General features: G+C 36.9%; 1 protein-coding gene across 4 annotated transcripts; it reads right to left on the bottom strand.

Annotated features, from left to right (window-relative positions):
* Nucleotides 1-328,857: 328,857 nt before the first annotated feature.
* PCDH11X (protocadherin 11 X-linked) lies at nt 328,858-845,466 on the bottom strand. 4 transcript variants are annotated; one of them, XM_072877252.1, is made up of 7 exons: nt 844,861-845,466; nt 792,714-793,297; nt 767,739-767,786; nt 762,207-764,693; nt 597,340-597,411; nt 469,181-469,379; nt 328,858-333,567 (listed from the first exon to the last, which is right to left on the bottom strand). In XM_072877252.1, exons 2-7 carry the CDS (start codon nt 793,251-793,253, stop codon nt 333,176-333,178), a joined length of 3,738 nt encoding a protein of 1,245 aa, XP_072733353.1. In that variant the 5' UTR covers nt 793,254-793,297; nt 844,861-845,466; the 3' UTR covers nt 328,858-333,175. The 4 variants fall into 4 exon arrangements, with proteins under 4 accessions (XP_072733353.1, XP_072733355.1, XP_072733356.1 ...); XM_072877254.1 differs by lacking the exons at nt 328,858-333,567; nt 469,181-469,379; nt 597,340-597,411 and adding an exon at nt 661,824-661,960; XM_072877255.1 differs by lacking the exons at nt 328,858-333,567; nt 469,181-469,379; nt 597,340-597,411 and adding an exon at nt 754,254-755,776.
* Nucleotides 845,467-1,153,433: the final 307,967 nt, after the last annotated feature.

Raw genomic sequence — 1,153,433 nt, 5'->3', positions numbered from 1 at the left:
CATGCGTGTGTTCAAATAGAGTACCATCATCTTCAGAGCTGACAATAGAAAAATATTTATACATGGATTTAATGATGGAACTGGTTATGGACAGCAGTATTTGCAACTTTTGCTGGCCACTAATGTCATCCTCATAACTGAATGTAGTTGTGCATCATCTGTGAAGAATTCTGTTCTTTGACTGAATATACTCAAATATGTAGTGAGAGAAACTCCTCACCTATGCACAGCAAATGATTGAAAAGTCACGAGTGAGGTAGGCAACCATTCCTTGAGGAAGGCTAGTTAGTAGGCTGAGACTTTAGCAAGATGCTGAATGTGGCTGCAAAAAGGGAAGGAGAAGGTGCATTTTCTGGGGAGATGTGAGATCTCCGTTCTGGAAGAAGGGGAGACTGCAAGTGTAGCAAACGGCTTCAGGGTGAATCTGGGAATCAGACTGGGAATAGGAACAAGAGAAAGGTCAGGGAATGCATCATTCTTTTACGGGTAAAATATTTGAAAGCTGCACAGGTAAAACAGACGTTTGCATGGGAAAGAGGCTGAGTAGATGAATCAGCACAGCTGCTGAGCCGTGCTGGTGTGGTGAGGACATGAGAATACATTGCTATTTGGATTGTTCCTAGGCTTTATGGCTTTGTAGGACTTCTCTGCCTTGAACAACGCTTTGTCCTATTTTTGAATTAGGCAGAATCCATGTACCTCTAGCAGAGCTGAATTTTGTGACATATCTAGGAATAGCAACAATTGTAGGTCTGAGTCCCATGATTTTGAGCTGTGGTTCAAACTTCAAGAGTAGTGCAGATCACAGTTTAAAATACCTGACAGTTTTTGATTTGTCTTCTGTCACTGAAGGAGAGAGCAAGTTAAATGGTCTGTAGTAAAAAGCAATTGAACAAATCATTTTTAAAAAAAGAATAAGAATGCATTTCTTTTTCTGCTTATTTAATAACAGTAGCTTTTGGGTATTTTCAAAAATTAGTGTTTCAATAAAAAAAAAAAGTAGCACTATCTATTTAAAAAGCAGTTTGTGTTTATGTTTCCATATATATATATGACTGTATATGTGTCTGGCTTATGTGCGAACACGTGCACACGTTCTAGGCATAAGTAACCTTAGCTCACCACTTCTAAAGAGCATGCAAAATATTTTCAACTTTTCCTTCATTTTCCCACTCTTTCAGAAGACTGAAAACAGAAAGCTGCCATTTTTTGAAGTAATGGATAAATACACATAAGAACAAAAATTATTGCATCTCTCAATTTTTTTCTGTACAGCAGCTCTTCTCATATGGGGAAAACAATATGTTTAGGGTTTGTAACAGTATTATCCTTTGCATTCACGAGCACATATGATCTATCTCAGCCACAGAAAGGTGTATGGTTTGGAGATCATTTCTCAGTGCTTGTAAACAAAGCATATATGACAAAGACAAATTAAAATTTATGTGTATTTTATTGAGTGATGGGGATTTTTAGATTACATTTGACTGAAGGCTAAATACTTGCTTTTAGCTTTTTTTATGAAAGAAACAATTGTGTGTGGGGTTTTTTATCTGCTTGTTAGGCTTGAGGTTTTGGTCATTCCTACTACCGCCCCTTCCTTTCCCCTTCTTTTTCTATGCAGGATGTAATACTTGTTCTCAGAATCATGCTGGGACATATTTTGGGAATTCATGGGATTATCACCAGGGCTACTGCTATCAGGCAGAACACATGCACATTTTATTATCTCATCCAACAGGTTTTCATTTTCTATGCACATTGAGTCAGCATAGAGCGGGAAACATGCTGCCATTACTACTGGCAGAACTCGATAAATATTGTAACGGTCTTTTCAGTGCTGCAGAAGCTCATTCTGTCATGATAATTCAAAATCTAAAAATTTCTTATAGTCCTTATTTCCTGCCTCTTCCTTTCTCTCATCTGCCCTTCCAAAATGGACAGTATCCTGATCCTGAGCAGCCTAAAAGATGGTTCATATTACTAGGCTATGAATGGATTTGATTAGTCAAATGAATTTGTGGAGCCTCTGAAATGTAAACATGCAGCTGCAACCATTGTCCCCTTTTGGGAACTGTGATCTCTGACAGTCAGTTTGGAAGATAAGAGAAGCACATTAAGTGAAAATACCTGTTAAAGAAACTCGCTACATTAGTTTTCTAATACCCTGAAGAACATCAGTCTGATAGTTTAATAATCTACTTGGATTTAATTATAATTTGTTGCATATATACAGACTGTATAGGGTGTTGTCCTGGTTTTGGCTGGGATAGGGTTAATTTTCTTCCTAGTAGCTGCTATAGTGCTGTCTTTTGGATTTAGTATGAGAATAATATTGATAACACACTGATGGTTTAGTTGTTGCTAAGTAGTGCTCACACTGGTCAAGGGCTTTTCAGCTCCCCATGCTCTGCCGGGCGCACAAGAAGCTGGGAGGGGGCAGAGCCAGGACAGCTGACCCCAACTGGCCAAGGGCTATTCCAGACCATATGGTGTCATGCCCAGTATAGAAACTGGGGGGAGTTGGCTGGGGGGCAGTGACCACTGCTCGGGGACGGGCTGGGCATCAGTCAGCGGGTGGTGAGCAATTGCATTGTGCATCACTTGTTTTGTGTATTCTTTTTTTTTTTTTTTTTTTTCCCCCTCTTCCTTTACTGTCCTGTCCAACTGTCTTTATCTCAGACTATGAGTTTTACTTTTTTTCCCTGATTCTCTCCCCCATCCCACTGCGGGGCAGGGAGGGTGAGCGAGTGGCTGTGTGCTTGTGTGCTGCTTAGTTGCCGACTGGGGTTAAACCACGACAAGTGTGGATCTCTATTTTGAGGTGACTAGCTCAGTAAAATCTGGTGGGGTTTGTGAGAAAAATACAGGAGATGAGACAAGGTTAGCTCATCACAGAAACCGTATCCAGATGCAGTTGACTGTAGGACAGTCTTTGTATAAGGGTATGCTTCTCCTGTGGACACAGAGTGTGACCCCAAACTGCTGCCATGTACCAGCAGGCATCAGCAACTCACATTTTTTTCTCTTCACTTTGGCTTTTCCCTCTTCTCCCCTTCCCCAGCAGGAAAAAAATGAAATAAAATCAAGTTTTTCTGGCAGAATTTTGTCAGTATGACTGCACGTACCCTCAATACAGCTGACTGCTCACAGATCAGCTTTCTATGCGCTCCTGACCAGGTTGCCTTTCCTGCACAGCCTCAGGCTTTGCGATGGGAATCAGCCCCGCACCGTCCAGTGAGTGAGAATGAGTTGTGCTCTGGCAGAATTACCTACCAAAAGGGTAATTTCCCCTCATGCAGTCTGCCTCTGGAAGTTTGTTGTACAGACATGGTTTAGTAGTTTAAACAGACATTTCCCTCTAATGTATTTGAGATGATGTAACTCGGTTAGTGTAAGGATAAAAATTGCTTCTGTGATTATTAGCATCTCTGCACATCTGAAATTTAAGGATTAAAACTCTCAGTGTGACGTGCGGTGCAACCTGTCCCATTCACTTAGTGTTTTTGTTTTGACACCAAAGTGCCTTTTTTCCTTTTCCTATTACAATGTCTTTCCTTTGTATGTGCCTTCTGCGTCTTGGAGGAAATGTTTATATTTTTGTGAGTTTCCTTTGGTGCTCATTTTCTCTGAATGTATTTTCATAACCACTTATACCACTCCTTTTCTATCCATTTGGAGTGTGCAATCATTTTCTGCATGGATTTTTTTCTCTGTGTTCCCACTTATACCCGTCACCCACCTCCTAGTCCATCATGTGCCATTTTCAACTCTGCTGCCTTTTTTCAGAGTTAATCCACTGTTCACAGCTCTCTTTTTACAAATCTTCACATTCAAACATGCACAAAGACTTTGGAAATTCTGCGTGTTCTAGTTATGACAGGACAGAAGTTAGGTTTGGAGTTTGTGTATCTCCTTGACAAAATTTTAGGAAGGTGTTCTGAAACCTTTCATCACTTTAGCGATAATAATTCTGTCTCTGTCTATTTCAAAGGAGAAAAAAGAGCGTTTAACTAGTCAGATCATCTTTTCACAATGGGAAAGCAGCCCATCTGCAACAAAGTTAATCGGAGATACTTTGCAATTTAGGGCAAAACCCAAAAGCAAGCATTTCATTGTATTGAAAATGAAGCATTCAGGTATAAGTTAACCCTGGCAGTAGGAATGAGGCACGTAGGTAGGGAAGAGGAACTGTGCTCATAATTCAAGGGCATTAGGGCAACAAGCTGAGAAATCTATTTTTTAAATTAAGCAGAATATTTAAAAAAATAAATAGCATATACTTTCTTCTACTTCACGTGTCTCTGATGGCTTCATCAATGACAGCACTGTGAGAACAAGCCTTTATTATCCCTGATCATACCTTTCTTGGGTTTATAGTAACAAGACCCAAATTCTAACTCTATATTCAGACACTCTAATTGACGCTTCCCGAGCATGCACACGTTCACCCTATGCATTTCTATAAGGCTTTGAAATGAAATGCAGGATTTTGAAGACCTAATTTTTAGCTTGCTTTCCCCTGTGCTGGAAGTATTTGTCTCGAATGTACAAGAAGAATTGTTCTGATGTGGGGCAGTCAGAAAGTACAAAGTGTTCCTCTTCAGCTGGTTGGAATACGTTAAAGCTCTCTGCCCAGCATATAGCTAGGAGTGTGCAGAGAATCCATTACCCTCCATAACCCTCTAGGTAGCGAAAAACCTGAATTTTTCCTTTTCCAGCTGTGCCCTTCTCTGTTTATGTTTTTTCTTTTATGAGCCTCATCATAGGTCTTTAAATATGGGATGTTGTTTGCTAAGAAACCACTCCATTATTCCAGGAACATATGTTCGTGACAAGTACAAGTCGTGAACATTTGAATAGTCTCCATCTGGCATGAATTAACACAGTATCATAATAAATGAGAAGTGTTAATACTAAGAAGCTTGTCTGGGAATTCTAGATTTAACCAATATTTATAGTTATGTATATGGAATTTGGTTTTAGTTTTGCTTTGAAGAGCATAGATAAAAGTATGATTTACCATACCAGAACTGACTGCAAGCCATGGGATGCTTCCAGCAGTGTAATTCTTGAAATAACCTGATTATAAAGTAAAGTTTCTGTGAAATCCCCAGGTGCTTTTTAGCTCCTAAAAATACTTCTAAGGAAAATAATACATGAAAAAATACATTACTGTATGCTGTAGTGAAGACAGCAATGCATGGGTGCCAACTCAGCATTATTTGTTAACATATGTACTTTAAACCCTTCAATGCCCCTTGAGTATATAACATATATCTAGCATCCATATGGCCATATGGAGACACTGCACTCATTTAAATAACAAGTGCACAGTAAAATTATCTTGGCCCCAGAGTGCATGTTGTTTATAAAAGGGAGTTACTCTTACTTCCTAAATTAAACAACAACAACAAAAAAATTTTTTTCTACTGAACCTTAAGCCTAAACTTTTAACCAATAGAAATTTTGAGACAAGATAAACTCTTACCATAATGTAACAGACACTGGTCTTTACTCACTACTGTGTATTCTGTAGGCCAGCCAAATATTTTTTAAAAAGTCAGTGTTCCCACTGCAACTTTGTCTATTTTGAGTATATTTAAAGTTCTACTGTGCACTTCTGCAGTCTTCATAAAGCTTCCTCTGTTCTGTTTTCAGTTTATTTTGATGATGATGCAATAGTTTTGCATGCATGGAAAAGATAGTCAACATAATACCATATGGAGGCTGTACTTTTTGTTGTGGTCTTTGCTAATAGTGATGTATTTAAGAACACAGCAGCCTTGCCACACTTGAGACAGACATGTTTTTTTTCTAGCAAGCTTTCCTTTTCTGGTTTTATTCCATTTAAAGTGGAATTTCCTCTGCCACTCAGACTGCACTCATCCTTGTCCCATGCATACATCTTTCTTACTGCCTGGAGTAATTTACAGCAAAATTATTCTCTCTTTGGTATATCTTTAAAAGGAAGTGAAAAGGCAAAATTATAAGGTAAAAATCTTACGATGTTCAATGTAAAAATGTTCAGAAAAGTGTATTAAGATCAGCTGTGGCCTATGGAGCATTTATAAATGGCAAAAGTGTTGGGTAGGACTTCTGAAAGTGCCAGAAAGATTTAAGCCAAAAGGCAAAACACTTCATCTAGTGACCAGGGTAAAGTTTCCCCAAGAGGGCAATGAGCAAACAAAAAGTAATCTTTAGTCCCAAAGGAGCAAAACCAGTGTAAGGGGTAGGGAGGAATTGTTTTGCTTTTGTTTAATCTTTCTAACTCAATTCTGCTTTACAACACTTGATAATATCTCAGCTGAAACGTAACATACATTGTCGTAGACTGCCCCGCAGTGTGTTGGTTAGTTGCCGTATAGCAATACAGTGATCTATTAAGTTGCCAAATTTAAGTGTCCACAATCAAGAGCAAATTACATCTCTCTATAGTGCGTTTTTCAAATGTGTATTCATTCTATATAGTATGGTATTGTCCAGCTGGTAAAAAAGTTACAAAATATGTTAATTGATCCCAAAAATATAATTTGGAAATTTCATTTAAATACATGCAAATAGTTTATATAGCAATCCTGTACTTCAGTAGGTGATTCAAGCTATTCACCTATTTTTTTTTTTTATTCGTTCTCTCTAGTTTTGGTTACAAGGGCAGACAGTAACGTTCCAAATTCCTTCCAAATCTTTGTTTTGCTGTAAGTCTTTGGAAATGAATGCTTCTTGGAATAGTTCTGGAATCTGGAACATCTTGTTAGACACAGGCAACATTCCCAGCATGTGACCAAAATTAAGCTTTGGGTATGTTTACAGGCCCAAGGCAGCCTCAGGTGGAAATCTCAGCTGAGGAGTCCTGGAACCATTCACCAGCTCATTCTCCAGCCCGTTTTTGTCGTGCTTTGCTGCAGCAATTTCCCCACAGTACTCCATGGTGTAGCGCTTGTTAGGAGACGCACCTTTGTTAGGAGACATCCCTTTGGATTCCTTTGCACTTGGCTAAGTTATTCTCTATAATGACTTTCATTCTGAGGAAAATCAGAAAATGTGCTGGCATGAGGAGTTGAAGAAATAGAAATACACAGAGCCATGAATTTTCTAAGAATTTTCAACAGCAACTCATCTATTTTGGCTGAACCTCCTGTGAAAGCCTATGGAAAAGAAGCAGGTTTTTTTTCCCTTCCTCTAGACGCGAGTATGACACTATGTTAGAGTCAGTAGTAGGAAAGGTGCAGAGTCTGGCAAATTGCATAATTCAAGTACTGTTTTTAATAAAGGTCCTAGGATTTGGCAGCGTGGAAGAAGCAGATGGGTAGTGAGATAGCAGTCTCGGCTGGCTGCCACCCACAAGTAACATACAGCCTCCTTGTTTAGTGTATCTGGGCGTAATTTTCACTGACATACAAAGAAGTATTTTTAGGAGTGATGTCAGTTCATTGGCTGAACAGCATTGTTTGGCTTGCTGAAATGATTCCCAAAAGCACTCACTGCTTTTGAGAATGGCACTTTCCTCTTTGCAGAATGTCATTATTCTGCATGGTAATGACTGTTTTGAAGGGCAGGTCAGGTAGTCAAATAAATGTGTGGTTGGTGCTTTCTGATTGTTTCTAAAATAGGCAGGCCAATTTCTGCTGAAGGAGAGTGAGTCTGAAGTGTGCCAAAAATCATTCTGATTTGCTAGAGAAATTCCAATAGCTGTAAGCACAACCAGGGGAGCCGGGCTAATGTGTGCAGCAAAAATGATCATGTAACGTTCACAATGCGGTCATCTTATCTTTGTGCCTCTGCAGCCCGTACAACAGAGACAAACGGGGAGAAGAATCAAAACTGGCTCTGAGTTGTGACCCAAAAACATAAGCATAGAAACCACAAATATTTGTGTTTGTGATGTGAATGCTGCTTGTGTAGGCATGTGTGCAGTGTTTAGTGACACCAGACAGGAAAAGTAATTCATTTGGGTTATTTTCCACTTATTAGCAATAAGAAATGCCAGAGATTTTAAATAAGGATGATTCCTATTTTTGAAACTGTGTGGACTGAGAAGGCTGTGTTACAAAAAACCCTACCCAAATACATGCAGGACTCTTTAAAACATTTCTGAACAACTGAGTAAAAGGTTTGCCTGGATTTCCGAGGGAATTACTTTCCTAAGTCACTAAAGCAATCTACAAAATTCCATCTGTAATTACTGAACATAGTCAAAGAGTGAGGAATAATAAGAGGAAAATATGCTGAAAGTTGTTGCTTTCTGACAGTGTATAATGAGCATGTCAGGTAATACAGCTATTCTGTATGGCAAAGTACAATCTTTCATCCTGTGTCAAAAAGCTTCTCTAAAGTGCTTTTCATATTAAAAGTGTCAGATATATATCAAGTTTTTTTCTCAATTTTATGAGGCAGAAAGTGAAGAATGAGTTAGTGATTTGCTAAGATCACTAAGAAATCAAAACCAGAATGAGGAGCTCTATTCCTCTTTCAGTCCCTTCCTTTACTCTCACGACATTTTAGGAGTTTTCCTTTTTAAATCGTTTTAGAAATGTAGGAATGATACATTTAAAGACACTAGGTATTACATCCAAGCCAGTGGGGTTAATTCATTTCAGCATGTGCCTGTCATTTTGTGCCACTGAATGCTAAGCCCTCATTTTACAATTCATCTAAATGGATTTGTTCCCAGCTTCCCAGTAAATCTATTTTATAAAAAGTTCTGAGCTCTCAGCAGTATTCTTGACAAGAATCAGGATGAAACCAAGATATTTTGGGTTATACTGTGAAAACTGAAAGAGAAAAAGCCAGTGGTTGAGTTGTCTCAGAGCAGTGCCAGCCATGAGCTTTCTCTCCCTTTTTTTTCATTTTGTTTTTCTTTTCTTTTTTGAGTGTTGTGCCATGGAGCATGGTGGTGGTGTGTTGTTGCGGCTAAAAATGAAAGTTATTTTATCTTCTCTTTCATCAGACCGAAAGTGGTGTTGGAAACGAGGCAGTGTGCTTCAGTGCAAATGAGGTCATCTTCACGTCTGACATGGAGCTGGGAACTCTGAAATGAGGCTGGGAACCACAATTCAGAACTTGGCTGCTAAAAGTTGTGTTTCCTGCAGAGTTTGGGGGGATTGCCTACTCATTTCTTACCTTCTTACTACCCTTTGATTTTCAAAGCATGTTCACATATATCTGTTTCTCTTCATTGCATGGAGGCTAGCAGTTTTAACTAGTTATATTAATCAAGTGTTAAAAGATAAAAGCAGTTTGTACTTCACAGCAATAAGGGATATGATCAAGGGAATTGATGCTGACCTTGTTCCTCTTGACAGTTGTTCCCAACCTGTATTCAAATGAAGTTAACTTCTTTTGTTTCATTTCCCTAGAAGTGCTTGTATGCCTGAAATAATGAATTGTTCAAATAGCAATTTTAACCTAGGTCTTGAAGCGTGAAGTTTCATGACACCTTGGAGTACATCTAACAGCTTGCTGCTTCCTACTGGGCTTCCTCTCTCTCATCCTGTAGTCCAGGCACTCCTCCTGCTTCACCTGTGCCAGCTCCAATACTTGTCACTTTTTTTTTTTTTCCCCCTCCTGAATTGTTATTTTGCTGGCAAAAAGCTGAACCACTTCCCTGAGAGGTCAGATGAGCACGTGGCCAGTGCAAGAGAAGCTGGGAACAGTGGGACTGCCCCTTTTGACATCAGCAAGCTCTTTGATCTTCTCAAATGTCTCATGGGGTCCACCACAAGGTGTATTTTGGCAAATGCTGCAAGCTGCTGCCAACAGCGGTCCTGCCGCCTCCTGCCCCAGGTAGCTCGTTCCTTCCCGTGTGCCAGTCCTGGAGGGCCTAGTATGGTCCCTTCTGAACTGAACTGAGGAACTGATGTGGTTCAACTAATGAGTTTAAAAAAAGAAGTAATTTTGCTGGAGCAGTTCTCCTACCTATTTCACTGTAAGACCCAACAAATAGTTACTCTAGTGTCACAGCTCCTGGTGTACTTGGGGTTTCTGTGGACTGAGGGGCAGTTTCATGAGATGTTTTCATTACTACCACCTTGGCTTTGCTGATGTAGATGGTTTGTGGAACTATTCTGGAATATCAAAGCAAAAAAGTGACATTTTTTAAACTTCTGAGACAAATCTGACATTTTTTAACCCAGTCAATTTCACTTATCTGCCATAACCATGAGAAGCAGTGAGCTGCAGCCTAGAGACAAGAAATTCTTAAGTGGCTTTGTAACTGAAGAAAATAAATAATCAAACTACAGAGTAAACTAAAGTAAATTGACCCATTATAATTTTTAACCGACCTGAGAAAATCTACTTAAAGGTATTCTGCACTATGAGAAAAATCGAGATCTGTATTTTCTATGTACCCCTGCATACCCTCCCCTGACTAAGAAAATTCCCAACTACTCCCAAGTACTACTGCCTGCTCACAGAACACGTTTACTGCTTTTATAATTTTCCAACCAGTTCTACCAGGTGGATTGATCATATTAATATAAGAAATAATTGTGATAGTTGAAATTTTGGAAGCTTTTGAGTAAATTAGAGGATTGCAGTAGTTGACTTGGATCCAGTTTATTAGGATTTCTTCTATCCAGCAGTTAGACCCTCAATCCATTTAAGCAGCCCTTTGCTGAAAGCACGTATTTGCAGAAGGCAGTAAGAGGTCTGTGTGCCATAGTGGTGCCCGTGGCTTCACCTTTTCTTGCAGTAGCAGTAATGTTGTTACTAACTGGCAACCAAAACAGCTGATGTTGGCAGAAAAGAGTTTGCAAACTTGACTAAATGGGATTTAACAAATTAAATTGAATTGGGTTATGTTGCAACTTAATTTTCTTTTGCATTTTAAAAGTTGTCCTGTAGTGATATTGAGACACAATGCACTATTGTATTAATGCATTATCATATTAAGGCTTCTGAATGTATCTCTTAATTTTATAAAAACTGGGTAACAGCTTGATGGAGTGTGGATTCTGCAGTTGTTACTGACTCTAAAATGCATTTAACTGACTTTTTTTGATTCAAGAGGGTAAATTTAATTTATTTTATTTATCTTATATATTTAATTTAGAAAATGAAACTATTTGTACTAAAGCTCTTTGAATCTGTTCAGAAAAAAAAAACCAAAACCAAGTTCAGCTGTATCACAAAAATTCTAGTTCCAAGTGTTTTTGTCATAAGCTAAAGTTTTTGACATTTTAGCAGTGCATCATTTGGTAATTTTACAGGTGTTTGGTATAAATCCACTCTTAAGTCTTAAGTTTTTCATTAGCTAACTTTTATTCTGAGTATTCCTTTATTTTGTCCCCTCTCTTTTCATATTAAGACCTTATGGTATTGATATGAAAATGCCTTTTTTTCTATGTTGAATTGCTTGTACAAGTTTGTTCTGGCTTTATTTGTCAAGTGCAGAGGTTCTGCCCAACAATGTTCCTTCAACCTGATTCTGTTCACAATATTTGACCATCACAGTGACAAGTAACCTTCAATAAAAACATAAAGAGGTTTTAGACTTTAAACAAGTTGTTCCAGTGATTTGCACTTCTACACAGCTTTGAATTTGCTGTTTGTGCTACTCTGTCTTTGTTGACCTACGTATAAATGAAATGAACTTGTATTTGTAGATACCTATTTTGATATATTGTAGTTTTCATTGCAAAATATGGAATAGAAGATGAGCTGTAGAATCCCTCTTGCAAAATAAAATTTTTATAAGTTGGACTGGCTATATATGAAGCATTCCTGCCTCCTTGGTTATCTGTACCTACGTAGTGTAATGTGTGCATTCTGAGTGTGTTTTTCCAGAGAAGACAAAGACCTTCCCTCCCAAGTTGGTCACAGAACTCAACTGTGCATGGTGCAGAGAGTTTGTGTAGGAACTGGTTTGAGATTTAGGGAAAAAATATTTGAGTTGTCAATAGAGATGTAATGAGCCACCTGAAGCCTTAATGCTCAAACTGCTTACTTTATCAGTCAGGCTTGTAACTGCCAGGAAAATGTTCTTTCAGCTATATTTATGTAGAGCATCCAGATGTCAGTTAGCTAAATCACAGTCATATATTCTCTAGAGAGATTTTAGGTCTTGTTTCTAGTTAAACGATACAGCAGGTGGTAATCAGAATTCAGATCAGATGTCAACTACACCAGAAGTTTTCGTCATCTCTCTCTCCCCCCATTTTTGTGCGTGTTTTTGCATGAGGCGGACAGAGGAAAACATAAAGCAGTGTGGTAACACTTTGATAACTACAGTAAAAGAAATTTTACTACAAGGAAAAAGAAGGAAATGCTAATCACATTTCTTAGCAGTTTATTTTGGTTTTCTTAGTTTGAAGAACCGACTCAATAACCTGTTTTAATAATTAATACATTGTGAAATCTAAAGTGAAGAATTAGAAAAATGGTAAGGTATGTGTATAAAATATTTTAAATGAAATTAATTTAATTTGTTGTCCTGAATTTTATAGAGGAGCAGCAAATTGAATATTTTCTCTCTTTCTCCTTCACTGATACTACTTTTTCATTACAACTGTACAGTTGTGTACTTTACCCTTAGTTTTTTCTGAAGCCACCATTACTTTTTTTGAATAGATAATTTTTAGTTTCTTCATAACTAAATCTGAAGATTTCATGTGTTTGAAGTCTTCATGGTTATTCAAAAACTATGACTGTGGCTTCTTTGGGAACATTTAGTGGTTTAACAGGTCATAGGTTTTTCATTTCATTAGGTCTTTGGTAGAAACTTCTTTCCTTGTAATTCTTGATTATCAATTAAATTTGTTCATTAACCAATGTTTTCTGTGAAAACTATATATATTTGTTGTTCTTTTGCATAATAAGACAATCAGAAACCCACAGAATTATGCTTTTGTTGATACACAGCACTACTCATTAATAAACCCAAAATATTGATGTTATCACAAAGACTTAAACATTTTTTGTCAGAACTCAGAGATAACTTAAGGCATTGAATCTTGGTTAGTCACTTTTAAAAAAGCCTGAGTTTACTAAGTTTCCATACGTTATATTGAAGCTTTCATGAACTGCTGGAGTGGAGATCTTGCCAACCCTGTGTAGCCCATCATTTCACCCAGAGCAAGAAGACCTCCTGGTCTGCGGTTCCCCCTTGATGGTCCCTGACATCTCCTGTCTCGAAGGTATTTGGATTTAGTAGGCAGCGTGGCAGCTGGATCTCGGGACAGCAGCAGGCTTCAGACTGCTCTGAGAATTGGGCAGCTCAGGTAAAGAATATAATTTGCCTCACATTATTGAGGACAGCTGCATCTCCAATACGGATTATTTTATTCTTGCATAAGATAGTGAAGATTTTTATACTTTTCAAGTATTGTCAATGGAGTAAAGGAAACATTAATGCTCCCTGGGCTGCATTACCTCCCAGGATAGAATTTCTTCTCTGATCGTTGCCTAAAAATCTTTTTTATCTTAGGACTGTGTCCTTTAGTGGATTATTCTGCTATGCAAGATTGTTTTTATTGCATGACCATAGGTAGGCAAGAGTAGCCAATGAGGATACAGTTAAATAAGAGGCTGGAGTCTTGCTATTTGGAAAAAGAAGAAAAGCAGAAAATGAATGTACTTATTTCGAAACTTTTAGACCAGTTTTGTTCTGGTGCACATGTCATGCAGAGTGTGAGCCCCAAGCAACAAAAGAACACTTTGTTTCAAAAGAAAGAGGCTAAGGGGTATGCTCATTAGATGCAATGCATGCATTCCTGGGAAAAAAAAAACAAAACCACTACTTTTTTTTTAAAGGTAGTGCATAACTTAAGGCTGTCCCTTGATGGCAGTAACTTTTGAACTGAAAATTTATATACATTCCACGTGCTTATTTTCCTCTGCAGTTCATGAATAAATGAACTGGTAGTGCAACAACAATATTATAGCTCAGTGTACTGCAGTTTTCATAGACTGTCAAGTAGATGCTTTATGCCATACCAGTGTGGTGTATAAGCTGTATCAGTGTCTTGGTCACCTGAAGATGAATATTTATAAGCCTCAAATGCTATAGCAGTCAATTTTGTATAATTTTCTCTTTCACAAGATCTATTAATTTTTAGAAGGAGAAAGGAAAGAAAAGGAATAGTACTGCTGCCTGATTTTGCATCTTTCTCTCTCCTTGATCCTGTTGACATCACACTACTGTGGGTTATTTTCCATTAATATAATAGTAGGGCCTCCAGCTGGAATGTGTGCTGCTCATCACAAACCTTTGAGCCCAGCAGTTCAGCCAGTTTTCAATCTGCTTCACTGTCTGCTTCTCTGGTTCATGCCTTGTCAGTTTGTCTACGAGGATATTATGGGAGACAGCATTGAAAACCTTGTTAAAGTCGAGATACACATCATCACTGCTCTCCCATCATCCACCGAGCACGTCTTGTCATGAGAGAGGGCTATCAGAGTCATTAAGCATAATTTCCCGTTGTAAATCCATGCTGACTACTCCCAATCATCGTCATGTTTTTATTTCGTTATTTCCAGTACTACAGTGAAAGTGAGTCTTTATTAGAAAAAGTTGAGACTAGAAAACAAATTAGTTACATTTTGTCTTAATGCTTTAGAGAAGTCATACTTTGCTGTTATATAACCTGTATGACTATAGATCTGTGATTTTCAAAATTGTAGGTGTAAGTAATTATGGTCATAAATCTTCACCTTCAAATGTTATTTTTAACAAACTTTATTGTCACACAAAAAGTGGAAATACATGTATTTCCAATATCTGAAAAAAATTGTCATGGTTAGCTACTGTGTTTGGTTCCCTAGGCCTAGTTCACATGGAGATCCCCTTAAAGTGTAAAACCACATTTCTGTTAGTGAAGTATCAGGGCTAAAGTAGCAGGGTTGCTATGTTTTTTTCTAGTATCAATAGAACAGAAAAAGTAGCATTCTTCAGTGTTTATAGAGGTTGTTATTTAAGTATGTTAATTGGCCATTTCCACCCTTATTTATTATTAACAGCTTGACAAGTTTAGCAAAACTTTTCAGGATCTGTAACAGTAGCTTCTTTCTGAGCTTTGCTAATTAATAGTGTCCAATGCATTAATTATTTATTTTCAAGCATGTTTAAAATGCCCCAAGGATTTCTTGTTGAAAAGTGGGATAATTCATGCTGCCCAAAATTAATGTGAAAATGTTACAAGACTGAAGATAGCCAGAAGCAAGCTATTTGACAAGGCCTGCAAATCTCGTGTGTGTGTGTGAACTTCAGTGCTTCCATGTATTGCTTGGTGCTGCTACCTTATTAATATAATTGTCTGTATTAAGGGAATCTGTATTCAGGGTTTTTTACCCCTAAAGAAATGCTGATTAGTGTGTATTTCATGAGTTTTTGTACTTCTGTCAACTAAACAAAAGTCAATTGTAGTCATATTTTCATACATTGTGACTCAGAAATGCATGAAAATGTTTGTTGTAGTAGATTGATTGGTAGAGGTAAAATTTTCAAAATAAAATTCTCACAAAGCCCATGTCTTTTATCTGAAGCAGAAAATATACTAAGAATATACTCAGAAATGCACTGAGAAGAATGCCTGTGGTGAGCTATGGTAAGGAAAAAAGGATTTGAATATTACAAAGTGATTAGTCTAAGCCAATACGCTGTGTGAGGATACTTACAACCACATTGAAGATCAAAGATTGCATCGGAGGTGTTTCAGCGACAAAGATTAGAAAGTTCGTTGTCAAAACCTGGTGATGATTTTGCACTAGTAAATGTCTTTTAAAGCAGTTGGATAGAGACTGGTCTCTAGGTGTAAAGGGTGGCTCTTGTTCTCCAAAGCAAAAGGGAGTGAGTGGATCCTGCCCTCTCTCATTCAGAGGGGAAAGGAGTTTTCTGTCATGCAGTGACAATAAAAAAGACAAACAGAACCAATGAGGAAAAATGTAATCATCTCATGCAGTTTTTTGCTTTCTGCAAATTAATTAATGTCTTTTTGTTCTTTCTCATTGTACACAGGGACTGTGAAAGGCTTTGCCTTCTCCCCAAGGTGTGGTTTTGGGAAGCAGTACTCATTTTGCATATACACAGTGATATTCTAGCACCTTCACTACCTTTTTTGTTTTCCTAATTACACACCTCTTCATTTTTAAAGTTTTTAATAAATTTTGCCCCACTCAATTTGGAAATTACCCTGAGCAGTACTCCTTTCTTTTTGAATCCAACTTCTTTTTTTCTTTAAGCTGTTGTTTATCCTCCTACAAAATCCAATTTTCTTATGAAAAAATATATTTCAAATTCCAGGTACATTGAAAACTGACATTGATGCTTTTCAGCTCCATTATCTTCGTTGGAATAGTCTGTCCACATATATGGCACTGACAGCATTTTTTAATTTACTTCTAGAAGAAGTTGAACTATCTTTCCCTATCTTTAGCGTGGCCATTCAAAAGCAGCTAAGCCTTCTCTTTGTCTTTTAACTTACTAATTTTCTATTTGTTTCTGAGGCTGCTAAAATGTTCTTTAATACAAATGTTCTGGGTCTTTATGGCACATCCGAAAGTAAGGGGCCTGAATGGAAATGGAATAATGAGTCAGTGTTGGTTCGGCTCTGCTGAACACGGAGCTGCTCTGTGTTCAGTGCTCTCAGCCCTGGCCACAAAGCCTCTGTCCTAGTCATGAACGATGTATTTATGTTACTGTTAAAGACATATGGACAAAGATCTTGACACGTGTTCCCCTACTTTGATATCAACCAGAATAATTTTGTATGGTTTTGTATAACCAGGTATGGATGGCCCATATAATTTTAGCCATGGCATTTATAGTCAGTGAAAAATTACTATGCCAAATGTTTTAAATTTGCCAATTCATGAATGAATCCCAAATGGCTAATAGGACAAAAAAAAAGTGAGGGCTTGCAGCAAGAGGGCAAGAAGAATGAATTATCGTAATAGTGCCCCTGCACTGACTCTTGTTATTCGTAATAGATTATCAGACAGAGTGTGCAATGTTTGATGTATATACACTTATGGTTTTTTGCTTATTGTGTTGCTACAGTCAAGTAGTTCTTCTATTATTTCAATTCTGAAGTAAGTATATATATCTATAAAACTAATAAGCATCATATTTAGACAGTAGGAGAAAAATGACAATGTACCTTAGTTACGGTTTGGAAAGAGCCACTAATTTTCTCTGTTTCATTACGTTTAAGTCACAGAGGTGTGTTTGTTTCCTGGGACTGTTGAGCTATATTTACTGTAGTCATACCTGGATAGATAATGAAGTGTTGCACTGAATTTGAATATTGGCTTATGTTGACTTTTGTTTGGAGTGCATTAAACATTGTGATCTTGAATTGTAGCCCAGATTTTACTGGCACTTATGAGGTTGGTGGATTCTGGAGAAAACTCTGATATCAGTCTTTAAAAAGTGCAACTAGTAATAGTTGGAATGCAGATGAAAATCTGTTTTCTAACTAGACTTTAAACACTGTACTTGATCGGGAGATGCCTATACCTTAAGATACATTAGGAATTTATTTAACTGTAAGATTTGTGTTCAAAATTCTTTTCTCTTGCAACAGTGAAGACATTACGAAGAATGTAATGCAGGCCCAGTACAATGTAATACAGACTGTAATTTATCTGTTTTCCAGTCTTGCACTGACTTAAACTATATGTCATTTGAAAATTGCTTGACATAGAATTATTTTTTAAGATCTCAGCAAACAACTAAAACAATAATGACCCCCCAATACTTTTTTTCATAGGTATTATGTTTTAAAATTATTTCTGTTGCATATATGAAAGCAAGTACATCCTTAAAATGTAATTTATAACCTTGTACATTGTCTATACACAGTATGTCTGTATGAATATATGGAAATCCAAATGTCAGGCATTTGCATGATCAGTTCTTAGGCTGAGAATTTGAAGAAATTCATTCTTTTTCATGGAAAATTCACAAACATTCCATTTGTTTGGTACATTAAACTTCCACAGTTGACTATAGATCCACAAAAAATTATAATTACAAATTATCCAGAGGTTTTCTGTTTGTTTGGGTTTTTTTTTAAGTTATCAGTAATTTTTCTTTTAAATATTTTTAAAAAGTATGATAAATTCTGAATAATTTCTGGGATAACAAAGAAGAAAAGAAAAAAGATAAAGGAAAAATAGGACAAAAAGTCTTCAAAATCATACAATTTGTAAGCTTTCAAAAATAAAAGATAATATAAAAAAGAAACATTGGGAAAGAAGAGTAAACATATTTCCAAAAACCAAAAGAGAAATGTTCAGTTCAAAATTCATTTTTTTAGACTCAGGAAAAGTTTGTTAAGATAATTTCTACTTTCATTCTTGTTTCATTTAGATCCTATTTTGGCAGAGAAAATATTTCGTTGAAGTGGAGTAAGAATGTAACTGTATTCTGGTTGTTTCAGAACTTAACTACTGCTTCTAATAGCTACTAAAACTTCTTCTGACTTTACAGATTTTCTTGTGTTACCGGTAAATACTGGGATAGTGGACTAGTAGATGGTACTTATTGCTCTGAAGCAACATTTTAATGCACGAAGGTACAATACAGTGATCTAAGGTTGGTCATATTTCCTCAATCACAGCCACTGAGCCGTAGGTGTCAGAGTCATGTTTTGGAGGTAAGAACATGGATGTGAGGTCTTTTTTTACCATGGAAATAAACTAATTTTAGTTGTAATATTTACATGCATCATATAATAACTGCATCTGTGAAGCTTTTATATATGTAAATGACTTGAGATCTGTATCTACAGCTGTATTTTCAACACTATTTCATACTGACAAACTCAGTTACACGATGGTTCAAAGTATTTATGTATGAAACAAAATACAACAGACATTTCAATCTTAATTAAGGTGTTTTAGAAGATTATTTTTAAAAGTGGACCAGTTTTTATGGAAAATCAGATGTGGATTTACAGCAAATTATTGTGTGTAAATATGTTCATTTCAGGAGGTTCATGTCCTTTCTTATCACAGGGTAAGAACTTGCTGAGATAAAATGATATGCTCATTTATCTGATGTGGGCATTTCCATATTTTTTATTGGAAAACAGGAATTTTTAAGCTGATAGACCTCTACTTTTTGTAGAATTGTGTAGATGCTGAATCTCATAAACTATGAAATTGCTTCTTACTTTAGGACTATAGCAGCTATACCCTGCTGTCTTGGAATAGATCCTTGTGTGAAGTTCATCAAGCATTCAGGTGTCAAGTCTGGCAACAGGAAAGAAATACCACTTGAAGTGCATATATTGTCAGCTCAGACATCCCTTTCAAAACGCGAAGTCCAGTCTGAATACAGATGTATCAATGCTGTGTCCCATTCTCACAAACTAGTGTTCAAGACTTTTGCTTTTGTTCCTGTGTAAACACTCAAAACTCTGTCAAAAGTGCATGTTTTGAAAACTCCTAAATTACTGTTAAATTTAATTTCACCTTTTGCTTAGCTGTAGTCAATTGATTTACATAGGTTTCAAAAGGCAGATAATCAGTTTTCAGGGCTCTGAGAATGCTTCTAATGCATTGATTGTCAGTAATCCTGATCCATTTGCAGTGTTTGCATTAAATATGTCTGTATTACTATAATATTCTAAATTATTTTAAAATCATGATCACTTAAACTTTCTCTTAACGCAGTTCCAATGGAATGAGGATATAAAATTCTCTACAGAAATAAGATTTTTTTCTTTTTTCTCTGCCTTAAACCTATTTTTCAGAGGGTTTTAGAAATCTGTGCAATGTGTTTGTAAGGACATTCAGTTTTACCCTGCTTTCTGGAGAGCAATCAGTGCAGATTTTTATCTTTTGATTCCTTCAAATACTTTTCTGTCTCTTTCTTTGGGGAAAAAAAGTGATCTACTATTTAGTCAAACCTGTTTTAGAAAAACATTCTGTTTAATATCATCCTGGTATTCCTGAATTACTTTTGTTTCTCTTAAAGGAATTATCCTCCACCTTGGATTTTCCATCTTTCAGATACTGCGTTTGGAAACTACTACCTACCTTCTTAATTCATACTTGTTTGAATTACATGTGTCCAAACTTGCTCACTTCTTTTGTCCTTGAATATAATCTTTATTGGTTCTTTGAACTCTCTCCGATGAATTTAATTGCTGGTATTGAGGCAGAGTACAAGCCAAAAACTTACTCTATAAAACTTGGCAAACAAGTTAAACAAATTACGACTATTGGTGAATACTTTTGACATTGTAATTCGGTAGCGCAGTCACTATATTTTTGTCTAGCCTCTCTTCCAAACCGGCCAGCCTGGATATTCTGAACTGCCCAAGGACTCATTTTATCCTACAAATGTTTATGCAAATGTGTTCTGTACAAGTTAACATATTACATAAACTGAGTTTTATGCTCAAGCTTAGCATTTCATTTTATCAGTCTGTCATTAAAAATAGCGAGTTGCAAATTAGCAGTGCTAGCTGACTCTCTTTAATCAATTTCCTTAGCAATTGTGAGGTTCAGAACTACTTTCAGAAGCATTTAATAATGCCAGTGTTACATTTATATGGCATCTCAGGACAAAGGAGTTAATCATGACACAGAATCTAAACTGCAGATTGACAGAAATAAATCAGATGAGGGAGAAGAATTCCCACCAATATTATTTCACAAACGGTGGCATCTAATTGCCTTCTGTGTGTTCACCAGGACTGCTCTGAATCTTGTTTCTGAATGATTGATTGCTCAGCTCAGCTGTTAAACTGGATTTGCAGTTTATCGAAGGCTGTTGTGAAGTGACTAAGCCTTGAAAATGAGTTGAACGGCATCATACATTACTGTTGGCTGCTGTGTTGGTTAATGCGGCACATCTAGCCCTCTGACATTATCACAGACATTATAATCTTCTATTACTGCAGGGGAATGGCCTGCTATCAGTAATGTGTTCAGCACTTGAAAGATTCAATATCAAAAGCCATTTACTTCTGTAGGATTGCAAGTTTGTTCTATGGATTCCTATTGCCTTATAAAGGCATATACGAGTTGTTTGGCCACTGGGTTCAGCTGGAGCATCTTGAGTAGCTACTACTATATATACGGGCAGCATTTAGGTTTGACGTTCTAAATGCTGCTGACCCCATACGTAATTTGTGTATGATTATAGAGAATGACTTCCTGTATCATTTGCTTTTTCCTCTCTGCCTCTACAACAGTGATAAACCTGTCTCACCGTTATCCAAAGGTCTCCATGGGCAGGCAGTAAGCTCCAGAGTGCAAAGCACATCCCTGGTCTTCAGTCGTACACTCATGAAAAAAAGTACAGAACAGTACTATGGAACCATGGAGACAAACCAGAGTGATGGAGAAGCTTGAAAAGTTTAAGGTTTGGTTCAGAGTGTACCAAACACTGGAGAAGGGACAACATTTTTCTGATTTTTCATCATCATTTAAGCTGACTGAGAAATTAACTGTATGATATGGCATCTTGCTTTTCAGTCTAGGATTAGCTTGATGAAAAGTAATGCTATGTTTCAAATGGCTTGTTATAGGTATTTCCCAAGTATGAGTATTTTATATGAGTGAAATATCAACTGAACACAGCCCCAGTCACAGGTTTGAGCTGACATATACAATATATTTGAGTCCAGCTGGTAGGACTAATAAAGAATACTTGTCACTATGTGTTATTTTTATTTAGAGAGAAAAAATATAAAAGATTTAATATATGTGTGTAATATACAAATATGTATTTATGAAGAGACTGTTGTTTTGCAGTAGAAGTCAAATGTTGTCCAATCTCTTATGAAGTTGCTCTGTCCAACATTTACCCATGTTCTTATGGCTGTTTCTAGTGCTCGCTATAGGCTATTCTGACATCTCCTACTATGTATACTAAAGTATTATTCAATGTCATTTTAGGTCACTTTCACAGAAAAGCAGCACAGTCATGTAGTGTGGACTATATGCACTGGCAGCCTGCCCAGCAACAAAACCAAATTATTAATCGGGAACCAGAAATGCAGGTGGGGAATACTGTGGGCACTCATTCATTCTGCAGATCAAATGGGAGGTTTTGATTTCAAGAAGGATTTTTTTTCTTGAATATCTCAGGATTCTGCTTACTTTAGTTCGATGCCATCTTGTTAAAATATTTTCTGCATGATTCTACATTAATATTTAAATTACTGTTCTTCCCATAGTCATTGCTTATGGGCATAATTTGAAGAAGCTGATTAATTTCACCGTCTTTTGTACATAAATCAATAATGGACACTAGGAAGATTAATGTTTGTAAAAGAAAAGATGATATAACAGTAATAAATCTTTTGTAGGAGTCATATGTCTTCTTCAGTTACCAGTACAGAAATGATCAAGTTAAATCTGATGCATAATAAAGATTGCCTGTTGGTCATGGGGCATAACCCAGCAATGGTGGGAGAGGCAGGTGCGGTCTTTTTGCCAACTGGGTGGCCCCAGTTCTGCGGCAGAGCTCTTGGCATTCCTTCCTCAGCATCGCGTGCAGGACATGGTCTTGAAGAATTCACACAGGACTTTTAAAAGCTCTGTAGAAGTAAAATAACTTTCATTTTTCCATTGGCTTTTTTATCGCCAAAACCACATAAAATTAAATTTAAAAAAGAAAAGGCAAAAAAAAGCCTCTCTGAAGTAATATTTTGAAGAACGTGTCCCTTTCCTATTCCTTTATCATAATTGACAGGCCGTAGAAACTCATCTCCCAAATGTTTCATGAAAAATGTTTTGCCAGGACGGCTGAGCAGGCTACACTGAAATCAAGTCCCAGCTGACATGTGAATAATCTCCACCCTGAACAATTTGGAGCTGTAGTGAAAGTGTCGTCTGATAACAGATGGGTGAGTCCATGCCACAGCAGCTGAGGGAGTTGCAAGAAATGCCATGTGGCTGGATTATATTTATTTATTTTTTCCAAAGCCTCTCTATTGCTTCCTTGCCACAGAAACCTATTCCCCCAGCTTTCAAAGTGAGAAGGAAATTTTATTGTCTCCTTAAGCTCAAAGTCCTTTTCCACCAGTGGTACCTGGAGAGCAAGGGGACAAGATCTATGCTGAGACACAGCAAAGCAGTTTTCCTTCACTCAAGAGGTTTTATATGCAAAGTAAAACATCCATCTTAAAGGTCATTTTTACTCCAGTGGTTCTGACTCCCTCCTTCTAAATGGCTAGCAATGTCAGCTAAACCCAGCTGCACAGAGCAATTCAGATCCTCCTTGCGAGGTACTACGCTCATATTGCTCTTTCAGTCACAGAGTCACAGAGAAGATTGTTCTTTGGCCATAGATTTCCATATGAAAAAAAGTACAGACTCTATGGACTATGAAGCTTGATTTTTATCCTTCAGTTTCCCCTTTGCAACATCCCTATAGTCTCTCTTTAGGGGTTATCCTGACAAACACTTATATGAGATGACAAAAAAAACAAAGCAAAAAAGAAATAAGAAGTCAAAACAAAGATACTCATGAGAGAATTGTCTCTTGAGTGGGGACTCCCCATGGCATATGGCAGATTTTCAACCAGCCTTCCTAAAATTAACACCAGAGGGAGATGGTTTTATTCCAAACAACTGAAACACCAGAAAAAGCCTTAGAAAGCTGAATTTCAGAATTCTAACTCTTCTTGAATTTATGCATGCGAGTTGGGATTAAGCCAACGTGGCAAATTATGGGCTAGAAGGTGAGCTCTTCAGTGCTCCTTGTTTACAGCAGCCAGCAATGGGAACTGGGGAAGTGATAGGCTTCTGGTAAGAAAAGGTGTTCACTAAGACCAAAGTTGGATATTTCAGGCTAATTCCTGAGACTACGGCCTGACTTGTTTCTCATACATGAGCAACTCCGAGAGTGCTGTGAGGGTGCGCTAAATTTGGCATAAGTGAAAACTATGTTGGGTTTCTTTAGCCGATTTTTTTTGGGGGGGTGCGGTGGTGGTGTTTCCCTAATCCTGGGGTCATTGTCCATTCATAATCTTCCAAGGAGCTGCTACGTGACATTGGCATTGAGCACTGCACTTGGATAGTGCTTATGGATGGGAGTGGGTAGGTGGGGGCAATGCCAGGGTGGTCTGGAAACTGTCGAGTTTCAAATGCTTCCTCTGAGTTTGGGTTTCGTGAGCCTGGGCATCTGCTTCTCTTGAGAGACCTCTCAGAAGTGAGGGTACCGAAAGAGTCACTGGGACACTTTTTTCAGTTAGACTCTTTTTCATGGAGCACATAGTCATTTACATTAGATTTTAAATAGATCTGTTAACAACAGGTGGATTATTTCTGTCGATTATTTCTGTGCTCAGACACGACTGCACTGAAGTGCATTGCTGGATGGAGACAACTGCAAACTGTAGATTGCCAGTTATGTACTGGCATATTTTTCTTTGTGTGAGAACAAAGTTTTTATTTCTAAGTGCAGCCTGCCAGCAAATGTGAGATTAACTGTTCAAAGTTTCCATTGGACTTTGCAGCAAGATTAAGTTGGTTCAAATAAATTATCTAGCATCAGTTAAATCATGTTAATGCTGTTTTAAGGAAGAGCTTTTAAGCTTTTTGCAAATGAAATTTGGTTGAATTTGTGCAGCTTTATAATTTATTGAACATTTTCATCCACCTTCATATTTTTCTCCTTTCGTTGCGTAACAAAAATGCTATTGAAATAATTAGTGAATGTCCATAATCTGAAAGCTTTGTGGATCTCTGATGCCACTAGAAGCTCTCTTTGGACAGGACTGGAATGTCATTACATAATTCCTTTTTCATTGATACACAAAATCAGTGGTGCCTTTGTTTTATTCTTACTGTGCTATGGTGTTGTAAGCAGCAGCTCCTCACACTTTCAACCTGAAAAAGTACTATAACATTTTCATGTGAATCATTAGCCAATTGTAACCTTAATTATTGGGAATCTCAAGCTTCATAGGTTTAATCTTGAAATATAAATGAAATAGAAGTATAAATATTTATTTATTGGTATTCATAAAGTGCAACACAGATTTATGTGTCCAGGGATTTCTTTCCATTTTTAATATATACTTTTAAAACAGGACAAAATTAATAATTAAAAAATTCCTCACACCAGATAATATAAAGATGCACATTATAGTAGCTCATGAGAGAATACAGTTTGAGAAAATTGTCAACGTAAATTTGTCTGATAAGGTCAAAGTAATGCTGCTGACAGTAGAATAAGGAAGAGAAAATATTTTACTGCTTCCAGGCATCTTCATGTTAAGTCAAGTAAAGAATAAAAAGAACAACTCAAGATATATAAGGAAAAAAAATCACTCAAAGGAAAAACATAGAAAAAGGTTTGGTATTGTTGGTACCCTTGTAATGCTCTGCATAAATGCAGTGCTGTAGCACATGTAGGTTGCTTTTTGTATGAGCTGAGACTGAATTAGGCAGTAGATTTAGTTGTGTCTGGATCAGATAAATGCATCCTTTGCAACCTGAAATCACAATCAGAGTAAAGGTTTAAGTCCTGACAGTCAATCTTATGATTTAAATTCACTTTCATATTTGCATTCAATTTTATTCACCGTGGACAAATGTTAATACTGTGAACACAAATTGAAGGTGTGTTTTTTTCTTTAGCATCCCCAGTAAGAACAGAATTTTGAAACTACCCTTGCGCTTTTTGATGTTGTGTAAATACAGATCAAATCTAATCTTTGCTTGCCTCTTGTGATTTGTATATGAACAGTTTGTAAAATCTATATAAAAATCTAAATATAGACATATGAATCTATAAAATAATTTACATGGCAGATATGAATATTCACTCGCCTGTTCCTAATATCTGGACTGCTTGCTCTCTTTATATGTATTATACTGTACATGCTTCATAGTTTCAATGTTTTTCTTCTAGAAATGTAAGTTGACATTTTTAGGCACATTCTGCAAAGCACTAATTGTGTTCTTATTGACATTAATAGAAGTGGTTAGCTCAGTATGGAGCTCTGATGCTGGTCCTTATATGTTTAAGAATAGGACCAGGATTTCATTTCTTAGATCTTTACAAAGGATGTTATGTCAGATTAACCTCGGTCTATTCACCTGGAAGTGCCCTGCATATAGTCTTTTTGTTTTTCTTTAAGCAAATAATTCTGTCTTGCAGTCAGGTTTCTTGTTTCAATGTACCTGTGGCTCTAGCACCCTCCAACGTGCCTTTCCTCAAGACAGTTTATGAAATTGTTTTGGGAGGGAATGAGCTTGTATGGACAGTGTCCTGGTGATTAGGGAGAGTCAGGAGCTGGGCAGTCACTGGGAGTGGAGCAGAGCAGACCAAGGATCCCAGGGAGCAGGAAAATACAGCAACTCCAGAACAAATGGAAGGGGGCAATTAAAGGAGAAGGCAGTCCACACGTTAGAAGCATAGGGGAAAAGTTCACTCAAAGCAAATTCCCCCAGAAGAACAGAAAAACAAAGGACAGAAATAAGACCGTCCTCTTGTTTCCCTAATGGTTAATTGTGTTTTGGTCAACGATGCTTAAGAAAAGTGTGGGATAATACTATTTTATGTGACACAAGAAAACAGAAAATGACAAGGGTTACTTTTATTTTGTGGAAAATCTGTGTTTTCAGTGTTCATGGAGAGGTTTTTGGGTTTTTTTTAGGATTCAGATTTGTTAATAAAATCTGTACTGAAATGAAGTTTAATCGGCATTTTAATTGCATTATTCAGTCTTGTTCAGATAACAGTGAACTAAGGACAGTCTGTAAGGAGAAAAAAGGTGATCATTTTAATACTTTTGTTGCTGGTAAGAAATGTTTTCAGTCCTCTAATAGTATTTCCAATGCCTAATTTACTTACATGTACCTGTTTCTTTGACACGTCAGGGATTACCATCCAGATGCCTCTAAACAAACCCCAAATTATCTGTCCTCTTCTGCTAGGAGAATGTAGTAGATGGGGTAACTCCAAAGGCTTTGTGGATGCTCTACAACATGCCTCGGTGAACTTCTGTCAAATGCTTTTAAGAATGCGTCTGTAACTGCCAGCAGCTGCCTGGTTTAAATTCAGTTTGCAAATCATACAGACCTAGTTTAAAAAAAAAAAAAAAAAAAAAAAAAGTGAGGGAAATCATAGGGGAATATTGTCTAGGTCCCCATTGGCAATAATGATAAAAGTTAATGGGTAAAAACATGAAATTTCACTCAGGGATGAGCTGTCTTGTCAACATATCTCTGTCCCATTTCTGATAGTTTCCCTGCTGTAGAAACCCTTTGTTGCTGGCTTTGCTCCTACCGTTGCAAAAGGCAACGCCAGGAACTACTTGAAAATTGTCAAGCATAACTTCCTTTTCTTTTTACCATAGTGCTTTCACTTTAAAATGAGAAATTTCTTCAAATCTTTATTAGGTTTCTCATACTACGTCTGTTAGAGATCCTTGCCCAGTAACACTTCCAGGTTGCTAATCCGAGCGAGATTTTCCTCCCACTCAAACACACGGAGGAATTTTTGTATCCCCTCTGTCTCTGTCTGAATAGGTGTTTAGATTATTTGCGTCAAAGCTGCTGTAGTCTACTTGTTCAATTTTTGTTATAATGTCGGTTGTGAATTAATAGTTTTCTTTGTTTAATTTTAGCTGAAGAGCTCTGTGTTCCAAAATTGCTTGTGGTCTCTGGTCATATATATATTTTTTTTTCCCCTGATCAGATGTCCTACGTCACTTAGATGATATATAAGAAAGCAGAGCATTTTTTTTGCTTTTTGAAAGTGGAGTGCAACGTAAAGAAATAATACCTTCAAAGGGTACTGAATTTGTACAAAAGCATTTTTTTAAGGGTGCTTGCAGTGGCATATAACTTTCACATGTTATGGAAAATTATTTAAAAGCCTATAGAAAACTAATTACAAGAATGTCTCCCTTTGTTAACAGTGTAAGTTGTTCTCTTTTTACCTTTATAATTATTTGATATAATGTATAAATGATGGATTTTGTCCCCCCTCTTCCCCCAGTACGTGTAGCCACTGTGATGATTGGTCTTGGTTCCCGAGAAATAAGCTTATCCTTCTCCTCTTTTGGCATATTTTTCAGCAAATGCAGCCTTCCTGCGGCATGAGTTGTAGGCTGTAAGGATACTTTTTTCATGTTTCTCCCACCATAGAGATTGCTTTTCTTATTCCTACAGTACATTAGATATTTTTCACTTTCAAAATCTATTCATATTTCATTATTTTTGTCTGTATTTCCTCCTGGTTTGTATATACTTTTATGCATATTTCAGGGTGTTTTTCATATGATATGTGAAAATACCTCTCCTTATTTCCTGCACCTAAATTTGCACTATGGCATATTGATTATTGTTTTGGGTGCTTTCAGTCCCTGTCACAGGGACTTATGTACAGGCAAGCTGAAGTTAATTTTATAAGTAAGATTTATGAAAGAGCATATCTATTGGATTACTGTAATTGATTCTTAAGAGATTGGACAGATCTTCCTTTTACTGGGGGTAATTAAATTCAATTCTGTGCCTGACATTGTATGTTAACTACAAGTTGTAGGCTATGTTCGAGAGTGGTTGACTGAAGCCTGTGTGTATTGCTACACGGCGACTCAGTCTGGAAGATCAGTTGTTCTTTTCAGCCTCAAGTATCAGTGTCTTTTTCAGCCAAAGCTGTAACAGTTGTATTGAAAACTTTCTTTTTGAAACTTAAACTTCTACAACAAAATAGCGGTCTCAAAAAATTAAACCATGAGAAAAGTGTAGGAGCTAGTCTTCAATATTCAAGTAGCATTTTGTATACCTGAGAGCCATTTCAGATTGAGTTTAACCCTCTAGCAATCCCTAGGCCAGGAAGGCTCATGGTTTACTGGTTGAAGCGTGCGGAAGGATCCCAAGGGATAATCCACAACTCAAGTGATTTGCACAAGATTGCACATAACAGGTTTATCTTCTGAGAGATAATTATTGCGAGCTGTGCTACAACATTGCTTATTGCTTAATAAGCAATTTTGCTTATTGCTTAATACCTTATTGCTCTCTACAACTACCTGAAAGGAGGTTGTAGAGAGGTGGGGGTCGGTCTCTTCTCCCAGGTAACAAGTGATAGGACGAGAGGAAATGGCCTCAGGTTGCACCAGGGGAGGTTTAGACTGGATATTAGGAAATTTTATTTCACTGAAAGGGTTATCAAGCATTGGAACAGGCTGCCCAGGGAAGTGGTTGAGTCGCCATCCCTGGAAGTATTTAAAGAACGTTTGGATGAGGTGCTTAGGGACATGGTGTAGTGGTGGTCTTGGTAGTGTTAGGTTTACGGTTGGACTTGGTGATCTTACAGGTCTTTTCCAACCTATACAATTCTGTGATTCTGTGAAAATAAATACAAAACTGATTACTTACTCTAAATGCAGTCCAAAGAAGCAAATGAGAGTAAGTTACTTAGTTTGTACTGCCCACTGGTGAAACCCACAGGGCTGGATTATCCACTAGTCAAAGCCCACTACCACAAAGAAGTAGTTGGCCTTCATTCATTTAAAATATGTTCCCAGAGAGGAGTTAATGGTCTTGAACTACTCCGATTTCAGTACTGCTTAGGATTGATCTTTTAAGGGGCAGAGGGGAGAAAACTGGTTGCTACCTGGAGTAGGCGCCACTACTCTCCACCTTTCTTCATTCACATAAAAACTTATTGTACAGAAAATCATAATTTGAATGCAGATTAAATACTTTATGTACATCCCTATCTCTGTGTGGCAGATAGATGTGCGAGCAATATCACAAAGCCGAGTGCAGTTTTTATTCATTCTACACCCCAGGGTTCCTACATGCCAAATCCTCTCAATTCTTGCCAAGAAACAGAGGACTGAGTCTCCTGCCTAGATGTCATTGGAGAAAGCAGCATGCTGGTTTGCCCTTGACTTTAAAATTCTGCAAACTTTAGGTGAAGTTTTGAGACTCTCAATGTGAAATACAAGCAGAAGATTAACTTGTTGGGCTTTTTGTTTTGTTTTGTTTTGTTTTATAACCGAGAGAGGGGAGATCAGTTATCATTTCCTATAGAACACTATAGGAGTCACTTGTAGAGTTGTTAAGAAACTAATAATAGCTCAAGGTCTTTTAGGTAATAGAAGATTGAATGATACCCTTTTCATTTTGGATTACAGTAATTTATGTAGTGTCAGACCCGACAGCATAGGCTGTCAAACCTACTATCTCAGGAATTTATCACTTTTTATTTAAGATTTATTCTTTAAAGTTGAATCAAAAAGGTCTTTGTTCTCACATGACTCAGGTTGTATGTTAGGATCCCAGCTATTTGTCAACATTTTTAAACTCCTGATTGAGACATTTATATCTTCATTTATGGTTATTTTTCCATGAAACATTTTTCCTCAGTTTGATAAGAATAGATATGCTTACCTATTTTCATTAAATATGAGAAACTTTCTAGATGGTTCTCACCATGATGAAAATGTAAGATTAATATTATATTTTAAAACTCCAGATTTTTAAAAAATCTAATAATTGAGGAAAAAAATTATCAATGTATTTTAGTTGCCCTCTTCAATGCTAGACAGGCACAAAAAAAATCCTAAATATTTAACTTTATTACTCTATTCTTAATATAGGTCATATATTGACCAAATAGTATTGCTTTTTATTGTAAGCTGAAATAAATTGTTATGAATGGATTTTCTGTTTAGAAAAATAATGAGCAAAAATTCGGCATGGTTATAGTCCTATGAATTTTCACATTGAGGTATGAATATTAGCAATGCTAAGAGAGTGCTCAGCAAAAATAGATGTCTGATGTACAGAAACTGAAAACCACACACGTGCATCACAGTTACTGTATGCAGTACAGTTGCTTATTCAGCCCAACGTACCAGCATTTTAAGTTTGTCATCCTTAGTACTTAAGTTTTGCTTATCTTTTCACTGGATATCACAATATAAACTTCTATTTGCTGAAACAATCATTATTTAAATAAAATAACTGCATCACTAAAGTAACAGTAACTTTAAAGTGAAAAAGTAAGCTCTGCAGTATTGAACTAAGAATGAAAAAAGTATGTCATCTGTGGATTGTAATAGAAAATACATTGAAATCTAATGAAGTTTGCTAGCGAATGTTTGATGTGTGTGTGTTCAGTTAATGTTACCGGTCAAAAATACATGGCACTTAATTCTTTGTTTGTAGTACTCAGCAGTCTCACTGGAAGTGTTTGCAGATCAAGAGGGGACCAAAACCACATGAAACTATATCTACTTTGACGCAGTCATCACTGAAGCATGCTGTGTGAAGTATGACCAAAGTGCTTGTGGAACATCTACCAGTGGTGGACAAGCTGATACATTTTGCCTTCACTGAGAAAAGTATCACTTTTAGTCTTGAAGTAAAGAGAATGGCACTTGCAAGATCACATAGAAATTTAAAACATGTTTTCTGCTTCACTCACAGTTCAAGATATCTTATTTCAAATAATTGTAACAAACCTTATTTAATAAACAAGTATTATCATTAGCACATACCATTTTCCATTTTCATTATGCCTCCATTTAAAAAAAGTCTAGAAGGTATTTGCTCTGTGTCCAACAGCATGATGGCAGCAAGTAAGCACATTAGAAAACTGTTGTTCACCCTAGTACATTAAGTAATGAAATCAGAAGGCAAGAGAAAGAGATTTTGTGTGTTTGTCAACCTCTGACAATTTGAAATCAATAAGAATTTGATAATGTTGAACTATACTCAAGGATAATTTCCCAGCTGATTTTTCCCCAGCCATACTGCTTTACCCATACTTTCTTTTACTTCTCAGCTGAAAAAAGAGATATGCAACACAGAGTATATAGGTATAATTAACAAAAAATAGTGTGTTGAGTGGGATAAATATAACGAGAAACAAATTATCTTGTTTATAGCTCGCACTGTCCAAAACCAAATATATTTTACTGGCAGTGTTGCAAAGCTAGATTCCTTTATGTTTCTCAGTGGAACCTGCCTCATGTGAGGTATAAAATTAAGTAAGAGATTGCTTTTTAAAGTAAAAGTAGGTCAGTAGTACTACTTAGTAAGTAGATGTCATCTATCAGCTTTTGTGGTACAAAATGCACCAATGCTTTGGGAAATTTGGATAAAACAAAGGGAAGTTATAAAACTCTCTAGCTTCAGAGTTAAAATAGGTAGTAATAAATGTAAGGAACCATGTGCTGATTCTTATGTTAAATTATATTTTTGATGGCTATGCTATGTACCTAGGTGTTTGTTCTTTATTATGAGGGCCATCTTTTGTCAGTGGAATCCCTTTGAGTGCTTTACATCTTGGGAGTCCTTAATAATGCATGAGATTAATAAAATACACCACATTGCCAGTTTTTGAGAGTAAAGTGTCACACAAGACAGGATGCACGCAGTGTTATTTATCATGATCTAACATTTACATAACATGTTTTTAAAAATATATTCAATTTGCATATATTTCTTACAGGGAAAGAAAAATTAATAGCACTGTAAGTACAAAAATAGATATTTTTTAGGATTTCTAGAGCAACAACTTGTAGTTTTTTCAATCTTTGTGCATTTCTGCTCCTCAAGGAAGTCATACACATTGACCTCAGCTAAGCGCAGTAGCACTTTCAAAGGAACTTGCTTAGAGAGTGAGAAGAACAGAAGGATCTGAGGATATGAATTCCCCTGAAAAGGGAAAGATATTTTAAAATTAAATATATTTAACAAGAAGTAGTCGTGCTCCTTCTGATTGTTTATAATTAGAAATTACTTGTTATTCTCACTTTGATGTTCAACTAAACAGCGGGACACATTTCAAATCATGAGTGTTGTTGACTAGAAGGATAAAGTTTGATGATGAATCTACTTCATGGCAAGGTAATGTTAAAAATAAAGGAGTTTATGGAGGATTAGAGTTCATTCCTTGATTATGTTCCTTTTTGTAGTCCAGGCCTTGGATGAAAGGAGGCCTCTTACTGTTTGTGGAAACTTCTGGCTTGCTCAGCAGTATCTATGCCAGTCTTGATGAAATGGTGAAGCCATCATTCTTTGGTTTAGACTTAAAAGGGGGTGTAAGATTAAACTTCAGCCTCTTGATTAACAGAATTAATTATGGAAATGAGAATGCAGTGAGCCCATTAAAGGCAACCTTTGCTCTCTGTGGAAGTGAGTGCACTATATGCTCACTTTCTTTGTTGAAATAAAAAATGTTCCCATCTGTTTTGCTGATGTGAGGACAGCTGTAAAGTTCCCCAAAGGGAAAGAGCAGTTACAGAGAAGTGAAGTCATGGATCTGCAGGTTCAGTGCCCAGCCTCCCTGGTAATTCTGTCAACTTCTGCAAATCAGACATTGGAAAATAGATTTTGATAATACAGCTTGTATGATTGTAAGGTCACAGACCAGCTTGAAAGTTATGGTAATGGTATAGAACACAACTCTGTAAAGAACTCTTTATAAAGAACAACTCTGTAAATCTTGATTATTTTTTTTTTCACGTGCTCATTTGTTTGGAGTTGCTAGTTGGCATACCGGTTCTGTTAGTACGGATAATGGAATTAATTTTCTTCTTTCTTCATCAGCTGGCAAGAGGACACTGAGGTTTGTTAACACTTGAGAAGCACTACCTAGTATTCTATTGTTAAATGAAAGCTTCCAGAAAGAAAAAAAGGAAGGAAAACAGTTACCTCTGGCACTTACCCAGTATTTCTTAAACAACCAGCCAAGTCAAAATTAATCAGTCACGGTGTGAAAATAGTCACATAATGTATGTTATTGTTCTTGTTCAGTGATAACACCAGTTTTGCTGGATGGGTAGCCTTTTCAAAGCTTTGATCAGGTATTTCTGCATTAACTTTAGCTGATGCTTCATTGGTCTATTCTGCTGAGTTCTTGTGATGAAATTCTGGGATAAAAATACAAATACATCAGAAAACTAGTTCTTATTTTGTTATGGAAACTTCTGCTAATCTTTTAAATGTTCTGTTACCACACCATGAATAAATGTGTATCCCTTATATTAGGTATTTCACATAGTGAGGTACTTAATTTTAGTATCAGTTATTACAGAAATACAAAAATAATTTTTGTTTGAAATTTTATAGCAAAAACATGTTCTGACAGGAGAATTGGCACTTCTAAACGTCCTAGTTTTCTCATAGCAGTTTTAAAATTATCTGTGGGTTCAATTCAGGTTTGTATTATTTATATGCTTTTTTGTCTTTAACATACTTTTGTATGTCTATATTTTAGGAAAGGACCACGTTCTTAGCTATATATTTAAAATAGAGGAATCATTGCTCAACCTTTCTATCATGCTGGAACTAGCTACTTGTATAATTTCTAAATTGTGTTGACCATTTATTTTTAAAACTGCCTTTTTTCAATGATTACTGATATCTAGTGTCCATTTATGTAAAGTATATGTAGTTACCACAGAAACATTCAAAGACAATTGAAAAAGTCATAGTACCACAGTATTTTCTGATTACCTTGTGACTAAAAATGAATGGATGACTATTAACTGGGGCACTTTTCTGTATTTTCCAATAAAACCATTCTGCTTTGTCTAAGTAGTTAAAAGTTCATTGGAACGGGGAATTTATTCTCTTATCCTTTTTGATTCAAAAATAAGTCTTTCTGGCACAGTGGGTATTCTTTTTCTGAATATTAAGCTTTTATTTTTCTTCCTTTACTTTCAGTTGTATTTTGATTAAAATAATAAAAAGGCTATAGTTACATGCAAAGACAAAATTTTTAAACCTTTATAAGCTTTTTTCTATATGATATAAGAAAGCAAAAGAGGAACAATTGTAACATTTGGAAAAAATTGGGTAAAACTTTCTTTTTTTCTTATGGTTTCACTGCAGTGACATTTGTTACTGCATATCTTTTTCACTTTTTTCTTCTAACACGTAAATTAATATTAGAAACTCTGGCCACCTTTGAAAAACTACTTTTTCATCTATTTTTTATTTGTTATTTATGAGACACATGCTAATACCATCTGTTAATGAGTAGGGTGATAAACTACATCTTCTGCTCTTCCTACCATGTTCTCCATTGAAGATGCTTTCAAGAACTCATTCCTTGATAAATATTATCAGTCTCAGACCAATCTATTATGAAGTTTTGATCAAGGTATATAAAAAGAAAGAAAAAGGTTTTGAATAAAGTATATCCTAATTAAAATGTTTCATTGTATACTCTGACTCTATGTAAAACTTAAATTTAGAAGAATTCTTTACAGCAAAATTTAACTATTTAACTTGTACTCTGAGTGAGGTCATATCCCGATACTGAACTTAGGCTTATGAATAGAATATGGGCATGATAATGTTTGTGTTGTCTGATACTTCAGGACTCATATATGACTTGTTTGTCAGGTGAGTATGTTTTTGGCACAGTGAAATGTCGGCACAATTAATTTTCTATTTGCAGTTAACACAGTACTAGCAGAATAATTGGGTGCAGATTTTTACTAAGCTAGCCAAACTCACCTTGGTTACCGTATGCTGATTAAAATTATTTATGTGCAGGTGAATATTGTGTAAAGTGAACATGGCAAAAAAAAAGTGCACATTGTTCTTTTGTAATCAAAAGAGTGTTCTTACCTGTGCATAAACTTTAAACATGCTTACCCAAAAGCTCATCCAACCAAAGCCCAAGGAGATGTTGGCCTGCATCTTGAATTTGTCATATTCATCGTGAAAACAATCCTGGCAATAAGTGCTGCTACTTCTCGCTCCACATAAATGAACCACTCATTCACAGAGTCCCGGGATGGGTGAGGTTGGAAGGGATGTCTAGAGATCACCTTGGTCCAAACCTCAGTCAAGGTTCCAAAATCTGCCAAGTGCATGTTAAGCTCATGTGGATTTAAAAGTTGTAACCCACTCCATGGAATCTGTATTCTTGCTGAAAACAATGCATGATAAGAAACTCATTGTTTCTTGAAAGGCACTTGACACATTATGAGATCAACTCCTTACCTCCTGTAGTATTCAGCAATTTTTTTATAAGTAGTCACTTTGAAAGAACTATTTCAGAAGAAATATGTCAAGCAAATAGGGTTCTTACTGAGGCCGTAGTTTAATGTTTTTGTCATTCATTGTCACTGTTGAACCTTGATGCAAAGGCCTTTCTTTTATTGTTCTTTATAAATAAGCTACAATAACACATTTAAGGTAGTGCAGCTATGAAGTAATGCAAGTGAATTTACATTCAACGGTCTGGGACTGTCGGAGTCAGTAATTGTAAAATATGTTTCAGTTTGAGCAGTTCTTGAGAGTCTCTCCCCACTATTACAAAAGCTGTTCAGAGAGAGATCAGCTCCTCAGATGCTCTATTCTGGCATATGACCACTCAAGTCAGTAAAGATAGTCTTGTATCAGTTAAGGCTATGGTCCTCTAAAATGGTCATTTCTATAACACTGAAACAGACTGCATTGAATTTCTGCTGCATGATCTGATGGGAAAATAAGATGCAAATAAAAAGCTAAGTTGACTACTTGAATGAATAAAAGGGCTCACTGTTGCCCAAGATTACAGTAATTGCATTGTTCTCAGCAAAATCTTCTATAAGCCAGCAACAATACAAATGTTTCTGAAATATCACTTCTCTCTTTTTTAAAAAAAAAAAGATTCTTAGAGATTTCACCTCCTCTTTGGGGATGAAATTATTTCCTTGACAGTTGGCAAAGGCAGGAGCTTCACAAGTCTCAGCAACTGTTTTCCTGGTGGAAAAATCTAAGTGAAATGATTCGAACATCTGGCAAAGCTCTTAAATAAAACAGTACTTTGAAACAGAACTGATTCAGTGTATCCTAGGACATTACATCAGTGACATTAGAACAATTAATATTCAAGATGTGCTTAATTATAATTATACTTCACAGATGTTCTACAGGAAAAAGTAGAACATTGTGATTTCAGGTTGAGCTCTCATGCAGGCATTCTAATGCAGTGGCACTTTACTTTCTTCCTATAAAAAAATATTAACCACATTGACTGCTAAAACAAAATTACGGGTGAGAATCTTAGCAATAGCAAGCGCCCAGTATTTCAGATTATGTAAACAATAAATACAGTGTTTTATCAGCTGCTCTATCAGCTGTATTAGACTGAAAAATTTTGCACATGGTGGCACATTTCTGGCACATTTTTTGTGCTTTAGGCTTGTCTAATGTAAGGACAGTGGTAAACCAACCAAGGAACTCTATGGCTGAGGCAGGTATTCTGCTGCCTTAAGCACAAGTCTGTGCATTGTTTTTTGCAATCCTCTCTATTATTCACTTGCTACCAACTAAAAACAGGGCAGTCAGATTGCAGAGTGCTGCTCCTTCAGTGGGTGAATGACTCCCCAGTAATGTAGTCAGTGAAAAAAATGGGATATTAGCATGCTATTAAAAATTAAAAGTATTTAATGATGCCTAGGAGGTAAACCAAGGTTGAAAAAGAAACCTTGGGGATATTTCCTAGCCTTCAGTACTTGAATTAGCAATTTTAGCAACACTTTCAGCTCTGAAAAAAATTGGTATGTATTAAGCAGTTATGAGCTAGGTATAATCTAGCTAAGAACGCAGGATATATGTCATTTAAGATAGCTGTGAGAAGTCATTACAATTTACTGTTGAAAACGAGCAGTTTCCAGATCAAAACATGGGTAGGTACCTATATTATCAAAGACAAAGATAAGACTGCTCAAGGCATGAGGTGTAAAGGGATTCCCTTAGCTCATCATTGTTCTGAATAGGACATGTGTGTGTGTGTTTAGAGACCAGAAGCAGAAGGCAGATATAAAGGCAGAGCAAGAAACCAGTGTGGTCCACAACCTGCGCCACCAGAGAACACAGCATCAGGAAAAAAGCCTAACACAAAGGTTTTGTAAGAACCTTGTTGAACAAACCTTGTTGCTTTGAGCAAATAAATTTTTGTTTTGATATCTCCTGTTCTTGAGAAGTTGTATTTTGTAAAATAACAAATGCTCAATTAACAGAATATCGAGCAATATCCATTATCAGTTCCTCCTCCTAAAAAAAGAAAAAGTCAGAGTCAGTAATTTTTTTTGGTTGCTGAGGTCAAAAGTGCAGCTACCACTCTAGATGAAAAAACAATTCCATGTTTTGATGAAGTCACTTGGGAATACTGTAAGTAAGTTGAAATGCAACCTTAGCTCGGCTGAAAATATAAAGTGCTTTTACAGGAGATCTGAATTTGAGATTTGATTAAGAAAAAAAAATAATCATTTACTGTGACTCCATCAAGCTAACATCTTCCAGTGATGAGCTGCAGTCAACACAATGCTAGTCCCATTCCACTCCTATTTAGCCACCTGTTAATCGTGAACAAACTGTTACAATAATTCATGGTTCATGGGAAAAATTTATGGGCATAGCCATTTAAAATCAAATAGTGAAATATATGAGTTCCAAGAAAGGAGGATAAATTATTGAAAACTCCTGCTTCCAGACAACTTGAAAATATGTCCAGTACTAATTAAAATTACTCAGCTGAGCATCTGAATTTAATTAACCGAATGAGGTTGTGATGGATGCGATGTTTATGTTATTTTTGCCTGATATTTCATATCTAATGAAACTTCACATTTGTTTTCTCAACTTGTGAGAAAAATAAATGTTCAATATATTTATTTAATTAGATATCTCTAAAACCACTTTAAATAAACAGGGTGGGTTTTTTTCATAAAATGGAATTGTTCACTGTACACAGTATCTTAAATAAATCCTTTAGGTTTAAAAACCCAAAGAATGAGAAGGTGGTGTTTCTGCAGATCCACATGTTCTTTGCTTTCAATCCAAAAAGTCTTAGGGGTGTACAGTGTAACATATCTGCTTGCAGTACAGTTTACTCTAAGTGGTAACACTTCATGTGCTCACGTTTGTCAGTGCAAATCCCTCGTTGTCCCCTGTGTATTCTGAAGAACATGAAGGAAATAATTTTCTCTTATGACTACATCCTCTGGATACAAGTTTTTGCATGTGAAAGCCTGAGCTACCAGGCTACCCTGGTAGCTCAATTCACGGTTCATCTTTCCTTTCCCATTTTCTAGAGATTATTACTTGAAATGCTGCTTGCAATTTTTAATTTACAATTTAAAAAAAAAAACAAACCAGTGTACAAGGGAAAAGACATGTTTTTTAAAATGTTATTATTTACTCCTAGGCTAGTGTGCATGTACCAGTGAATCTAAAGTACAGATTCATTTTAATCAAAGAGTAGCACTACTTTTATATTTTTTTTCTACCTCAGCTTTCACCAAAGTTGGAATTTTTGGTAATCTTTTATGTAAAATCCAAGTTTTAAATTTCCACACTATTTTCATATTGTTGGTGATTTGTGCTGCATTTAGCTTGGTTTTGAATTACAGTAAAATTTACATCAGTACCCAAACAGTGATCTCTTTATCTCTTTCTTTCTTTCTTTCTCTCTCTTTCTTTCTTTCTTTCTCTTTCTTTCTTTCTTTCTTTCTTTCTTTCTTCATATTTTTTTTACCTAAGCAAGCCTCAAAATTTAATGAACAGCTTCACCTAATATATCCGTGGTTGAATGGGGGAGAGAGAAAGAGAGAATGGAGAAAACTATTTCTTCCTTTTAACTTTTATTTCTCTTACCTAGCAGTTATTAAACTATTTTTATGTAAGAAATGTATTATATTGTTTAGTTCTGCTGACTGTAGTTTATAGAAAGTCACTAAAAGCAGCAGGAGTTTCCACATTCACCTCTTCTCATGCAGACAGCCTTTTGGTACTTCTCTTTGAATGAAACAGCATGAATTAGGATTTTGTGGGTTTTGGTATGTTTTTCAGATGTGTCTAGCTTCTTTCTCTTATGAATTTTAAGGTCAGAGAACAAAACTAGTCATTTTCAAAATTGCTACTTTTTGAGGACATGAACTGTTATTACTATTGCAGTTTTCCATAAGCTATTGTGTGGTTTTCAGTCTCATCAAGCAGATCTCTTTAGGTTACTGCTCAGAGCGTCTTGGGACTCAATTTTCTACATGAATCCTGAAAAGGCCATTCTAAGGAGTGGGTATACGAGGCTGTGTCAGAGCTCCTATTTCATGTAGTGCTGCCATCAAGTTGTGACATGTAAGACAATACTGTCTTAGACAGTAAGCTCAACCTAAGCCTGTGGTTGAGCACTTGGCAGGTGATTTTAGACTGAAGTATCTTAAATTTGATCCAAGAGCTTATCTGGCCTGCTCTTAAGTGATAACAGGAATCAGGGTTAGTGAGGTTTTTTTCTGTGTTCCTGAACCCTTCATCTATAGGCGAAATCAGGGAGAAAGATCCCAACTTAATGGATTTTCATATGTGCTTTTTAATACTTACTTTCAATAGCATTTCAGTAAAAACTTCTTATTTGCAAAACAAGAAAATAAAACCTCCAGACATGCCAACATTCAGATATGGATTCCCTGTCAGCCTTGCATGCTTGTTGACAACTTGTAAAATACAGTAGAAAAAGGATAGTATTTATTCTGAAGTTTTCTCTGAACATAAAAGTAGTATTATTGGAGCTTAGAATAAAAGGGGAAATATGCTCTGTATTGTGTTCTGTTGTGAGGTAATTGCGAGTAGAGACATTTTAGCTCAAGGTTTCTATTATGCTTATTAGAAGTCATTTTATTACTTTGCAAGGTTGTAGCCTGTATCTTTGAGATTCTGTGGCATAAAACTCTACACCTCCCCTTATTGGGCTATATGACAGGGACAGTAATTAGCACTAAACTCCAAGGCAATTTATTTTCATAAAATTAATAATAATGAAGATAATTTCATTTTTGAAAGCAGCTCTGTGAAAAGGCATCTCAGATCACTGCATGGAGATCTTGATTATACAGTGAAAAGGAGCTATTCACAGGAGGGAGTATTAGCATAGCCACATTCCACTAAAAACACTCTTACTCTTGCCAAGTTTCTGTGCATAAAATCATACGCATGCTGTGTTGATGTTATTAGCTTCCATCGTTCAAGCTGCTGCAGTCCCCGCTGTATAAATCTATACAGAAGGATCTTTATATGCCAGGGAATATGATCCCTAAACACTTTAAAGTGTGATGCATTTAAAAGAATGCAAAACAAAGTATGTCAAAATCCAAAAAAGAAGACTGGGTGAATGACTATTTGAATTATTTCTGTTTCCTATCTGTGAAAATTGAATTGACTGACAGTAGAAAGAAACACTTAACTGGCTTTATTGTATTAACTTTTATTTCAGTTGCTTGTCTTTAAATTCTGTGGTTCCATAATCAAAATCTTGAAGTGAGTTAGAGAAAGCAGCCTGAGACATTATGGAATCAATTTATAAATTTAAACCCGATTTGAAAAATGCTGCTCTTGTTTTCCTCCAAAGCAAAGTAGTATGTGGCTCATAATGCCATTGCAACATGTAAGAATAAATCACTGTACTAAACTGGTGACTGACAGACCTTTTAGTTCATGAATTTGTGGTGCCTCAATGTCTTCCTGAACAGCACATATTGGTTCAGACATATTTCGTAGGTCTACTTAGAAGCCTGATTTCTGAAACAATCATCTCATAGGGAACTAGGGAAGAAGCTTTAGGCTTCTCCATTTATTATTTTTGTGCAGCTAAACTGTATCCACATCCTCACAATTCTCATGACATTCATATGTTAAAAGATCAATTCTCTGATTTTTTGAAATGCAAAAGAGGGAACTAGATTGGGAAAAACAACTACGTATTGAAACTGAAACTATTGGTTTTGAGGGTTGATTTTCTGAATATACAGTTACACTCTGGCATGTGCCAAGTCTCTTCTCAAACGTCGTAATTTTTGGCCTTGCTGTCTCAGTTCTCAGCCATTTGGCTGAGCCAGGGTGTCACTGCACTTTGGTATTTCAAGATACATCACTTTCCTTCATCCTTCTTCTGTTACATGTTCTGAAGTTTGGAAACCTGTAAGTGGGCTAATTGGTGGAGATGCTGTGGGTCAAGGGACGGAAAGTCAAGATTAAATTAACTGGGAATTTTTTAGGTCTGCTTTTTGTTTGTTTAGGCATAGGGGAAGCTGTTCATGCAAAACACAGCCAAAGGAAACCTAGACTGAAAAATCAAACCCCAAGTTTAGAACTGTTAAAGCCGAGGAAGTCTTTTTGGCCCTTTTGAATGAATTGTGATATACTCTTCAACATCAGACTTATCATCTTGAACCCTTGTTGGGAAAGATGTGTCTGGGAGTGAACCAACCCAATGAGTGTGGAAGTGGTTTTATACACAAAAGCCCTGTTTTGATTGTCATAAAGGCTGCAGAATTGTCAATGCATGATGTAGTGCAAATACTGAGTGAGACAGGCTGGAAGGATTTCAGAGCACCGTTTCCTGATTGAGGCTGTTCAGATTGAATTTTATCCATTTTGGAGGTTTGGGAATAATGTTTAAAGATACTGAAACAAATATTAATGCTGCTTTTTTTTTGGCTTACAACTTGAGAATTTGACACTGAATTCCAGTTTGAAGTAAATTAAATCAGTGATTTTAATGTTCACTGTGCTATAAAAGTAAGTACTCTGAAAAATGGATCCCTAAGTATTTTAGACTGAACTTCCGAGTTTAAAGGAAACTTTATTGTTTCTCTGTCTCACTTTTCCATCTAAAAAATGAAGATAACACTATTACCTCATCAGGGTATGGTGGTTCCTGTTTGTTAGGTGTTTGGCTGCTATAGTAACTGGATTTAAAGAGCTGGTCAAGAAAGGAATTATTTCATATTCCAGAAATGAGTTGAACAGAGTGCAATGAATACCCATGGATGTAAATATCATCAATGTAAATACTACGTATTGATGAAAATGATAAGTCAAGTTGAAAGGTAAAAATATTTATAAGTGCTTTTTCAAAGATTATTGTTGGTCCTGAGCTTTTAATGAACAAAGGTAACAGTTCTAGCATAGGGCATTTCCAAAATTTAGAATACTTATCTTACAGCTTTTTTCATTCTTTTAATAATTTTTTAAATCCATAATCATTACAAAGTTTAATGAAAGACTGGAAAGCAAATTCACCATTAAAAAACTTCAAGCTTTTGAAATAGTTTCGGTAAAATAAAATAAACTTGCTTGTTATTAATTGTTTAAACTCAGTAATTTGATTTAACCTTATAGAAAATGTGTCTATATGGCTTATTTTGAAAACTAAGAATTTTAAGAAATATTTTTAGTGTTTGTTTTTTTGACAAGAAAACATATTAAATGTGGTACAGTCTTTATAAGAAAACCATGTATTTTGAGGAATAACAGACTATAAATGTGTTCTGATTTTTTTTTCCCCTAGGTATGTTTGTAGAGAGTTTTCACCAGGTTGTTCATGTTATACTCAATCCAGATGAACCCAATAATAAGAACTGAACTAGCCCTTAAGATGTGAAACAAGTGTGAGTCAAAGAGAGCAAGCAGAATAAAATGGTATTTTTCAATGTGAAAAAAATTACTGAAGTAAGACGCTGCTGTAACGTAGTTTCTCTCCCATCGAATACAGATCAAACACAAGTTCTTCCTGTTTCTTTGTTTATTATGGCTGCTCAGAATGATTACAGAATTACACAAGCAAAAACGTGATGGAGAATCAAGAGGCTTGAGCAATTCTCTATGCATCAGCTCCCTCCAGGATTGCAGTGTCATGGAGTATTTGCTATTAGAAGAGGAAAGAAAGTGTGGAATATTATTCACAGAATCACAGAATCATATAGGTTGGAAAAGACCTTTAAGATCATCAAGTCCAACCATAAACCTAACACTACCAAGACCACCACTATACCATGTCCCTAACCACCTCATCCAAACATCTTTTAAATACTTCCAGGGATGGTGACTCAACCACTTCCTTGGGCAGCCTCTTCCAATGCTTGATAACCCTTTCAGTGAAGTAAAGTTTCCTAATATCCAGTCTAAACCTCCCCTGGCACAACTTGAGGCCATTTCCTCTTGTCCTATCACTTGTTACCTGGGAGAAGAGACCGACCCCACCTCTCTACAACCTCCTTTCAGGTAGTTGTAGAGAGCGATAAGGTCTCCCCTGAGCCTCCTTTTCTCCAGGCTAAACAACCCCAGTTCCCTCAGCCGCTCCTCGTCAGATTTGTGCTCTAGAACCTTCACCAGCTTTGTTGCCCTTCTCTGGACACACTCCAGCCCCTCAATGTCTCTCTTGTAGTGAGGGGCCCAAAAGTGAACACAGTATTCGAGGTGCGGCCTCACCAGTGCCGAGTACAGGGGCACGATCACTTCCCTACTCCTGCTGGCCACGCTATTTTTGATACAAGCCAGGATGCCATTGGCTTTCTTGGCCACCTGGGGACACTGCTGGCTCATATTCAGGCGGCTGTCAACCAACACCCCCAGGTCCTTTTCCGCCAGGCAGCTTTCCAGCCACTCTTCCCCAAGCCTGCAGCGTTGCATGGGGTTGCTGTGGCCCAAGTGCAGGACCTTGCACTGAGCCTTGTTGAACCTCATACAATTGGCCCCAGCCCATGGATCCAGCCTGTCCAGGTCCCTCTGCAGAGCCTTCCTCCCCTCAAGCAGATCAACACTCCCGCACAACTTGGTGTCATCTGCAAACTGACTGAGGGTGCACTTGCTCCCTTCGTCCAGATCATTGATAAAGATATTAAACAGAACTGGCCCCAACACAGAGCCCTGGGAAACACCGCTTCTGACCGGCCGCCAACTGGAGTAAACTCCATTCCCCACCACTCTTTGGGCCCGGCCATCCAGCCAGTTCTTTACCCAGCAAAGAATACACCCGTCCAAGCCATGAGCAGCCAGTTTCTCCAGGAGAATGCTGTGGGAAACCGTGTCAAAGGCTTTACTGAAGTCTAGATAGACAACATCCACAGCCTTCCTCTCATCTACTAGGTGGGTCACCTTGTCATAGAAGGAGATCAGGTTGGTCAAGCGGGACCTGCCTTTCCTGAACCCATGCTGGCTGGGCTTGATCCCTTGGTTTTACTCTAACTTTTCTTTCTTTCCTCTGCAGAATTGCCAGATGTCATTGGATCATTGTCTAGCATTTTAAGAGTGATATGAGGAAGCCTAGAGCGACTCTAGACTACCATGGATGCAGGTGGGACATACTACCCTGATGTTGACTAAGGTAGGTTTGTGGAAAGATTAAAGCTGCAGGCAAAAAAAGAATCTATCCAGCTAAACAGGTTAGCAGAAGACTCCTTTGTTCACATTGCTCGCACCTTATTAATGCATCCAGAAAAGTTAATGGTCAGGATATGTAGCTGCACATGTGACATGTTTCACATGTTTATTATAAATTTAATGTGACTAAACCTTGTTACAGTCTACTTGCGAATGCCTTCAGTATGTGATTCATCTTGATTACTTGGTACAAAAGTTTCCTGTAATATAACCCCCATTCTTCGTTGTCCCAAATTCACATTTATACAAAATTCTTGTATCATGAATTTTGTACAGATTCCTGACAAGGTCCCCTATGTCACTAAGCTTGTTAAGGTCTGTGCTGCTCCATGTGGTACATCTAAAATCAATTTCAGTCACATTTGACCATTGTGCAGATGGAACATTATTCATGCATTAGACTTTCTAAGTGGGGTAGAGCAGAACCTTGCATTTATTCCCTGCAATTGTATCTGCATTTTTGTATTATATATGGTTCAGCAACCTTTTGTAGAAGACCAGAAGATGTCTCTGGAGGCAACACAATGTGCATCAGAACTGATTTATACTGTAACATCTGTCAACTTTTCCCTAGGACCTAGTTGTGCCAGGATACACATGTCATCTTTTCTAATGACTTATCAAAAGATAGAGGCTGACTGTGGAAAGAGATGTACCACCGGAATGAGTCTGATACTACTTTCTGCCATTTTTCCAAGGAATAGTATTCAATGTGCATTTATTGGCTTGAGGATTTGTAACTTACAGTTTAGTGTACATTTTGCCCATAGGGTTAACTTTTTTTCTTAATGAATTTCTGAAAATAAGGCACAGAAATACTGTTGTAAAATGTATAAGTATACATGGGACGAATTTTGAAAATATTCAGAAGAACTTCATTTTCCTGTCCTATGAAGTTTGTTGAAATTTCAAAACAATCCTCTAACCAATATCCATATCTCTTCTTCTCTCCCTATAGCAAACTGAAAAGCAGGCATAGGAGGGCTTAGAATAGCCAATATATTTTATAGCACTGATTAGCGCATGGCCTTGAAAATAGATCTCTTGCATCTCATGTGAACATTTTGCCTACTTGGGTATTGTATCTCTCCGTCATTTTGTATAACTATTATTTAGTATGCCAGGTGAGTGACAGCCAGATACTCAGAGGAGTTGCCTAAACTATAAAAGATGTAGAGCCTCCAATTCCTCCTTTCAGTTTTATATCCATTATCCCTTAATTCTATGGTTATTTTGTTTTTGTACTATTAATTTAACTAGAATATCCATCCTAACCCTAGAATCATTCCTCAGCAAACTCCAAAAGCACCCTTTACTATAAAATGTTCACGTTAGCTGGTAAGTTTAGTCAAAGACAGGAAACTGGAAAACAGATCAGATCCACAACCATTCCTTTATACAGGAACTGTGTCTTCACTATATTAAAAATGTAAACACTGATTTCCTCCTGAAAAGTGTATTTGTATTAAAAGAATTACTCTAATATTTGCATTATTACATATCCTTTTTAGGAAAAACAGTGTTTAATACCATATGTGGAGTTCATTGGCATAGACATCTCAGATCCTTGAACTACTTCGATCAGGCTGTTCTGTTGTCTGTGAGCACGGTGTAAATATGAGCATTTTGCCATGAGAGGTCTGATTCTGTCTTTTTTGTCCTTGGGGTAATCACTAGATACACATAGCAGTTATGAATTAAGTGTATAAATGAGAAGAAATTTTCCTTTTTCTTACAAGAGAGGTTGAAATTATAATTTAGCATACACTAGATAAGTCTTATTTTAGTCTGGCTCAAAATATCTTTAGTCCTCTTTGTAAGTAAAGTTGCAAAACTGTAAAATGGCATTTTATTATGATTTCTGTTTAGAATTTAAATTCTTTTGCTTAATATTAGTTAGACTAAATAATAAATTTCTAAGATTACACATAGTGCATGCATACATATAAAAGTAAAAAGTGAAATTCAGGTATAACCTAAGGTGAGTATAACTTCCGTTGTCTTTACAGATTTTAATTCTGCACTATATTTTGTGTCTTTTTGTGATAGTTGGCTTTACTGCTTTTATATTGATTCAGTTTAACAGATTGTCTTATATGTTAGAATGATTTAGGATGTTTTTTTTTTTTTATTTTCTTATTTAGATCTCTCTTGTAAGTGAAAAAACACTGTGTAATCTGTAGGACATATATTTATGAGTTAACTCCACAAAGCTGTATTTTAAAGATTGAACATAAAGTTGTAGTATGACATAGTTATGTGTTTACAACAGAATGTGAGGTGAAACTACTGTTCCACCTGAGCTATACTGGCCATTCTGGGGACAGATCATCTTGCATCCTGGCAGCTGACCACATCCTAAATAATCTAATATTCATCAGTTAACGGGAAGGAATCTGATATGTGGAGCTAATGAGCTTAATTAGTGGAGTTATCTAGAATGCGAGGCCTGGCTTCAATCTCTTACAAAGCAGAGCAAATCTAAAAGAAGAAACAGAAAGATTCCCTTGCAATGGAGAGCATCCAGGATTTAGCACATTCACCTGAAATATGGCAGGGTGAGTGATGGGAACTCTGATAAGCCCTTTTCTCAGGAATTCTCCGTTTGCTCTATGCAACTCTGTACTGTGGCGCTTAAAAGACACCATGGTATCAGTTAATCAACAGCCTGCAATGAGGTTTATCAGTTTATATATGGTCCCATACTCCCTGTGATGGAGTTTCCAAAACCAGCTATGTGCTAAGAAAGTTTTAGCAAAAAAGCATACTGATCAACCAAGTTTCTTCATGTCCATTCTTTAATGCTTATTCATTTTGGAAAATGAAACAACACAGGGACATGACAGGATCTCTTATGTAATCAAAATGAAAACCTATATATTACAAGCAAAAAGGAAAATTTACATTTTGTTCTTTCTTTTCTTTATAATAGATTTAATTTACAGTCTTACAAACAGCTGACCTATGCAATCTAGTAGTAGATCATTTGGCAGAAACTAGTTTGCAGGTTTGGGGCCAGAGAACCATAGGTTGCTCAATATCTAGCTCAAAGTCTGTGGAAAGTGCATCTATTAATGGTTTTCTAGCTGTGGTTTTTTTTAAATCTGTTTGTTATCGCCATTTCTACAAGCATTCTGTTCTTGTCCCTTCTTTTGCGTTGCAATGCACAAAAAATAACATTCAAAAAAAATAAACACTGTGGGTTTCTCTCTTGAGATGTCCACAATTTGAATGAATAATGGTGCCACATTATCCTCAAAGGGTCGATGGGATCAGAATATTGTATGAAGCTGTATCAGACAACACTGACTTAACATTAACGTTCTGTTCCAGCTGTATTATGTTTAAATCTCCAGACCAAAGCTGTGGGTATCATTCCTTTTATTGTTTTGGTCAAGTAAGAAGATTTTTGTCTGTAAACATTCCAAAAAACTTGTATGTGGCTGCCAAGCCAAGTATTCTGTCTGGCATTTGTGAGTTAATGAAAGAGCTGTTTTAGCTTTATAGCTGGATTTCAAAATACAGAATCTGGAGAAGTATATTGCAAATGTAATGTTACCCAAGCCTCTCTCAATGAGAATTTAAATAAAGAATGACCCAGTGGAATTGCAGCAGTGTATAGTGCTGCCATTTAGGAGAATGGAATCATGTCTCAAGCCGAGAGCAAGTTAAAAGTAGGGATTTGAAGCTTTTGGTCTTGAGGGACAAAGTAAGTGCTTTTCAGTTTCTCAAGCCATTCATTGTTAACTGAAGTAGCCTTCTATAGATAGCTGCTAATAGAGAGAAAGACTAAGATTATTAGAATATGCCTAATATACTGAAAAAATTTACAACCTCTATTTTCATTGTGCTTTTCAGTCAGTGAGGAAATAATCGCAAGATGAATGCATTTTTAGAGGACAATGGTACATAAAAAAAATGAAAAGCAACAGCTTATATCTGAAACATTCAGGATTCCTAGGTGATGCCTAATTCAAGTACTAGGTAGGTCTATTAGCACTTAGCTTCTGAGAGCTTCATGTTCCTGATATTGGCCATATTTAATCTGCTATATCTGTCATCACATGTGTAAGCAGACTGGAAGATATGCTAGAGGGAGAGAACAAGGACCCAGCATTCTCCCAGCTATCCACGGTTCCCACATGAAGAGCTATATTACCATAGAATCCCTCTGTAGTCATTAAGGAGAAAGAGAGATGCATGTCTGGAGAACGGTAGTGATCTGAGAGGAATCGTATTCTTCAAGTCCTGCATCTTATTGTTGGCTATGCACAGAATCTGCAGTTCCTTTTAACTCCACAGTTAAATGCTTGAAGTTTGATGGGTAACTCTAGGTTTAATGGTGTTTCACCACTATTCCTACTTACTGTCAGCTTATGAAACAATTGTTACATTCATTGCTTTAGGAGAAAAGATAAAAATGAAGGGTAGTATAAAATGTAAAACAGTATCTCAGAGTCGTTGGCTGGAATCTCTTTCGACATGGTTAAGTTTCCATCTATGTGTTTATATAACATAGGACATGAAATTGAGATATATGTGTACCAAAAATAAGCCAAAAAAATCATTGACAAACTCATCTGGGAGACAGATATCTATGTGCACACACAAGACTTCCCCGTGTGGGAATACTTGCTAGGTGAGGAGATTTCAGTGGTGTTAACTGCAGTGGTCCTGCAATACATCACCATCATTGTTGCTGAGAAAATTCTCCCCAGGCACAGTGGGGGTCAATGTTTTATATTGATACATTTCATTTATACTTTCTTAGGTCACTTTTCTTTCAGTCTGGAAGTAAAATCAGAACTTAGGTTAGTTTTTCTAGTGCCATGAACTGTTTAGAGGTAGATTTATGAAAATTGCAGGCGTTTTAAAATACAAGACTTGAGCAAAAGAGAGATTTGTTACCTCAGAAAGCTTTACAAGTCATAAGTAATTGCCCACTACCTCTCTGAAATAGGTTTATAGGAAAATGTACATCCTCCTCCTTATATAAATGAAAAAAACTGAGATAGAAATGAAGTGATTTCCTCAGGGCCATAAGCTGCGATTGGAATCAAAATTATTACTGAGTAGTTTGTGATTCTAGCCCGATACCTGGGCTGTAACAATACTTACAGGGTCTCCCATGCCTGTCTGTCACTCCTAGAATTACTGGCCCTGGGAGCTATTTCTCCGTGAATGACGATCATAGTTTACAGCTTCAGCTTATTCAGAAACAAGTTCGGTGGACGTGTTCCCGTTTTTTAATCTGTCCAATGTTTCACTTCTAGATATAAATTGTGATTGAATGATTTAGTTCAGATTGTTTCTAGTGAAAATGCTGCTTCGATAACTTGTTCCATGAAATATTTCCATTTGTGTTAGCAAGTATCAAGTGTTTTCTAGTACTTGGGGAAAAAATTCTTCATTTCAATGAATATTTCTACTTCGTGCAATTGCATGCTGTAATACCTTTCATTTAGCTGACTTGTAAAGGTTGAAGAGAGGATCAGACTTTCATTTCTTTCTGCTTCTGGTGAAGTTAAAAGTGATACTTTCACCAAGGTTAAGGGAAAAAGGCTTTGATCCATAGAAATTAGGGGTCTACTCCTGACACCTTCCAGTTCACGGGAGTTCTGATATCAGCTGGAATGTTAACAGGTTTTCCTGGAGTTCATTGATTCCTGTGCCCTGTCTAATCATCCCTTTCCTGAGATGATTAAGACATGCAAATAGTATCTGGGCCTCATGTGTTCTTCAAGGTTTTCACACAGAGGCACTAAAAAAAGATCAAATAAACTGGTTTGAAAACTTAAGAGATAATTCAGTGGCTATTTTCTTTGGGCCATGCAAAAATTGAACTGCTTTTGTGCCTTAATTATTGCTATATCTGATGAATGTAGACTTAAAAAACAGAGTCTGTGAAGATCTCTTAGCACAGCTGAGTTGACTCACTAGAGCTTGCCTCTGGCAGGAGAAGGTTTATAGCTGCTTCTCAGCATATTTGAAAGAAGATTATTGCTGCTGACGCATTGCAAAAAGGTAACATTTGTGTGCATCAGTGACTAAATTGCCCTCTATTATGCCACATCCCATAAAATGACAAACCTCATCAATAAAAAAATGCAATAAAGAAGGTACTTTGGGATTTGTCTAGCTGTGGGGAACTAGAAGTACTTAATAACGTTGAATAGCTATATCCAGTGGTAGGTGGGAGGAGTTACTGCTTGTTATTGGAAAATTACCAACTGTGGATGATTTTTTGGAAAATTTGTCTTGTTTTCTGATTTTGCAGATAAAGAAAGAAATCAGTCATGACACCAAACATTAAAAAAGTGGAAAGAACAATCTATTTGAAAGCGAGCAAATAACAAACAAATGCCAAGAGGAACAGATTTTTTTAAAAAGCTAACATTTGAAGAATAAATTTTGTCCAAGCTTTAATATTGGGGCTGGGAGGGAACTATTACAAGCTGATACCTAAGTAGCGTCCAGAAGAGGTGGAAAGAAGGAATAGTAACAGGTGAAGGCTGGTTATTGCCAGATGACCCTACTGGTTAAGACAGTTGGAAGAGTACTATATTGAGGAGGCTAATATGACTCTGAAGTAGCACCTCTAGTTCCCTGGTAGTTCAATTGCCTTGTTGATCTTGTTAAAAGATAACAGCTTTAACTTATTTTATTTTTTCAATTTCTATATAAACAATGTTATTCCTTATCTTCAGCTGTGACAAAATAGTATACATAGTTCAGCCTAAGGTAAATTTCAAGAAGGGCACATCGCAATGTGTGTTTCCATGACCCGTGACTTCCCTGTTGTCTTCCTTCTAGCAAACAAAAGGGAGGACAGATATAATTTTCTTTTTAAGTGGTTCTGTTAAGTGCACCTACCAACAGTGTGCACCAATACTTCTTTTTAAAGGTGTAAATCATATTACACGACACAGTCATCAATTTCATTTAAAGATCCTGTATTTTAGGTCTTAGGTCTTAATCTTACAAATGATTAGACATGCTCTTTTCATCATTGATAAGAGTAACCCTGTTTATTACAGCTTCTATTCTTATGCCTGTAAAGGTGGTACTATGCGTGTAGTACCACTAAAAATTAAGCTTTCTTAATGCTATATTTTTGCCTGCTACCATGAAGTAATTTCTTAACTGTAGAACTTGTTTCTCTGAACAAGACCAAGTACTTACATAATTTTGCTTTCATAGTAGTGTGGTACCTGCCTATGGAAAATGGCAGGTGTTCGGGAGTGTTTTTTTTCCTCTGGTCTTGACATAAAATGACATAAAGAGTAATAGAATTAAGGATAAAATAGAGCATTTAGATCTTTTTTTTAATTTATTTATTAACAGGCGTCTTTACATTTAATGATTGACTGAAAGGATGTGAACTTCTTTTCAACATACATCTAACAGGTCAGTAAGACCTAGCCTTTGAGTGGATAGGTTTCAAGGTACATGTTTTGTACCTTTCATCTTTCTTTGTTAAAGCAAAATTAATCTTTTATACTTGAATTTTAGCCAAGGCTTACCATCTATACCACAGCAGAAGGGCGATGTAAAGTAGAAAAGGCAATAAAAAAGGAAAATGGGGGAACCGAGTAAGATTGAAAACCAGTAAGACCCCTTCATGTATTTAACTTTGCTATTTAGCTCTGTAGGTGATCTATTCCTGTGCATTTTATATAAGCTGATTGTAATACCCTGGCCTCAATTAATTAGTGAAAAATCTAGAGAAGCCTTGAAGATAGAGGCCTGCTTCTTCAGATGGAGCTACACTAGTGTAGTAGTCTCAGTCTGTCCATCATTTTAGGATTACGGTCTCCTCCTCTTTTTGGCAGATGTTTCTTTGAACCAAGCAGGATCATCCTACTGCTGTTTCCAGCTTTTCTCCTCTCTGATGTGGGTTTTTTGAAGTTTATGTTTTAACAGTGAGTGAGTTACAAATTGACCTACACTTTCACTGAACTGAAAAAACCTATTAACATTACATTGTTATGGGGCAGTTATGAAAGGTGCTATTGGAATTAAAATCTGCAGCATTCAATGCTTTTGAGTGTTCAGACTGTTTTAGATTAATTCTGTTTATCTGATAAATGCCTCTGAATTTCAGAGGGAATTATATCTTCATCTAAGCTTGTCTGAAATACTGAAACTTTATGAATGTTACCATAGTTAATTAAGGGAAAGAGTCATCAAGCCATTCATTGTTTTCTTACTAGTTGAAAGCTTAGCTTTACCAGTTGCTATTTTACCAGACTTCTACAAATATTAGAAGTTTGGGGTTTTTTTCTGAAAACCACATTTTTTTGATTACACTAATCTTTTGTATGTTATCAAATCCTCTGCTACTTTTCTGGTGATTATTAGCCGTAGGATTTCTTTTGTATGTCAGATAACTTTCAAATGTGTGACTTCTTAGATAGCAGACAATGCTTTTCCAGCTGCCTCATGTGGCTTTGAATTAACTTCAAGTTTTTAAATCAAGGACCTGAGGAAGGCTACCCTTACATAAACTAATCACTGATGAAGCTACCATTGATTAACTGTTGGGTTTTCATTGATTGCACAGTTACAGTTCCACAGGAAGATTTCAAACTTTATTTGTGTAGTATTTCTAAATCATAAAAGAGCATTTTGTGTATTGTCTGCATTATGGCGTGATTGCCAGATATAAATCAAGAAAAGGGAAGACATTTTTTTCCCTTGAATGCCAACAACTTTTATATGCTTTATTCCTGATTTGCTAAAATAAAGGTTTCTTATGCTATTCTCTTAAAAAAAAAAAAGAAAAAGGTAGGTTTTCCAGCATAAAGGGAAGTGGTTGGTGCTGCTATGAATCCGTTCTGTGATTTCCACTGTAAATAACAGTGAATTAATAACATTTTCCATCTGAGGATCTCAAAACAGGTCGTCAAACACTTATTTAAAACTTGCAAAGAAGAGAATGAACCACAGTGAGGTCTGGCCACAGCAGGAAATGTTTTGCTGTGGAAATGGAAGAGCAGCCCACTTCCTGCATGTGCTGTAGGCGGCTCCTGATGCATTTAATACTTTCATACCATTATTTTTGCAATTATCTAATCAGGGTTAAGCTAAGGTATTGCAAATCTGTTTCTTCTCCCCTTTTCTTTCACTCATACCTCCCACATCTGGGGTACAGCTGGCTTTATCTGCACTTTTGAGTCCTGGAAATTATTTTTCTTGGCTATTTGATCCAGTTAATTATTTTGCAGCCTCCCAGCTATATCCTTGGTTCTCTGTGAACTCATGCTCCAACAGAAGGCCAAGATTTTTCTTTTCAGAGGCGCAAAAAAGGTTGTGTCACTAATATATGCAGGATGCATACTAGCTACTAACATTATGCCCACAGGGAATGGGGTCTAGTATCCCGTCTTGGACTTGCAAAACTGAACTCAGTTTCTGCCACTTCATTTCATTTTCTTCTTCACTTTCCTTACAAAAATTCTACTGGCTTTTTGAGAAGGAGATCATTCCTGTCCTTTGACTTGTGGGAGTAAGCAGAGCTCTCCAGTATGCTTGGAATTAGATGTTATAGATAGACTGCCTCATTAGTGCACTTTCCTAAGGGGACTCAAGTATTTTAAGCTCTGCTCTGTTTTAAACACTGTTCTGATCCTGTTCTGCTCTGACAAGTGAGCCTTAAAGCTAGCATAGCTGCGCTGACTGCTTGAATTCTAGCCCTTCACTTCTGCAGGCTGCAACACCTTCTTTTTCAGTATTAGTTGTGTCAGACCTTTCACGGCTTAGACAGAACTACAAACTGCCCAGAGGATTGCAGCTGAGCCAGGCTGCAAGTGGTTTGATAGCAGCTTCCTGAAAAATATGGGGTGCTCTTTCCCCCTTCTCCAAATCATTTTCATGTCATCTTATCCTTGTTCTAGTAATGTCTGGTCTTCACTGAAGTTCCACCAATGAAGTCTCATGTACCACCACCTACATATGCTACAGTAATATTTTTTTTTTTTCCATCTACTTTGCCTTTCTGCTTTTGCTTTTCAGAAGGTGGCCTGTTTTCAGAGAGGGCAGTAGCAGAGCCCTCAGCCGAACCCATACATGTTCCTGAATATAATGGAAAGGATCATTTGGCAATTTGAATGCGGGGGATGTACTGCCGGTGTATTTCTGAAGTAATTTCAGAAAGAGTAGCTTTGACCAGTATTTGATGATGTTTCTACTATTTGTGGATTGTATTCCACTATGGCTTATTTTGGATTATGGTTTTTGTTTTTCCTATCAGGCAGAGACATATAACAAATTGTCAGAAAAGCAGTTGAGCTATTTAACAAATGAAAAATCTATGTAATTAACAGTATTGTGGTATGGATGTCTGAGATCGCATTTAGGTTATTTGGGGATTTCAGATAGATTATTTTCACTGGTGATATGGATAGGAACATGCTTTCAGTTAGACTGTTACGCGATGATTACCTAGGGTAACGAAGTGGAATGATACAGGTAGATTCATACCAGACAACAGTGCAACATACAGGAGTGAGAAGATACAGCTACGGTATTTCTTCTAGGAAAAGAAAGATAAAGAGTGAAGTGAAGTTACAAGGAAACAAATTCAGGTGTTGGTTTGTGGAAGCTAAATAAATAACGAGCAGCTCTCAGCTGCATGGATTTTATTATTGAAAGAACAGATTTAATATTATTGGGTTGACTTAAACCCTTTTATTTCATAATTTATGGTAGAACTTTAAAGTTAACACTTGTATAAGGAAGAGAGTGGCAGAGGTTTATAACTTTTAAAAACACTTAAAGCATTTTGGCAAATAGTGTGGAGCAACTATCATTTCAAATAATGAAGATACTTAAATAAGATAATAGATTATTCCTGTTATCATTTTAATGCCTATATTTTGCCCAGTAAAGTTGATATGAAATGACAATTTTATCATAATCTTCTTCACAAAATTTTAGTGCTGTAATTTGTAGCGTGGTTATAAACTTGTGACTGGGATAGAAAATAGATTATAGTATTTTTTGCCTGGAAGAAACTTTTAAAATCAAATAGAAGTGAGCCTGTTTATATGCATATAATTATGATCATATTTTACAATCTTTTCTTTATATGAACATGTTGGCTTTGGCAGATTGTTAATTTTGCTTTTAGGGTGTGCAATCAAATTTAAAGAAAATGTTTTTATTGAAGCTATTATAATCTGAATCTGTTACATGGGGCCAGTGGCTCACTTCTTTTCTTCTCAAAGTAGTTACACTCCAGAGCTGAATTATTAAATAGTGTAAGAGATTTCTAAATAGAAATAATTTTATTATTAAAATATATATGGGACGAAGCTTAAAATGGAGAGACTATACTTTGCCATATGCACTTAGAGAAGAGACATTAATTATCTCTCTTAAACTGTCTTTGATTTCTTGGATCTAGCAGCTTTGAAACACAAGTCTGACATAAGCAGTGAATACTGCAGTATTTAATTGTTAGATTCAGAAAATATGTGGGTGGGTAAAGGAAAAATTGGGCGAAAATATATAGAGAGGCCATTGTCTGGAATAACTGAATCCTTTGGTTCATTTATTTCAAAGTATATTTATAGTACAGTCTGCAGTCTGTAACAACAAATGTATTGTATGAGAGAGCATATGGAATTAAGGACTATTGTATACTTCATATACATGAAGGAAAAGATTTATGCTTAGAAATGAAACCATTAATGTTATATTTTGAATCATGAATGCTTAGCCAAGTAAGCTGCTTGTATGTAACATGCTGAAGTACTTAACATATATATTCTTATAGCTCTTTCAATCTACATAGAGTTCTTAAGCATTCTACAGTACTTAGTGAAACCAGTTTTGGAGTGATGTCTATTAAAAATAAATGTTAATGTTTCAGGAAAGTGTAGATGCTTAAAGGTGATTCATGGTTTCTTTCTTTTAAATAATGAGAATTGTGTACTGCAGGACAAGTTCAGGAAGTATGAAAGCGCTTTACAAAGGAAAGAGATTGAATACGGTGTAAAATATTAAAGCGTTATACTGACAGATCTGTTTTTATTTAAATTTTTATTGAATTTTTTCTTTGAAGTAACAACAAGAGACACATACTGTTGGCAGATAAACGATGCTGTGCTGAATGAGTGGCTACTTAACCCTAGAACTGTCAGACACTATTATTTTCAATGTCAAGGAGCTGGAAAGCTTTATGCAATGTATTCTGTTCTTCAAATTAAAATGGTCAAATTTCTGTTCTTTTATACATTTCTATGCCACAGCTACATGTGATATCTAGACTAGCTCAGCAGGGAATGCTGAATTTGGCTCTAGACCTGCTTACAACATGAAGCCAAATTATGCTTCAGGTTATCTTGAAAGCTCAAGCAGCAGTGCCTGAAGCACTGATGTTGTTCTTTTGCTCCGAGTTTTAAAATATACTAATGTCTGAAGCAGACATGCTATTGTCCTAATTAATAAATATAACAATGTAAAAATCTCTCAAGAGCACAGTGTGTAATTCTATGAAGGCAAGAATTTGCAATATGTTAAATTCTACTTCCATAGTTGATATTTACCTGTTAAAATTAATTTGAGGACATATTAGTATTTTAAATTAGGGACAGTCATTATGTACATCTCTGATGAACTTGCTATCACAAAAGGCTTGTGCATTGCTCTTGCTAGTATTTTCATGTTTGACCAGAGAATGTAAGTTCCCAGATACCTGATGGCTAACCCTCAGAAAGACCGGACAGGCCAGTGCCTTTGAGTGATGATAGTGTATACGGTCATCACTCCAATAAAACATCTATTTTATTTGATTTGATCAAAGTGTGGATCACCACTATGCTAATGCTGTACTGTGCTTTTGGATTCTGATTTAATATTCATTTAGTAAATACAAAAATAATGCATAGGAAAACTATGACAAAGAGAAGTCAGAACATGTTATGCGTTAGGATCATGGGAACAAAGGATAACTCAGGTTACAAGGGACCTCAGGAGGTCATCTAGTCCATCCTCCTGCTCTAAACAGGGTCAGCTATGAGCTCAGCACTTCATCCAGTCTGTTTTTGGAAACCTTCCACAACCTCTCTAAGCAGCCTGAAGCAGCCATTGCTTGAGTGTCCTCATGGCAATAAATACCCATGCAGTAACTGGTTAGTTCAATGCATTGAAAATACATTTGATCATTACGTGATGATGAGCTGATTTAAGCCATTTTCTATATGTGCAGATTTTTCCTCTACTACTTGCTTTTCTTCATTTTTCATCACACTGCCTTTTTTATGTTTCCAACTATATCGCTTTAGCCATGACACCTCACTTTCTTTTCTGCAATGTATAACCTTAAGCAGGAGAAATATTTCTTTACCTCCATACACTAAAATGAATCTTTTCATATATAATTTTTATATAATTGAGATAAACCAAAGAATTGTTAGAGTCCTGATGCTTTCAAATATGAGGCAGAAAAATGTGAATTATGCATGTATCAGTCACTTCACACATCTTTGTAATCTTTGAATGCTACTCAGGAGCTTATATCGACTCTTGGAGGCCTGATATGACTTTAGAGAAAAAAATGCATGTGTGTGTACATATCTAGAGCTTAGTTTTTAATGTTGAGACAACCTTGGTGATCCCTTTTGAGATCATAGTATTGTGCATACATAGAAAACTTGCTGATGACATTTTGCTTTCTTTCAGCGTTATTACTTTGCATATATGGAAGGCAGCTTTGCAGGCAAGGATCTGGGGATTCTGGTACACAACAGGTTGAAGATGAGTCAACAGAATACCTTTCCAGTCAGAAAGGTCTGGGCTGTACAGTGAATTCTGGGTGTATTAGAAGACTGTAGCCAGCAGGTTGAGGAAAGCCATTGTTCCACTCTATTCAGCACTTGAGATGCTGTATCGAGTATTTCCTCCAGTTTTGGGCTCCCAAGATAATACAGCAAGTCCAACAGAGGCCATCAGGATTGTGTCAGGGGCTGGAGCACAGGGAGAGGCTGACAGAGCTGGGTATGTTCATCCTTCAGATAAAAAGATTAAGAGGAAATCCTATTGCTGCCTACAGCTGCATGGTGGGAGGGTAGAGAGAAGAAGATGGACTCTTCTTGGAGATGCCTGGTGACAGAATGAGAGGCAATGGACACAAATTACAGCACAGGAAATTCCAAGTAGGTGTAAGAGAAACTGTTTTCACCAGAAGGCAGGACATCTGGAATGGGTCCCTGAGCAGCTGTAGAGTCTGCATCCCTGGAGACTTTCAGAGCTTGACTGGACTCGGCCTCAGCAACCTGCTTTAGGTGGCCCTGATCTGAACAGGGGTTGCACTAGAGACCTCCAGAGGTCCATTCCAAATTATATTAATTTATGATTCTATAGTAAATTAGTTTTTTTATAACTATTACTAATGTTACTAAACTAGAAGTAAAAAGAATCTTAAACTCTCACATCTGGAAATTTCTTAAAGACTTTGTCAAACAGTAAGGAGCTAGTAAACAAAGAAGTAACCTTTAAGGACTTCTTGAGTATGATTCATCTGAATAAATGTAATGTGCTGTACTGAAAAGTTTCTCATCTAAGCTAGTCATCAAAGCCTCCCTTTATACTGAGTTGGGACCTGTCAGTCCAGTCTGTGGAGTTGCCTATGTTTTGTTGGATGAATTATGCTTTAAATTCCATTGGTCTTATTGCTTATACCTCCACTGACTGCTTTTGATGCAGACAGCTAGTTGAACGACATGAATTAGACCATTTGTCTCTCCTGTTTTGGTATGCTTTGGCACCTTTCGTTTTTTTTTAAATTCTGTAAGGAAAGGCAATGTATTCTGTGAGCTTTACTGTACTAGTTTTTACAGCAGGTAAATTGTAAGCTCCTTTCTCAAAGGATATGATCTGCTTTACTTGACTGTTTATGTTGCTAGATACTTTGCAGGCCCACTCATCAGGATTTTGCTTGGATTAAGGATATTAGATGAGATGCCTGAATCTGATGCATTACAGTGAGTTTTAATTGGTTGCTAATAAAGAAGGGAGAACACAGGAGAGGCCACATCCCCAGTGCTCATTGCCATATATGCTCTGTTCCCTGTGATACTATGGCTGCATCCATCAATGTCAATCAAACTTTATGAAAATGCAGACTTTTTTTTTTCCTTTGTAAGAAGGAATGTGTATGGCCATGTACTTCAAAATTCATTGCAAAGAGTCTGCTGGGTTGGTCTACAGAGATATGAGAGGCCACCGGTATTCTTTTAGTATCAACAAATATTTCGATACCAGTATTCAAGTGTATATCATGGCAATATTCATGAGGATTATTCATATTAACGTCATTTAGTATATTCTTGGATGAAAGTTATCATTATTCATTGTAGTAATGATTTTCTGTCTCTCATTTCCTTTTCACTCATAGTAGGCAGGCCTAAGGGTAAACTCAAGGACAAACACAGTGCTTTTACCTTGAAGTTCTATAATCTCTTCTAATTTATCCTTAAAATTATCTGATCAAAAACTCTGTATCAATTCTTGACAGAAATCTAACAAGTGTTCTCTCTGTTTCCTCACATTCTTCATTTACCTCCCAAGAAGAAAACTCATAACGTCAGTGAGATGATGAGAGAAGGTGGGTTTGAAGCTCTGCTAAGACCTTGAGGAATCAAGACAGAGCCATGGAAACAGGCATTTGAGCAGTCCCTGTCAGCTTCATCACCTACTTTAATTCCAGTGGCACAGAGTACTAGTGGCTGAATTCCTTGATAGCAAACTCATGGGAATTGGTGGGTTGCGTTTAATCTGTGAATTATTTTATAATGAAGTATGCTCAGATAACAAGTGTGATGGGTTGGCACAGAGCACCAGTGTGTGTACGTTATGGAACTTGGTGGACAACGCCCACAAAGAAGTTCTGAAGCTGGTGAGGAGAGGCTCCTGCACCAAATCAGTCCCTTCCTGTTCTCCATACCTGACTCGCTCTTTCTTAATATATTAACGAAAGTAGTGAAAAAAAAATATATTCATGAGAAGTGGTTGCTTCAGCCATTTTACTACTTTACTTGAGGTGGGGACAGGATTTTCTTTGCTACGTTTTCAAAAGATAGCTCTGATTTACTCTGTAAAGTGGTGAAATGCTCTGCAAATACTGCAAAGGCAGAGTTGTAGTTGTGTGTTGTGCCTGAACAGCAGGAAAGGAGAAAACAGGTGCTAAACAGCAACGATTAGCATATGTATACCAACTGATGAGGTGTTAAACATAATCTCATGCAGAGGTGTCAAAACCCTGGCCAAAGGATCTGTTATAACCTGTTATGTGAAATAATACAGATGATAGAAACCACAATGGAATGTAAAGGGCTTCAAATACCAAATGACCTGGTCAAAATCAGTACAACTCATTTACCAGGATATGTATTTTCAGGAGATTTGCAGTGTGTGTGTGTTCAGAACCAAAGCATTTCTCAACATGGTTAATGATCGGATAATTTCATGATGGTTTCAAAACAAACGAATGCTTCATTGTGTACTACTGCAGTGTAGCCTTAAAATTCGATCTCATATTTTCTTTTGTCACTTGTATCATTTATTGTGTGATTTATTTTTTTTTTCTTTAAGCATTGCTTGCAGTGGAAGCTGGAATGCAAGATTTAGTGATCTTAGTTTAAATTGTCGTCATGGTCTGCTGCTTTTCATACACTGAAATTATCAGGTTCTATTAGAGACTGTGCTCTTCTATTTCATTTTTATGCCATATATTCTTTATGATCTAATGAACGCACTTAACAGTAATACGTGTGAATCTGATAGTCATGCATCTTTCATGAATTTTTCCTTTAACTTTTCCTCTCCATTTCATGCCCCAGGCATGGCTTGAACTTTTTTCCTTTCTATTGTCAATATAACCTTCATTGTCTCAATTTTCATTTTGTTGTCTTCGTGATAACTGAAGGCTTCAGTCCCCAATAGAAGAGCTTGCTACTTTCAGCTATTAATATTTACTTGTATGTTATATCCAAGCCTTTTTTTAATTACAATAGAGTAAAAAAGTCTATTATTAAAATAAGATACGGCTTTCATTTTCTGCATCTCTTCCTTTCTGTTATTATCTTGGTAGCTTTGTGAAAAGTGGTACTGTTACAAACAGCTAATCGCCTGGAAGATGTCTCTGGGCCTTATTATAAGAGCCGTTCTCACAGTGAGACACTATCCTGCACTGCATTAAAGTCTTCTTCTTCCCAGCCCTTATCTGACAGTATCCCCTTGGACAAAAGCCATTCTCCCTTAATCACTCATTTTTTAGTATCGTTATATAAATGTTTGTAAAAAACATACTTCTGGAATTAAGTTGTGACTCTCTCTTGAAAAATAATCAAATGTCTAAATCTGAGGATCAGTCTCTAGAATAGTCTTACCCCATTTCATCTTGTCTGACCTTGCTTGTACCTAGGTAAAACTTCCAGGTAGGTTCTGGTGTACTTGATAATCTCAAGGTCTTCTTGTACCGTGGTGGCTTTGCTGAGAGTTTGACTTCACAGCATTTTGAAGATGTGGCTGAAGTAGTATCATGTGAGGTAGGCTGAAAAATGGAAGACTCCGTGTGAACACTGTGGGATACTAGCCAACATAAACTACTTCAGTTTGTCTATTAATCAAATGCATTATCAAACGTATTGTCAAATGCTCTTTAATCTTATGATAAAATATTACAGTTATGACTGTAGTAAATGAGAGTATAAAAAAGCTTAGAAGTAGGAATGGTACACTGGTTAACATAGTTCTTTTCCACCCTTAATGGAAAGCACATATTCTTTATTATATTTTGTATATTGTAATCAACACATTGTAAAGAGACTGATTCTGATGGGTGCTGAGCATGTTGACATCTCGCTGATTTTTAGCACTGTATAGCAATGACTGAGGCAATGGGACTTCCATTATTTTTCAGTGACTGATTATACCTAGTTGGCAACAGTTCAAGAAGCTTTTAAGCATACACTTACCTTTTTTCCATTTGGGTCAGCTCAACCATAGCAAGACAGCATTTAAGGACACAGCCAGATGTAGTTCTTCAGATCTTACCAGTCAGTCTTGAGAATCACAGCTAGTCATCTTAACCTGCACAGAAATTGCTAATTTTATTTGACTTTACACTGAGTTACAGCCTCAATATGAAGCTCATTTCTTAGAACAATGAGCATGTGTTTGGAGGGAGAATGTGAACTAGTATATACGTAGACTCCTGAATTTGTTTTTTTCTTTTTTTCTTTTTTTTTTTGGTAAGATTTGCATTGAACGAATGAGCCATTCATTAACATGAAATTACCACTTTCCTGGCTGATTCACCAGGTACTAACTGAGAATTTCAAAACTGAAAGCATATTAGGTTACAGAACCTCTACTTTATATAAATCAATTCTTATAAAATTGCTTCAGAAAAATACTTTCCTGCAGATTCAAAATTAATTGCCACCTTCCAATTAATTAGATTTCTGAAAATACGGTGAGGTGGGCAAATTGTGCTGTACTGTATTATATGGAGGCTGTGTGATTTAACTTTTATGTCTCATGTGAAAAAGAAAACTGAAAAAAAAAAGCAGGAAAGTTATAAGCTACTTTTCTACAATAACTTATTTCCTTTATTTTAAAATAAAGTAGTTGTTTGTTGATTCTTACAGTCCCTGCAGCACTGTAAAGGTTGAGATTTTCAAAAAGCAGACAATATTTTTATTCTGCACTAATTTTCTTTTTTTTGTCTAGATTGTTAATAAATAATATGGATACAGATCAGGGTTAGCACATTTCCAACAGGGTGCTGAAACCTTATGCATGTTGTGAGAGGGGGCTGGGTTTTTGGAAACGGAAAGAGCGTGCACCAGATGGCATTCATTAATGTCCACTAGGATAATAGCAGAAACACTCATTGCCAGTAGGCCTTGAGACATGAAATAATAAATCTTCCTTGTTACAGTGTAATTAACTGTTAAAATGTTAAGTGAAGTCTTATTGGATATTTTAGATGAGATGTAGAATATGTGTGAAAGAGTTGGTGTGTTTTCTATTAGTTACTGCATGAAATCTTGACTGGTAGACGGCTGTACAAACAGCAGCGAAGTGAAGCTTTGCAGCACCTTACACAGGGTGTTGCAGAGGATTAAATAAAGGTAATTACCCTCCACTGTGCTATTAGTGTTTTGGGATTCTTTCCTAGATAGTGAGAAGGAGGCCGTAGTTGTGAAGCCCTTAATCCCACTCGTAAGGGAATCTGTCAGTAAGAGTTTCTGTAGCACAACTTCTTTTCTGTATCAGTGCAAGGTTTAATATCTAATTTTTCCAATAATAGGTCATTTTGTTCCCACACATGTTAACCACAAAGTTCATTTTCTCTTTTTTGATTGTGTTAGAGACACAAGGCAAACTTCCCAACAAATGTAACTGACTAATGTTTAAAATCTGGTGTGAGGGAGTTGAATTTTCATAGCTTAATTAGTGTCAGCAGGTTGCCAATTAATTAATGAAATTCTTTTGTGCTATCTCCAGCTGTATTTAATTAGACTGGTTTTAGAGGAGAGAAGGCTATTGTCTAAATGTAGCTAGGTGATGAAGCTTTTTTCAAAAATTGTGCTTTGCACCTTGTTAAAGGCTTTTTTTTCTTTCAAATTCTGAATTCTTCACATTCTGCAAATGAGTACAGTGTGTTCTGTCAGCAAATAAGTGGTTAGCAAGGTTATTAGTTTTATGATATGACATGGAAGCATTTCTGGATTACAGTGTTTTAGATAAACCGTTGAAGTTCATCAGGCAAAAAGACCAGTGTGATTAATTAAAAATATATTTTTTAAGATCCAAGTTAGATGCTGGTATAATCCAACCTAATGATATGGCATTTTAGAAGAGGACTGTATTAAATTACAACAGGGAAGACCAGATCTTTATTTATTTTGTTAATTTAAAAGACTTAAAAATGTATAATCTAAAAGTAATGAGCTATGAGTTAAAATTTTGCACAAGCCAAGACTTGTCAGAGACATCTGAATATTAATGTGGTTGGATTTTTAGTAACAGAACTTGTATCTTACGATAAAGTGAAATTTTAGTATCTCTCCATAGTTCATAGTTGACTTTCCAGTTACTTCCAGCACACCTGTATTAAAAATAGTGATTTCTCTCAACTTTGTTTAAAACAGGAAATGTATTTAAAAAAAACAGAAGAAAATAAAATGAAGACACTTTTAAATCTTGGGAATAAAAGTAACAGTTGTAGATGATCAGGTTCATCTTTCTTTTCCTAACTTTCTAACTCATTGACAAATACAAGCACCAATTATCTGCATTTTACTCTTTCTTTCATACTTAAGCATCCTTTATGGTTATTCTAAATCACCGTAAATGGAAGGGCCCACCCTGGGTATTGATAACAAATGTGGAAGATTTCAGCATGTCAGTGGATAAAAGATTCAAACATTAGCGAAAGGCAATGCATCATTGTGTCAAAATTTAGTACTTGAGAGACGTTTTCAAGCGCAAGGGTACTTAACTCCATTTTTATTGAAAAATGATAAAGAAAATAACTGTGAGTAAAAATACAACTCTATATTTACAGGAAGTTAAATTTAAGGTATAACTTTAGTTATTTCCTTTCCCAGACTTAACTGTGCATCACCACCCTCTAAACTGTGAACTAGGAATGGAGGTATTTATCCAGCTGCCTGCCTCCAGAAGCAAAACTGGGCTTTTAATTTGACAATTACGACATAAATAGTTTCAGACCAGGATTCAGAAATTACATATAGATTGTCTGGGCACAAGTCTGCCGGTGCCTAGTTATATGTGCATGGAGAGATATCAAAATTCTCTTTTCATGAAAACAGAATGGCTCTAAATGGTTTTGCTAAACTGTTTAATTTGTATTTAGAAAAAAATGCCATTCCGTTGTAGAATGCGCCTTTACATATTTATGTATCAGTGTTAATCTCTTCAGGATTATGCCAAAACATTATTGTTTAACAGGTATGTGCACAGGTGGGAGCAGCTATTTACTTTCTGTGCATTTTGCAATAATCTTGTCAGTTCATCATAGAGTTCCTTGGGCATCTCCATCCAGGTGCACTCAAATTGCAGTCGTTGCAAATTATATACTTACCTTGGCAAAGCCCTCTTCCCTCTGTACCAGCATAATACCTCCAGCTAACTAGAAAATTCACTCCACTGATTTTTTTAAATTAAACAATACAAGCATTTAAGATATTATTTATATCTCTTAGCACGGAAGAGTACTGGAAGGAACACCCTGCATCACTGAATCCAGTTTCCTGCTAGTGCAGTCAGGCATAGGAAAGGGATTGTAAAATAAATTGATCAAGCTACGTCTCAAAAGCAGTTAGGATCTTTATGTTGACTCTGCTGCTTCAGAATGCTGGAATGCTGCTCCAGAACACCACAGCCCAAGGAACTTTCATTTCATTTCAGTTTATTCATATACCTACTGACCTTCATTTATCTTACTGCATTCAACAGGATCATTCCAGTTCTTACTTTATGATATCCCATATACCTGCTTCACAATTATAAACTTCATTTTTAAGCCTCTCTAATATCTCTGTCAAGTTATTTCCTTCTGTGTTGAAAAGTGACAAAGCAACGTGCCTAATGCCTGAAACTGAGGGGCACGCTTTAATTCCTCCTACTGTAAACTAACACAACTGCTGCCAGAGTTACCTCTCAAGGCCGTTAATATACATAGCCCCTAAAAGCCATTGTTTTCAATTAGGTAATAAAATCATTACTTTTGGTAATGATTAGGTAATAAAATCATGCTATCATTACTTAATTCCAGAGCCTTGTGTATGTAAAGGAAAAAAACTGCCAGGTCATGTTCAACACTATTTATTCAACATTGGCAGTTCTTCCTTTGCAAATTGTGTTGTGATCACAGGTAAGCTGGTGCATCTCTGCTGGCCACAACTGAATTGATCTTGCTTAGTCCAGCATTTAATTTGGTTTTCTGGAGATGCAAAGGTATATGAACAGAGTAGTGCGCTGTAATGTATCCACTAAATCTATTCTTTAGAGTTCAGTGGGGAGGTAGTTGACTATTTTATTGTGAGAAACACTTATACTTAAAAGTTAAAGGGGCAGTGATAGCTTTTAGGCCTAACATTTATGTTGAGTTAGTAAAATCCACCTCTTGACATTTATTTGTTTTACGTTATAACTTTATATGAACTGGAAATAAAGGCTTTTTAAGATATACCTAGATACACATATATATGTATAGAAAGAGAGAGGGGTGACTAATCGAGGTACAAATTTTGTTTTCATTTTAAGATAGAGTCGAATCTGAAAAGCTGTATAGCTTTTTAGAAACCTTGTTTTTTTCAGAAAGTTTTAGAGCAGAATTACTCAGTGCTATCTGTGCCTGACTGCCTTTATTATAGTGACTATGAGATTATGTTTTCTGATTTCAGTAAAGATTATGATGGTTGTTTTATCTTTATTGCTATGTCATGGAGTGCTATTTAGGTTCCTGTGTCTGGGAACCATGCAAAAAACCTTTGTGAATTGGGGGGAACCAAACTGGAGTTTTCTGGTTAAAACAAAGCTTTTTTCCAAAATGAGGGAAGAGCAAAAATCTGTAAAGGTGAAAATCTGTTCATGCTACTATTGTGAAGAGCTGCTTGGATTTACAAGCAGATTGAATGTCTTTCCAGATGGTCAGTGCTTTCCTCAGCTATTTGCATGTTTTACTTTAATTGTCCTACCTAGAGAGGTGAAATAAGAGTGTGTAAAGGTCCAAGACTGAACATTTATTTGTAATAAGCAACTAGCTGAAGTAATACAGCTCACAAAAGCTAAACAGCATAGGGATTCACTTAAAGAGTTATGTATCAGGAGAAGGCTAGGTCTTTGGTTTTAATTGTGATAGGTACACCACAGATTATTTTTTTCCTTTGCAGTCCTGTCTGCTGGCTTAGGCAGTATACATAATACATGCTCATAAACTGAGAGTCCAGTTACTTTCCCAGTCACCACACTTGGTATATCATGGCAGATGGCTGAATATTAACTAAGTTAATATTGCATAGACGAATATTACTAAGGCATAATTTCATCTCTGAATCAAACTTAAGTATTGTTTTTTAAGTTCCTATGAGATTAAGCATGTTAATTCAGATTTTTCTTCTCAATATGAACTTTACTTTTCTGCATGAACTTTACTGCATGGTCATAACTGAGGTACTGGGTTCATTATCATATCCCACTTTATGTTTCTAAATGCTGGTATTTTGTCTTCATCATTACCATTAAATGGCAACATATACTAATATAAATTTCAACAGGTCTCCAGTTGTGTTCTTAAAGAGATTTTATGAAATTTTGTCAGGCAAACTAGGTCAAACCCAAAATGAAAAATGGTAATAGGATTAAAGTTGTGTTTAATATATGAAAAAGCAAATTCAACAACTTGCCTTTTAAAAATGCAATAAAAATCTTCCATTACTGTTAGAAAATTCTCAGAAGTTAGGTTAAACTGACATTGTATGTACAAGGTCTACTACATGTTATAACCATACCACAGGTGGTAGAGTTCCAAACTAAAAAAGGAAGGTAATGGTCTCTCTCTTTACAGTCTCATACATATTGGTGACAACCATGTGATAAATTGGATTTTTTGTGGTAAACTCTTTGGTGTTTCCTCTGCATGTCCTGGATTCTTTCTGTGCAAGACTATGATATACAAAATTTCTAAGTGCTGCCAAATAACTTCTTCTGATTTTGATTCCTCTTCTGATTGCTTGATTTATGAGTGTTTTTCTTCCTCCAAAATATAAAATCCCCTTCCTAAATGTCACACAAACCAGACTGTTCTCTCTTTCAGGTCCAGACCTGTCACATTTCTATTTTCCTCTTGCTGATGAGATTCAAGCTGTCAGAGCTTGCAAATTGTGCTGGTTTTGGCTGGGATAGAGTTAATTTTCTTCCTAGTAGCTACTATGGGGCCGTGTTTTGGGTTTGTGCTGGAAACAGTGCTGATCACCCAGGGGTGTTTTCGTTCCTGCTGAGCAGTGCTGACACACAGCCAAGGCCTTTTCTGCCTCTCACCCCACCCCACCAGCGAGTGGGCTGGGGGGCACAAGGAGCCAGGAGGGGACACGGCCGGGACAGCTGACCCCAACTGGCCCAGGGGCTATTCCAGACCATATGGCGTCATGCTCAGCATAGAAAGCTGGGGAAGAGGAAGGAAGGGGGGGACGTTCAGAGTGATGGTGTTTGTCTTCCCAAGTCACTGTTACACGTGATGGAGCCCTGCTTTCCTGGAGATGGCTGAACACCTGCCTGCCCATGGGAAGCAGTGAATGAATTCCTTGTTTTGCTTTGCTTGCATGCACAGCTTTTGCTTTCCCTGTTAAACTGTCTTTATCTCAACCCACGAGTTTTCTCACTGTTACTCTTCCGATTCTCTCCCCCATCCCATGGGGGGGAGTGAGCGAGCAGCTGGGTGGGGCTTAGTTGCCAGCTGGGGTTAAACCACAACACAAATATACTTAACCAAATGAAAAAGAAACCATGTAGAAAGACTGCCTATTGTTTCTTCAGTCATAATCATGAGAATCACACCTTTAATCTGACCAGAAGACCCACACAAGAGGCATTAGTATTAAAGAACTGAACTGTTTGAAACTACAGAAGGTTGCAGTTCTATCATCTGCATTGGAATAATATGAACAAATAACAGTAAAAGTGCTCTACCCTATTTCTAAAATGCAGTTTGGCAAAAAATGCTGTCCTAGCTAGTGGGAGTAAAGGTGTTGAGATATGCCATTTCCTTCATTTTCTTAACCAACTGGTTCACCAATTTTCAGTCTACTGTTCAGTTTCTCTATGGAGGAGAAATGGGGGATGACGTTTCTGTGATTCCCCACAGGCAGGAAGAACTGAACAAGAACAGTGCCTCTGTCTGCTCTTTGAGGCTTCTTTCTGGTCAGGATGTTGCTCAGTATCTTTCATTCTCATGGTCCCCTTGCTTTTCTATGCTCTTCAGCACCCTATAGTTTTCCTCTAAAATTTTTTCATGCTCTTTATAAATCCTTCCTTGCTTGTACCTCCACTGCTTCAGTCCCCTGTATGACTTAGGTCAGCTTACTGTGGCTCCTGTGGCATGTGGGGATTTTTAATGATACGTTTTCATGTGCAGGTGTTTGGGGTGATAGGTCTGTTCTTTCAGTGGCTTGTGAATGGAGACACGTAACTTTTAACTGTGGCTTTAGCAAGTTTTGACTAGTAACAATGTTATAAGGTGGAAGAATTGCTTCTGAGCTTTAGTATGCAGGTATCTTTTATCTTTTTGGCATCTGGTCCTCCAGCTTGAAGCCAAAGTGCTGCAGACCCATCTGTCTGGACAAAGGGAATATGCAGTGATGTAATAAATAGGACAATGCTCAATCTAACCATAAGTTTTATGATTTTTATGCAGATGAGCACTAACCTGTTAGTTTCCTAAGTCACTAATATCTCGGTTCCAAAGACCTGCTCAGGTCAAATCTTGTAAAGAAGAAAAAGAAAAGGTTCATATGATGTATATCACTTGGGATCATCTGAGGTGACACAGATATGTCTTTGTGCACAGACTCCACCTTGCAATGCTGGAGTGGAGGGGTGAAAAATTCAGGGTCTGCACCTTCGTGAGCATTTGCTTTTGGTTTCTTTAGTAGGCCCTTTTGACTTACAAGACAGGTTGCAAAGGTTATTGAAAGAAAATGGTGGTCCTTATTTGTGACTGCTGACTAAGTAGATTTCTGTCTGTGTATTGAAGTTTCCATTAGTGTCAGATTTTTAAATTTAAATTTTATAGCATGCATATTTGCTCCTGGGAATTGCAGTCAGTTCATTGTAACAAATAAAATCACAGTAAAATAACTTTGCTTTTTTGCAGATCACAGATTATTGAATTGATGCTTTAACATGGAAATTTAGCACTTAAGATGTATGTTATTACTGTCATTTTTGCTCTAAAGAAGCTTCTCAAAAAGTGCTTTCACTTTAAAACTGCCTAAGTGCTTTACACTACACAGAATATGGCAAATCTAACTTTGCACTATTGAACAGTAGGACAAAAGCTGCCTGTTAATAGACCAAAGAAATGATTGGGAGAAAAATGGAGTAGCTGAGTTTAGAGAAACTTGTACTTTTTTCTTAATGAGCAGTTTAACTGCCAATTGATCAGTCATTCAGCATTACAGTAAATGGTCAATGAAATATATAATGATGCAAGACTGCACTTTAACAAGACTGAATCTTGCAGCAATCAGGAATGCTTAAGGACAGAAAAATAAATACAGAGCAAATTTCTCCCTGTGCTTACTTTTCAAAAAAAGCCAAAAGAGCAATAACAAACATTCAGGCATCTAATCGGTGGTATTCTTTATTGTGTGTGGTGACACACTTGCTCATGAATTTCCATTTTGTGCTTTTGTCTTTTGTTTGTTTGTTTAATGCTACAGGATTTTTTACTGTTGGATTTCAGTCAAATCTGACTGCTAGAGCATGGTTGCATTATTAAGGTCTTGAGCTCACGAATCTTTATGTACTTGCTTAATTTTATACATGTGAGCTCAAGGCAGCTATCCAAATGGATGAAACTGAGAATATTGGTATGTGTTGCAGTATTATTTCCTACATTAACACTTAGCGAGGCTAAGACTTAATGCAGGGGAGAATTTCTATTTTTATAAATTTAAAAATATAAAGATTCTAGTTTTCAGAAGCAAATCTTAGATTCTAATCAAATAAAAATCAGAACACATCACTGTCTTGCTTCTCACCAAAAACATGGTATCAAGCAGTCCTTTGACCAGTGACATTTTCTAGTGTGAATGAGAAATACTGGTAAAACAAACAGGTTTTATTCTTCTTTTCTTTACACATGGTGTGAAATGTACCATTATAGACAGCTGCCAGTGTGAACGGGTTAACATTTACCTAATTTATAATGTGTGAAAATAGACACCTACTAGCAGAACTGGAATGGAAAGAGAAGTCTCAAAAGAGCACAGTTCACATAACGTTTACCCCTCTTCCCTGACTCAGGTCCTCTGGCACTGAATACACTGTTTGGAGGGTTGTTAAATATTTGACTTTTACACTGTGACCTCCTCTTTCAAGTGTGAAGGGGAATAGAAAGGCTCAGTTTGACATCTCTCAAGAGATCAGGTGGAGTAGTGGGTAGCACTTACCTTTTTTGATCCCCAAGTTAAAGAAGAAACTTTTTTTCCTACTAACTTGCAGTGAATGAAATTGCTATTCTCCACGATGTGACCTAACGATCCTGGGAGGCTAAGAGAAAGTCATAGCATACATATAAAAGCAGCTTTTGACAGGACACAGGTGAGTGACTCTGATGCATCTTCCATTGACAATTTTCATCTTCAGAAATGTTCAGATTTCTGGGTACTATCTACTTATTTCTGAGCAAACTTTTCAATGGGCTTGGAAGGATAAGAGAGTCCCTGTATCTCTATAGTCTAATGTATGTGTACTGTACATGAAGAGCCCAACTTTCTCTTGGAGCAGGTGCAAATAATGAATTTAATATTCAAGTAGTCTGCAAAAGGTACAGGGGAGTTTGGCAATTGCAGTATTAAACAAACTAATTATGATAGCATTAACAACTCTCTTCTGCATGCACAGCTTTAATTAAATTTGATTTTGTACCTAACAGAACTGTCTCTGGGCTTTGAAAAGAGTAGTAGTTCTGTTATTGATTAAGACTGAACATGATTACCATTAATTATTGATTAAACTTCCCCATATCTTCATATAGCATCAAAGAGAGATTTATTGATGAAATCTGAAAGGTCTTAAAACTGTAGTTACTATGCTGTAATTCCTTTCGACTACAGCTTAAGTGGAGCATTTGCAAGATATCTTTATGCATGTGGAAACTGAGCATAAAGTCCATTTCCTAAACATTACCAGTTCAAGCACTTCAAATATTCTTGAAATATCTATCTTTACTGAAGCATAAGTTTGTGCTGGAGGGTTTTGTTTGGTTTGTTGTTTTTTTTTTTAGGGGTGAGAGAGGAGGGAAACGAAGCAATGTAGACACTAGATTAGGATACTAACCTGAGATACAGGAGAGGCAGTTCGCTCCTGATTATATGTCTGAAATAGAAAATTCTGCAGTATTTCAGGCAATCTTGTGGCTCTCTGTTAGTAACTGGCCTTAATAATATTCTCTCTTGGTTTTTTAACACCTTCCTCAAAAGATAAAGCACTGGAAAATGCTTTGTCTGACAAATCATCATATTGAAGCAAAAAATAATTTAAAATTACGGTATTAATAAATAATGCTTGAGTGAGGAAAATACTATAACATTGATCTCTGGGACCTTCGGGAATCGGAATGATTGTTACATTGGATTGTTAATTAATGGAAGTCTGTTGCAGAATTCTGTCTTCAAATAAATTGTCATCACTTGTAATTTTTCAGGGGAAGTTAAACAGCAATTTAAGACCTTTTCAGATTAATTGATCTATTTATTTATCAACTATCCCATGTGTTCAGTAAATATTCAAATGATGTCTTCTGAATTAAACAAAGAACAATAGTTCTGTTAAACAAAGGATGATGCAGCAGTGAGATAAAGAGGATGTTGCTTTAGAAGGGTGACTGTACAACCAGTGCAGCTGTAGGCACGTAGCTCCAGATGAGAATTACAGATCCAAACAAGAGGGTATGGATAATCTTAAAACAGTAGCTCAGGGGGAAAGAAACATTCCTTTCCTTACTGTGTCCTGCTGACTATACTGGTTAGGCAATTTTGGAATGGTAGTCATGACTCTTCCCACACTTTGTATAGGGAACTCATTACCTGAATTGCTGAAATTCTGAAAGAAGGATGTTCCCCCAAAATGGGAACAAACCTACAACAAGGAATTTTTGGCTGTTTTCCAAGTGTGTTCATTTTCCACCCTTTAGATGGAGAAAAAATCTTAGTGATTTTGAGGTTTGTTTGTCTGTTTTTTCTTCTGAAAAACCATAGAGACAGAAAAGAAAGAAGGCTATAACTAGCATCATATAAAGCAGGATGGTTATCATTTTTCAAAGTATCAGGATAATGGAATACTTCTTTGGGAACAAGTGTACTAGTACTGGCAAAATATTATGTACTTGTTAGCACCATGGAAGGTCACCAGACTCTTGTTACTGCTGAGTTGTGGTATTACTTTAATTGGGCTTTGCCCACTGATCTGCATGCTCAATTTGCAAAAGATGCCAGAGAACATGTGGCTTTGACATTAAACTCCCTACACAGCATAATTAAAGCTGGGGTTAATCCCAGTGTAGACAAAGAGTTTTCTAACAGCTCATGGACAAACGCAGTTGGACACTTGACACCGAATATTTGCAATCAATAATTCTTATGCTTAAAGTACATAGAGAAAAATTCAAAGTGTAGGCATGTGTGATTTGGACAAACTGGTTCATTGAGGAAAATGGCATAAAAGTACAAAACTGAGGTATTCAGAAAGTGAATTATTTGTGCACTGTATTTTCTCCTATTTTTTGCCTCTGCCCCATATAAACTGACTGATGTGCAGAACTGACATACAAGGAGAAAAACGTTTGCCTTTACTTTGGATTCATCTTTTGGAAATTGAATAGCAACCCCACCTTCACTTCTCCATATCCACATCAGCCCTGGCTGTAGAGAACTCCTTCCTGTGTGTGTCTTTCCTTTCTCTGTTGCACAATGAAATTTCTGTCTTGTGCTCCTGTTTTTCTGGTTTTTGGATCACACTGAGTTATTTCAGAAGTAGATGTTAAGCAGGTGTGTTGTAGAGCTTGTAGGAACATTTCAGGTAAAAAGTTTGTTGGTGAATCTGATGTTTGTAACATCAAGGGCAAGATTCTTTGCATGGTATCTCCAGGCAATTAGTTTATATTTCTATAGTTGGTTTTAACAATTCTGTAAACAGAACTGTAAAAAAAAAGAAAAAAAAAAAAGGACTTGGGGTTTTTTTTTACAGAATTTGGTGTTGTTTTTTTTCTTTAAATCTTTTGCAAGTTGGCAATAAAGAATAATATTTTACTTCCCAGACTTTATGACTTTATCTTCCATGTCGATGTTACAGCATTAGCCATGTTACTGCAGTTGAGTCATTCTTTAATTTATTTTTAAGCATTCTATAGACTGCAGAAATAGATCCTTTACTATCAATAGCACCCATGTATGTATATGTAAAGGGATAAAAGTGAATAATTTTTTCTGATGCATTTTCATATACATTTAAACCAAATTTTATACTCTGAATTGAAGGTGCCTTAACAGGAAAAAAAAAAAAATTGAACATCCATCAATTCTGTTTCTGGTTTCTTTGTTTCCTACAGTTTTCCCTTTTAGTGTGGGAGGTAGCTTTTGGTTATCTGTGTAATTAATGAATAGATGATGTCAAGTCATTTCCTGAGCTGAGACACTCAAAGAGATACAAATGGAGGATTTCTTAATAATAGGAATTTCTTAAATTAAATGGCCACTGGTTGTAATGTGCAGATGAGTATATAGAAGATGTGCAGATGAGTATATAGAAGATGAAGAGTTCTTTATTAGGCAATAACTACAAATAATGAGATGACGCTATCTGACTTGGCTTAAAGGATTACTATGTCCCTCTGAAATATGATTTTTAAGTCTCCTAAGGTAAGCAGTGTTACATCCGATATGGACACTTTGCAAGAATACCTGTGGTCTTCAGAAAAAAATGCTACATTCAGGAAATAGTATGTTCTCATTTACAATGTGCAAAGAGTAAAAGCTCTAGCACTGGGTAGGTGGAAAAAGCACAAGATCAAATATATGTGAAAGGGAAGGTGATGCATCGGTTCACTCTTCAAGAGCCTCTATCAGGTTTGTGAGCAGTGCTATGTGCCTACAGATATTCTAGCAGGGAATACTGGCAGTCTGCAAATCCACAAGCAGAGTGTGACTGAGATTTAAACAGAAATGTAGAGCATTCTCTTTTAAAAAAACTCATGTTAGGTGAAAAGTATGAACGTATCAAATATTTTAACTGTTAAAACCTCTAGGGAGTTGACATTCATAGGCAGGCTTTTTGTGTATCAATGAGTGATTCAGATAGAGGAAAACCAGAATAGACAGGTTTAGCTTGGAGACTGGAAAATAATTATATTCTGACCAATCTTAAGAAGTAACATAAAGAGTATATTAACAATGGATCACGACATAGATTCTGGCACTTAGATGTAACTGTTCCTGTAAATTACCAGAAGCAGGTTTTGTGATCCTCTACATTTTGTATAGTCATTCACAGCTCATTAAACCTTCACCAGTGCTGTCATTCACTAAATACAAAGGTAGCATGAGAACAGCATAATTGAAGTGTTTAAGTCAGACTGCTGTAGCTAAATTTCTAAACAGTAACTGCTCTACCTGCAACTCATGGTTTTGAGGAATAAGGGTTAGAGCAGATAATGAGCAAGATGTATCCTAGTGGACCCCAGAAGCTTTGGCCTTTTATTGAACTGGTAGACCTTCCCTGTGTTTAAATCTTTGATATCAAGGTATTCTAGTTACAGAAACAAACTGGTCCTGCTGTCCTGCTAATCCTTAGATTAATATCATAAGCATAGTATCACAATATTATGATTTTTTTGGGGTGGGGTGGTCATTTGTCAATAAAGTTAAAAGCAAGTGCATATAGGTGGACCACTTGGTGACATACTGATAACATTTTTGTGGGCCTGTGCTCAAAAACAGTGTTGAATTTATATTAAGCAACAATTTTACTTAGATATCAGCTTAGATGTCAGAACAAGCAACTAATATTTAGGTAATTTACGTTGTATCAAAATCTTAATAAACAGAGAAAAAGTCTTTAGGTATGGGATTGACTGTTCCTGTCTACATTGCTTCTCAGCTGCTGACCAGTTTGCTCTGGAGAGCCTCACACATTCAATACATCTACTCTTCTGCTTCCTTGACCTAAATGAGCTTCAGCACTCATTTCTTCCTTGGTATCCCTGCCACATTTCCTTGGGAAACAAGAATGAATGACAGGACATTGATCCCTAGATGAGCTAAGAACTGACTATAGCTCCACATGCTGTAACTCAGAAACTTTAGATCAGTATTAGCATGGCACCCTCCAAACTAAGAGCTTGAGCTGAGTGTCACACTGACAAAACCCACATGTATTCTTGGCCTGAGGGGAGTCTAAGCTAGCTAACTTAGGAATTTTTGGTCTTAGGAATTCTTTTGCACCTCTCTGACAGAAAATACAGATATCACAGATTTAGTGAAACCTGCAGAGCAGCTGCCTGTATTGACTTACCCAAGGTTGCTTCACCCTCAGCACTCTGAGCACACTATTTCCTATAGTCCTTCACCTAACAAACAGTCTTGATTTGCAATTCATTTTTCAACTAAAAGCAGATGTGCAATTTAACTTAGCCAAGGCTTCTGAACATCAAAGCTCTAATAAAGAGAGAAATGTACCCAGGCAGTAAAGCTAGTCACTACAACTCTGATAAACATAATAGGAACAACTACGCTGTCAAGTAATTTATCTCCTGTTCAGTCCTATTTCCTGGTCCCCTGATCATCTGTGTTGCATAATATTAATTCACTGATGATCTCTTTTTTGGTTTGAACTAATTAGTTCTCTTTCTAAGTTCTCTCAAACACAGGTGAGGTTCTGGGAATCACTTGCTGCTGGGACTTCTCCCATTGAGCAGTGTGGAGGAGACTGACCCAGGTTTGGTTGTCCCTTCCCTTGGACACCACTGTGGCAAGCTTCACGCTCTCAGGAAGCTCATGTGCTCCGAAGCTATACCCCCAGCTGCATAAAGCATACCTGTCCTAACGGCCATAGATACCATTATTCAGGAGGGCTGCAACACAGTCCTCGCATCCTATCAGTACTCATTAAAAAAAAAGAAATACCCCACATGAAAGAATGGGACATCATGATGTGAAGCTGAGAGGAACCCAGGGCCCCTCTGCACGAGCTGGCTGCAGTCTGTGGTTCATTCCCTCAATAGGGACGTGAATAGCATTGCAGATGTAACCATAGTTTCTTACTTACAAGGTTCAAACTAAAAATACTTTTTCTATATGTAGTTACTAACTGTGATCGTTCTTTGGTCACAGAGGAAGTCATGAAGAAGACAGGGTTTTTCATTTTCTTTGGCAAACCTGTGTCTCTGTTTCTTAGCTTTCTTCCAGTGACCTCTTACTCTACTTGCGGTAGGTTCTAAGTACGACTGATGTGCAGTGAGGTGTCCCCAGAGTGCTTTTATCTTCCAGGTGCTGACTTCCCTTGATTTTGCATACCATGTTTAGAGGTACCTATCTAATTTAAGCACCTAAATTTGCAGTTTCACTGCCTGCTTAATTTGATCTAAGATAATGCTGCCTTTCAAAAGGAGGGTTTTGTTCTCCCTTCTAGCGTCAGCTCTAATGCTCCCACAGCCGTAGGATAATCTGGAGCAGCTTGACAGAAAACTATGCCAAATAAAAAGAGTTGGCACCGTGAATATTTAAGCTCAATGGCCACACCAGCACCAGAACCAGCAGAAGAGAAAGGGTGGGAGCGTGCAGCAGGGGTAGCAGTGCCAAATGCGAGGTCACACCTTTCATTGGCAACCCATAGTATGATCGGCTTAAGCTGATTGTGCAGCCACAGGGTCAGGCTCTTGAAAATAGGAGTTAGGTGCTTTTGGAAAAGAAATCCTTATCCCTAATGTATTCCACATCTATTGTGTATTCTTGAGCTCTGCACATGTTATTTGGGATATACGTGTCACAAAATACTGCATCATGTTTGTAACCAACATTTTAAAAAGAATTTTCAGTGCTTGAACAAAACAGGGCATAGTACAGTGGTGTTGCTCTGTGCTTTAGTTCTAGTTTTAGTGCTAATGATAAATCCTTTTTTCCTAGCTCAAAGCATGTTTTTATACGTGAGAATGTTCTTGTTTTTCATTGCTACTCAATACAGTCTATTGTTTGTATAATTAATGTAATTATTGCTAATTATGTAATTACTGTAAATACATGTAATCAGTGATTCTAATTTGTAATTATAGAATTTTGATGTTTATTTGTGTAAAAGTCCTTACAAAACTTAGGGGAAGAAAAATTGGTCATGTACAGCAGGTAATTTAAAAAAATTGTAAGACAGAAATTACACAATTTTTTTGCCAACTACCAAAAGAAAATTAGTTTTCATTATTTACTAATTGGGTACACATTTTTATTTTTTATAAAAGGTAATAATTACATTACAGAAGCCTAAAACTAATTTTCTATCCTCTTATGTTATAGCTTAAATTAGTTAGCAAAATATTAGATTAGTAGTGTGGGTGCCAAATTTAACCTGTTATTACAGTAGCCACTTGAATTGAAATTACAGCACAAAAATTCTAACCAAAAAAGATAAAAAATATTTTTGCAAAACCCCCTTCCTCCCATCCCAATATACAAAGTAGGTTACTTACAGAGAACTGGCTATTGCTTTCAATGCAGACATAAAGCTTCTGCTTGGGAGAGTGTAATTACCCAGTGGAGAAAAAAAGTCAGATGGAAATTAGCTTCTCACCATCTGCATATCACAAAATACTTTGCTTATTACCGTCTTCTCAGTTCTCCCCCTTCCCCATCCATGGAAACTAGAGGAATTCCTGCAGTCTTAAAACTCTGCCTGGGTCTCTTTAAGTGGAGATCAATAGCTATGAGTTTCAGTCCAATTTATAGCTGTTGGTTGCTGATATTTATAGCTTCCTATTTTGTAAGAGAGAATCTATCCTGGTGCTATGCAAATTATTTGTGGTTTTGATTTGGTAACCAAACTGGAAGTTAAAGAAACCAAATCAAATCTGTTCTTTCCACTTCCAGGTAAAATGGACCTCTCCCTCTCGTCACCTTTTGTGTCATGAAGTGCTTTGCACCAGATAAACTGGGATCTTTTACACCTTTTATTTTTAATTATGTGGAATAAAAGAGAAGAAATAATAAGCTAGATGTGCAACTGTAAATTCATAATGATGATGATGATTCTTCCTCCTAATATCCAAATGATAAGAGCGCTAAATTAGGATGGGGGAGACCCAAATACAGATTTCAAATATTAGTCTAGCTGGATAGGCTTTAAAAGAGAGTATTCTCAACTCTTTGTTGAAGCTGTTTCATTTTGCATATTTACCTCTTCAAAGAGAGGAAAAAAGCTCTGGCTGTAGCTGATGATCAGGGCACTCTCCAAAGTTCCGAGTATTTCTGTGTTTGCAGTGTAGTGTGGATTTGTGTCGGGTTTTTTTCCGTTTCTTGAAATTCTTCCGTTTTGTGTCTAGCTTTTTTCCATGAAAGGTGTAACTGCTTCAGGAAAATTAGTTGTGAAAAGTATTTAATTTTTGTTGAGAATCAAACATTTTTTCTGAAAGCAGATGGTTTTTACCATTTTTACTGTTTACAAATTGTTCAAGGGTCAATTATTCTAAGCATTAGTATTAGAAAATTAGAAAAATATGTGTCCTGGTTTCAGCTGGGATAGGGTTAATTTTCTTCCTAGTAGCTGGTATAGTGCTGTGTTTTGGATTTAAGATGAAAATAATGTTGATAACACACTGATGTTTCAGTTGTTGCTAAGTAGTGCTCACACTGGTCAAGGGCTTTTCAGCTCCCCATGCTCTGCTGGGCACACAAGAAGCTGGGAGGGGGCACAGCCAGGACAGTTGACCCCAACTGGCCCAAGGGCTATTCCAGACCATATGGCGTCATGCCCAGTATAGAAACTGGGGGGAGTTGACCGGGGAGTGGCAATCACTGCTCGAGGACGGACTGGGCATTGGTTGGTAGGAGGTGAGCAGTTGCATCATTTGTTTTTTTATTTTCCTGAGTTTTGTTCCTCTCTCTCTCTCTCTTTTGGTGTTTTCCTTTTCATTACAAATTATTTTTTTTCCTTTTTCCCAATTATTAAACTGTTCTTATCTCAACCCATGAGTTTTCTTACTTTTGCTCTTCCGATTCTGTCCCCCATCCCACCGGAGGGGCAGGGTGAGCAAGTGGCTGGGTGGTGCTTAGTTGCCGACTGAAGATAAACCATGACAATAAGTTTACCCCAAATACTTCCAATCTCAGGATAGATTTTTTTTTTTTCTTGTAGTGGTTCCCAGCGTTAATGAAATAGGGTGGATATTTATGCCAATATTTAATATATGTTATACTAAATATATACATAGTCTAATTGGACATTGGGATATTAGTTATACATATATGTCTAATACATGTTTTAGTATAATTTTATATTGTAACCATTTGTTGAAATGGTAGTTTAAATAACGTGGAAAAAATGCTTTTTATCTTGAATCCAGTTCACATACCTGAAATATCTTTATAAGATACCATTATATAGCTGCACATTAACATGTATTATCATTTTTAGATAGATAATTAGATAGTGAGTCTCACTGTAGATTCCCATCTGGTAATATATACATTTCTATTGTCCTTAATATAAGAATTTCTTCAGATTGTAGAGAAAATTGTTCCTTAGCTATAAGCATGGTGTTATTTGGGGGAATTTTTTCAAGTCGGAATTCACAAGAATGAAACTGTACTTAAGTTTGTGTTTTCGAAATTATCATTTCAAGTTGAAATAGCAAATTTGGAAAAGAACTATCCTCACAAATAATGAATGAGGTTTTTTCTTCTCCTTATTACTTTGCATTCAGCAGATATAGATTCACATACCTGTATCCATGTCAATGTACATATCTCACCTCCAATTCTCACCAACTCAACTGTAATCTGAATTTAACCATTAATTCCAGAGTACTTCTATTCTCACATGTTTTTCTCAGGAATCTTTGCAAACCAAGGCTTTATGTGGTTTGAGAACCCTCTAAAGATACTTTAAAAAATCCTTAATGCTAGAGCAAAATATTTATTTTCCTGTTGTAGGCTACAGTTCAGATTTGTTTTTATTATTAGATTGTCTTGGAATAAACCATGTCTCTGCATTATTGGCAGTTATTTTGCCTGATCTGTTTTATTTTAGGGTAATAGTCAAATGATTGTGTTAAAACAGACTATTCTACATTTCTAAAATTCTGTTTGCATCTATTTCCATCAATTCAATATGTTCACTTCAGGCCATAAACATACAAGAGTAAATAAGGGCATTTTGGGGGAACATGATCTTACAGATGACACCAAAAGGTTACAGCAGCATATATGCCTGGAGAAGCAGAAAATACTATGTAACTGCATATTCCAATTGAGATACAGCCCTCATAATGGAGTTTTAACATGTAATGTCATTAAATGGAAATATCTATATATGGAAAAGGATCTTTCTCTTAAAAAGCAATTATTGTTTACTATTATGCTATGAATACGTAAAGTATACAGGGATTCCAGAAGAGGCTTGAAAGTTTCCTGCAGGGAAAGTTTATTCAGGTTTGCCAGATAAATAAAAGCCTCCAGAAGTCAGGAAACCTTTTAGCTTCAAACTGATGGATGATGGGAGCATTTCCATGCAAGTATCACTCTAAATTTGTTCTATTCCTAAATTTTTCCTTAAGAGTTCACATAGAGACAAGACAGGTCGTTGCCATTGAGGGTTCTTTGATCTCATTCGTTTGAACTCTTCTTAATGCTTTCTAAGGTGCCATATTTCAGACTGAAAAGTTGAGGTTTATCAATGGTGTTTCTAGGACTTGACACACAACGCCTATAATAATCTGCTTTCTGGAGTGAGCCATAATTTGTCATTTGCTCCCTACCGAATGTAGAAGTGTTTTTAATACAATGATAAATTCCATAAGTGCATCTGTTTGTGACTTCTAATGATAGAGTGCACAGTAGCATATGCATTAGTGGATTATAAACCTGAAGTGTATGCTCTGTTTTTTGTCTTGGCTTTTAAATTATATCCCTGGTCTTTAGCTTGGAGCAGAATATGCCTTCTGGAATATACGTGAAATTTCTTATTACCCACACAAAGCTTAAAAACCCCCAAACTCATAAACTTCTTCATTAAATGATGCCTGGAAGCAATGAGTTCCATGTGTTAATTATGTATTATATTACAAAAAAAATTGGTCTGTTTTAATAATTACTTCCCAGTTTTCATTAACTCTCAGATCATTTATGATGAGATGGTGCATTTTGATTCATGTCATTCATTATCTTATATACCTCTGTCATATCTTTTCTTAAATCAGTTCATGTAACATGATCTTTTATAACTTCTTGTTGAAGAACTATGTCATTAGTTTAATTGATTAATTTAAAGGTTACTATTATAATCTAAAAAGTGCTACAAAATACATGGTCTGAACCAGAGCAGCGTTGGGGTAGTTCGCATGGGTGTGATTTCTAAATTCTTAGCATCTCACTTTCATGATTTGACCAACATGACCAATATGGTGGAATACCATAGATAGATCAAATGGCCTTATAGTATACTCTCGGTAGATTTTTATAACAAAGGAGTGGACTTAAGTTGAAAGTGCTGTTACAAAATCTTCAGTCAATGTTTTTCAGGCAGATTGGTAACACTGGTAACCTTGTTGAAGAGCATACCATCATCTAAATCTACATCAGCTGTTTGCAGTTAGTTTTCCTTGATGAAGTAAGAACCTGCTTGCACTCAGCTCCATATAAATGTCAGTTTGGAACAGGTCAAATGCCAGCGTTTATAACACCAAGAATAAATATAATGAATATGAAAAGAGTGAACGTGTTTTTCTAGTGAGAAATGATCACTCAAGTGACATAATGACCTCTAGCCTATTTAAAACTATGTACTAGAAGCTGGTTGCTGAGGATTCTGGCTTTAAACTAGCATAATACATACTAATGTTCCTAAGAGCTAGTGTAAATCCATTTTTTCACTGCTGTAACAGTTAAAAATACAACATTTTACCCTCTGGTGTGAATGGAAAAAAGCATTTGTGCAGGAAAAAGGTGTGGATTAGTATCCAACTTAAATAATTTATATAATTTATCCTATCTTTAGGTCCTAGAAAATGTACATTGAGACACAAATATCATCATTGAATCTATATAAAGTTGAGACATCATATGACTATGGTACTCTAATATAGTAAGGCTAAATCAGCATATTCTCTATGAAATGTATTATTATGAAATGTGAAATCATGTATCATATTTCACAGAATCACAGAATCGTATAGGTTGGAAAAGACCTTTAAGATCATCAAGTCCAACCATAAACCCAACACTACCAAGACCACCACTACACCATGTCCCTAAGCACCTCATCCAAACGTCTTCTAAATACTTCCAGGGATGGCGACTCAACCACTTCCCTGGGCAGCCTCTTCCAATGCTTGATAACCCTTTCGGTGAAATAAAATTTCCTAATATCCAGTCTAAACCTCCCCTGGCACAACTTGAGGCCATTTCCTCTCGTCCTATCACTTGTTATCTGGGAGAAGAGACCTCCTTTCAGGTAGTTGTAGAGAGCGATAAGGTCTCCCCTGAGCCTCCTTTTCTCCAGGCTAAACAACCCCAGTTCCCTCAGCCACTCCTCGTCAGACTTGTGCTCCAGACCCTTCCCCAGCTTGGTTGCCCTTCTTTGGACACAAAATTTCGTAGTTTATTTTTTAAATATAAAATTTCTTTGGGTTTTGCAAAAGCTTTAATGGTAGATTTGCAAAAACTATAGATAAATATAATGACTGATTATTTCTTTTTCAGCAAAGATTGCTTATTATACAATATGTCTCACTCCTAATCTGGGAAATTAAGCTTTGATTTAATCCTACAGGTGACCTTAAATCTTGATGCATACACTACCACTGGCATAGTTTCAGATTTTCCATTATTTGGAATAAAACCCTCAAACCCAATGCCCTCCCCAGACAAAAGAAACAACTGTGATTATGTATTAGAGTTCTTGCTAAATGGGCATCTAACCAACAGGTCTGAAATAACAAAATTTATGAAAGGAGCAGGGATGATAGAAATCCTCTTGATTCAACTTAGAGCCAAAACTGAACACATTATCTAGAAACATGACCTGTGCCCTTGTTAGATCTGTGAAGTGTTCCATATTCGGTCATGCTGCTAAATTTTTGATATCATCTCACCAAACCTTAAAGTGCCAGAAAATTTAGAAAGCTATACATAAAGTTCCTGTAAACATATGGTCCATTCTAAAATTTCAGTTCTAAAGAAGATAATAAAGCATTATTTGTAGGCTAGATCTATCACTGATCAATGACTTGTACAAGGCAGATAACTTCACTAGGATGCTCTAGAGCAGCCCTAGGATACTGCTTTAAAGCAGCAGAGACCCTTTTGCTCATTTCTCTGCCCACACCATCCTGCTCTGTTTGTGCTCCTTCTGAGACCTGAATGAGTGCAGCATTACAACAGGGCTTGTATAAAAATCTCATTCTGAGTTGCACAATAAAGACTACTTGCAAGTCAAATGCTTTTAACAATTCACTGGAGCCAGTGAATCATTTCCTGCTCTTACCCAGAATATTATCTTCAATTCAGTTGTTGCTGCAGTAAGTTCTATTTATCATGAAAAGATACTCAATATTTCCTTATACATTCGAATGAGACAAAAGAAAGAGATGTTCTCATGTTACAAAAGTGACAGGGAAAGGGGAAGGTGATTTGTTCCATCTCCAAAATACAGGTAGGACATTATTTGGCAGGGCAGAACACATACTCTACTGACAGACTGAGCCAGTCATATACAAATCAGCTGTGGTCACCAAGTGTGTCACACTGGTGATTGTTTCAGGAGCAGTTGCTCTTGAGGCCAGTTTTGAAACCATCCTTAATGTGCTCATGAAGCTGCAAGATTGAGTGACATAATCCAGCTGCTGTTGTGGGGTTTGCTTTATTATGCCATACTGGGATATATGCTTCTGTATAGAGTCCTTGGCTAGAAAAGGGTTACTCTTAATATCTGGATTTTGTGCATACAAATAGAATTATTTCATTGTTAACAAAATTTGTGTAGTGCTATGCATTTACGTAACAGTTTACAAACATTGACATGCTTCGTGCCCTGAAGAAATGAAGGGAGGAAAATATCTTTATTTTTTCTGATTTTTTTTTAAAGTGGGTCAGTGCCTAAGGTGCACTAATTACAGAACAGCCATTAGGTAGAGAGTTGATGTATTATTTTGTAGAAATCTTAGTATCTCACATTTCTTGTCTACCATCAATATATTGCAATTCTTTCAGGGTGAATGGTAAGTCAAAAATATTTTTCTTGAACATTTTGCCTTCATCCAGTTTGCCCCTATCACAGTCTACTGTCACTTACAGTTTTCTTGATGGTTAACACAACAGTCAGAATTGTATTTCTTCTGTCTGTTACTATACTTCAAAAATGCTCTGGAAATAATACATGCTTTTGAAAAAGATCAAAGCATATAATTTTTCTTTCTGTAATTTTGGATGGGAGCGTGATTGTAGCACAATATCAGAATATGGAGCATAATGTGTTAAAGGATTTGAAACTAGCAAAGACAGCCAACATTCATCTGTGTTTAAGCCCAAAAGGACAAAATTTGCTATGACTTACAGTTTTATAAATATAAGGGATTCCTCTGCAATCAGCAGAACTACATTGTTGTAAATTCACAGTAAATGGGAGAAGGATTTGTGAGGAAGTCTCTTCTGAGCTGCCAGACCAAACCCATAGAGCTTAGTTTTGCCAGCTGCTTCAGCCAGGTTTTCGTGGACTGTACATGTGACACCCAAGATGTTAAAAAATATGTAATTGCAATGAGGCAGGAAGTGTCTGCTATTTCAGTATGTTTGTAAATCTGAGTAACAACATTGTGTGAATAGATTGAAATCAAGCAAGGTAGGTAAGGCAGCTGCTAGGTATCCCTCAACCATGTGGAACCTACTTATCCATGGACAGCTAAGTCTTGAACTGAAGGGACTGATGCATATATACAGAGACTGTTAATCAAGTAAGCATGAAAAATACAACCAAAGGTAAACGGAAGTGAAAAACAGGATGTAGTGAAGCATGTGTTAATCTTGCCGGAGATTTTGCCTTCAGCAATAGCATATTACATGTTGCTCCTAAGGAGTATGAACTATATTGCTCTCAACCTACATATAAATGTGTCCAGAGACTAATACAGCTACAACCTGGGAAAAAAGGCTGTTAACTTGAAAAGCTTATGAACTGAGACCTGTGATTGCTCTCAAACAGTCCAAGAGACTTGGCTTAATGGTGTATTAGTAATTTATCAGGCAATATTTAATCCCACAGCTTTCAGACCTGAAAACAGTCTGGTGGAGGGAAGAGGAAGGTCAGGTCCAGTTTCTGAAGAAAGCAAGAACTTCTGTTTTCCCCTGTTCTTCTTTGTGGTGGCTGATGAACAAAGGTCGTTCTTATAAACTAAACGTGCAATGCTATTTGTGTGGTCAGCAGGGAAAACTGGGAGGAAGAATTCAGTTTCCAGGAAAACACTCTTTCCTTGGCCGCAGACTGATAAAATTGCAAGAGGCTGGAAACAATAACGGGTGAATATGGTACACCATTATCTTTATGTACTAGGAATAGTAAATGTTGGAGTTTGAAATGCTTAGTTGTTAGTGTGAAATTATGCAACTATTAAATGTGTTAATTTGCATAATTTTTCTCTCATATAAGCCCAGTTTTGAGCACTTCCTCATCTGTCCATTTACAGATAATGTGGGTCTTGATTACCCTTGAATCTGAAGGGAGGGACAGTCCTCATAATGTGTAAAATGCCTTACAAAATCTCTTCCTGCACAAGTATGTGAGCAAAAAACACAATGCATTTGCAGGTATGGGCCATTGCTACCCAGGTGTCTGTGGAAGGCCAAACATCCACATATCGTGTCATACATAGCAGGGGAAAAGTAAGACTCTGCAGGTCAGGGTGGTATTTGGCAAGATGGAAAGACACCTAAATGCCACAACTTGCAGGTCAAAATTATAATTTTCTGACATCTTTTTTGGATGTGATATTACCAACTACAATCAAATACCAGTAATAGTACTTGGATTTTTTGTCTTATGGATATGTAAGAAATATTTCAACTCCGTAACTTTTATTGTTATTTGTTCATCTCAAAGGACACACCTATGTCACAGATGAAGTGACTCCCAGGCTAAGTCGAGGTGCTCCAAGCCTTGTGGAGCAGATGCAGAGATGCCAGTCCACCTGCAGTATAGCTGTGCTCAGAGGGCAGAGTGCTCAAGCCAGTAAGTCCTAATAAACTCTGACTCAGTAAATGAGCTCATTTATGGTACTGCATGAATGGGATGCTTGCTGGCACATTGGCACAGCGCTGCGCTGAGCCATGTCAATGCAAGAGTGCAGGGCAGCACTGTTCAGGGAACTCCGCAGAACGCTTGCACTGCGCAGCTATGGCCAGCAGCATTCATAAGAAATATTGTACTGATACTTTATAATGTAAATAAAATAAACTTTCAGCTCTGGATAGTAGAAAGTTTCATTTTAGATAATATATATTAAATGAGAGCAATCAGTAGTGCAAAGAAAACAGAGGGAAGGGAGAAAAGCATTAGGCCATCTGATATTTTTATGCTAGTTTCATGGCCTGAAAGTGTTTGACATGGATGGGAACACGCACACTCACCTCTGTGAAATAATCCGAATGCATGTATGTAAACACATTACTTGTTGGTCATTGCTCTCACTATAGCCAATTTAATCTGAAGGGGTGTTGTGGTTAGAATCACGCTTTCAAATAGCCTTAAAAAAGTCAGTTTCTGCATGGACATGACTAATAGTATCACTCACGTTGTGTTGTAACAACCATAGATTCTTCCCCAGCTTCAGGAAATACTGTAATACTCAAAATTCGATAGATAAAAGATACATATTCATTTTAGCTGAACTTAAATAAGGAATCTATTATGTGTCTTTAAACTACAAAAGCACATATAACCGTACACAGAATCCTTGAAGATAGCCTTTGTCTAGTATTTAAGAGTGTTAAAGCGTCTCATACTGAGACCGCAACTTAAGAACTTGTACAAGTCAACAGCTGTGACCTCAGTCAAGCAGGCAACTGAGTTTTCAGATAGCAAGCTGTGCCTCATTCTTCTTTGGCCAGAGCTATGTATATTTAATTAGTGTCCTCTCACCTTCACGCTATGTGTTTTCCCACTTGACAGTTCCTGGCATCAAAAGAATGTCCTTGAGAAAAAGTCAGGCCTATTGACTCCTAAGCATATTATTTGACTTGCTGTTCAAGTAGTCTGAAGAAAGAGCTGGAAATAATGAAAGACACTGCAATGTGGAGCTGCCTTAACTGACAGTGTCAGGTGGGTCGAAGCTATTGAACAGTTCCTATTAAATTAGCTTACCTTCATCTCAGCTAGTTAAAGCTGGCATGCTGACAAATTAGTTGCTTTCTGTATATAAAGGAAGAGAAGCAGGATGAGATTCCCATTTTGTAGCTTAGTGACAGTAGATATGTCACATCACAAGGTCAATAACAATCTGTCCATGGAAGAAATGTAAATGTTTGGCTGATGTCAATACATTCTGGATTAGATTGTGAAATATTCATTCCTATAGCAGATGAGCTCATTTGCACTAATAAAGACCACTTTATTCCAACCCAGTTAATTACAATGCTTTATATTGTCTGTTTTAAAATCTGATTACAGCTTTTGTTTAGCTTTTCCAATATTAGCTCTTGCGCATTCTATATGCTATTTCTATCCGAAGAGTGTTAATAGAGAAAGTTAACAGACATGCTTGGAATGTGAAAAGGGTTAGGGTTTTATTTATTTATTTTTGCTCATCAGAACAGATGGATTTTACAGTTTTCTTTAGAGGGAGACTCTGAAACTGTCATAGGCTGTGTTTGAAATTCAAACAGAGAAAATGTTATTCAGGTTGGTTGGTTACTGTAGATGTAAATTATCTCATATAGCTAAACTCAGATTTTAGGAATAAAAAATGTTTAAGAAGGTTAAACTGCTTTTATTTTATCACACTGTTCTGCACGTAACGAGTCTCCATAACTTTCATAGGTTCTCAACCGTACGGTAAGCGTTGGGGATACTTTGTTGCTCCCCTTGACGTATTCATTTCAGACTCCTTTATTGCTAGATTTTGATCCTAAACTACTCGCTGCCGAAAAGACTGTACTACTTCATCTTTTGGGAGTAATCCCTGGTAAGGACATCATGACCTGTGTTTAAGCACTTCTGAAGTACACTGCTAATTACTGCAGAGCTACCTAGTAATGTTCTCAGTTAAGTCACTGTTTCTTACATACTAGCGTGAATATTTTAAATGTTTTGAAACTTAAGGATTTTGAAATGTAGTTACTGAAATCACCAATTCAAAGAAATATATCATTTTTGGAAGGCTGGCAAGGTTTCTTCTTTATAGTTGTCTTTTGATATTACAGTTCAATTCTGTGAAAAATTTCTGTCTCTTCATAATTTTTTTTTTTATTTTTTATGAAAATATTTCAGTGCTGTAATTATGTCCTGGAGTGTAATATTGAACTCGTTTCTACTGTTTTCAGGATGTCTGTAAATCTGTGATGGTTCATTATCACTGAATTTAGTCTTGCCAAGTCATTTGGGCACAAAACAAAGCTCCAAGTGTACCACTTCACTTCTGATCTGAAAAAGTGCTGTACTGCATAGGGCTTAGTCTAAGTAGAGGTGAGGACATTCACAACCTCAGTGGCTACCAAACTTAAAAGAAAGCTTTGAAATGTAACTTTTAAAGTTATAAAATTATTTTTCAACATATTTTGAGAATTTAACAGAATCACAGAATTTGGAGGTCATTTTCCTATAAGGAAGGTTATGCTAACTGTAAGTATACCTTCAAATGTGTACAGCCTTTTTTTTTCTTTTCCTTTATTTTTGTATTCATTAACCTGTTTATATAACTTGACTCACATCTATTAAATGCTTCTCAGAAGAAGTCTTAGTGTCTTTCACTTCCAGCAACCTGTAAGTGAAAGATTTGTGTTCAATTCTCTAAATAGTTTATAAGGTGAGGTATGATGAGTAATACTTTTTTTGGCATCATGTTGATGCAGGCAACCTGAACTGTTTCCAGTGTGTTTTACTTTTATTGCAGGGCCCTGATTCTGCCAGGAATCACACAAGGAGTTAACCTGTACTTGATAATGATCATGTACATGCAAGCAAAGTCTCATGTGCAAAGGTGCCCTGCAGTAAGACACATTCCCTAATTAACACCCTTATTTCTCCCATCACATGGCATAGTGTACTGGTGTAACATCTGGCTTGACCCTGTGCATATATTGTGCATCTTATTATGCAAGAGGACCATCTTATATATTATGGTTTAATGCATGGAATTGACATGTCTGTGCATTTCTGTAAACTCAAGTTCCAAATACAGCCTCAGTGTCCATTCTCCAGGAACTAAGCCAAGTAAACAGCACTCTTACACATAGTGAAAGACTTCCAGGTAATTGTGAGTAGGCTAATTAATGTGGAAGTGAAAAGTCTAAAGCTGCTCAGCAGTTCAGACCTTAAATATCGAGGAAATATTTCACTGGGTTGAAAATCAGATGATGTGTAATTTATTTCCTAGGACTCATCACTGAAAACCATCCTTATATGGCACATTTGCTCTCATGTAAGGAATGATGTTTCATCAATATTTCTATCCATCTAACAATTATACATCTTTAGAAACTGAAAAGGCAGTCATATTGCATCAACATTGTACTGGGAAAACACATGATTCTCATTATAAATAAATTACCTGGAGTGATAAGAGAGCTGGTGTTATATGAACCAACCTATCAGCTTGATGCCTTGGTGTATACCTGGAGGCAGAAAAGAAATGAAGTAACTGCTATTCCGTGCTTCAGATTCTGATGAACATAGAGTAGAATATGGAAATACAAAGATATTAAAATTATAAATTTTTCATCTGGCATGCTCAGCAAGCTTGTTCTTTTTGCCTTATCCCATCTTTCAAGTCTATGAGTCTCTTTACTGAGGTTATCGAGCTGTCTTAATATTTTAAATCAGCAATAGCTGGAATGAGCACACATAAATTATCCACAGGTAGTGGGGTCTCTAAATGAACAAGCTCTCAGAAGATAGCATACTTGTGTCTTCTAACTTTCAGTTCTTGATGTCCTATTTGTATCTGTCTACCTATTTGTATCAGAAAATATGGAGGACATGTTGGCAAATGCAGTGGAAATTTTTAGTTTGTGGAATTAGCTATAGAAGCTGATTTTAATCTGTGCCTGAGAGAAATCTATTATTGGCAAGCAATTTTAATCAGAAATGATATGACATCTGCTACAGAGGTATAAAAGTACATAAATATTTTTGTATTCTCAGTAGAAAAATAAACATTCCTGGAATATCTAGTCTGTATTTTTACTTCTAAAACATCTCCCTACGTTTAGCAACAGTTATTATTGACAGATACCACCTAATCTTTGTGGCACTCCCTTGAATCCAATTAACTGCACAATCAGGCCCTAAGGTATCTAAAATAACGTAACAACCTACACAAATATCACTTTTATTGGTCTGAAAAAGTGTTCATTCTATTGATGTTGGCAAGGAGCTGATTCTTTTTCATGGAATTTAATGTATTGTTTTATACTGAATCTCAGCTTTAGACTTGTCTCTAGAGAGGAAGCACAGAAGCATATGGAAAGAAGCATAGAACAAATTACATACTTCCCAGTTGTGAAAATATTGTTTCATTTGAGTGTGAGTTGAAAAGAAGGCAGTTTCTTGAACTCTAGCTGCTTCTCAAAAGCTATTTGGTGGATTGGGTCCATTATTCTCAGCAAAATCATGTCGACTTTTGTCTGTGATGTGGATTTTCTTGCCCCTTCCTTTCATGCTTCATATTTTGTGATATCTTTCTCCTCCTGTGAAAAAGTAAGCAGAAAGAACTAAAAAAGAGGAGACATTTTGTATGCCATCAGGAAAATGACTACTGTGTTCTTTTTAAAGAATGTTTTGTTTGGGGGTTTTTTTGAGACTTTCATGTAGAAATAGAAGTATCAAAGTGATATGAAAGCCATGTACAGGAGATTTTCTTGTCCTTCTGTTTTCAATATAGCTAGGTGAAGTGAGAATATGGTGCTATAATGTTTTAATTGAAAAGAATCCAAATTATTGGGGTATGGAAAGATATTTCTAGCTTAGGTCAGTCTGAAATTCCCTGTTGTGGAGCATAAAAGAAACCTCAAAGTAAGTTTACTACTCAACAAAACATTTGATCACATGATAATTGATTTTGGTTTGTCATAGCTATTTCTGTACTATTTGGAAGTATTAAGTTATTAGTATTTTGTGATTTTTAAAATAATATTTATCTAAAAAATACTAGTGCCAAGCTCTGTGAAGTTTCACTGGAAACAAGCTAAGTTGCTTACTCAGTTACCTTAAGTTCAGCAGTTAACGTGCTGACTACTTGCTTCAGCTCAAAATGAGATGGCAGGTAGTTCAAAGGAGGGAATAAGGACTCTGCTTACTCTATCGTCTATAATGAAGTTTGTCTGAAATCATACAGTATCTCTTGAAGGAATCAGTTGGTAAAGGCAGGGCAAGAGTGATAGGAGACTGTCATATGAGTGACAGTTATGATATGACCAGCAGTGGCTGGTAAAATAGATTTCAGCATGACATCCTATTTCTGTTGACAGAAGGTATATTGCAGTTGTGTTGTGTGATAGAGGATATGCTGCCCAGAAAGCATTGGTTATCCCCATCTGTTTTCGAAACATTTCGTGAGATCTGTAGCAATGAACCCGAATCTATAACATCTCATCCAAAGAATAGTACGTAATAGATTGCAGTGTTAGTTTTGGCTAGGTCCCAAAAGCTTGGTGTGGAGGACAGAACCACCACCTTCTGGCCCAGGAATGAGGGCTGCCAAAGGTCATCTTCATTGCCCCCCCCCCCCCCCCCCCGTAAAGTCACAGTTAATAGTAGACCTGTTATTTCCCTCCATTGAAGTATAGATATGAAAGGGAAAAAACACACAGCTTAAAAGTGTGGCTTGTTTACTGCTGATTCAGATGAGTACCTGGAAGGTCATATCTGTCTGCAGGACTGAGACATTTATCCTGCTTCCAAACTGTCTTTGGCTATATTCATGCACTTCAGCAGCAACAACTTTTAAACGTACGTTCCATTGCTAAAGTGTGGATTACTCAGATTGTAAAAGTTAGCAGTTGTTGGTAAGACATTTAGTAACTATACTGGAGTATGAGTGGGTAATATCAAGAAGTTGAGGGAGTTTGAAGTTTAGGTTATTACCTTGAATCATGCAAACCAAAGAAATACCTCATTCTTGAATGATCAAACTGTAAATGTTTAAAACTTCTCTTTCACTTATCTCCTGCACTCTCTTTCATGCAGATTTTCTGGTCACAAGTTTCACTAGAATGCTTTTATGTATTCAGATGGTGCTACTGAAGTGCTGCTGCTGAGCTTACAAGTTTTCTCAGAAAAGCCATGAAGCAGGGGCAAAATACTAATGGGATGCTTTGACACCACTCCATCAAATATTTAACCTTTTTCATTTCTTCTTCACACACTAGTTATTCCAGCATCTCTACTCTAATTGTTTAGGGCTCAATTCTCACAAAGTGAAGTGGTATATTTGTGACCTACTTTTAGTGCCATCTTATCCTTAATGGGCAACATGGGAACTGGCACAACTGTAAGCCGCTTCCAGGTGCTTCTCATTGCTCAAAGAAACTGCTGCTATAATATTCCTCTGATCCATCTGAAGAATTCTTCCATTCATACGGCCAAATTTTCACACAGTGGTTTCTAATTTTGCTATCAAATAGGTAAAAGGTAAAAGGCTGAGAGGAATAGATCGCCATTTAGTAAGAAAGAGACATCTCAGGGTTTAAATTGGCCCAAAATTTACAATGAACCAGATTAGTTTTGCATGTGGACTGTCCAAAGGTTCAGACTCAAGCTCAGTGAGCCTGATATCTCAAGCTAGTTTCATCCATGATGTCTGCTGTTCTGGTTGTTTTATTATAAACTTACTGGTTGTATTAACTTATCATAATTAAGGCCTACCAATAGTAATACTAATTTAACATTGCCAACAAGTAGCACTTCCTGTAGAGAGATATTGCTGGACACTGCTGTACTCAATACCTTAAAAAATCAAGTTACTTTTCATTGAGAACTAATTTAGAGCATAGGAACAGTATGTGCAACAGTGAAGTGTCTTAACTGTAGCTGAGGTACCAACATGTTGTGTAAAGATTACTAGATAACGTAGGAGATTCTAAGTCCATTGCTAAGGTTAGCAGCAAGATAGGTCTATTCTAACCTAAATTTTGTATCCAACCTACTCGACCATGTGGTTATTGGCAGTGGGAGACTGCCACCACTTCATTCTAATTCTAGATGGAAATTACTTGCGCCATCTCTGCTATGCGAAATGCAGCTGGTAATAAACTGCCAGCTTGCTCACATTTCCGAACGGCCTTATAAATTGCAGAAAATGCTTCATGTGAGGGAACAGTACCACTATATGCCTATCTGAATAGAACTGACGATTATAACAAAATCTGCTGCTCCTTTTCCTATTATATACTCTTGCGAGACAGAGAAGTGCTTATGTATAGAGTTTTATCTGAGTCTGCTGATAGTACTAAAATCTTTGGGATTCTTGATGGAAATTCAATCTGCTTTTCTCAGAGTTTTCTCCCTAGCTTTGTACTTGTTCTTTCAGTGGTACTCTTGTTAAACCTAAAGATACGGGAAGGTTTTCATTCAATGGTCTTTTCAGACTTCCCCCCCACCGTAAAGATTACATAATTATTCTGGAGACAAAGAGTGGAGTGCAAAGAAGGTATTTCTTTTTGTGCCAGTTCTGATATTTATTTTACAGTATGCATTCATCTAATGATAATTATTCAGTGCTATATGCTAGGATAATCTATTCTGCTGAATATAAACAGTGGTGCAACTTCTAAAGGTATTAAACAATGGCAGCTTCTTTGAAATGAATAGGAGTTGCAGGTATTCTATCTCTGCTTACATGATTATGTATGAGTTTTATATTTTATTCTGCTGTCTGTGTGGTACCATCATGGTTCAGCAAAACTAAATCTGTAGGGAAAAGAACTAATCAGATAGGAAACTGAAACAGGTTATAAATGAGTTCACTATGTAGTCAGAGAAGAAATATAAAAATCATATTCATTGAGGAAAGGGAGAGAAGATTAAAAATAGGTAGTGTGAAATGTGTTACAATTGTTCACATTCAAATTAAAGTTAGAACTTGGGCCATTCATGAGCAAAAGTATGGAATGTGATTTCAGTAAAAATTATCTTGGCTAATCATACTTTGCAAATTATATAAAGTCTATTCTGCAGATTAATTCTGCAGAATTAACCACACTAAGAGTTAGGACTAGAAATAGCAGGTATTTTGGTTGGGACTCCAGGCCCCTCTATCATTAGGAATTAAATTATATAATCCTATTTGCAAATGTTGCAAGCTTTATCTTACTAGATCTTATTATCTTACTATCTTATTAGATTTCATCCCTGACTATTGCTGTCAAAAGGCTATCTAAACGCTCTAAAACCTTATCCCAGTTCAGATATGCTCAGGCAGAAGGTCAGTTCAGAAATGCTGAATAATGGCATCTTAAGAATTTTGCATCATTCTGTTCTGTTATAACCATTTACCAAATATTAGCTCAATAAGATTTTGGAGGCAGTGCCATAAATTTAATGCTTTCAAATCTCTAAGTTGTGAGATGAGTATAATGTGTCCACTGAAAAACTCACTGCATTTAAAAAATGTGTTAAAGTAAAGAAAAAATAAGAAGAAGAAAAAAAAGCACTAATTAGTTTTCTTGTATACTTCTAGTGTGGACTGGGTGTTACAGTTACAGAACAACTACAACTAAGTTTAAATATTTTACTACCTCTAATTCATGATGTTTCATGTTTCATTAATGTCACTTTTTCTGTCTTGGGAATGTACAAAGAAGAACCATTGTCACTTTAAATTTCTATTCAGGTGGAAATATACCTTTCAAATATGTTTCATTCTGGAAGTGAATAAGATGCAATTTAATGACAGCAAAAACTGACAGGGCATAGGAAAGAATTTGAAATAATTGCTAAATACTTCTCAAGGAGGTTTCTTTATATTACTACATGCACAATAACTCCAAATTAATTTGATAGTTGCCTATTTGAAGATTAGAAAATATTTAGCAGGAATATAACCTTCTGTGGCTTAGGAAAAGGATGATGTATGGAATGTGACAAGGACTGAAGTTGTGTACAAATGTAAACAGAGATGGTAGTTTATGTTGGAAACCAATGCATCAATGAATGCACGGAATGGGATTGGACTTCAGTTGCTCACATGTCACAGTGATGAGGCTGGCATATATATCTGGGTAGATCTTCAGTTATTGGAATATAATTGAGCAGAATCGTCAGCAGTTTCCACTGCTGGTTACTTAAGGCATTGTAATCAATTAGCTGAACTAACAAGAGTTGCATCTAAGAGAAGGAAAGCAGAGATAACAATTATTGAATGTGTTTTCCAAAAGACAAAGACTTATGGAATTCAGTGTTTTTCTTCCTGTTAGAAATGGAAGACTGTTACTAGTTTCACTAGAAAGAAGAATGTCATTTTCATCTATCGGTTTTACAGACTTTTTGTTTAGAGTAACATAATGCTTTCCATTCAGTCATCTTTGGTATCTGTTAGGCACAAAACCAAAAGACTATTGTGTTGTCCAACCATAAATTTTTGAACAATAATGTCTTCTTATGTACAGTCTCAGATTTACTCTGCTCAGTCCTGAGGTTTAGCCCTGTTGCCTTTGAATTTAATGACAAAATTAATTATGGCTACTATTAAAGAAATTCTGGTTGCTCCAATGCTATAGGGCCTATATGCACAATACAATTTGTGTCAGCACTGCATTTGATGTAATATTGAGGAGACACGGCTGTACTTCAATAAATCCATAGTTTCTGGGATCAACAAAGACTGTGAATGTAAAACTAATACATGCAGCTAGGATTTGTCCTGTAAAACATTTTTAGCGTACGTTATAAGGAACAGTTTTTGAATACCCATATAGATATTTGTGGGCAGGTATATGTGGTAGCCGATAGTGCTTAGGAAGGAAAATTAAACTAAACTGTGTATGAAAACAGTTTTCCAAGTAGTCCATATGTTGATATAAAGCCAAAGGAATAATTTTGATTCTAAATTAATTCTTGAAGATCCCTAATAAAATTACTATCAAGAGTTATGATATCATTTTACCACCCAGACTCTGGTTTTGATTGTTGTCTTTGATTGTCATTTGATTATCAGAATAGAGGCAAATAAAATATTCCGGTTAAAGAGATATTCACCTACTCAGGCACTAAAAATAAAGTTTTTAACTTCTTCATTCATATGGCCTAGATTTGGGGTCCTGCTAAAGAGCTTTTCTTAAATTGATGTTCACCCAGTCAGAACATTAAAGTAATATCCTTTTAATTCATGGGCTCAGATTTTCAAAAGTACTTCAAATTGATATTTTTTACAGTGTATCCAGTACTGTATGTGCAAGCTATTTTTCAGACTCCTTATTTAGTATGTAATGTCATGATACATTTGTTTCAGTGAACCTTAAGAATAAATTTCATAAATTTTATTATTTCAGTAATATTTCCCAATGGCATATGAGCTTTTTGTTGTTCTTGTTAAGACAGCATGTATTGTGTTCCCACATTCAGTCTCCTAAACACTTCAAGACTTAATCTATTCGTACTGCTACATATGTGGGATTTGCAATTCTTGCTGTATAGATCCTGCTTCCAAGTCAGAAGGCATGGGTTGTTTGTATGGCAATGCGTTATCCTGTTAGACTTCATCCAGTCCCAATTAAGCTACCTCTTTTTGACATTTGAATCAGTGTTTAAAAAGCGTAATTTTTCTTCCAATTGCAGCTTTCTTAATAAATTCTCAGAAAATATTATTTGATTCCAGTCTTAGGGCTCTTGAAAGGTTCCACTTTTTTTTCACTAGAAGCTACTTTCTTACCAGAAGTGAGGTCTGAACAGTTGAAGCTGTAATTAAGGCTAAAATTGCCATCCTAGGGGAAGATTTGTTCCACTACCTCGTTCATTTTCAGTAAAACGTAAAAGTTAGTAAAGTATTTTAAGTATATTACATGTTATGCCAGTTTATATTCATTTGTTCTGTGCCACACAAATAATGTGATTAAAGGTAACCCAATTTATTATGACAAACTATACAGGTAATTAAAACCAAGTTCAGATCAAATCTATTACTACACTAATTCTCCATTTAAAATTAGAAGTGAATGGACTTTGTAGTGTATTATAAATGTACCAGATAGCAGAGTTCAGAATATATGCTGTCTTGAATGGAAACCTTTTTCGAATGTCCTTTCAAAAAAATTTACATCTATATGACACAGTTAAGGAGTTAATACAGCAACTCTCGGAGAACTAAAAGTTCTTATTAAAACAAAATTGCCAAAAAAGTAGATTTTTTTCATATAGTCCTTTATTTGCCGTATGATTTTTATCATCCATTTATCTCCACTTCATCACTTTTTAGGGAATTCCTCATTTGGGTTAGGCACAATCAGTTTCCTTGGATATTCCTGTTTATGTACATGTAGAAATAGCTTTTCTCCTTTGTTGTTCTCTGTCATTAGTCTTATAAGTGAGACGATTAATGCTGTGAAAGTATTTATACAAACATTCAGCTTCCCAACTAGGAATTTCTTCATTACACTTGATGTGTTACCAAGTCTCAAATATCAGTTCTATGTTGTTGATATCTTTCTGTTCTAAAGTAGGTGTCATATAGATTCTGTATCCATTTGGGCTTCAACTAATGGCTATTAGAAATTATTCTTAGTGTTTCAGACACCATGGTCAGATACAATAGAAAATTAAAATATTTTTGAAGTTTTTCCTGGTGACCAAGCTCTTTTTCCCAAAGGACTCTTTTGCCCCTTAGCTAACTTGCCAAGTCAGATGAATTCTGACCGAGCACATCTGAGTTTTTTCTAACCTGCTGAGCTATACAGGCTGGCCCAAAGTATATCTGTGGTATGTAGATCTAAGGGAAGGCAAAAATATCAACCTGCCTTTCCAGCATTAAGAGTTCTTCCCTTCTCTTCTTAATGTGACCCACTGACTTTGAAAGTGTATTTAATTTCTTGACTACTGACTGGATTCTAGCCAGACAGTTCATTTGAAGGTTTGGGGTAACCTTTTGCCAGGCCCCTTGTTTGCCCCTCCCTATCGATTTGCTAAAAACCCCAGTACAAGTGTCTGCATTAAGACAGAGACAATGCATAAAGCATGACAGAGGAAGGTCATATAAAAGACATTTCTCTGTGGAACTGTGATCTGTGTAAGGCAGGGATGTGTGAACTCAAATTTATAGGCTCTCTGTTGAGACATTTCCAGAATATTGCTCATAATACCACCATACTCCATCAATCATCTTTCTATGGGCTTGTTCTAACTCACTTTTTTAAAATGGCAAGAAAAAAAAATATTTACAACTTTCCATTTGTATTCTTATCATGAATTGAAGCTTCATAAGCACTACTTATAGGGTTTATCTTTTTTTATTTGATTTATTATTTTGCTACTTTTTGTAGTCCAGCTACTGTTCTAAATATTACTTATTTCTGAGACACACAGATAGTATTGCAAACAAAATACTATATAAAAATACAAACTCCAATTTAACAGAGTTGAGAATTTCTTGAATTGGTGCTATCTGTTCACTCTTAATCAGTTTGTTGTTAATATGAATTACAATGTCTTTAAAACAAGCATCATGTTACTTCTGTAGGACTCTACCTCCTTTAAAACAAGATGGACAGTACTCACATAATGCTCATTTTTGTTCCATTTCTTGTCCTAAGTTATGATATGCAAGTAAAATCACACTGTTAAGATGGAATTAGTTTCTATCCAGCCTTTGTACAGAATTTGAAAAGTCTAAGTGATTTAAGAACATTAATTTATTTATTATCAAAACAGTGAGATGAAAAAGAAATTCTCCATGTAACTAGGGAATTATAACTAGAGAATAAGGGCACAGAAAGAAGATTAAAGCACTCTCTCATACAGGGTGCCCAAAACGAGAAAGCAAATGCTGGTACTTTCAGCATATTCAGGTATCATTACATGGAACTTTGTATTTTCATACCATAGCTTCATTGACTTAGTTAGCTGCTGTAGTAGCATATCTGTAAGTAAGATCAATTTTTAAAGCTTTCTGCTAGGGAATTAATGAAGTTACCATACTTTCCATGAGGGAAATGACCACCTGAAGAAAAAGTGAAATAAAGGAATTACCTAGCATTACATATGAATTGTGCAACAAAGATGGTTCTAATTTCTGTTTTAAAACAGCATTCAGCTGTTCCGACTGTAAGACAATCCTTTTTTGTTTTGTAACAATGATACATTTACATTCCAGTTCCTTCAGGAACTGAAACAATAAAGAAATGCACAATGGGTTTGTGTATCATCCACTAATCAGAGTCACTAAATACGAGACAGCTAAATCATTATTTTCAGGGAAGGTTTATTCTTATGTTTTAGAATTTGATTTTTTGCAGCCCTGACACTTTCATATGTCTCTTTTTGCTCGGTGAAATTTCTTCATTGTTTTTTCATCATATTGGTGTCCCAATTCCAGCATCAGTTTCGGAGCTTTTCAATGTAATGCTCGGACTTCGTTGTGCATCCCAGCAGAGTACCTTGACAAGGATAACAGCTTACTACCACCATATCAACCAGCCCTGGATAGGAGAGAACATTTTACTGGTAGATTCCAGATATCTCCTGTAAAAAGAATAGTTAAATTGTGTGTCCCATTCCAATGGACCACTTCATACATGCCACTTCTGCCTACCTTTGCCTATCTTTTTGTTCACTTTCTTCAGCTAGCCGCAGGTTTTTTCCTAGATTCATTTTTAGCCGTCTCAGTCCCTCTATATCCAGAAACAGGCTTTCCATCCCAGTGTCCTTGCTCAGTCCTTCCTGACTTTCCCTCTCAGTCTGGGTGATAAGCATATAAGTGATATTTTATGTCTTCCCGTACTGTCAGAGTACTTTCTTCTACTTTTTCCATTGACTAGCAGCATCCTGAATTCTAGAATAAAAGGAATTTTTCTGCTGAGTTCAGTGATGTGACTATCTCAAGCCCTCTTCAGCTGCTGCTTCATTATTGCATAAGTACAATCAGCCTGGGATACATAAAATTTCCTTATGGTAGCCTAGATTTCCTTTAAAATGATCCAGAAAATTATGGCTCTACCTGCAGCTAATATAAGCAAATAAATAGGCGATGTAAAAAGCTTAAAAATGCTGTTTGGTACACAGTTTCTCAAGTTAATTAAGAATCATTTCAGCATGAGGAACAATTGATAGTGCACTAGGTCGCAGTGGCTCTACAATTCTGATTATAATATTTGTTTCCCAGTTTTCTTCACACATTGCAGGGATTCATAAAAATTTTCCCAAACATACATTTCTTCATTCAAACCTGGCTTTAATTTTTACAGAGGCTCTTTTAAGGACTGCAGTGGCGGTCAGGTTGGGTGGGTAGTTGGCAGACTGTGCTTGATGCCAGTGCTGGGAGCAGGCGGCCAGCTGAGGGGAGCTGCTCCCCTCGCGTGGCCGCTGTCCTCAGGCCTGTGCCCCTGCTCCTGCCTGAGTGACCTTGTGCCTCACTGGCAGGACCTTGACGCCAGCCCTGACTTCCCTGTGTCCCAGGGGGTGTCTGTGGGCCTCCAGGGCTGTGGGAGGCCCTGGGCCCCAGCCCCAGGCCCGCTGGGGTGCTTGGCCTGCAGCCCCTCAGCAAGGGCATGGCTGCCCTGCGGACTACAGTCCTGCTGCTCCCTGTGAGAGTTGCATTTTAAGATGAGGTAAATGTTTTGCATTCAATGAGTCACAAATGTTGCTTTCGTCCATTTTGAATGATCTCTCCAAGACTTGGTTCCCACATGGAGAACGACTGTGCCCAACTCTGACAGGAGGCGGGAGGGAGCGGTGAGCTGCGGGGGGCAGGCGGCCCTCACACAACCAAAGGCCCCCGGATCCTCAGGGTGGAAAAGGCGGCTGTGATTTGCATGGGGCTGACTGGCCTGTAAAGAGTGAGGGAACGGCTTCAGTCTGCACTCCTCGCTGTCCACTGCTTATGAAGTATAATATAATAAATTTAAAGGGTGTTGAGCCATGGTTTCTATTAAATACAATAGAAACAAGAGAAAGCACAATTTCAGTGAAAAATACGTCCATAAGTAATTCCCTAGGGACTCACTGTGGTCTGGGGATTAGGTTTGGGATTACTTTCAGAATTCAGCAGTGACTTATTGTGTAATTTTTCATAAACCATTTAAGCTTGGAATTTTAAATTTTCTATTGAGAAATGAGGTTGATAGTTTTCTGCCACATACATTAGCATTTGTAAATCATGCTGTGTCTTTTCTTCTCTACATTAAACTGGCTTCTCCTGGTGGCTGGATTTCTGTTTTTTATGTTTTTTAAAACTATATTATTTCTTTTCTGGTCAAATTTCTCATGAAAAATGCCCTCCTATCTTCTAACCATAAAACAGGATTAACTCATATATGTGTGTGTGTGTGTGTGTGTGTGTGAATTCAAACCAAAAAGATAGGTATATATTTTTTGATTGAATATATGGAAAATGAACCTGCAGAAACAATACAAGCAAATGAGTCCCCCAGGAAAATGAAGAGAGAGAGGGGAGAAAAGAGGAATTCAGCCAATAGGTCTTGATTTACCGGTTGCTGATACCACTTCTGTGTAGAAACACCTAGTACGTGTGCCGTCGGACAGGACTTCCTGACTGGTGTGGGGGTTTCATTCATTGTTTTGTGGCTGCTTCTTAGTTCTTTGTTTCCTGGTCATACATTAAGTAAGTACATGACCTCCCAGTAATCTTCATCCTATTCTAACTCAAGAATAGGACATCTGTACAGAGCCCTAGTTGTCTTGCCTTCTTAGTTGTTCATTTTCAGCGTAGTGGGAGCACTTCTGCTGCTGTTACTCACCATTCTCAATCTAGAATTATGTGCCACTGGATATGCATTCAGAAACTTGTACCTATTGTGGAGATACCTATTGTGGAGATACTATAAAACGTTTTGCAAAACCTCCAGTAGGTGTGTAGCTTTCTAAGCTGTGCAGCCTCCTATAAAATAAAGTAAAGAAGCAAAGGCTGCTGTCATAATACATTTGTTTGTATTGACTCACCAGACAGTCCTCTTGGGTGCAGAAAATGAAATGGTTTCTTTACCTAAGCTAAGTGAATAATTCATTACTATTTTACATGTTTTGTCATGGAAAGTCTACAAATGTCGTGGTGGATGAACTTAACCATGTTTGCGTTGTACTACTTACTACTAAGTTAACTTCTATGTAACAGGTGTTAGTGTTCACTTCGTGCTTGGGTCTCACCTATATAGCAGGAAAAGCTTTAATTTATTTCTTGAGTTGAGTGAATAATTCATCAGTATTTTTGCATGTCTTCTTGCTGTCAGTCCACAAACATCATGCTGGAGGAACTTAACATTTGTCTTATGCTATTTACTACTACATTACCCTCCATGTATCAGATGTCACTGTTCACCTCTCTGTTGAGTATCTGCTGTCTACCAGGAAATACTTTCAATTTACTGTAGCAGTATTGCTGAGCAGCTGGAAAATAATTTTTCTAACATGTGGCAGAACAAATTATTGCACAGGAGGGGGTTAATGGAATTGTCTGCCAGAGGAATAAATAATTGAAGGGACATGGATCTACTTATTAGCTTGAATAGAGGCTTGATGTCCTAAATTATACCTTGTTAGAGGTAGGAAGCCTATGCTTTGTTTCAACAGAAGCTGACTTAAGGAAACAGTGTCAGTATACCTGATATTTTTGTCTGTCACATATATCCTAAGAAGCTGAAAAACTGGAAGTTGTAGTTGTATGGAATTTTCACATACAATTAGATACTATTAATTTTCTCTGTGAAAAGTTTTCTCTGTTACAGTGACACAACAGAGTCAGAAGGGCTGAGTGTAAGGTGCCATCTTTAAAAACAAAGCTACAGATGTTTTATATTGGTCTCACTAATACTGCTATTAATGACAGGATGCTGAAATTTAAACTGCTTGCTGGGTTCTTTTCATGATTTTTTCCATACATTATTTTTTAAATTAAGCTATTTAAGTGATATAGCACATCTAGTTGCTGTTTTGATATTAAAAGCTTAACATAAACTATGTCTTGCAGTATGAAGTTGTACCACTTTTTCTGCAGTCTTTTGTCAAAATGACACGGTTACTTAAAATTTTATTTCTACTTACTTTTTTTTTTTTACATAGCAACAGAACTTAAGGCTGACTGCTTAGAAGAATACTTCTCACTCTGAATTTGTTTATTGTATGCATTTCATAGCACTACTCACAAAGATAGCCTTATACATTTTTCAACTAGAAAGAAGGAATTATTTTCTTAAAATTAAGGTTTTTTAAAAAAAGAAAATTCAATGTATTATTTTGCAATCTAGAAGAGTAGATACAAGGCAAGGTATAGAAACTGCTAAACATATTCAGAGATTGATTGGGTTGCAAAATGATTATAGGCTAACATATGGGCAAGAGGGCTGGATATTGAGCAGTAAAACAAATAGCCCCTTGAAAATATTAGTATGTACCTCTATGCACCTTCAGGCACTAAAAGAATTTCAACAATCTGCTTGTAAATAAATTAAAATACAGGTTACAGACTTCCAAAATCGGCTTATATAAAAACTGATTTCAGCTACAGATGATTTTACTGAAGCCTTGTGTTCTTCATTCAATCACCTTGGAGTGCCAGCCTAAAGTTAATCCTGGGATTCTGATGCAGGACTGCTCTACAGCAGAATTACCCATAATTGCCTCAATTCCTGCTGACTGGTTATTTTTGCACCAGTGACTCAAATTAGGCACAGCTGGCCCTAGCAAGTTGGAGTTTAATAACAGCCAATTGTCAGAAACTAGCTGACGGTCAATGTTTTTGTCTCAAACGGGTGAAAGGAACAGTGACAGTTCTCCCCCTCTCCCTCCCCTGCCCCTGAAGAAGTAGGTATCTACTTTCTGAAACTGAAGAAACAATAAGTTGAGTAAGCTTCTTCCTGTGGGGAGATGTTCTTTTCCTGCTTCTGAACAGTTGCCATAATATTGAGATGTCTGTACTAACCTCATGAATATTTGATGGCTGTTAACAACAAAGTACAAAAAATATCTCATTCGTTTTTGCACATAGGCATTGTACATTGACCCAATGAAACTGAAAAATTAAAATTAGATTTAATCTGAGAGACTTCTTACTAGAGGGATTGGTCACCCAGACAGCAGCGAAATCTTTGCTTTTGAAATGAGACTGACAGTGGTTGTCCAGGTACTATGCTAGCCCTTTCATACAGCTGTTGGCTGATTTTACCAAAAAATGGCATTGAAATCCAGAATAATGAAATAGCAGTCCACAAATCAGCCAGAAGGGAGTCTTACTGCTGAACAGGCAGCTGTCAGTCTGTGGATCTTGCTGTTAATTCTGGTTGCTGCTTCCAGCAGTAATGCTATGATTTTCATTTTGCATAAAGTGGTATCTGATAGTCTTTCTTGGTGGAGATGGGAATGTCTTTTGTGGCAAACTTGGCGGGACCACTTTTTGTAAGAACTTATAGTGAAGATTACAGCTCTGTCAATAACAGACTGAAAATATTCTGAGAAATCAGCTGCTGAGTAAATCCATGGATTTATGATGTGCAGTTGCAAGGTAGTGCTTCAGCTGCATTTGGTTCTAACGAATTGTACAAGCTTTTGCAAAATTCCCTATTTAAATTCTTGCTGGCTATATTGTAACAGAGCGTGCACGCTTGTTCCTGCATATGAGAAGCTTAGATCCATTACTGTGTTTGCTTCAGTGCTCACCTGTCCAATTAATATGAAAGAATCCCTTGAAGTTAATTAATGTTGCATCAAACAAGATCACTGATGACAAATACCAAGGTTAGCCAAAGTGGAAATGCTGATTTTCATTCATTATCTTAAAACTATCTTTGAACAGTAACAGTCTGCATTCAAAAGCAATGTGCAATGCAAACAGGCATATTTAAAATAGTGTTAAACATTTGCTACCAGAATATTTAGTGAATCCAAAGATATTTGCTGCTTATGTCTTTCTTCATTGTTTTGTGAGACCTTTAAAAATCACAAATGCCAACACAGAGACATTATATCAAGACATCCCCAAGGGTAAGTTGAATAAAAATTCCCTAGAGCCTATAAATCTATTTGAAGGTGATAACCTAATCACTAGTATGCCTGTCAAATCTCAAGGAAAGTGATAAGTAAAACAGTAATTCTATGAAATATGGACTTTTACTTATCTGGCTTGACCTTTCCTCCTGCTCTTTAACCTCTCTGCCCTTCAAGTCTCAAAAAACGGTTGCGTACAAAGAATAATATAATACAGACTTCTACTTGGTAAGCTGGAGATGTTGAGCACTTCAACACTGCATTGAATCTTTCACCTACTGAGGATCTGTTTGGAAGCCAACATAATAAAATGAGCATAATGCGGTTGTATTCAATTGACCATTTGTCCTTTTGTGAAAAGAAAGGTTCCATGGGACAACAGGCCCTACTTTGAAGCTAAATTTTGGAAGTAGTATGGCCAAAAAAAAGTTAGCTAAGGGTGTACTGAGCTCTGTACTGCCCTAGTTAGCTGCTTTCAACATTGAAACTAGGTCATTCCTCTGTATTACTCAAGTGTTTCTGTGTTACAATTCAGATGGCAATACAGAGAAACCCAAAGAACTGAACAATAAACAATTGAATCAAGGTCAGAACAACAAGTTAGTTCGTATCACCTTTCTTTAATCGGTGTTGGTCCAGAACCTCTGGTGACCTGAGTGGATACCAGCTGCCAATGTAAACTTGACCAGTTGCCCTTAATGAGAACCCTTGTGTTTCACAGATATGCTTAATAAACATTCCGATTAAATTCATGGGCCAATCAAGTATCCTAAATGATGGAAAGGATGATTAAATTTTAAAATTACCAAAGTGACTGAGGGATTAAAAAATACCTGCAGTCTTTAATGGTATGACAGTTTTATACAAAACTGACAATCAAAATCAAGAAATTGCACAGCAAATTCAACACAAATGTATTATTTTGAAGAAAAAATATAAGACTAGGGTATTTTTGCATTAATTCATTTCTACTCAGTCAATAAAATAGCAAATATTAATGCTTGCATGAGCAGTATTTCACATATAGGCAATGATCATATTCACTTAATTGAAGCTCTCTAATCAAAGTCATAGTTTGAACAATGGAACTATGAAGTTCTACTGATTCACTTCACTATATTCATGCTATTCCCATTAATTCAGCAAGTATAGTTGTATAAAGATAAACATGCACATAGGCTTTTAGAAACAGGGGGTCTATATGAAAACTAATAAATGGATTAACAATTTTACTTTTAGCTGCTACTCAGTCTTGATTACAATAAATCCAATATACCATAAATTACATCCATAAATGAGTATATAAAGAATTTCTTGAGCCCTAAGTAATTAGAAGTCAGGAAAAAAAATCAGTTAAAGACCCAGAATTTTTCATGTGCTATGAAATCACAGTGGAGTACATAGTTCTCATGAAAGCACATTTTCCCCTCCTGTTATATATTTCCAGCTGAGCCACATATTTTGTTTGATTCTTCCACTCCCCCACACAATTTGCAAATACCATGTATGAAACAAATAAAATATTCGGGGAGCAGGACAGGACTGTAAACTTCCTGAGTTGTTCTGAAAATTATAATTTACAATTAGGTGACAGTTTAATTTGGTTCCTTCAGGACCCTACATTGCATGAGGCTAAAATCCTACAACCGATGTTCAGCAATCAGCTTTCTTCATATCATTTGTTTCTTCCCTTTTTAGCTAGCTCACAGTGTAATCAAATCCCTGCTAGCTCTTGTATGCAAATTCCTCGGGCTATTTCATGTATGTGTTTGTACTGATGAATTCGCTTGCATAGGCCTTTGTCTTACAGAACTCCCTTTTTTTACTCACCCAAGTTATTGCTCATCATGCTTTTCTTTATTCAGAAATAAAGCATGTAGTGGAAGCTGGCCTCAGATACCTTCCAAGAGCTGAGGAATGCCCTCAGGTGGATTCTGGGAAATTTTCAATGAGTTTTTTCTATGAGATTGATGAGAAAGAGTTTCAATGAGTTTATTCTATGAGAATCTCTCTTAGAAGCCCATAAGAAATATCTTGGTTTAGCTGTGTTTTTCTTTATTTGGCAAAGGGAGAGTGAAGAGGGATGTATATGTGTATGTTTGTATATGTATTAGGGAATGATTAACTAATATCCATATTAGAACAGCATCTGAATTATTTAAAATGTATTTGTAGAGAGCTTTCTGGTTTCTGCCTGGGACTTTAAGAAGGTGTACTCTACAATGATTTGTTCTTGTTAGGCTTCCTGTTGGATTGTGAAGATGTTGGAGAACAGAATAAGATGTTGCACTGCATTTCAATTTCTAGATGCTTACCTGAACTTGACCTTCCAGTCATATATTTTAATGTGTTAACATTTACATGCCTGTAATGACACAATTTGTCTATGAAAGCTGTGTTTCCTATTTTGTACATTATGTGAGGCAATGCAGTCTCTACCTGTTAAAATGGGTGATTGATGGAGGCCACTGGGTGAAGTCTAGAAAAAGATGGTTTTTAACCTTCTCCTAGGTTTATTTTTCCCTCTTCATATAGCTATTCTTTTTCTTGCTTGAGAGCACCTCTAGGCCGCAAGACAGATTCCAATGTTTAACTTATTTTAATTTTTGGTAGACTTCATTCTATAAGTGGTGAATTAAACTCTGCTGTTTGTATTACAATTTTATTATCAGCAGCTTTCAGTGTATTCAGTACTCTGCTTAGTTTGTGGTACCAGTCTTTGGAATACTAAGATGTATTGTTCACTGGCAGTTCTTCTTTTGTTTGTCGATTTGGAATATTTTTTTTTTTTTCAATGCACATATTAATTAGAAAATTTAAGGCTAGAAGAGACCGTCCATGGTTGTACAGTTTGACTTCCTGCTTTACCTGTTTATAGAATTTCTCCCACATCAAATCCCAAACTTTCCTGGCTAAGCCCAGCCAGCTCTTTGAAAGGCATGTTTTGTATAGGACACAAAAATAATGGGGCCTTTTGAATTGCCAGCCTAGGCTGCAATCAGCTGGATATAAACCACATGTGAGGGAAGGAAGGTCCTCAGGGCACTTCAGCTGTTGTTTTGCTGTGTTGGCTTCCTGAGGGTCAGCCTTACTGAGCTTTTCCTAACCAGTTGAGGACTTACTTTTGAGTCTGGCTGGTGTTTGTTGCTCTACTAGGTAAGAAAAGCAGTCTCATCTCTGGCCTTTAGGTTCTCAGTGTGCTTTGGTTATGGCTGCTTTCCTTCATCTTGCTCCTTGTTCCTGTGTACCTCATTATGTATACTGCCCATTTACCCCAGCTATAGCCCTGTATTATGCTTAGTGGAAAAATTCTATGTATTGGCTGATACAGGACTCTGTTGTAGGATCAGCTTCTGTTGGAGTAAGGTACTGACTGTATCTTTAACTTTTTAAAATTACTTCAGAGGTCTTTAATCAAAAGACTGAGATTAAGCTTTTGTTAAATGTGTTTCTAGCCATAGGAATTCTGTGTGTCCAATTTCTTCTATCACACTACGTACTCATTCACAAGTGGCTATTCTAGCCCTCCTTATTCATATTGTCTACTCACTCGCCATATAATTATAATTTAAGTAAATATGGGCTTATTTGTTTTATGTATTTTAACTGTTAGTAAAAAAATCCCAGAAGAGTAAACTTAGGTGAGAGGAGTGGATGCTGAAGTAACTTCCATGAGGTTCCAGACTTGCCTCAAAATGTCAGATGGTTTTCCATTTCACAGAAAAAGAACAAACTTCTCTTTTTGTGCCAAAGTGGAAATTATGTACTTGATATTTTCCCTGAAAGGTACAGCAGGTGAATAGTTCAGCAGTTATGTTAAAAGACCTTATTAGGCAAGCTAATTAAACGTGGCTGGAGCAGAGCGCCCTTTATTTCTGGTGCAGAAGTTGACTTCTAGTTGACTTATCTTGAAGATGTATCTGCATGCCTTTGTACATGCCAGAAACTTTAACTAGCCACCAACAGAACCACAGTATCATTATGGTAGCATACCTATTTCAGAAGTATGCTAGTTTGTTTTTAAAATGTTAATTTTATTGTCTTTCATATTTTATTTAGGTTTTCTGCTGCAGTCTTATTCAATGCCATCTGCTCTTCAGCTTGATTTTCTCTATTTTGTTTCTGTCTTTAGGCTGTACTAGCAAGAACCTAAGTTTTTATATGTTTCTAAGATACCAGGTCCACCTGTGACGATGCATATTGCAAATAAATGACATTTGCTTGATCTGCTATTATTACTGCAAACAGAAGCATCCATAGAGACTCATAAAGAAATGAAGTATTTCTCCAGACACTACCTTTGGACAGTTCAGATACTTTAATCTAGCTTTTCAACAAGAGACCTTTTTTACCTAAATTTATACAGAAGTACTACAGCTTAACCAACATATTTCTAAGGAACTCTCCTGGATTTTATTAAGTTACGGAAAATCCAAATGACACGTGATTATACTCTTTGGAGTTATAGATTGGAAAATGCATTTATCAAGTACTTAAGGCCATCTGAGCCATCCACCCATCCAGATGGAGGATAGTCTTTGTTGCCAGAGGTATAATATAATAATAGGATTATTGCACTAGCACGTTTTGCTTTCTTCAGTGCAAGCTTTTTTCCTCTTAGCTGTGATTTCTGATTGCCAAAGCTTATTTCATCAGCAGAGAGTAATCTCCTTAACACTATACTGTTTTATCTATTTATCCATGTTTAGGTTTGTAAGGACAAACCAGACTGTAATTAACTTCCAGGAATAAAAGATGTTTTGTGATTTCTAGTAGCTGAATAAGGGCAGGCCCTATCATAGTACATGTTGCAAACAGGCAGCCTGAAGTCCTTGAGCCCAGAGTTGCACCTCTGCTCTCCTAAAGTAAAGTCCCAGGGACTACCTTTGCCTCCCCAAATAGCCACGTACCTCATGGATTTGGAAACACAGCAATGAGGCAACCAGAGACTGTCAACAGCAGCATACCTGAACCACAGTGTACACTGGATAATGTCTCTGAGATTTCTATCCATATTCTGTAGGTGCTTAGAAAGAATTAATCAGCAGATGTTACATTCGTGGGACATTTTGACTCTATGCAATACATTCAGTGTGTGAAACCAATTAATTCCTCATTCAAGTAAAGCAATTGATGCAGAAATAAATGTGTCTATTTATTGCACAAGTTAATCTTATAATGATTTAGGTTGGAAAAGACCTTTAAGATCATTGAGTTCAACTGTTAACCTAACACTGCCAAGTCCCCCACTAAACCCCTAGACACCAAGTCCCCCATATCCCTAGACACCACATCTACACATCTCTTAAATACTTCCAGGGATGGCGACTCAACCACCTCCCTGGGCAGCCTGTTCCAATGCTTGACAACCCTTTTGGTGAAAAAATATTTCTTAATATCCAGTCTAAACCTCCGCTGGTGCAACTTGAGGCCATTTCCTCTCATCCTATCGCTTGTTACCTGGGAGAAGAGACCAACACCCACCTCGCTACAACCTCCTTTCGGGTAACTTTCATATATTTGACTGTAGTTTTTGCCACAGACTACATTTACTGTCACTTCAGTGTTTGGGGTGTTCAGGTTTCAAAAATTTTGCAGACTTTTTTTTCCAAATTGCTGATCTGCTTTGTCTTCTATAGACAGGGTTAGGATTCTGCATTATTTGTGATATTGGCAGTGCAAAACCAAGTAAAATTTAACTATTTCTTAAAATCTGGAACAAAAACAAAACTGAAAGGCTTAATTTATGAGAAGAAAATGTTTCTGCAAACTGTTAAGAGATCCATTTTCTGGAGTTTGCATGAATCCTCAGTGCTTTTAAAATATTAATTATTATTTTTTTAACTGGAAAACATAGAAAATTATATTATTTATAAAAGTGCTGTTTTAAAAGGAATTTTCTCTCCTCTAGAGTTCTGTACTTCCAAACTTGAAGTCTGGCTTATATGACATTTTAAAATAAGTGCAAATAAAATTGAAGTAAAGATACAATAAACTAAAATATTTCCATTTATTTGACATTACAGATTATTTCCACTTACTTACAAAGCTGTTTGCATCCTATAACTATGGTAACAAGTTTCTGAAGACTTTAAAAACCATAAAAAAAACCAAACAACCTTTGATCATTTTAGCTTATGTAATTAGGAATTATCCTCTAGGATACTTTTGCACTTTTTTTCTTTTTTTTTTACCTGTGAGGTGATGTAAGGGATGCGAGATTTTGCTCAGTATTTTAGAGGTAACATTAACTCATTAACATTAATATTCTGGATTTTGAAAGCATATTGAGGTCACTTATTGTCCTGGCTTTTTCTAGGATTTATCTGTCTGCCAGCATGGTGTGGGAGTTGTGCTGGAAGACTTTTTGAATGAGTCAAGCTTGGTTTTTTATCGCATCTGAAAGCAAAAATTTGAGTTGTTCGTGAAATTGATTGCAAACTATTTTACTGCCATAATTTTTAGGATAAGGGAGGACTTTTAAACTGTAATGTCCTTAATAGTAGGCAATTAATAAGTAGATAAATTGGGAAGAAAAAATTTAGTTCAGTTGTTAACTGATTCACTTTTAGTTATTCTCTATCAGTGTTCCAGAAAAACCATTAATAAGGTGAAACCATTTCCTGTAATGCAGGAGAGGATGGGAAGATTCTTAATAAAAATATAAGCAGTTATCAATGTTTAATTTTTCAGCAAATTTATTAATATACTGAAGATTTTTAGAAGTGCTACTACCAGCATATCCATTGGCAGGATGAGTTGCATCGTCAAGTTTATGTACCTTTTTTAAAATGTTTGTTACAATTAACCAATGCCATGAAACAAACCAAACCTCTTTGGTTGGTTAGTTTGGATGAGTTAGTGTTCCTCCAGATCAACAAGCTCCTGAACTGCACTGCACAGTTACAGGCAGAGATTTAGCACAAGAAAAATGAATGGCTGGAAAGAGGAGTGAGAGAAGATGTCCGTTTTTAGCAGAATCCTACAGTTAGAATGGACAAATCTTAGGGTGAAACTGCAGTTCTAAACAACTGCATCCTCCTTTACTATTACAGTTGCATCCACATTCCCTGAACTGGCTGCTGATCCTCACAGCTTGTTTTCTGCCTTGTTATATCCATGTAGCAGACTGAATTGGGCCACCTGTACTGGTATTTCAGCAGCCTGCATCTGGCATAAGGCAAGATGTAGCTGTGGCAAGATGGCACAGTCCTTGTCTGTAGCTTCTGTACTCCAATTAATGTGTACTGGAAGCAGAACGACCTATATGCCTTGGAGCTCTGCTTTCTTTTGCAGAGGATAAGGAAGTGGGGATCATGGAAGATATAATGATCAGCATGCTTCCTTGTCCAAGCCCATTCTTAAAATAAAATTGTTAAAATCATAGCAGGAACTTACACTGTGCATGCATTCATCTCTCAGCTGCTTCAGAAGGCATTAATCTTGGTAGAAATCCTTCAGACTTGCTCCTGTAAGTCATATAATGTTCCCAAATGGAAGAAGCTAAAAGCTTCACAGCTTCTGGTCCATGGGAGCATAGAAACACTGCTGGGAACCTGTCTGAGGAGTTCATTGAAAACCACTTGCTTCAGGCCTGGATATTTTCAGTCTCTGCACCTTCATATATTATATTGTCTTTTGTGGTGCTTGAGGGAAAATGTTATTGTCATTACTTGAAGGCCCTGGCATCATTAATAGGTTCCTCACTACCTGCTTCAGTGCAGGAGAAAAATATTGTCCTACACAATCTGCACAGAGAACCCTGCACTTAAAATTATCATTTCTGAGGATAGTTCTAAGGTTTAAGAACAAGACTGTTTGCATAACATTTTCCCATTTACGGGAAAACGTAAAAATACTGGTATGCCCGTATTTACAATTCTGGCTGTTTCTCCCAAAGTTTAAGGAAAACTTGCTATGAACAGTCAAAAAGTTTCTGAGTAAATTAATGAAAGAGCTAATTCTGGATTAAGGGAGCAGGTAATGTGAGGCTCTAAAACTATGCTGATGATTTATTGTTAAGCGATGACTGTCAGATGCCGGGAGTTGCTTTAACTTTGCTGAGGACCCTTTCACCATCTTTATAGCAATCACCTTAATGGTTCATAATACAGATTGGTCCAAGCCCAGATTCTGTTCCCAGCTGGGAGCTCTAGGGAAAGTTTGTTACAATAAGGAAAGTATTTAATGCTACTTTCCTTGTAGGTTCCACACTGACTCTGACTTCTGTTCTTATGCCTTCCTTGTGTTTAATGAGTGATGAAATGTGATGATGATTGCTAGACTCTGACAAACTTTTATTCCATGCATTTGTGTAACAGTTTCCTGAATCCACATTGTCTTTTTACCTTATTTTTTAAAGGATAATCACTGTTAACAAAAGGAGTCTTGCTGAAAGTTAATGCTTCCATGATACTAGTATAGCTCAGAGTAGAGTTTGACCTGCTGTGTTTCTTCATAGTGTAACTTTATCAGGTTGTGAAGCATAGCGTGTGATTATTTATAGATTAAGTGTGTTTGTGCTTGCAATACAAAGATAATTTGGTACTTCTTAATATGTTCTCTCCCTGAATGGTTTCATAAAATATAAACTTGTCATACTTACATGTGCCCATTTATGTAATCAGATGGTGGTACCTTCCTTGTTCAGTCTTTCAGCAGTCTGTCTCATCTATGATTTCTGCTACATTTTCTGTGCAAATCACGTAGCATATTTTGCTTCTTGCAGCTTGCTGTTTCATTGTCAGTTTATAAATTTCATGAGGTCAAAATTGAAATTACATAGAGAGAATAGAATATGTTTGATCAGCTGAAAAGAGTTTATAAAACCAAGAAGTCAATGTTTTTGTTCAGGTAGAAACAGAAAGAGTCTCTGTAACCAACCATTTAATTTAGAGATTCATTATAGTTTTGAAGATGAGTGAAATCTCTAAAAAAATATATAATTTGAAATAAAAATATACACAATCTAAAATATCAGATATTAATGTTTTGATTTAGACACTTCAGGTTAAGTGTATAGCGGTTTTGGTGATTATTTCTTGGACTTTTAATAACATGTATTTTTATTCCAACTCCTCTTTTGAAAAAGGCACCTTGGGTTCAGCTGAAGAAATAGTTAGAAGTGCATTTGTTGAATTAATAGCTTATCCAGTAATTCAGTAGATTGAGAGGATATTAACTCTGAGATGTTCATATATGTCTGTGTATCATTGTACCCATTTCTAGTTATGATCATCTCATTCATTCTGAATCCAGCTTTTGCTTCAGCCTTTCATCTCCTGTTTGGCTTGCCAAGTAATTGAGTGCAAACTGAATACAATCATCAAAATTATTTGGTTTCATATTGATAGTTTTTTTAAAAAGTCCAATATTGTGTGAGCTCAGCTTTTTGTTAAGTTGCACTAATATAGAAATTTTTACTTGAAAAAAATGAGATCTATTTTTGCATCTTTGTTAATTCAAATGATATTTTTTCTGCAGCATCATCCTTATATATTCAAGAAAAACTTAAGACACAACATTAAATGTTTGTTACACAATTCTTTTAAGAAAACATTTTTTTAAGTTTTATAGTTGTGTAAATATCAACAATACATGAAAATACGTACTTACTCTTCAAAAGTCCTCCTTGTTCATTAAACCTTTTATATTTAACAGCTGTATCATCTTAAATAATTTCCTCAGAGAAATATGGATCACCTTCTGTCTGTACAGACTGACTTATTGAGGTCTCATCCTCTCCAGAGTTTGTAGACTAAAGATAGTCTGGAATAAAATAATCTTTTCCTCTCACCCAAGAATAATCTTTCCCCTCACCTCGAAGGGGGAGGGGGATAATATCAGGCTTGCCCGAGGGAAGCTGAGGGACGATGTGCCACGGTTAGAGGGAGCGGGTGCCAGCGAGGGCACTCGGCCTGTGTCTCTGAGATGTGCAGGGTACGCTGGGGCACAGCTGAAGTTGAACAGAGTTGAACTAGGGGATGCTGAGGCAATAGGAGCCAAGAGGGAAATGCCAGTGAAACGCCTCAAAGCACACAAGGGGTGTTCTATGAAGAAAACACAGACAACAGACCAGCTGAAGTGCCTCTACACCAATGCACGCAGCATGGGCAACAAGCAGGAGGAGTTGGAAGCCATTGAACATCAGGAAAACTATGATATGGTTGCCATCAAGGAAACGTGCTGGGATGCCTTGCACAACTGGAGTGCGGCGATGGATGGCTATAAACTCTTCAGGAGGGATAGGCGAGGCAGGAGAGGCTGTGGGGTAGCTCTGTTTGTTAGGGAGTGTCTGGGTAGTTTAGAGCTTAATGATGGTGACGATAGTGTGGAGTGTCTATGGGTAAGAATCAGGGGGAAGGCCAACAAGGCAGATATTGTGGTGGGAGTCTGTTACAGACCACCCAACCAGGATGAGGAGACTGACAAACTATTCTATAAGCAGCTGGGAGAAGCCTCACGATCGCTAGCCCTTGTTCTTGTGGGGGACTTCAACTTACCAGATGTCTGCTGGAAATACAATACAGCAGAGAGGAAACAGTCTAGGAAGTTCCTGGAGTGTGTGGCAGATAACTTCCTGACACAGCTGGTGAGGGAGCCAACTAGGGAAGGTGCCACGCTGGACCTCTTGCTCACGAACAGAGAAGGACTTGTGAGTGATGTGATGGTTGGAGGCCGTCCTGGGCAGAGTGATCACGAAATGATAAGAGTTTTCGATACTTGGAGAAGCGAGGAGGGGGGTCAGCAAAACTGCCACCTTAGACTTCCGGAGGGCAGCCTTTGGGCTGTTTAGGAGACTGGTCAACAGAGTCCCCTGGGAGGCAGCCCTAAAGGGCAAAGGAGTCCAGGAAGGCTGGACATTCTTTAAGGAGGAAGTCCTAAAGGCACAAGAGCAGGCTGTCCCCAGGTGCCGAAAGATGAGCCGGCGGGGAAGAAGACCAGCCTGGCTGACTAGAGAGCTCTGGCTCGAACTCAGGAAAAAGAGGAGAGTCTATGACCTCTGGAAGAAGGGGCAGGCAAGTCAAGAGGACTACAAAGGTGTAGCAAGGCTGTGCAGGGAGAAAATTAGAAGGGCCAAAGCTGAGCTAGAGCTCAATCTGGCTACTGCTGTAAAAGACAACAAAAAATACTTCTTCAAATACATTAGCGGCAAAAGGAGAGCTAAGGAGAATCTCCAGCCCCTAGTAGACGGGGGAGGGAACACAGTGACCAAGGATGAGGCAAAGGCTGAGGTACTTAATGCCTTCTTTGCCTCAGTCTTTAATAGCAGGGCCAATTGTTCTCTGGGTACCCAGCCCCTGGAGTTGGAAGATAGGGACAGGGACCAAAATGGAGCCCCCATAATCCAGGGGGCAATGGTTAGTGACCTGCTGCACCACTTAGACACTCCCAAGTCTATGGGGCCTGATGAGATCCACCTGAGAGTACTGAAGGAACTGGCAGATGTGCTCATCATTTCCGTTTCCATCATTTAGCAGCAGTCCTGGCTAACTGGGGAGGTCTCTGCTGACTGGAGATTAGCAAATGGGACACCCATCTTCAAGAAGGGCTGGAAGGAGGACCTGGGGAACTACAGGCCTGTCAGCCTGACCTCGGTACCGGGGAAGCTGATGGAGCAGATCATCCTGAGTGCCATCACACGGCATGTAGAGGATAACCAAGGGATCAAGCCCAGCCAGCATGGGTTCAGGAAAGGCAGGTCCCGCTTGACCAACCTGATCTCCTTCTACGACAAGGTGACCCGCCTAGTGGATGAGGGGAAGGCTGTGGATGTTGTCTATCTAGACTTCAGTAAAGCCTTTGACACAGTTTCCCACAGCATTCTCCTGGAGAAACTGGCTGCTCATGGCTTGGACGGGTGTACTCTTCACTGGGTAAAGAACTGGCTGGATGGCCGGGCCCAAAGAGTGGTGGGGAATGGAGTTTACTCCAGTTGGCGGCCGGTCGCAAGCGGTGTTCCCCAGGGCTCTGTGTTGGGGCCAGTTCTGTTTAATATCTTTATCAATGATCTGGACGAAGGGATCGAGTGCACCCTCAGTCAGTTTGCAAATGACACCAAGTTGTGCAGGAGTGTTGATCTGCTTGAGGGTAGGAAGGCTCTACAGAGGGACCTGGACAGGCTGGATCGATGGGCTGAGGTCAATTGTATGGGGTTTAACAAGGCCAAGTGCAAGGTCCTGCACTTGGGCCACAGCAACCCCATGCAACGCTACAGGCTTGGGGAAGAGTGGCTGGAAAGCTGCCAGGCAGAAAAGGACCTGGGCGTGTTGGTTGACAGCCAGCTGAATATGAGCCAGCAGTGTGCCCGGGTGGCCAAGAAAGCCAATGGCATCCTGGCTTGTATCAAAAATAGCGTGGCCAGCAGGACTAGGGAAGTGATTGTGCCCCTGTACTCAGCACTGGTGAGGCCACAACTCGAATACTGTGTTTAGTTCTGGGCTCCCCACTACAAGAGAGACATTGAGGTCCTGGAGCATGTCCAGAGAAGGGCAATGAAGCTGGGGAAGGGTCTAGAGCACAAGTCTGAAGAGGAGCGGCTGAGGGAACTGGGGTTGTTTAGCCTGGAGAAAAGGAGGCTCAGGGGAGACCTTATTGCTCTCTACAACTACCTGAAAGGAGGTTGTAGAGAGGTGGGGGTCAGTGTCTTCTCCCAGGTAACAAGTGATAGGATGAGAGGAAATGGCCTCAAGTTGCACCAGGGGAGGTTTAGACTGGATATTAGGACATTTTACTTCACTGAAAGGGTTATCAAGCATTGGAACAGGCTGCCCAGGGAAGTGGCTGAGTCACCATCCCTGGAGGTATTTAAAAGACATTTCGATGAGGTGCTTAGGGACACGGTATAGTGGTGGTCTTGGTAGTGTTAGGTTTACGGTTGGACTCAATGATCTTAAAGGTCTTTTCCAACCTATACGATTCTGTGATTCTGTGAAGATCAGACCCTTCCATTAAGACTTCTGCTGGACTTTTTTTCTGCAGGAGCTGAACACTATACCTGTATTTTTCTTACTATTTGATTATTTTTTATTATTATTATTATTTTTATGTTTCCTGATGGAAACAAAGGGGACCTGCAGTGCATTAGGGGGAAATTCTCAGGAATGTCTCATTTTGTCACCAAAGGAAATATATGTGGAAAAGTTCTCTGAATTGCTGGTGATTCTCCAGACATGAGAACTTGCTACTTCTACCTCCCCCCCCCCCCCATCTTTTTTAACCGCTTAGGGGATTCAACATCCAAACTTCTTATAGTCCAGTCTTCCAACTCGTTATCCTTATGATCTCAAATTCCTGAACAGTTAATCTTACTAAACAGTATCTGCACATGCCAAGAAACCTCATTTGTATTTGAGAAGTCTTGAGGAGGATACCCATTTCTCACATAAAATTTTATGACATTAGGTACTCCTTAGAAAAATCTACTTGGTTTCCATTTATTGGGGTACCTGCAATTTTGTCAGGGGGAGAAGAAATACACAGAAATAATAGAGGTGATTAATGTTAATTTTATACGTCTGTCATTGCCTTTCCTGGCAGTACTTTTCAAATTTTCTACTAAAGATGGAATTATCCATATGTGACCTTTTCCTATAACTTTACTTAATAAGAATGAGGTTGTATTCTTACACCCAACAATGGAAAGTGTGTTTAAAAACCTGTGTTTTTTGACCAAGCTACTGTTCTTTATTCAGAAGCGCCAGCTTTCTGTAGGGAAAGCTCCAATATCAGGCCCCGAAAGTTTTTCTGGAGTCATTCAAATACTTTTTTTAGTACAGTTAAAGGTTGTACATCCTTGGATAAGCATCTGGTTTTTACAGTGCAAACAATGATAAAGAAAGCAAAAGCTGGAATAAATCCAACTACATAACATACAAAATGTCATGGTAGCAAAAAAAGTTCCAAAGCTTCAGAAGCTCTAGTGCTAATTTGATCCCTTTGTGAAGAATACTTTAATAAGAAGCTTCAGACTGTGAGAAATCAAGTGACTGTGTGTTAAACTTTTTTTTTGTTGAAATACTTCATCAAGTGTAACTAGGCATAGGTATGGTATCTTTTGAACTGTCATTTATAAAAAAAAAATGAAACCACTTTGTTATTGTAAAGTTCTACTCGAAATGCTGATTGTTCTTACTGGATACATGAGAACACAGGGCGTCCACTTGGAGTAGGGAAGTCTTACCCCCTTTTCTTGACATAATAAACTGTATCTCAACTGATCGCAGAATGTGGCCAGTTTGCTTAAAGAGCAAAATGATTTCCTGTCTTTGTTGCTATTTTGGTGTTGTGTAGAACAAATACAGATACAATAGTGTACAAAGCAGAATATTTTAAGCTTTTGGGTTTTTTTCCAACGTGTTTACAGTATTTTTTTTTGTTCTGTTTTAGGTTTTTTCTTTTTGTTCTTTAATGCAACTGTATCTATAAGGGTTTTTCACAGAAGGGTGGTTTAGTTTTTGCTTCAAGCCTGGAAATTTTTTCTCAATAATATATTTTTTGATGTATTATTATTCTGTCCAGAGAAAATAATAACAAAACAGAACCAGAGAAAAACAAACTGGTTGTTTTCTATTTAGAAGCTCTGTTTGAAGAATAAGCTACTTGAGTTTTAACTGAAATGAAAATAACCCTTGAACAGTTTTTAATCAAGGAATTTGGAACAAAAATAATGTTGGTAGATCACTAATAAAAACACAACAATGCAAACTGTTCATGATTGTTTCCAGATTCAGTAGCACTTAACAGTTACATATATTCTGTCTTTAATTACATATCCCAGTAAGTGTGACATTTACCCAAGGCAAGAATTTATTTTAACATGTTTTAGGGTGCTCAATGTTTTAAAATGCTTTCTGAAAAAAGCCTTTATTGATGCATCAGTCAATTCCAGAAAAATAATTGGGAACTAATAAGAAGTAGATACTAAAATATTTCTGAATGTTTAGTCCTTTACTTTATATGGCTATAATCAGAAGTTACGCCACTAACAAAGTTGTCCATCTTTAATAATTACCTTTTATCTTGAAATCAGAAGAAATTAGGAACTTGTAATCGAGGCATGCCTAATGGCATAGGTGGGATCGCTGATTTTAGTTCAGTAAGCCTCAATAAAATGCTTCAGCTGGCTTTGAGATCCAAGTGAAAAAACAATCTCATTTAGTTGTAAAGATGACAATAGATCCCTGAAAAGAGAATCATTCACAAATAAATAATCAAATGTGTGCACACTAGTCGAAGTATAGCAGGAATTTTACAGACACAAAACACGGAAGGTCTTTGTTCTTAAGAATTCTTCATATGTTATAGTTTAGGACAAACACTGTTATTTATCCATACCTTGATTGATTTAAAAATCTTTGGCTTAAGGCTTGTGTCTTTTACAGTGCACAGTACAGTAGGGCATGATCAGCACAAATCCACATAATGATCCAAAAAACAATATTAAAAACTCAAGAGCTGAGGAATTAATAAAGCTTCTTCCCTGAGATTGCCACTGTGGGGAGGAAGGACATTAAAAAATTATTTAAAAAAAAAAGCAAATTTCATACTTCGCATAAACAGCATTGGATAAGTTTCATGAAAATTTCAGGAGTGTTGTAAGTGAATTCTCTTTTCCCACTCATACATATATACATATGTGAAAGCGTGGCTATTATATCATATTAGCTTTGATTTTATAAGCTCCAGAAAAGCTATAGTATTTGTCTCTATGGTGGTGGCAATGTCTATTAATGTTATCTTTTGTGATTTCATCTTCTCATAATGTCTGAGAGCTCTGCTTTAAACTAGCAGTCTGTGATTGTAACTGGTGAGATAAAAATTTCAGTGAGATAGAGAAAGCTCATGCTACTATGTGTGACAAATTGCAATGACAAGGCTGTGTTGATAGCAGCTTATGATGTGAAATGAAATCACAACCACAATACCATAAAGATGTGTGCTTAGGGCATCTTTACAGAGCTCAAAGTGAAAGAAGATATGGTCAAAATGTCTAGTAGACACTGTGTTCCTTCCCTGCACTTCTTTCTATTGCTAGAGCTGGTCAGTACTGTTCAATAAAAATATTTCATGCATTTCAGATTTTTTTTTTTTGCTTTGCTGTGTAGCTCCTGTGTAACGGATACAATCATCATCTGAAAATTAGCTAAATTCACTATACAAATACAGTATTTGTTGGAGTGTGCAAGTTAGCTATTTGATTTGATTCATTTGATTGGCTGAACAGTCCATTTGAAGAATAGACAACACGAAAGGGTAAGTAACTGAGCAGTTACAGGATGCACTCCATGAAACTTCAGGGTTTTGCATCAATTTCTTTATTCATATTAGCTATTTATATGGCTGACAAAGTACAAGCTAACAGTAGAAGCAACTATGTTTGTGAATTTGTTCTGGACATTAAGTGTAAAATTCAGTTGTCTAAATAGTGAAATCTAAAACATTTTTTTTAATATTATAGGCATTTAAGACAGCTTTGTGGGGCTAGCAAGTATGAGACAGGATGGATGGGACACCAGTGCCCTTCTGGAGTAGCACCTGGAGGCTACATATAAGCATGTAAATGGCACAAAAACCCTATAGTTAAGCAACTGAATTACTGAGTAGTGACCTTTATGGCAGCTGAAATTTGGAGTTCTAGGAGAAAAATTAAAAAGTCTCCAGGAATGACAGGAAACAGCCATTGCAAAACTAAAAAATAGTAGGATTCAAAATTTGTATATTTTTTAATAATCTCAGATATTATTAAAGCCACAGGGGAAAAAGAGTGTCTCCAAATCAGGACACAAATTTGGAGGTGATATCCTTTCAGTACAGAGAGATGTGCATTCAGAGCACAGTTGCAGATATCCTTGAAATCATTTTAGTTTCCTGACACAATCTGCTAAATAAATTGCCATTGAAGAGCTGAGTTTTCACCCTTCTGAAAAAAAATAATCGGATCCCCATAATCAAATAGGGGGGAAAAAAGAAAGCTAGAAAACTATTTCCAATCAATCCCATTCAGAAATATGTTTCATAATAATTATTTCATTAATTGTATTTTCTTTATTTTTTATTTATTTTGTTCTAGGTTATTCTTTTCAGCATTACTATTCTAGTTAATTATGATTCAAAGGATAATTGTCAATTATCTCTTCTACAGTTGCTGTAGATGGTGGTTTGCTTGCTAAGATTCAGGCATCCTATGCTTTCATTTAAAGCCTCTGTTCTTGTCATTGATTTCTGTCCTATCACACTGATTGAGTGTACTCTGCAGATCTTCTGAGTACAAGCATAAATCAGTTAAGATATGTCTTAGAACACTTCATTTAAAAAAAAAAAAAGAAAAATTAACTCTTCTATGAATTAGAACAGGTTTCTCCCTTATTATTCTCAGTACCAAATTACTATAGGACAATTAAAACAATGGAAAATACTCTCCTAATGAAGTGGGAAGGTTGCAAACCAATAATTACTATAAACAGCATTTCTGTTCCTGATTAAAGAGCAAGCAGTAACTGATAATGTAGCATGCAAATATTATTTTCTACCAATAGGTGCCAGTATAAGCTAATTAAGCTAAAGTATTTAATGACAGGTTTAAAGCAGACATTAGAAAAACATATTTTTTTAAAAAAACCCAAAATGCATAAGTTATTTTAGTGATTTTTTTTTAATATCTATCTGCTTCCTTTGTCTTTATCTTAGAAACAGAAAGGTAGCTTTAAAACATATTCTGGGGGGGCAGAAGTGGAGAAGAATTGTTTTCTCACAGTCATTTGCAAAGTGCTTTTTTACCTTCTTCAAAGAGAATGCTGAAATCAAGCTAGCATACAATGCAGGCAATGTACTGCATCAGCCTCTACATGCGGTCTCTGCAGCTTAAAAATCCTCTAGCATCTGCTGCAGTTTAGCCATCAACTAAGCAAAAAGAGCTGATTTGCATTGGACCTGTTCATGTTTGACTTTTCAGAGACAAGAAGAGTGAACTGAGTAATCCAGATGCTAATTGTATCTCTTCATAATTTATCCTTTAGGTAGGGCATAACATTTCTTGTAAGGATTTTGGTGCTGATGGCAAAGTTTCTGTTCTGTCCCTTTCCTGCTTTTCCTCCCCTCTGTCCAGTATAGCTGAATATACACATCCCTTGCTTCTGTCTCTAGCTTGTAGATTTTGTAATCAGTCTCCTTTTTTAAAGCAGAAATTCTTTAAAGCTCTTTAACAAGCAAAATTTGCAGGGAAGAAAAACAGCAGAGGGTGATCCACTACAGTTGAGTCTTGCCATTGCAGGTTTCAGCAGCTGGACCTAACACATAGAGAAGGGAGAAAGAAATGTTTATTGTGTAAGAATAGAGTGAACTATCGTTACAGTATTTCTTTAGTCAGATATTTCCCTTTAACCATCATAAAGGTATGTTTCAAACTCAGCCTCACCAAAATGTGGCTAGCCAGCCTCATGTGAGTGTTTCATGAGCAAAGCCATGGAGTATCACTCTGCATTTTTTTATGCAACTCAGCTCCTAACCTTCTCCCTATTTGGTGCCCTGTTGTAGATGTCTGTAGCCAACCATGTAATTTAATCTCATTCCTATTCAGTCTTAATGGAAAGATGACCTTTCAACAGATTAGAATTGATTTGTTTATAAATCTGCTAGTCTTGTCAAAGCTTTGTTCTTACAGACAATAATTTTGCTATCATCTGGCCAGCACTGACACTTATCAGTGTATCATAGCAGCTGTAATGATTTTTTTTTTTTTTTTAATCTTCCCTTTTTTTGTGGGATCTGCACAGTACAGCCTTGCTGGGCACCTTCTCAGCCATGTTCTCTGTTGTTCTCCAAAGCTTTGACAGTGTCACTTGTAAAGCATCCCTCCATCTACCACATGAAATACCACAGAGATACTTCCTTCTCTTCTTCCTCCTCTGCTCCCCTGTCATTGTAAGTGAACACATATATGCCACACAAGGCCAGATCAACAGGAGAATATGAAAAGGAAGAGCCCCTTGTCTACATCAGCAGTGCTTTTCATCCCAAATTTTGCTTTCTATTCAATTGGTTTATGCTAAACATGGTTGTACCATGATTGCATTATCTGTACACAGACTCTGTTGCTACTGTAAAAAATTCAGATAGTGTCATTGCTACTTTTTATGGTACTCACCAGATTGAACCCTTCATCCATTTTATAGGCTCTCTTTACTTTCTCTGTGTTGTTTGGGTGGGGATTTTTGTTTGGGTTTTTTTGGAACAATTGACTTGAACCTATGACAGTAGGCTGTTTTCTGTAAGCTGTTTTCATAAGGAGGAAAAGTAATGTAGTTCTCAGGTTTATTAGGGAACATGGAATAATTTGCTGTACAGCATTTTCAATGTTGATTGTGAATTTCATATCACATCAGTAGTAGCCTTACAACTGAATGCAAGCATACAGATGGTTGTATAGAAAGGCAAATTTTGAGAAATATTAAGATAAAATATACTGAGGAACATCCTGTTGGTGGCAGCAATAACTTATATTTAACTTGTTAGAAATTGGGAAGATACACAGCTACTATGCAGTCTGTAGTGACTGCATGTAATAATGGGCTTGCTGCACATTTGAACACTCTACATTGATTCTTATCTCTTAATAGGTATTTAATCCAGACTTAAAATCACACATTGGGTGTAATGTACAGCTAATATTTTGCATAAGCTTGTGAATGTAGACTAAAGCATAGTGATATGCCATGGATGTTTAAATTTTCAGACAAATGGCCCTGGTTCTGGTGTTTTGGGGGGGGTGTGGTTTTTTGTTGTTTTTTTTTAAATGTTTTTATTTTCTTGTAGGAAGAAACATGATCCAGTGCTTGTATGTTCTTGAGGGTACAATAGCAGAACTTTTGTAGTTTCTGCACTCATGGTATGTTTTTGATACTGATTACACAATTGTTCTTTCAGGAAAAAATGGATTGGAATAATTTGTTGAAACAGTGTCTTATATGGTGTGTGTTGTATAGTAACATACAGTGAAATGCATGGGGACACATATTTTAACACTAATTTGGGTTGTCAACAGTAATTGATCATTGAGCCCAGTTTGGGCTGAATACTCACTAAACAATAATTTGAAGTTGAAACAAGGTGGTTCTTCTAATGTTAAAACTTCCTTCAACTTCAGGTTTTGTATTAAGCTGTATGTTTTTATAAAGCTTAATCAGAATTTCTCCCCACAAAATATTTAAATGAAAACCAAAAAGAAATGTAAAGGAAAAGTATGGTCCTCAAACAGGTGTACTTGCTCTGAGTATGTTTAAAAATGGGTATACCTAGGAAGATCTTTTAAAACCTGAAGTCTTTTTTTCAGCTAAGAGAAAATGTTTCCCTTTTTATAAGGAAAAGAAACTTACTCTACCAGCCAAGATGGCTTTTTCTGCATTTATGGCACAAAAATATTTTTTTCACATTATACTCTGATAGCAAGCATTATGTCAACACTGAGGGCTGTATCACCTGAAACATAACTGCCAACTTTCACAGTAAACGCCACTAAATATAATTTGTGTATGTGGAGCTGTTCTGATCTCTCTCTTTGTTTTCCCCTCCCTGTCTTTCTAATGCAGCCCTTTGTGACTGTTTTTCTTGGATGGTGGATCTGGCGGTTTTCAGATGACATGCTATAATTTCTCACCTTAGGTCCCACTGAGAGAAGGGACCTGGAAGGCTCCTTCTCTCTACAGATTGTGCAAGTGTTATCTTTAAAGAAATGCTGTCCTTTCTCAACCAAAGCAAACAGTGGTTGTCTTGTTCCATTATTTCATTAAAATATTTGAAGAAGTCCTCAGAAATTTATAGTATTGTATTATATACATATATATCTCAATATGCATTATACTATAGTGTAGTATTATACTATAGTACAGTAACAATTTCTGAAGTTGTTTTGCGTAAGTACTTTGATACACATCTTTTGAAGACACATGGTTGTGTGCATGTTTTTTAGTGACTGTTTCTGTGCTGCAGCTCCTAGTCTGAGCCAGGCAGTGCAGAGGGATGCATAACTTAGCAATGCATTGGTACAGCAATGACTCCCAGCAGCAACCAGTTGCAAAGTGTGTCTGTCAGGGTTATGTGAGGTACAGATCTGTACTTGGCAAAGGACAAAATCAGTTCAGACAGAAAGGACAGACAGAAAGCAGCTGTCCCCAAAATGTTAATGAACTGTCATAGCTATTTTAATTTCAACCATCTGTACTCAAAAGGAAGACAGTCTGTCCAGAAGAACTCTGTCTGTTAGCAAAAATCTAGATAAAACTAGAACACCTGGGTTCTCATCGAGTTCTGGCTGCCAGTGGCTTTATCACAATTATTACTTCCTGGGTAGTAATTCAAGATGTTTGCTTCACTGTCATGTCTTTCAGAAAACTGCAGTCATTCCTGTCGAGAACAGCGTGCTGTGCGCAATCGTATGTGTAGGTGTAACTTTATGTCAGTACTTATGGTCCTTTTACTTCCAGAAGAAATTCTTCTATTTCTGGTCCTTCCACTTCTGGGAGTAGCCTAGCCTGCCTCTTTTGTCTCTCTTCCAGCACTGCCACAGATTGTACCAGTTTACTACAGAGATGAAGCTGTACTTCACCAGAGAATGTGGTTTTTTTGGTTCGTTGTTTGCCTGGCGGGGGGTTTTGTTCATTTATTTGTTCCCCCTCTACCCCCCCCCATCTCAGATTTAGAGATGAAGTTAGGAAAAACGCTTCAAATCAGTTTGCAATGATAGAGGTTGTTTTTCTTTCTAGCTACAAAGAAAAAAAACATTTTACTGAAGTATGCATTTACAACATCCCAAGGCCTTTAAAAATGAAGCAATTTATTTTTAAAGAATTCCTATTTAATAGAGTAATTGTGACATCAGTAAATTAAACCAGAAATTTGCCCCCACACTTTTTTTTAAGCTACAGGATACATATTATATATACTTTATGCCGTGTAAGGTTTGTACAGAATCTCCTGTACTACTCCTTTTCTGAACAAAAGCATAGCTTGCAAGACTTTTTTGGACAGTTGCAGAATATATGTCCATGATCATTAACTTTCATCAAGCAATTCCAACACACTGTATATTATTACTTCATAAATGCAAGTTACTTTGCATCCAGGGGTCCAATACAATATAATGAATAACATAAATTTGTTGGTTTTTACCTGAAGTAACTCTCCCAAGCTTGTAAATGTTTTCTTATCTCAAGACGAAAGCTCAAGACGTACATGCCTGTTATTTCCTCCTCCTTATTTTGCTTTGTTAAATATGAATTTGTGTCTCAGTAAGAAACTATTTCTTATTGTGTTGTTATACCATATCATATTCTTAACTGAAGATAGGATACTTGTGGAATTACTGTTCATTCGGTTTGTTGGTTTTATGTTACTGCACTTTGCAAAGGTGTCTCTTTGCAAAGGAAGTCTCACAATGTTTTGCAGTTGTAGAACTAGAAATGAGGGGGTTTTTTGTCCTGAATGAATGATTAAAGGATCTCCCCACCCAGTCTTTAGTTACTATTTTTCCCTTGATGCTTATTTTTAAGCAGGAACATTTAATATATTTGGCCGCGATGAAAAAGGCAAATACAAAGCACATTCAGGCTGATTTTCTGCATTGTCTATATTCCCTGCCAATAACATTAGCCAAGATCCATGCCTAAAATAAATACAGTTATTTTTGTTGTTCTGGATATCTTTTTCAATATGTACACTGAATTGTGACAATTCAGTGAACACTCAGTGTTCACTTTGCTGTGAACATTGAGTCATAGCTTCCCAACTCCTCACAGCAGACACGACAGAGCAGGGTAGGCAGGGACATTCTGATTTGATGGGTTAAAAGCATTTGCCATTTGAGGAACCAGCTACATTGGTTCTTAGGTACAGTTGCTCTTTTCTGAGCACTAAGGTGGGAGAAACAGGCTATATGATTTTATCTGTCTTTCTGAACAGTCTTTAACTAAAAGATATTCCAGAAGGCGAAGACTCTTTGATATGTGGCCAATTTCTAGGAAGAATTCTTGTCACTCACTGTGCTGAGCTGAGGAGCTGCATGGTGTGCTGAGGCAACAGGTTCATATTCATTCATCCTCAGATCATGATGACATCTAGATTATTTAGCTTGCTTATTTTTCTGTCATGTCTGTTTAACTATATAAAGGTTAAGGGAAAAGTACTTGTTATCAGGCTGGAGCAGCAAAGTTTTTGACCTTCAAAGAAGTTACAGGTGCTCATTCTCATCAGTTTTTTTATATTCTGCTTTGAATTGTGTCTCCATCATCGTACTTCAACATTTGAGACTGTTCTTTCGAGAATAGAGCTGGTTGTGCTGAGTGACATTCCATAGTCATGATCTCCATACTGATTTGAGGTTGCATATATGACTGACAATCAAGGTCACCATTGGGATTTAATTGAAATAAATTCTCTTAAGATATCAAAAACATAGCTGACTTGACAGAAAGTAGAAACTTTGTGGGAAGTTGGATGATGCTAAGCAAGGTGGGAAGGAGGTGTGAGTGGTTGTTCTGTGTTTTTAAGCTGGAGTTTGGCCTAATTTAAATTCTTATAGTATTAAATGTGCCACAATATATTGTGAAAGAATTCTTTAAGAATTCACTGACACTTAATGTTAGAGAATTTAAGTTGGTAGCTCTTCAGTGTCAGACCTTTGAACTAATTTGGTTTTGTTCTTCAGCTTACAAAGCACTTTCTTAATTAGATTAGCCTGCCATGGGCTCTCGGCAATTTCAAATGTTAGTGGCAATAAGAACAAATACAATTAATTAATCCATGCATAAAAAAGGAAGGGATAAATGGTCCAGTTACCCTGGCAGGAAAAACTCTGCTATAACCTCAGAGTCTCACTGTAACTTGTTGCAGTTCATTTATGCAACCATGGGTTATACAAAAGTGTCTACTGGAAGGCATAGAAAACTTACTATGGCATATACTTTGAAATTTACTCTTATTTATAAAATTGCAATCCAATTGCTTATTTTGCACTTACAAGGGGTACAAATTTTCCAATTCAGAAATGTGAAGCTGACCTGAGGAGAACCTTATGTCCTCACTACAAACCTTTAAAGTTGGCATTAATATTTATTTCAGTAATGTTGCTTCAAAGTATGGTCTGATGTTTTAATTTTGCATGACATTTGAGAAGCAGCATAGTCTAAGTGATTTTCTATAAATACGTTGACTTTATGATATTAAAGACTTTATTCTTTGGTGGAAGTTAATAGCACTGTTACCATGGAACACTTATTCCTTTAATTTCATGTAAATTTAAATTTTATGATGTTTGCTTCTCCAAGATTATATAATCCCTTTTTATTGAAAAGAATCACAATTATGCAAATGATGATATCCAAGGAGACAAGCAGCAATTAACTGCAAAAGACAGGCTGTTACCATAAGAGTTTACTCTCAATGAACATAACAGGACCTCCTTTAAAATAAACCTTTATTTAAAGAAATCAATTTGGCATAGTTTCTAAAAGAAAGAAATTCATTCAGACAGAAGTTTCTAGTCTTAGGAGTATGTTCAATAGTATCTTTGGATTTTTTTCTTTGACTCCAAATGCATTATTTCTGTACGTGGAAGATGGAAAAAGGAAAGCTTCAGCATCAGCATGGACCCTGCTGGCTTTGCTTCTAAGAAAGCCCATAAAAGATTTGCCTTTCTACAGGAGGTTATTAATGGAGCAAAATAATCATCTGTAAGCATGGAGCTATGCAGTCTAATAGTCACCAGTCACAGCTCTGGAAAGGTAAAATAATGCTCAAAAGAACTGTGTGGATTACTACTAACTTCCCTACAGAAGGAATTTATTTGGATCCAGCCATGTGCCATGCATTTCGCTTATGCTCTAAATGATGCCATAGTCTCCTTCGTGCTTTGGAATGCACTTTAAAATGTTCACAGATGGCTTGAGAACATACTTAAGAGCTATCTTTCCTTGGATATCTTCCCTGTTCTTGATGGGAGAGTTATGCTGCTTCAGATATGGGCAGACTTGCAACTGTAGGCAGTGTATGTGCTGTTATATATTAGAATTAATTTTGCTTTCCTGTTTTCCTGTGTAGTGAACTAAGAAGTGTTGGAAGAGGAGGAAATAGCAGCTGGTTTCGTCCACAGTAACTTTGATACTATGAGCTGTTAAGGAGCCTCAAGGGAGATTGTGGAAGGGAACACAGGAGTTGAAGGTGGGATTTGAGCCAGTCAGAGAGCAAGCAAAGTGTGTCACAAATCACAGTGTAGCACAGCTACAAGAACAGGCCTCATGCATGAGCTACGAAAATCCTCTCTGCCACTTCATACTAAGTAAAACATGTAATACCAAACATATTTTCTCTTGCCTCTTTACAAGTAATAGGTAGATGTGAATAAAATCTGGGACTAAGATTACATCCTTGATGAAGAAAAACATGTACTTTTCCTCCTCCACTTTCTCTTCCAGTGAATCAACCGAGGGAGCAGCCTGGGCAGGGTTCCATCTGACTTTAAGGAGGGCTGTTGCTTCAAACACAGTTGTTACAGTTGTGCACAAGCTCAGGAACGTCTGATGGCTGCCAAAAGTCTGAGGAGTGTCCATAGATTCTGTGTGCTTTAAATCACAAGAACTGTCAGAAAGCTTCATAGCTACAGATAATTGTGATTAGTGCACTTGGGAAAATATTTTTTTCTATTAGTGGATTTTCCTCAATGAAAGTCAAAGATTAAATAAAAAGCTTCCCCCACCTAAAAAAGGAAAAGAGGTTTCAGAATTTGTCTGATAACTGTAAAATAAAGAAACCTCAGTTTATGAGTTTTATTTGCACTTCTCAAAGCATTTTATAAATGTATTAAATAACAGATGTGCTAAACATTTAGCTATCACATTTTATAGTTAGGTCAACACTAAAAATAGAGATATTCAGTGAACCCTACATTGAATCCCTTCTTGTACATGGCTTTTATCTGTAATAGTAGTCATACAGATATGAGGTTGTGTACTGGACAATGACCTACCCTGAACATGTTGAACAGAGACAATATCAACTGGGAATAACAGAGTTCTTTTTCTATTTTTATCAGTTTAAGGGTTTTTTTCATGCTTTGGGATAATACTAATGTGTAAAGGTGTTACTGTTCTTTTAGAGATGAATGTCAGACAAGTGCCAATAATGCAGGTGATACGTTTTCCTGATACACTATGCTGTGGTTAAGGTGCAACTGTGAGGACCATAGAGGTGAATATCAGAAAGTTTTTGATACTAGAAAAGGGTTGTAATAAGCAGGAGGAGGGGACCATTGGCATTTCAGTGCAGCGTGAATGGAAAGTCATGGAAAGGTGTTGACCTCTAAACATTAATTATATTGATGTTCCCCCTCTACACTCCCAAATGCTTTGCCCCAAAATTGCTAATACCTCATGGCTGGCATAAAAAACACTGCAGCTCGGACAGTCTCTGTTGAGTGGGGAGATTATATTTTATTCAGTGAATATTATGTATAAGGAGTGGGCTTGACCATGTCTTTAAAAAGTAACACACTTTGGAGGTCACGTATGATAACATATAGAAAGGTCAAGGTGGAACAGTTAACCAGACAGATGGCTTTTGCCCACCTAAGTGTAGTTTGGAATTGGCTTTCTCAAAAAAAAGGTTTTTTGTGTGAACTAAGTAAACCTGTAAGGCAAACTGCCTGAAAAGCCCAGTTTCAACAGGCTGGAACTTACTCTGTTTATGCTTTATTAATAAAAAATCAAACCCCAGGCAGAAAGTAAGTGTTGATGATGATCACTTTGTAATGCCTGTACAGCAAAATGAGAAAATCAGCTATCAAGATACAATATAGGCTGAGCGAACAAAAGCATCTACTTCTGTTATTGCATTGGCTCAGAGTATAATGATTTGGCTTCTTATTTATTTATTTAAGACTCAATACAGAGGACTGAAACCACTTGTAATTAAATACTAAACTTTGGAGAAATGTACACAATGCACAGAAAAGCACGGAGCATTTAAAAAATAACAAGGGTTTTTAACTGATATATTCACTTGTGAGAAGTCCCTGTGTAAGTTATCTATGGAGATGTATTTTAAATGTTACAACTTTAATAAAAACATAACCACAATTTTTATCTCTATGCTGATGTAAAGGTGCTAGGGAACAAGAACCTTAAGATACAGCGAAGACAAGAAGAAAAGGTTAACATTTGTGGAAAGGTTGTTGTGAATTGCATAAAAAATGTATAATACTTGAAAAAGGTATTTATGTGATTGATGAGCATAGCATTTAGCTGAATATTCTATCAAGATCTTTTTCTAAGAACTTTGGTACACATGTCTCTTCTCTAATTTCACTCTTTAAATTTACAGTGACACGAGCACTCTTCATTTAATATATTCGAGGTAGTACACCAACAAATAATCCTCAAACCCATAAGCCTCTAAAACTGTAGTGCGATATACTGTTGGTTTGGAGAAAAGATCTTGATAAAATTAATTATAATATTTTAAAATTTTTTAGGCAGCAGTCAGTGAAATATATCTTATAAGTAGTAGACACTGTAATAATTAATTTATATAGCTATTAGCTAATTTGTGCTTGCTTTGTGAAATTTCTTCTCCAACATGGAAAAATTCTCCCTCACAACTAGTTTTAATTTTTTTTCCACCCAGGTTCAGAGATTGGTTTATTTTTAATTCTTCATAAATAGTTAACAGAATAAAAGGGAAAATATAAACTAGCTATGTAATAGGAGCCCCTATGATTTTGCATATTGTACAATTGGCATCACAAAACTGAACTACATGTAATTTATTTAACTTTCTTCTGGCATTTCTGAATCTTTGAGATAAAATGATAATGAAATGATCAGTGGAATTTTAAGGGTTTTTCTCTGCCCACATCTCATCTTTCATTTAGCTAAAATATCATGAAAAAGGGCTGATTTCATTGAGCATCTGTACCAGCAAAACACTTCTCACCAGGAATCTTGTGTAAGAAATCTGTGAAAATTCAAGGAAGGCTATTTCTCCATTTTTTTCCTTTAGTATTTCTCAATTCAATGGGGATAAAAATAAGTTATTGCCAATATTGCACCTCACTAGCTGACACCTGTCATATTTCTAGGAAAGCTTTAGCAGGGTTACAGTTTAATACGCTACAGCATCTTATTGAGGTTTCTTCTAGATTAGACATTTCACAAACAGGTTTTTTTTCTTCCAGAGTTTCAGTTGTGTATGAAACATAATTAGGCTGATTGGTATGGTAGAATTATCCAAATTGTTTCAAAGGAAATTTGTCAAAACAACCCCCAACAAAAACAGCCCTCTCAGTTAAATAAAAAGGCCATTTCAACAACCAAATAAAGCAGGCTGAAAACATTTTTCAGAAGGGACACAATTTATGAGAAAGGAAAAGCTGAGGAAAAAATCCATATATGAAGATGCAACATTGAATATACGTAACATTTTTTTCATGTTCAGTGCCTTGAGTCCCTTAAAGTTTATATTTCTGAACTCAAAGGAATTTATCTATACTGAATTCTCTGAAATTTTAAATTCATCCAGAACTTCATATTCTTTTTGGATGTAAAATATTTGTTGGCAATACAAACTCTTGCTTTGAGACCAAGGATCATTTTTACATTTCTTTACAAAACCTATAGGAGGTTTTTATACCAAAATCTTTCAGAAGATCTTAGTTTAGAAATAGTGAACTACCCTTGGGTAATAAAGTGAAATAGGTGATATTCATATGACACAGACTTTAATGAACAGAGCAGAAGAGAGAGGAAATATCAAACACACAGACATCCCTTAGGAAGAGTTAAAAAGCACAGACAATCTGCTGAACTAACACAGCAGTATTTTCTGTTCTGTTTGTGCAACAGGAGATTGTGGGGGCTTAGTGGGAGAGACTGAGAGATTGTACAGAGAGTTACTGGTGAACTTGCTCCACAACACCTACAGATGATGAAAAGTCCAAAGCTTTGCGTGGATGAGCTAAAATGAAATCTATATTGTCTGATTTCTAAACTATTCTAACTATTCTTTCTTGAAGTAAAAAGAATTTTTTTTTTTCCTTTTAGAACTACTAATGCCAAGTTTTATCTCCTCAACCCAGAGAACAGGCACCAAAACCTACAGGAGTTAAGTATATCCCTGTATGAGAGAATTCTTGATATTTACTGTAACAAATGTTTCAAGGAATGAGTCTGTATAAATAATAATAAAATAAAATCCCTCCTTCTCTCCGTTCCCCCCCCCCCGAATGCTGTTAGAATTAAGCTTCTTTTATTCTGTGCAGCTGTTCACTCAAATTTATTTACTGTTAAGAGAAACTTTCCCCTTTAAAAAACACTACAAAACACATATTTGTGTTTCATTAGGTGTCTTATCTAGACAGAATTTTTTTATTATTTTCACTTTGAAACAATATTTGTTTCAAATATTACAACTATGTAGTTTTAAAAATTGTTCTAAAAAAGAAGTATGAGGTACCAAACATTCACCATTCCCTCTGTTTAGCTTATCTGACTCTCCTATTGGTACAGCTGTGAAGGGAGACCAGACTGTTATGTGTGGCCAAACCCCAACTGCTCAAGATTTGAGAAATCCCGCCCTAAATTTGTCAGGCTGGGATTTCTTTCTCAAATCCAGTATTCTTAGGTGCTTATACTTAGTTGTTTATAAAACACCTCTAATAAACTCAACCAGGCAAAAACAAGCCCATGCTGAAGGCAATGGTGCAGAAAAGTACTCTGGAAAGCTTGAGCAATAAAGCAATAAAGCAAAAAAACTTAAGAATATGTGGTAGATACAAAGTAGTATGAAGTTAGGATGTAGGAAAGGGAAAGTCGAAGAGGAGTGATGAAAAAGAACGTAAATAAATCCCAAGTATAACCTGAATATGTTTCAAAGTAAAAAAAAAAAGTATAAAAGTAAAACCTATCTTCTATAAATGTAATAAAAAGATGAACTAAAAAAAAGAAAAGATATAAAAGATGAGAATGTTAGTTTAAATTTATATAATTTATAAATTTTTCCAGAGATACTTAGAGGCAAGACATAGCATCTATGATTTTTGAATCAGTGTCTAAAAGAGGAAATAGGAACTTCTAAATTCAGTGCATTCCCAGTCATTTCTTTTAGGCTTTTGATCATGGTATAGAAACGTAGCTTGTACTGTCTTTGTAGGATCACTTGTAGATGGCTGGCTGAGTTTCAAGTCCTTTTTCTCTTGGGAAGTCAACTCTTTTCCAGCTTCCTAGTAATTAAAAAGAAAAAAAACAGACTCCCACTGTGAAGGTATGGCATATCAGCAGAATTTTTATAATGCTGGAACAGAATGATTTTATAAGCTTTGGTAGGACAAAAAAAAAAAATCAAGTTAGTGCTTTGGTTCTTCATTAGATCATATTCTCTAGCTACTGATTGCATTCTGGTGTGGTTGTCATTTTGTAACTCTGAGCTTGAGCCTTTGTATGAGAATGTTATAATGTATAATGTTATAATGTATAAAGTTTATATGTTAAAGTCCACCTATTGGAGAACAGCTTGCTTTCTGTATCTCAGCTGTATTTTACTTGAAAAGATAAATATGTTTTTAAGCTTCTCAGTTTTGTTGTCTAGTTTACAAGTCAGTTGTCTGTGTTCTTCAGTCTTCCTTAAAAATATATAAACTAGTTATTCTGAATTCAATAATAGAGTATTTGACTTGAGGTGTGGCCATTCAATCTTTACTTTACATGATGTAATAAAAAATGAGGCAAAAGGGCTCTCTGGACAGCAGAAAAACACTTGCAATTATGATAATTCAGAAAATACATGCTATGGGTTAATCCTACTGTCACAAATTACTGTAAAGAGTTGTGAGCCTGGAAAGAGAATACAGGCAATCTCGTATGTGACCGGAGTCTCCGAAGAGAATCCTATTTGTAGGCTATATACATTGTATTAGATCCAAAATAGACAGGTGGTGGGGGGTTATAAATATAGCCAGAAAGATGTGCAGCTAAGTCTCCACTGCAATGCCAATTTATACTGCTGTCTGTAGTAATCACAATTCACAATTTGGGCCAGAGGAAAAAAAAAAAGTGTTTTCAAAAGAAGCAATAAGAAATCCCAGAAGGATGAATATTCCATCAGGAGATATCATGAAATGAAGTATTCTATTTATATTTGTATTGAATTCCTGTTGTGAAAGGAATTGCTACAAGTTTGCGGCATCATGTAGAACTTCATGTTTCTTTAGCTGTGAAGGTGTTCAGGTGTTTAGGAAGGTTTTTGTTCTCAGTTTGCTTGTTTCTGTAGCATTAGTTAACTTTGTCTAAAGAAGTTGGCTGTGATTTGCCAAGGAGTATGACTCACAGCTCTCATAGCTACAGGAATAAATCAGACCCCAGACAATCATTTAGGAAGCATGAAAACATTTCCAAACTGGTTTGTAATGTTTTTACATCATCTGCATCCTCCTCTCTGAAATGTTCTTTTCTCCATGCCACAGTGCTCAGTGTAAGCTGCTGCTTAAAAGAAAGGACTTTTTCCATGGCTGTTTTGACCCTTGAAGCTATGGGTCTTATGAATATCAGGTACTGCATATACTATTTTTGAGACATGGTCTCAAAGCTATTTTCTGAAGACTGGCTGAGAAACCCTGTTATCATCCAGTCCAGTATGCTGGACTAGAAATGCTCCCTGAAGTAACACACTCATTTAAAAGTAAGGTAAACTAAACTGAGTAAGACAAACATTTCCCTTCTCTGGAATGAGAAAGCATAAAGAAACAGGCCAGAATGTCATATCCAGTAAGGGCAGCTACCTTACATGAAGAACAAAAACAAAGAAATAGATGGGATAAAAAGACCAAAAATGAATGAGTTCTAGTTGAGTAATTTTTTTCACCTTCCTGGCAGCAGGATTTGGATGTTAATATTTAAAATGACACCTCTAGTACAACTCATTTAGAAACAAAAATAATAAATGAATAAGCATGATAACTGTTAAAGCAATAGATATGCTCTGTAGGGTAACACACACAGATAAACACATTCAAAGCCTATGATTGTCTTTTTTGTTTTCATAATTGTGTATGGTGTGTGTCACATATAAAGAATTATCAAACAAAAATGAAAAAGAAAATAAATAGCCATTAAGTTAGGAAAAATGTGTCTGTCTGGAGATGATGGACATGCTACAAGTGAAGAGATTCATAGTCTGAGTTGCCTAAGGTCTACCTTTCCCAGTTAAAATACTGCCTTCATTTCCCCCTCCTCCAGAAATAGAGGCAGGTGCTTTCTTTTCCCTCTATATATTTATGTAGAGGCAAAATAGCAAAATTTAGGAATTTCAGGATGGCTTTCATGCTTTCTATTAATTGATACCTTTTCTCATGCTAATAAGGCTTTTGAGGCTTTCAAAGAAAGCTGGGAGAAAGTTAGAATCTCTCTTCTGTTTTGACCATACACAATTAATTCAACAGTATCCAAAAGGGGGTTAGGGGTTTTTTTGTTCGCTTGGTTGTTGGTTGGTTTTTTAATCACATCAGTATCAAAATGATTGCCTGTGTTGTTTTTTCTTTTTTTTTAGAAGACATTTTCTTCTTTTTATACCCATAAAATATTTTACAAACTTTGTGAGTAACAAAGCATTTTGGGTTATTTTTGGTTTCATTAAATCACTGTCAGTTAGCCTTTGATAATTGGGGTTTTTTTTAGTCCTGCTACCATTTTTTCATTTTAGTGGATTTCTAAGGTAAGAGTACATTGACTAGAAAGGATTATTGGAAGGTCTAGACTAAAAAAGAAATTATAAATGCATAAAGCATTACTAAGTTACTGAAGAACTCCCTCTCCTACAGCTTGGGAACCTTCTAATGTCTTAGGAGACTTATTCATTGCTGGTTTATATCTACTTGCTCTTCTTCCAACATGCTAATTCTTCTGGTATTTACTTCTCTGGTGTCTATCACCCTCCTGAACTTGTAGGAACCCTACCTTTGTGAAACCTTTATTTTTCTGGGATGAACAAGCCAGGAATTTGTAATCCTCACTCATTTAGCAGACTCTGTTTTCCTGACACCCCTGTTCCAGAACAACTTCATTTTACCATATTTTACAGTGCTATTAATACTTCCCTATTTGTACTTGAGACACCGCTTTGAGATGTCTATGTCTTGGAATAGTATTTTAAATTTCCTCAGCTGCATCCCACTGTTCTTCTGGTTTGAGTTACAGAAATGGAACCTTATCCTTTTCAGTTACTTACATACAGCTGAAATTCTTTTTGTTATCCCTTAAGAGAAAATCTTGAAACTTTTTCTTGATCCCTTGTATTCATTCAGCGATTTGTAGTAATTGTCTCTTGCATTTATAGGTACAGAATATTAAGATATTTAAATTATTTCAAATGGTCATAAAATATTTTCTTGTACTATGAAGACGTGTAGCGTACATGAAGATGCCATACAAAAGGTTTTACTAGCACTTATTTAGGATGCTCACTAGAGCTGACTCATAAGTTTTGCTGTTTGTGAGTAATGCTCCAATCTCATACACCTGCTACTGTAGCTTTTGTGCTGTTCCACATCATTGTGCGTGCTTTATGGCAGTAGTCTGAGCACAAGATTATGTGCTAGAAACCGTAGAATCCTGATGCATGTCGTAGATCTAGCTCTGACTGGTTTGGATACAGATCCACATACTTGGAACCCTTCTAATGAAGGACCAGCACATACATTTTTTAAAATAAGGAACAGATTTATTAGTTAATAGGCATTCAAAAACATATGCTAGCTATCATAAATGGTAGCAAGAATTCGGTATCAGAATCTGCAATGACAAACTCAATATGATAATCACATTATGAAAGATGTACAGTGCCATCCATTCAATCCTTGTTCAAAGAGCTGAGCCAGGAAAGGTCCAAAGATGGTTGGAGGTCAAATGAAAAGTGTGACTTTAATAAAATCGTGATACGAAAAACAAATTCTTGCTTGCTGAATAAAACATCTGCCTTTTATTTTGTGTCTGTATGGCCATAGAACACTGCTGTCTGAAGATATTTAGTAATTTAAAAATTATGAATCCTTTTGTCCTTCCAGGACTTGGAACTCAGTTTTCCTAGGGAACATTTTTAGGCCACTAGGATTTTTGAGATATTACTCAGTGGCTGTGATTAGGTTTACTTTTATCCGTTTAAATCAACTTAATTTTTTTAAGCCCTAACACAAAAGGTTTGAAAGTTCAAATATGAACAGTTACTAGGTATCAGCTTTATATGCTCTTGCATACATTCATTCTGGAGTAAATAACAGTTAAATACATACAATCACTTCATCCACCACCAAGTAATCCATGTTTAAAAGTTTTAGTAAGGCCAGGTATCCTTATTCTTTCCCAGCTGCAAAAATCTTGTGAAATAAATGTGAATGACTTAATGTTGATTTTGTTCAGTATCCTTGTGATCATGCAAGTCATCCTCCAACAACAGTCTAAAGCTCATTCAGAAAGTCTTATACTGACAGAAATGAAGGGTTTTTACAGGACTCTCTGATTTTACCAAAACATTTTAGGTTGACTATCACCATCTGAGGAGCTTCACTGCAATGTCAAGCTAAATAACCATAAAGCTTTTTCCTTTGCTCATCTCTCCAGGTTTTCAATCATTAGAGTGGAAGCAGGAGGAGTATATGATGATGTTGACTGACATATATAGGAGAAAATGAATTCATTTAATGTGGAGGAGAAAGAGACTTAAAGTAGATTAATGACAGAGGAAAAGTACAAGCTTCATAAATGATTTGGAAAGTCTTGGAAATAGAAGTATCTACTCTTTTTCTTTTTTTTATCTTTTTTCCTTTTTTTTGAGAAATAATCTTTACAACTTTCTTGAATGACAGCTATGAAATGGCAAAATCTGATACTGCATGAGAGGAGGATGGTGAAGGATAACAAAGAAGAGCAATAAGAGAAAATAAGAGAAAGATGTGGATTTTCTTTCCTATCTATTATCTGACAACTTCAGTTTTACTGTCATACTGCATTTGTCTTCTAATAAGCTACTTTTATTCACAAAAGCTGCTATTTTACAGTGTTAGGAAAGGGAGAATTTGCAGTTTTACATCCCTCAGTGAGAGAGAGAACAACACAGAGAGAGAGAGAGGCAGTCACCTCCTTCCTCTAAATAGACAATTTATTTGTTGTCTTATAATGACAAACTCACATTCATCTCTTTCTGACCCTTACCCTCTCTTTCTGTCCCTCCCTCTCTTTCTCTCTACCTCTTCCCCCTTCTTTTCTGTAAAGCTTTTGACATCTAATCCAATTACTTTGCAGTGTGTCTTCTCCATGCCTCAATTGTCCTTAGAAAATGTTTGAAAGTGTTGGGTTGTGTATTCCCCTTTTGTGGACTGCCTAAAGAGTATCTGTGCTCTCCCTCTTGAGGAGAGTTTTGTGTCAGACATCCACAATGAAGAGCAAAAGTCTGTCTTTGACAGGAATACATATACTGACCTTCAATTAAGCTGCAGGTTAAGACAATACTGGAAAATCAATAGCTCATTTTCTGTCTTTTGTGCTCAGATTTTGATGTTTACTAAGATAAAGGATGACAATGCTAAAGGCAGGAGTCTTTGTGGAACATCCATTGATGTTGCCACAGGCTCAAGGGCCAGGTATGGCCTAATCTTTGCAAAGCTTCCAAACACCAATACGTCAATAGATATCAACTGTAGCTTTATACAACATCCACTATCTCTGCATTTTCATCAAGTAGCATTTTCTGTTCTCTTCCAGTCTTCTGACCCAGAGATTCCCAGGAAGGGTCATGAGTAATCAAAACTCAGTTCATTGGAGGTTACAGTTACTGTGAGGAAAATCTGTAGCATGAAGACTTAAACTGTTTGTATCTAATTTTTAGGTTCAAGCCCTAACTTGCATTTTCTGGTGCCTGCAAGTTTTGTTTTCCTTTTTTTTTGGATGTGTGTGTGGGACGGGTGAGTTTCATTTACCTATGCAATATAAATTTAGCCTGATAGCTGCTTCCGTGTCCCAGTTGTTTCAGCATCTATATGGACACCCAGAATGGAGAGGGGACATTGAACTCCACTTTTTGGCATATACCTATCTGGCAAGGTAACTACTACCTCCAACTAACATTTGCCTAATTGTACACACAACAGCAATGGATTAAGTAACCTGTGAGACCAAAGTCAATGGTTCAAAGCAGGACCTTTCTTACAATGGCAAAAGGGAAATAATCATCCAAAAGATAGATAATTTTGTATACAACAGGAGTAAATGTACCTTAATGGACTTCCTTCCTTTTTCATGTTGACAAATTTTGAAAAAACAAAACTTTTCATTTAATCCAAATATGTTTTTTTCCAAAGGAAATATACAGATTTTTTTTATATTTACAAGAAATACTATTTAAATATTACGAGCATCTGTTAAAAATGCTTGTAACAATGAAAAGCGAAGGACATGACCCCAATGTGAACACATTCAGTCCTGGAGCTTCTCCCTATGCCATGTCAGGAGAGCTCACATGGTGAGGCTGTCTGCCAGGGAGGGACGCAGGGGGGGAGATCCAAGGAAGAAAAAGATGCAAATTGGAAGGACAGAATAGGAAGAGAGAAAGGCTAATTATCTGTCTCCCTCCAACTCCCTTTCCCCATCTACTGCTGTAATGACAAACCATTTGACCTTAACTGTAGCTGGAAGTTACTATAAGTAATACACTGGATTTATCATAGATGCATTCATGTGGGCAAACAAATAGACTAAGCAAGTCAGATTTCAATTATAAGAAATTAAGCATTTGCAAAGTATCAAAATGAAAATTGCTCCTTGTCCTAAATGTATTTAAATTTTGACCTGAAAGATATTGTTGTCAGTTCTTATTATACCTTCATGAATTGATAACTCTTAATAAATTGTATTCAAATACAAAAATCAGATGTAAAATTTGAATTTTGGACAACAGTTTGATATGTTATGCCATGTTGTACTGGAAATAGTCTTTGGCTTTGCCCTGATGTCTGTGTTAGGCCTGCAAATTAAACATTTGTTAGTATTCCATGTTGACCTGGCTAGATAGAGTGGTATTAACTAGCTCTGACTGGCAGCCTCCAGTCCTTGACTAAAGATCTGGTAATTGTGACATGAGACCCTGAAGCAGAGAAGTGTAAAGGTCAGAAAACTTATAATGTCCCTTACAAGCTCCTGGAGGGAGGATTCCCAGGAGACTCTCTGCCTGTTAAGTAGGAATACAGAGAGAAGTGGAATAGTTGTGTGTGAAGGAAGTGAAATGTAGCCATGTTCGTGTATATGAATAAGAAATCTTCCATTCATTCTCTGTTTTGTGCTGGCTCCCAGAGCACCTTTTATTTTCTTTCACATTTTTGCAGGTTAGCATCTCTCCTTTCTTCAGGTCTGTTTTTTGTAAGCCTGGCACATCACATTCTAAAAAGAATAAAAAAGGGTACAATTCTCCCCAGGCGAGGTTTCTGCCTACCCAATAATCCCACTGACATGCTGCTTTCTGAGGCACTTGCTGTGCATGAGTGCAAGATTTTACAGAGGCAGAGCAGCACAGGAGTGCTGGAGGCGTTCTTCTAACGAGCTGTCCAGGTTACTTTCAGATTCTCTATTTTATATGCCTCCTTGATTCAGGAGAAGCCAAATACTGGGATCTCCCTACCACTTATTTCCATGCAGATTTTAAAGAGACAAGAGCCTAGTTCTTTCCTGAACTTTTTCAGTCTTTCATTTTTAGTCGTAAAAGTAATAGCAACATGCCTTCATACATGAGCAATGAGTGTCCATATCTTTAATATTTGGTGTGATGATTCCATTCCAAACAATGCACCCAAGGTCATTTCTTACATGACTATTTTATTATCTTTTTAAAAACTGAAAATAAACTCAGCTTTTCCATTGATCACAGAAAAAGCAAGGAAGCAGAACTTAATATGTTGTTTTCTTCCTTTCCTGCAAATCCTGCAGTGATAAGTAGAAATATCTTCACATAGGAATATGAAGCCTGGCTAAAACTTTGTTTTGAGCCTTCTAACTCAATTTTTTTATTGAGTTGAAACTTTGCATGTTTCCTGATAATGTCCACAGCTGGTAGAATGCAAATATAATTCTGAAGTGGAAATATAAGCAAGGATCTGTTTCCAATGTAGTTTAGCAACTGCAACTCAGAAAATATTAGTAAAGTCCTATAAGGACAACTATTGAGGCTCTATGCCTTCCTCAGCTCAACGGGATTTTATGAAAGGTTCTTCAAAATGTCATTACAGCATTATACAGTGAATTTTGTATGAAACGATCATTACTTCCCTTAGAAGATGATTGCATAGATTAATGCTTTAATTCATCTTTTATATTGAAAGTAGATGAGCAACACAACTGGAATGTGTACTTGAAAATGGAGAAAAATTTATATGAATTTGAATTTTCTTACCGAGAAGTTTAATGAACCAGAGAAGCAATGATTCACTCAATAAATCGAATAAAGCTGTATTTTCCATAACTATCACCTGTTATTTCACTCTTCTGGAGGGGAAAAATGAATCTGTCCTTAAGGAGGCTGATACAGAAGGAAAGGAAGGATAAAGTGCATGCAAAGTTGGCATTGGAACTAACATTGAATTTATATTGTTCCCATGCAAAAAGTAAACAGGAAAAACCCTGTACAATAGACTTCTACAAATATGATTCTCCATAAAAACTGTATCTACTAAAATTATAATCGAATTTCAATGGAGCTAAGTAGTTCATATGTTCACTATAAAATCTTAAGTCTCTTTTTCTGGTTGTTGTTTATGAGCAGAATTTTTTTTTTTTAAACCAATGTTAACAGTTGAAAAAATCAAGTTTTTGAAATAATTTTGAGCTCCAGAGATCACAAGTAGTTCAGTAGGTATTCACTGCTGGAGGTTGGGATTTTGTGGTAAATCAGATAAGTCCCACAGCAGTAAGCTCTCCCAGCACAAATACTTTCGTGTGTGGATTTTACTTTCCTTTTGAAAATACTGGTACATAGTACTTTGAAATTAACTTTGCAAAAATGTGCATGCCAATAAGTTAGTCACTCAAATGTTCATGAAAATCAAACAGCCCAAAGGATGTGAGCATGGCCTAGGAGAACTGATTTAATAAACTCAGCTGAATATTCAGATATAATGTTTTCCTGAAGAAAATTGTTATACCATGGACAGAACCTTAATACTGACAATTTTGATAAGTACCTCTGTAACTCTAAAGTGATGTCTTTGCCTAGGGGGCCTCATGCATTCAATCATAGCCAGCTTATGGGGAGATAAAAAAAAAAAAAAGGGTGATTGAGAATGGCATAGTTTACATAAAGTAAAAATATCTTAGATGCTTGGCGGTTGAGTGAATGCAATTGCACTCACTTCTGTGTCATTCCAAAGCCTTTGGAGTTCGTCAAATGCAGTTTTCTCTGTGGTTTAAGCAGCAGTGGTACAATTGCACATCGACTCTCCAGCTCAGGCTCTGCACTGCATGAGGCTGTGAGAGTTTGTACTTGGTTCTGATCATATCCACTTAGAAAACCTTACTTTGGCATAGTAACCACTTGTGAAGTCCTATTGCTTTACATTTATCATGAAGAAGCAAATGGCTGCCTTAGCTAAATTTGTGATAATGTGTTCATGTGCTCACGCCTTTACGCCAGCTGTGTTTTGCAATCTATGCATCTCATACATCTTTCAGCTGTGAGGCCTCCCAGAAAAGTTTCACTGAAGTCCTTTTCCCTAAGGATGAAAAGAACTCATCACTGAAGAACACATATTTTATTCCCAGATTCTTCTGCTATTTCTTTATATGTAAGGCATTTAAAAGAAAAAAGTTGAGAATTCTATTTTTGAAAGTTTTCCTTAAAAATGATTACTTTTGTGGTGGTGAAATCTCAGAGTTAGCTCTGTGAATGGGATTCAAAGTCCTTGACCAGGTCCATGATCCCAGACCTAATTTAATTTTCAAATATCAGCTTAAGATGGCCGATAAAGCAGAAAGATTATGTTTTAATGACACGCTGATATAATTTGGCAGCTGATCTGACAGATCCCAATAGAGTTTTCACTAAATAGGATCCCTTGACGTGTCCAAATTACAACTAGCAATGACAAAAACATGGGATTTGCCAGGACTACTCTGGGTGTAAAAAATAATCCTTAGTTATGAAACGGCAGGACATAGAGAGTTATTGCTTATTCCAAAACTGTGCAGTACATTTTATTTTTCTTCATAGATGTCCAACATTTACAAAACAGCTTATTTGGAAATCCAAAAGTGAAGAAAGAATCCAGATACCTGCTATATATATATTTGATCTTTAAATATAAGCATAGCTTTGCATTGTGGTTTAACAGGATTTAGAAGTACAACTTGAGGTTCCAGTCAAATCCCTGTATAATTATTAAATTTAAATTTAGATAAACATGCATTAAAATTTGGAAGTATCATCAACAACTTTGTATTTAAGGTCTAGATATTAAATTAGTTCTTCATCTCTGCTGAAAGTAACCATAAGAGCTCTAAATTATGCTGGTATAATATTTCACTGGGGTCTACCTTGTCATGCAACATCTGGAAACTCCTTCCAAACCATTGCCATGTTTCCTGTATAGAGCTGAAAGGAATGGCAAAACCTGGAAGTGTTTCTTTATACCCATTTCCTGTATCACCTTCTATTTGTCCCAAGCGGTTGTGTGGGAATTTAAATAAGGACAAAGGTATGACCCCTCTACGCTGAACTTGGCAATTATTTTTTAAGGCTTCTATGAGTTTTTAAATAGAAAGCTTGTAGAGAGCTTCTGTTGTTCAGCCCATATGCAACTGCTTTTTAACATTGCCCTGAAATAGCAGTTGCACAGATCAATGAAAACAGGGATAAAATGAAATCAAAGACATTGTGGATACAATTTGTTCAAAAAACTTTCTAAGTGATACTCAAAATCATGTCCTTTCATAGGAAAACTGTTCTTCAATGTTTGTCATGCAAACTCACGCTTAACATTTTCAGGAGTGACCAACCAATTTGTTCTGGTACAGAGGGTTTTATCCATGATTTTCATTCATGTGTTGCCATCTAAACTGAGACCAAATTAATGCTGATGTTTTCTGACCTCTTAAATTGCAATGCCAATTATATGCTACTCCCATTAGAATGCAACTGCTTTCCACATCTGGAGCAATGAGGCTGTAAACAGCTTGGGGTAATCTGGGGAGGTCATGATGTGCCACCATCAAAATACACTTTAACTATGGATTACACAGGACCACACTTTCTCTTACTGAATTCTTGAAAAAGACAAAGTATGAATTTAGTGATTTTGTCAAAGAAGCTTCTCAATTCTAGATGGCAGGTTAATCTGGTATTGAGAACTGTGGGTTTTGCATTTTGTTATTTGGTATCTGATACATGTCTCGTGTAACAAGGTCACACATGTTAAGAAATTAACCACCTTTTTAAACAGAAGTTGTGGCGTTACTGGAGGCCTTATGGATTACAATTCATAATCATGCATCCATCTGGACTAGATGATCATTGTAGGTGCCTTCCAACTCAAATATTCTATTCCATTCCATTCCATTCCATTCCATTCCATTCCATTCCATTCCATATGAATAGAATACTGTAGATGGCTGGCCTCAACCATGAAAACACATTCTTGCCACAATTAAATCTCTTCAAAAAAGAATAAAAAATCAGTGACTGCAAATGTGGTATTTGCAGTTTAGCGCATTAAAGTGAGAAATTGGTATTGACAAAGATGTATCTCAGAATAAATGGCAAATGTATAAATCATCTTTGAACAAGCACTGATGGCTCTTTTATTTCACTTCATACTAAGTCATCCATTTAGATTGGATGAGTTTGTTCTGTCTGAGGCATGTTAGCCAATATGGTAACTGTTGATATACTCTTTTTAAACTATAGACATGTGCTTCTGAGAATCCTGCCAAAGTAGATTATGAATTCAATTCAGACTGTCTGGGGTTTGTGATTTTTTTCTTTTAATGTCAACTATTGAAGTGCCAATAAGGCATGACAAATGACGGTGGCTCATACATGTTCACGGCTAGAAATAATTTTATTGCTGAGCTATTAACACATATCATCAAAGAGATAGATGAAATAAGAGTAGCTACAATCTGTTTATCAGAGTCCAGACATGGAGGCAGAAACAGTTATGATTATGGAAAGACCTCTGTTTCAAGAGAGACTAAAAAGAATAGGCCACAACAAATACAAGAGTAGGCTTAGCAAAGAGAAGAAACAGCATAGATGAGCTGATTTTTTCTGGATTTTACACTGAGTGTATGTTTATGAATTACTAGACTTTTATTCTTTAATTCCTACTTATATGATTGAAACTATCCTCAATTCTTTTCTAAGAGCTAAGCATTAGAGATCAGCCACATGCTAAAAGGTACAAAGGAAAAAACCTTTGTTTTTTCTGTTGGTTTAAAACCAATAGAAATATTCATCAGCTGTCCTGTAAGATGTTTTTGTACATTTTCTGTAATATCTGGATAGTAAATTTAAACTGTTTCTGTGAGGTGAAATAGTAATTTTTCTTTGCCTGTGCTGTAGGAAAAAGGAGTGCCATAATACTATACCACAGATAGAAAAGCATTGAAGCAATTATGATCACTAATCTGCTTGCAGTGCTTGAAATTTGGTAGAATGACAGTTAAATGTAGTGCAGAAAGCCCTTCATGCCTGTAAGAAAATGAAAGTATCATGGTATGAATTTTCATTGCATGCTGCATTTACCAGGTGTTTTCCATTGTTTTAACTGTAATAAGGTGACCTTGATTTCCTAGATTTAAGATTTCAGTAGTTCATTTTACTGAATTCTGATGATCCCAGCAAACAGTAATTGCACATTGAGTCAAACCAACCTGCAAGCATGTGACCAGCTGACCCAGAACACAGAAACACAGAAGTTCCATACAAAAAATTTGACTCTGAATGACATTCTCCTGTATAAAAGACATAAGGACACTCCATACTGAGTTAAAGGCAAATGAGATTATTAGAATTAAGTTCTCTATAAATAGCTGTAAAGAGACTGCCTGTATCTACCAAATGTAACATTTCAATGCAGTTATATTTCACAGCTAGTTACTAAATTCCCTCATGCAAAATACAAATTAATAAACAGGCCTAAATATCACACTGCACACCTCAGCAGAATTGTTCATATGTCCTTTAAGTATATTTTATTTGGAGGTAAAAAGACTATCCATTGGCATTTCAGCCATCACAGTCTATAAGTTTAGCATAGTACTGTGGGAGCTTTCTTGTATTTTTGGTTACTATTACTGATCAGAACTTTGCTATGTATTGTAAAACTTTTGTAACTTTTAAACGTCAAAAAGGAGGAGAAATGGTAAGACTGATAATAAGAAACTTCTTGTCACTGTCAGGAACATCAATATGATCTTACCGATACGGTGACCTGGAAAACAGGAATCATCATGTTGATAACTGCTGCAGTTGAGTTGAGGAGATCCTTACACAGAGACAGATCTCTTTTAGTATTGCTGCTAATTGTTGCAATATGCATCCTTTAATGGCCCTTGTGTCATGCTTTGTTGCTTCACCTTGGCATATATAAGAGAAGGGTAGGACACCATATACCAGAACTGTTACTTATAATGTAATTTAAATTCAGGTGTTCTGGTGTTTGTGTTCTCTCTGAGAATACAGGCCCCTAGTACATGTATGAAGTAAAATGATTTAAAATTCATGAGCAAGTGTTCTTCCAATAATGTCAATTACTTCATTCACTATTCAAAGAAAATCACTTAGAAATTTCTAAAGGAGGAGACACAGATTTGTACACAATCCTTTCTTGAGCAGAATTTTTGCCAGATGGAAAGCATATCTGGTTCCAACAGCTAAAGAAGTGTCTTCAAAACTATGCTTGTTGCTCTACAATAAATTGTTTCATTTTTCTTTATTAAAACTATTCTGATTTCTTTATTTTGTTTATCCTTTTATTGAGCTATCTTGATATACTATTAGATATTTGAGTGTTTGGATGTTGGGTTACTTTGCTAATTTCTTTGGATAAAGTCTCATTCCAGATCCATGAACTGCATCTTTTGAGAAATATAAGTGTATTCTACTAGTCTCATTTATGTATTAGTTTAGTGGTTGTCCTTCTTTTAGCCTTCGATTTTTGCGTTTCCTTGGAACACAGTCGGTGTACTTTCTGAGTATAGTCTCACCATATTGAGCTTATCCTCCCCATTTTAGCTGCCTTTCTGCTGTCTTCCTGAAAATAGGAATAAAATAATTATTAATAAATTCAGCCTGTAAGATAGGGTCTCTTAACTGGTTAATGACAGTAGTATTGGTTACTACAAGAACTAGCTGTAAGACATCAGCATATCTTCGATCAGAAGACAAGCTGTCATTGAATAGTAACTCAGTCACATTTTTATGAACAGTACCTCTATATGAATATAATGGACATGTACCTATGCATCTTATTTTTTAACTATATGACTAATTAATTAATCTCTCTCCTATCACTTTGAACAAGCGAACAAAAAAATAAAAATAAAGAACAGCTTCACAAAAATAATGGAAAGCAGTTATCAAGATGTGAGATGTACATGAAATACAAGGTGATGATTAAATTTTCTAATTTTTTCATCTCCAGAAAATTTTGTACTTTAGGGAAAAAATACAGCATAATTGCTATATTTTATGTCACTACTGTATGTTGCCTTACCTCATTTTCCTTAAATATACAATAATGATTTTTTTGGTGTGTTTGGAAATCAATGGTATGCCTCCAAAAGACAAAGCTGTCTCTAGAGATACCTTATCTGCTGATATAAGGTATCTATCACACATTTATCCAAGAACTGCATATAGTGGGAAACATATAACCATGACATTTGGATGATTAGAAAACGTTCTACAATTAAAACAGCAAATTTTTCAGCAAATTTTTTTGTATTCTCAACGGAGATAAATCACTGTTAATTATAAGCTATATTTGTTTCCTTTAAGATAAGCTACTTTCAAGCTGAGAGTCATTATCTTTTTCAGAAAAGGAATTTTACCACTTCTTCAAAAATTATTATCATATTTTAAACAATTATTTCCTTAGAACTGCTTAGGTTTGATGGATTATTCTTGTTGCCAGGATAACCTTTAAGCCACTGATTCTCAAATTCACTGGATTATATCCCATTATCTACCATCAACACTTCACAGACTATCATGGAACCTTATCATAAAACTTTTAATTGAAAATGTTCCAACAGGGATAAGATTTGGAGGCCATTTGTGGAATACTTGGTAAGGTATTGAAAACATAATTTGTTAACTGCAGCCCTAAACTAAGAATCTTACAAATAAGAAGCAATTTGGCTAACAATGGGTTTACTTGTAGCTTTGGGGCATTTCTGAAGTGATATGCTAAACTGACTCTCTAAAGCAATTAAATTCACTTCTAAAAAAATTAAGACTCACTCTCCAGCTGTCACGGCATAACCAGAAGAAAATGTCTATCATGGGAAAACTAAACTCTTACCTCTCCTGGGCTTTTCTTCAATTATACATTGGCATGTCACAGGAAAGACACTTATGGAAATTTATCAAGTTTTATTCAAATTTATCTTGTTTTGTAATAACAATTTAAAAAAATTAGAATGTATTTGTGGAACTGGATTCCAAGCCCCACTGTATATCATGTACCTTGTCTGCTTTCTATATGTGTGTGAATTTGTCAAGTTGAAGTGTGACAGACAACGTTTGGTTGAGTTCTTTGTTCTAAATTTGCATCTTATTTCTTTTATAAAGGAGTGATCAAGCAAGGTGACACTGTCTGGAGAGAGGGGAGATGGTGCCTTTCCTGGGCAAACACTGAGCATTGTCTGGGGAGACTATGCCAGGCAGAAGAGAGAGACAGGGTCATAACAGCAAGCTGGGCACTCACAAAGGATCTGTAGACTAAGCAGTGCAGGGAACAGATTTCCAGGCCTCGACAACCTTCTAAATAACCTTCCTTGATCATCAGGGATTATTAAGATTTTGCCACTATTCAGAAAGGTGCAGAATAGACTGAATCCCACCTGGAAGCAGGGATATATCTGGCCACTTGTTTTTAAGTTGCTTTTATATTTCTACCTGGCTTACTTAGCTATTTTGAATTTTGTCTATAAAAACAAATATTCTAATTTATTTTCTGATAAAACCTAACTTTTTAGTTTAATGTCTTTTAGACTTTTTAAGAAGAAGAACATAAAGACAAAACTATCCTAGAGGACTGAGTAATTTAGACTTAAGTTGCTGTAAGTTATTTTCCTCCTGAGTAAATATCTGTTGATAACATTGATCAAAAAGTGAGGAAAACTAATTCAAAATAGATTTAATAATTTGTGATATAATATTTTATGAAGTCATTAATATAGAAAAATGTGTAGAACTGAAAATTTTCAGTTATGTCTATTTTTACACCACATTCAGGGTTTTGGTTGGTTTGTTGGTTTTGTTTGTTTAACCTGTGGTAGCCTTCACAGTAGTTCATTGAAAAGTTTGGTGGTTCTTTTATTTTGATTCTGTTTGACTGGATCAATAGAAATAATCAGGTTTAAAAATTTTCAGTCAGTGATATCCACACAGAAGGAGAGCTGAAGTTTTTGGTGTGTGGAGTATAATTGATCTACGCTGTCAGTCTCACTTCTTCTAAAATTGGGCTCAAAAGCTCAGATTTAATAATTTTCCATTTTATCTACCTGTAGTTTGATTGGTGCTTCTGGTTCTCATTTTGCTAAATTTTTCCTTCAATCATTTCCCCTTGCCACCATGGTACTATATAGAAGAAAAGCATTTTTTAATAGAATCATAGCCTTCTGCAAAGGTATTAGACATAGGGTATATGTAGGTATACTTCTCAACAATAAGCTGCTTTTATATGAGATGGTAGAAAAAAAATTCAATCTGATGAGTGTTTGCTCACCCATGTTCAGTAAAGAGCATATAGTTTCATTGTTTTTCTCATCTTTGAGATGAAGATAGATAGGCTGTTAGCTTGACCATGCTTTGCTCTTTGGAAGTCTCTCTTGAATTGCCATTGGTCAAGAGAAAGATGCTCATTCACTGCATCAGAATTCTTTAATACATCTGGTTTGCTTGTGTTATGTTTGTAGCTAAACCTGGGTGTGAAGAATGAGGAGCTCATGAAGCTCATTATGCTTCATTCAATCTGAAAATTAAATTTTGCAATTTGAGAGTAGTAAACACTTTTGAGAAGTGTTGCTTCCTGTAATGGAAAACAACACTTTCCTCCAGTGTTGTTAGGAAATAAATTTGTATCATGAAACTTTAATAAGTCATTCAATATATTGTGCCCTTGGGCTATTGATATACCAAGAATCGTACCTGTATTCTAGAAAAAAAGTGCAATTTGGAATTATTTTCTTCTTTTCAAGACATGTAACAACTTGAATCTTATTAAGTTTGCTTGTAATAAGCCACAGCTATGTCAGCCTTTTCTTCTTCCAATAAAGCTTCTCTAAGATAGATAGCTTTCTGTCATATCTGTTTCCCACCACTAAAACTTTGCAGGTTTGTTTCAGCAGTACTGAAAAGAGAGCACAATTCTATTAAGTATCACACTTTTGAGGATATATTGCATATATTTCAGTATCCTTTAGGGTCTTTGGTTGAGTTAGTTATTATTGAATGAGACTTTCAAGAGACTAGACACTGGATAGTCTCCTGCCCATGAACCTTCAAGCTATACATAATGTATTTATTAGAAGAAAGCTGAAAAGAGAAGACCACATTCTTTTTCCAGAGGTCTAATGTAGAACTTAATGTGTTATCTGTCGATAACAATACAATTCGTGCATAACAATGCAGTGTACTTTTGCAGCAACTCTTTAAAAGATGCCTTTTTCTTTGAAAAAAAGCTGTGTTTTGTGTGTGTTCACGTGCACTCACATGCAAGTATGTTATTTAACAAGCGGAATAAATAGATTTAAGAAAGTCTAAGTGAAGTACTTGTTCTTTCAATACCTTGTATATCAAATGAGAGCTGCTGTTTTTCCAGAAGTTTTTAGAATGCTTAGACTTGGAGATTAGATAATTAAATTTTAGAAATTGCCTACCTGGAGTTAGAAGAAGAAAGTATGTCCTATTTAAATAGCCTCTGCCTAAGTTTTCAGAAACCTAGATTCTTTTTCTTCCACTTCAGGAAGCCATTTCACCAGCCTGTTTCTAATTTTTTTTTTATTTGAAAAATAGGGATAGCAGCAATATTCTCCTCTCATCTTTTCTGAATTAAAATTCTTCAGGTAGAAGTTACTCTTAAAATAACTTCAGTATTTTTATTTATTCTATGGACACCGTTCTTTTCAGAATACTCTATTAAGAAAACCAAGGAAAGTACTCTCAGCAAAAAGAACAAAGATTTGACAAGCAGAAAGATAAGTATCAGTTATAATCTGGCAATAATTGTATGTTCTGAAATTTACTGATGAAGGCAGAGTGATCAGCAGTATTTCCTAGTTGTGTAACTGGATTGTGTGTTTTGGCTCATGTATTTTTTTTTCTACTCAGACTGGCAATTCCTCAAACAGTTGCTCATCCTGAGTATATGGTCCTAGGGCCACTATCTGAATATTTCTGAACTCGGAGATAAGAAGAAATATTATTTATGTCTCTATAGAAAAAGAAATGTCATACTTTTAAAATATATTGAACATAGTTACTTTTCTTGATAAATGCATTCAGAGGGCAATTATTGACCATCAAGGAATCCAGGATCACTTTAGAATGAAGTTTTAGAAGTAAAGAAAAAAAATTCATTTCAGGTAAAGGAGAATTTCCTTTGAAAGTAATTGATTGGAGTGTCTTTGCAGATCTTCAAGCAGAGCAATAAGAACATTACTCAGTTAGAACCTTCCCTTAGCTCAGAAGCAAAAAGTCATTAACCATAACTTTTCTTCTCTCTAATTTACACATTTTAACTTTAGCATTATGTTTGACTTCAGTTCATGCGCAATAACTTCCATTCTGTTGTAGGATCCTATCACTGACTTAAAGCTTGCTTCTCTTGATCCTGAAAAATTTTTTCGTAAAGCCCAATGTAAGAGCAGCAGAAGACAAAGCTAAATTGCTATAATTATCATTATTATGATTAATACTTCCAGTCTGAAAAGCTGTGCTGTAGGAAAGACCAGACCAACTGTAGGAAAGACCAGAACAACTCTTTACCTGAATAATGGATGAAAGAGCTCAGGTTAAGAGTACACTTACTCACTATTGTGTGACTGACCAATAAATTATCTTTGAATGGCAATAAATTAATACAGTCAATATAATATATTTCGATGTAATCCTGAGTAAAGATGATCCAAACTAACGTGGAAGAGGAAATTTCAATACTCATTTCATGCTGTATGGGACAAATTATCTCAAGGAAATTAGTGTTTCAGGCTTTTTCTTTGGACTCTTGCTTCTCCCCTCCCTACTTAAGGAACATTAAGGTCTCTGTGGTACAATGAGGTGAAAGTTATTTATGACTGTTCTAATGCTTACTTGAGTTAAAATAATAAAAATAAGCCTACTGGGAGAAAAATCTTTGCTTTTCTTATCAGTACCATATTAATTTCCAGTGTACAAAATATGATGTACTAGGCTTGAGAGAATTTAAACAGAACTATCCTGTTGGCTATACTCTGTTGTTCCTGGTAAAAGTTTATCTAACATATTCCTTAAGATCTCCACTGATGGAGACCCTACAGTTGCTCTGGTTTTCTACAGTCTACGGCTTCATCATTACTGGGAGAAAGGTTTCCTCTTCCCTCCCACGTCTAACCCTAATTTTTCTCGCTGCAATTTAAACCCACAAACATGAAAAACAGATTATTTCTTTCCTCTTTTCAAGGGCCTCTTAAATTCATAAAGAACTTAGTCTTTCCTTTCAGCTAAATAGTACCTAACTCTCTGTCTTTTCTAGTACATGTTTCTCTTGACCTCTCATCTGTCTCATTGCTCTCCTCCATGTATCTCTTGGAACACAATGTCTGAAACTCCTCTTTCAACAGAAATTCTATCCATGCTGTGTAAATAAGGATCACTTCATATATCTTGCAAGTATTAAATCCTGTTTGTAGATCCCAGTATGATATTTACCTTCAACAATATCATGACAGTGACTCATACTTTGGTCGCAATCTAAAACAATGCCCAGATTTTGTTCTGAAGAACTTCTGTCTAATATTTGATTCTTTATTGTGTATTTGCAAAACTGATTAGCCCTACTTCAGTAGCTCCTTCATACATTGAAATTTGCTTTTAGAAATGTGTGTGTAGGTGCATGTAAGATTACAAAAGTATGTAACTGGGATTAATGCATATTAGTCAGTAGTAGGTCTTTAAGGTGATTAAGACTAGACACAATGCTAATAAAAAATCTGGGGAGTTGCTGAGTTTCAGTGTCTTGCCCTTAGTCCAGCAAAATGTTTAAAATGCTCTTAGAAGTAATACTCTGAAGTTGCATTGTCAGGCTGAATTAAGTAATTAAGGACAGAAGCAGACCCAAGGCTCCTACACAAGAAACTGACTTTTGGTCTCAAACTCCATGCAAGAAATTGTTGGGGTTTGTTTTTTTGGTTTTTTGGGTTTTTTTTGAACACAGCATGGGAGGAAGATATTGGTTAAGTTTGTACTTAATTGTGCAGGTTAAGTTCACACAAAAAAGTCTTATTCCATTCATGCAAGCTAGGTTTCAAGCTAGCAATTGACTATTGTGAGGGAATATGCGTAAGGTACAAACTGCAAAGAGAGAACCCTTGTGTAAGGAAGATGGGCTTGAGTCATTTAAATGGCTATGCCTAGGCATTTCAGCTTCTGCCTTCCACATAGGAGTTCTGTCTGTCTTACGCTAACAAGCTGAAATCTTCGACTGGGGGTGAATGCTTATATTGAGTCACATTAACTTATGCAGCTATTCACTATGTAAATTGGGGCAAGTTTCTATGGTAACCTGCTGCATAAAACAGCTATCCTTGCAAGCTGAACAGGCCCATCTGATGTCGAACCCCATGGTGTTCAGGATCTGCTTTGATCCCAAGGAACCAGTGTCAGATGCGTGGCGCAGAGGACAATACTGCACAACTGTCCTGTTCTGTGTGTAATCAGTGAGCATTTTTTCTTTGTGCTATGAAACCCACAACCTGTTCTTCCTCTACATGAAAAACACCAGCCACACATTTATTTTTTAAGGATTTTTTCTCTTATGTTGAAATTAAGGCAAATGATAACTTGTGACAATTAACTGTGACCTTCAGTGTTTTGTAATGAGAGAATTCTTCATAGTTTTTTTTCTAGTGAAGAATTAATTATTTTGTGATTACATTAATTTCCCCATTATTTTCCTTTCATATTTGTTCAGAAGTTAGCCTACCAGTCGTCTTTTTTTGGATTTGCCTTAGCCTTTCATTGCAAAAACAGAAGTCAGTTTTCTTTAATTTCACTAGAAAATACTTTTTTGACATATTTGAGGCAGAGTAAGCAGACTGCATTAGTAGTTGAATATCATACAAAATGCTCTGGAATGGTTAAAAACACAGCAATGCTGTTAAAGCACAAATGCTACATCATTCACACCTTGCTCTTTAAGAGGAGCAGTGTTTATAGAAAGGCTTAAGGCTTAGCGCTAGAGTAGTACAAAATATAAAATAAAGCAAGCAACCAACCACCTGATGAATTGGTACAGGGATTACCTTCATGATACTCATTTTTCTTTCCAGTTTGTATGCTTACAGACTTTTACTGTGGAGACAGAGTGTTCTTGTGTTTTTCACTGAATTTGCAGTACAACCTGGGGGTTGTTTCATTTTCAACCAAACTGCAAAGTTTTCTTCTTAACTCATATGTAGACAAACCTGCCTTCATTTGCAGAGTCCTTCCAACAATCATGTGCCTTTTCTGAAGTGTGCACATCCCTTTAAAGTCTCACTGGACAGCACCTCAGTAGGCTTGAAGTGATTTCAACAATCCCTTTAATCTTCTTGGGAATACAGGCTTAGAAAGGCCTTCCTCTGCTGAGGCTGGTTCTTTAAATTTATCAAGCTTCATTTTAAAATGAATGTATTCTTTGCTTTGTTGTGTTTTTCTCCTCTACCTCTCCCCTTACCCCATGAGAAGGCTGCTTCAGAACCTCACCCTTCTGGAAGTTATAAACCAGTTTCTTGTTTGTAGTCTAAATTTCTTCTTTGCTTTAATGCTGATGTGACAACACTATCAGGAACTTTAACAGCTTCCCCTCGCCCCCAGTGGTCGCTATCACTAATATATTTGTAAATAACAATTGCTCAGTCAGTAAATAAACTTTATTGTGTGTTTAAACTGATGCTTAAAGTAATTCTGGAACCCAGAATGCCAACAAATTTTAGCTTGATTTCCCAGCAACAATTTAGCTTGAGGCCTGCAGCTCTGGTGAAAGTAAGAATGTGCTTGGACACTATGTGCAGGCCCATTCCCTTAAGTAGGAGCTAAATTGCTCATTAGAGGTCCTGAACCACCACCATTTCTTCTTCTTTCTATTTCTACTTCTCCATCCCGCGTCTATTGTCAGCCTTTAGAAACAGTCCAAAACTCCCAGACAGAGTCAAGACAGATGACTAAAATGTCTATGAAAATGACTAAAATGAAATAATATGAGAAACTTCACAAGAAGATGCCCATGAAGATCTGTGACTCCTGTGATTTGAACAAAACAAGGGTGACCATCAGGGTTGACTGTAGATCTCAGTATTGATACATAATTATGCTTTTCTTATTACGTGTGTATAATTATCCTTCAAAAACAAAGCTGTCTCACTGGGCAAAAGTTGAGAACCTGGTACACGTTATAATGTATTCTAAATACAGAAGTTTTGAGAAAAAACTCAAAGCACAGTATCAAAAGTTGCTATTTTTCTGTTGAATTGATGCAAACAAATGTTTAAAAAGAATTTACTCATTTAATTCATAATAATATGCTGAACCCTAAAATTAATAAATCTAGGCAAAATAACTTTCATTTTGTAAATGTCTTCAGCGACTTGAAGATAATGACCTGTACATGTTTCTGGTCTTAAAAGGCTCTCTGAAAAATATTTCAGACTATTTCTATTTCACTGTAACCTTCAGTAGAAAGTGACTGTTGCTTTAGTTGCCATTGCATGTACTGTTTTTCTAATTTCTGGAAGGGATTGGAATATTACGATTCACAGCATTAAGCTGAACATGGTTAAAGGCTGAATGAATGACAAATGCCTCTGGAAACATTTAGAGAGAGCCCTCTTTTTCACAAGGACGCCTGAAAGAAAACAGCTTTGAAAAGAAAAGAAGATAAACTTTACAACATTCACTTTTAATCAGAAGAAATGGACTATATTTAATACAGAAAAATTATCGTCTAGTAAAAGAAACAAAAAATAATGTTTAAGTGTTCCAGGACATTGTGTTAGTAATTAGTTTTATTTCACTGTATATAACAGTTCATTTATACACCATCATGTGGCTTTTTCTTTACAGTTAATACATTTGATGTTCAAAGAGATGTATTTCTTGTTCAGCAAGGCAAGATCTTATATATTCATCTAAAACAAGGAAAATTTTGTCAATTTTTTCAGTCCCCTAAATTCAGACCTAGCCCGATTTCCCTTTATTTTCAATGAGATGTAATCTTCTATAGTCATAAGTCTAAGCAAGTTAGCATCTCTCAGTATCTGGATTTTAAATGATAACTGAGAATATGAGTCTTCAGGGGCCATAGATATATAGGCAGATATAGATACAGAGATATTTAGATAACTGTAGCTATGCAGTTATGTAATTAGGTAACAGTTTGGAGTTCAAATACATTTTAAAATATCTAGTCCTTGGAATTTTTTTTTTTTCCAGAATGATTTGTGTATAATATGAGGCACACAGTGGTATGTGTGAGTTTGTTAGTTTGCTACTGATTAATTATTTTGCTTTGAAAAGAGCTTGCCTTAAGTCTCAATTTAAGGGAAATGGAGAAGGCCTGGTTTGACAGTGAGGGATTGCAATAGCTTGGAAACCTGGTCAAAGATTTTCTGTATGTTTTCTTTTCTAACTATTATTCATTTTTATATTTTAGTAGTGAATAACAATACTCTTTGATGGGTTACTTTCAGAAGGCAAAAATGAAACTTAAGACCTATTTTTATCACCTTTCAGGTAAAGTTCAGTAATTAGGTTACTTTTGGAAAAATCTTTTTTCACTTCAATTTTTAAAAGAAAATGTTTACATGACAGAAAGGGACTGCTAGGTGTGATCTTTATGGTTATTAGTAATCAATTTACTAATCACTCTAGAGTATTTACTCATTAAGATGTTTGACACTGTTGACATTAAAAGCAAAAGGATGCCTTCTTTAACTCAGGAATCCAGTCTTCCTCTGCAGACAAGAAGTTGTTTAGAAGGAATATTTCTATAGAGCCTTATAAATATTCAAGTCTTATCTTTTCAGCTATATGTACAGCAATAGTTTTCTGAACTGCTGCATTCTGTAAGCAAGAATATTTTTAAATTAAGATCAAATTATGTTAGACACAGATCTGCCAGCTTTAGGTAGGCATCATTCATATTATGATAGTTACGCCTTAATTGTTCTCTTGGCACAGTGGGGAAGAAACAGGAGAAGCCAGCATTTCACCCTTATGGGATTGTCTTCATCAAGGACAGCAGAGAGAAGAAAGCACACTGATAAATTTACATTAAAAATACATTTAACAAACTGTAGGAAAGAAGCAGGTAAAGAATATTTGAATATTTTCCCAACCTGCTATTCATTATTTCCAACTTAAATCTCCAGCATCTGATTAAATAGCACCACTGATTCCATTAAATACGTGTGTGGAATGAACACACATTTTTAAAATTAGGCTCCAGAAGTAATTTTAATTAGAAAGAAGGCAAACTTTTGTATAGCATATAAAATTTTATTTTTCTTTATTTTGTTCTCACTTTTAATTGGATATGTTTTCTCTGAAAGTTATTGGCCATGATGATATGTGCAATTTTGGACCAGGAAAATGTATCTTCCCACCAGTAAAGATAACCTATCTAAAAGCACAAGGCTTACTGTAACTTTTGAATGTGCTTCAAGAGAAAGATCCTGTTAGGGATCTGTTTTTCCCCTTTGTAAAAAGTATAGTTGATGATATTTGTTCACAATAGTAGAAAATAGCACTTAAATGCTATTTGTTTACATCAAATGCCACCTAACTCAAAGTTGGCATTTTCTTATTTGTTACTTGTATGTCTGAATTTGTTTTATTAATAACCAAATAAGCATCTGAGACTGATTTTTTTCTTACTGAAAAATGTATATAAAAATATATATAAAAAACTGTGTATAACAAACTTTACCAAAAACTTGAACAGTGCAGCTTAAGGGGCTAGATTGTACAAAAATGGGAGTACGCTTTTGTCAGCTTACTTTCCCCACTGGAATTTGCAGTTGAGCATTGAAGTGAGTATAAGGAGTGAAGCAGGGAGGCATAAGAGTATTGAGGGAGGAAAACTAAAGGAGAAATAACAAAATAGATATAGGACATAAATGCTGAAATGTGTATTCTTTCCTTCTGTCCATGCTTAATTATATTAACAGTAAGGTTTTAACTGTAATCTTTTCATTTTCTCTCATTAAAAAAATAATGGACTTTATTCTGTACTCTGCTTCATTAGTTTTATGTGAGGGTGACTTTAATACAGCTTTTGAAATCAGAAACCTCAATTCAATATGGATATCACAAAGCACAGTCTGCATCCACCTTGCATGAAATCCTGACCCAGTGAAATCGATGGCAAAATTCCCATTGACTTCAAAGGGGGTTGGATTTCACACCCAATCTCCTCTTTCTTTTTTCTTCAGCCTCTCTGCTTTTGCTAAATGGGATCTCTTTTCCCAGATGAACCTCTTAATGCTATGAACAATGATCATTTCAACTTTCTTTTATAAAATGGTGAGAGTTTTCTAAGGAAAATTCCGTCTTTTCTTTGGTTTCTTTTTAGTACAGTACTGACTTCTTCCACAGTAAGGCCAGAGTGCCATCCCCTGATCTGTTGTCTTAACAGTATTTTGTCTCGGTTTTTTTACTCACAATTTAAAAAGGCATGGTTTTCAGAAGTTCACATTTTAAATATCATTTGGCTGTATATCAAGGGATAAGATAAGAACTTAGATAAGAACTTAGATAAGTTTTAGATAAGAACTCTGTTCCACAACGGATGTTTATATCCACACATAGTCAATTACACAAACAGCTAAACTGCAATGTGTTTTAAAACAAATTTCCACCCTACTTTTAACCTCAATTCTGCTAAGTTTTAATCACATGTCATGTTACCTTCTTTATACTTCTTTGAGAAATAAACTAAAATTCTTTATGTTTATATACTTTAAAGCATCTGAACACCAGTGTTATTTTTGGCATTCCATTTAGAAGCTGAATTCCCCATTCTTGATTCATTTAAGTTTTTTCCATGAAGACCAACACCATATTTGCAGGCATGGTTGCTTGTTAATCAACAGAGAGAAAGATCAATTTATTGCATATCTAATGTTTTATATAAATGTTATGCCTTGCCCCTAAACATCGTAAGTGCAGTTATATTTCTTTAAGGATCACCCCTTTCCTTAAAAATAGCTACTGAATAAGGCTAAGCCATTTATTGGGAAATGTTGGACCCAATGTGCAGACATTTTCTTTGCAGTGGTTCCTGAGTAGTTATAGCTTTTATGTGCTGTAAATAAGGTAAAATCTTTTTATAACTTGTTACATTATGAACTATACTTGTGATTATAGTATTAATCATAGAGAAATGAAGCATAGACTAAGCCCTCAAGTGTTTGGAAGTTTTTAATGTCATCCAAAATAAGAAATTTTCCAACATTTGAATGGCTTACTCTTGCCTGTTCATCCAAAGCTAGTAAGTCTAAAACTTTCCCTTTTGTACTGGGCTTTTTTTCCATCAGAAGTGCACTTACTAAATAGCTTAAGAAAATATGTGGATAACTCAGTAATTTGAATGCATTTATGGAAGACTGACTTTAACTATAATGGGAGTAGATGCTGAACCCTATTATGTAAAACATGCTGGCTACTGTATGGACATGAAGCTCTTAATCACGCTGCTGACAATAGTCCCAAGCTCATCTTTCTGAAATGCTTCCATTCTGCTAGCTTTTTAAACTTCCTTGAGTTATAGAAAAATAACCTCTTATAATATACCTCTAATAGTGGCATCTTGTTTTGTCTTTTGGCTCTGCTTGACCCCCATTTGTGGGGTTGTTTCCTCATTAATTTGCTTCTTTTTTTTTTTTTTTCATTTACTAGCTGTATATGAAGATGAAGTGTCTCATTTACTTTTATTTTCTCCATTCCTTTTTGTGCTCCCTTCACCTATTTTCAGGCGTCTATGTGTCCTTTCCTCCTCATATATTATTTCTTTCCTACTAATGCAATGAAAGCAATCTGCCAAATGTTTTTTAACATCAATCCCCTCAAATGTTAACAATCACAATTTATACCCTTTGCAGCTATCCAATATAAAAATCTGTGCCAGAGGCCTGATTGTTAAAAATTCAGATACTCTGATGAAATCAAGAATGTAGACACACTGTACATAAACCAGTAATGTTTTTAAAACATCACAGATAAAACAGTACAGTTCTTTAAAGTTATAATTTACTTTTAAATTCTAAGGTATAAATATGTTGCTGAAGTTATAATATCTAACTAATTTGCAGTTATATTCTGTCTGATATGCTCTTACTGTCTAAATATGTAATTTGACATTTCAAAAGCTATTTTTATGGTTTGTGCCCTAAGTACCTAATTTTTCCCATAACACGGTTTCGTGTTCAACACCTTTCAATAATTATTATACTTTAAAAATCATACATACTTTTTCATGGAAGGTCTGCAACAGATGGGCATACAGAAGCATGCACCTATCATGCAAAAACAATTCAACTCACTGAAAGCAATTCATGCATTAGCTGGTTAGCAAAGGAACTCTTATGGCATAGGTTGTACAACTTTTTATTTTTAAATACAGGACAAATTTTGACAATTCTTTTTGTATTATTTGGTAGTTTTGCTGTTAGGTCTGTTACTTAACTCTCAGACTACTTTCTGGTTGACGTACCTGAAAAACAAAAACGGATCTAAGTGTACTAACCTCTCGGAGTTTCTGCATCTTTTTTTTTTCCTACCCTATTGCCAATAGTATCCTTGAAGTTCAACAGTATCCCCTCCTGTGAAAAGATTCACCAAGGCAAGAGTTTGTGTGCACTTCTATGCCAGGTTGTTAAATAAGGACTTGGGTTGTCTGATATTACTTGGATGTTATAAAGCTGTGATGGAAAGACTGGTATTAATTTACCACATGCTTTCTCTCTGCCATTGCAGGAACACGTTCTGTAAAATAATTTGTGAAACACAACCTTCTTTTTCTAGGATTGTCTTCTGGTATTTAGTTGAATTGGTGACATACACTGTTTGGTCCCTCCCTTTCCCAACTATTCCCCATTATAACACTTTTACATCTGTCACTGAGGTATACTGGACACATTCTGAAAATGGATGCTAGTTTCTAGCAGTGTTTGACTTCCCTCATGGTGAAAACAGCTTTCCTTACACATACTTGGAATTTCCTGTGTTGTAAATTGTGTCCGTTTTTGTCCTGGTTTCAGCTGGGATAGAGTTAATTTTCTTCCTAGTAGCTGGTATAGTGCTGTGTTCTGGATTTAGGATGAGAATAATGTTGATAACACACTGATGTTTCAGTTGTTGCTAAGTAGTGCTCACACTGGTCAAGGACTTTTCAGCTTCCCCTGCTCTGCCGGGTGCACAAGGAGCTGGGAGGGGGCACAGCCAGGACAGCTGACCCCAACTGGCCCAAGGGCTATTCCAGACCATATGGCATCATGTGCAGTACAGAATCCGGGGGGAGTTGGCCAGGGGGCAGCAACTGCTGCTCGGGGACGGGCTGGGCATCGGTCAGTGGGTGGTGGGCGGTTGTATCACTTTTTTTTCCCCCGGGTTTTGTTCCTCTCTCGCTCTCTTGTTGTTTTCCTTCTCATTAGAATTTATTATTATTATTGCTATTATTTTGTTCCAATTATTAAACTGTTCTTATCTCAGCCCACGAGTTTTCTTACTTTTGCTCTTCCGATTCTCTCCCCCATCCCACCCAGGCAGGAGGGTGAGCGAGCGGCTGGGTGGTACTTAATTGCCGACTGGGGCTAAACCACAACAGTTGTCTTTCATCCTATCACCAAGCATCTCCGAGAAAAGTCTGACTTCATCTTTTCTCCGTCCTCCCACCATGCAGTTGTAGATATCAGTATGACTTCCCCTTCACCTTCTTGTCTGAAGGCTGAATGTACTCAGGTTCCCTGGTGCTCCAGCTGCCTGACCACCTGGTGGTGTATGTTGGACTTGCTCCCGTAAGTCTATGTCTGTCTTCTGCTGAGGAGCCCAAAACTGGACACACACACAACTACCAAATAAGAGTGTCCCTCTTTTAATAGTGTCCCTCAGCCTGCTGGCTGCCCTCTTGCTGAGACAGCCCAGGATGTGTTCAGTTGTCTCTGCCACAAAGACAGGTTGCTGTCTCACGTTCGCCTTGTTCACCAGGACCTCCAGGTCTTTTTCTGCAGAGCTGCTTTTTGTCCTGCTGGCCCCAACCAGTGCTGCTGTGTAGGGTTATTCTATTCCAGATACTGAACTTGCATTTGCCTTTGTTGAACTTCCTAGGATTTTTGTCAGCCCGTTTCTCCAGCCTTGTCAAGGTTACCCTGAATAGCAGCTCAGCCTTCCAGCATTATCACCTACTCCCCCTAGCTTGGTATGGTGCAAGTTTTCTTAGTGTGCACTCTGTCCCTTATTCCAGGTCATCAATCAACACATTTACCTCTACTGACCACAGTGTTTGATACCTGAGGAATGACACTAGTTACTGGCTACCAGCTGGACTTTGAACTCCCAATCACAACCCAACAGTTGAGCCAATTTTCCATCCAACTTACCATCCACTTATCCAGTTTGTACCTTACCAATTTGTCTATAAAAATACTGTGAGTAGCAGTATCAAAGGCCTTGTTAAAATTGCAAATTATATTAACATCAACTGATCTCCCCTTGCCTACGGAGCCTGTCATCTTTTCATGGCAAGCAATCAAGTTGTCAGGCATAACCTGGCTTTGGAAAGGCTTCCAGAATGATTTGCTCCATAGCCCTTCTAGGGACAAAGGGTAAAGCTCATCAGCTTCTAAAGACAGCCTCATCTATATAATCTTTTTGATCAGCTGGTCTGTAGCAGATGCCTATCACAGCATCACTTGTGCTGATCCCTTATCTTCTCCCACAAGCTCTCCCCTGGCCTATCAGCTGCCCCAGGATGAAGCTGTGTGTGTTCCAGTCACTTCTCTGCACAGAACACAACCTTTTCTCCACACCTTCCCAGCTCTTTCCTGAAGAGCCTCTATCTATTTTTTCAAGTTGGATTTATATAGGTAAGGTATTATTTTGACTGTTGCACAAGAAAAAACATGGTCTTTGTACTTCATGTTGAGTGTGGGAATGGGAAATACAGGAGTCTCTGTTTTAATAACGTTGTCTCACACTGTGTCTATGTCATCAGCAACTACGAAGAACTACTCCATAAGAGATACTTTCACTTAAAATTTGGGTGCAGATAGGAAATAGAAGCAATAAATCTGGGTCTTAGAAACAAAGATTTTTTAGAAGAATAGTCTTAATATTGCCTGTGACAGATAAACAGAGTTTGAAGAATGCTTGAATTAGTACAAGCTACCCATATCTTCTATTTATATTTTCTTTTTATCTTTGAAACCATATACTCTTCTAAAATTGTCATAGAAACATGCAGAATCACAGCTAGCAGTTAGGTAAGACTTTCTGACAACATTAGCGTTTTTTTTCATTTTAACAATTCTCGTGGATTAAAAAAATTATATCCTCTGGTAAGATAATGGTAAAGTGCTATGTATTCTTTCAGCAGAATTTCCAGCTTTTTTTCTTGTTTTGGTTTTAAAAGCTACCTAGTTTATGGGATAGGAGCTATATATATACCACAGTCTGAGTAGTAATTACCATAACACTGTAATAATTTATTAAGTAATGAATGGAATAGCTTACAAGTTTTTGCCATGGCGTTTTTAAGTTCCGTATGAAAGTTGCATTCTAGGGAATGGAGAGGATTTGTGAGTATTTTGTCCAACTGCTTTTGTTTTTCTACCAATATGAATAGTTGAACATATTCACCCATTTCTGCTCTTCTTGAAACATATGATCCTATGCAAAGGGATTTTTTTATTTTTTATTTTTTTAGTCAAAAGAAGTTATGTGGGACTCAAAGGCTGAATGGGACTGTTTGGCATGACTACTGAACAGTAACAAGTCACTAGTCACTACTGAACAAGTAACAAGTCACTACTGAACAGTAACAAGTTACTAGTCAGTAACAAGAGTCGAAAAGGAGTCTGAAATATTCTATCTTAAATATATTTTGACTATCATTGAAAGCAAGCTAAATTGAAATCATATTACTTAATATTTACCATACTTATCTTTGTATGAGTTTTGGGGTTTTTTTAGATATTTTGGGCCTATTTATGCAAAATTGCTAGTAATTGTGTTAGAAGTATAAGATTTATAAATACCTTCATAATAAATTCTATCAAAGTTTGCTTTCTAAAATAACTATACATGCAGTTTGATGGTACTGTAATCACTGCTGTCTCTCTTTAAAACGAAATTACATTTTCTTAGCTGTAAGAAGTCAGACACGCTAGAAAAACTCTTAGGTAAGAACAAAAATTTACAGATTTATGATCTCACAAGGAACACCTCTAAAGTGTATCTGGCATGATGATTAAAGATAATGCTTTTGTACTTCATAAAATTTCAGTATTAGACAATAAAATATTCTAAAATTAGATACAAGAGTTTCTAGGAATTCAGACTAGCTAGATTTAACTAGAATGCTATTTATTTCTATTATGAGTGTAGGGAAATGTTAAAGAAGTTGACCTTCCACTACCTAGCATGAAAGCATTTACAACTCCATTAAATTGAGGATGTATGTTTCAACAAGTCTGTGTCTTCCTCTGAGATATTTAATTTTGCCAGCATTTACTTTAGCTGGAAATAAAAGGAAATATATCAGTAAACTGGAAACACGAGTTAATGTGTCAGGATTATGAAACATCATGTTTTCTGATTTTTGACTTTTTAATGGGTAAGACTCTGCTGCAGCTCTGAAGCATGGCACAGAGCAAGGATTGCAGATAGAAAGTATCCTTATAAAAACTGTCCTTACTCACTGACCTTACAGATATGTGTATCCATTTTGAAAATTCTCATGTTTTTCTTTTTGAAGATTTACTAGTAATAATTGGAAGTTGGCCACCATTTTATCAGCTACTAGTGTTCTGAATTTTTATTTTCTTGCTTTCAAAATACATAAAATATGCCGTTATGAAACATTTACCCTTTGGGCTTATTAGTTTTAAGTAGTAAAAAAAGAGGTTGCAATTTACATGTATTGTGACTTAAGAATACTGGAATAAACTGAATGAAAAATACTAGTTTCATGGAAAATTTTCTTTCTTCTTCTTTTCCTGCAAACATAGTAAAGCATTGGGACAAATTAAGAATTAAACCATATAATCAAATTCAGATTCGCTTCAGATACTGGTGCACTGCTGTTAGGTGAGAAAATAGTTTTCCCAGTTGTCTAAAGGATAGGATGATATAATTTAAAATCAAAGTACTGTCAATCACATTTGCTTACAATCTGGTAGGGAAATTGCAGTTGCCACAATATCTGACAGAAACTCTTTGATGTTTTGTAGAAAACTATTTTGATATTAAAAGTTGGTATTGATTTCTCAAATTCATATTAGCATTTCAATTTAAAGTCTGTCATGGTGTGAAAATTATGCATAGAACCAACAATGGCTGGAAGGATTAGCAGAGTCAAGTGAAGAGACAGAGTCTTTTAATGTGCTACATGGACAGGCTTGATAGTCTTCCACAACATTTCCCTCTTGACCAAGTCTATAATCCTCTTCCAGAGTTTGACTCAAGTGAAATGCAAGGAGCTTCAAGTCTTCATCTGCTGTCCTCAGGGAAGGTATTTTTTCTGTTTCATTGTTTCCCTCAAAAAAGAAAGATGAAGAGGAAGTGAGGAATGAGGAAAAAAAGGAGGCCAAATGATTTCAAAGGTCAAACAAAAAAAGAAAGTCAAGGATCCTCCTGTGAAGTTTTTGAAGTTAATCGGAAAGTTGGTTTGACATCTGCAACAGTTTCTCTGACATTTAGATAAGCTTTTCACTTATGTTAAGTGAGTAAGTTCTGGTTTATTTTATAACGTTCCATATGTTTGTAGTCTGAACACATTTTGAACAGTGTCATTAATGACTATTTTTCTCTTAGTCTTTCAGCAGTTAGTCAAACTATGTTTTTTAAAAAAGGGTTAAAAGTGACTTTTCAAATACTTAAATATAGCATCTACATAACAGGCTGTATTAGATAGTTTAAAATTCCTTGATAAAACATAGGTTATAATCTTTTATGCCAAATCAAGTAGCTACATTTTTCATAGCCAAATAACAACAGTCAGATATGCTGCAGGCTATAGCGTCTATAGAGTACAACATAAGCTAGATAAAATTTTTCTGTGTTATTTTGATATCATTTTGAAATATAACCTAACTTAAGGCTTTTATTAATGTAGATTACCCTACTGACTTTTGTGAATGAAGAGATGTATTCTGATACTATTTTGTATAGTTTAAGTGAAATATACTTATAGGACTTCCAGTTTTAGAGTCTGGAATACTGATTTCTGCTGAATGGAATGATCTTACTATAAAACATGTGTCTTGCTAATGGAACCTTCTTGATAATAATTTCTAGTTGAAAAATGTGTATTAATTTATCCATTGATCATATCTTACAAAAAAAAAAAGATAATATAGTTTATCCATACCTTGAATTCAAATTTCTAATCAGCAATCACATAAGTTCCAAAGTAAATTTTAGTTTAAAAATATTTGCTTATTATTTTGTTCAATTTACTATTTCCTGTATTTGCAATTAAAGAAAGACAGGTATTGTGTAGACAAACTGAGATCCATGGGTCAACCTGCAGTAGATCGTGGTGACACTGAATGACTGAGATCCATGACGTAAGGACAGCATTTTTTGTATTTTAATGAGTTCCTTTGGTTTGAAGCTGGAATTTGCTAGGAAAGCTCAAAATTAAGATGATGACACAGAAATCGTTGTTATGGAGGTAAAAAGGAAGTCAGTGCTCTGAAACCAGAAACACTGGAGTGAAGCATGTACTTCCACAGAGTAAAGCAGCCTGTTTTTCTGATTACCTTTGACTTCTGATTTTTTAGTATGTCAGCTCCTCTATAAGTTTCCAGAAATCTTGGATTTCTGAAAAGATGCACATTTTCCACCGTTAGTTTAGTCTGGTTGTTTTTCATCTTTATCTTCCAAGAACTGATTATTACATCTCCCAGTTTTGTTTCAGAAAAGAAAAATGTATTCAGAGTTGTCTGGTGACAACCTGGTGAAGATAACACATTATTCTTACATAACTTGACCTTTAGGTATTTCTTAATGTGCTTAGTCTTTTGCAAAAATGTTATTTTACTAAAAGTGTTGATGTTTATTCTCTTAAATTAAGTTTAATTACCACATAAATTTTTCAGTTAACAGAGGAAACTGTTTCCACTTATCTGTATACATTACTCTCTGTAGCCAATTAACATCCTGACTTTAGGGCTGTAGTTAAGCAAGGGCATTCTACAGGGTCATCCCCTCACATCACTCCAAGGTCTTCTGCCCAGATACAACTTCAACAAAACCACACAACAATGTTGTTAAACAAAAGCAAATTATCAAAGGTGAACAGTGAGTTGCCTATAGCACACCACGTGCTGAAGTAGTCATTTAACAAAAGGAAATTATGCAGATTTCCAGTGATTAGGAAAGTACCATTTCACAAGCATTATATGCTAGCAGAACCCTCCCAAAATCTGATGCCAATGCAAATGTGTGAGTGAAAAGTTAGGAAATTTTCTGAGGGGCTCCTGTAGACCTCATACAGTATACCTTTCAGTTGACAAAATCTATGCATGATTGAATAATTCCCTAATTTGTAAATCAGAGCAAAGCAAATGAATTTGCATTTATGGTTTTTTTCCTTTCCCTGTCTTTTTTTTGGTGTGAGGGGTGTCAAACTTCTTTATTCTTTGCTCCACTCTGGCTTCTTCTCAGCAATATTTCCTAAGTGGAAGACAAAACAACACTTAAGTCAACCCTTCTAAGTGCATGATTTTGAACTAAACTTAATATAGCTATATGCCTCTAATTTTGGAGGTCATTTATCCCTCAAAGAAGTATTTGTTCAAGCTTTGTACTGTTTCCCATCTTACAACGTGCAAGCTACCACAAAAAACATCAGTGGCTAAATCACGAACTTCCTCATGGGTCCTGTGTGACTAAATCATTAAAGCTCCTTGCTTGCAACATCTGGATACAAGAAAAGAGATAATATTCTTTTGTCACTTTCAAACATCTAACCAGAAGGTGGTTTTTTTAACATATCTTCACAGCATAAAGCATTTAATTTTCAGCACTGTCCTGAAGGATGGATTTGTGACAGAGCAGAGACATAAATTTTTATTAGTTAAAATGATGTGTATCTATAGCAGAAGCTATGGGAAGTCTCCAAGGTTGAAATTCTTCACGTATCCAGTTATGTGAAGGAAGAATGTGGTTTACTCTATTGCAAGTTTCCAGCCTTGAAAAAGTAGAATAACTGTTGTAAATGAGGACACAACTTACCTTCCTATAAAAAGCACAGTCCTATGTAAATCTCATAAGCTAATTTTTAAAAAGTTATATTACTTGATACTGCAATTATAAATAGCTTTCTAAAAATGGCTTGAAGGATATTGTAGTTTTTAATCATTTGAACACAGAAGGAAGTCTAATGTAGTCACCTGGGGCACCAGGAGAAAAAGCTCTACTACAAAGTTCTCTCTTACTTTTTGGTATTGTATATCTAATTGTCTATCTAAATTGCAGTAAGGACCTCAAAGTGTAGGTTACACTTATTTCCAGTTAATAACATTTGAAGATAAGAGAACATTTTCCCCTCAGTGCTCCACAAAAACAAAACTCAGACTGAAATTGTTCTTTTAAAATTAATACAGTTAAATGAGATTTTGCAAAGGGCAAAGCAGAGTATTTATGAGAATATATGCAAAACAAATCACTTGCCTGTGATTTAATTGGTACATTCAAGAGACAGTTTCCTTCAAACCATTTGTTACACAGTTATTTTAGCCTTGTGTCCTAAGGAAATGGTATTTGTGTGATAGCGCGCTCTGTCTGGTCTCCCTTGCTCCCTTCAGTAAATGGTGAATCTCTTGGCCGGTTTCAACCAGATTTGACAAAGGGACAGAAGTCTCAAAGATAATTAAGCTCCTACAAATTTCATGACAAGTAGCGTATAGGGGATGGGGAACAACTCAGATTAATACTCTACTGAGCAACACCACAAGAGAATTTCTGGTTTTACCCACTCAGTGCCCCTAGCAGGCACACCGGTATCTAAACACTATGTGAGGTGCTGCAAATAAAACGAGGGGCTCTATGGGGCATAGACAGAGCTGATTCAAAACAGAAGGGCCACAGAAAATATTAATGATGAAGAGATGGGCAATAACTGTTTTGCAGTGGGCAAGAAGGGCAATTTTTTAGGTTGTGTGAGATCAGGGGGAAAATAATCTACCAAACAGGCTATTTTAATTCTTCCAATGACTTAAGATTTGTTAACAATTTTCAGACAATTGGAGTTGGTGGGTAAAAGAAAATAGAAAACTTCCTCTTTTCAGAAGGCAGGGCTTAGTGGCAGACTGAATGTAATCTCACAGTGATGATGATAAAGCTGTATATTTGAGATGGATAATACCAGGAGGCAAAAAGTCCTCAAATATTTGTTCGAATTTAGTAGGTTATTTCACCAGTGTGTATCCTTATTATGTTCAATTAAGGAAAATAATTTTTTTTAATGTTCTGTAACCTAAACATTAAATGAAAGTAGAATTCCCTTCCCTGTATCTATAAATTAAGTGTATTTCTTTCAACAATTTGTACCAAAATCTTCACAGCCTGAAGTAGTTGCAACATTTTTAATGGAAGTGCTATTTGTGACAAAAGGTAATTTTGGAGAGTTCACAACTTTCTGCAGGAACGTGGCCATTTTGATGAAATCTCGTTCTGGAAAGAAGCATTTAAATCCTTTAAAATAAAAATATTTCTTATTTTATTTTTAAGAGACAATTAGATAAAAGCAATTTCTATAATTAATACTGTACAGTAAAAATGTGGATTAAGTAATTTCAACTACATTGAAGCAAAAAAATTGCTGTGCTAAAAGAAATGTTTTGAGATTAATATATAAAATATTTTATATCATATATCGTAATGTCATATATACAGTCTTATCATATATGCTATGTATTGTAATTACCAATTAAATGGTAATACTAAGATTTGTGCAGTACTACTGTTGTATTAAACTTTATTCAGCATAATTTATTTATAAGCTTTGATGTGTTTAATTTGCAGTACGATTAATAAGATACCAATGTAGAAATTCAAATTAATGTTTAAGTTAATAATCAAGGTTTATATTTCACATTTACCAACAGCAATGAAATAAATATTTCTCTGCTCTTTGAGTATAGAATGAGCGATTACAAGTAGGGGAATGATAAGTGAAGAACTACTTTAATTCTAGTAAGTCTAATTTGAAAGCAAAGGATCTTTTTAATTACTCTCAGTTAAAAAAAAGTAAGGTATTATAAAATGCTACAATTTTGGTCTATTAAATGTGTCATTTGGTATTAAATTATAAAGAGCATATGTTTCTTGACTGTTTTTTCTCCCAGAAAGAGATGTATGGTAATGATAAATATGTATATATTTTCATGGGGTAGGCAAGTAAAACTATAAGAAGTTACACAGTTCATTAAAAAAAAAAAAATACAACACCCGAACAAAACTTTCCTTAAAATATAAGTAGCTTCTGCAAAGTGTTCACCAAAATGTGTACATGGAAGATAATTTTTTTAAATGCAGTTTGACATTATATGAACCAGTATGAACAAAATAACTATCAAGCCCTACAAGCAGAAGTCCCCAAGTTTTTATTTCTTTATTTAAATTGTGCCAAAACTCTTTGGCCTTGTCCTGGCAGAATACTAATTATGTAGCAGCTTACTTGTCTGCAATAGGTTTTGCAGATTAATCCAGTCTTGTCTTGTGTTTCCCTTATTCCTTCCTTTCAATTTGTCAGTATCCAGTGCAGGAAGTATAACAGAAAGTTGTATTTGAAGTTAAAAACAAAGTAAAACAAGACAAAAAACCCCAAGCCTCTGGCTAACTACAAAGAACCAGCTGGGATCAAGATTAAAGATAGAAGTGGCAAAAAATGCATAAAACTATTCTAAACCTCTAGGCGTTGTGAAAGATAGAATATGAAATGTTTATACAGATAAGGGAGCCCTAATGAAAGAAGAGAAATTTGATCACTACCGAATTTTATCATGACATTGTCTGCAATAAGAACTGAGGATCAAGAAATACAACCGCCTTTCAGCAGATAGGTAGTCTTACAGAGCTGTCTCCTTTATTAATCAGCAAAAAATACACTGGAAAGAGACAAAAAGGAATTGTGTCATAGTAGCTGACCCAGATATGGTAAACGGGATAGAAGTTTGGGAGTGTCTTTGGAGTGATTCAACTAAGGAAAAAGCAGGCAAACTCAGGAAGTATACTTCAGTAGATAAAATCATAAAAATACTTCAACATTGCAGACTTCTTGAACAAATATAAATTGGGCAAAAATGTTTGTTCTTTAAACATGCAAGGGAGGTAATAGCAAAATAGCGAGCGTTTAATGTAAATCAGTATAATTAGAATGAAGCAATAATAAAAGCCATAATTAGAGGATGTAAACTTGAGAAGCTATAAGTGTCTAATTTCAGTGCTTGCATTATACCTTTTGAATAGGAATTTCTTCATGTTGTGGTTAAGTCCAGTCTTCTACTGACTCACTGGGAGCTAAAAACAATAGATTTTTTGGGTGACCTATGTAAAATTTTGGACTCTGTTGTTTGGGTTCAAGAATCTACAGGAAATTGCCTAAGATGTCACTAGAATACATACATACGCTTTATAGGACCAAGTCCTACAGTTTAACAATTTTTATAAAAACAGAGGTTGCTGCAAGCCATTTAAGGAAGGAGGCATCTTAGTAATTGAAGCCGCAGTAACTGAAGCATTTAAAGATCATAGTTATATTTGTAGCTGAAGAAATATTTCTGTTCTAGAGTAATGATGAGATGCAGAAATATGTGGGAGTCTATGAACTGTACAGCAATGACAAAAGTTTTGACTGTGTCACCTAATTGTTTAAAGAAAGAATGAAAAATACATGGTTTCTTGTATTCAGTATAAAAAAAAAAATCATTCATTGCCAAATATTTTTTTAAAATCCTGTTTTAAAATAAAAGTCTCACAAATAAAAATTTTCTACTCCGGTATGTTATAGTCTACCTGTATCAAGAAAAGTGGATCTACCATGTAGCATATTATTCTGGATTTCGGCAAGATATTGATAAAAATATTTTAAATGTTTGAGGGAAAACATTTAAATCTATATTACAGTTTCAAAATAATTATTAGAATTGCACATATCCTCCCAATGTTCAAATTAAAAGTTTCTATTACAGTTATTACTGTAAGTATGTAACCTTTTTTTAATGATATCTAACTAAAAGGGCAGCAGTCCTCATAAGAATTCTGGCTTTAGAATGCTACATTTGCTTTCCTTTGTCTGCATTTTGGACAGACTACTAAAGAAATTTTTTTTCCTTAATAAGGCAAATTGAGCTCCTCTCAGCTTTGAATTGCAAGAAAAAATATTCTGAAGTGTGATCTTAGCTGTATCCACGGAAACCAGTTGCTTCACTGGAGAATATTCTGTATCCCATTCAATAATTTGTGTACCATAAAAGAAAAAAAGAAGACTGGTTTGGACTGCATCGTTATCCTCAAGAAAGCATAAAGTCTAAGGTTACCGTAAAGGTGGTTGTTGTTAAAAAGTATTCAGCCTAATAGTCCTTCATGAGTTTACTCTGGATATCTAATCAAGGTGCCCTCTGGCCCATCTAGACTGAACAGTTTTACTATGGCTCTAAACCAACTTCTAATAAATAGTAGAGACCGTGGGACTACAAGTCACACTTGTGTAGCGTTGAGGAAATTTTCTCTGAGACTTCATCAGCATGCCTCTTGAAAACTGCTGGATGAAAGCTCTAATCCAAAGTAATTCATAATTTGATAATATTAAGAATTGTTGTTGTTATTGTTGTTTGGGTGGGTGTTGATGCCTATATTTTGAAGGGTATGATTCCGTGAAAGAATTCACACATTTCTGCAGAGCCTTAGTATATATCCCTCTTCTGTATACGGAACAGCGAGGAAAGTGAAAACTATTTTCCATAAATTACTTCCCACTCTGAAAAACTGAAATGCCTTGTTAAAAACTGTCTAATATTGTTGTCCTCCTTTTTCTGCCTATATAAGAAAGCACTTGCAAAGTATCATGAAAACTTTCTGAAAGTATGAAGTGTATTGGTGTCAAGAGAATAGAAAAGAGGCTGTCTCCAAAGAAGCTGAAACAGAAAGTTTCAGGAGGAGTTGCTCGCTGGGGAGGGCAGCAATCTGTGCACCGACAGTGGCAGGTGGAGAAAGTGCCTGAACTGCCGGGAGGGTTGCTCCACAACTGGACAACTAAAATTGGCAAGCAGTTCACTTCGAATAGGGGCTGAAAAATTCACCCTCAAATTCTTTCAGAATCTGTGGAATTATCCAGCTTTGCTTGACTTTCCCTGATATCTTTGTAGAATGAAAAGTGAGAAAAAGAAAGAAAAAACTATCCTCCATACAACTGGAACAATTTTATTTAATGGTTCCTCCTTATGTCTTTGTGAAAGAGGTAGCATTGAAGAAAGGCAATTACAATACTGAATAGTTTATAATATTATAACAACACAAGGCATAGAACAAGCAGGAGGACATTATAGGACAATTACCCTGAGTACTCTGTTAAGAACATCATGCCCTTCTTTAATTAGATAGTGGTCCTGCCATAAATGGCAAATGGGACTCAGGGTTTTGTGTGGGATGAGGTAAATTAGAAAATTAGGAGCTAAGAGATCGAGGTTAAGTTTTGGGTTGCTGTTTTTTAAGTGACAGGAAAAAAAATGATCCAGTATCATTCCTGCTGATGAAGTGTTACTTAGTTGGTATAACCTGATTCAGATTAGTGGTGACTAAAACTGGAGGAAATTCAATCCTGTACTGTTTTATACCTTCAAAATATTATACTGCTACCAACTTAATACCTCATTTATGCATAGTTTTAATAGCAAACTACATTTCTATAATTTTGCTCTTCTGAATGTATCATAGAAATGTAGACACCCATCTTTGTAAAGCCTTGCAGTGCTCTACTACTTTGACTTTCTGAAGCAGTCTCTGTGGACAGCTCTCAAAGGAGCTGATAACATTTTAAAGCATGGCTTTCTAGCGCATGAGTTCAGAAGGACCTGACTGTACTGTGAAATGGGATTTCGCAACTCCTTGACCAAGTCTGTTAGTGAATGTTAGTAAAACTCTTAGGATTCATTGTCAGAGGCTGAATAGTGAATAAGCTTGACTAGAGAAACCTTTTAGTTTTCAGAACTTCGAAAAACTAAGGTTATGCAACCTGTCTCGTACTGTACTGAGCACCTTACAATCAACAGTCACTTCAGAAAACAGAAATCTTGACTATGTCTCAATTTCTGTTTATGTAGGTTCTTGCTACCATCTAGAATAAGGACTTATTCTGTATGTTTTAACAGACCTCATGATATTCCTATAGCAGAATTTTAGTGTTTAGAGAATTGAAATTTTTAAAAAATTTATAATTAAAAAGGATTTCCAAATAATTTTCCAGAGAATATTCTCATTTTATTAATTGATTGTATGTTTCAAAAAGGAAATAATTTTGGCATGATTTTCTTTTGATACTTGGTCTACATTCAGTTTCAACAGATCAATGCCTCTATTTCAGGCCACTATTAATGTTCTCACTCTGATGTAGTTTAACTTCTTAAGGTTTCTGATGTGGCTGTATGTGATGTCTATAAAAGATTCCTTTTGAACATTTTTGTGTCCATTCATTTCAAAGAGAAACACCAGTAGCATTTATTTCATCAATTAGAGATTAATATTGACTGAAATCAAGAAAGGTGTTTTTTAAAAAATACATCAAACATTTGACTTCTTTTAAAACAGTATTACAATTTTCACAGAACTGTTTAACAGAGTTACCATTCCAGTGGCTTTTGTCTTCTCTTTTATTATTAACTAAATACTTTTGATTAGGGCCTCTGTGATTTTTATAATGAAATAAAATAATTGTTTGATCAGAATATGAATTAGGTAACTAAAAAGGGCTATTTCTTATAGGAAATGTACAAAGCACTTAAATTTACAGGCTACTTTTCATACAGTAATCAAACAATTTAGGCAGAATTCAAAGATATGTGTGTCCTGATTAGTATCTGCAATCAAATAAGTCAATCTATTAGCCGTGTTATTCAGTATATTTCAGTATCTGAGTGCTGTGTGACATCTTTACATTATCTAGGGAGTTCTTGCCGCTTAGAAAAGTTTTTCCCAACTAATTAAAGTCCTTTAAAAAAACCCCAAACCATAAATTCTTCAAAGTGACTATGGCAGAATTTGGAGTAAGGGTTGGTTTCAGAAGATTTTAATAGTAGAAACTAGGTGACAGCAGCTTCTTCTTAAGTATTAATAGACAAATTTGCAGACATAGTAAACCTAAAATAGGGAGCAAAATGAAACCAAACCTTTTTGATTGTATTTCTTATGTTCCTGAAGGAATGGAGTGCACTATCGTGGTTTGTTCCCTTTCATCTCAAGTCATTTGTAGTGCTGACATAAAACATAGATTGTCAAAGCTGCATTATACAGTTTTATAATTATGCAAAATTCACTCTGCAATTCAAGAAAGATAATGACTCCTGAGGATGGTAAGTTTGCATAAAGCAACACTACAGGTTTTCTATAACTACTAAAATGCAGCTTTGAACGTTAAAAAATGTTATTTCAGCACTTTTTCCAATTAGGCATCTGTTTAATACCAGCCAAACAGGTCTTTCTCTGAGAGCGTATGGTAGCAATGCTGCTGTTACATTCCTGCCCCACAGAATCAAAGCAATCATCCAGCTCTTGCTATGCGATCTGTGACAACACTTGCTCCTTACAGCTTTCCTTTTGTGGCACTGAGCTGGCACAGTATTGGTGAGAGACAGAATCACAAAAGGAAACTGTGTAATACTGTAAAGGGGCGAGATATGCTTTATTACCTTACACCTGACTCCAGGAGCGATGTGTTCTCTCTTTATAAAAAGACATGTGGAATGCTTACAGAAATAAAAAGAAGAATTGTGTATAGATTGAGAAAAGCAGAAACAGGAGCTCTGTTGGTTCAGCCGGATACCTGCTAGTGCTACAGAACTGAGAGCTAAGCTGCAGGTGGCATTGCTTGCTGGATCAGTCAGCACTGGATCTCCAGAGAAAGGGATGATGCTTTAAACATCAAAGCTAAGAGTAACTGCAAAGTACGGAAGTCATTGCACTTGGGGATAGCTCCCCATGTTCAATTCACATGTTTCTAACAATGTATCTTGGACCAATAATGATTTTAGTTAGACCAGTATAGTCTAGAGACACTTTTTGATTTTAAGAACTAAAATGAGAAATGGTTCCAAGTGTGAGTTTAGTTGCTGCAATATGTTGTCATGGAAATTTCTTTTCTTGCTGTGTGCTCGTTTTATAAAATCTTTGTAGTTTATATGGGGAAACAGACCCAATACCAAGGCTGAATGCACCATTCAGACTCTATTCCTGAGATTGCCTAGGGTTGTGTTCAGGAGGGAAGGACAAACAGAAGAGGTAACCTGCAGTGATGCTTCTATCAGCTCACACCTGTGTGGTTTGTGCTGTCGTTGCCGAGTTTTCCCACATTACCACTGTAGGAAGGGATGTGACCTTAAGAGAAATTCTCTTCAGCTTCACATGCTTCTTCAGCACATTACATGGGACAGTGGCTTTTGGTAGTGGAGTGATGGAGTGACCTCTGCAACTTTTTGCACTGATTGATTTTCATTCCCACTGCTCCAGCACTTTACTTGAATGTACCAATTGATCTGTGACTATACAGTGCTGAAGAGCATTTCATTTTCAAAGTTAATAAACTTGGCATTTAAAAAAAAAAGAAAGGAAAAAAATCAAGCTTAAAATATTTCTGAAACAGACATTACTGATGGTAGAAAGAAAATTGTTACTACTATTTGGCTGACATTAATTTAATGTGTATTGATTTCAGTGTATTTTTTCTGTTGAGGTATCTCAAATAGTTTTGCCTAAGTCTTTCCCTTTTAAATCATGACAGAGGCTTAATAAAAGCAGTAAACTCTCTAAATCTCGGAGATACATATTCTCAGGGCTGCAAGTACAAAATAAGATACTTGATACAGTAGTTTGGGAAAGCAGAAGTTTTTATTACTTCATTTAGCTGGGTATCATAAAAGAGTATATCTCACCATAAAACAGAACATGTCATCCTCAAACACTCAGGAAGAATAACTTAACCATGCAACTTTCAGCCAAGCAGGGTTTGGAGGTTTTTTATCTTGTTTTGGTGGGGGTTTGGTTGGATGTTTTTTTGAGAAAAGCGGATTTCTCCTCATTGCTACTTGGCCTTTCCAAGGCAAACTGACACCTGACAATCAGTCGTCCCTGTTACATTCTTTGTAAGTCTAATGTTAATTTATTTCTTTTATTTGGTAAATTATCGGAAAGAATTTGCACAGGTTTAAGCCAATAAAAGTGTTTTCGATATGGAGGTAAATGGACATTTATAACAAAGAAAGACTGACACAGTTAATACTCTGTAAATTAAATTCAGTTTCTAAAAGCTAGAAAATCCTTCATGTCACTTAAATTGCCTTACTCAAAGGCAATTTGAGAAAGAGAAACATGCCTTTCCTTATGCTACCTTACTTCTGTATTCAGGAATGTTCATTTTTACTTCAAGTTTCCTTCATAACTTTATGCATGAATGTGAAAGTTACCATTAAAGTTCTGAATTCCCACTCCCAAGGAAGAATTATTGAAAGCAATGAAGGATGTGTTCTTAAATTATACCCTGAAATATTGAAGGAGTCTGAGAGAGAAGTTAAATTTATTTTTTAATGCCATTTCAAAAAACGCACTCTGTTTATCATGAGTCATTTTCTGGTAAGCCCTAAAGTATGGATATTATACTTTAATATCATTTTCCGTAACATTAAATTTGCAATGGAGAAAGGCACTAGGTCTGATTCATCATTTCATTACACTGCTCAGGTTTCCTTGACTTCAACAGAGTAAATTGGAGTAAGATAAAGGACAATCTGGTTTCTCTTCTCTTACAATTATTCAGGTTAGTTTTGGTGTTTGTTTGCTTGGGGTTTTTTTATTCCAGAAATTCTCATGTTCTCATTTGAGTGAAATCATCAATGTACCTGTTTAAAATGTTGTGGTTTTTTCCATTAAAAAACACCCCAAAATAATCTGGATTCAATGGAAACTAACTGCAGCTGAAAAGCTTCTGATGTAGCTTTAGAAAAGATTTTAAAGAAATACGATTTTGTGATAACTTAATTGTGAGTCAAGAAGCACTAAATGCTTAGATGAGAGACAGAAAGCTCAAAGAGGCATAAACGCAAAGAATAAAAACACATTTACCTATTGTTGTCCAATGATTTTTCTCAGAGCGCTTGTTAAGTTTCCCTTAGTAGACATTCACCTGACTTCTTTGGATGCCTGTGCTTTTAGCGTAAATGGGGCTCAGCAGATTCGAACTCTCATTTTTAAGCATATTTTGGGTGATGGTTCTAGGACCACCCTCCTTAAAGATGAGTTGCCAATACTCAGTGACTAGTGCCAACATTAACAGGCTATCCAAATGCTAAACACACCCTTTTCCTGTCCTATTTATAATTCACTTCTTCAGCAATAGCTGATGGCTAAAAAAAGTATATAGACTGAAGTTTTAAAGTAACTATTTTAGATCACATAGGGAATGCGCTGATCTAAACCAAACAAAAAACAAACCCAACACCCCAATAATTCTTTGCTATCTGCTGTCTTCCTTGTTACCCTTCAACTCTGGATGGAAAAACTTGTAATACATGCAGACTTTTATTCCTGAAGCTTATTGAGATCAACAAGAGTCCTGGGTCACTGCCAGACTTGTAGCTCCTCAATTTTTATTGCTTGGTTTCCAGAGTGGAATCCAAACCCAGTTCAGCTTCTGTCAATGCGTGGAAAGATTACAAAACTCAGAGCAGCAATTTCTACTTAGAAAATAGGGAGCTGCTTTATCCCAAGGATGTACTCTTAAATCTTGCCCTTGGGACCTTAAGCACAGTGGATTCAGTGTCCTCCCCACTCTGAAGCTCTTCCTGTCAACAAAGTATGCTGAGTAGGATCGTTCCCATTCTCTCCCCTCCAGACAGGGATGGAAGATTCAGAGTATCAAACAGGAAAAAAAAAAAACAACAAACACAAACCACAAGAGAAGTCTTAATAAGGGTTCTGTACTTTAGAATTATTTCTCTTCCTTAGTAAGAGCAATTGTGCTCTGGCTCTGGCTGACTGACTTTAATAAATGTTGAGAGACTGCTGTCTTCCAGTCCATTCCACAGCCACTTGTATAAGCAGCATACAGTTACAGTGCAGGAAAGACATTAGGCTGTAGACAGCTATTAAGTCTGGAGTTCATATTAAAGCTGGAGCTTATAAATTACATACAAGCTCCCCACATTGTCACAGCTCGATCCTCAGAAAATAATATGAACTAGAGTGTCATGATACTTCATACCTTCCTGTAACTTGGAATCCAAGTTACTCTCTCAGTAAAGCATAAACAAAGATTACTAGAAGTACAACGTAAATTCTTGTAATAGCAGTGCCTCACTGGGAATGAAGACTTTTAAAAACATCTTTTTCTCATTATCAAAAAATATGAATAAACAGAAAGTAAATACAGTCATAAGAACACCAGCCCAAACTTAAGAGTGGTCTCAGAAAAGAACTCAGAAGAACAAATTGTAGTGCTAAGAAGCCTTCTTCGTTTCCTTCTTGGCCCAGCGAAGTAATGACTATATGAGCAATTCCCACCGTTCTCACCCACCCAGCATCTTTTTCACCGAAGCACTGACAGATTAGAGCATACCAGAGAAGGTACTGGCAATACCTATCATATTTATTATATATAATGCATCTGCACAAAGAGTACCACAATATTATGCATGCTATCTCACGTGCAGCATTGAGAAAGACCTGAATATATATTCTACTCATTGCTCTCAGTGTAGCTTCATTAAAAACTAACGCTCTATTGGTTATTTAGAGAGGACGCCAAGACTAGAGGAAGACGGTATTTGCAATGGAGAGATCTCTGGACAGGGAAGTGTGAAGGTGGAAATATTTTCTATATTGATATTCAAGAACACCAGAGAATATGCTGCAGGTCCAACGTAAGTGCATGGCCTTCAAGGCCTTGTAGTCTATGGTGTTTCACTGTGGTTTGCTGGGTAGCACATTTGGCTGATAGTGTCAGAATTTCTTCTAAATTTATGACCTTATACAGATTGTTGTTTATTTTGGCTAATAACATTAGCCAAATGTTAATAATATTAACTAATAACAATATTTTGGCTGTTTGTTGAGCTTCTGGGACTGTTTCTTTGTGTGAACTTTTTTCATGATAGATTGTGCTTTCTTTTATAAATATCTGCACGTGAATGTATTCAGAGCAGTGCCTTGAAGTTGTTCTGTATATTGATATACAGATCTTTGTTATGAAGTAATAGTGGAGACATTTAGTTATATGCAATAAATAGGAGATCTTTTGAGATTCAAGACTGGCATTGATGTATTGTTAGTGGTTGGTCAAAACTTTTAAACCAGCCTTGATAGTAGTATAGAAGGAGTCTTACTGCTTGAGACTACCCATAACGAATTCTTTTCTTCCTTGGAGGGACTTATTTTATATGTATATTTTAGTGTCTAAAGCTGGAATCTTTGAGATTCCATATATAAAAAATGCTATACAATAATAGCTACCATCATTTCTGTGTAAAGATCACATTTTTTTCTGCTTACAGAAACCATCACTGTTCTTTTTAGGCATCTAAAGGCAGAAACTATTTTTATTTAGAAAGACAACGTCATGGAGTCAAGCTGCTGTTCATGGACTGTGTGCTTGTCTCCTGGGAATGATCTGCTATTTTGAAGCAGAAATGGTTATCGTAGGACAGTAGCTGCAAAGTACTGCATGCCACAACCCGCATTTTTATCAGCTTATGCATCCCACATTCCATTTTTTCCCTTTTCTCTCATAATAGAAGTTTAAGCAGTTAAAACTTTTTATGGGAGCAGCTGAGATCATAAACTCTGCCTGATGAATAGGCTGGTAATAGTCCTCATCTTAGAAAGGGAAAATTAATGCACCAAGGTCAAATGATGTGGATAAAGATACAAAGAAAAATCAGAATAGATGGAACACAAGGATTTCTTGATCTTATTTCTCTTCTTTGTCTGATAGATTAAGGATCTCTTTGTCTCACCTACTTGGTGCAAGCGAAGGCTGCCTTTTGCATTGTGGAACTGACTATACTGGCTATTTTAAGAGCTGTGTTCCAAAGCTGTTAACTGACTACTCTATATTGGATGCAGTTCTCTAGATACCATTTGGAGAGGATAATGTTTTATGCCAAACAGTCACTCAACAAGTAAAGTAAGCATTCATTGGATGCATGTGCAGAATTATTCAAGCACTCAAATAATGAAATGGCTTAAGAGTTGATTGGGACCTAAAATACACATCCTAAGAATTTAATAATATGAACGTATGACATTGTTGAAATCACCCAACACAGTGAACAGTCAAAAGGTTACCCTAAGTACAGCCTTATTATAATTTTCTGAGGCTTGCTCATTACTTAACAATGACTGTGGCTTTATGTGAAGAGCAAAGTATTGAATTAATGAAGCTTAAGTACCTTAATTTTAATGCAATCTTCATGTATTTTTATTATTACTGAATTCAGCCCAATAATCAATCCTACAACAAAGCTTGTGTGCCTACTGTTCAAAAAGTGAACAAAAGAAACAAATAAATCAGTATCTTGTGCTTTACCAGCAGAATTGTCCATAAGAAAAACCTTTTTGAAAAATTTCTATGAGGCATCAGGAGAATATGTAATTGCATGTTAATGCAGCGCTTCAGTAGACATAGTTAAACCAGCCACCAGGTATCCATAACCAGCCACATTTTTTTATTTTCTTCCTTCTCCCCATGCAGTTTTTGGTCTTTCTACTATTGCTGCTATTTTGGATCACAAATTCTCTTTCTTATTATTGTGGTAAATAAAGATCTTTCCATCTGATACCCTTATTGTTTAAAAAAAATTAAGTAGGTAGGAAAACATGACTAATGATGTAGTTAGGAGGAGGGTGGTAGGAATATTTTTGCTCTCCTGTATGAGTAGGAGATGAAATTTCAATAGGCACTTCAGATTTTTAAAGCACAGATACTAGCTGTTTTAAAGCTTTCCACTTATAATATAAAATCTATGGGTAAACTAAGTGTGCCTGGTAGGCACACATTTTCATTAGATGCATGCTAATTTTTCAATATTAATTTTGCATGTAACTAATTACAATAGCCGAAAATAGGCATCTGATTCACCATAACTAATTATGTAAGACTTGTAATTTATGATTGTGTATTGGATGAACTTAAAACTGGAATTTTTCTTCTCATTTCAGTAAATGTTAGATCAGGCTCCACCTGAAAACACACCTTTGATTTTTAGGCAAAACTTCCACATATCATCTGGAGGTCAGCAAATACTGAAGCCCTTTCCACAGGCTTCATTGATTCAACATGTGCTCACTAGTTGCTATTCAAGCTCATCCTGCTGTGCTGATGAATTAACAAACCATAGGGGTTATGGTTATCCTAATTTTCTTCTCTTAGAAATTTAATTTCCTGCCAATGAATATGTGCTGATACACCCACTATTTTTACAAAGATGGGGATAACAGCCAACTGCTCTTAATGTATTAATTAATGACCATGTTTTTCAACATTCAGGAATTACATCTTGTTCTTTATTAATTTCACGCATAAAATTTTTACTGAAAATATCTGTCCAGTGACAAATTCAACAAATTACTATTGCTGGTATTCTTGCAGTCCTGGAATCTAACTTATCTGAGTGCAGGCAACACAACAGTGTATGGACATTCACCATTGGACAACATAATATAAGAACACACTGTTTTTCTCCCCCACACATTTTTCAGTCACATTAACTGAGCTCTAAAAAATTAAGTAAGTATATCAATGACTTTCTAAAGCAGTTAAAATGTCTTTAAATTATTTTAAGCATGTTTTTATTTCCTTTTCTATCTACAAAGTAATTATGTGTGTTTTCTGTTGGAGTAAAAAATTAGATATTAACCAGCTTCCTTTTAAATGCATTTAAAAGTGGGTGCATTTAAAAGTCTCATGTTTGGCTTTCAATTATGGTTTACAAGTCTTAGGTGATTACGGATAGCCTCCCTTCCAAACACATACTTCCACTGGCTAAATAGCATTTTTCTTTCAAAACCACCCCTTTAAAACTGTTGATGCTATTTCCTTGTATCAGTGCTCAGTGAAGCAAAAAAGGCTGGGAAAATTTGGCTAAACAGCAATGAGATTAATGCTAATATTTGATTCTTGCAATATTTAGTATGTAGAACACCAAGTTTTGCCCAAAACTTAAGGAAGTAAGCATGAGGGACTTCTCCTCTTAGAAACCTACATTAGTCCTAGAAATGCTAATGGATGTTTGGCATGCTGTAAGTCACAACGTAAACGTGATCCTCCTGGCAATATTCTTTAACAGGTGCTGAACATCTGCACCTTTTACACAAGTTTGTTGGAGCTGTGGGTGCTCAGAGACAGCTTTAAAATGAAGCTGTTAATCTCTCCTTCTACACCTAGTTTTTCCCAGACTTAGAGCTACTCTGCTTAAGAGGAATATTAGAAAAGTAACTCCACAAACATTTTCAAGGCATTCAGACAAGAGAGATGCGAATCATGAAAAGTCATTACTGTTCAAATTAGGAGTCTTAAGTATAAGTACACTTATATGATAAATGCATGGACTGAACACCGACAGTTTAATCACCTGCTGGCATCTTTATGTTTGGATATTTGGGGCTTTTTAAGAAAGATTTTCAGGCCATTAGCCATAGAGGTTGATGGTTTAAAAATCTCAAAAAATAATTTTTTGAAAAAATGGAACTGGGCTCTGATGCAGGATCAGCTAGCAAGAATCTTATACCCCAGAATGATGCTAGTCTGGCTATATTTCCAACAACTTTGTCTTAAGTCTATCTTACAAATTTGGTTTTTTAATTCCCATTGTCATGAGGATAGGTCTTCTCATTCTGAATTCTTTCCTGATGAGAACTTTAAAGTAGAAGAGTGAAAATTGTTGTTAGAAAAAATTACTGTGCTCTTTAAAACAATACTTCTTTTAAATAGTCTAGAGATTGAAGCTTAAATTTGTTCTTTATTTTATCAGAACACATTCACCCATTCAATAGAAAATAGAATGTAGCAAACTGCTATATTCAGCTTACAAAGCATACTCATCAATACCTCTACTAGCAACATAATCTGAAAAGTAATTCACTTATTGGCACATTTAGCAGTCCCTATTTTATGCATCACTCTGTCAAGCCTGATTGGAATCAAACCAGTCAAACAGTCAAATTTGCTAATTCTAACAAGCAATAGCCTCTGGTTACTCAGTTATCAGAACAGTGCCCTTACTGAGCCCACTGCAAGGTGGATCAATGCAATTATCATCCACTGACATATGGCAAGGAGCTATGAGTATTTTCACATGAACTAAATTGAATGGGACACAAATCATTGACTTATGTCAAGGAAACTAGAGACAGCACCTGAAATACAGCAAATTTCAGAGGGGGCTGACAGACAGTGAGTGAGAAAAACAGAACTGTGCGTTGTTGATACTCTTCTGGACAAAAATCACTCAACCACAGTGCAGCTTAATATTTGCTCTGTCACCCAGCGCAAGTTAAGTAGTGCGGTGTGATCCGGTTCCTGTATGTCTGCTTTATTTATGCAAGTGTTTGCTTGCTCATTTTCGTATTCTTTCCAGAGGGTAAATGCCCTTATTCTGTTTAACAAGTAAGTTTGGTTAAATATAATCGGGAATCCTATAACTGCTGCTGGCAATTTATATGGAAAAATAGCAAGGGTTTCAATAGTCAAAATGCTTTCCACACTCTTGCCAGCCTCAGCAATGAAGATAACAGTTTAAAAAGACTGCAAATGCCACTTTTTCTTTTTTTTTCTTTTTTTTTTTTAACCAAACATAGACTGTCATTTTTATGAAAAAAGTAAAAGTGACTTAATTTAATTTGAATACTGGAAATTTTATTTCAGCTCATTAAGTCCACATTTGTAGATGAAGAGAAAGTGTAATTCAATGTGTTTAGTTCAGCCTGTTTGGTACATAAAGAGATAGTCGTACCATCTAACTTCAGGAGCTTTTGGTGCCTAAACCAGAAACTAATCTCCTTAAGCCTCCAATGAAATTCATGATGAGAGAGAGAGATTTCTCCAGAGGGCAATTCAGAATAAGAATTTAACTTAGGTGCTTTGAATTAGAGTCCTCCAGAGAGCATCCTCCTCCTACTTTTGGGTATATAGTGTGTGACCAGCTTTCTAACTTAGGAACTTTAGTTAGGTGAATGAAAGACCATGTGAGTATCTCCTACAGCTCCATGAAGATTTGGAATAGGACAAAAAATTTCTTGCTAAAAAGTGAATTCTTTGTAAAATACAATTTACCTGTCTTGAAACAGTTCATGGATATGAGTAAAATTCACAAAATAAATGTAATTCTGTAGCTAGGTTGCGTGTAGGAAAGTAGAGTTTCCTGGTGAGTGGTGGTTGTGCTTTCTGTAATTAGTATATTTGAATGTTATTTCATTTTCATCATACTTTTAGAAAATACAAATTGAATAGGCTATGAATGTGCAAAGGTTAAATATTCACAAGAAAGAAATGACACAATGATAGAGATATATTTGTATGCTATGTTAAATGTATTTGTCACCTTGTTTAAGCAAATGTTTGAAATAGATTTGCGAGTTGCCTTGAGTATTATAGATTTGTTCGGATGCACAGATGCTGAGTTTCATATGATGTTTTATTTAATTTTTATAAGACTTCATTTCAACAGCTAGTTTAATAAAGTTTAATCCTGCAAGCCATTTTGTTTGACCAATATGCTTTTAACGTAAACCATCGACTGTTTTGAGACAGACACTGCAGTAGGGAACTTAGCATATGCAGAGCATACAGTGAAAGAAATTTCAGCTTGACAGAGAGTTCAAATAAGCTTGATCCATGTTTTGAGCAGTTGGAATCAGTGTACTGGGAAGGGTAGAGAGAAAAACTCCCAGTAAGCTCAGAGGTTCATTTCTCAACTTCTAGCCTAGCAGGACCCCTGACTGCTTTCTGCCAGTCCAGTTCTTCAGGAAAAATGGAAAACAACAACAACAAAAAGCAGCTGCCTAAGGATTCACTTTAGCGCTTTTTGAGTTTTCTCCCTTTTGCTTCCCTTGCGGTTGTCAAAACCACCTCACTCTTTCAATTACCTCAGGCCTGGGCACTCTGTCCATAGACCATTTCCTTCTAAATGCCTTTTGGCTTTTACTCGAGTCTCCATCCATCACGGCCTCATTCTGAAAAGCTTTAAAGAGAGCAGCTCTGACGAAGACTCTGGAGAAACAAGACAGCTTCCAGGCCTTTCATATACCGTCTGGACAAGCAAAGAATGGAGAAATAGACTTATGAGTGTACACAATGAGTTTATATTCAGTAGAAAACCACAAATACTCAACGGCCATTCTCATCCAGTCTGTCCTTCAGCTGACAGCAAAAAGATGGCTCAAACCCATTTTTTGCTTCCATTTTTGATGTGTTTCAGAGGCCATGGTGGCCTCTGGTAAGAAAGCACCCTCAAAGACTGCAGCCTCTAAGTTAAGCTCTAACTAGCCAGAGTGATACACTCCCACCATGCTCCTGTTAGCTAGTTTGGGGAATAGGGTTGGTGTAGTGTTTCTCTATCAGTTCTGTTCCAACTTGAAGAAGAATTTTTCTCAGAGGCCATACTGAATGTGTATTCATTAGCCATATTAAAAAAGCTCTAGTGAAATGGAGATTATAGTAACAGAAAATTTGGGCAGCAAATACTTTCAAGAGTTATTAAGAATTAATGAATTCCAACTATGGCTCTATGCATTTTGCCTCTCATTCCTCTACCTGGATTTGTTTTTGTTGATTATGTTTCCGTTGCATTTTTTTTCCTAAATGTGTTTTAAGAAACTTGTAGCACGAAAAGAAAAGTATCTTATCCTATACCATATGAGAGATGCTTATTCTGTTTAGATGAATAATGGAGTGTGTCTATGGATAGGTTTAACCATATCCATCTCTTATCAAGTCCTAACCTTGTTAGTGATGATAGCTAAGACCTTAGCCAAGAGTTTCCTTTAATAATTATCAAATTCTTTTTAATTACTGATGTCTTTGTTTCAAGTAAGTTTACAATATCTGCTATACCTGAATATACCTGTTACTATGTTTGTATCAATAACATGTTCTACCTTCTGTTTTTCCACACCTTGCTTCTGTACCTTCCACAACATCAGAAAAAAATTACAGTTTCTGTCAGTTGAAAAGCTTTTGCATTTTTTGTGCTCTCAGGCATAGAACAAATTACTGAATTTAGTAAATTGTAAAGTTTCTTGGCCACCTGCTCTGAGCTCAGAATGGACATCTTTCAATTTCACATTAACATGTACTTAATCAAATAAAAATTCAGCAGACCTCTGTAGACAACTTTTTAAGGATGAAGGTTAAAAAAAAAATTATTCAGAATATTTCTGTGACTTGTAAATCTGTACACACACACAAAAAAGAAAAAGAAATGTTAGATCAAGGTTATAACATTTCTCATTTCTCAAAGTTAAAGAGCCTTTTCTGAGTTTAAGCCTGCTATACGTAGTTTTACCAGTAAGTAGTAGGGTTAAAATGAATTTGGGTATTGTTAAGTTGCACAGCAGTCACTGGAGCACAATTAACTCTCAGCAAGCTAATCTTTGAGGAGCAGATTCTTTTTGCCTTCTTATATATAAGAAGCTGTTACCTAAGCATTACTGTATGACTAATTTATTTCAAGACTTATATCATACTTAAACAGCTTCTAAAGTAACAAGGCAAAGAGAGAGAGTATCAAGTAGCATCATATTCATATTCAGTATTCATATGTTGTATCAGATAATAATTATTAAGAGACTTTGTGTTCAAATTCAAATACTTTCAAAAGTGACTTTAATAAAGCTTATACAACATTAGGTATTGGAAGGACAGAAAAGGTATTCAGGTCAAATCCAAACAAGAATTAGAAATGACTGATACTCTGATTTATAAGGAACTGAATTTCAGAGTACTTTTATAATATGGGAATCCCTGGCTAAAGGTTCCATGTAATAAGGACTTCCTTACTGCACCTTGTCTACTCTCTTCCCAAGAAAAATAAGTTGTAGGTCTTGTGAAAATAATCTCTTTTAAACTGAGTAAAGGAGGAGAGAGATGTGTGCAAACTTAATATTGCCATACACAATTTATCTTCCTTTATTCTGGGGATGATCGTTTTGGCTGAGCACAGGTGAAGATGTCTTAATGTCTGGTACAAAGCTTTGCAGTGAAATATGAATGAAACTATGATGCTTGCATTAAAGAAATTCAAGCCTATTATATATACATACTTTTTTTTTTTATCCAGTTCAATGGAGGAGTTTGTCAGTACCACACAGAACATGTAAAACTGGTTAGTAAGGTACCTGTAATTGGATGTAATTGAACCTTGGATTCATTGCAAGGTCAATGCACCATAAAGCTCACAGTAACCACATGGCAAAACAATGAAGGTTAAATTCTGCCCTTAAATAATATTTTGTAGCTTCCCCAAAGCCATTCATGTCTTAAGTGGCAGAAAGTTGCTAAGACTCTTTAAGTATCTAACTTCAAAGCTGTGTAAAGGTATTGTAAGGACAGCGAGAGGAAAAACAATTGGTCCAGAGAGCATTCAGATGAAATCAAGTCTTATCTCTTCTGTTGTACAGAGAAAAACAATTTAACAATTGTGAAGCTTCTCTTCCCTCAAGGATCTTGCAGCCTGCTCACTCCAATCCTGCCCTCAGCTGCTGTTCTGCTATCCATTTATTCTCTCTAGCACCACTTAAAAACAGGTGAACATGGACCGGGAAGCAGCATGCGTTGAGAACACGAACCCTTGCTAGAAACCTTAGCCGAAAAAGAAGGCAGGAAAGGGAGTTCAGGAACTCAGAGTGCTGAAATACTCTTGCAGCCTTTCCTTCCACTCATACACAGCTATATCTTGCACAGATGGGAACAGAAAGCAGATTAATGGACAGATCCTATCCTACTGATTTTTCTTTTTAAGAAACTGGTTCACCACTGGCAAAATATCCTTTTTTTGCCCTAGTATTTTTATCTTTCGTCTTATTTATTTTTGCAGCATACTGACTTGTCACTTAAATGGGACTCATTTATTTTTCCCATTAAAAATCACTCTTTCCAATATGTTTAATCTTTGTTACTTTATTAAGCAAGCCATTTTTTTAAGAATTACATTAAAACCTGAAGTCAAATATTATTTGTAGACCCATACTTAAGCAAGTAGCTACAGCAAGATTAAGCAAATCCACAGATACGACAAAGCAAGTCCTGCAGCTATGAAGCCATTTCACTCGTATGGAAGAGCCTGAGTCTGGTTAGCCACCAAACTGGACATTGTGAGCAAAGTTGTATTGATTGTGTACTGGCCAGGCCACTGAGGGCTGCATTATCTTAATAACAAAAGTATCAGTAATCCTGATTTTTGAAAGCAGTAGGAATGTTTGCTCCAATAGATATAAAGACATAATACTAACTCTATTGTAAACCACACAGATTGGAAATAATTAAATTTAGCATATATGTTTTATTCCCTACATTGTTCTCTAAATAAAGCCACAGTGTGGAAGGCAGTCATCTAGGTCAAAAGGAGACAGTAGAGCAGCAATAAAACAGGATAAGGGATATAAAACCAGGAAAAAGGTAGTAAATACAAGTTACTATTTAAAAGGTTCATGCAATTACTAAGGGGGAGAAGAAATAGAACAGGGATATCAATCGTGAATAGCGTAAGTAAAAAGGAAGGTTTTTCAAAAGAAGTAGTGTTTGGGTTAAAAATAGCATTGTATAACCTGTGTAAAGAATAACAGCTATGCCAGGATTTGAAATAAAAAAGCTGTTTCCAGCCCTTGTGAAATAGAAAGGTTGCCAGCTATAACTGGGAGGATAAGAAGAAACATTTATTAAAAGTATACCATGTGTAATCTTCTAGCCTAGGTGACATAAATCCTGGAGTAACAGAAAAACTAACTGTGTAGTCCTGGACCACAATTAATATAATTAACAAGAAAACAAGGGTTGCACAAAAGATTGAGGTTAAAAAATTGCCCCAGTACGGGACAGAGTGAAAATCATGACCTGGGAATTATATATCAACAAGACTGATATTGATTCTAAATAAAATAAAGAAACAATTGAGTTGGGACTTTAAAGACGACTAATTATTACAATGCTGATTCTTACATTACTTGTCTGGTTTTGTGGAATTTATCTTTTCAGACTTTGGGTTCTGTATTTGTCTGTTTTGACAGGCTTGCAGACCTGGTCAAAACAGACAGTCAGTATCATATCTGGATTTCTCCAGCTTCTTTGTGATTGAAAGCTCTTATTACATGGAATAACAGGGTATTTTGCAGATTAAGTTTAAAAGTGACTCCCTCATAGAAGACAAATTTAAGTTGCTAATGGGAAGAAAAGAAAGTACTGGGCTGTTACTGAGCAATTCATATTTGTTCGAGACATATAGACAATATGTGGAGTCATACATGTGAAGTTTGCAAATGATACAACATTTCCAGGGTAAGAAATGACGAGAAGGATGGGCTACCAATGCAGAGCAAGGTATGGATTCAACTGACGGTCTGATTGAAGAGGCTGCTCAATACAGCCATGCAAGTGGAGCATATTCACTGCATCAACCCATTCTCCCTCAGGGCAGAAGCTACAACTCCATTAATCTCTTCCTCCTTTCTTCCAGTACATCTGGTCTTAAGAATGACCTGGAGCACTTAATTAAATGGTCACAATTGAATACTGATATGCATAATGATATGCATTTCAAAATGAAGACCACACGCTGTGCTTACAAAGTTGGAGGTCTTGTGTAGAAATACAGTAAGTTAAAAAGGGTTTTAATGGTCATTGTGGGTAGACATACTACTGAAATTCATTTCAGAGTTAACTCAAGAAATACACCCCAAAAATGAACAAGCTACCAAAAAAAAGAAAAATTAGGTAATGAAAAGATTTTGCTTTTTTTTCCTTGGCTGTGCTAAAACTATCACAGTTCAAAAGGAATATTAAAATAACCAAGTTGGGAATAAAGGAAAGTCACAAAATGTATCCAGAATTTGGAATATCAAGCCTTATGTCACAAAGAGTGGCCTTGTCCAAGAGAAAGTTGAGAGAAGACTTGCTGTCTCTTTAGCGATGCTTATGCATGGATGCATTTAAATAGTGTGAGGCATGAAGATCCTTCTATCCAATGACTGTTAACTGAGGTAAGAGAAATTCATTGCCTAATTAGGATATGATTTCCTAGCAGTCTGACAGACAATGCAAAGATGCAACTTCTTATAATTCAGAATCTTTGATGTGAGTTGGAACAGTTTTCTAAGATATGTATGATTTAATTCAGCTTTTCAGAAGAAATCTTCAGCCTGTGTGTACTGAGGAATCATTTTAAATCTTTCAGGTGGTCTACTGCATCTTCCTGGGGTGTTTGCGACACGTTCTTTTTCCTCTAATTACTCTCATAACACTTAGTTTTACAAAATCATAACATTTATTAGTGTTATGCTTCAGAGTCTCATTTAGTTATCTGACCAATCAGAAATTAATATTTGTTTCCCCTTCCACAGGAATATTACTTTACCATGACTTGCTAGATTCTTTTCTCCTTTCTGAAACATCTGTGTTTTTTTCCAAATGAAGATAGGATGATGAACTGTGCGTGCTGCAGGGAGGTATTAGTTAGAATTGCTGCTTGGCTTGACTGATATACTTGTCCCTCCTGCTCAGGGTAGAGCAAGCCTTTCTTCAGCCTTCTCTTTGGTAAGATAAATACATAAAGCTTATAAATATAAATATAAGCTCTGTAACACAAGGCTGATTTTCCAATTTTGGGATCATTCCTTTCTTCTTCAGTGTGTGGTAGAGCTCACCAGCTGGATCATCTGTGTATCTCACACAACAGATTTCCTGCCATTGGGGAGGAATGTATCAATGGTCTGCTAGGCTTTTTTCTATTCTCACTATCAGTGTGTTTCAGAGGGTTTTCTGAGAATTAAGAATTTTTGAGTAATTGAAATTGCTGTTTGTTAGAGTGAAGTCAAATGATACAGAAGAATATATGATGTACAGGTGGTTGACTTCAAAAGTCTAAAAGCCTGTCTGAGAACATTTACCTAATACTTGTGTTTCAGTTAGGTGCCTAGTCTACAAAATTTGTCTGGAAGTGATCTGTAGTCAGTTCTCCAGAGGAAAATTCAGCCCACCTATTTTAAGCAGGAATTAATTATCTTCTGGTAATTGATGGTGCAATAAATTGATATTTTAGAATTAGACTGTAGTCCTTACTTTCTGGTGGCTAAAATTAGGTGAATTGGATGCCACCTACTGTGATATAAAAGCCTAATAATGTATTTTTTCTAACTGAAATATTACTGACTTAACATTTGGCTACAGACAGGTGATACACAATATTTTTTATTTAGACTATCTGATTCACTTTTCAGGAATTGCAGAGTTACCATAGCCTTATCACTATATTAACAATTGCCACATAATTTTGGCCACACACATAACATAACCATTACAGTAGCTCTGTAGTTATTAAATGGGAAAATGAAAATGGGTTTGTTGAGCAGCATCATTACTCATAAATGTTTCCTTTGTTATACAGTATTATCTACTGTATTTTTCTCTTAGAATGAATAACATTTAAGATCAAAACAATTATGCCAAATGTAGAAAGTAATTGTACAATATCTATACTCAGACACAAGATTTATAATAGATAATAAGAACATGATGAAAACACAATTACACATGTAATTTGTTTTGATGTACATGCTTTTGTGTGATAAAGATGCTTTAATTCAAGCCTTCTTTTTTGCTGTTTTGGGGGGGGGGGGTTGTTTGTTTGTTTGTTTGTTTGTTTTTAATGTCCAGTACTATAAGGACAGGCTAAATTAAAGAAATGGTATATAAGAATTGCAGTCCACCTTTTGGTCAGAATTATTTCGTCCCCATAATAAGTGAAGCACAAAGCACTATGTGTCTGCTGCTATAAGTTAGAAGACGTAACCCTCAGGTTTGGCTAATACTTTTACTTATTTGCGGTTTTATTATAAGATATTTATACTGTGGAATCGAACCATCTTTAGTAGGGAAGTCCCCTGTGGTCTTGTGGTACTGGGTGAGAAATTCTAGTAAAGAGACAGTCCAAGCCATGAAGGGTTAGGATTAAGGACTTGAGTATTTGTTTCCTATCTTGTTGTTATATATGGAATGATCTGCAAATGAACGTTTAAAAATATCATGATTCTGAGAGGAAGATCACTATGAGATAAATTTACGTAGTATATGCAGCTTTCACTCCTTTGGCATATTGTCGTGTTTCAGCTTTCATTTGGAGTTCTTTGGCATAGATTTCCAAGTGGCATTAGAGAGAGGGTTGCGGAAGTTTAATGTTCGGATCCTGTGCTCAGTGTGGTCACTCATCTATAGAACCAAACAAACATCTTAGAAGGAAAAGATGTCCAGTCTCCCCAAGAATAAGTTTCTCTCTTGCTGCATAAAGCTATGCACGTTTGCGGGTGGAGGGGAGGAAGGGTTACCCATTAACTGATGTTAACACAATTTCTATTTCTAACCTGTGCAACTAGATTTCTCATTAAAAACTGGACAATTTTCTCATATTTTATTTTAAAATATTCAAAAAATGTTTTAATTAAGTAATCTGATCTAAGGATGCATGTAAAAATCTGTATTACAAAGTGAATTAATGTAGCTTTTGCTATCATAGCTTGCTTTCTGATAGTGGTGTAGTTTCTGTGAGCTGCTGGAATATGATGCAAGACTTCTGTCCAAGAAGCAGTTAACACCATCATCACATTATATGACAAGTCTCTATGTGTTCCAAAACATGATGGTTTTGCTGCACCTACCTAGTACTGTTTCATTAGACTCTATTCGGAATTTTTGTACTAACCATTTACTGCTTCATTTTCACTGGGATATCACAAACAAGGGAAAAACTGTGAGTGTGTAACTCTTACCAGCTTGTTTTCATGCACAGCAGAGGTATAGGTTGAGTATGAACTCGAGCTTTTCCATTTTTTCAGCGCTCTCCTGCTATCAGAGTTAAAATAGCTGTACTCCAACTCTAAGCCTGAACTTCCTGTTAAAAAAGTAAAAGTAACTGCTAGGAAGGAAGAACTAACTTACTGGATGTCAGAGGTCCCTTGACGGTGCTAAACTTTAATGGAGGATGAGCTGCCTCTATTTTTCCATGCTGAGATGCCTACCTATTTTGTCTGCTCAGACTGACAGGTCTGAAAATGAATGATTTTTCCTCAGTCATGATGGATACCATTTCTAGAAATATTGTAGCATAATGGACAAATAACTTCTCTTAAAGACTTGTCATATAATTTGAAGGAAAAAAAAATTGTACCCCTGAGACAGACATTTCTATCTATATCCTCTGGGAATAATGAGACCTTAGAGCAGAGTCTAAGGCTAAGAGTTGGTTCAAAATACTATGATGTGATGTGCCCTTATCTTCTTTTACAGATAGTACAGGCAGACTGTTCCTTGCACAGAAAATCAAAGAGCAGGCTGTAAAATCATAGGAAATAAAAAACGACAACTGAAATCTCTCCTTTCTTTTGAAAAATATTTCTTCCAGAAATGCTTTTTTTTTTCCTCTCCCTATTCCTTGGTGACCCCCATTTACCTAAACTGTAGTGACCATAGCTGAATCCTAAATGATTCATCTGAATATGGAAGATATAAACCTCCATATTTAATTTCAAATATTTGTGGTGTTAGTAAGCCACCTTGAAAAAAACTTACCACTTACTGGTTAACAACAAGAACACAGAACTGGAGATCACTGAGTCCCCTACACTCCCAAGCGTAGCAGAGATATTCAGGACAAAGAGAGCTTTGCGAATTGGTATATTGATCTACTCCCTTCCCTCAAGCCCTTATAAGTCCCTTGAGGTTGTCTTGGAAGCAGCTAGTACAGATGTTGTGACCCTTACTTAGCATGAAGAGCTTGTGAAGCAGAAGGTGGTGGGAGGTCTGGGACTGCTGCAAGACATGGTCAGGCAGTGATTTACTTGTACACTGTATAATCTCATTTGTACAATGTTTTTATTGTCCCCTGGGGAGAAGGAGGCCACCGTTATCCACCACTCCTCCTCTTCTCCTGCCCCCTAATGGACCTGTCCCCTATGGGCTTTCTGAGCTCCATAGGTAGGGATGTGCACTCATATTGCAGTGACACTGCAGCCAAAGGGTCATAACCTCATGCCTGCCCAAAGCATCATGCACATTCTGTGACCCTGACAGACAAGCTGGGAGGCAGTTCATTGAGCTGGAAAAGAAGGCCTGTAAACCTGTGGGAATATTCAAGGTTGAGGAGGAGCCAGCTCCAGGGCATCAGGTGGGAACTGCACAGCTGGGACAAAGAAGAGTTCTCCTAGGAACAGTCATGGAGTTGAAGGGGCCACGTGTGGAATAACTAGCAGTAGTCATGATTGCATATGAGAGATGTGTTCACCTTAGCTCAGAGGACATCATCATCAGTGTGTAAAGGAGAAATACCTTTAATTTCCTTCAGCCAGTAGCTGATTAGTTTCCTATTATCAACACAAGAGGTTGGATGGTTGCTGTAGAATTTTCTGTCTTGGTATCAAAAGCTGTTTTTTCCCCCTCAGGTCATAAAGTCAATCAGTGCCCAAGAGGAAGATCTGATTGATGAATATGCATATCTGTGGATCCAAACAGATCCAAAGGTGCTCATGATGGGCTCTGAGAGGCTATTTTTTTTCCCAGCTCTTCTCATCTATAATAAAGCATCTTTCATATGTGCTGAAAGCCCTCCTGGGGGAGGATGTCAGGGGCTGTTACTGTGGGATGATTGGGATATGTCCAAAATGCCGCGGTCCTTAACATTTTGATGCTTTCCATAGGGAAAAAGACAGCTTAGCAAATAGTTTACAGAAGGCTAAAAATAGACTCAGGGAAGATGTGATATAAGAAGGAAATATTAAAAAATAAAGAAAAAAGATTGGCATCTGTCAAATATCATTAAGTACATCAAATATTAATCATAACAAAGGATGTAATTTATTTTAAATCTGCATAGTAATACACATAGAGAACATTATACTATAAAGCATGTAATCAGTATTTGGGTATATGATGCTTGTGCATGACAATCCATCACTCTACCTATTTGCTTTACAAATTGCTATGTGGAACTGATTAATTGTTTTTTGTTCATTAACAAGAGAGTCCTGGTTATTTCTAAGCCTCTCAAGGTTTCAGAATTGCTTATTACTACAGCCTCATCTTTTTGAGAATATAGAAAGATTGCTGTTTGATGTGCTTCATTCATTCGCAGTGAGTAGCAGTCACCTTCTGTGGGTAATGAAACAGAGAGGTATCTGCAGCTGGGTGAAATGTCCAGGGTGACTTGGGTCTGCAGATCTGTATAGCCTGGCACAAAGTTGTGAGTAGTTTTTTTATTTGTCAAGTACATTGCATTAGCCATACAAAAAAACTTAACTAAAATTCCAGAAAGACATTTTAAAATTTGAAAAGAAACATACGTAACAGCTTTTTAAAAAATTTTGAAATAACATTTCACCTAGAAAGCTGCCTAAAACTAAATAGCAGATTTTAAGGTTAAAATATATAGCTAAAAACAAAGTTTCATTTGACTCAAAACAACATCTGTTGTTTGTTCTAAGCAAACTAGAAAAAGATTGACCCAGAATTGATTAAAAATTGTAGTCTTTTACCAAGCCAAAAACTAATAACATTTTTTTCACAGATCTAGTGAAGTACTTCTTAACATTATATATTAAAATATCTGAGTTGTGTGTGAAATCACATTACAGAATCTCTGTTGCCATTTATGAGGAAAAATACTGTTTGCAGCTCCTAACCACTTCATATATGTCATTTCTCTGGAGGAAATATGATTTTTATTTACTGGAAAAGTGTCTCTGATGAACAGACTGTAATTAATAAAATACATTAGTCTGTTTTATTTTAAGTATAGACCAGACTTACAGGATGGACCTGTTTCTTGTATAGAAGATGAGTGGTCCTATCACAGAATATTGTATTCTGTGTTTGATTTGACTCACAAACTTTTACACCTTTTCACAGAAAAAAAAAAAAAAGCTATAAAATCATAGCTTTTGCTTCCCTCACTCACTATTTGGTCAAAATATCTCTTCATTTTTCAATGAATGAGCTTCTTGCCTCATAGGAAAAAGGAATTGTGAGTGGATTATATACAGCATCTTCTAGCCAAGGACCGTGGTTACCTAGGATGTATAAATCCTTGAATGCCTAAATTTTCCTAGACTATGTTTTCTACTGTGTTAACTGGGATGCAGAAAAGGTAAGGCCAGAAGTTTCAAATTTTGCAGACTAACTGCAGAAAATTCAACTGTGGCTGCATACCTGGAGTCTTGCAAGTGCGTGGTAATAGTGGAATTCAAGTACTTATTTAAAGGCTATTTGAAGACTTATAAAACTTAGTACTAAGTGTATTTAGAAAGGGATACACTGAGAATTAAAGCTCCTAAATTTCAGCTTTTATTGTTGCTTCTTAAATTACAGTGGAATTGCAGTCCACAAATTAAATCATTGACCACAACCCTCATTAAAAGTCAATATTTATGGAAATTACTGCATTCTGGGATCTGAGAGACTGAAGAATTTCTCTATACACAGAAAAGGCAATGACTATTTCTATGGCATACACATCAATATTTTAATAGCACCACTGAGGTGAAGTACCTCAATTACAACTTCAGTGTCTTACAATGAACTGTTTGTAAATCTCTGAAAAATATTTTAATTTTTTTCCTTTTTCTTCATAATGCTGGAAAAGACATTCTTACAAATGTAAACATAAGTACTAAGCTTAAATAAATCTGTTTATACAATAAAGTCTTCTGAGCTTCTAGTAGCTAAAATGAGTTAACAAAAATGCAAACCAATTCTGATGGAGGACAAAAAACCAACTAACCGTGGTTGCTCTGGTAACAAATTGCCTTTCTCTGTGAGTGTGTGTAGGCATGCATGAATATGAGACGGATATCTGTATATAGCTCATAGCTAGTTGCAGATTTGTACACATCCATTTACGTGTGCATCATTCCCTCTCTCAGATTCCTTCACATGTTATATTACCCATGGATCTATCTTTTTTTTTTTTTTTCCTTTAAATTTCATTAATCATCCTGGTAAATGGAATACTTCCCTTGAGTGACATTTTTATGTTAAAATTATATTATATTTGATTTGAAAAGCAACCTAATTAAGGTAGGCTTCCTGTAAGCTATTTAAGTCTTACCTCCCAGTGGAATCATGGAACATTTAGAAAAATAATGAATTACATCTTATATAATCTTTATTGCTACTTTTTAGAATGAATAATATATTCAGTTTGGGTTGAAATAACATATCCCTAAGGTACAATTCGTTTCCACAAATTAGATAGGTCCCTCACATACAAGATTATTAAGCATGAAGAAGAAAGTTATTGGGTTCTGTGTGCCCCCTAGGAATAGTATTTCTTCCTTCACGTCTAAGCTTTAAATGTAGCCTGATTCAAGACAAATGGTAAATAGTTAAAAGAATTACGCAGTTGCTTGGACTTACATATTAACCTTGTGTTTTAAAATTTTCCTCCTTTTTTGTTTTGAATACATGATTGATATGTACAGCTCAAAGTGAAACACAAAGAACAGAGATATTACTGTGATTCTCAGTTTTTATAGGTTCTGGATGTAGTTTTAGTTCTCTTTCTAGCTTTACCCATCTTTTAGTTGATTAAAAAACTCAGTGTGATTCACTCTGATTGTCAAAAAAGGGTTATTATTTCTAGACAAAAATGTGATTATACTAGTAGTATGAAGTGAGGTGAAACATGTTCAACACAGAGTTACCATTAAATAATTTATGAGCCTGATAGTTCCTCTGGAAAAGGCTTGAATAACAAGTTATGTGATGAATCATGGTAAATTATTTGCAAATAATGGAACAAAAAGATTTTTAAAAATCATTGCCTAAGACAATCATGTGGTTCTCAGTGTGTTCTCTTTATAATTACATTAAATAATCATTTGTTTTTTTGCATGACGGTGGAGGTATATATTTGTTCCAAGTCACTTTAATAGGTCGAGAAAAACAAATACTACTGCTCAGAGCTGAAAACTGCATTCCAAGTTACATTTTAAAACCACAGCTCTATTTAGTGTTTATACTAAATAAGGAAACTAGTAAAATCAAAATTAGATCATGCAGTATTTCCTGTCATATCTGTTGATTCTGTTAAAGCATATTAGTTGATGTAGTGAAAAGACAATAAAGTTATATTTTAAGTGGGCTGGTAACTATATCTAAAAGCTCTGTTGAATTGGAACCTTAAAATTAAGTAGTTTTGAAACCAAAATGCATATGAAAATAATGGTTCTTTAACTTTTTATTTTTCTGAGAATTTTCCACCTTTCTTATTATTAAATGTCTATTTAGACTAGTTTCCCCAAGTCATACTAGCTTGTATTCTGCTAGTACCTGAACTGAATTCAGGTACTGAGTTGAGTAATCTATTCATCCAATCTGTTCAGTGTTGTAAGTAGGTTGTCCCTGTCTGTTTTTCACCCTCAAAAATGCATGTATTTTAGCTCTTAGATAGATTTCTACTTTTATGGTTAAGATATCCAAATGAGCGCTTCATACAATACCATAATGATCAGAATATCAGACATTACAGAAAGTTCCAACTGTTCTTGTCACTGCTAGCATTTGGACAAATCTGATGCAGAGGATGGCTAGAATTTTAAACCTCATTTTCATCTAGCCTTACTTATACCTAGCTTAAATGATACAACTGGTAAGAGCTGGGAAGATCTATCATATGTAAGATCTTACATCATTGTTGCTGCCATCTAAGCTAGGAAGAGATTTTAAGAGGTAAATGAGGTAAAGCTACTGCTATAAGCTCATTAGAATTTTTAGCATCTTTACAGATCATTAGCAATAGACACTCATATCAGTCTTGGATTTTTTTTCTTTTTTTTTTTTTTCTTGGAACAAATCGTGTTCCTGAAAGGGAAGGTATGAACTTACTAAACTTTCTTCAAATAAAAGATATTCTGATGGTTAGAGAGCTAAAAATGAATTGGGAGGCCAAGGCTCAACTGCTTGCTCCTTTATCTGCACTGTAGACTTCGGAAGCGTCAGCTGGAATGTGGAGGTAGGGATTTCTCTCACAAAGGTGAAGGCGTAAGGAGGTCAAGCTCCCAAAGCTGCCCCGGGAAAGAGATGGACTTCTCTAGCTAGTGTTTTGGAGAAGAAAACTTACAGTAGTATCACAGTTCTTCAACTGAAAAATAGTAGAAAAGGAAAGAGGAGATTAAAAAGGTGAAAAATATGGGTTTGAGGAAAAGGATCTCACATTGTCCTGTACATGGATACTATGACTTGTACATCAAGGAACCATGTATCCATTCCTTGATAGATAAAAGCATTTTTACCCAGTGGTCAGACCCTAGGTATTTGCCTATTTAATGCAGTAATATATTATACTCAGCCTATAGTATGCATGCACAACAGGATAAATCACACCTCTCTTCCTTCTGTGCTTGAACACAGATTTGCTTTTCCTTTGCTTTTTCTTTAAGGAGAAAAGTTGATAACTTTTTACCATAACTGAGGGGCTGTTTTATTTGATGGGGAACATCAGAGTTTGATTTAAGGAAATGCTGGTTTGTTTTAAAAGAAACTCAATGTGTGAAACAGTGAATCACTCCCAGGAAATTGCTGCCGTTCAACCCAGCCACAGCTGGAACTAATTTCAGGTATCTCAGGTGTGCAAGGGAAGCAGAACATGGGGGGATTGCTGGTGTGGGGGAGTGTGAGAGACTGAAAGAGCTAATGTCTCAAACATTGTGGCGACTTGAGGCGCTATTTGCATGGTGACGGCAGGTGGGCGAGCACGGGGTGGGGGAGAGCGAGAGTGGGACGTGCGGGACGTGGAGAGCGCGTCGGAGGATGCGCGGTTCTGGGTTCCGCTGGACCTGACCATCTATGGCCAGAGGTCACACAGAGTTGATCTGAGGAAGGGGCTCACAACCGCCCGAGAGACCCCTCGCGACCACCCCCCTCCCCCAGCGCCTGCGCAGAAGATTGAGAACTTTCTAGAACAAGAACCATGTAAGTCCTGAAGGGGCGTACCTGGAGGCGGGGATTAGCTTATGAAAGACATGCCCCCCCCAGGGAAACGCGTGTGTGCCCACCACTGGAGGATTGCTGCGTCTGTCATCGTGGGATCCAAGGGTGGTGATACTTTTTCTTTCTCTTTCCACCTCTCCTTTCCTTTCCTTTTCTTGCTTCTCTCTTCCTCTGTTCTTACAATATATATGCAAGTTTGGGATAAATTGTGATGGGTTGCCTGGAAAATAGCTCCATTGCCAAATCGCCTCTGTTCGTTCATTGAGCTCGCCAGTTCGTTGAGTTTGTCCGTTTGTGGAATTCGCCAGTTAATAAAGTTGCTGGCCAGACCATTCCTCTGAGTCATTGTCGTGACTCTACCGACCACGTGGCTCTGCCGAGCAGAGGTTGGCTTTTGTCGGTACACAAACCGTCGGGGAATCGAAAAGATTCACCCCTCTCGCAACCCACCGAGTGGGACGAGACAGGGAGAGATGAAGCTGTCTGTAGTGGTCCTTTTGGTTCCCTCTGGCCCAGGGCTCCAAGGAAACCCCTCCAGGTGCAGTAGCGCTGCAGTGTCATAAAGCCAAGTGCTTCTGTATGAAGCATGTTCTGAAATGTTATAGCAAGGCTGTTGTGAACTGTATGCAGTTCTGACTCAGTGAGAAGCAGAAAGTACCTCAGTGACAGAATATATGTATTTATTGCTATGTTTCCAGCCAGATGTTTTCTCATGTGCTGCAAGTGGGTAAAATGTGAAAGCTTTGTGCATTGCTAAGATAGATTTGTCCTTTAAGAGCTAGTATCAGGTCCTGGTGCCTCTCCTCTAAATTATTCCATGTCTGAGGGAGTTTGCTACAGCACTCCAGTCCTAATACAACTGAAATTGCTCTGCTCCAGATGAGACAGGTGAGGTGCTCTGCCATGGGGACCAACTGGGGGATAGGTCCAGAACTCAATGTCCAAAGCAGGGATCCTGAACACTTGGTACTTGTTGGTTAACATGCATGAGTTTACCTCTCTCTCTGTTTGCTTGGATTGCTTAAAAAGGCTGTTGGTATAATCTTACTGGTTTGTTTGAATTTTCATGACTTGGACTTTGCTTCCAGGCAGGTTCTTTGCAAAGTCATCTTGTTTAGGTTATGGGCTATGAGTTAGGCAAGGAGTCTTTTTCCTGAACTTTTTGTGATGGTATAAAGTAATTTGCAATTTTTGTTTGTTGTTTAATTCCTTGGTCTCGTAATGTTTTCCTCGTCCAGGATGATTCATCTATGGCAGGTGCCCGTTTTTCATTATCACCAACTGTGAATTCAACTTCTATACTGCTGTGTCATGCCAAAATCTCTTTGTGGCTTAAAATTGCCAGTGGTGTCCCCACAGGTCTGGGAAAGTGAGGTGTGCAAAGACAACACCCTGGGCACTGTTCAAGGAACACTATTGTGTGTTAAACATAAATAGCATTTATCTGTCAAAGACAACTTAGCAAAAGAGAAGGAGTGGGGAAACGGAGAACATAGATTTTAAAAAAGGTGAATGTGGTTTTGGTCCCTGGATCCTAACTCTGAAAATACAAAAAACAGAATGGGATCCACAGTGCTGATTCTGCATAGCAGCTCACTCTGATTCCTCTGCCTGAGTTCTGGTTGGCATTTGAATCCCAGACTAGCAGTTACTATTTACAGTATCAGATTTGTTCACCATTCAGGAAATGCCAATAGGACCATATGACACTTATGACAATTGAGCAGGCAAGAGGGTTACCTGGAGTAATGTTTATTCAAGTAGATACTATATGTATTAAGGCTTTCTAAAGTTTCTCTTTTGATTTGTATAATGGCTTAATCTAATGCTGCTATTATTTCAGTTGTAGTGTCCTTTGAACAGACGTTAATGGTTATGCTTTTTAATATAAACCTATAATGCCAGGGAGACTCTGAATTTCATCTTGTGTCTGAAATAGTTTATGAATTTTTCCCAGTAAATCCTGTTTCCACTGATGCCATTGGAACTTTTCCATTGACATCAGTGGCATTACATTTTTCACCCTTAATCTGTGCGGGTGACAAATAGACCACAGCTTATACATCATATAACACTATTCCAAAGTCATCAGAATGCCTTTGTATCATCATAGCCAGAATTTCATGCACTCTATCGTATCTTGGCCTTCTAGGAACTTGAAATTAATGCTCACAAAGGCTCAGCAGTGAAATAAAATGGTCACCTGCTGTAATGAATATTTGTTATCTGACCACCTTTCTGCACTGAATTTATAGAAATTCCAGGGTCCTGTTCCAGTATGCATGTCATTTACAAATCCAAGGCTTCCTTTTTCTTTCCTTAATGAGATCCACAAATAATAAAGCTACCTGATTATTGTGAATCAGTATTCCAGAGGGGAAAAAAAATATCATTCAGAAATTGTTTTCTTTTAATAATGTCCTTTTTATTTGTCTTAAAGAAGAGATTTAACAGTACACTTAGGATAAACAGTAGCTTTTGTTTGAAAAAAAAATTGGAACTTTTGTATTTTGGAGGAGTCGTATTTACTTCTGCTTCTACAACTTAGTGGTCACAAAATGTGGAAAGAATTCTCAATTGTTTTGCAGCTCAAATTTTTGAAATATTCCAGAACAGGAACAAAAATTAAATGCAAAATATATGTATTACAGAAAAGCAGAGTCAGGGTCCAATTCTTTCTGTTGTATTCTGGGCATGTGCCAACTATACTGAAATAACTTGTATTGCTTTCCTGATGTATTCAAGATGCATTCATTCTTTATCTTTACTCTGGTTTTGAGTCATTCAATTTTAAAGGTTGAATGCCATTACTGCTTCATTTGGAGGGTTCAGGGGTTTATTTTCTTGGGGTTTTTTAACTTTTATTCTCTTTTTTCTTTTTATTGCATCCACTAATATGCAATAATAATTTCCAAGAAAAGCAGGAATGGGCCCTAACCTATTCAAGGGGAGAGGTAATAGAACAGTAGTAAACCCCAAAGTCCTAAGTAAGGACGTGTATAGAAATCTAAGAAGCCTTGGCAAAGGAAATCATATACATATTAAGAAGAAAAGCTTTATCTTAGAGAAAATCCTCTGTCTCACACTTCACCCTATAATACTTGAAAAAGCCTGGTTATTAAAAAGGATGCATCACATAAACTCAGTGTCGTTAGAGTGAATGCACTGGAGCCCCTGTTTACTGTCACTTAAAGCAACTCACTGTACTTGACTCTCTGTAAAGTTTTATATGTCACCCTTCCTCACTGCTTTTCTTTCCATTACTGTCTCTAACGATTTCTTCAAGAAACCTGATAGATCAATGTGAAGGCTTTTTTCTGTGATTTTTATCCATGCGTCTCACATGCTCCTTTCCCACATTGTGTGAGCTTGTCCTGGTCACCACTGCTGCTGTCATCGAAGCCCAGTAGCCCTTTTATACTTCAGGGATTTCTCTGGCCTTAAAAACTCATTCTGCACATTCAGTCCAGGTAATTCATAATATGCAGAACAGTTGATGTAGCACAATAACTTCTTAGATAGTAGCCCAAATCTGTTCCAATTCCAGCATCTAGGTAATGCTTCCTGGCTTTATCACTAGCGCAATATTCAAAATTCAGCCAAGCCTTATGTTGTTGCTGCGCATAGTATTTTGCATGAACTACTCAATAACAATGTCTCACTAAGATGAATAAATGCCAAAGGCTGGCTTTTATTGCAGTCAGTGCGATGGCTGGGGTGATAGGTTGTTTTTCTTCCCTTCTGTATGATGTCCGCGATTCCAGTAGCTTTGTATTTTAATGACAGTGCCTAATGGCCTAATGCTTTGGTTTTAGTCAGTAAATATACTGAACAAATTGCATAGAGCAACAAGGGATATATTGGTTAAAACGTGGGATCACCTCCAGAAATGACTCAGAGTGAAATGGCAAAATATCTATCACCGTGTCTGAAGCACTAGAAAAGGATTAACTTTGGCTTCTTTTTTGTGTGAAAAGATGTATGTGTGATTGATGGAATTATGTGCTTACTCGTCTTTTTGTTTATTTGACCATTTTATATTTAAAAGTGAGTGATAATGTTCAAATCAGTTTGTAAAGCAAAAGCTTTACGTTGGAAGCACACAGTAGGAAAGTCTGTCTGCTTTGCAAGGCAGTTTGTATTTTCTTTGTTATCAAGCAGCAGGAATACTGCAAAGCTAACACAGAGTGAGCAATACTAACCCATAAAGCCTTGTCTTCGTTATTATGAGGATGGTCATTGGACCAACAGCTGTGTGATAACCTCCTCATGTGGCAATAAACAACCTCATTTATCATTAGCTTAACAGTTTAAAAATTACGCTGACTAAATTGAAATATACAAATTGATGCTATAGCTAAATAAAGAAAGTTTGGCAAAAATCAGTCGGTGCTGAATGTTCATGTGATTTCTACAATTGTCACATGAATTATCGCTCTGATATGCAATAATATAACCATATAAATGAGTTCACCATGATTTATAGCAAACCTAATCTGTGTTCGATTTGTAATTCATGAAGAGGAACAATCACATTCGCTCTGTCTGAGAATAAGAAATCTGCGTCTGCAAATTTCCACTGACTCTGCCTTTTAAAGTCTATTACTCCCTTTCGTGTATTCTTTGTGCCTGTAATATTAAGCTGTAGGAGGATAAAATTTAGCAAAAAGAATACTTAAGAGAGCTGTGCTATCTGTTTTGTTTTGAGGGTGTTTCTGAATGAAAGAAAATTAAGAAAAAACCTACAGGCTTGGAATTCAATGACTATACTTACTATATTGGAAATCAGTATAGATTCCAACCCCAAATCTGTGTAATGCCTATAGTTCCTACATGGCATATTATATAAAGACACAAAAGGCAGTCTGTACTCTTCTTTTAATTTAGAGGCAAATTGTACCATATAAATTGCATGACAAGCTGCCTAGATGAATGTTCCAGGCTCTCTTAAGTCTGTAAATAAATGGTGTGTTTCTAGAAGATATGCAAAGTGCTACTGTTACTTTTCCTATGTAATGTTCTGAGTGGTGCAAGGAAATTTGTTCCTACCAGAGTGCTTGAATACCTGAAGCAAAGTCAGTGCTTGAAAACTATGTTATGTTTTATAAGGTTGCTTCAAATACTATCACTTGTAGTCCTCTCATGCTTCAGATACAGCTTATGTCTGAATCTAAATCAAGTTATATTTAACGTATACTCAGAGTCTATTTAATTGATTGTGCCTCCGCTGAGAAAAGGTCTTGCATATTTTCTACCACCTTGTGGAGAGACAATAATGTCACTTTCTGTCAATTTTAGAAACAGATAAATTGGTAGTAAAGTGTTGGATAATTTCACAAGAGTTGAACAGCAATTGTAATTAGACCTATTTGCAGAAAACTCTACTCTTGTTGTGCTTTTTAAAAAGTTTGGTTTGAAATCTGCAACTTCACAGAATCCTGTAAGGAAGCTGTTAGTTTTTTGCAATTATTATTATCGTTGGAAAGAAAACTGTCATGTTTTATGTCATGATTTGCTTGAAAGAACCTATATATAATTCAGAATCTAGAATAAGAATGTAACTGTGCTCAGAAAACCTATATGTTTGTAGGACAGGTAGCTATACTTCCTATGCATGGAGATGTGAGAGAAGGAGATTTTTAATTTTTTTTTTTTTTTATAGTGGTAGAAAAGAATAATGTAGTGCTTCTTCCACTTAAAGGTTGAGATATGGCCCTATCAGCTTTATGAGAGACAAGACTATGGACCATCTGTCAAGGCAGAGCTTTCTTTAATATATCATGTATGAGTTACAGAGAAATAAGACCCAAATGGTTTATTTTATTGATCAGTCTGATGCCCAACCCATCTCTGGGTGACTGCTGAGATTCCCTGCTTTCAGACTCTTCCTTTCTGTAGATAGTGCTAACATGAAGATTTAGCTTGTGTTTTTTAGTTTATAATGGGTACGACACTGTTTTATCCTTTAGCTATCTACTTATGTACTGATCATATTTTAAATTTTATTAGATAGCTGACTACTCTGTAGCTGCTGGAATATACTCACAAGACTCAAGAAACACAAAGGAACAGTCGTTATTCAATAACATATTTCAGAATTCTCCTGTAAGTTGTTCCCACATCAGAAATTCAACAGCTAAACCTGTCACTAACACCACTCAGACCAAGGTCTAGACTGGCAGTGGGTATTTTTGCCATGAAGTTCACCTATTTGTCATTACTGTTACTTTCATTTTTCATTAATGTCAGTCTTATGATGTTTCCAGAATTCCGTTTTCATATACACAACTCTCAGATGTGAACTTCACCAACAGCTTGTCTGAATGGCACGTGCAGTAAACCAGAAGTAGACAGGCCCAGCCATACTTCCAGTACCAAGCCATCAGAGGAGAGTCAGAGTAGGGTGCTGTTACACACACAAAGATTTGCATCACATCAGGACTTTTCTCATAGGTTTTAGACATAGTTGTGACTTTTGTTTCAGCTTTCCTTTTGAGTATTTTCCTATTTATGCAATGGTAACTGAAAATAAATTGTTCTTTTTGTCAGAGCATATGATTCAAATGTATCATTTTGTAGGGTGTAAACACCTATAGCTGGAAAGGTGGCAATTTCACCATAAGTCTTTTACAACATATTTGAGCACTGAAATAGTATGAAGTGGTTATAATTAGTTTTTTGTGAACAATTTTTGTGATATTTAAAGGGCAAAACCCATGAAAACATTAGGAAAAAACCAAAACATAGGGATCTGAAAATGGGAAACAAATTCCAACATCACTAGAAAAGTAAGAGACAGCTGCAAGGACTCATTTTTTCTAAAGTCCCTCTAGACATATTTACGGAGTCTCATATTCAGCATCATCAAACTTCCGGCACCCACAGAAGGAGAGGTAATAACTTATGATGTACTGGTGACCTGTATGACTTCATGTCATACTGCCATTCCTCCCCCTCCAGTTGATTCATTCCAAAATAGTCATCAGAACTGATTTTTTTTCCCGCAGTGGTCCAGCTTTCATACCCAAACTCTTGTACCAAGGCCAGTTAATCTTTTAGACATGATCCCTCCTTGACTACATTAAAATATACTGAGTATGAAGGAAACCTGAACTATAAAATTATGTTGCCTGTTCCTGACAAGGTTTCTCTGCAGATGTCCTTATTTCCAGAATGATCTGTCCATGCACAAAGGATAGGCTGCCTCCTAGTGCAAGTTCAGGCAGTGTATAAATCGTTTTTGCCTCAATAGGTCATGTCTTGGTGTCCTATTAGGAAGGACACTGAAACCACTGCAAAAAAGGAATCAGTCATCTATTTTATCTGACATTAGTGCTACAAGAACAAGTGTGATAGCTGACATAGAACTGGATAATCCAAAAAGTGCCAAACTGGCCCACAAAGCAAGTAAGTGCACCCTAAAGGATTCTTCAGGATTTCCTTCAAATTGACCCTTAGGGTTTTTCTGTAGGAAGTCAGCTAATTTGTTTTCAGGGCTTCTCTGTATAACATCTACTTCAGCTTCTGATAGGGAAACGTGAACACAAAATTGCATGATGTATGATACATACAGAGATGCATGCATTTCTGTGGTGGTGTAACTGTAGGGCTGGGTAACTCATCATGTGAAAAATACAAAAGACAATTAAAAAAAAGAAAAACAACCCTGACCACCATGACTTTTGTTCTACTTTTCTTTATGTGCTCTTTTTATTCTCTAGTTTTTGTTTGTTAATTTCTTCATTGACTTTAATTAGGCTTGTGCTAGACTTCCGACTTTGCTTGCTACAGAATAGGGCTTGCAAATCCTCTGTAGCTTTAATCTGAACCTTTCAGAAGAAAACAGTCCTTTCCAAATGAGACTCAGAATGACTAGATTTACATGTATGATTAGATATAGTGTCTGAAATGGTTTATGTTACTTTTTTCCAAGTTCCATGGCCCTTTTCCCCTTCTGTCTTAGGGCCTATTAACATTTTTGGGTACTTTCAGTATTTCCTGTGTTGGATGAAAGAAAATTGTTTTAAAACCTATTTAGAAAGCTCAGCACTCTGCATTGTTGGCCGCAGACTGAAACGTGCCAGTGTTACAAAGGTGCAAGCAGAAGATAGGCAGAATGCTTGTTCAGAGTAACGTGAATGAGGATGTTTCTTTAGGCAGTTATAATGCCTACCCCCTCCCCCAGCTCTAATCTAGGGCCAACTGCTTGATATAAGAGAGAGGTGAATAAACACTGGTTGTATCTTCCAAAACAATTCCCTTTCCTGTCATGGTTTCCAACAAATTGTTTCATTATGAAAATTTAATCATTGTGTAGTATAGTGTTTCCAAACTTTAAGATTCTTAGATTTCCACAGAAAAAATTAAGGCTGTACCTTCTTGCTTAAATCTTCCTTTATGATATATATATTTCATTTAATTGGTATTGTAGTATAAGTAATTAGAATCTCACTGAATTTTTGTAATAAAATAAAACATTTCCTAGAGCATGCAGGCACTTTTTAGCACAAGAGATTTGATTTGCCTCCTGCAGGGAGGCAAAACAAGGCAGAGATGGTCAATGGCTTTTTGACATCATTAGTCCTAAATCGTCTTCAGCACTTAGACAATTGGGCTGCTTTCACCAACTCTTTGTTTGTGGTCCAACAACTCTGGTGCTTTGAAGCAGCTGGTGACGTATGACACAATAACCTCCAGAGAGGCCTGGGATTGTCACAGTCACTGTAACACAATGACTTATTTTTTCTGTTAAACTGTGCCACTTTATAGTTGATGGAAAGCTTCTGGAAAATGGGAGTTGTGCATATTTTATGCACAAAGTACAACTTTGGCTGTTCTGTCTGAGCATTGTGATATTCAGTGCACTTGAGAAGAATGCACTTTTTATTCTCTTCGCCCTTCTTTGCATCCATGAGTAAAACCATCATACATGAATGATCAACACATAGTACAAACTCTAGCTGATAAAAGTCCAAAAGAGTCCTTATTTCATTAAATAAACAGTGAAACTTAAAATAAATTAAACACAATGGGCAATTGTATTTTTTTTTCTTTTTGAAGCTCAGATGTGAAAGGGAAACTGCAAAATGCAAATTGGCTGGTTTTTTTAGAACCACGTGTCTGAGATTGAACTATTGAAATTAGCAAATTATTAACTTCCTGTAGAACCTGACTTCTTGCTGAATCCTGTCCCAAGTACATGTCTACAAGGCAACTTTCTAACATGATATGGCCGCACTCAGATAGTTTCCACCTCTCCTCTATGTTTTAAGTTTATTGAACACCCCTTTCTACATCTTTGAAGTAAATGTTCAAAAGCAATGTACTGAGTATAAAGGCTAGGGACTTACCTTGGATAAAGGTGCAGAGGACTACTGAGCTCCAAGTATTGCAGTCCTGTTAATTGTGTCTGAGTATGCCCGACTGCTGCTCAGTACAATGCACAATACAAAATCCACGTTGACAGGTAATAACACTGCATAGGTTACAGGAACTGCATAACAGCGGACAGTCAACTGTGTGCTGGGAGGTGAAGTAATCCTAGCATATAAAAACATTTATAGTTTTGTGATTTGCACTTTTTTCAACCAGCTGTGTCAATTATCCTGACCACTTAATTTTTTTTTTAACCATTTTCAATTTAAGAATAACTTTGGGGTTTAACTTCTATTCTCTACAACATTTTATACTTATTGTATTGTAGTTCAGCTTACTTTTTGAAAAACTGAATGTCTTGGTAGTGATGAGCCTCTGGTCTCATATGTTCAGGTGATTCAACATCACAGTACTTACCCTACATAAAATCAAGTTGTGTGTATACATATGAATCTCTGGCATCCGTATAAACAACTGTCACATAATGCCAGCCTTTTGTAGACCTTGCTGGGCAGAGTACAAAGTTGAGGGATGTGTGCAGCCATAAGGAATCATGGAGATTTGATGCAGCCATCCATGTATTTCAGACAGTTGACTGCATGCATGGCAAGTCTGATTTTTGGAGGGTGTTCATGAAGCACCACTTAAGTTGTCATGCACATAGTTTCAGAGACTCAGATACAAACCTGTTCATATCTCATACAGAGGGAGGATAAAAGATACCCACTGATAGCCCAGGGGAACTTGCTTTATGCATTTGTAATGACACAAATAAGCTCTGCCTCATCTAGCATGGCATATCATTCATCGAGGGAAGTGTCAGAAGTGATCTGTGACTGCCTTCTGTCAAGCAAAAATGAGTGGGATCCTGATTTACTTCTTCCTGTGCTTATTAGCAATGAACGCTGTATATTGACCCTCATTAATCCTGATGTGAGGTGCTAGTGCAACTTGCAGTATTCTTATGGCATTATACCTGCTATTCTGCTGTGCATTCCCACTTTCTTTGTTCAAGTCTTTTAGGAAGGTGGCATTCAGATATTGCTGACATACTCACATATCTGGAAACACCAATATTTTTCTTACTGCAGCTCCTGCTTCAATTCACCATATTCATATGGTGAAATGGCTGTAGCTTGGTGAACAGACACAAGCAGGGAACAGATATAAGAGGGGGAAGGTGACACATAGAAAAACGTAATTAAGAGCAGATTCTCTTGATTTTCTTAAGAAAAAAAAACACAAAAAAACCCCCAAAACTACCACGGCATTATTGTGATGGTAAATTATTAAGATAATGTATTATCTTCATTCATTACAGCCTAAAAGTACTAGAGTGGAAGCAGCAAAATCCAAGCAACTTAAAATGAAAATCAAAATGTTATTGCAAATCATGAGACTGTGAAGGGAAAAAATTACTACAGAGGCAATAAACTCTGTTATTGTTTGTGTTGTAAGAGCTTTCTCTAATTTCTTAGGCTAACAAACAGTCCCATCTAATTACAGAAACATTCTTCTTGATTAGGGTTGGCTAGTCCTTGCTTGCATCTTACTGTATTTCATGAACAGATGAACTAAGAGTTCTTGATTGTGTGACAGTCTTGGACAACAGTTGCCACAAATTTGCATTTAAAAAAAAAAAAAATCTGAATGCAGTTTAGCAACCTCTATTTGTACATCAGGTATAGAGCATCAAATATCCTACCACATCCCTTTGGGGAAGGCCTTGCATAGCAAAGAGGATAAAGAAAAAGAACAGTGTTTCCCATGTAGTGGTCTCATTCCTCTCAGAACTCCACCAGCAGCCACCAGTTAGTCTTCAAAGCCTGGAGCATTGCTTTGCTGTGCTGGGTGATCCAAATCAGGATGGCTGCCATCCATTCTCCAGAGAAGCCGAGTATGAACCAAGAGGAGCCCTCTGGCCACGCTTTAGAAGCCCAGGCAGAAAAATGCATTGACAGTGCACTTCAGGGATGGTTCAGGTAGCATTGTCTTTATGCTATCTACAGAGAGCCTTACAAACTAGTCAACAGTTTCTAACATCCTTTGAGTGCGATGATTGCATAAGTTGTAACTATAATGCAGTGCTAAATGCATTATATGGTGTGCCATTATTATGGTGTGCCTATAACCTCCACCATGTGCAATGACAAGTGATGAAATGCAGGCCTGATACTTAATGCAGTTACGTGGACATTTCAGGTAACAAAGAGAATCTAATATTCTTCAGCAACTGAGTTGAAGTTCTCAGTATGTATTTCCCAACTTAGAAAGAAAGCAAAACAAAAAAGTCATTATAGGGAATTCACTTTGGCTTTACTGTTGGGGTTTTTTTACCTCTCTAAAAAGTAAAAATTTACCCTTAAAAAACTGATTGTCCTGAAATCTAAAATTTAAACTGTTGGAATATGCCAGTTTAACAACTAACATGACAGTTTAGTGACTTACCTGGCTCTTTTGTTTTCCTTTGAAAGTATAACAAAAAGCATCTCCTCTTTAACTGAAAATCACTCAGAGGGAAAGACTCAAAACAAACTTTAGATAACATAGAAGGAATGAGAGCTGCCTCTTGGTTACATTAAAACCACATTTTCTCACACATGAAATAGCTAGTTTAACAGTCACTGAGATCTGTACTCTATTGTTGTGTTAAATATTGTATTCTCCACCTTAATGTGATAGGTAGTTGAACTGAACCGGAAAAACACACTAATAAAGGAATCTTTTATAACTTATCTTGATTTTAGTCTCATCTAGATGAGTTTTGCCATTAATTACACCTCAAAGTCTAACGATTCAGTTATACAGAATGCTTCAAAAATGGTCTCCTTCATTCAATAAACCTTTTGTTTCTTCTTGCAAGAAATTGCAAGCCTGCTTTAAGTCTGATCATGTTTAAAGAGTAAGAAACTTTCAATTAGTCAATGATGTCACACTGTATAGAAAGACAACAGTTTTTCTAAAGCTAGCACTTTTTAAGTCAAGCTCATTAGAAATTTTCCAGCTAAAAGTATTTTTTCTTTGGGAAAGTCAACATATCTAAGTGAAACTAATCAGTTATGTTTGCACTTCAATAGTGAAAGACTGCTCAGGCCCAGCATATGCTCAAGGACCCAGAACAGATGAAGAAATGGGGATTTCAACCTTGCCATGGGAATGAGGTGAAGTTGAGTCTCAATGTTCACAGTGAGACTACAAATCACTTGGGTGTGTAAAGGAGACCCTAACAGTATTGAGCAGTGCATGCCTGTCAGTAGGGTGTCAAGTCACCATGAAAATAAGAGTAGCTAACAGGCAACAGTAATTATTTTTTCCTGAATAAATTTCCCTTTTTCAAATTCAATAAAATCAATCTATAGCCCCTTTGGAAAGTGTGGTAATAAAATTTTCTGTATTTTAAAATAAAAAGGAAACTATGACATATCAAAAGATCATTTTCTCGTTTCAGAGAACACATTCCTCTCAAAAAAAAAAAAATTAAAAAAATAGGCAAGCATGCTGAAGAAGCATTCCATAGAGCAGGTGAACATTTCACCTGAAAATCCCAATTGCAGTGATAATAGTGAGAGATGATTACAAAGGCAGGAAAGGAGTCGTTTAATGGTATTTCAGTTTTCTAGCTCTGCTTATCAGGATTATCTTGAATTAAATTAATCCATCATTTATTAATAATTTTTTCCTTTTTTCTAATTTAAAAAAATATATTTTATGCAAATACTTGGATTATTTTTGTACGATCTGTGGCAGTCTGGGCTCTATGGTGTATCACGGTGACACCTGAAAAGACTTTTAAATGAAGCTTCTATCAGTGTTTTTCATTCTAAATTCCATTTTTAAGTCAGTGACTCATTTATTTTTCCTCCACTGTCCTTTCTGAACTGTGATCCAGCATGTCAAGCTGCAGACCATGTGAACTTCTGCAGCACGGAAAATAGTATGTCTGCACCTCAAAGGACAAATTGATGCCAAAATTATAAATTGCTTCCCAAGTATGAAGATAACATGGATATCAGCCTTGGATGAAATAAACACTAATCTTGGTCATGTTACTTATGCTACCTGCCATGGTAAGAGCAGTCACCTAATGGAAAAAGCACAGCAGTAACAGCTGGGTTATTTGACTTCAATTTTCAGTTCAGCTAACAACTTCTAGTATGGGCTTGCATAAGTAACTCTGTGTCAGTTTTCCCAGGATAAAAATGGGTATGCTTCCTTGCATTGGAAATACTGTGAAGACAGTATATTTGAGTTCTGAGTCAAGATGACAGATAACATTTTTTGTTCAACTTAGAAATGTAGCTGATTATAAAGAATGGGTAAAAAAATCTCTTATGCTACTGAAATAGGCCATTTGCAGCATACTGCTCTTCTGCTAGTACAGAATTTTGTATTTGTCAATAAGTTTTATTCAATGTAAGTGCATGTACCTGGTATTGGATTTGTATGCATATATGCACGCATACACAATATTTATTTTAATTTTTATATACTGTATTTTTACATATACAGGTTAAGTACATATACCATTTTGTAGGAAGAGTCTAATATTTTGTGTATGCCTAGATTAAACTACATCTTATTACATGATCATATTTAGTGTCAGTTTAGTAGTCAGTCTAAGCACTTTCTTCCTACTTATATAGTAAACATACTGAGGGGAAGTGCTTTAGTGTGCAGATGCATCTGAACTCTGTTGAGAAATAAATAATCATCAATACTTGACTTTGCCAGAGCCTTCCCTCAAGAGTCAGTACAAGTCACTTAAATGGGTTATCCCAGTACCATATTTAAGTTCGTAGACTTAGGCCAACTTCCAAAATTTCCTGCACAGTCAGTGGGAAGATGTTTATATAAAAAAATCTCACACACACACACAAACCCAAAACCACACAAAAAAACCCCACAAGGAGCATGATCCAGCATGTCCACTTAGGAGCCACTGTATTCCTTGTAATGTCGCTGATCAGAGTTTCCCTCTGGAACTCCACTGAGTTTCCCTCCACTGAGCATTTCAGGAGCTTGTATTTCTAAGTTAGATATTTTCCAGACACCATTAAGGTTAAGAGTATCTTTTCCACTTAATAAAATGTTTTCTTGATGATGTGATCATTTCTGTAGTTTCTTGTTTGTAACAAGCAGGTAATATTGACTTCAAAGGAGAATTTTGAGGCTAAGTACCTTGGTGTATGGAAAATTAAAGTTATGAAGCCAGCATGAATGTCCAGCTTGGAGGGAAATTTTTCTCCCTTCCCCTCTTACTAGTCAATAAGAGGCATCTGATAAGTACTGATAAACAGATGAGACATATAAAATGTAAGAAGATAATGATGAGGAAAAGTAGTGAGATGAGCAAGCTAGCCCAAACTAGTAAAAAATAGTAACTTTTGTTATTTTAAAGTACTTAATTTTCCAATAATGAGTGAGGGATGAGAGGCATTCTCCATACCTGTGAGTGGGGCAGGACAGAATCAATCAGGACCAGCGGCAGGATGCATGCGTACTTGAGATAATGTTCTAGCTCGGGAATGAATGGTAACTGCTTCTTGTAGAAGGGAAAATGGGTGCTCGTATGCAGAAAGAATGAACAAGATATAGTCTGAATAAGTGGGATCCATGTCAAATTTGCTCCCTATGTTATAACCGTGCATGCCAGGCAAGAAGCTGATGGTCTGTCTGGTGGTCAGAAATGAAGTTCTGGTGAAGGATTAAGAGCTGTTTAAAATGGGCTGAGCTGCAGCTCAAAACTAGGTGCATGTGATTAGATTATCAAACAGGCAAAGTAGAAGAAAATCAGTCTAGAGCAGAGGAAGCAGCTAATAAGGATAATTAAATTTAAAAATGAAAATGGTTGCAGACAAAGCAGAGAGGAGAATGGGAACCAAGGACAGAGTCTTCTGGAAGCCCATAGGGAAATATGGAGACATAATGAACAATGAAAAAGAGAAAAAGGAAAAGGGAAAAAAAAGAAAGATAATAACAGAAAGACAAAAACCTTAAGAAAAAAGAGACAATGAAGATACTGAAGACATCTTACACGTTGTGACAAGATACTGAGTCAGCCTGTGTCCTGAAGAGGAGCTATCAGCAACAGTTTTAAATTGAGAAAACAAAAAGGTTTTCAATCTCCGTATAATTATACCTTGGAATACTAGTTAAAGAGAGTAGAGAACTTTACATTGAGAATGCAGATTTGCTAGGTGAAAAATAATACAATCTGAGTCAAATTCCTTCTCCCTGGTGGATCATATTTCCTGAAAACACACAGTGAAGAAATTCTCAGTATGAAAAGACTCAGTGCTATCCTAGATTAACTGAAAGGAATCCTCTTATTTCCTCTTTATTTTTTTCTGCATTTGTCTCAGATTGCAAAAATTTTAAAATTTAAACACATTGGTGAAAACCTATTGGAAAGTTGCTGTGCAAGCTGCCTTCCCCCCCCCCCCCCAATAATAGCTCAATTTGAAAAAAATAAAACAAGCCCCTTCCAGTTAGTTCCTTGCTTTACCTCATTGTTGTGGGGTGCTTTTTTAATGTTCCCAGAGTTTCCTCCACGGACACGCTGTGGGGAGTTTGCTTCGCTTGGCAAAATTATTTATAAGTAACTCAGTTTATAAAATATATGTAAAAGCCACCAGCAATCTGTCATTTTGCATCTGTAGCAAAGTCCCTCATGCTCCTTAAAGAATAAGGGTCTAAATTCATCCTAATGCAATTTTATTGGCCTACACTTCACAGAAGCTTGATGCACCAGACAACAGCACAGATTTAGCCTGAGTCATTCTGTATGATGTTCCTGCAAAACGTTCAGTAACCACACTGGAGGCAACGATACAACACCAAAAATTTGGTGCCTGGGAGAGAAAAACAAAATCAGGCAATTGAACTTAAATCTCACTGCAAAACATGTTAGTGGGTCCATCCTGTTTCCAAATGCCCATCTTTTGCTGGCACTGAAATACTCAGCAGTTGTTCATCATACAGCTTATCGTGAATCAGGATGATGTCACTTCTTTCTTCTTGAAACGTTTGTTCCAATTTTACCTGTCTGAGAGTAGTGTAAGTTGACAGTAGTGATATCACACAGAAGTTGAGCAATGTAAGCCAAGAGCTAGGCTAAACAGGTCAGTGAACTTCAGATACTGCTGGGAAGAGAACTGTTTGGAGCATTACAGGTATCAATGGAGATGGTATTACTGCCTCGTAACCTTAGCAAATTAGCCTCCGGATTTTGAATAGGTCAGTGCCTGCTATTAGTACAACAGGGATTTACACCCTTCAGATTTTTTCCTTAACTTTTTATACTGCTCTTCTTAAGATCAAAATGCACACCAAGAAGTGTATTGTAACAAGAATGAACAGACAGACTATGTATTAACTTAGTGCTTTTATTTCTAGACTTGAACAGAAAAGAAGATGATACTTGAGGCAATGGGGATTCGAGTCAGGTGGAATGCTAGTGTCTAGAGAAAGGAAAATATTTTGTTCCCTCAGTCATTTGAAAAAAAAATCTAAAGAAAGTGCCTGCAGGCTAAAACATCATCTTTTCTTCTGTTCATTCTCAAACAAGGGAAAAATGGGAAATAGCAGGTAGCAAAGAGAATGTTAGAATATAAACAGTCCACCAAGCTCTTATTTTAATTACAGATGTATATTCTTCATGAAAGCTATAGCAAAACCACACAGCACAGAGATCCAAAAATTATACAGATGGGTTTTGTCATTATCTGTACCATGGCCGGATCATAAAAAGTCTTACTACAAAGATGCTTTTACAATATTTTTTTTAAATTACACTTATCCATCTCTGCCACAAGCTGAGAGTTTCCAGGATACTTCTATACGTGTCCCAAGACCTCATCTTACTAATTTGAGTGTTTTAATAATAGGTGACTATCACTAGATTTTTTGCAGAAGAGGAACCCAGGGAACAGTGATGCAGTAGGGGAAGCTCTTAACTGCCTAAAAGTGCATTAGCTTCTTCTTAGGGACTACTGTTTATCACTTGTTAAATATAGTAGGTTTTCTATATTATTTATAAAATTATTACGTAGTATGATAGTTTTCTTTCTAAAAGTGCTTCCTCTTTGTCAGTGATGCCAGTGAGTTTTTAAGAACTTTAATGAACTTTTTAAGCAGGTCTAAAGTTGGTGCTAATCATACAATTTCATGTTTGCAAAGCAGGTTAGATATCAGGATAGCAAGCAAAACTAATACTTCAATAGCATACAAAGCAATAAGCACAGACATGAACATTTTTCCTAATAATCCTTGTGGATTTAAGGCAATAAATGATTTTTTATTTCTCCATCTCCCAAGCAACTTGAACCATGCAGCTAAAAATTATTTCTTTATCTCAACTATTCCCAAAGTTGAATTATTTTGGTGCTTTTGGTCATTTTCTTGAGGCTTTTGGTCTGAATCTGACTTTTATCTCTGGGCTTAGAATTCCAGTTCAGCATGGTTTTATAAATGCATTATTATTTTTTTTTACATTTACAATATCCAAAACATTATTGTCACTTTACACTTTTATTTGTGCTGCTGATCTTATATGAGTACACAAATTCACTTACAAGTAAAAGATGATGTTGATATGTATTAATCTGATAGATCTCTTACTACATTTTACTGCTTCTTCAGCTGTACAGCTGCAATTGTTTGGGGGATCATGTAATCAGGGATAAGATCTCTGAAAAGGAAAGGAGACACAAAATCATTAGTCTAGATGATTTTAATGTAAAGACCCCAAACACTGATGATTTCTTTTAAAGCAATTAAGCATGGCAATGCCAAACTACTATAAAAACCCACAGTATTTTCTAGCAATCTGTTTTTACATTTATTTTAATTTTCAGTGATGGTTCCTGGTCCCATTTCATTCTCCTCTTTCATTTTCTTAGTTGGTACTTCACTTGTTTTCAGTCCGCCTGCTAACTATTGCTTTTGCAGAATTTCTTTCTGAATATTTTCAATATAAATCTGTCTTGAACAAACATTAGAAATGAAAATGTTCATTTTATCCCAGGGTAGAAATTTTTCTCTGTTGGATGCTTTCATTTGACTTACCGCCCCCTGAAGTTTTAACACATTTTGACAATTGTTCTAATTCCAATCTCTAAAAAAAAAAAAAAGAAACATTATTTCTCTGTGATTGACAGTGGAAACTTTGCAGTTCATTTCAGAGCTGCAGGTAATTAGACAGTCATTACAGTGCGCTTCAGTTAGATGGCAGAACTTAGTACTATTTTCTGAGCTATCCAGTCATAAGGGCATGACAACAATGTGTCATTTGCCAAGGACTGCAAAATGAAAGCTTTCTGTTTAGCATGGTATAACAAAAAATGAACCTTACAATAAGCTCTGCGTTTTCATGCTGGATCACCTCTGAAACTGCTATCAAACTGTGCTTTGACCACAGCAGGGGAGCGTTTGATTAACTACCAACAAGAAAGAATGAAGCGAACAATGAGACATCAAAGACAACAGCTTTCTGACAGCATTTATTGAACAGTGATTAATGAATGACACAAATGAAGAATGTATAACCTCCAGTATATTTAAGAGGGCTAATCAAGTATCATGAGGTGAAGTTCAAAAGAGTCATTAATTGGTAAAAATAAAGAGCAGCAACTTAAAAATAGGATTAAAATTTCACATTTCCTCTGGTTTAAAAAAGATCAACTGTATAGGGTGACATAACTAATATTCATATTGCAGCTTTCTTTTGTAATGAAAAGATCTCTTAGATTAGTTTAATTTGGGGGGAAGATATATGTTGATTTCAATAAGCATTACAATAACTCTTAAAATACTGGCCATGCTTTAATAAAAACCAGTCCTTATTTACTGTCCTTATTTTTTATCGTAGCAAGTTACTGTTGAATTTTCAATGCAAAACTGAAGAGTTTAAGGAAGAGCAGAAATATTAGAAACATCAGTGATCCATAATAAGGGGAGAGGTAATTGAATATTACCACTTAAGCAGTTTTTCTTGTGCCCTTGGTTTATGTCACCTATAAGTAATAGCCCAAATATGTATGTAACATATTTCATTGCAATCAGATGCAACGTTCAGACCAGTGCTAATCCTCTAGCTTGCTTATACTTCTCTCATGCACTGCAAAATCCCATTTGTACTGGCCAAAGTGTGATGTTGTGGTCATGATGTGGTCAGAAACTCAAAACCGTGAGAAAAGTAAAGCTTGCCAGTTTATGTGCTGCTTGCCTCCTGGCAGCTGCTTGATGCTGGTGCTCCCCTTGCAGCATGTGTTCCTCACCACTCAACAACATGCTCTGCCATAAATGACAACGTGCTCCCCACGTGGCTCGCTCCTTTCACATGTCGTATTGCATAAGCTCCATCCGGCTGAAGGGACCCAAGGCCAGCGTTAGAGAGCCTCACATGCAGACATGTACCTAGTGGAATTCACAGTTCTGAATTAGGTACATAAGTTTCTTTTTCCATGGAGAAAGAGCTGGTAATACGCTCAGATCGAAGCCAGCATGTTAAGCGGTAGGCTGTGTAATCCACATAAACCATAGCAAGTGCTGGGCACTGAGTTTTGTCTCAGTCTTAACCAGTTTCTTGGAACCAAACAGGGCACCCATCCACAGTTGGAGTGAGGGATGAGCAGTACTTTTCTCACAAAAGGTGGCCACTAGAAGCCCTCTGCTCCCCTTTGCAATAGCACAAAAATGAGGACGGTCGTTGGGATTAGAAGAGATCAGATTCAGTTCCCTCCTCTGCCTACAGGGATTGTTAAATCTCTCAGAAGAGTCCTAATTAGTGTGCTATGAAGTGTTCTATGGAAGAATGCTCTTGGTCTCTCCTGATGTTATTGCACTTGGCATTAAATAATTAAATCTTTGCTGGAGAAAAGATGCAAGGGAAAGGCGGGGGATGGGGGGAGAGAGAGAGAGAGAGCACACAAACATGACTTTTAAGCATAATGTCTGAGAAATTCAGACTTGTATTCTCATTCCCATAAATACACCAACATTTCACACTACATATTCATTAAAGGAGGGAACATACACCTCCCCATCCCAAGGAGCTCCCTATCTACTTGTCAAATCAAATTTTCTTTTAATTAAATGTTAAGAGATTTTGGGAAGACTTTCAGAATGTCTGTTGTTGCACATGCTCGTAGCACTTCTTTCCTGCAGGGAGGGTCAGACACCTTCACTGAGCAGAAACGCATTAGTGTCCCTGAGTAGTTGGACTTGGAGATAAATCCTTTCAGCTAGGTTGCTGAAGAGTGCAAGGCATCTAGGAGGGAGAGATTTATATAAGTGATCTTGATGCTTCTGAAGTGAAAGGTTAACATGTGATAAGGCAGATGTATGGCTGAAGTATTTAATTTGATTAGGAAGCTGTAAAACAAGAGGTTTGTATGAGTGCTCCTGAGTCTTTGCTATATGAGATCACTACATTGTTTTTCTTATTTGGGACATGACAACAGCTGGAAAACAGCTGCTCTATTTGATGTCAATCATGTTTGTGATAGAATGACCTATATAGTTCTACTGATACAGCTACTTAAAACCATACAATTGTACTGGTTGGGGGACTTTTCTGCTATAAGAGAGAATTTTTTCTGACTTTAATGCTAGGTAGTAATATTTTTTTGTACGTGCATCCACATACAAAACATACTAGAAAGATGTGCCTGAGAAACAACTTCTTTGGTGACAATTGTTTAATTGTATCTGTGGTCTCTGTAGGTGATAGCCTAAGTATATATAATTTTCAGAAACTGCATATTGAGGCAGCCATGAACATGATCGATAATTGTTATTTCTGGGCTTTTGTGCTTTAATGCTTTAATAAGACAAAGTGATACCTGAAGTTAATACTTTTCTGTGTGAGATCTAATATGTAATCTAGTAATAAGAAGTTATCTTGTATCATTCCAAGATAGTAAGCTTTCTGCATTTATCAAAAGTTTGGGGGGCTTGAGAAAAGAAAGGTCTTTTCTTGAGAGTTCTAGCATTGCCTCAGTCAGGCTAAAAACAATGTTTCACTGCTTTTAAACCTGGGAAAAGGCAGTTATAATTAGTAAAGTTAACTGAAGGCTTTCAAAGACTGTTACAGTCTGAGAAGGCTTTAAGGGTTAGGGAGGGCAAGGTCACAGTTTCCAGTGTTATGATCCTATTAGTACAGAGCACTTAAGCTAATCTGAGCTGTGTTAAGACTAAGTTAACACCAGTGCTCAGAAATGGTGTTGGAACTTCAATAGGCAGCACTTAAGAGTTGATGCGACCTCAGAGCTTCCGCATGGTATGAAAAGCCTCCCTGGCAGTGGCTGATACACGTGCCATATAAAGTGCTCTGGCTGCAGGTGCACCATCATGTTTCTGAAGAGAACTTGCTGTACAGCAGCTCTAATTCTGCTGTTTGTGGCTAGATATTCAAAGCACCAAGTATGCTCTCTTCTACTGAGCTACCTGGCTTGAGTCTGTCTGGAAATCAAAGTCCATGCACCTTGCTAGACTCATATACAGATTTATATTTGAACATAATAATGTTCTCCATTTGGTGTATGCTTTTCCCTCCCTCATTATCCCAAAGGAGGATTCATTTCAGTGATGAAGGAAATTATCTCTGTATATAATTGTACTTTTTGGTATTCCTGTGACTCAAAGGCAAATTATAAGTGCAAAATAGAAATTTAATATTTTGATCTAAAGTGACAAATACAAAGGAAAGTTATTAAGTTCCTATTCATCTGAATTCTGGCAAAATCTCTAGCATCTTCTGGTGATATTCTCTCTCTGCAGCTGTGTTGTAGAAACCGGATGGCACTGCAAAGCTTTACATTTTGCACACACTGTATGTGTGATGCTGCATGAAATTCAACTACAGTTACATTACGAAGACAGACTTTTCTGCACTCATCTGGAGTGGAAGAATAGGAAGCTTCCAAACTTGAAGGAAAAATGAGCTTAAATGTTCTAGCTCCAGACGGTGATGATGATCCCTTCCAGTCTCAATATTGCAACACATCTTTACTTTCAGAAGTTCATATTGTGGTAAAGAGGTTATCTTTAACTGAAATTAGTATTTGTGACTCAGTGTGGTCATTGTGGAACTTACTGTCTTTGGGTTTTACTAGTTGTGACTCTTTCATGTCAAGACGTGCATACAGATACTAATAAGCAGCCTGCAGCGCTGTCGGCTCGTCAGACCACGGTCACCGCCATTCTGCCTGTCTTAAAGGGCTGCTCTTTGACTTGGACATTTCTCCAGGCCCTCACACGTGTTATAGGTTTGTTCTGTGTGGGTTGTCTAAGGAAACACCTCTCATAGCAAACAGCTGCATCATCTCAAGACTCGGTTATGGCAATAGCTTTTCAACATCCCCTGTCTTGACAACTGCCATGTGCATGTTTCTTTGACATCTCTGGGAAGCTGGTCGTTCACGTATCCTCATGCTTGTAGCACCTCAGACTTGGCATTGTTTTACTGCTGCCTTGTGGCCGTGAGGTGAGCAAGAAATTGCATCCCATGCTCATCAGAATTGTTCCTTCCTGTCTGCCTCTTTCTAATTATTCATTGCCCTTTTTTAATTGAACTGCAAGATCTTTACATCAATGATTACTCCTATCACATCATACCTTGAGCAATGATAGAAAAAAATTATGGAAAAAGAGCTTATAAGTAAATTTGGAAAACAAAGTGGTAAAAATATTTCTTGCTGACTGTTTACCTCATCTTAAAAAAAAAAAAGTACAGAATAAACCACTAAACTCGCTTAGTTAAGAAGCTATTCACATATGTAAAGTTCAGCTATGCTGACGTTTGTTATAATCAGGAGATTATTAGAATACAGCAGATTTTAAATGCAATGTCAGTGACTCACTGAGCCATGAAATAGAGTATGTCAAGCCTTGGCCATGCTCTCTGCTTCCACTGCTCACCTCTCTATTGTGTATGAATCCCAACACTGGACTCTTGGGCTGGTGGGCTGCTGAGCGGGAGCAGGCTGTTAGGTATAAATCTGCAATTTATACTAGTCCATAGCCTGACTGCTTGGGCCTCTTGGCTGTATTTTTTTTTATTATTATTCTGCAGTAATCTAAGTACCTTTTTCTTTCCAGGATCTCCAAACTTACGGCACTAGTTTGTCTGATGAATTTCAAGAGTATGTTACTTTTTCACTAATTTTTCTACTATTACTGCATTTATTCTACTGCTGCTTATTTCTGAAAACTCTTTAAAAGTGTAGATTTTACCTTAGCTAAGAGCTTTCGCTAAAAGTGGCAGGGGCTTAAACAAAGGCATCTCTGTCTTTTCTCCCCTAAATTGGATGTTATAATCTATGTCTGTAAACATAAAGCCACCACATGAGAGAGAAATTAATCTTGCTATTGCATGAAAACTATCAGTTTGTCTTCATTTTATCTATTTATCCTGCATCAGTAGTTTCATGACATCTTTTGAGAAGAGGGATTTTTCTCAGCAAAAGCTATAGGTGTTTGCTAGAGAAGTAATGCCAGGTAAATCACCTTTCCTCTCCTGCAACCACTTCTCTTCCACTGAAAGTTCAAGGCTCTGCTTTTTGTACTTGTATAACTGTAAGGAGTTACATCAGCAGCAGTTGGTATCTATTTACAAAATCTGTAAGTAAACTGATGAAACTAAAAAAAGATTTTACTCATTATCTATCTCAAAACTTGCATTCTTTCTCATACCTACATACTCAAGCACAGACATGTGTGTGCCCAAATAGTCTGTCCAGGATCACCTATGCTTGACACAGGACAAAAGACATCAACTATTGAATCCTGTCTCCCATCCCATCATGTCTCTGAGGTTCTTGCGTGCTAACAGCAAACTCATTTTTGGACTTTCAGACTCTTTGGAGTCCACAGTTGTTGTGGAGTGGGCTTTTGCTTCTGCATCTCGTCTGCATTAGTCTCCATAAATCACACAGGCAAGGTTGCTGTCTTGTTGTCTTGCTCCTGCCTGAGACAGACCCATCTATATGACGACAGTGTGTTTTCCTGCTGAGCTAACTGGAAAAGGAGCAGGCCACATGGCATGCTGTAACCCTGATGCTATTGCCCTGCTTGCAGAATGCAGGGTCTTCTGCCAACACGCAGTCTGTGGCTGTGGTTGTATCGGAGCGCAGGATTTCTGGTTTGGCAAAAGCAGCACATTGCTCATTTTATTGTCGTATATCGTTTCCTCTGTTATCAGTATAGGACATTCTTTTCAAGTCTTGTTCTGCTGCTTCATCTGGTGCTTACATACACACATTTCTATTCGTACTTCATTCATACCAACCTTAGTACTTCTATTACAAGTCTTTCAAAGGACACTTAAGCAATGTGCTGAACTGAGCAAATTCAATTGTATTAACATATTAGCATTCTTAAATTCATTATATGCCAGCCCTGAGATACCATCAGTTTTATAGATATTGCCCTCCAGAATACAGTAACAATGAACTGTGCTAAATATGTAACTCTTTCTACCCAGATTGTGGCCTACAGCAGCTATGCTTGTCCTTTCCTTCTACAGTTGCTATTTTCCCCCTAAATATTAAAGTCCCACCTATATTTTTTCTTTTATGCTTGTCCTAATTTTGTGCTGAAGACTTCTGGAAGACATGGAGATTTTTGGAAAACACAGTTATCCAAATGGTAGTAAAAGGTAATGCCTAAGTTCAGCCTTCTGCATTGCTCCTTCATTTACCTATGACATTCTCCAGTTTTTTGCAGTATCTTTAAGGAAGTAAGCTAACTTAATTGCAAAGTCAATGTTAAATGAATTTATAAGTCATGCACACTTTGCACAAGTATCTTCTTCTATGAACTTGAATTGCCATGTTAATTCAGCTTTCTCCGAAAGGGCTTCGAGAGTGATAATCTGATTTTCTCATCTAGTTTCACATGTAACAGAGAAACAGAGATGATGAACTACTGGCCTGGAGCACAAAATCCTTCAAATGCATAATAGTATTTTAGGAGTCTTAAAATACAGTGAGCTCAATGTTTTCTTTTAAAAAATATATTCAGAATGAATACCTGAAAAATATGCTGCATAATGAAAAGAGATATGAAGTGATTGCCGTGAGAATAACTTATAAAGATGACTTTTAGCCTTCAACTCATGCTCTATACTGAGCATTTCTCTCACATATTAGTTTCCAAGTGGATTTTGGTGCCAGTAAATAATGAGTCTTTGAAATGGCTGGAAGTAAAGAAAGTTCTGCTCCTAGGAATAAAGACCACTTTTTTACAGAATCTCCTCCACCCCAAGACTTATTCTGGAAGCAATCTGCAACTACAGTGGATAACCCACTCAAATTCGAATGGGCAATCAGTCGTAAGCTTGTCTGAATGCCCAAGGGGGCTGATATGCTTCTTAGTTATACGAAGAAGAGAGTATTAAATAGAAAAATCCCAGAAGCTTTTCATTTAACATGGCTGTGATAATAACAGGAGTAAAGTGTCTGGTTCTGCTAGCTGTATACTTGATGAGGTGCACATACAAAGTGACAGAAGTTTGTGCAACACACTTGGGGTGTTTTCTGCTGCACTCCTCAGTCATCTCACAGTCTGGGAAGGCATAGGAGCTTGGGGTAATGTCAGAGCTCAAGAGAAGCAGATCCAAATGTTTCCTGGGAAGATCCTGAGAATGTGAACAGCGATGGCTGTGCAAACCGGGCGCATAGCAACTGAGAAGTGGCAAAGAGAAGGTGCAAGTAAGGAGGAGTTATCCTATCGAACAGGTTTCTGTTCCAGCGGGGCTTGCCCATTTCTGACCAACCTATTGTTGTAGAGACACCCTTGAAACTCAGAAAAGCCAGTGTATGGCTAAGAAGGCTTACAAATTCAGTCTGAGCATCAGCTCTACTGGAAACAAAGCTGGCTCTCATAGAGCATGTGGAAACTGAGCTTTCCAATACTGGCATTCTGAAAGCAATCTGCTTTACAACACTGGGTAAAGTGTCCTCAAGAATACGTGATAGCACAGTATAGAAATAAGTCTGTCTTCAAAAAACAGATCAGACCTTATGGGATTGGGTGTGTCTAAATTCATATTCTTGGCTCTAAGAAGACGGTACAAGATCAGTGAAACTTTCCATGCATTGTGCAAAGTAGGCTCTTCATAACATCTTTATCTCACGCTATATGCTGAATAAGCCACCACTGGAAGAATTTCCTACAAATGTTGGTAGATTGTCCATCAGCAGTAACTTAAAAAAAAAGATAGTATTTTGGTTTTCTTTGAAATGTCCTAGTCAAGCAGGAATTAATTCAAGAAAATCCATTGGTTTGAGTTGAGCAGGAGGCTCTTAGACATCATAATCATGGTCCTCTCTGGATTTAAAAACTTTGAATCTTGACTCTTAAGCATTCTTGAACATGTTGCCCTTCTGTGTCAGCTACCATACAGCTGCCGGTAGGATTCCCAGTTGAAGGGGAATAAATTGTCTTCTGGCCAGAGCTGTGTGCTAGGAGAACACTAAAAAGGTAGCTTGTATTTTGTCACATGAAGGAATTCCTCTGTTTCTGGCTTCCTGGACAATAAACTAAAATGGTTCCCTGTTAACTGTTGTATTGAGAGAGATTTCCTTTCCTGATGTTTTAATCTGGTTATAATAATAGGCGGGATGGTTGTGCAGATCTCCTCTTCTTTTGTGATAAGGAACACGTTTCTGTGTTAATGGTGGAGGGACATGATTCCCTAAGTTTCTATGGGTCAGCCTTATCTTTCTTTTTTTTATTTTGACACTTAAATAAGCATGCCATTTATGTGCAGAATTCTTCTTACCAATGCCAAAGGCCTGCCTACAAAGACTCAGTATCTATTTTCAGATATGCATATTTTAGATGCCATGCTCTTAATTCTAACTGAGATTCTGTTGCTTTAAAGAAAATAAATAATTAAGTCTACTGCCTTTGTATCTGTCTCTCTTCCAGCCTTTTCTTGGTAGTAAAGAGTACTATAAATGATAGCTGAGTCTGGTAATTAGACAAGACTTCCCTTTTCTGTCCTGCTTTTTTTTGCTGTAATGCATTTTGTCTGTTTACTGGCTTGAGGTCCCTTCCCCCTGTGAGACTTATCTTTTTAATGGCAGTCATTTTTAACATGCACAATTTTTCTGTAAGCATGACATTCACTATCTCTATAATAACAATCATTTGGCTTATGATTTAAACCATTACAGCAATGTACCATGCTGTGAGACTCAAATGCTGGCTTCACTTTTACATTGTTTACTTTCCTATCAGCATGTTGACAGTTCATAACTCTTGGCTACTTCCACATTGACTGCAATTTCTGTAAAGCTCTAGTGGAAATAAAGAACTCCATCAGACAATTGTTTGTTTGGATTACTTGCCTAAGCGTGCTGTAGACTTGGTAAACTCCTAGAAAGATACTGAACTAGATAGTCATTCTAACATGGCGTGAATTTGCTAGTAAAGTGCGAAATAGGTGCAGCAGCATTTTTTAAAACATATCTTAAGTGTAATAGACAAAGATCAATGAAAACCTTTTAACAACATAAATGTGAGGTGGGATATATTAAGTACTAAACTAATATACCGACTGTTGCCTGACCGATTGTTTCTTTTCCTTGCTCCACCCCTCCCCTCTCCCCGCATGAAGAATACTGCTCCATTTGAGGGATGCTTCTTTACTTGAACATTTAGCCATGATGCTCTTTGAGAATGAAGAAAACAGAAGGGTCTGTTTTAGAGGAGATGGTTTTATTTGTATTAGTGGAATTTATTTTGATTCTCTAATGGGTCTACAGAGACCTTTGTTCCCTGCAATCATTTTACCTATTTGTCCTCCTCTTCGGTTTTCCAACTAAATCTCTGTAGCCAGCCCAGCCAGCAGTAACATGAAAGTGCATTGCTAGGAAAACTCATCTTAGTGCAAATGGACTCTGGAAAGTTAGCACAAAGAACTCTTCAATATGAGCAAATGACTAGAGTTTTGGTTTTTAAGAGGTTTATAACTTGGATAAATTGAGTGGAGTTTTTTACAGCTGTTTCTCAAGTCTCTGCCATAAGATTCTCAGCCACATTTTGAGTCCTGTCCTATTTCAAAGAGAAGATCTAAAGAATTTTTTACACGGAAAGGAATTATTTTTCAAAGATACCCAACCTGAGGTGTACATACATTTAACTTGGGCAATGTTTTATGAAGCAGACAGTTTCTGGTCTGCATATTTTAATCTTAATGAGTCTTCCTTATAAAATAGACACTAGTATCCTGGTCTTCTATACATGCAAGTGTAAGTGTACGTATAGATTAAAAACATATATTAAAGCTGACAATTTTTGTTGTACTCATACTTATTTTACTATGCACTTTTATTTCTTTTAATAATTAGAGTTTGTTTCTTTTGTAGCAACTGTTTGTTATTAAAATGGAAAATAGAATGAGGGAGAACTTTTTGTCTTAAAGATGGTTGAATCTGCCTGTCATAAGCAGTGCAGAGTCAGAATTTTTTATGGAAAGATAAATTTATTTAATAAAATCTCATTTTCCAGGCTTTATTACTAATGAGCTGGGGAGTTTATACTTTCAGATACTACTAATGACTTAGGAGTATGTTATGCTATACACGAGTACAGTGTTACCTAGTTGCACAATTATACCACAAGTTTGTCTTGCTTATATTTAAGCTTCAGGAATTGTGTGATTATACCTTTTTAAGAAAACATTTCCAGTGTGTTTAGTTGTAGATAAAAGGTTGAAATTGTGTTTTGAGTATTTATTTTAGAGGCTTAAAACCTAGAGAAGTTGGAAATATCTCAAAATGGTTTTTAATAAATCTTATGTTGGGAAACTGACTGAAAATTTCTGAGTGACTGGAGTTGTAGTGTGCTTTTTGCATATGGCAAGTATTGTTCATAATGAAAGGGCATGTACCTGTACCTTATTCAGGTAGGATTGCAGGGTGGGTGGGTTTCATTTGTGTCTGCTTTTTGTTAGATGACCTCTTGGATACCTTGAGGGCACCATGCCCACTCTTGATGTCTGGAAGTGAAAATGTTTGGGGTTGTTTTTTTTTTTTTCCGGTTTCTTAACTTCCTTATTAGTGTTTCAGTGAAGTTGTACAATATAAATTGATGACAACTTTTAAAGAATATTTTATACCATTTTACAGTTTGGATCATGCTACATGTTTCAACATGTAAATGTTTCTACACTAGAAACATTTCTAAACTCTACTTCCCATTTATCTTGTATTCTAAACTCTACTTCCCATTTATCTTGTATTCTAGCATCTGAATTCATATTCTTGTAAAAGTAAGTGGGTAGGAGGAGGGTAGGGGAGAAACTATTCTTGAAACATTCTTCTTCCACTTGGAGTTAGCCTTTGCTTTTCAACTTGAAATTAAAATTGATGGACAGAGAATAATTTGTGTTAATACAGCTGTTATTCAGTTTGAGAGATGACTAACAGGGAGATAGTGCTCTTAGCTGGGGAACAAAGGGTGACAAATGTCATTCTGCACATCGAGTTTTTCCAAAACTGCCTCTGAGCAGACAGTACACTAGCTTAAAAAAAAAAAAAAAAAAAAAAAAAAAGGGAAGGAAAAAAAGAGCATTTGAACCAGTACAGTGTCAATATGCTAGAACAGTCTCCTAAACCTCTTGTCATCCGTGATAAGGACATCAATAATAGTCATTGTCAACCTTCATTAAATTCAGATCTTCCATTTTTATGTCCCTCAGGATGTTTTTCATTGATATTTTCCCTGGAAAGAGAAAAGACTCTACATCAAGCTAGTGTATAAAGCTTGATTCCTTTCCTCAGGGCTCTTAGTACAAAAGAAACAAATTATTTTAATTACTCTTTTTCTGTTTGGGGGGTTTTTTTTTGTTTTTTTTTTTTTGTTTTTAATTTGGTTGGGTGGGTGGTTTTTCTTTTGAGTTCCTCTCGGTGTTTAACCTGTTTCTAGATGCAGAAGAGCCCTTGCTTATTAATCCACATAATAAAATCTAAGAAAATGGGAATGTTCCACTTGCAAACAAATAAAAAGGAAGATGTCAAGAAAATTAGATCCATGCTTCCCCTTCTCTGGGGATTTGTCTAAACATCGTTGCTGATGTTAGTTTACACATGTCTAGAGTTAGTTTTTTAGATTCTTGTTAGCTCTTGCAGGTTGAGCTACCAGTGACTAGCACCATGTGAGTTCTTTAGTTTTTTTTCAGAAAAGACAACCATAAAAATAAAATTCCTGACTCTGAATTGAGTTTGAAGTCTTTTCAAACATGGGAACTAGGTGGTTTGGAGAATGGACTTTGATATGTTCAAAAACAAGTGACTTAGGTCACTATTTTACTTTTATTGAAGGAAGAGAAGGAAATTATTTCTAGATTCATTCAGGTTTTCAGCACTCTCAGCAGTTCTTTCCAATGTGAGGAGAAAATATATCATGTCAGAGGAGGAAGGCTCACACATTCAACATCGCTACAATTAACAAGGAATGGTGTATATTGTACCTGAAGTTTTACGAGTCCATGACTTGAATTGTTGCTCCTTTTGAAATTATTTTCTATACAATGCATTATTTTCTCAGACCTTGTTAGACATTTTGGCTAGAAATATTCTCACACGAAAAAGAAAAGAAAGCTTATCCCAAAAATACTTGGAAGTGCAAGCAGACTTTCCTGAGGCCGCAAAGAATTGAAACCAGATATTAGGTGCAAAGACACTTCTCACATTTTATGTTAATGTGTACTTTTTAAAATCTAAAATTCAGAATATGAAACCATTTTATGGAGCTGGTTTCTCATGCCTTTGACTTACAATTGAAATTGTACAATCTAATGTTCTGCCTTGCAAAGTCACTCTGAGAACAGAGCAACAAACAGAGATGTTTTCATAACTGGCAATTTTACAATCCAGAAAGCATTTTGGTACCAGTTTTGCAGACCTCTGTGAATTTAATTGCACAAGCTAGCTTGTAAATTATTATTTACATGTTATGTAACTTTTACTATAGATTTGGTGGTGTTACACTGACAATATTGTCTCTACCCAAAATATGAGCACTTTCAGTCAAAAACAAATTACAGCACAAAATAGAAATAGGTCTATTACAAAATCCCTTGAACTGGATGTCGTCTTCTGCTTTCAACTAGAGCTACCAAAATTTCATCCTTTTTTTACTGTAACTTGTCCAGATGAGTTGAATTGCATGTTCAGGTTCAGTTAACAATCCAACTGATAGTAAAGCTTGTTAAAGAACTGAATATACTTTATACTTCCAGCCTGGTTATAAATAAGTCTACTCACAAATTCTCATAAATCTGAAATGAGTTTCCAACAAATCTAGACTGACCAATTTCAAATGTGAATAGCTGTAAAGTTTGCATAATCTTCATTACGGCTGGGAGATATCTGAGATCCTGTGATCACATTTTTGTGTGCCAGGCAAAGAATTTGGTGAGTAGAAAGACACCTCTGCTCAATGTAGGAGCTGGGGTACGTGAAATAGTACTTCGTTAAAAATATGTATCAGTGGAGTTCCATATATTAGTTAATTTCTTTGCTTGTTTGTGAAGTTTTTCTTTCTTTTTTTTTTTTTTTAATGAATTTTGATCAACCAATCCCACTTCAAGTTTCATTAGTGTAGTGTTTGCAGAGCTCAGGAAATTTCTTTCTCTGGCATCACTTATAAGACTCTTCAGGTGGTGAATGTACTCATCATCCTTCTTTTGTCAGTGTTACGGGACTTCATTACAGTGTGCAAGCACTTAAAAGGGCAATACCTACTGTGTGAAAGACCTGTGCAGCTTATGAAAGAAGATATCCTATAGTGTCATTATGAGTTGTCAATGCAATTGTACCTCAGGCCATTCCCACAACATATCTAATTCTGTTCCCCTCTGACCCCTTTCATGCCAGAAAATGGTAGAATTGTGCAGCTGTGTCTTTGAAAAGTGGCGTAGAGACTGGCACAATAGATTCTTTATAATATCATACAGCATATTGAGCTAGACCTACAGAGATTTTGAAAGAGATGAAATTATGCTTATCATCATATGGGAGAGTTAAGTCTTATCTTCGGTCTTAAAAATAAAACATGGGCATACATTTTTTTTCCATTGAAAGCCACTCTATAAAATGAAGCATGAAATGATCATGAAAGTCAGTGCTGGCCTGAAAATGCTCCATATTTTTAAAAATAGTTCAAACCCAAGGATTCTGTGTGAGCCTTTCTAACACTAGAGTACCGTCTGACCCAAATCCACCAAAGGGACTGTGGTCTGTGAAGCAACTTAAATGTCTGGTATCCAAAGTAGTGTAATGCTCTAAGAGTTTCTTGTGTGTGTGAGGAAATTGGAAAGACAATATTGTTCTCTAATATGGCTTATAATTAACAGACAACTTATGTTTCTCTCTTAGAGTGGACTGGAACTGGTGTATGTGACACAGCCCTTCCTCATCCCCAGCGTGGACACACAATCTAAATTTGTTATCTGAACCACATGTTGGTGGGAAAGTAGTCACTGTGGCATCTGGTCACATCTTCCAGCTATTGCAGAGAAGGGATGGAGTCAAAGGTGTCTGAGAGGAGGGAGGAGCACTGTAGGATCCTGCTAGGTGTAGTTTAGGGATGACAGACGTGCATGTGAATCTTGAATTTATATGCAGGTAAGCACTTCCCTTCCTCACCTCACTTTTACACTTTGCTAAATCCAGGTTTAGTGCCCGATTTTCTTCTTGCTATATAGTTGTAAGGGCACATAGTCTAGAAAATCTTGAATTTATTTACTTCTTTTTCCTCTACCTTCCCCAATTTAAAGCTGTAGTTCCTGGGAGAAGGCACAGGAATCTGAAAGCAAAATTATGTTCACCTCTTGGCTTTCTGTTGTAAACATAATATTTGGAGTGTTTTCACCATATTAATGTGTAGCTCATAATTGTTAATATTGCCAGTGATTTACTGACGAGCCTCTTAACTTTAAGCAGTGCTGTGACTCAATCCCTTTCCCTGTAGCATTAAGAACCAATTTGACAGTTGCTACAGGCAAAGCTGCAAGATGACTCAGATTGTCAAATGTCCTTTGTCCTCACAAATGCAAAATCCTCCAGCCAAGTTTCAAATGCAATTCCATTTTATTCTAATTTATTGTTCATTTCTCTTCTTGACATAGCAGCTCCCTAACAAGTCCGTACATCATTACTTAAATGCTTGCTCACAAAGGACTGTTGTCAATCACTGGCACAGAACATCAAGAAGAAAGAATGTCTGATCAAACACATTTTGAAAGGTCTGCCACAACAATAGAGAAAAGCTGAATCAAACTGGGGGGAAGGAAATGGCTAAACAAGACTTATTTGTATCAAGCAGATGAGATTATTTTAAATAGGCCTAAGACTCTGAAAATCATGTGGAATTAATTCATTTCTAGATACTTCTTAGAGTGCATATTTTTTTAAGCATTGATGATAATGCAAGTGGTGGATAAAATACTAATACCAATGAGCATAGCAAAAATGAACCATCAGACCATTCAGACCTTCCTGGGGCTGCAAAGAACCTTGGAGTCAGCCTGAAAATTACTAAAAATAAAATGAGAAATGATTGCTCTGAGGGTGAATCACTCTTGGGTCATCTGTATTAACAGTAATAAGAGCATTTTAAATAATCATAATTTTTTCATGCATCTTCTTGAGTCATGATCTTGATTTTCTTTATTTTAAAATGCCCACAATAAGTGAACATCTGTGGTTCAGTTTTACAAACAATATGTTTGCTTTTAATTTATTCTAAGATATAATTGTTCTTTACATAATGGATCAAAGCCTCCATCAGTTCAAGAGGTAAACTACACAAAGGAATTGATCAATTTTAAATTCAAAATACTAAAATAGATTTTTCATTTTGTGTACCTCAATGAAAGTAATTAATTTTTTTTTTTCCTAATCTGAGAGGAATTTAACAACAGTGTATAGCCTTGAACTTCCCCTGATCTCTACACTGTAGCTGCATACAAATCAATAACACACTTCACTTACATGAGTTTATGTCCTTGTCAGCTCAAAATTCTGGTCACTCAGGGCTGTCACGCTGAAGGTGAGCTTTGCACATCTCTGGATTTGTTTATCGCTCCTGGTAGGGCAGGGAATGGGAGGGGGAGGAAAATAGCAACGGTTGTATGATTTTTTGCTGACCGTACTTCACCCCAAATCTTAAAAATAACAAAGTCTTCTCACAAATGGGAAAAACTTGCAATTCCTGAGGAATTTCTGGTATGACATTCCTCTGAGGACGTCTCAGTGGGTTGGGCAGCAAGAACACCTGACTGTGGGTTTCAGTTGTGCTGAACAGGGTTCCTGCTCTGGAACTGAGGCAGGAGACCAAAGGAAAAACAGTATGTGATAATTTAATATAGCAATAACTCACATGCATAAAGAGACAATGAAATATAGATAGCATTATTTTATCTCTAACTTTTACATGCCTCACTGTGAAATTGCCTTTTAAGTTGCTTTAATGTAATTCCCTATGTTGGGGTTTTTTTAAGTAACCCAAAAACCCCACCACCTCCATTGCATGAAACTGCAATATTCCCATGGTCCACCATTTGGGTTTATACACAGATTCTTTTGATGAATTGAAAAGTTGAACTAAAATCATTATGTATGGCTAAACAAAATTACATAAAGTACATGAATGTTCTTGAGGTAAGGTTACAGGAAACCTGGCTAGGAAGCACCATTAGCCTCAGAAGAGCTGAGCAGGTTATGAGACCAGCATGTTGTGAGAGTGTGTCCTAAACTACAGTTGAGAGGAGATCCACTACTTGAAACAAGTCCTCTATTCTCCCCTCCTTCAGTATTTGCTGGGGCTTGTTGGGGTTTTTTTCACCATTTGCTTGTTTGTTTCCACCTGGTAATCTGGAGCACCCCATTTTCTGGTAAGAAAGTGGACATGTTGCACAATCCCAGCTATAACAATAACAATAACAAATCATAATAAATTATTATTATTATTTTTAATAATAATAATCTCATTCTGAGAACCAGCCACTAGAGGTGAAGAGACTTCTGCTGAAAGTGAATTCTTACTGAGCATGAGAAAACCTGGTACCTTGAGTCCTGGACTCAGTGGCAGGGTCTGGAGTATACTGCTGTGACTGCAGCCTGAACCAATGCTATAACATGGCTATTCATGGAGTAAATTACAACATAAAGATACCATAACCTCTTTAAAAGACTCTGTGGAAGCCTTTGGGATAGCTTCATCTAGAAACTGGTAGCATAGTTAACAGCATAGTTAACAGCAAAGAGATTTGTAGCTTTAGTGGCATTGGAATTCATCCATAATAGAGTTTAGAATAATGCAAGATAATATATGTATCAGGAAAGGTAATGGATAAATAAGTTACATTTATGCAAGCGTTAAACTCAAGCAACTGAATCCGCTCCATGGAGGGGAAAAGCTACCATAGGATCCTCTCTTTATAATTTTGTTAAGCAGATTATGTCTTGTCTTTTCTCACAGTATGAAAAAATAAAACAATTATTCAAAGATACCATCAGAGAAATGAATGATATCCAGAATCAATGGGGGATCTTTGGTAAACCTGCAACGCAATTGTATCCTTATAGCATCAATTAAATTTTTGAACAACCTAATATCGTCATCTCAAAGGTGGAACACATTTCATTAGTTTACCTATTAAAAAATTTTAGAAAAAAAAACTTCTAGGAAAATATCAATAAAATTAAGGGAAGTGTAAAATCACTTCAGGGATAGCTTCAAATTTACAGTTCTAGGAAGAGAAAAAATAATTTACTAACAATAGGTTTCTTGTTGCTTTTGTTGATGACTGTTGGTTAACTTAACAATTCCTTGGAATACCGTAGATCCAACAGTATCAACATTAAAACCTTCTAAATAAGCTGCATAACTTAACCTGTGCTTGTGCTCTACCCACAGACTATGTCGATTTAATAGCTAGGGTTGTTGGTAGCTTAGGTTCTGTTTTGAAGTGCCTTTTTTCCCCATGTATTGGTGCTCTGAATTGGAGGCTCTGAATTGAGTTCTGGCTTCAGTTCAGAGATTAGAAGCTAGAAGAACAGTAATAAGTACCATTTGGATTGAACAGAAAATGTAACATATATTAACAGTGGGTAAAACTGAGCAGCATCTGCTGGAAAGAGAGTAAAGGAAAGTGCCAGCGTTAAGCGATGTATTGGTTTGATTTATATTGGATGAGAAAATTGCTGGTAGGTTTATTTTATTGAAAAATTAAGTAACAATCAGTAGAGTTTTTAAAAAAGTACAGATTGCTTTTGAGTTAACAAACCATAAAACTGATTCAGTGCTACAAAAGTGGATAACCATTGTTTTATTCTTTTCTCAGTTTTCTTTTGGTGATTGCATGAATCACTACTGTGTCATAAACTAAGGTCTTAAAAGTGAGCTTGAGACAATAAAAAGAAAAGCCTTAAAATATTTTCCTGGGATTAAAAGATTGTTTGATTTACTTTTAGCTCATCTGAACTTGGTTGTATTGACAAGGTCAATATTTAAGTCATTTTTTCATACTATTATAATAACTGGCTGGGGAAAACACAGCAATTTTTTTCATTACACCTCAGGCAGATAATGGATTGAGATGTAAAAGTCAACCTTTTTGTAAAGTGATCCTCTCTAAACAGCCATAGTTAGCTTCCTAACAGGCTGAGGAAATCCATACAGAAGAACAATTAATGATTCATAACACCACCAAACACATATTTATTGCTGGGGTATTTATCTTCTGCTTTTTTTTCAATGGGAATCAGAGTCCATAAAACTCTTCATAAGCAAGCAAACTGTTTAAATTGAGGTTAAAAAAGCTTCTGGACTAGATAAGGTTGTTGAATGGTCTTACAAACTATGTATTCATATCCTGTAAGTCCAGAATGCCTAGAAAGCATAAAAAATACTGTATGTGCAGGCAAAAGCCTTCTGCAGTAACTCTAGCACTTCTTAACAGTAGTAGCTTACTGCAGTGAACACGTATTTGTACAGGAAATCCTGTGAAAGCTTAAATATAGAAAAATTATCCAGTATTATTGGCATTACCCAAGCTGCTATTCCGCCTATTTATCATTCCTATCCCCTTTGATATTCTTCCTTCTATAGTATGAAAACTAAAAATTGTTTCACTCAGGAGCCTGAGAGCTGCTCTGTGTGTTACCCAGAAACAGAGTCCCATCAAGAGCTAAACCCCTCCAATAATTTCAAAATAAAAGATCTGGCAAAAGGGTTAATTCTGTTAAGAAACAAGACTCTCAGCAAATCTTCAGACTAAAATGTAGCTGTTAGCATCAAGCACTACATGTGCTGTTTGCAGAATAAATTGGTTTACTTAGCACATATTCCTCACTGCTTAGAAACTAAGAAGAAAAAGCAGCAGTTCTGTTAAAACCCAACTCTTCCCCTGTCTTGATTCCAGGTACTCTAAAAAATAACATTCCCTAAACTGATTGACTTTCATCAAGAGCTCTTTCAATGTCACGGAAATAGATTTCATTGGTTTTGACAGCCTGGCTTGATGCTAAGCTTGTATCAAAAACCTACCAACAGGAAAAAGACTGCTGAGTTGAACATAATGGTCATATTTGGGGTTTCTGCTGTGCGTGTCTCTGTGGTGGATGTGATTTCCTCTATTTTGACCCCAAGAAGCTTGTACAGCAGCTCATTTAAAGTTCATGTCTCCAAAAGGAAAATAGTGGAAATACAAAAAGTGAAATGACCAACTGCACTTTTATTTTGAGTAGCCCTCCCGCAGTCTGTGAGCTCTGCAGGGGAGCAGGAGATGGGAAATCAGTGTTGCTCTTAAAACAGAAGAAATGTTTTTCTAACATAATATACATGAAGCACTTCAGGATTCCCCCTGTCTGTAAATGGCTGAAAGATAATAGGTGCGGAATCTAACGGTGTGGCCAGCTCTTCTAAATAGCTGCCTTCTTCAAGCTTCCCGTGCTCTTGGGTCTGTGAATGGGCCTGCTCTTGGGTCTGCTCTTGGGCCTCCTAAGGGTCTGTGAATAATACATCTCTCAGCAACTTTCACATCTTCTGCGAATCTTCCCATTCTCTAAAGGAGTTTGGATAAAGGGTGTAATTGAAACAATACACTGAACTAATATTTTTATACTGGCCGCTCTGAAAGTCTGGTCCCAGATTGAATGAGCCATTACATATTTCTGTATCATTTTCTTTTCCCATATAGTCATTGAAAAACCCCATAGAAACAGTTTAACACCTCATCTGAAGCCATAATCATTCCCCACACTCATATTTTCCTCTTTGTAGTTGATCAGCAATATCTAGTGGAGCAAACTTGGGGAAGTAAATACGCTGTCTCCTTCATGTACCTGTATAGAGTATTTCCTAGATAAAGCTGAAGAAGGGCTATAGCCCTTCATTCTGTTTCTTCTTCCCCAAAATCTGGTCAATGGCAAGTTCATAGCTATTGTCAATAAATCTTATATATGTACACTGCCTCTCTGTCCACGCAGTTCCTTTGGTGGTGACATCCCCTTAGTGTGTGATACTGAGAGGTATCTCCATGGCGGAGAGGGCGCACTGGGAACACAATAACTAACAGGCAAAATCCACCTTCCCTCCCACTCTTCCCACCCTCCTTAAACAATCCTGGTTTGGAAACAGCAGAACAAAAACAAAGCCTCTGTGAAACTGTAGCAACATCTTAAAACTTCACAATTTATTCACGTCTGCTGGGTAAAGTTTATATTAGAGTTTGCTCTAATTTTTGCCAAAGAAGCAGAACTAAGTTATACTTTTATCCTTAGCTATGACTTTTTGAGAGCGTGACTCAGGCATGGAAGGGAACTTGTGTTTAATATTCCAGTTTGGTGATGATGTGTGCAAATCTGTTCCCTTAACACCTTTTTAGATTTTTTTGAAACTTTTTTTTTTTCCAGTTCATACAGATGTAAAACTTCTCATGTGGGATGTGGTTCAATTAGTGTAGAGAGATACAGTTAATTGTTTAAAAATACTTTTAAAATGCTGTTATTTGTTACAAATAAATTGAATTATAAACAGCAAAATTAAGCTCGGTACTAATTTCTCTTGTGTTCCTCCCAGTTGGCAAAAATAGAAAATGGCTAGTCAGCTTTCCCATTGTTTACATAGTTTTGAGTTTTTAATTAACATAATCTGCTTATTGCAATGTAGCTGCTAATTGCAGCCAGTTGAAGGAGAGGGGTACAAATTGCTGTGTTTATGTGGTAGAAAAAGGAGCCAAATAATTAGGGGAACTGTTTCCTATATAGAAAATGATAATATTTTCTTTCTTTACATGGAAACATAAATAAATCTGTGACCAACTGTTTAGACACCATTTAAAAAGCACTGTAGCAAAGCAAAGAACTTCAATACATTCAAATTGGTGCATTTCTCCATCAACTTGCCTGAACACATTTTTCTTTTTAATGAAAACGAAGCTTGTGTTAAAAAGAACTCCCTGCTCAATTTCTGAGGATTTAGGGGGATGCCCTCAAAGGGTCGCTTTCCCAAGACCTTTCCCAAGACCACTCTGCAGTAGAGCTCTAAAGGTGCAGCAATACCAACTCTGGACTTTCAACATCCGAGACTGTTGCTGGAGTTTCTCTGAGTCTTTTACAAGGGTAAGAGTACGTGAGCATTCCAGGGCTGTTTTAGTGTCTTAATTATTTGCAATTAAAATGATGACTGTTTAGGCGCTGAGTATTTCTATTTATTTTCCTCCAAACTGGAATGTTTTTAGCAAGGAAAAAAAAGTCAATGGTTTTGGCAAATATTCAGATAATAGGCCTGGCTCTAACCATGCTTTACTATTATATATAACTCTGCAGGGGAATCTTAGGCGAAAAGAACCATTAATTTTGACTTTTTCTGCAAACCTAAGCAACAGAACCAAACCTAATTACAGAACTGAGTTTTGTCCCAGCCATATAATCCACTGTGCAAATTTTACTCTTCTTCACGCTTCCACTGCAGCCAAATATGGTAAAGGTTATTAAGTATTCTAATCTCGTAAAATAAAAAGGAACAAAAACGGATGCTGTTAAGATTACTAGGTTCTCTTCAAATACAGCAAGATTTACTTTATGCTAGAATGAACAATGATTAAGAAGGTCTGAATGTATTATTAGGAATCTTTAATTGCAAAAGGAGAAGTAGCTATGTATTTTGTAAAACGTAATCGAAATCATTTGCAGTAGCAAATTAAATATATTCATGAGTAGAAGTTCCAAATATTTTATCTGTTGACCTTTACTATACACTGTAAAATTTTACTACTAGTGCTATTGTATAACTTCAGAAACAACAGTGCTGTAATGTGTGGGCCTAATTCTGATTTCACTTACATCTAATGTAATTCATTTGAACTCTGGAAGCAACTCTTGATTGGCAATGCTGATGGCTAACTGGAATCATGCCTTATGGCTCAAAATTGACGTTATGCCCACAATAATACTAATTTATGAAATTAATAAAAAGGACAATGGTTATTGATCTATTTCAAATTACATACTCTATGTGCTTTTCTAGGCTTGGGACCGGAGTCAGGGAAATGGGTGATGAATTGATGGTAGGATTAAATGGCTCCTTGTAAGTAAGATTTTTTCTTTGAATCTTCCAAATCATGGTTACTAATGAAATCTCTATTCCTTTTATTTTTCTCTAAAATAGTGCCAGATTTGTTCATAATGTTTGCCTAACAGGTTGTCGTTGTTTAACCCCAGCTGGCAACTAAGCCCCACCCAGCCACTCACTCACTCCTGCACACTGGGATGGGGAAGACAATCAGAAGGGTGAAAGTGAGAAAACTCGTGGGTTGAGATAAACACAGCTTAATAGGGAAAGCAAAAGCTGCGCATGCAAGCAAAGCAAGACAAGGAATCCATTCACTGCTTCCCATGGGCAGGCAGGTGTTCAGCCATCTCCAGGAAAGCAGGGCTCCATCACGTGTAACTGTTACTTGGGAAGACAAATGCCGTAATGCCAAACGACCCACTTCCTCCTTCTTCCCCCAGCTTTATTTGCTGAGCATGACGCCATATGGTGTGGAATAGCCCTTTGGTCAGTTGGGGTCAGCTGTCCCAGCCGTGTCCCCTCCCAGCTCCTGGTGCCCCCCAGCCCACTCGCTGGTGGGGTGGGGTGAGAGGCAGAAAAGGCCTTGGCTGTGTGTCAGCACTGCTCAGCAGGAACGAAAACATCCCTGGGTGATCAGCACTGTTTCCAGCACAAACCCAAAACAGAGCCCCATAGTAGCTACTAGGAAGAAAATTAACTCTATCCAACCCAAAACCAGCACATAGGTACAGTAAACAACATGTTTATTGTCCTAAGACACATCTAAATACATTTAGAACACATATCAGGGTCACAATAGTATTGTTCTCTCCTCCTGCTGTAAGAAAAATAAAGAAATCCAAATTTGTAACATATTGAAGAAGTTAGAAGAATCAAGTAGATTCAGTGTTCTGTCACAGAGCCTGAAGCTGAGATCAAAATCTAAATTTGTAATGTATTGAAGAAGTTAGACCCTATATCTGATATTGGTGAATAGTATAAAATGTTTGCTCATGTAGCTAAAATATATGTCCATGATCTATTAATAAGAAAGACTGTGTCCTTGAAATCCTAAAATAGTCTTTTCTAACATCTGATACATCCTTTCCTGAAAAAATGTTCACAGACTCAACAAAGTAATACATCAAGTGTGCATGCATGAGCACCAGTTGCATAAAACAGGCTCCATCCGTGTTTGAGCTGACAAAGAGAATGTCTGCATGTTTGGTATGAGCCAACAAATTCATGAAAGGGAAATCAATTAAAGGTTATTAAATACAAAGACATCTCCTCTGGGTCTGGAAGTCTGACTTGCAAAATATTGGTGGCTGTAAGAATAATTACTTCGTGTTTGGCCTGTTCGTATTTCAGCTGTGAGGTAAGCACGCGTTAAGGAGTAGTTGAAGTTGTCACGCATGATAAGAGAATACAATTTTAATATGTACTCTCTATTTTTCAGCTTGCACTAGGAATTCATTGCAGATACTCTCCTACCAAAAAAAGCAGCTTTGAGTTTAGAGTTCTGTTCCAAAACAGCATATTTACATTTCTTTTCCCTGTTTCTTCTGTTTTTCTAAAAATAAATTTGGACAGGTGTCACAAAGAGAATATTTGATCAGGACATAAAGATTTATAGCCTAATAATTTGTTCTTTAATTCAAACTCTGGGATGGAAGCAATCTCAATTGAAGCAAAGATGCTGTAGACCTGTCTTGTAAGCAAGCCAAAATCTGGACCTTTCTATATTTTTAATATTAGCTATTTCCTCAATGATTTCCCACCTTTTCTTCCTACAATTTATTATGCCAATCTTGTTAGCCCGTTACATTGACGTAAGCTCAACACTTCCCTCCTTTTTCATGTTCACTTAGCAGCAGCACCAAGAAAAGACTGCAGGTGTAAGGTGTCCTCTGGGTTCTCCGACTGCGTTTTCAGACCTGGCTCATGCCTGGCGTTGCAGCAGCAGAGTGATGACATTGTGCACGGGATGCAAATGGGTTTGTAGTCCAGCAGGAAGCTCTGAAGAAAAATTGTTACCGCAGACTTCGGCGTTTCTGATTCTGCCGTGCTGAGGCCAAGTGATGTCTACTTTCAGAAAACTTTTCTGCTGTTGTTGGCTACATAGCGCTTAGCACGGTGCTGTTAATAAAGCAGGTGTCATCTGTGACAGAACGCTGGCGTTTATAGTAAGATTTAACTCAGTCTGATCCTGCAGAAGAATGTCCTGATGAATTGTGTTCAGTAGTTTAGCAGAGGATAATAGATCCTGAAAAAAATCCTAAAATGACCACTAATGCTGTTTTTCAGGAGAGGCAGTTCTCCTATTTACAGGATATGAAGAGGGGTGATAGAGTGCTTTTAGACAGACAATGAAACAACTCTTAGAACATCCTAATGACCTCAGAATACTACCTTGCCCCCCTCTTTTTGGTTCTTTATGATTCCAATCTCTTTTGAGTGAAAATGCTACAATGAAATATATTATCCCTTTTATAGAAATGACAGAGATAGAACACTTACCAAGCAATTTAGGAGACACAACTGAACCTAATCACTCCTGAAATCAAAAGAAATAAAGGGAAAATTCTTTTTTCCCTCTTTTTCCCTGGTAATGAATGTGAATACTTAGTTTTGGACTCCTTTCACCATTCTTCCTCAATAAATGAGAATAGGCAGGGAATAGATCTTCACATCGCTACACTGCTCACAGCTCAGTGCTGCTGCTCCTTTATCCTCTGCTCCATTTCTCTAGTGCATCACCAACGTTTTAAGTGGGTTTGCAACAGTGGTTATCAATTGGTTCAGTCTTCAGAATAGTTCTTCTGTAACTATGCTGATGAAAAAGTAAGCTTGAGGAGAAAAAAGAGCTTGTGTTTTATGTGAGTCAATATTCTTGATATAAAACAGAATTCCTCTAAATTTTGTTTTAGTCTTTTCTGTCTGCATAAATGGGTTTAAACCTCCTGGTTTCGTTATTTAGCTTTTTGTACAACGAATTCTTGGGACCACCACTGCTGTTCTGCCCACAGGGTAATTAGTAGCTTCACTATCAACTCGTTAGAGACAGGGTAATTTAAGCAGGTCAAAATTGCTTGTAAATCAACATGGTTGAATGCCTTATTCAAGTGAAGATAAGGAATGCATAGGAATTTTGCTGAAGTCTGAACCAGGCCCAGGCTTTGTTAGTACTGTTAGTGCTAGAACCCTCCTGACCGGTACCCACAAGCAGAAAGGGCAAACAAAGACAGTGCAAAAGTACAACGATTCAATATCTGCTTCTGCTAGACCTTGTTCCTGTAGAAGGGGTTTTGCTTCAACTGGCTTCGTGGTGAGCGGGTGACGGCCACCTGCACCAGCAGCACAAGAATGTGTGCTACCATCTGTAAGGAGATAACATGGTATTCCATCAATCAGTTCACGTTATTTTGCATACATCAGTAACCTGTGGAAATTGGTGCAAAACAGAGTACCAACAATTTAGAGTAGATTAAGCAACACTTGTATCATAGACTATGAGACAACCTTGCAGCAGCTTGCTGGCGGGAAGGAAGCTATTTGGAGGGGACATTTGCACAATACAGTGTATTTGATTAATTTAAATTGCTAAGGAATCAGCAAATGGAACATTTTTCTTTTTTTTTTCCTACATCCCAAATCAAGGGAACAATTCAGATGCTGTAATAAGATTTTTCTCAAAAGCCCAAGGGATAAAGGAAATGGTTGCTTGATACAGTGTCATCTTTGCAATTCAGATGAATGATGAATAGGAACATCCAGAAACATTTATTTTGTTTTATTTTCACTTTTAACATGTCTCCGTAATAAACAAGCTCTATGAATAAATATACCTGATGAAACAGTGAAATATACTATGTACTGTTGAGAATGTTCCTCCCCCTGCAGTACAGTAACTGGAAAATTATGATACAACCACAGTGACACAGTTCCCCCCCATGGAGCATTTTTGCAGCAAGACAAGTTAAAAGTAAGAATAAGATAAAATGTTATCATAGGGCCATTGATCTTCTGTTACCTAAAAGGAGTGAATATAGGTGTCACAGCTGACAAAGTGCTAAGCTATCCCAGCCTATGCAAAGCTCAGTACAAAACAGTGAAAAACAGCCTTATCTGATTTTTTCCCAGCTTAAAGGGGGAGGAAGAGAAGGTGTCCTTTAGAACCAATAGGACTATAAAAGCTCTCAGGTTTCCAAACAAAACAAAGCTTGGATGACAGCTGCAAGTGCATACTCCCTGAAAATATAAATTCCACTTAAAAAAAAATTGCTTTCAAGCATCAAGTCTACTTGCCAAGTAATATCATGGAGTCAGATTTTATTACCTAGTTATAAAATCCTAACACAGAGGTTCTGGAATAGAAGTGGTCCCATGAAGTTATCTGTAGAGACTCCAGCGGTGCTGCTGGAATGGTGGGATTCAGAGCGGAGAGACAGGCTCTGTCGCAGGAGCTTCCTACAGACCAACGGTAGCAGCGTGCCTTGGCGACACCGCGCTCTGCTACTCGTCCTACCATCATGTAACAGACTGGCATGTATGAGCACAAAATCCTAACAATGCTCTCTTAGCACTCGGCATGATTTGCGGTGCAATTTTGTTTCTATGCTACTCGATAACAATAATAATAATTGATTCTTTCCTCATGTAATTTGTGTTGATCTTTCTTTTTTCCCTTTACCCTTTGTTTTCCTTCCTCTCCCACTCCCCTATAGTGTGAAGATCTTTCTGCCACGTGTCTTTTACTGCAGAGGTACAGCAAGTCAGTACAACACATACCTCAGGGTTGGTTTTCTTTCCTTGACTACCAAATCACATGGTAAGTCTCTTTGAATCAGCTCTCTTTCTGTTTTGAATAAAGTTTTAAAAGATTTAGTCTGAAGCTTACATACAACACTTGCGCCACATTCAGCGTTGACAGTCTTACCTAGGTTAGAAGCAGAGCAATCCACTGATGTAAATAATTTGGAAGTAAACTGACAAATTCTATCTATTTTGATTTCTTTTGTTTTCCTACCCACGAGTCATTCAGGAACTGACTGAATGTTCTCAGAACATACCTTATTTTCTCCTCAAGACAGGACTTGTTTGCAAACTCTTCCTTCTGCCACCTGGTCGGATGACTTGGTACCATTCGGTATAAATTCAGGGAAAAAGTGGAAACTATTGGCTCAAATAAATCTCCTCTTCTCTCCTCTAGAGCTGTGCTTATATAGGGGATTCTTGTTGAAGAAAAATGCCATAAGGTTGCCCATGTGTACTCTCTGTTGAAGGAATGCTGCTTTAGGAAGAAGTATTGCAGTATAATATCATAGAGCACAAAAATAAGTCCTGAAATGTGAAGAGCTTATTTAGTCCACCCACACTACCCATCAGAGGCAGGATTAGCCTCCTGCATCATTCTGACACCTTTGTCCAACGCAGGCATCCTTGAAGTGTGCAGCTGGCAGTCTACTATGCCATGAGAGCGCAGAAGTGTGGTGACAAACCCAAGTGCCTGGCCAGAGCACGTAGCCGATGGGCGCCGAGGCATTAGATGTGTCCTGTGAAAGGCTCAGCAAGCAGCCACGGGACTGCTGCCCAGGGTGAGGGCATCTTGGGAGAACTGGCAGTGACTGCCAGTGATTTTGATTTGGCTAACATGAGGCTGGTCTAATGTAATCTTAAAACTCTCCAGTCAGAGGGATTTTATATCGCTGCGTCAGGCAATCTATTACAGTGCTAAGCTCTTTTTTTGTTACAGGGGTTCTTCCACTGCCCCTCAGTGTATAAACCCCTGCAGAGGAGTGGGCCCAGCTGCCAAGATTTAGCTGCAGTCCATGGAAGGTGGACATTGTCTGAGTGACCATCAGGTATGATGCTACCTTTAGACTCTGGTACCAGTATTACTAAAGTTTTCCTAAGTTTGTTTTGTTTTATTTAAAAAAAGCATAGAATATGAGGAAATCATACCAGACTGTTTCTTGTGAGCACAAAATCTGTGTATTTCCTTTTACTGTATGTGATCAAATTGTGGGTAAAGGAGGGATAAGCTAGCACCCAGTGTGCAGAAACATCCTGCCCTCTATTTATTAATCTATATGCCAACTAAAATAAACAGCACTGGCATGTAAAGAGCTTGGGAAAGAAATGTCGGGACAGAGGCGGTGGTGAGCCCAGCCTAGTGGCTGCTCTCTAGCAGAGGCTTTCTACCAACGGTCCTGCTAACACCTGCTTTGTGGGCCATGCCACCCACTAGATCTTGCTGCCTTTTATTGAGGAGATTCCCAGGAAAATAAACAGCTGGTAGGTTCTGACAACAAGCCAAACATCTTTCCCGCTAATTTCATAGCACTGTTGTGTGTTTATATACTGGTTGTATTTTCTTTGCCTTAGGGAAAACACCTCAAGCTAATTGTAGTGGTTTAACCCAGCAGGCAGCTAAACACCACACAGCCATTTGCTCACTCCCCCCCAGTGGGATGGGGGAGAGAATCGGGGGAAAAAAAAAAAATTCATTGGTTGAGATAAAGACAGTTTAATAGGATAGAAAAGGAAGGGAAAATACTACTACTAATAATAATAATGATAAAAGAATATACAAAATAAGTGATGCACAGTGCAATTGCTCACCACCTGCCAACCGATGCCCAGCCCATCCCCAAGCAGTGGTCACCGCCCCCCAGCCAACTCCCCCAGTTTCTATACTGGGCATGACACCATATGGTCTGGAATAGCCCTTGGCCAGTTGGGGTCAGCTGTCCTGGCTGTGCCCCCTCCCAGCTTCTCGCTGGCAGGGCCTGAGAAGCTGAAAAGTCCTTGACTAGTGTGAGCACTACTTAGGAACAACTAAAACATCAGTGTGTTGTCAACATTATTCTCATAATAAATCCAAAAGACAGCACTATACCAGCTACTAGGAAGAATATTAACTCTATCCCAGCCAAAACCAGGACAGTAATACCAGTGAGTTTAGTTATGGTCTCCAAGAAATGGTTTATATATCTTTATTATTCCCTATAGGTTACGATTTACCTGATGTGTAGAAGCACAATGGTCATTTGCAGCAATATTACTTAAACACAGATGTTAACCTTGGGCTCTGTGGACAGTATCTGTTAGAAGGTTGCATCTGAAAGAGAAATATCTGATAAAGCTTCTCTGGCTAAATAGCCATAAACTAGGACCTAATAAGGACCTTTTAACTTCTTGGCTGCTTACAAACAGCTTAAATAGAAGGGTTTTACAAACCTTAACTCATATGCTTACAGATTTTTTTATTATTATTTCAATATTTATCCTAGCAGAAAACCAATCATATTGTTTATTATTCAACATAGTGTCTCTTCTTGGCAGGAATATTATTAAAATACAAGGAGAACTGTTATTTGTGGGCATGACTCTGTTTGGGAAGAACTGATGCTCAAAATCCGTATTAGGTTGTTTTATTTACATCTCTATGGCAGCTCATTTGAGGAAATATATTTGGATGTAATTTTTAAGCCATTTTAGGATCCAAAATTCTGTTTCCACATAAGCCCTTAGACAAAGCAAAATGCACATATACAGCCTTTCTCATGGGAGAAAGAGTTTTCTTTTCTTGTGCCCGTCCCTAGTATTAAATGCCAGACATGAAATGGAGAAGGTACCAGCCAAACACTGTGCTGAAGTGAAATCCAGTGTGAGACCACCCCCATCACTTTAAAGTATTCAAGATAATTCAAGCCTATCTCTTACAATGGAGCAGTAACATCTGTACTATGTTCAGCCAGAGTAAAAGATGTGTTTGTAGACTTTTATATTAACTCCAGCAATCCGAGTTCTGCATTTATGTCATCTATGTGTTTTTCAGATACTACGGTTAGGGATTTTTTTGGTTTGCCTTTTTTTTTTTTTTTCCATAAAAATCCATGCTTTCTGGTCAATGAGATTAAGCAAATTTACACAAAATGGAAACTAATTAAATCATGTGATTATAAATTGTTTATCCTTAGAGAATAGATTATAAAAAATGAAAATAAATTATGTCAAGATGCAGTCTGAATAATAATAAATTATTGTAGCTTTTGGTTGCCAGTAGCCAGCTACCAGATGAGTCAAGATGCACCCTCATCTCCTGCTTGCTGCCTTTGAACAGCAGTTATGGATTAAGTCTGACAGTGCGAAAATAAATGGGAGAGTGTAGCTGAAGCCAAGCATTTATCAAGCCTGGTTGTACTCTATGCACGGCAAGTCTGATACAATTTAATAAGATAACAGAAAACTTAACACTGTCTTCAGAATGTCAAAATATGATTTATGCCCTGTACCAATGCTACTACTGTTAACTTGATGAATTTTGAGGTATTTCAGGTTTTGGGTTTAGCATCCATAAGTCAGTGGTGCAATAGGAATAATTTTCAGATACAGAACTGAATACCTGTGCATATGCATGTCAGGAGTATTCAAAACTGTCAGTTATCATAAAATGGAGGGAAGAACCGGAGAAAGCATTGGGATAACAGGTCTTCTCTCTCATTATAGGTTATATTACCCTTTGCTTTCTCCAAATGCTTTGTTTCAAGAAGTTTAGAAACTAAACCTGTGAATGCAGGAAGAGAGAGACCAACAATAAACTAAAAGAACATTTCCTTACCTTTTTTTGTTGCCCTTTTGAAATTGGAGATATCTATCACAGACCCTCTTTTCTCTGTCCTTCATTACATTTAAACTGAGTAAACTTGGGATGCCTTCATCAACAACAAGGTTATTTTTCTATCACTCATTTGATTTCCATGCTGGTTACCAAAACTGCAACTAAAGTAACATCCTCCCTCGTGGGTTTTGCGGCTTTTTGTTGAAGAACCCTGTGAACTTTCACAGCAAAGCACATACAGGCATGACTGTTGCCAGTAGCATTTCTCTCCAACGAGAGAAAATTAAACAATTGCAGGTGGGTTTTGTCCCTCTGTGTAATAAATACTATCAAGATATCAATCATGAGTTAAGGTAACCTTTTGGACTACACAGAAAGAATCCCCATAGTCTCTCAATGGCTATTTGTCATTCTTTTCAAGAGTGATTTTGACCCAAATGGATTGTTCTGTTGTGCTACTCTATCTTTATGCCCTAGTCCATCTTTAACATACACTATGGCACTATCTGTTCTTGAGAGTGCAAGGACTTTGATAAATGTACTCCAGTCATCACTGCTTTTTCATACTAGGTATCTATTGATTCTTATAATATCAACTTTCATGACTTGCATCATTTGTTAGAATTCCTCTGTTTAGTTTTAAAGGCCGTCTACATTGATATACAAACAATTCAGTTCTTTCTCACTAGTTCCTTTCAGCATTCTTTATGGCTCCTTTTTATCGATCATATCTGCCTCACTTCAGGAAGGACATGCCCCAGTTACTCCGACTATTCAATGAAGTACCCCAGGACTGGGTCCAAAGCCCCTCCAGGGTCAGGCCTTTATACTGAGCAGAGTGAAATGGAGTAAGTAGGTGATATTCCTGAGCCCAATTTCCAGAATAGGAGGCTATGTTTAATACAGAGAAGTTACTAAGTACTTTTTGTCAAAGACGAAAGGCATGGCTTTGCCTTGATCTATTTCAGAGATGATCAAAGAACAGATTAAAAGGCCTGAAAGCTCTGTTCAGCCATCATTCATCTGTGTGCTGTATAACAATGCTGCCATGCTTCCCTCCTGCCTCGCTGTCAAAGAGGTAGATGGGTAGCTCAACTTAGACCAGCTTTTTTCCCTTGTGATGATACTGCTTCCCCCACCATTCACATGTTTTCATAACTCCATGCGTAAAAGCTAATTGAATTTATCTGGTAGCAAGTGGGTATACACTTGAGGTTTAATGAAATAGTTGTCCAATAATAGATGCAGAACTTCCATCAAATATAAGGGCTGCTTTCTTGATGGAGTGAAGGCTTTTCTTCACACAGGCACTGGGATGGAAGTAAGGAGGCCAAGGAACAGGGAAGATTCTAAGTGAAGCAAAATGGATGCAATTTTACTGCATAGCTTTTCCTGTAGTCAAACAACAGCAGTTAAAGTCTGATGCAGCAATGAGCAGTCTACTGTTTGGAGACCATCAGAGAAATAACTTGGAAGCTAACATTATAAGGAATAACATTTAGTTGAGCAGATACACAGCAGTCATACCTTTAACCTGTTTAAGAACAGGGCAACTGAGCAGCTATTCTACATGCAGGCACTACACCTTCCATTTAGTTAATCTGTTCTCTGGTTGACTTATTGGCTTATTGGCCTGCTAAAATGCTAGCCCCTGATTAAAATTAATAGAAGACGATTTTGCAGTACTATTTCATATAATAAATTGCCCATAATAAAATGGTTTTTTTACCACCAACTATTGTGATGATTGCTTCTCTGGAGTTTGATGTATGAGGCATGAGGCTATATTGCTAAAATCTATTTTAATCAAAGGAAATGAAAATTTTACTATTGTTAAATGCAATTTTTTATTAACTTATAGAAATAGTCCTAATTATTAAGTTAGGTCAGGCCTTCCACTTTAGTAAAAGTACCAATACATCTTGCTGATGTGAGAGCTGATAATCCTCTTTCCTTCGTTACATTTATGCAGATTCCAGACACATTTTTCATTTCATCACAATATCTGTTTTTAAAAACAAGTTAAAAAAAGGAATGTCATAGATACTAATTCAGGTGCATTGTAACGAGAAAGAAAATCAAAACCAATAAGATCTACAATAGAAACTTTTTCATAAGTTCAACACTCTTTCCCTTTGCATTCATTATTCAGTGAGTTGGAAATGCACTTCTCCAAAATAGATGCTGATCTTGTTTTCACTTTTGGTGAAGAAATTTCTCCAAAAGAAATCTGTAAAAGTTGTAAGGAGATCAAAGCTGACAAAAGGCTGAGGGCAGTAAGCGGTGAATAATGGTATTTCTCCAGAAGAAAAGTGAAGCACAGGCAAATGAAGATGCTTGACTTGATCAGTGCAGTGAGATAATTTGGCACTAAAGAACAAGCTGAATTAGGTCTTTTTTCCCTGAATGGAGCTGTTCCTGGCTGTCATGGTCAGAAGGAAGAAAACCAAAATACGTTCTATTAACAGGTTTTTCTTTCCTCTTTCTTTCCATATTAAAGGAGCCAAATCCTTCTAATTCAGTTTGGGCTAATCTTTATGTACTTCATTTTAGTTTAAAGGAGCCCCAAGTTTGGTTCACTGGGATCATGGGCCAAACACTAAGCTGAGTATGGAGACAATCCACAGTTTTAAAGAATAATGAATTAATTACATGTTGTTCTGTCTCAAATTATTATTTTAAAAGTATATTTCTCTCTTGTGTGAGAGTACTATCTATCCTGCCTGAAATTCTTTTTTCTTTCTACACAAGAGTAGAAAAGGCAAAAGTGGCTGGGGGCTAATATCTCACTTGATCTCTTAATAAAAAATGGATATGGTCAAAGTTATACCTCTCCTGGTAAAAATATGACAAAAGCTTTTGACAGGGAACAGGTACGTTAAGAAGCAGGAAGACCCAGGGGGGAGGTACGAGTTGGTGGGGGTCCAGTGACGTGCACTTGTAAGAAATGTTATGGAGCATGTTCACTTGTTCACCGTGTGAAATAGAGCTGGTGCTGTATTTTCAGGTCACAGATCAGAAACCTGTAACTACCTTAGAGAACCAAGAAAGGTCTTAGAAGAAAAAAAGAATTTTATGAAGGATGTTGTAATGACAATCCAGTCCTGTGTGTTATATCCAAGACAGCAAAGGAATGAATGCAGTATGATGTGTAATTCAGAGTAATAGTCAACATTACAGGTGGTGAATGATAAATTGGAACTGCACAGTATGGAGCAGGGAACAGTAGCCAACACTGAGCATTGTGAAGGGATCAAATATTGTATGAGATAATTACCTGAACAGTTTTCAGGTGAATATAATGCACTGTTCAACTTATTGGGAAGTCAGACAATTTAAAGAGCACATACCAGAAAAGCACTAGTAACAACAGACTGGCAGTTAGACTTTTTTTTTATTTGAACAATATTAGGCTGAACTAGCACCTCACCATTTTACTGAGCAGTGGTCTATTGTAAGTCACAGATTACAGCTCAGAGAAGAAAAGTTATACGAATAGTAGGATTTATAGAAAGCAAATAGTCATTTTGTCTATTAAGGGAGAGTCAAACTCAGTGCAATGTAAGGGCGAAATCAATATGTTATGACTCATAAATGTAAAGGCAATATAAAGGAAATATGGGATGATTTGAAGGTGAACTCACTACAATGATCACTTTATTTTGAACACAGTAAGTAGTCTCGTGGTTTCAGCAGCAAAGATGAGAAGTTTATAAAATGTAATAAAACTCTCAAAAGCCAGAGCTTTTTGTTGGGTCACAACACACAGTTTTTAGAAAGAAAAAATGTCAGCCATGTATCAGATCCTTCACTGTTCTGGATTTCAGTACTCTTCCCCAACTTGAACTTGTGTCTTCTTTCAGGAAGAACTGGACTATTAATATTTCCTTCCTGGTTTAATTAACGATAAAAAGAGTGATTGTGATTTCTGTTGTCCACTTCACAGGAATCCATGCAAATGAAGGTATGTAACATTCCTTCTCATGATTAACAATTTCAAAGGGATATTCTGTCTGATTTTTTTATTCCCCCCCCCCCTGAAATGCAAACCCGACAACCACATTATGCATGGTTGAGGGAATTTTACTTCAGATTGACTTTAATCTGGTCCCCGGGACTAAAATCCCATTAACAGCTGGTGCTCCACCACGTGAAGCAAAGCACAGTATGCGGGGAAAGTAAGTTCATATATATAGATTTCTTAAGATTGAAGTACTTAAAATAATAAAGATCTTGAGATAAAGTAAACCAAGTAATGAAGTAAAGATCTTGAGATCTTGAGCTACTCAGAATCATTGAATTCCATACTTACTCTTTATTTGAAAAGGTTATCTTCTGTTTATTCCTTTATGAAGCTGTCAGGTCTTAATAATCTGGTTTTAAAGGTAATACTCTAAATTATAAGATCAATTTTATATTTATTTAAAATTATTATGACATAGACTTAAACTGTAACTCCTTGGTCTTGCTTTTGAATGTCTTTATTAGTAAGAACAATATTATTATTTGTTTGTATTGTAGCATACAGGGGCCCCGCTTACAGATCAGGGAATCTGTTGTGCTAGTCATTGCAATAACCAGAAAGAAAAAGTCATCCCAAGTTCATACCAAATACAAGCCAGTTATTGATATGTGCAGAATCTGAAGATGATAAATACCTTAATTCCCATAAAGGGTATACTCTGTACACCCACAGTCTTACCTTTGCTAAGTTTACTGTTGGAATAGTAACAAAGTCTTTTAAAGTGGGACTAATGGGAAAATAACAAGCTACATCTGTTTGGGGTTTGGGGCTTTTTTTGGAGGAGATAAAAGTCTCCTTAGGTGTGTTTGTTCATCCAAGCGGAAGCCACAAAGAGGGAGCGAGCAGCATATATGCAAAAGGTACTTATTTCTCCCTGAAAAAGACTGCAGGAAAAACCCTGAAATGGCCTTGTATGTGTTTTTGTAGAAAGGACCTCAGGAGTGTAAAGAACAGCACAAGACAAAGAACAAATGTGTTTGTCCCTAACTCCAGTAAATAGCTGAACAAGCTGAGATCAGAAGCTAATCAGTGGTGGCACTTGATGTATCAGTAGCTCATGTGAAATGACGAGTTGGAGGCAAGGCCATAAAGGCACGTGACAGTCAGGTTATCTGTGAAGTGACAGAAATGGGTATTAAAAAAAAAAAAAAAGAAAGGATACAAAGAGAGGAAAAGAGAAATGCTCCTTGCAGAAGCATTTCAGATGGCTGTAGCAAGGCAAATCTATATTTGTAAAATCTGCAGAAAGATGTTGCAGACATAAGATGAAAGTTGGACAAACTGTGCAGATGAAATATGGCCCACATGATTACAGAGCTGAGAGGTCCAAGCCTAGCTGCTATCCAGGTAAGAGACTTCAGCAAGAAGAATGCAAGAATGGTTCTCCTGGGTCCACTTAGCTTGTGGTCCTGTCTCTGAGAAAGACATGTTGCAGATTCCTCTGGAAGAGAAGCAATATATAAACAGGAAAGGCAAGGATGACGATACTGACCACAGAAATAAGCTGGGGAGATGCTAGAACATTTGGGGACAGGGAGGGCTGACTAAGAAAGCACAGCTAAGCCAGAGTCCTGTTGGATACCTTTTGCCACCTTCCGTTTCTCACAAGTAAGACTGCAGCTTGAATAGAAAGTCAATAGCTCTTTCTCCCTTATCCCTTTGCCAGATCATCTCAGAGGAAACTGCTACTCTGTAGTTCCCTAAAGAATTTCCCAGCAAACTCAAGAAATAAATACTAAACTTAGCAAAGATAATGTTTCTGAAAGCTAATGGAGGGAGGGAAAAAAACCCAAACCCAAGAACAACAAGCCAGAGTTTTTCACACACACTGTAAAGAAAAAGAAAGCCAGAGATACCTGTTTCCTATCATTGTAGGTCACTCTTCAGTGCTTCATCTTGATATGAATAGATCCCTCAATAGTTAACTTAGCCAAGGGAGGATTCAGATCAATCCTCCTCACTCCAGCCATGCCTTCTTCTAAATCAATAATGGCTGATGAATACCTCTGCCAAGCTCACAACACAGACACAATGGAAATCCTGCTCTTTTAGAAAGTGCCTTTGCAAGCCCTTTTGATAAGGGGTGCTTTACTGCTTCTCCGCTAAATCTCAGCAATGAAGCTGAATTCCTGATGATGCTGCCATTCTGCAGAAGCAGCACTGCACTGGTAACCTGCACCTTGCTGTTCTTTGAGGATTTAGCAAGAGCCGTTTGAATTCATTTGGAAACGAATTCAAACACATGTTCTATATAGCTTTCATCTTTAATAAAGTCTGGTTTTTTGAGTTAGACTCTGCTTTCACAACACATGCAACTTTGTTTTTCAAAATATCTCTCTGATAATTGGAGATTTTCTGTTTTTTTAAAGTTTAGAGTTCTGTAAGCAATGCGAGCTATCAATTAAAATTGAGGTAGGTGGTTCACCTGCAAAAACTAGGAAAAATTAAAAAGTTGGAAAGATCAGCTGGATCTTGCAGTTCACACTCGTAAATCAAATCCCTTAATTGCACTGCAGCACTAAAAGGATAATCACTTTGTTAACCTGAAAGGTAGGATGCACTTTATTGAGAATTCAGTCCTTTTTGATGTAGATATTCCTAGTAAAAACTATGCCTGATTATAATTGGCAGTAGCATTGTCCATAATTAAAAAGATTTTACAGGATGCTTTTTCAAAAATCCCCAATAATTAATAATAAATATCTCTTTTCAACAGCACATAAATCTACAATAATAAAATAAAACTGAAGTTACAAGCATACCACTCTCGACTATGCAAACAGACTTGGCAGTTATAAGTACAAATTTATGGCTGGAAGGATGCATTCTCCTTGAAGCTGTTTGTGCAACCGACTTATCAGAAGAAAGAGATTTCCTGGAGATTTCCTTTAATTAGCTGGAACAAGCCATTAGTAAAACAAGCAACTAAAACCATAAGTATATAAGCTATTAGTCTTCTAGCATAGTTTATAAAAAACAATTAAAAATATATCCTAACATTCAATAAGGGAGTGGCCGAGTTCAGTAATAACCATTTCTGTGTGGACAACAGTGTTTATAAGAGTCTAGGAGGGGAAAAGTTAGCAGTCTGCCAGTAAAGATAACAAGAGGAGACAAAAGACATGATCCATGTTAATGTGGTTTATGTCCCTCCCTTTTTAAGCTTCTGAAAGGCTCCACTTAGTCCAGTGGCAATTAGGAGTAATCACCACTGCCAATGATATATTTGTACTAGGTCATCAATACAATGCAATGTCATTTCCAAAAACTTTGAATCAGATGAACTCTAAAGTTTGAAATGTAGCTATTTTACTTTGACTGTTTACTGGAGCAGCCACTGCCCAATGTGATTTGAATATGAATTGCGAGGTGCACTTCCAGGGGCTTACATGAGGCAATAGACGTGTTTCTTCTATTAACCATAATGAGAATTGCATGACTCATTCCTCTCACACCAGGCTAAAATGTACCCCTGCGGTTCTGTACTGTGTATATTGACTCGAATGAAGCTTTGTGTAATAAGATTTAAATTGTAATGAGTCGTTATGTCAACCTTTTTTGCTGGTACTTTACATAGTAAGTCTGCAGTGTGCATAGTACATAGTGTGCAGTATGCTACTGCAGAAAACCCCAGCAAGTATGACAAGTAAGTTGGCAGTGGGTAGGTATTAAAACCAAAAAAAAACTATTATGAAAACTTCTCACAAAATCTTAGCATGACCATAGTTTCAAAAGGATTATTTTGTGTGTGTGTGTGCGCTTATTACAGCCATTATCATCAGGCCAAGATACACTCCTGAATCCATCACTTTTAGATATATGTCCTCACTTGCTTTTAGTGGGATGAGACAGTCTTGTTTATACGGGCTTGAGGTGAATGATGTCAAAGTATTATTTTTCAAGATTGTTTAAACATTCAGACATGCACACATGCATGCACACACAGAGCGCTGTTTTGTAATAATCCTTTTATCAGCCTGAAGCTGAAATAACTTTCTTTCTTGCAAGGATCTGTTATTGAGAGTTTCTTATTAGTAACTAGATGCTGACATTGATTTCGTTAAAAAATAAGCACAGTCCCAAAGAGCTTTTGATTTATTTTTTTTACTTGTATAACATGTAAAGTATAAATGCAAACTGCTTTGCTCAGAACTGTACCTCTTTAATTACTTGAATTAAAAGGATTTCTGGATCAGCATCTTCTCTCATTTTTCAGTATATATTGGTGGCATGTTACCAAAGTACCTCTGAAGCCACTAAAGCTGGCTGGGGCTGAAAGTCACATGGAAAAATTATTTTTGTGTTCATTGTGAAGAGTGTTCAAAAAACACCAACAAAACCCTTTCGTTTTATAGTAGCAAAGTAATGGTTATTTTGTGCAAAATCAACTGCAGAGAAATATATTTTCTTCTTATAATGATTACCTATACAGGACCTAAAGAATTAACTATGTCTTGAGATACCATTTTGTGTCCAGTGACTTTAACAGACAAATCTTGTTAATCATCTACACCAAAAGGAAACAGATTCTAAGCCTAGACTGTGGCTCTTTGGTGTCAGCTTTTTAAAGACAGAGGTTAACAAAACTCTTCATGAAACAAAGACACACACTCACAAACACCTTTCTCTATATGATTCTGCATTAATCTACAAAGCACTATTCTCCGACCCGTTTCAAAATACTGGTGTTCCCTAATTAAATATCCACAGCAACTATGAACACACTTCCTCCTTCTGCTCACCTCTTGTCTGAGAATTTAGTATCAACAATTAAATGATTTAATGCTACAAGAGAGCAGGTTGGGGAAGTGGGAGAAGATTGACAAAGAAATGGGAAAGATAACTGAAGCTTAAAGCTGCTTATAGTCCATCACAGTAGCTCATATTACTCTTACATTTGCACTCTTGCTTCTCTTAAATATTTAAGTGTTCACAAGATAGACACCAGAGGTTGTAATTGAAAGCTACAGAACTGGCAATTATCAATATCTAATAGCCGGTGTCCTTCCCCCTTTTCTCCCCTGTTACATATTGCCTATGAAATGGTGTCAATGAACAAAAGACCACCTAGCTGGCTGTTTATTTCCCCAACTCACCCTCAGACGTACCCTTCCTCACCCTCCCAGCAAACTGTTACGTATTTTAGGGTTGGTTTGCTTGTCGTTTTCGCTGGCAGCTCTTCCTGCTCTCATTAGTACATGAAAGTCTAATTGTGCTGGGCAGCTCTGTCTTGGCAGGCAACTTACAAATTATACGTTAAATGGGACAGGAATCTTGGAAGAGCCTAGCACTAGACATCATTAATTCTGCTCTTAGTAGATAAGTTCTTCTCAGGTGAATGATGTGCTCTGCTTCTTACCTGAAAACACTCTCTGCATTTTTTTCTAAGCCTTCTGCATTGTGATATCAATTAAGGTATATAAAAAATATTCTTATAATTAATTAGAAATCAGTGAGAAAATCAGTGTGAAATTTAGAGCAGATTAATACAGTAAAGAACCAAACAATTAATTTTTGCTCAATCTAGTGACTCAATATCCAGCTTGTTACCTCTGTTTATTTTTTTATCAGTATCTTAATTCAGGAGCAGGCGGGGAATATATCAATGTGTTTTACTTCTCTTGTAGAAGTAGCTTAAAGAAAAAAAAAAACCACCACCAAAACATAGGATTGCAGACTCGCCTTTTTTTTTTTCCTGAGAGGATCATAAATAATTTAAAGTTTCTTCATCTTCAGAATGCCCAGATGAATGCACTGAAATATTCAGCAGCTAGAACCTAAAAGATCATACAGGTGAGTCAATAATTCTTGCCAACAACTGAAATAAAAAACATGCCTTTTTCTTTATATTTTAAGTATGAGGAATTAATTTTTCTCTCTTAATTTTCCCCTGTATCAACAAACCATTTAAGGTACATCAGTATTCAATGAAAGGGCATAAACATAGCTGAAACGCAAATGTATGTTATCAGTCCATTTTTATTTTCCTTGGAAATACTTTTTCACTTTTTCCACTAGCTTCTCTATACTTGAAAAAGCAATATTGCTTTATGTGTACACTGGTAATTAAGTCTGGCATTCATATTTTTTTCTATTACTACTTTTCTTGGTGCTTATTTAAGAACTTTGTTTGCAAAGTTGAATACACAAGGTTCCTTTTCAACACTTGAATTGATTTTCTTTTGTCTTTTAACAAACAGACAGCAACCTGTACACAGCATGGAAAAAATAACAAGCAGCCAGTGCTCAAACAGCAAAATCAACATTCTTATTCTTCTTCTAATGACTACTATAAGCAAGCCAAGATCCAGCAGTACCCCAATAGAAAAGGAGAGTCCTTTATTTCTCAAGTATCAATGATATGGTCAATAGTTAAATACAATAGGTGGGGGTATTTTCCCCTCTTGAACCTAAAAATGAAGAAATAAATTCAAATGGAAGCTCTTCAGCTTTTTTTCTTTCCTTACTAGGCTTTTCAGCATACATGACTTACTTGAATTCAGGTGCCTGTCTAAAAATGGGCTGCAAATATGTTAAACCAGCAGGGCATAGAAAATTAATCTTGATCATAAATTGACATTGTCACTACAGTCCAGATAGTTGAGATATGAATAGGCATCTCAACGCTCTGTGCATAACCTGGCAGGAACACAATGTTATCATAGCATTTTGGGTATGCACTTTTGAAAGTTCAGTCATGTGTCACACCCTTCTGCGTGAAGTTGTGTGAAGTGGGTCTAGAGGTACCAATGTGTGTGGACAGAGAGGAAGTTACCAGAAAATAGCTGAAGCAAGGGTAAGTATGTGTTGAGACATAGAGTTTAAAAGCCTTCCAAGGTCTAAGAAGCTCTGGAGACTAGAAGTCTGGCTGAACCCTCAAAAACGGATAAAACGCCAGAAGTCTGCTGAATTTGTCCAAAGCCCCCAGTACACAGCAGCATCAACAATGGGTCGTATCACTCAGACCACATCCAAGAAGGTGGTGGCTGCTGTATTCAAAGACACCAATATCATACACACACCCTTGAGCATCTTCCACACCTACGTAGAAGCTGCTGGCATCACCATAGCTCTCCATGTGGTTGGCTTCCCCTTTGCTCCATCCACGTAACCGTGTCTCACCTCATGCGAGTGTGTGTATGACTGAACTGTTTGGAGAGTAAGTGGATGTACGGTTATCTGTAATTAAAAATAAAGGCTGGACTCTATTAATAATACCAGCTTAATTAATAAAAGGTTTTAATAAATATTAGTCATGAACTGTGTCTCCCCCAGCTTGATCCTCTACCAGGGAAAAGGGAATTTATGACACTTGAACATCTTTTCTACCTGGAAAAGACAAGGGATGAACCATTCAATGCAAGGTCTGCTATGTGGCTGCAGAGAAGACCCCTCTCATTGAAGTAACTTCATTTCCTGAACATACCCATCCATTATTCTCTACCAGCAATAAACACCTTACGGTTTCTTTTCAGTAAGATCTTTACGAGCCTTCAGTTCATGTTAAGTTTAAAAGGGTCATGTTCTTTTGTGTTTTGACAGAGCAAAGGATTCTGATTTGGGATTTTTTTCACTTTGTAAATCTTAACTGGAATCAGAAGGCTGGATCATCAGTAGACATAATACATTATCATTAACTTCATGAAGCAATTTCTCTTGTACAATTTTGCTAGTGCAGACATTCTAGCTTTTAGTTTAATTGAATTTGTTGATAAATCTGTCATGACATGCTTTCTATATATGATCTTTCTACAGAAAAATTATTTCTACAGAATAAAATTCACTTCATGAATAGGATTAGAACAAGGCTTGTACATTGTTTAATCACATATTGAATTGGTTTCTAATAAGCAGTAGGAATGACTTAGATGACTTTCCCATTAACATTTGCAAAATAAGCAATGAGAAAAAACATACATTGAAATCATACATTTTAGAAAATGTTTTCATTAAATATTACCAACTTTTTTCATTCTTGCAAATGGAATATTCTCATTTAATCGATGAATCCAGTAAAAAAATGCACTACTGACTGCAATATCTTTTGTATTGGAATTTCAGTTTCTACACTTGTCCCCAAGGCCAAGAAAGAGCATGACTTTATGTTGCCGATGTGCTGTGTTTCATCAGGTTGTGTCTCAGTATATACATGTTACTTTAGCTCTAAGCAGATGTGACAGAAGGTAACAGCCTATACTGTGGTGCTGCAATGTCAGCCTGTGCACCAGAAAGATTAGAAAATGCAGAGCTGTAAGCACGCTGACTGGAAAGCAGAAAACAAACACAGTAACATCTAGTTTTCCGACAGGAAGTCAAATAATTGGAGCACACACGCTCCTTCATTGCAAAAAACCCTGTTACTGCCATGAGAATAATAACGGTTTGCTTTTCCTTTTGTTTTGGCAGCAAGTGATTATCACCTTCAACAGAACTGAAGCAGGCAGTGAGTACATTGTATATACAGGGAAAAGGAAATAGTGACTAGGTGCTACTGGATTTAACACATTTTATTACTGCACACAGTTTCATGGATTTAAAAAGTGGAATCAATTTTCTTTTTCTGAATTCTAATTGCAATTTCTTTTTTTTAATGGGAATGCTATTGGCTTCCTTTGGCATATTTCTTGATAATAAGACTGCCTTGGTTATTACAGTGCTATGTTTCATATTTCTTTGACCACAATACAAGATGTTCCATTTACTTAAAGCTTTCTTCATGTTATTGGACTGAGAAAATTTACTTCAGTAGCTCTAAAAGCCATTCCAGGAATAAGACTTGATCCTGCACTCAGTTATCTGTCCACATTCCATCAAACATCTGTAAAGAGGTTAAACAAAATGTAAGGACACCCAGGCCTTAGATTAGCCAGTAAATGTTATCTGGGAATTGACTTTTTTCTTTCCTCTTAATATAACAAAAATTAATGCCAGCAAGGCTCGTGGCTGTATCAAAACTAGGCTCACCTTCATGATTGCCAAACTGTTTTACAAACTCAATTATTAGTCATTTTAATTTCGCTATATTTCACAAAAAATGCAGAGGAGGACTCACATCTCAGAAGAGGATGCAATACCAGTGTGGTCATGCAGAACAGCATTGTCCTTAAAAGTTATTAAAGCAAGTCAGTGGGAGAAGGGAAATAAAATTAAGTCATCTTAATTCAAAGCCCTATTTTATTTTCATTGTCGTTGAGCTTTTGGTAATCATCAGCCTTATCCAACTATCACACTTACATCGTCTCTCTCACTTGGTAATTATGTTTTCCTAAATAAGCAAAAGTTTACTTTTAGAATTTTTTAACTGGCCAGCGTCTCATACTTTTCAAGTAGACTTTTTCAATGAAATGTCCATTTGACTCTGAGTGATTTGGAGAAATACCTAATGAGTTACCATACCTTCTTATGTTACCAAATGAAGGACTAAACATTGAAATTATTATGAAAGATGAGACATCCAATTATGAATTTGGTGACTGTGGCTACTTCAGCATGCTGTGCATTTACGACAATTTCTAAGAAATTGTTACCATAGCCTAAAACTAAAATGGAAGATTATCTTTTGATAGTGGTAGTTCAGCTAGGTATGCCCACTTGCATTTATAAGCACGCTAATGCGTATGACAGCACAAGAGGCATGGAGAGAGAGAGCATAAGTGCATTAGTAAGTGGAAATACAGTGAATAACCTTAAGGATTAAAGTGCATCAGATCCTCATAGCAAGTGACACAGGCCTGTTGTCAGTTACGGGAAAAATACCTCTGTTCCCTTCATGAAGTAGCTCTCTCTGTGAGGTTTCAAGGATGAAATGAAGAGGGTTTGTTGGTTTGTTTTCTTTTTTTTCCCTGTCCAGTTTTTAATATACTGGCCTGAAGAAAATCCAGGCTGCAGAGATTTTTGACCTGCAAGCATCTTACTGTTGTTTCAGGGCATGATAATCTCCAATGCTCCAATCCCTATTTAGGGTACACATTAATAGGTGATAGTCCTGAAATAAAGGCACATGTCAGGCAAAAGAGTTCACAAGTTTGTTGGTTTAGTGTAGTTTCGGGGAAGAAAAAAACAAAAAAAGCAGACAGGAAGATCTAAGCAATATGAACAAATTGTTAGCTAGTACAAGGAAAAGCAATGTGAGAGAAGAATTTAAAAGAGCAAAAAAGACTGAAATTAATCAACTCTTGATGTTTCCTTCACCAGTAGAGAAATTTGTGTGGTTATTTGTAAATATTACTAAGGAAACAACTAACTTAATAATGCTATTTCTTCCTAGTAGAAGGAAATTGTGTCATGCTTTGGTCCATCCTCCCCAAACATACAACCCTTTCTGGACATAAAGAGTAAAACTGTAATATCTGCATTCCAGGATGCTTCAAAAGGGAGTGGGTTTTAGTAATATTTTCCCATCTGCCATAGAAAAATCAATTCTGACTTTGGGATATGAAGCAAATTTTTATCTAAAATCTGGGCTCCTATTTAAGTGCAATATTACCTCTGTGGAACAGATAACTTCTTTAAATGAGATAGCTCAGGAAGTGTCTTTTATAATAATAATAATAAAAAAATCTTTTACCATCTTAACCTCTACATTGATGCAGAGCTTATTCTAATCTACTTTTACCTCAGGTGTTAAAAGGATCTGCCAAAACATAAAATGAGTTTTCGAGAAGCTGCACTCCCCTTCCCCTAACCATGGATACTAGTGTCCACTGGATCTGCTTGTTTCTGAGACAGAAAGCCAAAACATGTAGGAAAAATAATATATTTCTGCTTTTTCCTATAAATCTAGCCTTTCGCTTAATTACAAAAAGACAAACAGCTAGGTTCATGGACTATTCCTACAGAAACTCATCCTTTATTGCTATTTACAAACTAAAACTGAAAATGGTTTAGGTTCTGGAGGTTTAACTTACCTAAACATCAGACAAACCTTCAACTTTCAAGTGTGTTACACTGTTTCAGCTACCTTTTGGGATTGCTAGAAGGTTTTACAAAAGAAGACACTTACAGGTCAGAAACTTTATTTTGATGGAAGAAGTAAGTGGTTTCATATCCAGTGTGCTGAAATCCAGGACAGAGAACACCAGATGACTTGTATGTCAGCTGTTGGCTCAGGCTCTTCAATTTATATGCCTGAATTTGTGAAATCTTGACCAATCTGCATGCTAGACATGGACTGAAATCCAGAGTCTAGAACTCCAGATTCACAAGCAACCCTGGTTCAAGCAGGCTGCTGCAGAGCCCGGGTTTGTGCCTGCAGCCTCAGCACATAGCAGGACAGAGTAGTAATTCTCAGTGACTATGAGAAACCTGAACGCTTGTGTCACAGACTCAATTTCTTGTTCATGTGGGGTTTGTACAGCAGATTACACTGCTGTCAGAGAAAAGCAGCCTTCTGTTTCTCAGTAGCATTGGCAAGTTGGATGGGAGAGGGTAGAAATATGTTGTCTTGCTGAATGTTCAGGACGCCTACGGAGCTTCTGAAAAGCAGCAGGAGGATGGCTGGGGAAATTCTGGTTGACTTCTAGTTTGATGGCAGGAGGTCCTTGGGGACAGTTGCTTTCTGTACTTGGCTTTCTGTGAAGAAAACTTGGTTGAGGCTGCAGCTATACATTCCTGGTGAAGTTAGGAAGGACCAAGGAGAAAGGTATGTATCCAAAGACAACTCTTTAACACTTTAAGAGAAAAGATTCCTTAACTGCAACACCACTGTACCTCTTAAATTTAAAGTTTAAATTTAAAGAATGCGTTCCATCATTTTTAGTTTTGTAAAAAAGCTTATTTGGCTTGTCCTTCTCACACACAGAACACAATGAAAACAAGCAAAAAAAATATATAAAACATGCCTGACTCAAATCTTGCTGTGTCCAGCACATAGTGGTGTAGCAGGGGAAACTGTAGTCTAAGACAAAATATTCAGCATTTAGCATGTGGAGATTCACCTGGTTGGTGTTTGCCCTGTGATTCTCCTCCTCCCTCTCATTCATACAGTCTTGGACTATAGCAAGTATCTGTCATAATCACTTCTTGTACACATGGCCAAAGACAACTGCAATAAGTAGGGTGTATTCATTCCCATGATGCTGAATGAGCTCAGCTACCTGAGATGGAGACCCAGAATCTCTCAGAAGGCTGCCCTACCTCTTCCATTTAGTCATGGAAACTTAAAAAGCAGAATCAGGCTTTTAGTTAGGTTATTTTTCAATTATACTGCTCTGCAACCGAAGTCTCCTCTAGGTGAAGTCTTACACAGTTCTAAACATTGCAATGACTCTGGGATTTTTATTTTTTTAACATATGTGTCCATCCACAGGAGCTTGTTTTGCCTTTCTTCAGCAGCTATACAATGGCTTAGTTTCATTTTGGAAAAAGTACAAGAAATTATCCAGGCCTCAAGACAAAAGTGTTCAAAGCCAAGCTTTTGATCATTTAAACATCAATACCACTGGCTGCACACAAACTATTCAGAATCCTTTCACGGGGTTGGCAGAAAGCAAAGAAAAACATTTTTCACAGTACTGCTATCAATTAAGCCTCTTGCATCCCAAAGGCAAGCTCATGCCTTTGGACTCGTCCTGTCCCAGACAGATTTGGTCACTGACAGGCTCAAACAGAAACCAAGAATGTCTTCCATGCATTGATCGCAGTTATGTGGTTGCATAAGTTATGATTAACATTCTTAATGTAAGAATGTAGGCTATATTGGAGAAAGCAGAAGCTTCATGGGGGAGAAATACCTAATTTTTTTCTCCCTAGATGTAAGGTCCACCTATCTTGGTTGCTTGTTGCAGTCCTTAAAGCTATGGTAAACAGCCTGCCTAGGACATTAACTGACTTCATTTACTGTCTGAGTAGGCAACAATGGGGTCTGGGTACGTGCAAGGCCAATCCAAATCAGCATTTTTCCAGAACTCATATAGTATCTCTGCACTTAATGAAGAAATCCATGAGCTTCAGCAAGTATGACAGGTAATAGTCCTAAAGAGATCATTTTCCTTGTTCCTTGATTTCACTTAGTAAGGAAGATGGAGAAACAGGAACATTCCACCAAGCATTTCTCTCTCTCACATAAGTGGTTCCAATTCCTCCATTTCTAAAATGAAGAGATACAAAATGGAACAAACTCTGCAAGTTTATTATCTCACGTTTCATGCTTGTCCACAGAATGTCACTGTACAGGCATTCTTGTTTCTTCCATCATTTAATGATGTCCATTACACCTTCAGGGCACTAGGTAGCAGAAGCCTAATGAAAGCTCGTCTGAACAATTTCACTCACTTATTGTCTCCTGATGCATCCAAACAGCCTTATAGCCAAACTGGAGCTCATGCTGGTCTTTAAAGTTAATAAGCGAGCAGTCATTGGCATTTTAATATTTATATATATATATATATATATGTTTAGTATCGCATATATGTGTCGGTATGTGTATATATTTTATACAAATACTGGCATTCTTTTTAAAAAATATTAACACATTAAGTGCCTGAGTGTCACTGTAATACCAGGAGCATTATATTTAATTAGGTAGCAAAAATGGAAACTGGAATCTGGTTAATAGCTTCCAAAGCTGATCTTAATTGGCTTATTAGTGGGAGATTGAGAAAAGAATTTTTTTCAGACATCAGTCTAAGTGCATGCTGAATAAGTTATTCAAAATAACTTTGAGAACCAAATAATTAGACAAGTAATACATAAAGTCAATAAAGTGTGATCATCAACAAATGACAAATGTATGAACAATGGAACAGTATTATTCTTTTAGTTCTACTTAGTTGCAGAGTTCCTGTGTATCCATCAGATTGATTGTTTATTCCAGTTATTACATTCGTTCGAATGTATAAGAAAGCAAACCATTGATTTACTGCTGTCAAGGAGTACTTAGTGCAGTAGTTTAATGAAAGCATGGCTGTCTCCATATATAATTCATGTTTATTATAAATGTGAAGGAGAAGGAAAATGCTACAAGAGTATGTGTAGGCTCAGTTATGTAAATTCCTGTTGTTTTCTGAATGTAATAAATACAATGTTTACCTGTAGAAATAATCAAACAGAAGTTTCCTGCACTGAATAGGTAATTTCCAGAAGGAGAGACAGTGTTATTAAGAGCGTTCTCCAAACACTGATTGCTTCATTCTAAACTAAAGCACATCATTTGGTATTTAAAAGCTGTCTGGATTTGCTCTTCGTTCTTAATATGCTTGACACATATGCCTCACAAATCTTCAAATGGATCTAAAACGTGTCCTCGATTATTTTTTTCTGGGATAGCACTGACTTAGAGAATTCACAATGGTGCAATCTCCCCCCACTCTCGCTCAGAACCCTGCTCTTCCCTTATTGAGCTTGTTGTAATTCAAATAGCGTTCAGCTATAAAAAGGGCATTCAGATCCTGTCACTCTCACAGACCAAACTGCAAGGCTGAGTTATATTTTGGATTTAGGCTAGTAATATATCAGTGGTTATGTCAAGTCTTCTTTAGAATTTTGAACTTGTGGTTCACTCCATTTCATTAGCTGATGTTTCCTCCTTTCCCAGCTATGAGCACCACGTTATAGCAATGAACTCTCTCTCCTTCCAGGAGTCTGTAATGCCTTCACTGGATAGCCCCCACTTCTTTCTTATCCTAATAAAAAGTAGAAAATCACTTGGGCTTTGTTCCTCAATTACATATTCACCATGTAACTCTGACATAGGAAAAGTAAAGTTCTAGGTGCACATTTCTAATTAAAATACCATTCCAATTACTGACTTGAAATCAGAATCCTACTGTGCAGTGGTCTATTATAAAATGTATCTGAAGAAAGCAACACAGGGCAATGCATAGCCCCTTTTTTGCAGTGACTTCAGGAAAATAATAGGCCCAGAACACCAAGCTATTCAGATATAGCATAGCAGCGTGAATGAGAGTGTGTATAAGTCCCTTGAAGGCATAATAATGATAGTGCTTGTTAAGGTCACCATTTTCATTTCAAATTACAGCAACAGCTACTTAAAAAATAAATTTACAACCAAGAAGAACATGGAATTAGCACAGTGTTGCAGCGTATTTACAGATGTTATGGCATATAATGTCTATATTAAAAAAAAACAACTTTGAAAGTAAATAATTTCAACTGCCTAAAACCCAGAAACCCATTTAGACCACAGAGAACTATCAACCAGAAATCCTAAATATTCTGGGTGACCAATCATCATCCAACCACCAGTGTAGACAAGCTGTATGCTTTTAGAGAAATAGTTGCTGTGTTAATTCTTGCCTGTTTCTTTGCCTGCAAGGTCTTCAAAAATAATAAATCTGATCTTGAAATAAATAAGGTTTGAACTTCTCTTATGCTTTATTATAATTCTTAGCAGATTAGACTTGGTAAGACTCTTAGCATTTTAAATCTTAAAATACAGTCTTTAAATAAGCTTGTCTTTGCTGACCTGTCACCTTTAAGTTATTTGCAGAGAACTTCGATTAAGTAGCATTAACTAAGTCTTCTCCTTAAATGATTTGAAAAATGTAACTTTAGATAGGTCATTTTTTTAAAGAACTTTCTGAGCTACTTTCCTCAAGTCTCTCCCCTACGGATTGCCTTAATACTTAAAGCGCTGTCTGCATTTGCTAGGGGTTGCAGCCTTTACTGGCAACAAAGTCAGCGTGTTCAGTCAGACAGATTTCTACAGAGACCTCAGACCTTTCATGTGGGACCTCTGTCTCTTGGAAATGATATTGTATTTTACACGGAAAGCACCTTCCTCACTCCCACTCCTACAATCACTGAAAAATTTTGAGTTCTGCAGAGCACACTCAAAACTCTCTGCAATCCTAGTTAATCAGCGATTGAGGTAGCCCTCCTCAGCTATGGATTGTGCTGACAGATTTTGCATTACTTTTATCATTCTTACTTGCTGCTAAGAACTTCCTGTTTTATCAAAATACATTTGTGATTCTCACTCGGAAAATATTTTTTTTCTGTATGAACAACCTGAAGCTCCATTTTTGTGTTTTCTGCTTATGGTTGGGGTGAATAGATCATTGCAGTCTAATAATTAAGACAACAATAATGGTTTTAAATGGCTTATTTTTCCAAAGCTATTTGATGATCTACAAACACAGAGCATCATTCCTACACCCACTATGGGAACTTAAATAAGTCTGCAAAATGGGCCTGGTCAGCTTGTGAAGCACATCTCTTTCGAAGGCTGTTTTCCAGCTTGCTAGAAAAAGCTTAGGAGCAGATTAGCATCTTAATGTTCTCACATTCTCATTTTTGAGAGAAGCACTCAAAAATAAATTTCTCACACTATTTTTTTTTTTCAAATTGCAGAGAAAGCCTAAGCTAAGGACTTGAGCTTCTGTTATATTCGTCAAGTCACTTTCAATAGTCAGTCACCACTGACAGACTTCAGTCACTACTAAGGAGAACAAATATTTATGGATGTTTCTAAAATAGTATATAAAATCAGGCCCCTGCTCTGACAAACTGGTGACCTGGAATTGAAAGGCTTTTGTGATACTGGTAACTCCCTTAGTCCCAGGATCTCCTGAGAACTACTTGTTAGCAAGGGGAGACTGAGTGATACACAATTTCATCAGCAAATACATTTCTCTTACCTTTGAGAACTGCATATACAGCTAAAATTTGCCATTTCAGTTTATGTGGCTGGTATATCACACCTCATTCTGTTAGGTCATGCACTGGGAAGTAACCTACAGCAAAAGCAAAGCAACTAGACATATTTACTTACCAATAAAAACACCCTTCCTCTTGGAACGTTTTCAACTGACCTTTTTGGTCTTGTTAACTCAAGAAGGGGACGTTACTGAGATTGTTTTAGATGCAATCATTGCTTAAACATGACATTTAGGACTCACTTAGAGGTGAGATGCAGTAAGGTACCTTTTTCCAATCAGTGAGCAGTGTCTTACATTTCTTCCCATGCTCCTTCTCCTCAGCTGTTCCTAAACACATCTCATACACAAGAACCTCTGTAGAGGATGCAGCAAATTTTCAGCCTGTACGAAGTTTGATCTGTTAAGAAGACTAGCACAGCACTAATAAAATCTAAACACTTCTAGTCAAATCTTATTCCTGATGATGCTAAATGGGAACTTACAGCTTAACATAATAGGCAATTTAGCATATAAATGTGCCCCATAAAAGCAGGATGTTGGCAGTGCAAAACTATAAATGTTAACCTTTGGGCAAGCTGTTACAAATGTGCTACAGGCTCTTGCAATTTTAATGAACTTGTTTGCACATATGAGGTTTATTTTGTACTAAGCACTAGGATACACACACCCAGTAAGAGGAACACCTTCAGAAATTCAGACCTGTGGGACTTCATCATGAAGGTCTGGCCTAACAAATTTGTTAGCTAGCTTTTTTTTTTTTTTTTTTAATCTTGACATTCTGAAGCTATGTCTTACTCATCTGTTATCAGAGGTTTATACCAGCAGGCAAGGACGATGGCCTTTTACCTTCAGAAATGTGACTGAGAAACAATACGTAACTCTCCTAACAGTGTTAGAGAAGATAGGAAGTATTTTATAACTACAAGGGTTTATGGTCAAGACTTATATCCTGGACAAGTACAGATGTTAATGAATGCGATTTTCCTGAGTCATTATTTCATTATTTTTGGAAAGGCAGAGGATGTTGAAAATGTGAGAAATCCATAGTAATTTCAAATCTAAATCAGAGCTAACAGTTATCTTATGAACTAGCAGCCACCTGGGACCTTTTGTTGAAAGTAATTTGGGTTTGATGAATCAATGTCTAAGCACCCTCAAAATCAGATAATCCTGCAGCGCAACCAAATTAAGTTGCTCCATTTCAGGGAAGCACTTGCAAAAACACACATTTTCAGGCAGCTTTCCTGGTCATGAACACAATACTCATGATCCAGCCTTGATGGCGAGTATGTTTTCAGTCCAAGTCTCTCACGTTGTTTGGCTTTGGTAGGCCACTTCATTCCAAAGCAGAATTATTCAGAGCTACTCTTTCAAGCTAAATGTGTGAAAGATGAATCATAAAAAAAGATGATATTTCACTCCTATCTGACTTCCCTGCCAAATTCTCTTCACCTTACACCCTACGATTGCCTCAGCAAAATATCAAGTTTTCAGTTTACATTCACACTGTTTAATAACATGATGTCTACTGAAACATGCATAACTAAGAACCTTTTTACTTGCTTATTCCTTCAAGTAAAGAAAAGGAACTCAAAGAACTTTCTTTTTATATGGCTACAAGGTTCTTTTTCCTTGGTTAACAACCTTAACTGCCAACAAAGCATGGATCTAGGTTGTAAAGAGAATTCATGCAGAGATGAAAAAGTACTTATCAGGTATTTCTCTTCTAACAACTCATTTTATTCCTCATTGTGAGTATATGTTTCTGTACACACATAGGTAACAATCTAGAGACTCATTAAGAAATAAGGCAAGAAGAAAATGAGGAGTTTCATAATAACTTACATTATTATAAAGCCTGAAAAATTATATGTATGTATTAAATGGAAATCTAAAACATGAAAGAGAGAGAGAGAAAATGTAGGGAGTGTAAAGTCACTGGAAGTTTGCATTTTTAGAGGCACAGCCAGTTAGAAAAGTTTCTCTAATGCTATCCTCCAATATGCAGTATAGTATACTCAGTTTGGATCCAAAAATATCAGAATATTCAACTTCACGATTACTTACATACAAGCTCAGAATAAGAGTTTCATGTTCAGGTCCCCATGAGGACAGGACAATCTGTCTTTGCACGTCTTTTTCCCAATACGAATCTATTGAAAATTTGCTGAAGTTCTCACAAGGTTTATGTTATGGTTTTTGCATTTCACTATAAGAAAGATGTATTAGGTCATGTTTCCTAATTCAAGAAAACAAACAGTCAGGAGTAATCTTCCATCCCCACCCAAGCAAAACTAAAAAGTACCCCTCAAAAACCAAAAGTTTACATTGCTTTAAAAGCATGCACTCGCTACCTTACAGCAGTTCTGCTTGTAGAGGTCCATTGCTTTGCAGCCCTGTTGCCCTCCAAACGAGAAAGGTTACTTCTCTTGGGGAAAGAAGCCATCTGCTGAGACTCTCAGTTATTCATCTGAGCTTAGGTAATGGGCTAGGAGACCTACACTGGGTGTGGGTGTAGAAGTGTCTGCTGCAGACATAATTTATTTTTTCCTCACTTAAAAACACAAGCAAATCTTTAGTTATGATGTAAATCCTTCTAATAGTAGAAACAAGCAGTATAATTGTTAGGATTCCAGTGTGTCCCATACTGTAATCCTTGCTTTTTACTGCTGGTCTCAATGACAGTACACAAAGAAGTTGAAGTATATCACAAGCAAGAATAAACACGAGTAAATTGAAAATACAGCAATTTCATATTCCTTATCTAGTTATAAAAGAAAGAACCTGCAGGCCTATTAGTTAGCTAAGAATAAACTTCATTCATTGACTAGCTTTCCTGGAAGCCAGATCAAACAGTTTTTAGCAGATCAGATTTGTTTGATTGGTATGCACAGACTCTATTGTTTTAGTAAAAAAATATTTTTTCCCTTTGGTTTAAGCGCAGTACAATCAGGAGATAAGAGTGCTCTTCTTCTATCCATTCCAAAGGTAGCTTTTGTCTAGTATATTCATGTAGCAATAATTTTGTGATCTTGGCAGCAAAAGGTTCACTCTGAGTTGTAAAGGCCTGCAGAGCTCCTAAGTACATGCTCACAGCGTCACTTTTATAACCACCCTGTGTGTGTCTGTGACTGACTTACCGTCACATTCCCTAGTTGCACACTGGCTATTTCATCTGGAAAGTGGCACAGAAAGTTACTTAAATTGTGGAAGTATCCCAATACTTGTAAACAGTCCACTTATTGAAACTAAATATTTGTATAAAATAAGATTGCAGAAGACACAATATTTGTATTATTTTTCTTCCACCTAGTTATCTGAAAGAAATTTAATAATTAATAAACAAAACACAAATGTGTCTGAAAACTCAAAATCAGAGGTTCATTAATTTAAAAATTTATTTTCATTCATTTAAAAATTATTTCATAGTAGTACAATTGAATTAATGGAATTAATATTATCGTACCCTACTATGTCTGAGTAGCACTTAACACACACAGGTCTAAAAGATGGAAGATTTTAGGTTTGAATTTTAAGAACAGAACTTCACCTGCATGGTTGGTTGCTTTTGTTGCTCTGTATTATGCCAACTTACATACTGTTAAACATGTCCTTGACACTAATTTTCTGTAGAAAACAACTAGGAAAATTATTTGCATAACTGTAAACACAAAACCCCTTCAAGTCATTAGTATTGAAAAATATTCATGCTCATTTAAACTTGGCCTACGAAATGTACAGTTCAGTGCTTTCCAGTTGGAATTTCTTAGTTTAACTTAATCAAATCTAATGATGCAAAGGTGATTATCTGTCTTCTTCTAAGTTCAAGAATGTAATAAAACTGGTTACATTAGGAAGACAATTTATTATCTGTACAATGACAGAAAAAGGTAAAGAAAAAGCAATTTATGGTGGAGCCTTCCATGCTTATTGTATTAGTTGCAGCAGAGGGTAAAACTTTCATCTTCTTAGACTTAAACTTACAGAACTGGGAAATCTTGTGAATGCATGAGACGGAACATGTACGATAACATAGAAATTACACTGCTTGCTTCTGTGTAGCTATATTTATATAGCATATGGAGAGTCATTCTTTTGGTGTTATTTCAGTAATGTTATGTTTTATGGTATGAAGAGTTACCCTGAAATACAGAAGGAAAATCCTTGGGGTTGCATTCTCTTTTTCAGGTTGTTGCTTATTATGATCCCTTGGGAAAAACTGCTCAGTCGCATCGTGGCTCCACTTACGGCAAAAGACAGAATCAGGACAGGAATATATTTCTCATTGCTCCTAGTGGTCTTGTGGAAGATACTCAGTGTCAATAGGACTTGAAGATAACGTGGAACGTACAGACCCTTGGATGAATGGCATAAGAAGCACAGCTTTTTCAAGCCTTATTGCCTCTGCCTTTTCTGACTATGATTAGTGTGTCAAATAAAACAAAAAACAGAAATATTTTTCAGACACGCATTTTCTGAAATCATCTCAGTAATAATGGGAAAAACATTCTTTTTAATTTTCTGGTTTAGGAAACCCAACACTTTCTTGCCGTATTACATCTGTAGCAATTGCACTACACTTCCCTAAAATGTCAGGAAATTGTGAACCTGAAATATAGCAGCCTATCTTTGGCTCATATTACTGTAATATTTATGGTTTTGTGTATTTTCTCCCTATGTGCAAATGTTTATTTGTGTCTTTTGCCCCCAGCCTCTCTCATCTTTCTGATCCATGAAACTTGTATGTTAAGATTCACAGGAAGATTGAGGATGATGCTTGACTGAGCTTGACTGATCTGTCATTCAGATTTTAAAATTTATTAAAATTTTTAGGTTATCTGCAAAGATATTTTATCAAATTTTTTTGCTACCTTAGCAGAACAAATTTGGCAAAGCGTTCACAATCTAAGGTGGTTGTCAACTGTGTGAGTTCTCCTCATTTACCCCAAATGTCTCCATTCCATCTCTGACCAAACGTAGTCATTTTTGTTTGCTATTAAAGCAGATTGTGTGTTTGTACACCCAAACACAACAGCTCATTCATAATCTGATTATTCTAATGGTACTTTTATCTCTGTTTTCAAAATATGTTAATGGTAAAATTCAGACAGAAAATAAACTATCATAGTGTATACATGTGTGATTTCACACTGAAGTGCAGGAAAGCAGTCCGTGCAGTGGACTATACTCTAAATGACATTACCCATTAAATTTGTGATGCCATTTCCTGAATCTTAGGTAACACTCTGCAAATCAGCCACTTCCACTGCTGCATTAGATGCAGTTTCCACAGCATCCAGCACCTCACTTCAATCAAGATGCATCACCTTTCAAACCAGAAACATCACCTGATTGAATTAGATACATTAAGAATTGAATCTAATACATGGTATATTAAATCACTTGATGAAATCAACTTGTGATTATAGAATAAGGCAATGACATCCTTGGCTGGATTGCCTGCTTCTTTAAGGAAGCTTGCTTGTGTGCAGTTTCCTTACTGGAATTTTATAATTAAGAAGGTCTATGTCCTTCAATGAGACTGACATATCTGTGTGACTTTTCAGAGCTGTAAGAGCATAGTCATCTAGATATGTTCAGGAATATTATTTTTCACTGCGTAACTATTTTACTGCCAAACATACCTCAGTGACTCCTTTTCTAACATAACTAGATTTTTTTCTCCCAAAGTGCTGATAATCTGTTGCCAAGCTTTCCTATCTACTGTTCAGTACCATTCAATCAAGTACATTCATTTTACTCATGCAAAAACCTCTGTGAGATTATGCTTATCAGAAAAAGGGTTTCTGAATGTGTTCGGCTTCACTTTTATGGTCCTGTTTCAAGACTAGCATCTGTGTCTAGATATCCCAGAGTAGTGATAAATAGAGCCAAGGGTTGTTTATTACAAACGTTTGCTATCTTGAATGTGTTGCCATCCCATTACAACACGTTTCAACTTCGGCATGGTCAGGTCTCTTATTTACACTCTACTGCATTCATGTAGGAAACACTTGTATTTAAGGTGGTAGAAAGCAGAGCAAAAGGACACCATTTCTAATACTTTTAAATATTCTTTTTTTCATTATTTTTAACACCAGAAACTGATGTCTCTGTATCAAAAATGTAAAACTTTCTGATTTTAGGATTCTCAGATGAAGATGGTTATGGTTAAAGCCTAGAACTGAGATAAAAATTTATGATAGTCTGGGTCACCTGAGCTTCTGGGAGCTGTCAGCCAACCAACGCATACAGACAGTGAAAAGTATGGATTGCTTTTGCCTCAGACTGCCAAAGCAAGTTTGAGGGCACTCCAGTACCATAAGGACTGTCAGACTTAGAAATTTCACATGAGAAGGTATAGCATGTCTTTTTTTCTGCCCTGGTCTTCATAATGTCATTGTGTCATTTGTGATATAAATGAACATGACAAATTTTACCTATATAACTCTATACAGCCTCAATGGAATATTCACAGGTAGATAATCAGGACATACTCTGTATGCAACACTTATTTTAGCTGTACTCTCAATGAGCTCTGTGAAGAACTAATTTTATTATCGTATATAACAACTAATGAAATGATAGTTAATTTCTGGAATTCCTTAAATAGATGAAGAAATTACTCTAAAAATAAAGTAAGAGCAAAATTCAGACCTGAAGTGCATCAGCTGTTTGAAGTCTGCCTGGCAGCTGATTAAAAGTGGCATTACTTAGAGGCAGTTACCCCAGCCCCTCATGTTTCACATCGCTGGCTCCCTGGATGGTGGGTGGAAGGCACCCCGTGCAAGCTGACAGGTGACAATGAACTGGCTCAACTGCATTGGCTCCCTGGCTGCCCTCCCAGCCATCCAGAGGGATCCCAAAAGACTGAAAAAAATGACCCGACAGAAACGTATCAACAAGGTTCAACAAGGGCAAATGCAGACACATCCTTGAGACATCACAGCCCCATGCAACAGTACTGGGAGGGCATCAACTGGCCAGTAATCAGCTCTGCAGAAAAGGATCTGAGGGTCCTGGTGGAAAAGTTGAAAATGATACAGCAGTGTGTCCTTGTGGCAACGAACACTAACATCTTACTATGCTACATTTGCAAAAGCATAGCCAGCAGGTCAAGAGAATTGATGATTCTCTTTTACCTGGCATTTGTTGGACCACACTTTGCCCACTTTGGGGCTCTCAGTACCTTGCAAAACTTTTTTTAATGAGAGATCTAATATATGTTTTAAGTTACCTAGTGAGTGTTTCATAGGGAAGACAGAGCTTACCCATGGTTTAACCCCAGCCGGCTACTAAGCCCCACCCAGCCGCTCGTTCACTCCCCCACAGTGGGATGGGAAGAGAATCAGAAGAGTAAAAGTGAGAGAACTCGTGGGCTGAGATAAAGACAGTTCAATAGTTAAAGCAAAAGTTGTGTATGCCAGCAAAGCAAAGCAAGGAATCCATTCACTGCTTCCCATGGGCAGGCAGGTGTTCAGCCATCTCCAGGAAAGCAGGGCTCCGTCACACGTAACCGTTACTTGGGAAGACAAACGCCATCACTCCAAACGTCCCCTCCTTCCTTCCTCTTCCCCAGCTTTATACGCTGAGCATGACGCCATATGGTCTGGAATAGCCCTTTGGTCAGTTGGGGTCAGCTGTCCCGGCCGTGTCCCCTCCCAGCTTCTTCTGCACCTGGCAGAGCATGGGGAGCTGAAAAGCCCTTGATTTAGTGTAAGCACTACTTAGCAACAACTGAAACATCTCTGTGTTATCAACACTGTTTTCAGTACAAATCCAAAACATAGCCCCATACCAGCTACTATGAAGAAAATTAACTCTATCCCAGCCAAAACCAGCACAGGGACTTTCCTCAGAGATGCACAAGACTAGTAGCAATGGACAAAGTTGTAGCAAAATAAAGTTTTTATTAGAGCTAAGCAAAGATTTCTTCATCCTGAAGGTGGTCAAACATTGGAACGAGGGCCCAGAGAGGCTGTGAAATCTCCATTGTTGGAGATATTCAAAACTTGAAAGGAAAAAGCACTGAGCAACCTCACCAAGCTAAGCCTTATTTTTAAGGGGGGTAGACCAGATGATGTCCAAAGGTCCTTTCCAACCTAAACTATTCTATATTTCTGTGTTTCTAGAATGTTGCATCTACAGATAATTTGTTTGCTTGTATCTCCAGCCAGAATTTTCTTATAAGTTTCAGATTTTCCCAGTGTCGTTTGTTTTGTTTTGTTTTGTTTTGTTTTGTTTTGTTTTGTTTTGGTTTGGTTTGGTTTGGTTTGGTTTGGTTTGGTTTGGTTTGGTTTGGTTTTCCAGGGGTCTGGGGTGCTGAGTTTTTCTGATGAAACTACCCTTAGCATCTATTTCTCAAAATAAGAATCTGATGCCAGAAACACTCTTCAAAAGACCCTGACTGACTGAAACTATTCCATATTACAGATTTCCAAGGAGGGTAATTCATGGCAAATATAATATTTTCCCCATACTTCCCATAACCTATTTTCTTCACGATCCAAATAAATGCTGTCACAACAACGAATAAACTGTTCTTCCAGAATGTGAGAAGTACAATCTTTCCACGTTATACTATCTCACTCTCTAAGGAGTGAAAAAGGATTTGCTTCAGTAAAGAAAGCACTCTGTTATATGACTTTCTCTTTTGTAGTCTCTTATCTTATGTTTCAATGGGTAAACTTTGCAAGTCAGATTTATATTCAAGTCTAAAGTTATGTTTTGTTGCAGCAAAATCAAAGGAAGCAATGACAGATTGATCTATAGAAGAACAGGTGGGAACTGAACAGACCTTTTTCTCTACTTGGTGGCAGTCATGTGCCTTTAATACACGGAGAGAACTTTATCTGTGGCATGTAAAGTTAACCTTGAATGGGACTTAGATTTCTAAGCATCAGATGCAATTGCTTCTGAGTTAATAACTTGCACTTTTGTGATAATTCAGAGATTTTGGAAACATCGCCTTGTCCTCAGTGTTCTCTGCCCAGCTGAGCAACATTTAACGTGGATCCCCTTCTAGAGACATCTCTTCCCATGTTTTACATCTGAGACAGTGGGATGAACTCCCTTTGTGGAAGAGAGGCCTCCAGAACTATATTTTCAGGCATCTCAGTCCACTATCTAAGGCATTTTAGCAATTTTACAGTGCATGATAAAGAACTCCATCTTCCCATTGAAGTGACTTTATTTCACTTTAAAGCATAAAAATTAATTGAGCTAAATATAGGCTAGTTTAAGCATGGCATTGAAGTCTAATGACTGCAAAAGAAATGGGAGGATCCCATGTTTAAGCACCCACTGCTCTGTGTATTTTCCATGAATTTGTTTTGTGTAAAATACAAACCACAGGGCACAGACTGACATGCCTCTGCTGGCTCTCTTTAGCTGCTCATCCAAGAGACCCGAGTATAAAGCTAACCTGTAAATGGGGTCAGAAACTACAAAGTTGGCATTACAAGTATGGCATAAATATTAGTCAACTGTCATTATGCATACTAATAACTACATAAATTTAACTAAGTTCAGAATATTCCCAAACAGTATCTTCACTATATCACTTATTTCCTTCTGATTAGAAGGACACTGTATTTGTTATCAACTCAGGCACTGAAAAATACAAGGGAAATTTTGCTGTCTTACACAAAAAACATACAGCCATGTACATAAAGGCAACGTTATCGCGATGGTCGACCAGCCTTCATCCTGAGAGAAAATGAATCAAGCTGAAAGAGATGCTATGGGGATGTGGTAGCTAGGAGGGGAAATCATCCCTGAACTATAGCACTAGTTTGCTTTTTATACTAGATCTGCTTCTTGAACTGCTTATTCCTGCATGAAAATGTTCAGGAGCAGAACAGAAACTGAAGACCTATGTAAGTCACTGATTGTTGTTGTTGTCTTTCAGACAGAGTTTTGAAAAATGCCTCTACTGGCGTTAATGCCATTAAAAGAATTTTAAAAGTTAATGCAATAAAATTTAATTATCTTGATTTGAGTGTGTCTCTAGTTGTTGCATTTACATGATGAAAGTGCTATAAGGCTCATTATCTTAAATAAACTCCTAATTTTCTACTCACAGTTGCTAAAAGTGTTGTTCCAGAATCAGCAGCACCAAAATGAACATTTCATTCACTTCCGCATGGTTACAAGCCTTCAAGCTTAAAAGCTGTAACCTTCATGCCATGACTGAAAAGAAATCATATTTTTGTAGGAGTACAAAATTGCCGTTGCTAATAACAGGCCACAGGCTTTGTCCCAAGTTTGCAAGGTGTCAGGACTGAGGCAGGTCAGGCTCTGTCCAAGCTTTAAATGAACTGCCCGGAGGTTTGTTTTTTCTTGATTTTGCTGCAATAGCAACTTTTCTAAAGACCTGGTGCCTACGCCGAATTTCTTTTGGTATCTTTGTATGATATAGCCTTTCTTTTTATATAGATAATAGTAACAAGTAGTTCAGTTATTGTGTACTATGAGATATTTATGACTGCAGCATAATGACTTCATGTAGAGGAATACAGGCCTGGTATGATAGCAGAGGCATTAAGAAGTGGGGGCACAGGATGCTGTGTAAAAGTGTGCAGACTTGGGATGACAACCAATGGGCACTGGTTGGCACTGGACACTCCGTAGCATTGTTATAAGCAAGCTTCTAAGTTTCTACCCCTTTTTCTGGTGTTACACTCACCCTTCCACTTCCCTTTGGGCATCCTAATGTTGATGATTTCGGTCTGGTTGGAGGGAGTTGGAGGAGTGGAGTATGGCATTTCATCAGCATCCTAAGTCCTTTGCCCTGAGGAGTATGATGCTGATGTTGAGGGTCTCTTTTTCCTTCTCTCCTTCCTTATCTTTCTATTCACCTGCTGCCATTTTTAGGTTTTCTAACATGCTTTCACATCTTGCTCTTTTTTCATTGACCTGCAGCTGCAAATTACATCCAAATTTATTAAATATGGTGTGTCTGACATACATCAGCTGTTTTTTTGTTCTCTTCTACCCTTGAAAACAGGTCTGCCCAGCCCCAGGTCTGCCTTTCTCTAACTGACCATCTGATTATACATTTGTTTCCTAACTGCAAAAACGAAGATGAGATTCTTGAACGAGCTAGCTGGAGAAAAAGTGGGTTATCCTCAACTCACACACACACACACAAAAAAAAACCCCAACAATCAATTAGAGATTTTGTTTGCCACAGAGATTTGCAAGCCACAGGATGAAGAAATGTAACAACAAAAAAAGAAATCTGATTCTATTGTGCAGACAAGTCCTTCAAAGCAAAAGGCTGACTTTGAATAGATGAGAAACCAGATTTTCTGCTCTCAGATTCCATTGGTGAAACTTCCACATGAGGATGTTGCATTGTAACAATTGTAGTCAATCACTCAGCAGTAGGAAATCGGTCTGAATATCTGACAAGACAAACTTACCATTTTCTAGCCACCCCTAATAGCTCAGGAGACGGCTCTGTGGTTTGCATCAACAGTGCAGTTCATAAGTCTCTTTCAATAACATGTCTTTTCAAGATGAGGGGTACATATGTGTTTTTCCGAACTACCATCACTCATGAATATTCCTTCCCGTGGGACCTGAATGATGGCAAATATTAGTCAAGTGAGTGTCACTTAGTTTACTTTGTCAGAAGGTGGACCCATTATTATCTTTGGTGACAGCAGCAAAGTGAAATTTAGTCCGTGTTACATTTTTCAACTTCTGTAGGAGGACTTCTGTTAGTCTAAATAAAAACATGTCTTTTTCAAAAGGGAATTGGCTTCTTGCTTTTTCTCTGTATAGCTTCTTCTTAGCATGCTGAATTATTTCCTTTTAAAACCAATGTCATTAAAAAACTATTGTACATATATGTCACACAAATATCAGAGAACATGAAGTGGATTGCTGATTGAAAAAAAAGAAAAAGAGGTGTGTGTGTCTGTCAATCAATAAACTAAATAGATTTAATGACACTACTTACAGAGAATAAATCTTTTACCACAGTCTGAACTACGCTTGATTTTATTCTCCACTCTCTTAGCAATCATATGTTGTTATAACTTTACGAGAACAATAGCAGACAAAAACAGTCTTAAGGCCATAACAACAGTAGCCACATATCCTCATGCTGTTATCAAAATCATTAATATGCTACATGAACACATGAACAACAAAAATTCCTCATTTATTCTCCCTGCATATCAGCAGGATTAATGTCAAATACTCTCCAGCTTCCTGAGTAAAAGGTTTCTTGTTTTTGATGTGACAAACGAGAAACAAATCTCAGCCTGAACTTTTTCATGAGCTGATTATTTTATACCATGATTTGTATTTTTTTGACAGGCCCCAGTTCCAGAGGTAATACCAGTCACCCATCCATGTTGGCAGAAAGGCAGCAGAAGACTACAAAACTGTACAAAATGCTAATTCTCAATATTCTGTTCCCATCGCTCTAAAATTCAGGCTTTCCTTGCTGTACTCTATGAGTTACAATTGTGACCTGATTCCATTAAAAAAAAACAAACAAGGATGTGTGTTAAAAGTTTTCCTGACACTCTTCAGGATATTTCTTTTCTGGTGCAGAGTCCTGTGGAAATAACCATTCTTGTTGTGGGCTCTCAAGTACATGAATGCATATTATCAGGAACTGTGTGATATAGCATCTACATCTCAGAGAAGCAGACAGTAATTCTATTTGCTCTTTCTGTAGAGGATAAAATCAGGTCCTCCCTGTCTGGTCTTCAGAACTGTGCAAAGGCACTATTAACATGGTTCTCTCGCTTCATTTGGGGGTTTATTAAAAAGCTATTTTCTTAAATTATGCCCAGAGTCTCTAATTTTGCAGAACTGCCTAGACCTAATCATGGCTTGAGCTAAAAATGAAATCTGGAAGAAACAAATTGTAATACAAATTCAAGTCATTAGCCTAGGATCAAAAACATCATTTATTGGTGCATAAGAACTTCCCTTAGCCAGAACTATGTAGCACAGCTAGGAAAACCAAAGGAAACCATCGCATATTAAACAAAAGACCAAATCCTTCACTCTTCCAGCCTCGCAAACTGTACTCCACAAGAACATTTTTATGCAGAAAGAATCCACATCTAGAGTAAAGGAAATCAATTATTTATGCAGAGTTTTTTTCAGATCATTTTGTGGTTCCTCAGAGATCGGACTAGAATGGGAAAGAGGAATAATTTTAAGCTGAGGAGTCTTAAGGCTTCTCTGCTAGGAATTCCCAACTTTATTCATTTTCTCTTGCAAGCAATACAATTTTGCTTTGAAATAAATTCCCCTTTAGTATCATCTTCCTTCTTTGGGGAGCCTTTAAGGCAGTTCTAAGAGTCACATTCTGCATATTCAGTAGGAGGAAAAAAATTATCTAACTGTGAATTTACTAATGCCGAGAATAACACCTCTAAAATGAAAACAAGCTTATCTACTAACTATTGCCAGAGACCAGAGACAAGGCTACAAGTTTCAATTCATGTAGACCAGATAAAAAGCTATTTATGAGCTGGGTGCAACCATTTGGAATAGTCATAGCAGCTGCAACAGAAGAAAGAGGACTGGAAGAGAACTGGAAATTTCTTCCTTTCTAACTGCAATATAGCAAATCTCATGCTACCATTCTGAGTTCCAAGTTGACACATGCTAGATTTTTGATGGCTAAATGTAGTCATCATACAGCCCCAACGGTGACTTTAATATTAAAGAATCTAAAAAGCTACACCTAGTGATAATGAAGTTATCAGCATAGGTGCAACTGATGTAGTGTTCAGGACCTTCAGTAAAAATTTCCAAGACAAATCTTTCTAGGGAATTCCACAGAACATTTGACATGACCTGCCCTAATGCTTTGCTTAGGATTTAATCTGCCCAAAATCAGTGCAGCTACATTAAGCCCAGACCTTCTGAGTAAGCTTAGCTGGTTTCAATCAGTCAACACCCTATGCTACAGACTGTGTACTGTATAGGCAACCCTGTGTGATTTTACATTTAGACTCTATCCATTATACTGTGATTCTGGATTATGATGTCTCCCCAGAGCAGCAGTACTGACAGATTTGTGCAGCCACCTGTGTTGTCTTTCCCAGTTCAGGAATCAAATTTTAACCAGCATCACAGAAGCAAAAAAAGAAAAAACAAAAAACAAAAAAAACACCAAAAAGGTAGACCTTTTTTCCCACCTTCCTCCTGGATTTAAATTGATCATTGGATCAAACTGCTGTGAATAGCCTTGTTTTTCTTCTAATTGTTTTTTCTTGAAGTTATTTAGTGTTTCTGGAAATGCTTTATCTTTCCCAGAGATACATAGATTCTGGTTTTTAAACCACTAGTACCATAGTGGATGGTCCTAATTCTTTCTTCCTTCACATCTCTGAATAAGACTTTCTGCACTCATTCTGGTGCTAGTTTGACCAAGTGTGAAAGTTCATTCAAGAGCTAAGTCTTTGTATCCTGAAGTCGTAGTTGTATCTACTGTGTTTTGCACAGATTTAATTTCCTACAAAATGAAGTACCGCAGAAGGACTGGCAGGAAGAGGACTTCAATGGCATTCATGGTACCCTCTCCCATATGCAGTTACTTGATTTATCGAACTAACTTGAATAGATTGTACTTTGAAGTATTATTGTCATGACATTGTTTCTTATTGTATGATATGCCATTTTCTATCCTCAAATATATTGGCCTGTCAATTAAATAATGGTCTACTTAAATTAGTAATTTGAAACAGATCAGTTACATTTGCTAAATACAAGAGTCTCTATGACAACTAATTGGATTGTATATGAAATTTATTGACTTGTAATTAGAATATATTGGTTTGTGTGTAGCAAACTGTTTACACTATGTGTGCCGTCTGCTGTGATCAGTAATCATCACATTTAAACCAGATGGGATTGTATATAGAGCATATTGGGTTTTGTGTACATTATAATACATTGTAGCAGTTTACGTGCTCAAATATATATATGAAGTTACAGAACTCTATTAAATAAATGTTCTTTTCATATCCTCCAGCAACAGTTCCTATATACTTCAAGAAATAGTCAAGCTATTAGAAATGTTTATTTATGATTCTATTTATTCTATTCTCATAGTGTGTTCAAATGAAGGAACTACATCCTACTAGCTGTTAATGAAATGAAGATTCTCATTAGACTGTATGAATTTCAAATGAGCATATTTTGCCTCTGACATGTATATTTACTCGTATTAGTATATCCAAGACAATCGGATGATTGATAGTCACCTGGAAAAGTTGTGAAGGTGTAAGCAATTATTCAGTATGCAATACAGTGGAGAATCAAGGTTCCTTCCTTCAAAACAGCTTTTCAGTTTTCTTTTGTCACAGTAAATAAAATCCATGAAATAAAGGCAGGCTTATGTGTGGGACTGTAATAGGCCATTGTCCATGGAGGTCCAGCTACTCCAAAGATCACACACACTGCCAGCCCCCTCAAGGTCCTAACCCAGAGGAAGGGAATGACACTGCAGTAAAAGGGTCAAAAGCTAGAAACCTAGCTTCAGGGAAACATGCAGAAGAACCATTTATGGGAAATCTGAGCACCGCATTACATAACCCACTTTAAACTATACTTAAATATCAACTAGCTTGAAAAAGAAAGGAATTGCATAACTTTGGATGCATATTGTATAGTGTCATACGTTTATCAAGAGTGTAACGACATAAGCAGTTTTATAATAAAACATGAGAAAAAACAAAGCTGAGATTCTCTAAGAACAAAGTAAGTATGGTTTTGATTTTTTTCTGTATGTTTAGAGCCAGCACAGTAAGCTTTGGACCATTTCCACGCTCAAACCTGTTAAAAATTCCTTTGAATAAAATGGTTCTCGGTATTGACATGTCAATTATTAAAAGTATATAAATCATTACATAGTTTGTACAGGTTCATGATTATTGAAAAAAATGACTGTATTTTATGCTATTCTGTATGTACTGATGTATATAAGGTTCAGTTGATTACTTCTGAAAAGCTAGATATTTATTTGAGTACAAGGGTTATATGTGGCTGATTTCAATTAAGTACTGAGTGCCCTCAAATTTTATAGGAAGCACTTGGTTCCCTGTTAAAATAAAACAAATTGATTGAGCCTATATATATGTACTGTAACAAGCTCTTAATGAGGAAGTGCCTGCTCATCAGTGGTGCTTGGAAATCTGTGCTTTATGGCTTTCTCTGGTCTTTATGGACTTCTCTGTTTCCCCTCTGGTCTTTATTCTGATGATCTGCTATTCAGTATCAAAAGCCTTTAAATACCTTCATGCCTTCTCCTTGGATGGGCAAACCTCTTCTCTTCTTGGTCTCTTATCACCACTATTCTCAGAACCTTGCAAATTCTTCAGAAGTAATTCAGATCTTGACATCCAAAGAATGGCTTTCCCAGAAAGCTAAGGCATAAACTACGTTCTACCCCACTTATATGTATTTACATGAAGCCTTTCTGAGCCACATCCATTGTACCTAATACCTTCTCAAATCCTGGTATGTCATGAAGTGATTGCATTTATTTTTTATTTAGATAACATTCATTATTATGACTAGAATGCTTACACACTATACAACAGACCTATTAAAAGGGTCAATAACTTTTATGTCAAATGATTTACATCATTTTGATAGATTTGTGACTTTAAGCAAGAATGCTTTACAATAAAATTGCAATGATCACAAATGTACAAACTACTAGCTGCTACTTCATTTCTCCAACAGCACACACTGTATCATTAAAATTGTATCTACTTTACACTGAAGTTAATGGGAACATTCCAATTTTATCATGAATATAATGGGGATTATATCTTAGAAAGGTATTTCCAGCAGTATTTATTACACAGCACTGCTTTTTTATTATTTTACTTTCTATAACATTAGGCAAAAAGTTTGAAAGATTTCTTGGTGAAAAAGAAGTCCTCACTGAGTTTGGCAAACTATCCAGAGATTTTTATGGAAGGGGAAGGGTCGTGAAAAACCTCAGGGTTCAGTATCGTAAGATGTTAGAAAGACCAAAGACTATTGTAGGAAGAAGACCACATGGTTCACCAATTACATTGGGAATCTCACAGTAAACATTTTCCTCTGTTCTTTATAAATAAACTGTCCAGAAGTATCTATGATTATTCTGTTCAATAGCAATAAGCAATGAAGCTGCAAGCTGTTACTTTGACAACAATATGTTTAACACCCTCTATGGGTGAGCAACACTATGATTAGCACATAAAGATATGCCACAGGTGTATATGGAAAAGGGGGCTAAAATTCGATGCATTTGCAGACTTGGATACCCAGAACCTATGATTAACTGATTTGGATTGTTTTTTCACTGTTTTTCTGAACTTTAATTTAGAAGTTTCTCATGACTAGATAACTTCCAAATTCATACTAATTTCCTGTAGAGGATAGCATGTTAAAGAACTTTGAGGACAACAGAGTTTTGAACCATACAAATGGATTTCCACGTTTCAAAAGGTCATTGAATTTAAGAACAGAAAATTGTAAGGGACCACAGACCAGCAGAGCTTCTAAAGCCAACTGTCTTTATAAGAACTCAAGCAAGTTGTAGCAGGATGCAGGATTTGATTTGAATTTTTTTACTAACAACAACTATTTCTATAGATTTTTTTCACTAATATTAAATATATTTTCATTTGATAAATTAAAATACCTTAATCCATTTAATTTAGGTCATCAACCTGAAAGTTTAAAATGTAGCAGGTTTTTTCCCCACAGTGCATGACCATACTTTAAAATAGGTTTATGAACAGAGCAGTGGCTAGCAGTGCTGAAAAACAGATGTATGTAACACCCTAGGTCTGGCAGAAAGTAGAAAGCTTTCATCTCACCTAAAATGCTTTGAAGAGTCAAGAAGAGCATTTTAAAAACCATTCTCAGCATAATTTTGTCTCATTTTTCACACAAGTCCTATTTAAGTGGAATTATCTCCATGTTTCCAGAGGCAAAAAAGGGGGCAGGGCAGACATTCATGTAAATCCTCCCATTTCTCCCTGTGAGAGTAGAGGGGAGATGACAAGTCTTCAAAGGACACTTTTTCTTTGTATACATCCGTTTGCAGAGTCCTGAAGCTTTGGAGAGTTGATGATTCCAGGTCAGTAGGAAGGATCTGGTTCATACCACAGAGATACTTAGCATGTAACTAGGTAAATTGAGCTCAAACGCTTCAGCTGGAGCCATTCATTGACAACTCTACTTGCAAAAATCAAGGGCAATGAGAAGCAAACAGAGGATGTCCTGCAGCAGTAGGTCATTCTCTAGGCTATAGACATGACAGTTCACAAGAACACAGGAAAATGAAGCAGTGAAGTTCATATTCTCCTAAGCAGAAACTTTAAGAGATATTGAAATTAAACAGAACAGAGATGGAAAGGATCAGCTAGTTCATCCTGCTGACAATTCTGTAATGTTCCTGTGAGGATTAGCATATTGTTCAGCATGGTGTTAAATATTCCCTGCTAGGAGCTGCTTTTTTTTTTCCTTGAGAGACCATTTAAACTAGAACAGGTCTTAGTATCAGGAAATAGTCTTGTCTGTAGCCTAAATATTCATATTTCTTAATTTCATCCTATTATGTCTGCTTAGACCATGACATACAGTGCTCTGTCAAATAACGTCTATCTTGTCTAACTCCTTCAGATACTGAATACTGCTCTAGTGTCTACCGTGGATTGCTTAGTCAGAAATCATTCCTGTTAACAGTTCTTTTCACACTTAACCTCTTGTTCCATGACTGAATTATTCTGCTGCCGTTGCTATCTATTACCGTCATATCAAATACTCACATATTCTAAATGAAATAGAATATCTGAAATTTATCATTTAAAAAGCAACAGTGGGAGAACAAACTCCAGTGTGAGTTATTTTATGTCAACTGTCATTTGCTTTAAAAGTTCTCATCAGTCTGCCACAAGAAAGCATGAAATGGAAGACATACGTTCCTCTGAAAACATCCCCAAAGGTTCAAACTTAAAGATTCCTACTGTGCCAAATATCAGGCACGCTGCCAATAAGCTCAATTAGAATTTTTGACTAAATTAAGTAGCGCACAATCAAAACATATGAATGAAAAAAGCACCCTCCGAAAGAATAGCTTTCCTGTAGGTGTAACAAAATCTTTTCTTCACTGCTCAAAATAAGTCTCAAATTATAGTGATGTTATTTGACTTTAAGAATGCACAGATGTGTTAAGTATTTCATTGGGAATACAGTGTGGTTAGTTGGACAAGCATAAAGCATACATAATTAATTTCACTCTTGCAGTGCCTCTGCTCTTTTTTGTTACTGTAGCAAAAGAAGCTTACTAGCACCACGTTTAGCTGACTACATTGATGGGAATTGTTAAAAAAAGAAAAATCTGTTTTCATTCCACCCTCAAATTTGCACCTAGTTTCAGACCGTATGTCTGCATTTAGTGTTTTAAGGCAAGCACAAGAAGAATGGCAGGTTCCTGCAGAGAAATATGTCACTGGTGATAAACAGCCCCAAAGCCAGTAGAGCAGATAATGCATTGCAGGTCAGAAACTACACCCCTGACAATACTGCACATGCAGGTAATACACCAAATGTCACATCTGAAGGGGGTAATGCTTTTTCTACTGCTACATCCTCAACGAATTGTAGTACATAGCTGAGTTACTTGCTGACATGGAAGCATGAAGGATTTTTAGGAGGCAGAAAATACAATGAGAGACGGAACAAAATAGACAACCAAAACAAAAAAATCCAGCAAAATTAATAGCCCAACTCTCATCAGCAATATAAGCCAAATAGTAAATCATCTTAGATTGTAATCATAACCTATAAAAAAAGTAATTGTTCTTTATAGCTCTGTATTAAAGGATTAAGCCCTCTAGACAGAAAGGCATCAGACCTTAATAAGGTTAAAAATTGCTGGCTTGTTTGTTTTTCGTCTTGACATATTTTATCCTTTATGTGCAGGATTTTTAACAGCACATTTCCCTTTAACGGATGCAGCTGAATTCATCTCTGTTGTTCATAATTCTTAGTTACATACATCTTGACTTATATCTTTACAGCACTGACATTAACTCATTCATTCTTAGATGAGCTGGAAATGCAAGAGGGAGATAGTACTGGAAAGCCTGCCTAAAATCATACTGGTGTTGCTACTGCCATGCAGCTTTCCTGCATTTCACTGACATGCTCTTTCTCCCAGCCCATGCTTCCTCTTCCTCACTGTCCTCCTGGAGTATAGAGGAAGACCCAGACTGTAGTATTAATTCACTGTCTTTAATACAAAGCTGCAAAAAACACTGATGGGCAGAAGTACCTAATTAAGTTTCTCATCTGGACCAAGCTTTCCCGTATCTTGGGTGATCATATCAGAGGCCAACACCTGAATATAAGCACATATGCATACACAAGCATGCACACATATATGAAGCTAATGCAGCAGTCTCTAACCCAGAACAGGGTGGGGTGAAAGAAGCACTGCCAATTAAATAGACCCCCTAAAGTCACAGGGCAGCCTAAGGAACGAATTTGAAAGGGTTTTCTTTTGTTGTACACAGTATGCAGCTTCCAGATTAGCTCCACATAAAACTGCTAAATTCAGCAGACCATTTTCAAGCAGGAGTATGTTAAAATGTGGAAATATTTTCAGTAGCGGAGGATGGCAGGTCTATTTTCTATAATGAGTCACTTCTTGATGATCTGAGAGTTTTCCTTTCACGTGTGGAGCCAAGGAAACACCTGGAATATTTTTGAATCATCACTTGTCTTAGCCAGCAGGTAATTCTACTAGTAGCTTACTGGCTCAGTCTTTTGCTCAGAGTTTTAAAGATCAGAAAAATCTGCCTAACAGAGCAACACGGCAAATGGTCTACTGTAGCACAATAGAACACGCTTCACATTTCTCCTTCCTGTCCCATAATCAAACAAGTACAAACTCTTGATTCCTCAGCCAAGAAGGGCAACAATTTAAGTAGATTTTGCTAAAAAGTCATGCTGTCTTCCATAGACAGTTTGAGTGCTGACATGGATGAGTCAGATGATATGAGGACCCAGCAATCCGTAATTTTTGGTGTTTTTTTCCATTTTTCAAAGTACTCTTTGCAAAATGTTCTAATCAGTTATATGGTGATTCTCAGGACTTGTGAGGATGGTACCAGGAGCCACACAATGGATAATGATGGACAAACATTATTAAAGTTCCAGCAAACCCTTAATTTTCGTTCTTTCTATGGTATGCAACGTCATACCCAATTCTGCAGCCTTGTGGACAATTCTGTGACACCTTCTTGCTGTAGATTTTTAATTTGCAGAATACATACGAAGGAGATGTCTTCCAAAAAGGGAGAGGCACCATGTAAACTGCCTGGAACTACTACAATTCTGTATTTTTTTAATCTCTTGAGTGGATGTTCACAGCAGTGATTCACTCTGCACTGCTGTATCTCCCAGTCTAGCTGGATGCCAGAGGTAAGAGACCCATCTTTGGGATAGTGAGTAAACCGTTTCTTGAAAGAAATAACATGCTTCATCTTTTAAAGCTAAGTGAAAGAGAATGTTTTATTAAAATCATATTCACGGGTTAATAATATTCAGGGACTTCAGATTTGTCTTTGGTGAGGAACTGATGAAGACCAGAGATACTGCACCACAGATACAAAACCTTAACGTGTCCTGGAGGAATAAACAAGACCATACAAGACCATAACCAGGAAGCAAATTTGATCTGGTATATGATAGGACTGAGTCATATAACCAGCAGGTGATTAGTGGAGAGCTGTTGTTTATGCATTCGACTTCAATTACATTAATATTTATTAAGAAATCTGCTACAGTTTAATGTCATCAGTTATCATTAAGAAGTTCTTCCACATGGGCAGGACAACTTAATGCAACATGCTGTTTGTGCTACCACTTTTTACCTTTCAGTGTTCATGCATTTTTCACTACTGAAAAAGAAATCCTCATATGCCTGTGCAACTACTTAAGTTACAGAAAAACTGCAAAGCCTGGCATGTCAAATTCAAATATAAAATACGTGATATGACAATTCCAGATCAAAGTGGCAAACTGTATAGATGACAGCTGTCTGTAATCATAGTCTTGTCAAGTGCTGAAATGATGATTAAATGTTGATGCAGGGACCAGGTAAGGAATCACGCTTCCTGACAGACAATGACTTTAAATATTTCACCTTGTAAGTCCAATTCTGCCTTACTTTACAGAGGTTCAGCTGATGTTAACCTTTGAGAAATGACTCAAAATCTTATTTTTCCTGCTCTTAAAAACAAAAATGATAAATATAACCTACAATAATAGTGTGAAATTTTTCAAAGGAGAAAGGAAAATTTCTATACACAGAGCATGCCCATACTACAGTCTTAGAGTAGTCAAGAAACTGAAGAGAACTGCCCCATTATGATCCTCCTAATGCCGTAATTATGCAGCTGTTCCTGACAGGGTGACTAAAACCAGCTAGCTGGATTTCTCCATACTATTTAGCGGCCGCTGTAGTGGGCTGATACCCACTGACTCCTAAATCAAATAATCTTGAATCCTAATCTATTTCATAGTTTCCTATGAAATGTTTTCAGGGTGGGCAGTAGCACTTTCTGCATGTCCGCCAAAGCATTGGAATTATGAAAATATGCTGTCAGTCAACACAAACAATGGCTTGATTTGATATGAAATAACGTACAGGAGCGCAACTCCATACTAAACTTATTCTCCCTTTGTACTTTGATAGGTAAGTATCCGCTACTGCCTACTTGCTGACCTGCTTTTCTCTAAACATCTCACAGAGTCTAAAGCATCCCATTAGGATGGTAAGAATTGCAAACCAGATGACAAAACTAAACCCATGTCATCTTAAAGGAAGATTTGTGTCCCTTTCAAAGGAAAATTGATCTCTTAGTTTAACACCACTGCAGTTCACAAGCCTGGAAGCTGAAAACCACTTGTCACTCTGACAAAGCTGTCTCACATTGTGATATGATGCTATCCAAATACAGAAACTTTTCCATTAAAATTATTAATTTACTGAAAAAAGCAAATACAGAATACCAGTAATCACTGTCTTGACTAACCACTTCTACCTCAGTTTCAGGTGAACTAAGATGATATTGTCTCCTACACAGCTTCCACAATGACCTCGCACCTTATCCTGTCCTACAGCTCCTTTCCAGGCATCAGGAAATTATCTAGACAGAGAAAGTATCCAGCCATCTGAACTGTGTAGCAGGATGTGAAACGCCTTTCTTTGTTCGCATACAGACTAGCTGATTGCTTTGATAGCAACAGTTCCTACTGCTACAAAGAAAAACTTAAGAGGATGAGAAGGATTTGAAACATTCCTGAGTGAAATCTGAAGGGTTTTAGGAGGATAACGACTTCTTTTTCTCACTGAGGGGAGTCTGGTAAGGAAATCTTACAGGAAGAGATTTGTCATGTATCAGGAAAGGGGATGAAACAGACAGCTTTTTCCTCCGGAAAAACTTAAAACATTTTCTGTCTATAACCCCTGTTAATAATTTCCCACCAATACATTGATTTATACTCTTTTTCCTCACAGCTCAAGATGCAAACTCCCTTCACTGAAACAGCCCAGGACTCTGTGTTTGGACCTCATGTGCTGGAACTGCATCCATTCAGGTTTCCCTTGTGCTGACCAGCACTGTAATTTTTAACATGCTTCTTGAGTACAACCCGTGTTTCCCTGTCTCAGAAATGGGATAGCACCATTGCATTGCCCTGAGCTGTGTGAATGCAGCCGACCTTTCCCAGGTTCCTTACCGGCATTAGTACACTATTTCCCAGAGTCCTAGATTTTTGAGCAGTCCTATTTCTAGTCTGTCTCTGAACAGAAACAGTGGGCTGATGCACACTTTCCACAGACTTCGCAGATGGGCTTGGAAAACAAATAGTCTTCACTCTAAAATTACAACAAACATATGAAGATGAAAAATTTCTCATCTTATTTCTTCACCCTGCTCTGCTCTCTGGAAACATCCCTTGTGCTGAGGTTGATGAGCTAGAGGTTAATGAGTTAGGGGATAAGGATCGTCCCTTTTCATTTTTTTAAACAGTTTTATGTTCTGTTTCTGGTTTCCTCTGCTTTTATCTAAATATCTAGAAGGGTTCTCCTTTTATAAAAGCAAGATCTTATTGCTATGAGAGCCTGTTAAGATTCATCAGGTGTCCAAAATCAGATGTCCAGAAGGTATGTAGTTTTGCATGGTTATTAGCCATCTTAGATGCTATTTCTAAAAGGGCAGCAGTGTGCTAAATGCAAGATGTTCTCCTAAAATTTCCTAAGCATTTTGACCTAGTAAAAAGGTGTGCCTAAGAAAAAATAGAGAACTATTTTACACTAAGATACGATCTCAAAATGTTTTTTCTTTATTTTTTTACTAGCATTTGTAAGTGGAAAATTAACAAGAAGCCTAGACCCTATAATTCTTAATTTATGGTTCCTGACGCAACCAGTTTAATCTGTTAGTATAAACAATAAAAATAATAGGTCATTGGTATGATTGTCATCGCCAGATCAAATTTCGTCTCAATTTGTCTTTCTCTTGCATCTGCAGCATGATTTTACTTTCACTGCAATATACTTAGAACACAGACTAAAATGAGCAATAGACTGAAGCCAAGGAGAGACACTATTAACAAGACTGCATAAGGATCTTGTGTTATGTTTACAAAATATGGGACGCTAACATGAAACCAGTTTCATCAGTTTGCTAAAGAGTATAACTTTCATGCTTATTATCTTGCACAGACGTAATTGCTCTCTTTCTTTTGCTATCGAGCTACATGTGATTCAGCTGCAAGTAAACTGCTCTGTAAAAGCAGAATAAAGCTGGATTTGAAGAGAATGTTGCCAATGTCTAGATTATTTACATATTGAACTGTCCTGCTGAGGATAAAGTTGTGTCAGTGCACTGTTAACGTTAGTACAGCTTCAAAGTTACAGAGGAAATAAGATAGTAATTTAAAAATTAGGAAGGTAGGATAGGAATGAATCAGGCAACTCCAGTTAGATAGTAAGTCTCAGATAAAGACTTTCACTTGCTTGTACAAAAGTTTGCTAGCCTTCCTTTTCTTGGGACTACCGATAGATACAGAGGATGTATTTGGATGGGTCACTACTCAGTACACAGTCTGGCAGACTCTTATTTGTTCCACTTGGCCTTGCAGCACCATCATGTGGTTACTGTTGAGGAAATAAGATAGCCTATCGCCAAATACCACCTGCCTGCCATAAGTACAGATGGAATTTGTAAGCAGTCTGATATTAGATGGAGCAAAGCCTATGTAGAGCAGAGATGGGAATAACAAGTACTCAGACTGAGGAACATTGTATGCTTTCGCAAGGTCATTTGGTTTCTTCTCCCTCATTATTAAGTATAATAATTGATACTATTTGAGTTATTTCTGCTTTCTTTGTATATCTCTCACTTAAAGAATGACATTTAGGTCTTTGTTTAGGCTTTCTGAACATAAAACCACAGCTTATCTTTACTCCTTTTATATTCCACCTGACTTTAATGCATTAGAACTTTTCTGCGCAATATTCTGACCATGGAAAGAAGTGTAACAGCTTGAATTCATGCAGCCCCTCTTCTGGTTTGTTTTTTTTTCGGGGGGGGGAGGAAGATCCTCTACTGGGGAGAAATTATGGTGTTTATACATGTTCATTCTCTAAAAATTCTTTAAGTGAATGATTAAGAAGCATGTTTCCAACAGTATTGCTACATTTCTTTTGGTTCCCAAACTAAAATGCTTTAGGCTTACTAAAATAAAAGAACACAGAAAAGTGTATGGTCACTGTATGACTGTTAAAATAGGTAGACTAACTAACTAGCTAGACTAGCTAACTCATGGATTTAGAAAGCCCTTAGAAGTGATAAATCTGACTGATAGAAAAAAAAGCTAGAATATCATGGTCTTTTTTCCTATCACATTTGTAGCATTTACTAAACTATAGCCTCAATTCTGGCAATGGACCATAAACCTGAATTTATTGAATGTGAAGTGAAGCGAATTCTGGCCTTGAACTTACAGTTGCTTCTGTGGGATTGTTTACTCCACCTGGCCTAAATAAGGGAGAATTTCTTCATGTCTAAAAATCTGAATCTAGCTGAGGGATAGAGCAGTATGTCTGTACCAGAAGAAGCCTTTGGTCCTATCACATGGCAATTTCTGACAGTGACATTGAAATGATATAACTCTGACTGGTTCAATGTTTACAAGACATCATATGTACAGTTGTCTTATATGGGAGGTGGGGAAGGGACAGCAATGTAATTTTATGCCAAAACACACAACTTCCCTAGAAGAAGCGATGAGAAAAAGACAATGTCAGAATCTGGATGTAAAGCCCTGAAGTATGAAATCTGTTAAGCTTTCTAAAAGGGTTTTCATCTAGAAGTACAGATCTCAGCAATCCAGCCAATTTTATTACATGTGCAGATACAATAAAACTTGTCTTGTCAATGTAGTCATAATAAAAATTCAGTGTTTAACTTAACAGACATTCTTTAGGTCACAGATGTCACAGTGTGGAATTTTAGAGTATATTATCCAAAGTGGCAGTGGCCTATTTTAACTAATAAGCAAGTCTTTTCTTCCTCCTAAGTTAAGAAATTTGCTGAAGACATGGTCCAGAATGCATTTCCTCACCCTGTTTCCTTCCAGCTTCTGGGTGCTAAATGGGCTTTCCTCTCTATTCATCTTCCCAAGCTACTATAAAACTTCTATGTGTAGGCTAACAGTTAAATCAAAATCAGGGGACCGGCAGAGCAGTGTGAAAGACATTCACTCAATACAATTATTATACTTTTTCACTCTGAAAAAGTCTTGCTCATCTTTCTCTACATTTTTCTTGCATAAAACTGAATATCCACTTTCCTGCAGAAATAAAATTCTACTTGCAGCAGAGCGCATTTGTCGCCAGCTGCAAAATTCATAGGCTCAAATCTGTTAATATCTGATAATACAGTAAAATAAAGCAACAGCAAAGTACATCGCTATAGCAGGGTGGTCAACAAATCCTTTGAGACGAAGGCACTGCAACGTGCTGCTCAAAGCCGGGCTACATTACTTTTGGTATTCCTGGGATAGTTCAATCTTTTTAGGCATACAGCTTGTCATGCCACACAGACTCTGAAGCTGGCTCCTAAATTGTTTTGGTGTTTTACAGACCTTGGAGTTCAGTGAAGCTCTTAAACTAGATAGGATTATTGGCACCATCATTGTGCTATGAAAGAAACAAATTTTTTTCTGTAATGCTTAAATTCTTTTTGTCCTTTTCCATACTCCTATTTACCCAACTACTATCCACTAACAACAATTTATATGTCATAACCATGTCTTCATTTATGCCCGCTGTGTAGCTAATTGGTTCCAAAGAGCGTCCCTACATCATCATTTTCCACCAGTCTTTTTCCCCCCACACGAAATGTTTTATCCAGAGCATTATAACATTGAACTTTGAGGATCTACTGCAGCTCTGGGATATATTCAGGATATTATACCTCCTGTGTTCTCTGTTAAGAGATATTACAATATGTCTGGATTACCCACAGTCTGACCTGGGTATAGATTATTCTGTGATAAATTCACAGGACTACTCAGTATTGAGCATTACTCCATGAGGAAAATCTCCTAAGTTTTCATGCAGAATTAAGCAATTTTATTTGATTAGGGAACATCAACATTAACATTCTCAACTTGTCAAGAATTCTGTTATAACAGCTAGTCTGTGGGAGCCTGTATAGTTCATCTAGAAGTGCCTTAAGTGTTAAGGATATGAATATTACTTAGTAGGAAGGAGATAACAGGTCTCTACCCCTGTGAGTCTGAGTACTTGTTCCTTATCTAAGAAGACAGACTGAAGGATTGAGTTGAGCAAAAGTCATAGCAGTGCAGGTGGTATAAAAGACCTGCAGGTCATGCTTTCCACGTTCACAAGAGCACAATAAACAGCAGCGGATCACATAATATTGCAGCGAGACAGACTCAAGTCAGACATTACAAAAAGCTTTGTAACAATAGAGACAGGTAAATTTTGGAACACATTGCCTAGACAGACAGTTGATAACAGCTTACAGGAAAGGGACGGTCCTAGTGACTTTTCAAGCTCTTTCAGACAAATTTCTCAATCGTTATGTCACTGTTTTTCTGAATATTTTGGCATTTAATGCCAAAATGTCCAAGTTAAGAGTACTGGAAAATAATTTGTATTTATTTCCAGTCTTCAGATAGCCTTTTCTTTTAGACTTCTTCTTTCACATTTGTCTCCAGACAAAGAATTCAACCATTTTAAATAGATAAGCAAGGGACCTGACTTTAGTTATGTTTTATGGCTTTGAATTCCACAGATAGTCTTCAGCATAGTCACTGGAATAACACTGCTAAACACTTCAGTGATTTTGACAGCTTCCCAGCTATCACTTGCTGTTGCTTTCACAACTGAAAATCAAAGTTGTTATCCATAAAATATGAATGATAAACACAAATTGTAGCCTTCCACAAGTTCTCAGGCTTTCATGGCTTTCTTAGACAACACATGGCACAGTGTACCAATGAGGTGATCAAATTGCTACTTGTCTTCATTGCTGCTTTACCATTTATCCTTGGACTGCAGAAAACAAGCCGCTGCTGAACAACAGAGGGCTGCTGTCCCAGGGTGAAGATGCAAGAAGCAGACTGATAAATCATTATGACCAAATAGCCAAACACTTCTCTTCAGTTGATCTCATTCCCTTTCTTTTGCAGAGTAAGAGCATATTGGTCACGCTACTCTCAGGATTTGGCCTGATAACTGAGTAGAACTCAGAATACATGGCAGAACTAATGCAGAAGACCAATGTAATATTTCATGACATTCAAGTGAAAATTAACCTCACAGGAATGTTGCCATACCTTGCCATACTTCATTTAAAGATAAACTTGAAATATTGATTTCGAAATTTTAAATGGAAGAAAAATAGCCACATTTATTTGAATAGGCACCATGCATAATGGATTATAAAACAATGTCTGACTTAATGCAAGACCTTTAAAAAGTAGAAAATTGGAATACAAGACATGCCTAAGACCTTTCCTAAAACTTCTAACAACTTATCAGTATTTTTTAGCTTCAAATTCAGACCATTTCTTGTTTTACTTCTGGTAGTACAGAGAGTATTTCCCTTTCTGAACCATGTTAATGACATATTAGTCCTGTAGACTTTAATTAAAAGACATCAGTAGCTTTCTTGAGTAGGAGAGTTGGGGGGGAGGTGGTGTGGCAGAAATCAAGTTTTTTAGTAAATAAATATTATGAAAATACAGAATGTGTATTTAGAATAAAATGCTTCAATCCCCTCCTAGTAATCTTTACATATATATATATATATAAATACAGACTTGCAGATGGATTTTGTATCCATTAAGATTTCTGCAAGTACTTACACAGGTTTATGTGTCCGTATTTAACTACAGGGATGTAGTTACACAGGTTTATGTGAAAAAAAAATTGCAGATACCGTTACTTCTACCAGTAAGAGAAAGTATTTTAAATTCATACTATGTACCACTAAACTACTCCAAGATATCCCTGTGAAGGAAAGGTGCAACATGAGGCAGTATCCTCAAGGATGGAGAAAGTGCTTGCCTGACTGATGATCTTCTGTTAACTTCCTGAGAGGGGAAAGGTTTGTTAGTTATTTTGATGCTGCTGGAAATTTGTTCTCAGATTTTGTGTGTCACCGTGAGGGCTGAGCTGATATGTCTAAGTGCTATTCAGGGCACTGTTGCATAAGCTAGATGTTACATTCAATCATGTTTTGGCCACTGCTAACAAGAAAAATCAATAGAAATTCCAAAATATGATTAAAGAATGTCTACCCAGGAAAATGTATTGGTATACTGAAACCAATATAATTATACCACTCTCTATGTTAGCATAGGTCTCTACCTTCGGAATTCAGTGGTTTTTCTTTTTCTTTCCTTTTTTTCATATTTTTGGTGGTTTTGCTAAAATCGAACCACTTCCAAGGAGACACAAATAACACTCTAAACGATGCTGTAAATCCTGAAACAATGTGTTTATACCGAGAGTTGTATCACTACAGCTATATCACTAAATTTCCCCATTTCAACATTCCTCATGCTATGCTTAAGCTTATTAAATACCTTATAGCCTATTGTTTTGTTCATAAGGAAGTGGTATACAGAATAGCAGAGCTGCAGAATCATGTTAGAGAAGATGACTGCAATTGCTGTCATGGTGAAATACTAGACTCGAGTCACGAAAGACACTGTAATGTAATGCACGGAACTGCATGATTTGTGCTGCACAATGCTCATGTATTCCAAAGCACATTTATAGAACTCTACCCCCATAGGTTATAGTAATCAATAAATTAAAACTTTGCTGAACTATTCTGTCTGCTGTTTGATAATGCTGGATTTAATATTATGATGATAATACAATATGTATAAGAAAACACCTTTAAACATGCAATCAAACACATTTTAAAAAGCAAATTGGTTAATCTTCCCAGGACTCCAGATGGCACCATCAATTTTTTTTTTTTTTAAAAGACTGTAGGGAAGTTACTGTACACGTCTGCTAGTTTACTGCAGTTCTTAACATCTTCTGTAAAACTGTTGGAAGAGCAAAGGCTTTCCTGACAGGAATAAAATACATATGAAGAAAGAGCAGAAATAAAAGTGAAGAGTTCAGGAAGTTCAGATTAATTCTCTAGTTGAGGCTTTCGCAAATGGCTCTTAGTACCAGTCACATTTATATGAATTGCATTCAGCTGTCATTGACTTGTCATTGATTTCTTACCAATTTTTTCTCTCATTAATTTTATTGCCTTAGATTTTCTTATTCATTATATAGAGAATATCTCTACAAATGAGAGTTACTAACCTCCTATTAGAACTATTAAAGCTTAGAAGGCATTGCTTGATGTCTCAATTTGATGGAAAACACTTAACGAAACACCAATACTGGTGGGTGCAAACAAACTCAAATTTACAAATCTGACTTTTTTCTTTAAAAGGCAAATTAAGAAATTTTTATTTCTTTATCTTTGCCTGCATCTCAAATGACCCTGACTCTGGAGTGAGAAAGCAACTCAAAAAAAAAAAAAAGAAGCAGGCAGAGCTAATGCATAGTCTGAATTTAAGATGAAAAGGAATTAAACACATTAGTGAAATGCTTTTAAAACAAAGTACTCTTTTTAAACTGACCACTGCTCAGAGGACAGGTTAGCAATTTATGCTGTGGGAGACAGAGAGCCAAGAGCCATGGCACACTGAACGAATTTGTGAGAGACAGCTCCTCCTAGTTTTTGGCTTCCACCCTATTCCAAACCCATCAGAGGGGTGTTATTGGCATTATCTACCTCTGCATTAAGGAAGAAATCAGTAGCATCTTGCTTCTTGAGAAGGAAGCTCAGCAGGAGTCAGGAGACGATGAGAACACATAACCTCCAATTTGGAAAAGAAAATCAAATTTAGCACTTAAACGAGGTTGCCAAAGCCTAGTCTGCAGGCCAAACTCTCCAACTGTTTTGATCAGTGTTGTATGGGAAATGAACACATAGTCTGGGATGGGGGAAATGAACTGGCAATGGGATGATGCTGAAAATTTTGACAGGCTCAAGGATATTACATTTGATAAGCGACTGACTGCAATTATTTATTTGCAAGAAAGAGACTGGCACATATATTACACACACGAAGTACAAAGATAAAGTGACATTTAGAAAAGTTCAAGAATGTCGAATGATTCCTACCAATTTGAAGCCAACCCTGGTCCTCCAGGGCCCAGAAGATCTATCTATGAAATGAAGCCTGTCTACCTCTCAGTGGAAGAGGCATTAGGGCTGTGAGTAAAATTAAGAAGAAACCATATATCAGAGTTTTGCACAAATAAGCTATGAAGAGATCAAGAACTGACCCTACTAATAAATAACATTTTCCTCAATAATTAATCATGACCTACCCTGACCTTGGGTTTAACTACATCCAAATGATAAGCTAAACTTAAATTAAATGTTAACCATTAATTGCAGCAATCAAACCTAATCCAGCCTTTAGATCATCTTAGTGACAAAAAAAGCTGTAATACAAACACTGATCAACCTCTACAGTGGCACAAACTCAGACCATGTAGACTCCACCAATATACCCCACCCATCAGGTCTACTTGTCAAACATGCTACCAAATCCTTCACCTTATTGCATAAACTGTACATCCATCAAGCGAGTTTTTGCCATGTCCAGCCCTCACTCTAAACATTAGGACCTCAGCAATAAACTGAATGTACAGCCTTCTTTTTCCAAGGCCAAACTTAACCAAATACTTACACCAAAACTAACCGCCTGAACTCTGCAGAGTTTTAGCATTACTTAGTCCATCTGCAACCTTACTTCAGAGTCTCTCTTCCTAAACCCTGGCTTAATTGTTGGTCCTAATCCTTGATTATTCTCATTTTTAATACACATGTATTGAAACCAGACATATGTCACTAACACTTCCTTCACTCAATCTGCTCTTGATCTAGAAGATTCAGTGGCACTCTATTACTGTAGTCTTCATGCCTTCATAATAATCCCAAAGCCATCTCCAGCATCAAAAAGCATTAACCATTACTATATTTACTTTTGATCTCAGCTACCGGTCTTGTCAACTGTAGGCTTCTCTCTAGCCTTTCCAGGATTTAAAGCAACCAACACTAGCCAGATATCTCCTAAGGTTTTTTTCTTTTATTATAGAAGTAAGCAAAGCCACATTGCCACCCTAGACTATAGATGTGAGATCAGGCCTTTGTTTCCCTTTTTAAATCTATTTGCCCTTAAGAGGAATGAAAGGTTAACAGTATAAGAAAGAAATTTCTATGAAGCAGAACAGAATTTGAACTCTTCAGGGTGATGCTAAATTCCTTTTTTTGAGGGTCCATACCAGCATATTGCATGGCTTTTACTTCAATGCTGTAGAATCAAAGGTCAGACATACATCTCCGTAATTCACACTTGTATCCCTACCTTAGGGATACCTCTTGTTATCAAGAAGGCATTTCTAACTCCATTTGCCCAAACTTGTGCTGTAGCTAGCATGTCTCATGTCAAAGCTGTAAACATTAAACTATTATTTCTGTCTAGGTTTGATGATGCAAGAGCAGGAAGATTTGAGATGCAGAGCTTACTGTTAACCAAAATAACGTAATGCTGCATGCCTGAAGAGCTATTTTGGAGATACTCTGACTAGAGATGTGGACTATATGTCTGAAAGCCTTGGTAAATTATGGTAAGTAGAAAAACCAAGTAAATAGCTGTAAAGTAAGCAGTTTATATTCCAAGTTCATTTAGTATTTAAAGAAATCAAGCTGAATAAATATAGGATTTTGGTTTTTCTTTCTACAAAGAAGAATTTCTTTATGAAGACAATCCTGAATTGGCATTTTTGCTTCAATTGAAACTTGTAATAGGAAAGCAAATCTTTTGTGGCTTTAATCAGAAACATTAGGGCTTGAAGTCTGAACAACTGCTTACTATTCCACTATCTGATAAAACTTCAGAACCCTAGGGAAACTAATTTAAAAGAAAGACCTGAGATCTAGACAAGCTACTGCAAATCTAAAACTAGTCAACCAAAATGGAAACAAGAGAGAATTTCAGTTTACCTGATAAATCTCTATCTGAACAGTGGTGTTACAATTAATGAACAATAATGAATAGAAGCACATGAGAACCACTTCAAATCCCTCGATTCATAACTCACTAGAAATGGAAGGAGAACAGGTTTCAGGGTAATTTCATGTTGTAATATATGCCACATTGTAATGAAAAAGAAAGTATGCCTAACTATTTAACCATTAGTTAAAGCAAAAGGACAAAAAAAAGCAATAAAAGTTGCTAAATTGAGTTTGACCTCTTTGACTAGCTTTAACTAGAATCTTCAAGGTGTTCAGGGGTAAATTTTATTCTTCATAGTGGATACACTGAATATCATTTAGATTGTTAGGAATTTAGAATTATCAAGCCTCAATTCAGCAGAATATTTAAGCCTCTAATTAAATCCTTTCCTATTCAGCAAAGAAATGTACATACACATTTATGTGCCTGACATTACACAGACTATTATACAAAAAAAAAAAAAGGGAATTTTGAAAAAATTACCTTTAAAAGGAATCAATTTAAATAAGGGAGAGGAAATAAACATGTTTTACTATATTCAAACATGGTTCCATTTCCTTAAAGATCTTAAAAATGTTCTAGCACTCCCTACAGCTTTGTGGACACAATAAGGCATCCTGTTAAAAATGAAGTGATAATAAACTTTGGTACATTAAACATACAAACACAGTAAGTCAACCAAAGAAGAATTCAAGAAACAACAAGCAAAAGGAATCAAAGTTAACACTCTTTTTTTCATCTATATCAACAGCAGAAAACCTTTCAAAATGTCTATAAGGTCAACACATATACTCCAAGAGAAGCATTCAGAGAAGCCAAATTCTTTGCATGTGTTCCCTGGGGCAGAAAGAGAGGATATTCTTACTCCAGAATCATTCTCTGTGGAGGACTCAAAGGATCTGTCTGAAACTGAAGTGACTATAGAAGAGATTCCAGGACATTTTTACATTATGAATAATATCAAATCACAAGGACTAAATAGTATTAATCTAAGACTTCTAAGGGAAGTCAAATAGCCAAATTACTCACAGCAGTGAATAACCACTCACTTAAAATCACCTTGGCATCTGAGCATTGGGGAGGGAAAAATATGGTACCAAATTTTAGAAGGATGCCAAGAGAGATGTGAGAAATAACATGTCTGGAAATCTGACATCTATAGAAACCGTAAGGAAAAAATTAATGGACATCTTGACAAAAATAATGTACTTCTAGAGAGTCAACCTGCCTTCTGTTAAAGGAAATTGCCCCTCACAAACCTAAAAGAATTCTCCAAAAAGGTCACCTCTCTGCAGTTAAAGTGATCCAGTTGATAAACGTCTACATGTATTTCTAAAAGGCTTTCAACAAAATTTTTCCATCAAGGCTTTGAAAGAAACTAAGAAGATATGGCATAAGAGGGAATGTCATGGATAAATGATGGCTTAAAAGATAGGAAACAAAATGTAGGAGTAAGTGATCTGCCCTCATGAAGAAGGGAGGTCACTAATGGCATTCTGCAGGGATGTGTACTGTGACTGTTGAACATTCACAAGATGGAAAAGGGATCGAGCAGCTAGGTAGTTAGGTGATAGAAGTTCAACAATACAAAGTCATTCGAAGGAGTAAGGACAAAGAGCAGCTGTAAAAAACTGCAGAAAGATTTTAAGTTAGAGCAGCTAGGCACTAAAACTAGACAAAACGCAATGAAGAAAAACATGGAGTGAGGTATGTTGGGCAAGCAGAGCAATCCTAATTTCATATAAAACAACAGGCTCTGAGGTGACGATTATCATTCAGGACCAAGACATTATTATAAATAGTTCCATGAAAATACCAGCTCAGTAGCACCCTCAAAGACAAAGCAAATGTTAATCATTGTATAAGAAAACAAGATAAAGCACCACAACCAACCACAAGTAATCCATGAGTCATGTATATCTTGCATATTGCATCCAATTCTGATCCTCTCACCTCAAAGACTATACTAGACCTTGAAAAGGTTCAGAGAAGGGCAGCAAGCATTATCAAAACTTGATGAAAAGGCTTCCTTATAAGAAATGATCAAGTAAGCAAAGACTCCTGTGTATCTTTCAGATACAAGAGAAATCTGTAACTGAATGGCATGGAGGAGGTGGCTCTGGATGAATTTGTTGATCAGTCACCAGCCCTTCATGTATAAGAACTAGATGGCGTCAACTAAACTACCAGGATGCAGGTTCCAACCTACATTAGTCCACCATTAATGCAACATGTCGTTAGGATGTGGAACTCCTTGCCAAAGAACATCATTGATGCCAAAAGTTTACATGGGTTCAGTAAGGGTCTGGAAGAGCTCATGGAAAAGAAATCCTGTATTAATTACGCATTACTAGCTACATAGAAACTACATCTGGTTTAGTAAGTAGCCGACCAAAAACAGTTGAAGCCAGGGAAAGTATTAGGTGTCAAACTCAGCTATTAGAGGAACCTATCTTTCTCTTCTTTGAGCATCCATTTACAGCCACTCTGGGAGGTGGAATCCTGGGCTATATGACCTTTTGACACAATTCAGAACAATCAGCCTTATGTTGCAGCAAAATAGAGCTCGTGAGATGGTCCTGGAATGGATTTGTCCTTAAAGGGGGACCTAGAAACACTTATCTCCAGGGATATATACTCAAGGACATCCTGACAGCTTTTCAAATTGACTTCTGTGTTGATTGCACACCACCTTCTGGTTGCTGCTGGACAGAAATCTACTGTATCTTAGTTATTACCTACCCCAGAAGGCTGGGAATCAGGCTAGCAGGACACATGCCTGAAGGCACCTGTCCATACCTATCCACACTGCCTTTGGGACTAATCTGTAATGGGAATCCTAAATAGAGCCTTAGACCTGATGCCAACACAAGAAGGTTTAGGAGCAAATGAAACGGGACACCCCATGTTACCAGAGATGCTGTCATCGCCTTTTTGTCTGCTAACTATGTCATAAAATTCATTATCCTTTTACAACAGTTATCTCTATTCTGTTCTTTTTCTATTATTCTGGGGACTAGCACAAGGTGAAAAGAGAATTCATGTATATTATACGGCCTGATAGCAAGGACTAACGAAAAAGACACATTATAATGGCCACATCTATTTTCTTTTAGTAACAATTTGCAGAAAGGCTGGAGAAGAATGTTAGCAAATCAGTAAAACTGCACTATGCATTTTCAGCAACACCTGCATGGTGAGCGCATAGCTTCTTCTGTGAGACTACTATTTACACTATTTCAGGATCTATTCTCAAACATATATTGTATGAAATTCATCTGGAGGAAAATTCTTAATCATTTTGGGTCATGCTTCTAGTACTTCTACAAATTATTATTTCACTCTTTCCTGACCTCAAACACCAAAACAATCCCCCTCATTAATCTCTTCTATTTGCAATGTGAATGTTGAACCCAGAACGCTGATCAGGAAGATAACAAAAAGGTAAATTAAAGAAATGCCATTGATAAACTTAGAATTTCAAAGGAAGTTAGGTTTTGTGGTTTTGAGGTTTTTTTTTTCCTACCAGTACTTTCAGAAATTCTTGCAAGAAAGTATTTCAAGCTTTCCTCGTCAGTAAGGAGAATCATCATCAGGAAAAACATGCAGAAAGAAATAAGGAAATGCTAAGTAGGACATTCAGATTTCACATAGACTATTTCTGTCAATACTTTTATTCAAATCTACTGCATGTGTAGTAATGAAGAGACGTATTAAAGGCTTACCAATAGGATTCATAGAATCATAGAATAATTTACGTTGGAAGGGACCTCTGGAGCTCATCTGGTTCAGTCATCTAGCTCACAGCAGGGCTAAGCACATCAGGTTGCTCAGAGTTGCTCAGCTGAGGTTTGAGTGTCTCAAAGGACAGAGATTCCACAACCCCCGTGATCCCCTGTTGCAGGGTGTGACCACTCACATGGTGAAAAAAATTCTTGTATCTAACTGGACTATCCCTTGTTTCAACTTTTGCCCATTGTATCTCAGCCCGTCCCCTGTGCACTTCCAAAAAAAGTGCAGCTCTGCCTCCTCTGCATCTTCACATCAGGTAGCTGTAGACAGCAATAAGGTCACCCCTTTGTCTTCTCTTCCTCATGTTGAACAAAGTGATTTCTCTGACTCTCCTGAAGACAGAAAAAAAAGGCCATGATGGCCAAAGCACAGTCAAAGCCAGCATTACGTGTCAATCCTTCAGGATGATCTTTCTGTTTATATAGACTTGAATCCTTAACAAGGCTTTTAATAGAAGCATGGCTTAGCTCAGCTTGTAAGGAACAGAAAAAAGTCAAAATCAGAAAAAGAATTCCCCCAAAATTTCCTATCTATCTAGTATGTTACTATAAGTAAACTTTGTGCCTGGAAAACGCATTTGCACCCTCACACATTTGGCCAGAACATGCAACTCAGCTGAAGGAACCTCAGCTCAAGTGCCGTGGGAGAGTCCCCAGGCCCTGCCTGCCACCCCAAACAGGACAGCAGCTGCCAGCCCTGGGAAGTGAGCCTGCAGTGTGGCACCGGCACTGCAGAGCACTCCCACACCTTCCCAGCCTCCAACAGTTCTCAGCCTCCAACCTGCCCCAGACAGCCCTGCCAGCCACCTGCCAGGTAGGCACCCACTCACCCGCCCAGGAGCTGCTCCCCCCAGCACCCAGCAGCCCGGCCAGCCAACGCCTCCCCCTGCAGGCCGCTTTTGTTCAAGAACCAGCCAATCAGGAGTCAGATAACAGCCGCAAACCTGCCAATCACAGCCCACAGAAGCTGCGGGCTGCAGAACCTTCTCGAAGCTCCCAGAAGCGACTGAAAGCAGCAGTCTAGGGCTCAGAAAAACAAAACCCAGTGCAAACACAGAAGCAGAAGCAAACAAGTAAGTAAATGAACAAGTTCTAATTAGATACAACTGAAAAATAATTCACAGGGAGGGTGATCAGGTGCTGGAACAGAGGCTAACCAAGGCAAGCCCCAAGCAACCTGACTCTTGTGGCTTAACCCCAGCCAGCAACTAAGCCCCCCCCAGCCGCTCGCTCACTCCCCCACAGTGGCATGGGGGAGAGAATCAGAAGAGTAAAAGTGAGAAAACTCGTGGGTTGAGATAAAGACAGTTTAATAGGGAAAGCAAAAGCTGCACACACAAGCAAAGCAAAGCAAGGAATTCATTCACTGCTTCCCATCAGCAGGCAGGTGTTCAGCCATCTCCAGGAAAGCAGGGCTCCATAACGGTTACTTGGGAAGACAAACGCCATCACTCCAAACGTCTCCCCCTTCCTTCTTCCCCAGCTTTCTATGCTGAGCATGACGCCATATGGTCTGGAATAGCCCTTTGGTCAGTTGGGGTCAGCTGTCCCAGCCGTGTCCCATCCCAGCTTCTTGTGCACCTGGCAGAGCATGGGGAGCTGAAAAGTCCTTGGTTTAGTGTAAGCACTACTTAGCAACAACTGAAACATCTCTGTATTATCAACACTGTTTTCAGCACAAATCCAAAACATAGCCCCATACCAACTACTATGAAGAAAATAAACTCTATCCCAGCTGAAACCAGGGCACTGACCTAACCTTAGCTCTGCCTTAGATGGTGGGATGGACCAGATGGCCTCCAAAGGTCCCTTCTAACCAACTTAAATCATTCTCTGATTTATACCAGTGTGCACGCATATATTAAACAGTATCATGTTAACTGGCAGTCCATACCTGAGCTCAATAACCTAACTGGATGGCTGTGTATAAGGAACATAAGAGAGGTTGTAGTGGGTTCGAGCCAAAAGTCTGACTAGCCCAGTGGAGGTATACCTTGATGAGATGATAAGAAAATGCTAAAGCACGTACAGTACTTCCTCCTGCTGCTCTCTCAGGGTCCAACCATTTGTAGCTTCAGCATTTCCTAAGCTGACATTGCTGCTACACATTTAATAAATAACACAGGATTTCTCTGAGGACTTGCTATGTCTCCTCTTGAACCCATTAAGTTCTAAGCAGTGACAGCATCCTGTGACCAGAAATGCCAGACCTGAACTGCAACCACCTGAAGAGCCACCCCTTTTTGCGTGCTTTGAACTCTTGCTCGTTTTGTTCTATTTCTTTGATAGGCAATTAATTCCTCTTCACCTGTCAGACACCACTCATCATTTTCTAATATACTTCTAATCACTCCACTTTTGAGTTTATTGCCACTTTACACATGTCATTACGGAGTGACAGGACCCAATGAAACTGTGACTGCAGGGTAGATATAGGCTTTGAAGAGATTCAGGCTTAGCTAGACAAACCTGTGCTGCAGCTAGGTCTGCTCATGGGGAAAGGTTCGAGTATTAGCTTTTCTGAAAGTCCCAAGACAGCTGCTTCTCATCTGTGCGTACACTCCAGTCACTCAAGGCCCTGGTCGGTGCTGTGTTTGTTCCTGATAGATGAGGTGTATCGTCAGGTGTCACTGGCTTTTGAGTCTGGAACATCTCATGTTACCCGCTGCTGATGTGACAGATGTTGAATAAGCCAGAGGACAGTATTAGTTCATGTGGGACCTGGCATATGAGAGCTCTCAGTATTAAAAATAGCTGCCCGTCTCAGACTTGTGAGATATAGCAGAAAAGAAATGAATGAAGACAGGATAATGTCATCCTAATGATTCATGCCATGTTGTGCAGCTGGGCCAATTATACTTTATGACTGACTGATAAGACAGGAAACTGAGATATTTTTCCCCAACACTGTCAAGGCTTTGTGTTCTCTGTATTATACTTAAAAAGAAACCATTTTTTACAAATTATTTCTATTAGGTTTTGAATCCCTCCCAAAACTTTTACATAATCAGGACACACCAAGCTCATCCTGGAAAGTGGTCGCCTGCCAGGCAGCCATTCCTTCGTCCAGACAGAGCTCCTTCTGTAGTGCTCCCAAGTTCAGCCTATACCTAGACTAGATCAACATTTGCCAAATACCTATCTCAAAATCAGAGCATACAAAGATAGCATACCACTTTAAAATACTTAGTACACGTGTAATTATTTGCGTAGATGTGTTCTTGTATAAAAATACACTGCAAATGAAGAAATTGTTTATTTTAATGTTCAGCATAAGGCCTGAATATTCTGAAAGGAAAAAGGTGGTGTGTAGCACACTAACAGCAGGGCAACAAACATACTCAAAATACTGAAGGGAGGAAGAAAGAGGACTAATCTTCAAAGTAAATATTAATATAAAAAAGCTTTTACTGACTAATACTAAATGCATTATCTTTTTGACAGGTAGTGAGAGATATATCAGGTCTCCCTGAAATAAAAATTAAAAAAAAAAAGACATTTTTCACAGCTGTAAAAGAAGCCTTATTCATTTAGTACATGATTCAAGGTCCAACGAGCTGATGAAAATCTTTTGGTCGACTTCGCTAGGTTTTGGTTCTGATATCTCAGCTCCTGGAAATTCCAGCCCCCAGCAAAGCATATGGATAAGGACTCAAGATTTAAATGGGATGATCTATATTTCACTCCAAGATATATTAAAAAAAATAATCTGGATAAAGAATGTTCCTAACCTTTTATCTGTAGCATTCTACCAACTCAATCATTCATCTTCCTGCCACATTTGAAACAAGGATATGTTTTGTCAGATAACTCTCTCAAACTGCAACAGAAGTTTTATCACAGGTTTGAAACGAAAAGTAATGCTGCTGTTAAAATCTAGTCTTGCTAACACATAAATCTACTGACATTATTGAGGTTGCCCTTCCAGTGCATTTCAGCGTGTTTTACTAGGTTTATGATGAACACATGTAGATGGAAAAACAGATGAGATTGAATAGAAGATGTGACAAATACATTCTCTCTAGCTCTGCTTTGACCTGCTCACACTATAATGAAAAAGTACTTGTGTGTATGTATAGATATAGATATATATAGTATATCACCATTCACTGAAAATACTTTCTAATGAAGTCTATGTATGCATGTAAACATGCTCAAAGTTGAGTAGAAAAATATATTAATACTTAAGTGACTCTTTCTTACATTTCAGTTAAATCATCTCGAAAGAGCTCAGTATATACTTCATTTCATGTTCCCAGATTAATGTTAGGGTCTGAAGGAAATTTGCATCTTCTCTAGGCAGAAGTTGCTTTTCTTCAAGATTATTGCAGATTTTTCAATGTTTTTCAAACACAACCAGGTAAAATATCCATATTCCAGAGACACAGAACATAAAGCTAATGGGAATATAGGCGTTTGGAGACATTGTGTTCCTTCAGGACAAAACAAAGGGGTTCGTAAATCCCATAGCTCCAGCTTGTGGCTTTCCTCTAGGGAACACGCTATCTGAGATGAAAAAATTCTCTTGCTCTTTACTCTTTTTGTTACAAAATACAAAGCACATTTGGTTTGAACAGATGGCCACTGAATTTAGTGGAAACAATCCATTGATTTCAATAGAAATTGGATCAGGTTTGAGGTCTCAAACTTGCTACTTGATTTGAGCATTAATTTGATATCTCAGGAAACAGGATCATGGGTCATGGATCATGGGTATGGATCATGGGTCATAGGTATGTCTGCCAAATCTCAGATTCCCAAATGGAAGCTGCAACTTCAAATCCTGTTCAGAAGTGTACTACTTCCAGGTTGTTGATTTACTTTAAAAATAGCTGTATGATTTATATTGCAGCACACAGGTTAAATTCATATTCAAATGTCTAAAATATGTTCCTTCAGCACTGGCTTTCAGGTTTACATAAACAAAATTCTCATATCATAAAGGCTGTTCAAAACTATTCTAGCAGCTCTTTAACTTATCAGCCCCAGAGACATGAAGCCAGTCACTGTGAGTGTGCCTGAAGCAACATGCTATTACTTTTCAGATGTTGAGAGATAATATGTATGTCTTCCTGAAGACTTCTTCCTCCCCTCCTGCCCTGTCTCCCCCCTGAGCAAATGTCATTGACTGTGAAATATTAGGGAACCATGCATGTGTTGAGTGGGCAAACTGAAACCAAGAAGGAAGAATTGATTATCTCTAGAATCAAAGACTGGATCACAGAAACAGCAAGGAATAGAATCAGGAACTCCATTCTCCTATAGCAGTTTATTGCTTTACTGCTTTCTGGTGACTGTCATTACGTTTACCAATTTGGCATCCCTAATCGTTCCTGGGCAGGTCTGTTTGAATCCAGAAGAATCTATTCAATAGAAACATCTAAATAAATCAGCAGTCTGAACATGATGTACTGTTGCTCAGGACTTAGGACGCTTCTATTTGTAACAACGAGAGTCTGCAGATACGCATTTAGAAATGTGGCACAGCTTCTTTTGGTTTTTTTCCAAAGAAAACTCTTACTTGGGAATGCAGATATCTTTGGGGGATATGGGATAAATACCACACTGTGAAAAACAGGGTGCTGTAGTGAAAAATTCCTGAAGCAGTGCCAGAAAATGCATTGACATAAATGGATTCTAATGGGGAGGAAACAAACTCTGACTGCAGGAGCTGTTTTTAATGAAATGCCTAAGATCTCCTTATTCCTGTCTTGGCCTCGATGCTGTCACTCACTGGTTCAAAATGCCAGCAAGTCAGCAATGCTCACTTTCTCACAACAAATGGTAGCATTTTTCGCATGTTCTTTGCGCAGCTGTTTAATGACCGCCAACCTGCACCTCACCATTAACTGAGACATAACTCTATTGCGCAGCAATAGGGTTTTACCTGCTTCATTTGAAGCATGGGGCACCTGCTCTAACAACTGTTCTTATGAACATACACATTACTTTAGAAGGCTGGTTAAAGGTGACAAAGTGCACAAACCTACCCTGGACCTTTTTGCCCTCGTGTGGGTAAAATATTTACACTGATTAAAAATAAGAAAAAAAAATATCCCATTTCCTGTTATGAAAATGGAGTAGTTAATATGACTGGAGATTCTTTTTGTTACATTGCAAATATTCTATTCACAATATTCAATTTGAGTACAAGTTGCACTATTTGAGGTTCTTTGAATAATTCAGATGCATTCATTTACTCTTGATTAGTGGATCAGGTGTTTCAAAAAGTGAGTATTTATTTTATTTTATGACATGTAGCATTAATAATGTATTTACCTTTCTCACAAGCTGCTTTTTAAAGAAAGCAATAAAAACATGCAGGGAGACAAGACTTCTGAATAGATATTAAGGAACCATGGAGCCACTTAAGCCGTCGTTTTGAAAATAGTCTATTATAACTGCTATTTCTCAGGGAGGAAAAATACAATCTTGATAAGACAAAAGGGTGAGTAACCTGGGTTGAACAGGTGATGCAATGCCAGAGAATTACAGCACTGCTTTCTGTACAACAAATAACAGAGAGGTAGTCATATTCCATGCCTTCACTGTGATGAGTACGTGTTTGGAGAACAGCTTTGAGTATTTTTATGAAGTAGTACATGGAAGTTCTCTGGATTATCAAATACTGTTTGAAAATTGCAGTGGGAAAAGGCCAAATAACATTACTAGGACCAGTAGTAATATTAGTTATGGCAAATGAAAAATAAATCACAGCTGCAAAGTCTGAGGACATTAAAGCTTGCATTCAAAGAAGAGGAAAAGTTTTTAAAAACATTTGCTTATGCAGAAACTCTTCTAAAGAGGGACCATTTCTGCAAACATATTAAAGAAGTGACTCCTGGGAGACATGATTAATCTCCAGGAGCTGTGAGCACTGTTAATTGTCCAGATGTCCTTGACAGACTGCACAAGCACATGAGAAATGCCCTACTCAGTGAGACCAGAAATGTGTCCAGCTCTGTGTTCTGGCTCGGATAGGGACAGCTGGACATGCTGCTTAGAAGGAACAAGGGAACTTCGTCTGTCTTCTGCTGTCCAGGCCCCAGACAATCCTCCAGCGGTCACAGTTTTTGTGTCAGCGATGTTAGAAGCGGTACCCCTGTCCATCCCTTTTATTATCTGCTTATAGATCTGTTGTCCATGAATTTGTCTAATCCCTTACTGACCATGCTGTTGCTGTCTCCCTGTACATCCTCCTGTGACAGATATGTAGGTAAGTACGTAGGCAGCTAATTAAAATGTTGCTATACCTTGTGAGTAAAATCTTCATGTGTGCTTAATTTTTTTGAAAATAAGATTTTCATTCTAGCCTAAAATAGGAAGATATGACAAGGACAAGGTTAAAACTAGTAATAAAAGAATAATATTTACATCCCTTTAAGGATACAGCTTTTTAGACAGAGAGCCCAAAGGGGAGCATCTGACAGTTTAAGAAGTTGACTGTAAAAGTTACCATGTTAATATAAATTTTAGTGCTAATTTCATTCCCTTACGGAATTCAACTCCTAAAACTTCATGATAGCTTTAGAAACTAGGATGTCCTTTGTTGACAATTTCCATATTGACTGCCTTCCTTGAACACTCAGTTAGCATAACTGTTTTCTCTTAATTTCACTATTTGATAATTATATTAAGATTAGGAAGGCTCAATTTCTTTTGCTAGCTTCATTTGTAGCATCACAAATTACTCTAGAATGCAAGCTCTCTTAAACGGAAATTGAGAGGTAAATTTGTTTTCATTTCTGCTAAAATCTTTTTTTGTTGCTGAAACTGTGGTAGTTGTATGGAAAGACCAGAAAGGAACAAGCTGCCATAGTGTCCAAAGGTATTACCCAGATGTTTTCTTATTCTCCAGCTTTTCTTAACTGTGCGGGTTAAGGATAGAAGTATGTGATGTAATACTGATTTGTACAAATCACCTTTGTCATAGTTGCTTCGATACATATAATTTTCCATAGTAATAGTACTACTATGAATTAACACTTTTCACGACTAAAAAGTAATTTTACTACACCATCTACTGTACACCATCTACTGTAATAAATACATGGAGTTTTTTTTTTCATAAACAAGGTTACAATAACCTTGACTAATTCAGCTTTTTTATCGAGCACTATAGTTACAATCTACTTATGTCAAACTTCTTAGACTTATGCTGAACAGCTAAAGCCTCTCTAGAGGGTCAGCACTCAATTGATCACTACATTTTAAACCCTTTATGCAAACTATCAGTTATAGAATCAATAGTCACAAACTCTGGCTTTTTACATTAGTGTTCATAAACTGAGCAAAAATGGGCACATTCCTCTGCAGAAAAATCTGTAAGCCCTTTAGTTACTACAGCTGCCATAAACTCCATTTAACAAAATGGCAAATCAAGCTTATAAAGTCTGTGTGAAATACAATATGAATATGTAACTTTATCATGTGCCTGCACTTCAAGTTAAGAATTGTAATGTAGCTGTATAAAAGAATAATTTTCCTACTCTGGATATGAACTTTCTGCACTGAAATCACAAGCAGAACTTCTTTGAATTTATATTTATTATTATTATATTTTTATGTTACATCTGGTCTGTGAAGGTAACTATGACTAGGCAACTCAGTTCTAAGGATTTGGGAAAAATTTGAGAAAAAGGTGAATAACTCACAGTAAGAGGAGTATTTTTGAGTAGTTAAAAAGGTTTATGATACAAAGACTAAAGTTGAGGGGAAGGTGGAGAGGAAACGATTTAAAAATATAAAAAACCACACAGTACATATTTACATTACTCTGCATATTTATGCGCAGCTGAACTGAGAACCAGGTAAATGTAACTCTTATTATTAATCATTTCCTTCATACCAACGTCCACACTTTTGCTGCCTGTGCACATTTCTCATCTTAAACTTATATCTCAGGCCATTTATCATCTAAGAATTGACTTGGAGAATACTACTAAAGATGCTTTTCAATCAGACTGAAATCACCATCGCGTGTGCCGCAAACTTTCTGCTGCTGGTGTTACTTTAAGTAAGTTGTTTCCAACTACAGCCAACTATGACCGTATATAATAGGTGTTTCTGGAAGTTGGAGTTGAGGGCCTTTCTGGAAAGCAGAAAGTTGCCAAACCTGGCAAACAAGTCATAATTCTCGTGCCACATGCTGTAGTATGTGAGGCAGATGTGACGAGTAAGGCAGCTGCTATTAAGTTATAGGCTTTTGGCAGCTCATCCTTGACCATGTGGAGAACATGCAGTGTTGACACAGTCCAGCAAGTAATGAATTAATAATTAGGAATAAATTGTCAAAACTAATGGTGCAGGCTGGAGTAAACTTGTGAAACTTAAGTGAGAAGGAGTTTGAAATGTGCATAGAAGGAGCTGCTAAATATCGAAAAAATTTACGGGAAAAATAGGTTTTAGTACTTTCCCTGTTAGAAATGGCACTGTCAGATTTGTGCGACTGTACAATGTGGATGATGGCATTTCAAGAGATTTGCAAGTAAAGGAGACCTGGGGATATCACCCGGGTGGGTCCAGGATGACCTTCTCACCGAAGTGCTATTTCCCTGCATGTGACCTTCCTTCAGGTGATCAGCTGTTAAACTGAAGCTGAGGGAAGGCAATTTCATGGACATTATTGTTTTCTTGGTTTGTTGCAGCCACAGGTTGTTCAGATGTAAGCACTTAGCAAACAGGTAAACGCATAAAAATAAGACACTTCTTCCCAGTTCAGAAGAATTTTCTTTCTTCAAGAAGAGACAAGACTACCGATTTTCTCTGCATTATGGCAACGCTTCTTGCAGATTTTTGTTGCTCTTGATGTTTCTCCTGCACAAAGAGAAACATTATTTAATGTTTTCATTTGGTTCCTCTATGGTACAGGTGCACATGCCTAAGCACAGTTGGCTCCCTGTTAGCTCTCAGAAAGACTTGTCACAGAAAGGAAAGTGATGTGCCAGCGCAGCATTTAGCAAGGGAGTGCAGAAAGGGAAATGGAAACCCAGCAACTGTACTTACCTTCTTAAATAGATTCTGTTTTACACTATAGGAGCACACTTCTCTGCACGGCTGGCTCTTGTGCTAGTTAAGCAAAACTTGTCACAGGAAACAAAAATATTTGCCAATTTGGCTTTAACGCAAAACCTATTCTTTGTTCTTTTGCATACATCAAATGTCAGCCTCTCTATACCCCTCTGACAGGAAGCTGGCACAAAAGACAAAACACAACCAGGTGCATCCTGGCAGGCAAACCGTTCTGAAGAGGTTAGTAGTCATGCTTGGTGGGAGAAGAGGGGATGGGCTTGTTTTATTTGAGATCCACTGATGACACTAATTTTCATACTTCAAATATAATCTTTTATGTAAATACTAGGTTTTGGATTTGTTTGATTTTAGCCATCTAAAAGGCAGACATGTAATCTTAATTTTCTAGCTTTCCTCCATCATCAGCTAGGCACGTGCAGATTCGGAAATTTTAGAACTGAAGGAATTACCCCTGCAGGTACCTTTTTCCCAATACCCAGCATAGAGATGCTTTAGACAATTAACTTTGACAAAACACCTCCCTAAAATTAAGGGTGATGTATCTGTCCTTGGCTATTGTGTCTAATTAGAAGTACACAGAGTTTTTTTCCAATATGTAACAGGCAAATGTGTATATATATTTATATGTTTGTTTCTATTCAGCCTACTGGCTAGATTTACTTTCACGGTAATTAGATTCAGGTACTCACTTTACGTCAGATGTTCTGAGTAGAGAAATCATTAACATTCCTCCATTTTCATTACATTTCATATATCCTATGAAACATTTATATGCAAATTCACTCAAATTTTACAGCATAAATCTTCAATATTAGTGTTTTCTTGGTCCTTTCTGCTTATTTTAGTAGCATATTTTGAGGGAATTTCAGACAAGCATTTCCAAAACAGTAATAGGCTTCAATAACTGCCTTTTGTAGACTGAAGTGACAGCTTTTAGCTTGGAAAATTTGATCTTTTCTTTAATATTCAGTAGTATTACCCTGACAAAAATACATTTATGATTCAATAGGCTGAAATCTGATAAAAAGCATTTAAAAATCCAAGTAGATTGATTGTATGTAATCATTGCAAGAGAGTGAATTCAGCTAACAAAAGGGCTTTCTTACCATGCTCCACTGTGAAAATTTTACTTTTATATGGATATAGCTGTGCAGCACATTATTTGCAGCACATAAGCTGCAAATATGACCCTTTAGATTATTTTTCTGCATTTAAAATACTTGTTTAGAATTTCAGAGACTTGTTTTCTTTGCCAATTTCCTCAGCATCGTTTTTATGAGCCAGTCAGCTCAGGCAGTCTAATCTTTTTAGATGTCAAGGTCTTGTATTACGTTTCCTATGTTACCAGGCAGGCACAGTGCTCAATGTCTCCACTGCAATTAAAACAAACAAACAGCAACTTGTATCTGCCAAGACAGGCAGCTTTGACTTTGTGAACACCTACATAACATAATGAATATTTTTAGATTATATACAGTAATTGGTGTGATGCTCAGTGATTACGTTTGTCTCTTGTACATAGATGAACTTTGAAAACAAAGGAAATTAAATTGAGAGTGTGTATATTTGTATGGAGATTGACTACACATCTTTATTTTCTCATTGAACTTTAGTTTTTAAACCATTATCGTCCATTCTGGTCTCTCTAGTTAGAATCACTTGAAAGCATTAGCTCTTGCACAGCAACAGCAAGAGTCCCTTCATATTTACTAGAAATTAGCCTGTAGGCCTACTTGGTACAAGGCCCTCTTTAAATAGGCCTAAAAATATTCCAGGTATGTCTTCTTTGCCCTTACAGATCTTGATTATGTTATGTTGGTTTTAACAGATATTTTTATGCAAAACAAAAATGTTACTTATCTATAAAATGTGAACGAATAAAATTAGCATTGCACTGCATGTCTGCAGACAACCTGGTGTATCTTAGTATATCTGTTAGGTGGAAAAGTCGCTCGCTTTACCTGCTTGCCTGTGTCTTTATAGTATTTTTCCTAAAGCATTCAAAGTATTTACCTTTCCCCTCACCCGCCCACCCCACTTATAATCACTTCATTTTTCAGACTGATTTTAACTTTCCTCTGTTCAATTAGTCTCCTGAGAACTATACACTGGCTTATTGTAGTTCCATACACCTGTAAATCGAAGCTTGATCTACACAGCAGAGAAGCAAAAATACACCTTTTATAGAACAGCTGACATTTGGAAAGTTTAGACAAGCTTTTTCAGTACAGTCTTTTATCATCTCTGATAACTAAACAACAACTCAAGCTAAGTACAGGTTAAAAGCAATTTCTCTTAGTTTAATCTCATTATGTTAATCAACTCTTTTACTACATACATAACAGCTGCAGTAGCAATGAATAACTTCATTTCAGTGCCTTAGAAAATGTCTTTTTCTTTGCACACCCTACTCATCTGCTCTAGAACACATCACAGCTGGTGGCTTAAAGCTATGGGTTGAAGTCTAGTACAGTGCTTCCAGGCACTTCATTTATCTGTCTCTTTGATAGGTGTACATACTAGCTTTCTTTTGTATAAATACAGACTTCTTAATCCTAGTGGAGAAAAACTGTAAGAAGAGGTAGCATCAATTCCATAGTTAAAAGCTATCCAGAAAGCATGGACCTACAGATTTAAGGTCCTGCTTTGAATTGCTTTGAATTAAATACGAAGACATAGCTTTCAGATCATGAATGCATTTACTGTTAGAGCTTTAGTTTTAAGCATGAAATTAGCACCATCAAAAAACCTCTAAATCACTAAAATAATAAAAATAAATCATTAGTCTCATTGTAGTTATCAGACATGATATATTTTCATACTGGATCATGAATGCGAGGACCAGGACAAAAAGACTACATCTTGGAAAAATACTTGTTATTTGCAAGTAGAGTCCAGAGGTACCTTCTTAAAACACAACTTTCAGCACCACACAAGGGAGGAGAGGTGTCTTCTGTTCGCTGTAGAAAGTACCTTCTTGCTCATTTCCTTCTGCTTGATATGTAGCACTTCTAAGGAGAGGCAGACTAGCTGCTGTTCAAACTACAGCTCCGTCCAAAGGCCACACTGGAAGAAACCTGAAGAAAAGGCAAGAATGCTAAACGATCATATGGGCAGCATATCTCCAAAATTGCCTGCTATTGGAAAACACATGCTCTTCTTTAAATAAATCCATGTGTAGGTTCTAACAAGCCATTACCTCACCACAAACTACCTAGCAGGAGGTCTTGGAGTCCATCTTACAGGTAAGAGATGTTTTTTGAACACTGCACCAGCCCTCCCTCAGTGCTGCAGCACTTTGGTGAAAATGTTGTACTCTGTAGAGCTACACAGCAAATACCTGGGATTCAAGTATTTCCAACATGGCCAGAGAATTGCTCCAGGTATTCCTGGTGCCCGCAGAGAGGAAAGCAAAAAGATGACTCCCAGGGAACACTACTGCAATCCCCCTGCAGTTTTGCACAGTGACACCAATGCTAAAATTATGCACATCTTCAGATACTACATATTTCTGCCTTGCTCTGTTATTCTGGTTTATCGGATCTCTGTGAAATTCCACAATTTCATTGCTTCCTGAGGTTGCCCTTCAAAGTATTACTGAGCCCAGCTTGAGAATTTACCATCCAAACCAGGGAAACCATCTCCAGAAGTTTTTATTCATGTTTTCTTTTTTTAATTTGTAGGCTGAATACAATCTTTAGAATAACAACTAATGTTTCAACAGTTATTGTCAATGAAGGAATATACTTGTCCACAGTTTTGATGCCAAAATAAATACTATTTTCCTGCTTGAAAAGGTCCCGCAGACAAGAAAGCTATGCTTGCAAAGCTGTAACTGCATCAAAGAATAAGATACTACGGCCTTAGTGTCAGGACAACTATCAAAAGAGTTGTTTTTTAAATATGGACTTAAGTAATATAGAAAAATGCATATAATGTTGTTTCATTAGTTCCTCATTTGATGGTTATTTCATTATATCACATTCATGGCGAGAGGATAATCCCTTTAGCTCAACAACTTACCAACCACGTTCTCTCAATTAGAAATAGCTTATTTTCTAACAAAACAAAACCCATAAACACTCCTGCCTCCAGCTTATAATGATTTTCTGTAAGTAAGTATATCAGAGGCATTGTAGAAGGAGGGAGCTTGGTATGAAAAGAAGTGACACAGAAATGGAAGATATTTCTGATAATATAAAGCTAGATTGCTCTCTACATTGTGTGTGAATATTTCTACTGTTTACCAAAAGCCTGCTATTCAGTTGCATGAAGCAACTGCAAATGAAATTAAATTTTCTTGACTTTCTGACATTTTGGGGCTTCACAAAGAAATCAGGTTTGGAAAGCTGGAAATGGGAGAGAAGTGTAATTGGAGGAATACTTTTAAACCCTTTATATTTCAGAAACACAAAGAAAACAGTGCAAAGGAGAAAACTGCTTTTGTGGATCTAGTTTATTAATAAGCATTGTAATTAACAAGACAACATGCTGTACAGAAACCTGAAATAGAACTACTGCAAATTTACTGGACTTTAAATGCTGCTGGACTGTAGTATATGATGTCCAACTGCATGATTTGTAAAGTGTGGTTAGGGCTGTTTCAATACACAGACGTACACTGCTCACTCTCAGATCCTGTAGTATGCCATAGAGCAGGGAGATTTCCCAGAAATACAAACTCAAATATTTACAAGAAATCGTCAATCTCTTCTTCACTAGGGATAACATACACAATTTTCCTATGTATACCAAATAAAATCTTTGCCTTCAACTTTACTTTGTGTCTGCACATACCAATCCCTTCCTTTTTATTTATCCAGTTAAAGAATGGTAGTAAACTGCAGTACAGTCATTTGATTGATAATCACTCATTAAGGATTGGTATTAAAGCTGCAAAAGCAAAACTTGAGCAAACCGATAAAGTCAAGTGTAAATTTTCAAGCTTTAAAAACTCAAACTTTATTATAAACTTGAATCAAACAACCTTGAGCTAATCAACCATGACTGACTAGGAATTCTTGAGGTCTATTGTCTTTGGCTTGACCACGCTGGAAGCAGAGTAATAATGGTAGCTCGGGGCTGATGAGGTTCCACGTTGGATTACAGCTTGCTCAGAATACAACAGGGCAAACTTTCGCTTCTCTCACAAAAAACCCAAACAGATCTATACACACTGGGGTCATAGATGTCTGAGACGAAGTGGCTGCTCTCCTCCAGCCCTACGCCAAGCAAAAAGACCTGGCTGGATTCAGAACCACATAACTAATGTTATGTCAAGCTAGCTGTCATGCTAACATTCATAAGCCCTCAGGTCCTATTAGCATGGGCTCATTGCCATGATAATTAGCTAAATGACCTGCATCCGGCCAGCTCACAGCCCAGAGAGAGCAGGTGCTCAGTAGTCTCTGTCTGGCCAAGCAGACATGCCTAATTATTCTTTCTTTAGAATTAAGCTACACTTCAGAATACAGCACAGTTTAGGACAACAAAGAAACAACATATTTTACTTCAAACAGTTTGACTTCAGTTCATTTTTTTAACTTTTTTTTTTTAATAATTGACTGCTTTACAATACGGAAAGAAGTACCTTTCTTTCTGCTATCACTACCCATAACTTTGATGCAATACTTAGAAGTGCAACAAGCATGTATTGAGTTTGGGGCGGGGGGGAATAATCTAGGCTAGACTGTGTGACACATTACTTTGAAGGCAAAGGTTTTCCTTTATTGTTACACTGCATGAAACAAATCTAATCATGTAACTACCATTTTACTGTATATTGTATATAGGATTGTTTTCTCCACAAATTCACACAAGTAAGATAAAATAAGTTAAATGACTAAAAAAAAATTACACAAAAATATACAGTCTATGTACTAGATAAATTATTTATATATATGGCAAGATGTGTAAAGAGCCTCTAGTAACCTTATTCCTCTGGATACTGACATGCCACTCAGAAAAATGTTGCCTCAAATGCATAGTTGTATATATTAGATATGTAATATATAAAAATGAGGGAACCATTTAACTCCTGATACAATGTGCATTTACAATTAATTGTTCTGTATCTTGTTGACAGAATTTTAGAATATCACAAGACAATTTCATGAATATAACATTTAATACTTCCTATAATCAGATTCATCTTTACAATGCTTTTTGTTTAAGCAATTTTTTGTTGTTGGTTGGTTTTGGTGTTTTGTTGGGTTTTTGTTTGTTTGTTTTCAAGAGAAAGGGGGATGGTTAATTGCTTCTGTACCTTAGGGGAAAAAAACCCAACCCCAAACCCCTAAACATTCAAATGTGAAGTTTGTTGGTTTTTTTCCCCTACCTATGAAAAAATGCTAATTCTGGTACCTTCACCTTTTCCTAGGAAAATCCTAAAATTGTAGAAATTCATTCTTTGCCAGGAAATTTCAGTTACAATTTGCAGCCAGAAAGGAAATGTTGCGGGCAAAAAATTGAGAGTTTTCCAATGCAGCTGCCAATTCTGTAAACATTTGGTATGGCAGCCCTCTGTAATGAAAACTGAAGTCCTCTACTTACAATAGGAAGCATTAGCTGTCAGCATTATTCTAAATTTGCACAATTAATATGTTTGGTAAATCTGTGTAAACTACAGATAAGCCTTTTTTGCGTATCCCTGAAAAGGACTGCTGAATTTTCTCATCGTGATTTCTCTAAAGCAAACAACGAAGGGCTTTGTATATATTAGATATGAATTAATTTGTCAAATTTTTAATTGTCTTGGAATTGGAAATGAGTTGTGTCAGCTATTGTGTGTCAGTACCCAAAGGATTATTATTTTTTTCCAGGATTTACATGCAACTGGAAGCCAGTGTGCCACATCTTTTCTAAATGTTATTGAAAACTACATTAAAAAAAAAAAGTAGTACATCATTAGATAATCTGATGTTCATTAATTAAACCCTATCAGTAGGTTAAAACTGAAGCTTCTTTTATTTTGCACATAAAATCTAAATGTGATTTGAATAGATTTACAGTGGGGACAGCGATATATAAAGCTACTTATACCTGCTGGGCACATAAGAGAAGCTCTTTTAGCATTCATTGGAAACCCTCAACAACTTGAACTTCTGTAAATTTTACAAGCAGCTAATATTACAGCATTTTTACACACAGTTTTGTTTATAAATTACATATTTAAGTTACAATATGAAGCTTACATAGAATCCTATCCATAGGAAATATTCACACACTGTCTTTTTTCCCCTCCATACAACTTCGATTGTCTCACTTAATGTAGCAATAAAACTAAACAAAGTTATGCAGTTTTTGAAAGAAAAAATTTCTCAGTATGTACATACTGTAAATGATGAAATGGCTAAACAGCAACAAAATACTAGAAGGAAAATGTGTTCTTTCATCTAAGAAAGGAACCTCCTTTTCACCCACTGTAGAATTTACCAGCTTTTTTCTGCCACTATTAAGAATATATCCTCCAGTACACAGAACACTGAAAAAAATCCCTCATCTTTAAAGAGAATCATCTTGAGACTTTATCAAACAGTATGATTGGGGTGTGTTTATGATTACATTTATCTAGCTTTCATTAACTAGATTCTTCTTTCTTTGCTGAGAACTGTCAGTCATTCTCTAATAAACTAAGCCACAATGACGAGTACTCTTTCATCTAATAGGTTTGTGGTGAAGTAACTAATATTATAGCTAATCTTTTACTGAATACTTACAAGAGGTGAACATAGCTGTAAGACAAGGCCGTATATATCACTATAATATTCTTTTAAACACCAGTAGCTTGCAGCCACGACATCACATCAGCCAAAAAAACTACCCCATTTCCCTACTGTTTTCAGCAGTGCCCATGTAATTTTCAACTAACAGGAACAGTAGCCAAAGCAAGCTCTGCAAGATGAAAAAAAATAATTTAAAAAAAAATAGAAATAGACTTATGGCTTGAAAAGCATAATATGTATCATATTGTTGCTTGCATTATTGTAGAAAGGTAAATCTTGGAAATGAAAAAAAAATTATTTATAATTTTTTTTTTCCAGTTTTGATCCTGCATATCCTATCATTGTCGTGTTATTTATTTCACACAGAAAAGCCTAGTTGGGAGCTTTCTATTTCATCTATTGCATTCTTTCAAAGAAGAAACACCTGTAGACTGAGCCAATAAAAAATAAAATCAAAAGCAGTTGTTAGGTCTTTAAGTACATTTTCCTTCTTGATTACATAAAAGATAAATTTTGGTGGAAAGATATACCATCCTTCTTAAGAATTAGATTTTAGGATCTTATTCATTCTATTACGTAAGGTAATCAAATGAAAAATTGCCCACTTGATCTCTATTGCTAAGCAAACAGAAGACGAAATCTGTGAATATGCTATAAATTATAATAACAAAGAAAAATTTGAGTAAGCTATAGTTCGACTGTAATATTCCCCGAACCGTACTAAGAAATTGCATTCAACAGGGAGGAAGAACTGCTGGCAGATATTTGCACTATATGGCCCATATAAGAAAATGAAGAGGGTTTTGTGTTTTTCTTTTGCTTGCTTCTGGGTTGTGGGGTTTCTTCCCCATTTTGTGGATTTTACCAAGAACTATGGTAAATTTCTTTTAATTAAGTCCTAAGGATTAGCTTTTCAATTTCAAATTTAGGATTCTATATACACAAATATTCACAAGCCTAACAAGTTTGTATACGCACTAGAACAGTGTTAGGCTGTGACTATATACAGTCACACTTAAAGCCTGAAATAATGGATTTGTCAGATACGCATTTATAGCTGGTGCTCATGTATAAACGTAGTGCTACTCCCAGACACTGGTGCCTGGTGGGACGCGGCGAAGTTTGCCAGAGGAATGACTTTGACAGGATCTTCGCTGGCGCAATGTCTTTTGCAGGTGTTATAGAACTGGGGCCTGGGCCCACCCTGGCCTTTGTCAGTGTCGTCCTTTGGAAGGGGCCTCCCAAGAGTGTGTCGTCCCTCAGGCCTGGCTCCTCGGCCCCAGCCTTGCTGGAACCCAAACGATGGCAAAGGGGTGTTGGACTGCTGATACTGTGTCAAAGAAGGTGGCATCCAGCAGTTGTCAGAATGGCCTAGGATGAGACACTCCTGCGTGCAGGTTTCAGAAGCTTCAGCCAGGGCTTTCTGGAGATTTACTTCGATAGCTGGGAGGATGGAAAGAGACAAGACGTTATCAGAGGTCCGAAGGCTGATGTGCACAGGGAATCAAGGTCAACAAAGCAATCCCAGTTCTACAATAACGGCCACAGTTTGGAAAGAAAATACCTCCAGGTGAACAACTTAAGTGAAGGTTTAGATGTTTGCAAGTTTGGGGCCCCCAGTGTTGTCACTGGCTATCATTAGAAAAAAGTTAATGTTTAATGAACAGGTGATACCATCATTACAGCTATGTAACTCAAGCCCTTATACATTCTACTTACAATGACCTTTTCACTTTCTGAAATTGTCATTTGTGTAATAAAGCTAAAAGTTTTATAATAATCTAATACCATAATTCTATATGTTTGCATACAACTAGGAAAAAAAATATTAAAATGGGGGGGGACGACATTCTTAAAATGTTTAACAAAACATTTTAATGTTTTCTTAAAACTGGATTTTTGGATTGTTTTGCTTTGCTTAAGGCAAAACAAAATTAATTTGGACACATAGCCAAAGATGGTACCTTGGCTTCAAAGATGGACTCAAGAGCTTTAAGAATGAAAGACAGCGTAAGAGCTATTTTAAAGAGAATTGATTTCTCCATGCATTCAATACTGGAAACCTTGAAAAATCAAAGGGTAATAGCAAAAGAAACTGTAACCTCTGTAGTTTGCTGTAATCAAACCAGATTTCTTCAGTAGATGCAAGGTTTGTGCCCTTGAAAAAGGATTATAGAAATTATAATTTGTTCAAAGTAAACTACTAAATGTGAAAGACGTAATTTGCAATACATAAACAATCTTGATCAGTTTCATTTCAACTGTGGCTTTACGATGTTTTGTAAATTCAAACTAATAGAATTAAACTTCTACAAATCATTCCTTGAAATAGTTTTCATAGTATATGTGTTAATTTTATATTCTCTTGCTGTGTACATGGTTTAAATACATCAGGAGTGAAGAAGAGTATCTGATCAGATATTTCGCTGTGTTGTCTTCACAAAACTTTCCAATGAAAGACACATACGTATTTTTAATATCTGTCTTCATGAAATAGCATTTAAAATTGAATTCTGGCTCATAACCACTGGAGAAGGTATGCCATTAGGAATTACTTATAGCAATACGAGTTCTGAGTAGGAGCTTCTCACCCTCTGAGCTTTGTGTTTAAACACATGCTGCATTTCTGTTTTAATAAATACTTTGCATGTTGAAATCTGTGTAAAGCTACAAAGCACAAATACATATTTCCATGTTACATCTCAATACAAATGAATTAAGTTTTTCCTTCAGGCATTGAAATATATAATGCTGCAGTCCAAAATACAGGATACATCTTTTTAAAATCTACCACATTTAAGTAGACAACTGGTTGCTTGTTGTATCATAAATGCTATATTCTTGATTATTTCTCCTTAAGTACATTGTATGAGTATGTGCCAGTTAGAGAAATGATTGTTTATAAATGCTGTTTTGCCCTATTACTGGCATTTCAACATGTCCTCAGTCATTTTGTCTCAGTAATTTTCAATGTAATCCTGACAAAGCTTTGGCACCTTGCTGTTGAAATACTAATCCAGTTTTGATGGGCAGTAGGAGACATAAATATGGAAATAATTCAGCAGAGGCAATAGTTCCTGCAAAAAAAAGTTACTACTGGTAGATTAGTCTAATCTTTCTGTGTCCTACTATCTGCTATTAGAGACATAAATTTGAGTATATACAAGTCTTGTTAAGCTCTTTAATTATCCAGGTTTGCTTCTCTTCTGATCAAGGCAATTCATTGAAATCAGGTACAACCTTGACAGAGTGTTGAGTTATCCCTGTTTTATACAGAAACTGATCTTTTTTGTATTTATTAAAAAAACCTTTCTGATACCCAGTACCTCAGTGTTTCTTTTTATCTCAAGTCTTTCTAAACACTCTTAAAATGCTATTAATTTGGTTAAACTGAAAAAAACCCACAATTATTTATTTGGAAATAATACTTACGCACTTCTAGCTCTTCACAGCAAGCGGTTACAATACTTATAGTGTACTATCTCAAACTTCAGTAAGAGAGTAAACAAAGCTAAACCATCAAAAGAAGCGTTTGGCGATAAAAACTTAACATTTAAGCTTTAGACAGGGCAACTGCAGAAATAAAAGGTCACTTATAAAACATTCTCTACACCATCTCGATAGATCAGTAGCACAGTAATTTTGTGCCATGCGTTGCCAGACTACCTGTGGACATGGAACATGTTACCATGCTAAGAGTAAAAACATTGTCAGAATGACATCTTGTTTATTCTGTTAATAAAGAGATATTTTTATCTGAGTTTTAGTTTTAGCAAAAAAACCCCCAACATTAACAACCCCCCCCAAAACTTTAGAACAACCCTGGGCATAATCATAAGTTATGCATACAAATTATTTTGGCTTTGAGTTGGAGTTTCGTTATGCAACAGTCTGCCAATGCAGCATTGTTTAGAAGATACACTTTTTGTAGCAGTCATAATCTTTCTTTCAATGTTGGTATGTGGTACACGTAGTCTTGATTGTCAGAGTATGTTTTTCATCACTGCTTATGATTAATAACACATAAAATAGACAGTTCTCATTAACTTTGAAGAGTTAAGACCCTTTTCTACTGAGCACCTCTGCAGTGTTGCAGAACAGGAAATAAAACAGTATTTAGCAAATACAAGTACTTTTCTGTAGGATGTCTGACTCAATTTTTTCCAACAGTAGGTCAAGTTTTGTTTTATAATATACTGCACTCGTTAAAAAAAAATGAAAATAAATAAATTTAAAAAAATCAATTAGATCCTTAACCTCTAGACTAACTTTAAAAGGAGTACACATTTTTTTAAAAAATAATTAATAACACTGTTTTGTGGGGTTTTTTAATCCAAATCACCTGCATATAGGCCATAGCATTAGTGCAACCCTGAGGCAGTCTTTAGGAGACTGGGTATGCTGTAGGAAACCAAATTAACTAAGGGTGTTACAATGAATATAGTGTGAGGCAGGCAAGGTCCCCAATATCTGCATTTAAAGGAAACTCAGAAAATCTCATCAACTGATCTGCTGCAGTAAATAGTACTAGCAAGGATAATTGCGATGCAAAACAGTTTCTGTTTGGTATAAAGTAAAAATAAACATAACCAGCAGTGTGAAATATTATGTTTTTAGCACAATGAAGTAAAAATGACTGTTGGAGCGTAATTGATCTATTTTTGAATGAACCTACAACAAAATGTAGGAAATTTTCTGCATGAATATTCACCAGGCATTATCTTCTTTGCCTGCTCTTCCAGGCCATGAAATGTAGCTTCTTTCTGTCAGTCTAATTCATTCTCTATTTTCCTAACATATCATCATTCTCCTGCTTCTTCAGCACCTGAAATCTTTCTAAATAGCTGCTTGGCACTGGCATCACACTGTCATCTAAACTATGCTTTACTTGTTAAAAATACATTTTTAACCATTCCCTATTTTATCAAAGAAGAGAGCTTTATGTTAGTAATGTATTATACTAATGGTGCCAACTTACAATAGAATGCAGCTGATTTCCAAATATTCTGTTACAGACTTAACACGCAAAGAGGTCACTGTAACTAGCATTGAGACGTCGTCCTCAGCACCGTGTCTGGCTTCCCCTCCACCCCTTGCTGCCTACTTTACACAAGGGACTCTCTGCTGGCTCAGCCCAGCATCCCAGAGGACCATCTGAGGAGGAACTCAAGCCATGCAGCTGGGCGAGTGTCAAGTTCAGTGCTCAAGTGGCCATTTATCAGAGGCTGTGAAAATTGACCATGGCATTTTCTAGCTGCTACTCTTTAAGCTTCCTTCTGTATTGCATCTTTGCAAGCCATTGCTGAATGTGGGTGAAAAAAAAGTTTTCTGAGCCCTTCCCTCTCATTCGAAAGTAGTAATGTAGGCGATTATTCTGCGTAGTCCGATAAGTAATCCGTGGTAGGAAACATCTGTGGCATCTGCCTGTACCAATCAAGTAAGAGAAGGTTCCTGCTGTCTCTGAATATTTTCAGAATAAATGATGGGTTTTGCTACTGAAATTCAGTGTCTAGTAACGTCTTCTCACATAAGATATGACAGGTTTATAAGTGGAAATAGAAGTGTACATATCGCCCATGTATTATGAATAAACAATACATTCCATCAAACCCTTACCGGTCTACCTCATTTCTTACTTCACTCAGTAGTAAACCCTTAATTTTATATATTTTTGTCATACTCCATGGACACTGTTCAACCATGATGTACAAGTAGTATGAAAGGGAATTTTTAATTCATAGAATAGATCACACTCATGCACATGTGAGTTTACCACTTTCATTTGAACTTCGGATTGTTTTAGGTATGAAACTATTTTTTAAATTGTCTGCCTTAGAACTAAGAACATTTTTAAAGAACGTGTCTGTCAGTTCTTATGAAATGTTTAGATCAGAACTGTCAAATATAACTAAGAGCACAATAGTTGAAAGACTTTCTTCATTGTTCCACAGTCTTTATCATTTATAGGTCAAAGCAGTTTTCAGTAAGAATATTTACTTTCACTTAAGAAAACGTGGAATTCCAACCTTGCTGGATAGCTATCCTTCAGTCAAAACAATTATTAAAAAATACCGTTTGATTTTTTTTCCTGTTTGTTTTGGTTAGAGACTTTCTGTGGTTATAAAGCCTGTGTAGGATTTTATAGATAGTAAATAAAAATGTTGGTTATTATCTTTGCTTTTGGAGGATGAAAGCTGAAGAACCCTACAATGCTACTCTCCCTCTCAGTCTACAAAATATGTGGCACAATACTGCATACTTTGGCATTTCCAACTTAATATTATGTTCCAGTTTTAAGAATATTTCTCATAGAGAAGTCTCAAATGAAGACAGGCTGTTAGTACGACTGTGTTATCAGCAATATCATAACATTGACAAGTTGGAAGCATATACTTGGTGTATAAACTATACCCCTATGCCCTCCCCTCCACCCCCAAAAAGGGAGACATACTACTAAGACAACATCAAGAGGGCTGGTTCCTTTCTTGGTCTGCCACAGAAGTCATCACTTGCATCATGGAATCACAAAAAGACTTAGGCTGGAAGGGACTTCTAGAAGGGAAGATGTCTGTCTAACCTTCTGCTCAAAGCAGGATATCTTGGTCAAAATAGAAAATAATAGTTTTTCCAAAAGTTTAGGCCAAACTTTCAGAATTGCACATATCCCTTTAAAAAAAAGTAAAAATCTGCATGTATATGTTAAAAGGGAGATGCGCTTTTCTAAGAGTTGAACAATCAAGAACATGAGCTCCCGGAGAAGGCTTAAAACATCTCCACCTTTATCCACATGTGTAATAATGATTAAAAGACATTTGTAAATTTATTCATTAGCAAAGTACTCAGATTCATTGGAAGTTAAAAAACTGCCAGACTGCACTGTACTGATGCAGGCTTAGCGGCTTATAAATTGTGCAAAGAAAATTTAAAAAAAAAAAAAAAAGAAAACAACTTAAAACACAGAATATAGAGGGCTTGAATTTTAAAGCTATATAGCTGAAGTCTTAATGAAAAGCCAGTATTGAATTTGACACATTTTGGATGCAAACCATCCAGTGTTACATTTAGAGCACTCTTGTTTCGTAATAAAGCAAGCAACAATTAGCAAGCAATTAAGCAAATTGCCCATAATTATGCCATTGCTGAGCTATTTTTCATATTTTCACAACACAGCACATATATGAATACATGGCTTGCAGTGCCAATGCTATTCTGTCAGCATCCAGAAGTGCCTCTCATTTACTGAAGCGTTCCGTATTAAACAGCTCCCATCGCACATTCAGTGCTCTCTGCTCAGCAGGAACCCACCTGAGTGATGAAGATGACAACCTTACACTACTCATCTCAGCCTATAGCGCCTAAGGAATGGGTCATGTGTCCCCCATTTTTTGCCCATGTGTATTTACTAAATGCGGTACTAAATCTAAGCAGGAATTCAAGCATAATATAGGGAAATTATAGTCCAGAATTACCCTGGTGACCAAAAGTGGCCACTTGGGTAACATCATTTAGCCATCTCCACTATGTGAAGAGAACAGAAATGACATTAACAATAAAAAAGGGAGGGGAGAATAGTTGTTAGTGTAAACTGGGTTACTTTAATAAGGTCAGGAGGAAGAAGCTTGAATGTAGAAACCCTAAATAACTGCTGCTATAATACACTCTACTTTTTTGGTTTAATAATAAAATGCCTTTGGGAGAAGTTTCCTATGAATATTTTATTTCCTGTATATGTCTCAATAAATTAAAAACCTAAAAGAGTTACTTAAGTTCTTGCCTTTGAACCTTTTTTCTCAAAGAACAAGTAGGACACACCACTTCCTTTAGTTTTCAGCTGTGTGTACAGAGCTTGCCTCTACCAGAGCCTGTGAGAAATCATACTCGGAGGAAGATTGATCCTCCAGATGTTCTAACTGAGGAATCAACAGGCATGCAGGAAATCACACATTTTCATGTGCTACCTAGGCTTGCCAGATTGTACTGGATATTTTGGAAGAATAAGCTCTCCTTCCATTCCAGTGAACACAGTTTGTATCCTAACATCCATGGGTTTAATTTGAATTTAATCCTAAAAACTGCCATGAGTTAGGCTTCTTATTATAAAATCCCAATGGTATGAGGTGTGAGTATTTTGCAGCTGGCTTCAATTAGTCAAGCAAATGTTATCAAAGATGGCTGGGGAAAGTTGGTGAGGAAGAAGACAGGGAATGGAGGAAGTATCAGGGCAAAAGAGACAGCATATGGTAATTCCTGTATAATTAACTATGCTTGTGAAGTGAAGTGAATCTTTCCTTCACAAATAATAGCCATATAAACAAAGCACATTAATCTTTCATTAAGTCATCTCTTATTGTTATTCTGTCTAGAATTTCAATCTTGTATTAGTCAAAACCAAGAAATGGTCTAAAAGCAATGCTCCTGTAAAAAGCTCAGTTTCAATAATTGCTGTTTTCCACAGGAAGAGATTTCATCAAAAAAACCTCAAGCCCCCAAGCCCCCTGCAACCTCTTGTGTTTCAGCCTAATGAACACGGGCGTGACAGTGTTGTAGAATACATGGCACTGACCCTTATTGCTTCAACGGTCCAACTGTATTCCTCTTTAATGTCCGTGTTTTGTTGCTAATTATGGCAAAACAAATATGGTAATTTGCAAGGGATGCACGTTTCTTAGCCAATGAAGTGTGTATTGAGTTATCAATGAGATTTTTAACCATAACTTGTAAAGTATAATGACCATCTAAAATGAATAGCCTAAAATCTAGTATATTGATTACAACACGGGGTAATACAATGTGCTTTATTTAATATTTAATTAACTGCTTCACATTTGTACTGAAGCTTCTTAATTATTAATACATTGTTCATTATTTAACACAGAATATAAATTTAAATTCAAATCAATTAAACAAGGTGAAACTACATAGTCAAAAATGGTTTATCCTCCAGCAGTAACCTTTGACCTCGAAACATAGTCTTCTTATTTGCAGTAAGGGAAAGAAGAGTCTATAGAATAAAGTTGTAGGCGCCCAGCAGTTATCGCCCGGGAATGCCTGCCTCTTCAAGTAACATCTTTAGCTCAAAGTGGTGGGCTGCCCGCAGCCAGCAGCGAAGCACCACACAGCCGCTCGCCCGCTCCCACCCCCTCAGCGGTACCGAGAGCACCGCAAACCTGCTCCCGTGCTCTGGGAGGTGAGCTTTTCCTGTAATGCTCTCTGTTACAGTGACCAGGGAGACAAAAAGCCCTGCCACGTTAGTGCATCTGCAAGCATTGTTAGAGTCTGCAGCAAGAAGTGCAACACTAATTTCACTAAATACTCTAATATGGTGACGTTTCTAAAGCCTGATTGCTCACACATGTGTGTATACATATATAAAACCTAGCTGTATACTTTCTTAAATATCCTTAAACATTACTTGAAATACGAGATCCAGGAAATCTATGAAGAATAGTATATCTCATATCAACTTCTTGAGATTAAATTTCAAATGCTCAGTAAAAGTTGCTCTTAAACGTGCAAGTGGAAGTCATCTCTTAAAATTTTTTAACTTAAAAAAGTGATCTAGTCAAACATGTTAAAACAGAATGGGGGCTAATTGACAGAAAAACCACTTAACCAATACAAGGTAACTCTGTACACGCTGAAATACCATTCATATCCCCTTTTAGTGATCACATAGTTATTCGAATGCCTCATTAGGAATGTATATGAGGATCCATTACCACCAATTAAAGAGATGTGTATTTGTGTAAATTCATTTATTTATTTAATCCAGAGTCAGTTCAACATAGTATATTCTTTCATTTAATTCAACATTGAGGAGAATCTTTTGCATGTGGGTTTGCTGGGGAATTTAGGGGCATATCAACATACTATTTTAAGAGGCACTGAACATGTTAAAAGGATAAAACAAAGTGAGAAAATGTATTCTATCATGGAAATATGGCCATTACTATACTTTTCCCATAAAAGCAAGACAAAAATACATTAAAACAATACCAAGAGCCGGAGGTTTTGTCTGTACAGAAAGGTTGTTTGTCTGAAACTATAAAATGAGCAGTCTTCAAAAGGCAGCTTCGTATAGCTAATCCTTAGAAAAAGAAATTCACTTAGCAGTAATTTCTACAGATAATTCTTAACATCTGTTCTCTCTCTTCTTCAAACCTAGTTAAAGAGGTTGCTCAGTTTCATTCACACTTGCATTCAAATATATATATATTAAGTTTTAAAAAGAAGAAAATTCTTGCTTACAATATCTACAGTGTAAGTATACAGAATATGATATTATACTCAGTTTTTAAGGTATAAGTTTTAAATAAAATCGTGTGTGTGTGTGTGTGTGTGTGTGTGAAGGAGAGGTAGTTTACTGATTTTATTATAAATCACTACCTCGAAAAGGTGAAGATTCATAAAAAGAGCTAAGAATCACTGAATCTACATAAACTCATTTGGTGTGGAAACAGCAGAAAATACATTTCTTAAGCTTAGGCTGCAGACATTGTAATACAAAAGAAAAAATCAATTACCTTTTGTGGTTCTCTGGCTAGAGAACAAAGATCTGGGCTTGGAGATAGGAAAAAGGATGAACTTCAAAGATATAAGAAAGGAACAGAATTTCTAGGTGGAATAAGGTCAGTAGCATTTATTCTTGATAAAAGACCTACATGAAAATATTAGTATACTCTCATACTTCTGTAATAATGAATTCTAACACTTGTGACAATAAGCGGATCAGGTAAGTCATCCTCAGCAGAATGCAGAATACAGGCAGGGTGATGAAGAAGGGGACAAGCAGAAGTTCATTTTCAATTATGTTTGAGATACCTCACATATGGCAACTCCTTCAAGGGACAGGAGTGGGATAAAAGACCTACAGTTCTGCTTCAAATATCTGTATTTACACCCTCTATTCACTTCAGTAAGAGTTTCTTGAGGTATCTACATGCCAAACGGGGCTCTGTTTTCTTTTTATTGACTTTACAGTAAAAATAAACAAAAGTTTGATCTAAAGTAGAATACTGAGAAATTCTTTTAAATTAAGTAATTGAACAACTGTGGGCAATTGTTCATGGTTCAGACACTTTAATGAAATGTTAATTTTCAAAAGGAAAACACAAAAACCCCAAATGCTAAGTAAGCTAGTAAACATATCTTTCTTGTGATAACTCAAGAGGTAGGAAAAAAAATATGTTTTGAAATTGTGTGTTCAACAAGTATACACAAACAGAAATTTAAAGTCAAAGGCCACTAGAGCAACAAACAAAAAAACCCTACAACATTCTAAAAATATTCTATGGCTTTTATGCTGTGACTCCCCTAGCATTTCAAGGAAAAAACCCCCGCATTTTTCTTTATTAGAATGTAAACAAATAAATGATTTGTTTTTATTATGAATACCCTGACTTTATTTATTTTGCAAATACTTCTAAACATTTTTACGATATTCACCTATGCTGATAGCTAAGTAAGACACTATGCTTGTTTGAGTGCTGATAGATATTACATTTGATTGGACCATCAACAATATTAAATCTATTTATTCCAGTTTAATATATTAAGTAAAGCTCGCTGAAGTTTTTTTGACAAAACAATTTTCCATTAAAATGTAGTTTTAAAGTTCAACTGTTTTGTGACAGTATTGATTCAAATGACTTTTTGGGGTATAAAGTATGGGAACGAATAGTTTCCATTTTCTCTACTCATTTTATTTTAATTTAGATTTTTAAAATATGAGAATCCTTAATATTTTAACATTATGCAGAAATGACATTATTGAAAGGAAAGGTTCTCATTTCTCCAAAGCTTTTCCTCAGATTTTCCATTTCACAATAAATTTCAAGGTCAGATTATGATTCTGAGAGGCAACACTGCTTACATTTCACGGCATCTGCAACATGGTCTAACACAATCCACAACCATTTCCCTCTTCTAAATTCCCTGCGACTCCCTTACCATTACTACAGAAGAACAAGCCTTGTGCTCCACCTAAAAACTTGAAAATCCAGAATTACGAGTAATTAGGATAACTATTGCAGGGCCAAGAGGGCACACTTTTTAATTCCCCTGAAGTGTCCAGGAGCATGTCTGTTCTGTTGTGCTTATTAGATTCCTTAATGACAATCTACAACCTTGCGGAAGGACGGACTGGAGGAGTAAAACTTTGACATTTCCTATCTCCACAGGACAAAAGGATTCCCCTCCTGCAGCTTTTGTCCTCCCCAAGAGGACACTCTCCTCCATATGGCTGCAGCTCAGGAGGGTTTTTGTCTTGGAACACCCTCTGAACCACAGGCTCCTTGATGACTAGACAACATTTTCTAACCAATTTTTCACAGCAGTTTTCTGTCATTACCACTTTGTCAATCTGCCACAGACTCTACCCTCAGTGTAACCACGTAGCTACTCATCCCTTTGACAAAGACCCCCAAAAAGTGTGAATACATGGAAAGGGCCATGTTTGATTAACAACTTTGTGATTGCTGTAAAAATGAAATTTGAAAGGTAATAATTACATTTGTAATTACTTAGGTCTAAATCTCTTATGTTTCCTACTCCCTCTATTTCTGGGCAGCTGGAGCAATGCCTCATTAATAATAATAAAGTCATTTAACCCTGCAGGCACATTACAAGGAGAAAGATGTCATTTGTCACCAACGCAAATAGATCACTGAAGGATACAGAAAGACCACTATTTCATATTTATTGCAAATGATAAAAGGGACATTTTGCACTCATTCTTATCATGACATCCCAATCTGCTTTTTAATTATCAGCAAACATAAGGGGACAGCATACAACATATGAGGGACTACTAATAATGTATTGTCCTGCGGTGACATTTCCATAATCACTTTAAATCTGTCCTATACATATGTACTAGTTAAAGCTTTCAGCTCCTGAAATCATACCCCCTAGTAAGGAATGAATTATCCTTTGCAGATTTAGCACACAAAGCAGCTCTTTCCCAGAGTTTGAGGGTCTGATAGCTGATGTATGTATTGCTATTACATTAAGTGATAGGGTTTGGCATTCTGTTGCATTTATGGTTGAACACAGTGTAACTTAAAAATAAGTACATTAGTATATTGGTATTTTTAGGCCAGGAACTTTACAGTTGTAATTCTCACTGGCACTAATCTAGCCATGGACTTCTGCAAGTCGCTTAATTTTCCAGTGCTTTTCAGTATTGTTCTGTACTTCTCTACTGCAAGAAGTCTGTAAGAAGCACTCTAAATCAGATGAAACAAATACCCTTATTCATAGGGAACTCAAGTAAGTAACTTGGAATTTACTGGATTTTAAAAAAGAATTACTGATATAACTGCCTGTCTATGAAATAAACTTCTGAGGAAGAGAAAAGACTATTCTTTCCCTAAATGATTTATTCAGGAGACATGAAACCTTGAGGAAAAAATATGTAGAGAAATTTCTACTATGGTATTAGTACGAAAACAAATGAAAGGAAGTTTCATGTAAATAAAAGCCACCATAATCTGAGTTTCAACTCTGTCAAGCTAGAACTTCACATTCTTCTTTGCTTTGCTTTATCATCAGCACTTATCTAACCATCAGGCGTGTAGAAAGACCAGAGAACAAATTTAACAATATGAAGTTAAAAACTGTTATTGTGTGGGGTAGAGAGGAGGTAAGCAAACCTCCTAAATCTGTTTGTATTTTCCCCAGGTACCACAATAGACGATATAAAGACATGCTTTAAAAAAGTTAAATAAGTAATGTTAAGAAATACGACGCATCAGGAAAGAGTGAAATGCACAGAGTAAAATGCATATTTTCACTCTTAAGATAGTGACAACACAGAAAAGCTTATACATGGAGTGAAATGTTTTGTCAAATTGAAAAAATGGAAATAATATGAACACTACAATTTTCACATCAATTTGAGGTAAAATGTTTTGAATTACAGTCATTTTAATCTTGTTTTATAAAGAAAATTACTTCAAATGGGTGATAATTTAAAACAGCATAATCCAAACTTCATTGTGCTCCAGTCAGGCATAGAAGCGTGGCTCTGAGTGATTTGGAGCAATCTTTGCGCAGTGGCTCAGAGCCTCATTCAGAGTAGACATCTGAAAGAAGAAAAAGGATGCCTGACCAGAGTTTCCATCATTTACCTGTGAGTTCAAAACTACTCACTGTGATGGCGACGACTTCCTAATTGGGTCTTTGGAGGCCTTGCTAGCACCTTCAGAAATTTTGGCACCATTCTGATGAGACAATACTTTCACAGTTACCATCTCCTTAAACATTCAGTTGCGACTAGTTTCTCTACTGAAGTTTTGTTGTTTGAATGGAAGTTTCTTGTATCACTTCACATAAGCTTTTTCCAAATATTAAGAAGTTTTTTGGCATCAAGGAGTTTTGCTGACAGGATTGAAATATATATATATATTTTACAAACTTTCCCCTTTTTCTTTGCTGAAAGAAAAAAAATTACCTCTCAGAAAATACGCTATTTAGTTTTAATCCTCAGTTTCCCTTGAGCAACCTCCAACAGCGACTTTCAGATTTTCTTCAATATTCTTTTCTGTTGTCCTAAGTAATTTTCAATTAAATTATAAAAATATTCTAATTGTAGCTAGTAGCATTAGTAAACTTGTAGTTTCCTTCTCTAAACCAGATGATTCTCTCAGCACCTGGCCTATTGACACATGATGGGAATCATTTAGGCCAGATCAACATTTGACACAATTCTTTACAGAATTGCATAGCATAGCTATATTCATAGCATACATAATTTTAAAAAGACAGTGTTAGGGAACAGTCATAGCTGTGATTATTCTGGAGGATTTTAGGGTCAGTAATATCAGCCAAGAGAATGAGAGTGAGCAACTGCTGACAATAATCTTTTCAGCCCATTTCAATAGCTGTCAGGACACGTTCTGTGACTGCAACCATGAGGATTATGATGACGCTTGAAAACAGGGTAGAATATTAATTATTATGATTATTAATCTATTTTAATAAATTATTTTGAGCACAACAAATATAAAACTGGGGGGGTATAAAGTTAAACTTCATGAGGTATCCAATTGTTCATGAAATTAAATTCCATTACTTCAAAGATAGAAATGTTTTAAAATAGGAATAAAAAAATTCATTGATCTTTAAAGTATGCTTTTATAAACTTAATGACATAAACATCTTCTTCCTGTAACCACACACTGTCTATGTTTGTCTATATTAAGGATTCTGAAGAGAGAGATATATTTGTCGAGCTTCAAATTTCAGAGAGTAGGTGTTAAGTTTTGACTCAGCTCTATTTGAATAACAGGATGCCCTCGCATAAAACAATAATTTGTGTTTTTATAGATTTCATAGACCATAATTGTCTTTGCAAAAAAGTAACATTCGCTCCTGTTTGATAAGCTTTGGCATGAGTATACCGAGGCTAATAAAAGCCTAACATATATTATTAAATGAGGTTAAATACTAGCATTCAGATTTGTCAAGGAACTTATCACTTTCTTTAGTATGTAAGCCTCAATCAGCCATTTCTCTATTGCATATGACAGAGGATCCCTTAGAAACAGATTTAAGAAACACTCAGTTCTTATTAAGCCACTGAAGCTTAGCATCCAGCTCTTTTGAAAGTCTAAATTTCAAACTAGTTTGGAAATCCTGGATGTAGCAGGCACACGTTAAAGTTAACCAAATGAGATGAAATCACAACAGTTCTTGTTAGGAATGGAAGTTTATATACTACCCTAATCTCTAGTTTATAAAAGCAAATCCACAAAAGCCCATAATTTATGTTTAATTTTTCATAAGCTCTACAGAAAGGATATTTTAAGTCTGGGGTAAGTGCTGCTCTGGCAGATGCATATAGAAAGCTCTTGCCATGTTTGGCACACAGATTCCTTTTTAAGAGGGTACAAACCTGAATTTCTGAAGCTGATGTTCCTTAAGCTTCAGTGGAGTACATTTGACAGCCATCTTTTCTACAGCAAGGATGGATGGCAGGAGGAGTTCATACTTAGTCTGTATTCCAAAAGGTTGCTTTAAAATCGTTCTATGGTTTTTAATTAACCATAGGATATAAAAGGACCTAAATGAAAAGCTACCAGTGAATTGCTGACTAAGTGTTCACCAGCCTGTTATTGAACCCATTTAATCTATTTATTCCCTAATTCATCCATAGTCTCCTAGAGATGACATTAATATGCTCAAAGTTAATTTATTATCATCTATTGCTTCTATTCGAGTTCAAGTTAACAGAATAAATTCATCAAAAATGATCAGACTTGAAAAGGCAGATTTGGATTCTGACAGAGAATAATTTATCATGGCTGGGAAAAAGCCTCCCACCAACTGGGCTGTTGGAATGCTAGGAGATGAAATTGTAATGACTGCAGAACTTCTGCAGAAAAGGACATTAAAGTCTCAAGGGGAAAACAAACAAACAAAAAACCCCCAGAGTCTAACTCTCCAAATATGTAGGTTCCTGACACTGACTCTTTTTTATTTTCACACTCACAGGTCCTTTCTCTCACCCTCTGTGCTGCCTTGAGGCAGAAGTAATCATTAAGGCTCTGCTCGCCATCATTTGCATGCCACAGAGCCTGGAGACACGGAGGGGCACCATCACACAAGTACAAGGAGTGACAGTGACATTCAAAGCTCTACAGCAACGATACTGATGCTCAGAGGGTCACAAACTGTTAATCAACAGATCCCTGCAGCAGAGGGCTTCATAGTAATGCTGCATAATGTAACACTAATTTCTTTTATTTACAATTTGTTGTAATTATCCCTTCTATAACAGTAATTAATAGATTTGGGGTAATCTACGACTCTAAGTATTATACCACACTTTCTACGTATCTACAAATTATGTGAATTCCAGGAACAGTGGGATATAACAGCATTTATAACATGTTTTAGATGCTATTACAATGGAAAAATATCAATTTTTTTGCCATGACACAGTAGAATTGGAAAGCATTGTGATACTGTCATGAATGTGGTACCACTGTAATTGTAATATGGGTTGTGGAGATTTATTTTAAAGCCTGGAAACACTTGATTAATCACCACATTATAGTCGATATTCTAGCTGTGATTGTTTCACCCAGTTCTTGTTTTATCCCCCACTGCAGCATAGGGAGAGTTTCCCCTCCCCTGTACTAGAAGCTGCTGTATACTGGACGTGGCCACTTCCCCAAGGGACTGTTACTCCATTTATCCATCACTTCATATAGTCGTATTCTAATTCTGTACATACCAGAGCCATTTCCCTGCTCCTTGTCTTGTTACCCTGAGTAATTATGCAGCTTCAAGACTCGAATAACTAAATTTCCCCAGGGAAGGGGGGGAAAAACCCAACAGTGAGTACTCCAGACCTGCCCAAGAAATACAAAACTCACCAGGCTCTGCCTAGATATTTTACAGAGGATCTTAAATACGGGTATAATCATAAATAATCATAAATATCAGTGCTTAAATATGTGTAAATATGTAGGCTTATCTGGCTGACTCAGTAAGTACATAAATCCTAGCTCCCTTTCCCCACTTCCTTCTATCACATTCCAGAACCCAACAGAATTGTGCTTCCAACTGCACTATCATCATTTGCCATTTCCAATTCAAGATCTATACTTACTTTATTATATTAATGCCTTAAATCTAAGAAATTCAGTGAAGTGAATATGCCAAGTGTCTGATCAGTACATTATGTCACACTGAAAAACCACTATATTAAAAAAGAGTTAACATTTCCCAGTGAAGCACTGAAAAAATAGGAAGTGCAAATTCTGCAATATTAATTCAGCTCCCTTGTGTAAATGTGTTTTGATGCAAACTTTAATTAAATTATCATATACTATTTTTCTCATAGGACCCTTGGGCCCAATTCAGAGAGTAAGTAGTTATTCAATATTTCTCTTTATCTACTCTAATCAGCATGTGGCCATACACATTTTTAATTAATACTTTCAAAGCCTTGTGTTGAATGCAGATTTATTCATTTCCTTGTGTACTTTTTTTGTTGTTTTCACAGCACAATCAAAAGCTTCATGAGCATGAATAACATCCCACTTGTATTATTTGTTTTATTGAGTCCATTTGCATCTGGGAAACTGAGGCATAAAGAAATTAGGCAAAATTATGCAGTCTCCGTTATTTCTGGGTTCCCAACTTGAGATAGCTTAAACCAGATTTTCGCACACTTGAGCATTTGATAGTATACTAAGATTTCAAAGCATATCTGTTGGAGTAGTGAATGATGCCCTTGGCACCAAAGAAACCTGAAGGGCACAACATATTAGCAAAAATTTGGTTTTCTCTCTCCACCGAAGAGCTGTGTTTTACATTTTGAAATGTACAACAAAAACTAGGCATATTCATGATTAATCTTTCACTGTCATTAGTAAATCTAAGCAAATACATCAGAAAGCCATATAGTTACTTTAAATAGTACTCCTGTGATGAAGAGCTCATTATTTTAATAAACCACTAAAAATCTCAGGATTATATGTGCTTTGATGATTTGATATGGTATCAAATCTTTCCAAAAGACATATCTTAAGATTTATCATTAACTCTAATTTAATAAAATTTAATGATTTCATAAAATTTTACATGGTAAACCAATTTCTAGAAATTCCTCAAAGAGCTTCTCGGAATTAAACTTTAATTCTCTTGTAAATTAGATTGCACTATAGTTACAACTAACCCCACTGTAAAACCTTTATGGTTTTGTATGTACATTAAAAGTTGACTTGGCCATATGTAATTAAAAATAGACACATACGTCAATATTTCTCAGAATACTACTGTATTATCTCTAACTGATGAGTATTTTATTTTGAAGATTTTTTTTTCCTATATGTTTCTGACATGGTTTGTAACCTATCCTTCCTAACCACTATAGACAGGCTACAGTTTCTGTGCAGGGAAGCTAAATACTTATTTCCTTAGGGAACAAGCCAAATACAAAGACAGATAATGAAGAGAAGGGAAGGAGACATATGCAGAAGAAAGTATAAAATACTTTTGATAGCAGGAAGTCTGCTCTCCCTTCTTAGTTCAATACAATCATCATCTGTGGAAAAGTAAATCTTACAAATTGTTATCATACAGATGGCAGAAAGTTAAGAATTAATTCAGAAGGGCTATGTACAGCTACGTACAGTAACACAGAGGTCTATTCTGCAGTCAGCACAATATGCTCAGCTCAATTAGTTATACCCAAGTCAGCTCAGGCATAACTACCGTTATGGCTACAGCAAGAGGGAGCTCAGGGTAGCAACTGTGCAACTTTCCTGTGACTGTGTAGAAGCATTTAAGCTACATCCGTGTTACTGCAATGCAACACTCGAATTTCCTTGGATAAGCTTGCACCCCTTTTTGCTAGAAAGACCATGTTGCAGATACAGAGGAACTAAGAAGCGTATAAAAATGTGTTAGAGCTTGTCATTTCATGTTAGTATAGATTATATCAATATAATTATGTAACAGAGTGTGTAAATGGGCTTGAGGACAGCTACAAAGGAGGAGGGAGAGGAAGAGGTATCTAACTCTTATCACATAAGCTTCACATTTGGCCCCTATACTTATGTCAACTTGAAGAATCAAAGTTCTGAACTGAACAGTCATATTCTTGTAATCCAAAGAAAAGAAGAAAAATAGCAGATATGACTATCTTTCCTTTCATGAAAGAAAAAAGAAAAGTGGGGAAAGCAAGACATACTCTGAAAGGGTTCAGGTCTGTCAGGTTTTAATGCCAGACTTTTCATTACAAGGTTTCATCTTCACAAGCAACAATTTGCTGGCCACCCCAGAGGTCTGTTCAGAAAGCTGTATTTTCTAATTTGAGCCTTAAGTACCCACTAGAAAGGCCATTTGTCCAAAGATTTCTAGATACAATTGGGCTTCAGAAATTCCACAGGCTCACAGTAAAGCATCCTGAATGTAAGCTTCTCTCTTCCTCCAGCAAAAAAACCTGTTACAAAATCTTCACAACTTAAACACAGCTAAAGTTAGGGCTCAAAACTTTTGCTGGTCCTGCCAACTAGCCTGAAATGGTAATGCACACATGTAGACACACCAAAAAAAGAAAATAAGTATAAAAAAAAAAAAAAAAGAAAAATTGCCCAGAGCACATAGCTTCAAGTATATATTCAAATCAAAGCTAATAGTTGCTGTATTCCAGTCAAATAATAGTGTTACAAGAAACTCTTGAAAAAGAATATAAATATCTGATGTAGCCTAAGAGTACAAGCAACTGTGAAATGATATGTTAAAGGAAAAATAAGCTGTTCTAATAACTGCCTTTCAGTCTGTCCATTGACTCTGTATGATATCAGAATTTGACATGTTCATATACTGCTAACCATGTGGTTCGTTATTTTCTTCTCTGAAATATATACCATTTTCTGTCAGTCACCAGTCATGCATTGTTCATTACAGATCCATTTTTTCAGACTCATTGTATGCACAGCTCATCATATTACCAAAAATGGATGAAGGGAAACATTTGGCTTGCTGAAGAGGAGGCACAGAAAAGTACTGCTTAAATTCAGATTTTAAAATGGCCCTGAAACCTTGAATGGGATTGTGTGAACTCTTAAGAACATGTTACTTTCTGTAAATTATTGGCCTAGGGTTCTTCATCTCCTGAAGAATCATCTTCTTTTATATTAGTTACTGCTTTAGCTTGTCCATCAAAAAGAAATAAAGAGAGGAACAAAAAACCACAGGGCGCCTAAAATATATCTAGTATGAAGAAAAAGTTTCATCAACCTCCTTTAAGCAAAGGCTTGATCTTTTTATTTCTTCCACTTCATAACAAAACTAGGTAATACACTGAGAAATCTTTATTATATTCTCAACAGACAAGCTTTTATGAATCTGATAATACTAAAATATTACCTTGCTAAATGGTATGCCATTACCATAACACCACATTAAATCTATTACATTAGCATGTTATTTCCATGCTAAATGATCAATACAAAATTACCAATCATGCTAAATAGCTAGTGAAGTAGATCTTCTTAGAGAACACACTTGATTTCCAGTCAGCCAAGTGTGGCCTTCTTCTCATATATTAGACAAAAAACCTCAAAAGTCATCTTTATATCCAAAGAATTGAAACTACTCCTATAGTTTTCTAAAATTGGGTCAAAATCTCAGATCCTGAAACATTTGAATTCAAGTGCTTCTGTACATGAATCCCAGTGACAGTTCATGTCAATCACTGTGTGGAACTTCTGTCATAAAACATGGTGAATAACTCACAAATTATGTTGGGAAAGAAGAAAAAGGTGAAACAAAAAAAATTCCCTTGAAATCAGAGTTTTCAGTTGGGCTTGGTTTTTTTTAGTACAGACAGCTGAGATGATTAACTAAAAGTTGTTTTAGGTATGTACATTGTGTTATCCTAATTTTGAGACGATCAGTAAGCATCGCTGGAGATGCTGGTGACAAGATGCAAGAAGAATGGATAAAGGAATAAAAATAAACCCATGGGAAGTGATTGGGATGTTTCCCTTAGCTACATTTTACAGATATTGTTATGGTAAATAAGCCTGCAATATGCAAGAGAAAAATTTTTGAGTATTCGAGAGTCTATTTAAAGTGAAGACTTTTCAGACTACTTTTCATAAACCCAGCAGAACTGATAAAGAATTGTTTTAATTTCTTTTTTGTTTCTAAAGAAGATGAAATGGCATTTTAAGAGGTGATTGATTACACAATGTACAGCAATACAAAAAAGTTGTATACAGAATGAAAAGATTTCAGTTCACAAAAGATTCAATATTTGTCTAATTTATTGCTTGTTTCTTCTTCTTCTTCTTTCCCTTTCGTTCCCCTGCCTTTGCCCTGCCTCCCTCCCTCCCCAAATACCCTATGCGGAACTGGGCCTTTCTGTTTAGTCAGTAGCCAATTACAACTTCTCAGACGCAGTTTTCCATCCCAAGGCAATTTGGTAATCTTACACTGATTAATTAAACTAGGGTCTCTAAACAAACTGTTAAAACTCCTATATCCACAGCTTGCATATCTAATCCAGATAACAGGATAAGCAACGTGATTGTCAAAGTTTGTGAAGAAATGGAAACAAAACCACTCTGTATTCATTCTTCTTTGTTGAGTTCCTAAACAAAGAATAAGTTGTACTTCTAGGTAGAAAATCTAATCTGCATTTAAATAGAATTTCTGCAAATAATAAACAAAAGCCTGCAGCAACATTTTTACAGCAAGTCTTCCTGCTAGTTCACAGCCTAATCCTTCGATCTCTATCTGTAATCCTTTCTACCCTTGTATATTCATTTCCTTACCAGTTTATCAAGGCATCTTGGAAGTTTGAGCTCACAGTAACAACAGTAACTTTGCATTTCCTCACGTTCCTTCAAAGCTCAGCCTAAAACTGTTAAAATTTGGGGTGGTCAGCAACTCAAGGCAAACTCAGATAGAACCACCTTGATTAAAACAAGGAGAAATGATTAACCTAAAGACTGAGAAGAACAACAGATTGAAGGGACGTGCTTTGCCCATGAAGCACTAACTACAACAGAATGGTTTCCAGGGTACGGCTACAGTGTACTACGAGACATTACCAAAAAGCTCTGATGCATTGGAAGTCGGTATTCTCTGAGCGTTAAACAGCTGCCCATGCAGATCCTATGGAGAACTGCACGTCCCATGCGATCCAAAAGAACCAGAATGCCACACCAGGTGTCACTGAAATCAGCAAGCACATGCTGATTAACATGGTTAACAGCTAGCCAAATGGCTAGCAATGGTGAAAACAAGCCTTTGGGGAACCTGAGCACGGGCTACTTTTTCATTCTCTTTCTCTGACCATGGCTTTGCCTCTCTTTCAGGCTGTAGGGTAGCACCTGTGCCCTCTTGAAGAAATCTAAACCCGTGGCAGCATAGAACTCCCCAAATGGGAGGTTTAGGCTTAGAATAGGAGGATACTGAATGATAGAGATTACTTTTAAAAATCTTTTGAAATAGAGAGAAGTTCAATTTTCAGATGCCACCTTGCTAGTCAGTACTTTTTTCTTCTGTTTGAAGGCAACAGATCTGATTCTACTTAAAGTACCCATCTCTCCTCTACTGCTTTCTCTCTGAAAGTAGTATTTACATATTTCAGTGCAGAAATTAAAAGATAACCTGAAAAAAGAGGGCTCTGTCCTAAATTTAAAGACAACGAAGAAAGTCATTATTAAATGAAAAGTGTCTCAGAGGAAAAGATGGAAGGCTAGAATTAGCATCCTAGATGAGATTTACCAAATTCTCAGATATAAAGAAAGCTATTACCAGATGAGCAATAACTAATTTAATTCAGACAGCTCTGCTTTAATAAAGGTCACTTCTAATTAGACAAATGCCCACTAGATTTTGTCTACCTGATTCCCCTTTTAGTCCTAATATTGACAGACCATCAGCACATCATCCTTTAAAATATTTTCTTATTCTACAGCCCAACAAATTTGACCTATAACTCTATTGCACTATTAGATGTTGTTCTAAGCTGGCTGGTTCTTTAAAGGGCTAAGGACACTTGCCTGCCTTTGAACCAATACAGTTTGCAGGCACAGGGATCATCTTGTTTACAGGACTCAACAATATAGAACATTTTTTTCTGAAAACAGACTTATGACTCACAATTTGTGAAAGACCTTTTTTTTTATTTCAAGAAAGAGAGAGAACTTAGGAATCAGTTCTCCTCCAGACTGTCTGTAGCATTTATTCACATTCAGGGAAGAAAAACAACAGTATTAAGGATTCTGTAAAAGGACTTGATAAGCTCCTTTGGTAAGCGGGGGGGGGGGAACAATTACTCTCTCAAGGAAACATTCTCTATATGAAACAAAGCTGCATGCCAATAAATATTTCTTATATTTTAAGTAGAAGACTCTTGCTCTTCAAGGTAGGAGATGGTCACTGCATAAGTTGGCTAAATGTTAAAGTGAAGGAGAAAATGGTTCTAGGCAGGAAAGAAACTGAATGCAAGAAAAAAACCTTTCCACTTTACAACTAATGATAGCAAGTTAAAGAAAGAAAAGGATATACATAATTCATTCATTATTGATAGAGTAATAAAGTATTTATTAGAGACAAAATAATAAACTTTGCATCACTAGAATGCCATGTATTCAGAGACTATAAACTGTTTTGCAAAATACATAGGGAATATTTTAGCTATGGCCAGAGGCTTAATGTTTGACCATTCCACTGAAAAACATGTAGGCATCTAGAGGGAAAACAAAATCCCATGGAAAAGACAATCAAATCACAGCAAGAATAATTAAAACACTATTTTATGCTACTTGTACAGTCAGCTGTGGAGGTTATTATTGTAAGCAGTATTACAAAAGGTCAGGTTTCCTCACCTAGATGGCAGATATGGGGATACTATACAGAACTTACTCAAACCTTTCTGTGCAATCAGTTTAAAAGCCAGGTACGGAACAAACCTCGGCTTCCCTGATGGGCAACAAGGCATGAGGAAATGAAAGAAGAAAAACTTTAGGTATTCCCTCATTTCTCATCTGATCAGGGTTATACAAGACAGAGAATTAGCAACCTATATCTCAAGGTCCTTAGAGAAGAATATGTAGGGTTAGCAGAAGAGGCTGACATCTGCCCCTCTTTCTTTTTTTGTGGAAAGTGGATTTTTACACCACATTTGCTATGTTTTGGCACCAAAGACATCCAGTGACACAGAAGAATTGTCATGTCTCTTAAACTTAAGCAACCAGATGTCTTTCAGAAAAATCAAATTCAAAGATCAAGCAAAATGTCATATTTAGAGAACATTTTATAGAGCTGCATTCACCTGTACCTTCATGATTTTTGCAGCTTCAGGATTCATGTTTTGAAGCTTTTTATCCCAATCCACACAGGTAGAAACTTCTTTTCAAAAATAAAGTCTTTCCAGATTCTCAGAAAGCTGAGATCCTGGTCAAGTAGCATGAAAAAAAAAGGGGGAAACTACTAAATAGAACTGAGAATCAACAATTCAGAGAAATTACGAAATTGTGATTACAAAAGCTTTTGGACTACATGTAAAAATGTTTAAGTTCTCCAAATTATAATCTCTTAGAAAACAAATTTACCCGCATAATACCCTATCTGAACAATGTTTCCTGTAGGTATTTTGTTATTTTTACTGAAAAAATTACAATATTATCAGTTTCTCCTTAAGGAGTTTTACAATACAAATAATGGCATTCATAAAGTCAATTAGAAGTCAAAAGTAAATAAGCGTTGAACTGAAGTAATTAGACTATGCAATATAAATGATTAATCCATTAGAGTTCACGGCAAAGGTAAGACGCTGATCTTGCACGTACAGTGCCCCTAATGGAGAATAGATCTAAAAAATGCTCTAATTAGGTGGAATTAAGTGGTCACCTCTCTTAATTGGAAGGAAGACAGAATTCAAACTTAAAGAGGAAAAGCTCATGTTTAATACAGGACCGTGGCTCTCCCTTCCCTCTGGCTCTGTCACTTCCTCGCGCAGTCCCATGCACCCGGATTTGATCTCTCCCTGCGGCCACGTGCCCGGCTGGCCCAGCCACGCTTCGCCCAGCAGAGAATGGCCTGGAGCTCAGAGCTCCTACTGCTGCATCTTCTTCAGCCGGAGGAAAGGGTTACCCCTGCAGATGTAATGCCAGCTCTCCCCATCCTTACCTCAAGGACCTGAGCACGCTGATTTCCTACCAAATTACTGCCAGTTCAGCCGGAGGGATGAGACGGAAATAAAAAGGTGTAATCTGTAACTACTGGGCCAGTGGCCACTCCAATAAAACAAGTATTTTGCTGTATTTCTTGGAACAGGTATTAGCAAACCTGCATCTCCCCTTCAGGCAGTTAAATCTTACCTTGAGTGACTGTGGCATTTGCTATAGATTCAAAGATCAGGGGAGAGCATTCTGGAGCCAGGTAACAGAAGAAAGAGCGGGCTGTATTAAACAGTACCACCCCAGGACCCATGCCCAAATTATTAGCATATCTCCATGTTACCACTGTCCTGGGGGGAATCAGAATTTTAGCCTTAGAGCAGAAGAAAGAGGTTTCTATTTTTTGAGGAACACAACTAAAAAATTACCAGTCACCTCTGAACATCTTTTTTTTATTCAGTTTGTTGTTAACATAAATCACACTTCTCTTACAATCTTCCTGGTACACATGTGGATACCATAGCAACTATCACAACGTACAAATCCTATGCTCATAAAACACACAACTGAGTGATGAAAGGATTGCTATCTGTAAATCCACAGATCTGCAATCACCCCTTAGCCATGGCTTAATAGTATAAGTAATTGTAGTATGGCTTTTTTATATAGAAATCCAGCAATAACAACAACAGAAAATGAAATATTGCTTTTCCATTTGAGCTGTATCAAGATATCCAGCATTACAACTCTCTTAAGAAACTGAGTAATTAATTAGATTACCTTCAATGTTAGTGAATAACTGTCAGGAAGCAGACTTAAAACTTGGATTCTGTTTTAATTTATGTTATTTATGGGCACAAGTGAGGCTTTCAGGTCACTTAATACAAAATAAATTGGACTGTGAATGCTAAAAGAAAAGTAGATTTAAAATAGAGGTACATTTAAGTAGAACAGATATTTAAAAACAAAAGAATTACTTGAAAACAAACCAACCAACCTGGCAATCAGAGTAAACACAAGAATGGGAGGGGGAACACAAGGCCAAGGTGCAGAGGAGAGAAGGACTACTCCCATCCCTGGTAGTTCACAACCATATGCCTGAGTTAGCTGGGATAAACCAGGGCCTAAGGTGCTAACACATCTCTCTGTACTAACTTTTCAGACTTATCTCACATCCTTTTGAAACAGTCTTAGTCACAAAAAGAGTATACTTTAGAAGATTTTGTAATTAATATAAGCTCATTTCTAAAAACATGTACTTCTGGTTTAAGTCAGGTGAGAGAAAGTATATAGCCACAAGTTATATTCAGAACTATTCTTGTTTTGCCTGAATTGCCTTTTTTCCTCCATCCAAACTAATTAAAAAATGTTCAGAAGAATAAGACTTCCTCAGCTTTCTTACCATGGGCAGGGATTTGTTTCTGGGTTACAGGATTGCAGAGGTATTATTCAGATAATCAAAAAGAAGGCCAGAGATTTGTAAACAATGGAAAAACAGCTTAACCATTTGATCTGTGCTTTCCTAATGGTCACTATTACAGAGCTTATTTTGTTATTATATTCTGTTCTTCCACAAATATTAGGGAAAAAATAGTTCAGCTTACCCTTGAACAACATTTTAGTTCATTTTAACAAAACTTAAGAGTTTCTAAGCGTTTATATGCTTAGATCTGTATTCCATAGGACTCAACAATTCCTGAACACCTGAAGCCCTGAAGAAGAATCCCTTGGCCATATATTCCCTTTCTAAATTCCCAGATGACGCAGTTTATAACACTCCACTGAACTCCTGTCTTTCATTTACAAGGGTCAGAAGAGAGCTCATAGCCAATGCTATTATGTTCGCCAAAGGACACCCATTTGATTAAGGCTAGTTCTTTATTCTCCAAATTTGAACAGATAGAGTAGGAGTAGCTTTTTATTCTCTTTCTCCTCAGTTTTGCAGTTTTTTTGTTTTCAGTGCAAGCTACTGTCATACAATATTTAGCTAGAAATGAACTAAAAAAAAAAAAAAGAATGTCTTCATGGTAGGAATATACAGATTACATATAGAAGTAGATGGAAAGGTACAGAATTTTCAAAGGCCTGGTAAAATTGCATCTGGAATATCTGAAAGCACAGAACTTCTATGTATGTAAATACCACTGTGATTAGTGCTTTCAGAAAACAGAAGAGCCCCTTAAACTAATCTTTTCCTGTTTGAAATTTAATTTTTTTGCAGGTGTTACAGGTTTACTGGTTCAACTCAGCTCATATAAACACCAGTGGCTGCTTGCAAATGCGATACTTCAGCAGTAAATCTACTGTGCGTTCACCTGTAAGCCAGTGGCAATTAAAGAAGCAATAACTAAGGTAATAGTATTTTATTATTGCAGGGCCAGAGTAATGAAAATGATCAAGAATCTAATGAATGTTTTTGCTATCATGTGCACGACAACTGCCATTCATCAAAATATATCAACAGTAATATGTAAGTACATGGTAGAGCCGAAGTGATTAGAGGTTTGAGATGAACCTGTCTGGACCTGAGCTGTTGCCAAATACATCTGCCATGCCCTGGCACACTCCTCCTCCACCCAGGGTGTTCACCTGCGTAGGGTACAGCAGCCACGAGAAAACAGTCAGCCTTCCTGTTTGCTGCCCAGTCACACAAAAAATAGCATAAAGTACCCATACAGTGAATTGTGAGCAAACAAACCAGACAGCATCCATCATAAAGAGTTACAGGGGATTCACCTGGCACGTCAGAGGGATGGTTACTGCATTAACCAGCAACTGCAGTGAATCGTGATTATCACTGCACTGTGGGGAATCACAGCTGTGTGCTCTTGTTAGTGTAGCACTTGCCGCCATGGACTAAATTGAAATCGGTATTGGAAATGCTGACTCAGATGTATCTAGCATGAACTAGCCATACAAAAGCATAGAATGGCTGTCTTTTTTTTTTTCCTTATGTGAGGGATAATGACAAACCCATCTGTGTTCATTATCTTGAAAACTCTTTTCAATCCTTCCATTTGGCCAAAACAGAATATATCTTTGCAGCATTATACTTGCTCTATGTTTCTGGGAACCTGAATTAAAAAAAAAAAAAAACAACCAAACCTGCATGTACTGTTATAGCCTGAAGAGAATCGAATTATTTTAAGAAAACATCTTTGCGAACTACCATTAACATGAGATGTTAAGATGCTAGTAACAAGTTGTTCGAAAAGTATCGCACACATACACACAGGCACGCACACATATATATTCTTTTGCTATTACATAACTTGAATTTTCAGGAACCCTGAGAAATTCAGGAACCCTAGAGTAACAATGTTTGGATGACCAAGAATATATTAAGGCAATCTTGAGCCATGCTTGGTTCAAGACATGGTTCAAAATAACATTAATCTGTTACTGAGGAAAAACATATCCTGATGGATGGTTCACATATAACCGAATTATGAGAAAATATGTAGTCCACAAGATGAACAGGTTATCTGAGAAAGATAATTTGATGGATGTCCAGAGAATGGATACATTAGCAAATTAAAAAAAAAAAAAAAACAACAAACCAAACCAGAAACCCTTTGTGGGAATTAACCCAGTGCAGGAACCACACAACTTTGGAGAATCAAAGCTGACCATAACTAATAGCACAAGTGAAACCACATCCAAATTACTTAAGTAATACTGCAACAAACCTTAGTGAGCTGTACACATTCCCTTTTCTTCAGAGGTGGGTTAAGCAGAATTAATCACTCTGATAGCCTGTACTGCACTGCTTCTTTATATATAAATAATTGTCTTATTATCATTAAAAGGAACTGTATCTTAGGATCTGGTTTAAGGTTACTTGTGTTATATTTGATTGCTCTGGTTATCTTTGAGGACTCGCTGCTAAGACTGGATGCAACACTACACAGTGAAAACACTGGTGAAAATATGAGCTGTTTTCATTCAAACCACAATACCTTATTACATATTAAAATACATTCTGCTGTGTCGGTCTGCCAAAAGTAATAATTAGGTGCCAAGCCCCTATAAAAATGTAAGCAATATGGCAACCACTAATGAAGAAAGAATTGAAGGCTCAGTGAAAAATAATGAATCAATGGAACAGCTAGAGATTCAACAGAGGAATTCCAATTTCTACTCTAAATACACTTCTGACAGAATTTGTCTAAGGTCTCAGATCACTTGTAGATGAGACTTTCTGCTTTCTGAATTGTAGAGTTTGGACATTTTGAAAAGATCTAAGTTAGTTCTAATTAATACTATAACACGAACAGCAAATTCACATGTTTGGCCTGAACTTTAAGACACTCATTGCAATCTCCTTGAAGACATGACATTATGAGAACCCCTCACAAATTAGCTCACGTAACAGAAAATAAAATTGAGTTTACCTTTTAGTAAGACAGAGTTCATGGTCTTCAGGTTCTGAAAGTAGAAATTGGAGCTGAAAAGAGGCCAAATTGCTTTAACATTTAACCAATTTGGATCAGATGGACTGAAGTCTACGGTCACAATGAAGTAAGCGAAATATAAAGGAAACTTAATTCTCCCATTTTGTTCTACTGAAAAATGGGTTTCTGGTAAAACACAGTTAATCACAGTGAGGAAATGACATGTCATAGTCACGGCACAATTGTGACAGCAGTGCTGCTGCTAATTTATGAACTCTGTGACCATTTGTGATTCTCTTCTACATGTACCAACTCAAAGGCTGATGGCCAGAGCATTCCAGGTTTGTATTAGAGTTTGCTTTGACGACCAGCTTACCATATTATACTTACCATTTTGAAAGTTTGGGAAGCAACATGTCAGGATAACTGAACGAGGTATTACTGCATGGCTAAAGTTTGGTGGGGAGCCCTTTCATGATTTTTTTTGAGTGATTTAAAAATAATAAAAATTGCCCTTCCTAGCAAAAAGCACACCAAGAAATACCACCTAGAGGACAAGAATAATTTTTTATTTATTTGGGATACACTTTGCCTTAATGTTTTTATTTTACATTTGCTGTCTAGGAAGCTGCTTACTGAAGAGCGGAAAGGGGCACTGCTGAACAAAGAAGTTTCTTGAGAAGTTATTTCACACAGATGAATCCATGCAACGGAGGTCTATTTGCTACTTCATGTACTGGCTAATGAGAAAAGATGTCCCAACTTTTAAATCCAATTCCACTTCAGCTGACCTACAGTTCTACTCATACAGCAGTAGATGGGAAAAGGTAACACTTCCCACCTGACCCAAAGTTGCAAGACAGTAATAAATTTCAAAGCATTATTCTTCTGTAGGCTGAGTAATCAGAGTATTTCTGAGCAACTGAACAATAAATATATTTCTGCTGATCTATCCACTCCAGTCTGATGGAAATAGCTGCAGGAATTCACACTACCAAAGAATTTTGTGGCCTGGGAACCACAGTTACATGATCCAAAATGCTAAATTTCATTGTTAATGAGAATTAATAAGTGAAGTTCCCCATTCAGTAGCTTATGTTCCAAGCAGAAACATCCCAGCTTCTGCTTGAGGAAAACAAAAACCATTCTTCAACATGGTGGCAAGCACTAAAAAAAATAATTCCAACACAAAAGGTGTAACAATGATCACATAAAATTACATCTGGCCTATAGTGAACATGCTGCGACTTAGATGGTACCTTAATAAGCAGGAGGAAGAATAATCATGTTTGTTGAAGATGTAAAATAATTTTGAAGAAACTGAAATTGTTGCCTCTGTATGTGGTGGGCTTAAACAATATTTAAGCGGCTGTTATTCCACTTTGGAAATCTGTTCCACTGTGTGTTCTACTGAATTAGATCAAGAATAAATTTGGATGAACTTAAAGTGCCAGCTCCATCAGTGAGAGTGGAACAGAGATCACACTCAAGTCAGAGGAATAAAAAGAATGATTAAATGAGGTCTACGTGCTTTTTGTAAGATGTACGGCTGGAGGCTCTTTTATGTGAATCGAGTTCAAAGCTACCTTGTAAGAGTACATTAAAAATAAAATAGCACCCAGAAAAGATATGAGAGGGCAGAATTTTTACCCTGAAAGTTTCTGCTTTTTGTGGTAAATTACAGATAACACTCATCAGCAGTACTTAAGCCCACTTCTCTTCCAAGAGCTCAACAGTGGCAGCCAGGAATGTGGTGACAGTCCAGCTTCTTTAAGTGGTAAAGAGACAGCCTAGAAACACCCAAGTGACAGGAAGATAGTCTTAAAGGTATAATGATTGTAGGAACAAATCTCTACATGCAGAAGCCATCTACTGCATATACTGTAATAAAGACAACCCTTCAACACAGAGAAGACACTAAATTGTACTTTCTAATCTCAGACACTGACTTTACAGATTGATATTTATAAATTTACATACACCAGTACTTACTGTCACTGCATCCAACCCAATACGATATGTGTGCACTAATGGAAGAGAAGGTACTCTGCCTTTATTAGAGTAAATACATTTGGTATGCAATCCTTATTTGTTTTATAGTGTCTGATTTTATCCTGATGCCTACACACTTATGAAGCAAAAACCCCAGAGATGGAGTTAGGTTTTATACTTGTGATGGGAGTACTTGCTGAGATTTTTCAGCCAATATACTATGTCTTTAACAGACATTTAATATTAATTTCATGCCAATATATTTGCTACACAATGTATCTGTGAACCATGTGGATGTTTCAAATCTCTTCTCTCTCCCTCTTTCCACTAACTTGCTTTCTCATTACAGAGCTATAACCTCTTCAAGGATGTAGCTGTAGCAAAGTTGCCAGTAGAGGCAACTTTGGGTGAGGGGAGCCACCTCTTCTGCTCTCGTTTCAGTGGGCTGTAGTACTGCAAGTATCCTCCTCCCTTACCCATTCCTGTGGCAGCCTTCCATCCACCTTGTCCATGGAGTTACTCTGCTCTGTGCCCCACTGATGGGAAGAGGAAGGTGCTTGAAGCTGGGGAAAGGAAAGTGGTCATAGCCACCCCCAGATCTTCTCCATTTCCACTGCCAGGTGAATTGGGAGTAAGACCAGATTCAACACTCTGGTGTAAAGGAGGCACAAAGATTTTGCTGTTATACCTGTGCTTCCCACCTCTACTATGGTTTGGTATCACATACCTATGGTTGAGCATTCTGAAAGTATCACATACATAAGAACAGCAAACAGAAGATGTTTAAAATCGTGATATATTGACAGTGTTGATATATTATTGCCTGTCATCATCAGATATTAGAGACAAACTTCAGCCTACTGACTTCCAGATTGAAAATCCTGATTGGGCTAATAGTTGGGAAACTCTTATATCTCATACTGACTTCCACTGAAACACTGAAATAGAGAGTTTGCTGGTTGAACAGATGCATAATACCATTCATGTCCGTAACCCTTATTTTTAGGCAGGTGTTAATATCTGCTGATATACAGCCAACATAATATTAAATCCAAGGATTTTATACAAATATATGCAGTATATACTGGTTGATATTTTTAAGGGAAGAAAAATAATTTAGAAATCAGTTATTTATACTTTTTCCATTTTTCACTGAAATATAGTATGTATTAGCAAACTGGGTAGAGATGGGCTTGTAGTGAATAGGTAAATTTTTAGAAATAAAGCAGCCCTGATGATGGGTGACAGATGGTTTCAGGAGCTACTGCATATTACTTGGTATGTTTTACTGACAAATGCACAATCTGAGTGTTTATAAATGAAATTACTGTATCAGCTAGCATGGTGACAACTTCATTCTTATTAGCATGAAATTTTGGGAGTCTATTTAGAATTCTAGCTAAATTGAAATTAATAAAAGATTTCATGTAATTGCAAAGTGGTCAAAACTATGTTATCATGGATCACAGCATTTCAAACTTTTGATGAACAACAAGTTATAATGTCTTTTCAGTGAAAAAAAAAATCCTGTGTGTTATTACTTTACACAGATTTGGTGCTTTATCTAAAAATGGAAGGTAAAGGGTTGATAAAGCACTAGCAGCCTGAATTTTTATGATGACAATTCAGAATTTTCAGTGTCTGACTCAATTCAAACTGAAAAGCAATTTTACTCCTACATTTACCTTCAAAAGGTATTCTACAATAGTAACTTTCAATTTGTAAGCCAGTGTGAACCCATTATTACTGACAAAGCATGACAGCATTTGCTTTAACCCTTCAGTGCGCTAAAGAATTGGTAACCTTTAATAAGTTCTCTCTCTTTGTATCTAAGGTAGGATGTCACCATGACTCCATTTTGGAAAACTAGACCTGTGGAAACAGCATCCTCCCTTAAGTTGCCGGGTCCAGGAGTCACTTACCGAATGTTTTGCAGAGAAAGGGACAGCCGTATCAAATGAGGATTTGTTTTCCCATTTGCTGTGGACTGACAGCTCACATCACCAGCCACGAAACTGGGGTAAGAGCTCGATGAAACAAGGATGGAGAAATCTTTCCATACATAGAGCAAGAAAGCTGTACCACCTACCATTCCCTGCCAACCCTAACTTTCGGCATGCTCCTTCTCAGTAGGAGAAAAACATAAGAGACTCTTCATTATTTTATATTTTCCTTATCTTAATTCTATTTGTGAAAGACTGCACCTTTTTGCACAGAGTTCAGCACTTCTTGAAATTTTTTTCCACCTCCCATTCTCCTACACAGAATAACCTCTGTGCAAAAGACCCCCATGTATGGAAGTTAAGCTTGTGATCTCTTTTGGGAACTTTTAATGCATTTTTGTGGCACCTAAGTAAGACTGCATGCAATATAAATACAGGAGATATGCCCCAATATTAAGCTATTTACTCTTGAACAATAATAAAACATCAAATTAATCATCTGCTCTGTTATTAGATTACTTCACTATTATTTATAATTTATTACTAACTATGGATTGGGGGGGAGTGGAGAGCAAAGTAGAGGCTAGAAGAGAAGTACTTACAAAAGAGTTCCATTTGTCACTTTTTTTAAACTCCATGAACTTGAAGGCAATTTCCAAAAGAATTTTCTCCCTTACAAGTTAAATCCTTTTTCTCCTCCTCCTGTTCCACTGCTGTTAACAAAAAGCAGCTCATAAATCAAACTTTAATCAAGCTGAAAATCCCAATTTTATTTCTTCGCTTCCCTAGGGGGTCAGAGCATTTTGCAGAATCTTTTATTTTCTGAACTTCTCCACTTCAGAACTTCTGTTTGCTGCTTGCTTTCTCTCCTAATAAAATTACTTTCATTTAGGATTACCACCCTCCTCTCTTTCCTGACATTGCACTTGCTTCTTCAGCCTCCTGTGATTGAAAGCATTTAAAGCCCTGCAACTTAATTGGAAGAAACATGATTGTAAGGGATTAGCAACCCCTCAATTCAATATACAGAATTATGTTTACACAGCCAAGGAGAGATTAATCTGCTATTTCTCTAATTTTTCTGGTGTTTTCCTAGCTTTAGACTTCAAATCTTTATAAACTAACACTAAGACCATATTCAAACAGGACAAATGACAGAAGCACAGGACATTGTCACTAACTACTCATACTGTTCACAGTGATCATGCTGAATTCACTTCCTAAACATTCCAGTAATATATACAATTCTTCTTTCTTTAAAATTCCATGCTATACATTTGAAAAATAACAGCCTGGTGTAAAGTTTAGCTGACACAGCTGATTTAATGACTCTTGAAACAATTCCTGGATTACTTTATCTTGGAATGAAACATGACTTTTCCTTTTAATCCACAGTCAACAGACAACAAAACATTGACTTGGGACAGATAGGTTCTGCTTTAAAATTTGGACTAGATTATAAACATTTTACCCTCAGTCTGTGTTATTATTTTAAAATATAGTTTACAATGTTAGATTTAAAGCACCACAAAGCCTCTTTAATGCTTATTTATTAATAGAACAAGGGCAAGAATGAATAAAACTAAGCAAGCTGTCTTTGGATAGCATGATATGAGAAACTCAACCAGAGTAAGCAAATGAAAGGAATGTTTCCTATGAGACTACCTTATGAGATTTCCAGAATGACTAAGATTGTCTTAAAGGTGATAAGCCAAGTTTTATACTGCAGTTTAGGGAATCACTTCCCAAGAATGAATAGAATTATGCCTATGGCATTTAGTAAAAATCAATGTTGAAGGACAAGAAAGCCCCACAGCTAACACTTATAAAAATCTGCCTCTTTTGCTCATTCTGTTACCTAGCTGTTTTCTTTTATTATATGATGGAGATAGCTCTGAGCTGCAAGATGTGAATAAAAGAGAAAATTTCTTCAAACAGTGAAACTTCCCAATTCAATCTATAGTAAACCCAGGCATTCCAGATACGGAACTTAATTTCTTTTAAACTTACTTCACTACTCAACAAAAAAGATAAAAGCCCTACAAGAGAGTAAAGAGAAAGTTTTACGCAGGAGGCACCTTCCTTATTTCTTTTAAACAAGGAGCTATTTTCCTCCAAAATAAAAGTTCTGAGTAAAGCAATCACACTGATATATCTGAAAAAACTTCCCTGAATCGAAGTCCCTTTCCAACTACGTATTTTAATAGCACAGAATCCATGACAGAAACCACAGGATCGGATTTCCTGTTGTATGGAAGTGGAAAAGTCTGGATCCTCAGGGCCACATGAAGAAATGAATACTTTTGGAATGGTTTGCTTTAAATGCTATAACTGTATAGAATACTCACATGAATATCAAAGTAGAATATAAGCAACACATGTAAATCCACGCTAAAATCTAGTCAAGTGCTACTTGGACCATATGCAGGGTTTTAGAAGTGATATATTGCAGACTGCCTGCTACTCTGTTTCTAAAGGTCTAAAGTCTCTCCAGGTAGCTGCCGTGTTCTACTGATTATGATGAACAGTTTAGTATTTTTGGATTTTGCTGACTACCACTTTTCCATTGACAATTAATAATACTGTGGGGTTTTTGAGCACTACACTAAAAGTAATAAACATTGATTGTCAAGAAATCTTCCAGTGTGTTAGCTCTTTTAAGCCAAGATCATCTTGCTAGTATAGGACAAGTAAAAGCCTACAGCAAGGTCACAATCTACAGATATTAAAGTACCACTAGATTGTGTCATGAGAAACATTTTTTCTGGTGTACAAAAGTAATTGTAATCAATTTGGATGAAAAGTCTTCACACCTGATTTAAGTTGGCTAAATGATTTGGTTCAGTCAGTAATATGAACAAAAACCACTGAACTCATTATTAATGCGTTTTCTTTTTTTTCTTTGTTTTTTGTCTCACTGTTCAAATAGACTTTCAATAAAGTAACTTCAGCTGTGACAAATAATGGATTAATTCTTTGAGGAACTGCTATTAATTCAGCATTGAATGTCATGAGTTTACCATTCTCCAGAAGTTTTAACTGCTTTTATAAAATTTTGTTATACCCTTAATGGGACTTTGGATAAAATTAATTCTCAGAGTAATTATCCATATTAAGTAGTTGACTACCTCTGCTGCAAATGAAAATGTTGAATACATCTGAGTGTGCTGCATTTTAGCTGTTACCTAGCTATCTAGTCTTCCTGTGAACAAGACTGCATGGTTCAAACATGATTCAATGAACTGTGCAGATAGTACACTCCATCACTTTCAAAAGTACAGGTAGGAGAATAAGGATTTGCATGAATGTGCTGATGCTCTGGAGAAATGGGGGACTACTTTAACGTGTCCTTCACACAGCAGATGGTACGTGAAATCTGTTTCATGGTTGGTAAGCTTTGTAAAGGCCTGTAAAGATTTGTTGCCCACTGCTTTAGCCACAAAATGAAGATATATACCCACACCAAAAGCACCAAAAAAATGACTTGTAATAGCACCATCTCATAGAATAATCCAGGGTTTTCTTAAATTAAAGAAATACTCAGTTTCAGTTAAATTATGGGCTTTGACATGACAATAAGAAATTTTGCACCCAAAAAAGGAAACTATGTTCATATTCCTCTGAAGCCATACTTTCCAATAAAAAAGAAAACATAAAAAATGTAGAAACATGCATTTATAATATTCAGTAGGATTTAAAACACATATTGCCACAACACTTTATAGGATGTACATGTATAAACAATGAATATACCAGTTATCATACACTGGTGAATCTAAAGTTTCTCAGCTGAGATCAAATCTTTGAACACCCGTGAATCTCTCTGACATTCACTAATCTATTTTCTCATGTGCTATCTATCAGTTTGCAACTTCTTTTTTAAGACTTTTTTTTTTTTTAGTGTAGCAGAGTAGAACCTTGAGGCAACACTGTTCTAAATTGTTTACTTATTCTTACCCTATTTTTAGTGTCTTATCAAGTTTCTAATCCAAAGCAATAATTTACCTGACAATTCATGACAACTTCTTTTCTATTAATCTGTCAGAGACTTTAATCTTTTAATATTCCAAGGAATTATTCCAACAGGTTCTAGTGTATCTGTTATTCAATCAACAAACTGAGAAAATCCTAAAGAAGCAGGATGGAAAAACGTACTATTACAGAAACTATGCTGGTATAATTTAGTTTTTCAGAATTCTTTTCACATTGATGGGAGGTTTTAGATCTTTTGAAACATTTTCTCAACAAGTTTTCTCATTTTGAAATGATCCTAGGATCATTTCTAGCATTTTGTAAAAACTAGATACAGCAGCTGCTACCTTCTTCCTTCCTTCCTTTCTTCCTTCCTTCCACTGTTTATTTAGATGTAAACTACACACTTTTGTTAACAGCTTGCTCATGTTAGTACGTTCCTTCAAAATTCATAGATCAATATAGTCTACGCTTGACGATTTTTTACACTTCTTTGACATGCTCTGGCACCTCCATTTTTGGCTCAGTTTCTAATGGCACTGGAATAATGCAAGTAAATAATCTTGATTTTTCACAATTTCATGATTCTCAGCTATGCTTTCTGTTTCCTAGTATTCTGACAGACTTGCTGATTCTTTTACAGTCTTCATATTTCTGATTGATCCAGTACATTAAGTGTTTTCCATTGGCTTCTAGTACTCTGTCTAGTTGTTCCACATTTTCTTATTTGGCTCGTACAATTTTTTATTGACTTCATTAGATTAAATTTCCATTTTCTGGTGGAAAGAAACTTATTTCAGACTCTACTACCAAGACCTTTGAACTGATATAAAAATACACGTTCTGATATATGACAACTGCTTTTTTCCCAAGAAAGAAGATCTAAATACAACATGCATATTTTACAGGCCTATCTAATAATGGAAATATTATACACACGGAATACTTCATAAGGTACATTGAGGTATACGTCCTTGTTCTAGTTCATAGCTTGACCCTTCCACATTAAATGGCTCGCAAAGACTCACAAAAGGAAAGCTGAAGGTAGTAGGTAGGTTTTCACATTCTCTTCTGCCATACACATTTTATTCATTGTCTGAACTTCCCCAAGCTTGCTGAAAAGACTCATAAGTGAGTTTTTACACAACTGAACTACTGCAGCAGCTGACTGGAAAATAGAGGAAAAGGTGAATGACCAAGCTAATGGTCGTAATGAAGTAGAGGAACAAAGCAGGCAGCCTTAATGGCTTCTAAATGTACTCGCTTATAATTTCAACCCCTTATTATGCTATTTCTCTCTATTTCTATTCAGAGTAGTTGTCAATTAAGAACTTGTTGTTTACAATATTATAAACATTTCAGAAAACTGTAATACCATACAAGATCCTTGAAGTCTTAGCCATGATTTAAGGATGCTGGCCATGCAAAATAATTCAAGTTTGTTGACTACAGCAGTTACGTTATGATTCTGCGAAGGCTTTAAAAGTGGGTATCAATATTCTGTTATTACACATATAATATACAGATATGTATATATTACTCATACAATAATTCTACTGAAAAAGTTCCACTTCTGAGAACATACAATATTTTGAAAGAGTATTTTTATCTACTGGTCATACCATCACTAGATATTATCAGCTGCTTTCCAAAACCATCACAGATAGTGTAAATGAAATCATATAAACCCTACAAAGTATTTCCGTATGTAATAACATCTTTTCCATATCCTGACCCACACAAAAGCAATGATCATCAGATCCAGCTATTAGAGAAGCAAATAGTCTGATACTATAATTCTGTAAAAGTTTACTTCAATTGAAAATACTACAGAATCAGAGACAGCAATATACAAAAACCTGCATTCTTCATCATTTTCTCTGACAAGGAGAAAAAAAAAATCTGAAACCACATATTCTATTGGTTTTAAATACGAAAAAAAAAGTTAGTCCCTTATTAGTGACTTTTCTCCTCCTTGACCTTATTTTCCCAGAGAAGAGATAGGATTTCTTTTTTAACCATCTCAGCTTTTATCATACAAGATTTCTAAGAGCTACATTTTGGAAATTGGGTTTGTGCATCATGGCAGGTCTGGCATGTGAGGAAATCAGCTACATGCTGGATTTTTCCCCCCATTCCTGTCCAAAAATACGCAGCACAATTTCCATCCCATCATTTCGACTAAGAAGAAAATCTGACAATTTATTACAGTCCTCCTGTGCCAGATAATAGTCCAATTGATGGTATGTGACAGAGCAGCTTAACTTCAAGAGCCAGCGCTTCTTCGTTTAACTGCTGTCACTTTTGCTTTTCTCAACTTCACCTCAGTAACTGATTTTTTTTTCTGCTGTTTTAATTTTGATATGTCTTGTTTCCTCAGCAGGTTGCCAAGAAAGTGAATAAAAAATAGGTTGATACAAAATACTCTGGATAAGGTGCATCATTTTCCACCTGTATCCACCGAGAAGAGTGGTGTGCAGATATTTGCCATAGGTCTGGTGTATACAAACAAATGCTTAAAGTGTTCACTTGGAAAACTGCCAATCTGTCTACACATCTACACTGAGAAACCCTGTTAATTAGTTTAGACCGAGGTCTATATTGCTAGGGTCAGCCTGCTACTGTACCTAAATTTGCCCATGCAAAACTAGTTTGGTTGAGTTACTCTGCAGTCACAACTAAGCATTTACAGTTAAGAAATATATTAGTGTAAATAAGGTGGAAATAATGAACAGAAGACTAAGAAGTTTTGAAAGTTTTAGGCCAGTTTAGTACAAGGTAAGCACTCTACTCTGCATTCTGTTTCTGTACACTCTGCCCTATCAGTTCAAGATCTTTTATAAATTTTGCAAACTGGCAAATGTATTTATCATTTATAATACACGTATATCTCAATGTGAAAGAATTCTTCCTCAGAGAATTGCCTTAACCTCAGTAGGTAAGAACATTTGCACTGGGTCATGCCAAAAGACCATCTGCCCCAGCATCACCACTTTGGCAATGACCAAGCAGATGGCTATACTGTCCCAGCCTGCCATAATTTGCAGCTCAGGAACTGCCTGAACCAGTGTAGGAGTGGTGTGCATGAGAATTGGAAATGCACTGCAAATGAGTGTTCATGTTCATTTCCTATTCTCATAGAACTCTACGTATATACCCACCCACACACAGTGTTTTAAATGCATAATCACTAATACCTACAGGTTCTTCCCTCTAGTGAAAATTCTCCTTTAGGGATGCCTGACTCAATTGTAAAAGAAATCAGTGAGAACAACGCAACTGATGTAATTATACTTTATAAGTAATGTAGTATTTTTAATTTATCCATTTGTAAAATAAATAATGGTAATAATAACAATTAATTGTAGAACACAAAGCAGCTCAATCCTTGTCATATCAAGATTGTACTTAATGGGAGACTCTACAGAGATGGGATGAAATTAAATCTGAGTTATGAGTTAATGCATATACTTGGGCTTTTAACATGCTTAAGGTGTTTACCTTCACAAGGGCCCGAGAAGTAATACATAGTGACACTCAACTTATATATCAGATGTTAGAGTATCTGAGATGTGAATAAAACAAAAGATAATTAACTTCTCTCAAGGTTATACAGGGAGTCCTTGCCAGAAACTGAAGTTAAGATTTTTAACTATTAGCTGTTTGCTTTAAACATTGCACAGAAATTTTTTTACAGCTGCTTATTTTTTTTAAAGAAACTCTCTTTTAAACACAAAACAAGAGTTAGAATCCTTGACTGATGCTTGCTTCTTCCTATACAGTATCAGAACAGCCTGTATGTTTGAATCTCATGTTACTGAGTCATACCGAAATCTACTATTACATTATAGCCTTTAATGGCTAACTGCTTTTGAAGAGATCCATGAACCATGCCACGTTCCCTGCATATTTGAAAGAAGTAACGAGAGCACTTCTTTGCAATACTTAAAACTTTTTTCTTTTTTTGAACAACAGAAAGGATTTTTCTTTTAGAATTATGTATTTTCTTATAATGCTCCCTGGCTGCAAGTCTTCTCAAACACAGACGCATTTAAACAATCAAACTGAGATTTGCTAACGGTAACACAAAATAAAATGACAATCTGATTGTACTTTGGAGATAATGCTTGCATCTTGTCTACCCTTCCACTCCTATCTCTTCTCTGCCACTCACAAAAAGTAGTTTGGGATAGCTGTTAGGCTAGCCAAAGGTAGTCAATACTTAGTACCTGTTCAGACACTGGAAAATAAAAGGTGAATGTTGTGCATTCTAATTATGTGTGTATTATAAGCATCTTCAATCAAAGGGGGTTTTTTAATTACCTATTTATACATCACTTAATAACATAGGAATAAAGCTTCACAGTTAAACATACATAATTGTGGATCATCTTTCAATAGTGCATTTATTAATTTAATACATAATACAGTATAGAGAATGACTACAAAATTCAAAAGCATTAGTATTTTTATTGATTCTGAGGCCCTAAGTGTTTGGAAAGTACTGTAAAATTAAAAGCTTTTCAGCCTTAGCTCTTGTAGTAGTCACAATTATTTCACTGGGTTTGCCTGAGAGTTCAATCCACAGTCTACTGAAAGTCAGTGGAAGGGCTTTTGTTGAATTAAATGAACAAAGGCAAAAGCACTAAGCTTACTGGACCAATTAAGTCACATTGCAATTTGTATACGGTTGAACAAGAGAAGAGTAGCTAATTCTGTCAATGTGGATCACCCTTGGATCTTGCCCTGAGGTTCCGGCCCACACTATGCATGTGCTAACTCATTTCCAAAATCTCTTTTGGACGGGAAGCAACAGATCTCCCACTAGATGAAACCTGGGCCTATTCTACCAGCTAGTATGGCAGAGGCTGCATCAGGCATCACTCCTCCCGGCTCAGTCTTCCAAATGATCTTTCAGAACCACCCTCAAACGCTATCTGCATGCTTCACACACCCTAGTGTCTTGCTATAAAAATCCATATACAGTTCTCTGTGAGTCATGCTGAACATATTATTAAAAAAAAATAATTCCTAAATGATCCATACAGAAATTGAATGTTTCAGAACTACAACATTGAGCCAGGTGCATGATCTGGTGACAATGTGCCTCACAGTATCCCAGCCTTACCAGGACCACATGTACTCCTGTGAAATCTCCTTGGCCACCTTCAGGGATGTAACAGCTTTGTGCTTCTGACTTAGAGCCCTGAAAAACACTGGTCAAAATAAAAAAGCTCTCAAGCCTTCATTAAGGTTCTAGAACGAGAGCTGAAAATGCCCCATAGAATACAAAGCAGAAAGGATTAGGCATGCTATGTCCACTGGCTTAGAGACTCTGGGGACGTAAGCATTTATGGAGCAAATGCCCCAAGCAAGGGACAGCTGTGAGAGCCTTGTGGACTGCATGCACCAGACTGCCCTACAAAATGGGGGTCATATGGATGTGAATATATCCAAAGTTAAACAGGCAGAAGATCACTCCCAAAATTGGATTAAAATAAAGAAACAACTATCAAAATAAAATAAAATTAAAAAGTAGGCATATCCACTGATGCATACATAAGAAAAGAGCTCAGTGGAATTTCTTACATGCAACCATGGGAAGAAAGAATCTACTTTTTCTACTTAATTTTTGAAATGTGAAGACACTGACTTCATCATCCCCCCCCCCCCCCCCCCCAAGTAAAAATCTTCATCTGTCATCAATAATTGGAGAAGATACTTTTAGCAGAGTCATAGATGCTTATACACCCAAGGGGTTTTTTAGCATTAATGGGAGTTTTAAAAATGAGAGTTTCTGGATCAGCATCTGTTGTGATAGATGATATGTCCAAATATTTGTAAAAGCTCCTTCCAGCCTATTGGTTTCAAGGTAAGTTGTTCTTATATGCAGTGTCACCAATTCATAATAACTATGGTCCAAATTTAACACTTCCTAAAGATACAAAATATTCGTATTGACTTCATATAACCATGTACTCTTCTTGAGCTGACATTTTGGATTACACTTTTGAAGTGAGCATTAGCTAAACTAAATTTGTACAGTAGGAGCTGCTTAAACTTTCACTTAAAAATCCTGAGCCAGGGTGGTCACAGTTAGGAACTATTAACTACAACACTGTATGACAGGACTCTCCAAAGACTGGAGACTTTGCATACCATATGTGCTGTGAAGGTGTCCTAAAAGAAGGGACTATGTAGTGTTTTGAGTTTAAAAAAAAAAAGTTTGATCATTCTTTTATAAAGAAGAGATGTAGGGCAGAAGGAGAGTGAGAGAGAGAGAGAGTGTGTGTATGTGTGTGTGTGTGTACAAGCATGCACCATTACTGAGTATTTCCTCCAGTTAATCAAAATAAAATGTCACTTCTAGACAAGAAAACATGATCCTATTGTTTCATTACTTATGTAACCATTGTTCTGCAATTCTTCAAGTATGTACTAATTAAACCTAGTATTTTCACCAAAATTACTAGCCCAGTTTATGACATTATCTACTTGTCAAAGGCATACTGACCTTCATTAACAATAATAACACTTTTGAATAGATGTAAAATGCTAGCATTTGGGGAATAACTTCAGACATCTGCTTATTCCTCTCTCAAACCTTTCTCAGTCTAAACAAGGGCATTTTTTTGCTGTCACTATTAAAGACGTGAAACAAAGAAAAGCTGAAATCTTTAGTACATTATAAAATAATCTTTTGAAGATTTTCTGATACCCTCTTAATTACAGTAGCACAGGTTACTCAAACAGAGTTAATGGCTCCTTAGAATTTTCATTACTATCAACTACTTCTGAGTAGGCGATAATTTGTCAGTAAATGTTCACTGCTGCCTAAAGCTTGACTGAAAATCTCAACCCATCACAGCACTTTGTCAGATCATGGAGCAACCCTCCATCTCCCAAGGCAGCCAGATGATCAAAAATCTTCAAGGCGACAAGTTTTACTCCTAGAACTCCTTGACTGGAGTGTCAAGAGGAATGGCCAGCACAGATCAAAGCAGTCATCCATCTAATCCCAAATCCTGTCTTGAACAGTGACATTTTACAGAAAAAAGAACCAAAACTCTTCATTTAGGAGACAAATCTACCCTGTGAAAAGCGTCCTTTTTACCACATGTGCCACAAGACCATTTATGCAAGGAAGCATGAAGATTTGTAATCCTTTCAATACTCTGACATATTTTTAAATACTAATCATTTCAAGTAGTGTTATTTTATTCTTATTAATGCTCAGTTCAGGAGACCATATGGCAATGAGTGATGCAGATTAATCATTAGTCCCTAGAGAAAAACAATCTCCCTGTGCTGGTTTTGAACAGGCCAGCTTTCCATTTCTGTGCCCTTCCTCCTTAGAACATGAAGAGTTTTGAAATTCTGAATCTATCCTCTCCACATCTTCCATGATCTCATATCACAGCTTTACCACATCTCCTCTCCAAAATTAATTCTCTCCCTTCTATTAGGAGAGTTCAGTGAACAAAAATGAAGACTTGTCTAGGTTGCTGAAAAATAGAGTGGGGATTGTTTTCTTAGGATGTGTACTAGGTTAAATGTTAGGTGAGAATCAGTACTTTGTAGTTTTAAGTGATGGCAGGGAGATAAGGAGAAAGAACATGGCAGGCAGTAGGTGGGAGAATAGACCACCAAACAGCTGTCCTACATCTGGAGACTGCTTCTAGTTACTTGTACCTTCTGCATGACCTTATTGTTTGTTTCTATCAGTTCTCCCCTATAATAAATTTTGAGCTCAGAATTGCTTTGTGAGGTTCAGAAGGACTCTGAGGTACTCAAATTCAATATTAATGGGGAACATATAAGTACACATATAAGGATAAACAAATTAGGCCTGTAGCGTTGTAGTAAGTGAGAGCTACTATAAAAATAAATGAAACTTAGAAAAGATGGAGAGAAGTACAGGCAACCGATGCACTTTTTTTTTTTTTTTTAATGGGGGGGAATTATAGTGATTGAAGGGAAAAACTCAGGTTTCTAGTCACATCTTTGCTCCTTATGTGCCTGGCTTTTTTGTGTAAGCCCTTTGGCATCACAGCCAATGTTAGGTTTTTGTACAGTGCCTGATATGTCTTGGAGGCTATTATTAATAATATATAATCCAGCTAGACTTGCAAATTATTTTTTTACATTTATTATAACTGCTCAGGCAAGTTTGACAGACTAAAATATTCACTTAAATGATGCCTCAATTTACCAGAATATATTGCAGGCCAGTGCATGCCATAACTTACATTAATACTTTAAGTTACGCTTCCTAAAGTAGGAAAGGTATTTAATTAAAACACCAAATCTCACTTAATTCATGATAACTTGTAAACACTTGTTAGGAAGTTTATACCTAAACTAATGTTAGGTATGGGATTTGCTTCTTGGCTACTATATGGCTCATTAAATACCTGTTTTTCTTCTCGCTGATGGCAGGTGATTTGGGCCATGTCATAATTAAGGACAGTGTTAACAGCTGTACAGGAGACAAATTTCAGTGAAGCTCAGTCAAGCTACAAGACTTGAATTAAGGTGTTCTGTGAACTCAGCAGATACTAGACAAAATAAACACCCACACAGAGCAATATTACTGCAGTACAGGTATACACTGGCCTTGCTAGATACTAGCCATTTAGCCAACTAGATACTCCCCATTTTAGATTCTGAGCAGTTTTGTGGGAAAACGATCATTCTTTACCATATACATATACTCCTGAAACAGTGGCTTGGACCTGCACAAATTTGTACTACTAAATGGAGTCCTACAGATGATGAACTGAATTATTTGCAAATGTAGTTGTCAAACACACATAATAAAGTGACTCTCATACATGATGTTTTCTGTATGAATATAAGAGAATGTCTATGTACATTGATTAACCTAGGAGGGGCTACGCAATGGGAAAATACAGAGATAGAGACAATCCTAAAATACAATAGAAAGGGCCAAAAAACAAACTCAGTGGAAAAAAGAGATCAATTGCAATACAAATACACTTATTATGTGCAGAGTAATTAACAAGAAAAAACCAAGGGACATAAAAAGTACTAACTCAAGTCAGTTAGAAAGATTTATGCCTAATGTCACAGGCGGCTTAAAGGACTGATGTGCCATACGCAGATTTGGAAAATCAACTGAAGAAACACTGTTCTTAAAGTGTGAATTTGTCACATAATGACAATGTAAGATTGTCATGTTTGTGCACATCGGCCCAGCATGCCAAGCCATTTGCTCGGAACGTCATTCCGTTTACAGCGCTCATAGCGTAGTGTCAACTGGTTAAAAACAACCAATACTGTTCTTTTACGGGAAAGTATGGAAAAGACTGATAAACAATGAAATTCAAAAGTGAACAAACTAAGGCATTTGGTTTTCCCATGTCATCATGGACTTGGGAGCAACAGGCAGACTCGCTGATGTAGGAGTTAACGGCATAGATCTTATGCCATACAAGCATACTGGTATGAAAGCCAAATGGAGACTTTCACAATGGAGACTGTTGCCATTGGAGTTTCCTCATCCAAAAGGACAATTCCCTAGAAAAAGGGAATAGCTTTTAGCTCCTTCACTCCTCCTCAGTACTCTGCAGCCTGACTGGAATGACGACTCAGATCCTAAGAGGGTTCTCGTTACTAATTGTTCACAAAGTAAGTGGTCACTGTTACCCTTTCATCTCAATGAAAGAAAGAGCCTGAGAAATCTATATAAATGTTTAGGGGTGAATATTTACAGATCTGTCCTCCTAACTATTTGACAATGAATTTTTGCTATAGAACAAACACGCATTGTATACAACGGCTTCCAAGCAGTACTTCCAGCTATACTGATCCAGACAGAGTAAATCCCGTTGCATAGCAGGTAAGTATTCTATCTACCCTCTTTTTCTTTAGACTATTACATGTTTATGCATTCTGTAAATTATCTGAGTAAAGAAAGTATATATTACTACAGTTTTGCTCTGCAAAAGTCACTGCAGAAAAAAAGTCTGACTACATATCATGTCAGTTTTTTCTTTACAGGAAAAAGTGATAGGTGCACTGCTTATACAAGTATCATGACAACCACATCAAATAAACTTCATTTTTCATGGAGTAAACTGACAGTGACATTTAATATGGGGAACAGGGGACAGATTTTCAAATCTATGGAAATCTTTGACAGCTTAGATACAAAAACAGGCTACGATACCATAGACATGTCAGGGCAGAATAAAATCTAACTTTTTCATAGACAATAGACAGGATTTTACAACTTAGATATTTATAGGCTTTCAATTACTCTACAGCAAAGGGTATAATCACTATATTTTCTCAAATCAATCAATAATTCACATTCATCATATCTAGCTACTCTGCTTTAAAAGAGGCATTGAATATCCTAGAACTTCAGGTGCAAGATTTCTCATGGTTTGCCTTTAGAACATGCAAGTCATATATCCAATGAATTAAGGACAAACATTTAAGTTTGAATAATATTTAATTTTTTATTTTGTGGGGCAAAGAGAGGAGGGCTTTATAAAATCCCTAAAGGCAATTTCTGCAAGATGATATCACAGTTTCTTTACCTCAGTCCCTCAAAGTAATTGGAGAAATACAGATATTCACACACTGAACAAAGAGAAACTTTAGATTTCCATTGTGCTGTATGGGAGCCAGATTCCTCTGGAATCCTAAATGCAAATTAATGCAAATAGTACTGTTTCCCTATAGCACAACATTATTTTGGTGGTATAAAACAGAAAGAAAATCAGCTTTTCATGGAAATGGAATTTGGAAGTGAAACAGTAAGAGCATCTTATGAATTTCAGACCTTCCTAGAGGTTATGCTTTATTCAGTAAGATTTTGAACATTTTAACTAAAAATTTATAGTTCTTCTGTTTCCAAAGATAGGTTTCCTACTGCACAAGAATTCATGGCTGTCTTGTTTGTTCACAACTAAACTGAAACAGTAAGGTACTTACCAAGGAATAAACAGTCCCCGTTTATCTGAATAGACTGTTAACATCCAAATGCAATTTTCACAGATTAAATGTTAATAGCTGTATGGATAGTTTGTTCAAAACAAAAATTATCTACTACTATATTATTATATAATATTGCTAATTCAGGATACAACATCACTGAAAACATAACTATAATAAAGTCTGGCTAACTACAGTTTCAAAATAACTATGAAAGGCATGTATGGAGGCATTATAGATTTCAGTTTTGTGACACATAGCTTGTCCCTGAAAAGCTGACACAGGATGTAATTACATAATACATTTTCTTCAGAAGTGGTTTAACACCCAGCCCAGCCCATCATTCTTGTCACTCATTTTGCTGGTCCTCCATACTGCACCAGTACAGCTATTTGCAGGTCTTTGTTAAGTCAAATTAACAATAACAGTTGAAAAAACCTTGGTGTTTCTGCTTTTTTTTTTCATGTGCATGTGTGTGTGTAGGGTTCATTTCGACCATTTCCAGGGTTCACAAATAGATGTATCAGCACATACGGGGTATGGGAGGCAGGAGGACAGAGATGGCAGCAAACCTGGTGTAGGAGTGAGAAGGGCAGACAGAAGCAGGGGAACAGAGCAGGACCTTCTCAAGCCAGATGTTCTGCTGAAGAAAACATGTTGTCTAACCATTCTGAAGCGAGTATCTCTCAGGAGTTTGTAGCATAAGATTGTATGAGCAATGATTATAAGCAATGATAATGATTGTTGATAAGAAAACAGTATAAACAAAATTAAGAAACATGCTGAAAACTACGGGAAGATTCTGCAAAAAACCCACACATTTTTGTGTTTAACATAACACATGTAATAACCCATTATCTTACAGTATCTTAGTCATATTCGATAATTATTTACATTAATTTTTGAATCAGTATTGTAAAGAAATATGGTAGATCTTCATACTGAAAACAAAAACCAGGGATCTAGATAACATTCCATATGTCACTCCAAAATTGGATGAGATTTGGTTACATATAGACCCACAGTTCAAGGTAGAAGTATGTACTGTTATCATTTTTGCTCTGAGTATTTTTAGCACACCATTTTTTTCTTTCCTGTATGTGTGAAATACCTGGATTCAAAGCAGCTGCAGGAACTTAGAAGCAAGTGTTAGGTTTCAGTGAAAGCATGGTGGAATAAACCAACTTGGTAGTCACTAAGTTTCAGAGGGGCAGGATACTGCCAAGGAGCTGACTAGAAGGACCCTGCCTCTGAGAAGTAGTGATTTTTGACTCCTATAACCTGCTGAGCCAGGTCAACCAGGAAACAGAAAATTCTTTAAGATTAAATATATATACAGGACTTGAATTTATTCCTGAAATGACCATCATTGTTCCAAAATTACAAATAACAAAGTGCATATGATTTTCCTGTTCTATGCAGGAAATTCCACTGTAGATGCTGGGACTGCTCTCATGAATCAGGTAATCAAAATGTTGCCATACCATACTCCTAGGCACACTGCAATATTCTATTTTATTGTATTTGCATGTTCATGTCAAAGGTTTGTTTTTTTCCCAAGGAAAGAAATTCAGATATAGTTTGAATTATTCAGAGAAACAAGTCAGAAAGGCAGCACTCAGTACAGTGCATAAAAACATGGGTATTACAATCCCACAAAAAAAAAGAAAGCACTTGAATTGCTTGCTGTTTAAAATAGGCTTGGAACATACAGAAATAAACTATCTTTTATTGTTCAACTCTTCTGTGATGAGTTTCTCTTCCACACGGAGGGAAGAAACCTATAACATACTACTTTCCTTGTAAAGACACAAAGGTATATGATAAATGGGATGACATAGAGCATAAGTTTACCCATGACTTTGGATGTCAGAATGATAACTGATTTTATAGATAAAGGAAATGCAGTAGAACTAACCTATCTGAACCTTAATATTAAGTATTTGACACATATAGGAAACTGTTAGTTAATCTGCAGAAAGTGGTGGTAAAAGAATTGTAAAGATAGATAAGGAACTGCTTAAAGGGTACGTAGCAAAGACATTGCAAAAGAAAAAGGAACAAGTGGGCTGGAGGCTTCTTATCTAATGGCTTCCATAAAAAAGCAGGAGGTGCTGGTGGGGTTTTCTGGTGGCAGGAAGTTGGAAACCATCAGCTTGAAGGGCAGTTAGAATATCAAACATGAAGAACTAGATGACCTTGAGAATGATGATAGAATGAAATTTAACACTATTAAAATTTAAGTGTACTAATAACAGGAAATGGTAGCCCAGGGGGTAGTTTGTAAGAAAAGTTACAAGATTAAAACATCTTTTGAATATTAATTAACAGGATGACTACATCCCCAAATTCTTCCACCCTAGCAACTCCCATTTACTCCCCCATACTTCTTTTTAATGCCTCAATTTTCCCACCTCTGTTTTGAAGTATCCCATTCTTCCCTACATTACCTATATTTAAAGACTTACAGGGGTGTTTCTGACTGGGAGAGAATGGGTCTCTACAGAACTGCCCCAGATGCTCCTCTCTGTAAGCATTCCTGGTTAACATGATCATGAAAAAGATAAATGTACTTTGCTTTTCTATACAAGCATTTTTGGTATTTTTCTATAGATATTGGGAGGCATTCATGCTCTAGTTCAATGCATGAGGGTCTTATCTAGAAAGTTTTATACAATTCTTGTAAACAGCAATGAAAAAAATTAAGTTAAATTGGCATGGGTGTAGAGAAGAACTACTAAGGCCGACTGGTGAATAGTGGACTCTACAACAAAGCAGACTAAAGGATGCTTGCTTATTTGCCTAGTAAAATGAATTCCAAATTACAATTATAATTTTTTTTTTTAAAAAGGGGTCAGAAGAATAAAAAATATCAAATTAAAAGAATACTGTTGGTAAAAAACAGATGCCATGAACAAACTGGCATGGAAATTAGAAAACTTAAGAATCATTAAAGGAATTTGATAGCTCCAAGTAGTTATAAGAATAATTTTTAAGACAGAACCTGACATAAAAGACATTATGTGATATGGTGGCCAGAAACAGAGGCTGAATTTGTTTACCTAGAAGTGTTCCACGATCATAACTCTGAATTTGGCAAACTGCTTGTGCCTAAAATACATGACGTAGTTTAATCACAGGGATCTTTCTTGTTGTATATATAGGAATATTCACATAGGACATTTACATTAAAATATGTATATATTCAGACAGGGTTTAGCCAGAAAGAAACACATTAGATCCTTGCATGAATAATTTTACATAAAAATCATTTGTCTGTTGCTATTGTTTCATGAAAAAGAAGCATATCCATTTCAATTATATATATACACACACATATATGTGTGCATGTTTGTGCACAAAACTGTATTTTGAAATGTATATACTTGGAAAATAATCACAAACATTAACCACAATTTTTTGGTCTTATTCTGGACCCACTTTTGCAGTCAAAAAAAGTATTTGTTATTATAACTATATTATAACTATAGTACTCCTGTACTATTTCTTACAGTTTGAAAATTCACTCTACAAAAAACACCTTAGCCCCAACACTTTTTTTAACAGACAAAATTTTATTTTTAAAAATTAAGCCCCATTTTTTCAGATTAAAAATTAAAACAAGTGATTTTGATTTTTCTTCTATAATATGCACTAGAAAAGGATGTAGGAGGAAACCCTGTATTTTTGGTCATCGGTTCTTTTTAGAGGTCTTTTCTTCCTCATTTTACACCCATGGTCTCCCTGTTTCTTAATAGTATTAATAGAGTTTTTTCCTCTTTTCTCTCCAAAGGACAGCTACTGCATGTTTCAGAACACCCTCAGCCTCTGAGGCACTTGTCACTCATATAACCAGAATAGAATTCTGTATGTACAAAAACTGCATTACAATATTAGGAGTTTTAGCTCATATTTATGGAAATAGGAGTGGTGTAACACAAATCTCTGTAGAACCCTTTATGATTTACATCTGCTTAAACCCCATTGTGAAACAGATATACCTAGCAAAAAATTTGGGTTTTATTCTCTGAGTAAAAGTTATGCTAGGCAACAGCTACTCTAAGTCACAAAAATAATTTTGGAAGCAGTAACTATCTCTTAGTGGTGGTCTTCAAATCTTTTTGACCAATATCCTTAAATCACCACACGTAATGAGTGTGTAATGTCACACATTAGAGTCTTCTGACTTGCTGCTTTGAAAACACCCCAAACATTACAAACTGCTTTAATTTTGTTAAACCATCAGTTTAAACGTTTCCAAGTAACAAAAACGTAAACCAACAGACATATAAGCAACCCAAATGCCATGTTTTCACTCACAGGCTGGCTTTTGCAGGTTCAGTCCATGCAGGACCGCAGCTCACTGCCCCGTCCCCAGGTGTGTGCAATGCAGGGACACTGCCTCACAGGTGCAAACATGCATTAATTCACACCACCTGCTCAAAGGATAGGGACTTTAAACCTTGCTCCCTCTCATGGGATTTTACTAGCGTGTTGATAAAAGCAGGATAGAAAGGTTGGGGCCTGACAGATGAAGTCCAGGAGCTCCTGCCTAAGCTCCCCTCTCCCTGGAGGAGGCAGGCTACAGGGAAGGCAGCAAGGCCACACTGTGGTGTCTGATAGGGGATTTGTTTTGTTTGTGCTCCTTCAGTCATGTCCCCTTTCTCTGAGAAGTGACCAGCTCAGGAAGAGCCCTCGGGAGTGAGGGAAAGCTGGTCAGTGCTTAGGGGACAGCTAGGAGCCCTCCAGAGAGGAGCAGGAAGGAGGCCATGGGCACAGCCCAGGGGCTGCCTGCCATGTCCCACACAGCAAGGCCTGCCTGTGCTCCTGCAGCTTGCTCAGGCCTGTGTACATGGGCTTTTTTTTGTTTAAGTTAAAAAAAAAAAAAAGCCTCTTGGGAACTCTAAAAGAAGGTATGATATTTCATGCAACTAATATATATGGCTCTGAAAATTAAGAATGTTGTTTTGCTAAGTGGTTGCTTGTGTGAGTTCATTAACCCTGAGAACAGGTCTCAGTGCTGTAAGAATAAGCTAGTAAGGAAAAAAAATTAGGAAGCTAATTATGCATGGTCCCATAAAGGGAAAAGTTTTAAACAAAGATTAATTCTTAAAAAGGTGGCTTCACACCATTCATATATAGTTCAAGCATTCCCTTATAATATGCAAATAATAACTGTTTATTTCTTTGGATGGCTTGTCAGTATATGTCAGTTTGTGATGTTTATGATAAAATATCAACACAAAGCCTCAGTATATATCAGGTCCCTTGTGTTTTAACCCGTTTAGTGCTTACAGTTCTACCTCAGTAACTCTGTACATGAAAAAATGCACAAAATTTTTTCCACTTGGTAAGACTACACTTAAGGGATCCTGCTGTATTGAAACAGTTATGCATGCCCCACAGGTTACTTTATTTTTTTCCCTCCTATTGCCAGATACTCGCTTATTTTTGTTTTTAACAGAATTTAAAATTAAGATTTTTTTAGAGCATATAAAACAGCCAAGTGCTCACTGATGCTCTCACGAAAATCCCTCTTTTGAATGCAAAAGCTGTTGCAGTTCACGCTATCCGTAGCAGATCACACAGGAAAGTCTAACAAGCTTCTGTTGAAGCAGTGAGCTTTTTTATTATTATTATTCCAGTCAGTCAACTGACAACAGCTCCAACCCAGTTAGAAATCCTTTAAACTGCACTTCAGAAATCACCATCACAATTGCTACTAATTGGCACTTTTGCTGGCAGCCTCAGGAAAAGAAAGAAGCCAGTGACTGAATGGGCCATGGAGAATGAACTCCCCTTCCCGCCTGTCAGAAGTCCTCTCCCCAGAAGAGGGCTGAAACACATTCCTGGAGCAGTGGGGTTTTTAAAAACAAAACCAAACCGCCCCTAGCCCACTCCGTCTAGGCTGTACCTGTTTGTAACTTGGAAACATCACCCTCGGGACTGGCAATTGAAAGTGCTTCGGGGATCCTAAGAATCATTTAGGAAAGGTTGTTAATTTTTTTTTTAAAATGGTTGCTCTTTAAGCATGCCGTTGCAGGTTGTCTTTTGTTAGTTTTCTAGCTTACTATTTAAAAGGAAAGAAATTGTCTGAGGCTGGATGAAAGCAAGCTACGAGCTCGCTGTGCCCTGTGAAATCAGAGCTGAGAAAAGATTAGAAAATGCAATTTAAAATTTTATTTTCTCATTTTTAATGAAACTATTAAGTCTACGCGCTGTGCTTTGATTGTAATCCATACGTAACCAACCTCTTAGCCCACTTTCTCTGGCACAAACGCGTTTTACACAGATCGTGTGTTATAAGGCTCTTAATTGAAAATGCACAACAACTGTTTTTCATAAACTAGTATTTCCATGACTTGTTTTCACTTCTTTTTGTTACCTAGTTGTATGTTAGGACCATAAAAACAACCCCTAGGTTTTGTTAGGAACTTTTTGTGAACCATTTAACTTAAGGAAGACCAGGCCTTAACTCACATTAAGGCAAAAGCTTGTTCACGTGTGTGAAACCTGCAGAAATGATGTAAATTACCTGAGTGATTACCCTATTGATTCTTTGATAAAATGGCTTTCCTAATGTGTGGCAATTAAAGGATTGTGGCATTCCTGTCTTGAAAGGCTCATTATTGCAAGTCAGCCAAATACAAAAGATTTAGGTTTGTGCTTTACTTGGAAGTCCCATTGCACAGCCGGATACACACAATATTCCTCTGTAACTATTGGATTGCTGACATTGTTAGACTTGCTAAGCATATCATTAGCATAAATTAAATCAACCTGTCCACTAAGTTCAAGGAACACAGAAGAAATTATTACACTTATTTCACATATTAATGGACAAACAGCATTTTCCCATTTTGAGCATGTCTGTTTTTTTGCTGAAAGCTTCTCAATGTCAGATATGCAATAGCTAGAGGATGTTCATGCAGTAAGACTAGGACTTGGGCCTACTGCTTAGAATTCCTTACTATTTTCCCAAATGATGGTTTAATAAGACTAAAGTCTATACACTGCAAAGTTCACCTTATGCTGAACAGGTGGAGAATTGTAGATCAAACACACCATCAGTTCATTGCCTGTGCGCCATTTAAAAAGACATCTTTAGTCTCTATAAAGCAGCTGGCTTTGTCAAACTACTGATCCTAGGTTGTGTCACTGCACAGAAGAGGAAACAACCTGTGCCTGCAAATCCCTCTCAGGACGAGGACAATAGGTCTGCTGTGCAGTATAGAACAACTTGGATGGTTCCTTGGATCCATCCTACTTGGATGAAATATCTAATTTACTTCTGCAATGAGGATAGTGAAATAGTGAAAGTGGAAGTTCAGATATAAAATGCAGTACTTCAGCTGCTGAAAAAACTATATTGAAATAGCCCAATCTAAAAATTTGCTCTTTGTTACTGTAGACACCAGAGCTGTTAAAAAAAACCAACCAACCAACCAAAAAACCACAACCAACTCAAAATCTCTTGGCATTTCAGGTTAATCATGTAATAATTTAACTCTTCTGGTTATTAAAGGTTAAAATGTTCTTGTCAATATACATTGTGTAAATATTATGAGATATAACAGTTTTATGCCAGTTTAGTGTAAAGCAGCAAAAAATTGCTTTTTGGATATTGGGAAAACAAACTTTAAATCACTATTTTTTTCCTTACAATGGAAGCAGTTGCTAGCAGCATTAAATATTTTTTCTACTTACTGATTTATTTATTGTTCTGTCAAGCTAAGAACATTTGAAGTACTTCTGCACTAAATATATTCAGCTTATCAAAAATCATGTACAGAATGAGAAGTGTCAGAATAAAATTAGCATGATTTTTTTTCAGTGTAAGTCATAACAAACAGAGCTGTATATTTGGTGCAATGTAATTTTTGCTTTAAAGTCAAAGTTTAACCTTTAAAATAAACTGCAGAATTAAAAAGTGGAACCCTGTTTTTCTGAGGAGGAATTTAGAAACAATATGTTCCTATGCATATAATTTTAATTACTGGAAATTACTGCACAACAGTAATTATGAGGCCCACATTTGATTGACACCTGATATTCAAGTGGAAAATGAGTAATTATGTAGTTTTTGGAAAAGAAAGGAGCGTAATTTTTTTGTTCAACATGTTAGTCAACTGCAGTAAGGATGTGGAGTACAAGAATTAACACCTACAAGCTTTTTATTTAATAAATCTCTACTATTTCAACTGCCAAATGAAAAAGAGGAAATGACTTAACTACAAAATATTAACAGAAATTTTCACCAAATTGAGTTCCTAATGGAAGCTGTCTTTAATCAGACCGCAATGGACTTTGTAGCATGACTTTTAGTATGCTAGTTAAGACTTCTACAAGTAAAATGGTAAAACTGACAGATACTTAACAGAGGCAGGTCATTAAAACATAGCATTTTCACTCTCTTGGAGTTATCAGTCAACTAGAGAGAGCTAAACTATACCTGATATCCAGTATACTCGATTTTCACAAATGCCAGCTATTATAAAATACCTTTTGAGATTCTCATTTGCTACCTATTATCTGGAGTAAAAAATAGTCATAATTGCAAATCTAGTTTTAGTAGCAGTTGCTGGTAGCTAGTGCTGGGAGGAGTTATAGATCCTCTTACAGATTTTTCCAGAAACTTGCTACACAGTCATGTCAGATGAGCAAGAAACAAATATTGCTTGATTGTTATGGTTAAAACTCTGCAGTGGAAAGTATGAGACTTTTGTTATATTGAATGACTGAAATAAGCTGAAATTCATATCATATCATATCATATCATCATGATAGACTCTAACTTTCATGCGCATTAGCCCTTATGCCAGACAGATATGACAGTAGTAATAGTGTACATAGCAACCTACATTACCACGGAATAATCTAATACTGAAATCTTTCAGTCTATATGATTTGGTTAATTCTCCTACTTTGATTAAGCTAGCAGCAAAATATTTGGGGACGTTTGTTTTTTGTTCTCTCTATCTGAGAAGTGTTGTATCCTTAACTCTAACGTTACTTTTACAGGTATAAGAAAATTGGACTGAGTTGCACAAGCATTGACTCCATTTAACTATCAGTGAAACCATGTATTACTCCTCAGGTGAGTATTCCATGGCTTGAGTGATATGCTTCCATTTAAGACCTAAAAGCAGGATAATACAGAAGTGGAAACCTGACTATAATAATATATATTTCAGCTGGTAGAGTAACCCCTTTTTTGGAAATAAAGATGATCTTACAGACACTGAAAGATGCATTTTAAGAAGGACAACACTGTACTTGATTTGTATGCCTAATCTGCAGTGCAAAGATAAGAAATCAACTACTTGTTCTTGACTCATATTTTCAATGAGCTTGTTATTTGCTCTGCTCAGTGTTTGTGCAAGAAAAATTGCTCATTGGAAAGTAAAGTGGAAAAGAACAAAGAAAACATTTTTAGCTTAATTTTAATTTGTGCATGCTGGGTAAACAGCATGCATTTTCTGGTAAAAATTGTGTTGAAATTGGAGCTATTGAGCTAGGGAGTGTTCAATCTCAGTTTTGCTTGTTTAACCAGTTCTTAATTTCTATGCAAGTGAATCTAATGCAGTATGGCTTGGGGATGTTTCATACTGTATTTCATTACAGCTGCTGAGAATTTAAAGCAATTAGCTTTTCATGTTTCTCTCTGTTTCTTTTTGTGTAGTGTTCCCTATCATGGGACTGCTCATATTATCTTGTATGTTAAAGCTCATCAAATTTGTATCCTTGTTTGTCAGGCAAAAATTAGCTATGAGCTATAAGAGCTGAGCTTGAGTTATGTTATGTGCATGATTCCTGATTTTACAATATGCTTCTGTTCAAAGATCAGCTTGTAGATTACTGCTATGCCTTAGGGCTTAAGCAGATGCTCTCAGTTTTGGTTAGTCCATATGAATTTGGACACCAAGCACTTCTTAACGTCGGTGTCCTTCTTGTCATCGAAGTTATTGGAAGAAACTGTCACATTGTATAGTAGGACATGGATTCTAACTGGTGAGTTATGGTTCTGAAAGAGAAACTGTACAATACTTATTTTATTTTGCACAAATGGAGTGATTTCTTAAATTTTTATAAAGGTATTGTAGAACCTGATTGTCCCTGTATTTTGTGACCTTTTTTGATAATCATTCAGATTTAAACTTACCCAAAAGTGCATTCAACTCCCAGAAACTGAGATAGGCATTTAATTAGTTTAAAACAAAATCTCAAAATATCTAGCAAAGTTTCCTCAGCATATATGAGATTTTTTTTTTCTGTTTTTCAAGCTGCTACAGTAGCGAAACATTTAAAATGCTAAAACTGGTAAGAAATTGCTGTTTCATTAGTCTCAGGAGTGCTGCCAGTGTGCTGCAATAATGTCTCAACAACGCAGCACTTATTTCAGTGTTTTAAGCTTGAGACGATGCAAGACTCCAATTCAGTCAGGCTTTGAGAGCCTGGATCCATGTAGATTTTCTATTTATAATGAGGATGATAGACAAAAGGGCTTTCAAACGCAAAAGCCAAGTTTGGTTAGAACACACCTGAAGCTATTAACGTCTTCAATAGTTCAAAATCAGGATGAGACAATAAAACCAAAAGATTTATAAACAGGTCACCCTTTCTGTCACTGTGTTTACAGGATATTGAAAGGGCCTTTCTTTCAGCCTTGCTCTCAGTTTAGCAACTCTGACATTGTTACAAGCTCTATTCGTTCTGCTCTAAGTCCCTAAGATGTTTCTGTCTGCTGCCTCTCAGGCCTCCACATCTGTCTGCATGTCGGCTTGCTGCTGGTTGTCTCTCATGCTCAATCCTTTCTCCCTTTCTTACCTTATGCCAAAGCAACTTCAGAGTTGGATTAGTTGCCCTCCTAAATTAAGAGGAGATACAGAAGAATTACTGCTCTCTACCTTTCTCACTAGGTAACACAGTTTGCAGCCAGCAGGCCAAGACAAACAGCAGCCTACGCCCACACTTTTTAAAAAGAACATTGCAAAATAAGATGCAAATAAATAAAACACTTTGCAAAATAAGTCAGGCTTGTGCACAATGGGAAAATGATCACAAAATCCCTGGCAGAAAAACTAACAGGTGTGAAGCTCGCACAGTCTACTTTGTTCAAACTAGCAGCCTCAAAAAAGGAGGAGAAAGGGGGGAAAAACCCCAGGCAACTAAAACTGTAAAATTTTGATGAAAAACACTGAACTAGTTGAAAGCTTATTCTGAACATTTAAATGTGGCTTAAAAATAGCCCTACTCAGAATCCCCTGTCTGTGGCACTCCAACACTGTGCACTTGGCATCAAGTGTACATGGGACACAAACACAGTATCATAAGCTCTGGATAGCTGGATAGGAACATGAGATACGTTTCATACGTATCTCATGTTCTACACAATCAGATACATTTCATAGAGATAGATCTTTCCAGACACTTTAATAGTTCACAGCCTTGGTGTCGATGAGCAGTAAGCTTGTACTTGAACATCGTTCTTGTTTTCTACCACTTTCTGGATGCACAAAAATATATAGGCAATCAAAACAGCACTTGATGAAAAAGTACGAGTCCTCTAGTTGTAAGCATTTCCTATTTCACTCATGCTAAAGACATGACAAGAGCAGCCTGAGAAATGTTTCCAAAATGGAAAACTCTGTTTCTATCCTATTTAATTTTTGCTCTATCTGCAAGTTAACAATAAGGAAGTTAACTATGGTGCTCTTTTTGTTACAGACTTTTTTCCTGTAGAAATAAGTTAACTCCCCCTTAATCAGAACGTGCTGTAGACAAATGAAGCCTGTACTCAATCTTGCCATCCGAAGAAAAAACCTGTAACCAGTCCTAGGTGGTTTTTTCTTGAAAATGGTAGTGTGTGGGAATGGGGACCTTTCTTACTGCAGAGGCTGCCTTAACCCTAACCCCACCTTGCTGATGGAGCAGTTGTAGTAGGCAGTTCTCTGAAGCTCTGGCATAAACAAGATAGTGCAGCCACATCTGCTCCTTTCCTTGTTTTGTCAGTAATTAGAATGGACCCTGTTCTTCACACTCTCCTTTCTTGAAGACTCAAGTGTCCCCCCAAAAAAGTTAAAGATAGTATCAAAGACTTTTTCTTACATCTTTTATATTTTACTTCAAGTGTTCTGTTTCTTTTAGTTTGGGGGTGGGTTTTGGGTCCTTTTCTTAAAACTGTCATATGGTTAAAACTGAAAGCTTTTTTTTTGTGGAATATAGTTAGTACTTTACATCTAAACCTCTGTTCTGCATTTTGACAGTAAGCTTGAATCTAGTAATCTAACAGAAGGAAAAAGCAGTCTCAGCAGACATGCTCCAACCTTGTGTTCGACCATATTAAGAATTAATACTTAGTCTTGCCGTACAACTCAGCTTTAATAAAGCTACCTAAATCCTCTTGGCTGCTGCTTTGCCAGGGCAGCATCAATCAGAGTGCTCAACTTTTGTATTTGCTAATTCAATAGGCAGCCTGACAAGGCTTTCAGATCTGCGTTTATGGGATAATGAGGCTTTTTACATAGTTTCAATTTTTGCTATGTTGACAGAAAAAAAGCATTTTTGAGAACGATGGATTTTAAAAATATTTTCATAATAAATGCTTCCTGCATATTGAACTTTCTTTCAAAATGTTTAGTACATCTTCAGGAACCTGGGACTTGGGATATGCCTCCTTTTTGTAATTCACTGGCCGTTTTTGACAGAGGAGAAGCCTTAAATCATCATTAGTTTAGAGTGAATATAAATCTAAGATTTCAAAATGGGAGAACAGTCTTCTTGCGTCTTTTTTCTTGCATTTTATGTAACTTCTACTTCTCTAGAGTAATACTGCTACCTGTTTTGTCAGTTTCAATTACCTTTTAATATTGTAAAAGCACAAACATGTGTGTTTAGCTGAAGGTTTGTGCATCTGAGTGGAAATTTAGAAGATGGCTTAGTGTCGATCTGGTTAAACACACCATCGCCCAAAAGAATTTTGTCTCAAATCTGCCTGCATACAGCTCTTTGTTACACCCTGCAGTGCAGCAGAGCAGCTCATCTGTATGTTGGCCTGCTCTGGCTCATTGGACGGGGAGCACTGTATAAATGTTAATTTACTGATCTTTTTAAGACATGTTATGAGAGTGAAAGGACTCTGTTATGCTCTGAGCAATTCTAAACTAGATTTATAAACTGACACATAGAAAGCTAAATGTTGGCAGCAACAATGCATTGTGGCAGGTACAGAGAAGATTCACAAATTTTGACTTAACCTTATCCTGTCTTTAATTGATAGAATAAAATTTAAGTAAGTAGAACTGGTCAAATGACTTCTTTACTCTTTTGGCTCAAATGCATTGGGAATGTGGATTTTGCAGATAATATCCAGACTCAAAGTGTCAAGGACAAAATTCGCACTGATTTGACAATGCCCAAATTTTATTTATGATTGGGGAAGATAATTTTCCAAATAGAGTTCTTTAAGTAAGCTTTTTTCCCACTCTGGAGGCTCGACTCTGAGGTCTCTTCTCTTGTATCTTTGGAAGCTTTTGTACTGTTCCGTTTGATTTGTTGTTTATGGACTTCTGTTCACTTCTTTTTCAGTATGTATTTAATTATGTTTGGATCTTGATGGGGAATTTTGACCTCTGAAGTGTTTCAGTTTTAATCACCTCTTTTCATCACCTGTAGTGATCGAAAGAGTTCTGATTTAAAACTCATTAACATTTAATATTTAAAATCAAGAGTCTTTCAAGCCTAACTTCTATCAGCAGTTGGGGACTATGGTAAACCTGTTGTCTTTGGGGTATCCATCCCTTATATTGGTGCAGATCTACCAGTATATGCATGTTGTCCTGAATGCTGCTGTATGTTTCTACTAGGGTTAGATGATAGGTAAGTATAGCACATATGCAGATAATGGACAAATAAGCCATGTTACTGGGATTTGCTTACTTAGCTGTTCTGACTTAATCAGAAATACCCATCTAAACAGGTAATATTATGTATCAGCCACACCACCTTTTGACGTATTAGTACTTATCTAGCAAGAGGTATTTTTAACATGCTGTGTGAACATTAGTTCAGCTTCATATCTGTCTAGTATCCTCAAGGTAAACTCAATTCCAGTTTATATAAACTATGCATACTTCAGCCATTATGCTCACAAAGATGGTGAGGTGGTTCCCCTCTGACTCTGTACTTTCACACTTAATCCCTAGTAAATATTGTTCTATATAATTTTTTGATGAAGCATCATTTCAGAGGCTTTACCATTTTGTCATCTCTGCAACCAGTTGATGTTTGGGACTGCACAGAACAGCCTTTATTTAACAAAAAACCCCCCAAAACAACAGAGTTAGGAACTCTTAAATTGCAATGGAAATTGAGAGTGTATGAATATTCAGCCTTCTCTCTCATTCTTGATTTTTTTCCTCACCCTGCTTGCAGAGACCTTGTCTCTGTAACCTGATAATTTAGTTGTTTCAAGCTCTGCATCTTTTGACATTTACTAAGGTCCTTCATTGATTTATCTTAGTTAAGTACATTCATATGTTGACAGCTCTTGATGGTTTATTCTTATCTGCCCAATCGTGGCTGTACAACCCAATCTCTCTCAATCTTCAAGGCAAGAAATTACCACAAATCAAAGCCCTTAGGTAAGGAAACAGAAAACTTAGTGGGCAAACTTTGCAAACTGAATCACCTGTTACCTTTCTAAAGCAGGTTCTCCTTACTTCTTCCTCAGTTTTTGAACCAACCTGAAGAGAGCTCTGAATGGATTTATTATATAATAAGATTCAGTTGTGTTACTAGCTCTATTTATGAGGTTAACTTGTGGAAAAACTTCCATAAACAGACAAATTTGACACCTTGCCATTGAAGAGCCATCCTTGCTAGTTGCTCAAGTCATGAATGGTAGTGCTGATGTTGTCAGGGAGTTAGTCTCCTATAATACCCAGGTGAATGTAGATGCCTGTTCACATTAAAAACCACTTCTCATGCAATATAGAGCGTTGCTCAAAATGTGAGTTTGTCCCCTGCTGCTGCTGAGCCATCCCTTCACTTCACACACTTCTTTTGCCCAGGGGCATGCTGGTTTCTATTCATAAAGGCTTCACATTCGTGTCCCACTGCTGCCTAATTGCAGCTAGGAACTCAAAAGAGCAGTACTGTGGCTTTTTCTAATGGGTTGTGGTTAGAAATTCTCATGCATAATACACTGCGGCAGGATATCAGATTCCTGTCACACAACAAAATTCTAGTCAACCATTTGAGTTGTAATTGTGTTAACAGCAAATTGGCTGTTGCTGAATTCTTTTTGCCCAGTAACAATTTGTAAAACTATCACAGAGTTTTCAAAGTAGAAGAATAATCATATTTTCACCAAATGTGTCTATATTTTTCCCTGCCCTGGAAGCACTGTATGCATTGCCATTTCTAAGCCTCATAATTGAGCGAGTTACTGACTCTTGCACTCTCACCACGACTGTAGGTCAGAGATGGTGACAGTTTTGCAGTCTTGAAAAACCTCACTGATCTCTGAAGCCCTGTAATGACAGTAGATTTAGATAATTATCAGCATTTTTAGCTCCAGTCACTATGGGGTTTGTGACTCAGTCATAAAAATAATCATGCAATGCTGAAACCTGACATATGAGCTCTAACTTGTAGAGCTATTAATATTGGGTTATGCATTTTAAAAGGAAGTCAACAAAACGTTTTTCACATCGTAAGTGTATGACAAAGAACAAATCAGTGTGGAAGCTATTATTATTACACCCTTTTATTGTCAGATCTGTTTCCAAAGAAGGTATTTGACAAGGTGAAGCAATACTGATGACTGCTGGGTATATAATGCAGTATTGTTGGTTTGTTATGTACATACACCTCCAAGCACAATGAAGCTTTGATTGTCCTTGCATTACATACAATTGTTAAATATACCAAAAAAGAGACTACTTAAAAACAAACATTATACTTTGAACTTTGTTTCTTAATCATTGGTTGTCCAGAATGACTGAAAAAAGGTGTAATATTGCTTTATACCAGTCTAACTAGGGGCTTAATAAACAGGAGAGATCATGTAAGAAATGATGATTACATAAATTATTAAAAATATCTAGATTTTCTGTATTGTAATAACAACACAATATCTTGTTATAACTGAATAAATTAGTGCTAACAAAGAGTACGAGTTTTTGTAATATCAATAAGTGGCAGCTATACCAGCATTGTCCTTTTTAAAGAGGCTAATGTCACTAGATAAAAAAACAGTTAGAGATAGATTTATTACAGGCTTTTATGTTAAAAGTTTGTTTAAAGTTCAAAATCTAGATTATAAGAAGACTTTTTAACAATTTTAATATAATCCTAGAGGATCTCCTAAAAGTATACATGACCACCGAAGGCCACCATATTTTTCATGTGCTGGAAAGCTTCTACTTTAAGATCTTTTTTCTCTTCTGTCTCCAACAATTGTTTGCTTATGGCCAAAAAGCATTAGACATACCATGTATAACAGGAAAATCTAATATAATTAACAACCATATATAATTCACTGAGATAATATTCTTGATATATCTGGAGCACTTGAAGGTTACCTAGCTACACAATCACACATTAGAAATGCTAAACTTAAAATTTTTAACTACAACTTACATTGATCTTCTGTGGTTTAAATAGAAAATGTGTTTGTTCTCAAATTCTGTTCCCAAATTTCAATGGGGAAAAAAACTTCTTGTAATATTAAAGTGTCTCTTAAAGTGAATATGAGCTAGAAAACAAGTTTTACTGATTAACTGATTGATAGGTACTCGGGGAAACTTTATAACGGTTATCATGAGATCTATAAATGAAAATATCTAGACTGCACTAAGCATATGATTAAGCATTGTTAATCCCACAGACGGACCTTGCATTAGAAGAGAAAGGTAGAAGAACAAAGATAAAACAACTAGAGATGCTTCTTTGAACCTCCAGGTGCCAGATTTATGGAATCTACAGCACTATTCACTGTTACACCTATTTTCACATTTCAGTGTCTGAACTTGAATGTACGTATTTATCCATTCTATGTTGACATCCACTTGTAGTGTGAATAGTCTTCATCTGATACCAAAAGAGTCCAGAATCTTACCTAGTACAATCATCCATTTCTAAAAAAAGACCTTATTGTTTTAAAAATAATTTTCCTTTTTGCATTTTGACTGGTGAATTCAATATATACCAACACATTCATAGCAATTTCAAAGGAAGTACTTCTCCATCAAAATACAGGGTTAAGCAGGACCAATCAATATAAAATATACAGCAGGGATGAAAAAAATTTAAAAGTTCAGGTCAGATACTTTAAGAGATATAAAATGTCATAGTTAATTTTTCATTCATCTAGACTGGAGAGGGACTACTGAATTATCTATGAAAGTGAACTAACTTAGGTAATTTGACATCAATGCTGCATAACATTATCCAACAGAGTACAGCCACTCCATTATTTACTATCTTACATGCAATATCTACTAACTAATATATATATATGCACGCACACAGAATCAGTGAGCCCTCCAAATTACAATATTATAGTGCAATATTAACTTGGCAAATGGAGAACAAAATGTAAATGGTGGAACCAAAGGATGTATGTACATATATGCTGTCTGTCTCTTCCTCTCTCTCTCTCTCTCTGTCATGCCATGTATGTAATGCTCCCACAAGCCATGCAAAACTATTTCTATGCTCAGACTAGGTTTGGCCCATTGCAAATTAAATAATTGTTTTCTACAATGTTAAACTTAATCAACTTATTGAACTTCTGCAAACAGCACTTCCTCTGAACTTTATTCTGCCTACTCAATTGCCAAATTGTTTTCCTCATCTTCAATTGTTCAAGAGACTGTTCTTTAAAAAAAAAAAAAAAGCCCCTCACTTGTTAAAAATACTTTGAAAGATTTTCTTCTGGTTTTGTTCATCTCAAGTATTCACCTTCAGGCTTTTCCAAGCCAAATAAAAATAATTACTGCCCGTGGTAATGGCTACTCTCACACTGAAATTGCAAGCACTTATGCAAATTGCCTGTCCATCACCTTTAAATAAGACATGTCTGTAACAACCTCACAATGCAAAAAATCTGAATACTGCCTACAATTTCTAACTATTAGACAATGTTTTGCCGTCTTAGACCCTACGCTAGTGATATTTTCTCCTTTGTTTTTACTGAGACGTTTTTTAACTTGTCTTGGTGGTAACTATGGTGACAGTGATGTCAACGAAGAACAGATCAAAATATATCAGATAAGATAGAAATGATGAGACCCAGAAATGTATGGAGATTGTGTGATTCGTGGTATGTTAATTTTTATTTAATAATTAATCAATCAAATTAGGATTTCATATATAGATACACAAAAATACTGGTACCTAACTGGCAGCCATCAACTTTCTGCAGCCTTGAAAACAAATTCAGGATTGGATTACACACACACACACACACACAAAAAAAAGCATCAGTCATACTAAGCACCCATCTGGAAATTAAATGTCAAAGATAAATGCAAGAGAGGGGAAAAAAATCAAATCAGAAAGTCAGCGTGCTTACAGGAAGACACAGTCTGTTCTGAACAAAATTACCAAAGAAATTAGATATTTGCTGAATGCCAAATACTTGCTTTGATTTTTCTTCATAGTATGACCACCTAAGTATCTTTTAAAAATATGATCTTTTTTGTAAACTCTCATAAAAAAACTATTTCTGTGACACCTTTCAGAGGAATTCAGTTCAGGAAAAAAGTATACTTATACTTCCTTTCTACAGGTTACAGATTGCAATTTATGGACACATAAGGAAAATCTTAATCATTATATCTGGACATGGATATGTTATTTCCCTTCTGTTTCTTGCGTGGATTTCTTCCCTCCACACGTCTTGTAAGTGATTGCCATTAGATGACTGATCGAAAGGGCCAAATTGTAAAATGCAAAACTTCTATGTGCTTTTATGGCATGTAGCAAATTACCAGATTTATATGTGAAATACTAGCAAGCCCACAGATAAATTGATCTGAAGAAATGGATAGGTAGAACTATAGCTCCATTTCCTTTAAATTTCAAGGAAAAGTATGGGTTCTTCACTGCATAACTTATTCTAATGGCTTCCTTCAAACAGACTTTTTTAATTTGCGTCACAACTATTGACAATCTTCATAATTATGTATGTGGAGATACTCAAACTTCTGTTGGAAGAAATCACCAGAGCCAGCACATGGGCGGTTGCACAAAACCTGAACATTAAGGAGGCTGTTGAAAGAGAAGTTCTGGCAGGTCTTCCCGTGATAATCTAAGGAGTTACCAGCTGCTCCTGCAATGCTTCTCCTGGAAGTTATCACACACAAAGGAGTCGGTGGAAGAACGGTGAGAACAGCTGGTGGCTCCATAGATTCTCACACCCACAGCAGTCGACAAAAGGAAACGTCTGTGTGCATCTTCAGGACTTGAGTGCAAAGTCAGAAAACTGAACTTAAATCAACCTAGCAGTGAGATTCATCAGAGCTTACTTATTAATACCCTCTGTCACCTGCCGGTATTTTGGTAATGTGAGATCACCTTTCTTACTGAGCTGCTATGAGGAAAGCAACTGTTTGCCTGAGAAAAAGGGCTAAAATCAGCTCTCTCAAACACATTTTGTTGCACAGTGTGCATAGACATATGTCTTTGTTTTGATGGAGTTTATCAGTTGTTAGGCCACTTCTCATTTGTCTCAAATGTGAAGCTGTGAAATCTTGAAAAATTCACATCAAATTCAGGTTTGGGATTTTAATCACACATGTTGCTGGATGCAGGGGGCTAAGTCCACTTTTGTCAGTTTTTATATCAGAAGTAGATATGTATGAAACCAAAGTACTGAGAAATATATAGTAACAAAGCCATGAATATGCCCTAAAACATTTGTTTCTTACTGTAGTCCTTATATCATTATGCACTAGGTTTTTTCAGGATGAATGGTGCTGCTAACAGCGCTGCAATAACTTTCATGATACTTTCCTAAATCTGCAAGTATAAACAAGGTGAAAGTGTCATTGAATTTTATCACACACAAACGTTAGAGGATATAACACAATGACTCACCTGAACACTCCCTTATTTAGATTAGGTGCTCATTAATGAGTGATTTAGACATTATATGTCGGATTTGAACTTTTGGGAACCTTTAATCTGCAATTTGACACAAATTCCACCATTTTGTACCTTATTGATTTGCCCCTCTGCACAGAGCTAAGCCACCTCCTTTTCGTCCTGAGAATTTTTCTCACTTGAGAGAAAATTACTGTAATATTGAATGCAGTCATTTTTATTTCCTGATGGTAGCTGAGAATCAAATGTAAATTATCCTTGATCCAGTCTGACCCTTTTTCCCATAGAGCAGGAAAACATTCTTACAGATGCACTTTGTGAACGAGATTTTGGTAATTCAGTTAATTTCTTGAAAAAAAAAGAAGAAAGTATGGCTGGCCTGATTTTGAAAAAGAAAGAGTAAAAACCATGAGTAAAAGTATGCAATTTCTCTGAAACTTTTAGGAGAATGCTTATAGGTGTTATAGTACAAAGGTGAAGTTCAGATTGTTTTTACTTTTATTGACAATGTAGGAAAGAAAAGAAATTTGCTAATTAATTAGCAGGAAATATCCCGAGATAGCCATTAGGGAGTAATCTCTATGAAAGCACTACCATAATCAATTAGCAGGGATGCATTCTTAATTAAGTTCAAGCAATGGGAATGGTATACGCTGCAATGGTAGTATTGAATTAATAATTTGTAAATAAGACTGTAGGTAGAAACTGCAATGTACAATTCTTATAAAGAATCCACTCTAAAAGCAATTATACATTATATTTACTTTAAATTTGGCATTTTATGACCTTTAACCTAAACTAATTAAACTCAATAATATGATTAGAAAACACACAGTGTCTGCCCAGTATAGAAGCACTTAAAAAATTACCTTTGCTTTAGAAGTGACCACCCAAAATCATTAACATGAAGAACATGACCAATCACTAGAATGAAATATTTATTCAATTTCTGCTGCAGAAATGAAAGCACTTTTTAAATGATTTTGACCACATACAGGAAAGTAGTAGAAATATGAACATATTTATCATGCTGCTTCTTAAAGCACATAATTCCAGCATTCCTCGGCATCCATATGATTGGTCTATGTTCACTAAGAGTACCCTTTCATAAATAACATTATTGGGTATGACATTTTATTAAAGTTTCACTGTTCTCAAAGTCTTTCTCCAGGAAAATATAATTTCTAATCTAAGAATTAGATTCATTCTAAGATTCTTTCTTACAGGTACAATAGAGCAGCTAAGAGCAAGGAGTGACCTATATCACTCCTATAGGCATTGGCTTCAATAGCGATATTGCCGGACATCCACTACTTTGGCTTCTCCACAAAGCACTTCACATAGCTTGCCCTTTCCAGGTTGTAGTTAAGACAGCCTTTCCTGTGGCATACAAGTACTTATTACTTTTCTCATTCTGCTGGGAAGAATAAGATTTGTCTTGGATTTCCTACATAAATAAAGATCAAGAATAAAATCTTTACTTACGAACAGTGTTGTGCTGCTTTTCCAGTGGCATTTCAATTTTCACTCTAGATGACCTTCAGAGGTTCTTTCCAACCTACATGTTTCTGTGGTTCTAGTATTATATTTGCAATATTTCCTCCAGTATTGGAGAAGTTTAATATGCTGGTCATAAACTATAATACAATGATGTGAGAGTAGAGCTATTGAAAGTGGTGCTAGCTTGTTAGTGCGTAAGTGTAAATGAAATCATAAAAAGGATTTTCTACAACTCTGACTAGTTTTTATCTAGAGCCATGTCATCTTGGAGAAGAGGGAGAATGAAATTTTAATGTTAGATTTGTAGCTATTATCACATATCCAATGACAGATATGCAGATGAGTTTTCATATACTGGGTGAGTGGTGTGCAAAGAAGCCATTAGTGCATACTGCTTGCTTTTACCGGCACATGCTGAAATTGAAGGACAACTCCTGCCTCAGGGTTTATTTATATTATTGTATAACTGAAATAACTAAATAATCACACATTACTGTCAAGAAAGTTATTATTTAGCCAAATCAAGCTATACAAAAATAAGATTTTCTTACTCTGCAATATCCGTGCCTGTTAGGATCAGAGAGTAATAATGTGATAAAGCACATCAGTAAGCCACTCTCAAGAGTAACTACACTTTGGGCCTACACCCAGTTACTTCTCCTTGGCTCATGCTTGAGACTTCGTGTTTGCTGGGTGAGAACTCTTCAACATTGTTTTCTCTGACTCTGCGAGAAAAAGCTCTTAAAATATGTATTGGTCTCTAGTTCTGTCAGTATGGCACAACTCTGAAACGTTTTCTGCATACAAATTTGTAGCTGTCATCACAGTTCTGGCATAGTGCTGTTTGGGTGTCTGTATGTCCCAGTTAGATTTGTGGTGTATGTGACATGCAAACATTCTGTGCAAACACAATAAATGTGATGTGTCCAACATCAGGTTTACTTTGCATGCACAACTTGTCTGCATGGAAAATCTGTACTTGCTCTGAAAATCTGATGCTGGGCTGCTGGTTCTTGGCGATTCCTTCACTCCAGAGGCTTCAGGCCCTGAGCAGAGACCGTCCAAACCCAGAATATAAGTAGCTGCAGTTCTAATTTTCTCTGGGTTTTTATGATTAATCTTGGATTCCTTCATTTTAACCATGAATTAAGTGGGAGAAGAAAGAGATTGCTCTGAGGCACCCATAACTTTTGGCTCACTATCATAGTTTAGCTACCAATGTATATAACAGTGTGCATTTCCAGGAAGAGGAATATAATTATCAATTCACTTATTTTTGGAAGGGGAAGAGCCTTCAGCAATAAATACTAGGCACTAGGCTACAACTCCACTCATTGCTGAGTGCCTCACAGGGGACACCAGAAAAGGTGGATCCCAGGCTGGATGCTTTTGACAAGATACTGCTTCTTTCTTCACTTAGTTCATGAGGAGACAGACTGGCAATTTGACAGGATCAGAACCTAATTTCATGTTAGCTTTTAGTCATCTGTTCATTCATTAGTATCTATTTGTCTTATATCTGATCAGCTGAAGAACATGACAAGTTACCAAAAATGACCAAAATACGTAGAATACTTTTTACTAAATTCAGCCTTAGATACTTTCTCTCTCACACTGCTTCTCAGCATACTCTATATTAAGAAACATATTTAATAGTGGCCCTCAATAGTGAAGAAATGCATACTTCCATGTTAATTTTGAAGTGACTTATTCATTTTCATGAAAAATTGTATATACAATATTGGATATACCTTAGCCAAAGGCATCTATCCTTAGAATATGCCTTGTTAACTTTCCAAGGAAATGGGATCCAAAGATATTACCATAGATGAAGCATCTAGTGACGGAGTCATTTTTCGAAATGCCTTTGATTGAACTGCATTGCTACAGCAGGTATGCAAGAGTGCACGCTGAATGCATTTTCAAAGTGACCCTGTCAAACTCATAGTGACTGTATCTTCTCTCTCTGAACTTTTGATAAAATGCTCATGATTACATGCTGATTTTGTCAGAAACTCCATCCAGGCATGAACAGTGTATCTACTGGCAGCAAGGTCACGATATAGCAAGTTTCCATCCCACAAAATAACCTACCATTAAGAACTCATTTTTACCAATTTATTGCCGAAGCTCCTGTGGAATGTATCTATAGATGTTTTCCTTTTATACACAGCTTAGCTGCTGATCTGGTATCCAGTGAATTCTAACGACTCAGAGAAGTGCAAAGAAATGCTACGTGTATACAGCCTGTGTTAAAAAAGTATCCGGATAGCACATACGGCACTGAAACAGGAAGCGTTTTCATGCATTGTTGGTAGTTCAGTTTCTCATGCCTCTAGCATTTTAACTATCCATATTATCACTGACTGCATTTATCTTATGAAAATCAAAATGGTGCCAAACCAACTTCCATATTTTTTTACCACTTCTGCACATTGATTTGTTGGAATGCAAATACCTGCTATTAACAGGGCATCAATCTTGTATTCAAATTTGATATTCCCTGTTAAGCCTAGCTGTTCTTTTTTTGGTTTGTTTTTCTACCTCTTCTGCTTTGTTTTTATTCGAGTTCAAACAGAATAGGAGGAACAGGGTAGTTTCATTGTATTAAATAGACTTATGACAGTGAGAGATATTTTTGAGACATACTATATTTTGCTTCACTTTTGTTCTTTCCTAGAATCTAAATGCTTATTCTTTCTCCACTTGAATACTTTCCTTTAACTTCTGTTTCCTCTCTCTTTGGAAAAAAACGAAAGAAGTAAAAACAGACTTCTGTTTCATTCTGCTAGTGCTTCAAATTCATCAATAGAGACCACAAGAACAACTGATCATTGCTTGTGAAAGTTGCAACAATTTCTAAATCACAATACATTCTCTCTGACCAGATTTTAAGTTGTTCCCCACAAAAATTACAATCATTTATTCTCTGGAATGCCATTTGGTTTGGGTTTTGTTTTGGGTTTCAGGTTTTTTTTCCCGAGTTGTAAGTCCTCCCTTCTTTTTCTTCATAGCACTGTCCTAATCCATTACACTATTCATTGTTTTTCATGAAAGTGTAATTACATAAGTGGAATTGTTTGATACAGATGTCAAGAAATGTATAATGCACTTTTCACAGAACATACTGTAGTCCTGAACTGTTTAAAAACAGCAAAAACAGCAAGAAAGGATGACAAATAGCTCTTTTATTTGTCTGTTGATGGATTTTGAACCACACCACCACCATAAACTTTTATGATCTACAGTAGAAACTAGCCTTTACCTATTGAGGCACAGATGAAGACTGTTACTTGCATTATTTCATAACTGCATAGTCTACTTTTTTTTTTAATATGCCAAAACAACTGGCAGTTCCTATGAGCCTATTGAATGCTGAAATCTAGAGTTTGCACTTGAACCATCTACCTCGAAGCTCTGTGTCACAGAGCTCTTCAGCTGCACAGTTTTCCCTATTTCTCCATGTTAAGTCATAAGACCTTATATGGAAAAGGTTGTACACAACATTATAGGAAATTAGTAAAGACTGAAGGGAAACACTTAAAGTTGTCACCACATTTTCTATAAACTGCATTTTTCATCCTCTTTTACTGTTTGTCTCTTGCTTCTGTTTCCTGAATTTAATATAATTTTAGCAGTGTTCTATTTTCTACAGTCTAAATAGTCATTTCTCCTTGACACTTAGGCAAGTTTACCTGGCAGGGCATTAGGGGGTAAAGGCTTTTAGTGAGACTCCTTCATCTGTGCTGTATATTATTTGAACTTTCTTCTCTCTCCCCAGGGAGGAAAGAATTGTGTACCCTACAGGGTGTCTTTTGGTTTACTATTGAGCCTCTTTTGCATAACAACAGGCAACCGAATACAGTAAGAAAAAAGTACTTATGCCATTCCTGAGATTTAATACTGCATTTATGAAGAGTCCTATTGCTCTTTTAGGAAGAAGGTACAAAGGGTTTGTTAAAAATAGAAACAAAAATCATTAGGTAATAAAGGCACTGGCACTATGCTTTGATCATTTCACAGAATCCCTCGCATCCTGAAGGCGTTGTTGATAAAGCAGCCTAGTGCAACTATTTAAAAGAATTGCTGCAGTTTGGAAAGTGTTCAGTGTTTAGCTGTGTAAAGTGAGTAAACTTCTGACAGATGAGTTTCCTTGAGACAACTTTTATGAAATACTTAAGAAACCAGTTCTGACTGAGTCATTGAGACCTGAGGAAATATTTAATAAATACTGAGCTTTTTTAAAGTCTTCCCCCTTGGCCCTCCTGTCTTCTCAGAGGAAAATAATTGCTTAAAATTATTTACTTCATAACTTCACAATCCTGCCCCAGTATACAGTGTAATCACATCAATTCTTTCCTTGTACACTGACTTTGCTGCACTACGTAAGCTGAAAGAAAACTTTTCTGTATATTCTGAGTATTATAGATTGACAGAACTATGTTATAATGATATCTGTCAGGACAGGCTAGATTTGATATAAACATGAATCCTTGCACAGTAGTTGACTTAAAGGCCTGTTACTGAATTAGAAATCTATTTTATATAACATAGTGTTTGATGTACTAAAATATGACATGGGTGACAACATCACTAGTGGAACCAACCAAAGTATGTTAAAATAGCTACTTAGTCATTTCAGAAGTGTGCCCTGACATATGTCTTGTAGCATTGCCAAGGAATCTTTCTGCCACTTCTTAGCCACCTCCAGCACTGATTTTAAGTCAGAAAGCTTTAATACTGCTGCAGCTGTCAGCCTCATAGTTCTGCAATAAGGTCATTCTTGAATTTTCTCAACCTTGAGACTTTCCAAGGGAAAAGCATCTGATCTTTAAATCTCTAGTGACTCATCACAGATTTGAGAGTAACACATACCTTTGTTTTAAAATTGACATTCCTATTATCATAACAATTGTGAAACATTGGTTTGGAAATTGGTTTGTAGATTCTTCCAAGAGCCGTTCTCTTTTCATCCCTTGGATGGAATGACTACTACTTTTGTTCCTTCAGATGGTATGTATTAACTCTTACTGTGTGATCTTTTAGTCTAGCAGCATGGACAATGACAAATGCAAGAAAACAGGTTTTTCATATTTCTGTATTGGTCAGAGCTGACCTACCTCTGACCTGCACCAATACTTATCAGTATGACAGTAAGACCATGAGTCTTAATTTATCCTTGGCCTACCTGCTAAAGAGTGACTTTATACTGCTGCTTTAAATCATGGATAGTAGGAACTGCATGGCATCCTTAATTTGCAAAATCCAGCCCAACAGTGCTTATTGTTGTTGTGCAAATGGCTGAACCTGCTTAATGGCTATGTGAGTCAAGTTCAGTGTTCAGCTACAAAGCACAAGTATTTTACAGATTCTGCTAAAGATCTTGAATATTCAGTTTAGGATTTGCTACATAACTAAGCTTATTTAAAATATTATCAAGGTTTCTATTTGAGAGAAGACATTAGTACTCCATACATCTGTGTGTGTGTGTACATGATAGATATTATTTTGTGTAACTCTGTAACTTTAGTAGTATCCTTTATCATTCTAAAAAATTCATTTAAATTCTGCTCTGTCTGAAATTTTTTGTAGCATTTTGCCTTTTTTACCTCCTGTCTCCCATTCCATCTGGAGAAGATATGTGATAGTGTTATTAATTAACAGCCATACGTTGTGGTATGCTTTTACGTTAAATGAAGCTATTCGATTTTATTTCTGTCTATACAACTTTTATATTTTGCAGAATAATTTTTTTTTTTGTAATTTAAAGCAAATTGTACTTGAGTAGTATTTTTTCATGCAACCTAATAAAACTTTGATAACGCAAGCTTAGAATAAAATTTTTTTTTGCTTATTTAAGTGTTGGTGCCTCTCAAATAGTGGTGTTATAATGGTATGAATCTGATATGCAATAAAATGAACAGAAAATGTCTCAGGTTTTCATGCCACTGACAGTGATAAGTTCATTATTTGTACGTAGGAGTTCAGCTAGCATTTGCCACTTTCCCAACAATAGATGTTATTCTGCAGTAGTATCTCAGAAAGCAGTATCCACTATAATTGTCCTACCCCCGTGTTCACTTGCTTTTTGAGGTGTTATGCTAACTGTGAGAATATTCACAATTTCCTGGCGCTACAGGGGAATATTACTGCATACAAGTACGTTTTAAGATACTCCACATACTCATCAAATACAGCCATTTAAATATCATTTTATAAAGAATATAAATAAAAATATAATGCTGATACATTTAATAACACACAGATAACAGAACACAAAAGAACACGTATAAGAAAAAAATAAAAATAAACTGAGCTTTGTTCCTATTCTTATGAATATTTTTACATTTCAGAAAATTATATATGGTACATTTGAGTAATAAAATACCTGAAGGAATGAGAAATACTTCATTAATTTACTTTTTTCCCCCATTTTCTGCCTCAGCTGACAGCAGGTGTATCTGACTCAGCTGTATATTGAATTTTTGCCTTATGGTAAATTTAATCACACTAAACAAATTGAAATGTAGTTCAACAACCAAGAATTTGTCTGAATGAGAAACATTAAAACTGTTTCCTGACAAACAATGACAAGACTCATGGACCTTCCATTTCAGGCTTCAGAACAGAACATCCTCTTGTGCATACTTCTAGTATGAAAAACTGAGTGAAGTCTTAGCGTACTATCACACAAGAATTGCTGGATTTTTTTTGTGAGAAGCTTCCAGCAGTTACCTAGCATGCTAGATTTGAGCAAGAGTTAGAAGTCTGCCAGAATTATAATCATGTGTAAAAAACTTTTATAATAAGTAGAGTATTGGGCAATGTTAATGAGGACACAGCACTATCATATGGATTTACATAATAGATATGAAACTATTTTCCATTTTATAATAATTTTTTAATGCAGGAATTGATAGAGTAATTTCCTCATGTCATTATCAGAATAATAGGTCAACCACACAAGAATAAAAATAGAGAAATTGTTTGAAAACACAGAATATTAGCAAAAAAAAGTGGAACTTATTTTCTTTAAACTTACTATTTTTTTTTCCTTTTCATTGACAATTATTAAACGCTCCAGAACTGACACTTTAGTTGAACAGTTGGTAGATAATTACTGAATTTAGAATATATGCCAAAGTACAGGAGGTTTTTGTATATTTATATGGTTCAAGAACAAATTTCTTTTGGTCACATTTTTCCAGTGCTTATTTTTTGGCTGACTCTTACCCATAAAAAGTTTCAAATTAAAGAGGCACTTGTTTGACACATTGTCTGTGATAGTGCCTCCGAACACAGCGATTTGCTCAGTATTGACTTAAAGTGCAATTTATTCAATGAAAAGACTCTAAGGAAAACTAGGATGCTTCAGGAATAGCATGAAGTATTGACCTAATCCAACCTTGCTTAGACAAACTGGCAATATCAGAATTGAAATAGTACATCTGGAGGCAAGAAGAAAAAAGTCTGGTGCCTCCACAATTAACATATTCTTCCAAGTAGCAGTATAAAATAAAGCCTGAACTGCTTCTGCAAAGCAAACCTTCTGGCTATGTGTAAATTTCTGCATAAAATTCTGGTAGCAGATCCTGAGCTGACACAGACTTCAGACATAGTAATTTACATCAGCAGATGATCTAGCTCTGCTTGGTTTTTTATGCTGCAGTGTGATAGAAAGATCTGGAACCGCATTTCAAACAACCAGCTTATGAAAACCATTTCCCACATAGCTCATTGACCCCAGGAAGATCACTGCTTGATCTGAAATTACTGAGCCACATGTTTTGGCCCAGAGTGCAAATTTTCACGAGCACAAAAAGACACATAAAGTGAAAGGTAGTACTTTACAAATGATTACTGAATCTGCAGTAGCAATCTGTGCTGAACGGCAAATCAAATACCACCACTGCAGATAAGCAGATGTGGCGTCCTTAACAGCAGAGACAGAGTTGGAGCCTGGCATTTCGTTCTGTTCTTTCTCTGTTTGTGTGCTTTGTAAGGGCTGCACATCTTTTTTTCAATACACCCTTTTTATCTTCTTTTCACCAGAAGATATTTAAAATGTTTGACATGCATACATGTTCTTTGTTATGCCCCAAAACCAGTTCCACTCAGCTTTCATGGCTGCATTTCTTCAGTGAATAGTAATTGGCCATTTGTGATCTGCATTTATATGTTTCGGATCTCTAGTATCATCACGTACCTGTTCTTTCCATGCGTCTGCTGTCCTCTGTTGCTTGCACCCTTAGGGACCCTTGCTATACAGTAAACCACAATACAATACTTAATTGAATGTGTTTTCAAAATGTGACCTTTTTTGTTGTTCTAGCTCTGTATGCTATATTTTCATGTATGTAACCAATTGCTATTTTTTAAAAGCTGATTCAGCAGCAGTTTGGGTTATAAGTGAAGGAAATAAAATAATTGTATCATAAATCCTGTACTCCCCCACCCCATCTTGCATAGACAATGTGTCCTAATTTTGTCCTATAATCTACAGCTGTCCCTAACCTCTGCCTAAGGGCGGGGGAATGGGTTGGACCAGAAGGTGCCTTGCTGTGGGGAGAGTCACTTCACCCACCCCAGCTCATGGCTTGCTGCCCCGAGATCCCTTTCCAGCCCCAGAGCCCCTGTATATGATCCCCTACTGCATATTCCTGCCATAGCAGAGATTTTCTTGAAAGAAAAAATGGTGAAATAATATTCTTTAATAAAGTTTTGAAGGAACAAAATGTTAAAAAGTCTGTTTAGTCTGATTGCATTTGTAATAAAACAGTTTTTCCTTTATTGTTTTTGTTACTCTTCTAGATCACAGTGAACCTTTTTTCTGGGGGAAGGGCTTTTCTTTCTGTTTTCATTTCTAAATCAGTATTAGTTGTGAAAGAAGATAATTGGTTAATTTCTATCTAAGATTAAACGAAAAGTAAATTATTGACTATTTTCTACCTGAGGTCGCATGAAAACACAATATTTGAGATTACAGATTCATGAGTTTAATCTTAGACTCCGAGTAAGATATTATTGAATCATATATGGACAATAATAATCAAGATTGCAGAAATTATTATTTGATGTTTAAGGGCATTTTCATTGAAAAGTTGAATTACTTTAATGCAATAATCCTACACTTTAGAGTGAGCTTTATGGATATAGCTTTATGAATATGTATTGCCTAGCTGTTTTTCTTTTCTAACTTTACATAAAAAGTCTCATATGCTAATTCCCACTGCAGAGAATCTCTGAGCCCTGACTTTACTTCTAAATTATACTCTCATTTATTATGGACTAACCTTAGAACACTTTTTCTCAATGTTCAAGAACAAAATTTACTGTACTAAAGGTCAAATCATGTGGAAAAGTCCAAATAAAAACCAGCACACTTGGAATATGCAATGCCATAATGATCCAGTATCTGTTTTTTCCTGTAAACAATATCAATTTTAATAGCGTTCTAACACTAATATTAGATGCAACAATAGTCGGTCTTTCCTGATGCATATTTTGGGTCATTCTGCTTAGAAAACTCATATACAGCAGTTATCTGGTACTCATGTTGGTGGTTTCAATCAAAACTTTTAAAGACTAGATCAAATTTCCAGTTGTAGGTTAAGGAAATCTTAGTTTCAAAATCTTATTGTAAACAAGAATGTTTTGAAGACTGGGGTCACCTAAAAGTTTCATGTGTGTATGTTAAAAATGAGGTAGATACCTACCTACTTTGACTGCAATGCTAGCAGATTTTAAGCTAACCCCTCTGATTAGCTACAAATTGTAACTCTGCTCTAGTGCTATTTCACTGAAAACTGTAGAATTGAAGCAAGTTGTTCTCATTAAAACAGCCTAATCTACTCAACAGCAGAAGTTGATGTTTTACAAGCCATTTCATTCCTCTCATGTCATGAAGTGTTTTAGAAACACTTTGTTTACACAATGAGATTCTGTTGTATACAGATTGTATGATATTCCATGGTAGTTTTTCAAAGATGTATGCTGCATTTCGGTGAACAATTCTCAAAGGTATTGGTGAAAAATATCCACAGACTTCATGCAGTTTTGAAAATCTTGGATTTCTGCTTATGGACTTTGACATAAGTGAATGTTTGGGGTTTTTTACAAAGTCACTGAAAAATGCAACATAATTACTTGGAATGACTTCCTATAGAATACAGTGTAGGATGAAGTATTGTGTTTTGTTTTATTTTTCCTCTCCTGTTTTTGCTTATGTCATGAAACATCACTAGTATAATAAGAAGATAATGTAGCATTGTAATTACTGGATAAAATAATTACACTGCCTCCAGGTAGGTGTGATTATTACCCTATAGCTAGCCCTAATTTACAGTACTCTATCTGCTACTTACTACCTGGAAACGTTACTTAGCTTTACACTTTTAGATAATGTCCTAAAATTGTTAATGCTAGTGCCATGTTTCATTTTAACCATTTTAGTTCTATAAGCCATTTCTGTACTTGTTCTCAAATTTCTTTTTTACTCAAACTTTACTAGCCTCTTTGAATGAAAAAATATAATTTAAGAAAAAGCTAAGCTCATTTAAAATTTTATGATTTGTTTTATTACAAAAATAGAAGCCCTAATTATGAAATAAAAAGGTGTGTGCTCTTAAAGAACAAAATACAGTAAGACAAATGGAAGACAGATGCAGACAAATTCCATAATAGGATGGAATAAGAAAACACAAGGAATGACAAAGATATCAAAATAAAGAGCATGGCTGACTGGTAAAAGCATCTGATCGCTCAGATTCTTTAATCACACTAAAAGTGTGTGATTAAAAAGTTTGGTAACAATAGTTTTAGCTGAGTGCAGAAGCTGGAGTGGGGTAAGATTGAGAGGAAAGGAGCTCCAGACAACCTTGATTAGAATACTGCATAAACCAAAAGAAAATGGAGAGAAGAGCACAAGCAGTGTTTCAGGTGTTTGGTTTTTTTAAAGGTTGAGAGGCTTAAGAATTAATCATGTTTTTATTGTCAAGGGAAATAAAAGGAAAGATAAAAACAATGCAAGAAATATAAGGAAATGTGATGGGACAAGCAGAACAGTTAGACAAGGAAGTAGATGAGAAACTTGTGCTTCTTTGTAATGAAGGATGTTTGAGATGGAGAAAAGAACGTCAAACCATCGGGAAGGCATAGATAAACACCTCATTTTGTCAGTTTTTTTACAGAAGAAAGCGACAAGATGATATGCAGTGATATAAAAATAAGTGGAAGCAAGGGAAGAATATGAAGGGAGCACAGATTTGAGAGAATTTTAAAACAAGTCCAAAAAATGTAGGGTGCTACATGCAGGAAAAAGCTGATGGCAGTATTGAATAAGACATCTGCGGAAAAGGAGAAACAACAACATGCCTCAAAGAAAGAAGAGTGTTCAATAAAATAGTAAATAAAAGGTATTTTGGTGCAGAGAAGTGTTGTAGTAGGGCCGTAGATTAAATGAAAATGCGAACAAGGAAATACACAGCTGAAAAGAAATTGGTCATTAGCCTGTAAGCTGAAGCATCCAGAATGAGTGTAGGATATTGCAAGGAGGAAAACAGAGAACCAGGTGGAAATCTGCTGCTGCTAATGGGAAGAGCTGATTGAAGAGTAAATGTCAGTAAGTTAGAGCAAGAAAGGGACAGAGAAGCTGTTTGCAATATCGCTCTGGGGAAGAGAAACCATGTGAAGAGAGCAAACTTGTTGGAAAATAAAGTAAAATTTATTTCAGGTGAGGTGTGTGAACATAACCTGTCCAATATGATGTGATTACATTTAAACCTTAAAAAAAAAAAAAAAAAGATCATTGGTTATTTTATTTTTAGAGACTATTCTCACATTTAATATGTTTGGGCAGATCATAGTACAGAAAAAGATTCTGGAGCCTTGAAGTTAAAGGTCTTGAAGAAAGTTCCTTATAAACTTGAAATTTATTGCTTTTTGATAAAGTGGCCTTTAAAAGTTTTTAGAGAAAAAGAGCTGAAGATTAACTCCACTTTTTGCATGTACTTCTGCCCTACCTATCAGAGTTGATATAGTACTAAGCAATTAAATATTAGGTGCAGTGTAATGAAAACACTGTGCAATTAAATGCTGATTCAGTTTGAAAGGAATGTATGACAAAATGACTTTCTATTTCATTCAAATGTATCTTCTCATTAGACAATAACTATGTGATCTCCGTGATCTATTCCCTGTGCATGAACACACAAGTGTGCACACTGTAAGTGATAGGGAATAAATAACTTGCAATCTGTAGATGGCATAAAGCATAAAAGATAAGGATAAAACTCTGAGCCTGACAAGATCAGATAATGTAAATAGTAAGTAGGGCTGAGCGGGACTAACTGAACACAATTCTGATCCAAAATCTGAGCACGAAGCCTGAAATTTCCCAGGGATTCCTTATGTGTTTTGCAAAACATTTAATCATTTAGATTATGTCAGCGTTGCAGATTTACCTGGGTTTTACATCACAACTTATCTATCTCAAAACCTCTTACCTCCACTGGAAGTGATTTAAATCCTGACAGACTCTAACAGTAGATGTACAGCTTATAACGCAGGCCCTGCTTTCATTTAAATTAGAACCCACTGTCTTTGCAATGAGGATTCAGGGTGAGAGTCATGAAGGCTAACAGTGTTCCAAAGGTAATGGTCTCACTCAGTTGACATAGTTGGCTAGAAAAAGATGAGACAGCCTCTCACTATTAAAAAAACAAACACACACATACACAAACAAAAAACCCCAACACCCTAAACCCCAAAATGCGATATGTCTGTACACATGATAAAGGAGTGTGACTCCAATGATGGTGCTGTGAAGTGATGAGAGAAGTACACATTTGTATGAATACAAATGCTTAGAAGCCTAGAAAAAGTGAGGTTCTTGATATTTGGGATAATGCTGAAGTTACAGTCTTTGGTAGTGCACATTCAGTTATGTAAACATAACAGCGTTTGGGGCACTTTCTTCTTCCTTATAAAAGTAAACCTAACAAAATCCTGTAATATTCCTCAGAAAGTGAGCCTAGTTAGACAGAGTAACATATCCCAGAAGAAAGAACCATCTTCAAGAAAGTTGTTCTCTGCTCTCATTCTGGAGAGAGATGCCAGAAGCACTCCTGTTCATCTACATTACTACGTTAGAGAGAAGCTGTTCATAGGAATTTACCAACATGACGGTAGTCAAGAAGGTTAATTGGAATTAACTAAAAGGTATGAACTTTAAAGTGGATTAATTACATTATCCTAAGTCCTTGTGTAGATATTCTTATTTAAAATTAAAATGATCTTAATTTAGTTTACCTTATCTCACTCCTAAACTAAAGATAAAATGAATTAAGATAATTTCAGAGCTCATTTGCATTAATTTTCCTGTGTACACATGTGTAAACAAGCACTGAGATCCTAAAACTTAAAAGCTCATTCAGTTTCATTAAGCATATCAATAATGCATCAGAACTGTAAGACTGGCTTTCAGACACAAGCTCTTCATGATGACATTGTTTAGGATGATCACAATATCCAGAATAATGGAGACCACAAATCTACGAGCTTTGTAAAGTTTTAAAATCCTTTAGAAACAGAAATTCCTTTAACAGAAAATCCTTTTTATGCAATTGTACTAAAAAGGGGGTGAGAGCAAATGGAAAATTTTATAAACATCCTGATGTATACATATTTCATCTTTGAAATAATAGCATCCTAGACAGAAGAAGTTTGCAAAGTACTTCACAAAAACCAATATATGCTGTGATTGCCATGCTTCTTTAAAGGCCAATGAGCATAAAACACATGAGAAAATGTGGAATTGTGTAACATACAATTAAGATCAAATAAATTTTTCAGCAGTCCTGCTGAATGAAGGCAGACTGTTTATTGAGGTTATTCTGCAAATGGATGATGAAAAAGGAGTTCTAATGAAATCTAAGGATGTAACTCAAGTATTCTAAATAAAATGCTAGAAACAAGTCTGAATCCAATGTCATAGGCAGTTTATCTCACATTATTGGCAAAAAGCACAATTGTCTAACAATTGTAATAAAAAGAGCTCTAAAAAATACTTTTAAGGATATTGCTTCCAGTGAAAATTTCTTACATTTCTTTATCAAAACTGAGGAATATGTAGATTGGCAAAAATATATTCACACGAGAGAACTGTTGGAATGTTTGTTGTGTGACAAAATGTTCCAGTGAAAACAATCAGAGATCGTAATAATACAATAGGTAAATTAAATCTTACTTACTGAATAACACTACTAAAGGAGCAGTGCACTGAATGCCCAGAACCACTATGCAGTAATTAAGAGGCTTTTCACCAATAAAATAATTACAAATTGCATTGTATCTGCCTAATGGCTGAATCTTACTAATTATGGATACATAAATTGACAGAGATGAGCTATATATTTACTACTTCTGTTAGACTGATAAAGAACAATATTTCTTAAAAATAAAACCTTTGCTACATTAGTTTTTTCTAGAGGAAACTTGTGATGAATGTGCTTTAAAGATGTTCTCTGTGAATTGAGTTCTCACTGTTTTTTATCCTGTGCGAGGACAAAACTTACTGAATACTAGTATGAAGAAGGGGTATAAAATACTGTAACAATGTAAATAACAGGTAAGGGACAGGGAACAGGGAACAGGAATCACGAGAGGCAGTTGCTATTTCTGCATCTACCACTGGTATCTTGTGTGACTTCGGGTATCTAAACTCTTTCTATCTCATTTTCTCAATTTTTTCAACTGAAAACAGTATTTGTTTGTATATCTTTATGATACATAAAACTAAAAAGAGATATAAGAAAATATGATTCAGCTGAATAAGAATTTTATTATCTATTGTTAGGCTAATTAAAAGAAACACTTTCAAAGCTGGTGTGCTCACCATAGCATTGAGTTGCTCTCTCAAGAAATGGGAGAATGCCTGAAAAAATCTGTAGTCCTTAATGAAAAATGAACTTGTAAAAAACAGTGGAGGTAGATTACCCTGGATTAAAACAGTTTTGAAAAGAATCAGAATGTAATGCTTTCCTTTAGAACTCCATCAGACTAGATGTTCTTTCTGCTATGTTTTGCATCTTATAACCACATACAATTTGTACTGTAGTTTTGAACTACCATTATTCTTCCTCATCTTAGGCACACTGCTTTGGCAGAGTATTTGCTGCTTTTTCACCACAATCACAGCACTTAGAGAATAAAGAATAACACTAGTTCAGATTGCTCCTGGTCTGACTGCAATTATAAAACAGAACTATGCCTGGTTTGTGTTCATTAAATAGGAAGGTCACAGGTATCTTTGAACTGACACTCATTCTTTATGTGCAAACACATTCTCTTTCATGTACTTACCCCCCCTCCCCCACTTTCATACTATCCAATGTGAATTTTTTGACACTTCTTAAAATATTTTAAAAAGAACTTATTTAAAAATTGGAAAAGTCAACTCATTAAATAACGTATTTGTAGTAAGAACCTTTTATCTTCCACTGAAGGCAGTAACAACAGTCTCTCTGAAAATTTTCAATAGACAACAAACAACCTCTTTGAGTTTAGCGCTTTCTGAAGTGACTGATCCTGACTGCCTCAGAAAAAGTATTTTCCATATGGACTAGATATATGGAAACATTGCAAAAAAGGAAAGCATTCTAAATTACATTTACTAGAAGGTATACCATTTTACATCTTCAGATTTATTAGAAATATAAAAAGTATTTTTTTAAAGTCACATGGCTTTCCTATTATTTCCTTTATTTATGACGGCTTAATTAAAAACTAAATTCACTTCTGGACAAACTATACACTAACTGATTGTGAACCAGCAGGACTTCTACTAAAGACAACATGTAATCTACATACTCAAGTGATGCAGTTAACAGACTGTTAACAGGTACATAAGTAATTTCTAATTTGGATGATAATTCTGAGTGGAACCTACCTTTGATTTTTTTTTTTAACATTATTCACAGTAAGATCTATCCAATATTAACTGATAGTTACATTACTCAGCAGTAAGTACATGTTGTTGATTCTATCTTGCATGTACACAGAACAATGCAAGAAACTGAGATGCCACTATGTAAGCACCAAAAAATAATCACTAACCTGCAGGTCAAGAATTCAACAAGAAACTGAGTTAGGAGCAAAATTCTTTCCTTTACAATTCTATCTAAGATACAATTGTGGTTTACCTGTTACACTCAAAGATGTGTCTGAGATGTTCGTACATTATCTGAAGTATCTCATAGGTCAGAAAGAATACAAGGTGAAACTGCCATTTAAAGCAGATCCAGATTGCCTGTAGGTCTTCCACCTTCTTTATAAGTTTACTTTGTGGCTAATGTCTTTTTCATTTTGTTTACATTTTCATTTTTTTTTCATTTTGTTTACATTACATTACATAATGTTTATGTTTTACAGAATAACGAAATCTCAATTCTTTCTTTCTTTCATTCCTTTCCATTTAGGTGGAGAACAGACAGACATGTGTTGAACTTGTTATTATTTGAACTTCCCAGTTCTGAACTGCTCAGCCAGGAATGCAAATTACAGATCCATGGTGATCCTGTAAATTATATCACTCTAATGCTCCTCACACCTCAGCAGACTCAAACTTTTTGATACCATGATATGCAGAACCAGAGAAGTACTTTAGATACACTCAGTTCTAATTCAGTAAAGGAAGAAAAGGAAGAAATGTTTCTTGTAAGCCTGTCTTTTCTGTATCTCACACTGAAACTATTTCTAAAAAGAGCAGAGATTTTTGCTCATTTAAAAATGAGTTATGTGATGATTACCTCAAGGAATATTAAGAGAAACATGAGGATAATTCCATCAAGACTTTTAAAAATCCTGTATGCAATTTGTCTTTCTTTTCTGAGGGTTAAGAATCTAAACCGCAATGGCAGAAACAACCATTTATCTGCCATTGTTCATTCCCAAGAGTTATTCATAACCACTGCGTTAGTTTTCAGAGGGAGCTAACTACCTCAACTTTTATTCAGAACATGTACTGTCTGCACTGTTCATTGGTTGGGTCATACACAATTTACTCTTTTATGCATTCTCATCTCATTTTTGCTTTCTTATTTAAATGCAGTATTATTTATTGTAGTGTAAAAAGAAAACAGCCTCAATCCAAGGTGATTGCTAAGACAAAATAAGCGATAAGTAGCTTTTGTCGTTACTGCCCACATAGAGTCATTTTCTACATGCTTGTGCCTATAGCTGGGAGAGTGGGAGGTTGTTGGGGTTTTTTCCAAGTCTTTATTTCTAAGATAGTTCTCAACCTTCGTTTAATTATAGAGGTGTCAATAGCCCCAAAAAATCTAGGAAATGAAGAACTAGAGTCATAAGCACACTACAACAGTGTATGATGTTGGCAGAATGGATTTTAATTGCTATTGTTGTCACTTCTTGCAAGTTTAAAAAAAATACTTAAAAATAATGAATTATGGTATGTACAGTTTCCCACATGTTGTAAAAATATGTAATCTTTGACCAATCAGTAGGAATCATGTGTGCATACATATACTCCCTCACACACTAATTTCAGGCAGAACACTGTTAAGATTGAAAAAGTAAAGTACTCGAAGAGACGATACGCCTGAATTAAGCTTGTATTTGCAACCTCTGAGGCCTCTGTATGTATGCAGTTTGATACAGTTTTTGATTATATGGTCTTGGACGCAGAGTTTTTATTTAACGCATAGTTCATTTCGTTGGTGTGTCTTCATTAGTGTGTGACTTGTTTAATTTTTACTGCACACTTCAAACTCAGCTCTTGGGACAGATCTGTTCACCTCTTTACAGGAGAATTATTCATCTCTTTACTACCACTTTGTAACACTGGGGTATCTGACTCTTCACTAATAATAATGAATCTACTTTCACGGAGTCTTTGTGAGATTAAATACGTGGCGGACAAGGACTAAAGGAATTAAAGTGGAGAGAAATTAAGATTAAAGGTGCTCACAAATTTCTGATGAGCAGTCTGAGGCAGTTAGGACCCAGTAGTTCAGAGTACTTAGAGCACTTTCCTGCAGAATTTTTCTGACAACCTTTATTGTAAAGTTTTAATTTGGAATTTATTGATTTAACAAAATTGTAACATATACTGAGATATATACTGTTTCACTGACATAATTAGACCTGTTCTGGGCTTCATGTTTAATTAAAGAAATAATGGAAAATTAAATCGCAACCTGCTATCTATCCACCCTTATCAAAGATGATGTAAATCATCTGTATACCCAGATGCTATTAATCCTACCTGAGAAGTATTCCAGTCTGCACCTTCATTCCACTGATGGTACATAGTGTGCTAACATAACATTGCACTCTTAGTCTATGCAGGAGAACAATTAGGTAGCCCTAGTCTCCATGTTGTTAAAATAGAAACTCAGCCATCAAAAAACGTATAAATAAAGCCAACAGTTTGCTAAACATAAAGAAAAATAAGTGCAGTATTGGTAAGAAGAAAACATTATCAAGAATAAAGAAAGGAAAAAGACAATTGTGATTAATGTGTATTCATGTCATCTGCTTTGCAATTCCCACTTAAACTCTTAAAAGAAAAGGTACAGAAGAACATGGTTACACTCAGGCAGGCTTTAAGAAGTTTGCCAGAATAGTTGCTAGTCATTCTATCAAGTTCTGCTTTCTCATTATGTACTTCACTTTTGCATTTCTACATGCATGGCAGCCATTCTACTCATTTCTTGAAAGCCTTATTTCTATTTTACTTCCTTCAGGAAAGCATTGTATGTTACCTGTTAAGGAGGATGATACATAACCTAGGTTATAGTGTGTTCACATTGGACTACAAGGAGGCATTGCTATAGATACTCCACCCAGTTATAAGAAGGTATGGGGCAAGACAGTCCTTTTCTGGATCTAGAATTATTTCCCATTCAGCTGCCTAATGACCCTAGGATATTGGTGAGTCCTAAGCATTTCTTAATAATGGATATTATGACTCATCCATCCATCCTGCCTTACTTTTCAATGCACCATTGAAAAGATAGGAAGCCATTTTAGTAACATACCCTAATATATCATAGCAATTTAACTTCTAATAGATTTTATTATTGCTTTTAATTCTTTTTTCTTTCAAGGATATTGATTTTGAGAGTACACTATTCTTGCAATTAGATACAACTGGTTTTTCAGTATGTAATCATTTTTGCTTTGTAACTTCTGCAGGAGACAAACTGCCTTAATATAACCTCTGATCTCTCTGAGTCATGTACAGATGTTAAAATAACAAGGACATAAATATGATACACCAGTTAGTGAATACAAAACAAGACAGTATGTATAATATGTTAAAGAAATGGTTCTATTGCCTGACTTATCAACACACTAAAACCTAAAACTGCTACATACTTGCATACACACAGCACTTACAAAGCAGTTAGGTAAAGCAGCCTAAGGTAACAGCTGGGTAACATGAAATGCTCATGGTTTTTTTTTTAAAGAGTTCTCACAAATAGTCTACCAAGAAATGCAGCAGGCATCTCCCCTGCAGTCTCAGACATCCATTTCTCAGCAAGCACATACTCCATCCTCTGCAAAAGTATTCTATAAAGAATATATTCCATGGTCTGCTTCTCTGTGAAAATTTACATAAAACCAGCAAGCTTCTTCAGTTAGAAGGTGATGCTTTACAAGGCTAGATCACTGTTTGTTCTATCAACAGTACTTGTTTAAGCATTACACTGCGAGCTGCTTCTCTTCTATTAACAATTTTGCTGCTGTTCTGCACATATTAAGCAGCTTCCCTAGTGATGCAGAAACGAGGCATTAAACCATGACAAGAAATGTTATCCTAATATTATCACAAAAAATCTATTATATTTACTGTTCACAGGAGGAGAATCAGTATTGATGTTTACTTCTTTTGGAGAAATAAAGTGTTAAAAAGCACATGGAATTTTGTCAGTACCTTTTTCCACAACTAATGCTGATTGCTATACGTATAACCTAGTATAAATTTCTGCTTTATTGTCATAATCTCTGTCACCCAGTCACAGCTTTTTTATTTTTAATTCCAATTTATCTTTTATTTTTTGTGTATTTAGAGCAAGAAATTGACATTTCTTTTAGATAGCAGCAGGGTGGTACCAGTCCTTTTTTTATGATCTACATGAAAACATAGTCATTATTGTAATATGGAGTTTGTTTTTAGTACACACAGAATTCCCCCCATGGCGTCCTTCAAACTGTAACTTGTAATTATCAATGCCAGAGTAAATAGCAACTTCCTGCCAGAGAAAATAAGAAACTAAGCACAGCTACTGGTTAGTGCTCCAGAAAAGAAATAGTCATTTCTCGTGATTCCATCAAAATTAAGTAGGACTTAAATGACACAAAGATGTCAGGCATAATTCAGGGACGAAGCTGTCTTGTTTTAGACACCTTCAGTGTGCACACTAACTCTGTAGTCAACACCGCCTGAAAACCTTTTTTAAGCAATAGTAGAAATTACCATAAAAACTCTCATATTTTGAAGTGAGCATGGTCTTTTCCTGTCTGTGATTTAGATTAGCACCTTTTTTGAGAAAGCACCAGAAAAGCTGAGTCACAAAGAGCTGTTCAAACCAACCCCAAACACCTTTGGAACAACACAGAAATCACTGTGCTCCTAGTCACCAAGAGCTGTCATGAAACAAAGCACCTACTCCTATGAGTGACCTAAAAACTAGTAAGAACAAATTCAGGAATTAGCCATTTTGTGTCTCTTTTTAGTCACAGGAACATAGCGACACAAATTTTTCTGCATGCATATCTTTTTGTGCTTCCAGGAGAAATAATAGCTTGTAGTGTATATAGCATTTAAGACGTCAAATGCATACCTTTTTTCCTCAGAAACAACAAGCTTCTGCACCAGCACGGCTATCTGAAATATTTAAAACTATAAAACTGTCTAAGACCATTATGGATTTTACTGTGTATAAAGCAGCTGAAGCATTAGACAGCAGACATTCCTAGTCATAAACATTACAAGATATCTCTGTATCTTCAGCAAATACATAATGCTGTTGTTAATGTAGCAGATTACTCACTTTGGAATCGGAGTCCTGGAAGTGTCCTTGGTGTCTGCTTCTACATACTTCAGCTGCAATGACAACCAGAAGGGCAAGGCTACTACTACTTGTTACGACGTAATGCCATGTTAAGCACATACCTGAATAGTCATCTTGCTTGGGACTTATCCTTGTAATTGCAGTTGCAAATCTGTCATATCTGGAAGCCTCTGGAACTTTTTGTAGCCTTATTAGACGTGAGAGAGCCAAGCGAGCTCAGTGGCACTGTGCTCATGAAAAGCAGCCCAAAACAACTTAACTGACCGTATCACCTGTTTTACACTTACGGCTTTCCTAATTCTCATTTTAAAAAAAAAAAGGGGCAAAAAAACCCCACTCAAAAGCGTAATGGCCTTGTTTTAAATTACACACTGTATTGGGATTAGAAAATAATTATTATTCCTCTTTTAGGTAAGCAGATTATCATGCCACTAATTATTCTCAACAGAATAGAAGAGATGAGAAAATAATCTAAAACTTTTCCTGATGGAACTAAACTCATGACTAGGCTTAATGGGCTCATTATAATTATCAACAACTTTTGCTTCGCTAGTTCCAGAAAGAATTGTTACTAGGATAACACTTGAAGCTGACTTTCCATATACAAAAATTCTGTTGAATGCCTACATTATTGCACAAATAAAGATGGAATAATCTCTTTGTAGTACTTAGGAAAGTTCATTTTTTAAAAAAATTCTTATGATTTAATGGTAGCATATACACAATTTGGGGCAATTTAGAAGCATCTGACCTGGGCAAAGAGATATCTGGGCAAATTTGGGTAACAGAGCAGGCTACCCATATAAGCAGGGAAGGGTAACAACGTTCTGAATGCCCCAGCTAGCATGGCAGCTCCGTACAGCTCAGCGCTGTTCCACTGAAGGTATCCTTTGCAGATGGTGCTTCAGCAGCACAAAGCTTTGCATCTGCTATGCTGCCATCTAAAGGATAAGAAAAAAGGGAGGAAGATTAGATTTTCCATGTGCTCTGTGGGAATTATGAACCGATTGGCACTTGACTATGCAAATTCTAGGTTTTAATTAGAACTGCACTTGAAACCTGAGGGATATTTACAAGTGTTGACTTAATGGAGCGGTCTGGATCACCACCAGCAGTAATGTAATACTGGTACTTTTAGAGATTTCATTACATGGGAGTGATTGAACCAGTCTCTATATAGTTAGAGAGGAGGAGTCAGAAATTATTTATGGACTGCTCAGAAAAATTAACACAGATAGCAGATAGCTGTGTAAACAAGAGCCTCAATATATCCTTTTTCCATTCTATGACAGAGTAAGCAGCCACATCGAAGTCCTCTTTAGTCTACCTCTGCAATGACTTGAAGTGAAATTGGAACTTGGTAGTATAAATTAATGAAGTACAAGATCTTACTCACCAGGTGAGTTTTCCCAAGAAACCTACAGCACTAATTATAAAACTTAATTACTAACATTGTAATTTTTGGTAGTTTACCACAATTTTATGTTTATACTTTGCTATCAGTTTTTTTAAAAATTATTTGTACTTTTTACAACTACATTTTAATTTACATTTAACATACAAAAGAAAACATAAGAAAACAATAGTTTAAGTCCCATTAAAATTTTAATCTCCCAAACAGAATTCTGAAATTTATGTAGGTTTTTTATATAAACTATTATTCAATGATGGATCACAAAAAAAAAAGTATAAACTATTAGAGAATGGGTTTTTTTTTTTCAGTTTTTGTCCATGCACTTTGTTTTAGAATTTATTCTATGTACTGTAAAGTGCTCCTAAAACATGATCACTCTGATGTTGACTTCTTTCCTACAAAGAAGGAAACGGTATTTCCCCAAATCTTTGGTTTGCTAAATTGTCCAGTCTACCTTCAAATAAGCAAAAGAAAATGTACTCATTTCTAAAGCCATATAAGTTATTCATATGAAAACAAGGCAATTAAAGCAGAGCCTGGAACAAGACAATAATATTTGCAATTAATCCCAATTTCTTATTGAAAGCCATCATTTTTGGTAGCATTGATTGCAAAGCTCATACTTAGGTTTATGGGTAGAATACCAGTAATAAATATGAGCTGTTAAAAGACATACATAGAAAGAAGTAGATATAAGTAATTAAAAGAGCTTTTGTTTAAAGAAGAAATATGAATCAAAGAAAAGAAGGAATGTTAAATGAAGTGAAACTGCCTAGGAAAAGATTATTTAAATTGTTTCTTTAACTATGGAGTTACCACAGTCATTACACATTGTTTCAGTTGAAACCAGTCAGAATAGTATGAACAGCCTGGTGCTTAAAGAACTGGACTACAGTAAGGACAATTTCCTGTCCATCATAAAGTTTCTAGATGATAAAAGTTTTTCATTAAGTCTTCTGCCTGTCTTTCCAGCTTTAAAATGGAATCCGATCACAACCCACACAAGAAGCTTTATGGACATAAACCTAATAGTGTTGATGAAGTACTTGGATAATGTAGGGAAAAAGGTCAAGAAGAAAATTGATCAAGCCTTTTTTTGAATAAGTATTTCTTTGAACAAGCTAATTCACTGCACTGTGATTACAATAAGAAAATACACCGATATGACGTTACAAAGCATTTCTGCTTTCTTAAAATCCACTAGCTCGGTGGCTCTGAAATCTGCACATTTGTCTTCCTAAAGATAGCAATTAAACATAACCGTCCAGAAACTGTAGAAAAATACACTTAAAATTGAGACTGTATAAGCAAAGACCAGGGAAGATTTCCCAGTCACTGTTACCAGTGGACATGACATGGAGCAGCAAATTCAGGAAATGATGATGTTTTACTATTTGATGTTACTTGACCTACAACAGTAACCGTGCAAACTCCTGACAGAAGTTTAGTATTTTTCCCCACACATTCCAGAGCAGATAGTAGCTCCTGAACCATAACTACTTGAAGTCAGATATCCAAATCTCATTAGCTAGTATCAGGCTGTCAATTCTGCTCAGCCAGATCCCTGCAAATGAGAAGGTTTTATAAGGTACATTGTATGTAGTCAAGTGCTGAAAATAGGATGTATCTTCAGCAAAATATGCCAACATTCACAATGATTATTTCTTTCATTCTATGGCTTATATTCTGCAGCAGAAATGAACTTTAAAGTACATAAAACAAGAGCATTGATTTCCCTAGCACATTAATAGAAAAAGTACTTGTAGAGAGGCTTGTATATGGAGGACAATGAAATGTGAAATACTCAATTCAGTTTCATCCTTTGAGAGTAACCAAAGGTGACTTTAATCCACATTTATATATGCCACAGCATGAATTAACCAGCTGCCTTCCTCACGAGTGGGCAGAACACGTTAAAGCAACCGGAAACATGGTTTAATTTATATTTTCTCCTGCAGTCCCACTGAATAGTATCTATACTGCCATGCCTTTGGCTAGGATCCCTGCTATGTGTCCTGCCTGAGAATAGACTATTTGATCTAAAGAAAAATCATCCTTGTTCTTTTCCACTGATTTTAGAACAGTTTTGATATTTTTTAGCTGGAATTATATTTACTGAAATTATAAAAAATAACAGCCATTTCATTGAGTGTATGCAGTTGTTTGTGAAAACCAAAACACCTGAAAAGACCAAAGACTTTGACATTTAAATAATAAAACTTTACTTAAAATAATTTCAAAATGTATCTTCATTATGTTTTTTAGATTAAAAAATTTAATTTGAAAATGCAACAACAAAATATGTGGTTTCATCCAAAAGCGGTATTTTAATTTAATTTTACAGAGCCAAATTTCCAGTATTTTTTTCAAACAATTTTTTAGAATCTTTATTTACCTAATTATAAGCTATTTGAACACCTCAAGTCCTTTTCTGGCAGGTCTTAATTGGATTAGAAAAATATGAGTTACTATGACAAATGAACAGCTCATCAGAGTATTTGACAGCACATGAATAAGGACTGCTGCACGTTTCATTTTGTAGTACTAACTGAAAAATGGGACTTCCAGGAGTTTTCAATACTGGGTTTGGTGAGGATAATTTTAAAGGAATGTTTAATATATTAAAAAGTATCAAACATTTAAAAAATATAAATATATATCAGTACTTGTCTGTCACCAGTTAAGAGTAATAAAAAGTAAGAACATACTTTAGAATAAAAGCCTAACTGAAAGTTAGACCTCCTTAAACACAGTCAAGTTGCAAAGAATCGCCTTACTTATCTTCTGCAAAATCCAGGTAAAACCTTTGTGATTGGAAGCTGTAATTACAAAGGCCAAATATATCTTTCCAGACAAGCATGTGCATCCACATCTTGCATGCACACAGTTTATTCATTAAATACACATTTAGAGCTCTCTTTCCACTCTAAGACTGCTGCTTATTTCACTGCATAAGAAGCAACCCAACACTGCAGACTATGACACAGCAGGAAAGCTGCAATGAGTCCTAAGTCAACACAGCTCATTTGCCGAGCTCTTAAGAATAGCCTCGTTTGTGGCCAGCTACTTTGTGCCTGTATTATTTTGTTTCGGATGAATTCTCTCCCGGCTTGTTGCACGCTTTTACAATAGATAAGATATGCAAGGCAGAAGTTGGATACATTTACCTTAAAAACTGGGTCAAAAGATAACTCTCTTAAGAAATGTTTAAAAAAACCCACCCTACACAAATGCACGGTGCATTACCCAGGGCAAGGGGAAATACGGAGTGCCTTATCTTGTGTTAAATAAACTAAGCTGGTTAGAGCAGCAACACTCTGGAATTATTTATTAGGTGGAAATTATTGCCTGGTTGCAAAAAGAATGTACTTTAAATGTTGTGGAGTTTCTCAGAGAGAAGAAAATAGATAAACTCGGAGGTATGATGTTTCTGTTTATGTGAATCTGATCATACTGCTCTTAAAAATACATTTCAAGTATGAAGTCAAGTATGATCATATATGAAGTAAAGTTTGTACCTTCCTATTAAATAGTATGAAAAGGTCAGGTAGCATTCCCCTAACAACATACTAAAAATTGCAACAAGGAATGTGACTTGGACATGCTGGCCGGAAACTGAAAAAGGCTCATTTCAAAATTATTGGGAGATTCACAGCTATTTATATTAAAAGATGACTCCAAGGCATGAGCAAATAAGGAAATGCAAGCACATTTCTACCATACCAGCTGTAAGCAGATGGGAGAGAATCAATTATCAAAAAGAGTTAAGTGTAAGATAGATTTTTGTTCCTGCAAACAGTGCACTGTTTGGATGAAATTAGGCTGTCTCAGAGCATAAAATGGTATTTTTCCAAGGTTTGTGAGTAATCAGTTGAAGAATGTTGGTGAGTCCGCTTGCCTCCAATTTCTTTTCAGCCTCTACGGATCATTGCACCTGAGAGTTTATCTCCCTTGGGAACTTATTATGCAGTAAATAAGGCTGTAAATTTATAGGGGACTCTGCACTTACTCCACTTGTAGACACTGTTAATGTGCCGTAAGAACCCTCTCTAAGAGTTCACTCTCCTTTTCAAAAGTGAACAACACTGAGCGTAGAGAATCTACGTGGGGAATCAGTATGGATCACTGAATGGGATGTAATTTCCCATCTACATTTGCTTCCTTGCAAATACAAACTTGCCTATGTAGAAAGAACAGTAGACTTCAACCTGTATGTGCCGGAGCACTTGCTGCAGACGCTCCTTACCTATGCTCGGGTTTCCTAAGGAGCCTCCACCAACCACTGCCACATGTATCATGATTAGCTTGCACTCTGCTGTAGATGTCAGAGTTGTCCCTCCTTATTAAAGAACCAAAACAAATATAAATCAGCATGGAAGTAAATATAAGCGTAAATAATAGGAACAACTGCAAAATAGAAAATACTGCCCTCAGAGCTATATGAAGTTGTGCTTTATATGAAGATGTTTTAGAAAACACTGCGTACAGACTACAGTGCCACTCCCAGTAACCTTATATATGATTTGTACTGAATATTAACAGTAATAATGATAAGTGCACAGAAGTTTTAAGAGCTAAAGCCTGGAATAGGAGCTTAGTTGTGAGTACTGTCTCCGCTACAGTTTCTAAGTTCCACTGGTGCTTGAAGCCTACAAGGAAAGGTTTTGTTTCTTTTCAGTAGCAAGTTGAATATTTGCAAATGTTGCAACTTAGCAGACTTCCGTGGTCTTATCCAAAAGCAAACGCTGAAGCTAGAAACTGAAGGCAGATATTTAATAAAGTTAATTAAATTAAATTAATTAACAAAAAAATAATTAACAAAAAATAATAGCTACTTTTCTTGTGTTACACTGAACAGAAAAGAAAATTTTACCTAGCATTCCTATCAGAACTTCAGCTGGTACGGTATGTTAGAGACCATAACATAGCCTGAATAAGCCTTTGAATCTTGCATTCCTTGCTGTTGTACAATTCATTTCTTTTATTAAAGCATCAGCTTGCAAATGCATTATGGAATTTCATTTTCTGTGGCGAGAAAAACAAAGCAGCAGTAAGAGTTCCAAAACCAACAGTGCTTCTATCATGTATGACTGCAGAGAAAAAAACCCAGAAAATGTAACAAGTTTCACAAGAACAAGTGGAAAAATATCCAAAGCAAGCCATCCCCAAAATTCAATATTAATACAAAAAAAGAGCCTCATGATTCTTTCTAGAGCACCCTTCACTCAATTTGAATACACAGGAATGAAATTACCAAGAGCACATTCTTCTTTTGTGTCTGTTGCAAGTGACCAAGTTGTGGAATCAGAGCCAGGAATCAGATTTTTTTTTTTCATTAATGTCTGGAAAAGTAGAATTTTCCAGGCTGTTAATGCTAATGATTCAAGCTTATAGAGAAAACTAAAAAGGCACAGAAACAGAAAAAAACAAAGCAGTACCATGTTAGCACTCCTCAATCTATATGACTTTATGACTTTAGTAGCGATACCTGACCTTAAATTAAAAGCTTTTTTCCCAATCTTTCAATATGCTGTATCAGTCTGAAAACAGAAAACGATAACCCTCTGCACTGTGAAACAGGTACACACACATCTACATGCGCTGAATTATTTGAGGATAATTCGACTCATCACATTATTTGTAGCATTTCTTAAAGCTGGATGTGAATATATTCAGCTGAAGGCTTTCCAATACAATTTGCAAGGAGTTATGAGAATTGGATGTATTTTTCCTTTTATAATATACAATCCATCACTTCTCCAAAGCTATTGCCATTCTCTAATGAATATTTCTGATTATTTATAACAGAGTAAGGGTCAGGGAGCATTAGAAATTGAACTCAGGCAGAACAAAGCTGCATCCCAAGATACAGCGCTAGCAGGCAAAGTCTGAGATTTCTTTCACTCTGTTGTTCGTGACCTCAGTCCTGACCCGTCTGTAAATGTGAGAGGTAAATATGTCTGCTTCCAGCACGGTCCAAGCTCTTTGACAACCAAATATCAGGTAGCTGTACGTGACTGAGTATGTCCATCTGCTGAGCCTGCCTTAAACTGCAATCCATAAACCTGTCATCTTGAATTTGAAGAGTATTATTATTCTTCCCCATCCCCAAAATTGATGGAATTTATTTTATCTTTGTTATTTTATGTTAATCATGCCTGTTACTCATGAAACAATTATCAACTAAATTTCAAAATTGGTTAAAACATGCAAAATAAATTCTGTGAATTGAGGAATCAATTCCAGTAGTAGCTAGCAACATATACAACGTACAATAACATATACTATAACAGACGACCTTACTCCAAAGTAATGGGATAAGTGCAATAGTTATATATTTCTCAATACGATGTGGTATCTGTGAGTATCTGCAAAAAATTTTTACCTCAGGTCCACTTGCAAAAGAAAATTAAGTAGATATTGTTTTGTTTTGGATTGGGAAAAGGACTAAGCTGAACACCAACAAACAGAAAAACCTTCAGGAAAATATGGCTGGTGCACATACACATTTTCTGTGACTTCTGCTTTGCAGTTGATCATTTATAACCTCAGTAGGTATACATGCAGTCAAAGAAAATAAGATAGGAGACACTAATAAAAAGAAAATTTGGTATAAATTCTTGGAATTTGTAAAAGCAAAAGAGCAGATGGTTACAGATTATTTTACAAGAGCTGTTTTCCAGGGTATTTTGTACAATAGTAGGGTGATTTACAATTAGCAAATCCTGATTGTTTTCACTGTCGGTTCAAGATAAGCATCTGAACAAGTTTTTTTGTTTTTTCATCAGTACTATTGTGACTGAAATTTTAAAAAATCTGCATTTGAGATTTTCAAATAGGTATTTTAAATCAATAAATTTTCTTTCACTTCAGATGGCACTGAAGTTTTCATTCTATGCTATTGTATTTGTGTTTAAAAGTATGGTAAATATACTGAAGGTATATTAAACACCAGAAGTAAACAGTTTTTCCAAAATATCTTCCGAACTTTTGAGGACATTTCTTGATATAGTATGAATCATGGAAAATACTTGCGTGACCTCTAATGAATATAAGTGTCAACATATATTTCTCATTCCCTATTTTAGCTAACATTTCCCCCTCCTTTTTTTAAAAAGTCTTTGACAAATTACAAACAGCATAGTTAATAAAAGGAATTGATATGACAAATGTTAAATATACACATATTGATACACATATAGATATACTATTATATATAATATAGTACACATACAACTTATTCTAATAAGTTCTATCTGAAAAAAATTCCTACCCAGTCTGGAAACAAAGACAAAAGCACTAAGATGATGTATTACTCTTTAACAGCGTCTTTGGCACGGGGAAGCCTAATCATTTCTTCAAATTTATGTAGTCAGCAAAGTTGTATTCTAGTATTAAACCGATTAATGCAAAGCTACTACTATCATCAAAACTGCAAAACAAACAAAAAGGCTGTTTTGCTATATAGTCCTGTTCCGTTCTATTCATGACCACCTCTGTAAGTCCCAATGTACTAACTCTCCACCTACAATTCTTTTGCTACAGTGACAATATTCAGAATATCACCTATGGAGTTAGATAAAGGGTACCTGGGGTGCCCCACTCAACTGAGATACAAAAAACCCCAACCAAACAACTACAGACTTAAATAAATCATTTCAGCAGATTGTTTCTTTTGCTATTCAGAGAAAAGTTACTTCCTCCCATTCTCAAACATTTTTAAGATGAGCAAAATCTCTATTGGCAAAAAGGTTAAGTCAGATAAACATAGTTTTACTTAAATCATTATAAAAATAGTTTTCTTTGTAGAGATACACAACTGTCAGATATCATACTGAGCCTTCCATATTCCTGACAATATAATTTTAAAAATTCTGAAATCAGTCAGATGTTCCAAAAACACTGAGTAGTCAAAACACAAGACTGAAATTAGCTCTACCAAGAAAAGCCAAATAAAAAATACTTTGTAATAGTAGTCTTGATAAATGCTTTATGAGGAACCTGTAAAATAACCCGCAGGGCACTCCAGGTGACTGCAAAAACATACAATGCCGCATTTGCCCTTTTAGCCCACACTGTGCCATAGATTCAAGTTTGACATTTACAATTCCTTTTTTAATCCCTTATCATACATAATAATTTGAGAGACAAGGATTTACAGTGGTCCCAACATCTTCCTGCCAGTGTGGACATTGACTGGAGAACTTCTAAATCTCTTGATTAAAAGTCTCTTGGCAAAAGTTGGAACTGATGCAAATTGCTATCTATCCTATTAATTTTGATATTTCTATAGCTAGGAAAGTTTATCTGTGCTTGGATGTTCAGATGGGAACCAGCTCTTCATGAGCATTTTGATTTTAAATTATTTGGCTATTTCAAAATTAGTGAATGCATCCTCATATATAAAAAAGTCATAATTAATGCTACAAGCATAGTACACAAGGAAAAGATGAGTCTCAGATCATGGGAGTCTTTAGAGATTTATCATCGTTATCAGATCTTGTGAGTTACAAAGTATTAGGAACTAAATCCATAAAATACATGGGTTTTGCCCTGAGCGTTTTTAATGGGTTAAAAGACATTTCACAGACAAAAGCAATTAGTGACTATGTTCAGAAATTGGTAATACCATCTTAATAGGGAGCTGAAGGTGCCAGAGGGTTCAATTTGAATCTTTTTGATGTTCTGAATTTTAGTTAATGATAAATCTCTTTCTGCGGTAGTTCTGCATCTATCTATATTCAGACAGCAAAATTATGTCCTCTTCAAACAACCCCCCACCCCTTCTTTCTAAGCATTATGGATAGTTACTAAGATTAGGAAATATAATTTTTAAAATGTTAAGGATAAATATGACAGAAAAGTATATTAATTCTGTGCTAAGGTCCAGAGACTGAACAGCCCACGGAGAAAGTGAAAAGTGTAAATATTTCTACGTAGACATATCTTTAAGCTATTGAGGGGAAGTTCTGGAATGAAGCATGCCATTTTGTATTCAAACCTGGTCTCATCATGTTAAGCCCATCCAGGTAGCCTTTCTAGATTATAAAAAGCAGTCTATTGAATAGAAGATAAACAGTGTCATATTTGTTCTTGTTCTTTCCTGTATTCCCTGAAAATTGATGACATTCTTAATGTTATTTTAAAAACAGAAATGTATCTATGTATGCATATAATACATACGTATTTTTATATACAAAATGTCTTAAAACCATTAAGCTATTAAGAAAAATAGTCTGCACACCTTTGCAGAATGCGCATTCAACTGGTATAAAATTGAGCTATTTGAAAACGCTCTTGCAGCCTGAGACAGTGGGGAGGAAGGAAGGAAGCCTGCTGGGTCTGCAGGCATCTCCCACTTTGTCCTCAGCGCAGGCCGTAGGGGCTGCAAAGGCTCTTGGCCAACAGGCCTGGAGGGCCACAGCTCCAGAACTTATGAAGTAGAAACCTTTGCAGTCAAAGTGGTTTAAAGCCTTTTTTCTAATCTGGGAGCTGGCTAAGGAGTTGTGCTCATTACAGGCAACCTCCTGAAATCAGTAGTTCCAGCAAGACGGCAATTTAGTATTAAAATATGGACATAAGTTATTCGTTAAACTACAGCGTGAGGGGAGTAAAATGTAATAAATACAAGTCATCAGTGTCCTGGTTTCAGCTGGGATAGAGTTAATTTTCTTCCTAGTAGCTGGTATAGTGCTGTGTTTTGGATTTAGGATGAGAATAATATTGATAACACGCTGATGTTTCAGTTGTTGCTAAGTAGTGCTCACACTGGTCAAGGACTTTTCAGCTCCCCATGCTCTGCCGGGTGCACAAGAAGCTGGGAGGGGGCACAGCCAGGACAGCTGACCCCAACTGGCCAAGGGCTATTCCAGACCATATGGCGTCATGCCCAGTATAGAAACTGGGGGGAGTTGGCTGGGGGGCAGCGATCGCTGCTCGGGGACGGGCTGGGCATCGGTCGGTGAGTGGTGAGCTTGGTTGTATCACTTGGTTTTTTCCCTGGGTTTTGTTCCTCTCTCTCTCTCCTGTTGTTTTCCTTTTCATTACAATTTATTATCTTTTTTGTTGTTGTTGTTCCAATTATTAAACTGTTCTTATCTCAACCCTCGAGTTTTCTTACTTTTGCTCTCCCGATTCTCTCCCCCATCCCACCAGGGGGGAGGGTGAGCAAGCGGCCGTGTGGGGCTTAATTGCCCACTGGGGCTAAACCACAACAATCAGAAAAAGCAGAAACTCCATCCATGTGTCCTTGTGGTATGAAGCGCATGTGTGTATTTGTGTCTGTCTGTCGCTCACACTGCTGACGTTTTAGTTGGAATTTGAAGAATATTCTATATCATACTATTAAGAAATAAATTCAGAAAAGGAATCCACAAGGCCCAGTCTATTGCATGACTTCCTTGAGTGAAGTTCCTCCAAAATAAACTATAATAATATTATAGATGTAAATAACAGACATATGTACTTTTAAATAAGGAAAATCTGTGATAAAGTTCTCTGTGTAAAAACACACACAGAACTCAAACTGATACTCTCTGTATGTTTGTCGTGGTTTAACCCCAGCCAGCAACTAAGCCCCCCCCAGCCGCTCGCTCACTCCCCCACAGTGGGATGGGGGAGAGAATCGGAAGAGTAAAAGTGAGAAAACTCGTGGGTTGAGATAAAGACAGTTTAACAGGGAAAGCAAAGGCCGCACACACAAGCAAAGCAAAGCAAGGAATCCATTCACTGCTTCCCATTGGCAGGCAGGTGTTCAGCCATCTCCAGGAAAGCAGGGCTCCATCACGCGTAACAGTGACTTGGGAAGACAAACGCCATCACTCCAAACGTCCCCCCCTTCCTTCCTCTTCCCCAGCTTTCTATGCTGAGCATGACACCATATGGTCTGGAATAGCCCTTGGCCAGTTGGGGTCAGCTGTCCCGGCTGTGTCCCCTCCCAACTTCTTCTGCACCTGGCAGAGCATGGGGAGCTGAAAAGTCCTTGACCAGTGCAGCAGCAACTAAAACATCTCTGTGTTATCAACACTGTTTTCAGCACAAATCCAAAACATAGCCCCATACCAGCCACTATAAAGAAAATTAACTCTATGGACAGGACAATGTTTCATAATTATGTACCTAAGTGTATATGGTATACCTACATGTATATGTACCTAAGTAACCTGCTAAACTGGGACTTTAGAATGGGGGGAGAAAAGCAGGAAATATTTGTGTAGACCATACATCTGAAGACCTCAGAAAAGTAGTCTGAAGAGACTAAATTTTGTCATTGTCAAGAAAAATGCCAGCGCCAGTCTCAACCAAGCTTTTAAAATAGTCACATTCCTTCCAGAATTGCATACTGAAAGGCAAATAGCATTTTGGTTTCCACCTGTAAAAAACCAAATACAATAGAGAAAAAGGCAACTTCATACTTCAGGAGGTTGGACCAAACTCCAGAAACCATAATGAACAGCTTCTTTGTAAAAAGGTTAGTGCTTGCAGTGATTACATCCTCTATTGCTGGTATATGAATCTTTGAATATTAAATGATTTTTGTCTATCAGGCCATTCCTTGCAAACAAATTATTAATGAGTTATGACTGCAAGTGGATTAGGAAATGACATGCAGGACCTTGCTTCTGCATGGATTATACAGGTATATCTGTGTAGTGGTTTAACCTGGCAGGCAGCTAAACCCCACACAGCCATTCGCTCACTCTTCCGCACCCCAGTGGGATGGGGGAGAGAACTGGAAAAAAGGTAAAATTCGTGGGTTGAGATAAAGACAATTTAATAGGACAGAAAAGGAAGGGAAAATAATAATAATGATAAAGAAATATACAAAACAAGTGATGCACAAGGCAATTGTTCACCACCCGCTGACCAATGCCCAGCCAGTTCCCGAGCAGCGGCCGTGCCCCAGTTTCTATACTGGGCATGACGCCATATGGTCTGGAATGTCCCTTGGGCCAGTTGGGGTCAGCTGTCCTGGCTGTGCCCCCTCCCAGCTCCTTGTGCCCCCCAGCCCACTCGCTGGCAGGGCAGTATGAGAAGCTGAAAAGTCCTTGACTTAGTATAAGCACTGCTCAGTGACTACTAAAACATCCGTGTGTTGTCAACATTATTCTCATGCTAAATCCAAAACACAGCACTATACCAGCTACTAGAAAGAAAATTAACTCTATCCCAGCCGAAACCAGGACAATCCGCCAATGCCTTTTCACAGTCCTGTCCTTAGTGTAATGTTCAGATATACAAATATAATTCACCAAGCTATCATTTTTTTGGTAAACTGCACTTTGCAGACAGTGCAGAGCGATTTGTTGTCTCCCAAGGTGGATAATAACATGAATAATTCATTAAGCTCACTGGAGTTAATGTTGTTGTACTCAAGGTTAAGTATTCCCCCATCTCCATATAAGGAATGACTTGATTGCTTGCCTTAAAAATGAACTTTCTTTAAAAAAGCCATTGTATAAATAATAGGATATGTCTGATCACCGTAATTTGTAAGCTAATCCATGAAGGTACCAGCAAATAATGGTATACTGAATAAGCTTACATTTTTTTTCAGATATCTTACAACTCCTTATAAGAAACACACCCATTTAATAAAAATATCTTTGTTCTGAGACTTTTTTTACTCCTTACAGTACCTCTGCCAATGATAAAGGTGATTTTATTTATTAAGGACTATAATAAAAAATAAAAGCAAAATCAAGGGACTGTGTCCAGATTGGTCAGGAGCTTAATAAAGATGAATATAACTACCAAGAGTAAAGCAATGTGCTATTTAGTCAAAATCACAAATAAGCTGCAACATTCAGATTATCCTTGGACAAATTGGGGGGAAAAAAACCCTCTAAGAAACAAGGCCATGGAAACAAGCCAAGTTGTTTGGCTGGTGGTCGATTTAATTAAAAGCAGCAGCCAGACAGCTAGCTACGTTCAACTGCAGCTAAGTAAATGGTTTCACCGTGTCCTCTGTGAACAAGTCCTTCTGCATGGCAAGATCAAATCCCGCAGAACAAAAAGTACTTTCTGACAAGTGCAGCCTTCACCTCTAGCTAATAACTTGCTGATCAAACCCCGATTGAACCCAGTAGGCAACAAGGACTATGTTGAACCACTGTGAAGGGACTCAGCGTCTTAAAGAGAGATACCTTGGCCTCTCCAGGTGATAGTGTACCGCAGATTATTTGGAAGAGGACATTTCCACAGGACACTGTAGGAAACTCATGTCAGTGTTCAATGGACACTAGTTACCTCAGACCCTCTCAGATTCTTCAGAAACTCCCCGTCTGGAGCACATATTAAAAGATCATTCATGTATGTGCTTAATTACTTGACTGGCTACAAAAGCTTGTTCAGATGCACAGTTAAGGCATGATGGGACTCCTGCTTCTTCTGCTGCAAGATGAGCCTTCGTACGCATGCCTGCACTACAGCATGCTCCATTTCAGAATATGGATGCTCTCCCTAATCACACTGCCTGAGCAAACATCTCTTGATAGCACCATTGAATGTTTATCTATTATTAATGCACCAAAGGTGGTAAGCAATTGTGAGAAACTCTTTCAGTTTTATTGCATTCTACCTATACTGGTAGATGGTATACAAAATATACTTTTTGAGGGCTGACTATAAGTGATTTTTACTGGGTTTCTACCATTGCAGTGGTCCTGCCTATTTAGCTGACTTCCAGCTCTCTTATTTCTTGCTTCAACAAATGATAACAAGTCATTAATTTGTCTGCGGATGACATTTACTCACAGCATAAAGCAGAAAGCTACACTAAAGAAAATGGTAATACAATAGCTTAAACAAGCCTAAGTCCAGCTACCAGGCGCTGTCATCGGTAAAATAAATTAGCAAGATTTCTGTTCTGCTGATGAAATAATAGTCCATGCTATGAAAACTGTACTCATAAAACGATACTGAACTCCAAAGAAAGCTTCACTTAACAAGTCTAGGGAGCAGAAAACATAACCAATCACCAATTATCCTTTATTCACATTTAACAAATAATAAATTCCTTGTGGGGAATTGTAGCAAGAGTCTGATTTCCTAACATTAGCAAAGGCACAGGACACATGTCTAACGGGATTTCACAGCATTCAGGTGAAAAACCATGTAAAAATTTGTTATTATGGGAGATAGATAATGACTTCTCTAAAAACTGTTAACCAACAAAGTCAGGAACTCTTCCTTTTCAACATTTGTATGCACAGATTCTTTTCTTCCCATAAAACATGCATACGGTCTGAATACTATAGAAAGTTTGGAAGAATCTAACTTGAAATTACAGATACCAGTTTCAGAATTCCAGCACACAGACTTAAAAGTAACAGGTTACATTTATTTCGTTTTGAATCACAAATATAACGTAATAACCACAGATTAATTTAAATCCTTACGTAGGTACCTAATGCATCAACTGTTGCATGGACACAAAACCCATTCAAAGAGACAACAGGTCTGCATCTCTTGACTTCCATTCAGAGACCTTACCTAGAATTTCTTATAACTAAAAACAATTGCCCATGCTGAATGAATAACAGCATCTTCTCATACTGAAATAACACGAATATATATCTGTGATTTCCACATTATTTCAGGACCATTTTAATTGCAAGCATAAGAGAGAGAGTACAGCATCATTTGCTTGTCTCTGTGAGCATACCGGAGAATATTTCACTGCAATTTCACAGGTAGGAAGGTACTTGCATGCCGTAAGAAAAGTACGCCAAAACCAAGCCAGGCAAATTAAGATTTATAGGACAACAGTGGCTATGGGTCCCTGGCAAGCCATATAGCTCTCAACTCCAATTTCCATTGTCACCTTTACTACTCAGATTGCACAGTAAATGATTTTATAATGCTGGCAGTAACGTTGTGTCTAGCTAACATTTGCAGTTGGACACTAAGTTCAGTCAATCACTATTCTCTCTTGCCAAAACCCAGGAAAACATTCTCCATGGCTGTTATTCCAGAAACTTTCCAAACCATTTCAGATGAGTGGGTTTGATGATTTTTTTTTTTACTAGATTTTTTATGAAATGCATCTTTTCCACCTATAAATCTTACATATATAACTTCTTAAAATTATTTTGGTCTCAGACATCAGTGATAGCAATCACATCAGGAAGTTTATGAAGGCAGAGATGCCATTGCTGGATTAATGTTTCAGAATAATGAGAATGACTGATGTCAAACAACAGATTGGCAAAATGAAAAATGTCAGCATACCTTTGAAAAATACCTGTGAAGAATTACTTCTTCATTCATTTCTATTTGTAGGACTATTCTTAGCTTTTTCTCGTGTTCTACTATTGGAATTGCATGTTTAATCTTACTTCAAATCTCCGTCTCTTCCATAACTTCATTTGAAAATGTAGTTATTGAGTATAGACTGGCAGAAAGGTGGGGTTTTTTATTAATGAATTACTTAATATTTGCTTCTAAAACAAAATGTCCCTTAAAAAAAAAATATCTCTTTTCATAACTGCTAGGAAAATGCCAACTCTTAAATATGTCAACAACAGAAATTGAATACAGCTCCTTAAAATTTAATAACCTTTTCTTACATTACCTTGATATAAACATCATTTGAAGTTGGCTATCTAGGAAATTATTTAATTACAATAAACATCTATGATGAATGTTTAAAAATATGAACATAAGGAAAATATTTGAGAAAAATACACCTATTGACCTCTCAAATTAATTTCTGAAAATCCCTTTCATTTTCATTGCTTGACAACCCTCCTATAAATAAGTACCTGACAATTTTCCCATGACATAACACCATTATCATACTTTCATAATTCATTTATCAGGCTTCAACTTAGCATTATCAGTTTTTACTACATTTTATGATATTTTATTAGCATCTCATAAAAACAAATGAAAACACATTAAACTATTTTTAACTTTCTGAGCAAAACCAGTATTTTTTTTTTCTCATTTGAGACAGTATGGAAAAAAATCTGCAACAGCACCAAGGACAAACCAGCGACACTATTTTTTCTTATCTGCCCCATCTTGAAAAAGAGATCTTGTTTTAAGTTGTCATTCATGTTGATGTATATCTTATGGGAGGCTATGTATCCTGCCTACAGCCTAAGAAGGCAGGAGAGTGTCTATTTGCAAGTACGAAACCCATCCTATCTCTCTGTATAATGTCAAGATACATGGCTAAATGGGCATTTACAATAAAGTAAAAAACACAGTATTGAACTTCATGGAATGGGGGAAACATTCATATATGCTTCCATAATATCCTTATTTGTAAATATAGATCAGATAGGAAGGACAAGGGCTAAATAAAGTTCTCAGAGATGCTGACAGGATGTCATCCTGCCCATTTTTGCAGTCTAGTTTATTTTCTGGAAAAATAAATAATTTTGCACTTCCTTGCCTAATCCTGCTGAAAACCATTTCATTGTCACATTATGCAGGATTTATGAATATTTCTAATATGACAAGACTACACATTCTTTCATTACTGCTTTTTAGCTATCTAGAAGGCTTGTCACAGTCTTGCCAGGTTTTCAGATACTGTTCTTCATTTAGCATGTGTAGCCTGTTAATCATATTTGTTAGCCACAATGTTGCTATTTCTCTATTAGGTGAAACAATTATCAGATAATATATACATACTTTTACTATTTTGAATGTTGAATGGAAGTATCTCACTTTTATCACTACATCTCATTTCTATCAACACATTAATATTTTCTTTAATATAGATTATTATCTGTTTCTAATACCTACCTTATAGTCTGTGCAGAGACAGGTCTTAAATTTCCAGTTCTCGCAAGATCAATAGTTATTCAGTCAGCTTCATATTGAAATAGTTTTATCTCTATCCTTTTTAATACCTTCCCTCATTTGGCTTATTAGTGTTTCCTAATCTTTAAAGAAAAACAAAACCATCCCCCCCAAAACCTCCAGTAATTTACATCTCCTAAAAACATTTCATATTTTCAGAGAAAACAAACTGAAAATGCCAAGAAGCACAAAGAATAGAAAAAGATCACTTTCAACTCCACGTATGAGACATATGTATAGTATCTATTGCACTTACTGCATAATAATACCTCCATATGAATAAATGAAATCTCTGCAATGATTATGTGTTATTCATAAGCACATAATTTATAATATTCTGCAGAGATACAGTGAAAGTTTTTCACATCGAGGGTCTCTAATCTCAGTCTCTCTTCCCCTTTCTTCTAATTTCATGGATCTTACAGAACCAGAAGAGGTGGCTCGGGAAATCATGTTTCTCCATGGGCATTTCTGCGGCCTTTCCAAAGTCAGACAACTCCAAGCCTGTGTTCGCCAAAAGCAGCAGAGACCCGAGATTGTGCCTGTGCTGCTACTGGAGTAAGCCAGTCCAGGAGAAACAGTTGGTATGATCTATCGTCTGCAACAAGTGCGACTACTGTTAAGGGCTGTTAGAGTGTAGGTACTTGCAACGGTTTGAAAATCTTGAGGTATAATGCAGTTCTGTAAAATATTTATTTTCCAAGAGAACTCAACCTTTATATGTTCCTTAAAATATATATATACATATAAACTTAAGCGTATGTATAGTAGAGAAATAATTTCAGTTTAATCCATTCAGTTTCAATTTAAACTTATGAAACATATTCTACAGAGATTGAGAAACTATTGTACATTACTAATGCAAAAAAAAAGTTGAATAAAGGTCAGTTAGAAGAGATGAAAAGTTTTTGTTTTTCTTATCTTTAATCCATCTGCTGTCCTCTGGCAGACAAACATATGTAATCAAAGATAACAAGACTATTAGGTTTTGTTACAGGGAGTAACTAAACTCCATAGCTCCACACCGAAATGTCCTATATTGGACTGGTAAGATAGCTACTGAGTTTACAAATTACTGGTACCAGGAAAAAAAAAGAAAAAAAAAAAAAAGGCCCCTTAAAAGGGTCCTTTAAAAACAAAATTTAAATTTTAACCTGATATTTTCCTCTTACTTTCGTTTCTGGTATTATTGTTAGAGAGTTCTTACATTTTTAACAAACTTCTCTATTTCAAACAAACAAACTTCCTTTCAGTGGCTTTACACTTGTTACTTTGTGATATTTCCATTGAGAAGTGCAGTGAAAACATAACACTTGCTGTGCAAGTTCACTGGACAGATGGAACGTAGTGGGGTCAAAAGATCCATCTTCAACACAAGTTTTCTAATTTTTTCATCAGTTTCTGGACTTGTTTCTCTTTGTCTTATGCTGAAAATATAACACTGCATTATTAGATTGGCAAAGGAAAAAGGTGTATGCACAAACGATATATAATGGGTGTTTACAATATACTTCTTTTCAGCTCTTCTGTCTTGAAAGCAGTACGGTCTCAAGTGAAACATGAATATCTTACAAGTGAAGCACTGAGATTACATTTATTATTAACCAACCTTTCCTTCAGGTTTTCAGTATTTTTATCAGACAAGTTGCATTGTTGCAATGCTTGATTGTTATTTCATGACGACTTAAAAATTGCACGATTCAAATTTTTGTCTTGTATTTTTAAATACATGAGAAAGCATGAATTTTTTCATATCAAGTTATTTATATGGTGGCAAAGATCTGATTTGACAGCATGTTCAAAAACCAAGGGGCAATGGATCATGCCCTGTCAACCCCGCACAGGAAAAGTTATCTTCATCCCGCATAACCCCATGCAGAAGTCTCACCTCATTAAGTCTGGCAAGGGAGAATACCCAAACAGGTGTTTTCTTCCCTGTTTTGAAAGAAGTCATGCAAAAATATCTACTCCTGAGGTGCATAAATTTTCCATCATTACAGTGTGTGGACAGGGATGCCAGTATGAGTACTGTGTCTGGGACAGAGAGCCCAGCCATTCTGGATGAGCAGTCCTCATTCATTAGGGAGAGAAAAGGGATTCCAGCTCTTGGCATTTAATGAAAAAAAATGCTGGGTCACTTTTAGCCTTCCTTGGTGGGAGTGCTTGCCAAGATATTTGAACTAAAGAATCCATTCATTGAATGACGGAGGGTATAAGAGTGCTGTAAAAACTAGAACCTTTGTAACCGAAACGTCTCAAATGTTTTGTCACAAAAATTAACAGCTTGCTTACAATTCTCTTCTGGGCTCTCTTTTCCCCTCAATGAAAATTATCAGAAATTATGAATGGAATAATCTGAAGAAAAATTAACCCAATTCTTAGAAATGAACCCCTAAATTAATGATTTGCTTTATGAAAGACTGTTGGAAGTCATTGCTGCAGGCCTAGAACGGCTGTCACAGAGTTGCTAACGTTTAGGCTCCTTAACAGTATCTGGTATAAGAAAAGGAGGGGAAACAATTAGCATGGTATCAGGCTTTCTTCTATGTTAATAATTAAGCCAAAGACAATATTATGAGTATATTCTACCTAGTCTAACCAGATTGACTGCAAAACAGTGTGCTACTCTCTTAATAGAAAGGGGATGTGCTCAGCTTTTGAGCTACAAAGCCAGCTTGAAGTTCAGCAGATTTTTTGAGGGTAAATATTTTAATAGTTCTTACACAAGGGGAAAAAAATCAGATAAAAAGCCATAGGACAACTTGGTTTTATAAAAGGAATTTATATCTATACTATTCAGAGCAGGCTGTGAAACTATATTGCCAAGTATTAAAATTTTCAGTGACTTTTTGCTACAAATGAAGCATAAACAACGTATCAGTTTCAGGAAATACACAGTTAAAATTCCACTAATTAACGGGGAGAGAACTTTGTTGGGCAGTTCATTCCAAGGATCACCACAAAAAGCGGACCTTGCAAGCTGATACCCTCTCAGAGCTACAGCCCTCTGCGGCACTGCCTCACTCCTGACCCTGCCCTGTTGCTGCAAAGCCAAACCATGGCGCAAACTCCATGCAGCCTCTACATACGTGTCAGGCTGACATTACAGATAACTTTTCGGAATATTCACTCTATGCGTTATGCAGAGTATTACAATTATATTTTTATAGCTGCTGGATAGGCATGGATAAGAGTTTCTGTAAGATTGCTGTCCCATCTGTATACAGAAAAATATTGTCACAACTACACCGTTAAAAATAGTTCAGTTATAAAGATCTAGCAAACAAAAGTTCTTGGCTAAACACATATAAACAGGCATTACAATTCAGTATAATAGAGGTTGCTTACAGAATTTATTTTAAAAAGCTGTTAGGGAATTGGGATTTCAGGTCAGTAAAAAAGCAATGTGTGTAACTATAATGAAATGTCTTCCATTTTTTAAACTTTTTTCAGACTGGATTTCAATCACTGTTTCAACGAAATTCAGTGACTAAAAGCAGTGCAACCACCCATTTGTGTTCACCCCTTTTTATGGCTGTTTATACTGGGAAAATTAAGTCTCACAAAAGAAGCTTGAAAACGTGACTCTGGTGTTTGTTCTGTTAGATATTATCCGTGGACAAAGTTTTGCTTATCTCCAGGTCTCCTCTGCTCTTCTGATTGCAATCTCATTTCAGTTGTCCTTGGGATCTCATGTCTGCTATGACCTCCAGCTTGTTAAATATTCAGCAGAAAGTTTATGGACTTTCCCATAACCTTGATTAAAAGCCTATGGGGAACCTGAATGCTGAAAAAAACCCTTTATTTGGAAAGAAACTTGAGTACGCTGTGCTGATTTCTGTTTCACTAATAGTATTTATAATCAGCAGTCACTGGCACAGAGTCGAGGCCAGAAGAAAAAATGATGATTCAATCTTACCTGTTTAATAATTATTGTATTATCATGCCAAATGGGGATTTTATAGTGGAGCTTAATTTACCTAAGTGGAATTTGTGGGAGCAATGCTGAGAGGGAGTGGAAAGTACCTACTATAAAAAACTTGGTCTTTCAAAGAAAACTCAGAAATAGTATTTACAGAACTACAACATTTTATGTCTTTGTCCCCCTTCGAGGAGGAACCCTATCGCTATTGTGAAGATGCGAGTTTCAGTGCTTTTGGGTAACTCCCACCTCTGAACCCAGAGGGCTCTTGCAGTCCTGCTCTCTGACACTCCGGGCCGGCGTCCAGGCTGGCGGCTTGGCAGCGTCTTGCATATGTTTCCACAGCTCAAACCCTGCAAGTGCTCTGGGTTCCCCACTTCTTTTTTTCAGGGAAACATTCCAGGAAAACAAGCAGACACCCAAATTTTCTAGGGGCTTTTCAGTATTTTCTTTCTGTTAGAACAATTAAAATACAAAGCAAGATGAAAAGAAGCACAATGCACTCAAGGAAATGTCTGAGTTTGCCCATTACTGCAGAGCATCTTTAGGCACTGGTAAAGAGTTTTTACATAGTACAGGAGACCCCCACCCCCTCAATAATTTAGTTTGTCATTGTCTCTATTTCTATTCTTGGTCTTTTGTTCCTCTTTCAGTAATGGACAGAGATCTTTTCTTTTATAATTATCGGGTGATTAAAGACCCATCAGGTAATTTTGTGCTTAACTATTATATCCTTCCTGCTTTAGGCTTCAAAATAATTTGTTCTGAGTGATAGTCCTATTTCTGATCAAGACACACTCACTAAATGGAAGATGTCAAATTTTATTGTAGCTTTACAACTACATCAGTACAAAATGCAGTAATTTTCTTCATCAGCGTTTGGAAATTATCTCAATATGGGAGGAAAAAACAGCATAAAAGGCAAGTAGTGTAAAAAATTAAAACTATGTTTAAGCCTTAAGTTGAGTTACTGCAGGGGATCCTATGCTGTCAAACACAATTCTCAATCATACATCGAAAGATTTGCCACGTGATACCAAGATGGTTTCATGAAGACAGGAGACTATATTACATAACACGTAGAGTGGAACAAAATATCAAACCGGCCTTTTCACAATAAATTAGATATAATGCTAAACATTTCAATAACTCTTTCTGTTCATAAAAGCATTTTACAGCTATTAATCAGCGCTTTATTTTTAATTCTCCCTCAATTACGTAATAACAGGAGGATAAGCGAGATATAAATTCTAATTCTGGCCTAAGGCTAAAGAAGGAAATAAGAGAAATATTACTAGCCTCAGGAAATCCTGCCTCTTCATCATATTTGATTACCATAGATCACAATACTTGCAAGAAACTCTATAATAAAATAGAAAACACATGTTGCTTTCATTATTACTATATTTTATTTAGTTATCCTTGAACCGAAGTGACTTTGTATAAAGTTATGTTTGTTATATACAATTGCAAATATGTATACAGATTATACTAAACTATAATCATACCAACACAGTATCGCGTTCTGAGTGGATTATCCACGTGTTGCATTGATTGGGATCCTTGAATAAGATGCAAACCACTAGAGAGGTTTAAACAGCTATATTCTTTCTAAAGTACTCTTTAATTAATGTTGTCTAGAGCACTAATTATGAAAGCTTGTAAAGCCTAAAGCCTGAAAACACTTATGCACCTACTTAACTTTGCTCATTCAGGGTAGACCCACTGAATTTGTTGGAACTGCTCAGAGTATGTAATTTAACTGAAGAATGCACATAGGCTGTTGCAGGTTAAAAGCTAAACAGGGAACACAGCTTTGCACGCTTCTAGCCATGGTGGACTTTAAAGCATTTTGCTCTTTGTTATTTCCAATTACAAGCCTGTCTTCCATGGGCATATTTGTCTTTCCCCAACAAAGCGTGGAACTGCTCCCTGATAGTCTCTTTGATAAAGTGTTGAATTAAGCAAAAGCGAGCCATGAGTCAGTGAGCTATGAGATGTATGCATCGGTATACACGCATGTTTAGACGCACACATAATTTGCCCACATTATGAAGGCAGATAAACATGCATATATTTGTATATATACGAGCATATCTCCTACACAGTGAAAAATGCTGAAATTAGTATAGAAGACAAATTATTGCCCACTGTCAATGGAAAACTCCTAGATCTCTTTAAAAATAGAATACTTATGTTTCTAGTTCATTTATTTTAACATTATAAACCATTTTTATTTTGCTAAACAGATTTCCATTTGTTTAATTAACAGTTGCAAACAGAGAAAAGTTTTAAAAGGATCACCAAGCGTCTCATTTATAAGCAGCCATTCAAGCTTTTGTTGTTTTCCCCCTCCACTTTAGCTATAAACATTACAATGACATTGGAAAGTTCTGACACATACATGCTTTGACACTGGGACTAACAGCTGTTAAAGAAAGCTCACTAACATTGCTGTTCTTTCTATAAAAGGTTTTTCCTACATTTCCACACCTTATTTAAAAGAAGAGACCCTGACTCGAGAAAGGAAGTGGGACACTACATGCCTCAATTATGTTCTACATGCCAGCCTCCTCATATTCTCATCAATCCTTTCAAATTTTTGGCCTGGTTGTACAACCTCTGGTGCACATGTGCTGGGTGGTCAGCCAGTTGGCAAAGATCAAACATATTTTCTTGTCTCAGCTGTTGGCAGGTCCAACACAGGCTTTGGAGGCAGTGCTTGGCCAAGTGGGCATACAGGTCCCCTTTATCGACTTGTTAGAAATAAGTAGCTAAATTCCATCATCATATCCCAGTCCCATTCCTCTGCCCGGCAAAACTAGATTGTCTGTGCATTATCCCAAAGACCACTGACTGCCAGCTGTGCTAGCGCCAACTGGAGCATTTATCTCTAGACGTATCTCCACTGCGCTCCCCAGCTCTCTGTTAGAACCAAGGAAGCACTGAGGAGCAAGAGGAACATTAGTCTTTATTTAGACTAGTCTTTAAATAAGGTTCAATAATTGCAGTGTCTATTAAAGGTTTAAAATAAAAATTGAGATGCTGCTCATTCAAACCACACTGTCCGTCCTATAACTAAATAAGCAAAATGTTTTGTAGAAAAATAAGATTTGACCCAAAGATCAACTGAGTATCACGCAGCATATGCAAAAGACACCAAATTAAGACTACATAAGAAGTCTTGATTCTCGTTTTACTCTCTTCTGCATGTTTGGCTTTGAAACTTTAACAGACTGTAAATGTAAATCATGGGCATACTGCTAATAATTGCGTAACTCAGGCTTAATACGGAACCCCTGTAAACCCTTCCATCTTTGTGAAATGAACGACTACATCATGAAAAGCCAAACCAAGCAACTTTAATATGTCAAAAAGTAACATTTTTCACATTTGAAAGCACACTGGAAGAAGGGCATCTGACTCAGCAGAGAATTTATCTACAGTTCACTCAACGCAGTGTCGTTTATGGAACTATGCCATTAACTAAATAACAGCATACAGTGCAAAGGCATCATTGGTTCACACTGATACATTTTCCCTCCCCTGCATCACATTACTTATGCCTACTGCATTAATGCAAGACATCAAGTTCTTCAATGGAAATTCTGTATATGCTCATAGAATTAAGCTAGCATAAGATACCATGGTGTAGTAAGTTATACGTGGATTTGAACAGTTCCCACAATAAGGAACACTTTTGCCTCAACTTTGACTTTAATCATAGAGGGTTCTCACTGACAGGAGACCCTGAAAACCATGTAATAGCAGTACAAAGTCCAGTTACATACATGTTATATTACATACGCCATATAATTTCTAGATCATCTGTGTTTTTTCACACAGTTTTTGGGGAATGCTAGGGAATAAAGCCACTCTGTCAACAGCTGGGGTCAGATATCACAGTGATGGATCCATAATATAAACTCACAGATGCAGATAAACACTCTTCACTCTCAGTGGAGAGACACCAAACAGCAGTTGCTGCGAGATGAAAGAACAGACTTTGAACTTCAATACCCGATTGTACTAAATATGTGCAACTCTTGGAACAGCGTATAACAGTACGAAATAAGTTTATCCTACTGCCACAGACTGCCTTATCCACATGATCCAGAGGGAACAGAATTTGAGCCTCCAGGAAAAGCAGACATTTTTTATAGTTTCAACATGCACCCATGACTTAGCCATAGTGTGTTGCTTGATGTATAGAGTACTCCAAGATGATTTTAAAAAATTAATATTCCATTGTATAAGCAGAGTATTTAACTGCACCCAGTGATGTTCTGTCTGTACAGCATGTTCATTAATCCCTCATGCACTCTGGTTTTCTACAGCAAAGGAGTCATTATGAAACATATGATAACATAAGAACTTGTGCTGCTGTTACAACAACAGCATCAGTACAAGGCCTTTCAACATTTTTAACAGTAAGACTTTGAAAAACTAACTGGTGTGGATTTGATAACAAGACAATCCATGAAATCTTATCTTGATCTTGCAGTCCTAGTCTAAGCCTGCATTGCTTGCTCAGTGCTACTGACCAAACGATGCGATTTCACTAACATACACGGGCAAAATACAGAGAAAATTCATTTATGAGGTCATCTGAATTAGATGAGATGTTAGATGAATTAGTTAGAGACAGCCTGTATGGAGTGGTAGAAGAAGTGTAATGATATATAAAGGTTGGACTATACAACAGTTAGGCTGTGAAGACGTGGCCAAGTCACAGTAGGGAGAGAGCCCAGAATAATCTGTATGGTAAATATTTTTTTCTTGAGCAATAAATGTGATTTAGTATGCTGATATGCAAGACAAGCACAGCTCTGTAGACCCTATCAAACCCAAATCTTCTTCCCCCTGGTACAACACAATCAGGTAGACTCAATTTCATGCATGGATTCAGTTGATGGCTGGAAATACACACAAATTTGGGGCCTCTGGTCAATCCAAACTTTTCCATGTATGTGCCATCTTTTCAGTTACTTCTCAGAGGGAAGTAACTATGGATGCTTGTGACATTAGCAACAAGATGGAAGCTTGTGACATTAGCAACAAGAAAAAGGCTTTTGCTCCATCTAGACATTCATTTGGAGAGCATCCATGTAGCCCTGACAACAGGAAAATAGGCATGTCCTCTGTCCATCGGCTCATTACATCCAGGCTGAAACCTGATTAATATGGCGATGAATCAGACAAAATATTGTTACACTTATGAATCTGCCTTACAAAAACTGATGCTGAAGGTGGTAGAACAACGTCCTTCACTACCTAGAGTGGAAGTAGACACTTTTGTTCAATTCAAAGTTCATAGGTGCATCCCATGCATCCCATGGTCCTAAACCCCAGACTGGAAAGGGGAAACTCCAAAATGAGTTTTCCAGCACACTGCTGCTACAACAAAGGTAACACCAGGTCCTCCAGCTAAAGAGATGGATGACAAAAATTCCACTACATGTCCACATAGTCATGCAGAGCTAATGCTGCCTTCAGTTACACACGTTTATCCCCAAAGACCTTAGTAGTAGTGTACTTTTAGACAGGATTGAAAACGTATTTCATACAATGTGTGATTTGCTTGGAACAGTATCATCTGATACCATAAGGTGTGTGAAGGGGATTACTGGTACTATTTAAGGATCATTGAGCCTTTTCTCATCTCACACAAAAATGATGCATGTTTGCAATCCATTTCTGTAGTTGCTTTACGAAGTGCAGTAGTGGCTAGGGAACGGAGAGAATACAAATGAGACATTATCATTCGATCTACAGCATTTCCTTAAAATTCCAAATCTTGCTACGGGAGCTCTCATGCATGCTGAACACTACCGTCATTAGATAATTACTCATAATAAATGAGCACAGGCTAAAGCCAGACATACTATTCAGCTTTCTGAGCACATACAAGTTTCAATGTTAAAATGAAAATATAATATACTTCAAAACAATTTTTACTGATCAAATGTGCTGGATTTAAATCTAGGAGAAGTTTGTTTTTCTGGTAACTGGAAAAAATCTGCCTTTGCAGTACTCAGTGACTTGCAGAATCTCAACGTAAAAGGTTATTTGAAACTTAGGTTAATACATTTTTTCCTTTCTGAGTTCCAGAACATGGACCTTTGGAGAAACTGGTCTATAGGACACTGCATGTTAGCTAGATCTTGGGTTGGTATCATGCCTGTAAGTAATGTGTACTGTGTTACCAGCATGTGGTATCTGCTGGATGCTTTGAAAACTACCTGGATGGTTTCACTTCAGTTTCCAGCAGGAAACTGCAGAGATGCCCATCCTTCAAGAGCCCATGACAGTAAGTTTGTAATACAGTCAAAGGCCTGAAGCCAAAGCATGCTACAACCCTTGGAAATACAGCCCAGGATCAGTGTTACACTACCATTATTCAGTGTGTTGTGGATGAACAATTCAAGCTTCAGGTTTGTCAGTAAGTCACAGCCCTAACATCTCCCACTAATATAGCTGATTTTTAGATGCTGTTGTAGGTTAGCAATGGTCTTTTGTCCAATTCCTTCACTGCTGAAAAACTAAGTAATCTCCACCACCCCCCCAAACCACTTCACGTTCAATTTATTTGCATTTATTCATAGAATATGTCATTTCTGCAGATCTATCACTTTATTTCTTCATTGCACTTCATAGTGAAGTTTGGCTGTGGTTGTGCCTGTTACACTGGTGCCCAGAGTTTCCTAATTTATATCTTAGCATTCATAACTGCAAATAGTAATTGTAAAGATTTCTGGATTGATAGTTCTTGTCAGTAACCACTCCACAGTTTCACTGTATTTGGAGGCAGAAAGCATCTGTCCCACAGGCCTGTGTCATGCATAGCTTCTATCCCCATGCCACTATATGGACCCCAAAGTTAGACGTCTTAGAAAAATGTATCCATCAACAGGCAGAGCAGGACTAACGAAAATCACACTAACACCAGAGACTCACTTAGCAGTAGATATATTTTTAGATAAGATCCTGGGTGGCAAACCAGGGCCTTCCTGGAAGCCAGCGCTAAGTTCAATATGGTTGGGGAAAAGTGTATTACAACCCTATCATTTTGATGCTGAATAGGTGACCAAGCTGAAGCACATGAAGAGAAAAAAGAAGAGAAAAGCTGCACTGCCTGAGCGAACTGCTCTGCCCATAGTTTCAGAGCTCTTTTTCCTTCTCAGTCATTCATCTGTCTGCTCTATTTAATGAAGGCTGCAAATTGCCTAATGCAGTCAGGGGTTGTGCTGGTTTTGGCTGGGATGGAGTTAATTTTCTTCCTAGTACCTAGTATGGGGCTGTGTTTTGGGTTTGTGCTGGAAACAGTGCTGATCACCCAGGGGTGTTTTCGTTCCTGCTGAGCAGTGCTGACACACAGCCAAGGCCTTTTCTGCCTCTCACCCCACCCCACCAGCGAGTGGGCTGGGGGGCACCAGGAGCTGGGAGGGGACACGGCCGGGACAGCTGACCCCAACTGACCAAAGGGCTATTCCAGACCATATGGCGTCATGCTCAGCATAGAAAGCTGGGGAAGAGGAAGGAAGGGGAGGATGTTCAGGGTGATGGCGTTTGTCTTCCCAAGTCACTGTTACGCGTGATGGAGCCCTGCTTTCCTGGAGATGGCTGAACACCTGCCTGCCCATGGCAAGCAGTGAATGAATTCTTTGTTTTCCTTTGCTTGCGTGTGTGGCTTTTGCTTTCCCTATTAAACTGTCTTTATCTCAACTCACGAGTTTTCTCACTTTTACTCTTCCGATTCTCTCCCCCATCCCGCTGGGGGGGAGTGAGCAAGCGGCTGGGGGGGGCTTAGTTGCTGGCTGGGGCTAAACCATGACAGGGTTGCTTTTTTTTTTTTTCCAAAAAAACCTAGTACAATCAATGCAACATTATTGCTACATATTATATAACTTACATATTATATATCTTACGCATGAAACTAGAATTATTTTCACATCAAATAAACCAGGTCTTCTAGTTCAAGATTCTCAAACTGTAATTTACAAATACATTTTACAACTGAGACTTCTTCTGACATGAGCAGAAGTTAGATAAATTCCTGACACAATGGGAATAAAAATGCAAGTTCCATCAAGGACTCCAGAGAAAGCTCTCTCATGAAAGAAAAGTAGCATCCACTTTTCAGCTGAAGTTCTCCTCTGGAAAAAGGAATTTGTTGAAATAGAATTACAAAGTTTGTTTTTTATCTTACTGATTTGACAGTGAAGTCTGCTAAACACAGTGCTGTGCTTTCTTACTGATAGCTTCACATACCTGTCCTCTCAGAACTGGGTTTATTTTTATTTTTCTCTCTTCAGTACCTGAAATTATTCCTTGTACATTACCAAGAGTCAGAGAGACTGTGAACAACCCAAGGGTAAGCTTTGAGCAGATGGATGGCTTGCACATTCCTCAGTGAGAGTTATAGAGATATTTGAGGAGTTAAAATTTTGCCAGATTTTTCCAATTGTATCAGTAATCTACCAAATTATATTATTTCTCTTTACAAAATGAAACCAAAAGTCACCCATAGAATCCAACTGAATTCTTAAGAATTTTTTTAAAAAATATATACAGGTATATGACCCCTGTTTTGCAGCCCATCTCATGTCAGTGATTAACAATTTTTTAATTTCCCTCCAGGAAGAACTCACTCGCATGCTAAGCAGGAAAGAGATGTGTTCATGAAAAAGGGTTGTTTCAGAGCAGAATCGTAACAGAAGCTTAGACAAAGTGCATAACGTTCAAATATGTTCCAGAAATACCACTGATGCTTGAATAAAAAGAAGCACTTGTCTTCAAAGGGATTTCTGTTGAGAAAAAAGTTTGGTTTTTTTCCTCTTTTTGTTACTATGGACATCTGAATAAAGATAGTATATTTTTACTGGAACCATCTTCTACTGCTGTGGAAAAAAAAAAGTTGCCATCTGCATTAAAATATGTCCCTCTGCAAGTAGTTACACATGCAACAAAGATGATGATAATTTGAATCGAGTACATATGGAGCAAACACCTGAGAAAGATCTTGCCTCCATACAAATATTTTAACAATGGAAGACACATATGTCTTTCTTAGATATATATACACTGACATCAGATTTTTAAAATCTTTTTATGATGTATTTTGATGTATTCACAGCTTTTTTTTTTTTTTTAAATCTCTTTCTTCCTTTACAGCAGCTTAGGTTGAAGGAGGAATGCCATCTTTAACCTTGAGATCCCTGTTCTTGCTGGTTTGTGTCATAAGCTTATTATTTAAAAGCAATTCTTTGTATTTAACATCTCACCTCAGCATGCAAAATGGTTATGGATTAGAGTACATTTGCCAGGGGGGAAAGGATAGAGTGACTGTGAATTAGAAATGCTGGCTGCCTGGCTGGGTCACAGTTTCACTTCACTTCTGGACCAGAAAAATCTTTCTGTGACCCCCCCATCTACTCTGTTTATGTGCTTATTTCAAAATTGTGCATTACTAGTCAAAGACCGTTTAGCACAGGACGTTAGACCCAGTTTCTCTCAGTCACTGTAAACAGTAAGGTACAGTTACAGTATACGCTTAGAGTGTAATCAATTTTTAAAGCATAAATGCAACATAGTACTGTATTATATATTCTGGAGCTTCATCAATGTTGCAGGTAAGAAACTATCTTCTTGCCTCCCAGTGCAGGCAGCTGTCTGGATCTGGTTTCTATATTCATGGACTGGACCATCTGTAATGCAGCTTGCCAATCATTTGGCTAAAAAGCCAAGATCTTTCCTGACATACAGTCTATACTAACCAAATAACCTAGAAAACTACTTAGGTAATGCCAGTTCCAGTTGAATAATACAGGGAGTAACCTGTGTCCACACGTCGGTGGTAATCACAGGCACTGTCTGCAGTGCTGCCCAGGGTACAAAGCACTGGACTAGGGCACACAAACACCCCGGGCTGCGCTCCCGTGCTTCCCTTGGGAAATGGGGCAATGACTTAGCATCACCTTGGGAAAAAAAAGGTGAAAATAACTGATGGCAAGAGCATTAAAACAGGATTATTATTTTGTGCCAGCATTTCTTTGAGAGATTCTCGGGGAACATGAAGATGATGGTGGTGCGGTTGGCAGCATTACAAGCACACTGCAACCACAGTATGATGCTACAGAGAATCCTGCTGTGAGCAAAATGGCAGCTCTATCAGAGAGTTAAACATTTCCTTTTTCATGGTCATGAAACAAGACCAAACCAACCCCCCATTCCACAGACTTGTTAACCTTATGTCTTGATGAAAATTAGCAGCTACAGTTCCTTTTAAATAAATTCTGAAATTTTTACTGGCTAAAGCGTTCCTCTATTCCTGTCAAAGAGTTGTGCAGCACAGCTGTTTTTAACAAATTCCTATTTTTACTCCCTGACTTTTGACTATCATTATGTATATGAGTTTTTCAGCCTGCAAAGCACGTTTTAACAAGAAATATTAATGTCCCTCTACATATATCATCTTTTCTCCTTATTCAGCAAGAATAGGTGTTATACAAAATAGAAAACATCTGTTTACTTGTATCATAATTTCTTTTGAACTCATTAGATTAGAAATACAAAGTTGATAGCAGAGGTTAATAATGTACAAAGCAGAAGCATGCTTCTTTGTAAGTATGTTTCAACGGAAAAACTAATCATAAATTCAGTATTCATAAAAAAGTATAAATAAAGAATTATGAGGGAGTTTTTTATTAAGACATCTTTAGCGGCTATATTAATATCTTAAGTTTTGTAATCCTTATAATGATCCACTCCTAACCCAGGAGCTAGAATAAGGTCAGGGCATTCTCTTCTTTCCCCTGCTCCTAGATAACTTGCCTCTCTTTGGGATTTGTGGTAGTATTGTCTTTCAGAGTGTTTAATTTTTATGTCAGTGCATTGAATTATCACGATGTGGACAGTGGTCTCCTTGGCAATTTTAATCATGTGATGTGAATCCCTCTCTTCCTCTCTTTGCTTTCAGCTGCTGGGGCTCTGTGCGAAGAGCTCTGATTGCAAGATGCCTGTCACAGCACGGTCTTTGCTAGAAACAAACACTCCTAGGAAATGCTCCTTAAAGGCCTCACTATACACGCCTTGTCTGAGCTCAAAGACAGCAAATCTCCTACTGCATTAAGATTTAGTGAGTCAGCTTTCTTGTTACAGAGGCAGGCAGTTTCAAATAAACCAAGTGTACTCATTAGGTTTATCGAGCTAACGCACAGCCAAGTGTTAATGGTAGAGCCCTACTAACTATAATATTAGCTGGTATCAGTAGCAAAGGAAGTGCTACTAACGTCACGGCTCTTTCCTTGGTGCTTTCTTCTATTGTGCCAGTTATAGGACGACAGAGAGAGTAACATTTCTGAAGCTGTGACATGTATTTGGCAATCTGCTGCATTCTGACACAAATTAAGGGCCAGGAGTCATGCAATGATCCAGACACAAACTCTCTCCACAGAACTAGCCCCGCTGTATCAAAAAATCAGAAGACTTCAAGGGGAAGGAAAAAAAAAAAGAAGAATTATTCTTTTCCAACTCCAGAATAATTCACAGCATTGCACTTTTGAAATCATTCTGTAGCTTAGCAAATGTAAAGAAAAATATAAAATAAAATTGAGGAGAAAGTACCTTATCCTTTTCCCAAAAGCTAAGCATCTTGTCATTATGAATACTTAAATGGAAAACTGGATATTTCAATATCCAAGATGATTATTTATCTGTTAATGTTCTTTACAAAACATACAAACCATACTTTAATCATCTAAACTCCTAATTATCATACGACTACTCAGACCCCACATACAGACATAACCAAATGCTATTCCATCCACAGGACATAGCAATGAAAGGTGAAGGACCCGTTTTATTTACAGATCTTCTCTGGCATACATCTTTTTCACAATGCTGTGAATACGTTCCAGTATTGGAGTAGGTCAGAGTAATGCTGACTGATAATGGGTCAATGGAAAGAGATTCTTGTGATCTTCACAAAAAAGAGAAATAAGGAGATAATTTTAGAGACAGATGTATGAGAGCTCCACCCCAGCAGAATCTGTAATCAGTGATATTTGGCCCCCAGTGAAAAAATGAGCATGTGTATAAAGAAAAGCTTTAATATTGGTTGTAATAAGATAAAAACAATTTTTGCTTTTATAGTTTTCAGAGTGCTTTCTCTCACCATTCCTATTTCCCTTTATTGCCGCTGTTTTTCTTTACATGTACTACTCCTGAGGAGGAGAGGCAGAGGTTGTCTTTCTTTTTCTAAACAGTTCTTTGGTGTATGATTAGTATGTGACATGAGTAAAGCCTTTCTCGGCAGAGAAATGCTTGCTTTCTTTTAAAGTATTAGGTGAAGGCTAGACTTTATAACGTCTCATCCTATAGAGGACACATCTTCTGGGACACTGGTTTTGGAACATCAGTCAAGATAACCAGATAAAAGAACAGCTATTGAAATAGTGTCATTGTTCTTCCTGATATTTCAAAGAAACAGAGTTATTTTGGATGAGAGGAATTTAAGTAGAGCAGACCATACAGAATCAGCTAGCCATGTCCTTATCCTGGAAACAGCATTTTAGCTAGATCAGTTGTTGCTTCCTATTATTATTTAGAGCGAGTTTTAATTTGACGTACCAAGGCATTAAGTTGAGCTTTAAGCATTGCAAGGACAAGCATTGTACCAGTGCTGCTTGGCAGCAAGGCATGTCAGAAAGCAATGTTTTTTTCAAAGCACAAAGCAGGAGAAAGGGAAGATGCTGTTAACTACTGTTCCATCTCGCTATCCCCCCCTATTATCCCATCTAAGCCAAACTATTCAGGATGCAGCAGTGTTGCTCACCCTGACAGAAGTAACGCAAATCCGAGGAACACAAAAGCATTTGTTAAATACAATCAGCAAATTAGTGTTATTAACATGCACAGATGCAGGTGAGTATTTGCCAGACACCTTATACAGTAAGGTTAAACTAACTTGTTATTGCAAGAAACTCCGTGAAACAGTTGACGTGGCAGTCGGGTGACTCTGCAAATTGAAACGGCACGATGCTGGCCCTCCACAGTACTGCCCAGCAGCATTAGCACATCTCCTCACCCACACACGGTGCCTGCCTCTTCATGACATGATGAGTTACCCAATTCACATCATCATTAACAGCGTGATTGAACTTGGGGAATCCAAGGCAAGACAAGCTCACTACCTATTTTTACAGGATGAAATGAAAACAGAAAGAGCTGATATGCACTTGGAAGCATTGCTAGTACAGTATATGTTACTTGTATAGATCAGCTCCACTTTTATTATACAAGCATTAGTGAACATTTTTACTGCAATGGTACTGGGAGCATAAAATGAGTGTAACAGCCACATTGTGCTCGGAGCCCCACAAATACATAGCAAAATTTCTGTCTGTAATCCAGGGAGTTTACAAACTAATTCAAACTGAAACATGGGAATGGATATGTACAAATAACCAAGACAGCGTGACAGCAGGATGAGAATTATGAAAGGGATACATGAGATAGGAGCTTCTGGCATTGCTGAAATCAGCAATGTACCGAGTCAGAGTTAACTCTGACAACATTTACGAACAATTAGAATGTCACTTGGTTTCATAACAAAAGTTCTGAATCACACAGCATTCTGAATAAAACACAACCCATACAAAATTCTGCCACTAACTAGAAAGCAGCAACGTTATTTATTGGTATTAAAGACAAAGGTGAGAATCTCAACCTCCGATGTAATATAAATCCAAAAGTATCATCATAAATATTTTGCCTAGGTCTCTCCAGCTCAACCCAGACAAATGTATTTTATTTTTCAGAATGTGTATGTAATATCCCTGACCAGTAGGTTTCGAGAAAAACTGGTGTTATAGTAGCTGGATCAACAGCATGTACCAAGGACACCAGCACCGCGTTCCCCTGACGCAGAGCCTGTGCAAGGGTTTTTGAGCTTTCCCTTGACCTTACCACGGCAAAGCTGAGGTTTGAAAAGTAGCCAGAAAATAAAAGGATCACAATGCAGATTATACAACCTCAAAAAATACAGAAGCAGCAGTTTATTACAAACATGCTGCTTTTCCAGAAGACTGAGATATGTCAAGAGTAAAGGCAAAAATATCTCCCTTATTCAGGAATATATGGATATACACGAGCTTTTTGGAACAAAAAGTCTAGTTGTTCCTAATGCATACTTCAAGATTGGATCCTATTTCCCTACCAAAAGTCCAGTTAAAAGGAAAACATCAGATTAAAGGATGCCCACATCTCTACACAAACAAGGACAACAATCACTAGATTTATTGAGTTGATCAGATTTGACTCAGCAAATGTTGTGACTTTAAGTGCACTGTCAGTTGGGAATCTTCTTTGTTCAATAAATACAATTCTTCTGTTTAATTTCTAAGACTGATTGCTAGCTGCAGACAGTCATTAAATATATTTCCTGACATATTTTTCATTAATCAAAGTGAAATCAAGTAATAAATTATGATGCTTCAAATGAAATTATAATCATGCAATTTTTCACATGGCTTAAATTATATAAAATAAAGGTTTTTTTCTGTATTTGTGTTTTTAAAACAGGAACTAGATGCTAACAAACATCTTAATATTTCATATTGCTAAAAGCGCCTCCCGGTGCCACTGATTAGCTTGACTTGAAAAAAAGAAAACAGAACAAATGGCATCATCAGTGTTTTCCTATTCTTAAAAATAAGAAAGAAGTGAAAGTTTGAGACAAAATAAGACAGACAGAGGAAGGACATAAAATGACCTGCTTTGTGGCTCATAAGTAATAGGAACACAAACGTCATATGAGCTTTATCTTACCGTGTGGGTGGCCTAATAAAAATTAGAAGCAAAGAAAGGCTTATTGTCAAGAGACAGCCACCGCTTGCCTCCGACACAAACCTTGCTGGAGCGGGGTGACTTTGCCGCCCCAGACTCCCGCTGCTGCCTGGCACTTGTGCCCGGCCTTCACACTTGTCATTTGCAAACCCGGTGGACAAGATAAGGGATTGCTTTGCTCGCAGAGGTCTGCTTTCCCGTGATAAACTTCTATCTCATCCATAACTAGATTTAAGATACGTAGGATACACTCGTCTTCAAAGCTGTCACCAGAAGGGATCTCTATCAATGACTTCAGCCTTCATACGCTCCAGATAAACTTTCCGTTTTAATCTGTGCCCTTTGTGACTTTTCAAGCTATCGTAACCATCAAAGTCCTAATACACTCCCGGATACAGGGTGCTCCAAATTAGATTCCAGTTACCCAGCCAAACTTCAGGACCTCTATTTACTGCAAATATGACAGCTAGTCAGATCTAAAAGCAGTTTGAAAAAGTAGAGAGAAGAAATTTCTTCTCTATCCCCCTCTGCCCCACTGGCTGCTTGCTGTAGCAATATATTTTAAAACTTTCATAAACCTCAAACAGAAAAAAATAGGATCATCCATTACCATGTCAGCTTAAGTGATAACATAAATATATATCACAGAACATCTGCCACTAAATCACTGTTTATAGATGTCAGATCTCATTTATTATTAAAAAAAACCCCAAAACAAACACTTTAAAGCCTTCCTTATTATTTCACAAGAAATGACTGATTTCTAAATTCAAGGTGGAGCTATTCTTTCTAATCCTTTTATACAGAGTAACTTCTATTATAAACCTCAGTCAAGAATAACATTAGATGGTACTCACAAACACATTATTATTGCCTGAATTACTTCATCCCAGTATGCAGTCTAGAAAATCCAACAGATTTTCCCCATTGATTTTCCTCAACAGTCCCCATTGATTCCGCATGAAAGAATATGGCGCATCTTGGAAAACTTGCTTTTATCTTATTTTTCTTTGAAGAGTAGAAAATGTACTTCAAGGCATTATATTCTGATATCAACAATAAATTATCTAAAATTTACTTTTAGAAGAATTTATAGAGAGTGCTCCTCATTCACAGAAAGTATAAGATTTAAAAAATCAGAGTCTGTGTTTATAGTGCTGTGTTTGACTGGTAGGGTCCGAGTGGTACAATCTTTTTGCTTTTGCATTTTTTCATTTACTTTGCTTTGTCCATTTTTTCCCCTTTGTGTCAGCTGCCTTAATAACTCTTAAGTCAGGCACTCAGGGATCAAATTAGCAAATGATGGAATTATTTCTGAATATGCAATCTGTATCCTCTCAGGTACAAGTAAAAATCCGCTTGCAAAAGCCACTGATCTGTGTCACGGTAACTTCACCTCTCCAATCTGACCTCTTCCTCCCTCTCCAATCTCCAGTCATCAACAAATCAAGAATATCATAATGTTTTGTTTTATAGGAGTTTCTGTTGGCTTGCTTCACTGTGGTTATGACTAGACAGTCATTTTATTTTAGAAACAGATAGCTAAAACATCTGGAAAATCCACACAGTTGTCAGCCCTGTGACATTCAATGCCCTCAAACACATGCCATGCAGGTATAAAGTCACACTTCTAAAGGAGACATACTTTAAAATGTGAATGTTGAGCACATCCTGATTTTGATCTCTGCCAGTTCCCCATCTTTTAAATCTAACGGCCACCTAATGATTGCCGTGGTGGTTTATATATATGTGATTCATGGGCGCGCTCTCAGGAGGTCATCGGAAAGGTTGGCATTTCACAAAGTGGTACAGTACCGTAGTCAGCCATTACATTCTCCCACCTACGTACAAGCTAATTTGATTAAAGGTAGAAGATCAATCAAACTCTATTGCCTCAGAAAGATTAATTACCTCAGCACTTTCTGAATTAATTATTAGTGTTCAGCCGTGGGGATAGAAAAACCCAATACAGTAGAAGCAAAAGGACCCAACAGGCAGATGCGGCAGACTGGGATGTATTTTAGCCCAAGATTTATTATCTTTAACCAATGACAGCGTCTTCCTCTTTTACTCAAATTAGACCTAAGTGCTATGGCGTGTTTATAACTCAGCAACAAAAGAATTAAAATATTACTGTTACATTTCAACCTTACTGTGGAACTAAAAGCACACAAGAAGAGAACAAAAAAATGAAAACACCATAAAAAAACCCCAAACATATCTGCTGGCAAGAGCTCCTAGCCCCAGTTTTTGGACAGGAAACAAGATACTTAAAACTTTGTAGTTTTATTTTTTCTTGTGCCCCAGCATGAGGTCTGAAATCCAGCTGCCAGAGCAGCCTTACTGATGATGTTTAAAGAGTATATTTCAGCAGCTGCAGCGTTTCTGATTATGAGATAAGTCAGGATGGCAAAAAATGCAGCCATTTTCCCCAGGGAGAGCGAGCTTCCTATCTTCAGCTGCCTGCCGTCAGCGTGCAGCACTGACCCTTTCTTCTTCACGACGACATCGACGAGATTTACAGGACCCTGCGAGCCGTCACTGAGGTGGGCTTCCCCCAGCGCCCGGGCACGGCCGGGCTGCCAGCACGGCTCCCTGCCGGCGCGGGCGCTGGGCGGCAGCAGGGCGAAGCTCCCCGGGCGGGCGATGCAGCACGCGTGCTGGCCCGGGGTCCAGCCTGGCGCTGGAATTCGAAGCCAAGGGCTAATGCAGAACTGAGACTCAGCAAACACGCTCATTGACAGCTTTTATATTACAAACATAGAAAAGGGACCTCCTGGATCGCAGAACAGATTTGCCGCTATTACAGAGGGTGATTTATTTGCCCTCTCAAATTTATCAAACTTCTCGTTAAAACCAGTTAGCATTCTCATTCCCTGCTTCCATACTTCCTCACTGATCTTCTTTGAAATCCCCAAATACCTGGTCTCAGCGGGCTTACAGGCAGCACCTGCTCCTTTGCCGGTGAAGCAACCCAGCGCTTCATTTTGGCCACCAAAATCTCTCTACCCCCATTCTCTGCTATTACTTGAGAGCAGTCCTAATCCCCAGCCAGCCTTTACTTTGCAGTTTAAACAAGCCAATATCAATTCCTTTTTCTGTATATAGGCATTCCATTCCTTTGTTATTAATAACATTTCTTTACACCTGTTTCTCAAGTGAGTTCACCTTTCTTTAATGTGGGAAGCCAACACTATTCATAATATTCCTGTTGTGGTGTCATCAATGCCTTGGGGTTTTTTTTTTCCTTTCTTTTTTTTCCCTGTACTAGAGGTAACCCAGAATTTTTTCGCAATCACATTAGGTGCTGGTGATTTATAGTTTATCTTTGTAATACTCAGTTGTTTTTTTTCTTTATGTCATTTTCAGCTGGTGATTTATATACTAGTTACATACACCCATTCCTATGAGAAAGACTCTCAACTATTAGATTTCATCCCACTGCTATTACTCCAAATCCTTAGCAAAATCCAATTCTTGTGTCATACACACCTCCTCCTCTATATTTTCAGTGATGCTTGGCTTTGAGATAGCAGAATATTTCATTGACATGTTCCCGCTTTTTAATGCCAAACTCATTAATGAAGATAATGATGGAGATTTTTCTATTCTTCTATTAATCTGTGTCTTTTCCTTCTTAATTACTTATGCTCCACCTTAATGTCATTATAAAAGTTATTAGTGCTTAAATCTATATAGACTAACTATACATGTATTCCCCAATATTAAAAATACATGTCATTGAAGTGAGATAATAGAGCTAATCTAGTACTATTCATGGGAAACTTAACGATACCATTTATTGTTTTCTGTGTACATATATCTTAGTTTCTTTCTTGTAAATGTTTTCCAGTAGTGAAGCCTGACTGAGCACTTTTTTTTCTTGACACGTTGTCTCTTAGAATTACAGAAAAATAAGGAAAACACTATCAGTTTTGATATCCTGGGAGGAAGATTATATCCTCTCCTCCACATGAATGCACTGAACCTGCTCTGACTTTTAGTTCCATTATCATCATTCTTCATCAGCCTGTCTTCCCTCTCATCAACATCATCCTTATCAAAAATTAAGGCAAGGTGAAAGTGTTCTTTTAATTTTGGGGAAGAAATATATGCTATCTTTAATCATGAACAGATGTCATCCTTGCTGCAAACCTCCTTCTTATGTGACTAAATACCATAGATTATAGTCTTAATTCTTCTTAAAACTAATTCTCTTGACGTCTGACGATCACTTGAAGCCAGCAGAAGCTTTGCCCCAGCTACTCATTCACTCGTTTGCTGTCCAGAAGTAGTGCCTCATCTAACGAATGAAAGTGGGGAACTGATCTGTTTAAAAATAACTTCCCCTCCCCGATCAGATTGAACCCAGATGAATTCTTCTATCCTGTTCACCCAAGCAGCTCTACAGATGCTTGTGCCATTGCAAGAGAAGGTGCAACTGGGAGATGCAACCAAGCAGCCACAGCCACCTCTGGCAACACCAGCTCAAAGTGACCATGAAGTTACAGTACATGTCGGCTCACCTTTTGGCCATCCTTTCCTTAGCACTACACCTTCTGATTTTCAAGACAACTTTCGTGGCTAATTAGTCACTAATTCATGTTAAATATTGTTATGGAGACTCCCTCTCCTTAAGATGCCATTTTTCTCTTATTCAAAACCCTGAAATCTCAGTGTGATTCGCTTCATGAACTAGTCTTTTAATTTTTAACTAGCTTTGTTTATACTTCCATTTTGTTTATGCAAAATAATTACAATTATTTAATTGCAGATTACTTTCGGGTTTTCTGTTTTTTTTTTCCCACCAAAGCTTCAATTATATTCCTCTTATTCTGCCCGATTTCTTAGCTGAACTGGGCGCATTCTACCTTCTACAAATAAAAGTAAGAAAAATAGTTTTATTCTCTAGAGGAAAAAAAAAAGCCAGATTGTTTTGATAAGGCTATAAAAACAGGTGAAGCATGAAAATTTGTCATTAATACATTACACATGTATTAAATAACCCAGCATAACTGGGGTTAACATGTACCTTTCAACCCCTTGGGTCAACATCACTGCTTACAGCCACTAAGTGGGCACCATTGAGAGCCAGTTTGCTGGGGAAGTTTACAAAAAGAGAATTTGTTACTTTTTGTCTATGTTTGTAGAGTGTTTTGTATTTAAATGTAATACGGGGGGAAAAAAGAAAAGAAAAAAAAAGGTGGTATGGTTAAAATCCTTAGCATAGGGAGTTATTAGAGCATCCTTATTAGTTTGAGCAATTTATGAGCAGAAAATATATGAATACTACATACATTAGTGCTCTGACTTAAGGATAATGTTCTCTACAAACCTACATGCATTTTTATATTACTATTTACTTAGTGTGACAGTTTATTGGCATCTCTTCCTTATGACGCATCTACTACACTGCGCATTATGCTTTTTTGAGGAGGCAACTAAAGTAAGAGGAAACAAATCATTTTAAATAGCCTATTGCTAATTTTAATTAGTACAGTCAATTAATTTTAAAGGTGTACATATAAATTGCTCATAGTTTTCTAACCACTGTATTCTTACAGTTATTCTTTCCCCCTTGCTTCAGTCCTATATTGGATGTGAAGTTGTAAGGCTTCCTCTCACCACTATTTCTCAGTTTCTGTTATTTTAAGTTATGCCCATCTTTTTAGTGTTTTGTAATAAACACTTTGCTATTGCTAATAAATGGAAAGTTTCCAAAATACAATAACTTCCAATATTAGAGAAACAAATAAAACCTAAGAACTGTATTCAGGAAAAGCAAGAGGGAGAAAACACTTTTGAATATATCCTTGCGTGATGTGGTGGCATCTGTCATCAGCTTTCATAAACCACTTAACGTCTCAGTAGGCTCTAGACATTATTGAAGTTGTTTCATCCCAACTCTATGTCTCCTTCACAGGCAAAGTTGAACTAAATCACCATCAGATGATTAATCAGGCTTAATGTTTTCGACAACGTTTCAGATTAAGACAGGTCAGATATTAAAGATCTTGAGACAGAATGAAGGCCATGCTAATTCTGTTGTATGAATTCTGCAGATTATCTGACCATATATTCCTTTCTCTTTTCCCATTAACAACATTTTGGCCCATGAAACACAAATAGAAATACTTCTAATATATCATACCACTTGAAATTAGATGAAAAAAACAACAATCAAAAATCTAGGAGCATGTTTGTAGAGGAAATTATCAATTCAGAATGGTTTTCACTATTTCACTATTGACTAAATGTGTCATGCATGCACAAGTAAACAAAGTGAATCTCAGGCTGAGCACTTTCATAGATCAGCACACAAGATATTCTGGTTGCTCTTACCTACAGTCAGTCACTTTGCAGAAGCATACTGAATAAAAATATGCTGTGGGTCTTCCCTTTCTTTTTTACTTGTATGTATGAGAGCACACAACAGACATCTATTTATATCTGCTTGTTTTGATGCCACTAGATGCTGCCATTAATATAAGCATAAAACACCAAAAAGGACTGCGAACTATGCTTTCTGCACTGTAAGCATCATGCTATATTGTGTCAATTAAACTGTTTCAATAAGATACAAGTTAGAAGGGCAAAAAATCTTCACATAACATAAATGCTAATTAAACTGTGATTTCAAGTTGAAAACTGAACTGTCAGGTAATTAGACAGGTGATTAAACTTTCTTCAACTTCACACTTGAAAAGACATCAGATGCCTGCTTAGTCTCCACACAGTGATATGTGTCAATGATATTCAGATGTCAAAGCTGTATTACTTTCAGGGCAACATTCTAGAAGAGTCATGATCCATATTTCTTCTGAAATTGCAAAAAGCACGGGTAAGTCCAAAACCTGAGCCTCTTTGTAAACGGCAAGACAGGATCCCCATGCCTGTTCTAACAACTCCTCATACACGAGGTCCTGTCCCACGCTCTCTGCACGGCAGGACCCAAATACTGATTTCATGTACGTCCTGCTCACTTCAGTAGAGCATAAGTACCAGTTACAAACAACAAAAGGAGGAGGGAGCTGGTAAGCAAGTTCAGATCCTGAGTATTCATAGCAAAAGCAGCAAATACAATATATAACTTGAAATTTTCTTCCTTTTGGTGTATATTTGTAGCCCTTTAGAGCCTCATTCTGTGAAGAATTCAGTTTGACTGCCTAGAATATTCTTAGGGGTATATTACAGCCTCAAATATATAAACACAAACAAAAGCAAACGATGAATAATGTTTTCAACACAATATCCAAAAGCTCTGATGGTTCTTGTCACCTGTCTATCAGCTCAGAAAAAATAATGTTCTGGCATTATTTCAGGAACCATATAACTTTACAAAGTTTAAAAAGCCTGAAACTGAGGATCCCCAGTTAATAGTTTATGAACTAAAAGAAAAGGAGAGAACAGACCTCATCCATGCAGACAAGCCCCTCAGACTCCAGTCTCGGGCAGCAGAAGGCAAAGGCAGCAGCGTGATTTCCAAAAGCCAGGCTGAATTTGTCAGAGCCAGCTCGGAGTCAGAGGTAATGCTCTCTGCTGGATGCTGTATTTGCCAGTGCAGAGATGTAACTACCTTCTCACAGAGCTATTTCAAGAGCATAGGACTTACTAATTCATTCTTCATGATACACTAAAGCAGCTGAAATAAACCTTTCGGGCCAAGTTTTGCCCAGAACAGATGTATTTTCAAATCACTTATTAGGTCGCTAACAAGGCCTTAGAGGCTGACACGCATTCAGGTGTCTCTTTATCAATGGCACAGTTCAATTTAATCCAGATAAAGAGCCCCTGGACAATTAACAGTTGACTAAAGTACCGTGGAGTCTCTAACTGGCTATCACATCATGGCAGAGAAAGCAATACCAGTATCCATAGCTCTAGCATGGTCCTGAGCTCACCTTGATTTTGCCTAACTGTTCAATATCACGAGAAGCCAGTGATAACAGCAGAAGTAAGATGACAAACTCTTTTGAGATTATTACTACATACCGTAGTTGCTCTCAAAAGACAAATCAAGAAACCCTTATTTCTGGAGACTGCAGTGTCTTCACAGACCTACTCATCATCCAAAAGTTCTTCCTGTTAAAACAAACTACTACACGCAGTAGCGTTGGGTAGGGAAACACATGAAAAAGCATAAGCTCCCTCAGAGCGGTATTTATGACCATAAGGGCAACAGCATTAACCTCGTCAGAAAGCCCCTCTGAGTATAGCACAGCAGATCTGTCAAAATACCAGGCAATCCACAAACTCTTTACAGCTCAAGCCTGGTTTATTTCCAATGGTCAGACTTTGCATTTTTAGAAATATAGAGCTGCTTTGACCGCATCAAAATCAACGTTCAGTTTTGATAATGGCCTGAAAAAGAAGCTCGCTTTCGATACTCAAATGACTTAGCAACTAAGATGACCAGAGTTCGTCACTTACTGGACTCCGGGTCTGAGTTGCCGTCTCCTTCTGTCCGGCTGTTGGGTGAAGCTTGCTCATAGTACTCCTCCTGGGGGAAGCCGAGGGGCAGAGGGTGCGATGTGCTAGCACCGCTCGTGGGTTCATGGTCTCCGAGCCCACTGTCACTGCAGCTTTCCTGGGAGCCATCTGGTAGGTGAAACGTGACACGGCGCTGAGGCTACAAGGAAGGAAGAAAATTATATGGTTTCCACTACAGTATCAGTAATTGCTTAATGCAACCAATTTAGGAAATGTATTATTTCAGTTATCTGCTGAAGACGCATTATCTAGAGTTGTGCACAATTTCAGGCTTTCATGAACAGGCAGCCTGCTTTCAAACCCGCTTCACCTGACAGCACTGCTTTCTTCTATTTTTTAAAAATGTAAGCCCTGATGCAAAATGAAAGACACCTCAAACTAAAGAGATTCTGTCAGACTTCACAAGTCTTTGGATGCCTTTTGTATATTGACTTGGAGATTTCAATCACTTTCTGAGGCTCAATTTATTTCACTGCTCAGTTTTCTAGTTTTCAAAAAACATTTTCTTTCCCATTAAAAGCTGTTCCACACTTTTGGGCCTAAAAAATGTGACACTCTTCTGATGTTGTTGGATTCTTCTAAGGCAGAGAAAGAACAAGTAACAAGCCTTATGTATTGAAAACAATTTTAATAGATTTTGCACATCCATTAAACTAATGAATTAAAAGTAGATTCCACTACTCTCCTTCAGACATTTCATTACGACCTCTTTGATTTCTGTCATACCACAGATCTGTATCTTAACTGTAAAAGGCTGGAAGCTGGGAAACAGAGGGCTGAGCAAGGAAAGCATCACGGCACAGCTATTGAAGGAAGGGCCAGGTGAAGGAAGCACCCGACGCATCAGGCACAGGACAATGTTTGCATTACCTAAGTGACTCTGCCTGATTTAGGAGCTGAATAACTGAAATTTAAACCTGTCCCAGTATTAAAAGAAAATATGAACAAAGAAATAAGCAGCTCTCCTGCTTATTTCCATATGTCTTATTTCCATGTGTCTTGGAAACATGAAACATGAAGATTTAAAAAACCCCCTCAAAATAACAATTTAAAATGTTCTTAGCTTGATGTTACTCAAACTTCCATTTGAAAAGCAATGCGAAACTTTCCAGTTCCAGAATTGCTGGGATTAGTAACGCTGGAGATCAGATTTGTCATGCAATTATGCAGAAAAAGTATATACCTTGTTTATAACACAGCAGATGTTGTTAGAGGTCCCTAGATATTTGGTTCCTATAGGTGATGGTGTTGAACACCATCGGTTATATTACATTTTTGCTAAAAAGTTAAGTTCCTCTATTTTCCAAAATCTCTTTTTATCACTGTGACATTATTTCATATGCCCACAGACAGCTGCTGTACAGTGTGGTACAGCCAAGAAAATGGCAAGATCAACTTTACCTATGCAATTCCTGACAGATGTGCGTGAAAACTCTTCTTAAAAGCTACCAGTAAGAAATTCATGGCTTTCCCAGAAAATCTGTTCTAGTGCTTCACTGTTGCTAATGGAGAGGTTTTCTTCTAATGTCTAACCTGCCTCTTTCTTGTTACAAAATCAATCACTTCTTCAGTCCCATCCATCATGGTCTGGTTATTCCCAGTCATCTTTCTGGCATTTGGCACTTTAGTCTACTTCAGAATAAACAGACCTTATTATTTCAAGCTGTCGTGTGCCTTCTGATATCTCTTACTGCTCCCCCTGCACACGTGCTCACACATGCTTCTCTGTGCACTGCTCAAAACTCGTTACACAGCTTCAGCCGAGATCTTTAAAGCGTGGAGTAGAGCAGAAGGATCATTGCACATCTCCTGCAGGCTCCACTACTGCTTTGCCTTTTTCATGGCAGTGTAACACATTTTCCTTGCCAACCACCATAATGCCCAGCTCCTTTTCTAATGATCTTTTGCTAGTTGTCCACTTTCTAGTTATTGCCATTGATTGCTGGAGCCTAAGTGCAGCACTTTGCATTCATTCTTCCTGCCATTCTGTTTTTCCAGATGATTTTGTCTGTTTATCTTCAAGTACACTCTGCCTTCCAGTCCTGCTTTCCTGTTTACCAAATTTGCAGATTTTAGATTCTCCCTCATTAGGCAGATCTTTAAGAAAAATTGGAACAGATCAAGTCAAGACATCAGTTGAGGAGCTCTGAAAACCTGAACACAGAATGACTTCCCATCACACAGGATGGAAAGGGGAGAAGAGATCCCTCCCGTGACTGTGAGAGAAGCCTTACAGCCCACTGGAAAAAAATTCAGATGGTGAAAGGCTCACAGCTAACACCCCCACACCGCTCCCCACGCATTTTTGGTGTCACCAGAAGAATCATATTATTTAACTCTCTAGCGAGCTGTCTGCAGCTGCTCCCAGGGCTCTCTGGAGGCTGGCTGGGACAGTGGTCCTGCTCTCCCACTGCCTGCTGATCCTTTTCCCATCACAGACGAGTAGAGATACATGGGGTGTCTTTGCACAGCCCAAAAAACAGATGGATCCACAGAAATTACTGACACAGCTTAGCCTATTCTACTTCTTAACTGCTGATTGCCTCTCAGAGCCCTAGTCATACCAGCAGTCTCAGCTGACTCTTATCTGAAAGTCTGAATAACTAAAGTGAAATCCAGTGAAATCCAGTGAAAATATTCTGGCAATGTTTCTGATTGACTCCCCGCATACAAAACCGCACCAAGCTTGCATAGCCATACAGCAACAGCATGTGGAAATGGAATATGCTACTTCTTTGGTCTTAAATGAGTCTGCTATTCACGGTACCTATGAAAAATCAATCTTCATTGCATAAACTATTTCTAAAAACTACGTGTATTTTGTGAGGTTTACATTGCCTTCATGCTGTCTTGTGTTGCACATGCTGTTTGGTATTCATGTTATGTTGTATCTTCTCATCTCCACGTTACCAGTAGATCTTAAGAATAAAGTATTTTTAAAACCTTATTAGCCCAAGCTTTAGCGTTAGATTCCAGTATTAGCTTTTGCAAATGGCTGGGAATGCAATGGTTACTATTATGTGCAACTGGGATTCACTAAGTTTAAACAAATGAATATTTCTGTTCATGGTCTGTTGTCAAAATACGGCAAAAGTTCTTTAGCAGATGACAGTAAAGGAGACCAGAAAGTCGTCAAGCCTTTTTTTTAACTGCCTAGCCCAATGAGAAAAAACAAAAGCCATACCCCAAACAAAATTTAAAATATCACTAAGTAACCCTCACGTTCAGTAAAAAAAATTAAATATTTAGTTACATAAATTGAGTTGTTATGAGTAGAAAAGACAAAAACCATACGATTTAAAATAAACTGGCATCATCTAAGGCTCATGATTTTTAATTTGATAGCGTCCCTTTGTATGTCACACCTGATAACGCTGATGACAGAGCATTTTTAGAAGAATTTACCAAGATAAAAAAACCCCAGCTATTTCCCTACATGGCAGTGCTGCCATTTTCTTAATACATGCAGGCATCAGACAATGATCTGGAACAAGTAATTCTAATAAAATTTTGCCAAAAGCTGGGGCTTATCTTCTGTCACAATAATTTTGGAAATTTCCTCCTTGAGGCATTTAAATTTCAATTTATAAGATTGCAAAATATCCTCAGACTCCAGCTGCTTTTCTATTTATCTCCAAAGGGAGCTAGCACTGATAGTAATAGAATAACAAGGATTATGGTTTGTTTTATTTATTTGACTGACAGTATATTTTTTCAAAAAGAGAGAAATGCAAGCAAACCCATTATGTATTCTTAGTGGATTCAGAAAATGCTGATGTAGGAACTTGTAATGCAGACAATTAGGCTGATAGGGGAAAATGAAGTGAAAATTTAAGGACAAATGTACAGTACTATATAGTTTCTCTGACATATTTAACAATATTAAATTACTCTTTATTGGTATGAAAAAAGAATTTTGCTTCCAGAGATGTCATGAACCCAGACACAAATTCTGTCAGAGGTCTCATACAGCATCCAAAAAAGAACTGCATTTTGTAACAGCAGTGTGTGTCTGGAGGGATCAAATTATCTCAGAAAACCGCAAACCTTTTACTCTCATTATTGAAATTTATATGAAGACTGATCAAAGCCCCAAACTATTCTGTGTTCAATCTTTCACTACAATAATTAGACTGTGGCAGTGGGAATAATAAAAGATGAGTCTAAGTAAATAGCTTTGGATACATTGAAGGGATGATTTCTGGAATTATACACCAGGGGTTAGCCAATTTATAATCAAAAACTGAAAAAAGGTAATAGAAAAAGCAGCAGATATCAACTGAGGAACATTAAACTATTAACCTTATTATCTTCATTCATTGAAGCAAATTAATATCCTTTTAAAAGGATATCATAAAGAAAAAATACTACTGTTTAATTTATGTTGAATTAATTATATTATTTAGATGATGATTCTGATTTAAAACAGACCTTATTTAGGAGATGCTGTAAGACAGGATGAAAGTAAAAGAACAGGACTACTTCAATGTTTTTTCTCCATTACTAGCAGCCAGTGAATAAAGAAGTAGTCAAAACTATTTTTTAACTTTAAACTCTAGTTTTGCTGCTAATATTAATTTTCTCAGTTGCTTATGTCTTTCAAATGCTAGGAGGGTATGAAATGCATGCCTTAAATAACCAGACAACTATCTTCAGCAATGACCAGTACTTCTTCTCAGTTGTTAAAGAAAATCCCTAATCAAACTATAATTTCCAGCTCAAATCTATTTATACCCAACTATCACTTTTTGTTCCAAAACTACAATCTTTTGTTCCATATGCTTTGATAGAGACACACAGGACCCGGCTACTATCAATGTAAAATTCTCAGAATAACATGAAGACAAACAGCTTAAAAGCATCCAACCACAAACCCAATGGGAAACATGTCTATGTGTTGAAACTTAAGAAAGAAAAGCCAGCATTTTTATTTTTTCTTTCCCTAAACTTAGTAGTGTACAGCATAGCTATTATGGCCCAAAGAGTTTCTATCAATTGTTTTATAAGTCTGTATTTCACATACTCACTGCAGCTCAGAGCATTAAATCTAAGATCTTACTATGTTATCCTGATTACTTTGTAATGGACAAAATACATAATATATTCATGTTCGTTATCATTTTTCACTCAAATTAGAATAACTTCACTGGGTAAAGAACTGGCTGGATGGCCAGGCCCAAAGAGTGGTGGTGAATGGAGTTTACTCCAGTTGGCGGCCGGTCACAAGCGGGGTTCCCCAGGGCTCTGTGTTGGGGCCAGTTCTGTTTAATATCTTTATCAATGATCTGGACGAAGGGATCGAGTGCACCCTCAGTCAGTTTGCAGATGACACCAAGTTGTGCAGGAGTGTTGATCTGCTTGAGGGGAGGAAGGCTCTGCAGAGGGACCTGGACAGGCTGGATCGATGGGCCGGGGCCAATTGTATGGCGTTCAACAAGACTCAGTGCAAGGTCCCGCACTTGGGCCACAGCAACCCCATGCAACGCTGCAGGCTTGGGGAAGAGTGGCTGGAAAGCTGCCAGGCAGAAAAGGACCTGGGGGTGTTGGTTGACAGCCGCCTGAATATGAGCCAGCAGTGTGCCCAGGTGGCCAAGAAAGCCAATGGCATCCTGGCTTGTATCAGAAATAGCGTGGCCAGCAGGACTAGGGAAGTGATCGTGCCCCTGTACTCGGCACTGGTGAGGCCGCACCTCGAATACTGTGTTCAGCTTTGGGCCCCCCACTACAAGAGAGACATTGAGGGGCTGGAGCGTGTCCAGAGAAGGGCAACCAAGCTGGGGAAGGGTCTAGAGCAGAAGTCTGATGAGGAGCAGCTGAGGGAACTGGGGTTGTTTAGCCTGGAGAAAAGGAGGCTGAGGGGAGACCTTATTGTTCTCTACAACTACCTGAAAGGAGGTTGTAGAGAGGTGGGGTCGGTCTCTTCTCCCAGGTAACAAGTGACAGGACAAGAGGAAATGGCCTCAAGTTGTGCCAGGGGAGGTTTAGACTGGATATTAGGAAATTTTACTTCACTGAAAGGGTTATCAAGCATTGGAACAGGCTGCCCAGGGAAGTGGTTGAGTCCCTGGAAGTATTTAAAAGACATGTAGATGTGGTGCTTAGGGACATGGTATAGTGGTGGTCTTGGTAGTGTTAGGTTTATGGTTGGACTTGATGATCTTAAAGGTCTTTTCCAACCTATACGATTCTGTGAACTTCTAAATTTCTAGCAGCAGTGATCTCTATTTTCTTTTGGATCATCTATAAAGACACTGAACACTCTTGGTCACCATTATTACACACAACTAGAAACACTTCACTAATAACGAATCACTATTGTAATCACCTTTTATGCTTTAGCAGTTGGGGTTTTTTTAATTTCTTCAATATGGCCTGCAGTGATTTGGCACAGGGCTCTTTTTTTTTTTTTTTAAAAGAGCAAAATGAAGGGCCTGTCTACTTGGGGGAAGGGGAGACGTAGTGTCTGTCAAAGTGATGATATCCAGCTTATTTGATCAGTCCAAGCTTAGCGGACATTAAAATCAGTATTTTCCCCATCTCACACGAAAAAGTAACGCCCCCAACTATTGCCAAAACTATTAGCCTTAATTGTTATCTCATACAGATCAAGCTTGTTGAACAAGCCCTTCTTTTTATTGAAGAAATTCAGCTGTATCAGTTACTGTCCTATCTTTATTGATTGCATCCCCTTCAGCTTCTGATTTTCTGTATGTTTGTCAGATCAAACAGACCTACTGTTTTCTCAGTTTACCATATTTACCCTTTTAAATATTGGCAAAACATTACATTTTCAGATCTTTAAAACTTCAGAAATCCAGTATAATCCTTTTGACATTCTTGTTACAAATCTATCTAGTCCTTCTGATTTAATATCATTAACATTAATAACTGGTATCTTACATCCTCACTAATTACTAAAGGAAAATACAGCATCTGCCTTCCTTCTAAACAAGAGAAAGCTTTGATAAATACTTTTACCTTTCCTCACTGTGGTTAACCATCTAAGTGTTCCATAGTAGTATGAGATGTAAATCTCATGAGTAGTATGATATGTAAATAGTTTTAGGCTTTCACTTCTTATTGATTTAAATAACTCCTCCCACTTTATTAATTTATTTAGATGCAGGAAGCATAACCTATTAATTTCAAAGAGGCAAGTGAAAGCTTGGTTGACTGCCCAGACAAATGCAAATTCAATATGGATGATTATCCCAGACAGATCTGTAGGTTTTCAATGAAAGAATTACTGCCTCCACAGCAAAACAGTGGAATAGATGGTGCCCCTTTACCTGCTCAAACGGAAATTACTTAAAATTGTCAGATCTTGTAGTTGGATTCACTCAAAGAGTTGGCTCAAGTGATGAGAAGTAATCTTCCAAGACTATCTTGTAACTCTACCACACTCGCTTACTCAGGGTGCCTTACTCCAATCATACTCACATGCCCCTACAGGCATTTCCTGCAGGCATGTAAAACTGCACCTAACTGATAAGTGAAAATGTCCTACATTTCAGCTATTAGCTATTGCGAAAGAATAATTTTGTGAAACCCTTTTTCATGTGGGTAAGCAACAATTTTTTTAACACCACCTACTTTAAGAAGCAAATTTTCACTGATGTCATTTTTCACTGAAGTAACTAGAAGCTAAGCCAATACTCCCATCTTCCTCTTGCGGCACACAGGTCATGGAACAAACTCATTAGCCAAATCATCGCTGAACAAAAACGTTATAAACCTGAAACGTCACGAATTTCTGATTAACAACCTTAATGGGTATTTATTTTCAGATTCTAATCCTCATTGTACCAAAGAGCATATCTCATATGACATTCCCCAGCAACATTTAAAAGTTAAATTGTATTTTCTGAGCTTTCTGAAATAACGACAAAGAACTGAAATAAAAAAGCAAATAAAACTGAAAATAACATTTAAAGCATGTCAAACATTTTATTTAGCTTTTGAAAGGCAGTTATTGTATGCTAACTAGATGCCAAAATGATAGCTGAAAGCATACTTTTTAAAGTTTAATTCATGTAAGTCTTCAATTTGACATGTGATTAAATAAAAATTACACATGAAAGTTGCACTATGGCTGTGCTGTTGCTAAGGTTGAGAAATAGGAAAGCCTCAATTCTGATATTTTTTTTTTAATATGTTTTTCACTTTCCAGGTTATCATCTGTGATGTTATTATCTCGAATGCTTGATTTCTGATAGGCAAAGCCATTTTAGTTAAAAGAACATAATCATAAACAATAATACAGAAACATTTTGGTAATACTTGACATCACTTCTGACTGCTGGTCCAGCAACATGGATCTTTTTTAGCAGAAATATTGATTGGGTGTTATTACAGCTGTGAATATTTCTTTTAAAAACAACACTATTGCTTACCTAGTATTTTCTTTGTGTTAATACTGAAACAGAGCAGAATTTATACGTTTATAAGTGTACATAGCACTCTAGCTCTAATTTCATTCTGTTAATTAATACATTTCAGTTGTAGCTTAGATAAATAGATTTCATCTTTCTTCATGAGTAAGGTATAGATTTATGGAATAATAAATGTTGTTCCAGTGATTTACTCGCTGACCTCCAGCCCCTACTTTTGCATCATAGCAGTCAAGGCTAAGCCATTAAGTTCAAGCACGATGAGGTTATTAGAGCTATAGAGACCTGGAAGAAATCTCAAGAACCTGATTCAATTTCCATTTGTGATTTTTTTCTATTCAGTTTTTAATTTAAAGGTCAAATTTTTCTGAAGCAATACACATGCGTATAACTCCACAAGCTATCACAAGAACTGGTGGGGAAGACGACTGGCCTGGCTGAACAGGGAACTTTTGCAGGAACTCGGGAAAAAAAGGAGAGTTTACCACTTTCAGAAGAAAGGGCAGGCAACTCAAGAAGAGTACAGGGATCTTGTCAAATCAAGCAGAGAGAAAATGAGAAAGGCAAAAGCCCAGCTAGAAATCAAGAAGGCCACTGTTGTAAGAGATAATAAAAAATGTTTTTACAAATACCTTAACAACAAAAAGAGAGCCAAGAAGAATCTCCCTCCTTTATTGGATGCGGGGGGGAACATTGCCTCCAAGGATGAGGAAAAGGCTGAAGTACTTAATGCCTTCTTTGCCTCAGTCTTTAATAGTCAGACCGGTTATCCCCAGGGAATTCAGCCCCCCTGAGCAGGAAGACAGGGACAGAGAGCAGAATGGAGCCCCCCCATAATCCAGGAGGAAGCAGTTAATGACCTGCTATGCCACCTGGACACTCACAAGTTTATGGGGCCAGATGCGATCCACCTGAGAGTACTGAGGGAGCTGGCAGAGGAGCTTGCCAAGCCACTCTTCCTCATTTATCAGCAGTCCTGGTTAACAGGGGAGGTCCCAGACAACTGGAGGCTTGCCAGTGCGATGCCCATCTACAAGAAGGGACAGAAGGAGGATCTGGGGAACTACAGGCCTGTCAGCCTGACCTCGGTACCAGGAAAGCTGATGGAGCAGATCATCTTGAGTGCGCTCAACAGGCATGTGCAGGCCAACCAGGGCATCAGGCCCAGCCAGCATGGGTTCAGGAAAGGCAGGTCCTGCTTGACCAACCTGATCTCCTTCTATGACAAGGTGACCCGCCTAGTGGATGAGGGAAAGGCTGTAGACATTATCTACCTGGAGTTTAGTAAAGCCTTTGACACTGTCTCCCACAGCATTCTCCTGGAGAAGCTGGGGGCTCATGGCTTAGGCGGGTGTACTCTTTGCTGGGTAAAAAACTGGCTGGATGACCGAGCCCAGAGAGTTGTGGTGAACGGAGTTAAAGCCAGTTGGTGGCCGGGCACAAGCGGTGTTCCTCAGGGCTCTGTGTTGGGGCCAGTCCTGTTTAATATCTTTATCAATGATCTGGATGAGAGGATCGAGTGCACCCTCAGTCAGTTTGCAGATGACACCAAGTTGTGCGGGAGCGTCGATCTGCTTGAGGGGACGAAGGCTCTGCAGAGGGGCCTGGACAGGCTGGATCGATGGGCCGAGGTCAATTGTATGAGGTTCAACAAGGCCAAGTGCTGGGTCCTGCACTTGGGTCACAACAACCCCATGCAACGCTGCAGGCTTGGGGAAGAGTGGCTGGAAAGCTGCCAGGCAGAAAAGGACCTGGGGGTGTTGGTTGACAGCCGCCTGAATATGAGCCAGCAGTGTGCCCAGGTGGCCAAGAAAGCCAACAGCATCCTGGCTTGTATCAGCAATAGCGTGGCCAGCAGGACTAGGGCAGTGATCGTGCCCCTGTACTCGGCACTGGTGAGGCCGCACCTTGAATACTGTGTTCACTTTTGGGCCCCCCACTACAAGAGAGACATTGAGGGGCTGGAGCATGTCCAGAGAAGGGCAACGAAGCTGGGGAAGGGTTGGGAGAACAGGTCTTATGAGGAGCAGCTGATGGAACTGGGGTTGTTTAGCCTGGAGAAAAGGAGGCTGAGGGGAGACCTTATCACTCTCTACAACTACCTGAAAGGAGGTTGTAGAGAGGTGGGGGTCGGTCTCTTCTCCCAAGTAACAAGTGATAGGATGAGAGGAAATGGCCTCAAGTTGCATCAGGAGAGGTTTGGACTGGATATTAGGAAATTTTACTTCACTGAAAGGGTTATCAAGCATTGGAACAGGCTGCCCAGAGAGGTGGTGGAGTCACCATCCCTGGTGTCATGGTTTAACCCCAGCTGGCAGCTAAGCCCCCCCCAGCTGCTCGCTCACTCCCCCACAGTGGGATGGGGGAGAGAATCGGAAGAGTAAAAGCGAGAAAACTTGTGGGTTGAGATAAAGACAGCTTAATAGGGAAAGCAAAAGCTGCACACGCAAGCAAAACGAGGAATTAATTCACTGCTCCCCATGGGCAGGCAGGTGTTCAGCCATCTCCATGAAAGCAGGGCTCCATCATGTGTAGCAGTTACTTAGGAAGACAAATGCCATCAGTCTGAATATTGCCCCCTTCCTTCTTCTTCCCCAGCTTTATATGCTGAGCATGATGCCATACGGTGTGGGATAGCCCTTTGGTCAGTTGGGGTCAGCTGTCCTGGCTGTGTCGCCTCCCAGCTTCTTCTGCACCTGGCAGAGCATGGGAAGCTGAAAAGCCCTTGATTTAGTGTAAGCACTACTTAGCAACAATGAAAACATCTCTGTATTATCAACACTGTTTTCAGCACAAATCCAAAACTTAGCCCATACCAGCTACTATGAAGAAAACTATCCCAGCCAAAAGCAGCACACCTGGAGGAGTTCAAAAAACGTGTAGATGTAGCACTTCAGGACATGGTTTAGTAGGCATGGAGGTGTTGGGTTGACGGTTGGACTAGATGATCCTAGAGGTCTTTTCCAACCTTAGAGTCTACGATTCTATGATTCTATGAAGTATTCACTTAAAGAGGCTGGCAAATGTGCCTTCATCATTTATGACCAATAAATGGAGCTATTCTTATTAGTGTTCCCCAGAAAAAGGGACATTTATCTGATTTTGGTTCTTTGGGTTGAAAGTGTACTGAAGTCAGAAGAAAAACACAGATGCATACTTTTAGTAAGACATGATCAAGGAGTATTCTTAAATACTCTAGCACAAGTAGTTGTGTACCACTTTAGTTGTATCTCACCCTATAAAATAAATCTTGGCTCCACAGAACTTTTTCCTGCAGGTGTGGGTAGGATATTTGAGTGGGAAGATTATCAAGCAGTTCATGTGTAATACAGACATGGAATAACCTTATGTTTGATATTCACACATGTAGTTGTTGAATGTGAACTCATTTTGCTATGGTTAAAAAAAAAGGTACGCAAATTATGGCAGAGAGCAAGGCCGCAGTATAAGCTTAGAACCTGAAGAGGTTGAGGTACCTCTTGAATAAAGAGAAAGAAAGACAGAGAGATCTCCTTGATTTCTTCCAGAAAAAAAGCCTCATATTTTTGGATCCAAAGGTTTCTAGATTACATTTCCACCAATTTTGGTATCATTCACAGTAGTCCTCAAAAGCCGTGGAGACCACCCCTTGCTCCTGGTCCCCAGGGAGCAGCCAGACCTTACTGCACCCTGACATAGTAAAGAAGCACGTTTTCTGCAATATCTCCCTAAGAAGAGTCAACACAAAAATTAAAACAATAAATTAAATTAAAAGTGAAGGGCCTTTTAAAGTGAACAGAAAAGCAGCTCTTTGGCATGTCACTATCTCACTATATTTGTTATGACAGCACACCTTTGTTATAACAGCATTTAATTTGTTATAGCAGCAAATCTATAATGTTTGATATCAAGTGTTTGATTAGCTAGAATGGGAACTGATGATAGTTAAAATGGAGAGATAAAATGAATACATTTTATGCTGCTGTCAAAAAAGCATCTTGCTTTGTCCGGAGAAGAGAAAGAATAGACAAAAAGTTACCCTTTCACCCAAAATGGGCTCTCAGGAAACCCAAGACTTACTTAAGAGTGCAGTGAAAGCACTCTCTTTTCTGCTCTCTGTATCAGTATTTGCTTGCAACATTTATCTTTTTGGCCTTTAGCAAATATCCTTTAACCACCTAGATTACCCATTCTTAATTTTAAATGTACAGTGCGTTTGCCGTCTGAGGTCACCTATCTAAAGTACATTCTCATGGTAATTATTAGTCCACCTTTAGGTGAAATGGTTAAGGAAGAGACAAGAGAATACAAAGAAAACCTGCTGGCCTGTGTAAAATAAAGCTATAGGCCAAAATTTATAAGCAGTGATGCAGTTCATGCTGTATTTGCTTTGTACAAAGTAAAAACCTAGCGTTGAACTATGGAGACGTTTTTCAGCATTACACTCTTTAGTGGACTCCAGTGGTCCAGGACAGTCTTCCCTGGATCAAGAAAACTTTCACCAGAAGAGGTACCAAGAAAGAATCCAAGAAAGCTTCCAGGGTCAAAACATGTGGCAATCCTGAAATTGCCTTTCCAATTGCCAGATAAAAGCTTTACTCTCAATACGCGAAGTTATTCCATATACTGAAATAAAGGAATTTTTGACTAGTACACTTTGCTTTGTTTCAATCTTCTGTTATTGTGAATACGAAAGATGCTATGTGATAAATGCCACGGTGAACACTGCTGCAATGCTTTTTTATTTCAAATATTTGAAATATCCATTTTTCTCTCCAAGTTGTTTTAAGAAAAAGCATTATGTTTTATTTGATTAAAGTCAGAAATCTCCCATTTGCATCACTATTTTCGCAGCTTATACTATCAGGGTGATAGTTATTTACAGTAGCTGTTATTTACAGTAGAATACATGAAATATTCAAAATTACTACAGTGAGCTGAGCTACATGCTACTAACGCATTCTGAAATGGATGTCTGAAATACCTATTTGTAAATGGGAAAAATTTTACAAATTGAAGTGCTGTATTGTATCATTGATACCATCCTTCGCTCCTACAGAGCTATGTCTCTGCAACTGTCCTTTCAGATAATCAGAATATATAACTGTCTTGCAGAATTCACCACTTGTGTAATCTCAGTAAAGCAAAATAAAAAGCCATTAGCCTTCCCTTGTTCCTTAAATCTTTTTAGCTTATTTCCATATTCAGTGCAGCCATTCTTTAAGACTATTAAGATTACTTACTCATCTTTCTTCACGGAGCAAAATATACAACACAAATTACTGAAGTAATGCAGCATATGTTAGTTTGCATAAAGAAATAATGCAGTTCTGGGCAAGGGGAATCGAGGGACTCCAGCTGAAGTCTGAGGAACGTCGCTTCCTCTCCAAGCAAGCCGAGAGCTGCTGTGTGCCGCCGAGAGCGGGCGACCTGCCCGCGGCCAGACCCGTGCGCCTGACGCTGCCCCGGTTCCAACCCAGCCACGACCTACAACCGTGGGAGCTGTGCTCTGAAATCGCAACGAGAATGCAGCTGTGGAGCGGACCTGCAAGTCAAGGTCCGGTTTTGTTAGGTTCAGGCGTCTGTCACCAGGGACCTGGCTTTATAAAGCACAGACCTGTGACCTTGGGCTGCTTTCCTGACAGTTCCTGAGGTGAGTGAGGAAACGGGTGAATTCGAGCCATGCACAGTAAGTAGAAACCGAGAGAGAAGCGAAGGCGTTTACTTAGTAAAGCAAGGAGTCAAGAGAAAGGTACTAATGCAAAAATATATAAAGGACCAAGGGGAAATAGTAGAGCAGTCAGCAAAAGCGAGGCCTGGGCACTTCCCGGGAGCCACGAAGGCCACGTCTTGGACTGCCGGCTGGTAGCCCGCACAGAACACCAAGTGCCTGTCAGCAGCACTGAGCGTTCCGATGTTTTGCTTAAGAGCAACTTAGTCCCAGACACTTACTGTATAAAACCAAAAATAACATTGCATACTCATAAATAGCATAATCCTGAGTCCGAGTCCCCGCAACTTTGGAAAGATGCTCAAGTAAAACTGCTCCAAAGAGCTGAGAAATAAAAGGGGCTGGGAGAGAAGGCCAAAGGCTCCGTGAATGCCACTTCTGCAGCTGCCTCAGTGCATTCAGTGGCTACCTCTATTTCCTCACGTGCCACGCAGAAGATTAATACTGCTACCATCTTTACTTCAGGATTATTCAAATTTCATGTAAAGCTCAGTTAAATCAGAAGTAAATATTATTCTCCATACAAGCCACACTGAACTTGCAACCTATAAATCTGCAATACTTTTACAACTCTGACACCAAGGAGATGATCAGGAAAGGCAACTGCTGGCTCTAGTTGATCCAGAAAAGCGTGACGGTGCAGAAATCCTTTTTAACATGCAGTCATGCAAGACCAAATGCAAGGCGTTGGGTCTACACTGTATTCTTACTGCTCAGGAGAAGGCAAATTGCTGTAGGTATCTGAGAACCAGGGAGGGCCTTTGAAATAAACCAGCAGGAAAAATGCATATGTGGAAGGGTAATGACATTAATGCCAGCAGAGCTGGCATAAGGCATGCGGGCAACAGGGAGACGCTATGGGCACAGGTCTCTTCCGCACACAGCTACACGTCCATGCACATAGACTTGCATTCCTGCATCAATTACACTGTTGAATACACATGGTAACTTCCCTGGTTGCTCACCCTAAAACCATCGTAAAGCATAAATTTTCCTGACTAAAGAATTAAATTTAATTCTACTCTTTAAGGTATTTCTTAGTGTTTTCTTATTTTCATTGGCATACAGCGTCTGTGCTTTGCACAAAACAAAATGCACTTCACACATTTTCCAGGCAAAATGTGTAAATACAAACTTGCAGCATTAATTATGTTCTTTCTCCTACTGTTTTTAATTAATTTGACCTTTGGTCCTATTTTTGTCCATTCAGGAGGCATATTGCAATCAGAAGAAAGCTACGGTGTGAATATTCTATTCTGCAAGTCGCCAACTAAATGAGTAAGCAATGGAGGAAAATCTATAGCATGCAATTAGCATTATCCTTTTTATTTTTTTTTTTTACTTCACAGAACTCATTAATAACTTTTAGTAGATAAAATTGAAGCTAGGAACCCTCCTACACCTTAGGTGTATTATATTCTACCTTTGCACAAAAGAAATTCTTTTGATGTACTGGAAATCTTATTAATAGACTCACCAGAAAACAAGCATGTAAGCTGGCAGAGGCAATTGCAAGAGGTAAAATGAATGTAAATGACAGATGAAAGAAAATTTCCATGCCGTTCAGATCAATATAAACAAAAGTGCTGCAGCAACCACAGCAGAGAGACAAAGGGAATTCATCATACTTGTATTTCAGATTATTTGTCCTGTTCCAAATGCACCCTCTGTGTTCCTGAGCCTAGTTCTTCCTTTACCCAATTAATACTACATTAAGATGCACTCCTGCAGGGGCTTTTTCCTTATGTTGCTGAACTGAAGTTTTCCAGTGCACACAGATATGGGAGGGAGGGAGTGTAGAGAATAGCTTCTTGCTTCTAAATACTGCCATTTGGAAAGCCTGTAATTGCAGCACTTAATAATTTTCTAAATACTTAAGCCAGAATTAATTATCCCTGCTATTATTGCAGGAGTATGGATCATATATTGGGTATGATGAAGAGAAAGTGTGATAGAACATTTTATTGTACTCAGTGCATGCAGTGGGTGTGCAAGGCACTTAAACTATTAGAAGCAACAGGCTTCTCTACGTCAATTATATCTCAGTACGATCATCAGATATCTACAGAATCAGCTTTCCTCATTTCGTGCTTTTTGTTGTTGCCTAATTAAACACTTTCAGGACCCTTCTTTACACCAGGGACTAATCATAATTTCAAAAAGAATCCTACTTTATTTAAAATCATAGCGGTTCTTGGTGAAGAATTAGAGGAAGGTAAATGCTTATTGTTAAACAGCTTCCATTTCAACAGACTTTAAAATGTATTTTCTTTAGTAGCCAGAAATCAAGGCATGTCATGAATTTCAGCAACCGCCTTTAATGGAGTGAATTCTACAGTCTTCTGGCAGTTTTATATGGTGTTGAGGAGTCAAAAATATACGTAGCTACTGTTATAGCTAACTGTGCACCCTGTTTAAAAATCCCTTTATGCAGAAGCTGGGTGAATGCAGGAGGGGTGGTGGGAAGGGGAGGAATGGCTGCAGAACTGGTTGTGGATGATTCAGCAGTAGAAATACTACCTGTAATGTATAAGACATTTAAACATTTTGAGATACATAACAAAGAAAACACATAAACATGGTATTTGGAAGTGGGAAATCAAAGCCACAAGGAGACAAAGCTTCACTTCGAGAACACTGGATTCAGACCTTTGCGCAGAACACAAACTAAAGTGACTTTGATCTCATTCTAGTGTGTTGAAAACAAAAAAAATAATTTCTTACAAAAAACAACCACCCCCTCTCCGAAAACCCAATGCTTGTCTGCGATTCAGTGGAATAATATTAAACTGTTGAGGCAGGCTCATTGTTTGAAAGACGGCTGGCAGCATTGCTTTGGTTTCAAAGTAGTTTACTGGGAGACCAGAAGTGAAGCAGCAGCCTGAAGCACACCAGCTGACTCTTCCCAGAAGTTCAAAGACTTGGGTTGTGTTGCCGTAGGTAGCTGAAGCACAGACAGAGATATATTTACTAGAGAAATGTACTGTCACATCTCAAATGAACACAATCAAAGTCAGCGCAGATTTCGGTCAGTGCTCGTGTAGCAAGGTGGCAAGATACTAAATGCCATCACGAGCAGTGAAACAAAAGGGATCCAGAGCAACACTTTGTCCCTTTCACCTACATCTCTAGAATTGCCTTTGAGACTCAGGACTATGATATGTTCATTTATTTCATTACAGAAATAATGACTAATGCCGAGCCTCTGATGAAAGAGATCAGGCAGCTGTGGAAGTCATTTCCCTAGTTGGGAGGATATCATTTCCTCTTGTGTTATATTGTGCTGGCCCACTGTAACCCCAGCCAACAAATTCACTTTCTGTAATTGCTTACATCCCTGCCTCAAAAGATATACCCATTTTTTTTCCCACAGTTAAAGACTATAAATCCACGCTTGGTACAGACTACAGCCTAATTCCCAACTGACTCCCCAGGGACTCACAGAAGAAAGTGAAGACAAACAACAGCTACAAGAAGATGACTCTCCAGCTCCAATCAATAACTTGCCTGGCACTCCACAAGCGCATCGCCCTATCGGCATAACTCTGCAAAGTTCCCTATCAGCGATGCACTCTTACACTTGCTAGGTAAACATTAAGCATTTTTGCATCCTGTGGGTTTTGCATTTCAGGAAACCTCCTTCTCCCAGCAATACAAATGTACAATAACCACCACAGACTGACAATAGATGCTAGAAATTTGAAAAACAGCCTATAGCGTAATAGTACTTTGCACATATATATCATTCTTTACTCGAATGGGCTTTAGAAAGATGAATTCAGTTTCAGAATAACAGAAGAGAAAAGACAGTTATTAAAACAGTTTACAAATCAACAAACCAAAGCACAAATGGCTATGCCCTCTTGATTCTCGTGATTGAAGGTTAGGCTAAATCAATGGCAGAATCTAAACATGAAATCGGGAGTCCTGGACAGAAGGGACACTGTTAGGCAAGTTGTAATTACATTTCATGTTCTCCATCTAGCATGCCTCCCCAGAGAAAAAGCTCTTTGCTCTCAAAATATACCAAAAAAAGGTATTTGCATTCCAATAAACTATCACAGACTGCCTGAAATAGGGAATTATGCATGTGTGTTTTATAAGAATAATGCACATAAATACAAGCACATACAGCATAACTTAAAACCATACCAAAGCCAGACCAAACACCACAAACACAAAAGAAAGTAACTCAATAAAAACTGTTTTCTTACTAGTTTGGCCAATACTAGCGGTATTCACTGAAGGGACTGCTAATGCAGCCTGTTTCAGTGGAGCCATATGGATTTAAAAATGCCATTAGCAACATCATCTAACGGTAAACCTCTGTGAGCAAGTGAGAGAACAATAATGATCTTATCTGCTCTAACAAGACTGAAAAACTGGTGACTGCAGAAGATGCATTCTGCCAGATATTCCATCTGTGAGTAACAGACCACTTCATTAATAGAGGTCTTCAAATTAGAGCCGAGAAACCCACGGCTAAGAAAGGACTGCCTTGACAAGCAAAGTTCCTGTTTAAAAGCTCTACAGGTTCATGAGGCTTAAGATTGAGTCATTACAATTATCTGCTATCACTTTTAAATATGTCTTTTTCTTGTTCTGAAGTTGCATTGACAGCAGTGCTCCTGCCAGTGTTTGCCACTCATTCGATGAGAATAGTCTGAGCTTTGGGAGGAGCTCTGAGCACAGAGCCTGAAATCTGTCACGTCCGACAACTTACCAGCTCTGCAATATAATGCAGAATTTAGATTAAAAGCATGGGTGTTCCTTTTAGCATTTAAGTCAACCTTACAATCTGCTCAGACTTTTAAAATGCTTCAAGGTAGTACCACCATATCCCCAACAGATGCATTATCTACATATGGCAGACTTGATCCAAAGCTCTCTAAAGTACTTGTCCCCAGCTCTACCTCCCTCCATATAACTGGCGGGTGAAGTGAGTGATAAAAGCCCCAGTAAAATCCAGATTAATAATCTAAGACATAGTAATAGTGACCAGTTTGAAGACAGACAAACCAGGGCTAAATCTTGAGTCCCAACAAGCTATCACCTGCAAAACCAGACATCGTCAGAGGAAAAGCGGACGTTATTTAAAATGTTAAGTTTCCCTTCACAAAGGAAACCTTAGTAGAGAAGTATTCAGTTGTTTTCCTACATCAATCTTGCAATTCAATATTGACACAACTTGTATCAAACTATCAGAAGAAATAACATTCTACAGAAAATGACCATAATATTTTTCCCGAAGACTCCCTTTAACCAAAGCCCTGCTATAGAGCAGCATTAGAGAGCTTCTTCAGGAATGCTAGCACAGAATTTTCATGAAGCTTCATCATATTAAATGAATGCTGAAATGTTTTGTTGTTATTCATTTTAGAAACTCAAACAGAACATCAGAGCCCAGCTTCAGGCTCACTCCAAATTTTTTTCGTTTAATTTTTCAAGTTCCAAAGGCAGGCAGGAAGGGAGCTGCATTCAGCGGGAGGCCAGAGGAGAAGTGAGTGGCATGTATCAATGCGACATCTAGGTAAAAGCCTAATGGGGGATCAAACAGAAAAGCCCACATTTCTAATGCCAGCCTGGAGGTAATCAAACAATTAACACAGGCAAATCGATGCAAACCAAAATCAGCCAAAAGGCATTATATCACAAACTAACACATCCATCTGTAAAGGTTTGATTTTGTCCAAGCTTACATCTCTTACAAGCACACCGCTACATCTCCAGCTGCAAATACTCTCAAATAAGCAAGTGAAGTATTAAAACATAGAAACACTGAAAGTGGTAACACAGCAAATTTACCTATAAGTTTAGGTTGAATTATTGCATAGGTACCCAAACATTCTGCTTCATTTTAAACACCAGCCTGTAGAAAACCTTCTACTAAAAGCTTGTACTTCACCTTTCCTTAGCAACAAGCCAGCCAAGAGTCCTTGCTGCCTCCCGGATAAGAGTACGGCAGCAAAGAACTAATTCACCCCCCAGTGCATGTATGAAGCCGCTGCGGAGTCACGCTGCTGGGTATGATTTACTCCATAGGCTCTTGAAAACCGCATTAGCTCTCACACCAGCTTTTTTGCATTTATGCCATGTCCTTTTCATCTCGCCACAAGCAGCACATGGATTAGCCAGTTCTTCAGCCATTTCAAAGCCTTTAAAAAACAAAAATAATCCCCCCAAGAGGGCAAACAGAAAAAAAATTAACTCTATCTCTTTTAATTTGTTTACAATTTGCTTGTTCTGGGGTAATTTCTGGAACTATTTAGTGATATTGTGGTTAAGTGCAAAACAGGAACCAGAATGGATCCAGCTAATTTCCAGACAGCTGAAGACATCATGCCCTCAGATTTTTACTGTTTTGTTCATTCAAAATAATTATATTATTGTATGTAGTTTGACTTCTAAACTATTTTGAGGAGACTCTTGATAATTCCTGTGAGAAAAACTAATTAATTTGGTTTTCTGATAGTTTCAGTGACTGAAAAATATTGAAAAACAAATTGATTTTCAATCACAGTAGGCAGAGATCTTGTACCTTAATGCAAACATGCAAATAGCTTTTTCTTTTTCTCTTTTCGAAGGATCTCTTACCAGGTGAAAGGTCATTTGTGAGAGTTATTTTGCTTTAAATTGCAAAATACTCAACTCATTGAAATAATAAAAGAAAAATTAAAAGGTCAAATTCTGCTGTTAATGATGGCCGATCATTGCCTTCAGACTGTTCTTCTCCCATGGTCAGAATGCCGCACCACCCAGCCAGGGACAACGTGCATTCGCCTCCCTGCTACGGCTTTCTTCAAACAAAGGGATGCCCGTGAATTAGAAGGCTCCAACTAAAATACTTGTGATATTTGTTGCTTGACAAGAAGGTGTAAGGTAGATTTCCTCTCTAATGAGTCTGCTTTGCAGCTTGGAAATCCAGCACAGACTCTACAACGTGCTGCCTTACCTTCCACCAGTGCTGTAAGTGTGCATGTTTGCAGAAAAAGCTGAAAACCTGATCGATTTATAGAGGTGAGAGAGGACCAGACAATTAACTTCAGAAATGGAAAGTTAAAACAGTCAATGTCTCCTCCGTGCACGTTAACATCTGACAAAGGTTCCCACTGAGATACCCCTACCAAAGGCAGAAAGTTAAATTATTGCAACTTATATTTTAAGTGTAATGATTTGCGTTATCCCAGCTAGCTTAAAACTTGAGTAAAACAATCAATGGCTGTGTTGCCAGCCATGAAAATAAAGCATTGGGCATGTGTTTTTTGGGGGGTGGTTGTTTGTTTCTTTGTTTTATTTGCGGGTTGGTTTGTTTGGTTGGTTTTTTTAATTTAAGTTCACCAGAATGGAAATTCAGGCAAAATCCAACTTTCTGACCCCAGGAAGATATGTCCGAAGCCACTGAACAACAATACTGAGCTTCTGCATCAAACTGGGGCAGAACTCAGGAACTGAAGAAATCCTGAAAATCCGAAATTCCAAACATACTTTACCTTGGCTTTACATAATTCCATTTAAATGATTAAAAAAACCCCCAAAAGAACAAAAAAACAAACCCACTCTTTTCCTACATTTAATCCACATTACTATATTTGTATAGTATTATTCTGCCATCAGAATAAATCCAAAGCTCGTTACTCTTTGGGTCAATACTCACGCCCATCCCTCTGAAGTGGGGTTCCAGCCGTGGACAGCTAAACACAGACCCACTGCTTTTAGTCACCACTTTGCCAGTAGTATTTTAGTCATATATAAACCCAGTAAATCCCTACAGACAGATCACACAAAATCTTTTGACGCTGGAATTTGTGGCTATAATCTGGCATATATAGCACTATTTGCCACACAAGCACACTCCCTCACCCTTGGGTATTTTGCAAGGAAGATTGATTCTTCCATGCACAATAAAAATGCTACGATGCAGAAGCAGTGTTACCATAAAACAGAAGCCATGAGGCTGCAGCTCCAGCAGCGCATCAGGAGGGTACTAAGCCCCTCCTGGGTCACACAGGAGACCCCAGGTTCCTTTGTTTACAAGACCTGGGTTACACCTGGAGATAGTTTTAAGCTGCTCCATCAAAACCAAGTATATTCCCTTGTCTCTCCCAGGAGGAGAAAGGGTGTGAAAGAAGGTGATTGCACACCAAGAATGACTGTAGCGGAAAGAAAAAATACGCCATTCCTAAACAATGTGTACATATTTATCTCTTACCAGTTAGATGACTTTTGGTAATAAAACAAATGAGAAAATAGAAATGGGGGTAGGGCACAACACAATCTTAATTTATACCTATAAACTGCTTAAGTTTAAAGAGACATTTATCTTCCCTGATTAGGTGACATCTGGTGACGCAATGGTCCACGTCTATGAATAAATATATTTTAGACATTCTGTTTCTCTACTGTATTCATACTTTTGATATACCTATATAATTTGTCTGTCAAAACCACAAAGCTTGGAGCAGACTATATATGCCTGTGTGGATGGAATTACAGTTGGCTTTACAATAGGTAATGAAAATGTGATACTGAATTGTGGAATAGCATACTGCACTAGTATACAAAATCCTGCTTTTAAAAATATCATATAACAAAATATCTTTTCTTTAAAGAAGAAAGGAAAGCTTTTAAAGAAGACTGAAAGAAAGAATGAGCTACCTCTTAACACAAAGAGTAGACAAATGCAAATAATAATGACTCCAAAGTTGCTCAAAGTAGTGAACAACTTCTCCTTTTCATTCCTCAGTTACACAAAGGTTGCTCACACTCTGATGCAATCCTAAGATCAGGTAATGACCACTATATTGGCCAGCCATACATCTTAATAAATGAATCTTCATTAAGCAATCTCCTAAATCCTTCAAGAGCTGGTCTGCCACTTCTAAGTGCTAATCAGAGGTCAGCAGTAATTCTGCAAATAGCAATTTGTGACTGAACTGCAACCTCTCTTTTGCATTCATTATTTATTAAATACTATGTCTCAAATCAGACCATTGTGAACAAAAGACAACTCATTTCAGACAGTGTTTAAATGGATCATTTACCTTAGTACAGCATCAAACATTAGACTCCAAAGTTAAGCGGAAATCTTCACATACTGACCTTTGGCAAAGCACAGGAGCTACAAACAGGGGAAAAAGCCAGCTGGTGTGACATCTCTACTTGCACAGTAAGAGCATAAAAATAGCACCTAGTGATTCTCAAGAGCTACAGCTAACTCAATAAGACAGACAGAGGAATATTTTAGGGACAGGCTAACAGTTTAACTTGCTCAAAAAAAGGCTTATTATTCATTTGGGTCCATTACTGCAATCACAGGCATTATTGTCAGCATACAGGCACGGCAATGCACTAACAGCCTGCTTTTGTCCCCTATCCTGTTCACATGTACATCTCATTATTCCCTCAAATCTTACTTTTTCAGAATCACTGACCCAGTCTAATCTATCATAGAAATTACTTGAGAGCTTGGACAAATACATGAAAGCCTACAACATATGAAAAAAGGAAGATGTTCCAGAAGTATAGCAAGAATTATTTTCTTCTCCCGTCTCTCTTCCTCTTTGGTTTTTTTTTCCAGTAAAAACAAACAAGCAAAATTACAAAACCCCACAATAACATTCCCAAACATGACAATCAAGACAGAGAAACCTTAGACAGCACACAGTTCATGAAATGGGATACCGTGGTTATTTAAATTGTGCTCAAATCTGTATCAAATCAGCATTCCATTTATTTCTTAAGACTTGAGGGACAAGTCCACTTAACGGCCTTCTGGGATATTTAGCCTTTTGACACAGAGGGAGACTCTTCTAAGCTTCTGAAAAGATGAATTATATTATATAGGCATACAGTGATCAAATGACATGTTTTGCTACTGAAGTACATATGAGAGACTGCCCATAGATTGAGTGAGATTCATCAGGAAACATTTCTATATGCGATTTGATTAGCAATCAAGGAAGAGGAGGAAAAAATGGGTGCTGAAAATCACAGGGGGAGTGAGCACTGTTACACTTAATACTTGGAATTACTTACAAATGCTTATTGCAAATTACTTGAGTCCAGACTTTTCTCTTAGTGTGCTCAGCACTCAACATCTACACCAGACGCGGCCCTGTTGCCTCTGCCCAAAACTCAACGTTTAAGAATGCAGGGAAGGTACACAGACATACATTTCACCCTCATTATTCATTATTAAGAGGCATCAACTATCATTTTCCAGCATTCAGATATCTCACTGTTTGGTACCTTTCAGGAGTCATCCACAGGTAAAGAAAATCAGCACAAAGGGCGTGAATGAAAGGAGCAGAGCAGATGTAGGTACCAGCCTGGGGAGGAAGGACTGCTGGTGTAGCAAGGTTACGTTTGCAAAAAGCTAAGTGTGAAAAAGGCAGCTAAAGGTTTCAGCTTACTACAGTGTAAGAGAAAAGAGAAAGGTTTAGTTTGTGATAAGCTAGCGGAGAATAAAACTGTAACTAACTCAGGCTTTTTCTGAGTTAGGTAGCCTAGTAGCCCAACAGATACGGTGCTGCCATTGCTTGGAACAGGCCAGAGGCTTTGTGCTAAGCTGCAGCACAGACCTCAGGTGTTCTCAGGCTTTGCCCGGACTTGCCTGGGCCAGGCTGAGGTGTGCTTTGCTTTGCTTGCCTTGTTTGTTTGCTTTGCTTGTAACCGCAATTCTCAGAAATACAGGTGCTATTGTTTCTGTGCTTCTGGTATGGGGAAGTAGCTAATGTTTTATATATACACATATAAGTATATGAAACTAATAAATAGCAATACATATGTGAGGTAAAATGAATGGTCTATGACTGTAGATAAAAGGCAGCACAGAGGAGCACAGGCATGGGATGACAGTAGGGGCCTTGGAAGTACGGACACAGGATGATACTAGAATCCCAAAAGCTATAAAACCCCACCTCATTACGGTGAATGCACCCCTGGGAGGTGGGGAAAACTAGCTTTAGGGTTAACAAAGAGAACAAAGAACAAGTATCCAATATACGTAAAAGACACTGTATATTGCAGATTTGGACCTAAGCGGTCCTATGAAGAAAGAGCAAGGTGTGGGACATTTAGCAAGCACATAAAGATGACCCCAACTGGACTGAAGGGAGAGGATGAAGAAACCATCAACATCAGCATCACACTTCTGGCAAAGGACTCGAATGCTCATGACTGAGGTATTCCCACCTCCCTCCAGAACAAAGCTGTTGAGCAGTGAGAGAGTGGAAAAGTAACGTAACACCTGAGAAAGGGGCAGATACTAGAAAGTTTGCATATATTAAATTTAACTGTATATAATTTGAATTATAAGTGTAAGTATCATTGTAACTGGACTAATAGTAATTCTTTAGGCCACTAAGACTTCAATTAGACTAACAAAAATTCTTGGGTTTGCACAGAAACTGTGTTTTCTTTTGCTTGCAATAGGATTTTGACTGCGAAATCATGGAGAATTCAAGCAACCTCCTCTGTAATTTGGATGCAACAAACCGGTAACAGTGGCAGTGTACAAGACTATGTTTGTGGAAGCAATTGGGAGAGATGCTCACTCACTCGAGCGACTATGAAAACTGTGACATTAAACTCCTGACCATAACCTATATCAATTCCGTTTTCAGAAAATAGAAAGAAGAAATTGAATTGAGAAACTGGAAAAGAACAATATTGATCTCATTCCTTACAAAGTTAATTAGTGTTTTCCTTCTTCCTAAAAAGCCTGGCTTTAGCATGCTTCCCAGATTAACTAAAATATTATGTAATTTGAGATGATAAAATGAAATTATAAACACCTGTTTAGCTTCAGAAGGAAAAAATGAACATCTAATAACAAGAAAACTTTATACACTAGCATCTTACTACAGTGAATGCTCTATAAGCATGTAAACACTATTAAAAAAAGCAAAAAGCAAAAGTCATTGTGCTGATGCTTGTCTAAACATAATTATATTTAATTAGTACATCAGGACCTTTGACCCTGGTTAATTCTTCATCTCTCATTTTCAAAGGTGTGCTCTTCACATCTCTCTCAGAAATGCAATGGCTCCCTCAGAGCCAATTCTGCAGCAAAATTTTTGTGGTTTACTGTTCAGAACCCCTCCTGAAATTTTGAAAAGCAACAGTGTGAGTAAGGGAAGATGAAAAGCAGCATGTACACACTACGAAGGTAAGGTCTGAACTCTTAACAGATATCTCAGAAAACTGGAAAGTTTTCATTTTCAAACTTTTTATGAATACTAGTTTTGATAGCTGATAGTCAGAACTTCTAGTGAACAGTTCACTGAAGTTCAATCATCCCTGCATTTGTTAGAGGCTGCTCCAAAAGCAATGTCTTGAAATCTAGCACCTGGCCAAAAAAATATAATTAGCTGTGATAAAAAGGGAGTTAAGCCCTTAATCAATATCTTTTCAAGCTGTCCTGACAGACTACAGCAAAAGAGGTGGTATAAGTAATGAGATGAACTCCAGCAGCAAAGGAGTTCCATCACCAAAGCATTGTGCAGCAATCAAGGAGGAATCATTTCAACCTTTTGAGCTATAGGTAAGACCACATCAGAGCAATCTTGAGTTCACTTCTTTTGTTTCTGCAATAAGTAAATAGGCATTGGTGTCCAGGGTCCTCATACTATACTTCTATACTGTATACTATACAGTATATATACTGTATACTATACTGTATACTATAAGTATACTATACTTCTATACTCCTTCTATACTGCTTAACCCCAATACCAAAAAAGCTGAAAATCTACTTGAAAACTTAATTTGCTTTGCGAACTATAGTAGTGTTTGTCGAAAACCAGCAGGAGGGTGCAGAGGTAACGACAGGGGTATAGGATATGGAAAGAACAAAAATCTGCTTCCTTCCCAGCCAACACCCTAACGCCAGGTATGGCACTGCGGCTCAGCACGCCCGCCTCGGGTCACACCTTCCTTGCACTACTGACAAACGGATTGGGATGTGATCCACATTTGTGGATGGCACAACTCCGAAATTTCAGCGTGTGTTGATACCTAATACAGGACAGTTATCTTTCCAAAACCACAAACTTTCTTATAATGACCATTTAGAAATGGCATGGAAAGATTATTTGTGAGCTAAAAAAAAAAGGAAATACATCTTACTGGCCCTGCCATAAACTATAATGAAAGGGTTGATACAAAGCTGGAAACTAGAAATACAATTAGATATCCATTCTTGACCTATTATTTCTTTTAATAGAAACACAAACAATGGAGCATCACCAGAGACACTACTTTTCTGGCATTGTAGCCACCTTATCAGGACTTCCCAGGACAACTGTCTGCACATGTGTCCATTCTTTTTTTACTTTTAACAAACGACCTTCATAAGAGGAGGTGAATAGAAATTGAATCCCTGTCAATTTTCCCTGTAAATACAGGACTGAAACACAAGTAAAAGGGATAACATCCTATCATGCCAGGACCAGCACCCTAATACTACTCATATGTCTGGGGGGAAATTCAGTAATGTGAATGGAATGTCTGCATGTCTTCTGTAACATTATAGGAGCATGACTTAAGTGTTACATCAAGTCAGGATCACCCTGATAAGGGAATCACTGTGCCACTCAGTGGTAAATCTGAATGCAAGCATTTTGGGCATGGACTTTTATTTCTCTGTGCAAACAGAAGTAAAGATTCTGGACAACCTTAATTCTGGTATGGGGCCTTTACCTCTTTCCAGCTGTATTTTGCCTGGGGGGTAAGAAACTTGGAGCATTTAACTAAGTGGGCAATCAGACAACCCTAATACTGAGAAAAACCAAGCACGTGAACAATTCACAAGCTGACATTTGTCTGCAGGAAATACTTAACAGGTAATTCAGAATAGGAAATTCATAACGATGAAAGCTTGCAGATGAGCTGAAAAGGAGGTGAAATTTGTCAAGTCGATTTGTTCATTAAGTCTAGTCCTGCTAGGTGTACTCTGGAATGTTTTTTTCCTCAATGTATGCCAAAGCACGACCGTCCGCCTTTGCAGGTGCTCAGTATGGTATGCTTTTCTTTTCAGCTGTTTGTTATCTGACTAATTTCACATTATTTATTGTTTGTGTGAGGGTGGTGGCAAAGTAATAAACTGCCTTTTGGGAAATGGTCTGACACGTGCTGAAAGATGCCTACGTGATCCAGCAGGTTCTGTCCCGCAGCAATGCTCACGTGCACGTTTCCTCCCTCATCTCCACCCATGTGCAGTGGCTCCGGTGCTTACAAAGAAAGCAGACAGAAAATCAGTCCACTTAGTGCTAGCGAAACACACTGATCTCAAAGGAGACATGTTTTGGGAAGACAAAGCGTTATGAGATTACTTAGGCAAAAACTGAAACACAGATATGCTCTGTTGCTGTAGGACCCGATCCAAAGGTTTGATGACCTCAGCAGGCTCTGATCATAGGGACAGAAAACAACACAAACATAGTCCTAGGGACTGCTCATTACAAGTCAGGGATCTTCATTCCTTTCTAGAATGGTATTTTAAATCCTTTTCTTAAATGATGGCAGCTAATACCCTGTTAAAGTACTCTGAAATAGGAAAAGTACACTTTGTTGCAGCTACTTGGTATACAATACAAGAAAGGAACAAAACCAACTTGGAACATTCAATTCAGCCTCAAAATGATTGCCAGAATTTATGGAATGCTATTTTGAAAAAGATTTAGGTAATAGTAAATTTTTATTAAAAATGTAATACCTAACATGTAGAAAGATATTACTATTATTTTCTTTATTAGATGCTGTTCTGGTTTTTTTTAAATGCCTAAATTTAATACTCTTTTTAAGGCAATTTGCTTTCAGGATTAATTCCCAAAACCAGCAACTTTTAAGAACAAATGCTGAGAATGTTCCTTCATGAAGAGAAATTAGTATTATCCTCACTCAACCTGAAGCATAGCAAGAACATATGACAAAAATGCAAGAGCCTGGATCAAGACAAAAAGCTTCTGGAGACTTCTACAAATCCAGTTCCCTAACATAGCAATAGGCATATATTAAAACCTTTCTGAAGAATAATACTGTTTACGGAGTCTGAACTCTGATGTGATCATGAAGAGAAATATCCTTCCTCTTCTGATCAATATTGGGGCGGGTGTTCATCTAAGAAAGAAAATGATGTTCTTGTGATTGTTCTCGTTAGACAAAGGGCTCAGAATGGTGGTCACGTGTGTCTGGTCAAAAGGTCCTTCAGTTCTCCCAGAGCTGCTCATTCTCATACATGGCACAGAGCACTATAGCAGCCATGTATGTATGTAACTAAAACTTAGGAGCAGATCCAAGCAGCCTGGTTTGTTTGTTTTGTTTTTTTTTAAACTAAGGTGGCTCAACTCCCTCTTCCACCGAAATATTTGAAATATGGACAGGTTAAATTTTGCTTTAAATTAAGCCATTTTCTTCAAGGATGCAGATGCTCAGCATAGAAATACATATGGGTACAACTGAGCAGCAGAAGACAATGCAATCCATGCCAAATACCATTCAAGCAAATACACCTGTGCTATGACATAAAAGGTAAATTATAAAAATAAAGGGAGAATCATAGAGCCCCCCTGTAAGAAAGGCGATCATAACACTGAGAACTCAAAAGACCACCAATTTACTTTTCAGTTTTCAGCTGAGCAGACTCCAACTGCACTTACTCTTGTCACTGCAGCTCGTTAGTATCCCTGTTAAACAGGAAATTAATTTGAACTATGACAACAGCACCTATAATGGTAATTTCAGTCAAAGGGAAGCGTTGAATCCTGAGCAGACAATGCTTAGAATGAGGGGCATCAAATATATTCAGTGCATAACCTCACATGAATAGTCAGATAATTTTGCTTGAATGCGAAATGAACACTGAAAAACAATACTGGATCTACACAGTGATTGAATTAAAAAGCACAATCAAAGCACTGGAAGCATTCATTTCTTCAATGATTCAAGTCCCTTACGGTCACAGGCAATCAGATTATACATGGGTAGCACAGACAGACCTGCAGAACAACTGTTCCACAAGCGACCTCATGAAGATACCATTGAATACATCCTAATGTCCAATAACCAATTCCATTGCTGCGATTTTAAAAAAAAAAAAAAAAAGTAAAATAATGTCCAAAAGTGTCAAACTATGGTGTGTTGGAGGAAGATGGAGAAGAGTTCACAGACATCAAGCCAAAAAGTGAGCCCTGCCTCCTGTTACACAGAAGTGATACTTCAAGCCAACACTTGAGCAAACACAAGCTCTTACTCTGGGAGTGAAACTGGTATGACTACAGATCGGTGGAACTTGGCTTTCCAAAGCATTGACCAAAAGCTTTTGACAAGTCAGGCTGGTATCTGACCAGGAAAAGAGTTCTTTGTACTAAATTCATTACTACTTCTTCATTAATTAATGATTTATTAGACCTTAAATCACATCTAAGAGCTTGGCACTGTGACAGACCAATCACTAGCAGAATGATTATAACAATAAATTTGCACACGTAAAAGGCTCAAGTATATGGTGCAACCAAGGCAGGAGGACAAACAGCATCAACATTGGCTACATAACGGGACACTTGTTCCTAGTAAAATAAAGCAACAAGACAGGGAGACATAAACCCCTATTGTAAGCAGTAAGATAGATGGGTTATCATCACGGATATAGACTGGATTTTCTAAGAAGACTGACTGTTCTGGTCAGTGCTCTGCCCTGATAAATTTTGACCTTGCTAATTACCTGAATCTTAGAGATTCAGAAAAGACTATGTCCAACGTGATCCAATTATTCCTGTGTCCAGCATCAGATGAAGCGTGTGCTAAAGGAGAGTATTTTAACATTGCTTACAACATATTTGAAAGCATAGAAATCTGAGTTAAGAGCAATTATGGAAAACATAAACAGTCAGTCCCTCTTAAAAAAAAAAAAGAAATCTTAATAAATTACACAAGGTCAACGATGCTTGAATTGTCTGAAATCTGAAATTTTCACGGGCACTACAGAAAACTACTGGTGGTTTGTTTTAATACTTTGAATGTCAGCGTTTCCCAGACTGGCAGAATGACAGCTGTAGAGAAGGCAATGTAGTTATGTCTGGAGTCCCAGGGGAGCTCCAGTGCAAAGGGTGAAGGCACACAGCAGTAAATTTCACTTGTATCTTAAGTATTCAGCTGACTCATCACAGTGTATTTTCTCTTATTACGGGGGGAGGGGGGGGTGGAAACCCCCATGAAGCGAACAAAACAGTTGAAATACACAGCATCTTGGGACACGCTTAATAAAACCTACAGCGCTCTCAAAGCAGAGGGATGGCTCTAGGCTTACAAAAGACAGTAGAAAGGGAAAATTTTTAAGCCAATTAATGTAAGAATTTCAGTCTGAAAGCTGAAGATTCAGCTTTAAGATACATACTAAATGGATATTAGCTAAAGATGTGACTGCTGTGTTTGTGTGTGTATATGTGTAGATACATAAAGTATCAGTGGAGCCTGTTTAACATGTGAATTTCACAATATTGTTAAAACTCCAATGGCTAGGTCTTTTATTTGAATGACTGAAGAATGAGATAACCAAATTAACTACAGTAGCTTTGAATGCAAATATAAACTGAGATCTGATTTGCCTGAGATATTCCTGCCTTCTGACACACCTTGGCAAAAAACCCCAAATGTGACTTTACAGTGTGGTCCGAGTGAAAAATACATAGTTCAGGGGGGTTTGTTATTGCGTTTTTTTGCTTCTGCAAATCTACAAACAAATCTGGTGGATGTAGTTTGGCAAAGGTAAGCAATTATAAAAGAGCAAATGAAATGAAGAGAAAAATAGTATTTCTTGCCCTAGGCATGAAACAGTGCCCTTGAATTATGTGTTACAATCAATTTCTAAGCTTACACTACAGATAACATCTTTCAGTGATGTCTCATCAAACAAATTAGATCTGACCAGTGAAATACTGTAAGTTAGCTGGAATTGATGAAAATATTAATGCGCTTGCTTTACCGAGCCCCCACTGTCTAAAGTATTAACTCCTTTTGAGACCAACAGCTACTTTACTCTAAGCTCTGCCCCATGGACAACAGAATTTAACAAAACCTATGTGGATTTACAGTTAAGAAAGAATAGCATTCTGCATTAAGCTAATGTTCTAATTAAAATCTGGAGTGGTAGAATGTGGATTCTGCTTATCAGAGAACAGTATTTTGGAAAAAGAAAAGAATCCAAGCACAGACAGAAACCTGCATTTGGCAGAGTGAAAACTTAATGGGCAGCTGCTGTTGGGCATCCTCTAATTCTGTCAGGTAGCACAGAACCAAAAATTTATATAAACCTACAGGAGCCGACTTAAAATTTTGATTTGAACATAACTTATTGTAGGTGGAAATAAGCTTTGTTTCAGAATTAAACCCTCGCTATTAATGTCACTATGGCAGACTTATAAACAAGTTTTAATAAGTGCATTTGATATATTGCAAATCAGAAGATCAGAGATTCAAGTTTAATTCCAGGACTTAAACTGTTTATCTTGTTTCTTTTTCAGAATGAGGTGTTTAAAGCTACATTCCCACTTATATTTTTAGAAAGCCAAAACCTGTCCTGGTGAGGCAGATGGGAATAGCAAGTGACTGACATTTAGAAAAATTAGGTCAAAACTTACTTAGGAACCTAAATCTTGCAATTTAATTTGTACATCTAATTTGATGTACCTGCTTGTATATACTCTGGCTTTCATTTACTTGGAAGTCAGAGTTCCCACTGATAAATCACAGATATACCACTGCTACTCAGTTTGGGATGCCTAAACTGTGTAACAAGATGGGCTTTTATACTAAGCTGTGCTCTTCTTTGGACATGCCTATTGTGTCTCTGCCATGTAAAAACCTGAGAACATTAACATCTACCTGCAGAATGGGATAAGCCATATTTATATTAGCAAAGTCTTTGAAAGAATAACTTGATAAATAAAGGGTTTGCAATACATTAATTGCTGATTTTGGTGAATCCAAACTAAACAAGTCGTAGAAGCCCATGCTTCAAACTGATTGAGTAAAAAAAATAAAAAGGTATAACGGTTAATCTACAGCCTATGTTTTCATAGGCATGAAACACTTTAATATTGATAATGGGATTTCTTAAAAAATAAAAAAAAAGGCAATCTAAATTGCACCTTGCCGCCACGTAAAGTTAAAGCAGTTCTATGCATAAAGTAAATTAAGTTCTAGTGCATCAAAGATGCACTGAAAGAGCAGTTTGATTTTTGCTTTGCTTTGCTATTCAGATTATCTCCCAGGGACTATTTCCCCCACGGATCAAAGTGTGACTGTTTGCTAGGAGCACTGACACGGAAAAGTATCTCAGGATATATTTACACCATAGAGAGCCTGCGTGCAGGCTCTGTGCTCTTCTGAATCTGTGCTATTGACTCAGAGCACAGACAGACTCTGCTCATGTCCAGATGGTACAGATGTACCATCTATACCATCAACAATATAAAATGGCAGAACTTTCCATAATGCTCTGCTAGGATACTTGAGAAGGACAGCAAAACTAGCAGTGCTTTGGTTTCTTTCAAGACAAGCTGAATGCGTGAGTCTGAGATTTAGGCTGTCCTGAGAGCGAGAGTGAGCAGGGAATAACAGTGACAGGTTGGATTTGCACAGACGTTGGGTGTCTGAGATTAGCGCACTGGAGATTTGGTTGGAAATGCACAGGTACTTCTCGAGGCAAACGCTCCTATCGCCGTAACCGTACAGTCACAATCTGTTTTAATTTTCTGCCGAAAGTAATAAATAGGACTTCATCTATGCTACCATGTGGTATACACCACCGAGCAGTATCACTAATTGTTTACGTTACAACTAGCGTTGATGACAAGCATGCCACAATCTCTACCCTGCGAAACTCCATCTGACGGAGGCTTTAATGCAGAACAATGCAATTTCTTTTGATGGAATGTATTGGCAGTGCCCCAGACCTAGTTAAGCGCGGAGCAAACAAGCAGCCTGTAATTTGCTGATGCAGTAATGAAGGCGACCAGAAAGATCCTTACAGATTAGCAGGCAATCAGGGAGAGTTTCACTGTACACTAACTGCTTCTCTGCTGGCAAATGTGGAATACGCTTAGGAGTGCTAATAAGGAAAAAAATAACAAACATGGTGGTTCATGCTTCCCTCACTAAAGTAAGCTTTTCAATCAAAATTGAAGAAACATGTTGCATACAATGCTAAAACACAGGGTGACATTTTAAAAGGCCTCAATCACAACTAGCAAATTGAACACCGCATCTGTTAACAAGTACATAGCAGACATTCAGTCACATACATAAATGCAGATTAATAGCACATACAGCTGCTGAAAAATATGAACATGAACGGGGAGAGATAGTGAAAAGAGAAGGGAATGATTTGTGATGTCTGTGCTTTATTTATGAGGCTGGATTGGCTATGGGACAGGCTTGTTTTCCTGTCAGTGATCATGCAAAATTCACCACCATTCCTGCGTTTTAACATCCTAACTTTCTTCATTTTATCTCCCTGGATATATATTTTCAGGGATAATCTTGCAGAAAGTTCTGGAATACCTGCATTGGAAGAAAATTATTCAAATGCTAAATGAGGAAATGATTCTGTTGCATGGTACCAAGTAAATAAGGTAGGAGAAACTACTACATCATGCTTTTAACTTTTAGTAACCAGGTTTGCGATACTGATCTTTACATTACTAGTCCCAATGTTAGTCAGACAATTCATTGCTCTCCCTAAAAATGAAAAATAAAATCCTAAAGACAACAGATACTCAGAAAAGCCAAACCCACGTTGTTATTCCACTTGACCTCAAGAAGCCAAAAAAGTTTATATATGGGATTTGTCTGAGCTCAGCATAAACAGATTTCAAAGCCCAAAACGATGGAAGGACTCAAACTGATAGAGGCATTTATGACCTGACTTGTACAAACATGTCAAAAAACAGCACTTTTTCTGTAGTTACCCTGTACAAACCACAGAAGGTTTCAGAGATCAGTAGAGTTAGTGGAGAATCAGAAAACTGTATTTCAAAACATTTTTATTTTTTCCAAACCAAGTGAAAAATTCTGTAAATCAAGTTTTTAAAAGCATTTTGCATAAACAAAATGATGATAAAATGAAAGTAAATATCGATTAAGCTAAAACATTCGTTCCGTTTTCTAACTGAAAAAAATATGTTAATTTATCCAATAAATTTTAAACATATTTCCACAACAAAAAGAGGAAACTTCTACCTCTTCTATTTCAAAGTTTTCAAAAGTTTGACAAAAACCCCATTTTTAAAAACATTTATTCATTCTTGATATATTCCTCTGGGAAAACAGGCTGCAAAGGTACCGAATTTATTCCATGAGATTTCCACATCACAGGACTTTATCCTATATAATATATGCACTGTGGGTCCCCCATTCCCAAACCATCAAACCTGCAAACCTCCAAGGCACAGCCAGGAGATGCTCAGCAATTTGGATACACTCAAGGCCTGCTGGATTCACTGTGAAAGCACAGATTACCGCCCAGCACGTACAGAGCTGCTCCAATCATTTGTATTGGTCATTGCTAAAAGAACTGCTTTTTCTGAGCATGTCTGAACCACTATCAGGGGCTGCCACATGTCAGGCAGCCCCATGAGATAAGTATTCAGAGAGAAATAAATCTGGCACACCCATGGAAAAAGGGGAACATACAATAGTTGAAGGCTGTTTGTAAAAACATGATTACATGTCATGACCTGAAAACACAACAACCAGTTGTTAGTATTAGCTGATTATTACTTGCATGGCCACCTAATTTTCTTCTTATACAAAAGGGTCCATTCCTGATGCTTACTTTTAGATATGCAAAAATTTAAACAAAGAAAAGACAAACACTCCTTCCATATCTTTGGCTAAATTGTTGACCAGGATCAGTATTGTCTAGAAAGTGGAAATGGTCTAACAATTTGTAATCATCAGATAAATTTCAAAAGACCAAAAGTTATATTATTGCCTTAAAAAATAAAAATTTATTAGATAACAGCATTAAGAATTCACCAAAAGGAAGTATTTGGGGATTTTCCAGTAACGGCCAACCCTACTCTTACTCTTATTCGCCTTTGACAAATCACCTTGAGTTGGGACACTACATTTCAAAACATGAAAGCGGGCTCATAAAAATATTGATCCAGATCCCACTGAAGACAATATCTGTTACTTAACGGATGTAAGCATATGCTGAATTAGACTCATAATCGGACGCTAAAGAGGTTCATGGGAATACATGGCTGCCAAACCTAGATGTTCATCTTACAAGACTCTCATAGCGTGAGACTCTATGTACCTGTAAAGATAAATTTCCCAGTTCTGCAAAATTTAAAAAGAAGGTAGACAGTGCTCACTAAACAAGGAGCTTTTCAGTATTTTGTTCTCCTTGGTTATTGTAAAGAAACATACTGTATTTCCGTATACTTTTCAAAGATTTTTCTTGTACTTCAGATGAAGACTTCATTATTAAACTTCCTAATAATTTTCTACACTATCCATTCGTGTAGCTTCTTAGTGATTCATAGACACTATTACAATAGTAATAGTAAAATATTTTCAGCATACTTTTTTGTAGTAGTAGTAGATTTATCTAGAGAAAGGACAGGTTTCAAGGGGCCCGTAGTCAGTTCGTACACAGTGAAAACATACACCCATTCCCCTGCCATCCCTGACTCTTCCATGGCAGACAGTGGGTATACAGAGCTCCCCCATGCCTCTCTGTCCTCAGCGGGGTTGCACCTGGAACTTCACACTGTGAACCTGATTCATACTCCTGCTTTCCTAAGCAGAAAGATATGTGGTTATTTCATAATGAATATACATAATAGGACTGATAGTTTCACTGAAACTGTATTTCTAGTACTTTCTAATTTTTCAGTGAATGATTTTGTAATTTTCTTATCTCCTTTTTCCATGTAATTTCCTAGTTTTCAAAGCAACTTTCACCTCATTCATACCACCAAAACAATTACTAATTCAAACCCTTTTTATTTGCCACACTACACCTATGCTCATTGACCTGACGAAATAACCGACAGCAGAAGTAGGTTCCTGTCCCCTATAACAACCACATCACATCTATTTCCTTATGGTTCTGAATGATGAGACTCAACATCTTCTGAGTAAATCACAGATTTTACCTCTTCCCTAGATTCAATTCCTGTCTCCTCAAGCCAAGTGCCTTTTAGATCAAAAGATCATTTAAATACCCTATAACGTGCATGTACAGTTGCTTCAGGAATAAGTCGTTTTTACTCAAAACCATGGAGGATGCTACACAGCTAAGAGAGACTAAGATGCACTCCAGCTCCATCTTACGCTATCCCACATGCTATCCCACAACAGAAACTGCTACGGGGGCCACTTTTTCTCGTAAATCCCCTTAAGTTGCTGAATTCAGGGAAGCATAGCAGATGACTCAGGAATAACGTTAGATTCATGTGAGAAAATGAACTTTTTGATAAATATTGTTAATATCTAGCATAGCGTTGATATATATTCTCATTAACTTGAGCGAGACAGATTGGCAATAAAATCTTCCACGCTGAAGTCAGAAAAATGCAAAACTGTCTTCATTTCTCCTGCCATTAAAAATCTGAGGAAAACAGGAGAAAGGAAATCTGTAAGACAAAGGTTAAAGCCAATCTTGTAAAAGTTAAGATAATTCTAGGTTCTGAATTGCAGAAGTATCTGATTAGGCATTATTGTTTCCTATAGTCTGGAGAACAATAGAACTGTGATCACTGTAAATAAATATTTTGCTTTGTATGTTGGTTAAAAGCTGGAAATCAACTGCCAGGCTTACTTTTCCCCTCTGAATTGCAAAATGTTCCGTATGGGTTCAAAGCTCCTAACAATCAAAGGCAGAAATGCAGAGATTACTGCCAATTTCCTATGCCTGTTACTAAGCAAATATTTTATGACAAAACAGAAAATAATCAAGGCGGTTGTAGGGAACACAGAAACATGTTTAATAACATAGTAAAAGGATGGAATATAAAGCATATCAGAAAATTCACGTGTCTACATACATGCTGAGTTTCCCAATGGAAGTCTCTACATGACTATCTTCCTATAACTGCATTAAGCAAGAGACAGTCACGTTCAGTTTCTTTGTATGGAGTGACACTGAAGCTGATGGGATAAACAGGCACAGTCTCAGGGTGGCTAGATGCTTGACCTGTGACTCAACTTGGCTCTAGATGATTATTGACGCTAAAAGTAAGTATTTTTGTCAGTCAAAATGTAGCATGATTCCCCATATCTGTTGGAAATGTCTTAATATTTCAGTACTTCTGCCAAAGTGCTGAGGAACTGCAGTTCTTCCACTACCTTCTGCTTGCCAGCACAGAGCAAGGGGATGTGCCATTTTCACCACCCTCCGCCCCCTGCCCTGCCCCATTAAATAAAGGATGAAAGGAGTTGAAAAGAATGTTTGGACATTAACTTTGGTGGCCAAACTGAAGTATATAAAAAGATTTCCGTCTGAATGAAAACAAAATAGGGATTTTTCCAGTGTGTCATGAGCTTTAGGAGGAAAACCAAAGAAACAATTAAAAACTATGTGGATTTCAAAGACTGTAAGTCAGAGGACTAATGAGATAGAAGAGTCCAAAGCTCTCAATTTGCAAACAATACTTTATACCAACAGCAGTGCAAGCACACCCATCCTAGGAGAGAGGCAGCAAGCCTTTGCACTATATCTGAATTTAAAAAACAAAGCAAAACAAACAAAAACCCCCAGTAATATTAACCAATCCAAGTTTTGCTCTCTTTCTTTTTCTTTTAAGAAAAACCTTGGTCATGAGATAATCTCATTCAAGAATAGCCTTTACTATCCATCCAATGCTTGCCTGTCATAGGTAAACTGTTAGGTAAGTTAAACTATATTTAACTATAGTAGTAGAATAATTTCTCATGATCTAACAGAATACTAAAAAATGAAAAGTAACAGAGCAGACTTGATATTATGAGAGCACAAAATTCCAAAGCAGAATTCACTGCAAGGAAGAGGACAAGGATAGAGTCCATTAGTTCACAGCTCGAGAGACTGGGATGCAAAATGACTTGGGAGTTGTAAAGCACTTGGTTAATTATGATGGGAGCAAGAAAAGGCTTTTTTTGTTTGTTTGTTTAAAAGTTATCTGAGCTTTTCATAGATATACATTTACAGAATGTAGTTATTGTCTGCTTTCCCCTTATTTCAATTTTCTGAAGCATTTCTGAAAGAAATCTACATACTGTAAGGAAACTTTTAATGGACATGTTAATACAAATTATTCAGATGGGTGAGCTAAGGATTTATTAGGAACTCCAACTATTACATTTCCTTTGAAGTGTTCAGATTCATCACATCCACACTATAAACCCAGAGGTGAAGTGATAAATTTTGTAAACTGAAAACATAGACACACTGAGCTCCCAGTTATTTACATGGTTGCTCATGGGATTTAGGGCAAAAATTGATTAGTTTGTGAAAGAAAGTTAGATGACACGGTTACCGAGGATAATGAGGAATCCGACTGCGCTCTCGTCACGGGTTTCTCATCTGCCATAGCTGGAACACACCTGGTATAACTGTTACGGTGTGGCAGTGAAACAACTGCCCAGAACCATCCTTCCTCTTAAAACTCAACCGTTTCTTTCCAATAGAAACGGTATTTGCTTTCAATTGCTGTTATAGCTTTGACTCTACCAATATTTTGATTTCTCCTTGAGCTTCAGAATCAGATGCTTTGTTGACTGTAAATAGCAAACATGAAAGAAAAATTATTAATGTAATTATCAAACTTATCATGAATGTCAAAGAACAACAACTCTTCAATAAAACCTACTTTATAAGATTAAAGCTTCCCAAGAGACCCAGAGACATTTACATGTTTTGATCTGGAAAGGAATGTAAAATAATACTAATGACGGCAAATCACACCATATATGAACAACTCATTGCTCCTAACAAGAAGGTATTGAAAGAAAGCAAAATTCCAGAATAATAGAAAGAAGGTAGACAAAGCCCTGCCCATCAAAGGTAACTCCTGAAATCTAGGACAAAACACTGTAAAGGTACCTGTCTATACATAATTGACTTTGCTTTTCAACAGACATGACCATTTCGCTTTGTGGCTTATGAGGACTGTGAGTTGATGCATGTCCTCTGTTTCTATCAAAAAAGCCTCCGAGGGGTTATGAGAAAGTATGAAAAATCAGGAAAAATAATGGTTTGAGGATGAAAAATGAAACCCAAGTGCAGAAGGTAGAGGAAAGGGACTCAGAGGAGGATTGATCCTGAAAAAGTACGGGGAAAAAAAAATCATTACCATGGGCAAAAGGTGGAGTAAGCAGTGATATGAAGGTACTGGAGAAAAGTAGAAGAAATAGCAGAAAATTAAAAAGGGGAAGGGGAATGTAAGAGAAAGGGGCAGGGGAAGAAAAACTGAAGAGAGTAACGTATAACATAAACTAATTACTTATGTTTATTTTTCCTAGAATCTTAGCTGCCAAAACATTGACCTCACTTGCTTTATGGTATCGGACTCCAGAAGACCTGTAATTAAGGCCCGTTTGACTAAATAACCAAAACTTCCATATTTTCAAATGGTTACTGCTTTGCCAACTTACCTAATATTAACAAAGACATTGACTGATTAAAGTGTACTGCCAGGTCATTATTTCTGATAGTACAGGATTTACAAAAATTGCATCTAGAGTATAAGAAACTATTTATAAGCAATTAATGTCATATTTTACATTAAATATTGTATTAAATCAAACTGCATGAATATGCAATGCAATATAATTTGCCATCACTTCAGACATTCCTTAATAGATAATTTCTGTGAAAGAGTTATTTCAATCATTACTTATTAAATAATATTCACCAATTATTGCCAGAAATAAAGTGTTAGCTATTAAAAAGTGTATCTTTCTTTGAAGGGTATTCCTTATGTAGAAGGGCACACTGAGAAAAAAGCTATGTAGCTAATTAAAAAACACCACACGTGCACACACACAGACACACACAAAAGATACAGTCATCTGCTAAAATGATTTTAGTTTGTGGTAATATCAAAACTTCCTTCAAGCATATTAATTTACAGGTGGTCCGATTTTACCCAGTTTTATGCCAACTCCCCATGTGTACAAACCATCCAAATGCACGTACGCACATTTAACCTCAAGGTAGACTGCACTTTAATCCTTTTTATTTTAAGGTGGGGAAAAGTAATAGTTCAGAAACATAACTCCACAGAGTAATAAAGTAAAAGCTATGGCTCTTATTACTATAATTAAACTATCATGACTGCCAACAATATTTTTTTTCCATTTTTATATAGCCTGTAAAGATTAAAAAGAAGAAGGACAGAATCTTATTTTATCAGTAAAGGAAAGCTTTAAAACAATGAATTTTTGAAATAAATCATTTAGGTAAATATACACATGCTAGAAATAGATTCGTAAGACAGAGGAGAGAGATGGAATAAAACAAAAGGCAGTACAGAAATGAATTTGTTCCTTATACAGAGCTCAAAGGAATTGTGAAGTCAAGCTCTATGTAGGTAATATGCTTTTATTTACCATCCCTTCCTTTGTGCCTTATAACACCACTGTAGCACCACTCCTCGTTCTTAATCACTTTGGTCAATGATTCGCTTGGCTTCTCTGGCTGTACGTTCAGCCAGGAACGATAAAGGACTTGCAAAATCCACTCTGAGCAAAAACCGTGAAATATTTTAATGTAGTAACAAGAGTCTGAGCTCGCTGAGTCTTTCGTGACGTTAGATACGTGATAGAAGGATTATTTTATCAGGAATGCAGAGAGGCTGATTTTGGAGGAGAAGAGGAAAAAGGTGGACAGCGCGTGCATGGAGAATCATGGTGTAAGGGTAGAGGAATCCCATCTGAAAATGACTTCGGATTCTGTTATCACAAGGTTTAAGTAGTATAAACTTTGAGGTAGAAGATAAAGTATAGATGTTTTGCTCCAACATGAATCTCCATCTGGGCTGTTCACTGACATTAAACAGACATTTCTATTTTACAGGAGACTATGACTGCCTGATAAGAGAGACATGACCTTTCCTTTTCCTCTCTCTTTTCCTCAACAAAAATGGTCTACTTCAAAATGTCATGGAAGTGAAAGAACTTAATCTCAAATCTGTCACAGGACCAATAGATTCATTGCCAATGCAGTATCTTTTTTTCCACTCTTAACGTGTGGTAAATAGCAAATCAGCCTTTGCTTTCCTAATTACATCCGCTCTTGAGCTTACCCTCCCCAGAAGTACAGAATGGAAATGACAATACATTAGATGAACTGGAGATTCCTTTTTTAATTATTCATTTAGGTGATCAAAATAAATTCAACTGTCCGTGACAATCCCTCATACACGTGCAATAAACTATTTTCTTTGAACAAGTATGTGAGATCATGTTTTGGATGAGATGATTTAATTCATAAGATGCTGATTTTTCACTTTAGAACACACTGAAAAGTAGCAAATGCTTCTCGACAGTGGTCCTGAAACCCTTCAAAATTTAGCAGCAGAGCACACAGTCATACTAATATCGACTAGTTCAGAAATAATAAAACGGCCAATTTTCTGAAGGCAGGTATTTGCTGCTGACTCAAATAGCGGCATAAAGCGTGGTTATAAATCCAAGCGTAGTTTTCAGACTGGAAGAATGAGAAAAAAAATAATAGTGCGTTCAAGGCCATTCTGCAGTTCTGTATATGAGAGTTTGTTTCTTCCATATCCTACTTTATAGTCAAATGCATTGCCTCTAATTTAAGTCTTGTAAGTAGATGAGACTAGAAGATATTAAACTTAGTTGTCCACTTACCATCTCTCAATGACAACCTGTATTTTGCTGAGTTCCTATTTACAGAGCAAAGTGTAATGAATTGTACTTGAATTCTCCATGTAAATGCTCTGGGAAGATCCATCTACTTTTTCTCATTATTTTGAAATACCTTCTTCTTTAGGACAGAGGTAATTTAAATTCATTTTAGGAAGTGGACATATAAAGGATGTATAAAGAACAGATAATTAATTTGATTTTCCAGTCAGCTTTTCTTTTTGCAAATGGTACTATTCAGAAAAGCAGAATTTTTAACTTCCATTTCCCAGTAAGTCTTGATTAAAATATAGCTATAATGCATGCCTTTTAATTGACTTCAGATGATGCAGAAATGTGGTATTATTACAGATATTACCTGTTTAAAAGAGATCAATGGATTATCTAAAATGTTAAGAGCATAAGTTACAGTGAAGACTCAATCTTACAATGAGCTTGATGTCCTCTCCTTCAACCCAGGTGGCCTTGGTTTCCACTGACTTTAAAAAGGCTGAGAGAACTCAGTACTTTGTAAGATTGCATCTCAAACGTACGTAATCTAACACACATTTGTGAGGCAGTACTGAGTTCAAGGACATGACTATTTAAGTGATGTCATTACAGCAAATTTTTAACATCATTTTACTCAGTAACTTGCCTTGCTAAATGCAAGTAATTCAATAAAGTCAGAAAAAGATATAAAGAATTTTATGTACTTCTTAACATAATTTAACACTATTCTCTTTCAGGAAAACTCCCCAAAGCTCAGGCTTGGAATCGAACCTCTTAAGAATTGCACTGACTTTCAGTGGGAGCAAAACACAAAGATCATCAGAAAGCCTTTAAGGAAAGAGTTTTGCACCTCATTTTAGGATACAACCCAGCAGGGACCACACACTGGTGGCTGAGCATGCTACAGCAAATCACAAATTAACAACTCCTATCTAGCAGGCTGTCAGTTATTTGCCAACCATCAACCTGCATGTATTTCTGAAGCCTCCCTGATGCAACACTGCGTAGGCTGCATCACGGGTGAAGTTTTCAGGCATGCAGCACTGCGATGTAATTGCACAGTATGTGGGAAAATACATGGGAAAGCATTATAAGGCAGTAAAACATTATTATGCAGTGGAAAGCATCCAACTTTTAAAAAAGCCTAGCTTTATTTATGTGCTATCCTGCAAATTCAATTACAGGATTGAAAATTAGCTACAGGTTTTCTACTTAAAAGTGCTTGTACTCATTTTAGTGTAGACTTCTTTCTGTCTCTGTGCCTAAATTATTCCATTAAACACAGGAACACGGTGACAATCTTCTGCAGCTGCAAATTCTGCTCAGTGCTCTCCTAATGTGGACTGGTCAGATTAATACAGCACGTAACTCATCTTTCCTGAAACATCAGTATTTCATTTACCATTAACTTCATGAAAAAGTATCAAAGAAAGAAGAGGCAGCTGTCTATATATATACCTGAAAGGGTTAGACAGGCAGATTTCAGTTACAATTGTACTATGGAAGAGGGAGGAGTATCTATGTTGTCTGGAAAGTGTCTAAAGAAACACCTATAGGTGTTATCTGTGAGTACAGTTTTACTTACATATTTCCATTTAAAAGTTCAAAATCAATGTTTGCAGGTGGAATCATTAACCTATTTCTTCCTTCTCCTTCCCAGTATGCTTTGAAAATCTTTAGGACTATAGGACTGCTATAATTTCACTTAAATAGTAATGTAAAATTAGCAAAAGAGGGATTTTACAATTGTATTATTTTAAAGCCCCAGTTTGGAAAAGAAAATATAGCAAATACCAAGCTGGAAAAAATTTATATTTTCTGTAACTTGTAAGTGACAATTTACAGCTAAGAATCACCACATTTTGGGAAACCTATGGTGTCACATTTTTATGAGCTCAGATAACGAGATCTCAAACTTGGCAGCCAGTTTCCTCAACCAGATTTATACACTTTCCCTGGTCTGACTGCCCTATGCCATCCTGGAATAGATTTTGCTGCAAAGACTTATTAGATAAAAAAAAAGATAAGCATGCTAACGAGGCTGTCATTGTATGTATTATAAACTAAGCTTGTAATGGGATTATCCTTTGGAAAATTTGTTAAAGAAATGAAGTGCATGGTGCAGCAAGCTTGGAGAAAAATTAATGAATTCACAGATGTTCACCTTAATGAACAACAGATTGAGAATATATTATTAAATTCAAAAGGAAAAGTTTGTATATGTTGTCAGAATTAGGTTTTGATCTTTACAAGCGTTGTACTCATGTGAATAATCAATTAATAATTGATTAAAGGCTTCCTCCAAATTTATCATGTCGGTATAATTTATTATTTAATTTCTCCTGAGAACTCAATAGATCAATGTGTGAATAGGTTCCTCCCGGGTACTTTAATATATAATATCTATCTCTGATAGAAGAAGTCCCATTAAAGTGGTTAAGAAGTTGTCATACTGTTATGGCTAAGCAATAACGACCTTTGTAGCACGAGAGTCCTTTTTCAGTAAGTCTTTTTCACCTTCCCCAAGTTTGTGCTAAGTAGCGGTTGCATTAGGAATCTTATCTTTCTCTCAACATGAAAGGAGGGAGGTATTTGATCTGCATGAGCCTTGTATCTGTTGCAGAAACCACTTGCCTTACAGAACGAAAGGTGGGAAGGCAGGAAGGGAAGCGTGGCCAGTTCCCAACCCTTACATAAAACCCAGGCATCAATCCCCTTGCTCCTGGGAAAAGGCCATCCAATTCACGAGGCATTTAGAAAATGTGAAAGTAGTGTCACATAGAACTGCAATTTATGGCATTCAAATTTAAGGAATGAAAGCCAACTACAAATCTGTTCCTATAGAGCTACTTTGCATTTAATCCTCAAATAACTTGAAATTCAGGGCTGGAAGAAAACCTCTACTAAACAAGGAAATAATTTTATCATTTCACTGCTTCTCCCTAAACTGCAGTCTGGACTTTGGGCCAGTCCTGTATGCAATGCCATATTAAATTAACAGCAACAAACATCATGGAGCTTAACGAGCTCCCTGCGGATGGTGGGGAGGCATTTGCTGGATCCTGCCTGCTGACAGCGAGCAATGCCTCAGACAGTAGAAACTGCTGTTATTTCAGTGGATTAACTATTCATATCAGTGTCCTGAGTGGTCAACCGTGCAGGACAGCAAGACATGGTGAGAAAACATTTTACTGTAAATAATTACATCTTTGTTACAACAAGAAATGATATCCCTTATGTGACTTTTGCCCTGGCCTATAAAGTGAAGGCAGTGTGGTATCTACTACTGACTGAGTCAGGGAAGAAACCACAGAACAAAATCAGTACTGTGTTTTTCTTCAGCAACGGGGCAGTGCAATGATGGTGAAAAAGACTAATGACAATTCAGTCCATTACAAACCCCTTCTCAGGTTTGTTTCACATTATAAGATCCTTAGAAATAAACCTTACTGTACTAGGTCTAGCTTAGCTGCCTAACAGGGTTAACCCACAACACTTAGGTATAATAAACACATTGACAGTTGTTTCCATAAACTTAATATCTGTAAAGTTCAATAATTTAGAGAAAGCATAAAGAGAGTAAATAAATCAGAATTTTTTTGTAAGTCTATATCAAACTAGCCCACACGCACGTACCATACTGTGTAAAACTCAACCCACAAAACAACTAAGAATACAGCCTAAATACTGTTTTATAATTGAATCGGGTTCCAGAAGTTGTTTTATGGGAAAAAGCAAAAACAAAAAAAAACCCTTAAAGACTATGATAGACTACATTGAAGAAAGAACCCAGATTTCTATCAAATTTAGGCAAATTACAAAGCAAACTGCACATTCAAAGCTATGAAAAGTCACAAGAAAACTCCTTTTGAAATACTCTTCTGCTACCTACTCCTTTTACCAGTCACAATATGGAATATTCCTCATTTACTCACAAGAGTTCAAGCCCTGAACTTTAGCAGGGAGCACGGAGCAAAGTGCAAAGGGAAGAGCAGTGGAGTCGGTATGATGCTCGGGGTCCCACTCGCTTTCCGAGCAGCTGGTCACCCTCTGCAATATAGTAGAAGATGAAATTTCCAGCCAAACACCACCTGCAGCGCTTCAGCACATTTAACTCACTATTAGAGGCTTAAATCAAATTGGCAGCAAATTGAACTGGGACAACTTGGGAAACAACTCTCCTTAGCAGCCTGCCCAAACCCTCTCCTGGAGGATGCTACTCTGCAACCCTGCTGCAAGACTGCCCAACAGCCTCTCTGCTAATGCAGCTCACAGGCCAGTGGGTTAAAGGAAACAGTTTCTGTTTTCTTCACCCAGTTAGGTTTGGAGAGAGATGTTTCAGGAGTGCCTGCATCCCACCGCAGCCATCCTCCCGCAGGGATGTCACCCTTCGCAAGGTAGATAAACCACTGTTGTCGCCGTTTAGTGCAGAGCTCCTCATAAACCAATACCCAAAGAGTTTAGCACTCCTGTTGGGCGCAGGGTTCCTTAACAGCCTTTCTTCTAGTGCTATCTAAAATGTTTTTGAAATTTCTTGGCAAAAAAACAGAAAGTGAAATAAATTTCACGTACACACTTGCAAATACATGGAATATACAAATAAAATCAGTAATATTGGCTAGGATCTGAATGGCTCTTCGATGTAAATGCAATCTGTCCCTACAGGAATCTTAATACAATGTGAATAGTATTTTGGGATAAGTTACTTCATCACTGTCATCTCAATAGCTCTCAAAAGTTGTGAAAGAATGTTTTCAATTTATAGCACTGTATGTATTAGCAAGCTATAACATAAAGTGAATTTATGCCACCATAAAACCAGCCAAAAGTCTCCACACAAAATCAACGCCATCTTGCCAGGACATAAATAGCAGAGCTTATTTTCCAAGGGAGATGGGAAATAAGAATTCATTTCTATACCAGTTCTCTTTCATGGAAATTCCAAATTTTTCAAATTATAATATAAGCCTAAACCGATTTCCAGGTTTACTTTAGATGAGCTGGGTTTTAATACCAGTAATTTAACTCAGAGCTGTAGACCCTCATCCAGAATATGTCACAAAACTATTCCTCATGTACCAATTCATTTAAAAATATTCCAGATAAGGGCATAATTTAACAAACCTTTCATCTCTAATATAATAATTTCAAACTTGGCAAAAAAAGCTATCTTGTTCAGATGCAGAATATTCTGAAACCTAGACAAATAGAAAATGAAATAATGTACTTTGAGAGGGCTGATAACAGAGCTTGTAACAAAGCATTATTTTGCACCTGGCTTTTGCAGACCCTAGAAAATATGTTCGGCAAATTCAGATGCATATTAGCTCATAATGGAAAATACCCAGATACTCTTCAAGATTCAGCAAAACCAGTGAAAGATAAGCCCTTCTCAACTCTCTGCATTTGGAAATGGTTTAGAATAGTTGCAATACATATGGAAACTGGTCAACAGAGACATTTGTTTAATAGCTTTATTAATTCTGTTTGTTTATTAAAAGTCCTTAACCAAATTGAATATTAATGTTATTTTCTGCAAGACATCCCAACAAACCTAATCCTCAGATGTGTAGCAACTAATTAAAAAGTTGCATGGATGAGAATTGGGTTACCCTTCACTTTGTCAGCAGACTTGCACATCGAAGCATAGATTTCCTGTACTTACTTAGATTGAAAGCAATTTAATTATGAAACAGAATGTAACTGCAATGTAAATGCAATTTATTGAAACAAAAGATGCAATTGTAACTACGTCAAAGCATAAATTCACAGACTACATAAATATAATCTTTTACTGTGAAAGTATATATTTTTTGAAATACCATAAAAACAGCAGTGAAATGCTGAAGACCTGCAGTAAAACTAAGTAAAAGAAAATTAAAGCTTTATAACAAGAAGAGCTCCCTTTCTAGAGAATTGGTCATATTTGCCAGAGATACCACTCATACAACTATTCCTATTATCTTTCCTCATTTTAAAATTACTTTGAGGCATAAGAATAAAGAGAATAAAGATGATGAGTATTGAACGGTTGAGTCTAGACAAGAGACTCAAGCTGGCCTTTATCTTCTCTTGAGAGACCTTCTGAGATTATGTGATGCAGTACCTTTTTTTTTTTCTTTCTGAGAAATGGGTGACTGAAGTCAGCAAATAATTTAGACAAAACTCAGCTTTCACAAGCCTAGTCAGAAGAATATTCCTCTGATGTTTTATTTTCTTTATAAGAATGTTTCTATTCATTTTATGCATTTAAATACGAAAAAACGTGGCACTAAACTGAGGGAGATCTTCCCTTTTGTTCCCAAGAACTTCAAAAGAACAAAATTATTATATAAAATCAAATCAGACGATATTTTCTGGTTTAGACTACTAGGTCTTTTCTTAAACCTGAAGAACAGAAGAATTATGACTGTTCATACCATCGTTTATATGAATTAGTACTTCTTTGCCACCCAGAGTATTATTACCAGAAGCCAGAGATGAATGTAGAGACATACAGAGACATGAAAGTGCTTTATGTCTTTGCCAAGATTATAATTTGTTGTATACTTAACATTCAAGACTAGAAATGCAATGTGCTTGCAAATACCGTTTTTCTTTTAAAAATTATGACTGATATTCATATCCCTAGAAGACAGCTTTCACCTGCTTAGAAATAATCTGTTTGAAAAACAAATACCAGAGAAGAGTGGGGATGCAAGGCAAATGGATTGTTAATAACAAAAAACCCCAACCAAACAAAAAAAAAAGAATTTATTTATATTTTTTCTCATTTTCAGTGTTAAAGATTTAAAACCCATGAACTGTATATAATACAGAGTTTTGAATTTGTAGTGAAATATGAATTAAGCTCCTGAAAGGAGGTTGCAGTGAGGTGGGTGTCAGTTTTCCCAAGTACTAAGTGATAGGACGAGAGGAAACAGCCTCAAGTTGCACCAGAGGAGGTTTAGATCGCATATTAGGAAAAATTTCTTCACTGAGAGGGCTGTCCAGCATTGGAACAGGCTGCCCAGGGAAGTGGTTGAGTCGCCATCCCTAGAGGTATTTAAAAGACGTGTAGATGTGGTGCTTAGGGACATGGTTTAGTGGTGGACTTGGCAGTGTTAGGTTAACAGTTGGACTCGATGATCTTAAAGGTCTTTTCCAACGTAAATGATTCTATGATTCTAAGTAGTTAACTAGGGAGTTCACATATTTAACAGACTCTGAGTGAGGCAGAGTCTGCCCTTGGCATTGTCCAGTTGACCCTCAGGTTTAGTAGTGTAAGACTGAATCACTCCTGGAGCAGTGGCTTGTGTAATGCTTGAGGAATTCCCCCGCTACAGCAACTCAGAAATGAACCATTGCTCCAGCAAGATGTTAGTACAAGGACATAATTAGAGTTCCTACTAACTGGAAGAAAAATCAACGTCTCCTTACATGATTAAGTATCTCCTGCCCTGATTTTTAAGACAAAGTGTCCAACTTGTCTAAATTACAGGCAAGATTTTGCCTGGTAAACTTACAAGCATAAAATTGCAAGGTGAACAAAACCAACATTTCTTTTAAATTTGCAACTTTGCAAAACTCATCAACACACTTTCTGCCACATCTAATTTGAATGCAAAGTTCTCATTTTCCTAGACTCACCTTCCTCGGCCAGTGCTGCCAATCCAGTCAAGCTTTTATAATGATATCATTATTCTAATGCTTGAGAGCATCCACAAGCAATATGGTAACACAGTATGGTAACACAGTAAGGACCAACTAAGACAGCTCGACATATTCTGGAGACATCTCTAAATGTCACCTATCCTTTGTTTCAAAACAGGTGTTTGTTTCTCCCACGCTTTAAAGGCTGATATGCATAGGTTTTTATAAGAAAGGTGACAATACAGTAAATTAAAGGACATAAAAGCCATATTAAAAGTCTGGTATAAATGCCCCTTTTTAAAATTGAAAGAAAAAAAAGAGTAAATCTTGTTTCCAATGAGATGTCAAAAAAACCCCAATCATTTTATGACTCAACTTCTTGCCATACATGCCAAAAGAAAGTTATTTATGCCACTGGTAATTTATTTTTTTTCCCCCTCCTAAACTGAATAGAATTGAAATGATGTGAGAGTGGTTTTGATTTCTCTGAATCAAAGGTAGGATTAAAAATTAAAGCCAAAGTTCCATTTTCCACATTTCTGTATTAGATACATATGATACCTGACATATGCAAGACTTTGTTTCATTCTGCGTGCATGCCTCACCTTAGAAACTAGCTCCATGAACTCTATTTACATCTTTGAAAGTCTCATAGACACAAGCCCTAGACACAGATCTATTCGGTTATTAAGTAACACACAGAAACCTTGCAGGCAATATAAAGTATTTTAAGACACTCTGAAGCAGGGTGCCTACACGCTTTGTACAGCAGTCCAGTGTGCAGTCAGCAGACTGCAACATCACAGATGAGAAATGAGAAATTTTGAGGGCAATTGAGCACAATGAATTTTCACAGTGGATCAACACAAAGTCATTTAGAATGGGTATTTCTGAAGCACTGATACAATGAACACATTTACAGTGTTCAATGGCCCTAAAAATCCACCTTTCACCTGTGGCATAGCTACTGCTGTGAGTGAATTCTTAGATGGTTTTTTTAATGTATATTTATATGCAGTATGCGTAGATATAGATCTAGATACACACACATGCATACCTTCAATGTACCAATCAGCTTGTTGGTACATTATAAAAGAAAGTATCTATTGAAAAAGAAAAGCTTCACCAAGCTTGAAAAACCCTGATGCTTTTTGACTCTTTGCAGCTGCAAAGTAAACTCCATGGTAATGGCAAACCTCACTTCAGGAATACAAAAACCATAAAACTAGTGAGCTCCAGAAATCTGATTGTCTTACACAGAAAGAATGGGATACCGTTATCCTCTCCAGTTCTTTTCTTGCATGTAAAATGACGAATTGGAGAGCAGGTCACCATCTGCTCACTGTCCACAGTTGTGACAAGAAGCCCAACTACGGTGAGAGGGAGTTGCTAAACACTGTCTTTCAGCTTCCTACAATTTTCCTATGGCAGTTTATAGGATGACAGACATACTCACTAATAGATTCTTATTTTTCTTTTGGATATTTATGCTTAATCCGGGGTATTAAATAACAAACATCAGATCTGTACTTTTTACCAGTTCAGCTGACCCGGTAACTCATTTGCCAGTGCTGGGTATTTTAAAGCAAGCCTGTCTTTGCATCAAAGCCTTCCTTTGGTCAATAGCTAGTTATTCTATCTGTAGGCACGGCAGCTAACAACAGACCCGTCAAATTAACCTTTTGCCTGTGTAACAGCCCGATGTCAGTGCTCTGTGCCCCTAGCACAACTTGTCGAAACAGTTAAGTACGGCAGAACCGGGAGACTCCAAGCCATCATTTAGAGATTACATAGAATTTTGGCACATTTGGCCATGTGGATGAAATAATAACTTACTACTTTGTTCTTATGCAGGGGCTGCACACCAACCACAGGCGTTTGTTTGCACAAGCAAAGCACTGAAGAACGCATTGCGGTGTCAATAAAGATGTTGTGAGAAGATAGAATAGGTCTATACATTATTACTAAACTTTGTTAATATTGGAGAACTCATAAAAGGTTATGCACTTTCCATTAAAAAACCATCATTGCTACTTTGCGAAGACCACCCATATTTTATAGCATAAATAGACTTCTTTAAAGAATTATTAAACTTTGCTTTATTTGCTACATAAGGTGGTAAATGATCATCATGTGATCATTTTCAGAGCAGGTGAATCCTCATTATCCTAATCTCCTTTCCCTTTTGACTTCTCCATCCATCAGAAGGCTGCTGATGTGCCAAGCAGTAATGACACAAATGCGTGACACCAAAAGATAACACCTACTGACAAGAGAAGACACTTTACTAAAATAGGGAGCTAGAAAAAGGATACTTCGCTTGAGAGCTACAAGCTTCCGATGCCACTCCTCGCTTTAGGATATACATCTCTAGGTTTACAATACAAACTTTAAGGTATTAACAAAAAATCCTGTTTGTTGTTTGACATCTTTTGAAAGAGTGTTGTGATCTCGATGGTATGAACAGTGACAGAAAATAATACTTTAGTGACCACTAATTCCCTACAGTTTTTTTCATGAGTGATGGTATCTAACACCTTTTCCTGTTACAGAGGTTTTCTGTCACTCCGTAGAACCAGGAACAAAGCAGTAAGTAACTCTCCTAAATCTTGTTTCAATTCATAGGGCTGTTGCAGTAGCTGCCAAAGGTGGTTCGCTGAGGTATCTCCTTATCTGCACAAGCCAGTTTATAAAGTCCCTAAAGGCTCTCAAGAAGGCTCCCAAAGTGTCTTCAGGATATTGATAGGTATTCACTCACTGCGTCCTTGTACATTTAATAGCCTGATGCAAATCCTCAGTACCAAGATGGAAATGAATCTGTGTGAATCTCAGAGATAGGCAAACAGAGGCTGTCAGAAGCAATTGCAGTCAGGAATGGGAAAGCAGAACTTCATCTGCAAAGCTGTTAGCTTCTTGACTTTGGAGTTCGACAGCTGAAATACGATAGGGAAGACAGTTGAGGAAATTCAAAGTGCATAGATTAAGATGCTATCATTTGTAGCAAATGCAGCATTCATTTCCACTGCCACCCTGTTCCTGGGAGGATAATTTAAGACAGTTCATTTCTTGAGATTCTCTGAGAGAGTTCTGAGATCTGAACAACCTTCATCAGGGGTTTTCTGCCTTTTTTTCTCTCATCTTACCCATTGCTTTTTTCCACAATGGCAAATATCTGTTGATTTGTACTAGTTTCTGTGCTTGAACAAACAGTAAACCAAATCCTCAAATAAAAAGTGGGGTTTTTTTCCTTAACTGCTTTTGTAGAGGATGAATATATTTTTGACAAGGTTGATGAGATGAAAAAAGATCAGAGAGGAAGAGAATAATTTTGTTTGAAAGCAAGCTCTGGAGCTCACCTAGTCCAACCTCCTGCTCAGAGTACATCCACCTAGAAGGTGTTGCCCTGAGCCATGTCCAGCTGGGTTCTGAATGTCTCCAAGGATGGAGATTCCAGAACATCTCTGGGAAATTGCTTCCAGTGTTTGACTACACTCATGGTGCCTCCATCGCTTCTCTGCTCCTTTCTAAGACAGCTGCAGATTGCAATCAGATCTTCCCTTCACCTCCTTTTGTCCAAGCTGAACAAACCCAATTCTCTCAGCCTCGCCTCACAAGACACGTACACCAGCTCACTGACTATCTTGGTGGCCTCTGCTTAACTTGCCTCAGTAAGTCAATGTCAGTCTTGGAGCAGGGAGCCCAAGCCCAGACACAGCAGTGCAGACACGGTCTCACAGGCGCTGAATGGAGGACAACAATCATTTCCCTGGACCTATTGCCTGCACCCTTGCTAATGCAGCACGGTACATGTTTGGATTATTATAGTGTTTTGCAATTCAGAATATATTCCCCATCCAAAGGATCCTCCAAGTCATGAAAAAACCATGCAAGTCCGAAGTATATTAAGTTCCCAGAGTTCAGGCTTTGGAAACTTCTGTTATAAAGGTTATTATGTCAAAGTGTCCTCCCAGAAAGGGTGGACAGAGGAAGAAAATCTCAGAATATGACAGAACATACTGTGCAATGCTTTTCACAGCTCACTCCAATCAGCAACCAAGGACACAACCTCAATAAATTCTTAATAAGTTTACAAATGCTTCAACTACAGATGTTCACAGACCATTAATGTCTAGCTTCCAGAGTATTGTATCTGGTAGTATATGAACTTTGTAGAGTCCAATACAATTTCTTTTCTATACTCAACACAAACAGTAGAAGCAAGTATTTCAGATACTGTCATAAAACCAGCAAAAATACACATTAGTTTAGCTGCCAATATTCTAACAATCTACACTGCACTTATTTTAATATTTAATTATATTCTGAAACTACTACAGAGATGCTGCTCTGAATCTGATACTATCATCTACTTTAAATTATTGCTCTAATTCTTAACTTCATTGAATTTACTTTGTTGCAGTTGCCCAGACAAAAAGATGGCAAGTCCTGTAAATCCTCTCCCTTTACAGAAAGAAAGTGGGGTAAAATAGCAGATCCTATATCATCCCTGTCAGCTTAATGAATGTAATGAAAGAACTTGAAGATAAGGCTTGTGCTTCTCTGCAGAAACATCTCTTATTCCAAAGAATGACCCATCAAAAGAGAACGGGGTAAAAAAGTGCCTTTGACTGTGACCACCCTCAGGGTGTTCTCTGCACTTCTCAACCAGAGCTCAAGAAACTCCAGAATTGTCCACTATCCTTTTTTTTTCTTTTGCCATGTTCCTCCAGAGTTACTGAGTAATTTTTGCAATTGGATTACAATTTGACGGTTAACATGATTTCATCAGATGAATGATAATTTGAAAAGAATTGTTATAATTTTCACTGAGCTTATAAAAGTTGCTTACAAGCAAGCACAAACATCCATTCTTTGCTTCAGCACTGTATATTGCATCTGCATATCACTTGTTCAGATATTTCTGGTTTGATCTGCTTTTTAGTGGCTTTCCTAATAAACTCCTTTAAAAAAATGCAGACTATAACTTACTAAGGCTAAATCACCTGAGGAAATTAAATTGAAAAAGAAAGTTGTTCTACATTATACTATAGTAAGCCTCTCTTAGCATGGTAAGGTTACCTTTCTCCACAGCAAATCTAGTCAAACTTCATGTTGGTCATCTAAACCAGTTGAGATTGTGATTTCAGTTGCTGTCTTGATTCAAATCTTCACATTAAAGGCCATCTACAAAATCTTTAGCTACAAGCAATGTGCAGCACAAGGCGTTACAATGGACTGAGGTCCACGGAAAGCAAGTAGATGCAAGGAGACAAAACCACTGCAATATCTAAGTGCAGTTAGTAGCTTTTCTATTTATTCGTGCAGCACTCCTTTCCTCTTTCGGAGAGCATAGCAGAAACAGTGCCCACCTGTCCGCCTCTCCAACTATTATGGCTTATGTTGCACACAGGGGAAATGGGAAAGCTCAGCAGTCTGAGCGCCAGTGAGCGAGCGACATACAAAAAACGAACCATTTTTTATATTGCTATAAAACCAAAAGACAATATAAAGGCAGTGCAATGCCAGCTAAACTGGTGTAGTTGACAGGTATATGGATTGAAAATATGCTGGCAATTAGAAGCCTCGGCTAAAAAAACCTCAACATATACAACTTTCAAAACTATGCTACTGTCTACACATTTCAACCACCTCTCAGCTTTGGCATTAGTTCGCAGCTGGCAAGTGACCTGCCCTGGAAGGGGATCCTGTGTGGTTTCTCGCCGATCTAACAACCCCCTTCCTCAGTACTGAAAGGGATCAAATACCTTTTACTTCAAGGACCTGATGTTGAGCAAGAGGCCCAAAGGAAAGGATTAAGCACTCTTACAACAAAGGCAGCAAGTCTGAACGTCAGTCCTTCTCTGGGACCAAAGCAGCCTTCATGGGAAAGGTGCTCTACAAGGGTGAAGCATTCGAGAGTCTGCTACCTCCTACTGTTCCTGTTGGGTCTGTCCTAGCGAGGGCGAGCCCTGGCAGAGAGCCGGGCCGGCGCAGGCACGTCTCCTCCTACCGCTCTCTGGTCCCATGCAGAAACCTGGAGGAGCTGCAGTTTCAGGCTGTCCCCAGCACCTGCAGATAGAAGCCCTGACGGAGAATATCGAAAGTTTTTTTCAAAAATTCTTACATTTTCATATTTTTCGAAAGAGGCAGGCAGGGGATTGAATGGGGTCTGGAGGCTTCCGAGGGCAAGAAAGCAGGTGATTCAGGCAGGACTCGGGGGCATGCTGTACACTGTGAGGTTGAGGTTTTATTTCCTCCTCTGGTAATTTGTCAAACAGATTGTTATAAAGAGTTACAGAATCAAGAAATGTCAGACAAATACAGAAAAGCTTTGAAACCTTTTGTGATAAAGCAAAAGTAACAAGTATAGTTACAACAGCTGCATGCACAACTGTGTTTCCAAGGCAACAACTCACAATCCTTACAGCTATAAAAAAATCCTATACACCACGGGGGAGTTGTGAAATTAGGGAGACTCCAGCTAAAATAGAATATAGAAAAATGGACCGAAGCAGAGAAGCAGCAGGAACACCGAAATTATGAAACTCACGCTGCTTTTAACAGCTGCAGCCTGAGAGTGCCTGGGCGATGTTTTGGTGAAGTCCTGGCCCGCAGGCCTGTCACACCGCTTCCCTTTGTCCCCCAGGTTCCAGATCGCCCACTTGTTGGTGCCACGGGGAAAAACTATTAGCCTAAAATTGGCAGTGCAGTTACTGTCACTCCGTTTACTTGCAGGGTAATGGCAAAGTCCTGCCCATGTTATTTGCCGGCTTAAGCAAGCGTCTAGCCTATTGGCAAACCGGTGCACGAGGATAAACTAATATTTTGTAATCACTTCAAGGAAAGAAAGAAAAAAGCCCATTGCTTGGCTTTTAATATTACTGTTGTGCTTATGCGACAATAAAATGTTAAACCTTAGGATTTAAAAAGCACCATTTGTCTCGTATTAACTCACTTATAAACATATTAAATTATTCAAACCCGACTTGCAGGTTTGCATACAGAACTTCTCCAGCTTTTGAAAAACTGCAGCTGCCCAATTCCCAGCACCTGAGCAGCCAGAGGGAAGCTGGGCCAGGCAGCAGCTAGGCCTGCCTGCACGGTTCCTAGAGCGCAGAAAGACGAATGCTCTGAATAATTTCTACTAACAGACATACCTGCAACTACAGTAAAAGCTAACTTTGTAGAAGAGACTCATTTGTCAGTAGCATCGGTATCTCTTAGATGCACTGGATTGTACGTCACGTAACAGGATACGTGTGCGTGCAAATCATAAGCAGAGAAAAGTAAACTTAGGGAGTTAAAAACACGTAATTAAACACCATATATGGGCATTTGGTAAGAATTGCTAACTTAAAAAGACAACAGGCATATATCTTTCCTCCGAAGCATTTGAATTTGCAGTGTGAGGATTAGGAAGGTGAAAAATCAAGTTAAGAAATTTAACAGATACATAATTACTAGCACTGGTAGTTGGTACACAGATGAAAATATCCTGGACAGGTAAATAGGCACTGAACAGCTTTACATACTGGTAAACAGGAGTCTCCTCTCTTCCACTTGTGTGAATCCAGGGCAGTAGGACTGAAATCAATAGTTATTTTGCATTTATAGGGAAATAAAAGCATACCTTTGTTCAGTGCTTCTGCAGAACCATTGGCCATGTCTCTGTGCCATTGGCTCAGCTCTACGTTCAGTCCCGCCAATTTTTTTCCTCTAAATTCAAGACACTAGTTCTCTCATGCCTTACTGGTAAGTGGAGTATTACAAATATTTGACTCACATGATTTGCATTTGTTGCACGTAGTGAAGTTTGCAGTTAAATCTTAACACTCCCTCCCCTTCACATCATCATCTTCCACTGTTCACCAGTGCTCAGGACACACAAACAGTGTAACTTGATGACATGGAGCATGTTTCTCCTCTCTAAGTAACATTTCCTATATAGGTTCTGATCAAAGACTAAGTGACAAACTATATCCAGATCTTACTTCCTTCTTTCATCAAATGAGTATAAATAAGAGATGACTACAAACATCTCTGCAGACATACGTGGGGAATTTTTAGATCAAGATCATTGGGTTTTTTCTTTGTTATTTATGTGAGTAAAAACAGATTTTGATTGCAAGGCAACACTTCACAAAGACGGCTTTAGATTGACTAATGTGAGCTGTGATCTCTTCCATAGCTGTTTTCTGTTCACATCCATTTTCATTTTAACAGCGGTATCTGAGCCACAAGGAATGATTCATGACTTCAGGAATCATGACAGTGGCAGAACTCAGGCCAGTGCTTCCAGCCTACTCAAGCACTCGTATTTTGACGGTTAAAAGCCTTCAGGGGTACATTCATCACTGTATAGATTATATATACTTATTCTAGAGAGAAGGCAGGAAAGCAGGACAATGTATATATGCTCTGCTGAAAAGAGCTAATTTTCACAAGCTAATGAAGTGACTAGTGAATTTTAATGCTTTGTGAAGCATTAATCACTCATTCCTATTAAAATATTGAAGATACTATATACTATATCATAACCCCTACACACATTCAGTGATACAAAAGCCTATAAAAAGAAATACGAATATACACTTAATGGAATGTGTAATTCTTCCAGAGTCTTCACTGTACCATTTTCTTACACGTTAGTTAAAAATGGGACCAAGTTGTGGATTACAGGTTGAGTTTGTTGTCCAGTCCTCAGTGTGTCCTCATCCCCAGACACACTCGGGTCAGTACTCCTGCATTTCCACACAACCCAGAGCTCAACCTGGTCGTACAGAAGCTAAAGAAAAAGATCCTATAATCCCAGTGGCAGAGGGCTTGGACCCGCTCTTTCCAGGATATATCAGCATTCAAGAAAATACAGATGGACTATGAAGCAGCCCTCCCCGAAGTGAGAACAGATTTTGCCTTTTCTACTGAAGGTATTGTTAGCAGCTCAACACAAGGGGAAATATCAATAGGTTCTTTGAGAATCAAAGCAGCCTGTATATAACAATGCTTTTGTCTTTGATGACAAAGCTAATTGTTCTCTGCTTTCTAAAGTGCCACTGTGTCTCCTATAGATTTTCTATATATTATTTTTCAGCCACTTCTACTGGACAATATAAAGCTTTCTTAGCGTTGCAGTCAATAAATGAAAATATAAAAGTATTTATTTACAGGACCAGACAGGGGCTCTAATACAGTCCTTGTAGCGCAATACATCACAGGCCTACAGCTTTCCTTAGGGTTTATTCTCTCTCTTACACAACTGCAAATGGGTCCAAATCAAACCAAACACCTGGAGGCTTTCCAGTCGTATTTTCCTATCCTAAATGAGTAGATACCGCTCTACTTGTCATATACCCAATCCATACAACAGCGAGTGTTTCAAAGTATTAGTGAGAAAAGGAAACAGTCACACTGGCATATCCTCCCATTTGTGTGATACAAGAATTTGTGCTGACATTTGTTCTTTTGTATTTACCAAGAAGAAAAGAAAGAAAACATTTTTAATTGCCTGTATCCTTCAAATGGAAGGAACTCAACTTGTTCTAAATAAATAAATACAAGTAACAGTAACTACTTGCAAAAAATTTAGAATGAAATAGCCCTAAGCCTTTCTAGCAGCATCTGTACAGATTGAACTAGATTAGATGCTAAATCATTTTCACAATTCAGATACTTGATATTTTATCTGTTTAATAGGTTCCCCATTTCTCTTTACAACTGCAACAGCAATTACAAGTGCAATGAATATTGATATGACATAAAAACAAGTCATTTTTTCCTCACACTGCTTTTAAATATGTAATAGCTATTTAGACACTACTAGTGTTGTGAATAACACATTTCACCAACATAAGTGGTAAGACTGTGGACAAGAGGTGGCTGAAATGTCAAGCATAACAAGTCCTCAACAATAAGGACAGACTCTTAGCATAAAAAAGACAGACGCATATGAGAGAGAGAGAGAGAGATTACAGGGAATGGAAGATAAATATTTGTTCTTTCAGCATCTGAAAACAAACTACTTCATAGCTACCTATGTACCTGATTTCTTTAGGAAAAAATGCAGACGTACCCCCAAGTGTCAAACAAATGTGAGATTATTTTCAGACATGGAGACACTGCACCTTTCAGACACACATGCACCGCACACCAGCTCTGAACGCAGTTGTCGTCTGAAGCTTGTAAGGAGAACTTAAAACTGCAAGGACTGTGATAGTGCTTCCTTTGCTTTTTCACGTAGTACATTAATGCACACCCATTTGTGTGTAGCTTTTCTTAATTTCAGCTAATAATTAGTGTTCTGAGATACTTTAGGGATGAAATCAGTTGGGATGCTTGATTTATGTATGTTGTTTCAGGGTAATGAATATAGCCTAGCAGGTTCACACTATAAAATTAAGAAAGAAGGGAATATTAAAAAATAAGGTGAAATTTGGGTGAATTTAATGAACACATAGTAGAAATGCACCTTTGTATTTAAGAAAAACTGAGTATCCTCTCAATTTCAATTCGCATCAACCAATAATTTGACCTCCCCAGTAGAACGTCAAATTTTGATGCATGCTCTCATATAGAATATTTACAACTTGCACAAATTTCCAGACCAATTTACAAGTGAAATACGATTTAAAACACAATGTACTTGAATTCAGCCTTCTCACTGCTACTGATAAGTCATATACCTTTATTTATTTATTATGATTGGACATGAAACCAGAAAACAAGAGCCTGAACGCTGAGTTACTTTACCACTCCTTTGCAAATTAAATGTGCTTTCTTCCATTTTGTTTATCTCTATATTGAAAATGTACCTAGACATATTCTAAACATGTGCTGATTATTTCACAGACAAATTATTTAAGTCATCAGAAAAAAATCAAAACAAGAATAGGGAGAAGTATCAGATAAAGGGGACGTGCACTTATCAACTTATCTACACATACTCAACAGTAACAAACAAAAACCCCGTACTTTAGTAGACAGACCAACACTTACATAAAAACCAGAGCAGTCTCCTAATGGAAACAGAAAAGCAATATGGAAATTTTTCTCAAACATTGCATGGTTCTCTTCAGTTTGGAGTTCTCTCATGCAGAGTGAGTTTGGACCCAAATGGGAGGCACATCATGGTAAATCAGCATGAATAACTCATTGAGAAAGAAGATGGCCTTGGCCATAAAGAAATCGTCACTATCAGTCATGCAGGGTCATGCTTGTAGAAAATTAATGTTCTTTATCGTAAGATGTATTTATCAGAAGTTGTGGTTTTTTAAATCAAAATCACAGTTTTAAAAGCAGACTAGCACTTGGGTAATATCTGTGCAATTTAGCATCCATTAACCTTACAATTGTATCATTTGTAAAGTGTGGAGGAGGATCAATTCCTCTTCCAGAAGTAGCATAATGTTATCAGATTTACAGTGTTAAAATAAACATGATGAAAGCAAAACAGCTAAAGAAACGTAACTCATTTATAGCCTAAATACAACAGAATTTTTAGAAGTTGTCTCAAGTGACTGATAGCTTGGAGCACCAGGATCCAACCTCCCAGCATATCTTCTATCCGTACGACCATGGCTGCCCTCTCTTACCACGACCTTCCAGCATTGCTTTCATATAATTATATCTTTAAGATTATGATCATTCCAATGCCTGTCATGATCAAACACATAAATTTGCTGTAACCTGTTTTGGACAAAAGTCCCCGCAGTTAATTTTTCTAACATAAGCCTTAGTCTACTTTTCTGAAATTTTGCCAGCACTGCACCTCAAAGAGTTCAGTTTTCTTCCTGTCAGCAGCACTTCTTTCTCATGATTCACATTCTGGCTACTGCAAAAAAAAATGCACTTTTTACCAGTCATGCCTTGTACAATTCAAGTTTCCCAATTGTTTTACTTGGGAATTTTAAGAACTCCCGACAACTGATGCATTTAACTGACAAGCAGCACAAACTAGTAAATAGGAGAGCTTAGGTTGGATCCTAAATAACTGTATTAATTTACTGTCTCAACAGTCTGATGACTGTGATGCCTTGCATCTCATTTTGATTAATGAAACCTAGATTTTTGACATATTCACAAACAGTCCTTATTCTTTGCAATATTTTGTTGCTTCCCAATCGGTGGTTGTGGAAAGACACTGTTTTGTTGTTACAGCTGAAATCTGTTCAAGGATTTTAATGAATGGTAAATCAGTTTCACTATGTAAGGTCTTTCCCTTATCCCATTTTACTTCCCCTGCCACACAAAGGAAAGGCTGCAAACTGAACACATTCTTGTCTCATACCCTCCCACAACCCATTCGCTTGCTGCGATGACAGAAATTATCTGTGTTATCATATATATATGCAATATATTTTTAGACACACACCATCAATATGTATACACATGGATGAAATAATAAGAAAAAATGTTTCTAAGTAGTCACTGAAGCAACCTCCAGTTGCTTATGCTATGCCATGTATCTTCCAATAATTCAATGGGGCAATATCCTGATACATAAAACCATTATTTGTAATGGCTAAGGACAATTTCCTCTCGTTAATCTGTTGCAGCTTCTAGCCTATAAATCCTGACACCTTGTGCCACTTGTGGATCATCTTGTCTTTGATACTTTGACAAAAAGCATAATTACTGTCTCCTTGCTGCATTCCCTCCTGGTTTTGGCTGCTGGTCACCGAATATTCCATGCAAATTCCACTTTCTAAAGGCACTTTCTCAACTGGGAGTCCATGTCATCCCAGGAATAAAGCCAGTCAGAGCTATTTGCCACTTCATAAGGTTTGAGAAGTTTCAGAACTACAGTGCAGTTCTGGCTACCAGTCAGTTACAAATGCAATCGCTGAATAAGATTCTTGTAGCTGGACTCAATGAGGCCCATAAGATTTACATGAGAGTTTAAATTTCTGAATTTGTGTTAAAAATGCATTCCTATTACCCAAATGAGTTTGTCTGAATACCTGTGTGCTGGTTTTGGCTGGGATAGAGTTAATTTTCTTCATAGCAGCTAGTATGGGGCTGTGTTTTGGGTTTGTGCTGGAAACAGTGCTGATCACCCAGGGGTGTTTTCGTTCCTGCTGAGCAGTGCTGACACACAGCCAAGGCCTTTTCTGCCTCTCACCCCACCCCACCAGCGAGTGGGCTGGGGGGCACCAGGAGCTGGGAGGGGACATGGCCGGGACAGCTGACCCCAACTGACCAAAGGGACATTCCAGACCATATGGCGTCATGCTCAGTGTATAAAGCTGGGGAAGAGGAAGGAAGGCGGGAGGATGTTTGGCGTTTGTCTTCCCAAGTAACTGTTATGCGTGATGGAGCCCTGCTTTCCTGGAGATGGCTGAACACCTGCCTGCCCCTGGGAAGCAGTGAATGGATTCCTTGTTTTGCTTTGCTTGCGCGCATGTGGCTTTTGCTTTCCCCGTTAAACTGTCTTTATCTCAACTCACGAGTTTTCTGACTTTTACTCTTCCGATTCTCTCCCCCATCCCACCGGGGAGGAGCAAGTGAGCGGTTGGATGGGGCTTAGTTGCCGGCTGGGGTTAAACCACAACAACCTAACAAAGTATACATTAGATAGAGTTGTGACACTAATTTTCTAATTGTTTTACAGATAAGAACAAAAAGAAAAAAGTGCTCTACCACAAAATTCCTGGAAATATACCAACACTCCAGTGAAATTCTTCTCTGCATCTACAAGGATCAAAAAAGTAAAGCTTCTGAACCTCCTCCAGCCACCTGAATGAATCTCCTTGATAATTTCCCTGCATCCTCCATGCTATTCTTTGCTCCTCAAGTCTATACATCTACATGAAGTTGGTTATTTTAGTTTCAGCAGTGCCTTGGCTCTGGGACTGCTCTTTTGTTCAACCTAAAGACTGAGCTTAAGTGTAGTATTTTGTTTTTCAAAGAACTATGTCTATGCCTTCTTTTTTTTTTTTTTAAATCACCTCTAACCTTATTATGTCTCTCTGAATTACCTTCAGCAATTGGTCAAAGGAGGCCTTCTGTATTTTCTCTTCATCAATCCCATTCTAAATTACAGGCAGCAGTATAATCCAGTTCCTAAACATTCATCTATAATCTGCATCTTTCCATGCAGTTAAAAACATTCTGAATTCTGTTCTCTCAGGAACATAATTTCAAATCTGTGTTCTCTAGAAGCAAAACAATTTCACATTAGCTTCAATATTGCTTTCAATAGTCTTGTGTAGCGCATATTTACCTTCCTTTAGCACTAACCCCATTCTTCCCATAATCAAATTGATTCTGTATTTTGAGATACAACTTTTCTGCCACCGTTTCCTTTTTACTCTGTTATTGTCAGTAACTTCACTGTATAAATAAAATCATGCCTTGTGCATCAAGATCTGGAAACTCACTGCTAATTGCTGCATTATTAATTGCTAAGTCAACTACTGGCAAAAGGGAATCCAACTGCTGTCTCTGGAGGGCCAAAAGGATTGTCAGAGTAGCAGCTTTTTTTAGCAGCTGCTCTGTTTTCTTTCTTTCTTTCTTTCTGGGAGTGCAGTCTATGTTGTTTTCCTGTAAACATGCAAGCGGTGATAGTTAGAATACAAAGAAACCCTACGCAATGGACTCAGTACACTCTAAGAGAAGCATACTTTAATTAGATTATGTCACTAGAATTGCTTAGTAATGACTATTGAAGGCGCAGAAGAAGAATGCTACAACTATAATTATAGTACCTGACAGACCAACAAATTAAGTACTAGATACCTCCAAATTTACCAAGCTTTTCCTTTCCTGTCTTTCTACTGATGCAATATTTAAAATGCTTCACACAGATTCATGCATGTGCAGCATGACAACTGATTGGCACAAGGTGATTTGTTTTCCTGAATGATACCGGTATGATCCTCACTCACAGTCTTTTATTGATCCTTGAAACAAATATCATCCTGTACTGGTTTCATTAGACAGGCTCTCTCTTGTTAATTACCGCTCACTCCAATCTTTTGGTGTTTCATTAAGGTGAACAAATTGGAAGAATTAAATAAACAATCCATGTCAGCTGCCGCTGTGGCGTTCTCTTTCCTGGTCTTTAATTCTCCAGAATGCCAATAAGGAAAGGGTTTTTTTCGCCCTTTCTTTTTTTTTAGTATTTCTGACATCAAGTCACAACAAAGTGGTGCAATGCACCATAAGAATTGACTAAATCAAGTTGGAAAATACTCTGAAAGACTTGGCTGACTACATCCCAAATCCTTTTGGACTTTAGGGAGAGTTCTTCTACCTAACTGCAGATACATGCAGTTTCATCAGCTTCTCTGCAACAGATCAAAAGGAGTTGTTCTCCTCTATTCACAAGGAAGAGAGTGAAGGACTAAACAACAAAAATAATTTGTACCGAGGTTTCCAAAATGAGTGTTATTAAATTGCTCTGATAAAAAGATTTGAAAATTGGTTTTGCAGAAAAAAAATTACTTTCAAATTTCCTTTACAAATAAAATAAGCATTATTCTCCTGACGGGTAAAATCTGGAAATCTGAAAAAAAGGGAAAAGTAAAAAATTTACTCATTCCCTACACTGAGTATAACTGATTTTGGAAGGCTGTAGAACACTAGACATTGGCATTAGAGAACATTCGCCATCATCAGGAATACCTAAGACAATCTCAAGATTCAAGATGATTAAGAATAGCCAGGGCACTTTTTACTAATGAATCCTTTACTCTGTGTGTTCTCAGGTTTCTGGAAATGTCTAAGTCTCCCTAAGCATATTTAGCAGCTTTATCAGTACTAATGCAATGATTCCCACACCCCTTTTCATTGCACTGTCATCTAGTCACTAACAGATTTCCTTACGACCTGCAGTGAACCTCTAGAAAAACAGGAAGCAGAATTCAGAGGAAACTGCTATTTTTTAGAATTTTCGTAAAATCAGAAACATCTGAAAATAATTCAGCTGCTGGTTAAGTACCTTTTTTTCCTGTTCTTTTCACTTCTTTACTAGCCTGCCTTCCCCAGGACATAACCTTTGCCAAAAGAAACCCCAAGACCATCTAGAGCTAAGCTGCAATAAATAATGGACCAGGAGGGGATCTGGGCAAAAGTCCACTGTCTTTTTTCAAGATAACAACACTCTATGTCATATTTACACTAAAGAAAGTGAGAGACAATAATCTTAAGATGTAAACCAGATAGATTTTTGACATCTTGTAGCAGATAGTCACTATCTTGAACCTATGCTTTTGGTTTTGGGGGTTTGGGAGGGGGCACTCTAGTTTTCAGCAAACATCTGCTCATTTTCAGAAGGATAAAGCACAAAACCCAAGAATTACACTGATGAGCACTACTATCAGTTGAAAGCTGCAAGAATTAACAGCAATATTAACATACATTTAAATGAACCAGAAACCAAAGGAGTACAACTATAAAGTGAGGTTGAAAATACCGATTTGTCATCTTCCCTTCCTCCTCTATCCCCCTTTCACTCCCCTTTCTCTTCAGTTTTCTATCTTCTACTCGTCTTTATCTGAAAGGGAACTATCAGCTATTATGTGGCTGACTGGTAGTGATGAGACTGCCAAAATGTGACAGCCTTATCTACAGCACAGCCCTGCAAATTGCCAACCATTGATCCAGCAGTCTGTGCCAGCTGATCAGTGCAAAGCTGTTTTGATTTCTTTTCTTCTGGGAAAGAAATGAACTTCTCTGCCAGCAGCCACTATCCTGCCAGTGCTACTCCCCAGCCAAACAAAGGGCCTGAAAATTAGAATTTAGTTAGATGAATTAACATGACATCCCTTTCTCCTCACTTGATTTTTGCTGTATTATGGATGTTGCATCCCATTCTGAAACGCGAGGAAAAACAATACAATTGATTATAATAATTTCTCTTCAGGCTTTATGTACGTAAATGTCTTCCAGGTACACAGTTTAGCACTGCCAGATGCCCATAACCTTATATCACAGGAGCTTTTCAAAGCAGTCTTCCTCTATTATTACAATCAAATTTCACTGCTGAAGAAATTTCAGCTAGTTATGTCCCATTGCGAGAAGGAATAATATTTTGCTTAGTTTCTTCTCCCCAAATGATGTCCTTGTGGGATCATTTGAAAAACTGTATTTATTTACCTCTTGAAAAGAAAAAGGAAAAAAAAGCATCCTAAAAAGGCATCCTCGTAGTTCTGTTTTTACATCTACATTCTATAGCTTATGTACATTTGTCCCTCAGCCTATAACAGCTTTACAGAAATAAAGAACGTGCGTATGCTTCAACACACAGAACAGGCTAGATACACCCAAGAAAGACCAACAATATCACTTTCTTGGCTAATTTACTCAAAATGGGGCATTTCATAGCTTATCTCTTGTTTAACTCTGAAATCTAAATATTCACTTCATGGGCAGAGGTCCATAGATAGTTTTTTTTTTCTTTTTTAAAATTCATCAGTGACATTGCTGAATGAAATAATAGCCCAAAGGTTGGCAAAGAAGAACTTGCTGACACTGGAATCAGAAGAGATTTGTAACTGAAAAGATATAGTGTCAGTCCTGAAGCTTTGACTCTTGCTTTAACATACAGCAGGATTAAGTAGAAAAAAATCAAATTCAAATGATTTTGTCTCTCTTTACACCAAATTGCCTATCCAAACTGAAAGATTTGGTTTTCTTCCTTTTTTTCCCCCTGAAGCATTTCTGTTTCATCCTTCAAAAGTTTTTCATTTTATATCATCATTTCCTTTCCTAAGTATTTCTCAGTTTAGCTAAACTTTCTGCAGAGGCATGCTTTTATTGAATTTTATTTTACCTCTGCAGACACCTTCAGATCATTTTCTGTTTTATTCTGAATTCCTGAAATATTTTCTGGAACTTTTGATTGACTTCATTATAACTTTGTTAAGTCAGAATATTTATCAACCTACACAGTATGTTGCAAGATTAGCAGGCTGCTCATTAGACCCTTCCTGTCTTCACAAATCGGGGATGAGTGTATCAGGAAACCCACCCCTTCTTTCCAGCTGCAAAAGATTTGTTGCCCCTTCACCCAAAATAAAACATTTCACATTGATGGACATCTTCTGGCTCCAGGCAAGTCTAAATCTGTATAGCCAGCTCCAAAATGTAACATCAGAAAGGAACTCACACCTCTCGTTACATCAGAGAAAGATGTAAAATATGCATCATGGCAGCTGAACTCTGCAGAGGAAACTGGGTTTGTCACACTTTATAACACTTCTTTCCGACTGCTGCGTTACCTTTACTGAACTCCAGTGTATGGGATAAATTAAAGAGGACACAGGCAGCCAGCGGTCCACAGGCAACCATTAGGTAACATTAGCACAGCCTTCTGCAAATAGAAAGCACTATGCAGGTCCTGAAGAATATTAAAATACTTTTTTATCTTGATTCCTCTATGCAGATTGGAGTGAGACCTCTCTCCTGTCGTGGGAAGAATGTATTTAGCATTATTGCAACACTGTCGTTAATTCCTCTTTTAGATGTTACTTATGCCCCCCCCCCGCCCTTTGAGTTTGAAGTCTTCATTACACTTGGAAAAACACAAAAAATTACAAAGATGCTGTACCAATAAAAAACACTTGAAGAATGAAAAGCCATGCAGAAAAAGAATGAATTACTAGAAGATTATTGTACTAATCAGCAAACATAAGCTAACTCATACTGGTAACACATGAAGGAAATAGCTCTATTCCCCTCCAGTTCCCTTCAGTAAGCAGTACAGCCTGTAAAAGCTGCTGCAATTGTACAAGTTATATTCCATATTCTGCTTGACCACTACGTAATGCTAGATGGAAAAGAAATCATCCACATCTAAATAAAGCACTTACGAAGGACTTAACTTAAGCACATAAGTAGCTGAAATTAGAGTATCTAGTTAACCAAAATTAAGTGGGCATTTAAGTGCTAACTTAGATTAACATAATTTCACTAATTTCTCATCTTGGTATCTTCTTCTGGATATTGGAGAAGCATCAGTTTAGAGTTCCATGGGAATATCAAGTTTGGAATCACTGTAACGCTTTTAATTTCTCATTAGGATTTTATTTGCTGACTGCAAATGTGATGGGGTTTAGTGCAGCCTATGCTTGAGGGTTCATGAATTGGAGTAAATTGCAATTACAACAGTTTTCTTCCACTTTCTTTCCATTACTTCTTGCATTGGTCTCAACCGTGCCAAAAATTTTTAGCCAGCCAGAAAACTCTTACCAAAATAGAAAGTCACTGACTGACTACAAGCAATTTGCCAAAGCAAAGACTCAGCCAGAACCAGTGGCAGAAAGAGAGAAGAGCAACAGAAACCAAGCCAACATTTCACGAGCTGAAGGTCTAACAGCCTATTGACAAAAGCAGGCAATCCCAATTAAGAGCAAATTACATAAACAGATGAATGTGCAGTTCTGAATTCAAGACTGTGTTCATCCACTGCCTACTTACAAAATTAAGATTTGTTGAAAGCCTGGGTCAGGAGCTTTCAAAAATCATATATCAAATATGCCATTCTATGCTTCTTATTTATTTGGAAAGCCTTGCAAAGCCTTATTATACCAATTATTTAACAAAACAAGACGACAATTAGAAAAATAATGGTAAGCAAGTTTCAGACATGAGTGAGAATATCATCAATCCATGACTTCAACACAAAGAATAAGAAAAATGATTCACTTAGTATAATTTTTAATGATCTTATACTTTGGAAAAAAAATAGTGAGACAGACTAGGAAGAAAAAGAGCTAGAATAGTGCTGTAAAATGGAGATGCAACCTGCCACCTTTCTACTTGTTTCAATATCACTCCTGTGATCTCTTTGAAGCCTAACAACTCTCATTTTGCACACCGTATCATAGGAAGCTACTCTAATTTTACACTACTTCACAGTGTACTTGTAACCTTTATACTCAGCACAACTACTAGTTAGGTATGAAGTCAGCCACAATCTATATAACAGATCTATACCACCATACTATTTGATGTCTCAGAATGCTTGACAAAGGCAGGGATGAGATCATTCTCCTGCTATCATATCCAGAATCCTGAGCTGGTGCAAAATCCTGCAACCTGCGTCTGTTTGGAGCATTGATCCCAACCAGTTCTGTAGCCAGAAAGAGGCAGCAGTCACTAACCTTCATGAACTATGATGTCTACCAAATTTCCCCGGTAATACGGGAACAGAAAAACAGAAGCGGAGAAATAGTAGGTAGGTCACTTTATTTGCATGGGGGTAGAAAAAATGTTTTGGTTCTCCAAAGGTTTCACATTCTGTCCCGTTTTAAGAAAATACTTGATGTGAACTACCTGTAACTCCACAGTTCTTTCTTTACACTGACCTTGACTGTAAAGAAAGGGGAAGCCAATTCCCACCATGTTTTTATTGCCTTTAACCACAATATTATTCTGCCTACAGAAACAAATAACTTCGTAGTTTTCTGTTTCTGCAACACCTGTTTTCCTCTTTGGGATTAATACGTATGCATGCTCACTTTGAATGCACACACATACACCTCCACAAATATACACACAAATACACAGAAGCCTGCTGGCGCTGTGAATTCAGCCACAATAAATGAAATTATGAAGATAAGATTTTTAATTAGTTTAACACTGGCATATCTTTCTCTTTGCTCCCATTGCATCCATGAGCTCCCAAAGAACCTCTGGGAATAGAGATAACTATAGAGGCTCTCCGGTGGGCTCCAGTGCAGCCCGGTGAAAAAGAACAGAGCTTCTCTCCGTTACAAGTTTCCATGAACGGGACAGAGAAGATAAGCGTCCTGGGACCATGAGCCTGGACTTCTGAACCTGCCAGCGAATCCTTCAGGCTATGGACAAGCAAGGGAAGGGATCGACAGCAGCTAAAAGCAGCACAGATTTCTGTGTGGGAAAGTCAGCCTGTGAGAAATGCATCCTGCTCAAAGTGGTAGCACTGTGCTGCTGAATAAAATGGTGGGTTGTTTTGCCTTTTATAGGCTTGTAGGAAGCAGGTGAATTGTTCCAGGGACCTATGCTAGCTGCTGCCCATTCCTAACCCTCATTACCCACTGGAGCACAAAGCCCACTGAAGCGCTGCGGGGCCACGGGATGACGGCTCTGCCACAGACAGAGACAGCCCTGATTTAACCACACCGTTGGACAAGGTTCTTGTAAGCCATTATTCTGCTGATGAAAAAACTAAGAAAGACTTTTACATTTCAGAAAGATGAATGCACCACCTGTGCTTAAAACACTCATGGTGTGGTCTCTGCTGAGAAAGGTCTATTTAAGATATACACCTAATTATCGCCCATTCTTACAGATACCATTTTTAAAGAAAGTTGAATTAGATGTTTCAAGTTTTCCTTCCCCTTGAAGGGTGGCTGCTATCCCCACTTCAGTTCTCCAGTTGATTAGGATTATTTCTCTGAGGATTCTGCATGTACAACCTCCCACCAAGAGCCAATGATGTCTGTCCTGGTCTATTAATACACATGGCAGCTTTCATTTTGTTCATCTACAGTTTTTCCATGAACTCATATCATAAAATGATGCAATTTTTCAGCACTGCCTACTAATTAGTTTACACCCTGAAGCAGGAGGATTAAGAATCTTAGTAAACAATATCTTATGTAATTAATAATTTTATTTACATGCTGTAAATATCTAATCCTTGCTAAATCTAAGCTATTTAATTGATGAGGTTATGTTGTGTTAAATGCCACATTTCTTAATAAAGTTTTCATTCTTTTTCCCTTCTGATCTTTGAGAGATGAACAAAGTGCACTAATGAGAAATGAGCCAGAACCACTTTTGTAAGAGAAAAACTACATATGCCATTTCTGCCCAGCTCCTTGAAAATGGAAGTCAACCTGGAAAAGCCAGAACATCAACAATGAGAGGGTGGATTTCCAGCCAGCCGGTGTTTGTATAGTCTCTGTTGCAAAGTTGGATCATCTTTATTGGCTAGAAGGAGTTTATCCACTGGTAACAGCAGCCTGTTACAAGGATGTTAAGTCAGGTACCAAACAGTACCTGATAAAACCAACGGTGGTTGGTGACCGAGCTTTACCACAGCGAGATCCTGTAAATAGGCCTATGGTCAAGGAGGAACAACACTGCATGACACACTCACAAATAGACGCTGAATTTTTATTTCAATTGCTATACATTTGTTAGAGCTGTGCAAAAGCTATTCCCAGTACCTTTTATTTGTATATGAGGCCCTGGATCAATCCGTTATTTAAATAACACTCAGCTCCAGACTTCTCTCTATATTAGACACCTTTCAAATTTTGATGGAGGGAGAGAAAAGGCAAGAAATAAACAGGGTCTCACTCAACTCAGGGGAAATGTGACACATATCAATAATAGGGAGGCAAATTAATCTTCAAATTACTACTAGGTTTGACAGTATAATACACACATAAGATTTATTTCCATCTTTTCCTCTGGAATATATTGAGCTCGCAGTGTTTCTACTTACACTTACCTACGTGGCTGCATCTGTTCCTCTCCTGAGTAAACTACAACAATTCCCTTTTAGCTAGAAAATTTCTGCAAAGAGGCATGTTTGTTGATTTCCATGAACAATCCCGAAAGATTCATGCATGATAGAAAATTCACCTTTTCAAAGAGGCCAGCATCAAGCACTTATATCAGTAATATCTTCTTGGCTGTAATTCAGAATGTCATTTATGACAAATATCCAAATCCCTTTGATATTAAAAGGTAATACCCTACTCAGGCGAGCCACAGTTAGACAAGCCTGAAGTCTGAAGCAGTCTAGGACTAATTTATGGGAAGGTAACGGCACAGTTTCTTAACACCAACAGATGGGAAAGAGAGGAGGTTGGAGTACGAATGAGGAACATCCTTAAAACTAGAAGTCCAAGAACCAGGACCACAGAGTACATACAGGTATATTCTGTGTGCAAAATCAAGCTGCCTTCTTGCACACCTGTTAAAGTTTCAGAGGTACACAATTCAAAATAGCTATGAAGCCAGACAATTAAGAAAAAATATTCTAGATCTAGTATTAAATATATTCCCCAGAGAAACAGCATTTTGTATTTTAGCAACTACATTCGCCTTGCTACTCAATGGTTTCATAAGTTACCATTAAATAAGGGTAATTATTTGCCATAGCAACTATAACAATATGTAATTTATATATAGTTTTGAGCCGTAACGATAGGTCCATTTCATTAACTAGCACAGCTAACATACAATGAAAATATCTGTAATTTTAATCAAAAAAAAAAGTGTTTGACAACAGGGAGAGATGGCTATTTGTCCTCATTTTGCGAAAACACTTAATCATCTGTTTTTCTCCAAGTCAGAGTGTATTTCTGTTATTGATTATATTAAAGCAGATAAAGCATTTAGTTCAGTAGGAAAATACAAAGTCAGTAATTTAGACAGTTGCCATTTAGCTTAAAAACAGCTAAACATCAAGGTAGTTTATACAGAAATATTTAAAGGCATGTTTAAAAAAAAACCTTCAGGGTTTTTCAGCCATGCCCATTAGCATGTAGAAAAACTTACATTAATCCATTAATTTCACCACTAGTGGCAAAACTAGAAAAAACTAGAAAAAACACATTTGGAAAATAAAACAGAGTCCTGACATTTCACTCAGATCTTTTCCACTTAGCTTCATATATGTATGATTTTTGTCCCTGCTTCATAGAAGCCTCTTAAGAAGGAGAAAATCTATTTTATGATAAATGGACTGGAAAACCTGATCCAGATGCTTTCAGTTTTTTTCCACAGTTACACAAATCTGAGCCTGTCACTGCTGGTGAGAGGGCTGGGGGGGTATGGAAAGCTGCTACCGTGGTGCCAGAGCACATCATATCCATCGAGCACTGCAAACCTGAGACAAACCTTTGGATCCACCACAAGAATCCCCTGATGGAAAATGAACAAAAAGAGTGGAAGACATTCAAAAAGCCCTTAAAGATCAGGAAAAGGGAATGAAGGATTAAAGGAAGATAAAGGATTGGGAGAAGGCAGGCAAATTTGATGGAAATGAATAAACGAGTTGGAAAAAGGGAAAGCAAAAATCAAAAGAAACCCAGCAGTTCAACCTCAGAGGTATACCCAGAAAGAGAGACAGCCAGAGTCTTGTGCCCGTTTTGTGGACTGACAGCAAAGAAGTGAACCAGCAGTCCAAGGACGAGAAGGTGTAACAGATTTACTGAGCATCTTTGATAAATTACTGTAGCTCTCCACATATTGTTCCATGGTGCTGCTGAGGAAGGACTCACTGGTGTTACGGAGGAAAAATAATGTGCTCATCCTAGTATTTACTATTTAGTTTCTACTGTGAGCCTGCAAACAGGCTCGTATAGTGCAAACAACAAAAAGGAAGCGCACTTTGCCACCAATGTACATTATTATGATGTTAGAAGCTTCTCTGGTGTCACATTCTGCAACAGAGATGTAGCGTTTTATACTCAAAACTTGTGGTAGACTGTTTTCCATGATGGAAAAAAAAACCAAACCCCACACCAAAAAGAAACGCAACAGATGACTGAAAAACAACTTTAAAGTGTTTGTACAAATTCAAAGCAAAATATGAGATGAATTTCAGCAGTTATGAAGCTACGCTACCCTTTACACATCCAACACAAATCCATCAGTAAACATTCACAAAAAAAAAAATCTACTGTGTGTACTCTACTGTCTTTTCCAGCTTCAGGTGAACACAGTCTACTGCAGTCCAAGAAATCTTGCTGCCATCTGAGAATTTTGCTGGGTATTGTATTATTCTAGAATAATTACTGTATTTCACTGGACGACTTAAATCACTCATCAGCTGGAACCCTTTTAGCCTGATTTTGATAAAAGCTACGTATGATCTGCAAACTATAACTAGTCAGGCTATTAAGGCTATCTGACACAGAACCCAAATCAAATAATGAGTTATCAAATTGCAGAAATGAGCATATTTATTAATGTCTTCCATTGCACTCATAACAGTTTTATTTTTGCATATCAATAGTTAACAAGCTTTAATAATAGCAGCATTTTCTGAAGTCATTAGATCAATCTGAAAGGAAATGTCTTCCTAAAGAATCATGCATTTCCACTAGACATTGTACTATAATGGAGTCAAATTATTTAAATGTAATTACAAATACAAGCAAGGCACTGAAGCCATGTACCAATATTACAAGCTGACGTGGTAACAATATATAATGCATTTCTATGAGGCGTGCTATGAATGCTAAGAATTTTTTTCTTGTATACGGAGTTTTCTTTTAAACTATTTGGGCCCAGAGAACTTTCATCTTTTTAATTCCCTTTTGTGGTACTTCAACACGTTTCTTGGTACAAATCCAGGTACAGTGTGCCAACTAGATGACCAGGCTTGATTTAAAGCAAAAAACCAAACAAGAACAACAACAGAAACCCCAGAAAGAACAAAAACAGCAGCAGAGCCTACTGCTGAGGAAGGTGAATGGCAGCTGACTGACAGAGAATCACAGAAATACTTTTACATTCCCCCACTCTGAAATAAGTAAATTGTATTTCACACACAAAAGCACCACGATGACACAGTGCAATTAATCGCTTGTGAAATGAAACCATAATCCTAATATATCCATTTGACTTCAAATCTATGCTATTACATCCTGTTGAAAACAGATGCATTTTTCCGTTTAGTACAGGAAAAGCAGGTTGACAAAAACATTTGAAGTATGGTTAGAAAAAAAGAACAAAAAAAGCAAACAAAAAGCCAGCAGGCTGACTTTTAGTAGTTATCAGCTAGCAAGTCAAACTCTGGAGCTTGAGGGTAAGTGGTAGAAGGCAAGAAACAGGCTATAATAAAGATGAACAGAAAATGGACAACACAGACTAAATAATAAGTACTTTGAGTCTCCTGCCTGTATTGTAATAAACTTTTCCCTTTGTGCTGAGTCTGAGTGATCAAATCAAAAGCCACACAGACATTTGGACATTATTTTACTGCAGCCAAACTGTTTCAACATGTCTCTCTCAAACTCTCTATTCAAGAGAAGCATTAAGACCCACTGCAGTCACAGACCAGCTGGAAGCCTAGGCTTTATTTTTGGTATTTTCATTTGGCTTTTGGGACCCCGAAGAAATCTTTGAAACAAACAGTGCCTCCATTGTCTTCAGGTACCTACTGTGCTACGAAGGCTTCCAAATGTTAAAAATCTCAATTTTTAATTCAAAACACCTCCTATTTAATATTTTCTTAGAACTCTGCTTCTAGAGAGGTGTGATTACATGACACTCAGAGATTTAAGAGACTGCAGAAGGATTTAGTATATGATTCTTAATCAAAGCTGTAAAGTAAATGCAGAAAAATCTTCCTAAAATATTCAATGCAAATGTTATGATTTTCAATCCAGTCTTATGATCCCCAAACAAATGAGACTGGCAATGTTGGATAAAAAGTTCCAAAAACTTTGGAAAAAAGGATAGGTAAAATTTATTCATTTATTTTTAAAAGATTTCTGACATTGCCAGGTGGAAGATGCTATACACTTCATGTAGCACAGTGCTAATTAAGAGTTCCAACAGAAACATGTGAAAGGGGATCTATCCCATCACCCCAAAGAAGGAATAAAACAAAAAACTCTGTCATTTTTTTCTTATATGCTGGTTTTCAAGGACAATATCGTCCTTGAAGGATGGTTAGCTGTGATTGTTCTTATCCAAATCAAGAAGTAAGTGCACCAGAAGTGTGTCCAAGGATGTTTTATGAGGGTGCCCGCAGAGAAGCATTGACTTGCTGGTTGGGACCTTCCTTCTCTCTGAAACGCCCTCCTGCACGGGCTGAGCTCGGATCCAGCAGAAGCCAGCAGCCACTCTCCTTCCCGAGGTGCCTGGTGTTCCTGACAGCAGGACTCTGTCCACGTACGCTTTTTCACATGGTTTTATAGGTTCACAGCTTCATGGAAAAGTCAAAATGAAGGACTGCTAAAAAGCAAAGTCCTTGCCTAGTGAGGATATGTTGGTTTGATGTCTTCTCTTTCCAAAGCCAGCAGATGTCATTGTCTCCTAATCTTCTTTTTCTTATCAGGAGCGATACATTTAACTCAAAAGCTCTCATTCATAAGCAGAGAGAGTTACAAGTCATCCAAACAAATTTATCTTAGCTAGAAATGAGGGAAATTGGCTGATTTGCCACTTCAGCTCTTTCCAGAGGATTCCAGCATGTCTAGGAAGTCTCAGTTCACACAGGCTGCTCTGCAGGGTCTCTACCTGCACACACCGCAATGTTAAAGCTCTCCGTACTTGATTATCATTCTGTACCTTCTGGCCTCGGGTCCTCCCTTGCGTGGGTAACGCAGGCACATGTTCCCCGGTGGGGAGCAGTCCCCTTCGGTGCAGCAGCAGCCAAGCACGAGCATGTCAAAATGATAAGCAGCCCTTATGCTTTATAAGTATTGTACTGACTTGATTTCAAAAGGGAGCTGCAAAATAAATGGTCTGCGTGTGGCTCTTAGCAGAGTCTTCCTCGAGTGACAATAAGGAGATCAAAGCAATTAAAGTCGAGGGGGTTTAGGGTTTGTTTTTTTAAATCTTTTCTGATAAGGTAAGAACTCGCCATCCACTTTGCAGATTCAATGAATAAGAATATGGGGGTGCAGAGTCTCTTGTTAGAAGAAAAATGAAATGGAAATGAAAATAGTGGTCACAAATGCAGAAGTCTTTTTTAAAAGTACTAAGTTTTACTTGTCAAACAGGGAGTAAAACTGACATTTTTCACCCACTGAGTCTGACTTTGTCCTATTCAGAGCATGGATTTTTACACGCCAATTTTTTAAACTCTTTATGCTTTCAGTCCCACAGAACTCAGATCACATAAGCAGTGCCTTTGACTTTCTTTTCATCATTAATATGTTCCTATTTCATTTACTGCAAGAGCATCAATGTTGGTTTTATTTCCTGATTTGAAATATACTCATATTCTCACTCAACAACAAGCACAAAAACACAATGCCACATTGCTGAGGGTGCTACAACAGAAAAAGTCAGTCACAGTCATTTACCTGTAACAATCCAGTTTTGACTGGAAGTCAAAAACCTATAAAGCCTTGAATGGTGATTCATATACCTGCTTTATACATAATTTTGTCATATTTAATACAAATGACCCTTCAGACTTCAATCACACTATGAGCTGCTCCTACAGAAATTAGTTCCGTAATAAAAATATACTCTTCTGCAACTAATGAACATAGAAGAGGTTTGCTCATTATCACTCTAATCATCACCATAATTTTAAGGACTTCATTAATAGTTACATTCTACTGCTTTTATAGGAGTTCACAATCCAGCAGTTATTGTTAACGTTGCTGCAGAAGGTAGAATTAATATTTTGAAACTGGTACCATTGTCAAAAAAATAGTCCAGAAAACACCTCCATGGAACATGGAGAGTAAAATATAATGCTACTAGTCTGCATTGAACTGTAAAATCTGGAGCCTCCCTTGTTAAATTAATATTAGCATAATTTTACTATGAGTAAAATCAAACCCCAAAAGCTTAGGTTTGGTTTTGTGATTGAGGCACAAGAGTAAGAATAAGGATTTCTAGATTTTAATTCCAAGTTTCTCACTAAATAGATGCTTTTGGATATAGTCAACCACATTTAAAATCAGAAAAGATGGAGATTTCACATGTATTTATATTTCATAATTACCGAATAGTTACAATACTTCAATGTGAAACTCAGCTCTGTACGGGGAAGCCATGCAGGTCGTTGAGCACCTCAAATTGCACTTTTTCCTAATGTGTGTCCTAAAATGGATTGCAAATGGTACCCATGGCTTTGGACAAGAGTGAATTGCCATCTGCCGAAGTTGATAGTATAAAATTGTTCACTGAGATTCCTGTTTCACTGTTCTTACATGTTTCCATACAGAATGTATACATCTTAGACAGACTTTGCTGCAATTTTGAGAAGAGCCTACCAAAAAGCTTGACACAAAACAACATAAAAAATAAGACTCGAATTGATAATTCCAGCAGATATCCAAGTACCAAATATGGACAAGAGTTCATGAGGTTAAATGATTACATTTTCTTTCCATTATTTGGGATAGCACTTATGGGTTCTTAACCTATTGCAATTACAGTGTGTGCAAGTAATTTTTTTCTAATAAGTCATCCCCTTAATTTATCTCCAGTAAAGTAGCAGTGCTAATATAAATGCTACATGATGAAGCGAACATGATTTTTCTCAGAGACGTTTATTCGTTTTGAAATTTCTATTGTATTTTTTTCAGCAAGTGTGTGTGTGTGCCATTCTCTCCTACATACAATAGCAACATTGAAGTAAGAATAGACATAGAATTTGCCTTGCAAAATTCTTGCACCACAAAATTATGTTTTAATTCCTATTTTGATTAAATCAAAATTTTGGTTTTGCTTTAACACTAGCTATTATTTCAATTGCAGATTTACCTGGTCAACACAACACTTAAAATTGGCTAACTCTTTGGGCTGTCTGGCTGACCATTGTTCAGCCTTAGATATCTTCAAGGCTAGTCTCACTTAGGTTGCCACATTTTATTAATCGATATCAGAAATTCTATGGTAAAAGATACAATATTATATTTAATTCCTATATATCTTTCAACACCTGTCTGTTTCCATTATCTGAACCTCATCTTCATGCCGTAACACTGAGTGTGTGTGCGTGTGTTCCTGTTTAATATTGAATGAGATAAAAGGAGGAAGCTGTAAAATGCTGAAATAAAAAAGTTTGAAGTTACATTAGCCTGAGACTAGCTGTGGTTTAAGCATTTTAAATACATACCTGGGAGAAAGATCCTTAACTAAATACAAAGCCTGGCAGAAAAGCTGAAAGAATTTACATTACTGAAAGAGTATCAGATGCAAAAGGATTCCAAAGGGTTACTTCAAAACATATCTAGCTATGGGATAATCCAATGTCATATCTAAGAAAATAGTTTGTGCCACGGACCAAAAGCATTATCCTTCCCCTCTCACTGTGAAGACCTGGGAAGACTACATATCCTGTAAGTGTTCAGAAATAATTTAGTACTTCTGCCTTTGAGACTCCCTCAGCTGCTCAGAGTACAATCAAACGCGTTGAGGAGAACTAGTCCACAAATAGTGCAAACACCTTTATATCAGAAACCAATCATTTAGCATTAATGTAATTATTCTTCCCATCTATACAGATCTTTAGTTATGGATGTTTACAGACATGTAGACTAAAATCTCAAGTTTATGCTAAATGACTTCATAATGTGGGTATCCGAGGTGTATGAAAAATCTGAAGTTAATTAAGAGTAGGTATCACCTTTTCCTATGAAGCAATTTCATTAGAGCTTGCAATTTAGAGAATTAAAATATTTCTGATCCAGTTAAATAGCAGGTACCTTAGCTCTAACACTGCATTTTTGAAAGACCTAAGCAAAAAAGCTAAACAAAACATCTCTTACACTATCTATGGGCCTTGATATTGTGCTTCACCAGCTGCCCAAATTGTTTTCAGCAGTTCAGTATATCTCACAGGGATTTCAAATGAAATGTGAAATACAGTACCTGATGCGGAAGTGTAGTATTTTATACACAAAACCACCGAGCAATAGGTCTCTTCTTGCACAGCATTTTGGAGAAATTACAATGCATTAGTAACATGCAATCCAAAAGAAAAGTATAAAATTGATGGTCTAGAAAATATCCCATGTAAAATATCAAACTATATTTGTAAAAAAGAAAAGTTTCCATATAAAACTATGTCCTATAAACTTATAGATGAAGGTGAACCTTCACCTGAAGAAAAACTGTTCTGTCAATAATATGCTAGTGTTTGCTGCAGTCAAACAAGCACTTAGAAAGCAACCCTAGTTTACTGCCAATATAGCCCTGGGTTTTTTATTCTAACATTTTACGAGGACGAAAACACCATTTGAATGTCAAAGCTTTTGATTCAGGAAAAGACTATCAAAGACTCTGGAAGTTAATACGTGTACAATTATTTTAAAATGTGATTATGCATGTCTGTGTGTGTGTGTGTGTGTGTGCCTCCTTATTCACAAAATGGAGAATGTCTCTGTCCCTAAAATGTCCCACTCGCATCTCAGGTTTTTTTGTCTCCATCATGATCTAAATTCTCCATAATACTGCATTGTGACTCAATAACTCCATCAACAAATGGAGATTATAATGTTCTGTTAGCTTTATAATGGATGGAAAGATAAAATAATTCATATTTTATGATAAGCTTGAAGGTATTCAACTGAAAGGCCTTACAGAAAGTCAAAGTGTTCTTATTTCTCTAATCTTTAAATAGGTAAAGAAAAAAATATGGATAGGTTAATCCTTCTTTCACTGGAGAGCCAGGATATTCACATCAGCCAAGCTGCCAGAAGTTAACTTGCACTCTTGTTCAAAACATGGAATCCGTTTGAAAGACCTAAAACCCCCATATATATTGCTTCCCTTTGAAAGAATTATAAAGTGATATGCACATACATTTAAAAAAAGAAGACATCAAGACTAGCAGACTTTTCAGGTTTTGTAGTTTGGTTTTCCTTCGTACTGCCAAGGACACTGGAAGGGAGTACCCGTCCACAGGTACTTTCCCGTAGCTACCTGCCCCACATACTCAATCAAATTTGTCTCCCAGGAACAATCAGCTCCAAAGAGCCCATGATGTATACTGATGTGGATTTACCTCAAAGGAAAACAATTTCCTGTACTGCTCTCTAGCTAACTGAAGAGAGGACAAGTGGGCAGATTTTATTCAAAATATGGGATAAACCTCGCTGCTGTGGAGCACTTATTTTGGTACCTCTACAAAACCATTCCTCACAGCAGGAGAGGTGCTAAGCCCATTGTGTTAGAAAATAATTTGATTCATGGCACTTGATATGGAATCATCCCGAAGCGACAAATCAAGCTTTAGGCACTGCATCAAAAGCTGTAAATGGTGAAAAATGTATTTGGAAGCATGGATTCCACCTTGCTGGGCAGTAATATGAAACAAGTCCCATATTAAGGATATGGTATTTTAGGTGAGAGGGAAGTGTGTTAACTGAGCGAGGCCATGCTTTTGACATCAGTCTTTCAACTTAGATGTCTTGATTTCAGGAGAGACAGCTAAAAATCATCTCAAAATGAAGACTGAAGAAAGCTACAGTTATTGGAAATCACAGGACAACACCACCTGCTCGCTGCAACTGAGATCTGCCATTAGAGCCTTCTCCTCTCTCCTTCAGAGAATTCCCTCCGCACACCACCACTGACGTTGAATCCACAATCAACTAACTAGTTCAATTATCCCAATCATTTTAAGCTAGTAATGCAATTATGGAAATTTTAGTTCTTACTCCAGATCACAACTCAATGTACAAACATAAAGTTTCTCTCAGGTTCTTCCACATCCCCACTTGTTCCTTTCCAGAAGCTTCACAAGAGTCTTCTAAAGGGAGCCGCTCTTCACAGACCTTCTTTGCCCATATAGCACATCTCAACCCTTCCTGGAATCACTAGGAATGTTTTCCTTTGTCAGCAAGGTTCTTCCAAGGGAGTATAAAAATATTTCTCTAAGATGATGATGGGCAGGGTAACATTTTTTTCTCACAGTTGCATCAGTTCTATTAAGTTGCTTGCTGAAATAGATGTCTTACAATTTTAGTAGCTACATGCTATACAGCTTGTTCCTCCATACAGAGGGAAGATCTAAATGTTTGCTTTGCAGACATTTGGAACTTGTAATGAACATGATGATTAATTTACAACTGTGATCTGAGGTCGTTATTCTACAAGAGACTTTATACAGGCATATTCAGCAGCCATATATATTCAAGCATACCTTCATGGATGTCTTTGAAATCTATTCAGTTACTACGGACATGCAAAGCTGAACTGATCCTGAAAATGCTACTGAATGCTTGTGTCAATAGGAACTTGTTCATGGACCCACAACGTTCAAAAATATATTTGTTGCTAAGTTAACGTTACAATCAGCAAGCAGCTAAGGAGAAAAAAATGGAACCAATATTATCTCTGTGCACTATCCAGTTCCTCTGGAGAAAATAAAAATATAAAGACAGTAAAAATTAGCTCCATGTTTAAAGTAAAATATTAAGCTAAACATCCTTTGCAATGGAACAGTTTCCTATTATTTTGTTCTTTTCCTTAAATTTTCCATACCAAAGCTCTGCTTCAACTTGCTAGAAATTAATTTCCCCTTAAAATACCTGATCTAACCTTACAGAGCAAGTTACCACAGACAAGTGTTCTTGGGATTCCATTGTTCTTGAAGACAAAAGTCAGCTGACTCCATGCATCATTTCCCTGACGACGAGGGTACACATGATGCCTTGTCCTCCAGAACAGGACCATTTTCCGGACCTACAGACTACAACAGACTCAGTGCTAAACGCAGATTCATTTATCTGGATTCAGATGATAAACCAATTTCAACATCTAAGTTAAGCACTTGGTTTAGACTCTAATAGATTCTTTCATATTTTGCCTTCTTTGATCCCAAGTACCCCCTAGCTACTAACCTTGAAGGTAGCACATGGATTAAATTCAGAATGATATACTTAAATAAGTTGCTGTTAGCAATGTGTTATCGTGTGACACTTGAATCTATGAATTCTTTCAGTTGTCAATGACAGCTCAGTGATAAACTTCCCTCTCAGCCATAACATCCCCCTGATGCACCTTATTTTCCCATTTGCTTTTATGTTTAACAAAATGTCATACAGATACAAACAAACAGGAATATATTGCATCAAATATTACTCACACTAGCATTTTCTTAACAGACAATGACACAGATAAGAGATATATTTGTTTCTTTGGAAAATACAAGAAAATCTCAATGAACGGTCTTGTTCGTCTTCAAGCTTAGACCCCTAGAACAGACTGCATACTGAGATTCCTTCCCTCCCCATATTTCCAGCTCTATAATAATGTATACGTTCATATTCTAAAAGGTTTTTTAAACCCATCTTGACTTGCATTTTAAGCAGTTGTTTTCCTGCAGTAACACCCTTCTGATCAGAAATGTTAAAGAATCAGGAGGCTTTTTTAAAGCTGGTATCGAGGATCTCACAGAAAGCATGCAAGAGCCCTATTAATTAAGGTAACTGCTGCAGAAAAGTGTGTTATGCTGCCTCAGCATCATCTAGCTGACCCAAAAAAAGTTGTTTGTTAAGCCATCTAAGCTCCATGGAAATCATAACAATGAAAGACTAAGTTGAATCGCATTGAAGACACAAGTTTAAGCATATTTTTCTTCCCTCTGAAAAAGAAGTGGAAGAAAAAAAGGACATACAATATTTGGACTAAAGAGAAGAATATCAATATTCAGTAGCTCATAACACAGACACGCATAACACACAGAGTCAGTACTGTGTGAAGCACTGCAATGAAGGTGCGGAACTCCTAGTTCTTTACTGTTAAGAATAACACCAGGGAGTCTTAAAAAAAAAAAAAAAAAGGAGAAAAAAGTAATATTGTTCTCTGACAGCAGAAACAAGAAACATCAATAATCAAGACATGTTACATTGTTCAGGGTACCATAAATATTTTCTTTGAACAAATCTGTCAAGCCCACATCAGAGATTTTTATGTAGCATAGAAAAAATACTATATGCACATAAATGATTTCTTTCAACAGGCCATTTATTAAAGTGGGTCAATAATCCCATTTATTGCTTACTGTTCCTCAACCTCTCTAAAGAATTTAAGTGGTCGTCTTAGTGTTCAACACACACACACTCATGCATGCCAGATACCTACAAGCACACCAGAAAAAAATCCAGATTCCCTGATAGCTCAATTGCCTTAACCAGGAGCTTTTTTTCTCTGTGCTATGTTCACATGTGTGCACCCAGAAAAGGCTATCTTTTGGTAACAACACAGAATAAATAGGGATATACATGCCCCATTTCCAGATGAACCTTAAGGCTACTTAAGGAAGTCCGTTATGCTTCATTTGCCATGCTGTCCAGCCTATGAGATCAAAGTAATATCACACCTTCTCAAAGGTTTTAAGAATATGAGCCTATTACAGCATGGAAAAATTTCGGTATTATAGAGGAAAGCACAACAGAAAAACTCCTAACAAAATAAAGCAACTTATAAATGAATCATTCAGCAGTACTCATACTCTGATACCTTCTCCTGGAGACAGCCTTCCCTCTGGAATACTGACAGACACACAATTGCATGGAAAGACAGAGCTTTATAATTTCAAACAGCTCTTATTCAAAGCACGAATAAAACTAATAAACCTACATAATTTATAATTGTAATGTTTCCAAAACACATCTGTATTTTAATCCTGCCATACTATTACTGCTATGAGATGGATAAGCTATGAGAGGATATGAGCAGGAGGGATGTTTTCCAGCTGTTACTCCAACTACTCAATAGGTATTCCAACATTGTATCTAAGAGCTCTAATATTCATCATAGAAACACAGGGTCAAACAGTAAGTTGAGGTTGCGGACCTAGAGAAGCCTTGTCCACCTTACTGCCGGCTACTGCAGATCTACCTTTACCTCCCGTATCTCAAGCTACACACTGCTGCCCATCTCCTGTGCCAGGTCTGATCATCTGACCCTTTCCTAAGCCTTTCCAACACACTGGGCTGGTAGAAAGGCTAGTGTGGTCCCCTGATCCTGAACTTTTTTTCACTATCTTTAACTCAGTCATTACATCAGTACATAGAACAGCATTGTAATGAACCCCATTACCCATGCTCTTCTCCCACTGGAAGAAAGATAAAAGCAGCAACAACCTCTTAAACCAGCATTTAAATACTAGAACAAGAAAAAGTGAAACTAGAGAGGTTTTACTCTTCAAGAAGCAGCACAGGCAGGGTCCAAACTAGGTATTGGTTACTGGAAGCTCTCAGAATTGTAGGGAATCCTATACTCCAAAAAATAACAAAAATTGAGTATTCTACACGCACACAGAATCCAATTAAAAAGGAAAATGGCTTTGCTTAACACACAGGAAGTAAGCATATGAATCTGGAAGTCAAACTCATGCAAAAAAACACTGGTACCCCTAGAGTAATAAGAAATTATTTAACAAAAAGAAATGAAGTTAATGAATGGCCTGAAAGGACTGACAAGATTTATTCATTTACTTGGCATCAATGCCCAAAGAGCAGCCAAAAGAGGTGGCTGGAAGAAGAGATACATATGTTCTCTTTGACACTGGCTCCAGACTATTAACAGTACTGAAAACATATGCTGCTGCTCACTCATGCTTATCAAACCACTCTCCTTACACAGTTGCAGTCCTACGAAAGAAAGAAATCAACAAAGATCTGATTTTACATTAAAAGCCTAATTATGTGGACAAAACTACTTCTGGCAAGTACTCTAGGCTTCCAGCACTTAAAGTTCTGGAACAAACCGACAGCTTCAGAATTCATTATTCCACTCAGAAATATATTACATCCTTCTTCAGTGATAAATAATTTGGTTTTGGTTGTTGAGGGTGGGGTAGGTCTTTTGGGGGGAGAGGATTTTTCTGTATTATTTCTCAAAGTATTCTGTTCATTGCCTATTCTGTCCACCACGCTTCATATTACATTTTTCTCTGTCCCCCTCCCCAAGTTAAAGTTGGTGATGCAATATCACACTTCCAATTTTTCTACTATTAAATCTATGAGAGTACAGGTAAGGTGTGAGGACACTGATTATTGGCTCCTCTCCACCACCACCTTTCTGGCAAATGTGTTACTAAACCAAAACCCACCCCTAGTCCTCTGAAGCTCTGTGGTAAACACGACTTCACAGTGAATTGTTCCCTTTACTATATAGATGTGTGTGTATATGTATTGACATGTGTGTAGTAACCATGCATCTGCATGGCGTTTCGACTTGAATAATCTCACAGAGACAGGAATAAGCTCTTCTTCATACATGTATGTGCAATATTGGTTGTCACTGGGGATGAAACCCCATACTGCCTGAGATGAATAGTTTCTAAAGGTTCAGCTGTTGAAAGATTTGTGTATTCAATGGAAATTACAGGAAGGATGTTTGGGGCTGGAAGTGGAGTGAATCAAGCCCTACATAAGCTATGCAGATACAAGTCATATGGAGGAGCAAAATTTTAGTGCCTAGTCAAGATCTACAGTTTTCCAAATACAGCAGAAAATGTTTAAACATTAACAGCCAGACATCTGAAACAAATGGTGTTGGGTAAGATCTCCCTTGACTGTAAATATTTGAACTGTTTCCAGATAGGGAACATACTCATCTAATCAGTTTAGAAGTACAGATTCCAGTTGCTGCAGGATATGTAGGTTCCTCAGCAATCTGTGGTTTTCATCTTTTGAGTTGGACTTTGCCTCGAGTTCAACAGGACTATTTGGAAGGAAAGTGGTGCTCGGCATGAGTAAAGGTAATAGTTGGATACCACCTTCATTTCACTGCTCAAGATGGAGAAGTTACTTTAACTGCATTAAAATCCACAGACAGCTGAATTACCATCCTATCTTTAAAAAAAATTATAATATACACAGCACACTGTTTTATCAGTACTTTGTTATTTATATGACATAATAAAATTAAGCTAATGATTTGGTCTTTTTCCTAAGACAGCACAATATACCGAGTCAGAATTAAACCAGTGCAGTAGCCTAAATACTGTGTAAATGAAAGGTTTTACCAGGATCTTGACAAGGTGCTTCTTAAAAACTCGATGTCTGCCAGCCGAAACTTAAGGACATAACTACAGTCTCCGTGTCCTCTTTCAGCAGGTAGATGGAGATATACAATACTTCATCCTTTTGACTTGCTGTTTTACACGACGATTTAACATTTAAATGACTGCTGGTGCCCAGCCTCCAGGTAGCCAGATTTCAGTAAAGCATTAGGGCTGCTACTGTCAATGCAGCCACCATCATGTAAAATGCATTACAGCATTACACACTTAACAAGTTGCGCTGGAGCACACTTTCATCCACTGAACCTGGAATTTTGGCTATTTGATGTTTCAGTAGAAACCAATATATAAATGTCTAGTTCCATGAAAAAAATTTAAAGGATTTCAATTATTTGTTCTTAAAAACTGTGCTAGAAAGTGTCCAAACTACAAAGAGAAATATTACTATAAGATTAATATGACACCCAAATCCATAATATACACCTATATGAGACAGTCTAGCAGCACTTCATCAGCCAAAGAATTTGCATGTTCGAACTTGCTAAGGCAGGCAGAATGTAATGCCTGATGAGAGCTGACAGGCAAGGGATTAACAAGAATAGAGACAAGTAATTCCACCGTAGGTTTTACCTGCAACTGACACAGGTAGAAGTATTTAATGAATTATTCCAAAGCGATGAGGAGAGTGACAGAGTCCTCCACCTGTCTCACATCAGCTCAGGCACTGTTTGATAGCTCTTGGCACCTGGTAGCATCCTGGATAAATCCTAGATGGAATTGCCGTATTACTCTCACAGAAGCAGGAATTAGTTTTAAGCAGGTGAAATGCAAACTGACTTTACAGTCCCCTCACAGTGGGATCTTGATATTGAATGTGGATATAAACCCATATACTAACAATACTTTGCATTACATTGTTACACTTCTTTCTGAGGGCAATGGAGAAACAATTAAGCAACTTGTTCAAGAATACATAACAATCCCCTTACAAGGAGTCCAGGCACTCTGACTTGCTGGTATTATGCTTTCCTTGGAGGATCACCTTCTCATTCCCTTGGCTATCTGTGTGTGTTACTGAATATTCATTTTGTGATTCATGGGACTACAGCAGTTTTCAGTTTGCCTCTGGATCAGAGATAAAATTTCTGAATAGAGCTTTGTAGCTTGGAGTGTTTAGTTTTCCTGTAACATCATTACTGAGCTAGCTACACACATCCTAGGACATCAATTCCAGATATCCTGCCAAAGATCAGATGAGATCCAAAGGACTGCATTCATTAGCTGCCAAAAAAATGCTGGGGGGAAGGGATAGAAAATTGCCTACATCTGTGACAGTGGAAAAAAGAAATACAATGTAGTTAAATATGAAAATACAAGCAAATATTTACACACGTTAAAAATGAGCATAGCAAACCAAATTTTATTTTCAAAACAGAAATAAGCTTGCTGAATATTAGAGAGAATGGATTTTTGAACAAAGTCTTACAAAAGCACTAAAGGAATATTGTCACTTGATACTTAGGTACCGTTTTCATTTGCTTACTTTGTACTGTGTTCTCCTAGTACTCTCCGAGGAAGAATGTGAGCTGCTTTTCTTGATTGTTCCATTATAGTGCCTGAATATTCTGTATTCTCTACAGATGGAGCTGTATATTAACAGAGTTGGTTTTGTACAAACAGCTCAATCAATGTAACACAAGGATTAATCATCATATGCCTGATTTCCTATAAATGCTGGGGAGAAAAATAGGGGCTTGCAAGAAGACCCCTTTCAGCCCTCACAGGAGCTGTGTGTTTTTCAATCTCTTAAGACACTTGGGCCTTGAAAGACGTAGAAAACATTTCGTCTTTTTACTGGTCAGCATCCACCTAAGTATCCTGAAAGCAGTATGAAAGGAGCTGGGGCATTAACCTGCTTCCTGACGTTGATTTTACTTATGTTCATTGTGCATATTAGAAACACGCACTCCCCTTTTCAAAGCACTCTTATTCTAAAGATGCTTTATTTTACAGCTTCCCGCTCAAAGGAAGCATTTGATTACTGCGTGCATGTCTGTACTGCTCCTCCAGCAGCTGTTCAATCCATACTGCTAACTGAACAGCAACGTAGCTGGATCTATGCTGTTAGTACTTCAGAAGAAATTGTGATTACACAAATGGCTGTACGTTAAAGCAACATACATTAAGACCTCTATCTGTCTGAAGCGTGAATTATTAAAAATACACAAATATAATGGTTTTCCCCTCCGTTCAGTGTACTTTGTAAGGTTAATCTAAGTCATGTAACCTCATCAATAATACAGTGCCTGGAATTGGAAACAGAAGCATAACAATGCCGATAAATGCAAAGCAAAGAAGTCAATTCCATTTTCCATACTTTGTTGCTAGCACACTGTTAACTAATACAATATTATCTTGTTAAAATAATGTTTGTGATTTTAAATACACATACGAAGTTTGAGGATAAAGTTTTTTTCAGTAAGAAGAGGGCAGTCTTATTCAATGCTCTTTAGACCACACTTACAATTTGAATTTTATATAAAGTTAAAATAACTTAGGAGAAAACTCTTCAAAAGTGGCTTTGAAAGCCATATGTAATAGTGAGAGGGACAGAAGAATATAGAAGCTTTATTTTAAGTTGTTACTTAATAAAAGTTTAATTCACAGAGTAGGTCCATCAGTTCTTTAGACAGTAAATAACAAAAACAGTTTAAAAGAGAACTTAAAAGAGAACACAGACACAGAATTCATATAAGTTTGTTTGCCTAATTGTTTTCCTGTAAGTTAAATAATTGCTTAACGTTATGTTTGAAAACTAACACGTAATTTATTTTGATTACAAAATAATTTATTAAATTTATTTTATTAAGTACTAAAATTTTAAAACACATAAAAGCATTTATAAAACATACACATTATATTAGAAGCAAGAGGGGACCTTCTCTGTTAAAAGAAATTGAAGGATTTAAAAGATTATCTAAAATTATTTCAGTATCAACCAAGTCATGGGAACCTGCCTACCTATGGAACAGAAACGGGTGTCGTTGCATGGCTCCCCGTTACTCCCTGCAAGCCCTTTCCGAGCCCTGTGTTGACAGCAGTTTACTTCCTCTCCTACAGACTATCAGTTCTGACCAGGCAAGCAGGCAAGTACAAAGAGACAGTGATTTCTTTCCATATTCATCATAATCCTACACATCCGTAAGGGTAACTCTGGTGCAGGACTGCATACTGATACAGGAGTGCCATAAAGCATCACAGACTTACTTCAAAGCTCATTCCGAGAAATGGAAGACAATTTAAGGAAAGAAGAAGTGCAAGGGATGTTTCAGCTACTGCATCCATGAGCTAAAATAAAAAGGGACTCTTGAAACTGTATATGAGGTTCTCAAAAGGCAGCCAGTGCTACCCAAACAGAGGGTGGCTTGGACTCCATTTCACAAGAAACTCTCTAGAGCAGAACATCCGTCCGAATGACCCTTCACAACGGCTGTATTTCCTCCCGCTCTCCCTCACACCCAGTTACTTCATTTTGGTGCATGAGCTCAATAAATTTCCTGCTTCAGAAAGAGGATGTAACAGGGAGCCCTGCTAACCACAAAAGTCTACATAATTAAGCTCTAGCTTCCTATTTTACAAATCATCTTTGACAATCCTTAATAGCTACTTAGCAGAATAACAGCATAAATATTACTTTTATAAATAGGAATGATGTATTTAATACCTTTTTCTTTATTAAGGCATTTAATATAATTATAGAGGAAATAAAATTTCCCTAGTTTGAAGCTGTACACGCAGCTTGCACTCTTGAAAAGTTTGCTTCACTTAGCCTCTGAAATACAGAAGAGACCTGAAGGATCTGCCCTCTGATAACCACAAGCTATACTCAGCCACTTGACTCGAGCTGAGCTGAACCTTATAATTTCACAAGGAAGTTTGGACTCCAAAAAGCAAATGCATGAAGCACTGTCCAAAGCACATACTGGAAGGTGGAACTGCGTCAAAATCGGAAGCAAATCAGCGAAGGAAGTAATTTCCTAGTACGTCGTAAAGCCATGAAATGGTTAGTGGGATACCTGGGGATGAAAAGGTGCAGTATGACAGCGGCGGGCTAACAGGGAAGTCTGCGTTCGAACATATGTTTCCTCAAGCCCTCGGAGGGTTCTGCACACCTTCACGTCGGCACGAGCGCACCGGCCGCACCGCTGACAGCTGCTCTGAAGACGAGCGGCCAGGGGCAGGCAGCGACTTTTACATTCCAGCTCCTGAGCTCCCATTTCAGTTACCTGCTCGCTCGGCGATAGGAACCACTTTGTAACTTCACCTCCGGCAAATACGGAGTGGTGCGTACTGCGCTCCTCCGAGAATCCCCCTCCGTTCAGCTCCTGCCACCTCTCGTTTAGCACTTTGGTGAACACACTCTCTTACAAGGCTGGCCATTTGCTCAAGGCCTGAGGGCGATTTAGTTTTAGACATTAGTGAGGGAAAAAAGCCTCCGCGCTGCAGCGGGAACCTTTCCACCTTAGGATCTATAGGCCAATTTAACTAAGAGAACGATGATTTTTTTCCTCATAGGAATTTCACCTCTGTGAAACAGCTACAGAAAGAAAAAGACTCTCGGAGGGACAAAACCTCAACTCTACCTATGAAAACCTCTAGAGAGAGTCCTGAAATATCTATGTATATTTACATACACATGTACAGATTCACTCCTTAAGTGTCTTGTATAAAGGCAGCAAAATAACTCAATCCTCTATGTATTTTTACTTGACAAAAACGTGGTGAATATGTCCTTATTTGTGTGATATTCATTGCTCTCTTCTCTAACGTCCTTCCTCTGAGAAAATTGAAACTTGTATTAATTAAGAAAAGTTCATTAGTTCAACAGATTCATTAACCTTTTTTGGGAAATGTACACTGAGCACCAAATTAATCAGCATCCTGAAATCAAGTCACAATTTATCTCCCTGTGTGTTATTTTTTAAAAATATTTTTAAATATAGATGTGCATAAAACCAGCATACATCATTTTGGGAATACTTATTTCCTACTATAATTCCCTAATGGTCAGCTCTCACATAAAAAGACATTTTTTACCTTATTTAAACAAAAGACCAAATTAAGAAACCACCTGGGATTTCAAATCTGTTTTCAGACATTATTAATTTGGAAGTCTTAGGCTGTGCCCTCCTCTGACTCCAGCAGTGCCCGCTGAAGAAGCTGTCTTTCCACCAAATTAGCCCAGTCCCCACTGATAAACCCCCTCCAGATCCATGTGTTTCTTAATCACTTTCAGCCAAATGAGCTCATTTATTTTCAGCTCAGTTTTTACCTATCAGGTCTTTACCAAACTACTTCATTTTCCTTGGAAGGGCACACCTGAGGCTGTGATGATGTCAGGCACATTGTGATCCAGTTCTTTTTGGCTGTAGACAGCTCCAACAAAGCACGTCGGGATGGTCGGGGTGGTGATTACTGAGGTTGCCCACCAGTCCCTAGGGTATCTTATTTATATTTGTTTACAAAGACTCCACCAGATGTTAATAGTTCTGACTGATCTTTTTTATGGCCATTTCAATTTAGTCCATTACTGAAAAAACTGTGAAAAGTAGATTACTTTGACTGTATTAAAATCTTATAGTGACATTCTATTTGGAATTTTCTCTCAGTTCCATAGTTAAGGACACAGAGCTTGTACCAGTGATCTCCTTTTTGTCATGCACGTGAAAAGCTGACTATACTGTAAAACCTTTGTTCTTCATAAAAAATAAGGGCAACAGCCTGTGGACCTAGGCCAGACAAGCCTAATTTAGGACCAATCAAGTTCTTTCAGTGGCAACGTTGACACAGATCTGCCAGGTGCCCTTGCAGCAAAGGCCAAACACATCATCATTTTATCACCACATTTGTTTCAGAACCCCTCTCATTACTTTACAACTCCTAGTCACTAATTTTTGGCACAGTTAAACTGAAAATTAACATCAGTGTAGTTCCCTTTATCACTGTGTGTTACATTTTAACATAAAAATATTTCAAAGTGATGTTGCCAGCTGCATGTAGTTTCCAAACAGCAGGAAATATATTATTGGTGGGAAAATAAAGTCAGATTGAAAACTGCTCACAAGATGAGTATCAAAGAGTTCGCACTTTAAAATACTTGTTTCACAGAAATCAGCACATTTATATCAAACAAAAGGATCTCAGGAAAAAATTTTCATCTTCAATCACATGTAACTAACATTTAATTTTCTGTTTCAAATGAGTTTTATCCTCAAGAGCTTCTATAACTTTAGCAAGATTCCAATTTCAGACGAAAAATCTCATTTTCAAACAAAGAGGTAACCGTAACTGCCTGATCAGCACAAGAAATAACTGACAGTTAATTGTATTAATTTTTTAACTATTGATAGGTAGACGTAACTAACTGATACTGTTAGTTTATAAACTACACGTAGTTTACAAATATCTGTAAATTGGCACCATCAGGTCTTATTTACTCTGTTAGGACTAGACTGGGACAGTCAGAGATGAACTTCTGTGTTTGGCTCTTTCATCCCGGAGGACACAAAGACCCAATGGTCCCCATGATACGGCAAAAAACAGAAATAGTCCAAAACCAGCCACCTGGGCTTTTCGATAATTATCATTGCTAGCCATTACCTAATTCAGACCTGATTAAAAAGCACTGCACATGCCTCAAAGCTTACACCCAATGTGGGTGAAGTACTAGGAATGAATATTCTTAAAGAGGTAAATTTTCTCTATAATTTTACAAGGAAATTAATTATGAGCTGTTTAGTCATAATGAAGATTTTCTGGGATATGGTCACGTCTCAGGCCAGAACACAAATCAAAACCAATCTGCATCACTCGCAGTTACCACCAATACGTGAACCTGATAACGGTTAGATTTTGCCCAAGTTTACACTTGTCTGCTCACAGATATGGTGACTTCATGAGCACACAAGACATCATTCCCCACTTGAACTATTACATACATCTCCTTAGCACAAGCCACATTTGCATTGCTTTCCTGATCCTTGTTTTTGCACAGTTTTTACAAAGTGCTAAGCACGGTATATTTGCCAGTGCCATTTGGGCTCCATTATTCACCACAGATCCAAGACACTAAGATGATAACAACAGTATGGGGGGGGAGGGGAATTCTTGTTAAAAAATCTGCAATCTTGCCTTTTAAATATTCCTACAGACTAATTTAACTAGCTCTTCAGAATTCAGAGTCTAGGAAACGTCCACTTAATATTCAGAAACTGTCATACCTGCAAGAAAGAGCATTCCACTCTGAAATTAATCCAAGCTGTCATTTATCCATTACTGTTTACTAACTTTTTTCAGCATATCACTAAATCCTAACTGTCTGGCAAAATACTGCTAGCTGCATTGGTTTAATTCCATAATCTCATCTATTCCATTAACTACTAGAAACTAATTAGCAATAGTAAAGCCAGTGAAGACTGCTATAAATAATTTTCTTTCTCCTTCTGTTAGTCAAGAAGGAATTTGGTGCTGCAAATGTCATATAAATACATGCTGCTTATTCTGAACTAAAAGCTGGAAACTTCATTAATGGAGATACTATCTAGAAGCTGCAACTATCCTTACTTCACCACATCTATGACAAATTCTGATGCAACACAAAAATACATATTAGTTTAAAATTTTGGGGGGTAGTTTACTATTTTATATTGATTATTGGCTTTTAATCATAAGGTTTGCCTTTATGTCTGTCAAATTTTACCTGGTGTTAAATTCAACAGTTGTACCAATATGGAGCATAGCTCAGAGGCAGCTATCTATCAAACAACCCTCTCAGAGACAAAACACAATGTCCTAACTACACACACAGAAATTCAGGTGTGAGTAAGAGAAACTAGATGCAGTGTGGCTTTGCAAGGGTACGAAGAAGAGCACTAGCTAAAGCGTAGTCATAAAATTCCCAGTCTCTGCAGGCTGGAAATCCAAGGACCTACATGACTCTTTACTCTTACAAATTGTGAAATCATTCACCTACACAGATGACCTTCGTAAGACTAGTGACCCCATGGCTGAAGGTCGCCAACGCGACCAAGTCTTGCTGCCAACTGAACATAAACCTCACATCTCCCTCCTCCTGCCCCTTTTGCTTATGAATCTATAGAGCAATCTGGGCAAACTTCATTCTGTTTTCCTTAGGGAAGTCAAAGTCTATTCCATGCGCTCTCTTTTAATAGAAATATTGGATACCACATCCCCAGAGAATCTTGAAAACTTGAAGTTAAATGGAAAGAATACACTTGACCATAGATCTCAGACTGATGGAGATACACTTCATGCAAGTAACATAAATAAAATATTAATTCTAAGGTAACAGAAAAAGTGTTTTCCTAACTTCCCTTTCAATTTAAAAAAAACTTGAGACTTTCTTAGCTCAAAAGAAAAATTCCAGCAAGTTTTCAATTTCCATATAAGCAATAAAACACTTTTAGCAAAAAAAAAAAGTTCTTCTCAGATCCTCAAAGGTATTTAGACATTTACCTCTCTGCTGAAATCTTTTAAAATTAGGAGTCATGCAATTCTGAAAACACGTCTGAATTTATGGATTCCTACCAATTTAAATGAGGACTGCACACATCCTTACAAAGCTAGGCAAAGAGCTTAAATTTTAACTAATGCAAATGTACTAAACATAAAACTATAAAACACAGTTCATGTGGATGGCTAGATACAACCATCTCCATGCAAACTTTAATTACTAGTCAACATTTAGGAGTGTTTTGGTGAGACACATGATTTATATTAGTGCTGTTATAGACCTAAAGCTGATTTCATTGAGATCATGCTCCAAGGCAAAATTGCACCACATAGCAGTAAGCTGGTAGTATTAAGTATTAGATTTAAGCAGAGTATTAAATCAATACAGTGTCTCACATTAGCTAATAAATTACAAGTGTGCTATCAGACCATCTGCTGGGAGCGAAGCATGATGAGTTGCAGTGATCGTGCTGACTGACATTCTGGTTTGAACATCTAGTCAGAATTAGTTCACCTCCTTGGCTCCAGTAACTACTTCACTTGTAATGCATATTTACAACATTGTTCACAGGGTGGTGGGTAAGAGGAAAGTTCATCCTCATCCTCCCATAATCCTTCACACTTTGCCTAATAGAGTCTCCAGTGAGTGGAAAAGGTAAGCGCAGCTTCATTTGCGACTGATTACATTAAGCTAATAATTTTATAAAATTGAGTTAATGGTTTTATATTCTTCACTCAGTTTCTACAGTAAAGAATTAAACTATCACGTCAATGGTAAGTCATTTTTAAACCACAGAAGTACAGTTTTTAATATGTTTTGTAAGATGATAGAACTGAAGCCTGAAGGAGAGGAGCTACAACCCAGATGGGTTTTATGCTGTGGGAGAAAAAACACAATCCTTAGGACTTTCCCAAAGTCCCACCCATTTATACCAAAAACGTTTGTCAACCATTTACCTTTGTTTGTACATGGCTGAGTCACACAATCCTCTGTTCATGGCATAGAGGATTACGGACTGTGTTGGGCCACACTTTGGGATCTTTTGCACTGTATATTGTGCACTTATGTTCCCGACATACGCTATCTATTGTTGTCGTCATAACACTTTGCATTTAACTTTTCACCTAAGGATGCCATAGGACTTAAAAATACCAGCTGGTTAAGCCTCCCAAGAAAACACCCATACATCAACTAATTTTTAATATATACTTTATATATATATAAAATATTAGATACCTATCACATATAAGATCCCTCTCTCCTTCATTGCACTGCAGCCATTCCCAAAGGCAAGGAAGATGAAGACTGAAGCATGGATGATACCTCTAAAGTAAACAAATTGTCATTTTCTGATGGAACAAAGGAATGTAAACTGGGTCACTGCATGACACGTTGCCAGGACAATTTCTTTGGGTGCCATGGACACAGTGAGCTTAAGTCATGGTAGTTAGTGGTTTAAGAAACAAACTGTAGAGCAAAAATGTTTGGTTACAGTTAGTCTGATTCATCAAAAATAAACAGCAGAGTTTGAGAGTTTCTTGCACAGACCCTGTTGGAAAGGTTTGCTCATTCAGCCATTTGACCTCCAACAGGAAGGGTGACCAGCAGAAAAATCTGAAAGTCCTGCCTCTCAATCCAAAATATCACTTTATTAGGTAAATCTACAGTATGAGGTCATTTGAGGCATAAACATTACAAAGATTAGGTCACAATAATAGTTTTACAGACTTCATATTTAATATATAATCTTACTATATGAAGTCTGCAAATCTGTTCACCGAGCTAATTTGACAATCAAGACACAAACAAGTAATTCTCAAAAAACTCACAGGCAATGTGTTAACAATTCAGAGATTAAATATTTCTATTTACTATACACCATTTTCAGTAAAACAGATACACACAATGCATATGGAATATCATCTGCACTGTAACTGAAAGTACATTTATAAAACCTTTGCTTTTATAAGATTTACAATGTTGATCAACAACCAGGAGATGCAAATACTTCACCATCAACAGACAAGCGCTGCAAGTGACATTGCTACACCGAGGCAAGGAACTCAAGGCATCAAGTTTGTCATTCACATTTGCTGTGACTCAGCAAAAGATTAAATGGGGCAAAAAACAGCAGAACCATCTTTGTGCTGCTCTCTATATAAAGCTACTCGAACTTAGTGACGGAAGTTAGAAAATAGATTTCTATCACCTGGGTAGGTCTGAACAGACTTCAGGCAGCTGAAGCATTCCCTGTGCTGTGGAGGTCACCTAACCATCATTTCACAGCCTAACGCAGATGAAGTGCCACACTACACCAATAAAGCACTACCATCTGGCCACATCTTGTCCAGTGCCTCTAGAACATAAAGAAGGATGCAAGAGCACCTAAGGAAATAGCATACTAAAGGTGGCTGATATACCCTTGGCTGATATACCCTCAGGTGCTTCAAGTGTGGCTCCCATGCTGTAGCCCACCACTCTGCCTGAATTGCACTGCTGTAATCCGGATCTCCATATAAATGCAGAAAAATGGGAGTGAAAAGAGCCTGCCCTTGCTGGGTGGCTGCGGAACAGAGATGCAAATCTAGCCCAAGTTCACCTCTGGGAACAGAGGCAGTCAAAACTCCTGTCCGTGAATTAATTATCCCTCCCCACCCTCAGCTTCATAAGTCCAGGACATACACTTTTGCCCATGGAAACATTTTGATATGAGGCTCTCAGATTCAGATTGTGATCATGCTGATCTGTAAAGACCTTCCATCTCCCAAAAACAGTTAGAGGTCCCATATGACGGACCTGCCAAGTTTTATGCAAAAGACACCAGTCTTTTCCATAGGATGTGCCCCGCTGGTGAGATCACAGCCATGCCACCCGGCCTCCCCTGTGCCCCGAGATGCATCTCTGCTAGATCCGAACAGCAAAATGAGTATCAACAGTAAAGTTGTTACCCAGCGTTATGGCTCCATCACCTTTATCTTATGGGAACTTCTGCAATGGGGATGGGGAAAGTTGAGGTCAACAAAAATTGTTATGAAAACTTCAGCAATGGGAAGATTCTAACACCTAGTACAGGGCTGGGGCTCCCGGCTGCCACAGCACTTATGACCAAATAAATAAAAACACTCTATATCATAATAGTATTTGGGTGAGCAATGACAGTAATTGGGCAAGGGAGCTCCCCTCTGATACTTGAATTGCAGTACACATTAAAAAAGAATGCTAATGAGATTATTAATAGGAGACAACATTTACAAGGCAATGCCACCTTCGTTACACAGTGAGTAAAAAACCCCGCAGAGTGGAACAGGCCAAAAACCATAAGACAGAAGGAAAGAAAGAAAGGACACTTAGAATTTCTTTCCCTTCTCATACTGAAATGATGTCCTTAACTGTTTAAAGAATAACAATGACAATATTTTGCTCAACAGAGGATTGCACAGAGCGGCAAGTGAAATCTGGTAGAGGCTGGCAGTAAAATCAAGATTTACAATCCATAACATGCCCATGTCTTGACACAAGAATTACTTTTATTGAAAATGTTGTATATTCTTCAACATAGTTTGAAGCCAAGTTGTTCCACAGATGGCATCTATAATGAAAACAGACTCTAGCAAACATAAGACAACTTCAACGTTAGAGCAAAGCACCAGCAGAAAAAAAAAATGAAAAAGCAAACATTTCTTGCTAAAAATCATTATAACAAAACACTGCCTGCACGGTGCTGTAGAGCTGATATCATATACAAGGACGCTACACCTACTTGCAAATACACCTTCTGCCAAAAATTAAAACAAAGAAATTGAAAGATTTTCTCAGTTGGTATGCAGCTCTAGTTCAAGGTGAACTTGAAATCCTAAATTACAGGAAGCAAAAAGTGTCAACAAAATGTACTGAGAGAGCAAATTAAACATGCTCAAACAATGAGAAAGATTAACTTCAGATTCTAGAGCTAAGTGTAAGATGCGGGATACAAAAATGTATTCTCCTGTTTGTCTAAAAAAAATCTCCATGTGACTACTAGATTATCCTTCTGCCCTTCGTTAAGAGAAGTTTTAGGGATCTGAAGGATTGATGTAAATGAGAAGAAAGCTTCCTCACATCATTTATAAGAAAAATTTCATATCCTAATTGTGCCACAAGACTTATGGGACTGCCTTTACTGAATCAAGCTAAAGCATCCAAAACTCTTTTCAGGGCACAGGTCTTAAAGTAAAATATTCTCATAGAAAGAAAAAAATACAGTAAAACATATAAATCTCTTGATTACCATAAATCCGTCACATAAATGGTATGTCATGTCCTTTTTCTAAGCTGAGGTTCCTATGACTGGAAGATACAGTGAAAGAACAATAATAAAGGACATAAAAGGATCCTATGCAAAGGTTTATGAATATTGGCTGTTCCTAATATTCATCTGTATAGTGATTTTACATAACTTCTCTTTATTGCTTATTCATTTTTATTGCATATTCATTTTATCAATGTCAAGTGAAAACTAGTATGTTCAACTGATGGTAGAGGGACTTCCTTCCTCCCTCTCCCTCTTCTTAAAATCCATTTTATTCTTGCGTTTCCATTATTGTAAAACTTCAGGCTGCAGTAGTTATCATGTTCTGTAGCATATATTTGGTACTAATGAATCACAGCCTTTCACAACCTGGGTGAAATGAGTCATCGTAATGACACCTTTTTGCTACACTATATTTATTTGCCAGCAGGATCCCAAATGGCAATACTTGCCATAACACGGCTGCTGCTGCTGCTATTCTCAGGCCTTACAAGAAAGGGACAGATAAGGAAATTTTATTATTTGTAGTACTCATGGAAGAAAGCACAAGAAGTCTTTTTCATGACCCGAAGAGCGACCTGAGCAGGCCAATCTCACATGCACACCAAAAAAACCACTTACACATGCATTCACTACAATATACAGAATTGCTCATAGAGAAACTTCATTCCGGAGTAATTGAAGTATGTTGATCTGCAGTATCCTTATTTGAGGGTGTGATATCATACTGCTTTATTTTTTATACAGCATATATAAAAATCTGTGTGAGTATGAAAGAAAGTATGAAGCAAATGGTATAAGGAGAGGGAAGGAAGCAAGTATTGTAAAAACAAATAAACAGCTTTTTTCATTTCTTTGCTTTTCATGCTCTGGTCTTCAATATGATCAACAAAGCAAGATGACTGTTTTGAGACTTGTGTAAGTTTTCTATAATATTATAAATTCTTTATATACCCAAATACATTAAAACAGAGTGTACATGTATAAAAAAAACCAAACAAACCAGTCATGAGTATTAAATAACTATGATATGTAAAGCACACACCTTCAGCTACTACTTAATAGAAGCCCTTAATAACAGAAAATAGAATATGCCTATTCATTTTTAACAAACCCGGACTGCATCAAAACACATACAGACAAAACCTGTTTTTACACCATCCTCAGTAGTGACAAACTTTAGACAGAAGATGAAAAAGAGAACGTTTGCATAAGCAAAGACAAAAGGTGGTAATTCAGTAGCAAGTATAAAGATGGTGATTATTTTCAATCTCAAAACTAGTTGCTGGGATTAGTTCCTCCTGCGTGACAAAGTGCTATCAACACTATCAAAAAGAATACAAAAAATAAACCTATTTGTAAAGAAGTATTAGATGAACCTTTTAAGAACTTGCAGCACTTGCCAAAAATCTAACTGTAAGAGTAAGCAAACAGTTTAAAAAGTAATTTGTTTTCTGGAAACATTTCTTCTCAGTATTTCTATTCTTCATGTTCTGTTTCCATGCTGTTATATAAATTCAGCTTTCTTCATTCATTTGGTCTATGCTGAGACTTTTGTTGTTTATAATATCATTTAGAAAGAAGAGATCATCTCAGCTATCTCTTTTGGGACTAGTAATTTTGAAGTCCACTTAAAATTCTCAAAATTCTGTAGGTAATAATTTTGTGGTGAACACCAATGAATATAACAAGAATGCAAAAGACCTTTTTTCAGTTACTGAAGCCAAAAAATTTTTCAGCCAACATTTCTTCACAGATTATAAATTTTCCTTGTATTACTGCCTGTACAGCATAATGTAAGATAGCAGAAAGCTCTGAAACGTCTCTTCTTAAAGAAAGGAGGAAGGGGGGTGTAATAACAGCAATTGAATTTTAAATTTATGATCTTCAAATTATTTCTATTCTTACATATAACATGCCTGTATTAAAAAGGATGGCAGTCACTTTTTCTGCCTGTAATAATGAAGTCATATAACTTAATCCATGAATGGTAAGCCAAGCACATCCTGGAAGTTCAGCCCATTTGCTCTTAAAACATCCTGGCACTCCTGTTTCCCTCTGTTTTCAAGACTTTGTATGGAAAAATAAGCATTGCTCAGAAAGATGAAAAAATACCATAAAAGTTGAGTGAATGTCCGATAAAATCCAATTCACTTGAATTCAAAAGACCACTACTCCAATCTTTACACCAGTTCCCCTCGCCACGCTGCCAAGCAACAACTTTTGTGTGTACAAATTCTCATGGGCAACAGTTTCCAAATTCTCCCATCAGCACAAGCATAATTTAGGGAAGAGGTGCCTGCTTACACATAGGAAAAGGGCAAAAGTCCTAAACCCCCCCCAGGAGAACCAGGATTTAACTGAGCCTCACAAAGAGGTACAGCTCCTTGTAGCTCCACTGAACCTCGTTACTAAAGAGACAGTTTCTGTTTCTTCATCCTAAGCACCCAAAGCTTCAGAAGCTGTCCAGGTCCTCCCTTTAAGATGCATGCTTCCCCAAGCAGTACAAGCAGCAACACCAACTGAGCTGAACGGCTCAGATTTGATTGCGATGCAGCAAACGACCAAAGCAAACAGTTCAGTGCCTCACAGAGTTAAACGAAAAACAATAGGAATAGCAAATACCATGGAGGAAACCAAAACTCGCTTTCAAACAGCCTCTGAATTGAAAAGGAAGCTAAATTCACTAACTGAATTATTTACAATTAAATTATTTCCAAGGTCAATTTCAATAACAAAGTATTTGATCGTGCTGGCTTCACCTCAGATCACTACTTTAAACTACTCAGACTCACCTCCGTCAGGTGCGATTCACCTTATCACTGGGTCGAGATTTTAATACAACTTTTCAAAACCATGTATTCCGTTGAGGGACACCTTGCAAAGCAGTTTCTCCATGTACTTCCACTATTCATTAGGAACTACCTGACATTGTGTGATGGCTACCTAGGAACAGCAAGCCACCCACTCTTCTGAATAAAGGTGTGATATAGAAAGAGCAGAGCTCTAGCACTATTCCTTCAAATGACCGATTTTGAAATAATGATCCAGGTGGTACTTTATGTGTATATATAAAATAATGATATTGTTCTACAAGATTAATTATCCCAGGTATGATTAGCCTGCTTCAAACAAATCGACATCCAAGATTTGTTTGCTTTTAATTGTCTCTCCAGCTTTAGCATATTCAGTTCAATAATCTTGTTTCAGAACAGGTCTTAGCTGAGTTTTTCTACACGTGGGGAAAGCTGTTTTATACCCTGGCACCTCCAAGGGCTAAGCAATATCCTATGCATATTGCAATGTGCAATCACTTATAAAATCATGCACAGTTCGTGGCTTAGAAGGTTTAAGATGGAAACCTTTATAATGCTCTATTTGTTTTTTGGAAGATTACTTATAATCTTCTATTGAAAAACAAAAACCTTTGCAGAGATTTACCATAAACATGAATGATTGATAAACATAACATTAAGTGTTGATAACTTCAACAGATTTTCATGCTTCTGACAAGTTTCACTTTTGCTGAAAAGAGTTTAAATAAACCTCTGGAAAATGTATACAACTCCCTGAAATCCCATTTATACCAGCTTCCTTCTGATGTCAAATTATTATTCCAGTTGCCTTAGTTACATCATTTCAGTATCTGAAACATGGATACCTGTGGCTTATCTCCACATATAGATTTTAGAAAATTCATTATTTCTCTATGCATGGAGTCTTTATTTTCAGGATGTTGCTCGCACATTGGCGGCTTCATTTATTTCTGTACTTAGGGCAGATAAGAGAGAGCCAGTGAGCTCGAAGAATTTCTCTGGAAGATTTATACAAAAAATGCTCCTACCAGCTGGAGGTCTGAAATAGCAGGGTGAGACACATTCCCCTATTTTCGGCATAGCCGGACATACTGGTTGTTAATGCTGTTATAAAGTTGCTCTTTGGTTACACAAAATCGGGCACAGCACTCTCTTCTAATTTACCATTTAACCACCCATCTGCTCAAACCTTATCAATAAGCTGAGGCACAATGAGGGAAATGCAACCAGATGTTTTTCTGTGCACAAATTAATAAACACACTATATCCTTAATTTCAACATCTTTTTTTCTGGCTGGGGGTGCGCGCCACCCAGCAACTGGAAAGCAAAGAATCACAGAGAGATCCAACTATAACAAACCATCCAGCTTTGAAGAGACTCTGTAAGTCAGGTTAAGTTTATTAAAAGCTTTAAACATTTACAAATCTCTAGGGAAGCACGACTTTAACGCATAGCATTTAGAGGTAAATCACTGGCGTAATAGAGAGGCTCCTTCCTGCAACCTCCCGGGACCAGAAGGCTGGCTCAGACGATGAACTCCTTTATCATCCGCACTCTAATTGTAGCACATCTTGAAATGATTAGATCTATTGTTAGAACAGGCCTTGTCAGCAGCTGGGACACGGTGATTAATAGAAATTTCTCTTTAATTCCTTAGGATGTAGAAGTCTAAAGTCACAGTTGAGCCCTGGACCCCAATTATTAGGTGATTAATGAAATTATAATTGCCACCCTTTCGTTCACATTCATCGCTAGGTTTACTACTAATCATTAGAGGTAAAGCACAGGAAAAAGAAAATATTTTACAAGCGCTATGCTATGGATACATGGGAGAAGCATAAATGGGTCAGGAAAATATTCTCCAATGCACCAGGCTGGAGCAAATGTGTATCATTACCAACAACTTAACAGTACTGATGGTTCAAGTGAAGGTCAAACTTGCTAGTAGGACTCATTTTCTGCCTGATAACAACGACAGCTACCACCTTATCCAGCACTTGAGAGACAGATACAGACCAGCTGGCCATCAAGGTAGAAGAAACAGTTTTTAGCATCCCTGTCGGTTAATGCAACTATCAACCCCAATAATAGGATTCCCTTCCGAGTTTTACGAATGTTTCTTTTAAAACCATGCAGTATAGAGATCATATACATACACTGCGTGTGCCCGTCTGTGTGCACAGACAGTCTTGCACCACTGTCCCGTCCTCCGGACATCACGTACCTACCCCGTACTGCCAATCCGTCCACAGAGCAGCCGGGTCGCTGCTAACGCTTCCCTCCCTTCCTGCTCCCCAGCGCTTTTACTCACTGGTGCCTCTGAAACTTTATGGGTCACGTTTTCCAAGCCTGATTATTTCCCAAAGACAACTCAAAGTGGCCAACACTGTTCCAACAATTAGGAATTAAGTGAATAATTCTTTTGTCTATAAAATATACATTTGAAACAAAAAAACATTTAGAACTGCTTTAGCCCTGTAGCATTAATGTCAGGAAAGGTCAGATTCAAGATTTTTTTTCCCTTCTCGACTGATCAGATTTTACAGAAAGAATAATTAGTTTTTCGCAGATCAAAAAACTATGCCAGGGAAGGAAATGAAATGCAACTGAAGAGAAGACTGAGGCCCCTTTATCTCCTTTGGCATGAACTGCTCTTTTGAGATCTCAGGGCCCAACAGCCATCGCCCCCCATGAGAGACTGCAAGAGGAGGAAGGCAGCTTTCCTCGGCCGCCACAGACCTGGCGGCAGCCTCAAGCAGAAAATGGGCAGAGAAAGGGACAGGACTTCATCCTTTCCCACCGTACAGCCTCTGCTCTTCAACACTGCAATACGTTTGCATACACTTGCAGCTACAAGGTGTAATGTAAATGACTATTTACTTCGCACTGATCTGTATCAGGTGAAAAATCACTGTAATTTAGATCTCATTTGTTTATATAATAAATGATTTGTTTATACTGAATTTGATGCTTTACTTCAGCTACTTGAAATTTCATTAAATAACAAATCACTTGTAAGACCATGCCTAGGTAAGTCAGAAATAGCAAGTCTGCCACACATGCCCTCTCTGTATTAACATCAAAGCGCACAACCACTTCACCGTGTTTACCAGCAGAAAGAAATGATTTCTGTGATCAGCCATTTTTAATATGTCTGAAACTGATTGCAGGCGCTTTTTTTCAGTATCCATTTAAGCAAACATTGCTCAACTTATATCCTGCAAGTTTTAAAACAGGAGGCTGGTGGGGACAGCGATGCTGGTTAATTTTCATAATGCTAAATTTCGGTCTCCTGGGGAAAATAAAAGCCCTCACTAATCTTTGGTGTAATTCATCTGAGCATATGCCAAAGTGTACTAAATTGTGTAAGAGAGGATAATAAATAACTACAGTGCATGACAGAGTAGGAATAAAGCGCCGTGGAGTTACATTGCACTTTTCAATCAGACAGTTGGGTCAGTTAATGCACGAGCTCAAGGCTGAACATCAATCTTGGCAGCTGGCGTGACATCCAGCAACGTGGACACCAAGCAACTCACAGTTCCTCAGTCAGGAAATGGGCATGAAAACAAGAACGTCGCAGAAATTTACAGAAATAAGCAATATTATCAATCACTTTACCCTATTTATTTCCTATAAAACAGTAAATATTATTATGAAATCTCATCATGAAATTGGATACTAATACCTCTAGTTTCTATCTGGAAGCTAACCAATATATCTGTAAATTGGCTTACAAATTTGGCAGAGGACTATGGCTCTTCCAGATTTCTCCTACTGCAAATTACAACAAAGTTGCCTTTCCATCATTTCTTAATCTGAGAACTATATATTGGATACTAGAAAGCTTTTGACTTTCTGGAGTACTGCTAGAAAACAAGGAGAGTTATTTCTTTTCATTCTGATTTCCATAGCAGAATAAAATATTCTGCTATATTCTGCTCTTTTCCCCCAGTTGTGGTTTAATACTAATTTCACAATAAAGTAATATAGTATCACCTAAATGCTAGGAAAGATTTTAAAGTCTTATTAAGGTTCCGATAATTCATTTCTAGTGGTGAGATGACATTTATTGTGCTAATATTTAGTCTAATGATGCGGGATTTTAATGAATTTCTTTTCTAGTAAAGCTCACAAAATTCCAATTCATACTTTGGAAAAGATACTGTTAGTGTTTAATGTGCTAGTGAACATATTACTCAAGAATCTCTCAAAGACTGGTGTATATACTCCAATCAAACTTTTCACAAACATACACAGCACTCCTTATTTCTCTTACGTACACAGGCACATAGCAATTTTACTTATTTGGTATTGTGAGGGAAATCACACCGATTTCGCTCACAAGAACAGCAGAGCTATCTTACAGATGTGATCATAAAATATAATTTACTCTTCAGAAGCAGAAATTACTTCACATAGGTTAACCACACACGTAAAAATATGATCCTCCGTATACTCCTCTCTGGATTCCTTAGCAAATTGATAACTGTCTGAATCATTAACCATTTGAGGGCTCTATACACGAAATGAGAAGCTACTAGTTGGATAAGTGATTTGTGGCTGCTGGTTCATAGTCCACATGTAACACAGTGTGGTGGGTGCAGGTAGTTACTAGGTAGGTGCAGGTAGGTAACTAGGTGGTTACATACAATAAGCTAGCTAGCTAACTAGATATGTATTTGGACATACCATAGAAAGATGTACTTAAAAAGAAGCCCACATTCAGTAACTTCTTGAATAGATTAACTCTAGGGAAACAGTGGCTTTCTAAATAATACAGCACATATTATAAAGGGTCACATTTATACTGGCTTTAACAGACCCAGGAGGGAAACTACAGTAGTTGTCTTTGATCTATTGGGCTATATTAAACAGTGATGTGCTGGAGCATTGGGAAATGTCCTAATTTATTCCTGGAAAATATGCATGCATATTGTCAGATGGAACATTCTTTATACTGCACTGGTCTATTATATGGAAAGGATTAAAAAAAGTAAAAGGAAACAGAAGTATGTCATTTGTCCAAAATTGAAGAGAATGGCTGGCTAAATTGCTGAGAAGCAATTCTGATTGAACTTCTTTGCATCGAGATATTCAGTTCATTTTGTCCAACAAAATGCTCCTTTTTAAGCTCAGAAGCAAAGTAAAAAAAGGGTGCATAATAAGAAGCTAACTTCAGATCACAGATATTACAAGGGAAAATAAGATTTCCCAATAGATATTAAAGTCTACACAGGTACAGACAAAGAACAGAACATGAGTTGTCACTCCTGAATCAACACTCAGGCTTGCAGGGCTCTTCCAGTAGACTCTTGGGTTTGGGGTCCAAAGGTGCAACAGAAGGAATGTCACAACACAAACATCACAGGAACTTCACTAAGACCTGAGCGCACCTGTAGAAACTTTACAGCCTTGTACCTAGTGGCAGTGTTCACAAACTTCCTGAATTTTAGAGAGTGCTCCAACTATACCAGAACTATTCAACCTACACCATGAACTCCATACCTGTTCCAGAATATTTAAGAGTTTTGTTAACAAGTGCTAATTAAAAAGAACAAAACAAAAAACCCACTCCAAGACTGACAAAGAAATACAGCTCTGTTCTCAAACACTAGATATGGCATCCTTTTTCACTTTTTTCAGAGCAGAAATAGCAAACAGGAGAAAAAAATCCTTTTCCTTTGCATTTTCTGAAATTGAATTTTCCCTCTTTTCCTCATATGCTCGCACTGCACTGCAGCATTACAGTCTGAGAATACTTTCTGTAACGGGAAATGTTGCACATCTGTTTCTAATCAGAAGACTTTAATAATATTCCATCAATGGAGGCAGTCTGCATTTATACCATCACATTTATTTTTTTTATAAGAAAGGAGTGTGAATATTTGTTGCTGGCCAGAGTAGCCGTGGACATGAATAGCAGTCTAACAGCCTCCCTCTGCATACGAAAAGCATACCCCTTGGTACCAGCTGAAATTCTAATCAGAGTTCCCTCACAACACAGATATTGTAGGTGTGCTGTGCTAGTCATTTCTGTTATTATAAATGACCTTTCAGGAACTGAAAAAATTGTAGCTTGTCAGCTGAGACTTGTAATCGTTATCCATTCAGCTAAAGGATTTAACAGGCCTGCTTGTAAAGAGAGAAAAAATAGATCCCCTTCTCCCTAATCTCAGAAAGACACAAGTGGTCTAAATTAACAATTACCTTAGACATTGAGGGAGATTTCTAATAACGCTGTATTAGAATGAAAGTTAGTATATTCTGATGGGAATTTAATAACCACAATCAGCCACAGCCTGACCAGAATATGTGCAGCAGTTCAATTACCAAAGAAGCAGCCGTGACTCCTGTCCCCCCCGAAGCACTGTCCTAAACGTGCCCAGTGAACCCCTCTCTTTGGGTGCTGCCTGCATTGGTTATGCATTTAGTGGAGGCCATGTGGCCACGCCAAGAGTTCAAGGGGCACATGAAATAACACAGAAAGGTACAAACCCTAGAGCAAGTAGAGGCCACGTGATAAATTTACTATAGAAACAAAAGGTGTTTAATGTCTTGTGTAACCCAAGAGGAGTTCCAACGCCTGGTGTTGTTACTGCAGTCTTAAATGGAAAGTTATTTTAATATAATCCCTTATATAGGGATTATATAAGGAGCAATTGATAACTTCAAATTGCTCCTTAAAATGTAATAAATGAGAAAGATGGTTTAAACTTTTGGATCTTTAACTATGTATTTATACATGTATTCTGTATAACATGCTTGTTACTGTCTTCACACAAAAAGGGAACTTACTTATATTCATAATCTAAAGTACAAGTTACATTATTAACACTTCAAAATATTTAATAGCCTTTCTAGATGATAGCCTATATTAGAAATAAACATTCAGGAATAATTCATTGTACAAGCAGATAACGATGAGACAAGCAGTGAAAAGAGATAATAAGGAACATGATTAATATTAAAGCTGTTGTACTGGCCTATCGGGGAGGAAAAAAAAAAAAAATAAAAGAAGGTAACAACTGTTAACCATAGAGTTGAAACAGTAAATCATCTTCAAAACAAAACAGAGAAACCTAAGCCATTGCAAGTACCTCTGTTCCTAACAATATTACTGCATTACCACATCTTATCATTCTCCGAGGAGGGCCTCCACCATTAAAGTTAAGCAGAGCATTCTTTTTTCCCTGCGCTCTCCTGTGTTACTCACGCTGCTACAACCCCAGCACTGCTGTCAAAGCAAGCTGAAATCATGCTGTCCACTAAGTCATAAAATCGGAGCTACCTTTCCTTCACACAAAGCACTTCATACTCTAGTAAGCATTACAAAAAGTATGAAGCGCTCTAGGAAGAATGACTGTGTAATAAAAGTATAATTGAAATGGCTCTACTGCTGCCTCATTTCATCACTCACACTGGCCTCTGCTTGTTAAATTTTAAGATCTCTTGGGAAACCAGTGCATAATATAACTGCACTCTACAGTGTCAAAACAACCACTGCTATGATTTATCTTATGCATGACATCAAGGATCTATTTTAAATAAAGATTTTACCAGTAAAACAAGCCCTTAAACTTCCACACTTCCCTTAATTTAAAGAACATAGGCTAAAAATTTTGGAAGAACTTAAGGAATTTTTAGACTTCCAGTTGTCTTTGCCTTTCAGGAATGTTTGAATCTCCTTACTGTTTTGCATATCCAAACTCATTATAAGAGGAAAAGCTAATGTGGGTTTCTTGAACAAAGATTAGCATAAGAAAACAAAAAATTTCATCAACAAGGCAACTAACAGAAGAAAAAGAATTCAAGCAAATACAAAATCCAATGAAAAGTTTTAAAACAAAGAATTTCTAAGTAGTCTTGTAAATTATCTTAGGTTCCATTCAACACACACGGATTGCAAATATTTCTGGGTAACACACACTAACGTCTTCAGGAAAGGATATCTGGATACCCAACAGATATACTCCTCCTGCCATGAAGTGCTCTCTTGGGCCACCCTTCCCACGCAGTGCTTTGAATTTGCCTTTTTAAGTACAGCCTTAAGAACGTGCTGAAGATAACAAGATTTTAACAGTGTATGTTTCTCAGTTTTGTTGTCTCATGTCAAAAACAACTTGTCATTGTCCTGACTTGATCTTTCTTATGCCACTAAGGAATTTGTCACCCACCTCCAAAAGAGGTAGGGACCTGCATATTTGCTGTGGGAGCATTTAAAGCTTTCTTCAGACAAAAACATTTTTCCATTCTTATATGTCTTCTGTAGGGATAATATGACATAAAATGGGCTGTTACCACTCTCGTAGGTGACAGAGGCAAAAGAGATCCGCATTTCTGCATCTCCTTGCTAACTTTACCAGCATCTACAATTAAACTGGAAAATCCTTAAAATCACAACTAGCATTTGAAAAATTCCTTCTACCTCACACCCCATTGCAGCAGGTAAAGTCACCACAGAACATTTCTTGTTATTTGTTTCTAAGGCAAGCTACCACACGCACAGCAGCGGTGACGTTTCTTCATTTGGCCTTAATTTCCCCATAAAGTCTGCCCCAGCCATATGATGTTACCTATACGAAACACACCATAAAATTTATTTTGTCTAGGCTTAATTAGCAGTTATACATTTAGTTCCTTCCACTGCACAGAGAGGCCTCGACTGCTCTGTAGTAACACCCAGAAGTCAGTAATAGGCCATATAACATACAATATTACTTTTTGCTTTCTGTTCCAATAGCTTACTGCAGCTATGGAAGATTGATTGTTTCCAGTATGCTTTTATTTGGAGGCAATTTCTTCTTTGTGTTAGGAAACTGTCGCTAACTCTAAGGCTAGCACCCCGACAGAAGAACATTTGGAAGAATACTAAAATAATAATTTAAGCAAGTACTTTCTACACCCACCTGTCCTCACCCCATAAAAGCTGATCAGAAGATCAGAACAGGCTTAAAAGTGAGCAAAGGCGGTTTCCCTTCAGGATCCTAGACCTGCTATTTTGTTCAGTACAATCCAGCCACAAGAGTGTGCGTCAAAAGCTTAGATATTGTATGCGACATGATACCCCAACACTCTACCTCGGAGGAAAAACAGCAAGAGAACACAAATTACAAGGGAGATTAAATCATCTTTTTGAAAAATTCACCAACAGTAGGAGCAGACACGTCGTTTTTTTGTTCTTTGTTTTACTGTTTCTTCCTTATAGATCTATAAAGCGAAACCTTTAAGTTATGACTACTGTTCATCACTTAGTACGCCTCAGTTTATTCTAGCATTGACTGGCATAAAAAGAAATGCATTTCCTAGGCATTGATAAGAGAAGAGGACAGCAGGCTGTCACAGTTAAATTTGGTTACCAGCTCCCTTTCTTTCTTCCAGCGAGTGCTGATCATTAGTCCTCAGCCCTCAGAAAGCGGCAGAACCACCAAATAACACAGTCAGATCAATGCGTAAGGAAACGTGCAATTGAAGCCCTGTGTCTCCACACTGTTAACACACCCTGTCTATTCTCCCTATTTTCTATATACATTCAAACAATTCAAACCTTATAGTCTAAAACATTGGGGAAGCAGAAATCAATGGCAGCTTTGTTGTTTTAAGAAAGCAATTCCAAAGAGTCTGAAATATTGTCTCCTTACAACTTCAGTTTGCATTTTCATGCAATTGTGTGGTGAATTCTTTGGCTGTAGAAGAAAAACAAATGAAGGAGCTGTGTGGACTTTCTGTGCAATGTTCCCTATAGAATCAAATGAATCAGTTACCTGACTTCCACTTTGCATAAACAGTATTGCTCATTATTTAACTAAAAAAATTGAGATTTTTATTGTTACAGAATCTAAATTCTTTCTGAAGTTCTGCAGTTAGACTCTGCAGTTCTGTCAGGTGGACAGACTGTAATGATCAAGATCTCAAGGTCAGAAATATAAAGAACCGAGTAAAACAGTAATTTCACACCGTGCAACAGTCTCTGAGAATACTGGCCCCTGACATATAATGCCATGAAAGAAAACAACGAACTTTCATTTTTGATTTAAAGAGTGTAAGTTTACTCAAAGGTGCTTTGCTATCCCCTAAAGTTTTAGAGCAGTATAACCAGCCTTTACCACTTGTCAACATTTAATAGCCTACACCCCAATGATTGATTTTGTTCAATTGGATTTTTTTTTCTCTCCAACTCATGTATTTAGCTTTTAGCTGCAGCAGGTTGACAACGCATCTATCATAGCTAAACAATCTTATTCAGAAGCATTTATTTTCTGCAGCTATGTTTGTTTGCTCTTCTGCTATATACATTGTTTTGTATGTATGTTCCCACATACCAACACAGGTTTACGTTGTGTCTGGTTACAGTATCACATAATCTGTTTTATACCTCCTCTTCATTCTGTATCTCTCTCCTTATCATCATGACTGCCATCCTTGCCTCTAAGGGAGCTTAGTTTATTTGGAGAATGAAGGTTACTGAATAAGGACCAGCGTAAGTGTTTTGGTAGTTAGTAAAAACCATTTAAAATATCCCTATGCTCACCTCATTTAAAAATATGATCTCTCAAGACACTACTTAAGTGGAATGGGAATTTTCCTAGCCAAAAAGGAAGTTGTTATACTTTCCAACAATTTAAATTATGCCCTCCAATAATTCTGATATCCAAGTGCAATTGATAGACACTATTTTAAATGTACAGTGTCACTCACATTCCTAGGTTTCTAAAGCAAAGTGGTATCAATGAAAAAAAGTTAATGAGAGCAACTTCTGCTAAGTTCTTCCAGTGAAGCACAGCTACAGGTAAAACTTATCCCTGAAGACCTAAAGTATGCTGCTGTGAGGGGTGAAGTAATTCAGCAAAATACACAGCATGAGTTTACTGCAATCCCTTAAACTAATACAGATGTCACCAGGCTTCACAAAGCCATGGGACTGACTTTAAAAAAAAAAGTAATAATTCTGGGGTCTGTTCTGAGCTTCATCTGTCTCTGACTGTGGAGATACAAAAGAGGGAGTTAAAGCCTGCATAGCAACAGTGCAGAAGGAAGGGGGGGAAATCTTCTAACAGAAATCTTTCTGCTTCGGGGAAAAATGCACTAGGCAATGTTTTTAAGGTGTTTCTTAAAAGTGAAGCCTTCCCTCCTCTTCAGGAAGATCATGAGGAACTGTCTTTCTTTCACCTCACCAAACAACATCTCACTGTTGTTTGGTAGTTTGGTGAGGGTAGGAGCAATACACAAATAACTTGAGAAGCAGCTGAGTTAAATCATGCCAGTTTGCAAAACCTAAAACCTGTCAGGGTCTGAGTACTGTTTTGTAAAGTATCATTAATGGATTTGTAGCCCACCAAATAAATATCGCTAGCAAGTAAAGGAATATTTGAGGAATATGTGAGGAGTAACTATTTCATACATAGGAAAAGAGTTCTTCAATAACTGCCCATCTCTCAGCTCTCACAGGTATTTCCCAGCTCCTTCTATCAGCTCTCTCTGGGTAGTTCTAGCATAAGGATTTATTCCTTATAAATCCTCCTTATGTTCTAACTGAGGGCCAAAAATTGGGTTTTCTCATTCAGGAAAAGTACTATAAAAAACGTGACAGAAAAGTTGCCCAAACAGAGTGCAGTTGTCAGGCACGACTGGCTTACTTTACAACGGCTAGCAAGAAAGATTCATTCTTTCTAAGGGGAAAACAGTATTTTTCCATTAAGTGAACTCTTGTATAATACAGCAGCATATCTCTGCTTCTTAGAGTCTATGCAACGCTTGCTATCCATGCTTCCGAGTTGTTTACTTTCTCTCAAATCCTCGACTTGGCAGAGCTTGTGAACAGACTGCCACTCTGCCGAGCAGAGTTCCACAAATATGAAAGAAAGAAGCAATTCTGAAGGAAGCACATCTGAAAGAAGCAAGATAAAATAGTGATGGCACGATTACTTTTATTTTATCAAGTTGCTGTAAAACTGCCAAGCCCAGAAGCCTACCATTTTAGCTGTGTTCTGAAAAAGAAATAAAGCAACCTAGTCCCTCTCACTGCTCCTCTTCAAAAAAAAGTTCAGATGCTTCTGAGTCACAACACTTGTAAATCCTGAAATAGAGAGAATGAAACAGATCATAAAGCATCATTACTTTTACTTAAACAGACAAAGATCTGTGTGTTAGACATATATACGAAAGCAGTTAAAGAAAAAAGGATGAGAATTCAAAAGCACCAAGAGCCTTGTTCTCGCCGAGACCTGCCTGCCTTGTCCCGTCACCCCACAGGCAAGCTGCTGAACAGGAAAATAAAACCGGCAGATACAAATCATAAGAATCCAGTGTGAACAGCAAAGTTTTACGGTTCTTGACAAATGATCTATAATGTTCCGAAACGAAATTTGGAAGGCAAAAATCGTAACTCTCACATGCCAGAGGATCACTGTAAAGACCAGGTTTTCCTATAGGGAAATATGGCAGAAAAGAGCAAGGAAAGGACGAGAGGAAATGGCCTCAAGTTGCACCAGGGGAGGTTTAGACTGGATATTAGGACATTTTACTTCACTGAAAGGGTCATCAAGCATTGGAACAGGCTGCCCAGGGAAGTGGTGGAGTTGCCATCCCTGGAAGTATTTAAAAGCCGTTTGGATGAGGTGCTTAGGGACATGGTGTAGTGGTGGTCTTGGTAGTGTTGGATTTACGGTTGGACTCGATGATCTTAAAGGTCTTTTCTAACCTATACGATTCTATGATTCTGTGAAAAGCCAACGAAATATGTGAGAATGGGCAAACAAGCAACTTTATAATTCATCTTTAATTATAGAGAGTATACCTCTTTTCAGAAAAGAAAAAAATCTTAGAAATTTTCTAAAAGCCTTAAGTAATAGCATTCTCAAAACAAAACAAAACAAAGGCACCAGCTTTAGACCAGTTTCTTCCCTTTTTTCCACAAAATAATGAGATATAAAATCATAAGTAATGCTTGCACACTTTGGCTCGTTTGTATAAAGTTAGCAAAAAGAAGAACAAACAGGTTTAATCTCTGAAATTCTGTCAGCATGCTTATGGCGATTATGGGCCTGGCCCACCACTGGCACACCTGCTAAAACGACCCTTTGGTCTGTGGAAGGCCTGGCTAGGCAATGACGTACCTGTGAAGTGAGAGATAGGAAAATATATAAATAAGCTGAATCCATATTAAAAGCTTTCTGTAGTGCACGCTAATCCATCAGTACTGGCTATTATCCTGATGAAAAGCCAGCACAAACCAACGTGAGCGTAAGACCTACATCTCAGCTGCCGGGCAGGCAACGTGCTCCTTACACTTCCCACTCTCTACTTGCTCAGGGTCGCTGAAGGTTCAACCCAGGTTTCCGTCCCAATAAAACCAGGGACTGGATGCTCATAGTCCACAGTTGGGTTGCACAGAAATACCTGGAAAGCTGTCCAAAATCCTCTAGCAAACACATGTTCTGTAGCAAACATACAGAATAAAGAAGATGATATTGTATTTTGTTGTCTGAACCACAGATCCAAGAACTACAGCAATTTGGAGAGTAAGTTCTAGAGAAAATTGCACCTTATTATACATGTAAGTAAGACTATTACCAGATAAAGAACCCAGTATTAAAAATGTTCCCATATTGCAAAGACTTAGGGACTTGTTAGTACTTCAGATTAGAACGATACTGCCCTGAACACCTTGAACTGTAAAAATGAGCACCTAGAACTAATCTTGGCCATTGCAATAACTGATTGCGGGCACCTCAGGAGAGGAAGTTTCCACAAGTGGTGGCAACTTGTGGCAACTTGTCTGTTTAATGTGAATCTTTGCCCAAGAGTGAAGAGGAATTTAGAATAAAATCCTGAGGGAGAAGAGTAGCACAAAGAGAGGGCATGACAAATAAAACATAAAGCGTGATTTCTCCCTCAGTTCACAGTTTACACCATCCATATTGCAGCCATATAGTGAAATTCATCACATTACAAAATACTGTGCTACCAGTGAAAATTTATGGATTTACAAACAAAGCAGTAGAATATGCATCTTTTCAGGGATGATGAATTCTACTACAAACATCAACCACTGTCACAGTGTTTGCAACATTAATTCCTTTCTCGGTCTGAGCTACTTCTAGTATCTGTTAGAGTTAGCAAAAACAGCATAATGCACAACAAATATTTTTACTATCCTTGTGCAGTATTTGGGAAAGCATAGAGGCATGTCAAAACAAAGTCAAAATGTAATGTTTTGGTCATCATTTTCCCAACTACGGTCTTGGTCTGCAGCACCAACATCTACTATCTGCAACCTGGCATTCTTTTCTAATGGCATTTTCCCTAATTTAACTTCATAAATAAACAAATCAATTAGATCAGTTAGAACCAGTGGAATAATGTTGTACGAGCCTTCCAAATGATGAAGTTCATACATAAGAAGAATGATATACACCAAAAAAACAACTTCCATCATCAAAGCAGAGTTAGTTGCTAAACAAAAAAAATTTAATTTCTAAGACAAATATTGTATTATACAAATCTATTTTAAGCATCTTCAGAGTTAGCACATACAGCAGGCAGACTGCAGGCTGGATACACCATTTCAGTGGCAACTGATTCCAGGTCACCATCTTTTTGAGACCCCCTGTAATTTGTCTCCAACTGTTACAAAAACTTGCACTGCTGGAAGATGACAGAGGCAGGCCCAGTCAGATGGAAAGAAATGGCTTGGAATCATATGGCTTGAAAATCAGTAGCTGCTCCTCCTTTGCAGGAATATGAGATGGGAGAACATGTGAGACTGAAGGAAGAGATCTGGAAGAAGGTTTTATTTGTTGAACTAATTATGAGAGGACACACTTGCTTCCCTACACATTGCACAGACACTTGGATGTAGATTAGGCGGCACATGCAAGGGAGCCATGTGGCCAGGCTGGACTCGGACACTCCCAGCACAGCATCAGAATCTGCAATCAAAAGCTATCAGAATAGGCAAAATCTCTACAGCGCCTTTTTTTTTTATTTTACCCGCTCCCTATTTTGCAGTCCCTCTTAGATAAAGATAACCAATAAAATATTAACAAGAAGCACCTTACAGCTTTGCTTGCCAGCGAACCCGCGAGGCACAGCCCGAGAGGTGAGAAGTGGCCGTCTTCGTGGCCAGCGCTGCTCTGGGTTAAGAGAGTTCAACACGGGCACTCAGCGGCACGCTGCGCCTGCCCGCTCTGAGCTGCGCCTGTCTCCTTGCAATAATTAATACACACACTGTAAATGCTGAATATAATGTGATAATCTTCCCTTATATGCCTCGTTATTTATTGGATTCTTTCTCAAAGGCAGATGGAGAGAACAGTGGTGTTAATCTCATTTGGGCTTTGAATGGATACATAATATCCATTACCGTATAGCCATCGGGGCACCAAGTTGGAGTGTATCTGCTTTGTATGCAATAGTTTTCAGCCAAAAAATTAATCAGCCCATAAAATATCCTTCAAGAAAAAAAAAACCCCTTATTTTGTAGCTGCGAAACTGACTGAGAGGGTAAGTGACCTGGCAACAGCAACCCAGAGCCACCGTCTCCACTACAGATACACAACAATAATCATGTAACTTAACAGACTGGTGAAATACCTCATTTAAGTTAACTAAATTCAGTCAAAAACTACCTTCAACATTGAAGATATATGAACTATAGTTTGGTCAATGTGCGCTGGGGGCCTAACAGCATTTGTGAATAATTTGTCCCTCTTACCTGAAAGCTAACACTGGGTTTCAGTCTTCTTCCGTCATGATCAATAGTAAAATGTTCAGCGTTACAGAATCATGACCAGGATGGACATCTCCAGATGAAGAGCTCACACGGTGCACCTAGTGCCTACTTCTGCTATTCCCTGTGACAAGACCTTATGGCAGTGCCTGTGTTTGCCATCCAGGAAAATAAAATTTGCATTGCTAATTCATCAGGAGGGAAGGCATAACATCCTTATTGAACATTGTAAACGTTCTTATTAAACATTGGATAAGTTTATAGCAACCAACAAAAGAAAAAAAAAAAAAAAAAACAAAACATGCCACCATCAAACAAAACCACCACCACCAAGAAAAAGTGGTTAAAAGTTTCCTAAAAGCATAGTGTGGGAAAGAAAAGCCTCAAGAGATTAACAGACAGTTGAAAGCCCAACACTTCCAAAAGCTTTCCCTTGTACACCCACTCTTCACGCAAAGGTCCACGCTGAAGCTGATACCATTTTTAAGGCTTAAACATAACACCAGAAAGCTTTTATTATGTTCATGCTTTCCAAAAGCTTTTCAGACCACTCCTCGTACTCTGAGATGCATAAATACATCCGCTGGCTGCAGTAGGGAAGAGGATGGATCTGTTCCCGTGCACAGCTCCCGCCTTACATTACAGCTAACTGCTCTGCGAGTGACAGCAAACTGGACGCTGGAAAAATGGACACCTCGGTGAATCACACCTCGTTTATGATTTCTATTTTAAGATTTATGCATGTTGAGCACAGCTCAGAGCAAGTAAGTTACAGTTCAATGCAACTTAATGATTTTGTTACTCCATGCTTTCTCCTAAATAATGGGGACGTCTCCGCTTTCTTGCCAAACGGGGGTGATGGCAGAAGAAATACTGTGGGGAGGAAAGCCGTTCTGAGCATCCCGATAGATAACTAAGCACCTCGAAGATCTCATCTACATTTTCTGAAAGCAGGGCCGTGGTGATTTACTTAGACACTGACAGGTCTTTTGGCATCTCACAAGATGAAGGAGTAGCTGTCTACCTGCCCTTTTTAAACAATGTCATTGGATATTTCACTAGTGAGTACCCTCCAACTCAGCACACAGCGATGGAGAATAAATCAACTGCTGCGTCGAGCAGTACAGCTCCCTCCTGGAGCTCCAGGACGATGCACACTGACAAGATGCTTTCTGGGGTTACCTGTTTTCACGCACACTGGGCTGAATTTCCAGGTGATGCTCTACAGCTGAGCTCCCCGCTCCTGTTACCAATTCTTTCCTCATTTACACCGCTGTTCAAGTCTGTAATAATAACGCCGACATGTCAGAAGCAAGAGGAAGGAAAAGATTTAACAGTGTGAGCCAAAGAAATTAGGCAGACAACATCGCTGTCATGGTGGGCAAAAAAGGATAAGATGTTCTTCAAAGTCTCGGTGAATGACTTAGAAAAGATTTAAATATTTCAAGGTAGTTATGACCTGAAACCTTTACTATCCCCCAATTTTCCACTCAGCAGCTTTGACATTTGGGTTCTGAAAATACATGGAACAATCTGACAGACGAACACCCAAGTGCCTGTCCTCAGAGATACAACACCCAAAGCAACTGGCTTTCTCCTTCTGTACAGCTAAAAGCCTGAAAATATACTGAGTAAACTGTGTGGAAACTGTCTGTAGAGTTCTCATTTATTTTAATAAGAGAACTGTAGCTTAGCTCAAATCGAGAGTTTTTAATCGTAGAATCATGAGCTGGTCTGGAAAACAGACAGATAAACTTAAATGAAATGGGAATTCTTTCTGCCTTTGTAATGGTCTCCCCTGTTGAAATCAATAGTAAATTCAGTGCTCACAACTCTGATATCCTGCTTTTTTTTCTTATTTTCTCTAAGTGACTTTCTAGCTACATCAGCTACTAACTTCCAATGCTCATACACTATGGCAAAACTCAACCTTGAAAAAATATGTATTTTTATATATACATAAAGCCTGTCAAATGTACCAAAATCTTACTAGACTAATAGAAAGAGTTCTTCCTGTTGGCTAGGCTATCTAAGCAACCCTGCTCCACTGCAGAATAAGTCTTTATTTAGATTATAAATAAGTTTTTTATTTGCAAACATCTCTTCATTAAACTTCACTTTTTAAATTTACAGCTGAATACTCCCAGTGGCCTAATACAGCCACAACATATGCTGATATACTGCTTTAGAGATGGCATACTGGTATTCTTCTATTCTGTATTAAATGGAATAATCAGGGAAAAGGATTGCTATACAGGAAATGGTTAATGCCCATTTCCAATTAATAAACTGCCTTTCCATTAAGTTACCTTCCAGAACTGTATCCTGATTTCTGGATACATTATTTGTATAGAATGTCAGGAATAAAGATTATAACCTAGAAACACAGCTAAAACGAATAGTGGTGCTACCTTTGAGAAGCCAGGTTTGTACCTTTTGGCAGCCAGGTACGGCATTAGCTGCTGCTGGAAAGATTAAATGTTTATGAAGGTATCCACTATAATTATTTTCAAAGTGCAGAAATTAGTGTGTTTTTCTCTTAAGTTTTTTAATAAAATACTACTTCATTCCTGCTGGTACTCAAACCAGACCAAAACAACCGTCTGCTTCAGTTGGCTTCTAGTTTGTGACACCTCCATTTTAAGAGAGAAAAAAAAATCAGGTTTAAAGATAGGAGTGTTCAAAAATGGTTAAGATATTTATGTAGGCAACTCTAATTGCATTTAGAATCCTTACACCTTCTAGCCAGATCTGGATTTTTTTTTTTTTTAATTGACCAAGTCTTTTGTGTCAGAAGTCAGGATTACAATTAAAGTTCCATTAAATAAGAAATATACTCGAGGCATATGTAAATTTATTAAGGCACCAAATAAAATGGGAATATTTTGAGCACACAGATTCTAAACACTAAATAAAACCAGGGTATATCTAGACTGTATAAGCCTATTTAGGTGACTGGTTTGTATCTAAGCTGAAGACACTGAGTCAGAAATAAAGCTTCACTTTCATTCTGACTTTCACCGATTTCAAATCCTAAAGGCTGAATCTGTGAGCTAAGTAAACAGAGCACACCAGGACATCATGAAAAATAATTCAGTTCCCATGAACTGTGGGAACAAAATATGCACAGAATTATAATTAGCTGTTTCTCTTCAAATATGTAACCATGGTTGTTAATATTTCTTCCTAATGTAAAACACTCTGTTTAGAATTTTAAAAAATAAAACTATTTTACTTTTGACAGTTTTCTGAAACAAGATAAAAACACAAGCCATATTGCAATCTATCTCACTGGTCAGTAAAACTGGGGTCTAAACTAAGTAGCTTAAACCATATGTATCAGAAGCACAGTGGCAAACGTGGTTGGGTTCTATTTGTTATTGGCAGCTCTTTGCCCATGTGCAAGAGGTGGACTTGCTCCATCCCTTCCCAGCACGGCAGGCGAGGGGACCAAGGTGAATTGCCAGCTCACCTAATAAGACATCTCTGTCAGAGGGTGCTTGGAGACTTTTCTCTCCAGAAGTCTCTTTCTTGCATATTGAAGGGAAAGCGTGGCTGCAGATTAGGGTACAAAACTGATGAAAAGAACAAAAAGTACTGCACATGGTTCTGCCTGCAGTTGCCGGGCATTTAGAGGGAACCAGAATTACATGACTTGATTTACTTTACAAAAACTGATTAGTAAAACCCCCTGTGGATTTCTTAACTATACTGTGGAGGGATATAAGATTAGTGTAGCAATTCCCATCATCAAACGTATTTACTGTTAAAATATTGGATTAGTGATGTTGTTATCCACTGTTCCAAGATTATAAAGTGATTCTTTAAAATTGAGCAGAAAAATACTGCACTCTATCATTTGTAATTAGATTTCAGTCTGAGTGTTTTTGCCTTTCCACAAAAAGTAATTCTGCTTCCAAAAAAAATAAGAGAAAGGGACTGTGCTCTGCACACAAACAAAGAGAACACAAAACTATAGATGCAAAAGAGGAAACAAATTATTTTCCTCTTCTGCTTTTGAGAGACAAATGGTTGCGCTTGGCCTGTATCTTACCGCTCCTGCTTGTCATGCTCATTGCTGTGGCAATGCACCGCCGTTAGACCAGGTGGTAACAGAGCCACGTTGGTGCTAGGCGTTGCTTATTTGCACGACACACATGAATGCGCACTACCTGAGCCTGACGAATCTCAGTCCTTAGATATTTAACACTCACAGAGAACTTTGAGGAGAGCTATAAACCTTCAAGGTCATCACTGTCCGGGTTTCCAGTGACAATGTGGCCTGTGAAGGAGGAAGAGCATGAGGAAAGGGGATAAATTAATGTGTTCATTAAAGTAATTATGCTACATTTGGGCCAGGAAAATTAATGCAACTGTACCCTGGCTTTTTAGCCATTATCTTAAGTGAGTATGAGCACCTGGAGCTATTACAATTAATAAACAAATAAAAAGCTACAGCACTAATAACACCACCTTCTCACATTTTATGCTGTCGAACGCCTCTAGGAATCACTTACATGCAGTATTTCACATAGATATAGAATAGTGATGTAAGAGTCACAAAAACCAAAAGAAGTTTTAAGTCAGAAATACTCTGAAGCTAAAGAGTGGGAGTTCTGCTGTATCTGCCATGCTATTTGACCTTGTTATTTGCCACTACTGCAGTTTTAAGCTATATAACCTTAAGCATTGTTCTTTTTCCTTATTTAGGTAAAGCCTTATTCTCTCTTTTTAGATTTATTCTCCTAGTAATTTGGAAGAATAAAGCAATGTGTTTCTGAATCAGAATCATTGTGATCAATATTATTTCATGCTGTTACCACACAAAATTCAGATTTTGAAATAGTGTCAGCAACTTCAAAAATTTAAACAATCACAGATTAGTATGATTTTAAATTATCCTGCTTCTAACTGACCATAAAAATAGAGGCTATAAATATGTAATCTTAACTGCAGTAGCTCTGAACAGCCTTGACAGGGTTTATCAGCTAAATGTTTAATCAGGCAAAGCAGCAAAAAAACATAACCACGGGAATACATGGTATTTAGCATTTAAATAAAGCTTGTAAACCAATGACAAGTCTATTTGGGCAACTACTACCACACATGTTCCTTATCTGCAAAGGTCTCGTCCTGAATTTATCAGAACAAGTCTCTCACACTTTATTTTCCAGGCAGTAACATCAGTTTCCATTCACTGAGTTCACAGAAAAAGATATAGAAAACTGCAAGTTAAAAGGCACGGCCATGAAAACAGAATTCCCATGTTGGCAATGTCATATTGCTCTAGGAACTTATTAAATCACAGCCAAAAAAGCAAAAAACAACCCCCCAAAAGCAAGAACAAAAAAATCCACCACAAAATAAGAAATGAGCCTGACAAAACACTATAGTTCTTTATTTTTTATGTAATTGAACAGTTCAGTTTCAAAATATTCATCTACCTGGCTGCTTCCAAGTTGAAACCTTGAACAAATAAGGCAACTGAGAGCCACACCAGAACAGGAGACATAAAGCCTTCCCTCCCTCTGCACAAAAAGCACCATTTCTTGTTTCCCCTAGACTATAACCTCTGTGTGAAATTGCCCGACTGCTGATAGGTACCAGCTTCTCACCTCGTGCTACCAGGGGCCAGATGTGGTACCTTCTGCTTCACTGGCTGTTTGGCCCTGAAACTGTGCTCGCAGCTATTTCGTTCACTCTCTCTTGATAGAACGCATCCCACAGCAGCTCTCGACGTTGAACGGCAGTAAGTAGCCCAAGAGAGTGTAATGATTTGTTGTTGTTATTATTAAGTAGACAAAAGTAGTGAGTCTTTCCCTTTGGCAGGGGGAACGGAACCCCAAAAAACTTTCATGTAAATAACACCTTCTTGTAAACAGGAGTTGGATTTACTCATGGTTCATGCTAGCGGCTTTTAAACGTATTCCTCCTCCTTTTAGAGTTGGGAACCATTTGCTTTATGACCACCATTTGGATCATTTGCCTGTTGCTCATAAAATAGACAAAGCTTTTATCCATGCCATGAATTTTTACTCACTTTATACAAAATATCTAAGGAGGGATTTGCAGGGGCCAGAATTACATCCATGAAAGAATTAACAACTAATTTAATTTTCTGCTACAATAATGGTTCCAGCAGTTTTTGATTTTGTTGATTACGTTTCTTCTCTCCATGAAATAAAAAAGCATATTGGTGTTAGCTTCTTTGTACGTATTTTTTTAAAAGGCAGATTTTTTTTTCCAAAAATGAATAGAAACGACAAAACCATTTCACACATTTTAATCCATGTAGTTACTAAATAAAGCAGTGGCAGATGCAGCTTTCAGAATTGATCAGATAACACGGTGACGGCCTGTATACTCAGGAAGAACACTGACTCTCATCAGCACTGGGACAGTCCAACAGAATATTTCTTTGACAGCACTGCTGGCAGCAGTCACACAAACCACCTCTTGCAAAAGCTCACCTCTGACACCCACGTTCATGCACCAGGGCTTCCCTAAATGACGATCACGGCATCAGGCTGCTACGACTCCTCCTCTCACAACTCAGAAGCCAAAATTCTCTCTTCTGCGCCAACAAAACAAAGCCTAGCCCTAACTGAGCTCTCTACCTGCTTGCTCTGCAACACATGCTGTAGGCAAGGAAACAGGAGGAGCCGGTTAGCCCTCCCTTAATGATTCATCAGCTGTTCAGCAGTAACTGCTGGAACGAAACACCTTCCGCAACAGTTTTGTTCCTGCACATAAGGAGTTACTGTCTATTAGTAACTATGGACCATAGCAAGCTCCTGTGGTCCTGCACATAAACATCACTGATTGCAGACACAGATCAATGCACACTTAACTACTGTGATTAGCAGCTGCCTGGATAGGGGCGCTTGGAGGTTTGGCCATGCGGTAGCTGGAAGCGGTCGGGGCACACGCTGCACCTGGGAGCCTTTCACTTAGGAAGGAGGGGAGGATCTTGTGTTTTGGAGAGTAACAGTTGAGGGATTTCCCTACAATACAAGGCTTGCACGTTTACAGATAACTATCTTCTTTCTGTATGTAGAGGTGCACAAATATAAATACCACATATCTGTGACCCCATATCAATGAATTTACCGTTTAATAGCTACTATATTTTAATCAGCTGTATAGATTGTACCATGAAAGCCTGCACAGTTAGCATTGCAACTAATTAAAAAAAAATGCACTCAAGCATGAACAAAGTTAGCAGTAACAGAGATGTAGGGGTTTTTTTAATTTCTACTTCTAAATTCCTACACTGTGTTTGCCACATGCTGTTGGAGTAAACATGCCTCTAGAACAAGCCTAAGTTCTAGGATTTCATATATATAGTTTGTAAAAACTAGAGACTAAGTAGGAGGATATTTGTTTGGGCAGAGTGCTTACAGCCTGAAAACACGAAGCAGAGCCTACTTGGGCTGCACTGTAAGTCACGCTGTAATTACGGATCAGGGGTTGCTACCTCTGCCTGGTTCTCTCCATCTTTGCTAGCAAACTCTCAACTTTAGCATCACAGCTATAGATTCACTGCTGCCTTTAGCAACAGGTGAACTCTGCGAAGCAGAGGTAGGTGCTTCTGTCAGTAAGAGGCACTGTGCCATATGAATTACAAATGTGGAAGCTGCTGAAGGAAAAATACCCCCACATCCATAAAAAGCAGCAGCTATCTTCCCATGGGAATTTGCAGAAGCAGCCCGATTCTCCAGGTTGGTCTTCCCGGCACCCTACTTCATCTCCGCCCCGCTCTAGCGCCTTTTCTCATACAGTCCCAATCCTTATCCTTGGAACAGCAACACCCAGTTTCACCTACACTATGAACTGGCTCTTTCCTTCCCTCCCATCAGCTCCGAAGCCACATATTTCAATGTGCAGTACAGTATACTGATACACAGGGAATAAACAGCAAAAATGGCTCTGAACTCCTGCATGTAAGAAATTTATACTAACTGATTTGCTCAAGTCAGTACACAATTGCAAGGCCAAAACGTCCAAAAACACTTTGTGTTAAGGAAGATTGCATATTAATATCCCCATTTCTTTATCTCTTTTTGCATGGTTAAGTATTGCTTCATTTTTGGTTAAATTCTTATGATACAAAAGGTTGATCTTTCAAACCTTCCTCTCAAAATAACAAACTTCCACAAACTTCATTTCTACGCCAGGAGACGCTCGCAGTTTCTTGACACGCTGTTCAAAAAGTAGTTTTGTTTTGTAAAGTTCTGCAAAGTTTTTTAAGCACATAAGGCACACAAACTGAAGGCAAGATAATCCTGGCCTTTGTGGCTTAGAAAAAAGCTGAGACTTTAACTAAAAGGACACTACCAACAGTCTGGGCAGCCAAACACCGAAACAAATCATTTTGACGTACGATGCTAAGAACCACACTGCTACCTGTTGCAGCATTTCTTTAGAGCCCCAGATGATTCTATTAAGACGTACAGAAACCACTGTCACAGAAGAAAACATTATCAGAAAAGTTGTTCCAGCCTACCTGTGGCTGAGTCCAAGGCTCCAAGGTTGTTTCTTTCAAAGGAGTTTGTGGCCTTCCCATTTCTTTTGTGTGCTTTTAGGAGAGAAAAGTATGCATGAGTTATATGTTCAACCACGCTATCAGCATTCAGCATTAATTTCCCTTGAGGGAATAAAACAGTCAGGTCCAAAATTCATACAAAATAATGGTAATGTATCACGACTGTATACATTTGGAGTAGACTGTAGGTCTGGTATTTTTGCAGTAAAGTAACTTATTTTTTATAGAGTTGCTTTAACTTTCAGGGTGTGGAGATACACACCTTCATCTGTGTGTGCAGATTAAAACCTTGGACAAAAATATGAAATTATTTGCCAAGGGACTAAAGTTCAGCAGCAGAATTTCAGAGAGAATTCGACTCCGGTTTCTCTGCTGTTTCCTCCCCAGGCTTTGCTATGTTCAATGTACACCCTGAAAGAAGGACATAGACTGCAGTGGAACTAACTTAAATATGTGAATTAAAAGAAATGTTATGGAAAACTTATTTAAAGTCCGTATTATTTGGGCAGGGGAGCCATGTTTTCAGATGACAACCCTTGCCTTTCCTTAATGCCCTTTGGAGCTGGAGCCAGAAGACTGAACAGTTAACGGCTTCTTGTCTCTTCGACTTTTCACTACCTTGGAATATTTCAAGATCAACCACCCCAAATCAAAAGCTGGTATAATCAAATAGATTAAAATAGTCTTCACAGAATTACATTTGCTGACCCGTCACCCTTCCGTTTTTTTAATATTACCAAAACATCCTGCAAATACTTGTTAATATCTGTAATGGCTCTGCTTCAATAATAAATACGTATGATTTTTTGAACACTGTATAGGATGTTGGCTCCTTTTAATTTTCACCATATGAATTTCCCAGAGAAGGAACTTTACACGTTGCTGCAAAAATACAGACAAGTCTCTCACATTTTCTTTCTCCCTAAATTCTTCGTCATAAAATAGGAACAATGACATTCACAAAAAAGGTCCTCTGCTGAAACACGCTATTTACGTAGTGCCAGGATTTTCCTCCTCCTAAAATACAACATCTCTAATGTACTACTTTTTGGATAAGGCCTTTGATAATATGTAATATAAATAGCATCTTATCCAGGACTCACATCCGAGTGATCTAAATGCCCATGGAGACTGCAAAGATTGACAAAGAGAGGGAGAGATATGCCGTTGGATTATCTGTCGTAGATAGTAAAATATGGTCACTTAAAAGGAAACATTTTTTTAAATACAGAATTTGTGGGCAACTTCAGTTAGCATGGAGCATTCACTCATTTCCAAAAACCACCTTATTAAATGGCAATTTTGTTTTGGCAGGTCGGATTGCCTGTAATAATAGATTACAGGCAATCATTTTTACCATTTTTGCTATGTTATATTTTGGGGTAGCAACTGAACATGATTCATTCTTGAAATAGGACAATAAGTCCATTTCAAAAGAAAAAAGAAATAACCACAGATTTAGTGAATGCTGAACAGAGTTAAAATAAATGCATCTGGAAAGGGAAGGCTGTGTTTTTCATACGTTCAAAAGCAAATGTATTCTATCTTATAATCTTTCTTTAAATGTAATAATCAAGGATCAAAGGGACCCAAACACATAATGAAAATTATTAAACATATCAATTGTGGTGCCAAGATACCATAATAATTCCATATGGCGTAACCTGCCAGGAACTGACATTAAAAATCACACTATTTCTTGAGAAATAGTTTTCCTTGGAACTTCACATCAGCTTTTTTATACAACATTTGTCCAGTCAGTTCTATTTTTCAGAGAGAAAAAGGAAAAAGCAAGTGCATGTATACATGAAGAAAAGGGATGGAAAAGTACATTTAGGTGAGACAATACTCAAAACGTTTGAGTAACACTTGAAAACCATGCTCTAAATCTTAGATATGACTTAATGAAGACTCAAACACCTCTTAATGCCAAATTTCTTATAGACTAGCACCTTGTGTTCTTCATTTACTTCCTACTGTTTCCACTACCCAGCACCCAAAGAGACGCTTTCACCCCTCCAAAGACAAGCGTTGGAAAGTAGTGACAAAACACAGCAAGAGTGAAAATAGAGCAGATTCTGGGGCAACTACTAGTCAGTCAGTAGCCTGCATCCTGGAACACATGGAAGAAGGAAAAAAACCAAGCAGTAACTGCTTTCAGCCCCTACAGGCTTTCCACACAGTACACTTCTTTCTCCATCTCATTCCGGTTTTACAATGTTGTTTCAGAGCTAAAGGGATTGAGCTCTAGAAATTAAAGGCCCTAACACACAGCACAGATCTGGTTTGCCAGAGAGAACCTGGAAGCGTATTTGCATTGCCACTTTTCGGTGTAGACAAACATCTTCTATGTGAGCTGTGACTACACGCGAGATAGCTTACAATAAACCAGCACTCGTACCACTAACTAGCAGCGCACCTGCTGCAGCTTCCAACTCAGCACGCTGCAAAACTCACATTGTGCGAATACCTGTTCTGAACTACCTGCTACTATAGCAATTGTGCTTCTAGTATACAAGCTCCCTACTTACTGCTTGCTGAGATATACACACATTCTTAATGGATCACATAAGCAGCACTTATTCACAAGTTCTCTTTTCTCTTTTTTAAAGAAGAATGTGGTAACGATAGACAATCCTCCCGGGAGCTTCTTTCTTCCAGTGCAGATAAAGAAGCTCTTACTGAAAGTAGGAAGTTTTTGGAAGCCTTTATCCCCCCGTTTTGCTTGGAGCATCTTCCCACGGACTTCTGCAGCTTCTATAATTCCTCTAAAGAAACAATAGAATATGCCCACAGTCTTTTGTTTATGTTCCCTCCACTTCCTCAATTTGACATTTAAGTTTCACACATAGAAGAAAATTGTACTGATAATGAGATAAAGATGGAATGATTTCAACCTGGATATTACATTATGGTTTCAGCAGTGCCATTAAAGCTCCCTTAGCTCTTGTACACGCACCGATTACAATTTCTCTAGCAGGCAGGCTTGACTTCTGGAATAAATTAGGTTCTTTTCATGTTTGATGAACCACCTGTCACTTCTGTTACAGCCAGCTACCGTTCCACAAGCACGGGGCGTATCCAGACAAACTGATTCAGTTCCTACCATTCATCCACCACCTTCTGAGATCTCCCCCCTCCGCCGGAGTTGAGGGAGACTCATTTTGCTCTAAATCATTGCCTGACACCCCGTATCGCTGCCCTGGTACAGGCACTGGGGAAGGCAAAAAAAGACAGGAAACCACATAAGGTCTTGCCAGCTGTAAAAGTTTCTGTTATTTCAGTAATCCCTTTTGCCAGGTGGGAAGCGCAATACTGTCAACTATTCCCCAAGGCCAGGCAATCCTGTCTATCCACAGAAAGTCCAATTTTCAGGTATTTTCAGTGATACAGTACGAAAGAAGTTTTAGTTTGCTGAGTCATCATACTGCCAGTCACATCAGTCTTCCACCTGACCACCTAGAAATTCCCCTGATCAATTATGTTAGCAATCAATAAAGCCCAGCATAATGGCCAGGTAGTAAAAAGATTATGCACAAAATATTTTGCTGATATTCGGAATTTTCTGTCTAGTTGTAACAGCAAAAAGAAAGCTTTAATATTTAATCAAAGTAGTTATTAAATCTTTTTTTAGGGAAAAATGAAATTCATAATGAATATTTCCCGTCGTTTATTAGGAAGAGTAAGTTAACAAACATATAATTACTTATGACAGCTTGACAGGTAATATCCAGGCTTCCAAAATCTACCAGAGAAAATAAATTGTAAAACAGATTTTAAAGGCTATGAAAGTAATCATTTTAAGTCAGACTTCATTTTTATCTTTAAGGTGCCACACTGGTGGTCCCCACTCTGAAATATGAGGGGGCAAATCTGTCGTGCACCTGAGATAATTCAAACTAATCTCACAACAAGGGTACGCGCACAGAAGATCTCCCTCCTGACGGCATCCTCCCCCTACGCTACTCGGCTCCCAGTGTCTGTACAGTTTAGGCTGGTCCCTAACAAGCCACTGCTAATTTGCTCAACCTATTCTCTCCACCAGACTCAACCCCCTTCTCTCTCTGCCCGGAGGTACCAGTGCAGCTCTCTCTGTCTAGGACCCTGCCCTGCCAGTCCTCTGGGCAGGTCCGGAAGGCGGGACGCAGGCGACGGAGGCAGAGGGATGCCCGTTCCCTGCCGTCCTGTCCGACAGCCACCCGCCGAGCTCTCCCTTCGGCCTCTGCCTCTCCACAGTGCACCGCACTAGGAGCAGGAACCAGAGGAAGCTGCCACGTCCAGCTGGGCACGCAAACGGCACCCTGCTCCGCAGGCAGAGGCAGGCAGCTGCCCGCTCCCTGCCTCTAGCCAACCCAGCCTGAGCTGCACGCCTAGCCGCAGAGCCTGCCATATCCCTTAGCTTCCTACAGCCAGGACTCCTGAGCAGCCAGGCAGCCGCCTCTACCACGAAATACATACTCCAAAATTGTGGCAAAGACCTTCCCTTTTTGCTGGAAAGAAATTAAATTATGTTCAATTGGTTGGTCCCAGCTTCATGAGCTGGGGTTTTAAAATAATCTTAAAATTTCTAGTAACTTGACCCATGGATACGACTAATTTTTCAATGACTATCCCTTTTCCGGGCTACAAAGGGAATTTGTTCTGGCCCCCAAACTTTTTATTCTAATACTAACTACTAGATCTGTTCAACTAGGTGTCATCTGCTTTTCATCCTGCTTCCCTATTGACATTTTTTTGCTCTTCTTCAAAGCAAATCTGGATTTATTAGAGTTAAAAAGAAAAGAAAAAGTTACAACATGACAATTTTGGTTTATGTATTTTGATTTCTGGAAAAGCCCTAAAATTATCTAGATGGATACTACCACCAATAATTCTAATGGTTATTGATTGCTGTGAGAAGCAAAAGCAGACTGAAATTCAAAGATAATACGATGCATTTTTCTCTGGTGCCTCACAAAATTGCTATGGCAGCATTAAGATTGCCTGACTCAAAGTGTTCCACTCCTGCGCTTTACAGGATAGAAAAAAAAAAGTGCTTTATGAAATTGTCTTTCAAGCTGAAATCCTGTATGGCTTGAAGTGAGATTTAGGAAACAAACAGCAAAAGACATTTTGTAAGTAGTATATTAGCTATGTTACATTATCAAAGTCTGGTTGGGATTGCACATGTTTATTTGGGGCAGCTTTTGTCTTTTCTAGTTTATGTTTGAAGTATATGGCCAAAAGCTACATTTTTAGACAGGTGCTGGATACTTTACTATTCTTCTGTCCCACATTATAATCAGGAAATCATGTGTACTAATTTCACTGTCCAGGCAGAACATCTTTATTATCACACTGAGACAGAGAAACGCTGTAAGCCTGAGAAGGAGATTATCTCCATTAACGATGTCTCCTTCTTGCCTGTAAGTTGCTTTCAGGTAATTGGATTCCTGGAGTCCTCTCCTTCAGCCTCCTAAGATCCTTCATGTGAAAGGCGAACAGAAGGGTTAATTTAAGTGAAGAAAGTGTAATTTTACGTAACAGATTGCTAGAACAATTAGTTTGTTCCACATTTCTAAGCTTTATATAAATAGGAAAATAAATCTGTATGACACGTAAGTATATGGGAAAGCCATAGGACAGCTGAAATCAAGATATTAGTAATGATTCATATGGGAGGGTTTTTGCTTTGTATTTGAGAAACACATTAGGTCTGCCTTTTGCCAAAGAACAAAAATACAATTTGGAACTCACAGATAAAAACTCCTTTGTGGAGGTATCGGCGAGGAACCCACAGTCTAGAGCCCTGAAATGTGATTTAGGAATGACGGGAACAATCAGCTTTCCACACCAAACAGCAACCTGGAACCACCACTGACACAACTTCTACACCATTTTGGCTGTAACAGCTGCGGCTCCATTTCTGAAAGTATCAAAATGCCTTGTGATGTTGCTATACGTCCTCCCAGTGATTCCTTGGCCTCAAAAGCCACAATTTAACCCAGCAAGTCTCTAATGGTTCTGACAACAGGCAGCTTTTATCTTGCAATTACCTGTTCAAAGATGCAATAAATCACCTAGTGCATATCCAGCCAGCCAGCAATTATAAGGGCATGATTTCCAGAGGTGCAGTATACCCACAGCCTCCATCATTTACAGCTGTTACACTATTCCTGTAAAAAAATCAGCCCTTCGCTTACTTATTTCCTTCTTTTGTTCCAACATATCTATGAGTAAAGCAGGTGCTGGCAGGAGACAGAGGAATGGAAGATAAAGGCAGGGTGTGGGGTGGGGGTTGAATGACTACAGCATACTAGGAAAGCTCAGAGGTTTAACAAAGCCTGACATGAGATTTGCCAGATGGTTCTGTACCGGATTGTAAAACTTTAAACTAATCTTCATTTAAGAGTTTTAAGGGCTGTATCCCTCTTATAAAGCCTCTTGCTCTTTTGCCTGGTTGATTCTGGTAAATTATAGATCAGACTTTAGAAAACTGCTTCCATGAACAGCGGCTCCTTAAATCTCAGCTAAACTGAGCAAGAAGATTACATGTTATTATGATGTAGCACAGCAGGATTTTTGTACAGCAAACATAATGATGTAGAGAAGGATAAAACTATCATTCTGTGCAAGGAGGTCATCCATAGAAGAACAATGCTTTTTATACAGCTAGCAAATCCATACGTACCTGGTGAATCTTCACGTGGCAAATTATTTTTCTTAATGGTTCTGTAAAGAAACCCAACCATAAGCAAACCCCAAATCTGTATTTCAGGATTCAATGATCAAGCATCTTACAGGAAAGGAGATGTCATTTGGGAGAAATGATTCCAAATATTACTAGAAAACGTAAGTATCTATCCCAAGGGCAATTTTAGGGTAAAGGCATCCTATTGGTTTTATGGAAGGAGAAAGGATTTCCTCTGAATCCCCAGTGAAATGTCAGATACTGTATGTAGTATTAAAAATGAAAATGCTCACTAATCTTACAAGTGCATATATATACTTTTAATTGTAAATCAAATACAGTTCACATGGAAAAGCACAAAGCAAAGTCAGTATACTAAGGTGTAGAAATTCTTTCCACCTGCTGTCAGTATTTGCAATCTTACACAGTATTTTCACAGTTGAAATTATAGTAGAGGGAATTTATAGATCTCAGACACTAAATGATGACAAAGTTGAAGTGGGAACAATGGAGAATAAAACCAAGCGCTTGGTAACTGGCAATAGCAAAATTTCAAAAATAAAGAGACTGAGACCACCAGGTTCTGAGAGTTGATACAGTAATTTGATACTGAAATTGTGGCCTATCAATCTTTTGAACAGGTGATACAAACGTTTAAGTCTGTTCAGCTTTCAGTCAGCAGCCTACTGAATTTGCTCTGATTTTCTTTCTCTGTACAAGATTTTGAATGCAATGCAGTAATGTCAAACAACCTCCCCTTTCTCTCTCTTTTTAATTGAAACATTATTTCCTGTACATGAAAGCTTTTGACTTAAAAGCAATCAGGTGTGATATTCACAGCTCTGGTCTTTTCAAAATGTCATGCACAGGAATTATACGGATTTATCCTAAAGCTCTCTATAAGAATATCAGCATTTCAGAATGCCTAAGAAAATGCCTCTCTAGGAGCATATGCTATTGAAGACTTTGTTGTTCAACTGATTTTATTACATTTAAGTAACACTCAGATACTGCATTACACTTCTGTTTTATCTTGCACATCATTGCTAACATACTTAAACAAGTTTCCCAAATTTCAGAAATGATAAAAATTTCTTAATTAATGCATAGTTAAATTCTGTCTGATATAAGAACAGAGGCATTCCCACAAATACAGATAATCCTAAAGGAGCAAAATTACTTTAAATTTTGATAAACACAGAACTTTTCGTTCGTGTATGTAAAAATCTTAGTGGTAATAGCTGATAAAATATGCTCACAGTACATGCTCTGACTTGAAAGTATTTACATATATAAAACTAATGTGACATTATATGCTAAGGCATTTTTACATCAAGTGAAAGGGGAAAAAAAGAACATAATATCAAACAGCTTGTTTTAGTTGCCTGAGCTCTACTTAGCTTTTAAAGAACAAATATAAACGTACACAAATCCATTTTGTGACTCGGATATAAAGCATCATGCTAAAAACGTAGTACATGGTAGCAAAACTATGAATTTTTATATTCCTGCATATTTTCTCAGGAGTTGTTAAAATTCACATTTCTTGTTATATCCCTTCACAAAAACAGTTTCTCTTTCTGTAGGTTATTCAGGAAAAATAGCAGAGCCTCTGCCAGTATCCATCCCAAAAAAACCCAAATGGGTTTTTTTTCTAGGGCTTGTCATCTTCTTTCTCTATGGTGTGACTAAGTTATACTTTATAGAAATCCAGCTTCTTATAATGAACATTTGCAATTTAAATTGCTCTTTCTCTCTGAACATTAAGTCTGAATTGGATAAAGTTGTTAAAAGCTAAGGCTTCCTATTTTTTTTTTTACTTTACTAATCAAGCAAACTAAAATTACATTATCAGAGTCAGCCAGGAGTAGCCCGGACCTGGCTGGTGGAGAAAGACCTGAACGGGAATCTCACACGCTGATTACAGCCAGGAGAGAATGGCTGACAAAACCCTATACTTTCAGCTTTGAAGTGTGGCAGAACTAAGGAAAATGTGCCACCTTAAATTAGATTTTTCCAGAAAGTTGATAAATAGGCTTACTTATAAAGAGCAGCAAGACTAATCTGCAATTCTCCTGACATTAGAGACAACATGATCTATGGAAGCCTTGTTGGATCATCAGCTCTTTTCATTTGATGTCATCCTATTTATATTCCTTATCCCCAGCTGTGACTATTTGTCTTATAAAGTATGTTTGATTTTTCTAGTGCATATTGTAGTTCTTAGTATATGAAGTAAAATAAAAAGTCAGATTGTTCTTCAGGTGGCAAGAGTATGTCCAGAACAGGCGCTTGTGCCATAAATAATCCCTCAAGAGACAAAGAAGTATGTTTGGAAGTAACTTTTTCTTCTTATCAAGTCTGTGGGTAACTTATTCAGCACGTGTCCTAACCTATGGCACAGAATTCAGACTGAATGTAAACCATGTAACTCAAAATAGGGAGGAACAGGGAAACGCATGTAGGAGTCACCAATAGGTAAGAGTAGCTCCAGCCACTCGAAGGCAGGTCAGCGCAAGGGAGATCCATCGCCCTGCTTAAGCCAAGAATGTCTGTGGGCTATATCAGCACAACTTGTGAGAAATATATATGTCTTTTTATAAGCGTAGACGTATGTAATCACATACTCCTGTCATTTGTTACTTTACATGTGCTTAGGATAGAGTCTGAAATCTCAATATTATTATAGTAAAATCCATTTACAGTTGTATTGCATTCTTGTTAACCAAAAGAAACTGGTGCCTGTCTGCCTCTCTGCAGCTTCTTCCCTTGCCTTGGACAATGATGCACGTCAGCTTTCCCTCAAGAAAAACAATACGAAAATACTTATTTACTTGTTCCAATGGGAAAATGCTATCCGCAGACGTCCACAAAGTCCCATCACATTTCCCCTAATACTCATATGTTACACCAACCCCATCTTCACTCTATGTCAGGAATCCCTTTGAAAGTTACAGCAAAAATCCTACCTTGATATACATTTAGCTGTGCTAATAGGGTTTGCTGTCAAGAGAATAGTAATTCTATTTCAGGAAGAATTATAAAATTCTAACCTTAATTTTTTTCAGCTAAACATAATAAATAACAACATTATGAAATTACTTATCTTGCTGACCTATATAAATCTGTCTGCTGTGCTGCCTTTCTGGAAGGAGGAAACCTACAACTCATCAGAAGCTTCAGCGGGCCGGGGACATCCCCTAGGGAGGCTGCACCGAAGAAAGAGATTTTGGAAGTCCTGAGGGAGTGAGGCCAAGTTATGCCAATGCCAGAATTTTGCTGATACTTAACTGCCTCCATACTTACGGTAGATTTGTATGCTTGGGACGTGGTGGCAGGAGTGCAAATCAGGCAGGCTCAGAAGCATTCTCAGTGGTTTGTGAGGTTTTGTATTTTGAAGGGGTTTTTGGTTTGGGGTTTTGTTTGTTTGTTTGGGTTTGGGGGGTTTTCTACATACATAGGTACAAGTAATGGGCCCACCCAGGAGATTCAGGGAAGTTATCATAACATAGATGTGCTCTAATTATTGTCTAGACATCATTACAAGATTCCTTGGCCCAGATATTAGGATGGCTTTAAAACTTAAGTACTTAATACAAGTATTACCTCTGGTGCATCTGTTATCTTCTCCCTACTCTGGTCAGAAATAATGCTCAGAGCACAGGCACGCAGCAGAGGCAGAGTTCGTCTACTCCTGTTGTACCCAGCACCAAGTATGGCAACGACACGGCAGCAGTGCGATCGGCTCAGATTAGCGATCCACGGGGATGACACAGCCTGTACCAGCCCACGTTACTGCAAAATTTTATTGCTATTGTAACTGAAGACAGTTAGATAAACTTTAGAAGGTAAAATAATGAACACAAGCAGAAATAAACCCCATGCTCTCCGTAGGTTTTATAAACTAGGTGAGAATTAAGAATGCAAAGGGATCAGGGGAGATCTGAGTCTTTTAAATAGTGGGCGAGGCAGGAGCAGTATTTCCAAAGTACTGAAGAACGTTGACAAGCGGGTGTTACAGTGGTGTTAAGGATGTCTAAACATAATCCTGCAAAGTGTCTTCACTTAAGATAAATCAGTTTCTAACTGTCTTCTACCAACTGTATTGTACCTAAGTCCAAGTGCACTCTCACCTTCTATTTTAAAGTTTATTTGAATCCTGACACACGCTGTTTCTCAAATACATTTCCTGACACTTTCTATGTTTTCTATTTTATTTTCTGTTATCCATGAATTATTGAATGAAAGATTGTTTTTGCCCCTTGGGGCAGGGCAGGGGAAAGAGAAAAAGAAAACCCAGAACATAGTATCTGAAATCACATCTTCCATAAATATACGATTAAATTAACTTTATTATTCTCTTCCACTAATAATGCCTGCAGTGGAAAACTTTTCAAGCACAGTCGTTCTGTTTTATAAAAACAATAATATCAATATCAATAATATCAATAGCATCACTCCTCTGGATGCATCATTTTCCTCATTTTAAAAATGGCAAACTAAAGAGCAGAGTCACACATAAAGTAATTTTTAAAACAATAGATAATTTTTATTCCTAATGCCAAGATGAGAGACAAAATGCCCTCTCTTTGATAAGACTGGGAAGAAAACTACTGCCATAAATACGCTAGAACATTGGAAGTAGAATTCATAATGTATAAGATTAGAATTTGGAAGACACCTTTCAAAGCAGATGCATATTCACACACACGCCCTCTTGCTCTCTGATTTCCAGAGCCACTCCAGATTTCAACTATTTCAGATGTGCTACATGAAAATGTATTTGATTTTTGTTACGCATTTTTATAAAAGAGACTCTGTTACATTGTAGAGGATACTCTTATTAAGCAATGCATTGTATAAGTCAAGCTTTTTTTGAAATTACTGCAAATAATTCTTTTTTCTGCATCTGACTTCCCAGCAGTACGTTACAGATACAGGGCACGTGAAACCTGAGGGAATGAGTTAGGTGATCTGATACCTCAGTTACAAGCTCTGGCCCTAAGCAGATGAATATGAGGCTCTTGGAATTTCAGCAAAAATGTTAGCAAAGGATTTTTAATGCTGAATCCAACACACAGTAACGTGTACACATACCTGGTCTGCTTTAATTCTAGCTAGTTTGAACACCAAAAATAATGAAGACATGATACCAGAGACTTCAATTTGAGACAGCTTACAGAGAAATACAGGAAGCTTTGCAAGATTTAGAACTCCATTTTTTCCACCAACTTATCCACCAAAAAAGTGCAAAAACTGGAATTTCTAATTTCAGGCAGATAAGGTCATAGATATGAATTTACAAAAACAAAGATCACTTTAAACCATCCTCTTTTGTTTACTTTGTAGGAAAAAATACATCCTAGTGGATTAAGGAAAACAATATCAAAGGAGCTACTATTCTGTACACAGACCTCTTATATATGTTAAAGGAAAGAGCAGTTTGCTTATTAGGGGAATTGCATTAATTCTTCCAGATGATTTATTCCAGGAATAATTTGAGCTTTTAGAAAAAGTTAATGAGATAAAAATCATTGAAGCATCATTCTGATGGAAGTTGAGGGTTTTGCATATCTCACTTAACATAAGAGATTTGCAAATAAACATTTGGAGCATGTGAAAAGCAATGGCAAAAACACAGAAAATGGCCATCACTGGGTTTCTAAACTATTTACACTGAATTGCTACTTGTCTTAGATTAAGCACACTTTCAGTGAAATAATATATGGCAGTGAAATACACAGTAGCCACTTTCATTAATTTATTATAAAGTGCATTATTCTGTCCACATGCAACAGACTGGGAATAATTTCACTTATAAAGACTGTGATAATTTTCTAAAGGGTTATGCAAGTCTTGTATCATTTTCTCTAATACCTATGATTTATGTATTCCATAAAAAAACCATTCTGTTATCTCAGGATTATTGCACTAAACCTCCTGGTGTAAATTCAAAATCTTAACGAATATGAAACACTCTCACAACTTCCATGACAGTGGCACTTAGACCTTTTCAGATTATGTTCTCTATGTTCTTTATTATTCCACTGCCTATACCTTATGAAGTGCTACTGAAATGAAAGATCTGAACTCATTCCAAATGACTTTTATAGGGGCAATACTGGTCCAAGGCTCACTGCAAAAACCTCCCCCCCCAAATTAACCAAAAAGATTCTGGGTCAGTATTCTTTATTTTTACAGATTATTTGATTTTTTAAATGCAAGTAAAGCTTAATATTATGTGTGAATTGAAACACTATCAACAAGAGAAATCAAAGAAAAGTTATTTAAATGATCTCTTTCTGAAGTAGGGAAATGGAAAACACTTTGTCCCACAATCCTTTAAATATTCTTGTCAGTCCTGTTGTAACATAAATAAAGATAAAACAAGAATGTAAAGCTGTTATGATCTATCTATACATGTATAAAGCCTCAGCGTTCAAAGGTAAAAATAATATTTTTCCTTTCTTTACTATTCCAGACTTATCTCAAAGGCAGCAGTTGGAAAGAAAGAAGAGGCTGGGTAAAACTTGTTGACTGAACCAAATGGAATTTTCTAGGCAATCACAAGCAGTACAGATAGGCTGGCTATACAAACGCACCAGCTCCTCTTCCCTTTCCTCCTCTGCGTAGCTGAGCACATACACTACTGCTCAATATTAGTGAAGTGGAACTCAAAAAGCAAACATTATAAACTTTTCATGTCCTTCAAAATTTCTATGTTCAATTCTGATGCAGCAGTGTACCTGGCACAAGTACACTCGGCAAGATTTGTATCGGCCAGCCCAAGGAACCTATGCTGACAACATCCTAAAACAATCATCCCATTCTGTTTCTTTAGCAAACAAAGAGTTGAAATAAAAATGAAAATGAGAAGAACAAAAATGTCACTGCTGCTCAGTCACTGGGTGCTAAAAGACACTGCTGATTAAGATATTAACTGAAAAACCCCAAAAGATAAACCTTTTGAAACAGGGAATGAAAGACATTTGTTCTCCTTTGTAGACATACACTGATTATACTAAGAAAATTTAACCATTGCAAATATAAAAATCTCAGCTAAAATAATTAATAAAAATGGTAAATGACATACAAAGAAAATGACATAAAAGAGTTCCCTCAAAACCAGCTGCTTCTGATACATAGCAAAATGAACATGTGTCACACAACTGATTTTAGACAAAAGATATATCAACAGGGATGGAGGAAGACTTCTGGAAAGCTGCAGATCAAATAAAAAATGCAAACCTATTTTCTACGTTAAATATGTATGATAAACATAAACTTTAAGACAACAGACCTAATCCTGCATTGTCCTGAATCCTGTGAGTGAGGAATTCTACATAACCTCACATCTCTGTTTCATGGAAATTTTTAAAGCACTATGTTACATGAGTGAATTTTTAGACTCTTTTTAAACAATCTTAGAAAGGCCAATAGCAGTAAATAGAAGATAGCGAAGTATCATGACATATTATACTTCTATTCTTAACGTATCAATGAATCACACTAAAATTTCAAATTACTTGTCCCTCCCCTATTACCCACCTCACCACACAGAGAATCTAGAATCACTCTTCACTAGATGAAATACCAATAATACAGAATTCATATTTAAACTTCCCTTCAGATTATACCTATAAATGCACGAAGTATTACAAAATCACAAGATTTATGGGAAAAAATCCACTGTGGAAAGAATTTTTCTACTTCTCTATTTACAAGTTTTTCCTACATTTACCTCTTACTTTAGAGAACTATTCTCCTATAGCATAAGATACCACTGATTCATTTTAGGCAAACCAGTTTGTTTCAGCAAAAATTAGCATGGAAGAATCTTATCATAAAAGGCTAAAATGGCTATAAAGGAAATCACACAGCTCAAGTAAAGTCTTAAATAGTCATCTCCTTACAAAAGTTTAATATTATATCTCAACCAGTAATCAGATTTACGTTAAAAAATTGTAATATTTCTCTCCCAGAAACATATTGGGATTTGATTTTTCTTCCTTTTTCTTTCTTTCTCAGTCCTTATGAAGCTATCTCTAGTTTATAAAATTTCTTCAAGCAATTTTCTGCCAACAATTGGCTTCTTTAATTTACCTCTGTCATAAATTCCCAAGCACAAGGATAGGTTCTTTGCTGCTTTGAGATCTGCATTTAATTCTACATTCCTTCCTTTCATTTCAGAAACGTCCGCCTTTATCTACATCATTTTACTTTGGGGCATCATTTAACTTAGTCCTCCCTAGCCACAAGTCCTAGCAGACCCTCCCACAAACTTCTTGCTTCAGTAAATTGATTTGCTGTCTCCTCTAACTATCCTTCACAACAAATCAATCCTTTGACTCCTCCAACTTTTCTGAAGGCTTACCTCTTGCCTGCAAGAGGAAAGTTGTAATCCTCCTCTTTCTTTTGTTTGTATTTCTCTGTGGCAGTGGAGAAAGATTCATTTAATATTAAGCATTTGCCATCACAGCTGGGTTCAGACAGAGCCAACGGACCAGTCAGTGCTCCCAGTCTCACTGCCATCACCGTCCATCAGAGCTGGAAGATGGCAGGAACACTGTGAATACACGGCCCCACACAAAGGAGTTACTTAAACCAGTAGAGGTTCTCCAGCTGCTCACACACACCAACATGCACCACAGTTAGAACTTCTCTTAGGATATGCCTTTCCATCTTACAGTTTTGGAATACTTCTTTCACTTTTTTCCATTTGCCTCACTGTTACAGAGTGTACCAGAAAAAAGTATCGGGGGGGTGTGGGGTAGGGGGGGTGTGGAGATCAGGATCTAGGACTTGATCTCGACTGACTCATGACTAGAATTGGCCACGTTAAGAAGCTCTGCTGAGAGTGACTGCTGTACCTCAACAACCCAGGACATAATTAAAGACCGAGCTGTTCAGACATTCTGGAGTAAGTCAATAACTCAGCTTCACACGAGACGGTTTTGTACCTTGGAAAGAACACCACATCATTAGGTAGGTCGGAGAGGCAGGAAGAAAATAGATACAGATAAGGTAAACATACCACTCCTACAGAAATATTAAAATAAATGGCATTGTTCATCTTAGAAGAAAATGAAAAGCATGACATTAGAGGATATATATACCGACACACACAGGTGTATTTGTAGGTCAAGTAAATTATACGGTGAATGCTCACAAAATTCTAGTTCAAGAAGTGGGAGGAACCAATTAAATTAATATGTTGGCTTTTAAGGGAATAAAAAAAATATCTTGTGTGCTGTATGGCTGGTGTGCTGAGCATATCATGGATTTCACAACATGGCATTAAAGAGTAACAATATTCAGAGCTATAATAATTAAGACAAAATAGACACGATCTCCAGAGAGCAGTGCAGAACCTTATTTTCCAGCACCTCTAAGCTATTCTAAGCTGTGGGAGTGAGATCTTTATAAGTGATAATTCCACCCTATGGCACTTCTAACACATTTTTCATAAACAACTCACATTTGCCCGTGTTAGTTCTGGTGCACTTTACAGTTTTAGCAACACAGTGTTTCTTGTTTCTACAGATTTGCATTTGTCCGCACATGTTTGATGTAAGCTGGCAAACCATAGCTTGCCTCCAGAGTGAAACAACCCCCTGAACAACACAAGATCTCCTGGTGACAAGCAGGCTGTGCCAAGATGTCACTACGTGTGTGCTCCAGTGACTTAATTTCAGTAACTGAAAGTCAGAGCTCTGAGGACATGACTTTCCCAGGCACAACACAGCATTTCATGGTTCTCCTCACAACCCACGTCCAAACCGCTATAGATCGCATGACCACAGCACCAGCAAAACCTGCGGAATCATTGAATCATTCAACAGTTATCATTTCAGTAAGTTACACACTGTGGTAAACTGTGTTTCAGCAGTAATAAAAATAGTTCATGGAAGAAACCATTAGGCAGTAACAGCAGATATGTTGTCCTGTATTTGCTAGAGCATGTTGTCATAGTCGGCTTCCAATCCTGTGTGTTCACATAGGAAAATTAGTTTCTGACTCTCAGAGAAATCAATGAACTACAGTTTTATGAGAGAAAGCTGTAGGTTGTAATAGTTTTAACATGGAAAAGTAAAAAATAATAAAATAAAAAAAAAGTTCAGGGAATTTAAAAGAAAAAAAAATTAAATGTGCTGGGGCATTAAGGTCAGCTCCCTAATGCACAGTAAGCATTCACTAGCTTAAAAAGCTTTTATGGTTTCCCGAGGCTCAATGTGCACTCTTCTGCTTTTAGATGCCAACAGGTTCATCCTAACCATGCCCTTAGCATTCGTAAATCATCCACTTCATTATCAGCCACTGCCGATCGGCTGTGTGAGTAAATCTAGAGAAGTTAACTACCAAATACAACATCCCTGGTGCAGCACACTGTACTGAATTGAAACTTGTATTTCTGAGATTGCCTTCCGTGCCAAACATGTGGAGGAGATCACCTTGCTGAGAGGTACAACAAATACAAGCTGTTATGAAGGCACCACTGACAAAAAAAAAAAATGCAATCACCTTGGCCTTGTCAACCCAATGTTAAAAGTTATAGCCGAGTTCTTCATCAGAATCATTAACTGCTACTTAGCACAGAGGAAACAAAGGCAATGCAGCAAGAAGGCTAGCCATGGAGTGCTACCAGCTAGCTGCCCTCCACAGCTGCCTCCACACAGAGCCAGGGCAAAATTACAGTTCACGTACTGATACTCTACTAATAACCCCCCCGATCCCCGCTACGGGAGATAAAACCAAACTGATTACACTTTTCCAAAGATTCTTCCAAAGCTGAAAGCTTTTCTCTTTCCTACTGTATATGACTTTGTGAAAGTGAGAGAACTGATTCAACTGCAGTTCATAGTCATCCTCGTTTCCAGAAGAGGATTCTCCAGTGCAGTTAGTCTATGGCTGCATCCGTCCCTCCTTTGCTTCTTTGGTCCTCGTTTCCCACTCTGGAGGTTTTCTGGAGTTCGTAGCTTAGATACATACATAGACAGACATGTGTTTAGATTTCTTTCATGTAAAGATGACTAGTCATTTAAAGTTATCAGCCCGTGATAAAAAGTCATGTGTGAGGAAGAGAGTCTTCTGGAATCTGATTTTTAAATCCTTTTTAGTAAGGCTCTATAAAGATTTTTTTGTTTGTTTTAAGATCCTGACCAATATAAAACAATACTACAAAATCCCATACCCGTAAATACCCTCTTGTTACAGAAAACCAGGAATACATGCCCATTTGTGTGGAACTCGCACTGTGGTATCTGGCAGCACAGCAACCACATTTTACAGAAGTTGTCACCAAGAGACTTGTTCTGGCCAGAATAAATTTGCTTACCACATACCGGTATGGGCAGGAATGTCCCACCAATATGAAATGGCATGCTTTGTCCATACTCCGTAACAATTGCGGTCAGAAAGTAGAATAGTTTCAACATAACTGAAATTCTTCGAAATCCCCTAGTCTACTGTTTTGTTTATGTTGGAATAAAACCAAAACTCTCAGCTCAGGTCAACTTTCCCAAGGAAGTCTCAAAGCTCATCTTTTGTGCCGAGTATCTTTATGAAGAACAAAACAACCAGATACGTCTGTGCTACTGTTTATTTATATTACGTTAGTTGTTACTGGGTTTCTGCATAGCATAAAATATTAATAACGATTAAAATAGTATGCTTATTTTCCTACAGGGCATAATACAGACTCCGTATCAATTTACAAGTATTTTATCAATTTTTACAGTTAGGTTTTGTATATGAATAAAAATGGTACTTATAATTAACATTTATCCCTCTTCTGTACTCTTTAGATATATGCATGCATACATACCAACTTAGATAACTAATAAATGGTGCAGTATCTTTTAAAGGTAAAGAAGCCAATTAAAAGCATTTACTAAAGTACTTAAGTGTACAATAATAATTCCATTTGTTTTAATTATACAACTATTGTGAATTTCGACATCTCAAAGTGTCTAGTTTTGATAGCTTTTTTTTCTTTTTCAATCAAGTAACCTTCTCCAGTCTCTCAAAAATATTTTTAAACATCATAGGTACAACATAATTGCAGAACTAGAGATCCATTATGGCTGACATGGCACTAATAGTCCTTGTGGGTGTACCTTTATTTTAAGAAAGGATGAAAACTTTTTGTTTTCTGGCTTTTTGTCAGAAATTGCATTGTTGTGGGTTTCTTTTTTAAAAACATGTTCAAGTACTTTCCTCGCAGCTTTTCTTCCTCTCTTTTCTAAGCTGAAGAACTTCACCATTTCAGATACAACAGAGCAAGTAGGCCTTCTACTGAAATGCCAGTGTTTAAATTACTTAACTAACCCTTCCTGAAGTAAGAGTTGAACTTCAAATGTTTATTTAATTTCATTTACTCTTCTATCCTTTCAGTTATCTATTACTAGCCATCTGGATTACCACCACCAATAAAAATTGGTTTGTGCTGTTAAGACAGGGGTCAGCATCTTGAAAAGACTCTCCATCTAATTATCTAGATTTACAATTGCAGCAGTGTAAAACACTTAATATCCACATGTTAACGCTATAACTTATAGCCTATACTGTAATAATTACAACAGTGAATACTGTTATGTACTCTGTTCCTTTGAGATAAGCAGTGTAGGATCCACTCACAGTTACTTCATGGGTACATGACATGAGTGCACGTAAGGAGATGCGCGTCCCAAACACCAGACTAAACCATGAAATGGCACCCTTCAACAGGGCGTTAATGCGGGGAAGATAAAGCAGAGTCACAGGCACAAGCCCTCACCCCTTCACACAAGGGCTCCCACCTGGGCTGGCCTCCAGGCATCCCCTCGGAGCTCCTCAGAGCCACTCTCACCATCACTGCTTCTCTACAGTCACTTTCAGTCTATGTGGCAGAAGATTTAATGCCAGGTTTCACCCCCCAGAGAGGTAGGGCCGTATTTCAGCCATCGCACAAATCGGACGCTGAAGAGGTGAATTCACAACACAATTGAATTAAAAAGCAACAATCTCCTGGATTTTCAGATAAAGTAACCAGTGAGAAACTTCTGAAACTCTGCTGGTGAGAAGAACACAACACAATTACTAAGAACACGACACGATTACTAAGAACACAACACGATTACTAAGCTAATACAACAATTTCTACCCTGAAGTCTTTCAAGGCAACTGGAAACCTTCAGAAAGAACTTTTGGTGACTGCCAGGATGAATGGCTCCAGTAAATACATTTTAGAAGCTGGAAGATAAAGAACTGAATTCCTCTTTTGTCTGGAAAGCTTTGTCTTGTATCCTCTTCCCTCTTCCCCTGCTGATGCCTCCAAAATACAAAGACTCCACAGAACTGTGGAAGTCACAGACTTAGCTTGGGTTTCTTACAGGTCTGCTTGTATGCAAAATCTCTTTTTTCATCGTTGCTTTCTCTTTACACCTTTAGCCTAATTCATCCTTATAGACAAATAATGCCTGCTTTTCTTTTAAAAACAAAAAGCTTTGTTTGGAAAAAATAGAGACCAAATTAGGACAATATATGCCTGTGCATATGCCATTTTAATTTAAATAGGCTGTTAAGTAGAATAAGGCAGCAATCTTTTCACTTAATTTCTCCCAACAGATGCTAATAAGAGAAAGATATGAGTATTTTAAACTAGAAAGGTCAACAGGTATTCTAAAGGTGAAGCAGAGATATTTCTGTTAATGTTCTTATGCAAGTATCACCATGGGAAAAGGCAAGCGCTATCTTACACATGATGTATACATCATGTTACACGCATTGCCACAGAAGCTAGCCCCATTCTGAGCCTTGTTATTTCTTGAAACAAAATTCTCATCTCAAATCTCTTAGTAAGTGCTGTGAACAGTATTTAAATCTAAATTTGATCTTTACTTACAGATATAATATCCTGAACTGTAGTTAGAGTGAAAAGAAGGCATCTGCAATATTAACTGGCCAGTCCTAGAATGGATAACTTCTGTCTATCTATCTACCGAATTATTATTTTTTTGTTCTTTCTGGGTTGTACGATTTAAAAAAAAAACTAAATATGCTTGGCAATATTTTACAGCTCTTTCAACTTCAACTATGTAATTAATTCTTCAAAGCACAAAGACTACAGCGATATCAATGAATCAAATAATTCTCACCCTACATAAGCACTATTATCCTGTGTGTTTTTTTCAATAACAGAAAGATAAATTGAGAGATTAAGTGAATTGTCCAAGGTGGTCTGTTGAGAAATTCATAGAAACGGACTCAATGGAAGTAGCCTCTCCTAACACCAAAACATTTAGTCTAGCAAACTAGTAATATTCTAGATGGAAAATATGATGGCCCCTCTGCACAATATCAGGTACACATTTTATTTCAGACATCAAGTAATACTGCAACAAGTGCTAATGACCCCTCTTAAGTGGACTAAGCCAGATATTGCACAATGGAGCAGTAGGACAAAACCATGCTGTTCATTCCCATGAATTATTTTATTCAGACAGGAATACATATTTCCAGAGGAGACGCTTCAGCATTTGGGTCTTAGATTAAATTCTTGAAGAGATACATCTGAAAATACTTCACTAATAAGGCAAATTCAGACTATATAAAAATTACGGTCACAACTGTTACATGAATTTTTATGCCAGTTCTAGATACAACAGAGACTACAGCAAAAGTTAACTACCTATGCTATATCTCAGTTTCTGTATCTCTAATTTGTGTCACAGATCTTGTAAATTAGCTCATTCAGCAGCAAACACACAATTTTAACAACAGCAACTCTATTCATTTGACACACAGAATTATTCAACCTGTTAAAGATTGCCCGATTTCACCAAAGTAGTCAGAAGTCAGACAAAAACTCTTCTCCACTCAAAGTACAAAACACAGACCAAACTAGAAAGAGAGAAGAAACAAATAGGATGGAGCCTGGGAAATGTAAGGAGGTACTCATCTTGGAAGTATCAATCCAATCAGAAAAAAAAGTTAAAAACTCTTAAGTAAAAAGTTCACTCTAAATTTAAAGTTTAGAAAGTCTCTGACATATTTATGAAGAGATATTTAAACTTAGAAGAATATTTTCTGCTCTGTTTAAGATCTCTTGCATAGCATACACAGTTTCAGAATGGTCATCTTCTATTTTGAAGACTGTTTTTAACAGTAAGTTACCAAAGTTTCCAAGACTTCCGAAGTTTTTGTGGGTTTGGTTTTCTTTTTTTTTTTTTTTTTACTTTTGATTCTTCTATATGAGTGTCGTGGTTTAGCCCCAGCTGGCAACTAAGCACCACGCAGCCACTGGCTCACTCCCCCGCGGTGGGATGGGGGAGAGAATCGGAAGAGCAAAAGTAAGAAAACTCGTGGGTTGACATAAGAACAGTTTAATAATTGGAACAAAATAATAATAATAATAATGAATTATAATGAGAAGGAAAACAATGAGAGAGAGAGAAGAACAAAACCCAAGGGAGGGAGGGGGAAAAAAGGAAAATAAATAAATAAATAAGTAAGTAAATAAATTATACAACCGCTCACCACCCGCCAACTGACGCCCAGCCCGTCCCCGAGCAGCAATCGCACCCCCCTGGCCAACTCCCCCAGTTTCTATACTGGGCATGACATCATATGGTATGGAATAGCCCTTGCCCAGTTTGGATCAGCTGTCCTGGCTGTGCCTCCTCCCAGCTTCTTGGGCACCTGGCAGAGCATGGGGAGCTGAAGAAAAAAAAAGTCCTTGACCAATGTAAATACCGCTTAGCGACAGCCAAAACATCACTGTGTTATCAATATTATTCTCATACTAAAATCCAAAGCACCGCACTATACCAGCTACTAGGAAGAAAATTAACTCTATCCCAGCTGAAACCAGGACAATGAGACCTCCCAAATTGCCAATCTCATATAATAATTTGTCATGACAGCACAAAAAGCATTTTTCAGGTGTCTACAGCAAGACACCTGCTGCTTTTGTTTGGAATCAAGAAAAGAAGTGCAAGAGTAATACTTCATTAATGCCCCCTTTCATAATGCTGAAGTTATTTTTGAAAGTGTCCTTTCTCTAATGGAATAGATGACTTCTTTGTCTCTGTGACTTTCCTTCCAAACTGCACGTACTTTATATGAAACATAGCTCCGAGGCTGTCAATTGAGCTTGAAAGTTAATGTTCCTGTAAATCACCAACTGCCAAAACAAGTTACACCATTTACCTTGTGACTGTTTTTTGAAAGTTATCATCGAAGTATTTAGCTAATCGTACTTCAGCCCCTGTTTGTCTCTCAAGCCTGTATCGCCAGCAGCCATTTATGTATACAAGACCGACCAACAGAACTGCACGCTCGCTGGATAAGCGATGTTATGGTAAGTCATTAGTGTGCTATACCAGTGATGGATTTCAGAATTGAAACAGCCATGAATCATGTCATTAACTTAAGATTCTCTCTCCATACTAACGTGTCTTGCGGCAGAAGAGCCAGAGCAACAGCACAGTATTTCAGTGAAGTGCTTCCCACAGAACTCAAGAGGTCAAATGAAGGGTTTTCTTTCTTTAAATGCACAGCTTAAGACAAACAGGTTTGCAACCAGCAATCTTGACTTCCTTTTCTTTATGGGATTTTCCTAGATTATTTGTTGGCTTATTTTTACACTCTTCCCTAAACCTACTTAAAAAACAAACCAACAACTATGGCACACTTTTAACCTTATACAGTGGGAGTAATTGCCTGGAGTTCAATAAGCATTAGAGGAGGCAATCATTGCTCTGACCCAACTCAATGGCCGAAGACAGACATTGCGCAACACCCATAGTGAAAGATCAAGAAATGGCCAACCAGCTCATTCTTATCACTCACGTTGCTAAGTTTCAACTGAGCATAGTATTCCAAATTAACAATTGGAAGAGACAAAGTTTAAACCATGTATCAACACAGAGGAGAAAGCTCAAATCCCAGAAGAGACTGGAGTCTGCTGTAGAGTGAAATCTCTACAGGGAAATGGTTGCTGACCAACACGGGAGGTTTGCCCTCTATGCATTCCAGGATTTTCAGCCCAGCTTCATTCTGGCCCCATTGTTAACAACCAAACTTAACTGAAGCACAGAAGGTGTCCTCCTGAAATGTATCCTTCACTTTATTTTACCCAAAATCAAATCCAGTTTGCATACTCCCAAACCATTTCACAAAATGAAGTGAGGCATGCGAAGTAGAGATCACCTTATCTGAACTAAAATGCAGACGCACCTTCTGCATCCAACTGGCAAATTTGGGATCATTTTCCAAGTGTTCAATAAGGCAGCTTATTTTATTCTATCTAATATCTCCTAATTTATAGTCAACAGTTTTTTAATTTAAGATCAGTTAAAATCATCTGATTCCTATTTTGTAATTACTGGGTTTAGTTAAGGAATCCCAGAGAGAGGAAAGTAGAATGAGGAGCAAAACCAATCTCAGGTTGGGTACATTTGGTAAATAGCATGTTGCCAGGATGCCATTTATGAAAAGACTGTGTCAGGACACCAAGGAGGGTCTGAACTGCTGTAGACAGTTGGGGAAAAAAAGAAAAAAAATATGCCTCATTTCCATTTCAGTAGAAAATAAATTTTTACTAAAATTATGCTTTTGAATTACATCTTCTTTGCTTTCTTCTTTAAACCAGTGGAGGACGCCTATGTCATTACAAAGCTATAAACAGCACTTCAGCAATGATTATATGCTAGCATTGTCATTTCTTCCTCATGCTTATTATGGGTCATATTTCTACCTAGATTGCAAGATTATTGTAATGTTTCAGGCCAGGAAGGATTAGTAAAAACAGTACATAAATAATACAGCATGCAACTGAAATCAGGGTATTTGAGGAAAGGAAGAGGTAGGTATGAGTTTTAAGTGACAGGGAACTGATTACTTTAATGTTCATAATAATAAGACCTGCCAACAGAATAAGGAATAGAGTCATCAGTTTACTACCAGTGGTGACATTTCTTGTTGTCATTCAGCAAACTAATTGCCTCTTTTGTCAGGTATGAGTTCCTTCTAACAGAGATGTTAAAGGCAATGGTGCCTGGCCAAGAAGATACTCTGATTCTTAAAGGTTTCCCCGTTTACTAAAGGTCCTTTTCAAGTTTGTTTATCATTTATGCTGATGTCTGAAGATTATTGGGTTCTTGCTTTTCAGAACAGGGGATAGAAATAAGACAGAAAGCATTATGAAGCAATTTGCCAGCCTGTATATAATAACCTAAAGCATGTATCTATTTCTTCTTTAGAGAATAGGAAGCATTTAATCATTTCTGAAAGACCTACTTATCAAACTGAATTACTTTAAGCATCTTCCTATAAATCACAAAGAAAAAGTATTTTATGGTTCCAGAAATGAAGCTCCTATTGCAATGAGCGGAAACGTTAGCAAACAAACACGTCCTATTACTATGCTAAATTCTGCAAACTCCTCTAACTTCACAATGCCTACTTTATTAATAAAATTTTTGCTGAGCAATATTACTCAGTCCAAAAAGAAGTGATAAATAATTAACATCTCACCTTCTTAACTTTAGCAGCCCACCTTTAGAAGATATATTTACAGTTCTGGGAGAAGTGTTTCTATCTTCCTAGATTTTTGCTCACCTTTTTGTAGGCACACACTGAAGCACTTTCTGGTGCCAATCCTGAATGATCAAGCTCAATAAAATTATTCATATGATCAGGATTTACTTCTTTTGCTTTATCAGGCTATGCATCAAATTACCAGCCTGTAAACAGGAATCCTGGCAGACTGAAGAGATTTTAGTTACAACAGCCGATGCACTCATATCAAACAGGGCTCCTAACATTACTTTGTGACTTCCATTTGCAAAAAACAAACAAACCAACCAACCAACCAAACAAAATCCAACAAAACCAAATCTCAAGAATTTAACATTTACCTCTGTAAAGCACTTACGTATGTTCTGCATTGCTACCAAACAGGCAGCCATTTTTCTTTTCTCATTTACTTTCAAATCAATAATATCTGTTATCCTTACAAAACAGCAGCAGAGATATAGGGCTTTACATAGCTATAGCATACACATTTATTGGAAAAAAAACAAATGAACAAAACCAAAATGCCCCAAATGTCTTTCTATTAGTCAGAATACGTAACTTCACATACAGAATGGTTCCACACCCATGAAAAAATCTGAAACACAATTTCAATGTAAGTATCTTTTCAGAAGAAGAGAAGCCAGAAGGCGAAGTGGCCGAGCACATTAGTGGTTATCCCTTCTATTCACAAGGCTTATGTGCCATTACCAGTAATGACAGTTAAATGGAAGATCAGAACCATGATCTGAGCCCCTGTGCAAGTCTCTTAAAAGCAATGAAGCTACCTATAGAAATATGTCCTATTAAATAATATTCTGCGATGTTATAACACTGCAGCAGCGCACATGAACACGATTGTACAGAGTATACACTGCTAATCAATGTGTCAAAAAAGAACAAATGTCTTAAAACGTCTCTCCCATAGTCCAAGTGCAAAACTGGACACTGAAAATGGGTGGAGCTAGGATGGCCACAAGTTACGATTTAGTAACAACAATCTCAAATAAAAGTTAGATGTCTAACATTGGATGCATTGAGAGCACATTTCTAAGCTGGTATGGAGTTGGGAATGTTAGCACTCAATTCAGCCTTGAAGATGGATAAAATTCATCCAGTGATTTTCACAAATCAAATGCTGACCCTTAAAACTTCATGGTCTTGAACGTAAACTATAGAAAGGGTAAACACTCACTGAGCTCTACACATAAGATTACAAACTTTTCAGATTCAAGCGGCTATTAATTAAACAAACAGATTTAGTCTTACTAACTCACTGCCATTGCCCATACCTTTTCCTTCTGTAACAATTGGTTAACAATTGTTAATAACAATTTAATTTGCATTTTTGACGCTACAAAAATCTATCAGAGGAAACTAAATAAAAAGTATCTTTCATGCTTTTGTTTCCCTGTGAAAAGGGATTTATTTTAAAAATACAAGTTTTAGGGTCTCCTCAAAGTTAGCACATACCTATGGGTATTTAGGAGAATTAAATTTAGGTTATTTGAGAAATATGTATTGAATTTATTTTCAATAAATATTCCCTACAGAATTTTATCATAAGAACTTCATCTAGCTGCCACTTGTGAGTACTTTCAAAATAAAATTTTATGGCTTGATGCTGATAAGGTATATCCCAAACAAGGGCTAACATGATACCTCTCATAGGCTCCCTTAGGGATATTGCTGCCTTTCTGCTAAAAGCACCCTCACTTTTTTATAAATCACCCCCAAACTTCATCAGAGTATTACACAGGTTACCAGGACCTTCCCAACAAGTACGCACACTAAAACACCAGCAGCAGCTACAAGCACGAGGCAGTTCAGTTTAGCTGTGTTTCCGTAGCATGTAACAAAACACAGTATGAAGAAGGTTAACTTACCTAAAACAATGGCTGAACTACATAACTATTAACAAGAACTTCTGTTTTCCAAATGTATATGCAGGGAGTTTTTTAATCTCTCTACTGTTACTTTACAATTCATTGCACTTCTTTACTGAACTCACTTTGCATTTTAAGCCATTTCCAGACACAATTTGATCAGAAGGCTTCAAATCGAGAAGAAAACAGAATTTGCAGTGGACACGATATGCCCTAATTTAAATACACAGTTAATTTAAGATGGAAGAGGTTTATTCCACTTTCTTGCTTATTCCTAAGTTTTGCCAGCATGATGGCTGTGGTGAATCTGTGAAACGTTTTCAATAGGAGGAGTATTTAGGAATCATTTTCCCTGGAGAGGGATATTTTTCATGCATTCAAGAGACAATTCCTCTCCATTTTCACACACTCATATTATGACTACATGACTTAATACTGATGTTATGAAAACAAGTAAATCTTTTTCTGGTTTCAGTATTGTCAATCAAGCTTTTCTCCAGTGCCATAATAGGATCCAACGCTTGTTGGAGTATCCATTGCATGCTGTGCTGTTAACTCTGTACTATAAGACGTGCAGTTGGAAAGCAAGCCAGGCATTTTATTTGTCAGGTTTTCACCAGTAAGATAAGCAAAGACTCCAATTCGGGGGGGACGGGGGGGACGGGGGATAATAATTTTAATTATATCAGATCCTACTAAAGCATAAGGAGTTAGTTACGGTTCCAGTATATAAACAGATTTTCTCCTTCCTGCTCACGTACCTTAAAGTAATGAACAATCATCCCTGTGATTTCAGATGGATTACTTGTATATCTAATGTTAGAAACAAAGCCTAGCCACATACCGATGCAAAGGCACTGAATGCAGTGTAAGTAAGTGAGCCTTTTCACCGATGTCTAGTTACGCTGCATGTGCATAAGGCTTTGCATGTGACTTTTTGCAGCCTTGGAATCAAGGAATAGGCTGCATGAGGGAGGCACATGTCTGACACTTCTCTCTATTCTTTTTGGTATATTATATTATATTTCAGCAGGGGAATACTTTAACATTCTGATAATATGTATAAAAGATGTATAAATGTCTTTATGACATTCCCGTCACCAAAATGCAAAAAGTCTTTTCTTTCCTTAACCATAATTAATCATCATTATCAGTATCCCACCAGGACACAGACACATTTTTATCATTAAAAATTTGGTATTTTAAGGGGGGGGGGGGGGGGGGGAGAGACATAAAATGGTTGTGATAAAAATACAGGAACTGGTATGACTGAAGCACATTTATAAGAGAAACACTGATTAAGCTTCTGAAAGGATACTGATTATGATCAAAGTGCTAAAAACAGTTTCTCAGCAGATATGCTAGGTGTTACAAAAACCCCCACTTAGCTAACAGAGCTACCTTGAAATGTTCTAAATTATTTACAGGGGTCAAATATTTATTGATTCTGGTCAATAAGGTGTTTGTTACTGATATTAAAGCTCCCAGAAATAAGAGTTATGAGGATACACAAACAGAAGCCAGAAAGGACTTTGAAAGCCCAGCAAGAAAGTGTTGTGTCTATATAAGAAATAATATTGGTATAGCATAAGTATCATATATAAGCATACAACTGAATGTAAGTCCCTAAATTAATGTAATAGTAAAATAATAAAAACAATTTACCCTGTATCACATTAACACACAACTATAAACTAAATAACATGCTTTGTCTGTTTTAGAATTAACATTTTAGCCTTTAGCGCATGTTTTTCAGGACAAAATTAATGTGTCAATATTCAGACATAGGTGATACTGTAATACAAGGATGATTTCATTGCAAAGAGTAAATCAGTAGAATAAAATATTAAAAACATTGTGAAAGACCTTAAAAATTGATACAGTTTACCAAGAGTTGTGAGCTGGGTAGCTCAGAAGATAGAAAGGATACTTTTCTCTGTTTCACAGAACAAGGCGTCTGTCGATTTTTTTGTTCATGTACTCAAGTGGTTCGCAAGTATGACAACATTCTTAGGGTTTGGCATTGTTAAACAACTTACTTGACTTATTAACGTTAAGGAATGTTAAATATGAACTTCACTATTTCTATAGTACAAGCATACAATATTTAGTATAATAATTTGTATAAGTTTTGCATGACTTTAAAAGGAAGACCTAATTAAAGAGCATGCATTTAATAGACCTATTTTGATCTGTATCTAAATCAAGTTTTAATTAATAACCTTTTTGAGCCAGCACTTAAAGTTTGCTACTGTTCTTCAAGGTGCAAGGAACTCCACACTTTAACAGATTCCATACTCTGTACCTCCTCAAAGATAATTACATTTGCATTGTACAGCCGTAACTAGAGAATCTGTACTTATTTACATAATATGAATACTGTAATAAATATTACATTGATCAAAGTCTCCAAAGAAATAGATAAAATCTGACTCCTACAAAACCACTAAAGGCATACTTCATCAGCTCTGAAAACTAGTCACTTCCACTTAGGAAGTCTTTAGTTCTTGCCAGAAGAGCTATAGGATTTAAGGTGTGAGTGAGGTGTCCAGTTTGTCCTTAAGTTACAAGTGCGGTGCAGCTGGTATCAGGGCTGCATCTCCGAGCACACCTAGATTCCCTGGGTGGCCCAAGAACTCCCAGGCCCATCATCCACACAGATGACTCCCAGTAGCAACCCTAAAACATCATCTCACAGAGTGTTATCAAATGTATAGTTCTCAGTGCACATATTTTCCATGTATCCAATAAATGAAAACTGCCGCTGAAAAAACCAGCAAGGACAACTGCTGCTGAAAAGACAATCATGGCTTAGAAATCTACTTTGTAGGCTTGACTTAGAACAAATTTTAACAACAACAATAACAAAATTATCAAAATATGTCTAAAGCATTTTGGTCCTCTATTTAGGCAGTGCATGCTTAGATTGATAAATAACAATTGCAAGATTGAGGAGAACTGTGACAGTTTTATTTTAGGTAAGTAAACAATCCAAAACAAAACCTGACAGGGGAAAAAAAAAAGAAGAAAAAAACCCTAACAAAGCCAAAACACTAGAGATTGTGTTTTTAGCTTTCTCTAAGTTGACTGAGACATTTTCAGCATTCAAAGCATTCATGAAGTGTTCAGGAAGCGTAACAGAAGCTACATAAGCAAACATAAATCTGCTATATCGTTTAACAACCTTAGGGAAAAATCAGTTCTTCTGCTTGAAACTCTTCAGGTACAATATTTGAAAGAGTGAAAGAGCAGTTCACACGAAACTAAATAGTATTAATTCCTATCACTGTATTCCTACTAAAGTATTAAAGAAAAAATTATTCTCTTTTCAGTTTGTTAAAATACGTTTTGGGGGGACAACATTTACTAGCTGTGGCTGGGAGTGCCTATTTATCGCTCTTCCCTCACCACAGGGCTCATGGTCAATGAACATTTTCCCCGATATCCTCCACAGCAACCTCACTGCTGGCGTATGCTAACTTTGGAGATTCCTGACTTTTCCTGGTTGCAAACACCCTGCAAGTACATCCACTGAACTACTTTCTCTTGAAAAGGAACATGTGCTGAGCTTGCTAGAGTTTTCAGAAATCAATCTTACCAACAGTCAAGTTTGAAGCAAAAAACCCTCTCAAACCTGAGTTTGTTCTCTCCAAGTACATTAGTGATTTTAAAATTATAAAAATTGGAATCAAATAAAGAAGAAAAAAGTTAAATAAAACATGTCTAGATAACATCTAACAATCAGATTCCATACTGACTGTAGTTGTTGCAGTATTAAAACAAACACAGCCCCCCTCCCACCTTCCACAGAGCTTCTTCCCGGGAAAGCTGTTTCTGATTCTGCATCTTTTTTCTTTAGGTTTACAAACTTGTTGCACCCTTTCTACTTTAAACTGCCTCCCTCCTATTCACAAAATCATGAGAAGCACCCACTGTATCGCTTGATAATGAAATACAATCTTTGTACCACTATTTATTCTTCACTGAGAACACTCACTCCACCTTAATAATGCAGGTAACTTATGACACCCACCTTTCCCTTCTCTTGCCAGCCTCTTTCCCTCAATTGCCCACCTTCTGGCAGTCTGTCAAACTGGGTAAGATAGGGTACCCTGTCTGGTAACTGATAAATGAAGCACTGAGAAAAGCTCTGGAGTTTGCCCTGTCTTCTGAGATGATTAAGTTGGCAATTTAGTAGATGTCTTTAGCACTCAAGCCTCAATGTCAGTGGAGAGTTCTGCAGATGAGATGAAGTAGAAGAAGACACTATCTCTTGAAAAGGGGGAATTGAGGGGGCATTTGCAATCTGCTTTGAAGCATTTGTATTTTTGACACAGAAATGAAGTTTTCAACATATATGATGACTGAGCAGTATTTGGTGCTTGGAGCCTGAGCTAAGATAAATGCTTACATTCGCCATGCAGCATAGAGAACAATAACAGGTGCAATGAAACTAAGGATTTGCTTATCTATGCTGGGTGCAAAAGCACAGAAATCACAGAAAAAGCCCATCACAAGATATAGGCCAAGAAATAATGCTTTGACATTCTCTTGCAAAAGCTGTGCAGTGAAACATCTCAGGGCACCTGAGCCCTCCGTATGCTCAACATGCTACTTACACCTTGTGAAGGGGACACCGCTCTTTACACCTGCCAAGGTATACTGCCAGACGCAGACTGCATAATCACTCACGATGCTTTCCAGAATGAGTCTGGACGCGAAGGCCTGGGAGACAGTATCATTAGAGTAAAACAGGTGTCATATTCAGATGTAGACAGCTGGCAACTCCTTTTATCTGAGCTAATGGCATACTTACATTGGTCTTATGATAGATTGGGTATGGATATCACACCTAGGAACAGAGCACAATATAGAAGGACATGAAGCCCAACCACATTGCAGCATTATGTCTACTGAAGGAGTACGTGTCATTTTGTATTAAATGTGAATGACTGTAGCAAGGGCAAAATAAAAATACGTTTCCTCAAGAAAGTAGGATTTGTCATAACAAAGAGATTTTCAATTCATTAAAACCAGAAACCTTCTGACCTTCCAGTCAACTACAGACGGGGGACATTCTGTTTCTGAACTATGCAAATGGTTATACAAAAATCAAGAATTTTTATTATCCTTTTCCATATGCATAAACCACACATTCCATTTTAAAATTACATTATACTGTGGCCTTCTAACTCTGAGTGACTGTTGCTAGCTAAGTTTCATCATTTAATATGTAGCACCTGCATTTGGCATAATAAAATTAAGCATTCCCTTGGAAATCAGATAGCTAGAATGTTTCTTTTTTAGACAAGGAGAAGACCTGCCTCCAAATTAGTATCTTTGATGTTGACTTTTCATCAGTAATAGAGAACCTGGTTTAAAAATTAAAAACCCAAACATCAAAATGCATGAAAAAGCTGTTAGAACTATGCAGTGAGGTAACAGTACAAAGTCACCGGATCCGAAGGCTGCTTCTGCTCTTTAGGATCTGATGAAAAAAATGCAAACTTGTTTGGGAATGAAAGCAGAATAGTCTTTGTGAACTTTCTGCCGAGATGGCTAAAACTGGCTACTATCAAAGAAAACAAGTGTCTGGATTCAGATGCAGGCTTAGCTCCTTTAGCTGTAATTAGGACTTCCTTCAGAAAACTATCCTATGCTAGCTGCAAAGTAAATGGGAAAACTCCCTGTTTCTGATAGTTTCCCAAATATTTTCACATGACTGCAACCCAAGGGGTGAGCTGCCTGGTACTGCGCTGTGACACAGGGAAAGGAGAGGGGCTGCTCTGGATCGTCTGGTGAAAGGGCTCAGCCTCCTGCTGACCAGACAAACATAGTATCATGAAGCTTGCCTTGAAATGGAATATTATCAGAAATTAATTTTAAACTTGCGTGGCTATCCTGGAGAAGAATTTACATTACGGAGGTTGGATGCTGCTCACAATTATTTTTTCAGCTCCCCTTAGGCCTACAGGCAACACCTCTGTTCAATTGTTCTGAATGCTGTTAAGTACAGTGTACATGTATGGGAAACAAATCCTTTATTCACTTTCTTTTTCTTTGACAAAATACATAAATGCAAGCTGTGATCATAACATGACTGGTATATTTAAAACAGTTATACTCTCAAGAGAGATGGAAGCCGCATGAAAGAAAAAGGAATGGGCAAAAGAGACTAGAGAGATTTGAGCCATCACTTGACTGGGCTTAGCATCAAGGTAAGTCTTTAGGCATGCAGATAAATTGGCTATTGTGTTAAAATCATTGCTTTTGGACAAGCTTCTTTCCTACTGCATACTACTGGTAACTGACTGCTGAAAGAAAGAAGCTAAAAAAAACCCCAAACCCACCGTGGTTAAGAAAGTGAAACACACAATAAAGTAGCCACAGATCCAGTGGGGAAGATGCAGAGTGACACTTGAGATAGGCGAGATGCACAGAAAATGCTCAGAAAGAACGGGGGCAAAAAACCCCAAAGGCTTTGCTAACCCAGTGAGCATTTCAAAAGCGGTTGCAGAGTGCCCTGGTTAAGGTACTGAGAGCATTTAACAACCTAATTCTAAGCTCCCCATAGTGAAGAAATGAATGAGAGCAAAGCCACAGCAGCTATAGCAGGGCAAAGCAACAGACGAGTGGCATAACGCACCACGTTTGTCCTTCTGCAAGACATCAACAGAACCTTCAGACATTTAGGATACCACAGATCTTCAGACACACAGCATAAAAAAGACATTTCTTCCTCTTCCCACTGATAACCGCCAGCTCTAAACAGCATTATTAGCCTCCTTTGAAATCTCCAATTCTGCAATTACCAGGGAAGCTCCTCTCACTGCCACGATGGATGGGGACAGAGGCAAGGAGGGAGAGAAAGATTTGCAACAGATGAATCCTTTCTGCTTTCCTCTGCCCCGTGCAGCTCCAAGTCTCTCTCGCTCTCCTGGGAGTACCTGTCTCCTCCGCCATATACCCTGGTCGTGGCGTTTCTGGATTGCTTTTCACCATCTGCAATTTTATACCAATGAAGCGATTTTATGATCCTAACGTATGTATGAATTACTTCACACACTTCTGGGGTGAAACACAAACCATGTAACATTGCATAGCAAGCTACATAATTGTTCACAAAATGAAATGAAGGAGGCTGTACCTAATTAAAAGTACATGGGGAATCTACTGTAAGCAGAAGGTATTGTAATTATCTTGTTTTGATGCAAATGTACCCAGTAATGAGAACAACGTAAGCAAAGTATCTAGCCTTTACCTTCAGGGACACACAGGTGAAGGTAGAAACACTTATGATAATACTATGCATGTAAACACAAAAAAACCCCCTCAAATAAAATTAATACCATAAAAGTCTCAGATGTTTGATTTTTAAACAGGAAAACTCAGTCCAAACTTCAGCAAGTTAATGCATTAAATGTGTATGTGCGGCTTTTCCAGGTATTGTAAACTAAAAAGCAGTTGCAAAATGCCAAACTAAGAAATAACCACAAAACCAATCAACAAAAACTTTGCTTATAACATATTATCAAAATTTGCACTTTCTCAAAGACATGAAATATGTGATCAAATGGGTAGAAAATCAACACTAAAAACTATATTCTGGGTTTTGTTATTCTGTAGTACAGAACTGTAATGTATGTTTTATTTTTTCATGTTACCTAGACACAATAGCATGTAATTTAATAAAGTTTAGGTGAAGAAATGTTCTTTTATGGCAGCTTATTATCTCCACAACCATAACGGGATGTTTAACGAGACCTCAGGCTTCCTATCTCAGTCAGTGTGTGGTTAGTACTCGGCCTGTTTTCTTCTTGCACACCGGCATCTTCTTTGTTTGACATGGGAGACCTGGCAGGATGTTTGCTAGGTCTCCTGAGAACAATGCTGCTCCTGCAGCGTCAATCATGCTCGTGGAGTACTGCTTTCTGACTTTTAGTTCCTTGCTCAAACAACATGGAAACTCAGATAAATATAATAAGATCTAAAAATCCCAAACAACGACAAAACAAATATAGTTGTAGATAAATCAGGCTCAAGAGCATCTGCTAAGTGATTCTAGCAGCTTAATACGAGCACAGAAAAATCCCCACCAGGTTTAAACACATTTTCCCAGAGAAATCCTTCCTTGCGTGAAGTTGTGTGTTCCTTTACTCACCATTTACCTGAAGTATCAGGACCTACATTTATTCAGCTATGGCATAACCTTATCAATGTTTAATTTCGATTTGATTTGAGTGGGACTTATATACATGCCAACTCCTCCAATATGACTGAAGTACACAGAGAAAAATCTAGGAGGGAATGAAGGAAGAAGATTTATTCAAATGTTCAATCACACTGACTTGCCAAGTCACAAACATTGAGGGGGAGGGAGGAAGTAAATAAACAAACAAATAGATTTTTTTCAAAAAATCAACACACATTACCTGTAATTTATTTATCATTTCTCTCCCATACACCTCCACCCCAGTATGAACACAATTTTACTATGATAAGGAAATAAACCAGAATGAGGCGTGAGAAACAGCGATATCTCCAACATGACAGAATACTTGCTCTTCAGATTTCTCAAGATGTCTGTGTAAATAAATCTGTAACTAAGGGGTGATTTGGTTGAGCCTGCATCTTCACTGAAGCTTCTTTCTTGCTACGTACATATCTGTGTCGAACCCTATATGGAGCTGAGGGGAAAGGCTACAGACATGGCTAGGCTGGGATGTGTTCTTTAAGATGAGCATATATACCTTAACTGCACTTCGCTATTTAGGAAAGCATTTTATTCATAGAATAGAGAACATCATTAACTTTGAAGAAAGTTAAAACACTTCCCTACAAAGGAGAACAAAAAAATTAAATGGAGGGCAAGCCACTAAATTTATGGGACCAGTGCAGACCTAGTGTTAAATGTTTGTTCCACACTATTTGGTTCTCACTTCTGCACTGAGACCTCAAAAGCAAGTGCCTGCAAGCACTTCTTTTTGAATGTATGTAATCTGTCTCACAGTCACTGGGTAAGCTTTATTGCAAGATTTGGACTTCCCATAGATGCATCGCAGCTCAGAGAATGCCCATTAAATGGTGGCTTGCAGTATCTGATCACAAGAGCTGATTAGCCAGGAAGTAGGAAAAGAGGCTGCCTAGCATTAGTCTGCATACGTTAGAAGCAAGAAAATACTACTTCTACACCCAGAAACTATCATTTACGAAATGTGAGTGGTTGAAGTAGATAAAATGAATATCTAGAGGACAAAGAGGATAGAATGAAAATACAAGATTTCACTGAAACATTAGCATTTTCCAATTTGTAATATTTAAGCAAAGCAGATAAATAACGTTGAAATTCTGTTATCAAGCCTGCTGGCAGCTGGACAGAGCAGCTGTATAAACTGTTCTAGAACATTTGACTGTAAATGCTAACTCCATTTCTGAAGTTATAGTGGAAAAATAATAATAAATCCAGACAATTTAATTACTTCAGAGTAAAGTAAAGATTTGTCTTTGAATATGGCTGACAGACTCATTTTTACTCAATTAAAACACCATCCTCCAGCTCAAATGAGGCCTTGATAGTATCTTACCTTATAAAAAGGGGGAAGAAAAGTTCAGGGAAGAAAAAGTAAAGTACTTTGTCTAATTTTTGCGTACACATGATGATCCAGCATTCTGTCAAGCCACAGCTCATACAAAAAAAAGGCATTCTCTGGTCTGTTCAGTGTCACTGCTTTTAAATGCAATATGTTTAATAAAAAAAAAAAACTGGTTTGGAAATGTTGCTGTTGCATCCAACAGTGGCATGCATAACACCAGAGAACATGCTAGGGGTCCATCCACATGTTCCCAAACAACTGCATGACCAGACGCACCAGCAAGAACCACCGCATTTTCTACCAGTCAATAAGGACTGACAGTGATTTCAATCTGCCTGGTTGTTTCACGCTTGTATAACCACCCATTTGGCTTTAAGCCAACAGCCCCAGTTCAGCAAACCACTCCCTTCAAATTAATAGGGATCTTTTGTCCCTTCAAATTTAATGGTGGCTTTTAATTTTGTGTGGGGTTTCTTTGCTTATTAGGGATAAAATTAATGTTAGGCTTAAAGTATATGTAGATAAAGCAGAAAACTGAATATAAAATAAGGTCTCAGCTACACAGACATACCAAAATGCTCTAAGTTTGCTTCCCATTTCAGTCATGGAATCACACAAGGCAGCTTTCCTTGCACTGAGCACAACCAAGAAAGCCTCTTGGTCCTGTATCCCAACAGGACAACCCATATTATCTGAGTGAAAGAAAAGAGAAAAAAAAGTCTGCACAGCTACTGTATGCCGGTAGCTTTCTTGAATAATTAAGAGAATTTTCTAGTAAAATAAAATTCTTCTTTTTCCAATTCCTTGTGCTGACTATTTAATAATGTATTCTCTGATTATTTTATTGATGATGTACAGATGCATGCTTCTTCCAGTAGATCATATGGAAAATATAAGAGACTAGCAATCTCTAGTTTTCTCAGCTCATACTGGTGACCTCTCAGTGGAACAAGAATGAGTAATGAGCTGTTTGTCCTAAGGAATGATGAGCTGTTTGTCCTCTTCTTCTTTCACCCAAGAAGAGAAGTTCTCTTAAGTGGATAAACTTTGCATTTTTAAGTTCTACTTCTGATAGGTAGAAAAAGGCAAACCTTTTCTAAAAAAAAAAAAAAAGAGGTAGAAAAAGAACAAGAGCAGCTTTGGAAACACTCTGGGGTAGAAGCTGGGAATTTGGGCTATTTTTAAATATGAGCAAAGAAAGTAAAGAGGACAGACATTGGTGATACATTTCATTTATGTCGCTTTTGAAATGAATACTCATGTGACGCATTTAGCTGACAGTCTTCCTCAGGATTTGAATCCTAGTGATGGTTTTTTGAGTATGCTGGAAAGACCAAATTTTATCACTGGTCCAGTGTTTCTAGAGGGTGAGAGTCCAATCCTTGGACTCTTTATTTTGTTTAAAGGTCAGGTAAAACTTTAGAAGCCAAGTCTGCATGTAAACATGCGACCAAAACATGACATACAAGTACATAATGGACTACACAATAGCACTATAGAAATCTGAAAGCAAGTATAACTTAATTTGTGATAACCTACTTGGCAAAACAACACACAAAATTAAAGAAAAGAAAGAAGGGAGATTGACGTTTCTACTGTGATTATATCAAACACTGTAAAGGAGAAGACATCACACTGAGGTTAATTGGGAAAAAGGAAATTATTCTAAAAATTTCAAATCAATGGAAAAATAACTTCTATTTATTTAAATTAAGTGTTCCAGACCAGATGAAAGCAACCGATGAAAAGCACATTGTTAGATGAGGTCACTTATCAGCCAGGTGATTAGCATTCATTAAAAGGAAAAGGGAAAACAAAAGAAAGAAAGGGAAAAAGTAAAAGTTGTGTTATCCATTAGCACAGAAGCACAATAAGTTTTAACCAGGTTTATTGAAATGTTTCCTTTGCGTTTCCCTCTGCAACAAACCAAACAATCTTGTAACAAACTCTAATGAACCTTCTAACAAACAACCTAAACCTTTGACAACTTCTCTGCCGTATCCTGACCTGCTGCAGGTTAAGGAAATTACAGTATTTTTTTTCTCTAGATGATCTACTTTTCAAAGTCCACCATTTGCCAAGAATTACAATGCCCCAGATTCTGAAATGACCCAGCATAATCTTAAAATCTTAAAATATTTTTATATAAATCAGCAGTACCAGTAGTCTTTCTAAGTCCCTTCATCACCTCTTGTAGGCCAGCAATGCTGTGTGCATTCATCCTCTCACTGCAGCTTTGGCCCATTTCTTACCAATTAACCTTTAATTGGCTGGGGACTGTAGAACAAATAACTCAGTTCACCATATCCCCTCCTTAGACAAACCTCCTAGACTTGTTAGGGAAGGGAAAAAGTCCACTTTGCTGGTGAGAAAGGTCAGCGCAGGAAAGACCCAGGAAAAGGACTGCCCAGTAATAAGCAGAGAAAAAAAAAAAAAGGACTGTTGAGGTAAAACTAAAAAGCAGAACTCACTCTGAAAAAGCAACGTCAGGTCTCTCCCCAGTTGGGGGGTTTGTCCGTCCTTACAGGAGTAAGAAATACCTTTAAAGCATGGGATCACAATGGAGCTGAGTAAGACCAATAGTCATCTTTGAATCTAACTCATATACAAGGCCAGCAAAGTATAAAAAAGTTTCGCTCTGACATTTTTCTCCTTATCTCCCTCTACTTCCACACATATTCAGGATGTATCCAGGACTGTGGTTTTCTTCCTGGATAATGCAAATCCCACCTCCCTCCGACAGAAAAGATGCATATACATGCCTATAGACAGCTGAATAGGAAGTTGAAGAAAAAAGCTGAATAAACAGCTCAGACCTGCCAAGGTTTGCCCAATATTTGATACTCATTTAAGAGTTGCCATTTATCAGTTGCCTATTTTTACACTCCAGTGTTGAGAAATGTAGCATGTAAGCAGAACTGGAAAGGAAATCTCCATCAAATAAGATATTGACAAAAAGAGGTTGTGAAACCAAAAAATATTAATAAAAACATCTTTCCCATGATCAATAGCAAAAACCCAGCAGAGATCAGGGGAAAAAAAAAAAAATCCATCTATTGCATTCCTAAAGCACAAATCTGGCTCTAACAGAATAGATGCATAGTAAATAGATTAAAACAAACCCAAACAAAATAACTCCACACTTGACTGGGAATTCCTATAGGTAGTGGTTAGAGGCCAGCCTTTGACTTCCTGCTTCAAAATTCCCAATGTGTAATTTTGGCAATAGTGCTTTGTCACATTGTAACTCAAACAGTTGAACACAGCTAATGCCCTACAACAACAGTCCCATTTTTCTACAGAATCCATCAACCACACACAAAACAAAGTACTTTAAATCTCAATCTTACAACAGCTCTTAAGCACTGTAGAGGCAGCAGTTCTAAGAAACTAATGTCATATATAATACTTGTTTGTACATTAGGTTTATGCAAGGAGGTTTTAAAAAATAACTGTGCAGGTGTTGCATCATGGCAGTGCTCATAAACTATCAGAAAAGCTCTTCTGAAGTGTCCCTCCTGGCTGCAGGGAAGTGGCTTACTGCTGAATTTCTATGGGCTCCCAAGACTGATTTGAAAAAAGCAAACCAAGAATGAATGACTGAAATTTTCACCACAGCCAAGCACAGCTGAGCTAACTGGTAAGCTTCTGGGTCATCAATCATTTGATTCGCAGCGGTTCCGCCTGGTAGAAGAATGTCTTCAGCATGGACTTCAACCATGCGTGAGAAACTAGCTGTTTGCAGTAGTAAATGTTCATACTATAGAACGATACCACTTAAAAAGTTCAGCCACTTGAATTGTATGCTGAAGGTAAGAGCAGTAGCACTTGTGACAATCCATGGAAGTTAATGCAAAACACTCAAGTCAGCAACACAGAGTATTTTTCATTAGAGCTGTTGTACTATTCCTGATGTGAATCATTCAGGACTGCAGAGAAAATATGCTCAGTTTCCCTACCCTTGCCACATGGTGGTAAAGTGTTACATGACCCTTGGCAGAAAAAGTCAGGGGTAGGTAAACGACTGAAAACCAAAGGCCTTCTCAGTGATGAGCTGCAGGCTATGGCTAGAGGAATTCTTTTGTGAAGGGCTCACAATCTTAAAGACAATAATCTATTTATCTATTTTTTTAAAACAGTGACCCCAAAACTCCTAGTAATGTTGCAATCTGAAACATTCTTATTGAATTAATCTATAAGGTCATTTTGCATTAAATCCCAATTCTAAATCATTGGTCAGGTGGGGAAGATTCAGGAAATACATCTGGGAGCACAGCTCTAACTTGGGCAGAAGACTAGACTTCGCTCTTAGTCCATGTATATCAAATTCTATCCATGTATTAAAATAATTTCTTCTTTGCGCATAGGAACATACATATGGTTCTCATCTATTCTTTTATTAAGTAGGGGATGATAGTTCTCTCTTGGTATAAAAAACCATGCATACCACTTTCTATACAAAGAAGATTTCCTGCAGTATTTAGTTGTAAATGTGCAAAAATCAGCCCTATCAGAAATAATTGACTGAAATCTACTGTGCACCCAGCAAACAGCCTGAGAGATTGGGCTTGTAAAATTGTAGAACAACAAAGAGAAAAAGCTTAGCAGCTTACACTTTAACATAGCAAACTATACCATAATTTGTTTGCTGTTGAGACACCCAGTGTGTTCGTTTCCAGTGTCAGCTTAAGGGAGCCCTCAAAAATTCGTCTCAAAAAGACAAAGATTAGTTTCATATGCAATTTCAATTATTCAGCTTAAATTGAAATAAATAGACAAGACATCATGAAACTGCTTTAAATATTTAGGATCACAGTTCTGCACATCTTCCTTTATTGTCCTCTCTTAAGGCAAGTATTGCAGTTTACTGGGAAAAAAATCATTTAAAGGAATCTCAAACTGTGTCACAGAAAGAACTGTGCAGAGACCGAAGAAAAAGCAGTCCTCTGCTGCACAGTCATTCACATCTGCAGCAGGACATTATGGCCAGGGGTTTATGGATATTCACAGGGTCTACCTGCAAATATGGGTAACTCCCAGGGAAGCATTACAATTCACTTCATACATACTGGAAACTAGACCATGTCATCTGCTGTGCTTTTGTGGTAGGACAGATAAGTAGCCATCTCACCTGAATGGAGTCAAGTAGACTATGCCATGAGCTGAGATAGAAACCAGCATAGCCAGAAATGGCACTGACACTTTATCAGGGAATATGAGAATAAGGGAAGAATAAGGGCAGTTACCAGCGAATACCATACACAAACGTCACATTTGCAGTATGTAGGAGAAAGGGAGAAGAGCTCTTTGCAACTGCCAAAGTCTATTTTGGTTCACCTCTTGGAGCAAGTCCCAAAAGCATATCTGCTTTGGTTTTTTAGGGTGGATTTTTTTGTTGTTCTTGGTTTTTTAGCTTTTGCAAAACTCCGTCATGTTTCCCCACTTGCTACACGCATTACATTATTGCTAGTATGGCTCCCGTTTCTTTACTCTTTGATGGTAACGTTCCTTCTGCAATGAAAATTTTTTCATAGGCATCCTCTCAATTACAATTTTTTTTATGAAATACATCTTAAGTTACAGATTGGTCTCTGAGTAAACATTTGTTTTCCCAGTGTTTCCTTTAAAACATGCTTCATAGCTTTCTGTTAACATTTGCATTTGCTTCTCCTGCTTGGACACAGCAGGAAGGCTAGAGATCTGGGAAAGGGGAAGGGCAGAGGGAAGAGAGACGACTTTTTTTAGATAATTATTCTACCTCCTAGAAAAATTGAAGTGTGCCTTCAGACAGAACTAGATTAATATCAAGATATACCACAGCATAAAAATTGTTGCCAAAGTTCAGTCATTTAAATAGTATCGTAGTAATCAGACCTCATTAAGCAGATGTTTACATACTCTGGAATATCAACTAAACTCTGACTCCAGCAAATGAGCTCAGTTTGTGAGTGTACAAAATCCCAGCATGTATTGGGGGAAACAATACATCCTAAGAAATGATACAGCAGAATTCCTTTTAACATATTACATATAAACACATCATGATTTCTGAAACTACAGTTGGAAAATGGAATTTTCTTAAAGTTATCTCATAGGCACATATGCTTCATTTGCTGCTAGAAGTAATGATAGCATTGTGTGAGGCAGCCAGCAGGGCTATTCAAGCCCCTGAATCTGATCTTTGGGAGAAAACAGCTATCCTTCAGTCTGAATAACAAGGTGTTTCAAGCTGATTATTTTCACATACACACTCACTCTTTTCCTTTTTATTTTACCAGACGCTATATTTAACAAACATAGGTTGAAGCAAGATGACACGGTTTCTGTTACGTACAACCCAGGCGAGGTTAATCAGTGATCCTCCAAGCGTACGGCAGCTGCAATTGCTTATCTGTCCCAGCAGCTCACTGGAAGGGCCAACAGTGTGGAAGATTTGCACTTGAGCCTCCACATTTGCAACTTAATATAGGAACAAATCACATGATATTTAAGTGGCTATATAAAGATCAGCTCACATAAGCATTCTTATCTTCACCATGTCTTGGGGTCTATTTCAATTACAGTAAAAATAAATACATAGATTCCTTCTGTGATATCAACTGTCTAGATACGTAACGATTTTCCCAACAGGTCTATTGCTTTAAGCCTTTATTCAACAGGACTACTCATCTGATTAATTGTTCATCAATATAAACGTCAGTTTTTATAAGACTAATTTTTAACTGGTTGGGATAAGAGAGTTAATTCAATATATATTCACCTTGTAAAAATGTGAAAGTCCTTGCAGATTCTTTGTTATAATGTTATTGAGGGTAAACCTGCAGGAAGAGGGGGAACAGCTCTTTCTAGAAACATAATCTCACTGATTTCTATAGGTACAGCTGACACTTCAGTATGTAACAGTAGGAAATAATTACCACACATCCAACAGTCCCCCATGACCTTTAATGCTTTTTGGTTGTCAGTTTAATAGAGTTTAGCTACTTACAAGAGCTAATTAACATTCTGGCAAAGTATACTCGTCTTCACGCGCCCCAGCTGTACCATACAGGTGTTTGCATCTTGTGCTTGTAATAAATAAATGAAAGGCACCCACTGGCTGGGTGCCATTTGGACTGCCTTGAAGAGTAAGTCCAGGGATGCCTTTCCAAGGAGCTAGCAACAAGCTGTTTCTCCACCCCCAGTCTATTTCTAGTATATTTTGGCCACTTCAGATGAACAGCCTAGCCTACGTTAACACCTAATAGTCAATGCCAACTTTGACATGCTTCTACTGTTTCAATCTCCTAGTTGATGTTACGCAGCTGCCTGCCCAGAGAACCTTGCTATGGGCAGACATACCACAGGACAGTAAGGAATTGACACAAAATTTTTTGAAAACTACATAAATTCAGTGAAAAAGAATTAATATAGCTGCCTAAAATTTAAGTTATGATTACCTACAACACAAAGGCTCAAAACTACCAATTCTTTTTGGAAATACTAACAAAGCTGCATGTGAAAGACAAAAGACCGTGACTTTACTCAGCTCCAGGGAGGCCTCAGGAGGAGCAGAAGACAGAGACAGACCAGAGACTAACAAAATGGTCAAAAGTTTAGGAAACAAGATGGCGGGGGGGGGGACGGGACAGTGTGTATGTGTTTCACCCAAGGCTGATGACCTGTTTGATCTTCTGCCTTTTATGATGAACTGTATCAATTTGGCATTATCTACAACAGTCTTGGCAGTACTGTTTATTTTTACTGAACTTCACAGGATCCTTAAGGACCGCTCCTGTCAGGATAAACCAAGCATTCAAAATTTTCTTCAAGTACAGCAGAATAATACTTTACTTCTCTTTACGCCAAGGCCTGTAGTAGAAAATGTGATTACAAAAATTAGTGAAGATTTTGCTAATTGTCACTTTGCTCAATTTTTGGAGGTGATGCAGCGCAAGCCACACTCTGAAATGAAACAGGCATGCTGAATTACCTCTTCTCCCAGGTAACAAGTGATAGGACAAGAGGAAATGGCCTCAAGTTGTGCCAGGGGAGGTTTAGACTCGGTATTAGGAAATTTTACTTCACTGAAAGGGTTATCAAGCATTGGAACAGGCTGCCCAGGGAAGTGGTGGAGTCGCCGTCCCTGGAAGTATTTAAAAGACATTTGGATGAGGTGCTTAGGGACATGGTGTAGTGGTGGTCTTGGTAGTGTTGGGTTTACGGTTGGACTCGATGATCTTAAAGGTCTTTTCCAACCTATACAATTCTGTGATTCTGTGATTCTGAGAATACTGAGAAAGAAATGTCAGTGCCTTTTCTTAAGGGAGGATTCTTGGTTTTGCAGAGCAAAAGCAGCAACACCTGCACTCCGCGGCTCAGAAGGCGTGCCAGTTGCAAAGCATTTGCCACACTGCTCTGTGATTCCTTTCAGCTCGTTCAAAGTGGTCCTTTAGTCAGTAACTTTCAGGACCGGCTTCCTCAGGTGGGTAACTCTCTCCTTCCTGTACAGGAGACTTAAACTGTAGGTTTAGCATTCCATTAGAGGGGCAGAGGTTTTAATGAGTTAGGCACTCACAAGTTGAGTTCTGCAGTGCTAAAGGCATTAATGGGATCTAGTCTTTTAAAACTGTTATGTCCTCAAAACTACTCCTCATTTAAAAAAAAACATATATAAGGCAATTGAAGTATCCACTCATTTCTAATAGGAGGAATTTCTTGTTTTCCCATGGCCCCAAAAAGATTAGTTATCTATCTTATGCCAACACAGGAGAGCCTTTAAACTACAAGAAAGATTAGCATCACTCTCCTGAGATAGACGGCCTCATCACAACCAATTTGTCACAATGATAGTCTAATTAAATGCATTATTCTTCTTCAGCAAAGAAGTGAACGCTTGACATGTTTGAGTTAGACGTACAAGTTTTCCGCTCTTCTTCAATCTATACCTTTCTTTGTAATGGCAGGCCCACAGGGAAGGCTGTGGGCCTTCATTTACAATGAAATCAGTGAATGTAAGAGTAATTTTTTAAAAAACATTTTCTGTAATGGTTGGATGAATAAACCCCATGTGTTCATAGGGATCATGCTTCAGGGTAAACACTGAAGTTAGCTTTGGCTGGTTCTTTTAATCAAAACATTTCTGTTACTCTAAATCAAGCAAAATGAAAGTGCCAATGCCTCCAGGAAAGCGTATAAAAAGCCCCGAGATGTCAAGTGCGCCTGAAAGGTAGAAGCAGCTAGCTGGCTATTGTCTTCAGTAAATACAAGGTCAAATGTCCAATTTTTCCTCAAAGTTATGAAAAGGACAGTACTTCTCCCTAATACCATTTTAATCAAAAATCAGGCAGCAATTCAGAGACATTTCAGCCATTTTGCAATAGTTGAGGAGAATTCAATTGCAGGCTTGTGGAAGTTGCATGTGATGCTCTGCAAACTAACAGAAAATCAAGATGGTATAACGGAAAAGTCCAGGCTTATGGACTAACTCTTCCTGTGACAAAGTTAAAACTGGATTGTCTTTCCCAGCATTTCACTGTTTTAACCTCACAGTAAGATAGAGGGGACCTTTAATTGCTTTACGTTTGGTTAGAGTTTACTTGGTTTTGGGTACTGAGGTTGGTTGTACTACACAGGAATTTTGATACCATCAGAAATTCCTTGCTATTTCCAATAGCAGGTAAACAAAAAACCTTGGATGCATTTTTTCTACTCTGGAATTAGCACTGAGACAATTCTTAAGAAGAATTAATAAAGTTATCCTTACTGCTAATCTCAGCGCTATTGCCTCTGCTATGTTTCACAAATTTTTGCTTTTCTTTGGACAGAATATCCCACACGTGTTATGATTGCTACAGATCTCACAGTCACCAATTCTAGGTACTCAATTTACAACACACTAAAGCCTGCTTTCTCAGTGTTTACAGCACTTGAGTTATGACATCTTACTGGTGATGGTTTGTAATTATGTGCCTTGCTAAATCATATACTAGGCATTGGGGACTAAGTCTATCTGCATTCCCTCAAAGGGCAAACAGGGAAATGTTCCTTCTCCTATAAGGACCCACTGGGAATCCTAAATCCAAGAGAAGATGAAGAGTTGATCTCCCAGATTGGTCATTAATTTTTAAAAGCAGTCATTACACGTTTGGATACTGCTCATGCAATGATCATATGAACAACAGAGTAGGAGAAGCAGCAACCTGACTTACTTAATTGAACCTCTGCTTATACCATCAAATTTTTCAATTCTTATGCTCATTTGACCAAATTAGTTCAATTTTATGTAACAAAGGATTACAAGATCATCATGCATCCTATTAGGCTACCGAAAAACCTGTGCCAACTTAGAGAAATTTAAACAAAAACTAAAGAAGGCTAATGAGAAATGGATTAACCTGGCATAAAAGTATTTCAAGTATTCATTAGATGAGCCATGTTCACTCAACATCAAACAGCAATGACTTCTGCGGGTAGAACCCCAAAACTACATCAAGAGTAACAATTAAATAAATGTATTCTTAACATGAGCTTATCCCTAGAAGATGCTACACTGTTTTTCCCTCAAACCCAGAAAGAAATCAAGCATGCAGTTAAATGGAAATCCCCACTGCAACCAATCACATTCATAATTGTAAGTATGCACTTACGTGCTTTATTGCACTGGGTTCGGAGTGCGCAGCATTTTGCTGGATTGAGCCCTGTGGTCCTATTACTACAGAGCAGCTGAGGACCTTCAACATGACAGGCTTAATCAATTTGAAATAAAATAGAAAATGCAAAGATAAAAATGAGAGGGGGAAAAAAAGAAGAAATTAAAAAAACAACACTTTTTTCTATTTTGTACCTGGCTTCTAATCTGTATATACAGGCCCAAATCTGCTCAAGCTATATACTCATTTCCTCACACACACAAAAATCACATTTTGGCCTCTGGGCTAAGACACAAAGGAGAATCCCACCAGCTAACCGTGCCTCTTAACAGAATAGTCTATAGTTAATGTCCAAGGCTGTAAGTGAATTATTTTTCAGCATACTATATTTGTACCACCTGCCTGCCAAGTCAGTGCACTATCAGCACTTAACTCATTATTTTGTCAGTTCCAGGAGAAATAAAGAGCCTTTCTTACTCAGTCTAAACCAGATCCCATTCTCTAGCAATTTAAAGACTCAGACTTTTCACTCCAAATTTGGGTACGGCCTTTTACTGCAGATACAATATAAAAAAGGAACAGGCAACTCGGTCTCTCTTGCTGGCACATCTTCCTTGTATGTATCATAAAAAGTACATCTTAGCTTCTACAGAAAAAGTCTTCACACAGAGCTTCATGATTATTAAAAAATAGTGTGTACTAAAACTGGAGGCACTGTAGCATTTATTTAGAAGGGCAAAACCCTCAATAAGCCTCATGTGCGAGGAGCTTAACCTATGTTAATGGCTAAAGAAAAATAATCAGCATGAACTCCTGGTTAAAACTCAGAGCTAGAATGCATAATCATGCCCAAATCAAAAGGGGGGTAGAGGAACAGTAGGCGTCTTCATAAACCAATCATCACAATTTATAAAACATCTCAATTTTACTTGATGGGATTACACACTTTTCATTACATGACATTGTTCACTGATTTATAAATGTAGGATCTTGAGTGGCTTTACAAGGAGAAAAAAATGAAAATGAAGCCAGATAAATGTTTTTCCTGAGCATCACTCCAGCAAAACCAGAAGCCATGAGCGTTTTTCTGTGTTAGTTCATCTCAGAGATTTGCATGTTTGTACAAATTCAGATGGAAGCAGTGAACTATCCGTGATAATCTAAAAGAGAGGAGTCACAGCACTGTGTATTTCTGGGCCTCCACAAACATTTTTATAGTCAGCACATATTAGCATACCATAGAGTATTGCGATACTTAAAGAATGATTAAATATTGCTGATATTCACTATTAATTAAAACTAAAAGCATTGCCATACCTTTACATTTTTTCTTCTTCGCTGATTCTTTCTTTAGATTACAGTGAAAAAGGCAATTTTAAGGTACATTCTTCTCTGTCACTCTGGATTTCACTTAATTTATCACTGTAGCACTTCATGGACAGAAATACTGAAGAATTTGAGTTTGGTGTTTTAATTAATTTCATTTATTTTAATTTAACCGATTACCTTGTATATTTATTTAAAACATTATTTAAGCTTTTCTGGAGCCAATGTTAGCCTGCAGGGAAGCCTAGTTTAAAAAACAAACAAACAAAAAGCCCCAAATTTGACCTATATCAGGTCGCAAACATGAAAATTGCTCCTCCTTGTAAATTGTGATTAATGCCTCACCACATCAGGTAACTTCAGCATAGGTTTATAAATTCCATGCTGACTTGTTTCAGTCATTAATTCTCTCTGCTTTCAAGTAATTATTGGATTCTGTTAGAAACAGATGAAAAAGGGAAACGGCACAGTATTTTCAAGTCCCTTAATTATGGATTTACAATGGTTACCTGGGCACGTACATATTACATCTTACATTGTGAAGGATCCCAGAGCTCTGAGAAACGGTGTCATTTCATTAAGATCACTTCAGGTACCACACACTAACATTTAGCAATTCAGTCCATCATACGCACTCAACAACATGGAGAAAGAAATGCCATATAACACAGCTTCGGCATCCAGTGTAAATTGGTGTGACTTCTTTGCCGTCAGTGGTGCAGGATTAAGGATGAAGGTGTAAAGTATAATCCAAGGATGAAGGTGTAAGAAAATTTTCACTTAGTAGAACATAACTGAGAATTGGACTGGAGCACTCACTATTCTTCCAGATTTACTGTGGGTCTTTAAATGCCCCAAAAGCAGCACAACTTGAGTCCTACAACTCTTGCAACAATACTGGTTATCAGTGATAAATAAAAGTTATTGGCTAACAGTGCTACCTAAATCCACTCCAGAACACACTGAGGGATATTTTAGGAGGTTAGTCTGCTCTATCTCTACCAGAAAAAGTAGTATTCTTTGGCATGCACAGCATTATTTCCTCAATTAAAAACATTCTTGTCTGCAACAAGACATGCCACATTAAGAAAGGTTAAAGTCAAAAGAACCTCATTTTGTTAGATTACAGCAGAATTAATTGATGTGTTTAATCAAAGAGATGCTACTTGGCAATGGCATAAAGCTTCCCTTCTCCGGGGATGGTACCAACCTCACTGGCAGACTGGCAGCTTTTAAATAAATACAAAACAATAACAGTAAGTGTATGCTTCTGTCAGAGCCCATGGTTTATAAGACTTATTTTGAGAGTCAAACTTCATACAATACCTCTCTTTTTTTCTTACATATGCTATTAATCTTCTCTTAGTATGAGAGAGAAAGCAATAAGAACTCTATCGACAGTAATTGTAAAGTCAAAAGTATGCTAAAAGCACACAGAAGAAAAACATACACAAAATTTATTTACTTGGTTATGACAAAATCAGAGTTTACAATATTGTACACAATCTCATGCCTGCCCTACAGAAAAAAAAAGATGAAAAGAAAAAAGATGCATATGAGGACAAGTTTTGGCCAAATCTCATCCTTTGTTTTCATTTCCTCTTACAGAAAGCTTATGTCTTGAGTTATTTCTGCCAAGCACTTTTTTTGAAATTGTAGTCTGTGTACTTGCAATGTCTATTTCTAAACTAATCCATCTTTCACCAGCAAATAAATAAAAAGCGATGATAACTAAAAAGATTCTTTATGCAATATGTGCATGCATCACCATTTTTTATTAGTCCTCTGTTAAAAATCTGTTAAAAGAGATCGTGCACTCACCACAAAAAAAAAAAAAAAAATAGAAACCCCAAAATCTTCATATGCTTTGGCAGTACCCCACCAAGCAGATTTACTTGCTTAAAACCAAACTTCACACTTTTTTTTTTCCCCTTTACATAAGAGTTTAAATGGGCTAAAGTATTTGGGGAACTGGGTATAAAAAACAGAATCTAAGAGAGTATTTTTGAAGAGAACAGTAGAACATAGCACAAAGCATTTCATTACAAATGGACTATTTGCCAAATAAGCAGTCAAGTTCATTGAGCAACAATTCCCATAATTATCTTGCTAATTTCCCATGATGCTTATTGCAGTTACACTGGAAAAGCAGTTACTGATATTCTAATTAGACTGATTTTTGAAGACTAAATTTTCTCTGATCTTTAAGTTTTTCTAGAATTGACTGAAATTTTCAGACCATAGATTTCTTAAGAAAGAAATTCTGGTTCCTGAACCATAAATAAAAGCTCATATTGATAAAATGGCTAATAACAACACTGCAGAGCAGATTAACCTAAACCAGCAAGCTTTATTTAGAAACCACCTTTGGATGCCAATCCAGCATATTAGCCATTTAACTCCAAACAACTCCTTCAGTTGTTAGGAACCCATTGTTGCCTTTTTTTTTGACAAGTTATCTGCTCTTTCAGATTCCCCTTAAGCTGAAGGAAACAAATCTCCCTCCTCTCTTCCGCATGCTTTCACAAGTGTGTGAATTCCTACTTGGAAATTGCACATGTTGCCAATGCCAGGGCCCACCTAGGAAATACTCCCACATGTTCTCCTTCATCTTTTCCAGCATTATTTCTGTAAGGACAGATGGACTCGCAGGTATCCTATCCTTGAGCAGGCTCTATAGCAGCGGGTAGAAATGAGGTTTCTTTTTAGAAGTATCTGCATAATCATTCTAGATCCAACTCCAAAAGCTGCCTTCAGACAGAAAATATATACAGATAAATTTAAATTCCTGTTTTCTCAGAAGACCTTGACACGGAAAAGTATAGATGCAGCCACTAAGAAGTAATACTCTTAAAATGTCTCTTCTGTTAGGCTACTTTCTGCAAAAGAGATGAATTGGAAATCTGGAAAAAACATATCTGATCTTTTGTCCATTACAGCAATGTGTTTCTTTAATTAGGTAGCATTGCTTCTTAAGAAAAGAGATACAATATTGTTTCCTACAATGTAAAATATAAGCAGCAGAAACAAAAATAGCATATTTGGTTCTTAACAGCAGTCTTGCAGTATTGCCTAAGAGAGCGTAGAACCCCTTTATCTGACATGCATGGCACAACTATGTTGCATCTGAGGTGAGACAAATGTTTTCTCATTTCATAAAATCTCATACTGTTATCATGTAACTTCGGACTTCCGAGTAGCAATTTTATGCCTTATCATGTAATTTTGATTCTAAAATAATGTATAAAGAACCTTCTTCCTCACATTTCCCTCCCAGCACACACAACAGTTCAATGAGCTAGATGTTGCACACCAGTATCTTCCAATTTTTTGGATAAGAATTCTCATGGCACCCATTACATAACTGACATAAGAATGATAACTGCAGCTTGTATGACAAACCATAGATATCCCAGTAGGAACAGAATGATGCATTATTTTTAAGAGGCAGAGGAATGCGTGATTGCACTGTTTGGCTGTTACCCTATGCTGGCACTTGTCAAGCCGAGCATATAACTTCAGCCCCTTCAAAAGCACTGATCTCCAGAGAACCATTACAACAACTTGTAGAAGAGGTCGTAAGATACAGCGATGCCCCAGGTAGCATACTTTCGCCTAGGCACAGATTTGCTAGATACCAAAATTAGCATGCCAGTTCTGCTGGAGCTTGGCTTCTTCCTATTCCATATGGATTGAGAAGGACGGGGAGAGAGGGGTAAGGCTGCCACTGCTGCTGGTTCCATACGGCCCAGCTGGAACAAGCTGGCTCTGAAGTTGGCTATTTTATGGAAATCACTTGCCAGAGTTTCCCTTTTCAGATGCATAATGTGCATCAGAACTGGCATACAGCTGCCAATGTGATTTCCAAGCGAAACTCTACCAAATTCTTCAGCTGCTAACAGGGACTCATTCTTTCTAGCTAATTACCTGCTGGTTTCCAGTCTTGCTCTTCTCTGAAACTAATTATAAAACTTCCATGGTTTGTATGAACTATAAAATTACTTCCAGAACTTCAGTGACTCATAACAGAGGCAGAATACTTTAAGGAGGATATAGAAACATAACAAGTAACCACAATAGTCTCAAATACTGAAGAACTTTACAGTACCATGGGAGACAGTCCTTGGGATTCACCATAAATTCCTCCTAAATCGTTCAGGAAAGTCTGACACTAGCATATCCTGTGCTACTGTGTATTTAATTCCTTTTTTTTTCTTTTTTTCATTTTTTCTCTTCAAGTTTGCAAAAGCGCAAAGAAAAATCTACCTTTGCTAATGCTGTTTATAAAGTCACCAGCAACTAATAAGATGAACTTACAGTCAGGGTATTAGCCTTTTGAGTCATTTCAAGTTCAAATAAATTTAAGTTTCAGGAGGCATTACAACAAATCCCACCAAATATGAATGCTCAGTCCAACTAATTCTGTGTACTGTTAGACAAACAGGATAATTTGCTAACATGACTCAAATTAGCTATTTAATCAATTTACTCCTAATGGCAGTAGAAGAGATTAGAAACTTAAAATGTGGGCCATTGGCCTACCTACAATGTAGCATTTAACTAAGCGAAAATAGTTAAAAAGATGTAGCTGACAAAATAAAATTTTAAAATCACGACAGTTACAGCAAAAAGTAACTTCTTTAACTGTTAAAATAATGAGACTTTTAAGAACTTTATTCAGTCTGACATGACCCTACAGCAGATGTACACACGAATAAACTGACACAGGGACTGAAAAAGCCTACAAGAAGCCACTTGCTAACACTTTTCTCCAGCTTCTTTGACACACATTTCTTTTTAAAACAGCTTCATCTTGAATTTAAAGCAAGAACAAAACATTCGTTTTCCTACCTGAGCCTCCCTCCTCGGCACTGCTCCTGCTGCAGTACTCACTCCGGCTAAACTGACTTTGGTTGTGTCACAAACAAGTTACTACCCATGTAGAAGTTATCTCTGTAAAAGCAGCTAATCTTACTACTGGGGGGAAAAAAAAAAAAAAGAAAATAAAAAGGTGTGCTTCTGCATGATGTGATTAAGTTACTTACTGTGCTGTAAAATCCTAATGGAGTTAAGTATCTCTACTTCATAATGAGACAAATGAGGTAGGGTCAGTCTACAGGTCAGGAAGAACTGCCAATTTAGCTTTTCAATACAAGTCTTGCTCTTTGTTTCTCTTAGGGTTTAAAGTGAGATAAAAATCATGGGTCAATGATCTCACAGTAATAGTTCCAAGACTTATGAGAGACATTCACACCACAGGAGCAGAGGAATAAGGAACTGACTGATGAAGATAGACAAGTTAGTTGCATCAGTTACTCGAATTTTATTCTTTCAACAGTAGGCAAATACAGCTTTTCTTCAAGTATTTCATTAAGCCTCTGGGCTGAGGCAGACAGAAATATTACTATTTTGAGTAACAGACACTGATGAAGACATTTTCTCTTGCGGTACTTGTTAATGTATGTTCATTTTCTTCTTTTTTTTTTTCTTTTCATTATTATTATCCCTCTTCTGATTGCCTCTTTTGTAAGGAGAATCTTTCAGGCAGTGCAAGTTCTTAAAAAGCATCCCAACATTTTGGTAGGCTTTTTAATATCAATTCCAGCATGTCAAGACTACATTTTTGAGATGTTTATTTAAATTCATGCAACCAATGAAAGAATCGCAGTTCCTTAACTTACCTGTACTACAAGCTTTGTCTTGTCACACTACCAAACCCTTTTTCAATAAAATTATATGCTGTATTTAATTTCCTTGAAAGTAAATGTATTAAATGTACAGAAATCACATTATTCTGATTAATTTCAAATTTGAAGAGTTCTGCATGTTTTTTGTCTGGCAATCAAATTCTCTGCACATATGGAGTGGCTTGGACATATATTATAAGAAACAGCTATTAAGCATTCCTTCTTGACAGTTGTTCTGACTTGTAGCCTTTACTATAGGCACCTCCATCCCCTATATGCAATAAAGCTGGGAAAATACTTGTTTTTTAAAGTCATGAAATGTTGCATCCAAAAAGTTACAATGTTTGATTTACTGAATGCAGTACCGAAGGGATCAGGCATGTCATATTCTGCGCACCTGGGTACTTTTTCAGAAGTAAAACACTAAGTGGATTTCCTTCATTAACACTATAAACTGACCAATCCTATTCTTTGGGAAGAAAAGAGGAGCAGATCTATCACCCTGCCTTAGAAAGCTCTCTCCTCGGCAACCAGAGGAGAGCTCTGACTTAAAGGAAGTCTTTCAAAGGGGTCAGGTTTTTTAGCAGGAGTCTGGGGATAGTATCACTGCTCATTATGAAGCACAAGTTTCAGATGTTTGTGTTGAACTCACAAACTGGAAAGAAAAGGGACATACAAAACAGGTATACAGAAATTCCGATAATGAAAATTATCAGCAAGCTTAGTGTGAGAAGTTTAAAGAAAAAAAAAAAATAGCCTAGTGGGAACAAACTGCACAAGGAAAATTTAGGCTTACTTTGTTATCAGAAATCAATGTTATTTTTCAGTGAGACACCTCCCATATTTGCAATGCGAGCCTGAAATAATCTTCAGCAGTGAGTTATGGGGTACCATATGAATCATAGTTTAAACTTCTTTATTAAGAAACACAAAACCAGCAGGAATTATTTCAGATCATCACACTGGCCTGAATACACACAACATAGGCTCATTTATACCCACACATTTGCACAGAAACATTTCCATACACAGAGCAGAGTTTAGTAAACTAAACAGATGTCTGGTGGTTTACATTTGAACATATGTTTCCCTGCAGACAAAGAACGACCTCTAGTAATTGCTTGATAGCTAAAGTAACATACTACTTCAGCCAATAAATAAATTCTGCTTCTCTATCAGGGCTACTACCGGTGAAGTTACCATTAGAATGACTCTGAATTTATATTGGAAACTTAAATAATTATCGATGTTACAGTACCCTGTTTTGATTTTTGTCTACTGGAATACAAATGACCCACTTAAGAGGACTCTTCTTACTCACTGGTGAAATTCAGAACTTTCTGAATGTAATTGGTTTCTTGCTAAATTAATAAACATGTTCGATACTGAATGAATCCATCTCCAATAAATATTACAGAAATCTTACAAAATATTTTCCGTTATATGCAAGCAATTTATGGGAAATTAATCAGGAGAACTAGGAGATCTTTTAGTAATGCTCTTTACAAAGATTTTAATGACTGAGTGGAGAGCAGAATTTTAACAGTTTTGGCCACAGATTTACTTTGCCAACACTTTGTGGTCATTACAATTAAATAAAATTTTGCTAGGTTTTAAAATCTTTGGGTTTAACCTAGAAAACCTGGAGGACTAGATCCTTTACATATACCACAAATTTAACCTACATCCTACTTAACATATTGAATAAATCAATAAAATCATCCAATTAAAAGTTAGAAAAAACCCCTGAAATTCAAAATATTAACCAGTGCAAGGTTACAGAGCACAAAATATCAAAATCCCATTTAGAACCACATGCCATCTTTCACATCCTTCAAATTCTTTTTCAGTCTTCCCTTGCAATAAACACCAAATTATTGTCTATGAAACACATGAAGCATATCTAGAGTTTTTTACTCTAAATAATTATATATGTGTATATATGTATGATCTGCACAACTACAGCACCTAAATGTGTCCTGAGTGTTTGATCTATTAAAACTGTCAGAAAAAATGGGATGTATTAATATCCCCATTAACAAAATAGAGACTTAAGGCAGAGAAAATTCAATTATTTGTTTATGCTCCCAAAAAGAGGTTTGTGGAAGAGTCAGAAATTTAGGCTAGCTCTTTTAAGTTCCAGTCCAGAACTAACTGTTCTTGTCAAAAGTGTAGCAAAAGAAATGTTTCCTTTTTTACCAAGGCCATAGTAAATTCTCATTCTCCTTAAAATACTTACATTATGTGAATGCTGAACTAATCAATTATGAGGAAGATTCTCTTTTTAAAAAGATATAATGATGTGGTAGGCATATTCAGGAAAAAAAATGCATCTTCTTAAGAAGGAAGAAGGGAGACAAAGATAGGAGACACTTTGATGAAAACTCATCCATTGAAAATGCAGTACTAATCAGGCCTAAGAATACAAAAATACTGAAAATGTTCTTTTGCAGAAGTTAGGTGAGAACTATAAATAAACATGGTCCAAGTAATGAAGAGTAAAAGCTTTGGAAGAGACACTTGAATTTAATTTGTATGGCTTTGATGAGAAATTTATCAGCAGAGAAGGTAATAATTCTATTCCACTCTAAAGTATTTGTTTGCAAACTGCCAGATAAAGGTGGACTTCAGATATGAATATGGTTTTGATGGTTTATTTTTTATTGGTATTTCTCTCTGAAAAATATCCTTATGTGCTGCGGAAAGACTGCTGACTTCAGCAGTTCAAGCAAAAAGATAATTAAAAGAAAATTAATCTATTAAGTGTTTCAAAACCTGCTCAGATTGTTTGCATGTTTCTACTGTGAACTGAAGTATCACATAGTCTAAATCTGTGGAGACTCATCTATAATAAATAATTGCAGATACAAATTAAACACATAAAAGCCTGAAAACACTCCTTTCAGTCAAAGAAAGCTAAAAACCATAATACTTGAGATTCATAGACTTTGAATAAAATGCCACATTAAAGAACTATTAAGACTATAAAGGACTATTATTTTTGTATCTGAATGACAGCAAGACAAAATTTGGTAAATGAACAGGGCAAATATATAAGAGGAAAATCTAGATGCATCTTGAATATTTTGAAACATCTAAGAGATATTAATAATTCTTGTTTTGGGATAAATACCAAATAGCTAGGGATAACCTTTCCTTCAATGTTAGGATGTAAGAAATGACAAATTATTAGTCATTTAAATATGACCTCTACAACGTCACTGTCATCTGGTGATACGCAACGGGCAAGTATCTTTTTGACAATATCAGTAATAGCTTCTTGAGACAGGTGGTATTTCAGAGACTTATCACTGTCCTTTAGCTAACAATCACGGAGGTAAATTGAGTTAAGTTGTATGCCATGGAAGTTGCCATAAAAATATAAATATCTCAGAATCAGATTTTGATTATGTTTTCATAAACTTTTATATGCTGTACATCTATCTTTCAATCCAGCAATACAAATAAACTCTTCTGAAAATTCAGTTATTCTCATTTTAAAATAATTAAACTATTGCCCTTTTGCTGGCAAGAACCACGCACAATCGCTGTAACAAAGGCTAAGAAGGAAAGCATTTCTCTAGCGTGTATTTTCTTCTTTAGTATGAGCAACTTTGTCCTAATATCTATCTTCCAATCAATTTTCTGCTCACGTTACTGCTAATTAGGCTTCAAACTTCTATATTTCTCTTTGAGGGTTATTAGAGCCAGTGTTCCTATCAGTTGTGATTGTCTATCTAGATGTATACAGTTGACGTACAGAGATGCATGCAGATGCGTATATCCGTATGGCCATAATGAGAATGCTTTGATTGGATTCCTCTTTAAAATGCATGATTTTGATTTAGTTTGATTATTTAAAATCTTCAATCAAATTAGCTGAATGGTTGAGCTTATTAGATTTTGGTAGACTGTATTGGAAGGACAAATTCAGTGTTCTATTAATTCTTTCCATCTCTTACTTTTATAAAGAGATATAAATGTGGCCAGTGACAGCTCTTACACCCCAGCTCTCCTACACTTTGGATTCATGGTATACCAGCATATTCTATCCTTTTATAAATATTAATGGCAGTAGTTATGCTGTAAGTCAGGCAATTTGCCTCTTAGAGTCTATACATGCCAAAGGGCAAGTGGCTTCCTCTACACAGTTATCTGATGTGGGTACTTTGATTACATTACTCCTCAGCACAGATTAGGAAGCAACTTTATGTCAAGCATAAATGGGAACTCACTGGTTTAGATTTTAGTCTCTTATTACTGCACTGCTGCAGAATTAATCTGAATGTCATAGAAGCTGTTCAAGAAGCTATGATGGATCTACCTACAGAGCTCTGCTCAGGCACTAGATTTTTGGAAAAATGCCCCACTGATTTTCTTTAAAGCATAATGGCAGTATGACCATACTTTTCAGAAAGTGATTAGCGCTTTCTTGAGAATCCACTTTTGACAGTTGGAAGGCAATTCGTTTCAAGATGGTAAGATCTTGATGGTTACCAAGCACAAGGCCCTATTAAGCTACTTCCATTTGTACAGTCAAAAAAAAAAAAAAAAGCAACAAACCCAAAACCCAACACCCAAACCCCCCAAGTTAGTAATCACTTTTTTTTAACTCTTGCCTGCAGCAGTTAAAAAAGTTAAAACACATTATGTGACTTGGAGAAAAAGGATGAATTCCAAGATCAACTATTTTTGCCAAATTCTTTTAAAGTGAAGATATTTCCTATGGCCACTTGCAAAGATACTGTGACGTCAGACCTTGCAATCTACTAAAGGCAGGACAGAAACACTGTCAGTAGCAATTCCAACAGGAAGGAGCTTGTGCACAATGTGAATTATAAACATTTTGATTTCAGTCTGTTAAAGCATATGTTCTTGATTTAGTTTAATATTTAAAAAAACTACACTCTAAACTGATGGATAAAAAATCTTCAGAAGCGAAGAGTTTCAATCCACCTTCACAAAATGGAATTGAACCTGAAATTAGTTTAATGATTAGTTGTTTAAAATCATATTTTAAAACACCTGCAGTTTTAGAATTCTTTTCAAATGCAAGTACTAAGAATAATTTTGTTCTGATACACCTTGACAGACACTTCATATCATTTACTCTGTCAAAGTACTTCGGTAAAGTAAAAATCTCTAGATATTTCTAGAGAAATAGAAAAAGAAAAATCTCTAGATAAGATATTAACCTTCCTAAAAAAAAGTTTTACAGAATAGGCTACCTCAGATCTCAAGTAAACAAATAACAAAAATATGATTCTTCAGCAAGTTCTTTTGAGCCTCCTAATCAATCAACACTTGGCAGCATTTCTCAGCTTCTCCTATGAAGAGCCATGTACAGATTGCAAAAGTGTCAGTTGCTCTGATAAATCTTACTATGTTAATGAGGTTGATTATTTCCTCTGTACAGATGAGGAGAATATTGGCATATAGGCAGTAATCTGTTATTAGCACATTCCCAATAACTGTTTTTATTTTCTGACTCATCTGACAGAGCTCATCTATAAATCTCATAGGATTTACATAGACATAATGAAATCAGTAACTTCTCCTTGCTAAGCGTCTGCCACTCTGAAGTGTATTCATACTAAGTCTGTTGAAATTAACCTGTTGTGAAGAAGCTGCTTACTCCACAGAGTAAAAATACCATAAGCATTTGACTCTTCTTCATTCTGACTACGTATTTGCACTTCACAGACAGAAAACAAGAGTCCTGTTATTAATCTATTTAAGAGGAAATACAATGTATTTCTGCTGCAGCCAGCTAATTACATGCCAGTTATTAGACCAAAATCTAAACAAATGGTTATTTAAACACATATATAAACACATCATCTACCTGGGAAAGCTGAATTTTGCACATAACACACAGTTTTGGCCTGTCAAAAAAAAATCTGTAGGGAAAAGGTTTTGGAAATTATTTTTTAATTATATCTAGATCTCCCATGTGTGTTATCAACAAGTTTACCCATGCTCAATTCAGTAGTGTGTCAAGAATGCAGTGGAGGAAGATAGGTGACCGATAACCTAAGCTAAGCAACATCTGCTACAATGAAATTGCTCTGACTTAGTTTCTTTACAAATCAAGTAAGAAAAATATCTAAACAAATTGTGTTTGCAGAGTTGAAATGTTTCAGCAGGTCTGAAAACAATAGAAGCAGTAATTTAACCTTTCACCCCAAGTCAAAATGACTGAATTACAGAAATTGGTGGTATTATCCTGTGTCATAATGCACTCCAGTATATTCAGAGCAATAAATAATAGGCAGAAGTTTGAACTACATGATATTACACTACATGATGCTGGACAGTGAAAAATAGAGGTGCTAGGCTCAAACAAAACAAATGGAACTTGTGGATAGAATATTTTGATGCCAGACAGATAAGTAAGAGATTGCATCCAAAAGGAAAAGGATATTATAGAGAAATATAACTGCTATTTCATCATTTGGAAAGGAAAATAAAAAGTTCTATGTGTTAGAATGGAAATTTAACTCCTGAAACTCCGGTCCAACAAAGATCATTATCTGTGTGAACACTAATTACAGAAGTGTTCATACACGTATGTTTAAATTCCTTACTATAGCGAGCCAATTCAACCACTCTAGCGAAGTTTCTCCTGAGTAGGAATTCACGTTCACACAACTGCCTCCTGTAGGAATGCCACTGCCTGATGTGAGATTGAATTCGCTGCCACACACACTGCTTGCATAAACATGTACCCTTGGTATACAAACGGTGTGAAAACCTTCAGTATGTCTATCCAGCCGTTAAGGAGCTCTCAAAGTTCACCCACAGTATAGTTACAGCGTATAGCAATTACTGTACAGTGCTCCATAGTTAAGAGCATCCTTACCTCACCACCTCTCCAAGTCTACTGGTGCCTGCCGCTGCCCTCCATAGCAGACAACCCCTTCCTTACAGCTGCACGCCCACCTGGGGAACTCTCTCCTGAACCATCTTACAATCAGTAAGCTTCTGCCTGGCTGAAGTCTACAAGCGATCAGCTCCTGACCAGTACCTCAGGTTTTTGTGCCCAGGAAAACTAAGTGTTAATAGTACCTGTCGGGGGTTAACCACCTACAACAACTTCTGCAATGGTTATAGAATCCTCTGGGTGATCCAGAAATAGTAGAACAGTAAGATCATGTTTCGAAAGGGAGAGCAGGGAAAATCCACAAGAAACTCAGGGACCTTAACATCCCTTTTTTAGGACCCAGATAAACAGTCAAGCTGAAGCTGAAAGCTGCTGAAGCTCTAGACTAAGAATAGTGAAGACTAATGGCTCTGTTTATGTGGCTTCTTTGGACAAATCTTAAGTCCCGAAGGGGCATTATTTGTTTCTCTATTCACTCTGGAGTACAGACTAAAAGAAGTAGTTTCCAGACTTACATTTTTTCTCAAGGTCGTGTGCTTTGCTGTTGGCCAAGTTGACAGCTTGAATTTACACATACTCTAAATGAACGTTAACTTCAGAAAGCCCAAAAAAGAATTACAGATACCAGCTCATCTCACAGAACCATGAAGGAGGTTTTGTGCATCCAGAAATCAGTATCTCACTGCTGGTTATTCCACTTCTGGAGTGTCTGTGCATGAACAGAATAATGAAAGATATTTAACAACCAAAAGATACTTAGGAACTGAATGAGAAAAGGACCGAAATGATAAGGAAACAACAATTAAGACACCAAACTCCCTGATCTGATACCACATAACATCTTCTGTCAAATATACACACACACTTAATGTCTTTTAAATTCTGGCAATATTTTTTCATGCAAAACTTTACGTTTAAATTATGTGCAAATGATAGCATATACCTATACCACAGTTCCACTTACCTATGAGATATTAATCTAGCTAATTTTATCAAAAATTTGCTTCAGCATCATCAGTGTGCAAAGGAGCAGACACAAAAGCTGGGGGGTTGCTGCCTGGCATACCCCTATGATTCCTGTGCTCCTGCAATTCTAGGTATCCCAGCATCACCTGAAACAGCTGAGGCTGTGTTTGACAAGCAAGGAGGGATTCAAAATTGTCAGAGATGCTGAACAATTAAGGCTCTAGGAGTTAGTCTTGGAAAGGGTTCTTTCTGATGTTTTCTGCCCATCTTACAGGGAAACTATCTTTGATAATCTGGACGACTGGCTCAGAACATTATAAAATCAAAGTTAGTTCCCACAACATCAAACTTTAATTTAGACAGAAATGCCTCCCTCAGAGTTGAAATGCTCTTAATACATGGTAAGCCTTAATCTTGCATGTTCCCCTGATTCAACATCATATTTCATCCTGACCTTTTGCTGAGTTAAAAATAAACGCTGACAATTATAATTATGTGCAACTGAAGATAAAAGTAGACTCAATCAGTCTATTTTACACTAGAAACATTCCCCCCATTTTGGCCAGTTTCCTTTCTGCAACTGGAAAGGTGAAAGGAAGGCAAGATGAAAAGTTAACATGGCAAACGGAAAACATCTTCAACAACAAACTGTTAGCTTTTTAAAGGTATCACCTGTGCATGCACATGTTCTTATAAAGAAAAGGACAACATGCTTCTAAAACATGCTTTCATTGTTTCTTCTCTGAGGAAGGCACATGTATTTAATGTTCTGCTTTGCCGGGTCCTAAAGGGGAGAAGTTTTATTAACTTTGCTATTGAAACACAGCCTAATCATGTTATGTCAGAAATCTACAATATATATTGTATATATACAGTTATATATAATGGATATATACAGTTATGGAGCAAGAGGAAAATGTAATGACAGATAGAGCTGACAGAAGACAAGAAGTCTGAGAGCTAATCTATACTGGAACCTGAACACTGAAGTTAAAATGGATGCATCTGCAATCAGAAGGATCCCGCTTCAAAATACTGTTCTGCCTTTGTTAAAGAGCTTTCTAGCTATGTGGGGTTTTTTAAATTGACTTTCAGTTTTAAAGAAGCAGAAATCCCTAAGCCACTTGATATATCATGGGAGGGTGAAGAGGATCACTAAAGCCTTGCTGTTTATGCTAATAAGATAGTAACTCAATTTACTTGAGTACTGATCAATGCTAAACAATCAGAGAAGTTCATGTATTATGTATTTCAGAAGAACCTGTACTTTATAGTGGAATGTCACAAGGTTAAACTACTGGTAGACACTGTTTCCCTTGAGCCCAATTTCTGCTACAGTGCTTCCTATCCACATAATGAAGAAACAATAGCAAAATAAAGCATTGTTTGGAACACATAATGAACTGCTTTCATAAACTTCAACCTTCAAAAGTCATTATATTTTACAGTTTGATGCAGCAGACAATTACTGGGCCTCCATTTGGCTGGCTACATCAAGCAATGTACACTATTTTTTACCATGTCTCAGTAATTATTGATAGAACAATTGTCATGGCTTGCACTGTTAATATCAGTGCATTAGCAATTGAAACAGTTTGTTACATACTTCCTGGCAGGTATACTGCAGTGCTATAAAATCTGCCTCTACTTATCATAGTTAACAATTACTTTAGGAAATATCCAAAATATAAAACTTTCAAGTTCTCTCTTCTTCTTGCCACTGACTGTTTTCTGTCATTTATTTAATCCTTTCATGCTAACTTGTATTACAAATACCAAACACTTTTTTTTTAGTTCACAGCAATTCACAACAAAGTTTTGTTTGGTTTTTAAATCGAATGAGACCATTTCATACTCATAACTAAAAGACAAAATACTTCTGCATTCCTGTGCAGCATTCTGCTGATGGGTACCTGTGAGGGCTGTTACTCTTAAATGATAACTCAAATATGATTACAAAGTAATAATAACTAATACTAAAATTCAATTGGTAAAAACAGAGATAAGATTTATTTATTCAATGTTATCATGTTACATAGAGAATCTCATTCTTATGCTAATTAACAGCTCCTCTTAAAGTTACAGAATAACTATGATGTGTTAATCATAATACTTCAAACCCATTTTTATTTGTTTTTGACACTGTAACATTCACAAATACAGTTTGGAATAAGTTGCCCAGAGTTTGTGGAATCACCATTCTCAGAAATACTTCAAAATAACTGGAAAAGGCTCTGAGTAACCTAATGCCACACCAAAGTTTGCCCAGCTTTGATTGAGGTTTGGACAAGAAGACATCCTGCAAGGCCTAGATTGCTCCATGATTCTTTGGCGATAACTGGCAAAACTAGGTTTCTAAACTCTCCACACACAATACTACATTTCCTGTGAGCAAAACAAATTGAAAACAGTTTAAGTTGTAGAGCAGCTCTATATGGGATCAGCCTCTGAGAAGTCACTAAGAAAATTATATATGCTAACAATGGCTTTTAGAACTGAGAGAGATGGAGAATGTATGATACCGTGAAACACTTATCGAAATGTTCACAGGCATTAATGCCACTATTTATATATCAACATATATCGCAAAGGTTACTTAACATCTCCTTAGATTAGTATGTTGTTCAGAATCAAATTAAAATTTATGACTGGAATTTTGAATAATTTATAGATCTCACATGCTAGGGTACTTCAGAGTTTCAATTCAGTGGAATGAATATGTACATCTAGATCAAATACATAATATATAGATATGGAATTAATTGCACACAGAAAGAAAGGCAAGGAAGAGAGCCAGATGAAAAGGAAAAGTGGGTGCATGTTCTGCTGAACATAAGACACTTTTTTGTGAGGTTAAGGAGAAAGCACTGCAAGAAATGGGTCACAAACAAAGAACAACAAAATGATCACAGAATACATCGTCCTTCTATTCTGAAGTCTACAAGAATGGAAAACTTGATGAGAAGTCCAAAGGGCAGGAGAATGGTCCTGTCCTGACAGAGAACATCCTGAATGCTGCGAGTCAGCTGAAATCTCTCTGTCTCCAATCAACGTTTTAATACAGTCAGACCCTTTCCGCCAGTCTCTGCCTGACTTAGTCCCTTAAACTGTAGTTTGAAGTTCATTTTTAAACTAATCTGGTAGAATGTAAGCTGACTCATTATCTTTATTAGAGATCATTAATTAAAAGCAGTATTAGAATGCATTATGATGTTGGTATCCCAGAGTAATTTTTCAAGCTAAGTTAGATCTGACACAATGAAAAGAGAGCCCTCTTAAAAGTCAATTTTCAAGATAAAAGTGTGAGCCCTTAGGAAAACCAGTATCATCTGCTATGCACTTTAACATTACAAAGAGTACAACTCACCATAGCCTTTAGGTCTTTTAGGTATGTAATTACACATTTTTACTAATAAGCATTAGCGTCTATTTACTGTAACTGTATTCTTGATTTTGTTTATCAGTAGTGATCTGTCTTGGTAACTGACAAACTCAGCATAATTACAAATGTTTGTAAAAAGATGGTATGTGTGCTCACATAGACAAGACCCAGGGAAAAAATATTGATTTATAGGATGGCAGTCTCAATGATCTTCATAGTAATTAAAATCTTCTTATACCAGTGGTAATCAGACGAGTTGGATCTCCCTTCAGGACTTGCTTGCATACCCCTTGAAATTGTTGTTAAAGAAATCAGAACCCCCAATCTTTCTATTTTAAAAATTTACATTCTAAAACCCCACCCTTGAAACTTCAAGGTTCAGGATTGCTATTTAAATCAAAGCTTAAATATGCACACACTAAATTTTCTCTTCTTTCAAGTGAGTCTTTTTGAAAAAAATAAACATTCCTCCACTTCCACTAGATCAGGTTAACATATTTCCAAGGAGATACTACTTTTGCAGATGGTTTGAATTAGACAACTGCTATAGTTATCATTATGCAGCTATTCAAATAGAAAATTTTTAGAACTTGGCAAAAAGGAGAAAAATAATCTGTCTCATATATGCTGTCCAGACTCAATGCAGGCAGGCAGGAAAATAAGAACTTGTAAAAATCAAAATACTAAAAATAATCAACCAGAAGAATGCTTGAAAAATTGAAAATGATAAGTATATCTGACATTAAGATATGAAATTAATATATCCAAGGTAGAGAAGAAAAGCATAGCGGTAGGATTATTTACACAGAAAAAAGAATCTGAAGTCTGAATGACACACAGGAAAGAAGTAATGCTATGTAGAATTTAAGGTCTAGAGGTGCAAAATAAGTGTCTTTTTTTCCTTTGTCTTTTTTTCTGCAGTTTTTTACACTGTGCTGAAGATGGATCCATATGTACAATCAGATATACACATCAAACCATACTAAGTGTGAGGATTCAATTTCCAAGTGTTTATGGATGCAACCAAAAGTCATCACAAAAACTGGAAGAAAAAATGCCACTGAAATAGCTAATGACTACAAAAATCCAATTTGCCTCCTATTAAATTTTATTGTGAGAATTAACATAACTTCATGAACCTATACACTAAGTTGTGTGCTTGGGGACCTTGACTCTAATCCTTCTTTGGGAGTTAACTAGTAGTGAAAAGGTGTTTAAAAGTCTTAAACTTGCCTATACAAATAATTGACAACATCACAAAAGCAGTCTATAACCAGAACTGGAAAAAAGGGTGTCAATCAGGTCAGAAATGAGATTAATTTACAGATATGCAAAGAGGGACTTTTGCAAGTCTTCCAAAGGTTTTTAATCTCTATATTTTATCGGTGCCATTTACTTTAATGCATTATATTTTCCTTTAGGCTGCAGGCAAACAGAAAAACAAAGTAAAAAGCGATTTAAGTATAAAATCATAGAATCATAGAACCTTTGAAGATGGCCAGATCCAGTGGGAGCAGAGTTAGGTCAAATCTCATCTGTTTTAAAAATCTTAGCAATGTGCAAATGACTCAAATAAAATGGTCTGGTTTTAGTATAATGATGTCCTGTCTGCAGAATACAATAATACAAGATGGACCTGAAACTAATCTTGGAATTCTTCACTTACTGATTCTTCTATAAAAAGTAACTGCAACAATTAGCAATTTAATACATTTTCATTCATGAGCAATGAAGAAAGGTCTTGTTCATATTGATAATAGCATAAAGCAGATCTGTGGCAATGTAATTAACCAGTTATACTTCTTATTAAAGTTGTCTTTTCAGTCATAACTGATATTTGTAACTTGCCATCCGAAATAAAAGTTTACCTGTTTTCACCACGCTGTTGTATTACAGAATGCTGAGTTTATTGTGTGTTTTTGTTAGAAAAACATCGAAACAAATAAATAATCATACAAAGGCACCCTGTTCTCAGGCTTCCTACTACAGAATCCTATATACACACATATAACTATACGTGGATATGTGAACATATGTGCTGAAGTCTGGTTACAAACTTGATATTTACATATGTGGCTAACAGTATTTTCTAGAACTCTTTGTGGGACTACTGTTTATAAAGAATGGCTGAAAAAAATCAAAACATGAAGTTGCACTAACCTTTTAATAAAGAACTTCTATTCTACAAGAGAAAAAAATTCACAAATAGCTTAATTACCATTTTGGACCCTTTTTCGTATGTTTTTTATTATACAGGTATGGCAAGACAATCATTTAAAATGCAGCCCTGAAGACAACAAAAGTAAAGGAAAGACTGCCAAAGCATACAGATTGATCCCTCCTCCTTCTGAGAATATGGAGAATGGTATTCTGTTTACATTTATTTCATTTTTGAAAGCCACAATAGAATATTCCTCCTCTGAGTTCTGAGAATTAGTGTCTCCACAGATGTAAAGGTGATAAGACAAAAAGTGATTTGCCTTGACCTTTCTAAATGGTTTTCTGGAGGTTTTGTTTTGTTGTGGTTTTTTTTTTTTAAGTTTCAAAGGCATTAGAACTAAAAATGGAACAGGAATGATACTCAAAATACTAAGAACTGGCAATTTTCTCTCTGCATCATTTTTGCTAACAGATATTTTTAAAAACCAAAAATTGCTGCCTTTTTCATTTTGAAGCTGAGCTATACCAGATTTGATAGTTTAGTTGCTTTGTTTGTTATATAGTATTGATTTCAGGCTTCAAACGTCAATACGAACAAATTTGCACCCCAATTAGCTTTCATTAATCAGTTTGTTTCCTGGGGCTATACACTACCACATAGCAGACACCAGCTAAACTACTGAAAGCAGCAATATGCAATTGTAACCAATTAACCTGGGGGGGGAAGCCGTGCTATAACCTTAGCCTTCCACTGATTTCTCTTGTGTGCCAAACAGAATCTGGTTCTGATTTTTAAGTTGACAATTTTCCTATTAAAGAGATCAATACAGAGAACAACAGAAAAGAGACAACAAAATACATAAAACTGCAATAGCCTCTGCAGGAAAACTGAAAGATTTACCCTTTAAGCAAACATTTTGACTAGAGTGGAATACAACACAACATATTTTTAAATGGATGAAAATATCTATTCTTGATCATTTTGATTACTAGTTAAATGGAGAAAGGACAGATATGACTGCAATTCTAATCGTGAGAAGCCATAGCAAAGATCACGTGGCAATTGGGAGATCTTAGGCGGTCAAAGACGCCTGATCTAGCTTTGAAAGTAGGACAAGGCAGGGCCAGCTGCTTTTAAATCTCAGGTAATTATCTTAAGACCTTCTTCTTCCCCCTTCCCTTCTCTTCCCTTGAGCTACAACAATAAAAACTTCTAAATGCATATGCAAATAAATAATTTAACTAAATCACTTTGATCACTAGAAACTGTTAGTTAACATTAGAATGTTTCAGCTGAGAGAGATTCAGAGAGATTAATTTGTCTTCCACTGTGCACAACAGCTATTCAAAATCCTCTAAAGACCAGGCTGTGTTGTAATGAAGCATATTTACAGCTTTCTTTATATTTTATTTAGCAAGTAAATACTCTGGCATTTTCAAACTGAAGGAATCTTATTTGTTTTCATGGAACACATCTTTCTAAGCACCAGTGTGTGCAGAGAACACTACTCTATTTAAAATGTGCTCTGTTCACAAGCCAAAAACCACTTGGGAAATTCTTGCCACGGGTCTCCAGACTTTTGTATCATATTTTAGTGTTCATGGATATTAAATTTCCTACCCAACCATACCCTTAGATTTGGAAGAACATCATGATACCTTGCTGACTGCAGCTATTAGTACCTTTTTGCTTTCCAGAGACCCATCCTAGTTAAAACTGCTCGCTAGACGACATTTCTTCCACACCTCAAAACCACATCACTAAATGGCCTATGAAATTTCTAGGGGGCTACACACCATTACTCTTTAAATATTGCAGAGTAAAGCATTAATGAGAGCTGAATATTTATTCAGATTTCAGTATCCTGATTTACAGATGACACCTTTTCGTGGACAGTTTGATATTGACCAGGAAAACCTTATACTTTAACACAAACTTGCTTAAAAGTAAACTGAAAACAGAACTACTTTATGCACCCTCCAAAATAGACATTACTGTTTCACATAGCTACAAGGGGAAAAACCACACTTAACCTATCAAACTAGGATTACATCTTAAAGGCCTGTCTCTTCCTGTATCCAGCTGACTTTCTTTAGATGCTTTCCTGACAAAACCTCCTCAGGGACTCTTGTCTTCCTCAGGTTTCTTTAGTCAGAGAAGCCCATTTGAAAGTAGAGCCTGTTAGCTTTTAGAGTTAATCTCCATTTTGAGTTTTTCAAGGAGCTGAGCAGATTTAACACATTCCTCCCCCCCACTTGTTCTCACATCCCAAACATGTTTATTTTTAATTGCTGTAAGAAATAGTTATGAAATGTATCCAAATAAATGAAATATGTTGATTATTTCATTCCTTCTTTGAGATGCAAATGTTGTTTTCCCCGATCAGGCGTGCTCTCTTTATCTGACTGAGCAGTGAGTTAGTGATCTGCTGGCCCTGTGAGAAGTTATGCTTTTAAGCTCTTCTCCCTTACTCATCTGGTAATCAAAGACCTGTACGTAGACACATTCTGCAACAAATTGATAGCGAAAAGTGTTTGTATCCACTGAACTATTATTTTTCATCAACCTGTGCATATTGTCCTTTAGATAACCTCCAAATAAGATTACGTATATGTTATGCCATGTGTCTTTTCATTGAAACTAGATATAGAGATAATAAGTCACTTTCAAGTGACAGTAGTTTTGGAATTTAAATCTCTTCAAGGAATACTGTAGTATCATCAAAAGGTCTTCTCTGGAGATGCACACTTTCATGTCTTTAAAGACATAAAATATCATCAACTCGGAGATGCAACTCCCCGCATCCCTTCCAGAATTTAAACCTCCCATAACACAGCACAGGAAGGTATCAATGGGTTTAGGCTAACTATATACACTCACGTTATCCCAGTCTTTCATATGAATTTGTAGCGCAGATTCTTTTTATTAAACAGTGGGATTAATTATGTGCCATTTAGATTATTAGTAGGTAAGTGCAGAATTACACATTTTATACATGTTTACCAGTAGCAGGTTTTTAAAATTCCTTGTGAAGATCACTGTATGCAGCTGAATACCTGGACTAATGTATGAGGGATGAAGCATTTTAGCACAATTCTTATGGAGCATTTCAGTTGCATAAGCTTAAAAATTATGACTTGTTTTGTGACAATGCCTAGCAGCCTCAAGGACCAAACGGAAGGTGGTGCAGCACTGCTAGCAGTCAAGTATTAATCGAGAAAGAACAGAGTATTTTACAAACTCCCAGCTTTCTATTTCAGTCTTAAAGAAACTAGCAAGTTTTTATTTCCCCAGGCCGTAATTACTAGTAAGTGGAAGAAGCTCATGAATTGAACATATAACAATTGTGATTTTCATAATTAAGGATAAAATTTTAAACATGGTTCAGATTTAAAGGAAGAAGAAAATTAAGGTTAGACTAAAAAGATTTCAGAGCTAAGACTTTCATAATCCTTATACGAATGCTGTATTGAAGCTTTGCCATTCACTTCAGGGGATAAAAAACACAGTTTAAAAGCTATAATATTTAAAAATTAAAGAGGTAAGAAAAGCCAAGTTGAAAAGATATTTTCCCACACATTTCTAGTCAGTAGACCTAGCAAGTATGCTTTTGTATACAGGATGTCATCAGAAGAGGTGCCATGATTTGGAAGATTGTATAAAAAGACTGCCATTTCAAAACTGAGGGATATAAATCGTGCTTATAATATGATCTGAAGGAAAGAAAATCCCCAATATGCCTGTCTTTGTTCTCAGAAGATCAACCAAATTGCAATTCTGCTTTTCCTCAGCTTGTCACAGAACAGCAAGACAAAGTGTGTCTGTAAATGTTGGTGACAGCAGCAGGTACTAGCAAGGCTGTAGGAAGGCTTTTAAGTATGAAAACTCCAAACTCAGAGTGCCAAATTCTTACCTGGTTCAGACTGGAGATAGTTTTATTGAGATCAACAACGTTAATGCTTCATGCTACCTAAAGGTTTGGCCAGAAATGTGGAAGCAATTGCCTTGCTGTACGAATGTCCTGGTTTCAGCTGAGATACAGAGTTAATTTTCTTCATAGTAGCTGGTATGGGGCTATGTTTTGGATTTGTGCTGAAAACAGTGTTGATAATACAGAGATGTTTTAGTTGTTGCTAAGTAGTGCTTACACTAAATCAAGGACTTTTCAGCTCCCCATGCTCTGCCAGGTGCAGAAGAAGCTGGGAGGGGACACGGCCGGGACAGCTGACCCCAACTGGCCCAAGGGCTATTCCAGACCATATGGCGTCATGCTCAGCATACAAAGCTGGGGAAGAAGAAGGAAGGGGGGGGGGATGTTTGGAGTGATGGCGTTTGTCTTCCCAAGTAATCATTACGCGTGATGGAGCCCTGCTTTCCTGGAGATGGCTGAACACCTGCCTGCCCATGGGAAGCAGTGAATGAATTCCTTGTTTTGCTTTGCTTGCACGCACAGCTTTTTCTTTACCTGTTAAACTGTCTTTATCTCAACCCACGAGTTTTCTCACTTTTACCCTTCCGATTCTCTCCCCCATCCCGCTGGGGGGGAGTGAGCGAGCGGCTGGGGGGGGCTTAGTTGCCGGCTGGGGTTAAACCACGACAATGGACAACTTTGTCAATGCGTGGAATACAGACCTGGTAACAGTGCAGGCTGATAGGCCAAATTCAGGCCCTCATCCTTAGCATTAGGAGAGACCCCCCCAGCAGAAAGCAGGTACAGGTTGACCACTCAGGATGATCACTGTCTGCAGCAAACTACTGTCAAAGGAGTGATCGTGCATCTTTCCCCTGCATTGGAACTATGATGGTTAAATTGCAAAGAGAGTTGCTTCAGTGACCTGAGATGAAGGAAGCTGCATTTCTCATTTGGCTTGTTTCATATTCCCTTTTTGATCATAAACAGAATCACCCTGACCACTAAGAGATCACTGCATCCAGCTCAAGTGTGCAGACAGATTCAGAGAAAAGAAGGGAGTCCCCGCTTTCACCAGCACTTCACAGTGTCATCAACCCGGTGAAATCTCATCGTGAGAGTCTGAGCTAGAAACAATCCAGCAGGTATATAAAACGATTATAAACTTAAACAAAATCTATTGTTATTTTAAGCTCTCTTTCTGGATTTCATATTCATACAAGTATATAAAGGAAGGTAAACATACCCCATAGTTCTTAACTTGTACTAAGTGGAGGGATACTTGACTACCAGCAAGAAAACCTACTAGAGCTGTCTGGGGTGCACATTTTTCTAAATAATATTTTTTGTTAAAATTGTAACATATATGTTTAATTATTAGAATACATTTTTAAGGAAAGCAAAATTACTGCTAAATACCTGTTGAAACATAATTTCCAAGAGACTTTTTATTCCCATGCAATACCTGATTAATCTTTTATGATTTTGCTACACAGTTATTAATTTTATTACTTAGAACCGGACAATTTGTAATACATTCGATTTAAAATGCCATTCAGCTATATACTAGTAATATACACTAGTATTGCCACAGCTGTAAAACACTAACATAAAATAAAAAAGGAAACATTTTTGGAGGCTTTTGACGCTTGCAGAAAAGATAAAGAAGTCATCGGACAACATTATCTGATGGGAAACCTTCACAGATGACAAAGTTAGGTAAGAAAGTAGAATTTGAAAGGTTACCCTAAAGGGATATTGCCATCATGTTAAAATGCTTTATTTGCCAAATATTGCATTCATGTTTCATTACGGATTTTCCACTGAAGCATAATAACTGAATGGACTATAGGCAGCCATAATTAATTGTAAAACAACATACTAGTGTTGAAGGTGTATTATTAGCTATTAAGTTTCAAATAAGGAACTATATTTATCATTCACTCATTAAAATGTGCTTTCTTCACATAGATTACCCAATTAGTAGCAGACAAATTGTTTAAGACCTATTGTTATCACTATTACACCATTAGCAAGTAATGAAAAAATATAATAAACACAATGGCCACAATCACTTTTTGAAGCATTAAAAGCCAAACAGAAAACAAACAAAAACTTGACAACATGTGTTTACTAAACAGCACTTAAATGGAATTACCCAAGAATACAATATTAAAATGTTTGACCACGCTGCATACTCAAAAGATCAAATAGCTTTGTGCTTCTATAAGTAAGAAATATGCTGAAAAATGTTTTTCACTGCGTATTCTGAGCTGAGATACAGGCAGCTTCTCTCTGCTACCCTAAACTACAAACAGTGCTGCAGTGGATGACTTTATTTCTTTTTTCTTTAGCCTGCATTTTGAGAAACCACGCACGGTGAAAAAGTACCTCAAAATAAGATTTATAGAATGTAATTTTATTTGTAAAAGAATTTCCATTTCATAAACTACATAAAGGAAGTCTTTTTGCTGACTTCATACTGGTACCAAAGGGATGCCTACAAGGGCACATACAATCCGTGAGCACCCACATTTGACTGGACCTGAGACAGCTTTGCAGAAGAATCAGTTCTCGCCCCAGCAGAGCACTGACCTGTGCTGCTGCGTCCTGCTGAGGGGAAGGGCCAGAGCCAGCCCACAGGGCTGGAAACCCAGAGACAGCAACAGAGAAACTCCTGTGTCTTGTCAATAAACAAAAGCTGAAGAGTTTCGGCAGATGGCGGGCAAAGTGCTCCTGCTCCTACAAAAAAAGTAAGAAGCTAGTAAAATATATCAAGATTAATTTATGTTGGAAAAATGTAAGTAGAGGAAATCGGATGAATCCTCTTCCTCAAAAGACCCAACTTTGATCCTTAAAATCTTTCAGTAAGTTTAAATTAACTACAAGTAATCGCTATTCACCACTGCAGCCTTTTCTTTACCCTCGGAACCTCACTTAAGGCTTTGATCTCATTCTCACCCAGCTAATTTCATTCTGCTTAAATATTACAGATTGCTTTGATAAAGTCTTCCTGTGCTTCTCTATTTTACAGGTTTGACTTCAATAGCACCACTCAATACAGCTGCTAACTTAAAGACACATTTGCAAAGTAGAATCTATAGGTCACTTTATCTGTGAAGATATTATATTGCTAAAAAATATGAAGGCTTCCTGATCAGTTTATTACATCTGTAATTACCCAAAGCCAAGCCAATTATGTCAGAAAAAGGACAAATTGCCTAGACTGACATTAAATAGCTCCAACCAGAAAGTCTTAATTTACACGCTGACTGGACTGCAAAAATTTACCTTTATATTTTTATGATCCTATATTTAACCACGTATGAACAAACCTTTAGGAAAGAAGCCATTGAAATGCAAGTACCTATTTGTCCATTCATACTTTTGTCCAGCCTCTCCCCAAACCAACTACAAAGGTTTAACACAGAGACAGAGAGAATCGAAAGCTCACAGACACAGTTGGGTGCTTTCCGAGCTGAAACCTTGCTGCTCCACGGACTACAGAGACAATGTCGCATCAGGAAAAGGCGCTTACACGTCAAAATAATTTTGTCAACGCTCATTTTGCTACTGTTATCATGCCAGTGTGAAGTCAAACACAGAAGTCACAAATCGGAGGCAGGATAAAATTATGATACAATCCTGCTACTCTTATGAAGGCAAAATTTGATTATGGCAGAGGTTTTCACAGAACAAGGACTGTGAAAATATGCAAACCACATAAAACAAAATGCTACAAATAAAAAAAAGAAGTTTACTTTATTCCACGTCTGTATATGCACCTTTCACCAGCCCATTTAAGTGCCTTTTTTATTTCAAAGCTACAGCTGACAATACTAGTAATAAATCTGATAAGTTGGACTCCATTCCATCAGCCAGTGGCTGTGACAGTAATTGTCTTTCTCAAGAGGGACTTCCAGGACAAACAGAACTCCTAACTTCTAAACCAAATGAAAAAGATTACACATTATTGAATTCAATGACAAAATACCAGCTGACTTCAGTAAGCATAAGCCAGCCTCCTAAAGAATAAACACTAAGGCTGCAAGTTTTGATAGTAGAACTTGTATTTGTGTTCTTCATTTTTCACTCCCTTATAAACACAACTGAGAAAGGCAGACTTTCTTCTGGAGATCTTACATAATTTCTCATGGCATCACTTAGGAATGATGAAGTATAAACAACGAAATCAGGGGGACCGTAGCTTACATAAGGTAAAAAAAGTGGTCCAATCTCTTTGCAATAAAGCAATTCTTCCAAAATGAAGACAAAGGTCTAAATGCAATGCAGCTACATCACAACACCACAAATGCAAAACAGAAAGATTTTTAAATACACCCTTATGGATTAGCAGCTGGGCTGACACGTTAAGCATTAAAACTGTGATGTTATCTAAAAAAACCCAAAAAGCTCTAGATTTATCCAGAGGGTATTAATAAACACCTAATATACAGAAGTGTATCTGAACTGTGTGCTGTATCGCACTTCTTTGTGAGGGTGTAAAGTCTGCTATAAGCTAATAATAGTATTTTATATTCTGCAAGTCTCAACCTTACAAAACTGAGAACATGCAGAAATAGCCTATAAACATGCCATTCCCCTACAGAGGAAGAAAGAAGTCACAATATAATTGAAGAGCACTGTGATTATTTCACAGATTGCTACTATACCTAGAAATTCTACTCTGCTGAATGGAGTACAGGAGTTTATATGACAGAGATTTTGATAAGAGAATGTTCAGCAAATGACTTTTAACTTCTCACTTTGAATTTAATCAGACATTTTTCCAGAAAAATCTTCTGGAACATCATACATGAGAAGGATAGTACTTCCAGCAGCTCTTCAAAAAGTAATTTAAAGATGGAATATGTCTTGAAAGCAGTATCTGAAGGTATTCTTGGAAATACCTACCATGTGTTTAATTTTTTCTGTTCCATTTCTTGAGTGTGGCAACGGAGACTGAAACTATAAAAATAACTGATTCTTGAGCACTGAGAAGTGTTTTTTCTCTGTGTATAATGCATTCAGTTCATATGCTTATGTCATAGAGATGCCAGTGTGAGCAAGGAATAAAGCACTCAATAAATTCATTGGCCTGAGCATTTCAGCAGAAAGAGCCATAGTAAAAATCTCAGTATTACCACCATTAGGGAACATTATAAAGATATTATTTCCTTCCTCAAACATGTGAACCAAATACAAAAGAAGAAAAATCCCTCCTTGTGATTGCACACACATGTATCTATATCTGATTCTTCTAATCTGTATTTGGATTCATTTTTTTCTTTAATTGCAGTGCCCCAAATTGTAAATCAAAGTTCTAGGTGAGATGGCAAGTTTATTTCTATATAATATATATAATGCAAATATTGTCAGTGCTGAAAGAATTCGCTTCTTTTTTCTTCAGTCAGCTTGTGAAGTATCATCAGCTACACCCATTTGACAATCCTCTAGTGAAGGGGAAAATGCAAAATAGTAATCAGAATGATATGATATTATAATCTCATACTGGATGTTTGAGTGCTATGAAAAGAAACATTTCCCAACTACTTGTGGAAGTTGTATCTTGAAAATATGAAAAATCATGAAAACATTCAGAATGAAAAAAACATTTTGCATTGCATAAACCGCATTGTGCTGCTCCTTTGCTAAATGGATGTTCAGCCTTTTTGTGTTTCCAGTATATTCAACCTCAATTCAATAGTAAAGTCAAATCCTGGCATTATACTAAAAGATATCCTTAAGTATCTGCAAAATAATTAAGGTAAGAGGATCTTCTTCAACTGTCACAGTAAATATGGATTAAATGCTATCGGTCCAGCAAGCAGATTTTGCAATACTAAACTGTGTTAAAGACCCTGAATGTTTAACTTTTTGGAAAGCCTGTTGAAGGAGATATACAGGATAGAGAATACACTGGAGTAAACGTTCCAAGCTCTTGGACATGCTGGATGTGTAGTGCACCTTCATACTGCAGCAAGCCACTCACTTCCATGCAGAACACAGGTAACAGGCAGATCTGCAGCTAATTAGGCTTATTACGAAAGCATCAGCTTGATGCATGAATAAATTGCCTGCACTCTGCATGTGCGACGGGCACCTGCTCTTTTTGAGCATCCAATGCGAGCAGGGAAGAGAGGGCAACTGTAAGACGCCACTACCAGGCCAAGTCATCTATAGTCTGCCTCTGGCTGCCTAAGGAGCCAACTGTGACTTGGATACATAGATCTGGAAGCAAGTTTTTCCCAGATCACCACTGGTCTTGTGACCACAGGCAACCCATCACATCATGAAGGAAGGGCTAGAAAGCAGAGAGTAACCAGCTGGCATTTTAAAATCAGATGCTGGAATAATATTCAAGGATGTTAGGAAAAGACAAGGCTGTAGGCAAGACTGTATCCATGGCCCTGATACAGGCTTTGCATCATACGGTGGGAAAAACTCTTCAGAGACTGGACTTGTCTTCAGAGCTTTCTTTTAACCAGGAGAGGTGTGCACATCCTTGCACTAGCTCAAAACGGGACTTTATATTCCATCACATCTCCATGTGTCATGTCCTGTGATTGACGTTCTCATACCCATACTTACCATGTCTGAATGAAGGATCTCAGCCTCCTCAACTTTATTCCTTACATTCAAGTAACAAGTAAATACACTCCTATTTGCATGTAAGAACAGTGGGGAAATCTTATTTCAGTGACACTTTCAGAAGACATGTTTCTGAAGCCAAATTGGCATAAGGCAAATGGATTTTTTTAGTACTCTGAAGTGGCTCCTTTGCTTACTCACCCTACACACATTTACCCACCCGCTGCTCTCACTAGTATCTCACTGATATCTGCTTCACTTTCAATATTGAGTTCCTTTAAAATAAGCTAAATTGGGAACTATTTGATGTCTCCCGAATTAGCTATTTCTAGCAGGAACATAATCCTGAAAGAAGCCTAGCCACCCGGGAAACTCTGTCAAATGCAGCAGACATCAAAGAGAAAACGCTGCCTGCCATCCTCTGCTCAGCTCAGCAAGAAGTATTCACCCACCCAGGCCTCGCTTTTCTAAAGCTCTGGCTATTCTAGCATCAGCAATCCACAAGAAAAGCAAATGCAGAAGGTTTCCCTGCATTCTGCACACCTCTTTGGAAAGCCAACAGCCCCTGGGCTACTAAGGAGCTCTGCTGGAGACAACAAACCGTACCTGTGACATGCAGCAGTTACTCCAGCAATGGCTGTGATCTCATCACAGAGATTCTTTATGCAGAATTTTCTCTTCTGCATTACTTTGCACACGTGTGAATATCTACCCACATGTTATTATCCAACACATAGAGAAGTAAGCACTGCTGTGGGCACCAAGGACTTTTTAACTTGTCTTCATACTGCAAATGTATATTGAACACATGCAGCCAAGGTAGCTGAAATAAATTCAGGTATCACGGTTCCCTCCCACCTTTCAACAAGCGTACTGAGCACATTTTCATGTACGCTCTTTGACTATTTCTGCGCTCTACTTTCAGACAATAAATAGGCTATCTTGACATGTCTCTGCTTAGTACTCACACCTCCAAACTGCTTGCACTTTCACCAGTCTAGACTATCTTCATTATCTGAAGCAGCAATGGCCCCTACTAATCCTGTCAAGAAGTTTGTACAGACTCGTGGTAATCTTGGAGCAATAATCTTGCAGCAGTTTGTGGCTGACATGAGCAAAACCCGTGACTTTAACAAAGAAGAACATTGAACAAACTGAAGTGTTTCTAAGAAGCTGCAGGAAGAACATGAGATAAGGAGCCTAGACATCAGTGTACAGGAAAGATAAAGTGATTAAAGGAAGGGTACTCAGGAGTAATAAAACATATTTCTTTTTTTCATTCAGTAGTAATTCCAGGTGGTCTCTGAGATTTCTTGGCATGACAAAACTCACACTGCTACCACTGCTACTTGCAATTCCCGTGTGGTTATTTATCAGTTTAACTGTCAAAAGACATACAAAAATTTCTTTAGCAAAAACAGATGGTTTCAGCCCCAATGCATGAAATAACAGGTCTTTCTTACATTGCAGTATCTGAAATATCACATCTTGTAAAGTTGCAGTGGCTGCAAAGAAGATTTGAATGGTTAAAAGGTAGAATTATCCAGCTATTCCTTCTTCTGTAATAATCTCAGTGTGTATGTATAAGTAAAACAAAGGAATGTCATTCTTTTGAGTAAAACAACCAAAACAATCCTTTACTATTTAATTGTAATAGTGTTTGCATATGCAAGAAAAACATAAAAACAAGTTTTCTTTCTGTAACAAATATTCAACCTGTCATGAATAGCACTTGATGTCAGCATTCTGAAGTTGTGGACAAAATGACAGACCAGCAGAGGGAATCTGATAACAGATTGATGAGATGTGCTCCATGCAGTCATAAAACTACTTGAAATAAGAAACAAGGAAATGGGAGAGAAACAACAGTGGAGGAAAAGGAGCTGCTTTCTGAGCCTTCTGTTGTGATCCCATGAAAAATGAGTGATACAGAATTTTATAGAGAAATTTCAGAAACTGTGCATCAAGAGCCAAGCGTGTGAACCGGAATACACTCTGAATATGTGTATTTGCCTTCGCATACTCATGAGCTACAACATTTGTTATGCAATATTTGGGGCACTCACTATATTTTTTTTCACTGACACTAATTAAAGGCAGCTATATATTCACCATTTTAAAAACTATCAGCACGTGCACTTCTACAGAAAGCAACAGTCCAAATATGCAATCAATTGTGCATTTTCACATATCTGCCAACCAGCTGAAGAGGAATCCCCATCTGGCAGGTAATACATCGGTAAGTTACATTTGTTGATTTTCTACAAGCCCATTCTGACTCAGAACAATACTAATGGCTCTGTGACTATGTTCTTCTCTTGGTATTCCCCATTGATTTCTCATTAACGCCCATTCATATGGTGTGCCACAACTGTGTGCTGTAATGCACTGAGTAGCACCTAAGACCAATGCCAACTCTTACTGGCTTAGTGTACATTTAAACTGCCTGTCTACCTGCTGGCATACAACTCTCAGCATGAGGATTACTCAGAAAGGGAAGAGAGTGAATGAATGCCAGCCTTTCCAGAGGAATGAACTCCTCCTTACAACTCTACTATTGCAGTGAACAGCAATGAACAGGTCCACGGGACATCTTTGTATCCTCTCTCATTTCAGTGTTCTTACTATACATACCAATGAATATTCCTCACGATTCTACAGACTTGTCTCTAAATGTCTATATAATAGGAAATGTATTCTTTCCTAAACTTATTTGCTTGAAATAGTAAGCATATGATATTTCTATATCTGCCCGAATAGCCTGGAAACTTCATCTATTCCATTCCTACAACAATCATCAGAATATTTTCATTGTTGACAACTCAGAAGACAACACAGCATTAATTGCTTCATAAACCTCACTGATCACAGTGCCAAATGCAGAGTTTCCAGCACTTAATGCTTAACAAAAACTGGGTTGCCTTTTTTCAGAGATTACCCCATTCCTCTGATGGTAACAAACCCGACCAGGGCAGAGACTCAGGCGAATACAACCTACTGCATCAACAGTGGAGCGCTAGTCATGCAAGTCGCAGGAGTCAGGGTGAGGACAGCAGTATGGAACAGTCAAAGATTATTGTCCATGTGACAGTACTGAAATGTAGATAAAGCATAATGCAATGTATTACATGTTCTTCAACACTTCAGAAGATGAGCAGCTCTTCAGCCACATCTCACTGATAAGAAACAGGTACATGGATCATCATCATAAGTATTATTATTTATAAAAATGCAGCCTCAGATGAAAGAGGTAGTCGTTAGCTTGAAGGTATTTCAGGAGATGTTTTAGTAGCCAGTTAACATGTATCTCACACATACACCACTATGTCACTTGTAGCCCCACAGTACAACCAAAGTCTAGCTTAAGTAACTAGCCGAATATGCCCTGTCATATTTGGCTGTTCTGATAGAACCCAAAACGAGAATCCTGTGTCTTGAATATTATACCTTGTGTCTGTGAAGATGCTAAGGTGCAATGAGATACTATGAGTGTATCCTGAATTTATGGATATAAAAAAAAAAGAAAAAAAAATAAAGAAAACACAGTCAATCCTAAAAATATTTCCCTACTTCAATGAAAAATCCATTTTAATTTACATTTAAGCTAAGTTTTATTGTTTGTGAGGAAAATGACAAGAATTCTGATAAAATTGTGTAAGTTAGAAGAATTAATTTGACTTTTTAAGACATATAATTCAAGAACATTAGGTCTTTTTCCATTCTGAGATCTCGATCACAAAACTTTTGTCACTTCTAAAGAATTACTTCAGTATTTATCAACACAGCCTAAATGTGGAAATGAAAAAGGATAATTCACAGGACAAAATATACAGCAACAAGAAATCATACAAAAAATAGAGTCTGGTGTGAGGTTCAGCATAGTTACTGGTTAGACAGTCTAGATGGTACTAGACTGTGGAAATGCAAGAATTAAAGTATTAGAAGCAAGAGGGATCATATTCAGAAGTCCTTACCTCTTCTATCTATTTTTAGGTATTTTTAACAATAGTTTTCCTGGTCAAGAATCTTAATTTGAAAACAAATAATACCAGTTCTGATCAATGAAATGACAAAAATCAGTTTTAGAATGGCACAGTGAAGGAAACTGAAATATTGTTGCATTTCAATTACAAGTATAGGAAATAAAATACACCTACATAGTGAGACTCCTGGTAGATTCTTATTTGTTGCCATTGTTTTTCTTCACATAAAAATGGCCTTGGCTGTAAACTGAAACTTAAATTTAAAAAAGGAAAAGAAAAAGCACATTTGCTGCTGTCTTGCATTTCGTACTGTTTTATTTATGGATTATTTTTTTTTACCTCACAAGTTTAATGGAATTTTTACTGTGACTTTATAGCTGTGTGATTTATAATACATCAAACAAGTCAAATCAATCAGCAAAGGCTTAAAAATCAGCACAGGTTGATATGGCTCCTTTAAAACAAATCATTACAGCTGTTAGAACTCAAACATACATAACAAGGATTGACCACTAATGTGAGTTATTTTAAAATCTCATTTTCTTGGTAAGAAATGCTGCCTTTTGTATATAACTTTTTAACGATCTAATAAAACCATCTGCAGAAATACAACACAAAACACAGTTCTTCCTTTTAAAGCTCTTTAAATGCGCTATACTATTCTTTTAAAGTAAACCTACCCATATTCTCATTGCTATGGAAAGTTAAATCAGCTTTTTAATTGGCACACCTCTGTCATTAAGCTTTAGAAGTAGTTATTCCTATTATGCTATAATCACATACACTTTAATCATTCTTTTAAAGTCAGAAAATGTCTTTTCCATTATTTAAGTATCTAAATTATAGACAGCACAAGGCAGTGTAACTGTGAGGAAAAAACAATTTGAGCTCAGACTTTTAAGATAATGCTTAAAGAAGTCACATACTTATAAAGACTTTTAGAAGGGATATTTTAAAACTCCAGCTGATGTATGCAAGACAAACAAGCCCATTGATGCTCCTTCCCTTATTCTGCACGCCTTTTCTGCCAGTGGTTTCCATGCCACATGAAACTAGGCACTAGGAACATTACAGACCACAAGTTATTGTTCAGGTTTGGAATGAGCAGCTGCACAAAGACTGGGGGACGTGCACTTGCCTGTTTGAGATATATTGGCTGATACTTTTTGAGCAGCTTCTAGAAAAGCTGGAGAGTCTGAACAATGGAAGCAGCGAGTGTTTGGTGCTGTTTGGCAGACAGAGCTGGCTAAGCCAGTAGGACTATTCAGGAAAACAGGGCAGGCCAGTTTACTTGGGGAGGCTCTTTTATATCACAGATAAGTAAATCTCGGCAAAAAGAGAGGTATATATACGCTACATATGGGAGACCATCAGACAGTTTTAACAGGAAGAAAAAACAGCAGATAAATTTGTACCCGAAGGGTATGCATACAGGAGTTTATGAATATAAGTTATACACAAGCACTGAGATGTATTACACTCACTTGTTATTAGGATCGATAGACCTATGAATGTTAATTTTAATTTGTTATATTAAAATAAACTTTTTCTTAAACTAGAACTACATTTTGATTGTTATCAATTTAATACAATCACCCAATAACAATTGTCAATTTCAATAACCTACATAACCATGAATATTTTATATATGTCCTTGGAACAGTCCCAACCACCAGCTAAGGTCACCTTGAGAACTAAAGGCACTATACAATAAATAGTAAAAAAAAATATTCCCAGTCCATTCAGTACAAGAGATCCCCTTTACAAGCCATTACAAAGAAGAAAAACATTGACATTTCCTCCAAAAGATTCCTCCTTCCACTCTCAGCAGCACATTAACTTGTAGCATCCAGAACTCCATTAAGCCTGATACAAAATTGCAATATATCCTTGCATTTTTCTTTTTGCTATCAGTCCGAGGGATTTGTAAATTGGTGGTTGATGCTGTTCCCAAATTATCTGAATAGTCTGAGAATTAGACCACTGCCCAGACACGGTTACTAGTAATTTACACTAAATCTAGAACAGCGATATGTTTTGTCGAACTTGAGTTTGATCAGTGCTCATTGGTACTCCCTACAGCTACAGCAGAACCATTTATAGAGACTCTGGATCTGCAGGTAGGACAGAGATTTTCTTTTTAGCATTGTTCTGCATACTTACAGACAGTTTGGTTTTCTTGTATTTTACTTTCTCTCAGTGAATGTCCTGAAGCTGATGTGGGTTTTGTTTGTTATTTTTCCCCTCAGAAACAATGCTTTGGCAGCATTTGTGTTGATTCTTTAGCTCCTGACAGATTCTTACTCTCTATCTTCCCAAAGATGAGCATCTGCCCTGCATGTATGTTTACTCAGAGCTTTTGTTTGTTTCAGAAAACTGGAAGTGCTAATGAATAACAGAATGTATGTGGAAAGAGAACAGCATACTTCTGAAATCAGTACCAGAATGTGTGGTGGTGTCATTAGGTAATTAAAGAAAGCAGCACTTGAATTTCCCCTGAAATTCAGAAACCCCGTTGTTCCTAGATTGTCAGACACACACAGTGCATTGCTGCCTGACCATTCCCCTAAAACTCATGTTAACATTATTTTCTTTCAAGCAGAAGTCAGAAGCCATATATACAGAAAATAATCCTCCTATTCTCGCAATGTCACTAGAAACTACAAAGTGCCATAATTCATCAGTTCAAAAAATGAGCATGAGATGAGACATGATGCAATTGTGAAACAGCCACCACTTCGACATCCAGTTCTAGTCACTTCTTTCCAACACATACTGAGTTATTCCCATCTACTCTGATTCATCTCATTGATTTTTTACAAGATGCTATTAAATTTTGTTATTAACATGAATTTTAAAAACTTCACTAGGGAATGTATAAGGGGTGTTTTTTGTTTTTAAGGACGTTCTTTTCAGAAGTACTTTTAGTCCAGGTAGATGCAAAAAAACCACAGAACATGCACATTATCTCCATTTTTAGGTTTCAGCCATCATACTCTCCCTATGGTTTTAGAATAGATTTTCTTTTAAATAATTTTGCATGGGATTCCCAAAGCTGACTGTTACAACCTCAGTCTCACTGAAATTTATACTTTGAATCCTTTTCTAGGAATAAAATTCATTAAGTATAACACACAGTTTAATCAATTATTTCTTAGAAATATAAGATAGGAAGATAAAGAAATAAATTATTGATGGCTATAAGAAGAGAAAATGGAATGGTACTCACATGAGTATTGCTGGCGTCATATTTTGCCACACAGAATTTAATCATGATTACTCAACACATTTTTGGCATCTGATCACATCTGAAGAAGCTCATGTAAAGGAGCGCACACTTGTGTGACTTTCAACACTGAACTACTAGAGATACTATTTTCTTACTATAAAGATATCCTGCTTATCAGTGACAGTGAAACAGTGCCAAAATAATAACCAAGTTCTTGTATTCAATTTTTAAAGATTTTTAACTCCTGTCTCATAACATGAATATACCTCCATAATACAGTGAACCGGTTACAGCGGTAACGGAAATTTTGTAGGAAAGGAGAGTGTGCATGCATCAATGATTTCTGGAAGCAGTAATATTGCTAAAAAAATGAGGCATCTAAGACTCTGGTACTTAAAGGTGTTAAATGGTGAAAATGGTCATCAGCTCTTCTGATCGGGATCTCAGTGTATGTCTGAGTAAGAAACAAAAGTGATTTGACTCTTTAACATTTTATATACTTTGGTTCTGAATTCACTTGTAAAAGAACAAGTGGATAAAACTCTCTTTCATTATTCCTTTCTAGGAAGTTTTCACTACATAATTACATTATAAGTGCTAGTGAATGAGCCAAACTATGATGGATGCAAAGTGAATAGACTGAAGGAAGGATTAGCAGCTAGTTATATGAAGGCAAATGAAAGTAAAGAATTATTGAATTTATTCCACTCTTAAAAAAAGAAAAAAAACAAAAAACAAAAACCCACACACAAACCAAAACCCCTCTGTAATTGTAAGCATATTGTGTATCTTTTTTCTTTGCTTTTTTTATCCCTTTTCACCTGAAATAATTTACCTTTTTAATGAAGTTGTGGGGATTAATTTACTAATTTTTAAGAGCTTTGCAAACAACAGGTTCTCTATCACATTGTTTACTAAACACTGCGGTCTGCTAAAATCATATTATTTAGAATGTCACATTTCTTTATAAATGTCTGATCTCTTGTAACTATTGCTGTTGCACACCCACTCAGTGGTGTAGAATATAAAGCCTCCAATACACCTCCATTTTCAGAGACACTTCTGGCTACTTCTGAATCCATTTATATTCTTGATGTCTCTTCTCACCCCTGATAACCATGATAAGGCACTGTCATGTTCACTGTTGCTCTTAGCTTTTCATTTTTAGATTATGCATTGTTGCTGAATCCTTTATTAAGGCATCTATGCTTTTAATGCTTTGAGTCTGTTATCTCAGCAAGCATACACACAAATTGAAAAAAAAAGCATACAAACATAAGAAGATTTATTAATAGGTTGCTTTAGCACATTTTCCCCAAATATTGTTCTTTTCTATGGATTTTAAGATTGGACAATAGAAGAAAAATAATAAAGAAGAAATGTAACAAACTCTAAATCCATTTAGCTCGTTTTCTAAAAGGGGTTTTTTTCACTTAGTGGGGTGAAGTCAAACACTGAGTTAAATGATGGCTAATAATTTAGAGGCTGCTTACTCAATTAAACAAGACACAAAGTATTTAGAACGTATAGAATTCTTCTCAAGAAATGGTGGCTAGTGTTTTCTGCTGTATACTTATGTTTTTTCTTGAGACACCCATTACTAAAAGACAAGCATATGGAATCTTTTGTTATGCTGAGGGTCCTATGGGCAGGTGTGTAATTGGGCAGAGTGAATTCTACACTGATTGAGGCTTTGGTCATGGAATGGTAATTAACTCTGAACTAAAGACCTTCTTCCTGAGTTGGCTGTGATAATGTAGCACAGGAACCAAACAGAAACAAAAATGGGATGTGTTTTGTGGCATCGGAACCAAGGTATTCTGCTGGAAAGAGCCAAAAGGTGAGGTCTAATAGACAGAGAAAAGTAGGAAAGTCATTTTCAGACTATCTCAAATCTATTTCAGACACCCATGCATCATGTAAGTGAATACATACACAGACGTGCACACACACACAGACACACACATGCTCAGATCTCCTTAAGAAAATATGAGTTAACCTTGACAGATTTAATTCTGTCAAAAATCTTCAAATATCAGCAAATATTTTTTGCTCCCTCAGAAAAATCCTAAAATTCCCTTAGGAAGACGATGCTTGTGAAGTCACCAGAGGCAGTTTTACATGTGGCTTCCTCCTGTTAAATCTCTGAAGTCCATTCCTTTCCTTGTGGTTTTATTCCTTTAGTTCATTCTCATCAATTTTCTTCATGGCAATCTATAACACAGATCATGAGTATTTGTCAAGTTTGTCACGCAAAGTCTACTTGGAAAGAGGTAATGCTTGGATTTCATCAACTTGCCATTTTATTTTGTAATTCTCCGTGATTATTTTCACATTTGGTCTTTTGAAAGAGTCTCAGGAATATATCCTCCCTTCTTCATAAATGCAGTCCTACTCTGGTGATTCCTATTTAGGATGCTATCACAAAGATATTTTCAAAATCCTGACTGAACATGTCAAAATCCTTAGGAAGAAGGGCTTATGTGCCTAAAATCTTCTCTGTTACAAGCTTTGCCTTGGTTATATCCTTAAATCATTAGAGCCACAACATTGTAAGTGTGCACCTTCTGCGTGCACTTTATCCTGTGATGAAGCCAACGGGTCAGGAAGCGCAGAGCACGCTGCTGCTGTGCTACAGGATAAATGGACTTGCCCAAACCTGCCTGAGCCAGAGAGGCTGCCTGTGAGAAAACGGGCAGTTAGATACAAGCAGACGCTGCCTGATCATGTCATCTCAGCTGCAGTCTGCACCCTGCCCATGTCTGAGATTCCTTCAAAACGGAGGATGGGTAGGAAAAAATAAGATGAATTGTCTTGGAGTTGCATACAGCTGTAGAACCCATAGACTTGGCTGGTCTTTACGTAAATATTCCATATTATCTCACTGGGGGGACAAGGAAATGCATTTCTCTTTTCATCAGTTATATCTTGTTTCACATTAAGTCTGTAGGCTCCTGGGTCTGTCTTGCTTTGCTTCCCCCTGAAGGACACAGGGTTCCGCTGCCCCGATCTAAAGATGATTTACAGGTAGTGAGGATAATGCTATAACAACAATACAACTCTCAGAATCTCACGTTTCCTTCTTTCAGGTCCTAATGCATAATAAAACATGCTTTATGGCTCTGATCAAAAGCTCATAGAGTTCCACGGCAAAATCCAGTGACTGCAGGTGAGCTTGACATTTCAAGAATATGTCATGTTATATTCGTCTGTCTTTGTTTAGATTAAAGAAGCAGCAACTCTCCAGCGGGAAATACATGCATTAGTAAAATTGGGCCAAAACTGATACTTAAAACAAAATGCATTTATTGTTGTAATGGTTTAAATTCAAGCAATTAAATTATTCACACCCATCAGAAAACTATCCTAATTCAACACCTGCAGTCTCTGTTTTTTAACACTCAGTTTACTAGTGACAGAGAAAGAAAATACCCCTTCTTGTGAAATATTCAGATACTTCAGATGCCTAATAAAAATGCAGGTATATTATCTCCATGTTACTTATCTTGAAAGGAGGATGATGTTGAGACAATAAACTGTTTAAAAATAAATCCCTTTCTGAAAATCCACAAAACAATGGGGAATGTATTCATCTCCATTTGCCTTACTTACTGGCAGTAAAAACTAATAGACAACATAGTCATCAGAATTACTTTGTCACAATTCCATGGAGGTTTAGCTAATTCTTTTCAAGTCCATTTTATTAGTCAGGAAAAAAAAATTAAGTCAAATCCTGATTTAATAAGTGGTGGATTTGAATAAATTACTCTAGTTCTGTGTTCATTGAACTTTAAATGAATTGTTCCACAATCCATTGCCAAGCAACTAGAATATATCCTTAGGAACTTTAACAACATACTTCTAGTAAATTGGTAGGGTGAACAAACAGTTTACTGGGAACTTCAGGCTTACAAAAAGAAGATTTACAAAAGTGCAGTTTTCCTCATTAATTCTATCCATCACCTATAAATAGCAGCTTATGCTTAATAAATTGATAGAATCACATTAGGTCTGAAAACATTTGTATTTCTGATAATGTGTTCGCCCAGGATGCTGATAACATTTTAAGACTGTTGAAATACTACAACCCTATCTTTACCCTGAGACAACTACAAGAATTAAAGTCAACTTTTCTTATAAATGCATGCAAGCAGCAAAACTGTTAATATAATAGATAATAGAGACTTGTATCTAAAAAATTACATTGGAGGACAGAAAAAAAAGTCACAATGTCTTTTTAGAAATGTATTAGCATGTCTCAGGTTTATTATCTTGGATCTTTGACCCACTGTAGCATGAACAAGAGAAATCACTGCACCCTGAGAATGTCTGCATGAATCAGGATAACAGAATTTCCAACAGTTTTAAGCACTGAAAACAGAGTTCTGCTGAAATAAGGTTTGTGGATTTATTTTTTTTTAAGAGAAAATCTGGGAAAGTTCTCATTTTGTTACGTATTTGGGAACAATCTTCGTAACTCTCTAGAGAGAAATGACATTTAGGAGCCTTCCAGCTCTACATGTATTAAATGATTACAGGCTGATTTACTGAAAGTTTTCATATTTTGGCTCACAGTTTGGATAATAAGAAAATTTTATCCTAGTTTAGAAGTTTAAAATACCCATTTCCTACTGCTTTACATTATGATCTTTATTATTCATAAAACATAGTTTCTGGTTTTGACTGCCAGGCCTGCAATGGAGTACGTCAGGAAGTAACAATCCTTCAGCTCTTTACAGTAACAAATTCCTACATATAGGAATAACGTGAAAATTCAAGTTGAATCAGTTCTCTTAACTCTGGATTTTAGAAAGCTAAACAGTTAAAGTCATTCCACATTACTTTTGGTAACTACAGGATTACAGAGGGGTAAAAAGTTCAAGCTCAATACACTGGACCCACTCCACTCTGCGAAAATAGCCAATTTAGAGCTATTATGAGAAAATAACTTTCATTAAGCTTTCATCATTTGTAGTCTACTACTCATCATCTCAGCTTTCTAAAATGTCAACATCTAAAAGTATCATTCTTCATTATGCTGGAGGGAAAAAAATAGATCAAATAGAAATGAAGAACTATCACTTTCCTTTCGGATAAGCAGAGAACACCACGCGTAATTCCACAGCAAAAATGAGGATCTAATTCTTTAGGACTTACACTTACTCTAACTATTTATAATAATAGAAGCAAGAACACACTTGCATGTAAAATTTGTATATATTTGATTGCATCTCTCTCCTGTCATCATTCCTGTGAACCTTATTAGGCTGTCATTTTGTTCTGGTCAAGGACTGTATTATCATTTATGACCCAGGACTAGCCAGGCAATGTTTACGAAAGAGCTTCGGATATCACTGTATGACAAACATACCTAGTTTGTAGCATTATTAGGGCTCCGATTTACAAATGGAGATGGCTAAACCTGTGACTTCCATAAAAGCTCCGTGTTGCAGGCTCTAATGCTCATATAATATTCACTGAATCACTGAAAACTACAAGGAAATGTATTAATGAAATCCAAAAATCAATGACTGTTTAACATAATATGGGATTAAATCATAGAGGTTAAGCTGCTGATTCACAAAGATGTGAATGCTAAATGAAACAACAGAGGAGAGGAGTAGACTACTATGAACAGAAACAACAGCAGTGAAGTTAAGCTGCTCCTGCTTGGGAGTCAGTCCTCACTGTCAGCTTTCTGCATAGTCACTGACTTCAGTGAAATCACTCGTAGGAGCAGGGATTCACTAAATAAGACTGAGAAAACCCTACTCCCTTAAAAATCTTCCAGCAACTTTTAAAATGAACTCTGACAACTTTGCATAATGCACAGGAATTTAGAGAGAAGTCAATCCTCACTATTTTAACCATTTTTTAAAATTTTACCTCCAAATATTCAATACATAACATTTTCCTGATTAGGGAGAATGAAAAAAGACAAGAATGGAGTTTTTATTTTCATTAGCCACTGAAATCATCAAAATCTCTCCAAAGATCTGATAGGATCTAATATTTGAGTTTACATGAAATTTTATTTTATTTTATTTAAGTTCATCCATTGAGAATTATTCAAATGCAGGATGCTTGGCTGTTAATTTGTGTGATATACCTAAGCTTTACAAGTATTCTGTATTACTGTAACATAGCCCCCTGAAAAATACAGCCTTTTGGAAAATTTTCAACAGGAAATCCGCTACTAAGCTTTAATGCTGTTTGATGCAAGAAGACTTATTTAGGGTATTAAAGATCTGTCTGATAGAAAGATAATTTTGAATTTCAAACTTTAAGTATTCCTCAAACTCTATAACTAATACCTCTGTTTAGGAAAACCTCAAGATTATGCCAATTCTATGTCTATTTTGTAAAGCCAAAGGAAATGTTTAAATATTCACTTAAGTGCCAATCACGACTCCAGGCTGATCTGTTCAGGAAATGTATTTCTTAAACCTGTTGCACTTCAGTTATCCTGGAGATGTAACTCTCAACCCAGGGGTTCAGCTGTCTGTGATCCAAGGCTTAGCTTTGATGCAGCATAGCCGGGTGACCTTGGCTCAGGTTACTGAGAAAATCGATAAGTTGTTAGAAAGAAAGTGTGAGAAAATAAGCTAGAGCCAAGAAAAGAAGAGTAAAAACAGAGTGTGATGGTAGTAGCTACTGGCTCAAGGATATAAGAGGAAAAACACTGACATGAAAAGCTATGAAATCTGAAGGGTCAGGGTGTGGGGGAAGGGGGACAAAGGGGTAACAAACTTGAAAGATGACAGCTCAGTACCACTGCACTTAGCTTGTCCCAAGGAACAAAGGTGGCCAGCCTTCCCCCATCCAGCTGATGACTGCCTGGCCAGTAAAGCCTCACTGTGTGTGGTTTTGGGACCGGTGAGCATATGAACACTTACCCCAGTGGCTTGTTACCTTTAGCTCTGTTGTGTGTGCACTAACCAATAAATATGTACTTGTATGTTGAGAATATTCTGCTTGTAGAGTCTCTTTTTATGAAAGTTGCCTAAACAAAACCAACCCAAAGCGGGAGGGTTGCAGACAATCAAGACGTATATTTTCACCCCTTCCTTTTAAAACATTTCTTACTGATGCCCTTTGGTTCTGTATTAGATTATTCTATCAATAGGGTGAATCACGTTATTGTCATACAAAAAGGCACATAAATATGGAAATGCGAATCAAGCTAACAGACAGGTTCCCTCTAAGTGAACCCCCTGTGACTGCGTGAGATACACTAAAAGATTTTGTCCTTTAAATCACGCTCAGTAGTTCGTTCCTTCCTTCAAGCAGCTCAGCATATTATACCATCAGTTCAGTGTATCTACTTGCTAATACTCCTTTGATGTTTTCCTACATATTCAATAGGAAATAACTTTCAGTATTTACAGTTCCTAAGTGGCTGGATATCTGCAAGGTTATCCAAGATAATTCACTGATTGTATATTAGATTTTCTGTTTCTCTTTGGTGTTTAAAAATGTGAGAAAAATTTGACATGTGCTAATTGTAGCTGAACTAGATTCCTGCAAAGGTGAGAAGGCGCAAACTGAATCTGCACATGCATAAACTTCTTAGCCTATATAAGAAGCACATATTCAAAGAAGCAGATATTAGTGAGAGACTCCTTCAGTACAAAAACTAGAAGAAAAAAAGAGAAATGTTCTCATGCAGAAGATCCACAACTGTTGGTCTTGTCTAAAACAGCCATTATTGTTGACCGTCAAGGACTCTCCATAAAACTCAAACTAAAATGTCTGGAATGGTTCAAAACCTTTGTTTCACTTCATGATCCGAAAAGTTCATTATTTTTTTACCAAGCTTTCACATTACTTCCATGAAAATCTTCTCATCCATGTGGCTAAAAAAAATTATATAAATCTCCTGGGAAATCTGCAAACACAGCGTACCTAAAAGAGCATACCTAGAACAGTGTCAAGAGACAGTACCTTGGCCCTTCATCTCTTTTACATCGTATTCAAAAGAACTATTGCCCACCTTCTCCAACATGCAGCCAAAACCAGCAACTGAATGACTGACTGCATGTAAAGTCTGCAAGTTTTGTCAAGATGGTTACCTATTTCTTTCCCAACATCAGCTATTAGATCTTGATTTATTCTTTTTATTTTGTTCTTTGTATTTTTCTTCTTTCTTGCTGTAGAACAGTTGCATTTAAACATCCTTTCAAAGAGCATAACCCTAGGTTAAGGATTTATAGCTGTAACATACAAACCAAAAAAGGATACGTTTTTTAACATTACCACCTGCATATACCAGATGTTTTGCAGCAGGGCCTATAAGGAATGCAACAGTACATAGCAGGACAGACTAACAGCAGTCCTGTCCTTTAAATGTAACTCCATTTTCTTCTCCCTAATTAATTGCCAAGAAGTTGTCACAGGGAAGTATCAAAGTCTCTAGCACTGAACCACGCTGCTTACTGGAATGCGTCTACTGATAAAATTCATTGTCCAAATACCTTTGCACACAGAAAGCTAACCCAAAAAAGGGTTAGGTCACAGGGAGCATATCAAAAAGAAATCAGAAATGATACTTAAGAAGACATACTCTTTCAGCAAGTGTGACACAGAGACACTGATCATCATATGCTAAAGACTATGCTATTGAAGACTGAAATGCTGACCAAAGCTGCCTTCACAGAGGGGCTGAGATTCCAACTAAGGATGGCAGAAGATGCCTCATTTACTGTATTTATAATAAATTCCTGTTTTATTGCATTTTACTGGTATCTTTAACAAAGACCTACAAATACTCTTAAGAATGAGAACCCCAGCTGACAAGGAATTTTTTTAAACCTGTACTACCTACCAGCCAAACATTTATTTACAAGACATCACATTTATTTATGAGAGATCATCGCTGAGATGCTGAGAGAACTGTGAGCATAAGGTGGCTATGCCAAAATGTTGCATCCTGAGAGAGGTGTAGAGTCCAGCAACATTACTAGGGACAGTGATTAAAGTTCTCTTGAAAGCCTGTTGCCATGAAAACACAAATAATCCAGCACATGGACAGACTTTTATAAATGGTGTCTAAGACACAGTCAGGTTGCAATACATATTTCTGGTGACACCAGATAATAGATTCATAGTTAAAAATAGGTATTGATATTGAAAATATCAAAATGTACAGATTACAGATAAATAATACATAGTTATATCTAAAAAGTACCTACACTTTTCTCCAGCAGCTAGGGTGCTGAATCTTACCTGTTCAGGTTTCAAACTAATTTATGAATCTCTCTGTACCAGCGTAATTTCTCTGTTCCCTGTTCACTTATAGGTCTTATGTCAGTGAGATGCGTTTTAACCACTAGTTCCAGAAAAAGCTACTAAGTATACACAGCCACCAAACCTGTGCTTTGATCTGATTTCCTAGATCACAATTACTTCTTGAGTCAGTGTTTCTCAGCATAACTGAACTCCCTGTGAGCAGCGTCTGTGTGGCATTAGGGACAATTGTTATAATCTTTAAACATACTTTGAACTCTGGTGAACTCCAGGAATGATACCACTAGAGATAATGAAAAGTTTCCAGATGTTGCACTAATACTTAGAGCAATAATATTTTTGAAATTCACAAATGTCTTCCTGAAAACTGCTACCTACATTCAAAAATGTGGAAAAACAAGACAACTCTTAGAAATTTGTCCTATAAAATTCAGAATATGAAGTAGCTTTCTGAGAGTACTTTATATTTCAGCTTTAATAGGCTAAAGACAGCGTCCTCAAAAGTTTTTCCAACAGGGAATGACAAAAGGGAATACTTGTTAAGTGAATCCAAAGAACTCCTCTGCTTCTGGTAAATAGGAGCACTCATTTTCTTTCAAACAAGAAACACAAAATGAGAAACAGAATTGGATAAACAAAAGATCTGTACTGAACTTGCTGTTACAGTAATCCTTTATGATAATTTAAGAGATAGTAAACAGAATGAAAACAATGTTAAAAAATTGTAGTCTTGCAGTAAGGCAATCACTCATCTGTTTTATATTGATATGGATTAAACTTTTATACTGTTGGGAGCTCTGAAAGTAGCACAGCATTAAACCAGTATTAGTTACACACATGCCAGGAAGAAAAAAGTGTTTGCAGCAGGAAAGGAAAAACTCCTCTTGCATTGCTCACTCCAGTTTACAGCAAATCATAATTTCTCTTGCAATCTTGCATACAATTCACAATCTGTGCAGATGACTTTCCAAGGAACATTTTAAAAATTGTAAATTTTGAGCTTTTTTTAAACTAAGGAATGCACAAATTAAACTCTCTCTTTGCTTGCTTTTGTAATCTCCAACTTTGGGGGTTGGAGAGGAAGGTAAAAATTAGAACGGAAGAAAAAAACATTGCAAGTAGAATTGCAAATAGAAAAGCAAGGACAGTGGCAGCCAACTTGGGAGCAATTACATCTTTGATCAATTACAGAAGCCATCCTTGCAGGCTGGTGCAGTGACAGCTACAGCACTGGAACCAGCAGTCACCTGTGCCTCCCCACAACCAAGGGTCCCATATTTCTTTCATGAAAAACCAGCTGAGCTTCATCATGTCTATATGAGATCTCTCCATGCTCATTTGGTGCAAACTTAAACTTACAGGGTTATATATTAGAATCCCTGCCCTATCCTTTCTCAAAGATGCTTGGTGATCCCCAAAATTCTGTTCACTTGTTTAAACAAACAGGCCCCAAAAGGGCTAAATCCTGTCCCTGGAAGAAGGGTAACCTCTTTAGCACCACTTGTCACCTGCTGACACAATCTGTTTGTACAAAAGTTAAGGCCATAGAAAGACTTCCATTGATGGTCTTAAAGGCCTTCTTTTATTTTCCTTTTTTTTTTCCCCCTTCAGTATTTCTACCATATGCCAAAAAGGGTAAAAAAGTTCTCCCGCAATATACTGCAACATAATTTTTGTAATACAGTCCAGCTTACTGAAGTATTACAGGTAATATAATATGTCCTTCAAAAATCTTCATGGAACATTATTTGTGAGATACATCACAGAAAAAATTATACATGTATTTACATAACATTTTCTTTGCTGTCCAATCTATTTTAGGAAGTTCTTGGCCTATGTTCTGCTTCCAGCTCTTGAATTCTACCAGCATGCGGCCGAGTTCCATCCCCAGCAGCTGCTGCGGTTCCAGTGATCTTGTGGCTATGTGCTAGACTTGTGAAAAGGCACTTCATTCAATTATCAATCTTTAAACCTTGCAATTTAAAATCCAGCTTTCTTTACTGTTTCAAAATATACTTAGCTTTATCTTCTAAAAACCACGTTTTAGAACAGCCATACAGTGAAAAGATTCATCAAACCCTGCATCATGTCCCTAAGAGTGACCAACAAGGGATGGACCCCACAACATACTGCCCTACATTTTTCCCTCAGCTTCCCTCAGCTTCTGATTCAACTGTCTCCTGAACAAGAGACACTATTTTGTATTGAAGCTCCCAGTGGGTTTTTTTATCACTTCAACTCATGTAAAACATGTTATCAACAATGCTGTGTGGCAAAGAAATTCCAGAGCTTAACTATAACTGGGAATTTTTATTATTCTGAACTTTCCAGATGCTAGCTTAACTTGATGCCTTCCAGTTCTTGTTTCGAAAAACAGTGATTAGTTGCTCCCTAGCCTATTTTTCCATTGCACACGTGGATTTATAGGTTCTGTCACATCACATCTCCATTCAGGTGCCCTTTCTTCAGTTTGAAGATCTCTGTTTCATGCAGTCGCCCCTCAGACAGAAGCAGCTCCATGCCTCTGGTCATTCTTTCTACTCGCCTGCGACTTCTCATTCTACTACCCTTTTCGAGTCTAGAGTAAAAGCAGTAACAAGCACCTCAGGCAGTACCATTTCTTAAGTTAGTGCTGTTGTAGAATGATTTATAATGTGTAGAGCAGCATTTTCATGTAGACTAGCCTTGCTGAGGGGAATTAAGTGTAAATTTCTGCAGTTACTTCTGCAGAAATGCATATCTTGATGTACAGAATACTTTGCCTGGCATTTTCTCAGTCTTTCATTCTAACCCTGTATTTTGGGATGCTTCTTCACTCTACAGCTTGATCTGATCCTCTCTGGTCATGGACATAACTGAGTGTTTCATGACCAGCACAAGGTGCCTCCTTTGATCACAGAAATTTTCTTTTGGGGATGCAGAGCTAGACCTTCATCAATGCTCTGCACCAGCTGGTCCTGCTTTTACTACAGTGATGAGAGAACTTTTTGTTTCGTTGGGTTTTTTGCTCACGCTTCTCTGAACTGTCTAGCACATATGCAGCTGACATTTCACATACATCACATTTAATGTGTGGCTTAATTAATACCACTGACACAGGATGTCCTTTCATAATTTGGATACAAAGAGAGTCTTTATTAAATACATTTACAATTTTAGTAAATGTTTTCTGGACTCATTTTGAGACAAACTGATATAACAAAATGTTTTCAAGGTGCTTTAACTCTTTGGGCTTCAGAACACTCTAACGTATCAGTTAGATCCAATTTATGGATACTGTAAAGCCAGAAATTTTAAACATGTTTATCCTGAGAAGATGTCCCTTTTTGTTGTGTCCAGTGACAAGGGGGAGCAAAGCCAGGATTCACTGCTGCTTAGCCAGCTCATATTTGCAATTATAATTTCATTAAAAAAATAACCTACGCTATACTATTTTAAGATGTTATTCTATTGCTATATAGAACAATCCATTTTACCTACCATAAGGGACTTAGTGACTTAGTCATCTTCCCACCTCATACCTTCTGCTGAGGTACCGTACAAAATGTAATACTTCAAAGTAGTCCTGCACTGTAGCTCGTTAAGTCTTTAGTTATAATTTTGTACTGCACTAAGATTTCTTTTACTATATACTAAAATTCTAAATATAATAAATAACAATATGCTAATACATACTAAATGATGTGCTAAGGCTATCTAAAATATTCTAAATATCAAGGTTAATTTTAATAAATTCTGAAACTACATATACTTAGCAAGTTCAGACTGCTGTACAACCACCAGCTTTGCTGAACAATCTCAAAACAAGGAATTACACCCATACACCTGGGATGATACAGATAATACAGTTTTCAATTGGCAAAGATCCAACTTCATCTAGGCAGTGCAGCGTTAAAAGACAAAGCCTGAAGAATCGAAATGCCAGATATGGCACATGAGAAGAATGTTTTCCTGAAGTCCATGGACTATCAGTAGTTTGCAGATATCAGAAATCCAGGAAAATAGAAGTATTAACTGAACTTCAAATTTAGCACAATCTTGGTTTTATGTATCCCACAGATCATAGAAAACATCCACTGTAGGAATAGTGTATGATATGGTCTGTAGTTTTTTTGTGTTGCTGTTGAAAAACTTAGGTGGTTAGGTAGAACAAGCCTGAAAACTGGTGCACTCAGCTATGTAATCCTGGTCAAGATTTTTGTTCTGAGAAAAATTTAAGTTTTCTTTACATATAAATGCTAACAACTATCTTGCTATGTATTGTATTTACAGTAATGCTCAATCTCTTGTCCACTAGTATGATTAGTCATTGTCCACGAAATGTTTTTTCCTGAAGCAGTAAAGACAAAAGAGACTGCAAGATTGTAATGTTTTACTTCAGCTGTGTATTACTCTCTGCTGGTTAGATGGGTAATCAGCAGTGCTGCAAACACATTCCTGTTCTAATATTCTGGGGGAAAAAATCAAACCAGACTGCTTATCTGATAGAGGAGACAGTATCAAAAGCAAGATTCAACAACTTTTTGTGAATTTATATTTTCTGGAAAGAATAGGTGAGTAACAGAAAGACTGAAAGAATTTTTTTAAAAAATTTCAGCCTCGAGTTTAGATCCTGGGTGTCATGCTGCCACTCTGTTTTTCCATTTCAAATCATGACATTCGGTGTGCACGACTATTTATTAGCAAGGGTAGAGCACGTGCATTTGCTTAGTTCTTTGTATTTTAACGAAGAACATTAATTACTAAAATCTCTAACCATTTCATTTAATCAAATGCAATCTGATCTCTGATCACTTGAACACATAATCAGCCTCACACTTCTGCCTACTTGAGAATTATTGATTTTGTCTATCAACCCAAATAGAGGTCCAGGTGATGCATATAATAATTACCACAGCTAATGCGATTACGGCATGTGAACTGATTACTATAATTAGGAAGTGTTTGTTTGTATTAAAAGGAAAAGTAAAGTAAATTGCCTTGTAGGTTTTAAGGAAAAAAAACAACAACAAAAAAGACAAAAAAGAATCTGTAGTTGTAATTATACAGTCCTGTATTAAAATATGTCAAGAAATCTATGCTCTTCAGAAAGTTAAAATATATTTTTCTAAAGAAATCATATTCAGTAACATATTGTTAGGAATAAAATATCAAAGAAATGGAAGAAAATTATCTCCAGATAGCTTTCCTATAAATGATATTGAATAAGATATCTTTCTAAAATACTGACATAAATAACTTTCCTCTTCTATTCCAATAGATTCTATTCCTTAAATCACTCCTCCTGTATACTCTGTTTTAATGTCTTGGATAAACCCCAAACATCTTCAATTGTGCTACACCTTGCTTTTTATAGAGAACCATTTGATATTTTTTTAGATGTTATTAATAAAGAATCAGCACCAATAATCTGACTTATGAAGTTTTACACACCATATTTCACTAAGAAGGGAACTGGACATAAAACAGATTTCCTTGGGACATACCCCCACATATGCCCAGAAGATAAACCAGTGTCCCATAAGCATTTTTTATACAGTGCTTTATAATTCCATGCAATTTATCAAACAACAAGCTTAGCAAAGAATTGTGAAAGATGGCAATAGTGATAGAGATTTTATTACACAATGCATTGCTCATTCCACAGGCAGGAACACTCCCACAATCAGGGTGTTGAAAACTGCCCTCAATCACTAACGACTTGACTTGGCAAAATGATGGATAGCTCCATTGGGCTGAAAAATTTGCTCATTACTTGCATGTATTCTGTAACATGCCTTAGGTTTATAGTAACCAATCCAATTTTGGCACCCAGGAAGAAATTCTACTGTTATATGAAACTGGTTGTATATGTGTTCAAGATATTTTAAATGAGAGAGACAATGAAGGAGAGAAAGAGGGACAGAAAAAGATAAAAGACTCAGTCTGTGTTAGAATCTGATCTGTAAAGTGATGACAAAGCAGCTTCCTTTCTCCCACCATATCTTTATCTTGTAAGATTATAAGTTAGCTGGAGAATAGCCTTTCTTTTCCTTGCTTTGCATGTCTATAGTGTCTGATATAATTAAACACTTATTCAGAGCTTCTCAATGCTTCTGTAATACTGATAATATGCAATCATAAATAAATTATAATGAATAAAAAAAATTACATCAAAATAGGAATTGAAAACTACTTCATGGGTTTTTTTCCAACTATGCCACTAACTGTTTTCATGTTCACAACAAGAACTAAATGGTATGACTGTATACTTCCAAAACAATTTGAGTTGATCCGGTCCCTGAATTTTTAATGGTCATTCCTATAAGTGATTAGCAGAAATACCTTAGGAAAAAACAATGAAATATTAACGTATTTCTAATATTATTAGAGAATGACTAAATGTTTCCAAATAACCAAAGATATTGACTGAATAATATAGCAAGGACATAAATCTCCTAGGAGCTTAGACATTTTGTTTGACTTCACAGCCTAAGGAGTTCTACATTTAGAGGACAGAGGACTTCAACCAAAGATTTTTTTTCCCAGAAAACTTGCATTTAATATCTGGACATTCTTCTACTTTCTTTACTCTTACTGTACGTTTATCAGAATCAGAACAAGGACAAAAATCTATCCAAGAGAAAAGTATCCTAAAAAGTGTGAAGACTTTCATTCAAGTTTAGGTGCTGTTTTTCACCCTCAGCACAGGAACTTTACTTCCACTGCAACTTCTATATAGAATACAGACATAATTCTTAAAGAAGAATGATTGTTAGTCTGCTCACTCATAGCACTTAAGTTTCACTACTGCTTTGGATAAAGTTATATTATCATTTCCATTATAGTCTTTCATTTCTTTCTAAATCAATATACAAAAAAGGAAAAGCATCTCCTCCCCTTCTTCCTTTTTTAGCTATTCCTCTGCACAAAAAGCAGGACACATGATCTCACAGGAAAACGTGTTTTATTTAAATGTAAAGGTGATTAACCTAAAGGAGGAAGGGAAACATGTAGAGAATAAAGAAAGTAGAAAAATGTCCAGATACTAAATGCAAGTTTTGTGGGGAAAAAATACAGTTTTCTAAGAAACTGTATTTGCTGTGTGTCTTTTTAATACAATTGATACGGGCAGCAGAGAAAGAAGGCACTAAAGCAGAAAGCTCATTCTTATTTTATAAACTAAATGCTGGAAAAGAAAGTGTACATATTAAAACCTAACACTGCACTCCAAGGGGAATTACAAACGCATGCCATAGCCCTCCTGTCAAAGGAATATAAACAAAACTAATTAGCTGAACTATGTTTTAATTGTAAATTTTGTCAGGAAGTCATTAAAGCTGTTTTCACAATAATACATTCAGATCTATGAAAAACAGCTCTCCTGATTCATTATCATTGCAATTGACAGGGCTGCATGTTTGGGATACTCATTACCTTTAATGAATGCCCAGATCTCAAACACTGAATTACATATCCTATACAGCAAGGTATCCCTTCCCTTTCCAGTGGCAACGTTCATGTACATTCATCAGCTTGACAATGTAAAAGCAACAGCCACTGCAATTTCAAATACATGTCCAGATAACTCAAAGAAAAAATATTTCTAAGCTTAGCTTCATTTTATAATATATCTATTTGCAGAGGCATATAAAGCACGTACCTGACTGTAGTCCAACTCAAAAACTTATCTAATAAACTATAGAAAGGATAAATCTTATGAGAGACAAGATAATACTTGCATAAAAAGTTCAGCTGAATTTTCGGAGGAATAAGAAGCAGCTACTGAATTAGGCTATAGTACATATATCTTAACAGTGTTCTGATTCAACAAGGTATTTGTTCCCATGTCTAATTAAAGTGCATGCATGATCTCAGTGGGTTCAGTGGTACTACGGTTCCAGGACGGTACAAGGCACTATGGCTTGCATTTGCTTTTCAGAACTTTTGTTGAAAACCTGAAGAAAGCATTCTTGTTTGATCATCTCTTCTACTAACCCTATCCACCTGTCTCAGTTTCCATTTTCTTAAAATCCTTAGTAGTATTTTTGCTGTTTTACTGTGTTGGGGTACTCTTACTAGTACCCACACCTGAGGTGTTTGGTACTGCCTTTACCTCAGTCATCACTAGCAAGGTCTTCTCTCAGTCATTGTACAGACCTGTGTCTAGTAGCAAAGTTTACATAGGCAAGAAGACTTACTCACAATGGAGGAAGGTCAAGTTAGGGACTGCTTGGATAAGCACACATACAAATCCAGGCATGAGATGAGATGGGCAGCATCCAAGGGTGTGCAAGGAACTGAAAAATGTCATCATGAAGACACCTTCTGTCATTTCAAAGACTGTGAGGATTGAAGAAGGCCCCATGACTAGGAAAAGGCAAATACTATGCTCATCTTCAAAAAGGCAAGAAAGAATTCAGGACAGTCAGCCTCACCTCAGTCTCAGTGGCAATTATGGAGCAAGCCTACACGGAAATCACGTCTAAACACAAAAAGCACAAGCAAGAGCCATAATGGAACTAACACCAGGCAAACCATACTTGACCAACCTGAACAAGCCTTTTAAGATGGAATGGATGGCTCTGAGGATAATGGAGAGCAGTGGATATCATTTATCTTGGCTTTAGGAAGGCTTCTGAGAGTCTACCATACTATACTGGTAAATCAAGGCGATATGGATCGAATGAGCAGAGTAGAAGGTGGACAAAAAAATGCCTGTACTACTGGGCTCAAAAGCTTGGCCAGTGATTCGAACAACAACATGTGGTGTTACTCAGTGGTTAATACTGGGGCTAATACCATTTGACATCTTCATTAACAACCCGAATGAAGGGATGCAGTGCTCCTTCAGCAAGTTTGCAAATGACACCAAATTGGAGGAAGCAGCTAATGTGCTGGAGGGCAGAACTGGCGATCCACCTTTGTTCAGGACTTGCTTGCCTTCTAAGGGAATTGCAGCATGGGAAGATACGTGACTAAGAATTTTCTAGATGGCATGACTGTTCAGTGAAAATCTAAAAATTCACCTTGAATATTTTCTAGTTGTTCATATTAAATGTTAGGTTGCAGTGCTACAGCTAAGTTTAGACTTAGGATAGCTGCAGACTCTCACAGAAGGAATCTAGATTCCAAGACAAAGGTCATTTTAGACTGACTGGAATGCTGTGAGGACAGAAGGAAAATTTAACTCATAATGGCAATCCTGGCTGTGAAAAGATCCCTTTATAACTCTTCTTTTCTGCTTAACTTATAAAAGAAGCCTGTAAATTAACACAAAACCAAAACCAAACATAAGCCCATTTTTCTCTCATTTTCCTCAAGCAGAATACTTCCTTGGAGAATCAAATAATAAATTATATACATAACATTGTATCCTCTAACTGTGGTCTATATCCCTCCCTCTGGTTGGGTATTTAAATAAAATGTGAAAAGGAATCAATTCTTAAAGTAAGAAGATGCATTTTCCCAGCTGCCACATACCTACAAAGTTGGTTTTGCAGAAGTAATGAACGATCTCCTTAAGGCTATCCATTTATTTACAAAACATATTCACGTCTCGCAGCCTTTTTAAAGGAGGAGTCCTAGAAGTTTCTTTCCCAAAATAATATACACTAAGCTATGCTGATTCAGTGATTGTTAACATTTTACAGACAAGCATATATTTCTCTGTCCAAAATGCCAAAATTTCTTCCACAGGTGGGACAAATCTCAATTCCTTCTTTTATTGTCATAAAACCAGCACTATGCCTACTCTCTATTTTAGCACTTGCAGCTGCCCAGTCATGCCTCTTGTTCTTACATTTGCCAACAAAGGTATAAGTGCTATTTGTTACAGCCCTTCAAGTGAAGGAAACCTCACAGAGGCGTTTTCCACAATGTTCTTCTTTCATCTACCTGTTTGAAATGTTTCAATTCACATTTTTACAACCTTTTTCCTTTATTGAAATTTAACATATTAAAAATATTAACCCACCAATAAAAATGAAAATACAAGTTTTGGACTTGAAGAAAGATGTTCAAAAGTAGAGAACATCAAAAGTCTTCAAACTTCTTTGAATTAAGAAATGTTTATTTCACCATTAGTGGATTATCATGTTGGAAACAACCTCTTACAAATGCATATGGTCCGCACTAGCACAGAATATGATGTCATTACAAGTAATTCTGAAATTTATGCTTCCAACTCTGTACAGAAGAAAAATACAATGCAAACAGGCACTAACATACTAAATATAATGGGTTTAAGCTGTCTTTTGAATTTCCTGGATCACTTCAAGATTCCTTTCTTCATCTGTTTGTCCCATCATAGTTTTAAATCATTTTTGGTTTATTTCCAGATTAAATATTTTTATAAAAATCTCACCATCTGCAACTCTCATCTCCAAAAAGGAAGCTAAATACATTTGTAAAAGCAGAATTACTTATGAGGATTTGGAAAGGAATTGAATACATAGAAAATTAGGGAGAGATGTACTCACCTGTCCCAGAAAAAAAAAAAAAAAAAAATTTCATCTTCTTGTTTCTTGAACTCAAATCTATTTTTAACTGGGGAGATTATAAACTGATTTTCAGCACCATGGGAACTGCTGGATACAAAAAAGGGAAAACAAGGAGCACTTATATCTGTTTTTGCTTTGAAAAGGATGAGTTATATCACGAGGGTGACCGACTATGAAAGACCAAATGAAATATTATGGAAAGAAGGGGAAAATATTTTTTCCATTGACATTTATTTTTATGTAAAAGTTAAGGGATGAGTTGTCTCAAACCTACTTGAATTGTTAGCTTGAAAAATAGGGAAGACAAGAAGATGAGCCAAAGATCAGCTGACATTCCTCCTCCTCTGAAGTCAAAGGAGCAGAGCAGAGCATCTGAAGGGAGCAGAGCTTAAAACTTCACCCTTCAAAGGGTATGTAAGCTTAGTCCTGTACAGGTGACACTTGCAAGTAGGGTAGCAGTGGAGATCTCCAGTGAGATCAGGCGGGCTGGGCAAAGAAGGCAGAAAGAATTGTCCGCTTGTAGAAGCATCCTAAGGAGCACACTATATGCACCTAAATCCTAGTCTGAGTGTTCACACTTAAGCTCAGGCGTAGATAAACTTTCCTCCCTTTTCAGGGAAGCAACGACCAAGAGGAGTGGGGAGTACACAGTGCAGAGGGCTGCCAATACACTTTCTCTGTGACTGCAAAACCCATGAGGAAGAATATAAGTAACGTGCAGTATATTTGCATAGAGTTGTGATGTATATTCCCTATTTAGGGTTCAGGTTTCCATTTATTGACTTTTTTTCCCCCCTCTAAGAGAGGGAAAAAAAATTATCATGGCAGATCAGGAAACCTAAGTCAGGTTGATTAGATAGGGCTGCCAACAAATGAAATTTGTGATTTGTATTTTAAAACATTTTACAACAGGATGCTGACTAGAAGCAGATGGCAGAAATCATTGCAGTTCTTTTGGCTATAGAGGCCTTGGAAGTGAAGTATAGTGTAGGTCACAGAAATATGGGAGACAGCAGAAGGTAAGCTTTCTCTGATGCAAACTAATTCTGAAAGGACGAGCTCTTGTGCAAACTGCATCGACTGACTAGTACGGCGTAAATTCATCCAACCTACCAAAAGACCCCCCATTAGGCCTTCATAGGTGATGTAGCCACAAAGTATCTTGACTCGTGATAGTAAAATCAATTTCTTTATGTAGCTCAACTTAGACTACGTATAATTACCTATGACACATTCTCTAATAACAGGCAAATTGCTTTACAAGTTAAAGGTGCATCAATGGGATTTAATCCAGATCAGTACAAACCCGGTTTACTGCACAATCCATTAGCCGTTCTTGTTTTTCATAAAAATCTACCAGATTTCCATACATTAAAAGAAATCTGCCAAAATAATTTACAAGCTCATGTATGACATCACTGTTGTAGTAGTCACTTTCTAGCCCAAATGGAATCCAACACATAGCATTAGTAGCAAGGCTTGTTGAAGCCTTAGGCCGCAAGCTGTGAACTTTCACCCAGATTCACTGACCGTACACTGAACTTTTACTTAGCTACATGAAGGAAGGCCCCCAAAACTGGTGCAAACCAGAAAGATAAGGAAGCTACAATCTCAGCAGAAGCTACAACCTTAGAGATAAGAGAAGAGTCGGCCCGCCTAGAGACAATGAAAGGGCCCAATGAAGAACGGGAAGACCCCAGACCCCAACACTGCTATTGGTCCGAACTGTCTCCTGAGGGGAGGGGAACTTAAATTGTAAGGGTATCATTGCCCAGGGATTTCTTCGTTCAGGGTCCCTCTCCAGAGGCACCCAGCTCGAGCTGTTTTCACCACTGTACCAATCAATAAATTCATCTGGCATACGTCCTATCAGAGACTCTGCTTCAGGAAACCTAGGGTCGAGCCTGAGGGGAGAGAAAGCGCCCAAGAGTGAGTGTGTGTGTGACTGAGGAGTCAAAAAGGGGCACCCGTCGGCTCAACGGAGCTGCCCGCTGCGAAGGGACCCTGGTCCTCGCAGTTAAAGTCTCGGGTGGCGTGTCTGCGACTCCCTGAATGGTGTGTGTATGCTCAGGCAGCAGCTTCTCTTTTAACGATTGTGTAGGTCAAAAAGCTTGAGCCACTAAGTTCAGGAATATGACAGGACTTACATCGACACATTCAACCACATTAAGGCCTTAAGTATCTCCACTGCAACAAACCAAAATATCCTAGAAATAATAAAGGCTTGTCTGACATCTGTTCACTTTTGAAATTCAGCAAATGAAATCTCAGAACAGCAGAAAAAGTCACTTAAAGGATAATGCATCAAGTCTTGACGACAAATAACTCACTTAAGGTTAGGTAACTTGCTTTAGAGAAGAAACAGCTGTGTTATCATTAGCACAAAGTTCTCATGATCATATGGCCACCTGTATAAAATATCCAGCTACCTCAACTTTAATGAACATTTTATCTCCTAGACTAGAATCGTTATCCTTAGAACTGACAAGTCCTCTTGGTGTGACCTCTTGGTCTTCCACTTTAAAACCCTGTCCACCTGGGGAAGAAGTGAAAGCTGAGTGACTTTTTTCAGTCCAAGTGCTCCCTTTCAATCTTCCTCCTTTCCTTTTCCCAGACTCTTCTCTTCTTTCCAGTTTACAGACTACCTCCTTTAAAAACAGAAGTTACGTGTCCTTCCCAACTTCACAAGTGTCCAAGAAGAACCAAGTGAGTTAGTCTAATTGAATTATTTTGTTTTTTTCTGAAGTATGTTAAGTTGCAAGCCTTTGTTTTGCTATCATAACCTCAGGCTACAGTAAATGAATTCTCTGCTACCTTTGAAGGGAGAGATGAAGTAAAATTCCCCAAGTGCAAAATCAAACAGAAAAGAAAGCCTCTTCTGGTTTGCTTGAAATATACATCTTGTCCTGCTGTTCTTTTAATGTTTTCTTTTATGATAAGAATCAGTGAAGGGCAGGTAAAGGGTTTTTTCTCCCCCTCCTACAAGTACCAGTTTATTACAAAAGCATATTGATGACTGCAAACCATTGTAACTCAGATTAATCCACTTGTTTACATCACATCAATCCACTTATTTATATGTCAGATCAGACAAGAGTAGGTTTTCTTCTTTGGTTTCCCACACTCTCCTAACATTTTAACAGATTTTTGAGCATTGCTATGAAGCAAGAGCCTCCTGTGGTTAGTTTGTTGATACTGGATTCTTTTTTTTTTTTTCCTTAAGCTATGCAGTCTGGCTGGCATTCAGTTGAAACTAATGAAGAATGATTTTTAAATTGCCAATGCGTCATTATCTAAGACGAACACTTAAAAACAAACCAGGTCTCTGTACTTAGTCACTCATTTCACAGCTCAAAACTGTTCCACCACTTAAACTGCCTTGACATGTGGAAACATTTGCAAATGTCCACAGGCTTCCAAAGAGTTCCTCCCGAGATCAAACTAAATCTCAGGCAATGAAACAGCTCTTTTTAATAGTAGCCACTTTCTAATCAACTCTAAAAACCCCCACACACCCCCAAAGTCCCCCACAACCCATCTGGAAAGAATAAGAACATATATTCCTTTAGGTTATAATGAGAGATTTGGTAATTTACAAGCTAAGAGGTGAAGTTCACTAATTAAGAAATACATACTTGAAAACTCAGGACCAGAATTTAATAATTTTTTTTTAATAAGAATAATCCTTTTGTGCTCCTGTTCAGAAAACAAATGTTAGCGTTTACACTTGAAAATTTCCGTGTAAGAATACAATGCACCTGAAGTTGGCAGTAATGTTAACTACACCATAGGGCCTCTAAGTCCAAATTCATCATTGTCAGAAAATTCACCAATACACAAAATGGGAATGTTGCCTAAGCATCAGTCTGTAACACCATTATAGATGTCCTAAGTTGTCTTGGCTGGACACCAAATACCAACCAAGAAGGGTACAGATCTTCTGTAGATTCCATGTAAGACCTATTATCCCCACACTCATGTTTTGGATATCCTCAGGCAGCAAAAATAGCACTATCTAGTATTTATCAGAAATTCAAGTAAAATAATAATTCTAAAGACACACAACACCCTCCCCATCCCCATGCCTTCCTTCCTCTCTCCTCAGTCCCCCTCCACCACTCATTGAAACTGTGAGTGTATTTCTATGTTGCAATGAGGACAGAAGTTCTCAGCTGAAAGCTTCTTGAAGAAAACACTGGGGACAAAAATACCTCCTCCCTAGAAAAGGCTAGAAAATTGCAGAATACTGTATTGATGTTCTACACCTTCCAGTAAACTTGTCAGAGTTTAGCTTGAGAAAAGTGGGCAAGGCAAGGAATGCTTTCTGCAGTATATAGACAACGGCAAATATTTAAACTTGAACATTAATGATGATTTATGTATCAAATATTTTCAAGTTTCAATTGTTTGGGGGGTGGAGAAGGGGAAACATGCAATGTTTAAAGCCTTAGCAAAGGCATTTAAAACTGTATGATATTAAGAGAAAGAGCTGTGGGCTGTTGTGAGATGTATCTGAACTATTTTAAAACAACTGAGAGTCTGAGTGGAAAATAGGCAACCACCCGGTAAATGTTTTAACTTTTTAAAACATGAAGTTTTCCACTCCCAGGAGAATGACACAAAGGTGCTGTGCTAATGAACACAACTAGAAGGCATAAACAATACCAGTGATCACTAATTAGGGGAAAAATAAAAATTCCACCTATATATATCCAAGTGGAGCCCTACATAACATCACAAAAACTCACATAGGGTTAAACTGAAGGTCTACAGTATCTCAGCCAGATCCCCCAGCACCAAATGCAGATGCTAGGGAACACCTAACAAAAGAACACAGCAAGGATGCAGAGGCATTTCCTTACCTTATAATGGGAAAGGGAGTCAAGGTACCCACCCCAGAGATTAGCAACTCGGACTTTGAGAGACAGGTGGTTGCATTTTAAACTCCAGAAATCGGTAAAAATTGTGAAAACTTTTACTTCTTATCTCATTACATACCAAAAGTGCTAAAAACCATTTTTATCTATCACAAGGAATAATTTGTGATTTTACAGTCTTTCCAATATTCAGAATCTTGCTATATTGTTTTTAAATCGGATGTGAGAGCTTTGAGCTACTATACCTAGAAGTAAATTCAATTAAATGCTCTTTTTTGCATATTTTAAAGCAAAGCTCAGAAAATTCCCACTCTATTTTGAGCTCAGTATCTGACATTATATTCAAAAACCTGCAGGAAACAATGAAGTTTGCTGTAAGAGTCTATTTAATGAGCCATAAAATATAGCAGTATTCAGCACTATTTAAACTTAATTTTAGTAGTTTTTCTAACTTCTGTTTTTTAGCTATTTGCATGGTTTGACACCTGTAGAACAAGAAAGGCAGACTGGTAATAAAAAAGGATTTCTGTACTTCTTTTAATTAGTGTTGGTACAACCACTTAAAGTTCTCTAATACAAAAATAAATTATGCTGGTTAATATAGCTTGATATACTCTAATTAATATAATTTGCAATACTAATTTTGCTTGACTAAAGCTTTTAGTAAGATCCTGACTTTTCTATAAATAAATAGGCTGTTTGCAGGAACTTTGATGACTTTATGTCAATCCACAAATAACAGAGTCGATCTGTCAACTATTTCTTGAGATTACAGTTATTCAATATTATGTGTTTAGACATCGAAGAATGTAAATGTTCACTTAGGAAGAACATCTGCTTTGTACAGTGACAGAAAGTATCATAATTAATAAATATGTTTTAATTTTATTGCTTTAGACCAGTGCATTATGAGCACTGTCATATTTTAGAGCTTATACTAGTCTGCACTATAGTAAATATATTCACGTTTAAATTAGTAGTAAAATTACTATTCACAGTTGGTTGGGTTTTTTTAATTAACAATTCTCAGTCAAAACTCTTCCCCTCTCTACCTACAAACAGCAACATCTCACTTCTACCAGCAGCCAAGTTAATGGGAAACTCACAACACACACTTCAAGATGGGAAAGAGTCAACCTTCAGGCTTTCAGCCCCCTGCGAATTTGCCCTGAGACAACTTTCAGGCTTCCAACACCCTGAAACAATTTTCCTATTGTCTTCAAAAAAATCTGAAACAATAGGAAGTATGTTTCTAATATATTTGTAGATAAATATATTAACTAGCATAAAATCCTAGATTAGCATCTCATGTGCTAAGCAAACACAAAATTTAGTAATATCTTTTAACTTATTTGCAAAGTAGTGAGTTTGGTAGAGATACATAGCTATTTGGAGAGGTCCCTTATTGGGGATAAAGAAGAGTTTAAAGTAGTTCTGCAGTCTCACATACAGCAATTCCCTGTCCATGCTCCTTCCCAAACATCACTTCTCTTTTCCTCAGTTCAGGCTGCTCAAGCAACACCAGCTCCTGTTTCATCCTTATTGTTAGCAACAAGTCAGAACGAGGTAAGTTGCACTGGAGACTAGTGTAGTGGTTAGCTGTTCCCATCCTTTGGAGGGCTAAACAAGAGAATTACTTGTTCTGGGAAAGAAGGGAGAAGATAGATATGCTTTTTATGGGAAGCAGCACCCAAATATTCCTAGGAGCTGAAATATTCAGATAAAAGCAACTTGCAGTGTACAAACTAGATGTCAAAAAGCCATCTTTGGTTGCATATTCCCAAATTTCTTGCTCTTTCAGACAAGCATGCGTTTCAGCTGTTGTGTTTGCAAAAAGCTTTTTTTTTCCCCTTTCTCCATACGTAGATTTATTTGGGAAAGAGCCTAGTGTTGACACAAAGCAACACTCTTGCATGTTTCAAAAACTCCAGGATAAAAGCAATTATCATTTATTTTTCAGCTTTTTTCATTAGTCAGTGTTAAGCATAACCACACACACACACACACAAAATCACAGAAGTACAAAGATTTGTGTACTGTCAGTTTCCATCCCATCTCATTAGTGCATACTGTGATTTGAGTCTATGTATGTTGATTGTGAGAAAAGAATTTATTTGGATTTAATGTTCACTCAATTTGTCAGATCTAAATCAGGACTGTGACAGAAAGCATAGCTCTTCAGAAGACAAACACAACTTGTACTTATCTTTATGGTGATGTAAAAACACTTCAAGGTGGACAAATGCTAACATGCCTTCTGGCAAAACCAACAACCTTCAAACTGAAGAAAGAAAATTGTGCCTGTGTGTTCAAACAGTTTGTGGGAAGGAAGCGTGATTAAAAATAAAAAAAGCAGAAAGATTCCCCCCCTGCTCTGATTATTGTGAAAGACTGCAGATGACCAACATGATGTGCTTTCAATTGATCACTCCCTGTAAATTCAGATCTCAATATAGTAAGTCTATTTACAATGTATGTGAAAAATTGATCATACATATTTGGGATTCTCCCCTCCAGCATAAATAACGAAAGATATATTTGCAGGAAAGCATCATTGAGAAGAAAGAGGCTCAAAACAGGACAAGGAAAACACATCAAGCAAACTAAAACCAAACTTTCCCTTATCAGATGTTGACTTGCAAAAAGTATAAAAACTCCCTCGCAATCGTAGTCACTGCCGGCTAAGTAACTGTAAGAACGCTAGGGCTAGATTACAGACTGCAAAACTCGAGTCTCACTATTTTGAAGTGTTCAACCTATCCTGTTTTAAGTAGTCTTAATCTGTTTCTTGCTTAGTCTTGCTGACCTCTGAACAAAGATGGATGTGTGTACATTTCCTATACTTTTCCGTGTATGAATAGCCCACAGATCTGCATTTCCACCTTTTTCTCTGAAATACAGGAGTTGTTTAAAGTAATGGGTTGTCATTGGTTGTCATCTTTCTGGTCCCAAAAGAATTAAGAGCTCAAAAAAATAGAAAATCCATTTGACCATCCATCCATGAAGGGAGAGGTTAATACTGGTCTGTTCAAGGTAAATAAGTTATGGATATCTAACCATGGATTAAAAAAAAAGTCTTCATAAATTTGAGATCATTTCCTCAGAACAATTACTGGTTTTCATTACCCTCCATTGATCAACTTCAATTATATTTAGTGGTGAAACTAGGACCACTATCTGCAAATCCTGCAAAGTTTGAGATGTGTCAATTCCATGCAGGAAAATTTCAGATTAGCAGCCACAACATCAATAGAAAGCTTCTAAATATATTAAGAAAAATAAGAGTATTGGCAATCAGATATTTGGATTTTTTTTTTATTTTCTTACTATTCACCTTGTCTAAGATATCAAAAATGTTTTCATCTTGGAGATGGGTATATACTAAAGATGAAACTGCACAAAGACTTCCTCTCCATGCCTGGGGAAAAATAATACCGACAGATATTGGTACTATCAATACAATTGCTGCCCTGCTGTTTTAATCTGTTTGCAACAGGATTGTTGCACAGTAGTCCATGGAAAATAGCTGCTGCAGTTTGCTGACTTTCAAATGCTTTTTGTTCTAGGTGTTTTTGCTGTTAGTTTTCTGTTCCTCTCTTTTAAAGCTGTAGGGTCAGTTACAGCAAATCCAGCAGACACGTAGAAAGAATATAAACCATAGATGACTAGTCCCTATTCCTGCCCGGACAGTAAGAAAGATGTATTCTGACTACAGAAATAGGCTGTATTGAAACAAACATCTCCAAAAGTTATAGAAACTCTCTTAAAGAGTGTCATCATTTATCTGCTCTTATGTCTATAAAAGTAATTCTATGACTGTATAAAAGCAGCACATATGTAATTCACTCTAATTAAATCCTCTTAAGTCAACATTAACTCCTCTTCTTATATCATGGAACTCTTTATAATACTCACTAGCACATGTCACACTAAAGACATTGATTTAATGTATGTAAGAGATATTATGATCCTTAATTGTCCTATTGACATTCTGATTTCAAATCTGAGATGTAAATACTTTAGAGCAAGAACAAATGCAGCTGTTTCTCACTTCAAGTCAGATATTTGAAAAGCATGTCCAATGACAACCAAACATTCACCTCAGATACATCTAGTTGTCAGGTAATATCTATCTAAATATTAAAGATACCTTTACTCCTCGACCACAGTCTGTAGCTATAATTTTCTGGCAGTTAAGCATGAAACACCATCTAAAGCACTAACAGATATTTCAATACTGTGTGTAAACTTGGTTCAACTCATCAAAAAGTATGTAAGGTACTTCAAAAAACCCAGAGACAGCATAATCAAAGGTATGGGACACTTTCTGTACCAGGGACAGCTAACAAACAACTCTTCTTCTGTCAGAAGAGTTGACTTTGGGGCGTGTGACATAAAACCTTTAAACTGAGTGGCATAGAGAAGGCAAAGATTGCCCGTTTACTATGTTTTCTTTGTACTGGAGTAAGAGTAGAAGAACTTATGGGAGGCATCAAGGGAAACTATCAAGTAACAAGTGAAAAACAAAACAAGTTGCTTGTTCAGACACCCCTGTAGTTAAACTGGGGAATTCATTGATGCAGAATGTTATGGATGTTGTGGGTTCATAAAAAGCTGGACTAATTTGTGAAAGTAAAATACATTAAATGCTATCAGAATCAAAGGCATAACGAAGACACATACTCTCATACGCTGAGAAGAATTACTTCTACCTTTCTCACTTTTTTGTCTTCTCTAGAAAGAAGATGCTGGTGTAGATAAACATAAGAAAATCCATACCAGTTCAGACTAGAAGTTCTTAACTTCTAGTTTGCAAGGCCTAAAATGCATCAGCTATAGCTTTTTTTTTACATTTTCCCTTTACTATTATTCATCAGTCTAGCTTTCAGAGACAAACAATTGGTGACAAATATGTGTTGCGGGTGGGGGGTGAGAAATACAGAGTTATTCAAAGAACCATTACTTCTTACACAGCATAACTAAGGGTGGCTAACAAAACCACTTCAATGAAAAGAAAGTTCATTCCTGAGGTTCTGTTTTTCTGGACTAATTGTCTATCATGTTACCATACAATTAAAAAAAAATATTATTGTACAGTAAAAGAACTCTAAGAACTTCTTTCTCCTTGTCCACTGTCTACTGCTCTACAGGGCTGTTGAGCGTTCTTTGTCCTCTGCCTACAGCAATTCCTCATCTAGCTACATCCTGGACAAAAGGAAGTCTCATTACATATTTTCCAGCTACAAGAAAAGAAATTTACTGGTGTTAAATTTACATTACCGTATAGTCCAAAATGCTGCTTTGTGAGTGAGGACAACCTTTTATTCTTCATTCAGGGATGTTTCCCTGATTTAAAGCACTGAGTAAATTGTACATTCTCTTGTTCAGATCCAGGTAAAACAATCATGCCATAGGCAATTGACTTTCGAAAACAAATGGTTGAAGGAGACAGTTCCTTTCATCAAAGAGCACCTTCAGTTATCAAATATTACTTCAGGGACGATCACATATTGAAAATGTCTACTGTTCTGAAAGCTTGGAATGACATGTCTTTGCACACAGTTAAAAGAACAAAGCGATTCCTTGCGAGATCAGCAGCACGCTCACACACAGAGCTGAAACGGACAAGGAGGTCTGGATGGGTAAAAGCACATAATAGTCCTGAATTATAACATACAATGAAAATGCATTTGGGGTTTGTCTTCACTACCTGCCAATCTTCCCCTGCAGCTTTTAATAGGTATGTGTCAGTCCTCTCAAGCTAAAAATGCAGTAAAGTTGAAATCCAAGTGGAGTTTAGAGCTGATGTACCAACAACTTGTGTGCTTTCTTCAGCATGGTTTTTTAATATTAGATTGCTAATGTGTTAGCCAACTTGTGGCAAAAAGACTTACTTTTTTTTTTTCTTTTTCTTCTTTTCCCCCCAGTATAAACAAACCCTTGGAAGTAAATTAATGAAGAACCAAATGGCAAAGCAGATTGGATTGTTACTACCAAATGGTGTTTCAAACACAATCTAATTAGGTGATAAAATGGACCAACATACACTGAGACTAAGTAAGCAATTAAGTGCTGTGTATCATAGAGTGGGAGAGGCATCAGTTCTACAGGACTGGAGTGCGAGACATTTGGCATTTAGCTCTCTAGCAACTTATCTATCTCAAGAGAAGAATAAAATGACTCGGAGTAGAGGATGGCATCTTCAAATTGGAGCATCTTTGTTTTCATTCCAATTTTATGACCAGTTAAAAAAACCTCTAACGTATTGATACTAACTCTCAGGAAAACAGTTAACCTCTGTACAATAGACGATTGTGTTGATCTTTGACATTATCAGCACTTACCCATTTACCTCAAAATTTGGTTTTGAGGCTTGAATATTTCCTACATAAAATAACTCAAAACCTAGTGTATTAAAAAAGACAATTTGTATAACGAATTTAACTTCAGATGTCAAGACGGAAGCAGCAGAATGGGTTTGATTTAGCAGGAAGCAACTCAAAGCATAAATTTATCAGCCATTTACTCTTTTTCAACTTCTTCAAAAATCAAAACAAGTCACATCTCAGACAGAAGTAGTCACACAGAGGAACATATGCACGTGCATTCTCACAAAAGAAAGGCACGGAAAGCCATCCCTGCACAAAGGCACACCATGAGATACTAATGCTATTAAATCTTGAGAGTACTTTCTTGATACTTCTTGAATATTACCTGCTCCCTTAATTGTGCCTATTTGATTTCAAATGGATAATATATATAAAAAAAAAAATAAATTTACAGTTGATCTTTTTCAATACCAGTAATCCAGCCCTAGATATTGAAATAAGTCTGTTCTAGAGCGGTACTCTTCGAAAAGGCAAATCTCACAGTTGTATGGTCACATGCATTCATAATTCAGGTTACATTGTAAGTGGCAGCAATGATTGAGGGAAACGGAGAACTCCCAACACTCTTGAAAAAAGTTTAGTTTCCTTGAGTGACAGTCCTCATCCAGCATTCTCAGGGGCAAATTACTATTATTATATTACTATCGGTATATCTTTTAATCCAGACATTGAACCACAATATCACGTTAGCTCTCTTTATGCATTTTCAATATGTGAAACAGGTTTTACAATTGGGCTTCTATGTTTATATCTTGATTACTGCATATACTGACATTAACTTTTACTTAGTAATACTAACAAAGATGAACATTTGCATATGTGTAAGCTTTTACATAGCACAAATGCTAGCAAATAACATGCTTCTTACATTTGTGCAGTTCAGCTTGTCAAAATAGCAAGTGTTGAGAGTAACCCACACTGTATCACTGTAATTCAGATAGACGAGCTAGATGTGTACCCACATGCTATTCTTTCTGATGCTTTAAAAACTGTTTTCAGATGTCGTATGAATATTCTACGAGATTCTCTCAGTAAATATTATTTAAAAGCTCTGCTAACTTTTCAAACTACTTAATTGCTGTTAAAGCCTGCTAAACGCTTAGCCCCAGTGAATAAGACTGATAATCATTTAAGAGATTTATGTGATTAACATGGTAAAGTTAACTTTGAAGACATTTCCTAATAAAACCAAGTACCCTCATGACAGTTTTTTCAGCATTACCCATTTCATTTAAATGACTTCTATTTAATATACTTTACCAGGATTCTACACAAAATGTCATTTAAGAAAGATGCAGAATTTCTAACATTACAGATCCAGTAGGTATTGATATACAAAATAAATATGAAAGTATCTTCAAATTATTTTGTAATTGACAATTCTGTACTGACATTTATTCAACACCCATAAACACTAATAAATTATTATGTGATGCATGAATGTACTTTTTTTTTGAGAAGTCATAGGATTCTCATCTATTGCTGTACTAGGTGTATTGAATAATTACAAAATAATCTCCAATATTTCTGTTACTACTTTAGGGGAAAAAATGCAAGCTATACAGAGACCCTCAGCAAGGAAACACATTCAAATACTACAGGAGAAATTGTGCACTTGAAAAAAAGTTTAATTTCCTATACCCATGTGGCAGACATGACAACTGATGTACATCCATTGTTAAACCTTTCATTACGGAAGTTAAGATTATTTTTTTTTCCTACAGTATTGCAACACAGGTGTAAGGAAAGGAGATATTTTTGCTTTTAAAAAGCCTTCAGTTTTTGCATCACAGCTTTGGGAAAGAACTACTGAATTCACAGGAAGTTTTATGGAAAAATGTAACACAGAGAAGATATATGATCACTTCTCTGAAAGCTGCCTAACTGATCGATGGTAGATAGCACTTTGACTGCCACAAACATAAACAACATATTTACTAAACATTTATGAAAAATGGCAGTTTCTGTTTACACAACTTGTAGTATTTAACTTAATCACATGATTTAATATTTACTCAGCTTTTCACTGAAGTAGAATAGTCACAAAATATTTTAAACCTTTTCAGGAAACCACTGAATATTTCTTATTTTGTACCACAAGAAATAAATAATGTAAGGACATCCAAACCTTGCTCAAACCTATTTCAGATTTCCAAACTTCTAATTTTATTCATTGATGTACCTACAAAGTATGTATGCACCTCTGTTTCTATTCACAGTTGAATATTCAATGAGAAATTATACTCAGCAATCGTTAGCTAATCTACATAAGTGAATACAGTGCCAAATATATAGTAATATTTAAACATTTTAGGTTTTACCATCACTTGAGATCATTACGGATTTTGGGGGGATTTTTTGTTTGTTTGTTTTGTTGATTGGTTTTGTTTTGTTGGTGTTTTTTTTAAGATATAACTGTCTTCAGGCTTAAGTCTGTCTCATGTGATAAGTTGGGGTACAACAGGCTTTGCTCCAAACCTGATTCTCAGTTGGAAAAAAAAAACAAACAAACAACAAACAGCAACAAACCCCAAACAAATCTCGGTTAAATAACATGGGTCCTTAAGGGCTTACACTGAATTCAAAAGACTAGGTAGCTCAGTATGCTCAAGCCCTTCATTTGATCCACATCAGAGAAGTCAAACCTCCCGGATATAGGTGATGGCTGTGGCCAGGGAAAGAATTACTAGTTTCTCACTCACAGAAATTATCTACAGTAACATCGACTACCTCAGAATAATACACTGATATAACTCTTGCAAAGAAACTACTCCTTTGCCTCTGACATATTGTAAGTGGCATTTGGTTAACACATTACTTAGCAGTGTCAGTGGGTGGTGCCCTTCACTGGGAATGAACAGCACTCACACTCCATGAACTATTACAGGGTGCCCAAGATCCTTTAAGTGATTCAGGGGAGGCATAGGCTAGAAAGTTGAAAGACACTGATCTAACGTAATTACAGTTTCTTTGGGGTTTGACTTCTTCCCCAAGAGTGGCCTCTTGGATCACTATGCAGTATTCAATATAACATTCAGTCAGTCAGTCAGTCAGCCATTCAGTCATTCATTCATTCTCCCCCCCCGCCTCTCCTCTAATCCTGGCATCCTTTAATGCCCTTTCCTGGGTTTCTGTGTAACACAAGTAAGGAAAAATACAGTGGACTTAGCAGTAGATGACTAAACACTGAAAAAGCACCACTATTTTTATCCTAACTGAAAACAAAAGACTACAAATATAATATTATTATTTTAAAAAGTTATCTGATAGAGTAAATAATAAATAATAACTAAATAATAACTTTATTAGTTATATCTGAAACAGGAGGATCAGCTGAAAGGTACACCTGAAGATTTTGTACATTACGTAAAACTTCAATATATTCTAAAGTTTGAAGTATTAAGTATCTGTTTGCCTACTATAAGTTTATGAATGTACTCTTCAAAAGGAAGAACTCATGTTTTCTTACTGCTGTGCCACTACTCTATGAAGTTCACTCCGGGGACACCATAGTAGCTCAAGCTGAGATCCATGGGAGATGCCAGTGCTAAAAACACTAAAAATGATGACAGCAAAGGAGCCTTACAAATTCGTAAAGTATTTTTTTTTAAGATTTCCAAATGAAGGTCATAAATTAGTTAAACTTTTTAGTGCAAACCTAATTGTGGCTGATGCAAACGCACATTTTTTTTCTATAAAATAAGATTTCTCTGAAAATGTGTACTTGCTTTCAGGTTTCATTCTAAAAGGATGCCACAGAGATATCTGCTAGTAGTTCAGAAATGAAATAAAATCTTCAAGGTCAAAATAAAAGCCTTCTTAGCAAGTAATAATCCAAGTGAGCTATTTATGGAAGATGTATAAATGTTCTATACAAAGGGAAAAACAAGACTTACAGGAAAGAGCAGTGAAAGAAACCACTTATCAAAGTTCTTGAGTTTTGTGATCCAAGGAAATTTAATTTTCTTCTAAGTAGTGGGAATTTCATGGAAGGTAAAAAATTAAGTAAGAAGGGCTAAGAACAAGCTAGCATGGCTATCATGATGATTTGTAAGAGAAGCAGGCAAACTATAAAAAGAATTAAAAGTAATTATTATTTTTTTAAAAATCCAGTATTCACCACAGCCACCAATATCCATTAATAAAACAGTACCTTAAAAGAAATGGTAAAGCAGTTTCCTGCCAGAACATCTCACAGAAAAATGTATTCATTTAACTTAGACCTCAGTTCTTTTGATTCTTTTTCTAGAAGACATTTTAGCATGCATTATTTTCATCATGTACATGTTATTGTATGGCCAATGGCAGATTTCACATGTAATTTCTTGCATTTATTATCATACCCTACCAATCTTATCTTCTACATTTTATTTCTCATTCATAAGCGGAAAAAAATTGTAAAAATGATGTCAAGACTTAACTAGTAATGGTTATATCTAGGAATCCATAATAACAGTGTCCCTCAGTTTTAAAGGACAAATAAAAACCCTGTTACTTCCCAGTTTGCAGCACAAATACAAGGGTAATTTCTGAAGCATGTGTTTCTGTTAGAGTTGCTCTTCCTAGGGAAAACTATGTAACAGACATTTTGTATATCAATTTACAAATCAAACGACCCAGTCTAGGCAGAGGTTCCAAACTGGTAAATCTCCAGTTTTTGCAGTATCTCTAGTCTCCCGCTGTGATGAATTTTTGTAGTTGTGGAAGATCAAAGAATCAGGAGGAAGAACCTGGGAGCTAGCTAACATGTGCTAGAATTATCGTTTGCAGGAGAAATGGAACTAGTTTTTCAACACTATTAACTAATGCTGGCTTTCAGCTTCATCCTCAAGATCTAAACCCAGACTGAAAGTTTGAAAACAATAGTCTAATTTCCACTAAACAGTAAAGCTCTTCCTTCATATTATTTTACATCCTCTGTGCTAATTACAGTCTTCCAACTTAATTCTAAATGCATGTACATGGCAGAGTAAATCAGTTGATGCTATACTTCAGTTCAGAATTTTAAGTGTCACCATACTTATTCAAATCAGGTTTGGGACTTTAAAAGCTTTACTCTTCAAGGATTATAAAATGAAACTGAAATTAATCACCATTTGTAAAATAAAGCATCGTATATTATTTTCCTTTACCATCTACCTAGGTTTTTTTTCTTCAACCAACCTGCCAAAGATTAATTTTCTTCGGGGCAGTGTAACTTGAAAACGATTATTCCAACAGCAGAGCAGTACACTGTAGAAAAACACAACGTGCACACTACAGTCTTATGCCAGAACAGTGATATATAGCATACTTGCAATGTGAAGAACAGAAAGTGAAAAACCACTTCTCTAACAAACAGCATTTCAATCGCTTTAATAGCAAGAGTAATACAAAAGCTTGGCAAGAGACAGGAGTAGTTTTTGGTACATTAAAATACTGACATTTTAGGCTCACCACTGTTGCTACACTAATTTCTTAACTGAATTTTTTACAGTTTCTGAATACTGATCCTCAGATTAGTAGGCCACATTTTTTTCTTCTGCAGCCATTTTAAAAGGTCTCAATGCAAAAAATGGAGGACTACTCGTGTAATAAAGATCAACTACTGAAAATCTGCCACATGAACTGCCAGTACCTACAGTCAAAATAAAATATGGTGCATCCTCTTACATGCAGAGTGGATGAGAAAAGTGAGATTAGATCGTGGTAACTTGATTTTATTAAAACAAGTCTAGGTAGCTGTTCCTACTGCCCTGGAAGAGACTGCAGCAATGCTATACCAAAAGAGGTGGAGCTCTCATTGAGCATCGTTCTTTTTTTTAACTATGGTTGCGTTTGAGCAAAGGCTTGAGAATAGCTTTTAGCAATATTCTGTACAATAAAATAAATAGGATTTAGAAAAGGAAGACGAACTTGCACTTCCTTTTCACCACTATCCGGACAACGTGAACAGCTTTGAGAAACTAAGCAAAGAATCAGTTTTGAATACATTCCACACATTATATATTGAAAATCAGGAATAGACTTACTTTATTCATTTATTGCTAGTTGTTTTTTTACTAACAGCCTCATCGTAAATAAAATGAATCTGAAGTCAACAAGCAAAGGAACAACACTTAACATTCTCTTTCTCCTCTCAGTTATAAGCGCTCTAGTGCCTGGCTGTAAACTGCTGTAGACGTCGTGCAGGGTACCAACTTAGATGCTATATGAGCCACCACTTTCTGAACAACAGGGAGAAAAACCTCTTGCGGACTTCAGAGAACAGAGCTGTCTAACTATGCTCAGGTGAATAAAACAGCCTAGTCAGAAATACTACTGTTAACATTTTCAGTATACCTTATATAATTAAGTTTAACCCCTTCTGAACACACACACACACACAAAAATCATTTAGCATGTTACCTCAGAGACACATGCTCTGAATGTATTCCCGCAGAGATACCTCTCTCCTATTTATGCCTTCCTATGCCAAAGCCACAATCAGAGATGTAAGCTAAGGTCCTTTTTAGGCTTATTTCTGGACAGAGGATAGTGACAGGTTTACAAAGCAAATGAAGACTACACCTACAATTAAAAAAAAAGAAAATCACTACCTGTTAATCTGCAAATGAGATTGCACAAGTGCTTCAAGCATGTGCTGTACAGGTAATACAGAACTGGACAATCATAATCACTTCAAGAAGCAGAAAGATCAACTAGAAGGATCAGTGCCAAATTCCAAACTGCACAGGCAAAATGCATAAGCAATCAGGATGCTTGCAGAGTGATACACAAAGTCTTACAGAATTTCGTGAATTATGCACCCACTAATCTAAACTGTCTGCTTCTAAACTAAGGAAAACTAAAAAAACAAAGGAACATCCACATTAGAAAAGACCAGCCAAAGCTTTGTGCCCCCACATATTAAATCAGATCAGTAAAACATCAATATTAAATTAAGATAAACGATGAACCAGCGACACATTATTAGAAGTACTTTTTAAATCTTTCTAAAGTGTATATCAACATGAACAGCTATTCACTAAAGTGAACCAAGCATGGAAAATAGTGCATAGTAGAAACAGACCTCCCTTTCTCTCCACTGCACCTCATTAGGGGAATTGATAAGCAATCTTGTAAAGCATGACATAGTCACAGTTTCAGCTAGATATGATAAATATTGGACAACAGTGACTTGGAGCTCCATACTGCTACAGAACAACTTCAAGGATAAAAGTAGAAATTTGTCTCCACCTCTGCATCTGTGAGTGTACAATACGAGAGGTTTTCACTGTAAACCAGAGTTTCTGAAATCCTATGTATTTAGTAACAACAATGAACACAGGCCATAAAACCCCCTCTACTTTCAAATCCTCTACCATTTATTAAAGAATCCAATATTTAAACTTTGCAATTCTTACTTTTTAAAAATTACAAAGTCTATTCTTAGTTTTCAATCCAACCATGAATAGACTTGTATTAAGTTGTTTTGAGTGACTTGAACTTCTGTGATTTATCTGGCTTTGGAAAAAAAAGTGATGGATAAAGCCAACAGCTTTGATCTTTATTTTACAAGTAAGGAGCTTAAAAAAAAATCATAATAATATAATCCAAAATGATGGCACCAAATGAAACAGAAATCATATCAAGTCTACTGCTTCATCATATCAGGCATCATCATATAGGTAAAAATATAACTTTGCATCAAAAAAAAGGAAAATAAAAAAAATAAACCTATGGGCACTGCAACTACAAGGACTTATTCAATAGCCTTTCCTTGAATAAAAGCACTCATTAGCATAAATGTTATTATTAATGACCTTTTCTGTTTGTCTTCTATGGTAACTGAAGAATAAAATATCATCTAAAATATCATTTACTATGTAAAACATAGTGAACTTCTGCTTGCTCCCTTTTTGTTACTTCTGCTCCTGTCTGCTTCAATTGCATGCTTTGTCTTTATTTGCATCTTTATTTCCGTTTACTTGGTATACTATCAATAGTGGTCATGCTACATGACAAAACCATGTTGCCAGGATGTTAAAGCTGGTCTTTTTTGATAAGGAAGTGGACTGCACGAAATGAGGAAAAAGTGAAAGAGTGTTGAAGGGGGAAAAGCAGCATAGTTGTCATTCTTTTATTAATAGTCTGCAGTACATTACTCCCAGAGTGTCTATTACTCTTTCTTGAAAATTTATTGAATTATAACAAAAAAATCTAGGAAGCAAGGCTAGTCTTCAAGTTTATTCAGAAACACAAGACACTGCAAATTGACTGCAAGCCCTAGAATGGCTAAGGTACCTTTACAATGTACTTTTGGACATTAGAAGTATACCGTCCTCAAAATGAAGAGACGAGAAATTAATAAGAAAAAAAATATTATTTCTTTTCTTCAAAAAGTCAAGCAACAAGCAGTGGAAGAGTCCACAGGTCTGCTTCTCCTCAGATAACCTTTTCACCTTTCCTGAAGTATTTGCAAAGCCAGACAAGACCATAATTTAATTTAAATCAATGAAATGAGAGAAAGGTCATATTTGCATGAGAAAATAGAGTTAGGTGAGATGAGCCGTCAGAAGAAATAAACTACTACATTTGCACCCAAAACCTACAGGTAGGACAGTAAATGGAGTTTTCTCTTTTCAAAATATTACCACAAACAGCAGCTAAAGATACTTCAAATACAATTACTTTTTAAAAGTGTACTCTTACAGAGTAACTGTGTCAAATGTTGTCTGTCAAAGTTCACATTAGAAACAAGATTGTATTTCCCTACACACATCATTATAATTTCTAAACAAGGTTTATTTTATTTTTCCATTTTCCTTTTAGATGTCCTTGGAATACAGATGCAAAATAAAATTAGTAAAAATTCCATAAGCAGCCTGTTTTTCAACCTCTCAAACTGAACTACATTAATCATAAGTAAATGATTTCACATCATTCACATCATAGCTTATAACGAATTCACTCTGCACATTTAACAAATCCCTCCATGACCATATTAACATTAGTACGTATGCTCTGATCCCGTGGACAAATTACGCTTTACCCTGGACACATTCCTGTCCCAAATTGCACAGGAAAATTAGGCTGCAAGTGATCAAGTCCTGCCAATTATTTATTTAATTTACTTGTTAACAATGAGAAAATCCTCTCAAATTAATGAGAAAAATTCTAAATCAGAAATACACCTCTCCCCATTCAAAGGAGGAAGGAAAAAAAAGTAAACCCCACAGAGTTTGATAGATATTAGAGTTATTTCCGTGATCCTCTTATCTCTTACCCTGCAGATGGATGGACCATTTAATGAAAAACAACGGTCCCCCTCATATTAAAGCCACAAAGAATGACCAACTTCTTAACAAGAGAACAGCGAAAATACCTCAGAAGTGCTCTGATCATCTCATGCGTTGTTTCCAACTGCAGTGTTACAAAATGCCTCAATTTTATCAAAATAGGCTCTCCATTTCTTAAATGTATTTCTGCATTAATTAATTTGTTGAAATTTAGTTACTAGTTAACATTCATAAAATCATGACTACGTTAGCATAATTCATAGCTATAGTACTGAAGATACTGTGCTATTCATCATTCTCTAATTCTTCTTAGGAACACAAGTGTTGAATAGTAGTGCGAAATCACAAATACAGCATGTTGGCTATTTCTCCTTTCCTCCATTCCCAGAAGCTTCTAATTGTGCATGACAAAAATTAGAGAAGACCACCTGCTTTGGATCTCTTGTCATTTGGATATTTTTTCAGAGTGCCAAACTCTGACCAAATTCCCACTGTTAGGAGAGGGCTTTTGTAAAGCAAGAGACAGAATTTGATTTGTATTACAGAGTACAACACACAAGTCTTAGGTTCCATTAAGGTATTTCTGATGATGTTTCTGGCAGCTTCTTAAGATTTTAACTATTTCTCTTCTCATTGTTTTTTAAATTGGCACCAACTCTGCATGAAGTGAAATGCTCATTTGCTTAATTCACAATTAATAGTGCTCACATAATTCCCTGCAACTAATTCTTCTTGTTCTGCCTGCAGCTGCACCATCTAATCTGCCCATTGCTTCTGTACCTTAACCTATCTTCTAACTCAACAGTAACCATGACTTCTCACATCTTCTCCTCTGTAGACTCTCCTGTTGATCCAGCTCATTATATTCTACACAATGTTTTGGTCTTCTGCTTTTCTCTTTTACTCTTATTAAGACTCATACCTGTCTTACGTTCAATATTTCTCCCCTCCATGCACCATATACCATCTATTTCCACACACACTTCAATGCCATCAGTTCTGAGTGTTTCTGATGTTAAGAATCACATGTTCATTTTGGATGGTACACACAAATTCCTATGTGTTTCTGGCTCTTGGAAGTTTTTTCATCTCTGTCCCAGAGGTGAAATGAAAATAGTCAAGATCTGAGAATTTTAAATGCTTTTATTTGACCATTTTCTCCACATTTGGAGTTTTGGACATAATATGCATTTTTAATTATGCATCACACAAAAATACTTTCTCCTGCAATTGATACATACTCCAAAATATCATTTTGCTCTCTTCTGAGTCTCTTGCATTCCATTAATTTATGACTTGCTCAGCTGCATCTGCTAGCAATGTTTCAAATACTGGGATTCCTTTCAAAATCACTGACAAATACAGGAACAACATGCATTATTTCAGTTGTAACAACTTAATGCATTTTACTAGTCCAACAGACACATTCGTTTACCAAGTCTCTATGATACCCTTGGTTGAATCATTTTTACTAAGAAATACAGTTATGCAAAAATTTTATAATCTGCAGAATGAGAGGTAGAATGAGATCTTAATAGTCATGACAACTAAACTCGAAGAGGAGACTAATTAGACTGACTAGTACTGTGGTCGCTACTTGTTGCTCTTGGAATCCCAAACACCAGAAATGCAATAGAGGACATGAATTCTCACTTTCTGGAGAAGTAATGTAGCTGGTCAAGTAATGCACTAAAAATTCCAACTACTTCCAGCAACACTATATTGAAGATGTAATAATAATAATTATGTGATAGACTAATGATACTAGGAGTAAGTGAGTCATATTAGCATTATAGGGAAGATCTACACTGTATTATATTTAGCTCCAAGAAAATGACGCAAGTTTTAAGGAGAGAAGAAAATGTCACATTACTGCAAGCTAAATATATCCACAATGCCATAACAAAGAGTTAGTCTGACTGTGAAAAAACACTATGGAGTTGCAGTGTTGAGGACACGACACTTAAAATGAAGAATTTCAGAGCGCTCATTCTGCATTATTTTCTCTTAATGCTCAAGATTATTCAAAAGGGAAAGGTCACACTGATGACAATTCTTTCCACATCATAAGAAGAAGATAAATGCGTGACTAGCACTAGGCCACTGGGTCACTATGACTCAAAAAAGGGGAATAAAATAGAGCCTTCTCAAAACTAGATCAAGAAATAAAATAATGGGAAAAGTGCAGGTGAAAGTCATCAAAACATTTGAAATTCTATAAGCTGGAAAACCACTGCTTGGGACATTTAAAGTTATCTAAGTTTCTTAATAATTTGGAGTCACAATTTGATTTTCTGACTGTGTATCTGAATTCATGATACCCAATGGGTTTCTGTGTCATGGAGTCAGAGGACATTAAAATATAAAGATTACGCATTAAGTCAGTTAAAGTATTCCTACGTGCTAAAGAAGCAATGGTGGATCACGACATTTCAGATTAACTGGCAGTACTGAATCATACTTACTACAGACAACCACAAACCGTGTAACACATTGCAAACTAATTCTTGTAAAACCTCTAAGCTTCCTAACTAGGAGTTCCTTAATTCCTACACATAGTGAGCAGGTGTAACGGGACTTAATAAAACAAACGAACAAACAAAACCACCCAAACCACACATAGCACTTATCAGATGTGAACGAAGCTTCTTCTTAAAACTCTATGCATTCTTCCACATGCTGCCAAATGTTTTTTCACTCCAGAGACAAAAAATTGTATTTTGGGACATCTTTAAGGATATAATGAATTCATTTTTCCAGACATGACTGTTGTACCAAGGACCCTAGCATTAACAGCTGATCTGTAACATGTACGGCTATGAAATTCAGCCTGGTGGGAACCTGCTAGGCACGTGGAAGCATAAACAAACACAGAAAATGTAAATGGAAAAATAATCTAAAGAATTTGGTATCTCCTGTACTTTATGGGCTGGACTCAGTCCTTCAAGAAAGGTAGAAAAAAACAGCTCTTCTTCTAAGGACACCTCGAGGTGTACACTCTTCTTTTGTCCTTTGTGGGTGAACAGTGCAAGAGGGCATTTGCATTTTGAAGCATTTAGGTGTTAATCTGAGACACAAGGGTAAGCAAGCCAAGCGCTTAAACATATGCTTAATGTTAAACATCCAAGGGGCTCTAGAAGCAAGAACTGACAATTCTAGTGCTGTGACAGCACATTCCACTATACATAGTTACACAAGTAGCACAAAAAAGTCTTATTATTATTATTATACATAAGTTGCTTCAACTATTTTCTAGTTGTAAGTAAGTATTACTCCACTTTAAAGTTAAAATTCTTGTTTTCTTTGAGTACTGCAACAAGGTCTCCACTGTCAGGCTAATCATAAAGTTTATTCACTAAGCATTCCCAGCCGCTGTCTCTCTCTGTTTTCTGATTACTGTCTGGTCAGTTAATTTCTACAGCTTTTCAACTGGCACTAATCAGGAATTAAAAGCTGCCATCAGCTTTGCTGGATACAGATTCCTACCCCTGGTTAGAAAGGATTTTCAAAATAGGCAATTCTCGGCCTTTTCTGATTATCCACAGACAAGCTCATAATCCAGCCGCTAGTATTTAGGAAGTCAAGCAGTGAAATAAACAATGTTGATTATAATCTACTGTTCTTTTTTTAAAATCAAGAAATAAAGCAAAAAAACCTTCAGCATTCTAATCTTGAGACATCTGTTCTGGGGTTTTTTTATTATTTATTTTTAATTCAACAGGAGAATGGATTTGGGTGAAGATGAGAAGGAAGGGCAGGAATCCAACAAAAATAGCCCTTTTTAGATGATACATTTACAAAGGCCAGTACATTTTATGTCTAACAGTTTCTTTTGTGGCAAGTAAACAAAGACATTTCAGTCAAGTTTACTATGATTAAGATAGCGATTAAGGAGATTTTGCAGTTTTAAATGGGTAGATTTCAGTGGGGAGAAGGGGGAGAGATCTATTAGACTAGATGGGAAAAATCTCCTTTTTAGTTGTTTTTCCAGGTGAGGAAGCTCAGAATAAGTCTTCTGACAGGTCTATAACCATCAGAAGAAAGATCACAGAGTAACAGAAATTCTGTTATGACGCCAATAATAGAGTAGTTGCAAGTTTGGATACGTTATCATCTTACAATTCGCTTACATACTCCTATTGAAACTTTCATCAACACTGTTGGTTCTCAAATTTCACTCAGATAACCGCTTCTTCAAATTGTTTTACTTGCTAATTTGGGCTAAAATAATTAATCAAGTGGATTGCATCTCTCTCCTCAATATTGTATCAACCAGCAGAGCTACTGAAAATCCAAAATCTTCTTACTGAATTATCTCTGAATCTACCTGAATTGTTTTTTCTGTTGTCGGGAACATTGTTCTGTCAGATCACACAGACAGGATTTGGAACAAGAACTGTGACAAACCACAGGGAAAGATCACTGAGGGTAGGCAGGCTAAATATTCTAAAATTAGATATCAACAATAAAATTGTGGAAAAAGTATTACATACATACATACATATATGCTGTTAAGAAACTGTTATTTTGAAGAGTGAACTGTCAATGACTCTAATAATATTCCATATTGAGTGAATCCCAGGCTGAGAGCAGAAGCCTTAAAGATGCAGCCACAGGATGGAACCATAAGCCACAGAAATATAAATGCAGATGACCACTTGTGGATAAACACGGAATGCAACCTGGAAAGAAACTTGCTTCAGGGCATAACAAAAGCAATGACAAAAACAAGGTTGTGTGCATGGCTTAATTGTGTTAATGAAGCCATTAGTTATGCTATCAGAAAGCTGTATCCTAAAGAGTATTGGTAAAAACCAAAATTCTCCTGCTGGAGAAAGTTCCCATCTTGAAGGATGGCAAGAAAAAAAGGAACCTATTGTGAAACACTGACTAGCTGTTGCATGGGGGTCACACACTCAACTCCTCATGTAACAACCCGAGAACATAGGTAGCCTTGTCTTAAAATTTTGTATGCAAGCCTGGAGGAAAAAAATTACTAGTTCTGCTGCTGCCTTATTTCACATTAAGATATGAAAACCAATCTCTCCAGTAGCCTGTATTGCTACATATGCAAGTTTTTTGTTTACTTCAAAGGGAAAACATTAGCTTGTGTTAGGGTTAGTAGTCCACTGTTTGTGGTTAGTCTGGTATCCCATCCTCAAAGCTTGCTAACTTGGATGCAACACAGCGAAAGCTAGAAGCAGTCAAGGCTAGAAGAAAACTCAGAGGCGTAATTCTGACCGTTACATTTCAGTTCGATGTCTACAGGAGATATCTGATGTAGAGTAAGGATGCAGAACTGTGAATCATCAGTACCATGATAGCCTTTAAACTCATCATATTCAGATATATTATCTAGAGGGAGACAGAAAAGGAAATAAGGACAGGACAATGATGAAAATGGACTGAAAGAGTAGCAGAGGATAGAAGAGGAGATGATATTCTGTTGGATAACACAATAAAATGATCAGAGAACCAGGAGGAGGATGAGTGGGTGACCTAGTGAGGAAAGTCATGACACTACTGCAAAGGTTTTGAAGATGTATTTTCAAATCTGTAAAACAGCAGTTGTAACTGCAGATATTCAGTGAAGTAACTCAGCAGGGGCAGAATTTCAGTCAATTTTGCATTTTATTTTATCAAGTAATTTGTATTAACATTTTAAACTGAAAATTTATTTAGCAGGATAATTTCTTGTTGTTTGAAAAGAATCTGCATTACTGTTAGTTCTGTGTTATTACTGTATCTGTGTAATGTGAATTTTGTGAATTGCACTAGATGGAACAAACATTAAAATTGGTAGTCCTGAATTTTTTTCATATTTGTTCATTTTATTAGACCTGGCACTTAAAAAAAACCACAACAAACTGTATTAATAATAGCACATATCTATAAACTCCTATCAACGTTGGCAAATTGCCTGCATATAGTGAGTAGATATATAATACCAAGGTTGTGCAAGACCTGTCCTAAAATGAGAATGAGTGCAATGTAATTCAGAACATTAATTCAAAACTTCACACATACAGCACAGCCATGCAGCTTTGCTGGCTGATGAAAAAGGAAAATGCTTCTAGTAGCCTGAAAGAGAATGAGACTGGCTTATAGTAAATAAAATGATAGCCTAGAACGTTTTACTGACAATCATAAATGCTTCAACAAAGGAGTACGAACTGTTCCCAGAACTACAAGTGGTTTTAAAATGATGATCACTGATAACTGACAGAAAGGAATAGAAAGCAGTAAAGAAATAAAAGGATAACAAGAAATATTTGAAATCACTGCTCGTATTTCCTTTTGTTCCCATGTGCTCTCAGACCACAAAAGGTGAATGTGATGTTGAACCCAAATGTATTGCTTTCTGTTTGGCCTCTGCTATGCACTCATTATTGCAGGAAGCCTAGCTTCACAGTAGAATACCAATGCTTTCCTACTGTCACCCCTTGCCTCTTAGTGTTTCGTAAGGGCATGATTCCCCTCTTCCTTAACCTAATTTTACACCAGTAAAACCCTCTTGATTTCGGTAAAACTTCTTTTGATTTTCAGTAGCATAAACACAAGAATCAAACCATCTTTTCTAGGTTTGCATACCAAAAAAAAAAAAAAAAGCTTTTTAAGTCTAAGTTCTTCTGTTGTCAATACAGTACATAAAGTATACTACTTGGTAAATAGGAAAATATAAGTCTGAATTATTTAGCGTATCAGACTTGGCTGGAGTTCTAGAGAAAGTGCCTCAAGTACAACGCAGTGCATCCCTATTTTATACACCATTGAACAGAACATCTATGAATTGCCCTGGAACTCGCATTCTGCCATAGGGCTAACTGACATTATTCCTGGGCTGTGGTTACTTCTAATGCTCTGCTAATCGTTCTGTGCTCTAACATGCTCTGGAGGAAAATCTGTATGTTCCCACAAAGTCAGAGAAGTCCCACTAATGAAATTAAGTGAAAGGAATATAATGTATTTTTGTCAATGTGAGTCCCTTAAGCTAAACTTTGGAGGGTGAAGCACATGTATTATTCAATAGAAAAGCTTTAATTAGTGTTTCTTTAAAATTACTCTGAGAAAGGACTAAAAGAATCAAAATAGCCCATCGAGATTGTTGAAAGTGTGGCCAAGTAAATCTACAATAAGCTAGCGTCACTGTACTGATGCGCTTGAAATCTACCTGAAAGCTAAATAAAGACAAGTGACAGTAAATCAAGTTCATTTCACAGAATATTCAAGTTCTTTCCCATGGTGTACATGACAGTAATTTTAATCAAGGTCTGGCATTCATTTTTTCCCAGACTATTTTTAATAATATTACCTGATTCTAAGAATCCTGAATGTAGACTATAAAGTGCATTTTAAATAGCAGTTACTCAAAGCCTGGAGAGGGAAAATGATTAGTTTATTTTAAATAGGCCTGTGCAGAAAAAAAATGCAAATATCTCACATTTTCAGATATTGATTTCCAACCAGGCTGACATGTGACTATAATTGCTTTAACAGACCATTGTCTACAGCTTGTAAACTTGAATCAATGCACATCCCTCTTTTACTAGAAGATCCAAAAGCGTATTGATTCAAATGTCGTCTCTTAAATTGAGATAATCTTTCTGAGATTTCAAACTTAATTTGTTGATTGCCTCTAAGTGACATGGGTTCAACACTGTCATCAGATGAGTCAAACTGTCCTTGACAGTTCTGACACTTTAGATAGTCGGTTTTGCACTGACTGATTCACTGGCAATGGACTCATTATCTGTAGTGCTATGTGGAACTTGGATGACTCGATTCTGACCCAGGTAGTTTTCATCTGCTTCTGAGCAGTGGATTGCTGTGCACCCCTACTGAGTTTCAAAGTAATTTTGGTTTTGTATTTCCTAATTGTATGCTTTTTATTTCCTATCAGTCTCCTTGTGGGGCTCCTTTGTGCTGCAGCCAGCAGGCGACACCCTGTACATGATTCCCTAGAGAGAATCATTGTCACTCCTAACTACTTATCCAGTGGCTGCCTAGTGCTAAGTTTCACTCCCAACTGCTATTTAATGTCCTCCATCTCATGCTCCACAGAGAAAACCAATTATCATACAAACAAAGTAAAATAAAAGTATTAAGTATCTGATTTAGGTTTATAAACCTGGCCATGCACTCCAACGTAGGATGTGTAAGCTAAGGCTGGACTGCTGAGTGGTACACCAAACAACTTATTTCATTCTTCATTCTACCGGTTTAACTCTTTACAAAAGTCAAAAGCACTGAGCTCGCTTACTTAGTGCTTACTTAGCACTTAGGTGCTAGTTAATTAATGTAGTGGCAATATTGGTCTTTCATAATCTGTGCTATTACCATGGTTCAGGAAGCCATGATTCTGCACTTTTTCAACTATTTGAGCTCTGCAGGTGACACGCACAGCAAAACCCTGAACTATTAAATGTCTGTGTGCGTGATGGCCCCATTTGACCTTTTACTTGTCTGTAACGTTGCTAGCTTTTGAATCTTTAATCCACTGTATTTCCTGTGAGTTCTCAGAAGACTTCATCCTACATTACACTGACAAAAAAAGCGTCTCCTTGTAGTTGTTTTCATTTAGTTTCTAACAATTTATTTTACACTTTTTGGAGCATGACAGAAGTAGACAAAAAAGTGCCTTCAGGAAAACTCCAAGAGAACATGATTCTTATTATCCGTTTTGCTCTTTTAGAAGATCCCAAATCTCATTGGTCTTTCTTAAATATAAAATAAAATAGCAATACTGCAACTGTGCAGTTTATCATTCCTGAAGCTTTTTCAAAATATGTGTCTAATCACAATGGGTCCTGTTCAGCACTCTTTACTCATGACTTCCATCAAAGTCACACTTCCATGGGAACTTAGCCTTAGGAAGGAATGCAGGGTAAGCCAAGGTGATTATTGCAATCGGTTACTGGGGAAATACAAGAAAACCTAAAATTTTTTTGTCTTCATATTTAAAGAAAGTTTTAAATGTAGATTGTGCTGAGGCACTATGTTCTTCAGAAAATTATTCTGACAAGTTAGGAACAAAACATTACAAAACAGTCTGAGCAAGATTTTTAACTGAAGCACAGCAGTATAGTTGCACTAAGAGAGAAATTTTTCAGTTAAAGTAAATTTAGAGTGTAGTCCACTGTTTTAAAGAGTGGTAGAAATCCATATTATGCCATGCAACAGTTAATAACTCAGTCCTGTTACAGTCAATGCTTACAGATAAGAAAACTTATTCTTTATAAGCAACATAATATGGTACATGCTTGACTGAAAATGCACTTTATTTCTATAAACAAAAGCTTCACTCTGTAATTCACCTTCTCTATCACTCTGGCGAACGGTCATGTCATTTCCATTTTTTAATGCATCTAATTTGAATTAGGTCATTGCAATGTGTGTTTGCCTCATCTAAAATATGAACCCACACTGCACACAAACTTCATTTCTGGCCATGAAGACAACCTGCAGGGGGGATTCTGATTCCTGCTTTTAGAACAAACAGTGCCAGAGAAGCATTTTGAATCTTCTTAATGTTGTGAATTGAGCTCCATTCATCGTCTAAGCAGTGGCAACAGGCAGTGGTAATAGGAAAGCAGAGGGAGAATTTACAACAGAATATACATTGTCAGTATCTTTGAGCATATTCATTTATGGTGCCAAAAAATTTTCCTCCCTTTCTTTCTTGACTGCTGTATGACATACGCATTACACTTACATGCTTAGTTAAGGATGCATCAACTATCATTACGGGAAAATGTGTTCACAAAATTCAGACAGCTAAACAAAATGCAAAATAAAACTGATATGTAAACTAGTTTCAAGGTCAGAAAATATATGGTTAATTCCTTTGCCCAATCAAGTCTTGGTTAAGTGACCCAGCTTGACAGAAAAACTAGCAGTTGCTTTCCGGTTTTAGTAAGATCATTAAAACTCCATTAGGTTATTTTTAACCTTCGTACAGAATACAATCACTTCATTTATTATTTTCCTGGCATCAGGGGCTAAATTCCCAAGTATATTTTCTAGACTATAGATATCCTGACCAAGTATGCTACTCATTTCTGAATGTAGCTAAATCACACTGTTATATTAGGTAATGTTTTGTTTTGTTGACATCATGCCAAGTTACGTCTATGTTTATATAAGATATATGTACATTAGCATTTTGAAACTTGTCGGGTGATTTCTGTGGACGTAAATCTATGAAACGGAATATATTTCTGCATATAAGTGACAATATTAGATAATGTTAGCTATCACACTTCATCTTTAAGATGTTGTATGAAAATTAACAAAGCCTCAAAACTTCATAGGAATTTGGGCAAGGACCACTGGTCCAGTCACAGACATGCACTTTGCATCACATATCCCTAGAGAGCAGCCTTGTAACTGATGTAATCAGATACTGAGTATAGTTCCTGTTTTGAAGAACACATGGCAGGAAAGAATTTATCAGGTTTCCTAACCCAGCAACACTCCTGCAAGTACCAGAGGGGCAGGCCTCAGCTACACTGTCCACTAAGAGACAGAGATCAGCACCCCTGAACAACTCCAGTGTATGTCTGCCTAATCTGAATGAGAGCCATGGAGGGGGGAGAGGGGAATTGGCTCATTGTGTACGGCTGAACTGTTCTTTTCTTTGTAGCTGAAATAAAAACTGATCTAGAGATTTCTCACTTGAGTGGTTGAGACATATTTTCCTGGGTTGGCAGAATACAAGGCCAGTTTAAGAGATGTTCCCGCTTTTGTAATCACCATGTAATGTCACTACACTGCTACTCACTTTGAATTAAAATAACTGTTCAGCTGTGTTAATTTATGCTGGTGGATCATTTCAGTCCATCATTCCAATCATGCATTCCCTGTGTTCTGCTGAATGCAGAGAAAGAAACTTGTGGTAACCATTGTACAAGTAGATCAGACATAGATTTGATTTTTTCATCTGTCTTTAGGAACTGCTGCAATTGTGTTGCCTGTTCTGAATGCTATGAAAAACATTTATTTTTTTCTACCTCAAGTGTATTTTAGGATATGGAATAACAACAAAATTCCTTACCTATGAGTGTAGAGAATATATAAGCTAGGACCCTCAAGCATCTTAACATATCTGCTGTGTTATGCTAATGCCAAACCATCCTTCGCTTTATCCAGTAGGCCTCCGTTTCAGGTATCAAGCTATGTGAAAAGACTGAGATCATGGGAGGCAGTGGAAGCAGAATATGTCTTCTGGTGAAACTCATTGTTTTCTGGGATATAGTATGTTTCTGGAATTCATGACTCAAGGGTCACAAACAGCTTTCTGTCATGCTTTAACATTCAGAGAGTGCACTCTCAGTAATTAGTGTATCTGACATCCCTGAGACAAGATCTTGAAAGACCTCTATGATATTCTTGATTTTATGTGAGTATTTGTACACAAATGCACAAAAAAAGGCTTTTTTTCCCACTTTTAATTAAGGTTTTTAATTCTGTCTATAGCTGCAATTTTTTTAGATTATAAAACCTCAAACAGAATTGCATAGATACTATTCATGCTATCAGAACAGGAGGGGATGAACTTCATGAAATAAAAACAAAGATGAAGATAAATCTATCCAGCTGCCACAGTGTACATGTTATAAATATGTGGATGGTATCTATTCATCACCTTTATTTTATGAGCAGGTAGAGAAATCTAGAACTTAGAGAACATCACTCAGCTGAGATTGAATCCTTTAGATTTATCTTAATTATGAAAATTTGACAGATACTATCTGACAATTAGTGCAAGTAAGACTGAAAATGCAAGTGATGGACTTCTCTGAATGAAGACTCAGACTTTTATCTGGCATCTTTCAGAGTCAAACAGCCACATTTTGCATTACTGCTTCACATGCATTTCTATTATCTGTAGGAATATTAAATATTTAGAAAATTGGAAGGTGAACAGATTCAGATTCTGTTCTTTTTCGTTGCTATTTCATTCTAAATAATGGCAGACTTCAATAAATAGCAAGCCTAAACACTTGTGGGGAAAAAGTAAATTTTATTTAATATATTCAGCAGGATTTTAGTGTGATTTATGATTATCACATCTTAAATTCTGTCCCCTTTTTTTTGGAATGGAGTTTATCATAGGTTCTTCAAGCCATAAAATTAAAACTTATCCTTACTTTCTCTGTCAGATGATTTTTTTCCCCACTCTGTTCACCAAAGAAGCCCCAGCTGCCTCTGCCTAGTGCAAAAGGCTGTTATATAGCAAATACCTTTCACGGTTCCTTGGTCTTTGTTCTCAAATTAGAAATAAGTATCATATTCAAAATTTTTATACTTTAGTTATATTTTACATACTAACTAACTTGCTACATTTATATTTTTACACCATTGTCTACAGTTTAAAGACAGAAAATGGTCTTTAATGTCCATAAGTTGTCAAATCAGCATTTGTTTTCTTTTTAATTACTTCTGTTACAGCAGAAGGAATGAAGAACCCTGGCATACAAACACATAAATTACTATGTAAGCTTGGAGTATTTTAGAAGAGTATCAGAAATATGTGTGTAAACTGCTTTTGCATTTTACCAAACTTAGGCTACTCAATTGCCTAGATAATCTATAAAATATTGAATTGGATTTATTTCTTATGGCTCTCTATTTTGACTGATGTAAAATGAAAACTACACCACATAAAATCCTTATCACGACTATGAATGAGGGTTAAGAGAATTAGAAGAGTTAAGAAGCTTCTTGCCAGATAGCAAAAAGTTGGTACATTTGATCCTGTTAGGAAGGTGAGATAAATGCATATAATTAACCATTACTGAACTCATTAGTTATAATCTTTTAAAGCTTAAAAATTTGAGAAAATATCTGTTTTACTGGAATCTTATATTGACCAATGAAGCCAAGCAAAGTGTTGAGCAAAAGCCTCTTCCTGATGACAAACTGTAGTAATCATGAAATGAAAGTACGCTTTTAAAGTCATTTCATTGCTAAAAGAAATTATTACTGCTGAGCAGTTTTGCATGAGAAATTCCAGCTCTAAGGAAAAAAACAACAGCACGACGTAATAACAACAAAATAGCACAGATGAGATGACAATACTCTTCCATGTTATCGTGAGATAAATTATGCCTACTCAGCAACGTGCCTCAGCATATGGCTGACCTCACCTAGCTTTCATTGTGGTGAAACTAATATGCCCTTTTGCTGTGCTTTTACCTCAGGACAGCTTCTGTATATAAGTTAATTCAAGCAAGAAACATTTAGCAACAAAGAGAAGGCCTTGGCTTCTAGATGGTTTGGCTTCTAGATGGTTGTGTCAAAGGGCTTGTACTTAGAAGCAGTTTCACATTCTCGAGCTTATCCTTTATCAGGATTCACTTGTATGGCATTTAAGGAGAGTACAATTTTTAAAAGGCTCTTTCTAGTCCAAGCCAGGTTAGCATAATTATTATTCAAACAAAACTTCTCCAAGTTCTTGCTTTGCAGGCATTTAGATGCAGACTGCTATAATACGGAAATGAGGGATTACAGAATGTAAGTGAAGCAGCTTCCACTGTAACAGACACCTTCAAACTTCGTAAACTTCATTTATTTAGCTGGGTAGAACTTCAGGAAGTATGTAACAACAACAGGTAAGGGCAATAAGGCTGCTAGTATGATATGTTAACTCCTAGTCCAAATCTCCTAAGACAGATTTCAATACAGTTTTTCATCCTATTTTTTCCAGACAGGGTAAAGTATATAATGTATTATTAGTATAGCTGTATGAACAAGAAGTACAATCAGTCATACTTCCAAAGCTTATAACCTTTTCTTTCCAGGGAGATAAAGTCTGTTTTGAATGTCTGTATCAGAAAACATCCTGCACAAAGGTATCTTGCCCATTCTCCAGTTACCATTACTTCTTCCAAGTCAAACCAAAACAGAGATCCTCAGTGAAATCCATCATTTATGGAGCATCGTTTACACTATACAGTTAATTGAGAAGATTCTCTTTAGGCATAGTGAATCGGTATGTATCTAATCCAGCCTCAGATCCTTTCTAGGTTTTGCTCTTGGTTTCCCTCTAATTAATGGGTCCCATCTGCTGGGAAAATTCTTGTACTACTTAATACCAACACCCATCAATCAATGTTCCTCTCTTTAAGAGGTTCCATCACACGCTGCTAGGCTGGGTTTACAGGGTTTTATTAACCGTTGTACAACATAAAAATAAAAAAAGAGAAAGTTTTAGAGATGTTTTATTTGGGGAGATTTTTTTTTAAATGAGATTCCTATACAGAACATACACTGAATTCTCTGGAGTGGTTCATTATATTCATTTTGCTAAAAGGGCAATTTTTCTTAAACTGTGAATTGTTGAAGGATAATTAAAGAAAATTGTTTCAACTTAATAAAATCTTTTTGCTGGTCACCTAAGAATACTCAGTTTTCTGAAGTGACATAGTTCCTTTAAATAATGGATAACAAGTAAGGTTAGTCCCTACTATGTGGAACAAGTGGTCAGTAACTCGCAATAGTAATTACTCTGAATTTTTTTTCTAAAAGCTTGTGCCCATATCAGTGCCCTTGATATGGAAATATAGCTAATGGAGACTGAAGACTATTAAGCCACAACATCTGTTCTAAATGTAGTAAAACTAATACCTATGCCATCCGACCTAAGAAAATCTCTGAATGTATCTATCACACTGTAGGGATTCACACTGTTCCAAATAAACTGTCACCAGGTTCTACTGTGAACAGGTTGGTTAACATGCATGATAAAAAATTCTTTTTTTCAACAAATTTTGGGATGAGACTAAACAGGTAGTGCTACAAATTAATGTTGCTCTGTGTTTATCTACAACATTGCAGATAAACAGATAAGCTGGCCAGTACAAGTTTCTTCTTGCATCTCACTGTCTGATCCAAGCATGTCCTTACATTTAGGCCTCCAAAGCAAAAAGGGACGCAGGACAGTGCACAGCAACATACTTTTTCAGGAATGCAACACAGAAGTTCTCTTCAAAAACAGATCAAGAAATCTCATCTTATATTTAAAACTCTCTCATCATCCACAGTATCTAAATCTTGCTCTCACATTTTTCCAGTAAATAATAATGGTCTTGAGTGAATCCTTGCTCTTTTTGTTTGCTTGAGCAACATTTTATTTTCGTTAAATTTAAGATTTCCCACAAAATGTTCCTTAGATCCTATCTGTCCTTTCTTGGGATCACTGGTGAGGGTGACCAGCAGAATTTAGCAACACATTAATCATCTGTCTGTATTGTTCAAATGTATATACGTTGTAACTTCCACTGCTAAAATGGAAGACAACTTTTTTCCTTCCCTTCCACTGCTTCCTAGTAGTCTCCCTTTCATGAAAAGAGCATTCAGATCATCATTCCTATGCTGACAATACGCTCCCTGTACAAGTAGTAAGGTAATTGATCCATTACACCTCACTTGGATCAATCCACTGTCCTAGTCCTATCAAACCAGAGAGGTCTTGTTTAAACTTCACCCAGTCCTAATTTAACCTGCTGGTAAGAAAGAAACCCTAGTAAATAGATGTAAGTAGCAGTGGATTAACAAAGAGAAGCCTTGATTTTAATGGCTCTAAGCACAGGCCTTCTTTACTCTTGAATGTTTAAATTCTTCTAATTATTTAAACCTTTTTTTTCCTGTAAACATCTGTAAACAACCAGTGAAATAAATATAAGTGTACACACACATCTCTCTGATCACTCAAAACCAAAGTAATTTCTGCTTCAAATTTGAGATGGAAACTACAGTTACATTTAATGTAATGCTAAGTTTAGCTTAATGTAATGCTTCTTTACACAGACACCCACAGAATTATCTGATTTGATATAACGTCATAAATGGTATAGTTCTCAGTGTACTCCATACCAGTTTGGTATGTGGCTAAAAAGATGGATCTCTAAACTGTACAGAACACTGAAAAATTAAGTACTTTAAAATAAATCAATATGATATTAGATAAAAGAGTGACAGTAATGGAGTCATCTGTAATTCCAGCTATTTCAATGACACTTGCATTCACAGTTAACCTCCCTGTTTCATATTGGCTACCTTCTTAATGACAACCTGGAATGAAAACCAGATAAATGGAGTTTTGTAAAGCTTTGTGCATTGACCTTACTGTGCTTCCCCAGAAGTCAATGGTTACCCTTCTGTACTGAACACGGAGTTAGCCTGCACAGTTTTGAAAAGCCCATCTTAAGCATGTACAGAAGAAAGAATTTCTGAAGAACAGGAATGACCTCATACTCTAGAAGTGACACTCAGCAGCTTCAACTCCTGAGCAAATGCAGTCTCCTCTGAACTCACTGTAAAATGAGTACTCATTCACTATGATAATCAAGTTCCAGTGCTTTGAGTCACTAAAAGTAGATAATAGAGTGAGCTAAAAGCAGATAATGACCCTTGATCCGGAACTTCAACAATTTACTAAAATACTCCCATTACTGTATCTTCACTTTTTGTTTGTTGTTCAGTATTTGAGATCATGCAAAGATGCTTGGTTTCATATAAAACTCCAAACAACTCATTTCCTGTAAAGCAATAGCAACCTTTTGCCACTGAACAAAGAAACAAAGTATAAGATGTCAAAACACAGTGAAGGACAGATGATTCTAAAATTTTAAGCTATAAAATTTTGTAGCTAAAATTAATACAGCAAGATAGGATGGAAGAAATTGGTAGCAGAGATTACCACACTGATTTCAAGGCATATGAAGAAACACACACACACAAAAAATAATCTAGAGAAGGGCACTGGGGGAAAAAGATATACCTGTAACTATCCAATAATGAAAAAAACCCTGGACATAATGAAAATGAACCTCCATTAATATAATTTTCCAAAAGATCTTTTCTTTTTTTGTATTAAATTTCAACTCATACATCAAAGTGAGTGAGAACTCAACTGATTGGTTTGCTGCTAGAGAGCTGCAGATTGCTTCTGAATGAAAAAAATTGTGTGGGACTGCATTGTGTTTTTAAAGGTTAGCAAGACACCTCACGATCTGATATTGTTCTCATTTCATGGGGCTCTTTCTCTTGAGATTTCATCCCCTTGTAGTTTTCTTAGAGTGCAAAGCTGTGAACAAATATGCAATACAATGTATAGTATTGCAAAGATGTCTTTATTGAGTATGATTCTACTTGGTTATTATACTTTTTTCTTGGCCTTGTATCCATACAATAAAAGCATGTTATTTCTCCAAACTAGAAGAAAGCAAATGAGATGAAGCATCAAATAATAACTGTACCTTTGATTTTCCATTAAAATAAATTCAAGACGTGGCCTTGAAGAAATCAAAACTAGCCAAATAATAAACAGTAATAATACAAGTTCTTTTTTAAGGTTTACCAAAATGCAGCCATCAGAAGTTTTTTTTTTTTTAAATTATCTTAATAGAAACCAGATTAACATATAGTTTGGGGATTTTTTTCCTACCTCTTAAATCTTGCATGCAAGTATCAGGACTACTCAGGAAGGTTCAGGTTTGAAATCTCTCCAGCTTGAAAACGTATCACAGTGTAAGAGCAGCTTTACCATACCGCTCCAACACGTGTAAGCCCTGACACGATGGGAGCTGCACTTGTGTTGAAAATATAGTTCAGCTGTCAGATGCTAATTAGACTTTGAAATCTTTCTGGACATCACAATAAATGTGTTAATTAATATCACATGGAATGGCAGCTTATGAGATCTGGGATGTCTATCTCTGACAACAGTAAAAGAGCAATAGACTTTTTTGATAAAAGGCAGAATTGTATTACAGTAGAGTTTAATTTCAGTTTTCCCTCATCATCAGGTTCTTTTCACCCCGCATAGTACTCCTTCCAAAGGAAGGATAAAGTAAAAACTGCTTAACACATATAAAAATTCCTGGACTTTACCAAAAGCTGTGCAAAGCAACAAGTTTCTTCTGCTTCAAAAATTTCTGTGACATTTTAGGAGTTTCTAGATTTAATTTGGATAAAATCCTCCCCCTCAAAGTGTCCCCTTCCCACCTTCCTATCACCCTACGTCCAACTTCTGCTCCTACACTTTTGCATAAAGATGTAACTGTGCTGCTCAGTCTTCCAAAGGTTTCTGGGAAGAGGAAACAGGCAACTGAATACAATGTTCTACATTTACATCCCGTCTCAGGATTATTATACTGACAAATTATCAGTCTTAGTCCAGTTTTTCCAAAAGCAGTCCTGGTGGCATAATCCAAAAGGAACACAAACTCTTTAAAACCATTAACTCAATTTAGGTTTTGATAGTAGTACTTACATAGCAAAATATCTAGTGTTTTCTGAAAACAAGTTCTCTGTTGGACTGCTTCTCCCAAAATGTTTTGTTGCAAGTTACGAAGTAGCAGTACAGGAATACAGCTCAAGAAGACACTGACTCTGACGTCTCTCACCATGTGGCATGAACTTTATCTTGTAATGATGTGTTGCCAAAGAGACTTAGTAAACTGACCAATGCTTCACTGATGGAGCTCAGTAGTGACTACTGTCAGAAAGCAAAGTGAATGGCATTTTCTCCAAAGGTTAGACGCTATCAAAGGAAACAAAAACATGCATGTTGACACCTGTGAACTTTGCAAGCAAGAAAGTGATTACACTATCCGTAATTGCCTGAAGACATTTCTCACTTTCTACTCAGGCATGATTTTTGGATTAGTGGAATGGGCCAGGATCCACTGCAGGTTGACTGCTGGCAATATGGAGGCATATGCTGATATACTAAATACAGGTTCTCCAAAATCCTTGTTCTTTTTTTCTTTGTAAATATACTGGTAATAAATTATATGCCCAAATAAACAAGCAGAACGAATGCACTTGAATCTTTATCAGCTTATGGCAAAGAGTAAAGGAGGTGAATCAGACTGATGGAAATACACATACAAAAATGATGTAATGAAGAGAAATTACTTCAAAGGTAAGAAATATGATCATATTAACATAATAAATGTATATAAAATATTTACTCTACAAAAATAAGGGAAAATATCAGAGAATTTCATTTCTCTTTACACAGTAAAACTTACTAATATTTTAAATTATTTCTAACAACATACATGGAATAAGCACCCTGACATTAGAGGCAATGGAGGTGAAAATATCTGAGTACAATAATTCTACTCACTTTGAAAACTCCTCTCTGCATTATCTATCATTTAATTACCTCAGCTCTTTCTGAGAGTACATATACCTATAATACTGAAGGTCATTGCTTCAAAATGTTCTCAGCTTTGTGAGCCCTAGTTTTTAAAATTATTTTTGTATTAGATCTCAGAAATCACCTTACTCAGCTTTAGCTATCTAAAAGCTAAGTGTTCATATAGTTTCCTCCTACAGTACATAGAGGAAAGACAGTTACAGAGAGTGACTCATTCCAGCTCATGCTAGGTATTTGAGACAGCTACAGCAGATGATTCTCTAGGTGTGTCTCTCTTCCTTCACCTCATACAGAAGAAATGAATTCCACCCTAATTCCTTCATAAAAATATTTCTGCTACCTTTACAGTCATTCAAAAGGGAAACTATTACCACTTGGAAGAAATCACTAGGAGATTGATGTCTGTCTTCAACTTCAACCATTACATAATACAGTGAATAATAAGGCTGTATGTGCTCTGCTTATTCTCCCTCCCCAGGCTTGTGCTTCAGCCCACTGACAGTTGAGTATCTAGGCCTGATACAACATATTTACTGATCCAGTATGTCAGCCAGTCTGTTCTAAATTTGCAAAAGAGAATTAAGTAACCCAAAGATAGTAAAAAGAAAAGTAAAACATTACCTCATCACTTTTCAGCATTTTTCCTACTAAAATATGTACAAAATGTTCACTTGTATCAGTCTAAGGGATTCAGTATGATCATTGCCTCAGTGACATCACACCTACACCTGAATATGGTACATGAACATTGCATAAGCACCATGGTGTAGTTGTGATCTCACTGTAGTTGTGAATTAGAACTCTTGTCTTTCTTTAAGGAAACCCCATTCATCCTCAACAACACTCCAAATGGCAGGGCTATGAAATGCAGTTTTCTTTGATTTTCTCTGTCATTTACTTAGTAAAGAAGGAGTATTCCATTTCCATCCATCTTGTTTTGGATATCCTCTCAAAATTTTATTACAATATGTCTTATTGATTCACCTTTCCCTCTCACTATCCTCTTCTGGTTACAGCTGGTGTATTGCTGACCTGTAAGGTTCTGCAGCTTGCATTTGTCTCTGTAATTCAGCAGTTACTGGTTGATCCAGCAGTAACCATTTAAGCTGGATCAACCAGTCTCTCCCTTTCAAAAACCAAATTGCTACCAAGCTTTCCTGACCTTTTTTCTTTTTCTTCTAATCTCCAGCCACAGTATGGCTAAGGCAAAAACAATTACAAAAAAGAAAATCCATACGAAGCCTACAACCGCACAGAAGTCATGGAATGGAAACGGCATAAGACAATCTTCCACAATCCCTGTGGAAGATTACAATACATTCACTTGTGAATGCCCACCGCATAACATTTTTTTGATCAGTAGTGGAACATCCTGTTCCAGCTCCTCACTCCCTGTCCTGAATAACACCCTTAACAAAGTCAGCATCAGGTGTGTTGTACTGCCAGATAAAACCAGAAATAAACAGAAACCTATATTCAAAAAAATGATGACAGTCATGAACTATTATAGGAAATTACCATACGGCAACTTTTGGTTCATTGTACCCAATCTGATTTCTTCACCCATGGAACCTAGTACTTCTGAGCTGTATAAATTAAAAGTGACTAGTCAGATACTTTTTCCTCTGGAAATAATTCACCAAATAAATACTTACATTGAAACCAGCCCAAATACTACAGAACTCCTTTGGTGTAACAGGTTATACAGATTTATCCATAAGATTGTGACATCCATTGGTAAATTCTGATTTATTAATAGAATATTCTGTATTTGAATATGAAAGAACTGAGCCTAATTTTTAAATTTTTTTTGGATCAGATGAGAAGTGACTGAATTCAAGGTTCACATTTCAGCACACAGAGTACTAAACTAAATAACTCCATTAAATATAGATCTACATTCTTGACTTGCAGTCTTTAAACCTGCCTGATGGAAAATAAAGAATAAGTGGCATTTTTCATCAGGATTTTATCTTGATAAAAAGTCCTTTTTGCAGATATATTTGATATTCATTATGTTCCTGTAACAGGCTCTGCATCTCAAATGTTATCAAACCCTGGCAGAATCTTTTCATCTTAATAATACAAAAGTAGACTTTGTGTTCTCAACCCTATTTTGTTCAGATTATCAACAGGAAAGGTTTGCTTGACATAGGGAAAGGAAAAACAGTTCTGATTAAATCTGAGAGTTTTTATTTGGGCTGGTTTCACAAGGAGAAAAGGTTATCTATCTGTTATAACATATGACAGACATTTCTGGCCATTATTTTTTATATAGACCACTGGACTATTATTTTCAGGAATAAGTATAGGTAGCCTTCAACTAAGTTTTGCATTTGTGGCTTTGATGAATACCTTCAGTTTATCAAGTAGCCAGATTCTGTCTTTCACTTCATTTTCAAAGGGGACAACAGTGAACCAGTTATTCAGGCCCCCAAACCAAAATGGTCATGTGTTTGACATTTCCGAAACCAACTACAAAGGACTTCATCAAAACACTAAAACAGCAGTTGCCTTCTCCTGTTTTTAATTTTATTTCCATGTGATGTCCACTGTAATTATACCTAACTTTTGGAAGGTAATGAGTCATCAGTTCCTATAAAAATTTCCCATGTTCGTTCAACTTTTTTTTTTCCCTGTTACAAAATGGATGTTAGTGAGTTGCACCTATTGAAAAATTTGTAATTACTGTACTACAATATTTCCCCATATTATTGCAAACTATGCTCTGGGTTTGTGTATTGCTCAAAAATAACTTTAGTTTAAACACATATAATGTACAGTAAAGACAAGTATCACTCATAAGTAATAATCAATAATTGGATAAAGTTTCCATTACAGCTAATGTTTTTATTTTGGACTTTATATTAATACAATATTCAAAATAGTTCACTGCTCTCTCTTAATACAGTTTTCCCTTTCTTTGTTCTAAAAAGTTAATTTTGAATCATTTCAATGCAGGATTAAAAACCACAGAAGTAACTTTTAAAGACATACATAAGATCAAAAGATATCACTAGCCTAATCTTTTCAAACTGACTTACAAATCACAGAACAGGATGCAAGTGCCTGTCATATAAAACACTTTTGTTACCAAAATATCCAATATTTAACATATATTTGCACTCGTCCTGTACCCAGCACTGAGTAATTTCAAAATATTGTGCTGAATTTGAGGATCTAGATTACTTTATACCTTCCACCAAATGGCCAGAGCGCTGTAAAAAGGTATATGTATAGTGTCCAGTAAAAAGAAAAAATATATTGTAAGCTACTGTGTAACATATTCTGTACGTGGGGAAAACCCTCAAGTGTTAAAAAAACCAACAACAAACAAACAACGCTAAACAAACGAAAACTTGGGGGGGGAGGGAGACAGGAAAAGAGAAAAAAATATGTTTACATTTGCAACAATTCCAGCTGTTATATCAGAGTTACCTTTCAGGCTATCTCAATGCTTCAAAATGGTCTTGACCTTTCAAACAAAAACTTTATCACGACATATTTGCTAGCAAGAACTGCATCCTTTCCCATGTTTGTGAAGCTTTCCTTAAAGGGACTTTCATTTCACCTCTTCTCCTGATCTGTGTAGTCACTCCACTGAGAGGGAATAAATTACTTTACATGAGCCATCAGTTATGTGTAAATACCAGGATTTGCAGGACTTGATAAATTATGTCACCTTTTACTTAATTCCTCTACCTATGACTATGAAATTTAGTAAACCCTATCAAGTTCAGTAGTCATGATGGTCACTACCCAGTGGACAGCATACCTAGGAGTGATTTTCCCTGCACATTTTCCTGGTGCAGACTGCACAAATAGAGTTTTCATTTCATTTATGAGAAAGCCTTGCAATTAACTGAGTCATGTTGATAGTATATTTCTTACCACAAGGTAAAGAGTTTTCTCTTTTTTGGCTTTTGCACTTTTGCATTTTGAAACTTTTACTCAAGAGACTAAATTCGGGTTGTGACAATTATCTCTTCATGGGATATACTTTCAGAGATCTGTACGCTGTCACTTATTTGCTTCACTTTTCTATGCAGGTAAATGGTAAAAACAGTAAGTCATTACAGAGTGTAAATACCTTACGAATATACAGCTAGAAACTAAGTCAATATTGAGCCAGGCTACACATTATTCTATTGATATAAAGCCCACTAAATAATCTTAGCTGTCCACTGAAGAAAACCTCCTCTGAGGATCTCCAGATACTATGAAGTGCTGTCTAGATTTCTCCATTCATCCATCTCCATCCGTGCTATGACCTTCTTTTCAGCCGGTACAGAAGATATTGCATGGGGACCATGCTGGACTAACATAGCCAAGGAAATACAAAGATAATATAAAACCAGCTTTGGATTTGTTCCTTCCCTTGCTTTTCCCTGACCAGCTCCTCAATAGATTTGGGTGCTGAGAGTCATTTAGCCCTGAGATTTAGCATTTTCACTTTCCTTCATTTTAGATACAGGGATGCAGTTTATGAATGTAGTTTTATGAATGAAATTCAATTTGAGTTATAGTTAAAAGGAAAAATTAACAAGATATATCCTGTAAGTATTGGCAGGAAATATATTTCAGGGTTCTGGAGGAAAACATTTTCCTCTTTCATCAGAAATTTTGAACAGTAATTTTGGAGTTTCAATGAAAAGAAGTAAGAGAAAAATAGCAGATTAAAAATAAACAATTTTCGCTTAAAGTTAATTTCATTAAGTGACAAAAGAGATGTCTGAAAAACATTGAGTTACAGACAGCCATTCAACTGCAGAAGCATAAAAAATGATCTACAGTCACAAAAAAGGCATCAACAATGTGAATTATGTCTTGAAAAAATCATAAAAAATATTTGGTTTAGTCAGCTTTACATTTTTTCCTATTTAAATATAAATTAAATATGTCTAATATAATTTTAAAATTTAATACTTTCCCCCCTTTTTAAATATAAATATGCTTATTCCTAAAGGGATTTTATGGGACACAGGGAAGAGTTTTACCATAGAACATACTAACTTTCTTTGAAGTATTCTCTACTTTGCTGCTGAGAAAGAACAAACCCTTAAAACTTTTGATGTGTAAAAGTGGATTGTGCATGTTGATTCTGTTTGTGGTACATGTACAGATTTCACTCAAGTATTGAATGCCCTCTGAAAAGAAAGCTCCAAAGGCGCTTTGTTTTTTTCCATGATAAAATTTTAGATTCTCCCATCTATCTCAAGAAGAATTATGTTCTTCATGAGTAAGATTATTGCAGTTCATTCTGTGAAATTCCGCAGTTATCATATCCTCATGTGAATTTAATAAAGCTTAGCCTTAGCTGCTCTTGAACAGCAGCCAAGCATTTGATTTGTTCTATTTCATTTTATTCATTTATATGCGTCTTGCTACCATCTGGAATCATAAAAACAAACAGTTCAAGCAGTTAATGTGTTAAAAAGGGGCAATGAAATAATGAAATATTCTCTTCCAATCCGTCGCCCCCCCCCCCCCCCCCCCCCCCCCTTACTCTGTTTCTTTCATATCCATTTCAGAACTCATGTTGCCATTTCCTAATTCCAAAAAGACTTTCTGTAAGAGGATTGTCAGGACAGATGTTGGAACCCTTACACAACTGAGCACATGCTGTCTTATCCATGTTCAGTGTTTCAAAGCCAAAATACTGTAACTAATAAATCATCCTTGGTAGCTGAAAGCAAACAGATAATTGCACCATTGTATATCTTGTATACAGAAAACATCAAAAGAATATTTTTCTCTCTAATTACATTTTCCTTTTTTAATTGCTATTGACAGTATTATTCTGTCATTTCTATCTGCTTTTAATATCCAACCTTCATGATAAGTCTCTGAAAAGGTTTGATTCACTCATTACTTTGCAGGTAAAACAATTACGACTATGTGAACTTATGGGTGTTTTCACTCATAGAACTAGATGGAATCTAAATGAAAACTCAAAACATATTTATAAAATAAAGACAAATACAAAAGTTGATGAGCCATACAAGTGAGCAGAAAACAGTGTTCTTTTGTGCTTTAGCCTGAAAATGCATATGAATAGACATATTTAAAATATTTACATCTATAAGTAAATTGGACTCATTTTGATCTTTACACATATAAGTACTGGATCCATAAAAACAATTAAGATTCTGATTTCCATGTGACGCCTACATATACTTGAGGATCCAGAAATACTAAACATACGTACTGACATAGGAATGTATTAAGCTCAGAGAATTCTGAGAGGATCCCAGAAACAGGCTGAACAGGAAAAAGTACTTTCTGGAAAGTACTGCCATGGCAAAGAGTCAAATTCTCGAAAACATGCTTGGTTTTCAGCATTAATTTAAAATTAACCTATGTGAATATTCACAGATTCTGTATTAGCAATAATATGGAGCGACACAAAAGAAACAGTGTGATGATGCAACATACTACTGTATGCATTAAAACAGAAAGAGTTCAAAAGACATGAAGACTGAAAAAGATGAAGACATGTTTGGTGAAGCACAACGAGACAGCTGAAGATGGTTCGATATCTAGAATTGAAGAGGAAGATGGAGATACAGACATAAGTGAGACTGTGAGTAAGGAAAGAACTTATCCTGCAGCTTTCTCAGGTGAAGCGGTTCAGTTTTCTCATTCAAAATGAAGCCATTTTCAAGATAGGAGGGAAGGAATGAAGAAAGAAAGACCACCTGAACACGTGAGGGCCTCACTAGAACTGACTGGAAATTTCCACCTTATCCCATCGTGACTTTTTCAATTGGGAAGCCAGCAAACAAGCTTCTTGTTGGAGAGCTCACAATACAATCATTCTAAGAACGATTGAGCATATATGCTGTCTGGGATACAATGCACACCTTTGCCAAAGAAACAAAGAGATAAGACTGAAAGAAAATGAATGACTGTGATCTGCTTTAATGACTTTGTTCAAAACAGACTTTACTGGATTTTCTCTAAGGCCACAGAAAAGGTTCCACTGGTACTCAAGTACTTCATACCAATCTGTAAAGTATATACATGCTCTTTCAATAGAAATTAAACACAACAAGAGACATTCCAATTAAGATAAGGAAAAACTTTTCACCATGGGGGTAGTCAACTAGTAACTAGTGTTTCAGAAAGGTTTTGGAGTCTCCACCCTTAGAGATACTCAGAAGTCAAGTGAACAAGGTCCAGAGCAAACTGATCTAAATTAGCCTAGTTTTGAGCACCATGATTAGACTAGGTGACTTCCACAGGTCCCTCTGAACCTGAATTATTCTATGATTCCATGATCTTTAAGAACTGTGATATAACAAATAGATGTATATTCTGCAACTCCTCAACATATCCTAAAATGGTTATCATATGTTGCCAAAGGAGATTTATACAACTGATATTAATTCCTTTGGTTATTATCACAGTGCCTTTGTCAAACCTCAGGTTGACACAATGCCAAGTGCAAGAACTTATGTATGTCTGGACTGTTACACAAAAACCCCCACCCTAGTTTCAATACATTAATATAAAAATAGAGAAACATATAAATAAGACAATCCTAAACCCTCTATTAGAGACCAGAAAACAAGAATCTCATGGTTTTAGATCATACAAGTATTCTTCTAAACCATGAAAGAACAAAGATAATATTTGATGAACAGGATATGAAATAACTTGAGTTAGGAAGCTGGCCAAAGGAATAATACACAGAAGTGGTCTTACTACAAACCTGATGAAGAAAGGGAATTGAATCAGCAACGATCACTTATCAGGTATTACTTCACAACTTTGGCCATACAACAGCCAAAGAATGTTACTACTTTCTTAAAATGTATTCATCACATACTTAGAAGTTATTAGCTTTGAGTTAATAAGTTTGAAGGAATCCTCAAGCCTAATGTTTTCAAAATTAGTAGGTTTGACAATTGCCTCGTGTAAATAAACACCAATCTGTTTATCCATGGTTTTTAATTAGTCACAATGTCGTTTTGCTAGATTAAAATAAAAATCTACTTCAGGCCATTAAAAAATGCATTCAGCCATGCTACTAAACAGCAAGAAGTATCTTAGAATACTCCCTTATGGAGAAAATAAGCATTTGAAAAGTATTAGAAAATTACCTTCTTTTTATGTGTATATCTATGTATAGGCTTCTACAGCCCTATAATGTATAAAATAAGAATTAAAAAGGTAAATATTTAGTGTGAAGACTAAAGATCCACATAGAAGCTATTATCTTACTTCAATATGTCTAATGAGACATCTGAAAACTTAGATATCTGTATTTGGAACAGTAGCTTACTGCTATTTTGAGGGAGGAAAACAGGATTTACTTGTAGGATTTCTGGTAAATCCATTGTTCCCACTCAGTTCTAAAAAATATTATAGATCAAGCTGACTCAGCATGGACTGTAGAACAGTGAATACAACAATGCTGATCATTGCTGCTAATAACAATATCAGACAAAAATGAAAAACATACTAAATACAAACGAGTAAAACCTATTTAAAAGATTGCAGAAAGTCAGTAGTACCCCTGAAAAACTCCTGATAACACACTTACTTAATATCCATCTGTATGAATATAAATCACTGAATTTGATTTATATGTGTCTATTTATGAAATAAGCAGAGGCTCACAATTTGGAGGAAATACAGAATCATAATTTTCATGACGTTTTTCAATTGCAAGAGTTAAGTCTCTATAATAGAAAAAAAGAGTATTTTAGAAGAGTGGGAGACAGTATTGGAATGAGTAAAAGTGAAATAGTGAAAGAACAAATTCAAAACTGTACTTATCATATTGTATCCTAACCTCCAAGTTATCAAGAGTCACTTTCTAATATAGTGAGAACCCAGTACATTCTCAGAAGGGAAGACCGACCTTTCCAGATCTCAAAATAGTGTGGTAAAGTGAAAACCTTAGTGCTTGGCTATCTTTCATAGCAAGATATATTGGGTACTGAGACAGGCACATATCTACAGTTATATTCTATGTAATACATATTGCCTATAAACTTTGCTAATTGAATATGTGACAAATGTGTATATACACCCTCATGCTCTTTATATATTTATTAACACAAAATACATACATACACACTCACATATATAAGCACTATATCTCTCTCTCTCTAGCTCTAAACACTGTATAAACACTCAACACATAGATGTAAACATTGTTAAAAGATGTGCACCTCTTGGAATTCCTGCTTAGACCAGATTCCTTTGAAGAAAATGTAGACAAAAGAAATGTACTGCTAAGGAGTATGAGGTTTTGAAAGAAGCGTATTTCTTTAGATAGATTACTAGTAAGCTTTATGGTACTTCATGTGTGGTAAAGTTATTTTAATAATTATAGCTCCTAATCACTGTAAAAAATACCAGTATATGTATAGATTTGATGGTGTGCATGCATTAAGCAAACAGACCAGAGGTGTATTGAAAAACAGGGCTTCTCCAGAAGGTATACAAATATAATCTTCAAACAAAATTTATTTTAGAAATAGATAAATAAGACACAAAAGGAACAGTGCTCGGTAATTCAATATGAAAGCAAAAATATATATTAAAAATATTTTTTAAAAAGATTTTACAAATAATACTTAAGACCAGGATATACCATAAATGTATGTTTTATGGTAAAATGGGAAATCACTGAAAATGTGTAACAAAAAACCCCCGCAGCATTACAGTTTGTGTTAAAAAAATAATTCTATTTACATCACAAACCAGCTTTGTTCCTGACAGCACCCTACCGCCCTTCAGCAGTCCTCCACTCAATTAACTTCAGAAGTATTTAAAGATATCCTCCAAAGTCCAATATATTTTCTGGTATGATAGGCAGCTTTCATACAAACTGCAGATTATGTGCCATAGCTTTTCCTTGGAGTGACTCACTTGCTATCAGGGCATGTCTGAGGTTGAGTGGCATTGAGCTTTGGTAGACACACATCCATATGAAATCCAGGCATTGACAGTATGACACAGGATACAGAACAGCACATCTGAGAGCCATCTTTGGCTGCTGGCATTGTAGGGCTAAAAGCAGCAATGTGATTAATTTACTCTGTAAAACTGGCAACAAATAAAGAACTATTCTTTTTGCTGAGCCACACATAGCACTGTAACTAACCAAAACCAAACTCTAGGACTTCATCTATAGACACAGACCTGCCTGCACTGGTGACAGGGGTGGCAATGTGCACCAGATAAAAGGATGAATCTCTTGAGAAGTTTACTGAGATTATGGTGAGTAATAATAATTGCAGTCTAAAGTACAATAAAATAACTCAGAAAGTATGATTGATATTCCAAACAAAATATAATGAGTTTTCAATTTCAAAAGCAGCATTTGGTCAACTCAGTGATTTTTGTTCCTAATGTACTCTGACTTCTACGCAGTCAGAAAATAGCATTTCTGTAGGTGAAAACATTTGAGAAACAGTTGTTTTTGACACACATACACCTAGCTTTGGCTCAGGATACTCATACTTATGTTAAAAAAAAACGCAAAAGCTAAATATAGAATTTTTTGACTGGCCTCCATTTAGCCTTCACATCATTGAAAAGTGTAGAAATTGATATTTGGCACACATACATATTTGGTCAGTACACATATAGGCTTTCATGAGACTTTCATGAACCCATTTAACCATTAGAAGGAAATGAGCTCTCTGAACAAGTCTCATGCCAGTCTATAAAAGAATTACTTTTTTAGAAGTGATACTTAGATGTAAGGAAAAAAAAAAACGAAACAGAGGAAACACATGAAACTGAACCACTTAAGAGGTTGCTGGCTTTCCCCTTAGTGCATTTGGAGGGTTATTATATTCAGCTGTGCCGACTCATGAGACAACTAGAAGAGAGAGATTACTAATTTGGACCAATAATCCAACCACTTGATATACCTTTTATTTCATACATGTAACTTTTTGAAAGTTTAAAATCATCCTAGATTCTTTTAGAATTATTTATTGATAGACTAGAATTATATGACCAGTGAAATACTAGGAAAAAGGTAGACCTTTAGTGAAGTTAAAAGCAAAAGAACTAGGAATCTCATGAAAAATATTTTTATCTGCAAGCACATAACTAGCACATTTAAATTAGAAGGGTACTTCTCAAAAGTTCTCTTCATACTCAGGGAAAATAGGTGCTTTTATAGGGCATGCAGTCCTAAAATCAAAATAAGCTGCTATAGTATATCTATGCCTTTTCACTACCAGAGAAAAAACTGAGGGCAACTATATGTCCGCTTGAGATGACTAAGTTACATGCTTGAAGTTAGATTAGATTAACCTAGTCCAGTATCTCAATTCACTATCCCTTGTTTAAAAAAAAATAAATACATAATTAAAAAAATGTTTCAATGTAAGCATTCAAATTATTTGGTGCTTTTCTTAATCAAACATTAATTTTATGTGTATGAGTTTTCTCATCAAGGAACTCCAACCTAATTATCATAACGACAGAAATCCAAAGATTTGAAAAACAAAGAAAAAACAGAACCTGAAAGTCTGTGAAATCCTACTATCTTCCTGACAAACAACTCTACTAGGCCAAAGCGTTACTACTCTTAACAAGTATCTTTGAATGTTTCCCATCACCCACGTACAAAGCATCTAAGCGAACGATTGTAATACCAACAGGCAGGACCAATCTTTGTTACACTAAACAATACTTGAATAAATTCCTTACTATGTTAGGAATTAACTTTCAACCCAAAGCAACTGTTTGAACTGTGGCATTGAGTCAATAAATATCATTACTGTATGTCTAACCACTGAAAGTGTTGGGTTTTTAGTTTAAAGCATAAATGCTGCAAGGGTATGATAAATAGGAATAGCAAAACTGTCTTACAGATACATAAACTTCTTCCCAAGAAAATGATTTCATTATCGGAAATGAAAAATTTTCTGTAACAGTCATAGCTATAATTATGCAATACAATATGCTAAATTACAATACGTACTTCATTATTAATAGAATTTATTTTACAGATCAAATAGCCAAATACACATTTTTAAAAGAGCCAGATAGCAAATGTGCAGGAAACTATAGGCAACAGTCATGGTCGACATTCTACAGTCCAAGAACTGAGGCAACGTGATTATTAAGTACAAGCCTATAAATATCTTTACATCAAACATACAGTAATGTGTAAGAATTCCATGTTGTAGTCTAATTCATGAATCACTAATAACTTTTTCTTTAGAAGAAAGTTATATATACTGTATACATCCCAGTTAAAAGCAGTGTCTGTATTTCATTTTATTCTAGCAAACTAATATTACATGTCTTCATATAAGTGCAGAAAACAGGGTTCTTTATACTCCTTTGCTTCCTAAGAGATTTTTGCATTGCATATGAAATTCTAATATTATAGATGATACATATTAAGCATTACTCCCTAAAATGTGAGGCAATATACAAGAACTTGCAACCAACCTGCAAACAAAGCTATGATATTCAAATTTTATTTTTTAAATGATCTGTGCTAAATAACAAATTATAATGTAAAAAATTTAAATTAAAAAAAAAGTTAACTATATAGAGAAATAATTTGGGAAAAAAAAATCAACAGTAGGCCATTTTTTCCCCCTGTGCTGGCTAACAGTGGAAAAAAGTATGTATGCTATTTCCTATTTTATCACACTGAAAAGCAAGCCACTGGATTTACGACCTCTTTTTTTTAAATAAAAGTACTTCAAAAGGTTAAATGTATGGCACCTGTTACACAGACATTATCTAGATTTCAGCAAGCAAAATGCAAATTAAATTTTAATTTTAAAAGTTAAGCGAATACTTTCCAGTTATCTAAAAGGTGATCATTTATTATAAAATGTGAATAAGAAAGCAGGAAGTACTCATTTTTCACTACTACTATTGTGCCTATAAAATGAGAAAGCAGTGATTTGATCAATTCTATTTATGATCCATAGCAGCAATATCATCATTAAAAATATTATGGAATAGATATAAATAACACTTAATTCTTCACATGTATAATGGTGCTATAAGTGACAACAGTTCATTTGTTTTAAATGCAGGGAGTATAAAGAACTTTACATTCTCTTTTTAATGTATGAATAAAATTTATTGCTCCCTTTTAATATATTTATAGAAACAAAATTCCTAATTGTTTCAACTAAAATAAATAAGGAAAAAATCTGGGACAAGAAGATTACAAGCAAAATAAATTTACCATAATCGCCAACTGTGAAGAAGGATGGGTCACATTACTTTTTTCTTAGCAAAACTACGTTATAGAACACTATAGCACAATGTACTAAAATTTCTTTGTCTTTTCTTTTTAAAAAATTCTTGCCCTTGATACCTTTCAGTAGGGCAGCTTGAACAGTTCATCGTCACTTCCAAACCCCTCTGGAGATCAGACGATAAATTTCTTCGGCAATCAGAGACAGGACAAAGGGCTTTCTCGTGCTATTTCCTTGTTTTCATGTTTGCTGGCTTAACATCATTGTGTACACGTACGACTTCAGTATATAACATCAGATGCGATGACGTTCAGAGCTGGCAAACAGAGAAACAGCATGAGAAAAGCCCTTTCCTGCATAATTTTCCCCATATATTGTAAAGTTTGTTTCCAAATTTCTACCATGTCAATCACCGTATGGTTTGAGAAGTACTGTACTATTGTGGTTCTAAGTAACCAACCATTTTTGATGCGTGTGTGTTTTCAGGTTTCTATACACAAGCAAAGATCTGCACACATCTATATACACATAACAAAAATGCTGAAACAGAAGGAGCCACAGAAATGGCTTCTATATATGTTATTCTAGGTTTCTTACTTTTTTTTTTTGCTCGATCAGCTCAAAACCTCAAGTGCTGTTGCAAGATTATAGCTATCAGAAGACTACCATACTACCTGCAACATGTTCTACAAGGTTTTAGCGGACTTCATTCAAAAGCATTGTTCCAAAGAGCATAAAATATTTTGATTTGAAGAGTTATTTTGCATCTTTAATCTGTATTTATCATCAACAGAGCTAGAGTCCTAAAAATTCACAGAAATTAAGCCATTCCGATCAATTATTTCACAGGAAAGAAAGCACTATCAATACCACAGTCACCAAGACACTAGCCACTCACTGGTCAGGAAATTGCTATCAACTGCAGATTATTGAGTGCAATACCTTCTGAGAGAGAATATGAAAAGAAAGAAGTGTGAAAATTAAACTGCAGTTAAATCAGACTTCTTTGCTGACAATGGTTTATAGCTATAGGTCGTTTAAAAAAAACAAAGTAGGGGCACGAGGAGAAGAGAGTAAACTGTTCAGTTATCCCACTGAAAACATGAAGGTGGAATGCTCTTAATGTTTAGGAAAATTTATGCTGCTATTACCCCAAGGCAACCTGCTATTGGAGAGAGAATTGCATATCATTCTAACTTGCATAAAAATCACACAATTATTAATGCTGGATCTTCACCTACCAACTTCAGTATAAACTCAGTCAACAAGTTCTTACTGGGAAACAAAAAGCCTTTGTTTTCTCCGAATTAGCTTTTACTTAAGTGTTATATTCAAAATTTTTCATTTTTTCCCAACACAAAACATTAATTTATTTTTGCTTTTCTTCTCATTTGTGCTCTGTTTTTGTCTTTTACTACGAGGCAAGGGAGGCACTTTCCAGATAGCTTCCCCCATGCTTTTCCAGTGAAAAATACGTATTAAAAAAACAATTCTGAAATTTTTTGTCAAAGTGTTCCATAGAGGAAAAACATTTTCTTTACCAGCTTTACTTCAGTAGCACTGCACATTTAAGTAACTGCTCACTAACTTCTGAGTCAAAGACTTTCACTTACCCTTCTGTCAGAAATCTTTTCTCCAGATGTGAATTTCAGTTTTTTTCTGAAATGTATATACATGGCAGCATATCAGAACTACCAGAAAAATTACCAGCCAGAAAATTAAGAGAAAATAACAAGAATATTTAGAATCATAGCACTCAATTTTGAAATAGCTTTTAGGAAGGGCTTATACTGACAGCTATTTAGCCGATATTTAGAAGAAAATGTTATCTGAGTGTAATTTATTCTGTATCTGTCAATGCAAAGTACCAGTGTTATCTCTATACTCTTTTACATACCAGAAGCATCAGCACTGCCTCCTGCTTATTACCGTATACTAGATTAAATTCATTAGTCTCACTGTTATTAAACAAAACAATAAATCCTGCAGCTAAAGATTTACATAACAGGTGAGTTTTCAGAGCTATTAGTTTCAGGAACAGTGCAATAGTCTTTCAATTCACATCCTAAGCACACTGTTCCCATAGTGAGTGGGAAGCTGTAACGACATTTCACCACATTTCAGATCAGAATCAGAAAACCAAACATACCATAACTGTAAGCAGGTCTAAGCAGTCGCTAATGAGACAGTAGGCTCCCAAAAAGGCAATGTATTTTCAATGAGGTCTACTTCCCCTTCAGATTTCTATAAGGAATGTGTCTGTCTCCAGTCAGTTTATAACAAGCAAGTTGACCAGAGATCACTGTGTCATCTGAAATTTCTATTTGTAAGTACGGATATGTTCACAGACGATAGAATACTGGCAACTAAAATCAACTAATGAAGATTTGCAGTAGTAAATATGGGAAAAATCAATCTGCATGCCTCTTCACTCCCTCAACAACTTCCCGAAGATGGTATAGTGTGCTAGCAGTGGAGCTAAATTGACATACAGACCAGAGTCCACTGTGAAGCAGGGAGAACCAGCAAAAGGCATGTAATCATAGATTCAGACCATGATTGCACCTTCCAGCTCAATGAGTGGAAGAGGTGGACGGAAACTGAACCAAGTCCTCCACCGCTGCTTTCATGAACAGTCACACTTCTTCACTAACACAAAGTCAGATAAAACTTATTCTTAAGTTAAAGTTTAAAATGACAATAGAAAAGGTCACAGGACCCTTCCTGAGTGACTGGGTGTTTATTTTTGAAGATTTCTACTGTTCTTATAGTATGCATTACACTATTTTCAAATGAAAAGAATGACTGAAAGAGCATTAATTAAAAGAAAGGGACAAGAAGGAGGAAGCATGGGAAGTTCTAATGAACCTTTCTGGTAGCAGCTTCTTTGAATCAAGCTGCCAGAGATAACGTTGTACTCTATAATTATGCATGTTTTGAATAAACAGGTTGATACCTAGACAGGCATTTCAATTGTCTGAAAGTTGTTTAAAGTCCTTGAGCAAAGATTTCAGATTTTTAAATTGTGTGACATACTACATGGAAGCTAGACTGGGAAAACCTCTCCTTTCTTTTCATCAATCCAGCGCAAATGCAAAAAGCATTAGAAGATTTGTGTCAGTATGGAATACTTCACATAGTCTGCTCTCACTAAGGTAAATGTCAAAAGCAATTGAGTTTTACAAAGCTTGCAGACAGATAAACTTTAAAGGTACTGTATGTTTTCCTACCAAAGAAATGCAACTTTCTATGAGGCCCACAACTACCAAAACAATGAAAATCTGATGACACTGAAAGTCAGTTTGATTTTATGAGCCTCCAAATATCCTAGTTTGAAAAACCTTATTATGAATAAGAAGACCCTTCACAAGTTATCACTTGGTAAAACTTCTTTAAAAGAATTCTCTCTACTACATTCCAAAAGAAAGCATGCTATTCTGAAGGTCTGCTGTCACCAGTATTTATTAATTCTTACTGTGTAACCTCAAAATAATATTGATATCTCTCTCCCTTGCCCTTTCTCACATACAAGTACAACAGAAGTTTGATCTCTCTCTTAGAGGAGATTACATTAGGACCATACTTTTCCCTCTTCAACTTTCTGTAGTTCATGATTCAATGTGTCCTCAGCTGCTTCAGGAGTCTCTGGTTCCTTCTCCATAAAAATTTCAGCTGTTGCATTGCTGTATTTATTTGCCCACATGACCACTAAAGAGATATTTGGGGTTTTTAGTAGAAAAACCTTCCCATCTGCTCTTGCATGCTTTTTGAGTACAACTGTTATAATGACTTTCTGTCATTTTATAGATCACTTAGACAAAATTTAGCAGTAAAGCAAACACATTATTTCCTTTCTTTAAAGACCTGAATCAATACCATTCAGACATACACAAAATTTAGAGCTTCAAAAGAAAACATATATTTTTAGCTTTAACTCAATATTATTTCAAATATCTGAGTAGAAAGTCTTGCAGGGACAAAAATAAGAACAGTTGAGATGTGTGCCCTATGAATATCAGCACCCATTAGAAACTGAAGAGATATCTTCATAGTGAATGTAATCTTCCTTAGTCTCCTTCAGAGAGCTTTTGGCTTGTAAAAGGGATGCATTACAGTAATTGTTTGCGATAAAGTAAAATATTTTTTCTCACATTAGACATCTTATTTTCATTTTTCAAACTAGCACATCTCCCTTTTTAACTGAACTTATGATCCTTAAATTCTCCAGGCTGTCCTACAGTTTTCTGAAAATTCAGAGAGTGCACGACACAAATGCATCATTAACCACAAACATCCTGTTAGTCACTGAGGCTGGAGGATGGCGGGACAGCATGACATCTGAAGCACTGTGGCAGAAGCTTATTTTTGTCTGTTTCGTTTCTTTACTGGCTAACAGTGACAACTCTAAGTTAGTCTGTCCTAAGCCACCTTCTATAGCCCCACAGGAGATAAAACTACACAGACTACAATATACAAAACCAGGTTAGGAGTAAGACTGACTTTTAAAAGATCCGTTGACATTTAAGAAGTACTTTGTTTGTTTTTACTTATCATGAAATACAATTCTACCTTTGTGATCACGGTCCAACTCAAAGGATTTAACTGTAGTGGCCTTTCTTGCCCAATTTATGTAAATAAATACATTAATCAAATTACTTATATTTTATTTAAATAAGTAATGAAAATGTGAATGCACGTGTTTAAAAGTCAATGTTGTTTTCAAATTAGTGTAAAACACCATTGATAGTGAGTAGTTATACTTTCTCCAAGGATGTGATCACTTTCATCCAGAAAAATAAACCTAAAAGAAGGATAACTGTAGATTTAACAAAATCAATACAAATAGTAATATTAATCTCTTTTTGATATATTCAGCCCATCATACTAATATAATTCAGGTACAGCTATATGAAGATAAGCTAGTATCAGGTAATGAGTATTAAAAAAACCCAGTTCTATTCTGCTCTTCCAGATAGGAAGCCCCTGTCATTGACCTTTCAGGTACAGATAAAAGAAAATGCTCTTTTCCCCAACCAGCTTCTAAAGAAGAGAATTGCTTTCCATTTTACTTTAAAAGCCCCTTCTGATGGAAGAACTGCGTTAGTAAAAACCTAGAGAGTCATGAGCTTGCTTTCTTTGTTAGCAGCATTACTGCATGACAAAGTGTATTTCACCAGACAATGGAAGAACCTTTTTGGCTCAGAGGAACTATACCAGAACTCAGTTGAAAAATCACTTAGATCAGGCCTACAGAGATGCTGCAAACAGCACCACCCTCCTCAGAGTTATGAGAGTTCAAACAGATGAACAAATTCACAAGAAGCTTTTCTATGTGCAATTTAAATTAACACATTCAAATACCTTTAACAGAAAATACTTAAGTCTCAAAAAGCTATACATTTTTCATCGCTGTCATGTCTTAGAAATAAGAAATTCTTTCCCCCCCTCTTCAATTTTTCTGTTAATGCATCGCAGAAAAAGATGAAAGTTTTATAAAGCATAGTGATATGGACTACTGCACAGATTTGTGTTGGTAAGGGGAATAAAATACAATAAAAGAAACAACCCATCCTGCAGTTTTCAAAAATATGATGACTACTTTGAATGAGGAGCTTTTTTTAGGCACATTTTGTTATCACTATAGCCGTAATAAAACAAAGCCCACAGAAAAAAAATTCAAAACCTCAGCTGGAGCAAAAAGTCTAACAGACAGTCATGCTAAGGATTTGTCCCCGAGCAATAGTATTAAAATATATTATCAATAATATAATAAACTCCCCTGAAATATTTGTTTCTTTAATGATTAATTCTTTAGCTAATTAAAGCTCAACTAGAAAACTATTTTCACGGAAAACTTTGTGATATTTGTGATGAAAGAGAAGTAAACAGACAAACAGCAAAGCTTTATTATTAATGAAACTTTCCAGAATATGGATAGACATTAGATTCCATTTCCAGTGGACTTAAAGCCTTTCTGGAGGGTCTTGAAGAAGAACCAAGGTCTTTGGTTCTCATTTTGTTTTTAATTTTAGGCTGAGGATTCTTTAGTTATTTCCTTTGCTGTACTGAATTTCTGCGAAGCTAATATCTGGTTTATCAGGCACAGCAGCAAATAAGTGAGAGCAATTATACTGATGCCTCTAATTTTCCCCTAACTTTGCCTGTCAACTGTGTCATTCCACCAGATTTAAGTAGTCCAGTATGTTTTGAGTCTGAAAATGGCACTGAAACTCTCAGAGGAAAATCCTTGCCTGCTTTTGAGAGACCTTGAAGTAAAGCTATGCCCAAATGAAGGCTGCAATTCCAGACTCCATTAATATTAAGAACCACTTATCAGATCCTGTAAAGCTTTATTGCTTTCCACCTGGCCTAGATTACATCAGTTCTTGGGCATACAGTACTACAGAGGACAGTACCACAACCCCTCTCTGCCTTACAGAGCTGCGCTGGGTACTGCGGCGATGCAGGAAGTGCCATACTGCCATCTGCAGTCAGGAACACCCACCAATGTCATCGTTCACTGCTCAATTTCCTTGCAGCCAACAGTCACAGTAATTTTCTTTTCATTTTCCCCCTTAACACTGATGAATCTCAAATTGTTTACTTTTCAATGCCTCGATCAAATATAACCTTTCAAACTTTTAATCCTTGCAGAAAAAGTTATTTTGCAGTGCTTAAAGCTAGAGTTATAGGAATGGCAAAGTAAGAAGGGAAGAAGAAAGAGAGCACCTTAAAATTTCCATTACCTGTCTGGTGTGTATGGGGCCTGGGGTCTTGAAGCCTCCTTGACAGCTGCATTCAGAAACACTGTAAGGGTCCGAGCTGCCTGATGAGCACTTGGAGAGTGAGTCACAGCCCACCACAAAGGTGTTATCTAGAGGCAGTTCCTGAATGACATGGTGCTTCTTGGGGGGTACAGGAGTCTCAGGTTTAATTTGAAAGGTAGGCTGCGGAGAAGCAGACTTGTAGTGCTTTGCTAAATCTGGGCTATCAGGCTTAAATGTGGTTGGTGTGGTGGCCCAGTTATATTTTCCCATAGTCTGTTCTTCTAGCTCTACAGGAATGTCTAAAGTGCCATTTATGTGCTCATGGCCAGGATCATCAGGCTTAGATTCTTCAATAGTCACAAAATTGAGGAGGAGACTTTTCGGAGAGCGCTTCTTCTTCTTCTTCTTTTTCTTGATCTGCCTATTCTCTTGGTTTGGGGAAACCCATTCCCCACTCTGCTTGTTTTTTTGGACAACCTTGTGCCTAGGCGTCTGGCGGCACCGTACTAAAGCAGTAACAAAAATTACCAGAATAACTGTCATAGTGCCTGCAATAATGGCAATGATGATCTTGACATAATCATTGGTTTGTGGGGTTATCTCACCATCCCCAACATTCTGGCCAACTGGAGTTTCCATATTCCTGCGCACTAGCTCTTGTACGTAGGAACTATTGGTGACCGTCTCATTCACAAACAAATGCACAAGAGCTATAGTATAAAGAGACTCCGGCTGTCCTAGGTCATTGACTTTTATCACCAGTCTGTGCAAGCCATGATCTGATGTAATTACCTTCTCTTTCAAAGTAATATTGCCTGTTAATTGGTCAATTGTAAACAAGCCCCTTGAGTTCCCACCTATGATGCTATAGCGGAGCTCTGCATTCATTCCTGTGTCATTATCCACTGCAAAGACTTTAGTAACTACAGACCCTGGACTGGCTGATGTTGGAACCAACTCATACGAATAATTAGATGCAGGAATAACAAAAACGGGCTTGTTGTCATTTACATCAACAACATTGATGGTCACTTTGGCAGTTGAGGAACGCTGCAGTCTTCCTCCATCCACAGCTTTTACCTGGAAAGTATATGACCCCTGCTGCTCCCTATCAAAGGTAATATTAGGTCTTATTACACCCGTAAGTGGATCTATAATGAAATTATCTCTACCATTTAATATAGAGAGAGTGACCGCAGCATTCTCTCCAGAGTCAGCATCTGTAACTGTGATAAGCCCCACTGTGCCATACATGGGTAGGTTTTCTGGCACATAGAAATTATATTCATTATGTGTGAAAGCAGGGCTGTTGTCATTCTGGTCCAGGACGGACACTGTGACAGTAGCATTGGTCTGCAAGGGTGGCATCCCATTATCCTTAGCCAGCACAGTGAAGGAGTACCTGTCTTGCTTTTCTCTGTCCAGCTTTCTCACTGCTGTCAGAATGCCTGTACGGCGGTCAAGGTTGAAAATAGGGGGTGCATCAGAACCCAGGATATAGCTGATCTCAGCATTGCGCCCACTGTCAGCATCCGTAGCACTTATCTTGGTTAGCTGCGTACCAGGAGCATTGTTTTCAGGGATGGAAAGACCTATGATAGGCTGTGTAAAAACGGGGGCATTGTCATTTTCATCTTTAATTTTGATCAGGAGCATTGCAGACTGGTTTAAGGGAGGTTTCCCTGAATCTGAAGCCACTATTTTAATGGCATATTCCCGTGTGGCTTCATAATCTAGAAACGTGGCTGTCTCCAGAAGAAACTGATTATCAAACACTGGCTTTAGCCTAAAAGGGACATCATGATCTGTAAAACAAGTAACTTTTCCATTCAGATCAGCATCCTTGTCCATTACTGTTATCAACGCAATTTTTGTATTAAGGGGAGCCTTCTCAGACAAAAGCACTGTCCCGTTCACTGGATTGATGATGTATCTTGTGTCTATTGATGGGACATTGTCATTAATATCTGTGACATTAACAGTCACTGTTGCTCTTGATGGAGTTGAACTGCCATCACTTGCCAAAACAGTTAATTTGTGTACAGGAGATTCCTCCCTGTCTAGTGGTTCTCTTATAGTGATGAGGCCGGTGGTGTTATCAATGGCAAAGAGCCTTTTGGCCAAACTGGATATCTGATTGCTGAAATAGAAGTGGATTTGTGCATTTGAGCCCAGGTCTGCATCAGTGGCATGGAGCTGAGAAACAGAGGTGCCCACTGGAGCATTCTCTGGAACACTAACTTCAATGTCATTCTCTTTGAAGACTGGGCGATTATCATTCACATCAGTCACTGTGACTTGCAGGATGGCAGTGCTAGATCTTGGAGGGCTTCCACCATCTTCAACTTTAATTTTCATCACATAGGTATCCTTCTGCTCCCTATCCAGGATCTGTTGGACAATCAGTTGAGGCCACTTATCTCCCTCAGGTGTCTCAATTATATCAAGACCAAATACATTTTGACCCTACAAGACACAAAAAGAACATGCTTTATCATGACAGTATATTTAAATAGAGAAACATCTCATTTATGTTCTGAAATTGTCATGGAAGATATATTTTTATATATACTGTATACAGGAATATACATTTATATATTTACCTTTATTTTGCAATATCCGATTTTCCTTTAAGCTCTAGGGCCTTAAGAAAGCTTCAGAGCAAACATGTGAAGAAACAGATACTTTAGAAAAATGGGGCGGGGGGTGGGGTGGGGTGGTTTGTTTTTTTAACTAGTTTCTCTATTTCTACAGAAAAGTTATTAAACTCCTGGTTTCTCTATTGTGTGAGTGAGCGTGGAGAAGAGGAATGAAGCCAAAGTTCAACCACGTCCAAAGGCAAGACAGTATGCATACACTGGAGAACTGAAACCAATATTCAATTTCAAGGAAAACAGGAAAGATAAAAGGACTGTTTCTCTGTTCGTGGAGCAACTCTGGATATGATCTGAAACCATTAGCGTAAAAAAACAACACCATCATTGAAAAGGGGCTTACATAATTCAGGCGTTAGATGGTACAGACAAAACTAACTCGTAACAGTTTATTAGAAATATATTTAAAAACTCATTAAAACTATTCCTCTCTTCATCATTATATATTTTATATTTGTAGTGAAAATTACAATCCCAGTGATAAAAGAAGACTATTTTCATTTCAAAAAATATCACAGAACTACGAGATCAATTTGAAAATAATCAATTGTTTTTCATGGGGTTTGTTGAACAACTAACACTCCTGGAATTGTGAAGAAATGCTACATATATTGCACAAACATAGCTTCTTTTAAAACACTACTGCTGACAAAGTAGTCTGCTAAAATAAAGGTTGGAATCTAGAACTAGATTCCCTGTTCTGCTCTCTCCTCAGACAAGCAGGGATTAAGAATACCACAATTATCGTCTTTTCTCCCATCTCTCACCCTTCAGAGAGAGAAAGGATGTAAAGGCAGTTTTCCAGCCATATCTTCCATAAGGGCAGAGTTAAAATGTGGATCACTAAAGCTGAATGTATAGGATGACCAGAAAAAGAAAGCATTGACAAAGATGCTAATTAGGATTTTCTTTTTATGTGTCATACTTGTAATAATGAACAACTGTGCCCAGCCTGGTTCTTTCTCTGTTTATTGTGCTTGTCTCACCTTTACTCATGTAATTGTACATGTGTTCTAAACTGATTTGAGACACTTCAGACCAAAGGGAAAGAAAATGTTCTCAGTGTGCAAGGTTCCCTACTTCTCATTAATTCTAAAAGATTTATATTCACTGTATCTTGCTACCCACTGTTAAGTGAATGCATTTATAGGTCTAATTCTATGTAAGGTTGTACTCTTTCATTGATTTGTTTTCTCAAAGCCAGAATTTTACTCTACATAAGTAATAATTTCTTTCATGGAAAAGAACTATTCATCCACATTTCAAAAATTACTGTGCCACTTGCACAGTATTTGTGACAACATTAAGTTGCAACTAGGGACAGTCTAAAGTGAACTGGAACACATTTTGAAACAATAAAACAAATACAGCTTTGGCTTCTTTAGCAGAAGGCATATGAAAATATAAGCCTTGCGAATTGTTTCTAAATCAAGATATATATTTTGAACCAATTAGGTTAAATTTTAGAATGGTAATTCTATACTGATCTCTTCATGAAGGCGGAGTGCGAGTTTCCTCTTCATCTTCAATCTGGCTAGCAGTTATTTGCAATAAATTTCATAATTACTGAGAAATGATGAGTTACATATTCTATGCTTTAACATAGATTTCCAGAAAAAAAAGTAACAGAAGCTAGAGGAAAAAAAAACCTGTCAGCTATCTTTTACTTCTTTATTTGTATACAAGATGACAGATGGGCACTGATTATTCTGTCATTAGATCCCACAACTACAACAAACACTTCATATAAACTTTGAATACATGCAGCTATACATATGCGTATCCATTTCTGCTGTTCTTTAACTATCAAGTATGAGAAAGATACTTTTCATGATAGCATACGAGTTTGATATAAAATACAGAGCTTCAGTTCCCCATCACTAGCAGTAAACTACTGGAGAAACAGAAAAGAATGCAAAGATCTTTTCCAAGTTAATTATTAACACTTGAGTAATTTCCTGTGGAAAAATATTATCCAAGAGTATTTCTTGCTATTCATTACAGGTTTATGCATCTTTTTAAACCACCAAAAAAAAGAGAGTTACAGAAAATTACACTTTCTCCTTATTAAAGCAAGCCTATTTCACATTGTTCAAGCGATAATGTTAGGTGTGACATTATGCTGCATTTTAACAAACACATTTTCTAAGAATGGACAGTTCTCCCATTCTAAACACTCCAAAAAATGATGAAACATTCAAGAAACATATTTTTAAGACCATAAATATCTAATTCTCTCCCTTATGAGCAAAGAAATTGAGAGTTAAAAATCCTGAGAGAAACATGAAGAAAACCCTTCAGGATTAAATTCTTGACGTTGAAGTAAATGGCTCTATCATCATTAAAACCTCAGTGAAGTGAACATTTCCACTAGGGTCAGATTGTTATTTGGACTGAACTGTACCTCAGTAACCACATTATCCCAGTGATCTGAAGGTTTTGTTCACACTAGGAAGGGTATGAGTCCATAGGAAAAGCATAACAGGTAATTAACATTTATATAGTACCTTTTGCCATTAAAATGACTGACTGGTAAAAATAACATGCTACATTATTATCTCCACCACTACAGAAGGATGGGAGTGAGAAATAAAAAGGTTGACATTTTTTAATCTAAAAAGACAGTTTAAGCAATGTAACTTAACTATTTGAGCAAAACAAGGTTATGCCCATCTCAGAGCCAGGATTAAGTTTAAGAGGCTCTAGCCCTGATCACAAGATTCTTTATCAAGGCAATAAGCAACTCTGTTATCTTATTAAATTTTCAAAACATCCTTTTCAGTGGATTCATGCACACAGTAGTCTCTGAAATAATGAAACTGGTATTCTTGTTGAACACTCCCTACTGTATATTTACCTGATCGTTTGTAATGGATCCAAATGTCCTTTTCGGAGCTGTTTTGGGCTGTCATGTAAATAAAAAAATTAGAGAGTTTTTTTAAAATTGTAACATTTAGGTAGATTAGTAAATACATAATCAATGACACATGGACACTTAATGTGATAAGCTAGAACTTCTGGTATTATGGACAGGACTGCATGTGACAAAGTGCACCTGAAGTCTACACATAACTGGCCTCTAGACATACATATTGCAGTACCACAGTATCTCACCGTAGTGTTTTGTTAAATCCATGGGGTATTGACTACCTGAACATTGTAATGAATGTCCTTTCAGGCCACAAATTGTAATGTGGGCTTCATTGTTGAGAAAAATGGGAAAAAAACCCCAGCTTCTGCTTAATGCTTATATCAGTGGCATGGTCTGTTGTGTTCAAAACATCTTATGAACTTACACTTGAAGACCAGTAAGTTGATAGAATGTAGTAATTTCTCAAAGAAATAGGGAAGGAAAAGAATATTGTGCTAAATAACCATATAAAAATGACTGCTTTGTGATACAAAGTACTCTGAAATTAAGACAGTCTATTAGTGATTATTTCTTAAAACATTACAAATTATATAATTGTATATAATAACTATACACTGTTAACTGACAAAGAATAGATCAACACTGCCCTCAATCTTCATTGAAGAAGAGTATTCTGAACCTTTAGAGAAAGACACACAAGCAAAGACAGCTCATTGTTTTGTGTCTACAACTTCACCCTATACTTATTATCAATACTTATCTTCATGCACTGTAAATGACAAACACATTATAGAATGTATGTCTTTAGTTCAACTGAATCTTAAACAAAAGTCAAGAGCTAGACAACATGCACATAATAAACTTTTACTAATGTTCTACAGTAACTCATTTCAATGAATATTGCAACAAACTAGAACTGCACACTTATTTATTACATGTCAACAATCCTCTTAAAATCAGCTAGTGTTATTATTTCTAAAAATCTTACTATGCCTGAAATCTAAAACAAGCAGATTTAGAGTGACTAAATTCTAGCAGGCCAAATACAGCAATACTGGGAAATATAATTAACGGAGTGTTAAAAGGAGAAAAAAAGAAAATAGGAAAAAAAAAAAGATAAAAAGATCAGCTTCCCATTAGAAAGTAATTCAGTAATTCATTAAAGTAATTACTTAATAGTAAAACCTTTGGCTGAAATGCTATCTTGTGTCCAAAGGACCCTAAAATCTTTTCAGAAAGTTCAGAAAATAATGCATGTTTGCTAACTGCTAGTTATTTCAGATGTAGCAACACAGAAAACCTTTGCAGGTCTCCTGCAAAATTACAAGATAGGTCCCAGCCATTGTTTCCTTGTCTGTTTTTGTCAAGACATATGGAACTGCTCTATAACTGTGGTGTTACATTAGCAAAGAAAAGAGTATAGTAGCACAATTTCAATTCCTAATGCAGAAAACTGGACAACAGTTATACAGTGGACAGCTTTTTAAATAAAAGCTGAAAATTAAACTTGCATTTTTCTTTCAAAGGTGATACTTTGGATGTGAAAATGTGAATTCCCAAAGCCAAGCTAAAGCCTTAGACACAAAATATTCTACACGCTAGGCAATAATGGATGTAAGTTCCTATAATAGGTGCATATTAGTACACTCAGATCTATAATATCGTAAGTGTTGTAGCTCTAATAAAGGTCCCTTCTCTGCTATTACTTACACAGAGTGCAATTCATGTGTTCATGCACTCTAGAAGATTAAAATTTCTTGAACGGCTGTCCTGTTTACAGACTGCACAGTCACTACCTTCATCACATCGCACAGCTTACAATCCAAAGTTACTTGAAATATGCGTTATTAATAATGGTGGTTACCTTATGAACTGAGTGACAGTACCTCAAAGGAGAAAATAAAAGGTAAGAAATTTTTATAATGCAAAACTCAGCAGACGCAAAGTTGCTTACATATTTGAAACACTAGCCCTTTGTCAAAACAACTACAGACTTTTAATTTGTAGGCCAAGATTCCTATGTGTTTTGTTCATTTTATGGTTTTCTGTCAGTATCGCACACTGTTTCACATGGTTTCCTTTGAAGCAAGCCAAAGCTTAGCTCTGAATAAACTGAACTTACAGGTTCAAATCCACAGTAAAAGTAGGACTTGGAAGCTTCCAATCATGCATGAACCTAAAGTGAATTTTGTGCATTCAGAATCCTAATTAGCTCCATCCCTACAGAAAAGGACATCATTTATTAGCTATGTCCATATCATAACTTGCTATTTTTCTGCCTCCAATTAAAAAAGAGCTTCTATAAATATAAAGCGCTGCCAAAGATTTCCTCCCCATACATACAACCACACACAAAACCTTACTTGTCCTATGAAGCATACAGAAAGCAAAATGCTGTAGATGGGATCAATAAAACATAAGGATAACAATGAACCATTTCATGCTGGAAAGGAACAGTAAAAAGTATCGTGTGGAATGAAGAAGCAGACAATCAAGGCATTTAATACTGATTTTCTGAAGAAGAAGAAAAAAAGGCTAGGCGGTATATGTAAACATGAAATTACTTCCTTGGAAATCTGAGTTTAATGTTACTACCAAAAGACTGAAACAGTCCTAACAAATACATCGCTTGAGCCTCCTTAATCCTTTCGGATGATTTGTTCCTTTCTGCAAAGAGTTCCTTTCAATTTTGTCATATTCTGAACATTGTCAACTTTATTTTCTAAGATAGATAGACAGACAGATAATTTTTTCTGGGACGGAATATTTTTGCATCATCGTCAATTCTTGGCATCCAATTCTCAGAACATATTTATTAGATCATGTTCACCTCCATTAAGAAGAAACAATTAGAGACAGGGAATACTACATTTTTACTATATTTACTTTTTTGCTGCCCTAATTTCTCCAGTCTACACTTAAAGCAAGCCTGAAACTCCATACCTAAAATCTGTTAATATTTTTAATCTACAAGCTTTACAAGGTAGAGAACATGGAGAGCTGGAAAGTAGCAATACTCACACTTAACATTTTCAAGACTGCACCAGGTTTCAAGAGTAACTTTCTTCCCATATTACATCTTCCGTCTGTGAAATGCTGTTTCAAGGGGGTTTTTTTAATGAAATCTACCTTTCTTTTGAACCATGGATTACAATTAAAAAAAACCAAAACAAAACTCAAAAGAAAACAAAAAACTGAAATTTTCCTTGTAATAAAAATTCACTTCATATACGTCTACAAACTAGGGAAGGAGTAATGGTCTATCCACATTACTGCATTAACACAATATAAAATTACCAACGTAATTGCTTACAAAAACAGTGGTGGCAGGAACTGGGCTGTCACTTGAATAGTCTTGCACAATGTACTGTAGACATACAATTATATATTTCAGCAAAATATGCAGCTGCACCACAAAACTTTAAGGGATTTATCTTCACAATACTCCTGCTAAATAAATAGTTGTACCACTATCTAAAGGTGGGAAATTAAGGGAGAGACATTTTATCAGTTGTCCAAGGTTTGTAGCTTGTCTGAAAGAGCCAGCCACTTCTGCATTACCAATCATGTTTTAAACTAAACTTTAGAACTTTAAACTTTAGAATTTTAAACTTTAAACAAAAGTCCTTTCATTTAGAGACACTGTTCTGAAAAGAAGAGAGGTCAACAGCTGCAGATGAGGCAGTTAGGGAAGTAACCTCCCCTCTTAATTTTCTCCATTATAGTTCAGAAATATTCACAGACATCCTATTGAACAGGAAACTACATTTTCAATGCACCTGAAGGTGTTCAGATTAAGGTATTAAATATGTTTGAGCTTTGCTCTGAATTCCCATGTTTCCACAGCTAGATAAAGCTCCAGATACCTGACTTGTCCTTCAATATGTTCTCTGTCTTTGGAGTCACACTATAGATATACAATGAAGAAAAAAACTCAGATTTATATTAGGCAACAATATATTCAACAAGTGAATTTTGATATCTGCATTATATATGTGTGACAATTACATGTTTGCTCAATTTCATAGTTGAGAATAGCAACAGGAACAGAACCGAGTATCTCTAAAAAAAGAGAAATAAATGAGTACGTGTTTTAGTGATGTAATTCTCCAATGCATCACTGTGGTTTTGGAGGTAACAGCTAACAGTTCTGTATCACTGTTCAGAACGGCTCCTAAATCACAAACTCATTTTGCTTCGACAGCCAAACAAAGTATCTTAGGCTCCTAATCGCACATTTTAGAGCTCTCAGATGAATGCTGACCGGGTGTTGGAGCAGTGTGAGCCTGTAATGCCCTCCTATTCACTACCTGCTCTATAACCAGATCAGTACTTTCAGGCAGAAGGAGATTAAAACTGACAGCCACTTGTATACAAGAAAATAGAAACAACTGAGACGTTTCTGAAAATTCCTTTACCCTAAAGCAGAGGCTGTCCAGTATCCTCAGCTTCCAGTAATTTCAGTGGGAACTGGAGGTGATGGACACATATGGATTTGGCTTGTGACAAACGGAAAAACAAACAAAAAAAACTGACAGAAAACCTTTGTCCTTTTTTAAAAAGGAGTACAAATATTTGCAAACCAACATTCATTAAATTCATTTATTGTTATTATCTTATTTCCTCTTATACACACACAAAAAAATTTCAGTTAAGGTGCATGATTTCTTTAAATACATGGCATCTTCATGAAGACAAATCCACATCCTAAACTCTGATATTGTAGTTTTTCCAAGAACTTATTCAGCAAAATTATCTTATTTGATCTGAGGCCCTTTTAAACTGAAGTTCAGCTGTGAGCAAAACCACTGTATCTTCCCTTTATGTTTACACTTTCAGGAAAAAATGTTGACAAAACTTTCATCTGAAAGGCATGAGTATCTCTCACACACACACCCCTTCTCTTCTGGGATCCTAGCATCCAGAAACACAAATAAAATAAATGAATAAGATGACATATTTGCTGGATTTACATCATGAGGACATTCTTTCACATGCAGAGACCGTACTTTAATGTGCGTGTATCACTGCTTTATGAATTTTGACATTAAAAAATACACGGCCTTAATGCAGGAAATCCACAATTGATGTGGGTAAAAATAAAACAGAATGAGAAAAAAACTAATATAATAGAGTTCACTTTCATTTTGAGTAGACTTCCCCCAGCTTTCACAAACGTGCTTTAGGAATTGTAGGCCTGTCGTAAATACTGCTGAAATGAACAATGATAGTAAGCTTTTCTCAAGACCTCCACTCATTGCAGGGTTTTGTAAAACTCAAAAGAAGAGAGAGTTTGTGTGGGACATTACCTACTAGAGGATCATTTTTGCTTTTCAAAGAAATGAAGCTATGCTTTTCCACATAATGAAAACTTATCCCTTTTGTATCACTCTGAGAAAATAACAGTGGAACTACCATATTAAACTGTAAAAGTATGTGACGTATGTAAGTGCAAGATGCCACTTCACTACACATTGGAAGATAATAATACTGCAATTTCAGAGTAATAAATCAGAGACAGTTGCTGAGAAGATGTACAGAGTGACAGTAAGTACTAAAAATAGTTCCAGAGATACTGAATTCTAAAACTCATTAAATAAAAGTCTTTTCACTGTGTTAATCAGGGAATGTAGGGGATAAACCAAAAATGTACTTTCTGGTGCTGGATTTATCAGGAAGACAACTTGCCACCTTCCTCCTCCAGTGTTACTGACTCCTATTTATCTGAATTAGTAGAACAAAAGCAAGATAAAAAGGAATAAACATTTCCTTACTGTTAGGCAGTAACTCAACTCTAAAAGTCAATTTTGAAAAGAAATCTCATGCTACCTGTGTGTATTGAAAGTTCTAGTATATAAACTGTCATAACTTCCTAGTTAACAAGTTATATTCCTAAAAACAGCTTCCCTGTGTGTTGTTTGGGATCAAAAATCTTAAAAGCATATTTGATACATGCTTTTATACGTAGTTATACTCAAGAATATATTCCTTTCTAGAAAGAAAAATAAAATTCCAGTTTTACTCTAATTGAATACACTTGTGCTATTTCTCAGACTTAAAATCAGTGATGAAATTGATACAATTGATTTGCAAGAAAGAAAATAAAATTAAGAATATTAGAATGGCCTGTTTACAGGGGAAACATCAAACACTCATCACTCCATTCCAGTTTTTCTGCTCAGTTTTTGTTCACTCTTTATATTCTCTAGTAGCAGTTCAGTCTTGAATATACACTATAAATTTTGGCTAATGGGCAGGGGTTTTTCCTCCAACAGGAAACGTGAAAAAAACCATAGAACCATAGAACACACCAAGCCAACACTTAAGCATGAAGAACACCAGCTTCAGAAGGTAAATATTATATCCATCTCCTCTTGCAAAGATATAGATTAGTCCCACCAGGTAACGTATTCTCCAATAAATTGTGAACTATCTATACTCTAAGGCTGAGACAAGCTCTCCCACAATTCATGGGAAAAACTGCATAGAGCGGTTAATCTTAGAAGTAAAGTGAATGATGGGGTGTATCTCCACAGGAAAGCTACCACCAGAATAAACAAAATAGCCAAAATGTTATTTAGCAATATGACTGACCTCACACAAACTGTACTATTCCAGAAAAAGCAAATTAAGCAAAGATAGCTGAAGCCATTTCTGCCCAGTAACGACTCGTGTAATCCAAGTCAGAGAAAAAGCAAGCTTTCCCAATTCTGGATCCACTCAAAGTTCTTTCCTGAGGTTAATTTAATAACTGTCCTAAACCAGATGTTTCCAAATAACAGTATGCGTACTGTTTGTGGTACAATAAAACTTTGTAATATGCACACAGAAATTGGACCTGCAGCCTCTTCCTTAGTGGCAAATATCAACAGCTTTTGGGCAACCAACATGATTTCAACCACCAAGGTGTCAGTGTGGCAAACAAGAACTGAGAACTTTCCCTAGATTCTTCATAACTACTCCACTACGATAATAACCTAAGTTTAAAGAACTGTCATAATGCCCATAGAATTAATCTAGCTTTGAGACACTAACAAAGACAGCATATCTCTCGGCCACATACAGGTTAGAATTAGGAAAATGGTTGTCAGAAAGCACCCTCTGGGGATGGTACCATGCTCTGAATAATTCAATGCAAAGTTTAGCCTTCATATTCTAAAAACACGATGTAAACAACTGAATCTACCAAACCAAAACTATTAAAATAAATCAACCTAAAATCCAGCAAAAACATGTTAACTTATGTCCACCAACTGGGAAACTGACCATCAGCACAGAATACGACACACACCTCAAACAATTTAACTTAAACATTCCTTAAACAATTTTTAACTTAGATGCAAAGACTTGGCCTATACCTTGATTTTTACACTTACTTAATTTCTATTTCTTTATTTTAAAGGGTTTAATGTATTGTTGGGATTCTTGCATATTAAGGTATTAAGCTACAAACAAGAATTCAATTTCTTATGTTTATGAAGCAGTGAGTTAAATGAACAGTTGATTTTGAATTCAAAATTTTTGTTAGGCACATTACTATTTTTAAAACATGCCTAGGACGTTCCACCGACTACTACATCTGTCATTAGACATCAAATTCACAGATACTGAAATAAGACAAAACAAGTACTCTCCAAGAAAGGATTGAGTCAATTTGTTCATAGAAATCTGCAGGACTGCTCACTACAAGAAAATAGTTTTCAGTTATTACATAGATTGGCAATTTAGAGCACTATCTCAAAATCCTAAGGTGACACTATAAAACTAGTTGCTAAATTTGTTATGCATTCTACCTACAGAGTCAAAACTCTGCTTCCACCCTCAATTAACTTAACTGTTGCCGTAAGAAGTGGCCTACTGTGGATATATGTGGAAGAACCCATTGTAAAATGTAAAATTAAATTAAATCTGTTTTGAAATTCAGCATTATGGCTTTTAACAAAACAGCAAACCTAGACTAAATTAGTGAAAGTGAGTATGACAGCTGAAATGACAGAGTTTCCAAGAGGGCTAAGCATTATTATTGTATTCCCTTATTTATTTCTATTATTATATTTCCTTATTATGCTCTTCGGCACAATCTGATTAGTTCCAACAGCTGCCCAGCAGGAAAAGCCAACCAATCATTCCACAGTAATACGCATATTAACGTATCTCTTTAGTTTTCAGTGATTACAGAGCCAGGTAGCACACAGCACTATAGCATGAGCTTGTATCTTTTGATTTATAGTGATACGGAACATTTCAAATGCAAACCATGTCAGAAATTCCTCAACATCACAATGTAAGTTACTACCTTAAAACCTCTTCTGATGGATAAACTTGTTCCACCCACTAATATACAAAGAAAAAACAAAAAATATAAGGGGAAAAAAAATCCACTGTGCGTAACTGTTAAATTAGTCAGGTCTTTGTTAGACACAATGAGTAACAAAAAGCAATTTTGTTACCTTGCTCATGAAACTCAGTAGCCTGTAGCATATGCTATGCTGTGACAAATACGTAGTTGAAATTCAAACCAATATTCAAAACAGTTTCTGAAAGACTTCACTCCTGTTTGTCAGAACTCTTCTAATATTACCTGAACATTACAACAGCAATGAGGAGACTGGTGGTTTTACTGTTTCTTCAAGCCCTACAAATGTTAGATAGGATTTCTACGCAGACACAACCCGCCCACACACAGGTTACTTATTGTGAAAGGTTTCAAGCCTGGGGGTGAGATTTTCAACCAAATGGAACACTGAAATACACACTTATATATCAAATAATTTTAAAGTTATTATCAAAGCTAATCATTAATATGGAAGCATCTAAAACTCCAAGGTTTTAATTCCACAAAGGTAAATTCACTTCTTAAAGAGCCTTGACTGTTCTTCCAGTTCCTTAACATAGGAAAACTTAGGAGAAAATCTTATTCCTTGAGTAATACAAAGTTTTCTGCCACTGGGTAGCAGAATAAATTCTGCTCTATCTCTGGCCTTTATTTCTCATCTTAGATCAAGCACATACACATTCCAAACATGAACTAAATTAATTTTATTTCTACTTAATCTAATACAATGGGCATGCTTATTTGTGAAAAACGTATTTGCACAGTTTCTGATCTCCTCCATCAGCCTATGAAAAACTATATAAATTTTTAAGTAAAATAATAAAGTTTAATTCCTTCATCACTGTATCCAAAACACATTTCAAAGACAGGGCTGTTTTCATAGTATAAGAATGTCACCAGGGGACTGATGTAAACAGAAGCTAAAATAAGTGCCTGTTGCATGATGTAGTTTCTAAAACTTTGCTCATATTCCGAATGCTCAAATTTTACAATTTACAATTTTTACAAAATAGGTTCAAAACCCAACTGGAGAAACTGCACATATGAACAAAAATCCAGATAAGAATATCAGAACTACCACTTCTGGACAAGAAATCTGTGAGCCTCAAATTGGTGGAAGCTCAGGAACAGCTTGGGAAAATATGCTTGTGCTGTTCTTACAATCTGTCCTAAGTATCTGATATCAAGTGTTAGAGACAGGATACAAGACCAGAAGAAACTGATCTTGTATCCTGATTTTCATCCAGCAAGGCCATTCTCAGGTCAAGTCACTATCATTCACATCACTTAGCTATAAGGAAACTGAGGCACAGAAAGCAGAAGTGACTCATTCACAACTACTCTGTAGGCCAGCAACAAAACCACAGTGAGCCAAATCTCACAGTTCAATGACCTCAAAGATCACATCATCAGAGTACAGAATACATGTGTTACAGAAAACAACACGAACGCACAAATAATACTGGATTAGATACCATTACAAAATGAGAACAGGACTTCAAGTCAATTGTACTCTTTCAGAAAACTGCTTAGGCAGTTTGAAAGAAGACACCGCTATTTCTCATACAGCACTGCTCTAAATAACAAAAAACTTTTATTCAGATTGCTCATTTATTCTCTCCAAAAGTTGGCAGAAAGAATGATAAAACTGATCTTTTACAGAAGTCATAAACATTGTAAATAATCATCCTGCCATCCATACACTTCAGTACTAGAAGAGAGACCATTGGAATGGTTTGTGTCCTTTCTATTCTTTTTTTCTTATTCAGACTCTTTGACCCATTTTTTATGTTTATTTTTCCCTTCATTATGATTGAAATGCACTTCTAGGACCCCACCTTCACAAGCAACCTTCAAAGCAAAAACCACCACAGAAACAAAGTAGATTCTATTGCTGTCCATGATGGCTATTGCTGTCATTGTTCAGTACTTAGGAGAAACAACTGGGCTGGCACAGATAACTACTTGAGACTTGGAAAACAGAGACAAGGAAAGACTGAAAAGACAAAAGTCCAGCTAAGCTTCATATGTGAAGGTGTACAGCAAAGGTCATAAAGTCTTAACACAATGCACGTCAAAATCTGAATAATAAAAAAATAAAAGCATCAGAAGCAGATATTAAAACACACAATAATATTTTGTTTTTTCTTTAAGTTTGTCAAAGGTCCAGTTAGGCATTTAACTTAATTGCCAAGAACTCTGGGTGATGCTGGCAGTTGAAGGTTTAAATTATGCAAATGACAACTTTTTTATGAGTAAGAGACAACTACTGGACTACTTCAGAAGTTAAACAAAAAACAAAACAAAACATAAAATTAATGTAAAATCTGACAGAGAACTAGGTAATCTGTAAACTTCAAGAAACTGATTCATGATCTGATATTTTACACGCATAGTAAGTATCTTGGATATTCATCTTGTGAAATGAATATTTCATTTATGTGAAACAATAAAAGGTGTGCAACACCGATGGAAAGCAGGAAAGTTCTATCAATCTTTTATGGTCTATTTGTAAGACTGACTTTCAAATTATGGTATTCATACTTTGTGTTGGCTTTCCATACAAAGGTCAATTCACCAATGGAAAATACTAATATATAACTGCCAGAATACTATTTTTGAGGTTACATGGGAAACAGGATGGAGAACGAAACAGAAGCTACTACTTTGTTTATAACTTTAAACGCACTACAACAAACAGGTTTGAAAAGTCCCTAAAGGAAGTGAGGATGAAATTTATATGGCTGGGGTTAAAATGAAGAGGAAAAAGTAATCTCGAAGTGAAAAAGCCATAATATCCCATTCTGAAGAGCACAGAGGAACATCCTACTCAAAAGAAAAAGAAAATGAGGGAAAAAAAAACAACCCAGAAAACGTCAATTTCCTTGATAAAGCAAAGAGAAAAAAATATAATAATTTGACTTTGGAACATCAGCAATAACCAAAGCAATCATACACATCACATTAATAGAGCCAGCAATTATAGCACAATGTGAGAAAAATGTATTTCAATACTGACAGCTGATGACTCTGAATTCATTCCTTTTACCAGTGTTTCTTTTTGTTTCTTTAAAATTGTCTGAAATACTCTTTGCTACACGTCCCAGCTTCAAAAGCTCTACGGGACTTCAGTGTTCAGACCAATTATATTTCTGGGCTAGGGAATATAAATTACTTTGTAATAAACCTTTCTTTCAGGAATAAAAATAACCACACTAATGTAGTCAAGTGCCACAATCCATGGTTGACACTCGATTTAAATGTATTCTTTGATAACTAAAAGAACACCATTTTGGCCTTACCTTTTTCTCCTCCCCGTACTTCCTCTTGAAAGGAATAAAAATATTATGTACAGTACATTTTGGGGAAAAACAGCTAGGATTATTTAAATCTCTGTCACTATCATCCAATATTGGAAAGCTAAAAGCAAAATTAAAATCAAGAACACATTATTATTGTAAAATATTCTTTAATATTTTAATTGTGTATTTTATGACAACTAAAACCAGGAAAAACTGAAACTACCTCTCCTATTTTCAAAACGTATCTTAAAAATTGGAAATCTTAATCCCTCCCAAAAACAGAGGTCATAGAAAAGCGAGTTGGACAAAAGAAAAATCTGAAAGCTCTGTGAGTATTATCATTCACCTTTATTTTTTCTTTTCGTTACTGAACATTTTGAAAAATATTATTTTTTATAGTAGTATTTTTTTATCATCTCAGATGTATATGTGAAAAAGACAACTATTCATTAATAACTTGGAATTCTTAATAATAATAATTGGAATAATTTTAGGATTTGCATGCAGTCTGCTGGAAATCTAATTCAAGCTTTCTCATGATAGACATCCAAAATACAAGTAAAATTTGTATTGCTGCATCCATTACAATAACTAAAAGAAGCAGGAAAAAAGAATCCTCACAAAATTATTCTGAAACTAGAATTACTACGGATCTAAAGAACTTTTACATTCTATGCAGCAATGCAGAGTATGATTAGTTAATTTTCTCTAGAACTTGTAATAATTATTTTTAATTTGATCAAAAAAGTAATGTTCTTTAAACATAATACGTTTCATGCTTGGATGGTGATAGCTCTTGCTGCCTTTAGTAATAAGGTTCTTATTTAGTAATGAACGAGTTTAATGACAAACTTTTTAACTAAGAAAATTACCCAAAAAATTAAAAATCCTTTGGATACATTGGTGATGACTACTATATCAAGCAGAAAACCGAAGTCAGTTTCACTAACATAATTAATAAATAAATGGTCTGGAAGTCAGAAACCTAGGCCAGGTCATTCTTTAAAGATAAAATAGGGGCCAAAGAGAAACATCTTTATTCACAGATACTGACACTGAATATATAAAAATAATATACCAGCACAATGGTGATAAACTCTCAGGGTATTTTGAAAAGGCTCCTACCTCTTTCCTTTGTGACAGACAAAATATGAAATCTTTAAAATATTGTAAATTTTGAGACAGTAGTAAAGATTATGGGTGCAGTATAATTTGTCCTAAGTACACTGTTAGCAACCTGCCAGAATAAAGCATGTCCCATATATAAAATTGCTAAATATATATATAGTTTAAGCCACAATTTTTTCTTCTACTGCATCTGAGAAAAAGTTCCCAGAAGAAGTAATTTGTTAGCACTGTTCTCACCTATCAGATTTGGGGAAAGATAATAGTTGGAAACCTGCAGGCCATATTTGATCCCTAAGTATTTTGGGGGGACCTGATTTATGCAAAGCAGGTAGAACAGATGAATTTTCAACAGAGCAGGAGAGACACAAAGAGACCAGGTGACTTATCACAGAGTCAAGAACAGGCTTATACACCACTTGTTGGATGGCTGCAAGATCAGTGTGTGTCCTGCTAGCTGTACTTGGTAGCTCCAAAAAAAAGAGAATACAAACAGCTACCAATGAAACAGTTATAAATACTACTCCAGGAACGATGTATTAAGCAGTTATCTGTTTAAGAACCTACTAGTAAATGCAGTAGGAAAGACAGACAGACATTTATGAAATGGCCGTTGATGGCTGCATGGGGATTCCCAGACTTACCAGTGAAAAACACAGTAACCGACTGTGGCACAACATAAATCTGTTACCATTTTTAAAAATTGCCAACAGCTTATTGTGGTAAAGCTCCACAATTACAAGTGAGTAAATAACTGCTACTTTTTTGGAAAAACACACAGGTTAGGGAAGCATAAAAACAATGGCAAGCGGAAGCATATGATGAAATCTGAGACCCCTGAAATTCTTCCAAATTGCCTGAAAATCATCATCAAGTCATGAAAACTTAGCAGAAATCTGCTGAATTCCTCACTCTTCTCTATCCTTGTGCTTTTCATTACACTGTAAGGCATGAAGAGCATCTTAATACATTAGGAAAGCATGCAGTGATGTCATCCTTTTCACCTGAGTACTTCACTGGCAAATTTGGCGTTCATTTCTATACACAGTTTTCATTTTTTTCTGATTTTAAAAACTGTATATATGGGTCAAACAATGATCAGGAGCTGCTTTTATAATTGATAAAAGCATTTACTCCTTAAAGCACTGATAAATTTATTTCATTTCAGACTGTGAAGGTATTGATTTTTCAAAGACTGAATTTCAATGCTAGATTGTCATGAGGAAAGCTAATGATAGCTGTAAAAATTAAAATTTCAATTTAGAGTTTTTTACTTACATACATTTTTAAATATAGCCCCCAGGAAGAGTGTGAAATATATTGAGACACAGTGTACATTTCTGCTATCCTAACTCAAATTAATTTTCCATGTAGTGACATACTTATACACAAGAAATCTACACGCAACTGTAACAACAGCATACTCTGTACTGATATCCAGTTAAAACTGTTGTCTTCCTGCTTGCATCTTGCAGAAAGCAAAAAACAGAGAAAGTCAAATCAAATAAACATAATAGCTTCTTACCCTCTGAAATTGAGGAGGATTTTATGGCCAGCATAACATAAGGAAAAGTTAAAGACTCAAGGCAGCTTCTACTAAAATCAAATTAAGTCTTGATCAAGTGACCAGTAAAACTCAATCATGGCTTCAGTTTTAACTTTCAGAGAGATCTTCCTAGAGAATTTTATTGTTTGTCTGCACTTATAAAATGTTTAGCCAATAATATTTGCAATTAACTGATGGAAAAAAAAAATCTCATCTTCAACAACCTTTCAGCAGTTTTTGAAATATTTTTAACTGTCTACATGCTTTATAAATCCTCACAAATCTCAAATTCTCTTAAGCCAGACTTCTTTTGAGCTTGTAACACTGATTTGTTTCTTTCCTCCAAGTAGCTCATAAGATACAGCTATCCCAAACCAAAAAAACCATGGAAAAAAAAAAACAACCCTGTTGTCAAGGAAACGATCACCAGCATCTACACCTACAGACAAAGGCAAAAAGGAGTCTTCAGTATACTGTTGCTTATGTGAAACCTTCAAAGACCTTCAGAAAGTTCAGTTAATGAATGAGCTTACTTTAAAAGTTGTAACACACAAATGACATATGGAAAGTACTATTTCTGCCATACATTTTAGACCTGTAGTCAACTCAGATATTGCCGACATTAGAAATTTTGGCAACCTGTAAAGATTTTAAAAGTATTCACAAAAAAAAAATTTAAGTCAAGTTTGGAAAAGTCACTTGAACATGACATTTAATATTTTTCTATGAATTTTCCTCAGAGATGCATTACAATGCCATTGTACAGTAAACATAAAAATTCACTATTCTCATGAGGATACTCCAATGTAACTGCTGAAGAATATGACACTTTTTGTAACTGCTTGAGATTGCATATTTGCAGTTCCAATATCATGCATATATGCAAACCAAACTATAATTTTATTGAGATACATGGGGGTTTTGCTACTGCTTTTATTGTAGTTTACTGTTGAGAGCATTATAGATTGTGTAATTGGCAATTTCTTTCTGTATAAATGAAACTGAAGTTTTTACTCAATGTATTTTGGGAAAATATTAATTTCTAAGTGTTGTCTATATACTTAGTTTCAAGAGGACTATGTAAACAAATCCTTAGTCTATTATGCTCAGAAAGCATCACCACATCTGTGTTAACTAGCATACTAATCTGTCTGGACATCAGCAAAAGATAATATACATATAAGATAGATGAAGTGAAGATCTCCATTTGACAGATTTGTGCCTTCCAGCTTGAGTCTATCCTCCTTCCCACACACAGACATACTAAGTTATATATTATTGTTTAATGACAGCTAGTGTGAAAATCAGAGCCTTGCATGCAAAACGATACACCAGTTTGTCCCTCATCCAAACTCACTGAACTTACCATGCCTGGAAGCAAGGCTTTCTCCTCCAGTCTTCAGTCAATCCCCCAAAGGGATGTCAGGATAATGGAACCTGACAGTTTTACAGTAATAATGCCATAAACCACCCTAAAGGAGCCTTGTATCAACCAAAAAGAAGCAATTGCCTTGACTCTTGACTCACTACCACCAGTCAGTAGTAGAGTTTTATCTACTTAGAGACACTAATTCACAGCTGTAAGAATGCAAATCAGACCCTTTAAAAATCAAACCCACTGACTTTTTCAAAACAATGTTCATAGATGACCACTTGCCTGTCCAGATCCCTCTAGACAAATTACTACTGAGTAATATTTTTTATTCTACTACAAAACCTTCTCATAAGGATTATATACTTTGATATTTTGGATAGTAAGAAAAACGGGTAAATGGGGAGGGCTTTGTAACAAGGTGGACGTTGAACTACATCATAAAATAATGAAAATAGCATCATGATGCAAAGATGAGGTAAAAAGATTTTCAGGTAGGGGAGTTATGTAAAGTGAAGAGATTTTTTTTTTTTTAATTCTTTATGTTACTAAAGTTAAGTAATTGGAAAACAGTGAGAAGCAAATATATTTCACTAGATGTCCAAGGATAATGACAAATGTAAAGGACAAGAACTCTACCTATAAATATATATAATTTCTCCCTCGGTCGACCTTCCAAGTTCTCCTGTAATTACGAACAGAAAATAAGATCAAAAAGAAAGTTATTTGTCCCTTTCATATATTTGCAGGGGAGCTTTTCAAGATTTTAGAATGTCACTTAGCACTCATAAGCATCCCTCAAGTTTCTGTATCTCATTTTATAGCTTATTTCAGCTCATGTCATGTTATCCACTAACCCAAAACTACCTGACCTAGACATGAGAAATTATGGTAGGGAGCCAATCACTTTTCACCTAAAGTGCAAGCTGGGTAAACTCTCTATTCTATTCTATTCTATTTGAACTAATTCTCATTACTTCAACATATCTTTTATATCCTAACGAAGCTGGTAACAAGTAAATTCTGCACATCTTTGATATTAGGATTTATTTAGCATTAAGAACTTCTACAATCTGCAACACTACCAGATTTTTCCCTCTCTTCTCTCAAGAACAACATAAGGGGTTACCTAAATATATCCTGTTCTAAGTCATTTAATGTGTTCTTTAAAGCATTTATCAAATACTTGCTGTGCACACCCAAATCTTTATTGGATAGGCTCGCTACAGGTTTCTTTTATGGGAAGGTACTGGGGTAAATAAAAGTTGTGCAGGGTAAGTTAGGTTGGTATACATGTAAAAACAAGACAAAAATGCATGGGCAAGAGGGGATTGTTGCATAAAACAAGTTTAGAAACAAAGCTATTATCAGGCCAATCGACCTATCAGACAAAAGCCTGAGTGAAATGAAAATCATTAACTTCTGAAAATATATTTATTTTTCAAGAACTGATTTCTAGAATAAAGGACACTTACTTATGAAGTTAATTCTAAAACCATTGTATCAAAGTTATTACTACACCTGAAACCAACTGATCTCATGTTTCTGGAACAAAAAGGCTCTTTCCCCAATCAGAGGTTTAGAGAGTGAGCATCTGAAACTCTATATAACAGTACTAAGGACAACATCAACTAAACCACATAAATGGCAGGAAGTGTTATATATTTGTTAATAGTTTTAGACTCTCTGAGGCTCAATCTTTCAAAGAATTGAGCCTTTCTGCTAATGGCTGAACTTCCCTATAGCTGAAGACTAACTTTCAAATCTAACCCTGTTGTGCAGCACATTATTACTTCATGAGTAGAATAAACCAAACAGAATAAAAAAATCCTAAATTACTTGGAAGGTAGGTGCATCAAGATTTAACAGACTCGGCAATGGCACTTCAACCTCTACAAATGTATATTAAAGGAAATAAGATAAGTTTTACGAATAACATCTATTTGTGAAGTTGGCCATCTCAGCAAGTAGTATTCATAAGTCTTCAAGGGACTGCTGAAATTCTTGTCACTTCAGATGGTAATTATCCACATCTCAGGGGAAAAGACAAGGAGAGGGAACCATCCATGTGAAAAAAATGAAGCTATGTTATAACATTAAACAAATACACTGATATTCTAGCAGTAACAAAGAAAGGGAAGATGTTTCAGTTCTGACCTATTCCCCACTGCCACTGTGGACTTAGGAAATAAAGCACTCAGCATCATTCAAAAGACAGCCTGCCTGTCCTAGAAACCTCTTTCTTCTAAAGGGCAGCTAAAAGTTACCTTAGAAAGACAACATGTCCAACTCTCCATATTTATTAAATTACAGGCACTAGAGGGTGACCCTAGAGCTTGACTGGAGTGCAACTCCAGAGCAAAAAAATTCCTAAATCTATTTTTGAGCTTCCTAAATTTATTACCTCTCCCATCTATGCTGGCACATGAAATGGAAAAGACAATGCAGTACTGTTCTGCAAATACATGAAGTATAATCCATATGAGCCATTACAATGAAGATGGAATTTAACCTGTCCTGCAAAGTTATGCTGAATGAAATCCCTATGCTAATTCAATTAAGGGACTGTGAAGTAAGAAAAACAAGCCACCCTCCCAATCCAAGCAGAAACTCAAAATCTTCGTCTAAGCTACACGTCAGTGGGAGGGGGAAAAAAAGCAAACAAAGAAACCAACCCTCCATTGCTTTTTTAATACACATTTTATTTTCACCTTGTATATAATAAGCACTGTCAAATCTAGGATTTGTTTTAAAAAAAACATTATTTCTCAGTTTTAGGTTCAAATACCCAAGTACTATTGTTACCTGGGACATCAATATGCGTGTAATTGATTTTTGTTTCAGTGTCTGTGAATCTTGAAACATCACTGACCAATTAGCCTTTCTCCAATTACAAGAAAGAAATACTGGAAAGTTATTGTCGTTGTCTTATCAGGAAGCCAAGAAATCTCCTATCTGAATCATGTATTTTCCTGAGTATATATGAGTCTGTAAAATGAAAATTCTTGGGACCTTGAATAGCCATTTTTACAATTCAGCCATATGTCCCTTACACAATTACTAGACAGGGTTGCTAATAAAAAAGAAATTAGAAAGTGCAAAAATACTTCAGTACTGGTGGGTTACAATAAATTTACAAAGGATTTTTGATAACGGAAGAGTAATGAAGTTGGAATTTACCTAATCTTATTAGTGTCTAACTGCAATATACAGTCAGACCTGACAATATTAATAAATGTCAGTTTACATGTAGAAAAAGCTCTGTCTTGGCAGTTTTTTCACAGAAGGCAGATGTTGATAACAACCACCCCAGGCTTTCTGTGACCTATTTAAAGGGCCAATATAACACTTCATTGTCCTCTCATGCTGTTGAAGCCTACACAGAAGAATCATCCACATTAATTTCAGTATGATTATCTGTGGGATGCTCCCTCATTAAACATGGTTTGACAATAAAAGCAAGGGTTGCTGCTTCAGCTTCCACTTAAAGAAATGAAAGCATAAAAAAGGACAGAAATGAGAGGTTCAAGCAGCTGATGCTTGGGACAGTGCAGATGATCTCAACACCTGTGTTAAGAAAATATAAGTCTGTGTCACTGTGCACTGAGTTTGCAAGGATGTTAACTGTGCTTCCTGCCTTTCTCTCTATGTACTGAACACCTCAGATAGTATTGGTGTAACATTAAAACACAAAAAGGCCATAGAAAAGTTTTGTTTGTCCTCCTCTATTGTTAGTGCTTTTGACTATCAAATTTGTATCACTGCTTATGATACAATTATCAATGATTTCATTTTCTGATTTAACTACAAATCTAGTCTCACTCTATAATTTTAATACCTTCCTACCTTTCATTTTACATAAAACACATCTCCTTCCATTCTTGATTTTCACAAACAGTGACATTAGTTACTTGATCCAGAACTAGTGTGAGGCTCAGAAATAACCTAGTTGCAAGAGCAGGCTTGAAATCTGATGAAGATTTGTGATCTCCATCTTCCACGGGTCATGGAATTGATAAACTGTATCAGAAAGAAGGGGAAAGCTTCTATTGAAAGACATCACAAGAGATGATTTACAGTAGCAAGAGGTAACTCCTCATCAGAGGCAAGACTGACGTGTTGTGAGACTGAGTAAGAATCTATTTTGTCAGATTACAGAGGTATGAACTGACAGCTACAAAAAGATTATTATATTATACTAGAAGGAATGCACCAGCTGCTTCTGATGATAAGTAAATACAGGGAAATTACTGTAATAGGTAAGAGTAATGGAACTATAACAGTAACACCAATCTAATTTCCCCCCAAACTGCGATAGATTAGAGCAACAACCTATTAGCACACAGGATTAGCTCAGAGAAGAAAATGCTCCACTCCTGTAGGAGCAGAGTTATGCTTTCACTCTAGTCCACTGCTAACTGGGCATTGCTGTATCTATGCAATATCTAGTGTATATGGTATACCTAGTTGACAAGAAATGCTAAGTAATCAATAAAAAGAATTTAATAAAAAGTAATTTAATAAAAAGAATAAAATTTAAGAATTAATCAATTAAAATTAATTAAAACATGGGCTTATACAAATCCTTTTGGAAGTACAAATGTGACTCTCCATTACAGTGCTCCAAGCTGGAATTCTATTCAAAACCTGCCCTGAAACAGCTCCCCTTTTAGACATCTAAAAGCACAAAGAAATGCTTCACTAAAATCTTCATAGTCAAAGCAGAGGCCTGTAATACCTGTAAATTCTAAGTGTATTAATCACGTTATACTAAATATTAGCTTGCCTTGAACTCAAATATAAGTGTACTGAAATTGTGTAATCAACAACAGCATGTAAGTATTTTTAACACTGTGGTGGTATTGCCAAAAACAATGTACATTTTACATCAGTATGTAAGCAATGTGAGTGCCCTGAAGAGATGAACAAACACCTGTAGGCTTAGCTGCCTACCAGGGTTAAACCAGAATATTAGTGTTTGTAGGTTCATCCTTAGTCAGAAATCACTGCTTATTAACATTTCAAATTAAAATTTGCTCTTGCATCCTGCTATTTTAACATACTTCTGTTTATGAATGCCCTTCTCTCTTTTTCCTTATCATTCCCACTTTATACTTCAAGTAGTTATCTCAACTGAGATAAAATCATTGGGTTTCCATCTGGTCATTTCTTTCTCTGAAATACTTCATTATCCATCTTAGTTGCCCCTTCTATCACCTCCTACTATCAGTGTTATGCCATCTTTCTGTCCAATGTAGACTTGGAGCTATTTCTCATTCTAAATGCTTTTTCTGTTATTTTTAAATCATATCTAATTAAGTTCTCCCTCCCTAACCTTGTTCATAGTAAACATTGTTTACCATCTGCCATTTGAACCCTTAATGTCATCCTATCCATGGTCAGCTTCAGGCATCTCAGCAGAGAAACACGATCTTTTTTAATGCTATGCCCAACAATTTCTCTGGGTAACAGCAAGCTGCCTTGCATGGCTGTTTCCTGGAAACCCTCTTTTCTATGGAAGGGGGGGGGGGGGGGGGGGGGAAGAAAAGAACTTCATGTAATGTTAAAGCATTACTACTTTTAAGTAATTCAATATTTGTAAACTTCTAGCAGAGCAACTCTTGGTCAATTATTAGCTCTATTTCATTGGCTGGGTGGAAAATATTTCTTTGCAAATTATTGCAACTCATTTTCTAAATAAGGAAACAATGAGTACCACAGAAAAACTATCCAAAAGAGGTGTTTGGATCTTTCTTAAAAAAATAAATAAATAAAGTTTAAAAAACTGCTTTCTTTAGAACATCTCTTAGAACTCGTCTTCCACACAACTCCTAAGCAAGTCTTGCAAGAAGAAACGCAGAGGTTACGTAAAACTGTTGTCTTTTTAGAGTTCATGCATTTCAGACAGTGTATAGTTGAATCACAGACACCTGGAAAGTTTTGAACTTGCAGTACCATGAATCAGTTACACATAAATAAGTTATTTTCTGTTGAGGTACATTTTGAGAAAATGCAGGCAGGCAAAAATATACCCTAATGCTAATTTGTGTGGTAATTAAAGCGCTCTCTTGTATCCTGTGTTACGAAACTTCCAAGTAATGCTGAACCCAAAATACGAGAATACCTTTTTCACGATGTTTTGTTTTCTTCTATTTTAAAAGGATTTTTAGGAAGAGGTAGGAGATTAAAATAACATGAAAGTCTGTCATATAGTTAAAAGACTTTATCATTAACTATCTACTTTGCAAAAGAAACCCAATACAACAATTATATGCAACCTTGTCCGCACACTTCGAGGGGGGCTGTAAGGTAAGTGTAACAAAGTGCGGAAATATTGTAACACATGAAAGTTAGCCTGCAATGAGATACAGAGTCGCTGAAAATGTGTTACAGACCTATAAAGTACTCAGCTGAGTTTGTAGTGCGAAGTTCATTCTTTTTTAGAAATTGTTATGACAAAAAAAATCTCTTTATCTTCTGGCATAATAGGCCTGGCTTCACACAGATAATAAGCACATTTCAGCTAAACTTTCAAAAAAAGTTAAATATAACTGAAGAACTTTCCCTTCATTGCACAGCTTGTCAATTTGCTATTACTTTCTGTATAATATAGAGCAACATATTTCACTCTGTTGCTGAACACATAGTAAACCATCAGCCTTTGTGCTTCTACGAAGTGACTTGCTTATCATCTCCCACTCCTCTGACATCCTCCAAGTATGCTGTGCTTCCCAAAATTCCCCACAACACTGTCATATCAGCCCTGCTAGACTCATCTGTTCAGAAGGCAAGACAGTTTCATGTGCTGCAGTTTCCCCACCCTTCTGTATGCTGGTTAGAAAAGGAACGAAAAGGTCAACATACATCTCAAGCCAGAAGACATTAGTATCTTCAGAGCATACCCTGAAAACCAGCATAGGATAATGCACATGAGAAGAGCATTTTGGGAGAAAGAATCCTTCATTTCTACTACTAAGGATTCATTCTTATATAATCACTTTTGGTATTAAATTGTAAAAACTATCAATGGAATAACATCTGGACATTACTATTCCAAACAGTGTCTGGCTGTCATAAAGTGCAGCTTGGTTTTACAGATACTTTCCAAGGTATGTGAAATTGCTGGCGTATTTAAAGGCAGTGGATCCATAACTCAAAAAGTACCTGACCAACAGGCATGCGACAGAAAAATGCAATTAATTCATTTAGGAGATCTGTCTATACGGCTGTGATTTTACAAATTATTTTGGTTGCAGCACATCTAGCACAAGAATTCAGAACTTTCAGTCCATACCAGTGTGCAGTCATCCAAATCACCTTTCTTTCCCTTATGTGGCAAAAGCAGTTTTTCAGAGATACTTGAATAAACATGTAACTGGTTTTCTTTTTTTTTCCTAATTCAAATACCTTTTTTTTTTTTCTTTCTTTTTTTAAGGTATTTGCACCTCTCTCAGTGAAACCTGGCTCTCTGGCAGACCATCTCATCTTACATTCAATCTTTAGACAAGGTCTTATGCCCTACACTACTTTTGGTACAGAGCTGTAGCTTGTATTTCAGATGAGCTCCCACTTGTGCGATACAAATATGCTATCATTCTGCTGATCTGTTACGTTCTGTTTCTGAACACACAGTCCAAAAATAAACTCACAATACAAGGCTGCTGTTGGGGTGATCTGAACGGTTGCTCACTCAATCCCAGGGACTCCTGATTTTGCCATTTTCTTTTTTTCCCCTTTTCCTAGAATAACAGCACATTTCTCTCCGATACATAACTAACATTTCTCTATTCAGACCATGTATTATTTTGCCACCTTTTGTCTGTAGCCCTGGCTTTCTTATTATTTTCTACTCCTACTGTTATTTATTTAATATGCTGTTATTCATTCCCCAATTTCTCATTTAAAATGCCAAATAAAGAAGACTGCATCCTACTGGACGCTTTTGGTTAGCTATCTAAAAAAAACCCCACACATGTAGATCTGTCTGCTCTCAGTATAACCTAGGAACTTAAAAATTTTCAAGAACTTACTACAAAGTTTGAGGTCTTTGTAGTAAGCTCTTTAAAAGTTTTAAGTTCCTAGGCTACACTGAGAGCAGACAGACGTATTTGGGGTTTTTTTTAGATAGTTAACCAGAAGTGTCCAGTGGGATGCAGTTTTCTGAAAGAGATTTTTATGTCTTTGTCACTAGTTAGTACCCACATTGCCACAACTACTTCAGGTTATAAGCAATTTAAAAGAGCTAAAAGAAGGCAGCACTTGATTTTTATTAAATTGCCAGTAAGTACTGGTATCAGTGAATATTAGCTATCAAGTCAATCAAGCAATATATTGGCCTATATAGTATATATTCTTCCAGTCAGTAATGAGGGTGTCAGATTGGTTGCTGAGCAAACTACTCAATAGTTCCCTATTCCAAATCAAGGGAACTGAAGACATTTTCAGCTTCCCACATAATAACCCGTATACAATCACAACCATAAATAATCAGTTTCAGGGTAAGTTCCTTCCTTGTTCTAAACTCTCTACTTCAGTAAACTCAAATGAAAATAATCCTTTATCTAGCAATCACACACTCTTACACACCACACATTTACATGTTATTCTTTTGTTCCCTAATTGCAGTTCTCCTGTCATTTGCTAGAAAGGGTAAAAGAAGCAAGAATATGAAATATGTGCTCTTACAAGGCCATTGGCCCTGCTATCCTTCCATTTGTGTATATCTTGGACTTTCTCCTGCCCAGACATTACGCCCACCCAAACATTACAAAGCTGCTTTGACAAATTAACTCTTTTTCATTCTGGAATAGCTCATCAGTATAGAGATGAGCACCACGTCACATAAGCTTCTGGGCTAAGTTCTACTGCTCAAATCTAGTAGCCATGCAAGAGGGAGACATAAACCCAATGCAAAATATTGTTGTACTTGGCATTGTCATGTTGGTGGCAGTAAGAACACACCTTTAATGGTCTAAGAAGACTGTTAGCCAAAGTGTACAAACACTTTGAATGCTGGTGGAGAGTTCATGAAGACATGCATGTTTCATCATAGTGTTACACAGATAGACACACGCACATACACACACAGCTTTCCACAAAGTGAAGATATGATGCACTAGAATACACTTAGAGATATAGATTAACGTTTCAAGACAGGTATCTGCAGTGTACCACTACTGTGGTACACAGCTTCATATTTCTAATGGGTTGATGAGGACTGGCAACATTTGTGGGAAGACAGTAACACAGACAGTAACAGAGAAGAATGGAAGAAACCCACCTTAAGGAGTTCGTAATGTTGAATACCGTTCACACCAATGTCCGGATCAATGGCAGATGGGACAGAATAGCGAGAATTAATTGCTGTGTTTTCAGGGATAGAGATGTTAATAACTGTTGAGGGGAAGAGGGGAGCATTGTCATTTATATCCTCTATTAGGAATCTGATCTTGACCAGTCTGAAAACTTCATCAGGCAAAACAGCAACCTCCACCTCATAAAAGCAGCGATTCTCACTAAAGATGCCAGAGCACAGCTTTTCTCGGTCTATGCGGTTTGCAGTTGTGAATATCTCACCAGTGTTCTCCTCCACCCGTACTAATGGTACATCCCCAGTCTTATACACAAGCTTGAACTGTAGTGGTGAGGAAAGGGGCACATCTGGGTCCAGCGTCAGGTTAAGATCCTTGAGCAAATTGCCAATGAGGACATTTTCAGGCAGTTCTTCCCGCACGGTATAATTCTTCTCCTGTGCGCCAGATTGAAATACAATACAGGCTAATAAGACTGCCAAGAGGTAGGTTCCAGACAGCAAGTCCATCTCCAGAATGACTAATGAGTATTCCTGTAGAACACCAAGAGTAGCTGGAAAAAGGAAAAGAAAGAAAGGAAAATTCTTAAAAATTTACAGAATATTGTGTTCTTAAAGTGATGGAGACATGAAAGGAGTACCTTTCCTATAGCAAATAACCTGAACTGTTTGAAAACCTTATTAGTAAAGTGGTATTTGACTTAACAATCCTTCATAAAACATATAAAATTTCTTGCACAATTTTTTCCTTAAAACCGTTTACTAAAGAAGGAGGTAAGACTCTTAGAACTGGATCAGAGTGAATGAACAAATAAATACAAAAATCCCTGTTTCCAGCACGAGATTTTCCTTTGCTCCTTAAGAAAACCTCTTCCTTTGAACTCTCTGCTACATTGTCCTCAATTTTTTTGTTTCCAAAGAAAAAAGTAGGTAAGAAGTTTGCAAGCAACCATCTGCTGAGAACCAGACCTTTTTAAATCTCTTGCTCAGAGATGGGAAACAACCTCAAGAAAGATGGAAGTAGAATGGGATGACTTACAGGTACATACAGATATCAATGTCCCTACAGCTGAGAACTTTTAGAGAAAAACACACTATTGAACTCCATATATAGAATATGCTGCTTTGTCTAATCTTTGTGTAACTCTGCCTTTCCAGAATTTAGGATAATCTAGGATAGCATTTCTGTGAAGTAGATGTTCAAGGGTTCCATCTAAAATGATTTTTTTAGTTAATGAAGTTTTAGCTCCTACCAGCTTAGCATCCATTTCAAATATACCTGTACTAACTCATCTACATTCTTTTCATTGTGCAGGTAAAAATGTAATTTTTTTCATGCCTTTTTTCTGATTTTATTCTCCCTGTCATTGCATAGATTGATTTACTCCTGCAGATCAAGTTGCAGTGGTTGAAGAAATTACTGAAGCCAGTAATTGTCTTCACCCGTTAGTTACTGCCTTTCAGCAGTACCACTTTCAGGGTAATTTAAAATATTTGACTTTGCAGTGAAACAGATTAGGAACATTTAATATTGCTATTCCATCTCAACTCTGCAACCTTCTTTTGATTGGGAGTAAGTAACAGATAAAGAACGTTCCAACTAGATCTGCAAGGTGTATCTTCCCACGTCAGCATGATTTAACTGTAAAGCATTTTCTGGCTTTATGATTATACAAAAGGAGCAACATGAAATAAAAATCCAATCCTGCAAGTCTTTACTTATGAAAAAAGGCATTGCTCACTGGAGTAATTCAATTAACCTGAATGAGATTGCTGACATGGGCAAGAACTGGATATGCAGTTTATGTGGCATAGTTACTGCATTACCTGCGGTATTTTAGTAATTCACTGACTTATTTGCAATACTTTAGTAATTCAGTATAAAGCACAATACAACACTAAACAGGCATTCAGGAGTGATGAAACAGTGTACTATAAACAGCCAATTTATAAATCCATTATAATATTAAACTCTAAATATGTAAATAAGGAAGTCATCAACAGGTACAGATTGTCATTAATGGTAACACTATGGTAGCAGCATGAATTTAATGAAAGAACTGTGGTGATATTGTACAAATATATTAGTTTGACTATTATGATTTTATTTATTAACTGCCTTATATTTCTGTAAATGCATCTCCAGCAATTGTCACCCCACTAAAGTAATTGCCCACGTATATTCAACCTGTAGAAAGCTCTTATTTCAGGAAAGTACATTTTTGTATCCACTACTATTAAAATAAATATATTTATATTGTTTCCATGCAAAACACCAATAAAAATGTATGGGTTACAATGAAGAGTTGATATTTAAATGTTCCCCTCAAAACAAAATTTCAGAATGGTAGCATGTTCCGTGCATATTGGAAAGCACTATTGTGCCACTTTTTCTTCTCTACTAGAAGTTAAACTGAAAAACAACAAAACAGGGAAAAACCTTCACATCCTGATGTTTACATAGTAATACTTAAACTTACAGTTCATTTCTGAGGGGAAGAAATAAAAACAAACCAATCATAAATATCAACCAAGTTCCAGTCCCTATCCCAAATTCTTCTGTGACAATATTGATGTAAGGATTGCCTATAAACTATAATAATATAAAAATATTGTATAGTCATGTATATACATCTTCCAAATAAATAATCTTACACTATAGAAAAATATTTTTATTATTAACAAGGTTATTAATGCTACACTACTCCTCTCTCTCTAGTTTTGAAGATACAGGGAATTTTAGTCACACTCAAAACAAAAGTTTGTGTTTTATATATCAAGTTTTACAAAGCAATTTGAGGATGAGTACAAAATCGAACAGTCTAAAAGAGGTCATGAAAAACCTTCCCAAATCAATTCTGAAAGTTGTGATAGTACCAATAGATAACTTATATTAAAAATAACTGATAAGAATTCCTATAACCCCACTTATAACTGCAGTGGAGTTTCTAGGGATTATAAAATAACAACAGCAGGACTCAAAGAGGTTTGTCAGGAAAACTGCAGGGTGGAACTTCTTAGCATTACATTACTATGAATATTTTTACTTACTTTTTAAAATTAAGTTTGAACCATTCTATTAAAATATTTTTGTGTCATATTAAAGAAAATATATTTTCTTTATTATATATTTCTATATTAAAACATAGAAACAATAGAACACTATTGTTATAAACCATGTTAGATAAATGCTAACATGACTTTTTGTAATGTCTTTTACTGCCGTAGATTTTCCTGAACTCCTAAACAGTATAGACACGTAATAGGTAGTATTATGACTTTTAACAGAAAACTTGTTTGATCTTGAAGTAGAAAAGCAACCAACAATGACTGAACTTCTGTAGAATACGCTATTTTTAAATGGTCTTTACCTGTCTTTCTAAGCAATTCTAGGAACAGTTTTGAACCTTTAAAAACTGTTCTAGAGCTGTAGACTTTTCAGGGAAAAAAAACCCACATGACTCAAGTTTTCTGCTTAGATATACAGTGGAACTTCTTATGCCATCGGGAAAGTGTTGTTCTTAAAGCAACCTATTTAAATAGTCATAGCTGTACGTTGCCTGTCATTTGTGCCATAGCAGTGATAGGAATTCTATGGCAACAGCAATGCAAAGAAAAAGAGCATGAGGTACTTTCTAGCAACCAAGCATCATCCTGAAAGACATTTACAAAATCAGAGTATTTCTGACAACATACAATATTTGTTTTTCATATTTGTCTACATATCATAAATATACATACCACAAAATGGGAAAACAATATAATTACAAATCCAAAAGTGAAAGGAAAGGCTAAAGAAACTGCAAATGGAAATGGCAGAGTCAGACAAAACAGGACATTAACAGAAATTGTCAAAAGAGAACATGTGAATGGTAACAGATGGTAGAAAAAGTTAGAGATGAACTAAGACAGACAGACAAGATAAAAATACAAAAAGGAAAAGAGAAAGGAACTGGGCAGAAAGGCAGTCACAGTACAGTGTGTGGAAACAGGCTTTCTTGATGACTGGAGTACAGAGGCAAAAAAAAGTATCCAACTCTAAAGGACCTTTCATGAGTTCCAGCACTCATTAACACTTTTAAGGTGGTAAAAAAGAAAATTAAGACAAATAAATTGATTAACAGAAGGTAACATTAAACTTGCCACGCCATTTTCCCATCTTTCAAAAGAATGAATTGATGTCTGTACTACTGACTTCTGTAACTAGTGAGGCAAATGGCCCAGATGGACATGATGGAGGGTAGGAGGGGGAAAAAAACAATTTGAGATTTGCTCTCTTTCATCTCAGTATCTATGCAGTTAAATACACCTGCTTTTTTGTCCATTATACTAAATATGAATGGCATAATTTAAATATTATCATTGTTCATTATTATCTTCATTTAGCAGCTGTCAAATCATACCTTGAAAAGTAGACAGAATATAAAAATTTAACTACCTAATGGAGTACGATGTGAAGGTAGAACATAAATCTGTTCTTTATACACAAGGCTGTAGCTGGTCCCACCCGAGTCAAAATTCCTGTAGCTTATTATAGGACTCGACTGCTATTTCTTTCTTAAGAGGGTCACAGAAAAGTAGTAAATGCAGTAAAGAGTCCAGGTGTCCGCTTCAGATGAAAAAGCAACACTATTTCTTGATACCTGGGTTCAGATTTGCCTTCGAGCAGGAATAAGTAACCTGTGGTAATATTTTGTAACTGCTATATCAAGTTTTAAGAAAAAAGTATTCTAGACCATTTTAAAAAATTTGGAATATTACATTGAAGTCCAAAACTACATCAATATCCAAATATTGAAATCATAATAGAAAAGAAATACTGAAAATATTACTCCCATTCTTATCTTCATGTTCCTGAACCTATTTTAATTACATGGACATACTTAGCTAGTATACCTCACTTTTTCAATACCACATCCCTTTCATTTGCTGGTAATCCACTGTGGACTCCTTAAATAGCAGTGCTTAAATCCCCGTGTTAAAACAGTGTTTCTCAGAGCAAAAGATCTCCATGACATGGGCTGTATTTGTCAGTCAATAGCATGATTGTAGTGTTATTTAACTGAAGAGTGCGCTATTTGCAACTATTCCCGTTCACAAAGGCTCCCTTTGAAGTGTCCGTTGATAATTAAGCAGTTCTATGCTATATGCCAGAGGTTTTGAATTTCTGAATCACGTTGATATGGATTTCAACTTTATCCTGCTGGATTGTTAGGTAGGATCTTTTCTGGCACTGCAGATTTTTAGCATTCGGTGTTTTGGTTGTGGGATTTTTTTTGTTGTTTTTTGGTTGGGGTTTTTTTGCTGTAAGTCACTAACATAGCTGAACACAGCAACGTCTATCCCTTGTCACCACACATACCATGTTTCATTTAAGGAACTGGCTTGTTTCAATGGTGGTTAACTTTTTTTAAAAAGGCAGAGACTTTATTGGTATTTCTTACCATTTTTAATGACAATAAAAAGCACTACAAAGCTGTTGCCTGACAGAAATCCCCCTCATTTTTTTAAGCCAGGCACAAATGATAACAAACAACCTGAACTCATTTTCCCACTCTATAATGTTTCAAACACAAATTATTTTGCAGCCACCAATATTTACCCACAGGATCCACTCCTTATGTAGTGTATTTCATGATCACATTCAAAGAAAAAGGCCTACCTCAAAGAGAAACAGACAATTTGTTATATTATCAAGGCTTCCAAATTCATTCCTTCATATGATTTTACTCTAAATCCACTAAGGGACTGATTTATTCTTTGATCTATTTTTTATTAGCGTGATGGTACTGACTTCAATGAGGTTTCTTTAATTTGATTTTTTTTCCAGTGATGAACAAAATGAAACTGGAAATTCTTATCACCAGAAGAAAACATCAGCCCACATCCATTTAAGTCAACAAAAGAATTGTGAGCCACAACTTGCTTACAGTTGCATGCTCTCCTGATTCAGAGTCTTCACTGCTTTAGAAATAGAGTATTTTTAGTTCTGTTTTTTTTTTTTTACTTTTCCATCACAGGGGTAAGGAATACTCTTCACTTGAAGGAATTAAAAAACAATGACCAAAAGGCAAATTCTTGCAGCCACGTGAAGAAGCAGCCAAGGTGTGTAAAAGAAGCAATTGATAAACTCTTAGTGAAACAGAACTCTATATTCCTGATATTAATCTGCAACTAATTGGAAGAGTGCTCATTAAAACTTGTATCAAGATGCTGGAAACAGTGAACAGAACTATAAATACACAACAGGCAGTGAGCATGCTGAATGGACAAATTGAACTCAATCACACTGATATACGGCATAAAGAGTAATTTCTTTTAATTGTTTCAAATGAATCCCTGTAAAGCTTAAGTCTCTTTTTCACTAAAATAGTAAGTACAGTCCATGTTTGGGAAAATGCATCTAGCAACCACTCAGCAAATATTTTTAAAATATCCTGTAACTGATTTCAGAAGACTGTGAGAATATGCCGTATCAAATTTATTTATATACTTGTAACACAAGGAAATAACCCTGCTATTAGCAGTGAAACAGTTTTGCACCAGAACTGCACAGAAAGCTAAAGGTTGAGAACAGAAATCTTGGGGAAAAGATGAAGAACTTCCTGATAAGCATGGCTATTCCCATTTTCTTAGAAAGAAACACTAGGATACCTGAACCAATGCGGGGGGGGGGACACACACACCACAAAACAAACCCAATGCACAAACCCTCTATAAAGCTGCTGAATGTTACAATTCCAAAGCTAACACATTGCTCTACAAATTCAAATATATGTTCACTAAAATTCAATCATTGACTTTCAAAAACAAAACAAAAAATCAAGTTATTAATGGTATGATTCATGTCATTTTCTTAGTGTTTTATTTGTGTATTTGTACACATGAACACATTTTAAAAATCAAGTGAAAATTGCTCTAGTTTTGTTCCTTGAAAATCTGTTCATGCCTCAAATATGAAAATTAAATCTCTGCTAAAGCAAACAAAAGAAAAGTCATCCATGAACCACTGGCAAGAGAATGTGGTATCACAGTAAGAAATTATGTGAAACCACATATGTGATCATTGGATGTATTTCAACTTAAAACACATTTTTATTCATTTAAAAATGAAAGTAAGTCTGATTTTAGTCACTTGTGTCAAATCCTTTGAAATGGCAATTGTCAAGATCACCTGTTTCATACATAATGCATTTTGCTTTACTGCCTCACTGCCAGTTAATAACTTTCATTATTGCACAGCAGAAAAATACACTTTACAGTGTCTACTAAACAATTCAAGTATCTGTGAATAAGGATAGGAATATTGCTCACAGCTGAACGTTATATTGTCTATTACCTACTTATACTAAATACAATTCTGCCTAGAGTCCAGTCATATACATAACAACACTTCTTCATTCTAGAGTAGCAGAAATCAGCTGCCTTCTTCCATCCCCCCCTTCAGTTCAAAACACAGATGATGTAACTACACTAATTTACACTTCTGATTTAACCAAAAAATCCATTTGTGACAACACTGTTCCCAAAACTTATAGAAAAAAACAACAAAAACTATTTATATTGCCATTTGTTCTTTTAAAAAAATCTTGAGTTTAAAAAAAAACAAACTTCTATTTATATTTTGTAATTCTTGTTAAACCCAGGATATCTGGAATTCTGCACTCCTTGCATCAAACTCCTGAGGGGGGGGCGGGGGGAGCAGTTCTCCTGGATGTCAGGATGCATATATTAGACTTTAAATGGTACTAGAACCTTACTTTTTCTATACATTTATTTTTCAATCGCTTAAACTTTTATATTTCCTTCAGTTTCTCTCTGCCTCAGCATAACATACCCAGGAAGGCTGAGTGTCCTGTGAATATACTCTCACAGATTTTTGTACAAGTTCTTACAGTACTCCAAGTCTGAAAGGAAAAAAGTAGCTGAACTTTCACCATAATTCCTGCTCAGCAAATTATTAGTGCACCTGCGTAAAACAGGACCAGGAGATTACACCAACAAAGCACGTATAAAACATATTTTAGCATTTGTTTAGTTCGACCTCCCATCAGGTTGTCTGGAAACGGACACTGTGTTCTATTTCTGATGCTGTAAGGCTCGTGCAGGATCATGTTAAAACCTAGAAAATTCATACACTTACACGGTCCTTAACTAATGTATTTAATTACTTATCATTGTAATAATAACTTGCTAAGCTTCAAATAACTTATTTTCTTATTCCTCCATAAAATGGGAAGAAAATAGTTCAGGCAATTTGACATTCATCCTTGCAAATACTTCACAGAAGCAAAGTGTTTCCTATTCAATCTATTTCCTTCAAGCAGAAGTTTATACAGTACAGCAAAAAATAAAATTTTAACAGTAGCATAGTCTCTGTGGAAGTCTTTAGATAAGAAACAGTATGTTTTTCATCCAGTGGCAGCATAACTACTCATTTTCATATGGGATTTTTTGTTCTTCTTAAAGATAGCTTAAATGTAAATGAGATTCAAACTAGAAGGTACTCCTCAAGAGTTTAAAATATAAAATACAATCATAACAGTTGTTTTCTGTACCTTAGCATCTATCTCACCAATTAACAGCCTAATCACCATGTTTGTCCAAAGTTGTTACACGTAACATATGGATACAATACATAAGAATACGTACTTACAAATCAGAAACTCAACTCTGGAATCTCTAAGAGTACCATGAACATGGAACTAGTTGCATATGTTGGAAGGAATTTTCTCATAATTCCTGTATGGGTCCAAAGAGCAGGGAAGCAATCACATTTTTTAGCTAACTGACCCTATCTAAACACACTATATGAATAAAACATCGCAGTATGTAATGTAAGTCTCTCCTAAGAGAACATGATTTGAGAACAATGCTTTTCCACTGACAGAACAAAACCACCTGAAGATAAGCTATATTACAATATAAAGCAAAACCATAGCCCTTTTATGGAAAAAAAAACACAGACTGACACAAAACAGAAATATAAGATTATAAGTAAGCATCTCTCCACTTGCTGTCCTGGCAGGCCACCTCCTCCCAGACAGGCTTGCCCTGACCCCAGCTAGCTTAAGGCCTTATCACTCCCTCCACAGACCCTCCGGCAGTTTCTAGGAAAACCCTTTATTTTTTGCTACCTGAACACAAAGACAGAGCCACCACCTCTAGTTTTGGAAGGTCTTGTGATAGAAACCGCGGGAAGACCGGGGGAAATGCCACAGTTTACTAGCTCTCCTCTCACACCCTCATGGTTGCACCCAGCCAGGCGGGACCGAGGACAGCACCGTAATGGCGACACCCGCAGCGCCCCGCCCCCCTCAGCCAGAGCGCCGCACCACGTGACGCCCGCCCACCGCCTCCTTCTCGAAGCTTCCCGGGAGCAGGCGGTTCCATCCTCAGCGGCTGCCCCACCGCCGCCTGTCACCCGGGGGTTTTCCCCACCGCCTGGTGAAAGAGAGACGTCTGACAAGGTACCCCGTCAAGTACTATTGCCTAACAAACATAGATAAATGTCAGATAGTAAACCTGTTCGGTAGAGCCTCTGGCACAGGTGTGTGTATTGTTTTTGCATTAGGCATGCAGATGAAGAAAACTGGGGCAAAGAGAGGCTGTAATTTTTTTGTAAACTTTTACATGAATAAGCACTTACAAATTCTCTGCAAATTCTGTCCCGAGTTACCACAGGCTGGCCTACATAAATGCTAGTGTTTCATATGTTCAGGTGGAGAGGCTATTCCGTGCTCCCTTTCCCAGAGCCACTTCAGGGCGACGCTGTTGGTACAGACTTCCAGTGGTATGAGGAAAAAAATCCCTGTACTTAGAGTCTATAAAGCACTTCAGGGATCGCTCAAAGTAAAGGTGCTGTATACATAAAAGGTGTTAGCAATAGCAGCTGCAGCGTAGTGTGCCTTTAGAAAAAATTTCTCTGAGGAAGAAGTGAACCACCCTTTTTCCTCTGCTAACTATAGGAAATAAACATATGTAAAAGAAAATGAAAAGCGGTTTGATAAAAGATTTCTTGTGATTTATTAAGTGGGAGACCAAAAGCATCTGAGTTTGATCCCCCCTGGTTATAGTTAAAAGGATTAAGATCAAGCCTTACTAATTCATATGTTATTAAGGGCATGAATTTATCTCTTATGATATTATAATATAGAGTAAATATATCTTTAAAATCCGGTCAAATTCAGTAATATAATTCGATTATTTCCTTGTGGCACAACTCCGTCTTTAATTACCTGTTCTTCCAGTCCTCCTAAGGACGATTTCTCTCCTTACTACATTTGTAGCTTGAAGTGACCTTTGCTTCAGTATTTTGATACAGTGCAAGTAATGAAATGTAGTAATAATAATAATTATTTTATACTGCGCTTTCTACAATTTTTTTCACATTATTTGATATAACTTTCAAACAAAATATGTATAGCAAATTATGCATTAATTGCAACAAAATTTAACTTAATCCTTTATATACTGATGGACTGAGCTTTTAATAACTCAAGATTAGCATACACATGACTGTTAAAGATATGCCAACTATTGAAAGGTGAAATCATGTAAATTTTTAAGAAATTTCTCTTGCTAGTAAAAAATACCATGCCTTATTGATATATAAGAAAAATACTTTTTTAATTCTATAGCTTATATAGACAAAAATGTAAAGTATTTTTCTCTGTTATTTAAAAAAAAAACAAAAAACAAAACAAAATAAAAAAACCAAAATGGCACTGCAACCATGTAACTGTTCTGGTAAAATACTTCCTAGTGCATAGCACCTCTCACGCTGACAGATCCCCAAACTGCTGTAGAGATTGCAAACACATGGATTGCTTCTCAAAGCACTGAAATTCTGTGCCAGGAGCACTACAGTAAAGTGATTTTGGAAAGGGGATTGAAAACTAAATTATCCAGTGGAAATGATGGAGCATAGCTGTTTAGACCTGGGAGAAAGCAGCTACCAAAATTCAGTCGGACTACTTGTACAAAAAATACTCAGTAAGAAGAGTCACAGAATTGGATGAAGCAGAATTATAAGAATACTTTAAAATGTGTTACAGCAGTTTGATGTGCAGGGCCTGATTCTGTACTTCAAATTTTGTTTTACCTGTATAGTAAATATGGTTTAAAAAGTGGATGATCTGGTCAACAATTTTCTATTAAATTGATTCAAAGCCCACTGAAATCAGTGGCATCTTCTGTAGGGTTTAAAAAATTTTCCAGAACTGTAGCTCTGGAAATCGAATGCCTTAACTTAAGTGTAAAGTGAGAGAGTCTACATATCTCAACAACAGAACTTTTTTAAATATTTGCATAGACTGATATATGTCAGCATTGAATACTTAATTTTAGATTTTATTACAAATGTCAGGCCAGATCAAAACAAGCTATGGTCTTCACTGAAGCCTGCCATGGTAAAGCTGATCCTTAACAGAATCTCAGAAAACTTGATTTTTAAAGTTTTGCCTAGGTCCGTAAACTTTATAAAGGTACTATAGCTCCTTCACAGACTTGTACTCAAATAATGGAAAACGTGTTGTTTGAATTTCTTCACTGCCTCCTCACTGAAACCTGTCAACAATTAGGATGAAATAAAAGAGTTTTTGTAATGTGGACAAAATATTTCTAGCTAGAAATCTGCATGTCCATGACTCAGTGTGGCCAGCCTACTGTCAGTGATGTCCAGACACAACTGATGTGGCATAGACTCAGGCTTGTAATGTACAACAGAAAAGTTTGGGATATTATTTCCCATCCATTCACCTTCTTCTGACATAGTACAAGAGGATGAACAGCTTCAAAACATTTTTAATGGGGAGGGGAAGGGGGTAAGTCATAACTACACTGATCATGAGAACAGTGTACATATGTATATCAGAGTCCTGTAGGTCATTGATGTTCATGAAGAAGCTTTTAAAAATCATATTGAAGCGCATTTTCTCACACAATATCATGGGCCCATGATGTGTTTTATCATTACTGGTACACTGCACAGAACATTTTTTAAGAAAATAGAGTATTGGTTTTTGAAAGTAGGAATTAAATGTGGAAAATCTTAAAGGAATAATGTGAACAATGATTAGATTAAAGTTTCAAATAGATGTGTATTCTTCTTCCTGTTTTGTCTAGAAGTCATGTCCCTACTCCACAAACCCAACTGAAAAAAACCTAATTTTGCATATAAATGGAGTGACTTCACCACTTGATAACAGCTTATTATTTAAATGTAAGAAAGATAGAAAAGAGCACAAAAAATACCACAAAACACATACCAGCCTGTTAGCTGAAGTAATCACAACACAGAGAATCTTTGAATAACATGGGATTGTATTAAATACTGTATCATTTGTAAGTTTTATCATGCTTCACATTTTGGTGACTGCCTGTTTCAGTCAACTAGAAATGACCAAAGGCTTTTTGGTTATTTCTGGAAATTAGACATTTGTATTAGGGTTGTAATAGAAATGTCATAAAAACACATCAGACTGTTTCTTTACATCAGCTAATTATGCCTCCAAATCTAAGACCTACCAAGAAAATGGATGTTTTTCTTTATGTGCAGAAGTTGTTTTGAATGACGTGAGGAAGAGTAACACAAGTGACACAAAGACATAATCCTATCGCTGTTCTTCTATCTTGTGAAGCAACATATAATTAACTGCTCCATCAATTACTGGTATAAGAAGTAAAAATACTGATTTGTCATTAAACGAATAGAGAAAATAATAACATTTCAAATCTTTAACGTCTGACAATGTAACTGTCAGTCAGAACTCCTAATGATTTCCAGTCAAATAGGTGCTCAGAACTTTAAAAATTCAAACCCTGAGTGTTTAGTAAAGAAAACTTGGTGTTCTGTTGCTAAAATCTATCAGAATTCCAGTGTTGCATTATTAAGTGCACTAGAGCAAACTTCCCAAAGAAAATGTTCTATTCTGGTATAGGAACTGGAAGTATTAAAGTACTGTGGTATTGAAAAGTAGCCACAATTTCTATTACAACATAATCATTAGGAACAAAATATCGGACGGTTTAACATGATTACTGGAATACTTTCCTGGAACTTAATGATGTTAGTCCCATGTATACTTCAAAGTATTATGAGATATTTTGAATTTTTTTCAAACATGCCAGTATATAAAGAGAGTGTGATATGGTGTCTTAAGTTTGCAGGTCTATTTGCCTAATAAAATTCCACTATATTTTATGTGACGCAGCACATTACACCTATTTTCTGATATCCAGAGATGATGAATTCCTAGAGGCAGTCTAATGTCTCACAGTGATGTTTCTCTATGCATCAGTAGAAGCATGTATATCATCAGTACTTCGTTCACTACTGCTACTACCAGCATCAGTGATGGGATTTTTTTTTTTATTGTGTCCCACGTATCACAGGTTTTTTTCTTTTTTTGACAGAGTTTGAGGAGGCATATTATTCCTTAGTGCACAGTGTGGATGGATGCTGCATTGTTTTAAATGAAGAATCATTCTCTGTAACCTGAGGGATACTGCCAAGTCTGATTTCCTTAAAATCAATTCAAGAGATCCATGCTCAGACTTGGCTGGAATGTGGAGGCATACACTTTTTGATCAAATCACAAAAATACAAGTTCTTGTTGTTCTTCTTCTATTGGGATGCAATGTTTTCTTGTAGGAAAAAAATAAATAATTAGATGTTTTCATGGAACACACTGTATTCTGCCATATATTTGCTGATGTGTTCTACTCTTACTCAGATTAAAGCACACAAATATCAGGTTGAAATATCTTTTCTGTCCTAGAAAAATATGATCAGTCATCTGAATCCATTGTTTAAATTCATACAATTTCAGGAGAAAACGAAACAAGTAATTACACTAGCCGCACAATGCCCTTTCTTATACAATTAGAAATCAGTGCAATGGGGCTTTCTGTTGTTTGTTCATTTATTTGTTTTATAACAGAGGCATTGGGGGAATTCAGTTGAAAAATATCTGCGAGATGAATTTCCAAGCTGATGACCAAAAATAGTGTTGCCTGGAATGCAGATTATGTTCCATTCCTTGGTTCAGATATATATTTCTCACATGGTCTCTGCAGAACAGTAAAAGCTTTGCACTCTCCTTGACTGCTAATATTTTAGAATTCTATCAATGACAGATAAAATAACCATTAGAATTTCAGCCGTCTCATTAGTCTTGCATTTGACCTGAAATTAAGAAGGTGAATAATCATATTGAAATAAATCTGTGATTAATTATTTAGCCATTCAATTGAACAGTGAAACTATTTTTAATGAAGGCTTGTTATTAAAATGATTATTTCATTACATTTTAAATAAATAAAATCTATACTTTTTTTTTTTAAATCAATGTCCAAAAGCTTAAACTGAACACCACCTCAAGTCACCACGTATCTCCTTCTACTGACAGTAACAAGAGTCACAGACCACCAAATGAAAACATCAAAGTTGCTGAAAAATATAGTTTATCATGGTTTGTTCTAGCACAGGACTGGGGTTGCATCTAGCCTTCCGTTACTAAAACCCTTCAGTTACTAAAAACCAAACCAAAAAAACCAGCAAGGTGTTGCTTTGCTTAGTATTCTTAATTATTGTTTTCTATACATTGCTATCTGAGACCAGATTTAGTGTATGTGTAACAACTAACTCCTAAAAAGTTAGCTGTAACATTTGCTCCTTAGAAATAATAAATAACACTGACTGTTTTCATGTTTCTGTTCATAATACAATAACCCATTAGGTTTATAAAACAAATGCTACTACTATGTTTTACTTGCCAGTTTTTAACTTCCCTCAAGAGAACTAAGAGCTTACGATTTAGAGAATATACAGGCTAATAGCCTGTCTTCTGGTGGGAAACTTTGATCTTTTATGGTAGCGGGAAGGAAAAAAGGTGCATGTACAGCTAGATATTTCAGTGATGCCATCACAGTTAAGACATTGCAGAGTCAGAGAAGAATGCTTTCACTATAAGTATGAATGAGTTACTGGTCTTTCTTAAGCAAACATACAGAAAGGAACTAAATATTGTCTGCAAGACAAGAACAAAATAATTGTGTGGTAAGTTGGTTTTACGTAGGTTGCACTATCTGCAGATTTCCATGCATATGTTACTTTGCATTGAATAGCTAAATGCATCATCCTCTGTTAGAAATTAAAGATACTTTTTTATTTACTTATTTTTCACTCGGTGCTTTTGCAAATTGTCTTCGTGTAAGTCTTCATTACTATGTTTTAGCAAGCAGGCCACCTAGTGCCTAACAATAACAAGTACTCCACAATGACCTTAAGTGTTCTGCAAGAAGTAACAGTACACTTAGTCGACTGGATATCAGAATCGTGCTGCCATGTTACAACTATGCAAAAATAATAGAGAATTAAGTTCCCCCCCCACCAGCACCCTAGAGTAGGATTGTGAGAGTTTCCTGTAAAAAATCTAAATATGGAATAGATACGCACCTTTTTCTTGTTAAGAAAGACCAAATTCTTTTCTTTAAAAGTGAATTTTGTAAGTAATCAAGTTACTTGTAAGGTTTCCATTATTTCAATCTGTTGCTGAAAAAATAAATGCCAGTCTTTTTCTACAAGTAAGATTTCCCATTATTCTTGGACACATGTAATTTCTAATTTAATCTAATAAAATGAAGAATAATGTAGTATTTTAATAGTGTGAATGACACATCTGGTATTACCGTTGCAAGGGGGATTTCCTCCTAATTTCATTTGTGTCGGTATTTTAGAGTCCAATTCAGCTTCTTTTAAGATTGTTGGCAAAGTTTCCATAAACATCAAGAGATACAGTGACTCTTAAGCTTTCTGTTTCATCTTGGCGATATACTGCTTTCCTGTATTCTGGAATGAAAATTCAATAATCTCAAGCAGCTGCCAATAGTCCCTCCAAGTAAAAAAGACTACTTCTTTCTTTACTCAATTTTAAATTACCCTTAGTGCTTTCCTTGGGATAGTGAAATTTTAAGCCTGTGGAAAGACTACGTTCAAAGTTATCAGAAGATACCAAAAATATTTTCTTATTCAGATTCTATAGCCCAGTCTTCCAATATTCTAATTTGACATGTCTCCATGAAAGTAATTCAGATCACAAATGGTTTAGTAAGAACCAGTGCTTTAGTCCTTCTGAACTTCAGTGGCACTTAGGTTCCCACAGCACTAGAAAATGTATATCCAGTGCTGGATATCTCATCCAGTGGTTTTAAAGTCCAAGTGAAATATTTTTTCAAAAACCTATTTACTCTGGAAAGCATAATACCCTGAATCTTCTGGTTCAATTTATAAACTTACTTGGGACTTATGTGTGTAGATATATGTGTGTATGTATACACTGCTTATATGGAAAAGAAATAATTAAAAGCATTCAGTGAAATAAACTCCTTTTGAGCATTAAAGCAAAATTTAAAAGAACATGCCCACTACTTACAAATCTACCTGAAGGGAACAGTTAGAGATTTCCTTGCCGCAAGATCCTGAACATTTTGTAGGTGACTGACCTTATAACTGTCCAATACTATCCAACACCATTTAGTTTGCACTGCATTTACTACTGATGAGATTTACTTTGATGGACACTTATATTTAAAAAACAAACAAACAAACAAAAAACCAAAAAAACCCCCACCAAAACATGCCAAGGTGTTAAACCTGCCTAGAACAGGAAGTAAATTCTGAATGTGTTTGAAAGAAAAGAACCTTTCCTTCTGTGGTAAGTGAAAGCTCGCATTTGCCAAATTTCAAATCTAAACTTTAGATCCAAAACAATAAAATTCCCCTGTAGCATTTTGTGAGCTTTTTGGAGTTTCACAGGGAGAAGGAATTATCCTTTCTGAAACATACTTTTATTACCCATCTCTTGATATATACTAGTCTTGTATGAGAAGGATAAAGGACACCCATCCATAGCTGCTTGATTGATTACTTCTGCTTTTGTGATTTGAAAGGCATCATCCCTACTCAGACATTAGTAACAGCAAAAAACCAAAATTGAACCATTATTTATCTCTTGCCCCAAAGAATTTGGGGACTGTAGGATAGAGCCAGTAATGCTTGGGATAATTAAAAACAGAGTACATGAACCAGATCATGACATGACCATGAACTGATCCCATGATGGATTTTTAGTTGGATGTGAATGTTATAATATATGAAATTAAAATTTATCAAAACAATACGATCTAATACCAACATGCCGGGGTGAGATGGTATTCCCAGAACTAAGAATCATGGGCTAATTTGATCTCTAATGGGGATACAGTGGACAGTATCATAATAGAAGGATTAATTTTCAGGTTTGCTGGGGCTCCTGAAGCTGACAGAATTTTCACTTTTTCCAGTCTTGAGGAATCAATTATGAAGCAGGATCCAAAAAGTGAAAACATCAATAATCGCTACACTACCAATGCTGCTTGCCCTTTGCTGCCTAGCAGTTTTCCTTCTTTCAGTGACAACTGTAAAAGAACTTAATCTAACTACATGTTAGAGTAGAGGACCTGTGACTGGTTGTTGTCATCAATGTGTAACATCCCTTGGGTGACAGGTTCTCTCATTCATCTGAGTGCTCATGCATATTGACAAGGACGCTGCCTGCCAAAAATCACAATACTGTAGAGTATTTCTTTAGCTGTATCTCGCCTTCTAGACTGCTGCATGCCACAGGATAGTCTGCTAGCCCAGACTCTCTTTCACAAGTAGATTCTACACCAACAGCATTCTTTCAGGTCCTTAAGAACCAGGGTCCTTCCCTGGAAAACTAAATTTTTTTTCTGATACAAGTAAAGGGACTTCAAGGGAGTGAAGTCATGCATAACAAGGCTTGTCCTATTATAAGGCTAATCTATAAGGCTCTGTCTTTACTCTTTCTATCCTCAGCATAAGACCAGATTAGAAATAGCAACAAAAGGTTTTGGTTTCCTGACAGACTAAAGTAGGCTGGAGGGACAATGGAATTGGCCGTTGCAATTTCAACAGTGGCATCTATTCTAAGCTTGAGTACCATACACTGCTGCAAGCGGAGTGTAAAAATGACAGTGTATCTATGTATCAAATCTAGTCCTGCAGTAGAAACACTGGTATTATTTGCAAAGTAGTTAATCATTTATAATTCTTCTATTTGAGGAAATGGCCAATAGTATTAGCCATGCAAGCCTCTGTGGGCTAATGTAATTAGTCTTATGCATTGTAAGACCAGATAGAATGGTATTAGAGAGAATGGAGGACTATTTTAATTGGATGATGGCAAAATCCCTCTAAGCACTATGGCTGTCTCCTGTGTTCAAAATCCTTTAAAAAGTTCACAGATTCCAATTGTTTTCTGCAGTAACAGTATTTCTATCTAAATTATATTAAACGTGTCAGCTCATTTCCAGAGTAAAAATGATAAAAGCACATTCAACTTCTGCAAAGCTGATCACTTTAAAGAAAAATATAAGATAATTAAAAGCTGTTACAACTGACAATACAACACTGCAGCTTCAAAATTCTCCCCTAATTACAGCTGCTAACTTTTAATAGCAGCTGTAACAGTGAGTCAGATTTGACATTACAATAGCATGCCAACGTCTTCTTTGGGAGAAAGGCTCTTGGGAAAATACAGTTACAAGGTGAGCATATCCAGCCAAGACCACTGCAATTTTGAAAAGCCCGTGGTTGTTTTCAGTTTTATTCTTGTTGAGAAATCTAGATTAGTTCCCCTTTGTTTGAATGCAGTCTTTTGAACAAGGTTAAATGTAACCAGGTGGAGCGGATTCCCTGAAAACTTTAAGGGGCCTTAAAGGGAATGGGCACTGCTCCTTGAAAAGACCTTTTTCTGTAGGTCATTTCTGAGCCAAGCATAGGGCTGATATAAATAGCTTTATACCATTCCTGTTCTTGTAAAGTATTTGCATGACAGGGTAGAGGAAGGGCATTCTGAAGCATACTGTACTTCTTGGTTTGGTATTAATGAACCTTTTCTTAGTTTGGTATTAATGTGTTATAGAAGGCAGAGAAATTCTGAAACTGCTATAGCTTAAAAACAGTGGATGTTTTTGCCCTCCAAGAACATAGTGTCTCCTTTGTCTTTTACAGGGATTAAAGGAGGGATGAAAATTAAAATTGGAGCCAGTTAGGCTTTTTCTCAGCTGTGGAACAGGAGCTGTTGACTCCTGGTCTCCCAGTCAGCCTGACTGACAATCGGGCCAGCATGTGTCTCCTTTAAGCTTGTGCAATTGGCATTCCTTTGTATGAAAGGAGGACACAAAAGTGGAAAGGTCTGAATTCGTTATCAGCGCAAACTGAGAAAATTCCTATGATGGACATTTTGTCCAGAACCTGGGAAGACTTTACAGGTCCTGTGCTTTATATGTTACCCGCAGGCTTAAAGTCTTAAGGCCACACATCTCTGTCCTCTAAGGACACTTACTAACCCTCATGTGAATTTAGGGGTATGTACTGTATCTGACAACCTTTAAACCAAAGTGCTTTTTAAACCAAATCACGTTCAGTGATTTTTAACCATCACTGAGAATTTGTTTCTATGACGAAGTAGTTCCATCAGATCATATTGGTGATTCAGTGCACAGAGACATTGCAAAATATCTTATGAAAACACAGAAAATTTAATCACTGGTCTACTGTACTGAAATGAAGCTAAGATCATTCTAAGATCAATACAGTTTTAGAATAAAAACTGAATCAAATTCTTTTCTCAGATAGTCAGTGGTTTAGGTTTGTCAAATTAATGGACAATTCTTTGTAGACTTCATGGCTTATCCTGTCAGCTTCTTGCATTAAGCAAAATTACTATTAAATAATTCTTTCTGAGGAAATCTTTTGGCTTAAAGCTATTGCCAACATTCAGGTATGGAAGATCTATTTCTGTAGAGTTTGACCTGCTATACATCCAAGCAGAAGGAAGAGTAGAGGAACATAATGCTGGGGTTTTCAGTCTCTAAAGTATCTTCTGGTTTGTGGTATTGCATAATTCCCAAAGAGCAATACACAGTCTATTTTGAGAAAGGGTGGAACAGAACAGTGAGAAAATATGAAGTGCTGACTTACCATCCCTTAATAAAAATCTTCCTTAAGATCGAGCTATTTGTAAAATCCCTATGTCTGTCACTGAACAGCTACTAAGAACTGCCCCCAGGACAGAGTTCCGAAAGGAACCACCGTCCTGTTCCCATAGCAGGACATCAAGACATCAGTTAGATACCCTGTATCACAAGGGTCTGATCCAAGGGTCCGCAACAAGGCAGCTTCTATGCAGCCGTCTTGCGACATTTCTGGTTACATTATAATTATTTTAAAATATGTGGCTGTCATGGTGTGAGCTATGTAGAGCAATTAATACGGACCCATACATGTTGCCATCTGCTATGAAATTTTCAGAGGACTCTAAATGTGAACCATATGAAACCCTTTCAAGGCTGCTCTTGGTCTGACTATACCCTATATAGGCCTCACTTATTTTCCTGTCGCATCGGGTAGTAATCAGCTATCCCGAACCTATGACATTTACTCCACAGTGATCATGGGGAAGAAAAACATTGTCAGTGTTGTTTCAGGTCTCATCTGGTTTTAAAAGTAATTGAAGAGGAACATTTCATTCCATTTAAAGTATCCCAAGAGTAGAAGTTAGTGGAAAAGAACTTCTAAGAGCAAATGAGGAAGGTTCTAAAAGAAAAATACCCAAGGGATCATATCTCAGACACAAATATTTTTTTAAAATTACAGGTACTCGTAATTACTTGTAAGGGAGAAAACTAATTATGCCAGTCTTTGGGGAACTTAAACTTGGTAAATACTGAGAGAAGGTAGCCTGGGTTCTTGAAAGTTATTTGTATACGTTGCTTACACTTTCAGTCCTCGCTGGTATGTAAGCATCTCTCTTTTCTTTTTTTTTTTCATTTTGTTGTTACACATAAGTATTTTTATTTATGTTAAATAATGAGAAATAAACCTCAGTTCTTTCTGAATTTCCTGCTTTTAAAAGGCTTAAAAGGTTTTCTTCTTATAAGCAGAATATACCTGTGCTCACTAAATGAATGCATGAAATCTTGTGTTCATCAACAAAAAAAAGCTGTCTGAATGTATTCTGTATTACCAGTACATACTTAAGCCATGGTGGAAAAATGTAATTTTTTTTTAAATGTGAATGAATGTGTTCTTGTATATATATAAATATAATAAATATAGATGAGACATATAACAAATAATAAACATGGAAATATTTTTCATATATTACTATGGAAAATTGCTGTTGTACTAGAACACACCATATGATAACAGATACAGATGTGGCTTAAAAGATCACATTCAAACATTTAGAATAGCTAAATATGTTTTGAATAAAGCTTTTGCATAGGTCCTAGCTACTGATTTCTTCTGTATACTATGTATTCAATCGTTGTTCAGACTCAAATTACCACAACCCCAAGGAAAATGTGTAAAAGCTACAAGCCATGTGTCCATTTCTAGGTGTCAACTATGTTGGCAAAATAAGGAGCAGAGAAGAAAAAACTCAGTTTTATTGTATATTACTCAGATAGTAGATTACTACAGCATGTCTGGATTCATCAGTCAGTTCTAGAGTTAATCACAATAAAATTGAATTAAGTATGCTTTTTACACAGTAAACTATGACTACTCAGCACTGTGGTTTATCACATATCGTTTCTGGCTGCATGTCATTCAGACAGGATACTATGAGCTTTAAAAATCTCCTCTTCCACTGACTTTAGTAAAACAAAGGATGGAAAAACTGAATTAAAGACAATAAACATTTTTTCGGTTAGAGAAAAATAGGATCCCTCTTCTTCCTATTTTTAATAGGAAAATATTTTAAATAAACCAAACCAAAGCCTACCTCAGTGTAATCCCAATAAAGCCAATGGCATAGAGATATAATTAATTTTAAAGAACAGTACAGCCATGTACTATGTTATTTTGATTTGTATTGACCTTCCATTGACTTGGACAAGACTTCCATTGCCCTAGTTTGACTGGAGTCAATGTTAATTTTGACATTGTGAGAGATTCACTGTTAGGGTATTTCTGATCTTATATCAGTCCAAAATATTTGCATAGCAAAAATTCTGTTGTATAAAAGGCATAAATTATCTCTAATATTATGGCATTACAAATGTTGTCTCCTGAATGCTAAATTTGGTGACAATGAGTAACTACTTGCTGTAGTGACTAGTCATGGACTCAGTATATGTGTTATGTGGCTTTAAAATACAGCACCTTGGAAGTGCAATCCTGTGAGTGAACAGTTAAAGATATTTTTTGTTATCAGCTTTTTACTTGGTGCAGCTAATTACGTGATCGGTTAGGTCTAATTCTAATATTATTTTTTGTATACTTTCCACTTGGATCTAGATCCGTTTGAATTTGTAACAAGCAGTCTCATTATCTATTCCATCTAGGTCCCAGTGACAAATTCTTAAATGATCAGTCAGTAATTAATTACCAGAAAATAGCTCACCTCACTGAATTTGGTAAAATGTGTCTAGTTACACAAGTATGTATGCTAATTAAGAGATTGCTGTATATTATTTGATGTGTTATAGCAGTCTAGAAGCGATAATCAATCAAGATCCTGGAAGATCTGAAAGGAAGGCAAGTAGCACAGTACAGACCCAGGACTTTAAGAGGACAGACTTCAGTTTAGGCAGGGATTTCTTTTGGGTGGGTGAGATCCTGTGTGAGGCAGCTCTGAAAGGAAAAGAAGCTTAAGAGAGCTGGCAGACCTTTGAGGGCAACCTTCTGCAAGCAGAACACTCCATTCTGATAACCCAGGAAAATAGGCAGACATACCAGGAGACCTGCTTGGTTTCACAGGGAACTCGACTGCGCTCCAGTACAAAAAGGACACACGCAGGACATGAAGGTGAAGACAGGCAATAGAAACTTTTCCTCTCTGCCTGTGTCTTTAGGGAAAAGGCCTTTGTGCCTAAAGACACAAGGTTGAAGGAGGAAAGGAACTACCAGCATGGAAAAAATCCCAGGAGGACAAAGACAGGCCCTTTACCAAGGTACACAGTGAGAGAACAAGAGACAGGCTCATAAACTGAAATGGGGAATGTCCGGACTGGATATTAGAGCAAAAAAAAAAATCACTTGGGATAATTAAGCATTGGAGCAGGTTGCCCAGAGAGGTTATGAAATCTCTTTCTGTGCAGGTTAAGACCTGACTGGACAAAGCCTAAAGCAACCAGGTCTGAATTCAGTGCTGTCATTGCTCTGAGCAGGAGGAGATTGTACTAGAAACTCCCAAGGTTCCTTCCTATGTGAATTATTCTATGGTTCTATAAAAATTCAATCGCAAGGATAAGATACAGGTATAAGTATGAGCTTGATTTGTGGAATGCAGTACTTTCATTTCTTTAATCTTGTGCCAGGGTAAAGGTATAAAAAAAATCCTTCACAGCTATTACATTTGTGTCAGGTCAAGAAGTCTGTGTCGGTTTTTTAATATCAGCCAAAGATTACCAAAGACAAAAACTTGATGAGCACTTTGCATAATTGAAAAGGCAAAAATTGCTCCTCAGAACTATTTTAAATAATTCTTCGTAGTACCAGGCTTATTGGGCATGTTTCTCCTTTCTGCTAATGAAAATGATTTGAACCATGAAAAGAGGTTCACCTTTAATCCCAAATACTGAGTCAAGGGAAAAAAAGAAAGTATTCTGTATGTATTCTAGATTCATCAAACTATTCAGCACCCCTTGAAAACTGGAAAATATCCTAGCAAATGGGAAAAAAAAGTATTTCTCACATGATGCAAATGGCACTTAATACCGTAGTGAAGCACACCATTTTATGTTCAGGAACAATGCTTCAGTATTTGTTATGGCAGTGTGTTTTCTGTGAGAGAAAGTATTCGTTCTCACCATCAAGTAAGTTAATGTCTGCATAAAACAAGGACTTTCCACATCTTCCAGAATGAAAAATGACTGATTCAAAGCCAGAATCTACAGAACTCTTTTTATATGGATTTCTGCTTTCTGTGATGCAAATATATATCAATTCCCTAGCCTTGTTACTAGTGCTTTGAGGAATATTTATATGAGGGTTCATATGAAAATTTCCAGCTGTTACTGCTGTGCAGCTTACATGCTGCAGTGCTTGTAGACATACAGCTAGAGGATTCTGTTATGTCCACCTGATTACTGTCACTGCTGTTCCTTAATGATCATCTTAGGAAATTATATTTGTGTTCTGTGTACCTGAAAAACTTGAAGAAAGTTTTTCCATTGAGGAATGACAAAATCATTGCACAAAGAAACTGTAACAAAGTGGAATAAGTATATTGCCTTTAAAGATGGAATTAAATAGGGATCAGGCACAAGTATCTGGTTTCCAAAAAAACCTCTCAAAGCATGAGCAATGTTCTAAGCAGTGATAAATTCAGATTTATTTTTAAAGTTCTATTTGTGTAGAGTCATGGATATTTTATATAGTTTCCCTTGATAAATGGATTACCATCCCACAATTTCTCATAAACAAGTATGTTAGTTAATTTAGTTTGTTAATAGATTAAATGTGGTAGGTAACTGAAATTGATACACATTTTGTCTAAATATCATTCCAAAGAAAACAAAACAAAATTTTCTGCATTTCAACTTTATGGCCACAAACTTTTTAAATGGATGGAATATATAAAGGATGTCATATCTCTAGTCAGAAGTTAGAAGTACCTCAGAAAATTTCCTTATGCTACAGAATGAAAAAAGGAGACAGAAAATACATTTCCCCCCAAAACTTATCAGAAATTATAGCCAGTAGGCGGTCGTGCTTTAACTTTAAAAAACAAGCCTGAACTTTATGACTTTCTGCTGTTACCTTCCAGCAAGGTTTATTTTTGGTTCCTTTCCAACTGAAAAATGGACTATGAGATTCTCTTCAGGTTTAAAATAATTAGTAAACCCTTAGAATACTCATTATAAATAGATCAAAGCTTCAACCCAACTTCAATACAAAGGCAAGCCTTTTAGATCAAACTTGAACTACCACCCATCCCACATACGTCCTGCTGATATCTTACTTTGGGTTCTGTTAAATTATTAACACCAAAATACTGAATAATTCATTATTTAAAGAAAAATAGTAAGAAACTTCACTTATAGAACTTTTATACCAATTACATTTTCTCTCTTCTTCTTTCCTTTTTAATCTGGAGTGCTTTTTTGCTGTAAATGTAATGGCTCAATCCCTCATTTATAGGTGAAACAAAACTAAAGGTAATTAGGAAGTCAAGAAAATGCAAGCAGGAGGCATTAGGCATTAATTGAAAAGGTAAAAATAAAGATGTTTGTAATGATCAAACTCTCTTACTCTGCCAACAAGTACCTAGAATTCTTGACAACACTTCTGGATGTCCAGCGCCAGGGCAATTCAGAATTAATGTAATCAGGTATACTAACGTGTCACATAAGAGTAACAGACAAAAGTGCCCCTAGGTGTTACTGTCATCTACAATATCCAGTTGCATCTGAACAATAATGTCAAAGAAGCTACACTAGGAATCTGAATTCTGGAAAGAACTATATGGCTTTTTATATATCAGGAATCACAGAATCACAGAATCGTATAGGTTGGAAAAGACCTGTAAGATCATCGAGTCCAACCGTAAACCTAACACTACCAAGACCACCACTACACCACGTCCCTAAGCACCTCATCCAAACGGCTTTTAAATACCTCCAGGGTATTAATACTCAACCACTTCCCTGGGCAGCCTGTTCCAATGCTTGATAACGCTTTCAGTGAAGTAAAATTTCCTAATATCCAGTCTAAACCTCCCCTGGTGCAACTTGAGGCCATTTCCTCTTGTCCCATCACTTGTTACCTGGGAGAAGAGACCGACCCCACCTCTCTACAACCTCCTTTCAGGTAGTTGTAGAGAGCAATAAGGTTTCCCCTCAGCCTCCTTTTCTCCAGGCTAAACAACCCCAGTTCCATCAGCTGCTCCTCATCAGACTCAGCTCCAGACCCTTCCCCAGCTTCGTTGCCCTTCTCTGGACACGCTCCAGCCCCTCAATGTCTCTCTTGTAGTGGGGGGCCCAAAAGTGAACACAGTATTCAAGGTGCGGCCTCACCAGTGCCGAGTACAGGGGCACGATCACTTCCCTAGTCCTGCTGGCCACGCTATTTCTGATACAAGCCAGGATGCTGTTGGCTTTCTTGGCCACCTGGGCACACTGCTGGCTCATATTCAGGCGGCTGTCAACCAACACCCCCAGGTCCTTTTCTGCCTGGCAGCTTTCCAGCCACTCTTCCCCAAGCCTGTAGTGTTGCATGGGGTTGCTGTGGCCCAAGTGCAGGACCCAGCACTTGGCCTTGTTGAACCTCATACAATTGACCTCGGCCCATCAATCCAGCCTGTCCAGGCCCCTCTGCAGAGCCTTCCTCCCCTCAAGCAGATCAACACTCCTGCACAACTTGGTGTCATCTGCAAACTGACTGAGGGTGCACTCGATCCCTTCGTCCAGATCATTGATAAAGATATTAAACAGAACTGGCCCCAACACAGAGCCCTGGGGAACACCGCTTGTGACCGGCCGCCAACTGGAGTAAACTCCATTCCCCACCACTCTTTGGGCCCGGCCATCCAGCCAGTTCTTTACCCAGTGAAGAGTACACCCGTCCAAGCCATGAGCAGCCAGTTTCTCCAGGAGAATGCTGTGGGAAACCGTGTCAAAGGCTTTACTGAAGTCTAGATAGACAACATCCACAGGAAGTTCTCTTCTGTACAGAGTCTGTAGTTTGTCTGAATGGAAAGCAGTTGATAACAACTGCATGTAAAATATTTTGCTAAACAATTTCAAAAATACATCAAGGCCGAATACAGCACAAAGAATAGAAAAGTAGCAAAATATTTGAATCTCTGTGCCTTTGAAATTTATGAACAGTATGTGATATCAGAAGCATGGTGTTTAATGAAAACTAGCTTGAATTTGTAAAAATTAAATCAAAAAAAGTAGTTTATCAGTCAGCTAGCAACTGAAATTGATGGCAAAATACTTCACGCTCTCTTTTCCATAAACATTTCCGTATTCACACAGGTACACTCACCCTGCCTTATGTCTGGTTTGTGTGCTTAGCACTTATAAATCAGAGCAACCCCTTTGATATATCAAAGTAACAAATGCATTTGTATGAAGAAAAATCTAACTTACAGATTTAAGAGTTAGCATTTTCAATATCGAATGGCATGTTTAAGAAAAAATCCAAAACTCTTAAGATCCTTATTTTTCTATTATTCTTTTAAGCTTCTACCATAACTTGGAAATGATTAAATAAATTATTTTTGAGGGGTATTGAAATAAAAAACTTTTAACAGTGGTTTGCTGCAGCAGCCTGTGCACTGATTCAGAACATACTGTGTAGGTAATGATAAAAAGGTCTGCAGTATCACTAAAAGGCATTTATTAGTGAAAGCGGATAACAAGTTCATAAAAGAAAATGCCCTTTCACAAGGCATTAGTTCAAATTATCAGTACATGTCAAAAAATAGGATCACTTTGCATAAAAATGAACGCACTGCAAGTGCCTCATCCTTTATCGACAAAGGTATCCTGGGAACTACCAGGAACTACCAGGCACTACTATCAAAGGAATCCTTTTCTTCTCCCAGGTAACAAGTGATAGGACGAGAGGAAATGGCCTCAAGTTGTGCCAGGGGAGGTTTAGACTGGATATTAGGAAATTTTACTTCACTGGAAGGGTTATCAAGCATTGGAACAGGCTGCCCAGTGACGTGGTTGAGTCGGCACCCCTGGAAGTATTTAGAAGACGTTTGGATGAGGTGCTTAGGGACATGGTGTAGTGGTAGTCTTAGTAGTGTTAGGTTTACAGTTGGACTTGATGATCTTACAGGTCTTTTCCAACGTATACGATTCTGTGATTCTGTGAAAAATACTTCCTATGCTGAAACACTGGTACTACAAGGTAGAACTTAAATTCACACATTTTCTAAGAATTTCTGTGATTTTATTGGGTAGGTTTCAGGCAATTTCTGACTTGTGCATTGCCAATGTGAAAGTAGCCAGTAAAATCAAAATCCTGTTTTGCCAACATTTTCTTTGGGCTTGGAGATATCTATAGGTAGAAAGGGCAAATTTTGCACTAAAATGTAATATCTTCTAGACTATTTTTTTTCTGTTAGTTTTTTTTCCTTTCCAAATTGCTAAGGATGTAATAATACAGCATTATGAAACCCACAGTTATTTGTCTCATGTCAGGACCAGAAAAAGCACAGAAAGCACGTATCTATTTTTACTTCATACCTGTTATTCAGGAATAAAGTTATTCATTGCACTCACTTTATATTCCTACATTCTTCAGGCCAGAATCGTGTGTTTTTGTTTGTACATCACCTTCAGCAATCAATCCTGACGAGAACTTTTCAATTCTCTACAATATAAATTCTAAACATCAAATAACTTTCGTTTCCAAATGTCTTATTTTACTCCAGTATTATTTAAGTCAGGGAGAATATCTGCTATGGTGAGAGTCATTACTATCAGAAATAAATAAATATCAATAATTACAATAATTTAAAAACAAAATACAGGTTTTAGAATTTGTCTAAACAAAAAAAAGAAAATTTTAGAGATATTTCTTTCCTCCTCATTTATTGTTTTTTGTCATTCCTAAAGAAATGTTTACAGTGATTCCACAGGATTGAAAACTTAGAAATAATATAAAGAGAAGAACATGCAGTGAACAACAAAGATTCTTCTAATTCTCCCAGATAAAAAATACAGCCATTCATGCTCCAGTACTGCAATCTCAGTAACTGTTTCTCAGTATTCTTCCAGTTTTATTCCTTCTGCACTTGCTTGAATTCACCATATAGATTTAAACAGCTGCACAGTGTATAGTGCACAGTATATTACTGTACAGCAGCTCAGACTAAATAAGCAGATCTTTCTTTGGGCTTTTCATCACCACCAGACTAATAGGCCTCTATTAATTCAAGTCCTCTGGTATAATGTATCTGGCAAAATGAGGCACCAAATGTTTGCCACAAGTTAGAGAGCAGTGATGAAACTTGAAATAAATTATTCTGTGCTGCTACCCTAGAAACAGAAAATGAAGCAAGGTTCTGGGACATTTTGCAGTTGGGTGGGTTGAAGTTGCAATGTATTTTAAATAGGAATGGGAATTTTTGCTACATCACACTTATGCAACTGAGACCATATTCAGATTAACTGATAGTTCTGACAGAAGGTGTAACTCCTTAAATTGAAGAGTAGCCTTAAAAAACAAAAGTCTTGTTATCTAAATGGTTACATTTTATTTAGGAAACGTGATACTAATTTTAGTTGATACTCATTCAATTAATCTACTTTACATACATTCACATGTATTCACATTCTTATTAAAGGTGTTTTTTCTGCAGAAGAATAAAATGTAAAAAATATTCAGCAGATGAAGCAGAAGTCAAACCAAAAAGTGTTTCCTCTGAGACATGAATAACTCATGGATTCTTATCCAACTCTGGCTTTCAAACCAGCTTCATACAAACCTTTCGGTCAATTTAAACATACAAGACTGTAGTTGCACATGCCACTCGTTAGCATTAACTGCCAACTGAAAAGCAAGATATGGTTTTCTTATTTCTCATAAAACTTTGGGAATTTAATCACTCTTCCAGGGTGGAAGATTTGTAGGTAAATCTTCCAGTAATCTTAATGGGAATTCCATGCATAAAAATGTGCATGACTATCAAATGCTAAGAATATAGATTTTTGGTTTAAAAGTTTCTCATTTCCTTTTCTATGTGCATGCAAATCAGCATGGTTAAGCATAAATTGAAAAGGAATTTAGAGAGATTACTTTGTTAGTGGCATATAAAAGGATATTCACATGGTAACACAGAATCAGGCAGCGCTACGGAAGTAAGAGCTTTCCAAGGTCTGTTAAACTAACAAATGTGATTTCTCTTCTCTTTGATTTGCTTTGTAAAGAATACAAGATCATAACTTGGCTTATTGTCTTCCTTGCTTACTGAAACTGGATTGCACACTGGTTGCCAATTCTACTACTTAGAAATGCTCTGTCACATACTCCACTTCTAGGATCTCAGTACTCAGTGCTGAGTACTCAGTATTCTGGGTTTTTCCTTACATAATTTTCATGACAAAGTGTTACAATTCACTGCAGTCACACATTCACGGAACAGTTCATTCTAACTTCCAGAAGCCCATTACCTGAAGTTTAATGTTACACAAATTAACATTAAAGACAGTTTAATTTCATATTTCATCAGGATGTAGTTTCATTTAAGTCAGTGTAAGTGCACTGGTATAAAAAGAGCGTAAATGGAAGGACAAGCAGACTATGTGTGTTCATATCAAACTTTGTTTGCAGAGTACCAAAATGTATGTAAAATGATGTTACTTCTCCAGAAAAGCTCTTTTTGAGGTGCCAGGCAAGTTGATACACAAGTATTTTTATGAACCTTTATTTTTTTATTTGCTATCCTTTGTCTTTTTGGTATTAGCATTGCTGAATTCTTGTTGGTTTTATGCTGGTTTTGGTAGTGCAGTTACTGATGCCTGTAACTGGCATGTTTCTTCTAGGCAGCAGCAAAAGCAGTACTTCATACAAGCCCTTGTAGATAATTTTGGATAATTTCCTTCCTCATTTCTATTTTTGGAAACATATTTAAGTGATAGGAAAAAACACTGAAAAAATGGTTAAACAGCAAATGAATGTTATGCAAAAAAAATCTAAACCATTTTCTCCATCAGTTTCAAGTTATAATAGCAATGAAGACTTCATTGCAGGTATTCCTGGCAATTAATAGCCAGATGAGTTCTCTTGATTACTGCAAGCTAGCAGTTTCTTTCAGTCTGTCATTAATCCCTGAATTACCTTATGCTCAATCACTGTTGCTTAAACAATATTCATTTTGATTGAATGCCATGTCGTGCCATGTTGTTGAATGCCCACAGGTACTGATGTGTGACTTAAGATTCTGGCTTTTCACAGTTTTCCTTATCTCCCATTTAATTTTATCAATTGCTGACTTTTGTTGTTGTCTTTCTTTTAAATTTCTTTTTTTCAGTTTGAAGTGCCTAGAGAGGGAAATTTCACTCTCACAATTGAAAATAAAATTGGTTTTAAAAATAAATCTCTCATACATGTGTAGGCATGTATCTATAGATCAAAGACAATTGGAATCCATGAATACAGACATTTACAAGAAAATGTAGACTCAGTTTTAACTAAAATGGCAACAATACAGATATTAAAAAGACTGAAGCTAACGCAGGTGCACTTGCATATAGCATCACAAACAATACCAAATCTCTCTGTGAATAATTCACATTTTCACTATGAGAGTCTGTTCACCTCACAAGAACTGCATAGTGTAGCTAACCTGAAATACCTCAGCACTAAATATTTGCATCTAAGAGTTTAAAGTTGGGAGAACAAAGCGGTGTATCACTACGGGAATCTGGTGGAGTTTTGAAATCTTCAGTAGTTTATCAATTCTTTGCTGGCAAGAGGAATTTTTATATTTATCTACTTGGGAAGGGGAAAATAAACAACGGAAGTTCTGAGGTGGGTGAGAAAATTATTATTTGCAACAAAATCTTAACCCTTTCCCACACTCTTTATAAAATTTAAATCATCTGTAAGTACATATATGAAAAGGAGTGTATAGTGAGGTGTTTGCAGTAGCAAGGTTCAAGACTGTTAAGACCTACAAGGTCTCTTCCAGTCTTCACATACTCATTTTAGGAGTAAGACTAGCTGTGATAAATAATCCCGTTAGTAAGAATTTTAACAGTCTCTAAGAATTTCAACAGTCATATTCAATCTACACATAATTTAGTGCGCATCCTGGTTTAAGCAGCAGGCAGAGAAGCATGTGACCAGGCATGGAAGAGAACCCGATCAGCTGAATTTTAGCAAGATGGCTGTATGTTTGATTTTGCACATTTTTACATTTATTGTTAGTATTAGCATTTTACATTATGCTGTAAAGCTATTTAGAGCTCAAGCTAAGATCTTTGCAATTTGTGAAAGATATACACTATTATTTCCAAAATATTAAATATTTATGGGACATAGATCAGAGTCCTGATCTAGGATTTGGTAGCCTAAATCCTTGGCTATTTTTAACTTTGGTGAGAAATTCTTGATTAAGGTTCTCAAAGCTTTAATCATCATATAAGTAAGATGATTCAGATACGTATGCAAGATATGTACCAAACAGTATACTGCTAATAAGAGTGGCATCCTGCAGTACCCTACACCTACAGTACAGTAAGACCCAGCAAAGAAGCTCATTATCACAACAGGGAATCTGAAACTCATGTGTCATTCATATAAAAAAACAAAGCACTGCAGCAGTGTAGTAAAAATACCAGTGATTAAGATACACCACTGTAGAATGACAGAGTATTGCACGATTTGCTTCCTCTGGATTTGTTTCCTTTTTAATCACAGTCCAAGATTGTATTCTACAGTAAAAATAAGTTTAACAACCTTGCAAACATAACACATAACTAATAGCATTCTGCTTAGTTCCCCACTGTGACTTCATGGGAAGTCACTGAATCGTTCAAGTTGGAAGGGTCCTTGAAAGGGCTGTAGTCCAATCTCCCTGCGCAGATATGTGTCAGTGCTGAATTCAGACCAGATTGCTTCAGGCTCTGGCCAGTTGGATCTTGAAAGGACAGAGATTTTACAGTGTTTCTGGGCAACCTGCTCCGCTGTCTTTATTAAGACAGTGGTAAATATACATTCCAGGAGTGAACAGAAATGAGTAATAAATGACTTGCAAGAAAATTTGAGTATTGTTTTGAGCAATTTGTTGGCTTTTTTCCCCCCCTTAGGGGTTCAAAGACTCATTTACTCTATTACACATACATGTTTCAGAACCATACAGTCATGCTGGTAACTAGTAGTTGAGAACAATGATCACCAAAAAAATTGTTAGTGATTACACATGGGTGACACTTATGCAATCATTATACTGGTCGCCAGGTTGAACAACAATCTGTATGCATACTTAATATGCAGACACCTTATAAATAGCTAATAAATGATTAAATGAAATTGCTGTTTTCATAATGAATTAGTACAAGATCTGTTGTACATAATGTTTGGAATATTTAAGTGGTTTAACATACTCCAGTTATAAGTACTCTGCAGCTGGCTGTTACAACACAGATTCATCACTTAAGTATTTTTAAATTGTTTATATGTGTCATTACAATATGCCAGAACTTGTATAATTTTTTTTAAATCATTTGTAATTACTGGAGTCAAACCACAGGCCAGTTCTCTGAAGGAAAAAAAAAACCCAAAACCAATGGTTCCCTCTTTGGGCAGAATGGAACAGAGCAGAAATGGGGGCTTGATTTGCATCACACTTGAATATAAACTGCAACAGCTGCTGCATTTGATCAAGACAAAATTTCTTTACTCAGATCTCATTCTGGGAAGCAAAATGTCATTTTTTCTAAATCGGTTGTGAAGCTGAGCCTGGTTACGTAATGTACACTCTTCCCAACTTTCCAGCATGCTGTATTTGCCCAAGACAGACTTGGATCATGTACAAATTTTGTTCTGAATCTCCAGTAATTCTCCCACAAATTTCCAGTGCCTATGGAGTTACAATGTGCTCAGTGCTACAGACCAACGTTACAAACACTTGAAGGGTAAACGGAAAATTTTGGCTGCTCCAAGATCATTCTTTTCCAAGCTGAGGGATCCTTACATACGGATCTGTGTGATTTAACCTCTGAACATTTTAAAACCTTGCACTAAGCATCTCTCCTTGTATTCCATGAAGAGGACATTATGGAAGAGGGTAATCAAAATATATTTTCCATATTTCATATTGAATCTGTGAGCAAAATGCATGCACCTATGTTCTGTTGCAATCAATCTGTCAGAATCTGCACAGAACACAAGATACTGTATACTCTGGAAGTGTATGTCATTTGCTATCTGAACAAACAGATGAAGAAAAGTGAAACAACACCGGTTTTATCAGGCGAGGTAATATTTATGTCACACTGATAGTTGACACACTAATCAGAACGGTAAAAACCCTTAAGAAAAAGAAAAGAATAAACTGTCTCTTAACATCATACTAAAAACCTTATCTTTATAGAAAAGCTCTGCGACTATCAAAAAAGTATCACTGGCAGTCCAAGTCAGTCCCTACATAAAGTGATAGTTTATACAACTGGGAACAGAGCAATTTCTAATGAAAATAAATGCACAGAGTTAAATGGCATTTTACCAACTCCGTGGACAACAATGTGTATAGTATATACAGTATTCTCTTTCTAGGTGCACTGAAGCATGACAAACGTGCATTATTTTACATAGATACAATTTCACACACAAATTGTCATCACTCTGGTTCTTCAACCATTATTAGAGTGAGACAAGTTTACTCAGGGTTGAGTTGAGTCTCTGAGTTTTATACCCACCTCTCCTTTTCTACAGTTTCATCACATTTTGCCTGAAAATAAGCTGGAAGGGCAGTGTCTTGCATCTCATTTCCCTTCAGCAAATTTCCACACCAGTCACAGGACACCATTTAACTCACGGTCCCCTTGCTACTTTTAAAATAAAGACATACCAATGAAAAATACCTGAATATTCAGTAAGCTGAATATTGAAGAAACTGTAGACTTCTGCTGTATTAAAAACAAGTCTATTTTATTGAATTACCATGCACTCCCTTTACAGAAATGAAATTGAATGGGTGTAAGTTTGGGTAACCTTTTCTGAAGATCTTTAACAGTAGGATTCATATTCTATAAAATTGCAAACATGTCACATAGCTACTAAACAAGCCTTTCATCTTAAGGCATGTTGGTGTCATTGGGTAGGATTTTTGTAAACTTTAAGGCTCCCAAGGAGAATTCTTACCAAAATAATTTGCCCCTTTGAATTTTATACACAGCAAATACTGTGTATAAAAGTAGTGCACCCCTCACATAACTTTTCTCTCTAGTAAAAATCCAGTAGTCTTCTGTGTTAGAATAACTACTGCTATCTTATGCTTTGGTAAAAGTATCCCATTTGTCCCACAACACTAATAAATCCTTTGATGTTGCCATAAGCAAACGATCAGTCAAAACCAGACTGAATCATAACATCAGCTTCCCCAAAAACATAGTTTCAAAGAAAAGAACTAATTTGACGACTTCCATGGTTTCTCTGTTCAGCCATTCAGTTTGAAGCTATTCAACTCTGCACTTTTGCTTTTGCCTGTTAAGCACTCTGCATTAGAACCATCCATTTTATCTGAACATTTTAGCATTTTCCTTCAGCACTTGGGTGCTTCTCCATGAGAATTTAATGTTTCGCCTTGGTTCTTGTTCTCTGCTAGCTTGGCAAAACGGCTCAGGCTTTTTGATATTTTTCTCAGTACTTCAGTGTCTTGCCTCAAAGCTTCTCTTTATTGCGAGGCTCCAATGCCATAGTTTCTTTGAACACTTTCCCTTCATCCTGGCACTTTGCCTTGGTATTGCAGCATACTCATCTCAGTACTTTGGTGTTCCAACCATGTCCTTCTACAACCATGTCTTCATGTCTATGAAATTTTCCTCTAGGACTCTGCTCTAATTCTTTCCTACGTAGTTGGTTCTTTTCAGCTCCGTTGTAAATTTGCCAGGCTTAAGGCAGGGTCTGACATATCTTAGACAGTGGCATAACACACTGCTCCTAGGTAACCCAATGTACTCTGCTCCATCCCTCCTCTCCACCCAAAATAAAATGAACAAAAACTCATTAATGAATGTTCATCAGCTCCCGACACCGAAAGTTAATGCAGTGAGGTTTGCCCAGTTTATTTTCTTTTTCTTATTCTGATACATCAGAATGTGTACGATGTTTTTCTGCATTTTCAGTCAGAAAACACTAATAGGAGAATGACATCAAGCTTCAGTTCTTTCCCAGTATATCAGAGTCTAATGTTTCTTAGTGTTGGTGCTTTCTTTTGGAAAGAAATGATCATGTAGAATTCCAAATTTCAGTATACCAACTCTTCCTGGATAAGTGTCAAATTCATACTTACTGTTTCATGACAAAAATATACTAATAAGTATTCATTTACCAATCTTTTTCCAAAGTTTGCCACTTCACTGAGCAATACATGCAAAGGTTAATACATTAGACATTCTCAAAAGCAAAGCAAGCAGCTCTTAAACATTGAAAATATTTTGTTTCATTAAATACACTAAGCTGAATTTTTATATATGTCTGAAAAACAAAGATACTGTAACTTTGAGTGACATATGATAGATACAATCCACGGTTTTTATAAGTCAGCATAGCTCAACAGACATCAATCAAGATGTGCACATTTATATAGCTGTAAAAAAGTCTTATACATATATGAATGTTTACTTACTGTAAATATATTCAGCTCTCTTAACACTGAATTTATTTTTGTAGAAAAAAAAAAATCCAAAATTACAGATTCCTTCCTATAAATAGTTCTTCAAAAAAAACAGTGACAGGTTTGGGTTTGGTTTTTTTCCCCTCATCTCAGTGATCTGTTAGAGTTCTATCCGTAACATGCTGGTCAGTAAGATGAAATAATTACATCAAGATCCCATCACAAGCCATCCAACTTTTAAATCTTACTCTTCAGTAAGTGCTGTGCAAGAGAAGGAAAAAATACAAACTAGCAATGAACAACATTCTTATCAGAGTCCTCATCATGTCCTGAAAGCAGCAGGATTTTGAGATAATGGCAGCATGCAGCTATTTACAACTTGTTAACACTGGGCTCTGAGAGCCAAACTGTCTGTGCACTAGCTGGCATTTTTCCTAAAATCTTGCAAGCCTTTGTGAAGGAAATAGTCACAGGATTTCAAGTCATCTTTTGGAACCTATTGCTTTCATAACAAGAAATGTTCCTTTTAGGGCCCATATCTGTGGAAAAGTAGGAGTCAGCAGGAGACAAACAGGCACAGAAAGGTAGTAGTGGAGAGTGCATACATGAAAACTGGCAAAATGCTTTCCAGTCATCTAGAGAAATGGCAGTCCAAATGTAAAGAACATAAGATCTAACGAGTTGCAACACTGCTTTTTTAGACACACCCAAACACAATGCCACTAGAAAAGATGTCACAAGACCCTTCCGTTAATCTTCCACCAACAGGCTACAGGACAAAAATGATTCTACACAAACGAGTACATTTCTTTACGTTTTGTGATATTTCAGTCTTAAGCTAGAGCAGACTTGATGTCCTTATTCTTGTCCTGATCTACCTTCATGGTTAGTCACACTGTTACAAATGCCGTGACTGAAGGCTGCTCAAGAGGATTCTGCACATGGGTATTTCAGGTCAGAGATGAATTTTAGTGGGAATGCTTAATGAAGAAGCTTGGTCAAAACCTGTAAGCCCAATGTTTAGCTCAGATCACGGACATAAGTTATGACTTTTATGACCACAGCATGTCCATGCATATACATAAGAAACACACACATACGCTTTTAATTAAAAAAAAAAAAAAAAAAAAAAGCACACACATCTTGGAAAAATACCTAGTGGCAGGTAATCTTTAAAAAATAGTAAGAACAGTCAGCAGAAGTATCAATCCTCTTGGTATCACAGTGATTTTATTTTGGAGTCCTGAATGTATGACAGTAAGACCAGATCCACAGTCATGTACTGAACTGGTAAAATCATGTCGTGAATGGCAGCGTCAGCTGAAATACATACTATTCATAATGATAAGGCACTGTGAATACAGCAGTTTGTTATGCGTATTATTGGCAAAGGGTGTGACCTCTTGGAAAGCTGAATGAATGCGAAACTACTGTTGTTATGTTCAACAGATGCGGTTAGGACACAGTTCACGTTTTGTTGTTATCCAAGTTTTCAGTACATTTGTGCTTCATTGAAGAGTTACACCAACAAAACAAAACTGATGCCAAAATTCACCCGAACTACAAACAAACTGTCTTCTTCATGGCAGATCTAGAGCTTTCTGAAGAAGCAGGAGATATTATCTACAAGAAAATGTTCAGAGTAATCTTAGATGACCAATTTAAAAGTTTGAAGCAAGATTTTTTGATGAATTAGTTTAGAAATATTTATCTGCATTTTATCTGTTAGCAGTATATTTGAAACTGTTCCCTTCACTGCATCTGTAATACTTCAGAAGAAAAAAACAAGGATTAAACAAACTGTTTCATGACAAATTATGAGTTTTTACTAGCATGCTGCTGGTTCAGTCAAGCTTGAGTGAGTAATCAAGGGTATGAAGTGCTTCATGGAAAGGCAAGCCTTTTAGCAGTCCTGTGCTGTCACTTTTTGATTTACCAAAAAAAGTAACTCACCAGACGATTGAGCTGTTTTTTTGGAATTTATTTATTCAATCTACAGACCTTTCATTAATTCATTTTTATTTAATTTAGAAAATCAGATTTTCAACATAAGGCCCTCCAAGTTGATTAACTATGCAGTAAGGATTTTTTCTTCCACTCTAATGCTTTTTCTAATCTAGAATAAAGGAAATATGAGTCTTGGGCTTCTTCCCTTCAAATTCAGATCAATGCTCTCTTACCTATAAAATTCTCCAAACAAAATAGTGAAACGCATCTCATCTTGCAAACAGACTTACTTTTAATTGTACTTTGCATTTCATTACATAATGCAGCAGTACAGACCATTTAAAGAGAAACAGCTTTTTGGTTTGTAAATCATCTTCAGGATTTCTGCTTCAGAAGAAGCAGAACAGACAACTCATATTCATCTTCTCTTTAATGACTACTCCCAATAGAATGTTTACAGCTTTTTTAACCTGTAACTCTGAGGAATCTCTCAAGACATTCATTAAAAACTTGAACAGGATTTTCTTCTCTTACAACAAACAATACTCTGGTAATACCTTCTAATAATGAACACATTCCAAGGGAAATTGAAAATCTGTGATTTCCCTATGGTTATACAGCCCGTACGTATTATCTATGATGGTAACTATACATTTAAATTACACTATCTTGCCTAGCTATGATTGCAATGAACTACCTTTTGAGAATTTTTTATGGTGATTAAAATAAGGGAAGGATCAGAACACCTATTTGGGTTCTGAGTTTGTGGATACTGTCTTATATTTGCATAAAACTATTTTATTGTAGTTGCACCAATGCAAAACCAAACAGAATCTGTTCATAGATATGTGCCTTATTCAGAACATGTAATATGAAGTTTCTACAATGAACACTTGTAATATCTTAATAGAGACAGCCTGGATTAGCATTAGAATAGTGTAAGTAGCTCACTTTATAACCAAAGCTGACCATGTATTGTTCCGTGTCCTATTCCTGATCATCAGTCAAGGAATAGCTTTTGCTGAATTATCACCAGTTCACACTGGTTCATCAGGGCATTTCTTTTATTATGATTTGTCTCATAAAATAGCCCATTCCTGAATACAAGATGGAAAAAAAGTCATTGGTAAATGTTCCCAGTCGATGGCAAAAATAGAAAACCTAAATGATAAAGAGTAACTGAAAACCAGTTCATCCCCTCCTCCACACAGTGAAAAAAAAAAGGCAAAAATTATTTTCTGCTGGAGATGACTAATTATATTGGCATTTTTATATTCAGCACCATCAGGGTTGATCATCTCAAAGCAAGCCTAAGCCCCATGTCTAAAATACATGCTAACAAGAATGAAGTGAATGTTACAGCTCTCTTTCTATGGCATACACTTTTTTCTATGGATATTCTGCATATTTAGGAAATTCTACAACATCCTGTAGATCAGCAGTTTATTATATAAATTTCCTAGTGATGGAAAGAAAAACAGTCCCTACGTAGGGTACCTCCTGGAACTCAGGGAAACTTTGATTTAGCTTCTTGGCCTACCAAAGATTTCCCTGTATACCATCTGCTCTTTTCACTTATTTAAAATCCACATCTGCAGGGTTCTGAAAATATCAGACTGAGAGTGTCTAGTGGTACAAATGCAATACAGCCTTTTACACGCATTCATTAAGATAAACAAATAATTAGGATAAGAGGCTTTCCTCGATGTAATCTGAAGGAAACAGTCCATCATTGTGGAACAACTATGTTTAATGACCAAGCAACTACAAATAAACTGCAAACAGCGGAGATTTATTGAAACATTTTAGTAACACCTAAGTCTTTTTCGAGGGAAAGAAAGTGTTCTTGTTCAGACAGCAGAAACAGAATGGATAGTGAAATGGTACAGCAAGAGCCAAGGATGGAAAATACTGAATACATTCAGGATTCTGCTGAGCTGTTAAAATTGGCCCAAATAAACCAACACAAACCCATGGAAGTGATTTTAACCTAAATTTCAGTTAAATTCAGCATATGCAGTATTATGATCCTTTTAGACATTTTAAAAACATACCAATGACATCGTGTTATACAGACAGCATGGAAAATAAGTGAAAGTACCTGAAACGAAGAAATAGTCTAATCTAGCTTTAACAACAACAAGAAGTCATGAAATGCTAGTTCAGACTCAGGCACCTTCATCACTACTTTGCAGTGCACAATTTTTGTTTGACTGCCTGCTTTGACAAATAATTCCATGATGAAACAAAGAACAAATTAGAGCTTCTCTAACAGTAAAGATCCTTTTTAGAGAATTTTTAAGAACCTTGGTTTCATTTACAGTGGTCTTATCTTATGAAAGTACTTACATTTCTGTCCATAAAAATATTGTCTATTCTCAACCGTATCTTATTCTCTTATCCACACAGTCCATACATTGTTGTGTCCCTCTCTAGAAACTGCTTTTCTTGCATTTTTGTAGGGAACCTGTCAATCAGTCTCCAGACACTCCTGTAGTAAAGAGCACTAAACTACCAACATGAAGCATCAGCAGAACACTCTTCACAAATACAAACAAAATTACTCTCCACCTAATGTGTCCACTCCAGAAAACCCGCAGGAAAAACTGAATTAACAAGTTTGTCTTAGAGCTCTGAATGTCAACGAGCAGGTCTTGCAGGACTAAGGGAAAAGAATCAGGCTCAGGTTTTCTTGCCCTCAGCCTCAGCTGAGGCTTCTGCTTTCCAGTCGGTTTCTACAGAAGAACAAAAATGTACAGCAGGTCTTCCTCAGAAAGATAAAGGAAACTAAAAAGCGTTTCATAGATCAAAAGCAGTACTTTAAACTGTATTCAGAACAGCACTGTGCAAAGACAGTGAATATATGACTTGTTGAAGTGGCAGCCTGTCTATATAACCTCAGTTCAAGGAGGCCTCCAAAAATTACACCAAATAGCAAACACTGAGACAGGAACAGCAAACAATGTTGAGATCCAAATCCAAGAACAAAAATAACAGCTCTCTCCTCTTCACTAGCAGGTTCCTCTTCCTGTCCTGTTCCTCACTGCTTCACTACTCCTTGAACAACCAGAACAGCAAGGACATAGTAAGCTCCTGAATTTGAGCAAAAAATCACATCAAGACAAAGCGAAAGGGTATGACCTATATAGAGGAGTCAACATCTTTTTCATAGAACCACAGAGAAATTCAGATTGGAAGACATGTCTGGAGATGCTGTCTAGCCAAACCTGTTTAAAGTTTCTGAGTTACGTTAGGTTGCTTAAGGCCTTAGGTCAAGCTTTAAAAATTTCCAAGGATTCTTCTGAATATTAAGTGAACATTTTTGTAGTATGCAAAAAGGAGAAAACACTTCAAGTATTTCTTTTGATTTACTACCAAGATTATCTTAAGTGCTTGCAGCTTCATATATTCACACTTTTTATCACTAGGAAACTCAGATGAATACACAGTTTAGGTTTGGAAAAATAGAAAATGGCAAAGAATCTAGTGCAAATTACCATGCATGACCCAGCCTGAAATCACACTGATGTCAAGGACATCAGGCAACTCTTCGTATTGACAGAAATATGTAACTATAACTAGGGCTCCCATTTATAGGATCCTTCATAAAACTGAGTAGGATCTCCAAAACCTGAGAAAGAAATTAGCTGTTGCCAACCCACAAAGGATTTGACATGTTTCTCCCTCCAAAACAGTTACAGCTGAGGTTGTAAGAACTACATCAGTCAAAGCTGTATGTATTAAAAGAAAAGAAAAGGAGGAAAATCTGCCGTAAGTGTGGTTCACAAAATGATGGATGGCATCCTTAATCTGTTCATATGGATCACAAAATAGTCTATTAAAAATTATAATTCCCTCAGCGATCAGACTAAGAAATATCCGAGCATATCTAACTTTTGTGAGGCTCATCAACAGGTATTTTACTACAACAGTAACTTACTGAAGCTGTTTCCAAGAGTATTTTGAAATTTCATCATTTCAACTTCACTGTCCCTTAGAGGTTCCCTACACTTTGTCTTCCCCATCAGAGATATTTGTAATGTTACAGTGTTACATATTTATTCTATATACGTATAACCACATATACAGCAGTTGAAGAGATGCCCTAACCAGGTTATCACTTCAATCACTGAAGCATCCCAGATTTTTCAGAAAATCGTTTCTGTTGGTTGATTAATATCTCCATCAACCACTATCTCGCAGTTCAGCAGATCAGCAGTGATGACTTTTGCTTCAGCAATGACTAAATCAAGACATAGATCCAATACTCTGAAGTGACTGAATTTTCCGAATTTAGTTAATCTTGCAATAGCCATACTATACCACCTGCCAGCCTCATCTAAATCACTTACTCTAAACCTTTTTCCAATGATTTCTTTCAAGCTTTTTTAGCATTTATAATACAATAAAACCTAAAAGTACCGTACCTGCCAAAATGAATTACACATAAGGAACTGAGACTGTACACATTTTTTGCAGACTGGTGTTTAACTGTTTTTGATTCAGACATTATTTTTTAAATACTCATTTTCCATAAGCGCAGTACAATGAAAATACAAACGTTGACATTAAGGGGACTCATAACAAATGGCACTTATATGAAGCCAGATTAAGCTTTCATCAGACTTAACAGGAAAATATTCTGGGTTGTAATATTTTCCTACTGATGTTAAACAACAAACAAAATCTAAAACCTGCCTTAAGTTAGCAAGATTAAAAAAAAATCAAAAGAAAGCAGCTACCGAACAAATTGCATAACACAGTATATAAAGCTAAGCAGTCCCAAATAGCAATAATATTTTGTTAATTAAGATTTTTTGGTAATTTAAAAATACCCTACACAGTGATTCCAAAGAGAATCTCAAACACGGAGCCAAATTCCGTTCATATTGTTAGAAACTTCTTACTGAATTTGAGCTGTGTAATGCAATACAATCACAAAAAAAGACTGTCCTATCACAACAAATGTACCAGCATATTTACCTTTTTCTCCAGCTTAATGGATAGTACAATGGATTTCAGGTTTAATTCACCATTCTATAATGAATAAAAATAAACCATTTTTATCATAAATTCAGGCAAATTTCAGTCAGTTCTTTTCCTTTTACTAAACTCTTCCTCCAGTGTTTTAACTTCTGTTTATTGTCTCAGTTTGACTGGATTTTAAAGTTTAGATGAACAGAAAGTAAAAAAGATTCTCTTTTTCTGACTGGGATTCATGCTTAGTGTGATTGTCTTAAAATATAACTGGGTCTTTTTCCAGTGCTGAAGGTTCAACTCAGTAACAGTTAGTTAATTGTACCGGCTGGTTGATGCTTAACCATATCTGTTTGATGGGCCACAAAATACAGAATGTTAAAGAAGAAGTAATAGGCCCCAACTCAACCCATGTCATGATACTGTACAGCCTTACTATAATAGATTTACTTCTCTGACAGCTTTTTCTAATTCTCCTGCTTCTCCTCTTCTCTAGTTAAGTAAAAACTGCTTGAATAAAATAAAATTGATAAAAAGGACACAATCATTCCTTTAAAAAGTTTATTTTGTGCAACTCTGGTAAAGACTGCAAGTTTTTAGCTTAAGTTAATAGTTTGCTTTTAGGGTTTTGATAATCATCCTTGAGTTCCACCATATATTGAATATTGGATGTGACTAGTTTTAATGTCCCTAATATTCAAAGAAATGTAAGAAAACATGGATGAGGTACAAACTGTTACTGTAAGCAGTCTTTAACAAAAATGGTACCATTTGCAAAAACACTTAAGAGATTTCTGAAAGCAGACAAGCTTTAGGCTCTTCCAGAGTCCCACTCACTTTGAAAATGGGACTTGTACACCCAAACTATGGAAGTCCTTTTGGAAATATTAGTCCTGCCTCAGTTGCATGATAAAAATTGATAGTTTACTGCTTTTCAACTTCAATTATCAAAGTTAATTCAAAGACACAGTGTTTCCAAAGAACCTAAAGAAACTCAGTTTCGGTATCATTGAAGAGGAACATGATTTCTTTATTATTTTATACTTGTTTCCTCATTGTTGTAAAAAGGAGGTTAACAAGCTTTCCCCTGCATGTTAAAATGACGCTTCTATTTCTATTAGAAAATATCCTTCCACTCTAGAATATTACACTCTAATAAACAATTCAGTCGAATTTAAAAAGTGAGAAGGAGTGGGCACCATGTAAATTCAATTTTCTTCATTTTCAGGGACTTTAATTAAAGTTTCATTTCATTCATTGAAACATTCAAAAGTGACACAGGCAACACCCAAACTCTTCAGAGAGTCATTGGTATTTAGTCACTAAGAATGCCCCTTCCTTTAGCACACAAGCTTCAGACTGTTCGGTGACGCTCATGGCTCAATACCGACACAGTACTACAGCCAGAAGACATTACTGGTTCATTTCTCATCAGAAGGCTATCGATGTCCGACACATCCTAACCTTATTCCTCAGCTAAGAAAACAGCAGTTTCTGACCACACACACCAGTGATACATTTCTTTGACACAGACTATTAATGTCTTTGCTTTCTGACTCACGTTCACTTTTTGTAAAGTGGTCAACTTTTTTTCCCCAATGTGCCCAATGTCTTTGTAGCTTGAAACACCTTGAGTTAATGTTCTGTGAACTCATCTCAAACATACTTTGTATTATGCTTTAGGGTACTTTCAGAGCAGTTCTTGAAAATAGTTTTCTTTGTATATGTAGATAAAGCTAAACTCTGAAAGATATAAACTAACTGATACTTGACTGAATATATTGTCAATAAATAAATAAATATAACTGGTGGCCCACAATTCTGTAGCCTTTTGAAGAGGTATTTTAAAGACATTTTTTGGTAAGAAAGCATACTTTATGGTGTTCTCCTAGATGTACTGTTTTTTTAAAGAGCTTATATATGAAAAACGAGAGGGTGGGGGAAGAATATGTGAATACCAAAAATGTTACAGTAGTTCTATTTTGTACTCATCGTTATTCCAGATTGATTATACACAATTAAAATACACTTATTTTCCAGTACCTAAGGTCCCTTCTATAACTTTCATTCCTCAGATTTAACTAATGCCATAAACAATTACACAAGTACACATATGTGATTTTTTTCCTCAAGTTTATGGTGGAATCACAGAAGATAAAGTCATAATACCTGCTACTTCAGCTGCTATTTGGCCAGAGGAAAAGGCCATTCTCAATTATCTTAGAAAACTATAACAAACTAACTAGGACAACAAACCCCTTGATTTACCTTATATCCAGTTTTCTTTAATAACTCATAAAATTACAGATCTCCTGAACATGAATTTTAAAAAGAATTCTCTGATAATTAGACACGAACATACACTTGTCTGACAAGCACTTAACTGATGTCCTGTAGTAGAGTCCCGATTACAGGAAACTATTATGAAACCCTTAGCTGGAATCCATTCATTCTGGTGAAGCCTCACGTGCAGACACGGCAGGGAGATGAACAGAAAATTAATTTTATGCATTTCATTCCCATGTTTCATCCCCAAAATTATTACTGTGTTGCCCTGCATTCTAGATCTTAATTTACAACACATTGCCACATACGTTTTCCAAGGCTCAATGAAATGACTGACAAAGTAAAGCATTACTCCATTTAATGATAGCTTTAGTTTCGTGCCCTATATCTTGCATATATTTATAAATTACTGGCAGCAACTATAATCTGAACAAACTACTACAGTCAGGTCCCAAATTATTTGAGTCCAGAGTTATATATGCACATTACAGTTCCTATTAAGTCACCATTTAATGAAGTTTCAAAACTAGAGTTCCTCTGCACTTTTCTTTAGGGAATGCTGTGGCATACCCTTTGGCTCTTTAACATTGACAGGTCTAGGTCTTTCATCATCAGCATCATACAAGTCCTAAGAAAATCTCTTTCCAACTTGTGACTCCAACCTGCACCTTGACATAATGCTTCCTGTTGAAGCTACACTCCATTTCAGGAGGAAGACTACTAAGTGAAACCAATAATCCAGGTAACCGTGTGCCTGTCGGGACACACGCTTTCATACTTGTTTGTCAAAAGATAGGAAGATACATATTTTTATAATTACAAAAGCAATCGCAAAATCTGCATAAATGACTGAACATGAATTTAAACTATGACTTCCATTAGCAGAGATAAAACCCAGTTCCGCCTCAAAGTCACAAAACTTCCTTTCTCGGGACTATCAAAAAATGTGACCTTCTAATGAAATCTGAGTTAGAGGCTAAAGGCAGGCAGCTGACTTTTTTATAGCTGTTCCCTACACTACATTTTAAAGGAACCTGCAGCTCTGTCATCCCCCAAATATTTTTCACTTTTCTTTTGGTGGGCACGTATGCATCTTATGTGCCAGGGACTAAGGCTGGAATCAAGACTGTATGTGGCTTTAGTGTGCCCACGTATGTGATCGTAGATCCAGTAGATCATAGGTTTCCGTACATACACATTTATTTATTTAACAAGACAGGACAGAGTAGTAACAATGATGGCGTAAGTGGCTGGTTAAATGAAATATGCTGTGCCTAAAGCATTCCAAACTTTTACTTGTTTGTTTGGTTTTTTTTCCCCTTTAGCTTGTATTTCCTGCTGCTTCAGTAGACAGCATAAAGCGCACATAATTACTAATGAAATTCTTGCAAAAATAATAAAACTGTGTCCTTAAGGATGTAACAGATAAACACTGATACACAAACAGCCTACATCACCAGTGACATCTTATTTCTAGACCAGCTTGGAGGAAGAAAATCATCCCCAAAACAACCATATCAAATCAAAGTAGTACACAATGCAAGATGTTCCCCTGGCAGGAGAACGAAGCAGGCAAAGTTTCTTAGCACAGTGAACTGCCATATTAAACCCCACAGTGATGGGTTTTAAATACAGTGGGCCACCTCTGTTTATAATTTCGCTATTGAATTTGGAAGTCTCCAACAATTTCAACGTTCATCTGTCTCTCTGAGAACATATTTGGCTCTCTGCTGATCTGGTTATGTAGGTTCCCTTGAAATGATACAATTCTTGTAGAGTCTATCGCAACAGAAATGAAGGAAAACAACAGGCATTTAAAAAGAACTTCCCTGAAAAGTTAGTAAAGCACTTGCTGTTAAACAAGCTAAGTTCTGCCATCCTTGCGAGCAAAACTCCTCTACAGCAATGCCTTCTCTACCACATTAACATACTGAACTCCTAAACAAATGGCAGAAGTTAAAGTATGTACGTTATGGAATGCAAGAAGCAGTTTGAAGGGCCTGCCCCGATAGGAATTATTTCACAGACTGCAGGAAGCTTTGGCTCGGGCCATGTTGGATCAAGAAGGCTAAATCTTACGTAAGCTATGGGAAAACATTTATTTTCTAAGCGTATCTGAAATAAAGTAATCTTCAACAGGATATTTATTAAAGGCAATGACAAAAGACTTCAGATAAAAAGAATGCTTAATTATGACACAGTTACAGAAAACCCTTTACATTTCCTTATTTACTGTCAAAACTACCGTGATTTGATTGTATCTACAGACTTAATTCCACAATCTTTTTTATCTGTAGTCTGATTTTTACAGTTTCTTTCCCTGGACCTTCATGAAACCTCCCATGCAAGTGTGGTGGGTTTGGTGGGGTTTTTTCATTCAAATATGAAATCTTACTGCATGATGGTGAAAATATTCATTTTCCTTATTTGGAAACAGGAATTTTTTTCAAAAAAGTTTTTTGAAAATTAAAAAAATACATATATTTATATATATATATATATAAAATTCACTTGTGCCAGAGGTGGTAAATCCTATTATTAAGACTCAAAATGTATTTTCCACTAATCCCACTCTTATTCACAGTATAACACCTTAAAGACAAATTTAAGGACAGTTTAAACTCCTCTTTCAGTGGAGCTTTTAAATGTGCAAAAGCTATAGAAGCTTTTATGCTTCCTGGCAAGTCACTCTACTAATTCAGAGACCGTAATTGAAAAAGACTGTTTTAAAGCTATTTTCCTTTCTTTACCATTGGATAATGAGAATGGGAGTCTCCCCACAGACCTTAAGGGATAATCAAATTCCCATTTCCACCCTAAATTTCCTGCTTCATATTACTTGCCTGTATATTTGCAAGGAGCATGAATTTTCAGGAGACCCAAGGAAGATACGGTCACCACTACTTCACTGCACTGAAGACAGACAGCTGTTACAAATTTCCTCTCAGTGATCTCATTGCAGAAAGAGGTAGTGGGGACAGAAGACTATTAATCTCCCTTACGAGTTTTTATTTAAATGACAAAACTTTCATTCAAACAATACTCATTTATTTCATCCAATCCCAAATACCTGGAATACAGCAAGCTGTGTCTTGAACCTACTGCTTGAACATAGGTACTGTATAGCACGTGCAACTGTAACGGTGAATCCACATGTATTTTTAATGCTAGTCTTTTAACTTCTAACCTGAGATACGCACAAAGTTATTATAAGCATTCACATACTTTGTGTGCACAGATGAAGCAACTTCTTCACTGTTAGAAGATAGCTATCTAACTGAGAGAGGCAATTGTGAAAGACTGGAGGATGCTTGAGAAGAAGGGGTTCTGTTTAAGTGTACACTGACCATTAGTCCCACTGGCTGTCCCCCGACGGAAAGCGTGATGACCCCAACGGCTGTTCTCGGGTGGACTACCTGGTGAGTGCTTTAGCAGCAGCGTCCCCCAAATGCTTTTAACACCTGTGTCAGTCAACCAACATTATGCAGGAATGTATAGTTCTTTTTAGCTTATAGAAAGGATAACTTCACTGGTTAAGGTACGAGGTTTGGGGTTTTGTTTTGTTGTTCCTGTAACTTAACCCTCAAAAGAACTAACTGGAATAATGCCAAAGGCATTAGTTGTAATGCAACCTAACACTGAACCATTAAACTGAGATCTGACGAATTCCTGTTTGGAGCCAGTGCTCTTGTCCTTTAAGAACAGCCCTACTGCCTGCTTAGCCATCACAGGCTCCTTGAGAACCCACGTATAAACACTCACCTGGATCCACAAGAGGCTTTCCAAATCTGAAGGGATCTTTTTTTTTCCTTTTTGTCTCAACATTTTTCAGGCAGGTGTTATTTTCTACCAAGCTTTCTATAAATTCAACCTAACGGTGCTCTATTAGCAGATGCCAATTGTTACTATACTTCATTGCTTAGGGTATCTTTTTTTTTACTATATGAATGTGTTTAACTTAAGCTTAGAGCCTGTCTTTAAAACTAGCTGTTAAATTACTAAGCAAATGGGTGTTTTAATGGAAAGACTGACATACTCTTAACTATGGGAGTGTGAACGGCTCCAGTATAAGATTACTCAAGCCCATGTAGAATACAAATGCAATACAGGACCACAGGTTCAGATCTTTGATCTCCTTTTTTGCAGAGGCTGTGATGTATAAAGCCAATTCCACTGAGCAGACAGTACTACACTGAATATAAATTATCCTTTAACTGTAGCAAGGCTCACATTTAAAGAAATGCTGCAAGGATGAACAATGCAGCCATGAAGCAGAGTTCTTCTGTAGCAAAAATACAGACCAAGATCTGCATGGATAACCATGGTTTCGAAAGACAAATTTTTCCTCAGCTGTTATTTGATAAAAAATAGAGTCCAATCTGGAACATTTGTACATACAGAAGTACAATTAAAGCGCACTGCTTGCTCTTTCTATTAAAAAAGTGAGCTAGGAATACTTGCTTGATTTTCCAGATTAAGCATCATTCCCCTAAGAAGCATAACAAATGATTTTACAATGTGGAAACCAAGAGTCTCAACTGAATATGGCTTGAAATTTAAACACATCTTTTCCAGATATCTCTTTAGAGGAAGAACCTTCTGCCTACTGAGCTAACACTAAGCTCCCTGGAGTTTAGCCATGAATATTCTAAACCCATCTCTTGCAATTCACTAAAAGTCATCTTTTGCCAAAATAAAATGCTTAAGAAGAATTCAATACGCTTACGCTGCTTTTCTTCATTTTATTCAAAATAAGTGTTTCCGTCTCAACTTCATGCCAAATATACAGCAGGAGAGGGACTGAACTGTGGAGCTATTACCTCAGATTTTGTACTCAACTCAAATGGGAAAACAAATTACTTCTGAGAACGTCAGATGTTTTGTTTTGGGTTGTTCTACATAATTTTGTATTTAACCAGCTCCTTTGCAGTTACAGATACATACTCTTGAGTATTCTTACAGGAATTTCCTTGCTGCTTACATCAGTTATAACTTAGGTGGTTCTAAGAAATGGTTCTTTCCCACTCTGTGATGTTTATTTGTATGCCAACTTTGTTTGTGTGTCTGGAAATGTTAGTAAATAAATAACTTTTTTCCTTTCTTACCTCTTTTGACCTGTGTAATCGGACAGATCAATGCTACTTCCACTGCTGACAAGCAAAAAGTTGAAATTTATCTTTGGCTTAATCTTTTTGTTCTCTTTAGGTTTCCTTTCAGTAAGGCTTGCAGAAGGTGCTCTTTGTGGCTCAGTTCTCTATGCCAGAATAAAATTTAGCACAAAAAGAATGCAAGGGTGAGTTGATAATATCTACTGTCCTCAGCTCTGCTCTGGTTCAATAAACTTGAACATCTTCTCCCCTCCTTTGCCAATTGAGATAAGCAGCAACAATTACTCAAAATGTATTATCAACTCAAGCTCAGAAAGACAGGATCAGACGAGTCGACTCCACCTCTCTCAAGCTTAGTTTCTTTCAGTGTCCGAGAGGGGCAAAGAAGTCCCTGTTTGCCTCTTGACACACACCTCACTGCTACTTCTTACAGACAACTACGCCAAGGTTGCAAGAGGAAAATGAGACAAATCGTCTGCTTTCCAGATCGCCTACAAGGTCTCTGCTTGTGGCCAGCAGGCTGTAAGCGTTGTGCCATTACGGCAAAAGTCACGAATGAACCGTCCTTCTCTCCCCCAAACGATAACATTCTCTCCTTGCCTTTCTGTGTTCTCCTCTCTCCTTGCCTTTCTGTGGGCTCCATAGCTGAAACCAAGAATTCATTGGACATCACTGCAATGCCTCTAACCCATTCTAACTGCATCCAGAGCTTGAGAAAATTAAAATCTATTTCAGCTTGATCTGGTTTTCATCCCATCCCAGTACTCCACATACACAGCAACTTTAAGCTTACAGACATCCCTTCACGGTTCGAGAAAATCCTTCAATCAAAGAACTTCATTTACAATCCAGCATAGTTTTTGCTTTCTCGTCTCTCCACAGCAGCTAGGCATTTTGATGCAATCCTCATTTAATGCAATCTCCATTACAGGATTATGATCACATCAATACAATGTTCCATATGGTTTTTTTTTTTCCATCCCTCTCCCTCTCTCATTAATACCAGGCACTATATCTGCAAAAACACCAAATCAAGCAGGATGCTGGGATGCTCCAGGGAGGTAGCGGGGGGGTACGCATTCAACAAAATGCAACAGCCAATGCAAACTGCCCACCGGAGACTGAGACCGTAGATCTCCTCATTCCCGAGCTATGTGAGTTAGCTCACTGTCCGCGCTGTGAGCACAGACCATAAACGTGCTATGTTATCAGACTAGGAATAAATACATCTCTTGCGATCCCTTGTGAGCTCCATGTACTTTTCACAAGAGCAGACTTTCATTTTACTTGATCAGTTCCAGCCTGCTAATACTGTTCCGGATGAACTGCTGATGCTCTGCTGAAAGGGGATGCTGGACAAAAGATAGAACATAAAAGGATGCAAAAACCCCTCTTTTCCCCAAGCCCCCTTCTTACCTTCAGTGCCTTCTCTGCACAAGACGTCAATCTACATGGGCTCCTCAGCACATCATCAAGGCGTTTAGAGTAGCGAAGGCTGCCCCACTGCATGGAAGTTAGACCGCTTTGCAACAGCAAATCCTCGATCCAAAACACAAGCCGCTTCTTCCCATGCGGTGGGCCGAGCACGATTCGTAAGCGACTTCCACATAGGGAACAAAATTGTAAAAGAAAGGGGGGGGGGGGGGGAAGGTATCCTAACTTTTAGGTAAGCCTGAGTTTGTTTTATTTCTGTTGGGTTTAGCGAATTATTTGCCTCCGCAGCCGCCAAAGGACGGAGACGCAATCGCGCCCTGCAAGCCCGCACCGGTCCACGGCGGTCCTGCCGCGTAACCTAAGTTGCGCGGAGAGACTCTGAACTCCGTGCCGCGCCGCAGCGCAGCTCGGCAGACCTCCCCGCGCCGGGCGGCTGCGGGGAGCGGAGCGCCAGGTCCCCCCAGCGGGGAAGCCGCCGCCGCTGGGCGCTCGCCCGCCTCCCGGCGGGGCTGGCTGCTGGCCCGGCGCGGCCGCTGCGGCGCCCCTGGGGGCGCGGGCTGCGCTGCCGGCGGCGCCCCGGAGCCCGCGCTGTCCCGGCGGCGGCGGCGGCGGCGGCTCCGGCTCGGCTCTGCCGCGGCCGCCCGCGCCCCGCTCTGCCGCTGCCAGCCGGCCCTCCCCGCGGCTGACATCACCGCCAGGAGGAGGAGCGACACCGGGGATGCGAATAGCCGAGCCGAGGGGGGTTCCCCCTCCCGGAGCCGCCCTGCCTCTTCCTCGCGGAGAATCCCCCGAAAGCGGCGGCGTGGCCGCTCCGCCGCCTCGGCGGGGGGCGGCCCCAGTCCCCGCCGGCGCCCCCCGCCCCGCAGCACGGGCCCAGAGGGGCCGGCGCGGCTGCCGGGCGGGCGGCTCCCCGCGCTCCCCCGCCCGGCGCCGGGGCGGACGACCGGCCCTCGGGCCCGGGCGCGGAGCGGGGCGCAGCGCTCCCGGCTCGGGGTGGCCGGGCAGCCGGGCGCCGGCGGCTCGCTCCCGCCTCCCTCCGCCCGGGCTCCCCCGCCTGCACCAGCGCCGCGGCGGCGCGGGGGGAGATGAGGGAGCCCCCTCCGGCGCCTCGGCCCGGCCCCGGCTGGGAGAGCGCCCGTGCCCGCGGAGGCGGCCGCCGCCCCCGGCTCCCCGCGCCGCCCCCGGCTCCGCCACCCGCCGCCCCGCTGCGGGGCCGCCGACCTCGGCAGTGCGGCGGCTGCCCCTCCGCCCTGCCCCGGCGGAGCCCGAGACGGGGACGGAGGAGCTGCCGGCCGCCGGCGGAGCGCCGCTCCCGCTGCGGAACGGCCGCCGCGCGGAGGCTCCGCGGGGCCGGGCGGGGGGCGCCGGGCAAACGCGCCGCGGAGGGACACCCTGCCCGGGCTCGGCGCCCGCGGGGGCGGCGAGGGCCCGGGGCCGGCCGCCGAGCGGCGCCTTCCCCGGCGGCGGGTGTTGGGCGCCCGGGGCGAGGGGAGGCAGCGCGGGGCCGCGGCGGGCGGGCGGGCGTCCCCCACGCTTCGGCGGGCGCTCCGCGGGGCGGGGGGCTCGGGGAGGCCGGGAGACCCCAGCCGGGGGCGCCGGGACGGAGGCGCGGGTCGTGCCGCAACCGCCGGCGGGGCCCAGCTGCTGAGGGGGAGGCGGGTGGGGGAGCAGCGCCGGCCTCGGGCCGCCTCCCCTCAGCCGTCGGGCCGGGGCGTCCCGCCGGAGCCGGCCGGGCCCCGCTCCCCGAGGAGGGGCAGGCGGGTCGGCTGGGCCCGCCCCGCGGGGACGCGGCGGTGGGAGCCAGCTCGGGGCCCGCACGGGAGGCGCTTCCCCAGCGCCCTGTAGCTGTAGGGAGGCCGGTGCCGTGTCACGGGGAGAGAGCCCAGCCTTCGCCAAGTCAGTTCATTTCGCGGGCAGGATCAGTGGTTGCAAAGTGAGATTGTGTTGGTGAGTTCAGCTGTGCATGGAGGCCTGCGTGAAAATACAGTTTAATTAATAGTTAATTTGTGGTGTTGATTTTAATAATGTGAGTATCTTGAATTATTTGCAGTATTTTGCCAGATGCCTGCAGTAGGCACTTCTCAGTGAACACAATAATTATTAGTAAATAATTTAGCATTTTTTCTGTACTTTGCTGTTGGGTGAGGAGACAGTTTTAAACTCTTTTCTGATGAACAAGAGAAGAAATTGTACATACCCTCACAGCACACATTTCTGCATGTGACCTTCTTTAATAGAAGTATGAAAATGTATGTGAAAGCCTTGTTTTACCTTCTTCACTGTAGCAAGATGTAGGTGATGTCTCACTTTTATCACTAAATATAGTTTAAACGCCAGAATTTCTCTGAAATAAAGGTATGTAAGAGAGAGGATGAGAGAGTTCTAAAAACAGCTTCTAAAAAGCCCCAGTCATTCAGTGAATTGTATCCCTCTTACCTGTTAACTCACATATTCAGTGAGATTCTTTGAACATGGACTCGGAATGAACAACTGCATGGCTATTAACCATGCTAAAATACGACAGAACAGATGTAATTCCTTTTCTTCTAGGTTATATTTCCGTATCGTATTTCAGTCGCCTGACTGCGACCAAATGCCCATTGTATTTTACTCTACTGGGTGCTAAATTCTCTGAATTTAGTGCAGGAAGTTGTGACTTCATTATTTTTGTCCCATATACATACAGGCAGCAGAGGTACCTCGCTACGTACAAACACAACATTACCCACAAGTTGGAGTTCACGCCCCAGCTGCAGTGCAGCACAATGCTGAGGAATGCCTACCAGTCAGTTACACTTATTTATCAACGTTCTTGAAAATTCTGTAATAAAATGTGAAATAAAGCATATATAAACAACAAAAGGACAAAAAATAAAAGCAGCGTGCAGCTAGGCGTGTTTGGCTTACATCACGTCGATGGCATACAGATTAGGACCGGTTGTCAATCCTTTTAATACCTATTTCATTGAGCTGTCATTACAATGGATTTCTAAAATCGCCGAGTCCCTAGAAGGCATATCCTAATAGACAGCTGTATCTTACACCTAAGAAGAGGCCATTGATGAAGGAATTTCTGTGTCTTGTTTGGACACTGTCATGTTCTTGTCCTCCTTCTTTCACATTCAATTAAAATAAAGATTATTACTTGAAAAAAAAATAAATACTGAAAGAAGTTTGACTATTACTGGGAGATGGAATGACCTACACGATGGTTTGTCCTGTGCAAGAGCAACCAACTGCGATAGCATCAGCCACTCCAGAACGGAAAGCCAGCGTATGTCTGAGGGGATGACCCGTCCTGCTGTTCAAAGTGGTGGCTAAGGATAAGCTACAATGCATCCAGCGGTTCGGCCTCACCTGTGTTTGAAATACACAGCCAGAAGTCAGAGTTAGGGAAAATTGTTGTTTCGTTTAAAAAAAAAAAAGGTGGAAGGAGTAGATGGCTTATTTAACCGATACTGGAGGTGAACTGGTACCCTTGAAAAGGGCAAAACCCCTTCACAAACCAAAGCAGTTACATCATGAAAATGAAGAGTCCAAGACAGAGTAGGATTAACTCCGTCCCTGCAGCAAATGCATTACTTCGCTATGAACAGCAATATTTCTGTGTATCAGAAGGTATTGCTGGCTGCTACCCTTGATTCAGATCAAGGTCTAAATCCTGAAATTGTTTGTTACTCTGAGCACATGAAGAGGCCCCACAGGAACTATTCACATGTGAAAAGAGCTAGGACCAGAGCCAAAGTTTTGCATACTGTGAAGGTCAAGCTTGCTTCCTTTCTAAAACTTGCACTTAACAGAAAAACTCTCAGAAATATGGTTTCCATATAGCACCTGCAGCTGATTCTTCAGGATGCTGTAAGCACCGTGGCTGATTTAGAGCAATTTGTGTACTGGCAGGTCCCTGTGACTTTGGTGCTGGTTGGCTTGCAGGCAGGCTGCTGCCTTGCAGAACGGGGGCTATCCCTGCCTTTCCCTGATCGCAATTATTGTGGTTCCTCTTCCCACAGACGCTGATTTTTTTATAAACTTCTCAAAATGTAAGGAGAAAAGTCTCATAGATATTATACAAATACTGGCGTTACAGTTGTTGTGGAATAACCTGTTAATAAAAATGCACTGCCCGTAGGACGAATTCTCAGCATTTTTGCAAAGGTCACACAAAATATATTGCTTGAGTAGCCTTACTTTGGCCACCCAGATAAGTCACAGAGAGGCCACTGTAGATGACAGTCTCCAAGAAAGACTGTAATTCACTTTTATGTCTCTATGCAAGAAAGTAAGAGACACAAGCCTTCCCTTCGCTACTGGGAGCGGGGTATATGCAGAGGCTGGTGCAGGGAACAAAAAGGAGCTACTTTCACCAGACTGGCAGCTAAGGCTGGAGGTCTTTCTCTGCTGAAGGCCTCACATAGCTCTGCTTTGTGTCTTTTTTCCTGTCAGAGCAACAGAAAAACTCAGAAAACAAATTGCAACTACACTGTAGCACATCTTTTACTAGGATTTTGCCTCAATCCCAAGTAAGACTTTTATTCTCTATATACTTATGTGAACAATAGTTTCTTTCCCTTCCTTTTCCCTCATCCCCATTTACTGGAAATGTAAAATAAATCCCACTCGGGATCTTGGAGCACTAGCACTGTTTTTACTCCTGCTTCTCAGCGATGGAAATTCCCAAGTTTTACCTTTTCTAGGAGCAATGTTTATCTACGCTGCACTGTGCTTCATAAATGCCAGCTGAGACTGTACCTGGACTTCGTAATGAATACACACAGCGGGTCTCTCAGAGCCCCGCCTTTTGCAGTGAGCTAGAATTTACAACGGCTGATGAGTTTTTCTAAAGTATTTGTAGAAATACTATTTTTTTGCCAAGAAACTGGCATAACTTCAGGTCAAATCACTTTAGGTCAAATACAGTATTAATTAGAAATGGCAGACATATAAAACCACAGCCTCAAATCTAGGTGAACAATTGTCACATGACTATATGGTACCTAGTCCTTTCATTCCAAGATGGGAGACATTATGCATCCATTGATAATATGTAGGAAGTTTAGATTGTATTATTTTTGGGAGGGTTACGGTTTCTAAGCACATACCTTTTTGAGGGAGAGCCAGCCACCAGTGGTGTTTATCGTCTTGAAGGGCTGTTGCCAGAACGATTGCAGTATGGAACCTCGGAAGTCCGGTACCTAACGGCAGGAGGTAGAACATACTAATTTTATTATCGTCTCGGCTATCAAGTGACAATGCTTTTAAAATGTCATGAATTATGTAGAAAATAGATTAATTTTCATACTGCACATTTGGGCAGTTCACACACACACCCCGAAAGGGCATGGCTTTGGCTCGGGTGCGCAAGACAAGACCTTAGAAAGACTCAAAATGGAACTTAGTGCACAAGCAGGAGTTTGTGGACCCAGTTCCCTGCTTGGTTACCTGAGTCAGGAGCTATGATATCGATGACAATACAGGTGATGTCTTAAGATGACAAATAAGATAAAAATCAGAGCGAGTCTTTGACGTAGGAATTAATTAAATACCTTTTGTATAATAAGTATTTGTCATCAATCCTTGATAACAGGAAATTATGGGAGTAATGAAAATCTGCAGAAACTGTTAATTTAAATGAATTTTGTAAACTTAACAAGTGTTACACTGTGCTATTCTCTGCATCTTTAAGAGTGTTTGGGGATCTATGTCTTGCAAAATAGAAACAAACTAAGAAAGCTGAAATATATTGTGTCTTTTGCTGTACTTTACAGCACAGCTTGTGTTTAAGAAGCAGTCTAGACATGCAAAAATGCTAGAATAAACAATATTTTTTTCATTATTTTAAATTAGCTTGTACTGGAAAGCTATAAATTTCAGAATGATGCACACTAACAGGATTGCATATCTATTCAAATATTCAAAACAAAAGATACTAAAAGGCTATTCTGTTACCTGCCATTATAAATTTAAATTTCCTTCCCAGTTAATGCAATTACAAGTGATTTCCTATAAAAGAAAAAAAAAGTATTTCCATAAACCTTCAGAATATTTTACAGGATATTGTACTTAGTATTATGAAAAGTCACATCCTGCCCCCCCTTATTTTAGTGGCTTCTTTAACCCATTTTAACATATAAACATTATTAAATACTATTTAATATTCATTATAGGGCTTCAAATATTGGTTGGTCTTACATAAATATTTTTTCTTTATTCTCCTTTCAGCTGAATTGTGTGTGCAATTAAAGAATAATCAGCTAGAGTCATGACTGAGATTTTGAATTTATGACCATGAGTATAGAAATGAGCTGTTTGTTCTGGAGAACAATGATGGAAGTGGTCACGCCAAGGTAAGTGATTTTTCTCCCTGTGGCTATGTAGGGTAATAATAAAGCAGGTAGATACCTACCCAGACAACTATTCCTTTGGCATATGGACAGAGAAACAATTCTATGACACAACTATACATCAAGAGACACAGTTTTAAGGTTACCTGAGTTAACCTTAAACCTTAAGGTACCTTAAGGTTACCTGAGACAAACTTTGCACATAACCTGAAGGTTTCAGTTGAACTTTTGAGAAAGTATCCTTGATTCAACTATGTATCATATCGATTATAAAACATTAGTTAATTATCCTTAGGTGGTAACAAAGATGTTTAAGAAAAGCCCCACCGTCATCACAGGAGTTTTATAAGATTGTAAAGGAATAGTTTTCAAGAGTATCTCAAACAGAAAACTGGCCGTTCTTGTCTGACAAGTAGGACGATGAGCGCAGTTCCTTCCTTGGCTCCTTCTAGAGCTTATAATGCCTTTTTGCAACACCTGTAGCTGAAGAACAGCAGGAGTGCAGTAAAGCAGGTACGAATCTGGATCTTGGAAGTCCCACCTTTCTTTTCCAGCAGGGTACTCCCCTCAGTCTGGCTTTTGGCAAGTCATGTAATTTCTGTGCCTGCCAGAGCCTTATTAAATATGAAAAGTAAAACTTCAATAATAGAAATACCTTAAATATTGCTCAAGGTATGTTTGACTAAAAAGATATACATAGATTGTTTGATATATTATTTGATATAGCTCAAATTTTTCACGTTCAAAAATGTAATTGATTCCCTGAGTATTTTACATGCCTAGATTTATTTGCATTGTCTTGCTGAGAGAGCAAAGACCTGTTAAAATAGAGTGCTTTTAAATCTTCATCAGACCTAGATTTCTTAAGCTATTAAATATATTGTATTTTGCAAAAGGGAAAAACATTGCTCTTTAGTAATAGGATTTTTTTAGGCATCCTTTTTGGCATCACTTTAATACTAATGGTATTGGTGGCCATATAATAGTGAAGAGCGTTCCTTTCAGAGAATTGGATTTCTAACGTTTCCTTGAAGTGTATATGTTCAGGAGACTCAGGACCTCATCCAAATCAAACTGGATCTGGATTAAGCTCGGAGTGCATTGGCCTGTGTCATTGTTGGTTTGGGGGTTTTATTTTGCTGACTGAAATTAGCATGTATGGAACACCAAGTGTTGTGAGAGTAAACTCCTCAGGGAAAGGAGTCATAGACATGTCTACAACACTGTAGTGTATCTGCAAACCTTACCCTGCCGCATGTTTATCGTTGAGTTTTTGCAGGAGTATTTCCTTCTGCCCAATAGACTGTGATGGTGCCGAAAACTTCCAAAGAACCAAAATCGGCGAACTTTTTTTTAAGTGGTGCAATAGGAACTGCTATAATGTTTCCATAGGTTGGACTCACTAGTTCTATTTTACAGTAAGGGTAAAAGTGGGAAACAAAGTACCCAGCACTTCTTGGCATCAGAAACTATAGCAGCTGTATTGTTTTTTCAAAAGATACATTCTGTATTAGGTGACTAAGTTCCCAGCAGATTCAGCAAGGCATGTCCAGACCATACCTAAGCAAAGTTATTATTTGGCAATCATTATCACAAAAGAAGTCCAGTAACACCAGCAATATAAACTCAGCATAACAGAATCGGCCTACTTTCAAATTAATATCCAGAGGAATTAAAAGAAGGAGACTCTTCCAATAAGCAGATATGCTTAGAATCTTTGAGTAGTTCAGAAAAGTCTGTTCATGAGAGAGTGATTTTATGAAGCCTCACTGAAAAAAGATTCCTGAACTTCCGATTTCTCCAAGTAGAAGGGAGGTGCGCAAACCAGGTTCCTTTGCTTTCTGATGCATGATTTGCAGGGAATGGCGTTCCTGGCTTTTCATGCTCTGTAATCTGAGTATCAAAACTGCTCATCAGTATCAGGTTTTATAATAAGACCTCGGAAAGAAACAGAGGAACTTGTGTCCATAGTCTCAAAATCCTTTGAACCTAACTTTGAAGCATTTCATCCCTCGTGTGCTAGAGAATGGAGGAATTGCTTCGCAAAACAGAGTTTCCGAGACAGAACGCTAACCTGGACCCAACCAAAACTTTATTCATTCAATGTAAGTAATTACGACATACGACTTTCCGAATAAACATCTGCTGCAGGGTCAAAATAATAATGGAGCATGGGTATGAATGCTTCTAGCTGTGTAATGCTACCGAGTGCTCCGTAATTCCCATTCCAAAGATTGCTGTATTTCAGTGGTGAGTGAAGTTGTTAATTTAAAAAATGCTTGAGATTGTTTTGGAAGAAAGAGTTATGCAGACATGCGTGCCACTGGGATATGGATTCCTTTCCTTCAATTGATATAACAAAATATTTATTATTAAGTTTTTCACAGGATTATGTAACATACTAGACTTTCTTTCACAACAGGAACATGAAGTGGTTTATCGACAAGAAAACTAAGGATTCGGCATAGACTAACATGTCAGCCATACCTGTGTTTTCATTTGACATCATAGGACATTATGTTTGCTCATTTCAGTTTTGGCTATTAGGTGTGGACTCTAACTCTACTTGCTGAAAAAGTATTTTTGCCAATCAAAATCTGGAATTGCATTTAGGTGTTTTTTTCATCAAAACTACATCTGTTGTTAATGCTTCACCAAACTACCCATAAACGTTAAACCACAAGATACCTGCATGAAGAAAATACCAATCCAAACCCCGAATCATTACTGAATTACAGCAAATCACTTTTCAATAGGAACTTTTTCTCATTTCTACAATATTTTTATGATTAATGAACAAATGCATTCTTCCTCTTTTTTAATACAGAGAAAACCAGGATATCATTTGCTATGGACAGATGTTCTGAGCTCTCTTTGAGAGTTTGTGGCAAACTGGATGTAGGCCCTTGTTTATAAAGACCTGGCTGAGGACATTTCCAAACATGGTCACAAATATGATATACAATTACGGCAAGGAAAAATGCTAGCATTTCTTTGTGGCAAAGGTTATCTATATGTGGAACAAATATAATATTTGCAGTTAATAAAACTCATACTGTTAAAATGCTCGTGAAAATTGAACACATGCTTGTAAAAGTTTCTTGAGTGTAAGGATACCAGCAACTGATGGTCATGGCTAGGAGTATTTGAACTGAAGAGAAGACTCCAAAATATGAATGTTAGTGAGAATGCAAATTAGAGTTACACACAATGAAGTGGTTGTATGTTGACCATCTTGTGACATTCTGTCTTACCACATCACAAACTAATGCCCAAAGTGATACACAAAGTGATGCAGTAAGTGCCTTAGAGTCATTTTTGTTGGAGTTTCCCAATTATCCCAAGAAGAGTGCTCAGGATTTCTTGAAAGTTAAGTGCCTTCAACAATACGAAGCTAGGAATGCACTAGTACTATTCATTTTTACCATATAAACTTTTATTTCTATTGGCTTATCAGGGTTTTCCATTAAGTAGAAGGAAGAAAGGCTCCTCACATCAGAAAATATTTATTTGCTGCAGGACATCACTCTCCCAAAAGAGTGTGCGCTCTACAGTACTTTATCCCACTGCTTATAAAAGCTGTTTAATTTATTGAGAATTCAATTGCCGTTATGAAAAACTTTCTTTTACACGTGAAGAATTTATCTAGTGACGAATTCGGGGTGATTTCGTGTGGCTGGCATCTGTAGTTGGCTGCATTTCCCATAGCAGAATCACTAGAGGGAGTCATAGGCAATGTTACTCCTTCACGATCTCCAATAGCTTTGCAACTAAAAACTTAGAAACGGTTTTTGGATAATATTTAGCAGGAAAAATACACGATAATTTTCATCACTATAATTTAATTTCACTGCCTAGTTACTGATTATTTATGAAACTGTTTTAACCTCACAAGTCACCTATCGCAAATCATGATCTTGCTTAACAACCACAACAAACCAGCAAGATAAACGTCCCACATACGGCTTTAAATTAACATATTTCTCAATTAGTATTAAAAAGCACAGACGCAATGCTGATAATATACTCACAGGAATTTTAGAGCAAACAGCAAAAGAAAAACAAGATGTAAGTAAAAATCAGTTCACAATATATTGATCAGTCAGTTTTAGTAAGACTTATGCCCCTTTGCCTAGTTCAGCTTAGCCTAGGCCTCCTTTGCTTCTGGGTTTAAAATGTAGATTTCAGTGCAGTAGAAGAAAATGAGTTTTATTCAACATTTAGATAGCATTATTGTTGTTGCCGAATGAACAAAATGCTTGTTGGGGAAAAAAATGGAGTACTTGCTGTCCTAGACCTTTTCCATGTTGAAACCAAGTTGTTAGCTCACATAATTTCTCAACACTGGAGAACTTGAGGGGAAAAACAAAAAAGACTAAAAATTGTTCTTATCCTTACTCCTAGTAATCTTGAAATACAATGAAATAATATGCAGAACTAGACAGTGACAGTTTGCAGATAATGCATTTGATTTATAGTAAGACAACTGACAACAACCTATGGTGTGTTTTTCTTAACACATGGTTATGCTTTTTGATAACTAGTAGCTACCAATATAGCCTAAGGGCCTTAAATTTCCATTTATCCAGTGAAATTAGTGTGTACTCCATTCCAGAGTCTCATAATAAATACAGTTTCAAGACACAAATAACTTTGTACTTATGGTACTTAATAGTGAAGCACAGCTTGCTTTCAAAAGATGGCTACTTACGCCTATCATTTGAAAAGAATATGAAACAAAAAATATACAGGTGACATTTTCTTAAGTGGCTTAGATATACAGTTTAAAAATAGGTGTAATTAGCTGTACCGCTATGGCATTTATGGCTGTGATTTCTTTTTTACAGACATAATAATGGTAATAAAAGCTCTAGCAGTTGATCTGGTGCAAAGAGGATTTATGTGAGTAAGATTTCACCCTTCTGACCTCTTATAACTATTTTTAAACTGATGTTAATCAATGAATTTTAGGTTTTGTCACTTTAACTGCATCAGTATAAGTTGCAAAACTTGAGCATGGAAGCACCCTAAATTTCATGAACTTTCTCTGAAAATTAACTAAAAAGTGAAAACAGGACTACAGAGTGCCAGGATAAATCATCACTGATGTTCAAAATTGTTTGACAAAGAAATTAGAAATCTGTGAAGGGCAAAAAAAAATATTAATCCCATATATGATACAAGTCCAATAAATCTTCATGCATTTAAAGTATATGTTCCTAGAGAACATACTTCTGCAAACATTTTCCTTGTAATTTGCATTACATGCTGCTAAGTTTTTACTAATATTCTTAGCTGTGTTCTTTGGAAACATTTTAAAGTCTTTAAATATTATTGATGAAATGGGTTTAGGAATAAATGAGTTTTCAAGACCACATCTTTCAGGTTATTATCACAAATGATGTTATTAACATTTCTGAAGATATTTTGACTTTTCTTTTACAAAGTAAACTCATGAATCAAAATAATCCTTAGTGTTATACTGTGAAGTTTGATTAATCTAGGTACCCCAGAATATTTATAATTTTATTTATGTTTGTGTATGATATTGGCCCTATATTAATGATGGAACACAATTTTAACCAATGATATCTAATAATATAGATCCAATAATATATATACTATAATGGATCATAATTTGAGAAGAGTCATTTAGTTGACTGAAAAGGCATAAGCAGGGCTCTGTTTCCAGCCCAACAATGGGTCTTGGGCACAACCTTGAAAAATTGCCTCTGCTTCAGTTCTAAAGTTTATCTTTAAGAATAAAATTTTAAAATAATCCATAAATATGTATCACCATCTTTGTTGTTATCATCATCACCATTATCAGTAACTTCAAATATAGAACTCAATAGGACAACCTCTGTCTATGCCAGGTAGCTGAGATCAGTATTACTGTAATTATTCAGAGCACCCATACTTAAGTTACTTAACTTTTGCTACTATGAACACATATTTTGGATTTTTTGGCAGGAATAAATTTTGATATTTGTATTCTTTACATTAATTTTGTAGAGAAGACAGCTACTGAAAAAAAACCCCAACCCTCTGTCATGGTTTTGATAGTTTTGTTTCTATGCCTTGAATAAATGTAAAGGCAGGGTAAGGCGAACTAGGAAAAAGCTGCTCTTTCTCCATAACATCACCACAGAGGGACTTAAATTGCTGTAACTACATGAAGAGGGAACTCAGACTTGCTCACAAGTTATTGAAGCTTAACAAGATAATCCATCATCTGACCTAAGTAGCTGACCAAGTCAGTGCCCTCTGCCCATGGCAAGGGCCTGGTAAACTACATCAGCTTAAACTTTGTAACGCACTCCCGTCCTGCGTTTACAATGGCTTAGACCACACAGGTAGTAGTTGCCATGGATAAGCTGATACCATGCTTTAACGCATTACTGTTGTAGTCACTTGTGTGCCTGAACCCCTGCTTATAGCAATATATTTCTGCTTATAAAATTCCCTACACAGACAAGACCAGCTTTTGCTTTTATCATTATTTCAATCGCTTTAGTGTAGATCCAATTACACAGGTATAAAATGTTTCTACTGGCATACCCTGGCATCAGTACAACAGCAGTTAAACAGATAACTCTAGAATCGGGATAGATGTGTGAATAACAACAGCTGATCAACAGCTATGCTGATAAAATTTAAATGAGATCAAGCCTAAATCTTATCCTACACTGATAATAGGAATGTCTGTTATGTGTCAGCCTTCCTGGACGTAAGAGGAGAGTAAGACCAGAAGCTGATCTCAGTAAAACCTCCCTCAAGTTCTTGTGGGTTATCTTTTAATACAAGTCAGAGCTATCCAGGTTTCTAGCTACGCTGTGGGCAGTTGTGTCCTAATCCACAAACACACAGGCATGGCAGCAATAAATGCCAGATTGATGATTACCACTTGAGCATATACATCATGGCATTGCCTAACTATACTTTAACTACATATCACCATGTTTTACAATTCCCAGTGAGCTCTGCACTGTTTCAGTATGTGAAACCGAGAAATAGACTGTAGATCTCTTTAGAGAATACTGTTTTCTCCTGACCACAGCCATGGGTCAGCATTTAAAAGGCAAAGGCGAAGTACTGTAGTCTTTCTCCACTTCTGCTTCTATTAATTTGCTTGCAACATGTTGTAAATGAGGAGCAGAGGCTGTGATCTGTGTTAGACCTGAAATAAAAATGTCTCACATTGCTCTATGAAGGGAAAAAAGCTCAACCTGTAATCCGTACTGCCATGTAATTCAGGGCATATTCTAGCCATAGTTAAACAAAATGGTTTATCTGAACTGAAAATAAAGTATCCGTTGCTGTTGATATGTCTGCCAAATTTAAAACATGATATAAACTAAAGCCGACAGCATAAGCCACTCAAACAAGACCTCAGGGATTCCAAAATGTGCCTTAATATTTATTTTTCATATTTGATTGCAGGTTATGCACAGGTAAGTGTAGTGCTACCCTGAGGGTTTTAAGTGTAACGTAGTCAACCATGATAATACCTTCAGTATCTCAGAAGACAGTTCTCACAATGACTAATAAGAAATGAAAGCAAAGCTGAGTGTTTTTCAGACTAGTGTTAAGTTTCCTCTAGAGTTATTTAGATTTCTGAAATGTTTTCAGTATTTGCCTACTAATAAGACAAATACAAGTATTACCCGATTTGTGACACTATGTTCCAGCACTCAAAAACCCCTAACATTAACTTGCTTTTATAACCCTGTAATACATGAGAAATTGCTATCCTCCTGGCTATCCACTACTTCCTGCAGTAATTTGGACCGGTATTTACCAGTCATTTCCTCAAAAATGAATCACTAACCACTGACACATATACATGTACTAGTGACAAAAACAGATTAGCCAGAATTAGTCTTCTTCAGGTGCTCCCATCCATTTTAACCTATCTCTTAGTGGTGAAACATGTAAGAGGTAGTCATAAAAATACCGTGTGCTTATGGACATTTTCTTAGCCTTAATTATTTTAAAATAAAAATGCAATATCATAATACATTTGAAGATATTTGTACGTATTACACAGACATGTGCAAAACCAGAGCTGTGCCTCAGAAGAAAACAGTCTTCAGATTAGACTTGCCAGCTCTAGCTGCTTCATGTTGCTCAACTGATACACACAGATCTACGTCTGGCTTAACAGTGAGCAAATTTCAAGCAGCTTTACGTTGTTAGAATAGCACAGGACACCAAAAAGTACCACTGAACTTAATTTTATCTCTGAGAAAAGAAAAAAAAAAGGTAAAGGGTAAAGTTAAGCCTAGGCTTCTTGCACAGTCTTTTGCTGGAAGTTATACTTGCAGAATGGGATCAACAAAAATTAGCATGCTAAGTGATGAAACACAGAACAATAATGCTGTATCTTGAATTTCTGCCCCTCTTTGAGGCTTATTGTCACCACGAGGTTTTCCCTTGTTTTGGCATTTATAGCACAGAAACCTCTCTGGAAATACGCAGTTTGAGAAGCAAGAAGGCATATACAAGAAAGGAGGGATGATGTCCTCTTGCCCTTTTGCTGTAAGCAGCTCTGTTGTTAGAGCGTATTCACAGGAGACCAGGTGCTGTTCTTCCCCGCCTGCTATTGGGTTAGAGTCGTCCGTTTTTGTGTGGTGTCTAAGCTTAGAGGATGTTCTTCCATTGTCACTTTAACTTAAAATCCAGCTGCTACCAAAAAGGAGTTCTTTCTGTCTCGTTTGTTTTAAGACCAATGTTTGTAGGGGAAGCCAAGTTCTACTTGAAAACACAGGATAATCGTAATTCTAACAATTGTGGTTATGATCTCTGCATTGTGTTTGTCTTCTTGGCTGTAAGAAGATGCTTTATCACAATTCAGTGTTAAATTTTGGATGTCCTGTCTTGTGCCAATGGGGACCAGTTCCTTTCCCCTTATCATCATCATAGCCATGTCAATGGATTAATTATTAAAGTATAAAACCCACAGATCTTAATCTACTGTAGTGTTTCAAAACTACTGTTAGATTCACTAGTTATGAAAAATCCAAAATTTTACTCTTGGTTTTCTTGCTTTCTAAAAGCAGAATGCATGCATGCGTAAACCAAGAATTAGTGTTGGAGGTTTCTGTGGATTATAAAGTTATTCACCTCAGGGGACTTTGGTGACATTGCACTAAACTGAAAAAACAGAGCTAAAGTGGTTTGTTCTGTCACCAGAGCCCCTGAAATGTACTTACAACCTTTTTCGTAGTATAGTACTCACATTTTTAATTTATGTTGCACAAGGAGAAAGTTAAAATCTTACTTCCTTCACTTTTTTCTCCACTCCTTGCTTCTTTGTCATCTTGGAGACCAACTACCCATGGCATTTCTTTCTGTTTTCTTAAAACTATTTGCAAGAAGATTTTTATATGCTTTATCTTCATTTTGAGCCTATGCTGTTTTGTAAACCAGTAGCGGGGTTTAAATTGCACCCCTCTGCAAGTGAGGTTATTGAAGCGGTTATTCAGACTTTACGACTTCTTTCTGCTCTTTGAATGTTGTTAATGAGAACTTTGGTTCTCACTGTTCCTTTGTCCATTATCATGAAGAACCATATAGTATCAGTTAGCTCTTACAGAAGGGAAATGAGCTTCTTGTATTTCTTATTTTACACTTTTTTCAAACCTCAAATTGTTCTGGCTTACCCTTAATAATCTCCAACTTTAAAAATGCTTTCCTGTCTCAGCCTGTGATTGTGCTACTAATGAGGAAGATGCCATTATCCTAACCCAACTTACTTCACCTTCATCTGGCAGATCATAGACTTATCTACACAGACCAGTGCAGTAGAGTGCAGAGATCCCTGAAGCAGTATGGCTTCATCAAAACAATTTGCAGCTGGGCAGATTAGCTCTGCCTTTCAAATTGGGCTAATACGATTATATTCAGCCACACTAACAGATTATAGTCCTTCTAGGCTTTATTCCTGTACTTCTGCACACTGCTGCATTATGGCATACAGACCTACCTATGTACCTGGTGACCGCTGCATTGTCTTAGTTTTCTAGGCTGAGAGAAGTCCTTTACTACATTCCAGTGTTAAATTTATAGTGACCATGTTTTGTGACAGTGAGAATGCTCTGCTACAGTACAGATCCTTTCCTGTTCCCTCCTCCCTGCCATCATGGCTGAATCCAGCCTTGCACTATTTCCCCTTTATGTTTTATTACAGTTATTAAATATGCTCTTTTTGCACTATGAGAATGACAATGAAATCTAGCCTGCCAGAGAGTGGTGCCTCCAAATGTTTCCCAGAATAAAAAGGATAATTGCTAGTGAGTTGCAAACCTCAGTTTGAAGTAGTAAATAATGATTCTTATTTCATGTCCTAAGCAGTCAATCCCTATCATATGCTGACTGCATGCACCTGTGACAAATTTCTGCAAATAAATCTCATAATAGGGCACCCTTCTACTCTGTAGCAACCCCAAAATGCATTACTGCACTGGCTATTTAAACACTGGAAAGTAAAAAGCATTTCACAGAATTAATTTCCTCTCTTTCATGAGGGAGATATAATGCATTAACTGATTTGAAAACAGAGTGAGTTTCTTTTATAACGTGCTCACTCACTAGGCAGGCTTTCCATAGGGCACAGGAGCTCAAGTAAACAATCCCTTAAACTGAAGGAAGCTCTCTAGTGCCCTGCCATGCTGATGTTTCTAGAAAAAGAAAATAAAAAAAAAAAAGAAAAAACTAACATTTCATTGCATGTTGAAAAGAAAGTGTAAGCACTCTGTTTAGAAAGCTTTAAAGCATAATTGAAATTCAACATGCAGATTTCTGTATTATTACAATGCTGTGTGCACTAGATCATTTGCTGAGCAGCCAGCATTTTAAACAACACATTGCAAGAACTTTGTGCTGGTACAATAACAATGTAGAAAAATTAGGATGACAGCACAAGTATGCTCAGCCCCATAAACATTCTTCAGCTGAAATGGGAACTACAGTGCAGTGCTAGCCTATGTATCATGAGAACGGAACATTTCTGCCTCCATGTGCAGATGGAGCACAGATCACTAGTATGCTGACAAGCTGAACTCAAAACAAAGAGGTAAGCTACATATGTACCAGCAGGTAAGCTCACTGATCTTTTTAACCCCATGAACATCTGATGTGATGTGAGATTCACTAAATTGTATATTGCAAATCAAGGTCGGAATGAAGGGTGACTTAGTATTTTGTAACATTCTCCCTGCTTCACTGACTGAAAGCAGTGGTGAATTCCAGGGTACTTTTTCCGATTTTAATCTGATTGCAATTTGAACATGGATTTGACTATAGAACTAAGTGTATCTAAACTTAAATATGCAAGAAGTGGTAGGAAAAATAATTTTTAAAAGTGATTTTATACTTGTTCTCATACTACCACGATGCTAATGCTGCTGTGCACAAAGGCCAGTGTCTCTGTATGGAATTAAGGTACCATGTTCACTGCTAAGAGGGCCAGGAGGTTAAACTGGCACTGTAATATTCTAGTCTAACCCTTCGTTCTGCTGCCTACAGTCACAGCAAAGAGTTGCACTGGTATGAGAATGTGTGTGACTGGAGCCTCCTCTTTGCTTTGGGAGATGGATGACGCTGGCAGAGCAGTCCAAAGCCACAGTGCACAAGAGAATCTGGTTCATTGTGCAAAGTGTTAGCTGTGCCAAATCATAATATTAGCAAAACGATCAAACCACTAATCTAAAAATGAGTTCCTGATTGTTAAATCTTATACACACAATGCAGAACAACATTTATTGAGATTGTAAGGTAGTTTTGTTTTTGTTCTCAGAATAAGTCATATTAAAGAAAAGTATGTACAGAGGAACAGTGTGTGAAAAAGAGTATTTACACACAGGGATGTGTACTTACACTCATTGAGGTTTTTACCATTCATGGCATACTGCAGGATTCACTGTCACTACTAGGACTCAATGAAATGCCTGTTCTCCGAATCAGTCTCCCATTTATCTACTAAATCTTTCTATTTCATCCAATCTAAAGAACTATTTGTAAGTGGAAAATATAATCTATACATTGAGAAGAGGAACACATTAGCTCTTTAATAAGGACGTGAAAGAAAATGCGATCTTGGATTATAGCTGTATTTGCCTACAACTGTAGATCATTAGCAAGGCAGACTGGGTGAAAATAAAAGATTCCCTGGCAACCCTCCCCCTCTTCAAATGCCTGCTCAAGCAGAAAAAAACAACCGCCCTGCATACATATTCCAATGAGCCACTGTGGGGCAGTAACAACAAAAACATTCCTAGGCAAAACAAGGGCCTTTGAACAGCCAGTTTGCCTTTTCTGAGCAAAGGATACAAAGAAACAGTTCTTCGAAGAAAATCTGAACATTAGGATTTCCATTCTTATACTGTAAAATGTTATTAGGCTTTTTGGGAAACATTTTATAGATAGGCTCAGCTTCAACTCCTTCTGCAGAAATGCTTGCATACAGCTATTTTGAAGCTCTGTTACTCATTTTTCAAGCAGTGAATAGAGGTTGTATGTGAGATATACAAGACTGTTTAAGACACTATCTGGATTTTTGGTGTGTGCATAAACTCTTCTACCTGAGGGCTAAGTAAATAAATTCTTTTCAAGTGATTATTCTCTGTGCAGGAATTTTTCCTTGTAAAGTATAGAAACCTCTAAAGATTAGATATTTTTGTGCAGTCTTTGTTCCTCGCAGGGCAAAATCTTGAGTGAACAGAAGTTATTACAAAAAATTACTCTATATCTTAAGGGCAAAAGAAAATACTTTGTTCAGTTTTGGATGTACCTTGGAACCAGAATTACTGAGCTGCTTTGGATGCAACAATTCAGATCTATAGGTTCAAAATTAGATTAATAGTTTTGTCTTCCTTTCTTCTATCCCAAGTATTCTGTAGTTTTAAAAGTATCAATGAAATATGAAGAAACTAACTGTTGTTTCTTTTTACATAGTACCAAAAGGGAAAAAAATGCCTGTTTAAAGATCCCTAATTACAATCTGAATTTTGTATAAATGCAAAACTTCCTGTAACATTCATTCCAAATAGATATTGCCCTTTAGTGCTGCAGAAATTTTTACCAGATGAGTAGTGTATGCTGAAACATAGAATCTGTAAAATGTGGAAGTATCATACTTCAATTGAAGTGTTAGAAAAAGAGGATCAAGACATACAGAGAGCTGAATTACAGCCATGGCTCTTCAGTTACTCTTTGAAGATCATTTTCATTTCTATTTTGATCTTAAATCTTACTCATAAGTAATTAACATTTGGGGATGCATGACAGATGGTATGTACCACCTTGTCTTTTTGGGCAGTCTTTTCTTCTCTTGGCTTTTCCAGATATATTCCAGACCTAAAATAATTTTTGGGGGGGAAAAAAAAAAAGAGAGATAAACGAACTTACTTTGGCTTGCAGACAGCAATGTGCAAAAGCTGAAAGTTTCTTCTAATATTTAAACATTCTTCCAACTTTATTTTTACATATTTATTTATTTATATTAAAATATATTTAAAATATTTATTAGCTCTGTAGGTTTTCAGATCTAGAATACCACTCCATTTTTACAAAGATGAGGCTAAAAATGTAATGCAAGTAGCACCAGGAACATTATTCCACGTACTTCTCTTCGAATATCCCAGCTAATGAATCTTACAGCTGATCCTACCGATACTCCAGGATATGAAAGATGATGCTGTCATTTCACCTGCAAAGTGGAGATCCCTTACTGATGTTCCCTGGGTTTTCAGCATCCATGATTCTCAGGTTTAACTTTATCTCCACAGTTTTCTTTGTTTTGCTTTACTTTTTCATCAAATCGAAACATCATGAAAAATTATGAAAAAAAGTATTGGAAGTCTTATTAATGTAATGCTATCTCAGGAACTAGGCAGCCAGCTGAATTTTCAATCAAAAGACCTGTAAGTGCTCATTACTAAGCCTGCAAGGTGGAATTAAGCATTGTCTTCAAATTTTAGAGTTTCTCCCATCAGTTCTTTAAGAGAATTGCAGTGAGATTCTTGTGTTTATTCTTAAAGTGGAAAATGTTCTGAAGAAGATTAGATCCAACAATTTTGCCTCACAGGAAAAAGGAAATAAACAACAAAAACGTTAGAAAGTTGATAATACCTATTCACTCTTATTCACCCTGTAGAATCAAGACAGTCATGAGAAGACACTGTATTTAACCAGTATGTTAACAGAAGAATTAGATGAGTTGCAGTAGCAGAATATTTAGTTTGAGGTATGTGGAAATAGTAACTATAGTCACATTTTTAACTATGCTTCATGAGACATCTTGGCTGTGCCAGTATTAGAGAGAACAGAGCACAAGGCATACCAAAAAAAAGCTCATTGGGATTTTCACATTCCAAGACCAGTTTAAAGAGCTTCCAGTTATAAAAACAATCTTTCTGCCCATGATACCTAAAAATTTGTCCACATAGTAGCACACATGGTTACATTACAAAAGGGAGATTCAAACTGTAAGCAGACACTTGGAGATGAGGAAATTACTCAATCAGAAGTCCATAAAATGAAAAATACAAGACAATATTTGTAGAGCCGACAGTAATTTGACTTACAAGTTGCTATTTTTAATAGATCTTCGTATTAGCCTCTTGGTAAACGCTGAGGCAGCCGTTTCTATGAGAGGCAATTCTACAACACCCCACAGCCATTGCCAATCAATCAAAAATCATACTTTAGGGGCCAAAGTGTTACAAAATTAAGAGAACACAACTTGGATTATTTTGATTTGACATCTCAGGGTTCACTTTTTCAATCTTTTGTCTCCAAACATAGATGTACTTACTAAAAAACAAGCCTTCCAACATTCACATAACTAACTGCTTGTGAATTAAGGGGGAAAAGAAAGAAAATCAAGAAGAGTATCTTCCTTAGAAAAACTAACCACATCAAATCTCAATCTCAGTTGGGTTCCTACACCTTGCACTGCTGGTCCCTGGGCTGCAAGTCTCGCTTGATAATTTGAGCCAACCAGCATCTTCAACTTCTGCACGCCTTTCCGCTCCTTCCTCACCTAGTTTTTAATTAGTATCCAGATTGTTTGTGCCCTGTTATCTTCCAGTTAAAGTGCTTTTCTCTCCTTTATCAACATCAAAATCCAGCAATTCAAAGTTTTACAATGCTCAACCAAAATTATTTATCACTGTCACACTTACCAGTAGCAGATTACCCTGTTGCCTTCTTTATACTATCATGGCCCTGCATGAAGTTATAAAGAACTTCAACATTTAGAAGTGGAGTAGAATGGGGTACAGTTCTCATTTTTAATCATATTGTTCTCTGTTTTGCAAGTAAAATTTGGTTAACTTACTGTCTTAGATCTTATCAGGATTCTGCTATGGTTCTTTACTGCATAGATAGATATCTTAGACTCTCAAAGTCCATATTCCCCTATCATTTATTTAGGGTTTTATTTGTTTACCTCCTGTTTGGATCAAACTTTAGGCCTAACCTGGATGGCTGGAGATAGTGGAAGAGGTTAGAGTGTGGATTCCATATTATTATAAGCTGCAACCTGTTTGTAGTGAGGACTCTGGGTTAATCACCTCAGTGATGATATTTTTTCAATGCCTTTTACAATTGTCCCCTATGTAATGATATTGGTGCTGTTTTGTGTTTTTAGTAGAAATTAGATACCTAGAACTAGCTAGGAACACAATTTTAAACAAGACCAGGGGGAGTTTTAAAATAACCCGTGCACAAGTTTTGTATGTTTGACACCAAACCCACGGGATTGTCTATAAAATGTGGTTGGAGGTGAGGAGGAGAGAGTGGGGGTTAGGCTTGTACTAGAATTCTCTTAAACCTCCATTTTAATCCCTTTGATTATCTTCCACTAACTGGCTTGTACTAGAAAATATGGGAATCAAATAAGATAGGTAAAAGATTGTCAAACTTCAGAGTCTTAGTTGCTAGTTGTTAGTTTTCCTTCTTTCATGATCTGTTTCTTCTAAGCACTACGTTTAGAACTAGGGACAAGTAGTCCAAACATACATTTTACTGGAAAAATTAAAAGACCACTGTGAAAATTATAGGAAATGCTGGAGAATGTAATCTTTTCTGAACTGTCTGACACACATTCTGGAAACAAATCTGTGCTGGAAACACTGATTATATATACTAGGTATAAAAGCATAACTGGCAGTTAAAACCTTGTTGAACAATGCAATGATACTGTATTTCTTAACTTGGAAGGTTGTTCATCCAGCCTGCTCAGCCAGGATGTTCATCCGGCCCGTTTACCATTTATGAGACATTGTGTTAGCATTGAATTAGCTTATAGATTGTTTTAATATGACTTGAAGCAGTAGGGTGTATAATTGTTTGAATGTTTCTTTCCACTGACTGCACAGCATTACTTCTTTCTGCACCTGAGAAGGCTTTTTCCTCCACCTGAACACTTAACAAGCAAATTTCCAGATATTCAGAAGCAAATGCAAACAATTTAGAACAAGTCTCATTCCTGCGATTAGGGCCTAAAATGAAACTCTACCAAACAGAGCCAGTACAGCTAAGTTTTGTAATGTTTTCTCTTCGTTTCAGTGGTTCTTGTTCTTATTTTCTTCAGCAAGGCATTGCAGCACAAGACAGCCCTCCTTATCCTAATTCCTGTTTTCTGAAGAGAAAAGTAGTTTCAAACCCTCTATCCAGTAAAGTCTGTACATACAAAGGGTATGAAGATGCAATGGGATGAGTAGCTTTTGGTACCATTCAACATCTGTCAGAGTGCTGTTTATTTTCTGCCACAATGTTCTGGGTACTGTGTCATATTGTTGAAGTTACGAGTTAAATTTCCCACTAATTGCTAAGTGCACTTTACCAATGAAACTCAGGCTTGGGAATCCCTATGACACTGCACTTTGAATTGCCTACACATATACAGTCTACAAAGTACTTGCATCAATCATAGTAGTGTGTGATAAATACCATTCTGTGACTTAATTAATGTCTGCATAGCATTTTCAGATTCATAAGCAGTCAAAAACATTAGCATGATGGTTTTTTACATCTGCTAAATTTTTTTTATAAGCCAGAAATAAAACACTGAGTAAAGGTGGTCAGATGGGTTGGCAATTAATTGTAAAATCACCAAAGACTACATGGTGAGGAAAGCCATAACTGCAAAGTGTAGAAATGAGAAAATGCAGCCATTAGGGATATCTGGTATTAAACCTTCAAAGGAATGTAAATATTTAATTTTTAAAAATTATTTTCATATAATGCATTAGCTTGCAATGAATGTGGCATGTAATGCATGTAAAAGTACTCCTTGGTCAGCATGGGAGGCAGCAAAATGTCTAACATATTAAAGCTTATGTGTGAAAAGCGTTTTTATACTTAGTTGGCTGGTGAGAAGACAGCATGTTTATGTTATTCTAAATATAAAATACTGTATACTTTTATTTACATACTTTTCTTTAGAAAGTCATGTAATTTCCTAAGTCATGAGTTTGGGTCAATTATGTTTAGTCTAAACAGAAGTTGCACAAATGGACCACATGAATGGCATTACAAGACCAAGTAAAGTAATTAGCAATAATGACAATTAGAGATATTTTTTATTTAAAGTTTATGATACACTAAGGCTTGCATACACTTGGATGAGGCATAATATGATAGGTGGTTTATATACAGGTAGATAAGGAAGGTTGAAGTAACCTGATGAGGGGCTCTCTGTATGAACCTTATACTTGGGTCATACTTCCATGTATGATACCACACATGATAAAAGTGTACAAACAAGCAAATCCTACTATAAATTAAAGAATCTCTCACTATAACCTTATTATTCCAAAGTTAGTAGGAAAAACTGTACCAGATTCAAAGGAACATCAGGTAAATGTCCATCACGCCTGAGTTCTATGATCATTGATAAGCTATGACAATGAAATGTTCGCAGTAGTGACAAATGTCACAAATGCCACTATAATTGCTACCCTTTGGGAGATGGTAAACTTTGACATGAAGAGGTCAGGGGGCTGTGCATTAAAAGTTGGTGGCTGGCCAACTGTAAGTTTTATTTTGTCCTATTTGCTAAGTAAGAAACATACATTGTACACAAAGCACTGAATTATCTGTTTTTATCCGCTTAGTAATACTGTGGTACACAGTTCTCAAATAATAATGATGCCTCACTTTGGTAAGACACATTTTGTCCTCTGAAGAACTGGTAAGCAAAGCAGATGAAGAACAGGATAGGAAACAGGCCCAGAGTGACATGCTTGGGTCACACATGAAAGGCAAGAGCAACAACTGAGAACACAACTCAGGTCCCCATGCTCCAGCTAGTACCTCAAACACTATGTCACGTTACTTAGCCAAGACAGTACTGGGAATTTTGTTACTATAAGCACACTCTACAGTTACGAGTGCTTCTAAGTGCATGACAACATTTGGGATCCATTGTGTCTAGTACTTACCACTGAAAAACAGCCTAGGAGAGTTTTTTGCTTTTGCTTTTTCAGAAACCGATCAGTGACGCAAGGGAATAGATATCAAAAGAGGCTTGAAAATGATTTATTGAAAAATGTAATTCTTGCCAACTGAACTACACAGATGAATGTAGAAGCAGCTACACTTTTATTAGACTAACATAAAATAAGAGGTGTACGTAGTCATGGAGTCCCTCAAAGGTCCCTTCATCAGTTATCATCTCCCATTCTTGTGAAAGGAGCACTGAGATCTCCAAATCATGTTTATCAGCCAAATTTTCTCCTCCCCCCAATCTAATAAAGGTCTCTTTATAGCAAAAATGCTACTGTCACCCTCTGTCTGTGAAAAAAATCTGCTACAACTCCATTACGGAGAAGGATGTTAAAAGATAAATAGCACTAAGGAGAGCTGTTTGTTTTTACCAGTTGCTTTTGTGAAGGAGAGGTTGACTGGTGTGTATCTCTGTAGGTACAAACTAAAAACAACAGTGGGTGACTTGTCATTGCATCAAAAGCTATATTTCTATTTGATTCCTTATAATGTGATATTTATTAAATATAATTATGAAAAAAATGTAAATGACAGGACAGCAAAGAAGGACTTCTTTTCTAAATAAACATGCCTCATTTCAGAGGAAAAAGAGTGATGCTCAAGAGTGACTTAAACATACTTGGGGTCTAGCACTCTTGCTAAGAGGAGGAGGTAGTGCTAGACCTTAAGCAAATGCGTGTAAACAACATGAAGAGAATGAAAATATAGAGTAAGGGCAAATGGGACCAGGAAGACAGATAGATAGTAAATGGAATCGAGTAGGAACTAGGATACAAAACAGATGTGGAATTTCAGGAAAGATGCTGATACAGACTGCAAGACAAAATAAGTACAGCCAAGACAAAAAAAAAAAAAAAAAAAAAAAAATCACAGTATCTTTCAGTAAAGAAAAATCTAGGTTTACACTGCCAAGGTACAATTTTTATAAAGGATTGTACTTACAATTCTGATGACACAGATAGCCTTGTTTGTACTGTAAGGCTGCATGGGCTAATACTTAAAAAAAAATACATCACTACACTAAATACCACTGCATTTTTCATCATGATATGTAATGTAAAAATGAGTAAAGAACTCATTGTTACTACTTTGAAATGACAGTAAAATCTTGTGGCAAACTGCTAACTTCTTCTTTGGCTTTCTGCATAAAAGTATATCTGAAATACAGTCCTTTGTATGAAATTGGAACAGGAATGCTTCGCTTTTTGGTATCATTTGAGACCCGATTCTCAATCTATGTGGGAAATGAGAAGGCTGCAGTAGGCTCTGCAGCAGAACGACAGGTTGTGTGCTGTAAAATAAAGAGAGAATTTTGGCGCATCATATTGGTGTGAAGAAGCACTGCCGTGGGGCTGTGTAAAAGGTGTGCAGGGAGTGGAAGAATAAAGAAAACAGAAACAGAGAGAGAAGCCAGCTGTGAACAGCACTGTTCGAGTTTTTTACTCAACAACCTATTCTAGAAAATGTGAAAGAACACCATCATAATTTAAAACCATTTTTAAATGATTACTAATATGACCTTAATTATATTTTCTTTGCCTGTACCCACGTGTTTACAATCTGAAAGAAAATGACAAGAATGACTGCTAAAGATGCCTCATAGTGCATATTTTCTTGGAAGTATAATTTCATATTAAGCAAATGTCAGTACAAACACGTGCAATTTGTATTACTTGTAACAGTAAGAAATAAATGTAAGGTGGCTCACCACCATTCTCTTCGAATACGGTTATTGTTACTTTGTGCCTGTTACTGTGTGTATTTTTGCACTTTGAAATATAAAGAGAAGGATGTTATTAAAAACATTGCTCCTTGTTTACAAAAAAATGAAGTAAATACTAATATACAGTCTTCAGTAAAGAACAGACTGTGAATTACAATGGATTTTGATGGGAATACTCTACCAAAATTCACTGTTTCTTTAAAGTGTTAAATTTGGTTAACACTTAATTTCAATGTAAGTGCAGAAACAAACTGAAATACAATGCTGTGAGAAAGACATTGAAATTAATTTAAAAATTATTGCAGATACCATGACAGAGAAGAACAAAGCTGTAAGAATTTGTACTTTTAATTTCTTCTTTCTCTATTTTACTCAGCTGGGTACCCTAAGATCAGTATTAGTCAGCAGAAGAGAACAAGATTCTGTGCTGAACTTTGACCAGAAGTATATTAAATTTGTATTCATTCCCTTCTCTGCTGTCTGACACATTTGGGTAGGAAACAAAATCTTCACATCTCTTTGCTCTATGCCTGAGAAATGTGGAAAAGACACTAGTTGCCCAACCTTTGCTCCATTCTTTGTGCCTGCAGTGAACAATTGAAGGGACTGCACAGAGGTATGTTTTTGTCTCCCAGTATTTTCATGTCACAGTTTGTCCCTGTAAATGAAAAACCAAATGGCGTTTTTGAGCAGATAACACGTCTGATCCTTCAGGCTTTCTGGGCCTGAAGAAAAACCTACTCATGCCAACAAAAATCTGCAAAGTGGTTTCTGTGGGGAAGTGGTTGAGAAAACAACCTGTGGGGCACTTGCAGATGCTATGCTCAACATTTGTACACAAGGTAGAATGAAATTAGCAGTTAGTTAAGAACTGAAAGTTGCAATATTTGGCGTGGGCTTTTTTGTTATTAATTTCCATTATTTTCTTTTGCTTTCTTTTTAATTTTTGAGTAACAAAAAAATAACATGAAACATTTACAAAGTTATTCATTGCAAAAGAAAAAAAAAAGAGTATTTTTTAATATATTTTAATACCTGGTTATTCCGATCTGTTAAAAATTATATACATTTGGCACAAGTGTCCCAGTCTCTAAGCACCTTATTCCTAATCTGAAAAAAACCCCCTGCAGGATTCATTTGGAAGTCTACATTGGTGTCAGAGTTGGCCTTCTTAAAACAAGATAATAACTATGGCGCTCTGCAAGATGGGCTTCACTATCATTTTTTACAGCACTAAGTAAATAATCCATTTTTACTAAATCCATACAAAACTATAAGGGCAGCTGTAAACCTTATTTAATTCCCCATTATTCTGATGTGAAGCTATTTGGTAGGCTCATCATCATCTCTTTTTCCTGTCTGTTTGGGATTTCCTATGTGCTCTTTTCCACATTTCTGCCTCTTTTTAGAATATCTTAGGTTGATCATGGCCTTTTCTACAGAAGACACTGGTAGACTCTTTCAGGGGAGGTAGAACTTCTAACCCTTAAACAATGAATTTGAGGGTATTTTTATTCAAGTACGACATTAGGGCAAGTGCATTGCTTAGGTCAGAGCTGTGGCCCACCTTGTTGCCTGACTTTATTTAAAATAATGCCCTTGCGTCTGTAACGCAGAACTGGCTATTAACTGAGCAATCCCTCATTCTTTGGAAAACTGTATTGTATCATGCTAACCTCTGAGAAAATCAAATAATTTCAGTCCAAATTAAAAAGGATTATCTACTCATTGGAAAGAGTATGTTTTTATTTTACTTTTCCTTTACATAAAGTCTTGGAAATATCTTTAGTTAGCTTGCATCGTCAGGCTTCTGTTAAAACCATAACTGATGCAAACTTCTAGCAAACTTCTATGTAGCATAATACTAAATTTTTTATTATTTTATTATTATTGTTTTCTTCTAAGTAGAAGACAGTTATATTCAACTGTGTGTTAGAAATCACAAGCTTCTCATAATTAGTAAGAAATTCCTGATCAATTTGCAACAAGGTATATAAAAGAAAATATAAGAAACATAGTAACTGAGTTTTTCACCTGCCACTATTATGGGATTGGCTTAAAAATCAGAATGCTTTTATTAAATTCTTAAAAGCAAATTATTTTTCTAGTAGTTCATGAGTAAAAGTTAAGAATTGTTTTATTAAGAGAAAAATAACAAGGAATCGTGATATTCTAGGCAGTGATGTATTAAGAAATTAAAACAATACATTTAAGGGATTAATAACTGAGAAGTCAGAGGGAAATTGTCATCCAGCTGAAGTCTTTCTGATAGGATCCTAATGTAATTGGTTCTTTGTCCTCCACTGCTTGACATTTTATCAATGTGCTAGAAGAAAACATCAAATCATCTAAGACAATTACTGTGGATTACACAAAGACAGATAATGAAGAAGCCAGGTCACTGATCCAGATCGCTGAGGTGAATTCGAACAAATACTACGTATTACAATACAGCCAGGTAAAAAAAAACAAACAACAAAACATACATCTAGGCCCAAAAATAAACGTAGTACTTACAGGATAAAGAAAACACAAGATCTACGTGATCATGGTGGGTAGATGGCTGAATTTGAGCTTGTGTCGTTAAGCTGGCCAATGGAGGGAGGTCAAGCTTTGCTCTGCAGCTTTACAGCCACTGAGGTACCAAGGCACGGTCAATGCGGGGAGCAGCAGAGGAGCTTCGCCGTACAGGGAGGCGGCTGGGGTCGATGGGGAACCCGAGGGCCTTCACCACAAGCTGCAGCCCCAGAGGAGCCGGGCAAGGTGAGCGGAGCGGGCCTGGGCACAGTCACCACATCAGCCACAGCCTGGTGAAGCCCCTGACGAGGAGGCCACGGTGAAGCCAGGAGATGAGGTCTGCAAGGCAAAGGTCAGGGTCGGCACAGCACAAACCCAAATGCATTCATTGCTTTCACTTTTCTGTGGATGCATTAAAGTACATCGTGCATTCACAGCCTGGCAGGCACCACAGTTCACAATGAATCTCATTAACATCTGGGTTACCTAGCGAGGCGAGCCGAGGCCAGGCCAGGCGAGAGGCCGTGCTTCCTCCCGCCCATGCCGCCTTCCAGAACCTTCCACCGCCTGCGGGGGGGAGGGCGCGCGCGCGCGGCTCGCTGCCGCCACCGGGGTGCGCTTCCCGCTTAAAGCGCTCAGGCCGAGCCGCGCTGCGTTTCCTCCTCCGTTGCTGCCCATTGGGGTGAGTAAGCTGAAGGGAACGGGACCTGTTCATCGGGTGCCTTTTCTTCTGAGGCGGAATCTCAACGCGCAGAAGGGTGGCTGGGCCTCGGGCGGCCGGTGGCTCCTCGCCCCTGGGAAAGGTAAGGGGAGCGCGGCGGCAGGAGCCCGGTCCCGCGGTGTGAGGTGCTGGGCGCCATGTCGCGCCGCAGGAGAGGTCCTGGGGACCGCTCCTGCTGGCTTTGTCCCAGCGGCGGTGGCAGAGCCCGGTACCTGACTGCCACCTGATCCGCTGTGGGTCTTGTGCGCCGTCGTCCGTCAGGTCACTCCAGGTGCAGTCCAGCTGGTCTGCAGTTTTCGTTGTTCTAAGCCAAGCCGGTCAGTCAGCTCTTCACCAACAGCGGCTCGTTTGCTGCTCTCCTCCCAGGGCCGCGATAGCAGTTGTATCTGTCTGTATGTGGGACGTCCTCGTCCCCCTCAAGTCTGCATTTTTCCTTTTTAATGAACATGCGTATGTCTAGATGCCATCGCTACTCCAGCCGTTTACAGGTAAGCCTTTGTGGGTCGCTGCCTTCAGCTACTGCTGGACGTTTGCATCCTGTTTATTTTTGGTGGTGCCTCCTATTGTCTCTCTCAGCTAATGAAACAATAGGGTCTTGAGGATGAGGTCCTGGTAATCGGCTTTTGTCTTCGTTTTGGAAGACGGTAGGGTAGTTCTCACCTACTTGAGTAAGCCTGGGTACGAAATGACAGTATACTTATCTCTTATTTAGTGGGATCACTCCCGCGCTACAGTTAAATTGCATGTTTGTTCAAACAGGAGCTTATTTAGAGAGAGGGAGGGCCTTTCGCTGTTTAATTCATCATCCACAGAACACCAGTTGAAAACGTGACACTTCGTAAGAGGGAAAAGAAAAACAAACTGAAGATGCGTTTTTGTGGTCACCAGCATGTTGTGGAATTATTGCCATTTTCTTGAATTTTAATTGAAAACTGAAATACTTGCAATTTGTAACTCCCTGACAAAATCACTACGGTAATTACAGCTTTCTCAAGCTTAGGTGTCATTTGTGGCTCATAGCAGTGTTTGAAAGGTTGACAAATAAAGGGATTAGATTGGTTGAAATGGGAGTTAGTAATTTTTAATTAGAATTTTTATTCTTCTTTTCTGAAACATTGCTTAGATAATGATTTGGTGTGGTTTATCATTTTTTTTTTCTTTTTTTTTTTTTACATGTTCCCCACAATCAAAATGTCTAAATTAACGTCTTTTTCCATTCGTGGTGTGTGTCAAACGTAAATGATTCAATAATTAGATTTTAAGTTGTGAAGTTATGCCAATGAAAATGCTATTGTACTTTTAACTATATACAAAATCCTTTTTTTTTTTTTTTTTGGATGCCTGTGTATTTGTGTCTTCATTTACTGTATGTTTCAATACGGTTGGATTTGGTAGACTTTAAAGAGGTGCCTGAAGGTAAGCGTGCATGCTGGGCTTGTCTGAATGTGGCTAAGTGAAGTTTAATGATAAAACTGAAGATCTTGGCCACTGAAGTTCCAGTCAGAAGGAAGAGAAGCTAAAAAGGGCTTACTGACTACTAAATAGGGCTTAATAGTTGAAGTTCTTCATGTTACTCGTGAATTTTACAAATCTGTGATCTTAGCTACTTCTTTTTGATGGAGCTGATAATTAGCATTATTTTATGCTGAACAGGTGAGATTATTTAACATTAAGAGCAATAAGTATTGAGGGTGAAAGAAAATGTGTGATGGTGGAAAATGAGGTGTATGTACTGGTGGGAGAGCTCAGGTAACTAAGTAACAGTTCCCATTCTAAAACATGAGGATTTCATTTATTCACTCTGTGTGTGTGTGTATCATGAATTGTATGTTAAATATGTAGTTAAGACAGTCAGTCAGAAGTCTTTATATAGACCCCTCAGTGTAACAGGGTAACATAGCCATGAATTCATGGCTTCCAGAAGCTGTGAATATGAACCAAAATCCTGTCCAGGATGACGATGATAATTAAACTCCTATTAAACCCAAGGTATAATGTTCAGGCAGGACATTGTCCATATGTTCTATTTTCTCAGCATGATTCATAAATAAATCACATTCTCATTAAGAATACTCATTCTTTCTACTTTTCATTAGGGATCTTTGGCACTCTCCTACAAAATTGATCTACTTCCTGTTATTCTTGTATTATGCTCTTCTGACTTCCTACCGATTTATTTTAAACAAAGAAACTAGCTATATAAATTCAGCTTCACAAATGTATCCAAAATGCTCTTTCCCTTTGGTAATAATTGTATCAAATATCCAAGTTGAAAGAAGAAGAATACAATTGTTTCTGAGAATAGATAGTTCTCTTTGCACATCTCTGTAGGATATAACTCATTAAAATGTTATGTTCCTTTTTGTTTTTCGTCACTGTCCTCTTCATAGTAGCATGATCCTTCTGTGCATGTGGATTGTATAACCTTGCTTAATGCTGACTGCCCCTGCTTTGTACTTTAAGTGAATGTTGTCGCTACAGTCCATGTGACATTGTATAACTCTTAAGAGACAGCGAAAAGAATAGTATTCATCTTAATATCGATTCTTGTGGCACTCCTGTACTTGCTGCACACTTCAAAACTATTCCCACTTGCAAGTCTCCTTTGATTTGAAATCTGCTTTTATTAATCTACTCCAGTAACTCAGATATTTTAAGGTAACTTTGTAAATTTGCTCTTTATATTGGGCTGCCTCTAAAGCTTTGCAAAAGTGTAGATAAACTATATTAGTTATCTTGCATCTTTTCTTGTATCTTTTTCCCTTAAGTCTCCAAAATGTCTTTGTTAATATCCTTTATTAATGATTGAAGCAATTGAATGATTTGTGAGGAAAGGCTATTGTATTCTAACGTCCTTACAGTATGCTGTAACAGTAGGGAAACCAAAGGGAGGTAGGGGGAAGACCTTTGGTCAGGGAGTTGGACTTCAGCTGGGAAGCTTCTCCTGCTTCAGCAAGCTCAGAGGCTGGTTGTGTGAAGACAGGGACTACCAAGTTAACCGAACAGCGACTGTCTGCAGCAAAGGAATCTGGTTGGGAACCACTGAATTTAAGTACTCTTCTGTTGCTTGTTTTGACATTTGTGCTGTGACAAGGGGCTCTGTTAGTCACCACCTTCTCTACTGAGAAGACACAAAAGTCAGCCGCAGTCATTAATGAATATTCTGAATATTCTTCACAATATTCATTAATGTATTCATTAACAGTGTATACTTTCCTTGTATATACTGTGTTGGTTATCTGTACCCAGATACCCTCTTGACAGCCTTTCTTTTACAACTACCCTGTTCTTGTCTTAGTACAATAACCAGGTTTTAAAATGGTCATCATAGATTCATGCACCTTTTCTGCCTGAGGAGAGGGAGAAATTAATTGATTTGCATATGTAATGAGTATTTTAATGGATACACACCTGTGCTACTTCATCTCATTCTCATTTCTTGTTGCAGATAATTATTTAACAGAAAATACTGTAGCAAAGCCCATACTGCATATGTGTGCAAGCAATGTAATGGCTAGTCAACTGCAGTTAATACTTTATTATTTTAAAATAGCATGTCTGTTTAAAATTTCAGACTAACTCTGCTTCCTCAGTGGTTCTTTGGGCTAAATACTAGCTTCAGATATTATCAGTGGAGAGTGAATCATGCTTTCCTTTTTCCCTTGGCAGATGACAAGTGTGTTAAAGATCCTTTTCAGGTTAAATTATAATGCTTGGAATTTGTTTTCCTGTACAGCCTTGTAATTTATTTTAATTTCTGATTGATCAAGTGTCTGTTCTTAAAAGTATGCTAAGAGTTTCCTTATGCTCCTTTTGAGCCCTACCAAAGAGCTCCAAGTTAAAATCCTCATAATGGAATCTGATACAGGCTTAAACTGAAACAGATGTTAATGTGTGAGCCAGTGAAATAAGCAACAGTCACTGCTGCATGTACACTTTTTATTAAATAGTGCCCTAGAGGCTAGAGCATAGTCTGGTTTGTGTCAGGGCCATGGTTGCACTAATGGGCCCTAATTGCCCTGACCAGACTTACCTGGGGCCTTCTCTCAGCCCAGATCCCCTGCGCAGTCTGCCGGTTGGTCCAGGGCCCTTGCCCGTGCTGTATCACAGGTGTCCCTGGACCCAGCTGTGTCTCCTGCTGTCTTGGCTTACTGTCTGTTTTTCCTGGATGGACCTTGGAGCTATGCTGTAGGTGACTCCTCTACAGTCTCATCTCTGGTTCTGTCTCCAGGAGGAAGGTTGAATTTGTGTCATAGCCTGCACTCCAGTCCTGTCTCTGGCCCTGCCTTCTACCTCCCTGGATATACCCTGGACCTTGCCTTGTCTGGACCCTGTGGAAGCTGTCCTTCTCTCAGCCTGGCCATGTTTGATCCTGTGGGACTGTGCCCCCTCTTTGGTGACGCTGCCCTTGCCTGTGCTGTGATCACCCCCCGTTCCTGACTTATCTCTGCTCTTGGAGCAGCCCACGTTCTTGCTCTTCCCTGACAATTTGTTTGTAACATCATGTTTGCAATCTCTTGCAAAGTTGTTCAACAACATTGTAAAGCTTCCGTCATCAAGCAAAAGCTCATATTGCACATCTTACACAAAGGGTCTTGTGTAAAAAGAAATACACTTTCTATTTGAAGGAGAAACTTTTCCTGCCAGTGGAGTTCCCAGGTGACATCCAGATCTGCAGTATTGCAGAGACTTAATGGACAAAGCAAATGGAACCTGGTTAAGAAATGTTTCCCTTAAAGGTAATCTTACAAGCATAAGTAAAAGTGACAGTTGCCATCTGTAATCTGGAGCTTCTCTAGATTTCATTCAGTTTCTCAAAACCTGTGAATTTAGTATAAAGAGAAAATTTCTGTTGTTCACATAACTTAGTATGTTTAGAGATGTGAAATGCCTGGACAAAAAAGCAAGAAAGGAGCAGGGGAGAAAAATCAATCATAATGACACTTTTGCATGCAAGACTACTAAGACCTGGTAGAAAACTCTAGCATCATGGGAACAGGCTACCCCTGTTCGTGGCTACCCCTTTTAGACTGTATTTAGGATCCAGAATTTGCTTTTGAAGAAATTAGGGTGTTAAATGAGAATATTGCTTCTTAAATTCAATAAAAACAAATAAGCATTAAACTGTAAAATACGAATCTATTTTTAGTGAAGGAACTATAATTATTTTAGAGTGTTTTTGCTTCCTTAACATGGAATTAAATCAGTCTTAAGCTGTCTAAGAAACAGGAGTAATTTTGTAGAATAAGACCCACAGAACTGTGTGGTATCTTAAGTGTTTTGCAGTTTTTTTGTGTATTGGTGCTCTTGTATTTGTGTCCAGCGCACTCCTGTTGCTTCCTCCTGCTCCCTGCACTAGTGTGGAGAGCAGTTCAGGGCAACATGCTCATCCTTGGCGGTGGGGGAAGCAGACGCGTCAGTCTGGTAGTGTTGATGTGTCAAAAGAGGGGAAAAAGGAGTGTTTCTTGTGCTGTTTCTGAGGAGATACAAAACAGCTCAAAATGGTATGACATGAGAAAAGAACATGCTTTTGAAAACCCTGAAGGGACTGAATGTTTTGTAACAGTAAGTTGGTTTGTTAAAATCTACTGTTATGTGGAGGATGTGCAAGATGATAAAGCTTTTCTACAGAACTGTATGTTTTCATTCTGCTTTTATGGTGGAATACTTCTATTCAAGTAGTTGGATCTCTGTGTAGGAAGAAACAGTGTCCAGTGTGAGAAAGGTAATGGAATTAAAACCTGAAAAAATATGTGATACAATGGAAATTAAATATGTAATGAGTGAAAGACAGGTAGATGTAGATTTGTATTCCTTTCTTGCCTTCATTTAAACTGCTAAATAAATGTTGTTCAGTATTTCAGTAATGGAGACATGATTTTATTCACTCAACATTTAATAAAACTATAATTCAATGCTATATTGTGAGTTTACTTGCACAGAATATGAGCTACAGGAAGAATCCAATGGTAAATGGGCAGTCTGGCAATCCTTTGAGGTTTTTGTCATGTATGCATAGCTTCTGTAACACGCACCATGTTTCATCTTTTATGTTTCTGTATCACAAAGATAACTATGGGAGCTCTCTGCGGGTGTTCAGCAGTTAAGAAAAAGTTGGAAAAGATTAGGACTTAAACAAAGAGTGTTTAGCTGATTAGGCTACAGTAGAATATTTTAGACAGCACACACAACAGGGTGCTACTACAAAGACTGTTACAGTATCAAACTAAGTAACATTAAAAGGAACAAGATGATTTAAATAGGGATTATTTTTTTTTTAAGCTCTCTGTTAGGGGTTTTTGTAATGTGTAAATGTGTGGTACCTCGGAGTACCAAGGAAATCTGCAGAGCAGAATTACCAGTGAAACTTGCAATATTTTTTGGCTGTTTTCTTTTCAAACTTATTTTGCAATTACACAGAAAGTAAGTAGTATCTTATTGTATATTTCCAGCCTATTTGTAGTGGTAACACTAAACTTTTTCTTTTTTTTTTTTTTAAAAAAAAAAGGAAGGCGGAGTGATTATAAATTGGTAGTCATGAGGTATATCCACATTTTTAAATTGGTGATAGAATATATTCCTCATAAGAATTTTTCGGTGTTATTCCTGTGAGATGAGAAGACCAAATAAGTGTTAAATACTTTTCATTGTGTTATGTAGCCTGAAATGCATTTAATTTCATTTCATTTATACTAGCAAGTTTGCTCCAGGAAACAAAAAAAGATAGCAAGAAAACATCATAGATTAATTTACATAAACATGGAGCTGTTACAGTTTTGCAGCCATTGTTGTGGTGATCCTTTCTATTGGATCAGTTAAGGCCCTAGCAAAATAATTTTGTTTGGGACTTGGTATGTTTTTAAGGCTTTGAATCAGATGTATTTAGTTTTCATGAGTGTTCTGCTTCAGAACTTCCGATGTGGTTCAAAATCAAGCCATTTTTTTTGTGAAGAGAGCATCAGACAAATCAAACACCTGGACCAAATTTGAAACAGTGAACAGCTACTTCCTGTTCATCCCTTGAAATTTCAAGTAAAGGCATGCAGAGTAGTAGTCTTAAATGTCGTTTTGGACTTGGTACTGGATAGAACTGCAGTGTCTGACAAAATGTCAGACTTGCAAAAGGGAATATCATTTGGTTTTGATGCTTCTCAGAACTTGCAAGTTCATATGGCTGCAGCACTTGCTGCCCATCATGTTATTTCCCTTGTAAGCAGGCAGCTCTAATGTCAGAGATGGAAATGAGTTTACACTTTCTTTACCTGTTTTACTGAATTTTTTAGTCTTCTGCATGCCAGGGCTTAGTGATCCTACTCATCTCCAAAGGCTTGTGATTGTGCCTATTTCTTGTGTGATAGCATGAAAATGATTAAAGGATGCTCTCTGCACCACCTTCGGAGTCATGTTGAAGATTTTGGGCATCATTATAAAAGTTATCATACTTGGAACCACTAGCTTTGTAGTAACACTGGTGGTATTTTTATCAGTGATCCTGCTGACCTTCTGTATTTTCTTACAGAGTCAAATTTCTCATTAACAAATCTTGTGCCCTGTTATACGACTCTGATGTCAAAGTCTCTATTGTGTATGCTATTTTGTTGTACATTTTTGTTTGACTTGAGTGGAGTTTTCTACCCAGAGTTTTCAGCTAGTTCAGTATGTTGAGCTGAAAATAATATGTTTTCTTCAATACTGGCTGATTACTTAAGTAACGTTATGAAATATTTCTGGGAATGCAGATTGGATGTCTCTTACTGTGATTTCTTTTAATTGGTTTACGTACTTAGAGGGCTCATTGAAAGTCTGGATAGATGACTTTGTCACTTCTGGACTGAAGAGCTTGTGAAATTTTTACCCTTTGACTTCAAAAGCATCTCTTCAGTGATTAGGTCCACAGTACAGTTCTGATTCTTTGAGTTGGATACAGAAAATTGTGGCTCAAGTGCTAAATAAACTATGTTACGTATTACACGTCAGAAACTAGAATGTCAGACTTTAGCAGACTAATTCGTACTAGATCAAATGGCTATACCATGTAATTCAATAAATCATTTAGGTTTTGTAACATTTTTATTTTTAATAAGAGTAGGATGTCTCTCTGGGCTGTCATCCACTTAGTAGTGGATTGATATAAACCAGAGGCAAATGATATAAACTTTTTTCCCCACTCTAAATAAAACTATTATACCCATCTATTCTTGTAATATAATGAAGTGATGGTGTAAACATACTTAGCTTTTACTTCGTTTATATATGAATTTGGAAGAAAGCAGTATACACTTGTGAAGAAAAAGGAAAAATAACATTAAATGCATGGGTTTATCCAAAAGTCTGTATACAAAGTAGAGAGCAGCAAATTGAACTAGTTAGGAACTGAAAAAAATAACTAAAGAACTATTAAGAATATCACAAATAATATCAAATAGTTGGGTGTATTAATTTATTAATGATAGTGGTACTCTGCTTAAAATCTGTACCTGACACAGTTGCTTGAAACCTGTGCCTCACTAAAATGCTGGAGAGACTCCTTGTGAACATTATACGTGCATAACTCAGTTGTGCTAGTACTCTGTGCAGTTTGGCTTGATAGCCATTGCCCCGGTGGTTTAGTGACATCAAAGATAAGAGCTTTGCACCTTCAACACCTAGTAGAACTCAGTCTGATATTTTAGTTAGCTTAAATATCTTTTTCTTGAGCTTCTTTCTCCCACCTTGCCCTGAAGCACAGAATCTGCTTCCTCCAGTTTTTATGTCCCAAGGTGTCAGCATAGCATAACATGGCAACTGCAGATTGAACTAATTAGCAAAAGGTACTATCCTTTCTTTTCAATGACTGCTGTATAATATTTCCATCATACCAGTGAAATGTTAAATAAAGCTAAAGTTTTGGCTTTTATGAGTATCTGAATTTTCTAACTCAACGTCTTACTAAGATACGTAGTATAATGGTGAGTATGGTATTTTGGTTAGTGCCTTTTTATTGATGTGGACTGTTTCTACTTGGTATCTGGTAAAGATAACTGAACTAGTCTTGTCTAGAAAAAATGAATTAGTGCAGTAAGTAAAGGGACAGCAGCAGTTGAAATATTCTTCAGAATTTGCCTTAATGTCATACTATGAGAGCTAAAAGAGGTTTGTTTCTATGATGGTGTTTAACTTGCTGCTGAAAGTTTACATAGCTTTCTGTTGGGTTAGATGCATGTGAATTTGTGTGTCCTATTCCATTAATGGCCTTAAATGGAACACATGGAACTTGAAAGTGGAGTCTGGTTAGCTGTTCCCACATTAGGATGGGAATATGAAAATTTGTTCTATCTGTTACTGTGCTGCCTTTACTGCTTTAGTAAATCGGCTAACCAGTTTGCCGTGTTTCTTAATCTGTAAAATGGGAAGGAAGGCTTCCCAACACTGTGAATTAATTTGATGCTGTATGCAAAGTATTCTGATTACTAATACTTACCCTTTTGTAGAAGTACATGCGTCCTTCTAGTCAAAGCACATTATAAAGTGCTTTAAGTAAATCTAAACACTCATTTGCTTCATTTCAAATGGATTGTATATTCTCTTGTTGTAAATAGAGTAACTTGCTTTAATTCACAGTTAACTGCTGACAGAAACAGAACTGGATCTCTTTGAGGGGACCCTACCATCCTTCCACTCAATAACTTGGTTACCTTTATGGGTGTACCTTTAATTTGGGGTTTTAGGGAGCCTGTGGCTGAAGTGTGATATGCTACTAGCATGCCTCTTTAATGGATCTTGGTTTGAAAAGTTAGAGTACTCTACAACTATTAACTGTGATGAAGCCAGACACAGAACACAATGGGTCTAGACATCCAGCAACTGTAGGTATATTCTTCCACTCCTTAACCTGTAATGGAGGTTACTGTCCGTAAATCTCAGTGCATTTGTGCATTGTAAGCTTTTCAGAGCTGAAAAACTGGGCTATGTAACCAGGGCCTATTTTGAAAGGAGTAAGTTTTCTGTGGTTCTGCTACCATAGATTATATAGCGGTACACACTATCCATTTTTTCAGGTGAAAGAAAGGAGGCAGTCATGCATTAGCCTGTCTTGGGCCATGAATCTGTTAGTTGTGTGTGTAAGCACAGCTGTTCAGCTATTTTCTTGTCACCTTACCTTTGACTAAGCTTGACCTGGGCTTGCATAGTAATTTTGGAAAGCCTTGGTGACGTAAATAGCTGAAGTAGGTTGGTTTTTTTTAAGAATAAAACAGAGAAGGAGTCTGATTTTTATGGTTATGATATTTGCTAAACAGTCTCAGAATACATACATAAAACCATGTAGTGCGTAACTGGAAACTTATTTCAGTTGAATGGACATCTGGGATTGGTTCTGTACTGAATTATTCAATGTAGCATCCAGAATGGAAGTACAAGCTACTGCTTATGTAAAACTGAAATATAGCCTACAGAAGAAAACATGAATCTGGGAAACTACTTCACTAGAAAGGGATTTATCAGCGCTTAAGTTTATTTAATATCTTGAGATTCCTTTTTGCAATTTATTGTATCAAAAGTGCCAAAGGATTACTGATTTCTTGTTGAATTTATGTGCCTCTCCAGTACTGATAATTGAAATGCTGTAAACCTGAATGTTGACTTGCATAGTATTTGTATGTTTAGGGAATGATGCAAAAGCAATGAAGAAATTAAAGATCAATTTTATTTCCTTACATAATTAAGGAAGCTTGAAAACAAGAAAACCCTGTACAACATTAAAATGATGGAACTGAAAAAAGTCATCATTGTAATTTTTCTAGAATGAACAATATGGGATTTTTTATTTTATTTTCAGCCTTTTCAAGAGAATGTCCTGGTGTTTTGGCCAGATCACAGGAAAGACATCTTTGCATTTGGGGGTAGGGAGGAGTAGGAAAAGGAAAACCTTAGTCTGAAAGCTGTTCACTTCCATGATCTTTGTCTCAAGCCCAAAGTTAAGTAAAACAACAGGAAATATGACCTCTCTGAGTCCAATCAGAAAATCAAAGTGACTGGTTCTGGGCTCTGGTGTTCTCCAGATGTGACATCCGTAAGGTGGTGACAAGCATGGTGGCTGGAGTTCTGAGTAGCCTTGTCTGTTCCTAGGCACACCAGCCCCAGATAACCGCAGCATGCTAGACCGTTCCACGTGGTTGGCTGTCAAAAGAGGTAGTTCTTCCTTCTTGTTTTCTGGTTTAGTAGAGGTTTAATTAGAGATCCCTGTGTTTACTGTGTGTCTGAAAATTAGCAGACAACTAGTACAGACAACTTTAAAAAGTCAAAATTTAAAAAGTAAACACCTTTAACAAAAAATGAATAAACCCTTAAGACAAACTTGGGATCTGTAAAATTTCCTTACAGTGGATGTCTACAGTAAGCTTATCCTTCAATGTACTCTACCAAAACTGTAGTCTTAACTGTAGTTATAAATTTTCTGTGCTAGTTGACTTGAGAGGCAACAGGCAGTCATGTGCCTCAGAGGAATCTACTGCAGGAGACATCTAGCAATTTTACTTGAAAATAAAATCCAAGTAATGCAGTCAGGCTGTACGATTCATTTTCTGTATCTTACCTGTCAAAAATAAGACCTTTCTGGATAGTAGTACTAAGATTTGTAAAGTGCATGGAGATCTAAATCTGGAAGTTCTTGGCTATTAAAAAGAGGAGTAATTCTGTCAAAACTTGTGAACTTACATGGGCATATGTATTCAGGAAATACATACATTACCTATCCTGCTGTTTTGATTTTAGTTATAATAATCTGTAAGAATTAAGAACTATCATGAAAAATGTGGACCACATTTTAGCTATTGTGTTTTCTTTGTATTCTGCTTTTTCACTGAACAAGTCTTTGGTCATTGCCAAAAAAGGATGCATCTCCTTTTTGAAGGACATAGTTCTGTGCAATCCAGATTACAACAACAAATGTCAGTTTCTAGCATGTTTTTTAAGTAGGCTGCTGCAATGGCACATCTATTAGTACTCAAGAAACGCACAGAAACCACTGCTGAGGTGGTGTACTAACATGACACCGCAAAGGATGGGGTTTTTGGAGTAATTCCCAGGAACAATTCAGCTGATTTGCTTACCTGCTTTGTAATGTCTTACCCTAGCATTGACATGAGTAAAATTCAAAAGGCAATAGTTAGATTTATTTTCAGGAGACTTTTTTACCCACCTCAAGAGTTCTGTTATGATTTCTGGCACTGCAGGTGCCCAAGATGGCAGAGTTTTCCATTTTTTGAATTTCAGAGAAGGAGAAACAGTTGGCCTTCAGTGTGGGGGAAAGTAATACTGAGCAGGGATCTGTGTGTTGAAACTGGTCCAGCCTGGTGGTTCTGCTCTCTGTATTTGGCAGAAGATTAGTGTAATGCCTATACAGTGATGCTATGAGGGAATTACTGCGTTATCTGGGCACGGCTGAAGAGAATTCAGTCCAATGACACAAGTATGTTAGCATTGCCAAAACATAAGGAAGAGCAAAAATTCTCCAGATATCTCTCGAGGGACAGTTTGTCATGGAAGTGCTTGAATGCTGTGTTTGGGCACTTACCCTTGTGTCTATTTGTCATTACTGTGCTTGATTCAATGAGAAAATGATTCAAAACACAGTGTCATCTGCCTCTTTCAAGCGGAGACATTTTTCATTGTTTCTAAGTGAAACTTCTGTGAATTCCGACTTTGGTATTTTAACTGTCTTATTCATGTCCTCAAGCAGAAAAGTGTGTTGCTTATTATCTACTCTTTTGTATGTTGGATACAGTTTATGCTTTAGAAGTGCTGTGCTTCTGTTTCTACTGATATTCCTGTGGGAACTTCTGCTATCTCAACTAGGCACTGGATCCAACCTTTGGTGGTTTTATTTTTAATGAGGTATTAAGAACATCACACACCTGCGTTTCAAGTCTGTTGAATGTATAATAATAAAATGGAATCATATATTGTATGTTTCTTTCTCTGGATACTTTCTGATGCTTCTGTTAAGTCAGGCCCTCTTCTGCATAGAGTTGGGTTCATGAACAGTGCGTTCCTGTGCTCTGAAGTAGCCAAAATACCAAATGTAGTCTTTTCCCACAAAATAGATTTGGTTGATTTTAAGATCTTACCTGGAGAGCAGCATCCATTAGCTGGATGTGAAAGGCCACCAGTTAGACTTTGTGAATCAGTAACATGTAAAAAATGAAAGAAAAAAAAAGAGCACTCTTAAATTTCTGATTATTTAAGTCAAGAAAGAAAACACTTAGCTTTGCAGAGTGATTTCCAACATACTTGAAGGAGGACTGAAGTGTTTGGTGCTACAGCTTTGATGGACTTTTGTTTTGACGTTACTACTTATTGACCCTCATTTTTGTACTGACAGTGTAAACTTTTAGTCAAAACTGTGCTCAAGACAACAGTAACTCCAGTCATCGGGACCATGGCTGGGTTCCTATAGGAAAGCAGCAGACAGAGAAGCTGTAATAGTTGCACATGTTGTGTATTCCATGTGATGAATGTGGCTTTGAAAAGTGTTATGTTCATGTGTTTGACTTTTCCAGAGGGGTTTCATGGCTTTATTCTCCCTTGCTTCTGTACACCGAGATGTGCAGAATATTCTCCATATGAATGGTCTGTTATGTTTGTGATATTGCACATAATGCCATGTCTACTTCTAAAGATTATCTCACCGGCCTCCTTGTTATACTATAGCTTAAAATTACCTGTGAAGAAATAACCTCCTTTTGTTTATTTTGATTTTGCCACTTATTGGTTTGCTGTGCCCTCAAGATCTTACTTGAGAAGAGTTTGTGCGTAGTCATTGCAGGTTTATATTCTCTGTTCTACTTGAATATTAAATCTGTCTTTGGCTCTTCGGTTCCCTTTTTGAGCCCAAAGGATTCTACTGTATCAGTCGTGTCTAATAGTAAATTCAAGTATTTAATAGTATTTTGAAAAAATTCTGCAAAGTATGTGCTGCAGTGCTAGTTCACAGAAGTAACAAGATGCCTTCATTTGACATTATTGCATCCCTTTTGAATTGGTTATGATTTAAAGTAAACTCTGGCTGATACTGTAAATGGGATTCCTTGATGAGTCATTTGCATATCTCTGAAAACTATTTGCAGTACCAGTTGTCCAAATCTGAGACGATAGAGAGCATGTGGTTGTGCTCTGCTTCAGCAGTGTAGGAGCTAGGAAGGTCAGTTCTAGGGAGATCAGGAGCTAGGAAGGTCAGTTCTAGGGAAGTCAGAGTGTAGGAAAGGTCTGAGTGAGGAAGAAGAATCCTGGGTGCTTTAGTGACTCTGTCCAAGCACAGTGATCCTACTGCGAGACTGGGGCAAGATCCAGGTGTCTGTAGTGCACTGAAGACAAGATTTGAGGTATATCATATACTTTGCCTTTTATCTTTTCATGACAAGAGGAACTAGATTCAGAGCATCTGTGTGGTTGAAATTCTAGAACAGAATATGTTTAAGCACTCGTGAAGCCCAAGAAGTGCTACATGTGACATCTTGTACTCATTACATTTTCACAGTAGTTTCATATGTAGTCATTGTCCCAAAAGTGTGCTAAGAATGTGCTTTGTTTATCGGTGGGAGAGAGTGAGCAGTAGTCCTTTTGGAACAAGGATGCTATCAGAGCCAAAGGTACTATTAGTGGACGAAGAGACAGAGCCACCATCACAAACCCTTCTGACTTTTATTTTTAAAATACAGCACAACGTGTTGGATTGCAGCTCTGGATTTACTGATCACTGCTTTGACTTCCAGTGTAAATGAGAATGATAAGAGATAAAGTTAAATCTAGCTTCCCTTGAGTATGAATGAGTTCAAAACCAGGTATGTATGCAAAGTTTTATTAAAATTGGCTTGGATAAAGTTTCTTTCTCTTTTCATTTCCAGCCAAAGTATTTCCAGTGTAAGGTTTTTCATTTATGCATGGCCTAACTTTCTCGGTTGCTTGCTTACCCCTTTTGTTTCAGTTCTTAGTTTATATTAATTGGATGGATTGAGCTTTTAATCAAGAGAGAAGGGAACTGAGTACTTTAGGTTATTTCTCTCATTTTTCCATCCCCTCTCAAAAAAAGATTTCATTTCTTAAACAGAACAAAAAGCATCTTTATGCTGTAGTGGTAAAAAGAAAATTCCTTTCTGTTTCAGCAGGATAACAGACCTTTATCATATCTTTTAAAATGGTTTAAGGTGGAGTATTTTTTGTCATCTGTCAGCTTGAAAGGTCATGGTTTAGGCGGTCATTCCTAAGCCTCTTGGATAATGTTTACAGTGCTCTCAAATGACTTAAAATGGACTAAATTGTTTTCAGCCGACAGTAGTAAAGGTCATGGAGGAAATCTGTTTAGTCAGCCTTGCTTGCTTCCTAAGTACACATAGTAAAAATGTGCCATAAACTGCAGCAAGAAAGAAGTTTTAACTTTAAAAGACACTGGAGGCTAAGGGAATGGAATGTACCTCTTGTGGATATAAATTGCTTGGCAGAGAATTTGCTAAGCAGGGGTTGTTATGGCAAACTTTTGTCCAATCGCTGCTGGCTTCTACCTTTTCCTTTTGTTGTCCCCTTTCACATTACAGTTCATTACTTGGAGAATTTGTGGATTTAGGGGCATATTCTAATCTCAGTGTGGGTGCTCATAACTCCTAGACACTAATGGGAGGCAGGCATGCTCTTAAGGGGGTAGGAGTGGGGGCGTGGAGCACACAAAAAAGACTATACTTCAATGTTGAATTTCCTGAAACTCCTTTTCAGCCCTCCTTTGCAACCAGAATCTGGTGCTGTTAGTCTCATTGTGTTAGCCTCTGTGCAGTACCTCACCGTGAATGTCATCGTGTTGATTACAGTGACAGTTCTTGCTGAGTAAGGTATTGCCAAATTTAATGATCTTACCATTAGAGAAAAACAAAATAAATTACTGTCTCCAGTTTGGCATGATACCATGTAGCAAGGAGTAAGTTCAGAAACTCCAGCTACAAACTAATGCTACTGAGCTGGTTCCAGGCAGCTTCTGCTGCATTTGCCAAGTCTTTGAAAATGGGACTCTTAAATGGTGTTTATGGCCTGTTTGTTAGTCAGTATCTAGTGGTGTTGTCATATATTTTATCTAAGGCATCTTGCATCAACACAGTTGAAACTTATTCTCTATATATACACTTAAATAAACAGAATGTGCTTCTAACAGTTCAAATGGATTCTCATCGTACTCTTGCTTTGATTTAGGCAATCATAGGGACAGATTCTTAAGCCTGAAGTTCATTCAGTGTAGGACCTGTGAAAGAAAGGGGGAAGTGGCAGGCTGCCACATTCGTGAGTCATCTGATCCTGGGGCTGGTTAAGAGCTGCTAGAACTGCAGTTCCAGGGGTTGTCTACTGAGCTTTTGTTAGGTGGTTTGTTGTGTTGTTCCCCCCCTTCCCTTCCCTCCCCAGCCTCCTGTCTGTATTACACAAAGGGAATGAAGTAATATTGAATTGCAGCATTTGTCTCGTGCCTTCCAAGGACTGCAGTATGGTGCAAAAGCACTCAGAAATAACTCATCTGTTATTCACAGCTGAGGAAGAGAAAATAAAATCTTTAATGAGTTAATTTTTTTTGCCGTTCTGTGTAGTGTTACTTTTTTTTTTAAATAGGCATGATAAAATAATTTGTACAGCATATGACTTAATTCCATAAACTAGATAAAACCAAACCTGTTTCATATAATTTAACTGGTTTGTCTCAGTATGCAAAGGAAAACTGAAAAGACCACCTTGCCCAGTATAGTCAGCATTTATTTATTTACTTATATTGCATTTAAAAAGGACTTTATCCAAGATAGAATATTCTTTGAATCAGTTGAAACCTTGATGTAGATCAGGAGAATTAGCTGTTTGGTTGTACGTGAAAAATTTCACCTGTGAACCTACATTTAAAATCTATGAATTGTAGGAATAAAAAAGAAAAAAGAACAAGTCCCAGCTTTATTTCAACTACAGTGGCATGCGCGTAGCAGTTTGACTCTTTTGGTAAGTTGAAAGTATTCTGAGTAGTTATCTAACCCTCTGGTCTTAATACTACATTAAGGAATTTCATTGGTCCTAATGTTGATATCCCCACAAGCCTCTTTCCAAACTTTGAGCTGGATATTGCCACACCACTCCTAGCTCAAATTCCAGTTACACATGTAATACCTGTCTTTGTTCATTCCCCCCCCCCCAGCATTGTGTATACCTTGCAAAACTGCATTTTGTTGTTGCATAGTGCCAAGTCACATAAAGAAATGCAGATTTAAGGTGAAGAGCAAGAAGGACTTTGCATGGATTGAAGATTAATTGGTCTGTTCACTGCTGAAAAATATTGGTGGATTTGTTCTTAGTCTGATTCTTCTGTAATCCAGATGACCAGTATTTGCTAATTTGTTATGGAAAAAAATTGTATGCTTGGCTGTAATTGACATTGACTTTCCTTTTCAAAAGGGTAATGTCTTTATCCAGACATGGATCCAGACACGTTGCAGGCAACTTTGCTGGGGCTCTGGAGACAGTCAGTGGTGACTCAAAGGAACCCCTCCCTCCCTTCTGCACTCTCTGCAGGTACAAAATATGCCAGCACCTGACTGAAAGAAGCACCAGGAACACTATGCAAAGGCAAGGGCCTGCCCAGGACATTCCACAGAAATCCTTGACATTGTGTCTGCAGCTTCTTTGTGTGTGCAGAAGTGGGGGCATCTAGCCATATCCAGAATTGAGTAATTTTTTAAAAAATATTTTTTTCTATCAGCGTGAGGCTTGATAGATGTATTTATTATTTTGACTGATGGATGGTCATTGACTTGTAAAAACTCAAGTTATGTCTTTTAATGTTAGAGAAAACTTTGTTCTCTTCTTCAGTGCAAAGCAGTCTTCAAATGGTAGTTCAAGCCCCAGCAAGAATGCTGTGATTCTGTATGCTTAAATCTTTGTGTAGTTGATCAGGATTCTGAAGAACCAAGGTCTTGCAATTAATGTGATTTCTTCTGATGCTGAGCCAAGACAATCCTTTTTTTCTGTGTGTGAACCCTCCAGCACAAGAATTATGATCCCTTAGAAGAGCATTTACTTTCTTAAGTAAGTCCTTTGCTCACTGTCAGAACCATGGGTGCCACAAGTCTTAATGGCCCTGACCAGCCAGATTTTACTTTTTCAGCTAATTTTCCAGCCTTGAGACTCTGATGACAGTTGAACAGTTTGTATGTACACGCTGATGTAAAAACTTTCCTGTGACAGAAGATGACCTCAAAGTTTCTCTTTTAATTTATTTTTTTATTGAATATGTTTAAAAATCAATGTATTTTAGGTGTAGCTTTTCATTCCTTTTTTATTTTAAGGTGGATTATAATTCTACCGCTTTGTGTCAGGTTTCTAATAGCATTTGCCTGTGAATTTTTCTCATTGTTAATGTCAGTCTAACCTTTCCAGAAATGTATTATCTAAGTTACAACAAATTAGTAATTTAGTTTGTCTTTTAATAACTGGTATTGTATACAAACACTATTTTTCTGCTGTGTTTTCTGGAAACCCCAAAGTGGTAGAACTTTTGCACTGGAAGTCTCTGAGGAACCACTTTTCACTTTATAACAAAACAGTTCCATTCCAACAAATGAATGCATGATATGCAATTAAATGTTAACTAAAATTTTATTTGAATCTTGAACATAAATAGTGTTTTAAAGCTCTTCTGTAGGTTTGTTGACATCTAGCTTCCTGTAATATCATATACTGTCTCCCATTCCTTTAACATAATGCCAGCTAAGAAGATGCTCTTAGATGCATTTGAATATTAGGGATCATTCATTCAGTTGAAATTAAACTTCCAAGAAGTAGTTACCAAAAAAGAAAGTCCTAATGAAGTCCACCCAAGGTGAAGATGCAGGATCAATATTTCTTTCATTGTGATAAATTCATTGTTGAGTTTATATCAAATATCAGTGTAAAAATTATGTTGAGCTTAAGGAATCGCTGAGTATTTACAAGCAAAGAACAATTCTTTTGTAGAGAAAGCAGGTGGTTTTAAATAAAAAAAAAAAAAATAAAGGGAAAGCACCTCACTACGTTAAGGCATAGGTGACCATTTTATGGCACCATTAATACTAGGAGAGGGAAAAATTGGTTTGGGGGAATTTGAACCGGGAAGGAGTTTTTTTTCAAATACAGGGCCAGATCTACATCACTCTGTTCTATATGTATAATGCTTACACTTACAAGCCATGATACTGTTCTACCAATAACAAATACATTGAATAAATATTTCTAGCTATGGCTTCAAAGCGTAAATATACAATTTTCTTTAGCATATTTTTTGAGATAGTTGTTTTGTTGCAGACCAAGTGAAGTCCCATACTACCCAGGTAGGCTTATCTTCCATACTTTTGAAGCAAGAAAAAAAGACCCCCCAAAGTCCCTGGTGCACTGTGACTTGTAATGCACATGAAATACCCTAATGTGGCAGTTCCGTGGATGCCAGGTGAGTTAGTCTGCAAAATAAACCTGAAGTGTCTTGTATGATTGGTTTCTTTGGGTTTTCTTTAAACAGTAAAGACTGACACCTGAGTTAGTCCTGTATTCTTACTGGTGATCTAGCCAGCCTGGGTTTTTCAACACCTGTTAAGTGACCCAGGTAGCCTAAGTTGTCATAAAGTTTTTACCAAGAGTAGACATGATCTAATTTGAGGAAACTAAGTGAAAAGGTTGTCTTCCTTTCTCAGATGGCATCAGGAATTGTGCTGCATTCTTTGAAGTGATGAAGAGTAAGCAGCAAAGAGTTCAGTTGCTTAATGATATTTTTGCACAAAGATACGGTAGCAGAATGAAAGAGCTAAAGTCTGTGCTTAAAATGTACAAAGTCCTTGCACAATGTACAATTACAGAAAACACTATGTTCTATTATGATAATTCTGTTTTCAGTGGTTAATTCAGGGAACTAAGTGGTTAATTCAGGGAACATGAGTGATACAGCATTATGAAAAGACTGACTGGGTTTCATCTTGTGCTTTTGAACTATGTGGAGTCTTTCTGCAGAATCAGATGGACACTGAGTAAGGTCCTGTGGTAAAGATTCCATGGAAATATCATGTATTTAACTTACCGTGTTTTCAGTGTTGAATAAATGCTGATTTGAATGCGTAAACTGTGTGAGTGCATAGTGATGTGATTTTGATTACATCCTGTTGTAGACAAATTTGTGTACATTGGAGTTTAGAGGAAACTGAAAAATCTTGCTTTGAATACCCATAGACCATATGTAGAAAGTAATGGTGAAATAGGAATATAAATAACAGTTTCTTCTCTATAAACAGCAAATTAAGAGTGTAAAGAAGTGAGCCATAAAGGCTAAATAGTCCCTAAAATCTGTGAAGTCCGAAAGATTATTTTTTTTAATTATTATTATTTAAAACCATTGAAGTTACTTTGTTAAAAGGTTGAATTCCTCCTAATTGCTCTAATGTGGAAATGAAGTAAGACAGTGTGAATGCATTTAGCTTAAGCCAAGTTTAGGCAGAGCATCTGCCATGAATAAAAAATTATGTGTTTTGATAATAACTGTTAAGAATTTTTTTCTTGCTTATAGTAATATAAAGGAAAAATAATCTTCCTTTAATACCTATTCTCCTCTTCTAGTTTTGATTTTTCTTTTTATTCCTACTGTGCTGGAAGCTCAAAGATTTAATCATTGTTTGTCCCCGAACACATAGCCTTAATATTTGTTTTGAATCTCTTCATGGCTCTAAGTGCGGTAGTTTTCAAAAGAAATAATTCATAGCTATCACTTACACATTTATGAGTAACTTTAAGTTAAACAGGTGTGTGTGTGTGTGTGTGAACACCAGAGGAAAAGTTTTGAAGAAAACATACTTTTGAAACAACCCTTTTCAATGATTCTTATTAGGAGTAGCACATTTACTATAGACTTAAAATCCTAACACTCCCAAATGAGAAAGCTAATGAGCAAATCCTGTCAGAAAGTGCCTGTCTGCTGCAGAAGGTCAGAGCCAGTCCCTGTTTAAAACAAACAAAAAAATTGCGAAGTCCATTGAGATCTATTGCTCTATAAATGCCAAGTGATATTCTTAATTTCACATAACTGTGGGAAATGCCCCTCTTACATGCATGAGCTGAATTAGAGTATGTGTTTAGTCATCTGATACATCTAAGGCACAGCCTTAGAACTTCTACATTGTGTATTTGAAAATGTGCATTTAAATGTATTTGAGGCCACTTTATTGCACTTCACAGACCTAATTTTTAAGTCATGTGATATCATGCCTATGGAAAACATATTTGTGTACTTCAATGTGTTTAGGGTATTTGAAGGTAAAAGTATGTGTTCTTTTAAATGTTGATGTGGAAACTTTAGTTGAAACACTGGTTTGTACTTTCAAAACTTTTAAATTTATGAAAGAAAAGCCTCCTGCCTTTAGGTAATCACGAAAAGTGAGAAATGTAGAATTTGGTTGATCCCTCCCCACTTCCTGTATAGTTACTGAGTTCTGTGGCATGGGACTGATGTTTGGTTTGGGTTTGGATTTTTTGTTTTGTTTTGGGTTTGATTTGTTTGTGTGTTTCTTTCGGGTTTGGTGGGGTTTTTTTTTGGGGGGGGAGGGGTGTTTGTGTTTTTGTTTTGTTTTGTTTGGGTTTGTTTGGTGGTAGTTGGTTTTTTGTGGGTTTTTTGGGGGGGGTGTTTTGTTGTTGTTTTGTTTTGGATTTTTGTGTGTGTGTGTGGTTTGGGTTGATTCAATGTGACTTGAGTCATTTGCCATCTATAAATCAGGCTGAGTGAAACACTTCTCCTTTCCACCTCTTTGTCTCTCATCTTCGTGCTTCCATAACAGTTTATCATCGTAACTGGGAAAGAGCTAAGTTAAAAGGGTAGGAAGACCTTGCTTTTCTGTTGTGTTTTTGTCCCTAAATATTAGTATTTCACTCAGGTATGTATGATTTTGCTGCATGTCACATATGGCAGACTGAAGGACAACAAAAACTGACTTGTGTAAGCCTATATAGAGAGGTAGTTCCCCATAGTCTGTGTGACTGTAGCTTTTGAGTATTAACTCTTGACCAGTTTGACAGTATTCAGAAACAGTAAAATCTGTGTACATTTGTGTTCCATTAAGTCATTGTTCTGGGACAGCTGAGTTCCTGGCAGTGGCTGATAGGTCACACAAGGCTTGTTGCTAGTGAGCAGAACTGTGGAGTGTAATTAAATTAGTAGATTTTTGTGGCAAAATAGCATATTAGATAATTACACATATCACAGAAAGCATGAATTAATTGAAAATAGAAGTTAAAATGGTTTCAGAGGAAGGTGGCCTATTAGACACTTTGTTCTTTTATTTATTTTTTAACTTCCCTTGGCTTTGGTATAAAAGACTCTACTGTTGAGTTTGTCTGCTGTGTACATAACTGAACACAAGTAAGAGGCTTAGAAAATCAGTCTGTCTTTCTGGTAAAGTTTGATTAGAACATGTTACTACCATTCCCATTAGCTTTACTTAGTAATTTTAGTTTTACATTACTTACATAGTCTTTTCAATTTATGTTTACTTTACATCTGTATTGAGAATTTTCACAGTGCGTGTGTGCACGTGTGTGAGAGAAATTCAGAGAAAGCTGCGTGTTTCCCTGCCCTATCACCTTGTGTTGGAAGTGTGAAGCTGGCAAGGCAGTCATTCCCACCAGCCGGTGGAACTGCACCTCCCCTGGGAAGGGGAGGAACCATGAGCTGGGTGCGTTGCCTTGGCTTTTAGTACTTTACAAAAACGGTAATGCATAACTGAAACATGCATGTAACTTTTAATGTTTCTGTTACTGTGATTAAATTTCCTTTGGGCAATCAAGTATCCTTTTTATAGCTGCGTCTGTGTTGACCTTTCTGTAGTACCATAAGCTTTTTTTAATGCCATCTGAAATTCTCCCTACCCCCCAAACCAAGAAGTATTTTAATGAAGAAAGAAATATTAATATATTATTTATTTTATTGATAGTCTAATTGATCTGTGTGGATCAAGGGGTATAGAGATGCAAAGCCTGCTTTACAAAGCAGCCTCGTTGCTTTGGCCTTTTAAATTTCAGGTGTAATTCAACACGGAAACTATTAAATGCTGAGGTAAAATGCAAGCTCTGCTAGCAAACTAAAAAGACAGATATTGACTAGGTGTTGTGTCACTAGAACCAGACATTCAGGCTCCCTGAAGTTTTAATTTTTCATTTAATTTTTTGATAATGCAGCACAGTTGTAACTATGTGTCTGAGGCAAGGAAGAAATGACAAGCTGAGCCATTAGGGAGTCTGTATCTACTTATTGTTCCCCCCCACCCCACCTGAATCCTGGTTTTCCCCAAGTAACAGAAGTATGTGACAGAACCATTATCTGGCAGTAGGACAGGGACTCAGACAAAATTAAACAAAAGCTCACTTTAAAGCTTAAGTTGTATGACTCTAATTAACAGGCACTCACGTATTTTTAATGTAAAAATACGTGGTTATAGCTAGTTCCCAAATGTTGCATGTTTGTATATGTATATTTATATTGGGCTTTATTAATGTGTAGTCCACAGTTTGGGAATGGGTGCAGCCCTATTTATTTTCATGTGGAAAAACTTGTATGAACATGTCTAAATGAGAAGTTAAAGCAAAACTGTTGCCTGATTGTTGGCAGGAGTTGAGGTCCCAGAGTCAAAACAAGACACCTCCAAGTTCTTTGAGTTCTTGATGGAAATCATGTGATTACCCAGAAGTCACTGAACAGGACTAGATAAAGGCAACGATATGTTAGTAAGCTCTAAAGTGGATTTACAAGCTTCTCAAATCCAAACTGTGAAACTGCCTTTTAGTAGCTGATAAATTTATATGGTGATGTGCAACAGCTTCCAATCCAAATAGCATAAGTTCTGGAAGCAGTTTAGCCCCAGTTAACGGAGGCAGCATGATGCCTTAATGAGCCCCTCCTCTCCTGTTACAGCATCAGCGTTTCACATTCTGTCATTACCTTACCAGCATTGATAAACCGGTTCTTTCTGCAGCGTGAAGAATATGTTTTAGATGAGGTCTATGCTATATATAGTTACCGTTCTTGTTTTTCTCAGTAGGCTTATTACAGAACTCCTGTCATCAAAAAACATGACTTGATGGTCTGATAAATGCAGTTATGCTATCAGCAGTGCAGTTGCAGTGAGGTACCTCATGTCTGAGTAGGAAATGCACTGACCATCCTATAGCAGTACATGACAGTTTGGGCAGTAGAGGATGTTGTTGTTATATTGATGAGGTGTTCTTAGAATAGACATAACATGAGGAACCATGATCTTAATGGCTCTCAGTAGCACTCAGACTGCTTTAAGTATAAAACACCTTTGAAAACAGGATTTAGGTTAAGTCATTTTAGACACCTCATTATTATTTCATAGTTGTCTTTGTCATATCCATAGGTTTTTTTGTTCTTGTAAGTGCTGGAGTATCTTACCTAGCTGAAAAAGAAACATTAGGGAAAAAAAGATCATGTTACTTCTGAAAAATTCTTACTAATTTACCTGTATTACATTGTATTTTTTTTGTAAAAACTTAAGATCATAAACTCGCTACAGTTAAGTGCTTCAAACATGAAAAATGAAACTAATTATTTCCAAGACCTATTTCATCTTCTGAAATAATCTACAAAAGTTTTGGTAATTCTCTTCATGAACACTAGATTTCAGGTTGTCTTTGGTGACATAAGTTGCTGTATATGATCAACGCAGTAAAGCAGTCTGAGTGGTGGGTGTGATTCTGATCTATTTTTTTGTTCTGATCAGAAAACCACTTACATAACTGAAGTCAAACAAATACTATTATCTGTTTTTTCCTTTCCAGTGGCCAACAGATTTGTACCTGTATGAAATAATTAACATTTCATATTTTTAACATAATGGTAACATAATTAGCAAAATTAATTAACATAATTAACATAAAATTAGCTACATAACATAAATAAAAATTAGCATTTTAGAGATAATAGCAAGAACACCTCCATCTTCTGTAAAGAACATGACACCATTCCTTGTGTTTCTGGCATCGCAAATTTGTGTCTACTTGCATTCACTGAGACTTCAGCCTTAGGAAGACAAAGGCAGAATGGGATCTACCCTAGTGATCGTCTCATTAATTTAATTTTACCCACTACTTTGCAGTCTCTTGTTAAATTTTCAGTTTGCTAGAACAGTGCAGCTTATTTCCAGGTCCCTACTTACTTGGTGATGTTTTGTATCTTTATTAGTTAATTTATTGGGAAAGTTGATTAAAAACAAAGCAGAAGAGACATGTTGGGTGTTGATGCTGGGTGCAGCTTATTGATAAATAAGTCCATATGAGTTGACAAATCTGGAAGCAAACCAATGAGAGAAAGCAAGCCTGTTGAGCAAGAGAGTCTGAATTATAAAGTACACTTCTAAACTTCTCAGTTATCAGGGACAAAACTTGCTGCTTGTGAATTTCCTGGTGGTGAATTTTGTTCCTAAAAGTCTCGATTTGCTTATTCACTGGTGTCACTTATTTATGGGTAACTTTGAAGTTTGCTTTAAAAAAAAAATTGTCATGTTGGTGTTAAACACAGAGACTATTTCTTTAGTAGGTAGAGTGAAAAGCTAGACTTGGTCAGCGTTAGCTTCTCTCTCACTTGACTTGTCCATGCAGTGAAATACTTCTTTTTGTGGGGCACAATCTGATACTGTCATATGCTCCTTTGAGTACTGATGAAGAACTTACTGTTCGTATTAAAAGCTGAGATAATTGTTGTCATACAAAGGCACTAATCTATAGGTTCAGATTAATTGCAACTAAAAAGCACATGCATCAGCAAAGGAAACAAAAACAAAAGATCACAATAGGGTGTTTGCATCTTCCTTAGGAATAGTAACTGAGAGGCCACAGTTATTAAGAAGTGACAAACACTGGTTTTAGTATCTGAAGATACTAATTTATGGGAATGGTGGTAGTTTCATGCTGTCATAGCAACAGAAGAATGTAAGAAGATAAGTATGTGGAAGATAAAAGACTGGGAGGCAAGGAGGGGGGAAGAAAAGGCTGGAAATAGTAGTATAGATAGCCAGGTCTGGTGTCAGCTTGACACAAACTGAATAAATCTGCAGACATCACAAACTGAATAAATCTGCAGAAATTTGTGGTATAAAGAGAACGGGCAGCAAATGGTTCAGCCGTGTTGATAGAGATTGTTTACTTAAGCTGTACTGTCTCCTTGTGATCCCATGAGAGCCATATGAGGCTATTTCTACAAATGAATCAGTATTTAGAGGGTTTTGTTACTTCACACACACACACACACACACACACACACACCCCCAAGGATCCATAAAGAAGTACTAAGCTATTCCTAGTGGAATTAAGGTCGTGAAGAAAATGGAAACCTCCATTTCTGGAGACCCAGCCATTACTTTCAAAGTAAAACTGCATTTGTCCTGGTCTTAAAAAAAAATAAAATAAATAAATAGTGAATTGGCTTATCTAAAGTTATGAGAGCGAAGCCATCTTAGAATAAGAATTTGAGGGCAGAAGGGGAATTAATATTTAAAGATTTAATATTACTTATGTATGTAGAGCTGATACTCTCTGATGCACTTCACCTCTGCTTTTTCCAGAATGAGATGCCACTCAAGGAATGGCTCTGTAAGGTCCTCGGAATCAGTTCACAGAGTCATCTGTTAACAACTAGGCATGTAAAGCAATACTAATTAGACCACCCAAAAGACAGTTTTGGGTAAACAGATTTACATCAAATGTGTTTCAGATACCTTAATTAGATTTCTGTCGCTTTGCCCTAATGGCTGAAAACTTCAGTCTCCAGCTATCAGTAAGAATATACAATATCCTTGCATTGCTGTCTGCCTGGGGTAACAACCTCACTGTGGTTGTTATTTCACATTTTAATATACTTGAGTTTAGTTATTCATTAGCAGAAATAAACTAGACATTTGCTGATCAAACTTGAATTGAAAGGGACTGGACAAGCATTTTAACAAGCATTCCTAAACAAATTTTCTAGTCTCTCTGGCTCAATGAATATTTATGTATTTCGTGTCAAGTAGCACAGTTCTTCTGAGAAGAACTGAAGATAACCCACCTCAGAAAGCTTTAAACTGGGTGACTGCTTTGAAAGGTGTCAGACTTCAGTTAATTAATTTTTGACACTAACTGGGTAGACTGGACTGGTAATCTTTAAGACTGTGCAACAAAGAAGTATACAAATAGGAGCAGCACTTCAAAATGCCTTTTGAAGACCCTTGCATAGAAGGTTGTCTGGTATTTCCTCCTTATTTCAGAGATTTTTTTATTTGTACAAAGTACAACAGTTCCAATAAGAGAGACTAAGGAGACTTTTCTGGGGTAAAACAGGGAATTTCCAGAAAATGGAATGGAAGCTTAGACATCCCCAAGTGTTCTGTGATCTGATGCATAAAATAGTATAGATTAATTTCTTCTCCTTTTTTAAAAAAAATCTTAAACTGCTCCTTTCATTTTCATACCTTTCTATTTATTTTTTTTTTCTTTTCCTTTCATTTTAAGTCAGGAAAAAGTTAGGTTGAATGTATGTTTCCAAAACGCATTATAAAGGAATGGGGGGGGAAGAGGGAATGTTCAGTCTGAAGTAAAATTTATGTGTTTATTTACTTATTGTGGAACCAGAAAGTGTCTGTCTGTTTTGTGTGTATTGTTTTGTGGGGTTTTGTTTGTTTTTTCCTTCAAACTCTTGATAGGTGCTTCATACCTTGCACCTAAGAGGGAACTTAAGGCCTTAGGACTTCAATTAATTTTGAATTTAATATTAATTTTTTTTCAGTAGACCTACAAAAATTCTGTATTTTACAGCAGAGACTGTATGCAGACTTCATGATAAAAGATGTATTGACTCAGTGAAATTTAATTAAATATGTATTATTTTGAGCATGACATAGCCATATAGCAGAACTAATTTTAGTCTCCTCAATATGAATTCTCCCCTCCCACATTGTTTTGCTGCTTTTGTACACATATATTTGCACATTGGAGGCTCAAATGAGCTTTGCAACACTTTACATTAAAATGTAGGTATTTCTTTGGGTGCTGCAGTGCAACTGATCAGTTAATTATCCAATAGAGATTAAAGGAGTCATGCAATACAAAATTCAATTAAAGGGGATGGCTGCTTAATATGTTGATAAATCTTTCTACAGGCGACCAAAATTACGATTATGTGTAGCTAACAGGATTTTTTTTAATCTTGTGTGTGTATTTCCTATTGACTTTACTTTTCCCCCCCTCCATTTTATTATAGTCCTAAATGTTACCTAAGCCCCCTGTAGTTACTTAATGGTAGTATTGAGAAGGGTGACTTTTGGACTTGGAAGTGAATGATTAGAAATGCATAGACTGAAGAAACAGAAATTCACAAATTCAGTAAGTATAATTACAGAAATTTAAGAGGATGATCCATTGCCATAAAGTGAGAAGATAGGTTTACCCTTGACTTTGAGCACAAGAATATGAAAAACTTTGGACGTATATTGTCATTTGAAATGAAATGATGTGTTATATTTTATTTGAGTGTGTTCATGGATGCAGAGGTGACTATAAGATTATTTTAACCTATGAAATCTGATGCAGAAATTAGACCTACTCTTAGTAGGTCTAATTTCTACGATAACAACGATGCAAGATCTTTCAGTACAGCTGTTGTTATCTTTTGTCATCTTCCATACAAAAGTAAAAATGGGAGTTCTGTATTAAATGCACTGATGCCTACCAGGCCTGGGAATCCTTAAGTCTGACACACATCTGCTCTGTGTATATGTTGCAAGTACAGATTCTGTATGTAAGATAGTTACCATGATAGTAACTTTGAGTTACCATGTAAAATGACTTAGTATGGTAAGAGCAGTGTCATAAATGTTTCTTTGAAAACAAAACCACTTGGAAGTAAGTTAAAATACTTAGTTCCTGAGCACGAATCAAGAGGGAAGAGTTAGATTCACAAAATAAGTAATTCTGATGTAGTGGCTCTTGTTCAAGGGTTAAGTATTTATGGTGTTCCTCTAAAAATATGAGGAACTATTTGGGTTCCCTCCTTCGTAATTTCCTCGGATAGTATTGCCAAGTCTCTTGGTTTTGGATGTTTTAACAAATCTTCCCCAACCTGTTAGTATTGTTCGAGTTTGAAAATGCTTGCTCACTGATGTAGAAACAGTACATCTTACGCTAACAACTAAATCACCTTGTACATCAGGCGGAACATCTGGGTTCCTGTTCTTCCCCTAGAAATCCTTTATTTATAGAAACTGCCATAGAACCAGACTAGAACTCCTCAGTCCAGTCCCATTACAGACAGAAGTGCCTGCAGTGACTACGAAATGCCTTTGACCAGTAGACAGATGAATTCAAATGAAAATGAGCAAGTTTTCTTTATATCTTGCTTAGCCTTTTGTGTTCAGTGGGATGTGGTAACAGTAGTAGGCATATATAGTTATAAAGTATGCATACTTTATAACTGTATATTGTTACTATCTACGGACTTCTAAAATTCATTTTAATGGCATAAAAATGTATTGATTGGATTAAGTCGTTCCTATGTAAAACTCTGTAGTAGAAAGTTTATTATAAAACACTGCTAATTTAAATGTTAATTATTTTAATTTTAAATGATTAATTTTTTCATCTTTCATTTTAATTACATTCATCTTTTTGCTTTCTACCTTACTTTCTTACGTTGTTTTTGCAGGTTTTTTTGCACAGCAATATAAAAATAGATGGTGTGTTTTTTCATCTAAAACACACATCTACTCTCAAACACAGGAAAAAAAGCAGAGAAATAGCATAAAGAAAAGCAGTAGCAGAGTGTTTGGTCGTACTACCATCTTATCAGCTTCCATGAACATGTATGTGTTTTAGTGAAAGAAATTTTCTCATGCTGTGTCCATTTGGACTATCTTTTTCAGTTTTCTGGATTGAACTTTAAAGAGGGAAAATAATCTAAAATGGGTGCTTTTTTTTTTTAAAGCAATGAAAGTTCTTTGAGCTTATCTTTGTAAAAGCCAGTTTTATTGTTGTAGAAGTTAAGGAATAGAGAGTTTATTTCCATCAGTTTTAGTGGGAAATAAAATGGATTCACATTCCAGGATCAGTTGGGTGCTTTAGAAGATCTCACTGGGTGGGCTGTAACTTCCCCCTGTTTTTTAATCTCTATCTCTTTCTCCAGAAGTCTACCTTCCCCTGAGCGGTCTGTCTGACCTTTCTTGCTCTGCCTGTCATAACTAATTACAATATCATCCATGTGTACTGTGCAAAAAAAAAAAAAAAAAGAAATTCCTAGAGCTAATAAACTCTGGAAAATCTGGGAGAAAACCCATTGTTTCCTTTGACAGGTAGAGCTGACTTGATCATTTTATGGCTGTGCACAGAAGTAAATGAGTTTATACCTTTCCTTTTCAGAGAGAGGTGTCCATGAGGATAGTATGAAGAACAGTCTTTCTGTTCTGTCGTGTGCATTGATTGTTCCAGGATCTTGCGCAGTCCAGCAGAAGTAGCTTTACTTGTACAGCTGTGGAGCTTCATTTGGCATTGGAGGGAGAGTGTTACAGTAGATTCTGGAATCTGAAATTATTTTTTTTTCTGTAACCTTTTGTGTCCAGCTTTAGTTAAGCTGCAGTGAATCTTGTTTTAAAGTTATTCTGGGAGATAGAGGTGTCTAAGGAACTGATAATGTCAGGTTTTATATACAAAAAACCCTTTGGAAAGAAAGGATCTGGAGCTCATGTTGACATATCAAAGCTAGGTTTAAACAAGAACTAAACAAGAACTGTAATAAAACTATAATAATGGATTAATGCTTCCATTCCACAAGAAATGTCCTTCCAACCTGTGTTCTCTTGATAAGCAAAAATGTTTATAGTTGCTGCTGTTCTGTTGGAGGCAGATTTTCATAAAATACTGTGATGTATTTCAGTATGGGAATAATAATAATAGTTGTTTAGAATTTCTGTTTCTGTAATTATTGCACACCTATAATACAAGCTTTTCATTCAGACTTAGCATACTTAACAGTTGCTTTCTTAGCAATAAGAACGCTTGGAAGATGACAACCGTGGCATATATTGAACGTATCATTGTTACTTAACAAAGTCTTAAACTTGGTCATAGCTGAGTAAACGATTGAGACAAGTTCTAAATTGTGTTAGGTAACTTCTGGCTAGCTTGCTTTTTAATTTGTAAACTGTCATGAAAACATGTTAATAATTGTTACATGTTAAATAGTCTTTGCTTCTGCCTTTCTAGGTGATAGTTTGTTACTCTTGTCACTAGTTAACAATAGCTTTTTTGATTAGAGGTTCTGGTGACAGGCTGGTATGCTTACATTCCTTCCTGGGATGAACATAACTCCTATCAGGATTCTGGTGCAGGTGCAAATTACAAATTTTCTTTTCAGGAACATTTGCTAGTAATTCAAGACTTCATTGAATGTTCTTGCCAATAAGCTAAGTGTTAGAAAGTCAGCAAAGCGTATGTAATGCTGTGAACACACTTGAAGTCCTGAAAAACCCAGTTGCGTGATATAGTATGCATGATTAATATAACTTCAGGGAAGGAATTCCGTCTGTCAAACTTCACTGCCAATTGCATTGATGACAACCTGGTGCCTTTTTGCAGAACAGTTTCCCTTACATAACACTGTGGGCATTTGCTGTATGTGAAGTACAAAATCTTGATAACAGAACAGCTTTTAAACAAAACAAAACAAACCCTGAAGGTTTGTTTTTCTTTGCTAATAGTTTGACTAATGGGATATTTTTTTTTTTTTTTTTTTTTTAACTAAAGTAAATCTGTTAGATGTATCATTCAAGCTTGAAACCTCATCTTTCCTCTGGAGGATTCCTGTCATCCTTTACCTGAAGAAAATGATCTTAGAAAACTCAGCAGTAGTCCACCGCTTCTGTTTCACTTTGTCCTAATATTAGGTGTTCTTCAGAAGTGAAGACTGAGCCGAAAGATCTTTCTGATGTATCAGAGCACAGCCTGTATTTCAGAACAGTAAACATCATTCTCATGCTACTCAAGCATAAAGTATTGAAACATTTTTCCTAAAAGTATGTGTTCTTAGGTATTTCTGTACACTAGTTATGAAACTGTCATTGACTTGTGACTCCCTGACTGACAAATATTGTTTCTAGTAGAGTCGCTACTGATGTGATCAACTTGGAATTCTGGGTAGTGTCTCAGCAGGAACAGATTTCTACTTTTGGGGTTATGTTATTGATCGTTCTTTTGAAAAGTACATATTTAAACTACACAAAGATGAGCACTTGATGGTGTTGTTTGGAGTCAGTCAAAAAGGAAGGTATGTTTTTCCAGCAGTGCTCGGTTCATGGAAGCACTCACTATGCATCAAGTAAAAGACAAAGCTTTGCTTTATTTAACGTGTGGAATCCAGTAACTTACTTACTTCATGCATTTTGACAGTAAAAAGCTTCCATGCCTTCAAGTGCTATCAGTAGAAATACAAGCAGCGGTTCCTGCTGTAATTTTGAATTCAGAATAGGTCGTGGAAAGTTACAAACACTGTCAGTATGCATGAAAAGGAGAAAATAAATCTTGTAGGCTGTGAATAACATCCTTAAGTAGAGTGGCTGGATGAAGCAACAAATTAAGGGCACAACCCTGTGCTGTGATGAATTATTTTATATACAGTAGATAGAAATTTTTGTTTCTAATAACCATAGTAAGTAGAAGGAATAAAACATAGAGGCAGGTTCTCAGGGAATAAGAAGTATTTTCGTCTAATAGTATGCTGTGGCTTGCAAAAGACTCTATTGAAGTGACTAATACCACAGTCGTTAGCAGGATGACTATAAAGAGGATCAGTTTCTTGTTCTGGCCAAACTCCAAACTGAAGTCTTTGTAAAAAGAACACTTTAATGGGGATCTAGGCCTCTAGCTGGTGGACCAAACTGTTCAAACCCCTGCCCTGATATGAAATAATAAATTGGAAGTGTCATGGTAGCTCAAAACAAAACTTGTCAAGGCTGGTACTTGGACAGAGGAAATCTGTGCTATTGAAATTGTTTGAAATTGTTTGCCCAAAGACACAGGATAAGACCAATGAGATCCAGATCTCTTGAGTGGGAAAGGTACATGAAAAGCAAAGGAAATAGGTTAGTAAATATTAATTAGATCACAAAGGACAAAACTGGAGTTGGTAAAAAATAGTGTCACTCCTTACAAGGGAGGAAAGGAAGGAAGATGATTAAGGAAAACTTAAGTGTGTTTATGAGAGATGGTCAGAGGTTTCATTTTAAATTTGTAAAACAATATTCCTGTTCATAAACCCCTAAATCTTGGAAAAATACAGTACAGCTGGTATACTACCTGTATTGCTGATACAGTGACTTGTAGAACATGTAGATGTATAGCTGCATGCATCTTACTTGGTGACTGCTGATTATTTTAAGATTGTGGTGGTCCTTGAATTTGTTGGATGCTTCTGAAGTGTTAATAAGCAAAACCAGGTATTTATGACCTAGCAAAAGGCATACTTTGGGGCACAGTATATTTTGGATTTGTTGAATCATCTCTTGAAATGTGTATCTGTAACTTAATCTTGTGGTTTTGGTAAACCACATTTGGTCTTAGAATGTTCTAAATATTTGAACATGATATACTTCTCAGCAGCTGCTGAGACTAGGTTAGAGTGTTAGGTACAATCTAAATGGTGATTTCAGTTTTTTAATTGCAATCTTAGATTCAGTCCTGTTCTTTGCTGAACTGACAACCTTTCCATGAGAAATAGTGGCTTGAGGAAATGGTCTGGTAGTCATGCTGCCACTGATGTGCACTCTTCTAATATGGGCCACCATAATCAATTAAGGTATTTGGCAAAACATCATCCCTTGATAAAGTGCCATTTTCTACCATTGGCTTATGGGCTGAGTTATTTTCATTTTAATTTGTCAGTGCTTAGAGATCAAGGAAGTAAATTTGCTTGTCACTGTGACAATTTGCTTGTCACTGTGACAGCAGCATAAAGCCCTGCCTCATCAGAAAGTCCAGGAATCTTAAGTAGATGGGGAGGAAAAGTAATAAGGAAAAGACAAATAATAATCAAATGGAATGTACAGAGTTACAAATCTTAGTAGCAGGGGACTACTTCTTCATACTACTTAGTAGCAGGGGACTACTACTTCTACTTAGTGATGTGATGGTTGGAGGCCGTCTTGGGCAGAGTGATCATAAAATGATAGAGTTTTTGATACTTGGAGAAGCGGCGAGGGGGGTCAGCAAAAACCGCCACCTTAGACTTCTGGAGGGCAGACTTTGGCCTGTTTAGGAGACTGGTCGACAGAGTCCCCTGGGAGGCAGCCCTAAAGGGCAAAGGAGTCCAGGAAGGCTGGACATTCTTTAAGGCACAAGAGCAGGCTGTCCCCGGGTGTCGAAAGATGAGCCGGTGGGGAATAAGACTGGCCTGGCTGAATAGAGAGCTTTGGCTAGAACTCAGGAAAAAGAGGAGAGTCTAAGACTTCTGGAAGAAGGGGCAGGCAAGTCAAGAGGACTACAAAGGTGTAGCGAGGTTGTGCAGGGAGAAAATTAGAAGGGCCAAAGCTGAGCTAGAGCTCAATCTGGCTACTGCTGTAAAAGACAACAAAAATACTTCTTCAAATACATTAGCAGCAAAAGGAGAGCTAAGGAGACTCTCCAGCCCCTAGTAGACGGGGGAGGGAACACAGTGACCAAGGATGAGGCAAAGGCTGAGGTACTTAATGCCTTCTTTGCCTCAGTCTTTAATAGTAGGGCCAATTGTTCTCTGGGTACCCAGCCCCCGGAGTTGGAAGATAGGGACAGGGACCAAAATGGAGCCCCCATAATCCAGGGGGCAATGGTTAGTGACCTGCTGCACCACTTAGACACTCCCAAGTCTATGGGGCCTGATGAGATCCACCTGAGAGTACTGAAGGAACTGGTAGAAGTGCTCACCAAGCCCCTTTCCATCATTTACCAGCAGTCCTGGCTAACTGGGGAGGTCCCAGTTGACTGGAGATTAGCAAATGTGATGCCCATCTACAAGAAGGGCCGGAAGGAGGACCTGGGGAACTACAGGCCTGTCAGCCTGACCTCGGTACTGGGGAAGCTGATGGAGCAGATCATCTTGAGTGCCATCACATGGCATGTAGAGGATAACCAAGGGATCAAGCCCAGCCAGCATGGGTTCAGGAAAGGCAGGCCCTGCTTGACCAACCTGATCTCCTTCTACGACAAGGTGACCTGCCTAGTGGATGAGGGAAAAGCTGTGGATGTTGTCTATCTAGACTTCAGTAAAGCCTTTGTCACAGTTTCCCACAGCATACTCCTAGAGAAACTGGCTGCTCATGGCTTGGATGGGCGTAGACTTTGCTGGGTAAAGAACTGGCTGGATGGCTGGGCCCAAAGAGTGGTGGTGAATGGAGTTTACTCCAGTTGGTGGGCGTTCACAAGTGGTGTTCCCCAGGGCTCTGTGTTGGGGCCAGTTCTGTTTAATATCTTTATCAATGATCTGGACGAAGGGATCGAGTGCACCCTCAGTAAGTTTGCAGACGACACCAAGTTGTGCAGGAGTGTTGATCTGCTTGAGGGTAGGAAGGCTCTGCAGAGGGACCTGGACAGGCTGGATCGATGGGCCAAGGCCAACTGTATGAGGTTCAACAAGGCCAAGTGCAAGGTCCTGCACTTGGGCCACAGCAACCCCATGCAACTCTACAGGCTTGGGGAAGAGTGGCTGGAAAGCTGCCTGGTAGAGAAGGACCCGGGCGTGTTGGTTGGCAGCCACCTGAATATGAGCCAGCAGTGTGCCCAGGTGGCCAAGAAAGCCAACGGCATCCTGGCTTGTATCAAAAATAGCACGGCCAGCAGGACTAGGGAAGTGATCGTGCCCCTGTACTCAGCACTGGTGAGGCTGCACCTTGGATCCTGTGTTCACTTTTGGGCCCCCCACTACAAGAGAGACATTGAGGGGCTGGAGCGTGTCCAGAGGAGGGCAATGAAGCTGGGGAAGGTTCTAGAGCACAAGTCTGATGAGGAGCGGCTGATGGAACTGGGGTTGTTTAGCCTGGAGAAGCAGAGGCTGAGGGGAGACCTTATCGCTCTCTACAACTACCTGAAAGGAGGTTGTAGAGAGGTGGGGGTCGGTCTCTTCTCCCCGGTAACAAGTGATGGGACAAGAGGAAATGGCCTCAAGTTGTGCCAGGGGAGGTTTAGACTGGATATTAGGAAATTTTACTTCACTAGAAGGGTTATCAAGCATTGGAACAGGCTGCCCAGGGAAGTGGTTGAGTCACCATCCCTGGAGGTATTTAAAAGCTGTTTGGATGAGGTGCTTAGGGACATGGTGTAGTGGTGGTCTTGGTAGTGTTAGGTTTACGGTTGGACTCGATGATCTTAAAGGTCTTTTCCAGCCTATATGATTCTGTGATTCTGTGGCTCATGATATGTAGCATCAAACGCCGGAAATAAAGCAGGAGGATGGAGAGGTGCAGCAAGGCGGGGTGGGAGCAGCGGGGAACATATGTCAGTAGACTGAAACAATTGAACAGATTGTAGGGCAGAAAAGGCTGTTCAGCTTTTCAGTACAAGGAAAAAAGGTCATGGTAAACATTCTAAAAACAGTATTAAAAAAACCAACCAAACAAAACCAGTCCCAAATGTGGTATCTTTGATATTCTATCAGCTTTGCTTCTGAGCTGGTAATGGTTTGTGTTAATATTTGTTAACTAATCAATTTTTGTTGGAATTGTGGCTTCCTTGCAGGTATCTCAAGGTGTGATATGTTCTTTAGGTAAAGAATAAGTTTTTCCCAAATTTAATAGTTCTGTGTTGCCCCTCTCCTCCCAGAAGGAGTTCAACATTGGTAGCTATTATGTTCCTTTTTGTTTGTATTTAGCTTTATATCCATAAGTGATCAAATGTAATGACAGAAATCCCAAAACACCAGTAGAAGTTGGTCTATAATGTTAATTGCTTTGTATTCCTCGACTGATTTAAAGATGCAACCCTAAGTAGTAGAAGTAAAAATGCATTTTACATACCAACACTTTTAGCAGGCTAATGGTGGCACTTGTAAAAATAGCAACAGCAGTCCATTCAAAAGTGCTAAAAATATCGCATGGCTATTAAAGCTTAATTGTGGAGCACAAGGGGACTAAAATAACAAAGTAAAGGTCTGGCCTTGCTCCTGCCTTTCTGTGTGTGTGAATTGTAATAATTTTTACAAAAATTGTCATTTCTATAGCAGTGCATCTTATTTCAGCCATAATTTCTTATTCTGTTCTAATATTACTAATTCTGTAACACGTAGCATATTTTTCTGAAACTTGAGTGCTTGCACAGCTTTTGCAGTCATGGTAGTTCAGTATGTCCCTATTGACTTTAGGCTTTTTATAAGTTTCTCTAAGTTACATATTTTAATACTTCTCTCAGCAGCTGCATGCTACAAGTTTCATTGTCAGCCAGCAGCACAGCTTTCTGCAGGTGCAATTCATAGGATGAGGCAAATGGTGAAAGCTAACAAAGCTGTAATTTTATGTTAGGTGTCCTAGAGCATTACATGTGTGCAAACTTCCGCTATTGTTCTGGACCACAAGACTGCTAATGTCTTGAACAAAGGTTTCACTGTATTTACCATGCTGGTGATTTTCATGAACTTTTGATGTATTAGAATGGCTGTTAGATTTTATTGATGTTTTCAGAAGAAATCAAATGGAAAAAGCAGTACCTTCAGCTACTTGGGCTGTTCTGTCAGACATAATTGCAAATAGTCTGGCTATGACCATATATCAGCTTAAACTTAGTTGTGTCCTCATTTCTGCATGCTCTTTTATGCAGTGATAACATTTTGAAGAAAGTTCTTTCAAAGAAACTTGGTATCCCTTGAAGAGATGAGAAGGAATAACTTTGTTATTTGTATCCTTTCCCCAATACCTCAGTGAAGTAATTGTTGATTTTTATAGAAGTAATTTAACTTTTAATTACACGGGAAGAGCAACACATTTTCTTATGTACAGTTTTTAGACTCCATGCAAAATCTCTTTAAGATAATAAAAACTATGAAATTATTTTATTTACCCGATTGAGACCACCGTCATAAGTGTAGGTGAAATAAAGTAGTGTGATTGCAGTAGAGCATCACAGAGTAAACCAGTGAATATTCACTTCTTGGCAAGCCTGTTCAGTGAATGTAGAATTCTGCCTGTCTAAAGTGATGACAATTGCATTAATGTTTAAAATAATAAATGTATTATTTTGAAAGTGTTATTTAAAATAATCTTAAAATGAAATGCTTTGAAAATTACACACACAATGAAACATCTTTCCATGTTTCTGATTTCCAAGTGGGTAGACTAATTTGTCCAAAACTTCCAGAAATACATCTTCGATCCAAAAAACAAAGCTAAGATTATTTCAGTACAAAAGGTGGAGACTACTTAATGAGATGATAAACTGAAAGCAAATAAATTAGACTGGAAGTATTTCTGCAGCCTTAAATGTAGTAGGAACTGCCTGTTGAAATGACTGTTATAAATAACTCTGTACTCCCTCACTCCCCCCATTTGGCAGAGTTGTTTTGCCACTTAGTTCTTTAATTTTATGAAGGTTACCAGATCTCCAGACTGCTAAAATACATGTTAATTCATTTTGTTCATCTGAAGTTGGTTGAAAGATGGCAAATAAAACCTATAAATTCATTCCTAGCCTTTACCTAGTGATAGTTCATAGTTCAGTTCCAAAGTCTGTACTACTCTTTTGACACAAGTGTGCCAAATGCCACTGTCCTCTGCCTCAATCAGAGGGGAACTGTGGACCAAGTTAAGGACAACTTTTATTGAGTAGCTGACCATACAAACAGAGATGTGAGCATTTGCATCTTTAATAAAAGAACAGTGCATGTCTTTCCCCCTTGACTAAACAATTGTGCAATCACAGTAAATGCAAGCCCTTCCATTTTAATTATCAAGCACCTGCCCATCTTTAAGTGATTGTCTTGAGTAAGAGAGGAGGAATCTGTCTTAAGCAAAATGAATTGTATTCCAGTGGCATGCAAGCCTCTGGGCAGCTGACTCAGCAGTTAGTGCTGAAGTCCATTCCCAAGGTTGGAAAAGCAATAAGCAAAAACTCATTAAAAAAAAAAAAAATCGCAATAAACCGCGCCCCCACCCCCCCCCCCCCCGCCGCCAACAAACAAAACTAAAAAGAAAAACGAAACAAACACCACCACCCCCCTCCCAAAACAACAAACCAACACCAAAAAGCACTCCCTGCCCCTGAATTTATTAACATCTGGGGTTTTTTTTAATTTATTTTTTTTAATGTACATTTCACTGTGGAAAAATTAAGTTACAGAACACTGGATTAAAAATACTGGTAAATTGGTGAGGATGGCATGCACTTAACTCCCTTATATAATGAAATGGCAAAAGGAATTAGTTCCCCAACTTCCATACTTCTTCTGAGTTTGACCAAAGGAAACAGACGAATATTTTGGCAATCAGTTCTGCTTTTGATTCCTGGAATGTGCTGTGTGTCCGAAAGGTCAGCAGCTTTCCTTAATACCCACAGCCATTGCTTTAACTGGGAGCTGGGGCCTGCTGCTGCAAGCCGAGGCAAAGCAGGTGCCAGGGCAAACATGTGCTGCTTAGCTTTGGGCAGGCCTGGAGTAGCAGTGTTTTGTAGACAGCATCAAGCAGGTGATAATTGCAAATTATTTAATGGAGCTATGCACAAGGAATATGAAGAAAATAGATGGGAATAGCTGAAGGGAAAATAGCTGTGCTTACTTTGTCAATAGCAGTTAGGTCAGAACAGCCTGAAAGAAAAAGGTAGTGCTGTAGAGGACTTGTGAATAGCCTGACTTATAAATATCCTATTTTAGATACACTTTTGCAGTGATTGTTTCTGGATAAAGAAGCTTAGTGGGCTGTTACTGTCTTGATCTTTATGCCCAGGGCTGTAATACTTAATTCTCATCCCACCATTAGACTTCCAATCCATTTGCTTTTATTGCAGTTTTCTGTTTTAAAAACCAAGTTTCCTAATTCTCTTTATTGTCACATTTGCTCCTGAAGTTATGTTCTGGTGCTCTGTGGGTCACGTGCTTTGGCTGCAGATACGTTCATGCTGTGCTTACTCAAGCTGAGATTTAGGGGCACCGATTTGGGTAATGATCAGAAAACAAAAATGAAGTGTTCTAAGCACAAGTACCTCTTCACAGGAAAGAAATACAGAGTCAATGTTTCTAAATATAATGTAATTACAGGTAATATACTTAATAAGCTTAAGGATAGCTGTCTCTTTTTAAGGGGAAAAACTTGAACTTCATTTTCCTTTCCTGTCAAAAAGGACCAGCCTTCTGGAGAGACTGTCAGAGAAGTATTGCAACTGCACTCCTAGTAAACCTAGAACTGCCAAATGTCTCAGTGAACATTATTTTTTCCAGAATTTGTGACACTCTGAGATAGCCTCAACCACTGTCCCTATCACTGCATGCTGGGGAGGCACATCTACTGTAGACAGTCTCTGGCTACAGCTACTGGCACAGTATAAATTGAGGCTGTCTATAGGGGTAGGTTTAAGAGAGCTTTTCCCTCCCTTGGTAGATCTCATGAAGCATCTGTTGCTAAGGAGTATGGGAGAGAGGTAAATATGACAGGATGCTTCAGGACATTCTTTTCTGTGTTACTGTCTACATCCAAGTGAGGCAGTGTCACAACAATCCTGAATGTTATTTGTATACATTAATTAAGATGGTCAGAGATGCTTTAGTGCTGGAGGCTGTTACAATAACACTGTGTTATGTACCTCACCTGTCTAGATTTGTCATAGAGTTCATCCTTGTGTAGTATCTAGAAGACTGTTCCTCTTATTAAGCAATACCCAGATTTATTTACAGCAGTCTCTTCTTTGTGACTTCCAAAGCAAAGTCCATATTAAAGGACGCTCAAACTTTGGAATGGTTTGGGTTGGGTCACTGCAAAGATAGTTGCTGAGACAGTATTACTTCCTACAATGCTGAGCCAACAATTAGATGATAATTGCAGAGTTGGTAGCAGGTGTTTTATAAATATCTTTTTATGCTAATGACTTCCCAAAATGATAAGTTTTTCAGGATCAATGAAGCTGTTAAGGGTTATGGTCCTGAGAGTGGCAGATCGCCACAGAGCTGAGACTGTATTCATTACTAGCAAAGATTAGAACAACTATTTTAACCATTTATTTGCTTTCAGAATGGTGAAAGAACGGTTTCTTCAGCTGAGCTAAGGAAAAGAAAGAAACAAACAAAAAAGGTAGAGAATGTAAATTGGGGGAAAAGAAATGGTGTTGGGTGTGTGTTTATTTTTTTGTGGTTTAAAATGGGTACCGTTGCTATGACAGTTTCTTTCCACTGCTGGTTATTCATAAAACCTGTCACTTTCATCCTTACCTTTTTTCCATACCCTGCATATCATGTCCCTTCACTCTTTTATTGTGGTTAATTATTCTCAGAATATTTTAAGTTTTCTTTCTCTTCTGTAACTTTGATTATACATGTCTAAAGAGAATAAAACACAGTAACTACAACACCCACGCACCACAAACCCAGTTCTTTCACATAGTAGACCTTTTCTTTGATTATTCTTAGTCACTGACATAGCAGCATCTCTTTAACAATGACATCTGTGGTTCAAAATGTCTTAATTTACTTATTTGCTTTACTAGCTATAGTGGTTGCTAGCTGTACTATTTCAGTAGCTACAACATAGAAAAGTTGCTTAAATAACTTGGAATAATAGGTTTTAGTGGCAGTTTTCCACTAGAAATTGACCCTGGAAGTTGACTTTCACGTTACCATTCAGCAACTCGTGTACTTAAGGAAGTTAAGGACCTTAAGAAAGGAACTTAAAATGTGTATTAGCAAACTTTCAGTAAGTATTCATAGTTTTTAAACTAATCTTCACTCTGTTAATATCTCTTTGTAGGGTAGGTATGGCATAAACTACACAGCCATATGCTAAAAGTGGTAATGGAGTATATTGTTTATTGACTGCCTGGTTTGGCTATCCTAATTTGAGCTTTGCAAGGAGATCCTATGTGTGATGCCAGTATAGTTTTGATAGGAGTGGGAGCAGGCCATGGTTTTTTTCTCTTGAAAATATAATGTGAAGTATAAGCATACCTGATAATGTTATTTGATAATAGTGGCATATAAAAGGAAGAACCTTGTCTGACCACCGACGGTTGGAAAGCATCACTGCTTTCAAGGAGAGGTGGTCGTTAGTTTTAACTGTAACAACCAAATGATGAAAGGTGGGGAAGAGGAAAATGTAATTACACTAGATTTATCTAAATAGATATTTAATTTAGATAGATTTAGGCATTTCTATAAAGGCAAAATTACAATAGATTTTGCAGGTTAAGCCAATAAAATTATTTCTCAAAATATTTCCTAGGAAATGTCAATTGTAAAGTGACTTTTTTAAGTAATTACCTGTGCAAGACTGCCCTATAAATGTGTCCTGTATGTTTACTCTAGAACTAAAAACCAAGAGAATGTTTAAATTCTCTCAGACTCCTTTTTAAAAACAGAATGGGTTAGCATTATGTGACTTTTTTGACCTTCCATACTGTTTTTAAAACATCTGGAAAAAATTGGAATTGCTGGAAGATTGATTCACATTATTACAACTATAGTACTTCTGTGTTTCTTGGAGTTGATTGTAATTTGATGCTAACAGTTCCATTGTGATCTGAGTACTGGTGTAATGCAAACTGTCACCAGTGACATTTTTATGCCCTGGAAGCTTTGTTTCTAATGTGTGGGTAGTTGTAAATTAGGCTAATAGACTTTTTAGCTAGAAGAAAGAGACTTCTTGTTCACCTTGTTCTTGAATGTGTGTTAAATAAATGTGTACAGCAATTACTCATTTTGTTTAAATATGTAATATTTTACCCTTAATGTTGCACTTGTCACTGTCAATAACTAACGATGTAACTTTATCTAGATTGCTGAGTGTCATGTTGCCTAACTGGCCTGTGTATTTTTTTTTCTTGTTATTTTCTTAAGTGAAAGCTTTCTTATATGGGAAAGTGGTACGTACCCATATTTGCAAACCTACTCAACAGTGACTTCTACAACCTTTCTGAAAGTGTGTTTCATCTATAATTAATCAGGCACCATAATTCACTATTCTAGGTCTTTAACTACTCTATAAAAGCAAGTAATCTTCAATTGCACTAACACGGTAGATGTTCCTAAACAAATAATCGTTTAACTGTAGTTTTATAACTAGGATTTTATCATTTTGCCCTGTATGATCTTTGTCATGTTTGACATGACAGGTTTTTTCACAATTTTCCCTATTAAAGATTAATAAAAGACTTTGAGTTAAGGTTTTCTCCTAAGTATATGAATGAAAAGTGAATTGGAAATGACTCAGCAATTTATTAGGTGCCTCCTTGTAATCTGTGTTTACATAAAATACGTAAGACTCTTTTGAGGAAAGAAAGAATTGTTTCAACTAACAAGTTTTAGGAATTAAATAGCTGGATAGTTTCCTGATGCGGTGGGAAAACTTGTTCCCCCTCCCTCCATTCAGTTTATCCAAGAGAGAAACTGTTTTCTTTCTATCAACAGCATCCAGGATTAGGTTTCCTGTTAATGTACCTGGAAAAGGTAAGAAACATTTTACTAAAAAAATAATAAAACTACAGAAATTGAGACAGCTAGGGATTGTCCTACCACTGGTTTTCAAACAGAGGACTGCCACCCCACTATTAAAACCATCTAGAGACTGGTTGTTTAATAGAGTCTTAAGCATCTCATAGCTCTTGTATTTCTGTCATGTTTGAGAATGACTTGCTTTTAATCTTCTTTCAGAAGTTTATAATATTTGAAGAGTAAAATAGAGCATTACCCAATAAAGAATAATTACCATTTAAAGATTTTAATTGTCCTGTGGAATAAAAAGGAAATGCATCCTTGGACTGTGTAGTAAAAATAGAGTTGAAATACATTTAGGAAGAGTTAGTCCTAAAAGATGACTCAGATTGCGACTATCCTCATTATAACAGTTTTCTCCAATTATGGGAATTCAACTTTTCACAGATAAGAACCCACTGAATAATGTCGTGGTAAGAAGGGATCGGTTAATGCAAACTAACCAACTGCATTCTCTGTCTGTATGAATGGGAAAGCTTTAGTTTTACCAATCTTACGGGTTTTTGTGGAAGTAATACATACCTGTTAACAGACTCTTAAAAATCTTTCTTTATGCTCCTTTTGGAGCATAAAAATAGAATGGCTATTAAAATAGATTAAAGTAGTAAAGCAAGGGAAGGTTAGGACTTCTTGCTAGGGTTTCCTTTTCTAGGCATTCTCAGATATGTGGGCTGTGTTGCAGTATTGTGGGGTTCAGCTTTAGAGGCTCTGCTTTCAAAGCAGGAGAGGGGGATAAAGACCCTATTAATCCCTTGTATATGAAAATGCTGTAATAGAAGAACAGCAAAGAAGTCCTTTACTGTATGTGCTGTCAAATGGTTGAAGTACTGTATTTTTCAGTCCAAGTCAGGTTGTAAATATACTATTCCTCTTTAATCTGGCAGTGTAAAATAAAAGGATGAATTCTGAAATGCCTAATTGGAGTTTCCTGCTGCAGGAATTTTATGTAGGATTACTGTATCATGACAAATGAAAGTGTTTGTGGGTACATTATTTCAAAGGGAGTAACCTGGTGTATGTATCTGCAGAATGGTTTAGAAGGACTAACTTCTGCTTGCCGTTTCTGTGAGAGACCATGTACCATTGGCCTCAGAGATACTGTAGTGTTAATAAGAGTCATTAATAAATGACATAATGATCTCAGTAAAGAGGACGTAGTGATCTATGTATTTATACACGTACTCATGTTTATGTAGTGCACATACATTTACATTTTAATTTATTTAAATTATAATTTTGTAGTAAAAGTACAAGGTTCATACTAAAACATGCACAGCTGATCACCAAGAACTTTGAGTTTAGGAGTTCATAATCTGGACTACAAGATGATGTCTGTCAGGGTTGCATCTTTTGAGAGTTCAAGCAGGGCCCTTGAATAGTGTAAAGCCTGTAGTGTTCCTCTGGCATGCCAGGACCAAGACTTGTTGGATTCAGGTTGCTTGGGAATGCATCCCAACACAGGTGATAAACCTCCATGTGAGGATAAATACCAGCATGACACCAATAGCCAACAAGTAGTTTCCTCTGTTATCAGCATCCTTGAGGAAGGGTGCCTGAAAAAACAATCCCTTGCAAGGCAGCTGGACAGGCGGAGAGATGGACTTTAAACATTAGTAGGGTGAACGTGGATTTCCTTTCCCTGTTTTCCACCTAGATTCTTTATATTTGTAGCTGCAATGGCTCTTTTAAATACTGTAAATAAATATTTTGAAACCAGATTAATTTTGGATTCAGGGTGATTTAAGGTAATAATAACACCAGGGATACAGAGAATGTAAAATTCAAACCTTTTATAGTGCTCAGTGTGCTGTTCTAGGTACTGTTGTCACCAAAATAGGGAATCAAACTCCTTAACACCAATGTATTATTAAGAAGCAGACAGTCCTTATTATCACGTCGGATGCACGGGGGATCGTTCCACCTAGCATGCATACCGCAGGTTACATCAGCCAAAGCTTATGTTATCTGCTTACATACATATGCATCAAATTTCCCGGAATAATCATACATATTCATTCTATTTGCCAGAACTAATTATCATATGTACATGGTCATTACGCATGTGTCCTTGAACTCCAAGGGGCTTCTGTGGGCGTCTCTGGTGGTCCTGGGTGGTTGTACAGGTGTGTCCTTTAGCTGACCCCTTCTTATGGGCATGCCAGTATCACCTTGCTGATGTAACTTGCTTCTCTTCTTCATGGTGCATGGTCCCTAGGAATGATTGGCACCCTCATTCCTAAGACAAAGCAATTATTTTAACTACTCCTCGACTTATTGTCAAGATGGGCTGGGGCTGTACTGGGAGCATAGCAGCGTGTCCGTACTACTCCTCGTCCTGTTGTCTTTGGGCGTAGTAGCATATCCATAGCTGTAGATGTGCAAACACAACATTAAAGTGTTGTCTACCCCGCTCCTATCTGTGTTGCTTAGTTACAAAAGAACAAACTAATCACTTGGTTACATTTGGTTACACTGTTACTGCTTTATGCCTGTATCTTCATAGCCCCTTACATAGGGGAAAAGTACTTTAATGGCTTCCATTCTAGAGGTGAGGAAGCTGATGTTTAAGAAATGAAAGATTAAATATTATCCCTGAAGCACAATATAAGTGTCTGGGTTTAAGCCCCTCAGAATCTGTTCCTGCTTAAATCTTAGGCTACTCAGCAGAAGAGAGAATGAATGGGGTAATTGCATATCAGAATATTTTTACTCTCTTTTTTCTATATATTACTTCATGCTGCACTCCTTTTGTCAACATTTGGAAAACTTCAAGGGTGCGGGAGTCTATCAGGAACTTCTAATTGCCACTACAACAGTAGAAGGTGTATGTGCCCCCACTCCCTGAACTGCTCGCTCCCTGTATCATCCCTTGCACAGCAGAGTGGCAATAGGCCTTGCCACTGAGGCCACATGTGTTTTCTGCAGATGTATAAGCAGTTTACTTCAGGGTATTTCAGTTTGCTGCTTGGCTGTTTGCTGAGGATAAGTTAGTATGAATTCTTAGTATTCTAAAAAGAGTATTTAGATTTCAAAACTCCCTGCCTGTGCCTAAATCACACACAGGCTTGCTACCACCAACCCTTTAGAATTTAAAGAATTTGAGTTATTTGTTGATGGAGCAGAATTCTTCACTGACAAAATGCTGATGAATTTGTTAATAACAGTGAAAAACAAGAATAAAAGCAGCAGAACAACATTATTGCAAAATATGTCAGTTTTATTTGCCTTGAGAAAACTGGAGATATGATTGTGAAGGGAGATAAAGGGTTACATTTTGCTTGAACAGTAAAAGACAAATATACTCTGACATTAAAAATTAAATGATACTGAAAGAGGGAAGAAAAGTAGCGGCCGGATGGAATCTTTTTACTTTATGATGGACCTGGCTTGTTGGCTCAAACTAAGAAAGATGGAAAAGCTTTTTTGTAACGACATGAATGTGATGGATGGTAAGCACAATCAGCAGTTTTGACTAAGATCTACCATCAGCCAGTGTAGTGTTTGATCCCTGTGGGTTCGGAGCTTTCTGTGCAGTTCTGCAGGTCTGTGCTGCTGGGCAGATGTGGTCTGCAGTGTGCCCTGCAGTTGTGTTGCCTTAGTCATGAAGGCGTAGGGGAGCTCCTGGAATGTACAGCAAGTCCCTTTCATTATGTTGCCCTCTCTGAGAAGAGGGGTTGGTTTGCATGCGTAATTTTTCTGGGTGTGGTGGAGACATAAACCTAAAGTCATGACTGTAGAATGAACCTTTAATGCAGGAGCAACCAAACAAAAAGAATTTAAAGCGTTAACAGCTCATCAGATTCAATCTTAATGTGAAAGACCATTACTGCTTCTTCAAATAGAAGTGACTAGTCAAAAGCTAACTAGAAGCCTGGTTTCCTTCAATGAGTAGCTGAATGTTTTGCTATTTTTCCAGTCTTACCATGATTTTAGTTCTAGCAGACTTGAATTCTAAGATTATTCTGTGATAGCTCAGTTTTTCTGAGCTGAAGTCGCCTGTTTAGGAGTGTATTTCCTTGCCGTGAAAGATGGCAGTCTTGCATTTGTCTTCATTCACTTGCCTTTTAAAAACTTTGGGTAATGGAGGACAAGTGATTAATATGAGTGGCTTTGATTTTGTTGAATAAGGCAGTAGATTTTCTCAGTAAGCTGCTGAGATTCTGTCTCTGTTTTGAGTATCCTATTTGAACAGTGGCATTTAGAGTTTCCAGCAGCATCTTCTTCTGTGGACTTGGTACATGGCAGGAAAGAGACTGCCGTATAGGCCATGGCAAATGTTTGCATTGGGAAATTACAAAGTGTTACATGCCTTTTTTTTTTTTGGCTTTTTTTTTTATTTGCTGCTTGCTTGCTAACTTTTAGAAAATAAAGTATAAATAATGACAAAATTAAGCTTTTAGTTACGGATTTGTATAGCCAGCACCTGCAGTCTGATATAGTGATGAGATAAGCTGGGAACATGACAAACTAAATAGTTTAAAAGGTAGAAGTACAGGTGTGTAGGATTATCTGAAAATGATCTGAGTTGGCAGAGGGCCTGAGTGACAAGTACTGTAGACTACAGCAACAGTTAACACCTGTGTAAGATTCAACACTGAGTTTTGTCTTAGAAATAAGAAGTACAAGTTCAGATCTACTCATGGAAGCTATGCTAGTGGAACTTCAGTTCTGCTGAGCTGAAAGTGGTTCAGTAGAATTGAATTCAGTGAATGGTAGTGGAAGGCTCTTGGCATTTAATCTCTCTGCTCACAAAATAGATGTGGATGTTAAAGGCATTGAGGACAGTTGTCTTGGATGAATCCTGCATGAGTTGTTTTTGTCCATTTTGTCATTCACACTCTGGTTTCCATGAAGATGATTTATCTTACAGGGATGGTCTTAAACTCTAGACTAAAACTCTAGTCTGGAACCATGGCATAATAGGATGTCTTCCAGCTCCCAAACATTAATGTAGCTTTGTTCAAAAGTACATGAAGTAGCTCTGATTTTTGTTTTTGAAACAGGTAGTCTCCTCGTCAACAGAAGTGGTGTATTTGAGTTTGTTGAATTAGTTTAGGTATTTTAGGATATATAGCAATGTCAGGGTAAGTGTGCTTGGCTGTATTGCAGTTTATCGCATAATTTTCCCTTGCTAATGTGAGGATTACCCCATCACCATGAGTAACTTCCGTATCAGTGAAGGTAACTGTGGACTGGTCAGAGCACTCTTTAAGGTGGTTTCAGATTTGACACACAAATGTGATATGCTGATTGGGATGTTCTGTCACTACTCATGTCAGATGCCTTTCATCATAGTCTATTCAGAGAGGCAGGATTTCAGAGGTCTCAGGTTTTTGCTGTACACTCAGTATTACTCAGTGACTCAATAAATCTCTATAGTTGAGTACACAATGATTACCTTTCTGTTCTGGCTTACTGCAGTTTTCTTTCTCTATTTCTGTTTTCCATGACTTGGTGGTACAGAGCTGATCTCAGATCACAGGCAGGGGGTTAATATCTTGTAGTGATCTGCCAGGACACAATGTCAGTAATTGTCATTGATGGATTGACCAGCTCCATCACTTTCCCTTTCTTGGTGCGCCAGAACTGTTCTTAAAGCTTACTTCCTCTATCTGTTTCTGTACTACCTGCCCTGAGGAAAAATGGACAACTTAATTACCAATGACAAACTATCATGCACCTTTCAGAAACACTGGTGTATCGTAATGTTGTGGGTTTTGGTTTGGGTTTTTTTTTTTGTGTGGTGGTGTGTGGTGTTTGTTTTTTTTTTTTTTTTTTAAATCATTGCTAACATCAGTAGTTTCTTTGTTGGTGTACAATATTTCTGAATGAATTGCACTCTCCAAACTGAGTTTGTCATACTAACTCAGTAAAAGATATTCTTTATATTGTTTCTCTTCATCTATTGAATACCATGTTTCTGATTTCTAAATCTAGCAAAGTATAATAAAATACAGTGTTAACTGTGCAGTTGTTAGGGTTTTCAGATTTTCAAAGTGTAGTTGCAACTGTCATTGCCAGTTGTTTTGGCAAGTGGTTTTAGGACTGAGACAGCAGTAGTGTTGAGAAGACGGTCAGAGAAACATCCAGATGCTTGCCAGAAGCGTTCACAAGAGGCTGCTAGTCCAGAATAGTTAGATTTGCAAGAAGATACAGCACGTCTTGAAAAATGAATGGAGTTTGCAAGAACATCAACTTGAAGTGATTCAGTAGTTCCCTTACTACGAGGTTCCCAACTGAAACAATTTCCTGTAAGACTTGGTTGAGCCACTACTGTGAAATTGTCTTTTAATACTAGATGAGATGCAGCAAACGTGAATATCTTTCTGGCTTTACTGTTTAGGTTTCACTGTTTGTAAAGGTGAAATATCTTCCAAATGTCTGTCACAGATTCTTATAACAGAGTTGTAGAAAGAAGACAAAATCCGTGCCAAGCAGTCTTGAACAGCATACTACTAATACACTTAAGGCATTTCTTCTAGGAAATTGGAGCTCTGTAATAGAAAGCATGTTTTCAGATTAATCTAAATGACTGTGTTATTAGAGTGCAATGGGATACTCTCAGCCAATCAAGAATACTTTTTTCCCCAATCAGTCCATGGGGTGAAAAGCAGATGCATTATCTGGTTCCTGTTGATGGGAACCAGGGGGAGAATAATCAGCCAAGAGTTATCCAGTAAGCATATGGATGATACACAGATAAGAATGGAAAACAGTGCAGTGTTTTGCCCTCTCATTTATACTCATTGCAGTCTGAGTTGCGTACATCGGTCCTGAGGAATAGCAGTGCTATATGATATTCAAACGAGTCTGGGAATGGAATAGCAGTACAACCATTATGGCCCACTGAGAAAACATTTCGGTACAATGCTGCTCGTGTCTAAACTTAATCTGAATTAAGCAGGTATGTGGTTTGTCCATAGGATAAGTATTAGGTGGCGGCATTGAGTAGAGAAAAATCTAAAGTGCTTTTCTAAGAAAAGGTAATTTAGAGGCTCAGTTCTAGTTTTTACTCCTATCCCTTTCCTCCTCTCTTGCATTTTGGAAACCAAGTGGTATTTCAAAAGGAGGAAAAGTAAGAACTTTCTTCTTCCCCCTGATGTGTTTTACAAGGAGAGGTCATTTGGGCAATTGAGAGCCACATAGATTTTTTTACAGAGGCATATGTGACTGTTGGGAACCATCATGGGTTTAGACTGAAGAAAAGGAGTGCTTTGCTGTGTTGTAAACTGCAGTTACTGTCCTACCAACACACAAAGGGTAATCTGGCATCTTGGTGCAGGCGATCTCACAGTGCTCTGAGAGGACATTGGGGAAGGGTCATAACTGTAGGCATACATGTCACTTGTTTCTACAGTGTGTGTTGGTACTTGTCTGATTTTAGACAGGTTATCTGTGCCTTGCCTAACTTTGCAGCAGGCTTGATGTAGTGAGGGGGAAAAGTCTTCTAGAACAGGCATACTACACAAGATGAAGACTTCTTGGAAAAAAAAAGTTTGCTGTTCATAGGACACAGCAGGTATTTTCCTCCTGCACAACAAATCTTTGACATGCACCTGCCCTTCTACTGTACTTATGAATTGTGTAGCCATAAAGTTAAATACAGTCCTTTTGGGTAGGGAGGAAGAATCGTCTAGAGAGGGAGTAGAATATTTATATAATGAATAAAGGCTGAAAGATGCTGCAGGCTTTAATTAAGCCTCCAGAAACATTGTGTCAGAAGAAAGTAGATACCAACATGAACTGAGTACTGATCTACTATTCAGAGATCATAACCTTGGTCTAATTACATTATTAGTATATAAATTATTGCATGAATTATTTATTTAAAATTAATATTACAGATATTAGTTGTCATTAATAACTTGGAGGTGCCTTTTTGCCACAGAAGAACAGATTAACATTATAATTACTGCATGAAAAATAGGTATTGATGAAAAATTGCCGTTTGAGACATATCATTGTCATTACATTATGCATTTTTTTCTATTCACTTTTCTCTGTTCATTATTCTGCATTTCTAATTATTGTCTTTGAGAAGAGCTGTTAACTTTATGATTTATTAGTAGATACATCGATATGGAATATTTTAGCGCCTGAAAGAATATAGATGCTTAGTTACTTGTGGAAGGTAAAACAGGCAGAAGAAACTCTGCAACAGCTTAATAGACTAACTTGTAAGTATTGTGGCTACAGTTTTGTGAATCTGTGCTGACTGTGAAATCCTGGTCTCAAATAAATGACTTGCCATTTGTTTTCTTCCTTTGAATTTTTGTATTTTCCCCCCTTCATCTTCCCGAAGAAGGCGAGAAGAATCAGCAGCGTAATTAAGGCCACGATACACATTGCAAGAAATTAGAGGTGTTGACATTTTACTTTAATTGTTCGGTGCTGACTGTTGGGGAATACTAGCTAGACAACAATTTAACACAGAAAAGGTTTCTCAGTTTGACATCTTCAAAACAAATGTTGTGCCTGTGTTGTAATATTTGTTCAGAAAGGTTAAAACCCCCTATTTGCTAGTGACCTCCTGAAACTGCTCAGAGATGAATAATAGCTATAGTTAAAAGCTCACTGAGGAGTGCCCCTGTAGACTGACTTTTGGAGTAGAAAGGTCTTTTGCGCTTGAATCAAAGAATCCTGATTTATTTTGGTTAGATAAACATTTGGGCTCTAACAGCAAATATATAATAACAATTTTCTATAAAATGATTTTAGTGAAAGAAACGGAGGCATCTTTCTGTGAGTAGCTTATCCACAGATTCTACTTTCTTCTCATTTACTGCCTGCTACTTTACTGTATTCCATAAGTGGATGTCCTTTCAGATGTCCTCTATTCAGGAGCGCCTCGGAGTTAGGCTAAATTTTCCTGCTGTGTAATTGTATGCTTTTCTTACCCTTCATGCATTACGTACATCACTCTTAAGTTTTGGGTGTGTTGTGTGTGTGGTGGTGTTTGGTTTTTTTGTTTGTTTGTTTTCAGTTTGTGTTGTTTTTTTTTTCCCCTGCCACCAAGCAGTCATGTTTCCGTTAATTCTGGGTCCTATGTAAATGGCCCAAATTAATTATTTTCCAGCTTTATCACCACAAGAACAAGAAGGTAACAGGAAAGCTATTCTGCCTTTTGTGGGAGACTGCTGTTCTTGGAGCAGCTGTTACATGAAACTAATAAACTGCTGCTTACTGTTAAGCAGTTGCATCACTCATTAAAGATGCTTTTGTGGCTGATTCCTAAGAAAATGGGGATTGTACTTGTCCTAGGTTTCAAGATTAACAGAGGTTTGAGAGCTTTAACAATTCTGGCAGGTTTCATTCTGTCACTGCAGGTCTGGTGACTGATGATAATAATGAAGTTTTGTTAGTACATAACAAGCAGCTAGTAGATTCAAACTGCTATTTTCAGCAGTTCACACATTTAATATATTTAGTAAATGCTCAAGAAGGGCCATTGTGCTTTTCTGGTACAATGATTGATTGTCTTACGAAGGACTACACAAAGTTACTTTCCTGGCTGGCAGAGCTTCTGTTAAATTTATGCTTAATATGAAAAATTACTTACACTTCGAACAAACATCACTGAAATTAGTACAGTATTTAGCTTTAAAAAATAGACTAGCAAATCTGTAATAGTTATTCTGTAATATTTATTTCTTTTTTTCCACTGATAGTTAAAGGAAAACTATGATTTAAGAACTTTACTGCAGCTTACACTATGTCAAATAGGCTGGATGAAATCTACAGCTGCAGAGGAATTCTTGAATTACAGAGTATTTCCACTTTGTGTAATGGGCATTTTTCTTTAAGACTGCAGGACAGTCATCTTATGTATAGGGATGCAAGCATTATGTGTTTTGGTTTTGGTTTTTTTTTTTTATTTATTTATACAAAATATGGAAAGCAGGAACTGTGTGTCTTGTGGCTAGCATCAGGAGCTGTGTGCTGCTCAGTCACTTGATCAGCTTTTGATCACGATCATGTTGTGATTAGGACTTTTTTTAGGTGGATCAGAAGTACAAGTATGAATTGTCTTAATCTGAAGGTTTAATCCGAGTCTGATATTTTGGCTAAGTTACTGGAAAAGGATAACCTCTTGTTTTCTGTAAGAGCAGCCACTGCTATGTTGTCTGCTGAGCCTGTTATGGTAGGTGTATGTTTCACAGATCATGAAGGAGGATTATCTTGTTTATTGATCCCAGCAGAGGATACATGTTAACAGCGTTATAAACAGTGACAAGAACTGGTTGCTTCTGAGCGTGCACAAAAGGATAAACAGCTACTTTGGATACTTACTGATGAAAATAATCTTCAGGCACCATACCTAGTTGACTAAAATTAGGTGTTGTGAATTACCCTATTAATGGTTTCAAGACTCCCTAGAAACTATTCTTAATGATCGGTTTTGGAGCCTGTGTGCCGCTGTGGTTCTCAGTTTTAGTATTTTTGAGTGCTTCAGTTCTTTGCCTATAAAATAAGCATAAAGTGACTTTTGTGAATTACAGTAGTGCTGCCAGGTGCTGGGATCAAATTCTCTGGAAGTGCTATTCTGATATGTGCAAAGATGAGTCGGACAACCTGGGTTCTTTTCTTGCCTCTGCTACTCATCTGTTTTATGACCTTAAGCTATTTGTGTCAGTTTTCTGTGCCTTACTGTGCATGTGGGTGTAGGTTTTTTCTTAAAACACAAGCACGCATGGACACACACACAAAAGGATAAAGGTATTCATTCCTGATAAACAATTTCCAGATCTCTGGATAGAAAATACTATAGAAGGCAGAATGGGGGTGGGGGTGTCTAGAAACAGGAAAGAAAATTCAGAAAAATAAAAATACTTTTGCTTTCACCGAATACGTTGTTTTGATAGTTCATCCACAAGCAAGCTGTTCATGCTCAAGTTGCTTTATGGGCTGAACCCTGTTTCTGGTTAAGTCTAATCCTGCTTCAGTGGAAATGTTTTTATGTATATCAGTACAAGCAGTTCAGGAGCAGTCTTTCACTGGGCAGACATTTCTTGATTGAACCTAGCAGTAGAATATCTCTGAATGGAACTGGATAAGAATGATCAAGCACTCTAGAAGGCATTTTGAGAAAAATACCATGAAGTGTAAATAGTTGCAGGCAGAAGTAGAAGCAGTCATTATTTTGCTGTGAATCCATTTCTGCCCAACGTTTGCCTAGACCAGCTGACTTTGGAATTTCAGTTAGAATGTAGCAGTTCAGTGGCAAGCCACAAAATATATCTACAAACCAAAATATTTGAGAACAAATCCTTATAAATTAATAACAGTAGAACGCAATTATCAGTATTGCTCTTCTGGGAAAGTGAAGATTCAGTTAACTGAAGACCAGTTTGATGCTGAGGTATGCAGAAATGTGTTGTTGGGGTTTTTTTGTTTGGTTGGTTTGGGGTTTTTGTTTTGTTTTGGTGTTTGTTTTTTTTTTTCTTCTGAAGAATGGATTTTTATCCTACAATCTAAAACCAACAAATTGTGCGCTACAACATACTCTGTGCATGTACTTGCTTAAGACCAGTATATTCTTCCCTGTATTTGAGAGCTGTTTTACTGTTACGGTTGATAGTACTCTAGCATTTAGACATTTAACTTGACATCAAAAGAAATTATGCACATAATGTCTCTGTCAATGCAGGCTTTTTGCCTTCATCTTAGACACATTACCTTCCTGTTTTTCAGTTGTGTACAGATTTCTGTTTCCCATAATGACATGGATGTTAAATTTAGGCTTTATTCTCAAACTAAACTGTGTGGTGGTTCTAGCAGGAGCTGAGTTTGTTCTAGCTCTAGGAAGAGTTACCCCTTTGTCATTTACTAGATTTGCAGGTCAGATCCTAGTCTGGAGAAAAGAAAAAGGGGGAATTCCTTTTCTGAGTAAGGTGTTACAGTGTCATGAATCCTGATTTAGGATCCTGCTGACTGGACCAATTTGTTGTGAATCCTGATTTAGGATCCTGCTGACTACGCCAATTTGTGAATGAGTGATTTAGATCGCTTAAAAAATCACCATCAAAGGTATTAGCAAAAGTGGTTTTAATATGATGTTGTGAAAGTGTGACGTAACAAAGTTCAATAGCAAGGTTCACTCTTAATTACTGCATGGAAGAAACATACAAAGGAAAATTGGGTTACACTCCAGTTAGAATGATTCACAGAGAGACTGGGGATACAAAAGAGTACGGACGACACTCCCGTTGAGTCACAAGGTTCAGAGTGGACCCCCTTGCTTTCTAAACTCCTGCTGGAGCTTAGGTGCAGCTAGGTCCAATCTTAGTCTCAGACTTGGACAATGGTTTATGTCTAATGGGAGGAATATAAAGAGTAAGGAAGACACTCCTGTTGAGTCAACAGGTTCAGAATAGACCCCCTTGCTTTCTAAACTGCTGGAGCTTAGGTGCGGCTAGGTCCAATTTTAGTCTCAGACTTGGACAACAATTTACGTCTAATTATGATAAATTTATGCAAAATTTATCAATCCAGCATGCAATCAAAGTTACCAAGACAAAATCAAAGTTACCATGCTACAAGGCTGTGCATGATATTGGTCGCTTGCCAAGGATCTGCTTTTGGTAAAAGGTGTCTCTGCCTCGAGGAGCAACCTTGAGAGGTGTCCCAGCTCAAGGGGAGATTACTGCCATGCAGCCACGCTGCCTAGCAGGAAGCTCAAAGAAGGCTCACTTAGGCTGTCTTATTTATAGGATAAAGTGGTTGGCTCATAGTCACATTACATGCGATAGGAAAGGAATGCAGGAAGCTCCTTGTACCCACAACTTTCTTTGTTCCTTGATAAATGAGTCTTGGAAAAGCCACCTGCTATTCATGTGTCAATAGCATGATTGGTGTTCCAAGCTCATATGCACCAATGCTCTCCGTGCCACTCGGCTTCTTTGTGGGTTCTCAGAGAACAGATTGGAAGCAGAGGAGTTCTTGGCCCAGCCACAGCTCAGGCCTTTACCTCCTCTGGAGCCTGTACCAACCTATTGCTAGTTTGGTTAAGAGGTTGAGCACATCCGTTACATACAGATGGCACGTATTTCTCTTAAACACAAGTTGAGTGGGTAACACTTCCATACTCATTTCCATTTCCAGCACTTTAAAGATGAGCCCACTCTGAAAAGGTGAATATAGAAAGTCACCTAGCAGCGCAGTGCGTCATGTATGTGTAGTCATGTATATTTTAATATATGCACGTAGTCAAACTGTGCGATTCCTCTATGCATTTGTATGGAAAAAGTGGAAGAACTTACTTGCTCAGCATTTAAGAATAGATAGACATAAACTCTATAAACACTAATAAAGTGCTAATTTGTTTACATCAGCTACATGCCTGAAGAGTTTGTCTCCACTGAATATTCTTGAGTCATTGGATTCATATGTACGTTTATATGTTGATAATTTTTGCTAAGAAAGTCTTTCATACATTGAGAATACAAGTGAGAGCACTCTCCTGCTGTATGCCCTATACATTACTGTATTATATTCTAAATGATTTCTCCTGAAGAGATTTTTGGATACGCAGAAAATGTTGGCTTCCTTAATAGTGAATGAAGACTTGCAAGTCGTGACCCTTACCTGAAAATTAAAACAAAAGATGTCGTTACTACTTGAAGGACAGCAGCTTCTACTAATTTTGAAATAACTGGCAGAAAAGGTGAGCTGCTCCATACCTTTTTGATAAGTGCCTCTGAACTATTTAGCTATATCCGGGAAGTCAATAGACCCACAAAAGCAGGAATATTCTAATGGAGGTACTCTGAATCACAGCATGTAGGACTCTGTCCCGGCCTTCCCATTGTTTTTCTCTACAAACAGTATGTGAAGTCAACTATTCTCTAGGGAAATGACTAGAATCACTGGTGTTGGACTGTGGGGATTATTTCCCTTATCAGTCATGGGTTAGGGCAGTTCTTTAAAACATGAGAACCATACTTCATTTTTTTTTTTTCTGCCTGAACGATTTTGAGTTGTTAATCTCTTCTTTTCATGACACTTTTGTGACCTCCATGCTAGATAGCATTCTCTCTCTTATTTTTTCCTGTTAATTCTTTTCTGCTTGGCATAAACAAACACTTATTGACAACCACAATCCATTGCTTACCAGATGAGTGTCCGAATCATCAGAAAATGATACCTGTTTTTTTATTCCATGAATAAGTACCTATTTTAATACAAAGTGGAGCAGTGTTTTCCTGTTACAGACAGGAGTCTCCCATCAGCACACCCCAGAGCCTGACATTATGAGGTCAGTTCAGCATATTTCAGAACCTGATTGCCTGTATGAGAATTGTTGATTGAAATCTTTGCAATTAAGCAGGCAAAGGAAGAAAAGCCGGATTTAGCTCACAGTTGCTAAGAGTGTTCTAACTCTGGAGTTTGATCTGGAAGGAAACAGCTATTCCACCCATTCTTGGTTTCAGCATTCATCTGTATATACTTCTGCATTTTCTCCGCTTTTGAGTGCGGGAAGTGAATTGTTCCATTTGGAGTAATTTGTTTCTCGCAACTGTTATTTGTTTTGGCAAAATGAGCCAGAATAAATTTTCTGTTAAATGTTACAATTTTTATACACCGTTTGCAACTAAAACAGAAAATCAATTATTGGATGCAATTTGCTATCAACCAAAAAGGACTGCCTTCAAGTTATGACTTTTGTGTGGGGCTGGGAGGGGGAGAAAAGAAAATGCCAGATATGTGGTTATTGGAGGATTTTCCCTTTTTGAGCTGTTAGCATTGGTTATACAGTTTTTTGGGGTGTGTTGGGGATTTTTTGTTTGTTTGCTGATGTTGGTTTATTTTGAGTGAGTTCTGTAGAAAACACTAAAATGACTATACAATGCAGTTTACAGACTTGAGTAAAAGTTTTCTTATCTTTAGAGCTAGCAGAATGTGAACAAAAGTTTTCACCAGTAAGTTTTGCTACTTTTGATGCAATAATTGTGTGCAATTTACTTAGCAGTTATGTGTGGATCATTGTTTTCTTGTACAGTGGTGGTCTTTGCTATAATCATTGTCCATTGAGATCAGATTTGCACTGCTAATGGAATGGTTTCTATATAAAGATCTAGAGAAGGCAGAAACCCTGTTGGGAAGAACTTAGCTGACGCTTCAGCATCTTCAACCATAGAGCACTGCACCACACCAAAATCAATCATGGTCTGCTACAGCTGAGTCTTTACAATTTGCCAGAGGGCAAATAAACAGTCCTAGTGCTAATGTACATCTGTTAGGAGCTGTAACAGCAGTAGTGACTGTGAAATTCAGTGGCTGAAATACTAAATGATGATTATTCCCGTAATGTGTCTTGTGATTCTTTGGAAGCTGTCAGAAAAACATGAACGATGCAGCATGTTCATCTTTTGAAAAATGTAGGAAAAGGCAGCTCCCTTTTTGTGCAACCTTTATGTGTGTGTGTGGGGAGATAAGTGAGAAAATGTTTATAAATGTTTAAGAGGGAGGACCCACAGAAAGACATAAGGAGTAACTGAGAAAAGGGGTATATGGGAGTGCAACTGAGTCCTGGAATGTGAATGAACAGACAGCAGGTCAAAACTAATCCAAGAAGTGAAGAAGTACAAACAGGAAAAAAAACAAGAGAAAGACTGGGATAAACACTGAAGAAATGGTAGTTATTCACTGAAAGTCCATTTTTTCTGTTTTAAGCCTAAATGGATAGACAGGATGGTTCTACCATTTTATCTAAAATAGAAAATATCCTAAGAAGAAAATTTCCAAACCCAAACTTCTTGTCTTCCCACTGAATACAAAATGTCACACTTGAGCTTGTGCTGTCAATCTTTAAATTTCCCCTTTGTGCAATTTTGACTTTAACATATTAGCAGTACCTTAAGAGATGCATCTAATTTTGCCTGTCCAATTCTAGCAGCCCAAAAACAGAAAGAGCATGGCTTCAGGAGTTTTCTGTGAATGCAAAAGATGCTGGTGCTTTTCCGCAGGAATGTACTGAAGTTAGCAGAAAACAGTTACTTATAAAGATGGCTAGAGATAGCTTTGTAATATTTCTGTGGGGATTTCTTAGGTGTGAGCTAAACATTAGCAAGGAATAAAATTTTGTCAAGGGCATTTCTAGCACCAGATGCTCCAGAAAACAGGCACTGGTACTTTATTTTACATTTCAGCCTGCTTCTTTGTAAGCTTGTTCTTCATTTTCAATATGGAGGGAAAAACGATTTATCCACACACACACACACCCCTCCCCCCACCCCTGATCAAGTCACAGAAGTGACATGCAAACATGCCTGTGGTAACTGAAATATTTTAGGGGGTGGAAGACCTCCAGGATTACAAGCCATAATTACTGAGAAAATGATGTTCTTTTTCCATGATCTATTCTGCCAGTTTTTCTGGAAGTTAATTTCTTCTGTAGGCAATCAAGAATATTTAATTTTGAGAAAGTATATTACTCCAGCTGTAAAGTGCACTGTTTTTTTCATTGCATATTGTGGTTCAGGAGAAAATTATGTTTCATTTGGTTCATTCTTTTTATCACAGTAGTCTTTGATGTGCACAAGTGTAGAATACTTGATAGCTGAGCAGCCATAGGATACTGGATTCATCCAAATCCATTGCCAGTGCTTTTCAGTCTGTTAATCCAGAATATTGCTGGGTTCACTGTAAATGTTCCTGTAGAAATGAACTTCCTTCCACTGTATGTGAAGTTAGGTAACATTTCAGTTTTCACTTGGCACAGCTTCCGAATTGATGAGGATTCCTTACACATTCCAGCTTTACTGTACTTTGCCATAATTAAGACAGTTCCGATTATAAAACTAGTATTGGTACTGAAACTGTCTCCAGATTTTTGGACTTCCTGGAATTACAGCAAATGCATAGCCAGCTAAAATGAGCTCAAGATGAGCAGGCAGCATGGAGGAGCATACAGTACTTTCAAAGATTAATGCAAGATATTCAGGCTAATCTTTTACTTCTTGTGTTTGGCCAGTATGAACTTTTCAGTGGTGGCTTAAGGATTTTTAAGGATCCCTTTTGGCTTTGAACCTGAGGAAGTGACAGCTTTGTTAAGAAGGAGAGGGAGGACACAACTTAAAGCCTCTGAAGATGCAGTAGCTTACTCTTACATACTGCTGACTTGACTGCTCACTCTGCTGGCTTCTCCCCGGCTTCTTGAATTTCTGTTCCCTGCTGAGTTACATAATGAACGTTCTCTGAACTCCCACACTTTCCACATGCCTTCCCACACAGCCTCTTTCTTTTGCTAAAAACGGATGGAAGAATTCTAACTCACTTGTTGAAAAGCTTCACACAATGCTGCTGAATCACATCTCAAAATAGGAACAAATCTTTCAAATTCTCTTAAAAAAAAAAAAACCCAAAAACCACAAAACCCAACAAAAGAAAACACCCCCCCCAAACCCCCACAACCCGCCCTGCAACAAAATTGACAAGACATTGTAGAAGGGCAAAACAACTGTGAATCAACTCTAATTCTTGCAGCATCAATCTTGCAGCATCAATCTAAAAGAAAGCTTGTAGGTTAGCTGCCATTTCAAGAATAAGAATCTATGATGTAGTTCACATAGATACCAGATGGCAGCAGCTAGCAGTGGACAAGTAGCACAAGTATTTGCTAGTCACAAAAGAAGTGTATAAACACTCACTTTACATTAAATATAACAGTGAAAGTAGGAAAATTTCCGGTTGACTCTTGCATATTTGTCTCTTTGCGTGGTTTACAGCTAGACCTGATGGAAGGAGGTAAAGCCCATTAGCAAGACCTTTTACTGGCCAAATTCCAGCAGCTGTTATTTTGAAAATTGCCTTGATATTTTGGGGACAGCAGAGCCTTTACATTGCTGGGAATCAAGGCATAGCAGCCTGACAAGAATGTACTTTATAGCCAATTCTACATATACTTAGAAAACCAGTGCAAATTCACAATTTCAACTGACTCTCAAAGTGCGAAAGCTTATTAGAGCACATTTAAAGTGTAACAGGACCTTGCCAGACTAAAGTTGGAACCTGTAACCTTTATTTGCTATTAGTTTGTCAGGTGATATCAAAGTCTTCCAGTATCTTAAGCATCATTTTCTTTCATATTTTTTCCCATAATAGAAAGTGCCTAAACAGCAAGAACTTTGATATTTTAGGGATGTTCTATGGAAAACTGATGTGTGAGAGAAATGGAAGCTGGAAAGCAATCAACCTGGGTTCTTGCAGATTCTAGCAGCTTTGTCTTCTGGTCTTGCTTTTTAGCCTAGGAGCTTTCAGTGGTTTCTTCTGATGAAATAAACTGTACATAGTCTCTTCCTTTTTTACTTCATTTCATATCACTGGGTTGAGTAAGGCTTCTGGTTTACTCCTTGTGCCTTCAAGGTCCCTATCCATGGGTCTGTCAATCTGCACCTATACCACAACTTTCATGCTTAATGGATCTTTCCCTACCCTGTATTTTGCTTTCCAGGGAGTTTCATAGGTGGGTATACTTGGTCTTTCTCTAGGAGAGACAATTTCTTCCCTCTCACAAGAACATAGCAGCTGTGCCGGGTAAACTGTAGGCATACCTCTCTGCTTTACAGGATAAGTAAGATACACTGAGGAAACTGGGGGAAAAAATAAATGTCATCCTACCGTACCCTTACAATGCTGAAAACAGTTTTTTTCCCTCAGTGAACAGTTTTCAGTTGGTACCCATCAGACTAATGTGGGAGGACTCAGTCCCTCAGAATCTGTCTGGAGTTCAGTCACTGCTCCTGTGTCTTTGGTTTCTGGGCAGACTCATTGTATAAACCTTTTTGTTCTGTCCTGAGGAGCAATGGTCACAGTATAGTTGCATAGTTCCTATGTCAGTATGAAGTCTTTTCATGTTGGTTTTTTTTATTTGTTTGTTTTTTTAAGATTTTTCCATGCCACATCCAGAGAGGGAGCTTAGCTTATTTCTTTTCTAAGCCTGCATTGTACCAACAGACACACATGGCTTTCTGCATACCTCTGATCTTTCTTCAGTATTGACAATATTCTTCAGTATATATGTTTATATATACTGCTAGAAGTATATATAAATAATGAACTATACATGTGCTTCCCTGCAGTAATTTTCTGAAAGCATTTTGGGAATTAGGTTCACAGTTTTGCAAACTTAATTCCTTCTGTTTTCCCCTTTCTAGCTCTGAAAATCTCTTTCTAAAGTTCTTTATGTTTTTGTCCTGTGTTCTCATCCTATTTTGAAGGGCTTCAGGCAGACCTGTTCTACTGCTTGTAACTTTCCAAATGCCCACCCCACCCTGCCTGAGTTTTTCTTACTAAAGTTTTTATTAGGTCTTTGTCACATTTGTCAACTGAGTGTGTGTGGAGGAAATGGGACCTTTAAATCACCCAGAACATGGGGTGGTTTTTTTGGTGGTGTTTTTTTTTTGTTTTTTTTTTGTTTTTTTTGTTTTTTTTTTTTTTTTTTTACAAACGGTTTCATTTTCTAGCTAGGATACCATACGCAAACAATAGTTGCAACATCTTAGTCCCCACTTGTTGCATAAGCAGACAAGGACTACTTCTCTACCATCCTCCTGTGAGTGATTAACGTACAGGAGGAATCGTTCTTCATGACACTTGAATTATTTTCTTGGTCATCTTTAAATTCTGGTTGGTTACTGGTATTCCTTTTCAGTACTTTAAGGGTTTTGCTTATTTTCCCCCAATATGACCTATTTTTTCATTGATAGTTGAGAAGAAGCTTTTCATGGTTTAAAACAGTGCAAGGAGTTAAAAGGACTGTGACTGACTCACCCCCTGGCTACATCTTAAGGAGTTTACACAAAATCAGAGTCCAATTATACACTCTATTTGTTATCAACTACAATGAGAAGATGATAAGGAAAGAATGGCCCAGAGGGTAGGGACTGCATATGCTATCATGGTTGGTGGTAAAAACATCAATAACATTTGAGTTTTGTTTTTAGGTTTAAAGGGAAACTCATGGTTTTGGGGTGTTTTTAATGTTCAAATAAAAATTCCTTACTGTTGTGTGAGACTATCAGACATTTTTGCTGATTAATTGCAGCAATCTCTATGTAAGGGCTACCCAGTATGCCATTCATCAGATGTGCTGGCTGCCTGATCATTTTGTGGGTCATAGCAAAGCATTGACCTGTGAATTCCAAACGTGTGTAATGCGCGTTTTGCTTTTCTGGAGTACCATGTGTACACACTCCTTGTTTTAATAAAAATCAGTAGAAAATCTACCCTGGCCTTGAGTATTTATATTCGTAACTTATCTCTTAATTTTGGAACTGAGGAATACATTTTGTACCATTTGACAGTTTGATACTTCCTTTTGAGGGGGATAAAAAGTGATTATATTCTTGAATTCTGGTTCCTTCTAACTCATTGACTGTGTAAGCCCTCTCGTTATTGGTACAATTAGCTGCTTAATGCAGGTTTCAAAGGAAGATCTTTTATGTAAGCCTTAATCTAGGAAACAGAACTAGTAAAAGAAATACAAATTGTTTGCTTCTCATCTCTAATATTGATTACTAAGTTGAATTGCATCTGGCAGTAGCTTTTGACTACCACCTAGGAGTGATCAGTGTAGGAAGTTGGCCATTGGCAGGGTGTGTAAGAGCCTTGTGTGGCTTGTTTGCCAAATACAAGTGTCTGCCAATTTACATCCACAAAGGAAAAAATCCATTGCCTTTACCATTGAAGGACTCTCCATATTAGAGAGACAAAAAAACTTTCATTATGAGACTTGAGTACAAGAATAGCAGGAAGAAAGACAATGAGAGATGGCTACGAGCCCTTGGCTGTCTTACGTGTTGCTGGCCTACAGTATTCTGGGCATCCTTGCCATCTACCTACTGTCTATTTATCAGGAATCCCAAAAGTACATTTACACAGCAGCAGGTATGTATCAGTCTTGGCTGGCATCTGCCAGTAGATTTCCTCCTGCAAGAATTACTTTGTCATGTTAAAATAATGATTGGTTTTTTTACCATACCTGAATGTCTTTGTACAAACTCAACTAAACTATGACTTGTAGTGTCTCTACCTCATGTTCTGTCTTTTAATATAGGCTTCTCATAGCATTGATAAAACACTTTTTATCTCATGGAAATGTTTGCATCTTCCCTGCACCCTCCCCCCTTTCAATTTTACTTCCACGTTGTTCGTTCCTCTTCAAATGTAATGGTAAGGTTTGATTAGCTGAAGCAAAACCACCATGTACGTGCTAAATGGAGCCCAGGACCAACCCCAGCGTGACACATCACAGCAGTTTGAGATTCCTGCTCCAGAGGGTTCATGTCCTGCTGCCCTGCAGGGAAGGGACCTTCTGTTGGTGCAGACAGAGATCTAAGAAACCCGCATGCCAGGCTGAACACACTAAACTCCTGGAGCTTGTTGCTGTTGTTTTTTTGTTTTCATTGAAGTCAGTATTCTGACATATATTTTATTTATGGTATCAGGGAAAAGCTCAATAGTTCTATTAATCACATCTTCCCCCTTTAAAAAGCACCTGTGCTCTTATGATATGGAACCAGTCTCCTTCATTTTGGATTAAGAATTAATACAGTGCTGTGTTTTCTGTATAATGTGATTTAGATTTAAAGACCACTGAATGCCTTACTATATATTTTAAGACATAGACCGATTAGTTTTCCAGTGCAGCTCCATTACCAGGTTCTGGTGGCACAAGGTAGTGCTACAATGTAGATGTTGAACAATAATTGTTGTGTCAGGAGACCCCAGTGGACCACACAGTCTGTGCTGTGAATTTTCTGTCTGGTGGGCAAGAGAAGCATGGCAACACTAGTGCTGCCATGCCCCAGCAATACCTGGGTAAGCAAACAGTCATTAGGGCTCATAATAAGTTGTTGTGGATCAGAGCAGCACTGAGAAGTGAAACATACTGTTGATAATCCTGAGAATTGAAAAGTGCAGGAACTCCAGGCTCAGATCTGATAAAGGAGCACAGTGTAGCTGGAGCCAAAATGTAACTGTAAAGTTGGCATTAGAAAACAATGGATAAATCAAATAATCTTTACTGGAGAAGTTGCTTGTTTGTCACATACATGGACACGTAGGTATACAAAGCTAGGTGTCAGTTCATATCTAACTTGCTCTGTTTCTACCCATTTTTATGTATTTCCTACATATACCTATCTCAAGTAACTAGCTTTTACATACATTGCAGTATCTTATTTTGTAGTGCATACTTATTAGCTTTTTCTCATTTTATTTCCTGTAGCTTTATCCATGTAGTAATTTGACAATTTTCTGTTTGGCTGGTATGCCAATGTAGTAATCTCCAAAATGACGGAAGAGCCAACCTCACAATACAAGGAGCACTATGTTTATTACTGTTCTCCCATAATGCTTTAAGGAAGATCTTATTAATAAAATGAAAATAGTAAACCATTTACTGTTTTGCATAAAACTATCAGCATAAAATATCTCTGTGGGGAAAAAAAAACAAGCCAAAAAACTTTGAATTATGTTGTTGGTTTTCTGAAGCATAGTGAATACAAAGCTTCCAGTTCCTCTGAGGTCTGATTTTTGTGCAAGACATTAGTTTGGCCAGAGGCCTCAAGCTGAGATTTGAGCCAAGTAAAAATCTATGTAATTATTCAGGTAAAATAGCTTAGAATCAATTTTACCCTTTATTAGAAAGGAAGCAAAATTATCTTATATTTTCAGAAACATCTTTTAACCTTTCAAATGAGTCTCAAAAAACATGAAGTGATTTGTTTTGTTACGTAGAGGCTTATTTCGTCCACATGCATGTTGTGGGTGGAAGAAGCATCTGGTGGTTAATGCATTATTTCTAAAACAAAGAAGATAGTTACAGTGAGTGGGACAGTAACATGCTGTATCAAGTCTTGTCCCTTTCTTAGAAGATTCCTTAAAACATAATCTAGAAATATGAAAAAAAAGCCCTCTTCCCCTCCTTCACTCTTACTTTTCAAAAATCCCAAGGTCCAAACCAGATGTAAGGCACAAATTTTTTAATTAGAAACACAGAGGGATAACTGAAATGTTTAATTTAATGTGGTTATTTATTTTTACTCATTTTTACCATGCAGGATGTATTTGCAAAATTCATTTAACTGATGTTGAGGGTGGAAGGATTTAAAGTTGCAGTTTATTTTTGGTGTTCTCAGGAGGAAATTCTGTTTAAGCTTAGTAGCAATGATTCATGCTTTTGGAGTTAGGTCCTCAGCTTAAATTAGTGTATCATTGATGTTTATATCCTGTGAGTTTCCCATGCTCCGTGTTTTGCATTCTGCTTAATTAAGCCTGCAAACATAGCAGCATACCTTTAAAAAACCCCACAAACAAACAGGCTTGGAACCCAAGGACAACCACATGATTGCAATTCAAAGGCTGAACTAGAGGAGTCATTTGACTGCAGTTGCTGGATTGATGTTTTGCTACAGTTGCACCTGACTGCTTCTCCACAAGGATTTCTAGTTAGTGTACAGGACTAGAAGGATTGGGGTTTTATCTGTGAGGTTTTGTGCTTTGTTAAAGTCATATGTGTAATTCACTTGTTAATTCTGATACTTTCTGCAAGAAAATTAGGAGTCTACTATTTATGAGCATGTCTTAAGCCGCAAATGTATTTATCTAAGATATATTTTGGGTACATCTAATGCAATTCTGCTATCCTATATGAAAGGTAATTGTTTTCTAATATATATATATATATTTTAGGTCCAGGTGGCAAATTATAAGAATAAAGATAGAAAATAGTGTACCTGTGACTGTGTCCCAGAATAAGAAGTAAATATATTAGAGTTCCGTCTACCCCAAATTCATTCTGATAGCTCACAAGAGCTTCCTTGCAGCCATCCTTTATTAACCTTTGGAAGGTTGCATAGGCTAAAATTTGTGAATTGCTGATTTAGGGCATTGTGATTTTTCAGTACCAAATTTTAATATGATTCAAGCGAAAGACATTAGTGTTTGCACCATTTGTTATTTTATATTTATATACACTTTTGAATAATATGGCTTTAAATTTTTCTTTGGCTTATCATGTTTTCTGTTTTTCAAGGGGAAATTATATTTCTTCTTCTTTCCGAATGAGATTATGTACTACTTCATTTAAGTCTGTAATAAACATCAACGACTTTGATAGAATAATACTATATCTATAAGTTCTTCTCGTTAAATTTCTTGTTACCAGTGCTAATGATGTGAGAGCAAGAAATAGCAAAACACTCTAAAACATTCTAAAAAGCCTAAAGCAGGATCTAGAAAATTTGCATTTTGAAAAGTCATTGTTCTATTAAATTATTTCATTCCTAATTCACAGATTATTCCAAAGCATATTCCTAGTAATATGGAGATCTTGCTAGTCTCTTTGTTCCTTGCTAGGTGCTTATTTCCTTAAACCTCAGAATTCTGATTTCACTTGAACATGAAGGACTTCTCTATTGCTTCAGGGCACTCTCTGCCCAAAGAAATCACTAGCTTTTTGGCAGGCTGAATTCCGACTGCAGACTACTGTGGGTAGAAAGCCTTCCCATCGCTGACTGGTAATCCAGTAACAGACATTATCCTAGGCAAGGTGCTTAATTTTTCTTCTCTAGGATGTTTCCTGAACTGAATTCTACTGTTTTGCACACAAAATGGAGAAAGCTGCAGTAAGTAATAGGCAATTCCTAAACTTGTTAGCAGTGCCAGAAATTAAATTTCAGTCTATCATTTGTAGTAGGCACAACTTTCTGTTCCAGCTTTGTGTTCTGTTGTATAGCTTGCTTCAGCTTCTAAGGGCATCTGAAATTGCTGATCAGGTTACCCTGTTCTCTTGCAGTATTAAGTTACTCATGCTATCAGAAGTTCTTGTATTCCACTTAGACCAATTTCCCCATTACCTTGCCTTACCAATGAGGTAGTAAGTAGACTCAGTGAATACAGTGTAGCCTGATCATCTGTTCAGGTTAAACCACACATAGGGAAAGGATTGTGATGGAAGACTGAGCAAAGATGATCTACGGCTTATCAGCTCATGTCTTTCAGAAGTAACTCTGGCATTACTGTGGGCTAGAGCTGCCAGTGAACATCAAGTTTGAAAGGTGTAGCTTCTGCAGGAGCTGAAACCACAGCCAGAGAGTAGCACAGCATTCCTGTCTCTCTCCCTTTGCCAAATAAGATATTTTAGTCACTTACGTTGTCTCATTATCTCAGAAGACTCCTTATACTGGGTGATACAACCTACCTGGACAAAACATGATGTGCTATAGTGCTAATACCTTGCTCCACAACAGCAGTTCTGTGTCTTAAGTCTCAGAGAACAGCAGTCTCTCATTCCTGTTACCTTAATGAGTAGCTCCAATTCTGTACATATTGAAAATTATTCAAAAAAGGAGAAGAGAATATGCTAACTCTTGTAGGTACTGGTCATTTTTGTTACAATAAAAGAGAGTTGAGAACATACTCACACTTGCAAGTGCTGATCATTTTTGTTGCAATAAAAACTGGAGTGGTATTAAATAATAGATTTTTAAGAGTGTCTGGAAAGAAGGACAAATTAGAACCTTCATCTCTATGAATTTGCATAGCTCACTTCAAAACAAAAATTGGTAAAACACAGATATGTTAGAAGTGTGTATGGGCCCTAATACTGTTACCCATACTTATTCCTGTGGAGTTTTTCAGGAGTGAAAATTGAGCACTTCAAAATGTGCCTTTTTTCCTCTGTCTCCAGGTATGTGATATCAAGCCTTTACAAGCTCCTCATACAGTGCTTTGACTGGTATTGTGCTTTACATATGTAATGTACTATGTTAGAAGTAAACAAATATGTATATTTTTAATTCCTAGTTTTAATATTATTTTTCTTTTTCAATCTGCCCAGTTACAGTACCTTATGGACCCTGTACAATTTAATATAACAGAAATGCTGCCTCTTTTCATACCTTTCTCGTTTGTCAGTACAAACCATGGAATGAATGTTGTGTGAAGTTGTGGCAAAATGGCTTAAGTGAGAAAAGATTGTTGAATACAGCTGTCAGTATCATGATAGGAATTTTCATGTCTGTGCTTAACTAACCCATTTCATGCTGAGAAATAGTTTTTCCTTAGTCCATGCACCCTTCATGAGGTTTTTAACTTCCTTTCAAAAACTACTTCAGGTGGAGGACAGGTTTGGCTTGCCTGCTTTTCTGTGTGTTTCGGAAAGAAAAGTTGACAGTTGTGCTCTGCTCCCAGTCCAGTGCTAAATGATCACGAGGTCAGATCAAACAGAAGACCATGTTGCACTTGGCCTCTTTGCCTGCTCCAACATAGTGGCAGCACTTGTCCCCAGGTAGTAGATGAGGAGTTTTGTTCTTTGCCCTACTGATACCCATGTGGTAACAACTGGAGAGCCATAAAGTAGTGCTTACGGTATTTAATGCTGCAAAGCTTTGAAATTGTTGTGCTTCCTCCCTATCACAGTTGCAAAGCTTTTGCTTTTTGCTTTGTAACAACAGAAGTTACAAAGACAAAAGGTGTAGAATCAATGCAAAATATATCATTAATATGTTGATAAATACTTAAAACTACACACCGTCTGCAGAACTAAACATAAATTTGAATGTGAACTGTCCAGCTACTATATCAGGAAAAAACAGGCTGTTTCTTTAACTCTTGACCTGCTGTAATCATTAGTCAGTATCTTTTGTGAAATTTTACTTGCTTTTTTGTCTGCCTTACAAAGATTCAACAAACAAACAAAAAAAACCCAAAACACAGGGTTGTTAAATTTGCTACATACTTGGGAGGGACCTGAAGTTGAAATAAAACTGAAATATTGCTTACATGCTTAAGGTTGAAATCCTGCTTGTTCTATCATGTCTGTAAACTTTCTGGTGAATGTGCAGGTGAAATTTTGCCCCTGGTAGAAGCTGCACAGGGAACAGAGGAATGTTAACTGTGTGCTTGCTGTAGCAATGAAAAAATAATTCAAAGTGTCTGCACTAAGTGTGCTGTGTATGCTTTTACACTGAAGCATATGCCATGCACAGTACCTACAAAATACAGAGGGGCTGGGGGGGGGGGTCATGGGATGCTAGCATAGATTAGAATCTCTGTTGCGATATTCCTTAGTGCCCTGGATGGCTTTATTACTTATCTCACATCAGGGGTAAGGTAGAGATGCACAGAGTACTAGCTACTCCGTGTGTATGTAGTACAGAGATACCGTCTTCTCAAAGGAGCTGAGGATTCAGATCATGTCAGATAATTCTTTGCTTATATGAGCAAAGTGCAGAGCACAGTTCTTTCTCAGTGAAGAGAAAGAAAAGAGCAGAATTAAATACGTATTTTGAGCAAATTATTCAAAACAGCAGGTTGTAATTTACCCTTATAGCTTCATGATTAATGTGTGAAGAATCTTTGGAAAACAAATTTGATCTGCCTTTTTATACGTTATTTTCCCCTCTGTACTGCATACTGTTTAGTGCTCACCGTGTTGTGTCTAAAGTAGACCCTTTTTTATTACCAGTTCCTTGTCAGTTAATGTTCGTCTTTGATCTGTGTCATCACAGTTGTTGCTGGGGTAGCAGATTATGATTTCTGCCATTAATAATAATACCACTATTCTGGTTGCCAGAGCAGGAGGAATTGCTGAATAGGACTTGTACTGAGTCTTGATTATCTTAAGCTTAAGGAACAAAAATACTAAGGTGATTATGTAGTCGAACACTACAGAGAAGTTCAGATTGTAGCTTTACCTTTTTATTTTAATGTTTACATCCAAATTATACTTAAAATAAAAGATTCAGTTGCTGGAAGACGGCTGGAGGAGTTGCGGGGGTTTTTTTGTTTGTTTTTTGTTTGTTTTTTGTTTTTTTTGTTAAACCCACCCACCCCCCCCAACCACACCCCAAAACATCAACCACCCACAATCCAATTGTATGTTTTCTAAAATACCAAGTCTCAAAAACACCTGCTATCAGGCCTCTTTGTCGTGTTTTAATGAGAAGTAGATTCAGAGTGAGAGGCAGGAGGTAAAAAGTCTACACTGGTTTATGAAGAAAACAAAACAAAACAAAAAAAAACCCCATACCCTCCTGTGGTACCTCAACTGTTGTAGCTGACAATTAGCATTAATCAGCTGGCTTAGGACAAAAGATGGGGCAGCGTTTCTATGCCTGTTTGCTTCTCAATAGCCTTTTTAGTCCAGTGGATACCATTTGAATTTAATCTTTCCTTGTGGGACGGATCTCCGTGAAGTTGAAGGCCTGAGGGAAGGCTGGTGCAATAGTAGGAGTTTTTGCTTGGATGCGTTCTGTTGAACTGGGAAGTGTGTAAATGTCTTCCTTTTTTGCCCTTTTGTTTCCTCTTCTTCCTTCACTCATTTCTCTCTGGACAATGTAATTTCAGGAAATGGCTAGTTTATGCCTCCAGTTCTAATACAGTCAAGAAATTGTAAAACTGGGCAGATAACCATAATAAATGGGCTAGTTTGTTTATTCATGTCAAGTGAATCTTAATTTAACATCCTCATACAGAACAATGACCTCAGAGAAACAGTTCCAAAAGTTGCAGTGAAACAGTTCCAAAAGTTGCAGTAATAGCAGATTTATATTTATAAGAATACTTATTAGGCAAAAGATCTAAATTTTAAATTAAATTCCTTTCTTTAAAAAGCCACTGCGCCACCTTTATTTCTGTCCGTGTTGATGGTGGTACAGGTTGATCCGAACCAAACTTCTTTTTTCTGTTCACTTTCCTCTCAGAATATTTGGCTCAAGTTTTGGGTAGAGGTCCGACAGTTGTAAACTAAGATGTTTTTCCTAATTGCTGTACTTAAAAATTAAGAGATGATTTTTGCCTACCGAACGTTTCAGTGCTATTTACTTCCTACACTGAAACCTGTATCTCCTGTTATCTCAGTAGTCAAACAGTGTATCAGTATGCCACATTTGAATGTGAGATGAGAAATTAGTAAAGTTTGATATCTTCCATTTTATGCTTCTGAAAGAGATTAGGGTCTGGGTGTCACATTAAAATACTGTTGGCTGAAAATGTAATGGTATTTGGTCTTCTACACTAAAAGGAACCAAAAGTCTCTTTGGCGTTCTTTCATCATAAGCAGTCTGATTGACTGGGAAGGTCTGTGACAGAATGACAAGCCTGGCACAAATACAGACTCTTCTGAATCTTGGGAGTTTTCATGAGCAAGTAATTTTGTGTCAAATAACGTGTGTGTACATAGACATGGTTCATTGCTGCTATATTTAAAAACCTCAGACGTGCTATTAAGTGATGGGACTAACAGCACTGGGCAAAGTTATCCTCTGTTAAGTACCGCACCGTGTGCGCCAGTGGTCACGTGAAAGATATAGGAACCAAATAGGCTGAGTGTCAGTGGTTGCTTTCAAGCAAAGGAGAACTGCACTGTACTTGCAAGAGTGGAAAATTTATTTCCCTATATCCTGATAAGTGTTACAATACCCTCTAGTTTGCCTTTTAAAACTGAAAACAGAGCACAAAGCACTGTTATCCTACTGATAACCATGGAAAGGGGTAGAGTCTGTGTTGAAAACTCACAGCTAGTAAACTGAAGGAGATCATGTAATCAGGACAGAAAATACGAAGTATAATTACTACATTTCCTTCACAGGGAAGAGCCATCTGTAAGACAAACTTTTTGATCTACAGTAGATATGAGAGGGCATATCTGTTCAATTGTGGCAATGTTTAAGTGCAAACAAAATCTGTGATAGGAAAGCATAGTATACTTCCAAGTGTTCACGCTTTGCAGATGGGCTAAAACAATAAACAGAATGCTAAAGTGAGGATAATAGCCCCTGAAAGCATACTGAGATTGTAACTATTGACTGAACTGTGCTGACTGTATCTACCAACCCAATTTTATTCTTAATGTATTCCCTGTTGCTTTACTTGTTTTGTTCCATTGAAACATCTATGTCGTGGAGAAAGGTTTAAAAATGCAATGCAAACTGTATGGTTCCAGCTGCTTACCTACTCTCGAAAATATATATATATTTTTTTTAAGTTGAATGTATTTGTTTCTGTCTATCATTTGATATTTTTATTCTAAGTGCAAAATAAACTTGTTTGTTTATTGTGATTCCAGTACTCTTAATCAGATTCAGAGCTCTCCATATGATGCAACTTTGATCTCTTCGAAGAAGCATATTGTTTGACATGAATATGACTAGTAGAATTCCATTTTTGTCCAAGTTGAACTGTTTGCTGGGCTCAGGGTTATCAATCTCCTATTGATGTCTAGAAGGTGCAGGAAAGCCCATTTAGAGAACACGTGGCTTTGCAAGCACGTAAGGCAGTTCTCAATTATGAGAGCTGGACAGGTAAATGAAGGTTTGCCATCTTTTTTTCCTTTTTTTTTTTTTTTTTCTTTGTTAATGCAGTATTCTCCTTTTTTTTAACCAAGTAAAATTTGATAAGTCCTGTTTGGAAGTGGAAGTATCACTTAAATGTTTTTCTTTGATTAACTTTTGTTTAGAAAATACTTCTTACTGTTCTTCATCAATTGTTTGTTTCACCCTCTTTGAACACACGAGTGTTTTTTGTAGGCAAAACAATGCCTCTTCCTTCAGGCAGCACAAGGCCCTTTTACTGATGACATAGGAATTCATAGCACTTTCCCTCAGAATCAGTTTGAGACAAGGACTGTAACCATTATTATAGTGGTGGTTGAAAAAATACTTATTTTTAAAGCTAATAAACTAATTGACAACACACATTTAAGGTTAAAGTGGATTTTCTTGCTGAGAGCTGTTATGTTCTATCAGATTTGATGTGACATGTGCATCTTGCTATGGTTCACGAAGAACTGTAGGGAACCTTGGGCAGCCCTTCGTGCAAGAATTTTAGGCTATACAGCTAATCTTAAAAAACACAGAATTCACTTCACTTTCTTATTTGGTATCTATTAAGATCACGTTAGATGATATATCACCTAAATAACAAGACTGCATATCTCCATGTTTTTAAGTCTTTAACTGTCCACCTAAGTTTATCCGTTTCGTTTAAAATGTTAAAATGTTTGTGGTTACCTCTGTGATATCTCATTTGTGGTGAATGTTGAAGTTGCATGTAAACCACAGTTAGGAAAATATCCCCTGTAGTTCTTTGAGTGTTGCTGCATAATGTGTTTACAGGAGGGGTGCTAAATGTTCTCATGAGGAAACAATGCAGCTACACTTAGGAAGGCTTTTAAATATTTTGTTCTATATTCATATCTTTAATGAACACTTCAGATCTTTCAGTAGTCTTTTTTTTTTAATTCAGGAGCAAATTTGTATTAAATCGTGTCATATTTATAGTTCTCTTTCAAAAAGCTTCTAACTTCCTTAATACTTGCACCTCTAAGCTAGATGCTTTGAGCTACCAAGAGAAGTGGCCATTTGCAAAACAAGATTGAAGCTTCGGACACCAGACTAAATAAAGTGGTAGCCTCAACATCTTTTGAGGATGGAATCAGGAATGTAAACCAACAATGGGCACTCAACTGCTTCCCTGTGTCAAAGGAATACTGTTTATTATTATTATTATTATTACAGACTGTCAAGACAGTTGCTCAGTGCTCTGCCTTCCCTAAAGAATCCCACAAGTATCCCATGGTAACAGTGAGCTGTTACACAGCATACAGTCAGGTTTGCTCCACTCTGGTTACTTGTTGCTGTACTTCAAGTAAGGAGCAGTTTCATCAAACTTTATTACTATCTGTAAGATAGAATATTGGATTTATGATTTTCTGCACAAGTAGGGCGTAGTCAGCCATTACCTGCTTGACGTATGTAATTTCCTCTTACTGTCAACACTTTTTTCGTCTTCATTGCTGTTGTTTGAGTTATGTTGGCAGTATGAAAGCACCGTCACAGCAGTTGCCTTGGGTTTGAGTGCTAGAACTCAATAAATAAAACTAAGAAGATTTTGGATTAATACTTCAGGAGAGATTGTGATGTTTTCTAGTAATCTTTAGTATGTCTAAGTTACTAGTTGTAGAATTACCACACTATTCTAGTCAGACACTTTAAAACTAAGACCACTTTACTCACCAGTCACTGAAATTTTTACAGTCCCTGCAATATCTTCCTACCTGCTGACATTAATCCCATGACAGAATTCATCCTCTTTTTCCCAGCACTTCTTACAGAAATTTTTATGAAATACCTCAGCTACCCAAGATGCTTCTCCTGAATTTTACAAAATCTTGTAAGAATATGTTATCATTTATTCTTGCCTGTACTCATTCAACAGCGTGCTGTCAGTAAAAGACTACAAAACCAGTGGTATTTGCCATTGTCAGTACCTCAGCACAAATCTCTTGCAACCAGTGCAGTTAACAGCATGGGTAACCCTTTTCTTAATTTAGTTTTGCCTGAGCTACTTCTGTATTTGGAAGTAGTTTTGAATTTGTAGAATAGCATATGGATCACTGTCTGTTTATTGTTTTCAGAGTTGATCAATATTATCTATGCTTGAGATCAAAAGCGTACTTCCTTCAAGCATTGACCAAAAAAGGACCCTGATGCTTGAAATTTCATTAATCATAATTCATAAAGAAGTTAGGAAGTCATTCAGCAACTAATTAATTAAGGAAATGTCAGGTTTTACATGCATTGTCAGCTGATGTTAGATGTACCAGCAATATCCATCAAAAGTGATAGTGGAAGGAAAAGGTACTTCATTACAGAAAAGTGTTTTGTGGTGAGAGGATGCACTGCTTAAATTTCAGTCAGTCTTTTAGACTTCATAGACTTTAAATTGCCATGAGCAGTTAGAGCAGAGCTTAACTTCATCTATATTTCTGTATTCTGATTATTCATATAAAGGAATACCTATTCCAATCCAGCAAGTCCATTGATAACTAACTTTCATTCAAACAAAATGTGAAGAGTAGCAGCAAATAAACAAGTTTCCCTTGAATAAAGATGCCAACTGCCAAAGTCCTTATCTCACACAAATGGAAATGTTAAACCATTGTATTTGTGTCTTAGAACAGTCTTCCTTGCATCTGAGACACTTTTTTCAAGGCCTGTAGTTTATAACATTAACACTGTTTAAGAGAATAAACTCCAAAAACTCTGCAGCGGGTTCTTTTAAGGGTCTGTTATCGAGTACTGCTTAATGATTTTCAGTTTGTTGACCATGATTTGAATCCATATAAACTTTGAGAATGGGTTCAGTAAGAGACTGAAAAGGTTAATGAAGTGAGAGCTCATACATGGACCATTTCTGGCTCAGACTCTGTGAACACAAACAGAACCTGAGGAGAAAAATTACTATATTCTTTGCTTTGTCTTAAGACTCTTCTGTAGGCATCTGCTTTATGCCAGAAAAGAGGAGAGAGACTACAGTGCTACAAACTCTGTGGTGCTACAATGAACTTTGATTTGATGAAGTACAGCTGTTACTACTTTCTTAAGGCTAGGCAGAAAAAAAAGAGAATGGTTCCTTTGCACAGCATAATGGTCTGCGGATGATTTTTTTTTTTTTTTTAATGGGGATCTTGGAATAAGCAGAAACTATTTTTTTTGTCTCCAGTAGCTATCTGAGCAATTGCAGGAAAACCTATCTTGTAGTAATACGTAAACATTATTTTTAAAACTACATTAGCCTTACAAGAGAAAATAGCATTTGTAATTGTTATCTCTTACAAAGCACATGGGGAAACACAGAGAAAATGCATCTTGCTGGATTATTGTGTTACATAATATATAAATGTGAATTTCTTTGTGATCTTTTGAACACAGAATATTACAGAAGTGTCAAAGGTGCTTGATAGCTTTTGCCAGCAGATAAATGCATCCTGATTATATTTAAGCCTAAGCAGTAACTAATAGCTCAGTACATCTGTGTATGTATGTATAATTTGTCCTCACTAGGTACAGGTACTGGTGCACAAATTTTTCCTGTTCTAAGAAAATTTAGGGACAAAATCTCCAAACCCAAACCTACTCTTTCCCTGTCATCTTAGAAGTGGTGGCAGCTGAATGGTAGCAGCATGACAGAATTTGAGGAGTGATCGGAGGGTGGTGATGACACCTCCCCTGACAGTGTCTTTGGGGGCTGTTGGCTGTCAGCTGCTGAATTTTCCCTTCTCTCTTACGAGGTGGTAAGGGAACACATTCCTGCGCTTCAGCTGACCCAGTTCTCAGTTTGGTTCTTGGTGTAATACCTGCCTGTGTTGGAGGTAACAGGCTAACTCCTAGGAAGAGCATGGAGCAGATAGCTAACTGTAGCTATTGTAAACTCCTACAAGATTTGCCAGAATCTGATTCTCCAAATCCATTTTTTCCTTCCATCTGGATTCTGTAACTAGTACATCTTGTCTGCTCTTACTTCTTCTAGGGTATGGCCTTGAGTGTATAGTGAGAAGTGTTCTCTCCCTAGAGAGACCCTTAGCACTTACTTCTGCTGGCTGCCTATCCTCTTCAGATGGACAAAGCAGAATCTGAGACCTGTTTGAGGACTTGGGCAACATGGGAAAACGTCATCTTTAGTGTGCACCATTTTTATTATCTACTGATTGAATTTCCAGATAAAATGTCTTTAAGAAAATCTGTATTTTCTGCATCTCTGTTTTCCTGAATATTCCATAGTTGGTGACACTGTGTATGTGTGTCAGTAGATTCACTGCTAAGAGGTGTGGGGCCCTATGGATATATACAAGTGTTTTGAGAAGATGGGTGTTCATTGGAATGCTCTTTATGGATGTTTCTCCAGACATCTCTAAGGGAGGAATAGTAAGGAAGACTGTTTCTTTCACTAATTTCTTCTGCCACTTTCTAGATTTCAACCCTAATAAAATCCTGCTCTGTGCAGATTTTTGAATATCAGTTTCTAGCCAAGATTGTCATGGCGTTTACATCTGGAACATGAAGCAGAGCTCTGAAAGTCTGTTAAGATTTATGAACTGGTTTTGTAGACCTGTGAAGTTTTTCTTGGCTAACATGCATTTTCTCCCATGTGAGAGATCAGGAGACTGTCTCATCAAGTCTTTTTTTTTTTTTTCTTTTTTTTTTCTTCTCTTATATCATATGTAACTGAAGAACTGAGTAAATGACAGATTTCAAAGTCATTTTTAAATAGCTCATTTCTTTAGATTTATCCATTTTGGATTTCATGTGGAGATAGTTATCTCTCAACTTTGCAATGCCTCTATTAGTATGCTACTTTACAGGAATTTTGTATCAACAGTCTGAAGAAGCGTCAGTGGAGTAATTAGGCAAAAGAGCCCATTTTAGAGAAACCATTGTGTATAAGAGAGAATATTTTTTTTTTTTTCACAAACATTGTCAACTTGTGCTAATATTTTAATGAGGATGTATTGGGGAAAAGATGATGACAATTCGAGGCAAACTTGAATACCTAAGTATTTAATAAAACAGCAGAAATCTATGAAGATCTAAATCTCTGCTTAAGGAAAACTATTTTATTAAAGTTAGGTCTTGTAATTGCTTCCTCCCTCCTTCCTCCCAATAAATGACTTGCCTTGTATGAAAGCATTGGTGGGACTTCTTACTAATAAGTACTAAGAATGCAAATGTATGTTAAACAAAGTTTATTAAAAAAGCTTTTTTCCGTGTTTCTGCAGTTTAACAATACCTATCTTCAGCAGAAATCAAAAAGTTTTCCTTGCAATTTGTACTATGTGGTATTTCTTACAAATATTAGATAAAGTGAGAAGTTCAAAATAAACTGTTTAGCAGAGCATGGAGTGTTTGTTTCTTTGTTGCATTAGTTCATTAGAAGCTTTAGTGTTTCCTATGTATATTGTGTGTGCCTTTTCAAATAAGCTTCAATCTTAAAAATTATAATGCACCTTATTTCCCATTTAGGTGATGATTTGAGTTTGTATTTTAAAATCCCTGTTCTACTTGTCTGCTCTAAACTCTCTGTATCTGTGTGTTCAAAGTGCAATGTGTTTCCATATAGGATATTTTAGCTTGAAATTTCATTTAACAATTAGCATTTTCTAATGTTATTTTCTAACTGCAGGAGCCAGGCAGTCAGCCTGTCTGACTTGCAGCGACAATTTTCAAGACTAATGAAGCCAATTATAATGTCAGTGTAAAACAAATTTAAAGTAAAAAGTCTCTAGATCCTATATGAAAGTTAGTAAGCATTGATTACATTTTACCTTTTTTATTTTAGTTATCCATATGCATTTCTGTTTCTGAACTCTGATTTCTTTTATGTTTTTGCTGGTATCCTACTGTGGAAACAGACTAAAGATTGCTTAGGCATTCAGTTAAAAAGGAGCATTGCCCCAAATGTATCTTCTGTCTAAACGAACAGAACATGTTGGCTTCAGAGATACATCATATAAAGGAATATCAGAATTTTAAGAGGAAATAATAAAAAAATCCAGCAATGGGAGTGGGAACTGGCTTGTATAACAAAATGAATCATGAGGCAAAATAAGTGGCTAGATTAAGGAATATGAAATAAATTTTATTATACAGTATGAAATTTTAAAAGGTTTTACAACAGAGAGCATTTCAGAACTAACAAATAACACTGATTCATACCAGCTCAGGGAAATAGGAGAACAAATCCCTGGAGTATTTCAAAGTGAGAGTTTTCAAGCAGGAATAGATTAAGTGTGATTTTTAGAAATCAGAGTGCAAATGCATATGTGTCACCACTAATGCTCCGTGAGTTTTATTCAGTCATCAGGAGCCCTTTGCTCCCTTCTGCTGTGGGGATATTGAAATGCCAGATGCAATGGAAAAAGGAATAGATGGTAAAGTCAGCACTCAAGTTCACAACAGTTCTGCCTTGATTTTATTTTGTTTGGTCACTGTGGGATTTCAGGACAGAACTGATAGATTGAAGAAGCAGCTACGGTGTAAATGCTTCTTTCAAAAACTTGGGCTATTCGTTTTTTTGAGATGTTTTTGTAACTGCTTTTCATGTGCCTTACCTAATGCCAATTAACCTAAGTCAAAATAAGTGTTTCAAAAAAGTTCATAAGATTTATACCAACCGTACACTGCAAGGGATGCCACAATGGTAGCTGTCAAGACTTCAACATTTGCTAAAACATTGCCACAGTGTATATTTGATGCACTGTAACATTCTCTGTGTATAGAATAGCAAAAGCTGAAGTGCGATGAATTTTGCTGTATAGTAACTATAGAAAGTTCTGACTTGTGGATACAGATAAGTAATCTATGTACAGAAGTTAAATGCCCCAAATCCTCAATTTAATTCTGTTTCAGTGCTGCATATGTCAATACCAATGCATTTTTTTGTCATAACATTCCTGTCTTCTATAATTTCTCACATTACAACATTTGATATAAGTTAATATTGATGGATTTTGACATACTTATCTAAAGACTATTTGGGAGGAGGATCTACTGAAGAATTGGAGTTATTCTGTACAAAGTGCATGGGCTATAAATGCTAATAATTCTTCAGCAATTAACTTTTATTTTTCTGTTATTAATTCCTAAACACAGTCTTTTCTGCTTTTGTCACTATCTCAGCTCATTGTTTTGAATGATTCTTAAAATTGAACATCAACCTAATGGCTTGGAAAAATTTCAGACTTGAAATAAATATTTAGTATTGGATATAGGGACTGAAATGCCATTGTACCGAAATATTCGGAGATAGTATATACTTGAAATCACAGGCAAAGAAACTTGATTCGTTTTCTTAAATTTGTTGTTGTTGTTGTTGTTAAAAATTACAGTATATCATAAGTGCTTCAGCCTGATCTGGGAATCTGCGCAATGAATTGCATTGTGCAGCATAGGTACTCTCCAAACTAAATTATAACTCTCTGTCCAACTGTCTGTTAAGGAATGTGTACAGTGTTCTGTTTTTATCTTTATAGAAACAACATTGCTGGAATTAAAATATCTACAAAAGGGTGACTAAAGTGGCTTAGCAGACCCAGCTCTTACAAGCCAAGGAAATCAGTAACTGGTCTTCAGTCTTAACTTTCTTCTGATGCATAGCAGCAGATAGACTGCAAATGCATAATAGAAATATGGTTGGTATCAGAATCTTGTAAAAGTCAAACCCATTTGAACAGGAAGGCAAAATGGGTCTATTTTGAGGGATATTATTGCACAAGCTTGAGAAGTTACAAAAAATGGCAGTGCTTTGTGTCTGAACACCCCAGAGTGCATAAACAACATAAAAAGTTTATACTTCAGTGTAACTAGATAGTGGAAGATCAAATCTCCTGTAGTGAATTTGCGTGCTGGCATTGACACAATTTTAACCTCTTTTTATGGACAGCACTATCAGATACCATGGCTGGCTCAGATATCAGGCTGCAGGCTCTTTCTTGCATTCCAGACTGATGACTGTAGCATAGAAGCCCTTCCTCAGCTCTCTGTGTGCTTCTGCTTTGTAGAAAAGAATAGCCAGGAGCAGGTTTAATGGGAACTCTTCTTTCCTTGTAACCTCTTGACATCTTTTCTTGATCTTCTGACATCCTGTTGTGCTGTTGCTGTACTATCCACACCTATATGTAAATGACAGGATTTGGCCTTGGGGAGAGAGGGGCTTTTAGGAATGCACATTGTATCTGCATGTGCTTTCTCTGCTGCTTCAGAGTAGCAGTTTTGAGATACATAGTTCTAGGATGGGGGAATTGAATGGCTTTCACATGGGGAGAAGTACTTCAAATATTGGTCATTGATTCTTACCTAAAGGTGCTATCCTATGGAGAAGAGAATTCGGATTTCCAGTCCATTTATTTGCGTGCAGTTACTTACATGAATAAAACCAGTCTTTAGAGTTCACACTCATTACAATAATAGAAAATGTTGAGTTACATGAGGTAGGGCTTTTTCATGCTACATTACAAATACTATTAAAAGACAGTAAGAAGGAAGCTGACAGCACTGCACGGGAGATTCAATGAAAAGGCAAATCCCTCTTTTGGTATTTACTCCTTAAATAACATTGAAATAGCTAAAAAGAGAATGAGGCCATCTAGCAAGACAGCATCTGTGTTGAAAATGTAAAAGGAAAATAATCCTTAAGTTGTTTCCAGTAGTTTTTTGAGCTTGCTTTTGTCTCAGAAGTCCCAACATATTATTAGGCTGTCATGTTTTTCACCTTTAACAATAAGGCTCTCTGTTCAGAAAGCACTTTATCTCTCTAAAATTTCTGAAGCAGCTCTGAAAAAGTATCTTTCCTCCAACAGTGGCGTTTTAGAAAATTCACCTGGTCTGACAAAGAGAAAAGACATTGGTGAGAATACTGGTAAATATCTGTTATGTTGCTGAATAGACTGTAGAAAGATTGAAAACTGTGTGGTTAAAAACTGAAAATCATAAACATAAAACCAATAGGGTTGGGTTTCTGTTCGTTTTTGTTGTTGTTGTTCACGGGGGTTTTTTTGGTTTTTTTTTTTTTTTTTTTTTTCTTTAATGCCGCACAACTCTCTGTTTGTATTAATCTGGAAATCCCATTAAAAACATCTATATCAGATTTGGAGCTAAAACCAGCACAGACTGATAAAGTGAGACAATGCATAGCAAAGGGAAGATTCCATTTGTTGCATCCAAATTTTGGGAAAAATTTGCAGAAGCAAGCAAGATTTAAAGTTTTTTACTTCTGAAAGGCAGCTCATTAACAGATGTAAGCAAGCAGAATTTTATACAGGAACACATACAGGAATTATCAATGTTATTTCTAAACATGGAGCTTTCCAACACTGTTTTCAGCTTAGTTTTCTAAGGTGAGGGTACTCATTTAATGTGTGTGTGTAAAAGAAAAGCTTCTAATAACTATTGAAGCTATGAACTGATTTCAACAGAACTAGGCAGAGGGATAGAGACCACTTGAGTTTGAGATTCCTACAGATCTCATTAAAATAGATTTCTGGAGAGGAAATCCTCACTCAGAAGAGTGATGGTAAGGCCAAAGCTGGAGCTTGCAAATAGTTGGTCACCAGACAGTCCGCATGAGAAGGGATTTATTATTGGGAAAACATTGAATGAGCTTAAAAAGAAGCTTGTGATCAACCATAACAAAATCCACAGAGGAAGAAGCTTTAATATGAGCTATAAGATCAGTACCAGTGGTTGATGGCTCTAACTCTGTTCCTTAAATAGGCAGAAAGCACACAATCCAAATCCAACAGCTGAACAACACTGACTTCCATGGACTGAGAGCAACCTGTTGGTCATCAGCTGGACCACTTTAGTCCTAATAATTATTTTTCATGGTTCAACTAATACTATGATGCCATAGTTCTTTATTGTTGGCTTTTTAGTAAGTGAACAGCAGTCAGCAGTATTTCTAGCTAATCTTTTATGCGAAGACTGCATGTATGCAAAATTGCAGCAACTGACAACTCACTGCAAGTGTGGTTCCTGCTTCTATTCCCATTTACTGTAAAAGTCTGAAGGCAGTTTCAATGTGTGATGTATTATAATGGTTCCAAGGGAACACATAGCTCTGTTCCAGAACAAAAGTCTGCTGTTAGCAAGAGAGAAAAGCAGAGTACACACAAAAATAATCATGTAATATTAGAATTATGGCTATATATGGCCAGGTATTTTGCAAAGAAAAACAACAGGTGAGTTTAGTAAGGTACATGGGGTCATATTACTTGTTACTTCAGCCAATGTGATTTTTTAAAAATATTTTTATTTTGTATATGCAGCATTAGTAGTTACATCTGAAAATTTGCATCAGGTCCATGGAAATGCTGATCCTTTTGTGTGGGGGTGAAATGAAGGCTTAGGGGCTCCACAGAGATCAGAGTCCCGTTTTGCTGAACAGAACAGACTTGTGATTAACTGCTTGTCCAGACAGCATGGGACAACGGCAAGAGACTGAAATCTCCAAATGGTTGTCTGGAAATACCAGTTGCCCTAGCATTTGGTATGTATTTATAATAAAACATACACTTGAAAAGGCTCAGTTTAATAATCTATGTGTGTTGCTGAAGAAAGTATGATTAACAGCATAAGTAAGCAACTCCAAACTAATTCCACTTTAGCTAGCATTAGTAAATATGTGATAATTGAGCAATGGGAACTCCAGTGACCCATATATGAATTCAGAGTCCTTGATGTGTTGCAAAGGCTACACTGAAATTTGGACTGCTGTGTCCTTACTGCACATGTTGCTCGTACCTAAATTATGGTTTTAGAATATGACTATTTGAAAGGAAATGAAAATAAACTCTGTCATGCAAGAAAATAATGGTAATTAAAGACAATTCTGGAACAATACTTCGTAGAAGTGTAAGAGGGGAAAAAAAATCTAACTAGTTTTAAAATGTAGTTTGATCAGTTTATGGACATTTTAAGCAATATGACTGCTTTTACTAACGGTCCTGGACTGTTAGTCCTGTTGTAGCCGACTACCTGTTGGTCCAGGTAGTCCCTTTCACTACTAACATTTTTGTCCTATAATCCACTGGTCTGCTCTGCTGGAATCTTACGGAGGGGAAAAATTGCTATGCAGCACCGTGTTTTTGAGCTGTGCTGAAGTTATTCAGGAATAAGATCTGATTAGAAATAAAATAGAGATGCTTCAAGAAGCTTTCAAATGGGAAGAGGAAAAGAGATGTTTTCATTAACAAGACCTAGCATGAAAAACTTGCACTATGACACAGGACTGAAAGTGGTAACCCATGAAACTGTAAGTACAGACTATCACTGATCTTTCTGAATCCTGTTCTGTCAAACTCAGCTTTGCATAATAGGCCTGTGCTCAGAATTAAAGCTAAAACTCCCCCGCCCCTTGTGCTTGGCACACTACACTGAGATTCAAAGCACAGGGTGATTAGGTAATGCAGCAAATACGGTTTAGGAAATCATCACCCACATCATGTAGTGGGTGGGTAAATTACAAAACGTTTAGACTAATTTCTTTGGCATTTATAGTCGAAGATAGAGAATAATGTTAACAGAGGGATTTTGTGAGTAGTAGTAGATATCTTTATTGTCTTGTGTGAAACAAAGATCATTCTAAAGGTATTAAGGGCATCCAGACCCCATCTCTAACAGTAAGATGTGCTAATTAACAGTGCCCTTCATTAGTGGATGGACTTGCTGTGTGCGATACAGTTCTATTGCGGTCCAGCACCAAAAGACTGCAGTCTAAGCTGATTAAAGTTTTTGGTTTTTTTTCCGTGTGTGTTATACTTCCTGTAAATGTGCTTATGATTGTTTCCTTACTCTCTAATAACCAGTATGGAAATGCAACATAATTTGCAAATCTTTTCTGAATGCTCCAATTTTTTTCCATGATTTGTACCAATGGTCTTAAACAGATGTGATTGTTCTGCATTATGTGGGAAGTAACTCTCCTTCTGGAGCTCATAATCAAATAATTTGAAAAAAATGAAGAAAATGTTCTTCCTATTTCTGTTTTATAACAAATACATATTGGACATCAAGTCTCACTCTGCAGATGAAAACAATGCACTTACAATTCAGGTAAGAAAAATAAGTATGTTGGATTTCACTACTGATCTCCAGAGAAACTTAAACTTGCCATTTGCAGTAAAGCTGTGTTTTTTAATGGGTTTTGTTTTGGTTGGGAGCCCACAATACACTGTGGTGCTTCTGAGATTGCTTTCTAGAACAAGGCAAAATACAGTTATGTTGGTAATTAATTTAAAGTGTTTTTTTGCGTGCCTTGTATGTTAAAAAAAAGTGCCTTCAGAATCTGCAAAAGTACCCTCCTTTGCATTGACAAAATTTCACTTGACAGAATTGAGAATCTGATCAAAACTCAGTTTCCTCATAATAGCTGCCAAGTTCTTGTACCTTATTAGTTTAAAATATGGCATGGTGATTGGTTTGGAGAACATGGATGTCATTTTACTGTGAGGATGGCACTGGCTGTAAACTGGAATTCACTTCCATACTAAATATATGGATTATAAGCAGTATTCTAAACACACACACAAACACCAAAATTCAAGGGAGAGGAGAGAAAGATCATTAAGGTTATTTTACAAGGCATCCAGAGCTTCTTTAAATTCTTCAATATTATATCCATTACAATTAAGTTGAACTTCAAAGAATTTTTAAATAATTTGGCTATGGGTCATTAAGTTAACAATGTCACTGTGTTCTTGCTATCTCATTTACCTTAATTAGAGCGCACTTTTATAAACGATGGGAACACTGTGTAACAAGCTGGATTTGATAGCCACTGCCAAATGCTGGTTTTAAGGGGTTTTTATTTTGCTGGCTGTATCCTTGCTGAATAATAATCTATATCAAGTTATTCTTATAACAAGCTCATCATTGCTTTGGGATCTCATTTACGAGAGATATGCACTACATAAATGTTTATATAGGAAAGAAATGAATGGATTGGGGCACCTCAAGGGTGTAGATTCAGAGGGTGAAAATGAAGCTGGTACTGTGGTGGATGTCTAAATTTTTTTCCCTTGGGAGAAATTCTACATTCTTTCTAAGGAAAATTTTTGTCAGAAGGAATCTATTGTGAGTAGAAACCACTCAAAAATTAAATTGCTTCATCGTTCTCACCTTTCTCATGATTGGGGTCGACATATGTGTATGAGGTTAGTATGTCCTGGCAAGGTGCACTTTTTTTTCTTCATGTCTCTGCAGAAGGCTGGGATGATGAAAAATGTATTCTGAATTATCACAGTTATTCTTTTCACTTGTGGGTGTGTATATTTCTTAAAGACAGAGCACAGTTCCATGCTGTAGCTGATACAACTTTCATAGAAATGCTACGTCTTTTCCGAAAACCATCCTTTTGTTTCTTTGGGGACCTTTTCCAGACAGCTGATATTTGGATTGGGGATAGCTCTTCCTGAAAGCTTATCTAAATGAAATAATTCAATTCACTGATGTCAGTTACATATGAAAGAAACATGAATTACTAGTTCTTTGATTTCTTATGTTTGGATGCGTAGGCTGATGCCCCAATGATAAAGTTACTTTTGATCTGTCTCTACAAACATGCTTTGCATTAGTTATCTATCTCCACTGTTGCAGTTCCTGTTGGGAAAGTTGATTTGTTCAAAGACCTTCAGTTCTAACTTTCCCTAATGAGAGAAAGTCCAGAAGATAGAGGGAGCATTGGGTTCTGTGTGATTTTAGTTGAGCTTTAATACTTTTGGAGTTCCTGGTACTAAAAAAAAAAAAGTTAGGGAGAGACAATCTGTATAATTAAAATACCATTGTGATCAGACTGTGCTAATAATACACAGCATTGCTGTTCTAAATACCTGTTGCTCAAAGAACATAGATGTGGATAAAACGTCACCCTCCGCTGATTAAAAAAAAAGAGTGCAGGTCTGAGGCTAGAGATAATTGCAAAGAATTAATTAATGCTCTAAATAAAAGCACAAAGAAAAGTAGCGTCCTTGAAGGTCCAGAAAGTGCAATTCCTTTATGTTAGTATTTATGTGAGTACACTTGTGTTCAGGGTTGTTGTCTAGTAATGGCTAATAGCCAGCGGTTAGGGGAACGATACTGCTTCTCAGCCCGTGCTGTGTCTGAAAAGGACACTGTTTCAGAGGGAGAGGAACAGTCAATGAACAAAGCGGACAAAACCTTTACAATACTTGCTGAATTGTGATGCTGCATAAGAAGTATAAAATAGGATATGACATACTAAAAACATACTGCAAGCATGCTTTAACTAGTTAGATCGTAGCAACCACTGGTGATGCTTCATGACTGAACAGAGATGACTAATTAAATAAAAAAGACATAAAACTTGCTTGTCAAGCACTGAATGATACCTGGTTTATAATCCAAAAGCCCTTCTCTACAGCTGGAATACACTTTCTCAGTTTCTAATTAACTCTACAGGTGACAGAACATAAATACTAGTGTAAAACAACTTTTATATACATTAAGCTCCAAGGCTTCCCCTATGATGTGCTCTTAATTTTGTCACTAAAGAATGTTTATCAGCTGTAGAAAATGTCATTGCTGTTCAGCGCAGTAATTGAGGGCCTCTGCGCAAAGGTGATGCAGGTTGCTAGTTGGCGTGCATGTGATTTTGTTGGGGCTGGGCGGTACATGGACATTCCCGTGTGTGCACTGCCAGGCAGTATCATTTCTTTACTTGGTCTTTCAGTAGTCCTGTCCCACTATCGGTGCCTTTTATATGTGAACACTTGAGATGCAGTGTTTACTTGAAGACTCGAGCTTTACTGTGAAAGGTTGAGACTGCCTTTAAAGTAAAAGTATTGCTCACTGTTACTTGGAAAACTGCTTAATAATAGTTTATATTACATATGTTTACTTTATGTTGCATGAAAACCATGATAGAAGGTTGCAAACCAAGAGAAAAGGAAAAAAACAACAGCTGTATCTCTCTCCCTTGATGAAGTGGCAGATGGTAATTATGTGGCAATGCTGCTTTGTACATTCAAAGCAAACACACACGTCTGTACATATGGGAAACAAATTTATGCTCTTACCTGTGACAAAGCAAGAAAAATAATACCTCTGTTTTGCACATGTATTCTCTCACATTGACTGGTACTATCCCTCAGCTGAGTATACTGCAGGAGAGGTCATCAGTTCTGGTGGGATGTGATGGGAAATGAGGTGTGAATGCTGATCCATTGCTCCCTCACATTTCTGCTGAAATAATCATACATACCATCAATAAATCTGTTTAATAGCTATTCTACTGTGCTGAAGAGGAAAAAAACAGGGAGGTGAAGTGTGTTTTCTTTGTTCTATTCTCAGGAATATCAAATCCCTCTTGTATTCTACACCGCACCGTAGCTCACCTAGTCTTCTATGTATCTGGAGAAAAACGTTTGCTAAAACTGACACCTGAAACTGAAATCAGACCAACCTTTTAGAATCTTGAAATGTTGGAAGCCACATAAGTATATACTTACAGATATGAGAAATTCAAAATCATAGAGGAAGGGGTGAAATACAGTGTTTGTTTTCCCAACTCATGAACCTCTTTCTGGTTGACTTCTACCCTTGACTACCCTTGGTTAGAGGTAGAACAACAACATAGCAAAAATAGTTTTCTCTTAGAGTTTGGGGAATCTAGGAGATCTATAATCTCACTTTTCACAACTATGGACTACTCCGTGTCACTTGAATGGAAATGTCTGCAAGTCATGTTTTCATTTTTAAGTGTCAAACTTAAGTGCTCAACTTGACAAGAGTAGCTTAAGTCCAGTGGGCATTCTGTAACATGCGCACTGTTCTTGCTTGGCTTTCAAACCAATCTGCTCAGCCTTCTTCACATCTAGTGATTGTAAAATAGGAGGCAATGCTTATTTAATTTGGAGTGAGTGTTGAGGTTTGTGTACTAAGGTGTATTACATTTTGCAAAGTAATTGATGCTATTTAATGGAAAATACTGCCATAGAGCTAAACTATATGCATATCTGTACATGTATGTAGTTATCTAACAGATGATGGGTTTCTCTTGAACATTGTATTTTACTTAATGTTTTTTGTATTACTTCTTAATGATTTAGATTTAGCTTTAAATTTAATTTTCCCACTTCTCTAATGGATGAACGATTGCGAAGTTAGACCCTGGAACCAAGATCATTTGAACTCTGTTCTCTAATGAACAGGTAGTTTTACATGTAATGTATTAACAGATTTCAGCTCTTATATGCAGGTATGGAATATCATGTTAGTTGTACATTTACTGGTATACAATGTAGAAGATAAAATTACACACTGTGCAATTTTTAGATAAATAAGATTAGATGTCTACAAATCACCCTCTAGAGTAAATCAGATTACAAGCACTGTCTGGCCAAAAACCCAGGAGATAAGATGACTGAAATCAAACATGTCAGTGGTACATAGTAATGTGGAGCCAGGCAGAATCTTAGATTCCCTACTTTGCCTGTAGTATGGAGAGAGGACTTACTCAAAATATACCTACCTACATATATGTTTTTAATCAGATGAATAATTAAAGGAACAAGGAAATTCTGGCTACCTTCCTGATTATCATTTCCAATTTTTCCCGTCTCTTTTTCCCTTGTTAACTACCTGAGCATGAATGTGGCTTCATCTGGAAAAAGTTTGTCACCATGAAGTCTGCTTTAAACAAAACGGGGAAATGGAAGCAACGTTCAGTACCTATAGGAAAGGTGCAGACTTTCCACGAGATACCAGTCTGATTACATGCTTATACTGTAATGGAGGAGAGGAAGACCGATGCTACATACTTGTTAAGCTAATTCAGAGCAGCTGTTTGCCAGTGAATAAAGACATGTATTCTTTTCATATCAGAAATGATGATTTTTAAAATTAAAGTCATGCTGTTTGTGGAATAAGTGCTTGCCTATTTACTATACATCATGTCCACTTTGCTAGTATTCAGACTATTACTGAACCATTTAGTAGCTCTCTCAAAACTGTTCTTTGGCTTAGCTATCCTCTAGTGTATGCTTAAGCAAATCAACTCTAAGCAGAAACTGTAATATGCAGTCCTAATGAAACGAAAGTCCAAATTAACTCTTTAGGAAAAATCTCTATTGCTAGGAGCTCAGATATTGCTGCTGTTCCTGTATGCTAGGTGTATTCTTTCCAGTAGTGGTGTTCTAGAATATTTCCTATCAAAGATAATGAACTTCTGGTGTATTTCTATTTTAATTGTAGTTAATTTATAATATTTAATAATATATTTCTGTAGACACCACCTGTCTAGGAATTAAGTAGAAGTAGACAGAATGACTTTGAAGACTATATGAGAAATAAGGTAGAACTGGTTTCTGTCTGTGATTGTCAGGATATCTCACAAAAACAGGAAGGTCTCCCAGTTATGTATAAGGAAAAGCCAGATGCAGACAGACATTGGGTTCAGACCTAGAATCTTCGGGTTCAAGAAACACTGGTTTTAGTTTTTAAATTGCCCCGGGTGTAGGAATCACAACAAGAAAGAAGAATGGTTTGGGTCTTGAAGTTCTCTACTAAGTTAGTTTCATACCTGATGTATGTTACTACTCCCCCCCCCGCACCCCACCCCCCCCCACCACCACCACCACAGTGCTGTTACATCTGTTACAGTATCAATTTTATGTTAATCAGAAGGACAGTCAAACTGGTTGAGATCACTTTTGCTTTTACTGGTGTGAAGTTTAGAATGTTATATGAGCCTGTTTGAGATATATAACTCACAGTTTGCATAAATCACTGAATAATACAGCGGTACAACATAAGTAAAAAGAGCAAAATAAACAGAAATCTAACTTAAGTTAGAATTAAGTCACTGGTAGGGTGAGCGGAGAGTCTGGTTTTGCAAACGAGAGTCACTGCTGAAGAGCCATCTTACTGAAAAATATTAGACCAGTTTGAACAAGCTGTTAGGTATTACTGTGCTAGCAAAACTAGATTAATACATGTAGACCGGATCGAGAAGCTTTGCAGTTACCAGTGAGATGTATTAATTGTAGCACTGGGATTTTGGTTGTGGGTTTTTTGTTTTTTTTTTTTTTCTCTTGTCAAGTTAGTAACAAATCTAACCCTGACCTGCTGTTTTGTCCTCTGCCATTGGGATTTAAATTCTAACCTACGATGTGCAATGGAAATCATGATACACTGATGAAAATTATATCCCCATATGTGAAAGATACTGTGCAATGTATCACAATTCTGGTATTTCTGCTGTTGTTTTAGAATAGTAACTAGTGGCAACACCAGCATTAATCTTCCAAATGTATGTTGTTTTCACTGCAGTTGATGTGCTACAGCTACTGTTTAGTGAAACGAGGAACATGGCAGCATTGTCCTTACAAAATGCCCTGGGAATTCCATCCTTTTATTTTATTTTTCCTTCTGGTAAGGGTCAAAAGTGGATGGGGAGGTTCCAGAAGCCTATATTAAAATATAAAGAAAATGAGGATGTGTCAGTGTTTGTGCTGACATAGACCTTCAACCGATGCTATGCAATGACCTTAGACTTTAGAAGCTCCTTTAATTTCTCCATAGGGAACATTTTACTGATTCCTGTATGCTTTTAATTGCAATCTAATTTATCCTTTGCTACAGGCCTTGCAATCATCTCATCACACTCTGGCAAGGAATGGTTTCTATTTTAAATGAGATCTATGGTCAGCTGAACTGCTGACTTAACAACTGATGCCAGGGAGTTTGCGGGGTTTTAAGACGATGGCTGCAGGGGCTCTTGTGTATTGAATGTTACCACCCTGTCATTGAACGTCCCTCAGAGAGTCAGCTTCTTATGCAGAGGACCAGTGATAACTATTGCTCCTTTTTTAAAAAAAGGATCCTGCCTGCATAACCAGTGCTGTATTAGACAGGGAAAAACATTTCCGTAACCTTTTTTTTGTTGATAAAATGCTGCTTTTTGTGACTGAGAGATGATGACAATAGCCATATTCAACTATGTCAGTATTTCCTTAACGCAAGCCATGTAACAGCTGTATTGTGAATGATGGGAGTCCTGGTGCTCCAGGGAATGCCGGTTGGTTAAGCAGTGGCAAGCTGTGGAATGATTGTGTAGTTCACAGAGGCATGTTCTCTTTTCTTGTTTGAGTTTGATTAGTAAACCTCAGACTCTAGAGCTGCTTAGAAAACCAAAATTCTGGAAATTGAAGCATATTTTGTCAAAAGTTTTCCATCCATATACTTGAAGGACCATTCTGCTTGAAAATGTTCTTCTTAAAATGACATCTTGAAAAGATGTTTCTTCTCTCATCCAGTATTCAGATGCTTTTTCATCATTTTGCACAAATGGTATAAAGCTTTGCCTGAGACACTGATGTTAATGATTTATTCTGAGAGTAAGGGGTTGAGGTCACAACATTTTTTGACTTTGAGTAAGTGGCTTCCAAACTAAGAAACATTGCTCAATCAATAAACTGGTTCTGTATGCAAAGAATAAAACTCTAGCTAGGTTGTCTGTTTCTGTAAAGTATGGAAAAGACTGAGGGAAAGGTTACCTGATTAAAGTGTTTCCCCTTGCAGAGGTCTGAGTTGTTCATGTAGATTCGCTTTCATCAAGTCCAATGACAAACCAATAATTCATAATAAACATATTTTGAAATGGAAATGGAATATGTTTCATTGAAAGGGCTGTGGGAACTCAGATCATCAATCACTTCTCCCACAATTCTAATTTTAAGCTGTCTGCCTAACAAGAAACATTATAGTCCAGTTGCATATTAAACAGTGCTTGGGGAGGGGAAGAGGAGTGTGCATTTGTAAAGTCCATTGAAGCTGTTCAGTTTCATTTTCATTGCTTGGTCATTATGAGTGGCTTATAGGAATCAGTACAAACTCCTACTATTCCATGCCTCACAAATTAAAAAATAAGAATAATTCCCAAACAACAATACTGATGTTTGTTTCTCCTTCACTTAGAATTTTAGAATGGATTTGGTGGAGGTCAGTTTCTTATGTTACGTCACAGCAGAATTGCTTTGACTTTTGAAATAATGACTGCACAAGAGATAGATCACAGTTGGACTGTCTGGCTTATGAATTACAGTCTTGTAAAACTAATTCTGTATAGCATTTGGTCCCAGCATGGGAAGTAAGAGTGATACCAGTGATCCATGCAGGGGCTGTATCTTTTTTTACATTTTAAGAATAACTTCAATATTGTGATATCATTAACTTTGAAGTCAAGGTTAGAAAAGTCTTTGCTTAGCCTCTGTTTGCAACATGTAAAATAGCTCTTCCTACTTTTTGTGGTACTTTTCCTAGCAATATTTAATTGGTTTAGGGCTTTTCTTGTTTGTTTTTTTTGTTTGTTTTGTTAATAGTCTAATTCTTAATTTCAGGTAAGATTGTGTTTTCCTCTTGAGGAGGGAGAACATTCATAAAAATTAACTTTTCTTAAAAGAAACCACCCTCCTATCCCTGTCTTCACAATCAAGAGATTCTTTCATGCACTGATTCTGAAGAGATTAAATTAGCCTCTGAATAAAATTATAAAGCCTTCTCCATACCCTCCTCGCATATTTTTCTCCCAAGTAGAGTTACGATCTTTTGAAGCAAACCCTTCACTTTTCTTTTTTCTCCAAACATGGGCAGTCTTGTGCTGTCATACTATAGCACCACAGAAGGAGAGACAGGTGTAGAGAAGATGTGCTTTACAAAGGAAATGTGCTTTTTTTTATTCCTCTGATTGGGTTTTCTGCAGTTGTCCTTTTCCTGTCCCCTGCTTGATTTTAATAATGAGAATTAATAGAGATGCAAAATTTGTGGTAACAAAGATGGACATTAATCATGCCTCTTCTGTCTTCAAATAGCCTCTAAATTAGGTCTGGATAGCTATATAGATCTAATTAATTATCTTGTGGCCATCTAGTCCATGCTGCTGTTGGTACTCTTTGACCTCTGCACAATGATATGGTGTTATTAAACCAGCTTTGATCCTGGGGCAGGGACTCTGCTTGTGACATTCCTGATCCATGGCCCATAAGCCACGCTCTACCAATGCTAATGTTACTGAAAAAAACCTGTAAACAATATATATACCTGAGGAGTATTTAATAAACCATTCTTCACAAGAAATGTCAATTTGATAAACATACGTATGCACCAGCACACATAATATGTGCATCAAACTTTGAATGTGTTTTCCAGAGGTAAACTTTTGCTTCTGCTTTTTAACTTCTTCAACTTCTTGGAGCTTCTACTTAGGTACAGTACAAGGCAAGGTGCTGCCAAGTTCCTTTTGGAGGGTTAAAATGCAAGCATGGAACCAACAGAGATAATGGCACGTGACTGTACTGCCTTCACACTGCAACTGCTGATACTTCTGGGTGTTGCATTTGCATTGCACTTTGTAGGCTGCCAAGCTTGATGTTGGGCTCCTTGTCTGCCTAAGGATGGTTTTCCCTGCCTATGTTACAAACCTCTGCTGTCGAACATATAATTTTCATTTTAATACAAATAGAACATTTTAATGTACTTTTCATTTTTAGAGATCACCAAATGAATAGTTACTCTCTTTATGTATGAGTTATTTTCCTTGCACAGATTTCAAGGAAAGATTTTTTTTTTTTCCTCCAAAGTCAGCTAGCCCATCTCTGCAACTCATTTACACTTCTAATAAAGCTGACTATAAAATCCTATCCATGAAGCAATCAATGTTTGATACAGTTCACATTTCTTAAAGATGAATTATCACCTTCCATAGTAAGATCTGAAGGGTTTATATGGAACTTTATAGCTTTATAAATGATATTTTCTTGCTTTGTTTTCATCGTTGTTAACTTCTTTAATTTGTATCTGGTACTCCTGTCATGAATGTAAAGTTACACACAAGGAAAACACAAGTGAAAAAGATCAAAAAGATCCTTGTCTAGTTTAAAGTCTAATTAAAAATTGTAGAAAAATCTACAAGGGAAAGGGGAAAAGCATTTAACTACATTTGGGAGGCTTAGTACTGCAAGTTTTGTTTCGCTTATCACTTCTTTTTGGTGCTGATCAAGCCTTAAGGTTTGCCCAATGAAAAAATCCATTGCAATCCATCCAAACAAAAGCTTGACAGTAAGCCCTATATTTTCAGTGTCTGAAGGGTCTTTTCTCTGAAGCAGTTTGGAAATTTTTTTTCTGGTTCTGCAACAGAGTATTCTTCATATACTTTGCCTGAGATAATAAGATGAAAGTATGCATAAAAGCAATTTGAAAAATACTATCTTACCCAGTTCCCATTGAAGTCAGTGGGAACCTACTTAGATTTGAACTGTAGCTCACTTAAGTCTTAATGGTTTTGGACTACGAGCTGTATAATGCTACTTGAGAGACGTTAGTAAACATTACTGCAACTGGCTGCTCATGGCTTGGATGGGCGTAGACTTTGCTGGGTAAAAAACTGTCTGGATGGCCGAGCCCAAAGAGTGGTTGTGAATGGAGTTAAATCCAGTTGGCGGCCGGGCACAAGTGGCATTCCCCAGGGCTCTGTATTGGGGCCAGTTCTGTTTAATATCTTTATCAATGATCTTGACGAGGGGATCGAGTGCGCCCTCAGTAAGTTTGCAGACAACACCAAGTTGTGCAGGAGTGTCAATCTGCTTGAGGGGAGGAAGGCTCTGCAGAGGGACCTGGACAGGCTGGATCGATGGGCCGAGGTCAATTGTATGAGGTTCAACAAGGCCAAGTGCAAGGTCCTGCACTTGGGTCACAACAACCCCATGCAACGCTACAGGCTTGGGGAAGAGTGGCTGGAAAGCTGCCAGGCAGAAAAGGACCTGGGGGTGCTGGTTGACAGCCGCCTGAATATGAGCCAGCAGTGTGCCCAGGTGGCCAAGAAAGCCAACGGCATCCTGGCTTGTATCAGAAACAGTGTGGCCAGCAGGACTAGGGCAGTGATCGTGCCCCTGTACTCGGCACTGGTGAGGCCGCACCTTGAATACTGTGTTCGGTTTTGGGCCCCCCACTACAAGAGAGACATTGAGGTGCTGGAGCGTGTCCAGAGAAGGGCAACGAAGCTGGGGAAGGGTCTGGAGCACAAGTCTGATGAGGAGCGGCTGAGGGACCTGGGGTTGTTTAGCCTGGAGAAAAGGAGGCTGAGGGGAGACCTCATCGCTCTCTACAACTACCTGAAAGGAGGTTGCAGAGAGGTGGGGTCGGTCTCTTCTCCCAGGTAACAAGTGATAGGACGAGAGGAAATGGCCTCAAGTTGGGTCCGGGGAGCTTTAGACTGGATATTAGGAAAAATTTCTTCACCAAAAGTGTTGTCAGGCATTGGAACAGGCTGCCCAGGGAAGTGGTTGAGTCACCATCCCTGGAGGTATTTAAAAGCCGTTTGGATGAGGTGCTTAGGGACATGGTTGAGTGGTGGACTTGACAGTGCTAGGTTTACGGTTGGACTTGATGATCTTAAAGGTCTTTTCCAACCTAAATGATTGTATGATTCTATAACTGCCAATTTGCAGATTCTATAACTGCCAGGTGGCCAAAAAGCGTTTTAGAAGTTACTTTTCTAATATAAACACTAGAACAAAATAGACAATGACTGATAACTACTTTTTTCTCTGATTTCTGATTTTAAGTTGTACTTGTAGTAGTGTGCAGGACCACAGGAATCATTGTGCCGTATCCTTTACAAGAAGCTCCAAGGGCAGTGCTCCCTTCCACAGAGCGCTGTGGAAGAAAGGGCTTCACCATTAAATAGAACATAAAATTGGAAGCAGAGGTTATAAAAAGATCTGATCTAGCAAATATCTAAGCCTTGCATTTAAGTCCGTATTAACAATTTGAATTGGCTGTGGCAAAAGTGGGTTCTTCCCTGCCTTCTTCTCAGCGGTGTATCAGTAGAGCTGACTGGATACATAGCTTGAGGTGATTGTTTCTAGCAATGACATCTTTATATAGTTGGTGAAGGTGTCATGCCATGAGCAATAGTTGAGGGATGGCTATAAATACAAGGCCGACTTCTGAGGCGTCTGCAGTTATCTTGACTGTAATTCTCTAGCAGTTGCCTCAACTGTAGTTGGAAATGTTCTGGTGAACATACACTGAAGTCTTCGCAACAGACCATTTTTTTTTCCCATCCGTAGAGAGTCTCAGGGCTTAGTTTGCAGTAAGGTGAGATTTAAATAAATTCTCATCTCCATTTCTAGAACTTCTGCTTAAAAATTAACAGTCTTTATATAGAATTTTCAAAAAAGCACTTCAAGATAGAATTAGTATTGCAGTGTCCACCTACACTGCAATTAGCCCTGAGCCAAAATGCAATTCAGTGAGTTAATGCATTAGATTCTGGGGAAAGAAATTTGATTTCAGCCTTCTAAAATGAATTTTTCCCATGAGAATAATTATTCTTGCCCACGTGATATAGTTAATAAACACATTTTTTGAAATTTTTAGCTTTTTCTTGATAATTTTATAGTTTTAAATCTATTGACTAATCTAATATTTGACTGTTTGTGGTTCTGGGGGAGGTAGGTAAAACCACTTTGCCAGAACATGCAGTTCTGTGAAAACTGTATCTGTTTTACTGGAAATCTGTTTTGGGGAGGGGGGAAGAAGGTATTGCTTTTTTGCAATTTTACTTCAGAAACAACCTTTTCTGTATAATTTTTAAGGAAGTATATGGAATTCTAAAAGGAAAATATTTTAATTGTTCTGAAAAGTGTTTATTCTAAATTTCTTTTTTCCTCCTGAGGTTCAGTGTAAAGACCAGTTTTTAAATCTTAGAATTGTCTTGATTCTGAATTGGGGGGCGAGGGGGAGGGGGTTGCACAGCATTAGTGCCTCTGCATATGATTCTAGTATCACTTGCAGAGAAGAATAGATGATGATGATGAATACACATTACATTTTACTAGGTTTTTTTTAAGCTATTGCTTCAGTTTTGCATTTTTCAATGGTTTTAGCATAATTTGAGCAATGGTTAATTCAGCTATTTGTACTTAGTGGTGGTTTGTAGGCATTCCAGAAGATAGTGGTCACAGAGGGAAGGGTTTTGTAGTCAACTTTATTTCATTATTGAAGTTTACATTAAATGAGTACCAATTCCATAGTGAGCAGGGTTAGTAAGATCCATGGTAGTTTCCTTTAACAACTTCAAAACTGATACTGATTTCCATGATTTAGGCAGCATTTCAGCCCAATTCCTGGGTACACAGGTAATCGTAATGACTTTGGTAAGATTTCTTATGACTTGGTGCACCATTCTGTAGTGGGACTTGGGGGGAACCGTCTCCTGCTCTTGCTCTCACTGCTGAGTGCCATTCTGCCAGTGGTGGTTGTTTGCTGAAGCAGTACTGCCTCATGGCATAAAACAGTATTTCTAGACTAGAGTAGAATTATATGAAACTAATCAGCTGTGAAGAAGCATAACTTTTACTGTCTGCTGCTTGCTTTCTAAAAGAAGCTTTACACTATCAATGGTAAAACAAACAAAAAAATTTCCTAAAATACAGAAATTTATATAGCATTGTGACTGCATTGAATTGATGTAAACGTATTACCTTTATTTTAATGTATGCACATGTGCTTGTATTTATTTTTCTTCATCAGTAGAAACCCAGCTGGATTATTGAATTGAAGGATGATTACCTTCTATTAAGAAACTTAGCACAGAGTGCTAACATGAAATGTAGAGTAATCTCTCATACAGGTGGCTTGAGATATGTGCCTTTTTTAGCAGCAGATAAGCCTCATTCCTTGTAAAAAATAATAAGAGTAAGAGATCCTGTCTGCAGTAATGATCTCTGGTTGATTCTGAAGTCACAGACAACAAAGCTGTACCACATGAATGAATCACTGCTAAAGTCTGAGGGCTTCAGGGCATTTTGCTCTACACAGGAGAGTTTTACAGCATCCAAAAGATGAAAAATAACCTTCTGAGAAGATGTGATATGCTGTAACGGTAAAGAGGTTTGTTGCTGCTTTTTATCTCATTGAGGGTTATTCTAAGTGCACAAGTCTTCTTGCTACCTTCCCGTGATTACGTAAAGCTTTGTTCTCAATTTGCAAAACAAAGATAGAGGATGTGCATGTGTTCTTTCACAAGATGCATACTGTACTATATTCACCAAGATTTAATATAAATAAGGTAAAAGTCTCCTAGCATTATTATTGAACTTTGATCACCAGGAGCTTTATTTAATTAGTTGTTGCTGCTCTTGGCAGAGCATCTAGTTATTGTTATCTGGTTGCCTGTTCTGTGATTCACTGTGTACTTATTTACATGTAGTCTTAGGGAGGCAACATGACTGTATTCCCAAATCTGCAGTCATCATAAGAGTAAAGGCACTTACGGATTCAGGGAGTTGAGTCCCTTCCGTGAAGGGGACTGAATTAGGTTTTGAGTTGTTGTTTTTGGGCTAGGTTGCAACATTAACCACTGATGACGATTGAGCATGTCTCTGGAGCTAAAATCTTCACTGTAATGCTCTTCTTCCTTCACTGAACGAAGACAGTGAAAAATTTTGAAGTATTAAGTATCGGAATGACTCAGACATGATTAATAAACTCTCCTCCTCCTCAAAAAACTCCCAACAAACAAACAAACAAAAAATAAAATCAGAAGCTCTCTTACAAACGAAGCATGGAGAGGAGAAAAAGATAGTGAAATTGTTAGGATTTACTTACCCAATTCAAAAACCTGAAGTTTCTCTAAACAAATATGGATATATGTATTTATTTACCTTCTCCAACCTTAAATGTAGCCATTATAAAGGTTTTTATGCAGAAGACAGCAGCAAAAATTATACCGTAAAAATAACATGCTGACGTACCTTGACTGATTTCCTCATTGAAGAGGTTTGGACAACTGCAATGTGCTTTAGATACTCAGCAAAATAATTAGATTCTGCCTTGACCCAACTTCAGATATTTTAGAGGCTTTGCTATCACTAGATTTCAGTCACAGAATGCCTATGGGACAGTAGCATGCATTGTCACTTCATTACTCTTAATAGTCTGAGGTTCAAATTAAGAACTAGGAGATGTTTTCTAAAATATTCTGGTTATCTGCAGCACTTGATGTTATGTAATAGCAAGTTACAGCTAGTTTTAGTAGCCTAAATAACAGGTAAATAGCTCAAATGTTTGAGCTATAATCCAATCCAAATATAGTCTAATCCATAGGCATAATTGTGGAAAATGTTGAAGACTCTTCAGTGGGCACCCTTCATAAAAATTAGCAGAAAAATAGACTGTGAATTGCAAAGATGAAAATTAAATTCTAGTGATTTTGTATGCAATGAAGTCTCCAAGGCTGCAGATGAGCAAGCTCTTTTGGGTAGTCTAACGCTGTGCCAAGCAGTCTACACAAAATGTAACGAATGAGCAAAAAAGTGGCATATGAGTTTCAGTGTAGATAAATTTAATGTAATGAATCTGGAGAAAAATCTTACCTAAACCTGATAAGATGCTGACAGCTTTCAGAAAGCAGAACTTGGAGTCATTGCTAACCGTTTTTGAAATCATTAGCTCAGTGAATACCTGTTCTCAAAAAAGCCCTCAATGTCTTTGTCATTATCATTAAAAGGATTGAGAAGGAGATAAATGCTATTTAAAACCTTATGCCCGTGTCTTGAAGACTCTTAGAAGGACACGGTAGAGTTAGGATATAGAAGATCACCGATAAAAGAGTCGAGAATGGAGAAAGCTACCTTGTAAGTAGAGGCTAAAAAGGCTGAAATTCTTCAGTTTGGAGAGTAGAAGGCTGAAATGGGGGAACTTTGAGGATTACGGAATCATAAAGGCAGTGAGTAAAGTAAATACAGAATTGTTACTCACCAAATCTTGGTACTAGAACTAGGAAGCGCTAGTTAAAACTGGTAAGAGACCAGTTTAAAATAAATGCTATAAAGTATACTTCTACATGGAAAACTTTGGAAATCTGTTGGCACAGGAGGTTTTGGAGACAGATAGGTTCAGCTGATTTACAAAGGGATTGGCGAAATTCCTGGAGAGGTAGCCCATGAACAGATATGAAAGGGAAAGAATGGGCATGGACAACCCTAATCTAGTGATTACTGATGCCTGGGGAGTGTATGAAGGAAATGACCTGCACATTTCCTTGCTAGGCTTGCCCATGCTCTCCTGAAATGGCTTCTCCTCCTGCCTCTGTTCCTCTCTGTTGGGCTAGGTGAATTATGGGCATTTCTGTCTGTAGAGTATTTGTGTGGCAGGGTTCTCTCCCCATCCTGCAGTCCAGGTCATACAAGCTGGGGCAATTCCAGATGAAGCGACTGGGTATCTGTTTCTGTCATCAACTTGTTCTTCCAGCGTTACAAAGGCCAGGGAATGCAATGTATTCAGCTATATATGTTTATAATTGCTTACTGTAACAAATGGCTATATACCAGGAAGTACAGAAATATCAATTTAATTTGACTTAATGTAGTTATAGGAGACTATTAGTTTTATCTTTAATATTAAATTCTGGTTTTGTGTAGAGCAGTCTAGGACCAGGATCAGATAACAGAAACGTCAAAGATACTAAATTAAACTTTGAGTCTTATGATTATTATTTATGGACTTGTAGGATTTCCTACATCTAACTTCTTGTTTCCAGTTTTTTACTATCGAAGATTTTTTTAATGGTTTTCTAACATAATGTGTTATATCTTTATTTTTTTTATATCCATCTATGTCTGAATGTAGCATTGAAATACCATATTAATAAATTATGTAAAATAATCTCTCTCTGTTTTATCTGGTGGGTTGCAGGAAAGCCAGACCTTAATTTAAACTACTTCAAAGTATTCAAAGAAATATAAAGGAAGTTGCTATGTTTTGTGTAGTCATATCAGCTGGTTCCAGATACTGTGTTGCTTACCAGTCATTACTATTTTTCTCTTCTCACCTTTTCTCTTTTCCCCGTATTTCACTTACAGTTGCATTTGTTTATGTTGGCTTATCCTAAGGCCCATTTTCTTGCTTTCCGTTTTGATCAAGTGTGTTGCTGTTAAGTTAGAGTGCTTGAACAGATACCTACTGCAGAGATGGACGCTATTGGTATCCAGAGCAGGGGAATGAGGTGGAGAAGAGACAAACTTTCCTGTTAAGTTAAAAATTCTAGTAGTCTTTTTGGACACTTCATATATTCCTTATTCCAGCAATTTAAAGAACACAAAAAAGACAAGTCAGTAACACAGTGAAACTCTGAATTTCTCAAGGGTGTCTGGGGAGGATCTCATTGGATACTTATCAAAATGCTGAGAAACTTCTTTATAAAATTGAAATGAATGGCAATGGGTGTATCCTCTGGCTTTTTGAGATTCTGAAAGTAATATGCAATTTCATATGTATACATGTATGCATTTTGGCAGTTAATTAAGTAGTGATTTGATCACCAGTATTTTGTGATGTTCAGGTGGAACATTTCATGTACAAATTGTAGTTGAATGTTTTCAACACTCGATAGATGTTCTTCAAAGTGCCTGCAGTATGTATACGCTAAATTCTTAACAAACCGTCATTATTTAAGAAAAGAGCTTCACTGAAGTGGTTTAGTTAAAATGCTACTTTGTTCAGTAGTCAAAGGTCAAAGCTTCATAGTAAAGTGGCTATTGATATTATCTTTTAATAGCCATTTTAAATCATTATCTATTAGCGATACTAAGTCATACAGTTGCTAATAGTCTATATTCTGAAGGATTACGGTTAGCTGCTGCTTGGGACTGCAAGTTGTTTTATGTGATCAATGTGATTGCTGCTAATGGTTTGTGATTTAAGTGATTACTGGGCATGAAGAACAGTTTTGTAATTTGTTCTCCCCAGTGAATAATCTTTGATTTCCTGGATACTTTTTCTTCTGTTTATCAGTTGGTTAACTTCAGGTAAATGAAAGAGAGAGGAGTGCATAAAACTACATCAAGGTACAGCTCAGTCTGCTCTAGGCAGTCTTGGTTTCCTCTCTGCACAGGGAAGTATACTTTCCTTTTGGAGCTTTGCTCTGTAATGCAGGGTGTCTTTGAAATACTGGCACAAGTGGTGGGAAACTTCTGAATTTATTAAAGATACCCAGTACACTGAAGAGCTGAAATAGTGAGATTTGTAGGCTATTTATGGCATAGTTCCTGTGGAATTTGGCCCAGTGTGATTGTTATCTTCACAGACATATGGCAGGAAAAAAGGCATTGTTACCTTCACCAAGCTGTAGTTATTATCTACTTAACTGGACTTACAAAAGAGGTGGTCTATACAAAATGCATGATAGTGCTGTATGATAGAAAGGGTTTTAACAAACTGTTGGAATAGGTATGCTGCTTAGTACTTACAAAGCTGTGATGAGCTATTCAGGTCATTTGAAATAAGCACTGACAAAAGCTTGACAGTATACTTCACTCTGGATTCTGTCTATTTAAAAAAACCCCTCCCCTATTTTAAAAAGAAACAGGAACTGTTTCAATGGAAGTGTTTTTTCTACCTATCCCTTCACAAAGTATGCAGTAGGTCCCACTGTTTTGTCGCCATGTAAGACAAACTAAAAAGGAATGCTTTAATGTTTTTTAAAAAACTTTCTGAAAAATAGATTCTTTAACATAATATTCTGTTTCACAGTTTCAGGTGTGAGAAGTGGGATTTTATTTCTTGTTGAAATAAAGTTCTTGTTTATAGTACTTCGAAGCCTTAGAAGGTAAATTATTTACTGTTTTAAAAACGTTTTTTTCATCATGAGAAACAGCTCTCGCACAGGAAGTGCCAGGTCAGAGCTAGTTGGTTCTCCCTCACATCCTAGGCAACCATCAGTTAGCATTTGTAAGTTACGAAATTGTGACAATCTGAGCTTTACATGTACTTCACATATACAAATGCACATATATGCCCATGTATGCATTTTTATAGACATAACACTGATGATGTCAGCTGTATTATGTTAGAGGAGGACTAAAAATAACTTTTTATGATACTTCAAGAAGACGTTATATTTTAGCAATTTTAAAGCCAGTATGAAATTTATCCTAGCATATGGAGAACCCAGCCCGGTTTTTAAGCATTGAAATGCTTCTAGAATATACTGTATCAAATTAAGATCCTAAGTCACTACCCAAGCCTCTTCTTGACAGAAATTTAAATTCTAAGGTAGACTTGAGAGAAAATCTTACAGATGGCATCACCTGGAACAAAATACTGGGTTTTATGGATCAGGTTTCCTATAGGAGTAGTTTATACCTGTTGGATTCTCAGTTCTGGGTAAAACTGGGGAAAGCAAACCAAAAAACCCTCACCATTTTTCAGACTAGTAATTAGAGTTTGAAATTCTGCCTTTGCAACATTCCTACATTCCCCTTTTTTTTTACTTCTAAAGGAAATGTTTTATTCTTGTAAATGTCTTTAATAAAATAGATTTAGGCAAATTTTGTCCTTCTCACGATCTAACGTAGCCAGACTCATCCATTCTTTGTACATTATTAGTCTTGATAGATTCTCATGTTTAGAAGAGATCTTTTCTGGCTGTGGCACACAAGGATAAGCAGTGCCCTCAGTTCTCCCTTACCCTTGTAATCAGGACTTTGTAATCAGCCACACATTATGCAAGGAAGAGAATGATTATAGCATCACCTCAGATATGATGCCAGAGTAAGTTAATTTCTTGGGCTTGGAAACTTTCTTTAGTGGCTGAATGTACCTTTGTAGCTTAAGGCTGAATTCAGAGATGTTCCAAAAAAACCCCTTCATTTCAAGTTGGTGAAATTACCTGAAATTGTAGGTTGGTAGATTTATTTCTGCTGTGTGGTTATCTAAGGGCATGGGTGCCGCATGTACCTTGACATTTAATATGGTACACTCTGGGCTGACCATTATCAAGCACAGGGTGATACCAGAGGCCCCAGGGCTATAAACGACTCACGTTTATAGTCAATGACTGGTTGTTAAATCAAAGCAACCTGGAGAGCAGGGTATAACCCGTTTTAGAGGTAACAAAGTGAACAGAAAAAGTATCCAGCAGAGAAAAATCGGATGTTACATGGAACTGCAGACCAACGAAGAGAGAAGGAACAACTCGTCGTTCACCAGGTTCCCCATCACTGCCCAGCCCTGCTGCACGGGGCTGTTCATCCCAGATGCAAGGCTTTGGACTCGCCTGTGTTGAACTTCATGAGCTTCCCAGTAGCGTGTTTCTCCAGCCTGTTCAAATCAATCTGAGTAAGTCATGTCCTCCATTTATCACTTTCCCCAACTAGGTACCACCCGCCAGTTGTGGACTGATGAATTCCAGTCAGTGATTTGAACCAGTACATACAGGTGGGCACACTGATTTTTGTATGAGGCTTACTAATTTTCATGTAGGTAAGTCTTTTTTGTAGGATGCTCCCAATGAAATATGAAAATACCTTGTTCTTTTTCTGCTACTTTTGCTGCAATGGTTTGGATTCACATCTTGAATTATGCCAATTCAATATTCTTATATAAACAAGCCCTAGGGAATTCTGCTTAATTCCAGGAGGCTGTTATTGTTCCTTGGCTAACTTTTGTAATACACAAGTGCCATACAACCAAAGAAAGGGGTATAAAGATTACTTGCAACAGTGGGAGAGTTAGACTTACAGGGATGCCTAACAAGGAGCAATCAGAAAGAAGGATGTCAGACAGCTGTTTGCAGCCTGAACATGTATGTGGCCATGGGGGAAGAAATCTGAAGGAAAAATGTCTCTGTGCAGGAGTTCTATACAAGTGACTTTTTTTAAAAGTCTTACAGTTTTTATTTCTACTTTAGAAAAAAGTGCTTGCCTCGCAGCCTTATGGAGTGACTGGAAGGACTTTTTGAAAGTCTAGCATGTCTTTTTTCAAGTTCTTCTCAATTTCTAAGGTTAATACCATTTCTTGCAGTGCAGCTCACTATAAACTAATGTACGCCATTTGATAACCGACACAGTTAAGGCCACATCATACTTTCACAGTTAAGGTGCAAAGCTTAGTGTACCTACATAAGCTTAAAATATCAAAGCAGTGTATATAGTTTCACCAAAAAATGTTACTCATTTATATAACATTTATAGAAGATCAGTTTTCTGGTTTCCAGTTTCCAGTAGCAGAGGACACCAACGCATATGAAGGTTATGGCCTTTCAAACTTTGTGCTGCGTATCATATTTAGTGGTACCAGCCTGTCCTGTCAGGCACAGACTGTCCTTGTTTCGTGGCTCATCCAGGACAAGATGAGTCAGAACTGGGTGAGATCGCTTGAAATCAAATGTTTGAGCATCAAACATTTGATTTCAAGTGATCAAAAATCAAAATGCAATCAAAAATCAAAATCAAAAGGAATATGGTATAGGAATCTAGGTGGATCTAATAAGTTTTAGTTGTGGGGGTTAATGAGTATTTTTTTTTTTATGTATAAGTTGAGAAGGCTTTTATTTTCTTGCCAAATACAGTGTTGTGTAAGTCAACTCTTTCAGAAGTAAGTTTTTGATAGTGGCTTTCTCAGTTTTTTTCTCTTTTCCTTTGGGTGGAGGATGTGTCTGTATTGACTTCAATGAAGTAAATGCAGAGCTCCAGAGTGAAACAAGGGGCTGGATCAAGTTGTTTTGTAAACTGTCACTTAAATCCATTTATTAGTATGAGTTACTCATTAGGAAAAATAAATTTTGGTTAAAGAAAGTCTTTGAAGCTGCATTTCTGTCTTAGTTTTCAATTGCAATGCAGTAACTGTTGATTATGCAGTATTAAAATTAATCAATGTTAAATGGTAATATTTTGTAAATTTAAGATTTATGGGTAGTTATTTACAGGCCTATAAAAACAGATGTTAAAAACAATAGTCAGGTAAGTAAAATGTTGCGCTGAAATCCCAGTATTCCCTTATATTTTTCTCTGTTTGACACTACCAACAATTACTGTCTGTCTTAGGTCTTTCAATTAATTTCACACTGGGGAGTAATGTAGGGATTTGAAAATGGCTAAAAATTGACTTTTTCTGTATATGGCCTGTTAAATAAATGTCTAAAACAGATAGCCTGTTCACATAAATCTGCAAAAATAATAGTAAATAGTTTTATTATTAATTACATCTTCTTTTTTCTGTTATCCACTTCTAATAATAATAAAAGTTATTCTGTTTTGTAAAATTATTAATATATGACCAGAAAGCTATTTTAGATTAAAAGCATTTTGGTAATGATATGAAAAACAATTATTATATATTTCATCTGTGACCTAATAAAATTAAGTATCGATTTAGGGGAGGAAGGGAGAAGCACTATTATAAGTCTTTGTTTTTCTGTAGTGCTCTCAGTGTTTCTAATTAGGTACAAGTTACTCAAGATACATACACAAACCATTCTTTTCTAATCTTGTTATATATTTCTTATTTACATGTTTTCCTCATCCTTCCACTATTAGCTGTTACTACCATATGCCTATATTGTCTACTAACTTATATGCTCATTGGTCTTTCTGTAAGATTTTAGCAAATGTCGTGGCAGGAAATCTTTTGCTAACACACTGTAGGAAAGCACGTGTCAGTCAAGACTGAGCAGCATCTCTAGACAGAATTATAAAACAAATTTGCTTTGGTTTACATGGTTTACTTCATTCAGCTACAAGCTTAACCTATCAATGAAACATTCCTACCATGAGCTTTGTGGAGAATAGCCAAATTGCTGCCATTGTATTAGTTCTGAGCAAACTAAAATTGATGGTAGTTGGAGAAGTCAAGGTACTCAGAAAAGATTTGTCGTGCTACAGGATTGAAAGTTATATCTGCAAAGGCAAAAATTCAGTGCCTGTGTCACGAAGCTATGTGTAACCCATGCCATCTCCGTGCTTCGGGCAGTTGATACGTGCTTTTAGCAATCTTTGCCCTTAGCAGGAGAGTTCTGGATTCTGGAATTCATCACCAGATGTGTGGAGAACCAGTTCTAGACGTTTCTCTGTAAGTCTTACAGATAAGCTATAGTGCATGACTGCATTCAGAATAAAAATTACTGAAGTAGTGTAGCTTAAAAAGGATGTGTTGGTTAGAATGCCTTTCTGCAAGAGATAGTGGCTTCCAAAAAGTATAAAATTTTAAAAAAGAAAGGGGTGGATAAATAGCAAACCCATAGGGGTGCAGCTTTCCCCATGAGACTGCTCTCTGTTTTAGGAAATTACTTTCCAAGAAAGGTCCATCACAGAGTGAGCAGGGGGAAGGGGGCTCACGGTGGTAAAAATATGTTCAGGCTTGCTTGGGTTGTATGCATGTGGTGAGTCAAGGAAGCTGTGAAACTTTCTTCTAACTACATGTTCAATTCCTGACCATTTGCTCATTTCAGCTGATTTCAAGCTTTGAGTTGGAGGAAGTTTTCTTTGTGAAAGCAAGCAAGATGTTTGGTTGAGCTCTAACAACTCAGAATAAATTCTAAAGGTTATTACCAATGAGATCTACGTGCTTAGTAGATTTGTGTTTTCTAAATTTATCTTAATTTATCTCTTTTAATTTATCTCTTTTTTAATTTATCTTACTATCTATCTAATAATGATTTTCAGGAGTTTATATCAAGAAAAAAAAGGATCTTAAACTCAGTGTTTAAGGTAATACAGTAGAAATTAATTTCTTGGCTTGATCTTCAAATGTACATAGCCCATTTATCAGTAAGTCCTTTGTTGCAAAAATAAATAAATCACTGTAAATACATAAATCAATACAGAAAATAGAAAGTGAAAAATATATTACACAATATTCTACCTGTTGATTTATGGATTTTTGCCTTACTTAGATACACTTACATAGCATATCAAAGAAAATATCTGCTGCACAGTCATTGGAAAATGGAACCAAAATTAAATAGTGTGAAAGAAGTGGAGAAAGTGTGATTAACATTATCAACACAGAAGCTTCAAACATGACATAAAAAATTATTTTAACATATGCTTAAAATTGATAGTCAAAGGACATTTATGGAAGACAGAATGCATTTTCTCTTCCAAAACAAAAGAAAGTTCATACAAAAATTTCCACTGGCAATAATGTTACTCAGTGTACTGTTGTAAGATACCTAGAATGCAGATGTTATCCCATCAACAATATTGAAAAAGTTTATCTGAACTGTTACCGAATACCTTTTGACATAAATATTGACACTAATGTTTGACATAAAGGCTTTGAGTGATTAAGAGCCTGACCATGATGCTCATATGCAAAATTTAGAAGTACTCACTTTGATTTCTAATATAGTAAATGGTCATTAAATTCATTAAGTCTAGATTTATCTGTATTAATCTTTTGTTATCATATACTTCTTATATATGTATATTTACTATGCACATATACAGTAATTTGAATTTGCAGGCTTTATATTTAAAGGATGTTATCAAATTATGTGTGCCTTTTTTTTTTTTTTTTTTTTTTTTTTTTAAGATGCCAAATTGTCATGGAATTGGTTGTGCAAAATGAAATGACAGGCTATTATGAGTACACTCAAGTATACTCCACAGTCAGTGTTGTGTATCCTGCAAAATTAACCTTTAGACCTTACCAGTGGAAAAGCAGAAAAGTGAGGCATCTAGGTGTTAAGATCCAGCATCCATTTATTAGAAAAGTACTTTACAAATATTTTAGAGTATGTCATTTTGGACTATTGAATTTGGATCTATACCATTGTAGCTGGAGAAGATCAATGTCTGAATATTTGTATTTGGAATATATTTATCTTCTCAGAGTTATGTTGGTGATATTTTTGCCTTTATTTTTGCAAAGTGATCAACCAGCCAACATTCCTTTTAATCACATTAGGAAGCAGTGATGAATGTGTGGCTATTGTCTTAATACATTAAATACAGAGATTTCAGTTACCATATGGATATAATAAAGATTCGTCTTCTGGATTTTATCACCAGGTTGCTGTACCGTAATCTAAAAATCATATCTGCTTTGGGTCCCCAAGTTGTGGGCAAATTACAGGTGCTACATTTTCCCCGTCTCAGCTCCCTTCCTGAGTATCGACATAGAAGTTTATGATTCAAAGGACTACTGCACAAGATTATGATTCTCTCAAGATTTCCACTTGCTAAAACACATTGAAAAAGATACTCTCCTTTAGAGTCAGTCCTTTCCTGCGCTGTATGACAACTAAATCCATAGAGACAGACTTTGCTAAATTGTTCATCCTTTACTTTAGACAGAACAAGAGAATTATGAATCTGTGCAAAATAAGAAACACTTCTGTGAAATGGCAAAAGAAAACCCACATATATGATGTTCCATACGCCAGTTTCTTAACTCCAGTGTTGGAATTCAGACAGTGTTTTCCTGAGTTTCTGACTTTTATTCCTGCAGCATGGGTTTCTCTTTTATGTCATTATCTCCTCTTTGACTCAAGCAGCTAGCTTTCTTCAGTCCAGCATATATTAGGATGTAATATCATTCATTTGGTGTTGCTTCAGAACAGTATCATGTAAAATGAATAACTGTCCACAAAGGGGATTATTCAAGACTTGAGAAAGTCTTTGTGGATAACAAATGACTTCAGTTGGCTTTGGGCTCTGCCTGAAATTTTAAAAAGATAAAAACTTTGATGACTAGCCAAATCATAGAATTAAGGTTTCAAAAGGCAACAAGTGAAAGAATCATTTGAGGAACGAGATACTGGGTACTGTGTGTTTTGTTCAGCTGTGACCAATGAGTCAATGAATGCTGCGGCTTCATTATGGCATTCTATGTAAGCATATTGTTTTGGGGCTGTGTTGTCCCACTGTTTTGCCTCTCTCTAATCCACTGACATAGTTTAAAAGCCAGCACCATCAGCTAATCTTCACGGTCAGATCACTGCCGCTAAGAAGTTTATTGGGGCCTGATTGTAGTAATTGCATAGGACATGGTAATCTCTGAGAACCTGGGCTAGACATTGGGTATTAAAGTAAACGTGAAGCTATATGAAAAATCCCTGTCCAATATGGTCTATCATGTATGTAGCGTTGTTGGTCTTTAAGCTCATTCCGTGCCTCATTTGATGAGAGGTACATACTATTTAGACACAACTGTGGAAAACCCCCACTGTCTGGATTTTGAATGTATTTGATCAGTATTTACCTCTTTAATTTCTAGTTTTCTCTTCTGAGCACAGATTTGGTTCCCAGCTGGTGTCAATGATTTCCTCATTGGGCAGCACTTTTGTATCCTGAATATTTGTCATCCAAACAGATGGACTGTGGAGATACTTGAACTGACATGGACACATGACACCACAGCTCAGATTTATAGTGAATTAGCCCCAGTTTTGCCTTAATATTTGTTTAAGTTGCAGCCAACAGGGCAGCACATCCTTGAGTATGATACCACACTATACTTTGTAAAAAAATTTTATTTACACATACATTTACTTCCTTATACAAATGTATAAACATTCATTTAATGAAGATAAAGAGAAGAAGGTTGATGTAAAGAACGTTTTTACTTTTTATATTATAAACCACTTTCTCTGGCTGTATGTGGTTGCTTGGTTTTATGACTTCAGGCCAAAAGCCAAAACCAAAAGAAGTTTAATTCACCTTTACCCTTATGAATTCATCATGTCAGTGCAATTTTTTAGTGAAAAAGTCATTGAAATAATAGAACAGTGTGTATCAGTTGGAATTTTTTAAACCATCTTTTATGAAAACTGTAAACAAAAACCATTATGTCAGAAGTCTTCGTCAGTATGATATTTATTGCTCATTAATTCAATTTGATTTTATATGTGAAAAGTTTTTCATTTATTGCATATATGTAATTTTTAAATAAGGAATAAGATATGAGATAGTTAAAAGCAGAACTTCCACATGTTTTGTTTCGGAAATAGAAACAGTTTCATGACTCCATCTGTCCTACTGATAATATTTGGAAAAGCATTCTGTTTGAGTTCATCCCCCTGCCAAACAGCTTTAGTGGTTCTTTCTTAGTGCACTTCATTAATGTATTGTAAGAGACATTTTTATTGATAACTTGAGAACCTTGGATACAAGCCTTTTAAGTGTAAATAATAATTCGATTTTTGTTCATAAACAAACATATTTCAAACACTGTCTTTTCAGGAAATCAAGGTGAGGAGGTCACGAAGGTTCAGGAAAATGGAATATGTATATATATACACATACACACACATATATTCTTTCCTGATACTGAGAGCATTTCTGTCACCATTTTTTAGATTGCTACGATGATAGTGCTGAGAGGCCCCAGCTGAGATCAGAACCCCATCGTGCCAGACATTGTACAATTGTAGAATAAAAAATAAGCAACGGAGAAGAAACATCAGCAGAGATGCTTTGTAATCGGTAGGACAGTAAACATATTTATTTATTAGCAAAATATCCTGCTGATTATAAAGTAGTTTTCTTAATGCCTATTTCAGTGGTTTATTTCTATACATATTAATCTGTATCCCCATTTCTTTAAAATGTTTCCTTGTTCTTACTGCAGTTGGGTGAGGTTCTAGCTCTGATGCCTCTGGCCGGCAGGGCAGATTAAAGGTTCTTTACAAAGTCCCTGCAAAAGGGACAAAATGGAGTATAATAGAGTCAACCTGCCAGCCCCGAGAGTCTGTGTGTCAGTGCAGTGACGGCCTTCCCTGGCCCCACGGTCGGGAACTCTTATTCCCTGAACTAAGGTCATTTGAATGGGGGACTATGTCTCTCTGGTGTGGCAAAGAGTAGGATAATCCTTTCCCCCCGCCCCCCCCTCCCCTTCCTTTTTTTCTTTTCAGAAAAATAAGACCATTTGAACAACTGTCAGCAGAAACTAAAAATATATATCTTAAATGATATTTCTGTGTGGACAAATTACTTCTCGATTCCTGTCTGGTTTCTGCCCTCCCTACCCCCATCACATTGTACTCTGAGAAGTGATTTAGTTGCTCATTTAGCCTGTTACATACCAGGTTCCAGTTAGGCCATTTATGCATGAGTAAATAAACAACTGTCTATTTCCAGAGTCTGGCATATTGCTGTATTTGTATTTCACTCCTGGTTTAGAAAAACAGAAGTTGCTACTCTAGGGGCTCTGGAGATCTGAATATAGTGTATGGCCATAGTTAAGGTTAGTGTGTTCATTTTCAGGATGCGCTGCAAAGTTGAGAGCGTCTGGCAATTTTCAAAGACAGCTTTCTGGATCATTTCAACTGACCTGGCAGTGTGAGAACAGTGATACTGTGAGCAATGGCTCTGCCGCGCCATTTTCCTCAGGAGGACATAGAACAAAACTGGAAATCAAATGTTTGAGACATGTCAGTGGCTGCAACAAAACTGTACAAAGAACGGACTACAGTGTTGATGGTCACATTTTTGTTATAGGGTTTATAGATCCTCTTTGTAGTACCTGTGGATGTTTTCTTGAGAGAGATCTGTTTATTTGGAGATTTGGTTTGGTTTTCTTTTGTTTCACTCTGGTTAGGGTAGAAGTGATGGCTGTAGGTGAACGTCTGCCCTTTAGAGTGAGCGAGTTTAAATGAGAAGGTAAAAGCATATTTGTACTCAAAATAGTAGTTGATTGTCCAGTCTCATAGCTGTTATGAGTGGGGAAGTTAGAAAGTAAGTGCGCTGAGACCAAGAGTTTCCTTGTTTCCAGCTCCCTAATGATGCCAAAAGGTTTTGACTTTCAAGGGCTGAGCTTTATTAAGATGCAAACTTGAACCACAAGTTTTGTAGTGACAAAATAGAAATAAAAGGTTGAGACAGAATATTATTATTATAATATTTCTTTTTTTTAGTATCTGCCTACTTCCCAGTTTTCCAGGCCTGCAGTGTTCAGTGGCTTTGTAGATCGCATAAATACTCTCTTTTAGGCCTAAATACGGTTCTTTCCATCACTTTTGAGATCTGCTCCTGGTTCCTTTCCACAGTGTCTCTTTACTGTCTATACTGCATTGCAGATTTGTCCTTGCCCAGTTGACTTTCCCCTTGCTGTGTCTGTCTCACATGCACTCTGGAGAGGTCGATGTAATCCTGGCCCCTTTCCAGGGGTTCCAGAAGACACTAGTCCAGCAAGGAGGCAGTCCTCTCGCTGGCTGTCCAGGACTCTTCTTTTAAAGGAACAACATGTGATGAACAAAATCACCTTGATGTTTTGCTTAGATACTTTTTTCCCAAGTTTTCTTCTCTATTTGTTTGCTGGCACTATTGGGATTTACGAAGTAAAAAATGTAGTGGCCACATTAAATGCCTTTCAGTCTACTTCCTGCACAAGTACAGTAATCGGATGGGCAGAGAGGATCATTACCCTTAAATGTTTCCATTGCAAGGTTAAAAAGTGTTGTGTAGTACTCGAGCAATCCACAGCTGGAGTCTATTATGAAAAAAACAGGGAAGGTGCTTAAAAGGCCTTTCTACACTACAGGTTTTTTTAATTATTGCTTTGAGTGCTTTTAGCTGTTTCAGATGTCTTTCAGTTTTAAGGAAACTGAAATATCATCTTCCTCTTCACTTCTAATATGAAAATTAAATATAAATATTAATGTTTTATACTTCAAATATGTAAACAAAAATTAAAGTGCCAGCCAATGAACGAATTTACTAAAATTCCCCGCTTAGCAAAATTCCCCTTAGAAATGAAATAATTAATGTCAGTCTTAGGGGTAGCAACTTTCATATTTCAGTACAGCCAAACACCCTCCGGCGTGTAGATACTTGTTTGGTGGACATTTATTAGTATGTGTGCCTAGAAACTAAATTTATGCCCTGGTCTCAAAACATGCCTACCACTTACCAGGTTTCTGCTAAAGGAAATCTGTTTCAACATACTCGTTTAGTACATAGCTGCTTAAATTAATGTTGGTCATAAGTGTCTGGAGTAGTAAATAGTGTAAAGTAATACAGCTAAAGTTCAACTGTCATTGGTTAGCCACAACAGGTTTTTAATGACCAGTATTTGATAATGATTATTGTATAACAGAAATTTCTAGGGCATGTATTCTTTGAAGGTATTCATAGCATTGCAAAAAAAAAAAAAGTAATTAAGCGTTACATTACAATAAAGAATGCATCTATGCTGAGTTTAATAGTTTTGAGATACACTAAACACTCACCTGGTTTGTAGTACCTTGAGGACTTGTAACTAACACTGCTTGCCTGCTTGTTTATTGGAGTGTTTGAATTTGAATGATTTTTTTTCTAATAAAAACCTTGGAGAAAAGAAAGTTTGAGCCTTGTAATATTTCCCTGGAATCCTGAAAGAGTCTCTGGAGACTTGAGTGGCTGTTTCATGACAGTATCCTAAAACAGTAGATATGTTTCCTGTTTCCCATAGGTGGGAGCCTGTCAACAGCTATTTCCATTCCAGCACTTTTCTTATATCATATTCAAACTATTCACGCTTCAAATCAAGTGACTACGTAATTGGATTGTCAGTCTGCTTTTTCTTTTCTAGCTAGAATAAGTAGATCATATAAATAAGAGAGTAAAGGAGTTTTGAGACTAAGAATCCCAGTTTCTGCTTATAAAAATAGGTATTTGTATAATATTAGACAATAATTACATAGCGTATAATGAATATAGACAAAACTGTGCTACAGTCAGCAGGTTTTTCCTGTTTATATCAACAGCTAACTTGGCTGTAAGCTTTCAGGCCACACCAAAGTAAAATTTTCTGTAGGTGACTCATCTCCACCTCCCCAGTATTTTAATTCTAACATGTTCAGAAAGAACACATTTGATATATATCAACTTATCGATTCATTTGCTAGTACTGCCTTAAGACTTGGAATACTGACATCTATTTACTCATCATTATGTAGACTACCTAAAACGTAGGGCTTCTGTTTTGTACAAAGCTCAGGACTGAAGGCTAAGGACCACTTGATTTAGTACATTTGACTATTTGCAATTCCATATATTGATGCAATTCCGTATCTTGAACCTTTTCTAGAGTTATGTATAGTATTTATTTTATGTATGGATGCAGGCAAACTTCTGTGTGTTATAAATCAAATAAACTGATTTCTCCTATTTGTTATTGCCTAAATTTTTAATGCTTGATTCTCCCCCCCCCCCCCCGCCTCCCCGCAATGTTCATGAGGGATAAGCGGCTATATTTTGAATGGGAGCTTAAAGTTCAGAACAACTGGATTCTGTTTCTGTCTTTGTTACTGAGTAGTGATGTGAAATTTTCTGGGTCATATAATGTCCTTCACGTCAGCATCCTTTGTTGTAAAATGAAGCTAATCCTGCTTTGAAAAATATTGGAAGAAAAGTTCTGTTCTTTACAGAATGTATGGAGTTCCACTGGCATTCCAAGTCATCATAAAAAAAATACTTATGTTCCTAAAAGCAGTACTTGCTATTTATGCTGTCAGATCTTCAAATAGTAACCATTAATTTTTGGAGCTCTCATGTCATTATCCTTTTAGGAAATTATTCTGTGAATTTAACTGTGTATGGCATATTAAATAAATATGTATACATAATTGATGCTATTTTGAGCAAATGCGTTTACGTCCAAGTGTTGAGCGCAATATATATGGTGAAAAGCGCACCTGTATTAGGAAAGAAATATGATTAGTATTCTTAAATGTAAAAAAGCATTTAAATTTGGGTTTGTGTAATTTAACAAGACTGAAGGCAAGACAAATAAAAGTAGGGGAAGTAAAGTTTTTTCTCAGATATTTAGTATGTATTTAAGGTACTACAAACAGCAGGGAAAGACCTGGAGATTTAAAATGGACTTGGTATCTGTACAGCCTGTTATTTGTAAAAGCATAGTCACCTAGCCGGTAGTTGTAAAAGCCTCGTTCTTCCTTAGTCTTTCAGAATGAAAGCAGCACCTCAGGCATTCCTCCTTCTTTTTTTCTTTTTTTTTCTTTTCTTTTTATAGTTTTTGTTTTGTGAATTGGGGCTTTAACCTTTCTTAAAATTTGTACTTTCAGAAAATGGTCAAAACATTTGGTGTGTTTTGAGGACTGAGGTATATGTAACTGAAATTTTTAAGGATACATGAAAATGATCTGACTGCAGTTTGTGGCTCGTAGACTAGGGCAGCTGGAGGTCTACTTTTGCAGTGCTTACAAGTGTTAAGAATCTCGCCATTAGCAACTCAGCAATTTGCACATTAGACAAATAATTTGCAGTCCTCTGACTGAATCATAGAAGAACAGTGACCTTGCACATGTTCATGCTGCTCTGGTGTTGAGTTTTATCTTCACATGAGCAGATTTTTTGCTGAAGTGTTAAAATAAGTTCTCAGAAAAGAAACTGTATAAATGTTCTTAGGATGGAGACAATTTCAGTTTCAGATATGCTCATCTCCTTCTTTATAAGTGAGTAAATTTAATTGGAAGAAAAGACAAACGTAATAGTTTAGAAGCACTCATAACAGTATTACTTTTTAAAAGGCACTGCTGTAATGAAGTGGCTTTAAATTACTGAGTGGATAGATTGGGAAGCTTGTTCGTTGTAATGGCTGAATAGCAGTATGCTTAATTTCATCTGATTTCCAGAATGTACGGCAATATTTGACTGAACGGCACAAAGGAAAACCTTTTCTATGTAGTGCGACATGCTCTCATAAGTAGCCAGCCCATACTGTGTGGCACTTCTAACAAGTAAGTGCCCAAAAGTTTTGAATCACAGACAAGATCCCTGAATTTAACCATTAACTGAAGAAGACGACGAGATGTATTTTCCTTTCTCTTCCCCACTCTTTCCTATGGGATCTCTGAGAAACATGGAAATTTAGTTGGACCATGAGCCCTAATGTGAACTCAAGTAGAGGGTGAATTTTTGCTACTGTCAATGTGTTTGGTGCCTTTCTTACTTGGCACTCACTGTGCACTTGCTTGTGTTTTTCAATTGTAATCTGCACCGCTGTTGGTTTAAGATGAAAATAAATCCTAACATTTTGAGGTTTAGGTGAAATCTACCGCAAGAGTTTACAAGTGGAGCAAGCATATTTAAAATCACTGAAGACTTAAAAAAAACCAAACCACCTCCTATTCTACCTGTAAATTGTGATTTATCAAACTGAGAGTTGCTCATTGGTAGCCAGATGTTTTTATGCACATCCCTATTGAGAAAAGCTAATAGATAATTTGTTATTGTTGATGGGAGAATGTTGAACTCAAATGTTTTCCGTTATTTACGCAGGTTTCTGTTTTCCATTAAGTTTTATAATAGTTATCATCATAAAACAACTACCTATTTTATAATCTGTGTATTCAAACTGACCTTTTTCATTAGGTTCACTATGTATTTCTCAAATTCTTTGCTAATTTTTCCATTAGAAATTAAAGCTAGTGCAAGGTCTTTTGAAGAGTATTTTCTCACTAATATATAGCCTGATGATTAAATTGAGCATTCACCAAGAGGTGGGTTGCCTAGATTGCAGTACATCTGCTTGATTCAGATGAGGAATATGAATCAGGATCTGAATGGATCTCCTATAATGAAAATTTTCTTAACGCCCCATCTTTCTGAGCTGATTGCTATTGTATGGCTCAACTTGTGTGACCCATGTGAAGACAGGCATAGTGCTGCCATAATCCATCACTAGTTTTTAAGCATTTTTGGGTGTTAGGAAGAAGGAAAGGCTGACAAATAGCCTTTTTCAGGCCAAAAAGAAGCTTACGTAGTAAACAGTGTGGCTGCAAGTTTGTGTGCAGTGTATTTTGTGTTGGTCTTACTGGTTTGGGTAGTCTGAAATTGTCTGCAATGCATGTGCCTGCAGCTCCTTAGCAGCTCTCAAGAAACTGCTCTGTTTAGGCACAGCAGGCTGTCTTCTCATAGGCCGTTTCAGCTTTGTAATGAATGAACCTTATTCCTGAGTTTAACTATAGTCAGTGAAGTATTAGATCATGTTCAGAAGGGCTTTGCCATGATGGGTCCATTCATTGGTCTTCATGTGGCAGTGTTTTGGGAAGTTAGTGGGAATCTTGTGTAAGTAAGAATTATCTCTGTTGTCCACAGGTGAAACTACAGACATCTTTGATCCTTCACAGATTTCATTTATTGGATGGCCAGAAGGGTTGCAGAAAATTGTAAATTAAATATATGACCATGAGTCATGACTAAAGTAATTTTGCACAAGCAGCATTGGGGATATTACATACTAATACACACCCAAAATGTTATTTGCCACCTTTCTGTATTGGTGTAATGGAACAGATACTATGTATACTGTTCTTGCTATGTAGAGGGATAGGGCTGATTAAATAAGGATACGCTATTTATTATTAAGTATTGTGTGTAAATATGCTGCAGCCATAAACAGTGTAAAATAAATCTTGAAAATATTTTCCCTAACATAACATGGTTTGTCCTGCAACTGTGCGATGTGTACACCTTTGCCCCCTGAGATCTCCACAGGTATGAGAAATATTGAGTGTATCCATACAGAAATGGTAGGGAGAGAGGAACCTTAAAGAGAACTTCAGAGGCAGGTCCCAATGTTAATTCTCATGAAAACCTTTCTGTTCTTGATGTTTTCTCCCTTGAGCTGTCATCCCTGGAGAAATCAGACTAAAATTGTGTGCTGTAAGAGAGAACAGCATCCCTTCTGTCAAAGCTGGTTATATAGTACAGGGCTTGCTGATCTGACTACCACATCACCAATTTTCTGGGAGAAAGCTATTTAAAGAAATTAGTAATTTCCTGAAATGGTAAGGTTAATACAGACTCTGACCAGTGTTCAAATTTTGCTGTGCTTATTGTTTGAGCGGTTTGTCACAGAGGTGAGACACTGGAGGTAAGACCACAAGTAGACAGAGCTTGTTACCAATATTCATAACTTTTACAACATTTTTAAAGTGTCATTTGTCCAACATACCACTGGAACATTCACGTGTACATTAAACCAATATATTGGACCATATGAGGACTTCCTAATTTTGCTGGCCCCCCTTCTCTTTTTTATTTCAATCACTCTTTTAACCTTGATTATTTGATTTGGTAAATGAATACAAAACAGAGCGAGACTGCTGCAGTTAGAGATCCCTAAAGGAAGAAAAGGTGATTTAGCTTAAGTAAGACATAGTGATAAGCCTTGTTATTCTTTAGGAGCCATTCAGTTAAACCAGTTGAGCGCAGACCTGTTAGAGCAGAAAGGAGATGTGTGTATGTAAAATGTACAGGTGGATGAACTGACTGTCAGTTTTCAGCATCAATTACGATTCTTCTGATCCATTGTAATGGCTTTCACTTACAAGCAAGGCAAAGCTTTAACATTTTCCACTTGCTTTCCTACTGAAAACTTTTTGCATCTAGTAGGGTGACTTTCACAGCAATCAGGCGTTAGGTGTCAGTCTCCTTTTACTCTTAAGAAATTGGAATGTTTGAAGATCATTGGCTTGTGTGCGAAATTAAATTGTTTTATTATTTTCCCAAAAGAATAATATGTTAAACTCACAGCAGCATAGCTAGACTATAGCCTGTGGGTCCTGACCTACATTTTTTTACTCTACAGAGCATGAAATATCTTTCTATACATGATGCAAAGTCACTGTATGATTAGAAATTATATTAAATTGTATGGTTCTGGTGTTCTGGATTAAAAAGTGACTTAGGGTTATATCCACCTAATCATCATAGTAAGTAAAGAATTTATATATTGTAAAAGGAATTTACTGTTTCTTTTTCATTTCCTTTTTTTACATTGATAGGTGCTGTTTTAATAAACAGACTTGATACCTCAGTATTTAAACTATTGTAAGTATATGGGAAACCCTAGTTTTTCCTGCACTTTCTTGTGATCCGGTGATGATAATGATGGGTGTTTCAAACCCAACTTGAACAAAAATAAACGATGCCTGAAGTTTCAGTGTCTGGAAAATCTTGTGCTTCTTGTGCCTATTTTTTCCACCACTGTAATTAAATAGTTCTATTCCCACGACTCAGTGAGTAAAAATCATTTACTTGTATGCTAAATGCAGACTCTTCATTCCACTCCTCTACCCCCCGAGAGATCACCAGTGAGATCACCTACTGTATGTCAGGTTAACATGTTCTGGTCATGAAGTCTGAAATTGTAAACGCAATGATATTTCCTTGAGCTACACTTATGGCTTTTGAACTCTGCCATAACCCTTGAAGCTGTTTCCATTACTGCGAAAAGTTCTCCACAGGAATAGAGAGGTTACTTTTTCTTGCCCTTCTCTGCATCCCAGAATTGAGAGAAAAATAAGCTTCAGGCAATAAATTCAAGAAATATGAGAAATCTTGACTGGTATTTTGTGAATTTTTACTGAAATGCTTGCCATTTTTTATCCCTTATCTTTAAATTGAAGCCATTTGAAGGTATGAGCGTAAATTCTCATGAGTGTAGTCCTTGGTCTGTGAATGAAGTGTCACAGTTATAAATGTGACTGTTGTGCAAGAAGTGACTTATAGCACAGCCATGGCCCTACATTTACCGAATATTGCAAATTATGTAATGTCTGATGCTACATTATTAATATAGTTAATGATGATGATAGTTAAAATAGAGGAGAAAAGACAATACAAAGAACTCTAAGCCTGATTAAAATAAAAAATATTTTTAATAAGTTCTTGGAGAATGCTTTGATCAATTGGCTAAAGAGGTGAAAACCACGAGAGTTACTGTTGTCCAAATAATTCTAGATTTGGTACGTTTTAAAGCAGTGGTAAAGTTTCCTAAGGAATCCTGAAGTAGAGAGACATAAAGGTGAAAAAAATATCATGCAGTTTCTGTTTTTGTTACCTTGAACCTGTAATGTTATAGACAATGTTACAACAATCATTGAGCTTCTCAGAAGTAGGCCAGAAACAGAGGATGGTTTAAGTTGTGTAAGACACTATCTTTGACCACAATCCCACCTTAGAGAATTCCTGATGGATTTCTCATGTATTACTGTCTTCTCTTTCTGAGCCTTGGTGAGGATAAAGAGGACAGCACAACTGTCTTCCGTAAAGCGTTTATTTTCCACTATTTCGCCTTGCAGACAGAACATGTAAGTGAATGGGCTTTTTGTGAAGGGGTCTGTGTATACCTCTTCTAAGCCTTAATATCTTCTGCTGGGTATATGTGGAGCACTGTTGGGGATCTAGGGATTTGGTAAAGCCCAGAAGGAAACTTCTGAATTGCACGAGATATCTTTATTTCGTGAAACTAGGAGAATATAGACTGTCCTTCAGAATTCTGCCTGGAGTGTCAAACTAGCAATATCTCGGCGTCTCATGATCAATAGAGTTGTCCTTTTTTTTTCCAGTGAAAACATGTTTTGTGCTATGCTGAGATATAGCTAAATTAATTAAGTGCATAGATCAGCTGATCTTAAAATCATATTATTATGAAGTGTAAGAAAACAATGACACTCAATTTTGATTGATTTGTTCAATATATTTGGACAGATCTTTAGCTTCTCTGAGTTGGCTTTGCTCCACTGAATTCATTAGAACTACTTTGATTTACATAGCACTGTTATCTCAGTAGCTCTATTTTTTTTCTCTTCGCTCTTGTTTGCAGGGTTTTTTTATTGAAGGATTCATTGTGCTGACAGGAACTGGCTTTAGAGGAATGTGAAATTTCTAGTACATGTGGTTTGCACAGGCAGTTGCATTCCGTAAGTCTGTGGACTTATGGATGGAAGCCTCATTGAAATCCATGGCACTTGTGTTCCTAATCATTTAGGAACTATAACAACAAAAATATTCCTTTAAAAACAAAAAAGCCAAGCATTTTTTTTTTTTTTAAACAGGTCTTTTTGTCAGTAATATGATGTATAGTGTCCACATTGTAAACAGGTATGGAGACCATAATGCCCTTGACTGAAGTCACTCTTTCATTCCTTGTACATGACTTTGGAATTTGAGAATTATTTGACAATCTAGGCTCTGTGCTGGTAAGTATGTGGTGGTATACTGTTGTGTATGTGCACACAGGTGTACGTGGTTTCATTATGCTGTGTAGAGGGGCCTTTTGTTCTTAAACAAGAAAAAGAATACCTGCCAATGAGAATTGACTGCACATCTAAAATTAAAGAGTTTAATTGCTATTGGAGGGTAATGTATTGTCCTTTCAGTGACAGAATTAAGCTGTATCTGCTATACTTTAAGCTAAAGAATGAACAGTAAAAAAATAGCAGGGCATTCAGCTGTAAGTCTAACAACTGAACAATAATTTTAGAAACTATGTAAGGTACGTACATATCCTATATGCTTATGTTTGTGCCAAAAAAAAATGCTATAGACATGAATAAAGTTAAAAAAGAACCTTGGAGCCCTTACAATGTTGCTTGCAGAGGTTTTCAATGCACTGTGCAATCTATTTTCCTTTTTATATTTCCTTCAAACTGATCCCTTTTACCGTAAAGAAAAAAAAAAAAAAAGTTGAGAAGTGTCACTGAATGAGAGTGTCTTGAGCAGACACCACAGCTGTGTATAAGTGAGTGTGAATTTACTTAATTTTTCAGACTCTTCCTCTATAGGAAGCAAAATTGTTACTTCCAATAATACAGTCAGGCTTTGTGAAATGACCGTAACATTGATCTCAGCTATAATTTTCTATCTATCGTAAATATGAACTCCTGATGCAGAAATAAAAGCCAAAGTTTAAAAAAAAAAAAAAAAAAAAGATTTCCACAAAATACATTGCAACTGTATTTCTGTAATTTTTTTTAATCATAGTAAAATACCAAAGAATTGCTGCTTTGCCCAAAGCTAATTCTCTTGCTCAGCAATTTGTTTGAGAAGCTAAAGGGTGCCTGTGAAATTTTACAAGAATGCTTAGTTCTTAGGTAAAATTCCCTTCCTAATTTTTATATCTTATTTGTAAATCTGGCTTTTTATTTTAATGCCACCAGTAAATAACCAGAGTCTATTTTGTCTGATAACCCCTTTTCCAAGATATACAGGAATAGAAGTTAGAAATGCTGGAGACAGACTAAGAGGCAGTGTGTGACCAAGCAAATTGTAATGCACGTGATGGCTTAGAATATAAATCTGCAAAATGCACAACTCCCCTCACATTTGTGCCTTCAGAGGGAGTTGAAGATGTTAACAAATACATTCAACACTTTAGGAGATAAGGCTCTTGAACTATACATTTTAAAATTACGAATTAATTTTCAATAAAAGATATCCTTTTGCAAACTGCATCTACAGAAAAGATCTGAAAGTAGCCAGGGATGTTTTGTTGACAGAGTGGTTTGAATCATTTGACAGAATTGGTTTTTTTTATCAACAGAATCAAATTAGAGATTCAACCAAATTAATTTTCTTTTGTAAGTAAGTCCCACCTGACAGGATATATTCAAAGAAAGAAAACCACTCTGGATACAAAAAATGTGTCAATTAGAAGACAGGAGCATGAAGTCTCCATAACAAATTGTTCACTAAAGGGTAAGAAGTGAGTTTCCAATGTAGATAGCTTCATTAAAGATACTTTTATGTTTTGTTAGAATTATTTTCTTTCATGTTTTTTATTGAGAAATCTTGACAGCTACATCAACAACAAAAAATCTTTTCTCTGCTGTTACTAGTTTCAAGTATTCTTTCCCAATACTCATAAAGGCAGGGCAAAATTCTAGGGAGAATGCTGAGGGAATGATTAGATGTTTTGATCATTTCTTTTCAGTTGCAAGCAGAGCCATTTCTTTGGGCTTCCTTTCACTTTGAGATTAAGTACTTAGAAAAAACCACAGCAACTCTGTAGATGGTAGATACTTTGTAGGCAAAAAACCAACTGAATATTAAAGTGTATTTTATCCAACGGGTTAAAGTACTTCAGGAGGAAACTGGAATTGCCAAGCAACTTACACTGGCATGACTCACTGAGACATTTACTGGCCTTGCAGAATGGAGCTCTCATATATGAGAGAACAGTGAAGACGTTAACAAACCTTTGTAAACACACTGAATCTGGCTCATGAGTAAAGTGCATTTGTATTATGCCAAATAAAAATGTTTGAGTTACAGCAGTATCTCTAGAATCAGAATTGGATCTACAGCATTCACAAAACCACAGAATCGTATAGGTTGGAAAAGACCTTTAAGATCATCGAGTCCAACCGTAAACCCAACACTACCAAGACCACCACTACACCATGTCCCTAAGCACCTCATCCAAACGGCTTTTAAATACCTCCAGGGATGGTGACTCAACCACTTCCCTGGGCAGCCTGCTCCAATGCTTGATGACCCTTCCAGTGAAGTAAAATGTCCTAATATCCAGTCTGAACCTCCCCTGGTGCAACTTGAGGCCATTTCCTCTCATCCTACCACTTGTTACTTGGGAGAAGAGACCGACCCCCACCTCTCTACAACCTCCTTTCAGGTAGTTGTAGAAAGCAATGAGGTCTCCCCTCAGCCTCCTTTTCTCCAGGCTAAACAACCCCAGTTCCCTCAGCCGCTCCTCATCAGACTTGTGCTCCAGACCCTTCCCCAGCTCCGTTGCCCTTCTCTGGACACGCTCCAGCCCCTCAATGTCTCTCTTGTAGTGGGGGGCCCAAAAGTGAACACAGGATTCGAGGTGTGGCCTCACCAGTGCCAAGTACAGGGGCACGATCACTTCCCTAGTCCTGCTGGCCACGCTATTTCTGATACAAGCCAGGATGCCATTGGCTTTCTTGGCCACCTGGGCACACTGCTGGCTCATATTTAGGCGGCTGTCAACCAACACCCCCAGGTCCTTTTCTGCCTGGCAGCTTTCCAGCCACTCTTCCCCAAGCCTGTAGCGTTGCACGGGGTTGCTGTGGCCCAAGTGCAGGACCCAACACTTGGCCTTGTTAAACCTCATACAACTGTCCCCAGCCCATCGATCCAGCCTGTCCAGGTCCCTCTGCAGAGCCTTCCTCCCCTCAAGCAGATCAACACTCCCGCACAACTTGGTGTCATCAGTTAAGCTAAATTTCTAAGGAAGCTTAGAGAAGTGCTATTACTACTACTACTGTTACTACTACTACTACTACTTCATTATGTAATAGCCAGTCTGTTCCTGCCTGTCCTCCAGACAATCTGTTGACTCTCCTCTTTTCGAGATTATGTAGAGCGCTTATACAGGTACAGAGTCAGTGGGATGTTAATGGGCACCTCTGCCAGTCCTGCTGATGTTACTGAGAGTTCGGAGAACTGATACTTCTGTAACCTTCTGATTAAGATATACTAGCAGTTCCATTTTTTGGCTCTATCTTGTGTATTTTGGAAAGCTGACATTCATATAGCCTTGCATTTACTTAATGAATTATATCCTCTGTTGAATTTGCCTTCTGTGGAAATAAATCAGTATTTGCAGCATTCTAGCATTAAAGTTTAGCAGAACTTTTTTGTAGTATTTTATAGACTCTGCCATTTGTTTCTAAGGTTTTAAATACTAGCACTGTGATGGATGGGTGTTGTCCATCACTGGCTCACACAAATGAATTTTTGTGAGCAAATTTTTTTCGCTCCACCACTCCTGGAAATGAGCATGTAGATTGCATCAGTGAAACTAATTGGAGTCTTGATCGTACATGATATCAAAATAAGTCTGTATTTTCTTACCAGAGATCATTAAAAGCAAGGCCTCCTCATGCAGTACACAGAGGTGAACAGTTGTTCCTGTATTTGTTCAACATCAACAACAGAGTAGAACAGCAATTTATTCACCTTATGTATTCAGGTATCTAATGCCAAGTTCATTCATTGAAGTAAATTCAAATTCTGGATCCGCTTGTCTATTGGGGAAAAAAGCTACAACAAATGAGTTGGATCTGCAGTGACATCAGTATTTATGCCAGAGCAGTAGGAGGGAGTTTAGCAATGGTAAGACAAACGCTTGAACTGCAGATACATGCAGCCGATGCTTAACATAAGCCACTCTCAGTTAATTACACCTCTAGTTTTAAACTTAATATCATTGATGCTCTTCTTTATTCTGAATTCAGTAACTAGGTACTAGTTTATGATACTTACACATGTCTCAGTGGAACAAGAGACTGTTTCACTGTATATCCATGTACTTCATCTTTGTGTCACTAATTACTAGCATTTACTTTGCGTAACTAGTGTTTTTTCTTTTCCTAGTACATGAGAGTGATTAATATTTTGACCCCGATGATGATAATGAACTATTAGATAAACGCATCAACAAGCAAATTTCTCTCATTAGTTTTTCATACATTGATGCATGAGGCGAAATGCAGGAAGGTAATGTAAGAGTCATCATATACTATGACAGTTAATTAATAGCAAAACCAGATTCAGGTTTTCTGAAGTTTGAAGCATCTTTCAGCTGAAAGGAACCCAGACTACTCCTTCCAAAATTAAGACGTAGGACCATATGCTCAAGGAATTGCATTTTTTAATGGACACAGTCTCCGAAACTGCAGACTTTGTTGTCTCCAAATACTTTAATTCAGTGTTATTTTTATAGGTTATGGTAGTATATTGCTATTTTTGAGTCTTTGCTTAAAGAAGAGTATGAGAAGAAGTTTATGTAATCAGATAACCACTATTTCAGAGAAGCGTGTTTTACGTTATAATGTTGTTCTGAGCTAGGTAACAGTAGGGGAAGGACACCTAAAAAGTATAACTTCCATCGGGGGAAAAAAATCTCAACTGTTTCCCACAGCTGCAAAACTAAAGTGATAATAAATACTACTATGAAATCTCCTATTCTGGCTTTTATGTGCAAATAAGCTGTGACGATTGTTTACACAGACAGGCTGATAAAGCCTGTCGAAGTCAATGTTCACTTGCAGAGGAGCGTGTGCTAGAGGTTCCTGTCTGAACGCCAGTCAAGCGCTGTGGCATGGTTTCCATAAACACTGGCCCTGGCAGCCTTTATCCTTAAAACCAAAAAACAAAATAAGGCCTGTTTTGAGTAACATTTATATTTAGATTTAAAATTATCAATTAGTTTTGTAACAGAAAAAGGTGTTTGTTAAGACTTTGTGCTGAAACAAGTTCATAATATTGGCTTATTACATTTTTCTTTAGAAATTAAACTCTGACAATAAAGAATAGGTGTATTGCACGAGCCACAGTAGATGTACCGGATTACCAAGAAATACTATGCTTGTTGAACAGAATTGTTGAACAGACATGTTGAACAGAATTCTGAGGAGTTTTGTTGCAAGTCTGGTGAGATCTTGCGCTGTTCTCTTCTTTACCGTTCACATTGTTGGCCTTTTCCGCATTTGTCTGCCACATCAGGGGAGGTGCAGGTGAGATTGCCCAAGATTTTATTGGTTGATTCACACTTTCCAACTTAAAATACCATTTTCCTCAAAATTATTATTTTTAATTTTATGTATTTCCTGGCATATTTTAGTGCTTATAATTGCTTATGAAGTGTTTAACTTTACTTGTAATGAAGTATAAAACTTAATCCCTTGACATTGAATTAAATCCCTTTAATCTCCTGACATTAGGCCATACTTGTGGTTGGTGAAGCATCAGGATAATCTTTGCAGCATTTCTGGTCTATGATTTGTCTGGTCTGCTGAACTATTGACTATATTCATTTGAACATGCTATGTGCATTATAAAATCAATGTGGCAGAGCAGATGGAGGCTTTTAAACTGATATGACCTCTGTGACCAAAATGTTTAGTTTTGAGATCTTCTGTACTGAACTAAAAAGAAATGTAGGAATAGTGGACAACCTCGGTTTGTGCAAGTACTTATTTTTATGTACTTATTCATATTTTTAATATTTATTTTATTTCTCAACAAGAAATATATATTTATGTTGTATTAGCTATTAAAAAAGTATTTTTTTTGTTTGATTAAGGTCATGGGAGGAAAATGACTTGCCCATTACTGACAGAAGGAGCTTGTTTTTTACTAGGTTACATCCTAGTTTGACACTGAATAACCATCTTGCTTCTGGGTTTTGATATCCAATCTATCATATCAATAGATTGGACTTCAAAACTTTGTCAGTATTGATTTTTCTAATGCATATATTATGTTAAATAGAGCAATATTTAGCAGGTCAGATGAGGTCAAGTACAGAGAACTTGATGAAGCTTCACCATGCAGAGTTGGCTATCCAAGAGATTATGTATGCAAGGAAAAAGTTGCAGGCGAAGTGATGGTGGAAAGGGAGGCATCAGAGGTGATAACACTGCCAAGGTACAGAGGCATGTTCAGGATTTGTTTTGTACAGTTTGTAGGCATTACAACTTTCTGCGTGTCTTTTCTTGTGATCTTACTATTAGGCTCCTGCTCCAGAGTGTTCAGACAAGGTTAAAAACCCTTTTACTGGCTAATGCATCTGGCAGTGGTTGTGGTAATGTCTGGTTCCTTCCCATCACTGAAAATGATGGGTCTACGTGGGTCACTGTTTTAAATGCTGCTTTGTACACAGTTGGTGGTACACACAGTATATGTTGAGGACTCCTGGGGTTAAATGCAGCAGCCCTGAAGCCCCAGGAGTAGCAAACTCTGCATAACTTTACATAACTTTTATGCTAGCCAGCTATGCCCAGATCTTAGACAAGGATGTTGTGAATTTGCCACTGGAACCTTATATATTACATTTCCTGTGTCCTGAGTGTTATAGTCAGAACGGAAGAAAGTCAGAAAGTACCTGAATTTGTTATGAAAGAAATTTCTTCTGTTTCCATTTTGGAAGAATGATAAACATAGCTTTGTAGTTTTTCATCAATAATAATTTTAAATCATAATGTAAATGTCTATATTGTCTATTCATAAAAGCTGAAGGAAAGAAAAAAAATAACCAACTGAACAGGTAACGGACTGAAATGCAGATCTTTTCCCTATTGATAAGTGACAATAGATATTAATGCTCACAAATTATATAACTGCAGACCAAATGACTGATTGGAGTAAAAAAAGTATACATAGTTTTGAATGCTAGTCTGTGAAACTGGTGAAAACTTTAACTATAATGTAATGTTTAAAATGGCAGCACGCTAATGGCCTAAGGAAAGAAATAGGCCTTTGTCCCTTTTTAAACGGATTGAGAAATGTTATTTAATAAAATAAATTAAGTCAATTGCTACTCTGCTTGGTAACATAATAAAAATAAACATGATAAGACATTTTGAAATTGAACTAGTTAATAATATCATCTTATTAGAATTTGCGTTATAACCAAATTAAATTAGTTTAATGGGGAAATGTAATAGTACTCTCTAGATTTTTCCTGTTAAGTTAACTTTGTATACTTTAATGAATACCTTAATTAGGCACCTTTATTGATGCAGACATTTCAGAAATAAAATTTGGTTCTATATTCTCCTTCACACACCAGCATCCATTAAAATAAAAGTAATCTTGTAATGACTAAAGGGCAATTATTTTGAAAACTTCCTGTGCCTGCTGAAGGGACTTCGATGCAATGATTCATCTCCCTGTATGCAGGGACGTTACAACTTCCGTAGGTGTACAACTGTACTCTTCATTTGTTATTAATTAATGTGATTGAAAGCTCTTTAAGCATATTGACAATGGTCTGTTACACTGTATATGTGGGGGTATGTGTATATTCTTAAAATAATATTAAAATCTTTTGGAATTGGTTGTTTTAATCAGCAGTTATGGTATATTAGATGTAGAATATGAGGCTATCAAATGATTACAATCTGTGCACTATGATGGGAGAATTGATTGAGTGACTGAATAGATCTGAACACATTCTGTCAAAAAAAGCAACCATATGCCACAAAAGTAGTAATTTATGTCGTGGGGTTTGTGGACTTGCGGGCTTATGCTTTGGCAGAAGTAAATGTGAGTTGGTTTCTTTAAATATCCCTTAATGCTATGAGAACTCTACAGTCAGGCAGCCTAAAGCAGTTAGCTGCCATCATGTCTTTCCTCAGTTAAGAGCCAGTAATGAGGGGTATATATATAGTTATGCACATGTCATGTATGTCTTTAATGTTCGAACTGATAAGAGAACACTAAGGTCCAGTGAAACATGCCAAACAGTAGCAAATGGGCTGGGGGAAGGGAGGGAGGAGCAATGTCATACATCTTACTGAGACAAGGGGCTAATTGTTGTAGACGAGTCTTAGTCTAACAAGGACATACTTACATAATTAAGTCAGCGAAACTACCTTGTTTTTTTCTTTTCTTTTTCTTTTCATTAGGAGAGTGCCCCATAATCTGTTTAAAGGGAGAAAAGAATACTTCTTGGAGGAGGTGGGGATGTTAAAGCCATCTGGACAACTCCAAAGACTTCAAAGAGAAGACTAGCCATAAAACAATACTTTCCAGGCTGGTAAGGGAAAAGGGGTAAGTGCAAATCCAAATTACATGAGAATGCAGATCATGGAGTACTTCTAATTGTGTTCTCTGATGGGAACTTTCCAGGAGGAGGTCTTTCCTTTGGGTGACTTTTTTGACAGAGCTTTCTGAATAAGCATAATCTTGAGGCATAAAGAATACACAAAGACTGAAAAACTATTTTTAAAATTTATTCTCTAATCTCCATAAGGGACCACAGTTCTCCATCTCTAAACTTTAGTATTAGTTGTCTTCTACCCCACTGTGAGGATGATTTTTCTTTGGAGGATAAATACCTTCAAAATGAGATGGTGCTCATTTCCAGGTGTTTTGTTCATTTTGAAAACTTTTTGCATTTGCAGAAAGTCAACACTCAAATAATTTCACATGTCTTATGAAGAGTTTTTATTCTTCAGATTTGAAGTAGCTGCAAAGAATCATGTGTTGCCCACATGTGGTTTCTATTTCTGAAACAGTCACTTGAAAGAGGCCTCAAAAGTAGCACCTTTACATATGTGCAGTGAATGAGGTTCCCTTTCTCTGTCATACCTGTGATTTACCAATTCCAACTGTGATTTAGGTAAGCTAGGTGAAGCGAGCTGTCTTGTAGTAATGATAAAAGAAAGAAAGAAATAGAAATACCTCCTATAAAACCTCAAAAAATTCAGCGGCATATTGCAGTAAGAGTCTCAAATGCCATAGTGATGTTATGTCTAACGTGTTATTACAGAATACTGTGCTATTGCTGTAATAATACTTTATTTATAATTGCAGATTTCAGGACAATGCTGCAAAAATATTTCACTTGCCTTAATTATCTGTAGTTGTGTGAAATTTCTAAATATGAGATACTATAATCCTTTTACTTAGTTTTTAATTTACATTATTGCTTCTTGACATTAAGCTGTTAAACCCATGTATTATAAGTTCAGAATAACTTCTTTTATGTTCTAGCACTAAGCTAGAGTTCTTGCCTTGTCTACTAATGTTGAATAATGGAAAATAATTAACTTTAAATTAAAAGTGTTGCTTTTTATTATATGACAGTATTAGTTATAATATGGATTTCAAAAGACATTTTTAAGTGCAGGCACAAATCAATTATACACAAAGAATAAATTATCTCTGCTGCAGAAAGTAATATTTATTTGATGAAAAGCTTGTTCATAAAGTCGAGTGCCATTACTGTCATAGACTTGTGTGTTGTCTGTATGTATCGTAAATGAAGATACACTAAATAGTTGTGGTGCTGTTCAAAGTGATCTCGACAGGCTGGAGAAATGAGCAAACAAGAATGTTACGAAGTTCACCAAAGGGGAGCGTGAAGTCCTGTACCTGGGGAGGGATAATTCCATGCACTAGTACAGGCTGGAGGCTGACCAGCTGGCAAGCAGCTTTGCAGAAGAATGCCTGGGGGTGTCTTGGTGGACCAGTGGTCCATGGGCCAGCAATCTGCCCTTGCAGTTGAGGCAGCCAACAGCATCCTTATCTGTATTAGGAAGAGCATTGCCAGTGGGTCAGGGGAGGGGATTCTTCCCTTCTTCCCCTCTACTTGGCATTGGTGACACATCTGGTGTGTTGTGTCTGTTCTGTCATATGAAGAGAAGCTGAGAAAGCTGGGATTGTTTAGCCTCAAAAAGAGGGGGCTGTGGGAGGATCTTGTCGATGTGTATGAATACCAAATTGGGTAAGGATGGGGCTAGCAAGAGGCAGTGGGACTAAATTGAAATGCAAGAAATTCCATATAAACATAAGATAGAACTTTTTTAGGGTGGGAATGGTCAAGCACCGGAACAAGCTACCCAGAGAGATTATGGGAACAGTCTCTCCGTCTTTGGGAACAGTCAGAAGCTGACAGTACATGTTGTATTTAGGGCTCTTAGCTTGAGATCAAATGTTTCGGTAACATCTTGGGAGACCATAGATAACAAATGGAGAGAATCCGTCTCCTCTTGGGTGAGGATAGTGATACATGGAGGATTTCTGCCCTTGTGCACTTTTCCCTATGAGGCCTTAGAGAAGAGCTAGGAGTTGTCATGTGTGAGTTCTAATGGTTTTTGTAAGGCTTGTGAGTTAAATACACAACTTAAATATATATATATTAAATGCAATGCTTTTGATGCCTTTTGTTTCATTTATGGCTTTTTCTTTGTAATTATGTTGATATTTTTAAATGCACAGGCATTTGAATATTTTTAAGCAATACTTTTGTTAGAAACAAATCTCGTGACAGGCACTATAAATTTGATGTTTTTAACTGCCATTTCTGAGTGTCGCTGGTAAACTGTAACTCTGAATGTAAATCACAATTATTGAAAGGTTTGAATGGGAAATCTCATAATCAAATAGAAGATGATTTATAAACAACTAAAGGGGTATAATTCCTTTCATCGTCTTTATTTTCCAGGACAGAGAACAAAAAGGTCAAATTACTTGACTTGCCTTTGTTTCTGTTTTTATTTGTCTTCTCTCTTCTTTTTCTCCTCTCCTATTTGTGAGTTTGTATGATGCACCAAGAAAACAATTTTTTGCAGAATTTGTATATACTTTTGTACTTACTTGTGAAAGAAAGGGATCCTATATGGAGATCGGTGCCTTTTCTTTGTATAATAGTTACCATAGTGAACGTCGTATGCATTCAAATTGCTTTAGATCAGTACAGAACATTAATAACCCATAAATTCAGAGAGCATTTTTTCATGAAAATAGAATGTCCATAAAATGTAACATTATTCCACATTACGTAAGAGGGTTTGTATAAGTCTAATGCAGAGTACATCTGAAATGTTTTTTCCTACAGCAATCAATATTGTGTCTGCAGTGTTGCTTTTCTCTGCAGATCTGTGGACAATAAATTCTTCCGTGGTGTTTTCCATTGTTATTACCACTGAAACAGCTCACCTGGTGCCTTTTTAGAATAGGGAAGGGCAGTGATTTAACAGCAACATTTTGACTCCCTGTGAATATCGTTAGATGAACAAATGATTAGACTGTCAGGAACCGTGTCCCACTGTTCTATCTACGCTGTTGTAGTTGGGATGGTATTATTTTAGGGGAAAAAAAGATGAACGCAGCTCTAGCCAAAGATAATGTAATCTTTGAATTATGTAGTAACTCAGACAAACGTACCAAACAATATTTTTGCACCACAGAAGCTTTTTTCTATTCAGCAATAAAAGTTAATTTTCATTCTTACTCAGTATTAAAATGAAATAGTTACTCTGTGTGTGTCTTTAATATTTCTCAAAGTTTGTGTGGTGTTTATAGGAAATTGAGAAATTAAAAAGCTCAAAATACGTGAATAGGATCAATTTTGGAAGTTTATTCATCTGTATTAAATACTTGCATATCTAGTCCTTCAGATATAAAGAACTGTATATGTTTCAATCCACATATAAAGTATAGCAAACTGTAGTCAGTGATACTTCATCATTACAACCTGTACCTTTCTTGGGAATTATGCTTGATAATGAGGGTGGGTTCCACAGAGGGAATGCTGGATGTGAATTCACTAGAAAAATACAGGGCTGGGTTGCAGTCTCACAAAGCTTCTTTAAGCTGTACCAGCCCACAGGACTGTCAGGAAGGGACGATGCTCAAGCTCTCCCACCTGTTAGGATAATATTCCTTCTCCAACACATACTAAATACAAACCAGTCCTTCTCAGCTTTCTTTACTGTATTTACAGGGGTATTCCTAGGAGGAGGTAGCTAAGTTACTTTTGGCAATGGTGACAATCATACGTCAACTGCAGTCAGCATAAAAAGTTGTGGCTTTTCATGCACTCATGCAAAAAGTCTTCACACTGTGGCTCAAAAGTAATTTCTTCTGTGAAACAGGGGATTCCCCTTTCTCCCAAAATAATAAAATTCAAATAAGGAAGAGAATCCCTGGCCCCTGATTTTCTGCTGCAGCGTACTCTGAAATCATTTAAACTTAGACACTCCAAGGTCAAACTTGTTATTAAATGCTGTCAGAGCAAAAGCATTTGCTTGGGTAGAAAAACCTTAAAAATAAAAGTCCAAGCAATGAAAAATTGGGCCCAACAGTATTCTCTGGTAGAAGAAAGTGTTTTGTTCTGTTGTAATATGAAATAGAACTTTGGACATTTTCAGCAAAGAGGCACTGCATTTTGAACAAAGATTGAAAACAAAAAGTAAGGTTGTATACAACTGCTGTCCAGCCCTGTAGTTGAATCAGTCGTAACGTTTAGTTATTCCTAAGGGTGTTCCATTGTTGGTAATATATGACATAATGTTAAAATTTTCATCAAATTGGACAAATCCAACTATTTTCAGAGGAAAGTATGATACTTGTCTAATAATTCTTAGTGTATAGACAATTCTTGGGAGGTAAAAATGTCAGGGCTTTCAGATGGGGCTTCTCTGTGTCCTTAAAAGAGACAAGAGTGATACAGAATCACACCTAATTTCAGGCACCAGATACGCCAGTAAGATCAGAGTCCTCTCCAGGGCCTGTGTCGTGAATAGTTGTGTGGTGACTTGGCTTCTCTCAGGGAACCTTAGTGACCTGTCTAGTGTTAGCTGCGGTGAATCTTTTGGATTCAGGACAATGTGACTTTCTTCTGTCTTCTGAAGTGGTACTCAGTCCTTCTTAGGGTCTTTAGGTTTTATTTATTTAATTTATTTGTGTGGTTCTGCTGGAGGTGGAGTAAGGTTATCATGATTGGGATTTTAATTCGATTTTTGAAATTTAAATTTAAATTCCAAACTTAATCTCTTTCTCCTGGTGGTAGCTAGGAGGCATTTATCCTACTCTGTGTAGCTGGCTACTCCAGGAGAGAGAGAATTAGGAAAAGGAGCCTACCAGAGAATGAGGAAACAAGATGGGGCTTTGTGGGGAGTTGTGAAGGTGTTACGAAAGTTCACCATAGGCAGTCATTTAAGGAAGAAAGAAGTTGTGCATAGAAAAGTGTAAGAACAGCCAGAAAACTCTATGGGAAGAACAGAAGGAAAGAAGGACAAAAAAGAAAAAGTAGCGCAGTGCCAAAAAGTGGCACTGGGGTGGGAGGAGGCATGGGCTGATGGTGAGGAGCCATTTACCATTTGGGAGATACATATTTATCCTGAAGATATTTTTTCACCTCCTTCTTGCATGCTTTGTGATTAGGATACTGATGCAGTGTGAGCAATCCATGGAGTATTTGGTACATTTTATCTAGTGTGCTTTTTATTAACATCAGCAATTGGATTGGTAACCAGAATGGTACACTGGCCTTGACAATTTTATGTGCTGTGTGCTTGTGAAAGGAAAAGAACATGTGCTCCCAAGCCTCACGTATTTGTCACATTTGACAGTAGGCTTTTTAAATGACTGACATTTTATTCTGAGCTAATATAAACTGTGATCACTTTTCTAGCTGAATCCTCTTTATGCTTATTCATATTTCCTGAGATTTATAATCCTCTACCAGAACCTTTCCAAAACGGATAGTGATTGTGAAGGTTGGCATGAAGGAAGGATAAAGGCTTTTTTATTGTTGCTTTTTGTTCTCAAGCATTAGATAAATTAGAGCTTCTCACTTCTGAGGGGAGAAAAGACTTCAGAGTTATTCAGAACATTACACAAGAGTATCTGTGCATCATCCTTGAGAGTCAGTGGGAGCTGGCTAAAATACCAGGTCAAAATTGTGAAATGCGGCTTCACTCTCTGCATAACACAGACAGCAGTAGTTGAGGTTTGAACCATTTGTGATGAATTGGTAATAACTCCAAAAGGGTAAAAGTAAGAGTTTTCATGATCTGTAAATTGCCATAATATACATTGAATGTCACAGACTGGAAGCGGAGTGTTGAGTAGCCTTCAGCTGCAGTGGTGAGCAGGGCTGTAATCTCTTCACCAAGTTGAAAAATTGATCCTGATAAATGATTCTTAAAAACTATAGAAATGCAAGCGCTAATTTTTGAACAACTTTTTCTCTTGCTTCTCTATCAGCAGATCAATATTTACAGCATGTACAACTTAAGTAATATATGCAAATTATTCCCTTTTAGCTTCCTTTTTAGAATGTGTGAAACATCTTGAGGCATCATGTAAGACTAACAAATTATAGTGGAGCTCAGTAAAATGAATACCTGTTAAAGCAATACATCCTATATGGGATATGTTTGCTTGTGGAAGATGTCAAAAACTTGAACATGAGATCAAGTGAGTAGATATGTGAAGAAGTATTAAGCTCCTTATTATAGCAGTAAGATATTTTTACCATACAGAAATAGAAAATACTGAGTCTGCTTTAGAGGAGATTCCTCCATCCTTGGACGACAAAGCGTCACGCAAGCTTCAAAGTATTTAGATCTTTATTTTAGAAGTTGTCATTTGAAATATGCTTCTCCAGTCTTTTGTTTTACATAAAGATGTTTTACATAAAGGCTGAAGAGCTTTGTATTTCTCTAGCTTCCCTGGTACTTGGGATATTTAGAGATCTGATGCTACAACATGGCACAGCAGTGTTACAGATTTAGTTCCTTCTCTCCCAGTGTTAACACTGTTCACTGTAGTGGGCACAGACACCAGAATTCAGTAAGAATGCAGTAAATTAAGATAAGCAGGAATGTCTGAAAATAAAGATTCATGTCTGTTCTAATGCTGCTGACTTGAATTATAACTAAAGATGAGAAGTGAGTCCAGTCTTGTTTGAAATACCAAAAACAAACCTCAAACTGTAAAGTGCAGGCTTTCTTTACCCAAGGTATTTTCCACTCCTGAAAGCTTTGTAACAGTAGCTGTAGAAAATACAGGAAATTGTTATTTATTAATGGAAATCAGAAATCTCAGGTTAGCTTACTCATTAATTCTTGTGAAGGTTTTGCTTAGATTTTTGTATTTTTATGGAATATTTTTTTTGTCTGCATTTGTGCTCTGATCTGGCTACCATAAAATCTTTTGAGTTCTTAGTGTCTGGTCTTAGGTGTCCCATTTTGGGTAGTTGGGGTATTATCAAAACCATTCATCAGCTTCTAAAGTTGTATCATTTCAAAATGTGTTAGCTAACAATTCATAACTCATAAATCATGATGTAGAATATTTTTTTAGAATGGATGTTTAGTATAATCAGCTAATGTGTTTTTAATTATGATTATCCTCGCCCAAAAATGAAAATTGTGTTCTACTTTGCTAGCTAGAACACATAAATTAAAACACTTGCTGACATGATTTAATCAACATAAAGTAAGAGCAAGTCATTTTCCTTGAATCTGAGAAAAATACACTGGAAATAAAATTAAGTAGCAGTAGCTACTCTCAGAAGAATGCTCTGCAGTCAGCGTAAAGTTGCTTTCATTTTCAAATAAAAAGGAGTCAGGGATACAATACTAAATGGTTGTATCTCATGAGGAAATTGTGCTACTCATCTGAATTCACATATCCTAGTAGTTTTATAGCAGTATTAAACGCTGTCCCTGACCATTTCCGGAAGAAAGGTCAGATTTTAATTGTATTCAAAGATTCAGATTGCAATGTTCTTAATAAATGTCTTAAATAATATTTGCCGCATGTTGTTTGTTGGTGAGTGAGTTTCCTAATGGCAAATGATTATGATGTGCCCATCCATAAATTGCCTTATCACAGTGAATTTAAGTAATTTAACTAACATTTTCCTGTTTTCTCAAAGGGTCTGATCTTTAAATCAGTAAAGAAAATGCGTAGGGGCAAGAAGTAAGAGCCTTATGGATTGCTTTGTTATAGGACATCTTGTAATTCACAGTGAAGTGTTTTTAGTTTTAGAGTAGCTAGCAAGGTAAGGGTTCCCAACATAGATGAGTATTCCAGTTTTGTTTCGTCTGCATACGTGTTTCTCTCCAGCTCACAAGCAGCCTTACTGTGTATCTATAGATATAGCTGTATCAGCACAGCTTTGTCACCACATACAGTTTCGCTGAAATTCTGGCTGCACTATAGTAAGCATGAGTCACCCACCAGTATCATTCAGATCTTTTGTAATAGGATTATCTACCAGAGTTCATTTTCTGTTTTTAGTCTGTCTATGAAGTTCAGCCTCCCCCACAAAAGCGCTTAGAAATGTGTTTCACTTTAAGCATGTATTTTACCCATTGGTGAGCATATGCTTACATTCTTTGTTGGCTAGAAGTCTTTGTGCCAACGGAGGTGATGTTTTGTTTTTAAGTTATGAACACCTGCCTGTTAGGAAATGAACTGAGACCATCAACTCATTTCACAAAGGCCAGCAAACAGCTGTCAGATGGCAATGATATAAGCTTTACAACAGCAATCAAAATTCTTGTGAAACTGCCCAGAAATGGTTCTGAAGAAGGGGAAAAAAAAAGAAAAAAGGTCGTATGAGCAGCAGTGTTGGAAAAGAAGCAGCTGTGTCAGCAGAAAGAACAGTGCATTGGGTATGAATGGTTTGAGCAGTAAGACAATGCAGAGAGAATATGCTTTTAGATAACATTTAAATGAACCTGTCCTTGCACCTCTAATGTAGACAGTAGCTTCTGTCTTGATTATGAGAACTCATTGTTAAAATAGTGAAAAGTGTTAATATTATGCCATATAGGATATGTGCTGCTCTAACCATGTTTGCTTGCAGTCCCCCTATCACTTAACGTAGAGGTTTCTTCCTGTATCTCTGAATAGATAGAAGCCTTCAAAGGAACAATACAGAAGAAAATGGAATAAAAATAATAATAGCAGATAGAGACTGTCTTTAGTATTAGTATGTAGTTCGTGGCAGCAAATTAATTCATGATAAGTTATTAAGCCTAAAAGCGTTGATGGTATTTGAAAAGTGACTGTTCTCTGTATAGGTATACTTTGTTCTCTTTCACACGTCTTCATCATACATTGTAATGCTACCATCAGAGAAAGCCTTTTTCCTATTGTATATTTCTGACAATTGTAAATGTGATATTATGTAGTTACAGTTATGGAGAAGGAGAGATGCAGTGGAAAAAGGTGATCTGTTCTAACTGTACCGAGGGTGCCCTCTGCAGAATGTTACACTGTGTTAGTCTGCAGGGAAGACTGTTGACTTCTTTTTTGTTTTTACTTAGAAATACTATAAAATAACATATTCTTGCATTCTTTAAATGCTAATAGATGTGTTCATATAGGAAAGGATGGAGAAAGAGGAAACTGAAACTAATAATGGGTAAAATATTAAGCTTACACTACAGATAACCTATTCTGATGTGATACTTTACCGATGACTGTGATAGATAATTACGATGATGGACATAATTTCTTTTCTTTTCTTACCTGATGTCCATCAGGCACATCAAATTGGCACAAGCTGGATTTAAGTATATAAACTTTTTGGTAGTAAATTTGATACTAATAGAAGGTTTTGCACCCAGGTCATTTCCCTTTCTTCTTTTCAGGAGATGGAATATAGTATGCTTCAAACCTTGTGATTCCTTTGAAAAATGCCATACGTTTTGTTAGTACAAACATTCATCCATGTGTTCAAGTTAAATGCTTAACCATGCAGCTTCCTAACTAGGTGAGCTGTAGAGACAGGACTGGGGAGAGAAGGAAAGTGATAAAATGCTTTAAAATAGGAGAACATATGGTGAGTGCATTTTAAATTTGTACAAAGTACTTTTCCTTCTCTTCCTCTCATGACAATATGAAGACTTACTTGATACTGCAATTAGTAACATGGTTTGATGTTACTGAATACGTAGTAGGAGAGACAATATAGGTTCATGTAGACAAATTGCCTTTTTTCCTTTGACCCGGTGGGTTTTCAAAATCTTTCCCTTTCATCTGTGACATAGCAGGACAAGGAGAGAACTTTGGTTTATGTTTCTTTACACCTGGAAGGGGAGACACTGTGATTTCATATGACGATGTTTAGGCATCAGGTAAATATATCACCATCAATGACCAGCGAATAATTAATTAATGAATTAATTAATTAATCTTAACACGATTTTTTTTCCCCCTGTCATTTACAATGAACTGTTAGAACTTTTCAGGTCTCATGTAATGAAATTTTAGATCAACTTTACTCGATCTCAGATTTTTGACAGAACCTAAGAATCTGACTTAAGAGTTGTTCAAAGCATTCATTACGTGTCCAGTGATTTCTAACATTTTAAGTGAATATATGTTAAGTTGCAAAGGAGTTTTAGTGCAATTTAAAACAATTTTAGTGAAAGCTGAGAAAAACAGCCTGACCATTAACACTAGAACATAGAAAACATTTTATGGATTTGGATGGGTTGTACTTTGTTTCAAGTGTGTGTCACCACAGTGCTGGAGCTAGTCTAGAAATAGTCCCTGTATGGTGTTTGCACTGCTTAAGCTCTAGATAGTAATTGGAGTATAATTGCAGATTGTATGTGGTAAAAATGAAGTAGCAAAAATTGTACTTAAGTTAGACAAGTAATTTGTGCAAAAATATTTGAAGTAAACCTGAAAACATAGGAATGTCACCATGGGTAATCTAGTTCAGTAGCCAGTCTTTGAAAGTGGGCATCAATAAAAGTCTAGGGAAAAGGGAGGACAGGGCAAGCATACATGATACATCTGCCTGATACCAACCGCCTTATATCTGATTTGACCTCACTAACTTGGAACTTCAGTTCATTTCTGTGTATTTAGTTACTTTATGAAAAGAGAAGTTAGGCTTTTTGAACATGTGTAGAACTGTACCATCTGCAGCATCCTCCAGCAGAAGTACCAGAGGTCAGGTATGCTACTTGTGTGAAGAAGCCCCTCTTTTTTTTTTTTTTTTTTTTTTCCTTTCCCCTTTTTCCTTTTTTTTTTTTTTTTTTAATTATTTTTTGAACTGAGCGAGTGCTGCCGCCTTCTGAAGCCTTCTCTGTACTGAATAGTACATTCTCAGTACAGACTCTGTATAGATTCTGTACTGAAAGGGAGAGAACAGCCAGTTCCTACCCACCTCTTCCATGCCCCAAATGATTTGTTAGGCCCCAGCTACCACCAATTCCACATTGTCCTCCCTTCGTTCTGAAAACTCCCAGTCTCCGTTTCCTGCCTTTACCAGTTGCTTTCCATGCAGGGACATTTCTTTCTACATCTGCATAATTGCCTTGACAGCCTTTGGTGAAGGACTTCATCTAAGGGACATGGCTTAAAGGTAGGCAATGTCACTGCTAACCCCTGCAGACAACATCAGTAACTTTGTAAGGCAGAACCCTACAAAACGCTTCCCCTTGGCAAGCAAAATAAACTAATGTTAGATTCTTCCAATCTGGGTTTGGAATTTTAACCTCATACAGATTTTATTTGGTTAGTTTCTTAAATTGATTTCATTCTAAGCTATAATATCTGGCAGCACATCACAACTGTCACACTGTAGTTTATTTTTACTGTACAATAGTACCTACAGAGGAGTCAAGACGAAAATAAGTGTGTGGAAAAAACCCTCAAATCTGGGAATGTTCTTGTGATTTCACATGTAGTTGAACATAGATGGTAGGACTTAAAGGTACTTCAGTAGTATGTTTAATCTGTTCAGGAGGTCTAAATCAGGTTCAGTTATGACTTAGTTATTTCTAGTAGAAATAGTTTTTCTAATGTTTTTGCTAACTTTTCTTTGCTGTCCTTTAAATCCACTATTTCATGTACTGTGCCACTGGTTGTGGTATTGTTTAACATTTTCTTCATCATTTTACATACATACGTCTTCATCAGCACTTGAAGAACTTGAATTGTCATTGCTACTTGGTTCTTATCTCAGCTCATTATAATAAAAACCTTGAGTTTTGTGTTTTATTTGGAAAAAAAAGGTACAAACCACCCTATAATGCTTAGTTCTATAAGAGTTATTTCTGTATGCTTCTCTGGTGGACAACACTATCAACATTAAGCATGTCTGGTAATTAGAGTTGTTTATAGATGGTTTCAGAGGGTTAAATAGACCTTGTAAAAATATTTCAGAAGCAGTTCCATTAAAACTTCACTATAAAAGTGTCATCAATAAACCTTTCCTTTATTCAGCAAGAATTGCCCTTTCTGAAAATGCTGCATTATGATCAAATAATTTAAAGGAACAAAGGGTTATCAAAGATTCCCTTTAAGGCTTATCCAAGCTTCCCTTAAACAAATTGTTTAGAAATATAAACCTAGATTATCAACACTACCTCAGGGGCATCTCTGGTGGACTTCTATAATTAAAAAGTAGAACCAAAGACAAGACAATGAATAACAAGAAAATCATATATAACATAAATCATTTTAGCTCCTAATTAAAAAGGATAGGTATGATGAACTTGCATGAATAGTACACAGGATTTTAGCAACACCTTGTGCTGAGAAGGACAGAATGACCTCTGCTCGTGACAGCTGAGATTTCCATCTGGCCTTGGCAGATTTCCCATGTCAAAATCTAAGAACTTAACTGCTTCATTTCACATCGTGGAGTAAAGCTCAACCGTTTCCTTGTTCTTAGAGCATTCACTTGGTGTAACCGCACAGAACGCATGGCCTGATACAAAGCCCACGAATACCAGTCTTTTCCCTGTCTTTCCAAATACTTTCAAAAGGACCCTCAGAAGGTGGTGATTTTTGTAATGCAGATAAAAGCTGCAAAAGTGATCATAAATACTTGCTTATCTCTTATACTTGCTTATAGGCTGGTGTCTTACTCCATCATGTGAAGTGCTTATATCAACAGTAAGCCTTCTGCTTTGGTAGAGTATACGATGAAGTTTTGTGTTCAGTCAGGGATTCTCAAAGATGAGGTATAATTCTCAAAGCAAAGGAGCAATAGAATAGAAATTGGTTCTTCTCTTGATCACTAAAATGCCATTATTTGAATTGCGGTATTTACACTAGCTGCTGACTTGTGAGACCATTTGAAATATTCTCATCTATTCTTTTCTTCAATTATATCTCAGTGCTTTCCAGACTGTTTCGCTGTCTCAGTTCTCTAGCTGGCGATTTTTCAATTAAGATGTGAAACATTCCTTTTTTGTTACATAGATTTAATTAAAATTCTTTGAAATATAATGCTTGGGTGTTGGGTGTGTGTCTGTTACAGTTCAGGGAAATTAAACTACTGCTGCTTGTTCTATCATTTGGAGAAAATTCAGTTAATTATTTTCAAAATGTGGGAAATATCTTTGGAATCTCATACAAAAAGCTCTGGTTATTTTGGTATTGTAAGGTATTCCTACCAGTCTCCTAGTTTTTGAATAATAAAAATTATTATCTATACATTTTAGAGCCTGCCAATAAGAAGGTGTTTTTGCAGGATTTTGATTTCCTTTATTTACTGGATTATGAAATTAGTTTTCTTATAATTCAATATTTAGTATCAAAACTATGGGACAGTCAGGTGAACAAGATACAAGACACTGTTTCTACCTTAGGTTTTCTCTAGCCTTCCAGTAGTGTTGCTATAAAAGCTGCAAGATCCAAGATACCTCTAAAAATAATAGCCATTATTAGTTTACAGTCCCTGCTTCTCCACCAGACTAATACCATTTTTAAGTTTATGCTAGAACATAGGAAATGCAAAAAGGAAGAAATACGGAAATTCTTCACTTAGTCCATGCAGGTTCACAACAAAGTATGAAGATTAATAATTGTTTCTAAAATTCTTTGAGATGGAAGGCCATACTAAGTATTGGCATTATTTTATTATAATAGAATATTGAGCCTTTACCTCAATATGACCTATTTCTATCCACTGCTGTATGGGCAGAAGAATTTGCCATATGTCAGATTTTGTTGTGTAGTGAATTATTCAGCCCCTTGATTCCTGAAGAGGTTTGCTTTTATGAAATAAAAAGAATCCAGAGAATAATAAAGCTGATATTTTAAAAAGTGCTCAAAAGTCAAATCAGTTAAGCAGGTGGAACAAACACTACCTGTATCTCTTGAACTATTCCTGAACCCGGTTGTGTGAGTGATGAACATGTATGTTAAACATCTGTGATAGACGTGTTTACACTTTTCCTTTAATATGCATTTCTGGATAATAGTAACTCTCAATTTGCTTTTAATTGTGGCATTACACAGTAATAGATTAATACAATAATGAATTAGTTGTTTAACGCACATCTTACATTCAAGAAATTCAGTATTTAGGATGGATAACAGTTAGTAAACAAAGTGAAGATAATTTATACCTCTGCTATGCTAAGAATGATTTCCCTTTCTTCTTATTTTATAGATTTAAGGTTTCTTTACAACAACATCGCAATGTGAGAAAAACTGTTATTCCCAGCTTTTTCAATGCACTGAAATGCAGGAGATCCCATTTTTGATTGTTCAATAATACATTTTCCGCATACACTTTTCAGTGCTCTCAATGGAGTAGTGCCTCTGTAGCATTTTAATTACAGCTATGAAGCAGAATTAGTACATCTTCACATCTTGGGTGCTAACCCCAGTTTCTGAGTAACATATTTCAGTAATATAAAATTGTAATCTAAAATTGTAATGTACTGCCTTCCCTTAAAAAAAAACAAAGCCAAACAAATGGAAGGAGGGATGCAAAATCCAGATCTGTCATTGGTATTGTAGTTTCAATAAAGAATCTGTTGAAAGATGAAATTATTAATTAAAGTGCTCTGTTTAAGTGGCAGGTATGACAAAGCTTGGGAGAATGAATTACAGTTAAGTAGCCTCTGGCCACATTTTTACCTCTTAATATTTGGCATGGTCAGCGATGCTGTCTTGTGCAAAGGGAACTACTGGGCTCTGGTGGGTTCTCCGCTCTGCCTTCACACAGTGCATCAGTCTTTCAGGTTCTGTGCCTTATTCTCCTCTGGATAACCTACTAGTACCGTTAGTCGGTGAAATAACATCTCAATTTATATTCCTGTATTCTCCCTTCCCCAGAGAAGAATTTGCAGAGGTGGCCACCGCAATGGCCAGACACAGTTACCTTTATTGACATGAGGGCCTTTGAAACTGTACAAGAGAAAGGGGACTCACCAAACAGAACTCGATGCAAAATCTCCTTAAACTTTGGTGACTTCTGTTTAATTCTATAATGACAATACCTAAAGAGCTTACAGATCAAAGATTTTAAACTTTGTCAGCATATTCTGCAAGAGCACTGAGTAGCAGTAAAATTCTGGTGAAAGATGACTCCTTCTCCTGCTTTTTGCAGTAGGCTAGGGTGAAATACTGAAGCTGTTCACATCGTTGCTAGCAGTCGTCGTCTTGGTTGTTCACGAAATGCTTTGAAACTAAATAACCACCTGTAATGGACCTGCATAAGCATAACAGAATACTTTAATATCAAATAAAAAAGGAAAAAGTGTTAATTTGGTTCACTTAGTTGACAAGACATTAATAAATGACAAAACATAAGATGTGATAATTAAATGAAATTATTTCCAGACTTCATTAACTACATTTATCTCTATCCGTTTACAAATTGCTCCAAGCTTTTACTTATGTCCCCTTTGGGAGATCAAAAATTTTTATAAGATCAGAATCTAAGAATTCCTAATTCACATCTCAGATGGATCTCCATTTGCTGAGCTGAGCATACTTCTGCTGCGAAATCAGGTAATTTTAAAGCTTTTATTTACAAACTGTATGAAAATTACTATGTTTAAACCATAAACATTTCTTATCTTTTTCTTCAGAAGTTAGCTTTTGGAGAAAGAATTCTAGAAGAAGAACCTTACAAAAGCATAAACTATTTTTCAGTGAACAGTGGGACTAGTTATGTGTATGAGGTACAAGTCTGCTATCTCCCACTTCTGTGGGGAATAAAGAAAAAATCATAGGCATGATCTTCATCAGAATCTATTCTTGATGAACTGTATGGAAGCCTTTTCTCAGCATTCAGCCTTTCCTTGGCATGAGTTTTGTAAAACTGCTCTCAGAACACCTTTGAGAATCTCAAATACAGGCTACAACGGCATGTGATTTCAAAAATTCTGAAGGGGGGGGGGTGGGGTGGGGGGAGGAGGTGATTGCTGCATAAACACATTGCATGACAATCTTGGGACTAAAAGTAAATGTCACTTGAAGCAGATTGGTTTGGGTTAAAGGCCTAATTAGTCTGTCTTTTTACTGCATTGACATATCTGATGTCCTGGTTTTCAAATCCCAGTGCATTTGGAAAATGAAAGGGCTGTGAGATACATCCTAGCTATCTTTTTCCAAACAGAGATAGCAAAGCAAAGGAATTGGAGTAAACTTACAGGTAGAGATGTACATGTTCCCATAATCTATTTAGTTTATGCTGTGTCCAATAGGCAAAAGGAAAGTAACTATACCACAGTAAGTTGAAGTAAGTGGGATGGAGTGCCTATGTTGCTCTAAGAGAGACAGAGACTTGGATAAAATGTTGACGATGCTTGTGGATTACAGGAACTGATCGAAAGACAGCTGAAAACTTTTAATTTCAGGAGCTTTGGATCCAGTACTTGGTAAATTTGAATATGTGTGTTCAGAAACACCTCCAATGATTAAAGGTTTTGCCAAACTGTGTAACATCTGATACCAGTATAGCTAGCTAAAACGGAACAGTGTGGTCACAGAGAGCTACGTACCACTCAAATCAGAACAGATAAACTTCTTAATGATTTATTTTTCGTGTACTTTCAGAGGTAAATATATCCCACCTTTTCCAAAGCCAATACACCAAAATTTCAGTATCTAGCAGTTTCGCAGGTGCATCTTGGGATGAATAAATTACAAGTAATAATAATATAATGAATGTGTGAGAGAGTGATTACAAAATTAAATTGATCTGAGCCTTGAAGCAGACCGCTCTGCTTTGTGTTTCTAACACATCAGGTTTTTTTTTAATTTCCTGCTGACACCCCAGGTTAATTTTTTTGTTGGTAATTAACTTGAATGCTAAATGTCCAATCTAAATATGTATGTATAATTACTGGGTTAGTTACCTGTTCTAAGCAGATAATTTTTTAATGTCTAAATATAACAGTTACTATATATTAACTCTTCTGCATGCCACATGCATGTATGTGTCCATTCCTTCCACATACTAAAATGTCTTTAAATTTTTTCTCATAGCTTTAAGTGATAAAGTGTCTCCTGAAAGACTATATTTCTTAGATGTAATAGTAATTGGAGACTATTTATTGTTTTTCCACTGTTAATATGAAGCCGCATAGATTTTGTTGAATTTTACTGCACTCTCAGGAGTGACGGATGCACTCAACACTTAAGGGAGAGATACAGCTTTGAAATGTGAGCCATATTTTTCTCTGAGAGATGAAACTTTCCCTGTCTACATGCAATGCTTTCTAAAATATTTGAACAGTTGCACTGGAAATAGCAGAAAGAGTACTTTTTCATCTAGTAGAACCACATCATTACCGCAAAATTACAGATGAGTTTCCAGATACTCTTTTCCCAGGGTCCACTTGTTAGTGGACTGCTAGGAACAAGAAAGGAGGAGAAAGAGAATAAGTCCGAGGTAGAGAAGAACTATATTATTGTCTTTATTTGCAAAACCTTGTTTCCACTAGTAAATCACTGTGGCTAGTAGAGGTATAATTCCAGCTTTGTGTGCTGAGTACAACAGCTTCTGATCTTAAAAAAAAAATTGCAAACCTTCTTTTACAAGTGTCTTTCTCAACCTTAGTAACTTGGAACAGACACAGTAAGTTAACAATCTCAGTAACTTTTTTTTTTTTACTTGATTGGTGTTGGTTAGAAATACAAAAGGTACTTAGTAGTATAAAGTGATTAAAATGGGTGTAAAGTGCTCTAAGTTGGCAAAGGATCTGGCTCTTGTAGTGAGAACAGAATGTGAAGGTCTTTTAGACCTGGATTATATTGAAGAGATGAGATATGCAAGGGCTGTTGTTCTTTAGGTTAAACAACATTTTTGTTCTGTGGAATAATGGAATTTTAGTCTCCCACATAGAATTTTATTGCCCATCAGCATAACTGTTTAATTTCCGTTCTACCCTTTCTTATGTTATTCTGTCCTGCAGGCTCTTCAGCTTGATAAATAATATATATAAAAAAATGATGTAGTAACAATGATAAGAATTTCCTGTGCATTATTTTGTTCATGTTGCTTTTGTTTAAAAATATGAAATGTTCTTTTCTGTGTGTGTGTGTTTGTGAGCATGTTCTTCTAAACTCAATTATTCAGAACATAATTAAATAAATTCCCCAAATTCTTTGAGTACTGTTCTGGTAATAGCAACATTAATAAAGACACTCCCCTACTGCTTTCTTAGAGCCTTTACTACTTATTTTCCATTAAACAAATGTGATTTCTTGTTTTGCTGAAGATGGCAGTCCTAAAGAACAGCATTTGTAAAGCATGAGTATAGAGACACGATCTCTTGAAAGAGTCGCCTTAATTTCCACTAAGCTGTCTAACATATCCATGTGGTACCTGCTTAAGTATTAGTGTTTGAAGAATCAAAAACATTAATATAATAGACAGTACTTAATGGACAGTAAAGTCAATTTTCTGTTACAGGGCATGGATAAACATTATAATACTGCAACACTTGAAAGTCCCTATCGATATCTAGCTCTAATGAGTATCTTCTATGGATTTCTCTGTTGCAGTTTATCCTGCAGTGTTGCAGAAATGTGTGCAGTTTGCATAGTAAATAGAAGAATCACAGAAGCTAGTTCATTGGTCTAGTCAGCATTCGAAGGGTTTGGGACCTTGAGTCTGTAGTTCTTTTAAACCTGAACTTCTTAATTAAACTTGATGCTACCACACCTGTATTTGTTATTTATCTACTGAAGTTATCTTTCAATTTTCTTTTCTAGAACAAGAAAATATCATAAGCATTTTGATCTCATGAGTATCACAAAATAGCACTGAGCACTATTCCCAACTTGAGAAATTTTGATTGTTTGCACATTTGGTGGGGGATCATATGAGGACTTGACCCAAAGAGATCCTGAACAACACAGGCTGAGCAGGTTGAGCCGTGATTGAGAAAAACACTTTGATAAGTAACCAGAGTGTTCAGCTCGTTGCGTCTCATAAGAAGAGACTTTGTCCTTAGATTGGAAGTCCTGGGACTGGCAGACAACTATTGTTAAAATAGAAGGTTGAAAAAGGAAAGAGAAAAAAGTTGCATTTGCCAATATGTGGCCAGAAGCTCCCAAGTAAATTGATATTGTTCATTGTGTAAAATTTAATTTATTCTGTAAGAAGAAAGCAAACCTTGGGACTTCATATAAATGAACTAAAACTATTCACTTAAATATTTTCATTGCTAAGTGTGTGTGCTTTCATATATATCTCCCTATGTAAATATAGATAGAGAGATATAGATACAAAACACTCATGCTGGGGTTAGTTGATTTTAAAATTCGTTAACTTACTGAATCTTACATCTGGCTTGCTATGTTTTCTGAAATGTAAGGAGAGTAGAAGGTCCCATGAGTTACACTGACTAGCAAAGCAAAGATACCAAAATTCATAACTGCTAAACTGAGCACTGTGTCTCTTTTTGTCTGAGGAAGGTAGATGTACAGATTTGTAAGACTGGTTTAGCACCTTCACTTTACTGACTCTGTTTTGTCAGTCTATCTTTTCTTTTCAGTCCATGCCAAGAGATTATAACTGCTGATGAAATTTATTGACTTACTGCAGCCTCCAAGTAGGCTAAGTCCCTTCCAGAAATAAATCAAAATGAATAGGTGTTCTTTAAGATGAATTAACATCAATGTTTTGCAATAATTTAAAACTAACTGCATGACTTTGGGCTACTACTATCTAGAGCATAAAGGCTATCATGACCTTGACAGAACCAAAAAACGAATGCCGTGTTCCCCACTGCTTCTAAGCTTCTAAACACAGATGTGCATTAAATAACATTGCCATACAGCAATCAGGTAAATCTTGTTTATTGGTTACCACTGTTTTTTTCCCCACTTAAATCTTCCGGATGCAATAGACATGGAGTTAGTCTTTGCATTCGTATTTTTCTGAGTTACAATTGATTAGTAGAGTATAAAGAGCTTTAACTCTATGAAGTGGAACATTATTTTTATTCATTATTTGCCTTGATTTACGGTGGCATAGAAAGGCATCCATTATTTACTCTGAACCTCCTTGACAGTATTTAAAACAGCAAGGCACTCCAAACTGGATTGACAGCATACCTCTGAAAAGAAACTCTAATAAGACTGCATGCCTCACATAACCCACTAAGGCTTTCTCCAATAAAATTCTGCTCAAAGAGAACATCTAGTTCTTTCCAAATGCCATTTGAAAATGTGAACTTGTAAAGATTGTCCTGGAGGTCAGTGATCTGGTATTAATGTGTGCTCAGCTAACAAGTCTGGCTTTGATTACTGGGGGCAGGATTCCTACTGCAGAACTGGGGGGAGAGGCATGCAGTCAGAGAGGGAGAGTCAAAAACTCGTAGGCTTGGAAAGCAGCAGATGGCAAATAGCGATCTCATGCAGTAAGTACCAAGTGGCCTGTCCCTTTTAACACCATCTTACTTTTCTACAGTAGGGAAGAGAGTGTAGAAGGGAATACGAGGAAACTCTTTTATTTCTAGACTAAGAACCAGCAGTACCTGAATCGAACATTGAAATGGTAGAAGAGCCTTTTCATTTCCCAAGTGTTCCCTTCCCTCTTAAGTACTTAGGTATTTGCTAAGACCAGGTTCTAAGAGATGTATCAGTGGTATGCTGGGACGGCTGTATGGGCAACACAGAAGGAAAAATCCTTAAGCCAGACATTATTGCCCAGGTTGGAGACTCAGACTTTGTTTTTTTAGCCCTGGCTTACAATATCTGAGCATTTTGTCAAGGCTTCTCGATAGTGTTCATGATTCAAGGGATCATTTCAAGAGTAACGAGTAACTGCTTCTTGGCGTTTCTACTGGTGAAGAAGTAATTGAGCTGTTTCTTCTATCCCTATTTCTGCTGAGCTCTATTCTTCTTTCTGTCCCCTTCTTTGCTGTAATATTGCATCATTAGTGAGAGGAGAGAAAAGGGACCAGAGCAAGGTCAAGGCTTGATTCTGTTGTACCAAGGAAAGAGAAAAGGACGTGAGTCCTGCGAGGTAGGAGAGAGGCAGAAAGGATGAGCTTTTTGCCCTTTGTGTGTATGGTCGTCCCAGACATCTCCCAGTGGCAGTGGTGGCAACAGCAGAGAGCTAGGGATTAGAAATGGGGGAAGGATGTTCAAACCATATCCTCAGCCATTAGAAGTAAGAGGTGCTACCCAGCACCCTGCCGTACTCGACAGCTGGCTAAGTGCCTGTGTCTCTGCCAGCCCTCCTGCCGAAGAGCAGGAAGTTATGCTCGATAATAAAAGCTATTTCTGTGACTCCCAGACGGTGTCTTAGTTGAAGACTGTATTGCCTCATTACTTAAGAGTAAAGTGTAATGAATTTGTGAAGATATTTACATGTTTCACATGCAGTGCATTTCAACGAACTACAAGTATGTTAAAATGTCCTGATCAACACCTTTGGGGGAAAAAAAAAAAGAAAGAAATGATTATGTTTTGCTGCCATCTGTAAAATCTTGAGAAATGCTAGCTATGACCCACTGCTACCGTAACAAGAGAAAATGTCTTGATGAAATGATTGCTTAACCATTAAACAGGATAAAGTAAATGCACTGGCTTCTAATTTTTGAACACTTTATGCTGCACAGCATATTAACATTTGTAGTCTTTTCCATCACACTACATTTATCACATTTGAGGTGTGGTTTTAAAAACCCCTCTGGAGAAAATGTAATTTGTTCTCTGTTGCCTGCACATTCCACTAAATGCTCATTATTTATAAAATTCTATAGGGTCTTTCTACAAAAACACTATCGATCTTTCATTATAGAGTGCCAGCACTTTGATTCATGATCTGAGGTGTAAATGTCTCAAACTAGTATATGATCCCACCCATTATAACTTGCCTTCCTTACAAGGTGGCGGACTAGAAGATCATCAAAGAAGGAAGGTTTATGCTTGTAAAGACTACTTCTTGGACGTATTTTAATCAGCAAAATCATAGGACTTTTCTCTTGTATTGTTGTAGAAATACCAATTTCTTGAATTGTTGTTAGTGTTAATATGGTGAGAACTGGCACAGGTTATTTTTAGAAAGTTTTAAAGGAAACAAGTTATCAGTCTTCACTGAATGTGTTCCATTTGTGTTCTGAGTTAGTTATAACTTGCTTAAAATTTGTCATGGAAACTTTTTGAAGGAAACTGAACACAGAGCAAAACTACATTTTTAATGGAAAATGTCTGATCACTCTGAAGATTTTAAGTTTTTCTTGAGAAACCAGAAGCCGACATTTTGGGAATGGGGATGCTGGAACAGTAGATCAGTTTTAAGTGAATTCCTTTGAGTCTAGTTAGGGAAAAAAACCCACGAAACCGAAGTGAGGCTGTGGAATGGGGGTGGTAATATAAGAGAAGAGTTTTACAATTGCTGGTGGTCATTTCAATTATGGTATCATTTGATTATGGTAATACCTAGAGAATTTCTTTGGATAGGGAACTACATACACAATGTAAATTCTTGGCCTGAGGATCAAGGCCAAGAAAATTCTTGGCCTGAGGATCACAAAATGGCACTACACAAGAGTACACCGCGGTCCCTTTCCTGAAGAGGGCTGGCATCCCCATCCCCCATGATGGTCATCGCAGTGTTGCTTAATATTTTTTTATTTTATTTCTTAACTCTTCTGCAGTGTTTGGAACTAGGAGTCGCTGGGGGAGAATGGAATCATCTGATCTGTTTGGTGGTGGGCGTTTATTTGTTTGGTTTGGGTTTGAGGGTTTTTTGCTACGTTATAGCTGAGGACTGCCTGCCTGTATTGCATTTTTATGTGCTTTTTCCTGCATTAGTATGACTTTCTGTTCGTATTACCAAAAAAAAAAAAAAATCGCGCCTTTCTGCCATTTAATCAAGAGGAAGGAAAAATGAGAGAATGTGCAGATCTTTTGAAAGGTCAGTGATCCCTCTGTGTAAAAAGTGCTATTTCTGCCGTAACTTAGCCTCTCCATGGAGCAGTGGGGTAAGGATAATGTCATCCTCCTCAATATTCCCCATTTTAGTGGGCTTCTTACTGTTGGAGAATGATTCCTACCCTGGAAGATTTTTTAGTGAAGATAGGTTTGTATTTAGTGCCATGGAAGAAAGTCAATAGGGCCCTGCAAATGGAGAGAGAATGGAGTCGTAAAAATAATGTGTTCGTGCTGTGGGTCTGCGGAACAAGGTAGTATTAACCAGAGGGTTAACAGGACCCGTGACAGAAACCACAGTGACCACCAATGAGTATTTGGAGATGCTTTGGGGAAGAATGAAAACTCAGTTTTAGAAAAGCTGAAGTTGTTCTTTTGACTGTGCATCCACAAATTTCAATCAGCGAGCTTGAGATTTTTCTAAGTAGGTAAAGATAATAATGCATGTAACTAAAAGTGATGCAGAGATGATGGGATTTGAGCTGATGTTGCTACACAGGAGTGAGATTTTGAGGCTATAGGAGTCATATAAAGCAGAGAATTCATTTGAGAGATTACCCTGAGGCAGGGCACAGAGAAAAAGTGGGGACGAAATCCAGAGTTGTATTCGTTGCTCTCAGGAAACTGGTGTGGGAATGCTTGAAGAATATCTGTGGAGGATAGGAACACAGAAGTTAATGATGATAAGATATCATGAAAAAGAAAGTGGCTGATGGGTGTCAGAAGTGGCTGACAGGTCAGTTAGGATAAAACAAGCATCGATTCTGAAGTGTAACCAGTGAGATGTAATTAGAGACTTTGTTGAAAGCAGTGTCAGTGCAGTGCAGGGAGCAGAGGCAGAGTTGGAGACTGCCTAGAATGGAGTCAGAGAGTTTGTTTCCCAGAGAGCAACTGTAAATAGTTCACTCGATGAGTACAGGGATAAAAAGAGAAGAAAAATGGGGTGGTAGTTGGAAAGATGAACGGGAGAGACAAATTACCCAAGAGTGGGTTTTATATAAGGTGGGAGCAACTAAGACCTGACTTTTAAATAATAAAAACTGAGATTCCTTGAACCAGTTCAGGAATGGAGATTTTACAGATTGGAGGCCTCACATAACAGCTTTTGTGCCAAGGCTATGACAGGTTGCAGTGCCGCGCAGCATTTCTTTGGCAAAATAAGCTCAGAGCAGTTCACACCACTCTTCCTAAGCATAGGTGTCTTAGCTTCTGTTTTTCTTATTGCTTGGGGTATCTTTTATGCCTTCATTAATGCTTCAAACATAGTTCCAGCTAATGGTCATTAGAACCATTAATAATTAATATAGTTCATTGTCATCTACTGTAGTTAATTTTATACAGCTCTGTTGTAAAACTCACAGTTCTAGTTTTCAATACTTAAGATTTATCTGTTCCATAAAGAATTTTTACCACAAAATTAACTTGATGCTCTCTTCAGCATTGTATAGACATATGATGATGGTAATCTTTAAATTATTTAATGCAAGGATATTTGTATTTATTCTGTGTGTTTTTGCATTATATTGTTATATACTTACTATACATTATAAATAAAAAAGAACAGACACATAATTAGTATTAATAATACCTTTGCTAACTGCTTACTAAACCTGTTTAGATTGTTAGTAGAAAGAAACAAACATAGCCACTGATACTCTCATTGAGTTAATAGAATTTTAAAAACAGTTCTTGGATTCCGTTGAAGTTCAGTGCCTTGTCACTCTGGTGCATTAAGTTTGCTTTTCCACCTTGTTGTTTGATGGATAAAGTGGTGGAAGTTCCTTGACTTTACACAATGAACACAAGTGTGAAGTCACTTTTTGACAAGTACACAATTGAAGGCAAAGTATTATGTCTCTGTTGTCTTGCTTATCTGCCATTAATTACAGTCAGTTTTTATACAGCTTTGTGGGAAATCGCCCATAGAATAGCCACAGGACTCGTACACGTGTGCTGCTGTGTGCCCATGCTGCTTGTAAAGGAGCTGTAACCCCACTTGTTGTGAAGATTTCCTAACACCTTCTGTGACAGGTTTCCATCTTCGGTGCTGGCTTTTAAAATTCACACTGAAGATTTTTTTTATGGCAAGGAGTCTGCCGTAGAGGGTTATTCTTAAGTTCTTGCAGGAATTTTATTATTTTTTCATCATAAGAAAAGCATTGCACAGAGTACAAAGGGGAAAATTTAATTGCTGTATTCTGTTTAGGTTCCATAGTAAGTTTAGGAATCACCACTTTTGAGGGTTTTAGTCTAACATTTTTGAGGATGATAGGCTAGATATATGATTCTGAGAATCTAGAAACTGCACCATTTTCAGGTATTTTATGGTGTTACGTTGCTATGATACTGTGATCCACGGAGAGAAAATGTCATGGTTTGCAGAATGACCTTGAAACTTGATCATAAGTTTATTTTAGTGTAGGGACATGCCCTTTGCTGTTCCTATAAGAAGTCATGCAAATTTGCTAGCACATCTTTGAACATTTCATCACACACATGTTCTGTAAGGCTGAGTGAAAAGTAAATTATTTAAAAATCAGTGTGTGTTAAACACCTTCCAGTCCTGCAAAAGTCCTGTTTGCTAGCCTTTTTGTTGTCTTCTGAAGCCATTAAACATGAAAGACTATTACAGTTTTGAGTGTGAGAACTAAAAGGAAGGAATTTACACTCTTGCTGCTGGAGGGAATGGTTTGACTTAAACATAGAAGGGTAGAAGTGGCACAGGGGTAGAAGCTTGGGAAGGGATAGGAGGTGCAAGGCAATGAAGTTCTGAAGCAGCACTGCTCTCCAGGGCTACATATAAAACACTTTGTGCTTAGTGTGTCTGAAGAGTCCATTCCCATCAGCAATAGTCTTCACTCTTTAGAGAAGGGGTATTTAAAGGCGATGGTGACCTGCTTCGTTGGGAGGCTCCTCCAGTTGTTTGTGTGGAGGTGGGCTCTTCTGCAGGGCAAGGCAGTGGGAACTGTGGTTTGAACATAACCCATAGCAGTACTATGCGGTTAGATACCACACATGCAGCACAGAAAATGAGTGAAGATTTGTAACTGTGGTATCTTTGTGCTTCAGTTTCTTATTTCTAAAATGGACTATGAGAGTGCTGTGCAGATGAATTAACTAATTATTTGTAAACCATTCAGATACTACATTGACGAATATTACAGATAACCTTACGAGAGAAACTGTTTCTTGTGTTTAAGTGGAGTTTTTGGATAGCAAGCAATTCATTAGAAATGAGAGCATGAATTGTGTGGTGAGCTAAAAGTAAATATTAAATAACTCCGTATTCAGTGAGGCAGGGATCCTGTGGGGAAAAATGGTGTGTGATCACGGAATTGGACTTTATTATAATTTGTACTTTTAAGTTTGCAGTAACGATGTAATTCTCTCACACGCTAATTTGTGAGTGCTTGATTCTACAGATTTAATTAGTTAACATATTTTGGAAGATGCTTGGAAGGTGTCTATAAAACATGCATTTATACACAGAATTATGTATGTGGAAGATGCTCTCTTAGAAATTATGGCAGTAGAACTGAGCCTGTTAGATTAGCTGCATGATGTGAACTGTGCAAAGAAGTGGCAATGAACTAGCAGTTGCTAATCACTTAAGATATCCGTTACAGATTGTTTTGAATGTTTTAAATTAAATATGAACTTTTCAAATTAGGAAAACTCATGGAGTATTTTTGTAGTGGCAACCACGTGAGAAATATTTTCTCTTTACATCAATATTTTAATAAAGTCGGAACATTTTAGATCCATATATGTTGCAAACACCTGAATGCCTTTTGAATGCTTTAGTTAGACTCCCTCTCCTCCTCTTCATCTGTTTTTGCTTTGGCTTTCTGTTCTGAAATTTGGATTTTTACAGACAGACTGAAGAACAAAGACAATAATCGGGTATGAAACATAAATGGTTGAGGTCCGCTAAATCTATTTTATGTAACATTCTTCTGTTTATTTACCTGTAGAGATTTTATTACTACATCATCTATATGGTAAGGAGCACTGCTGAAATTCATATGGACCAAATGTTTCTTTTCTCCTGCTGACATCAATAGAGTCACATATTCCTTTTATGAGATACTTAGATTAATCTATTGACCTCTCTTGGTTTTGAATGAAATGTTCTGTGATGGTCGCTGAAACAAAATTGTTTTTTCACTTAACAAATTACTGGAAACTCTAGGGAAAGGATAAGTTAAGTCAAAATGGTTGTTGTATAAAGTCAATAGAGTTTGGATTGAATTCAGAATGTACATGTTGAATTAAAAAGAGTGCATCCACCCTGTCTACTGAAAAAGAAAGAGAGACCTTAATGATATGGATTTCCAATAACTTAGGGTTTCTCTTCACCTTTTCTGTTTTCTGTACAGAGGTACAGCGGACTAGTTCATTAAATTGTGAAATGAAACCAGAGACTCATTTCTCACCCTGGCTGATTGTATAAATGAGGTATATCTTATTTTGAAAATTTGTAGTCCTTATATCTGTATTACAGTCCTTGTATGTCTGACTGGATTTAAGGAAAAACTTTTTTATGATGAGGACAATCAAACATTGGAACAGGTTGCCCAAGAAAGGTTGTGCCATCTCCTTTCTTGGAGGTTTCAGAACCAGACTAGGTAAAGCTCTGAGCCATTTGATCTGACCATGAGTTGGCCCTGCTTTGAGCGGGAGGTTGGAGTAGATGATTTCCTGAGGTCCCTTTCAACCTGAGTTGTCCTGTGGTCCTGGTTTTGTTCCAGTGTTCTTAGTTTCAAAGAATTGTTAATTGAAATCTGTTTTTTGAGCTTCTGTGAATTACAGTTGTTTTTCATTTGTCTTTATTTTAATATATTGAAGATGTCACTGAAATCACTGTAGATCATACGAAGGTGAGGAAGATAGATCTGCATACTGTTATCACACATTTACACACATTAAAAAGGGAAAGATTAATTTTGTATGCTATCTCTGATGGATTATGTGTCTTATTTTAGCTATGTAGCCTTCTATTTAAAAATGTTTTGTTCAAATACGGTTAATAGGTTCAAAATGTTTAGTATCAATTGGATTATCCCTGGTTTCCTATCTTCATCCTTGTTTTTGCAATAAAGTAGTGCATAAACCTAAATTAGCAATGGTTGTTATTAATTCTCTCTTTAAATCCCTCAGCATCCTCTCTGGCCCCATTTAATAAAAGCTGCAATACTTGAACAGTAAATATTGTGTAAAAGTTTCATATTTGAAATGAATTTCCTTCAGGCAAATAACAGAAGTAAGATGATATTTTGCAGTGTTGTATATTAAAATAAATATACAGCTAGTTAGAATAGGAACATTTCCTTGGAAGTAGAGCCAAAGAATGTGAAACAGAGCTTTAATTTGATTAAACTTTGTGTGTTTTGAAATACATAACATTTACCAATGTTTACCTATCCCACTTTACATTCAGAGAAGAAGGTGAGTTGCATCTGCCTCAGAGTTTTATTTATAATTTAATATTGAACTTCCAGAATGGATCTCACCAATTCTTGTCTATTTATGTGGATTATATTTCAAAAGCCTAATGTACCGTGGACAATAAAGCCATGGAGAGATGGGGAAAAAAATGAATACCTGATTTCCAGAAAACTGTAGTGTCTCCATGTTTTGTTTTGCTTTCCTCTATAAATTGTATTTAATTTCTTTAATCCACAAAACTAATCACCTGTGTGAGAAAAAAGATGAGCTCAAGTAAAGTTAAAACCTTGGTGACAATGAGCTTACCTCTCCTTCGTTACCCTCTTTACCCTCTCCTTCAATAGACATGAAAACTTTGGTTCCTTTAGATGCTGTATTCAAAAAAGTCACCTCTGGACTATCAAAAGGTAGTATGCACTGGAGCAATCTAACCTTTATTAGAGAAATAAGCTTGTAAAAGGAACTACCTTACCTGTTCACAGTTACATGCATTTAACAGTTTTCAGTTGTACTTCAGAAACAGTTTTATAATCTTTTCAATTACTAGAGATTGGTCAAGAATCCTTGAGAGATTCTTTGGAAATACCTATATGGCAGAAATATTTTATCTACATTATATCATACTATTAAAATCCTTCACAAGTCTGGACATAATTCTTTACAAATAACTATCAAATACTTTCAATTTCCTTTGCACAGTTACAAATTCCCTTTGGAATCAAAGGTTATTCTTCGGAGTACTTTTTTTACAGTTTGTCAGGCTGTGTGAATCTTTAGAATGTATTGCTTGGCAGAGATTTTAATACCATTTCAAATATTTTGAAATGATTCAAAGACACAAACACAACGGCTAACATATCATAAAATTTTGTATGAACCTGAGCTGTGTAAACATTTGTTTGCTGCAGGGCTTGCTCCTCTTCCACATCTCTCTATCTACATGTTCCATGAACCGACATGCAGCAGGAAGAAGTTCCAGCAAAATCAAAGGGAATGTTTCTAGCAATTACTAGGCAGCAGCACCTGTTAGATCACAAACTTTGTGATTGAAATTGCTTGTTGTGAAGGCAAACTATAGATACTCCATAATTACTCCATTATAGCATGACAAGCTTTACACTAAATTTGCTTAATTATTTCCCATTATAACTCCCTTTTTTCAGTTTTTGTGATGGTAAAATCATTCAAACATAGGCAATCTGCGTTATGTAAGAATGTTCTTACAAACACATCACAAATACTAGAGCCTCAACCACATCTCTGGAAGTTGCTAGAGAAAAAATAAAGGACTTTTTTAAACAGAACTTACTAGGCTAGTTCGCTACTCAAAAATCTAATATTGAAATACTGTTTAACTAGGGACTTCATATCAGTCTTGCTATCTGAACTTGTAATTACACAAGGATTCTACATGATATTCTAGTTAATTTATCTTTCTCTATTTTGTGTATTAATTTTCTGGATAAGCCAGTTTTGTAATTCATAGTCCATAATCCCACAGAAGTATTCTTCTCCTGCCTCCAGAGCATGAACCTACATTGATCTGGGGGGGGGCGGGGGGGGGAGCTGCAACATACTGTCTAAATTTCTCCTTTCTGATAACTGCTGTGAAATATTATGCCCAATATGTGCTTGTACAGGAGGCCTTGGGAGAAGATATTGGAGCACAAGGAATATATCAGGCCTTTGGAGTTGTTGGATGACTGCACGAGACAATCTTATTAAGATTAATGTTTCCACGGAATCCCCCCCCGCCCTTTATTTGCTCATTTAGTTACATCTCTAGTGCGCTGGGAAAGGCAGTGGCAGGCATGTTTGGAGTGTGCTCTTCAAGGGCAAACATTTTGTCATTCCTGGAATCCCACTCTGCATGTATGAAGTTCCTGGGAGATCTGGAGGTGTGTTTTTAATGACATTAATTTCTTTTCTCATTTTAGGCACCAGAATTGCAAGTAGGTGGAGAAGAGATGAGTTTGATTTGTAACTTAGTTCCATTATAGAGTCAGTATGTTGGGTGTTGTTCCTATAAACTGAAGAAACAACAGTGTTAAGAATAGAAACGATGTTCTTCCCGTGCATTATTTCCTGTAGCGGTATCAGGTATGCCTTTTGGAAGTTACATGTTTCTGCAGGAGAAATCTCCGTCTCACATCCATAGAAACTATAGAATTAGGTGTAGTTTAGGAAAGCAAGCAAAGTTAATCTAACTCTCAGTGATTGCACTGATTTATATTAGAGGTAATAAATAATTCTGCTAAGGAAAGAAACTTATTTCATTCTGCAATGTTGTTTATTGATGCAGAATGGTATTTTTCAGCAATAATTTCTTCAAAATTCAGTCATAGAAAAAAAGTAGCTTTTCCCTTGTTTTCTATGTGTATCAAAGGATGGAGGGAAGAAAAGTTAAGCTTGAACTCTGATGACCCTTCCTGAGTTCAGTAAGCACAGAATATTAAAACTGCTCTAAACGAACATGTGCGTGTGTGTGTTTACTGATTGCACTCAAGAGATAAATAGTTTCTCTTAGAAATATACTTCACATTAAACACGTGTGCGAGAAAGAAGTGTTATCTAGAAAGTGCCATTCTCACTGTACTAGAAAAGGTTTTACAAGTTTGAAATTCAGTTTCACAGGGTTTTTTCTGTTTGTTTGTTTTAAAGAAAACCATTGGCAAATTTGCACTGGCAAACCAGAAAATAACCCAGAATACTTCTTGTATTCATGCTGTTTTCTTCCTTCTAAGACAAAACTTTGATATGTACTTGAAAATTGTAGTTGTTAATGAAGAGATGGGATTACAAGAGCTGTAGCATTAGGCTGAATAGTAACTAATGAGCCCAAACCAGTAACAGCATATTTGTCTTTCAGCCTCATTGTTTTACCCTATTACATGCATTTCCCTGTACATCCCATGCCTGTTGTACCTGTCTACCTTTCAGTGGAAATTATTTTTTGGGACGGCTCTGCAGTACTGGCGGAGGTATTACCGAGACTGTGTATGTACCTCCCATTCCTGCTCAGACACTAAGTGTGGTGGGAGCATGGTTGCATGGGCTTCAGCTGTTTTGCAAGAGCACTGGATTTTGAAGTAGGCACACAGAGTGTGCAGGAACCTGGGGTGTTAATCAAGTTTCAGATGTCTATTTGGGTACTAACTGCTATTGTGACACTAATATTAGTAACAGAAACATCTTTACAAAGCATCCCCCTGGACTCACAAGAGGTACTCTGAACAGTCAGAGCTGTCGCACGCTGTGGAGAGGCAGCTGTGTTCTTGGGTCTGCGCTAACACCGGCTACACCAGCCGTGTTCAGGAGACTCACAGGGAGAATCCCTGAAATACAACTTTAAGCAATTTTTAAGTGAATTAACACAGGGGAATATCTTTGCCAAGTGTGATTTACTGCCGAAATATTATTCCTACTGTTGATCAGTATTGCTGATTTATGAACAAGTGCTGAGATTTACATTCCAAATTTCTGATTTATAGAACATGTGACTTACAGGACAAGCAACTGATTTATTATAGTGAAGCTGTATTACAGTTATGTCAGTGTTGCTATTATAAACTCCTGGTTTCAGAGATTTATAACTTGCCTATAAAAATTGCTCTAACTGAAACTGTTTTCTCTCAATTGCCTGGCCATATTTAAAGGCCTGAGAAAGGCAGAAGATGAGTGACTTCAGTGTGGGTCTGATTCTACACATGGGATTAAGAATATTTTGAGTTTTAAGATGTTGAAGATGCTTAATATATGGTATTCCGGAAGATTTCATGCTTCTACTGCAGTTGTCTCTCGAGAGACCCAGTGATTACTCTAGACCAAAGTCCAGCAAGTAATTTTTATTCATGAGTGTCTTTATGAATTCTCTACAAATACAGCCTTAATCAACCCTGAGAAGTGCTTAATTTGCACAAAAAGCTGCGCAATCTTTGTCTTGAACTGCCAAACATTTGTTTCTGCATTAAGCTCATTTCAGCCTATTCCATGTGTTCTTCCATGTCTCTGCAGAATTCCATCTGTGCTCCAAAAGTTTGATGAAGCAGCTCCGACCTGGTGGCATCAGGCAGTCACTGGAGTGGGTAGTCCTCCCAAGCCCTTTGCAAAAATCTGGACAGCAGACAGCAGTGAATGTGATCCTGTGTATTAATTTTTAAGGGAGCATCTGGCTTTACCTTTACCACCAGTGTGGTTGTAATTCTGGCAATTAATTATCATATTTGAAATGTAATCCTAAATACTGGCGAGTAGAGACCACAGTGGCCAAACTGAAGAAAAAAGTTTGCAGTGCTGTTTGTAGAGACAAAATACCCCAACCCTTCCTTCTGCTCCTGTCTTATCCCCCAGAGTAATTGTGAGAAGGTGGTAAAAGTCTCACATAGGGCAAAGATGAAGACTATATTAAAATATCTCCTAGAAAATGTGTCCCTCCCTCTTTAATTTGTCTTAGTGGCTTGGCAAGGGTGCAGGTGGGGCAAAGTCATTTGAGGAATGTAGAAAAAAGTTAAATGGCCTGCATGTAAAAGAGGTTTAATAAAGTTTGTTGTTTGCTTATGTATCAGTGAAGGTAGAGAATATCTTACTGAAAAGGTTGAAAAAGAATGAAAGAACAGTAGAAGTTTATCTTTTTTTTTTTTTTTACTATTCAGCTAGTGATCAGCTACTAAGTGAGTTAAATTCATTTCTCAGATTTTGAGGGGGCAGTTACTGAAATGAAGATCCAAACAAGACAAAGGCATTAAACCAGTTATTTCTGTTGTGAGTTTGGCATGCCCACTTGCTGGAGGCAGTGAGGCCAACAGATTGCTTCAGGTAACATTAACAAACCCAACAACACATTTGTTCTTGGCAGGGCAGGCAGAGAATAGGTGCCATGTTGCCATAGGAGGTTCAGGAGGATGACATTTTTGTTGTTGAAATCATTAACCCAGTAAAATGAATTAACTGGTTGAAGTATGTTGGGAAAACTAGCTCAATTCTCAAAAAATGCCCCAAAAGAATCTTAAATGTTAGGATTTATCTGAAAAGGAATAAAAAAAATAGAGAACATTATTAAGCTCTTTTGTGAATCTGTGGTGTACTAGCATTTTGAATACTTCATGTACCTCTGTTTCTTGCCATTTAAAAAAGAGCATAATATAATGAAAGCTGCAGAGAAAGCTGGAATTGATGTTCCAGTGTGTTGAAAGGCTTCCATACAAGGACCAATGATACACACCACGATGCTTCAGCTAGGAGAAGGGATGGCTGAGACACAATAGAGGTCTCAAAGTCATGCATCGCATAGAGAATACCTCTTGGGAATGACGTTCATTGTCTCTTTTCAGACAAGAAGTAGGGCACGTCAGCTGAAATTCAGAGGTGCCAGGCTCAGGAGAAATAAAAAAGTATGCTCAAATGGGGGAACTCTGCCACAAGAACACGATGAAAGTTTACATGGGTCAAAAATGGTGTACACAAAACCATAAAAATCTATTCAGAGCTAAATAATATCTTCTGGCTCAAAACCTCTTTGTCCTGCACTTCCCTGGAGGTTGTGAGACCTGTTTTAGAGAAATACCGTTGCATACTCACCTTGTTCTGCAGCCACAGTGTCAAATAATTGTATGTATCCACAGTTTGCCACTGCTGAGGACAGAACAGGGGAACCTGTAGTCTGACTCAGTGCCTATGTACTTACATTACAATCCTCAGTATGCTTTAATGGGATCAACACATGCACTAGCAAGGCAGTGAGAAGGTTGAGTTGACCAGCAAAAATGTTTGTTACTTTTGCATCATTTTCAGTGGTTGAATATTTATTTTGCATGGTCTTACAGGTTTTTTTTTTAATTGAGATGGACTTTTAGGATTAAAAGCTTGCTTCAGTATCAGGGATTTTTTGTTTGTTTTGTTTTGTTTTTTAAATCCCAAACAACTTTGCTTTCTCAAAAAGTTTTTTCAGAAGTTACTGGCTATCCTTTCAAACCCCAAAATGGAAACTGTCTCATATTGTGTGAGTGAGTCAGGAACTCTTGCTGAAAGATTGCTGTTGACACTTTGACTTGGCTGATTTCCTGTGTGTAGGAGTGAATGAGGTTGCTTTTGCATCTAAACAGTCAAAGAAGTGCCATGCTTATTTGGTTTTGGTATCACAGCACTTAAAGCAGTTAGGAAAAAAGGCAAAACTTTCAAATTGTTTTTGCTACAGTTCTTTCAGTTTTGGGAGGATCAAAACTAAGTTCACCATTCTCTGATGCTGCCATTGTGTGAAAAAGCGTACTTAGGTTTCTTTACCTGTTTCTTCCATCTGTGGAGCACATATGGTTATAGTTAGCTAACTCACAGTGACTGTTTGGGTAGTTAATTACTTGGTAGATAATGAACTGTTTGTGGACCATAAGTCTGAAATAGAAAGAAATTCATGCTATTTCTTAGTAAGGTTATAAGAATATTGCTAAGAGTGAGTACCAGGGCTTGTGCACATCTGACAGAGAGGCTGATTCACTAGTCAAGTTACCGTCAAGCCAAGGCACAATAGCAGATTCTTCCTTTTATCTTTATAAAACAATGTCATTTCCTCAGAATTCCTCATTCTGTATGGGGGTTGGTTTGTTTGGTTTTTTGTTGCTATTTTCTATCATCCAGAGAGAACCTGAATATGTCTTATCTGGTGGTTTTTTTTATGGGGGTTTAATGTCACTTTCTAAAGGATACTTAGTAATAGGTACTTTGTGCCAGAATTCATTTGATGGTGTAGACATGTCACTCTGAAAATTGTGTGCTGTAATTTTAAGAGTCAGTCAAGGAGGCTGGAATGATTATTGCAAGAAGTAGTGAAATCAATGCAGAGAAACATTTTATGTTTCATACTTCATTTACATTGGTCACAGTGCGCTTCATGGAATCCTCTTCTTTGCCATAGAATTGTCTTTCACCAGAACTTGCCAACTGGGCAGACAAATCACTTGAAAATGTGAGGATTTGGGAATCTTTTTTCATTTAATGATTTGCGTAGAAATCATTTGGAATTACTCTTCTGAGCTGTTGCTTTGCAATGTGGGTAGGGTTTTCAGCAATCTTTCCCAGAGTATCCTAGCCAGAGTAGAATGTAACCGTCACTTTCTAAAGGCACTTTCTGAAAGATTGATTACTGTACTCAAAGCAATACCAGTCATAAAATGAACCTCCGGATAAAGCTCACAAATTCAGCATTTTCTCATTCTATTTTAGTCCTGAAAAATACTATTCTTTAACGTTTCTAGTGGAGGTCACAAGAATGACAGATGGAATAAAGTCTATTAATAATCAAGTATGTAGCAACTCTCTGACATCTCTCTTATTTTTGACTTGATGTCCATATTGTAATAAAGTACCAGCTTGGGTTATGTCAACCAATTAAAACCAAGATTCTGACCGACTGTGAACCCATTTGTTAGGGACATCAAAATTCTTTTTTTTAATCAAAAGAAAGTCACATCTGCAGAAAGGTGAGTTAGAAGAATATTCTATAACCATTTGAAAGTTAATCATTATTCTAAATCCTTGACTTTCCACTTCACTTCATACAGGTTATAACCCCCCTTGTTCTGATTCCTTTTGTAGTTCTCACAGTCCCTGAACATGCATATAGCAGTGTTACTGAAAAAGGATAGTACTACTTTATTAGAAGTTCAAGTTAATTGTCAAAGGATACCTAATTTAAGCACTGTCATTATTATTTTACTGTGTGCTTTAAGAGTTTTTTTACTAACAGGTTAGGTGGAATAGTACTGGAAATCAATTTTTTTTTTTTCCCATCCAACTATTAATACAAAAAACCTCTTAAAGTACACAGTAATCCATTGTAAATGGATTGTAAATTGTAATTGGTTATTTGCAAATAAATGAAATTTATTTTTTGGTTTATAATACTCTGATGATGTTTATTCCACTAATCACACTATGCCACTAATCTGAGCGATTTTAGATTTGCTAATAAATCGTTATCCCATAGCAGACTGTGTTTGATAAGAAATCTCTGCCAGTATTTTAAGGGGATTATTTTCCTTAACCACAGATCATTGGAATCACAAGGTGAGCTGTCTTTAGAAGAAGCAATGAAGTTGATTTTCTCAGCTGCTGATGGTGGTGCAAATACCCAGTGGAAAAACACAGGGAAACTATAGAATAATATTTGTTTTCATTAATTGTATAGCTGTCCATCCAGGCCAAAACTGCCCCTGCTCTGTTTGATGGAAGTAAGTAATAGTTTCAAATTCTTGTGTTTATCAGTTTTTCAGCTACTTTGTAATCAACGATCCATAGCTAAATATATATTTTATTAAAACAGAGGGGAAACAAAGTATTTTATATCCCTACCAAATACCAAAAGTTCCTACAAGAAATGTAAATCTAGAAAACTTAAACATCACCAATACAGTTTTTGTTGTGAGCATACATTACATACGTAAGTTTGTATGGTATAGTATGTTACATGAACCAATTTTTCTTGTAAGAACCCTTCTTTGTAAGTAAATTTGGTGCAGTTTTGTAACATTTGAGACTAGTTGTCATGGAAACGCAAAGCTCAGTGATGTTTTTCAGTAGTGCTGATTGGTTAGAAAAAATATTTTGACACCATGTTATTTTCATCTTGAAAACTTGGTTAAAAAATATCTTAACGTTGTTGTGTAAAGTCAAGAGCATAACACAGGAGAGGCAGTCATTTAACGCAGCTGTCATGATAATATATTACCTTCTTACTACAATTTTTAAAATGGATTATTGTTGCTATGGCATCAGATAACAGGAAAACCCACCATGACTGCTGGAGTACTTTCAGCAAAACAGCATAGCTTGCTTATTTTGATTGAAGAACTATTTTACATATGCCCCACTTTTTGTATCTAGCATTTCATGTTGTGTTCATCTTCCATGCTCCATGTTAGAATAGAGCTAATGGAAAGGGACTCTTTCAATTTACTTTTTTATCCAACAATTTCTAATGTGATCCTTCACATTGTTTTACTACAGTTGCTTAGGAGAGACCTGGTAAGTATGTTAAAATGACTGAACTTTATCTCGGCGAAATGCAGTGACGCCATGTAACATGTGTGGCTTGCTGTGTCTGTGTACTTACTGAAGAGCCTTGCAGCTCTTTCCCAGTTTTGTCGCTCAGCATTTTATAGTTGATGTAAATGACTGGAACTCCACTGACCTAATAAAATCATTTTGAATTAAAGTAGGTAGAAATTGTGCTGAGATTCATAGAGCTTGAAATTCGTCTGTGGTCCATTGAAGCCCAGGTGCTTATTACATGCATTTATTTTTTTTTTTTTTTAGAAATGCAGTATAAATATCTGGAAATTAGTAAGAGCATGGCTAGAGCTCACTGTTGTCTCTAGAGAAGTGAGCTAGAACAATTCCTATTCTAACCCTGCAGGCTTTAATCACCAGGCTAAAAGCAGTAATACAGAAGTTAGCTATGAGATTAGTTTTATTTGCTTTTGAGATTTAGATGTAATCATTTGGTAATGTGGCATTTTAGATAGTAAATTAGTTAGCCTTATTCCCATTCTCCAGGTGGGAGGGCTGCAGCACAGAAAGATGAGTTTTCAGGTGATGGTTGTGTGGCAGAGCATAGAGAGGAGGTGAGGTGTCTGGTCTCCCATGCTGTTGCCTTACCCACAGGATCAGAAGGAGTGGCCCCTGAAGAGCACTGAGTCTATACAAGGATCGCAGAACTAAGTCCAGTTCTTCAAAGCCTTGTCCTTCTCAGCAAAAGTATCATCCTGCTGGAAAGGACGCCCACCCCCACGTTGTAGGGAAATCAGTTTCTGTATCTGGAAGGTGCCCCTTTGTGGCCTGTTTTACAATAATCACAGTGCAAAATGTTTTCAGAGCTCCTCTGGATTCTTTGAAAGATGTAGCATGGGGCAGATTCTATTTTTCCTAGTCACTTGTAGTCCAAGGAGATACGTCTTTAGATACAAAGGCCTTTACTTGGAAGTTTGTTAGTATATTGGCTATGAGAAAAGAGACGGTGAAATATTTGATACAAATTTGTATTTTCACAATATCCCAGTGTTGTGGTTTAGCTTCAGTTGGCAACTAAGCCCCACCCAGCCGCTCGCTCACTCCCCCCCGGTGGGATGGGGGAGAGAATCAGAAGGGCAAAAGTAAGAAAACTCATGGGTTGAGATAAGAACAGCTTAATAATTGAAAAAATATAATAATAACAGTAACAACAACAACAATAATAATATAATAAATAGTAACGAAAAGGAAAACAATAAGAGAGAGAGAGGAACAAAACCGGGGGGAGGGGGGACGGGGGGACGGGACAAGTGATGCAACCGCTTACCACCCACCGACTGACACCCAGCCCGTCCTTGAGCAGCGATCGCTGCCCCCTGGCCAACTCCCCCCAGTTTCTATACTGGGCATGACGCCATATGGTCTGGAATAGCCCTTGGCCAGTTGGGGTCAGCTGTCCTGGCTGTGCCCCCACCCAGCTTCTTGTGCACCTGGCAGAGCATGGGGAACTGAAAAGTCCTTGACCAGTGTGAGCACTACTTAGCAACAACTAAACCATCAGTGTGTTATCAACATTATTCTCATCCTAAATCCAAAACACAGCACTATACCAGCTACTAGGAAGAAAATTAACTATCCCAGCTGAAACCAGGAGACCTGGTTAGCCGTAAGAAATACTTCATCCTTTCATTTATGAATTTCCCATGTAGAGGAAGAAAGAGTAGTGTTCAGGGTGTGTTTCGTTATTTGTAAAAACTAAAATACTTGACCTCTTGTAGCTGTACAAGCACAGCTGAAGTTGGCCGAGGTTGCCTAATATGATGTGGAAATGATATCATTAACCCTCCAATCTAAATTCTTCACCTGCACTTCACCCATGACATATTATTAATGTACTGTTTTGTAATGTAAAATACTGCCAAGTTTGGAAACTGTGTTCCTTCAGATGAGTTCTTGTGAGGTTTTCTTCTGATCTTTGTTGATTTCTGTCATGCTCTGATATATAATTATATGACTAACATCTTTGAAACTTTAAGCATTTGACTTACTCTTGAATTTGCACAATGAAGGAGCAAAAGAAATGCAGAAGATGAAGTAAAAGCTCAAAGTAGATCCAAATCCAGCTTAATAATATATTTTTTTATTACTCTGCACTATTCCAAAGAGCCAAAGGTAAAAAAAAAAAAAAAATAGGACTGAGTTGGGTTAGAAACAGTGTATCAGGAAAGTTATCTAGGAAGGAATAAAAAGAAATCGTTTGATCATTTTTCCCAGCAAACTTTCTTTAGCTGCATTTTAGTACACCTGGATTTCAATTCATCCCTCATATGAGCAGCTGAAAATAGATTTCATTTTAGGGTTGTGTACCAGCTTACATCAAGACTGCGGTTTGTCTCATGAGTAAACTTCAAGCATTAGGAAAGATTGTTTGTAATAGATTGCACTGTCTGCTAGAGACAGAAGACTTCAGCATCAGTGACTTTTTCACAGTGAAATAGTTGTAATGAATATATGTGTGGAAAATATAGTAAAGAAGACTAAAGTATTCAAGATGCACAGATAGATAGCAGCAGCCCAGATAAAGATTCGCAAGGCAGGCTTCACCAGCAAGTACTGTTGCCTCATCTCTGACCTCCCAGGTTGTCCCTTTTACCTGTTTTGTTTTTCATATATAGAATGTTTGATAGGACAAGAAAGTAATAAATATTTCCTCTGTTAACATACTATAGGATGATAAAAAGGAATTTCATGAAAAATTCAGTATTTGCTAATCTTTGAAAGGGGTCAAACTACTAATAAAAACAACATACCTTTTTATGACTTTAATAATAAAGAATATTTGGTGGTATAAGTCATATTTTTTTTAATTTACAGTATAAAATTAGAAAAAATATTATCCAGGGCTTTTGTGAAACAATTAACTAAAAAAATTCCTTAAGGCATTTTTGTCCTGAATATTGTGGTTATAATAGTAACACTTATTTGCAAATTGTAGCAGTTTTATGTAGAACTGTTCCAGCAGTTAATCACTTCTTACCTATGAAATGTTATTAGAGAAATAAAGGATACTACAGTGGCATGATGTGCTGGTTTTGGCTGGGATGGAGTTAATTTTCTTCCTAGTCGCTAGCATGGGGTTTTGGATTTGTGCTGGAAACAGTGCTGATCACCCAGGGGTGTTTTCGTTCCTGCTGAGCAGTGCTGACACACAGCCAAGGCCTTTTCTGCCTCTCACCCCACCCCACCAGCGAGTGGGCTGGGGGGCACCAGGAGCTGGGAGGGGACACGGCTGGGACAGCTGACCCCAGCTGACCAAAGGGACATTCCACACCATATGGTGTCATGCTCAGTGTATAAAGCTGCGGAAGAAGAAGGAAGGGGGGGACGTTCAGAGTGATGGCGTTTGTCTTCCCAAGTGACAGTTACGTGTGATGGAGCCCTGCTTTCCTGGAGATGGCTGAACACCTGCCTGCCCATGGGAAGCAGTGAATGGATTCCTTGCTTTGCTTTGCTTGCACGTGTGTGGCTTTTGCTTTCCCTATTAAACTGTCTTTATCTCGACCCACGAGTTTTCTCGCTTTCACCCTTCTGATTCTCTCCCCCACCCCACTGTGGGGGAGTGAGCGAGCAGCTGGGTGGGGCTTAGTTGCTGGCTGGGGTTAAACCGCAACACATGAATATCTGTGTCTCCAAATTCAGTTCATTAAAGAAAAGGAAAAAACAGTTCATGCAATAAAGGTTGAATGAGTTGAGGAAATACTTTACTTCTAGTGTGACTTATGAGGCTTGACAACATGTTTGATGAGTCAGTAAACGGTTGGAAGTTATGAAGGTAATGTGCTGTATGGAAGAAGAATGCAAGCAAGCGTGAGAGAAGGAGGACCAATTATGTATGTCTCCTAAGTTGAGAGCACTACTCATGGAGCGATACTCTTGGGAAACAGGCAGTGCAGAAACGGGGGGAAACACTGGATTTCTTTTCTTGAGGAAGCATAAAATACATCTAAACAGTAGTGTATTGCCTTCAGTACTAAACCATCTGGAGAACATCTGTCTCACAGGAACTATAGTCATTTCTCTAATGCTTGACTTTATACGTTTTTGGCTCCATTTTTATTGTTTCCTCCTCATCTTTACTGTGGGGTCTGTTTTTTTGTATGTTTTTTGTTTTTTTCTCTTGAAGTTTGTAACTTGCTCTGAATTACAGAGGATTCTCTGGGAACAGGAAATTCTCAACAGTACCAAGGAGATTGCTCCTAAAAACATTGTTGTGAGAAAAGTAAATGATACAGTTTAAGCAGGAAATGGACTTTGAATTAAATTTTCTCTAGCATTTTTAGAAGATGTGAAAAATGAAATTAAATTACTGTTGTCAGCTGTTAAGGTTTTAAAATATTGTTGAAAAATGTGCACAGTCCTAAAATTAATTTTGGTATAGTTCAGCATATAACAGGGAAACAATGTGAAGTGTCATGCTGCATAGAAATAGCGGGTGCAGACTTACGTTTCTGTAACTACTATTAAATTCAGGTTTTGGTGTTCACAGAAAGCAGCTCACCACATTAAAACTAGAAAAATTAAAATGCTTTTAAAAAGCATTATCAAATGAATTAAAACTCTGGCAAAGGGAACCACTTCTTGTATAAATGTGTTTTCTTCTAGGAATACCATAGTGTCTCAGTTACTTCCCATTTTGAATCTCAAATTTAGGTCAATATTATGTGGTAAACCCCATGTTTAATAGTTGGGACTGAATCTTTACTTGCTTTATATTATCCATTGAAGTCAGTGGAGTGGGGACATTTGTCAGCTGAAGTTCTTACCTGGTTTGGGGAGGTTTATTTTGTCTTACAACCTTCTGCAAAGACTTTGGTATTGAGAACTAAAAGTGCAGAAGATTTGTTAAACTTAGCTGGAATTCAGAATGTACATATTTTTCAAAGTTTCATCCTGTAGAGTCTCAACTGCCAGTTTTGACAGTCCCAGATGTCGTTATGGCAAACTGCATAGATATGAGTAATTTTTTCTGCTACACTGTATTTGGCTAATTCCCTTTCTCACTATTTTTTGTGATTAAGGCTCAGCAATTAATATGGTTTCCTATTGCCTTGAACTAAAAAAAAAAAAAAAAAAAAAGATTCTCAATATAAAAATAACAATAACAGGGTAATTAGAGCTTGGTGCCATAATTGCAAGGCATATTAGAACTGCACTTGATGGCTTTGTGTTATTATTTTGCACACATAAAAGCTAGAAGACCAAGCCAATAAGCTTAAATAATGGTTCTGCTGAAGCTTCTGAAGCAGTTTTTTAAATTCATTATGTCACTGGGAGTGAAATTCACCCTCCTTTAGAGGACTAAAAGATGGCCTCTAAACCACTTAAGTTTAGATTCTCAAAATAATCTAGTTTTGACACGTAAATGGAATGGTGGTGGTTTGCATCTTTGATAATCAGAGTATCCCTAGGTGTAGAGGTATTGTCTAATGGGGAGTCCCATGGCAGTAGGTGTCAGCTGTAGACACACGCGGGGCTTCATAAATGTCCACGTTACAAATAATCATCTTGCACCTTTCCAGTGGGTCTCAGAGACAGTTTAACCTGTGTCACCAAAGTTTCATATTGCCAAAGAAATACTGGTTGTGTGGGATTCCCATTCTGATTAGTTAATGTGTGCAAAGAACAGAATTAATGCAGCAGAATTGTCTTATTTTAATGGTTAGGCTTGGACTCAGCAGATTTGAGTACAGTTGGGATCTTTGATTACAGAACATTGCAGGTGCCTTTGGGCAGGTTGCTTTGGGTATTTTTAGCATGAAATGTTGGTATCCCTGAGCTTGTATAGAGAACTTGAAGCCTTGGGAGGTATAGTTTATCAGCTTGGGTACAGTGATACACTACTTTCTTTACTGTTTTTGTGACCGGAGCTAATGTATTTTTATCTCTCAGGAGGCATACACACTTTCTGCGTGCTTTGTTTCAATATCTGTGAATTGGGTAATATTGGAATATTTGAAGTGTTAGAAGTACCGTCATTTAATCTGGATACCACATCAAACATGTAAATGGTCTCAGACTAAGCATTAACTAATATATGGTGTGAGGTCCCTATCACATACGAAAAAATTGATTACTAGTTGATAATCTTGCACAGCACGAGCAATCCAAGGTAGGGGCATTTATTTCTCAAATTAAAGTCTTATTTAGGTACAGATAAAAATGAATCCTGGCCACAGGTGTGGATGAGGTATTTGGGCGATAAAAATGGACAAATATGATCATCGGGTATATCGGCAGTACTGAAAAGTCTACCGTTGTTTTGTGTAGTTGCTCTTTCTTTTACTGAGATGCTAAGTAAGAAAAAAACGTACATAAAAAAGACATATCTCTCATAAAGCTTTTAACATTTTTATGTGATTTCATATCTGCATAAAAATGCATTTGGTTTTTCAGAAGCAGTGACCTAAAATGAAAGGCATAGAGTGTTGCTGGCCTGCCACTTTGGCCTCTCAGATTGACCATTCTGTCTCTGGGGCTCAGCAAACGGAGCCTGTGACATTCTGAAATTATCTGTCCAGGAAGAAAAAAACTTGGAGATTTTAGATTTTTTGTTGCTGATTTTATTATATCTATACATTTTTCTCCTGGAATTATTTTAGTATTTTACTTTCTATAGGTTGTGCTTGTGACAAAATTTTCCTTTCACTGGAAAACACTGAAGCAAGAAGAACCAATACTCCAGTGATCAGAGCACTCATTTGGGTGTGTTGTGGAGGTGTCATCAACTTTAAGTCCCCAGCAGAAATCAAGCACCGTAGCAACTCCCACCAATATTTCGTCTTGGTTGCAGAGGAGTCTTCTGATTTCTAGTGTCTTTATATTTCTGCATATTTTATGCCACTATATCCAAACAAAACTCATTGAAAAATTTTGCATCTGGCAGTATTTATGATTGTGGATATTTAAACACTGATATCTGTATATTTAGAGCGTTAGTGAACAGTTCTCAAGTTCAGTCTACATGGAAAAGTAATTACATGGATCACTGATTAGGGAGTATCCCTGGAAAAGTTGATAACTGTCCTGAAAAAGGTGATTTGATCACCGAGCCTTTGCAGTCAACACAATGCCCTTATAGACAGTCTTCCGTAATGTTGAAAGCTCCCTCCTGAGCAAACTGTAGTCCAGATATAAGCAAATTGAAATCTCGCCTGTCTCATCCAAGGTGAGTAGACTTGACAAAATCAGTCACCCAGGAATATTGTAGAGTACTGCCACGGTGAAACTTTGGGAACGGTTCTTCTACTGAAGAAGTTTTGTGAGCTGATGATAGTTAGAAAATTATGTTCTCAGTAGGTGGAACATGAAATGCCAGTTTCCACAAGCCATTATGAGAATATGGGCTGACAACAGCAAAATAATTATTGCTACTTCACCTCTGCTGCAGTCCTGGGAAGCATGGTGGGTAGCTGGTGTCATTAAGGGAGAGACAGGTGTCTACAAAAGCTAAAGCTGCTTCTGGAAGATATGGCAGTTGTCTTAGTGACAATATTCTCTATCCGCACCTCTCTTGTTCCCCAAGTGAAGAGGCAAGGAGGCTTTCCAGAACTTCCTTCTGTGGCTTTTTGAATTCACTACATCTCTTACCATGTATGAATAACTCATATTTTTGGAATGTAGTCATTCTATTTTGCATTTTGTCCTGTTGAGAGACCTAAAAAAGTGACTAGAAACAGACAGCATGATTCTCACCTCTGCCTGTCTCTTAAATTTCATTTTAAATTTTCAACGATCTGCAGTATCAGTGATGAATCTTCTTGACTCCACAAACGCCATAATATACCATCAAGACTCCCGGGATACTGATACCTCAAACATGCAGATGGTAAGCAGTGCTCTAGGAATACCTTGCAGCAAAAGATGACAATTCTGTAAGCAACCTGCTGCTCCACGGAGCTGAGCGTTGCATGCGGTTGGAGTGCCGAGCCCCCTGGCGTTGTTGGGATCCACGCCTAAGGACCCACATCTCTGCTAAGGTGCCTCTTTGGACAGACCTGAATTTACTGAGCAGCTCCCCTTGCTGACACAGCTTTTCACTTCTTACACAAGAGAATGGAAGCAACCCTGGAACATCTCATGAATAATGTATCTCTCATACATGAGTCATACTCTGTTCTGGAGCTGTGCAGATGGCTGCCAGCTCCCTCACTGGTAAAACAGGAGATTCTGTATTGCTTTGCTTCCTGGAGACTAAAACAAAGCATAACTACAGTGGCAGGCAATCTTGAAAGACTGTAAAATTCATTCTGCTCTCATGCTGTATATTTACTACATCTCTGTATTAACAAGAGAAAGTATATGGGAAAATTTCTGCCTGTTTTAAGCCATTTCGTTCTGGCAGATTAGAAAGAAAGACTTCAGTTATAATGTCTCGTGGATCTTGATTCGAGCCCTAGCAATCTTCAACCAAAAATTCTATTCTGATTCCCAGACGTAAAGATACATCTTTCCTAGAAAAATTGGTTATGGCTGTGCAAGTGATACAAGTAGCTTCATTGTGCTGATGGCAGCTTACAGATTGCACCGAAAGCCTCAAAATACTACGACATGTATGCAATTAAATGGAATGTAAAATCCAAATTGATTTGTGCCTCCTTTCCTTATCACAACAGTCCATCAGAACATAGTAAATGCATTGGAATAATGGAAAATCCACTTGCTCTTTTGTGTGCCATCTCTTTCAGATAATGTCTGTGAAATACCTGAGGAATGCTTTTACAGTACAGTTGTTTGGTTGGCTTTATGCAAGCAATTTGCAGGGCTCTTTTCAGATATCCACCTACTAAACAGAACCTTTCTGGAAGTGAAGCTAAAAGGAAGAATGTAAAAAATACTTTTTAATCTAGAGTTTTGAATGTTCTACATCTTAAGTTTGTAGAAAACAGGTGGGTTTTTTCATTCTTCTTTTTTTTCCTCCTTTTTCTCCCCTAAAATGTTTTTGGCTCTCAAAGAACAGTGACATCCAGTGGCAGGTTGATTGATCACATGTCTGAATTTTGGTGTATAAACATTACATAATGTTACTTTCTCTTATATTGAGATTTAAAAAGAATTATGGTCAATATGAAAGTGGTCTTTCATATTGTTTTAGGTTACAGGAGTCATTCATCTACCGTTGTTTGTTTCTAAAGGCCACGGGGGTCAAAATGACTATTGCTGCAACATAATCTCTATCCCTAGCATGACTAGTGTTCTTATCTGGATCAAATCACAAATATGTATTAAACTATTGGGCCTTTTTGTTCAACTGTGGTTAGCTCACATGATCTAGTGGAACATTATTAGTTTTAGTAAAAGCATCTTAAGAAATACAGTGCTAGTGTTGACAAACAGATTCGTATGCTACGAGTTTTTATGCAGGTTACTGGCATCTTCAGGGAAGTAGGGAATCTCATTTAGTGGATCAATTCTGTTAGAATTTCAAAGTTGCTGGTGATTGTGTAAAACTTCATATGTCACTTCTGATTAGGAGGGCTGTATACTGAGAACCCACAAATACAGTTTGATCTGCCAGACGCTGGCTGCGCTTCTCTGTACTTTGGCCCATATCACCAGAAGGCAACAGAAGTGATGAATAATCCTTGTTACCTCTTGGTTTTGTTCTGCCACCTTCGTCTTATAGCGCTTTCTGCTTCCAGTCTTCTATCCTTCCCTATGGTTCACTTCTCCCTTTTTTTAATCCATTTCACTGCCCTCTTCCTTTTTCTACTTCCCCACTTTAATTTTTCTTCAACCTCTGCATGCTTCTGTAATGAAATTGAAACAAGTACACAGAAATGTGAGCCAGCCTTCATACTTCAAAAATTTCATTTGTGTTCTGTATCTTTTCCCCTTCATCCTTTTGTCTGTTCGGTCTAGTTTAAGTGGAAGATGTACCAAACGAGGAGTTCCTAACCATTCTGCTGCAGTCTGACTGACATAATCATTAATACTGATAATTTTTCTGCTTTATGAACTTGTACTATGTTTTATAGAAGTGGATAAATTTTCACAGAGAAGTTAACCCCATTTTAATACACAGGAATTTAGTTCGATTGCTTATGTGGAAGCACATCAGATCTGATTCATAGATGCTCAGGGTACCCATAAATCCAAAGAAATGAGCAAATACATGAGTGCTTTGTGGTCAAGTTGCTAGAATCTCAAGTAATCAAAAATCAGTGGATTTTCAGACAAAACAACTAACAAGTTGTTTAACTGTACTGTGGCCAGTAGTTAATTATGCTGTCTGCCAATGATGATACCAGATAGTCATTCTTGGTCTGGTGACCAATGAAAGATAGCGGCCCTCAGGAAGAAGTGAAAGGCAATCTGCTTCAGAAGATCACTCAAACACTTGTGAGTCAACAGAACTGAAATTTGCCCCTTTCCCCTTAGCACTGAGAAGAATGTCTTCCTTGCAGAATATAGATTACCATTTCTTGCTGGCTTTGGATTTATAGGTATGTGAGACAGACAAGTCTCACTGGCTCTATGGTCCTTTACTGAATTATTCTCTGACTACAGCAGTTGTGATCCAAGCCCAGTCCCCCCCCTGCTCTCTCCCTCCCATATTATCCTACCTCGATCTCCATGCCATATCTGTTGTCCTATCAATACCCCATAATATGGATAGCTTATGCCTGAAGTTAAGCAGAATGCTGTATTTTGGGTAGAATACTGCTGCTGTTTCCCTTTATTATTGACACGCCCATCGTCGCTTGTTTGAAATTCGCCTAGGAGTTGTGCTGACTAAACATCGGGGAAGGTGTGCTGAGTATTGACTGATACTCCCAGGAGACCGGCTCTTCACTCTTGATGGGACGTTTTTTTGAGGATGGATTTAGACCAAGTCCATCTGTTTATGGCAGACTGTCCATCATGTTACAGCATCTGCTATGAAAAAAAATGCGTTTGATTGGCTTAAAACAACTGAAAGTAAGAAAACTCTCAACACACAAAAACTTATTTGATGGGAGGGTGTCAGAAGTAATTATACTGAGGGAAAGTTAAAAAACCACAACCAAACAAATAAACTTGTAGAGCTAATGTAGCTATTAGAATGAATGTGTTTATGCCCAGATGAACAGCTGTCCAAAAAATTCAGTTAGATTTATGAACAGCACATGAATTTAGTGACAGCTGGTAATTCTGTTAAGCATAGCAAACCTACAGGCAAAGGATATCACAACAACACTGTTTTTAAGGAAAGATTAAACAAAACCCATTTTTATACAAAAAAGGTACATGTCTGCGCATGTGTGTGTATACACGCGTATGAGGTAAGTGAGTGTGTCAGCGAGAGCATATTTGCAGGCATAGCCTTAAAATAGCTGAAGTGTTTTCAGAGCAGGGGGAAGACTGAGGTAGGTAAAACACGACACGGAAAACTTCTAATGAATGAAAAAAAAGTAGACAAGAAGTAGGATGGTCTGCAGTAGTTGTTCGCCTCTGGCAAGCTCGAGGCATATTTAAGACACTTAAGGCCACATCAGCTTAGGAAATAACATTACTTTGTTCTATGGTCTTATGAACTAACTTGGCTTCTTGCAAAACTTCCATAGCTTTTGATCTTCTTTTTTTCTTCTCCTCATGTTCTTCTGCCAAAGTAGAAAAAGGGGCAGAATCGAAATGCATAAATGCATGGCTTTTATGTGAACTGCATCTCTAACGACTTCCCTTTGTACTCGTATAAATTTAAGCTACTCTGACCAAGTTGTTCTTATTAAATCTAGCCCTCTGAGTCTGCATAATGCTTGGAGCGAGTTCAAGAGGACTAACTTTCCAAATGTAAATGCAGTGTGAGGTTAACACTTGCAGTGGAATAATTTAAAGAGGCCATGAAGTTGCTATCGCACAGTCTTTGCTGTTGACTCCTTACTGGTGGGTTTCCTGGAAGACGTGCTACAAAAGGAGGATAACATCTACGTGGCTGCCTACTTACATTGGGTAGAGGGAAATTGTGCTTCAGGCCTACCAGAAAAAGTGATAAAAATACAGATGAATGTATTCATCCTCTAAAGGAAAATGAGGAGGTGGTTTGACTACAGATGTAAATCATCTGATAAACTGACCAAATGAAGACTTTCTGTTGGACTTTCTGATAGGTATTTAAATTAGAAGTGGTGTCAGCACAGCACATAGGATTGTTGTAATATCAGGAACCATTGTGTTTAGTAGTTGGTAGGTATTGAAAGATAACAGGAGTCACTGAAATTAATCACAAGTCTGTCTACTTTGCCAGTCTACTTTAAAAAAAAAACAAACCAACAAAACCCACTTGTGTGTTTGTGGGAGGTTTTTTTGCGGATATTTGAAAGGAAGTTAAAGCTGGATCAGTGACCTGACTCGGCATTAAAATTACACATACTTTTGTCACCTAAATTTGGGTATGTTAATTCGAATAATTTCTTTTCTGGTTTAGCTGTTGCTGATAATCCATTAGGAAAAATAGAAGACAGAATTCCACACTGTTATTGTTTTGTTACCTTCTCAGAGGTAACAAAACCTCTGTGTTACATCATGGAAACAAAACATGCAGTGACTTTCTATCATTCCTTCTTACAGACTTCAATGACTAGCTTTTCATGACAACAGGGTAAGTTAATATACCTGTCTTTAAAATGGGAAGGTGATAGTCTGAGAAGATTAAACCTTACAGTATTTCAACTTCTACAATACTTTTACTTAATTCAACATCCATCTGAAGGGAAAAATACTTTGTTTTCTGCTTCCAGTAAGTGCATGGAACTTGGATTCTGTGTTTTTGTGAACTATAAGATGGTGAGTCGAAAGTCCTAAGCATACATAAGGCCTGTTTCTCACTTAGTGTCAAGGTATTGGTGTTTGACATTTCTTGGCTGTTGTGGCATTACTGGGATTCATCTCAACATATTAACATAACAGAACATGACTGATGTAACAGCGTGTGACATATCAAAACAACACTATCAGAGGCCAAGGAATTCAATTTTTAATACTGCTGCAAAGAGGCAATTAATTTTTTGAGAGTTTTTTTTCACTCTCAGACTTGCTAAATTTTTGTCATTTTGATCTGAATCCAAGTGAACTTCTGAGATATTATGAGCAGAGTCTTTATTTTAAAAGCCAGAAACTCCAGAGACAAGGCCCTGAAACAAAATCAGGTTCTGAACATACAACATTTATAATGGACAAAAGAGAAAGCAAAAACCCAGTGTTTAAATTATGGGTTTTTTTCCAAAATGTCTTAGTTTTGCATCAGCATAGTTTAGAGGTTTGCTTGACCGCAAACCTGAAATCAGAGTCTGCTTTCAGGGCTTTTGCTCATTATAAACATATGAAGCCATCATCATCTTCAAATGATGTTTTTGACCTACCAGCCGTTGCTTCCTATAGGGGTAGAATTTCACTGTATACAGCCTTTTATCACTTGGCTTCCAGATGTCATCCATGGTTGGAACTGAAAATACTGTCACTATCATATTGTTCTGGTTGTTACAGAGTTTCTTAGGCTTTCCTAAGCTTTCCAGCAGTGTATCCAAGAATGACTGCCCCTTGGAAAAGGGAGGGCTTGGGGGAAGGATTGCAGTTACTTAGAGGGCCAGCTCAGGTCCACATGAGAAGTCATCCGCTTTAAAATCTTCTTGAGCTCTAAAGTTTGCATTGTTGATCTCTTTTGAAGTATGTTTTACATGGTTTCATACGGTTTCTCTTTTCCTTTGTTGGATATGGTCACACAATTATTTTCTGACCCTGCTATTTTAGATATATTTAGAGAAGCAGTGTGGAACGGTATGTATATTGCCACACTGGAGAGCTGTGTAGAGGTGTTCTCCCCTGGGAGAGGATCCAAACCTGATAGGTTATAGTTAATAGTTGGGCAAGATGTGGATGTCAAGCTTGAGAAACTGAGCAGCGATGACCACTTCAGTTAAAAACAGCCAAGCCTGTTAATCATAAAATCTGATGAATGTGTTAAAACTGCAGCAATCTTTTCTTCAGGAGATCCCACTGTTGACCAAAAGGCTGAGAGGCCCGAGAGACCAACAGTAATTTTCTTCTATAGTTAGAGAAAAGAAGAGGTGAAAACGTCAAGAAACTTGTGGGATCTTTTGTGTTCAAACATGAAGGTGAACCAGTGTGATTCTTTTTTCAGGTCTGTGTGTACTTTCTCTAGAAATATAAGTACTCCTTGGAGGATTTGTAAAAAATTTCTTCAGCAATGTAATAGAAGGCTAAAGGAGTTTAAGAAAACTTTTCATTAGGAAGAGTTTGAATATTTCTTTTTTCACCATCATTGGAAAAAAGGTGGCTTTTTGTTATTGTAATGGGATTTTAGCTATTGGTGGTTACTCCAGAAATAGAGGAAGTACTATCCTGGAGATCAGACTTTTTTTTCTGTCTCTGAAATACTGTATCCTAGAATTTTAGCATATAAAATAGCAATCAGTGAGTATTTTGCTTTGTTTATTTACTTATAGCTATGATGAACATAATAAAATGAGAAAAACCGAAGGGCAATAGAAGAAAGAGCTGAAAAGATGAAATGCAAGCAGGAAAGGGAAAGAAACCATTAAAGAACAGAAAGATGACATGTCTGGTGCTCTGCTCAACTATCTGACAGATACTGGTTACAGAATACGTTGGAGCAGTTTAGATCTTACTACATGAAATTAACCCAAAATCAGCACAATTACAAACTCTTAGAAAAAGATTAATTAAGAGCAGTCATTTTAAACTGTATGAACCTATTTCATCTCTTTGGTACAGATTTCTAGCTAATGCCTTTATTTTGCTAGTAGACACATCTACCAGATTTTCGAATACTGATAACTAGTTGAGTCTAGGTGGATCCTTTCCCTGTTTTTGTGAGGCTCTTATGTTTTGATTGTTAGCTTTTCAGACCATTGTTGAAATAAAATAATCATGGAGTTATGAGATTTGCTTGGATTCCAAGTAACAAAGAAAACAGATTACTTCCATTTCAGTATAATTTGACATTTTGAAGAACGTTCTCTGCAGCTGTCTTCTACCAAATACCTGGTATGTAATTTATAGCAAATATCATTGGGGGGGGAGCACAAATATACATTTTTGGGTGAATCGTTTGTCATTTGAAAGGAATAACATTTCTTAGGTTTATTATATTTTGAACAACAAGATTAACATATGTGATAGGGCTTGCTGAAATTTTCTGGACATCAAGTTCAGTCTTACGTATTGCAAACACCTTCAGCATGTAATTTCTTTCATAAACCCTAAAATCTTTCTTTTAGGTCATTATGGTTTTTTCTCCCACTATCCTTCTTGGAAGGCTGTTCAGGAAAAGATATCCATTACCTTTTTGGTTGGGAGTCTTGCTCCAGTCTCTGGCATATTCCTGTACCTGTGACATGATGTCTGTTACTATTCTGCTGGAAATTGCTTGAAGATACATTTATTTATATGAACTACTTTTGCCAATCAGTCAGCGGTAACAAGTTACATGACATGAATATCAGCATTCAGATATCGGTATTCATAAAAGACACAAATAATAGAGGTTCACTGAAAAGTATTTGCAGTCTTACATGTGTAATGCATGTTATTTACAACTGAAATAGCTGAATTATCTAGATATCTGACTTGAGCCCCCAAATGTAAGTACTCCTCTCTTACCTATTATCATCCATTCAGCAGCTGCTTCTTCATCTTAAGTAGAGGGTTTTGATAACCCGTCACTCTTGAATCACATATAGTTAAAAAGTGAACCTCTGTTTTGAAACACAAAGAAGAAATAACCGTCTTTGGAATGCTAATCAGCTGCAGCTAATAGATCCTGGTCTCTTCTTATGAGAAGGTGACAGTTGTATTAATTCTTGCAGAAATAGAAGAAAAGTTGAGAAGAGAGTGTAAGAGTTTATGTTCTCCTTCTCCTCCTCCTCCTCCTCACATTAGCATTAGTTATTGTCAGATATTTACAGAGTTCTCTCCTGCTTAGATTGAGACTTGTATCAAGAGATACGCAACCCCTAAATTCATAATGGTACCATAGACTTGCTAATTTATATATAAATAGTATTATACGTGAGAGATTTTATTATATGTGAGAGATTAATGTTATGTCTTTAAGATAACACTTTCAAGCACAAATCAAACAATTTCATGTGAATGGAATATTCTTCATTTTGTTCAAACATTAGTGATGGGTTAGTGTCATCGACAGTCCATTTTGTTGTGTGTGCCAAACTTCTGAATTAAGTGGAATACAGACATTGTGTGGGGCATGGCATCTTTGGTATATGTTCTTTATAAATCAGGGTCCTGTTGAATTTTTGCACGTAATTTTACTTTGCAGGTTTGGTTTGGTTTTTTTTTCTATGTTTGAAAGAATGGTATAGGAAAATACAAGATTTAAAATAGATGGAAATCTACTAAAAACTATTTATTGTGTTTTCACAGCTAATGAGTTTGCCTGGGAAATATGTGCAAGTACTCTGTGATATTAGCATAATGTACTTGTGCCTACTCAGTTCCATGTGCTATTCCCTTCTACCTGGAAACTGTGAAGGAAAACAGAAATCCGAAAACTATCAATGGCACACATTCACATCCAGAGGAGATTGTTTTAATTCTTCCATCCTACTGCATATCGTGGGCCAAGAGCATTTTGCAGTGCCTGCAGTATGAAGCCCATTACTCGTCCATCGCTTCTGTTTCATCTCCAGTGTAACTATTAGGAAATATGCATGTATCTTCTAGTGATTTCTGTAGAATTTTAAATACTTCAGTGTAAATATTTGCTTTTTAACAGTCATAAAAACTCTGACAAACCCCTCTTATCAGAGATGTCGGCATATGCCCTTCTCTTATATATGGTCCTGAAGAGTAGGATACAAACGGTAGAGGAAGTATTTATGTGGATAGTTTTGATATACGAACTAAGTTACATGACCTGTTATAGGTATCCATTTCAATAATAGTAATTAATGCTGTATAAGTAATAAAATATTTCCACTATTACTTCCATACTGGGCTATGAATTGTTTCTTCCAGGCATATCTCTGAAGTGCTTTCTTGATTCTTAAGAAAACAGAATTTACATTTCATTTGTAGAATTTTTTCTAAAAGCTAGATTTCTAATTTTTTCTGTCGTTGCCAGAGAATCATTAGCAACTGCTGCAAGATTTATATTCTTGGAAATGTCTACAGTAGATCATGGTCTTTAACTACTGAGGATGATGCAGGGAAAATAGAATGCGTGTTCAGACAAGATGAATTGTGTTTGTCTTTCCACTTAGTTTTGAAATATTTATGTGTATTCTTGTAACATTGCATTAGAGAATTTGCATGTTATCCACATGTCACATCACATTAAATATGATTTGACCTTAGAATATATTAAAACAAAAGTGTGAATGGCAGTAGGAGTACTTTACATAGAATACTTTCTACTCACAAATACAATTAACTTTTAGCCTTTTTTTTTTTCTGGAAGATTTTATTTCCTAATTGCATTCCTGTGATCACCTTTGTACTTTACCATATTTCAAAGCAATGTACAGATATAAAGTATAAATGAATTTCTGTGCCAGATCAGCTGAGGAATCAGCCTAATCTAGTATTCCATTTGGTGGTAACCAGTACGAGAGATTTTAAAGAAAACTGCAAGAAATTCTTAAGTGAATAATAATGGCACCCATTACCCAGGAGGTAAATTTATTCCTCAACTATGTTGCTGATTGATGATATCCTCTATAATCATATACTTCATTTCCAAATATTTTATTGGGGAAGAGAATATTCTTGGAAAACTCCTTGCTATTGGAAGTCCAGATATTTTTGGTTTTGGTTGTTGTGCTGTGTTGTGGTTTTTTAGTGTTGCTGGGTTCTAGTAGTGGAAACAATTCCAGTGCTTAATTTTGTACAATTTTGTACAAAGACCTCTTTTCACATTTAAAATACATTCCTTTTTAGGAATTGCCTCAGCAATTTGTCCAGAAAGATAATTCAGATGCAGGGAGTAATGAAATGAGCGTGATTAGGGTGCGTGGGCAATAGAAGTACAGAAGGGAGTGACGTTGAAAATCCAAGACCTCATATACTTTGAGCAAATTTGAAATAATCTATTGCTTATTTAATTTGAATGTTCCTGAGACGTATGCTGAAGGAACACAGCCTGTAGGTCTGTGGCATAGGACACCACCACAAGCACTGCATGGCAGCTGCTTTTGATTCCCAGTTCTTCCAGGAGCTCCAGTTATTTTTCATGCTGCCCACATGAGTGGGGGCCAGTCCCAGGAGGGCTAGGAGAAGGGTGACAAAGGCGACAAGCAAGCCTGGTCAATGTCCAAAGCTAAAATATTAATGATGGAATGCAACAGAGAAAATAACGGCAGTAAAAATCCTGTTCGTCACCTTCATTATGGCTTTACTGCTGCACTGAATACTAGACAAGCTGAGCACACTGTTCAGTGATTCCTGATAATGGAAAAGAGGCTAAAAATGTCACTGTTTGTCCCCTCTGTTTTTTGCAGACTGAGGCATTTAAAAAAAAGAAGCTCAATTATTTCTCATCTGTCCCACCTGTATTTATTCATTAATCAGAGCTACTACTGATTGTGCTACCAACTCAGCCGCTCATTCCCCAGGTTGCTGTGTGCCTCACACAGCTCTCAAGTAGCAACACTCATTTTTCTCAAAGTGGTATAACTGATATTTAAAGGTCAATATTGGCTCAAATCATCTGTGGGTTTGAGTGCTTAAAAACAATGGCAGCAATTTACACACACACACAAAGAAAATCCCTGGTCATCTGCTTTAAGTCTAAATGATTGCAGTTATCAAAAGTGAAGACATGCCTTTTGGGAGCTGATATTTCCTTTTTTCTATAGGCAGAAGGCATTGCCATATGAGAAGCATTTGTGATCTGGTATTTCTTTGTGAAACCCTGATTATTTTTTTTTATTTTTATTTTTAGAAACTTTCTTACATTGGATCACAATGAATGTGTCAAAAAGTTCTAGTAATTTTCTAGATAAATGTTATTAATATGAGACACCTTAAGTCTCTGAGAGAGAAAAAAAAACCCAAATCATCAGGAAAATATATTCTTCAGTTTTAAAAGAAAATATTTATTTGATTTAAAATATTTTAAATATAATAGCAGAGATTGTCAAAGGGCAGCATAATTTGAGTAAATAAACATTATTATTTGTTATAAGTTACAGCAAAACTTTCGTCAGTATATTCAGTGCAAGACATATGGAAAGACAGGGATTTCCCTGTCCTAGCCATCATGATTCTTAAGGTGTAGACTACTCCTTTCCATTATTTCTGTATATATGCCTGCATATTGTATATTTCTAGATACGGAGCTATGCACCTACATTTCAAGTCCTATCCTGCAAGTTCCGTTGTGAAAAGTCAAGACTTAAGTGATATCTTCATTATTTCTTTTTATTATAGTAAAATGATTTGGTTTTGCAGCTAGAAGATAAGGTTTATAATCTAACTTTAAATTCCTAAACCAATTCTCTCTACCAAGGAGCCAAGAGAGGAGAAAAAAAGATATATATGTTTGTGTGGTGATTCCCCTCCGTGTATAGCTGTGCGTGGTCCGGTGAGTTTCTGGTGCATAAAGCCTGAAACCTTCTGATCAATAGCTACTTAATAAAATGCTGAGAGTGTTGAGTGTCATGTATAGCGGCTGTCATGCAGGGATCTCAAAGTTCTTAAAAGCTTCCATTCTCAGCCACACCACAGAAGTAGGTTTGGCTTTTGTGGACTAATACGGATGAAGTGATACGTGTCCAAGGTCAAACCGATTTAATGTATCGGAGAGAAGATGGCTTCTGCTCCATTTCCTTACTGGTACAACTATTCAGCTGCTACCAAGAGAAGGAGTATTTTCTGAGCTCTTCCCTTTTTTAGAGAGTGATGTGAGATGATTCTTCACAAAGACCTTTTGTTATGCAATCTGTACAACAGAATTCATCAGTTTTCTTTGTAGCATTTGAGTGTCTTCATCATCCCTTATGTATTCCACAGCTGAAGTCAATTAGAACCTTCCACTGACTTCGCCCCGTAACACGACAGGGCTCACGACAAAAATTTCTTCATATTTAGCCTAGAAAGGAAGGATTAAAGGTTTTTCAATCCCATGGCTTCCAGTAAATGCTTCAAACCTTTGAAATGTAAATTCAGTTATTTCTTTTTTCAGGTTTTTTGCACCTTATTTATCACAGGCATCTAGAATAGGGCCTTCACCTTATGAGCAAGCCAATTGTCTCAGCTAGGCTGTAGAATTATAAGTGATTATGTTATGTGTTCCGCTGGCTTGTACATGCGTGTGGATCTCTCACCTGACAAGCTGATCTGGATGACCATGAGACTTCCTTTTGGACACAGACTTTGGGGCTCCATGGGGCCTGGAGTTCTTGATATTATGCTTGACATGTCAAATATTTGAAATTAACTGTCAAGTACCTGTTAAACGTGTTATTTGATACTGAGATAAGTGCTGATTTTCTTTGTGTAGTCAAACTGAAACTATCATAGGGAGTTCAGTTATGGTCAACTGCGTAAGCTGGGATACAAGTCTGATGATACTACAGTGAAAAAAACAGGTTCAGTTCCTGGTCTTGGATTGAACTTGCCCTTTTCTTACGGACGCACGCCTGACTCCACATGGCTTTAGGTGAAGAGCTCCTCTATCAGATTAAGGGATAAAACATTATTTGAATAGGACAGCTGCTCAGCTGGTATGAATTAGCATAGCTCTGTGGGAGTCCACAGGCATATGAAGGATTAAGAGCAGCTCAGGACCTGGCCTAGCATCATTCTAAGCATCATTTCTTAGCATAAGCCTTAAAAACCTTTCTGTGTGATAATGCTAGGGAAAATACTAGGCAACAGCACAAGTCTGGCAAAACTTGCTGCCCATTAAGAAAATGTCTTACTCTAAGGAATGATCTTTATAAGCTTCTCCAAGCAGAATGATAAAAACACTGGGGAAGCTGACTCTGTACCAGGGGTGAGTGTTGTGGATACTTGCATTTTATGCATTTAGCATTTGTCTGGCAAAAGGAATGGTTTGGGGTTTTTTTCCCATTAAGTTTCATATTGGCAGGGTTGCAAACTGGTATTGTAAACAGTACTGAGATGTAGTCTGGTCTGCCTACCAGAGCTGGTCAGTAGCTATGAGCATGTGGCAGCTTAGTCTGCTTGAACTCTTTAAAAGGCCTCATTCTGTTCAGCATCTCATCTTGATATGTCTTGAAGCTTCAGTTCAGGACAGAACATGAGCTTTCTGGGGCTACGAGAATCAACATTCAAGTCTAAGTCTTTATTTTCCACATTCTTCCAGGTTTCAAAAAACCCCCAAAAGGTAGACAGAGCTCCAGCAGTGACAGGAACATCTCCTGTACACACCATGCTTTGTTTACAAGAAACTCATTCAGGCAGATAGCAAGTGCCACTCCATTTTTCACATGCAATGAGTCAAGCTACTTGCAAATAGCACAGTTTCTCACCAAATGAATCCATCTTGTAGTAAAGTGTAGGCTTATCACTTTTTTTCTTTCTAAGCGCTTGTTATTTTAAACTACCTTGTATATATTTGTATATTTTTGAAATGCCATCATGAGGATTTGTTAGCATTTACTGATTTACAGAGACACAGAAAGGAGAAGCACATTGCAACACTCAAGTGTTTCTTGCCATTTGGACAGGTTTAGTGCATGATAAAATATAGGTTCTGGTGCTTCTGCCAAGAGTTCAAGGTTAATTAATTAAAAGCTCTATACAGAAAAAGACTAGGATGATTTGGTGTGGGGAAAGGACAATTTTTATGTTTCGGACTTCAGTAATACTGGAATTTTACATCAAAAGCTGTGTTGTGGTGCATCTGGAGTCCAGCATCATCCTTCTGACACACTTAGTGTAACTACCTTAATACTAAGTCCATAGAAATCCACACTGCTTTCATTGATTCTAATGCCTTGGTTCTAAGAGCTGTATTCTAAAAATGAAAGCAGGTAGAACATGGGCTAATGATGACACTGGTCACTTGAGATCATTTATTCAATCTGAGCAATACCTGATTTTTTGCAGCTAAAGGGGGCTGTGTATGGAATGAAAAAATATTAATGTAAAGGCAACAGAGTTTTTCCCTCTGCAAGTATATATTATATTTCGTTTCTCTGTTTTTTTATCTTTTTTTTTTTTAATTTAAATCTGCTTGCCTAAACCATCTCTTTCTCTATGCTTCTGAAGTGTTGAACGCATTTTAAATATTACCACCGTATAAGGAGTGACCTCTATTTTATGTGGGAGTAAAATCCTTTGCATAATCCAAGTCAAAGGAGAATGTTCCCAGAATGTCATGCTTTTTCCCTTCTTCCTACTTTTAATTTAAATTATGAAAGATCAATTCCTGTTTTATCTCTGCAGCAGGGGAAGCAAATGAAGGGAGCGGTTTCCTTTTTTGTGTCAGTTTTCCTCAGCTTATTTGGGTTTGGTCGCTAATATGTAATTTGCTCTCTCTGACGATGTAATTGATGATTACAGTGTCTGCCTCCCTTACTTTGTTGGAGGATCAGAGTCCTCTACTTCAAAAAGACACACATGAGAATCAGGTGCTGTTATATTCACTATTTAGTTAAAATCGGCTCTTTTAATAAAGGAATAACTTTGTTCTTCTGACTTCAACAGTTTGGAAAATAACTTGCATTTAGTGTGACTGGAGGGTGGCATGCTGCCTTCTAGTTCCAGTAATATTATTGATTTGAATTGCATTGTAGAAATATGACAGTAATTATTCATCAGGATATCTCTGAAAATTATTTTATGATAGGAAATTGCTCTTCAGTAATTTAAAAATTAGACACTGTTGTGTGTTTATTTGTTGATTTAGTATTTTTATTTGCGTGTATGAAAGGAGAGGTGTAGGTAAAACTGGGTGAAAATCTCTTTGATCACTGGCCTTTTTTCTTTGAAATTATCTGATGAAAAAGTTGTTGTTTTTATTTTTAAAGTATCTGCTGAACATAACCATACTGACTAAACAGGGATATGTTTTCTATAACACATAAACAGGGTTTGGAATCCTACGTGTTTTGAGGTCAGATACTCATCTGGTGTAAATCGGTGTAGCTCGATGTACATCCGATGTGGATCTGGCTGATTTTCTCTCTTTGTAATTGGTACTTGCATAGAAGACTCCTACATCACCCCAAATTGCAAAACTAATTTAAATAATTGGGGCAGAAATGGGAGATCTGATAGCAGGGGGTTCAGCAATGTATTGGAAGTGTAGCATTTGTTTCACTGCAGGAAAAAAAAGAGGCCAAGAACACTCCACTTTATTTAAGAAACCCAGCATATGAACACTGCTATTATTTAATCAGGGGAAGTTGGAAACAGGTCACCATTTAGGTAAATAAATGAATATCTCTCCAGTGTTAACCAATGAGCGGGTTTTCAGGAGAGGGAAGATGTCTTCTGCTTTTTCTTTCCACAGTGGAAAAGAAGCCTTAGCACATCTGGGATGTCTTCTTACTTTCCTTTTTAAAACAAAATGAAGCTTTCGTATTATGTCCACGTAAGTCCCAAGCATCAAAGATTCTTCCTGGCTTTTTCTTTCAGGTATTTTGGGGACTAAAGCTGGTGCAGATAATAATGTGATAATTCTTGAAACTAAAGCAGATGATACCAGGCTGATCCTCGACAGTGTCAACTTCAGAGGTTTAGAGATTTGCTTCTAGTTTGCTCTGGCCATACAGCTTAAGTTGTAACAACAGAATACATTCAGAAAGTTTGCTTTAGGGGAAGATAGGCGTATGCTGAAATAGCCTGGTGATTAATGTGGAGGAGTAGTGTGTAGGAGGAACTGGGCTATAAGTTCTGCTTAGTCTCATTCTAAATACTTAATTAAAGTCTCCGGAATTTAAAGCTGAAGTCTTAAAGATAAACATGTCAAAAAATGAGAGGGTCTTTTCTTTCTCCACAAGATACTTTTGTGAACTGTTTTGACAGTATGGAAACAATGATTTGGTAAAATTTTATTTAGCATAAATTAGTTAGGGCTATTGGCTGTCTGTTGTTTCCTCCAAAACCACAGATCATTTCATATTCTTATTCATCCACTAGGCTTTCCTTGCATTTTTAGTAATTATGTGATTACCATTTGGAATCAAGAACTAGCTAAATAATATTTGGTACTCTGTCATGTTTAATGTTTCTTAGGAAGTTTTAATAAAGTTTAAAGATTTCAGTCCTTCGCTTCTCAAAGTACGTATCCATATGATTCCACTGTATGTGAATTCACTGTGGTCCCAGTTATGTATACAAACTGATACCATTTTCTGACTTCTCTTCCTCAACCTATCCCAGAAGCCTGACTTCGCATAGCCCAGAGCTTTAGAGTATATTTGGGTGGGTTGTGTCCACAATTGGATAAATACACTTTAAAGATGTATTTGCAAGTGTTTTTTGACATGTTTTAAAATATAGTGTAGGCTTTGAAAGAACTTTCAACCCAGGTTTTGCTTCTTATGCACAGTTCCCATCAGTAATATTTTAAAATATTGTAACTTTTCATAACAGAAACCAGTTCACGATTTCTTAAGACCATCTAGAGCATCATTTGACAATGAAAATTCTGTATTTAGATGCAGGACATTAACGTGTGGTATAAACTTTTAGCATACAGTCTCAGAAATAGAATAGGGGATATGGTCCTCTGATAAGAAACTCTCTGTGGATGTGATACAGAAATGGACCCAAAGCTCAGGGGACAGGATCTAGTAGATAAAGTTTCTTCCTGCCTGCCATTTCTAACATTTTTTCATTGATAACTGATGGCGTAATTTGAAAAGTCACTTAAAAACCTGTTACTACTAGCAGGTATATCATTTAACAGACTAGAAAGCATATTTAAAGAGACAGTTTTATTAGCTGTTATTCTGTCTTAACACCTCAGTATTGGTTCTGCCTTATATTCTTGATTAATCAAATCCTCTGTTATTTGTGTCCTTTGCAACGGAACGTGACAGATAAATGCCCATCCAGGAACTTGATTCTGGTTATGGCAGGCAAGTGAGTTCCCTGTGTTCCATGATAAAGACACAGGGTGTTCCTTGAAGAAAGTTTACATGTACCCTAGCTAGTTACACCAAAAGAAGGCCCTTATCTGACTGATCACGTCTAGCAAAAAATCACTGTAGATACACTGGTGACAGAGGGAAAACTCACCATTGCAGTTTTGCAACATCTATCGATGAATTCACTTCTTCCTGGAAAGTGTCCTGCATGAGAAATTAGGCATCTTGTTAACATTACTTGAATAGAGAAAGGGATTAACGATTAAAAAGAATAGAACAAAAATATGGTTGCCAGGAGTAAAGAGATCCTTCCTGTGTTTCCACCATATCACAAAAAGGCAGTGATTAATCTGCTTTTACAGCTTTTCCCAGATGTCCAGTGCATGCTGCGGGGTTTTGCATTCAAGAATATGATGAGATGCTAATGAGTTTACGGCTTTTGGGAAACAAAGTAAAAATGTTTCTAGATGCCAGGAACATCTATCATTTACAGTCTACCAGAAACAGTGGAATTGCCCCATCCCATTTGCAGTGCTAATTTACTGTCGGTTTCCTAGAGAGAAGAGCTATCATTAGATGACATACAATTTCTGCAATTAGCTGGTTAAGCGGCATTTCTTTTTTAAAGTAGCATAAAAATGACATGTTCAGGAACAGCACATTAGATTTTCTTCTAAGTGGCTACTCCAGGGAATAGTATTTGTCCTAGAACATAAAGGTCAATGATAATTGAAGAATGTCAATAATGGCCAGAGCCACTACAAAAATTCATATAAATCTGTTAGACTATTTTATATGTTCTTTCTTCAGTAATATCACAGGAGGTGATAGTCCCATAAGTCAAATTCTGTAAGTAGGAAGGTGCTCGACCTATCCTTCAAATACTTGGCTTGTAGAAAGAAATATGTTAAATGACTACATTTATCCTCTAGCATATTTCTTTTTAATTAGTATTTCTAATGGCTGGAGTCAGGTGGCAACCAAAAACCTATCATGATGCATTTATTTGTGATCTAGGAAACAGTACAAGTGAACAATATGTTGACGTATGGCCTTAGGAGAGTATAATTTGATACGTGTAGACTTGGTCTGCTAACCTGCATTATGTATAACTGGGCAGAGGTATGATGGGGAGAATGAGAGTTTCTTCCTTGTATGCAGTGGAAAGCCGTAATAGTTGTCTTGAATCCAAAGAAAGAAAAGGCATCTGGGACATGGAAGCCCAGAAGACAGGATCCATTTGCATTCTGAAAAGCGTGTCTTCCATGTGCCAAAAAATGAAGACAAATGGGTTTTGTCCCTCCTGCTCCTCCTGCTGGAAGTGTGTTGTCTATCTGATGGGGCAGCATCTGTCGTGTTTCATTGCATTGAATCCGGCATCTAAAATACGTGCACGATTGTGAACGTAGGAGTATTGGAAAGTACATTTCTAGTATTAAAGCTTTAGTGAACTTTTTTAAAACTGAATGAGAAAATTTCGGAGTTCCTCTAGATAAAAGAACTAGTTTCTCTAGTTCTCTTAACTGAGAATATAATAATCAATTTTTCAGTTTTAAATGCAGCAATTAATTACAACAGGACTCATAGTTTGTTGCGTTATATGGCTTTCCCCTACAAACTTGTTTTCTTTTTGTCATATTTCTTGGAGATGATGAACTCATTCCTCTGTTCTTTTAAAAAATAAATACAAAAAGTACTTTTTCCAACGGAAGAAATTTTCCAGGATTAGAGCAGGATAGAGTGGGATTTGGTGACCTGGGAGACTGTAAGTTCCACTGGAGAGGAAGGTAGAAGTGGTGAGGAGAACAGACTACACGCAAGCTACCAGGTGTTTTTCCTTAAGTCACGTAGATATACGCCTTGTCAAATGCAGAGACTTTTTGTTTGTTTTACTGCATTTGTTTTACTTTCTGCATACATATTTGAATGTGTCTGCTCCTTTCTATATCGCATTGTACCATGTGTGCCAATTCATATCTGTCAGTGCTATGTGTTGATGCATGATGCATCTTCTGCATAGAGATGTTCTTTGTTAATTGCATTCATAAACATAACACTGTCTTGAATCCAGTTTTCTTCTCTGTTTTGCTTTTCAAAAACTAACATACAAATATATTGATTGACATTTTTATTCATTATAGGTGGGCTGAATAGATTCAGAAACATTCAGGTACAAGCTGCTAGTACAGTTGGTGTTTTCCTTTCCAAGAAGCTGTTTGCCAAATCTAAATAAGAGGTGTTTTTAAATACCGTGGAGATTTGGCTCTACTGACTACTAGCTGTGGTGTTATTCTCCTGAAGTACCTTGGGAATGACACTATGCTAGTACTGTTTCTCACACCTGGAGGCATTCGTGATGGAACGTTACCAATTAATTTTCATTGTGGCTTTCAGTGATATTAAAGCACACCATAGCAGAGGTACAAATGAATTAGTGTAGGATTCAAATGCTTTACTTTTGTTTTTTTCTTAAAAAGACAGTTATCACTTCAGGTCTAGAGCAACTGCTGGCTTGATCCTTAACTGTACAATTCATCCGCTTGTCCTGTTGATAAATGAACTGATGGGTGTAGAGTTCGCTGATGGTATTAGAAGTCTGCACAACATGACATAGCACAAGGTGGAGCCAATGTAAACTGATACCTCTGCAGTGGAAATAGTAACTCAAAAGAAGAAAATTATTGTGTCTGTAGTGAAAGTACAGCAAAAGAAAATGTAATTAGCGTGTATTACACCGTTTGGAAATCAGCCATTGAATGTTCCATAACGTAAGGATGTAAAGCTATGTCAGTGTGGTGCCACGCAGAAATAACTGAGCTACATCTGAACAAGGCAGTGCCTGTACCTGCAGCGATACACGCTAAAGAATCAAAGTGGAATGCTACTGTGGCATTGTGAGGGGGTTTTTTAATCTTGATAAGAGAACAGCTCAAAAATAGCTCCGATATTTCTTTTTTTCTGAGCTATGCTTCTGAGGCTACATGTGATTTGATGTTCAAGTGTCTTGACCACAAAATCTTTCAGCAATACATGTCCATATACCTGTTTTGTATTAGAAGATGTTATGATTGTGAGCGCAAATCAGACTTGTGTTTGTACAACTAACCCATTTTAGTCTGGAATTTATGGGGCAAAAATATATATAAACGGCCTGTGGAGTGCGTATGTGGTGGCTCTGAGCACACCAGGTAGTTCTGGCACTTGTGCATGTGTTGTACTTTCTGCAGAAGTGAAAGTCAGTTGAATAGCTTCTTAGCAGTGTTAGACTCCCTCCATGTGCACAAATAAGCCATATAAAGTATGCTTGGTAGAAGTATTCAACACTTCCCGCTTGGGTCAGCGTTGGGTCAGCTGCTATGTTGGGTTCATGCCAGTTCAGACATCTACACCAGGCTCTGCTTCGTGATACAGAAACGTCTTGTAGAGATTTCTATGTCCATCAGTTAGACACAGCGATAAAAGAAGTTGCATTAAAGGAATTCTGCAATTTATTTGTACACAGGCAGTGAATACCTCTGGGTTTTCTGTAGATATTGTAGTTTGGGTACGTGCAGAGGGATCCATCAACATGTTGGACATTCAGAAACCCGTGGTAACACTGGAAACCTTGTAATTGTGGTAGCTGTATTTAGTCTAATAATTCAGGTTGCAATAGTAAGCATTTAAGTAATGTATTTTCATTCAGGTGTGCCATAAGATTTCACAGGTAATTTACAACTATTAAAGAAAATGTTTAGGTGCAGATCTGTCCTTTTCTATAAGAAATAAAGATTTTTTTGATTTAGTATTTTTAACACTATTGAAAAGATTACTCTGTTTGTAATAAAAAATCCATCCTGCCCATCTGAAATGGAATAACTGATTTTTAAACCAGGACTGAAAATAATCGTGAAAATACGCATGAATGTCGGGAGTGTTCAATTTACCACCCATTATATTAAGCACTGGATAAGACGAGAAGAGTATTGAATCAAAACTTTAGAATCACTTGTCACATTTTAAACAGGTTTGACACAATGGCAGAAATATGAAAATATTCAAGTTGTACAAGTTGGAAGCAAAAGTGCTACAAAGAAAAAAAACAACAAAAAGCAATAAACAAACAAACAAACACCCAATGCCCAAAACCACCCAAAGCAGCAGACATGGGAGAATCCCAACAGACAAGAGCTGCAAGAATTCAGTCTTCCTTGGTTTTACTGTTCACACAAGTACTGTTTTTTGAAGGTCTCCATCAGTAGGTATTTGTCAAAAGTCAGCAGAAGAAAGCCTTTTTTTCCACTTAGTTTTGAGTCTGAAGTACAATAGACTGAGATAATCAAAGGGACCAAAAAATGACAAAAAAAGAGATTCATGGTGAAAGTTCTTGTATTCCTCTTACAGCTAGAGTGATAGTGAAACTATCATGGAATATAATCCAAAGAAAGCTGTGCTGGACCAGTTCATTTTGGCAGCTACGTCTGGAACGATTCCAGAGCAGCTCATCTTTTATTCAAAGAAAATTTGAAAAGGGATTTGACTTGGCATAGTGTCTCATCTATAGAACAATGAAAGCAAAAAAGTAAATAAAAATAAATGCAACAATAAAGGCATGTCAAAACACTAAGCCACACTAAAGAAACTGCATAAAATTGACAAACAGAAAGGAAGATGAAATAATAGAAAAAATAATGGGAAAAAATAGTAGAATAAGTGAAATAAAAGCAAGTAGGAAATTACATGTCAGAAAAAGAAGTGCAATAGAAAGAGGAAGCAGAAGAAACCATGTAAAGAGAGCAAATAAAGCAGAACAATATTGAAAATCAATTTAAAGGTGAAAAATATATGATTTGTTGGGTTTTTTTCCCCTTGAAAGAATTTAAAACATTAAATTATCTATTGTTTGAGGTCTAAACTGAAATAGTTTTGTTTTATTCAGTAATATATGGATTGTTCTTGCCTAGATAGTAAGGAAAATACAAAGATAATTCTATCACTTATTGTGATAGATAACTATAACTAATTGCAATTAAAACTGAGATGGTTAAAATATCCAGAGAAGTCTCGGCTGATTTTAACAAAGTTTATGCCTTTGAAATCATGGAAATTAAACATTAAAAACAGAGATGCATATTATTTTTGATACTTTTATCATAATGCAAACCATTAGTCTCTTTCATGTTGGTTATTAAAATATTGTAAATGAGGTGAAAATTAATGAATGAACTAACAAATGAGCAAAATATGAAGATCCACTTGAGCATCGTAAATGTGAAATCTTCTTGTCTGAATTCCAGACTTTTAACCTCTGTCTTTTGCTACTTAATTGCTCTCTGTAGTCCCTGTCTTTCAATAAAGTTAGACTTTGCTAGCTGCAGAAGTCAATGCAGCCTAGCATGAACTAGGATCACTTTTCTTTTGGTGCCAAGAAGAACCTTGGCCATGGGAGCATAAAACTAAGCACAGGTAATTTAGCCTGCGTCTGGGTGGATTTTGCAGCTTACTCTGAGCTCCCAGTATCCTGGCCAGGCTCCGGGTCAGTGGGACACAGCACAGGGCCACTGAACTGGCACTGTTTGCTCCACAACTGAACTTGGAGCTGGCTGCTTGGAGCAAAATTTGGGAAATTATGGCTACTGTGAAGCAGAGAGGTAAGTAAGTCTGTTATCATGGGTTTTCAGTGCTTTGCTATTCTAACCTAAGAATTCTAAAATAGTGTATTCCAGTTGACTAAAATAGTGTGTTCCAATGCCAACTCATTTGGAAAAGGCTGTTCTTTGTCTCTGCAAACACCTGCTCTTGTATGGGTCCAATAGGGATAAACCCTTTATCGGAAGTCTAAGCTCATTTAGACTTGCAGGGAAAGCCTCAGTAAAAAAGAAAGTTGCCCAAACCATGGAAGCTCGTCCCGGAATAGTGGAAGTGTAGGATCAGAAAACTCTTGCTTAGGGCTTGGAACTAAAGCATGTTTTTATAAAAATCATCAGCAACAGAAGTTGTGAAAACTTTCAGATTGGGTCTAAGAAATTTGCCTGCACTGGGCAGCTGATATGAGGGAAGAGAAATGAGATGTTTCCAGTGGGGACCGAAGTTACTGTGTTTAAAAACCAGCACATGAGAAGAGAGAGAAATTGATTATACCTTTTGGTATTATTTCTTCCGTGCTTCACTGCGGATGTTTTCACAGTTAAAGGATATGTTACATTCTATGCTTCTGTTATCTTTTTGTAAATCATTTTGTAAATTATGTTGATATCTGTAGTTAGGGATTTGAACATTCTTGATATTTCAAGTGGTTTTATAGCTTCAGTAGGTCATCATGTAACTGAGCTGAGAATATTAAGTACAGCTGAATCTGCCTTTTCATAGATGTTAGAAATACTTGTACAGTTGTGCAGATGCTGTTGTCTCTTAAATTTGGTCTATACCCTTCCCACCAAAATCTATAGGAATTGTGCATGTATATATAAGATATGGCAGATCTCTAAGACAGGTTTTCTGCTAGTGACCCATGGCTGGAAGTCCATTTGATAATGCATTGAGTTTCCTTTTGAGCACTAGCAAGGAATGAACCTACTCCCACCCTCTCAAGCGCTGCATACAGTTTCTGTGATAGTCAACTAAGAGGCAAGGAGCTCTTCGTGTTCCACTTGTTACAGAATCATTTGCATTTTCACTATCAGAGAGTAAGTCAATTCCAGTTTTATAACAGGTTAAAGCCTTATTGTGCTAACCTAAATTGTTTTACTTCTCTTGAAGATATATTATGGCTTGACAATATTCTTTCCTAACTTTGGTTTCTGTCCTCATGGTGGAGTTTAAATTCGGATTACCTTTCAGCTATAGATGAAGCTGCAGCTTCCCTTTATTCTGGATCAAACACTTGTCACAGGCAATGAAAACAATGCTGCGCTTTCCTTGAGGTGGAAGAGAAGCCCTCATTTGAGGATCTCATGACTTCAGCAGGAGTTTCCATCACATCCAGAGCCATTCTTTTCTGTGCCGTGCCGCAGCGTAGTGCTCCCTCAGTTACACTAACACAGCTGTTTATGGAGTCATGTTGTGAATTGGATCAGCAAACTCATCTGGGTTAAAACAAAACAAATAAAACCCCTGCAAAATAGGTGGAAGGGGAGCACTTTTAACTGCTGTTGCTTCTGAAATCCCTCTATTTTCAGCCATGCTTTGAACTCTAGTGTCTTTCATGCTTATCTTGGGCTTACTAGTTCTTTGAGCTCTGGGATGGCATCCATCATCATTCTTTCAGACAGCTTATTGTTAAAATCTTAGGACCCTTGCAAGATTCCTCATCTTCACCTATGTCTTCATCTGGCGGCCCCCACATGCACTCCTGTGCTTTCTTGAGCAGCTACATAGTGCAGCTTCTCTCCCCCACATAAATGTCCCACTGTTGTTTTTTGTGTCCCACTACTGCTGAAGTGATGTTTCTACTGTTAAGAACGTTAATTTAGTAATATGATCAATAGCTATTTCTGTGGAGAATATGGTATTGAAAGCAGTTAATACATGGACTTAATAATTACATTTCTAACCACTAAACACTACGTGGAAAAATTAATGGGTATATACAGGAAAAAAAAAAAAAGCACCCATTTTCAAGTCACGTTTCAATTTTTTTTCACTGTAGAGCATTTTTTGAATCAGACGACCTCAAATATCACACCTGTAGCCATATTGCATTTAAAAATGATAATCAGTTAGAGTTTGGAGGAATCCATAAGACTTGTTCACAGTTCGGCTGTCTTGCCAGAGAATCTCTTTTTTCATACTAAACCCATTTTTCGAATACTGACAGCCATAAATAACTCTCATCCAAAGGCAATCACTAAGGTATAAGTCTCAAACTTTTGGGCAGAAACATATGAAGGATTTATGAAGTCCGATAGAGATACATAAGTATAAGAGACTTGCAGTCTGTCAAATCACCTGAGATTTGTAGGTTGGTCTCTACTGAATTAAAGTAAAATTCAAAAAGCTGCTGAAACTATATTCAGGTCTCTTTGATCCCTTCCCACTATTCAAATTAGACTAATGGTTTGTCTAAGTTCTGCTGAATGTTCAATATAGGCATTTATAGGCTGCACAGACAATGTGAACAATAAACAACTTCATTAATAATTACATAAAAATTATTCCTAGGTAAGCAGATTCTTCCCTGTCCACACTCATTCCGGTTATTGGGAACAATGCAGCCTTCGTTTTGCTAAACAAAAATAGCTATGGCGGGAACAAGATGCAGATTGCATTAGGATGGCATTTCATTTTATCTGTTAGAGCTTCTGGGATTATTCTTTCCTTCTCCCATTTCAAAAGGAATTCATTATGCTGTGATGTACAGCAGGAGTACAGCTCCCTTTATAAAATTATTAAGCTGCTTTACAATTAAAATTGCCATCTTTTGTCCTGTTGCTGTTGTTTATAAGTGAGAAGAAAAACTGAATGCTAAGTAGAATTATTGTAAAGTACGTGCTTTTTCTCCAGGAGTGTATTTTCCATTTTCTTATGAAGTACTGATTTTGCTCCAGTGTGTATTATTAATCACATATTTTATTTATCTCGGAGTAGTAGAAGCCCCCAGTTGGGACTGGGAGTCCTACTGTGTGATTGCTGCACACACATGTAATAATAAAAGAATAAAAGGGATCCTGCTTCAATCTGTACAGGAGGTTACCACCAGCACAGCTAAAGGCCTCCTTTCTGCAGGCCTCGTGCAGCAACAGCTTCATTCAGATTTTGATAAGAACATTCTTTCACGGTCACAAAGTCCACATGGAGCAATTGCTGCATCCAGTTAAATCACGATTACTAAATGGCAATGGATTTTGTCAAAAAAAAATGAGAGAATGCTGTTGTCTTGTGGCAATTTGTTTGGCATTGCAGCCTGCTTTATAGGTGGTGTTACTCTTGTATTGATTCTTGATGGCATCATAACCCCGTACACAAAGCAGAGCTTAATTTATTGGATCGTATCAGAGGAGATCCAAGAGGGAAATTCAGTAATTGCTTTCTGCCTCATGAAGCTTTCCTAAGTGGGACTCTGCTAGGTTTCACAGTTTACACATGGAGCAGCTGAAGGTGCTAGGAAGGAGGCATTGATTAAGACTAAGTTCCAGTGTGTTGATGGTAGTTGGCTCTCTTGTTTTCATTCACCTAACCCAGAAGGAACAGCACTGCACATCTAGTGCCTGGGATGTGAAAGAAAGCTTTCTGAGGCTGAATCTAAGGGAATCTGAGATGATATCGGTAGTTAAAAGCATCAGCAGGGTTTTTCTTCAGGATAGAGCAATAGTAATGAAAGTATCAGGTAACTGATGTAAAACTCTGCATAAGTAATGAAGAACTTGGGGAGTGGTAATTATCTAAAAAGTGTCCAGTCTGAAAATCTCTGGATTACTTGACAGACTGTGTATCAAGGTTTAATAAATGGAGTGTAAAGGAAAAGGAATATAGATCACATGGTCAAAATGTGGAGATATATCCTAGAAACTTCTGATTTTAAAATCAGAGAGAATCATTGTCAATATTAATTAAACATGATGTGATAGCAAGATGGATTAATTTCATAAGGAATATCAAGAAAGAGAAAAGTATGCCAAGTGAAAAGCTGAAGGCTGGCTTTAGTTGAGTTACTCATTCCTGTCTTCTGTCCAACGTTTCATTTTGGCTGTTGACAAGAGAGAGAATAACAATACCTAGGATGCATTGCAGAAAAAAATTGCATATACTAAATTCTTCCTCTTGTACACTCTATATGATGAACACATGCCGCACACTGGTGATGGGCAACAGATGCTACATTTTATTTCAGCATCAGTTAAGTGATGACACTGAGGTGATTAAAACTACATTATATTCTGATGACCCTTTGTTAAAAAAACAAACAAACAAAAAACCCCAGAGGGCTGAGATGTGAAAACTTCAAAGGTTGGTAACACCTTAAGTTAACCAACTATTTCAGTCAAGGGTTATTTTTTGGTTTTATAACAAGAATGTATAGTAATAGCAATAAATACATGCAGTCTTTATTAGTAATGTGGCACATCGATGTAAAGAGTAAATACATCATCAGGTTTGGAAATGTGCTTCATTACTCTTAACAAACTTAAAAGTGATGAAGGATAAAATCTGTCACACCTCTTTAATTTTAACTGCATGTGAATATTATTGACTGCTACACTTGAGCACAGAAGTCCTCTCTGTAGGAAACAGAAACATCAAGGACAATACCTATATAATTTTTATATACTCTTTTGTCAATGCATCTGACCTGTAATCAGACAAAGACCATTTCTAGGAACAAAAGTGCAGTTAGTTTCTAGCCTCGTTAATCCTCAGCCTGTCTAATGAGATGTGCAGCGTGGGTTTGAACTGATTTTTTCTGATACAGATTTTTATTCCCCCAGAGCTAGACTGAATTCAGTCTACTCACTTTCCCAGGTAAGTGATTTGCTGCTAGATGGCAATGATTTTAAATCAGTGTTATACTGAGAAGTATTTCCAGTTGTAGTCTAGAAGAAGAAATCTTTATACTTTTTCAATATCCTATCTTTTCCACAGCATTTTTAAAAATAAATAGAATTCTAAAATGACTTTAGCATAAGCACATCATTGCTTTGTTGGAACATTATTGTCCGTGTCAAAGAAGAGTTGGTACCACCTGGACCTTGATTTGCCCTGCAGAATGATATGCTTATATTGACATGTTGATTCCGTGTTTTATGTTACGCTTTGCAACATTCACTTTTAGGTTTTATTTGGGTTTGTTGGGCATGTTTGACACAAAGATAGGCAAATACTGGTTAATAAAGTGGAAATATAGTTTAACAAAGGAATTACTCTGGATTAGACACAGTAAGTTGTTACCAACAGCTATAAATTCTGTATTTTCCTGCTGATAGCGTTCTTTGTTTCTTCATTAAACAGATAACTTGCATTAAGAGATAGATGGCTAACTTGTAATAAATAAATCACCCCTATGCACACAGATGTATATTACACACCTGACATACATGTATTTTTCCATACGTTATTATAATATCAAAGAATTCTTTTGGTAGCTCTGCTATTATACTTTTTGTTTCATCGTTAATGAGCAATTTCATTTAAAATGGTAAGAATATAGTAAGTTAAAAATTCTCATTGAACTTTGTATCCTACAGCAGTTAGTGTTTTTTAATATTAGAATGATTTCAGGTGACTGTGACAGGCTTTTGGCAGGATATGGGTATGTATGGTCTGTATTTCTGAGTAATCACAATATTTACAATAAAATAATATTTTAGTTTTGATTTGCCTTGTAAGTTCAGCATAACCTGTACAACTTTTTTCCCCAGCTCTTTTTTTTTTTTGAGTGAGAGGAAGTTGGCAGCTTTCTTGCTACTGTTATACTAGTTTTGCTGTTAAAATATAACTTGCACTATGACTTGGAAAGACATGACTGTATATGCATCCTATACCATTCATTAGATGAGGAATTATATAAGATTATAGCTGAGGTTTTGACCAAAGCATATGAAGATGTTATCACAATGATCTGTTCAGGATTAGATTTCTTTAGATCTGATGAGAAGAAGAAAAAAAAAAACAACCCAGAGTGAAGGCCCTCTGCTCCTCCAAAATGAATAGAGATCCGTTGTCTTGGGAGTGTTCAAGTTTATTTCAGTTCAGGAAGGATGGGATCTGGAATCTATCATTACAGCCGGGTTCATATAATTTTCTGGAGAAGGAATCTGAATAGGACGTGTACAATTACCAGATTTGTGAGAAGGGCAATAGTGTCCCTGGAAGGCGGTTGTCTTAGTGCATAGTAGGATCTGAATCAATGCAGGAGCTATCTTTGGAGGAAGTGCATTGCAGTGCTGAAATCAGGCCCCAGAAAGGGTTTCTGTGTAACCACATGGGCTGCATCATCTTTGTATGCATTCCCAAATGCAACTTTCCTGCCACCTCTATATTTCTCAGCAGAATAGAAACTTGTTAGAGTGTGTTTTCAAGCACGTTTGTTTCCCTGCATTTGAATATTCCATTGTGAATTCTTGCTGTTTGGAAGATACATGGTTACCTAATTTTGCTGAGCAATGGATTTATAGTTGTATCATTTCTAACAATGTTATGTCAAGGCTGCAGAGCAAAAAGGAAATGGCAAGGATTTAACAAACTCTTATGATTGTTTGTGACTTCTAAGTCAAAGTCTTGTCATGAGATGGAAAAGGAGGAAATGTCACTTGCATGGTAATTTTACCTTGAGTGAAACGTGGGCTCTTAGTATTTTTAGCACATAATTGGCAGAGCAGAAACACTTAAGAGATTATTATGGACTATCTTCTTGTCAATATTTGATTTTCAGGATTTGGTTATAGAGCTTCAGTATTTTAATTTTCTGCAGAGCCTAATCTAATCAGAGTTTCTTTTCTTTTCCCCACAGATCCTAAGCCTTACATGTATATAGCTTCTTAATGCTCCTGGACATAACACAACTGATGCAAAAAGATATATACAGCAAGAAAAAAAAAAAAGGAGCCAGCATGATGTTTTTCTGATTTCTAGTTCTACCTGCATTTTGGGGCAAGAGGCAGACACAGGCTCAGTATGCATCATGTAATAGATTACCTGTCAAGACAGATCCCTGTAAGACCACCAAGTTTATGGTGGCATCCTTCTGACAGCCAGCGGAGGCAGGACAAACACAGTTTTTCTCTGAAGCAGAACTGTAGGGCAAAATAGAGTGCACTTGCCAACAACCCATATGAAGGCAGAGTAGAATCAGAATAATTAGGGAATGTTTAGGACTGTCATTCTGTTTATAGCTTGGCAGACTGATGTTGTATCTTATGTGTCTCAAATGCAGCTTTCACCTTTGGTCCCATTCAACTGGGATGTTTCTCAGAGAAAACAGATTAGCAGTGACACTGTTCTTTCTCTTGCAAAGAATATTTCACACCACTGCAGGGTCTGGTGGCATGGAAATGTGCAAATCTATGAGGAGACCGTCACATTCGCACTTTGGGCTTTCAGAAGGTGTCCGTAGAGAGGGTTCCCGGGAAATGTGAGCAGTGTGCTGCAACACAGCAGCTGCTCCATGAACTCCCCTTCATTTCACGGTTGTATGGGATGTAATGTCCAGAATTCCTAAAATTCAGAGGAAAAAATGTAATGCTTAAACATCTGGTTTTCTGTTTTGAAACATTACCATAAAATCAGACAGCAGCAATATCTTGGTAATACCTTTCTTTGAGAGGAAAAAAAAAAAATCTGTTTGCCAAAAAGCTATACTTTTTTCAGGAATATTTTGTGCTTAAAATGTGTCTTGGGCAGCTCTAGCAGCAAACCTACTCCAAGTGCTGTTGAAGAGTAAGATTTGTTTTTACGATAAAGCCACACAGTTAAATGCAAAGATCCAGTCGGAAGGACTGGAATGGGTTGTTAGCCGAACTGTGAATCACTGAAATGCCTGAAAATCCCTTGTCCTAATCTGCATACGAGACAAACATAAGGAAATGCCTTTATGGATGAGTTAGTTGTAAATTCTATGTAGTTTTAGGGAGCCTTATAGATGAGGGAGTTTTCTAACACTTCTTGAATACATTTGACTAATGAGTATACTATACTTCTGCTCAAGCATCTTTGTAGGATTCATAAGTCACAGGTTTTCTAAGAGAAGATGCACAGGAAAGGCCATCATCTGGAAAGGAGAAGTCCATGATTGGAGCATGGAAAAATTATGGCCTCCTCAATTCTCTGACACAGAGACATTACTATTGAGAATCATGTACCTTCCTGAGATCAGCAATGTAATTTTCAGATAATAATTTAGGAAATAGAAAGAAAATGTGAATTAAGCCTAAGCACAGGAGCCGTGAGACCTCATGAACACTGTAGCTATTAATTCTCTACACAGAAGAATAAATAAGACAAAGACTTTAATTACCTCTCTTTGGGGTGCATTTGACATTCCCCCCCTGCCACAGCGTGATGTTGCTTGTTTTCTGGGCAAGAGTCAGACCACCTCTGCTTTCAGCAATGCAATTTCCAGTGATGCTGGCTGGGAAGAACCACTGTGGCTTTAAAATTAGTGTTGTCTTATTTGTCTTTTCAAGTTCATTTATGTCAGTTGCCACCAGAGCCAGAGTGCAATCTCTTTTTAATCATTTCTTCATTCCCCCTTGAATGGCCGCAGTATAGTCGGCTAGAAACTGAGATGAAAAACTCCACTTAATTTGGTTGCCTTTCATCAGGAACTTCACTTACTACAGAGCCACTCTATTAGACCACAGATGTCAAGGCAGCTCAAGACATTAGCTGTCAAAGTAACTCTCCATAACCACCTGCTATTTACATGCAAAACATGCCTCCCCGTTGAGACTAAAACTGTAAACACATTTCTAGGAGAAAACTACTGGCTTAAGCTATGACAGAAACTTTTTCTTTTTTGCTTTTATGTGATCTGGAAAAAAAATTTCCTTGCTGTCAAAATGAATGCAAGAAGCCCCATTTGGTATAGCTCTTATTGCTTTAAATGCTTCCACAAAACGACTTTGATTTTACTTTTGCAAAAAGGTTATAATTTATTTGTCTCTCTTCACTCCTGTCTACCCCATAGCAACTGTGATTACATACAAATAATAAAATCTGATTGTCTTGTCTTGCAGTATGACAGAATCGCTGCTTCTGCTGCAATACTAATAGCTGGTTATTTATACCTTTGTTCTAATTCAGCTCTGCTGAATGAAGCTTTAGAAGGTCAGCTTCTCACCCATCTGTGACTGTTTGCTACTCAGCCGAACCCATGAGGTGTCTGTTTTCTCCAGATCCACTGAACAGCTATTGAATGAGAGACAAGCCTTTTCGTTCCTTCACCCTCAGTTCATTCCTGCATCCTCAAGGCACATTAAAAATAAGAGCTATTCCACTGGTAGCATGAGACTGTGGCCTAAAACTCTTGATAGTATTAATACCTTTTGGTGGTCCGTGGTCTAGAGATGTTTGCTAACACCATATGGTTGTGGGTAGATATTCTGTCACAACTTCTGCTGGTGAAACTGGTTGAGTAGTGGAACTTTGATTAAACAGATGTCCAGTTCAGAGACCATTTAATGTTTTAAGTTCCTACTTATGACAGTAGCATAAATACGGTAGTGGTGTAACTGAAAAGTTGCAGAACTAAGCAGAGAACAAATATAGACCTATTAGCTTTTGCAAACAGATCATTATTTTTTCTGAGAGGAACTGCTAAAGTGTATCTTTTGGTAGTCATCTAACTGTGTAAGAAAGTTCATTATTCAGGAATTTAAAGATCTCATCCTCCTGATATGAGAGTTAGAGAGGTGTATTAGAAAGGCAGTAGTCACTGCAATGGCATCAGATGGAATTTCATCAAGATTAAATTTATTCCAGTACATTTAGAAAGTAATTATTGCCACAGAAACGTTGTGCCAGTCTAATATTTTTTCCTGTTAATACAGAGCCCAAAACTCTGGGTTATGTCAGGTTAAGTTGGTGGTTTTAATGTAACAACTCTCTGAGCTTCTCGTCCTTTATTCCTTATATATTCTGAATTTCAACTCCTCCTTGAGAGTGAAAGGGGACATGGGGAAGAGCGCATGACTGTATTACTGGAAAGAAATCTGCGTATGGAATCCCAAGCAGGCAACTTCTTAACAGAATCGAGGATATTTCAACTATGCAGAACTCAGTTTGTGCAGAAAGATAGATTAGGTGACCTATTAGGAGTTTTTCCATTTCTGACTTTATGCTTCTGAGAATACAATGCTTGCCACCAATGCCTGAAAGTCATTATTCCAATGTTCCTTTTCTGCTGATAAGAGAAACGCCCCTCAGAGATTTCTACACGTTCTTGGCATCTAAGAGATGGCAAATTAGGCAGGGAAAATGGGAGTAAGTTAAAGGATATTGTAATGCCTAAATGGAAAAATAATGGACTCCCATATCAGAATATCCCATCTATCTAAAAAAAAACCTGAAAGGTTATTTTGATAGGACTTTTTTGACTCATTTTCCTCCTGTGTGTATTATGAGTAGAAAATGGAAACGATAAAACAAATTTGAAGGTACGTAAATAAAACAGCAACCAGTAAATGAAAGCGATCAGTTCTGGAAGTGCTGCTGCTGCCCACGTTTCCTGCTAGCTGCTGCTGCCCCAGTCCACAGAAGAAAGTTGTCCTTGTTGGGAGTGAGAAGGCAGACTGTCCAGGGTGCGGCAGCACAGCTGCTCTCTTCTTTGGTGGAAATCGGGCAGCACCTGCAAATGACTGCAAGGGCAGAGACCGCAAATTTGGGACTGCCTCCAGCAAATTATACAAAGGGCTTACTGCCTAAGGAAGCAATAAAGAGTACAAACTTAATCAAGGCTAAATAAGAATGACAGGACTGTGCACCGCAATTAATAGTCTGAATACAGAAAGATGGATATTGCAAACATAACCATTTGTTTCCAGTTATATCTTTTAAGCAAAAGGCAGGGGATGTTTTTTTCTGATTTTATGAACAGAAGACAAAAAAGCAAATGCACCTTCTAGCTCTGAGGTAGCATGTATTATATTTTGTAGCATCTCTTAGCAAGGAGAAAGCTAAATGCAGAAAAACCCCTAAAGCCGGAGATGCTCAAGGTTCCTTAGAATGAGATGTGAAAAGAGAAAAAGTGTTCTTTGGGGGAAAAAGCTTTCAGGGTTATTTCTGACTGTGAACATGCTTTTGGACTTGTACTGGAACTAGCTATGGAGAGACTGTAACAGTATGTACTGTACACATACCGCGTGGAAATACTGATTGGTTTCGTCACTATAATTGAGATACTTTAGTCATGTCATTCTGTTAAAATAATTACTTAGAAGAAATTTCAAGAACAGAACTCGGAGTAGCACAGCAGAAGCTCAGGTCCATCGTATGTAGCCTATATATCTATTAAGAAGCGTTTAAAGTGATATCCTCAGCTCTTCTAAAATAACGGAGGGGTTCTGCTCTGCACCACCTGATTCCCACCCTGCATCTTTTCAGCCTTGTGCTAACGGTAGGTATAAAGTTGTAGCCAGTGGCTGTCTGCGTTTGACCTATGTATCCTAGAACAGAAGACAGGCCACACAGTTGCAGCTGAGATTGTGTCTCTGACAAAGGCTAGGACTTCAGGAAGCTCTACACAACAGGACTGGGTTTTTTTTTTTTTAATTGTTAATTAGATATTTCTTTAAACAAGTAGACTCTTGGACATTTACCTAACATTCAGCTCTGTATTCTCCAAAATAATTACTGACATGAGGTGAGGACTCTTTTCATGTCCTCTTTACCAGAAGGCATTCCACAGAGAATTAGTTCAATGTTTTGGGCATCCTGCAATCTCCTTTCCCAATAATTAGTTCAATTAGGACACAGATTCGTCTTTTAACTCTAGTTTTTTATTGTAGAGGACTTGTATGTCATAGCTTCACTACTGTTCATAATTTTCATAACAGATAGCTTCAGAGCTATTTATTGTACAACACAAAGGAACAACAAAGGCTTTTGATTACTAGCCTTTGATAGAGACTAGATAAGTTGGCAAGCAGATGGATTGGGAGATGATAAAAGAGATCAACCTTAAATATGGCTTGCTACAATGGGGAAGCAGAACTTAGGCAATGCTTAAATCCTGATTAAATGTATATTTCCTGAGAAGAAATGGGCTCCTGAATTGAAGATTCCCTTAGGTAAAACATTTATTGACCTTACTACTTAAAAAGATACAGTCTCTGTATTACAGTGACTGGGATTGGTTCTTTTGCATTGGGTTTGTATCAGCACCATACGCTGATTTTTATACAAAAGCACATGACAATAATTCTTGGAGATGTGGAGAACACCCAGAAAGTAACAGGATTTGGGTGGCTTTCCTGTGTCACAGTTTGGAGTTGGGGAAGGAGCCTCGGTGGTGCAGGCTTCCAGACTAACTCCAGCAGAAGCATGCCTCAAAGATGACTCAACACACGGAAGTACAGCACAGACGCCAATATTGGAATCATGAGTGAAAAAACAATCCTGCATAATACCAGGGTGCTTGGCACTAGATTGAGAAACTGTAAATAGACCAATGAGGATATCACAGTTTACACCACTTTAAACTGAGGCCCTTGATAATGTTTTCAATCAAACTGCCAACAAATACTGTATAAATCTAATCATCATTAGAACAATCTATGTTATACCTTTTTGTGTGATAAATAACAGAGTATTTATTCAGGTAGTATATTACTAATATTGATGCAGATATACTGGCCTATGTCGTCATCGCTCAGTGTTGTTTTTTCTATGGTGCAGTAAATTTACCCTGCCAAAGAGTAAACAAGGATCTTCTGGGGTTTTTTCTGCTACTTAACTCCATTGCAAATCTGGAATTCAAATCACTGAAGTGATTTGAGCTACAGTGTGGGAATGGGGCCAAACATCAAGATTTTCCTGACCTCCTTTACCTCTAGTATGCTTACAGTAGTTCCAGACAGTAGCATTTTCTTTGAATTATTAATTTGTCCACATTTCAGATCATAGTTCACTGGAGAGAGCAGTAGCTGAAGAACCTCTCCTTGTTGGGAGCGATGGGCTTGTAATGAACGTTGTTGTCTCCTTCCTAAGCAGCACCGCTGAGGGATGATGATGGGAAAGGTAAAACGCACACATTTAATGAAGGGAGGTAATAGTGAGCAGTGGAATTACTGCTTCTTATCTGGACATTATTTTCCTCCTGTGCTATTTTCATCCTGAAGGTCTGAGTCACTCAGCAAACAGGTGATTTTAAAGGCTCCATTATTTCTACGTGCAATTAAGCAAAAGGATAAATGCGCATTCTAGCTCTGAAGTTAAAAGCCGGAGGTTTTCTGCTCATTCATATTCTATGCATTTGGGCTTCAACTTCCATGAAAGTCAGATTGTCTCCCTGCATGAACACTACATTCAACATAAAGAAGAAAACTAGATTAGGAGATGAGTAGTTTAAGTGAACTGTTAAATTTCAATCCTGACTTTAATTAAGTGGCTATTATGTTTCGAAGTACCTGAAAATTTAGCTTCTATACACTAAATACATATTAAAGGATAATTCTTAAAAATTACTAATACAACTTTTTAGAATAGATTAAAATATAATATACATGCTTATATTAATATTTTTTGTATTTGATTAGAATTGATCAATAAAACTAGCTTTTAATGATCCTTTTTGAACATTTTTTCTTACATTGATGCCGTCCTTTGTAATACTGTATAATTAATGCCTTTAGAAGCATCTGTGAGTTTTTGCTTCATGTACTTGACATAATTCTGGCCTTTTAACTTTTAAAACATTTCTCCAATTAAGCTGTTCAAGCCCTTAAGGCTGTCCGCAGCTGCTGCAAATTGATTTCTCCCATGATGATATTTAGAATCCCTTGCTGAAACATGAGAGGGCAAAACCCTAGCATTTTTTAATATCTCTTTGTTATCCTTTTGGACTTCCTGCGCATTTTTAAAAGGTAATCTGAAAGTTGCATTTTTCCTTCCTTTCTTCTTCATCGTCTCCCCCTGTACTGATCATGTTGAAAATGTTTATTTCTAAAGGCCATCTTATGCAGGGTTAATCCTTAAAAATGTCCTGCATAGTACCTTTGGTTAGAAGAAATCTGAAGTGTAAATGAGAAGGCCTGAAAAATTATTGAGAAATAGAGTTGTAGCTGTAGTAGTGTAAAATGATAAGGTTGTTTCTGTTCAAATGTTTGCCCATTTTTACAGTTGAGGTATTAGCCAGCAGTAACCCATGTGGAATCACTCATTATTGGTGAAGTCAACCATAGCCTGAGAGCTGAGCACCACTTAACTCCTGGAATTCCCGTTGAGATTTAACTGATGGAGAGGCCTTGTACTGGTCTTCTAGATGGGAATCAGCTCTTCACCTCATCAAAAAAATATTTCTCACTACTGTAGCCTTACTTCTAATGGTTCACTGTAGAGTTTCTTTGCATTTGATTCAAAGACTTGTGAAAACATTTGGAGGGCACTTATTTGGTTTCTGGATATACCTGCACATCAGCACGTGAGCATGCCTGACCTGGCTTTTATCTAGATAGCTTGTGTAACACATACAGTGAAGACATTGTGGCATAGATTTCATCATTAAATCCACTGTTGTAGGTCTCTTCAGGCCCATAAAATTAAAACCTTGTGTCTTCACAACAGATTAATTAGGTTAAAGATAACATATATATATATACACACATATATATGTACGTATGACATGCATGTGCTACCATTATGGCAGTGTCCCATAGCACAGTGGACACAGAACAACTAAAATTTTTAGTTTTGCTAGTTAGGTGTTTTCTGCTTGGGTGGTGTGTTGGCTTAGCTGGATCCCATCATACTGTTTCTGCTTTTTGATTGGATGCCTTTTTTTTTTAATGGAAAATCAAAATATGACAAGCAGGTCCCTATTACAGAAATTCCACCCTGAGTGTTTGGGAGGATGGTCAAATCTCCTTTTCTGAAGTTAACAAAAATATCCAGGATCTGTGTTGTGTTACAAAGAAAGAAAACTAAGTAGTTAAGCTAAATATGTCCAATTCCTATCATGGTCATAAGTTTCTGTATTTTGCCTGGACATTGATCAGATGCAGATCCCCATTAAGGGAAAAGTTTAGGGGAAAGTTACAGTCATAACCAGGCAGACAGGATAACTCATGTTCGCCATCATTTAAGTAATTTAATTTGTGTCACGCCACAGACAGAACGTTGATCGATCTCTGCAGTCATTAATATATTTGTATGTTTTTATATCTCAGGGTTTTCCAAATAGTCCCTATAGCTTCCATGAGAACCTGTTAGTAACTGTGAATTTAGAAATTTGGTTTTCCTCAGACCACTGTGTAACTGTTTTGTGACTGAGTATTGCACTAAGCTTTTTTGGTATGCTGGGATTTCAGATGAGTGTCTGAACATTGATAAATGAGGTTTTACTATTGCTGGAAGTTCAAATTTGGCCAATGAACCTGTTACTTACAACAGGGTGTACAAAAGCGGTGACTCTGAATTGGCAAGCATCAGAAATAAAGATTTTACGAGATTATTTAGTTTGACATTTAGTCTTGATCCTGTCATTAACCACTGAAATCTCCTACTCCAGTAAATTCAGGGAAGCCCCCTCCCTTCTAAGCACTTTATTTGATAAAGGCTAAAATATAATTCCTTGTTTCCAATCTCATTAGTTTGACATTAAATCAGTTTGCTTACATAATTTTTATTTGCACACTGTTATTGAAGGACATTTAATACTAAATTTCAACCTGCAGTGAAGTAAATTCCAGACAGGCGGCTGATTAGGTAACACAGTGATTAAGTCTCTGTTATCAGGAGCACCATTGCTCTTTTAAAGAGTGCGCATGGTCTAATTTCATCTCATCTAATTGTTATCAGTAAGCTGCCATTGGTTCATTAAAAACCTTGCCCATCAAAATAGCAAGTCTAATGACTTTATATAAAGGTCTGCTTCCAAGGGACTTACTTTGTTATTCATGGTAGACACAAATTAGAATGAATTATTCTGAGATTTTTTTCAGTTCCTACATTTTATCATAATTTTAAAAGCTATGTGTTGGAATCTAATTTGCTTCCTAACTTATTTTTAACATTTAAATGAGGAAGAAAGGAAACAAAATTTTTCTAGTAATAGCCTGACTCTTTAGTGTGGTGTTTAGGCTTTTTTTTAGGTTAATTGCTTTTTCTCCAAATGAACATTATGCCAGCTAAGCTCATTGTCATATTTATCCATATTTTCAATGGTACATGCTAATTTTCTGACAGTTTTTCATAGCACTAACTTTGAGAGAATTTGGCATTATTCTCAGAGTTTCTGAGCTTTTTTGAATGAAGAATGAAAAACTCAAGTAGTTTTCATATGGATATTTACAAAACAAAAAATTAATAGTTCACATATGCCTTGTTTTAAGTAACAGAATAGTTGAGCATTTTTTGGCCTCAAAAAATGTAATATCTTAATTCACTTTCGGACACTCAGTATTAAAAGTTCTTTTAGCTATTGTATCTTCACTGCTTTGCTGCCTACAAAGGAAATGTTCCTATATGGTTTAAGCTAACCGAAAGGTAAATTATGAAAAGGTGTATTGCACATTTTTTAGTATCATTTTCACACGGTCTGAAAACGTCAATATCGAACAACAAAGCATAACTCTCCAAACTTCTGCCTTAAATTGAACCTGTAGCCAGAGAAAAGTAACCGAATGTATTAAAAATATTTACATAAAGTCTCTTGGCACAAAGAGCAGCAATGTGTAATTATCTCCTTGTTATGCTCTGCTCACTGATTAGCATTGAAGGGGAGGGACTAGGATAGAATGGGCATAGCAGGAAGGCAGCCAGCACATTAGCTGCCACTTGTGTATACATAACTCTTAATAAATCAAATTGGCAAAGTATCAGCTGGCACTTAGTTACTGTATGTGTTGTGCGGTAGTCTTACGCAAAATGTAATTTTTTTGACATAATCAATAATTATTATTGGAGACATCACAATTAAACAGTTAGAAGCAAGTTATTAAACTCTGTTGATGGTGTTTGCTGTGAGAGGTAATGAACTGTGCATACTAGAATTAATCTTACTGGTTTCCACTGAATTTGACTCCAAAGCCACTTCAAGCAAGACATCAACTGACAGCAAGGTTAGAAGCTTTTATCATTACGACAGATTCTAACCGTCATGCTATGTCCTGAAGGCACTATATTTTTTCTCTCTAGCTTTTGTGTAAATCTTAGTGAGTACTCAAACATGCCACACAGTGCTTATTTATGTTAGTAAACAATTAGTTTTCCACTGTCTTAGAAACGTACTACATGAAAACAAATAGCAAAGAGCATATCCATTATAACTAAGTTTTCACATCTTTGAACTTTTTCCTATTCTAATGAGAAAGTCTGTTTAGTCGCAGTTGTTCAGATTTTCATCTTTTCAGCACTGAAATTCCTCTTTTGAAGCTTGACATTGATCACCAGAACTCATTGGTATTTGCTGCTTTGTTATACTCTTGTTTACTCTGTCTATCTCAGTGCTGCACAAGTTATACTTGCAAATACTATAAATCCATGCAGGAGCAAAGGCCATTACTGATTCTGATAATCCTCCTGAATAAGAGCATCTTGCTTGGGAGTGGGCAACGGAGACTAATGTTAACAATTCAGGTTCATTCTCTGGGCCAGCAGAAATTGGGATGCCATGAACGCACATTTATTTTGCAGTGTGAGGTGGAATATGTGCTCTAGTCAAAAAGAAGCTCTGTATATGCATTAGTATGTATCTATGTATATCGTAGAATCAGAGCATAATTCAGGTTGAGAAGAGACCTCTGGAGGTTAGCTAGCCTAATACCCTGCCCAAAGCAAGGCTGACTTCTACGTTAGTTCAGGTTGATGAATTTTGGTTTTAGGTTTTTATTCCTGTAAAAGTTGGGTTTAGAAGATGTGAATGAAGTGGATTGAACAAAAGGAACAATCAGAAGATAGGTGGGAAAAAAAAAATGGGAGGAGGAGTGTGAGGGAGGTTTTCTTTCCAAAAATTGGAAAGAAAAATAAAAAGAAGGGAGAAAAATCAGCGAAGTAGGAATGAGAAAAATCTCTCTCCCATAATTCAGCCTAAAGGCTTTTCTGGCAGCAGCATCCTCATCAGACAGTGGAGAAGAGCAATGTGTAAGTGCGTGCAGTTTTCACATCTGAAAAATAGCAGATGAAACGTGAATTTCTGTTGTTCCAGAAGGTGCCATGAAACAGCACAGTATTCTTTTTATTTATAATAGTTTTGCTGTCTTTCAGTGGTGGGTTGTCTGTGGCTTGGCTGCCAGATGCCCCTGCAGCCACTCTCTCACTCCCCCTCCTCAACAGGAGAGGGGGAGAAGATAAGACGAAAAAGCTCATGAGTTGAGATAAAGACAGGGAGATCGCTTACCAGTGACCGTCATGGGCAAAACAGACTCAGCTTGCAGAAAATTGATGTCATTTATTGCCATTTAAAAATAGACAGTGAGACACAAAGAGAAAAGCTAAAACACCTTTCCCCTAGACCACCAGCTTTGCTGCTGGGCCCACCTGTGCCCTGCGGTGGGTCCGTTACGGAGCCGGCCAGAACCGGCTGGAACCGGCTGTGTCCGGCACGGGGCAGCCCCAGCCTCTCCTCACAGCAGCCCCTGCAGCCCCCCTGCTACCAAAACCTGGACACGTACACCCAGAATGGTAAAAGCTTGTCAGTTAATCTATACTCTTGTGGTTAACAATAGGTATTAATTGGGTTTGTCAAAACCAGTTTTTGAGTCCAAGATTTTTAAAATGTACGTTAAAATTTTCATTTGCTGATCGTTCGAGTGCAGGACGTGCCGAGTAGACAGCTTCACAGAACAGGTGTTGATCGAGTCAGGTTGTGTGCAGGCTCACCGGGGCGCGGGCACGAGCTGGCGCTGTACACGGGACAGACCTGTCATCGCAGGTGCTGCTTTTGTTAGAGTCAGCGTTTTGGGGCACAACATAAAATTTACATTTGGCTTTAATTTAAGCAGTAGAGGAGAAACAGGGACCATGTTACCTCTTCGGAGTGTGGAGATGAGTCTGGTATTTGTTCCTGTTCTCTCTGATAGTTCTTGAAAGATGAGAAGTTTATCAGAGTAGATGTTGCAATGCACCAAAACTTGTGCCTTCAGAAGGAAAGGGTGAGGGACTCAGTTCTTATACTGGTGGGATTTTTGCTTTTCAGCTGCTCCCTCCTAGGAAAAAAGAAAAAAGTGTATTAGAAAGTGTATGCTCCTCATCCCCCCTGAATTAATACACTACTTAGGAAAAGATATGACAACCCAATGGCCAGCTATTCATTTGCAAGACATGAGAAGCCTCCAAGTTGGATGTAGTGCTTTTAAATGTTGTTGGATAATATTCTTAGAGGAAAAAAAGCTTTTCAGTATTGAGAAAGCATGTTCATCATGAGTAGAACAAATATATGTACTAATCTGTCTCAAAGTCTTGCTGAGAGTAGTGTTTCTGAATGGAAAAGGAAATTGGTGTTTCTCCCTGGAATACTCAGTCTGTACACCCAATTAGGGCTTACAGAGGCAATTAAGGCTGTAACTGTACTAACAGAGAAGCAGCAGAGTTGTTTTAGCATGGCACTCCACTTGAATTAATATCTTCCACTTCTTTGCAAGGTTAATTAGTGCCAGTTGTGATGGGGATACTAGATAAGTCCATGTTAGGTTGAAATTGCTGACTCGTTTTAAGCTGAGCAGGTGTATGACGGCAGCCATGGATTTTTGGATACTCTTAATTTTTGCAGTATAGGAGCCCCTAGCCCAAAGGTAGGTAGATTTTTGTTCATATTATTTTGTTTATTTCTTCTCTTCACATTTTTGAATTAGCATTAGTCTCAAATGAAGTGACAGATTGTTTTCTATAGATATATAGCCAACACTATGTTGGCTTAAAAATTGAAGGTTTTATTTACGCCCTACTCCCCCTGTAACAATCTTAACAGCTTGCTACATAAAATAATTAAGAATTGAGCTTTGCTGTTTCTCTTTTGAGAGAGCTCCTGTCATATTTTAAACCTCTTCTAAACATCTGTCCTACCGTTGCTCTCTGTCAGAACATTTGGACAATTTGTGATGTATTTTTCCTACTATTGACAATGCAGGCAAAACCAAATGAACACCTGTTGGGTTGTATGCTGCTTCTGCAGTGGCAATTATCTGAGAATAACATGGTAATTATCTGACAAATGCCCTTGTACGTAGTGAGGGGGAGATCTGTTATTCTCCAGTGATATGGTTGGATGCACCTCAGTATCATTCTGTTTCCTTCTGAAAAGATTTTCTTCTAAACAAAAATGAATGTGTTCCTACATGGTAACTTAATATTACAGTTGTAATTTATGGTTATTTTCAGGTACACTGACTGTCTTTCAGTCTTTGTTTCTTGAAGGAATGCCAAGCACCCAGATTTCCCATCCAAGTGCTTTTGCAAAGTTCACCTCATGTTTTGCAACATCTCAGTAAAATAGGGAAAGTAGCCTATGAACTATAAATGAATGACTGTGATTCAAATCACAGAGAAGGCCTTAGCTATTCTGGGAGTATATTGTAGGTAAGGGGAATAAAGAATAAAAGACAGGAAAAAAAAGTTAGAATGGACTTAGAGCTCTAGTGACAAATTACTTGATCAAGAGTATTAAAACTACATCTCCCACATACCATTCATTGGGGATTTTTTTTTTAGTATTGGTTGGACAGTGTATGTTGAAGGTCAACAGACCCATTAATTGACGTGCAGCTAATTTTGAAATATCCAAGATAAAGTCTTTGTCTGTATTATTCGGGTATGCAGGGTCCCTGTATCATCAAGCATATTCAGGTTCACAGGCTTAGAAGTTGCTATTCCTTCCAAATATTGTTTTTGTGCAAAATTACATTTTTTAAGCCCACTTCATCTGATTTGTTGTGAAAGAAAATGCACTTTAGGTTTGCTAGTTACAGATAACTTTTAAATTTTTGAATATTGCTTTTTCTGCAAGTTGTACGAGGTATGCTATGTAATATATCTTCTCCCTTATCCTTCATTTCTCATCCTCATGAATGATTTGATCAGAAGTTAATAAATGTACCTGTTCTGTTCTAGAAAGACCAAACACGCTAAGTCATAGTAGGAATCAGCAAGATCCAGAGAGGCTAAGTAACTTCTTAACATTAGTGACCAAGAGACACCTATCTCTCCTGAGCCCTAATTTTTTGTTTGCTTGGTTGGTTTTTGGGTATGAAATCCTGATACCATTTTTGAAGGTAAAGAGATATTTGGGGATGAGAGGAAGTTGTCTTGTCTGGGCATGGCTGAACCACATTGCAGAATGGCCACATCCCACAGTTCCATCATGGTTGACCATGTTTTATGTACTTCTAATGGCTGAAGTTCCTGCAGTCAGCTGATGCAAGATTAGATTTTCAAACAGGCTAACTTTCTAGACTCTTCCACTAGCTTCAAAAAGTTTGAACTATGGCTACCACTTACCTTACATTAAAAAATATTAGGATACTTGTCATCTTTTTTGGCTGCCTAAATGATGACAGCTAGTCTTAATGAGATTTAGGTTTTCTTTTCTCTGTGGTTTCACTTAGGAAACCTCTGATTCCTTCTTTGAATCCCAAAAAGATATTGTCCTTTTTCTTCACTCCTCTTTTCTGAGGAAGCCAACAGCTCTGCCATTTATTTTAATCTGCAATCAACCAGAAATTGAATTTTAGAAAAACTATACATTCTGTTCTCAGAGGCATAAGTATTAGTTCTGTTCATCCAGTCAGCTGGTTTAGTACAGCACCAAGTAGCCTAACTAATGAATAAGTATAATGGAAAATTTGCCAGATCTTGGGAAGAAATAAAGGAGCACTGCCTTTCCTGGCTGGAAAGAGAAAAAAGATTCAGTTAGGTGAAGATGGGGGCAATGAGTGCAGCAGAGAAGAACACTGAAACAAAGGTCTGTCATGAGCTGCAAAATAAAATTTTGGTACTATTTAAAATATAGCATGAAAGAAATGTCTTTCATTTTAAAATTCTGTGGTATTGTTATCCAGCAGCTATTTCCTACAATATAGAAAATAGTTTGATTGGGTTAATTCTAAGGCTCATCAGGCTTGACAATATTTGTTTAAATACCTATAGCTACAGCATTCTGGAGTCCCCCTTAGAACTTACCCTAATACATGTCTACCCACCTACATGTATTAACATGCACGCATACATATAGATGTTTAAGTGTGTTCTGTCTCAATTTGTGTATGTCAGTGCATATACATGGTGCATACACATGATGTATGTGTCTCATGTCTGACAGACATGTTAGCTTAAAATAAAATAGAAATCTGCATGTATTGTTTCCTTCAATAGACTGTCTTTCAACGGACTGTTCTTTTAACTGAAGAAGCAGGTAACATGCACATTCTCCCCAGCTGTACTAAACTTTCACTGAGTTTGGGGAGGGTGGGGATGGTTATTGTGTTGTTTGTTCTTTTAAATACATTCATCTTCCTCCCTGTGGAATTTATACTATGATTTACTTCAGGAATATTTTTTCTTCATAGGATTTTACAGTACTTGAACATGCATTTTGGGGAGTAAATGCTTTCATTTCTACTGGACATTTGAAAAAGTAACTGTATGTGGCCAGCTGTTACACTACAAAAATCATGCAGGACAGCTGTTTGTTAAAATGACTAGGATTAGAATAGATATAGTGCAACCTTCTTATTTTCTCAATAGAATTAGGTTGCAGAAAAAGAACTTACGCTGATTAAATATTTTTAAAGTAGATACTTGCACTTTAGAAGCAATAGCAATGGTCAGCAAAATTGTCTGATAATCTTTAGTGCCTTAGCAAGGATTAATGCTGCTCCAGTCAAAAAGAAAAAAAAAGTTATAAGAATAGTGACATGTGCTTACATGACCCTGGTGCAGATTTTCTGGAAGTTGCACTGTATTTGTTTTTGTTCCTTCTGCTCTGTGTGGAAAGTGTAGCTGTGTGTTTATTCCCCAAATATTACCTTATTTTAAAAAATGATTGTCAGTAACATAACTGCAGTGAAAGAGCCCACTAAATTACTGTCTGAAAAATGTCATCATCAATGTTTTGTTCACTTAAAAGTGTGCTTTTGTGTTGCAAATGTGCTACAGTAATTTTCTTTCATTTTAGCTATTATAACGGCATAAGTCAGCTCAGTTATAACCTTAGTTCCATTGACTATGATTTTGTAGTAACAAACTCTTTTCCATTGTAACAGCAATTCAGCTACTTGTGTAACCATATAGCCAGCATTTCCCCCAAATGACCTTGATCATCATTGTAGCTAAAAAAAATAAAATAAAACCTGTGCTACAAAGTGTTTGCCTTAGATTTTTCTTTTTTTCCATGGGATCAAAATTTATGTTGGAAGGGACTAACACATGTTCAAATGATATGCAAGAGAAAGTCTTAGAAGAATGAAAAACATACTGAAATTTAATTTCTACAATCTCACTTTTTATGTAAAAACCCTTTAACATTTTTGTAATGGTTTTCTCTAGAGTTTGAATAGGAATCTATAAAACTTTAAAAACCCATGCAATTTAATACAAAATTCTATATCTGTTGTAAAATTCTTTAGACTGCTTTAAAAGTTGTAGATATAAGTTATAGTTTACAAATTAAATTTTATAGGCATCTTCAATAAGAATAGATTTCAGATTAAAATGAAATAAAAGGCACTACTCTTGCATTTTACCACAGTGTGTTGTGGGGTTTTTGTTGCTGTTGTTTTTAAAATAAATATAGCAATACAGGAAGGGTGTGTCTTGGTATAGAATTTAATATGGCCAAAACTAATTTTTCCGAGGAAATCATTCTAAGATTTGGTAAGGACATCCATATATCTGATTTTTTTCCTCCCAGGTTCAGGGGAAGCTGCTATTTGTGAGATAAATCTTAACCTGCAAACAAGCTCTTTCTGGAGACTAGTGCATAGAAGTTCTCTACGAAGAGAGAGCCGGTGAGTAAGTTACTGCAAATGTTACTTTTGCCAAAGGTTTGTAGCATGTACAACTTGTCAGGACAACACTAATCAGTAGATGCCTGCCACAAAATTTCAGTGGGAAGTTTGCAAATTAAATGTATGAAGTAAAACATATAGTTGGAAAGCCATTATAAATAATTTTACTTTTTGAACCGTGATCCCAGTCTGACAGATGAAATTAAATGCATGCTATCTGTTTTGGTTATTTTATTCCTCTTAATAAAATTACACCAATAACTGAACATATAGGGCTCTACAATGAATTTGGAGTTTGACTCTTGAAAATGTGAAGTGTTATATGGGTATAGAAGGGTATGATTTGCTGGTTTATACAAATGACTTAGATACCGTAGCTACTTCAGCTCTTAAAGTGGTAGCCTTAGAGTTGGATATTGACGTCAATATTACAATTTTAAAATCATTGATCAAGCTCTGTAGGTGTGGGATGCTCTGTTTGCCACTCTTACGTGCAAAAAGAGAACACATTAATTTGGCAAAATTGCTTTTTTTGTTTGTGTGCTTAACTGCAATGGCAAGTACAATGACACTGCATTTGGATGGAGTTGTCATGTAGTCATGTAGTACCTCAGCAAGAGAAGGTAAGAGATATTTGAAGTAAATGGCAATAGGAGTGTCACCAGAAGGAGTGTCCCAGTGTCACTGGGACATAAACAGGATAAGCGAGGAGGAAAACCTGATAAGGCTATGCTGCTAGTCAATTTAGAGTGACATGTGCCATGTAGGGAGTGTAACAAGCAGCCTGGGCCAGGAAGCTTCTGCAGGCATTAGCAGCTCTTGGGTTTGGGGGTGTGCAGCCCTGACATTCCTCATTGCCAGTCTGCAGCGAGGAGGAACTTTTGACATGCAGGGCTTGTCTAGCCCTTGGGAAATTTTTCAGAAAAGAAAAAGGACACTTGTGAGAGGATTTTCCAAGTGACTTGAGCTCTGTTTGTAAGTGAAATTCTTCCTTTGCTTCAATAACAGTTTCTTTGGTCTCCCCAGTAATACACAACGATAAACCAGCATGCTGATAAAACTGCAATGCAGTGTGCTTTCCTTCAGACCACAAGGGCCTTCAGTAAGGGTATCTATTGCTGTTACTCATTAAAGTGTTGTCCTACGTGTTTCCGCTTCTAATGGGATCAGGCTGTGGCTGATTTCATTCACTGCTGTTAATAAATTGTGCTTTCATTTTTTTCTCTCTTACAGTAACTCCTAGTGGTGAAAATTGAGATTCCACAGGCACAAGCACAAGCATAGTAATAACTATCAAGTGCATTTAGTTACATCTGTTTTAGTGATTCTCATGATCTTCAGAAAAGCCATTTACACATCATTTCTGATGCCGTTCTTGCAAAACACTATGACAATTAACTCATCAAATGTGTTTTGACAAGACGTTTGTAACCTTTTTATAAATACAGTTTTGTTCAGTAGCCTACGTTTTCAAATATCAAAAGTACTAATGATAAAATACCAGGTAACTCTTAAAGTGGAAAGTGATGAGATGTGCTCCTCGTTTCAGTGTACGTAAAAGTAGAAAATACTGTACATGCTCATACAGAGTGAAAGAACCATATCAGTATAGAACCCATCCTCTCTGAACGCAGAATAGTGTGCATTAACTGTAGCTTAATGTGTGAGTAAGAGAAGCTTGCAATGTTTCCTGGTCTACCTGTGGAAGTCATTGCATTTCTGAAATATGCAGTGCGTTGGGGGAAAAATGCATGCAAGGAGAACTTGGCTTCCCTCCTACAAAATGGTTTTATGCCAGTGGGATGCATGAGGCTCAGGAAATTAGTAGTCAGGTCACAAAGCTGTTCCAGCCTTCAGGCTCTAGTAATCAATGGCAGCTCCTGTGCAGGGTGCTGAGGGCATATGGTCATTGGAAGCATTCAGTCAATAGTGTTTCCACTCCTGCTTTTGCTGCAGCTGTTTCTCTTACTGGTACAGAGACTCTAGTTGTATCCAATGCTCTCTGCTGCCCTGCAGTCTTCTGAGATGAGGCATGCAGTAGAGCCAAGGACATCATACAAGAAAATGTAGCCACTTCGAACATTTTTTGTTCAGCATGGAAAGGGAGATGACATTACCTGGTCACAGATAAAATTGGACTCCCTCACATCACTGCAGCATTTCATCCTCAGTTGAATGGTTTTTTGGTGTTTTTCATAAGGAAACACTCTTCTTCTCATGCATGTAATGTCAAGCTAGTTTGTTATTTATCAATGGATAGTTACAGTAATATATGCTATTATAGTTGTACATAATTTATATACACTATATATTATACAGTATAATACTTGGATGAAGTACAATCTCTTTGATTAAGCTAGTACAAAGTGGAAAGACTTGAACCATGATCATCTTGTTAAACATCTGTCTGGGCCACAAAAAGTAACAAATCATAAGATCGAGAGCTGTGTTACGTAGCCTATGAAGAGTTTGCCTACTATGTCTTGTGTCACCATCATGGTTTTATTCCTTATTCTGGTCTTCATTATTCTGCTGCAGGACAAAGAGCATGTGATGAACACTAGTTAACAAAAGATACTGCTTGTACACAGGCTGTTGCATTAGCATGTCCCTGTCTGGACCATGAAGCTTAGCACCCTCCTAGCCTTTGAGAAATCTCAATCTGTGTTGCAGTGAAATGTACTGTGAGAGTTTTAAGAATCAATAACAATAAATGACATTAAAAGCCATTTTGTGTCTCAAAAAATTGAGAGTCAGTTTTAACCATAGACAGTATTTAATGATAAAATAACACTACTTTGTGTAAAAGTAAAAAAGTCAAACTATGTCAATATTACTGAGAAGGTGCCATTGTCTTCTCCCCCATTTTCTCATGGGAGTCCATGCCTTGTCTTGTATAGCAGAAAATTGCATTTTCTGTTTAACCTTAACAAAAGGTAGAATCAAACAAAGAAGCTAACAGATCTGTTGACAACCAGAGCTTACTGTATTTAAAGGTTGGTTTGAATTCCATTGAAAATATTTTCTTAATAACGTAATAGTTGACTTAAAAGATTAAGGATAGCATGCTTGTATTTACTGTAATCCCTGGATTTTGTCATTAAAGCCAAAGAAATTTTGTTTTAAAATAAAAATGAGGGCATCCAAAATCACATATTCTCACTCATGGTGGCTGCCTTAAAGAACCACCTCAGTGTTAGCTGTTCCCGTGCTAGGGGCTATGCAAGAGCGCTGACTGTCGTGGCTAAACCTGCTAATCCCAGGGCTGTTGTACTGGATCTCGTAACTACTTGTTTCCTAGCACATCGCTATGCAGTAGAATATATATAATGTCCCTTGAGCCTGCAGATCGTCACTAAAATGACCCAATCAGTTGGTGAAGGGGACCTATAAATGTGAGTGATGCAGTCTGGAAAAAAAATGGTATGGATTTCTAATAACAAGAAGTTGAAATATCCATACGTATTGGAAGTAACTTTTAAAAAGTGTGTCTACTGAAATACTAGCGGGCATGTTGGAGAGAGCTTAATTAAGTATAAATTGATTATTAGAAGACTTTTCAAGAGTTAATAATTATGCCTGAAAAAAATCAATGTACAGTGTAATTAATTTGAAAGTGCTTAACAGATGCTTTAAACAGATACAGCACAAACAAAAAATTGTAATTTTCATTTCAGCAGTAAAGTATGCAAAATGAACTGACTATGTTAGGACATCCCAGCTATTGAACATGTTCTCCTTTGCTAGCACAGAATTACCCCAAAAAACAATGTAAATTTATTTTTTTAAAGGATTTTAAGTTATTTTTCTCATTCTATTCCATGACCCAAAACAAATAGAAAGGCTTGGGTCATTCATATACCAGGTCTGTTGCTTAACTCTAAGTCTTGTGGATTGTGAAAGTGTTGCTAACTATGTATATTTGGTTATATAAAAAACATAAAAGGTTAGTGCACAATTTTCTGATTTGCCCTTTCTTTTTTTTTCTCCCCATTGAAAGGTGGTGCATGAATAAAAATGCAAGATTTTTATTTACAGTTGGCTTACTGGAATACTAATATATCACTTTTTTTTTTAATTACAGCGTAGTAATGTGGGGTTTTTTAAATGCAAAAAAATATTAGGAAAATCAAAAAGACATTAAGAAAAATCAGTGATGCTTTCAGTCACTGGGGGAATTCACAATCCCTTGTTCCAGGGAACTACAAACTCCTAGCATCCTCAGCCTTGGCCAATATACCTTTGCTATGCCTCTACTGGGTATTTGTTGTCTGGGACAAGATCTAGTTGCTTTGAATTAGAACAAGCTTTCCCTGGAAAACCTGGTTTTAATAATAGTGGGCATCTGAAGAATCAAGATGTTGCAAGGGCAATTTTGACTTTTCATTGAGACAGCATTTTTCAATAAAACAATTTGTCAGAATAGTGCTGACTCTTGTTTCAAGCTCTATATTCTGTCTGATTGAGACCAAGCATTTGGAAACATCCCAAGGTTTTTAATCTCTGCTTTACTGTCTACTACTTGTGTCTTAGTTAAAAGATAAGTTTCAGTATGTTCTAAGGCCATCCCTAGTAGGAGGGAGTATGTGAAATGGAGTAGAATACTGAAAGATTGAAAATCCTCTTCAGCCCAGCCCTTAATGTATGTGATTTGGGGCAATTTACTGCAAAACTTTTCTTGTATCTCACAAACCTTACTGATAGAATCATACAGAAGAAACAGCTGTTAAGAGTTAACAAAAAAGAAAAAAAAATCTTTTACAAATATTGATCTTAATTTTGAATGAAGTCCTAATTTGGCATTTTCTGTGCAGAGTTGAATCAGATTGTATGTTGCTTTCGGTGAGAATCCAGTAACGAGTGTTTTCCATGTGGCAAATTTGTCAGCTGCTCTAAACCCAGGGAAATATCTTACTAGTATTTTTTCCTCTTCCTTTCTGTAGCATGTAGCAGTTTTCACAGCTGACAGCGGATGACCCAGTTCTTGGCTCTCAGACTGGCTTACTTTGTACATGCCCTTCTACATGTTGCTAATCTTTCCTTTGATTCCAGAAGTCAGTGACAAAGTGCAGCCTAAGAGAAAGAAAACAAAGCACAGATCCCATGTTCTTTGCAATAGCTTATCTACATTTTGCTGCACTTACAGAAAGTCTTTTGTAGAAACTGTATTAATATGAATGGACATTTTCCATGTTTAGGGCTGCGAGTACAAATACACATTCCCCAAGGGTGGGAAAGCCACTTTCTCCCATGTTATTTGTATATAATACAGTATTCAGCCTTTTTTTTTTTTTTTTTTTTTTTTTTTGGAGGGGGCGGGTAGGACTTTTAGACCTTTGGGGCCATTTTTCTGCTGTGGCTTGAACCTGCGTATTTCTTGGCTCTTGAGAGATTTCACACACATGACCGTATAATAATCTTCTTTCAGCAGAGAAAATCGTTGTTTTGTCAGAAGTCCTGCCCAGTGTAAACTAGCAATACTCAAAAGTATAAGGATTCATTTTCACACTTTGGTAATGATTACTGTTGACTTTTTTACTGTCTACTTTACAAGGATTTATTAGTAAGGTGAGCTAAAACATTGTGTAAAGCTTACAAAGCTGCTTAGAAGTTATGCTGCCAAAATTTTTATGAATATCCAAAAAAGCAAAGATCATTGTCTGAAAATTATTTACATTCTATTTTTTGAAAATACAATTTTCTAAAGGTTGTAATTTCCATCTGTGGTACTGTAGACTAAGTTTGGTTTGACAGCATTTCAGCAATGTTCGTTTGTTTTGGTCTTTGAGATTTAATAGAGAATTTGCTGTGCAGTATTTGTGTTGCCATGTTGGGTATTCAGTCGGCTTGAAACTCCCATCTCACCAAGGCAGTATGTTTTGGGGCTCAGTTATTGTGAAATGTGAATCACGCCCGGCAGTCAAGAAGTGCTTTCTGCTGCTGTTGCTTTCAATGGTAGGATTCCTCATAGTAGATGTTGAGGATGCTTGATATTGTGCGAGACTGCGCTCAAGTTATATTTATATACCTTAATAAAATAGAAAAGAATCATTCATTTACTCAGTCTTGTCAGCTTGTGATATAGCTCATCTCCCATTGTTCACCTTAAAAAAAAAAAAAAAAAAAAAAAAAGAGGTGACTCTTCATAGCAGTATTTCAGTTGCAAACATGAGGAATGGCACCAAGTCCCATGTGAGTTGTCTTATTCTTTTCCTTATAAAAACCCAGATTGGGTCAGTGCCATTTTTTTTTCATTTGTGATGGTGAATGGTACATTGCATTGCATAAATGGGGAGAGGAAATAAAAGATTTATTTCCTGTTTGTGTTCTGAATTATTGGAATTCCTTTGAATTCCAAAGCAAACAATTACTTTGAAATTTCTGCTTAAATGGGAAGAAACAAAAAGGTCTTGCTTGGATCAAAACTAATCAAAAAAATAACACTTTTTCACTGTTGTTAGAATAATCACTTGTTGTCACAATTCTTTTTCTGTTGTACGAAATTCACCATATGTTTAGACTAAGCCAGTAACTATTTATTACTGACAACAGTGCACCAAGATGGTTGATTTCCAAAGTAGAGCCAGAAAAAAACAGTTTAGTTTTGTTTTTTTTAGGGGAATTATAATAATAATAATAATAAAAAAATAGAATTTGTTACATGAAAAGAACATGTTAGAATTCCAGCAAATTGTAATTAAAATGTGTTATTTCAAAAAGAATTGAAATGTTTCCAATCTATAAATTTGATATGAAACATTTTTCATTTCTATTCTGAAATCATTAGCTGAAATTATTTATCATAAATTTCTAGGAAGTGTTGGGGAAAATGATCTCAAAATGTAGAAGAGGAATATGAATTTAAAATAGAAATATATTTAAATGCCAATAAAATCAACGTATATGAAATGCTTAGTTTCCATATCTCGACTATGTCACTGGCAGTATTTTTTTCCTGTCTAGAGTATCTACAGGCAAGTGAGGAATGGCAATGTCCATATTTAGCCACCAAAGACAGAAGGCGCAAAACTAGTGCATATTGGCTCTTCATATAATTTGCAGAGTAAATTAGAATTAATTAGGCAGATTTATAATTTGCAAAGTGAATTAGAATTAATTAGATTCTCAAAAATACCATTTTTCATTGACTATGCTATTAACTTCCTCTTCATACAGGTGATGCTTTACTTACGTATTTGATGTGTCCAACATACTAAATTAACTCACATAGTAAGCAAAATCTTGCAGGGAGCTTAAAATATTAGACCCTGCCATGTGTTCAAGTGCCTAAGAAAGGTCTGAAGAAAAATCTTTGTCAGCTTTCTATTGAAATCCGTGACAGATATGTGAACACAAACTGACCCTGTTTATACCTGCTGACTGTATTCCTGAAAACTTGTGAGAGTGTGCAAAACAGAAATATGTTGGAATTTCTATACAACAGCAATTACACTCTGTACGGAGGCTAAAAGAATATAAAAAATAAGGCAAAACTAAATTTATAGTATTACTGTGGTACTTTTGTATATAGGAGGCATGAGTATTCTAAGTACCATAGATTTCATATTAACCTGTGAAAGCATCATGCAAGCAAGACATCCTTAAATCACAGACTCCATTCTCAATTCATACGGTGAAAAAAGGGAATTCTGGTCTTTCTCCTGTGTTTTTGTTTAGCATTTGGTTTGCAGCAGACTTTTTCCGGATAAATTCAGATTTTAACATGTGAGTCTAAAGTAAGTGTGACTATACTCTGAAGTGCCCTTAAATTGCAACACAATATTTTTCTCTTAAAGTTTTAGTCACACTACTAGGAAAATACGTGGCCCTCATTCTCTGTCCTGCTGATTATTTATGGTACTGCTTTAAATCAAAGCTGGCCTATCATTCTAGTGTTTGTTGGTTTAAGTTAAATATCTATAAATATGCATCATCTTTAAAACAAATATTTATATTTTCAGCCAGTCAAGCACCAGATAAATGCAAAGAAATTTTAAATATATTTCCAAGCTGACAGCCAAAGAAGAAACAGAACTTCGATTGAAATTTTAACTTTAGAAAAGCTGCTTCTGAATAATAATTACTGATACTTAATAATGTAATTGTGTCAATTTTTTGCATATGTACTAGTAGATTTATTTCTTCTATGGCTATGTGAATGTTCTTAATAAATCAGTTTTAAAAGTTTTGCGGTTCTTTTAGTACAGTCTTGTACTTCGAATGGGAGCTGAGTTTCTGGTGTTTGCTGAAATGGGTGAAATATGTTGCACAAACTGGTGCCCATCTCAGTGTCCACATGTCTCTGGTTTCTTTCTCTTATGCTGTGAGAAGACTGGGAGCGTCTAATACAGTGGTATTTGTAGAAATAGTTTGGAAAATAGCTTTGTAGACTTTCCTCTGGTCTCAGAAAAGGGGTAGAGCTAAAAGTGTGATTGCAGTTCCTTTTTAGCTCATCCCCCTTGGGTAGCTTAGTGCTTGTAACAACATTGACCTTTTACACAACTGTGGAAGAGGGAGATAAAAAATCCTTTTCTGTCTCTACCATTGTCAAAGTTGGGCAGAGTCCCTCTCCAGTTGTTTGGTGTTCTAGTTTGTAAGTTCATTTTGCTGCAGTATTATGGTAGTTCTATTTGTGTAAGTACATTTTCTTGCTTATGTATATTACTGTGTTTTTTTAAAGTAGCAAATGCTAGTCTTTATCAATTACATTACACACAGTAATTGACAAAACCCCGGCTGTAATTTTGTATATGTCTGCAATTAAAATGTACTACCTTAGTTACTTGGAAAGGTCATTTTTTTCCTTTATACTTGACTACTTGTATGTAAAGAGAATAAATATACACTAGTTATGAGCCAGCATTTAACTGGCAAAGTTTGTTGTCTTGAGCTAATATTGTACTTACATTGTATTAGGCCTCTTCTTGTTAGAAGTGGCTGAGACAGTCTGATTTTAAATATTAAAAATAAGATTAACAATTAAGTAGTTTTGCATGTTTCCCTTCCTCAGGGAAACGATTTTTGTTCCACTGACGTTCCAGATAACTGTCAGTTCCCTGTAGGCTTTCTTCATCTCTGTTTCTGTTCCATTTCTGCCTCGTAGTGGTCCTTATTCAAGATGTTAGCTCATTAAAAATACCATTTACCCTGCTAAATCTAAAGATACATTTCTTAAAAATCTCATTGATATTCCAGAATCTTAGTCCATTTTCCTCCCAATTAATGCTGTTTACATATTAAAAAATGAAGTTGTATTAAACGTAAGAGATATTGACCTGACAAAATGTCTCAGTAAGGAGAAAGAAATCATCTTGTTTAGATGTGCAATGATACCCAACTTTGTAGACAAAAAGAAGCAGGCTAGAGGAGGAAACTCAAGCAGTTAAAAAAGGATCTTGAAAGACTGAATAAATGCTTGGGGGTTTTCCCTAATCCATTGTGCCTTCAACTGTTTCACCTGTTACTTTCTAGAATTCAGATAAATCTATTTTTTTCCTGGAAAGCAGACACTTTTATAAAATTCACTGCCCTAATTTATTAGCTTCTAACTACACTAGGAATAACCCACTTTGCAAAGAATGGGAGGAGAGACACAGAAAGGGAAAGAGAATAAACATCATCTTAACCCTGTATTTGTTGCCCTTACAGGAGGCATTTTATTCCTTTTTGTTTCTCACTCCAAATATCATAATAGCCAATGTAATTATTTCATTTCTGCCTTAATAGACAAAAATAAAAGTTATAGTAAGTAATTAAAAAGTAAAAAAAGGTAATAAAAAGGTTTCTGTGATCATATGTGCTTATGCATGGGTGTATGCATAGTATGGCACTATTTACTCTACAGTTGTTTTTTTTTAAAGTTATCTTACTGAATGCAACTCTATTTACACTTTTTTAGAATGCTCATGACCTATCCAATATGCAGGCGATAAATATGCATGTCTGCTGTGTATGTACGTGTATTGTAGTCACTTCAAGATTCAGCCTTAAAGTGTTAAATTGGTAATATGTGGAATTTGATGTGCTAACTCATGATAGGTTTGATTTTAATAAAAATAAAATCTAAACTATATATTAAAAGTTTTGCATAATAAATGCCAACAATTATTCTTTGCCGCTAAAATGGAACTTTTCTTTGCTAATCAGTGGAGATGAAATAATGGGATAATAAAGGCATAGCACTGGTGTGTAAATAATTGATTAACAAAGAAGAAAATAAGAAGATGCAGACTTAAAAGGTATTTTTTTAAACTGAATTCTGAGTTTGAGTGGAACAATATTTGACAGAAGGATGTGGATGAATTTTGCCATTGATTTTAGAAAGGGGGGGAGTCATAAGCCTAACTGCTTATACATAATGAATCTTATTTCTGTTTTAATGGTGCTGTCGCATCATTTTAGCAAATAAAATTACCCTAGTGCAAAATGGAAGTCAGGCAGCAGTGAGTCATACCTATTGATTCCTCAACTTGAACTGCAACAGAACTGGTGTAAAGGAGGTGAGTACACTGGTAAATCAAGTCTTTCATCAGCAGTGTGCTGCTTTAGGCAGCATCTTTTAGCATTGTTGTAGACTTAGTAGCTCAGGTTGGTGAGATGTAGTTTAGCCAAAAGTAGGTATTGTTTTGTTTCCCTGCCCTAAACCATTTATGTACAGCAGTTTATTTTGATTCTTCCTCTTACTTTTCTCTCCACATTAAGTGCCCACAGCTCAGATCCTCTTTCTCTCTCTCTTTTTTAAGAAATTGTAAGATACAGCATTTTGGTCAGGACTTGCATTCCCATGAGTATGGAATTGTTATTGAATAATTATCGATTTCCACATTTAAGTGACGAGCCATTGTAATTTTTAATGCCCCTGCACATTTGCAGCTCCATCTTTTAAAGATTCTTTTCTAATTCTAATATTTGACTATCTAGAAGATGCCCCCTTGGCATCCCTGCCAATGTTGATTATATAGCACATGTAACTAAAATTGAAGGAAGAAGAATTGCTTTATACAGCATTAGAAGTGACCATCATAATGAGCTGCCCAAACTGAGGACGATCTTTAAATCCATCCTGTGAAGTAGTGTAACTTTTTCATATGCAGTATTGATTGTATTCCCGTTCTGATGAACAAAACCGTGATGTTTCAGTCTACATGTGTGCTGGTGTGTAATTTTTTTTTCTATTTTTTCCCCCTGTATCTTAAATTGCACAACTGAACTACCTTGAAATAATAGAATCTGCATTCTTCCTGCCCTGAAACTGGCACATTTCTATCTTGGTCCTCAGGCAACACCAGAAGCAAATAGGAGACTGGCTGTTTTTCAGTACTCTGCAAATACAGACAGTTTTCTGTTTCAACTGAAATACTTCTACAATAAGTTTCAAAGCATTTAAAAAAAAAGAGTTTTCTCTTCACCGTCTGATGGGAAATCACTTTATCAGATTTTGTTATAAATGGAAATGTAAACTGATGTACATCTAGTCTGCAGGGTCCAGACCTCCCATCTGCTGCCAACCGTGTGTTCCTGCCTTGTGCTGCACTGGCATTTATGCTGTCATGTGGTAAGAGGGCTCAGGAACCTGATTATCTAAAAACTAACCCCATGGAAAAAGATAACATTTGGGGGCTAATTTAACTTCCTAAAATGGTTTATCTGGACTTGTACAAATACTAGTAAGGCACAAGCAAGGGCTCTGAAATGCCTAAGAAAGGGCAAGGGAAATGTCAGTACTAAGCCTGGCTTTAAGTTAGCTTAGTGACTGTGGAACAGCACTCAAAAGACTTCTAGACCTCAGTTCTGAAAATTGGTGACTGGATAACTCACTAGCTGGCTGTTTATCTGAATAAAATCTAGACTGTGAATTTGCCATAGTTACAGTCCCTGTAAGTTACGTGGCAAAACAATCAAATCTTCTGGAAAGCAATATAACTTAAACAGAATGTAATTAAAATTCATCCCTAGGGATATTGATATTGAAATAGCTCATTTAAAATACAGCTGTATTTGTAAAGGGATAATATTCATGACCAGAAAACCATAACCTGCTTGCGATGTAATATAATGCCTTGAATTTTAAAATTCCTTTTCTTTATTTACAAGTTGCAGTTTATAATGTTTATCTATTTTGTTATAGATTTAGAGACTTATGAAATAAGGTTTTAAAAACCTGAAGAAAACTTTTTAAAAAGTTGTACCTGAAATATAACCTATTCACAGCTATCTTTGCAAGTCTTTCTTGTAAAATATGAAAGCTAAATGCTATCTGTTCTGAAGGAACACTGAGCAAGACAAAGTATTTGATGTGACACATTCATGCTTTGCTTGTCAGGCAAACCAGTTTTCACTATTATTCACTGCCCTCTGTATATTGAAGAACATATCTAAAGTAAGCTGAACGCTCTTGTGTTTTGTGATAGTGTGTTACTGGGAAAATAAAACAGCTACAATTATCTGCTCAACAAATAGAACTTGTCAGCTGGCAGGCATGCAGAACTAATGCAGATGGCCAGCTCAGAAAAGCTGTCAAACAAAGACTGAAATAAAATATATTTTCTTCATATTCTGTAGACTTTCTAAAATACTATTTGTTTTAAACTCAGTTCAAAGGATTTTAGTGCTCTTTCTTACCTCAGGTGTTTTCCCAAATTCTGGAGAAAAATAATTCTCTTCTAGAGGAAGAGGTATTACCAAAACAGTGACAGGTATCTTTGGATGTCACGTTGAGACTGTGGAGAGGATCTTTGCATGCAAGTGTTCCTCTCCTTGCAATAAAAGAATAGGATTTATGTCTACTATATGTAGAGGTTTTGGAAACATAAAGTTAGAGATTTTGTGTAATCCAGGACAGGTAACTGTTTTCCTTTTTTGAATGAATGTCCTATTTTCCTCTGCTTTGAGTTGCATGTCGGTAGCACCTCAGAGAAACACTCTTTTATTGGAGAGCATTTTTATTATTTACTGTTCTGTCAGTTATTTTATTCCTTACAGGTAATGAAAAACACTCCTTTGGATCTACTCATCCTCACTAGGTGTTATCTCTCTGTGTAGCATAGACATGTAATAGATACTACAAAATGTCAGACTAAAGTAAAAAGTACATTAAACAGTTACTGTTAGCATAGGGATTATTGTACATATTGGAGAAATTGTACCTTATTTATTTATTAATATATGGTTTCTCCTACCCTGCAGGGTGATCGTATGAAGAGAATGCTTTATGTAAAATAATTCTGTCCATCTGGAGTGTGTCTGTTAAGACTTTCATAGATAACTGTTAAGCTATTTTGGTTCTGTGGCATCGGATTTCCAATTACTCTGTTTTTTGCTTGTTTGTTATTTTTTTTTTAAATTGATAATACTCAGAGGGTTTTTTTTTTTCTGTTTTGTTTTCCTGGTTTTTGGGTTTTTTTTCTAATGGGTGCTGTGCCGGGGGAGAATTTTTGTTCTGTAGTTTGAAAACAAAGGGATGTGCTATGACTACAAAAGGAAATAAATTGAAAACAAATAGAAGGAGACTCAGAAGTGCCACACTATATATTCAGACTGTGGAACGTATAGCTAGAAGCGTTCAGTCAATCAGAATGGACTTTTCAAAGGGCTTCTGTGTGAAAGCACACAATTGGTTAGATGTATATTATATGGCGATGTCAGCCTCCTAGGGAGGATCACACGCACACCGATGGTCTGATCCAGTAAGGTGCATCCTTTGATCTGAATGATAAGAAGCCACCCAAGTGCCAGTATAAACTTATTTGATTGCACTAGCTCTTGTTATTTCCCTTTGCTCTGTGGCATACCCTAGTACAAAGCTAAACTGGAAGATTAATATTCACTTTTGTGTCTGTTTCCTTTGTTGTTCCCTCTTAAGGAGAAAAATGTTGAGAAGCCCTTATTTATTTTTAATAGAAATCCTAACTTGTGCTGTAGCTTGCTGTAATTCAAACCACTCTACATCCCAAACTGGTATGTGGCAGGTTGTATGCTGTTCTTTGCTTAACTTCTTACAATAAAAGTAGCTCAAGGCTGTGTCAAAGATTAACCTGCTCACGGGATTCATGAGATATATAGCTGGATAGGGTGAAAAGCAGCTAGGTTTTTGGTGGGTTTTTTTAATGTCTCCAGCATCTTATATATTAAAAGCTTCTAGCACCTGCTGTTCTTTAAAAGATCTTTTGATCTTAAATTCTAGGATCCTGGGGGCTTTAGGAACATAGGCTGCCGCAGTGCCACTTACGGGACCTCAAGGGAAATTTACAAACACAAAAAAATGGCACAGGAGTCTAGTGTTCCGCTATGGCATTTATTTCTTTAATATTTTAACAAGCTTCAAAATATTTCCATTAAAAGTTGTATAAACATTCTTAAAAATCTTTTTATTTTTGTTCAGATGTCACATCCTGCATGCAAGAATAGTATATAACATGCTTCTACTGAATTTGCAATTCATCAGGTCTTTTTCCTTTAAGTGGATGCAGAATGCTAAACTTCAGGAAGATTTATAAAGTCATGAAAAGGACCTTTCTGGATATAGATTTATCTATCTATACATGTTCTTTTGAAGATACAAATATACGTTTGCTTCAGGGGACTCTGTGTGTGTGTATATATATGTACATACACTCTCAAACATATTCATACATAAACTTACTTATTTTGTATGTAGATTGGTGAGTGTATATGTATAAATTTACATATATTTGCACACTCTGGTTTTGAAGAACTTGTAGCATCTTCAGTAACTCAGATTTTGTTTAACTGGGACTAATATTTTGTCTCGCACTGAAAAGCTGAATTAGATTTGTTTTTAAGAGTTGAGCCTGAAGGATCTTTTTCAGAGCAGAAATCGGACCAAAAGTGTTGTCTTCAGTAAAGACCAGTTGTTTTTCGGTTTCTAATTTGTTGGTGGCTTTGCACCACCCCCGCACCCTCCAGTCTTTTTCTTCTGCTTAGTTCCATGAGGCTTTCAAGTGTCTGAAAAATAGCTTGGTGAACTGTTGAAGTTTTCCCTCACTGATTTCTTTGGCTATCATTTTGGCTGTGCTTTTCTTGCATTTTGACCATTTCAGTCATCCAGTGCTGACAATGTAACTTTCCTCTGCTCACATTCTATTTGTGCTGAAATGTGGGTGTTAGAGATGTTTGACTTATGTTCTTCCAAATGTATGAGCAGAATTTTCAGTATGCCGTATGGGAACACAAAACATGAGACATAAAGGTTTATTAGCCTTTCAACAGAAAATGCAAGTTATTATTGAACACTTTGTCATTAAAGCAACCCTAACTACAACATTTTCTTACAAGAAAGTCCAGTATAGAAGAAGTAATTCCAGGAAGTCATTTACATTTCATTTATATGATATGACGACCATGACTTTTTACCTCTGTGAGCACTGGTGCAACATTCTTGTTTTAGCATTGGTTTTGGTCCAATTACCCCAGCAGAACAAAGGAAAACACAAAGCAGAACAAAAAAAGAACCCCATGCTTAGAGATTCTCACAAGTAACACTGAAAACCATGAAACTCATAGGTGTGTGCACACACACCACTTACTTGTCACCCTGTAAGAAAAACAGCTAAAGAGGGAAAACAAGAAAAAGCACATTGATTTAGTATATAGAATACATTCATTGTTTAATTACTCCACAACAGTAGTTACTGCACAGTCACTAGTGCTTCATACAGCCAAGCATTCAAGTTGCACATGCTGAATTTACTCCAGTATATCGTATATGCAATTGTAAAAATATAGCTTGACACATCTTACATCAATTTCTCAATATTACGATATTGTTGGGTCTTCTTTTACTGCTATCAACATTTCTTTTTAACGCTAGCTGCATTGGAGAATTCTTAAGTCTATCATGGATTTGCTCCAAAAAGAGGGACCTCTAATTTCATTGTAGTCAACTGTTGAAGTTGAGACACTTATGCCAGTGCCTGACTTTGAAAATGGTGTTCCAGTACCTACTTTATCAAGCAGTAGGCTTTGCTAAGATTGCTGAAAGCAAAACTTAATAACAACACTTTGTCCCTCAGTGGTAAAAACATGCTGTACCTGGATTTTGATGCCACATGTTCCTGTCATCATTTTATTATTTGATCCAGTTATTTCAGCGGAACAAAAGACATGAAAAATACACTGAGGACTTCATAAATGGGCCTTGCACCACAGCCAGATTATCTCTGGAAAGATGGATTTCATTTTGCTTTTGGCTGTTTCATTAGTAAGTACAGGACTTGCCAAAGAAGGTCAGAGCTTAAACAAAATCTAAAGCCAGGTTTACATGTGGTCAATAGGAAATATATAGTTAACGCCAAAACAAAGGCAGAAGTGGAAAAATCAATAGCCTTTGACAAGTAACTGATAGTCTAGAGAGAGGCTCTTAAAATATGTTGTTGGTCATTGCAGCACCATAAATAAACGTGAAGAACTTCCACATTAAGTATCAAAATTATTTTGGGTAATTCAATCATGAAAGGTAATTTCCTGGAAAGGTGTTTATAAATATAGTAGGAAAACGGAAGATATCCTGTTTATAGCTGACAGCTGTAATGCCTGCTTTTTGATTTTATTTACTTATTCTTTTCCTCCTCTCACTGGAACTCATGAGGAAATACAGTATATCCAGCAGCACAAATCCCAATGAAAAATGTTGACGGTGACTGCGTTCCAGTGCAGGCAAAGCATATTGTAAATAATATTCTTGCTTTTTTCCCCCCACCTCTTTATTAGCTTCTCTCCAGTGCTGACTTTATCAGTGCACTTTTATATAGGTATCTATAAATTATCAGCATCCACTGTTAATCTGATAGTGAGGACAAGAATGAAGTATTTGATTTAAAAGTTTGTGCTGGATGTTCTTACTGCCAGAATTCCCTTACTGAGAGCTGAATTCAGTAAAAACCAGTAAGACTAGAAACCCTATGCTTGGAGTCTTCTCCTTTCTCCCTCTTCCCCCATAGCTTTTCCAGCAAATATTTTCATAAAAGGCAATTCAGCTTTAGTAGATATTTTGTGACTGATGTGAAAGCTTACCAGCTGTTTTGCAGGAGCCTCGGCTTCTGATACAGAGCACAGATTTGTGGGTAAGACAAGAGTGCCACTACCTCCAGACAATTCTTAGGACAAGGGCTTAACTAACTTTCTCAGCCTAAAGACTCTTCCTGGGCAATGTTCAGATGTTTCTGCTTTGTTTTGGATTAAATTTTTATATACTGTGGCTGTTGCTGTCCTTTGGTTTTGCTGCTTAATTCTTTGCTAATTGTTGGGCTTAGGAAGGACTTCCTCTAAGGGTCCTGAGGTCAGTTTCTGTAAACGACATGGGTTTCTGGCCATAGCTCATTATGTGAAGACATTAGAGAGGTTGCAGACCTTGTCTTTGACTTTGACACCTGAGGAGAAAACATGCATATAATGTCAAAAGAGTTACTTTTGACTTTGTGCACGCACACACACAACCTCTCATTGTTATGCTTGAGAAGAAAACTCAGAACACTTCAGTGATTCAGTCATATTATTTTGTCAAGTCCTTACTTTGTCTTGTTGACAGAATACATTTTCTCAAAAGCTGAAATCATTCTGTCAAGGAAACTTATTTTGTTCAATAATCCTGCTTGTTGACAAATGTTCAAAAGGGAAAAAAATCTTCAATTATTCTGGGAATGTTCTGCCTGGTATCTCCAGGTTTATTTATTTTGCCATGGGAAAGAATGGTTATTAGTTTGCAGGTGAACTATCCAGGTCTTGATGTAATGAAAGAAAAACGTATCTTCCTTATACTTATGTGAGTATGCTTTAGGGGAGGCTTTTTTCAAAGAAGGTTGTTCAATTTTAGGTCACATTCCAAATGACTGATCAGCAGTAGAGGACAGGCAGCATGTGTATCAAGTGAGTGGAGGAAGGATGAGCGGAAAACAGATATATCTGTTGTTTATGTCAAGCAGCCATGGCAATGGAATGAAGACACGTTTTCAAGTGGACTCATCTTAATAGTTGCATATACAAATAGAAAAATACGAGAATGATAAAAAATGTTCGCACTGGCCTATTTCTACTTCTCTTCCCCCTCCGCTCTCCAAATTAAAGCAGTTCCGATTTAGGAAGGTGAATTCCTGGGTTTGGGGGGATTTTTTTCAACTGAAGGAGAGATGAAAATATGACACATTTACTCCGTTGAGTGACAGGAGTGGTGTGAACACCTCAATATTCAAATCTTAATTGTCATCGTCTCAGTACTGGACTCTATGTAAGGATACATGTGCAAGGCACCGTGAAGAACAGAAGTGTCACCTTCAGTCCTTGTTTTTGTTTCTAGGTGGCATGAGTGACAAACTTGCACTAATTTTTGTGGGTTAGAAACAGGCTTTTGAGTCGAAGACCTTTCCCCAGTGACATTTCTCCAGTGACTCTTAATGGAATTTAAACTTTTGAGTCATTTCAGGTACTGTGGAAAAAGCTGTTGGATATTGAAGGATGTCAGGGAAGAATTCTAAGCTGTTTTAAATGGTATTTTATGAGCTCTACTTTAAGCTTTTTGTTTAAAATTTAGTCTAATGAGTGTTCTTATGTTTTAATGGTTAAGCCTTATAAGCTATCACTGCTTGTAACGATGTGTCCTCTCCAGGGCATATTTGCAAGCGAGGGTGATGTCTGTGTACTTGTGTTCCATTCTTCATTCAGTTTCATCAATGAACCTTCACTCAGTCCCATAATCTAGTTCTACAAGAATTTATTTTGTTGATCTTTGGATATGTGCATGTTTCTTTTGTTCTGTAGACTCCTACAAGTAAAATAAATACTGTGATTTGATTTTGGATAATGATCCTAGTCTGTTAATTGATACCCACAAAGTTTTTCATTCTTGAATAGTGCATTCACTTTTTTATTGTGATTTGGCTTATTCTGTTCTTCTCTACTGTATTGTCTGCCACATTTGTTTAAGCAGAATGGTGGGTATTTTTTTTTCCTTTTCATACATTTCATCCATTCTATTGATTTACCAGTCCTTTGTAGTCTTACTGTCAATTGTCTTGATCTCTTTAATTCCTAATATGCAGCATTTTTGTCATACATTAAAAAAATATGTCATTCTATCTGATTTTCCATTCAAAGGAAATTCAGATTTTTGAAATAATAAGCAGTGTGTTATAACGGATGCTTCTTTGACACCTTTAGATCAAAGAGAAAAGCAACAGGATTTTTAATAGATACTCCTAGATGTAAATCATATTGAAAGACTGAGCAAAAGTAGAACAGTCCTGACTTTTCCTTTCAGACAAGCAGCCTTTCTATTTATTAGTTTCATCTCACATCACAGTTCTAGTTTCACACCTGAACGTGTTCAGCAGAGTATCTGAACAACATCATGAAGTTTCTACATCTCTGATGTTCTCACCTACAGACACAAAGTTTGAAGAATGTATTTTTATAGAACTCATCAGGTAGGATACATTTTGAATTCTTTGACTTTTCTGTGGAAGATTCTGCCATTCATGTTGTGGGTGTATTTGAGGATGGCCGCTTGGCCCCTAGTGCTGTGACAGATGTGAAGTGTTTACGTGGTGAGAGCTGCCCAGCACTCTCAATGGAAGAGCCTAGAGTCAGTCCACCCAAGTATGACTGCTGCACCAAAGCCAACAGGGGAAAATGTACATTTTTAGCAGAAGGTACTGGACCTAAGCAAAAAAGTATCTATAGTACTGGCAGGGACAGATGGTGATTTATTTTATAAAGTCTTCATTCTGCTAATCTCACTGTTCTGTTATTTGTTAGTTAAGAGAGCTGGGGTGAGATTTTACCAAAAACAGGGTAATGAGTACTACTGACTTGCAATTATAGATTTTAAGTCTCAGGTAAGCTTCATTGCAATCAGCCAGTAGATGCAATACATTTTTGTGGTTTATTGAAAATACCACATTCTCTGATGAAATAAACTTCATCTGGAGTTTTCTGGTACCAACAGGGTTTTGATACATTTGTACTTTGGCATCTCTTTTCCAATTGTGCCATTCTCAAAGCTGATAATACCTGGTCTGAACTTTCAGTTACTACGTTCCTTTTAACTCAACACTTTTTAGGCTTATTTCTTCATGTTTCTCTGATGAGATGAGCTGCTGATTCTTTGTCCTCTCAAGGTGCTCATGGTAGAGAAAAAGGCTTTATTGCCAGTGGCATTAATTCATGTTGTGTATCATTTAGAGGATCATCGTAAGTTGAAGCCTTCTATTTCTGGTTTATTCTCCAAAGTAATGAAAGATTAAAGTGAAATGAATAATTTAAAATAGTTGCTGTTAAGTTCGTTTAGCCAATTGAGTGTCTACAGAGAAACCAAGGCAACTTTTCAGTACTTGAACTCAAGGTAAACATGAATGCACCTAAATAATCATAGAATATCATAATAAATAATTCTAAAATATCATTATAAATCATCATAATGATTTATAAATAATCATAATGATTTCTAAATGTTATCAGTTTCCATTATCTTAAACACCTTTAGAAATAATCCTCCTCTTTCGCAAGGTCATTAAAGTACAGAGTCGTAGTTCTATTGTAGTGCTGTGGAACCTGTAAATGAATATTTCTCAGCTTAATGGTTATAAAATTGCTGTAGTCCTAATGCATTACGCTCTATTCATTCTGTTTCTTTCTGTCACTTCATTGTCCAGGAACTAGCCATTAGTACTTTATTCTATTTTTCTGCTCAGTCTTATAAATTCATTTGATATTATATTGCTTCTTAGGAGAAATAATTTTTTCCTAACAGCTACTAAATCATAAGATCATCAGATTGAAAGAGATCTCCAGAGGTCCTCTAGTCCAACCTCCTGCTCAGAGGAGGGTCAGCTAACAATAACTGTTCAGAAATTTTAAATATCAGGATATGATTTAAGGTTTGTGGAGGTGGTGGTGTTTTGTTTTTTTTTTTTTAATCAAGTGAACGCGCTATGGAATACAATGCATTCACTAAAAATAGCAAATTGTTACTACTTATTTGACACATGCATTATGAGATTTAGTGGCAGTACTATGTTTGTACCATTTTTTGCAGTATAGGAAACTAAACAATATGAATAAAGATACAAGATTGGGTCTGACATAGGTTCTTTCCATAATAAATTCTTCAGATTTAATTCAGTTAGAAAAACCTGCTCCTTTATTTTTATAAGCAACTGTTGGAAATGAACAGCACTATCAAGTGTTTGTTTCAGTAAAATGGGATGAAAGATGCTTTTTTACTCCCTCTCCACTCATTGCTTATAAGTGCTGAGGTAGAGAAATTCATCCCTTTGTTCTGTAATACTTAACCTTTTGCTCTGCAGCGTGCAATTTAATGCTCCTACTAGTTGTTTTGCAAAAACAGGTAGAAAAGTTAACCAAGAAAGTATATAACACAATTGGATTACTGCCCCTTGACTGGAATACTGCAGTTGTAATTATCTGAATAAATGCAGGCATTGACAGATAATTGTCATTTACTCGTACAGTTGCTCTACAGGCAGCAGATGATCACATCAGTAATGGATTTTCCTGTAGAAATTAAAAGGAAATAAAATCCTGTAAGATCTTATGCTGTCTTGAAGAAGGATTCTTTCTCCAAATTCTTAGATAATATAAAATGGTGAATCTTTATGGACCTCGATATTAGTTCATAGTAGCTAAGAATCTGCTCTAGAAATTTCAGATTAGAATATCTGGAATGCAAAAGTACTCACTACTGTTTTTTCTGTCATACAACTAAGACACTGCTTTAATAAGTCACATTTTGTGAATTATTTTTAATCACACTGAAATTATTGTAATATTTTATTTTTTCATGTGATGACAACAAAAGCAGCAAGCAAATTTTGCGTCTCTTTCTTGGGTGATGCTGAGCAGTTAGTTCCTCTCTGTACTATAGTTTTAAAATCTGCATCTACAATTACAGTAACTAACCAGGTAAGGAGATGTAGATCTTGAAGAAAAAATCTGAGTGTTTAAATCTAAAATCTCTCAGAACATTAGTCTGAGAGATTTAACTAAACATAAAACTGCAAACTTGGAATGTCCATCTCTAGCTTTCAAAACACCTTTTAGCTAAATAATTACCGACAGCTCCCAGAGAAGGGGAATCCAGAGCACCGTTAGGTTTTGCTGAGACCCTGGAGCTCATGTCTCCCCCAAGGGATCACACCACGCTGATACCTGACTCTGTTCTAGAAGTCTCCTAGTTAGGGAAAGAAGTATCAAGAAGTGCAAAGAAAGTAGAAGTGGTTTCACCATGGGCACTGGGGATAAATAATGTGGTAGAGTGCTTTGTTATGTTTGAGGTTTACTTTGTGGAAAGACCAAGGGCATGATGCCTAGAATAGAACACTGTCCTGAGACACTGCCAGTATCGACAGCAAGGGCAAAATACCATGTGTGGAGTCCCTAACACTGAGCTAGTCTTGTGAGTTTCCATGGCAGCCAGATGATAACCTAGGCTTAACTTGAGATAATTCAGTAGATCTTTGTGAAGACGGAGGGAGTATTCCGGTAATTAGCACTGTTCTGCAAATGCCGCCTTTTTTGGCCATTGGCAAGGACAGGACCCTGGGCTGGATAGGACCTCTGCTTTGATCCAGTGCAGCTATGTTCTTAAGTTCTTACATTCTTCAGTGTAGTTCTTATGTTTTCATTTCATGATGTATGATAGAAGAAGAATCCTGAAGAATAAGGAAAGAAAATTAATAAATGTAAGGTTTCACTATCCTGTATGTATACCTATAAGGCCCTTATCAGAGAATAATTGTGAATGTAACTGCATTGACTCATCAAGCAAACAATAATACCATAAATAGTGGGAGGGTCTAACTGAACAGATAAATGTGAATTCCTGTACACAAGACTTTCTGAAATGGTGCTCCATCATGGTAAGGGATTTAATGTATAGTCATTGATTTATTAAAAAGTGTATTATGGAGTATGGTAGAATTGTTACAGAGTTTTAGTTTATAATAGCAAATCTAGCTCTATTTTCATCCCCTTTTGTCTCATCTTATCTGCTGTATGCTCAAATGTTTTTCAGTGATTTAAGAACAAAGGAAAAAAGCCAAGATGAAAATAGTCCTATAGTTGTAGCAAATTAATTTTTCTTTTCACTGTTTTCTGTAGGAGTATCCATTTGAAAACTCCTGCTGTTTATTATATGCCAGGGTGATTTTGAAAAAGTTTCTAAAAAGAGCATACAATATTCTAGTATGGACTTCATTATGCTGTTTTGAATATGGTGTCAGAAAAAGCCATTGCATATTAAAAATAGATTTAGAATTTTTTTCAGGAATTTGTTCTCTAAAATCTGCATTTTATTCTTTTGCTAATGCTTTTTTTTGCCTTTTTTCCCTTGTATTTTGGATAAAAAGGACCCTGAAACATGTATAACATTTTCTCTCATGGTTTTTATCTTGTTTCAGTGTTTTTTTATTTCAGTGATACTGTTGCACCTTGAAAGCAGAGGAGGGAAGTATTTTTTCTTATACAGAAAAAAATCATGTCTCATCACTTGTATATGGAGTTTTTGGGAATAATACAGGTTCTGTATCCTCTGAGATTTGTGAGTATTTTCTGAGTGCAGACCCATAAGCCAACAAAGCAGAATCGGTTTGTAGTATTATAAAAACAAATAGTTCAGCAACTGTAATTGACTGTAGCATCATTAACAAAGATACAAAGCAGTTGTCTATTCAAATAGTTTTTTAACTTAAAGGAATTTTCTATTCTGTATTTTTTTTACATTCTATATGAGATATTAGAAACGAGAAACCTTATCAAATAAGGTATTGGCTCAGACAATTAGTTAAACCATTTTTTTCTCTTCAGACATAAGACACTTCTTTTTCTCACATCACAAAAATACATTAAAATTGTGTTAAAGGTTTAATTTAAAACTAGTAGAGCAAGAAAATTATCTACTAGGGATTACATTGTTCTACCAAGCCAGAGCGGTTCAGGGTGTCATATTAGTAAGTTGCCACTTTTTCTTGACCCTGCAGTGGGGTCTTGACTCTGCTCATAGTTAGCTGTGAATTGTCATGTTTCATGTAACTGATGTCTTCATTATTGTATTGCTGTAATTAAGTGTAAATGTGTAAGAATTGTTCCTGTTGATATTTTGCTTTCTAGTTGGTTGTTGATCTGTGTTGTGTAGAGTTTGAAAAGGTGTTAAAAAAAAACCTAAACAAATTAAGCCCCCCAAAACTTTGATAATGTAGTATTGAGATCAGTGAGGGGAAGTCTTACACTTTTTAACACAACCTCAGCTGTGTTCAAACCTTAAAGCAGGCAGTGCAGCACCTCCCACATCCTGTTTGGAGGGAATGTGGAGTGTACCAAGGATGCCTGTCGTCAGCTCTTCACCCTGATCTCTGATTTCTGTATCTCTGCTAGGCCTCTGGTGCTCATGACATCTCTGTATTATGTGCCACAGCTGTGTAACGATGTATTGCATCTGAGTTCTGGAATCAGCAAACCTTCATTGTCCCTTTCAGCTCAGTAATATCATTGAAGTGGTAGGCTAGCTCTGAGGAGGAAATTTGAAGATGGATGCCATTGCCATAAAAGGCAGGAAAGTCATAGGTAGCTCAGTGCTTGACTTCTCATGCACACAAGGGCTATGTGTTCACACCTGTGAATACCTTTAGACTAGATGACTTTTTAAGGGTGATCTTTGATTCGTCAAGAAAAAATGAAGAAAAGCTACAGGTTGATTCTGGTTTTTATCAACTCTTCAGTTGTTGAATTGAATTTGCAAAAATACCCTGACTGTTCGCAACAATAAGAAATTGTTACCTGGAATTGCCTGAGCCATCACACTGTAGAGCCTACATGTATTTTTTGCAAAAGGAGCTAGAACACTTCAGGCCTCTTATTGCTTCATCACGTATTATTCTTGAATTCTTTTACTCTTTTCCTCATTCGCTGTATCTGAGCTCTGCCATCAAGCTGTTAAAGAGCTAACAAAAGCCAAGCAGTTCATGTGAGCAAAGGAGCTTCAGTTTTGTAGCTAACCTAACCAAGGGACTCACTGTTTTCTTTCTCTTAGCCAGACTCAGTTCAATCATGCAAAACACATGGCTGCATTTCCTTATCTTCTCCATAACTAATTAATGTTCATTACAATAGTTCTGAGCTAAATCACATGTTTAAAATATTACACCAAAGTCTTAAATTTGAGTTTCAGACAAAACATTTCTGGATTCAGGCTAAGAGCAAGGTGTGTGCCCAATACTCACAGAAAACTGATACAGGTAGACTGCAACATCATACCACCCAGGATACATCATCAGGACCTACTCTGCCACTTTGAAAAGTTGTAAACCTCCGCTGAACATTTCCTAGGTTAACTTAAAGGTTCATTTCAGTTTATGCATCATTTTCTTATGCCTTGATTCTAGATGTTCACCTCAACTATTTTATAGTATTTCTTCCAATATGAGGAAAATGCATGTCATTTACCATCATTTAAGTTCTGAATTCGTGAAAAAAAATTGGAAAAAGGTGATACAAACTCATTTGAGGGGGGAGCTGACATGTGTCTTAAGAACCTGTTTTCCAAATTACCCAATATTTTGGCCACCACCTTGAAGCATAATAATTTAAAAGCATTTGAGTCAGCAGGCGGAGAGTTTAGAATAGTCCTATATTAAATAGTAAGCAATTTTCAACCATAACTATAGTGAACTGCTATTCAGCTGTAATATATGGAAAATAAGTAAAATAATTCACTTGTGTAATACCTGCATTGCATTTTAAAGTTTAACATCTCAGCAGTTTTTATGAGAAGAAAAGTATTAATATGCCAAATCATATACCCTATGATAATTAGAAGATGTGCTGAACTTCAGCATTACATCAACTTTCTTCTTCAGAAGCATCCTATTCCAAACTTTTGTATTGGGTGAAAAAAATTAAGGTCTGTTCAGATGTCAGTGATAGAAGGACCCTATGAATCTTGCTTGAGATCTTCACAAAAGCAGATGGCAGGCATCAGATACAATCTTGGTGGAAGTAGTCCCTCATGTTACAGTGAAAAATAAGCCTGTAATGCAGCCACTGTGAGAAGGAAGTTCTGAAAGTTTCAAAGCTCGATCACTCACAACTAGAAGTGTCACTTGCTAAGAGAAAGACCCTGCTTTTACCATTTTTTGTTTACTGTTGCATCTACTTGTAGCAATCCTTTTTTTTTTTAAACCAATCTGTGTCTGGGTCATTTTCTTTCTTTCTTCTATTGTCCATTTCCTTGGAGCATAAGCTCTTAGCAGCGGCAGTCATGTTTATTACTGTCTGCAGTGGTCATGGTTGTAATTGCAATGTGTAGAAGATGTGATAAAAATAATAGATTAAAAGTATAATACATTTATAAAGAGATTTATTAGAGCCAGATTTTGCTGTACTTTCTGCACATGGTAGTCCAGTTGACTGCCAGGTGTGCTTTTGACTAATCATTACTGAGTCTGGTATTTTCTCTTCCCCTTCTCCTCCTCAAGCCTTAAAACTGAAGATTGCAAATTGCAAAACATCACTGGAAAAGTTCATCTGAAATAAGACAGATTTTTGGTAGAGAAAATAGGACTCATCAGTATATTATCAGAATTACAGTGTCAGATTTAATAGAGAATTAGATTTCTATTGCAGGACTTTATACAATGATAACAAAAAAGTATTTCACCAGGAAAATTCTGAAGGTGCAATTCCATATATGTTGTAGATGACCATAAGTGATACTGAACTTAATTATTGAAGTAGACTATCCAACCCTGTGCCTCTACCTAAGAATTTAGTTTCTTCTAAACTCCCAGAGATGAAAATTTAAAGTGTGTAAAACAATCTATGAAATTATTATTCAAAAAGCTTCCTCAGCAATTTTCTCCCCTCAATCTAACTATAGATGCTGTAAAAAAGTAAATAAATTAGGCATATTTATTCTGTGCACCTTGATGATTTCCAGAGAAAGTTGTGCAAAGTAAGACATGTTCAAAATAATTTAATGGTATCTCGATTTCCCTGATGCTTAGCTGCTACAGATGTCATTCCAGTGCATGTGGAAAACAGGTTTCTTGACAGGTGTGCTTTTTTCTCTCATGTAGCAAGAAAATGCACATTAGCAAATTAGGCAATCTTTGTATGAAACATCAGACACAATTTGGGGGTTTCTGAGGATGATAAACTTCTTTTTAGTCTAACATCTGGATCTTGTTATTTCAATAGCTTTTCCTCAGTGGTGGAAACATTGTCTAATGTGCACCTTCTGTCTTGCTGATTGGTTTAAATGTTTATTTGAGAGAAGAAAGGAAGACCTTTTTAGTACTATATTGCTACAGCATGGTTCTGTTATAGTATTGCATAGATAGGAAACGTGTTTTTAAATTCTGGGGAGCAGATGGTTCTCAAAACCTTTAGGCAATATGCTTTTGCACCAATTTTAGGCCAAGTGCAAGTATTTATGCCTGGTATTGTAAAAAGAACTCAATTTAAAAAAAAAATAGCCAAACGACAATAAAATATTTCCCAAATACATTTTTTTTTTTTTACCATGTGACTACTTCAGTGTTAGTTTTGCTGAATGGTTATTCCTTTGTCTTTTTAGCTGCTTTAGGTTTAGTTCTTTGAATCCAAAGCTCTAGTCTCACAATTAGGATGGATTCCCTTTGAATTTTGTGTCTGTTGTATCCTACATTTCCTTTTTTTTCCAAAGAATTTTTTATCACCTGCTCCTGTGTGGTTGGTTAAAGATAGGATTTTGTATATGATCAGCCATTATTGTGCTGTAAATAACTACCATGAGAAAATTGGCTTCATTTGTGATTGCCAGTATTGTAGCAAATGTAGATTATGCTTGGAATTATTATTATTAGAAGAGCTGGATGAATGATTGTACGGATACTTTAGAAAGGCCATCAGGTCTAAATGCCGAGTAACAACATGTTCATGGGTCACTAAAAGTTTTAAAAGCAACTTTTGAGAAGATGGTAATTTCAAATACAGACTTTCTGAAGGAAATAACCCGATGAACGATATCTTGCTGAAATTAGATTGTAGTCCTGTTGTTTTTATTGATTGATTTAACGCTTTTGGAAGCTTCCAACGTACTTAACAGAATTACGAGCTCCATCTCTGGTTTCCATTTAACTTCTGTCACCATTGCAGCGTTGGCACTGTAGGACTGGCATACAAAGCCATAACTTCACAGTGGAGCTACAAACATTTATAGGAGGAGAATGAAACAAATGAAAATGCTTTCATCATTTAAAGCAGAAGGGATGTTTAGGGTGAGGGTGGTGGCTTCATTAGTATTTATTTGTTTAATATGAATTGGAAAGACACCAAACAGTAAATCAGGCTGACAGCAGTATCTTCCCTCACCTCACAAACAAGCAATACAGCCTCTGCAAAAGTGGAGGAATGTTATTACATGTCATTTAGTCAGAAAAATTGAAATAAATTTTTAGTCACACAGAAGCTCCATAGCATTTTCAGTAAATGGAATAGCTAGGACGTAACATTTACAGAGCTGAAAATGACGCTATGATCCTCTTCACTTAAGTTACTGTAGGTATGTTGGTTCATCTTATACTTACAGAGAAGCTAATCCTGTGTTGAATCACAGTCTTTTTTAAAGATACTACTATTTTTTGAAATCTGTAAATGTAATTTTCATAACTGGCTAAAATCTTGTGAGATGTAAGATGACAGCAGGCTTAAGTTTAGATTTCAACACAGTATTCATGCACATGTTTAATGCTACACTTGTGAAATTAATAGGACTACTTATATCTAACATTTTCGATATTATTACAAGGTACTGAATTGAGCTGTTTCAGAGAATAGCTAAACCCAATTGTTAATAAATATTACATCTAGCAAAGATGTATGTAGATTTACTATTTAGATAGAAGGGCTTTTCCAATTTGGAATATAATTTAGTCTGTAGTAGCTACATGAACGGTTATTTCCTAGTCATCTAAACATCTGCTAGTAAAAGACATTTGATAGTTAAATATTAATAGTAGCATATAAAAAATGGAGAGGATAAGGCAGTATAATATGTGAAAGTGACATGGAAGAACAGCATGTAATTAAGTCAAAGAATGTTATGATCAGACTAATGCTGCCTGAAATATTCTTACTATATCACTTTTATTTAATTTTTAATAATTTATTTTTCATTTAGGTAAAATAAAAATCAGATCACAATAAGAAATTGTGTTTGCGAATGAGTGCATTGCTGGTATTTTATAAGTCGTGTCAAAAACGATAGGTGATATTTTGATGAAAAATGTAAGCATGAAAAGATGACTTTAGCAGTAAAAATAAATTTAGGGAGTATTACATTTGTAATAGTAGCTTACATTTAATTTTGTAAGCTGAAACTAAATATATAAGAAAAAATTTTCAAGTAAGTTACAATACAGACAAAAATTCTTTTTTATTAAAGGAAAAACAATTATTCTAAGTTACTTTTCCAAAGCTAACTCTCAGTTTTAAAAATAACATTAAATCAAATATTTGTTTATATAAGATGCCAAGACTGATGGCCATGAACATCTAGGTAATAGATTATGCAGCTAGAAGGGAGTATTGTTGTCATGTACTCTGACTTCATGAATTCGTTTTTATTTGTATTGGTGCAGATCTTATAGAAAAAAAGAAACCACCTCATCTTTAAGATGATTAGTGTTGAAAAATCTTCTGTTTGCCCCTATGCTGGCACTGTTACAAACTTGAACCTTATTTCTGAATGTTTCTAATTTATCTTCCAGCCATTTAATCTCATATTTCTGCCTGGTAGACTGAGCCAATTGCCAACTTTTTCATCTACAGAGCAATAGTTGATCTCAAAGACTTGACCTTAAGCTTTTTGATAAATAAAGCATAGTGAACTACTACATTCTCCCATGCATATTGTCCCAGCATTTAACCATTCTCATGGAATATATCTGAACCCTGTTGTGTTTAAGTTTTCTTTTAATGGTTGGTCAAAACTTGGATACCGCATTCTGAATATCTTTGCTTACCTGAGTTTTTTTCTGTTTATTCCTGAGTATTAGACCTCTTGGATTCTGGTGAAATCTCACATCCTAGCTGATTATCCACTGGAATTTCAATAGCTTTTTGAAGAACCATTGCTTTGCAGGACAATATCTATTGTGGTATAATTATCATTCTTTTGATACTAAAGTTATGACTATATTTGGTGTATCAAAGTAAACGTTACATAACTTGTATGCACCTTACCAAGCTATCCAGATTGCTTTGGTTTCAGGGACTATCCACTTTATAGTTCAGTGCTTTTTGATCCTTGTGGATCTGTGACATTTACCAGAGACCAGATGAGGTGGGTTTTTTCCCAATTAACCAAATAAAAGTGAAACAATGTCAGGCCAAGAATGCATCCTTCCGGACTCTTGCTAGAAGGACATATTGATGAGAATTCTACTTCTATGGCTATAGCTAAAGACCCTTCAATAAGTTACTTTTATTCAGTTTAGCTTGTGCCTTCTTTATTTTGTATTATTCTTTCTAGTTGCTTGAAGTATGCAGGATTAATTGTATTTCCCTAAATTTAATAATCCACTGGGTTGCATATCAGCTATTCCATAATTTGGTTTGGGATTAGATTTTATTAGACATGGATCTGTCATGCATGATGTCTCCCTAAAATCTATCTTGTACCAACAGATCTATTGTAATCTAACAGCATGTGAGTGAATGTAAACTGTAATCCAAGGATAGGATTTTATGCACCTGTAGCTATGCATTTTAATAACCTGTTTAGCATCTTTCTGTGTCAAAGTTAATTGGAACTGGCAGACAATCATCACAGGTGAGACAGCCATAGAGAAACACCTTTATTCAGGAAAGAAGTTTATATTTTGTGTATGCCACAATGCATAATGCAATTCCTAGTGGACTGAATGATAAATATGTCTTCAGTTTGCTTTTTAACTGGTGCTCTTTCATTCACTCAATTTGATTAGGCCTTTTTTGGATCTTATTTTGGATTTGCTATAATCAGATATCATCTATTAACTTTTTAGAATTGTACCTTGCTATCTTACTTCTACCAGATCGTTTCAGGTGTACAACTGAGAATAACTCAGGAAGATTCAATTCTTAGTGACTTTTAATGGCCTTTCAGATGATTTGTACATTTCTGACCATTTCTTTTCTCTTCTTGAGACTTGCTTAGAATATATTCAGAAAATTTCTTCTGTTTTGACTAAACAACTACTAGACCATTTGTGGTTCACTTTCTGTACATCACTAAAGTGTTTCCTTTGATCAGAATCACTCAGCGGGTTGGGTTTTAATAATCTGAATGCATCTTTCACTGTTCTGCCATATTTATTGTGCCTAAGTCTTATAGGAGTTGATAGCTTTTCTAATGGGTCCTTAATTCTTGGATTTAGACATACTCTTTCCTCATCCTTTGATTTCTTCTCTGTATTGTTCTGAGCTGAATTCCCATGATGTGCTGCTGATTTTGTTGCCATTGTTGTTGAACCAAATGATACCCTGAGACAGTCAAAGGATCACCACAGTTCATTATCAAAGGCCAAAGAACCCATTTCGTACAGGAGGATAAGGCAAATAAATTATAGCTCTTAGAAGGCACTGTGGCTGCTTGTCAAGAGAGGTTAATGCTAAATTGAATTGTAATGAAGTGTTTTGATTTGGGGATGGTTAAACTTTTCATTTTGATTTAAAAAGTCAAAGTAGTATTACAGAAGTTATGAATGGCCCTTTCTTTATCTATTCAGAGCAATGCATTTTGGAATTTGCTTTTAAATAGCATTAGTGAAAATACCTTGGTATAACATCTTGATCATCCTATTTCACTTGAAAACAACTTACAGTTTTAAAAATAATTAAATTGAGACACTCTTTTTACTGATTAGGTTCTTACTCAGTTAGCTTATTTATACAGTATGATATGTGTAATAATACATTTGTATATATTAGTGAAATACAGATGGCAGTTCTAGCTCTGAAGTAGTATAATTTTAATTATATCTGACACAGGGGCCCTTTGATGCTTTTCCATTGATTTATTTTTTGAAGTTGATATCAATCCAGATTATATACTGCAAATGTATTCCAGAAGAAAGTCAAACTCCTTATCATTGCATTGGAGCTCATAGAGGACACCAAAGCTGTGGTATCTTGTTTAAAACAGTATTAGTACAACCTTGAAGATGACAAAAAAAAACCAAAATAAAAAAATAAATTATATGGAATGACTAGACATTTGAATATTGGACTATAATTGAGACAGGGCTTGGAGAGCACCACAGAGGAACTAAGTATTTGTTAATAACAGCAGAACCCCATAGTTGTACTGCTACTTTACTGTTCTTGTGAATCACTGATACTTTCTTATACATACGAAGTAGACATATCCTATCAACAGAGGGATAGAAAGAAAATTGAAATACATAGAGATAGGCTGTTTTATAAAAAAAAAAGTTTAAGTATCTTTTAAAATTTTTTCTTAAAAGCAATTTATGGACACACAAGTTATACTGTTTAGTAGCTTTCATTTCATTAATATGATCATGTAACTGAGAATAATTACAACAAATATGTCAGAATGAATAAAGGAAGTTAGAAAGAACTTTAAAAGTGTTGAAAAATAGTGATAACTGGTCACTGTTCTGTAACTTTTTACTGTATCTAATTATTGTACATAAAACAAATAGAATTTTACACTGAGTATTGAAAGTTCATTTTTTAAGTGCTATGACATTGTCTTTAAAAACTTCTGCAGTGCAAATCGTCACATTTCTAAACTTTCAAATGTAGATCCTCATAAGAGAGAGTCCAGATCCACTTCTGTACCCCGGTGGGGTATATTGGAACAAAGAACTGCAGATAAATCCACATTCAGCTCACCTCATGCTCTGGGTTAATCCAGTCCAGAAACTGTATAGCTGTGTTAATAGGACTCTGCACTTGAGCTTATGTGCCCTGATGAGGGATGTAAAACAACCATAATAATTCCTATGGCGAGTTGCTGGCTGATTTCAGATGTTGATATTCAGGATTAGTCTATCATTAGTATCAATAATTTTTGTTATCGTAGTGCCTCTACTACCTACTTGCTGTGATTTTTCTTTGTAGAGTTCCTTAGTTATACTAAGGTGCATCCAGAATGCTGTAGGCCCATGTATATACTGTATTAATAGTCAGTAAACAAACTGAAACACTATCCGAGTAAATTCTTTATGGTCCTGACCCCTTGCCTCCTATTCAGTTCTCGTATTAGACGTTTGCTTTACCAGAAAAGCCACTAGGATACTTTCTATGGAGTTTACTTGATTTCTTGAACGACCTGAGTGGCAAAGTAATGTTTTAATATTTAATAGTTGGAAGAGTTGCACAACTGGGAAAAAAAATAAAATATGTATTTAATGATTGAAACTGCTCTGAAGCTTCTTGCAAAGTATATTTATGGTTGGTTGCTATAATAGAATTTTAAATCTACTAGGAATTAAGACCACTGTTCTGGATAGTAGACAGTTACCAATGGGAAACAAAAAACTTTGCGTAGCTTTCTGATTCACTGCAGCTGGTTTGCAGTTAAATGTTAGAGATTTTACTTTCCATCGAAATGGAAATCTAGCTAGAATTTAACAAACATGCAAAGTATGAAGGTGATTATCAGACTGAGGATGAAATGCTGTAGTATTCCACAATCACAAATGGTTCCCCAAAACAGTTGGTATTTCTGTTAAGTTGGTAGTCAGAGAAGCACTTATTAAATTGTCACTGTTAGGCTTTAGAGCAAATGTGCCACAGCAATGGGAGGCAGCAGCTTTGGCCCCTCTTGACACCTCTTGTTCCACAGGCAGGCTGCAGCCGCGGGGAGATAAAGCTCTCCCAGCCAGGAGGGATAGCATCATAACCACATCCTGGGTCATGAAAAGCTATCAGCTTTCTCCCTCTTATACAAAAATATCTTACTGGAATTAAGGTTGAACTGATAATTATGCTGCTAATACACAAGACAGCACGTAATTCCTCTCGTCTCTAAAAGCTCCTTGATGATGCCAAGTGGTTGCAAAATGGAAGAGTTTTGCACTTGTGTTCTTCACATAAGCACAACTGAAACAGGGGAAAAAAAATTTTGTCATTTTCACCTGAAGATTGTCTGGCCACCACTGCAATTCAGCTCCTTATAAATACCTTGCATTTATTAAGTGATGTTGCATTGCACACAAAATACTGGAAATATTTCTTCTTTTCTTTTTAATACTGCATAAGCAATAATATCTTTGTACAAGTATGTTGTTTCGGGGGAAACTAATGGTTCTGTGAGTATACTGATCAGAATGTTTTCCTTTCACTATTTGCTAAAGTCTGAGAATGATCTCTTTTTTAAAGACTATCTTCCATGAATTCTTCCATGACTTTACCCAGATGGAATGTGAATATAATATAGAATTATATGAGAAAGAGTTAGTGACAACTGATATGTGACATGTCTCATAATTTACAGTGAGGGCTCCACATTGAGACAGGGTATTCAGGCAAGCTCTCCCATATCTGGCTACAAGCCAGAGAGCCTTCCTGGTCATCACCAGTCACAGAAAGACTCATATCCTGACATCTGCGCTACCAACCCTCTATCTATGCACCTTTCACCGGGACACGCTCTAGAGAACGTGCTGGACAGGCAAGGACTTCTAGTGCCCAAGCTTTTAACACTGACAGTGACAAATGCTGTCCCAAGAGGCAACTTTCCTCCAATTTGGCTTCAAGTGACCACAGAGGGCAGTTCCAGACTGCTAAAATGACATGAAATGACTGTGAGTCAGTTGTGTTTTCTTTTCTAGTGATTGCATTGATTCTTATAAAGGTTTTAAAATACTGAAATTATTTTCATAAGCCAGAGTTACGCTTCTGTTACTATCTATTAAAGCATTGATTTTCGTTGCTTACTGTATAAACTTCCTCATATAGTATGCGAAAAAGATCAACAAAGAGAAATAATGTTTTTAGACTTGCACAACTGTTTGAACAAATCTAAGCAGTTCCAATGACACTAGCGTTTAACATCAGTCTCTTCCAAGTGCATTTCACTTGTAAATATTTTCCCATTGGAAGCACCATATGATTCTCTAGGAAAAATACCAGTCTCCTGAGGTTTTGCTCATTTAAATTCAGAATCAGATGGCATCAGGCAGAAAATAAGTCATCCCCTTATCCTATTCTTATTCTGACATTTCAGAAAAGGAACTTCCTTCTAGGGTGTAGCTCTGTATGAACTTAAATAAGAAGCACAGCCTAAGGTAACATCCACATTTCATATTACATAAAGCAGAAGTTTGCTTGTGGAAGATGATATTGCTGTTGAAGGCTCATATTTAAAATGCTAGTGTTTTAAAGGTTTCATAACCTTAAAAGAAGGCTGTAAATAAGCTTTCCAATCCCCATCCCTAGAAAACTCTAGGTCAGGATTTAACCACGTTTGAATGTGACTTTTACCTTGCAGATTGGATGAAATTAAACCATCTGAAAATCAAAATTTCATAATTAATAGTGATAAATACTTTTCAAACTTTGTAATGCTAATCAGTTAACTGACTACAAAATGGCAAAGGACGTCCCCAGAGAGATGCCTAGATATACTAGAATGCCCTGTGGAGGTCTCTGTCACCTGTTGACGGAGGTAGTATAGGGAGAAAGGTAGTACAATGGCCCCCGGTAGGTCCACCACTCCCGAAAGTATTGTCCATATTGTTCTCTTCCAAATGTCCATGCAGATCTTTCATGATGGGCTTTTAATTGGTATAGCTTTCACCATATTACCTGATTTCTTTGCAGTACCGAAAGTACAGTCACAGGTAAATAACTGTCATGGATATCTGTACAATGGAAGGTTGAAAAAAAGAAGGCTCAGAATTGTATTGAGGAGAGTTAGAAGAATGAAAAATTGGCAAAATATTTTTTCAATAAGAAAACAAAGGGAAGAGATACATTATACACTACTAGAGAGAAAAATAATCCGTGGTTTGTTTGCTATCCTACACATTCACTGCAATAAGTTTTCTACTATGTCATCTACTGTCATCATAGATATCCTGCAAGTGATGGATATATGGAGTGATATTGGTGGTGTTTGGTCTCTGAGTGACCTCAAAGAGAGAAATTATTTTATCATAGAGTTCTAGCAAGCAGCTTCCTGTCAGAATGCAGGTACTTCTGTGCATATACATAACGGTTTCCTGATTTAAAACCAAAACCAAACCCTTCTCAAAATAGGCAATTACAATATGGTTGTAAAATACTATAAGCATGAAATCAACAATTCAGCAATTTAGCAATTTAAAATGGCATAAAGCAAAGATTTAAAATACTGAACAACAGCTTACTAGGGATGCTAAAAGTGTTTGCATTTCAATAGCAAGCAATGGCATCAGCTGGGATACAAACCCTACCAGAAACTGTGTAAATGAGAAGTGGAAGGCAGATGTTGAAGAGTCTTTGCATTAAGTGGAGAAACACATCAATGAACAACCTGTTTTCAACTGCAGAGTCTTCTGTGTGACTTATATTGCTTAATCCCTTATACACATGAGTTCTCCATGTGTAAAATGAGGATGATAATAATTCTATTATAAATCCTACTCCGGCAGTATTCCCAGTGAACAATTGTTCATGTCAATCATTTCCATGATAATCACAGGGGATATTAGGGATATCTTTTTCTTTCATCTAGAAAAAAAAAATCAGGAAAGTGAATACCTCCAAATGAAGCTGTATGATTCTTGTACTGTTGCCATATTTAAAGGCTAGAGGACTGCAGATCTTGTGAGCTTTGAAGGATATATGTGAGATTTTGCCTAATTCAGTATAGGTATTGGAAGAGCTCTCATACCGAATTTTGTCATAATTTGTTCCATTTGATTATGGTAATTCAAAATTTATGTATAATTACAGTGTAACATTTTAACTTTCTCAATTTTAACAGTATTCAGATTTGACATTCCATTTCAAACATATATTTATAAGATATGCTATAATTTATTTATCATGGTAATTTTGGGGAATAGAATTGGCAAAAAACATCAGGCTTCTAGATTCCCTAAAGTCTACATTTTTGTTCTGTATTTGAAACACAGTGACACCTTTATGAGAACAAATACATATACATCAGAAATGTCACATCTTAGTTTCCATAGTGTAATCCTAAACTTTAGTGGTACCTAACTAGTAATGATCTCCAAATTAATTTCCTGTGCAGGATAGTATAATTTCCTTACGCAGCTAAGGCATTATTTACTAAAAATATTGCAAATGTTTATTTCTTGTCTGAGGTCATACATTTTTTTCTTGTCTACTGAGAGCTGCTGCGTACTGTTACAAATCAGATATGTGATGTTTCTTTAAATAAACAAATGTAAATCATGCACTAAAATCATATTAAGTGCAAGAGAAACATGTATTGGGTGTTATTTCTGAAGATGCTGCATTCTGTTTATATGTATTATGCAGAGAACTTTGACACTAGACTTTGATCTACGTGAAGTATAGCATATACGTAGGTTGCTGAATGGTTGCAAATGTTCTGAGGCATTGTCATACAAAATATGTGTCTACCTTGGCTGTAAGACAAAATGCATGTACCAGCTGAACTGCTTACTTCGGCTCTGTTGTTGCTTGTTCTTCATCCAGAGGTTCTCATTTGCCTTCCATGTTCTGTTGCTTACTCACTGAAAGCAGTGGCGATAGATAAATGTTATTTAAGAAAAAGTATACTCTAAGAGTCCACAAGTGGTGGCCCTCTGTGGGTTGTCCTATCTTAGCTCAGATTTTTGTTAGAATATATGGCCCAGTCTTTGTGTTATGCAGTTTGAAGGACACATTCAAGATCTACAATGTCACCCAGACAGAACACACACCTCTACAGGCCAACCTTAGAAATGTATAACCTTCAGCTGTTGCATACACTCTATAGTTACCTTCAGTTTCACTATTAAGTCCTTTACTTGCCTGTAAGACTGCCGCAAGAGTTTAACACAGTTAAAAAGCTGGGACCCTATCTCATGGGGATCTGTAGTCTAGATGCTCTTCTATCAGTTTTGCTTAATCTGATGCCCATTCCTGAAGCAAATGAAGCAGAATAAATTTCAGATAAAAGACACCTCTCAGTCTCATTATGAAATAGCTGAGAGATTAAAATGATGTGAGAGGCTGCGCTGGTTCAGTTCTTTTGTCTGCCTGAGAGAGATAGGAGCTAGCATCTCCTCTGCGCCTGCTCCAGCCACAAAGCTGGAGGGCCATCTGGATATGCTGCTTTCTGTCAGTGCCGCTGTAGTGATCCACCTGTGTGAAACTATTGCATAGTCATAGTCATAGTATTCAGTGTTCACAGAGGACATTTCAATGTTTCTTAGTGCTTTTATCTCAGTCTGATAAATGGACAGACATGGTTGCTCAATTTTCATTCAGGAAAATGTTTCTGTGGATTGTCAGCCTCAAATCTCAGGGCTTTCTCAGATTTGGAATTGCAGCTTGTCATACTGGTTGAAAGGAGGATGTCTCTCAGGAAGTAAAGAAAACCTGCTAATAATCACCCAGATCCTTTTCCATATTCAGAACTATTATTCAGTGTCAATATTTTTTCATTTGACTGCACCACCTTCTGTCTTTGATATCTGCCAGTTCTTCACAGTTTTAAGTTTTTCCCTCAACTTCTAAAATTCTTTGTTCCATAGCTAAAGCAGAAGCCCAGCCTTCAATTCGGGAAGCTTAATTGCAAAGCAAACCCCACTTTTTCAATATTTTGTTACAAGAAAGAGACAACTTTGATGATAGCTTAATATCACACTCCCTATCACAGTGTCTTTCCTCACAGGAGGCTAGAAGACAAAAATTAATCCACTAAAAAATAGTAAGCTATTATGGAATTGAGCCTGGAATTTAACAAACTCCAAAATGAAATGGTCAAATGGTAACAATGTTTCTGAGCTGTTGTTTATCTCTTGAAGTTATGGATAGCTGAATTAAACAGGCTGTAAATGTAAATTATTTGAGCCCAGTCATTTTCAGTGGACATCTTACTATTCTAGCAAGACCACCAGCATTCAGGATTCCAGACAATATCATATTTTTTCTTTCATCTGTTTTTTAAATGTTAATACCACACGTTCATGTTCAGAATAAGGGAACCTAACCATCTTTTGTGGATGGTATTTATAGGAGTCATGTGCAAACGCCTGAAAAGATGACTATACTGTCCAAGGAGCTAAACTTACTGTGACTGTTTCTAAATAATTCCCTACAGGTCTGAGAATCTCTGTCTTTCCATCAGCTCCTGAAGGGAGAACTTGTTATCTCCAATTGACCAAACATGACCTTTGCTGTATAAACACTGAACTCTGATGCATTAGGAAACGTATGTTTTGGTCAGCTGTGATCTTTTACCTTCCTGGGTCTGATAGAATGCATTCATTAACTCCATTCTTCTGTTAAGTAATTCCTTAAAACATGCAATTTATGTTTTAAGTAAGAGACATAATTAGTCCTTATACCTAGTTACCGGCAAAAACAAAGAGTGCATCAAACCCTCTCTCATTAGTATTCATACAAAGTGAATTGCTCCTTTCAGTTCTCATTCATTATTATTTAACCATTAATCCAAAAAGTTTATAGGCTCATGTTACCATGATGATTATTTTTTTGGTTGGTGTCCAGAGGGTCATTTTGAAAGAGGCTCGTTTCAGAAAGGTTGCAGAGTATGTAGATTTGCAGGAGCATTTAATGTGTTTTGCTTCCAGTCTTTCTCTCACTGGGCAACAAGCCAGGAACTGTCTGAGGTTTGCTTTGTAAGTACTGAATCACTAATGCAAAGGCAGTGAAAGTACATAGCTATCATACCCATCTGTCCAATATTACTACACATGGAACTGACCATATTGAACATATTGAATTAATTCCACTGCAGCGTTGCCCATCAAATTACTTGACTCTTTACATCACCCGTTTTTTGCTCCCTAATGCAAAACATCCATTTTATTTGACAAGCCCTTCTTTGGCTTTGGCCTAAACAGAGAATGGGGATGATCTTGGCTCACTTCACTCTAAATAATCGTTCTTTAATTACACTAGAGGTGGTATCATCTGCAGTAATTACTGAAAAGATGTCAGCTCTCAGATAATGGAGTAAAACATTAATGGAACTGAGCTGGCCCAGACATTTGCTCACAGAAACCAGCCACTTGTTATGCAGTGGCTTGGCATCATTCTTAGCACCATGTCAGTCCTAGTTAAGGTTTCAGCTGAGTACCTGACTTAGGATCTTTCAGAAGTTCCATATATCATAACCCTTATGTGTGTTGTTTTGTTTAAAAATGAATCTTGCTTTTTCTTCAGAATACAAAATAATTTGTGGTTTGTGATAGATTTGTACAGCTACCTGAGTCATATCTCTGAGACTTCCTCATAAGCACCCTAATCTTTTTAGAGAAGCCCATGACATCTTGAGATGGACAGACCATACTGATACATACAGTACTTTTCCAAGTTGATTAGCAGCAGCAGTAATATCTTTGGCATAATTTGACCTGAAAAGAGTACCCTTCCCTTGGCAGAAGTTACTGGATTATGCACTTGTAAATGAGAACTATTAGCGTATAATGAGAATAAACTTTTTTGCAGATATGAGTGAAATAAAGACAGAAGAAGATGGAAGGGTAACACTTCCAGTTTCTTACATGCATGACAAGGGGGCACCTACTTGCAGGTCTAGAGGGTGAAGGATTCTGCTGGTAGATTCATTAGCAATAAGATTTCATTCATTTCAGAGTAGTAACATAAAATATCTAAAAGCTACTTATAATTAAAGCAATCACAATCTGATAATATGGTTGCTCTCTTATTTATTTATCCATCAATAAATTGTTTTTTTTTATCTCAGACATGTTTAGCCTTATAAGCACTTTTATAGTGGAAACCACCACACAGAAAGCATATACCTGCCAGATAGTATATAGCTGTATTTTTGAGTTCTGTCAAAATAGTATCAATAGTGTCTGAAATTCAGTCCTGGAGATATTTATTCCACTGAATAAGTTAACTCAGTTAAAATCACAAAATTGAGCTACAGTTTTCCAAGAAATGACCAAAGGTCTGACACATTATAATGAAATCTATAATGGAGAAATAAAATGGTATCACAAAATTACTTCAAGCAACTGTGTTTGGAGACATACAGTTGTGACTTTCTAAATGGGTATCTTTGATTATACATCTTTTGGCCTTGCTGAAGTTGTGAAATCCTTTGAATCTAAAGGCCCAGTAAAATTATAATTATGTAAATATGATATATTTATATAATTATATAAGTATAAATTATAATTGTAATTATAATTAATTATAAGGTTATATATACAGACATATAACCTTCCATGGCCTGTATGTATTTCATACTGTGTAGTCTTCATTCTCCTTTTTTTGCAGTTATTTTAGCTACTCGTGAGTCCAGCTTTCAAAGAAAATAGAATCCAAATCTATCAATCTATAACTGACAGTAATACTTAGTGAAGCAACAGCAGTCATTTGTTATTCAGTTAGCTAGAAAATCTAATATTATTCCAATTAAAAATAAGCCAGATGAGATCTTCAGAAATCACTTCCTATGCATCTCCTCACATATGTTACTTTTCAAATGAAAAAAACTAACATATGTGGAGAGCACTTTGATCCATATGGTATGGTCCCCTTGATATTTTTTCTATTAAAAATCTCTATACTGATAAATCAGCCTTTTGATTTATATAGTTGCTTTTTCCTCAGTATAGAATATTGAAGGCTGTTTTTCTTCCCTTTCCTGCCTCTCCTTCTTCTTCCTAGATTTATTACTATTTTCAGTGTCAGGAGGAAGTTTCAAACTATAAATTTCAGGTAAGGAGCAAATGTGATGAATGCCAGTTTGCCCTTTCTTCCCCAGAACTTGCAGTGAAACCCCAGGTTGTAGTGATCCCAGATGAGGCCTGGTGTGAGTTTTCTTCCCTATTAAGGACAGCAACATGCTGTAATGCACAGAATTCAGCGAAGATTTAAATGGTACAGTGTGTATTCAGTGGGTGCCAAGTCTCTTATTTTCTGAGATTCTCTCTTTCAGTTCACCTTTCTTCTGGAAATTCACCTTTCTTCTGGACCCTTATGAAATACAAAATCTCAAAGGTTTCTTGCTATTCAAAAACCAATTTAATTCCAGTTAAAACTTTGCTTTTCTTAAATGTTTTTTTAAAAAAAAACATTTTATCAAGCTTAAAAATTTTTTTATTATTTATTGATTGATTGGATTAGCAGCTAATACATAATGTAAATGTTGGCTGACAGGAAAATTTATTTACTAAACAGTGTTGGAAAGAGGTATTTGATTTTGCAGGAATGAATGTATTGAGTTATATCTTCCTATATGACAGTATAGTGCAATCAAAATTATTTCACCTGCATTTTGATTACAGCAGGATTTTATACTTCAGTTGATTGTAGTTCCATCTCTTTGTTTTGTTTTTGATCGACCTACTTGTACTTTTTCACTTATACGTGTAAGATACAGCACAGCATATAGCTGTATATTTTCTCTGCTAATTCTGACGCTTCCTGTGTTCCCCGTTGCCCTACCGTTATGAGTTTTGGAACTGGAAGCAAAAAGAAATGGGAACGTCTGGTTTGACTGTGAGTTTCCCCAGCCCTTTGGCTAGAAGAGTAGCTCATCCATGTGCAGCTTTGTGTGAAATTGATAAGAAGCAGACTTAATCAAAGCACTCAAAAAATCTGTTTTACTGGAGGTATCAGAAATGTGTGAGAAAAAGGTTTAAAGAACTCTGCAGTGTCCTTTAATGTTCTGGGTACCTTTTCTACTACAGAAGCGAATCCTGTCTGGATAAGAAAGTCCATTGTTTTTACAAAATTCAGAAGCTTTTCCTACATTTTCGAAGATACTGCACCATACGTTTATAAACAAAGTTCCTCTTTGCTTTCACTGGGGAGTTCTACTTATAGATCAATGTCAGGGTGTAGCCTGTGGGTTTCGTAAGTAAAGTTCAAGAGACAACCCTGAGAAAATAAAGCATCAGACTCATTAATGAATGAAGTTAAATGAATGATGTATACTGCGCCCCCCCCCGAACTTGGCTACTGGCATCCTACTTGTAATTATTTTTATTTTTGTATCTGATCTCTAGACATAGCACAAGTCTGCTTCTCTTGTTAAGAATATTCCCACAATGAATGCGGTGATCCTGTCACATACTGTATGGAAATGTATATATATATATGCATTTTTATTATACCACATTGATTAACATCATTATTATAGTATACTTAAGTCTGTGTAGGATGCAGCAGCTTAGTCAATAGCATTAAGCCATGTGAAGGACACAAGAAGCATACTTTAATAATAAAGTGTTTCAGACACTTCAGTGTAATAATATTTCTTTTAGTATAAAACATGAGAAAAGATCTTTAGAAAATTAGGAGACTAAGTGCTAAAGTTATAAAGGGACTTGTGCACTGTAGTGTTCAGGGGAAAAAGATTTCAGTTTTGGGTGTCCTGATGTTCCACCCTTGAGTTTAATATGGTGCATATTCCCTTCTTGGTTTAGAGGTTGAAATACTGCTTTTGGACTAAGTTTACTAGGACTAGGTTTAAGTATCTTTCCTGCTGAAAAGGAGAAGCTATTATAGAAAACATTGTATAGCTCTGAGAATCCCATGTTCACTTTGAGTGAGGGACGTGAATGAATATTTAACTTCAGTAAAAATATGTGTGAGGTTGGCTGAATTGAAAAAGAATTCAAATTACCAGAGAAGTGTCTAAGTGACTTTTTTTTTTTTAACGTATCAGTTTAAGTTAGCTTTTGTTAAGACGTGAAATAGGCGTGAAATGTTAATGATGTGGGCTTTATTTTTTTAAATAATTGCTTTATATAAAGAACCTACTTAGTTACTGGTGATTTTTTGGTGAAGGTTATAATTGTTTCTAAGCTTTCTGTATATTAGACTTTTAATTTAAGAGTTCTCATTTAAATCTTTAATGAACACTATCATAAACAAGTTAATATAAACTGCCATTAAATTCTGTTGTGATGGGGGAAAAAGTTATGTGCTATGAAAAACTGTATATGAATAGTAATTATAGTAAACATAATTTATAAGGTTGGAATGTAAAGTGCCTAATCCCAGCAGAAAACCTGGCCATTAAACTTTAGAATGAAGGCTCACTTAAATTTAAAAGGAACATTGTTTTAAAAAAATGCTTTATTTAAATTTGCAATATTTTTGTATGGTTCAGTTTTACCTGAACATGGGAAGAATAACATTCAATGGGTATTTAGGAAACTGAACCTTCATAGGACTTTTTTCCAGTTCATAAGCAATTCAAAATATTAATTTAGTATGAACAAAATAATGGTGAGAGTTGGATTTGGATCTACTATGATATGATATCACGCTGAAAGCTTATAAGCTGTTACAAGGCACAAGCTATATGTATCATATTTTAAGATTAATAAAAAAATGCTAAAAATCTTTTTGCAGTTGCAGCTAGAATCACCCACTGCTGTTCACTGTAGTATAACCGTTAACATGATATCAGTGTTACCTTACTGCAATACAAAAGATATGGTATATGCCAAAAAAGAAATACTTTTTTCTATAATAATTTGCAAGTTTTGCACATTATCATTTGAATGAAAGGACAGTCTTTTGAGATGTTTGAGTTTTGAGATTGCATTAATTCATGAAAAAGTTTGAAAAAGAGTATGAAAAAGATCTTGGATGAAGGACTATTGAAAGGATTAGGATTTTGACATTGAATTCTGTGTGATCAGGATCTCACCCTTAATTATTTTTTTTCTTTTAAGTGTCTAGACTTAGAAAACAACCTTACTGAGTATATGCTTCTGCCTGGAAAACCCTAGCCAATGTATGAGAAAGATCACGAAGGAAAAATGTGATGGAAGACATGAGGGAAGCAAAAGAAAGTAGACATGAGAAATATAAAGTCTAGGAGAGGACAGAACAAGAAATACCTGTGGGCTTTGTGTGCATAGAAATAAGTATTTTTATCATAGTACTGTAGTGACATGATTTGAGGGTAATAACATGTCTCCCAGCTGCCAGCCAGCCTCTTTGCGGAAGCCAGGGCAAGGTACCTGCAGACTAGGCCCTTTTGATTTGCAGATACCTAACTCAGAAACGTATAGGTAATCATATCACACTTGAGTACCAGGTTCACCAACATACACATGTGCATGCAGGCATGCTTACGTGGTTGCCTTCCAGTGGGTATTTGACTCCTTGAAGACAGTTTCTCCTTGTTACTAAGTGAAGAAACAAGTGTGATAGCAGTTCGGTGCAAGTTCTATATAATCCTGTTATATGTTACACGGCCAGTGTAAACTGTTCGTCTTTAAGCGTGATTGGCTTTTTGTCTAATTGCATGCAAGTCTCTGTGTAAGTGTAGTTTGCTTACACGGGTATTTGGAATTACCTGTCCCACTCTTATGGCTGTACTGGAAAAAAGCAAATGATAGGATACAGATTGAGCTATGTTAGTGTAATTTTTCTTTTTGGATCAGACTAAGGCATAGCTTGCTGCTCTCTACTTGAATGGATAGTGGATACAGTTTTGCTGTATAGTAAGGTAGTAATTAAGCCTCACAAATGAGGTGAGCAATATCAAGAATAGCCCATCAAATTTCCTGTAAAGGCAACCTCTGATTTCAGAACATTAGTATATAACATAGCTTTCCTTGCTCTTCATTATGCTGGGGGGGGGGGGGGGGGTTGGTTGGGTTTTTTTTGTTTTTTTTTTTTCTTCTTCTGTTTTGTTTTCAGCACAGGCTATAAAATGGGTGGGTCGTGTTCACGCTTTTTGTTTCTGAAAAGCTATTATCAAATCCTTGCTCAAAACAGAGATAACTGAAAATTAATTTAGTCCCATTGTAGTCTGGTTTAATTTGCAGAATTGCCACATTGTTTTACAAGTCTCAGTTCAAGCAGCAGTTTGCTGGAAAGGGATGCTGGTCTGGAAGAGTAGGTGTGAGTAGGTCAGGAGCTTGTGTAGGAGTGTGTGTAGGAGCAAGGAGCTGTGGAGAAGCTCACTTTGTGCCTGGCTCCATTTTTGCCTCGATCTGCCCAGTTACATTACAGTCTCAATTCATAAGTATTAAATTCACCCATGGAAATGATAAATCTTATTGTGTGTCCTTCCCTGTTAGTCAGATTATCTAGGACAGTCATCTAGTCCACTTGCAGGTGACAAGAATGTAGTGCTCTTCTTTGTGTTTGCTGTAGTTCATAAATAATACATCAGACCTTTTGCTTTCTATAGTTTAACTTTAACTGATCTCCCTAAAGACTATATTGGCTGCACAGATCTGAAGTCTTTGCTGGAGCTTAAGAGTCTTACGGGAGACTTTTTTAGAGAAGAAAACCTTGTATTTCAAAGTGTGCAGAATTACCAGTGACCACACTGGCTCTTTGTTTCAACTTTCTCTATGTTTGATCTTCTACAGGAGATCATATCCAGCGCCTTGGTAGCTCCATCTGACAGTAGACCAGTTTTCATTCTCTGTTATGAAGAATGCTTCACGTTGTTCCAGCTAGAATCTGAAACTGATATAACAAACCCAAAACCTTTAATGGAGTGAATGAAAGTAAAACAATTTATTATATTAGCATAATAAAAATGTAGTCTTTATTTGGATACAACTTAAACAATGAAGTGTGTAAAGATTTGTACTTCTTCTTGATTCTGAGGAGAACAAGAAGATTAAATATATCTTGATACGTTTGTGTGGAAGATGAACTGCAACCTGCTGGAGAGCACAAAAGTAGATAGAGTAGGGATTTGTCTATAAAGAAAATACAGATAATCCAGCAGAAAAGAAATATTTGATGTCCTCATGCATTTTTGGTAATGCAGACTTAGCAATATGTTGATAATGGAACATCGTCCCTGTTGGTGATCTTGAAAGGAAAAATAAATATCCTTTTTACTGCTCTTTGCCATAGTTCTTCTGACTAACTCTGTGAATTTAGTATGTTTGAATAGGTGGAAATACATCAAAAAAATCTGTAAAACATCTTCCTCTTGTTGACCATAGATACATCTTTCTTTTATAACCCACAAGCAATACCAAGAGTATTTGGAGACCTTGGCAGTTTGCAGCACTACTTTATAGTATGTTACTGATATGTCATGTCTTTTTTTTTTTTTTATAACTGGAAATCAAGATGAAAAGATTATATATGATGACTTAAGAGAGATTATATATGAAAGAAAATAATCTCCTGAAGAAGAATGTGGCATTCACTTCTAGAACTCTGTATTGAGTCTGATTCCAAGAAAGGTCACAGTGCAGGTTTCTGGCTTGAATACAGCATATTGACCAGTGCTCTAGTTGAAGGAAGAGGAGAAGCTTACCTGTCGGGTAGTCAAACCAGGAAGTCTTGTACTTAAAATGTACTCCAGCAACCCTTACTTTGCATGGTGTGAAGACAGAAGTAGGCTTTTATTACATACTTTATTTTTGGCCTGTGGCTCCCGTGTAAACTGCATTTCCATGCAAGTGCCCAGCTTCTGTTCCCGTCTCACCTTTGGTCCCCCTTGGATGGAAATTATGTGCACCACTAATCTTTATTCTAAGGTGGTATCATGTGTTCTTGTTAAATAGTTTGTCTGTGGAGAGATAGCTGAGCAGGATTCCAGTCTTTCACAGTCCTCTTGAGAAGTTCAGCTCCACAGTCAGTGCCATCACTAGAGGTTAACTTGCCAGGATACTCGGGAACTTAAACTATAGTGTGCTTCCTACTGAGTACACTTACGCAGGGTTAATTCTTGTCCCAAACAAAGAGTACAAATTGTGCAACTCCCTTTCAGGGAAAAGTCATTAACAAAAGCAATCTTTTTTAATCTTTTTTAATTTCAATCTCTGATTTAATGGGAAATTTTGCATTTTTCTATACTATTTTAAGATATAATACTTTGGACTCCTGGCAGCTATGTCTTTCTCACTGCAGGACTTTTGCCTGAGGCTGCTTTTTCTACAGCATCACTTATGCCCTTGTTCTTGGTGCCTTCTTATCCTCATACTCTACTGAAACCTAGCGTACTTTCTACCTCATCGTAGGAGTCTCAGGAGGACAGACTGTCCCAGGACGTTTAGTTAGACACAGCTTATTCCTCTATAAGCCTTTAAAGTGTGCAACTCAGAATAAACTGAGAGAGAAGAATTCCTTGCTGCCATGTTGCTATTCATAACATCAGGAAGTATGCTCATGGATCACTCAGAATTACTCTGCAATGACACAACAGTCTGGCGCAGCTGAACAAAAGCAAGGAGATTTAATTCCAACTGCCCTTCTTTCAGCCAGTCACTTAGGATGGTAGAAGGAAAAGTGACTCTGACATAGCTTCAACGATATTATGGCCCCCCTCGCAGGCCCCCCTCAAAGGAAAACATAAATCTTGAGTTTTCTTTATTTTGTCTTCTCTGTTTTAAACTAAACTTCTCAGACTGATGACAGGTTTTTTCATTGTTAAGTTCGATGGCATTACTTGTCCATAACCGCAGGCACGATTAACAGAAAAAGTTACAGTTCATTAAGAGAATAAAAATCCAGATTTTAAGCACCCCATGTTAAAGATTCCGTGATCTGCTGTTCCCATTATTTCATTTATAACAATATTAGACTCAAATGGTACAATCAGTGCTAGATGTAGATTTCATCTTTTGTTATTATTTTTCATTTAACAGTATATTTACTCATATATCTACAAAACCTCAGCATATACAGAAGGAAATTGTGTAATGTACTTTGGTTCTGAACAAACAGCAACAACAGGAACTTTGGTTGAGCTGTAGAGGGAGGAAGGAAGATACTCAGAAGAAGTCAAGGTATTTTTATAAATAAATGCTACCTCATAATATTAACTCCTTTCAATCTCAAACAAGTTTGCCTTGTATTTCCCTTGACTCTTTCTCTTTTCAGATCTTCTTTCTTGGCTGAACCACTTACCATCTCAAGCTATTGCTCTTCTCTTTTTTACGTTCTTGAAATTGTGTTATCTGATTAAAGAATATTCAGATAGCCAGCCTGTTCTCCCTATTCAGGAACTGAAATCTTACTATTTTTCCTGATACTTTACCCTTCATTTCACCCCTCTTAAGCTGTCTTCCAGTTCTTCACTACCACTGCTATTTCCTAACGTTCACCATACAACATTCCTAATTTGATCTCCTTCAGCTCCAAATGGCTCCTTCAGATAGGCTAATTTTAAAGTGAATTTGGTGAAAACAAATAGTAACAGAAAAACAGCAATGCTGTTGGCTTTTGATAGTCATAGTCGTAGTTCAAGATACTCATGTATCTTGGAACCTGGAAGGACTAGCACTAAATGAGCACAGTAGTTCAGTCTCAAAATAAAGTGTGAGAATTTCCTCTCTGTATGCATAAACTGCTACTGTAAGTAAGGTGAGGTGACCTCACCTCATTAGAGATGACCCCAAGTTATTTTGCCATCAAAAGATGTTGGGGTTCTAACTGCAGGTGCAAACAGGAGTTTAGTCCTGAGTATAAAACTAAATATTTGGCCACTGTCCTGATTACACTAACATTAATAACACCAGAGAATACCAAGTCTAGCGATGCTGACTTTTCTCCATGAGAAGCTATTGACAAGACATGTGATTTATCTTGCAAAGCTTTCGGAAGGTAATGAGTTCCAGTCACCACTGAGCTGAATCAAGTTTAAATTGGTGACCTAAAGGTCAAAGAAGTTACTCTACTACTTGTTCTGCCTAATTGTCTTTAACAATTTCTGCTCCTTTGAGCAACTGAATAATTTCTTCTCAAAATTCATGTAATGGGTTTCTTTTTAATGTTGCTTTATGACTGCATCTTAGTGAACAGCATAGAACATATTACAGAACTGTTGGAAAATTGGACTGTGAAGGACTCTAGAAACTGCATTTGTATTAATAAGTAAAATAAGCCAGGCTCTGTTGTCTGGCCCTGAGATTAAATGGTACTGCATGGCTTACATCCAGATGGCTAAACTCTCTTCCTCTCAAAACAGGGTTGCCTGACGGATACTACCAACTGTGAATGATTCTTAGTCCTTGCAATCCCCTAAACCAGGCCCAGACATTTTGTGGGAGCATCCTAGCTGGCCTTGGCCAAACTGTGTTGGGGTGTGCTGACAACAGCCTTGGATGATTGCCCGTCAGTTCTCAAACCTGAGATGGAGATGCCAGGGATTCGAGAGCCCATCTGTTCCTATGCTTAACTGTCCTTACCACCAAAAACATAGTGTCTAAGAACTGACGGTCTTTTCTTTTCCGTCAGTTTAGAGAAGTGAATTTGTTACGTCCAATTTAAGATGAAGCTGAGCTCTCCTTTCTTTGCCACTTGCAAGGGTAACCATTCTATTCAAGCTTTTAATAGTAGACTGACACCAAAAGGTATTACATCTTTAAATTTCTTAACTGACAACCACTACTAACACTTTCATAGGTCTTTCTTTTATTATTGTTATTATTATTATGCAGGTGTCAAAGGTAGTCAGAAAGTCGACCATCAGTTCTCTTTATAGCAGAGTGTTGCATAGTGGTGCTCTTTGCCTTTTTGTGTGGTAGACTTCATTCTTGTCCAGCAGGCATGTGGCATGAACTGTTAGCTACAGAAAGTGAAAAGAATTGACAGAAATTGCCCTGATTCTTAAATCCCCTAAGCTCTCTTACCAGAATACTGTAAATGTTTTTTTCTGTCTCAGGGCCATTCCTAAACTATGATTAGTCTCCATACAGGCATATCCATAGAGCAGTAGGGGACAGTTGGGGTCAGCAGGACAGATGAGCATCATAGCCGCTCAGTGACATCTCTGATTTGGGTTCCTTGGGAGGATCATGGAACCATAGAATGGTTTGGGTTGGAAGGAACCTACTAGGTCACCTGTCTTATTTATCAAGGGGGGTACATTTTCTTTAATCTTCCTTTTCTGAGCAACGTACTTGTAGAAGCATCATATCTCCCAGGAAGTTATCAGGCAGGAGTGGAGTCCTCAAGAGAAGGAAGCTGTTAGCCTCTCTTCCTCTTAAGAATGGGGCTTGTGAGTCTCACAGACTTTGAAGTGCTTAACCTGCATCTGGGACCTGTAGGGATGGAGCCTGACAATTTGCTAATGGAGTTCTTCATCTCAATAGGTAACAGCTCGGGGGTGTAGCACTGCCAGACTCCAGGGGAACTTAGCAGTCTTTCCTCCTTTCATTTTGCTCCTGTAGAACTCTGTACATGTGCCTTTTTGGGGCAGAGGTCCTGTAAGACAATACTTTAAATACTTAGCTTTGCCATGTAATAATTTATACATACTAAGAGGTGGACAGTTTTGAGGTTTTCCCAGATGATAACTAGAACTGTGTAATGAGCGTAATTTAGGGACAAAAGAAAAATGCTTGCATATTTTTGTCAGCCTTTACAAATTATTTCTTTATTGCAGTAAGTTTAATTGCAAAATCCGTTTTATAATAATGCTTAATCAAATTATGTGAGGGGAAAGTTCTGAAAAATAGAGTAATTCAATAATTATTTTACATTATGTAAATTATGGCATCTTTCTAAGTTTAGAACGTTTAATGATCACTTTGGTAAGCTTAGCAAAGGAGTGGCTGAGTTTTTTAAAGTGAGACTTTGGAAGAGAATATAAAGCTTTTATATATCCTATTAAACTGGCACGCACCACATTATTGATTATATATGCACAGTTAGCTTTTCTTATCCAGTTATGTATTATGGCTGGATTAAATTTCTCTGAAATAGTTTATGGTGTATCCTGGTGTGTAAAATGTTATTGCATCTCTGAATACCCCTTGTAATAGTTTCTGGTACAGAATTTTATTCTATGAAATGGATTTGCCATAACAGATGCATTTAGGTATTATTCTTTTGTGTTCTTTTCAAATCCATGCACAGCTCAGAATAGGCACCTCTACTTTTTTATTGTGTTAAGCTTTTTCTTTTATCATTAGTACATCATCAGTGGTAGACAGATGAGAATATTGTGCAATAGATAGAGGAAATGAGGAAAGTGCTATATTTTCCATCTCGTTCTCTGAATGGCAATTATTGCAATTCCTTTATAAGATAAGGAATCCAAGACTTAGCAGTAATAAATATGTCTGCATCCAAAATATAACTTCAAGGTTTTAAAACAAAACATGTTTTTTTTAAAAAAATCTTTTAATCCATGTGGATGGTTCTACAAGCTGAATAGGGGTTTCAGCAGGTGAAAAATCAGCATGTAAGTTCACAGCGTGTGTGGGAGTTGCTCTGTTTTACACCTCTGAGAGTTTGGCCTGCTTGCATAAGCTTGTGGTCTTTTTACTGGCAAGGTGGTTATCTAAACAATCAGATTTGTGAATTAAAATACCTTGTTTCGATATCTGATAGGTCACTTTACATTTTGATCTTCTCAGTAAGTGCTGGAATGACATGCCTGTCTCGGGTCAGAATTTCACAACTGAGACAGCATGCAGGCTGAAGTACGCTCACAGTTGAAGAAGTACTGGCTTATAGACACAGTGCCTCGCTTGTTTCCTAGGTAAAGAAAGAAATTTAAATGATACTATGAAGGAATCACTCTGAAAAACTGTGCCATTGTGTTCCAAATTTATGGTAACTCAGTAATTTCCAGATCATATTTTCTCATCTGAAAAGGAAAAAAAAATTGTTTCTAATTGGCAGTCTTGCAAACCCGAAATCAAATAGGTTCTCTCTGGCTCACAGTTCATAAATAATAAAAATTTTGCTTTTAGAGTGTAATTAACAGTTCTGTAAATGTCTTAACCGGAATCCAGCTCCTTTTTCCCATTGGTATGTTGGCTTTGCAAAGCTAACAGGAACAAAATGCAAAAAACCCAATGAGGTACACATATATAAGAGGATGTCACTCTTATATAGTAACTTTTAGAAGTGCTGTTCATATTCTACTGTTCTTAACCTGGCAGATTTCACTGGCAAAAAATTACCTTCTATGGAAATATGAAAAGCAATTAAACAAAAATGAGTTATTTCCAGAATTCAAATCTTTTTCCCATGTTGGAAGTAAAAGGAGTGATTATTATGCAATACCTTGAGTAGGATGTGTATGTCAGGTATCAAACTGATTACAGCACAATCGCTGGAAGAGGACAAAAGATTCAGTTCAGCATCAAGGGATTTTGTGCTTTATGAAGCGAGCAGTTTGTACCAAAAGTAACAACTATTTTTCTTTCATGTGTAGAAGGCAGTGGTATATGCAATCATATCTATTTTCATAGTAAAACTCATCATTTAGCCCAATTTCACTATCGCCATGGTGCAGAAGTAAAATCAAGGTGTGTCCAATGTAGCAGTGCAAAAAAAGGAAACTGAAGATGGCTCTGTATAATGTCTTTCCATTTTCCTTTGGATTATCTGTTTTACAGAGCTGAAGGTGCTATTTTCTGTTATAAATTAATTTGTAATATCACCATGATATTAGCAATCAATGTATCTGCTACCTCAGCTAACCACTAAGGTTAAATGATCATCTTCAGCTTCAATATGCTTGTACCTGGTTTTGTGCTTTCTTGGTATCCTCCTTAAGAATAAAGCTGCATATCATGCAAGTAAATATTAATACTTGATTTCTCAGTTTGTGTTACAATTTGAAGTCAGTAATACTGTGCTAGTTTTTTGTTTGTTTTTTTTCCATAACATTGGATCTAGCCCTTTATTATTAGAAATTTATACATAAAAATATTTGTACATCTTTTGTTTATGAAAAGTACCATATGTGTTGATTAGGGCTAGGTTTTGACATAGAACCTATGTAGATAGATTTGTTTTTGTGGCTAGATAAAAAGTAAAACTATGCATATTATTAGCTATAACATGTTTACCATTTCTGATGTTTTTACATTATCTCTGCTAGGCAAAGCTGGATTACACCTTTAATGAGGGTGCAAAATGATTAACTAGGATTTCTGTGACAAATAGAAATTACTTATTTCCATGACCTTTTCATGTATCTAGCCAAATATTAGTCAAAGCAAAGGCAGGGACTGATGGAATTTTTGATAGCATATACTGAAGTCATATCAATGGATTTCCTTATGCCTGATATGCACAGTTGATCTGTTGTAATCCATGAATCTGTTCTGTTACCAAGACCTGAGAGTAAAAGTAATCACTTTAATTTTATATCTTGCAAAGGCATGAGGGCAACAGCATCTTCAAATGTGTGTCAGACAGTTATTTAAACAAGTTGCTGAGATGGTGCGATGCAATATATTTTATCTGATCACTTAAAAGGTGAACTGGAACCAGAAAATCCAACATTCACAGGCAGAGGTGCTCTTTAAGTTGATATTAAATCATAAGAAATATAAATAGGAGAGAAGGAAATAGACTTTATGAGCTGAAGAAAGCTGGTAAAAAGGGTTTTATTCTTATCAGTGTTTAAGGGGAAAAAAAGATGTGCTGGATGGCAGAGCTTTAAAGCAAAAGTGTGAGCACAGATAGCTTTTGAGTGATCAGAGAAAATGCCAAAAAAATTTTT

This window comes from Ciconia boyciana, chromosome 12 (assembly GCF_034638445.1).
Source record: "Ciconia boyciana chromosome 12, ASM3463844v1, whole genome shotgun sequence".
In the NCBI taxonomy this organism is placed as follows: domain Eukaryota; kingdom Metazoa; phylum Chordata; class Aves; order Ciconiiformes; family Ciconiidae; genus Ciconia; species Ciconia boyciana.
Note: the sequence above shows the minus strand (reverse complement) of the source record. Positions and strands in the feature narration are given on the sequence as shown.

Excerpts from the sequence above, each read along its gene's own strand:
- PCDH11X (XM_072877252.1), bottom strand. The coding sequence starts at position 793,253 with ATGGACTTGCTGTCTGGAACCTACCTCTTGGCAGTCTTATTAGCCTGT. Across the intron at positions 764,694-767,738 it reads GATCCATTACAAACGATCAG|GGTCAAAATGTATTTGGTCT; the intron begins GTAAATATACAG and ends TGTGTCTTGTAG. Across the intron at positions 333,568-469,180 it reads CAACTCAGACCCGGAGTCCA|CTATCGAAGTAAATCTCCAG; the intron begins GTAAGTGACGAA and ends CCATCCTCCCAG.